General features: G+C 39.5%; 6 protein-coding genes, 1 non-coding gene and 2 pseudogenes across 13 annotated transcripts; 5 read left to right on the forward strand and 4 right to left on the reverse strand.

Moving 5' to 3' along the window:
- Window positions 1-21,948: 21,948 nt before the first annotated feature.
- On the forward strand, window positions 21,949-54,956 carry VSIG1 (V-set and immunoglobulin domain containing 1). The gene is made up of 7 exons (XM_058658971.1): window positions 21,949-22,134; window positions 34,655-34,818; window positions 44,150-44,348; window positions 48,971-49,126; window positions 49,527-49,646; window positions 52,626-52,767; window positions 53,575-54,956. The coding sequence occupies exons 1-7, from the start codon at window positions 22,086-22,088 to the stop codon at window positions 53,858-53,860; spliced, it is 1,116 nt and encodes a 371-aa protein (XP_058514954.1). The 5' UTR covers window positions 21,949-22,085; the 3' UTR covers window positions 53,861-54,956.
- Window positions 54,957-72,419: 17,463 nt separating this feature from the next.
- PSMD10 (proteasome 26S subunit, non-ATPase 10) lies at window positions 72,420-79,979 on the reverse strand. 3 transcript variants are annotated; one of them, XM_004590178.4, is made up of 5 exons: window positions 79,847-79,979; window positions 77,589-77,687; window positions 75,174-75,320; window positions 74,989-75,076; window positions 72,420-72,824 (listed from the first exon to the last, which is right to left on the reverse strand). In XM_004590178.4, the coding sequence occupies exons 1-5, from the start codon at window positions 79,958-79,960 to the stop codon at window positions 72,817-72,819; spliced, it is 456 nt and encodes a 151-aa protein (XP_004590235.1). In that variant the 5' UTR covers window positions 79,961-79,979; the 3' UTR covers window positions 72,420-72,816. The 3 variants fall into 3 exon arrangements, with proteins under 3 accessions (XP_004590235.1, XP_012783840.1, XP_058515212.1); XM_012928386.3 differs by having other exon boundaries at window positions 74,910-75,076; XM_058659229.1 differs by having other exon boundaries at window positions 72,687-72,824; window positions 74,923-75,076.
- ATG4A (autophagy related 4A cysteine peptidase) lies at window positions 77,679-146,461 on the forward strand. 5 transcript variants are annotated; one of them, XM_058659227.1, is made up of 13 exons: window positions 77,679-77,805; window positions 124,053-124,163; window positions 126,922-126,993; window positions 129,011-129,109; window positions 133,842-133,943; window positions 134,117-134,189; window positions 136,997-137,076; window positions 137,741-137,928; window positions 138,050-138,128; window positions 142,092-142,237; window positions 143,773-143,829; window positions 145,230-145,338; window positions 145,921-146,461. In XM_058659227.1, the coding sequence occupies exons 1-13, from the start codon at window positions 77,784-77,786 to the stop codon at window positions 145,989-145,991; spliced, it is 1,209 nt and encodes a 402-aa protein (XP_058515210.1). In that variant the 5' UTR covers window positions 77,679-77,783; the 3' UTR covers window positions 145,992-146,461. The 5 variants fall into 5 exon arrangements, with proteins under 5 accessions (XP_058515210.1, XP_004590236.2, XP_058515209.1 ...); XM_004590179.3 differs by lacking the exon at window positions 77,679-77,805 and adding an exon at window positions 80,137-80,271; XM_058659225.1 differs by lacking the exon at window positions 77,679-77,805 and adding an exon at window positions 106,393-106,413.
- A 2,634-nt stretch (window positions 146,462-149,095) lies between these two features.
- COL4A6 (collagen type IV alpha 6 chain) lies at window positions 149,096-472,483 on the reverse strand. Its single transcript, XM_058658671.1, has 45 exons — window positions 472,262-472,483; window positions 472,015-472,066; window positions 330,673-330,756; window positions 227,244-227,378; window positions 224,472-224,516; window positions 220,322-220,438; window positions 217,402-217,470; window positions 215,808-215,843; window positions 213,040-213,102; window positions 211,778-211,813; window positions 211,545-211,586; window positions 210,534-210,626; window positions 206,102-206,155; window positions 200,142-200,201; window positions 199,079-199,123; window positions 198,536-198,589; window positions 197,604-197,673; window positions 196,699-196,806; window positions 195,473-195,613; window positions 194,673-194,777; window positions 192,566-192,726; window positions 191,940-192,119; window positions 191,195-191,378; window positions 183,149-183,220; window positions 182,785-182,892; window positions 181,564-181,785; window positions 181,027-181,188; window positions 173,295-173,465; window positions 172,508-172,651; window positions 169,540-169,665; window positions 168,956-169,137; window positions 166,335-166,398; window positions 165,209-165,283; window positions 164,634-164,741; window positions 164,434-164,541; window positions 163,745-163,816; window positions 163,292-163,417; window positions 157,731-157,847; window positions 157,459-157,620; window positions 157,188-157,286; window positions 155,768-155,914; window positions 154,620-154,736; window positions 153,069-153,260; window positions 152,048-152,334; window positions 149,096-149,421 (listed from the first exon to the last, which is right to left on the reverse strand). The coding sequence occupies exons 1-45, from the start codon at window positions 472,270-472,272 to the stop codon at window positions 149,161-149,163; spliced, it is 5,067 nt and encodes a 1,688-aa protein (XP_058514654.1). The 5' UTR covers window positions 472,273-472,483; the 3' UTR covers window positions 149,096-149,160.
- Window positions 203,957-204,057, forward strand: LOC118760528 (U6 spliceosomal RNA; annotated as a pseudogene).
- On the reverse strand, window positions 276,052-276,669 carry LOC101528241 (mitotic spindle assembly checkpoint protein MAD2A-like; annotated as a pseudogene).
- Window positions 472,484-473,904: 1,421 nt separating the features above from the next.
- Window positions 473,905-665,803, forward strand: COL4A5 (collagen type IV alpha 5 chain). The gene is made up of 51 exons (XM_058658440.1): window positions 473,905-474,325; window positions 543,587-543,646; window positions 552,146-552,235; window positions 559,053-559,097; window positions 563,468-563,512; window positions 563,599-563,661; window positions 564,923-564,976; window positions 565,325-565,351; window positions 567,045-567,125; window positions 570,209-570,271; window positions 572,242-572,277; window positions 572,366-572,407; window positions 572,572-572,664; window positions 575,855-575,908; window positions 576,005-576,061; window positions 576,350-576,394; window positions 578,469-578,522; window positions 580,378-580,419; window positions 582,702-582,834; window positions 589,009-589,182; window positions 589,638-589,721; window positions 594,437-594,529; window positions 595,785-595,855; window positions 596,193-596,384; window positions 597,106-597,274; window positions 600,648-600,740; window positions 600,836-600,940; window positions 601,900-601,997; window positions 603,277-603,427; window positions 609,754-609,867; window positions 614,731-614,898; window positions 615,717-615,806; window positions 616,894-617,043; window positions 619,003-619,101; window positions 620,412-620,501; window positions 621,145-621,284; window positions 629,576-629,702; window positions 635,799-635,879; window positions 636,552-636,650; window positions 637,169-637,219; window positions 638,348-638,533; window positions 647,324-647,457; window positions 650,642-650,714; window positions 650,838-650,909; window positions 652,613-652,741; window positions 653,933-654,031; window positions 655,838-656,050; window positions 660,353-660,530; window positions 663,077-663,191; window positions 663,536-663,708; window positions 664,532-665,803. Exons 1-51 carry the CDS (start codon window positions 474,245-474,247, stop codon window positions 664,611-664,613), a joined length of 5,058 nt encoding a protein of 1,685 aa, XP_058514423.1. The 5' UTR covers window positions 473,905-474,244; the 3' UTR covers window positions 664,614-665,803.
- A 21,307-nt stretch (window positions 665,804-687,110) lies between these two features.
- Window positions 687,111-701,255, reverse strand: IRS4 (insulin receptor substrate 4). The gene is given in 4 exon segments (XM_004599994.2): window positions 687,111-687,459; window positions 697,397-698,486; window positions 698,488-698,568; window positions 698,571-701,255. Coding segments are annotated over 4 exon segments (3,861 nt in total). The 3' UTR covers window positions 687,111-687,454.
- Window positions 701,256-811,924: 110,669 nt separating this feature from the next.
- LOC118760535 (U6 spliceosomal RNA) lies at window positions 811,925-812,030 on the forward strand. The gene has a single exon (XR_004996842.1). It is a non-coding gene; the product is annotated as a U6 spliceosomal RNA (small nuclear RNA).
- Window positions 812,031-1,049,473: the final 237,443 nt, after the last annotated feature.

Raw genomic sequence — 1,049,473 nt, forward strand, 5'->3', positions numbered from 1 at the left:
GCTGTGATGACTCAAAGCCTGACAAGATTTTGTGAAGCACCATTACAGAAAGGCTGGCAAGGTGAAGCAGCAGTCTTTTGATCTCCATAGCTGCCCATCTGATTGGAAGAAATGCCTAATCTCTCCATATATATATATATATATTTTCAGAGTCTAATGCTTTATCCTCAAGTTTGCCACAGAAGTAATCTAATCATATCATCTCTCATCAGTTGAACTTGGATGAGAGTGGCTTCCTTACCATGATGACATACCAGAATGTTTCCTTTTGCCTTATGTTTCCATTGCATGGGAAATCATAAGGCCTGTCTACTATTTGTGTATATGTTAACTTGCTTATTATTTGATGGCTGGGAGGCTATAGTTAACCCTGTAAATTCAGTTATTTGTGTTCATTTGACTTCAGGAAGGGGGGTGTTTTCAATAAAGTGATTGAAAATTAGCAATGGCTTGAAAATGTATCTTCAGTTTCAGGATATGACCTGTTTTCAAAAAAAAAAATTTTTTTATTGGAAAGTCAGATATACAGAGAGAAGGACAGACAGAGAGGAAGATCTTCTGTCAGAAGATTCACTCCCCAAGTGACTGCAGTGGCTGGAGGTGATCCAATTTGAAGCCAGGAGCCCGGAACCTCTTCTAGGTCTCCCACACAGGTGCAGGGTCCCAAGGCTTTGGGCCGTCCTCGACTGCTTTCCCAGGCCACAGGCAGGGAGCTGCATGGGAAGCCGGGCCACCAGGATTAGAACCAGTGCCCATATGGTATCCCAGCTCATGCAAGGTGAGGACTTTAGCTGCTAGACTACCACGCCAGGCCCTCAAAGAATTCTTAATCTGGTTTTTGTAAAGAAGTTTCAAAGTGATCAGAGAGAGGTAAGTCAAGTTCTTATGTTGAAGTTAAATAACCATGAATTTCTTCCCTTGTCTGGTAAAAGAAATAAACCAGCTGGGTTAAGAAGATAACACTACCAAAGATGACATACAGATGGCCAAAAAGTACCCACAAATATACTCAGCAATATTAATCATTAAAGATACGCATATCAAAACTACACTGACATACTACTCCATACCCACTAGGATGCTTATATTTTTTGAAATACAAGTAGTAATGATTGTGTGGATGTGGAAGTGGAAACCTTAAACATTTCCGGAGAGGGTGGGTGTAAGATGGTGTAGTCAGTATGGAGCAGTCTGGCAGTTCCTCAAAAGAGGAGTGTTAGGAAACGAGAGGATATGCTGGTGGAGACTGTGGCTCCAGTGATTACTGGAAACAAGATTGGTGAAGCATTTCTGACTAACTAGGGTTATCTCTCCTTGACAATCCGAAGGGATTGGGGCTTCTGGGGCCTGCTCTGCAGAAGGAGAATCACTGTGTTTTAGACTAAGCAACCTGTGCAGGAATGCAGAGAAAAACCAGGAAATCCAATTAAAATTGGAAGTCATATAAGCAAGGAATCATTTTTTTTTCTAGTGTAGGTGTTCATAGAATATCCCATAGGACATACTTTTACTAAACTATTGCTCGTTCATCTGAAATTCAAATTTTACTTTATTTGTTAAATATAACCACCTTGGTCACATGTCTTATTGCTTGCCAAAGGAGGGCAGTTGCAAGCCCAGTATCTTTCTATTTACAATATCAGCAAATATCTGTGTCTATCTGTGTTGTATCTTTGGAGGGTTTTTGGTTTCCTCCAGGCAGTTTAATTTGGAGTGACATAAGCTTGTGGCAGTGTGTGGGTTACTAGGCTGCCCTCCAAAATATCAAGTTAAAAAGCGCTAGACTCACAAGATTGTAGATCTTGAATGCGTGTAGTCTCCAGCTTGTCTCATTCCAAATAGCATCTGATATTACAGGCTGAAGGCCATTAACAAAGAAGATACAGCTTTGTGGGGCATTAATGCTAATATTGAACTCTCAGTATTCCTTAAAAATGAGTTTTAAGCGGTTTTTAGAATTAGAGACAGATTTATTACGCCCTTGTTGACATGTGGATTATTCCTCAATCTGTGCAAGAAGCAAAATCTTTACTGATGGCCCTCAAAAGACTTTGCTCCCATGGCTATGGCTTTTGCATATCCAGGCAAGGTGAAGGTGTGGTCAAAAACTGAGAGAAAGCTAAAAAAGTGAAAGGGACAAGTAAGTTCAGAACAGAGAGCAGGAGAGGAGGGAGGACAGCCAGGAGTGAGATTATAAAGGGACAGAAACATTGACTAATATTGTAGAAAGTGCTCTTCGGTAGAGAGAAGGCTGAGGTTGTTTTAAGACAGGAATCAACAAATTGGGATCTTTATGATTTTTTTCAGTTTCTTGGTAACAGTTAAAAAAAGCTGTCCACGTAAATTACCTGTCTTATTTCCTTTGATTCTAAGACACCGTCCCCATACGTGAGTTTTGACATGTCACACAAATTCCAGATGGACCACTGCAATTCCAAATTGTCCTCCTTGAAGTCACATCACTTAACTCAGAACAACAACAACAAAAAGGCCCAACATAGAGAAAGGGAAAAAACGCCAACAAAAACAAAACAAAACTCTCATCTGCCTAATGAGCATCATTTCCTGAAAGACAAAAGGAAAATAGAGGCAACAACTTCAGTCGGGCGATAGTTGAACTCTCTCCAAGAGTCAGAACCGAGCACCTCCTGTGTTAAACTAAAAATCAAAGTACCTGAGTGGAAATGACACAATAACTCAATAGGTGCCTGCAAGAGGTGGGTTGAAGGTTCTTTACCTTTCTCTGTACTTAATATGAAATCTTACTAGACTTGAGGGCCTATCCAGACCCAATTTGAGGCATAGTACCCAACATACCACGTATAAAAGTAGTTAAAATGACTCAGCCTGAGGTTCCAGACTTTTTTTTTTAGTTATGTACATTTGCAATCAAGCATTTCAACATTAGGCAGCTCCTTGAGCTAAAGGAGGGCTAGGTTTTACAGGAGAACAGATTGTTCTGGTTTGTTGTAACTTTTTTCTTGGGATACTTGGTGCAATCTCACTATAGCTGTTGTGAAAGCAGTTCTTTTGAAAGGATTTTGTAAGTCTGTAAGGTGTCTGTTAACTGTGCAGTGCCAGGGATGGAAGAGGGAGAGAGAGAGAAAGAAGAAAGAAAAGGAAAGAAATTAGTAAGAGAACATAGAAGGGAAAAGGAGAAAAACCAAGCAAGGAAAAAAATGGATCTGTTTTTGTTCCTTTCCCATTGCTTCTCAGCTCCCATCATTTTTGCACTCCCTCCACAGGTGCCTGTGGAATTCATACTTCCGAATCCCCTCCACCTACAGCCCAGCTCTAGCCCTCCTGCATCCCAGCTCCATTCCCCTCATCACCTCCATTTTAAAGCAACAGTCACATGTGTGTTGGGGTGGAGCTCAAGAATGCAGAGAAACTTCCTGGAGGAAGTCGGATCTGAGTTGAGCCTTTGACATGGACAGCAGAATATGGCAGAGCAGAGATGGAGGGAAAGGCCTCCCAGGAGGAGGAGGAGAGGATGGAATGAAGATGTTCGTTTTTTTTTTTTTTTTTTTTAGATTTATTATTATTGGAAAGCCGGATATACAGAGAGGAGAAGAGACAGAGAGGAAGATCTTCCATCAGTCCGATGATTCACTCCCCAAGTGAGCCGCAACGGGCCAGTGCGCGCCAATCCGATCCGATGCCGGGAACCAGGAACCTCTTCCAGGTCTCCCACACGGGTGCAGTGTCCCAATGCATTGGGCCGTCCTCAACTGCTTTCCCAGGCCACAAGCAGGGAGCTGGATGGGAAGTGGAGCTGCTGGGATTAGAACTGGCGCCCATATGGGATCCCGGGGCGTTGAAGGCGAGGACTTTAGCCGCTAGGCCATGCCGCCAGGCCCGAAGATGTTCGTTTTTAAAGAGAGCATCATGGAGTGTCGTCTCTGTTCCAGGCATTAATTGAGTCAAAGTTTACTGGCAAAGGCTTCTATCCCAATCCTTGCCACTCCCTGTCCTAACCAGGGATTGGGGATTGGCCGGAACATAATCAATGAAACAGGCTGGGTGGAGACACTGATAAACTGTAGAGTAATAGCCACGTTTAATGGGGACAATTCTTGCTCAGATCCTGGCAGTTACAGCCATGTGGCCTGGGAGGTGTGTGAGTAATATTCTGATATATCAGAAAAAGATACAATTCTGGATTATTAGGTGAGATATCTGACTTTTTAAAAAATACTTGCCACTGAACTTGAACGGACTATTTAAAGATCAAACGATATGTATCTATAAGCCAGATATCTCCATGTTTGACAGATCACCACTCTGACTTAAAGACCTAACTCTATACAGCAGTCTCTATTTGCTTTTTAAGATTTCAGTTGCCTGTGGTCCAAAAATATTAAATGGAAAATTCCAGAAATAAACTATTCCTAAATTTTAAATGCCTTTTCTTAGAGTAGATTGTTTTAATTATTCTATTTCATTAATAATCATCCACTGTGCCTAATTAATAAATCACACTTTACCATATTTGCATGGGAAAACTGTATATCTGTATCTATATCCATATCCATATCTATATCTATATATGTTTGTGTGTATGTACAGTTCAACACTATCTGTGATTTCAGCTGTTAATTTGAAATGTCTTGGAATCTACTGTGGATAAGAGGACTACTTTAGGGCAGCAGGCAAAACTCTCAAGTTAGGTCCTCGGGTTCACATCCGGCCTTACTTTTATCTGTGTATCCCCTAACACTCTGTGGCCCACCGCAGGAAAGTGAACGCCTACATGAGCCACCATGTCCTTGCACAGCTTATTTTCTGCTGTAAGATCCTTCACAGCCTACTTCAATTTCTTTTTTCCTTTAAGCCTGGCATGATGACTCAATTGGATAATCATCCCCTTGCAAGTACTAGGATCCCATGTGGGTGTGGCTTCATGTCCCGGCTGCTCCACTTTCCATCCAGCTTCCTGCTTGTGGCCTGGGAAAGTAGCAGAGGACGGCCCAAAGGCTTGGGACCCTGCACCCACATGGGAGACCCGAAAGAGGCTCCTGGCTCCTGGCTTTGGATTAGCGCAGCTCCAGCCATTGCAGCCATTTGGGGAGTGAACCACCAGGTGAAAGATGTTTCTATGTCTCCTTCTCTCTATAAAGCTGTTTGTATAGAAAAATAGATAAATCTTTTAAAAAGTCTTTTCCTGTCTGACATCTGTTCCTCAATAAGCATCACCTTTATTGTTTATTTGAAAGGCAGAGTGAATGGAGAAAGGAGAGGAAAGAGAAAAAGAAAGAAGAGGAGAGAAGGAAAGGAGAGAGAGAGAGAGATAGAGATATAAAGAGAGAGAATCTTTCATCCACTGGTTTACTTCTCAAAAGGCCGCAAAGGCTGGCACTTCATCCAAGTCTCCCCACATGGGTGGCAAGGACCCCAATATTTGACCTTCTGCTGCTGCTCTTCCAGGTACCTTAGTGGGGAGCTGGATGGGAGTGAAGCAAGCTGGAACTCTGATATAGAGTGTTAGGCTCTAATATAATATGTCGCCTTGCAAGTGGCGGTTAACATGCTGTGCTACAATGCAGCCCCCAAGGGGCATCTCTTTTAACAAACCTTAACCGGTTCTGTGTGCTTCCAAAAACCCTTGGTAGGACCTACTGCATGTTTTTGTCATTTTTCATCTACTCAACTCTCTTTTCCACTAGGCTGAGTGGAAAGCTTGGGATATAAATGAAACAAATGTGTGTCTACAATGACTCTTGCTAATATGTAAACATGAATCAAGCAAAATACAGAAGTTCCTTTCTTTACCTTCCCATTCACTCATTCAAACAATGTTTCTTGCATGGCAGTAATGTTCCAGGGATTGCTTCTAGGTGATGAGGGTGCAAAAGTGACTAGGTCAAACAAAATCACTGCCCTTACATAGCTCCTATTTTTTTTTTCTACAGGAAGACACTAAACCCACTCATTCACTGTAGTGCAAGATGATGAGGAATGCTTCAAAGAGTAAATCGATCAGGTAAGGAGTTAGAGGGTGATGCGCATTGAATGTCCTCTCCAAACCTCAAGTTGAAATGTAATATCTGCTGTGTAGTAGAGCCTTTAAAGAGAGGTTTGGATGGATCCATTTATGAATGAATGTGTTAGCAGGAGCAGCTTTGTTGTAAAAGCGAGCTTTTCCTGGATGACTTGCTCTGTTGCAACATGTGATTCCCTTTACCATGTGGTGACCCACCAGCAAGGCCCTCATCAGCTGCCAGCAGTCGCCAGCACCGTTCTCTAGGGCTTCAAGAACTGTGAGCAAAATATACCTCTTTTCTTTGTAAAACACCCAGTCTGTGATCTTCAGTTATAACCCCAGAGAAAGGATTAAAGCAGAGGGTGACAGGGACACCCTCACAAGGAGGAATCACCGAGAATGTGATGTTGGAACAAAGATGTGAGGGAAAGGGTAGGGGGGTAAACCATACAGAGAGCTGAGGGGGGGAGGGCACACGAGGCAGCAGGGGCAGCAAGTGCAAAGGCCCTGAGGTGGAAGCATGTGTCACATGTTTGTGGAATGGTAAGGAGGGCAGAGTAGCTCCAGGGGAGTGAGCGAGGGAGAGAGTGGTGGGAGATAAGGCCAACAAGGCAATAGAGGGCCGCACAATCTTGTCATCAACCTACGCAATCAACAACAAGCACATTACCTAGCTGAATGATGGGGTAACAAGCTGAAGTCCCGCTGGAGTGAATAGTGGCAGTTCTGAGACAATAATCCATGGCTCTGATATGATTTTTCCTACAGTGCAGTATTTCCCATGGCTGCCTCCTTACCCAGGATCCTTCTCACAGGGCTCTGAGCTGCAAGGCTAGCAGGAATCCCAGCACTATTTGCCTTGGGAGGGCCACAGACTGGTGGAGAAGGGCCCAAGTTGTTTCCTGCTGTTTGGGGTTGGGACCAGACTGCACACCTCCACCCAGTTGGAAAGGGCCCCGGAACTGTTATTCATCAGATATGTTGCTGGTCTCCAGTTTCCCCACCTCTGCACCTCTCCCTCTCCCAGGAAGTTCTACGAAGGGAGGCGGGAGCTCACTGCATCTTTGAGACTTGCGCCCAGATCAACTTCATGAAATGAGAGAGTTGGGGCTGTGGTGGTTGTGGTGGTGGGGGCACATCGTACTATCTTAATTCTGTCTGTATGCTGAGCTCCCTGATTTTTAACCCAGAAAGTAGCCCTTATACGACTCTCCGTGACTGCCCTACACAGGCATAGCACAGCTTGTTCAAGAGCAGCGCAGGTGGCGGGCACGACCTAAGTTTCAAGATCTCTTCTTCCAAACAGCTCTCTCCTTGCTGCATGCCCTGACACGGCCATTAGTCATCCCCAACAAATAAAAGTGAGAGGCTGTCTAGGGGATGCCACCTAGGAGCCAGCAGGCCTGCACACCTGCCCCACCCAGGCACGGCTCAGCCAGCCTCCTGCAGAAGACCCAAAAGGCATCTTTCTGCTGCGTCATGAAGGGCCTGAGAGCCCAGAGCCTGCAGACCACTTGAGGGCTCACTGCCTAGAAATGGCTTCATACTGTGAAGACAGAGTTAGTCAATCCTGTGATATGGTTTGGGGCTGTATGAGTTTTCCTGGAGCTCTGGAGTCTTCCTAGGCGGAGGCCCAGTTTCATCCAGTACATAGATGTGAGTGGGAGGCCACAATTCCCTAAGGCCTGGAAACCCAGAGGAAGGCTGCACATTCCTACTTTCCCCATCCTGGCTCAGGCTTCCTGCAGAGCTGCTGCAGCAAGGGATTGCGGGAGGCTCAAGTCCTCCTTAGCGTCAGCAATGTCAAACTGGGCAGGTAGAACCGAGACAGTGGAGGAGGCTTTGGGGAGAGATGGTGCAGCCCAGTGGCTCAGTGTCTGAGATCAAGGCAGGGCTCCAGCTGCAGGGTGGGATGCTGCGGGAAGAGAGCAGGAAAATACATTGCCTCACGTCTCCCACTCTAACTGAAAACATCCTGTGAATCCAGCCAGGCTTGGGATCAGGGACCAAGTTGCTTTCTCTCTGAGCTCTCTTTGTAAATATAAGGGCATATTAGGAACCAAGATGCTCCCTTCACTGTATAAACCAAGAACATGAGACAAGATCAAAACTAGTGGACTGGGGGTAGTGGGAACTGTGTGAGCTGGAGGTTATGTATCCCTTCTAAAGGTTGCCACCACTACTCAACTCTCCTCAATTGCATCTGTGCTGCAATCTGTTTAGCTGGCCCCACCTACCAGATGTTGTTTTAAGAGAATAAAATCATAGGGCAGACATTCTACCGTAGCAGGTAAAGCCACTGCCTGTGATGCCTGCATGACATTTGGGTGCTGATTTCTTTTCAGCCACTCTGCCTCTGATCTAGTTCTCTACTAACATGCCTGAGGAAAGCAACAGAAGTTTTTGAACCTACGTGAGAAATCTGAAAACTCTCCTGACCCCCTGGCCCCTGGTTCCTGGCCCCTGGCTCCTGGTTCCTGGTTCCTGGCTCCTGGCTTCACCTGGCCCAACCTCTGCTGTTGTTGCCCTCCCTGTTTCAAACAAATAAATAATTAAGAGGAAAAAATCATTACATGATCTTAGAAACCTCCCATATTTCTATATTAAAATGAATTACTTTTGCGTTTCTACCACAAACATGTTGATAACATTTTCTGCAGGCATGATTCAGAGCACTTAGCAAAAAGTGGCTTGCATAGCTATTACAACAACCTTAAGAGGTAGGTCTTACTAGACCTCATGCTGTGGGTGAGGGAAATGTAGTCCAGAGAAATGAAGTAACTTGCCCATGGTCCCTCAACAGATCAGTGGCACAGCCTGATTCTAGAAATAGTGACTCTCTTTGTCACTGTGCGATGCTGCCTCTCATCAAAATAAGTGCATGATGATAAAGTAAATTGAAAGTGTGTCATTGCAAAAATGAGGGACAAATAAGAAAAGAAGGAGGAAGGAGGGTGGAAAGTATCATTAGGTTCTTAGCACTGGTTATATGCAATATATGAAATCTGTTTCCTTTATATAAATAATTTTTTTAAAGAAAAAGTTTAAGGAGTTGAAAGAAACGCAAAAGCAAGCGAAACCAAACAGTAAAAAAGAAAGCACCTGGAAAACACCTTGTAACACCATGCAGAGCTGAAAACTGACACCTGAGACCTTTTCTTTGTGTCTTGTGCCTTTACACCTGTTGTCAGACCCAGCACAATTGCCTGCCTTTGATGCTTTCTCCCGCTTGTTGTCTACTTTGTGAGCACCTTCATGCCTCACTCCTATCTTAGTGATTTTTTTCATTAGTGATATTCCCAACCTGGTTTCTTTCCGGTCCTCCCACACAAACAATCTCTTGGCCCTTCTGTCATTCTTGCGGTCTGAAATGCTGCCTTTGTTTTGCATTGTATATTTGATAGCTTTACCCTCAAAAGTTCCTCCCCAATCTGACTGATTTTCAGTACATGCATAGAGATATACTTGGCTCCATAAATATGTATAATTATTATGTCAATTTAAACATTTTTATTTTTAAAATATTCATTTATTTATTAGGTGGAATGACGTGGAGAGAGAGGGAGAGATTGATTCAATCTATTGTCTTGTTCCCAAATGACTCCAACAGCAGGATGGGGCCAAGCCAAAACCGGAAGATGGGACTCCATCTGGGTCTTTCAACATGGGGCCCAAGCACTTGAGCCATCATTTGCTGCTTTCCCAGACACATTAACGGAGAGTTGGGCTCAGCGCAGTAGCCTAGTGGCTAAAGTCCTCGCCTTACTTCTGCTGGGAACCCATATGGGTGTCAATTTGTGTCCTGGCAGCCCCGCTTCTCATCCAGCTCCTTGCTTGAGGCCTGGGAAAGCAGTTGAGGACGGCCCAAATCCTTGGGACTCTACACCCATGTGGGGGACCCAGAAGAAGCTCCTGGCTCCTGGCTTCGGATCGGCTCAGCTCCAAGCATTGCAAGGCACTTGGGGAGTGAACCAGCAGACAGATCTTTCTCTCTGTCTCTCCTTCTCTGTAAATTTGACTTTACAATAAAAATAAATCTTTAAACAAAAGAATTAGGGTAATTAAAACAAAGCAAAACACCAGGGAACTGGACCAGAATTTGATTACTTGGGATTTGAACAGCACTCTAATGTGGGATGCCAGCAATGAAAGTGGTGGTTAACCCACTACGCCTTATGCAGGCACCTTAAAAATGTTTAAATCATGTTGAACCCATTCTAGAATTCTTCTTTCCTGCCAGGCAGGCTGCACAGAACTTATTTAACAAAGTGGACTTGGGGACTCACAGATATCCAGCCCACATGCCCTTTTCTATATGTGTATTTATTTGTTACGAATGTGAGCCTGGGGGTGGGGGCAGACTCCATTGATGATGTATTCTACCATTCCTTGCCAAGCACCAAGAGGTCTTGCAGCTTTGTGGGCAAGCACGTGGACTTTGAAGCAGATCCACTGGGACCCAAGACCCAATTCTGCCGTCTACAAAGCTCTGTGATTTCATGGAACTTCGTTTTCTTCGTCTATCAAATGAAAAGCACAATTAATACCTCCATAGCATTATTGCAAAATATGCTACCCATAAAATGTTTATCCCAGGACCTGACAGTTGTCTAGTAAAGCTTCAGGATCTGGCCTTCCTTGCTACTATTGTTACATAGTAACACCATTAAGCAGTCGGCTGTGACACACTTCTGTCTCTGGATTCCAGAAGAATCTCTGGATTTGGGATTAATTTCTTCCTTTTAAAAAATATAGATATTATTTTATATGAAAGGCCATGTGACAGAAAGGGAACCCGTGTGCACAAGAGAGACACATAGCAACATCTTCCATCTGCTGGTTCACTCCCCAAAGACCACAGTTGTCAGAGCTGGGCTAGGCTGAAGCCAGGAGCCTGTAACTCCATCTGAGTCTCCCATTTGGGTGGCAGGGGCCAAAGTTCTTGGACCATCATCTTCTGAAGCCTTCCCAAGCATATCAGCAGGAAGTTGCCTCAGAAGCAGAGCAGCTGAGACTTGAACTGGTATTCCGGTGTAAGATACTAGTGCCACAGGTGGCAACTTATCCTACGGTGCCACAATTCTAGCCAGCCCCTTAGGGTAAATTTCACTCAAGTATGGCATTTTTACAAAGTGTTGGATAGGGCTATTTAAAAAAAAGCTGTCAGGCCCTGCAATTATACACAATAATGCAATTTCTCAAAATTCATGTCAAATTTGGCCTCTCATGGAATGGAAGGCATTAGAAGATCTAAAACCTCTTTGGGTTAAACATGAATGTGTATGCATGTGCGTGTGTGTGAGTGTACATGTATGGGGGGCATATGTGTGACTTTGCATGCGTATGATTTGTTTTCCAAGCAGACTCTATGACATGTGTTTGTACAGTGCGTCAACACAAATTGCCTAGGAGTAGGCTTTCCCAAACACTTAAATGTACATATCGGGTTGAGTCACACTATCGGTTAACACAGAGTTCCTGGTACTAACCCTTTCCAGCCTTCCTACTATCGCTAGGTAAGCAATCCCAGGCTTCTCAACGCAAGCTGACTCATACTTATTGTTAAACACAACCTGCCAAAGGAGAACTTTCAGCATGGCTCTTCCCTCTAGGACAGGAAACAAATGCTTTCCCAAATTCAAGAAGATAGAAACTTCCATGACTCTCCTTAGTTATACCTCAGAGGTGCCACACTGCCTTACTGAGCCTCACTTCTGATATTTTCCGGAAGCCCCTGTAGGGCTCCCTGCAAGGTATCCAGAGGGCATATGTAGTGATCTTGTGGTCACACCAAGTTCACTGTTGAGGGAAATTCCAGTTTTTTCATGTGGAAATGGCCAGGAGAAGCAGGACTCTTACTGAATAGCAACATCACAGAACTTCTTTGAGAGTTTCTCTTTCTATTTAATTGATGAATTCATCTGAAAAGTAACACAGAGAGATTCCCATACCTGCTAGTTCACTTCCCAAATGCCCACGACAGTCAGGAGCAGGGCAGGCTGAAACCAAGAGCCAGGAATTCAACCTGGATCTCCCCTGTGGGTGGCAGAGACCTAGCTACTTGAGTCACCATCGCTGCCTCCCAGGGTGTGAATGAGCAGGAAGTTGGAACTGTAAGTTTGTAAGTTGACCGGGAATCCAAACCCTGGCACCCTGATATAGGCTGTGGGCATTATAGGTGGTGTTTTACCTGTGGGTCAAATGCCCACCCACAGTTTCCCTTTCTAATCTTGGACTCAAAACCTTCTGATTTAGAGAATTTTAGGATTATGTGCTACCTCCATTTTTTTGTTGTTGTTGTTAATGGACTGCAAGCCAACTAAGTCTTAACCTGGGCTAAGGAAGTTTGTTTATCATGTTGATAAGACGATTTTAGGCTATTTTTTTCGAAATGTTACAAATGAGTGCTGCCCTTCAAAGTAGTCACTTGCAGATACTATGAACTTGAAAAAAAAATAATTTGCCAAACATCTCTTAAGTACATGCTATGTGACAATGCCAGGCCAGGGCCCTAAAACCATTGTGCATTAAGCATCATTTAAAAAACACATACTCCAGAACCAGTCAGCATCTGGTTTTGGATTTGACATCTATGTGTTCTTTGGACAATTTCTTCCTAAGCCTCAGTCTTAGCAATTAGGGGGATATCGAAGATTGGAATTTTGAATATTCACATGTATGAAGGGGGTTACTGGCAGTCATTTCAAAACAGGAAATTGATAAAAAAAAACTTACAATGAGTTCTCATTATATATAGGCAATGAAGAACCAAGAAGAGGACCAAATAGGTGGCAATCCCTGAAGAGAACAGAACACCCCCTGACTATGCAGATAACACAGGGCACGGCTATATAATGGGAGTATTGTAGTGTATTGAGAGAGGTGAGTTCTGTTGCTTTATGAGATTAATTCAAACTGATGAATTTCCTGATAGTTTGGTTTCCTCATCTACAGAAATGGGGAGTAATAGCTGCCAACCTCAATTTAAAAGAGATGAAAAAATTTTAAGCCACTAAGCGTAATGACTGCCTCAAAATGAGTGTGTGAATGTGTATGTGTGTAAAATTAACAAGGGTGGCCCTGTTCTCTTCAGGAGCTTGAGGTTTTGGAGGCATGATGAGGATTAGTGGAAGAAAAGCTATGGTGCACTCTACATGCTGTGAGAAAGGCATTAACTAATGTCACACCAAGAGATCACATCACATATGAGTATGCAAACAACTCACGGAGGAGTTGACGTTTGTGACCAGGCTCACAGGATGAGTAGTCATCTTGGCAATTGGATTTGATGGGGTGAGTGATCTAGGCAAAGGTGCAGGGCTGGCAAGAGGAGGCCTGTGCCAAGGTAACAAAGTGCATTCTGTTTTGTCTGGAGATTACTTGTTAGACTTCTGCCAGCTCTGGCACTCTTCATTATACAAACAACAGAAAATAGACAAGAAAGACGGATTGGATGCCACATGAATGTCCGATAAAAGTGTTTCTGTCTATAAGCAAAAGGAAAGAAAGAGGGGGAAAAAGAAGGAAGGAATGGGGGAGAGAGAAAGGAAGAAAGAGAGAATGGAAGAATGGAGGGAGGAATTGAGGAAAGAAGAAAGAAAGATTAAAGGAGAGGGCTGGTGGGAGGGAGAGGAGGGGAGGTGAAAGGATGAGAGGGAGATAAGGAATATCATATTATTCTTAGGATTGTATCTATGAACTACATTGAATCGGTTCTCTGTATCAATATTATATTAATGTGAAAAAGTGTTACCAAAAAAGTGTTTATGTCTAGGGGAAAAAAGTGATGGGAAGCCATGGAACATTTTTGAGCACAAGACTTACATGCTTGAGCTTTAGGGAAATTATCTAGTAGTGTTATAAGGGGAAGATTAGGGAGAGAGAAAGAGGGAGGCCAGGGGATGGGCACCTTGAGAGGTGGCTAAATGAAAGCTAATAGATGAACCAGAGTGGCTGGCTGATGAAAAGATCAACTAAAGAGAAGTTTCTAAGTTATCTACAATAGAACTTGAGCCTGTGGAATGGTGGGGTCAATCAATGTAGAAGCCAAAGAATACCCTAAAAAAAGAGTTTGAATGTTGGCACCAGCCAGAGTGATTGGAAAGTGGCAGAGGATGATGTAAATGAGTTGGAATTTGAAGTACCAGAGGAATCTATGACAAGGTTTGCCTGTCAGGCAGTTGGAAAGACAATGATGCTTCAATGGTGCTCATTGCCCAAGGGATTTTTAAAAACCTATTTATTTATTTGAGAGGTAGAAGCAAAGGAACATAGAGAAATATCGTTCCTCTGCTGGTTCATGCTTCAGATGTTCACAACAGCCAAAGCTGAACCAGGCTGAAACTAGGAGCTGCAAACTCATTTTGGGTCGGCTACATGGGTGGCAGGGGCCAAAGTACTTGAGCCATCAGCTGCTGTTTCCCAGGGTGCCCATGAGCAGGAACCTGGAATGAAGAGAGGAGTTGGAACTTCAACCCAAACATCCTGATATGAGAGGGGACATCCCAAGCAATGTCTTAGCCACTATACCAAATGCCCACCTAGACCAAGCTATTTGTGAAATACCTTTTGGGAACCATTGTGACAAAAATAAATTTAAATATTTAGACTCTAAGTACTGACTAAATTTGCCCTTCCGTATTTGACCAAAGTTTTATAAAACTGTAATAAACACAAAATATATATGAATCAGATCAATACATTTTGATTTTCCCATTATGACTCCTTTGACTAACTCTCTGAGAAGTTTTAGCATGTGCTCTCTCTCTTGGTTTCTCTCCTCCCTCTTTCATGCTAGTGATAAAATAATGGCATCAGTGTGACTTTTGGAAATCCCAGGCTGCCTTCTGAGCCAGCTCCCAAGCTATGCAGACAGCAGCCTCTTTATGATTAAATCTCACTTCTTGCTCACACACAGCGTTAAACTTGATGACTTCTCTTATTCATTAGAATTAACCTCAGATGACCTGATTGTTACCACAGAGCCAGTCTCCCTCAAAGGGTAATAATATGCAGCTATTCAAGACATTAGGGCATTTAGAATACATATCACTCTATCATATAAAACGCAAACACACACAAAAAAATACATTTCCTGTGGATTAAATCCAGGCTCATAAATTCACCCATTTAACCAATAGTGCTTTAAAAAAAAGAAGGAAAAAGATGTATTTATTTATTTGAAAGAGTTACAGAGAGACAGGGAAAGACAGAGAGAGATCCTCCATCCACTGGTTCACTCCCCAGATGCCCTCAATGGTTGGGGTTTTGTCAGGCAAAGCCAGAAGCCAGGAGCTTCCTCCAGGTCTCTCATGCGAGTGCGGGGGCCAAACACTTGGGTCCCCTTCCACTGCTTCTCCCTGGCCACTAAGAAGGAGCTGGATTGGAAGTGGAGTAGCTGGGACTCAAACCAGCGTCACAGGCAGTGACTTTATCCTCTATGCCACAATGCTGGCCACAGCTAACAGTTCTTGAGCACCTCTGTGTGAGACACTAGGAGAAACACTGAAAACAGGTAGAAAATTCTGCCCTTTAAACTTCAATTCTAGCTAGATGGGGAAGTGACCATAAGTAAACTGTGGGGTATAGAAGAAGGTTATGAGTGCTATCAAACAAGAAAAATATTGGGAGATTAGAAGGGCTGAAATGGAGAAAGCTGAATTTTCAAATTGTGTCACCAAGGCATGCCCTGCTGAAAATCGATGATTAAGCAAAGGCTTGAAGGAGATGAGGGATCTGGTCCTGCTTATGCCTGGGGAGAAAGCATCACAGAGTCAACCACAACCACAAACATTGTCAAAAACAGGAGTGTGCATGTCTAGCTGGAAATTAATGATAGCAAACTGAGAGGGGGTGATGAGGAGATGAAATCAAACAGGTTGTGGCGTAGCTGAGAGAACTCATTTTAGGGCCTTCTATGCTGTTCTATATTTTTATCTTTAAAGTTTTAACAATATACATTTTCAAAGATTTATTTATTTTTATTAGAAAGTCAGATTTACACAGAGAAGGAGAGACAGAGAGAAAGATCTTCCATCCACTGATTCACTGCCCAAGTGACTGCAACAGCCAGAGCTGAGCCAGTCTGGAGCCAGGAGCTTCTTCCGAGTCTCTCCACGTGGGTACAGGGTCCCAAGGCTTTGGGCCATCCTCCACTGCTTTCCCAGGCCACAAGCAGGGAGCTGGATGGGAAGTAGGGTGGCTGGGATTAGAACTGGGCCCATATGGGATCCTAGTGCATGCAAGGTGAGGATTTAGCAATTAGGCTATTGTGCTGGGCCTGAGTTTTAATATACATTTTAATAATATATTTTATTTAATCCAATATGTCCTCAAAATTACCATTTCAATGCAATCAGATTTAAAATTAATGATACTTCACTTTTTTTTTTTTTTCAGGCAGACTGTTACTGTAGCACAGGTAGCTGCTACCAGTGACATTGAGCTCCCATATCGGAGCACTGATTTGAGTCCCAGCTGCTTCACTTCAGATCTAGCTACCTTCTAATGAACCTGGGAAATCAGCAGAGAATGGTTCAAGTGTATAAGTCCCTGTCGCTAACGTGCGAGATCTGGATAGCGTTCCAGGCTTCAAGATTTGTCCTGAGTCAGCTCTGGCCAAGGTGGAGAGAGCCAATTCATGAAAGATTTTCTCTCTCTCAATCTTTCTCTGCCTTTCAAAGAAATAAATCATTTTTAATTGTTTATTTTTATTTCCAATTTTTATGGTATAATTATGTAGGGTCTGGGACACCCCCCCCTAGAAAAATTTCCCTTCCCCTGACTGATTTTCCCCATATTGTTACAATACTATAGTCCTTCATAACAAGTTATAGTTCCATCAGTCTGTTATTTAAGTGTGCCCTGACATTGCTGGTACAGACAATGTCAGACAATCCAGCATTGCATGGTCTAGATATGTCCAACAGTTTCATTGGGAGTCCATCTTTGATTTGGAAGTAGGGATGCATATTGCATTGTATCTTCACATCTGGATATGATAGTCTCTATTACTCCATCACTACACATTCCCTTAAGTGAGAAGCCATAAGATAAGGTTGACAACAGATACAATGTTAAATAACCAATACTTGTCTTTGTTTTAATGTCAAAGAAATAAATCTTTAATTTTTTTCATACTAAGTCTTTGAACCCCGATGTGTAGGTTACATTTATACCACATTTCAACCAAAACTAGCTGTGTTTCAAGAGTTCAAATGCCTCAAGTGCCTTATGGTTGCCATATTAGATAATACAGCTCTAACAGAAATCGATAGAACACTACAATTACAGGAGCTTACAACTGCTGCTCTCCCCATCAACTACCTAGAATGTGTTTAACCAAGACATGTAATGGATTTCTCAGCTTTTAAAAGACTGTTATTTTTTTTTCTCTGAGAGAAATTTGGAACTAGTGGTGGATCTGAGCAAAGGTAAGACATGATCTGATGTATATAATCAAGGATCCTTCTGATTGTTGTTTTGAGAAATAGACTGAATGGCTAAGGACCAGAGAGACCAGATTAGCAGGCCATTGCAGTGATCCAGGCAATTGGTGCTGGTGGTCCAGACTGAGCATGGGTGTGGGGTGGTAATGGAGGCAGAGAAAGCAATTGGAGTTCAGAAAGTTTCTGAACATGGAGCCAAAAAAAATTTGCTGACGACTTGGGTGTGGCACACTAAAGAAGGAACGAAATTAGGAATGACAACAGTCAGTTTGTCCTGAATAACCAGAAAGACACAGTTGTTATCACTGAGTGGCAAGAGACAAAATTATGGAGGCACTAGAAGAATCTGTAATATGATGCTATCTGATAATACTGTGGCATAGTATATTTACAGTCATGGCCTACGGAAGGTTTTCTTAGGAAACCGTGAAACTGAAGGTCACAAAGAAAAAAAAAAAAACAATGGGTTAACCAAAGAATGCAAACTTCTCTATGTTGAAAGATATAAATCTAAAAAGAAAAAATGCTGGATGAGGAGAAAATATCTTTAAGGTAGATAGCACACCCAGGGCAAGATTCATAATATATACAGGGTAGTTTAAAATATTGAAAGACAGATGACTCCAACTTAAAAATGGGCTAAGCAAGCAATTCACAGAGGAGGTAATACCAGTTAGGCCTTTAAACCTGTGAAAAGAAGCTCAGTTTCATTAGAGAAAAATCAGTCTAAGCAACAAAGCTGTGTCAGATGTCACTCACAATCCTAGTAAAAAGAAGACTGACTGATCATTGTAGCTCTTGATAAGACGGACCACACTTGCGTATACTCTCACTAGAGGAAGATTTACAAAGAATTCTTGATGGACAACTTCTGCAGTCTACTAAAAGTATCTGTTCTCATTTTCTTCAGTCCATCGATTCCATTATTTCTATTAACCTACAGAAATACTCACATAAGTGAACAGATTTCTAAACAAAAGACTGTTCATTGCACCATTGTTTGTAACAGTGAAAAACTGGAATTGATATAATAATTTTCCAATAGAGTGGTTGAATAAGCAACAATTCATCCATATTATGAAATACATTGCCTTAAAACAGATAAGGGATATCTTTGAACATAGAGTGATAATAAAAAATGTGTTTTAAAGGGAGAAACAGCAAACTATAGAATAATATTATTATTACCTTTATGTTAAATAAATGTGTGTGTGCATGTGTGTATGTGTGAATGTGTAGAAAAAGGCTACCCTGTTATCCTTTGTGAACCTGGGCGTGGGATTATGTGTGTGAGTGAATGAATACGAACTGTTTTCAGCCTCTGTATATTTCTTGTTATGTCAAAGCATTTTTAAAGCAAGGTGCATTTCTTTTGTAATTTAAAAGTTAACGAAAAATGAGAGCTAAATGAGACACCATGTCTTTTTTTTTTAAATCCCAAGGAAGAATCCTGGGGACAGTATCTAGTAGCATATTTGTTGCATTATAATCACGCTGTGCCACTGTGCAGTATGATGAGAACAGCTTCTAATGCGTGCTATGTGGCCTTGTAAAAGATGTGGCCTTGTGAAAGACGCAGCCTTGGTTTCTTACATAGGGATTATAGATAATAACTGGCCTGTTTTTTTATTTATGCAGTTGCAAAAATAAAATAGAAAAGTAATTAAAATGATAAAGCTCCGTAAAACTGCTGAAGATACTTTTATTTCATGTGCTAGTTAGTAGTTCACTTTTTTATGGGTAGCAATTAGTAACATCAACATTCAGTTCCAAGAGGATTTAGATTATCTCACAGAGTTTGTTTTAGCCTAATTTCTTCCTTTCCACTTAGATCTTTCATAGCAGCAGTGTAGGTACTTAAACGCTCTAGGGTGTCTTGTATTTGTGTGTTTCTGATTCAGATGGGTTTTGACATCCCTTTGAATGGTACACTCTGTCCCACCTGCTTAGGGCGTATTGAGTGAATGAATAAGCTCTCACTGAGTATCCACTTTGTGCTTAGCACTCCCCTGTGTTTTAGTGGCCAAACACCCAGATTTCTTTATGCTGAATTTCTTTTTAATTCATATTATCATTCTTTTTTGTGTGTTTTGTATTATGTATAATTTTTGTATTATTTTGTATTATGTATAATTTGTATTATGTTCACCCATGGGACAGGGAAGGAAATATAGGAAGCCTCTGGCTTACAAACACCAGATTTACATTATTTCTTTTCCCGTGCCACTGCCCCACCACTGGAAATGCCAGCATTATGTGCAAGGGAGCCCTTATGAAAACCATGGGTGAAGAAAGAGAAGACTATAGGTCTCTCTCTTGGAGGCTTAAACTTAGACATCAAGCACATTCTAGCTGAGAAGAACTGGTATGAACTTCCAGATGGCCATCCTACAAGTTGTCCTCCTCTGCAAAAAACAGACAAACAAACAAACAAACAAAAACCCTCCTCCCTCAAACCAGGTCTCTTTATTTCATTGTCTAGACTTTCTTTTCAGAGATTCATCTGGCTAAAGCAAGCATTCTAGTTTCAATAGTGCAAACAGACTGTGGAACATCAGTGAACACCGACTTCCCCACTCCTTACATGGAGCTGATACCTGTTTGTATAGATGAGAAGGGTGGTGTTTCTGGGCATGGGAAATTCTGGGGAGCAGGATTCTTCTTCAAGGCAACCAAGGGACATAAGGAGTTCGTGAGCCAGGAGGAACAGAAAAGAAGGTGAATGCAGAGAACTACAATAGTTACCTGGAGAAAAATTCTTTCTTGGGCACAGCCCATGCCTTAGTAAAAGAAAAGGGTATTCTTTCTCTACTTTCTTTTCTGCTCCTTCTCACCCCATATAATAATGGACGTTTCATTCTCAGACTTAGGTAGCTGATAGCCTAGTACTGAGAAACCAGTGCTATACTATCAGCACATAAGTGAGAAAGAGACATCCATTATAATATTGCTCTTTAGGAGTGTGTATTGCAGTCATTGAACTTACCAGTCAGTACATTTTGGGACACCATCTTTCATAAGTTGGGAACTGCTTGTACGAGACCCAGTATCTTCCCTGGAGGAGTTCACAAGCATTGGATGTAGCAAAGAATCAAGTGCCAAGCACAATATGTACTTGTGCTGGAGGAAGCCCAGAGAGGAACGGTCTGTGTATTTTTCAAAATCTTAACATGAGACTTCATGAACACTCAACATTATGAATATGCCTGGGTAGTAAGTGAGGAAGGAGAAAATCATAAATGGTGACGAAAGTTGCATGGAGCCAAGGTTTGGCATCGCATGAGCATGGGTGGTGAAGGCTCTGGAGAAGAATCAGCTGTGATGGGAGCAAGATGACTTTCTGAGAAACAGTGCGAAATTGGCTTGGCTAAGGTGAGACTTGTTTAAAGATAGGCTGTGAATCTACACACAATCATGAGACTGAACGCTTTAAGGTGATAAAACTTAGAATTTTTCAGGTAGATGGTTTAATGTAACTAATGTTCAGATGAGGGGAGGGGTAGATCTTGAAAGGACTGGGAATCCAGACTAAGGACTTTGGATTTGAGCGAAGAACCATTCATGGTGTTACTGAAAATGCTTGATTAGGGCCAGAACACAGGATGAAGGATGAGATTGGAGGGATCGTTTGACAAGTTGCTCCAGAAAGTGTGCTTTAAGAAGTGGGACAGGGACAGAGAGCTGAGAACTGGGACTGAGACATATTGGAGAAGGAAGAAATCTGAGAGTTTTTTTTAAGGGTGGAAACCATAGGCCTTAGAAATCACATGGAGAGTCAGAGGAAACCCATAGGTTTCTCATGGCTAACTAAATACAAGAAGAACTCTAATTACAAATTCGTGCTCATGGGAAGGCTCTTTGCTTAAACACCTTCCATGTCCTCCTGGGGAACCGTCCCGTCTAAGGAAATCCTAGACTACGTATTCAGTGACTTAATTCTGCAAAAATGGAGGCTCATCCAATAGCAATCTTAAAGTGTTCACTCACTAACTTGATTTTGAAAAAGTAGGTTAGCAAACAAGCACTATAAGGTTTCTAACTTGGGAAATTCTACTTCCAGTTTCGGTGGAGAGTAATGACAAATGCTAGTGTTTTAGAGTGATATATCCGGAGTTTGTTCTCATAGAAAGTTTTAGCTTCATAATCCCTAAACTCCACCTGTGAACCTCATCTTCCCAGGAACCTTATAGCACCAGTTCAGTAACCTGATTTGTAAAAGGAGGTTAGTGAATCAGTGCGATGAGACTTTCATGGAAATATTTGAAATTAATTAGGCTTGTCAGCTTTTATTTGCGTAGGCTCTCTTCCAACTGTATCTTTCCCCTCAAGTACAACTTTTTAATAAGATTGATTTTAAACAATGGGACTTAGAGAATCTGTGTACAAAGAGCTTGAAGAATTTAAATACGTGGGTTGATTATTAACACAGTAGCAAATATATCAAGGAAACACGCCCCATGGAAAGTGTTTCAAAGAAACACAAATCTGCCCCGAGAAAGGTTTGTGCCCAATAAGTAAGCCCGAAAAGGCATGTTTGCTTGGTGATGCCCAACAGATAAGCCTGGCAAACCTTGGTGTTACTGAAGAAGCCAGTTTGAGACTCATTCTAGTCGGCAAGCTACTGGCACCTGTTGCTCTCCACGAACCTGGCCACCATGGTGTTCGCATTTTGGAAGGTCCTTCTAATCTTCAACTGTCTAATAGGTAAGGAAAGGCTCTCCAAACTCCCCAAAAGAATTAGAAATAGTCTCCTCTTTTAAACTGAAATTACAGAGTTCTACGTAGAATTTCCTCTTCTATACTTCAAGGGAACTGTGACTAGCATGTTGTGTAAAATAATCTTCAGAACTGTGAGTAGCCAATATGTGCTGTGTTGCTATTTTGATGAGGGTGGTGGTGGTACCGGGTTGTAATATAATTGCTTTGTGGGGCCTCTGGGTGAAAAATTTTTTTTTTAAATCATGGTATCTTTATTTGGTTTGAAAGGTTGGCAGATAATTTTCTCAGAAGCCGAAGGTTGTATTAAGGCTAGTTTTCCCCCCTTTGTTTTACTTTAGCGTTTCCTTTAAGCTCCCTGTGTATGGATTGCTTTGTTATAGTAGAGCTTGGGGTGGGGGGTGGGGAGCTGCAGGGGGAGCACTCCCGGGGCTTATGCGTGGGAAGAGCAGAGATTTTCAAAGTGCTTTATTAGGTAATATTTCTCTGGGAATTGTGATTTTTCTAATTCTGTTTTGGAAAATATGTGAGTGATTTGTTGTTGTGGACAATATGGGTGATTTTAGGGCTTAGAGCCAAAGAAAAGCTGTCTAGAATCAAAAATTCTGTTGGTTTGACCCATGAGAGACTACTAATTCAGAAAATCCCTTAGGTATTTTTTTCAAATGCCAGCTATGCTTTGAACGTGTCCTTATGTTACACCGAGTCCAGTGTGGATTCAATAATATCATTTAAGGGAAAAACAGTGTTTGTGTGAATAAAGGAGGATTTTTAAGCCATCAGTAATATTGGGCAGCCATTAGAATGAGGGCTACTAAGTATATTTAATGACAAAAGAATACCAAGGATGAACTTTTAAGTGAAAGAGCATGATACGGGAGCATGCTTAGCGTGAATGAACAGAAGGCCATGCCTGAAATGTGCATGTGGTTATCCCGGGTAATGGGATTATGGATGATTTTTAAAAGTTTGATTTACTTAAAAGGTAGAGGGTCACAGAGTGACAGAGACAAAACATAGACATCTTCCGTCTGCTAATTTCCTCCCTCAGAGGTCCACGGCAGCTGGGGCTGGGCCTGGCCAAATCTAGGAGCCAGAAACTCAATCTACTCTCCCACATGGTTGACAGAGGGACTCGGCTCCTTGAAATTATCACCTGCTGTTTCTCGGTGTATACATTAGCAGGGAGCTGAAATGGAGAGCAGAGCTGGAGCTCGAACCCAGGACCTCTGAAATAGAATATGGATGTCTCAGGCGGCATCTTAACTCACTGTGCCACACACCCACCCCTGCATGATTTTGATTTTATTATGTAGCCTTTTCATATTTTCTGGGTTTTCTGCAAAGAAGATGGTAGCATTTTTATAATTAGAAAAGTATCACTTTTCAAATCTAACTAGTATTTAGTAATTGTTCTTTAAATGTCATGACTAAATGTTTCAATATGGATGTTTCAATATGTATGGAGTCAAAGGTCACCAGAAGGAAATGCTACCCAATCAGAATATCCAATAAACAATTCAAAGTGTTTTTTCTCAAAATACAATATAGCTGACTTTCTCTGTGTATGCTGTGTGCTATACAGATATACACATGCATATATGATTGAATTGGACCAAAGTAAAATATTGGTGGCATCAGTCCAGCATATGCAATGGGAACTTGATGGAATACATACATTGTTATTAGCTATACATACACAAATGAGAGAAATGAAGATTTCAGTACTCTATACCTGGCATTTACATCGCATAGTTGTGGAACAATGGAGAATATTTCCATCAGTGTGCAGTCTGGTCCTCTCTCTCACCTCGTTGCAAAGAGAAGGCCATTTTTTTTGGCATCAAGCACAGTGTCTGGTACATAGTAGGTCACGATAATGTTTGCTGACAGAATCAATTACCTTCTCAAACCCTGAACACCCAGAAATTATTTTTCAACCCTGAACACCCAGAAATTATTTTTCATTTACATATTTAAAACCAATTTTCTGTATAGCTAAGCAGTATAGATTTTATTTTCATCACAATATTTCTGTTGACTTCTTCAGAAATGCAAGACTACATTCCAATTCAGAGAAACTAACTTAAGCATTTTCTTCTGATAGATATTCCTGCATATAATTTTAGGTCTTTGTAATATGTGTTACTCACCTATTGGAAAAATATGTTAATGTTTGCATTTTCTAAAGGTATTGCTATGCATTTTAAAGCTGTAATAGACCAGAATGTGATCATAAGTGATCATTTGATTGTTTTGTAACTCAAAAATGGATTATACATGAAGTTGTGGGAAATTAAATCATTTCCATTGCATCAGGGTTAAATCTGACTGACACAGGCTATTTTGACTGTTGGTATATCATGGGAGAACAATAATTCTCCTGTCATCAAAGCTTGCTGGACTGTGGGCATGAAATAAATGGATGAGCAATGATTACCAAAACATGAGGCATAAAAAAATCTCCATCTCTCTTCTCTCTCTCTCTCTCTCTCTCTCTCTCTCCTTTACAAGTTTTAAAAAAGTATATTAATTGATACTTCAGATTATTCCCTTTAACAATTATTAACAATCAGCTCTGGCTTCTTTTAAGTAACCACAAATATTTCAACAGCATATGCATTTTTTTTTCTTTTTTAAAATTCAGTCAGGTCAGTAAGGGAAATGACAATTCTGGGTTCAAGTACTCATCGTTTAGTTTGCTATTTATTAGAGATTTGCTGTTAAAAGATTTTTCTTTGTCAATTTTAAAATAATTTCTCAGTTTAGAATGAATGAATCCAGATGAAGATAGCTTTCTTATTATCTGGCACAGAATCACTTCCGATTTAAGGTTAAATTTGCATTGCTCACTATCCCTGTATGACTGCCTAAATTCAAATTAGCCAAATGAAGAAAAACTACAAAGTCAATTTCGGGGGTCCACTGGTCACTTTTCAGGTGCTCAGTAGCTGCAGGTGGGTAGTGGTTACTGAAGTAGTGCAGGGCTCTAAACTTCTCATCACTGCAGAAAGTTCTGGAATAGAGGATGACCTCAGAGGTGAAAATAATAACAAGAATTGAATAATGTGACATTTTGAAAGACTCATCTGGAAATAAACAGCTTTGACGTTTGAGTATATTGTCACTCTCTTAGGGCTGGGCAATTTCTGAAAACCGTATTTCCTTCAGAATTTAGGAATTGGTTACAATGCTGGATATTGGAACTCGAGGCAAAAGATCTTGAGGTTTTGCTTTGTCGAGTGTCACCTATTTGCAGGACAATGTGTAGTGTTCTTAATAATGCTGTTGCTGCACTTTCAATTTTGAAATGACCATCCTAGTTCCAAGTGATATTAACGATTTGTGGATCTCAAATTAGCTACGTATTTATATGTCTTCTATTTTTTCTAAATGTTTGAAATATTTGAATGAGACTTATCATTCCGAAATGTTTGATTTTTACTCACCTCCATTCTGGTCTGTACTATGAACGACTCCCTGCTGCATTAACCTAACACACAGAGGATGTATTCGTCTTCATCATTGCGCACTGTTTGTGTCTGTCTTTAAGCACTTTTGCTGAGAGTAGCCATCAGAGGGTCCTGGTCCTAAGCTCCCTGGCCAAGTTGTAGCATTTAGCCATCCCAATAACAGCTATTAGGACCCAAACTGAAGGGGAAAATGGCCAAGTAATATCTCCAAAATTCATTGTTAAGTAAAAGTTCCTGGAAGCTTTAACATCCACCAAATCCCAGGTTCCAATATTTTACTTTTGGACATTTTAAAGTCATTTCGAAGTAATGCTTTAAGCACAATCAGAGATGTGGCTAACTTCCTGGAAAGAGGAGATTCATTCTTCTCTACAGTGGAGTGGACCAGTTTTCTCCTGGGATGCTTTTGTTGGAAAGAGCAGCTGCTTTCTAAAGGACAGTTTCCTTTTTAAAAAATTATTTTTATTTGAAAGGCAGATTTACAGAGGGAAGAAGAGAAAGAGAATCTTCCCTCCTCTAGTTCACTCCAAAAATGGCTGCAATAGTCAGAGCTGAGCTGATCTGAAGCTAGGAGCGAGGAGTTTCTTGAGGGTCTCTCATGCGGGTTCATGGGCCCAAGGTCTTGAGCCACGCTCTGCTGCTTTCCCAAGCCATAAGCAGGGAGCTGGGTCAGAAGTGGAGCAACTGGGATACGCATGGGATGCCAGCATTTCAGGCAGAAGGTTAGTCTACTATGCCACGGTGCCAGCAATCAACAGTTTCCTTTTGGGGAATAGTATTATGGGAACTAGGAAAGCACAGGGAGGTGAACATTGGGGAGAAAAATACTGCATATAATTCAGAGGTGCTGTGTTCATGTCTGCCTTACTAAAATATTTTTTGCTAAAAGCATCAAGCTGTTCTGACAAAGGTGCTGGATCAGATGGCCCAACTGTGATGGAGAACACAAGCTGTTCAAATCCCAAGAAATCAGGATGTCTAATGGTTTGGTTTTTCTTTTTATTTTTGAAAATGTTTGTCAATCTCTTAAGTTCTTTTTTGTCTGACTGCCGTCTGCCTATGCAAAATTGGAAGGAGGACAAGAATCTGCCTGTCTGTATCATTTCCTCTAAGCCACTCATAACCTCTGTCTCCCAGCGCACTCCTGCATTCCTGCCCCTGCACCCCCCCCCCCCCCCACACAACAGTTTGCAACTCTGCAGGCAGGTAAGACTCCAGTTCAACTGTACTGGCCATGCAGCCTGGCCAGCATCTCTTGAACTTGACCTTTTCTGATACTTCCCCATTAATTTTGTGGTCCATCCTAGGGAATTTTACACTCTGATTTTGCAATGAACAATGAGCAGTTAATCAGATGAACTGGGGTCTCTATAATGTTACCAAATTGTTGCCACTATTGCGGTCCTTTGGAATGTGCTGGTGTGGTCCTGAGAGCTGTTAACAGTGGCAGATTGGATTTGAAGGTAGGGAATTCTTTGTTGCTTCTGCAAATCATAGGGGAAGCTCATTGCTTCATTAATTTCCTTAAACCCAGCAGTTCCCAAACCACTTGTATTCCCAGGACAATTTGATAATATTAAAATTGAGGACAATTTCTGGTCTGAAGAATGTGACATACAGACTTATTTCTCCTTGATGCTCCCCTCTAAGCATAAATATAAAGCCTGGAAATAATGTAAGGGAGACATCCAGAAGAAGGCAAGAAGAAAGCAAACTGAGACAAACAGAAGTAAGGCATCATAGGTCTCCCACTCAGCAGAAAGGGACCCAGTCCTGACATTTCCTGCCCAGCAACCAAGCACCAGAGGGCAGCCCAGGTGAGCTTGTTCCTACCAACAGAAATGACAAATAAGTGAAATGAGTACTAAGATGGTTACCCTATTACAATCATTCCAAAATTCACATATTTATCAAAGCATCACATAAATAGGCACAATTATTATTTATTGATTACAATTTAAAAAAACAAACTAAACAGTAAAAATCAAATAAGGGCTAAATACTATAATTCCTATTTCTTATGAAGACCCTTTTAATCTGTAAGTTGCTGTTCAATTTACTGTGTCTCTACTTGGAATGTCTTTTTTGAATAAAATCAAACTACTTGCTTGTACAAATTGGAATCACAGAACTGAGAAATGCAATAACAAAATTAAAACTTCCTTATGGGTTCAGTAGTAGAGCAGAGATGACAGAAAATAAAATCTGTGTCTGGCGAAACCGCCACTCCGGAATGAAGGGGAAATAATAAGATTCTCAGTCCAAGGAAACCAAACCAATAAACAAAAATTACTGCTAGCAGACATAACCCGAGAAATGTCTAAATAAATGTCTTCAAGCAGAAAATAAATGATAAAGAATCTCAGAACATTGAGAAGGATGAAGAAATAACAGTAGCAGAAATGTGAGTACATAAAATGGACTGTCCTTTAACTTGTGAGTTTTAAAGATAATATTTGCTAATTGAAACATTCGTTATAACCACATCTTATACTCAAGATAGTGATATTTATAAGTGGGGAAAGTAAATGGACCTGAACAGAAGTGAGATTTCCAAATTTCATTCAAAGTGCTAAAATATTGATACCAGCAGACTGGTTTGACTCTTTTATGTACCCAGAGCAAATACTATATAAATCAGTGATTATGGTAAGTGTAAATGCATTGGATGGAAATCCAATAATGTGTTGCTTACAGGAAATTTACATTAAATTTAATCACAATGTGAATTGAAAGCAAAAGGACAGGAAAATATATATGTAAGTATGAAGTTCTGACAAATCTGGAGTAACTATATTACTAGCTGATAAAATAGGCTTCAGAGCAAGTAAAATTACTAGAGAGGCAAAGAAACATTAGCTAATGACAGAAAGATCTATCCAATCAAAGGACAGGATATTTTACTTTATTAAAGATTTATTTATTTTTATTGCAAAGTCAGATATGCAGAGAGGAAGAAAGAGAGGAAGATCTTCCATCTGATGATTCTCTCCCCGTGTGGCCACAATGGCCATGCTGAGCTGATCCAAAGCCAGGAGCCAGGAGGTTCCTCCAGGTCTCCCATATGCGTGCAGGGTCCCAAGGCTTTGGACCATCCTCAAATGCTTTCCCTGACCACAAACAGGGAGCTGGATGGGAAGCGGAGCTGCCAGGATTAGAACCGGCGCCCATATGGGATCCCGGTGCGTTAAGGGTGAGGACTTTAGCCGCTAGCCTTCTGTGCTTGGCATGAGCAAGACAGTTTTAATGTCTTCCCACTAAAGAACAGAGTCTCAAAATATACAGAAACTGAGAGGGCTAAAGGAAGAAGAAACAAATCCACAATTACACTTGGTAATTTCAGTTCTCCCTCTCAGATACTAATCTACTAAACAGAATTCAGCAAGGACATGGAAACTCTGAAAAATACAATTAGCCAAAAGGATCTAATTGAACATTTTTATTATTCCATCTTGATTTTTTCATAGTGCTTTCAATTCTTTCATCTTATATAGAATAATCCACCCAAAAAAATCAAGTTCATTTTTTCCAATCAACTAGAGAACATTCACTAAGATAGACCATATGCTTGATCATCAAAGAAACTTAAGTGTATTTAAAATAATTGAAGTAGTAGAGTATGTCCCCTGACTTTGCAGAATCAAAGTAAAAATAAGTAACAGAAAAATTCTAAGCAGATGAAAATTAAATAGTATAATCCTAAATAATGTACAAATCAAAGAGGAAATGTCAAAAGGAATTTTATTGAAATGGGTAGCATTTAGTTAAAGCAATGTTGAAAAAGAAGTGTATGTCACTAAATGCTTAGATTAGAAATAAAGAATCTTTTCAGTTTAATAATCTGTTTCTGCAGAAAGGAAATGAACTAAAAAGACCAAAATCAACTGAAAGCAAACAGCTGGAATCAATGGGATTGAGATAGAAAAGCTATAAATACAAATGGAGGAGAATCAAGAAGGCGGAATAGAGGAAGGACACGTTAAAACGGAAAGAAAAACATTTAATCAGGATGAAGCAGAGAGGACATATTCCAGGAAACAGGAAAGGACAGAACAACAGCAGAGGGGTACCTGGAGACTGACAGACACAGGAAAGCAGCAGGTACAGCAGTGTGGTGTTGCAGTGATTGATACTCCAGCACGGGGATCGAACTCCACCAGCAACCAGGTGGGAAGGGACTTTCACTGGGAGCTTGGGAGGTGAACCCAGACAAAGAACTGTCCGTTCTGCTGGTCCATTTGATTTGACCAGGAGCAGAGACTGAGCAGCAGATCAAGGACAGGCAGTGCAAGAACAGAGTGGATTTCATAGCCCAGTCAGCCCCCTAGAGCTGAATTGGGTGCCATTTTGTGTAAGGAGACAAAGGCAAGGGAAAGGACTGAGCATACGCTGAGTTGGGAGTGAACTCATTTCAGACTCAGTGAACTGTAGCAATGTGGCGTTCTACGGGTTCCACCCGGGACAGGTCTGGGTAGCCCTCGGATCTGATGACCAGCAGATCAAGAACTCTAGTGGTGGTATGTCAGGCGCCATTTTGCACACTGTGGCAATAGCTTTGGGACTGCAGGGGACAACAGTGAACTGCACATGTGCTGAGCTCGTGAGAACTTGCTGAGGTCAGTGGATTGCACTGGTCCCGCAGGAAAATAATACTGATTGTGGCATTGTATGGGTCAAAATATGTCCGTGTGGCACCCAGACCTACCGTTCAACAGGTTCTGACAAGATCAGTGACACCAACAACCTAATTATATAGGACACCTGGTGTCTCTCTAATCCTGGGACCTGCTCCAACCAGAAGTGGGAGAATGGATGCAGAGACAACAGTGCAGCCTCAGCATGGTATCACAGGAGGTAGAGAGTAGTGAGCCAAGAGTTGGGGCTGTGGAGACCACGGTGGAAATCTGACATAAGAACCCAGACCTGGAACTTGCTGAAGGTTGTGGCACAAGTGGCTGCAAGCAAGAAGTTGTGTACCAACTGCAATAAGTAAAATCAAACTGTAGACCTGTGGGTGACACAACTTAGAAACCTGCCCCAAGGAGAAGACTCTGCTAACCAGAAGTACAATGATCAAGAGCAAAAGAAGAGACAAAGGCACAATGAATACTACTGAAAACTCCCCTGCGAAGGAGCAAAACGCTATGCCAACCTCAGAGTTAACTGAAGAAGACATCGAGAAAATGGGGGACACAGAATCCATAAGACTCATTTAAAGCTTCTGATCAAAAATGAGAAGCACATACAAGAGTTCAAAGAATTTAAGGAAGCAATAAAGCAAATCAAAGCTGGTATATAAGAAATGAAGAACACAGTAGAGCAAATTAAAAGTACAGTGGAGAGTCTCCAAAATAGAATGAATGAAGCTGAAGAAAGAATCTCAGACTTGGAAGATGTTTCCTGTCATCAGGGGGAAGCCAACAAAAAGCTGGAAGCAGAGCTGGATCAGGACAAAAAAAGTATTCAAGAATTGAAAGACACTATTAAGAGGCCAAATGTAAGAGTTATGGGAGTCCCAGAAGGTGCAGAAAGAGAAGCTGAGTTTGCAAATGTATTTAATGAAATAATAAGAGTAAATTTCCCTAATCTGGATAAAGAATTGGAAAACAAGGTCCAGGAGGGGCACAGAACTCCCAACAGGCTTGACCAAAAGTGATCTTCACCACAACACATGATCATCAAGCTCTCTTCAATCGAACATAAGGAAAAGATCCTTAAATGTGCATGTGAAAAAAATCAATTGACATATAAAGGAATGCCAATTAAACTCACAGGAGATCTCTCACAGGAAACTCTACAGGCCAGAAGAGAATGGAGTGACATATTCTAGATTCTAAAGAAAAAAATTGTCGGCCCTAGGATAACATATCCAGCAAAGCTTTCTTTTGTCTTTGAAAATGAAATAAAATTCTTCCACAGCAAAGAAAAGCTAAAAGAATTTGCCTCTAACCCTGCCCTACAAATGATACTGAAAGATGTTCTCTTGGCAGAGAAGAGGAATAGCACCTACCAAAACCAAAGGCAAACAGGAAGAACATCCCAGTAAAATGACAGCAGAAGACTAAACCAATGAACAACCCATTCCTAAAATGACAGGACCAAAGTAATACGCATGTATATTAAACTCTGAATGTAAATGGCTTAAGCTCAATCAAATGTCAGAGATTAGTAGACTGGATTAAAAACAAAACCCATGTGTTTATTGTTTGGAGGAGACACACTTCAACAAAGATCAGCGGAAACTATATCGCATTGGTTTTATTGTTTTCTGTTGGTTTCATCTCTTCAAACCACTTTCTTCTGATTAAATTCTTCAATGACTCATAGATCATACAGTAACATCATTTTCTTCAAGAAGGTTCTTTTCATTTCTTCAGCTACATGTTAGTCATTTATTAGCATGTTATTTAACTTCTTGGTGTTGTTAATTTCTTTTTTCTCCCTGATGTTGATTTTGTTTTGTGGCTCTTCATTTAAGGGGATGTATAGTAGCTGTGTAATGGAGACTGTCATATCTAGTAACATGTCATTTAACTTCATGGCATTGTAAATTTCTATTTATTTTTCTGTTGTTGATTTTGTATCATGACTTTTCATTTAAGGGGATGTACAGTGCTGTGAAATGGAGACTAACATCCAGATGTGAGGATGCAGTGTGGTATGCATTTCTGCTTCCAGACAAAGATGGACTTACAATGAAACTGTTTACTATATCTTGACAATAGGATTCTGGACTCTGCCATTGTCCATGCCCGCAATGACGGACATATGACTGTGTATGAAGAACTATATGTTAGTAATGATATAGAGGAACTAGGAGGGGGGAGGGAATTTGGGAGGGGATAAGGGAATATGGAGCGGTATCATAAAATGATAGCAATAATAATAAAATGTAAAAAATAAATAAATCAATAAAATTTAAACAGTCAAAATAAAAAGCTATAAATAGAAATGAAAGGGGCAAAAATCTGGTTCTTTGGAAGACGCCAGGAGAATTGACAGGCCTCTAGCCAGACTGATAAACATGATAAGAGACAAGACACAAATTACCAATCTAGATGTGAAATATAAGGTATCACTACAGGTCCTCATGAACAACTTCATAGTCATGTATCTGGCAGCTTAGAAGATACTATCCTTCAAAATTAATAAACTACCAAAAACTCACTCCATATGAAATAATCCAAATAGCCATACAACATTGAAGAAATTGAAATCAGGGACCAAGTGTTTTGCTTAGCAGTGAAGACATTTGAATTCCATATTAGCGTACCTGGTTTCAATCTCTTGTTTTGATTTATGACTCTAGTTTCATGCTATTGCAGATCCTGGGAAGATACAGTGATAGCTCAGGTTAATTGGGCTCCTGCTACTCTCCCTGAGGGATCTGAACTGCATTACCATATCCTGGCTTCAGCCCTGACCCAGTCCTGGCTAAAGCAGGCATTTGAGAAGTGAATCAGTAGATTGAGAGTGCTCTCTCTTTTCCTGCTTCTGTGTTTTTGCATCTCAAATATATGAATAAAAGTTTAGATTCAAGTAACTTGAGCACATACTTTATAATCGCCTGCAGGATAAGCATTTGGCCCAGCTTAGATGGTATACAAGGTCACATTCACAGACAACGGGTTTAGGATTTGGAATTAGAACAGCCAACAGTTAACCTGTGCTTAATAGTGAAAGACTGAAGTTTTGTCCCTTAAAATTGGGGAAAAAGCAAAAATATCCACTCTCACCTCTCTTAGCACAGTACTGATAGCTATAACCACTCCAATCAGGCAATTAAACATCTGTATTGGAAAGGTGAATATTCCTAGCTACCTATCAGAAAGCTAGCACCTATATTATACAGATAATTTTCAAAACTCAACAATAAAAACCTAAAGAGTCCAGTTAGAAAATGAGCCAAATATGTATCAACATTTTATTGAAGAAGACATACAAATGGCAAGTAATCACATGAAAAGATGGATAGCATTATTGGCCATTAGAGAAGTGCAAATTGCAATAGTAATGATATATTATTACACATCTATCAGAATGGCTAAAGTAAAAGATAGTGACAACACCAAATCCTGCTACAGGGGTGGAGAAACTGGATCATGCCTACCTGGTTAATAGAAATATCAAATGGTGCAGCCACTCGGGAATACACTGTGGCTAGCCTTAAATAAAACTAAACAGATAACTACTACTTATACTAGCCATGACACTTTTGGGCATTTGTCCCAGATAAATGGAAATTTATATTCACACAAACGTCTGTACATGATGGCGTGTGTGTGGTCATAACTAAGCTACCACGTGGTATTTCTGTTATTGGGGTGCCTGGTTTTGAGTCATAGCTCTGCTTCCAATTCAAGTTTTCTGCTAATGCACACCTTGGAAGATATCAGATGATGGCTCAAGTACTTGGGACCCTGCCACTCACAGGGGACACTTGGATTGTGTTCCAGGCTCCTGATTCAGTCCCAGGTTAGCCGAAGCTGCTGTGGGTGTTTGGAGAATGAAAACACACGTGGGAGCATTCTGGTCTGCCTCTCTGCATTTGAAACAAACAATTAAATAATAAAACTGAAACAAAAGTGAAGCATCTTGTGAACTTCAGAAGTCTGTATATAAATGTTCATTGGAGTTTTCTTTATCATCTCTAAAACTTGGAAAAGCCAGATTCCTTAAGTAAGTGGGTGGTGAAACAAACCATTGTAGTACATGACGTCTCCATATTCCCTGACCGTGTTGAGTTCTCAGACAACATTTGATGTACCTCTGTGTAAGGCCATGCTTACACAGTGGAAAACTCGAGTTCAATGTTATTGCTCCATCATCATGCAGGATTTCAGTATCTTCACCTTGTAGTTTGCTAGAAAGGTCCCTTTCCTTACCTCAAGTACCTGCTTAGCTTTGTTTGCATGGTTCATCCTATTCTTTCCTCCCTGCCTTGGAATCAAAATACTTGTAAGTATTTTGTGATGGAAAAAGTGCCATCAAAATGTGAATACATATCATTGTCTTTTCGGTTCTTATTCTTTCAGGTCAAGTTCGAGTGGTACAAGTGACCATCCCAGAAAGTATTGTGAATGTGACCATTGGATCTAATGCCACCCTTCTCTGTCTGTACGCCACCACCGTGCCCTCGCAGGAAAAGCTTACCATCCAGTGGTCTTTCTTCCATAACAAGGAATTGGAGCCAGTTTCTGTAAGGACTCTTTTCCTAAACTCTTCCCTTTTAGTAGTTCTGACTGAAAATTGTTGAGGTAAGTGTGCAAAGCAATGCTATGCCAGGGACAACGGTGCCAGAACTGCAGAATTAAAGATAGCTGTTTTAGGGAATTCCATCAGCAGTGACTTGGCCTCTGTCGTCTCTTCATATTTGGTTGTTGCCTGTTTTCTCGGTTCTCTACATGTCAATGTTAGGTGCATCACGTATTGCAGAGTACACGCCGGTGGCCATTCTCACAGGCAAAAGAAACCATAGTTCTGAAAGGATACCCCCTCCCACCCACACACACAGAACACACACACACATATCATTATTTCCAGAAAACTCTAGTTGAAATGCAGATTCTAACTGATAAGCAGGTGTCTGACAAACTTAATATCTGGCGTCTGCCTATTAAGTGAGCTGACTCATCATGCCAAGATGAGTTCCAACAGAATGAGCCTTTCCAGATGCGTGGGAAAAGGCCATGTCAGTGAAAACCCCGGATGATGAAATGCAGCATGAGGTGAGTGGGGAGAGGACAGGATGAGTAGGTGTAGGAGCCTTGGGAAGAGTTTACCAGAGTAGGGTGAGTGAAAGCCAAGGAAAGAGAATGATTCTGTAAGCAAGCTGCCTTGTCCCAGGTTTTCCTCCATCTGGCCTTGAAGACAATTCTTTCTTTAACCCAAGGATTAAAATTGTATATTCAAATATGTATGTGTGAGTACATAAATATGCGAGCACATACTCCTTGCATGTCCACACTCATCCCTTGAGGGAAAATGTTTACAGTTTCATCAAATTCCCAAAGAGTACATGATCCCAAACAGAGTTTAGAGAAAAGACAAATCAGTGTGATTTTAAATAGTTGAATGCACTTAAAGTAGGGCTGTAAAGGAAAACAAGAGTTTAGGAGAGAATTAAGATAGAACAGATTGAGTGGGCTGGGAAAGAGATGGAGGGGAAGGTGGGCATCACTTTCCAGTAGCCACACCTTGGCCAGTGTCACTTTCATGCAGCAGCAGTCACCATCCAGGAGGAGTTTCCATCAGTGCACACTCTGTTCAAAGCTACCAGTTTTGCTTGGACTAACATTTGCTGTTTTTCTTTAAATTGTGGAACAACAGCACTACTCATGGGGAATCAATTGACAGAAAGCATACAAAACCACAAGGAGACAAAGTATAAAGCCCTGTGAGTTTTATCCCATGTAATCATTGTTATGATTAACAGCAGCAGCACCATCACCAACAGCGACTCTACCAGTTTCCATCACCCAAAATGTCTTGAGCCAACACCTTGCAGATTGGAGTCAAGTAAGAAACTATCACTTTGCTTTGTATGTTGCTCTCAGATTATGAAAGGCAATAATCAAATGCTCTTTCTTCCTTTTAAATTAAGCCTCCTCACTATCTTTTTCAATGAATTATTTATCTATAGACTTAACACTCCTCATTTTGACAGTGGGGGCTGAATTTAGGAAGATATTGCCAAGATATTTTGAGATGTTTTGTGCTTGCTTCTCAACTCAAGATGCCCTCAACTGCCTGGAGGCCAAGCAAATATGGTTTGAACCAAAAAAAAAATCACAAAATTTTCTTTATGCCCCCTGAAACATATTTACAGGGCTACCTCTTGGCTGACTGGATAGCTTGCAAGAAGCTGGGAGGGAGCTATGGGACTGGAGCAGCTTGTGAGCAGGGGAAGAATATAAACATGTTTGAATGAAGGTAACTATAGCTCAGGGCAGCACATAGAATCACTTTAAAAAGAAAACCTATTAACAAAAAAAATCTATATATTGAGTAGCTTATTTTTAAGATATTTATCTATTTGAAAAGCAGAGTTAGAGAGAGAATCTTTCATCTGCTGGCTCTTTCTTCAAGTGGCTGAAACATCCAGAGCTGAGCCAGGAAAAAGTCAGAAACCTGGAATTTCATCTAGGTCTTCCACATGGGTGGCAGATACTCCAGCACTTAGAATCATCTGCTTCTGTTTTTCCAGGTACATTAGCGGGGAGCTGAATCAGAAGCAGAGCAGTTAGTATTTGAATTGGTTCTCATATGGGATGCCAGTGTCACAGGTGGCAGCTGAAGCTGTTGTGTCACAGTGCTGGGCCCCGAGTAGCTTACTTAGTTGCCAATTACTATGTTCTCCAAAATGTCAAGTAATGTAATTTGGGGGATGTTCAAATAAAAAGATATCCTCTACACCAAGCTGCCAGATCAAGGAGAGCATGTTTCCTTACCTTAAAACTGTGTGAAACCTGGGTTATGCTTGTATATTAGCCATGCAGAAGTTATGGAAGTCTAGGGTCAGCTCTTGGCTTGGGAGCATGGAAAAGCATCCCCATTGGGAACACATTCTCCACCTACCATTTTCCTGTCTTGCTTCAGCTCATCATGCCCAGATGCCCATTACCATCACCCTTAGGTCTCTACGTCTAGATTACCAGAGTCTCTCCCTGCTCTGCAGGTACCATACTTCTCTCTGCTTTGCCAGGTGAGAGGTTTTGGACCCCCAGTGGAAACCTGACCAATGTGAATTCTATTCTTGCTCTATCACTCACTTCCTCTCAGGCTGACCTTAAAGAAGTCATCTGATCGTTCAGAGGTTCCATTTGCTCATTCATAGAGTGGAACCACTGATCTATCTTACAATTTCCGTGTGAAGATGGAGTGGGATGCTTGTGAAGTGCTAGGAAGCCTTCCACAGCAATAAGCATTCAGTAAAGGAGAGCTGTGAGGCTCAGCATCACCACTCAGAAAATTGTGATTTCATAAAAGCCTTTATCTCACGCATACTCCTGGTGTAGCAGAAGGACTGGGTCATTGGCACTGGGGAACACAGCTCAAGAAAATGCATGTGGTAGGGCTGGACAGCAGGGAAAGTGCTCTTGAAGGGCCATCCGAGCCAAGATTGGCTTCTAGTTCCACTGCTGCTGGGAAGGCCCATATCCCTTTCGTGCCTGCTCCTCATCCCTGAATAGAGAGGTAGCTCAATTAAGACATTGAAGATAGCACATGTTGAGATGATATTTTTCAACTTGAGATTTGAGTACTTCCACGCATATGAAATTCAGTAGATCCTTTTGGTTGTTTACCTAAGGATTGCTGGTGGGGCTTTGGGGGAATATTCAAGAGACTGCTGTGCTGTTAGATGATTCTGTGGTTTATGGGGGTAAAATATTGCCAGATTGACCCGCTGAATGATTTGGTTCAACTCCTGGGTTGATGTGGCAGTATATACCATGTAGCATGCGGCTCTCAGATCCACCCATTTCTGCTCAAACACAGCACAGCCCGTGCCTCAATACTGAGGGTATGGAGGAAAAGGCAGTCAGTCAGTGTCTAAAAGTGGCGCATGCACGAGACGCTCGGGGAAGATGTAGCTGGACTTCTCAGGTAAGAAAACTTACTGGTGTACTGCTGAACTTTCCCACTGTTTACAGTCTCTAGGCCACTCGCACCAGCTCTGCCGGTGTGATAGGAGGGTCTGAGTGTGGTAACAATCTAGATCAGTACAACCCTTTGATGAAGCTGGGCTGGTTTGGGGTTTACCTGTTTATGTCCATGTCTGGAATTTGTTTCCGCTTCCTCCAAAAGACTCAGAACCCCACAGTTGCCCAGACCAGGGCAGCGGATGGCTCCTGCCATATGCCCAGCCTCCTCTCCTCTATCAACCCATGTTATAAAGTAGAACTTGATCTAGCAACCTGGAGTTTCTCAGTAACCAAGGAGATGTTATCTTGTACTGGCTTTCTCTAGCCCAGGGGTTCCTTTGGTGAGTAATGATTGCAGAAATCGATTGCCTCCAAGACTTCTAGAAAGAGAATCAGGGTATTTGTCTGTATGACCTTCGTCTCAGAGAATTCTCCTCAGAAAATTTGGGCTGATTTGTTTTGTCTGTTCGTGGAGAGTATTCCCTGCAAACTTTAGGCTTCACACAAGTAGGCTAGTAAGGAAATTGGATGTGGCCTTTTCTTCCTCACAACCTGTTACTGGTAAAACTAGAGAGAATTCACCTATCCGTGGACAGGATACATTTTCACCCTACTTTGCCAGGTCTCTTAGTATTCTAGAATATTTTGCAGAAAGAAATCTTTTGCCATCCTCATATCCTCACAGATACATGCATAATTTGAACATGTTTCCCAGGACCAATTTTTTTTATGTCCCCCAGCTTTTCAGATAGTCCAACCTGAGGTGTTCAATCTCCTAGGGACCATTTGAGGATGGAAGCAGTGTTGGTTTGACTGTTGGGAATAGGAGTCACTACTGACATTTCTCAGGTGATGGTTAGCAATACCATATGTTCTGCATGTATAGGACACACTGAACAAAAAAATCATCTGCCCAAAATGTGAGTGTTACTCTCTGGGGAAACACTGAAATATCTTTCCTCCACTTTATCCAAGCTTGTCTGGCCTGTGTCCCATTCCCTAAAGTATTGTTGATAAGTATGATAAATTGATATACAGCTAAGGTATTAGGGATTGCTCGTAGCTTGTTTGTTCTCTTCCAAAGAACCGCATGCATGCAAGGATTGTCCACACATAGCTCAAAGTTGAAGTAGTGACTCAAAAGGCAGATACTTCAGGCAAATGGAAAGCTGGCAAGTAAGTGGCTCAAGGGAGAAGTCATCCTTTGGTATTCTGCTCTTTCCATGTGCAATCCCAGCCCCTCCATGTGCAGCCTAGAGAACATTCTGGGCTTGAAACCCTTGTCCCTTCACCTCCACAAAGTTGAAAGGGAGAGCACGTGTGAGTTGCTGTGGACTTCTAAGCACTCCCCAGAAGGAAACTATAAGAGCTTTTCTGGGAGCTCAAAGCAATTGGGAACAGCAACTTGGACTCAAATAGAAAGCAGACAGAATTCTCCCAACCCTTCTTGTTTAAATGCCAAGCCTCTAGTTAGAGAGCAATGTCACAAAGCCAAGGAAACAATCTTTTAGGACAAATCTGGCACGCAGCTGCATGGCCGGCCTCCTGTGAATAGGGACTTGGCACAGTAGGGAGGGAAAGGGCTGCTCTGTTAAGAACCCAGAGGTCTGCAAGACAGGCAGCTGGCAAACGTGGACAGCATCACGTGGCAAGCGCCCTCAGCCCAAGAGGCATCCAGAGCAAAGAGAAATCTTTGAAATGGCCCCAAAGAGGGTGGGAGTGCATGAGAATCCTCCTCCTCACTCCAGACAAGGCTCTGAGTAACTATCTTCCTGAATTCCATGTAGATCAAGAGGTCTGGATTCCAGGCCTGGCTGCAAATTATGTGACCTTGGGAAAATCACTTCCTATACTGGGGACTCAGTGTCCTTCCCTCTCATAGAGGGTTCACGAAAACAGCCCTCTGGGCCAGCTTTGGCCATGGACCATAGGAATACTTCAAAAAGCTTGTGGGAAAAGGTCATTTCGGTGCAAAAGGCTTTAAAGTTTATGCACTTGTGTTTAGCAATCACATTTTCCATGACCTTTTTAAAGACCCCCTATATTTGCATTAGCCAGTCAGGTATTGTGTTTGCACAGTTGGAATTCTTCATTGCACTGGCTCCCTAGTTCATCACAGTCCCCACTATCCCCTCTGAGTCTTGCCACTGCCCACCAGCCCTTCCTGGGGCCTTTCCCTTGTTTCCAGCATGTAACTGGCTCTTGAAGCTTGTTTAGACTTAGAAACCAGGAACGAAGTGATCTGGAAGATCGGTGAGCGCACATATCGGCCTCCAGCATCACAAAAGGGTTTGGGCAGAGGGTACCTTGCAAGAAGGTAGGGCAGTATGCCTTGAACACAGATGTAAATGGCAAGTGGGTCAAGTTAACAAGCACTACTTAAAGGAAGGAATACTTAGATGGATTTTCTTAAAGTAGGATTCACCCCTGGCTCCCCACCTCCGCCTTTTGGGTGTGGTCAGTTAAACACCTATGGGTTTTCTGGACCTTGATTGCTTTGATCTCTATATTGGCAATGCTCTTTTAAAGCTTATTTATCTATTTATTTGAAATACAGCGTTACACACAGAGAGGAGTTGAGTGGGAATCAGAGCAACAAGGACACAACCCGGTGCCTATATGGGATACCAGTGCTGCAGACAGCAGCTTAACTCGCTGCATCACAATGCCAGCCCCTTGGCAATACTCTTTTAAAAGTGGGCAAGCTACATAGGATCACGGGCTGAGCTCTGGCTATTGAAATTCTTCAGCTTTGATGTTTTTGAAAAAGTTAGCCTTTTGTGGAAAAGGACTCAGGTTGTAGTCCTTCCTGGGTGGTTAGATAAGCCATTTTAGGAAACCATGTTTTTCTTATTTGCTTCTAAGGACAGTGTAACAACATGGGTTTTCCCTAACAGAAAGCCCCTCCAGTTCTGTGTCTGGCCACTGTCCAGTCTTGGGGGCTTTCCTTCCCACATAGCACCCTTAAGCCGATGCCTTCCGCTTTTGCATCTCTTTTGTTAGTCCTCCTTACTGCCATTTTTATTTTGGGGGCAGGGACTGAAATTAGCACCCATATGAGATACCTGTGCTGCAGGTGGCAGATTTATCCACAATGCCACAGTGCCAGCCCCAAATTTATTAAATCACAGTGTGAAGAGCTAAAGCAGAAAGCATGATATGGGGCCCTGTTGTAGATAAGTTACTGGTCCAGTGCCTGCACTGTTTATTTACTCATTTCACCTGCATTTCCTGCCCAACCATGAAGCTTTCATAGTAATTTGTTTTTTCACATCCAAGTCCTGGCCTACAACCTATTTTCAAGGCCCACGATTTCTGCAGGAACAAGGACCCCTCACTTGGATCTTCTGCAGCTAACTGTGAGCCTCAGGCAGAACTGATGCTGTATGTCATAGGGAGGTGATTAGGCAGGGCTGATTTGTCCCTGGTCTCCTTGGCCAGACGTTCAGGCTGTATGAGACTGTCTTGATGCACAGCAGACAGTATTACAGGTAAGAGACAACAGGACATTCGATTTTGAAATTAAGCGGGACGACATGGATGGCAAGCCAAATGAAGGTATCAAACCTGCGGTGAGTTGGATCTCTTCTTGTCCTGCTTAAATACTTGTTCTCTAGTTTAAAAGTCAAAATAAGACCATTCTAGGATAGAAGCTTGTAGTTTAAAAAGATATGAATGGATTATAAAGGATCACATTTAGAGCAGGAAACAAAACATTTAGTTACTGTTTTTTAAACTTTTATATAACATGAGTAATTTCCTATTTTCATGATACAAAGATTTATTATTTATTTGAAAATCAAAGTTAAAGAGATAGAGGAAGAAATAGAGAGATCTCCCATCCATTGGTATACTCCCTAAATAGATGTAACAGCCAAGGCTGGTGCAAGCTGAAGCCAGGAGCTTCTTCTCAGTCTCTCACATGGCTGTAGGACCGTCTTCTGCTGCTTCTCAAGCACATTAACAAGCAGCAGAATCAGAAGCGGAGCAGGTTGAATTTGAACTGGTGTCCATGTGGCATGCCAGCATTACAGGTGGCGACTTTAAACTCTATGCCACAACATCAGTCCCAAGGAAACATTGAAGTCAAAAAACAAATAAGAGATGACAGATTTTATTTCCCTTAAATATTTTTTTCAAACTTTCCCTCAAAGTGTACATTTCTACCTAAGTTTAAAAATATATTGAATTTTCTAGCAGCAGAGCCATGGAGTGCCAGGCTGTATTTCCACCTGTGGTGCCAGCATCCCATATGCCTGGAGAGATTCCATGGTTATGTTTCTTATCACAAAACAACCTGGCTTGGAGGCATGACTGGAGGCCACCTCCCTTGACTGTCATGCAGCTATCTGGCTTGCAGACCACACTGTACACCATATTATACTATTGTGATGCTTGTCATCGTGACCATGATCCTGAATGGAAATGAAGCTCTAATTCAGATCTTTAAATCCAGTAAATTATAATAACGACAGCTGAATCTTTCTGGCTGACAAGACTTGCTCTCCTTGAGTCTGAGTTTCCTTCTGTGAACTAAGGAGAAAGATGCTAAAACTAGCTAAACAATTGTTCCACCTTGCTCTGATTCAGTTTGTTTCATCCTTGTAACATCAGTAAGATAGGATGGTGCCACATGTTGTGTCAGGCCCTTTGTGTTCTGCAATCACACACTTCTTTAAAAAAAAAAAAAAGATTTAATATATTTTTATTGGAAAATCAGATATACAGAGAGGAGGAGAGACAGAGAGGAAGCTTTTCCGTCTGATGATTCACTCCCTAAGCAGCCAAAACAGCTGGAGCTGCATCAGTCTGACTTCAAGAGCCTGGAGCCTCTTCCAGATCTCCCACACAGGTGCAGGGTCCCAAGTCTTTGGGCCGTCCTTGACTGCTTTCCCAGGCCACAATCACGGAGCTGGATGGGAAGTGGAGCTGCTGGGATTAGAACTGGCTCTCATATGGGATCCCAGCATGTGCAAGGCGAGGACTTTAGCCACTAGGCTACTGCACCCACCCCCGCCCGGCCTTTTTTTTTTTTTTATATTTATTTCACTTTTATTTGAAAGGCAGACTTACAGAGACAGTGAGACAAGAGAAAAATCTTCCGTCCTCTGGTTCACTCCCCAAGTGGCTGCAGTGTTCGGAGCTGAGCCAATCCAAAGCCAGGGGCCAGGAGCTTCTTCCTGGTCTCTCATGCAGGTGCAAGGTTCCAAGGCTTTGGGCCATCCTCCACTGCTTTCCCAGGCCACAAGCTGGGAGCTGGATGGGAAGTAGAGAGGTGGGACACAGACCAGCGCCCATATGGGATGCTGGTGCCAGAGACTGAGGCTTACTGATTGCCCCACTGTGCCAGCCCCTGCAAAGTTACACTTCCAACCAGCAGAGCAAATTCAAGTTTGCTTATTGAAAGTTGTTGTGTGGTGTGTGAAAGAATATGAATATTTGGATTTTTAGGAAACCAGATTAGTCTCATTGGATCAGGTAAATTTACATTTGAAAATGTTGATACTAGATAGCTTGGGTCTCAGAAGTTTGTGTGTTACATCAAGTTTCTTCCAGGTAGGCTTACCGAATAAGTTACAGGGTCTTCTAGTCTGAGCATAAAGGTTGCATTCTGCAGGCTCCAGCTGTCTTTTCCTTTCTGAGCTAGGTTTATCAGTGCCCTGAGGACATCACCCAGGTGCTCTGGGACTCAACTCAGCTAATGGTGTTAACCGCTGGGAGGAACTTGTGCACCTCACTGAGCTGAGAACCCTTGGCCGGGGGACCTGTTTCCCTGGGGACTGATACTGCTTCTTATGAAGGGTAACTAACAGAAGGAGCTTCCAGACAGCTTCTCTTGGTCTTGGACACCCTCTCATGCTCATTTTGGGTCTTTTTCTGTCCCAGATTTATTATTCTGAAGGTGGACAAGCTGCAGCTATCGGGCAGTTTAAAGGTCGAATTATAGCCGCCAGCAATCCAGGTAACGCGTCCATCACGATATCCAACATGCAGCCGGCGGACAGTGGGATTTATATCTGCGACGTAAACAACCCCCCAGACTTCGTCGGTGTAAACCAAGGCACCCTCAATGTCAGTGTGTTAGGTATGAGCACTCTCCCCTGCCTTTTCTCTTCTTGGAGGGAACACTGTATGGGCTGGGATACTGAGTTTTGACCTCATTCTGCTTGCTTCCTTCCCACAACCAGCCGCGAGAAACGTTGCTTACACACAAATATTCGTGATACAACACCGGAGAAATTCTATTTGCCTTTATGATGAATATTTATTTGTTTGTTTGCATTTATATTACTTGTATTTATTTGTATTTGTGCTAATGATACTCACTCACTTGTTTAGTATATTGGGGTGCTTGCTTTGTACCAGGAAGTGATACAGTTTTAGTGATGGACGCCTACGGTTTCTGCTCCCAGTGTTGACATTTTCAAAGGTTCGGATTTCCAAGAGGACAGTTGTGCTAATTGCCTTTCTGCAGGCCCAGATGATGGAGAGTGCTGAAAGGACTCCGCTCAGTTACTGCATCATCAGTGGTACCAAGGGCTTTTCCATATCTAGGTCAGCCTCATGGGGCTGATCTCATCTTTGATCTTGCTCAAGTTATGCACGAGCATACTTCCGTAAGCTTGCGTGGAAATGGAATGTAAAGATAAGCTTATTTTGTAAGATAAGTTTATTCTGTACTCAGTGGCCTCGTGCATGTCACTCCACTGGGCATCGTGAGTTGGGTTTGTGGCTCCTGCTCCATCTTCATTATAGGTTTGTTATGGGGATTAGATGGGAAATGAAGGTTTAGATGTCCAACACATTTGAGCACTTAAGCATCTAATGATTTTTCTGCTATCTTTTGCCTCTGGGGTGTTTTGATCAAAGATAACCTGAAGAGGCCAAACCTCTTTATCCCAGGCCTTGACAAGGACCCTGAGATATAGGCAAGAAGGTTCATTTTCAGAAATTGAGAGCTCAGAGAATCCCCAAATCAATTTCCATAAAAAGTTAAGAGTAACTTCCAGTTTGGGTCGTTCCCCGCCTCACCTTGAGTTGTGCAATCAGGTAGTTCTGACATGATGCTGTCATGATACTTTTTGGGAAGCCAGGACCTGGGCAAGGCAAGAGACAGACAAGGCTGTCAGTTTTCTTGTTGGGGAGAGTTCAAAAATTCCTACAGATATAGATGCTCTGGGAATTTTTAAGACTGCTGAACCAGTGGATGGAAGATCATTCTCTCTGTCTCTCTTTCTCTTTGTAAACCTGCCTTTGCAAGAAAAAGAAGTGTATTTTCAAAAAAAAGATAGAGGGGGAATCCTGCCGAATTTCAGTCTAGTAAAGGAGACAGATATGTGACAGAAAAGCTTTCAGACGAGATCCAGAGGGGAGAGCTGTGGGGGTACAGAGAAAGGGCTAAAAGCTGTTTAGGGGACCAGGAGAGGGCTTCTTGGGAGCACGCCCTTGCACTGATATCTGAAGGATGTGCCAGAGCGTGTTGGGCAGAATAGAGGTTTAGAGGACAAGGCATAATTTCCATGAAGGAAAGAACAGTGAGCGAAGGAGCAGCAGTTTGCATGAGCATTCATTTGAGAGATTTCCATTAGCTATGACAACCTTGGGAAATTAATCTCTGAAAAAGACCCAGAGAGAGTTTGAATAATTCTTCTTTGTGAGAATCTGGAATGAACATTATCTACCTCCATCAACTTGGCACACAATAGAAAAGTGATTCATTGACAGGGTGCTTAGAAACACACTGAAGCGTTTTCATTAATTTTCTGGGGTGAGCCTTTGCCAACCCCCCACACATTCCAATTCTGTTTAAAGCAATAAACCAGAAGGGTAGATCAATGGCTTTGCTCTCAACTCACCCAAATTTGACTGAGGATTTTAACTAGATCAAGCATCAGTTGAATCCTGATTCAGTAATTTTGGAAAATCTATATGGTTCAAAGTGATTCACTAAGTGTTTTGGTAATAAGTGGTACCAAAAAAAGTGTTTTCAGAGAGGGAGAGATGTCTGCTCAAGTGTTTTTTTTTTTTTTTTTTTTGCTTTCTTTTTTTTTTATTTATTTTTTATTTTTTATTTATTTATTTTTTAATTATTTATTATTTAACTTCAGTAATTACATTGTATTATGTGACACAGTTACATAGATACTTGGGTTCTCCCCACCCCTCCCCAAACCCTCCCACCATGGTGGATTCCTCCACCTTGCTGCATAACCACAGCTCAAGTTCAGTTGAGATTTCCCCATTGCAAGCATATACCAAACATAGAGTCCAGCATCTTATTGTCCCGTCAAGTTCAACGGCTTCTTAGGTATACCCTCTCTGGTCTGATGACAGAGCCAGCAGAGTATCATCCCAGTCAATTGAAAGCTCCAACATACCATCAGCAAAAATTTACATCATTATGGAATTAATTGACATAGTAATGAGTAACCAATATGTTAAAAGTAGATGTGGGTTCCCAGCCACCTTCTGTGACCACCTCACCTATACTTCAATTTTAGTTTATACACAACAAGTGTTTTTAATGTTTATTTTTATTGGAAAGGCGGATTTACAGAGAGAAGGAGAGACAAAGATCTTCTGTGTATTTGTTCACTTCCCAAGTGGTCGCCACGGCCGGGACTGCACCAAGTCAAAGCCAGGAACCAGAAACCTCCTTTAGATCTCCCCCACCAGTACAGGGTCCAAAGGCCTTGGACCTTCATCCACTGCTTTGCAAGGAAGCGGATGGGAAGTGGAGCAGCCAGGACTTGAATCGGCATCCATGTGAGGATGCTAGCATTTCAGGTTGTGGCTTTATTAGCTATGCCACAGCATTTTCCTTGGAAGATTAACTCTAGTGGCGGGAAGAAGTCCTGCCTGAGGCCCATAGTAATTCCTTATTCAAAGTCCTATTTGACTTATTTTATTTAATCTTTGGATCAGCAAGAGATTGATTTCTTAATCACATTTGAGAGACGAGTCCACCAAGGTCTGGTCCATCGCTTAAACCCAGAAAAGTTAAAGTAGCAGGGCTTTGTTCTTAACTATTGCCAAGTTAACTAGCCCAACTATCTTCAGTATCCTAAGTGAGCTCACTTGCCTAAGTTAAAACACCTATGCTGTTGGGGAGTTTTTTATCCAAATTAAGATAAGTCAGGTGAGTGTCAAAATCGGAAAGTTTTAGATCATAGTCTGTTGACAACACTAAGGCTCCAATACGCTGTGCAAAAGAAGATGAGGCGAGTCAGCTCCGCCCTCCCGCCCTGGCTTCCCACAGAGCTTGGGCACTGAGGCCCTTTCCTAAACCCTCAGACCTCCTCCTCATCACTGCGCCCCCTCCAGCCTGCCCCTCCCCCTACATTGCTTGGCCCAGGGCACGGCACCCTCCGGCTCCTAGTTGTGCAGACCCCACTTTCCTCTGCGCCCTCCCTATCCAGCTGTCACACAATCTGGCTGATCCTACTTTCTTACTTCCTCTTGCCTCTCTCTCTGCTCCTTCCTTTTGGTTCAGGCACCCTTGTTTTGGAGTTCATCTTATTAAAATGTTGTAATGCCCATCACCACTTCCCTGCCCTGCTTCCTCCCTGGCTGCTTCTGCTCTCAGTGCTAAAACACAAGCCTTAAAAACCCTCCCAGATCCGGCCTCTACTGCTACTCTATAACTGCTCCTCTCATCATTTCTTGCTCCCCTACCCTCCATCCCAACTCAAAACTGTGTTTGCCTGCTTACAGGTCTAGTGCAGTGCCCAGCACACAGAAAACACATAATTAAATGCATGCAGAGGGAAATAGGAATAAAGGTTTCAGCATCATGTAACACACACCTACACCTCCCCCCCCAATCTGGACATGGGCTTCCCCTACTGATGAAGGATACAGGCAAATCCAGAACTTCCAACCATTTTGTGCCACTCCCAGTTGCATAAAAGCAATAATAATAATAATAATAATAATAATAATAAATTTAATTACTGAAAAAACCATAAAGGAAAAGAATACTACAGCTTCAGTCAATAAAATAGTTCTGCAAAAGAACAGGTTATCTCAAAGCATCTTAAGGTTCTATTTTCTATTTAAAATATGCTTTTAAAATATAAACTGTGTTCTTAATCATCTTCTGTGTTTGCTTACATCTTGTTATTTTAAAAAGGTATTTATTTATTTGATGGGTAGAGACAGAAAGATGGAGAGATCTTCCATCCACTGTTCCACTCTGCAGATGGCCACAATGGCCAGGGCTGTACCAGTTTGAAGCCAGGAACCAGGAGCTTCTTCCAGATTTCCCATGTGGTTGACAGGGGCCCAAGCACTTGGGTCATCACCCACTGCCTAACCCAGGTGCATTTGCAGGAATGCTGAACTATAAGCAGAGGAGATGGATTTAAACCGAGACTCTAATATGGCATGTTGGCATCACAAACAGCAGTTTAACTTGCTGTGCCACAATGCTGGCCCCACATTTTGCTGTTTTAATTAAGATATATTTTAACATACAAGGCCTCCATTAGAAGGGCCTGAATTTAAAGTGCTCTACTGCCACCTTGTGGTTCAATCAGAGAAATGTTTAATAGGTTTTTACAGAATTTTTTGTCCACTTTTTTTTAAACTTCCTTTTCTAAAACAAACAACCATAGTACTCAAAATTTAAGTGAGGAGGTGTGTGCAATTGTCACAGACTACCATTCATTACACCGGAGTTTTATACTGTTTGTCATTACTTTGCAGTCAAACCTTCCAAACCCCTTTGTAGCATCCAAGGAAGACCGGAAACTGGGCATGCAATTTCTCTTTCTTGTGTCTCTACACTTGGAACGCCTTCCCCTGTGTACTATTGGTATAAAGTTGAGGGAGCAAACGTCGTTCCAGTGAAAGAAAGCTTCAGTAAGTATAGTCTTTCGTGGCTCCTGAAAAACCTTGGCAATGGGGGTTTGCCTCAATACCTCAATGCGTGGCAGGCTGCTTGTCCATGGACCCCATTGTGTCCTGTAATTGTGTGGGGTTGGGGTGGGACTGAAGAGGAATGACTTCCAGCATGATGAGCGTGGCATGATCTATTCTACAACTTCTAGAGGCAAACTTAGCAATGCTGAGTATGGAGGCTGATAGGCATGGTCTCAGATGGGCTGCCTTGGCACAGTCGATGAGCCTAGCTGGACCCCGGACATCTCAACAGAGGGGAAATATATGTGGGAAAATGGGTGTGTTCTGCATGATCTGTTTACATTGATGTGATCTATACCTGCCTAAGAGATCTCAAAAGTCTGTATCCTTATTTACACAGACCCTAGCACTGGCATTTTGGATATTGGAAACCTGACAAATTTTGAACAGGGTTACTACCAGTGCACTGCTATGAACCTTCTTGGCAACAGTTCCTGTGAAATTGATCTAACCTCTTCACGTGAGTAGCCTACACAACTTTAATGGTTTCTCTTTAATTCAAGTAGCTTGGACCTGCCAGCCAAGTAAATTAATTGGGATTTCTGGCTGATCAGTGCTGCCTCTCTGAGACTTTGTGTGCATCACTTCTGGGCTGATATGGTGAATGACCACCCTACTGTCTATTATTGTACTTCACGGGTTCCACACACTTCCCTAAATCCCCTAAAACAAGTGGTTGGTTTGAGCTTCACAAAATCTCTAAGTAGGTATCGCTATTCAATATGTAAAACAACAGTCTCATCGACAATATTTGGCTGAATTTCTCTCGGTGATGCTGTTGGTAAATCCAGGTGGCACTGTAGCTATTTATGTGAAACATATATGGCTCACAAACTTTCCAGTCCCCGATTGCCTTGTTTCTTCTAAGAATGGTGACAATAATGTACACCTACCACTCTAGTATCTGTGGATTACAAAATACAGGCCAGACACTCAGATGCTGAGATGAACTTTGTCTTATTTCACCTTCCTGACTATGGCATTTAGGGTACAGAATACCCTGTTAGCCTTATCTTCCCCAAAAGGATGCGGAAGCTTAGGACGTAACAGATTTGCCCAAGATCGTCCAGTTAGTGATTAGCAGAACTGGGATGTTTGTAAATTACAACCTTACCAGGGCCCGGCAGCCTGGCCTAGCGGCTAAAGTCCTCGCCTTGAATGTGCCGGGATCCCATATGGGCACCGGTTCTAATCCCAGCAGCTCCACTTCCCATCCAGCTCCCTGCTTGTGGCCTGGGAAAGCAGTCGAGGATGGCCCAAAGCTTTGGGACTCTGCACGCATGTGGGAGACCTGGAAGAGGCTCCTGGTTCCCGGCTTCGGATCGGCGCAGCCCCGGCCGTTGCAGTCACTTGGGGAGTGAATCATTGGATGGAAGATCTTTCTCTCTGTCTCTCCTCTCTGTATATCTGACTTTGTAATAAGAACAAAATAAATCTTTAAAAAAAATTCCAACCTTACCATTCAAAAGGGCAGACTTAAGGCCCCCAGAATTGTTCAGGTGGGGCCATCCCAAGAGAAGCCTCACAGGGGATGTCTCAGCAAATCTCTTTCGTAATACCTGGATCTGATCTGTTCATTGGCTTTTTCTTTTCTCACTGACATGGGATTTGGGTTTCCATATACACCCTATATAAGCAGAGCAAGTTCTGTTGGCTCATATCACCCTTCCTACAAAGCACCCTTCCTTGTTTGTCCCAAAGCTTGTTCCTTCATTCCCATCTGGCTTCCAGTTCTTTTCCTCCCGTCTGTCCTGCTGCCTTTCTGTAGATCTGCTCGAATCATCTTTTACCTTCCTGGATGTATAATTACACCACACCTACTTAAGTGTCACTTCCTTTTTAATTTTGGCTGTGCTGTTTAGCAAGTGCCCACCTCTCTCCCTACCTCTTTCCCTCCCTCCCTTCCTCAAGCATTTAGTGAATATCCACTATGGGCCAAGACAGTCCCAGGTGATGGAGATACAGAGATCAATGAAGATGGCTATCTTAACAGTCAAGGGGTTCCCACTTCCTGTAAAGGAACAAATAAGTAACTGCACATTGGGCCGAAGGCCAAGGACACCAAAGGAAGAAGAATTAACCATAAAGAACTGGTGGTAGCTTCACCACTGCAGTGGCTTGGTGCCTGTAAGGAACTGGAAAGGCCTGTTTATCTAGAAAACATTGATACCGCATGATGGCAGGAGGGCAGTGGGTATAAGAGCATTTTGGAATCATGCAGGGGAGGAGTGAGGGCTCCAACCAGGATGCCTCTGAGGGCAGAACGTATGGAATGGATCAATGATGTGTATGAGTCTATTTTTTCAATAGAGTTGAATTGCTTTGCTGGAAATTAGAGATTAGTGATGATGCAGTTACTTAACAAAACCACCTCAACAAATCCCCAATGGAGGAAATTATTTACCTTAGGGAAGTTTGTTTTTGAAAGTGTTGTCCAAGAAAGAATCAGCTGTGACCAAATTTTACCTATTCATAATACAAGAAACTTGAAGTGAAACTTGAGATGTGACTAACTCTATCAGAGGACACGGTAGGGCATGAGGGGAGTGGTGTACAAAGGATTTTATCTCTAACTTGTAGAGTAAGAAGTCAGGAGGTGATGGGATGGGAAGAGGGAGCATGAGAAGGGTAACAGAAACATGAGGGCAAGAGGAGTCAAACCAAGGTCAAGAGTAGTCCCTAGGGAGCCAGACTTGGAGATGGGGAAGAATGGGGCAGAAGGCTCCTGTTGTTACAAGTTTAATGGTGACTCAACCAAGCCTTTTCTCTGAAAATAGAAGCTGTCTTTCCCGGTAGGAGGAGAGACAGACAGTGGAGGGAGGAGTAGGGGAGGGCAGTTTATAATCCAGACAGTCTCTCCCGGTCAGCACCTCAGGGCTTGCAACTCTGGCACTCAGCTGGATTGCCTCACGCTCATTATGGCTTTTCCCCCTGGGACTGACGTAATAAACCAGCTGTTTGTTTATTATGAAAACAAGAAGCATTTCCCCTCGCAGTGACCAGAAGGCAGGATGAGCTTGGCCTGGATTGGGAGAGAAGCAGGTTTTAGGGACCCATTTCACCCGTGCTCTGGGTAAGCCTGGCAAAACGAGCTGCCTAGGTCAGAGGCATGGTTCTTGGGCCCGACAGTAACTCCCTGCTGTCACTCTCTTGTTGAGCCTGCATACACAGAAAACTTCTCTAAACCGTATTTTGGAATCAATCCCGTCTCCTCCAGGTTCGCATTTTTTCTTTCTGCCCATAATGAATATGAATGTTATGCTACATGATCAAATCAGTTGTGTTTCACTAGCAGCCCAGATGGCAGTTTCTTAGGATTTTATAATCACGCAAGGTTGCTTTCCTGCCGTGTGAATGTCCTAGATACTCCGCACTAGTCACAAATGCACGTGTAGGAGGTGGCAGTGTGTTCATTTCACTCTCTGCTTGTGTCTTCCAGACCCTGAAGTCGGGATCATCATTGGTGCCCTAATAGGTACCCTGGTCGGTGCTGCCATCATCGCTTCCGTGGTGTGCTTCGCAAGAAACAAATCAAAGGGAAAGGACAGGAAGAGAAATTCAAAAGCCACCACAGAGCTTGAGTAAGCCTTTATTTTGTTGTCTTCCTATGGATACAAGTATTTCTCAGGTCTGTCTCTTTCAATCAGTTCTTGTGGGTCTCTCCTTTGGGCATGAAATACCTGAGCAATCTTTTTACTTACTCTCATTGCTTATATAAAAAGGATAGTGGTGGCCACCATTTGCTGAGCCTTATGTGCCAGACTCTGTCCCATGCACATGGTGTGTATAAACTCATTGAACTCTCCTAGGTCCAGAAAATATACTTGTCTTTATACCGACAAAGTCCTAATCATTACAAGAGTTTTTTTTTTCTTTTCTTTATTTCTTTATTTTCATTTATTTATTTATGTTTATGAGAGGGCCATGAAGCCACGCGGCAATCAGAAGGAAGCACTTGCACAGCCCGTGCTGTTAGCCACTCTGTCTATTTCATGTCTAGCGGAGGTCAGAATTGTTCATTTGCTCATCCTTCTATCACCTTGCTTCCACATGAAGTAATTCAGATGTCAGTCAGGTGCCAGTTATTGTGCTAGATGGGATGGAAGATACAGATGCAACAGAACTATGCATATGGTCCTCAAAAACCTCATTAGATTTTTAAACTTTTTCAACCTGATGTCACTTTCCCCACCTGCTAAACACTAGTGTGTACATCTTGACCTTTGTTTAGAATGTTGAGACCTAAACCTTTTCAACACCCAAATGGAGACATACAGTCTGACAGTGAGTCAGAATAGCGTAAATAACAGTTGACTTCGACTACAGTGTATGAAATGTTCAAGTAAGGTTGCTGCTAATGGGACTTTTCTGGGACTTCTTTCTTCTAGACCAATGACCAAAAAATCCCAACGTGCTGAAACTGAAGCCATGCCAACTGAGGATGTGGTTCAGCTAGAATCAACTCTGCCATCGTCCACTCATGCCACTAACCCTGCTTCCATCATGGAGCCAGACAATGTCCCTGCCTCGGGATCAGGATCTGCCCTGGAACAGGGGCCGGTTCTGGATCCTGAGCTTGAGATAGAACTGGCACCAGAATCACAACCAGAGTCAGAGCCTGGGATTTTAATTGAATCGCAGCATGATGATAAAAAGCGAGCGGTTAAGGCATAGATTTGTGCCCCAGGTACACCATTTGTGATGATTAGGGAATCCATTACTGTTGTTTGCAATTCATTTAAACTAACCCGTCCCCATCCCCTCTCAGTTCTAAACAACCCTCTTCTAACAAGGTGCTCATTTTTACCCTGATTTTAAAACAAATGGGTCAAGATAACAACTAAATAAGTGCAAGGGTTCTGGCATCACTAGTGTAGAATACTGACCATTGTGAACTAACACAGATGCATTACACATGATAAAGCAAGTGATTTCTAACTCAGTTAAAAGAATTTTGCATAAGCATCCAAGCTATATTTCAGAAAACCTTATTTCTCTTTTTTTTTTAGCTATAATTCATTATGTTCCACAAATGTGCATAACAAGGTGGCATTAATGAAATTCAATATTACTAAGATTCTTCTCAGGCTTCCCTACTCATTTATATACTTACCACCGAGAAAACTCAACAGCTTTATCTCATAGAGCAGAAAAAGCTTCTCCCAAACCAGCAGAGAACAATATGTAAAGGGTACCTGTCAATTGATGCACAGCATTTAAAACAAGGTCTGAGAAATGACATTTCATTTGTCATGCTAGATTTTCCAAGCAATCCCATTCATATTCAATATTTGAGTGTAGCGAGTTCCAAAAGACCAAATTTCAAAGGCTGAATAATGCAGAGGTAAATTATTTTTAATATAATTTTTCTGCAGTGGATGCAAAGTTTTGGTATCACAGGTGATGTAGAATTTAGTTTGCAATAAGCTATTGTTATCCGTTTCATGTCTGATCTTCTCAGCTTTGAAGAAGACCAGGAAAGTGTTCTAAATGAACACATAAGAATTATTTTAGATCATCTCAACTATTTAAATAATCTGTCACTGTTGGTACCCTCCCCATTAATATAGAGAACATTTTGCTGTGAACACTAAATATTAACTGCAATGCATTGATATCACCTCTGCACCTGTTTAAGTCTGTTCATGATCGCGTTTCACCCTCACCCCACCTTGAAGACATTTTCAGATAGACTTACTTTTTTCACTTGTGTAATCAATTCTATTTTAGGGCTTAATAAATAAGACTCAATAAAATTTCTTGCTCATGACTTGTAAGGTAATTGGGTTTGACATAGATACACACTCAGGAAACCACCACACCACAAGATACAGAACGTTTCCATCAGGGAGAACATTCCTTCATGCAGTTCCACTGTTGCCCTGGACCTAGGCCACCAGTGCTCTGGCTTTCATCAGTGGAGATTAGTGTGGCTGAACTGGGATCATACAGTGTGTACTTGATGGTATCTGACTTCTTTCTAAGGTGAATCCTTTTTAAAGGAAGTAATGAATCTCCAAGCTATCATATCCTGATTTTCAAGTAGAGTTTGCTTAAACTGCAAATACTTTTCTATATAGATCATAGACATATAACGATTGAGGTGCAGTCTCTGTAGGTTTCAAAGTGAGTTGGAATGGAAATTAACGTTGCATTTGTTCAAAGCCATGGAGAGAAGAGATGGCAATTTTTGACTTTCGTATTTTCTCTAAAAAAGAAATCTACTTGAAAGGGTAGAGTTACAGAGAGAGGCACAGGGAGGGGGAACGAGAGAAAGAGTTAGCTTCCATTCTCTAGTTCATTCTGGAAATGGGTGCAATAGCCCTGGACTGGGCCAGGCCAAAGCCAGGAGCCAGAAACTCCATCCGTGTTTCAGTGTTCAAGTACTTGGATCATCTTTTGCTGCTTTCCCAGGCACATTATCAGGACTTAAATTGGTCCTCATATGGGATACTAGTGTTACAGGCAGCAGCATAACCCACAGCATCATAATGCCGAGCCCTTATAAGGTTTTTTTTGATATGTTAATATTCATGCAATCACTCAAATTTTTTAAGCACCTGTAATTCTATTCACCGATTAATACCACACTATGACATATGGTTTTTGATGTGTACATGCAACAAAATGATGAAAGTCTTAAAAAAATAATCTGTAGAGAATAAGTTATTCACTAACAATATAAAATGTCAATTAGCTGAATGTCCATGTAACCGGAATTCCTGTATCCCATCCATTTTGTGTAGAGGGAAAATCACAAGGAAAAAAAAAAAACGACTGATTCGTAATACTCAGCTATTACCCCCAAATTCTGATGGATTGGCACTGATGAGGAAACAAAGGCACTGCTAGCAGCCTTATGGAGTTCTGCTCTGATGAGCACTCTGCTATTGGAAATGAATAGCATTCATTTTGCGAACAAATTGGATTCTGACAATGGTTGGATTCATTGTCTTTGTATTTCTTTTTTAATTCTTATTATCATTTTATGATACAGTTCCATAGGCCTTGGAATTTCCCTAACACCCTTCTAAATACCCTCCCCCTCCACTGAATTCCCATATATTATTACTATAATATATTTCCTCATAAGCAGTAATATGTCCGTCATCGTAGGCATGGACAATGGCATAGAGTCCAGCATCCTATTGTCAAGATATAGCTAACAGTTCCATTGGAAGTCCATCTTTGATCTGGAAGTAGAGATGCATACTGCATTGTGTTCTCACATCTGGATATGATAGTCTCCATTACACAGTTACTATACATCCCCTTACATGAAAAGCCACAATACAAAATCAACAATAGGAAGGAAAATAGAAATTTACGGCACTATGAAGTTAAATAATATGCTACTGGATATAATAGTCTCCATTACACAGCTACTGTAATCCTCTTAAATGAAAAGCCACAAAGCAAAATCAACAACAGGAAGAAAAAAAGAAATTAAAAATGCCACGAAGTTACATAACATGGTAGTGAATGACTAATGTATTGCTGAAGAAATGAAAAAGAAAATCAACCTTCTGGAATAAAATGATACTACTGTATGACCTATGAGTCAGTGAAGAATTTAATGAGAGACAAACTGTTTTGTGAGGTATAGTTTCCGCTGATCTTTGTTGGTGAAATATGTCTCCTGTAGGCAACAAATAGATGGGTTTTGTTTTATTAATCCAGTCTATTAACCTGATGTTTGATTGAGTTTAAGCCATTTACATTCAGGGTTAATATGGATGGGTGGTAAATTGGTCCTGTCACTTTAGCAATGGGTGGTTAATTGATTTAGTCTTCTGTTGTTATTTTACTGGGATGTTCTTCACATTTGCCTTTGGTTTTGGTGGATTCTATTCCTCTGCTGTGTGTCAAGAGTATATCTTTAAATATCATTTGTAGGGCAGGTTTGAAAGAGGCAAATTCTTTTAACTTTTCTTTACTGTGGAAGAATTTTATTTCATTTTGAAAGACAAAGGAAAGCTTTGCTGGATATGTTATCCTAGGCTGACAATTTTTTCCTTTTAGAATCTGGAATATGTCACTCCATTCTCTTCTTGGCTGTAGAGTTTCCTGTGAGAGATCTCCTGTGAGTTTAATTGGCATTCCTTTATATGTCAATTGATTTTTTCACGTGCACATATAAGGACCTTTTCTTTATGTTCTGTTGAAGAGAGCTTGATGATCATATGTCGTGGTGAAGATCGCTTTTGGTCAAGCCTGTTGGGAGCTCTGTGACCCTCCTGGATGTTGTTTTCCAATTCTTTCTCTAGATTAGGGAAATTTCTCTTATTATTGCATTAAATACATTTTTAGGCCCAGCTTCTCCTTCTGCACCTTCTGAGAGTCCCATAACTCTTATATAGTTATATAGCCTTTAATAGTGCCTTGAATACTTTTTTTGTCCTGATCCAGCTCTGCTTCCAGCTTTTTGTTTGTTTCCCCCTGGTGATAGAAAATATCTTCCAAATTTGAGATTCTTTCTTCAGCTTCATTCATTCTATTTTGGAGACTCTCCACTGTACTTTTAATTTGTTCCACTGTATTCTTAATTTCTGACAAATCAGCTTTCATTTGATTCATTTCCTGTGTGACATATTCCTTAAGTTCCTTGAGCTCCTGTGTTATGTGATTCTCATTGCTGATAAGAAGCTTTATAACAAGTGTTTTGAATTCTGTATCCCCCATTTACTCGATGTATTCCTCAGTTAACTCTAAGGTTGGCACAGGCTTTTTGCTCCTTTGCAGGGAGTCTTCAGTAATATTCATTGTGCCTTTGTCTCTTCTTTTGCTCTTGGTCATTGTACTTCTGGTTAGCAGAGTCTTCTCCTTGGGGCAGGTTTCTAAGCTGTGCCACCCACAGGTCTACAGTTTGGTTTTACTTATTGCAGTTGGTACACAACTTTTTGTTTGCAGTCAGTTGTGCCACTCCCTCCAGCAAGTTCCAGGTTTGGTTTCTTATGTTAGATTTCCTCCATGGTCTCCGTAGCCCTTGCCGCTGGCTCACCACTCTCTACCTCCTGTGATGCCATTGTGAGGCTGCCCCATTGTCTGTACAACCTTTCTCCCCCTTCTGGTTGGAGCAGGTCCCAGGATTAGGGAAACACCAGGTGTTCTATATAGCTAGGTTGTTGGTGGTGCTGATCTTGTCAGAACATGTTGGCTGTTAGGTCTGGGTGCCACACAGACGTATTTTGGCCCATATGATGCCAAAGTCGGTATTATTTTTTCCTGTGGAACGAATGCAATGTCCAGAGTTCAGTGAGTTTGCTCCCAGCTCAGTGCATGTGCAACTCACTGTTGTCCCCTGCAGTCTTTTTTTTTTCCACACTGCACAAAATTGTGCCTGATGTGCCACTACTAGAGTTCTTGATTAGCTAGCCGTCAGTTCTGAGGGCTACCTGGACCTGAACCTGTAAAATGCCACGTTGTTGTATTTCACTGAGCCAGAAATGAGTTCACTCTCAGCTCAGTGCATGTGCAGTCCTGCCCCATACCCTTGCCTCCTTAAACAAAATGGCACCCGACTTAGCTCTAGAGGGTAGACTGGGCTGTGAAATCCACTCTGTTCCTGCACTGCCCATCTGTGACCTCCCGCTCTGTCTCTGCTCCTGGTCAAATCAAACAGACCAGCAGGGTGGGGTTCACCTCCTGAGCTCTCTGTAAACTTCCCTTCCCACTTTGTTGCTGGTGGAATTCTGGCTACCAATGTGGTTCAGATGGCTGCTCACTGAATGCCACTGGGGTATCGGTCATTGCAACACCACGCCATTGTGTCCGCTGCTTTCCTGTGTCTGTCAGTCTCCTGGTGCCCCTCTGCTGTCGTTTTGTTCTCTCCTATTTCCTGGAGTATGCCTGCTCTGCTTCACACTGACTAATGTTTCTCTGTCTATTGAAATGTGTCCTTACCCTATTCCATCATCTTGATTCTCTGGATTCATTATTTCTAAACTTTTTTTGAGGTCACAGATCACCTTGAGAATGTGTGAAATGCTGGACTCCTTTCCATTGAAAAATACTATAGCACACAAAGTGTCATACACAGTTATGGATGAGTTAATTCCAAATTCCCTGCATCCAAGATGAAGAAACGGGTGCTTCAGATACAGTCACAGAAGGCATACTTCATAAAAATGTGGATAACCTGCTTCAGGGGAATGGCATGGTCACTATGACCTATGACAGAACTGCTATTCAAAAGGATTTTGATAGCTTGGAAGCTGAGCTGAAATCTATACGAGTTTAACAACAGTGGCTGGACTAGTCTGGATGTAAATATAGACAGACCAAGTGGTGCTTGCAGAATCCAGGGAGAAGGTTGAGAAGGGAGGTTACACTAAAGTGGGGTCTTTGGATCTTTTCTTTCACTCGTCTTCTCCTTAGCCTCTGGCACTTGAGTTTCCAAATGCCCAGAACTCTCATGTTTCTTCTGGTTCAGTGATACAATCAGGCTGCATCCTTCAGGCAGATTTCATTATTCAAGACCTACCTCCACCCTTGCTATCCTTACTGAAAGTAGCTGTTCTGTACCTTGTTCTTGTTCAGTGAATGTGGTCTTTCATCATCTAGTGAGTTCAGTCAGGCAGCTAATTGCTTCAGCATCATTCTCACTTCAGAGAGGTCACTGACTGACTTCTTCTACCATAACTGATGAAAATTTGATTAAGCCCCCCCCCCCCCAAGCTGTAGACAGTGCCTAGGTTGCCTTGTACCTTGTACCTAGACAAGAGTTACACTACTGGGAGAAAAGTAGCCAATAGCTGGTAGGCATTCTGGGCCTGGTTAATGCTAATTTTATGTTAACTATATCACTATGTCAGCAGAGTTGCCTTCTCTCTCTCTCTCTGTCTCTCTCTCTCTCTCTTTCTCTCTCTCTCTCTTTTTCTTTAAATAAGTGGACAAGGCAGGGAACTCCAGGTTGAAATTTGCCACTCTGGCTCCAAGGCAGGGATGCAGGACACTGCCCAGGGAAGCAGGTTCAAGGATATGTTACAGTGGGCGGGGGGAGCATTGCTAAGGCCATATTTACAGTGGAGGAATGACTTCTGGGGTATTCCACACACTAGGCCACTGCACTAGCAGGTAGGCAAGGGAGCCAAGATGGAGTGGTTTGGGAGGGGTGACCAGAAAACACCTCTGGGTCAGGCCAAGGCACCTGTCCACATGGGAGACATGGGCTATGTTAAATAGCATTGCCCTCAGCCTGCTGATACTCATGAGAGTGGGGGCTGGTAGGGGCATGACTGGCTGGGCTAGCCACAGTATCTGCTTGTGAGAATCAGGGAAGGGGGTGGGCATCTTAGGCTGGGCCTCAGCGCTCACCTGAATGTGAGAGAACCAGAACTGGAAGCATATACTCTAAGGGAATTTTGGGCTCACTTCTGTGAGACTGCAGCACCAACCAGTTTACACAGAGAGCAGGATGAGGGTGGGGAGATGTGACAGGCCAAGCCAGACTGGACCACAAAAATCGCCTTACAGGAACCCACCTGATACTCCTGGGAGCTGGGGTTGGAAGGAAGATGGACAGAGCCAGGCTGTAACACCCACTGGCACATGCTATGGTCAAGACAGGGCAGACTGTGCCAGGCATGATCACCTTTCCTGCTGGCACACAGGAGAGTGGGACTAAGAGCAGGCTTCATAGGGAACTTGGGGGAATTCCCCTACTAGTCCATAGCTCCCATTGGAGAGCGCAATAGCCGGGGCTAGGGCAGGCCCAATCTGGCAAGTCTGCAACACTTGCCAGCTTCAGTTCCCACTGGTGAGTGCAAGAGTTAAGGCTATGGGCAGACCAGGCTGGGCAAGCCTGTGCACCCATTTGCTAATGTGTGAGCTGGGTCTGAGGACAGGTTAAACTGTGCTGGGCTTCAGCACCTGCTGGCAATCACAAGAGCCGGATTGGATATAGGACATTCCTAGGTGCAAATGTAGTTTGAGAGCAAGGTTCAGGCCCTTCCCCCTTCTCCTCTGTCTACGCAGGAGCAAAAAACTGGAACATTTGTCCCTCCCACCTTCCTCCATACTTGACCTTCCCCACTCTAATCAGAGTCCCATATGGGCACACATCCTCTCAACTATGTGAACAATATTAAAAATATAATAAAATAAAATACTTAGGTAAGCCATCCCAACAAAGTCTTGAGTCAGCTTTGAGCTTTTTTTTTTATTTTTTTAAAAATTTGCATTGGAAAGGGAGATTTACAGAGAGAAGGAAATATAGAAAGATCTTCAATCTGCTGGTTCACTCCCAAAATGGCCACAACAGCTGGAGCTGCACCAATCTGAAACCAAGAGCCAGGAACCTCTTCTAGATCTTCCATGTGGATGCAGGGCCCCAAGGCTTTGAGCCGTCCTCAACTGCTTTCCCAGGCTACAAGTAGGGAGCTGGATGGGAAGTGGAGCTGCTGGGCCCATGAACCAGTACCCTTATGGGATCCTGGCATGAGCAAAGCAAGAATCTAGTACTGAGCTATCACACTGAATCTAGTACTGAGCTATCACACTGGGCCCAGCTTTGAGCTTCTTAAGCTCTCAGTTTCACTCCTCAAAGGGATTTATAGAAACTTGTCTCATCTCTTCACTCTGCATGTCACAGCTAGCTAAAGTCAATGGAACAGTTTTGTTTTGGTGTTGTTTTGGATACAGGCACTTATCCTTTCCAAATATATTGAGCCACCTACTGCATATTTATTGAACAGCTAATATGAACCAGACACTTGGCTGGTGAGACACTGGTTTGCAGAATTAGAGCTAGCCCTTGTCCTCAAGGAGTATACAGTTTTGTAAGTATAACATTACCAATGTGTTGGCTGCAGGAGATGAAATTTGGAATTTTCATTACATAAGGGAAACCCTCAAAATGATAGAGATCTAAGACAAAATGGGATCAAAACATAGCAATTTGTGGCCATTAGCTAATAAACCATCTACTGCTACACCATTTAGAAATCCAGGTGACTCCCTCATCCCAATATTTCATGTTTAGAAGTTAGTAATTGCAAATGGGTAGCAGGCTTGTTAAACTTTTGATAAAAATTTGAGTTTCATGAGAGCTTTGAGATCAGTAGGACTCAACCTTTTTAACTCCAGTATGTTTAAGGGTCATAATACACACTCAGTGGCACAATCCTGCCAATGATGGGGCTGGTGTTGGGAGGTGATGAAGATTTACATCGTCAGTGGGAGAGGCAAAAAGAAGCAGACACGCTTTTTTTTGTAACTAGAAACCATTATGTTTATTGAAATAATACAGACTCAAAAACACAAACATCACGTTTCCTCTGATATGTCACAACTAGAATAGAATACAAAAAGTATATGCATTAAATGGTTATTTTGGGATAGGATTGTAGTGTGTAGCCATTGCTTATACCTCTTTTTAAATTTTCATGGTACATTTCCATAGGCACAAGGATTTCCCCTTCCATGTCCCAATCACTCCTCGCTCTGTCTTCCCTTATATTGTAACGATAGTACAGTCCTTCAGTAATAGTCACAAGTCCATCATTCTGCTTATTAAGTGTATCTTGATACTGTAGGTATAGACAAAGATGGAGATTTATGCATCCTGTTGCCAAGACCTATTTTTAACAGTGTTATTGGGCATCCACCTTATATTCAGGAGTAGAGATGTATACTGCAATGCATCTTCCCTTCTAAGTATGATAACCTCCCTGATACAATTTCTCTATATGAGAACATACATACATACATGTTTACTTACATATCTGCTAATCTTGAATTTTGCATGGAGGTCATTTTATATCAAAGAGAACATATAATTTTTTTTCCACTGGAGACTGGCTTATCTCACTAAGCATAATGGTCTCCAGTTGGGATCATTTTGTTGCAAGTATTAGAATTTCATTCTTTTTAATGGCTAAGCAGCATTCCCTATATTTGGTATACCCCAGCTTCTTTATCTATTACTCTTTCAAAGGGTTTATTTCCATGTCGTCACTGTTGTAGGTTGTGCTGCTGTGTAAATATAGGATTACAAGTCTCTTTTTCAGATTTAAATTTTACCTCCTTTGGATATATTTCCAGGAGTGGAATGAATAGCTGGGTCATATGGTAGATTCATTTTCAATTGGCAGACACGCTTTTCTAAAGACAGAGAGGACAATCGCTGAATAAATAGAAACAAGAAAGTTTGCCTGAAGTCGCACAGAATCGAGGCAAGATGTAAATTCTTACCCACAATGTAATGTTTCTTGAAATGGTACCAAACTGCCAATTTCAATAAAACAAACCTGAGTTTTAGTATAAAAAGTTGTCTTGCAAAGTCTATGTGCTAGAAAGCAGGTTAGGGAGCCCACCCTACAGAAGTTTTGGATCAATGAATAAAATTCAATAATCTCAGCTGTCTTTGAAGCTTTAGGTCAACACCAAGAATTGAGGGATGATGATAACAGCTGCAGGGACCAGTAAAGGATATACTCATTAAAAAAATCGATTCCTCGATTTACAAAAGTTTTGACACCAAACTATGGGGTCATCATACTCAACAGCTCCCCAGATGTTTGTGGACACCAACTGGATGCCGTACAATTTCATCCAATTGTGACTACTACTGAAAGTTAGCACAGGAGCTATAGAAAAAGGCCCAACAAGACTGCCCCCTCTTTCTGAAGCCAGTTCCAAAGACCAGCTGCCAAAGATGGGCACATTTCTGTCCAAAGTGGCCACAGATTGGTGATTCTCACGATCTCCTCCTCAGGTTGAATCATTTGTTTATAATGACTCACAGAACTGAAGAAAATATTTTCTTTTACTGGTTTATTATAAAGACTGTGTGAAAGCATTCCAAAGAATAACCAGCTGAAGAGGTATACAGGGTGGGGTCTAGAAGGGCCTGAGCACAGCAGCGTCTGTCCATGAGGAGTTGGGATGCCTCAGTTTCCTGGCATGCGGATGAGTTCACCCACCTGGAAGCTCACCAAACCCCATTGTTTAAGGATTTTTATGGAAGCTTCATCGCGATCACACATGATTATTAACTCAAACATCAGCCCCTTCTTTTCCAGGCAAGGAGGCTGGGGTTGAAGGTTATGAGCTTCTTTTTTAAATTTTTTATTTTCTTTTAAATATTATTTACATAGTTTAGAGGGATGTGCGCCCTTGAGGGCCTCTGACTAGGGAGGGGAGGTTCAGGTACCGAGGAAGGTGGGTTGGACAAATGCTTCAGGTTTTTTCTTTTTCTCCTGTGTCCTCAGGGAGGGGTTGCTCCTTGCTATCAAGCTATATCAGCACCCAGGGATGGGGGATGGTTATTTGATAACACCCTAGAGACCCTGATATAGGGAATAATGTTCCAAGGGTTTTACTTGAGTGGTTTTAATAGTTCTGAGAAGTTGTTGGTTTTGTTGCTTCAGGGTTGAAAAAAAACCTTTCTAAGGTCTATTGGTTGACAAAGTCTACGTTGGTGCATCCACAGATGCAGACACTTGCTGCCAAAGCATGGTCAGGAGAAATGTCCAGTCTGCCTGTTCTGCTTTCCACACCCAGATGAGACAGCTGCTGTCCTCTGCTGGCCTAAATGAGCTGACCATTGTGTTCTCTGTGCATCTGGGCATGCTATCCACTCACAGGCATCAGGAACTGGGGAGGCCCAGTCCCAACACATGCACTCCAAGGTTGTAGCACTCATCCTGAGATCTTCGCTGGGTCCAGTGGTCTAGTTGGGAACTCCCCAAGGAAACCTTACCTGGGCTGATTTCAGCCAGTGCAGGGTCAGGTTCAGTCTGATGCCTGGCATCAGCTAATGCACATACTGGTGGATGCTGTTTGGTCAGTTCCACCCAAACTGATGAGTGCTGCAGCCCAGCTCAGCCAGCCCACCACAGACACAGTCCTCATAAATACTATTGGGTGCTGCAGTGTAGCTGTGGAGACCCCCTTAAGTCCCCACTAGGCCTGCCTCCAGCCCTGGCTTTTGTGTATTCTAGCCTCTGCTGCAGCCTAGCTCAGTTCAGCCCGTGGCCATCTGGCTATCATGCACATCCATGGGTGCTACAGCTTAGCTCAGCCAGACCTTCCCCAGCCCAGCAGAAAAGTCCCCAGAGTTCCCTCATGCATGGCAACAGGTACAGCTACTTTGTTCAGCCTGGCCCCACCCCTAGCCTTAGTTCTTGTGCTCACCAGTGACAGGTACAGCCTAACAGGGGAGTGGCCATAGTTCTCCCAGCAAGGCCTGTTCCCAGCCCCAGATCTTGTGCCTGTCAGGGAGCACTATAGTCCAGCCTGGCATGACTTGCACCCAGTCCAGCCACTTGCCAGCTGGTGCTGGCCTATACTCATCTGTCTCTTGTGTTCTCCTGCAGGAATGGCAGCCTAGCACAGCCTGGCCCACCACCTAACTAGCCTGCTCCCATTCCCAGCTCTCATATTCACCAGTGAAAGCAGAAATCCAGCAAGGGAGTTCCTGAAGTTCTACTACCAGAATTGCTCATACCCTGGGTCTTGCATGTGCAAGCAGGTGCTGTGGCCCAGGATGAGATGGCCCACAGCTAGTGTTGGTATTTGTCAGCAGATGCCATAGTGTGGCTCAGCCCAGCTCAGCCCAGCCTGCCCCCACAGCCAGCCACAGCAGCCTAAACCAACCTGGCCCAATTATGGCCCTCATGTGAATTCGTGGGTGTTGCTGCCCACCTGACCTGGTCTGCATCCTGTCCTTTCACTCATGTCAGTGTGTGCTGTGGATTGACACTGCCAAGCCCATCTCCAGACCTGACACACATGTATGCCAATAGGTGTGGGAGTCCAGCCTGGTCTAGCCTGCTCCCAGCCCCAGCTCCTGTGCTCACCAAACGGTGCTGCAGCCTAGCAGGAGAATCCCCCAAGTTTCTTTACCAGGCCTGCTCCAAGCCCCGGATCCCACATGTGTCAGCAGCTGATGCTACCCAGACTGCTGTAGCTGGCCCCGACTCCTGGCATGCACCAATGGCTATTACAGCCTTGCCCGGCCTGGTCTGCCCAGAGCTCTGGCTCTTGCATACACCAGTGGGAGCTGGAGCCCAGTAGGGGAGTCTTCAGAGTTCCTCTACCAGGTGTGCACCCAGCCCAGGTTTTGTGCATACTGGCCATTGCTCCAGCCCAGACTGGCATGGCCCACCCATAGTCTGAGCTCTTACTGGTGGGGATTGTAGCCCAGTCCAGCCAGGTGTGGCCCACATCCTGTCCTGGCTCTCTTGCATGTCAGCGGGTGCTAAACCTGGCCCCAGACCTGGCCCACACAAATGCTGGCGAGTGCTGGGCCCTAGCCCCGGCTATTGCGCTCTCCAATGGGAGCTATGGACTAGTAGGGGAATTCCTCAAGTTCCCTATGAAGCCTGCTCCTAGTCCCAGTCTCCTGTGTGCCAGCAGGAAAGGTGATCATGCCTGGCAGTCTGCCCTGTCTTGACCCTAGCACATGTCGGTGGGTGTTGCAGCCTGGCTCTGTCCATCTTCCTTCCAACCCCAGCTCCCCGGAGTATCAGGTGGGTTCCTGTAAGGCAATTTTTGTGGTCCAGTCTGGCTTGGCCTGTCACATCTCCCAGATCACCACACTGCACACCAGCAGGTGTTGCAGTCTCACAGAAGTGAGCCCAAAATTCCCTTAGAGAATATGTCTCCAGGTTTGGTTTTCTTGCATTCTCGTGGGTGCTGAGGCCCAGCCTAATATGCAACCCTCCACCCTTGTCCTGACCCTCATGAGCGGGTAATGTGATCTAAACCATAGAGGCATGCCATCCAGCTCCAGTTTTTGTATTTGCCAGTGGGCAGCAGAAGATGCTCTTTAGCCCAGCCATATCTCCCACGTGGGCGCCTGCCTTTGCTTGACACCGACATGCCCTCCAATTTCCTCCTCTAAACCACTCCATCTTGGCTCCCTCACCCACCTGCGAGTGCAGTGGCCTGCTGTGTGGAAAACCCCAGAAGGCCTTCCAACCCTTCAAACATGCTCTTAACTGCTCCCACTCCAATACATTCCTAGACCCCCTTCCCTGGGCAATCTGCGCATTTTTCCCTTTGCCTGGGGGCTGAGGTGCCAGGTTCTGGCCTGGAGTTCCCTGCCTTCCCCACTTACTCTTTTTCTTTCTTTCTTTCTTTCTTTCTGTCTGTCTGTCTTTCTTTCTTTCAAGTAATAAACAACTGTACCGGCACACAGGTGTAGGTAGTTGCCTACAGCTGTAGTGAAAGTTATGCACTTCCAGGGCCCAGCATGGTAGCCTAGTAGCTAAAGTCCTCGCCTTACACGCACTGGGATCCCATACGGAGGCCGGTTCTAATTCCAGCGGCTCCAATTCCCATCCAGCTCTCTGCTTCTGGCCTGGGAAAGCAGTCAAGGACAACCCAAAGCCTTGGGACCCTGCACCTGTGTGGGAGACCTGGAAGAGGTTCCAGGCTCCTGGCTTTGGATTGGTGCAGTTCCAGGCATTGTGGCCACTTGGGGAGCGAATCATTGGGCGAAAGATCTTCCTCCCTGTTTCTGCTTCTCTCTGTAAATTTGCCTTTCCAATATAAAATAAATCAATCTTAAAAAAAATAGAAAGTTATGAGCTTCCAAGCATGGCTTGGTCATTCTGGTGAACATCTCTTTTCCTGAAGCTTTTCAGGAGCCCATCACCTAGCATAATAGACCAAATGATGTTCTTTGCACCCACAAAATTCCAAAGAGTTTAGGAGCTTGGTATTAAGACCCTTCTAACACCTCCATCACTCAGGAAGTTATAAGGACCTTAGGAGTTCTGTAAGGAGCTAGAAGGTATGACTGAATATGTACTTTGTTTTTTAAATTATATTTGAAATGCAGACAGAGGGAGGGAGATCTTCCATCTGCAGATTCACTCCCCAAATAGCTGAAACAGGTTAGACTGGGCCCAGCTGAAGCTGTGAGCCTCACATTTTAGGTCTCCGAGTTGGGTGTTGTGGTCCAGGCACTTGGGTCAACTTCTGCTGCCTTCCCAGGCCATTAGCAGGGAACAGCCAGAGGCGTACCAGCACTCTTGTGAGATGCAGTGATTTAAACCACTGTGCCCCAACGCCAGCCCGGACTATGCATGCATTATGTCACAGTCAGTTTAAAGAAAGGCACCAGGGCAAGTGTTTTAACTAATGGACAGTTTTCAGAACACCAGGGTATCTCCCATTTAGTCTGCTGCTTTTGAGAAGAGGGAGAAAAGCAAATGGATTAAGATTCAGGAAAGTTAGATTTTGGATTTCTTTAGCTCTGGTGCTTTCTAATCTGTAAAATGGAGATAATGCCTGCCATTTCAAAGGCTATGTTTGGGAATGGACAGAAAAACTCAGAAAGTGAAGTTTTAGAACTTAATTGTAGTAGAACCCATGTCTCCTGATAATCAATTCATTATTTTTTAAAGATTTATTTTTATTGGAAAATCATACAGAGAGGAAGAGAGACAGAGAGGAAGATCTTCTGTCCAATGATTCACTCTCCAAGTGGGTGCAACGGCCGGTGCTGCGCCGATCCAAAGCCAGGAGCCAGGAGCTCTTCCAGGTCTCCCATGCGGGTGCAGGGTCCCATGGTTTTTGGGCCGTCCTCGACTGCTTTCCCAGACCACAAGCAGGGAGCTGGATGGTAAGTGGAGCTGCCGGGATTAGAACCGGCGCCCATATGGGATCCCGGCGCATTCAAGGTGAGGACCTTAACACTATCACGCCGGGCCCTCAATTCATTATTTTTTCTTCCTCGTCAAATTCTGCTTGCTATTTTTGGGTAATCCCAGATCTTTGAGTATTTGGCAAAAGCTATGAATGATCTTCCCAGAAAAACACACATACAAATGTCTACATTGAATTTTAGACAGTCTGGACTGGTGCTGTGGCCCAGCAAGCTAAGCCACTGCCTGAGAGTCAGTTATTTCATGTGGGCACAGGTTCAAGTCCTGGCTGTTCCACTTCGAATCCAGCTTCATGTTAATGTACCCGGGAAATCAGTGGAGGATGTCCCAAGCGCGTGGGCTCCGGCACCCACAGGGGAAGACCAGGCTCCTGACTTTGGGCAGGCCTAGCCTTGGCTGTTGCAGGCATCTGGAAGTGAGCCAGTGAATAGATCTGTCTCTTTGCCTTCCAGATAAAAATAAAATTTAAGAAAGAACTCTCAAACTGTATCAGACTTGCTGACTGATTTGAGGGCTCAGTAGTGAAACAGAATATGGAAACCAAAAATGGCAGACACAGCCATGGAGGCTTCTCACGGTAATGGGTGTGCCTGAGAAACTGGGAAATCAAAACGTTGGGGACATACTGACAGGTCCAACAGGGTGCAATAACATACAATGAATCTAGAATCCATAGAACCTTACTGAAACTGTAGATCCTGCAGACACTAAAAAATGTAATGTTTCCCACTGCTTTCCTAAACCAAATTCTTCTATCTTGTATTTTCAGTTGTGCTTTGTAACTAACTTGTCTTTTTTTTTTTTTTTGAGTCCTTTTGGAAATAAATGTAAAACCTGCTGACCTTGATTCATCTTCATGTCTATCAGGTTTTCTGTCCGAACAGGTAACACTTCGATCAATATCTAAGTCTATTAATACTCTTAGTTTATAGGAACTAGAACTAGTAATTTAAATATTAAGTCATTTTGCTTGAAATGACAAAAGCCTATAAATTACCCGAGGTTTGAAGTCATTTGCACTGCTCATTGAATAACACTTACTGAAGAACCAGAATGAGTTTTTACCCACCTCCCGAGCCCGTTGCTTCAGATAATACGCTCAATACCTTCAGTTCTAACAAACTCTATTAGACAAAAATCTAGGCTGATTTCACTTAAAAACATTGGAAACAATTTCTCCACCATCATTTCTCTTGCTAGAATTGCATTTTATTCCATACGATTTCATGAGCAGTGTTTATATAAAGATGAACACTCAATATACTGATGTAGGGGCCAGCACTTGGCTTAGTGTTTCAGATGCTCATTAGGGCAGCCATATCTCATACTGGGTGCCTGCTTTCGATAGCTGACTCTGCTCTGACTGCAGCTTCCTGCTAGTGTGAACTCCAGGAGGCAGCTGTGATTGCTCAACTAACTTGATTTCTGCCATGCACGCAAGAGACCTGGCTTGATTTTCCCCTTCCTTGCTTCAGCCTACCCAGCTCTCAGGCTTTGCGGCCATTTGGGAAGTCAAGCAGGGGCTGGAAACTTTCTCTGTCACATAAAGGCAAATTGAAGAAAGACTCTGGGCCCAGCGTAGTGGGTAAAACCGTGGCTTGCCATACTGGCATGCTCTATGAGTGACGCCTCATGTCTAGATTGCTTCAGAATCCAGCTCCTTGCTAACGTCCTAGGAAAGAGTGGAGGATAATGTCTCAAGTGTCTGGATTTCTGCATCCACGTGGGAGACCTGGATGAAGTTCCTGGATCCAGGCTTTGGCCTGGTCCAGCACGGATCATTGTGGCTATCTAGGGAATAAGTCAGTAGATGGAAGATCTCTGACTCTCCCTCTCTAACTCTTCCAATATAGAAGAAATTCTTTTTACAAAAGGGTATAGATATTGAAGTAAAAAGAGTTTGCATATTGGTACCACAATTCATCCTTACAAATCTGATTTTAGCTACTAGGCATTAGTCTTTGACCCAAAATTAATATAAATTTGCAGGTTCACCTGGATGGGCTTATTTCAAGCAACACTGGCAGTGTAAAATTCAAATGAAAAAATAACTTAAAGACTTACTTGAGGTTCATCAGTTTTATGATTGGAAATCACTTAAGATGTTTCTCTAAATTGAGCTCAAATTTACACTTATCAATTTCATTTTACTGTATTTAATTAGCAATTCAGAATACTATTTTTAGATTGCAGTTGCAATTCAAATTCAACTGATTTGATTGACTTTAGAATAACAAAACCTAGGGAAGGTATGGAGTTTGCTTTGCATGTGCTGAGATCCCATATGGGCACCAGTTCTAATTCCAGCGGCCCCACTTCCCATCCAGCTCCCTGCTTGTGGTCTCGGGAAACAGTCGGGGATGGCCCAAAGCCTTGGGACCCTGCAGCCGCGTGGGAGACCTGGAAGAGCTCCTGGCTCCTGGCTTTGGATCGGCGCAGCACCGGCCGTTGCGATCACTTGGGGAGTGAATCATTGGACAGAAGATCTTCCTCTTTGTCTCTCCTTCTCTGTATATCTAATTTTCCAATAAAAATAAGATAAATATTTTTTTAAAAAAAGAGTAACAAAACCTGAGAAATGTTTTCACTAAGAATTTTAAGGTGTGAGTGACTGATTTCAAAGATAACTGGGGGACCAACACCATGGCACAGTGCATTAAGCCTCTGCCTGAAGTGCTGGTACCCTATATTGGTGCTGCTTTGAATCCTGGCTGATCCATTTCTGATCCAGCTCCTTCTACTGTGCCTGGAAATGCAGAGGAAAGTGGCCCAAGTCCTCATGCCCCTTCACCCATGTGGGAGACACAGAAGAAACTCCAGGCTCCTAGCTCTGAACTAGTATAACTTCAGCCACTGGGGTCATGTGGGGAGTGAACCAGTGGATGGATGATCTCTGTCTCTCCTTCTCTCTGTAAATCTGTCTTTAAAATAAACAAAAAAAAATTTTTTTGAAAGAAAATTTGGGAGATTCTTCCAATATTTTATTTTTTTTGTGTCTTTTTCCCCTGTATTTTTATTTTCAATTTATGATACAATCCCGTAGGCTCTGGGATTTCCCTTACCCGCTCCCCAAATTTTCTCCCCCCAAAATGATTTCTCCGATATTATTACAATAGTAATTTTTAAAATTTAATAGGAATCAAAATACATTTCTGCTACATATAATTTTAACCAGCTTAACATTTTTTTTTCAGTACAGGATGATCTAATATAGATAACTTCAAAGCTTCCTTTTCAAAAACAATGTTTTGTTTTAGAGAGACACAAGTCATCAGTAAGATACATGGCTCCACAGGCTATCATTTTCCTTATTTTAGAGTATGTTCTCTAGTTTAAAATTTGGTCCATTTATACATAAACTCACTCCTGTAACAAAAGTAAATTAAATGTTACAATTCCAAAAAAGACCCAGCAATCAGAAATATCTGGCGTGGGCCTCTGAGTGAACTTGAGAAACAAGTCAGGACGTTTCAAGTGTGTGCGGAGGAACATACTGAATCCACCCAGAGCCATGCGGTGGGACACGTGGCCTGCTGCTCTGGAGGTTGTCCGCGTCGCAGGGGCATGGAAAGTACACAGGGAGGTGTGAAAACCTGCAGCAGACGCAGAACCACTTGTTCCAAATAAATCAAGATTTCATACAGAATAATACACAATAGTCTTGACAGTTATTAAATGCCTGGGAGGCAAGGTGAGCATGTAAAACTGGTGCCTCAGCAGGAATATCAGGCAACATGTTCATACGGACTTAAAAGATGAGAAAACGTCACAATTCACAGAGGATACCTGATGCCCAAGGGTGTAAGTTTCCAGGACACTGGGGACAACAGAGCAAATATACAGAGGAAGGATAAATGCCAGCTGCTTAATCTTCCACCATTCTCTTGAGGATTAAACCCAGGCCGCCCTTGGCCACTTGCAGGGGTGTCTTCTCTTCTTTATTCTCAATGTAAATGCTCGCTCCTTGGGACACCAACAGTTTTGCCTCTTCCACTCTCTCCTCATCACAGGCTAAGTGTCTGAAATCAGGGATCACAACAAACCGTCAGTCCTACCAGGTCTACATGATGGGTAGACTCTGCTACCAGGTGCTCTAAACTGCATCTTGTTAGAAAGTGATACTACTGCAAAGTTATTCACTCAGAAAACCAATGCATATGGAAAATCCTTAATACCACATCGTAAATCAAAACTGTGGCTTAAGGAATAATGTCCTTATTTTAAGGAGATTATTTTCAAGTCATCCTAAACATTTCCCAAATGATTCAGGGTTAGAATTTAGAAAAGCCTCAATTTATAACTTGGTTGTATCAATTCACATACCTTAAATCTGAGAAACATAGTTCATAATTTTTCATCTCATCTGATTACTACACCCATCTCTCCCAGGCTAGCAAGGTTCTGTGTGTTGGGTCAGAGGTTAAAGTTCTTCCTTCTGATGATACGGCTGAGCAGTAAACTGAGTGGGGGAGGAAAAACCAGCTTTCTGTCAGGCCCTGGAGAATTTGCCAGGCAGGGTAGTAGGCACTTTACATGTTATTTTACTTGAGGAAGCAGTTATAATCTTTATATTTCATATGAGGAAATGAAGATTTAACAAGGCCAAGTAAATGCCCTGCGCTACTTATATAAATATTTAAGACAGTCGGTAAGTGGCAAAGATCGGATCAGGGCGAGAACAATCAGGTATTCCTAAACCCTCTGCTGGCCCGTGAGCTTCTACTGTGTCACTCCAAGACAATGACTAGACCTTTCTGCCTTTCTGCAAAAATGTACGGAGCAAAGCTAGAACATGCAGGTGTCTCTAAAGAAAACGCTCAGAATGACAGGATAACAAATTGTAAAGCAAGATTTAAAAAAACTCCACACTTAAAAAAAAGCTGGCTTAAAGTCACACAGAAAAAAAAGCTGAACTTTAAGTACTGTGGAAGAAAATATCAAGGGAGACTAGGGCTTCCTCATGTCATACACATCAAAGGTCAGTAGATTTGAGACTTAAACACAGAACAATAACAATCACCCACGAACAAAACTAACGAGATGTTAATCAAAACTTGCAATAACATATGAGTAAATTTTAACTAATTCCAGGGTGAAGAGTTTTCTGGATATGAGGAAAGATTAATAGTTTTGACAACACAGTAATTCAAACTTTTGTTATTTTTTTTGGAATAAGACAAACTGGGAGAAATATTTTTAACTAATATGGCAGAAAGTTAACATTCTTATTATATAAGATCAAAACCCAGTTAAAAACAAATTAATTCTCAAAATAAAACAAATGGATAAAACAATTTGTCAGAGATGTCATTAGCCACAGGTGTAAAAAAACATTCACATTTACAGGTGAGAAAAATCTGAATTACGACTGTGAAATATCATTTCTCACATAACAAAAGTGGCACGGAAGGTGCTGGGGGATGGCAAAAAGGTACATTTCAATGGCTGCTGGAAGGGGAGGGTACAAAGCTGCAACTCCTCTGGAAGCAATCTGACAATATACAGCAATATTCTTAAAATGTGTTTTTTTCCCCTAAACTCAGTAATTCAACTTCTGAGAGCCTTATAGTAAGGTAATAAGAATCAGCAATATGGACAAAGGATTTTGTACAAAGTTGGTCAATGCGGCATTGCTTATGCTGGAAAACTAAAGAAAAAAAAGGTTTCAAATAAATTTTAGTAGAAAAGACTAAGTTATGGCATTTCCATGAAAGGAAAATATAGATAGCCATTACAAATATTTTCAACATTTAATGGCCTCGGAAAAGGCTCCCAGTGTACTAGGAGGTGAAAAGAACAAGATACAAAACTAAGTGTGCAGTGTGACCTCCATGATACTCTGGTCCATTTACATGTGTAAATCCACACCCCTGCATATGGAAGACTGGGAGGAAATACTCACAGATATCATCAGTGGGTATTTCTGAGTGGGAAGGTGACATACAGGTTTTATTTTCCAGCCCTGTTTTTGTGCGCTTTAAAATTATTTTGCCAATACCAAGTAGTGCATTTATAAGCAGAGTAAGAAAAGAAAGGATGTGTAAGAATTACTGCAAGAGGGCAAATGCCAGAAAGAACACAAATGATTGCTGCTTGTCACTTACAGAGGAGTATTACCCTCAGTGTCTTGGATGTTTGTGGATGCTTGGTAGTACAGAAGGATATGAATCATCCTCAAGTTACCCTTGGCTGCTGCCCGGTGCATTGAAGTCGCCTCATAATGGTCCTTAGCATCGGGATTAGCGCCGCCTTCCAGTAACATGACAGCAATCTGCAAAGAGAAAAACAAAACCCACACAAATCCACTCGTGTTGTGGGTCCACGTTTGGAACTCCACAGAAGCAGCCCAGGGATGGAACCATACAGACCTCATGTCTGTTCTTGGAAGCTGCGTAATGTAGGGGAGTGCAGCCATTCTGATTGACGGCATTCACCTGTGCCCCCTTTGCCAGCAGGGCTCTGACAATCTCATCCCGGCCAGCAGAAGCAGCGATGTGAAGAGGAGACCAACCTGCCTGTAAAAGAGGTAGGAGTGCAAAGACCAGTGAGATGGCAGTAGGAACATGTAGGTAGGGCTGTGTACAAATGGTTTTCCAAAGTAGCTTTTAAAAATGAAATTCCTTTTTTCTCTCCAGTGTGTGAAACAAGATTCATTTCAGAGAATCTCCTGCCCTAGCAACAGAAGGGGGCTCCAAAGTAGTAAACAGCCCAGAAATTCCTTTTCTTCCTCCTTACTAAGCACTGTGGGAAATTGGAAAACCACCTGTAAGAAAAGAAAGAAAGAAAGAAAGAAAGAAAGAAAGAAAGAAAGAAAGAAAGAAAGAAAGAAAGAAAGAAAGAAAGAGAAAGAAAGAAAGAAAGAAAGAAAGAAAGAAAGAAAGAAAGAAAGAAAGATTCCGTAACTCTGAACCTAACTGATGCATAAATCTAATTCTGATCTATATGTGTTTTCTACCATATTAGATCCTTCAGACAAAATTGGGGTCAATCACATGGTACCCTGTAAAGATTTACCATCTTTAAGTCAGCCAAAAATAAAAATTAAGGGGCTGGTATTGTGGCACAGTGGATTATGTCCCTGCCTGTGACATTGGCAACCCAAAACTAGAGTGTCAGTTCAAGTCCCCACTGCTCCACTTCTGATCCAGCTTCCTGCTTATGTTCATGGGAAGGTGATGGAAGGTGGCCTGAGCACCTGGGCCCCTGCCATCCATGTTGGAGATCCAGACAGTGCTCCTGGCTTCAGCCTGGCCTACCCTCAGCCTAGCCATCAGGGGAGTGAACCACTAGGTGGAAGACCTCATAGTCTTTCTATCTCACCCCTCTGTCACACTGTTTTTCAAAAATATCTTTAAGAAGTAATGGGCCTCCTCAGTGGCTCAGATGGAGCAGTGGACAGCATATCCAGGTGCATGTGGAGGATATGGCAATTCATTGGAGCCTGTAGAGGACACCTGGTACCATATAACAGAGGACGGAGGACAGAACAAATCAATCAACTACCCCAGCCACATGTTGGTAGTGAATATCTGCGCAGAGACTCTAAGATAGACTATGTCAGCCAGTGGATTCTGGAGAGATTTCATTGTGCTTGGAATGGTGAGATAGGTAGCAATTCAGATCTGTTGAACTATCAAAACCACTTGAGCAATGCCCTCAGAGCATGCCCCACATGGGGGACCCTGGGATGGGTCGGAGGCTGGGTGGGGTTTCTCCTTTTATCTTCTCCCTTCTTCCAAGAAGAAAAAAAGAGAATGTGGAAACAATGGTCTTACCTACTTTCCTATTGCCCCTGGCCCTTTATTTCCTAATCAACTATCTAAAGATCAGAATAAAATAATAAAAAAGAATTAAAAAAATAAAAGCAAGTAAGGTCAAGACCAGAAGACATAATTTTGTGAGCTTCATTTTCTAGAATTTCCACTTATTGTGCTGTATTTGTATGTGTCATTCTCATGAATTATACCTTTATTGGCTGCTTGTTACTTTAAAGTTTTTATTAGCTTAAAAGTTGGAAAAACAGACACAGAGATTTTTCTCTCTATTGTTTCTCTCAAATGGCCACAGCAGCCAGGGCTGGGTCTGATAGAAACCAGGAGCCCAGCACTCAATCTGGGTATCACATGTTTGTAACAGGGACTGTAGTGCGGGAATCATCACCTCCTGCTTCCCAGGGTATGCATCAGCAAGAAGCTGGAACTGGAATTGGAGCCAAGACACAGACTCTGACACTCTACTACAGGAAGTGGATGCTCCCGGTGGCCTTTAACTGCTGTGCCAAATGTACATCTTTGGTTGCACATTGCTTTATCATGCGAGTCTTCTGTACTACATTCAAGTATTTCTCCAATTGTTATTTTCTTGCTATTAGTAATATCAACATCCTAGAAAAGGAATTTTTGCCTACCAATAATCCTAAAACCAGCCACAACATTACAATAAACCTCTCTCTATAGCAAAAAAGACATTTAGGTCCTCATTACTCACACAATCTTCACCAAAAAAAAAAATGCCATATACTAAAAAAGAACTTGCAGTCTTTGAAGTTAACCACAATAAGCCCTAAGCTGTACACTTACCTTAAATCACAATGTACGAGCGGCAAAATGAGCACTGCAGCATAATGCAATCATTAGCCTCACGCTTCATCACCAGGGCCACAGTGGAATTTCCTAGTCATAAAGGTTACAGCTTTGTTTATGAGCTTAATACTCAGGCTTCTATAAACAGCAGTCTGGAGCCTAGAGATAAGTGGGAATTTATCGACGCTGCGTACTACTCACATCATCTTTATCATTCACCGGCACTCCAAGTTGCAGCAAGAATTCAACAATTTCTGTGTGTCCAGCTGAACATGCCCAGTGCAATGCAGTTCTGCTATCCTATAAGGGAAACCAAGAAGCAATAAAGCAACCTTCTTAAGGAGGGATAGAAGCAGAAAAGCAGAGAAAGATAACACTGGTGTTTGAAAACAAGAAATGGAGACCCCTGGATCCTCAGGTGAGTAATCTTCAGCTATATTGCTTACCAGAATAAGAGAGATGAGGACTTTAGTAACACGGGATGAATGACACTGAAGAACCTAACCCATTTGGAGCAGAATATGGTGATGAAAACAGTATAGCAAGAACTTGAATTCAAAGATTCGGCAGAGTTTTGGCTGTTCATGTTATTATTTCTGCATATTCCTGTCAGGCATCTGTGCCAGGCTTTTGATATGCCTTATCTCATCTCATCCTCACCTTGCTATACAGTGGCTATTACCCTCATTTTACAGATAAGGAAACAGACTGCTCAGGGTCAGCAGCACTTCCAGGGTTACATGGACAACCCCTGTCCGACTCTGATGTCTACAAGGACACTGGCCTCAAGTTAGACACTGTAGAAAGAACACATGAATCTTGTGGGGGAAGAAATAATCATAAGTCTAATTGCTATCATAATTTTATATTATATGTATGTTATATATATAATTATATATTATATTATATTATATGCAGAATTCCAGGCAATGAAATTCCTTTTTGTATAAAATGATAAACTAGGAGGTAGGTCCTGTTTTCTCAAAGGAAGTGATGGGTGTATTTTAATGAGCCTTGTGTAACAAAATCGTCTTACATTTTATTGTTAAAATTTTTTAAACACATATAAAAGCAGAAGGAATCTAACTGAAAATTACACACCTAGTACTAGATTTAACAGTAGATATTCTGCAACATTTGTTTCACCTAATTTTTTTCTCCTTGCTGAGCTTTTTTTAAATCCTAAATATCATGACTTTTCATCTTCAATTCTTTCAGTATCTAAAATGCAAGGAAACTTTCTTATATGACCATGAGGGTACTATCACACCTATAAAAATGAACACTCCTTCATACTATCTAATATTCATTCTGTATTCAGGTTTTCCTAACTTTCCAGTAAACGTCCTTCAGCAATTGGTTTAAATCAGGATCCACACAAAAGGCACAGAGTTCATTTGGTTGGGATCCTTAGCCTCTTGATGCTGAAGAAGTTCCTCACATTATTATTTTTTTTTTCTGCCCTTGCCTTCACTGAACCCCGGTTATCTTTTCATGGAGTGTTAGTAAATCTTAACTTACTATGAATTTTTATATTAACTTTAAATTATTAAATAGCATTAGTCCAGAAGAAAAGAAACTAAAAACTTACAAGGCAATTTTTGGATGGAGTAGTGAAGGAAAGTTCCAGAAAAAAAGTTTCTAGATTCAAATTCTTTTCCAAAAAGGCCCAAAAGGAAGATAGGGAATGACAGGTCAGTATCTTGCTAGTGCTTGCAACAGTGCCTGTCGAACAGGATGCCAAGTATAAACACACGCAGCTTTCCCGACGGCACCGTCAATCTTTCCAGAAACTCACAATAGAGGCTGGTGGATCCTCCCCAAGGGTCATCCAGTGTCCTCCACGTCTGTCCTTCTTCTTTCCCAGGGAGATCCCTGCCAGGGTCTAATGGCTCTGCTCTCCTTTGCAAAATGTTTTCCAGGGGCCCCATCCCTAGTTCTCAAAGTCCCACGTAAACTTCCCTCTTGAGTATTCAGTACAATCTTGAATCGGACCTTTGTTTTTGTGATTATTGTATTACTATCTGCTTTATCCACTCGACACTAGCCCTGGCTCCGAGCAAATTGCTCGGCACAGAAGAGGCATTCTGTTACACGTGTTTGGTTGAATGCAATTGCTAGTAAAGGTAATGGTACAAAAAAACTTTCCTCATGGCTATCTCAAAACCTAGGCATTTCTGGAAAACGCGATAGACGCCTCACAGCGAAAATTCAGCAAGTTAAGCTCCAAGCCAAAATAATAATAATGACAACAACAATAACAAAAATAAAGGAGGTCTGAAGGATTCAGCCTCTGCAGCCGGATCACGAGTCCTGGGATGACACTGGGGTATTTGACGGGGCGCCGGGGGCGGGGATCCGCCGTTCACAGAATCGGCCTCCACGGGGGCCGCGCCCGAAAAGCCACGTCGGGCTTCACCGGCACCGCCTCACGCGGACAGGCCCTAGAGCTCCATTACCTGGTCGGTTCTAGTAGCCAAGGATTTATCGGCCAGGATGCTCTCCCTCAGCTCCTCCAGCTTCCCAGTGTAGGCCAGGTTGCAGACCATTAGGTTAGACACACACCCCTCCATTTCGCTTTCCCAGGATCTCCGCGAAGCGCCAGGAACGTCCGCCTCACGTCGCTGGCGCCGCTTGCCGGTCAAAGGAACCAGTAGAGTTCCACCAATCACAGGGCTTCCTCATCCCCTTGTTTCTTTTCCCATCCCGTGGTGTCTCTGGGAGTTGCAGTTTAAAGGCAGTTCCGGGCAGGGAGGCGCCTTTGCCGCCCTCAGTGACTCACCTCCTAGCAGAACGGAACTACAAGTCCCAGGGTCCCTTGCGACCGCCATAGTCAAGTTGCCGGTGGAATTGGCCCAGGATGACAGCTGAAGAATGGAGTCAGGTACGGGGAGCGGCTTCGTGTGGACTCGTTTAGAAGAGTCGGGGTGGGTGGTCGCTGTTGGGCCATTGAGTCGGCTACGTGAAACGGGTGCGCTGGGAGCGCAGGAGAGTTACGGGAGCCTAAAGATCCTATCCCTCTCGGGGCCTTGACCTGCTGTAGCAGGCGGAAGGGACCACAGTTGGAGCTGAGTCCTGCCGCCAGAGCTTGAACCAGCGACTGTAGCTACCCTCCCCCTCCCTGCCACCGCCCAGAGAGTAGAAAGAAGTAGGGGTTTGCGACGCTGATATCTCGGGCGGCGTGGCATCAGGGCGCAGTTCTGCTACAGCTGTGATAGCATATGACACCATACCGATGTGCCAGGATGATGCCAAAGGCGGGGTGTGATGCCGCGGGAGCTACTTGATAGCTAAGAGGCTTCAGTGAGTCCCCAGCCTGGGCACATCACAAACTTGCTGAGGGTCATTTTAGGGATACCGTGTTGCTTTGGTGTTGTCGCTCTAAGATCACAATAATGATGCCATCGAGGCTTTGCTAGGACTCTTAGGTCAATAGTGCTTCTTTTTATGGAAATGGCAAATAGTACTACAGCAGAAGAGGTGTAGGGCTTAGCCTTTGTGGAACATATTCAGAAGGGCAGTATACCAAGAGCTAGTCGTGATAAGAACACATTTAAGAAAGAAATGTTTATGTTTATCCTGTTGCAGTGTACGAGAGAACTTGGCACGTTTCCTGTAAAGAGCCAGACAGTGAATGTTTTAAACTTTGCAGGCCAAAAGGCAAAACTGAGGGTATTTTTAGGTACTTACAGAAGAAGAAGAGAGAAAAAAAATGTCAGCAAATGTGCATTGATGAAATTCAAAGTATAATTAGTGAGTGCTTTCTTGTAATTACTGAACTACTGAGTTATTAGTATTGCTAGTATAAATAGTTGTAATAATTATTAGAATTATTAGTGTAAGTAGTCATTTCTTTTTGCTTAATTGGAGCTCAAAGCTACTGTTCTGTTATCAAAATCGATGCAAAATGTTCACCGAGTAATGCTGATGTGTAATGAGATTTTATCCATTTTGTGTTTGAAAATGCATTTTCGTGTAGACATACTGCAAAAATACTGATATCATCTTGTGACTATTTTAAAATTATTTACATAAATTTTAAAAATTTTGCAATAGTTTTAGCTATAGAAAAGTTATAGAGCACAGAATTCCTGTATATTGTTTACCCAGTTTCCCCTATTGTTTTTCTCTGTGTTAGTAGCTTTATTGAGTTAAATTTCAGTAATTGAATTTTTTTTTTAGTAACTTTATGGAGTTACGCTGTCAACACCATAAGTCAGTTTTATAACATTTTCATCTTCCCAGTAAGATCCTTTATGACCAACTTACACTTAATCCTCATTCCCACTGCTGGGCCCTGTCTGCCATCTACTCTTTTGTCTATAAATTTGCCAATTGTGTTGCTTTCATGTAATTGAAATCTTGTGCTGTGTGATCTCTGGTGTTTGACTTCTTCCATTTCCCTTGATATTGCAGCATGTGAGTATTTCCTTATTTTTATTGTCACAGATTTATTCCACTTTGTGTATGTAGTGTGGTTTTTGACTGCTCATCTGTCAGCAAACATCGTTTGTAGTTTCTTTGGTTGTCATGAATAATGGTGCTAACAGCATGGGTGTGGAGGTCTGACTGGATATATTTTTCTTTCTCTTTGATAGGTTCCTAAGGATTGTGTTACTAGGTCAAAGGGGAACTTTAAGCGTAAGATTTAATGTATTGCAAAACTGTTTTCCAAAGTAGCAACACCATTTTTTTTAAGATTTATTTTATTTTTATTGCAAAGTCAGATATACAGAGAGGAAGAGAGACAGAGAGGAAGATCTTTTGTCCGATGGTTTGCTCCCCAAGTGATCGTAACAGCCGGTGCTGTGCCTATCTAGAGCCAGGAGCCAGGAGCTCTTCCGGGTCTCCGACGCGGGTGCAAGGTCCCAAGGCTTTGGGCCATCCCCGACTGTTTCCCGAGACCACAAGCAGGGAGCAGGATGGGAAGTGGAGCTGTGGGGATTAGAACCGGCACCCATATGGAATCCCAGCACGTTCAAGGCAAGGACTTTAGTCACTAGGCCACTGTGCTGGGCCCACCATTTTGTTTTTTCACTAGGAATGTATGAGAGTTCCTGTTTCTGCATATCCTTGCCAACACTTTTTATGGAGTGTTTTTTGTTATAGTCAGCCTAAGTAGGTGAGAAATTACATCTCAGTATGTTGAGTGGGGGGAGATAGAGACAGAGATAGATAAAGAGAGAGAGATTGATTTTCTGCCCATTGGTTTTCTCTCCAAATGCCTGTGTCAGTCAGAGGTGGGCCAGACTAAAGCTGGGAGGCAGGAACTAAATGTAGGTGTGTAAGTGGTGGGAATGCAGCCTTAGCAGTTGCCTATTGGGGTGTGCGTTGGAAGGAAAATGGAACGCACAGTGCAGCTGGGACTCAGTCCCAATCATAGGTTGGAATGTGGCGTGGGCATCCTACGTGGAACAGTGACTACTGTGTCAAATGCCTTACCCTCACTGCACTTCCATGTGATGTTTCTTTAGTGACTCATGGTGCTGAGCTTTTTTCATGTGTTCATTAACCATTCAAATTCCTTCCTATGTGAAATGTCTTTACTATCTTTTCCCCATGTTTAAATTGGAAGAGTTATCTTATTGTTGAAATTATAAGAATTCATTTTGTAAAAGATATTATTATTTTTTAATTTGAAAGGTAGAATTATTGCAAGAGAGAAACACACACAGAGAGACTTTCCATCTGCTAGTTTACCTGCAAATGGCTACAATGGGCAGAGCTGGGCTGGTCTGAAGCCAGGAGACAGGAGCTTCATCCAGGCCTCCCATGTGGATGTGGGGGCTCAATCACTTGAGCCCTCTTCCAATGTTTTCCAGTCCATGAGTCAGGAGCTGGATTAGAAGTGGAGCTGCCAGGGCACAAAACAGACCTCATATGGATGCTGGCATCACAGGTTTAACTTGCTAAACCACAGTACCGGCCCCCCTAAGAATTTTTGGTATATTCTAGGTACAAGTCATTGACAGTTAAATGATACGGAAATATTTTCTCTCAGCTATGTGTTTGTCTTTTCATTTTCTTTTATAAATTGTATTTCAAAGATTATTTGTGTAAAAGAGAAAAGAGAGAGAGAGAGAGAGAGAGAGAGAGAGAGAGAGAGAGAGAGAGAGAGAGAGAAAGAAATATAGATAGATAAGAGGGAGAGCTCCCTTCCAGTGGTTTGCTTTCAGATGCCGGTGATGGCTGACACTGGGCCAGGACTGTTACTAGGTCATAGGGTGTCGGTGACTTGACAGTGCAATCCGAGCACCTCATATGAGTGGCAGGAACCAAACAATTGAACCATCATCTTTGCCTCCCATAATCTGCGTTAGCAGAAAGCTGGAGTCAGGAGCTAGAGTTGGGTATCAAAGCCAGACATGTCTAGTATGGGGCACAGGCATTTTAACTGTTGCCTTAACCATCATGCTGAATGACCAGTCCTCTCTTCTTTTACATATTGGTATCTTTGTAATAAAAATGAATTTTGATGAGATTCAATTCATCATTTTTTTCTTTTATGGACTGTGCTTTTGATGTTGTACCTAGTAAGTTTTTGTATAATCCAAGGTCTCAATAATTTCCACCATTTCCTTCTAAAAGTTTTTCTATTTCTTATATTTAACTCCGTGGTCTATTTTGAATGACTTTTGATGAGTAGTATGAGCACATAAGGGCAACTTTTTGTATGTGTATCCTCAAATTGTCACCAGTGCTATTTACTGAGTCGCTTAACATTTAGATCTTATAGTGCTGCGCTATATTTATCGCAACTGATAAGCCCACATTAGTGTGTGACTGCGAGTTATGCTCCACACTTTATTCCCACTTACTAGTATATCCTTGGGTGGAGTCAGATCCAAGGTACCACATAGCATTCAGTCACTGCGTCTCCTTGGCTGTTTATTTGCTGCAGTTTCTGGGAATTTTCTTGTTTTGATGTCCTTGGGAGTTTGGTCAGATGTTTTGTAGAAAGCCTATCGGTTTGTGTTCCTCTGATGTGTTTCTCCTGATTTGACTGGGATTGTGTTTTTGGGAAGTTACCTGCAGAGCTTAACATTCTTATAATACATAGAATCTACAAAAAGCCCATACAAATTATGTGTTATGAAAAACCGTGCATGGATTACAAAATAGTTTGTACCATATCTTTCATTCCGTTTTATCTGAACCTTTTTAAGTTGCCTCATGGGCATATGAGTGTATGGTTTTAATGAAGGATGCTCATTGTCTAGGGTGGAATACAATTAGATTCTTCTGTTTGTTTGCTTTTTAACATGTTATTGTTTTACAAATGAATAACTTCTAATTGAAGGCTAGATGAGGGCCCCTCATTCGAACAATTTCCTTTGCACTTGCTTCAAGGACCACAAATCACTGCTAAAATTATAGGTTGAACTTGAAAACCAAAAACTTAAAATGTATTTTGTGTGGGATGTAGATACTTCGTGTTATTTTAACTTTTTAAAGTTAACTATTTTGTGGTGTAATTTGTACATTGTAAATTTTACCCTTTTTCATGTGTAAAGTTCAGTGTACTTGGATAAACATATACTGTTATGCAACTACCAACACAATCAAGGTATAGATTATTTCTATTGTATTCACAAGTTATTTTGTGTTCCTTTGTGTTCATTTCTTCCTTCTTACTCCAAGCTCTTGACAGCTACTAAGCTGATTTCTAATATTGTAGCCTTGCTTTCCAGTGTATGATTTAATGATTGTATTTACAGAGCTACTATTGACACAATCTTACTTTAAATCATTTCCATCGCCCTGGAAGGACATTTTGTGCTTGTTTTCAGTCACTCCTCATTTCTAGCCCAAGGCCCAAGCAAACAATAATATGTTTTCTGTCTTTCAAGTTTTATTAAAATTTATTTGTTTAAGAAAGAACAAGTGAAAATGAGAGAGAAAGAGACAGAGTATGTTCCCACCCACTGGTTCACTTACCAAATGCCTGGAGCTGGCCTGAGGTCAAAGCCAGGAACCAGAAATTGAATACAGGGCTTTTGTGTGGGTGACAGGACTTCCATCACTTGAGCTGGCATTAACACTTCCCAAGACCCAGCAGGAAACTAGAATCAGGAGCTGGAGCCAGTTACAGACCTAGCTAACCTGATAGAGGATGTTGGGTATATTAACTGATGTCTGTCGCTCAGGCAAATGCCAACTCCTTTCCATTTAAAGAGAATTCTGGGATTTTCTTATGTAAGAACATAATTTGTGGTGTTTTAGGACCAAGTTTTCCATGTAGCACAATGTTTGTGAAATTTAATCAAATTATAGTATGTGTCAATACTTCATTCCTTTTAATGCCAAAGCAATACTCCAGTTTTTGGATGTAACATATCCAATCCATTCCTCAGTTTATGGGTAACTGGATTCTTATAACCTTTTGGTTATTATGAATAATGTTACAATAAATGTCCTTCTACAAGTTTTTGCACGTGTATGTCTTCATGTCTCCTGGGTACATAGCTAGGAAAGGAATTGCTGAGCCATATGATAACTTTATTTTTAACTTTCTGAGGAACTGTCACTCTTTAGCAAAGTGAGTAAAACATTTACCAGCAGCATATGACGATTCACGTTTCTCCATATCTTCATCAATACTTATTTAGGTTTGTCTTTTTCACTTTAGCCATTCTTGTGTATGCAGTTTTCTATCTCATTGTAGTCTTGTTTTGAATTGTGACGGTATGGGAAGGATAAAAAAGCATCTTGACATTACCAGTAATTCAAACAATTCCAGTTGTTAACAAATGATTTCACTACAGTGTAAGTTTTACATATAAGCATTGTTTTGCCTTGTAATTTTAGATTGAGTTAAGAAATACTGTCAAATCTACAGCCAAAGCAAATGTCCAGAGTCATTCACTGTTCAGTAATGGTAGCTGAAAGCTCACATCCTTTGTTTTCTGTTGCTCTCACAGAGTACCTGAGACTGGGTAATGTATGGGAGAGAGATGATTTACTTTGGTTTTTTGGTTCTGGAAGCTGGGAAATCTGAATGTGCTGCCTACACCTGTTCAACTTCTGATGAGGGCTTTGTACTGCTTCAGTTCATAGTGGAAGAGTAATCGGCAAGAGTGCACGTAGAAAAAGATACAAAGATAAGAAGTGGACTTGCTTTCCAATAATTCTCTCTCCTAACTAATATGGTTCCATGAGTGCAAGTACTCGAGTACTCGCTATTGTGGAAAAGGCACCAATCCACTCTGAAGGCCCTACTGTTTCTCAGTAGTGTTGCATTAGGAATTAAAGTTTGAACACAGAAAGTTTTGGGGGTGCATTCAAACTATAGCATTGTACTTAAAAGTGTAAAATATCATTCTTACCTTTCTTGCCATATAAAACACAAGATGGGCGGAATTCGGCTCACTAGCCAGTTTGCTGATGACTGGGGTGGAACAAAAGTTCTCTGGATATGGTACGTATTTGCGAAATATTCATCCAGTTGATTATTATAGGCCTGTTATTTGGTATGTGCAAAGAATTGGATATAGTGACATTTCATTATAATGATACACTAAAAATTGGATTATTTCCACAAACAACCGGAAAAGCAATTCCAAATTCTCCTCCTACTTGTTTGAATAGTTTTCTTTAATAGGCAGTATGTTGTACTTTTATTTGATGTAACATGGTAGTTAATTCAGAGTCTTTTAAGCCCAGGGGTAAGGTACTTTTTAAGTTTTTTTATGACTGCAAGAGAAACAGCAGTTAGAGGAGAAGATCTCATTACTGTCTTCAAGTTATGGAGGAAGTATGTGGGTGAAATTTGTATCTGCAAAGACTGAAAGAGGGGTTCCTGTTTGATAGCATCTGAATTCCCAGTGGCTCATAAAGGTCAATGTTCTCTCCTGACTTTAAAAAAATGTTAATTTTAACATTTACTGCCAGACACTTGTGTTTTACATATGTTGTTGCATTTAATTCCAACAACTGTTAACATCTTTAGGTTTCAGATAAGGAGCTGAAACATTAAGTGAGGTGAAATAAATATGAATAAAGTATAATGGAGATAGTGTTGAAACTAAGTTCATAATTTAGAGTTTTATCCATAATATCCTTCTATCTTTATTATTTTAATTTTTAACTTTTTATATTCCACCAGTTTCATACATTTTTATTCACATGTAACAATTGTACATGTTTAAGGGGTAGAGTGTGTTGGTTTAACACATTTAACACATTTATACACTGTGAATTGATCAAATCATAAGGACATTTATTTCTATCTACTTATCATTTTTATGATTGGAACATTGAAGCTTTCCATCTCTTCATAAATATTCAGTATGTTATTGTGAACTGTGAAACTCTAGAACACATCCTTTCTTCTGTTTCAATACTTGTTTACTTTTACCCTCTCTTCCTCTTGTCCCCATTTCTAGTAATCACTTTTTTTTTTTAAAGATTTTATTATTATTGGAAAGCCGGATATACAGAGAGGAGGAGAGACAGAGAGGAAGATCTTCCATCCGATATTTCACTCCCCAAGTGAGCCGCAACGGGCCGGTGCATGCCGATCCGAAGCCGGGAACCAGGAACCTCTTCCAGGTCTCCCACATAGGTGCAGGGTCCCAAAGCTTTGGGCCGTCCTCAACTGCTTTCCCAGGCCACAAGCAGGGAGCTGGATGGGAAGTGGAGCTGCCGGGATTAGAACCGGCGCCCATATGGGATCCCGGGGCTTTCAAGGCGAGGACTTTAGCCGCTAGGCCATGCCGCCGGGCCCAGTAATCACTTTTGTATATTCCAATTGACTCATTTTTTTTTTACCTTACATATATGAGAGAGAACAAGTATTATTTATCTTTCTGTGCTTGGCTTATTTCACTTAACATAGTATTTCCCGGTTCCATTCATTTTTGTCACAAATGACAGGATTTTGTTCTTTTTTATGGTTGAATAGTATCTTATTGTGTATATATACCACTTTTTAAAAACTTGTTTATCCATCAGTGGGAACCTAGGTTGATTCTGTATCTTTGTTATTGTGACTAGCACCACATTAACCATGGGGATGTAGGTATGTCCTTCATATGATGATTTCTTTTCTTTTGGATGCACTACCAGAATTTTACCACTAGTCATCTAGATTCTGGATATTAGAGCAAGTCAGGTTTATTTTCTGCTAATAATAAGTAGCATTTATAGATCACATGTGTCAAATATTGGTTTAATCTCATACAATCCCCCCAGCCCCTACAATTTTAAACGAAAAATGCTGAGACACACAAGTGAAGTAATGTGTAAGATCACACAGTTTAGTAAAAGAGCTAAAATGAAATCTAGATCTGCTTTATCCCAAATCCTTAGCACTTAACTACTGTAGTATATTGATAAAGATTGCTAAAGATGGGATATGTGTAAATGCAAAGCTCAGATAATGGAATATTAATTCCCATCAGAGTTATTTGAGGGTGTGGCTCTGCTTATGCTTTGCAGAAATTGTTGTCATGCTTTAGATAAAACTTCTTGTGATGGTGGTAAAGTTCTATGTTTGTGCTGTTTGTTGTCACATGGTAGCCACTAGTCAGGTGTGGCCATTGAGCACTTGAAATGTGTCTAGGAAAAGAGCTTTTATAATTTTACTTAATTTTGATTATTGTAAATTTAAGTAGCTTTTTGTAACTAGTGGCTTACCATTTTGAACAGTGAGAAAGAGATAATCTGCCCCCTACATTTGCTCCTTTATCATTAAATATTTAACCCAATGCTAATATTCTTTCTATAGCACAACTGGAAATGAATATATTGTTTGGTGAAAGCCAGCTTGAGGACAATTTACACAGGGTGTATGCTAGTCAGTTAACTACATGATAGTTACAGGAATGAGTTCTGGGATCTGCATGACATTTTTTTTTTATTCACACCATTTATCAGGTAAGGTTTGAATAATCAGCCCCCAAACCTAGTGCAATTGATTTTGCATTGTTTGTGAATGAAATTTACATGATGCATTGCTAACACTTCACAACTGTCAGATGTTTGGTTTATGATGAGAAATTTAAACTTTGGATCTGATTTTTAAAAAATTGTTTGTTTTTTGGCCCAGCTGTTTAAATGTCCTTGATATTTTATGTCACTGGCTTATACAAACTTTCCCCCATTATATCCCTTCATAAAACTGATGTAGTGTTATAGGCTAATAAAACATATGTATTCTGAGTTTTAACTTTCACATTCTTGTTTGAGTTTGTTTTGGTTTTTCTTTTCTTAACATTTTTGTTGTTAATAATGAAAGACATAGGAAATTTCAAAGATGGTACAGAAAGTATCCATATTGTCTTCATCTGTTTTATATCAAAAAATCACATTTTATATAATTGCTATGTCTCGGCAAAACCAGGGAATTAATACTGAAAAGGTGTTTGTGGACAGCTCTGTGTGATTTTGTGACATGTGAGATGTATAAATTGGTACAATCATTGTCACAATCAAGAAATATTCTGTCCTACAAAAGTCTCTCCTGCGATCCTTCTTTATAATCTCGTCTAGTGCCTACCCTCACCATTTATAACCCATGAAAAATGCTTTGCTCTCCTTCTCTATAATTGTTTTAAATTCTACATAAATGGAATTAAAAAATACATAACTTTCTCCAATTATTTTTCATTCCACATATTACCCTTGAGACTTATCCAAGTTGATATCAATACTTTGTTCCCCTTTATTGCTGAGAAATATTCTACAATCTGGATATACCATAGTTTAATTATTTGATATACTGGGGGACTTTTTAATTTCCAAGTTTTGGCTGTTACAAATAAAATTGTTACTCACATTTATGTGAAGGTTTTTGTGTGAATACTAGTTTTTAATCTTTCTGAGATAAATGGCCAGGAGAGCAATTGCTAGGCCATATACTTAAGTTGTGTTTAATTTTAAAGGAACTGAAAGGAGCAGGTGTTTGGTGCAGTGGTGCAGGTGCTAATGGGGCCTGCACATCCTGTATTGGAGTATGTGGGTTCCTGTCCCACCTCCACTTCGGATTCCATCTGCCTACTAGTAATGCACTCTGGGAGGCAGCAGGTAATGGCTCAAGTAGTTGGGACTCTGCAATCTTTGTGGGACACCTGAACTCAGTTCTGGCCTCCTGGCTTTGTTCTGGCCTGGCCCTGACCATTGCAGAAAGAAGAGATCTCTGTTTGCCTCATACAAAAGTGAAAATGAGCAAATTTGAAAAAAGTGACAAAACTACTTTCTAAATTGGTTGAATGATTTTGTATTCTCACCAGCATTGTAAGAGCATTCCAGTTTTCTGCATCTTTGCCTATGTTTGGTGTTGCTACTGTTGTTTTTCATGATTATTTATTTGAAAGGTCGAGTAGTATAGAGAGAGGGAGAGAGAGAGAGAGAGAGAGAGAGAGAGAGAGAGAGAGAGAAAGAGAAAGAGAGATACCAACAGACTTTTATCTGCTGGTTCACACCCCAAATGCCTAAAACAGCCAGTGCTGAAGCCAGCAGCCTGAAGCTCTATTCAGATCTCCCATATGGGCAGCAGGTTCCCTAGTACTCGCAGCATCCTATGGTGCCTTCCCACACAGGTTAGCAGGGAGTTAGATGAGAAGTAAAGCAATGGGGATGCCAGCCAGTACTGAGATATGGGATGCCAACGTCACAAGGAACAGATTAATGCCACAAGGCCAACCTGGCTTTTTAAAATTATTATTTTGTAATTTAGTCATTCTGGTAGGTTTGTGATCATACAGTACTATGATTTTATTTATTCCTCTCTAATGGTTAATGTTAAAAATCTCTTCTTGTGTTTGCCATTCCTGTATCTTGTTCAGTTAAATATCTCTTCATATCCCTTGTTCATTTTGCAATTACATCTTTTAATGTTGAGTTATAAGAGTTCTGTATATATTTTCAATAATTCTCCTTGATCATATATATGTGAGAGTACACATAGCGTATCTTTCCTTTACCTTAATAGGATTACTAAAGAATGAGAGTTTTAGTTTTTATGATACCCAACTTAGTTTTTTTTTTCTTCCTGGAATCCCATAATGTGTGTATTTGTTCACTTGATCATGTCACATAAGTCCCCTAAGCTTTCTTCACTTTTTCATTCTTTTTTCCTCTTGTTCTTTTGATCATATAATTTCAAATGATCTATCTCCGGATTTATCAATTCTTTCTTCTGCTAGATCAAGTTGGCTGTTGAACCACCTAGGTGATTTTTCAATTTAGCTATTCTAGTTCCAAATTATCTATTTTTGATAATATATTTCTATTTTGAATTTTGAATTGTGTGGTACAATTTCGTATAGGCTGGGATTACCCCCCAAAACTTCCACCCCCCGATAGATTGTTCCCATTTTACTACAATGGTATACAATGGTATAGTCCTTCATAAGGAATCATAATTCTATCAGTCTCTTATTTAAGTGTACCCAGACATTGTTGGTACAGATAATGTCAGACAGTCCAACATCCCATTATCTACACATGTCCAGCAGTTTCATTGGGAATCCATCTTTCATCTGGAAGCAGGGATGCATGTTCCATTTTACCCCCACATCTGGATATGGTAGACGCCAGTACTCCATCACTATACATTTCCATAACTGAGAAGCCATGAAACAAGGTCAACAACTGGTATGAGTTAGAACAGCCACAACAACAACAAAAACAACAACATCAACAACAAATTACAGCACCACGAAACAACGCGCCACTGAGTAACCAACACATGAGTGACAAAAAGGAAACACAAAAGTCTCTTGGGAAAAATGATGCCACTCTGTAATCCATGAGCCAGTGATGAATTTGACAAGAGAAAAGAAATTGTTTGGAATAAACAAAACTGAAATAAAAAAACATCAAAACACATGGGATACAGCCGAAACAAACAAACAAACCAACAGTATGGATCGGATTATTGAGATTACACTTTCCAAGCTGGTTTTCCTATATAAGAGATAACATATGGTATTTGTTCTTTTGTGATCCACTCATTTCACTGAGCATAATGGTGTCTAGTTGGGACCACCTAGTTGTAAATAGTATAATTTCATTCTTCTTAGTAGCTGAATACTATTCCATGGAGTAGATGTACCACAGTTTCTTTAACCACTCTTCTTTGGACACACATCTGGATTGTTTCCATGTCTTTGCTGTTGTTGATTGTGCTGCTGCAAATATAGGATTGCAGATCCCCTTCTCATATGCAGATTTCACTTCTATTGGGTATATTCCTAGGAACGGGATAGCTGGGTCATAGGGCAGGTTTATTTGCAATTCTCCAAGCACTCTCCATACTGATTTCACAGTGGTTGTACTAGCCTACACTCCCACCAGCAATGAAGGAGGGTGCCTTTTACCAAAAGTAATATACAGATTCAACGCAATCCCAGTCAAAATCCCAACAACATTCTTTTTAGAAATAGAAAAGATAATGCAGAAGTTCATCTGGGGCCCAGTGGCATGGCCTAGTGGCTAAAGTCCTCACCTAGAATGTACCTCGATCCCATATGGGCGCCGGTTCTAATCCCAGCAGCTCCACTTCCCATCCAGCTCCCTGCTTGTGGCCTGGGAAAACAGTCGAGGACGGCCCATAGCCTTGGGACTCTGCACCCTTGTGGGAGACCTGGAAGAAGTTCCTGGATCCTGGCTTCAGATCGGCATAGCACCGGCCGTTGCACTCACTTGGGGAGTGAATCATTGGACGGAAGATCTTTCTCTCTGTCTCTCCTCTCTCTGTGTATCTGACTTTGTAATAAAAATAAATAAAATCTTTTTTAAAAAGTTCATCTGGAATCATAAAAGACCACGAATAGCCAAAGCTATCCTGAAAAATAGAAATCAAGCTGGAGGAATTACAATTCTAGACCTCATGACATACTACAGAGCAGTGGTTATCAAAACAGTCTGGTACTGGTACAGAAACTTAGAAGATCAATGGAATAGAATAGAAACACCAAAAGGGAGCCCACACATGTATAGTCATCTAATCTTTGACAAGAAAATTGAAAACAATCCAGGCAAAACTCCTGGTCTATTCAACAAATGCTGTTGCGACAACTGGATAGCAGCTTGCAGAATTAAGAAGCAAGACCCACACCTGTCACATTATAAGAAAATTAGCTCTAAATGGATCAAGGACCTAAATCTACACCCAGAAACCATCTAACTATTAAAGGAAAATATAGGAAGTACACTCCAAAATATAGGAAAAGGGAAATACTTCTTGGAAAAGATGCCAAAAGCAAACGTAATCAAAGCCAAAATGAACAAATGGGACTACATCAAACTAAAAAGCTTCTGTACAGCAAAGGAAACAATTAACAAAGTGAAGAATCAACCAATAGAATGGGAGAAAATTTTTGCACACTACACAAGTGATGGGGACTAATATCCAGGATTTACAAAGAGGTTCAGAAACCAAGGGACAGAAAAAAAAACCCTGTAACAAAATGGGCAAAAGAAATGAACAGGCACTTTTCAAAAGAACAGATTCAAATGGCTAACAGACATATGAAAGGATACTCTGGCTCCCTAGCCATCAGAGAGATACAAATGAAAACCACGTTGAGGTACCACCTAACTCCAGTGAGACTGGCCTACATTCAAATTACCTATTTTTTTATATTTTGTAACTCTTCATTCATAAGGCTCATTTTGTTATTGGGAATTGTAGCGCATCTTTATGATGATCATTTTGAATTTTTTTTGTCAAGCAATGACTTCTAGATATTACCCATTTTGTGGTCTTTGTTAAATTATTTGTTCATTTTTTAAAAGATTTATTTGCAAGACAGAGTTACAGAGAGAAAGAGACAATGAGAGACAGAGAGGTCTTCCATCTGCTACTTTATTTCACAACTAGCCACAGCATCTAAGTCTGGGTTAGCCTAGGCTGAAGCTAGGAGCCAGGAACTTCATGCAGGTCTATCACATGGGTGTAGGGGACTAAACAAATTCCTGGCCATCATCTGCTGTTTTCCCAGTCACATTAGCAGGGAGCTGGATCAGAGCAACCAGGACACAAATCAGTGCTCATGTGCAATGCTGGCACAACAGGCAGAAGATTAGCCTGATGTGTCATAACACCATCTTGGGGTCTAACAAGTTCTTAATTGAACTATATATTTCTCGAAAGTGGAGTTGTGCCTTTTTAATCACCATTTCACTGGTATTTCTGTGGCTGAATGAATGCTGCAAGTTCCTGTTCTTATATTTTGATTTGTGTCTCTTATTTTAGGCTGTTTTCCTTTTCATTTAGTGCAATGCATCTTAAAAAAAAAGCTGTTAGGATTTTTCCTTTGACTAATGGATTACTTAGAAATATGTTGCAAGGCTGGCACTAAGGCACAGCGGGTTAAGCCTCTGCTATAATTCCGACATTACAAATGGGTGCTGGTTCCAGTCCTGGCCACCCCACTTCTGTCTGTTCTATCTAGCTCCCTGCTAGCGCACCTGGGGAGACGATCCAAGTGTTGGGTTTCCTTCCATTTGTAGCCATTTAGGGAGTGAACCAGTGGATGGAAATTGTATGTGTAGGGGGGCGGGTGTGCACATGCTCTGTCTCTCGGTGTAACTCTACCTTTCAAATACATGCATAAATATGTTTTTCTTTAAAAAAAAGTATGCTGCTTACTTTTGAGTTGTTTGGAAGTTTCCTTATTTTCTTTGTTATTGATTCCTGATATGATTCCATACTAACCAGAGAAATTTACATAATTTCAAATAGTCCCATCTATTTTATTACACAGAGCATGGTCTGTCATGGTGCATATTTCATAGGGTTTTTAAAAAATGTGCTTTCTGTTGTTCTTGGACAGAGTGTTCCGTAGATGTCATTGACATTCTTTCGTGTTGTATTGTGTTCTTGACATCATCCACGTTCATGTTTATTTTATGTCTAGTAGATTTTTCACTGATGATGTTCCGTATAATTCATTTATTCTTATTCTTTAAATCTTAGCCAGTTTTTGCTAGGTATTTCCAGGCTGCTTTTTTTTTTTTTTTTTTTTTTTTGGTGCAGATTTAGGATTGCTGTATGTTCTTGATAGATCCTTTAATCATTATATAATTTCTTCCGTTCCTAGCACGTTTTTTGCTCTAAAGCCTTATTTATTCCATATAGTATGGCTCTTGTTGCCTTTCTAAAAATTTATATTTGTGTGATATATTTCTTTCAATGTTATATTTTCAGTTTGCCTGTATTGTTTTTTTATTTTTTTTATTCTATTATTTTTTAAAGGTTTATTTATTTTATTACAAAGTCAGATATACAGAGATGAGGAGAGACAAAGAGGAAGATCTTCCATCCGATGATTCACTCCCCAAGTGAGCCGCCATGGGCGGTGCTGCACCGATCCAAAGCCGGGAACCAGGAACCTCTTCCAGGTCTCCCATGCGGGTGCAGGGTCCCAAGGCTTTGGGCCATCCTCAACTGCTTTCCCAGGCCAAAGCAGGGAGCTGGATGGGAAGTGGAGCTGCCGGGATTAGAACCAGTGCCCATATGGGATCCCGGTGCATTCAAGGCGAGGACTTTAGCCACTAGGCCATGCCGCGGGGCCCTCAGTTTGCCTGTATTGTTATATTTGATGTTTCTTTTAGTGAGCATGTAGTTTGTGCATGTTTTTTATCTACTTTGCCAATATCAGTCTTCTGTTTGATTCTATTTACATTTAATGTAATAATCCATAAGTTAAGGTTTAAATCTGCCATTTTATTTTGTTATTTTTAAAAGATTTTTAAAAGATTTTTCGATATTAAAGTTATTTAGTTTTTAAAGATATATTTATTTTTATTGGAAAGGTAGATTTACAAAGAGGAGGAAAGACAGAAAGATCATCTATCTGCCAGTTCACTCCCCAAATGCCTGCAACAGCCGGAGCTGAGCTGATCCAAAGGCAAGAGCAGGAGCTTCTTCTGAGTCTCCTACGGGGTTGCAGGATCCCAAGGTCTTGGGCCATCTTGTACTGCTTTCCCAGGCCACAAGCAGGGAGCTGGATGGGAAGTGGAGCAGGCAGGATACAAACTGGTGCCAATATGAATCCTGGTGCTTGGAAGTGGAAGATTAGCCAGTTGAGCCATCATGCCAAGCCCTGTTGTATTTTTTAAATGTTCTGATTCTTCCCTGTGTTCTTTAGTTATCAGTTTTATTTTACCTGGATTCCTGTATGTTGCTTGTGCCTTTTCTAGAGTTTTATTTTGATTTATCAGTAGTGTCTTTGAACACATCTCTTTTTATGCTTGCATTTCAGTGCTCTAGGCACATATTATATATGGGTAACATACTAGAGTTTCCTGGATTCACATTTTACCAGTTTGAGGAAAGTATAGAAGCATTACCTTCCTTTAAGTGTCTGTACTCTTGCCTATTTATAATGTGTTATTCTCTCTATATTATTTTTAGAATCACATGATACAGTGTTATGATGTATGCTTTACCAAGCAAACGTAATTTAGAATGTATGGAGGGTAAACCTAATGTTTTTACCAGTTTTTACGCTTTTTGCTGTCCTTCTTCCTTCCTGTTGTTCAAGGATTCCTTCTTTCGTTTTGCTTGTATGTTTCAAAGACTTCCTCTAGTTGTCCTTTTCTTAAGGTATGTGCAACAAATTCTTAGTTTTCTTTTTTTAATCTGAAGTGTCTCTAATGAATATTTTAGTTAGATAGAGAATTCTGGCTTGCCAGTTATTTATTTGTAAAGATTTATTTATTTTAATTGGAAAAACATATTTACATAAAGAAGGAGAGATAGAAATACATCCACTAGTTCACTCCCCAAATGGCCACATAAACCAGAGCTGAAGCAGACTGAAGCCAGGGGCCTCTTCTTGCAGGTACAGGGTCCCAAGGCTTTGGGCTTCCTCTACAGCTTTTGCAGACCACAAGCAGGGAGCTGGATAGTAAGTGGAGTAGCCAGGACACGAAGTGACACCTATATGGGATCCTAGCATGTGCAAGGCGAGAATTTAGCTGCTGAGCCGTGACGCTGGGCTCTCCAGTTAGTTTCTCCTAGGATCTGAAACATGTACACTTACTTCCCTTTGGCCTCCAGTAATTGCTGTTAATAATCTATTTTCATGCAAATGCTTTTTGCTCTAAAAGTAAGATGTCACTTTTCTCATTGCTTGCAGTTTTTTCCTTCTCTTTAGTTTTGGGGAATTTGATAATAATGAATCTGAATGTTGAATTCTATGGGTTTATTCTGTTAGGGTATGCTAAGCCATTTGTATTTAAATATTTATACCTACTGAAAAATTTTGCAGTTTATTTTAATTAGCTTGTTTTAGTTACACAGTATATATTATATGAAAATATCAGGTTGTATAGCATACATTGTGCTATTTTTATCTTCTAAGTAAGGGTTTTTTAATTTTGGAGAATTTTCAGCCATTTTAAAATATTTCCCTAGTCCCTTACTATTTCTCCTGTACCTCTGGATGTCTGAACACATGAATGTTTAATACAGTATTAAGATCCACATGTCCACAAAGCTCTTTTAGTTGCCAGGCCCAAGGCAGGATTATCCTGATCTGCCATAAGGGTGGCACAGGTCCAAGTACTCGGGCCATTTTTTTCTGTGTTCCAAGGCGTATTAGCAAGAAGCTGTATTGGAAGTGGAGTAGCCGAAACTTAAGCCTGTACTCTGATTAGATTGCCAACATCGTAAACATTGACTTAACTTTCTGTGCCACAACGCTGGCCTGAGGCTTTCATTCTTGCTTGTTTCTGGCATGTTATAATTTTTGCTGAGACAATATTAAGCTGGATGATTTAAAATCCTTGATGAATGTTTCCAGTGTCTCTATAATTTCAGTGTTGGTGTCTGTTGAATGTCTTTTCTCAAACTGAGATTTTCCTGATTGTTAGTATTAAGGGTGATTTTGCATTGCATCTGGATGTTTTCTTTATCTTTTTTGGTTTATATTTTAAAAAGTATTTGAAAGGCACAGAGACACAGGAAATTTTTAATATATTTTTATTTTGAATTTTAAATTATGTGGTACATTTTTGTATAGGCTGGGATCCCCCCCAACTCCCACCCCCCTCAGATTTTTCCGATTTTGTTACAATAGTGTAGTCCTTCATAAGGAATCATAATTCTATCAGTCTCACATCTAAGTGTACCCTGACATTGTTGGTACAGACAATATCAGACAGTCCAGTATCCCATTGTCTACACATGTCCAACAGTTTCATTGGGAATACATCTTTCGTAGACAGAGGAAGTTTTTAACATTCCCTGGTTTATTCCTTAAATGACTGTAAGAACTGGGGCAAGGCGAGTGAGAAGCCACGTGCCAGCCTGTCAAATTGGAGTCTCCCATGAGGATGGCAGGCACCCAAGTGTTTGAGCTGTCATCTGATGTCCCTCACCAAGTGAACTGTAGCAGGAAGCTAGATTCAGAAGTGCATCCAGGAGCCCAACTCAGCCACCCTGAGATGGGACTCAGACATTCCCAGTGACATTTTAACCATGGTGCCAACTGTCCATCACTGTTTCTTGGACATTTTATCTTATGAAACTTTGGGTATTATTTCAATCTTTATTTTCAGCAAACCTACTCTGATAGTGCATGGTGAGTATAGGAGTCAAGGTTCCCCACTCATATCCATTTATACTTTGGGTAGGGATAACATTATTACTGGGTTAGCATTGAATTTCAGAATCCCCACTAGGCTTCCACTGATACAATTTGACTTGTAGAGACAATTCCACTATTATCACTTGGGAGTAGAAATGCTAGATTGCTATCTAGAATGCTCTGAAACCACTTCAAGAACAATGAGGAAGAGATATATGGATTTTTAAAGCCAGATGAAGATGGAAATCTAGGCTTTCCATTTCGTTTTTGCTGATGGTGGTGGGACTGGGACTGTGGGGTTTTTTTTTTGTTTGTTTGTTTAGCTGGAGGTTTAGAGATACTGAGTGTTTGCTGTCTTTATAGGCTGTGCCTTTCTGTTTCTTTTGGGAAGAGGTGACTTTTTGAGGGACTTCTGTATTGGTGGTGGTCCAGACTCATTGGTATTGTTAGGTTGCTGGCTTCTCCATCTCAAAGTTCAGTATAGGTTACTCAAAAGCAAAAACGCAGAAAGTTAGGGAGGGAAAAAGGGAAGGAGGGTAGGAGGCAGGGAGAGAAGGAAGGAAAAGAAGAGAGAGGGAGGGAGAGAAAGAAAAAGAGAAAGAGAAAGAGAGAGAGAGAGAGAGAGAGAGAGAGAGAGAAAATATCTTCTGCCTGTTGGCTCACTCTCCAAATGGCTGCAATGGTTGGATTCAGGCAGGTCTGAAACCAGGAGTCAAAAGCTGTTTCTGAGTCTCCCACATGGAGTACAAGCCCATCCTCCAGTGATTTTCCAAGTGCATTAACAGGGAGCTGTAGTGGAAGTGGAGCATTGGGGACTGAAATTCCCACCCAAATCAGATGCCAGTCTTGCCAGTGGCGGGTTTAGCAGATATGCCAAAACCCTGGCCCCAGCAGTAGTGTCCTTTAGTGGTCTTGAACCTGAGGCCCTGGCAGGGCTATTATTAATTTGAAAATTAGAATTAGTGATAGAGGCACAGACATATTAGAAACAAAGAAACCTGTCATCAATTTGTTTACTCCCTACATGCCTATATCAACTGAGGTCTGTGCCAAAGAAAGCCAGGAGCTAGGGCTTGCATCCAGGTTTCCCACATGAGTGGCAGGCATCCAAGTACTGAAGTCTTCAACTGCTGCCTCCCAAGATGTGTGTTACCAGGAAGTGAGAATTTGAAGCAGGACCAGGACTAGAAGTTAGGCACTCTGATGTGTGATGTGGGTATCTCAAATGATGTCTTAACTCATAATCCAAATGGCCTTCCCTGTACCAACTTCTCAAACAGAGCATGTGAGATCATTCAGTATTATAAGTTGTCATGTTATCATGTAGCATAGTGATATTAAAAGACCCATTGAAATGTTTTATAATGTTAACCCTTGTATTAAATGGTCAGAACAGTTAGTCTATATGTGGGTGTGGGTTGGTGAGTGTGTTGGGGTAAATTTTATTTTATGATTCTCTGTCACTTTCCTTGTCATTTGGCCCTTCTTTATTTTTAAGATTTGTGTATTTTTTTTAATTGGAAAGTCAGATACACAAAGAGGAGGAGAGACAGAGGAAGATCTTCTGTCCGCTGATTCACTCCCTAAATGGCTGTAATGGCTGCAGCTGCACTGATCTGAAGCCAGGAACTAGGAGCCTCCTCTGGGTGTCCCCATGTGGGTGCAGGGTCCAAAGGCCTTGGACAGTACTCTACTGCTTTCCCAGGCCACAAGCAAGCAGCTGGATGGGAAGCAGGGTGGCCAGGATTAAAACTGGTGCCCATATGGGATCCAGGTGCAAGCAAGGTGAGGACTTTGGCTGCTGGTTTATTGTGCTTGGCCCCATTTGGCCCTTCTTGATGCTTCACACCCTTCTTTTAGTAAAACTGGGTCCAATTCCTCAGCTCATTAGGTCCAAAGAAATCTTGGTTGGACTTGATGCCTGAGTTAGTACTTCTCAAAGATGCAGAAAGGGTTAACCCTGGGCTTCTCTAGTCTGCTTTGTTATTTGTGGGCTCATTCTAGTGTGAAGAGCTTCATTGGAAGGCTAAAAAAACATCTCCAGGAACAGGAACCACTTTGGCGCTTGAAACTAGATCACAGAGGTTTTCCTTCTTTCAAGCGCCTTTCAAACCAGTGCTCCCCAATTGGAGGCTTTCTGCTGGATCTCTGGAAAAAATAGATGGTAACAGGAATTATTTTGCTGTAACTCTAGCCTTGACTACTTGCTCTCAAGAGAAATAAACTTCAAAAGATGGCTCAAAAAAGGCACCTTCCATTTGGGACTCTGGGAAGGAGCATTGGGGGACGTTTCCAGGGAATTGAGAATGAGGAATGTTTGGAAAATTTGCTCTAGTGGTCATGACGGATGAGAGCAGGTAGAAATGGGAACAGCCTTCAGAGTCAGTGATTGTGACATTTTGAGTTTGGGGGACAACAAAGGCATGTGTGCTGTGAAGATGTTTCAGAAGTGCTTCAAAGTTCTAGAGGTGAACAGAATGTGTAGCGCACCCCTGGCCAGCAGGGAATAAAACGCAGACACCGAAGTTCTTCTCTGATCACACTTTATTGGAGCACCGCTTGGTTGAGGGCAAGATGGTGGTGGGGGGCGCAGGGAGAGCAAAGCGGATGGCTTATATACAGCTCTATGAGAGGCGTGTCTGTGGCTCAGTGACTGGTCGTGATAGGACAGTGAGTGCTTACTTGTCAGATTGGGATAGGTCGCTGCTGTTGCCGGGCAAACTAGGGCAGGAAGCTACGTCAGGGCAGAGTTGTTTACTCTGTGCCTGTCGCCATCTTGTAATGGCGGCTGACTGCGCTCTGCAAGAATGTAATGGATATTGCATGGCTATAGGTGCATCTAAAAGTTGTAACTGGAGAAAGCAAGGAAACATATTCAGTACTTGTGAAAGTGGACTTGTTTCAGCCTCTCACAGATGTTAGAACTGGAATGTTCTTGCTGATTCCAACTCAGGTGAAATGTAAGATGTGTGAAATTGGGGCATAAGCTTAGCGCTGTAAGAACATTTTCTACTAGCCACACCTAGGTGTAAGCTCATAGGAAACACTGAATTTGGGGGAATATTGACATGTCTTTTAAAAAAATATTTATTTATTTATTTCTATTGGAAAGTCAGATTTGCAGAGAGAAAGAGACAGAGAGAGCTCTTCCATTCACTGGTTCATGCCCCAAGTGGTCACAGTGGCCAGAACTGAGCCAATCAGAAGCCATGAGCCAGGAGATTCATCCAGGTCTCCCACATAGGTACAGGGTTGCAAGGCTTTGGGCCATCCTCGACTACTTTCCCAGGCCACAAGTAACGAGCTCGAAAGGAAGTGGAGCGACCAGGATACAAACCAGTGTCCGTATGGGATCCCAGCACATGCAAGGCAAGGACTTCAGCCACTAGGCTACTGTGCTGGGCCCATGTTGACATTTTTAAAAAAGTTTATGAGGTACTTTAATACCATTTTCTCATTTGCTCCTAACTACAACTTTATGGGGGAAGTATTATCTCCATTTTGTGGATGAGGAAGGATAATTTTAGAGTGCTTTGAAGAATCACTTGGGGCCAGTATTGTGGCATAATGGGTTGAACTGTTGCCCACAATGCTGGCATAACATATGTGTACTAGTTTGAGTCCTAACTGCTCCACTTCAGATCCAACTCCCTGTTAATGCACCTGGGAAAGCAGTGGAAGATGGCCCAAGTACTTGGGCCATTGCCCACTCCCATGGAAGACCAGGATGAAGTACTTGGCTCCTAGAAGCCATTAGGGAAGTGAGCCAGAGGGTGCACTGTCTCTCTCAGTCTCTTAATCTCTCTGTGTATCTCTGCCTTTCAAATAAGTAAATGCATCTAAAAAATAATCACTCAAACTCACTTGGCAATAAAATAGCAAAGCAGAAATAGAATCCAGCTCTCCTACTCTCCTAATTGGTAGACCAGCATTCTCTTCAGTTTACTTTGCTTTTTTTTCTTTAAGGCTTAAAAGGTAAATTCAATCAAATTAAAATGCTAAGGAATTTGAACACTGATTCATGAATGGGGCAGCAATCAAAGTACAAGTTTTTTGCCTTCACAACCTGAACTTTTAGCTGAAGTAAGACACAATATTTGATTGATTAAGGTGCAAAGTCCCTAGGTTAGTTGGTGGTTTCTGATTGATGGAAGTACAATTTCATTGTACTGTTTACACTGAATTGGATATTAAATGTCTGGTGAGTATAAACAAAGGAACCTGGGCTGCATCAGCCTAATGGCCTCTTAGTTATTTGCTGGGTTTTTTTGAACAGTTAATTTGAAAGGCAGAGTGACAGAGAGGAAGGAGGACACACACACACATACACAGGGGGAGAGAGAGAGGGAGGGAGGGAGGGAGAGAGGCAAGGAGGAAGGGAGAGAAAGAGAGAGAGAGAGAGAGAGAGAGGTCTTCCATCTACTGGTTTACTTTCCAAGTGGCTGCAATAGCCAGGGGTGGACCAGGCTGAAGCCGAGAGTTTGGAACTCCTTTTGGGTTTTCCACGTGCATGGCAGGGGTTCAAGTACTCAACCATCGTCTACTAACTTTGCATGTGCCATCAGCAGGGAACTGAATCAAAAGCAAGCAACAGAACCCCAGTTGGCCTTCTATTATAGGGTATCCATGTCATGAGCAGGTGGTGGCTTAACTTACTGAGCCACAATGCCACATACTAAATTAATTTATTTTAACAAATGTAATACGTTTCTCTGATGAAGATTAGCTGATGCTTTAGTAGAAAATTAAAAAAAAAAAAAGCTGTAAATGGCCTGGCGCAGTAGCCTAGCGGCTAAAGTCCTTGCCTTGTGCACCAGAATCCTATATGGGCGCTTGTTTGTGTCCCAGTGGCCCCGCTTCCCATCTAGGTCCCTGCTTGTGGCCTGGGAAAGCAGTCGAGGACAGTCCAAAGCCTTGGGACCTTGCACCCATGCAGGAGACCCAGAAGAGGCTCTGGGCTCCTGGCTTCAGATCAGCTTGATTCTGGCTGTTGCGGCTGCTTGGGGAGTGAATCATCGGACAGAAGGTCTTCTCTGTCTCTCCTCCTCTTTGTATATCTGACTTTGCAATAAAAATCAATAAATCTTTTAAAAAGTTGTAAAACATTATATATTAACTCAAAACTTTTAAGTTAATTTTTGAAGATTCAGTTATTTGAAAGACAATGTTATAGAGAGGAGGAGAAATAGGAAGGAAGGAAGGAAAGAAGAAAGGAAAGTAGGAAGGATGGATTTGTTCTTCTATCTGCTGGTTCATTGAAGTTGCTGCAATGACCATGACTTGACCAGGCTAAAGCCAGGAGCCATCACCTTCATCTGGGTCTCCCACATCAGTAGCAGAAACCCAAGTACTTGGGTCATCTTCTGCTGGTTTTTCAGGAATATTATCAGGGAGCAGGATTGGAAGTGGAGCACCAGAAATTGGAATTGGTGCCCATTTGGTGTGCCAGTGCTGGGGATGATGGTTTTACAGGCTGTTCTACAACATAAGCCCCTTAATCAGAGTTTTAGAAAGATTTATTTGTTTGAAAGGCATAATTACACACACACACACACACACACACACACACACAGAGCAGGGTGAAGTGTGGGAGGGAAAGGTAATCTGTTTTTTGTTTGTTTGTTTTTGTTTTTGTTTTGTACACTCATCAAATGGCTGCGGTGGTGGGGACTGGACCAGATTGAAGCCAGGAGGTGGAACTTCCATGTAGGTGACAGGATCCCAATCACTTGGACCATCTTCTGCTGCTTTCCTGGGCGTATTAGCTTTAGCTGGATCAGAAGTGGAGTAATTGGGATTCAAACCAGTGCTCACATGAGGTGTTGGAATCATAGATGACACCTTCACCTGCTGTGTCCCAATGCTGAGCCCCAACTGAATTTTTTTTTTTAAAGGACAATTAATGAATACGTGAATCTCTAGTCAAAGTGGTGCCGATTCTAATACCGGCAGCCCTGCTTCCCATCCAGCTTCCTGCTTGTGGCCTGGGAAAGCAGTTGAGGATGGCACAAATCCCTGGGACCTTGCACCTGTGTGGGAGACCTGGAAGAGCTCCTGGCTCCTGGCTTCTGATCAGTGTAGCTCCAGCCATTGTGGTCACTTGGGGAGTGAATCATCGGACGGAAGATCTTCCTCTCTGTCTCTCCTCCTGTCTGTATATCTGCCTTTCCAATAAAAAGCAATAAATCTTTAATATATATAAATTGAAAAATTTGGTAAATTAACCGTATATCTAAAGCATATAAGTGCTTTCACTTAAACTTGATGTGTCTGTCTGTACCGGGAGTGGAACACATTTGGAATTATGTGTATCTTGCTAATAACAAAAGAGAATTTTGTTGTTCCATTCCAGAAATAGACCTAATATGGAAACTTACCTTTTTCTTCTTTCTTTAATTAAACTGTACTTAAAGTAGATAATGAAGCATATAAAGTTTAAGTGTATATATAGTTCAGTGAACTTGAATGGATTTTTATGTAGGAGTGATTGCCACTGAGATTGATATAGACAGTTGTAGCTCCTTGGCATGTTTCTGCTTGCATCTTCCCAGCCAACATTCTGTCCCAAGAGCAACAGCTATTCTGATCACTGTTAGATTCCCCAACTGCCCATGAAGGAACACATCAGCTGAGTATCGCAAAGAATATAAATGGCCTTTATTCAAGGAAACTCTATTCTTGGACCTTTCTTCTCTGTGTAGCAGAAAGACAGATGTGGAGAAGGGAGCTACAAAGGAACAGAAAAGCGAAGAAAGAAATGTGCAGGGGATTTTAAACCCCTCTTGACACAGAAGCTGAAGCAGGTGTCGCTTCAGTCCATATAGGTGAGGAATGTTGGCTCGTGTCCATTAATTGGTCCAGCATTGGCTCTGCTGCCTTAGGGTCTGGCCGGATTTCTGCTATCCTTTCCAGGTTCCGTTCTGAGGTCAGAGTGACATAATGTGTTTGAAGCAAGTTCCACCCTCTTCCTGTAACCACGGCAACCATCATTCTGGCCTCTTGGTAATCGGAAAAAGGGGTGACAAAGTCGTTCTAGCTACTTTTTGCTGAAGTGGGGGATTGTCCCTAGGCAAGATCCGGAAGAGGTTCCATGGGCACCAGAGTGTAGGGGTGGAGCAGCATTTGGGGGAAGGTGATCCGTGAGGCTTTATGGATTTCTTTCTGAATGAACTTTAGGAAACAAGGGGCAATAGTTAATAAGAGACCCATAGGTACTAGTGGAGTGAGCATTGGAATAAGCCATGACGTAAGTAGGGATCCCCAGATATTGAGACCAGAGTTGTTGCCTGAATGAGTGCATAAAGCTCAGCCCTATGGGAAGTAGTTTCTCAGCATCTTATAGGAAAACCCATTTTATGAAGAGTTGTTAGAGATGAAAACAGGTCTGATTTTTCTTTAGCAGGTGGAGATTCATTGCCTGTTTGACATTAGAGAGTATTTTGACTTTGGTCAGTGGACTGAGCCCTTCATGCTTTTTTGGGGTAGATATTTATTTTCCTACTGTCTGCAAGATGGGGTGCACCTCAGGAATGAGGAGCCATTTAATTGCAATCTTTTATCTTTTTTGGATGGAAACAGACTCTTTTTCTGGGACACTGTGTCTCAAAAGATCATGAAATAACATTGGCAAGTCAAGATAACTTTGCAGAAATTTTACCCAGGATTAACTTGGAATACATCTTTTGTTTTGAAAGTGAAAACACATATAATTTTAGGTAATTTAAATGCTTTGCTCTGGCAATATAATTTTACATTACTTCAAAGGTAATGGATTTTTAAACATTCCATGTCTGCTGGAAACATTTACTAATGAAGTGTGAAGTTGAAAGGGTATGGGTAAATCAAGGAGAAAACTGGGCAAGTACTCCCAATGAAGAGCATGGAGTCTGGAAGGGATTCTGGACCTTTCCCATGGTGCTGTAGTACTTAGCATGCTGCAAGATAAGGATCAACCTTAACCCATTCCTCAACAAAGATAGTCACTTCCAGCCTTTTTTTTTTTCAAATAGAATCACGAATGTTAGGAAAACTAAAATTTACTTTACAGAAAATTACTTGGAATACCACTTTTTGTTCTGCAACTTGCAGAATACCTACACTTAGCTTGGGTGTACTGGAAAACCTTCACGGATTCCATGAAACCTGGATTAAGTCCAAAATCTTGGCCAAGGCTGCCAAGGTTACTGAGACTGGCATCATTTGGCCCCACCTACCTCTCCATCATCAATCCATGCCAGTCCCCACTGGGCATCTTTGTGGCTGAGTTCCCTAGCCCTCTGTGTTTTGGTATAAGCTTCTTCTAACTTGACCATCCTTGTTGCTTAACTCTCACCCATCCTTGAAGACTGAGTCTGTCGCCCTTCCATCCCCCCCCCCAAAAAAAACGTCCTTTGTGCACCCAATTGGTTTAATGACTTTTCTTCTGTGCTCTCTCAGGCCTCCTGTCTTATGTAAACAGTAGCCATAATGTATTAAAATGAGCAGACTCCTCACTTTTTCCATGAGACTTGGAACGGCTAAATTATATTACTATCCCCAGGGCCTAGCACAGTGCCAGTCATGTGGTAGGCCCTTAGTGAAAGACTATTAAGTTGGTATTTGGGTGTATATCTCAACCAGCCTTTAAACAGCTTTAATGTCTTAAGTTAATTCAATAACTCTATATAATGATAAATTTAGTGTGCCTGTTAATCCAATAAATATTTGCTTGACCTTAGGGGATTACTTATGCATGGCACTATGACCAGGGCTAGTACAAGATACAGAGATGGGCCCAGCACAGTACCTTAGTGGCTAAAGTCCTCAGCTTGAAAGCGCCAGGATCCCACATGGGTGCCGGTTCTAATCCCAGTGGCCCTGCTTCTCATCCAGCTCCCTGCTTGTGGCCTGGGAAAGCAGATGAGGATAGCCCAAAGCCTTGGGACCCTGCACCTGCATGGGAGACCCAGAAGAGATCCTGGCTCCTGGCTTCAGATAGGCTCAGCCCCAGCCATTGTGGCCGCTTGAAGAGTGAATCAGTGGATGGAAGATCTTCCTCTCTGTCTCTCCCCCTCTCTGTGTATATAACTTTGCAATAAGCATAAATAAATCTTTTTTTAAAAAAGATACAGAGATGAACACCACATGGACTGAGAATCCAAGGATTTCATTTCAATAACAGAGATGATATTCCTGAAAATATTAATCTATAGTATAAAGTTCTTAGTGTCATAAAGAGGATGTAGGGGCTTAAACAAATGAACATGGAGCAAGGATTCAAGAATTTGAGGTAGGACTTAAGGGCAAAGAAGACATAAATGCCCGCAGGTCAGACTAATGTGTCCTATTATTTGTTTTGCTGAGGACAGTAGATACTGGGAAGGAATAATGACCATAAATGTAGGAAGTACTCTATTGCAAAGGGCCTTAAATGTCAACTTGATGAGTCTGTAATTGATTCCTATTAGGTGGAAAAATCTTGGAAGCTTATGAAAGATTTTTAGCAGTTTAGTGACATGAGCAGAGAGATCTGTTCAAATTAGTCTGGCCATGGCATATCCTAGTAAATCATTATTAAGTATTTAATCTCTAAGCTGGCAGTTTTACTAAATGATATGGAAAACCTCGAAGGCCATTAACCCCTTGATCTTTCTTGCACCACTCTTTTCTCCTGAAAATTGGGATGAGGTAAGAGATTGTATGACCAGTTAGTTTTGAGAAATAGAAATTGAAACAGACAAGTAAAATAAGTGCTATGAAAGCAGAAATATTAAAAACACATAGGCGGGCCCGGCGGCGTGGCCTAGCGGCTAAAGTCCTTGTCTTGAAAGCCCCGGGATCCCATATGGGCGCCGGTTCTAGTCCCGGCAGCTCCACTTCCCATCCAGCTCCCTGCTTGTGGCCTGGGAAAGCAGTTGAGGACAGCCCAATGCATTGGGACACTGCACCCACGTGGGAGACCCGGAGGAGGTTCCAGGTTCCCGGCTTCGGATTGGCACGCATCGACCCGTTGAGGCTCACTTGGGGAGTGAATCATCGGATGGAGGATCTTCCTCTCTGTCTCTCCTCCTCTGTGTATATCTGGCTGTAATAAAATGAATAAATCTTGAAAAAAAAACACATAGGCATATAAAGTGTTGTTTGCTTAGGAACTGTGTCCAAAACATTGCCTTCTGCTGTCTGGAAAAACCCGAACACAATATGTGAATTATATTGTTAATATTTATTCCTTTAGAGATAGTTTAGATCATTCCAGTTAAATATAACGATAATGTTCTGACCTCACTCTGTTAACTCTGACTCTCCCCTGTAAACAGTGGGTGCTACATTGTCAGTTTGTTTTATAGCATGTTATATAACTAGAGCATCTGGTTTCTTGCCACCTTCGGTCCTGCCTTCAACACTTCATGCCTGCACTATAGCAGCGATTTTCTCATTGATCTTGCCTCCAGTGCCTTTAATACACTTTTTTTGTTTGTTTCTTGTAACAGCTACATATAATTTGGAAGAATGCTAGATGAAGAATAAGTTTAGCTCAAGCTAAATCCTGCTTACACTGCTCACCAGCTGTCTAATCTTGGGTAAATCATTTCACTTCTATGAAACTTGGTTCTGAAATAGAGGTAATTATGCCTCTTGTGCCTCTCTCATGGGACTGCCTTCAAGGGCAACTTGAAAATACCTTAAAACTGTTAATGGCCTTCCCGAGAGTTGAACCCTAGTGTCTTGTTTTACACACTCCAAAATTCAATCCATGGCACTTCTGTGATTTCCTTTCTCAGTATTCCCTAGAACTTACCCCTTTGTCTGATGCTTGCCTACCCATGGTGTTTCCCTCATCTGGCATATTCTCCTCTCTTATCTCTGCTCATCCAAAGCCATACAATAATTTAAGAATCTTACTTCTTCTTTGAAGTCTTCCCTGCTGACTGCAGTGTTCCTCACTTCTCGTACTTATTTATTGTCAACACTTGCCTGAATGCTACCTTTTATTAGTAGCTCTTTCTTTACAGAGGCTCATATCTTCAATTAGATTATGCTTTTGTGATACCTTATCTGGTTCTCTTTCCCTTTAGTGAATGTTTGTGAGGATGTTTCTTCTACATCTTCACAGAGTGACAGGCATAATTGATTCATTTATTTAGAAATTCATATGCATGCTGGTTTTTTGTTGTTGTTGTTGTTGTTGCAGACAGAAAATTTTATTTGCGAAGGAACCAGGTGAGCAGGGAAGGGGAAAGCAACTCTGGAGCAAAAGCCAGGAGCTGGGGTGCCTCTCCAAAGAGGAGGGAGAGAGAGACACCACCATGCTGTTTTAAGAGAAGAGAGAAGTGAACTCATTGTCTCTTCCTAGAGGTTAGAATATTCCTGACAACTCCTCATTACCTCCATCTCTTACAAAACCAAAGAAAAAGCTCTTAGAATACAACCATCCAGTAAGACTCTCATTGTTTTATGATTTCTAAATTTTTATTTGAAAGGCAGGGTTACAGAAAGAAGTAAGAGGGAGAGAGGGAGGAAGGGTTGTGTGTGTGTGTGTGTGTGTGTGTGTGTGTGTGTGTGAGAGAGAGAGAGAGAGAGAGAGAGAGAGAAACCAGAGAGAGAAATCTTCCATTAGCTGGTTCACTCCCCAAAATGGCAGCAGTAACCAGAGTTGGGATGGTCTGAAGCCAGGTACCAGAAGCTTCTTGTGTGTATCCCACATGGGTGGCAAGGACTCAAGAATTTGGGCCATTCTCTGCTGCCTTCCCAGGCAGGTCAGCAGGGAATTGGATGGGAAGTGGAACAACTGTGATTGAAACTGATGCCCATATGGAATACTAGCACCGCAGGTGTCAACTTTACCTACTTTGCTGCAGTGTCAGCCCCTGGTAGAACTTGCAGATGATAAAATATCCTGTAGTTGTGCTGCTCAATATGATACCCACTAACTATATGTAGCTAGTGAGTTTTTGAAATGGTAGTAGTATAACTAAGAAACTAAATTATTTTGTTTTTATTCATTTAGACAGCTACATGTGACAAATGTCTGTATAACTTTTCTTTATCACAGGAACAGTGAAAAACACTTTTTGTGATGGAATTTGTGTTAAGTAAAAGAAACCAGACACAGCAAGAAAAATACTACATGTTCTATGATGTGTGGAAGCCTTAAAAAGATGATCTGAATATAGGATAGTGATAGTGAGAGACCAGAAGAGGAGGGAGAAAAGAGGGTTGTAGCGAGGTTAGATAACAGGTGCTAAATTGGAATTATTAACCTGGTATGATACTTTCACATTGAATGTGAGGCGAATTACCACTTTGTACTCTGTATTAATGCACAATTAAATAATAAGAATGAAAAAAATATTTAAAAGAGGAAGAACAGTGCATTGCCTGGTTTACATACACACATTTCATGAAATACTGTAATACATATCATTATTATGTGTGGCATACTCCAATATTTTTCTTTTTATTCAGTGTCATTTAAAAACACATATGTTTATATATGTGTTACATATATGTTTATATATGTTATATATGTTACACACACACAAACATATATTTATTTGAAAGGCAGTATTAACGAGAGGGCGAGAGAAAGAGATCTTCCATTCACTAGTTCACTCTCCAGATGGCTTCAATGGCAGAGGCAGGGCCAGGCTAAAACCAGTAGCGTATAACTTCATCCAGGTTTCCCACCTGGGTGGCAGGGGCCCAAGTAGTTGGACCATCTTCTACTGTTTTCCCAGTTGCGTGTATTTCCCAGGGAGATGGATTGAAAGTGAAGCAACTAGAACTTGAACTGGCACCTATATAGGATGCCCACATTGGAGGCAGCAGCTTTACCTGCTGGGCCACAATACTGGCCCCTATTCTATTTCATTTTTAAAAAATCGTGATTGCAACCCACTATAGATTTGTCAGATTTCACAAACTGCTGATAAATGATAATTTGCTGTTTTGAAAACACTTGGCTATGTTTACAGGTAGAGAATGTGAGGCCCAGAGAAGTACATACAGTAGGTTCTCCAAGTTAACATACCAATGCAAGTGGTAGAGTAGGACTAGAAACTAAATCTTAGAGTTTCTTAGCCTAGATCAGTTTTCAACAGGGATGGGAGGTATTTCTTCCCTTTCCCCCCCTCACCTTGCTGAATATTAGATAAAACCAGTTAATACAGTAATCACTTTAATTGAATATTATTCCAGCATCTTTATTTCTGCATGTGCCACAAGATCAGCATTTTAATTTGATTTTAGTGTCCAAAATTAAAGGTGAAATAGGAGGCTCACTTCAGACCCACCCTATGACTTGGCAATCTATTCAGTGATAACTGACCAGCAGGCAGACGAGAGAGAACATGTTCTCTCTGGACATGGAAAAATAAAGTGAGATGCAGGAGCAAGTTGTCTGGATTGGTTGGTCAGCTTATACTGTCTGCTCGTGTTAAGTGTACTGTAGAAAAAATACAAATATTGCTTGTTGTTAAAAAAAGTTGAAAACCCTTTGGATGCAGAATCAATGTGATTCCCATCTTAGTTTGTAAAAGAAATGCCTCAAGTCTTGAATTTTATAGCCAGCCAAAGAGTTTTCTCCATCCATGCTGGGCTACCCTGAGTGCCTTATCAACAAAGATAATAGCCTTTTCAATTGTGACATCTTTTGAGTACTGATTTTTTTTTAATCACAGAAGCATTTAGATTGTCTTTTCAAATCTAGTCTTTTTCTGTTTTTCTGAAAATATGCAGGCAGTTCTCCAAAAGGATCAGAGATAGCCAAAGCAAAAAGAGGCAGCAGTTTGGAGGTGAAACGTTCTGTGTGTTAAGTGTGTTTCTGGTTAGTTTGTACGTGAAATCCAGTGTCTCCATGGAAGATTTCAAATGTGTTTCAGACAACAGACAGCAGGCAGCAATTTGTACCCAAGTGAAAACCACCACTACAACAAAAATGTACTTAAAAGGCAAGAAGTTTTCAAAAGCCTCCCTTTAAAGGAAACTCAGAAATAACCCAATATTGTATTACATTTGTCACTGGAATTACCATTATGTCAGTTGGATGAATTGACTGAAATCTCTAAGAAATGTTGTATTCTTGGTAGCCAAATAGTTATCTATCTACATCCTGGTTGATTTTTCTAGCTGAAAACCCAAGGGTCTTACCACTTAAACGTGATCCCTTGCCAGCTCAGCTGGTTAATTCCTTTGCTGACTTACCCTGAAATTTGTCAGATGCAACCTCTTGTGTTGCATCACTGCCTACACAAGGCAGTTAAACAGACCTTTATAAAGTCCTTTCTGGCTGGATGATAACCCTTTGATTAAGATTGTCCAATGTCTGTCTCAAAATGACACTCTTCTTTTAGGGAATCAGAGTTCATACTGGTCTATACATTGAGGTATTTTGCACTATTTGACAACCTAGCATTGCTAGGATATTACTTTTTGAGTAAATTCATGAAAACTAGCAATTTGCAGTGTGAAAATTGAAATGTTAAGAATTATTGTCCAGTCTTCTATTTTTCCTCTGAAAATTTATTTATTTGCTTATATACAGTTAACATTTCATTTATTTCATATAACACAGTTTTAAGATCATTTCCCTCCCTTCCGTTTCTTTATTCAATTTTCAAATTCCTTTTCTTCAATTTCAATTCCCACTCTCCCTCCTCCTTTTCCTATTTCTAATTTTTGTGATGATATACTTTGAATTTATAATCACAAGCTTAATCCTCCACTAAATAAAGATTTCAATGAGTAGTAAATAGAAAGCCACTGTTTCTCAAATATAGATAAGAGCTATAAACAATTATTAAATCTCAAGATGTCAATTTAGCTCATATATAGTGAAATTTTTTTTGGAAAGATTTATTTGAAAAACAGAAGAGGAGAGACAAAGATCTTCCTTCAGCTGGCTCACTTCCCCCAGCTAGTTCACTCTCCATAGCTGGTTCATTTCCCCCAGAAGGATGCAAGGCCCAGAGTTGGGTCATTTGGTAGCCAGGAGTCAGGAACTTCATCTGGGTCTCCTGTGAGTGTAACAGGTGCCCAAACCTTTGGACTATCTCTCCCTGCTTTTCCAGGCACATTAGCAGGTTGCTGCATTGGAAGTGGAATGGCTGGGACCCAAACAGTACCTACATGGGCTGCTGGTATTGCCTGCTAACCCACAACACTGGTTCCACATTAAATTTTTAAATGTCCTATATATTAGTTAATACAAACAATGGGGAAAATATGATATTTGATCTTTGGGGACTGGCTTCTTTCACTAGGCATAATGATCTCCAGTTGTATCCATTTTGTTGCAAAAGACAGGTCCATTTTTTGTTGTTGTTATGACCTGAGTAGTGCTCCATCATGTTTATATATCTCATTTTCTTTATTCAGTGATCCACTGTTGTTGGGTTTTTGGGTTGATCCCATATTTTAGCTGTTGAGTTGAGCTGCCATAAACATGGGGGTACAGATACTTCTTTCACATACTGGTTTCATTTCTTTTGGGTAAATTCCCAGGAGTGGGATGGCTGGATTGTATGGGAGGTCCACTTTCAGATTTCTGCAGAATTTCCATACTGCCTATTTTTATGAGGTCTTGCTTGTCAGAAAAGCAAGCATGACAAAGGGAAGAAGAGATATGAAGATGGGAAAGGGTAAGTGTATAGATGAGTAGAGACCAGGGAAAAACAGGGCGGTAGAACCCAGGAGGAAGCAGGTGAGAGCATGTTTTAGGCTGTTTCAGAGCCTTTGAGCTTCAGCATTTGCCCTGCCTTCCTAGGCTTGCTCACCAATCTGCTTTCTACCATGCCTCTTCAAACTCCGTTTGTGGGCCAACTTCCCCTTCTGTTTTTATTTAAAAATTCATCCTCCCTTTATCAAGTAAATCTGTTAAGTGTGCTGGGCCAGACCAGGCTCCTCATCTCCCTGCCCACTCCCATGTGTTTTTCTTTTCTTTTTTTTTTTACATTTTATATTTTATTATTATTATTATCATTTTATGATACAGTTCCATAGGCTCCTGGGATTTCCCTTATCCTGCCTCAATTCCGCCCCCCCCCAACTAGTTCCTCTATATCATTGCTAAAGAATAGTTCTTCATACACAGTCATATGTCCATCATTGCGGGCATGGACAATGGCAGAGAGTCCAGCATCCTATTGTCAAGATATAATAAACAGTTTCATTATAAGTCCATCTTTGTCTGGATGTAGAGATACATACTACATTGTATCCTCACATCTGGATATGTTAGTCTCCATTACACAGCCACCACACATTCCTCTTAAATGAAAAGTCACAATATAAAATCAACAATAGGAAGAAAAAAGAAGTTTACAATGCTTTGAAGTTGAATAACATGTTACTAGATATGACAGTCTCCATTACACAGTTACTATACATCCCCTTAAATGAAAAGTGACAAAACAAAATCAACAACTGGAAGAAAAAAGAAATTAAAAATGCCATGAAGTTAAATAACATGCTACTGAATGATGAATGTGTCGCTGAAGAAATGAAAAAGAAAATCAAGAACCTTCTTGCAGAAAGTGATGTTACTGTATGAGTTATGAGCCATTGAATAACTTAATCAGAAGAAACTGTTTTGAAGAGATGCAACTAACAAAGACAAAAACATCAAGATCCATGAGATATAGCTTCTGCTGATTTTTGTTGATGAATGTGTCTCTTCTAGACAACAAATAGATGGGTTTTGTTCTTTTAATCCAGTCTATTAATCTATGATGTTTGATTGAGTTTAAGCCATTTACATTCAGAGTTTAATATACATTGGTGTTACTTTGGTCCTGTCATTTTAGGAATGGGTTGTTCATTGGTTTAGTCTTCTGTTGTCATTTTACTGGGATGTTCTTCACATTTGCCTTTGGTTTTGTTGGGTGCTGTTCCTCTTCTCTGTCAAGAGAACATCTTTCAGTATCATTTGTAGGGCAGGTTTGAAAGAGGCAAATTCTTTTAACTTTTCTTTACTGTGGAAGAATTTTATTTCATTTTCAAAGACAAAAGAAAGCTTTGTTGGATATGTTGTCCTAGGCCGACAATTTTTTTCTTTTAGAATCTGGAATATGTCACTCCATTCTCTTCTTGGCTGTAGAGTTTCCTGTGAGAGATCTCCTGTGAGTTTAATTGTCATTCCTTTATATGTCAATTGATTTTTTCACATGCACATTTAAGGATCTTTTCCTTATGTTCGATTGAAGAGAGCTTGATAATCATGTGTCTTGGTGAAGATCACTTTTGATCAGGCCTGTTGGGAGCTCTGTGACCCTCCTGGATGTTGTTTTCCAATTCTTTCTCTAGATAAGGGAAATTTTCCCTTATTATTGCATTAAATATATTTGTAAAACCAGTTTCTCTTTCTGCACCTTCTGAGAGTCCCATAACTCTTATGTTTGGCCTCTTAATAGTGTCTTTCAATTCTTGAATACTTTTTTTGGCCTTATCCAGCTCTGCTTTCAGCTTTTTGTTTGTTTCTCCTGATGACAGGAAATATCTTCCAATTCTGAGATTCTTTCTTCAGCTTCATTCATTCTATTTTGGAGATTCTCCACTGTACTTTTAATTTACTGTGTTCTTCATTTCTGATATACCAGCCTTGATTTGCTTTATTGCTTCCTTAAATTCTTTGAACTCTTGTATGTGCTTCTCATTGTTGATCAGAAGCTTTAAAATGAGTTTTCTGAATTCTGTGTCCCCCATATTCTCAATGTCTTCCTCAGTTCACTGCGGTTGGCATAGGGTTTTGCTCCTTCACAGGGGAGTTTTCGGTAGTATTCATTGTGCCTTTATCTCTTCTTTTGCTCTTGGTCATTGTACTCCTGGTTAGCAGAGTCTTCTCCTTGGGGCAGGTTTCTAAGCTGTGCCACCCACAGGTCTACAGTTTGATTTTACTTATTGCAGTTGGTACACAACTCTTTACTTGCAGCCACTTGTGCCACAACCTCCAGTAAGTTCCAGGTTTGGTTTCTTATATTAGATTTCCACCATGGTCTCCACAGCCCCAACTCCTGGCTCACCACTCTCCACCTCCTGTGATGCCATTGTGAGGCTGCCCCGTTGTCTGTACAACCTTTCTCCCCCTTCTGGTTGGAGCAGGTCCCAGGATTAGGGAGACACCAGGTGTCCTATATAGCTAGGTTGCTGGTGGTGCTGATCTTGCCGGAACCTGTTGGCTGTTAGGTCTGGGTGCCACACAGATGTATTTTGACCCATACGATGCCAAAGTCGGTATTATTTTCCTGCGGGACCAGTGCAATCAACGGAACTCAGTAAATTCTTGTGAGCTCAGCACATGCACAGTTCACTGTTGTCCCCTGCAGTCCTAAAGCTTTTGCCACCGTGTACAAAATGGAGCCTGACCTACCACAACTAGAGTTCTTGATCTGCTGGCCATCAGGTCTGAGGGCTACTCAGACCTGTCTTGGGTGGAACCTGTAGAATGCCACGTTGGTGCAGCTCACTGAGTCTGAAATGAGTTCACTCCCAGCTCAGCGTATGCTCAGTCCTTTCCCTTGCTTTTGTCTCTTTAAGCAAAATGGCGCCCAATTCGGCTCTAGGGGGCTGACTGGGCTGTGAAATCCACCCTGTTCTCGCACTGCCCGTCTGGGATCTGCTGCTCTGTCTCTGCTCCTGGTCAAATCAAACGGAACAGCAGGAAGGACAGTTCTTTGTCTGGGTTCACCTCCCAAGCTCCCAGTGAAAGTCCCTTCCCACCTGGTTGCTGGTGGAGTTCAGATGGCCTTAGCTGAATGCTGCTGGAGTATCCGTCACTGCAACACCACACTGTTGTGTCCACTGCTTTCCTGTGTCTGTCAGTCTCCAGGTACCCCTCTGCTGTTGTTCTGTCCTCTCCTATTTCCTGGAATGTGTCCTCTCTGTTTCATCCTGATTAAATGTTTCTCTGTCCATTTAAACGTGTCCTTACCGTATTCTGCCATCTCGATTCTCTCCGGGTTTGTTTTCTCCCCATTTTTTTTTTTTTTTAATATATATACCATCTCTACCATCTCATCACCCCTCTTGGAAACTCTTAAGTTATTTTTAACTATGTTGAACTCTCTGTCCTCTACCCCACCCACATTCAGCTGTATGCCAGTGCCTTTTGGTATTCCCTCCTGCAGGAATTTGCTCCCTTCCCCCTTACCACTTATATCTGATTTCCCTTAAGTCTCAGCTCTGATGCCATCCTTTCCAGATTATGAAAGACCCACTCATCCCCAGTAAGAATTCACTGTTTCTCTTCTTCTGTCTGCCTTTCACACCACTTGCCTTTCAGCTTATTACACTTACTGTTGTTAGTTGTTTCCAAGCCTACCCCTTCAACTATGTTGAAAGTTTTTGGAGAATGGAGGCTGTATCACACTGGTTTTTCATTCTCTGTACTTAGCATATAGTGGGTACCTTCCAAAGTTAATGAAACTAAATATTGAGGATTAGTCTCCCATTACTGTGCCTGTCCACCTCTGGGCCTTTTCTTCTGTTCAAGAAGACGGGACCTGTTGGCACAGTAAATACATATGAGGGTCCTTTAAAAAGTTTATCTAAAGTTGAATTAAAACATAAAAATTTATTTTGGTGTACAACAACTCTGAAATCCACAGACTACAGCAAATTCATAGAATAAGTATATTATGAGAAAAATCACCTGTATTTCAAAATTGTTTATCACCAAAAATGAGCATATTTCAAATGCATTTTCGTGAGCCTTTTCAGGAGCCCTGTATGGATCACTGAGAAGGTTGTTTTGGGACCAGCAGTGCCTTGACATGTTAGCCTCTTATTCCCTACAAGACAGTGTATCAGCCCCTGCTGACCCTGACATTCTGTGCTATTTTTGATTTCACCTTAAAGAGTTTGTGATTATTTTTTTTTTAAGCATAGGCCCCACAGAACTTGGGAGCCTTCATGTACCAGTGTCTTTGTTTAAGCCCTATCAGAAAATTTGCTTTTGCAAAGCTGTTTTCTCATTTAATTACAAGTTTCCAGAATAACCTTTAGAAGTGCAGTTAATCACTGAAAAGCATGGTCTTAAAATAAAACATCAGCAAAAAACAAAAAACAAACAAAAGAGGCTGGCTGAGCTAAGCCCTGGACGGAGTCTCTCTGTAATAACAATAAAAACCTTGGCAGAATCAACTTCTTCAGAACTCTGGAAATGAAATAAAAGCTTGTGGCAATCCAGGGAACATTTATTCAAGAAAAGCAGGTGCATGATGGTAAGGGCAGTGTGCTTCGTGGTGTTTTCGCTTGCCCTGTTCCCATCCTTGCTCCCCAGCTCTGCTGTAGCCTTAAAAACCTACAGCTTGCAATCCCACGGAAGTCCCACAGTCTGGCGGCTATCGGAACAGACAGAATGGGGTTGGAGCTCATTTTTGCATTTTCACTATTTTATTCATCTGACAGACCTCATCTACAAGACTGTATTTCACCTAAGTTGGAGGTGCAGATAAAATCTTTTTTTCCTCCCCCAGGGCTTTTTTTTTTTAAAAAAATACCATTAATCACCATTGATTAGCTTCTCATGCTTGAGACCATGGATTTTCAGCTAACCAGAAAGTTTTAGGAAAGGGTGGGGGAACAAAAGAGATTTTGTAATAGGTTACAGCATCTTCTAGAAGATCATGTACATGCACAGGCCTTGTGCATTTCCACAGCTGAGCCCAGGCTCAGGAAAGACCTGAGCAGGTCCTAAGCACTTGCACACTGGTTGAGCTTGAGGTCGGTACCAGCAGGAAGTGAAGAGTAATTCAGAGTTAGCAACTTGAGTATAGAAAACATGTCTCAACATGTTCACAGAGCCCGGCACTAGTTCCGGGAGTTGCAGGAAATCCTTGTCCAATGATTAGCTGGCCACAAAGATAACCCAGCAGAGACTAAAGTAAAATAGAAGAGAGTGAAGCCTGTTTGTGCCTCAGCCCCTGTGAAAGCTAATTCTTGTCCCACCAGGCTACCTCCTTGCAGCTCTACCTGTGCGGCCTCTATCTCCAAGCTGACTGCAGGAACAGGAACTCAGGCTAATAGTTGATTACTTAGGCTTTTTTTAAAGATTTATTTATTTTTATCGGAAAGTCAGATAGAGAGGAGAGACAGGAAGATCTTCCATCTATTGATTTACTCCCCAAGTGGCCATACTGAGTGAAACTGTGCTGATCCAAAGCCAGGAGACAAGAGCCTTTTCCGGGTCTCCTGTGTGGCTGCAGGGTCCCAAGGCCCTGGGCCATCCTCCAGTGCTTTCCCAGGGCACAAGCAGAGAGCTGGATGAGAAGCGGGGTTGCCGGGATTAGAACCGGTACCCATATGGCATCCTGGTGTGTGTGAGGTGAGGACTTTAGCTGCTAGGCCACAGCGCTGGGCCCTGATTACTTAAGTTTTTGAGGCAAGATAAAAAGTTATTTGTCATTTTTTTTTTAGAAAAAGGGTTGTTCTTATAAATTTATTGTGTTGAAAATAACAGTTCACTTGTGCACTTCAGCCGCTTCTTTTTAATCTGTCTGAATTCTCTTTATGTAGGGCCTGTTGATTCCTTTGTGTATAATCTCACTTAGAATTCCTCTTCACGTGTGTTAATCTCATGTTCTGGTCTAGCTTTTATTTATTCTGTACATATACATTAGACTCAGGACTGACTTTGGAAGTCTGTCTTCTAAAAGGAGAATCCGAAAGAATTGACATGATAATGTCTTTGCTGACCTAGCTAGACCTGAAATGGGGTGAAGAGCAGGAGTTAAATTCTTTGGCTACCATTTTGATCAGAGCCATCCCAAATGAAGCAGGGCAGCTGTCACAGGCTGTAAAGGGCTGCACTGATTTGACCAGATAGCTGAGTAGTGACTCACCAACACAAGGTTGGCGATAGAGAAGTTTTTTTTTTTTTTCTACCAGTACTAAAAAAAGACTCAAAAGCTTATATGCATACATAGCTGTACATTCATCCAGTGCTATCCTTCCATCCCCCTACCAGGACAATGCCAGAGGGGCTGCCCTTTGCCCAGACTCTTCTCAAGCTACTTATTATCTGATTTTCTTTTTTCTTTTATGCTACACTGGCTGTTCATTTGAACCTGATTTCTGTTGGCTGTGAGGGGCAGACAGTAGGGTGGGGAGGTACATGGTGTGATTTACCCAGCCTTGGTCCACCACCTCGTGGGGATGGCCTGACCGGGGTGATCATTTTTAGCCTGGAATTTCCTGGGCATGGGCCAAGTGCTGAGGCCACCCGCGGAGAAGCTAAGAAGCTACAGGCTCCCTGGCAGATTAAGTTGTGATGAGTTTTTGCTGGGGAATGAAATGGCTGTTTCATTTCTAACTTCTTTAGATTTGGAACATTACAGTGACTATTATCATGATAAATAAAGCCTTGAGAAAGACTATGTAAATACCCTCCGGGATTGAAATTCTGTAGTATATTTCAACAGAGGCACTGTACCTGGTTAGCTATGTTTCTGAAAGTTCCTGTGCAAATTATAACTTCAGTTACAATAAACTATTTTGAGCAGATGAACCTGTTTTCATAATCAGAAAAGACTCATTTATAGAAACCTTTATTTCTGTAGAAACAGCATACGCCTGGTATAGGAAACAAAAGGAAAATAATTTGTCCTTTCAAGTAAGGGAAACATACCCATCATGTTGTTTGCACAGCCAACTACATGACTTTTCGGGGCTACCTTGGGAGGGTGCTTTCAGCCATTTGTACCTACAGAGAACAATTCCATCTGTCTCTGATCCCTTCTCCCTGTAGATACTGTCTGATTTTGATTAAATTAGAGGGTACACTTATTGGTGCCTACTGTGAAAAACCTCCACATGAAAACGATATCAAAAGTGTTGAGCAGGGGCCAGTGTTGTGATGCAATGGGTTAAGCCAGCACTTGTTTGGCTGGTATCTCATATCTGAGTGCTGGTTTGAAACCAGGCAGTTCTACTTTTGATCTAACTTTCTGCCAGTGTGCCCAGGAAGGTAGTAAAAGATGGCTATATACTCCATATACTGTGGTGCCTGCTCCAGTCTGATCCAGTCAGGGCTGTTCAGGCTATTTGGGGACTGAATCAGTGGATGGAAGATCTCTCTTTCTCTCTCTTTAAGTTAATCCAATCCAGACAGTATCTACAGGGGTTAGATTCAGATTCCACAAGTTCAAGGTTCAGTCCCATAAAACAGTCCCACTTCTGATATCATTTGCAAGTCCCAGGTTGCGACCCCTGCTCTGACTGCCTGGCTATAAATTGGGATTTCTGTGACCCTTTCCTTATATTCCATAATTGGCTAGGCTGGCCCACAGAACTAAAGGAAACACTTACGTGTACCCATTTATTATAAAGGATATTGTGAAAAAGACAGATGAACAGCCAAGTAGAAAAGGAACGCAGGACAAGATACATGGGAAGGGACAAGGAGCTTCCTGTGCCGCCGCCCTCCAGACACCTCCACGTGTTCAGCAACTCAGAAGCTCTGCATGCCATAGCTAAGGGATTTTTCTGGCATTTTGTCATGTCTGTGTGATCTATTTTTGACTCCATCTCCAGCCCCTCTCTCCTTCCTATAGGGCATAGGAGAGAGCTAAAAGTTCCACCCTTCTATTGATGGCTTGGTTTTTCTGGTGAGCAGCCCTCATCCAGAAGCATACCAAGAGTTGCCATATTAGACCAAAAGATGCCCTTTTCTACCCAGGAAATTCCAAAGGGTTATGTGCCCTTTTTGGGAATTGGGGTCAAAGACCAAATGTATGAATGAAAGATTCACCTAGGATCCATACATCTCAGGAAATTACAACAGCTTTTGGAGCTCTATGCCAGAAAATGGGAATGGAGACAAAACATTTTATTTTGTATTATGTCTCAAAATCATAGCAGTCACTTGTGAATCTCAAGACCAAATTATACTTATCCTCAGCCTCAGTAGGCTTTGAAAGCCATATGTGAATAAGATGGCAAATAAAAATATGAGAAAATATCTTGTGTTCCAGTTAAAATGTTACCATTTCCACTCTTGAACCACCTTCCAGATTTGTCACAGTCTCTACTAAGCCCCTGTCCACTAGAAACCTCATGATACAAGCCTCATGCTAGTCCCTGTTATGTGGGCGGGAATGAGATATGCAGGTATTAGTCACCGTGAAGTACCCCCATTCAGAGAAGCTACATAGTTTAAGTGGCTGTTTGCAATGAAGATCCAATGAGAGGGCCCGGCGGCGTGGCCTAGCGGCTAAAGTCCTCGCCTTGAAAGCCCCGGGATCCCATATGGGCGCCGGTTCTAATCCCGGCAGCTCCACTTCCCATCCAGCTCCCTGCTTGTGGCCTGGGAAAAGCAGTTGAGGACGGCCCAATGCATTGGGACACTGCACCCGCGTGGGAGACCTGGAAGAGGTTCCAGGTTCCTGGCATCAGATCGGCGCGCACTGGCCCGTTGCGGCTCACTTGGGGAGTGAAACATCGGATGGAAGATCTTCCTCTCTGTCTCTCCTCCTCTCTGTATATCTGGCTTTCCAATAACAATAAAATCTTTAAAAAAAAAATAAAGATCCAATGGGAACAATATTTTTTTTTCTTTTTAAAGATTTGTTTATAGGAGCTGGCATTTTGATGCATCATGTTAAGCCACCTCCTGTGTCCCATATGAGTGCCTGCCCTGCTTCCAAGACTTGGATGGAATCTCAGTCTCCTGGCTTTGGCCTGTCCCAGCTGTGGACACTGTGGCTGTTGGGTGGCAGGGTCCTAAGCACTTGGGCCATCATTCAGTAGCTTTTAAGCATATCAGAAGAGAGCTGACTCAGAAGTAGAGCAGCCGGGAGTCAAAGCGGTGCTCTGCTGGATGCTAGCGTCTCAAGTGGCTAACCTGCTGCACGAGGCCAACAGCAAGGGTTGGTTGTAACTGTGGCCTGATGCTTTTATTTTATTTTATTTTATCTTTTTCAGAGATGGTGTTGAATGAGACTGTGAGAAAGGAAGGTCAGAAGGGCTAGTCGTGAGGGAGTCTATTAAAGGATACTGATTGTGTCTTTCTTCCCTAAGGAAAGCTATTTATTTGCTATTAGACTCAAGCTAATGAACTTTTACCATTAGGACGAAGGTAAAGATCAGCACACCACAGACTAAGTCCCCAGTGTAAACTTTTACTGATGCTTCTTCCCTTTTGTTGCAGTTTTGTCCAAGTATGAAAACCAGATTACCATTTTCACTGACTATCTAGAAGAATTTCCAGATACAGATGAGCTGGTATGGATCTTGGGCAAGCAGCATCTCCTTAAAACGGGTAAGATTTGGTAGCATGGGTCTGTGCAAGCCCCAGGAAGGTAGACACATGACATTAAGGGTCTGTGCTTACTGTCCTAGAGTTGACAAATCAATGTTAATGCTACTGCCAGATGAATCTGCCTTGTAGCCAGTGGTGCTGAAGCCTTTGGCCCCTTAACTTGTCCAAACCTATCCAAGGCTCAGAGAGGCTCCAGCACTGGTGTTCACAGGGTTACACAATTTTGTACAATTTGCAAAAATAATATATTTTTGTTGTTTTCCTTGAGGGAGACCCTCTAGATTCAAGATGCCTTGGATTTACAAAAATCACAGATGCACCTCTGGCATCCCAAGGGAATATCTGGTTTTTAGGAACTAGGCTAAATTCTCCTCATTCTTCTCACATCCTCAGCTGTCTCGATTAAAAAAAAAGACTTATTTTTATTGGAAAGGCAGACTTACAGAGAGGAGGAGGGACAGAGAAGAAGATCGTCCATCTGTTCCCCAAGTGGCCACAGTGGCCAGAGCTGTGCCCATCCGAAGCCAGGACCCTGGAGCATCTTCCGGGTCTCTCACACAGGTGTAAGGTCCCAAGGCTTTGGGCCATCTTTGACTGCTTTCCCAGGCCACAAGCAGGGAGCTGGATGGAAAATGGGGCGGCCGGGATTAGAACTGGCACCCATGTGGGATCCTTGTGCGTGCGAGGTGAGAACTTTAGCTGTTAGGTGTCTAGATTTAAAAAACAAACAAACACAAAACCAAAACAAAACAAAACAAAAGCCAAAAGAACCACCCAAGGACTTCTAAACAGCCCACGGTTGTTAGTAACAGTACAGGTGTGGAATGTCTTGTATTTTTAGATCTTTGGCTGACTCTCTCACTGTGTTCATTGATTCTAATTTTCTAGCAAAATTTTAGCCACTGCAGCTAGATGGAAAGAAAACTTGATGTGCACGCCTCCCTCCCCGCCATTACATTCATATAGATTGAGAGAGACCTTTAATGTGAAACTGCTGATGACTCAGCAGCTACTTTAAAGGCCAAGCTTGGAACGAGGCAGCTCTGAAATTTGTCTCTTTCTGAGCAAAGATTCTCTTGAGAGACCCTTAGTATGGAGGGAGAAACAGGAAGAAGCTGGCAAAATGGCAGGAGAGGAAGTTAGACAGGGACCAGCTCCTCGGGAGTCTGGCTGCCTGATTTTGGTTGGAGAATGGTGAACAGTGGCAAGAGCTTGGTGCCGGTTAGGAGAGCTTTTATACGCAGACTCTTCTGCTAACTCAGGTAAGTCACGTCTTCTGCATCTTCACTTCCTTCCTAATTGCTTAACACGGGTACTGGAGAGGCTGTCTTCTAGTACTGCTATCCCTGACAACAGGAATTCCCTGATTGCCAAGTAAGCTCATATTCAAATATTAAGTTGGGAAATGCCCTTCAATATGAAATTAGTGCTAAAATTCTACATAGCTTCCTCTGCAGAAAACCAGGCCAGAAGGCATAGAGACTATGAGAAGCAAGAGTGAGTGGTGTGGATATCTGAGAAGATAGGGTATAAGTGGGTACTGTGAAAAGCGGGAAATAGAATTTTCTCTAAAAGTGAAGTTTATTTGGGTACAAAAAGGTTTTGAAATCCAGGCATAATTTTTTTTTCATAATATATATTTTCCTTTAAAGTTTGATACCCCTCACATAATAGCATTGTCACAGGTGTATTGCATGCAAACATCACCGAAGCACTTTTGTGTGGATTATTCTCTACCTATGAAGCAGGTACTGTTATACTCTTCATTTTATGAATGAGGAGACTGAAGGCCAGGGAGTTGAGCAGCAAGGTTAAGCAAGCTGGTAAGCCAGCAGAGTGAGGGCTCATCCCCAGGCACAGTATGTCTTGAGAAGTCTTTCTCTTAACAGTTAAATGTCTGCTTCTCGAAGTGTGTCAGACACCAAGGCCATGAAGGGAAAGCAAAATCTACACAGATCAAGTTCTTGATTTGACCAAAGTAAAGGGGAGAGAAAAAATAAGAAAACTATTGGATAAAATGGAATTTCCCTTCCTTCCTTTAGAGTGCAATGACTATAAATTCTTATGCAATACAAATATGGATGTGCTGTCAAGAATGGACAGAGATGACTACATAGCATAGAAATATGTCTAAGAACAGATGGAAATGTAGAAGCCATTGAAATAAATTTGTCATAAAACACAAGAAAATCCTGCTTTGAAGAAATATGCCTAATGTGCATCCACTTATATTACAAATGCTAGTTGTACTGGGTACTATGGATATATTTCTCATACATAGTAATTTTGCTTATCAGAAATATTTCTCTTTAGTTAAATTCAGGAGCATCTGCATATGTGTGCACACAAACACAAGCCCTAGTTTCAAATAATAGACAGAGAGTACTGATGAGGGGCTCAACCAACCATTACCCTTCCAGCCAGGACTGGTTTTGGTATTATTAGGTTCTCTAAGATCCCTGATTTTCCTGTTCCTTCTCTGTTGCTCATGACCTCAGTAACTGCCAGAACCATGGGGCTCAGTCAAGAGACAGGGACCACCCACCATCACTGGGTCAGAGTAGCTCTGGTCAAAACATAGGGAGGAGGAAATCATCTGGAGAACAAGGCACTGGGTTTCCTATGAATTTCACTAGCTCCATTACATTGACCTTGGTATTGCTTATTTGGAAATGAATTTATGCTAGCTCAGAAGTCAAAGGCAGCCATTTTCATATGGGATATAGTGATTTAATTTTAATTTCACATTTAATTACAGAAAAATCTAAGCTGTTGTCTGATATAAGTGCACGTCTATGGTTTACATACAGAAGGAAATTTTCACCAATTGGTAGGTATATCACTTGTTGTGTTGTCCTTTCTTCCTGTGAATAGCTTGACTCATGTTATCAATGACTTCCCAGAATCTTCAGAATTAACAGCTTACCCTGGAAAATAATTTGATTTAGGGCAATATGTAAGCCTTACACTAAGATTCTTATTGTTGAAGTATCATATCAAGTATGGTTCCATGGTATTAATGTGTCATGCTAATATTCTTTTGACAACTACCTCCATGGATTCAGGTACCAGATGGTGTTATTTGTGTTTTCGAGAGTAAAGAAAACAAGCTCTAAGATTTTAATTTGGATAATAACTGTTAAATTGCAACAAACTGCTTTGTGAAATTACTTAATCATAATTTTCATCATGCCTTGAAGGAAACAAAGTAATTCTTTAGATTTCTTTTTCCTTATGAAATCAAAGTACCTTTCCAATGGGAGATTATAATGGATTTCCTTGGAATTAATTCTAAGGTATTACTAGCTGCAGTTTAGGAAAAAAATGTTAGTTCAGAAAGCTAAGTGAACTCTCTGAAGATGATTTGTAAAGTGTTTGCAAGTATGGTAGCCACTTCCTAGTATCATGGCCCTGAAGGAAGAGGACCTACAAGTGGTAGAAGCTACTCTTCTAAGAGGAGACCTGACTGACCACTTTTGATGCAGAACTATGTCTAGTAACTAGAGTGAAGTCAGCCTTTCTAAGTGCCCCAAGAAACACATAGATTTTTAAAAAATTTTTTTTTCGCTCCCCACAGAATGTATTCTAAACAGTAACAAAAGAATGACCTATAGTATATAGTTGTTCTAAAACGTTAACTTTCTATAGGTGAAGTTTTTTTTTTTTCCCCCCGACGGCTGAAAAACATTTTCAATTCAACTCTGACAATGCTTTGGCAACAGCTGATCTCTTCTTTATGGAGGCCTCCTTGTGCCTTCTCCACACGCATCTGGCCCATACTCCCAGCATTAGCGAGAGCCCAAGGGCTGCCATTAGAGCTGACAAATGCTCTCACTTCTCCCCCTCTTGCTGCCGCAACTCTCCTTCAATCCCTACAGCAAAGGGAAAAAATGGCTGCCTTAGTGCACGTGTTGATGACTCCCTTTAAAGGTAGGTCATCCTTAAATTAAGCATAGTTTCTCACTTTCATGTTGGGAAGGAAAACAGTGAAAGGAAAATATTTCCTCTATCAGCCAAGTTACCTGATTTCATTGGTCTCTTGAAAAAGGATATTGTGCTCACTTTGACCATATATGTGAAATCTTTATACCAAATATTCTTAAGATGAACCCTGTTGTCTTATTTCTTAACTGGGTTTGTACTTTTCAAAGATGTGGTATATTTATAATTTATCAATATTATTTTAAATTATGACCATATCATAACAACGAATTTTGCATCGTTCTAAACACTTTTACAAATATTCCATTTGATTCTCAGAATGCCCACCAATAGTAGGCCACATTTGTACTATTATCTGTGGTCTGTAAGTGAGACCTGGATTAGATAGTTTGTGCCTCATCTAGGTCTCTTGCCTCTAGTTTACATTGTCCTTCTTGCTATTCAGAACTTTATAATATCTCTGTAGAATAGTTAAGAGCCTTCCAAGTCTCTTGATCATTTTGATGTCAATCTTTGCTGGTATCTGTTCTTTAATTAAGATAAGACTGGCTTCCCTGAGAACTTAGGGCAGTACAAGTAAGCTGTGCAAGGCAGGTCTGGCAGATGATGACATGGAACGAATTAAGTGTTGGTAGTGGTACATGGCAGTCATCTATAAAAATTGTACATATACTTAGATGTCTCCAAGCAGAAAACCCAAGGGCCAGGTTTAATTCATTTGTTTGTTTTGTCTTTGGCCATGGAACCCATTTTGGTTGACTCAGCCTTATCTCTGTAAGTTCTAACCTTAGATCCAAATCTTGCTTCCCTTTTGAGTGAATCCCATGTAAGTTCAAAAAATTCTGATTTTTTGGGAAAGGGCAATTTAAGGAACCCACATTTATTTGCATTTATTTTACCAACAGGGGGAACTGGCCCTTCATCAGATGCTGGCTGGGGTTGTATGCTACGTTGTGGACAAATGATGCTGGCTCAAGCCCTTATCTGTAGACACTTGGGAAGGGGTGAGTTCGGTTTGTTCTGTAAACTACCTCAAGAGACCTCTGTCATATCACTGGCTGGGGTTGGGTTAATATTGCTGCTGAGATCATGGAACACTCAATAACAAAGCTACAGATCCTAAGATGCTCTCTGGAGCTTACTTGGTGTGTCTGATAGATCACCAGAGTTCCTGACAAGAAGGAAGGAGCTGGCATTTGCTTGAGACTCACCAAGCCAGAGAAGATACTTTGCTGGTACACGATTGAACATTGTGGCAGGTGTGTCATTTGGAGTTTTCATCTTTGCTGTTATTTGAGTGAGTCCTTAAAATGGCCAGATAACAAAGAGAACAGGAAGAAGGGTGTGGTATTTAAGTCTGTTTGTTGACCTCATTTAAAAGATCTTCCCATTGAAGGATGGAAGTGACCTAAAGGAAGTGCCTAATGAAGCAGCTAGTGCTATTTTGGCTTTGATTCCCTGAAGATGTACATTTGATGAAGAAGAAATCTTTAAATTACCTGCCTTGGGAAACTGCTTCCCTAATTAAAACCTTCCTGGTATCATTATTGTAATTCTCAGGTCTTGCTTTCTTAAGACATACATGGGCCCTTTCCAGTGGGCATCAAAGAATGACCTCGTTTGGATACCAGTCCAACTTTCACTTGGGTGAAAGTCTAGATGGACTTGGATAAGATTAGGCTTCTGAACTCATTGGCTGTTGGTGACTGATGTTCAAGAGATGTGGAAATGTCGCTCCCCTTTCCCCACGGTGCAAACTCTCAGGATTTGCTGCAGTTTCCAGAGAGAACTGGGCTTCAGAAGTGTGTGCTTTCACAGGGCAGTGTCAAAATTTCTGTTTTACACATGAGGCAATTGAAGCTCCAGGAAGGAAGGTGATATGCCCAGGGTCAAACAACAAGAGAGCATAGATTTGGAAATCAAATGTAGATCTTCTAATTCCTTGTCCAGCGATTTCTATGGATTCTTCATGAAGTAGATTCATTCTTATTGTCTAACCTTTTTCTCATTTATAAAACCCTTCAAGATGATTAATCCAGAAGTTGACTGTGAATGTAACAGCAAATTAGAAAAAAAAAATTAAACTCACAATCGACAGTCTCTGTCATCGTAGTGTAAATGCAAGTAGCAGGGAGAAATTGCACATCAGTCCTGTAGTTAAGACAAGTTGGAAATGTTATTTTGTAAAGAAGTCTTTTGGGTTGCTTCCTATTCAGTTTTTTTTTTTTTAATTGAGATGGGATGTTCGCTTAATTGCTTAATTGTCTTTGGTAAATATTTCATGGTGTTAAGCAGCCATTTAATCAGGATTTCTATAGCAGTTCAGTTACTACTGAAAAAAAAAGCTGGTTGTGGTTTGCCCTCTGAAGTCTGCTTGGATGTGAAATTTAAAACTTTGGTTTCAGAAGTATTAGAAGCAACAGAAAACTGAAGAATCTAGAGATAACAGCCCTTGGCTTCAAGTGCTTTCCATCTGTTTGTTCAAATTCTCTCTAAAACCTCAGGAAATAAATTTATATCTTTCCTGGAAGCAAGCTAAGCCTCAGCAATTGGGCCCGTTAGAGTTACTGGGGCTGAGAGGATGGAAGTAATGCCTTTTGTCCACAGCAGTGATTCTGTAGGATTTTACAGTTGTCCTCTCCAAGTTAAAAGTAGCCTGTGGGAAATATTGGGGAGAAAGTGCGGAGGGTGAAGACTGTGTCTAAGGCACAGCATTTAAGAAACCTTGAACAACTGATATAAGAGATCATTTGTTTTTACAAAGCTCAGTGTGGACTTTAAAAATATTTATGGGCCTGGCACAGTGGTTCAGTATCTAAATCCTTGCCTTGCATGTCATGGGATCCCATATGGGCACTGGTTCGTGTCCTGGATGTTCCATTTCCCATCCAGCTCCCTGCATGTGGCCTGGGAAAGCAGTAGAGGACGGGCCAAAGCCTTGGGACCTTGTACCGTCATGGGAGACCCAGAAGAAGCTCCTGGCTCCTGGCTTCAGATTGGCTCAGCTCTAGCTGTTACAGCTACTTGGGGAGTGAACCAGCAAATGAAAAATCTTTCTCTCTGTCTTTCCTTTTCTCTGTAAATCTTTCCAGTAACAATAAAATAAATCTCAAAAAATTTATTTATTTGAGGGCGAAGGAAGAGAATGAGAGACACATATCACATCCTTTGGTTGATTCCCCAAATGCCCAGAATACATCCAAGAACTCAAATGTGATCCCTCCCTTGGGTAGCAGGAAGCCAGTTACTTGGGCCATCACCACTGCCTCTTGGGGTCAGCATTATTTGGATGCTGGAGTCAAGAGCTGGAGCTGGGAATCTAACCCAAGCACTGCAATGTAGGACTCAGGCATCCTAACTTCTACACTAAATGCCAGGTTTTTGGCGTGGACTTTTTAAAAACTGGTGTAATTTGGTTGTTGTTTATAGTGCTTGCTTATATTTCAACTAAACTGGGATCTTTAATTTTTTTTTTTTTTACCTGCTGAACCCTTTATTTGGTGACAAATAAAGTCCCTAACTATGATATAAATTAAAAATGTGTTATGGCAAAGACTGAAAGGAAAAGAAAAAAGAAAGGGAGGGAAAAGGGAAGAAAGAAAAATCATTATATTCTTTGAATTATGTCTGTGAATGTTACACATCTGTTAACTTAAAACTAAATTAATGAAAATTTTTTTATTGATTACATTGTATTATGTGACACAGTTTCATAGGTACTTGGATTCTCCCCACCCCTCCCCAAACCCTCCCACCATGGTGGATTCCTCCACCTTGTTGCATAACCACAGTTCCAGTTCAGTTGAGATTCCCCCATTGCAAGCATATACCAAACATAGAGTCCAGCATCTTATTGTCCAGTCTGGTTACTCAATACCATGTCAACTAATTCCATAATGTTATATATTGTTACTGATGTAATGTCGGGGCTTTTAATTGATTGGGACGATACTCTGCCAGCTCTACCTTCAGACCAGAGATGGTCTCCCCAAGAAACTGTTGAACTTATCTGGACAATAAGATGCTGGACTTTATGCTTGGTATATGCTTGCAATGAAAAAATCTCAACTGAATTTGAACTGTGGTAATGCAACAAGGTGGAGGAATCCATGATGGGGGGGGTTGGGGAGGGATGGGGGGAATCCCAGTACCTATAAAACCGTGTCACATAATACAATGTAATTAATGAATTAATAATAATAAATAAATTTTAAAAAATTAAAAAAAAAACATACAAGACCAGACCTAACTTAAGCACATCTTCTTTAAAAAAAAAAAAAAAAAAGAGAAAAAGAGAATGCAAGTTCTGAACCACATCCTGTGACTTCTACATTGACATTTCAATTATTAGTTTATATACGACCGGGTTCTATACACCTTAAAATGGCTATAGATTACTATTCAGCTGTCTCATGTCTATTTTAATTTTAGTATTTAGCATTTTATAGCATTGAAGCATGATTTTGCTGAACCTGGCTGTTTTTCGGGTAGTCTAATTCTATAACTCTAACAAAACATATGTCAACAGTTTAGGTGAACAGTTTTAGGAGGGGTGTGCAGAGAAATCTTCAATACCCCAGTGAGGAGTAGCTAATCTTTGTGTCCCACCCAGTGAGTTATAATGAAAAATATTTTAAAGAAAGCAAAAACTTAAACTGTAGTATAAAATGACAGTATGCAATGTTTTGAATGTCTTCCTAGTTGTGAATTGTGTTTATTGCCCTATGAACTGCTGATTGTCAAAATAGAACATTTTATCAGGGCTGGTGTTGTGGCAGAGCATGTTAAGTCACTACTTGTCACACTGTCATGTCAGAGCACTGGTTTGAGTGCTAACTGCTCCACTTGTGACCCAGCTCTCTGCTTATGGCCTGGAAAAGCAGCAGCAGATGACTCAAGTCCTTGAGATCCTGCACTCTAGTGGACAACCCAGATGGAGTTTCAGTTTCCTGAGTTAAGACTGGCCGACCCTAGCCACTGCAACCATTTGGGGAGGAAATCTGCAAATGGGATATCTCTCTGTCTGCCCGCTCCTTCTCTTTCTGCTATTCTTTCAAATAAAAAAAAAAGTGAATCTTTAAAGCAGAAGAGTCACATATCCTCCTTTTGAGATCCTTTTGGCAAGGCTTCCACAGTGCAAGGGCAAAAGCTTTTGCTCTTGCCAGGGGTGGGGGGAGCGGCTGGTGCTATGGCACAGCAAGTTAATCAGGCCTGCACTGCCAGCATCCCATAAGGTCACCAGTTTGAGTCCCGTTCCTGGCTCCTGGCTCCAGCCTGGCCCAGCTGCAGTTGTTACAGCTATTTGGGGTGTCTATCCTTCTCTGCCTTTCAAAGAAATAAATTAAAAAAAAAAACACATTGCTCTGTGTGTGGTGATGAGACACTAGGGCATCTGAGTTATGTGCAAATCACTGTCAGGTTCTGTGGCTGACCGGAAGACCTCTATGACCGTGTTGTTTTGTAATATTTATTTGTATCTAGTCCTTGAGCCAAGCCAGTTGTTTAATCTACTTCTTGTTTGGCTTGCCCTGTATCCACACGAAATCTTTTATAGTCATTAGTTTCTAGATGTCCTTGGCCTCAAGAAGAAAGGTATTTTGGAATGTTCTAACTTGATTTATCCCTGACTTGTGGAGATGCAGTTCTAGTGTTTCTTCCTAGTTAGTAGTTAAAGAGTGTGGACAGATAGCAGATAGTTATAAAAAATGATTTTAACCCTTTTTTCCCTCTCAAAAGACTGGAACTGGGAGAAACAAAAAGAACAACCCAAGGAATATCAACGAATCCTACAGTGCTTTTTAGACAGAAAAGACTGTTGCTACTCTATTCATCAAATGGGTAAGGTCATCAGTGAATGGCAGTGCTCCATCTGCTCTTTCTCTTCCCCTGCCTTATGTGTGGCTTCCTAAGTTGTCCATCTGCTTAATTACTTGTGTTCAAAAATTATTAGGAGTTTGTGCCTTGTTGGAATATCTTTGGCTAACATGTTCATTTTTTTCCACATAAAACAGCACAAATGGGTGTAGGAGAAGGGAAATCTATTGGCGAATGGTTTGGACCAAATACAGTTGCACAGGTGTTAAAGTAAGTAAGAATCTAGTGTCTGCCTTAATCTTGTGTCTCCTTTGCCCTCTCTTCTCCACCCCACCCAACTAAAGTTCCCATCAACTTAAGTGTTCTTGACAACCTGCTAAGCCAATGTGCCATCAAACATCCAGATAGGTCTCTGAATGTGTAAGTGTAGCTGTCTGCTTCGGTACACCAGTGTTGCATCCATTGATATCAGTATATATATTCGGACACATTCAGTGTCTCATCACTCTTCAGCTCGATGCTTAGCTTGAATGTTCTTTGAAGCTGAAAGTATGTGGTGAAGGCTGGACTGGCTGAAGCAAATAGAGGACTCTTACCCTGCATAATATTTTACAAACCTGTTCATGCATTTCATGTTGACTGCATAGCTTTACTATACTACATGCTGGGTAGACAGAAATGAGACACATTCCTTACCTCAAGGAACCCACCAGCTATCGGAGAAGACCCACCCTGGAGGGGGTTTTGGAGTTAGTTTGTCATCTCCTCAAAGACTACTTAGGATACCCCAGCATGGTGCTTTTGCAGCAGGCCTGTGGGATTCCAGAGTTCAGCTCCCCCTGTGAGAGGTACCGAGGGGAGGCCAGGACTCATGGGGAGTTCAGGTGTTGAGTGGCCACAGCACCTGCTCCTGCAAGCTCACGTGCCCTGTGTTCACGCTTTATCGACAACCTATCAAGCAACAACTCCACCAGGGCAGACACTGTATGTGTCTTGTTCATAGCTTCCTGCTACACCAAAGTGCTCAATAAATACTCGAGAAAGACATTAAAATTGTAGCCAGAATCTGAAGCCAGGATGTAGGGATCAGAAGATTGAAAGTACTTGGCCTCCTTTGGTGTTTCATACTTCAGTTCTTTGGCATTATGGCAAGACCCACGCTGTGCAGTAATTAACCAATCTTCAGTGACTTAGAATGCTTTGAAAATATGCATGCCAGGGGAGTAGTGTGCATTTGCTGGAGATATGGAACAAAAACCTGAATCTTGTTTTTACTGCTTGGTCACAGTGCAGCCTCACCCAAGACTACTTCCCTGTCTTAGAGTGGCCTTTTTGGCATCATTGTCTCTGCCAAGTGAGGATTGGGCCACATTTTGGGAACCACTGCAGGAAGCCAAGGTAGAAAAGTATAAGAGAAACACAATGCCAGCCCCAAACAGAAGCTTGCAGTGGTTAGTTGCTAAATGCCATCCCTCAGAATTTGCTTCTTATTAAATTTAGAGGCTTGTAATAGCAAGCGAATGACATGTTTTTTTCAAGAATTTAAATGGATTCTGATTCGGCATGATTGTTGTCATTAACAATAGTGCAGGTGATCCTCGACTTCCAATGGAGTTATGTCTAAACAGGCCCATTGTAAAATGAAAATATTGTGAAATAGAGAATACATATAATACACCTAGGCTACTGAACACCATAGCTTAACAAGAGTCATTTCCCTCATGACTGTGCACCTGTATGGGAGCTGTGGTGCCCTGCTACTGCCCAACATCCCAAGAGAGTGTTGTGCCCTATATTGTTAGCCTGAGGAAAGATCTGAATTAAAAATCTGAAGTATAGGTGCCACTGAATGTGTAACCATTTTATACCATCATAAATTCAAAAAAATCCTACATTGAACCATCTAGGTTGGGGACCATTAGCATATTACTATTTGTTGTGTTAAAGTATATTATTCTGAAAAAGGTTAAAAGATGAACATAACTGAAATACAAGTGTAATGGTATTTAACCTCTCCCCGGGAGCTACTTTGGTAGACAGACCGGTGATGAGTTCCTTTGTTTGCTTTTGAGACCAGGCCTTTGCTAGGAATTCAAGAAATAAGTAGGTTCAATATCTTTTCTTTCAAAGTGGCAAGAGAGGAAGAAGGGAAGGGAAAAATAGGCAGGTTACTTTTTTGTGCGTTGACCTCGGATCATCTCTCTTTCCAAGGGTTTTTCTTTCTGACACCCCCTGAAGTCATGCAGGTTGGCATGCAGTCCCTTCAGCTGCTGACTGGGAAGGCCTCGCCCTGATTCAGTCTGTGACATAAGTCTCCTTGAAGGCTGTTCATGGTGGTGGGGGTGGGGTATGAGAGATCATCTCTCTCTTTTTCTCTCCTCCTCCCTGCACCCAGTGTACTTCCAAAAGGTCAAGAAAGATAGAAGTAAAAAGATAAGTTTCTTTTGGCGCAAAACTGTTTTGCAATCCATACGTAATTGTTGCACAATTTGCCCTTTTATGAACTTGCTGACGAACTCTCCCAAATGCATGGATTTCTTGTTTTTTGTTTTTGTTCCCAAATTATCTTGTAACTCTATTTTTCCCTGAAGGTTTTGAAGTCTCCTCTCTCTCTGGGTTTCCCTGGGGCTCATTCTCTGTATTATCTATGCTCACCAACAGATGTGTATTTCAATGACTGTTTTCTTGTCCCAAAAACATAGTAAGAATGTCATGTAGTTCAGAAAGCAAACACACACACACATACAAACACACACACAAAACAAGTCCCCCGTGACTCTGAGAGCAGCTGCATGGCTAACTTTGCTTCTTTTGCCCACTGGGAGTCCTTTGTTTTGTGAGGTAGACTTCTTTTTCTGCAGTTCAGATACAGTGACTAGCATTCTCACTGTCCCTGGATGTGGCCTGTCCCAGAGGTCTGTCCCAGAGGTCTGTCCCAGGAGCCAGTGCTGACCTGAATGCCAGCTTCTCTGTGGCTTGGCGTTCAGTGACTTTGGACAGAACTTGTGCATGACAACTGCCTCCTGCCCACTTCCCCATCTTCCCCAGTTGTAACTTCATCATATATTGCTTTGCAGAAAACTCGCTTTATTTGATGAATGGAATTCCTTGGCTGTTTATGTTTCAATGGATAATACAGTGGTCATTGAAGATATCAGTGAGTGCCCAACCTACTTGTCTTCCCTGTTGGGGAGGTTGGGGTAGGGGTGTTGGTGGTGAGTTCCTCCCTTACCATTCAAAAATTTGAGGCTTCGGAGTCTCCCTGGCATCCCCTCCAAGGTACAGGAGCTTAGGAAAGCACAGGGCTCTGTTGCTTTTCTGCGGGCTTTCTGTGAAATGGAGAAGACCCATTAGGGCGTCTTTGCTGTCCCTCAGTGAAGTACTGGACCCCTCGCTTGCAGGAAATTCAAAGTGCATATCATTCATTGAACCACCAGTAGGTCTTTTGTGTGAAGATCCACTTTTGTCCAGGTTTGTGCTGCCTTCCATGAGGGATAGGGAGACCTAGAGACCTAGCCCTTGTCTCAAAGGCCCTTGTAGACTAGCTGAGAAGTGAAATATTCTTCATCAAGCCAGAACACCTGTTGAGAGCTAAGCAAGTGTGCAGTGCTCAGAGTGCTGAGCTTGAGATGGGAGGTGTGGCCTGTGGGAGGTTGGAGCCAGCTGGGCCCTGCTGGCAGTGGGGAGGGCCTTGCAGGCAAGGATTGCTATCTGAGTTAACCCCCCTCCACCTCACACCCACCTTCATTGTATGTTTGTGCAGCAGTTCTCAAGGCTGGGTTACCTTTACTCACCCAACTCTCTTTATCTCTTCTTTCTAGAAAAAATGTGCTGTGTCCTTCCCTTGAGTGCTGGCACCCCTGGTGAAAGGTCCCCTGAGTCTCTGGCTGCTTCGAACCAGAGTAAGGGCACATCTGCCTGCTGCCCAGCCTGGAAACCCCTGCTACTCATTGTGCCCCTCCGGCTGGGCATAAACCAAATCAATCCTGTCTATGTTGACGCATTCAAAGTAAGTTGCCCCTTTCCCCGAGCCCACTGCTGCCCACCCATCATCCCGCCATGCCTGCACAGAGATCCGTGAGCAGCAGTCCACAAGTGAGTTGAGAATCTTGCATTCTCTTTCCCTCCAGGAGTGTTTTAAGATGCCACAGTCTTTAGGGGCATTAGGAGGAAAACCAAATAACGCCTATTATTTCATAGGATTCTTAGGTAAGAAAGGAGGACTCACACAAGTAAGTCACCACGGGCCAGGGGAGGGTGCGGGGACAAGGTTGACCTGGGGAGACAGGTGACTTCAATGAGTGGGCTGCTGTCTGGCCCAGGACTGCCAAGGTGGCGTCCGGTCTGCTGCTCCTGTTGCTAGCCTGAAATGTGAGGAGAAACGTGCCCGACAGGCTGCAGCTCCTCTTTGAGAGCCTCTGGTTCCTTGCCTCTCCAGCAGATAGTTGCCCCTGCTTTCTGCCTGGGTGGTCCCAGGGTCACAGCTTCATCTAGCGCATCCCTTTCCTGCCTGGGAGGCCCAGGGCAGTGACGTTTCAATCCCTTGTCTTTGCTGACCTTGCTGTTACCAGGGTTCAGACAGCCAGGCCAGGAACTGCCCTCTGGCTTGCCCGGCCCCAGGGTTGGGCATGTGGGCTCATTGTTTGCAGCCGTGACAGGGTGGTCGTAGAGGAGGCAAAGGTAGAATTACCCCTTTCCCCATGACAGGAGCTATGCCATAAAACCACTCATTTTCTACTGTGACCCCTAACAGCCTGATGCTATGTGCAGGTCCGGGCCTCTGAAAAGCTAGCATTCAAGGCCCTTGACGTACATCGAAGTAGCCCAATGCTTCCCAAACTCCACTGTACACACAAAGCACCTTGAAGGCCTATTAAGATACTGATTCAGTTGGTCTGACTTAAGGCCTGGGAGTCTACATTGCAGAGTGGGTGGTGTCCACAGACCACAGAATCCCTGCTTTGAGGACCAAGGGCCCAGATAGCTGGTTAGTATTAAAGAGTGTGGGTTAGAGGAGTGGTACAGTCAGGACGCCTGGGACAGGGGCGGGCTGCACTGAGACAGGGCCTCCGGGAAGTTAGGAGCTTAGGTGTGTCCACAGGCAAGGGAGAGCTGGAGTGATTAGGAGAGTCTGGCAGGAAGGGATGTGTAGAGCACTGTGTACAGATGACTTTAGTCAGCCTCCCCCACCCATCTCCTGGAGATTCCTGGAGCTGAAGAGGGGTTGGAAACAGACATCTCTGGATTAGTATGCTAGCCTCCCTCTTGCTGGCTGTGTGAGTGCAAGAAAAGGCCGTGAAGTCTGTTCAGTCTCGGGTCCCTGCTCTGTAAAATATGGCTAACACCCAAATCGCTGTCAAGTCATCTCACAGTAAAGCATTCAGCAAAGAGCCAGGCACCAAATCTGCATAAAGGAGAAGGTAGTTCCACCCTGCCTCACCCCGACGTCTCTTGCTACCTCTTCCTGAAAAACAGGATTTTTGTATAGCTGCCTGTGCTCGCTAATGCTGCCATCTATTGGTCAGCCGTGAGAAGTGCAGCTGAATTGAACCGAGGAGCCTATGGTGGCTTTTGTTTTTCCCAAGTACAAAATACAGTGTTTGGAGTTACATAAGTTTAGATGTCCTCACTTCCTAAGCTTCTAGGTTCTTGTCAAAGAAAATATTGCACACATACAGTTCCTGTTGTTTGTGCTTGCCCAAGTCTGTTCAGGCTGCTTTAGCAGAGTGCTATGGACTGAATGGTGTGGAAACAACAGAAATGGATTCTCCCAGATCTGGAGACTGGGAATTCCAAGTTCAAGGCACTGGCAGATTCCATTCTGGTAAGGACCTGCTCGCTGGCTCGTAGATGGTACCTTCTCACTGTACCCCCATGTGGTAGAAAAGGAGAGGTGGCTCCCTGTGGCTTCTAAGGACACTAATCCCACTTAAGAGAGATCTATCTCAAAGGCATGGCACTGGAAAATATTTCTGGAGGTTTCTCGGTGAATGGTGTATGTGGTTCCTGAGCACACTGGCTTCCCTTTCCTGAGATGCCAGGTGAGAACTGCCAAGCTTGAATAGCCCCATTTTCTGGGCCAGGAAGACTTTTGTGGTGTGTGATTTCTCATTAAAGAGGTACAGGGCAATCCTTCATTCTTTAATAGCCCAAGGCAGAAGTTCATGTAGTGCCCATCTTCTCATTTAAGCGTGTAAACGCTTTGTGCAAATGTGTAGCTCCCAAGGCCTTCCCACTGCCATGTTGTGACCCATCCCTTTACTGTATGAATGGGTTGAGTGGCCCCGTCTGCAGACTGTCTGAAGGATGGGAAGGGCTGAGAGTTGCTATTTTCCAAGCACCTGCCTTGTGCCTGGAGCTCTGCATAGTTAGTTCTCTCCCTCTCCCTCATCCCCCTCTCCCAGGTGAGGTGCAGATCACATTGTTTTCATTTGACACATAGCAAAACTCAGATTAAGAGAGCTTATTTCCTCTAGGTCACTCAGCTAGAAAGAAGTGAAGCCAGGATTTACTTCCAACTTGGTTTTCTGTACTTGCTACAGTCCATGGCTTCCCTGGGAACCTCCTGCCTGGCGGAAAGGCAGGGGAGGCTCTAGATGTGGCAGACAGTGGTTGCGGGGAGACTTAGGCCGTCACATTTTGCCTGCTGCAATTGGGGCTAGATTGCCAGCTCAAGATCCATCTTGTTAACCCTGTCCCTGCAGGTGGTTGGGTAGCCTGCATCTTCTCCCTGGGTCTCATCTGACACTTTGGCCTAGTCCCCACAGTCCCTCTTGCCTTCTTCTATTGTTTTTTTTTTTTCTTCTTCTTGTAAGCAGTCCAGCAACAAGGCAGCTAAACACACACACACACACAATCCCTACACCTATTTCACCAACACACCCATGTATGTTCACCTTGCTTTCCATATACTGTTCAGCATTTGTTCACAGGGAAATACTCTTGATCTAAAGGAGCAGCTCCCACTAGCCACCTTGTATGTGTATTGGTTATAAGCATTTGACAGAGGCAGAATCTTCCAGGTTTTATGATACTCTGGGTGGTAACTAAAACGGGCTCACTCACCGCAGCTTTTAAGTAAGAAAATTGCAAGAGTGAATGAAGTGTTTTGTTCTTGGTTTATGATAAATTTTAAAACTTTTCATCAGCTAGAAGAAGCACATTCTTTGCAAACAGGAGTACATAAATGCAGCCAACTCAATCCTCAGTACCATTCTAGGAAGAGTTTGGGGGGCATCCCCCCATGCCATGCTCCTGATGCCAGTGGATCTCACTTTGGTCACCTGACACAGTTGAGGACACAAAAGGCTCAGATGCTTTTCAAGCCAGGACAATGAGATCAGCGTTCCCTGTTAGATACTTTGGCTTCCTCAGCATGCGGCTGCTAGGTACTGCACGGACTCTCATCCCTTACACTATCAGGTCAGTACAGAAATGCTGGCTACAACAACTCCTCCAGGCACATTTTAGGGCCAGGAGATGTAATTCAGCAAAGCATTCCTTTTCTCTCCTGTACAAAATCAACTATCTCAAAGTGAGTTTTCCTGCTGAGTCCTATGGTGTTAAGGAGGCAAAGGCAGTGCTTTCTGACAGGCATTTACTAACTTGCTAGCAGCTATGAATGTGTTAGCTATTCAAGACCAGAGGTCAGCTCATGAGTATCTCATCCATAGCAGAATTAGCGTCCTCAGTTGATCTGGGGAGTATTTCTTTTGGAAACCAAGGCTTCTTCCCTGACCAGAGGCACCCTCTGAGCATAAGTCTGGGAACTGCTGATTCTAGATCAAGATGCTTTCCAGTGTCACATGGGACAGAATAGCACCTGGGCTCACGGCCCAGTGACTCTACCTCCCACCTGCTCTTGGCTACTGCTGCTCACAGAGCCTGGCATGTCATCTGTGGTCTCTCGTGCTCAAACCTGTCACTTTTTCGTTTTTGGACTTGGACATTGAAGCCATGTAAATGCTAGGACAAGTGTTCTCATTGAGTGATTAGATTTGAGTGCAAGTGTCTTCCTTCAAGCATGCTCACTCTGGCTCCAGGCTTTCTGTCATCCCATTCGCATTGTCACCAAGGGAGGGGTGAGAAGAACCAGAGGGCCTGCTTGCAAGGACAGCAGTGGGGCAAGGGCCAGTGGTTCTTCAAAGGTTAAGCCTTTCTCTTTCCAATCAGGTAATGAGCTCATCTTCTTGGACCCTCACACAACCCAAACCTTTGTTGATACTGAGGAGAATGGAACAGTTGATGACCAGACTTTTCATTGCCTGCAGTCCCCCCAGCGAATGAATATTTTGAACCTGGATCCTTCTGTGGCATTGGTGGGTATCTCAATGTCGGGTGGGTCAGGGATATGGCACAATTCCATTGCAAATTGACTCCCTGGGAGTTAACCCAATTGCTAAGTAGTATGGCAAGAGTCTGTGAGCATCATGCCTGTAAGAGGTAGTATAGTATGTGGTGGCATGGCAGGGAGAAAGGACTAGGCCCTGGAGCCAATCTACTCAAGTGGGAATCCAGACTCTGCCACTTCTGAGCTGTAGCTATGGAGTCACTTGACCCTTGTGAGGCTTGGTTTCTGCCTCTACAACAGGAGGAAAGCAATGGTGCCTCTCTATCGCAATTACATGGAGCACATTATGTTTAAAGCACTTAGCACAGGACTAGTGCACTATAAGTATTCTATAAATATTATTCTTAGCATTTTATCTTTTCTATGTAAAAAAAAACTTATTTACCTGAAAAGTGTCAACATACACACATATACATACACATGCACACAAGGAGAGAGAGAGTGTGTGTGTGTGTGTGTGTGTGTGTGGAGAGAGAGAGAGAGAGAGAGAAAGATATTTTCCATCCACTACTTTACTCCCCAAATGCCGGCAATAGCTGGGACTTGGCCAGGCCAAAGCCAGGAACCGGGAACTCTATCCAGGTCTCCCACGTGGGTGTCAGGGACCTGAAGCACCTGAGCCATCCTCTGCTGCCACCCACATTGTACATGAGCAGGAAGCTGGACCAGAAACAGAGGTATGACTCAATCCCAGGCACTGCAACATGGGATCCTCGTGTCCCATTGCCTGCCCGAAGTGTTATATTTTTCTCATTTCCCTCTTCAAATCGTTGCCATACTAAGGTGGGTTATAGCTAGAGAGGTATGGGACAGGGGGTAAGAAGCCCTGTGGGGAGCGACTGTGTCCATTTCTCAGTAGACATAGCCCAGGAAGTTGCAGGTTTCCTGCAAGATGACCAACTGATGCCTATATGCAGTGACAGGGATCCTCCTGCCTGTGAAGTTTAGGGGGAGCTGAGGTCTCTCTGCATCCTCTCTTCCCATCGACTCCAGCTCTCAGAGCACTTGGGCTGACAGCTGGTGTTGCTGTCTATTCTGATAGCCCACTCTAATAACCAGGAAGGTCAAAGCCACATTTTCAGTACAGTTTCCATCTGCAAGTGCTATTTGACTTGTGTTTGCTAGTTGAATTGACTATTCTTTACAGATGTGTGTTGGCATACACTGAATTTATTGGAATTAGCCTCATGCTTTGAAGACTGGTCTACAAATTAGAAGACCTCACACCTTGGGTGGGAAGGTCCACATAAAGAGGGGGACAGAGAGCAAACAAGTGCAACTGAGTAAGAGAGTGAGAACAACAGCAAGAGTGAGAGTGCGCAGATGTGTGTGTCCGGCTGAGGCAATGGTCTAGGTGAGAGAAGCCTGGCCAATCTTCTTCCCGGATTGCTGCGAAGACAGGTAGAGAGAAAGTGGCCCATATGGTGATTCTGAGCCCACAGCTCCATATTGCAAAGGGCAGTTCTAAGTTGTGTTCTTTTACTTCTCTCCCTCACCCTCAAGGGATTTTTCTGCAAAGAAGAAAAAGACTTTGATAACTGGTGTAGCCTTGTTCAGAAGGTAAAGATGTATGCTTTTCTTAGTCTTAAACAATTTAAAGTGACTCAGTATGCTTCCTTTTCAAGGTTATTTTTCACAGTAACATAAACTTAGTCTGATATGCTTGTACTGCAAGAGAAAGAAAATAAGGCAACAAAGAAATTGTCAGATGTGGGAAATGGTATATAACCTTGGGAAAACAGGAAAAACACACTTTGTGTTGGGATACACTTAGTATGCTAAATGTGATGTTAGCAATGAAACTTCATTCCAGTAAGCCCAGGAATCATGAAATATTCAGGCAATGTTCTGCCACTTTGACCTTAAAAACACCAGTTTTATATTGCTTACTCCAAGCTCTCCGGACTACACCACTCTCTTGGTTAAAGAAACTGAAGTCTTTTTCTATTTGTCTAGTGTGTCCAGTAACCGTTTAACATAGCCCACCATAGTTTAGAGGGCTTGCCTGTCTCACTGATTAAAAATCCAGGGATGTTATCTGTTACTCGAAGGAAACACATTTTGCAAAAGTCCATGTAAAATGGTTAATGCTTTTTTGGGGCCTTATGTAAAAGGGAGTTATTCCTCTGGCTCACCAGCCTTTGTATTTGCCTCCATCACGTGCAACCTCTGATGCATCCTCAATGGATGCAAGACATGGCAAAATACTTACTTATGAAAAGAACAAGGGGTGGTGATAGGGAATGGATTAAAGTCTGCAGAAGGGGTGGCAGGAGACGCCAAGCTCTCCTGTGTGCATAACAAAAGGATTGGAGAGATGGGGACCCAGAGCCTCTGTTAAGTGTAAGGAAGTTTTGGGTTTTTCCCCCCCTTCAGAAGTGAACACATAATTAATACTAATGTTCCTAAGTTAACCTGAAACCCCATGTAACAATTCCCATAAGGCGAATTATTTTCTAAAGACAATACTTAACATGCCAGAATGTAGCAACACTGTATTAATATCACATTTCTGATCAGACTATGCCATTTAAATGGTCACATGTGCTATATGTTGTAGATTATAATCGATCCCATGCCAACAGGTATCAGTACTCGCTGGGGGGAGATTTAATTTGATTAGCTGACTTTTTTTTTGGAGTGAATACTTCAGGAAATCTCACCCCAAAATTGAGCTGGACTGGTGTAACTGGCATGGGACCTGAGCCTCATGGCTAATGATGGGCAATGAGTACTGTCCTCAATCAGGTACTCTCTCCGATGTCTTCCTTTCCTGGACAACAGTAGGTAGAAGTGAAAACTGACGGTTCAATCAGAGGCTGGGAGTATTTGCTAGACCTGTGTTCTGTCGACCAGCGCACCACTGTCTTAGGGGTGGGGGTCATAGATTGTGAGATTGTGAACTGGATGGAAATGAAGTGGCTTTGTGGTATGCCCAGCTGTTTCTGTGTCTCCCCCAGGAAATCCTAAAGGAGAATTTAAGGATGTTTGAATTAGTTCAGAAACATCCATCACACTGGCCTCCCTTTGTACCTCCAGCCAAACCAGAAGTGACAACCACTGGGGCAGGTAAGCTGTTGTTCCTGTATTGAACAGCTGTTGTCTGAGGTAGGAGAAATTGTAGCTCATACTTTTCTATGCTTGATCTTAGGCAAAAGGCTGAGAAGCAATGTAGCTTATATTTTCTGGGGGAAGTAGAGTTTCTGCTGAGCTGAATTGATCAAGGAATGGTGGTTTTAATTATTTTGATCTTCTTATGAGCTGATAATCACTGATTTGAAAGAACAATAACAGAGCAAAACGAGCCAAACTCAGAAGCTCTATGAAAAAATCAATATGACCAAAATTGTTTTCTCAAGGCCTTGGGCTGACTCACAGTTCGGAAGCCATGAATGATTCAAAAGGCATCTCCAAAGGCTTATAGAGTCTTGGCCCCATCATTGTGATTAGACCATGTAATGAGTCTGATTACTTTGACTCTTTATAGAGAATTTCTATACTTGGCAATGGTCCTAATTACGTCTCCTCCTGACAAGCTTTTCTTCAGCAGAGTGATTTAAAAATGTGTAGTCTTAACTGCAGAGTAATGTATTGATTCACCACTTTAACCCCAAGAGTCAAGCTTTCTTTCTCATTCTTGTATTCCGATAGAATTCATTGACTCTACTGAACAACTGGAGGAGTTTGACCTGGAGGAAGATTTTGAGATTCTGAGCGTGTAGAGTAGTGGAAACTCAACTTGGAGGTCTGTCTTCCATCTGGCACCATAGTAACATGAACTTATTACATAAAACTTTTCTTGTCAGCAAGTGCCTGATATGCCAACAGCATACAAACTCCATAGCAATCATGACTGAGCCAACTGCCAAGTCTCAGACAAAAGGCAAAACAAACAAATGACAACAAGCCTTCCCCAGAAAGAAAGAGCAGTCATGGCGCCCAGGAACAGGGAGGATGAGGAGGAGTCCGTTGCTTCCCAGCTGGTGTTCCATGGCTAGAGTGAGTGTGCAGCGGCAGCAATGAGGAGATGAACATCTGGGAGGTGGACAGCAGCTCTCAGCTTCCTTCCAGATGCCAGCTGGTTACTCTGTGCTTCTTCACCCTTTCAGGTGTAACCTCTTTGGAGCTAAATACTAAGAAGCAATCTGTTCTTCTGGTCAAATAATAAAGCAAGTAAATCAGGGATTGAAAAGTTCTCATTAAGTTATTTGACTGTAGTTTAATTATAATTTACATCAAAACAGTTATCAAGGAAACTACGTCATAACATGCCTTTCCTGATGTCTTAACTATATAGGGGAACCTTACTATTTGATGGGTCACTCTCCCCATCTTTCCTGATAATTGTGTCAGCCATCACCATGTCCTTAAATGGATCCAGGTCATTTAAATCAGGGGTCAGCACAATCTTTCTGTTAAAAGGAAAAAGAGTAAATATTTGGGGCTTTCCATGCCACATGGCCTCTGTCACAACTGTTCGGGTATGCATTAGAAGTACAAAAGCAGCTACAGATGTATGCATGCAAATGAGCATGGCTGGAATCCAGAAAGAGTTTGTTTACGAAAACAGGTGGAGAGCTAGATTTGCCCAGCAGGCTATAGTCTGCCAATCATGGACTTAAAACATTGATTTTTGTTTTTCAAGACATTGAAAGTAAGTTGTATTTTAATTATTCTCTGTTTTGGTTGGCAGCAGTGTTTAGAAAAAAAAATCATTCATGTGGTGACATTTAATTGGTGCCTGAAACACCATTCCAAATCATTTGGGGATCAACAGCATGTTAAATTTTAAAGCACGTATCCATCAAATATGCCTTGCTAACCACTCTCCTGGGAGAATTCAGCTCAAATCCCAGTGAGATCTTCCCAGTTTTCTGTTCCTTGCCCTCTTGTCTGCATTTTACCCTCATCCTTATCAAAGTCCTGTGAAAAGCCAACAGCTGAGGTTTGGAAGGTGGCACTAAGCTCAGTCATTTGTTTTCTCAGAGCCTGTGTTTTTCTTTGTGTCCAGCAAGTAATACCTTCTGGTGGTTCAGAATTCAAAAGATCAAAAATATTATTCAGTGAAAGGTCCTTCCCTCCAGTTCTTTTCCCTGAGAACTCCCAAGGTTATTCATTTCTTCTTTATTCTTCCAGAGGATCTATTTTATGCATCCATAAAATATTCATACACACACAAACACATGTGCATGAACAGCTTAGATTTAACAACTGTAACATTTCTCTACTTTTATCTGTAAGTGATCCTGATACTACAGAATGATCAAAGCGCCTAAACTCTATCATTGGGGCTGGGATGAACACAGCTGTGGGCTTATCTTGAATCAAGGCTTTTTTTCACCAATTCAAAACTCTTTCCAGCCGCATTAGCCACCTTCGGATCATCTTCTGAGTTTTTTTTTTCCCCTGCCTCAATATTTTGTTGTAGAGTTCTACTCTCAGTAATGCGGACTCATAAGGCTGGAGGAGGGGTATAAATTGTGGTGCATTGAATGGTAGAAAAGTCATTGAAGAATCTCAAGAGTGCATGTTCAGATTTCATTCATTTTATTTGCTATACAAAGCTGACACCATGCTTATTACTCCAGAGGTGAAAGTAACAGTAATTCAGATTACACTGATTATGCTTCATCTGTATTGGCACAGTTTACATAATACTTAAGGAAACACAATCACCTGGGAGGAATTGCCTCATGTCAACACACTTAAGAGGATTCTGGGAAACTGACAATGAAAGAAAAATGGCTAAAACAAATTCCGCCAAACAGAATACAAAACACTTTTTAGCCAACTTGGCCTCACGTTAGGTGTGCTAACTGCTAAGGAGAGGGGTGTGCTAGATTTTTTACAAGGTTTTTAAAAACACATTAAAATCATTTCATAGGCTACCTGCGAAAGAATGGTTGGATGGCCATTTTTCTGGAACGTCTCTAACAGCCTCAGAATGCAAAGGCACCAACACACTGTGCTTTCAGTTTGCCACACTGCACACATCTGGATGACATTTGGAGTAAACAATGACTTCTAAAAAACTGAGAGTTACTTTGTTGTTGTTGTTGTTGTTGCTGGTGTCAAAAGCAAAATCGATACCTCCTTACCCACACTCCCTTCTATCCTTGGCTCAGGAGAAAGGGCTCTGGTTCTCATTTTATTTTATTGGCTTGGCCACATTTGTTGCATCCTTTATTCTACTTTCAACCAGGCCAAGTTCTCTATCTCTGGCTGAGCAGAGAGCCAGCCAGGAGGAAGTCTAGGACCATATGACATTAGTGAACCCCTTTCTATTGCTAGCCTTTAGGGCTGCCAAATACGATGCCAAATCTTCCTCACTCTGAAGGAGGCAAAGCTTCTTTTCAAGCCTCAAACTAGCATCTTGTTCCACTCTTGGGTTTCTGAATAGTGAGGGCTTGTCCTATGCAGATTCGAGCCTTGCAAAAATGTTCAGCCAGAGAGTATATGTATGATTTTTTAGTCTGGGAACACTGGATTCTGGTTGAAGGCAAATCATGTGAGGTGACCTCTCTCCAGAAAGGAATGAGTCAGTCGTGATGGTGAAGAGCTTTCTGATCAAGACAGTGAGGAAAGCCAGCTGTCTAAGGGGCGGCCCAGCACATCTTTCTGAGGTAGCCATGGAAAGTCACACAAACATCCAAATTCAATGGTAGCACCAGGTGACTGAAATAGGACAAGAGAGCCACATAACGGACTTATCTATTGGACATGAGGGTTGGGCTAATGTGTGTCCAGTAGTCCAACCCAAATGAGACTCCTATGGACAACTGGACAGATTGGCAAAAGGACCTGGGCAGCCCTTCTTCAGGCTGGCCAGGTGTGTGAGGTGACTGTTGTGAGGGGGAGGGGCGCGCACAGGATGAAGTGGCTGGTGATTCCCTATAGACTTTTCATACACACCTGGCAGCGGCTGACTCGGGTGTGCAGTTGCCCTGCCTTCAGTGTCTCAGACACAGGCTCCTCTCTGAACTGCTGCCTCTCCTCCACTGTGCTCAGCCAAAAACTGTACTTGTTGGCAAAGTAGTGGCAAGTGCCTCGGACTCCACTGCATTCGATGAAGGGAGTGGCCCGAAAGTCCTCAAGGCAGGATCCAGGTGAGACCAGGGACTGTCCTCCGCCCTCGGCACCTGCGGCAGTGTGCTGAAACAGACAAGGTGGTTGCATGAGATGCTGTGTGGGAGGGCCCGGATGCCTGCCCCTAAGCATTGGTCCTGTGTTGTGATCCCCAGCTTCCAGCCAGCAGGCCAAAAGCTCTGTGGAGCAGGTAGGGCCTGCCCATCCTCCCTTCAGGGAATGCCCTCCACCCCGTCAAGCTCCCTGTTGCCCCCTGAATACATGACACGTAGCCAAGGATTACATCTCAACCAGCGTTTTCCCAGACTACTGCTGACTCCTTGAGTTACAAATATCTTAGCTTGCTCCACCTACAAGCGCATCTGAAAAGGGCTGAATTAAGGACAATGCAACAGGCTTTTGGAACATTCTCCAAGCCCTTCTTCTACTGTACTCTAAGGTGGCTAAGTGTGAACAGTATTTCACAAATTGGTTGAGCCAAGCCCTTTGGAGTTGGCATTGTGGCTTGGAGATTGGACTACAGCTTGCGTCACCAGCATCCCAGATGGGCATTGGTTCAAGCCCTGTCTGTTCCAGTTCCTATCTGGCTCCTTGCTAATGTGCCATGGGAAGCAGCACAAGATGGCCTGGGTGTCTGAGACGCTGCATCCATGCAGGAGACCCTAATGAAACTTCTGGCTTTGAGCTGGCCCAGTGCTGGCTGTTGCAGCCATCTTAAGAGTGAACAGTGGACAAAAGGTCTCTCTCTCTAACTCCAAATAAATAAATCTTTGTAAAAATAATAAAATAAACCATTCCTCTTCTCCAGCATAGCCAGCCACAGCCTCTGAAGTTACTCTTATGAAAATGACTTAAACTTTTTGGTGTCACATCCTTTAGAAAGACATCAAAAATGTTCATGGGTGGGGCGGGGGAGGAACTATTAAAAGATAAGTTTATTTTGGTGCAAATTTGGAAATCTGTACAGCTTTTCCTCAATACGCATTTTCCATCAACTTTGAAGATACCTTGAATGCATATGCATTTCAAACGCTTTTGCACCTGAACAAATTCCTCTATTTCTTTCCTTTTCCCACTATCCTTTTGAAGTCCCCTGGTACAGTGTTTGTTACCTGTGGAGTAAAAATGGGCCTGGTTGTATTTGGCCCCGAGGTCATGTGGAGACTGCTCCCTTAGCACTCACTCTGACTGCCCCTCATGAGGAGTCACTGTCTAGAGTCACTATATGCCAGACAGTGGTTCTGTCTCCTCATTCCCCACTCCTCTCCTGTTTGCTTAGCTGGGGTCTCTTGTTGACCATAGGAGTTGGGGATGAAGCCCAATATGCACCTGGAGTAGCAAACAGACTGGGGTCAGATGCTTAACTTGGGCCCTGAGGGATCCCTTACTGTGTGGAAATTTGGGAGAAGAAGAGTAGGCAAGTGAATTCTCACATGACCTTTCCCAGTTTTTGTCATTGGGGCCCTCATGCAGAAAGCTCTGTATCAGCACACTGCCTTTCCTTGCTTCGCTAAAGCAGCAGCAGCCACTGTGTATTTTGACTCCAATTTGCTTGGCATTTTCCTCAAGAGTGATGATGTGGAAGGCCCATGCCCCGGCACGCAGCATGTGTGAGATTTCTGGGCCTCCTGTGAATTGCTTTCTCTCCTTGGATCTTGTGTTCTAGTAGGTGTGCCTTACTGTTTCAAGAGGCCTCACTAGGGAGTCCAAATGCTCAACCTTACACATTTGCCAGCAAAGATCGTCTCATGTGTTTGAAGTCTCTACGTAAATTGAGAGTAAAGAGATTCTGAATAAGGGTGAAGAGCTCACCCATGAGCCAAGCACCTGAGATACAGTACTGGCCCAGTGGTTGCACTCATAGATTTCTCCTTTCTGATCTGACTAGTGGACACAACAGCATAACAAGGGAGGTGGCCTTATACTTCGGGACAAACTGTCCAGCTTACCAAGACAGCGGAACAAGGCAGCACCTTACCCCAGGTAGGTCTGCCTGTGATCTGTGGGAGACTGTGCCTACGTTGATTCTTGCCAGACTCGCTCCCACCAGCTTACCCCTGGCAATTCAGTGGAGGTGATCTGGTTTTCCCTGGGAGGGGATCTGTGCCCTCCACCCAATCTATGGTTGGCTGAAGCATCCCCAGGTGGGCACAGAGTGTCATGGGGTAGACTTCAGTGCTTCCTTGGCCTTACAGGACTCATGGTATGGCTGGCCACTGCCTTGCCACCAAAACAGTGAGATAGTGACCAGTGCCCTCAGTGACCTATAAATCTGGCATGCCTTTATCTGAGCCTTGCAGAGGAAGATGGAAGTGGCCACAAGGAATGAGGAGCAGGGATAGAAGACAAGAGAGAAAGGCCATGCCTGGCCTTACCAGCAAGACTGTGTTCTGGTCCTGCACATGCGTGCATGGGAACAGCTTTCTCTCCACCATGCCCCCAGGGTTTCCTCCTTCCTTTGGGTGTACTACAAGTACAGTAGGCACAAAGGGAGGAGAACCACAGCCTGGGGTTCACTGAGTACAAACTGCTGCCCAACCCTCACCCTCCTGACTACCTGTCATGTTAGCAGGCTGGCCTCCCTGAGCTTCAGCTATGTCAGACTAAGTGCTGGCTGTGAATCAGAAGCAACGGCCAGCCCTGAACTTCCTGCCATCTGGTAGTCCCTGTGGGGGTCACTGCAGGGTCTTACCATGAGAAAGGAATAGCCAATCCAGAGGCTGCGCCAGCCCAGGGGGCACTGCGGGATGGTGGTGTCCTGGCTGTGCACTGCGATGGCTTGTGAAGGCGCCTCACACACCGAGCAACGGCTGATGTACTGTGGAATCTGGGACTGGCCAACTGGCATCATGGGGATGGGAGCGGTGGTGGAGAGCCAGTAGGATTTATCGTTGCGCCTGGCATAGTGGCACACTTCATTGATGTTGCAGTAAATGAAGGGCATGGTGCTGAAGCGGGGCAGGCAGGAGCCAGCAAAGCCTGGAAGAAAGGTAGTGGACAGGGCCTGGTGAGGTCTGGGTGAAAGGCAGGGCCACGGGGATTGGCCTAGCCTCTGGAACACACACTGTCCTCCCTGGCTCTTCTGTGGCATGGAACACACAGTGAAGTCTGCTCAGCACATCTCACAAGGAAGCTTTCACAAAGTCCATGGAAAATGTGTCTTGGGGGGTGGGAATGAGTGGATTAAAAATGGCGCCAACAGAAACCTCAAATGCCATTTTCCATGAGCATTATGAAGGCCCCCTGTATGACATATGAACGAGATACTTCTGAACACCGAATCAGCACTCCCAGTGAATCTGCACTGGAAAAGCAGCAGTTCCAAGGCTGAGGGGGTGTTGAGCTTAGTGCACCTGCAGAGAAGGGAATGTCCTGCCCACTGCTGATTGTTGACATTTAATGGAGGCTTCAAGGCCAGATGTTAATCTCAAAGCGTTTTTCAATTTTGTGGCTCATGTAACTCCTTACACCACCCTGTGCCACTGTCACCGGCTTGCCTTGTTCCATGGAAGAGGAAGTGGAAGCTTGGAGAGGTTGGATAACTTGCCCAAGGGGCACCACTAGCAAGGGGCAGAGTCAGGATTTGAAGGCAGATCTGCTTGACTCCAGAACTGGGACCCCCAAGAGCTTGGGCGAGACAGTGCAGGTTGCTGTGGATCCTTGGTGGAGATGGGAGGCGGGAGAGATAAGGCTGGCTGTCAGTGGATACCTACCCAGATCCTGGTTGTGGGCTTTCTCCTGCCCCTCCACGAACAGTAAGCTGTAACCCACCCACAGCTGGCTCATCCCGACAGGGCATGGGGGCACTTGTTCTGACTGGCTGTGTTTCACCAACGTGTAGCCCACTGTCACACTCTGGCCTGGCACTCCAGGTCTCCCGAGGGGGCCTTGCTTCCCTGGAGCTCCTGAGGGTGAGAAAAGGTAAGAGGTGAGCTCAGTGTGACTCGTGCTGCCCTCAGCTGCTTGCACTGGGCCATGCAGCATGCAAGGCCTGGTCTATACATGCCCTACCTCCCCTGATACTCCCAACACCCTGACACACTGCAGTTGTCATCCAGTCTCTAGGGGAACACACTTAGGCACAAAGCTTCCACTGGCAGAGCTGTTGGTGGAGCCAGAATTCCAACTCCAGTGTTTCTGTTCACAGAGTCTCCATCTATCCAAATCTGCTGTCCCATTGCCCCACTGCCATCCCCGAGCCACCTGGCTGGCCTTGTGTTCTCTTTGAGTGGGACAGAGGGCTCCAGAGTGATGCTTCTCTTAGCCAGTCCTGTGGGCCCTCACAGCTGCTCAAAGGCCTAATGTCCATTGCGTGCTAAGTTCCTATTTGCGTGTGTTGTACTCATCAGCTGTGTAACACCATCCCTTTTTTGGAAGAGTTCATTGACTAAAGTGCTTGTGCAAGATGAGTGCTGCTAAATAGTTCTCAGATGACTTCCTCTGGCAGTAGGTAGATCATTTAAAATATTTATAATGTGGAAAGTTGAGTGAATAAAACTTTTAATTCAGAAGAACGAAACAAACTAAAGGTAAAATTAAAGGATGGACATTCGACATAGTGCTTAAGGTTCTGTTTGTGACGATTGTGTCCCCGTATTGGAGTGTGTGGGTTTGAGTCCTGGTTCCTCTCCTGATTTCAGCTTCCTGACACCCCAGGAGGCAGTAAGCAGTGGGTCCCTGCCTGGGTTCCTGGCTTGTGGCTTAGGTGGCACCCCAGCACCTGGCTGCATGGGCATCTGCAAGTTGCCAACTAGTGGGGTAGTAGATCTGTCTCTCAATGGCTCTGCGCTATTCAAAATACAATTCTAAACAGTTTTTTTTTTCAAAAGCAGAATTAGCATTATCAGGACGTTCTGTTCTTCCTTGCATGGGGCACACATGGCTAACTGCATGATTGCCCCACCATCAGCACAAGTGATTCACCTTCTCTCGTATACGCTGCAGTAGAGAGGCAGCGATAGGGGGCCCCTGTGCCTTATCTTAATTATTATTATCCCTCAAACTCCACACCCATCCATGTCAGCATCACCTGGTGGAAGGAGGAGGTGCTGGGTGGGAAAGACAAGGGCCCTTCTCTGTCCTTCTGGAACATGGCAGGATGGTCCTTTCTGAGGCTCAGCATGCAGTGAGGGAGTGAGTGAACAAGAGTCCAGCTCGTGGGCCTTACAGTGCTTTGCCAAGTCTCACATTTGAGTTTCTACCATATCCCTGAGCCTCAAACCCTCACTGAAGCCCACTGCCTCCGAGATGTTTCTTCACCAGACCTTCAAATCCTGCGGGGCCTTGCGGTCCAGGGAGGCCAGGATCACCGAGAGCCCCGGGTGGGCCGGGAAGCCCATTGGAGCCATCCTTGCCAGGGATGCCGGGCAAACCTTTAGAGCCTGCAGAAGACAAAGCCCATGGTAATGGTAGTACAGGGTCCTGAGGTGTCTCCCCTCCCTCCCTCCTCCCCCGCTCCCCCCCCCTCTGTCCCCCCCACCTTTAGGGGAGGAGTGGGGAAGAAGTGCATTGTTATGTCCAAACTTCGCCAGGAGAGGGTGCCCTGGCTATGGGCTTGCAGCAGGGTCCAAGGTAGTCTGGGCTAGTTCTTAGATGACAGTTGCTTCTCTGCCCTGTGCCAGCATTCTCCACTGAGCACTATTGAGTTCCTGCACGCCTACTGCCCCCTCCCTTCCTCTAGTCCTCCCAGCCATGCCAGGGGGTGAGCGGGGCAAGGACTAGTGTCCCATATCAAACATGAGGATGGGGGCTGGCCTTGTGCTACAGCAGGTTAAGCCTTCCCCTGTGACAACACAGATTCAAGTCCCAGCTGCTCCACTTCCCATCCAGGCTCCCTGCTCATGTGCCTGGGAAAACATCAAAGCATGTCCCAAGTGCTTAGGCCCTGAAGTTTTGAGTTCCTGACTTTGGCCTGGCCTAGCCTTAGCCATTGTAGCCATTTGAGGAGTGAACCAGCAGCTACAAAGCTCATTCTCTCTCTCTGTCTCTGTCTCTCTCTCTCTCTCTCTCTCTCTCACACACACACACACACACACACACTTTCAAATAAATAAAGCCTTTCAAAAATAAAACAAAATAAAGTCAAGATTACTGTGCCCCAGCCCAGCCCTGAGCTTCTTTCACTGCCTCGTTGTTCGCAATCTCCACCCCCACACCTCTTCAGTCTCAGTGACACTTCACAGAACTGGACAAGCTGTCTGCAGGCGTGGCCATGCTGTGCTCACACAGGCAGCTGTGGCCCTGCGCTTTGAGCCCTTCCCCTCCCCGGCAAGAAGCTTGGGAACTTCCTGAAGGAGCAGAGGAAATGCTAGAGCACACCACTCCCCCTGCCTTCGTGCACTCTAGAGCCAGGGCTCCAAGCTAGGTGTAGCCAAGGCCTTTTCAAACCCCCTCTCCCTGAGCCCCTGCTCACCTTGCAGGCCCACAGGGCCTTGGGTTCCAGGGTCACCGCTGAGGCCGGGGATGCCATCAATGCCTGGGAGCCCTAAGGGTCCCGGAGGAGCGTGGATGACTTCTGCAATGGGCGTCTGTCCAGGAGCACCTTGCGCGCCAGGGAAGCCTGCACGCGGGTGGGAGAAGTGGCCATGTTGGGTGGACGCAGAGCAGGAGGCAGCACATGGGGAGGCTGGAAGTGTTCCTTTTGGACTGGCCACCACCAGCTTTCTCATCTCTCTGTTTCCCCCACAAGCCTCACTGGATACTTGACCATGCTGACAGCTCTTCCTACCCTTGACATTTTGCCCATCCAGCGCCCTCCCCCTCCCTTCACTGCAGTGGCTTGTGAACTCCTTGAGGGTAGGGACTGGATCGTTTCTCTGGTCTCCTTGGAGCCCAGCATAGATGATTGGCAAGCAGATAATTCTGTCAGTAGGGTAACTGGCTGTGCAAGATGCAAGAAGTGCTATGAGGAAATAAATTAGTGTAGTGTCTTTGGTAGGGAGGAGATGATGGGTGCAGGAATCTGCTTTAATGAAAGAACTGTGGCCCTTCATATACCAGTGACATTTAAGCTGAGACCATTAAAATTTTAGAAGGAGCTAGCCATTTTGAGAGTAGAGGATAAGAGCATACCAGGAACCAGAATTAGCATGTGCAAAGGTACTGTGGCAGGGTGAAATATTTTTTTGTGGTAACTGAAAGAGGCTAGTATGGCAGTCAGGGGAGAAAGGTTGCCAATAAAGAATAAGAAAGAATTGTCCCTCAGGGGTTTGTGGCCAGTTATTCCTATGACTCTGAGAAGCGATTGTATGATTTGTAATATCTCTGGCTAATGGGTGGAACAATGATGGTGGGAGTGAGGAGAAGGAGAAATGGTGGTGGTTTGGTACGGGAGGTAGCCATGAGGGAGGGTAGAGGGTGAACAGATGCAAGGCACATTTTGGAGGCTACGGAAGGGCTTGTTGCAGGGCTTGGAGCAGTAAAGGATAGAGGAGAAGGGCCTTCATTTCTGGCTTGAGCATAGCACTTTGGCTGGGAGGCGTGGCACTCTGGGGGCAAACTCAGTGTCCAGGCATGCAGAAATAATGCAGAGCATGGAGGGCAGTGGCAGGATCCATGATGTCATAGCAGCTTCGGCCTTTGCTCATGGGAACTGAGTGAGGCACCATGTCCTCCCAGTGGAGAGGTGATGACTTTGGCAGTGGACTTGAGCCAGCTGCTGCCAGTGGGCTGCCCGCTGGGCTTTCCTGGCATACTGAGCAGCGAGCTTGCAGTCACTTGCCACCTGCTCTCCTCCCACCACCACCTCTACACACACACACACACACACACACACAGAGTGAGGTCTTACCTGCTGGAGCTCAGGAGCAGCCCAGCAGATGCTGTCGACTTACCTCTTGGCCCTGCCTTCCCCTTCATGCCGGGAAATCCTGGATCTCCAGGTGGCCCAACCTTGCCTGGAATTCCCATGAAGCCAGGCTCACCTCTCATGCCTGGCAAAGTCCAAAGGAGAACTGGTCAGGGCCTTTGGTGTGGTGGTGGTGGCAAAGATGGAAAGCAAGTGGGTGTAAAGCACAAAGGAGGAACGCTGTAGGCCAACCTCTTCACAGGGCCAGCTTGGAGCAGGAAGTGCAAAAGGCCTTGCAGCCAGCCCGGCAGCCATACCTCTCAGTCCTAGCTCTCCAGGGAGGCCAGAGAACCCTGGAATGCCTTGATCGCCCTTGGGCCCTTGAGGCCCAGGGATTCCAGGGAAACCAGGATTTCCAGAGTCGCCTTGGTCTGAGGATGGCCCAGGAGGTCCAGGGGGTCCCTGGGGACCCGGACGACCTAGGGATAAAGATAAGAACAGGGAAGGCGGAGGTGCAGGTGAGTAGCAAGTGGTTGCTGCCAAAGGCCTAGGGACTGCCGGGAAGCCAAAGCCCATTGCTCTGCTTTACCTCGTTCTCCATCTAGACCTGGTCGCCCGGGGTCGCCTGGCAATCCCACTATGAGTGAGGGTAAGGAGATGCCTGGGGCACCGGGAGCACCAGCAGGGCCTTGCATACCCGGAAAACCTGCAAAGAATACATAAAAGGGGGCTGGGTGGTCTCTGGGTGCTCAGGAAGGGGGCCAGGCAGTCTCAGAGAAGATGGAAGAGCCCACATCAAAAATGGAAGCAGTTAGGTGAGGAAGCAGACCAGGGAGTGCCAACAGAGTGCACCTCTCCCCCATTATTCTATGATCCCAGCAAGCAGGCAAACATGGCTGACAAGGACTTCCAGCTGCCCCCTTTCCAGCTACACTTGCATCCATAGACAGAGTTGTGGACTGTTCTGGCTACCCTGTCTCACTGGTAATGGAAATATTTGATGTTGCTCACACCCCAACCCCTCCCTTCTGCCCCCTGCCCCCGCAACAAACATCAGAAAGTAAAGAAGGTGTGCCTGAGACCTGGGAGCTACGCCTCCCCAGTGCCTTTGAACCCAGGCACCTTGTCAAGCAGCAGTTCACAGGTTAGCCAACCAGGGCTGAGGCTACACAGAGGTTAGAGTCAGAGGCAGGCCTCGGGCCCTGGCCAGCTCAAATGGCCACCAGCTTGACACAAAAGGAGGCAGCAAAACTGCTGTGCCTGCTGCTCTTCAGCCTTCAGCACTGTCACCTGCGGCATTTAGATGGACTGGGGAACAACCTGCCAGGGGAATTTCATGACCTTGACTCCATGATTGCTTAATTGCCTATAGAATACACATCTCTGTGTGAACTCCCCTCTTCCCCTTTTGGCAGAACTGAATAGTCATTATTAGATAATATACAGAACCCTTGTTGACTCCATTTTTTATTGTTTTTTTAAAAAATGTATTTACTTGAAAGAGTTACAGAGACAGAGAAGAAGAAACAGAGAGAGAGAAAGAGAGAGAGAGAGAGAGAGAGAGAGAGAGAGAGAGAAAGAGAGAGAGAAATCTTCCGTTCACTGATTCACTCCCCAGATGGCAGAGCATGGGTGGGGCTGGGCCAGAGAGAAGCCAAGAGCCAAGAGCTTCTTCCCCAAGCACTTGGACCATTCTCTGCTGATTCTGTCAGCTTAAATCAGGGAGCTGGGTTGGAAACGGAGCAGCTGGGACATGAACCAGCACCTATATGAAATGTTGGGCATCACAGGCAGTAGCTTAAGTCATTGTGCCACAGCATGAGTTCCTGTTGGCATAAGATATTAATACTCAACATGTTTTCTGTTTGTAAGACGATTTCTGTTATATTATGTTCAAAATCAGGGCCCGGCGGCGTGGTCTAGTGGCTAAAGTCCTCGCCTTGAAAGCCCCGGGATCCCATATGGGCGCCGGTTCTAATCCCGGCAGCTCCACTTCCCATCCAGCTCCCTGCTTGTGGCCTGGGAAAGCAGGAGAGGACGGCCCAATGCTTTGGGACCCTGCACCCGCGTGGGAGACCTGGAAGAGGTTCCTGGTCCCGGCATCGGTTTGGCGCGTACCGGCCCGTTGCGGCTCACTTGGGGAGTGAAACATCGGATGGAAGATCTTCCTCTCTGTCTCTCCTCCTCTCTGTATATCCGGCTTTTCAGTAATAATAAAATCTTTAAAAAAAAAAAATCAAAATGTACATTGGATGACATAAGATTTATTTAGTGCCCATTTATCAAATACATAGATGGTAATCTTAAATATATCAAAAGGTGGCTTCTGCAGATGTTCAAGTTCATATTAAACATGTAGCATGGAGTGAATGTATTTATTTCTTTAGCGTCGTAAAAATACTGAAGTCAGATGAAATCGAATCCAACAGGTTGATAAGCTCTTCTGGTGGTTGAAAGTGTAATGTGTGATATGAAAATCCAAAAATATTAGTGGCATGTTTCCCCTCTTACATTCATCTAAAGAGATAGTAAATCCATGAAAATGTATAAAGGAGTGGGAAGCTCAGCTACTGTAGGTGTTTCCAATAGTTTGTTAATGCATGGATTCCTGAGAAAATGTAAGGCAGGAAAAAACAGATGTTGAGAAAAATTCTCACACTTCTTTTAGTTCTGCTGAAGAGAAAATGAAGTAAATATGACCCAAAGCTCACTGCATCGGAGCGAGCTGTGTGGTCTACCCTAGGCACAGTAGGTCAGTTGTGTCTTGATGGACCTTGGGAGGATTTTTCTTGTTCATAAGGACAAATATCTGAAAAGAAAGACAATTTGGACTATTTTTCCCTGAAAATACAGTGTTTTTTGCATATATATATGTATATATACACACATATCTACATATCTATAAATATAACCTGAAATTATGGAAAAATAATAAAGAAGGCACAACATAGCCACATTTATAGAGTTAGTGTGGAAAGCACATGGATGCTCAATGTTTCCAAGACCCTTTTATGAGTTGTCTTCTTCTTTTACCTTTCTGGATTTTATATCCCCCTAATGTATTATCAAATCAGAAGTAAAGGTCCTACCGATCTCAGGTAGACCTGAACGCTCATGGACTTCTTTGATCCAAAGATGGACTTACAATGAAACTGTTTACTATATCTTGACAATAGGATTCTGGACTCTCTGCCAGTGTCCATGCCCACAATGATGGACATATGACTGTGTATGAAGAACTATATTTTAGTAAAATGATATAGAGGAACTAGGTGGGAGGAGAGGGAATTGGGGAGGGGATAAGGGAATATGGAACTGTATCATAAAATGATAGCAATAATAATAAAATGTAAAAAAAAGAATAAAACACTCTGGGCAGGTGTTTGGGACAGCAGTTCAGCCACAGTTCCGGATGCCTGCCTCACACACCGGAGCACCTGGGTTTGAGTACTGGCTCCACTACTGAGTCCACGTTTCTCCTAATATACACCTTGCAAGGCAGCAGATGATGTCCCAAGTGGTTAGGTCCCTGCCACTCATATGAGAGACCCAACGTGAATTCCTGGATCCTGGTTTCAGCTGGGCATAGCCTTGGCTGTTGTTGGCATTTGGGGGAGTAAAGCAGTTTATGGAAAATCTCTCTTTTGTTGTATGTCAGCCTTTTAAAGAAATACATTTTAAAAATTTGTAAAAGAATAAAAGGTTTCGGGCCCGGCGGCGTGGTCTAGCGGCTAAAGTCCTCGCCTTGAAAGCCCCGGGATCCTATATGAACGCCGGTTCTAATCCCGGCAGCTCCACTTCCCATCCAGCTCCCTGCTTGTGGCCTGGGAAAGCAGTCCAGGACGGCCCAAAGCCTTGGGACCCTGCACCCGCGTGGGAGACCCGGAAGAGGTTCCAGGTTCCCAGCTTCAGATCGGCGTGCACCGGCCGTTGCGGCTCACTTGGGGAGTGAATCATCGGACGGAAGATCTTCCTCTCTGTCTCTTCTCCTCTGTGTATATCTGGCTGTAATAAAATGAATAAATCTTTAAAAAAAAAAAAGAATAAAGGGTTTCAAAAGAGAAGATGAAAATGCAAAATGGCCTATATTTTTAACAGTCCAGTGTGAAAACCTTAAAAAAAGTAACTAAATAAATATGGGGGCAGCATTTTGCACAGTCGTTAAGATGCCACTTGGGATGTCTATATATTGTATCAGGGTGCCTTGTTCAGGTCCCAGTCCTGCTTCTGACCCAGCTTCCTAGTACTGTGCATCTTGGGAGGCGGCAAATGATGCCTCGAGTCCTTGGGTCCTTGATATTCATGTGGGAGACCTGGACTGAGTTTCCAGTTCCTGGATTTGGCCTGTGTCAGCTTTGACTGATGGAGGAACTAGGGACTCAGTGTATGGAAGGGTTCTCTCTTTCTCCCAATATGAGTGTGTATGCATATGTGTGGGTTTCTATCAGCCTTTCAAATAAATGCAATAATTATGAATTTAAAAACTCTACATATACAAATGCAGCCCCTAAATATTTAGTGCATATATACAATTAAAAATCATTTTGGTAAGGATATTGTAAGGATAAGGCTTCAACTGGAGTTTTCTTAAGGGTAAATGCTCAATTTACACTGACTTCCATTATGAAATCAAACATAGATTATTATGGAGCAGGTATGGTATTTTCTGTGTTGCTTTAAAACAAATTTCAAACAAATATTAAGAGGACATAGCAGAATTTTTATAATAATTTGTAAAGGTAATTCAGGAAAAAAGGAAGATGGGCTTCCCTCTGAATTGCCTTACGTGACCCTACGTTCTATTGCTTTCCTTCCCTCTCATATGCAACCAGTCCTGAATTTTGTATTCACGACAGATCAGAAAGTGTTATATGAACAAATTGAACAAAGACGCTCCAGGCCTCCAGTCACAAAGTCATGTCAGAGAAGGCGAAATGCTGATCACTCACTTGCCATCGGTACATATATGTGTATTGAAATGTCACAATGTAGCCCACACAAATGTACAATTAGTGTTCCTGCAAATTTCTAAAAGCGAATAAAGGGCAAAACCACAAAGCCCTGAATTTTTGTGTTGAGCATTTATCAATGCAATCAAAACCAAATGTATTCCTCTGTGATTTTTTGGGGGGAGAGGGAAGTAGAGTGGGGGTGGGTTCAGCATTATGTTCTTGAAATGTATCCATCTTGGCATGTGCTGTTTACTACATTTGTACTTGTGATGTTATTTTCCGAGACAGCTGATGGAAATGAATAATGTAATAAGTAGGCATTCAGAATCCACATCTGAAAACGGAAGAGCAAATGTTCCTGTTCTCTGTGGTTTCCCACTTCCCTGTGGCCTGGGAATACCACCTCTTTCTCTGCCTGCTTCGACCCTGCTTGAAGCCCTTCTTCTGGTTTTCAGGAAAGGGCACGTTGGTGCAGACCAAGGGAATGCATAATCCCAGAAAGAGCAGGTGCATCTATTTACAACATTGCAGGACCTGAATGAATGAATGAATGAATGAGTGAATGAAGGTCCTGGGAAACACATTCACATTGGGTAAATACGTATACAAGGTACTGTGAGGCCTTGGATCCTGGAGCCATGAGGTCCCAATTATTTTGCCAACACTCTCGCCCCAGGGAACACGTGATAATGTAATCTCTGGCATTTCTTGGGCACCTAGGTTTGTACCAGACCCTCAGCTAAGTGCCTTTCTGCACATGACTTCATTCCTCGTTGATTTCTCAGCAAAACCCAGGAGGTGTTTTCTGTTATTCGGTGCATTTTACAAAACAGGAAAACTAAGGGTTCATTTGGAATTGAAGGGCACACAGCTAGTGAGAGGTGGAGCTGGAATCTGAAGGATCTGTCCCTTTCCCCTCCTGACCTGGACTGTGGCCAAGAATGAAAGAGAGGCCCAGAAGGTTAATAAGGAAGAGGAGGAGAAGATGTGTGAACTAGAGGGGATTTGGTGACCTGATCTGTGACTCCCCATCATCGCAAAGCTCTATATAGCCTAGCCCCTATTTTCAGCAGTAAGTTTTACGAAATGCAGAGATTCCCAACCTTGTCAAGAAAGACAGGGCACTAATGTGCTCCGAGCCTGGTTTACTCAGCGAGATCTCCCTCGGCTTCCATAGGCCTCACATGGCATAACTTACCTCGGCCACCTTTTTGCCCTCTTGTTCCTGGCTTTCCTGGGACTCCAATGTCAATCCCCGGGGTGCCCTTTTCCCCTTTGGCACCAGGCAAGCCAGCAGGTCCAGGCACTCCAGTTATGCTGGGTCCTAGGAAGAGATGCCGAAGGAGGGAAAGAACTCAGTGGCGGTGAGGCCCTGGTGACTGGCTCACTTTTGTGCAGGGTACTGAAAGGCCTGGTCAACAGACTCCAGGGACAGAATACTGTAGTGACAGGAAGGAATGCCCACTAAGGCTGAAAGGCAAACCCGATTCTCCTTTATTTTCGTATCAAGCAATCTTAAATTGCAGGCTGATAAGGCAACCTATGAGTTCAAGGATGTGGGATACACCACAATCGAGAACTCATAGCCAACCTCTGCCAGGATTCTGGAAGGGCTGGTCCCCTTCTCCTGGTCTTTGAGAGTCTTCCTAACCTGGAGTTCCATGGGTACCCTTGGTGCCTGGAAGTCCATTCAGTCCATGTAAACCAGGAAGACCGGGAGAACCTGGGAAAGGTGGGGAAAGAACATCAAAAACGGCTCTAGCAATCCTGAATGGTGAAGGCTCGTGCAACTAGTGGCTGCCTGCCCTAAAAGGCATTCCTATGTTCTCATTTCAAACTCCTGGTCTTTCTGGACACATTACTTAATGTACTACAAGAGAATAGATCACCTGTGATCCACACCATGCATCTCAAGTTTTCATGACTCTCATCAGACAAATATAGCTTTAAAAGTGGGATGATAGCCAATTAGGTATCTTCAATAAGAACTCAGAGTAGCTATATTGAGACCTTGAGCTGTCAACTCCCAGAGACTCAATCTAGAAACGTGTCACCCAATCTCTAAGTGAGGGAAAGACAACATATGCCACAGCGACAACCTTCCCTGGTGGCACATTTTTCCATCGATCCTATATTCTTCTCTTTTCATTTATACTTTCTGGAATCTCTTTCTCTGCATTTTTTTTTTTTTTTTTTGGTAATTCCTCATGTGGCCCAGTTAATGACTCACCATGGACATGGTTTAATCCAGTTATTGTCTTCTAAGATGGATTAGTCATTGTCTTTTCCGGATGGAAGGAGATGCCCTCCTCACTACCACCTGCTACTGAACACACATACCTTTAGGTCCTATGATGCCGGAGGATCCCAGGGGCCCAGCTACCCCTGGGAGACCTGAGAAACCTGGAAGTCCTGGGTCTCCTCTCAGACCTGTTATTCCTGGAAGCCCTAAATGTTAAATAAAGGCACAATTTCAGATTGGAGCATGGCTTCAAGCTAACATTTGCTCTTTGGGGATGAAATGTCTGGTGGCATGATACCTGGGGGACCGGGAAGGCCAATGTCTCCTACCACACCAGTTTCTCCATTTTCACCTTGGCTTCCTGTCAAACCCATGTCACCAGCTGGTCCATTTTCTCCTTTTTGCCCTACAAGAAGAATGGGTCAGTGATCAGAACTCATTTCTGACAGTGTGTTCTTTCCAAGACAAAGCTAAAGAGGGTAGTGAAACCCTTAGCTTCTGAGGGAGCTACATCTAGTGAGCAAACTTTGTGGAAGGAGGGTAGCAGCTGGCTTCATGTTTGAAGGGGCTGCTCAATGGAGAAGATAGTAAACTTGTTCTTAATGTCCTTCAGAAGTAGGAGTAATGAATCAAAGTGTTTTAGAAGCACAGTTTAGATCAGCTAAAAAGTAAGGATGCCATTATTCCAAAAAGTTTTGCCAGTCTGAGTTTCGAAGAATAGGCTAATTGACTGGGGAAAACTGTGGATAGACATGATTCTGCACTGGATAGAAGCTGCATAATTGACGGGTAGACACCCCCCCACACACACACCAATATTCCTTCCAATCCTCATTGTGCAAGGCACATGAGACAGGGATAGAGCAACCTTACCTTTAATACCAGACTCTCCAGCTTTCCCCTTGGGTCCTGGATTACCAGAAACTTTAAAAGTCTGACCTTGATCACCTGTGGATATCAAGATATTGTTCAGATGGTCAGAAAAAGGCAGAGGTCATTTCTTGAACACAGAATCTTTGCAGAGTCTGTATAGCCAGAGGAGCTCCTTGGCAATAAGAAGGAAAGGTGCCCAGTCACAATTCACAAACTAGGATTCTACAAGGCTTGTGGCATGAGATGCTGTTGCATGCAGCCAACTTCCGTAGGAAAACATAGCACCAGACTTGGTACGGGCAGAGAAGATGGTAGATGGAGCCAGAAACCTTTAGCAGAATGGAACAGAGATTTTGGTAAGGTCAGGAAATTTTTCTGTCTAGTGGGCTGGGTTCACCAGAGGAAGAGTCTGTCTGGAGTCAAGATCCTCTTTTGCCACTGGGTCTGGAAGGCAGATAGGTCAAACCATAAAGCTGAAGGGACAGCTTTGTCCTTGGCTCCATGAAAGCCCCAGATGGGATCTTGGTAGACACCCCTGTGTGTTGCATTGCCTTTGAGGAATAAACACTATAAAGGGGATTTGGCCAAAGGGGGGGTGTAAATTCATTTGCTTTCCTCTCTATACAGGCTGTCCCCTTCAGAGAGAGAGAGGAGAGGGAGAAAGAGAGGAGAGAGAGAAAAAGGAGAGAGAGATGAGAGGAGGAGAGAGAGAGAAGAGAGGGGAGAGAGAGAGGAAAGAAGAGAGAGGGGAGAGTGAAACAGAGGAGAGGGAGAGAAGAGAGGGGAGAGAGAGAGGAAAGAAGAGAGAAGAGAGAAAGAGAGGAAAGAAGAGAGAGAGAGGAGAGTGACGGGAGAGATGGGAGAGAGAGGAGAGAGGGAAGGGAGGAGACAGGGGAGAGAGAGAGGAGAAAGGTGAAAGAGGAGAAAGGAGAAAGGAGAAAGGAGAGGAGAGGAGAGGAGAGGAGAGGAGAGGAGAGGAGAGGAGGGGAGGGGAGGGGAGGGGAGGGGAGGGGAGGGGAGGGGAGGGGAGGGGAGGGGAGAGGAGAGGAGAGGAGAGGAGAGGAGAGGAGAGGAGAGGAGAGGAGAGGAGAGGAGAGGAGAGGAGAGGAGAGGAGAGATTCCTCACCTTTTGATCCTAGGGGGCCAGGTGCTCCTGTGAGGCCAGGGATCCCATTAAGACCCTGCGGACCCTTCAAAGCAATATGTGGATTATCATTTCTGCTCAGAACTCAGGGCCACCCACCTTGTTGCTCCCTGCTCCCCCACCAGCTGCTACCTAAGAGCTGTCTACCAGGCCTGATGTGGCAGGCATGCAGTATGGAGGCAAAGCCTGCAAATGGGAAGATGACAAGCAAAGAGTGGAAGCAGACTTAGGAATCATGGGGGAGAATTTGATCTGCATGCTAATTCTCATCTCATCATTCATACTCCCCACTGCCTGTCAAAGTTGGAATCCTGGCAGGGAGGCTGTTTGGTCCAGCAGTTAAGATGCTCCTGAGATGCTCACATCCCATATTGTATTGCCTGGTTCAAGTCCCAGCTCCTCTGGTTCCAATCCAGGATCCTGGGAACACAATCCCTGGGAGGCAGAAGGTGATGACTGGAGTTTTTGGTTCCCTGCCACCCACATTGGAGACCTACATGGAGTTTCAGGCTCCTGGCATCATTCTGATTCAGCTCTGATTGTTACAGACATTTGAAGAGCAAATCGGCAGGTAAAAGATCTCTCTTTCTTTCTCATTTGCTCTTTGCTTTTTAAGTAAAATGAAAATAAATAAGGTCTACAAAAATGGAATCTTGAGAAATCAAGGTGTAGTGTTCTGAGTGTCTTAGAAAATAGAAAACAGGACAGTTAGTCCGAAACTTGATGTGCTCCACAGTCAGCTCCCCACACCATCACCAAAACTCTCAGGGACACAGCTGAGAAATGTCACTTCACCAGGAAGTACCAGCAAGGAATATGAGGTGGTTTCATTACTAGGTAGCAAGCTGTATATGTACACATGCTAGATTCTGAATTCTCATGAAGGTCATTGGGTTTTACAGGAAAATCTGCCTTCCCTGGCTAATGTCCAACATACTATATGGATCTGGGAATCAGGCATGTTAACTGCCCTCAGTGTAGTTCTTCCCCTGATATCTGGTATGGTTTTGGCTCATTCTGAGATGTACCCAGTGCCCAGTAAAGATCTATGCTATTTTGTGTTTTGTGCTGGTCTGGGTCACTGTATACACGGGACTGCTACCCCAACACAGTCCCTACATTCTGCTTGTTTGATTACCTGACTTCTTCTATCTGGCATATGGCCACATCCACAACTAATGCTGGGTCTCTCTCTGCTCTTTCCAAAAACACTTTCCTCCTTGTTTCCACGTATGCTGGCATGGGAGTAGTCAGCACCACTCCGTGGTGTGTGGAATGACATATCTTGCAATCTTTTCAGAGGGGTGTGTGTGTGTGTGTGTGTGTGTGTGTGTGTGTGTGTGTTTGTCTTCTGCAGAATGACTGCTGCTTTTGAAGGACAGGGAATTTGCGTGCAGGGATCAACTGTGTTTTACAGCCCATTGCCTTCAGACCTTCCCACTTCAGTACTGCCAATTACTTATGTTGCACCTGCCATGTACCAGGTAAGACACAATGTTCTCTACATGAAATCATTTCAGTTTGTCCTCACTACTGCCAAAAGGAGGTTTGAATGCAATTATTCTGTAAAAAAAAACACAAAGATTTTATTTTTATTGAAAGGCGGAATTACAGAGAGAAGGAGAGACAGAGAGAAAGATCTTCTATCCGCTGGTTCACTGAAGCTGAGTCAATCCGAAGTCAGCAGCCAGGAATTTCTTCTGGGTCTCCCACGTGGGTGCAGGGTTCCAAGGCTTTGGGTCACCCTCCCCTGTTTTCCCAGGCCACAGGCACGGAGCTGGATGGGAAATGGAACAGCTGGGACATGAACCAGTGCCCATATGGGATCCTGGCGCTTGGAGGTAGAGGATTAGGCATCGTTACAGCTACTGTGCTGCCCTCCTCACTTTTTTCCCCCAATTCTCTCTTACAGATGGATAAATTGAGGCTTAGGGAAGTTATGTAATGTGCACAGGATCACAGAGCTAATACGCAGTGGGGCTGAGATTCAAACCGAAGTCCGTCTGCCTCGTTGTTATGTTTGCCCTACTCTGCTTTTTAAGAGCTTAGAGAAGCTAGGCTTGATTCTTTGCTAGTTGTTGCCTCTTACAGACCTTTCCATCAAAACATCAGCAAGTCTGTATTACATCTTTATCATGTGCCAGGTTCAGTGTGAGGCAGATGCTCTAGTGGAGTGCAGACAGCAAAGCATGTGAAGTACTTCTGGGTCTGAAGCCTTAGCATTCCCATTGAGGAAGTTCAACCCCCCCACAGAACATTCGAGGACCAGACAAGTGAGCAGTGAGTTGTTTATGGAGTGCCAGTGTGGCAGGAGCTCAGGGACTCCTGGGGGAGATGCTGTCTGGGCTTCGGTCCGAGGGACAAGCCGATGTTGGGATTGCAGAGTTTGGAGGAGGCTCTGCCATGTATAGTAGGAAATCTGGAGAGCATGGGGAGGGGCATGGTGCTGGAGGGCTGGAAAGGTCTGGCAGATCTAAGGTGAGGACTTTATCTAATGATGTCCTCGGGATGGGGGCTGGGCCCAGAAAATGGTCAATAATGGCATGTCCATCTGTTGTAGAGGCTCTCCCCTGGTGGTGAAGGCAAGAGCTGGTCACACTTACACCTTCTCCTGGCATTCCTGGGAAACCCATAATTCCCCGGGAACCTTTGAGACCAGGTAAACCTGGTAGTCCTGTGGGACCAGAAGGACCTGGATTCCCGGTAAGCCCTTTAATGGTGCTGGACAGACCACGAGTTCCAGGAAGGCCTGGCAGTCCAGGCAGTCCAATTTCTCCTTTGTCCCCTAGGAAAGAAACAGAAGGGTTTGGAAAAGGAAATTTGGGCAAGTCAACACCTGCTCACCAAGGTGCAGGTTCCTTGGATCCATAGGCCAAGTATAGTTTGGTGGGGCAGTTTGTGTAGGGGTGGTAGTAGGGTAGAGGAGGTGCCTTCAGCCTTATGCAGCTGAAGAAAAGTTGAGCAACATTGAGAAAGATGCTCATTGTACATGTCTCCCTGTCTGCCAGGCTCCTCCAGAGCCAGAAGTGTCACATGCTAGAGTACAAATCCTCAGGCCCCACTGAAGCCCTGGGAAGGACATGCCTTATGGCCACCCACACTACTTTACTTATTTTTGGGAAGGAAGCCAAGTTTTCTTATAAAACCCTTGTTAGTCATTGCTTCCACCCTCGTCCAGCCCATGTACCTCTAAGACCAGGAAATCCATTTGAGCCAGCTGAGCCCTGAGTGCCTTTGTCACCTTTAAACAAAACATTGAGTGTTGGAAATCTTGAACTTGATGTTCCGGCTGGCCCAGGATCACCTCTGTGACCTGCAGGTACAGAGAGGAGCATGAGAGACTACAAAGATTCAGCTTGATATACCAGCCACTCGGTTGTAAAGACCGGCTTGTCCATTAGATAATCCTTATGATCACCCCAAACCTTATGAAATAGATGAAGTCGTTAGGATAACCCACCAGGTTTGTCTCGCCAGGCTGCACACTGGAATGTCTTTTATGTAGTGCCCGCAATGTCCTTTATTTAGGGCCTTGAGTGCCAGTATGTCTTGAGAAAATCCTGATACACTTTGGTTAACTGCAGGCCATCTTTGTCTCTAAAACCACTTTTCCCTTGTCATGGTGCATTGATACAGAAAACTATGTCTTGTAGCTGGCCAAGAAAATCCATCTGCCTGTTACCTGCTGGTTAATTATACTCTATGTAATCTTAGATTTTTTTTTCCTGTTTCTTTTATCTCTGGGCTAATTTCCTTCTTTGGTAGCCAGTTCTCATATAGTTTTGTTTTATTATTTTTTTCTGAAAGAGTTAGCAGTCAGCCAAGGAGACAGAAGAATGGACAAGGGGAAGGAAGTACTTGTGGGAAGAAATCCTGAGCAGGCCATTTATCTCGCTGTAGGAATGGGTGGCCTACCTTATGGGTCCTTGAAACCCCCTGGGTGAGTGTATGGGGATGGCCCTCAAAACATGGCTGAGCTTCAAGCAATTGTTTGCTGAATGTCACCTAAGCCACTGTGACCAGGAAAGGGGGGTATATTGCTGCCACAGTAGAAAGGCCATCCTTGTGGACCATGTGACAAACTGCAGAGGCGACAGTAAATCAACTTGAGGAGGAATCCTGGTCAGAAAGGCATATGCACGTTTTCATTTCCCTCTTGGCTTCCAATTTGGCATAGGAAGTAGAGGAAAAGGGTTCTAAATTAGACACCCTAGTCTGCCAGTTTCTTGAGTAGGAGAGAAGTGTAATCAGCAACAAGTTAGGGCTACTATCATAATGACTTGAGCCGTGTACAGAACACTGAAGTCCCTGGGAGGAAGGAGTGGGGAGCAGGGAGAGGTTGAGGTAGTGGGAGAGGAACGCCATTCTTTTGTCTTATGAGCTGTGCTTTCCTGCTCAAGGGCATTTGCAGTGAATGGCAACTCAAGCAGGAGTGGGCCCTGTGCGGGACCATCTGGTGACCTGAGAATATACCTCCAGAAGTGACCGGGCATGGTCAAATATTTTCAAACAGCTGGCCTGTCAGAGTCTGGTTGCCTGCATGGTGAGCTGTTGAACTCTTGGAGGCACTGGCATTTCTTTGGGAGGAAATGGAGCTGAGAAACTTTATAGTATCACAACCACTCAGCATGGGGAAGTCATTCCCTTAAAGGGCCGGCTCACAGTGGAAATGTGGCATGCCTGCTGCAGCACCCTGATTCTTGAGAGGCTCAATAAGGCAGTCTTGCGCACATATGAAAAATAAGCTGCTATCTGTATGTCTGAGTGCTTAGGCCCTCTAAGGGGTGCAAGGGATACTCCTGTACCCTGAAATGCTTGGTATACACATAAGTCCAGCATGGAGAATACACGTGTCTGGTCTGGACTGCTGCCATTGTACAACCCACCCCGATGCTATTTCGTCTGAGCCATGGGTAGATCCAAGCAGCCCAGCGATAAGGCAGTGGGCGGTCCAGCTAGTAGTAATGCATGAGCCTTGGCCGCTGGTTGCTTGTACTGAACATCAGGCAGTGTACTGAGGCTTCATAGAGCAGATGGCTCAGTGCCAACTCAAGTCCTTACAAGGCATTTATGCTTTTCTCCAGGATTGTGGCCTAATGCTGTTTTTGCTGCTCTTTCTTCTGGGGTCTGCTTTTACAGCCACTATTTTTTTCCTATTGCTATGGATGTTTGCATAACCACTTGTCTCTTCTCACGCATGTGCCTCTACTGCTGATGTGGATTCTGCATAGATATAGACAAGATAAATAGCCTTAAAACACGCCACCACGTCCATAGTAAAAATATCAAACCAAAACAAAACCTTGCAGGTATGGGACATTTCACAGAAGGGAGGAGCTTGTGCGACTTTAAGACTAGTTAGAAGGAATGGAATTTAAGTATCAACTTGACATGACCATAGCCATCTTCAATGTAACTGCCATCTTGCTCTTAGATGACCCTCACAGTCTTCCCGAATCTTATGGGACAAATGCAATTGTTAAGATAAACTGCCAGACTTGTCTTGCCAGGTTGGACACTGGAATGTGTCTTATATAGTGTCAGGAATGTTAATATTTTGGGGAGAAGTGCATGTGTAAGCTGCAGAACACCCCTGCCTCTAAAACTTTACTTCTTACCTCCATAGGTCTCACAGCGGCCCAAGACCGTGCTTCTATCACTAACATCTCTCCAGTAAATTACACTCTAACTTGGGATCTCTTCTCTTTGGTTTCTTAACCCTTTCTCTGTTGACAGCTGGTTCTTACATGCCAGATTTTTCCAAAATAGAGAGCTTAAATCCGGGATCAGGCAAGGTTTGACCTTCTGAATCATTCCTTCCCACATCACCTCCTGCCTTGATTCTTGGGTGCTTCCATCTTCTTTCCTACCCTTAGACCCCCTCCCCCACAAATTTTGTAATCCTTTGTATATGTTTCTCTCCTTCTACACATTCAAAGTCCACAGCCACTTTGGACACCATTCAAAATCACCTCCAGCAATCCTCTGGAAAAGTGTAGATAAGGCTTCTAGCATTCTGAAGTGATTAGGCCTTTTGGTTTTGAAGGATTTAAATTCTCAAGACCCCTGTCTTATCTGATACAGAGTTGCTACAAAGTACAGAAATGACAAAGTCAACAAATGAAGCATGCAATAAATTCACATCCCCAGCTTACCTTTTTCCCCAGGAATACCAGGCTGCCCAAATGGTCCCAACTTGCCGGGGGATCCAGAAGTTCCCTTTAGTCCGCTTGCCCCAGGAATCCCAGGGAGACCTGGAATCCCCGGAAAACCGACTGGTCCAATGGACCCTGTCTCTCCTGGAGAGAAAGAAGAATTTTGATTACTGCCATTTTGCATAAAAGGAAACAGAGGCTTAGAAAGGTTGGCTAAATTGCCCAAATTCACATAGCTAGGAAGTTGCAGTGAAGTAAGGTCTCCCGGACTTTGGACTTTGAGAGTCTTAGAACATGGACCTGGCACTAAAGCCACACAAAAGAGAGAGGAATTGAACCCCTCTCCTATGAGTCACTAAGTTAGAGGTCATGTGTCATGCAGAGAAATAATAAAGCTTATGGCCAGGAGGCAGGATATGAGCTCTTGAGCCGGCTCTGTTACGAACCAGTTTTGTGACCCTGGATCAGTTCTTCTACCCTGCCACCCCCTGCTCAACCAGTGGCAATGACTCTCAGGGCCATCAGGGTTTATGCCGATGAATAAACCCCAGCATGGTTGTTACCACTCTGGACTTTGCTCACCCTGCTATTCAGTCCAGTGTTCCACCCAGCAGGCGTTGAAGGTGACTCCTTTGGATGGTGGTCCTCACACCTAAACTTAACTTGTCCAACTATCTTGCCACATGGAGTTTGCCCTACCTCTTTCCTGGGCAGAAAGGATAGAGAGACCTAAGAAGCTGGGACGCTCCTTGTCAGCATTCTATTGTCCCTCCTCAATTTCACTTACCCTTTGGGCCCACGAGGCCTGGCATCCCAGTACTCCCCGGTAATCCTGGGCTTCCCAGGCGTCCTGTTAGCCCAGGAGTTCCAGAATAGCCTTTCAGGCCGGGTAGGCCTTTCTTCCTAGTGGATCCAGGGTGCCCTATCTCGCCTTTTGGGCCTCTTTTGCCAGGAGATCCTGAATGAACACAGGAGAGAACAGAAGACAACTGTCAAGCGAGGCTCTTGCCAGATTTGGCCCCTACTGCCTGTCCCTATGGGTGCTGGTTGGTTGGCTTGCTGGAGTTTATGAATGGTCCTTTCACAATGACCTGTATGACACATGCAAGCTGCTAGCAGGTTGCAGCATTAGTATCTAGCACCCAGTGGCTGCTACTCACAGCATAGTGGGGAAAGCATCATCCCCTCTTCTCACTCTAACATCACCTTTTTATGAATGTGCTTGTTGCTTTCACCTCTGAATGGAATTATCTGAAGCCAGGGTGGCCAGTGAGCTTCAGTTATGGGGACTTGCAGTCTGTATCCCACCACAATGGCTGTTTCCTGAGCCAATCAGTGAAGCAGAGGTTAAAGCGGAGCTGTTGTTTCAGCATCCCAGGGAGCCTTGGATCCAGGGCTGCCCTTTTAATCCCTGAAGCCAGCAGTGAAGTCAGCCAGTTCCTTGGCATTAAAGTTGAAAGACCCCCTAGTGCCAAGCACTGTAGAAGCCCACCAGGCCCATTTGGTCTCCTAGGTACTCTGAAGAGTTTTGCACCATGTTTTAAGTTGGTCAATGGGATTAACCTCCTGAGCTGCCTGCCAAAGAGGAATGTTCAGGTACAAAGCCAGGAAATTAAAACAAAACAAAACAAAACCAAAAGATTCAATCAAGGGCGAAGACAGAGAAGTATTTGGGCTCCCAAGGACCTAAATGAATAGCCTACTTGGTTTTCTATATAATGAAAAGCATCAAGTAACTTCAGACCCCAGGATTAACAAGGGAAGGAAATTCAATGGGAGCCAACCCCAGGGCATGAGTTCAGAGGCTCCCCTGCCTTGTAATCCAGGACACCGTATAGTGTGGAATCAGCTAATTCCCTGGTGGGAGTCTGAATCTGTGAGCTTGTGCGCTGTGTTTTCTCACCCAGGCGGTCTATGTGAAGATCCCAGAAACACAGAAAGACAAAAGGAGATCAAAAAGCTATTAATGGCCCTGCCAATATCTCAACTTCGGTCACTTGGTCCGGAATAAAGGGAGGGGATCTGATGCTGTCACTGAGGTGGAATGAGGAGGGTAGTGTAGGCTGCACACACGCGGCTAGAAACTTCAGAGTGAAGGGCAGCCAGGCAGGGGGACCTTAGAGGAGGGCTTACCTGAGAGGCGGGCGGCTGGAGTTTCTCCTGAAGCCAAGGCTGTGGTCTCTATAGCCTCAGTGAGGACAATGGACAGGGGACAATGGACAGAGGACAATGGACAGGACCTATCTGAACAACATTAATAACTCCTAACCAACCGTGGATCTAGACAGGCCCTGAACATGCACCTCTTCACCCCAAGCTCAAGCTTTGCTGCCTGGCTCCTTGCTCCGCCCTTTGCTGAAAACATCTGTTTGTTTTTTTCCCACCTCTGTGATGTCAGTAACTACCTTTCAGTGTGTCAACTGGGTGGACCCAGTTTTGGGGGGAGGGGGCCTGGGGAAGGGTCCATAGCAACTCTCACAACCAGTTTTGAGGATATTCTGTAACAAAACAGCAACCAGAGAGGGACTGCCATCCCCGTGGGTGTCTTGCCTGTGGCACAGTGGTCCCTGGCCCACAGTCACCCCTTCAGGGCTGTTGTTGTTTGTCTCAAGGGCAGCCTTGAGAAGCTGAGTGTTGAGCAGGTGTCACTGGCCTATGGTGCTTTGGGGGTGGAAGGAACTCAATTTAACTAGAGCCTGACACTTAGGGAGATTTATTTCATGGGTAACCATCTGTGCCTGAAGAAAGCCGGGTAATAGCGCTTGTGCTAATTTGGTTGACGTGTGACTTGACTATTGGATTTAAAAAGGATATTTCTCTCTTTGGAACTAGAGAGAACACTGCTTTGAGAAATTATTTTGTAACTTTCCAAGTTTATTTTGTAACTTGGTTCTTTCATAGGTCCAGCTGTAAATAGCAATGAATGAGATCACACCTCTATTCTTAGAGCCACTTACAGTAAATTTGGCAAAATTCAGACATTTTACTTGTAAGCCCATTTTAGAATGATGATGTTTTACTGTAATACTTCTTGCCACAGTGCTCTCTAAGACTGAATGGGAAGTTCAATTTTCTCAGAATGCACTAATTTCCCTTTGCTAATTAGGTTATACTGCCTTCCAAGGGGACCTTGCATTTAAGAGATCCTGCCCCCTGAATTACTTTGCGTATTTTGGCAATAGCTGGTCTTTCTATCATGTTTACAGTGTTTCACTCTCAAAATCTGTAGTATGAACAAGAAAATAGGTTGCATGCACATTTGTGCACTACTTTTTTTTTTTTTTACCAATTTGTTCATTGAATAGTGATTTGTTGCTTTCCTTGAATACTGTGTTACATGTATAAAGAAGATGAAATGGAAAAAAAAAAGACTGAATGGGAAGTGGCCACATAATAGCTCTCTGAGTCATGTTACTGTTTTCAAGTTAGTTACTTCATCAAAAGAAAAGAAAATGGGACTAAGTTCCATATATGTAAGCCTTTATGCTGTTATAGCAAAGTGAGCCAGTACAGAGAAAAGGGGATACATCTAGGATAATTGCTCAAAAAAAGCACATTAACCCGAATGCCTGTTGGTTCACATAACTTTAGCAAATCTTTGAGAAGTAAGCTGCTTTAAGGTTGTTTAAAAAGGGGTTAAAATATTCTCAATATCATTCAAATATATTCATACCTGGATTGGCTGGCCAGAAAATGTGATACTCATCTTTGTTGCATACTTGAAATCATGAAAGTACAATTTTGGCTCAGATACAGAAAATACAGATGAAGGTACTGTACGGTATTTATTGTTTCCTGTATATTAAGTACAATAAACTGGCCTTTATAGTTTTCTGAGAAGAGTGATTTAAAATGACAGTTATAACATCTAATATCTTAGTTTCTAAATCAACATAAGTACTGTAGTAAAATATGAGTTGGGTATGTATGTAAATAAGATAAATGTTTCTAAATATAAACTCAACTACTCTTAGCATCTAACGTTCTATAAAACAGACCATTCGGGTCTGTTAAATATGCTTTTATAAATTTTGCATAAATGATAAAAATTCAAGACTGCTTGGAAATAATTAGGGTTGAAATTCCTTATGTCTTCTCATTTAGACTACTTTTTCTGAATTTAGTTACTTTTAAAGGATTATTTCAAACTTTAAGATAAGGAAGCCAACAGGCAGGGGAGACCATAATAAAAGGGAAGCTACAAATATGAGACTGTATTTTTGGTGAGGAAGGTGAAAAAGATCATTTGTTAAGAGAGAAAGCATTACAAGTAAATGTTTTGTCCTGAAGTAAAATGACTGGATAGGAAAAGAAAGAGCAAAGACTAAAGGTTTAAGTAAGTCACAGAACGTATGAGCAAGCCACAGAAGTTTAAAAATAATAAATCTTAGAAATTTTTGGTGACAAAATTTACTATAATTTAAATTATAAAATGTCTAAAAATTGGGCATTAATATCAAAGATACACTACCGTAAAGCTAGACTTTTATCCTCTGTGTTAAAGTAATAAGGCTTTCTGTTAGCAAAAAGGTTTGTGTTGTTTTGATCTTTTAATTTCAAAATCTGCTTTTCTTCAATTCTTTCAATCATTTCTAGACTGTAGAATTTCCTTCTTTGCATTTTGTATTTGGTGACTCTCTCTCTCTCTCTCTCTCTCTCTCTCTCCTTTTTTTTTTTTTTTTTAACTTCACAGTCAGCCTTCTTCCCCAATAGTTCTAATTTAGCAGGACTTGTTTATTTTAGGGGCTGGTCTCTCTCTCTCTCTCTCTCCTTTTTTTTTTTTTTTTTAACTTCACAGTCAGCCTTCTTCCCCAATAGTTCTAATTTAGCAGGACTTGTTTATTTTAGGGGCTGGTGTGGCGGATCAGCAGGCTAGCCCTCTGAATTACAGCGCTAGTGTCCCATATGGGCACTAGTTCTAGTCCTGACTGCTTCAGTTCCAATCCAGCAACTTTCTTATGACCTGGGAAACAGAGAAGGATGACCCAAGACTTTGGACCCCTGCACCCAGGTAGGAGAGCCGGAAGAAGCTCCTGACTTCTGGCTTCTGAACAGGCTCACCTCAGCCCGTTGTGGTCCTTTGGAAAGTGAACCAGTGGATGAAAGATCTCTCTCTCTCTCTATCTATCTTTTTACCTCCAACTTTCAAGAAAAATAAATCTTTCAAGAAAAAAATGATGACATCCTGCTTTTTGTAATAAAATGGATGCAATTGGAGACCATTATGCTTAGTGAAATAAACCAGTTGTAAAAAGATGTTGTGTGATTTCTCTGATTTATGGTAACTAATATATTCAGTCCAAAATATGTAATGTGTAGGAGTGAAATTCACATTTTGAGATTTGATTATTGTTTGCAGCTCTTGTATATGCTCCTGAATAGTGGTTTTTTTTTTTTTACTTATCAATTGTTAAATTATTTATTTACTGGAGAATGAAGCTCATGAATATAAATAAATCAATACTATATCATTGCAAAACTGAGGAGAAAAATAAGAAAGGAAAAAGGTTAAAGATGGGAAGTGTCATTATGTTCTTAAACCTCTATGAATTGCATGAAAGTCCTTTCTATAAATCTAAAACAATTAAAACATACAGATTATCTAAACATACAGCTTTAGAAAATGCTATACGCATACATACAACTGGCTCTTTTTGTCAGTTTCTGAGTTCTATAATTTTAACCATAGCTATTTTAAGTCTTTTGTCAACAAAATTCTAATTTTTTAAACAAAAAAGTTCTAATTCTTAAAGACATTTGCAGTCAGATTTCTGCAGAAGACTAAAAAATACTCGTGAATACAGGATTCTAAGCGTTCCAAGATCCATGGATAAATAAATATTTCCAGAACACTGGTAAAATACTAAATGAATGTATATATCTACTGATGAGGATCAAATAAGACAAGAATTAGTCACAAGAGACTAAATGAATTAATGGAATGTATGGATTTATTTTTTAACTAGAATAATATTAATCCAGCAGTTAAATACTCCATCTTTCAGGTTCAGGAAAACATCTTTGTTGTTCTTTCTATGGTTTAGAGCAGATTTTTGCAAACAAAGATGGACATGCTTATTCTCTGTCCCAACCCCAAATTAATTCCTCCAAAGTTTTGGTTAGTATTTTTACTTTATGTGGCAATGTGAATGTTTGTATATGTTCAACAAGAATTTGTCCTCTTCATAACATTATATGTTTGCACACATTTGTATGCCTAAAAATTATGCAAAGAGTGCCTGTCTTCCTTCAAGAGGTCCAAGCAAAGCAGTGAGTAAATGTAGTTGTCACTTCCTATTGGACCCTAAAAGTGTAAGAGATAACGTATTATAATGTAAAAAAGTCTGTCCTCAACTGTTTTTTTTAAACTCTGAGCATTTTCTAAATGTGAGATTGCTATGTCATAATATTGTATTTAATGCAAATAGCCTATCCTACAACTACAATATGTCTCCTTTTATGTTGCCACTCTGGTCATTGTTTAAGACACAAACTCATTTTTTTATGTTCCTTTTGGGTTTTCTGTATATTTTCCTTTTAGGCTTTGTGTCTGTTGAAAATAATGCTAACCTGGCACTTTGAGATGCTAACTCATGCCTACAGAACACATAAAATGTTTACTAATGAGCTCCTACTGAATTTAACCTAAGAACCACTCCTCTAAAGCCTCTTTGTTGGTCAAATGTGGCTGAAAGGTTTTTTTGTTTGTTTTTACGCTGACTGCTAGTTGTCAATCACATTTTTTGACGTGGGATCAGATCAGATCAACAAACAAGACAAATCCAACAGAACAATGAGAAACAAGCAGAACTTAGTTGCAGGATGATTTATCAGTGGTGTTTTCAGAAAAAGATCTTGTTCACAATGAGGGAATAAAAATCATGATGGAGTCACTGGTGTCAACCTTAGACCAAATTAGCAAAGCTGTAACAAAAGACTCTGCCAGACATTCAACTTCTAGTGGAAGGGGACCCACTTCCATAAGTGAGATGCTAATTAGGTTTGATGCTTAGCATTATCACATACAATGCTAGAATCGATATACAGTGCCTGCTACGAGGTGGTAAATAAGCACCTGGTCCTCTTTGTACTTGAGAGACAAGGATTAGGACTGGGAGAATTGAATCAAAATACGTGAAAAGTAAATTACCCATGGCACATTTGACAAAAATATGAATATTTTCACCCAAGGCTGGCTGATCTAAGAATAATAGACACCTGTGATATACATCAGAAGACAAAATAGTTCACTCTTGGGCAGCCTGTTCCAGTTTATAGAGCTCACCATGTGCTGCCTCTTCTGGAACAGAAGATAACTTACTGGCCTACTTCTGACAATATGGGGAAATATCAGCCAGCAGTCCTCAACTGCTTTCCCAGGCCACAAGCAGGGAGCTGGATGGGAAGTGGAGCTGCCGGGATTAGAACCGGTGCCCATATGGGATCCCGGAGTGTTCAAGGCGAGGACTTTAGTCATTAGGCCACTGTGCCGGATCCAATTATGGCCTAGTGGCTAAAGCAAAGCAGTTGAGGATGACCCAAGACCTTGGGGCCCTGTGCCCACATCGGTGGGGCGGGGACCTGGAGGAGGCTCATGGGCCCCTGGCTTCTGACTGGCGCAGCTCCAACCATTGTGGTCGCTTGGGGAGTGAATTATTGGATGGAAGATTTTCCTCTCTGTCTCTCCTCCTCTCTGTATATCTGACTTTCCAATACAAATAAAATAAATCTTTTTAAAAAAAAAAGAAAAAAGAAAAAGAGAGGTCCCTAATCACCAGCCATATAGCCATATGAGGTTCTAATCACTTGGACATATGAGGTCATTTGTTTCTACACTGCATAATATCTTCATGTTTAGTCTTGCCTTGCAGGGTTTATTTTCCATGAGATCTAGGCTTGGAGCAGAAAGCAACTATCACCTGCATGGGAACTCTCAGAGTGATTGACGCCCAAGTTGCCATCACAGGATCACCAACCAAAGGAAGGTCATGAGCTTTGCTAACTATCTAGGGACCTGGACAAGAACTGACCATGCATCCCTGAATCTCTACTTCAGTTCATAATAACCTTCACCCCTAAGCCTGGGGGTGAAGCGATAGCTGCCTGACTCCTTGTCCTGTTTTGCAGTAAACATCTCCTTTCTTCCACTCCCCGGAAATCAATGGTTGGATTTTTGCACATTAGATGAACAGACCAAAATTGTGAGAGTTTTGTGCTGATTCTCCCAGCCAGTTTTGGGGCTGTTTTATATCATCACCCCTGCTATGGAAGAGAAGAGGGAGGTTGATGCATGAAAAGTGGGGTGTGGATCAGATGGGAGGGGACAGAGAATGATATGTGATGATATTTTGGAAGCTGAATGCAACAGTCTGTTCTGCTGGCACTGCTAGGCTGACGTGAAATTTGAAACGTGAAACAGTAGGCCAAGTCACATTCTAAATTCTGATCATTCAAACAATTCTTGAACTATACGGTGCCTGGACTCCTGCCCTGGCTGATTCCCCCTGTGAAGGACATACCTGAAATGCCTGGAAACCCTGGTGCTCCTGGGAGTCCAGATTTGCCTTTGATGCCATATAGATCATTAGGACCTGAGGGGCCTGGCTGGCCCATGTGTCCTGGTGAACCAGGGCTGCCCCGCTCACCTTTGGGACCTGGCACGCCAGATCTCCCATGCAAACCTAATAGAAGGAAGAGGAAGATGATCACAGATCAATAGAAAGGACGATCTTCCCAATTTCCAACATAAGAGCTTGACCCAGGGCTCATATCTGGTGCCACTGTGTTCTCAGCTCCAACCTTTTTGGTATTCCTGGCAGTAAACCAGAGACTTTGCTAGAAATGTGACCATTGGTGTGGTCACTTCTGCCAGTACTAAGCCCGGAAAATGGATTCTGACAATTTAAGGCCAATTTTCCTGAATGGAGGGCCACAACCAAATTATATTCCATTTGAACTCCCTCACCTCAGATTCATGCAAAGGTTTTATGCAGGTAATACCAGTTACTTGTAAAGATCTCTGTAGGCTGTTAAATAAGGGCCAAAAAAAGAGTCACCCTTGGGTCCTGGAACGCCAGAGTCTCCCGGAAGTCCTTTGTCTCCAGGCAATCCCTGTAGGCCTTGCTTGCCCGGAGCACCATTTTCAGCATCAAAGATGTCACCAGGGGTGCCCTTGGAACCTGGTAAACCTGGACTGCCAGCCTTTCCAGGCAAGCCATCTTTTCCAGGGAGCCCAGGAAACCCAGGCAAGCCCTTCTCCCCACGAGGTCCAGGAAATCCTGAATGTAAAGAGGCAGAAATAAAAGACCATGGGTTTAGAGGTGATTTGCGTTGGGGGAGACCTTGGATAGGTTTTCCTAACATGAACTGAGCATGTTAATACTGTATGTTTTTTCTCTTGAATATCATTTGGTTCTGATTCAACTTGTGCAGAAGCAGGTACTACCCATGCATGACCCGGAGAAGGTTCTAGGTCCACAAGGCTTGCCTTTAGGCAGGGGTAAACACATGTTTCTGGTCTCTTGCGCTGGCTGAGAGCACAGACCTTTGGAATCCATCCCTTTTGGAGTCATCCACCTCCTGCTGTCATGCCTTCTTCTTGGTTGGATGCAGAGGGTGTTGGAGGGGGCTGAGGCATCAATCAATAAACCCAGGACTCATGGCCCCCGTGAACCCAGAAACTAAGCCCAGGGGTGGTTTTCAAAGCTGCCCAGGAATCAGAATGGCCTGTCCCCCAAGAGTGTGACCAGGTGATTATCAGCTGGCTGCATATGGCTGAGAATGAACATTTCTAACAAGCACTCAGGTGATACTGATGGTGACTTAGGGAGCACAATTTGGGAACCACAGATACCCAGTAGAACCATGACATCCAGTTTGCAGGAACTAGATATGAGAAAAGGGATACAAATGGACAACTCCCCTTTATCTGAATCTATGACAAGTTGATCCAAGAAACTGCTACAGAACTAGCAGGCAAGCAACCTAGCATAGTCTTGGTTCTGTTTCTAGGAAGCTTTATGACTTGGGCAAGTTACTTTGCATCTGGACCAAGTTTTCTCACCTGAAAGTCAAGTGGGTGTCCCAGCTAATTTCCAATAGCACTGAGCACTCTGATACACAGCCATTCGAAGCTCTACACTCTGCCTTGCCTGGGTATAAAATCAAATCGCCCTAACCATACCACAAAGCAAACCTCAATTTCTGTAACTGGCAGACAGCCACCACAAATACACTGCAACGAAAGCATTCCCTGAAGGAGGAGCTCCTTTCCTTACCTGGCATTTCAGGGAGGTGAACCAAGCCAGGGTTTCCTGGTGTTCCTTTACTTCCACGTAATCCAGGCTGACCAGGAGTTCCAGGGAGGCCTCGGGCTCCTTTAGGCCCTGAAAACATCAATGTAAGTATTGAGGGGGGAGGAAAAGCAGCATGACTGGCTATGATTTGTGATGTTCTGTCAAAACCCCTAAGCTCCTGGAGAACCTCTCCTGTTCTCAGCTTCCCATGCTGCCCCTTCCAACAGCCACTCTATTGCCTCAATTCCTAAGGTGCCCTCAGGAGGACTGGGGATCCCTGATGAGCTATGCTCTACTTTCTTGGGCTCATGGCCCTAAAGAGTGTGCCCAGCTTCTCTTTCCATACCTGGGAAACCAGGAGCTCCGGGAGATCCTGATGGGCCATACAATTCAGATGTAATACAAGGCAAGGTGATACCTACAGATGGAAATATAGATGCATCTCATCAATTCTCCAAATCAGGAGCTATTTCTTCCCACCTTTCTCCTTTAAACGGGATGCCCAGTTTTTCCCACATGGTAGCTCATGCAGAAAAATCATAGCATCAGAAGCTCTTGGGATTTTCTATCAAGGTAATTGTCTATATATTAGAATGTCTCTAATGTTCAAGGGCCGAGATGTTACATACCAAGTCAGTGAGCAAGTAATGACCTATGCAGCAGATGTTACCTACCAAGGTTTCCTAGATGGGCCGTGCAGGAACAGCAAAAAACAATAGTCTATTCACTCTGATTTCAGATAGAATACCTTGCTAGGATGATACTTGGAGTTAGTTCCTAGGGTCCCAGGGATTTTTTGCTATACCTCATTTGAGATATATATATATATATATATATATATATATATATATATATATATATATATACTGAAATCTACTGATCGACCTTGGCCATGTAAACCTGTGTGTTTGTACCAGGAAAACACATAAGACTGCTCTCTTGGCCATGGCAGACAAATTCTGACCCTTTCCCTTAGCTCGTCAGTTAAACCTGTCTTCTCAAGGAGATGGGGTAGTAAATTTCAACTTTCAAGATGTCAATATTGGCATGCATAGTCCTTACCTTAGCAAATTCTTCCTTGCTCATTCATGAAGCAAATAAAATATTCTATAAGATCAGAGGGGAGGTTTAATAAAATACTGGCAAATAAATTGTTTGTAGACTCCCTCAAGTACCATTTACCAACAATTGGTATGCTAATTAAAATGAGTTTTGCCTGTTCATTAAAGCAATCCCCCAAGGTCTGTTATAAACTACAGAGCCAACAGTGCTAATAATGTGCTATAGCATTTGCCTGTACTTAAAATACATCACAAATTGCATTTCTGAAAGAGGTACATAACCCAGGATTCAGACTGCTTACCCAAGTGGGGGTATTCTTCTCTCAAGCCCACCTCTATTTTCTAGTATTTTTAGCCCACTGATTCTATTACTACATCAAGATTAGGAATTGAGCAGTATAAAGTATTGGATCAGAAGATGGACTCTGAAGGCAGACAAACCTGAGGACATATCCCTGTTCTGCAACTAACTAACTATGGATGCAAGATATTTCAAATTCTCTGAGCCTCATAAGCAGAATGGGAATGACCCATCTCATAGGGTGTTTGTAAGGATCTCATGGAACAGTGCCGAGGGCACTTGGCACAGTCCATGGTCCTCTGGTGCATGCTCAGTAAATAACAGTTCTTATTTTCCCATCAAAGAGAAGTATTCAAAAACAGCTCTTGTAAGGCCATGCCCTACTGTTTACCACAGATTAGTAATACCAATGCATTGCCTAAGCAGCAGTTTTCTGCCTTCTAGATTTTAGGTTTCTTAGCAATATTTCCACAGGTTTAGATAGGGGGCCATCATCTGGGATCTTCATTCCACAAGTGGTTACACCCACCTCCATTGTGCCAGACATTGAGATGGCAGAACTATTTCTGAGAATTATTTCCCTACTATGGAAATACGCCCTATAGGTAAGCACTTCATGATGAGAGGTTTCACTGGGGTAGGTTGGGGGTGGGGAGGGCTTTCGATGCTATACGTAGCCGGGTCGTGGGAACTTTGAACCTAACAGTCTAACAAGAAAGGTCCTGCTGAAGACTCTCTTGCCTCTAACTCCCTCAATATGTTATTGCTTCCAATGTATAAGATTGACCACTGTAATTTTCTTGCTTTATGTTTTAAGAAACAAGCTTCAGGGGATGGTATTGTTGGGTATGAGGTACAATCACTGCCTGTAATGCTGGCATCCTATATGAGTGCTGGTTTGATTCCTGGATGTTCCAGTTTCAACCCAGCTCCCTATTTAATGCACCTGAGAAAACAGTGGAAGATGGGCCAGTACGTGAACTCCTGCACCCATGAGGGCGACCATAAGAAGCTCCTGGATCTTTGCTTCAATCTGGCTTTTGAGGAGTGATCCAGTGGATGGTAGAGGGAAGATTCTCTCCTCTTTCTCTTTCTCCTCTTCTCTTCCCCTCCCACGTGTGTGTGTAATTCAAATAGATTAAATCGTTTTAAAAATAAACGAGCTTCATAAAATAAAAATATTCCCAAACTGGGTCTGAATATGAAACTACCCATCCTCAATTTATAAAACCAGTTTTAGATTCTTTTCACTAATGACAGGCAAATTAAACACAAAGCCTTTAGATGATGGAGCTAAGGACATGTATCTGGAAGGGTTTCAAGGACAGCAAAGCAGTGATGAGAGGGATTTTATTTGGTTTCAATAAATGGGAAAAATGCATGTTCTTTAAATACTTTTGAATGTGTTGGTACTACAACAAGAATGCTTTATGTGCAAAGCATTCGCTCCTAAGACATGCCCTGGGCTATACCTTACTACAGTACTGCAATCCTAAAGTTTCTTTGTTCAAGGACTAGTACAATTTGGTACAGAAATGGCCCTGTGAACTTTATTTTGTTGACCCAGCTTGTTCTCAAAATAGATGAAATGTTGACAATCACCAGAGGATTTGGGAATAAATTTATAAATGCCATGTTATTGTAACTCAGCTTGCAACCTAGCTGCTTCCAAAATAAGTTGATCTGAAGTGAAGACTCACTAATTGGAAGAGGATCAGTTGAATGATCATAAGTAATGTCTCTGAGAACAGTGCTGGAAACAAAGTTCTCTAAAGCTGACAACAATCATGACTTCCAAAATACAAGACAATTTTGCCATATAAAAATTCTCATCTTTCATAGAAATTTGTGAAATGAAACACCAACTTGCTTTCATGAAAATGAAATGATCAAATTTTAACATGTACCATCATTCTTATTGCACAAATTCAACAAACACTGGATTTAAACAAAAATGTCACAAGATACAGTATCTTTTTCATAATTCTTCAAGTTGACAAGGTAAAAAGAGAAGTAGGTCTAAGAAATAGTCCCTTGATTATTGAGAAGGCCACTTCTCTTGAAAATAAATATTAGTTTCCTATGGAGCACTGCACTTGGCTAGGTAGACTGGTATCCAGTTCACATGTGGCTGGGAAAAGAAAAGCATTAATGGAAGGAGATATATAATATAAGTACCAAACACATTGGGAAAGTCTAGTAAAAATCTTAACAGTGAAACTGGGCTTATGTTAATCCCTCAAAGATGCATATGATGTCAATAGAAAAAGGAGGAAGAACGCTCTCAAAAAGTGTATTGGCAAGAATTTGTTGTTGCAAAAGAAAATATTATGTTTGAATACAATCAAGAAAACTGCTGTGTTAGATTTTTTTAAATTAGAGACTGTGAGATAAGATTGAAAAGGTTGGCTGTGTCTATGTTTAGAGACTTTGGAATTCCATGCTGTGGAGCTTAGATGTTATATGCAATGGGGACCATTTTTGGTTCTGGAGTGGGGAGTAACATGATGATACTGGTCTTTTTATGGGTATTAAATTGGCACCAGTGTGCAGAGTCGAAATGAATGGCAAAAGTCTGTTGGCAGGAGATGAGGAACTACTTTAAAAGTTATCATTCACTTACCCATACATCTATCGATCCTTCCAGTCATTCATCCATCCTTCCATCTATCAGTCCACTCAATCAACTGCCCATTTGTTCCAAATTATACATAGGTATTTGTAAACTAGTCATAAAATAAGGATAATTAAATAGCAAGAAGAGGAGGGAAAGAATATAAAGGAATTGCACCAATGCAGGTGCCTGCTGCCTTTGCATTGGTGTGGGCAGCTGGCTCGTGGGGGCCCGGGGGGTGCAGGGTTGCAGGGGACCTGGCAGATGGTGTCTGAGGAACCATATGGGGAATTGGGGCTCACGCCCAGGCAGGCAGAGTGATTCTGGAGATTTCCCCATGTGCTTGGTCCTAGGTGGGGTGGAGGGAGGAGAGAGGAGAGACCTAGGCTAGCATGCTGACAAGATGTGCTGGTGGGTCGCGCCTAGGGAACTTTGCATGGGCTTGGATCTTGGGTGTGCAGAGGGGTAGGATCTCAGGCCAGCACACGTGTCAGGAGCTTGGGACCCTAGCTGGTGGATAGACTCCAGCACACAACCCCACTGCAAGACTGGGCTTTGGAGGACTGGGCTGGAGATCTCATGCAACCCCCACCCCCAGGGTGCTAGGACTGTGGATTGCTCAGGGAAGGGAGTAAGGGGATGTGTGGGAGGGAGGACTTCTGAGGGAGTATCTTGCAAGTGGAGAATGGCTTTTGAGGGACTTCCATCAACAAGGTCACTGTACTTGCAGGCAAAGCAGGGAGCTGACACCAAGCGGGGAAACTGGAGGACCTTTCTGGGTCAGACCAACGCACCCGCCCATGTAGGAAACCTGAACTGGGCTAGTAGGCAAGAACCACCACTGACAACCACCCATTGGTGCTCACTAACGCTAGAGTTGGGGACCTGTCTGGCAGGGTTAGATCACAGAACCCACCAATGAGTGTCATAACATGGGATGGGTAATGTTAGGCTTGGCCATGACACTAACCAGCACACGAGAGAACCAGGTCTTGGAGAAGTTTCTATGGGGGATATGTGGGCTCACCCCTGTGGAACTGCAATTTCTACTTGTTTGCTCAAGGAGAGCTGGAGTACTAAACGGCTGAGCTAGGCATGGAATTTTCTGAACCTCATGGATACTGGGATTGGGAATAGGCTGGGTTGGTCCAGGCTATAGCACCTGAAAGCACACCCAATAACAGGGTATGGGACAGGCCAGGCCGCAACATCCAGCAGCTCATATGAAGGCTGAGACGGAGGATGGGGGGAGGAAGCGGACTATACTGGTTAAGGGCCTAGCACCCACTGGCACATGTGAGATATGGATCTGTGAGTGGGTCTGATGGGAGAACTTGGGGATTTCCCCTGATAGGTCATAGTTCCTGCTGATGAACATGTGATTTGGGTCTGGGTATCCGTCAGATTGGGCAAGGCAGCTCCACCCATCCACAAGGGTGTGGATTGGTTTTGGGGGATAGAGGGCTGACTGGGCAAAGTGGGGTCAAACCTTAGCACACTGGCATGTGCAGGAGCCAGGCTGGAATGTGGGGCATGTTGGGTTTGGTTGTGATACCTACCGGTTTGCATGAGCCAGGGATGGGGGCAGACTGGATAGGGCTAGGCTGTAGCTTCCACCAGCAAGAGTTGGAACTGGGGGCAGGCTTGGCCAAGCCAGGCTGCAGCATCCAATGGCAAAAGCCAAGACAGGGAGTGTGCTATGCCCAGCTGGATCAGAGCAACCATTGACAGAACGAGATCTGTGGCTGGGAACAGGCCTGGTGCGGGAGATAAGGGGACACCTTGGCTGGGTTGTGGTTCCCTTTGGTGAGCACAAAAGCCAGAATAGGGGTGGAGGTCTGGGCTGGATATGAGAAATGACTGCAGTGTCCGTCAGCATGGGTGTAGACTGTCTGGGCTGTGCCACACTGTGCTAGACTCAAGTACCCACTGGTGCTCATAAGAGGCAGGGTGAGTATAGGATGGGCTAGGCTAGGTCTTGGCACCTGCTGAATCATGCGAGAGCTGTCTCTGGTTGTGGACCAGGTGTGGCTGGAGTGTAGCATCTAATAGTAAGAATCAGAATGGATTTGGGCTGGTGGAAAAGGCCACTTTTCCTGCCAGGGCAGGGGGTGGGCCAAGTCAGGCTAGACCAAAGACCCACTGGTGTATATGAGATCTGCCACAGAAAGGAGACCTGACAGAGGAGCTTGGGGAACTTCTTTTCAGGACACAGTCCCTGAAGGTGAGGGCAAGAACTAAGGCTGGAAGCAGCCCAGACCAGGCCAGGTTACAGTGCCTGCTGGCATACGTGTGCATCAGGTCTGGGGGTGAGCCAGGCTGGGTCAGTTCATGACACTTACTGACAGATCTGAGAACCAGGAAGGAATACAAGAGTGGCAGGGTTGGGACGCAGCACCAGTCCACGTTAGTGCCTGGGGGCTGGCTTGGCTGAGCTGGGCTAGGCTGCAGTACCCACCAGCATGAGCTGGTACTGGGGGCAGACTGGGCTGGGCCATGCTACAGTACCCACCAGCAAATGCTGAGGTGAGACAGACTATGCCAGACTGGGTCACATCACCCACCAGCACACGTGAGACCTACAGGGTGGGGGTGTGAGTATGGTAAGAGTCAGTGTGGACTCCCCTGCTGGGCCATTGCTCCCACTAGTGAGTGTGAAAACTGAGACTGTGGGCAGACTAGGCTGGGCAGAGCTACAATGCCTGTTGGCCTACATGTGAACTGGGATGGGGGAGAGCCAGACTGGTTTGACTGACTAAACCCACTAGTGCATGCATGAGCCAGAGTAAGTGCAGGCTGGTTGTGTTTTAATCACAGCATTAGCTGGCAGCTGCTGGGATTGGAGGCAAGCCTTGTCAAGCTAAACTGTAGAAACATCTTGACAGTAGAAGATCCAGGACTGGGAGTGGGCCCAGTAGGGAAACTGACCACCAGTGGGGCTGCAACTCCCACTGGTGAGCATGAGAACCAGGGCTGGGGGTGGGCCTGAGTAGTGGGGTCGGTTGGGTAGAGCTAAGTTCCAGCACCCATTGATATGTACAAGAGCTGAATGGGATGTGGGAGAGACTGGACCAGTCTGCTCCACATACTGGCATGCAAAGGAACCAGGACTGGAATGGGCCTAGTGGGGGTCACTGGTGGTCGCTCCAACTAGGCTGCAGTTCCTGCTGGTGTATATAAGCGCTAAGTGTGTGGTGGGCAGGGTTGGACTGGACTGCAGCATGTATTGGTTTGTGTAAGAGATGGGGCTGGAGACAGAACTGACCCAGCAACTGCAGCCACAAGTATATGTGTAAGCTGATGCGGGTAACCAACTGAGCCAGTCCTAGTACTGGCAAGCACACACAAGAATCAGGTCTGGGATCAACTCAGATGAGGTTTCTTTGGGGATTCCCCTCCAACTGAACCACTGGACTCAGAGCTCCAGTCATGATCTGTGGTCTGACACGGAGTGTCTGTGTCAGAACTAGGCTCCTCAGTGGCTAAGACAGAGCAGTAGAGAGCATGCCCAGATACATATGAAGGATATGGCAGTCCATTAGAGCCTACAGAGGACATCTGGTACCACAGCAGCAGAAAGAGAACAGAACAAATTGCATAATCCCAGTCAAGTGTTAACAGCAAGTATCTGGGCTAGTGGAGTCTCTAAAGTGGACTATGTCAACCCATGGACCTTGGAAGGATTTCCTCATCCTTGCTGCAATGAAATAAACAGCATTTCAAAACTGTTGAAACCACTTGAGCAGAACCCTGGGAGCATGCTCCGCATTGGGGACTCTGGGGATGACACAGGTGACTATTCCCAATCCCCGGGTATTGATGCAGTTGGGATGCTGGGTGTGGCTTCTTCCCTTCTCTGCCCCTTCCCCCAGACATAGGAAGAAGAAAAAGAAAATTGGAAACAATGATCTCATCCACTTTCTGCTAATTCTTTACTCTTCCCACCCTAATCAGTGGTGCACATGGGCATGCATCCCTCTCAACTGTGTAGACATCATCATAAATAAAATTTAAAAAATTCCTGTAAAAAAAAAAGTTTGGAGTGTTCTGTAAGTCTGGGCCTGAAATTCTGCTTGTGCATTTTCATTGCTTGTTTCGATCTTTCCAACATTGACTCAACTTTTTACTTCGTAAAGAAATGTCCTGTATTAGAACAAAAGAATATAAAGGAATTGCAAAGGAAGAATATGAGGAATATGAGATAATTTTAACTTTTCATACTTCAGATGACCATAATTTTCCTGATACCATAGCTTAATTGTGAAGACTTTTTACCATGAAAATTTTTAAGTGGAGTGAGAGTAGGGATTAGAGTCAGTCAAGTCTCTTTTGAGGACCCACTTCCTGAACCTGGGTCTTAGGTATTCAGTCATAGGTACTTTCCTGAGGCCAAAGCTATCTGATTGCATGACTCACCTGGAGACCCAGGGGGACCTTGCTTTCCGGGTAATCCATCTCTTCCTTGTTCTCCAGGAACCCCACGAGGTCCAGGAAGTCCTGGGAGTCCAATCCCTGGGAGGCCAGTTGGACCACGATGACCTTTTTCACCCGGCTGTCCTGGGAATCCTTTTTCACCCAGAAAGCCTTGTCCACCATCACCCTAGCAACATGTAGAAAATAATGAAAGTCTGATCCAAAAATTCATCTGCGGAGTCCTCTGACCATAGAAAAGTGGTAACTGTTAATGACCAATACTTTACAGTTTGTTAAAATTTTCTATCACTCTAGCTTATCAATTGGCTTCAATAAGCTTAGTGAAAATGAATTTCATCAACTTTCGGTGATCTGATCAATGCAAAAAGTTCTAGATGAAGGTCAGAGGAGAGGGCAGGAAAGGAGCAGAGTAGCAACAATGCTGGAATATAGAAAGCAACTGAGTTACTTGTAACAGAAGTCATTGAGAATGGAGGCATTTTTAAGTGATAAGTTCAATTGTCACTGTTATTTTATCAAATAAGACAATGACCCGCTCTGAAAAATGAGATTCTCATCTTACCGAAAGAAAAGTATGAAGCTAAAGTGCCAGTGGCAGAGGAAAGGCAAGATGTGCCAGATTGTCCCTTTTATGTTGCATCTGATTATCCAGTGGCCATCAGACACCTAATCCAGAAGTCAGATATGAGGATGTATAGTGATAACCACCCAGGAATGAGCAACTTACTGGAAGACCTGGTACACCTGGCAAGCCTGTTGTTCCATCTTTGCCTTGGGCTCCCGCCACACCAGGGAATCCTTGGGGGCCAGGATCACCTTTCTCCCCTGGCATTCCTGATTGTGTATGGAGAGTTGCCTCCCCTTTCTCTCCTTTGGAGCCTGGAGGACCTGTAGGCCCAAGTAAACCCTGACAAAGAGACAAAAGAGAACACTCAGGATTGGTCTACTTCACAGAGTTCTGGAATATGGAACAGGTATGGCATCAGATCCTGGTACACTTGATTCTATTGTCGTACTGGAGAATAGCTTTCCATTTATTTTATGTTCCATTCAAAAATCACAGAGCATGAAAAGTTCATCTTAATTTGCATATCATTTCCAGGGTCCAACATAGTGCCGGGTAAATGTAAACAATTTTGTGAAATGAAGTGAGAGAGGAAGGAAAGGAACATGGGTAGGTTAACGCAGGATGGAAGTCTAGAGACACCCAGTTAGACTTCATTAAAGACTCAAAGTGTTGTTTTATCCCCATATTTCTTTCATATGTTTAAGGGAAATGATTAACGTGGACTGAAGGACACTTGAAAGTTCCTTCCCATTGCTCATTCAGGGTCAAAGTTTGGTAAGACTTACTGGTGTCCCTCCTGGGCCCTGTGTGCCTCCAGCTCCAGGATCTCCTCTGATTCCTTTTATTCCTGGAGGGCCCATAAGACCCTGTGGCCCACGTTGGCCTGGCTCCCCAGGTGCTCCAGTGTTGGAGATACCACCATCACAAACACAAAAGCCAGCATCCCCTAGAGTAAAGAAGACAACACAAAATCAAGTGGACCATCTTTCCAAGAAGATGAAACACCACACAATGATTATTTGTGACTCAAACAACTCCATGGAGGCAATCGAAAGGCTGATAGATAGTAAACAGACTGAAATGAATGAGGTTCATTCCCGATCTGCATAGATGTGTGTTAATGGTTTGCATTTCATTGGTTTAAGATAAGGTTCAGCTAGTGGGTCTTCTATAAAGCCAGAGTTGAGAACCACTGACCTCCGTTTACCCATTCATGAGAGACTGGTTTCAAAGTCATTCAAACATTTACTTTATTGAAATGTTTTTCCCCTAAATTTTGTACATACAACACAAATGTCAAACAAAATTATAATAGGGATCTCAAACAAAGCACCATTGAAGAGGAATCAAGAAATCCTTGACGCTGTTGCTAAATCACCTATACCTTCATGCTTATGGTCATAAACATGGGAATTGGTGCCGACATAGGTAATTTTGTGTTCCCCTTCAACTCCTGGTGGCCTCTTCCTATTTTTACAAAATCAATACTACTTGAAACACCAAAAGAATAATCTGTTCTTCAGATTAGTATTTCTGAAGTATACTATGGATTTCCAGCATAAGTCATCTGATACTTGGTGACTCCTTCTCATTCCTAATCCATTAGGCTCTTGGGAAACCATACTTAATAATAAACCTCCTAAAATTATGTATTTATTTGTTTGAAAGACATAATGCCACACACACACACACACACACACACACAGAGAGAGAGAGAGAGAGAGAGAGAGAGAGAGAGAGAGAGAGAGAATCTACCATTCACTGGTTTACTCCCCAAATGTCCCCAGGAGTCAAGGCTGTGGCAGGCAAAAGTCAGGTACACAGGGGCCCAAATACTTGTGTTATCTTCTGCTTCCTTGCAAGGTGCATTAGCAGCGAGCTTAGGGGAAGCCGGGCTTGAACTGGCAATGTGACATGGGATGTTGACATTGCAAGCACTGCCTTAACTTGCTGCCCTACAGTACCAGCTCCAAGAATATGATTTTCAAGAACTTCTAGGTGATTTCCATGTACATTTGTGCCTGCTAATTCTATATTTAGAGAAGACTTTGATCTGATGTAACAATGCAAGGTATAGCCTTAGAGCAGTCCATATTTTAGGAATTAGAATGATACTAAACAAATATACCAGCTCAGCAACATGGTGAGGCACTAAAATGATCATCCTAAATTTGGACTTGCAATGTAAAGTCCTTTCCTCTCAAATAGTCTCCTTTGCACCTGAACAGTAGAGACCAAGCTTTCAGAAATATGGAAACTAGCTCCTGTTCTTGGTACTGATCTTTTCTGACAAGGCAGATAAAACAGTGAGTTATATCTTCTGCATTTGTGGCTGAGGAGACAAGTTCGTAGGAAGAAGAGGAAATCCTAATTACCTGAATGGCTATGACACTCTTAAATCTCTCTCCAGCTAGTAATTTAACCTCTTAGTCTACACTGACTTGGGCCACAACTCTATGGAATGGACTTATGTGAACATCCTCCTCTCAAAATATGGAATGAGGAAAGACCCAAAGGCAGTGAGAAGATGGAGACAAGTGATGCAGTTTATGGCTGGAATCATCAATCACTTCTCCAATGTTACTGGAGTTGTTTTCCCAAAGGCAGTTGATCATTTTGAGCCCCAAGTTCTGAGCTATTGAGAGCACTTTCTTTCAGGCTAGAGGTTATGTGAAGTGGCTTCCAGTCTTGTACTCGCCATGTGTGAGGCATTGCAGTATGTGGTAGTTAATACCCTGGGATACCAGCAGAAGTTTCTGCTATAATCAAAGTGCCAACCAAGAGCCAAGATTGCTTTTGTTCAGGTTCATAAGACGACTGATTAGCTCATTCCTTATAAAACCTTCACTAAGGAGCCTCAGGAATAAAGAAAGCCAAAGGGACAAAAATCACCTTTTACTCCCTTGAGTCCTGGGTTTCCTTTTGGACCTTGTACTCCTCGGAGACCAGGGAATCCTGGTTCTGTTCCGTGTAGGGTTCCAGTCCCAAGCAATGGACCTATGAAAAGAAGGAACATTAAGCACTGGCAGTTCATGTGAGAGATGACTCATTTCACTCAGCACAGCATTCAAGCCTAGGTCCTTGAGGTTCAAACATCAGAGTAGAAACAAATCAACAACAATCAGGACAGGCACCTCAAGCCTGCAGCAAATATTCAACAGGCATCTCTGTTCAATTCACTCAACTAATACTTCCAGAATGTTTCCAGGTACTGCACTAGCTCATGCAGGTACAGAAATGAATAAAGCAGTTTCAGTAACTCAGCTTCAGTATCTACCCTAGCCATGCTTGGCTTCTTCTTGGACTTGCAGCTAAGCCCATTGGAGCCTTGAGGGCCAAGAACAGCTCTACAGAGACAACTCTGCTCCTTTAAGAGCTGAAAAGCAAGAAGCCTGTGGGTTGAGAACAGTGAAGGCTGGGATAGAATGGGTATAGAAGCTGGAAGGCATGTGGCAGTGCCTGCTTGTTAAGATGACCCTCGCTTGCTTGTCCCTTGATTTAGAACCTTTCTGTAGTTGATGTAAGTGGAGGCAAGGCTCTAACTTAAAGAACCTGAGGCTTTCATAATTGTCCCTCTGCAGTTTTGTGCCCTCGTGTAACTGTTTTATTTTAAAAACATTTCCTAAAAATCATGACTGTACTTTATTCTGAATCACACCTGAGTCTCAAGCAAAAACAGATGTGCAACTTACCAGGTGGACCTCTTGGGCCTGGTAGCCCTGGCAAACCATCTTTGCCTGGGAGGCCAGCTGGCCCAGTTGTGGTATGGCCTGGGTTTCCTTGGTCCCCCTTCAAGCCTGAAAATCCTTGAGGGCCAAGGGTGCCTTGAATACCTGGAAGGATAATCCAACAGGGAAAAAATATTCATTACATCATTTCAGGAATATCCCAATCAGTGGTATACATTGGAAAAATCCCCAAGAGAAGAATTTGAGATCAAAGGTAGAAGGCTCCTTGGAAAACTGAAAGAAACATGAATAGGGGCACAGAGATTTTTGGTGGCCTACCTGAACAAAAAAGCCTGTGATAATGGCATCTCAGATGGGTATTGGTTTGAATCCCTGCTGTTCCACTTCCTACCTAACTCCCTGCTAATATGCCTGGGAAAGCAGCAGATGATGGCCTTGGAACGCTACACTCATGTGGGAGACCTGGATGAAGCTTTTGGATTCTGGCTTCAGTCTGGCCCAGTCCTGGACATTGCAGCCATTTGGGGAGTGAACCAGAAGATGGGAGATCTCCCTCTATCTGTGTTTCTGTCTCTGACCTCTGTGCTTGTAATTCTGCGCCACACACACACACACACACACACACACACACACAGAGGTATTTTGACAGTAATCTCTAAGGAATTTAGAAACCGGTAACTTAAAAATTAATATTGGAACTTTATATCTGAGATATTCCTACCATCTAGACTGTGGTATAGCCTTTCTCCACATGTCACTATCTAGTAACATATGGGTATGCCCCTCTGGTAAATTGTTTCAAGGGTGTCACCCATAGGAACTAATGACCATGTGGTTCCCAAGTTAAGCCTATAGTTAAGTTCTGTGTACAAATTTTCCTCTGGAATTTTGTTATCCCCTATTTGCCAAGCCTCAGCTCTGATGAAAACCCCAGAGCTGTGATAGGGCTCTAGTAGCATGATTGAGACCTCTCCAGTTCACTACAAACCTCTATAACAGTCTGAAATATCCTGTCCAGATCTGACACATTATTTATTTCAACAGAAATTTTCTCACCTTGACCCTACCCCTTCATTCATTGCCCTTAGTGTGGAACCTACTGACTATAATCTACTTTTGCTTGCATGTTGGCAAAGTGTTTGCCCAAACTCAGAGGTATAGAAAGGGATGTTGGGAACAAGAGCAGTTAGAAGGTTGGTCTATGGAGGGCATGGAATAGATTGTCTCACCTGGCAAGCTTGGGAGGCCTGGGGCACCAGGAGGTCCACGTGGTCCCTGAATGCCTTCATCCCCTTTAAGGCCTGGCTGGCCTGGCACACCAGGATCTCCAGGATAGCCTGAAATTATAATGAAGCAGTAAACACACACAAATGAGGTTTACAAATGCCACCAAATGCTCAAGAAATGGTGCAGGGAGCTGTCCTGGGTCTAGAAGTGTCTGCTATTTCTAGGTCTTCCAGATGCTAATGGCGTCTTATTACAATGGTCAACCAGAACCAAGGTTTCATTAGTGTTTAAAATGATCTGGCCAGGACTTTCTTCCATTATAAAATCTGAGAAGTACTAAGAAGGCTCCTCTTCTACTACTAATCTGCTGTAATTCCTCAAATGCCCACCATTTGGGTCAAGTTATTAAAGTGTAACATTTATGATGTATGCATAGATTTCCTGGGTCTGGAACACAGGAAGCCACTGTCAACTATAAATACTAGATAGGGAATGATCTTTAGAGGATGACAGGAAAGTGATAAAGAGATCCACATAGAAAAGACATTAGCGTAGAAGCCTTTGATCAAGCAAGAAAGATCTTGGCATTTGGATCTTTGGAGGAAGAAAATGGACTTGTTGGACACATACAATAATTAGGATAAGGAGAGGTAAGGACAAACCTTCATACTGCTGAGGGCTCATCATCTTGGTTGACACAACAGATAAATGGGGTGGTTGGTTTGTCTTTTCTACCCTAGAGATTAGAGGTAGGTTCATCCTCTAAACTTGGAACTCATGCAGGACAGCTGGGAGTTTTGAGCTTGGTAATAATCTCAAGCTGGCAAAGCATTCTTTCAATGAAGAGAGAGTATGTGGAATCTGACTATATCTTTTCTTTTTCAGTCAAATCAATGAAAAGTTGCACCTGATATTATAGCACCATTGACATCGATGAAAATGTCCGAGCCTGGCAGGCCAATACCACCTTTTTCACCCTGTAAAAATTAAACACAATCGCCTAAAATATTTCTGTGACCTCATTCCCCAAAATCTATGTGTTCTCAAACTAATCCCTAGCTTTTATGACCCCTGATTTTCAAGGTCATCTAGTCCATAAGTCAATATCAAAGGTTAACACATTTAAGAGGAATATGACTCAAGGCAAGCCATCAATCTGGCAATGACAAACCCATCAAGGACAAGGAATCCCAATTTTGTTTTGCAGCCCTACTACAGGACAATCTGCTTCTGGGCCTGGGAAGTGTATCATAGGCACAAGACAACATGATTAATCCGAGAGACATCACGGATAGAGCAATGTTTCAACTTTTTTCTGCTCTCAGCAGGCCTGAAAATGTGCTACTCAGTACTTGCTAGTAGACGATATCAGTTTATGTAAGTAAAACAATTCCTAATTATCTTCCAAAAGGGATTCAGATATTCAGAAACAGACAAAACGGTATAATCAAGTTATGATGGTGGAGCTCTTTGTACCAGGTACAGACAATAAGGGGATGGGATAGATTGTATACAGAGAATTTTAAGACAATAATAAAATCTAAAAGTTGCAATTCTTGAAAAAATGTCAGTAACAAAATATTCCTTCTCTTAGAGATGGACTTGCTTCCATCAGCATCTTTCCCTTAGCTGACCACTAGATCAAGTATTTAAGAAATGCTTTATCAGTGTTACAGGTTCAAATTAAGTCTCATGTATTTCTTCAGAAATGAGTGACACCTAGTTCCTCAAAAATATTTAAAATACTTTACATCATATTTAGATATTTATGATAAATCTCCACTCTTCTGTTTTCTCATTCTATGTTCTCACTCTGTCTATTTACTTTAGAGACATTACCTTAATTCCTGGGAGTCCATTTAGCCCGGGAAAACCTGGTGACCCCTTCTTGCCCTGCAACGGAACACAGTTATCACCAAGTTGGAAGTAACAGAGCATGGGGGGAGCTGGTCTTTGCTTTAGGACAGAACATATGGCATAGCGATTGTGGCTGGCGTTCCAGACTAACTCTGACTTCTTCCTGACTCTGAAAGCCATAAAATTTTGCAGACTGCAAAACACAGTACTAGAAAGTCAACTTACACTTTAAAGTAGTACAAAGGTCACAAGACTAGATAGGGATAGTTACAAGATACAAATAGGTTGGCCTTGCTAGGCCATGATAACGGATGACCATGTTGTGGCATAGTAACACTGAACTTGTCATTGGATACCCATATTCTTAGGTGAAAACAAAAGAGAGTGGCTAATATTATACTAGTAAAAGAGAAGTGGACAATTTGCATTTTAAGCAATTGCATCTTTGCCATATTAAATAAGGCAAGGGCGCCTTTTTTATTAGGATTGTGTACACCAAAACTTAAACAATATTAATCAAAATACCTGTTCTCCTTCAGGACCTTGGAATCCTTCTGAACCCATAGGACCCTATAAAGAGAACAGTTACACCTTAGACTAGCTAATTGCCAACTAGAAAAAGCTGCTAGTCTTATGTAACAAAGCTATCCAACTTAGTTCAGGATTCAGTGGCTCCTAAAAGCAGGTAAGAGAATATTCCTTGTATGACCTCAGTGACTGCTTAGTACTGATTCATCAGGCTAGATGGCCACATGGAGCATTTTAAAGGGTTAAATACATGGAAACATTTTAAGGACTGAGTGGAATTTAGTGGAAAGAGTAGATGGTATTATACCTAGTCTGCATCATGTCCAAGTTAGAAGATTTAAAAATAGATTATGGAATGGCTTCTTTGTCTTTCACCCCAAACACACTCTTTGTTGGTTGATGATGTATTTTTTGAGACAGGAGAGAGGGAAATATAAAGAAAGAAATGCCAGGGCAAATGAATTAATGTTCATAAATACTCAAAGGATTCTTAACTCCACAACCAAGGCAAAGCCATAATTCTATTAAATGTCACTTCTTTGAGACTAAGCTGGGCCAACTGCATATAGCTCAAGGTCGAAGAGCCTAAAACTGGCAATCAGAAAGTCTGACACTTATTTCTCCATTTGAAGTGAGATTATTATTGGAAATTGTTGACACCAAACATCACTCACCGTATTCTAGAAATTCTAAAGATTGTGTCTTTCCTTTAACGATCACACTTCATCCTCTTTCATGCAGTCTTGTGCCATTCCCCTGCTCATATTCCCTCAGAATCGAATGCAATAAAAGCAAGACAACACTCCCATCATTTTATATCAGTAGATAATTATATGTAAGGGTGAGGGGTGTAAAGCTGAGGAGCCATCTAGAGCAGTAAGGCATAACATTCTTCCTTCAAGGGAGCCACTCAGTCAAGGAAATGGGACTAAGTGGAGAGCAGGAAGTCTTAAAGCTTCCAGAGTTAAGGAAGAAAAAAGAAGTATAGGTAATCATCAAGGCATTTAACTGAAAGAAGTGGATTTGACAGATCTAGGCAAGCAATATTCTGGGTTCATACCCTGGGTCCTGGCAAACCAGGGATTCCCTTTTCTCCCTTTTCTCCAGTAGTTCCGAATCCCTGAAGGGAAAGAATGAAATCAGAAGTTAGAACATTCATTTTTCACATGATTTCCACTGATCCATGTAGGAGCCTCATCGTGCTTTGTCATCATCCATGAAGGAATATTGAGACTGAACACAGGTCAAACCAAGCATTCAAGGTTCCACTTGGATCCCAGGAGCAGTATTATTTCACTAAAACACTATGACATGTATTTATAGCATCAAGAGCTAAGAGCACAGGAATTGTTAAATATCCAACCTTATTAATTTTACAGATAGAAAACACAACATCCAGAAAGTTGAAGAATAGATGAGAAAGCCAGGCCTTCTGACTTCCATTTATGGGCCATTTCTATGAGAGGAACTTTCTTTCTATCATCTAGGAACTTGAGTCTTTTATCCAGAATAGAGCCCTGTACAAATCCTGGTGGGTCGCTATTAGAGGGAAGAGTATTTCCCCTATGGAGACATGATGATTGCAAAACTCTTTTCTTTGGGAGAAGTATTTCTGCGGGGGCAGGGCTTTGAATCCTTTGGCTCCTGTGTGGGGATTGTAGGGCTTTTGCCAAGCCCCACGAATCCTGCAAAGTGGAGTATGAGATGGTATCCAGTTCCTTTGTCCTGCTCACAGGAGGTGAGGGAGGTTTGCCATAGGGGTGCGTGACTTTGGATTTTGTAAGTAGAAGCAGGGAATCCAAGGAGCTTGTGAGAGCTTCCCGAACAGGAAGGTTCATGATCAAAATGCATGGAAAGCTTACCTGAAGACATTTTGTTGCTGTGTAATAGTATACATTTTGGAAATGAGATGTTGGCAAACAACATTTAGGCCTATTGTGAGAATAAAGGAATGAGTGAAGTTTTCACAAACATAAATTTACGAAAAGACACTAAATGTTGTAGCACATCTCCTCTTTTCCCTGGATGTGACCTGGCTCAGCCTGTGTGAGGGCACTGCTCCAAACCTGTTTGTATTTTTTTCTTCCTTTTATATACTCAGTGTATTCTCACGGGTTCTAAAAGCTGGCTGAGTACCCTTGGGCTTTTTTGGCCCCAGGATTTTGTTTTTGTTTAATGTGGTTTATTATTATTGTCTTTTCATTGAGGCAGTGTATGTCTGAGAAGGGACCAATAGAAAGAAGTCCTCGGTTCCTCCTTGCCTTTTTTCTTTTTGGTATCCATGGTTATGTGTCAAATAACTCAGCCCTCATGCTGAATAGAATTTCTTACTTGAAAGGCTTGCTGGGTCATACTGAATGCAAACATATTTGCAACTTTTGTCTGCATCTCCATATTGGAAACCCAGGCATACTGCTACCTAGTGGAATGTCTGTTGCCTTCTGAAGTCAAACACTTCAAAAGCAACCAGGTCTGATCTTACCATGACTGTAGTCTCGGCCTCTTAAAGCCCTAGGACTGGAAGTGTTTGAAGGCTCTTGATGCAGCAGATGTCTGTTACAGTTTTTTCCTTTTCCCTCCAAGGCATGTTGCTGCAGGCTAACCACATATAAGGTGGTTTTGTAATAACTTGCCGACTTGAATAGAATAATCATTCAGAGAACCCAAGTGTACCAGAGGAGGCAGGAGGGAACATCTAGCAACCATCTCATGCCCTGCTCCCCGCCACCTTGCCCACTCCTAAAAACAAGGGAGCCCTGTGCTCCTTTGGGAAAACAGGGAGGGCCTTTGGATTCTTGCTGTCTCAGCTTGTGTTGCATTGTGAATGAAAATAAGTACTTGAAAAGTGTTTAAAGGAAAAAATCGAAAAGAAATGTATTGTGTGGGGGGTGGGGTTAGAGCCAATAAAAGATGAATTGCTTGGCAAGGTGCTGTGCTGTGGGCTCAGCTTGTGTCGCGGCATCAAGGACCCTGCAGAACACTCTATTCTAGCAAAATGTCCTGGGACCTGGCCCCATCAGACTTAGCCCATGTCTTGAGAATTTCTGCAACTGCTGTGCCTACCTCTCCCTCACCCCCACCCCCACTACACTCCCACGGCCCAGGCAGCCTCATCAGAGCACTAGCTTAGCTCTTTGCACACCTGTGCCTGCACCTTTGACTCCTGCATTAACGGTTCCGGGATGGCTTTATTGCAGGCAAACCCCATCTACCCAGCTGCAGTTACCTTGGATACACTAATAGTTCTCAACATTGGCCAGCTTGTTCTTTCCCTCTCTGCATCTTTTCCATTTTGCCTCCCTCCTGTTTGCTATTCCCTTGGACAGAGGATACGTGGGTAGAGAGGGAGCTGTGACAACCTCTAATGGGAGGCCCTGGAGAAGTGTGCTGCCAGGGACAACAACAGTCAGCATGTGATGCCAAATAGGAGCTAGAAAAATCAGGGATGCTTGCACATGGCAGAGGAAAGGGGCAAGAGAAGGAAGGTCAGGCATAAATCTGGCAGCTTGATCACTTTGTGCTCTGCAAAAATTTGAGCTCAGAGGGGAAGGCAGCAAATGGTTAAAAGGAACATTTGGATTCCTAGAGATTTCTGTCCTCAGCACCGACTTCCTTGTTTCTCAGGGAGCATGGATAATTGAAAGCCGATGTGTGTGGGCTTAGAATCTGAGAAGTGTGTTTCCTTTGAAAAGCCCAGAGTACTTTAAATACATCATCGCCTTCTACTCACAACTTTCCTGCCAGAAGGCAGGTAGGGTATGTGTAAATGTTCCCATTAAAGAGACAGAGCTGTTAGGATGAAGGAATTTCACGATTTAGCAAGGGTCACACATAGAATCTGTGCCAAAGTGGGCTGAGAACTCAGGCTATTGGATTCCCAGCCCAGGAAAACAAGCTGCTCTGTGTATAGGAAGGGATTGTCGCTGCTTTCATGCCTTTACCATTGGGGTTTCTGTTTTTCAGCCCACACAGTGAAACACTGGCCTGGGATCGGCATTGCAATAATTTATCACCGTGCATTGTCGGCAGTTGGTCTCTCTTCCAACAGGACAAAAGGGTGAAACCACAGCAGGGCAAATCCTCTGTGGGTGAATGGAAGGAAAGGGGAGGGAGACAGCATGAACCAGAGAGCCCCTTGTAACAACAGAGAAAACATCAACTCCTTTCTTCCAGATTGATGGAGAAAAACACCACCGCTGTCCTGGCTAGGCCGTCCTGAACTGTAGAGGGCAGTGTGGGATGGGGGAAAAACACTGAATTGGCTGGAATTCAGGAAAGCTGAAGTCTGATCTCAGCCTTGCTAATAAACAGCTATGTGACTCAAAAAACAAGCCTCTTCAACTGTGCAAACCAGTTTTCTTGTCAGTACAAGAGGGATAAGCCCAGCTCAACTTGCTGACTTCACAGGTGTAATGCAAGGGGAGAAGAATCTCTGTGAAACCCTATATAAACATTTTATTCCCAAATCACTTGTATATGTGTGCTGGCCAGTAAAAGTACATGAGGTGAGCTACAATGCTACTTTCACTTTGCTAGTAGCCCTTTACTAGACCATCTGCCATTGTTTGTACCTACAAAGCCATGACACACTCAGCAGTAGAATGCTGACTGCTGCTGAAGGGCTATGCTGTTGTAACAATATGGGGGAAAATAGTGGGGGATTGAGTGAAGGGTGGGACAGGGAATCCCTGCGCCTCTGAAACCATATCATGAAAAATAGTAATAATGGAAAAAAGAAAAGACAATTAATATAGGAGTTTAATTTAAACTATACTTATTTTCACATTGAAATAAAAATTGTTACTTGGATATGTTAGACCTTTTCATATGAAATTTTGGAGATCTGGTGTGTATTTTACACTTACAGTATGTCTTGTGCTCACTTTGACAGCACGTATACTAAAATTGGAGTGATACAGAGAAGATTAGCATGGCCCCTGTGCAAGGATGATACAGCATGTCTTAACCATATCTCTAGGGTGTGGTACTCACATGTGGTTCTCTTACTGGATAGCACAACTTCATATTTAGTAGAGAAACTTCATATGAGTTGTTAGTTGGGCGTCAGAAGAGTGTATATGATCACTGCTATATTATAGATGCAGAGACAGGTTCACTGACTTGTTACAGCCCAGAGCTAGAGTAGGGATAACGTTAGGCTGTTCTGTCTCCAACACTAGGATTCTTTTCCTCGCCAACTCATTATCTATAGAGTTGACTAAAATGCACCACACTAAATCAGAGGACATTGAGCTGATGATTCTCTATGCCCCTTTGTTTGTCAGGTGTAGTGGGAGCCCTAATGGAAGTAACCTATGCCATCGGCTCCACTGGCGCTGCAGTCCAGCTGCCCAGAAAGCCCCACAGTGTTTCAAAGACCAGAGTATACTAGAGACCGGAGTCATCTGTTTCCATTGTGCCAGCAAGCAGGGGCAAGCCTTGGCATCAATGATTCATCCATTTCTCTCTTGATTCCTACCCCTGGCCCAGGAAAATCTTGTCAGCTCCTTCTGCAAAAATACTTGTGATTTAAGACACATCTGCCAAATGTAATGTATTGGTCTTGCTTGGTTTCTCATCAGACAAGGTAACTGTAAAATATATAGATGTTTAACCCAATATGTGTTTATTTATGGGACAATCATAATTTGAATTCTGCTTACTTACTGGTATTTAGTAACTACATGTAATTAATTACTGATGATGTTACTGCCAGTATATTTTGAAAAGTCCTTATCTTTTAGAAATACTGAATTATTTATTATCAAGTGCAATGCAAATTTTTGCTTCAGATTGGCAGTGAGTTCCTAATGACTGAAAAGTATGTGATGGGTACACAGGGCACACATTATGTCATTCTCTCTGCTTTTGCAAATGCTTGAAATGTTCCCTAATAAAAAGTTTAACATTTTGTTTATGTGTAAATTTGGAAGCCATCTGCTTCTCTCCATTTCCCTTGCTATCAGCATACTCCAAGCCACCCTCACTGTGCCACAACAGCCCCTGTGTCTGCCAATCCACCCTCTTTAATCCCCCAAACCCTCATCCCTTGCAGTCTCAGATGTTAAAACACAAAGAAGTGACTCCATTTGAATGGTTTTCTATTGCACTTAAATGAAAAGAAATGGATGTCTGAACTCCAAAAGTGGCTGAGATCTGGCTCCAGTTGCTCTGTCCATTTCTCGGCCTTGCTCACTCTGCTCTTTCTGCTAACCTTAGTTTCTGTGCCTCAAAAGTGCTGGGCTTTTGCCAGCTTCAAGTTCCTGGCTCTTATGGTTCCCTCAGTCCGAAACCATATCAGATCTTCCAGCTGTTTCTTCACGATGTACAAATCTCAGCCCATGCGTCACTTCCTCTGAGTCTACCCACTGGGCAACCCCTCCTCTGCCACTGTCGGTGGTCTTGTTCTTCAAGCACACCACAATGCAGGCTTGTTATCGATTCATCTGTTTCCTTGCTTATCATGTGTATCCCCATCCCCACTTCCTCATTAAAATGTTATCTCAGGGACAGGAAGTTGTATTTAGTTACTGCTGTAGTTCCCAAACCCAGCAAAATGTCTGGTACAAGGCAGTCTTCTAAATCTTTTTGTCGAGTGAAAGAATAAAATCTAGGAAGGCAGATATGAAAATGAAAACAGGGCATTTGATGAGCTGCTATTGACTGAACAATTGATACATTCAGCCCATGTATGAAAAGATTAAGAAACAGGCTCAGAAAAGCTAAGAAACTTGCATAAAGTCACATGGCTGAAATAGATGGAACTAGAAGGTGATTCCACATCTATTTTAACTCTAGAGATTCAACTAATAATCTTAAAGACATCCAGCTTCATGGAGAATGATGCTAACACCCCCACAGGTTCAAGAGATACGAATTTTTTAAAAGACTTTCTAATAATGAAGATGCAGCCTTCTCTACAACAACTATGTGAAGAGGTCTTCTTTTCAGCCACTTGTTGTTACAGCTTTTGGCCCAATCAGACCCTGGAACATATGTTGATCAAATAGGGAGACTTACTGGAAATCCTGGGGGTCCAGTTGTGCCTGGTATACCTTGAGGTCCTGTTTCACCCTGGAAAACCAACCAAAAAAGAGTAGTTAGTGGTGGTAGGAAGCAATGAACACAAAGGAGACTGACTTCCTCAAAGTACTTGGACTGGAAGTGGTGAGCCAATGAAGTGTTTGCAGTGGGCACCATAGGATGGTGCAGGTTCATAAGGCTTCTGACTGGTAGCAATGTAGTTCTGGAAGTCTTTGGTTGTATGGGAAGGAACAAGGCCCGAGCTGCCCAAAACAGAATCTGAAATGCTCAAGTTAATTGGGAGACACAATAGATGATTATCAGTTTTCTTTCTCAGGGAAGAAGCTGCATAGTATGATTTCTTGTAGCAAATTACAGGCTGCAAAGAAATCAACAGTTTGTTTTGGAAGAAAATGTTGGAAACACACTGCAACACTTAGGAGTAGGCCCTGACTTCCTAAAAAGGACTCCAAAATCAGTAGAAATCGAGATAAAAATAAACAAATGGGACCTCATCAAACTAAGAAGCTTCTGTACAGCTAGGGAAACAATCAACAAAGTAAAAAAACAACCTACAAAATGGGAGAAGATCTTTGCACACTACATAGGAGATAGAGGGCTGATCTCCAGAATATACAAAGATCTCCAGAGAAAAAGTAAACTGCTCAAGAAATGGGCACGGGAAATGGGCAGACATTTCACAAAAGAACAAACCCAAATGGCAAACAAGCATATGAAAAAACGCTCAAGTTCCCTGGCAATAAGGGAAATCCAAATGAAGACAACAATGAGGTACCACCTAACTCCAGTAAGGATGGCACACATACATAATACCACCAACACTTGCTGGCGAGGATGTGGGGAAAAGGGAACCCTTCTCCACTGCTGGTGGGACTGCAGACTTGTACAGCCTCTATGGGAATCAGTTTGGCGAATACTCAAACAACTGAAAATCAGCATACCATATGATCCAGCAATAGCACTCCTAGGGATATATCCAAAAGATCTCCTACACAAGAAACCAACATGCACGCCTATGTTCATAGCAGCACAATCTACAATCGCAAAAACCTGGAAGCAACCAAAATGATCATCAATAGAAGACTGGATAAGAAAGCTATGGTTCATCTACTCTATGGAATACTACTCAGCTATTAAAAAAAAAAAAACGAAATGCAGTTCTTTGTGGTCAAATGGGCCTGACTGGAATCCATTATGCTAAGAGAAATGAACCAATCCCAAAAGGTTAAATACCACATGTTTGCCTTAATCTGAGATGAAAAGATGACAACCTGGAAGATAGTACCTGTATATTGTAATATTAGTGCAATCTCTAACAACCTGTATCCAATGCAATAAGATAATGCGATATAATCTATAAACCAACAATTAATGTCAGAATACTTAAGATCTACATCGAAAAACTGTAAAACCTACTATACCCTCAATACGCTATGTTAATCCGTAATGGGGAGGGAGTGCAGGGAAATCTTTCAGGACGATAAAAAGAGTGAGGAAAAAGTACATTATAGCCTATCAAGATCAAATCTGGTAATTCATAGACAACAGACTCAAAGCGGCACTAAACAATAGTAAAACTACTATACCAATGCATGAGAGGGGAACCGGCTGCGATCCTGACAACCTCTTAACAGGAGGTCATGTGCGTGGAGCAGGGGGGCACTTCAGAGTGGAGCAGGTGGTAAAGAGGAAGCTTGGATCCCAACCATGAAGAATCCCAGACCTTCACCACAAACTATTAATACGAGCAACAAGGACTACATCCCAACTGCCAAGGAGCCCACAGGGAATTGGATGCCCTCGGAGGCCGAGTACTCTGAGGTCACCCACCCCCAACCGGAGCTTCCACAGGGGATGGAAGAAGGCCAAACATTACCGTGCAGAAACCAACATCATCGGAAAGACAACCAGAAGCCCTGAGCGGTCCACAGAAACAGAAGAACAATAAACGTCCTTCGGGACCAGGGAGGAGAGCTTTCTCTGGTCCGAGCCTGGCTCCACCTCTGGACTCCCACTCTCCCTCGCAATGACCATCGGGATCGCTCCAAAAACCCCTCATAGCAAACAAACAATCATACAAACTAAAAAAACCTAAAATAAATAGACAAACAACAAAAAGTAGAGCTTGGAATCTGACAGGAAAGAGCTGGCATGGATTGGCTCATGCCTCGCTGGGTGGGACACAAAGATTAGTCACTCCTCACCATGGTGTTGAGGATTTTCCTGCACACCCCCCCACAAAAAAAAATGTTCTGCACCTTAATTGTCGACAAATGTCTTGTTAGAGTTGCAAGCCAGTCTAGACTATCCTAAAATCTGCCAAGATCAGCAAAATTATACTTCAACACAACAAATGGCTAAATACTAAAATGAAATAGACACGAGATAGCTGAATGGTACCTTATAGCCATTTTAAGGTATATAGCAGCTGGTCCTGTATATAAACTAAAATTGAAATGTCAATGAGCTAATCATAGGTTGTGGTTAAGAACTTGCTTTTTTTTTTTTTTTAACATACTGGTTACTCAAAACCATGTCAATTCCATAATGCTGCAAATTGCTGTTGATGTTATATTGGGACTCTTAATTGACTGGGATGATATTCCACCAGCTCTAACTTTGGACCAGAAATGGTCTCCCCAAGAAACTGTTCAACCCATCTGGACAATAAGTAGCTGGACTCTATGCTTGGTATACGTTTGCAAGGAAAGAATCTTGATTGAATTTAAACTGTAATACTGCATCAAGGTGGAGGAATCCACCAGGGGGGAGGGGCGTGGGGAGGGGTGGGGGGATTCCCAGAGCCTATGAAACTGTCACATAATGCAAAATAATTAATTAAAAAAATCAACAGTTTGGAGAAATTGGTGACAATTACAATTTAGATACAGACTCATGATGTTCCAATCTGCCTTTCCCTGATATGCCTACTTATCTTATGTGTCCTGGAAGGACTCCATCAGGTTTGGGAATTATCAGGGAGACAGGCAATCTTTCATATGCACCCAGACTGTTTCTATTGATTATTTTTTTGTAACACAAGGAAGACCTGGAGCTGTTGCTTTCATAAAGATAAAACTAAACAAATGGGACTAAATGTGTCTTACTATCTAGGCTGCCCTTAGCCAAGGGAATGGAATCATGAGACATGAAAGAACCTCAGGAAGGAAGAGATGTAGGCAACTCAAATATAATTGCACACCTTAACAGCATACATCCATTCAAATGCAAGTATGTATATAATATATAACACACAAAAATATATATCATGAAATATCTCAGTTACATAGGCTTTGGTAGTTTAGGCCACGTGAATTAGGACATCTATTGTCACTTTGTGATGGCACTTCAGATTCAAAGGGTCAGATTTGGAGGGCAAATAGTTCCTTTAAGAAAGGTAAGTCAAAGGCTGATTGTGGCTCCATAGGTTAAGCCACCACACGCAGAGCCACCATCCCATATTGGAGCACTGGTTCGAGCCTTGGCTGTTTCATGTCTGATTTGTCTTCCTGCTCATGTATCCAGGACAGCAGTGGAAGATAGCTCAACTGCTTGGACCCCTGCCACCCACATAGGAGGCCACCCACATAGGAGGCCAGGATGGAGTTTCTGATTCCTGGATTTTGCCTGGCTCAGACCTGGCTGTTGAGGACATCTGGTGAATAAATCAGAGGATGGAAGATTTCAATCTCTTTCTGTCTTTCTCCCTCCCTCTCTCTCATTTTTTGTCAGTCTGCATTTCAAATAATTGAGAAAATAAATATTTTAAAAAGATTAATAAAAGGCAATCATTTATACCCTAAAGTGTTCCATAATAGTGCTATTGTAGCAGCATAAATATTAATGGGTATTGAAGTTAGAAGAGAAAACTCAACTATTTAAACCTTGTTTTAAGTTACCATGAATACCAAAAACAGAATCTGCAAAAGTGAAAAAAGAGAAAACAGCATCTAACTGAACATTCAGAAACCCAGGCACACTTTTACTCACATACCTAGAAACAGACTTTTAAAAACTTTTCATAAGGAACCGAACAAAGAAAGCTCTTAGTTGCAGACAAAGATCCACTTCCATTAATGTCTGGTTATTAAAGTTGAAGTATGATAAGGGGGATGGCATGATGGCTCGGTTAGCTAATCCTCCACCTGCAAGTATTGGCATTCCATATGGGTGCCCGTTTGTTTATCAGATGCTCCACTTCTCATCCAGCTCCCTGGTTATGGCCTAACAAAGTAGCAGACGATGGCTCAAGCTCTTGGGACCCTGCACTTGTGTTGAAGACATGGAGCAGGCTCTTGGTTCCTGGCTTTGGATTTATAAATCTGCCTTTCCAGTAAAAATAAATTTAAAAATGTTGAATTATGGTGCTAATAAGAAAAGGGTCTTCCACTTCTTAAATAGTTACTACCTTTGATCCTTTTTTCCCCTTAGGAAGGCCCATGAACTCCAGTTCTCCAGTAGATGGTGGTGGTCCTGCAGGTCCAGGGGGGCCAACATCCCCCTACAAAATGAAAGGAGACATTAAGCAATGCGTAAATCACATAGATCACTTTCCCAAGGGTGAGCTTGTTTTCTGGATGCAGCTTATAAGTAAACTGCCTTTTCATCTTTGTATTAATGAGGAAACAAAACTTTCATTGTCAGGGGCTGAGAAGAATTATAAGCCTGACTAAATGCATTTTGTACCAGCACTACAGAAAGAAAAAGCAAAATGGATGAAAGGAAACCACAAGTTGATGGTTTCCATGGTCATGCACAAAAGGGTTTTTAGAAGAAGGCTGTAGAGGATTTTGAGCAAGGTGAATGGCAATAACTTGACAACAACTCTGATGGTCTAATCATCATTAAGAGTACAAGCTGAGTCAATAAATTGCATGTTGGACTATTGGAAACTGGAGTTCTTTCTGCAGAAAGTAATGCAACCCATGAGGCAGCCAGGAAATGTGGGGAGGGCAAATCCCAAACCTCTAGAAAATTTGTATAGATGAAAAGGATTAAGAAACAAACAAACAAAAAGATACAGAGGCAATAGATAAGAGTGACAGAGAGAAAGGAGGAAGAGGATGAAAAGAAAGCAGAAAGCAAATGAAAGGTGACAAAATGCACAAAATACCAATATTCCCAGTTAGAAAGAAGAGAAGGACTATATTTAAAGAGAATATCTTTGTTAAGACACACACATTTCACAGGCAGGCGGCCAGGAGATGCCTATATTCAGAATGAAAGAGAACTGCAAAAGCCAATGTATAGCAAGTTGGTGCACATGCAATTCTCAAGGGATCCACCAGTGGATCTATGTCGTTGGGGAATACTCATTTCTCAAAGGGAAGAAAGAAATCCGCTTCCTCAAGCAGGCACATGGGAACCACAAGAGATGGTTACTGGAGCAAGTTGATAATAGTTTTCAAAATCTGTTTACCTTGGCTCCTTTCTCTCCTTGGAAACCTAACCCCATATTCCCCTGGGGCACAGGAGTACAGGAAGAAAAAACAAAATCAATTACTAAACATACTTTAGGAAAATAAATTGGAATGCAGGCTTTTTTTTTAAATCCAGAAGCTGATTTTAACCAAACTAGCATATAGTACATCTCTGTGAAATCAGAATATGTAGTGGTAGAGGTCAAACGCCTCAAAGACAAAGTATACTTACTTCAGGGCCTGGGAGACCAGGGGGTCCTGGGGGACCCTAGATGTAAACAAAAGGAAAAAAACCAGGAAAAATATCAACAACTGTTAGTTTTAGTCAAAAAAGATTGTGGTTCATTGGCAAAAAGTCCCTTCCCTGCTTGTAACCTTGGGACAGATATTAACATCCTCTCTCAAGATTTCCTTTTATATCTCTTTGGAAATCTCATCAATTGAGGGGTAAACCCATTCATGCTAAGGTAGTGAAGACTTCACATATCATTTCTACCAAGCGACCGATTTTTTTGATTTCATTTTGTGACACAGTTTCATAGGCTCTGGGATTCCCCCAACCCCTCCCCATGCCCTCCCCCCATATTGGATTCCTCCACATTGTTGCAGTATTACAGTCAGACAGAGGCCAATAAGGAAAGCTTAGAACAGACAGGAAACGGTCAGCTTGGACTCACATATACATTACTAGGTAGGACACAAAGATTAGTTACTCCTCACCAAGGTATTGAAGATTTCTCTGCACACCCCTCCTAAAACTGTTCTGCACCCCAATTGTTAACATACGCCTTGTTAGAGTTATAAGCCTGTTTGGACTATCCTAAATTTGCCAAGTTCAGTAAAAATCATGCTTCAATACTATAAGCTGCTAAATACAAATATTAAAATAGACATGAGACAGCTGAATAATACCCTATAACCATTTTAAGGTGTAGAGAGACCGATTTTTAAATGATGATCTTTGGTGAAGCTAAACTTAATAAATGATGGGATTTCAATTACTGAATGAGCAGGCTGTGGAAAACACTTTCCCAGAACCACCCAGACACCAGGCTATACATTTCCTGTGTCATCGATGGAAAGTAAGTTTGGTAAGAAATGTAGATAAATAGGTAGAGCAGCCAAAACTATAGTCTTAGAAAGATTCTAAGGTTAAACTCAGTATTCAGGGTAGCTGATGGGGGTGATGGCATGATTACTTAGCTATCACTGTCATGGAGAGGGAGATGATGATGGCAATAGATGTGTTGCAGGTATCTCCAGTGTGTCCTTCAGGTTAAGCTAGAGGTTTTTGAGGCATCAGAAAGACTCTGTCAAACGAAGACAATTAATAGTTCCTAGTAAGAATGTGATTCATTTGAATCCTTAAGAATGGAGGCTGCCTTCCTTCACTTGGGGTACCTACACCATATAGGCTTACATTACATCCACGGAAAGGTGGGAAGACAGTTATGCGAACACTGTGGTCATACACTGGATTTCAGTTGGTCTTACTTGCAATCCTGGTGGTCCCATGGGTCCTGCAGGTCCAGGTGATCCAGATGCTCCTTGTGGGCCCTGGAGACAGAAGTTTGTATTGAAGTTCAAAGAGCAAGGCAGTTACACAGGGAAAAGGAAAAATCTGTAAGTGCAGAAGAGCTGTACAAGAATGTTCTCACAATTTTTTTTTCCTATCAGTCACAACCTGGAAACATTCCAGGTGTCCCTTGCTGCAAGGATTGAGACATAAACCATGATATATTCAGCTGGTGCAATAAATACCTAAAAGCAGCAAGTTACAGATAACGGAAATGATGTGGCTGAATGTCAAAAGCATTGTGTTTAAGAAGCGAAAAAGAAAAAAAAAAAACAACAACAAGCCAATAGATCACATATTATATTGTTCCCTTGATAGGACATCCTAGAACTTGTAAAACCTTATCTGTGATGGCAAAAATCAGAATGGTTATGGCCTGTAAGGCAGGATTTGAGTGGGAGGGAACTATCGCTCTGCAAAGTGAAGTAGCTTATATATCATGCTTTTCTATGTAGGGAAATATTGCCCCTTTGTGAGAGGCGAATGGGTCCCTGAGAGAAGCTGTGCAGCAAATATAGTGGGTATTATTCTACAAATTTAATAAGCACACCATTTAATCCGATTTAACTGAGCTCTAGGGCCCGAGTGTGGTCTTGCTCCCTACTCATCTTTGCTTTCCTGAATGCTTCCACACGTCCTGTTTCCTGTCCGCTTTTTCTCACACTACTCTCTCTATTTAGAAAGTGGGATACCAGCTGGTCCAAAACACTACCCGCTTCTCTCAGAAGGTGCATGCTTAGATATAAAGTCCTTGCAGATACATGCTTAGGTGAACACCATTTTTTTCCTCTAGGTGGTTGTGGGATTCTTAAGCCATATTCCCGCTATTTTTTTTTCTTTTTCACATCCGTGGGGGACAGAGTTGGTGTCTACATTGCCTTAGTCATCATTCATGACACTTAGCTGGTGGTACATGCTCAATATCTGTTAGGGACTGAACAATGGAAAGGAAAAAGAAGAGGGAAGAGGATTATAAACAGGAAAGAAATCAAGGAATTTTCTTAAGCTACTTAAAAGGAAAGTGATCACATAAATTTTTTTTTTAAAAAAAGTTTTATTTGAGAGGCAAACATACAGAGAGAAGGAGACAGAGGGAGAAAGATCTCCCAACCACAACAGCTGGACCTGAGCCAATCTGAACCCAGCAGCCAGGTGCCAGGAGCTTCTTTTGGGTCTCCTACATGAGTCCAGGGGCCCAAGCACTTGAGCCGTCCTCTGCTGCTTTCCCAGGCCATAAACATGGAGCTGTATGAGAAGCGTAATAGCTGGGACTTGAACCAGAATCCATATGGGATGCTGGCATGGCAGGAAGAGCCTTATTCTAGTATGCCATTGTGCCAGACCCCAAAAGTTCTTATTAACACAGCTCATGACCTTTCCATATTATCAGAGTCTCCAACAGGAATTTTGCATGGACTATATCAAAGTGGACTCAATTTCTTCTTTTTTATTTGTTTTTAATTTTTTTTTCATTGTATGAGGAAGGGAGGGAAGGAAAGGTGGAGGAGAAAGCCATGAGAGTAAGCAAGAGAGAAAACTTCCATCCACCAGCTCACTTCTCAAATGCCCGTAAAAGCCAGGGCTGGGCTATGACAAAGTCAGGAGCATAAAACTCTGTCCTGGTCTGTCTCACAGGTGACAAGCACCCAAGTACTTGAGCAGTGTGTGCATTAGCAGAAAGGTGGATTGGAAGTGAAGTAGCTGGGACTTGAATCATGCACCTGTACATGGGATGTGAGAATCCCAAGCTGTGGCTTAACTGCTGAGCCAAACTCCAGAACCTACTTCTGTCATTTTACTTACATCACTGAACACAAAAGGCAAAACACTTAACACATCCAAGGGAATATGGAATATAGCAGTCCTCCCTAATCCAGTTTTTCTTTTCAGAGATTCAGTCACTTGTGGTCAACCATGATTCAGAATCTTCAATGGAAAATTTAAAAAACAACTTATAATTTTACACTGTATAGCATTCTCAATGGTGTGATGAAATTTACACCATTCTACCCAGGATGTCAATCATCCCTTTGTCCAGAGTATCTATCCTGTATGTGCTATCCTTCCATTACTCACTTAGTCATCATCATGGCTAGCCATCATTGTAATGGCAAATGCTTGTGTGCAAATAACCCTTGCATATTAGCCACATGCTTTGTCACACTGCCTATATTATTTTTTCTTCCCTTCATCCCATCAAATAATCTTATATCATCTCAAGAATGGTGAGTACAACATACAAAGGAATTTTTAGAAAGATCGTAATTACATGATTTTTATTGTGTAGTACAATAAGTATTTGATTATGAATTACTATTAATTTCCCACTTGCATAATTTATAAACTAGATTTTATCATAAGCATGGATATAAAATGTTATGTCTGTATATGCTACTCTGTAGTTTTGGACATTTATTGAAAGTCTTGGAATGTATTCCTCAGAAATAAGGGGAGAAACTACTGTATGCAAGTCCCCGGCTGAAAGGACAACTTAAGGAAGATGGTTCATTCTCTCAGTACCTTCTCATTTGGAATAAAAGCAATAGTGCAATCTGTTTTACCTCAGCTCTGGACTTCCCTTGAGAACATATACAAAGTCCTCTGAACACCACAGAGAAAAATGGAAAAGCACCATCAGTGACTGTTGACTAAACATTGAGTGCTCAACAAATAAATACCAACTTACGGTGATTCCATCCAGTCCAGGTAATCCAGGATTTCCCTGAGAAACAGACAAAGGCAAGACACTGAAAAGATGCATAAATTAAACACACAGTATTTCAGACAACTAATCTAAGATTCAGGGGGATAAAAATGCATGAATTGGACAGATCCAGTCATTTATTTATTTTTGCTAGGAAAAGTCTGGCTTCTAGAAGACAGGTATTATAGCCTTGGATGAACAGGATTTCATACTTGGATTAATTAATTTCACCTTTGCTGGGAACTTATCAATTAGAAGCTCCTTCTGCAAGCTGGCATTTTTCCTGCTCTTTTAGAGGAAAGCCCAGCTACCTTCCTGTATGCCTTCATCCCCAGAGAATCTGTGCCCATATGTATACAATGCAAATCCGACATTTCAAGGAAAGATCAACAGAGCATACAGCCTCTGATTATGTTTTAATTACTTTGCGGCGTCTCAAGTCACTGTGTGAATCTGTAATATAACCGACTTGTGGGAATTGCCATGTTCCACTGGATTCAGGGTCTCCTTCATTTTTGGCAAAACCATTTAATCAGTGTTTGCTAAGGCAATGCCTGTGCTTTGACATCTGCTAGTCTTACCATACATGGCTTAGCAGTGAATAATCAATGAATCTCTGTAGCATGGAAGGAGCACTGGCTGGGATTTAACTCTTTGGTAAACTAGTTGTGTGACACTGAGTACATCACATTGGCTCAGTATACCTCAGATTTTCTATTTGCAAAGTGAGCAATAGCAATCCAACAGTCACGAGGACCTTTCCAACTCTTGCAATTTGCTGCTGTAACACCTACAGTCAAAATCCTAAGTCTTGGAGCTTCTCCAGGCTTCCAGTCCCCCACCCTCATCACTGCCTTTCACAGTGATTTTCAGTGTCTCTTGGCTCTGTGCACTAAGTGGAAGACAGGAAAACTGTATCAATTAACTGAGTGAGTTTGGTGTATCTTCCCTTCAGATGTTGAGCATGTAGACTCCCATTTGTTATGGGGACAGTGATGGTCTTGCTTCCCATTCTTCAAGGGAATAGAGTCAGCTGCTTGGAACCAGAGCTTGCTGAGGCCCCATAGAATATCAGGCAGCATCTATCAAGAATACAGTCACAAGAAAACAGAAGGTTCTTGTCAAGAGACAAAAATCTCCAGCCAGCTGTAGAGCTGATGGACATGTTTTGCAGACATCCAGTGGCTCAGGGAGAGAGAAAAGATCCTGGGCTGATGGCCATGCTGAGATGGGAAGAGATGTATATGGCTTCAAATCAAAGTATATAGAAAGCAAAGAATCTAGAGTAGACAAACTACCAGGAAATGTCATGACTGACAAATGATACCCTGCAAACTGCTGATCTGTCTGTTATTTTTGGCCTAGATCCTACAAAGAATATCTTTTTGACAATATGGTTACAAACATTTCTGTTAATGTTTCTATCATGGAAAGCTCCAGAGCCTTTTAAATTCAGCATGAACTGCTCCTTAGAGACACGGATGCTAGCTCTGGAAACGTTTTCATTGGAGGTGAGGTTCTATCTCCGGGAACCCAGCTTATAGCCTTCTCAGCTCTCTACCTTAGAGTTTCTTACCTTCATTCCTTTGAAACTACCTGGATCAACAGCAGATTCACCCTTGGATCCTTTCTGACCAGGGAGTCCCTATGTAAAAATAAGAGACACTTGTTAGGAAATGTGTGTGCACGTGCAGACATACACACACAGATATGTCAACAGTGTGATCCAATATGATCTAATCAGAAAGAGGATGGACTGGTAACAGCTCAAAATTAAGCTTCTCAACATTCTAGGACAGGTCAGGTTGCACTAATGGACAATCATATCAACTGAACAGGTGCTGGATCTCAAAGTTGTACATCCATCCCCTTACCCCTAAGTCAGAGGTCTACACAGGGGTGGTGGTTACAAAGTAGGAAACTGCACAACCATTTATGGCACTGATCTGAACAATCATATAGCATTCATAAGCTCCACTCCTCACAGGTGGAAATCACTGACAAGTCCTTTGTCTAGGACAAAGGTGAACAAATTGTTCTATCGAGAGTCAGGTATTTAGTAATGTAGGCTTTGGGGTAACAGTTGGGCTTTGCTTTCTTCCCTTCTCTCCCCACTCTTCCTTTCCTTCCTCTCCTTCCCCTTCCTTTCTCTCCGCCTATTCCCTCCCCTCCCTTACCTTCTCTTCTTTGCTTTCCTTTTTAAAAATACTTATAAAAATGTTAAAGTAGACCACAGGCTAAGGACCATGGAGGCTAGTCTGTAGACCCTACTCCAAGATACATCTACAAAATTACTTTGATTTTGTACTTCTACTACACAACTTTCAGCTTCAACACTTGTCTAGGGGATTGTGTGTCTCTTTGCTAATAGGGAAGACAATTAGAAGTACCCAAGACTAGTTTTGGAACCAGATATTTTGCCGTCACAATAGAAATGCTGCCTAATAGTTAAGTGCTTGTCTTTCTGAAGAAAATCTGTGTCTTCACACCTGAGGAGAAGTCAATGTTAGAATTGGAGTGGGCTACACTTCATGGACTGAAACATTGAGCAGGTGATGGAGAACAACTTGGTTCCAGAAACACAACCCACTTTCTTTCTCATACTGCCCATTTGTCTTTATTTTCATAGCCACTATTCCTTTCAAAGAAAACTTTGAATAAATTAAAATACTGCACTATGACCCATTAAAGTGTATGTGTATTATATATGAATTATTTCTTGAAAAGTAAAGCTATATTAATAATCAAATTATATACAAAGGAAGCCTACAGAATGGAGATCTACTAGGTGTTCAGTAGGGGATATGATTCTATTTAGTGTAATATACATTCAAGTTAATATCTAGGTCATGGGTGAGGTTTGGGGGCAGCATTAGGTTTCCACCCTTAATGTTTGCCAAATAATGTAATTACCTTAAGAAGGTAGTGATCTCTTTCTTTCATGGCTTACCATCATAACACTGTGTTCTCTTGTATACTCCTGTTACCATGGCAGTATTTGGAAGCCTTAGCCACTCTTGTGCATTCTGTGTCAAGAACACATATTTCTTTACCCCTCCCCCTCACACACACACACTCCTGCTACATATTGGTACAATCATTTAATGTCAAGGTCCTTTATGACAACCTTAAGTGTGTCTGTTACACTTTCTTCACATCCACCTATACCTATAACTTCATCACTGATGGCAATGTGCCATTCTTTCAGGGAAGTGCTGATTAATCCATGTAACTATGAAATGTATGTGAGGTTAAGAATGGGCTTGAAATAAGTTATACCTCTGTAGTCACTTGCAAAATCAGCCTTGTGTGGCTATATTATCTACCAGAGGTCCTGCAGATTCAAACATCTGAGTCTTATGTTGATGAATGGTATTAAATAATAGTGATGACTCTGGATCTACTAAATAAATATCCTATGAGTCACATAACCACGGATCATGGATATAAGATATCAGTGAAGAGTACGGTCTTCAATCTCAGCACCACTGACATTGTAAGTCAAACGATTTCTTGACTTTTTTTTTTTAGGAGAAGAGCATTGTTCTGTGCCAGTAGCATACTATCAGTCACAGCTCTCCAAATTATCAACAACAATTGCCACAATGTCCCCTGAGGGATAAGATCACCTTTGGTTTAAAACCGCAGTTATGTTTTGTAGAATTCTGTAGTGAATTTACTTTTAACATATTGGTTACTCATTACTATGTCAATTAATTCCATAATGATGTAAATTTTTGCTGATGGTATGTTGGAGCTTTCAATTGACTGGGATGATACTCTGCTGGCTCTGTCTTCAGACCAGAAAGGGTATACCTAAGAAGCCATTGAACTTGACTGGACAATAAGATGCTGGACTCTGTGTTTGGTATACACTTGCAATGGGGGAATCTCAACTGAACTTGAGCTGTGGTTATGCAACAAGGTGGAGGAATCCACCATGGTGGGAGGGTTTGGGGAGGGGTGGGAGAACCCAAGTATCTATGAAACTGTGTCACATAATACAATGTAATTAATGAATTAAAAATAATAAATAAATAAATAAATAAATAAATAAATAAATAAATAAAAATAAAACCGCAGTTATAGGTCAATCTTGCCCAACACTTTAATGTCTTGTTAGTGCTCCCATGATCCCATGTAAGCGTTCTAAGAATTTCCTGATATTGTCTGATGTAAGAAGATATCCAATAGTCCAGGTATACATTTTGCTTTGCAATTTACTACATCCTTTTTAATGATCATGCCAATCCCAACAGCATCATTAGAAATAATGATGACAAAAAACCTAGGTAGTGTAACATTTGTACCCACCCCTCTGCAACTGGTATTCTTTAGATGTTATTGTTGTGGTACTGCCAGCATGGACTCATGCATTGCAAATGGAGCTGTAGGGGCTGCCCCACTGAAGCTTAATGAGGTTTCCAGAAAAACAGCAAAGAAGCACAACTGGAGGAAAGATATTTAAAATAAAGAGCAAAGAGCTGACAGCATACAGGTGGTCCGTGAAGCCCAGGAAAGCCATCAGGGCCTGGAATTCCGACAGCTCCTTGAGTTCCATTACAGCCATCCAGGCCAGGAGGACCTCTGGGGCCTGGTTGTCCAGGGTGGCCCTGTTAAAAAAGAAAAGGAGAGATCAAGTCATCCACCAGACTTAGAGCCACTCTGAAAGCTCCACAATGAGAAAGGCCAAATATTCTGTTAATCTTCGACTCCTTGCCCACTAGCTTAACCCTATCATGTACATTTTTCATGTTTCCTTTTACTCAGGTGTATATGTCCACCTACAGCTCCCCTAAAAAGACTGCTTTAGTAAGATATTGGATGAAACAAAAGGGCTCAAATGTGAACTGATGGGATACAGGGATACACAGGGGCATGCAGCTTCACCTGAATAAAAAAACAAACGAACAAACAAAACAAGACAAAACAACAACAAAAAACAAAACTGGGGTTCAGCTGTCTGGTGGCTGACCCTGCTAACAATTCCTCAGGCCAGCAGAACTGGGACAGCCTGGTAGGACATGCTTTATTGGAAACGCTAGCTAGGCAGTGATGTTGGATTTTGCTCAACGAAGCAGAGGCGGTTGTTACTGCGCCTTGTCTCATTAAAGCTGCTTGCTCCGGAATAAGTCCTGCAAGAAGCACACTTTCAATCTGTTTTAATCCTGGTCACAAGACAGGCTGCTGCTTTGGTAAGAGAACTGCATCTTCTCTTTTCCGTGTTTTTTGTATGGCAAATTAGTCATCATTCTTAGTATGTCTCAGTTCAATCATGTTCTCAGGTTGGGATTTCTCACTACATGGAATTACTTTAAGGGGTTTTTATTTATTTAAGATAAATAAGTAAGGTTAAAATTAAGTGATATTAAACTTATGAAGTAGGTGCTTAATGAACAGTGAGTCTATTCTCAGAGAAGTCAAAGAGTATAAGTCACTGGACTGATTTTAACTCTTCTCATTCTCAGTATTTTCCCCTTCTGGGTACAGGTGATTATTATATAAATCTTGGGTATAAGAGACCCTACAGATATAGGGAGCCACAAGGGACTGAACGTATAGACTAGGATGATCTGTTATATTCCAGAAAAGCAGTCTTCATCAGAACCCAGTGGGGAAGGAGGAAATTTCCATGTGGTGAAGGCATGAGCTCACTTTGACAATATAAATCTAGTATGCTCATTTGTAAGTCTCCAGCCATGGGAATGTTTTGAGATTGACTCCTTAGGAAAAACTAAACATAAATGGCAAAGGGCAACTTGAAAATATCTACTTCCAACTATTGGAGCTGAAAACACTTGATAAACACATATTCCTTGTGAATATATTTGATAAGCATACGTTCCTTGTGAAAACATTTGACAAACATAACTATTCTGTGGATGCCAACAGCTTCAATTCATGGCTGGAAAAATCGTTTATAAAGGCATAGTCCTCCATGCCTAGTCTGTATGGTTATAATGCTAACTATATTGATGAATGCACATTTGTTCACTCTCTCAACTGGTTGTTATGTCCTTTAGTGCGAAGACTTGAACTATTATGAAACAACTACTTAGCCACTCAGGTTGAAATTATCTACGTGGAAACAAACAAAAAAACCCGTGGCATCTAAATCCATGACACATATGTTAATGATTAGCCAATATTGAGAGGGGAACTAGAAATATGTAGCATTACAGTTTCATTAAATGGGTTGGACAGGCTGTTTGTTTTAGCCAAATTTCCCAATAGAAGGTGTTTGAAGTTGAGCAAAATAATTGGTCTAACTGGATTTATGGTGTCTGAGTTTTCCCGTCAGAGGGATTCCTGCCAGTCTGAGACTGTTGCTTTTATAGGCACTAGAATTTGGAGTCAACCCTAAACATTTTTAGAGTTCCTATTAGAAGTTAAATTCAGTTCTGCACCTCTTGGTCCTCTGGGATGAACAGCAGACATGATCTGTGCTTTCAAGGAGCTAAATGAGCCTATCATATCTGACAAAAAATCAACACCATGGGCTGGATGCAGCAAAGAGCCAGAGTATGTGAGACAGACACCAAGAACTCCTGAAATATTTAAGATGGAAAGAAGGGGTAAATATTGAACAGGAGATATTCATACTGATTAAATACTTGGAAGAGAGGCCTAGCACAAAAGAGAAGCATCTTATGGAATGATGAAGCTTGGATTTTCAAGCCACTGCAATAAAAAAAGATGTTACATTTGGTCAAAGTTAAGGACCAAAAGAATGAGGACATCTTCTGGGAGTAGCAATCCTGGAGTCCACACAGTTATAAGTCAATCTTCCAAGTAATGAAGCCTTACACAAAAGTGACTAAGTCCTGCGACTTCTTGGGCTCTCTTAGCTACAAGCTGGAGGCAGAAATTTCCAGATGAATTTGGAGGTATAACTTCCAGATCTGAATTGGAAGTGGCCTTAGCCTCATAGTATTCACTTTCCCCAAGTTCCCATTAGAAAGACAGTAGGAAGAAGGGCATGCTAACCATGCAAAATTTAAGTGCCCCACTCATCTTCGGGAAAGCCAAGTCATTGGGTGAGTGGGAGAATCTGTGTTTAGTTTGTTAACTTCCTTCATCCACTAGCTTCCAGAAGTCACGTACTGTGAGTGGAAACTCTGGTTAGTGGCTGTAGTGAGACGCAACCACTTGAAGGCATCAAAAGACATCATAAAAGGAAGGCCAACTCCATCTACTTCTTTCCTCACTGGCTTATGGCTGGGCATTTTGCAGTAATCTGCTAGCTGACTCCATACATATAACAAATACAAGGTGAGTGAATCGTCTATTCTCAAAATACTCAAATGCTGACCCCAAATGGGAAGAAAATGGATCAGATGATAACATGGTTGAGAGTAGAGCCATTTGCTTCCTGTATATATCAGTAGTAGAACACTAGAACACAGCAGGTGCTCAAGAAATGATAATAGATGATCACAACATAGCCCAGCACTGGGGCATAGCAGGTAAAACCTGCCTTGGCAATATTCTATATGGGCACCAGTTCATGTCCTGGGTGTACCACTCCTGGTACAGCTCCCTACTATTGACCTGGAAAAAGTATTGGAAGATGGCTCCTGTCATTTGCATGAGACATTTGGATGAAGCTCTTATCTCCTGGCTTTAGTTTGGCCCAGCTCTGGCGATTATGGCCATCTGAAGAATAAATTCATAGATGGAAGATTTTTCTCTCTCCCTCTATAACTTGCTGAAACAAATTAAAAAGAATCTTTATTAAAAAAGATAACATACAAAAATTTCAATCTCATTCCTTGACATGAGGTGATTACCTATCATAACACAAAAAGGTGTCAAGTCAGGCTCCCCACATTGTAGCTCCTCTCTTAGAGGAGCTACACTTCTTTTTTGTTCCATGTGCTGAGTTTCTACACAAGCTTCTGTTCTTGACAATGAATGCTCTTTAGGCAAATATAAAGTTAAGGATTAAATATATAGAGACATGGCAAAGATCACAACCCAACGTGATCACCTGTAAGTTCCAGCTTCAGTATTTTGAAGGCTGGTTTGATTTTTTTTTAATCCTAGAATCTCCATTGGTAGGCTTAGTGGAGATACAGGCACAAATGGGGAGCTAAGTACTTTGGAAAGATGCAACAGAAGAAAGGAGATGAACAGAGGTCTGTGGGCTGAATGGAAGAGGTTGCCTCCAAGTGATTTTTGGAGTAGCTGCTTTGTAAAAATTAAGGAGAAATTCAGTCTGAAATGAGGCAGGGTGGAAGAGAATAATTGCTGGAATGAAATATGTTAAGGTATCACAATTTTTCTATCTAATTTCATGCACTTTCTTGATCTTCCCATAATTAAACAAAGATGTGTGCTCTAATGCAGCTGTGTCTCTTTTCCAGGGAACCAGGCCTTCATTTCCAACCCAGGTTTCCTTAAGCCCATAAAACCTCAATCATTTAGGTTAATATATATATTAGCTGCACCTATTCATTCACTACCCAACCATTCCATTTGGGACTGCCCACGTGCGAACCTGCCCTTCAAACCTTTCACCTGCACCTTACCACTTGATCCCAAGCATGCTAACAAAAGAGTGGATGGGTCTAAGGCCAACATGTGTGACTTGATGACGCAAAACATAGTCTGTGATATTACAAATGCTCCTGTGGACACACTCACCGGAATCCCATTGATGCCAAGGAAACCAGGAACTCCCATGGGACCCTAAAGAATGGAGTAGGAAGAAGAAAGTGAGAGGCAATCGAACTGATGTCTGTCCACTGGACAGGCTTGTTGATGTGATTCAGGTTTTTTTTTTAACCTCCTTTTTCACACTGAATGATGCCACTTTAAAAAGCTTCTAGAAAGTGGAAGTGTACAGCCTCTATGGAAATCAGTGTGGAGAACACTCAAACAACTGAAAATCTGCATATCATATGATCCAGCAATAGCACTCCTAGGAAGATATCCAAAATACCTGTTACACGAGAAACCAACATGCACCCCTATGTTCATAGCAGCACAATCAATAATTGCAAAAAATTGGAAGCAATCAAAATGCCCATCAACAGAAGACTGGATAAGAAAGGTAGGGTTAATTTATTACATGGAATACTACTCGGCTATAAAAAAAATGAAATGCATTTCTTTGTGTACAAATGGGCCCAATTGGAAACCATTATGCTAAGGGAAATGAGCCAATCCCAAAAGGTTAGATACCACATGTTTGCCTTAATTTAAGATGTAATGATGTCAATCTGAAAATTAGTACCTGTAAATTGTAGTATTATTACACCCTCAAACAGCCTGTATCACATGCAATAAGATATTGTGATGTAACCAATGAACCAGCAATCAATGAGAGTCAGATTGCCTGTAATCTATATCAAAGAACTGAAAAGCCTGATATGCTCTTAACACCCTGTGTTATTCTGCAATGGGTCAGGAGAGCAGAGAAATCTTCCACCTTCTTAGAGTGTGCGAGGAAGATGTTAAGTATAACTTATCAAGCTTGTAACAGGTAACTTACAGCAAACTCGAATCTGCATTAGACATTAGCAAAAATTGTAGACATACAGTGGGATCCAAAGCGATCCTGACAGCCTCTTAACAGGAGGTCATATGCACAGAGCAGGAGGGGACCCCCAGAGTGGAGCAGGAGGACAGGAAGAGGCTTGTATCCTAACCCCAGAGACTCCGGGTACCTCACTAAGGACTATCAGTATGGGCACCAAGGATTGTATCCCAACTGCCAAAGAGATCACAGGGAATTGGAGTGCCCTAGTAGGCAGAGAACTATGAGGTCAACCATTCCCTATTGGATCTCCCTCATGGGATGGAAGAAGCCCAGATCCTTCCTCACAGGATCTAATGTCATCAGAACAACAGCCAGGAGCCCTGAGTGGTCCTCAGAAACAGAAGAACAGTAAACTTCCTTCGGGACTCAGGAGAGGAGCTTTCTCTGGTCCTTACTTAGTTCCCTCTTTGGCTCCCCACCCTCTCTTGCAATGACCATCATGGTCGCTCCAGTCCCCCAAATTAGATCAGATAAGCAGAGACCAATAAGGAAATCTTAAAACAGACAGGATACAGTCAGGTTGGACTCCCATATACCTAACTAGGTAGGACACAAAGATTAGTTACTCACTAAGGTATTGAAGATTTCTCTGCACACCCCCCCAAAACTGTTCTGTCCCTTAACTGTTAACATATGGCATGTTAGAGTTATAAGGTTGTTTGGACTATCCTAAAATTTGCGAAGTCCAGAAAAATCATGCTTGAAAAAAATGCATGCGTGGTTGAAATCCATGCATGGTTTCTTCATAATGTATACACTTTGAAAAGTCCACATATTTCCTTGGATATGTCTGTGTTCTGGGACCAACTGTTGTGTTAGGTAATATAGACCAAAGCCTAGCAAACATCAGGGGTCACTAATGCACACTGCCTTGACAACTGGGGAAAAGCTGGGAGGGCCTTGAATAAACTAAACAACAAATTCACCTTCCTATTGTGCTCCTGGACAAGCCCCCCCCCCGCCACCCTGCCAGCCAAACAACCCTCCCTTATCAAGCACGGTTGGTATAGTTCCTGCTTATGCCCAAGTGGTGGCTTTGGTTCCTTGTCGCCTGCTGAGTTATCCCAACAAGCCAATCACAGCCTCTGACAGGAATTACAGGCACCCATCCTTTTGATCCTGCAAAATTCTGCCTCCCACAGTCACTTCCAGTTCACCCTCTGAGTGTAACCCCTGTGTGGCCCTATGTGGTATACAATGTTCCCCAGCTGTGCATACGCTAGTGTATGTGGCTGATAAGTACGGTGGAGCACATCTGCCCAGGGGGTCATGTTTTTGGCCGTTCACATAATCCTAATGTGGAAATCCCTTCATTGCCAACAGGGTGAATAGCAGGTGATTAAAGAAAGCAGAGAACATAAAGCAATCTGGTTAAATTCAGCCAGCCACCTCGATAGATTCTCTCTCTTTCTCTCTCTCTCTCTCTCTGTCTCGCTCTCTTCTCTCTCTGTCTCTCTCTTTTGGCTAATACATTATATTTGTGGCCTGAGTTGCTTGCAAGCTTTCTGACCCCTTTTTTCCCAGTCTCTGCTTGGATTCCCAGTCTCCCATGTTCAGCTAATTGGAACTTTTAACTTTTGCCCAGTTTAAACACGTATGATTTCTCCTCACACTGAGTTTGCTTGTGTAGCAAGCAAGCAGCTAACACTTTACTTAGTAACTTGCGTGCTATGGGAAACCTCTCCAGAAATGGTCTGGTCTCCATCAGCAGCACATCAGCAGCACATCACCCATTCTGTTCCTATTCAAGCATGTAGCCTGGCACCGAAGTTATCCTGGACTAGCACTGTTTCCATAAATGAGCAGAACTGAGGCAGAAAACTTCTGACCTTCAGACTTGTGACTCAGGCTTCCAAGTGGTTTAATGCTCTTACCTTATCTCCTGTAGGTCCATGTGGTCCCAGAGTGCCTGGCGAGCCCCTTTCTCCTTTCAGCCCTGATAAGCCAGAAGGGCCAGGGAATCCTTGAGGACCTGTTGGACCTTGACTTCCAATTGGTCCAGGTCGCCCCTAAGATGGACAGAGGGAGGCAGTTAGTCAATAGAGGTCTCAAAACGACCGCTTCCCATTTTATCATGCACAAAGAACACTGTCACCACTTCACTAAATAATCTTGGCGTGGAGATGTGTGAGGCATGCCAAAGTTCCAGACGTGTATCAGAAAGGGCTATTTTTGAGGCTGCTAAGCTTATTTGGACAGAACACATTTTATAAGCACATTTAATAAGATTCATGTGCACCAACTTTGTACTTCTTAGGAGATTAGTTATTCAGGCTGGACAACATTGTCCTCTTCTGAGTTAATGCCAGGCCATCCATCAGATTGTCAAAATAGTGTAAGAACAGAACACTGGAGAGCATCGTGGCATTTTATAACTCACATCCAAATGGCCAACCACACGCTGGCAGTGAAGGCCAGAAATGGCTGTGCCTAAAGAGCACCACCGCAGGGGGCCGGAGAAGGGAGCATCCAAGCTGTGAACTGGTCCATCCCTCCGAACTCGGCTTCGCCACTGCACTTGGAAACAGTCACGCACAGGACACGCGCGCACACACACACACACACACACACACACACAGTGCCCTGCCAACCTCCAGTGTTGAACTTGTAAAATACAGGGAGCCTGAGAATATCTATTACATATCAATTAGGATAGCAAGAGGGAACAGCCTGAGGATTTTGAATGCCTTGATTATAAAATGTCTTTAACAATTAAGTTGGAGAGTTCAGGCTGACATTTGAAAAGCCGACTGTGCCTGAGAATTAACTCCAGTGGGTGTGACACAGGCAGGCTGGACTATCATTTAGAACAAATCGCAGTGGGGACTGAATTTTCCTGGCAGAAAAGTGAAAACCATTAGCGATGTGCATTGCTCTCGGAGAACACACAGCCATAGCACCTATTTTCATAAATACTTGCCATCTTTGCCTCTCAGCCCCTTGTACTGACTGTACACAATTTCCCACAAATCTACAAAAAAAAAAAAAAAAAACCCTTTGAGAACAGCCCATTAAAGATGCCCTTTACTGCTCACCTGTGAGGTTTACTTTCTTTAAAGACTGAAAACAGGACAGACGGTTTCTGGGGTGCCTAGAATCACATCCTGGAGATGAAAGTGGCCACCAGCTGTGGGTAATTTCTAGTGTCAGTCAGACCCAGGGAGACCAAGGACCCTCAGGGGCTGCACTTCTCAGGGCTACCAACCATCATTCAACGTTTCTCTGTACCCATCCTGCAGCCTGCAAGGGTGCTTACTCTATAAGCTGCCTAGTCAGCTGCCCTCCCAGAGTGATGTGGGGAGGGCTGAGACATAGCCCACCTCACATTAAGAGACCTACTTCGCCTTGGGGGCATTTTGCAGGCAAAGAATCCATTCTTGATTGTTCTTGTAATTCTCACAAGGTCAATATAAGTGTGTGTGTGTGTGTGTGTGTGTGTGTGTGTGCACATATGAGGGTAATTCTAAAGGTCATGGAAGTTTTAATTAAAAGATGTTTATATTGCTGCAAACTAAAATCCACATATAATTTGCTCCCATATTGTGCATTTCCATAAACTTTTTGAATATCCTTCAGGTATAATACACAAGGAGTCTTCAACGGGTTCATGTAAAAATTCACATTTTCTCCTTTTTCAAAAGATTTACTTATTTCAAAGTCAGAGCCACAGGGTGTGGGGGTGGTACAGGGTGAGGCAAAGAGAGACAGAGAGATATCTTGCATCTACTGATTCACTTCCCAGATGATTGCAATGGTCAGGGCTGAGCCCATCCAAAGCTCAGAGTCAGGAACCTCTTCTGGGTCTCCCACAGGCCTTGGATGCAAAGCCATCCTCTACTGCTTTCCCAGGCTGGCAGCAGGGAGCTCAGTCAGAGATGGAGCAGCTGGGACTTAAGTGGATATCGACATGGAATAACGGTGCCAGCAGTGAAGGCAGCGGCTCTGCCACAATGCCAGCACCTCAGACCACCTTTTAATTCTATTTGCCGCTACAAGCTTCTTAAAGCGTCACCTCCTCTGTGTCTCTGTGTGTGTGTGTGTGTGTGTGTGTGTGTGTGAGAGAGAGAGAGAGAGAGAGAGAGAGAGACAGAGAGACAGAGAGACAGAGACAGAGAGTACAAAGGGAAACACTTAAAAAAGTAATTCAGTGTTCTACTGAGGATGTGTGAGGAAGTGAAAACTGGGCCCACCTTTTGAGACTGATGTCTACTAACTTAGCAGCAGTCCTCATGTGGAAGGGAGAGTGAGTCCCCGGGGGGGCCTGTGAAATGCTTATGGTTTGCCTACACCCAGGGATGGAGGTGGCAGGGGTGAGTCCATGGACCGTACTGGAAGGGTCACAGCCCAAGGAAGTCTTGAAAGTGAGGCAAGCAAGCTGGAGATTTGATGCAGAGGACCACAGGGAACCCTTCAAGGCTTGGGAACAGGGGTGAGCTCCAGGGAAAAACCAGGGCCTCTGGGTTCCAAGCTGTCACGGGCATTCCGGCCAACATGTGTGTCAGCATGAGGCCAGGGCAGCCTGCCTCAGGCGGGAACACGGCGGGCAGATGAGAAGCAGCTGTTGGGGAGGAGAGGCCTGTGTGCTGGGAGGATGGGGGCAGATGGGCTGGCCGGGGCCATGTTATTACTAGCAGAGAAGATCCAGTCAGGGCACTGGAGGTTTGACCCAAATCCCAGCCCTGCCAAAAACTTCTGCAATGAGAAAGGAAGGAGACGGAGCACGGTGAACCATGGATCAGGGCCCGGGAGAAAGAGGATTACCATGTGGCCTGGTTCCCATTCTGCTCACACTACTACAGGAACACAACCAAAGCCTTGTGTGTGTGTTGGGATGGGGGATGCCCATGGGCTTGGCACATTCTGACTCTGATCCTTGGCCTTGTGAGCACCAGGTTGTTGGCAAGGGTATGTGAGAAGGCCTAGCAGGGTGGTGATGCAAGGGCTGCACTTTTTAAGAACGTGCTGCCCCTGGCCAGCAAGCCGGTGATGCATGGCCAGCTTACTGCCTCGTGGCTGAGTGGACGTGCTGGAGTAGCCCCCAGCTCTCTTCCAGCCAGAGAACAGACTGTGAGTTTCTTATAAAACTCAGGGTACTTCAAAAGCAAAAATAATCCCAACTGCTTCCCAAGCAGGCCTGTGAAAATGCAGCTGTTGGAGCAACATGTACTTCTAGGTGGGCCCAGATGTGGGAATTTTTCAAAGAAATTTATTTTAATTTTATCTTTATTTGAAAAGGAGGGAGAAAGAGAGAGAGTGCTTCCATTTGCTGGTGCACTTCCTAAATGCCTGCAATGATTAAAGCTGGTCTAGTCTGAACTTAGCAGCCAAGCACCCCCTCTGGGTCTCTCCAAGGACCTGAGCCATCCTCTGCTGTTTTCTCAAGTGCATTAGCAGGGAGTAGGTCACAGCCAGCTTGAAATCTCTCAGATTGACTTTGGGGTAAAAGTAGGGCTTTTGAGATATCCCTAAGCTCCTGAGGTGCTGCTGGTCCCAAACTACCTCCTTTGTATGTTGCCATGGCACACTGGAGCCTGAAGTCACAGGGTGCAAGATAAAGATCTTGGGGCTGTCATTGTGGCACTGTGGGTTAAGCCGCTACCTGCAATGTCAGCATCTGATATGTACATCAGTTTGAGTTCCAGCTGCTTTGCTACCAATCTACCTCTTTTAATGGCCTGGGAAAGCAATGGGAGATGATCCAAGTGTTTGCGACCCTGTGTTTATGTGGGAAACCCGGATGGTGTTCCAGGACCTTGGCTTCAGCCTGGCTAAGCCCTAGCCATTTTGGTGAAATGAACAGTAAATGGAAGCTCAATTTCTCTCTCTCTCTCTTTCTCTCTCTCTCTCTCTCTCTCCCCCCCTCCCTCCCTCCTTCCCTCCCGCTCCCTCTCCCCCCTTCAGTTTGTGTTTCCCTCTCTGTTTAACTCTGAGGTCCAAAATAAGTAAATAAACAAACACATAAATAAATCTTTTGCAAAACAGAAGGATCTTGTCTACTCTCCATGGTTCTTTTCAAAGAGTGGCAAAGAGCACAATACATGTGAATTTGGCAAGGGGAAAAAACATGACTTGTTGCCACCCATTTTACATATGGTTACTCTATGCTTATAGCTGTATGATCTTTTTCCTAACTCTCCAATGCACAAGAGTTCTGCCTCTCTACCCAGTGCGCTGATGAAAGTTAAATAATCAGTAACAACTAAGTTCTATTTCCCTACACCGCTGGTGACACTTTTCAAAATGGCCATTAGAGGGCAGTGTAAGAACATAGAGGCTACAGATAAGCAGGTGGGTGGGTGGGTGAGTGGGTCTCTCCCACAACAGAGGAAAAAAGAGGAAGAAATCAAATCAGTGTCATACAAGTTACAGAATGTTCCAGCAGGGAAGCCTTTAGAGACCATTTAACCTGGGTTAAACCAAGAGAAGAGGAAGGACTTGTTTAAGTCACATTGTTAACAGAATGACCCCACACTCAAACCAGTGCATGAGTCTACCTTGTTTGCCAGTGGCAGATGTCCTAGGGGGTCCTTTCTTTGCTGGCCACCCCCCCAACCTGAGCCCACTCCTGGGACTGTTCCCATCAGTATACTGCAGCAGCCAGATGCTCACACATCATTCCTCTCTTCTTAGCCCTGATCATTTCACAGAACCAATCTGAAACACCATCACTGTTTGGACTGCTAACAGAATTTCAATGGATTTGGACCAATGCCCTGCTCTGATGCATGCCATTTATTTTGGCAAATAGACCCAGACAGGGCAGAAGGGACTCCTCCAAATCTTTACAACAAGCTCTCCTGCCTCCATCTGCTCTACTCAGTATTTTAAATATGCAGATCAGAGTTTAATTCTCCAAGGAAGGAGTTGAGACTTGTACCTTAGTAAGTCCAGGAACTACACACCCAAAATTGCAGGCCGACAAGGTGATCATAGTAAGTTGGGATCAGGGCACAGTTTAAAGTTACCTTTGATTTGAGCCGGATGATTGGGTAACACGGCTAGAATGGAGAGTCTCCACAAAACAGTTGACAAGCACAAAAGTTGCATCTAATAATCATAAAAGCACGTGCTCAGAAGAGGTAGGTCTGTGGAATTGATGGAGAAGTGGACATCTCTTATTTGCTACTTTTTGAAAACTCCTCTTTTAAGGTTCCACCCTTTTTCTTCCAGAAAATTAAAATTTATTCCTGAGGATAGATCTGCAATTCATTTGCACTAAGGTAGAAATGACTGACAATTTGCCATTTCCAAAGGGGCTTCTAGTTTAGCAAAGGGCCAAGTGTCAAGCGAGGGGATACCAGCGACATCTAGGAAGCAGGGCAGGGAGAAGCGTGTGCACAAGCCCCCCTTCCCAGGAGCCCCACGGCTTCAGCTGCATTACAGGAAGTCACGGTGTAGTGCTTTCAGGCTGGTGGCCTGCAGACATATCTCCTTGTTGTCACTTAATAGTTGAGTAATCTCGGGCGAGGGGCTTAACCATCCTGACCCTCATGGGTTCAGGTTCAATATTAGCTCGTGTGTAGGATTCTCGCGAGCATGTAAAGCAGGTACTGAATTTCAAACATGCAGAAAGTATCCTTTATGCTCAAGCAGAAAAGTTAGGATAAGGTACTGGTACTGGATGTTCCTTAAGTTTTTTTTTTTTTAAGATTTATTTATTTTTTATTAGAAAGTCAGATATACACAGAGGAGGAGAGACAGAGAGAAAGATCTTCCATCTGCTGATTCATTCCCCAACTGGCCACAACAGCTGGAGCTGTGCCGATTCGAAGCCAGGAGCCTGGAGCTTCTTCCAGGTCTCCACATGGATGCAGGGTCCCAAGGCTTTGGGCCGTCCTCAACTGCTTTCCCAGGTCGCAAGCAGGGAGCTGGATGGGTAGCGGGGCTGCTGGGATTAGAACCAGTGCCCATATGGGATCCCAGCTTGTTCAAGGTGAGGACTTTAGCTACTAGGCTACTGTGCCCGGGCCCTTTGCCTTAAGTTTAAATGGGAGATGCACAGTCATCATTGAGAAACTTTGGGGGTCACAGAAGTGTGCACTGGAGTGAACAATCATGTATACTGGCAACCACATTGGTGACAGCATGATCATGTGCACCCTGACAGTCCTGGGCATTCGACACATCAGTGTCTGCTTAACTCCTGAAGGAACCTCGATGCACATGCTAACGTCTTCCAACTCTCAATCTCCAGCCAGGTTTCTCTTGGGAGTGTGTCATTCCTTAGAGCAAATGGCTATCAGACCTCTGGACTTGAGTATTCCCGATCCAACTCAACATGACCCAAGCTGAACTCCGTCTTCTCTTCGATCTCACTCCGCAGATCCACCTTCTTATCTTAATAGAATTAATGTTGCTTTTGGCATCATCCTCAAATTTGATGTAGCTGCAAACCCTGGGCAGGGGGTGATGTGGAGGGGGTTTCCCGTGACTTCTCCCTTTCCCCATGTCCCGCATCGAATACATTAGAAAATCTGTCAATTCTACTTTAAACTTGTGCATGTGTCTCTTTGTTGAGATCTTCCTTATAACTTTCCCTGGAGTGTTAGCACAAACTCCCAAGTTGTCTGTCATCCTCCAATCTTGCTTTGCTCTCCCTCTCCCATAATATATTGTCCTATAGTCTCATTAGTATATATCTCTGCTCTCCTGGCTAGCTCCTACGATCTTTCAGCTTCCAACAATGATGTCAGTTCCTCTGGGGGAACCTTCTATGTTGACTTTATTTCATCTGCTACACACACACACACACACACACACACACACACACACACACACACTCTGAGGGTCAAGTTTCCTGTTAATGCCCAAACATATTGAACTCCTTGAAGACAAAGCTCACATCTTACCCCACACCGCATCAGCTGTGCTAAGCAATGGTGCCTGGAATACAGTGGACACTCCATAAATGTTTGCTGAATAGAGAAACGAATGAATGAATACATAGACTGAGAAATTGACAAGCCAGAGGCCCAGGCATGGCAATGTGTTCTGTGGAAGCCTCTGGTCACAAACTATAGAGAGTTGTGTAAGACTTAGAAAATCATCCCGTTTAGGATGAAGAGAAAGCCCAGGAGACAGGAACTTAATTTATACGGTATCACCTCTAGACTTTGAAATACACAAAACCATAATGTTTGTAGAGGCTTTTCAGAAACAGAAATCCTCCATATCTGATGTGGTGTTTGGGCAAGCTCCTTTCTCTGAGATGCCTGAGTGAAACAATTTTAGTTCCCATCCTAATTGTATCCATCTTAACATTAAGCAGTTATGTATTCAGCAACTACCTTGGGCCAGGCGCTGAGCCTAAGATTTTCAGGAAGAGGTATATATTCACAGAGCCTTAAAAAGAAAGAGATGATGCATGGCCCATCAACATCCTAAGCTAACACTTTTCATCTTTGGCTGCTTTCTATTGGACAAGTATATACGTGCCTGTGTGATGGATGCAAAGATAATAGGCAAAGGAAACAAACTGCACAGCCCATGCCCTCAAAGAACATATAAGTTTCTTGGAAGAGATAAGGTCGCCTCTGAAGAAGTGACTGGAGGTAAAGTCATAATGCAACGCATTTTAAAAATTATGTTGCAGGACTGGCATTGTGATACAGTGGAATTGAACTTCTGCCTATAATGCTGGCATCTCATATAGGTGCCAATTTGAGTCCTGGCTACTCCACTTTTTGATTTAGCTGCCTGCTAATGTGCCTGGGAATGAAGTGAAGAACGGCCTATGGGGCTCCTTCTGTCATGTGGGAGACCTGGATGATGTTCTGGGCTCTTGGATTCAGCCAGGCACAGCACTGGTGGTTGTGGACGTGTGGGTACGGAGATAGCAGATGGAGGCTCTCTGTCTCTCTCTCTCTCTCTCTCTCTGTTGCTCTGCCTTCTAAATCAATTTTCAAACTGTATTGGTCAAAGTTTAGTTTAGTTACTAGTAAATGAAGTGCATGAGTTAGGTATAAATGTTATGTTGTTTTATGCCAGGAACTTGCATCCCCCCAGATTTTCACACCCTTGAGAATCATGAATTCAGTTCCTCACAGATGACTCTCCTGATGATGCCTCTAAGAAAAAAAAAAAAAAAGAAAAAAAAATTCAACCATTCACAACTGTTTTTTTTTCTATTTACCGCTTTACTTTTTCTCTAAGTGTTTTTACTGTTCCTTTGGCTCATCACAATTCACCTGCCAGGCAAGCTGAGGGCAGCAGACTGTCAGACAGTTGGCCAATGTGACCAGCTAATGTCACACAGCTGCTCAGGGGCAGAATGGGTAGCAGGGCCTCTTCGTTGGCTCCAGTGCTCTTTCTCTTGGAACAGAGACAGGCATCCAATTGAACCCTATATGCCTCTCTCCCAGTAACAGTACCGAGGAATGCTATTGTCTGTAGAAGGAAATAAGGGGATGAATCAGTCACGGAGCAGAAGCAGCTGGAGAGTTTGTGGCAGGTACAGAGATCAGCAGATAGAAAAACGCAATGTGTGGTCCTGGGGCTGCCATGGTTCAGCTTGATTAGGTTGTTAGCAGTCTACAACTTGCCAGCAAGAACAAAGACCTTTTGCATCTACATAAGTAAATAATAAACAACAGAGAGTTAGATTGACTGATAGTGACCAGTGTCTAGCAACGAGTGAGCCTTCTAAATCCTCCCAAGTTCCGCCTCAACATGCAAATAAAAACACATTTCTTTGCTGGGGCTCCAGCTGAAATCAGTGTTCCATGCAGCCAGCCCAGGCACGAGGACATGCAGTCACATGTTTTACTTGCAAACACATACATGGATGCACACACACACACACACACACACTCCACGGGCTGTTGTCAGCATGTTGAAAATTTTGAAATGACACCTCCCACAGCGATGAAGTTAAACTTTGGCTAGCAAACACTTTTTATGCCCCCTTTTACTTGGTCACTCTTCTTTCTCTTCTAAAAGGTAATCATAATATGCTTTTCCCAAGGGATTACTAAGTGCCAGTTCCTTTCATCTGTCTCCTTGTACCCCTCCAGAGATACGCATGTTACAGATGAGGAAACTGAGTTATGCAGACAGGTTAAGGAACTTGGCAGATTTTACATGGCAGCAACTGGTGAAAATGATGTTTTTTTTTTTCTTAACGATTTATTTATTTTATTACAAAGTTAGATATACAGAGAGGAGGAGAGACAGAGAGGAAGACCTTCCGTCCAAGGATTCACTCCCCAAGTGAGCCGCAACGGCTGGAGCTGTGCTGATTTGAAGCTAGGAGCCAGGAAATCCCTCCAGGTCTCCCACACAGGTGCAGGATCCCAAAGCATTGGGCTGTCCTCGACTGCTTTCCCAGGCCACAAGCAGGGAGCTGGATGGGAAATGGAGCTGCCGGGATTAGAACCGGCGCCCATATGGGATCCTGGTGCGTTCAAGGCAAGGACTTTAGCTGCTAGGCCACGCTGCCGGGCCCTGAAAATAATGTTGGTGATAAGCCAAACCCTTTCCTACTTTTAGCACGTGCAGCACCTGTTTACATTGTCTGGTGCTCTGAGAGCAAGCGCACAGATCCTCACGAAGAGGAGTAGTAGGCTGTAGGCTAAGTAGAAAGTATTTTCATGGACATCACAGACATTTTCCTCAATATTTACAAACTTCCCACTCCAACTGGTATAATTTGAAAGAAGTTTTCCACTAAAGAAAAATCACAAAAACATCACAAAATGAGTTTCAATAATAACACTTCCTTTAACTTAAAAAGATGGGTGATTTCTGCTTGTTCACAATTTAAGTGAGCTCCTCAGTTCCTCTGTGGGCAATAGTTTGGTTCTAGTGGACAAATTCAGCTCTGCTGTGATTCTCCATCGCTAGCAAGGTTAATTTAGCGGCGGAAGAGACACTACAGGCATGCTCTACTAATTGATGATCATTGTGTTGAGCAGAAATTAGAAAATTTAGTCTCTGTAATTATATTTATATGAAACACAGAGATAGGGATAACAGAGAGTGAGATTTTCTATTAACTAGTTCAGTCCCAGTTGCTGGGAAGAGCTGGACTGGGATAGGCCAGAGCCAGGACTGGGAACTCAATCTGAGTATCTCACATGAGTGATAGGGACCCACATACTTGAGCCATTAGCAGCTGCCCCTTGAGCTGGAATCAGGACCAGAACTGACAGTGGCATCCAGGTACTCTGTTACGGGAGGCAGGCATCCTAGCTGGACTTGTCAAATGCAACAAGAACTTAGTTTTAAATAAGCCACAGTTTCCCTTGCCCTGGTATAGCAATAACTACTGAAATAGAATGAAGAATAGTTATCAGGATAGAGGCAAATATAATTGATAATTTTCAGACTCCACCCCCTCAGTCCCCCATTTTGAAAACAGGGTGCCAGAAGCCAGAAAAGAACCTTGGCATTATTATTAGTTGGAATGACAAAGCTGGAAATGGTAAACATGATCAATAGTTGGCCAGCAAAAACAACAAAAACAACTTTGTGCCACATGGAATGGGCACACAGGCTGCGGAGGGAGCTCCACTTTGTACCGAGCTTCCAGAGGATCTTAGAAAAAAAATACAGGTCTACTTGGAATGAATTTAACCTAAAACTAATACACCTGTTAGAAATTTTAATTTTCTATAATTTTGTTTTTCTTCTTCAAATTCAGAAGGACAACTCAAGAATGATTTGACGGCACAGGCATTTTTATTTTTTTTAAAGATTTATTTATTTTTATTGGAAAGGCAGATGTACAGAGCGGAGGAGAGACGGAGAGGAAGTTCTTCCATCCGATGATTCACTCCCCAAGTGAATGCAATGGCCAGTGCTGCGCCGATCCGAAGCTGGGAACCAAGAGCTTCTTCCAGGTCTCCCACACGGGTGCAGGGTCCCAAGGCTTTGGGCTGTCCTCGACTGCTTTCCCAGGCCACAAGCAGGGAGCTGGATGGGAAGTGGGGCTGCTAGGATTAGAACCGGCGCCCATATGGGATCCCGGGGCATTCAAGGCAAGAACTTTAGCCGCTAGACCACGCTGCCGGGCCTGGCACAGGCGTTTTTTAAAAGCTTTCTGGCAGCCCTGTGCGGTGGCCTAGCGGCTAAAGTCCTCACCTTGAACGTGCCAGGATCCCATATGGGTGCAGGTTCTAACCCCGGCAGCCCCACTTCCCAGCCAGCTCCCTGCTTGTGGCCTGGGAAAGCAGTGGAGGATGGCCCAAAGCCTTGGGGCCCTGCACCTGCGTGGGAGACTTGGAGGAAGTTCCTGGCTCCTGGCTTGGGTTCAGCGCAGCACCGGCTGCTACGATCACTTGGGGAATGAATCATCGGACAGAAGAACTTCCTCTCTGTCTCTCCTCCTCTCTGTATATCTAACTTTGTAATAAAAATAAATAAATCTTGAAAAAAAAAAAGCTTTCTGGCAGGGCCAGACATTATAGCCTAGTGGCTAAAGTCCTTGTCTTGCATGCACCCCATATGGATGCCAGTTTATATTCCAGCTGCTCCACTTCTCTTCCGGCTCCCTGCTTGTGGCCTGGGAAAGCGGCTGAGGATGGCCCAAAGCATTGGGACCCTGTATCCACATGGGAGACCTAGAGGAAGCTCCTGGCTCCTGGCTCCTGGCTTCAGATCGGCTCAGCTATGGCCATTGTGGCCACTTGGGGAGTGAACCAGCAGACAGAAGATCTTTCTCTCTGTTTCTCCTTCCCCCTGTAATCTGAATTCCAATACAAATAAAATAAATCTTAAAAAAAGAACCTTTCCAGCAAAATATTGCTTTTACCTTTCAGGAAACTCCAGTTAGAAGCAGAACCATTAAGATTCACGATATGTAGGTTCAACTTCCTATTCCCTTTTTCTGGCTGGATTATCTTCAGAAAGTCAATTAATTTCGAGGCCTTCATTGTCTCATAAAAAAATGAGAATGGTGCTTGTCTAATCTATTTCTTGGACTGCTTTGAGTATTAGTTGAAGCAATGCACTTGGAAATTAGTGGCATGTTGTTTCTATTGACGAAGCATTGTGTATAGAAGGAAAACTGGAATTATCAATACCAATTTTTTCAAAATTCTCATTCGCTGGGCTCATAAGGCAATGTATCTTTAAAAAAAGATTTATTTATTTTTATTGCAAAGTCAGGTATACAGAGAGGAGAGACAGAGACGAATATCTTCCATCCGATGGTTCACTCCCCAAGTGGTTGCAATGGCTGGAGTTGTGCCAATCCGAAGCCAGGAACCTGGAACCTGTTTCAGGTCTCCCACGTGGGTGCAGGTTCCTAAGGCTTTAGGCCATCCTCGACTGCTTTCCCAGGCCACAAGCAGGGAGCTGGCTGGGAAGTGGAGCTGCCAGGATTAGAACCGGCGCCCATATGGGATCCTGGCGAGTTCAAGGCAAGGACTTTAGCTGCTAGGCCACTGCAGTGGGCCCCAGCATTGTATTGTTAAATGAATGAATACTCCCCAGGAAAATGTTTCAGTAGGAAAAAAAAAACCGATTGAATGAGACAAGGAGTAGGATTTAAAGCTGGGAAAAGTGGATGGCAAATTGATTGCCTGGCACAGGATTCTCACTATAGTTTTCCAATGAATAGACATACACTATTAATAATGTGGTTTATTTTTAAATAGATGGGTTAATTATACCTGGGAGCCAATCTTTTTGAGTTTTTTCTAGTAAAACATAGCCATGGTGTTGTAATGAAAATTTCAGTGAAATAGGACTTGCCAGAAATTCACTCTACAGTAATTTTTTGCTATAGTGAAGTTATCCCATTAGACCAGAGACACTTCCAGCATTTTTCTCTGACATAAAAATTACCAATCTTTGACATACACTATACAATCTTAGGTCCAGTGCTGAGCTGGTGTGAGCTGACTGCTTCTGGATCATTATTGGCCTCCCTGATTCCCTAGTAAGAGGGCATCCAATTTTGGGAATGAGAGGTAACAGGGATCACCCAACTACTGCTGCTTAAACAGAAGTAGAAAAAGAGGGGTGGACTCAAAGCAAATTCCCCTATCAGACATCCTTGCCAGAGAACTCAGCAGGCTGTATTAAACATGAGCAGGACTAATGTAGCAAAAGTCTCAGTGCTGTTTCCATTCAAGTTTGTTTTCCAGAATATTCAGAACCAGAGGAGCATTCATATCTGCATTCATGCAGATAAAAGGATACACATTTCAACCCAAATACACCAGTCCCTAGAGCCAAGAAAGACTGCTAAAATGGCAGGGGCCAATGGTACTCTGGTGGAGACAACCTGCCAAATACCTCCAAGCTGGCCAAGGATTTGAATTGAAGAAAATGCAATGATTTGCAGTTTACCTTATACTTCATCCAACTGTACTGCAGTCTGTGGGCAGGAAAGGCCATCTATATCGACATACGCAGGCCAAAGAGCATATGCAAAAGTGATCTGGGGTTTGCCAGAGCTGTATGGTTCTGATGGCATCTTTGCCTTGGAAGCTGAGCTGTGGCAAAAGCAAGCTCTGTGGGTGACAGGCAAGATGCAACATAGATGTGGTGGCAGCTGTGGTATTGATGCTAAGTAGAAGTTCCAGAGACATTTGGGATGCAAGATGCAAGGATTACGAATATGCCTTGGAGAAGTGTTTCCTATTTCCAAGTAATTTCACATGCATGACTCCATCTAATGCTGATAATCACCCTGTCCGTAACATACTAAAAAGAGTAATTGATGTCCCTGTATGAATTAACTTGTCTGTGGCAGCACAGCTTCTGAGCGACAAGAGCCAGGCTTCCCAGTGTTTTTTCTGTTCCTTGTTTTATAAAGCAATGAATCTATTCTAGGTCAAAGCCTTTCATTAAATTTCACAGAACTTCACCACCCACCAACACCCTGGGGTCTGGAACGTACTTAATCCTCTTGAATATTTCTTTGGTCATTCTTGCTGCTCAGTGTCACCTGTGTTAACCAATTAAGCAGATACATCAAGGACCAAAGAGCCTAATCAATCCCCTTGCCCTGCCTCAGAAGACATCTTTTCAGTAAACATTCCCTGAGAGTCTGCTATGCATAAGGAATAGTACTACATGTTGTATTCCTAGAGATGAATCTAACACAGATCTGACATTGAAAGGTTCTCAGTGCAAGTCAGAAAAATAAGGTACGCACACATATGGGTTTATTATTAGGCAGTGAAAGCAAGGCGTATATGCTTTTGGACTGAAGAATTGTTGATGGGCTCTTTCCTGGAGCTACAACGTTTTATTCCACCGAGCTAGACAGAGTGTGCATAAGGAAAAAACAATACCTGGAACAAGTTTGGAGAGTGGGACAAGCCCATTTTAAATTAATGTCAGCTTTTTTTATACAGGTAAGAGGTGAGGCTATCCGCAAGGGAGGGAGGCAACAGAGGCTAAGCACGAAAGCAGAGGGTCCAGAGGAAATCCTATGGAGGAGACAGCAGGAAACCAGCTGCTAGAAAAGTGTGAAGGCCTGCCAAGGGAGCGCTGAGAGCTCCAATGACACCAGAGAACATGTTTTTCTGGCAGGGGGAGGAGGGAAATCTTTCTCAAACAACACCTGGCAGCCTAGAAACCTGAGCAGGCAAAACAGTAGGTTATGGGGTTCTCCAGGTTTGGGCACCGCAGGTGCCCCAGAAGTAGTGGGGAATGACACTATGGGTGAAGGAGTACAGGCCCAATAAGGAAGATGGTTAGAAACAGCTAATCTTGGGTCTGGGATGGAGAGAGAGAGAGAGGGAGAGACAAAGAGATGCTGGTGATTCCTGGTAAGCAACGATTTGCCAGAAATTTATGAGAAAGTTTGGCATGGCACAAAGTGAGAAGCCTGAACCTCCCTATAGACATAAGTTATGCACAGCATCTGTGCAGACAAATCTGAAGCCAGAGAGCACACAGGTGGGGAAAATCCACCAGACTGTTAGCAGTGTCATCTCGCCTCTGCCCCAGACTGGAGACCTTGTTGCGTGGTTTAGCACCCAACTCAAAGCGAGATGCTTTTGCTGTTGGAGAGATAATGGTGATAACACCCAGGTCAGATTCAGTGGCTTCTGTAGGTATCAGGGAAGCAGGCAGCCTGCTTACTTTATGAGGTCTTCATCCTGTGTGCCTTCACCACATCCTTAGTGTCTTAGTTTTGGTTACATCTCAGTCTGCCTAACGCCTCCCTTAGCAATGCAAACACTTCCAAATAACTGAAATGTCAATCACTTGGTTTCCAGAGAAAGCAGATCAAGGGATAAACCAGGGAACTGTCCGAAAACGGAACAAGGTGAGGTAATTGGCAAGGGTGAACATGGCAGCTGGAACAGGATGCAAAACAAGTCAAGGCCTGAAACCTGGGGCAGAAAAAAGAGGTAAAAAGGGAACAGACTGGTCTAGGCACTGAACCTGTGATGGTTCATTGGGCAGGAGGCCCTCTGTCCCTTCTTGTCCTCCCTGGCCACTGCTTTTTGCTTTTACGAGGATTATAAAAGCTTCTAGATCTGGTACTGGCAATCTTTCAGAAAAAGTTAACATAGCAGAGGTCTGCCTAAAGCCCCCAGTAAAGTGTGCCACAGCCAAGAGTAGCAGCGGTTGTCCCCCATAGCTGAGGGAAAAACAAACCTTCAAGTACTTTCCGCTTCTAGGCTTTGAAGTGCTTCGTGTCTTTTGGCCTGAGAACCAAGAAGCTAATCATTGCTCTTGACTTGCTGACTGACAAAGACATTTCTTTGTTAATCCAGTTTCGACCAGTCTCTGGAACTCCGGAGGAATAAAAGCACAATTGGGGAAGAGATGTAAATAAAGGTACACCAAGTTTAGCTTTTAAGAAACCTTGCCAGGTAGGCTGCTCTAGGGCTCCTGTCCGCTGAGACCCTACACAATCAACCCTTCTCCCTTATATATCTTCTGGGTCACTTGATTTTTCAAAACACGCTCTGGCTTGTCTGATACTGAAAAGTAAAACCAACCAAAAAATCCTTCCTCAGACTCCTTGACTTCCTTTCACAAGTTATCATGCCATCCCTTCAACATTCTTCCAAAACAGAGGTCTTCACATATAAGGTGGAACTCACTGCAACCATTCTCTCCAACACCTGGCCACCTGGGTCTACCAATTGCTCTCTTTTGAGAGTTCTGTCTGGAAAAGAACAGGAGATTTGGGCTAAATTCTCATTCATAGACCTTCTTTGCCACATTCATCATTTAAACCCTTTCCCTGGTCCACAGTGCACTGTGCCATGGGCTCTCGGTTTTGCCTCCTCTAGCTCTCTTCATTGGCTCCTTGGTTCTACCCAAAGACTTCCTGTGCCTCCTTTTTGGTGTTTATAATCACCTCCTACATCTTCCACTGCCTTCACAACAAAAAGACACAGTGGTACTTATTTCTGAGGTCCAGTCAATTTCTTGAGACATAACCATATCATTGTTACTGATTTCCTCTAGGGATCAATCACTAACCAAAGCCTTGCTCAGTCCCTCATTAGCTCTCCCCTGGAAAATTCCAACTGCTCTAAACATTGCTGCAAGTTTGCCAAGTCTCTATGGACAATAATTTTTCTATATCTGATCCTATGGCTCTCTTGCTGAAAAACTGTAAGTTACTTTCATTTATGTTCAAAATAAAACCCACACCTCCTTAATGAGACACTGAAAGGCCTTCAGCACTCACTTCCCACCAGTCTTGCAGGCTCGTTTTCCTCTAAACATCTCTACCTCTCCTACAATTCGAAGATAGCAGTGTTCTTGCTGATACTTAAGGCCATTTTGTACTCTCCCATCATCTGATGTCTTAATCAAGTTGTTTCCCTGTCAAAAATATCTTTTTTGTTGCAGAACTCCCTACCAAGACTACATCCATTCTTCAAAGTTCAGCTGAAATCTGGCTTCTTCGAAACTGACTGCTCAAAAATGTCTGGCTGAAATTCATGTTTCCCTTCCCATATTCCTTGAAAGAACTTGGGGGGAACTCACATTCCTAAATTCAAAGCAAAATATCAACATGAGTCCATATCAGGCTCCTTTAGTTTTCATTTTCTTCACATACATCCTCATTCCAGTTCCTGCTTCCTCTCAGATACTTTCTGTAACGTATTTCATGTAAATGCAGGATATCTATCTATCTGCCTATCGACTTTCTCACATATTGGGTTGTTGGTGTGCTTGTGTGTGTATTTAGGTTGATGTAGTTGTGTTTGGGCTACAGATCTGATTTTGCCTTTAAAAATTTTTTTCTCTTCTCATTCATTATTTCTTATTTGAGGTTCAGAGAGAGAGGGGGGGAGGTGAATCTCTCATCTGCTGGTTCACTCCCCTGATGACTGCAATGGCCAGGGCTAGGCCAGCCTGAAACCAGGAGCTTGGAGCTTCATCAGCACGGCGCTGCATTGGAAGTGCAAGAATTGCAGGCAGTGATTCAACCTGGTATTGTTCACACATACTTGGTGTTAGGTGACTTTGTAATTTTTGTGACCCTGATGAGTATAGTTTGATAGTAGTAAAATCAATATTCTTTTCATAGGCTTGTTACCTAATCCACTTTCCTCCTCTGTGAGTTGTCCATTCCATGACTATGCTTTACTATTTTAATGATTATGCTTACCACCTATTTGCTTGCTAATTCACCAGAATTCTGGGGATACGTTAAATATGAATGGCTTGTCAGTTTTAGACATTGCAAATATCTCCTTTCCGTGTAACGTTTGTCTTAACAGGTGCTTCTCTATGATATTCTTCATTGAATTGTAAGTCTTAGGGTTGTTTACCTTTTTATCTCACATTTTGTGATTTGGAGTCTCTTTTGAGAAGTCTTCCACTATGTCAAAGTATGCATGTTACCTTTCATGTGATGGAATGAAACAGGATTTCAATTTTATTTTTCCCCACACAGCAGTGTTTCTCAATCCTTTTTCAGGTCATGGTACCAAGCAACATGACTCTGTATACTCAGCATAATGTGTTGACATGTGGGCCACTTGTCTGGGAGATTCAGTCAGGTTGGGTTCTGCCTGGCCATCCTAGTTCTACACCTATAATCCAGTTATGGTGGTAATGTGACACATTAATTGGTGAGCTCTGTCACATGTTGACTCACCCTTTCCAAAATGAAATATAGTCATTCATTCTTCCTTTGCTGCAGTTTTGCATTTATCTTATTAACATCTGGTTCTTTCTATCCCTCTGGTTAACTGGCCTTGAACAGTGCCAGCTGTACTTATCATCATCAGTATTATAAATTTGTAGCATGTCTCAACTAGGAAGCGCAAGTCTTGAGGATGGTGGTGTTGCACAGTGGGATGAGCCACCACCTGAAAAGCTGGTTATTTCATAGGAGCACTGATTCAAGTTCCTGGCTGCTTCACTTCTGAGCCAGCACCCTGCTGGTGTGCCTGGGAAGGCACTAGAGAATGACTCAAGTCCTTGGGACCCTACCACTCAGGTGGGAGACCTCCTCATGTTGACCTGGTTCAGTCCTGGATATTGCAGCCATCTGGGAGGTAAACTGGTGGGTGGAGGATCTTTCTGTCTGTCTGTCTGTCTCTCCTCTCTGTGATTCTGCATTTCAAATAAAATGCATATATTTTTAAAGAAAGAAGGCAAGCATTTCATTTGTTCATGTTCAAAATCAAATTATATATATCCCTAGACATTTACTTTTCAATATACAGTTTAGAATAAGTTTCTCAAGTTTCTGGTTTTTTCATTGGAATGAGTTTTAATTTCTAGATTTGGGCAAAGTTGGCATATTCACAATGACAGTCATTCCACTGATCAATGTGATGTATTCCATCATTTATTCAGATTTTTAATGTAAAATTAACTGTTAAATACCTTATATACTTTTTTATTACGTGAATTATTAACAAAAATAATATGTTACAGATTGTAGTTTTTATTATTGTGAATGGTAATTTTACCTACAGTACTTTTTAAAATCTATATCTATAGTCTAGGTACACCTTGAACTGGAATTCTGCCTAATGCCTAGTACCCAAACTAAGCTTGTATCATCTAAAACTGGGCTTCTGTGTGGTTCATCTTTCTTCCTACCACAGCTTACCAACCTGCGTGCCCACTTAATATTGGTTGAAATGAATTTAGGGTGCCACGAAACACTTCAGAATGCTGCAGAAATTCTTATATACAAAATTTTCTGACAAAAATGCCATATGATTCTTATTTAAAAATAAATTAGCCAAGGGCCGGCATTATGATGTGAAGTCACTGCCTGTGGCCCTGGTATCCCATATGGGTGCTGGTTGGAATTCTAGCTGTTCCACTTCTGATCCAGTTCCCTGCTAATGTGCCCTGCAAAGCAGTGGAAAATGGCTCAAGCCCTTGGGGCCCTGCACCTCGTGGCAGACCCGGAAGACTCCTCACTTCTGATCAGACTGGCTTTGATCATTGTGGTCATTTGGGGGGTGGAGATGAACTAGCAGATGAAAAATCTCTCTCTCCATTACTTCTGTAATTCTGTCTTAAAATAAATAAATACATCTTTAAACAGTAAATTAACCATTTATTTCAAATTAAATATTGGTATAAGGAGACAGAAAACAGACTAATAATTATTGTTTACTTTTGAGTATGGACCCATATTAATGGCTTCCATGTCCCTCAAATTAAACCAAATTATAAACAGTGGATGGGGAAGTATCTCTAAAACTGAATAGAAATGACATCAAATGGAATAAGCTGTGGTAAGAACTGGAAGGGTTATATTGAAGACTTTTGGGGGTGGTGACAATTTTGTATATTTGAGATACAGTTATGATTACATGAACGTGTTAACCTTGTAAAAATTCTTTGTGGAGATGACTTGGACATGTTGCCTATGTAATATCATGTAATTTAGAAGCTGTAAAAAAGGTTTAAAAATGGGACTTATAGGAGGTTGAAAAGTACTATAAATGTATATAAAATATTGGTACATATGGCCTGCTGCGATAGCCTAGCAACTAAAGCCCTTGCCTTGCATATGCCAGGATCCTATATGGGCGCTGGTTCTAATCCCATGGCCCTTCTTCCACCCATCTCCCTGCTTGTGGCATGGGAAAGCAGTTGAGGACAGCTCAAAGCCTTAGGACGCTGCACCCACATGGGAGACCCGGAAGAAGTTCCTGGTTCCTGGCTTCGGATTGGCACAGCTCTGGCTGTTGCGGCCACTTGGGGAGTGAACCAGCAGATGGAAGATCTTTCTCTCTGCCTCTCCTTCTCTCTGTAAATCTGCCATTCCAATAAAAATAACTAAATCTTAAAAAAAAATACTGGTACATAATAGTAGCACCCAGCACTTCTTTAATACAGGTTTGTGTTAAGTTCCCAATAAATATGGTCTCAATTAATATTCAGAAAAGCCTGATGAGGTTGATTTTATTAACATTCCCATTGCATTTACGAAGGAAATGAAATAAAGAGAGGTTAAATAACTACCCACAGTCACACAGTCGGAAAATAGTAAGTAGAAATACCAACTAAACTCGGTCAAATCCGTGCAATCTGCCGCTTAACTTCTAGGTTGAACTACCTTTCAGTATTTACTGATTGTGATTTCTTCACCCACAAAATAAAAAATATTAGAAAAGAATTTGCATCTTTAGGGAACATGTACACACTTTTTCTACTCTCATTCCCCAAATAATACAGCATGACAACTATGTAAATATTTACATTGTAGGACCTGGTGCAGTGGCCTAGTGGCTAAAGTCCTTGCCTTGAACGTGCCAGGATCCCATATGGGCACCGGTTCTAATCCCAGCAGTTCCACTTCCCATCCAGCTCCCTGCTTGTGGCCTGGGAAAGCAGTCGAGGATGGCCCAAAGCCTTGGGACCCTGTACCCACGTGGGAGACCTGGAGGAAGCTCCTGGCTCCTGACTTCAAATCGGCACAGCACCGGCCATTGCATTCACTTGGGGAGTGAATCATTGCATGGAAGATCTTCCTCTTTGTCTCTCCTCCTCTCTGTATATCTGACTTTGTAATAAAAATAAATATTTTTAAAAATATTTACATTGTATGCAATTTTACAAGTAATCAAGAAATGTAATCTAGAAATGGGTAATTGTCCCTCAGTATCCCATGATGCATTGGTTCCAAAACCTTGGTGACCACCAAAATCCACAAATGTTCAAGTACCATATGCAAAATGAGGTAGTATTTGTGTATATTCTACAGCACCCCCTCCTATATATCTCTAGAAAATTTATAATACTTAACAGAATGTAAATGCTATATAAGCAGCCATTATAGTGCATTTAAAAATAATGACAAGAAAAAAGTCTGAATATGTTCATACCAACACTTTTTTCTCGCTGAATATTTTCAGTCCATGGTTGGTTGAAACCAATGCATGTGGAAGATCTCCACATCCACATGGAGGGATAACTGAATATATATAAAATTTGGAAGCTTGGAAGACAAGTTTCCCTCAGCAGAGCCACGTTCAGAGTGCTATCATCATTTCTAAGAGTCTCAAACTGGAAGCTCTCAAGAACAGCATTCTAGCTCCAGTCTTTACAAGATTGTTCTAATGCTTCTTCCTTTGTCCTTTCCATAATGGTGGGTCAGAAGAGAATATTTTTTTTCTTATTTGATAAACTATTTATTTTGAAATAACCTTAGATTTATAGAAAAGTTCCAAGATAGCAGAGCACTGGTATACTTCCTATCCCTAGCCCCTGGTTTTTCTAATGTGAATATTTTAGACAACTGTTGCACTTTTATCAAAACCGAGAAAGTAGCATTCATATAATACTATTAACAAACCCCATACTTTATATTTAAATTTCACCAGTTTGTGTACTGATGCCCATTTTCTGTTCTGGGATCCAAGCCAGGATACGTCATCACATTTAATCAAATAGATTAAAATTTGTTTTTAAATCAAGGTAAAAGTCCCTAACGGAACAATTACCCTTTTAACCATTTTAAATGTGTAGTTCTGTGGCATTAAGTAAATTTACATTGTTGGGCAACCATCACCAACATCCACCTTCAGCTCTTTTTCATCCTGCCCCGTCTAAAACCAGTAAAACGCATTTTTATGACAACGAAAACCTGAAGGCAGTGTAGCTGGAGCCAAAAAAGCAAAAAAGAAAAAAATATACCAAAACAGCACCATGCAATTAAAAATGAGAGTTATGACAAGATCAGACAGAAAGATTGATTTATATGGAAACCATGGAAACAGCTAAGTGTGACTCATACATTTAAGACATGTAGATTGCGTTAATGGCAAATCCTCTTAATCAACAAATCTGTGGGGATAAATAAGTGAGAGAACAAACTTGAATGAAATCTGTAACCTCAACAAGAGCTGCAAATGGTTTTGAGAAGACACAATTCTGTAAAATCAACCCCAAAATAAACAAATCACCAGGAAGAGCTAGGGACCTACACCTCAGTTTCAGAAAAGGACCTAAGACTGGTTGTGTGGAGCACTGTCGGATGGTTATCCAGCAATGTGCAAGGTGTTTGAGTGACTGATAACTTGGTCTACACGTCTCTGGTGACCCTTTCAATGTCACCAGCACACCACCTCATCTGTCTGTCAAGCAACTGTTGGAAGACTGAACAGCCAAGCACCTGGTACTAGGAATAATCCTATAATAGGCAAAGAGAGGACATCTCACATGCCTATTGTGAGATGTGACTACACAAAGGAGGAGTTCTAGAGTAGACAACATGTTACATGGGGTCCATCAGTGTTTCTCCAACTGTGTTGTGCATGCAAATTACTTAGGGAAACTATTAAAATACAAATTCTGTTTCAATAGGTAAGGGGTGAGACCCCACTGTTGAGACCCAAGGTTCTGGAGTTCTAGCATTCTCTTAGGTGTAATTGATACCACTAATTGCACCCGGAATAGTGAGGCTACAAGCTGGTAGCTCTCAACTTAGTTTCACATTGGAATCTTACAGAGCATTAAAAATGCTGACCCTGGATGGCATTGTGGTATACTGGTAAAGCCATTGCCTATGATTCCAGCATCCCATGTGAGCATTGGTTCATACACCAGCTGCTATGCTTCTGATTCAGCTCCCTGTTAATGGTCTGCGAAAAGCAGTGGAAGATGGGCTAAACTCTTGGGGTCCCTGGCCACCCATAAGGGAGATCCAGATGAAGTTTCTGGCCATTGTGGCCATCATGGCCATCTTGAGAGTGAGCCACAGGATGGAAGATCTCTCTCTCTCCTTCTGACTTTTTCTCTCTGTAATTCTGTAACAAACAATCAATCTTTTAAAAAATATTAATCCTGGGTGCCACTCCCAGGTGATCTCATTTAGTTAATTTGTTAAGGGTATTTTATAGACTGATTCCCCCGCCCCCTCCATGCTGAATTCACAATTAAAGCTTTAACTCTCTGTGTGGCTCTTTGAAGCTACGACCATTAACAGCGTAACTGAAGTTCTGCGAGTTCATAAGAATGGAGCCCTGATCCATGCCTTTGGAGGGAGCAGAAGAGACCCCACTGCCGGCTTCTATTATGGTGGAAAAATACATTTCTATTGTTTAATTAATCAAATTTATGGTATTTTTCCATGGTAGCCCATGCTAAGAATATAGAGTGTGGTCCAGGCATCGGAGTTTGCAAAATCTCTCAGGGTGATTAGAGTGTGCAGGCGAGGTTTGTAAACTTCTGTTCTAAAGCAGTAGCTGGATTTAGGTAACAACAAAGTTGCATCTCTAATGGGCCTATATGAACCCAAAATCTACCAAATATGCCTGGAGGATCATCAGCCCACATGAGAAATTAATTATAAGCTCCTCTTCTGCTCAAGTTAGAGGTATCCATCAAGGACATGAGTGCCTTATCCAAAAGCTGGGATAATTTCAGGCAGTTATGAAATGATGGCTCTCACATTTTTTCCTTCTAGTTCTATTCAAGAGAAAGGGCTGCCAATAATGTTATGGTTTGTATTTTATGTTTGTGGACTAAACCAAGGCATATGTTCCCCTTATTTGGGTGATCATTTGGGAAATTCTGTCCCAGATGAACTCTGTACATATATTCAATAGCATATGTTTTGCTTTCTACACAGGAAAATCATGGGAGAAGTATCAAACCAGATTACAAGCAGCAAGTCATTTTTCTGTAATACGTTATTTTGGGTTCATTTCCAGGCAAACTTTCAGGTTTGGGGTGTTCAGAATCATGAATGAATTTGATCAGACAAGAACAGATTTAATCTGAAAGACTTTTGCAGCAAAAATCAAAGGATTAGGGGAGATACATCAAGGTCCTTAGTTGGTCATCCACTGTGTACTGCTGGCCACTGATAACAAAAAACACGCCACTCTGAACTCAGTTTGCATCGTCTCTGTTTTTCCTTGGGCTAAGCAATAATGCCACATTTCCCCATAGTCCAGACCCAGGGCACCTGTAAATACACATCAAACACTTGTCTGGCTTAAAGACACAGTTGCAAACCAATCCATCTGCATAGCACAACCTAATCATGGAACTTTCACTGGGATTGCTGTGAAGGTTGAGTGAAAATCTTTGATAATAATGTGCTTGGAAAAGGATTCACTACTAATCTGAACGTGATCCAAGTATGGTGATTATGTAGTGAGAATGTGATTGCTCAAGTAGTTTAGGTGAGTACGCTTTAGACCAGTTCAACTATCATAACCACAACTGTTTCACCACATGCAGATAATCAAGAAATAAAGATGTAAATTTCTAATAGCTTCCTTGGATTCACATTTTTGTTAGTCAGCTCCAGGCACTGACCCTAAAAAGAACCAGTTGCGCAAAAGAATAAAAGAGCCCTAAGAGAGCCACTCACCCTAAAAGAGCCAGTAGCCACAGAGCAAAGTTTCTATCTTCAGACATTATTCAAATGTTCCCTGTCTGCGTTACTAGAGAATAAAAAGAAAATCTTCCTGGACAAAACCGGTCATGTGCTACAAGATACAGGGCCCTCATCAATTCCCTCCCAACCAACAACTTGGCAGAAGTATTTTTTTTTTTAAACTGGTAGAGCAAGAAGCTTGCTAGACATAAAACCACAGAGGAAAACACTTCATCTGTATATTTGACAACACAGAAACACCTCTTTCACAAACATTCCCAGTTAGCTTAAAATAAGTCAACTATTTCAAAAAAATGACACACACGTACATGCATGCACACACATGAACAGATCAGCCCAATAACATTCCAAATGCCTTTCTCTGAGAAGCTTCCCTTATCAGTCTGCATTTGGATCCTCCCTCCCTTTAAAGCTCACAACAGAAGGCGCACGGCTGTTGAATTGCTTTTTGTCATTAATTAGCTCAATTAAATGGCACACTGAACAGAGGGAACACCATGTTATTGTTAGCATTTACAGGAATCACACAAAAAGGAATTCCAGGTTCAGTGGGTAACGTTAAAAGCTGCCTATGCCTGAACCTCCTCTCATCTACAACTCCCTCCTTCCCCACCAAAGATGCAGTTTATTGGCCATTGTCACTGTATTTGGCCAAGTGAAAGGTCCAGGCTGTTGCTTAGCCACAGGGGAAGGTGATCAGATGATCTAGCCACATCAAGACAGAAGTTGCTAGTGACAGAAGCTCTTGTGATCATGTGCACGTGAACCCCCTAGAAAGAAGAATCAGATTCAATATTGCAATATGTAGGTGGGATTAGTGTGCAAGTCTTACACGCTGTCCCCAATGGTGCACATGCTAGCAGAGGAAATAATGTGGTACTTTAGCTACTGCTATTTGGGTCCAGAACAGGTCCCAGTGACCCAACAGAAGGACTTCAAGCTCCACAGTGTTGTGTAGTTCTGGACGGCATCTCAAATGCATTCTAATTTCTCAGCAGGCAAATGGCTGGTAACAGGATCCAAGAATTGAGAGGTCAGAGTAACCTTTTGACAGAGACACAAACCAACATTTTAATGGATGGCTTAGATGCAGCCAAGAGGGAGATAAACACGTCAAATCCAAGCTGCTGCTCTCTCTGTTCTTTTTCCTCTCTGTTTCCATGGCATTGATCACTTGGGTGCCTCTGAACAACTAGAGGAAATGATTGTCTTTCCTCTGGTATCTCAAAGGAGGCCTGGAACTGCCAACTGCTCCATTTCCATTTTCTTCATTTCTTTCATGTACGGTAGAGTCAGATCCTTTTGAGTCAGAATTTCAAGGGTATCAATTATTAGCATATACTACCAATGTGATCTGGGTAGACAACTGATGTGTGTTCCAGTACCTACATTGTCTGAGGGTTGTTGTAAGGGTTAGATAAAATAACCTATTGGTTAAAACTCCTGAATGCAAGCAACAAAAGTTAGCTTTGCATATATTAAGCAAAAAAACAGGGTTACTGGAATGATGTAGAATGGACATGGGCACACCTGTCTACTCAGGATGAGATGGCAAATGTTTTAAACCTGTGAACCACACTCCTTCTGTTAAAGTTACTCAACTCTGCCTTTGCAACACTAAATGAATCACAGACAACATATAAGCAAAGAAGTACAGCTGTGTTCCAATGCAACTTTTCACAGAAAATAGGTAGTGATTTAGATTCATAGTTTCCCAATATTGATTCAATATCCTATCTGATTGATTGTTGTATCCAAATTCACCTTCACATTCCTCACTGCCTTCAGAGACCATTTCTGTTGGGATACCAGACTATCAGCTGACCCAGGCCACAATTCCAAATAATCATTGCTCTTTCTCCAATGCCTCACACTTGGAAGCTTGAGTCGTCATTGATTTCCTTTCCTCACTTCACCTGATCTTGTTCACCGTGTTATGCTATGCTTCCAGTGAAATGCCATCTACATTTGCCTTTTGTTATCCATTGTCATTAAATTTACATTTTAGGCATAAGGTTTTGAAATGGCTTGTTAACATGTCTCCCTACTTTGATTTTCAGCTTCCTCTCTGTCCCTCACTGTTGTCAATTCATTTTGTACACAATGACCAGATTTGACTTCCTAAAAGGTTAAAGTCTACAGGTCAACCTACTCAAAAGCTTCTCTGTCTCATGCAACTTACCTGACATTCTGAGAATGGATTCAGAGGGTCCATGAAACATTCCATGTTCATGAAATTAAATTTATGGAGAAGTTGAGCATCCATGTACCAAAACAAACTGTTCTTTCAATTCCATTTCCATGAACTTCCTGAAGTGCCCTTGTATTATGGGCTCACTCCCACGTGTAGATATTATTTCATATTTACACACACTGTCAACTTCCTTCTGCTCTGTAAGTTGGGGAAAATCCCACCTCCATCAAAGTCTTATGCCTACTGTTCTATCACTGCACCACTACAGAAAGTCTCTGTATGGGGTACTTATTGTGGAACCTAAGCAGACAACTCTTTTTTTTTTTTTCAAGAGATTTTCCTTTTTTTTTTTTTTTTAAGGTTTATTTATTCTTATTACAAAGTCAGATATACAGAGAGGAGAGACAGAGAGGACTCTTCCGTCCGATGATTCACTCCCCAAGTGAGCTGCAACAGGCCGGTGTTGCGCCGATCCGAAGCCGGGAACTTGGAACCTCTTCTGGGCCTCCCACACGGGTGCAGGGTCCCAAGGCTTTCAGCCGTCCTTGACTGCTTTCCCAGGCCACAAGCAGGGAGCTGGATGGGAAGTGGAGCTGCCGGGATTAGAACCGGCACCCATATGGGATCCTGGCGTGTTCAAGGCGAGGACTTCAGCCACTAGGCCACGCCACTGGGCCCCTAAGCAGACAACTCTTAAAACAGGTGAATTACATGTTTCATTGACTTTATCTTCTGCAACTACAAAAGCAAGTTCTTTAAGGGAAGACTATAGAACTTTTTTCTGTGTCCTCTATAGTACGTGTTTTGGAACTCACACTTAATAGCGACTCGCTGAAAACAGGCAAAGCAACAATCTTCTTGGAATGCAATGGGATACAGTCTTTTGATGTTTCTACCAATTATAAGGTAATCGTGGGAAGATGAATGAACTCACACAAAATACGGAGTCTTTAGTATTTTCTGATGATCTCAAAATGAGGAGTCAAAAGGGTAAAAAGCTTGAGCAAGTAAAATCTTGTCCAGTCATCACAAAAAGCTTTGTATCCTCAGTACATTTCCTCAGGGGTCCCAATTTTCTGTTAAGGCTAATTTGATAAATGCACTTGTGGGATAAAGTATTAATGAGTGATAATGTATTTAGTGCATGATCCTGTTTCAGATAATGGTTGTACTAAAAGACTTTTATCGTACTGAGCAATGCTTGTCAGTGTACGCACTAACCTGATTGGCTGCGGAGATCTGGGCCTGAGGTTTCCTCATGTCTTTGACATCACACTCAAAAATAAATAGGTGGAAGAGGGAAAAAATGGGCTCTTGGGATATTTTTTTTTAACCACACACCAAGGCAAGGTGTCTGTCTGAAGCCACAGTAGGCACTGAAATCCTTTCCATTCTTCTCCAGGGTTATCTGCCTTCCACCTCTTTCCTTCCAAGAGCCAGAAGCTGTGTAAAATACAATTTATGACTAAAGTGTTTTCCACTACGAAGTCCAATATACATTACAGCAACATGAAAGATGTGGAGGTTGAAATACCTCAAAACCGAAATAACTCTAATTTTGAAGCTAGACTTATTGCAATGCTTCTATGGTCCTCGGGTGCAAATTAAACTCCAGGAGCACAAAATGGCATCCCATTCCCATCTCTGTACAGCAGCAAGTCTAAACGATCAGGGCAAAAGCCTACTGGTCAAGCCAGGCAATGGTACATTTTTAATTTCTAATTACCTTTAAAGTGTTTGCTCTCTACAGAGCACTGCCTTTTACTTCAAGACTTATGGGTTTTAGCTGAGGGGAGGGTGGAAGGCAAGATTAAGACCCCTCCCCAACAAGTTTCTGAGAAGAAGAGTTAAAAAAAATGGCTTGTGGCATTGAGAACTTCCCTCCACTGCAAAGTGGCAGATGTGCATCAGACAAACATCCTGAGATGAACTCTTTACCTATTTCAATTCTTCTCAGTTAAAGTCTATGACATAATCCCAGCCCCCTTGTCATCACTTACACGATCTAGAGTAGTTCATGGGCGTTGATGACAATGCTGCCAATCTCTCCCTAAAACACCATTCTTTTGTGGGCATAGGCTCCCCTTCCAATCTGCTCAATCTCTGGAGGACAGGGGTCTTTGTCTCAAATATCCCTCTGTCCACAGTACAATCAGGGCTTCAGTGACTCCCTAGGCCTGTGGAACCAGTCACAATGACCCATGCTTCCTGCCCTGAGAGCCCAGAATTCATGACTGTGCAGATAAACGAATTATACACTTGGCCAGAGATTCATCCAGGTCCTTTGTACAGCAACCTCTGAGGTCTGGGGGAAGATTTGACCTGTCAGGATCTGTGTTCATTCTACCTTGATGAGAGGCAGAGCAGAGCAGTCCTGGCTGTACAATCCCACACCCTGGGGTGTGATAATCAGCAAATTGCAGACAAGGAATTGGCTATTGCCCGACTCTCATTGTCCAGGGCCTAGGTAGAGCTGCTTAGTGGCTGGCAAGCTGTTTTTCTGACTCCAGATGGCAAACCCTTCTCATGCCAGGCAAGCCAAGAATGAAGAGCCTCCTGAGCTGAGGGCCCAACCATCACAGAGGGAGTTTTTGGAGGGCCCAAAGCACAGAACTCCATTTACCCAGAATCCCACACATGGGCTAAATCAGGAGGGAAACTTGGGTGTGAACTTGGCTTCTGTGGCTATAAAACTGAAGGTTTAGGTCTAGCTGGGAGACTGAGAACATCTTTTAAACAAAGAAGACATACAAAGTACTGTTTCCAAAGGACTCCCTAGCATGCCATAACTGAGTGTGTGAATCACTTAAAAACCAGATAACGTCAGAATCCCGAAGGCTTCTGTACACGTACCAACTGTGAGCTATGTTTTGTCTGATAGGTAACACTGTTGTCTTGGCTAACTGCTCATATCTCCCTTGTACCTCTGTTCCAACATCTTTTCTTCAAACAGAGACATCCTATTGCCTCAGTTCACATAAGGTAATTTTCTTGCACAGGGCTTATCACAATTTTTAAGGATGTGTATTTACTTTTCTCATCAGTTCAAAAATATTTGTTACACACTTTCTGGCTCTGCCATTCTGGACTCTGCTGACAGCAATGAATGAAACGGGGGCAACATTTCTTGGCCTCAAGTAGCTTGCATTATAGTCAGGGAGCTAAATAGACAAAATAAATTTTATATGTTAAAGGTCAAAGATAATTTTCAAACCCATTTTTTCTTTTGCAACAAGTTTTACATGGGTCAATGTATATCCTATAATATGTAGTCACATTTCTTTCTTTTTCTCTAGTTTAGATGAGTCTGATCGTAACCCACAATAACAAAGTAATCATCAGCAAAAGGAAATAATCATCCCCACAGCTATTTCCACAGTGCCAAAATATCAGAATGTGTTTAGATTGCATTATGTTTCTGCCTTCTTAATAACATGTACCTTTCTGGATTGCGATTATTGATCTCCTGATCTCCCTCTATCATTGGCTAGTGAACAGTTTAAATGCATGGACTGAGCCTTATTCATCTTTGTGTCCCTAGAACTCAGATATGTGTTCAAGAACTCTCTGTTGGACTGAGAGTTCTGGAGCTCTGTATTGGAGGGACTGGGATCACTCACTGATCTGCAAGGAACAGCTCGGTAACAAAGTAAGAAGAGAGGATGGATCCAGCTTCAGTGGAGTCCAGGACAGGCTACAACAGATCCAGAACTCCCAGTCCCTGTCCACCTTGGAGGAGGCATTGTGGGATTCATGAGAGCTTCCTCAGCCCTTGGGATTTTTATTCCAAGATTTGCAGGTTTCTGGGAACCTCATTATCTAGCGTGTCCATTAACTTATTAAGGAATTTTATAGAAATCACAGCAAGCTTTTATGTAGTGAGGACTGTTCAATTTTCTAGAGTTTTTGTTTCATTAAGGTCTTAAGGACAAGCCTTTTAGAGTTAGCAGCAATAGACTTCCTGGTTCATTAAGTGCAGTCAAGTAAGGATGGTGGAAAACATTTCCTGTTTGAGGATTGGCTGGGCCTCTGAGTTATTTTCCAATTGCCCTTTTATTCATTGTCTGAAACTTTAGGTTCAAGAGGTATAAGACACGCACACACACATACACACACACACACACACACACACACACACAATTGCCCAGGGATCCCAGAACCACCTGGAGGCTGCTTGCTTCTCCACTCGTTTTCTTATCATTTATGAATCCCTCCTAAAAGAGAAGTGCCACTAACCTCCCAAATTGCAGAAGTTTTCCTGAGCAAGATTTTACTGAGCATTTCAGTGAGCCACTTGGGAATCTATGGGTATACTTAATTTAAAGGAAATCACTCTTATTCTACAACCTTTTCCCCTAAAATGGCTGAAACAGGATTTTAGTAGAAGCATTCCTAGACATTGGCAGTTGATGGCAGGAGGCTCCTGTAGTTAGGTTTGAATGAGCACACTCCTAATTCCAAAGAATTTGTAACCTTGCACTATAACCCATAAAAGTGTGCAGATATTATTGTTAATAAACATAAAAAAAAACCAAGAAAAATATAATGATAATTTAAAGCCAACTTGACATGTTGACTTGATAAAAGGCAAGAACAATAATGAGTTCTAGTCTAGAGAATGAGAAAAAGTAAAATCCATCCATTGTACTCGTTAAGTGCACAGTAGGGCCTGGCACAGTGGCTCATTTGGCTAATCCTCCAACTTTGGGCACCAGAATCCCAGGATAGTGCCGGTTTGTGTGCCAGCTGCTCCACTTCCCACACAGCTTCTTATTTGTGGCCTGGGAAAGCAGCAGAGCATAATCCAAAATCTTTTAGACCACTTTTTGGGATTCTGTACCCATATGGGAGATCTGGAAAGAAGCTCCTGACTCCATCGCTTCAGATCAGTTCAGCTCTGGCCATTGTGGTCAGTTGGAGTGTGAACCAGCAGATGGAAGATATTTCTCTGACTCTCCTCTTTAAATCTGCCATTCCAATAAAAAGGAATAAATTTTAAATACCCATTAATGTTGGAATATCCATTTTATGCAGTTCACACACTTCCCCAAAACTTGTATCAACAGACATGGGCACTCTGAATATACGTATTTCTATTAGCTTTGCTTATCTCTAGGAACTGTGCAGAATGAAAAAAAGATCAGAATGAAAAAAGATAAGGGTATGCCTGGATCCTAGGGGGCTGAGGTGGAGTGCGTAGGGAAAAGGGAAATTAAGGCTGAAGAAACCACTAGCTGGATGAAGCATTTTGTTTACATTACCTTATCTGGGCAAATCCTGAGTTCTCAACTCTGAGTTATTTTTTTCTTTCTTTTAAAAGAAAAGAAAAAAAAACGCAACAATGGGAAATGTTGCCTCAGGGTAAAAGCAAATTTTGACCAAGTTTTGTATAAACTCTTCTCTACATTTGCCAGGGAAGTTTTCCAACAGTTTGAAGCCTTAAGAAGGCTCTAGGCCTCTTGAGAACACACGTACAAAGAACCCCCAGTGTTGATTTTGCGGATTGCTCAAGCCCCTCAGAGTCCCCCAGAGAAAAAGCAAAAGGAAGGGCGTCCCTGGCTCAAGGGGACTGCTTCCTGAAAAGAGCTGTCTGCAAAATTCTGCTCCGAGGGCTTGCTGTTGGAATTGGATCAAGGAGAGGCTCTGTATTATCTGGAAGAGTCGGCCATAATGCTCCTCCACACTTTGGTAACTCTGAAAAGTACAGCAGCTTTTTTCAAAGGGAGGGTCAGAATGCCCCAGAGCTGATGGAACAGAAGAGAGAAAGAGTCAATAGCAAAATAATTTTTTTTCCTCGCATGCCCAGCACAAACAATACAGCATTCAGAGGCTCTTTTGTCCTCCTTGTCCTTCTCTCTCCCCTAACTGTTCCCGTCCAAGTTCTGCATGTACCCTGAATCTGTTTTTCAGCTCTCTCCTGTCACTGCCTCTGCCAACCTCACCCTGTTAACAAACACTGCTACTTGCCCACATTGGTTTTTCACACTTCTACCTAATTATTTGGCAGCCAGCACATTTGGCTCCTTTTCCAACTCTTAAACCCTTACAATAATAATCAACTATGGCCCAAATTCTACGATAAAGCAGCAGATACCGTCACAAAACGTACAAAATTAGGTTAAAAAACAAAGCTTTAATAGAAAATTAAATTATCTTGAGTATTTTCAGCTAGTGTTCCTCTGCAGTTGGCAAAAGGAGGGAGTATTAGGACATTTGTTCACAAAGTGGTAGAAAAGCACATCAGCCAGGGAGATAGGGAACAAGGTCTCAGCTCTGCCATTAATATCTGTGATTATAAGTGACTGCCTATTTTCTCTGGTTCTGTTATGTGTGAAATCAGCACTTAAAAAATAAAGAAATTTAGAGAGAGAGAGAGAGAGAGATCTTCCACTTGCCGATTCACTCCCCAGATGGCTGCAGTGCATGGGGCTGGACATTCTGAAGGCAGAAGCCACACCTGGCTTGCCTACATGGGTGGCAAGACTCGAGATAGTTTCTGTCGCTTTGTCCAGGTCATTAGTAAGGAAGTGGAGTAGCAAGGGCGTGAACCAGTAATGCCAATATGGGATTTTGGTGTTGCAGGATTAGATTTACCTGCTATGCTGAGACTCCAGCCAGAAATCAATGTTGTTTTTTTTTTTTTTTTTCAAAGAGGGATATCCAAAATAGTCAGTGGTAAAGATGATACAGATACATCTTTATTTTTGCAATGCTAAATGCTCTGTATTCATTCAAGTTTACCTTAGCAAGCCACTGGTTTTTCCATTACCAATTTAATTTTAAAATAAGTTTATTTAGATAAAACTCAGAACCAACTTAAGAAAAGTATTAAGCAAGATAATAAGTACTCTGTAGTGAGAATAAAAGTACCATGCAAATTTTGACTTGGATTTACTGACCAATGGACTGAATGATTTCTATGGGCTTTCGTGTTCTGGGTAATGATAATAATTAACACTCTAGAACGTTTACTATGTCATGGTGTTCTGAGTACTTCGTATTTATTCAATCAGGTAATTTTTACAATTTTATAAAGTAGACACAATTGCTAGCTCTATATTTTAGAAGAGGACAATGAAATGTAGAGAAGCTGGAAACTTGCTTAAGGCTACGCACCTGAAGAGGTAAAATCAGGTTTGAACTGAGGGCATATTGCTTCTAGCAGCCATAATCCTTGACCGCTATGCTAGTACTTCTTCATGTATGATTCCTGGAACAGAAGCCCTCAGCATCACTGGGGTGCTTGTGTGATAGAAACATCAGTCCTCAGACTCTCACCCTGACGTCACCGCAAACTGATGGAGCCAGAAACTCTGGAAGCGGAATTCAATAATCTGTGTCTGAACAAATCCAGCAGGTGATTCTGATCAAGTTTGTGTGTGTATACTATACTGGCCTGCACTACCCTATATTGAATCAACAACAGCAGGCATGGAGTGAGAGAAAAGTGATTTGAATGGCAAACTGCCTCAAGTGAGGATTTGTACAATATTGGAGAAATGTGGACCTGTCTGATAGCAGAAGGAAAGGAGCCAGTTTAAGATGATGGAAAGAGAGAGAAGGAAGAAAGCAGAGTAGCTTTGAGGTCACAAAGGTCATAGAAGCTGGATATGTTTCATAGGACTGGACACACAAATAGGGAAGAAGGCGATGGTCAGGGTTTGTCAGTCATGTGATATAAATAGATCAATAGCTTTTAGTAACGGTGGGAGGGAAACCTATAAAGTTTTGAGGAAACAGGTGACTAATTCAAACTAACTGCTTTGAGCCATGACACTAGTTCTTAGGTCAGAGTAGTAGCTGAGATGAAGATTTTCCAGTGAACCAAGCTTATTAGGATTTTGCAAGAGCTATGCAGATATGCCACTCTGATCTCCTGCTTTGGGGAACATAATAGATAGCTCTAGTTGTGGACCGTCTAAATCTACCACCACATTTGAGCAGTGGCCATGTTTCCAACAAGCAGTTTCCAGCCAATGCTTGAATGTGCCAAGAATGCTAACATAGACTCATTTCTGTGAGACAATCAACTCCTCTGATGGGTGACTCTGGCTTAATTCCCTATTGGTCTGGCTGAAACTTTCTTAGAATTGTGCTATAATCTGAGACTCCTTTGTCACATCCTATTTCCTCCCCATTGTCCTCCACAGTGGTTGGACCTGTACTGTGATCTGATAAGCCCTATCTCCCCAGACCTTTTCCTTTTCTCTCTTACAGGCACCTCCACCAATTCATCTGTGACATATCTAGTGTCACATGGGAGTCTGCTTCCTAGTGGTCTCAAACTAATACAGGGTTATTTCCCAATCATGACTTGCTGTATGTATGAGGATATGGACATCCAATGTGTTTCAGGTTGAGTGATTTGAAGCTGAGAGTAACATTGGTACAAGTAGGTAAATGGGAGTAGAAGTGGAGATTCAGACAGCCTCAATTTTGGACATTTACAGTAGGGAATTGCTTTACTCCACATCATTCTGCAATTTAAAGAGCAGAAGAAGGTCAGGCATACATGAAACTGGCATTTGTAAACCTTACCTTTACACTGGTTTTGTTCTCCATGTGCATTCCACAAGCAAAGTCCTGATTCAGGGCCTAGAACTGGTAGTGTGTGTAGGGAGTCAATGATCTGAATGAAATTAATGTTATCTAGTATGGAATGAGATGCGGTTCTGGTGGGGGTCTGAGCTGTGAAAACCACCCTGTTCATTCACCCTGTTTAAATGTGTCCTTACAGTATTCTGCCATCTAGATTCTCCCTAAATTTTACACATGTAAGTCACTAGCTGAAGAATGAGTCTTCTGTGGAAACTAAGGTATCAGGCCTTTCTTACTGGTGCCATCCGTTGTGCCAAGCTGCTTCAAATACAGTGAAATTCAGTGTACTTACATGATTACAAGGGTAAGAACAAAAATAGAATCTTTCAGATGCAACAAAGAGTTAAAAGGAAAAAAAATAGGAAGGTAAAATTGCCCTAATACAACCTGCTGCTTAATGGGAGTGCTCAACAGCAGGGAAAACTTCAGTATATAAACACATTTTCTAAACAGTCACAGCATGTTTGTTCAGAAACAGATGCATCTGGAAGTGAAATGATAATGCCATTAGCCACAATTATACCCTTCTGTTGATTGTTCTTTTGTAATACTTTTACCACTTAGCACATAATAAGAGTATGTTCCACTTTACAAATCGTTTCCTGTTGCACACCCAAAGAAATATTGAGGTCCCAAAGATAATCTAAAAAACTGATTACCAAGACTCCTAGGCTCCTGCTGATGCCTCTGATTAGAAATAGTAGACTTCTCTTTGTATTGAAGTTGTGAGGGCTAAACTCTTAGGTGCTGCTTAAAATGATATCAAAATAATCACACTGAATTGAGAGGACTTTGGTATAGGAACAATTTCTATGGAGAGCACAGATCATAAATAAAGCTGGCAAATTATTTAGATGGAGGGCAACAGATTGACCAAGGCAAATCCCTAGGAATTTGCTATGATAGCAATAAACATTGCATTTTGTAATCAGAACCACACACTCCAGAAAATTCTGTTGAACTAAGATTGTCTATTTTAATTAATGTAGCACAAGTTCTTCCTTCCAATCAGTTGGTAGTGGACACGGATGTCTAGAAATCATGAAAGTCCAACTCATGGGAAAATAACATCAAATGGGACAGTTCTACAAACTGATAGTTTGACTCAGTTTGATATCTAGGCCTTTCCAGCCTGAGCCATCCAGGCAAATAGAGATCATTTCCAATGAACTGAAGAAAGATGCTAATCCTGCACTAAGCTTCCAACTTACATTTACCACCTGGTGGATTAGAGGCAGAGTTTTGCTGAATTCTGAGTCAGAAGAGCAGGATCTAGTCCTGTTCTTGTCCCCGATAGTTCCCCCATTGCCCTTCCTGAAAACTCAAGGATTATTAGGAACGAGATAAAAAAATTAGGTTGAGTGCTGTCTACAGTTTCAGCTTTAGAGCTGTTCATATTGTATTGTGGCTTTCTTACAACTTGATCATGTCCAAATGTCAAGGATTAGACAGGGGTATTAATTTTCATCTTAATTTCTGTCATTTAAATGCCTGACTTACTTGATGTTGGCTACTTAAAACACTGTGTTGATAAAAATTTTGCAGTTAGGTCCAAGCTAAGCATGAAACAATGGTGAAGGAATGGGCAGAAAATGATAGTTTCCATACAATGGATCTATCATCCCACATACAGATATAAAACTTGGGTAACTGGGTTGCTAGTGAGAAGTCTTCGTTATAATCCATTTACAGAACTAAGTTTCACATTTTGGTCAAGACTGCTATATATAAAATTCTGACAGAAGAGTCTTTGAAAAATAGTAAATTTTTACATTCATTTATTTATACTGCTATTAATAGTAATAATGAATAGCTATTATTGTTTTATGTATTATATATATTTGAAAGCAAGAAAGGCAAGACTGGGAGCAGCATCTGCCTGTAGGTCCATAGCTGACATTCAACTCAGTGGACTGTGTAATGAAGACCTATCACTACTTTTAATTCAGACAGATTAATAACTCTTCAGTCAATGCTATGGGATATAGATCAATAAACTACAAAATGAAAGGAAGCATATTGCAAATTAAGTAGGCGAACTTTTTTTGTGTGTGTTTGTGAAAAATGTTTGATTAATGTGAGTTGATGGAAGTTGATTCTTCACAATCTGCTGGGTATGTCTACGAATGCCCTGCAGTGATAGCATTTTTTGAAGCTTAACACAATGTGGCTAAAGGGATATTAATATTTCAGAAAGAACAAAAGTAAAATTAGTTCAATAGCTTGATATCCCCATCCACATTTTAGTGGAATTGATAAGAACTCGAGACTTGCATGTCCAGAAAATCTCCATGCATTTAGAATATGTCATTGTATCCTACATTCCACAACGGAGAGATCATTGCTGCAGTCTTATTGAGTAGTACGTATTAACCACCTCTGTAATATTCCCCAAGTTAGAAACTGTAATTAGTATGGATAACCACCTTCTGCAAAGAGCTGGCCAACATCAGTGCTAATCACTTACCATTGTTCTGCTGTATATCGTAGCCACTAGCTACCTGTAGCTATCAAATGTATATCAGCAAATTGAAATAAAAAACACAGTTTCCATACCCCATTAGTCACATTTCATGTGCTCAATAAGCTACATGTGGCTCGGGGTTATCACATTTGACAACACAGATATAGGACATCTTACACTGTTTAAAGTTTTCTTGGATATTGCTGTTCTAGAAGTTGTAAGCATTGTATCTGGTGTAGTCTGGGAGTTCATGATAGCTTAGCACAATCTATTATGGAGATTCATAGCAGGAAAAGTCTTAAACTTTTGAATTTACCTCTTTCATTTTGTAGGTGAGAACTGAGGCTCAGAGAAGATTAATTTGTAGCGGAAGTTAGACTATAATCATTTCTTGATCCTGTTAATATTCCTAGGACATTTTTTCCTGGTTGCTCTACTAGCCCAGGATCACCTCATACCTGTATTGGTAGCCCTAGACAAGTATCCATATATTCTCATCATCTCTTATATTTTAGTGAGAAAACATTAGAGCACCACTGGGAGAGGAGAGGGGAGGGGGAGCACAGTATGCAATTACGCAAGTAAATACCTGGCTCCAGAAGTAAGTGTAAACATTCCAACTGATCTATAAATATTTAACCAAAGTCATACATCTGAGTTCCAAAGAAGCAGGTTTATTCTTGGCATTTACAATTAAAATGGATTAATCCCCTGATGCAATGTTAATACTAACCTTTCTTAACTGTAAACATGTCACAGGGTACTCTGAAGCAAGTGTAAATGTATAGGAACACATTTTCACTGGATAGTCAATTCTTGGCACAAACACAATGATCTATTCTTGAAGCACATGGATGGGGACATTGCATCAGCAAGTTTTTTGGGTTTCGTTCTTCCTGGGGTGGAGAGGAAATGGCTTTGTTTACAAGGCTGGTTAGACTGTCCATCAGTTTTTCTGTTGGGTCTCATTTGAATAAGTCTAAGACTGGATCCAAGATTTTCCATTGTAGTTTTAGAATAGAATACTTTCATTATCGGCTTCCATTCCTGCCACTGCCCCAAACCAAGAGCTAATGCAAGGCATTGAGCTACAAAGAGGAGTTGGCCCTTAATTCACTACACTCATGCTACTTCTCAGGATTGATCCTTGAACTATACAAATTCTGAACACATCACTTCTGTAAAGTAGACCTGAAGTGGGAAGCACAACACAGATCAACTCAGAATTAACATGATGAGTTGGTCCTCTCAACCCCAGCCTATCTCTCTGAGGCCTGTTAACCTCTCTCCTTTGGAATCATTCCTACAATGAAACAGTAAGGGCTCTCCCTTTTGAGAGTACCGGAGGTATCAGGGACACTCACTCTTGCTTATATTTAAAATCAGTGACATGATGAGGGATTGTTTAAATCAAATACATCAATCATTAGTGGTGGAAACCACATACGGGTTCTTGTTTTCCACAGGGGTGATGGAAATGGTCTTGCTTCTGAGACCAATTAGATTGACCTTCACAAGTTTGGCTGCTGGAGCTCATTCGAATGTGTCCAAGGACAGATCCCAAAAGCCTCTCATGGCAATTCTAGGACAGTACAGGAAACATAAATAAATCCATTCATCATCAGTAGTGAAAATGCAAGCATAAATGAGGAAATAAATATCATTTTTTAAAATGCATTTAGAGAACAGAATCCTGTTGCACTCTGCCAATCACACTATCAGTGATGCGGACATCCCTACAAGGCTGATTGTGTTTGTGACTGTCGCGCTGTCTCACAGAACTAATGTGGAGCAGGTAAATATAAAGGACAGGCTTCTAGAAGAAAGACACATGTCTTCCATTTGCTTGTAAAAAGATCAGCAGTGTCAGTATCATGCTGGCAGTTAAGATGTGTAATTGCTTCTGCTAATTCACGGTTAAGGAGCCTTGCAGGCCTTTACTCCTAAACATACAGCTCTATTTTACAAAGCCTCTGTCTTTTAAAGATCATCAACTGCTTAATGTTTCATTTCATTGTCTAAACAATTTAAGTAAACACTTACGAAAAAAACCCTTCTTTTTTCTAAAGACTTATTTATTTTGGTAGTAAAGGCATATTTACTGAGAGAAGGAGAGAGAGAGATCTTCCATCTGTTGGTTTATCCCCCAAATGGTTGCAAGGGCAGGAGCTGATCCAAAGCCAAGAGCCAGGAGCTTCTTCCAGGTCTCCCACACATGTACAAGGGGCCCAAAGCTTTGGGTCACTCTCTACTGCTTTCCCAAGCCACAAACAGGGACCTGGATGAGAAGTGGAACAGCTGGGACACAAACTGATGCCCATATGGGATGCTAGTGCTTGCAGGCAGAGGGTTAGCCAATTGAGTCATCATCCAAGGTCCCCAAACCCTTATTTATACGGGTAAGAAATAACTGAATCCGTATCTCATAAATACTGTGATATATCCAATAATGTTTCAAAAAGGAATTTGACTACAATTAATGTTTACTAAGTTCAAAAAATGCATAAGAACCCCGGCAACAATCACAAATGACAGATTGGGGTGGTAAACAAAGCTCAGGAAGGAGAAGCAGTTTCACCACTGAACATTAAGCCAGAGGGGGAAAAAAAAACACTAAGCCAAAGAAATATGGGCTATCTCTACAACGGGTGTATGGGAAAGGCCAAACCTGAATCCAATTTTTGTTCTAAATCCTTGCTGGGATCTTGTTTATAGGCCCTGATCTATTTTCCCTAAAATTTCCACCTATTGAAGGTGTCTTGTTAAAGGACTTACATGCAGCATACTGAATCTTTGTCATAGGCCAGGATATATAGAAGAGCACTTGAGATTTGGACTTATTAAAACATTTGTTTATGATAGTTTTATTTGAAAGGTAGAGAATAAGGATAGAGAGAGAAAGATCAATCTTCCAGGCACTGGTTCATTCCCCAAATATCTGCAATGGCCAGGGCTGGACCAGGGTGAAGCCAGGGGCCCAGAACTATATCCATATGTACCATGCGGGTTTTAGGAGCCCAGGTAATTTGGTTATCATCTTCATTCGCTGGAATCAGGAAACAGATGCACAACAGAGTTAAAGCTTGGCACTCCAATATGGAGCAGGCAATTTGATCACAATACTAAACACCTGCCCCTAAACTCATCTCTTGCTGTGCTGCTTCCTGCTTTGGAGAAGAAGGGTCAAAATAAAGCAGAAGCCTCAGCAGTTTCTTCTGTAGCTGATAATTATTGTGGTATGTTAAGAAAGCAGAAAGAACATACTATTTTCCTCTGAAGCAGGGCCTCTTTCCCTGGGGGCTGCTGTTTCAACAAGTGCAAAAGAATGAAATGCAGGAATACAAGACTTTTCCCCCGGGTAACCTGCAATAAGGCCCTTTTAAAGGCAACAGATCATAACTCTGATTAGAGCTGGAAAGGTAAGTGCACATTAAGCGTCATGCCAAGGATCCAGAAATGTACAAATGAGGAAAGCTCTGTGGGAGGGAGGCTGCTGGGATTAGGGGAAAAATGTAGTCTTTGGAAGACAGAATATGTCAAGTAGCTCCACTACTAATTAGTTATGTAACTCTGGGCAAATTGTAAGCCTCTTAGAACAGATAAGTATGTGGCAAGCAGTGACACTGCTTTAATATCCTATTCAAAGTCTACTTTGGCCCTTCTCAAATGGTGATTCTGGGACAATCAGTGTCTATTAAAATTCAAAATTTAGACATTCTATATCTAAAGAAATGTAACAGGGAGTGGAGGGAGTGTCATGTGGAGCAGTAGTATAAGCCACTGCTTAGAACACTCTTTCCATGTTAGAGTGCTGATTTGGATCCTGGCTTTTTCATTTCCAATCCAGTTTCCTGCAAATGTGTCTGGGAGGCAGCAGAAGAAGGCCCAAGTATTTGAGTCTGCCACTCAGATGGGAGAACTGGATTGGCTGAATTCCAAGCTCTTTTGGCCTGACCAACCCCAATTTCTGTGGCCATTTGAGGAGTGAATCAATGGATAGAGGATCTGTTCCTCTAATTTTCACTTCCATTCTTCCATTTGCTACTTGAAGTAAATACATCTTTTTATTTAAATAAAAATCATGGCTGTGGGTTTGGGAATCAGCCATGCCTGTAGGCATTCTGGGTTATATGCTTTATATTTAACTTTTTAAAAAGTATTTATTTGAAAGGCAGATTTTACAGAGAAAGAATTAGAGACAGAAAGGGAGATCTTTCAACTGCTGCTTCATTCCTTAAATGGCTGCAATGGCTGGAGCTGAACCAATCTGAAGTCAGGAGCCCCTTTCAGGTCTCCCATGTAGTTGCAGGGGTTCAAAGACCTGAGCCATCCACCACTGCTTCTCCAAACCATAAACAGGGAACTGGATTGGGAGTGGAGCTGCTGGGACATGAATTGGTATCCATATGTGATGCTGGTGCCACAAGTGGAGACTTAGCATGCTATGGCACCATGCTGGCTCCTACATTTAAGTTTAAGAATTACTGGTCTATGTAACAGGGACAATTACATGTGATTTGTCATACAAGAACTAAGATTAATTCAATGGGGGAAATTGTGTATAGGCACTTGAGGCAAATGTCATTGCATGTTTTGACTGCTATTAACTCACTTTCTTTAGACTACATGGAAGGGAATTTACATGAAAGGAAGAAGGCACTCACATTAAATGTTTAGTTGGCATTCCAAAACAACAGAAACTCCTGTGGCCTCTGTTGCTTCCCTCCTTGTTTATAAATGGCTTAAGAATTAATTCCCTGGATTTTCCAAAGATACAAACACTGTTTTCAATTAATATTTTTTGGAATGTAGTATGAGCCAGACACTGGTAATATTGCAGTATGATTAAGACAATGTTTCTACCTTCAGTAAGTTTACATGCCGGTGGAGGAACATAAAAATTCACATAATTATAAGTCAATAAATGCATGGCAGTACCAAGAAATGCATAGTGCTAAGGGATCATTTGTCTGACACAGGATGTTATCATAGGAGAGCTAATATAGGAATGAATTTTGTGGAAAGTAATATTTGACTTGTGAATTGGAAGGCTAGCAAGCCAGTTAAGAGGCTAGAGGTGAGAGTAGGAAAAGGAACAGTTGCTGAAAAGCACTTTGGGAAGGCAAAATCACACACTGAATGTGCATGGGTGTATATAAAGATGTCACAATGGTTGCTCTGATACACAGGAAGAAAATGGCACAAGATGAGGATGGAGAGAAAGAGGATCTGAAGATAATACAGTCCCAGAAGAATATGATAAAGAGTTTGGACTTCATTCTGAGAGCAATGGAGAAACCACTGAGGCAGTTTCTATTCAGGGAAGTGACAGAACACAGATTCCACATGTAATACCTAGGAAAAAAACTGATACAACACTCTACCAAACTCTCGTACGAGTTCTAGCAGTCTCTGTATTGAGTCTCTTGGCTCTTCTACATAAAGAATCATATCATCTGCGTATAGTGAGAGCTTGACTTCTTCGTTTCCCATTTGGATTCCTCTGATTTCTTTTTCTTGTCTTATGGCCTCAGCGAGTACCTCTAGGACTATGTTGAATAGTAGTGGAGAAAGTGGACATCCCTGTCTTATTCCAGATCTCAGTGGGAAGGGTTCCAGTTTTTCTCCATTCAGTATGATGCTGGCGTTGGGTTTTCCATATATGGCTTTAATTATGTTGTGGATTTTTCCATCTATGCCTACCTTGGTTAGGGTTTTTAGTAAGAAGTGGTGTTGGATTTTGTCGAAAGCTTTTTCTGCATCTATTGATACTATCATGTGATTCTTGTTTTTCAGTTTTTGGATGTGGTGTATCACATTTATAGATTTCCTTATGTTGAACCATCCCTGCATTCCAGGGATGAATCCTACTTGATCTGGATGAATGATCTGTCTGATGTGTTTTTGAATTCTTTTGGCTAGGATTTTGTTGAGAATCTTAGCATCAATGTTCATCAAAGAGATAGGTCTGTAGTTTTCCTTCTCTGTTAGTTCTCTGTCTGGTTTGGGATTAAGGTAATGTTGGCTTCATAGAATGAGTTTGGAAGGGTTGCCTCTTTTTCTATTGTTTTGAAGAGTTTGTAGAGGATTGGGGTCAGTTCTGTTCGGAATGTTTTGTAGAATTCTGGAGTGAAGCCGTCTGGGCCTGGGCTTTTCTTTGTTGGGAGGTCTTTAATCACTGATTCAATCTCTACTTCAGTTATAGGTTTGTTCAGGTTGTTTGTTGCCTCTGGGCTAAGTTTTGGCAGGTGGTAGAAGTCTAAGAACTTTTCCATTTCTCGGTGATCTTCTGATTTGTTGGAGTACAGTGCTTTGTAGTAATTTCTAATTATGGCCTTAATGGATGCGGTGTCTGTTGTTATGTTGCCTTTTTCATCTTTGATGCTGTTAATTCTTGCCTTCTCTTGTTTTTTCTTTGTCAGTCGGGCCAGTGGGGTGTCTATCTTGTTTATCTTCTCAAAAAACCAGCTTTTTGATTCATTGATTTTGTGTATCGTTTTTTTTATTTCTATCTGATTAATTTCCTCCCTTGTTTTGATGATTTCTTGTTTCCTATTGTGTGTGGGGCTCTTCTGCTGTTGTTTTTCCAATTCCTGGAGGTGTGTGTTTAGTTCCTGTATTTGGTGCCTCACTTGGGCCTTGACATGAGCTCCAATTGCGATGAGTTTACCCCGTAGCACTGCTTTGGCAGTGTCCCACAAATTTTGGAATGTTGTGTCAGAGTTTTCATTGGTTTCCATAAATTTTTTGATCTCATCTTTAATTTCTTCTCTGATCCATTGTTCGTTTAATAGCATATTGTTCAGCCTCCAAGAGTTTCTGTATTTCCTGGGGCATTTTGAATTGCTGATTTCCAGTTTCATTCCGTGGTGGTCTGAGAGGGTACATGGTATGATTCCTATCTTTTTGAAGTTATTTAGGTTTCCTTTGTGTCCTATCATGTGGTCGATCCTGGAGAAGGTGCCATGCACTGCTGAAAAAAATGTATAATCTGTGGCCTTAGGGTAAAAAATTCTATAAATATCTATCATGTCCAGTTGTTCTATTGTTTGTATGAGCTCTGTTGTTTCTTTGTTGAGTTTTTGTTTTGTTGATCTGTCTATTGTTGTTAGTGGGGTGTTAAGATCACCCACTATTATTGTGTGCATATCTATGTCTCCCCTTAAGTCCGTGAGTAATTGCAACAGCCATAGTGTATGCGAACAGCCCCAAGATGGAAAAAGACTTAACCAGCAAGATACCATTCAAAATAACAGAGAAAAGTATGAAATATCTGGGAATAAATCTAACCAAAAATGTAGAAGACTTATTTGAAGAAAACTACAATCTGCTTAAAAAAGAAATTGAACAAGACCTCAAAAGATGGAGTAACATCCCGTGCTCCTGGATAGGTAAAATCAATATCATTAAAATGTCTATACTGCCAAAAGCAATATATACGTTCAACGCAATCCCAATCAAATTGCCCAAAACATTCTTCATGGAAGTGGAAACAATGATCCAAAGGTTCATCTGGAAACACAAAAAACCACGAATAGCTAGAACCATCCTGAAGAACAGGAAGTTAGCAGGGGGAATCACAGTTCCGGACCTCTGGACATACTATAGGGCAGTGATTATCAAAACAGCGTGGTACTGGCACAAAGATAGAGAGGAAGCTCAATGGAGCAGAATAGAAACACCAGAAGGGAACCCAAACAGGTACAGCCAAATAATCTTTGACAAAAAGACAAACGACAATCCAGGCAAATGGGAAGGTCTGTTCAATAAATGCTGTTGGGACAACTGGTTAATAGCCTGCAGAAACAAAAAGATAGATCCACATCTCTCACCATACACTAAGATCAGATCTAAATGGATAACAGATCTAAACCTACATCCAGAAACCTTCAAACTTTTGGAAGAAAATGTTGGAAACACACTGAAATACTTAGGGGTAGGCCCTCACTTCCTAAAAAAGACTCCAAATGCAGTAGAAATCGAGACCAAAATAAACAATTGGGACCTCATCAAACTAAGAAGCTTCTGTACAGCTAGAGAAACAATCAACAAAGTAAAAAGGCAACCCACAGAACGGGAGAAGATCTTCGCACACAACATAGATGATAGAGGGCTGATCTCCAGAATATACAAAGAGCTACAAAACAACCAAAATGTCAAAACAAACAAGCCACTCAAGAAATGGGCATGGGAAATGGGCAAACACTTCACAAAGGAACAAACCCAAATGGCAAATAAACATATGAAAAAATGCTCAAGTTCCCTGGCAATAAGGGAAATCCAAATTAAAACATCAATGAGGTACCACCTAACGCCAGTAAGACTGGCCCACATGAATAAAAGCACCAACAACACTTGTTGGCGAGGTTGCGGGGAAAAGGGATCCCTACTCCACTGCTGGTGGGGCTGCAGGCTGGTACAGCCTCTATGGAAATCAGTATGGAGAATATTCAAACAACTCAAATTCAACATACCGTATGATCCAGCAATAGCACTCCTAGGAATATATCCAGAACACTTGTTTTATGAGAAACCAACATGCACTCCTATGCTCATAGCAGCACAATCGTAATTGCAAAAACATGGAAGCAACCAAAATGCCCATCAACAGAGGATTGGATAAGAAAGCTATGGTTCATCTACTCCATGGAATACTACTCACCTATTAAAAAAAACAAAATGCAGTTCTTTGTGGCCAAATGGGCCAAACTGGAAACCATAATGCTAAGGGAAATGAGCCAATCCCAAAAGGTTAAATACCACATGTTTGCCTTAATTTAAGATGATATGATGTTATGTATAACATGTTATGTTATGAATGTTATACGTTGTGTATAAACTAAAACTGAAGTGTAGGTGAGGCAGTCACAGAAGGTGGCTGGGAACTCGCATTTACTTTTAACATATTGGTTACTCATTACTATGTCAATTAATTCCATAATGATGTAAATTTTTGCTGATGGTATGTTGGAGCTTTCAATTGACTGGGATGATACTCTGCTGGCTCTGTCTTCAGACCAGAGAGGGTATACCTAAGAAGACGTTGAACTTGACTGGACAATAAGATGTTGGACTCTATGTTTGGTATAAGCTTGCAATGGGGGAATCTCAACTGAACTTGAGCTGTGGTTATGCAACAAGGTGGAGGAATCCACCACGGTGGGAGGGTTTGGGGAGGGGTGGGAGAACCCAAGTATCTATGTAACTGTGTCACATAATACAATGGAATTAATGAATTAAAAATAATAAATAATTAAAAAAAAACTGATACAACAAATGATAAGGGGCAATGAGACACAATGCAGAGCTATCTGTGCTGTAGAGCCAAATGTGAGTCACTAGGAGTTTTGAGGATACCAGGGAAGATAGACAAAATCTGGACCTGATAACTGAGGCAGTAGTATTTGAATAGGTGTTTCATTCAGAGCAGAGGAAAACCTGAGTCTGAGTGGACTGAAAGTTTAGAATGAACATGGTCAGTTGGGAAAATAAAGCATTACGGAACTATCTTTTCCTGTCATAGAAATGTCCATTTTGTTCCTGATATTTTAATGTTGGAACAATCTAATGAAAAAAAAAAAGAATTTGGAAATTCATTTTGTGGGATGGAGGCATAAGTCAAAGAGAAAATACCAGGATCACAATCAAAGGAGTCAACAGCGAATAGAGTTGGTAACGGCTTAAATATTATGTTTTACAAATGACCAAAATTATAAGTGTCTCTCAATCCAGAAGTTAGAAGATTCTGAGAGCTTCCCATCCCACCCAAGTATAGGTCTTGAAATGAAAATCACTTCAGAGTCATGAGACATATCCTCTATTTAAAGTGTTCACCATTGTGGCTTTAACAGTCAGCATACAGCATGGAAAATCTTAGAGTCTTATAAAATATGGTATTATTAAGTCCAGCCCCAGATATTATATTAAATCCCATGTGTAAGATACCTGAAAGTATAAAGGGCTTAGATTTCCTGAAAACACAATTAGTGGATCAGGGATAGTATTTATCACTTGTTATCATTTTGGCTCAGAAATTCTGTCAATTCTTTTTTCAAAACATGCAAATTTTATTTTTTTTTAATCTTTGTCATTTAAGACTTGATTTTATAAAACATAAAAAAAATTTAAGAGTTTTGCATCACAGGAAGTGAAACAGTAGATATACTCATTGCTTCATGGATTCAACTTACATAAATTAAAATAATTAGAAATCTTTTTTGATACAGAGCTATACAATGACATAAATGATAAGAGGATCCAATAAAGCAACATTTTCATTGCTTTGGAATTATGAGTTACTTTCAGGATCTAAACAAGGAATCTGAACATTCAGACTTCTTTTTCTGTATTTTATATTAATGTGTATTTTCCTATCTAGATTCTGAGTCAAGCTACTTGACCCAAATGTCTGATTTATGTAGGTATTTAAGAATAGACATTGCAATGCTGATGAAATCTGCTGTTTCCTTTTTCATGATGTGCAATTAATGTTAACCCTATGGTAAGAAAGACACCCCCAAGCGGGACAGTTATGCACAGCTCAGTAAAGTATAAAGCTGTTTTTGTTCATCTATAACTTAACCAATGAAATCAAACATATCAACTACAGTTGATTTCATTTCAGGAAAAACCACATTTGGGAATTAATTTATTTTCCTCAACTCATCATCAGTCATTGACAGGAATTTTGTAGGCCACCATGCTATTTACTTTCTGGATAGTTGTAGTAAATGAATGTAGACGGACTTCTTCAGAGTTGGTAATAACATGTGGTCCAGACTCCTGCCATTTTTCAGGAACAACCAAATTTTTGTCTGTATGAATCAGCAGATCAAACGAACATGAAACTTCCAGTAGTGGCAGAAATGTCACCATAGCTGTAATCTGTCTAATCACTGAACGGATTTCATCCTGGATAACTTTTTGAGACTTTTCTCTGGGAGCACTATCTTCTTTTGCAGTCTTGTCACATTCAATTTCAAATTGCCATCTTTCCAGGGACCTCACCACTTTCAATATTTGAGATGACGACCACCAGTTTCTGAACTGAGCATTTGTACAACCATTCTTTCAGTTATTCCACCACATTATTCAGGTATTTTACGAGCTCAGGATCAGCAGTTACAAGCAAGGTGAATCCGTATTTCTGCACTCGAGTGAAGTTTTCAGATGAATAAATGCCACGCTGATATAAAATGCTGTTGATGCCAAATGAGAAGAACTTGGCCATGATCTCTGCGCTCCGCACAGGGTGATGCCCTGCTCCCTGGCTGTCTGTCACGCCATGCCCACAGGTGCAGGCACACGCTCTGGCTCCACCAACTGAGACGCCAGCAACCCCCTTGGCACTTCCTGCCACCCGTTTCAAATGTCAGAATTTCTGTCAATTTTTTTATTGCTAACATAATAAACTTCTAAAACCCTGCAGGTTTAAGCTGTATTACTGTTTTCCAGGTCATGAGTCTGAAATGCATTAGACTAGACTAAAATTTTGTTGGTAAGGTGGTTTTCCTCTCTTGCTTTTAAAAGATTTATTTTCTGTTTATTAGAAAGTCAGATTTACAGAGAGAAGGAGAAACAGAAAAGTCTTCTGTTTGCTGGTTTACTCCCCAAGTGACTGAAATGGCTGGAGATGAGCCAATCCGAAGCCAGGGACCCAGGGTTTCTTCTGGCTTTCCCATCTGGGTCCCAAGACTTTGGACCGTCCTCTACTGCTTTCCCAGGCCACAATCAGGGAGCTGGATGGGTAGTAGAGAAACTAGGATACAAACCGGTACCCATATGAGATCCCAGCGTGTACAAGACAAGGATTTGCCTTCAAACCATCGCGTTGGACCCCATTCTCTTGCTTTTTTCTAGCTTCTAGAAACTACCCAAATTCCTTGTCTTACACCTCCATCTGCAAAGCCAGTAACATCAGAATGAATCTTTCTCATCCTACTTTGTTCTGACAGATTCTTCATTGTCTACTAATAAGTGCCTTTGTGATTACATTGTACCTATCTGATTAGTTCAATATAATCATCCCATCTCAAAGTTAGATGATAGGCTACCTTTCTTTTCCTATCTTAATCATCTGTTGAAACATAATATAGCATATCCAGAGGCGTTTGAAATTAAGAAGTGGAGGTATTCAGGAAGGGGAGGCATTAGTATGTCTACTATAAGCTTCCATCCATAAATCTGGAAAATACATTACTGTTCCTTGTTTCAATCCTATAACATATAAAGTAGCTAACACATATATTGAGTATGTAGTAGAATATTTTTTGATAACAAACTATCAGAACAAATGATTAACTAGACAAAGTATTATATAAAGCAATAACAGTCCTTAAATATTTTATTTTAACCCAAAATATACAAATGTACATTCACTCAGCAAAGTGTGATGTGCCATAAGGCCATAGCCTTTGCTTTTCATGTAGGTCCTCTGGATGGAATCTCACAGACTCTTTTTTTGTAGTAACTATATTCCTAATGCCTCCTGTTTTGTTTCTAGTTTTAACTTTGTTTCATTTATAATAATATGTTTTTAAAAGTTAAATTTATCAAATCTTTCCAAAGCTGAACATAGCTTTTATGTAAACAGTACCTTTCTTTTTATAATCATATTACACGAATGTACATTAGATTGATTAATTAAAATTAAAAGCACAACAGACAGAAATGGATTTGGCAGTAACTCAACTAATGCTTAGTGATTGTTCAACACAATATGTGGAAGCAGAAATAAAAAGGTCTACCAGGTGTAACTTAACTGCCTGTGAGCTTCTAGTATGCTCTGTGCATTGATCAGAATGTAATTTTAGTAGGAAGGGAAAGCATCAGGTTAACCCATGAAGTCTTTAAAGAGGAAATCCACAAGGAGAACTTCCAATATATTTGAGAGTTTATTAAAAAAGCAGTATAATCTATAGACACCATAGTCTCAATTCACTGTTTTTATTGGCTCCTTGTTAAGCATCCCCCAAATGAGCACCATTGCATATTGATTATGGGGTGCCTAGCACAGTGCCAAGCACTTTATAAAAGTTAATTTACTACAACAAACATATGAAGTAGGATGTATTCTGTCCCTTTTATAGATCATTAAGACTAAGAGTTTTTAAACTATTATCTAAGAGTCATTTTACACCAGAACCATTACAACAGGAAGGTAGTACAAAGACATGTACTATGTTAGATGACAAACTAAATTTCTTTAATAGAGGAGTTGAGAAAAAAGTTAAAAAACTTGCCAAAAAGCATGCGCCAGAAGAGGTTCAGGATGGGCATTGTAGAGCCCATACTTTATTACTGTAACTCTATGTTTTCAGTTGCCAGGCAATTCAGGAATCATTGCAGGGAGCACCATACTGCTACTAGTTTTCTCCTTGATCCCTCTCCATGATCCAGTGGTGAATCATTCTAAAGGAGGGGCCACAAAATCTACACCAACTGTCTTCCCTCCCATTTCCTCCTATCTCCTGACATGGTAGATGCATAGTTTTCTTGCCCTAAAGAGAAATCAGCAAGACAACCCATGCCAAAACAGACACTGTTTGAACTTGTTGAGGTTCTTCAGCAGCAGCACCTATACTTTTCTATTTGTTTGTTTCTAACTGCAACTTCCTTACAATTTTGTCCCTATTTATCGATCCTGTGTATTTAGCTGTCATTCCTGAAGGCTCAAGGGCAACTATTGTTCTCTCTTGGTTTCCAGCATTACAGAGGCCACTCACCTTATGTCTCCAGCAATCACTGCAAATAATCTGCTTTTTAGTCTTCTGTGGAAGTAGGGGGAAAGAAAACATCGGAACTCGGAATCCTTGCTGAGACTGAGTCCACTGACCTTTAGAATTCAGAGATTAGATGGAGCCTCACTGAATGCGAGAGCCAGCCAGCTGAGTGAATCAGCTGCTGCAAGTTGTACAACAGGCAAAAACAGACCATCAAAGCACACCGTGCCAAGAAAAAAGCAGGCACAATCAGAAGCCTGAAGTCCTGGAGACCTCCAGCTAGATGGATCACAAAGAGTTAAGCATACTGTCAGTGCAGATTGGCTAAACACCAGAGGCAGAAAAGCAGAGAGCAGATGGCACCTTCTACTTGTAAGATGTCACAGGCCAGATTTAGTTTAGTGCAAGTGTGTTGAAAGTTAGAGGTACAAATGTTCCATGGAAACTGACATCTGAGGAAAGTTCACAGGCTGTATTAGAGATAGCAGCTTGTAATGCTTCAGGCTGATGGTCGATCTAAAATTCTACCCAGACTAGGTTGGTCAGGATGAGGCAGGCATAAGTGGGTCACTGAATGAACTCCACAAATGTGTCAAGGGAAAGACTAACAGAAAGCCAGCCTGGACTTGTCTGTATCTATGTGAGTGTCAGAGTCAGCAACAAGCATGTTGCCAGATTTCAGGGAATTTTTTTTCATAAAAGATTTATTTATTTTTACTGGAAAGGCAGATTTCTAGAGAAGGAGAGACAGAGGGAAGGATCTTCTATGGTTCACTCCCCAAATGACTACAAAAGCTAGAGCTGAGCCAATCCAAAGCTGGGAGCCAGGAGCCTCCTATGCATCTCCCATGTGGATGTAGGATCCCAAGACTTTGGACCACCTTCCACTTCTTTCCCAGCCCACAAGCAGGGAGCTGGATGGAAAGTGGAGCTGCCAGGACATGAACCAGAACCCATATGTAATGCCATCGCCACAGGCAGAAGGTTAGCGTGCAATATCAGCTTGTATGCTATCATACTTTCAATGATCTGTATATGGGCCCGGCGCCGTGGCCTAGCGGCTAAAGTCCTCACCTTGAACGTGCCAGGATCCCATACGGGTGCTGGTTCTAATCCCGGCAGCTCCACTTCCCATCCAGCTCCCTGCTTGTGGCCTGGGAAAGCAGTCGAGGATGACCCAAAGCCTTGGGACCCTGCACCCGTGTGGGAGACCTGGAAGAAGCTCCTGGATCCTGGCTCCGGTTCGGCACAGCACCGGCCGTTGTGCTCACTTGGGGAAGTGAATCATCGCATGGAAGATCTTCCTCTCTGTCTCTCCTCCTCTTTGTATATCTAACTTTGTAATGAAAATAAAATAAATCTTTAAAAAAAAAGATTTGCTGTATATGGATGAATGTTCATTTTTCCATTTGATTATTGCATGTAATCGTGTTATTGTCATTAAACTAACCTCTTTGGTCTTACTTGTTAAGTTTCTTACTTGATGAATTATTTAGACTTTTGCTGTAATGTAAATTTAAAATATGTTATCGTGAAAGCTTAAGAAAGATGGAAATGGAGAAGAAAGGATAGTGGAAGGGAGAAAGGGGAAGCGAGGATGAAAGGGAAAACCATAATGTTTTTAGAATTGAGTCTACAAACCATATTGAGTCTGTTAAACTATTTAAAACAAATAATTTTAAAATAAGATAATCTATTTTCTTTAAAAATGGAGCAACTTGTATATGTTTCAAGAACAAAGGAATCTGATCCTTTGTTTTCTTCAGTGGAGGAAACTTCACCTATTGTTTATGTGCAAGCAGGTTTAAGGAAATTTTTTTGTAGATTTTATTTATTTTTATTGGAAAGTCAGATATACAGAGAGGAGGAGAGACAGAGAGAAAGATCTTCCATCTGCTGACTCATTCCCCAAGTGAGCACAATGGCTGGAGCTTTGCCTATCCAAACCTTGGAGATAGGATTTTCTTCTGGGCTGCCCACATGGGTGCAGGGTCCCAAGGCTTTGGGCCATCCTCGACTGCTTTTCCAGGCCACAGGCAGGGAGCTGGATGGGAAATGGAGCAGCTGAGATACGAACCAGTGCCCATATGGGATCCTGGCACATGCAAAGCAAGGGCTTTAGCCACTAGGCTATCATGCGGGGCCCAGGGAATAAGACTACGAAGGAGGCAAATGGGCCAATTCCTAATGACATAACACAAAAAAGAATTCAGGGTGATAAACAAAAGAGGGGCTTTGAAGTCATGAGAGCCGTGTTTGGGTTTGCATTTCATCATTGTCCCAATTTTTTGTTTGACTTGAGTTTGAGGTTTCGCATCTGTAAATGTGAACAGTTATCTTTACCTTACCTACCTGTGGCAGATTGCATTATGACCCCAATTTTTTTTGTCCTTCCTGTTTGTGTCAACTGACTATCAACTGACTATCCACCCCCATCCCCTACCCCCACCAGAAAAGAGGTGGCATATATATCCCATTTGTTGCCTTTGGGTTTGATCTTGTAATTTGCTTTGGCAAATCGCCTACTGTGGAACTGGCAGAAAAGCCAGTTATAAGCCTAGGTCTTAAGAGTCATACTATGTCTCTGTTTTAGCATCTCAGCCATAACCATGTAAAGGATATGCTCATGTGAGCCCACTGGTCCTAGGAGGCCCGTGGAGAACAGGTGAATCTGCCACTCCCATCCTTGATCAGGTAACCCCCGAGCTCACCATGGACCCATGACTGAGCTCAGTCTGGGTTGGCCAATGTCCAATAAAACCTGGAAACTGTTGACCAAGATAAATGTTGAAAGTCACTAAATTTGGGGACTTAACGACAGCTATTTGACACATTAACTCAGAGAAGTGGTATGACTGTCATTTTTTCCAAAAATTTCCAAAAGTTTCGACAGCAAAGATATTGAAACAAAGACTGTAATGGTGGTTAAGAGGCTCAAAGACTTGGGCTGCTAACATAAAATGAAATTTGGTCATTTTCTATTTCTACACGATTTCCTTGAAAGGGTCCTCTTTGTCACAGGAGAACTAAGGGTGTTAAGTCCCAAGATTCCATGCCAGTGACCTCATCCCAAAGCTATTGCTGCCCATAGGTTCCTGCTTGGGATTTGAGAAAGGATAACAAAAAGCCAAAAGCACAAAGACAATAGAAAAAAGGATGGCTTAATGAGGAGACTTTCAGACCTCCTTAGCACAATGGGATGCCAAAAGCTCTTCACTCTGCTTCTTCAAATACTTGCTCTCTTCATTAAATTAGTCATAAAATTCGTCAGTGTTAGTGGAGTCTGTGGCTGTGGCCGGCAAGTTTGCTGGGCAATAATTCTGTCAGCTCTCTATTCCAAGCAACTGTCTCAGAGAGCTGCAAAAGCTAAACACAGGAAAACCACACCAGCCACAGGCCTCATTAACCAATAACCCCCTTGATGGAAAGCAGGATCTCACACGGTTGTTTCTGGTATAGAACTCCCCAAGGGAGGGGGACAGTGGTACTTAAAGTCCCATTGGACTGACTCAAGATGCTCCTGTCCTTTATAATTTACTTCAGAGTTTGGCTCATGCTGGTATTTCTACCAATAAGATTAATATCAGAAGGGATATTTAGAAGATCTTGGCAAGGAGAGTGTAAGTAAATGTAACCGCACAGGCAGGGATATTTTGAGAAATAATGTTAACTGGACCCAGTAGAATAGAGAGTAAATTATTTATACTCTTAAGGATTCAGAGCCTACTCAGCTATTTAAGGAAGGGAGGGATGACCAGCTGCTCCTCCAGCTACGAGTGACCAACTTACGTGTCACACACCAAGCCTTGGACCATGGCCAAAATTATGAATCACAACCAGGAAATTCCCCCTTGAATGAACGTCTGGAAAGGGGGAAACTCAAGCATTTTTGTTACTGGCAGTGGAGATTGCTAGATCTCACCTTCCACAACTAGCCAAAGGCAACTTTCTCCTTTATTAAGGGTAAGTAGCAAGAGAACCATTTTATGTCCACTCTGATTCTCTTGTGAAATACACTTAATGCCCACAGACCTATATGGATACATTCCCTATGTTATCCAGCTGCCTTCAAATATACCAAAGAACACCAAAATCTGACTAACCTGCTCTTTAAATAACAGTATTTTAAAAGATTCTAGGGGGCAGTGTTGTTGCATAGCAAGTTAATCCATCACCTGAACCTTTGGCATCCCATATGGGTGCCGGTTTGAGAACCACATGTTCCACTTGCAATTCAGCTCCTTGACAAAGGTCTGAGAACACATCAGAAGATGGCCCAAGTACTTGGACCCCTGAACACATGGGAGACTCAGAAGACATTTCTGGCTTCAGACTGGCCAAACTTCAGCCACTGTGGCCATTTGGGGAGCGAATCAGCAGATGCAAAATTCTTTCTATATCTCTTCCCCTATCAATCTCTCTATGTACTCTGCCCGGCAAATAAATAACTCTTTTTTTTTAATGCAGTGAGTTAAGCAGTCACTTGTCCTACTAAGACAGGAGTTGAACTGAGTAGGGCGGGCTCATGGGCCCACTGGTATGTGCGAAAGCTGGCATTGGAAGAGATTCGGATGGAGAAGCCTGGGCAACTCCTCTGCCAGGACATAGTCCCTGCAGGTAAGCACAAGAAGCATGATAGGAAACAGCACAGAACAGTCCATGGAAATGTATCCACTGGCATACATTTGGCATGGGTCAGGGGCAGACCAGGCTGAACCAGTTCACATCACCCACTGGCGAATCCGAGCACCAGAATAGAGCCATGTTTGGTCGCGACAAAAACCAATGCACATTATGGAATGCCAAGGTGAGGTGACCGGTACCAGATGTGGTTGCAGCACCCAGCAGCACAAGTGAGAAAAAGGGAGGGAGGGGGCGGAGCCGGCAGGGGGAATGTGGAGGGCTCCCCTGCTGGAGGGCTACTCCCACTGGAGAGCATGGGTAGGGACGGGGGAAGATCAGGACAGGCAGGGCTACAACACCTGTGGGCCTCATGTGAACTAGATCAGGGAAAAACCAGCTTGGGCTGACTGTTCCAAATGGTGCAAGCAAAAATTAGAGTGGGTGAAGGTTGGTTGGGCTTTGCTGCAGCATCAGCTGGCAGGGGCTGGCACTGGAGGCTAAATCTGTCAAGTTTAATTCCAGAACCACCTGGAGAGTGCAAAATCCGGAGTGGGAGTGGCCTAGAAGGGAAATAGTGGGCACCTCCCTCTTGGATTACCACTCCCACGGGAGGGTACGAAAATCAGGACTGGGGCAGGAGTGGCTAGACAGAAAGGCACCCAACAGCATGTGTGTGGGCTGGATAGTGGAGTTGGTTAGGCTGAACTAGGCTTCAGTGACCACTGACATGTATGAAAGCTGAATCGGATGTGGGACAGACTGGATTAGTCTGCTGCACATACTGGCAAGCACGGGAACCAGGGCAGGGGGTTCGCTCCAACTAGGCTGCAGCTCCCACTGGTTTATTTGAGGGCCGAGTGTGTGCTGGGCAGAATCAGGCTGGACTGCAACACCCATTGGTTCCAGTGGAAGACAGGGCTGTACACAGAACCGACCCAGCAATTGCAACCACCAGCTGATCAAGGCAATGAACTGTGCTGGGCCCTGTGCTTGCTAGTACATACAAGAATCTGGTCTGGGAACACCTCAGACAAAGTCTCTTTTGGGATGTCCCCAATCAAACTCAGAACCCATGGTCTGCCATGGAGTACAAGTGCCAGAGCCGAGCCTCCTCAGAGGCTCAGATGGAGCAGTAGACAGCATAACTAGCTGCACATGGAGGATATGGCAGTCTATCGGAACCTGCAGAGGATACCTAGCATCACAACAGAGGACAGAACAAATCAGGTAACTACCCCAGCCATATGCTGGCAGTGAAAAACTGAGCAAACAGAGACTCTAAGGTAGACTATGTCAATCAGTGGATTCTGCAGCAACTGCATTGTGCTTGGAACAACGAGATTGGCAGCAATTCATAACTGTTGAACTATCAAAAACACTTGAGCAAGACCCTCGGAGCATGCCCCACAGATGGGACCTGGGATGGGTTGGAGACTGGGTGGGGCTTCTCCCTTTATCTCCCCCTTTACCCCAGCTACAGGAAAAAAAAAAATGTGGAAAAAATTAGTCTTACCCACTTTCCTGTAGCCCTTGAAACTTTTTGCCCTAATTAACTATGTAAAGAATGTCAAAAATAAAGAAAATGGGGGAAAAAAAGTCACTTGTCATGCTAACATCACATATTGGAGTGTTAGTCTGAGTCCTGGCTACTCTGCTTCAGGTCCAGCTATTAATGTGCCTGGGAAGACAGCAGAAGTTGGTTTAAGCACCCGGCCCCCTGCTACCCACGTGGGAAACCAGGATGGAGTTCCTAACCATTGGCTTTGGCCTGGTCCAACCTTGACTTCTATGGCCATTTAGAGAGTAAACCAGCAGATGCTGTCTCTCTCTCTCACTGTTTCTTATGAATAAATCTTGAATGTTTCTAGGTGATTCCAAGGTTAAGAACCAATTCAGATGATCTCTATGATGTCCTGTAATATTTTCTCCATCTCCTGTTTGCATCCCACATTTTATTGCCCACCTTCAAATGTTTATTCCCTTAATTAAAATTTTTAATGACATATACATGCATACCCCTATTTGTGTGTGTGTAAATGCAGGGGGATATAGCATGTTTAAATATCATTTTTACATGTGGAACTAGTTTTCTCTTGCTGCATGACAAATTTCCACAAACAGCAGCTGGAACTTAGCAGCTTAAAACAACACACATTTATTAAGTCACAGTTTCCATAAGCCAGGAGTCTGGGCATGTTTTAGCGAGACAGCTCAGGAACTGTCACGGTTTTAAAATGTAGGTTTTACTATTTATTAGGCAGGGCGAGGCCAGAAGATCAAGAGATGATTGTCATTGAAAAGACAGTTTGGTATAGCTCCCAAGAGGAAGGGGCTCCCCACCCCAACCAGGGCCACACAGGGAAGCAGCAGGGGCCGTGTGGAGACAGGAGGCGAGAGCATGGGGAAGGAGTTTTTCCTGGGGTTTCAGTGGGAAAGACAAGGCATGGCAAGATCAACAGGTTTGGGATTTGCTGGTTTCAACTTAATCAGAGTAGAAGGACTGTCCACATTTCTCTGGTGCCTAGCCCTTGAATGATTAACACAGGGATAAACTATCTCATGGCATGTAAGTGCCTGATAAGAATATTTTCAGGGTATGGGTTTTGCTTTAGTTGGTTTGTAAAGAGACATCATGGTCCTGGGCGAGTAATTTGCTATCTCTATGATTTGGCTAGCCTTGGGGAGTCTCTGTCAAGTCAGCTACACTGTAGACTTGAGAGCATTAGGAATCTAGAAAACAGTTAATACACTCCTCTGACTGCAATCATAGCATCAGACAGGGATACACACTAGCTAATTGATTATTGGCAAAGTTCAGTTACTTGTGGTTTCAGGCTGTGGCCTGTTTTCTTGTGGATTTCCTTTTGGGGGATCATGTGAGCTTCTAGACAGGTCCTAGACTCACGATCCTCTCACAATGTATAGTTTTCTTCAAAGCTAACTGTAAATCCTTGCATAACATAAGGCATGGGAGTAACTATCTCAACAACTTCGCCGTATCACGTAACTTAACCAGGGGAACACTATCCCATTATAGTTTCAGATCTTAAGAGGAGAGGATTATACAAGGATGTATAGGCAGAAAATGGGAATTTTACAAATCTACTATATGGATGTATTTATACAACTAACTATATATAATGAGAATATACACCCGCATATATCCTCCCCATTATCTGTAACATGTGTGCTTTACAGATTAAAAATAAATTCCATCAGAGAAAATGCCATCCAGAAGCTCCTTAGGTGTTATCATTAATCACCTCTGTTGAAGATGGAAGAACAAAGGAAGAAACTTTTTTTTTTTAACAGAGCTAAGCATAAATAGTAAATAGGTTCTCAAAAACATAATCCCAACTATGTTCAAGGAATTATCTCCAAGTATCTCTTTAAAGTGATCCCACCTTCGCATTAAGTACTTTGATCAGCATTTATTCTGCACTTTCCTACCAGTATAAACATAATCATATTACCCCACACCCTCAACTTTTATCAAAATCCCATTCATCCCTCAAGATCCACTACAGTTCCTGCTAATAAGTCATTCCTGACTCTGTCAACCCTGAGGTATTTCCTCCTGCCTTTGAAATTCCTGAGCATAGCGGTTAATCTCTCATAATCTAGGTTATTCCTGCTCTTGTCACTTTCAAGCTGGGTAATACAGGAATAGATTGCTAAATCTGTGTTAATCAGGATCACTACTCAAAAGAGATAAGGCAATTTAATAAAAGGGGAATGTAGTTAATAATCTGAGGGTAAGTGGCAGACTGGAAACATTGGAATTGAAATCTCCTAAACTGAAATCCAAGGAAACCACATGTGTCTTCAGGAGGAAACCAATTGTGTGGGACTGAGAATGTGATAGGGAAGCAAATGAGTGGCACTTTGAAGTTCAAACTCAAAACATAACCTTTGCCTTGGAAAATTCTCCAGCTAAAGTCAAAATGTGAAACAGGAAGCAAGCGCTCAATGAAACCAGACAGTTCCAACAATGATGCCTCCTAGGCCATTTTTCCTAAATAGAGTGCTCCTCTTATTTAGGTCTCTTTGCAGCCATGTATGAATAGCAATGTAGCAAAGTAAACAAGTGGGAAGATTTAAGTTGTGCTTTCTTGACAATTGAATTTATCCAAGAAGTAATTATCATCCTCTATTTAGGCCAGTTAGATTATGAGAGACAAAGCCTAGTGTTTTCCATATCTGTGCTTAAGGGAAACCTAATAACACACTTCCGGTTTAGTATTCTGTTTTGTCACAGTGGGGGCACAATATGATTGCTAAACCCTTTTAGGCTCCCTGGGAAGATAAGATTAGGTCTTGATGTCTCCCCTCCCCCACCAACTGACCTAATAAATTGACATTTAGCTTGTAAAACTAGATGGACACTCCTTAGCTCCAGATTACAATTCACAATCCTCACTTTCTTTACTGAACCACACTCTGAAACATATGTTATGTTCAAACAAATACTAATAAGTTCTAACCTTTATATAACACCTTTCTGTGGCCTGATATTTTACATGCACGAGATCAATGAATTCTCACAACAGTTTCACCAACTATGTGCTCCTGTGAAAGATGAAGACACATGAGGGCAACCCAATGGGTGGCTGAACAATAGTCCGGTCCAGCCATTGCTTCCTTTCAGCTTGGGGGGTAACTTAGGAGCTGAGCACATGGCTGAGGATACCCAAATGCAACGTCCTCCTGCTCCTCAGTGAACTGATTTTTCCAAAGTTAAAGGAGACTCTGATATGATTAAATTTTCAGATTGAGGGACGGGGAAAGGGAGGAATGGAGAAAGGGAGATAGAGAGAGAGAGATAGAGAGAGAGCGAGCAAGTAATGTTACCTGTTGGTTCTCTCTTCAAATGCCTGAAATATCTAGAACTAGGCCAGGCCAAAGGTGGGAGTCAGGAGCCCAAGCCTGGTCTCCCTCATGTGTGGTAGGAAACCAATTACTTTACGCATCTTCACTGTCTCCCTGGGTCTACATCAACAGGAAGCCGAAAGTCAGCAGCTAGGAGAGCTAGGAGTTGAACTCAAGAACTATATGATAAGGCATTCCAGCATCTACATCTGTAGCTTAACTATTAAGACAAACACCTACCCCTATGTTGACAGTTTGGTAAATGTCTGCTGCTCTCAGAGACTGGACTACAGGAATCAGCAAACCAAGGGTTTCAGCTTCAAAGTGTGTATGCTAAAAGAAATTTTCTTACGGTTCTATAGGCCTTGTTGTCTCATCTATATTAAGAGGACTAGACTAGATATATGACTCAGAAAATGTTTAACATTATGGAACTTCTGTCTGAAGAACATCTCGCATCAGCTCAAAGCAGTGGCAGTGGTTCAAAGGAGTGGGTGCAAGAAGCTCATAGACAGGCTGTGCAACTGCTGACTCTTAGGACCCTTGGTGGGGCAGGTTTGAAAATACAGTTAGCTTTGGTATTTTCTGCTGTAACAATGATATTTCATTAGCTGGAGACTTTGTTTTTATGCATTTTTAGCTTTTTTTTCCTTCTTCAAGCTGAAGATAGAACATTTTTTCAATGCGGGACTATGTTATCCTGGTTTTAGACTTTTGTTCCCATACTAAGCTTGATTTTGTACACTTACAGGATCGCAGTAAGTACTTGCTATGTGTCTGTCAATTCAAAGAGAGTTTTTGCCCTGAGACTTTTGCACCTTAAAGTGAACAATCTACTTTGGTCATGGGGTTCCCTCTAAAGTTTTGGGAGGGAAGTGAGGCTATCATTGTATTATCTTTACTACCTAATGTTAATCATTATAACAATGACATCTTTGATTGCAAGGAAGATTGTGACGTTGTGTTTCATAGATGGAGCATTCAAGAAAGCCATTAGAATCTACCATGACAATGGCATGCAAAGAAACAAGAATGTATTAGATGTGGGCTTCCAAGGAAGACAAGGGCTTAGGAGGATGTTGAGGAAGGAAAATTGTGATTGTTGGATGCTAATTTGCTGTTGGAAAAGATGTTCAGGTAAAATCCAAAAAAAGCCACACCCAAGAAACCTATGCCAGAAAGAAAAGCCCAAAATACAGAGTAAGAACAATAGATTTAGTGCTATATTTCTTGATTTACTGCTGTTATTCTATTGCCCTGCTTGTCTTTAATCCATTTAATCATTTGAAAAGAGAGATACAAACATGTTAAGATGCCCTTCTACATACCAATGGGTAGAACTCTTAATGCATTTTTTTTTCTTAAAGCTCACAAAAAATTCTTTTATCACTATTTGGATCCACATACTATCCACATACTTCATAGATGTGGAGCAAATCAATTAGAATAATGTCATGTTTTCCAAATCAGTTAAGGGGGGGGGTGTTCAGAAAGGCACTTAGCTATGAATAACTGCAACCTACAGCATTAATTGGCATTGACAATTCACACATTGAAGCCAATATTTTGATAGTTATGATCAAAGATTAATAACTTATAATGAATGGAACCAAGATCTAGTCTTTAGCTCTCATGAAGAACCAAGTTTTAAACATGTCTCCTTGTCTACAAAAGTTTGTATCTTATTTCACTTGAAAAACAACTTAACCTCTCACTATTTTATCATCACTCCAATCCCATGTATTAGTCATCAACTCTTTACTCTTAATTTTAGTCAGATAGCAAGATCTCACTGAAAACAAAATTGTACCTGAGAATCAAAGTTTTATCAAGCCAAAAACCATCCGCTTTCCTAAGTGGCCCAGTCTGTACACTCTAGGCCCACGAGGTGCCTAAAGGGAAATCAAAGCAGATAGAGCACAGCAGATATTCAAGTGTGTTTACCGGAGATACATGTGCCGTCATAACCTCTGTTGCCAGGGTCACAGCAGGAGCAGCCAAGAGGAAAGGGTCTTCCCTGAGGTCACAATCTGGAGTCTAAATTATCACTGGAATTTCCATTCCAAAGTTTGTCTCTAGGCTATTGGTTTGTTATACCAAACCCTTATGAATGCTGTACTTCAAAGAGCATTATTGCTTAGTGTAAATACTAATGATGACAGGTCATCCTAATCATAGAGAAGCAGTGTGATTACAGGAGGAGAGAGCTTTTATAGGGAAAGTGGAAATGTCACACTGCAGAGTTTGAGCAGAAGGTTGTTAAAGCAATCAAAGCCATTAGCAACTGGAAAGCTACCAGGCCTGACTTCCTACAGATTTTTTGGTCTGAGTTGCTCAAGACAGCACACAGAGCTAGTGTAAAAGGCTCTGCAGGAACACTCCGTAAGCCAGCTGTAACACTTGGTTTGTATGGCACCCTGAAAGAACTGCCAGTTTTTAGCAATAGGTTCTTGGTCTGCAAAAACAAATCAACCACCTACCATCTTTTGTAAAGAATGTCATCCACTTTGGCATTATGAGAGCAAGAATATCCACAGAAATATTGAAAGACTATGCAAAATGTCCAGTGAATTGTAATGACCAGGTGTTCTGAGATTTAGGAATGGTTCCAGGGCCATCCAAAAGAAAAGATGGATAAGGGTTACGTGGGCTTTTAAGAAGCTAATGTCTATTAGGTGCTAAATTGTCTCTGTCAGAACTCTTTGAGGTTCCAAGGCATGCAGTGTGAAGGTCCCTGTACAAATTGGCTTCAGGTGATGGTGAGTTTATTAGGAAATAAGGAAGGTGAGCTATTTCAAAATTAGGGCATAAACAATCTGAGTAGCTCTGGTTTCTTGGCTAAACTAAACATAGCCATGGGTTAAACAAAATGTTAAGTTTCACCTTTAGCTTGGTGTCATTGATTAGGGAAGTGGAAAAGTGCTGGCAGGTTGTTTAGGATAAGCTCAAAAGTATGTGGAGGTGTGAGGGCTACGATTCAAACCAAATTACCTATAATTTTAGTCTCTGATTACCAAGACTATGGAGGAGAAGCTTCATTTAGATTATTCTAAAGCCAGGGATCAAACATTATGCAAATTCAATCAGGACCTCTTTTGTATTATGATAAGCTTCTGAATTTGGAGAAATGATAACTCTTTGTCTTCCTTGGCCAGCATTCCTATTCTATACTGAATAGTAGAACTCAGTAAATATCAGCAGACATCTAAAATGGGCATACACCATACCCAGAAAAATGACAACAATCCTTATCTCAATTTGATTTTTATTTTTTTATAGTCTCTCTAAATTAACAGCTAAAAGAAAAGAAGTTATATTTATCTTTCTGGTCATAGTTTCATCAACTGCAGGCCCCAGTCTCCCAAGGATTAACTCCACAGCTTAGCTTGTTTCTCAGAGCATAACAGGATTGGTAATTTTGGCCTGATACATATAGCCACTGGCTTAACCGCAAGTTCCTGCTTCCTATTGTCAAGTTATCTGCCAAGGGATTGGATAAAACTCAAGGGATTTAGGGTGGCCACTAGAGGATTGGATAAACACTGGGAGGAACTGAAGGGATTTAGGGTTGCCACTACTGGGAGGAACTGAAGGGATTTAGGGTGGCCACTACTGGGAGGAGCTAAGCAGAGTATAAAAGAAAGTCTGGAGTTGCAATAAAAATCAATCTGTCATCGATCGGCATTCGGTGTACTGCGTGTTGCCTTGTCTTGTCTCTCTGCGTTGTCTGCGTTGCAACCCTAGTCCCTCCGCTCGGCTCGGATTACGTGGCGACGAGGGTGTTCCCAACATCTGGAGGTTCCACCGAGATTGAGAAAGAGAGGATACGACGAAGGGTCGTCCCAAGAGTCTGGCCAGCTGATTCAGGTAAGTGGGACGTATTGTAAGTCTCTCCTAAACTGGTAGGAGAGGGAGGTTCATTTTGAAATATAGTCAGGTTTTGGATTTATTTTGAAATAGAGTTAGGTTTTAGACTTATTTTGAAATATAACTAGGTTTTGGATTTATTTTTTAAGTTTTCGATTTATTTTGAAGTATAGTCAGGTTTTAGATTTATTTTGAAGTATAGTTAGGTCTTGGTGTTTAATTTATCCGGTGAAAAGGACGATAAAATGGGTTCTGCCTTCTCCCGGGATAAATTGGCCACCGAGCTTGAAGAACTTCTACGTCAACTGGGGATGCCAGTTAAATTTAAAATGATTAGAAATTTTGTTAAAGCCATTCAATCTAGCAGTCCTTGGTTTATTGTTTCAGGCAACTTCAATATTCCCGATTGGGAACAGGTTAAGGCCAATTTACAATCCTGTTTACAAAAAGACCCAGATAATTTCCCCATTGTTAACTTTTCTTTGTGGCGCTTAGTCCGTGATTCATTATTTACTGATAAAGTGAAAGTTGAGAGACAGTTAAGAGAAGTACAGACTACTTTTGAAGCAATCCAGGGGTGGGAAGTTCTACGGTCCTTGGAAGCCTGGAACGAGGTGGCCTCGAGTGAAACCACCCCGAGTGAGACCTCTTCTTTAGAGGAGAGTGAGGTCTCTTCTTTAGAGGAGAGTGAAGCCTCTTCTTCAGATGAGAACGAGGCCTCTTCCTCGGAAGAGAGTGAGGACAAACGAGATGAGGAGGCTTTCTTAAAGCGGAAAATTAAGGATAAGGAGAAGGTTTTCTTAAAGCGGAAAATTAAGGATAAAGAGAAGGTTTTCTTAAAGCGGGAAATTAGGGACATTAAAAGAAAGTTAAAGAAAGCAGGAATAGGTGCATGTTCCTCTGGCAAACTGTCCAGTTCCAGACCACCACCATATGTCCCTAATTTTGTGACCCCTACGGCTCCTCCTGAGGAGGAAACCGCAGGCCATTCACCCAATAATTACCCCACGCGGCCATGGAGTGACGGTCTCACTGATCAGCCTGTGGGTGGGGTTCGATGCTTCCCTGTAATAGAGGTCCCAGTTCGAGGGGGTCCCCCTCGCCGGGAGCATCAGCCCCTTCAATTTAAAGACCTCAAAAATGTAAAGCAGGCTGTTAAAGATTATGGTGCCCAGGCACCCTTTACTCTTGCACTCATAGAATCCTTTTTGAGTTTGAATCTTACTCCTAGTGATTGGATGCAATTGTGCCGCTCTGCTCTCGATGGTGGTGACTTTCTCCTATGGAAAGGGGATTTTCAAGATAGGTGCAGATTTTTTGCTGAGCAGAACGCGGCTGGGGGACACGCAGATCGAAGCCTTGAAATGCTTACTGGCACTGGACCTTTTGAGGGCATCCAACAACAAGTTAATTATGACCTAGGAGTTTATGCACAGATAGCAAATGCAGCCCTTGGAGCCTGGAAGGCCTTACCTAATGCTAATACAGGAGACCAGCTTTCCAAGGTCTTGCAAGGCCCCACAGAACCTTTTCAAGAATTTGTGGACCGTATTATGCAGGTTGCTACTAAGATCTTTGGTAACGTGGAACCAGCAATGCCAGTAATTAAGCATATAGCCTTTGAGAATGCTAATAAATATTGCCAGGATGCTCTCAGGTTCCACAGAGATAAGTCCCTGCATGATTATCTCAAAATCTGCAGACATATTGACTCCACCCATGCCCTTGGGCAAGTGATAGCAGCAGCTGTTCAACACCCTCAGCCCCACCCTAGGGCGCCTCCCAAAACCTGTTTCAGATGTGGACAGCCTGGACATTTTAAAAAACAGTGCCCCAAAATTCTGCGACAAGGAAGATCACCCCCACAATCCTTGCAGGCCCCAGATCTTTGTCCAAGATGCCATAAAGGCTATCATTGGAGCAGTGATTGTAGGTCCAGATATGATGCCCAAGGCAATCCCCTATCGGGAAACGGGGTCAGGGGCCCGCTCCGGGCCCCCCAACCTCAGGTGTACGGAGCCCAGCAGACACCTGTAACTTCCGGAACAGCGCAGACTCCTTCCAGAGTCCCTCTCCCAAGGCGAGGAGCACCGACATTTCAACCCTCCTCAGAGCAACACCAGGTAGCGCAGGACTGGACCTCTGTGCCACCTCTGGAGAGGTATTGACCCCGCTCCTGGGACCCCAACGGATAAAAACAGGAGTCAGGGGCCCCTTACCTAAGAATACCTTGGGCCTGATCCTAGGAAGAAGTAGTGCTACTATGCATGGAATCAGAGTACTCCCAGGAGTGATAGATGAGGATACTCCAGCAGAAATAGAGGTCATGGCAGAATCAGCCAAAGGCACTATAATCATTCCACCTGGAGCTAGATTTGCCCAGCTGATCTTGATCCCCAAGGTTCCAACTGACAACCCCATTCTTAAGAGAGATAGACAAGGAGGATTTGGACATTCTGGCCCCTTGGCATGTTGGGTCTCCGACATGCAAACCCGACCCACCTTACAGTTAGAGATAGAAGGGAGAAAATTCACAGGTTTACTTGATACCGGGGCTGACAGTACAGTTATATCCCAGGCACAGTGGCCAAGTTCCTGGCCATTAGAGGCCACCCCAACCGTTCTCCAAGGGATAGGAACTTCTCAGCCACAGAAAAGTGCCAGGTTGTTAAGGTGGAAGGATCAAGAAGGGCATTCAGGAGTTTTCCAGCCGTATGTCTTACCACATATTCCTATCAATCTGTGGGGACGAGATTTGTTGAGTGCCATGAATGTTGTATTGACCTCTCAGCCTGTGCCAAATATGCTTAATAGACAGGGATACTTTCCTGGAAAAGGTTTGGGCAGACATCTTCAAGGTGACCCCCAACCAGTCTGTGACAGGGTTAAAAATTAGAGGCTGCAATTGAATTGGTAAAGGAACAGCTTGAGAGAAATTAAAAGAAGCCCATTGTTTACAGGCCTTTGCCTATATTTTAATATAACTCACAAAACAGGCATTCCTTATAATCCTCAGGGTCAAGCCATTGTCGAACGTGCCCTGGAAAGTTCAGCTTGCTCAGCTGACCCTTCAACTCCTGTGTGTCTGTGAAGTCAGTTTAAAGATAACTGGGGAATGCTCATCTTTCATTCGCCTTTTATGTAGCTCCTACAGAGCGCCATTGGCTTCGCCCTGCTAATGAGAATAAAGGCCAAGTAAAATGGAAAGATCTGGCCACAAATAAATGGCGAGGACCAGATCCAGTACTAACGTGGGGGCGAGGCTCTGTTTGTGTTTTTCCCCAGGATGAAGAAACACCTAGATGGGTTCCTGAGAGACTTACACGACAAATCTCCTTGGCTCCACCTAATGATGTTCTTGCAGGATAGGAGACCTTGCAGCAGTGGTGCAACTTCCTGATATCCTGCCCATGGGATCTCCAGCTGCTCCCCGATTTACCATCATATATGTGTTACCCCTGTTAAATGGCATTTAACTGGCAGCATGGATGTTTTAGGAACAAAGCGGAATCTTGGCCATGGGGCTGATGGTCGTAGCCATGATTGCAGTACTGTTTAGTCTTCTTTGCCGCCTATGCAGGCAACAAGCCTGGGAGCAGGTCATTATTTGACAAACCATGATGGTTTTAGCTGTGGAAAATCCTAGCGCTCAAGTTTGGCTGAACTTGGTGTGATGGGCAGCCAGAGACGGGTAAGATCTGGCAGCGCTGATGACCAACCTAAGACAGGGATTCCCCAGGTGGGGCTCCCCATGACGGGTAAGGCGTCAACTGACTGCTGGACAACCTAAGACAGGCGTCCATTAAAAAAACAAAAAAAGGGGGACATGCAGGCCCCGGTCTCCCAAGGATTAACTCCACAGCTTAGCTTGTTTCTCAGAGCATAACAGGATTGGTAATTTTGGCCTGATACATATAGCCACTGGCTTAACCGCAAGTTCCTGCTTCCTATTGTCAAGTTATCTGCCAAGGGATTGGATAAAACTCAAGGGATTTAGGGTGGCCACTAGAGGATTGGATAAACACTGGGAGGAACTGAAGGGATTTAGGGTTGCCACTACTGGGAGGAACTGAAGGGATTTAGGGTGGCCACTACTGGGAGGAGCTAAGCAGAGTATAAAAGAAAGTCTGGAGTTGCAATAAAAATCAATCTGTCATCGATCGGCATTCGGTGTACTGCGTGTTGTCTTGTGTTGGCTCTCTGCGTTGTCTGCGTTGCAACCCTAGTCCCTCCGCTCGGCTCGGATTACGTGGCGACGAGGGTGTTCCCAACAATCAACTTCATTGAAAATATCAGGATTGCATTTTTGCAATATTTTGTGATATTCTTCTGTGCATATGTACCACTTTTTTTTGTCTCATTAGTTGGTGGACACCTAGTCTGTTGATTTCACTTTTAGATAATTATGATCCTAACACTAATGTTAGCACAAGTGATGTTATAAAATTTCTAACTATCTTTAAATGGAATGACATGACCCTATTCTCTAGTCTCTTATCCTGCTGTTGGGATGAAGATACGATGACTCAAGTTAGACCAGTCATTTTGGACTACGAATTGGAGGTTACATGTTAAAAATGGTGAATTAGCAGAATAGAAAGATCCTATGTCCCTGATAATTAGAAAGCTACCATGCAAACCTTCAACTGCCTACCTACACTTCTGTATCACCTCAAGATTGAATTTTCTAGAAGTTTTGTTTGTACTTTTAAAATGTCTTTTATGTATTGACATGTTCTTTCTTTCCTGCAGGTTCTTAAACAAAAGAAAAGCAGCTTAAAAGTCTTTCTCTACTTATCCTATCATTTGTGCTATTTCTAGATTAGTTTTGATTAGTTGAATTTCACCATTTACTGACTTCTTTTGAATGCCTTATTTTCTTTTGGATGACAGATGTAATTATTATCTTGTTGGTTGCTGGATAGATTGTGTTTCTGTAAATGTTAGTGGGTTTTGTTCTGGGATACAGTTAAATCAAGGCCTATCTTAAAACGTTATTATGCAGTCTGGAGTAGACTTGAATCTACAGCTAATTTGGCACTGTTATTGAGTACTCCACCTGATGCTCTGGGAATTATGAGATTTCCCATTCTAGCTGGTGGGACAGGTGCTATTTCCAGCCTTATGTAATCTGAGTATTTCTCCTTCCTTTCCTTTTGGTTGGTCCTTTCACTAGCCTGAGTTACTTTCCTTGCACATGTGTTGACAAGTACATGGCTGAACATTAAAAGGGGAATCTTTACAGATATTTGGAGTTTTAGTTTTCTCCCTTCTTCAGAACTCTGCCTGAAACTTTTATCTGCCCTAGTCTCCCTGGATTCTCAGTCCCATCTTGTCATCCGCTGGGTTCTGTCTCATTGCATCTCTGTTGCACAACCTGGAAACCCTCCCGGGGCAGTAAGCTAGGCACTCATAGGACTTCCACTGTGTGCTTCCTATCTTTCAGGGAATCACAGTTTGTTGTTTCCTGATGTCCAGTGTCTGAAAAATCACTGTTTTCATTTTGTCTAAATTTTCATTTGTTTCAGGCAGGGGGCAAATCTGGTCCTTGTTACTTCATCTTGGCCAGAAGTGGGAATTTTTACATCAGACAGAAATAAATAAGTGTATTGTTAAACCTACCATTATGTGGTATTTTCTATAATTTGTAGCTAAATCTAGGAAGTGTAGAGCTGATCCTTGATTTATTTAGAATATTTTTTTTAAATTTTACTTCTTATTATTATCATTTTATGATACAATTCCATAGGCCTGGGCTTTCCCTTCCTCCCTTCTCAAGTTCCCTCCCCCATTACTGAGTTCCCCTGTATTATTATAGTGTACTTCTGCATAAACAGTCATTTTGGGCATGGGCAAAGGCAGAGAGTCCAGCATGCTACTGTCAGAATATAGTTAACAGTTTCATTGGGAGTCCATCTTTGATCTGGAAGTAGAAATGCATACTGCATTGTATCCTCACATCTGGATATGACAATCTCCATTACACGGTTACTGTACATCCCCTTAAATGAAAAGCGACAAATCAAAATCAACAGGAAGAAAAAGACATTAAAACGTCATGAAGTTAAGTAACATGCTACTGAATGACTAATATGTTGCTGAAGGAATGAAAAAGAAAATTAAGAACCTTCTTGAAGAAAATGCTGCTGCTGTGTAATCTGAGTCAGTGGAGAATTTTTTAAAGATTTATTTTTTGTATTGCAAAGTCAGATATATATAGAGAGAAGGAGAGACAGAGGGAAAGATCGGCCTGATGATTCAGTCCCCAAGTGACCACAACGGCTGGTACTATACCGATCCAAAGCCAGGAGCCAGGAACGTCCTCCGGGTCTCCCAGGCAGGTACAGGGTCCCAAGGCTTTGGGCTGTCCTTGACTGCTTTCTCAGGCCACAAGCACAGAGCTGGATGGGAAGTGGAGCTGCCGGGATTAGAACTGGTGCCCATATGGGATCCCAGGGCATTCAAGGCGAGGACTTTAGCTGCTAGGCCACCACACCGGGCCCGTCAGTGAAGAATTTAATGAGTATTTTGAAGAGATGAAACTAAAAAAAGAAAATCAAAATCCATGAGTTGTAGTTTCCACTGATCTTTGTTGGTGAGATATGTCTTTTGTAGGCTACAAATAGATGGGTCTTGTTTTTTTAATCTGGTCTATTAATCTGTGATGTTTAATTAATGAATTAATGCATTTACATTCAGGGTTAATATGAAGGGTGGTAATTTGGTCCTGTCATTTTATCAATGGGTTGTTCATTGATTTACTCTTCCATTGTTGTTTTACTGGGATGTTCTTCTCATTTGCCTTTGGTTTTGGTGGGTGCTATTCCTCTCTCTGTCAAGAGAACATCTTTAAGTATCATTTGTAGGGCAGGTTTGGAAGAGGCAAATTCTTTTAGCTTTTTTTTACTGTGGAAGAATTTTATTTTATTTTCCAAGAGAATGGAAAGTGTTGCTGGGTAGGTTATCCTGTAGTTTCCTGTGAGAAGTCTCCTGTGAGTTTAATTGGCATTCCTTCATATGTCACTTGATTTTTCTTTTCACGTGCACATTTAAGGATCTTTTCCTTATGTTCGATTGATGAGAGCTTGATTATCATGTGTCGTGGTGAAGATTGGTTTTGTTCAACCTTGTTGGGAGTTCTGTGCCCCTCCTAAATGTTGTTTCCCAATTTTTTCTCCAGATTGGTGAAACTTTCTCTTATTATTTCATTAAATACATTTTTAACCCAGCTTTCCTTTCTGCACCTTCTGGGACTCCCATAACTTTCATGTTTGGCCTTTTAATAGTGTCTTTCAATTCTTAAATACTTTTCTTTTTAGCTTGATCCAGCTCTGCTTCCAGCTTTGTGTTTATTTCCCCCTGGTGACAAGAAATACCTTCCAATTCTGAGATTCTTTCTTCTGCTTCCTTCATTCTGTTTTGGAGACTCTCTACTGTAGTTTTAATTTGCTCCATTGTATTCTTTTTCTTTTTTTTAAGATTTATTTATTTTTATTACAAAGTCAAATATACAGAGAGGAGAGACAGAGAGGAAGATCTTCCGTCCGACGATTCACTCCCCAAGTGAGTGCAACGGCCTGTGCTGTGCCAATCCGAAGCCAGGAACTTGGAACCTCTTCCGGGTCTCCCATGTGGGTGCAGGGTCCCAAAACTTTGGGCTGTCCTCGACTGCTCTCCCAGGCCACAAGCAGGGAGCTGGATGGGAAGTGGACCTGCCAGGATTAGAACCAGCACCCATATGGGATCCTGGAGCATTCTAGGCGAGGACTTAAGCTGCTAGGCCACGCTGCCGGGCCCAATGTATTCTTAATTTCTGATATTTCAGCTTTCATTTGATTTATTTCCAGTGTGACATATTCCTTAAATTCCTTGAATGCCTGATTTATGTGCTTTTTATTGTTGACAAGAAGCTTTATGACAAGTGTTTTGAATTCTGTGTCCCCCATTTTCTTGATGTCTTCCTCATTGAACCCTGAGGTTGGTAAAAGCTTTTGCTCCTTTGCAAGGGAAGTCTTCAGTAATATTCATTGTGCCTCTGTCTCTTCTTTTACTCTTGGTCATGGTACTTCTGGTTATCAGATTCTTCTCATTGGGGCAGGTTTCTAAGCTCTTTCACCCACAGGTCTACAGTGAGATTTTACTTGTTGTAGTTGGTACACAGCTCTGTTTACAATTACTTGTGCCACTCCCTCCAGTAAGTTCCAGGTCTGGGTTCTTACGTTAGATTTCCACCATGGTCTCCGTACCCCCGTTCCTGGCTCACCAGTCTCCACATCCTGTGATACCATGCTGAGGCTGCACCGTTGTCTGCACAACCTTTCTTCCCCCTTCTTGTTGCAGCAGATCCCAGGATTAGGGAGACAACAGTTGTCCTATATAGCTAGGTTGTTTGTGGTGCTGATCTTGCTGGAACCTGGGCTACCCAGACCTATCTTGGGGTGGAACCTATAGGATGTCATGTTTTTGCAGTTCACTGAGCCAGAAACGAATTCACTCTTGGCTCGGCTCAGTGCATGTGCAGTACTGTTCTGTAGCCTTAGCCTCTTTAAACAAAATGGTATGCAATATGGCAGACTAGGTTGTCAAATCCACCCTGTTCCTGCACTACTTGTCTGGGACCGGCTGCTCTGTCTCTGCTCCTGCTCAAATCAAATAGATCAGCAGGCTGGGCAATTCTTTGCCTTGGTTCACCTCCTGAACTCCTGGTGAAAATCCTTTTCCAACCTGGTTGCAGGTGTGGCTGCCACTGCAATTTGGATTGCCACTTGCTGAATGCCGCTGAGCTTTGAAATCAGCCATGGTGTAAATATTTGCATCATGGATATCTGCAAATGTTACACATCAGTGTCCTTTTCTCACTCAGAGCCAGTAGTCAAACATCTACCAGAACACCACTGCCTTTAATTCTTACTCCCTGAGGATTGGTATGCATAATCAGGAATTCTTTTATAGCCTTTATGGATCTTGAGATTCTCTGAAAATGGCTAACAAAGCATGTCATAGAATGTTTCCTGGTAACCTCTGAGTAGTTCACAAACAGGTCTTGACTAAACTTTAGATAATGGGAGAAAGAAGTGGTATACAGTAAAAACAAACAAACAAACAAACAAAAACCCTTATATCCACATAGTGCATTCCAAAAAGGAATTCCATTGGGTGGCCAATTAATGAAGTGTAATATAATGATGGGCCAGGAGAGACAGCCGGCCCTGTCATTTATTGTGCAAATGTACTAAAGATAAACTCTGTGGACCACTGTTTTTTCATTTGTTAATGGAAACATTAATGCAGATGCTATCATAGAATTATTATTAAATGAGATGGGCTTTATATATGTATATATATATTTTAACTAAAACACAGGATTAGAATTTGCAGATCACAAAGTGCCTTTAAGATAAAATATGTCTTGCATCTGGAGTGATCAATTCATTCAGCAATATAAGTCTCCTATCTTCAGGAACACTTCAGTCTTTGGAAAACCAGGATGATTGGTCACGTCACTTTCAATTGCGTTCTCCTCCACAGAATAAACTCAGGACTCTAATAAAGAAGCTGTACCCCTTTCTATCACTCAGCTCCTGTCATCCCACCAGCTCAGCTCTCATTGGTATATTATTTATTATTACATTTTCAGTTTTTCTTACAGATCTTGTCTTCTTTCTGGCCAACATTTTATGCATAATCCTACCTCTTGGTGATAAGCACTTATTATCTTTTAGCACATGTTCCTTCAATCTTTAAAACAACAACAATGAGTGTGGGACCAGTATTGGCTTTGCCTGCTATGCTGGCATATCATTTGGACACTGCTTTGCTTCTGGGTTTTTCCACTTTCTATCCAACTTCCTGCTAATGGCCTAGGAGAAGCTGTGGAAGATGATCCAAGTGTTTGGTGCTCTGCATCATTGTGGGAGACTCGGATAGAACTCCTGGCTCTTGGCCCAACCTTGGCCATTGCAGCCACCTGGGCAGTGAACCAACAAATGAAAGATATCTCTCTCCTTCCCTCTTTCTGTAATGCTGATGTTCAAGTAAACGAAAACATCTTAAAAGTAAAAAGAAAAAGTGCAAAATTTGAGTGTGTATCATGATACTTACAATCATGCAATTGTATATTTACTTTAAAACTTGTTTTCTATAATTCTCACTTAACACTGTATCATAAGCATTTTCCCAAGTCATTAAACAGTCCTCAAAGAAACACCACTGTTTTAAAATCTTTGTTGATTTTTATTGGAAAAGAAGATTTACAGAGAGAAAGAGGGACAGAGAGGGAAAGATCTTCCATCAGCTGGTTTACTGCCCAAATGACCACAATGACTGGAGCTGAGTGCATTTGAAGCTGGGAGATAAGAGGTTCTTATGAGTCTCGCACATGGGTGCAGGAGCCTAACAACCTGGGCCGTCCTCCACTGTTTCCCCAGACACATTAGCAGGGAGCTGGATTGGAAGTAGAACATCCAGAACATGAATCTTTGCCTATGTGGGATGCCAGTGCTGCAGATGGAGGATTAGCTTGTTGAGCCATGGTCCTGGCCCTGAACCATCACTTTTTTTTACATGCAGTATTTTAAAATTTAAAAAAAATTATCATACATTTCCATTGGCTCAGGGATTTTCCTTCCCACTCTCCCCACCCCCTTCACTGATTTCCCCTGTATTTTTAAAATAGTTTAGATTTCAATAACAGTCACAAGTCCATTCATTATTCTTCTATTTAAATGTATCCTGACATTGTAGGTCTAGACAATGGTACAAAGCCCATTATCCCATTGTCAAGATATATTTAACAGTTTCATTGGAAGTCCATCTTTCATTCTGGAGTAGAGATGCATACTGCAATGTATGTTCACTTTTCGGTATGCTTGTCTCCATTATACAGTTCCTTTAGATAAATATCACTTTTAAGGACTATGTGCTATTTCACTCTAAGGGAAATAGCATGTTTATTAATTTAATCACTCACAAAACATTATGGGTTTTGATATATTATAACTAAGGCTTTGATGACTATGGTTATTCATAAATCTTTCTTGTACTGTTTTATTTATTTCAATTAAAATCATAACAGTGTAATTACTGGGCCAGAGAGAGAACATTTTTAAGCCTATTGATATATGTGTTGCCAAAATGCAGGGAAGATTAACAGAGAAGGGAAATAGCCAGTATCAATTTTAGGGACACATTTGGAAGTGGTATGAACAACATCTGGGTGAATGTGGGGCTGAGAAGGAAAAAATTGTTATTTCAGTGTTCACTCAATGTGTGTTGTACTGTTTATTGCAGGTGGCATTCCAGATTTCTGTAATAATAGAGAAGAGGCCCATTTTATAGTCATTAAATACAGTATATCTATTATAAGGTATATGACTTAATCTTATAATTCAGAATTCTTATAGTTCCACTGTAATTGTGCCTTCACTAATACAACAAATCATTGATCATATTAGTAATTTATTTGATGCAGTGTTCCTGGCCTGAAATATAATTACAGATGTATTATTGTCCTTAAGGAAGCCATCTTTATTGCGTTTTTCTTGGAGGGTAGCATTTGTAGTAAATTGTGGGAAGTGCTCCTCCACCTGCTGACCACTAGAGGGGAGGAGACATTCAGAGGTAGTTCACAGCATATTTCCATCCACCAAGGGGGACCTGGGGGAGTTTCCAAGAGAGGTTACTCACTTAATACCATTTTCCCTCTTTAGTTATTTCCTGCTGGGGCTATTTCTGTAGTCCCCAAGCTCCACTCTTGCAAAATGGGGCCACCTCTTAGAAGAGCTGTTGTCATTTGATTTACCAGGAGTTTCTGGAACCATCTCTGTTGATGTGTTTTCTTTTTATAGATCAAAGGAAGGATAAATGAAATTTAAAGGCAGAGTAATGGAGGCTAATATTCTATGTAATCACCATTGACTATTAGAATATATGAAACAGTCAAGACAAAATTTCATGGACAAATCTATACAGAAAAGTTAATTTGCATATAGCAATAAAAGAAATGTGCCTTTGAAAAATCAGTGGAGTAAGCTGCTCCAATTCAATCTGCTCCAATTCCAGAATCTCTCTTAGCTACCTGCCAGTAGTCTGAGCCCTTCTCAAAACTCTTGGCTTACTGATGCCATCATTTAGTAGCAAAAGAAACACGACTCTCAAATTCTTGTCTGGCTAAGAAGCAAGTTATGCTTTTTCACTAGCACCACTGTATCCTTATCAAGTCTTCAAGTGTGTGGGCTTCAGTTAAACATGGTGTTTGGGGCATGAATGTTTGAGTCAGACAGATCCAGGATTGAATACTAACTTCACAGCTATCCAGTTATGTAATCCTTGGTTTCCTTTGCTTTTAAAATGGGGAGGATAATGCTACTTACTCCCATGAGATTTTTTTTCCCCAAGAATTAAATTGTGAAGCTCTTGGCGAAGCATCTCATATATGGTAAGTACTTAAATCACAGAAACTGTATGAGTATCCACTACTTGCTCTTAGGTTATATGATCAGTCTGCCATCTGGACCTCCTCTGATAGCTCAGGCTGCCTGTGTATGGATTGGATATTGCAATGTACTTAAACTGTAAACTGATAACATGGCTTAAAATCTATTCCAGATTTCAACCCAACTTGCTAACTCTAAAATATCCTGTGGGTTCAAAATCTCAACTATACCTGGGCTTTTGGCCTCTACTCAGTCAAATAGGTTTGCCAGGCAGGTCAGATCCGACCTGACACTGAAATGTGATCCTTGGCTAGGCTAAGTATCCTACAGGTCAAGTGAAGCTTTGCTTTTTGATGATAACTGGGAAATCATTGTAGACTCTTAAAGAGGAAAATGTTGTGACTGCTGGGAGAAGAACAGTCAGAGATTCAATGCCAAAAGTGATTTTTAAGCTTTTAGTTGATTAAACTGGCAAGAAGCTGCAGAAACTATTGAACTCGATTGCTATACCACCTAGCATAATACTTCCTTGCATTTTATCAAAGCTTGCCTTTTGGACATGCAGCCTAAGGAGATTTTAGGCTATAGAACTGGATGAGTGCTCTGCAATTGTCTATTTTACCCAACCAGGCGACTAATATAACCATGACCATTTACAAGGGTATTTCAAAAAGTTCATGGAGATGGAATAAATTTATTTTGATGCAAATGTTTGATGCAGAGGCCATGCGTAAAAGGGTCTTGTAAAAGTTTGTAGAAAATGAGCGTTGTGGAAAAACTATGCAGAGATTTTTTTTCCCAAACAAACTGACCTTATAATGAAGCTTTTCTATAGACTTTTTGAAGCACCCTTGTATTGAGCTTGTACTCAGTTTTAAGATATTGAATTAAAATTTAGCATGTATTTCGAATTTAGCCTTTACAACAGTCTTATGGTGTATATACCATTATTGTCTCCATTTTCAGCTGAGGAAATTGAGGGTTTTCTTCAGTGGGTACATGCCCAAGGTAACACATGTGGCAAGAGGGCATTCAAAACTGGATTAAAACCCAGCTTGATGCAACAGTTCTTTTCTCACCACTGTGCTAAGTAATGACTTATTATTAAATGAAAGTATGTCTAAGATGATGTAACAAATGAGAAATTATTGTTTCAGACCTTCAAGGTTCATAAATGTCACTGAGAGTGGATTTTATCAAGAGGAGCGTGTACTGCATATGAGTATTGTGTTGGACAGGAAGAGTGTGGATGGTAGGGACACTGAAGTCATACATTTCTTGAGAGACAAAGGAGAAAGAGAGCAGGAAATGAAATGAAGAAACAAGAAGGTACAATTTCTGCCTGTAGAGTCCTTATCAATGAAAATGATAGTAGACCAGGGCACATATCAAGAAGCCTCAGGGAGACAGAAAGAGACACATGAGTTTGAGGGTCAGAGAGATCTGTTTTGCTTCTTAGTTCTATGCTTTGTGCTTTGGGAACTGACAATTCATTTCACCTGGTGTGTCTTAGTTGTCTCACCTGTAAAATGTGGTTTAAAGTAAATAATTATTCCCCAGGGCTATTGCGAGAGTTAAGTGAGGTAGGGTGATCAAATGTTCAAGATTTAGTTTATAGTCATGGTTATATAAACCTAGGAACATAGGAAAATCTGCTGAACTGGGCACTTTTAAGTGATATATTTTATGCTATGTTATCAATGATAGATTGATTATCAATGATATATTATCATTTAAAAATTAAAGAAGACAACATATATAAAATACTGAGCACAACTTCTGATGTAAACACCTGATCAGTGGTAGCCATGGCCACGAGTACTACATCACTGTTATGTGTTATTCTTATTTTGATGAAGAAGATTATGAAAATGAAAGCACTGATTATCTTTAACAGCTCTGAAAGAAATTCCTGTATTTTAGTAGGAAAAAATACATCTCAATGAGCACATTAGTCAAGAGCAGGAGATAAACAGGCAGTTTCTGGATACATTTAGATCACAGATGGGATTACTAGGCTAGGAGCTCATTTGGCATCTAGAGGAGCCTCAAGGGACTTGGGCAGCTGGGTCACCTTTCCAGAGTGAATTACAACTGCCCCCTTGGGATCTATCAACACTTCTTTCAGGAGCCTTGGCTATCTGTGGGCCCAGATGGATACTGGAAGATCTCTGACAAATAATAGAACTGCCAAACACTACCAACAGCCAGCCAGTTGGAAAGTCAAGGTGGCCTCCATGTCATTTTGTGTTTTTAATTAAGCACCTGCTAGAGGGTTTGAAAACAAGCCCATTAATTTAAAAATTGTAAAATTCAGAAAATGTATTTTTTTTTATTTTATCTTTTGAGAGGGAGAGGGAGGAAGGGAGAGACAGTGAGTGAGCTCCCATCCATTAAAGCACTCACACATATATGAAATGTCCAAATAGGCCAGAAAGAAGTCAGGAGTTGGAATTTCCTGCATGGGAGTTGGAAATAACTGCTTGTGCCATTACTTGCTACCTCCATGGTGTGCATTAGCCGGAAGCTGGAATCAGGAAGCAGAAGTAGAACCAAGACTTGAACCTATGTATGTGGATATAGGGCACTTCAAGAGGCCATTTAACTAGTAGAACAAACAACCATCCCTAAATTAAGTTTTAGAAGAACTTTGTGTTGATGGCACGTTCAAACTCAAAGGAAAAACTATTGAGTTGAAAATAAAGTTGCATTAACGTAATACCTTTTGAAGTCAATGATTTGGGGTGTTTGGATTAAAAAATTATTTTTGTTTATGTAAACCAGATTAAATTTTTTCTCTTGGGCATGTCCCATATAGGAATTTAAAGATAGGCTATTCCACCTGCAAAACGGGTTGGTTACTGCTTATGGACTGCAATGCAAGTGAGTAGGAGAGCAGGATGTAGTGGTAAGAGACTAGACACATATGATTTTTATTTAATAACACTGCCAAGTCAAGGTCCAAATTGTGGATATTTTGTTGGTATGGATGATGAAGGTAAGAGGAGAGAATTGGCAGTAGTTAATGATATGAGTAATATAAAATCACACATTCTATATTTTGAAATACTTATCTTTTATTTATTTTCCATCTACTTGAAAGGCAGAGTGACAGAGAGGCACATAGAGAGATGGAAAGACAGATCTCTCCCGTCTACTTGTTCACCGGCCAAGTACCTGCAGTGTATTAAAACAAGCACAGACCGAACCAGGCCAGACAAAATCCTGGAGCCTGAGGCTCCATCTGAGTCTCCCACATGGATATCAGGGTCCCAGGTGCTTGGACCATTATCAGCTGCTTCCCAGGATGCATTTGCAGGAGGAAGCAGAACACTCAGGACTCAAACTGGCATTCCAGATATGAGATGCAGGCATTGAAAGCAATGGCTTTAACATGATGCATCACGAAATTGACTCCATTTTGTTTTGAAGGAAGAAACTTGATTCACAGGTCCTATTTAGTTCTTATCTTATTTTCACTGGCTATACTGGCATGTTATGCTACTAGAATGATCAGCAGCACTTAATGGATATTTTGAATGTTATTAGAAAACATTCACTTTTCCAATAAAATTTGGTTGTATGTTTTTCCCCCTAATGCTTACCTCTAATAGATAATACAAGTACCACCTTAGAAATCTGTAAAGATAGGGGGAGGCACTCATAAGTACACGGAATGGCTTTAAGTTCAAGATGACTGAACATGAACTCAATTCAGCACTGTGAGAAAAGTGAATCTGTGTTGCTCACTCTGTCAAGCCCAACAGATAAGCTAGGTTCATGCTAATATTTGGCCACACTCTCACTTCTCCCCCATATCTAGGAGAGGAGGTATTGGGATAATTAATGGGTGAGAACTGGTACTCCCTCTCTTTTATGGTCACATCATTTATGAAGAGGGAGTGAAAATGTTTAGGGTGTGACTCCTTTCTGAATGTCTGTTCCTTTGAGCCTCTTGCCACCACCCCAACTCTCAAACTCTTCATAACCTTTTTCTACCCTAGGACCCTGCTCCAGTGTGAAGCCCCAGTTGGCTACTCCTGTTCTTTAGATAAACATGCAGAGTTTGATGTGTGCTCTTCTATTCAGTAAAGCTATATATAAGGGAACAAGGGAGGATCAAAACAAAACATCAATTCCATTTTCAAGGACCGCATAGTCAGTAAGGAGTACTGCAATAGCATCATCATTAGTAGGTGTGGAGGTAGTAGTGATAATTAGTGACTGCTACTGTTTGGTAAGAACTCTATGCATATCATCTTATTTAATTTTCACAATAACTACAATTCTTTCATTCATCCAAAAACACAAATAAGACCAAGTCCTTCTCCTCTCAAAAAGAAGGAGATGAGAAAGTTTTGTCAATCAAGATAGGAAGAGAATCTAAGAAATGGTTCCCTGGAAGTAAAACAAAGAAACTTTTTCAAAAACGAAGCAGTGAAAAAAGCCATTTCACATGTTTATGGCAATTAAAAGAAGATGAGGACTATGAAATATCACTGAAATGAACAATGTGCATATCACTGGTGACCTTTATAAGAAACCAATGCTGGTAGCAGAATCCTGATAAGAGTGGGTTCAAGTGGGGAAGTTTGGGTACAAATATCTGTTTCAAGGAATTATGCTATAATGGGAGTAGAGAATTATGATGATAACTTTAGGATGAAGCAAAGTTAAGGAGGGTTGATGATATTTGATAGTTAATGCAGTATTTGCTTTTGACCAGGTACTACACGCATCTTTTTCTGTGTGCTAGTAAAGTTAATTATCATAAAATTCCTACAAGATGGACATTGCTACTCCTGAGCCACAGATGAAGAAACTGAAGTTCAGAATGGTTAAGTCACTTGTTGAATGCAGGGATTCTCAACTCTGGCAATAGCGACATGTTGGTAAGGGTAATTCTAGGTTGTGGGGAGCTCTCCTGTGCATTGTAGGATATCCAGCAGCTTTCCTACCTTCTACTCACTAGATATGAATAGCATCCCACCAGTTGAGACAAAAGAACATGTTTCCAGTTATGGCCACACATTCCCTTGGGAGCAGTAGTGGCCCTGGTTGGGAAGCAATGGGGGAAAGTTAAATGAGTAAATGAGAGCCAGGCTTTGCCAAGACTGGAGATCAGGTCTTTCTGATTCCATATCTCATGCTGTTAGCCAGTGCATTTGTTTGTACTCTCAACATGGTGTATTTCTACACCCTGTTCTGGGTCCCCTAGGGCCCTCAGGAAAGTGGGAAGAATATCCAACCACTACAGTAAAGGCTTATAAGTTCCCTGGTCTGTTCATACTATTTCTTAGTTACTTTCCCCTTCCCCTCTCCTCTTTTCTCTTCTTCAGCCCCTCTCTCCAACCCTACCCTACTACAACCTTCATATTTAAGGAAAGAGACTTTTAAACACTCATCAGAGGTTAATTCTCTTCAAGTCATAGGCCTCCGTTTTCCTCATGTGAAATGAAAGGGTTGGAGTAGATGATTTCTAAGGTGTTCCGGCTCTTCTATCTGTCCTGTGAGTTCAAGTGCCCTCCCCTTTTCTGTGAGGTAAACATTGTGTTGGGGCGGGAAGGGGACAAGGGACATTTGAGGACTTCCAGTTTGGAAGCTGGGGCAAAGTTCCTAGGCTGTGTTTGTTTTTGTGTCGTGTTTGCTTCTCCCCAGTCAGCTTCTTCTGCCGCTAGTGGCCCAGGGCTGTTCTGCTTTGGGCCATTGGGTGACCCAGGTAGGGCTCAACCATTCAGAGCCAAGCTGGGAGCCTGGGCTGGCAGGGTGGAGTTCTGTCACTTTTGCTTGGGCTCAGCTGCCAGGCCCCTTCCTTGGGAAGCATTGTTGCTGTCTCCAAGAAGTCACCCGGAGGCAGCAGTGGGTGGGCAGGCAGACGGTCCTGGGGCGGGCTGGGGGCTGACTACTTGTGGGAACAGGCACTGTTTGGGGGGCTCCTAGGGAGCGGGAATTTCTCGGGGATCATGTGAAGAGCCCACGCTGATCCCAGGGCAGGGTCAGGTTGCTCTCAGGAATCTGGGAAAGTTGCAGGGAGGCCCTGTGGGGGACTGACCAGACTGTGGGTCTGGGACATGTTGACAGTAAATGGAACAAGTGGGCAATTTACGGGGTGGTGGGTGCTTGTGGTGTTGGAGAGACAGGTTTTTCTCTTGCTCTCAGAGTACAAGCTTGTTTCAGATCTGATTTCAAAGGGAAAACCGAGTGAACTTCTGACTCTAGTATCAATCACTGTTGAGGCCCTATGGGCTCCTGGGTTTGATACTAGATCGCATCTGGTCACCAAAGTCCCTGCTGTGTGTCTCAGACAGCAGCCTACCTGAAGCACTGCGGGGTTCTGTCTTTCTGCTGCTCAGCTGGGTTCTTACTGTGCCCTGTGGTACAGTTGTGGTTTGTGGAGTTCAATGTCAGCATCTATGTGGATAGACAGGTTTAGGTGCATTTCTGAATTTGTGGAGTGTCTGAATGGGCCTTAAGAACAAAAGTTGCTCTATGTATGTGTGGCTTTTTCCTCTTTGCATGCTCAGTTAATAATTCTTCAACTGAAATGCCACATTTAACCCCCACCTCCCTTTGCTGCCTGAGCTTAGTCAAGTTTAAAACTCTTCTCACAACCAAAGGGGCCCTGTCGGGGGAGCCTGTTGAGACCTGTCTCTTCCTTTTGTTTGCTTTCTTTTTGTCTCTCTCCGGGGAAACCTGGCTCCTGAGCCCTTGGTGCCTCCTCATTCCGTTCTGGGCCCCACAGTTTGCTGCCCCACTGCCTCCTCCTTAGCTGAGAGCTTTAATTGGCATTGCCCCAAGAACTTGGAAAGGGGGCAGCAATTTCTGGCTCAGGTCAGCCCTGGGCGGGAGCTCAACCAAGACGGTGGAATGTCAAGTTGCTATGACTGCTGGAACTAGCAAAGACATGCATAGGGACAGGGACCTTGGTTTCTTTGATGCGGATGATAACCAAGTACATATATTATCATTTTCCTGGAGGCCAAAAGAATGCACATTTATTGAGGGAGCTACAAAATTAAAGAATAAAACTAAACTTGCAAAAGCTTGGCATAAAAGACATACAAACCCTCTTTGTAAAGCCAAGAGCTTAGCTAAGTCCACAGGATGTGCCTGCCAAGGTCACAGCTGGTAATTCAGGATAAAGGCACAATTCTAAGGTACTCTGTTGATTTCTCCACTGATCAAGGTTTAAAAATCCATCTTACAGGAATTGATGGCTTCCTTCTTTTCATGGTTTGCCTAAACCTACGTCTCACTCACAACCCATCCTCAACCCAATCTCTCTCAAGTAGAAAACAAGTCTTTCCAGAACCCACTTTCTGAATGCATGGAGTTGGCCTTCCTTCCTGTGTGTCACTTCCTGTGTGGCCTTCCTTCCTGGTAGGCTTGGATGAGAAGCACCACACAGTCATAATTCTGTTGTCAAGATGGGGCCACTGCTGATCCCACTTGGCTTTCAGATGAATCCTCCTCAAGTGGGATCAGCAAGGACTGACCAATGGAAATGCTGGTTTCCAAGGATTGACAGGAATTGAAAGGAAAGGAAATAGCACCACCATCTGGCTACTGAAAATAATAATAATAATAATAATAATAATAATAATAATAATAATAATGATAAGGGCCGCCATTGTGGTATAACAGGTGAGGCCACTGTCTCTGACACCTGTATTTCATGTGGATGCCATTTGGAGTTCTGTGTATTTCATTTCTGATCCAGCTCCTGGCTAATGCTCCTGGGAAAGCAGTGGAAAACCTTTCAGGTGCTTGGACCCTCTACCTACTTTGGAAACTCAGAAGAGGCTCCTGGACCCTGATTTTGGCCTGGCCCAGGCCTAGCTGCTGTGGCCATTTGGGGAGTCAATGTATGGACGAAAGCTTAGTCTCTCTAATGCTGCTTTTCCGATAACTAAAGGTAGAAAAATAGGTAAGAGGTATACATGCATTTAATGAATCACAAGATTCTATCATCAAATCACTATTTTGGTGTGTGTGTGTGTGTGTGTGTGTGTGTGTGTGTGTGTTTAGTGATAGAGGACATGATGCAGGGCTGGCATTGTAGTGTTCTGGATAAAGCCACTAGCTGTGATAACACACCCCACGTTGGTGTTGGTTTGTGTCATGGTTGCTCCATTTTCCATTTAGATTTCTGCAAATGGTTTGAAAAAGCACTGAAAGATGGCCAAAGTGCTTGGGACCCTGTTGTCCAAGAGACCGGGATGAAACTTTTGGCTCCTGGCTTTAGCTTGACCCAGTTCTGGCCATTGTGGTCATCTGAGAGAAGGGACCCAATGGATAGAGGATTGTTCCCTCTGAATTTTTCCATTTCTTTCTGTAACTTTGAATTTTAAATAAATAAATCTTTCTTAAAAATGAAGGAAGATTTTACTGGAGCAACTGAAACTCCACATTTTGCATGGCTGTGCTTGGGGATTCAGAAATGCCACCTAATCTCTAAAAGTCCAGGAAGTACAGGATATACCATGTCACTCACTGCAATCCATGCTGCACTAGTCTCATCAACCAAATCTTACTAAAGAAACATTATTCTCATAATATTTAAGAAAAAATACTTAATCTCTCCAAATCATATCAAACTCTTTCTGAGCATTTTTCTGTGTCATTGAGACTCTTTTATGTGATTTTTAAAAGATTTATTTATTGATATTGGAAAGGTACAGTTACAGAGAGAGAATCAGAGGCAGACAGAAAGATTTTCCATCTGTTGGTTCAATTCCCAAAAGCTATCATGGGCAGATCACAGCCAATCCGTAGTTAGGCGCCAGGAGCTTCTGCAAGGTCTCCCACATGGGTGCAGGGGCCCAAGGGCTTGGACCGTGCTTGACTGCTTTCCCAGGCCATAAGCAGATGCCTGAATCAGAAATGGAGCAGTTGGGACCCAAACCAGTGTCCACATAGGATAGTAGCACTGCATGAAGAGGCTTAGGCAGATATGCCACCATGCCAGACCCTGTATGAACTTCATATTGTTTTAGTTCTCAAAATTTTAAAATGTCTATAAAGTGAAAAAATTCACATATATTGCAATACAGATTTAGAAGCTTAGTGATGCTTCCTATTCTACCCTCCATTCTGCCTGCATTACCCACTTTCATTCCTTCTTCCTTTTTATTGATTTTCTAATTTTTACAATAGCATATTTTCATTTCACTTCACAACCACGTGTTTAAAACTCCACTATGTAAAGATATCAACACATGGTGGGTATAAAGCAATAATAAAAAGATTACCACCCCCAATATTCTTAGGGAGTATAAGCAAATTGTGCACAATAATCAAATCCCAGATTGTCACTCTCATACCTATAGATTTCATTTTTTGTTTTCTGTATTACTTATCACAGATTAAGGGAAAACATTATATTCATCTTTTGGAGATTGGCTTATTTTACTAAGCATAATGGTTTGTGGTTGCATTTATTTAGTTGCAAGAGAAAATATTATGGCTGAGTAATATTCCAAAGTACATATTATACATGTATATAAATATATTTAAAGATGTGCATATATACATGTATAATATACACCATGGAATATCATGTATACTATGTATACCTTTGTAACTATTAATATGATGCATAAATATACATATGTTGAGGAAGCATGCTCAAGATTGCTTTTTTTTTTTTGAACTAAAAACCACGTGCAATCAACACAATTTGGAAGCCACTGACCTAGACCGTGCTTAAAATACATAGATAAAGAGTGGCAAAAGAAGCATGCATAAGAGAAAAGTAACTCTCGCAGTCTCTTGCTCTCTTCCTATAAAATGATCATGCAACAAATTTTAGAGCTTGATTCCAACAATGTCACAAAAACTACAAGGAGCTCAGGAGATGAAAGAAAAATATTCCTACTATATACTTAGAGCAAGATTTTTCATTATCTTATGAAAATATACATACCACATTTTCTTTACCCAGTCGTTCAAGGATGAACATCTGAGGTGATTCTATATTTTAACTGTCGTGACTTGAGCTGCTATAAACATGGGGGTACAGATAACTCTTTCATATGCAGACTTGATTTCATTTGGATAAATTCCCAGGATACAATGGTGGGTTGTTAAGCACTGCTTTCTCTGTCCGTGTGTGCGCACATGCCACAGTTCCCCTAAGTAGAGATCTGATGTTTATAATTGTATTCTTCACAGCGCCTACTCCAATGTTTAGCCCTAGTGCTTTCTTATATGTTTGTCTACTGGGCTTGGAAATCACAGCATGATGAGAAAATAAAATACAGAATCTAGTCTAGACCCTCCACCTCCAACAGCAAAATATGGCTTTAAATAGTTGGCCATGTGCCTCATTTTTTAAGTAAAAACTCTTTTGAAAAGATGATAATGAGGCAAATTTCTGTGAAGCAATACACATTTTCCTATTTGCTTTTACTATAGCTTAAGAGAGATGATGTGCAGTTACTTTTGCTAAACATTCTTGGAAGACTTCCATTAATGCAAGCCATCTTTAAGGAGACACCAAATGACTTCCCTGACTTACAGTTGGTAATTTTATCTCCATACATGTCTAATTCCTTTGCAGTGAAGTTCCATTTAGAGAAAGACATATGCAGGAATGTCTTGCATTAGAACTGCTAAAGCAAACGTGATCCCTCGCTACACTAATAACCACAGATGCAAACCAGACTTTTCTAAAGCATGGAGTTCATTTCTTTAATCTTTAAGAGACAGAATATTAGAAAGAGGTTTTAAGCCCGAGATAAGAATTTCAACAGGCTCTGTACGCAGTAGAGAGCTACTACTCACGAGGCAGAGGAATAAGGGTGATTAATTTGTTGATATCTGGTCTATGTCTTCTTAGCAGACTCTTCTCCACTACAGGTATTCCTCCATGCACAACAATTCAGGCATAATGAGTACTGAGGAGAGTTGAGCTGATTATGATCGTGTGTTTAAGAGGTGATTTGATGTAGAAGAAAATACACTGAGCAGAAATATGGAACATTTGATTCAGATCGTAGCTATGTCGTTTACAAGGCACCTTGGGAAAGTCTAGGAACCACCCTGGAACTTTCTTCTAAGCTTATTCGAAGTATGCTGGAAAATTGCTTTTGTAAACTGTACTCTGTCACTGAGGGGCTGAACCCATCTTCCCAGGACTAAGATTCCAAGGTTTTCAATGTTTTGCTTTCTCATTTCTTTCATCTACTGAGCTCCCTATAGTTTTATGTGACATTGTTGGGATCAAGCTCTAAAATTTCTGTGATTACTTTCTAGGAAAAGAGCAAAAGACTTTGTGGGAGTTACTTTACTCTTATGTATGGTTCTTTTGCCAGTCTTTGTGAGTACCTATATATTTTAGCATGAACAAGGCCAGTGGTCTCCCAATCATATTGGCTGCATGCGTTTTCCAGTAAAAAAGGAACCTTGATCATACTTTCTCAATATGTGTGTATTTATGCATCAGATTACTAGTACTTACATAGGTCACATATGTGCCATATCCTTCCTCTCTCTCCCCCCCCATATATAGTTTTATATATATAGTTATATATATATTACATATATATTCTTGTTATATATATTATATATATAACAAGAACACATTCCATAATAATGTAAAATGATGCAATACAGATGAAGTAAGTAGTATGCTAAATGTGTTGTTAATTATAATGGCCTTCACAGCTTTTTAGTTGATATTACAAGGTATACCATATACTTAGAGCAAGATTTTTCATTATTGAAAACGGATATTAGCCCATATTTCAAATAATCTTCTTGATTATTATTGCATTACTTTTCAGATGATTTCTTGTCATGTGTAATTAGATCATCATGGCTTTTACCTCATAATGAGGCTAATCAAAAACTCATTGTAGGAGAAGAAATGTGAGCTGTGCCATTTTTGTGTGCTTACATTATTAGTATTATCTTCAATATGTGGTTTATTAGCAGCAATCTTCTTAAGTCGTTTGCCCAATTTGTGAGGATTAATGCAGTTAGAAAATATAATCCATAAATCCACCTAAGTGAATCTAAGGAGACAACCATATACACACAGGAGAAAAAGTGAGGGTCTTAAGATCACCCCTTTCATTTTGTGGATACCTCACTCTTCCCGCCGGATACTTTCTTATATATATATTTTTAAGATTTATTTTTCATTGGAAAAGCAGATATACAAAGAGAAGCAGAGACAGAGAGGAAGACCTTCCATCCGCTGGTTCACTCCCAAAGTGGCCACAATGGCCAGAGCTGAGCTGATCCGAAGCCAGAAACCAGAAGTTTGTTCCAGGTCTCCCAAGTGGGTGCAGGGTCCCAAGGTTTTGGGCCATCATCTGCTGCTTTCCTAGGCCACAAGCAGGGAGCTGGATGAGAAGTAGAGCAGCTGGGATACGAACCAAAGCCCATACTGTATCCTGGCATCTGCAAGGTAAGGACTTTAACCCGGCTACCACTCTGGGCCCAGGATACTTTCTTTATCTAATATACTTTATTTATTTATTTGAGAAGCAGAAGGGATTAAGAGACAGAGAGTCAGCCACTGGCTCACTTCCCAAATGACCAGGGTTAAAGTTGTGAGCCAAGAACTCAAATCTAGCTTTGCCAGGGTGGGATGGCAGGAACCACTGTTGACTCTCAGGGTCTGTATTAGTAGGTAAGCAGAATCAGGAGATACATACTCCAATGTGGGATCTGAACATTGCAATTAGCATTTTTTTAAGATTTTTTATTTTTTATTTCAAAGTCGGATATATACAGAGGAGGAGAGACAGAGAGGAAGATCTTCCGTCCGATGATTCACTCCCCAAGTGAGCCGCAACAGGCCGGTGTGCGCCAATCCGAAGCTGGGAACCAGGAACCTCTTCCGGGTCTCCCACACGGGTGCAGGGTCCCAAGGCTTTGGGCCGTCCTCGACTGCTTTCCCAGGCCACAAGCAGGGAGCTGGATGGGAAGTGGAGCTGCCAGGATTAGAACTGGCACCCATGTGGGATCCTGGGGCGTTCAAGGCAAGGACTTTAGCTGCTAGGCCATGCCGCCGGGCCCCGCAATTAGCATTTTTACACCAAATTACCATTACACCAAATGCCTGCTCCCTTAGAGAGCCTCTATTCAACAAGCAGGTTGGGGACAGCCCTAGCTGGGGAGGACGACAATGATAATACAGATATGTATTACAGATATGAGAGGCTTAACAATAGTAACAATACTCACACAGTACTTACATAGCACTCCAGAGTTTTATGTACTTTGCCAAAATTCAATCACTTAATCCAAACCTTAATTTCCTTTCATTTTCTCAATTCAAATGTAAAATATAAGTTTTAACATTCCCTTAAGATTCTATGAGTTAATTTGCATACTCCTACTCCTCATTTTCAGAGATTACTGACCAAGCAAGAGTGTCTGAATAAGTGGCTTGCTTCTATAAAGTACAACACAGCAACTCTTTTCTGAGAGCTTGCCTGCTGTGGTTTGCATATGTAATGACTGATGATAAAATAAAAAAAAAACAGAAACAGGAAGTGGAGTGAAAGGTGACACTGGAAACAACGACATGTAACTGAATCCAGAGGGGAAAACTGGGAGGGGAGCCATGATAAGGAAAAGAGGACTAGGGGGTACAGAGCTAGAAATACTGAAGCAAAGGGGAGGGAAGTCTAGAGGGAAAGAATGCGGACGTCAGAAAAAAGAAAGAGAACAAGGAGAAAATGTGGTAAACATCCAGCAAGGGAAGATGAGCTCAGGCTCCAGGGGAGAATATACCAGAAGTTGACATGCAAGGTACTTACCCGTATCTTGCTATCTGATGTCTCTGGTATATGGATTAGCAGGAAGAGTACAAGGAGGTGAATGGTCCCTAAATATTTGTGATTTGTATACACAGTTCCTTCCCTGGTATGCAGTCAGCATGTCTCCTCCTCTCATCAGAGTCAAATGCAATTCAAATAGCAATTTGAAAAGTCAGTGCACACCTTAAGAGTCAGTTTCTAAGGCAAGAACTATGCTTGGCAAGGTCAGGAAGATTTGTAGGGTTTTATACAAGATATTGTTGTTTTGGGCTGACACTATAACTCAGCAAGCTAATCCTCTTTCTGCAAGTACCAACATACTATACAGGCACCAATTTGTGGGAAAGTGGAGGAGGACGGCCCAATCCCTTGGGAACCCTCAAGAGGGAGACCTGGAAGAGGCTCCTGGCTTTGCATTTGCTCAGTTCCAGTCAGTGTGGCCATTTGGGGAATGAACTAGTGGATGGGAGAACTTTCTTTTTGTGTCTCTCCTCTGTGCAAATGTGCCTTTCAAGCTAAACAAATAGATTTTTTTTTAAATTAAAAGAAGTTGCTGTGTCTCTTTTCTAATCACACTGTTCAAATGAGCAGTGCTGGGAAAGAAACACTGCATTCCTCCAGGAGCACAACCCTAGGAGCTTGCATGGTAAAGAAACCACAGCAAATGAGCTACATCTAATGCAGCTGCCAAGATCTTACCTACAGGGTAGAACACTGTCAAACACCACCCTCAATATCTTGCTGCAACACTAGAAAGCATGATAAGACACTCCTGGGGCAAGGTACCAGCATGCCATGGTAAAGTGGTGTCTGATTCACATGTTTGGGGTGGTGGGGCCTTCAAGATCACACAGGCCCTTTATTTCTTCACTTATGGATTAATTCATACCTAGAAAGGGATGACACTAGTTTAAATTCATCCAGTTGGCAAAACTCCAGCCTAAATTCATCCAGTTGGCAAAACTCCAGCCTAAATTCATCTAGTTGGCAAAGCTCCAGCCTAAATTCATCTACTTGGCACAGCCCTTTGGTCTCTGAAGAACTGAAATAGGGCTCTTGAATCCCCACTGTATTTATCTGCTTCTCCAGCTCCTTAGTTCCTCTCTAGCAGAAACCTCCTGCACTTCTATAGAAAAGATATGTTCCACAAATCTCATACTGTCCTGGTAGGACCAGAAATGACTAAGACAACTGTGACCATCTGCTTGGTTACAATTCCATATTGAATTGGTGCAGACACTGAGAGTTTTTTTTTAAAGATTTATTTATTTTTATTGCAAAGTCAGATATACAGAGAGGAGGAGAGACAGAGAGGAAGATCTTCTGTTTGATGATTCACTCCTCAAGTGACCGCAACGGCCGGTGCTGTGCTGATCCAAAGCCAGGAGCCAGGAGCCAGGAGCTTCCTCCAGGTCTCCCACACAGGTGCAGGGTCCCAAGGCTTTGGGCCATCTTTGCCTGCTTTCCCAGGCCAAAGCAGGGAGCTGGATGGGAAGTGGAGCTGCCGGGATTAGAACTGGTGTCCATATGGGATCCCGGCAAGTTTAAGGCATGGACTTTTGCCACTAGGCGAAGCCACTGGGTCCCAGACACTGAGTTTTAATATTACTATCCGTTATCTCCGGACTTGAATAGTCAGTCATATTTAAGGATTCAGGGACCCTTGTTTTTCTACCTCCCTCCACTACTATCACCCAGTGGCTACATGACAGGCTTTCCTCTACTGTCCAAGAAAGAGAGCAAAGGGACACTCAAGACCACTATTTGTGCACAAGGTTAAAAGGCTTGAAGCAAATGGGTTCATGGAAAGAGGGGGTAGAATCACTGTCAGAAAATAAATTTAACAATGCCTTCGTTGTTGACCAATGACCTCATCTTGGAGGAAGAATGAAATGTTAATAGCAAAACACCAAGTTCCTGTGTCAGCACACACAGAGTAAGAAGGAATAAACAAGGGAAGACGAGGGCAAAAAGATGAGTCAAGGAGAGCAGAATTCCAAAGCAAACTACCAGAATAAGCATGCGGGATCCTATCACTAACAGGATCTCAAAAAAATGGCAATGATCATCCTGGCTCTTTGCCTTTGTTTAGCAGCAGTGATCCAGCTGTAGATACATGACTCCCACTGGTTTCGGTGTGACCCAATAGATAGATCTGGGATTACACTCATGCAAATCTGATTAGTACATTGGTCAATCTTTCATTTAAATAGTTTATAATGCCTATTTCTCTTGCAGAGTTTAAAAAGATCTCATATAAATGAAGACACATTGGAATTGAATCACATTACCAAGCAAATGGACCTAAAAAACATTTTTGGAACATTTCACTCAACAGCTACACATTCTTCTCATCAGCACATGGATCATTTTAAAGGACAGAACACATCATAGGCCGCAAATCAAGTATCAGCAAATTGCAGATGATTGAAATCATACCATGTATCTTCTTAGATCTTGAAGGAATAACACTAGAAGCCAATAAGAACAATGGACACTTATAATCACTTTGAAATTTAATAACATGCTACTGAATGATTAATGGATCACTGAAGAAATTAAAAAGTACATCAAAACTTCCCTGAAATAAATGAAAATCGAAACACAACATATCAAAAACTATGGGATAGCTATGTGAAGCCATATTAAGTGTATGCATTAAGTGCTTACATTAAAGAAACAGAAATTTTTGAGTGCTTTCCCAGGCCACAAGCAGGGAGCTGGATGGGAAACAAGGCTGCCGGGATTAGAACCAGCGCCCATTTGGGATCCCCACGTGTTCAAGGCAAGGACTTTAACTGCTATGCTATCGTGCCAGGCCCTTGTCAATCCATTTTAAAATAGGGTGGGACTCTGCCAAACTCTTTTTATGAGACCTCCATTCCTTTGATACCAAAACCAAAGGCATGACAGTAAATATAACTACAGACTTATTTCCCTAATGAAGATAGATACAAAGATTCTCAGCATACACCATGATTAATTTGGATTTATCCAAGAAATCCAAGAGTGGTTCAACACTGGTAAATCAATCAATGTCCTAAATCACATCAATAAAATGAAGATCAAAAATCATATGATCATCTTAATATATGTAGAGAAAGCATTTGATAAGATTCAATACCCCTTCATGGTAAAAATTCTCCATGAGTTAGGTATAGAACAAAAATTTCTCAAGTTATAAAGGCTTTTATCACAAAACAACAGTCAATATCAGACTGAATGGGAAAAGATGAAAGCATTTCCTCTCAGGTCTGGAACAAGATAAGGATATCCTCATCCACCATCTTTCTTCAATACATTACTGGAAGTTTCACCGAAAGTAAGGATAAAGAACTAAAGGGTATCAAAACCGGTAAAAAGAAGTCAAATTATCCATGTTTGCAGGTGACTTGATATTGTATATGGAAAACCTAAATACTCCACCAAAAAACTGTTAGAATTGATCAATCAATTCCGTAATGTTACAGATTACAAAATAAACAAAAAAGTGGCTTTTTGTATGTTGATGAATCCACTGAGACAGAAATCAAGGAAGAAATCCCATTTATAATAGACACAAAATATCAAATATTTAGGGATAAATTTAACCAAGGAATTGAAAGCTACTTTAATGAAAATGATCAAAGTTTGATGAACAAAATCATCAAGGATAGAAAAAAAATGGAAAGATATACTTTGCTCATGGATTGGAAGAATCAATACCACTAAAATATCTAGACTACATTAAAGCAACCTACAGATTCAATGTAATCCCTACCAAAATACCAATGATAAGAAAAAAAAATACCAGGATAAGAAAAAACAATCCTGAAATTCATAAGGAATCACAAAAGACCTAGAATAACCAAAGCAATTCGGAATAAGAAAGGTCAAGCTGGAAGCATCGCAATACTTAGCTTCAAAGCATACTACAAACCCATAATAATTAAAATAGCATAGTACTGGTATAAAGACTGATAGATAGAGCAATAGAATAAAATGAAGTCCAGAAATTAATCTTCATACATATAGATAACAGAGGAGTAAGGATAATCCCTTCAACTAATAGCGCTGGTAAAACTGGATGTACATATGTAGAGGAACAAAATTAGATCCATATCTCTCAGCATATAAAAATCAACTCAATATGAGTCAAAGACATAAATGTAAGGCCAGACAGTGACTATAAAGGTTGCTGGAGGCCCTGCGTGATAGCCTAGTGACTGAAGTCCCCGCCTCTCATGCTCTCATGCTCTTGTTCTGGTTCTAATCTCTGCGGGCCCCACTCCCCATTCAGCCCCCTGCTTGTGGGAAAGCAGTTGAGCATGGCCCAGAGCTTTGGGACCCTGCACCTGCGTGGGAGACCAGGAAGAGGCTCCGGACTCCTGGCTTTGGATTGGCTCAGCTCTAGCCATTGTGCCCATTTGGGGAGTGAATTGACGGATGGAAGATCTTCCTCTCTGTCTGCTTCTCTCTGTATATCTGACTTTCCCATAAAAATAAAATAAATCTTTAAAAAGTTGTTGGAATAAAATGTAGGGGAAACACTGCTAAAAAACAGTGTAGGGGAAAATAACTTCTTGGATAAGACCCCTAAAGCACAGGCAACAAAAGCAAACCTAAATAAGCAGAACAATGTCAAACTCAGCTTTTGCAAGGCAAGGGACATGGTCAATAGAGCAAAGAAACAGCCAGAAGAATAGGCAAAAATACTATCTGACAAATGTTTAATATCCTGAATGTCACAGCAGCCTTAAAAATTCAATAACAAATAGGAAAACGAATCCAGTTGTGAAATGAACAAAGGATTTCAACAGATATTTCTCAAAAGAAGAAATACAAATGACCAACAAATAGATGAATAATGCTAAACATCACTAACCATCAGGGAAATGCAAATAAAAAATCATAAGACTATCACCTCACCCCTGGCAGAATGGCTAATATCCAACACACAGAGTAAGAAACACTGGCAAGGAAGTGGAGAAAGGTAAAAGGTGATACATTTTTTTTGGGAATGTACATTAGTGCAGTCACTGTGGAAAACACTGTGGGGATTTCTTAAAAGAACTAGAAATGGACTTGCCATATGGTCCATCAATCGCACTACTGGATATGCACCCAAAGGGTTTGAACACAATGAATAAAAGTGATGCCTGAACCACCATGTTTATAGCAGTTCTGTTCATAATAGCCAAAACATGGAATTAATTAAGGCGTCCATCATCAGATAAATGGACAAAGAAAATGTGGTATATATACACAATTAAATATTATTCAGCTCTTAAAAAGAACAAAATTCTACCAGTGCTGTAAAATGGAGGATATCATAGTGAGTGAAATAGCTAGGCTTAGAAAGACAAATACTACATGTTCTCTCATATAGGTGGGAGCTAAAATTATAAAAATAAATAAATAAGAAAAAAAAATAAAGAAATGTCTGTGTATATCTATGTTGCCACAAATACAATTTTGTGAAATTTTGTTTCATACCTTTGTGAAACTATTGGTTAAGAATGTTATAGTACTATATTTTTCATGATTTGTGATTACTTTATAATTCACTCTATATGGATGAAATGGCCATTTTTCTATTCAAATATTGCTTATAGCCATTGTTTGTGCTCCCACTAATCTAATGTCCTTTTGCTTTTCACTTGTTAAACTTTTTACTCCATAAAGTATTTAGCCTTTTACTATGCTGTAAGTCAGGAGTATGTTGTCTGATGGGAGGGAGCGGGAGAAGGAGGAGGAGGCGGCTAAGAATGTTATTGTCTTCTTAGACTTATATCTATTCTGTTAACTATTACTTAAAATTTACAGAATTTCTTAAATAAACTGTTAACTATTAATTAAAATTTACAGTAATTTTTTAAAAGAAAAGTCATAAGACTACGGAGAGCAGCCAAGTAAACAGATTACTGCAACTGAGCATGACAGAAATGATGATAAAAGCAGGTAACCACACAGCTGGGCTTGCGGCCTAAGAAGTTAAACTGCTGCCTGTGACTCTGGCATCCCAATGGGCACTGATTAAAGCCCTGGCTGCCCTATTTCTGACCTAGCTTCCTGCTAATGGGCTGGGAAAGCAATGTAAGATGATGACTCAAACGTTTGAGCCTTTATCCCCATGAGAGAGAACCAGAGTAAGTTTCTAAATCCTGGCTTCGACCTGGACCAACCCTGGCTGTTATGGCCATCTAAAGAATGAACCAGAGAGCGGACAATTTCTTTCTCTCTGCACTTCTACCTCTCTCTCTCTCTCTCTCTCTCTCTCTCTCTCTCTCTCTCTCTCTCTCGTCTCTTCCTTCAACTAATTAAATAAACGAACAAATCTTTAAAAAGAGTAGACAATCCCAGCCTTGTGGATCTTGGAAAGGTTCATGACAAAGTGAAGTCTGCATTCAGTTTTAAAGGGTGACTAAATCAATTCAGCAGAGAAATGGTAGAGTTAGTAGAAGGATAGGTATGGGTAAAGGGGGGAGCAGACATAAAACATGCAATATGTTTAACACCAGGTTCTGGGAACTGTGAAGAATTCAAGTGCATGTCCAAGTTTTAAAAAAAAAGCTTTTGTTTTGTTTCCTGCAATCAGAGGAAGCTTCCAGATGATGAGAGAAACTCTTGCTGAAGTAGTGAAGGGTTAGGTCATGGACTTTGTAAGAATTAAGATTTTATCATCAAATCTGCTGTGAACCAGGGCAATTTTAACTGAGTCTCAGCATATTTGTGCTTACAAAAGCAGAGAGAAAATAGTTGGACGTGTGACTGGAGTCTGGGAGATAAGTCTGAAGACTACTTTGGCACTGTAGACATGAGATGATACAGGCTTGGGGTAAGTGCTTGACACAGTGGTTAAGATACTGCGTGGCATGTCTGCGTCCCATATTGAGTGCCTGGGTTCAGGTCTGGGTTCCGCTTTTGACTCCAGTTTCCTCCTAATGCACATGCTGTGAGCCAGCAGATAATGGTTTAAGTAATTGAGTCACTGTCAGTTATGTGGGAGACCTAGACTGAGTGGCTCCTGATTTTGGTCAGGCCCATTTCCTGCTGTTTAAGGCATTTGGAGAGTGAATTGGTGGAGGAAGGTTGATTGATTTCCTATCTTCCTTTTTTTCAAATAAGTTAAAGGAAATGAAATGGTACAATTGAAAAAATCAATCAATAGAAAAGTGGATGGGTTTTAGCTTTATTTTAGAAGACACACAAGAGTTGATGTGAAGCATTGGAGTTGGTGCTAGAGAAGGGAAAGAGAAGATATGAATTACTCCTAGATTTCTGGTTTGTACTAAGTGCTTGGTGATAATATTTGTTAATATAGGGAATTCATATTGAGGATTTGAAAAGAAGTCTGTTTGTTGGCAGCTACTTACTGATTTCTGTAGGAGACAGGTCTGTGGAGTCAGTGAAATGCAAGCAAGCTACCAGAAAGAAATTTGACGATTCTTAACCTGAAGCTCAGGAGAAAGTACTGAGAGTTACAGCTAGAGATTTAATAGCTATCATTGAACGAATGGCCACACTCCCTTCAGTCTATGAAACTATGCATGAAGAGGAAAACTGTGGGATGTGAAATGAAGATAAAACCCTGGGGTTTCTCAAAGTAGGAAAAGAACAAAGAAAGAAACATGAAACTTGAGGGAACATAGAGTTTCAGGAAAGAAAGAGGTATCTAATGCAGTGGGGACATCATAGAAGATAAAGAATGAAAACCATCCATTGGATACAGCAGCCAGTGCCGGTTAGTGGTGATTTGTGTTAGCAATGAGGCCTGCTTACAAGAGAGTTGATCAGTCACTGGGCAAGAAAAGCATGAAGCCCTAGGGTGGCTAGCACCAGGCAGGACAGCATGTGCAACATGAGCTTTCTTGTTGGCACAGTAGAGGATGAGGAGGACATTACAGTGTGTGTGTGTGTGTGTGTGTGTGTGTGTGTGTGTGTTAGTGGTTGGTCAGGACAGGTACACTATGGATTACACAGGGAGGAGGGAAAAACATACATAAAAACTGCCAAATACAAGGGAAAAGAAAAGAAAGTCCTCTTTGCAGCTATGGCATCAATCAATGGACACAAGGGACATTAACTGTTGGCTGAATGAGAATAATATGAAGGACTAGTGGTTAATACATCTGGGCTCTGGAATTCATGGGAAACACTTATCGTGGCCATGAGGAAGCAGGATGTAGGCAGAAGACAAGGCATTAAGAAATCCGGCCTCAGTTTCAGATGGAACTCAGCTAGCCTCATAAACGTTCAAGCTGGAACAGAGCCTCCCAAGCCATAAAGCAAGGGACAAAACAGCCCTCACCTAGAGGAAAGTCTAAACAGTTCATGTTGGTTTTGGATTATCTTTGCTAAAGCTCCTATAGATGTCATGGAAAATGAGGAGCTCACCGTGCTGCACAGAAACATCAGAACATTGTTCAAACAGGGGAAATTGAAACAATATCAAGGAACATTAGGTTCAGAAGAAAGCAAGCAGCTTCATTGTGTTGCCTCAGTTTTGAACAAATACACACTGATGGAGTGTAATGTTTTCAAATGCAGGAGAGGAAATAGAGAAGGGATGGAAATGTCAACCTCAAATGTTGGCTCAATCAAATGGTAGGGATAGAGAACTCAAAAGAATAGTTATTTCAGATAATAAACCCCACCCATTAAGAAAGAAAACAGGAAGTCAAGTATTAAATACATATCTAAATGCTTGGGATGGGGAAGGAGAAATACTACATTTATCAGTAGGTGGTGTGTCATTTTTTGAAGTTCTGCTAAAGCAAGATAAGTGTTTTGCTACTAACAAGTTATTGATCTTGACCGAGTATCAATTTGTTTCATATAGTTGGTAATATTGTCTCTGAGAGAAGAGACTTTGAAAAAGACAAAGCAGTGCACCAACGTTAGACAAGGCTTTAACCAAGTAGGGCAGAAACTTGTGTAGACATCGGTTTGAGATCATTTCAGTCAAATAGGGTTGGGCTGTAGTTTTGCAGGAGTGCTAGGTGTTGTGTAAATGTCCTAGCCAGCTCAAGAGGTCTTTGGCAAAGGAAAAGTACACACTGCTCAATGAGCTATGTGCTTGGCATCTCCCCCAAGGCAGGAGGTGGGCTTATTGAGGACTGTAGTATTGCTCAGGGATGACCCAACATTCCGTTCCCCTCCAAGCTTGAGAACAGACTGAAATCCCAACAGGGTGCTCTGTTCATCTAAGGAAAACAGTCTCAAATCTTTCTGACATGTGCACAAAAGGGGTCATCCTGCACGGTCAATAGTGCTGTGGTGAGTTCAAACAATCCTGCGTGGCCCTGGGAATGTAGGTGGGGAGGGAAAATGGCTAAATCAGATGTGGTGGTATGGGCTGCATCATGTAGTCATGTTCACAGACTTGTCCTGTAAGCACTGGGCTCCTTATCTGGGAAATAAGACACACTTGCATTTGGCTCATAAAATACAGCTTGGTCTAATACAGTATGTTGACAAACATTCTCACAAATTCCAGATGTCACAAATAAACTTTCAGGAACACGTTTAACTGTGTACATTCTGTGTCTTGAAGAAAACAGTCTGAAGTGGTAATCATTTTATTCCTCCATCCCTTATTCCTTTAACTATTCAAATATTTTCAAAAGAGAAGACAGACTAAGGCTCCAGGAAAAAAAAATCTATTGCCCTTTATGTTTAAAGACTAAAATGTTAGCCAGGGCTTGAGCCATTTGCCTGGTGTATACCAAGATCAGTCCATCCATATAAGATTTGCTGTTATTAAAGGTTCCTGAATCTAACAGATAGTCCAGGGCATTTTCTCAGTTCCCTGATTTCTGAGTCTAGTAGCTTCCACAGCAGTCCTTCTACCAAATCCCTCAGGAAATGTCCCTTTAGTCAGATTGCAACTGTTTCCACTTGGGATTTTTTTTTGTCATATACTTGGAGAAGTAAAGTAAGTAGGAACCATCATTCAAGAAGGGGGGTTATAGTAAAATGTCCAGGAAATTCATGCAACAAATATCAACTTCCAATGAATATGTTAAAAGACACTTAAGCTAATATGTACTAAGGAAATTTAGTTTATTCTTACTCATCACAATAGCAAAAGATTCAACCAAGGGCTTGGAGACATGGGCACACATAAACAATGAAGAGGTTTTGTTGGGGAGTAATTTGGCAGTAGCTTTAAAAATGAAAAAAAGAAACATCTATTACCTTTATATATGATAATTCTGATCCTTAGATATGTTTGGGATCAGGACAAAGAGACCCATTCAGAAATTTCCACTGTAGCATCGCCAGTTTATAAACCACCAGAAATATGGAGACAGCCCAAATTTCCATCAAATGGGGAATGACTGAATGCAATTTTTGTATATAGAGGGAAATATCTTAAGGATATAGTAAGTGAAAAAAGGCCAGGAAAAGTTCATAAAAGAAAAGTATTTTTTTACATATGTATACATATGAAGGGTTTTTAGAAAGTTCATGGAAATGTACATGCTACTTAAAAATGATGCAGGGATTGAAAATGTTTTGCATCAAAACACATTTATATTTTAATTTCATTTCTACAAATTTTTAAGGATTCCTTCTATCTCTGGTTATACACAGAAACAGACAAGAGTTCTCCAGTGAGAGCACCAAGGGACACTTGTTTGTCTCTACTGATTCCATATTGTTTAAGAACGCAATCATATATTTATTGTACAATTAACTTTTCATAAAATGTGTCCTGCTTGTAGATCAGAGGTTAGGGCATAAGTCTTAGTGGCTACAGTGTATACACTTCCTTCAGAGGTTGCAGTGGGTAAGCAGGTGAGTAAACAGGCACACGAAATCAAAGGACCCACATGATAGACCGGAATATCTCCTCACTTTGCTACGTGATTCTGAGAAGCCATTTTACTTCAGAGTTCGTTCCTTCTGTAGAATCACTGGACAAGATGAGAAGCTTTCATTTTTTTATGATCCCCTAAGTCTGTGTCTTTAATGTATAATAGGTCTGATCTCTTTTGATGAAGAGATGGCTTTTTATTCTTTTCTTTCAAATTCTGGCATGGTTTGACATTTCGCTTTACTGTAAATGGAAGATAATGAAAGAGAAGGTGGAATGGTCACTGTGTTCTCTGTTGGGCTGTTTTTGAAGCATTGTTTGACCTTTTTATGTTAGTACCTTCCTGTGACAGTGTAAGCTCTTAGGCTTGATTGTGATGAAAGTGTAGTCACAATGTTGGAAGATGGAAGACCTGAATTTTTCACTCCGGCCATACAGAAACATAAAACTACACATGTAATACATCATATACAGTTTTTACATATTGAATAACAGTATTTTAATGTGTTGTGCTAAAGGTATTGCTGATTCAGTGAAAATCATAAAAAAACAGTCATTTTAGAGCTATGTATATTACTGGGATTGATGAAGACATGCCAGTTTCCATTGCAATTCATACAATTTGAATTGCACATTGCTTATGAAAGAAAATACATTAGATATGTCGGAATGTTTTAAAATACATTCTAGGTGTATTAGGATATTTTTTATAAACTATTTTTTATGTAGTCACCTGCATTTCTGGAATTTTTGCTATCAGGTAGTCTTGATTCTACCACTAACAAGCGGAGTGATTTTGGACAAGTCACATCCGTAAACTGCAGTTAACAATTGAGTCATTGGTCCCCAAGAGCGGTAGGAAATAACCAAGAGGATAGAAATGAGCTATTTTATACATATCTATAAACATTATCCCAATACGGTTCCACACAATCTAATTGGCTTTTGGAAATACTCCAGATGAATTCTTGAGGAAACCTTGGCAGTAACTTGATGAAGGAAATCTCTTCTTGGTCCCTCAGAGACTTCAGTCAGTCTATGTCTGTCTATCATTAGTTAGCAAAGCCTTTTCCAGTGATTCCTCATCAGATTGCATGTTCTATGAGGGCAACTAACAAACTCTAAGCAGTTCAATACTAGAGAAAACAGATAACAACTCTGCGACTATTTGTCTTTCAGCAATGAAATAAACAACTTACTCTTGCTCCCTTCTCGGGCAAGCATTGGCAGCCCCCACTGCAGTCTTGGCCCCCGCATGGCCCTCCATGGAAATTCTTCTCACCCTATTACAATCAAGAAACAGACAGACAAAAAACAATCAACAGTCAGTAAAATGTGTGAGCCAAGAAGCAGCACTGTGCCAGAGAATCTAGCACTTGGCCACCTTCTTCCTAATCAACAATTTATAGTAGCTTAATGGTCTCATCTGATAGTGTCATGAGTGAAAGGAAAGAAAGACTCCAAAACCAGCATTGTTTTAGGTCATGTCTATACCTCACCAAATAGCCAAATGGACAGCTGGCCTTCACACATTTCATTTAGTTATCCATCATTCGTAGAAATTTTAGCCACAAAATATAAGATTTTTTTTACATATGGCTAAATATAGATCTTAGATGTTTCACTGTGAAAATAGGCGTAAAACGCCTTAGGCATTTGAACTCATTAATAAAGTAGTAGTTGTAGCAGAAAACATGAGAGAGTTCAAGTGCCAGAAAAGCAGTGACAAATGAACATGGCCACCCTGTACTCTAATCTCCAAATTGTCCTCCTTTGGATTAAATATCTAGCATATTAATCAAACTCCATAGCGGACACTTTTGTACTCAGAAGTCAGTTACAAATTCATATACAGTATCCACCCAACTTTATTTTCCCTCCAACTTCACTTTTTTTCTATTTTGCTTTATCGTTATGATGACGACAACAATGACAGTGATGATTATGATTATCATTGTGATTATGATGTGATGATGAAAATTGTGGTAATTAGTTGAATTTCTACCAGGTGCTCACACAGTCTGATGTGTATTGACCCTCTCCAACCTTGGTTCATTCAGTTTCAATCTAATAGGTGTGGGTTCATCCTAGTCTATAAAAACATCAATTCTGATCCTGCCTCAGGGCCTCTGCCCTAGCTATTACTTCTTCCTGGAATGTTCTTTCTCTAGTTGTTTATTACTGATCTATTTCCATCATTCAGATTTCAGTTCTATTGACCATTCCTAGTCAGGCCATTTCTAACCACAGAGCATAAACTACACCTTATTTGTTTCAATCTCATCATTCTATTGCCTTTCCTTCATTAGATAGTCTATCTTCCAGGTTATACAATGCACTTAAGCAGTGACCTTCTCTCTCTTAGTCAAAGCTGTAACCCTAACACTTAAAACAATGGGTGGTATGCCAAGAATGTTTCATGACTATTGGAATGAAACTAAAATTTGAATCCTGGTCTGACTAATGTTTTGACCTTAACCCCTACGGTCTTCATATATTATAAGTCTTTTATTTACCTCAAAAAAAAAAAAAGGCCTCAAAAAATGAGGGAAACTTCCATTTTGACCCTAACCACCTTTCAGGGAAAAAAGCATAACATAAATTCTAATATCTGTAAAAGAACTTTATCTTTAGGATGGATTTAAAATCATCCAACTTTGTTTTGTTTAACATGGACTGTTCTTTATTTTTTCCCAAAGAGAAAGGTGTATTTATGAGTCTGCCTCACACTTAATCATTCTTGCCTTTGTGCACTGTGTGCCTTTTCCTAATTTCCAGGGAGTGCTGTGAATTTCTCAACTGGTCTCTTATCTCTTTAGACATTCCCACAACTCTTTATCACCACAACACCTCAGTAATACGGTAGTGATGGCAGAGTTTTGACAAAATATTGCTATTTTAGATTCCAAACACTTTCCTGATATGAGATATTTTATCTCTTTATATGCCTTTGACATGGTAAGTGCTATTGTACACCTTGTAGTTTGCCCTCCATTTTATGGTATATAGGACAGACAGGTTTTTATAAGGTTGATATCAAGAGGTGCTCTGGGAGGAAGAGCCTGGGGGTTTGTATAGAATAGAGAACAAAGAGGGTAGCATTGAATTTAACCTTCATCTACACTGTAAGCTTATCTAATATTGTAAACTATATTTCATGGGATTATGGGCAATGCGTATTTGCTTTTCGAAACATTTTTTGTATTTTGTAAGAAGTCTTCAATGAACATGTAAAGTTAATAAGAAGAGAAAAAGAACACATATCCTTATATCATAGAAGCCATCCCCTTCAAGTAGGAAACTCAATAGGTGATATCAGTGAATGGCATCTATTTGGAACTATGGCCTACTTCTAAACAGTGTCTGTTTGGGTGTCCCATAAAACTAATCTATCAGCAAACAAAAAACAGGAGTGCAGAAGAAAATAATTGGTAGAGTATAGACCCTAAGTTTCCATATCCTAACATGGTATAAGGAAGTTAAAAATAAGGGGGCTGCATATGACAGGGGTGGAAATCCCAATAATGGGAGCTGAGTAAAGAAACAATAAGGAGCAGAAGCTATGATTTCTCAGTAACTTGCCAGAACAAGGAAGTAAAAACAGCCAGCTAACAGACAGGAAGCCATCACTGTCCTCTGTTACTGAAGAAAGTAACCAGAGAAGCCCCACTGGCTAAAAGGCAATTTCCTATAATGCCAGACCTGGCAGTTTCCCCAGGAGTCTTCAATTACAGTGAGGTGGGAGGGGTTAGAAGTGGCTTCCAGGGAACATAACAAGACTTGGCCATGAGGAGAACTCTGCCCTGTTCTGGCTTGTCTGGGGACACTTCAACCCTTCCTCAGCCAGGCCACATCACTATTGCTATTGTTACCTTGGAAAATTCTCCCCTTTCTCTCAAGATTCACTCTTCCTTGTATTCACAGAAAATGAATACTGGAGAGGCCTTGGGAGGTCATTTACTACTGAGGTGTTTCGCTCTATCAGGTCAGCACATCATTTTATTGTAATCATGTATTATTTTCCATGGCTATCCTGATAAAGAAATTCATAGGAACAAGCTATCATTAATAAATAACAATTTAAAATGCACATATTTGTTAATTGTACTGCAACTAAAAATTGAATGGAAAATAATTTTTAATGACATAATATGTTTTTCAATATGTAACAGCTCATGTATGTCTATATTAGGTGAAACAAAATCAGAAGTTAACAGCTCTATACAGAATCATCCTGCAAATGACAGCCTGCTCACACAGAACAAAATGATACTGAATTGCGGTATTGGTGACCCAAGTACCAGGAACATTGTTGCTATTACTGCAGTGATTCTCTGAAATGGAAAGTAATTCATGGCAAGGTTCTGGGAAAAAAGCACAATTTTCCCTTTACTTATAAGGTAGTTTCAATCATAACAATACAACTATGAAAAAGTTCATTTAATACATAAAATGTGGCTATGTTCTAAACTCGTATTTTCATTTTTGTGGATGTCCAGAAGTTCTAGGTGTGGTGGGATATAGGATAAATTTTTGTAGTCTGTAGAACAGCTCAAACTATGAACCACTAGCTAACAAGTGTTCCCCTTGGACATTTTGAAGACAAAAAATGGCCTCACAATCTCCAAAGGATAACCTGAGGGTGAGGTACTTCCATGTAGAACCATTAGTTTAACCCAAATCATCCATTTTGCAGGTTATAGGACTGAAAGAAATGACTTTGCCTGGGTCACACTGCCAATGAGTTGACTTAGCACTTCTGACTTCCAGCCACATTTTTTCCATTAGTTCTTACCTCTCAAAGCTAATTTGAAGTCTCGTTTTCTTTTTTCCATAGCCACTGCAGTTCAGTAAAAGCTACAGCTCTCATTAAATGTTCTATACACTGTGCAAGGGTCACATGTTGCTATGCGACCATCCTATAATGTTGCATGGCTGGAATCTTGTTTCCTTATCAACACAGTAATGTCTACAAAGGAGAAAGTCAGTCTGGTTTACTTATTTGTATATCCCCATGATGTTGGAGTACAAATCTATGCTGTTGCTATTTCTTGAGGCATTATACTTTAGTTAGGAGTGTAAGAATTCTGGAGTTCATCTGTTTAGGGCTACATTGCAGCTCTACTATTTCCAAGTGGCGTGAACTTAGGCAAGTGACTTTAGCTGTCTGACACTCAATTCTATCATTTTTAATAAGAGGATTGCAGCAGTGTAGGGTAGGACTGGAGGATTTAACAAGATAAGACATGCAAAGCACTGGAACTCTCATAGTAAGCACAAAATGTCATTATTATTATCGTTATCATTGTTATTATTTTAACATTAGCAAGCCAGACCACTCATTATTTGCACAACATTCTGGTCACTCTTCAGAGCTGAGTATAAAATAGTGTGTGCTGGCATGGCCAGTATGTAGTTTATAATTATTTATAGCCAATGTCCACTGTGCTTGATTTGTTGTCTGTATATAACTGAAAGTCAGATGATTTTGTTATCTATCTCACATCTCCTTTTGCTGATGCTGATTCCTGTATCTAAACTATACCCCTCCTCTTCTTTCTCATTTAGCATGAATAAAACTTACATTCATTCCCCAAAATCAACTCAAAAACTATTTTGATGGTGAATATGCTCAAAAATTCTTCTACATTTTCAGCCATTTCAAGCAGAAGTTTTTATTCCTTTCTTTTTGTTGATGGTGTTTTGCCATATTTTATTGAATTTATTCGGTTCTTTCACAACATTTGGATCAGAAGGATTTGTTATCTTGGAATACTTGAATGAAGTGAATAAAGGGCTAGATAAATCATAAGATTAGAGAGGAGGCATGGGCCAAATCACTTAAGAGTTAACATATCTGGCATTGGGTCAGGGGCAGACCAGGCTGAATCAGTTCATGTCATACACTGGTAAATCCGAACACCAGAACAGAGTGTGGGTCGAGCCGGGGCTGGTTGCGACAAAACCAGTGCACACTATGGAACGCTAGGGTGAGGTTGTCTATACTGGATTTGACTGCAGCACCCAACCAGCACGTGTGAGATCCAGGAAGGGAGGGGCAGAGCCAGCGGGGGGATTAAGGGGCTGGTCCCCTCGCCAGACAGCTACTCCCACTGGAGAGCTTGGGCTGGTATGGGGACAGACAAGACTAAGCAAGGCTGCAACACCTGTGCGCTGCACGTGGACTAGATGAGGGAAAAGCCAGGCTAGGTGGATTATTCCTGCTGGTGCAAGCATAAATTAGAGTGGGTGAGGGATGTTTGGGCTTAGCCACAGCATCAACTGGCAGAAGCTGGCACTGGGGACTAATTCTGTCAAGTCAAATCACAGAACCACCCAAAGAGTGCATAAACCGGGACTGAGAGAGACCTGGGAGGGAAAATAGTGGGTTCCCCCCTCTTGGGTCACTACTCCTGCAGGAGGGCATGAAAACTTAGACGGAGGCTGGGGTGGCTAGACAGACAGGCACTCAACAACATCCGTGAGGGCTGGAGAGTTGAGTTGGTTAGATGGAACTAAGCTTTAATACCCATTGACAAGTACAAGAGCCAAATAGGATGTGGGACAGACTGGACTAGTCTGCTACACATACTGGCAAACCAGGGTAGGGGGCGGGCCTGGTGGGGGTTATTGTGGGTCACCCCGACTAGGCTGCAGCTCTCACTGGTTGATGCAAGGGCCGAGTATGTGATGGGCAGAACCAGGCTGGACTGCAACACCCATTGGTTCCAGTGGAAATCAGGACTGAAAACAGAACCAACCCAGCAATTGAAACCAACTGATCGTGGTGATGGACTGTGCCGGGCCCTGTGCTTGCTAGAACATACAAGAATCTGGTCTGGGAATACCTCAAAGTTTCTTTGGAGATCTCCCCAATCGAACTGCTGGACTCAGAACCCTAGCCAAGAAAAGACAGAGGACAGAGCAAGTCAATCAACCACCTCAGCTATATGTTGGCAGCGAAATATGGGGCAAATGAAGACGCTATGATGGACTGTGTCAATCAGTGGACGACCTCATCAAGTGAAACTGGCAGCGATTCATAACTGGAGAACTATTAAAATCATTTGAGCAAGGATCTCAGAGCATGCCCCACATCCGGGACTTGGGGTGGGTGGGAAACTGAGTGGGGCTTCTCCGTCAATATCCCCCTTTACCTCATATACATGATGGAAAAAATATGGACATAATACTATTACCCACTTCCCTATACCCCCTGAACCTTTTTTTTTTTTACCATAATTAACTATGTAAAGATTGTCAACAAAAATACAATAAAAAAATAAAGAAAAAATTTAAAAAATAAAAAAGAGTTAACATATCATATAAAAATTTTGCTTTTGGAAATTCTAAGAAGGGTTCTGAACCTAAGCCCATTTATCGATTAAAAAAAAAAAAACATGGATTGCTCTAGCTGCCGTATGAACTGTAGTGAGATAAGGATAAGAGCAGGAAGGCCACCTAGGAGGTTGTTGCAGTCTTCTAACAGAAGAATGCTGGTGGCCAGGAACTGAAGGGCAGTTATAGAGATATCAGAAAGTGAGAATCATTTGATTCATCTGGGATTTGCTGATAGATTGGATGTAGCTGAGAATGACTCCAAGTTTTTTGTCTTCTTCTAGTAAGCAATGGGAAAGATGTAGCCATCATTTATTTAGAGTGAGAAAACTGTTGGAGGAGTTGGCTTGGGGGACAACAGAAATTTTGTTTTTGACATGTCAGACTTCTGAATGGGGAAATGGAGTTAGCTTGCTAAGGAAATCTGGAGTTCAAGGAGGATTGTAGCTTGAGAGGTACACATAGTGCCTTAGGAACAAACTCAAACTTTCTATAGCTTAATAAAAAAACATTCTATTTCTTGCTCATATTACACTTTAATGAGTGACAGGCAATCTTCCTAGTGTCCTTCTTTCAAAGGTGAGTTAAATTTCTAAGTTGCTTTTGTGTAGCAACTCCACTGTCTCAGATGCTAGTACCTTTTTTTGTATTAATTTCCCCTGACTAAATGCCATGCTGTCTAGTGCTCATAATTCCCTTAACAAGTGCCAGATACACTGGCAAGCCATCATCATGAGAAACAGGAGAAAATAGGGCTTGTTTGGTGAGCACCATCTCTGCCACTAATGATATAGAAAGCCACGAGATGAGAGGAGATCACCAATGGAATGAAGATTAGAGAAAATGTTCTGGCAAGGAGCATTGAGACACTTCTTTGTGAGAACATAATGGGGTTCCTGAGAAGGAATATCCAAGAAGACTGACAGAGAAACAACATGGACAAGGTCTTGGAGGGCAAATGAAAGAACAAACAGAAACAAAAATGATTAAAGGAGGAAAGAGTGGTAAAGTGTGTTAAATTGTTGATAAGCCAAGTCAGATGAGACAGGATAATTCACCAGTTGATTTAACAATGTGGTGATCTGGACCAGAGAATTTCGGTGGTTTGGTGGAGATAGAAAGTAATTTCTTGTGTTCAACGGCATGAGAAATTAGGAAATACAGGAATCCAATATAGTCAATTGCATTAAGGACTAAAGGGAAGGGAATGCTTTCTTGTTTTCTTAAGATTGGAAATACTAGGGAACAACACGATAGCCTAGTGGCTGAAGTCCTTGCCTTGAAAGCCCCGGGATCCCATATGGGCACCGGTTCTAACTCCAGCAGCTCCACTTCCCATTCAGCTCCCTGCTTGTGGCCTGGGAAAGCAGTCGAGGACAGCCCAAAGTCATTGGACCCTGCACCCGTGTGGGAGACCTGAAGAAGCTCCTGGCTCCTGGCTTCAGACTGGCTTGGCTCCAGCCATTGCAGCCACTTGGGGAGAGAACCATTGGATGGAAGATCTTCCTCTCTGTCTCTCCTCCTCTCTGTATATCTGCCTTTCCAATAAAAATAAATAAATCTTTAAAAGAAAGATTGGAAACACTGGAACATGTAAGTATTTTGAGGCAAAACATGCTGATGTGGAGGTGGAGGCAGGGATTGCTGGAAAGATGACTGCACTTAGATGAGAAACAATGTTATCTCATTCACAAGTTCATAGCATGCTTCCTGAATAAGAACATAGAAAGTTCATTCACTGTGAGAGGCAGGATGGAAGAATATGTGGATACAAATGCATGTAGCTTGGCTAATATGATAGTGAGAGTGTCCACAAATTCTTGTAATCCTATTTCTTTATTCCCACACAAAACATAAATCAATGCTGTCAGCTGAATCTAAAAGTAGAGAAGATCCTGGAGGCTTGAGGAGAGGGAAGGTGCAAAGCAGTCGGTTTGCAGAGTCAGAAATGAAGGCTCAGCTGTTAGATGGCTTCCTCAGCATCTGAAGCAAAGCATCAGAGCTGGGACGAGAAGCCAGGTTTCCTCACCACATGCCTACTGTGTTTTCTACTGGACATGCTACCATTTAAATCCAGGAATTATCCTAAAACTTACAAGTTAGGAAAAGATGAATGTTAATAGATGCACCTTTCTCTTTTGCACCTTTTTCTATTATCACATTATTTAATTTACATTATCATTTGAACTCTGTGTGCAGTTTCTAGGCAATCTAAACATGATTCTCACAACTGCATTCGAAACAAAGGAAGAACTTTTTAAATATTTGTTTTATTTATTTGAAAGGCAGAGTTAGAGAGACACACAGAGAGAGATTCTCCATCTACTGATTCCCCAAATGGCTACAACAGCCAGGGCTGTGCCAGGCCCAAACTAGTAGCCAGGCATTTCATCCAGGTCTCCCACAGGATGGCAGGGACCCAAGTACTTGGGCCATCTTCTCTTGCTTTCCCAGGCACAAAGCAGGGAGTTGGATCAGAAGAGCAGCTAGGAATAAAACTGATATTTTGATAAGGGAAGCTGGTGCTGTAGGCTAAAGATGAAGGCAAAGATTTCTTAGAAAGAACCCCAGAAATACAGACAATAATAATAAAAAAAATAGATAAATGGGATTGCATTAAGCTACGAAGCTTCTGCACTGCAAAGGAAACACACAACAAAGTGATGAAGTAACCGACAAAATGGTGGAGAAATTACAATCTATGTATCCGATCAAGGATTAATAGCCAGGACCTATACAGTGTTCAAGAAACTCACCACCAACAAAATAATCAATCCAGTTAAAAAAATGGGCAAAGGACACTAAGAGAATTTTTTCAAAGAATGAAACACAAATGAGCATCAGACTCATGAAAAGTGTTCAGGGTCACTAGCCTTCAGGGAAATTCAAATAAAAATCAAAAAGATGTTTCACAGCACCAGCATTGCAATGACTCTCACAAAAAAAAAATAAAAAAATAATAAATGCTTGTGAGGGTGTGGAGCAAAAAAGGTACACTAATACACTGTTGGTGGGGAAACCAGTACCTTAATACACTGATGGCAGGAAAATTATGGAAAACAGTATGGAGACGTCTTGGAATTCTGAAACTAGATCTACCATATGATCCAGCCATCTCACACTTAGGAATTTACCCAGAGGAAACGAAATAAGTATAAACATCGGTATCTATACCCCTTATGTTTACTACAGCAATGTTCACGATAGTTAAGACATGGAATCAACACAGATGTCCATCAGTTGATGATTGGATAAAGAAATTGGATATATATATATATATATATATATATATATATATATGGAATATAAGTATATATATATGGAATTCTACTCAGCTGTATAAAAAATGAAATCCTGAAATCCTCATTTGTAACAAAATTGGTATAGCTAGGTACCATTATGCTTAGGGGAAAAAAGTTTCAAAAAGACAAATATTTTATGTTTTCTCTAATATGTGGTAGTCAATATAGAATACAAACAAGTGTAAGAAGAAAAAAAAAAACCTGCTTGTGATTTGTTACTGTTTTTAGTCCTTATACTCCTATAGAGCAGCAGTTTTTTTGCTTTTTATTTGTTGTACATTATGGTCAGTGGTGCATTAAGTCTGTGATAACATGGTAAACCAAATTATGCTATTGCAAAAATCAAAATAAAAAGGAAGGAAGGAAAGAAAGAGGACTTGGCGAATAGGGAGGGGGAGAAGTATGCACATCTTCCTAGAATTGTATCTATGAAATACATGATGTCTGTTCTCTTTATGTTAATAAAAATTATAGAAAACAATGAAACATAAAAGTCCTCCTGAGTTTTACAGATTTGATGTCATCTGCAAGCTAAGTGACAAAATGAAGACTCAAAGTAGTGTTTCTTTTTTCAGTACACAGCTAAACATATACCAGGGTAAAAATAATACAAGGTGCTGAAGTGTCTTTTATAACCCTCAATGCCTGCTGATGGTCCAAAACTCCAAAGAGGCCTCTTTGGCTGGGTCAGACCCATTCCCAGCGCTATACTGATAATGATGGCTACAATGAACATCTGCTATGTGTTTTGTTAAGTAATTCACTTTTGTTATCTCACCGAGCTGTCTCAATTACAATGTGAGGTAGCCACTATTATCAGATCATATCACAGAAGAGGGGGCTGAGGCTTAGAGTGACGAAATAATTGGTCTTCCCAAGTTCACCAAGCTAGGGAGTTGCACACAGGATCTTAGAACTCTTCCACTAAACCAGTTCCCCTTTGAAATTATCTTAGGTTTCTGAATTTTGTTCTAATAGTCCAGAGAGTTTGGTTTTAATGTGAATAATTCAAAAACAAAAATCCTGTTCATTGAGATGCAAAGATATGTATATAAACCTAGTTTGATCTTGCTTTGTGTTTAATGTGTATTTGCCTTTTAGGAACAGCTCACTATGAGTTTATGAATGAAAACTCTGGGAAGAGAAGAAAATGATCTGTAGGAGTTGGTTCTCTAACAGGTGGGAGTTGTCACCCATATTTTATTTTAGGGAAGAAGCTGACACCAGACATTGCTGAGTAATTTAGGAAGGCCTCTCCCTTCAATGTCTGTCCAATAGTGTTCACACCATGTGAAAACACAGCTGATGGCTAAGGGAGTGGGAGAGGAACAAGTGTGCTGGATTTTACATGAAAAGCCCTGGCCATCCAGACTGAACTAGGACCTGAAGGAATGCAGTACTGTCTAGCTGGAGCTTAAAGTGAATTCACTAAGCAAATGTATAACACACAAATAGAGTAAATGATGCTCATAACATTATTATACTAGATGCATCCCTTTCCCCTTCCAGTAAGAGCTTATTGACTAGCAATGAAAGACCAGCGTCTCATAAGCCTGGTCTCTGGTGGCAGTTAAGGAATAGTTAAGCTTTAAGACTGTAAGAGCCCTGAGAACCAAAGGTCCCATAGTTGTCAGACAATTAGGGTGGCCAGAATCAGCTTAAAATTACATGTTTGAATGTCAGACAAGCAAAAAAATACATTTTTTATGTATTCCCAAATTCATCTAAGAATGTTCCATGTAATGTCTGGGACACTTTTTTTAACTAAAAAATTTGTTGTTTCTCTAAGATTCAGACTTATTTGAGTGTCCTCTATTTTATCTGGAAGCCTTACAAATAGGACAATGGGACATGACAGGTTCAGCTGTGACCTGTGTCAAAAGTAATGGCTAGTAATAGCAGTTAAAATAGAATCTGCAACCTCTGAAAAATTAGGAGGAAACTATGGTGTCTTTGTGTAATTTTGTCACTCTTACAAATTGATGTTGTAATATGCTTCCAAAGTAGGAGTGAGAAATCGAGTTATAACTATCACAGTAGAAAGTGAATTCATCAATTTCTCAACAAATATGCTTTAAAATTTTTACTTATTATTTATTTTCATTTTATTTCAAAGAGGAGGACAGGGAAGGAGAAGGGTGGGAGATGATGGGTAGGGGAGGAGAGGGGAGAGGAGCAGGGAGGGATGGAGGGAAGAGAAAAGGAGAGATTTTCATCTGCTGGTTCACCTGCCAAAGGCCCACAATAGCCAGGGATGGATCTGGCAGAAGCCAGGAAATTGGAAAATCATGAGGTTCTCTCATGTGGGTAATTGAGCCATAATTTGCTGCCTCCCAGGATGCCATCTACAGGAAGCTGGGTAGAAAGTGGAGGACCCAAGACTGGAATCAGGTATGCTGATATACAATGTAGCCAAATATATATATGATTAGTCAAATACATGCCCTCAACAGGTATTTACTGAGTTCCTGTTGTATACCAGGCATTGCCCTAGATACTGGGAAAATGATGAGGGGAAATACAATATGACTTGTATGTAAATGTTCATGGGAGCTTTATTAATGAGAACCTGTAATTGGAAGGAGCACAAATGTCCATCAAAGGGAGAGTGGATAAACAAATTATGGTATATCTGTAAAGTGGGATAGTATCCAACCACATAAACAACCTATTGATAGCAAGGCCAGAAGTAAAAAAGCATGTTTACCATGAATTTCCATATGTGAAGGTCTAGGAAATGCAAAACAAATATAGGCCAGTAGAAATCAAACAATGGTTACTTATGCAGGGGTCGGTGGGGTGAGGCTGATTGGGGGTGTAAGGATACCTTCTCAGATGATGAATACATTCTGTATTTCATTTATGACAATGTTCATTAACATACACAAAACTCACCAAGCACTACATTTTTAAAATTTTAATTTTTTTGTGAATTATAACTTAGTGAAAACAACACATAAAACCCTTGCTATCATGGAGCTTACTTTCACATTTGGGAAACACACAAATGTGTGAAGAAGAATTGTGATGAGTATAATGGAGAGATAAATGATGCTATGAAAGCTTATAATTGTAAGTCATCAACACATCAGTATTATTCTTGAATTCAATGAATATTTATTCTATACTTATTCTGCTTTAGACCCTGGACTATGCCCTGTGAATAACTAGTTAAATTAAATAGATTTGGTTGCCTGATGTTATGAAGTTTATATTCTTTCAGGGTAAATAGATACTATGAAAGTAAATAACAGTGTTTTAACTCTGATTGTGCTATATGAGAAAAAGGGGGCAAATGGAAAGATACTAGAATACGTGGCATGCATATTTATCATTGTTGCTGGGGGTCAGAGAAGCATTCTCTAGGAAAAATGTGGTTTAAATTGAGGTCTGAAAAAATGAGGAAGCATCAATTAAGATGAGGGATACATGTAAGGCAGAGAATCTGTGAGGAGTGACTCGAACATTGGCTCTCCAAATTGATAAAACCCCTACCATTTTAATCTTGTGCCATTTTAAATATCTGCTTCCCTTAGGTCTCTATTTCCTTAAGGGTAGCTTCTGTATGTTTCATGCCCTTTAGCTTCAAATTTTGTTCTCTACCAATGCGCTATAACCTCATGGCCCTATCCACAAATCCTTCCCGGCCCCGTATTCCCAATACCTGCCCCTTGCCATAAAAGCACGTTCCTGCATGCCCACAGTCTCTCTCTACTCTCTGCTTTCTCTCCCTTCCCGGGATCATCTTGCTCTGTGCCAAATAAAGACCTCCTGTGTGAGTTGCTGTGTCTGGCATCTTGGGTTGTGGCAAAAATTCGTAACAGAATCTTTTTAACAGACAGACCTATATATACTCATGTCCTATGATGAGAAAGGGTGTCACATACAGGGGAAGATAAAAGTCAAAGTGGCTAAATAAGAAAGTAAAGGGGATAAAACATAAGATGATGTGGTACAGGCAGGCAAGGACTGGCTCATGCTGAGTCCCCTATGCCATGTTAGGGAAGTTGGGTTTTTATCCTGGAACAATAAGAAGTCATTGGATGTCTTTAAGCATGGAGTAGAATCACCAGATTAAAGTTTAGGAAAATTTTCCTAGTGATAGTATGAATAATGGCTAGAAGGAGGTGGTAGTGAAGTGGGGAGAGCAATTAGGAGAATGATGCAGGGGTTCATGAGAGAGAACTCAGTGGCCTGAACAAGGGTTATGGCAGTCAGATGGGGAGAAGTGAATGGACCCAAGAAATATTTAAATAGAGGAGGTGTAACCAGAGACCGGAACAGACCCATAGGCATCTTACATCAAAGTCACTTCATTGATTTGAGGACAAACTTTAAGTTATACTGACCTGTGCATGAAGGCACTACAGAAAGAAGATAAATTAGAAAACACATTACTAGGCATCAAGGACCTAAGGAGATTAAATACAGTCAAAAGAAGAATGTGAGAAATATGTTCGGAGAAGGTAAAGCGATATCTTTATAAAGTTTGATATGGTGATGTATGTTTTCTCTCAGGAACCTTTGATGACTGCTCATTAATTGCAAAGTTAAAACCTAAGTATGACAGTTAAGGAACTTTCCCATCACAGGACACTTAACTCTCACCTCCAATTTCCTAGGCACGGGGGAAGATGTCTACTTATTGGTATTTCATTTTTCTGGAATATTTTTTACATTGCATTCATTTCTCTGGAAATTTGAATTTTTTGTCTTTTGAAACAAATTTGTTGAGATATAATTCAAAATTCATACAATTGACACTTCCTTTCTTCATTGTCACTTTCCTTCTTCTCTACCAATAACACCTTTAATATTCCATGATAGTATTTGCTCTGTACTCAAAGAGCCTTCCTTTCTGGCTACTTCAGAGAAATTGTGATGATTGTTTACCAATGTAAGTATAATATTATTTCAGCTAACTAGGTTAGGCCTTATTTCCTTACCTGCACATGATGTGGTGAGCCTGCATGTCATGTTCTATATTCTGTGGGCCTCCTCTTGCTACAACTTTAGGTACATGGTGAGTGTCATAGGTGTCATGGCTTGGCCCTGAGGCTCATTGCTCATTTATATTATGGTGCCTTCGAGAAAATCATTCCCACTTGAAAGTGAAATCTTTTGGTGCTTCTAGTTGGGAGCCTAAGTTAGGATGGGAGACTTGAGTAGCTCTCCAAAGCTTTTAAAAATAATTTTCAGGAGTAGAACATGTTAGGAATCTAAGAGAGAGTCCACAACCTGTTGTGAATATTCTAATAGACTAGATTCTCTGTTATCAATTGCAAATGGTCAAAGTCACTGTCATTTCTGTCTTTTGCATTTGAGGGAGGGATTCTCACAAACATCCATTTGAGACAAATGGAAAGTCTATGTGTAGGTCACCAGCAATGGCAACACACGAGAAACAGAATGCGAGAAAAATGCAGGTCTTTCCCATACAGATAATATTCAGTTTAAGAGCTCATGACATAGTCTTTAAGGCCTGTAAGTGCCAATAAAATTACAGATTTGTCACTTTTCTCAGAGATAAGGAAAAATGAATTAGGGAGGAGACCTTGCATCAGGCAAATGGAATGGTTTGTAGCAAATACATCCCTGGTGGCTAGGAGGAAAACTGAAATGGAAACAAATCTCACACAGCGCAAAATTCAATGAACAGCAGACCAGGACACCTATCTTCATTTGCCAAGAATAATATTCTTCTTTTACCTAGTTTTACAGTTGCGATTTTAAGCAGTAAATTCTTTTGGAAATTAATTTTCTTTTTGCTAGTAGCACGAGCAAGGTGAACCATCTTTTCATATTTTCCTGGTTTCTAAAATTAGAATAGAAATTTCGATTTCATTATGATATGCAAAAAATAGAAAGCAGCCAAGAAGCCTATTTGTTGATGGGCAGGGACTTTAAAAGGATCACAAGAGAAAATGAATTCTTACATGCCATAAACAAAGGTTAACCTCCAGTTCAAATTTGTTCAGAAAGATTTATTTCTCTGAAAGGCAAAGTGACAGAAACAGAAGGAGAGAGACTTCCCATTTGCTGACTCCTGCCCTAATGTCCACAACAGTGAGGTCTGAACCAGGCTGGAGCCAAGAACCAGGAGGTCTTTGGAGATCTCCCATGTAGGTGTATGGCCCCAAGTATCTGGGCCGTTATCTGCTATATTCTTAGGCACATTAGCATTGAATTAGATTGGAAGCAAAGCATCTGGAACTCAAACTGGTGCTCCAATATGGCATGTCATTGTCTCACATGGTGGTCACTTGGGGAGTGAACTAGTGAATGGAAGATCTTTCTGTCTTTCCTCCTTTCTGTAAATCTGGCTTTCCAAATTAATAAATCTTTTTAAAAAGGGAGAAAAATCTTCTGTGAAGACCTTGGCTATACCTTTGCCAATGCCTATGTGAGAAAGTATTAAATTTCACTAAAGAAGAAACAGACAATCCAAGTGAGTAGTCTTTTACCTATTAAAAATGGAATTTGTAGTTAAAATCTTCCCCATAAAAGAAAAATACTTGGCCAAATGACATTATTAGTGATTATACTAATCTTATGCAAATTAATTCAGAAAACTGAAGATGAGGAATCACTTCCTAACTCGTTCTGTGAATCTAGCATTACTATCACAGATCAACATTTTTTAAGAATATAGGTTAGATACCACATGTTTGCCTTAATTTAAGATGAAATGATGTCAATCTAGACAATAGTACCTGTAAATAACAATATTATTACAAACTCAAACAGCCTGTATCACATGTAATAAGCTATTGTGATGTAACCAATGAACCAGCAATCAATGAGAGTCAGATTGCCTGTAATCTACATCAAAGAACTGAAAAGCCTGATATGCTTTTAATACCCTATGTTATTCCGTAATGGGTCAGGAGAGCACAGAAATCTTCTACCTTCTTAGAGTGTGTGAGGAAGATGTTAAGTATAACCTATCAAGCTTGTAACAAGTAACTTACAGCAAACTCGAATCTGCATTAGACATTAGCAAAAATTGTAGACATACAGTGGGATCCAAAGCGATCCTGACAGCCTCTTAACAGGAGGTCATATACACAGAGCAGGAGGGGACCCCCAGAGTGGAGCAGGAGGACAGGAGGAGGCTTGTATCCCAACCATGGAGACTCCTGGATCCTCACCAAAGACCATCAGTATGGGCACCAAGGATTGTATCCCAACTGCCAAGGAGATCACAGGGAATTGGAGTGCCCTAGTAGGCAGAGAACTATGAGGTCAACCATTCCCTATTGGATCTCCCTCATGGGATGGAAGAAGCCCAGATCCTTCTTCACAGGATCTAATGTCATCAGAACAACAGCCAGGAGCCCTGAGTGGTCCTCAGAAACAGAAGAACAGTAAACTTCCTTTGGGACTCGGGAGAGGAGCTTTCTCTGATCCTAACTCAGTTCCAACTTTGGCTCCCCTCCCTCTCTTGCAATGACCATCATGGTTGCTCTGGAATCCTCCCCCCCCCAAAAAATTAGATCAGATAAGCAGAGACCAATAAGGAAATCTTAAAACAGACAGGATACAGTCAGGTTGGACTCCCATATACCTAACTAGGTAGGACACAAAGATTAATTACTCACTAAGGTACTGAAGATTTCTCTGCACACCCCTCCTAAAACTGTCCTGCAACTCAATTGTTAACATATGGCTTGTCTGAGGTATAAGCCTGTTTGGACTATCCTAAATTTCATGTAGTTCAATAGAAATCACGCTTGACTACTTTAAGCTGCTAAATATATAAATGAAAATAGACACTAGACAGCTGAATAGTACTATATAACTATTTTAAGGTGTATAGCAGCCGGTTGTATATAAACTAAAATTGAAATGTCAATGAAGTTCAAGTCACAGGATGTGGTTAAGGACTTGCATTTTCTGACATACTGGTTACTCAATACCATGTCAATTAACTTCATGATGTTGTAAATTGTTGCTGAATTGTGTCGGGGCTTTTTATTGGATAGGATGATATTCTGCCAGCCCTACTTTCAGACCAGGGATGGTTTCCCAATGAAACTTGAATTTATCTGGACAATATGATGCTGGACTCCCTGCATGGTCCATGCCTGCAATGAAGGAATCTGACTGGTTATGATCTGTACTAATGTAATAATGTGGAGTAATTCAATGTGGGGGAGGGTTTGGGAAGGGGTTGGGGGAACCCAATAGCCTATGAAGCTGTGTCATAAAATGAAATAAATATAGTTAAAAAAAGAAAAGAACAAAGATTAATATAGCTATAAAAACTTATGAACCTGAATGTATATAGTGTCTATTATATATATATATATATATATATATATATATATATAGGTATATTGATATATGGATGGTATAATACTATGTATGATATATATATATACACACATGCATAGTGTGTATATATATGTGTGTAATTTCTGAAGTATATAAAAGCAATATATGTTGAATTAACATCACAAAGCAATCTATATAATTCACCAAACTAGAAGACTGAAAAGGAAAACAAATATTGTTTCAATAAATGTAAAAGGAAGAATTTTTTAAAAATCCAAAAGCTTGCCAAAAGCTCAAAACAAACTAGGAATAAAAGGTGACCTTTTAAATTTTTAAAGAGGAATGTGGGGAAAAATCCCTTCAGGTACCATTATACCCAAAGGCAAAAATCCAAATGCTTTCCAGGATAATATTTGGAGCAAGTGAAAGATTGTTCCACATTCACTTCTATCTCACACTGCATTAGGGGTTCTGGACAGTGTAAAAGTATAGGGGGAGGGGAGGAATGTGATGGGAAGAATACAGAACTGAAAGGAAGAGGTAAAACTGTATTCACAGATGACATCTTTGCACAAAGCAGTGGATAATTTGAAAAAAAAAACATTGAAACTAATAACTAATGCTAGATGATACAAGACCAATCTACAAAAATCAATGAAATTTGTACATACTGGCAACAAACATTTGGAAGTTGAAATGAAAACTATCATTAAGAAAGCATCAAATACATGAAACTGGAATAAATGTGATATAAAATATGAAGTACCTGTACACTAAATATGTATCAAGAAAAATCAGATTAAATAAATGGAAATATATTGTTAGGACTACGGGAGATGTGGTTGTCTTCTTGGAACTATACTTATGGAATTTATGAAATCTGTTCTCTTTATATTGATAAAAAATTTAAAACAGCTACAGATTTTTCCCCAACTTACTACCAGACTCAATGTACTTTTTAAAAAAATATGAAAAATACATAGGCAAAAACCTTGCAAAGAGGAAAAATAAAGCTTTAAGACTTATAAGACTTACACCCCAGGAGTGGTTTCTTGAGGGACTAACCAAGTAGCCAGCTCAAACTCCAGGCACAGGGAAAATCACACTATATGTGGTCCAACCTTGGAGTGTATGTATTGGGACTGGAGTATAAACTAATGCCTGTGCAGTGGTCAGCATGCCCAGATGCTCACAGGGACATGACAGCCTGCTCCTCTATTCCAGGAGAGGCCATCAAGTGCCTCGTTAGAACAGGTTGGACCACTGTCCTGGCCAAGCTTTGCAACATGTATCTGGGCCCTGTGTAAGGCGTGGCCCCTCCCCTTACCATTTGTTCTACCTTTCTCCATGTTTCCGCCCTCCTCGCCCTGATCAGAAAACTGCATGGGCATACATTTTGTTAATTAATTAATTAATTAATTAATTAATATATATTTATTTATTTTATTGGAAAGGAGGAGAGTCACAAAGATACTTTATCTGCTGGTTCACTTCACAAGTGGCTTCAGTGACTGGAACTGAGTTGATCCGAAGCCAAGAGCCAGGAGCTTCTTCAGGGTCTCCCACATAAGCGTAGGGTCCCATGTCTGTGGGCCATCCTCTACTGCTTTCTCAGACCATAAACAGGGAGTTGGATGGGAACTGGAACAGCCAGGATAACAGCCGATCCCATATGCGATACAAGTGCTTGGAAGGTGAGGATTTAGCCATTGAACCATGGCGCCAGGCCCAAAAATAAAATAAAAAAATTAAGAAAACGTATAGGACTTGACTTCAAAACTGACTATAGATTTACAGCAATTAACACAGTGTGGTATAGGTATACAAATAGATACATATATCAAAAGAACAGACAGTGCAGTTGAGATACATATGGTGAATTAATTTTTGACAAGGCTGCAAGAAATTAATTCAGTAGAGAAAAGCTAGTCTTTAACAAATGGTGTTGTAATAGCAGCCCAAATGAAATATAAACAATTAACTTTGTTTTGCATCTCTTGACTATCCAAAACTTCATTCAAAATGGAATGCGATTGAAAAGAGCAAAACTTACTGGAAAATTTTCCAGTTGTGAAAATATGCAATCTTAGGCAAAAAAATTTCTTGGGTATAATACTTAAAACTGGTATATAAAAGGAAAAAAAAATAATTGGACATCACCCAAACTAAAAAGTTCTTATTTTCTAAAGATATTCTTAAGAAAATGCAAAAATAAGCCCAGACTGACAGAAAATATTTGACAATCACATATCTTAAAAGGAACGACTGATACAAGCAACATCATGAATGAATATCACAATAATTGCAGTGGGTAAAAGAAACGAGTCCAAAATAGACAAACAACTAAATAAATGAAAAGCACACAAGGAGACCAAGGAGGGTGGATGGTGCAGCAAAGTTTCTGCTGAGGACTCCAGCAATCTGTATCACAGTGCCAAGGTTTGAGTCTGGCCTTTATTCCCAACTCCCTCTTCCTGTTTATGCACACCTTAAGCAAGTGGTAGATCCCAGCTTCAGGCTTCAGCTTGGCTCAGCGCTGGTTGACACAGGCATTGGAGGAGAACCAGCTAATGAAAGATACTTGTCTGTCTGTCTCTTCAGCTCTGAGTCTGCATTTCTTTCTTTCTTTTTTAATTTTGTGATGCAGTTCCATAGGATCTGGGATTTCCTCTTCCCCCTCTCCAATTCCCCTCCTGCCAATTATTTCACCAATATTATTACAAAAGTATAGTCCTTCAAAAACAGTCTTAGGTCTATCATTCTGCTACTTAAGGGTGGTCTCACATTGTAAGCATGAACCGTTAAATGAAAATAAAAATATACTTAAAGCATACATATTGCATATTTCTATTTACACAGAGTCCCAGAAAAAAAGGTTACTTATAGTCACAGAGAGCAGATTTGTTATGGGCAAAGAATGAGGGTGGTAGAGGAGTGTAAGAGAAATGATGGACATGTTCATTATCTTGACTGTGGTGATAAATCACCCTGCCTAAACTCAAATGACACAATTTATCTTTTTACAAATTCATTTATTTGAAAGCCAGAATTATGTAGATATAGGAGGACAAAGAGAGAGAGACAGACAGACACATAGTGCATGAAAGAAAATCTCTCATTTATTGAATCTGTTGATCCTCTCCTCAGTGTTTGTAATAGCCAGGCTGGGCCAGGCTGAAGTTAGGAGCCTGGAACTCTATCTGGGAGTCCCACATTTGTGCAGAGTCCCAAGCACTTAGTCCACCCTCACTGCTTCCCAGGCAAATTAACAGGGAGGTGGGCCAGAAATGAAGAATCCATGAATGAATTGGCACTCATACAGGATGCCAGCATTGGAGGCTTAATGTACTGTGCCACAAAGTTGTCTCCCAAATGTATACTTAAACTATATGAAATTTACTGCAAGGAAATTATACTTCACTAACACTGTTTTAAGAAACACTAAATAAATAACTGAGGACATCCCAAGAGACACAAAAACCAATCTGAATAGGTGCCGAACAACCAAACAAGTAATGATTTGAACATCAGTCATGGTAACTTCAAGGAATGAAAATGTTTAAAATCTTTAAAATCTTGTGAGTTCATAACGGTACTCTCTGCCTGACCAAAACAGACATATACGCAAAGCCACCCATTGGCTACCTTTGAAGGATGATAGAAAATGAATAATTACTTTTTTAAATTGCTTAGAAAAGGAACATAGCATTTATCCTGCCTTTGCTAAATGAAATACAGCTCATGGTAACCATAAAAATTAATGAAGAGATGTTTCTCCTAAATGAACTATTCAAGTATGCACAGGAAAAGACCAAATTTTAGAATCACCATTTGCAACCTCCAATGAAATAATGGGTTGTGGAGATAAATACCAACAGCTGCTAACATTACAGAAAGAGGGACAAACAAACATTATAGGAATCGTGTAAATAAATAATGATGGAAAAATAAAATGGTCCTGATGAAGTAGTCTTATGGGGGAGTGGCATGGGAAGAGAAATGGAAAGCGATCAAGTCTCTAAATCTAACTGCAATTACTTTATACTAAATGTAGGGGAAAGGCAAGCCACCAATCCCAGTTTCCTCAAATGATTTCACAGGCAAAAAGAAAAATTCAAGGGACAATGCAAATTAAAATGATTTAAGAAACTTATCCAATTGTAGTTTGGGGAACAGGCTGGACCTTTGATTATACTGAAGAATTATTGTCAGTTTTGCTTGTGGTGTGATCATTGTATTTTGGATGTTTTCATAACTCACTTAAAAAATATTTTTCATGACACATTTCCTTAGGCTCAGAGATTTCTCCTTCCACCCTCCTCTTTCCCTCTCTCCCAACTGTTTAACCCTATATTATCGTAATAGGATATTCCTTTAACAACCATTACAAGTCCATCATTTTTCAATTTAAGTATGTTATGACATTGTAAGTACAATGATGGAAAGTCCAACATCCCAGTCATTATAATAGTTCCAGTGGGTGTCCATATTTTTTTTGAGTAGAGATACATACTGCAATGTATCTTCACTTCATGATATATTTGCCTCTGTTACACAGTTCCTCTAGATAAATACATGTATTTACGTTTACCTATACATACATATATATTAACTAGTGTTTGATCAAATGTTTAGGCACCATAGTCTAGCCATAGTGTAAACATGAATCTATGTACCACAGTAGTAAACACATATTTTTAATCTAAAAATATTATTTATTCACTTGTGTTTTTTTTGCTATTTGAATAACAGAGCAGGAGGAAGATTAAGACTGGGAGAAACATAGAAACTAAAACCAAGACATCTTCCATCCATTGCTTCCTCCCAAATGACTGCAAGCGCTAGGGCTGGAGCAGGTTGAAGCCAGAAGCCACTGAATTCATCTAGGTCTCTGACATGAGTGGTAAGGACTCAAGCAATTGGGCCACCTTCCATTACTCCTACACTGACAAGCAGCTAGTTTAGAAGCAGATCCAGAATTTGAACCCAGGCACTGTGATATAAGATGAAGGTATCCCAAATGGCAGCTTAATGCACTGTGCCACAAGGTTAGTCCCTTATACCGCTTACATGCTAAAAGTAAAAATTGGGGTAACAGGGAGGGTTGGAGGGAAAAATCTTTGAGCTACAGAACTGCATTTCTCTCTCTCTCTCTCTCTCTCTCTCTCTCTCTCTCTCTCTCTCACACACACACACACACACACACACATTACATTGGGCCCAGTGTGATAGCCTAGTGACTAAAGCCCTCGCCTTGCACATGCTAGGATCCCATATGAGTGCCGGTTAATTCCAGCAGCCCACTTCCCATTCAGCTCCCTGCTTGTGGCCTGGGAAAACATTAGAGGACAGCCCAAGGCCTTGGGACCCTGCACCTGTGTGGGAGACCCGAAGAGGCTCGAGGCTCCTGGCTCCTGGCTATGGATCAGTGCAGCTCTGGCCATTGAGGCCACTTTGGGAGTGAATCAGCAGATGGAAGATCTTCCTCTCTCTCCCCTCCTCTCTGTATATCTGACTTTCCAATAAAATAATAATAATGATAATAATAAGAAATATTTAAGACATTTAAAAAAATATATAAAAAAGCTAAAATCTATCTTGGGTTGCCTAAATTAGCATATTTGCTTCTGAATATCAAACACGGAATACACGGATCACACCAACATCAGACAATGCCAAGCCACTGGATCATTTCTTACTAGACAAAATAGTTTTTCAATAAAGCCTGTGAAACCTGAAATGGAACTAATCAAAATATAGATGAAATCTATTTTCAGATTCTCTTTAATCCTTTAGTCATTTTAAAATGATAAATCAGTATATTATTCATTCATTCAGAGGCAATAAAGTCACATGAACTGACATTCCTGGGGCTGGTTTCTAACACCTATGTTATTATTAACTGCAGAGTGACCATGGACAACTTGTTTTACCTTTCATGGTTTGGGCTTCCCTTACACCAAAAGAAAACTTCAGAAATTATTTAACGCAAATGAAATGTGAGAAATTGAAGCCTTCCAAATTTCTACGTGAATATATCACTTCCAACATTTGCTAGTTCTCAGAATACTTTTGAACCCCAGTTTCAAAGTAGATCCAAGGCTGTTTTCCAATACATAATGTGGTTGTGATCATCAAATAAGCTGAGTTTGATACATAACTCAGTACTAAAGCTGTCAACAACTTTTAGCTTAAATAATATATGATCCTGCTCTGTATAGATGGACAGCAAATCCTTCTTAGAAAAGATACAACTTCCAGCAGAGACTAATTACAAGCAGGGAAACTCCAAAGATACAATTGAGATGACATAGTCTTGAGCTGTGTTTGTTAGAGTGGAGTTTCACTTCATTCGGAAAGAATATTTATGATCATTTGATATTTTTTCAGTTCTACCTAAGGTCCCTTGGTTCTTGAACTGTCATGACCCATTTGATGGCTTGGAGTGCGTGGGAAAGCAACGAAGGTCAAATTCATGGGTATCTCTGTAACACCAGAGGGCTCAGCATTTGCTGTGGGTTTTGCACCAATGCTTGTGTTGTTTTACTTAATATTCATAACAAATCCACCAAGATAGGTACTGTTTCGTACATGGCATGTTTACAGATGAAGAAACAGACTTATAGAGGATGAACTTGGTTAAGACTAAACAGCTAGTAAGGATTGAGTTGAAATTTATTTCCACATCTGTTTTTATTCAAAACACATGCTGTTTACTATATTGCGTTGCCTCTTTCGGGAAAGTCTTTTATAAACAGAGGCCTTTGAGATTTTTTTTTTAAAAAGTCACTACAATAATTATTGTATACACGAATTTATGTTTGTCTTCATATATTTGTATGTGTGTATACAATTGAAATAACTGAAGACAGGTGGGAGGATAAAGAACCAGAGTGGGTCATTTTTCTAGAAATTCAGAGTACTTCCAGGTGTAATTAGCAAAGTCAACAAGAGGATTATGCCTCTACTTTTCTGTAAAGCATGATTACATGTCACATTTTCCATGAAACGTACCTAGGAAATTCCCAGTAACTGCCTTGTATGTGCTTACTATGCGTTAAACACTGTGCTGTCTTCACATGCATTATGTCATAAAATCCCCAAAACAACCAACTCAGCAAATGGGATAACTGAGTCTGAGAACTTGTCTCATTTGCTCAGTGGTATACAATTAGTAAGTAACAAAGTCAGGACTCAACTCAAACTTCAAAGTCCTTGCACTTAGTGAATATGCTAGATTCTCATACTGTTTTTTCAACAATTTAAATATAGAATTATCATATGAGCCAGCAAATCCATTGCTAAGTATACACTCAAAAGATTTAAAAACAAAAGTCCAAACAGCAAATCCTGAATGATATACCTAGAATCACTTTATCTTTCGATTTACATTACTAGTTAATACTACTAAACTTTCATAAAACAATAGTTTTTAGTTTTTATGTCAGTGCCCTTTTTATTAACATCTCAATGCCTACCACAATATTTGTAGTTGTTACATGTTATGTTACAGGCATATATATGTGTATGTTCTTGGAAGTGTCCCTATCAATCTTATTTCTCTGGTAAGACACTGTTTCTTCAGTGGTAATCCTTTCTAAAGTGTATTCATTTATCTTTATTTATTTGAAAGCAGAGTGACAAGGAAAGAGGGTGAGGAGAGGGAGGAGGGAGAAGTAAGAAGAGAGGGGGGTGGGATAAGGGAAAGTACCTAGGTGAGAGAGGTGAAGAATAGGGAGAGGGAAGAGAGAGAGGGGAGAGAGTAAAAAGGATAAGGGAGCGGAAGGGGAAAAGGGATGAGGAGAGGAGAAAAGTGGGAGGAGCTAGGGGAGACAAGCTAGGGGATAGGGAAAATGGGTGATGAAGAGGAGAGGGAGAGGTGGAGAGATCAAGAGAAAGAAATTGGTTTCCCGTCAGCTGGTTCATTCCTCAAATGCCTGCAATTACACGGGTTAAGTCAGGCCAAAATCAGGATCCAGAAACTTCATCTGAATCTCCCAAATGGATGGCAACATCCTAGTAGTTTTGTCACTACTTGTTTCCTCCCAGGGTGCACATTAGCAGGAAGCAAACTAGACGGGAGGTGTAGGGTGGCTAGGACTAGAAGGAGGCACCCTAGCAAGGGGTTTAGGCATCTCAAACAGTGGTTTAACCCACTACATCCAACGACTGCCCCAGTGGTGATTCTTGAATTGCCTACCATATGATAGCATATGGCAGATAATCAACAACTACTTAAATGAGTGATCAGGGTGTGTGTTTGGCCTTGTGGTTAAAATTCTGGTTAGGATGCTTAAAGCCTATATCACAAACCTCAGTTCTTAGGTTTTCCTTATGCTCCAGATTCTACTTTACTGCTATTGCAGGCCCCAGGAGGCTCAATTAGGTGGGTTCCTGCCACACACATGGGTGATTTGAGTTCAGTTTTCAGTTCCCAGCTTGGACTGTGGTTGTGCTCCAGCCACTGAAGTCATTTGGAAGTGAACCAGGAGATGGGTACTCTCTGTCAGTGTCTCTCTCTCTCTCTCCCCCCACCCCTCTGCTTCTCAAATACATAAATAAAATAATAATCAAATTTTAAACACTGAAAGATATACAAATTCACACCATGATCCTGCAAACCATTGCTGATTTGCTAAATGGGAAAGCATAACCCATCATTCCAACCAGAAAGGAAACATCTGTTTATTCTACTGTATTTTCAGTCTCTAACAAATGAAAATCAGATGAGTTCTTGCTAGTGAAGCAAGGAATAGACAGATTACTTCCCAGAAGAGGCAGAACCACATGTTTCAAATCAAAACAGACACAGGAATAAATTTCAATTCAGTGTTTACTAGCTGTTAGATCTGGGACCATTTACCTTGCTGATCTGCATCTCAACTTTCCTCATCTGGAAACAGGGTGGGGGAGAACTCAGATAACAGTATCTGTGTTGGCTCATTGTGAAGGCTAAATGGGATAATGCAAGCATTTGTGCTAGGCATACACGTACTGACTATATATTACTAGTAATGATACTTGATTTATTTCTCAACCCTCTTTCCTAAGGAAAAATTATTTTCTTGATAGATGTATGACTTAAGGAAACATTCAGCCTAGTTATACACAATATGATAGGTTCAACCATGATGTCTTCAATAGTGACATCAGAACTCAGAGATGTACATTGTGAGGCTCAATCATTGATTCTAGGAAAATTAAAGCTGGTACTATGATACTGTAATTATGACCTAATACGTCCAATTAGCTGCGCCAGCTAGATTCCTTTTAAAATAACTGCAGCATTTTAAACCCTGAGAACAAAAGTGGGACTTGAAAGACAGGCTAGTTTGCATCCTGGCAGATGAACAAGAGATCTGCTGGTGGCTTTCCAGCTGATAATAGAGAAATCAGTGGACAGGAATGAGATGGCATTCCCAGTGTTTACCCATAAGAATGAGCCTTTTAATTCCCTAAGCCCTGTGGATCTCTTGGACACATGGTTATTCATCAATTTTCTTCAAACCTCTGATTGCCCATGCATGCCAAGACAGCTGCCTGCCTTTTAGTTGATGAGCCTATGACTGGGCACAGGGAGTTGAGGGTGAAGAATGAAGTTCCATGAGGTGGAAAGTAGAAGAGGAGTCAGAGCAAGAAACAGGCTTGGGAATAAAGAGCTGTAATCTTTGTAAAGAATTAGCAATGCACACACAGAGTGCTTTCAAACCAATCTTGCTCAGGAATCCAAACCTCTGTCCATATTGCTAGGGGGTATAGAAAAGCATTGGAAAAATTTCTGGAATTGCAAGCCCGCTGTTGGTAGACAGTTAGCTGTTCTCATAAAGCCCACTCTCCACTCAAAGGATTACCTTTCTGCAATGTATCTTGATTCTCAAAAGTCTTGGCTAAAAACAAGACTGCAAGAATGCACGCAAGCACGCAAGCAGAGCATTGCTTGTTCTGGTCCTAGAATTAGTTATACCTTTATTTGTTTCACATGTAGGTCCTAACCTGATTATTGAGCTTTGAAAATACCAATTGAAAGCTTAAATTAGTTTGGAGTATCTGTATTATATAAAAGGATGGGCAGGAGAAATAAAGTTTTTATTGTCAAGCTAAACTTCACAGGATATGAAAGAATGACAGAGATACTCTGCTTAACTCGTGCATATTTTTAATGACCGTTTCTGTTATTTTCTGCTCAAACCCGACATCCCCTGTGGCCACACACCTGTCTCCTCCCTACTAAAATCACCAGAACCCAGATTTTTTCAATCACAACTTTTAACTTAGGGGATTGGTGCCATTGTGGAGTGCGAGGTGGATGGGGCTTTCGGAAGAAACAGGAGAGGATGACAGAGCACCTCAGAAAGCTAGGCAGAAGCCAAGTCTGTAGCTATCTGTGCTGACTAGAGCAGACCAACAACTTCTGAAAGACATCCCACATCCCTGCTGCTGTTTCAAAGGACACAACAAGAGGCTGTTGTGGTGGCATAGCCGGTTAATCCTCCAAATGTGACTCTGTCATCCCATATGGGTTTGAGTCCAGACTGCTCCATTTCTGATCCAGCTACTTGTTTATGGTTTGGGAAAGTAGCAGAGCGTAGTTGAAGTCCTTGGGTCCCTGCACCCATGTGGGAGACCCAGAAGTTCCTGGCTCCTGGCTTCAGATCATCCCAGCTCTTGACTTCGTGACCATTTGGGTAGTGGTGAAGGAAATGAAAAACCTCTCTCTCTTTGTTTAATTCTGACTTTCAAGTAAATAAAACAAGAAAGAAATATTTTTTGAAATGGACAGAAAGAGCTCCACAATTAACTACAACTGACATTAAGACCTGTACAATACCCAGTCTCATTGTATTCTGTTTTCATATGGTCATTGCCATTTTCCTTTTTGATTTACTATTCTTTCACATTTATGCCACTCTCCTCCACTCCCAATTTCTTTCTTTCTTTCTTTCTTTCTTTCTTTCTTTCTTTCTTTCTTTCTTTCTTTCTTTCTTTCTTTCTTTCTTTCAGATTTGTCTTCCTTTTTTGGAAGGAAAAGTTTGAGAGTGAGAGATCTTCCGTCTGTCAGTTCACTTCCCAAACAGCTGCAAATGCTAGGGCTGAACCAGGCCAAAACCAATAGCCAGGAGCTTCTTCTGAAGAAGTGTCCCACATGGGCACAAGGGCCCAAGCAGTCCTCTGCTGCTTTTCAAGGTGCATTAGCGAATGCAGCAAGGTGCAGGAATCCACCATGGGGGGAGGATTTAGGGAGGGGTGGGGAGAATCCCAGTACCTATGAAACTGTGTCACATAATGCAATGTAATAAAAAAAAAAGGTGCATTAGCGGAGAGTTGAATGGTAAGTGGAGTAGTAGGAACATGAACCATTTGATATGGGATGCCGGCACTGAGGGTGGTAGCTTTATTCACTCTGCCACAATGCTGACCCCCATCCTCAATCTCTTAATGTTCCCAAAGTAATCATTTTCACAACTCCAATTCCTAGTAACACAATTCACCCTCACCCTTCCAAATTTTGATAACTACATATAATGAGAGGCAAATTATTTTCTTCCACCTACTTAAATACAACCCTGTCCTAATCACAGTTTCTGATTCAAGTAGGCAGATCTCTCTCTCTCTCTCTCTCTCTCTCTCTCTCTCTCTCTCTCTCTCTCTCTCTCTTTTGCATGATGGCAATGAACAGATTTTGGTCTAGCATGAAAGTATACTCACTTCTCAAAATTCAGAGCACAGACTTCATATACCTTCATACTGGCCGCCCCTGTCCTGAGCTGACCTCTCTGACCTGTCTTGCCCTCTTCCTCCTGGCCTCTGTTTGACTTCTGACCTCAGGAACAATTTTCTCCACTGTTTTTCTTGCCTTGAACTTGTTTCTTGCTACGGCTTCTGTTTCGTGAGCTATCTGGTTTCCTCAGTAGTGCTGATTCCAACTATTTCTTTTGCTGTGCTGCAACTCATTGCCCTGGATAAACACTTTGCTCCATTCCCCAAACTCATGATACTCTCCTCAGATCACCCCCAACCTGCCATGTAAGTTTGTATTGCTGTTATTCCTGGAACTCATTTTGTTAACTATCACCATAGCCTCTTAATGTTATATTTTCACACTCAATCATGCATCTCACAGATTTGATGTTTTTTTTATTCTGTCATTGGATTCAGGGAATAAAAAATAAAGTTATCTAGGGTACCATTGGAGAAGTCAAAAGCGATTTCTATGATGATTCAAATGCTCTATATTTACTGCTGTTCATTTAAGTAGACACTTATGGCTACTTAGTAGTTGAAATGTGGCTGGTTCAATTAAGAAACTTAAATCTAATTTTCATTCATTTTAATTAAACCTGAGTGGCCACGTGTGCTTAATGGATACCATATTGGGAAGGACATATGTTTATTACCAGGAATGGACTTGCCTGATTAAAAAGCATGTGTATTTTCAACTTCACTGGAAATTGTCACATGTTTCCGCAAATGATTGTCTGTGTTGCTTAAATATGCAACATGAGATAAAAACATTGACAAATTTAGTACACAATAGCATACAATATAAACATAATACATGACAATTAAGCCTGAAGTTAAGTAGAAAAGTATAGCATCATTGAACTTCAACACAAAACATTGAATGAAAATAATCTGTAAAATGATGTAACCCATATAATTAATATAAGATTTAAAAACATGTAAAATGACACTGTTAAATTTTTTAAGACTGCAGTACAAATATAAAGACATGCAAGGTGTTGAAACCATCTGATGTTTTTTATTTAAAAATGAGAATTATTTGTCTTCCCTGAGCTGATAATCTCCCAGCAGGTACACATAGGCAGGGGTGAGGAAGGGAAAGAAAGACAGGTCAAACTTACATATTTACACAAATAACTGTACTTTATAAAGCCCACAAGAAAAATATCTTAGAAGTTAACAGAAGGATTCTCATATTTGTGTTTGCATATTTAGAAAAGATTTTTTTTTGACAACCTAAGGATCAAGGCTTGGCTTATGTGTGGTATTTTGGACAGAAGGGTCCAATAACTGCTGCATCTTTGGGGTTGTAAGACTTAGCGAATATCACACCACAGTGTGTGATAATGGGAGCTTCCTCCCATTGTGTCTATCTGAACTCCCAAAGGACTGTGTTTCATTCATGTTAATATGCAATAGTGCCCTACAGGTACAAAATATTTATGCAAATTGTTCCTGCCATTTTGAAATTTTCACCCTCTCCACCCCACCCCTATAAGTGTCCAATTTGAGATTTATCTCTAATATCAGCTCTTCTAGAAAACTTTTCCTAACTCCCCAAGACAGAATTAATCACTCCCATCACTTAGTTACTTTTCTTCTACCTGAAAAAGATGGCAGCATCTCTTGGGCCAAAAATTCAATTTGGTCTTCCATTTGAGAGTCACACTAGATTATATAAAGAATGCTGGGGAGTTCAACAATGCACAATAGACACCAATCTCTGGGAATTGATGAATAAAAATAAACCACATTAAATAAGACAAGAGATGCAAATATCATTTTAAAAGAGAAAGTAAATGTTCTAGGACAAGAGCCAGTCTAGACCATAACCCAATCAATATTATTCTTATAGCTAAAGAAAGAGTCCATTGGCAAGAGGAAGGTCAGTCGGAAATACTGAATAGTTCGGGGTTTGAAAAAGGAAATCCTTGGCAATGCAGGCTTGCTCAGGCTAGAAACAACCTTTGGCTCAAAAAATCTGCCTTCCATTCACTGAGGTCAGCACATCCTCATCTTGAAGATGGATGAATCAGCCCATTAGAGTTGGCTGCCAGCAAATAGTAGGAATGCACAACCAACTTCCTTTGCAGTGGTGTCACACACACACACAGACACACAGACACACACAGACACACACACACGCATACATCAAGCAATTTCTGAGCTATCTTTTGGCTTCCCACTGGTGTTTTCCTACAGGCAGAGGACATTCTCATGATTATCTGGTTCTCAGTTTTTATTCTTTCTTACATTAAATCATTATATTGGTGTTGTAGTCTAAGAAAATTATATGCTTCCGGTTATCTTTTGGGCTCATAAATTCTGAAGTGATAAAGCATAGGGACGGACCCTGAAATACTGGAGAACTAAATGACACTCAAATGGCCAGATAACCTTCCTCCTGAGAACACTTCTAAAATGTCATCCTTTTGAACCAAAAAATACCCTGCATTCAGTGAGTGAGACTGGCAGTGACACCATCTATCAATACTTTCAGGCAGAAATCTTACTGCAAGGATGTGTGTCTAATATTGCTACTGTGAAACCAGGTTTGTAAAGCTACCTTTTTGCTAGATTCTTACCACAGGGCACAGTGTTTGGCCACATGGCTACCCAGTGGATATTTATAGAATAAAACTTTGACTCTACAGGCCCTCTACATGCTAGAATTAGAAAGTTCTATGAGCCTGGTTCATGGGTAAAAATAGAGACTACCACTTATTGCAACCTGTATTTGACAGTGTCTTACATGTGCTAGATACTGTATCATATGGTGGGGATACAACAGAAAATAAGAGATGCACAGCTCTCACCCTCAGAGAACTTCCACTATGCATAGACTTGTTGCAAGAGTCCACCACACAGAAAGGTGTCAAAAAGTGTTTGTATGTATGCAGATAGGCAATTAGGTTTCTAAAATCTACAAATTTAGAAATTGCAATAAGTAACATGAAAGAAAAGAGTGCTATCAAAAAGTCAGTGTAAAATCTGAAATGAGGGCCGGGTGCAATGGCTCAAGGGCTAAATCCTAAAACCTTAGCAGTGTGGGTTCATGTCTCAGCTACACCACTTCCCATCCAGCTCCCTGCTTGTGGCCTGGGAAAGCAGTAGAGGATGACTTGAAGCCTTGACAGCCTGCAACCTCCTGGCTCCTGGCCTTGGATAGGCTCAGTTCTGGCCATTGTGGATATTTGGGGAATTAACCAGTGGATGGGAGATCTTTGTCTCTCCTCCTCTCCATAAAATCTTATCCATCTTTCCAATAAAAATAAATCTTTAAAATCTTAAATTAGATGAATATTCATGGATGATCAGCTTCCCTGTAGGTGATTCAAACTAAAACTCAAAGTAGTAGGTAGCCTTAAAAACAAAAGGGAGGAAGAACATTCTAAACAAATAGAATAAGCAATACATAGTTTCTGAGCTAGGAAAAAAGTTCAGTATGGTCAAGGAAATCAGTGTCGTAAGCAAGAGGAAATATGGGTTAAGATGATATTGGTAGTGGTTGCAGAGCATACCGAAAAGTATCTTTGAAGCCATGGTAAAATAATATGAACAGTGGGCCCGGCGGCGTGGCCTAATGGCTAAAGTCCTCGCCTTAATGTGCTGGGATCCCATATGGGCGCCGGTTCTAATTCCGGAAGCTCCACTTCCCATCCAGCTCCCTGCTTGTGGCCTGGGAGAGCAGTCGAGGATGGCCCAATGCATTGGGACCCTGCACCCGTGTGGGAGACCCGGAAGAGGTTCCTGGTTCCTGACTTCGGATTGGCACAGCACCGGCTGCTGCAGTCACTTGGGGAGTGAATCATTGGACGGAAGATCTTCCTCTCTGTCTCTCCTCCTCTCTGTATATCTGACTTTGTAATAAAAATAAATAAATAAAATAATATGAACAGTGGGGGCCAGGCATGCTAAGCAGAACCTCCTCTTCATCAGCCTGTTTTGGCTGATGTGCGGGGGTGGGGGCATGGCTGGCCCAGACTGCTTATAAAGCAGCCAGCACCATCTTAACTTGGACGGCCAGTGTGCCCATCAGGCACCAGGCTTTGCCTGCTGGCTGCCCACTGATGAGCTTTTATTATTTCCTAGGGACATCCATGGATAAGGCCACCAGACATGCAAGTGAGGAATGGATCCTGAGGGACATCCAACAACAGGGTCACTCTACTTGCTGGTAAATGCGGGGACTGAGACCTGGTGGTTTGAAGGGGAAGGTCTGTAAGATCTGTTTGGGTCAGACTGATTCACCAGCCCATATGGGAGTCCTGAGGTGGGATTGTTAACACAGAGCATCGGTAACTGCCACATGCCAGCCCACATGGAAGCTATGGCTGGGGCACTGTCTGGCAGGGCTAGATCCCAGTACCTGACTGAGTGTTGGAACAGGGGACAGGTCACATCAGGCAGGGCCATGACACTAACCAGTACACGGGAGAACCAGGTCCGGGGGTAGATTTTGTGGGGGATAAGTGGACCCAACCCCGTGGAAATACAAGTCCCACTGGTTAGCTCAAGAGTTGGGGTGGTGATTGGCTGAACTAGGTGTGAACATGGAACCTGCCAACACTCATGGGTGCTGGGACTGAGAATAGGCTGGGCAGATCCAAGCTGCAGCAACTACATGTGCATCCTAAAACTGGGTGTGGAGTGGGCCAGGCCACAACATCCACCAGCTCATACAAAGTCCAAGATGGAGGGGCAGGCTATGCCTGGTAAGGGCCTAGCACCTGCTGGCGCATGTGAGATCTGGGTCTGGGAGTGAGCTGAGTGGGGAACCTGGGAAACTCCACTGTAGGACCATAGCTCCCACTGGTGAGCACGTGTTCCAGACCTAGGGGTCGGGCAAGATGGGCAAGGTAGCCCCATCCATTGGCAAGTGTGTGGGTTGGTTATGGATGGGTATGAACTGGGCAGGGTCAAGCAGAACTTATCCCACTGGTGAGTGCAGAACCAGGCTGGAGTGCAGGTCATGCCCAGCTGGGGTATCACATCTACTAGTTTACATGAGCTAGGGATGGGAACAGACTGAGTAGGGCCAGGTTGCAGCATCCACCAGTGAGAGTTGGGACTGGCTGCTTGCTAGGTCAGGCCAGCTTGCAACAGTCAAAGACAAAGGCTAAGGCAGATGAATAACTATGCCAGGATGGTTCAGAGTAATCACTGGCATGTGCTAGATCTGTGGATGTGAACAGATCTGGTTGGGGAGCAGAGGGGATGCCTGGGCCGGGTTGTGATTGCTATTGGTGAGCGCAAGGGCTAGGAAGGGGGCTATGATCTGGTCTGGACATGGCTGGTCTGGTCTGGGCATGGATGTGGGCTGGGTCTGGGATTCCCTGTATTGGGCTAGACTCAAGCACCCACTGGTGCTTGTGAGAACCAGGGTAGGTGTAGGACAGGCTAAGCTTGGCCTCTACCATGCTGAGCCATGTGTGAGGTGTGTCTGGGTGTGGACCAGGCTTGTCTAGGTTATAGCACCCAACAATAAAGAGATAATGGTGACCTGGAAAAGTGAGTTGAAAAAGAGAGGCAAAGATAGATTAGAAAATTTAATATGAATTATGTATCAGTGGCATCTGATGAATTGGATATGGGGGTGATGGAGAGGACAGGAACCAAGAGGGTGTGCAAGGTTCTTTTTGAGTGACTGCAGGAATGGAAGGGACCATTCATTGAGACACGAAAAAAAAAAAAAGGGAAAAACATTAGTTTGGTTTTCTGGGGAATTAAAAGGGGAGTATTTTCTACTTAGTTTGAGATACCTTTAGACATCTAGAAGAGATGAAAGGTAGACAGTTCAATTGCAATAATTTCTTAATTGGTCTCCCTCCATGACTTTCTGCCTCCTACAACAGCCAATTTTTCTTTTAAAACATTAGTTGATATTGTCTGTATTGTGCCAAAAATCCTTCAAGGATTTCATTTTTTGCTCACAGCAAAATCCTTATGAACACAAGGCTACATGGTCTGCCCACTGCCCCTTTGAGCTCTACTTCTCACTCACTTCATGCTGGCTACACTAGTCAAACTTCCATTACATGCCCTCTGCATTGATTGCGCCTTCTCTTTGGGGCATTCTTTTTCCAGATACCCACCAGAATAATTTTCTCATTTCATTCAAGTCTTGCCACAAATCTCACCTTCAAGGTAGAAACCCATTTGGACTATTTATTATTGTCAATGCCCCCACAGTATTTTCAATCTCCTCTTACCCAGCTCTTCCTCTCCTTTTCACCATAGTGGTGATGACTTTCTTGCACAAAATGAGTATACATACAGCTTACTTACTTTACACATATATTTCTGTTTCAATGCAAGTCAAATAAAAGCCAATGTCTGTTTTACATAATGAGATCATAGTGTCTGTGTTGGGGGCTGGCACACAGTAGCCACTCAATGAATATTTGCTGCTTGAATGAATGTCTCAATAGGTTTGAGAACTCAGAGCCAAAGCTGGACTAGAGACATAAAGTTGAAAGTCATAATGGGGGCGCGGTGTGATGGCTCAATGGCTAGTTCCTCACCTTGCAAGCATCAGGATTACATATGGGTGCTGGTTCATGTCCTGGCTGTTCCACTTGCCATCCAGATCCTTGCTTACAGCCTGGGAGGGCAGTGGACAATGGCCCAAAACCTTGAGACTCCTCACCTATCTGGGAGACCCAGGAGAAGCTCCTGGCTTCTGGCTTTGGATCAGTTCAACTCTGGCTGTTGTGGCCATTTGGGGATTGAACCAGTAGATGGAAGATCTTTGTCTTTCTCTCTGTAAATCTTTAAAAAAGAGAAAGTCATAAAGATATATGGGATCACGAAAGACTAGGATGTAAAGAGAAAAGAGGCTAATGGCATACCTGAGAAGACTCCAACAGTTAGAGGTGAGAGGCAGCTAAGTCACTAAAGGTAAGATGGCAGAAGTTCCTATTGTGCTTTTGAGTGATGTACTTTCAGCAACAGACCTCATCACTTGTGTGGATCTTTGTCATGACTTTTCAAAAAGAACACAGACTGAAATCAGACCCATTCTGCTTCCATAGACCACACACAATTTGTGGCTGCCCCCATGCTTGCACAGATCTTTTGGCTCACTTTCCAGTGAAGAACTAGGGTTGCTAACATTGATTTCTCTTCAGGGAAGGGAACTCAGTATCTTCTCTTTGGCAGTTGTCTCTTCTCTTCCATCACTCAGAGTACCACAATCTCCTGACACTTCCTATCAGTGTTGGACTTGGGTCTTCCATTAAGGTTAGTGCTAAAGTTAGCATTCACGATAACACTCTGGAAAAGTTTAGTTTAAAAGCATTGTTATTGCCTATTTATTTGGGGCATGGCACTGTGCTAGCTGCTGTCTTAGTCGATCAAGGTTTACTTACCCAAAAAGTGTCCATCTTTTTGGGAGAGAAAATATTTCATACTCATAAGTGTTTGCTGAACACCTATTATGCACTAGGCTTTGACTTACACCTTGTAGAAGTTTCAGTGAACAAAAGGAAGAGGGACCAGTACTGTGAAGTAGCAGGTAAAGTCACTGGCTAGCATTGACATCCTTTGTGGTTACCAGATCAAGTCTTGCCTGCTCCACTTCTGAGCCAGCTCCCTCCTGATGTGCCTGAGAAAGCAGTGGAGGATGCCTGCAAGTTCTGCACCCACATCGGAAACCCAGAAGCACTTCTGGGTTCCCAGCTTAAGCCTGGCCCAGCCCTGGATGTTGTGGTCATTTGAAGTGTGAACCTGCAGATGGAAGATCTCTTTCTCTCTAACTCTGCCTTTCAAAGCAAACACATAAATCTTTTTTTAGGCTTAGTTGTTAAAAAAAATAAAGATCTTCACCCTCGTGAAGTTTACATGAGGTTGAGAATACAATGAACTATCTTACACATATCAGAATGCAGGTTAACATGTATTAATTGATGTAAGCAAGGTACAAGGCACTTATGCATGTTCAGATTTGGCAGTAACTGGAGATATAACAGCACATATCAAGAAGACTAAGGATCAGCTTTGAGTTGACCTGGATCCAAGTTTGCCTTATGCTAGCTTATTACCTATATGCCTTGGATAAGTACTTTCACTTTGCTGAGTCTAATCGTTAGAATGAAGACAAGTGGTACACATTTTACATCACTTTTGGTGAGACTGTGTAATAAACCACAAAGAACAAACCTCAAGCATTTAGTTCCTTTTTATTCTATACAACCAATTTGAACCCTACCACACTGCAGGTTTTTGAACTAAGAGTCTCAGAAAGACGTGAAGTAATTAGCATCTATGACTCTCATTTTAAGTTCAGTTAATATGATTCCTTCTCAGGTTTGAGGGTTAAATGACATGTTTAAAACACTTCTAGTGAAAGACTTGGCTCATAGCTGTCATTAATAGACATCCATTGGCTTCATTTCTTTTTTCTGCCTTACACAGATTGCCTTTATCAATCCATATTCAGTATTCAAAGGTGACTTGGAAAACTCAACTATCAACTATTTTTTGATACAATCTGCTTGGCAAGGCAAATGTGAGGAATAATAGGAGATGTGGTACTCATGTGACTGGCCCAACATCCATACACTGAAAGGCTCTGACTCTAAGAAATCTAGTTTAAAAAAATATCCAAGATCAGGCACCACCACAAGGTGTTCAGAAAGACTAGTTACACGCTATTCCAAACCAGATGACTTTTACTTTTCCAAGGAAGTACAGCAACAAAATAGAAAGTGCAAAACAAAGGTGAGCTCAGAGGGAGGCAAGAAGCACTCAGTAATAAGTGACAGACTGGGTAACATTTAAGCCCATCTAACTTTTAAAAAAATAATTTATTTGAAAGTCAGGTACAAAGACAGAGGAAGAGACACAGTAAGAGCAATCGTCCATCCTGTGGTTCACTCACCATGTGACTGCAGCCACCGAGGCTGAACCAGGAGCTTCAAATGAGTCTCCAACATGGGTGGCAGGGCCTCAAGCATTTTGGACAGCCTCCACTGCTTTTCCTAGGCCATTACTGGGGAAGCTGGATCAGAAATGGAGCAGCCAGGGTTCAGATAATACCCATGTGGGATGCCAGAATCGCAGGCAACAGATTTACCCACTATGCTACAATGCTAGCTCCTGTATAAAACGTATAATCATAATATATGGAACCAACATTGAGACAAAATGGGTTAAACCATTGGCTGCAAAGTTGGCATATTGTATGGGCACCAATTCATATCTCAGCAGCTTTACTTGATCCAGCTTTCTGCTAATGTGTCTGGGAAAGCAGCAGAGGATGGCACAAGTGCTTGGGCCCTTGCACACCTGTGGGAAAGCTAGACTTCTGACTCCTGGCTTTGGCATGGTCCAACCCTGGCCATTGTCACAATCTAGGGAGTGAACCAGTGGATGCAATCTCAATCTCTCTCTCTCTCTTTCAAATAAATAGACATTCTCCCCCATTTTCCAGTCAGAAAGCCATAAATTTATGGCTGTTTATTTCTGCACTTAGTAATAATAGCATGGAAGTTATAGAAAAGAAGAAGCTCCTCAGGGCAGGCATTATAACACATGAATTAAGCCACTCACTACTTGGAATGCCCATATCCCATCTCAAAGTGACTGGTTTGAGACCTTGTTCTCCAGCGCTTTTAATCTATCTTTCTGCTAGCGTACCTAAGAAGCAGTGGATAACAACCAAAGTTCTTTGTTTTCCTGTCCACCAACAGGAGTGGCTTGGTCAAGCTCCTTGCTCCCGATCTGACCTAGTTCAAGCTGTTGCAACCACTTGTGGTGTGAACTAGCATACCTTCCTCCATCTGTTACTCTTTCAAATAAGTAAATAAATCCTAGAAAAAATGCTATGCTTAGACTTACACACTGAAAAACCTATGCTTTAGGGATACACACTGAAGTATTTATGACTGAAAATGTTAACAGTTATTGCATATTTTGATTTAAATTGCAGTAAAATTTAAAATTTGGGAATATGACTCAGCAGAAATGGACAGATTTGATCATTATTCATTATACGCATGCATTAAATTATGATACTTCATGACATTCACATGTTATGATTAAAATAATTTTTTGGGGTGGTGTTGTGGCCCTTTGGGTTAAGCTACTACCTGTGACTCCAGCAAACCATATGAGCACTAGTTCGAGTCCCAGCTGCTCTACTTCTCACATAGCTCCCTGATAACCATGCCTGGGAAAGCAGCAGAAAGTGGCCCAAGTATGTTGGTGTCTAGATCCGTGTGGAAGACCCATTTGATGATTCTGGCTCTTGGCTTAGGCCTGACCAAGGCCCAGCCATTGGGGAGTGAACTGATGGATAGTAGATTTTTTTCTCTGTCTTTCTCTGTTTTTGTGATTCTCTCTTTCTGTATCCCTACTTTTAAAACAAATCTTTAAAAATTTTTAAAGTACTTCAATAGAAATATGGTTTTCTAATAAAAAGGCCAAACTGACATATCACAAGCTCATACCTAATTTATAGTCACATAATAGTCAAGATCATTCTTTAATTCCTTTCTTCCAAATCAAACACATATTGCTGATTTCATTTATCAAGGTTTATTGAGCACCTACTATTTATACATGCAAAGGTTGGGAGTTGATATTGTATCTATAAGTTACAAGACAGATCTAATTCAGTTTAACTGTTATGTGCTTTGTATAAGCCACTCAAATTAGCTCCTGCCCTTATACCATATGAACCATGGAGTCAGCAGTGTGACAAGGTCTGGGATATATAAAACAACAATCTAGGGCAGTCAAATTGATTAAATCTTCAAAATCCATTTTGTTTGGAAGGGAAGTCTAATTACTAAATGAGAGTCACTGCTTACACAATGTTGTACTTAAAAAAAAGTAACAAACCACACATTACTAAACCAGAGTGTCTAATCCTACCCTATGGCATCAGAGATGAACAGGATTTGGGGATGAGAAGGGACCTTAAGTTTGAGATTTAATTTTGCTGATGAATTAACTGCAGTTGAAACAGAAAATAGAATACTCATTGCCCAAATAATAAATATTCAGAGTGACCACGGTACCAGAAAGTGCAGCAAAAATTTGGTTTCACCCATCCATTCCAAATTAGGATGTAGGTGAACATAATTTGCCAGTTATTTTTGGCTTCAAAGTCATAAATCCAGAAGAGAAAAGGGAGAGGAAAAACGGGAATGTTAAGTTGCCTGCCACATAAACATAGCGAATCAACTAAAGGTGGCTCAATCAAGATGCATGAAAGCACAACAACAGTGCCATAGATTAGACAACCTTCACTGTATATTATCAAATGGTAGGGATAAATGCAATTGCTAGATTTTTGGTGTTATCTTTTTTGTGAATGTTCTATCTGTAAAGATCCACTTTACTGGGTGGTACTGTGTCTGTTTTATCAAACCCCCAAGAATAAAATGGACCATGCTCCAAAATCTAATCTTTCTCAAAGGCTCAAACCCGTATTAGAAGTTCCCAGGCAGGACTCTGTGTACAAGGTCAGCCCCTGTAAACACCCACATTCGTTTCTGCTGAGAATGGACTTATAGGCAAAAGTTGCATCTGCTCTCATTTCCTGGAAGTAGACTAAAGTTTCAAAGTCCTTCCTATGGTAAGGTAGTGATTCCAGCCAAAGAACAAAGCAACTCAGGACCTCTCCTCTGGCCACCAAGAATAAACAAGAAAGAAGGACTGACTTTACAAACAAAACAAAAAGCCACTCTCCTCCCTCCCCATCCTGTTTTCTTCATCCCACTTGGCAGAATCTCAGAGTTTCTGGGAAGATTTTGGAACATAAAAGATCTGTGCTTAAGATAAATTCAAATTTTGCTGAGACTCTGCACAAAGGTCCTTCCAGAACACTTTTTTAATGTTCCAAAAAGATACTTTTATCTTTACTTGAGCAGTTTAAGTCACATATTAAAAGCCATATTATGAATAATGTACTTCCAGTGAGTGATTATGAGAAATGGTGTTTTAGTTAATACAGGATTGTATGAACAACCATAAATTGATTCTGAATCAAGATTCCTTTATTCTAAATGGACAAATTCATTTGCAACTACTCTTTTGGGGTTCAGATAAGCTGCTTCATACATCATGTGTCTAGGTAAAAATCATATCCAATTTCCTCCACCAAGAGCAGTGAGATATTTACCAGATAGAATCAGGGCAGAAATGGAAATATTTGAGAGGGTTCAATTTGCATTTCCATTTTACATGGGAATTAACTGCAACTCCCCAGATGAATACTGACCATGAGATTTAAGTAGAGAATGACTGGGCCTGTATTACTAATAGGCCCCAGCACACACCAGGAGTCTAGTGTCAGGTAAAATACACCACCGCTGTATGGAGCACCTCTTCCCAGCTGCTACCCTCTCAGGACAGGTTTGCTTTTATGGCTTTCAGCTCTCCAAGCAAACAAAAGTTGCCAGACTTGTTTTTAATCCATATTTACGAAAACTTTAAGTGCTATGCTCCCTACTCTCTCTCTCCCATCCCACAAGACTTCATTAACCAAACAGACCTGTTTTCAGATGACTTTTTATTCTGTAATAATGAACAGTGGATTTTACCACTTATCATCCAACAAATGGACCAAAATTACCCAAACAGTTGAAAGTCAGTATAATCACAGTTTATCTAAATAAAGCACATGTAGTCATCTTCTGGAACCAACAGAAAGGCATGAGTTATAGCACCATCTGGAACTGTGGACAAGGCAGATACATGTCAAAGCCTAAATTAATAAAAGCTGAGCAACAGTTAACAGTCCCAGCATAGGAGATCAGCATTAATGAGGTTAACTCTTTGGTTACCATGGTACGTTTACTCAACCTGGTTATTAAGGCCAGGTTTGAATTTTCTGCTCCTCTTTCACAAGTCGGGTGCATTTAAAGGGAGAGGGGCTACAGTAGGGCTGGGTGGCATTTGGTAAATACAGGTGGAGTCAATGTATATTTTGTGAGTTCATAATTATTACCTTGGGTTAAGAACCCATAATCAAGGCTTTGTGGCACTTTGCTGCCTTCAAGACCATGCGGTTAATTTTTATGATATTTGTCACAAATATACAACATTTGCCTAGAATCAAATGGTTCTCAGGGCCCAACCCCAGTAGCCTAGCAGCTAAAGTCCTCAACTTGCAGGTGCTGAGATCCCATATGGGTGCTGGCTCTAATCCCATCAGCCCTGCTTCCCATCCAGCTCCCTGCTTGCGGCCTGGGAAAGCAACAGAGGACGGCTCAAAGCCTTGGCACCTTGCACCCACATGGGAGACCTGGAAGAGGCTCCAGGCTCATAGCTTCTGATAGGCGCAGCTCTGGCTGTTGCAACCGCTTGGAGAGTGAATCATGAGACAGAAGATCTTCCTCTCTGTCTCTCTTCTATCTGTATATCTGCCTTTCAAATAAAAACAAAATAAACCTTAAAAAGAAATCAAATGGGTCTCAATTCTCATCTCTACATATTTGTGTCACTGTGGGAGCTTTGAAAAACTGTATTGTTTTTGGTTCTGACATGATAGTCTAATGACTAAATCCTTAACTTGCAAACACTCAGATCCCATATGGGCACCGGTTTGTGTCCTGGCTCTTCCACTTCCCATTCAGCTCCCTGCTTATGGGCTGGGAAAGCAGTAGAGGATGATGGCCCAAAGCTTTCAGACCCTGAATCCTCCTGGTTCCTGGTTTCTGATTGACTCAGCTGTGACCATTGCAGCCATTTTGGGAGTGAATGAGCAGATAGAAGATCTTTCTCTCTGACTCTCATATCTGTAAATCTGATCTGCTTTTCCAATAAAATTAATCTTCCTTAAATCACACTGTCTAAGCCACACTCATGTTAATTAAATCAGAATTTCTGGTGGTAGGGTTCAGGTATCCATATTTTCAGGAAACGCCAGGTAACTTCAATGCACAATCAAGATTGAGACGCACAGATCTGAGTGTTACGATTCATAAGAAATCAAAGCAACATGAGACGAGAAATCAGAGACCTCTTTCTCCACAATATGGCACTAGCATTGTACTGGTGGATCAGCTGTCTCCCCTCCCCAGAGCGGTAATCATTATTTTACAGTTGGAGCTATCTTCTGGGAGAAAATAGTCACTATACAGTGAACACTGGGCTTGCTCTGTGCTGGGAGCTGAGTGTGAAGTGCTCCGTGTTCTCTGTCTCAGCTCTGCCTACCTCCCCATGACGGATGTATTACTTTTACTGTCTTCACTTGCGGAGGCATCTGAAAAAAAGGCAAATGATGCTTTTCTCCTAAAGTCACACAGTTAGTACTCTTAACTCTTCCAAAGTGACAAAAGACAAGAAGAAAAACAAAGCCTCTGGAGTGTCAGAAAACCTCCAGGGGCCCCGAGGTCTTTTTTTATGTCACATGGGTTCCCTGCAGAAAAAAAATTCTCTCCAGAGGCAACCTGGCAGTCTATTCCGATTAATATCCAATGGATACTAATGAAAATATCAGCTTCCATCTGCCATGTATCATTCATTCATGTATGTCCAACTCACCTCAGCTTTAATCAACTGCTAACTCATCAGTTGCAGTTCCTACAATATTTTGTACTATATTTCAACTTTGACCTTTGGAGAGGATATCCAAGTCAAGAAACAAGTCAGAAGAGGATCTGTCAAGCAAATCCACATTTGAGATGCACAACCAGATGCAAAGATTCCAGAGAGGTCAGTTCCTTTACCTTACCTCTTGGGAAGGCCTATCGGTCCATAGGCCTCCACTTAATAATGAGCATTTACTTCAGAAAGGAACATTAATTTCCCAGAGTCAGTCATCTCACATTGTTATTGTGACTGGTACATTTTTCTAGGGTATTGCTCCAGTAAAATCAAGACTGAGTGGAGGGAATGAACAAATTCCATTTCTACCAGCACCCCACTGGGCTGGACATGTGTGAAGGATGGATGGCCCCAGGACACCAGATCAGACCGTTGTATGGTGAACTGCACCGAGGCAACCCCAAGCAGGGAGGGCAGAAGAAAACCCATCAAAGCGGCTCTGAAGCTCCACTTCAAACAATGGAGTGTAGCTGCAGGCAGCAGGAAACAAGCAGCAGGCAGGCTGGGCTGGCTACAGCAATAACGGCAGGCAGGAGGGGGTTGTTTTCTGAGCTCCAGGATGACCTCAGGTCTCAGAGGCAGAGTCCCAACCAAGCACCATATCGACACAGCTGCAATTGTATCTCAAAAACAGTCTTTGTGTGTGCAGTGGTCTACAGAGTGGAAATGGCCTAGACGGTCACCCTGGTCGTTTTAGCCCCATCTGTACTCACAGATAACAGTCCCCATTAGTAGTATTATCTTCAAATGCGGGTAGAACATCAGCATAAATATAGCTAGCATACCATTTCCGTGAATACAAATAGAGTGGCAGGACCTGTATAGGAGGATAATAATCTGTGATAGCTTTTAATTTGGTAAATGGATTCTTTTTACAGTAGAGCTGTTTTTCTAAGACAATTCCATCTGCATATAGCAAGAGAAAAATATTAGACATATGTGCATTCAAACACAAAACCTGTTTATCTCCAAATCTTGGAGCAACAGGTGATTTTTTTGAAACCCTGTTTTTTGCTTACATGTGTGTCTTCTATTTCCTAAACTAGTTATGTGCTCCTTGCGTCATTTGTATAAGTTTTGAAAGGGCTTTCTGTTACTGACATTTCAAAAATAAAAACAAACAACTTTACATAAGTGTTTTAATTTGTCTTCAATCTCAGTGATATCTCTTGAGACAAAGCATTAGCATTTCTAAAGATAGAGTATGACACAATATATTCATGTACCCTTTGCGGAGTAAAGAAGGTTCTATAAATAAGTCACAAGAGGCCCTGGCAGGGGCTCCATCTCAGTAATAGAGCCAACTCTAAACTCTAAAAGAAGAGTTGGCAAGAAATCAATTTGACTGAATTCCACAATCCTGGTGTAAAAGAAGCACTCATGTTTGTCTTGACTATCAGACTCTTACCTTGAAATAATACTTCAGGTTTTGTTTGTCATTTTCTTTTTTTTTTTTAAAGATTTATTCATTTTATTACAGCCGGATATACACAGAGGAGGAGAGACAGAGAGGAAGATCCTCCATCCGATGATTCACTCCCCAAGTGAGCCGCAACGGGCCGGTGCGCGCCTATCCGAAGCCAGGAACCAGGAACCTCTTCTGGGTCTCCCACGTGGGTGCAGGGTCCCAATGCATTGGGCCGTCCTCAACTGCTTTCCCAGGCCACAAGCAGGGAGCTGGATGGGAAGTGGAGCTGCCGGGATTAGAACCGGCGCCCATATGGGATCCCGGGGCGTTCAAGGTGAGGACTTCAGCTGCTAGGCCACGCCGCCGGGCCCTTGTTTGTCATTTTCTAAAACGATGCTGGCAGTGGATTGCTAGAGCCAGTATACCCCAGCTGGAGGCAGTGGACTGTATGCATCTCTTCCCAAGACAGCATTCAGTGTCATCAAATGGTTAGTCTGAAAATCAGCCTTGGTAGGAGCATTTATTTATTTAATTTTTAAAAATGTACAATATTTTAAAAGATTAATTTATTTTTATTGGAATGAATGATCAGATTTACAGAAATAAGGAGGGACAGAGAGAAAGCTCTTCCATTGGGTGGTTCACATCACAAATGGCCACAATGGACAGAGCTAAGCAGTGTGAAGCCAAAAGCCAGGAGCTTCCTCTGGGTGTTCCACCTTGGTACAGGGTCTGTCTCAAGGCTTTGGGTTATCCTCTGCTGCTTTCCCAGGCCATAAGCAGGGATCTGCATGGGAAGTGGCACAGCCGGGTATGAACTGGCACCCATATGGGATCTGGGTGCTTTCAAGGTTAGAATTTAGCTATTGAGCCATGGCACCAGGCCTGGTAGGAGTATTTATATTGTGGACTTGGGCAAAGTTATGAATCAGAGCTTTTCTCTTTCCCACGGAGAGAACTGGATGCTCAACCAGGGAATACCTAACTTCCCCTCTTATTCAGTGGAGCCATTGTTTGTCTAACGCTCGAACTGGAGAACGAGAACTTTTATTTCTGCCAAAGCAAATTTATATTGCTATGAAAACTGCAAAGGTTAGAACCAACACAGGTTTAGCAACTGGTTCTGCTATTATTTAGCAAGGGTATCTTACTCCTCCAGGGGCTAAATTCTTTCATCTCTACTATGAGAGTTCTACTCAATGACATCTAAAGTTTTTTCCGAAGTTGTAGGGGCAGGTGCTGTATTAACAATTAGGGGCTCAAGAATTGCAGTGAACAGGAGGCAGCACTGTAGCACAGTTGTTCTAGTTCTGGTTACTCAACTTCTGAGTTAGGTCCCTGCTAATGTGTAATGTAAGACGACCCAAGTGCTTGGGCCTTTGCACCCATGTGGGAGACCTGGCTGGAGTCCTGGCTTCAGTTTGGCCCCGGAATAACCATCACAGTCATTTGGGGAGTAAACTAAGAAATGGAAGATTCTTTTTCTCTTTCTGTCTCTCCCTTTCCTTCTGAAACTCTGCCTTTCAACTTAATATATGTGTGTTTGTTTTGGTAAAAAAAAAAAAAAAGACTTCAAAGAGAAGACAGCCCTTGATTTAAATCTTGGCTCTGTATTTATTAGTATTTGTGTGACCTCAGGCAAGTTACTGTACCTCTCTGAGCCCCTACTTGCTCATGTGTAAAATAATGATAATAATAATACCTTCATCAGAGGGCTGCAGTAAGGATTACATGACATCATATTTAGTAATCATAGTAACAGGCAACAAAAATGCTTAACTGTAATTATCAAACCTGTTCCCACTTGTCCCTGGCACAAAATGCTTTACAATCAGAGGAAAACCTGCTCTGTTGTTTAGGAGATGTGGCCTAGGCTCCAGGAAATAGATATAATATCCTGTTACAGCTTAACCAACGTTAGAAACACCGGGAAAACATCTCCTGTAACAGGTGTAGAGGCAAAGATGATAGGGGCCTAACATTTATTATATAGAGACTCTTTATCTTGCCTAATGCTCACATTATCTAGGTGAACCAGATGTTTTATTGTTCATTTTCATTTTCTTCCTTTTCACACATGTGGACAGTGAGGTGCAGAAATGTTGAATTACTTTCTCAGGGATCTATAGCCAATGATTAGCTAAGCATGAAATCCCCTCCAAAAAAGTCCCTCCACACACTATTGAAGGTATTGGTTACTTACTTTTTTTTCAGGAAGACAAATAAGATAAAAATAAAGTTGATTAGAAGGTAAAAAAAAAGGCTATAAGCACTCTGAAGCAAAAGAAAAATAGTATCAGAAAGGAAAAATAAAATACAAGAGATGTATGAAGAAGTGGGGTTGCAATGACTAGATGCAATAATTTTGTATAAAAATTAGCTTGGAAATCTCACACAGTTTCTCAAGATAGGCCCATTGTTCATAATATTTTTTTAAAGATTTGTTTATTTATTTTTGTTGGAAAGGAAGATTTATAGAGAATAGGAGAGACAGAGAGAAAGATCTCCATTGGTTCATTCCCCAATGCCTACAATGGCTGGAGTTGAGCTGATGTGAGGCCAAGAGCTTCTTCCATGTCTTCCAGGTGGATGCAGGGGCCTAAAAACCTGAGTCACACTTTGCTGCTTTCCCAGATCATAATGAGGTAGCTAGACAGAAGGTGGAGCAGCTAGGATTGCTACTGGTACCCCTAAGAGATGCTGGCACTTGCAGGGTAGGGATTAGCCAATTGTGCCATTGTGACAATTCTCCTACAAATTCTTGGAGGGCAATGCTTCTCAAACTCTAGTTGCCAAGCCAGCAACCACAGTGACATACCTAGGAACTTGAAACAGATGCAGAGTCTCGGGCTTCTACCCCGGGCTGCTAAGTCGGATACACTGGGAGCAGCTTTACTCCACAGTGAAGCCCTAAAAGGGCTTCTGAGGCACATGGCAGTTTGAGAAGCAGAATTGTAAGGATAGGTGGGAAGGATGAAAAATGAAGTTTTAGGTATTTACAGAAATCTTTTATATCTAAGTATGTTGCCCTGATACATATGTGGGTGGAGACAAAATATGTGACTATCTAAGAAAGATTTAAATCATTCATTTTTCTACGAGTAACCACAAAATCTGGCAGGGCACCGAGCTTCCTCTTGCTTTGGCACACACCACGCTCTTCCCAAAGCACCTAGCACTGAGTTTTTCCCAGAGTGGTTTAGGAATCATAAATGTTCAGAGAACCTTGGAATTCAGCACCAATAAGGTGTCTTTGGGGTGGAGGCAGGGGTTGAAAATGAGCGACTGATTGCCAAAACCCGGCCATTGCCTTCTCAGGAGTCAGAACTCATGGTTTCTGTGAGAAAAGAGCAGGGGAAGTTTGTCTTGCTCTACAGAGCCTGGGAAAGGACAGTCAATCTCTCAGAAACAGCTTCTGTTCTGGCATTTAATTCCCGAGCTCTCCACAGTGAATTCTGTGTGCAGTCAAGTTCAGCCTCAGGGGTCCCAATCAGCTCTGAGGTATGCACCCTGGCACTGCTTCCTGTTGAATCACATTAGTGTCCTACTGACCATTTCCTTTATCTTACTAAGGTGAAATTAAGTGAATCTGTGCTCTGGAAAGCCATCATGTTCACTATTATAAATGTTTCTTGGAGGTGGCATTGTCTGTCCCCCTTCCCCTTCTTTATGCTAACTTGAATTTTCTGATTTTAAACCAAATTATTTCAGCTGTAGGCATCCATTTAATTTCAATTTTTATAAACATGTGTTGTGAACACACACAAAAATAAAGAGCATAGAAAAGAAGATGACCGAGTGTGCAGCTGTGTTTCCATATGCGTGTGTGGTTGTGTGTGTCTGTGTGCATGTTGGGAAGGTAGCTGTGGAGATTCTCACAGCCAACAACTTGAGGAAACAGGACTCTAAAGCCTTGCTTTACTGCTAGGTACTCACACACTCATGAGACCACATCTTGGTTTTGAAGACAGATGTTTCAAGATTCGATCAGAAACTTTATTTGCACATGGGTAGAAACAAGCTCAGGAAAAACAAGAACAACAGAAGAAAGTTACCTGCAGCTAGGGATAAATAGTGATGTTATGTGAAAAGAGAAACCACTGAAGCTGCATCTCCTCAGGCAGCAAGAAGCACAAATTAAACACACCCTTACATATGCATGCATGCACCCAGGCGAGGGAGGAAAACAAGTTTTCTGTATAGTTCCTGCACACAGCCTGTGATCAGGGATCGTTTCTGCAATAGAGCGTAGTGAAGGGTAACATACTTTTTGCAAGCTGCGTGGTAATTGCTATCTCAATACACAAACCTGTTCTCTCCTCTAATATGGCAATGTGTTCAGGACATAGCAAGCTGGGTCAGAATGTACCTGACCCTGTCTTCAGATTCTGGTGGGCACTGGTATGAAGAGTATTATCTGTGAGGCTATTACAAAAGGGAAGTGTGTGCTTCTGCGTCAGGACTGCTTACACAGCCGCTGCCTCCATTTTGCTTCCTGCATCTTCAGTTAGAAAGGCAGCGATGCACTGACACAAAAAAGAAATACTAAGTAAAACTGCGTCAAACATGAATGTGAACCCAAGCTAACGCTTCATTCTGTAAGGTGCAGCTAGAAAAATGCTGTCCCCCAGGAGTGGAATTTGATTTGTCCAGGAAGCAAGGAGTCAGCGTGCTTCATACCCAAGCTTCACAGAATCCTTGTGACAAACCTTTGCGGAAGCTATTAATCTCATTTAATGGATGAAGAAGCTGTACTCAGAGAGGAATTCACCACATAGGAACCCCAAGGATAAAGTACTCACTGTACTTCTGCCTCTTTAAGCATTCTCTCAAGGAATCCTTACCACACTGGGTCATGGTTCAGAATGTCACCAGGCTGGGTTATGGTCTTCCAGACAGTTCTTGAAAGACATGACACAAACCTCTAAACTGTTTTTGGATCGTAAACTTTAACTTCAAACCTAATTTTAAATATTCCAAAAACATGAGTTGGAGAATACGACATTTTAGAAAATAGAAAAAGTCAGAAAATTTCAGACAAAGCATGGGAACTGAACTTACTATGTGTGCTTTGGGTTCCCAGGGCAAAGCCGCTGGAGTGTGATTTGCTTGTGTCTCTTCTAAATATGACAGAAGGAAATTGTTGCCTAGAATCTTGGGGCACCTGCTAGAACAGTGAGGGTCCTTGTGGAAATACCTTCATTAAAGCTATATATATTTATATGCTATCCACCATACATTTTTCTTGGCTTCAGGATGATAAACTATTGGTTGAAAAGATGATGATAACGGCATTGAATTAGCTCACTGGTGGCAAGAAATAAGAAAGGCCAAATGGGGTCATAGTCTTTGGCATTTCTATATTCCAATGCCCTTCCACCCAAGGCCACGCAGTAACAAGTCAGTTTTCCACAAACATTCCTTATAAATTGCATTCAAGTAATCCCCCTTCTTTGTTGCCTGATTATAATTCCCCAAACAATTCCCAAATTCATTACAGGTGCCGATACAGAGAATGTCTCTTGGCTGCCTTTGCAAGGTGGCCCTCATTTCTGCCTCTGTGGCATTGGCAGGCATTTGAACCACTCTGTTGTTTATTTATGATTTTAAAAAGATATCTGAATTCCTATATGGGAGGCTGTGTGTTAAAACTCAGAAGGATGAAAAGAAGAAGAGAAGAAAAGGCTAAAAGGATTCGGAACACCAAAAGAACACCTACCACGGAGGTAGCATTTAAGTGCACTTTAAAGGATGGGAAGAATTTCATTAGCTAGAGATTACATGGTGAGGGAGAGGCATTCCAGACAGAAGAAGCAGCACAAGCAAACATTCAGTGGAGGAGGGGGCGGTGGGAAAGATCAAACCAAAAAAAGCACGGGGCATATGCAGGAAGCACAAGATAAATTCTCCAGGATGTCTGAGATTAAAGTACATTATGGAATTGGTGGGAAAGTGAGCTAGGAAGACAGATCCTGAAAGGGTTTTTAGTGTTAGGCTTAAGGGTTTGAATTAATTCATAAGGAACTGCCATTAAATGTTTTGTTAGAAAATGATGCTATCAGAGAAACTATTCAGAAAGATTAATGCAGGGAAGCAGGAAAAGGAGAAGCCTTAGAAATCAAATGGGTTAAGGTGTTACATGGTATTCAAAAGCAACGGTAAGATACAGTCTCTTCTCTCAAGAATTGTGTAATCAGTAAACTAAAAGTAGCATACACTATGAACAATGTTCACACTGCCTAGCACATTTCTGCAAAGGCTTTACTACATGGCACTGATTGTAACTATTTCTGAACATACAGTTCCCCACCATCACTAATTCCTATAGTAATAAGTGTTATAAACACATCACAGCTCTCAATTTTGCCACCTATGAGCTAGAACTCTACCTTTTCCCCCATGTGTTAATACCTCCTCATTCACAGGAGGGTGCAAGAAAGGGTTCACAACAAAACAAAACAAAACAAAAAGAAACCCTTTTCTTAGGATGATCTTTAAATTCCAACATTTACTGACCTAGGCCTTTCTGGGGTGGTGAGGCTGGAAGTTGCTGTAGCCACTTGTTCCCACTCCCAAATCACCTGTGCTAATTTGATGACCAGGCTTCTGAGATTACACGCAAATATCATTTAGGAAGAATAACATGCCATCTCTATGGCAACCTGAGAGTCTGAAAAGGAGCCCACCTTGAAATGACCAAACAATGGTCTCTTTGAGAAGTCTTGAGGGCCTGGGTTAGACAATCTCTTAATAAGAGTTTGGCTGTTTATAGTGTTTCTGCTTTTCAACCCCCCCTCGAATAGAAACCCTAACTCTTGAAATTCCTAGTCAGGTGGTCTCTTTTATTTGCACATCTTATTAGCATAGAGGGTTGTGATGCCAAAGGATTAGAGAAAGTCAATTCCCAGAACAGGCAATTATTTAAAACTCACTGAGTACAAATCACTGTTAAGTGTTCCCTGGGCATCCAAATAAAAACAACAAAGTCATACCCCTTGAGGTGGTGAGATCCATGCAGGGAAAGCTACATGGGAAATGTTGTAATTACAGAGTTCAAAAGTTTCAACTTTTCATGCCTGTTCTGACGATGCTCACTGTACAACGGCTGTGGGATAAATATTCAGGCTAGACAGATATATGGGAGTTGGAAGTACCTACAGACCCCTTCTTGCCATAGAATACTATCATCCTACTTGTCAGTCAACATTGGTCCCTGCTTCAATGGGACCTAACAGGGATGCCATAAATAACTTGTGAAGGCACTATAAATTCCCAGGTGACTTCACACCTGGAGAGGCACCTCTCCCCACCTCATAAAAGAAGCCAATATCAGGGAAGTGTCTCTTTTCTCCCCCTGCTCCTCACCATCTAGCTCCCTTTCAGCTGATGCCAAACCTGGTAATGACATGGGTGCCCTCTTTCTCACCCTTAAGTCTTTGTCCCTTTGGGCAATCCTGTCATAACGGATGTTATTTGTGTGCATTTTCTCATCTTTGGAGTTAATTTTCCTATCACTTTGTTTATCTTACATGTGTCTTCAACTTATAAATCTTGCCTTTGTCCAAAGCAAGAGTCTGGACCAAGATAAATATGCCCTCAATGCAACCCTAAAAAAAAACTGTCAAAAATATTCAACAAATTTCAATATTCTATGGTACAAAGTATGTCTTTCAACTGTTTCCATACTTAGAAGCATATAAAGTTTCTTTGGTAGAAGAAATGCCATGGATTTGGGGGTCAAAAAGTACAATCAGAGCTAGTGTTGTGGTACAGTATATTATGCTGCTATTTCTAATGACATCATCCCATATTAAAGTGACAGTTTGAGTCCTGGCTATGGCACTTCGCATCCAGCTTCCTGCTAATATGCCTGGAAAAGCAGAGGAAGATGGCCCAGGTACTTGGGTCCCTGTCATCTGTGAAGAAGACCAGGATGGGATTTCTGGCTCCTGGTTTCGGCTTGGCTCTGCCCTGGCTGTGGTGACCACTTGGGGATCGAACTAGTGGATGAAAGATTCTCTCTCTCTCTCTGCACCCTTTCCCTTCTTTCCCCACCTCCCTCTCTCACTTTCTGACTCTGTTACACTGCCTTTCAAATAAATACATCAATCTTCAAAAACTAAAATAGATTCACTGCATTTGCTTGGTCATTGAATCCATAATGATTGAATTTTGGCATGTGCTTTATGAACAGGGTGGTGAATCAGATTAACAAGTTCCCTATCATGGCACTCAGGTTCCGGGGAAAGTAGTCAGAAATACACAAAGAAACTAGATCATGATGGAAATGACACAGTAATGGGGGTACAACACTGATGGAAACCACACGGTAAAGTGAGAGAACAAGGTGTGGAGAAAACGGCCTCAGTGGCTGATTTTGCAGGGATGCCTGCTTGATGATGAAGACAAGCAGGCAAAACTCATAAGAAAGACAATTATGAAGAGAGGGAACCACAAGCTCAGAGTTTTAGAGACAGATAATATTGACTTTGTGATGGGCGCTGTTCAAATGCTGTACACATTGAAGTTATTTAATTCTCACCAAATTCCCACAGGTTAGACATTAATAACCCCAGCTTTCCAAGGAGAAAACTGAGCCAAAAGATAAAAGACCACATTAGGTGAATAACAGCTAAATGGCATGTCAAGGATTGCAATCCAGGCAATATTGCTCCAAAATCTATGTCTTGACCATTTGGGATGGGAGGTATTAAAATACAAAAATCTACTTTAAAATCAGAGTTTCCCTGATGCAGAACGAAAAACCTCAGAAATCAATATAGGAAGGTATGGGCCAACCAAAAGGCTGGGCTCTCAGAAGGTAGGTGGGGTTGAGCAATGACAGAACTCACTTCATGTTCATTCAAATTTGGAAGGAAACTTGGATCTACAGAGTTATCCCTGAGATCCCATACTTAAGTATTTCTATGAAATTCCAAAGTGTCATAGATGATGCTGTAAATACCAGAGTATGGGAATATTAGCCTTTCTCATAAACAATAATCATAAATCCATGTTTTCATCATCTGCTTGAAGAGCTCTCCAAGAAAAACAATCCTATTAAATGAGATAACTGTGAAGAAGCTGGCAACATGTTATCACTATAGACAGTGGGTACAGTGATGTAATCAACATTTTATATTTCCCTGGAATTTCATCTGTAGTACTTATCTATTAGAATAATAACAGCAGTAGCAGCACTTTTCATCTGAAAAATGCAAAATGCATATAAATATTAACTCACTGTTCTCATAACCATCAAAAGCAGAACAAAAAAAAACCCAATTTCCATTTGTTTTAAGTAGAAAAGAGAGGTCTGAACTCTTCAGTATATTTCCACATCAATCCATTCTATTCATTCTGGATTGACCTTTTTAGCTGTTTGAGTTTTATTTTTAGTGTTATCTTTTCAACACACACACACACACACACAATCCATGTGATGAATGTTTACAATAATGGGTGGAAAGCTTGAACATTCATAGGGCTGGTCTAAGAGACAAATGCATGTTAAAGACAGAAGATATACAACAGAACTTTATCACTGCATACAAAAGGAATGGGAGTACATGAAATCCCCAAACCTTGATCTAGGCCTCCTCTTATTACTCGTCACAGTCATTAGCTAGATAGCTTCTCAGTAAAAACATGATGAAATGATTGGTCCCAAAATGCCATTCAAACTTGGAAATTGGTAAAATTCCACTTGCATCTCAGATGTGTCTCCCTACCTGAGATAAGATATGTAGATGATCACTTTTACATAGAAATTGTTTCTGTGGTTTCTTGTGACCTTGTGAGATGAACACCAATGTTCCTACCATGGCACACCACACTCACTATGCCTGATTTTTTGTTTCCTCTCACCCATTTCCTTCGAAAGTACAAATTACCCCGTTTCATCTCTGCCTTTAAAATTTTTAAAATTTATTTTGTCTATTTAAAAAAATGATTTATTTTTATTGGAAAGACAGATATATGAAGAGAATGAAAGATAGAAAGATATTCCCTTTGCTGGTTCACTCTCCAAATAGCCATATTGGCTGGAGCTGAGTTGATCCGAAACCAGGAGCCAGGAGCTTCTTCCCAGTCTCCCACATGAATGCAGGATTCCAAGGCTTTGGGCCGACCTCTATTGCTTACCCAGTCCACAAGCAGGGAACTGGAGGGGAAGTGGAGCAACTGGGACACAGCCAGCCCCCATATGGGATGCTGGTGCTTGGAAGCAGAGGATTAGCCAATTGAGCCACTGTGCTTTTTGCATACAATATTAATTGCTCCCTGCAATGACAGTCCTTTTTCTTCTTGCTTTTGCCTCTGTCCCTTCTCCTGGGTTACCCCAGTGTTCCACTTCTTTCTTGGAGATTGGTGGAATTATAAATATGGCAGTTCAATATACGATGATCTACAGTAGGATCAGCTTGATTGGTTGGCAATCTAGTTAAGAAGATATTTCACAATCTTGTAACACTTGTTGTTACATAGGCCTGTAAAAAATGCTTGCAGATTATATCTAAATAACCAGTTACAAATAATTCTTCTTTTCTTTTTTTTATTAATTACATTGCATTATGTGACACAGTTTCATAGGCTCTGGGATTCCCCCAACCCCTCCTCATACCCTCCCACAGGGTGGATTCCTCCACCTTGTTGCAGTATTACAGTTCAGAGTCAGTTAAGTTTCTTTCATTGCAAGCATACCAAGCATAGAGTCCAGCATCTTATTTTCCAGATAAATTGAACGGATTCTTGGGGAGACCATCTCTGGTCTGAAGGCAGAGCTGGCAGAATATCATCCCGATCAATTAAAAGCCCTGACATAACATCAACGACAATTTACAACATTATGGAATTAATTGACATGGTATTGAATAACCAATATGTTAAAAAATGCAAGTTCTTGATCACGTCCTGTGACTACTTCAGTGACATTTCAATTTTAGTTTATATACAACCAGCTTCTATACACCTTAAAATGGCTATAGGGTACTATTCAGCTGTCTCGTGTTTATTTTCATTTTAGTATTTAGCAGTTTATAGTGTTGAAGCATAATTTTGCTGAACTTGGCAGATTTTAAGATAGTCTAAACTGGCTTGTGACTCTAACAAGGCATATGTCAACAGTTGAGGTGCAGAACAGTTTTAGGAGGGGTGTGCAGAGAAATCTTCAATATCTTAGTGAGGAGTAACTAATCTTTGTGTCCTACCTAGTAAAGGTATATGTGAATCTACGCTGACCATTTCCTGTCTGGTTCTAAGCTTTCCTCGTTGTTGTTAAGATGCCAATGTTTGTAAATGAATGAGAGCATCATATAATAGCACTTAGCTAAGACGTATTGCCTGAAACTTCCTTTGATACCTAAGAAACCCAGAAGCCTAGTGCACAGAACTACTCATTGGAACTATCAGTCTTCCTGTTCGTCCACCCTAGCACACCATGAGTTATCCAAACAGTGGGGAAATTATATCATTTATTGTTATAGTCCTAGTGCCAGGCATAGGCCCTGGTAGACACTGAGTGAAAGTATAAACCTCATTAGGTGAAGAAACTAAGAAAAGAGTAAGAATTCCTTTTGAGACCTATTGTGGTTCTACCTTGTTTCACCTGTAACATCTAAGGAGACATAACTTCAATGGCTAAACAACTTTTTTCATCTTTTTTATTCTATTTTTTTACAGATTTATTTATTGTTAATGAAAAGGCAGGTTTGCAGAGAGGAGAGACAGAGAGAAAGATCTTCCATCTGCTGGTTTACTCCCCAATTGCCACAATAGCTGGAGCTGAGCAGATCCGAAGCCAGGAGCCCCTTATGGGTTTCCAATGTGTGCTCAAGGTTCCAAGGACTTGGGTTGTCCTCTCTTGATTTTCCAGGCTATAAGCAGAGAGGTGGAGGAAATGTGCAGCAGTGAGGACATAAACTGGTAGTCACATGGGATGCCAGTGTTTGCAGATAGAGGATTAGCTTGTTGAGCCACCACACCAGCCCACTGTTATTTTATTTGTTATGACATAAGTCATTTTGCATAGACTCAGCAGGCAACACAGCATAAGGTAAAGTATGGGTGAAAGAGAGTTACTAAAAGGAGTAGCCAGATGTCCTTTCCTGAAGTGGATTGTCTATACCTGTCCTTACGAAAAGACATACATTCAAAATTGCTCCAGAAACCTAGAGATTGGGTCCACATTAGAGATAATTAATTTGAACATATCTTAACACAGAGCAGAATCTCAAATCATTCTGGAAACAGAATGATCCATAGCATCCCAAAGATACTACCTAAGTGCATCTTAGCTATCCCCATCCTTTCCTGTATTGTCAATCTTTCAATCTTAACAGGCTGTTTCCTCATGTTCTAAAAAATTCTACAAGTCTTCTGCATAACTTCATTTCCAACTCAAACTCCATGAAGTAGCCAATGAACTGAGAAGCAGAGAATGAAGTTCATTATCTAAGTCAATATTAATATTAATAAGGTCAATAAGTTAATTATCTAATTCAAAGCAAGAATCAGAACTCTCATCCAGATTTGTCCAATACTAAAGGCCTTGTTTTTAAACAACTCACCCTACTAAGGTTGCCTTTGTTGTTGCTGTTCTCAAATTCAGGAAGGGAAGGAGTGACAGAGAGAGACCAAGAGCGAGAGAAAAAGAGAGAGAAAGAGAGTGCTAGTTTGATCTAGTATCTGCTGGTTCACTGCCCAAATGGCCCCAATAGCTAGGTCTGATCCAGGCCGAGGCTATAAAACTATAGCTTCAGGTCTCCTAAATGTGTCAGGAGCCCAAACTCATTGGCCATCCCTACATATTAGCAGAGAACTAGATTGGATTGGGAGAAGCCAAAACTCAAACCAGTAATCATATGGGATGGCAGAGTTGCAGGCAGTGACTTAATGTGCTTAATGTACTAGACCTACACTTTCAAAAAAAAGTATATATTTATTTTAATTTTATTTGGAAGAGAGGGAAAACGTCAACTTTCATCTGCTGATTCATTACTCAAATGGTTATAATGGGCCAGCCAGCACCCATTTAGCTTGGGCCAGTCCTAGCTAAACACAAGAGTCCAGAATGCAACTTGGGTCTCTCACATGGTTGGCAAGAACCCAAGTAGTTGAGCCATCATCTGCTGCCTCCCATGATGTACATTATCAGCAAGGTGGAAATGTGAGAGCTGAAGCAGGACTGGAATCCAGGCATTCTGGTTTGGAATATAGGTGTTTCAAGGCCCTTTTAAGCTCTGTGTCAGAGATCAATCCCATATTGCCTTTTTGCCTGACTTACCTGCAGTTGCAGAATTTTTGTTATCTTCTCTTCCATTACTGGGGAGTAACTGTCTACACCATGTAAGTAACACATGCCCCTGTACCAGGAGATCCATTGTTATGTCTATCATTGGTCATTTCTTTTTCAAATTAGAGACAAATTGCTGAGTCTTTAGACTCTATTTAGTAGATCTTAAATTAAATCCACTATACTTGGAAAAATGTATTAAGACCTACCAGGTGCTCACTCTGCATCTCAGGAGTCAATAAAAAAATCCTTGGATTGAACTGGGAGAAAGGTGTGAATATAGAATGCAAGAAGTGATAAATACAAGTGAGCCAATGCATGATAGCCATTTTAAATGCTCATATATTTAGTAAAATTAAAAAGTAGGGGCTGTTATCACATGCCTTTACAAAGAACAGGTTTGGATGAAATAACACCTGGGTAACATAAACATGTTTATAATTAAGTCCCATGTGCATATCTTAGTTGCTTAGAATCATATCTAACTCAACACTGCTCTATCAAGAGCAGATGCTAGAAGATTGCCTACAGCTGGACAAGAGTCATTGACTTTGAAAGAGAAGTATTTCCAAGCAAACCAACAGCTGTGTCAATTTTATTTGTAGGCAAACAGATGTTTTGGTCACAAGGCCCTTATCTAACTATGAAATAATTCCAAACTCCAAAGAGCTGTTCAATTTTCTTTCATTTCATTTGTTTACCCACATCCTTTCATTCATGTCACTATACAACTTTGCATCTCACTTTTCCATTCTATTCAATGGGAACTCTCTTCAGAGTGAAGTTATTACCAGTCAATCCATCCATTAACTATTATTTAAATAGTGATGTTGGGAATATAGGGACACATTATTAGGTTCTATTTCTTAGGAGCTTACAAACTGTAAACATATGGGAGGCAAGAAGGACTTATAGGAGACAATTACTAGAACTGACTGCCCCTAACTGCGACATTCCAAAGGAAAATGCAAGCAAGAATGAAGGGTTTCAAAAGAGGAAGCAGAAAGGTCAATGTTGTGGAAGCTAGCATAGTGCAAGCAGTCTCATAAAGGAGTTATTACTTGAACTTAAGAACATATGGGTTCTCCTTTAAAAGTGTGTGTATAGGGGGTTGGGTGGACAGAAACAGAATGCTTACAAGAAAGGATGAATGGCAATGGCTCACTGGAGAGAGAAGACTGAGTCTGGGATACAAGTTGGGGTCCAGATAAGCGAGAACTTATGCTCCCAGTTAAGACTCTGTCACAGGAGGCTGAAAACCAGAGCTATCATGATGAGTCTATAGGATATTGCAAACATTGATTTACCATTTTTAATTTTGTAGAAACTAGTCCCCATGACCCCTCCATGCCATATTTAATCATTCTCCTGCTATCACTTCTAATTTTATTTTCAAGTATTCCCCCCCACCCCGGTTGATTAAATAATATATTTGTGGCGCGAAGCCCCAGCTCTAAGGCCTTTGTCCCTTAGCAGGCACAACCTGTAAAGTAACTAGTGCCTATCACACTGCACTCAGTTTAATTAACTGCACAAATAGATTGTTTCTCTAACACCAAAATTATCTGGAGAGTGAAATGAAAGGATAGGGAGGGAAGCTATGAGAAGCAGAAGCCAAAAGACAAATTTATCTCACTCAGGAAGCCATATTGCTTATCATAACAATAACAAATATTTATAGAGGGCTTTCATTCTGAAGGATCCCAGAGCCCCAGAGCAATGAACACTTGTGGTAAACAGATTAAAGGAGCTACTCAGCCATCCAGGAGAGCAAGCCCTCACTCCTAAGGGTCCTAACTCATTCCTGGGACAGTGCTCGATTTTTGCCAAGGAAGTTTAAATGAAGCTGGTCCAAGTCATAAAATCTAGAGAGCATGCATAAAGAATATCTCTGAATATTTTGGGAAGAAAGCACCCAGGAGTAGCAAACATGCCTGTAGTCATCTTAATTCTCAAGCATTAAGATTGCAGAAGCTTCCAAGACTAGCGAAACCTCACTGAATTGAGATAAAAAGTCATAAATATGATCAGATAGTGTTTTATATCATGAAACCATATATTTATTTCATTAACATACTCTTCAAAGTAAATTCATTGAATAAGTCTTCAGTGATTATTTTAGACGGCTTCCAGTCTCCTCTGAAATTCAAGGCACACCAGTAATACTAAAATATTAAGCTGTTCTGGTTCCACTGGAAATCTCCTTTAAATAGTCATACGATTTTGGATAAGCAATTTGACAACTCTTGATATCAATTTCATCCAACTAGGTATGTGTTATTTGAAATGGGGGAAGGCAGGCTAAAGGAGAGGTAGAGGAAGAAAAGAGAGAGTATGTACTACACATATGACTCTAACGTTTGATTGCATTTGGGAGTCGGGGTGGGAGGTCATTTGACTCAAGGTTACTTTTGGAAACACAAGAAGTACAAGTTATTTCTATTTATGTTTGTTTCTATTTATGCAATATGATCTTACAGAAGCCCAAAATATGGTGAGTTGAGCATACTTGCAGTAGCATAGATGAGAGTGAGCTGGAAGTGACGTGTGTCTTACTGGAAGTACCTAAGCACAGAGTATGCCTATTATGTGCTAAGCATGTCATGGAGGGAGTATGGTGGAGTGATATTTTCCCCATTTTCTTTGATCCTTGAATATCCATGACCTCAGGAATCAAGTGACATCCCACAATGACTCATCCATCATTACATGTGGGACGATCATAACTTCTCCAGAAGTTCCTCAAAAGTATAAATCATTAGAGCAACTTTCTACAAGGAATCCAGTGGATATTTAAGAGCCTAACATCACAGCTTCCCGGGAAGATTCAGACCAAATCTGATCTGGCCCAAATAAGAAAGCAAACGACAGAAATAAGAAGTGGCAGGTGTGGATTTTCCACATTCAAACATGGGCAAAACTTGCCCCAAATCATACGACTAGTGAGGAAGGGGGGAAGTTTGAGTGTCAGGTTCCAGATTCCAAAGGACAAGGCCTTATCTTCACAACTGCAAGCTTGTATCAATAGCAGGCATAAGTACTTGTGCTTTGCTTCCCCATGCACCTGCTACTTGTAAAGAGGACCTTCAAGCATTTTCATTCACATCAGACACTCTGCCTGGGTTCAGATGACATACTAACCTGCATTTTATTCTCACTACTTTGTTCTGAGACTTTAAAGTTGGGTGTTGACTTTGCCATTGCAATAGGGACGTCTCTACAAGTTAGGCACATTTTCTCCCTCCATCACAGTAACCACTTAGCAATCTTAATCAAGATTTCAGAATTCAGAGCAAATTAAAGGACACTTTGCCTATGTACTTCAGTGGCATGCTTTCCTTTTCTCGTGATCAAGTCAAGGAAATTTTATTGAGCACCTGCTATTTGATAATGTATCTGAAAAATCACCAAGAAATCCCTATTTCCTAACAGAAGGAGAAAAATAGCTGCAGTTCTGCAGAGTGGCACATGTTATATAGGACATTTGTAATCTGATTCCTAGCCGTATTTTGAGTTTCATCTCCAGCAAATCATATTTCTCTTTTTCTAGCAAGCACACAAAACCCATGCTGTAGCCACACACAATGACTTACCATCCCCTAAACATGTCTGAGTGCTCGGTGTGTGTATGTTCATGTTATTCCCTCTGTGCTGCAGTGGCTAAACCTGCAACATTAGTATCCTATTTGGGTGCTGGTGGCTATCCCAGATGCTCTACTTCTCATCCAGCTCCCTGCTAATGTCGTGGGAAAGCAGTGGAGGATGGCTCAAATGCTCAACGAATCACCTGGAGAATTTGTCAAAATGAAAACTCTGAGTGAATAGATACAAGAAAGACATGAAAATACGTATTTCTAAAAGGCCTCTTAGTGATGCTCACATTGCTGGTGTGAGGACCATGTTTTGAGTAGTGGGGATATAGAAAACTTTTAAGGCAAAGTAGTTAAGCAAGGTGTATTTCCCAGCTGTTTTAGTTGGGTAAAAAAGGCAATCTCAGCAGGAAGGACAGTATATTAAGTAACAAAAGCAGAAAAGCTGCTTTATTCCAAGGAGATGAAAGGGACCAGTCTAAATTGAGCACAGACGTTCCATAAAGGCATAATTAGCAAAAACACGTTAAAAGAGGGGGCAGCTTATTAGCTGTATCACAAACCATTCGTACCTCTGCCGGTATTTGACCTAGACTGCTAGGCACTTCTTCCCACACTGGAGTGCCTGGGCTTTACTGCAGGCTCTGGTCCCTGATTGTACCTTACTGATACACAGACCCTGGAGGGCAGCAGTGATGGCTTCAGGAATGACACCTGCAATGAACACCTGGTTCCAGGCTTGGCCTCCCTCATCTATGGCATCAGCTTTTTTTTTTTAATATTTATTTATTTATTTATTTTTGGAAAGGCAGATATACAGAGAGAAGAGATACAGAGAAAGATCTTCCGTTTGCTGGTTCACTCCCTAAGCAGCCTCAATGGCTGGAGCTGATCTGAAGCCAGGAGCTTCTTCCAGGTCTCCCATGCAGGTGCGGGGTCCCAAGGCTTTGGGCTGTCCTCTACTGCCTTCCCAGGCCATAGGAAGGGAGTTGGATGGAAGTGGAACAGCCGGAATTAGAACCAGTGCCCATATGGGGTCCCAGCATGTGCAAGGTGAGGACTTTAGCCACTAGGCTACCACTCTGGGCCCTGTGATTGTGCCTTTTAAATAACTTTTAAAAAGAAAAGCAAGAGTGGCAGAAGCCCTCCAACACTCATCACATTAGGAGAAGGTTGCACGCATGGATCAGTCACTAAGGAGCATGTGTCAAGCACCAGGGCAGGATGTGGTTCCTGACCAGGCCTCGCTCCCCTCACAGCTGGAGGCCGGGCAGTTCTGATGCACACCAAAGACTGAGGCCTGCTGGCCCAGGTCAGGGATGCCTGTTCCTCGCCTTGTAGGGACCTCCCTATACACCTCAGTGCCAGGGCCCCCTGGCTGGGCACTCAACAGCGGCTTTTGTCAAACAATTCTGATACCATTATGCAAATGAGAAGATCTTTGGCCTGGAAGCTGCCCCAGGGCTGCCAGCCTGGATTGCCCCCCCCCCCGTGGGGAGGAGCATATTTAGGGTCAGCACCACACAGCCACCCTCAGCAGCCCTATCAGGGAACACCAGGCCAGTACTGAATGTGGCTCCTTCCTCCCTGGCTGGGAGGCAGCTAGCAGGGGCACGGCCAAGGCAGGGGTCCAGAGCTCATGCCCCTCTCCTGCTGCTAGTCCCCATAACTCCTTTTACCACCTGAGGGCCACACGGTGACCTGCCTGCCTTCCTGGCCTCCTCCCATCTCGCCCAACACTCACCTGGGGCCTCTGTGCCCGCTCCTCTTCACCTCCCTGCCAGGCCAAACCTGGCCCCTTGAGCGACGCTGTTCCTTACCTTGCCTGTCTGCCTCACTCCTGGTGCATCTGACCCTGGTGGCCGTCACAGATTCCCCGCTTGGATTCCTGGTTGTACCCCGCTGGCTCCTTTCCAGGGGCGTCCATCACTGTGTTGGAGTTAGGGCCCATGTCCATGCTGAGTGAGGCTCAGCAGATCCAGCCTCTGACATTTGGGGCACGTCCAGGGTTGGGAATTGAGTGTATGCAGGGTCAAGCTGTATCCTTCAGAAACTTGTGTCCATCAGGTTGAAAGGGTTTTTGTGGAGGCTGAGAGTTCAGGGGAGGCACTACAGGACAGTGCTCTGGAGTAGACTAGGAGTTACAAAGCTGCCTCGCCAGGCAGAGCATGCTGGGCTGCACGCACACCACCTGTGGGCCTTGTTGCGTCCTCACCCTAAGCCTCACTCTGCAGCCTCAATGTCCTCATTTTTCCAACTAAAGGTGGCTGGAAGCAGGAAAGCGAGCACACGTGCATAAAAGCACTTAACCCAGCGCCAATCGCTCAGGACACCTGGTGCTAAGAAGGCCTTGGAAAGCCTCCTGCCCAATCTCTGCTTTTCCACGCTCAGGGAATCAGCAGTGCAGATGAAACTCTAACCAGCCTCTGGGCCTCCAGACTCAGGGCAGGCTGTAGCCAGTGGCACTTGGTTGACTAGCAGCGCTGGCCGGACCTCAGCCTGGGGTCTCTAACGACATGGAGCCTGATACATTCCCAACTTCTCGGCTTCCCTTTCAGGCAAGCTCATCGAGCATATTTTAGGATCAACAAAAACCCACAATGTATGGCATCAGCTTTTGTGAGTACCTGGGGACTGAACTGGTGGATGGGTGGGGCCGTCTGTGTGTTTCTTTGTCTCAAATAATTTAAATTATTTTCTAAAAATCTCTTCTGACAAATCTTTCCAGTGAAAATCAGGAACCTAATATATCATCTTGATGCTTTATATTATTAAATAGAAAACACTTCTTTCCTATGCATTATTGTGATTTGACTCACATGACAACCCTGAGTGAGGTCAGGTGTTTTATTTTTCATTTTGATTTTACAGAATGGAGAAACTGAGGCTCATAGAATGAAGCTACTTTTCTAAAGTTACCCAGGGCTGGATGCGAGGCATTATCAAAACCAAGGTTTTCTGACTTCTGCTCCAAAATCATTGTCACATCGTGCTACAGATTGCCACTTTAAACCAAAAGGTTCTAAAAAGGGGCGCTTGTGAAAATATCTTCACATTATTCCAATCTTCTTTTTAACTGCAGCTCATTATCTGGCTAAGGAAAATCTGCCTTTAGAATTTTAATTCTCAAACTCCAAAGACTATTGGTTTCCTTCTACTTGTCCCTGCCCACCCACCACTGCATTCTCATTGTATGTTAAAGAAGAATGAAATTACTGGAGTAAGAATAAGAGGAGACATCTGTGTATCTATTTTGTTTGGGAACATTCAATGGAACCAGTTTGAATCCCTCAATGAGAGCATCAGGGCCTCCTCTTGGAGGCCTTGCCATTGCAGTTTCATTTGCAAGTATCTTTGGCTTATATTTTCCACCCTAGAGAAGTGATCACTTTGCTATTGTGCAGTGTGAACCTAGAGGATTTCACAACCCCAGTGGCCCTTCTTTACAGATTCTTTTTTTTTAATCAGTGCTGCAGAGCTAATAGAGGGATGTGTATGACAACAATGTTACACTTTCCCATGCAAACAACTTTTTCCACATTGGAATTAAGTGGTCCCAAACGCATCAAAGCAGCTCAGGAATTAGAAAACATTTTTCTTTGTTAGAAAGAAGAGAGAGATGGATTCAGTTCAAAGGTCTACAGGACTTCCATCATCAAATGGGTGATAGAAATCTAGCAGGTTCTCAATCTTCTTTTCAAATTTGACTACTTTCTGAAAATAAGATAATGACCTCATAGGATTACTGGGAAGAACACATGGTATGCAATGTGTGCAAGAAACTTTGTACACTGACACTAGAGTAGGTGCTCAGTAAATGGTGGCTAGTGTTCCCATACTCACTTCCACACTTCCTCTGAAAAGAAAGGAAACATAGACCTACAGAACACATCCCTGTGTCCCAAAAGGCAGGAAATGAAGATGCTAGCGATTATTGCCTAAATTATATTCTTGTGCAGCTGAGGCAGTTCATCTGGGTCAGCAGTTTTCACTTTCTGCCCTGAGAACTGCAGTAAGGAATGCATTTTGCATAATCTCAAGAAACAATTATTTCAAGTAAAGCAATTGTAAAGTTTCACTCTATTTTAGTCCAACATTGTCTATTCCTTTCTATTTCATTGGAAAACAAATGTTGGTCAGTGTCCATATAATTAATTTTAAACGAGGAATGGGTTTCAACCTAGAGTTTGAAAAATACAGACTTACATGGCCCCAAACTCCATTTCCATCACCTAAGAAGAGAAATGATTCGCATTAACTATTATCTAGACTATTAGTCTTGTTCATCCTTCACATTTGCACTAAAAGTCTGCCTCTCTTTGGGTCATGTTCCTTTGTTACTACATACTGCTGTATGACCATGTTCCTTTTTTTCAGATGACTTAGTGGAGTTGACCATTATGTATTTATTTGTGTGGGTTTTTGATTAGCTTATAGCTACTCCAACAGAATATAAGGTGCATGAGTAGAGGAACTTTGCCCTTTTTATTAATACATTTTAGCATCTAGTCCACCAATCCAGCTCCCTCATGGTGGCTAGGGAGGGTGACAGAAGATAATGAAGAGGGTTTGGGCCTCTAAACTCAGAGAGGAGACCTGGCAGAGACTCCTGCACTGGCCTAGCTGTGGCCATTGTGGCCATTTTGGGAGTGGGCCAGAGAAAGGATGATCTCTTCTCTCTTCTCTCTTCTCTCTTCTCTCTCTCTCTCTCTCTCTCATTTTTTGACTTCCAAGTAAAGTAACTTTTCTTTTTTAGAAAAAAAGAAAAGCTGGAGAGCAAAATAGGAAGTGACAGCTCTGGGATATCTCCTACTATATATCTTACCCAACTCTCATACTAATCATTTAGTAGCAGAGGGTCACTGAGTTTCTACTATTCTGTGCAGCAGTAAGCTAGAGTTGGGAGGGGAGACATCGTAAGGCTGAGAATAGTAATAGCAGCTACTAGTTTTGTTTTTGTTTTTGTTTTCTTTTTTTTTTTTCAAATACTGACACAGTAGGAGAGACAGAGGAGAGAGTGATGTTTCATTTGCTAGTTTCCTCTCCCAAATACTTGTAAAAGCTGGAGCGAGTGCAGGCCAGAGTCTGGAGCAGAAATGCCATCTGAATGGCAGGAACTCAAACACTTGAAACATCATTGGCTATGCTTCCCAGGCACATTAATAGGAAGCTTGGTTGGAAATAAGGAAGTGCTATAACCAGAAATTGAACTAGACACTCTTACATGGAATGTGGTCATCACAGGCATTGGCTTAACCCATTGTGCCACAATGCTTGCCCTGCAGCTACAGCTTTTGCCTTCAGACTAATACATCCAGCACACCATGTGTGACTTCTCTAAACTCTCAACACAATGTTTTTTAGAAAGGATCAGGCTGACAAAATTACAAAGGTCATGATCCCATTTGTTCTTCATCCCAACTCTGGGCTATTTCTACAATTATTGTTGTCCTTCAAGCTGAAGATTTCCTGAATACTCCTTTAAGGATTAGAGGAGAAGGGAAATCCCTAGCCCAGAGCACATAGTGTGTACTCTCCTGTTCTCATCCCTCGCCAGGCTGCTGCCCATGCTCTCTGGCAAGACACATACTGACTGATATGTCTGTGAGTTCAGTGAACTTCACAATACCTGCTGAACAAGTGATGGCCTTCCATAAGATGTGTTTTTTTTTCCTGGAGCCCCCTGAGCATTTCCATGCTTTAGCTCCAATGTCACCTCTTCTGTAACACTTTCCTGATGCCTCTAAGAGACAGAACCAGTTTCGCCTGCATGTACCATCCTAGTGCTTTCTTCAAACCACTCTTCTTGGATGTAGTAAAGCATCTCTTTTCTGGTTTATCACACTCACAATGAACTCCACTGAGACAGGGGCTGTCTTATTGATTTCCTTTTTAAAAATAGCATCTATTGTGTGCTTTTAATATAGAAAAGTCTAAAAAAGAACAAAGAACAATAATTCATCTCTCAGAAACCCCCCTCTAAAAAAATCAGTCGATGAACATGATAGGATAATTCTGTACAAAAGCATAAAAAGTGAAAATTAAAACTAACCAACCATAACCGACCACTAACCAACCCTCACCTTAAAAACCTTTAGTAACATTTGCTTGAATATGCTACCAGGAAAAAAAAATTCGTACTTGCACATATATTCCAGAAATTATGTGTGTACTGTATCCTATTAAAATATTTAAGTTCTTCTAAACACATTGTTATATGCTTTAATTTTCACTTTATTTATCTCAGATATGCTTTCAAAACATTATATAGTTAAACCTCATTCTTTTAGGCTGATGCTTAAGGTATTATTTTGGATGAATATAACTGAGTTAACCAGTCTTTTAACCACAGACATTTAACCCTTTCTCAATCTTAGTTACAAGTGACACTGCAATAAAAATCCACGTGTAACTCCCTGTGAGTCTGAGAAAGAACTATATTTCATTAAATCAAAAATGCTTCCCAAATTCAGGGATATTAAAGTATGCATTAAAATGCACATCTATAAAAATAAAGGTATGTCTTAGAATCAATGAAATGTGATGTTTGTGGGACAGTCTCCAGGAAGTAGAATTGATACTTCAAAGAGCCTGTGTATTTAAATTTTGATGCGTGTTGCCAGACTGCCCAAGCAAAGGGCTACAATCAATTTCCTCTCCCACCAAATGGGTATGAAGGCAGCTGTTTCCCCACACTCTTGTTAATGCTTGGCAATAGCCAACTTTTTAATTGCCAGGGAACGTAGAGTTTGAAAATGAATGTGCTAAATGTCTTCGCAATATTTCAGCCTAGAGATATTATGATCTCTTGAGAAATGTCCTTCTTCCTTCCTTCCTTTCTGAATCTTCTTTACTTTAAAGAAACTGTTGCATATTTTCATTTTTCTTAAAAAAGAGGAGGTACAGAAAAAGGCAAAGAGAAACAGATATGAAGATAGACACCGACAGAGGGACAGGCAGTAAGAGACCCTCCATCTACCAATTCACTTCCTAAATGCCCACAACAGCCAGGGCTGGGTCAGGACAAATCTAGGAGCCGTGATTCCCACATAGGTGGCTGGGACCCAAGCCCTTGAGCCATCATTTGCTGGCTCCCAGTGTGTGCACTAGCAGGAACCTGGATCAGATTGGAACCACATCAGGCACTCCAAACATTAGATGTAAGTATCCGAAGTGATGACTGAACTGCTGTATCCATTCCTAATATTCACCTCTTTTTAAAATTTTTAAACTTAAAAGAGCCCCAAATCTATCCTAGATCATGCCTTTCTGGAAAAAGATCAATTTCTTCTAGGAAAATGTCTCATATTCTGCATTGATCTCCACATCCAGAAAAAAAAGCCTTCCTTTGATAGGAAAGTACACTTATCTACCTTAGTAGCTTTTAGCTTTTTGTTTCTGCCCTCTTTGTGTGGCAATGCATGGCTTGTCATACCTGAATATATGTCCCATTGATACCAAAAGTGAGATAGATGGTTGTCTGCTTCAGCTCCTTTTTTATTTTTGGAAATGGGATGGAGTCAGAATGATTAGCTAACCAAATATCTTGCAGAACAGCAGACAAAAGGTATCTAATTTATTCCACAAATATTTATTGAGCCACTGCTGAGTATCAAGCACAATTCCAAGTGCTGGTGGACAATATTGACCAAAATATCCAAAATCTCTTGAGTAGGCATTTGGCTTTGTGGTTAAGATGCCCTCATCCCATATGGAATGTCTGGGTTCAATATTTTGCTTGGCTCCTGACTTCAGCTTCCTGTTAATGCAGACCCTGTTAATGCAGACCCTGTTAATGCAGGGAAATAGTGGTGATGGCTCGTGTAACAGGGACCTACCACTTCTGTGGGAAACCAGGATTGAGTTCCTGACTTCCACCTTTGGCCTAGCCCCAGCCCCAACAATTGCAAGCATTTGGGCAGGGAAACAGCAGATGGGAGCTTTCTCTGTCCCCATCAAATATATGAATAAAAAATTTAAAACTCTGTTATCTCTTCTTCTATGGAGCCTGCATTATTTGTATACATAGGATTTTGTATTCATAGGAGAACTGCATGCAGTTGACAGAACCAAATTTAGAAGAAACTGAAAAAAAAGGTATGGCAGATAGTGAGCAATGTTATGCAGAAAAATAAAGCAGGGAATGGGATAAGGAAGGCCAGGGTTTGTTTTGATTGTTGCCAATTGAGCACCTACTATCAGTCAGATCAAGTGCCAAGTATGTCCTATGCACTAAAAAAGAAGAGAGGAAAGGAAGTATAAGAATGAGATGGGTGCTAGAACAGTGCAGCTCCATGTAGCTTAGGTTTATTTTGCAGAGGGTGACACTACCCAGACATACTATGAAACAGTGGCCAAAGAAAGGAAAAGTGAAATACTTCTCTATTTTGCCACATAAAGGCTTCCTCATTGTATGTCTTTGTGATTTCTTTAAGTGGCTTTTTTCGTATCAAACACATTTCTACACTGATATAAAGCATGATACTGCACACAAAGTCAAATTCATATTCTTTTGTAGGGTCAATAAAGTTCCTCTTTCCCCAGCCATACAGTAGTTAGATGTTAGGGGAAAAGATCTCAAGTGCAATGAGTGTGTGCAGCACTAGAATTTGCGTTAACAAAAATTAGCTAAAATGGGTAAGTGCTATAGAGAAGTATGAGTCAGGAGAATGTAGATCATGCTAGAGGCAGCACGTAGGTTAAAAAAAAAGACAAGTATGGGAGGTGGGGAAGAATAGTGTGTGACTAAAGGAGAAAGAACAAAAGCACTTAAAAATGTCGACTTAGCTGCTGACATCATGGGAAACAAGTACAGAAGTGAAATCGCCACTGCATTTCCCCTGCGCAGACTTAAACGCCCACCTCCAACAAGCATTGTCAAAGCCAGAGTTGGTTAAAGTGCTTTTCAAACCCTTTGAAAAATCAAAGAAACTAATAGTCATTTTTCTCATTGTGGCAAGCAAGGCTTCTCAACATCAAAGACTAGCCCCTCTTTTCAGTGGGGCAGCTTCCCACAGCAGTACCTGGCTCCCTTAATCTCAGTCACTACAATAAATGCACAAGCCTCTTTTGTGCAAAACCAGTATCTAATCAAAACTAATCACTGAACAGATCTTTGCTTAACATAGCTCAATAACAGAGTTGAAATCTTTCCCCCAGCAAAGGCCTCCAATAAGCCCCTGTCAATGAGGGGAAGGGTGGTCAGGCCTTCTGGCTATGGGAAATGGCTTCTTCAGTGTTCTGGGAAAAAGCTACATTGACAGGAATTAAATCAGATGCACCCAAATGCACTTTGAGAGAGAGGATGCCATCCAGCTCTCCACATCCACATTGATTTGGCACATTCAGACACTGACAAATTGATAAAGGTAGAGATGCCTCCAAACCTGTTTTAAGGAAGTCTTATAGAATAGAGAGAGGGTACTATTGTGTAAAATACCAGGGAGGCCTTCGCTGTTAGCATGACAAAAGTTAAAAAGCCCCCTGTGTGCAAGCTAACAGGTCTAACACTTGAGTACTCTGGTAATTCGGAGTTACAATTGGTTACCATTTCTCATTTTATGGCAAACCTGATGAGGAGCAACATCATTGGCTCAGACAAACCTGTTGAGGCTAACCTTCTAGGGCTGGCATCATATATGGGCAGCAGTTCATATCGCAGATGCTCCACTTCCCATCCAGCTTCCTGATTATGGTCTGGGAAAGCAGCAGAGGCTGGCTCAAGTTCTTTGACCCCTGCACCTTTGTGGGAGACCTGGAAGGAGCACCTGGTGCCTGGGTTCAGATTGGCACAGCTCTGGCAATTGTGGCCATGTGGGGAGTGTACCAGCAGATAGAAGATCTCTTTCTCTGTATCCTTCTCTGTAAAAATGTGGCTGGCTTTTAAGTAAAGATAAAAATCCTATTATTTCCATTGTATTTTTGTTCCAATATAGCAAAATTTCAGCTCAGAGAAGTTGAAGAACTTGGTGGAAATCACAACCAAGAGGATAAATTAGCTCTCAAATCTTGGTCAGATTTATTCAACTCCAGAGACTTCATTCTTTCTACTACATAATACCATCTTTCCAAATTCTTCTCTCATGTATTTTTTCTGGTTGTGGGCCTTCATTAGAATTAGTCCTATCATCTGTATTTTGTGTCTTCAGCCATGAGACACCTTGAGAACTTGAGTGCCTGATTGCATTTCAAATTTATAATTCGTTTGTCTACTTTTCATATCCCAGAATGCCCAGGTTGGAAGCCCCTTATCTTGTCCCATTGTGGAGGAGGATCACCTGAAGTTTACAACAGGAGACAAGGCAAGAGTTAAGGAGCTCTAGAAGCGTGAAATTTGTGTCTGGTGCAATTCCAGCTCTCCCATCCCCTATTCCACCACTGTTCATCCTCCAGTCTCCTTCTTCCTGCTTCCTCACTCACTCCTGATTAATTTCTCCTTTCCTAACAGAGCCCTTTATGCCTTCCTAGCCCTCAGTGCATCCCACATTCTTAATTTTGTTTCTTACTATCGAAAACAGGTCCTTTGCATCCTTAATCCACTTGACATACTTGTTGACTCTAGAGTCTCTTCACGTGACACACGTGTCATGTTTGTGGTTTACAGATCTCTACAGCCAGTTGAACCTCAGCTCCTTTGCAAACATTTCTTTTATATCCCTTTGTTTCCTCCAGAGGCTTTAAAGGGGATTAGTAAACATAGGTTAACAAATGTCATCTCCTTGAAAAAAAAAAAAAAAAGAACAAGAAATATTTGCTGAAAGAATATATGGTCTTTCCCAGGAAAAATAAATAAATAAAATGGGGCACAGGTGACTCCTTATCAGCAATTATTAGAATTTGACAAAGTATACACTAGTTAATTAGCCCTTAGTCAAGGCTCAGATAAGAGCTTGCAGGTGCTAATTAACCTTAAGTCCCACACAAAACAAGGGGCAGATAAGTGGGAGAAACATTTTAAGCAAATTTTATTTTCAAGAGTAGGCTTACATGAAAACTGAAAATGGCAGATTCACATTATATGCTTAGCTGCTGTAGCAATTGAGCCAAACTTAAAGCAAAAGAGACCAGAGAAAATAGCAATTCCTCTTTTGAACAGGTCACTCACCACTTAATTCTCAAAACATCTTTTTAATTTAGGAAAGTACTATCACCGTCCCTCCCCACCCCCACCCTGAGCAATGGGAACCAGAGATAATCAAGCTGAGTGACTTGTGAGGCCCTAAAGTTGTGCAAAGTACATAGATGTGGGATGGAAGTTCTATCTGTTAATGCTTGTAAACTACTAAGAGAATGGTCCTTAAAAAATGAATTGCCCAGGTGTAGTTGACAGTTTTGTCTTCAAAAGTAATTTTAAAAGAGGTATTCATCAAATTCTATTTCTGATCAATGGGCAAGATTCCCAGGGGTGAGTGACTTCTTTGGTAAACAACGCTCTCATTTATCCATTTTGGTAAACAATCTTCCACCTTGTTAATCACAAAAAGTCCCTTTTGGTAAACAATCTTCCACCTTGTTAATCACAAAAAGTCCCTAGACAAGCAGTTTCACTAAGAAAAAGAGCTAGAACATATAGGTATAATTCATGGAAGTGCAGCACCTTAGGGTATCTCATCTCAAAATGTTAATGACTACTTCATTCATTACACCGATTGGGGCTTTGTGCTTACTTTAAGGGTGGGAGCAAAGATTGACCAGCCATGATGCAGAAGAATTGTCATTATCAGCAAACGGCAGAATTTCGTTCAGCTATTTGAAATTAGAAGACAGGATTCTGATTCATTTTTAAAAGCAGCCTCTTTAATAAAACATACAGAAGTATCCCCAGCGTGTTAAGTAAGTAAAGGGGAAAGAACATGCCATGAAGTTGTATTTTCTGAGTTGTCTGTCCCCTGGAAACCATTACCATCCATCTAAGTTAGCTCAAGGACTCAACATCATTTTAAGTAATCAAGGGGAAGGCTCCAGGCTTTCAAATCTAATTGCCATTTCCAAGGAAGTACCTTCTTCACTCAACTAGGGTTAACGATTTGGATGATAGATTTTCAGTTATTTTGGTGGGTTTTTTTTTTGTAGGAATTAAGACTTTTTAATGAAAATTTATATAAAGAACAATGGTAAGTGTGGGTTTGTGTAACAGTCTGCCTCTTTGGTGAATACCACTCATCTTCAGTGGCTGGTATGCTTCTTGCCATTTGAAGAGCCTCTAATTGCTGATCTCAAGAATCTATTATTCCTACTAGAAAATAAAAGAAAGTTTCATTATCCTAAAAGTTTTTTTTTTCTTTGGAGCTGCCCAAGGAAAAGATATTTTTATAATCAGAATTAGAGTTTAGAAACTTAACATGATTTTTGACAATTGCTACCAACTTCTTGTTTCTAACCTTCTCCTTTATATACTGCTATACAACAGGTACAGTTATATATGCTGACATTATATGAGTCAGATCCCTTCCTGATTACCAGCATTTGTGGTCCTCACTTCCAGAGCCATTGCCTCCCACCCAAAAGCCCCAACTATGCTCCAATCAATAGGGTAAATCTCTAGAATAGTCAAGGGGGAAGCATTTAAAAGCTTTAAATCAACTTCCACTCTACAGCTAATAACACATAAATGTTAGTCCTTGCTGGTTTGGCCCTGTCTCTGTACTCCAGTTACCACAATTTGATGACTCCTTTATTCAGTTCACTTTTTTGTAAGCTTTAATGAGCACCAATTACGTACCAGGAACTCTGTTTAGTATTTGGAGATGGCTCATCTTAGTCAGGTTGACGACATGTAATCTGAAAATGTCATAGCATTTGTCCAGAGCTGGAGGTACTCAGGATGCCATGAGAGTTCACAGGAGACTTAGTCATCATAATTTGTTTTGCTAATGGCTGAAACTGGATTCTACCACCCACCCACCTCCCACTTTCTTTTATGAATTGATCACAGCTCCCGAATTTCCTAGAACCCTTAGCTTAGTGCACTAGTATTTGCAAGGCTGGGAATACATTGTCAAACTCTCATTACTATGCACTCATACAGATAGATGCATATATGTATAATACATATATATATATATTTTTTCTCTTACACTTTCTGTGAGTCCCAAAGTTTTTCACCAGCCTCACATGAAGTTAGGTGCAGTGCTGCAACTGAAATGTGCTCCGTGACGTATGACTAGAATTCATGTGCCCCACTTGCAGGTGGAATCCATAAAATCTTAAGCAATCCTTGCTGTTCTCCTCTCATCTGCCTTCAAATGCAAAAGCTTACCTGGAAGATTGTGGGGCATTGTTGACAAATATTGGACCTCAGACCGAAGTCTGACACCACTTATTTTTGTAAATAAAATTGTGTGGAAATGCAGCCATACTTATTTGTTGAAGTATTGTCAATAGCAGCTTTCATTCTCAGTGAAACAGACTGATGAAGACCAGCCCACCAGGCCCTTGAAGAAATGCCTGCTGATCCCTGCCTTGGGTCACTGATAGACACTTGATGGGAGGAGCCTGTCCTGGAATGAGCATGGGACAGAGGCATCAATTTCCTTTGGGGAACCAGGTAAGCCAATCATATTATGTTCTTCACATTTGATGGCCCTTGGTTACAGCACCTGGTTTATTATTGTTAAGGGATGCCCTGGGGATTCTGTTTGGCCCTGCAGATCGACTTTTCACATTTTCTCATCCTATTTTGTGCTCAGGAAAAATACACACATTTTTGTGAATAGTCATTTCAATAAACTCTTTTCAGTCAATCTTTTGAGTTTACAGTTCCTACTGAGACCCTGACTCCTATAAGGGTGGAATTGGACTCCATTTTATTTATTTATTTTCTTAAAATCCACACATCTCAGTATTTCATTATTATATTTTTTGCTGTACACCTCATAGTTGATGAAGACAGAGTAGTAGTATTACAGAACATACAGGTGAAAAAGTACTAGATTTTTCTCATGTCACATTTAACATAAGTTAATATATTACAAGAGCGCTCAACGCTGGCTGGTAGAGAAAGAGCATTATTTAGGATCTGGAAACTGACAAAGTCTCTTTGCCCTGTTCTTGACTCTTCCTGTTTATATGCCAAAGATCAGAGTATTTCGGAAGTATGGCCCTGGTGATCTGACCAAGAAACTTTTCTTGCCCCCAGCATTTGATGAAAATCCCCCAAATCCACTCCGTAACCCAACATGCTAATGTTCTGCATGAACTCTCCTGAGTTTAGACATTTATTGATATCTTTCAGTAGGGAGTTTGTGCTTTATACTCAGTTAACCAGGTAATGCTGTCAATCCACTATTTTAAGAGCACAAGTTAATGGAGAGCTCAGTATATTTAATTAACACAGATTACATTTAAGAAGGCGATTTTTTTTTTTTACTTCTGTGAGTCAAGAATGTTGTTGATGTTCTTTCTATATAAATTGCTTTCTAGAGCTTAAGGGGATTATCTCAGTAAACTAGTTCATAAATAGCTGAATTGCCATTTAAGAAAAAAACAAGTTTAACTGAATCACTTTTTTTGGAAACTGAATTTCTTTAGGGCTGAAAGCATAGATCATGCCCTGGCCAGAGTGAATAGTGAAGTCTCCATTGGTCTGCAGGTTATTTATTGAGCCTTACAATAGGAGACTGGATACACACTGAACCTAGCAGCTTTTCCATAAGGCAATAACACCTATTTCAATCCAGAACAATCTGTGGTATTGATTAGCTTTGGGGATCTCTTTCACCATTACTGATCTGTCTCATCTTTTATTCAACAGCTCCCTGAAAGAAATGTAAAGTCAATGATGAAAGACCCAAGGCAAATCACACCTGTACATTTGCTGCAACCCTGTTAGTGCCTTTGTTTACTAACTCTGCTTAGAGAGTGGGAAAACTGCTCAGGTTTCATTACTTCCTGCAACTACCCTCAAAAGCATGTTGAGCTAAAAATCAGAAGCCAGGATCCTTGAATCACTAAGGAGCTCTGTTTCCTTGAACAGATCACCAAAATGGTATGGGACTCATAAAAAGAAGTTAATAATAATCTACTTCATGGACATGTTGAAAAGGTTGAAAGAGATACACATGTATAAGGCATTTATTACAGTGCCTCAGACATAGTAAGCAGTATTACTATTGGGGTACTGTTTCTCATAAAGTAGAACAACCCCATTTTTATGGTTCTATTTGTATCCACTCTTCAGTGTAAACCATCTGCTACAAAATTCCTAGCTCATCAAGATCTCTTTAATATGTGCCCTCAGAGTTGAATGTAGTATTAAACTATAAGTTGTGGGGTAAGTGTTTGGCCTGGAGCTTAAGGTGCTCATGTCCTACAATAAGAGTGCCTGAATTCAAACCCTGGGTTTGATTTGGGATTCCAGCTTCCTGCCAGTGCAGATCCAAGAAGACAGTTCAAGGAGTTGGCTGCCTGTCACCCCTTGAGTTCTGCTTTGAGTTCTTGGTTCCTGGCTTTGGACTGGCCAAGTGTTAGCTATTGCAGGCATTTGTGGAGTAAATCTGTAGATGGAAACTCTGTCTGTCTCTCTGCCTCTCAAATAAATTTCAAAATTACAAATAAGCCATTAGTTGCATTCTTTAGTTTATCTTAATGCAAAAATCATATAAGAATTGTAATTAGGTCTTATTGTGACATAGAGCTTCCACACAGGGATAATCAGGGAACATAAATGAGTTAAGGTGGGTGAGCACTGAGGTCTGATGGAAAGTCTAAATTCTGTCTAAAGGGGTTGCTGACTAAGTTCAACTGACCATTGTCCTGTGGGAAAACAAATGTAGTATAGCTGGAATCTAGCATATGCTTTAAAAGAAGCTAAAAAGGCAAGCAGTATGGCATGGCGGGTTAAGCCACCACTTGGGCTGCCCACATCTCATGTCAGACTACCTGGGTTTTGTCTTCCCCCTGCTTCTGATCCAACTTCTTGTTAATAAGCAGCCTAGGAGCAATGGATGATGGCTCAAGCACTTGAATCCCTGCCACTCACATGGGAGATCCAGATGGAGTTCCCGGTTCCTAGGATCAGCTTGACCCAACCCTGGCTGTTGGGTTTATTTGGAGAGTGAGAGAATGGAACCCCCCCCCTCTCTCTCTCTCTCTTTTTCTGACCTTTCAAAAAAATTTTAAAAGAAGTTGTATCCTTTTAAAATATGATTTTCTCATGCATTCACATGGAGAACAATTTGCTTTGTAAGAAACAAAAGCAATGTTTTGTAGAGCCAATAAAAGATATTAATACCTTCAGGCTACCTTTGGCTATATTACAAGCATGTCTGAATAGTTACTTAACCTCCTTGTAGCTCAGCTTCCACAACTGCAAAATGGAACTGATGGTATATAACGTATAAAGTTGTCATCAAAATAAATGAGGATTATGTAAAGGAAGAAAATAGGAAAGTACCTACTACATAGGTAGCACCGAGTAAAGGTAAACCATTATCACATTCATTGAAAAAGCTAGTGGGAACAGAGTATTATTAATAATAAGAATGCTGTTATTAATGCCAAGAGCATTAGCTTGTAGCCTAACATACATATGTAATAATATGCAATTCATATATTTATTAATAATAATTGTCTTACCTATTCTTTCTAAGCTTAGGACGCTGCCGAGCACAAAGCAGGGGTTTTCATTCTCTGCTTTCTTCCCAACTCTATGACTAATTTAATGTGGTCATAATGATTCTAATTCATGCATCTTTCTTTTTCTCTTGGACTTTCCTTTCTACTATCGATGTTATGGTCTGATTTTGGAGTCCTAGCATTTTTTCACCTAGACTGTAACTGTAGTATCTTCTTTGGTATCTCATTTCGAGTGTTGGTGCTCTCCGACTCATTCCCATTTACAGCAGCCAGAGTGACTGTGATAAAAATACAAATCTGTTCATATTTTGTATCTGCTTAGAGATCTTCAGATGCATATTAACATCAATCTATCAGTTCCCTTTCATCTCCATTTTGTCGGCCAGAGTTTTAATCCTGGTCTTGCCTTTCATTTGCAATATGACCTTTGGAAAAATAACTGAGCCTGGGTTTTCTCATATCTTGTCAGCTTGGTAGCTGTGAGGATTAAATGATTTAATTTAATGTGTTTGAAGCAGCTACCACTGTGCTTTGATAGAAAGGAAGTATTATCATAACTTCAGTTTAATGGTTACATTAACTCTTATTTAATCTCTAAGATCCAGACACAAGGAATATCTCAGTTTCCAAACATACCGGATTGTTTAACAGTTCCTTACCCATGAACATGTATACTATGATAAATTAATTGTAGTCTCTACAGCAAGTACTACAAAGTGCTCTTTCCCCCAAACAATAACTGAGATACATATTTAGGAAGCAAAGTATTGAGAGCATCTAAATGGAAATATAAAACAAAGCAAAATATAAAAACTTGGTTAAGTAAAAAAAAAAAAAGCCAAAAATGAACAAAGGGACAAAGACCAGAGGAGGACAAGCATAGCAAACTGAAAGTGAGTAGTTAAACTCAATCACAAATGATTATATTTTATGTAAATGGACTGACCCTTGCGATTTACAGGCAGAGATGGTCAGAAAGGATAAAAGGCCCTGTCTGAGTAAACAACAGAGTCATAATTTAAGTACAAAGAGTTGGACTTTTTATGTAAAGAATGAAATCAGATGAAATTGACTTTAAAACAAAAAGTGCTATTAAAGATTAATAGAGACATTTTATGATGATAAAAGGGTCAATTCCTCAGAAAGATATAACAAAGATAAGTGTGCATGCACCTAACAACAGAGCACTGAGATAGAAAAGTCAAACCTGAAAAAAAAAGTAATAAATAGATTTCAATAGTGCTAGTTGGAGGATTTAACTCTACGTTTCCAATGATGGGTAAAATAGGTAGGCAGAACAACAAAAAAATTGAACTGAACAGCATAAGATCAATAGATTCAACAGATAATGTATGGACTATGCAATCCAACAGTAACAGAATTCACAATATTCTAAAGTCCACATGAAACATTTTGAGGATAGACAGTATGATAAGCCATCAAACAGATCTTGTTAAATTTAAAAGCACAAAAATAAAACACAGTTGCTCTACGTAGAAAGAAATTAGGTAGCAACAGAAAGAAAATATTTAGGAAACTCACAAGTACATGTAAATTAAACTACACTTCTAAATAACTAATGGGTAACAGAAGAAATTAAAATTGAAACCAAAATATAACCCAAGACAAACACAATCTTGGTATCTTATGGAGTATTCTCAAGCAGTGATAAGACAGCAATTCATAGATATAAAGGCCTGCATGAAGAAAGATTTATAACCAGCAGCCCAAATTCATATACTTTGGAATTAGTAAAAGAAGAGCGAACCAGACATAAAAATTTGCATAGTAAATAGAGTAAAATATGTATATAAATTAAAAAAAAAAACTATCATCTCAAGAGACATAGAAAAGCACTTGACAAAAATCCAGTACTATTTCATGGTAAAAGCACTGAACAACTAGAAATAATAATAAAAACTGCTAAATTTGCTGAAGAACATATATATAAAGCCAAAGCTAACATACCTAACAGTGATAACAGAATGTTCAAGACTAAAAACTATCACCGTAATATCAGAAACAGGAAAAGCATGCATTTGTCAAAATTATACTGCAAATTATTGCCATGGCGATTAGGGATAAAACCAAAATGCCATCCAGATAAGAAACAACAAAACACAATTCTCTTTATTCATGAATGACAGCATCGTTTATGTAGAAAATCCTAAGAAATCTACCAAAAAAACTGTTGCAACTTCTAAAAACATTCAGCAATGTTGCAGAATGAAAGATCAATATGTATCCTTTCCTCCATATACCAGCAATAAACAATATGAAAATGAAATTAGAAAAGCAACTTCATAGCACCTGCTATGTTCCAAATGTATGTGCCTCCTCAACATTTGTATGTTGAGGCCACAGTGTAGTGGCATAACAGATAAAACTGCTGCCTGCAGCAACAGGATTCCATATAGGTATCACTTCATATCCTGGCTGCTCCATTTCCAATCCAGCTACTTGCTAATGGCCTAGGACAAGCAGAAGATAATGATCTAAGTGTTTGGGCCATTGTCACCCACATGGGAGATACAGATGAAGCTCCTGGTTCTTGGGTTCAACCTGACCCGGTTGTGCCATTTGGGAGAGTGAACCAGCAGATGGAAGTGTGCGATCTCTCTCCCCATCTCTCTCCCTGTCTCTCTCCTTCTCTCACTCTCTAATTCTGATTTTGAAATAAATACATATATATTTTTAAAATTATGTGCTGACGTCCTAAGAGGTGGATTACTTGGCAGCTGCTTGGGTCATGAAAGTGGGCCCTCATGAATGAGATTGCTGCTCTTATAAAATAGACCCAGGTGTGTTTGTTGATTTCTTTGACCACATGGGGACACAAGAAAGCTGTCCATGTACCAGAAAGGATGCCCTTGCCAGCTGCTGAATTTCTTGGTTCCCTGAGCTTAGGTTTTCCAGTCTCAAGCACTGTGAAAAATAAATTTCTGTTGTTTTTGGTGTTATGTCATATCAATCCAAAAAGTGAGGACAATGGTTAGGGTTTTCTTTTTTGTAAGACAATAATAAGTGCTGATGGAGGTGGGAAATTCAATCTTCAAACACTGCTGGTGGAAAAGTACAGTGGTACAGTCACTTTACAAGACAGTCTGGTAGTCCCTAAATGCTTACACAGAATTATCATTTCATTTTTCAATTTTACACCGAGGAATATGAGGGGTCTTCAAAACATTGGTGGCAATACATGTTATGAAAATGTACTCATGGATTTCACAACTTTTTATCCCAAAGCAAATTCCTTTCAATTCCACTTTTTCATTCAACATTTTGAAGCATGCTTATATGCTTCAAGAAAAATGTGCATTTACGTGAAAAACTTTCATGAGAATGTTCATTGCAACCTTATTCCAAATAGCTCTAAAGTGCAAAAAATCCAAATGACCTACAACTCCTGAAGAATCAAAATGTGATAAGTACATAATATGAGATATTATTTGAACAGAGGAAGATGAATCTTGAATGCATGCTAAATAAAAGAATTCTGTTACAAAGCTCTGCATAAAATACAGTTCCTGGGGAGGCATTTAGTGCACTGGTTAGGTTGAAATCCCTACTGGAGTACCTGGTTTTGCATCCTGGTTCGAGGCCCAATTCCAACTTCAAGGTTACATGCATCCTAGAAGGCACAGGTGATGGATTAAGTACCTGTGTATCTAATGGATTGGTACCATGTGCATGCGAGACCTGGATTGAGCTTCTGGTTCCTGACAGTGGCTTGGAGCAGCCCCAGGTTGTTTAAGAAAGTTGGGATTGACCCAATCAGCATAGAGGAGATCCTCTCTCTCTCTCTTGCTCTCTCTCTCTCTCGCCCACCTCCATCTCTCCTCGCTTTTCCCATCTATGTCTGTAACTCTGAATTTCAAAGTAAATAAAACATATTTTTATGAATTAATCACAAATAGTATTTGTAGCAATATGAATGAATCTCACAGACCTAAGGCAAAAAAGTAGACAGAAAGTAATACATGTCATAAGATTTCCTAAAGAATAAATTACCATATATATTTTAGGACATTCAAAACTAATTTATGCAATGAAAAGTTAACAAGAACAAGAGGAGAGCTTGGTGTGATTATTGAAATGTTCTTTATCTTCATATAAGCAGTGGTTTTGTATGTGAACTTAATAGTTAAGGCTTCTTTACTTAAGTGAATGCATATTATTCAAGCGATAAAATAGTAAAAATGATATGCATGAGAATATAGGTTCTGGTTGTCTATATTGCCATTCCACTGTTTTAGGAAGATGAACACATACAAGTCGAGTGAAGCTGGGCTTTTATCATTATTCCCCTCAAATCTCAACCAATCTATCACTGCTCATCTTTGACATTTAATGCACCACAGAAAGAAAAATAGACAAGAATTCTTTTGCCTAAGTGCCCTGAATTATGAATTATATTTGTTAATAGTTTGTATAGCACCTTGAACTAATATCCTATCCTTGTGCAAGATGATACATCGCATTTGCTGAATTCAACTTCTGTTTCAAGACTCCATTACCAAGAAATCTAAAGTAGATTTGACTTGGGACAGGCATGTCATAGTGGACCAAGCCACTGCTGGTCCCATATGAGAGTGCTTGTTTATGTCCCAACTACTCAACCTCCAATTCAGCCTCTACTGATACAGGCAAATAGTGGGGAATGATCTAAATATTTGGAGCCCTGTCACCCATGGGGGAAACCAGGAAGAAGTTCTTGGTTCTTGGCTTCAACCTGGCCCAACCTTGGCTAACAGTTACAGCCATTTGGAAAGTGAACCAATGAATGGAAGATGGATCTCTCTTTCTCTCTCTCTCTCTCCCTCTCTCTCTTTCTCTCTCTCTCTCTCTCTCCTCTGTGTGCGTGTGTGTGTGTGTGTGTGTGTGTGTGTGTGTTTTCTCTCTGTCATTCTGCCTTGGAAGTGCATAAAACTTTTTTTAAAAGGTTTATTTTATTTTTATTGGAAAGTCAGATATCCAGAGAGGAGGAGAGATAGAGAGGAAGATCTTCCGTCCGATGGTTCACTCCCCAAATGACCGCAACGGCCAGTGCTACACTGATCCGAAGCCAGGAGTCAGGAACTTCCTCCAAGTCTCCCACGCGGGTGCAGGGTCCCAAGGCTTTGGGCCATCCTCAACTGCTTTCCCAGGCCACAAGCAGGGAGCTGGATGGGAAGCAGAGCTGCTGGGATAAGAACCAACGCCCATATGGGATCTCGTGCATTCAAGGCGAGGACTTCAGGCATTGCGCTGGGCTCGAAATGCATAAAACTTTTAACAGTAAATAAATGTGACTAGTTTTCCAAAGGATTCATTAATGGGAGGAGTTAACCTCATTTTTCCTCCCTCTAACCACCTTTCTGTTTTGCAATTAATCAGTACTAGCATTATTTGTGTTCTCATGTTTCTTATTTCAATGTGGTTGATCCAGGACAATTTTTAAATAGTATAAACGCATGCATTAGGCATTCTTATAGTCAATTTCTTCTGTGTACTTAAGTGGTTTTAAAATGTTCATTCTCAGGTGGGTGTTGTGGCACAGTGGTTTAAATCAACCTTTGCAATGCCTGCGTGCCATATCTGAACCTTTTGAATTGAATTCTGTTTCTGCTTCCTTTCAGCTTTCCAATAATGCACACCCTGGGAGGGAGCAGGTACTGACTCAAGCACTTATGTTCCCTGCCAGCCACATGGCAGACCTAGAGTGAATGTCTGGCTCCGAACTTTGATTTAGCCCATGCCTAGCCGTTGTGGCCATTTGTGGAGTGCACCAGCAGATGGGAGAGTTCTCTCTCTCTTTTTGTCTATGTTGCTTTGCCATTCAAATAAAAAATTTGGTTCTTTGGTGCAAACTTTCAAGCGTCTGTAGAGTAATTGGAGTTGGATGAAAACTGTTTTCCTTCCCCAGGCATGTGAGAGCACTAGCCTGTACCTGTGCCTCTCACTGTTCACACATTCCTCTCTTGTGGAATTCAGGTCAGAAACTCTGTAGCCCCACTCTACCCCTCCTCCTCCTCCTCCTCTTTCCACCCTTCCTTCTTAAGTCCTCCCAAGAATGAATTCACAACCTTGGAATGAAGAAAGTGAACGGAGCCTTTTCTTTATTCATCTGAACGTCTGTGCACTGGCCTGGATTTTCCCAAATAGAAGAAATTCATCAAATGTGTCGGGACAGAGGTGCTTTCTCTTGCTCATTAAGTGCACTTCAGCACAAAAGCATTTCTCTTATCTAAAGTCTGTGTGGCCCAGTGCCTGAACTCCTGGCTGAGATACCTATAGAAGCTCTGTTAACTCTTTCAGGACAGAAAAGTATGATCCATCATGACCTCTCAACACTAAAGCATCATTGAACAGGCTGGTTGGGAAAATAAAGGTCACACTTCAAAAACAAGGTATTACATCCTTAAGGTTTATGAAATGTCATTCATACGATGAGTCACAGGAAGACAGTTTGGTGCAAAAACAATCAATGTAATCCTATGTAACAGCGCCCTTGTCTTTCTGCCTTTCCAATTTCCAGGTTTCCTTCAAGGCCCTGTTCAAGTCCTGCCTGGTCCAGAAAGGCTTTTCTTATGTACTGTATCTTTCAAAAAGGGATTTAACAGTAGATCCAACATTCACAATCAAGATCCTCTCTGCTTCCCGAGCTATTTAAAATTCACCACAGACATAAAATCCACATAGGAAGAGTGTGTGTGTGTGCTAATAGAAACGTAACTTCGAGATACGGCCCTGCTTTATCTTCTAATCAGAATTTCTGCTATACAGAAATTCAGACCTAGCCACAGCTGTGTGGGTCTGATTTTTGAGTCCTTCCTCAACTTGTCCAAAGAAAGGTCACTTGCTTGCTATTAAATTTTTTTAAGTTCAGTACTATTTTTGTCACTGTATAAATATTTTAATGTCTGGATTTCAACATTTCTTGCAGCAAAATAATTCCGTTTTCTGTGAACTCCTTTGAAATCTTCTTGTATAGAGAGCCTTGCACTTTTCTTTCGCTTGCTTTTGCCATGTCTCATTTCTTAAACTAGTTATTACATTACGAGGCAATTCGAACCTGCGTTATTTCTTTTTCATCTGCCACAGGCGTTGAGTGCAGTTCCGTGTGCATAGTAAATGCTCAGGAAATGACATGATGAATGAAAGATATTTAAGACAGCAAAAATGCTAGGCAAAAAGAGTAAGCTAATGGGAGTCCCTCAACAAAGCACATGAGGTGGTGTACTGATAGATTCACATCACAAGGCCATTACAGAAAGCAATGCTTGCTTGCAGCTTTTCCTGATTAGACAGATCAGCCTGACTCCACTTATGGCTCTGTGCATGTGTTGTCCAGCTCCAGTGTCCACAAATCCCTCCAGGACTGACACCAAGCTAAGGAATTACATTGATGCCTATTAGAAACTGCCAATGAAACAAAACATTTCACTTTTGGAAAAGATGCTTTTGCTGATATTTTGTTTCAAAATGGCCAAGTGAGAAAAAAAAAACTAGTTATTAAGTTCCTTTTACCTGCAAATCTTGTGCTAGATGATGTGGGGGTTTTGGTCACAAAAGAGGTGGCTACTCTTAAATTTGTTGTGAAGAAGAAAAGTTCAAAACCATGAGCAATATATGATAAAATAGTTAAATTCAGTTCATTTTGCTAAGTCAACAAGCACTTTCCCCACCCTGCCCTCACAGCAGAAACTAATGATGAATCAACCTTCTCAAACCCTTGATATTACCTGTCTATTTTAGGTATTATCAGATTCTGAGTCATTTTACTTTTGCAATTACCTCTGTAAATGTTCCCTCATTTTATGTAAAGAATTACTCTAAGAAATCTTTGAGCTGGAAAAAAAAAACAAGAGTTTGTTCATAATTATGTACCTTATTGTGTTTTGTGCCACAAATTTGATAAGTAGACTGGTGAAGGTTTTGGACACCTTTTCAATTAATGTTTTTAAATGATTAAGATAAACACATCACAACTTATTTATTTTATTTAAAGATTCTGATAGTGCACTTTGTTCTGGATGCTACTTGTACAGCCACAATCACTTGTAGAATTCATTTAGCTGTATTCTTTAAACATGCATATTTGTTTTTATTTATTTGAAAGACAACAGAGAGAGAGAGAGAGAGAGAGAGAGAGAGAGAGAGAGAGAGAGGTTTTCTATCCGTTGATTCATTGCAAAAAGTGAGGGGATGCCAAATGAGGCATGTGGGAATAAGTACTCTGAAGCAAGAGTGTCAAAACAGAATAAGAAGAAAGTAGTGAAATCCATAATATTAATGGAAAAATTCAAAGTTTTGGTTAAGTCCAAGAGAGAACATCTTTTAAGTAGTAAGACCAATCAAGGACTTGGGACACACTCTCTATTTGACCATAATGGTGAAGTTGCATATGTGTAGGTGACATGACAATAAAGCCAGTGAGTATTTCTGAATTCAAAATGGAAGCAGGAACTGAACCTTAATTTCTTACTAATAACAAATCACTAAAATTTTAGCAAGGCCATAAAAATGCTGTTTTGTGAATTCATTAGTTCATTTTAACAAACATCTCTGGTTTTTAAAAGAATTTATTGCTATATATTACACTCTTAGGGCCATAGCAGGTGAATGATAATGGCTACAACAGGATTTTCGTGTTAATGTGAGTTTAATAGAAGGAGAACTTATTTGATATGGTTCATGGATCAATTTTAGGAATATATTGATACTTCCCTTGCTCTCTCCATAAATACACTACATTAGATCCTGTGCTGGTTAATGGTTTCAAATAATCTCTAAGATTGTGTTTTGTGCCACTGAGAAATAGTGAACTGATCTAATTCATCAAATATCAAATTATTTTTATATTGTAGATTGGTATAAACTAGATTGTAATTTATTCAAAATTTCAACTCTCCATATATTATAAATCAAGAAACTGAGACAACAAGATAATAGGATGTGTTTTTATTTGGGTTGCAAACATGCTTCAAAGTTTTTTTGTTGGATTGCTTCCAAGCTTTCTGTTTGTCCAAGTGTTTCTCCCCTCAGGCAATGTTCTTCCTAATACACAAAACACTGAATGGGAGATAAGACACCCAGGGAAGGCAGAAGATTCTAATAATCATTGAGTAATCCAGTGATTTACCCTCTAGCATATTTCATTATTAACTATTTTGAAAGTTTGGTCCAGAAAAGGGTCCATGAAAAAAACAGTGTAAATTGAAAAACCCAGATAATGGAGTAACTTTCAATGTTGTCAACTCACTCTAGCTTGCCTAGTTGTCTAAGATGGAGCTCACGCTGAGTGGGAAGCTAGAGACTGTCAGTTTCACATTGAGAAGCCCAATGCTCTTGGCTGTTTCCAGGGAGTTTAATATGTTCTATTCAGTGTGTGAGAGCCAATCTATCTTTATCATCATGGCTACTAGTCAAAGCATGCTTTGTGATTTCTATGACATACCAGCCAAGCTACATGATTGTCAATAAAGCATTTCTTTGCTGAAGACCAATACTAAGACTCTTTCATTATGAGATGAAGGTTAGTAAGGAATACTAATTGCTAGAAAAACATTTCTGATGCAGTTTTATAAGACATGGCTTATTTGCTATGTTTACTGCTAGATTAACAACTTGCCCAGGAAACAGAAGTCTCTAGATTGAAAGCACAATTTTGTTTTCACTCTCTTCTTCAGAGTCTCTTACAAAATAAGACTTCTACACTATAAGGGCTTTGATTCCAAATCACATACAGCTGGTACTATCTCATTACTCAGTTTAGTTTGAGATAAATTAATTTAGTTATCAACATTTTAATAATCACACTGAGATTTTCATAGTCCACCAATTTTTTTCTTAACTCAAGAAAGGAGCTTTTTCCTCAAAGCAATGATGAAAGAAATATGCCTTCTCTCTGGGGTCTGAATATGCAACACTGAACTGCTCTGCCTCATCTCAGCTGAACGTCACAGAGAAAAGATTTTCACCATTTGTAATCCTGTCTCAGAAAATCTCTCCTCAATTTCCATTTTGAAAAAGGTCAATAGAGAGAGCTTGAAATTCTGGTTCTTGAAAAGAGCCTCTTTGTGTGTGTGTATTTCTAAATAAAAACATACAAGCATAAACAATAGACAGTTGTCATCTTTATATAATAATGGCTTAAGCTTTTCTTTTGCATATATTGTTATTGTACCGTTTTTCTCAAGATTTATTTATTTTATTTGAAAGGCCAATTTTACAGAGACAGAAGGAGAAAAAGAGAGGTCATCTATCTATTGGTTCACTCCCCAAATGGCCACAATAGTCAGAGCTGAGCTGATCTGAAGCTCAGAGTCAGGAGTTTCCTCTGGGTCTCCTACATGAGTGCCCTAGGACTTGAGCCATCCTCCGCTTCTTTCCCAGGCCATAATCAGGGAGATGGACTAGAAGTAGAGCAGCAGAGATTTGAATTGGAACACATATGTGATGCCAGCGCCTCAGGCTTGTGATGCCATGCTGGCCCCTTGATGTTTTCTTCATTATGACAGTCTTCTAGTTCTTTCTGATATAGTTTTGAATTCAAAAAAGTTTGGGGAGTTGTTCAGTGAGTTAATGTTTTCAGATTTGTATAACATACATGGAAAGTCACTCCTTAGTCCATGTTCAGATCTTTTCTCCAGATATGTGTCCAAGATTTACAGTTTGTAATCTCTTACACTTAAAATTTTACTATACTTGGCATAGATTCTGGTGTACTTTATGCATCACAGATTTTACTTTTCCAAAATTATTCATGAACTATCTCAGATTCTACCTTTACTTATCTTATTAGGCTCATATATGTACCTAAATATGAATTTGATAATTTCTGTGTTGTTAGAAATGTTCACATCATTTGTCTTAAAATTTTACATGGAGTGATGTATCCTGAGGAAAATCATTTACAAATGATTAATGACTACATCGTTAAGTAAATGTATGTGAAAACAACCGAAGTATATGTAAAAGGGGAGTAATTGAATACATTAAAATTCTTGACTATGATACAACATAGAGGTTCCAACAAAGGCTCATGTTCAGTATGATCACATTCCTATCAAATACAACTGTGCCTTTATAACCTTACTTTGCTTCTTCATGTTTTTCCAGTTTTCTGTTTTCTACAAGGAAGATACATTATTTCATGATCAGGAAATACTACATATTATTTTTTAAATAAAGTTTGCAATGTTTGTATGTTAACAGAATAATCAAACTGAAATTTGAGACAAATTTTACATGTGGTTTAAAACGCTTCACCCTCTAGGGAGTTGAAGCGCTCTCCAGAGATCAATTATCCAAGTGTTATATCATGAAAATCTAGTCTTGGGGCAGGCATTGTTATGTAAGGGATAAAGGTGGATGTCAGTTTGCATACCACTGCTTTGCTTCTGATCCAGCTCCCTGCTAACAGCCAGGGAAAAGCAGAACATGGCCAAGCACATGGACCCTTGCCACGCACTAGGGAGACCTGAAAAAAGCTCCTGGCTCCTGGCTTTGACCTGGCCCTGACCCAATCATGGATGTTACCTTTGAAGTTACTCAGCATGTGGAAAATTGACCTCTCTTTTTCTTTCTCTCTCCAGCCCCTATCTATGTAACTCTTTCAAACAAGTAAGTAAGTAAGTAAGTAAATACTTTTAAAGAAGAAAATCCATTGAGAAGATCACTTTCACCATTAATTTGACAATATTTCTTAATGTTAAAACTGCTGTGGCATTTTTGTACTGAAGCCAATGTATCATGATGGATTTTTCTTGTTCATATACCTTACACTATTTGGATGGATGATATTTTGCATTGGTTTTTGAAATTTCTGTTCATAAAAGAAAGTGCTCAGTCATTTTTCATTTTTCTTTTTGCTGTTGTCTAAATTTTCTTAAGGTTTGTCCTGATTTCACAGAATGATGTGATAAGGGTACTCCCACTTCTATTTTTTTAAGTAATGTGCATACAAATGGATAAAATCTTTGATAAAGGTTGGTAAAACTTAACCTGCAGAATTCATTTGCTAAGTAATTATTCTTCCAGGAATCTATCCATTTTATCCGAATTACAGTTAATTGGTATAAAGATGTTCACGACATCTTACTATGTTTTTAGTATCTGGAACTTCTGTAACTACCTCATTTTTAAATTATTAATACTGATTAGTTGTGATTTTTTTCTTTGCCAGAGATTTTTGAGATTTGTTACTCTTTCCAAAGCACCAACCTTTGACTTATTGATCTACTGCACTATGTGTTGCTTTTCTATTTCATTAGTCTGTTTGTATTTTTATTTTGCTCAACTTTTAAAATATTTTTCCTATTTTACTTTTTCTAAATACTTAAGCTGAATTAATGTGATTATTTTCTAGTCTTTTAAATGTACAAGCAGTGAGTGCTGTACTTTTGTGTCTGTGTGTGTGTTATATGGCGCTACATTCCACAAATGTCCATTTTATTTGCTTTCTGAGAAGTGGAGAGAGAGAATTCATGTGTCTGTCTGCTAGTTTGCTGCACAAATGCTTCAAAGAGCTGAGACCTAGGTAAGGCAACATCTGAGAAGCAGGAACTCAATCCAGATCTCTAATGTAAGTGGCAAGAACACATTTACTACTGCTGTATCTCAGGGTCTGCACTGGCTGGACGCTGGAATCAGGATGTGCAGTCAAGAATCATATTCAGGATCTTTTATATGGGAGGCTAAACTCGCACTTTCCACATTATTATACTTTCTCATTATTCAATTATAATGTTTTAATTTTCATTTTATTTTTCTTGTTTTAAGTGTATTTTAGTGGTAGACTTCTAATTAACTTCGATGTGGATAGACAACATGTTATGCAGATAAGGATTTCTTTTATTTAGCTGTAATGTGCTTCAGGGTATGATTGCTTAAGACCAATTTTAATATATGTTCCATGATTGTATGAAATTATGTATAGCGTACAGTGTTCTGTAGACATTCATTATATCAAGTTTGCTAATAAAGCTGTTCTAATTTATGTCTTTGCCATGTTTTGTATCGGCATGAAGTATCAGTCATTGGGGGAAACCTTTAAAATCTAAGATGGTAGATTTTTATTTTCCCCATGTATTACTCTAAATCCCCATTTCATTTTGATTGGCAAGCAATATTATATCAATGTTACCATAACTCCCTTGCATATGATCTGCTCTCTGCTTTTGAGATATTCTTATTGCTAATGGTGTCCTGAAGCTTTACTACAACGTGTATAGGCTAAGTCTCTCTCTCTCTCTCTCTCTCTCTCTCTCTCTCTCTCTCTGTCTTCCTCCCTCCCTCCCTCTCACAAGCTGTTTGGTGTAAATTGTGGTTCTGAATTGGTAGAATTATATCTTTCATCAGTTCTGGAAAAGTCTCAGATTATGACTTCAAATAGAGCATCCCTCAACTTCCTATTTTCTTCTGGGGCTGGAGTTACATATGTTTAAGTGTTCCAATTCTGTATTCCACATCACTTACTATTTTTTTTATATATTTAAATGCCTTGTCTTTCTGTCCCTACTGTATATTACTCAAGATTTTCTTCTGGTTCACTAATTCTCTCTACCTGTGGCCTGAACTGTTGTTTCAATCCCTTGCTATGTTTAATTATTTGAATATATACATCATTCATTTGTTTTGTTTTCCTTTTTTTTTTCTTTTTCAGACTTACCTGGTAACTCCTAATAGTCTGTTTCTCTTTGTTCATCTTTGTGATGTATACTTAATTTTTAACAAATCTGCTTTCATATTCTGAATATCTGAACTCCAGAGTAAGGCTACTCATCACTGCATCTGCTGACTTATGGCAATTTACTTTCTGAGTATTTGGTGATCTTAGATGAGTGTGAATTCTTACCTACTTTTTCCATAATCTGGTGTAAAACTACAGGTCTGGATTGAGGATCTGGGAGGGGGGACTGACGGGGGAAGAGTATTTTTATCTCTTTCTGCTGGAAGAAAGGACTACTGCTCTCCTAGGGCGCACTGGTCTCTTCATGTGTCCTGGTCTGAGAGATTCTTAGATTCAGAGACCATTTTTCTATGATCCTAATTTTGCTTCTATTTGAAATCTTAGTGAACTGTAGATAGAACTACTCTAATCTTTTTGCCCCAGCATAAATCACATTTCCGGCCTGTTTATAATTGTCACTCTAAGTTCTTGCTCTGGTTCATAAGTCATTTCTTTTAATTTGGGGGACTCATGTGGTTCTTGTAATTCCCCTCCACCTGCTGGGAACTGAGATATGCATAAAATGAGATACGCATAAAACTTATCGGTTTTTGCAGCATCTTCCTATGACTATTGGGAAATAGATCTGGAAACAGAAATGTCTAGGCAGTGTGAGTTTTCATCCCTGGCCGTTATATTAAATGCTTTGACTCTTGGGCTCTGATAGGTCCTTTAATAAAATATTACATTCTGCATTACTAGTTTTCTTAAATACACACCTTATTATCTCTTAGCCTAGTGTGAATTACAAACCTTAAAGAACTAATAAATCAGTACCAAATGTAGCTTGTTGCTGTCGCATCTTTTAAACTTGTCAGAGCCAAGCAAGTAAAACTATTTGCCCCTTTGCAGCTGTTGGGAGCTCAACTTTTTTCCTGCCTTACGTCTATGACCCCCTCCAAGTTCTCCTTCCATTCCTGACACAATGATTAATTCATGGATTTTTTTAATAACCAAATGGGGTAGAACATACAACTTCTAAAGACGAAGCAGTACTGGGAGATTTGAATAATATTAGAAAAATATGCGGCTGGAGCCTGCCAGCACTGACAGCTCATATGGATGAAGGTTTCTGCCCCAGCTACTCCACTTCCCAATCCAGCTCACTGAGTATGGCTTGGGAAAGCAGTGGAGGACAGCCCAAGTCCTTGGGATCCTGAACCTCCATGGGAAGCCTGGAAGAAGCTTCTGGCTCTTGGCATCTGATCAGCCCAGCTCTGAGCATTGTAGCCATTTGGAGAGTGAACTAGTGGATGAATGATCTCTCTGTCTGTCTGTCTGTCTGCCTGTCTCTCTCTCTGTAACTCTGACTCTCCAAGTAAAATAAATAAGTATTTAAATAATAATAATAATAGAATAATCTGAACACAGAACCTGATTTTCCAATTGATTGATTTGGTGCAGAATATAGTCCTGAAAGTGAAACATAAATACCATAATCCCCAATGCTGAACTTCACCAAGATCAAAATTCTTAGAGAGTAAAATCTTGAAAACCAAAACCTTGAACAGTTAAAATCACAAATATTGAAATCCTAAAGTTTGCAACCAAAATCTCACCTGAAATAAGAAGGAAAAAAAAGGGACTACATAAAAAGGGTAGAAAACTGAATTCTGGGAAAGGGATTAGTGTGTAATCAGTTGTACACAGGGTAGTTGTCAAATTATTCAAGCACATAAAACTTTAGACCCTTCATACATATATTTATTACTTCCCAAATACGATTTTTGGAGAATTTTAAAAAACCTTAACCCGGTCAGTGACCCTTTGAACCAAAAACACTTGCTCCTGTAGAGCTTTAGTTGTTACAAGCACATGGAGTGGTAAAATATTGTTGGTTATTGATTCAGGTGTCAAAAAAACAGACTCATATTTATCACTAAATCTAACAGGAAAACTAGCACATGCTTTACTTTTCCTAATGGATGACACTTTCAAAAGTGGTTCATTATGTATTAAATGTATTCAATAATATAATTAATATTATAACAAAGTAATATATATTAAATATACTTAAATAAATATTGTATATTAAATATATACAATATTAATCCAAAATTCTAGATCTCATCTATTTGTCTGTTTTAGTGGCTGGAAAAACAAAGCATTTTATAAAGGCTCATTTGAAGATTTAGTGTTACAACAGAAAATGGATTTCAATTGAATGCCCAAAGCATAATGACATATTTGGGATTGCGGGCAATCAAAATTTCTAAAATAAAATTTATTGCTTCCTTCCAGTCCAACGCATTTGGTTAAAAATTCAGATTAGTGGATTTGCTACACCACATGGCAAGAATGAATACTTTACTTTAAAATTACATTTTGGTTAGTACACCAGTAAGTTTTCCCTTGGAGTTTCCACATCACTTGGGTTCAAATCCAAGTTTCATTTATGATTCCAGCTTCCTCATAATGTGCACCCAGAGAGTGAGCAGAAGATGGCCCAAGCAGTTAGTTACCTGCTGCCCAAGTAGGAGACCTGAACTAATTCCAGCCTTCTGGCTTTTGCATGGCCTAATCTCACCTGTTGTAAGCATTTGGGACATGAACTAGCATATAGAAGAGTCTCTCTCTCTCTCTCAAATGAACAAAAATAAAATTTTAAAAACATAAGAATAAAAATAATGTTATTTGCACTGGCATCACTTTCAGATGATCTAGCTCTAGAAGCTTTTCATGAATGAAAACTGTATCAGCTTGAGAAAACCTATGAAGTTACTGACTCAAGAATGAATGTGTGCCTGGCATCATGGGAAGATACACAACCATGTCGTTCATCATCAGTATTGCTTCCATCACATTTATAGTCTGTATGTGAGTGTATACGGAATTTATGTTTATGTACCCAAAACACAGAAGCATGATATAGAAGAGGAGAAAATTTTATCTGTGATGCTCATGTTGGCGCATACTGAGTAATTTATAAATTTCAGAAAGAGCAGTGTCACAGAGTAATAAATTTGAACATATTATCTGAGAACTATGCTCTTAAATGGAAAAACATAGTTATTCATTTAAATGAAGACTCCGAAATATAATTAGTGAACATAAAAGTTGGACAGTTCTTATAGATTGTTCTAGCTCATGCTAGAGCCCCAGGAAACATTTCTCATATTTCAATTTTCCTTGTGTTTTTTTTCCCCTTAGTTGTTCTCTACTGCCTTCAGTTGTCAAAATCATACTTAAAAATACTTTTTGCTATATATTTCTTCTTTGTGTCATTTCCAATATCAGAGAATCAAATTGTATAAAGACATGGAAGAGTTCTAAATTGCATTGTGTATCATTTGCAAAAGTGTGTTACCACAACACTGACTTTGTGTATCAGCAGTGTGTGTATGAGAAAATATTGAAACTTTCTCAATAAATTAGGTGATGTCATTGTTGCACATATGCATTTGTCAGCAGTAAAGATTTCTCCAAATCTTGACTCTTGGACACACTGCACAGGCAGTGGTTGTAATCCATTGCAGTTTTGGATCATTTTCATCAAAAGACTTGGACTGTCTATCATTGTATATAGCTGGATGCATCAACTATAAACTACAGCGATATTAATTTATTCATTTCATTTTTTATATAATTTGTGATTATGGTTTGCCTGCTCAAAACTCTGACACATTACTATGTGTATGTAAGTATATATACTTGCAAAAACATGTAGGCTATTATTACCTGCTATTGTGTAGGAATATTGTTCGGTTGGAATTTCAGACTTCAGGGATTTTGACTTTTCAATATTTGGTATCGTGCCTTTTGGAAATGTATTGACATCTCACATTAATTGCACTTTAATGTTTCTGTCTGAATGTTTATGTCCCCCCCAAATTCTCAGCTTAGAAACTTAATCACCAGTGCAACAGTGTCTGAGTAAGGTGTTTGCATTTCATAATATTCAATGGATTAATGCTACTGTACAAATGGCTTGCAGGAATAGGTCTCTTCATCTAAGGACATGATATTTCTCTTTTCTGGAGGATGCAGAGTTGAAGGTTCCTTCTTGGAAGCCAACCTCAAACCTGCTGGAAATTCCATCTTACATTTCTCAGCCTCCAGAATAGTGAGAAATAAATGCCAATTTTTTGTGAACAACATGATTCTGTGGTATTCTATCCTCGCAGCACAAACAAGACGGAGACATCCCATTTTAATCAATAAAACCTGTGTCTTGCAGTAACTACTTCATTGTTTTTAAAATATATGAATCTTACTAAAATATTAATACATTTTCATCAGATAACTAAAACATTCATTATTTTTACATGGTCAATTTCCAAAGACTTATTTCTTCTACTGATGAATCCTAAGCCTGATACTAACCTGGTTGCTTAGTTACTGGAGTGAATGGAGGGAAGGAAGGGGACATAACTCTTGATACAGGTTCATGCATTTTACTGGATTCAGAAGAAGCACTTATCAACATCGCAGCAGCAGTTCACTTTGTAGAAATGTCATCACTTAGGAATGGCAGTTATCAAGTCACCTCACATGTTTTTTTGTGATCAGTGAAAGAGTTAAACTGAAAATCTTAAAGTACATATAATGACAGAAGCTCACAGGAGAACAATGGCTTCAAATTATTTATCTGATCCCATCCAAAATCAGTAGCCTAATATTTTTAAATGCACATGGTTTGGCTTTGCTCCTGTACCAAATACCTCATCTGGCAGGTGCATCCTAATCAATAAACATTTGTCCTTCCCTTCCATTCTGTCATAATAATATGGAGTGATTTAATGATATTGAAATGAATAAGACACAAATGATTGCCAGCCATATTTCATTACCAAAATTTTCAAAATTGATCTCATCTTTTCCTTTTCATCAAAAGTAGGGCTTGGGCAATATATATATCTGGATACTTTGGTTTTAGGCTATGTTTATGCCGGTCTTTCAGGGCAATTGTTGCCAAACTTTAAAAAAAAATTAACAGCATCCTCATCCCGCTCCTCAAATAAAACATAAATGGGGAAAAAACCCCACAAATACACCCTTCACCCTCTCTATTCCTCTCTCTTTTCTCTTTCTTTCTCTTTCTCTCTTTCACACACACATACACACACACACACACACACACACACACCACACACACATACACACACAATGTAAGAGCTGTTCTAATTAAATCATTCAGGGATGTGATCTGGCTCAGGCCCACAGAATCATTTGGTCTTATCCTGCCAAGGCAATCACAAGCAGGACAAGAAATTCACTAAATCTATAACAGATTTATTTTCAGCTGGTAATATTATATGGCCTGTGAATGATGTAACTGTTCAAATGGCTCTTGGCATACAAAAAAATGTTTCCTACTCCTGTAAGTGAAAAAAATGTCCTAGCCACAGAAGTCTGGGTCTTTGAGGAACGATGTGAAATTCATATCGCTTTTAATTAATCAATTTTTAAGATTTCAATTCCCATTAATATGCTCATCATTCCTATACCTGTAATGAACTTAAACCTCTACCAAGAGGTAGAATTTCTAATTGCACTGTGGTTATTTCTATTTGTACTGACTAAGGGAACTCAAAGTTAACACATCCTAAATTAATGACAAGTTTAACACTTCTTAGATCTCTTTTTCTTGTGTTATCTGTATCAATCATTGACATCACTAAGATGGAAATCTAGGGTAGAAATTTTCCTCAGTAATTCACTTTTACCTTATCCTAAGTATACTAAATCATTAAACACTGTCAATTTTATCTCTTATTTTCTGGATCTGCTCTTTCCAAACTACTTTTATTATCCTCCCTTTTCCCACCATTATTTTAAACCTCTTACTGAACTACTCAGGGAACTTGTCACCCAGTCGTTCCACTAGGCTTCTAGTTTCTTTTGTTACAGCAAAGTCTTCTAGTCGATTTCTATCATTTAAATAATAAAGTTCAGTCTGCCAAGCCAATATAAGAATTGTCTCGGGCTCATAGCTGCCTATTCTGGTCTTGTTTTTCACGAATTTCTACCTAGTATTTCATGCTTTTCTAACATTGATCTCCATTGACTTGTTCCACCCATGCCATGCTGGTTCTTGCCCTGTTTTTATGCTCAGCTTCCCAACCCTGGACTGAAACAGTTTTTATTCGTTCCATCCGTACCCGCTTTCCTTGAATAGCTCCTAACTATCCTTTTGTATGGCTCACAGAAACTGCTTTAGGCACTTCACTGCTTTACAACTTAATAACATACTCCACATATTTCAATTAGAATTGCAATACAACAAATGTATTTTGTACATGTACAAAGGCATTTGTACATGTCTTTCCTGCTGGGTTAACTCCTTGAGGGCACAAACTCATGGTTGTAGGGGTGAACACTGTGGCTTAGAGGGTAAAACAATTGCTCATAGTGACAGCACCCTTATGGGTGCCAGTTTGAGTTCATTCTGCTCCACTTCTGATTCAGCTCCCTACTGGCCTGGAAAGCAGTGGAGGATGGTCTAAATACTTAGGCCCCTATTCCCACTTGGGAGACCTGGAGGAGGATTCTGGCTCCTGGCTTCAGATGGACTTAGCTCTGGCCATGCAGCCATTTCGGGAGTGAACCAACACATGGAAGATTCTCTCCTCTCTCTCTCTCTTTCAGTCTCTCTCTCGCTCGCTCTCTTGCTCTCTCTCTTGCTCTCTCGCTCTTCCTCTATAACTCTGCCTTTCAAATAAATTAATCTTTAAAAAACTAGAAAGCTGATGATGATAGTCATGTTGATATAATGTTTGAGGAGGGGACAGAGGCAGAAAAGAAGGAAGGAGGCAAAAGCAGGTTTTTGACATATTAAGAAATGAAAATGTAAGCTTCCATAGTAGAACATAAGGACTGCTGAATTTATATTCAAATTTCAAAGTTTTATGGCAACTATAATTTATTACTATGAACCTATAATTTGTTACTATCAATCCTGAGAGTGACTTTTGTAATCAAATGACTTTGTCATGATTGCTAATTAACTTTTACATGGTTACTGAAAGCAAACATGTTTTCAGAAACTGTGAGGCTTAAAATAGAATTGTTTTGTTGAGCATTAGGCCTAGTGATTGTGCCTGTAACTGAGACCATGGCATCTCAGATCAGGGTTCTTAGGTACGATTTCCACATCTACTCCAAATTTCAGCTTCTTATTAGTTCACACCACCAGGGGCATCGTTAATAATCAGAGTAGCTGAGTTTCTGCAACTTGTGGGGAGACTCAGATGGAGTTCTTAGTTCCTGCCTTAAGATTGGTCCAGCAGCTGGACTCTATGTTTGGTATACGCTTGCAATGGGGGAATCTCAACTGAACTTGAACGGTGGTTATGCAACAAAGTGGAGGAATCCACCATGGTGGGAGGGTTTGGGGAGGGGTGGGGAGAATCCAAATACCTATGAAACTGTGTCACATAATACAATGTAATTAATGAATTAAAAATAATAAATAAATAAAAAAAAAAGATTGGTCCAGCACTGGACGTTGTGGGCACTTGAGAGAATTAAATGGGGAATGAAAGATTTGTCGGGCCCGGTGCAATGGTCTAGCGGCTAAAGTCCTCGCCTTGAATGCCCCAGGATCCCATATGGGTGCCGGTTCCAATCCCGGCAGCTCCACTTCCCATCCAGCTCCCTGCTTGTGGCCTGGGAAAGCAGTCAAGGACGGCCCAATGCATTGGGACCCTGCACCCGCGTGGGAGACCCTGAAGAGGTTCCAGGTTCCCGGCATAGGATCAGCGCGCACCGGCCCGTTGCGGCTCACTTGGGGAGTGAATCATCGGATGGAAGATCTTCCTCTCTGTCTCTCCTCCTCTCTGTATATCCAGCTTTCCAATAATAATAAATCTTTAAAAAAAAAAAGAAAGATTTGTCTATTTGTTTTCCAAATAAACAATTAAACAAAATAAAAAAGTTTGCTAAACAATAAACTCGAGACAGCGACAAACTGCAGTTTGAGAAGGAGGGCTAGTGATCTCCAGGTGAGCACTGAGCAGTACTAACTTGTTTTCCATCTTTAGACATTTTTAAGGCCTTCAAAATCTGGACGTTTCAACTGAGAAAGTAAGAAACCTGTTATCATCCAAAGGTTGGGACCCCTGAGTCCAGAGACAAACAAAAAAAATTACAATAATGTTGGTGGGTAAAAATAAATAAAATTCAATTTTAAATAAGAAAGCAATTATAGATGAAATGAAGTTTCCTTAAAATCCACGGAACAGAGGTCAGCTTTGTAGTGTTACAGGTTAAGCTAATGCTTGCATTGCCAGAATCCCATGTAGGCACTGGATCAAGACCCAATTGTTCAACTTCTAATCCAGCTCCCTACTAATGTACTAGAGGAAGCAGCTTCAGCCCCTTCACCCATGTAGCAGACCCCAAAGAAGCTCTGAGTTCCTGGCTTCAGCCTGGCCCAGCACTAGCCATCACGGCCCTCTGAGGACTGAACTAGCGGATGAAAGATTTTCCCTCTCTCTGTCTCCGTTTTTTTTTTCTTTTTCTTCCGCTTTTTCTGTAACTTTGTCATTCAAATAAAAAATACAATCTTTTGTAATCCTCAGCAGTGAATGTAAAGCAAGAAATAGTTATTGAATATTTTCCATCCCGGATATCACAAGGAATACACAAGTAAACAACACCTAGCCCCTGCTCTCAAAGTGCTTATAACCTGCTAGGCAATGTCTTTGAAATACCCTGAATAGGCTACTACACCACTGATTTCCAAATTGTGTGCTACAGAGTGCAGATGAAGAATCTGATAGAGACAAGCATTATAAGATTATTTATTCCATTCTTAAACAAACTTACATATTTAAAAGCATATTTTTTTTCTTATTTGACAGGTACAGAAAAGAGAGAGCAAGAGAATCCATCTGTTGGTTCACTTCAAAAATGTCTGTGATGACCAGCAATGGAACCGATCCAAGCCAGGAGTCAGGAACTCCATTAAGGTTTACCATATGGGTGACAGGAACCCAACAACTTGAGCTATCACCCCTGGTTTCTGGGGCACACATTAACAAGGAAGCTACAATTAAAAGCAGAGCTGAGACTCAAACCAGGTTCTCCAACATGGTATGCAGCTTAAACTTGGAGTCAAATGCTCACCCCTTATAATACTGTAACACATATTTGAAAAAAGTGTTTTCCACCAAAGTGTGAAGCTGCAATGAAAGAGGGAATGAACTTGCCAATTTTCAGACTGTGTGATTTAAGGAATTCAAACAAATGCTGTGGTGGTGCTGATCATGATGGTACTAGTTTGGTAATTAATAATTACTTATGTGCAAGTAATTCTGAGAAGTTTGTCAACTTCTTTACAAGCAGCATACACATTATCTTAGTCCTCAGAAGCTTCTGAAAATGGGTACTATTACAGTCTCTCTTTTAAAAATAGAAGAATGAAGCAAAATGAAATCAAGCAGTTTATAAAATGCCACATAATTTTCCCTATAGGAATTCAATTAAAATTTGTCAATCAGTTATTAGAACAAAGAAACCAATACTGGAGTCATTTGCACTTACTACATTTATGTGAATATTATTTTTAAGTGTTGTGCAGAAAATAATGCAGAAAAAACTGAATCACAGACACTGATAAAAGATTACAACTTATATTAGTGGCTAATTTCATTTTTGTACTGAAAAATATAAATTTCACATTTTTATACCTATAAACATTCCATACTAGTGAAATATTATTCATATATTATCTAGGTATTATGATTATCTATCTGCATGATTTCCCTCTGTTACAAAAAGGATAGGTTTTGTAAAGTGTTGTTTTTTGGACAATTTAAAGATTGGACTCTGGGAATTAAAAAGAGGTGTAGAACTGGAATAAAATGACAGATGAGCAAGATGCTGTGGCAACCTTCATTTCACAAAGACAGCAATTTTCTTCTTATTTATTTCAAAGAAAGAGACAGGGACAAAGACAGCATTAGCAGCAAGGTGGAGTCAGAAGCTGAAGCCAAGAATCAAACCCAAGTATTCTGATATAGAATGTGGGCCTCTTAACTGTGCTAGGGTTAATACCTGCTTTCAGAATCATCAGTTTGAGCAACTATTCATGTACCAAGTCACATTCACAGAAACCATATGAGAGCCCAGAGCGCCTGGCTACAGTCTGATAATAAAATTCATATAGAAGAAATCAAGAAGTGAAGGAGGCCTGTGTCACTCAGCTTCAAATAATGCAGCATGAAGAGAAAGGCCTTGCCTCCAGTTCTGGAGACAGAGGGGGAACTAAGACCAGACCTTAGAAGGACAGAAGGTCGGGACCTTATGTCTAAAATCTGGAATTAATTTCAGACCTGAAAATTCCTGACTGCTTTTTCCATGCAAGCTGAAATTCTCTAGTGATATCCTTTCACTGAAGATGAGAAGATAGTATGTCATCACTAGGATGTATTTTGTAAAACCACAGAAATATTCAAAATATAAGATCAAAATTTCCCAATAGGGAATAATGCATGCTTATCATTTAAGAGGGAAAATCATCTTTTTCTACTTATTTCATGAACATGGAAACATTTTATTTTATGACCACTATCTCTGTATTTACAAACTATGTCTTCAGCTTTCCAAATTGCTTATATTTTCCACATGGAATGCATAAAAGAGATGTGAAGCATTAGCTAGGTCAGACATGTTATATGAACATACAGGGCTTGTGAAATTATGAGGCAGGCTCTTCAGTGTGTGTTATGGAGCAGTGGTGGATGATTCTGCCACAACATCCTAGGCCCATACATGCATATTGAACCTTTGAAACCTTTCTGGGTAAGTGGCTGAGGAACTCACTCTACCAACTCTTCCTAAACATCCAGCAGACAGTAGAGTCAGACTCTGGTCATTGTAGAGTACAGAAAGAAAGGGAATTCAGGATCTTGCCCGGTAACTCAGAGTTGGGCATATTGCCTGGAGATACAGAACTGAGAAGCCCAAAGGCAGCTACTCCCAGGTGAGTTCTTGCAAGCAACCTGTAGGTTTTCCCAGACATCCAAAAAGATCCTATCCCCAACTATGATAGGCTCATTTAACTGTAAATACCCCCTAGCTTCGTGAGAGCCAGACATCCATCCTGTAAATTGCACAAGACCTAGTGCAATCCAGTTATGATTGATTCTAGTGCTAGCATCAGTGGCCAAGATCCTACCTTTTTCACCTTTACTTAGCTTTTGTTGAACAGCATGGTGTATGTCTTGGGAATTAGTGGCACACTGATAAAACCAACCCTGGGTAGACCCTACTGTTTGTTTTCTCAAGGTCTTTGCCTAGAAACAAAGCCTCTGGACATGTACTAGTGCCAAGAGCAAGTGTGTGACCCCCGTTGATCACCAGCAAACAACATCTGTGACTGTTTGTAGTGGCCTTGTTCTGTGAGACCACCTCATCAACACTGTGCTGTGTTGGCCCAACACTGTATTGTACTGAGGTCAATAGGCAGCAGGTTCCAAATGTGATCTAGCAGTGCACCATTTTTGCTCACAACACTAGCCATACAAGTTGGTCCTCACCCAGGTACAGATATATAGAAAAAGGCTACTCCATTTTAGACAACCCTCAGTTCATTCTAAATAAAACATCAAATGTGAATTCGGGACAAATGTGGGCTTGGAGCATCCTTGAGGACGGCAAATCAATAGCGGACTAATGGCAAATTCAACACAGGTACCATCCAGTGCCCAAATAGAAGTGTCCACAGGCTTGGAGAAAATATGTAGACTGTTTTGGGATTTTTAGAAGGATAGTCATTATGAAGACTAGAAAAAACATGAAAGCCCTCAATGTATGATGTCATACAACAACAAGTATAAAGAATCTTACAGGGATTGGGACAGGCACTGTGGCTTAGTGGTTAATCTGCCCCTCAGGACATTTGCATGCCATACCTGAGTGCCTGATTGAGTCCCAGCTATTGTGCTTCCAATTCAGCTACTGTTAAATAGTTTAATTAAAATACCTATTTTATGGAAGTTGAACAAACTTCAGCAGGATACAGAAAAATGATTTAGCACTCTGACAGAGGGACATGACAGAGATGAAGAAATCATTGTAAAGCACAAGCAGAACTCTGTCACTAAAACACACACACACACTAAGAACAACAACAACAACAAAAGGATCAGGAGCAATTATCAACAGATTTTCAAATGGGCCAAAGAATGAAGCAATGAACTTGAAGAAGGACTGTTTGAAAATGTACAATCAGAGAAGAAAACAGGAAATAAATTAAGAAGAATGAAGAAATATTAAAGACACTTTGGGACAATATGAAAAGAATAAGTATCTGTTTGGGTAGCTCAAGAGATACTGGAGAATGCCAAAGGTGTATAAAATGCATTCAAAGAGATAATAGAAAGCTTCCCATGCAAAAGAATGGTACAACTCTACACGAATAAGAAGGTCAGAGGTTACCAGTCAAATTCAACTCAATCAAGTCTATCCAAGACATAATGAAGTTCTTGAACATTAACAATAGAGGATTCTCACAACTGCAAGAGAAAGTAAATAATATAAATTTTGGCTAATTCACCTAGTTTCAGACATCTCAGTAGAAACTGTGCAAACTAGGAGACAATGAATGAACCTTTTGTGGTACTGAAGGAAAAAATTACAGAATTCAGAAAGTTCTACAATGGGACATCAAAAATTTAACATATGGTTAGAAATGCAATTAGGTAATTCCTTTTTGTCAGATTTATTTACTTATTTTTACTTGAAAGACAGATTTTACAGAGAGGAAGAAGAAGCAGAGATACTGGTCTTTCATCTGCTGGCTCACTCCCCAAATGGTCTCAATGGCCAGAGCTGAGCTGATCCGAAGCCAGGAACCAGGAGCTTCTTTCTGGGTCTCCCACACGCGTGCAGGAGCCCAAGGACTTGAGTCATTCTCTGCTGCCTTCCCAGGTTATAAGCAGGGAACTGAATCAGAAGTATAGCGGTCAGGACCAGAACTGGCAATCATATGGGGTGCTGGAACTATAGGGGAGGAATAGTCTGTTATGTCACTGCACAGCCCCACTTATACAATTCATTATTAATATTTTTGTATCTTTTTTCTCATTTCCATGTCTGTACAATCAGCATCAAGTTGCTTTTATTAAAAAATAACTTGTTCTAATAAAAATGGTTTTAGTAAGCTTCATGGAACTAAAGGCAAAAATCTATAATTGACTTGCCAAAAATATGAAGTTATCAGAAAATCAAAATACACTGAGAAGTCATTTAAGCACATTGGAATATCATAAAGAAAGAAGAGGAGAGAAAGCAACTGTAATAAAACCAGAAAAGTAGCAAAATGGCAAAGATAAGATCTTACTGTTCACTCATTACATTACATATATGTAATCCACTCTGTCTTTTAATTCAGAAGCTTTATCCATAAATGTAAATAGATAAAGTTTTCAAATTAAAATACAGGGTGACTAAATGGGTTTTGAAAATCATCAAGTACAGGTATTTGGTGTGACCGCTAAGGTGACACATGAGATACCAGCATACCACGTCAGACGGGTTGTGTTTCAAGGCTGCTTCTTATTTGAAATTACTGTTTATGTATATGCTGGGAGGCAATAGGTAGTATAGATAAAGTTCATGGTTCAGGGTTGGCGTTGTCGTATAGTAAATAAAGTAGCTGCCTGGGCCAGCATCCCAGTTCTCTGATAGTGGCCTGGGGAAAACAGCAGAAGATGCCCCAAGTACTTGGGCCACTACCACCCATGTGGGCAACCCAAGTGAAACTCCAGGAGCCTGAATTCTATCTAGCAAAGCCTCGGCTAATGCACCTACATGGGGAGCAAACCAACTGATGGAAAATCTCTCTTTTTCTCTGTATCTCCATAATTGTTTTTGAAATAAATAAATAAATCTTTTTTAAAATATATGGCCTCTGAAACTGTGTGGAAGACCCAGAGTAAGTGCTGGGTTCCTAGATTAATCCTAGTCTTTGGGAACTGAAGCAGTAGGTCAAAGATTCTGTGTGTGTGTGTGTGTGTGTGTGCCAATATTTCTCTTTGTTCCTCTCTCTTCATCCCATCCTCCTTCCTCATGTGTGTGTGTCTCCATCATTCAAATTGATTCACTAATCAACATTTAAAAAGAACCTCAACCATATGCTGTTTGTAAGAAATTTAATTAACCTCTAAGGAAACACATAGCTGAAGTTGAAATGATGGCATAAGATAGTCCATGCAAATGGAATCCAAAAGAAAGCAAGGGTAGCTGTCCTTATATATGAGATAAAATGTATTTTATGTCAGTGGCAGTAGAAAGAGACAAGGAGGGTCTTCATATAACAATAAGGGTTAAACATATCAAGGAGAAACAACAACTGTGAACATGGATGTACTCAATATTACAGCACCTACATACATTAAGCAAAATTAATAGAGCTAAAATTAGAGAGTTGCCTCAATACAATAACAGTAAGGGACTCCAACATCTCACTTCTAGAAATGGACAAAACATCCTAACAAAAATCCACAAAAGAATAGCAGAGTTCAATTCCATCTTAAATAAATTAGGATGAACATATATTTATAGAACATTACATCTAACAAATTTCAGAATGCATATTATTTTCAAGTGCATATGGAATACTTTTCAAGATAAATCATATGCTAGGTCACAAAACGAATCTGAACTAGTAGAGGAATATCACCAAAGTTTCTGTGCTACCTAAAACACTTCACATATTCATGTAGACTCTACTAATATAACGACATTTCCATTGAACTATAAAAAAAACAAACTACTAAAATTTGTACGGGACCAAAAAAGACTCTAAATAACCAATGAAATTTTGAGCAAAATTAATAAAGTAGAAAGCATTACACAACTGAGTTTAAAACATATTAGAAAGTTACATTAATTAAAACAACGTGGTACTGGCATTGAAAACAGAAACATAATCAATGGAACGGAACAGATATTCTGATGTACACACAAGTATTTACAGTCACGTTTCTTTGGCAAAGGTCGTAAGAACTTGGCAATAGAAAGTGCTACGAAAATTGGATAACCACATGCGGAAAAATGAAACTAGATCCCCCCCCATCATATTAAAAAAAACTCACTAAAATGGATTAAAATCTAAATATAAGATCTGAGACATTGAAAAAGACTAGAAGAAAATAAAGAAAACATGTAAAGATACATCAGTGTGTTAAAGATGAGAACTCAAGAGCACAGGAAGCAAGCAAAATATAGACAAGTGGAATTTCATCAAACTAGAAAGTATCTGTAAAACAGGAAACAACAGTGAACAATGAGAAATAATGATTAAAAGTTATATATCTGACAAAGTGTCAATGATCAGACTACATAAAAAAACTCATAACTCATTAGCAAAAGAAAATGAGCCTATTAAAAATTGGCTTATCTAAGCATTTTCAAGAGGGAAGTATCCTAGGATACAACAGATACATGAAAAAAATACTCAGCATCACTAATAAGTGATAAACATCATAAGGAAATGAACATCAAAATCCCACTGAAGTGATATTTCATAGTCACTCCAGGTGGACTGGCTCTTATCAAAGAGGAAAAAAATGTAAGTTCTGGGAAGGACTGTTGGTGGAAATGCCATTGAGTACAGCTATTGTGTGTGGAGGTTCCTCAAAAAACTAAAAATAGAACTATAATACGATTCAGCAATCCCTTTACTGGGAATTTATCCAAAGGATAAGAAATTACTCTGTTGAAGTGACATCTGCTCTCTCATGTTTATTGCTGCAGTACTCACAGTAGCCAAGAAATGCAAACGATCTAAGTGTCCTTCCACTGATGAATGGATGAAGCAAGTGTGGTACACACTGAATATCATTACATCCTGGGAAATCTTGTCATCTGCAACAATATGAATGGAACTGAAGGTTGAGATGTCAAGTGAAATAAGCTGAGCGCAGAAGGACAAGTACTGTATTATCTCATTCGTCCATGAAATATCAACAAGTTAGTATCATGGACGTTAAGATTATAGTGGTATACCAGAGGCTGAGGAGAGTAGGGTAAAGGGAAGACTAGGGAAAGGTTGATTAGTGACTGTTATTTTACAGCTAGATAAGACAAAGTTGGATGTTCTTATCCAAAGTGGGGTGACATGCAGCTTAGGTTCAGGATCTTTCTCCCCACAACTGGGAATACATGCCTACTTTTTGCACTCGTGTGAGACATTTCCTGGAGGAACAATTTGCTGTATCCAACATGGTGTCCTAGAGATCTCTCTTAACAGCAACAAATCTAGGAACTTATTTGTTGTGATGATGATAGTTATAACGAATCTATGATTTTGACAACAATTATCAGTTGTAATTTTATTATGTTAAACGGTTTAAAAGTATTATTTTATTTATTCCTCTAAACATCCTGGTAAATGAGTACTATTATTATCCTATTTTGCCCATATTAATATCAAGCTAGTCCATTTCTCCAGTTTTTACCTCTAAGATGTAGAAAATTTGTAGTGGAACCAGGGCATTTAACACTGTCTCCTGTGCTCTTACTAGCTCCTCAAAAGCAGTAGCAAAAGATTGGAAGTAATCACACAAAGTGAATGAATGCCAGATCCTGCTGAAAGTTTTTCCTAAAGACCATAGAGGCAGTAATTGATCAGAGTTGGGAGGTGGGGCTGGCACCATTGCTCAACAAGCAAATCCTCCACCCTGTGGCACCGCATCCCTTATGGGCATTGGTTCATGTACTGGTTGCTCTACTTCAAATATGGCTCTCTGCTTAAGGCCTGGGAAAGCAGAGGATTGCCTAATGCCTTGAGATCCTGCACTTGCATGGGAGACGTGGAAGAAACTCCTGAGTCTTGGCTTCGGATCACCTCAGCTCTGGCCACTGTGGCCATTTCGGGAGTGAACCAGCAGATGCAAGACCTTCTCTCTCTATCTCTCCTCTGTAAATCTCCTGTACAAATAAAAATAAATCTTTTTCTTAAAAAGGGGTTTGCAGGCTATCTTCTCTTGTTATTCTATGACAAATGGCATTGTCTACAAAGATATAGTCTCTTGCCTGAATAGTTATTAACCCTTCTGTTTATTTCACGATGTTCAGCTTTACCAGGATCTCCCTAACATCTAAGAGAAAGACCCCTGTGAAGGCAAGAAATTAAAATAAGGAAGGCTTTTTTTTAAAGATTTATTTATTTTTATTGGAAAGGCAGATGTACAGAGAGGAGGAGAGATAGAGAGGAAGATCTTCCGTCCGATGGTTCATTCCCCAAGTGGCCGCAACGGCCAGTGCTGTGCCAATCTGAAGCCAGGAGCCAGGAACTTCTTTCCGGGTCTCCCATGTGGGTGCAGGGTCCCAAGGCTTTGGGCTGTCTTCGACTGCTTTCCCAGGACACAGCAGGGAGCTGGATGGGAAGCAGAGCTGCCGGGATTAGAACTGGCACCCATATGGGATGCCAGCGCGTTCAAGGCAAGGACTTTAACCACTAAGCTATTGTGCCAAGCCATTTTTTTAAAAAAAAAAAAAGGTTATATTTATTCACTTGAAAGCAAGCGCATAAGGGGGCAGAAGAGTTGAATAGAGATCTTCCACCCACTGGGTAACTCTACAAATGGCTGCAACAGCCAGGGCTGGAACAGGACAAAACCAAGAGGCAGGAAGGCCATCCTGGTTTCCTACATGGGCTGTGGGGGTCCAAGTATTTGGGTCATCATCAGTGCCTTCCCAAGGAGCAAGATTGAAAGCAGAGTAATTGAAACTTGAACTGATGCACTAATACGTGATGCTGACATTGCAAGCAATGGGTTGTGGATTAACACACTGAACCACAACACCAGCCTAGGGAGGAGTTCTTAAAGTGGCTGTCAGCTAGTAGTTGAGGGGACGTTTAAGAACTAATCAAAGGCCCGCTGTGGGAGCCTGGTGGCTAAATCCTTACTTGCAAGCGCCAGGATCCTGGCAACCCTGCTTCCCATCCAGCTCCCTGCTTGTGGAGCTCAAAAGGTGAACCAAAAGAACTGCCCATCCTGCTGGTCTGTTTGATTTGACCAGGAGCAGAGACAGAGTGGCAGAGCCCAGATGTGCAGTGCAGCAACAGGGTGGATTTCACAACCCTGTGTGCCCCATAAAGCTGAATAGGGTGTCATTGTGTGTAGGGAGACAAGGGTTATGACACAGGATTACACATGCACTGAGCTGGGAGTGAACTAATTTCTGCCTCAGTGCACTACAACCATGCGGTTTCCTACAGGTTCCACCGAAAATAGGTCCGGGTAGCCGGCAGACCTAACTGCCAACTGATCAAAAACTCTAATAGTGGCACATCAGGAGCCATTTTATACAGTGTGGCAAATACTTTAAGACTGCAGGGATAATGGGCCTGGCAGCGTGGCCTAGCGGCTGGAGTCCTCGCCTTGAAAGCCCCGGGATCCCATATGGGCGCCAGTTCTAATCCTGGCAGCTCCACTTCCCATCCAGCTCCCTGCTTGTGGCCTGGGAAAGCAGTTGAGGATGGCCCAATGCACTGGGACCCTGCACCCGCGTGGGAGACCTGGAAGAGGTTCCTGGTCCCCGGCATCGGATTGGCGCGTACCGGCCCGTTGCGGCTCACTTGGGGAGTGAATCATCGGACGGAAGATCTTCCTCTCTGTCTCTCCTCCTCTCTGTATATCCGGCTTTCCAATAATAATAAAATCTTTAAAAAAAAAAAAAGACTGCAGGGATAAGAGCGAGCTATGTATACACTGAACTGGAGAGAATTCACTGAACTCAGTACATTACACTAGTCCTATAGGGAAAATAATACCGATTCTGACATCATACGGGTCAAAATAGGTTCATGTGGCCTCCAGACCTAATGGCCAACAGGTTCCTGCAAGATCAACACCACCAACAACCTAGTTATTTTTTTCCTTTTATTTTGTTTTTTTTTTTTTATTATATTTTTGACAATCTTTACATTGTTAATTAGGGTAAAAAGGTTCAAGGGCTATAGGAAAGTGGGTAAGACTATTATTTCCGTATTTTTCCTTCATGTATCTGAGGTAAAGGGGGATATTGAGGGAGAAGCCCCACCCAGTCTCCCACCCACCCCAGGTCCCGGATTTGGGGCATGCTCCGAGATTCTTGCTCAAGTGGTTTTGATAGTTGACCAGTTATGAATCACTGCCAATCTCGCCACTCCAAGCACGATCAGGTAGTTGAAGAATCCACTGAATGACATAGTCCATCATAGTCTCCGTTTGCCCAGTTTTTCGCTGCCAACATATAGCTGAGGTGGTTGATTGACTTGTTCTATCTTCTGTCTTTTCATGGTTAGGGTTCTGAGTTTGGCATTTCGATTGGGGAGATCTCAAAGGAAACTTTGTCTGAGGTGTTCCCAGTCCAAATTCTTGTGTGTACTGGCAAGCACAGGGCTCAGCTGGCGGTTGCAATTGCTGGTTTGGCTCTGTTTTCAGTCCCGACTTGCACTGGAACCAATGGGTGTTGCAGTCCAGCCTGGTTCTGCCCAGGACGTACTCGGCCCTCACATCAACCAGTGGGAGCTGCAGCCTAGTTGGAGCGACCCACAATAACTCCCACCAGGCCCGCCCCCTACCCTGGTTTGCCAGTATGTGTGGCAGACTAGTCCAGTCTGTCCCACATCCCCTTCTGCTCTCATACATGTCAATGGGTATTAAAACTTAGTTCCATCTAACCAGCCCCACTATGCAGCCCATGCAGATGCTGTTGGGTGTCTCCAACAACCTAGTTATATAGAACCCCTGGTGTCTCCGTAATCCTGGGAATGATTTGAACTGGAAGTGGGAGAAAGTCTGTACAAACAACAGTGCAGCCTCAGTACAGAATCACAGGAGGTGGAGAGTGGTGAACCAGGGGCTGGGGCTACAGGGACCATAGTGGAAGTCTAACATAAGAACCTAGACCTGGAACTCGCTGGAGGGAGTGGCACAACTGACTGCAAACAAAGAGCCGTGTACCAACTGCAATGAGTAAAATTCAGTCGCAGACCTGTGGGTGACGCAGCTTAGAAATCTGCCCCCAAGGAGAAGAATCTGCTAACCAGAAGTACAATGACCAAGAGCAAAAGAAGAGACAGAATTGCTAGAGTGTGTACTGGCATATACATGAGTCCCTCCACTTCGCACAGTGAGTTTTCATTATTCCCAAAGCCTTAAGTTGGAGAGCTATATAAGGTCTTGGTTTACGTACTAATTTCATTTTTTCTGGGACATTCTAACATATCAGCAGGAAAAACAAAAATGAGATGGACTTCAAATGCTTACAACTGTAGTTTCTTAAAATCTGCAGATCCAGGATGCCTGTACATGCCCAAGTTCATGCTTGAAATATTAAGCTTTCTTGCAAAACCTGCAGGTGTTTTAACTGCAGCTCTTCAGTTTCACTTGGAACACACACACTACACACACAACACACACTACACACAATACACACCCAACTCCTGGGTGATTTGGAAGCAGAGCCTGCTTAATGTTGAGGACAGGGGCAGGAGCAGAGAGAAGAGAGATTTGCAGTGAGTATGCAAAGGGAGCTGTGCGGTGTTGTGCTGGAGGCTGTACTTCACAGGAAAAAACAGGCACTTCCACAAAAGCTTGCCTAGATCTTAATGAAGAGGAGCAGGAGATAAGCCTTATCAGGGAAAAAGAAAAGACTCATAGCATAAGATTAGTGTTTGTTTTAGTAGAAAAGCAGGGTATGTGTTTTGGGATCCATCCAAAATGCCTGTTCAATGAAAGAAGTGGGAGATGATGTCAGTGGTTTCTAGACTTATCTGGTTTTTCAAAAAGAAGCATTATATGTGGCTACTGGTATATCACTGTAATTATATGAGTTAAAAGACATTACAGGACATAGGACAAGTGTTCCGTATTCTCACAGAAGTAATCAGATAAAGCAAGCACATTGACACAATTGCTATATTCCTGTTGGTGTAAATTTGGAAAAGGGATAATTTCTCACTGCAAAACCCATCCTAGCCTCCAGTGTAAAGAACTTTACTAATCCAGGACTGCAATGGTTTCAGATATAATGAAGCAGCAGGGATGAGGTGAAAGGGAACATCACCATAATATGGAATTGGAAGAGAGATCGTCTGTTTGCAGATCTGTGGAGTTCTCACTGCACTCCTCACTGCTCCAGGCGATCTGATGAAAACAATGGACATCTCTGCTTCTCCAGCAACCTTCTGGAATTCAGTAACTTCAATCACCAAACCCACTGAATGTAAACGCAACCTGAGTGACATTGGAGAGGAGAGGTGGGGGTCCTAAAGTCAGCTTGTAGTGAGCCAAGTGGGTATACAGCTGTTAGCCAAAAACCCAGAGTACCTCAAAAAGGTACTTTTCTGACCCAGGAGAAAATACGTTTAATTTCCTGTTACAGCTAATCCAACAAAACTCTGACACAATCGAAAAATCTGCACAGCCTGGAGTCCCACATAATTGATTTGGTATATGCATGCCAAAGAATCAAAGCTGAGGAAGTGACTTTGTTTTGAAAGGTCTTGTTAGTCATTGCTCCACAGTTGGTAACATATGAATCATTGGCCCCTACTTGAAGAAAGATGGTCAGCAATACTTTATTGTGGAATTTCGGAGAGTAGGTTGTGTACTTTGAACATGTAGCAATCTTAATGGCACACAGGAGGATAAAACGTAGGAAAAGTTTTTTTCTTTTTGTGGGGGGGATTTTAAACTAGAGATTCAGCATTACAATGTCACAGAAAATTAGTGTTATAAAAATGCAAATCCAAATGAAAATAAAAATGTTAAAATCCAGGGGTATGAAGATGACAGATTTGATCTGAAAATATTTTCAAGGAAAAAAAATAAGTTTTGATGGAATTGAGTCATAACATCATGGAGCATGCAACATTTCAGTCCATTTGAGAGGTTTCTGTATGTTTTCAAGGATCCGGAAGGGACAAGCTAAGCTGACAGGTCATTATCAACAGCATCTCCATGATTTTAGTAGCTTTGACATAGGCTTCACTGCTTTGCTGGAAATACAAGATCTGCCAAGTTTCTAGACAGGCCAGTAAAAACTGATTTCCTTGTCTTAATATATATATTAAGATTTATTTAATTTTTATTGGAAATTCAGATATACATGCAGGAGGAGAGGCAGAGAGGAGGATCTTCTGTCCACGGATTCACTCCCTCAATGATTGCAAAGGGTGAAGTTGAGCTTATCTGAAGCCAGGAGCCAGGAGCCTCTTCTGGGTCTCCCACACAGGTGCAGGGTCCCAAGGCTTTGGGCCGTCCTTAACTGCTTTCCCAGGCCATTAGCAGGGAGCTGGAAGGGAAGCAGGGTGGCCTGGTTAGAACCAGCGTCCATATGGGATCCCGGTGTGTGTAAGGCGAGGACTTTAGGCGCTAGGCCACTGCGCCAGGCCCTATCCATTGTATTCTTAAGGCATGGAAAGCCTGAGGGCAATGCAGGAGTTAATAATCCATTGCATCTGGTTTTCAAGTACAGTGTGGATAATATTTAGTAGCTCTGATCTGTCCAGAGCTGCTGAAAGCCATCCCATCCCTAAGAGATGCTAGGTTTCATTTTCTTCCCTGTTATCTGTTACAAAGTGTATGTGTTGGGGGTTAAGACTATAGCCAGTGCACAGGAGAAGGGGAAATTCATAGAGACAGGGAAAATACAGTAAATGATCATTTTTAATAGAACTCTATAATCAAACTTCTCAGAGCTATGCACAGCAGCCAGTGACTAATAGGTTAAGGAGGAAAAGATTACATTCACCTTGCCTAGTAACTACAAGACTTTAAATCAGTTTCAGTGGCAAATGTTTTGAGCCAGAGAGAAATTTAATGACAGTGATCTAATCTCTCAGAGATTTAATGCCATTTCCTGTTTTCTCTCCCCCATTGGAAAGATGCAAACATTGATACCATTACCAAGTGTGTTCTACATCAGTTGGAGGAAAGAGAGGGTCAGCTTGCTCAATAGAACAGACATTTTTGGTTAAGTGTTGATACTAGAACCTCCCAGCAGGGCTGTATTTCATCATACCTGGCCACCTGAAGGGCTTGTTGGGGGACTTCAACAAGTATGTGTGCTTAGCGTCCTGTCCTCTAAGAAAGCTAACAAAAGTCTACCCCCACCATGAAGCAGCACCGGTGAAAACAAAACAAGTCTTGGAACCAAATTTGGACCACAGGTCACCAGCTTGTAACCTAGAGTCTAGACTACAATTATTAGAGAATTTCAGAGAAAAAGAAGATTGATGGAGGCCAGACGCTCTAGCATGCTCACAGGAATAGGGGGATTTAAATGGATCTCAGCAAATGAGCAAGTTTTCTTTACAATTCAAAAATCCTGTCATGTAAACATACTTTTTAAAAGTCTACAAACCATGTCTACTAGTATATATCTATACATAGTATTGACAATTTACAATCAGAAAAACATGTTCCCCCCATCCTGACTAGAGGATTTATGAATGAATGAGAGTGTGATAAAGAATTCTTCGAGGTTGCAACTTATTTTGGTGCCCCCAAGAAACTGATCCTTGATTATCCAGGTCCTAAATAGACTCTCTTTCTAAAAAAAAAAACTTTAAAAATTTATTATTATCATTTTATGATACAGTTTCATAGGCCCTGGGATCTCCCCTACCTTCTCCCCAAATCCCACCCCCCCCACACACACACACACACAGTTCTCCCATATTGTTGCAATAGCATAGTTCCTCATAAACAATCATAACTCCATCACTGAAGGCATGGACAATGGCAGAGAGCCCAGCATCCTATTGTGAAGACACATCAACAGTTTCACTAGGAATCTATCCTTTATCTGGAAGTAGAGATGCACACTGCACCATAACCTCACATCTGGACATGGTGATCTCCACTACAGTCACTATAAATCCTCCCAAGTAAAAAGCCACGACAAAATCAATCACAGAAGAAAAACAGAAATTTAAAAAGCCATGCAGTTAAACAACATGCTACTAGATATGATAGTCCCCATCACACAATTACTATACATCCCCTTAAATGAAAAGCCACAAAACAAAACCAACAAGAAGAAAAAAATTAATTTACAATGCCATAAAGATAAATAGCATGTTACTGAATGACTAATGTGTCGCTGAAGAAATGAAAAAGAAAATTACAAACCTTCTTTAAGGAAATTATGCTACTGGATGATCTATGAGTCCCTGAAGAATTTAAAGTGAAAAAAAAAAAGTGTTTTAAAGAAATGAAACTAGGGCCCGGCGCAATAGCCTAGTGGTTAAAGTCCTCACCTTGCATGCCCAGGATCCCATATGGTCGCCGGTTCTAATCCTGGTGGCCACCCTGCTTCCCTTCCAGCTCCCTGCTAATGGCCTGGGAAAGCAGTTAAGGACAGCCCAAAGCCTTGGGACCCTATACCTGTCTGGGAGACCCAGAAGAGCTCCTGGCTCCTGGCAAATGTCTTGAGCCACAAAGATTGGCTCAGCTCCAGCAGTTGCGGCCACTTGGGGAGTGAACCACTGAACGGAAGATCTTCCTCTCTGTCTCTCCTCCTCTCTTCTTTCAATAAAAATAAATAAATCTTTTTTTAAAAAATGAAACTAAAAACAAAACATCAAAATCCATGAGATACAGCTTCTGCTGATCTTTGCACAGGCAACAAAATAGACGGGTTTTGTGTTTTTAATCCAGTCTACTAATCTGTGATGCTTGTTTGATGAGTTTACGTCTTTCATATTCAGGGTTAATATGAATGAGTGGTAATTTGGTCCTGTTATTTCACAATGGGTTGTTTACTGATTTAGTCTTCTGTTGTTATTTTACTGGGATGTTCTTCACATTGGCCTTTGGTTTTGGTGGATATTATTCCTTTTCTTTGTCAAGAGAACATCTTTAAGTATCATTTTTAGGGCAGGTTTGCATATTCTTTTAACTTTTGTTTACTGTGGAAGAATTTTATTTTATTTTCAAAGACGAAGGAAAGTTTTGCTGGGTACGTTATCCTGGGCCAATAATTTTTTGCTTTTAGAATCTGGAATGTGTTGCTCCATTCTCTTCTGGCCAGTAGAGTTTCCTGTGAGAGGTCTCCTGTGATTCTGATTGCCATTCTCCTATATGTCAATTTTTTTTTCACGTGCACATTTAAGAATCTTTTCCTTATGTTCAACTGAGGAGAGCTTGATGATCATGTGTCTTGGTGAAGACCACTTTTGATCAGGCCTGTTGGGAGTTCTGTGCCCCTCTGTTTCCAATTATTTCTCTAGACTAGGGAAATTTTCCCTTATTATTTCATTAAAATTTTGAACCCAGCTTCTCTTACTGCACCTTCTGGGACTCCCTTTTAATAGTGTCTTTCAGTTCTTAAATACTTTTTTTTATAGCTTAATCCAGCTCTGCTTCCAGGTTTTATTTGTTTCCCCCTGGTGACAGGAAATATCTTCCAATTCTGAGATTCTTCCTTCTGCCTCCTTCATTCTGTTATTGAGACTTTCCATGCAATTTTTAATTTGCTCTATTGCGTCCTTCCTTCCCAATAATTTGGCTTGATTTTGTTTCAGTGTTGCTATTTCCTGTTTGACATATTACTTGAACTCCTGCATGTGCTTGTCGAAGAAGCTTTATAAGTGTTTTGAATTCTGTGTCCCCCATTTTCCCAATGTCTTCCTCAGTTAACTCTGAGCTTGGCAAATGCTTTGCTCCTTTGGAAGAGAGTCTTTGGTAACACTCATTGTGACTTTGTCTCTTCTTTTGCTCTTGGTCATTGTACTTCTGGTTAGCAGATTTTTCTCCTTGGGGCAGGTTTCTAAGTTGTATCACCCACAGGTCTACAATTCAATTTTACTCATTGCAGTTAGTACACAGCTCTTTGTTTGCAGTCAGTTGTGCCACTCCCTCCAGCAAGTTCCAGGTCTGGGTTCTTATGTTAGACTTCCACCATGGTCCCTGTAACCCCAGCTCCTGGCTCACCACTCTCCACCTCCTGTGACCCCATGCTATTGTTGCATCATTGCCTGTACAACGTTTCTCCCACCATGTGTCTTAAATAGCTAGGTTACTGGTGGTGCTGATCTTGCAGGTACTCCTTTGCCATTAGGTCTGGAGGCCACATGGACCTATTTTTTGTTGTAAGATGCCAAAGTTGGTTTTCAATGTAGGACCAGAGCAATGCACTGAGCTCAATGAATTTGCTCCCAGCTCTGGACATGTGCAGTTCACTGTTGCCCTGCAGCCTAGAAGCATTTGCCACACTGTACAAAATGGTGCTTGATGTGCCACTAGTTTTTTATCTGCTGCCCATTAGGTCTGAGGGCTACCCGGATCTATTTTGGGTGTATCTGTAGGATACCACATCATTGCAATTCACTGAGCCTGAAATGAGTTTGCTCCCAGCTTAGTGCAGGCTCAGTCCTGTCCCAGAGCCTTTGCCTCTCTAAAGAAGATGGTGCCCGATTAGGCTCTACTGTGGATTTGAGTTGTGAAATCCACCCTTTTCCCACATGATTTGTTAGGGATCTGCTGCTCTGTCTCTGCTCCTGGTCAAATCAAAACAACCAACTGGGTGCACCTCCTGATCTCCTGTTGGACTCTCCTTCCTACCTGGTTGCTGATGGAGATCTGGCTATTGGTACAGCTCAGATCACACCTGGCTGAATGCTGCTGGAATGTCTGGTCACTGCAACATCACTCCATTGTTTTCGCTACTTTCCTTTGTCATTCTGTTTCTAGGTACCCCTGATCCTATTCTGCCATCTTACTTCTCATAGACTCTCCTCTTAATCGCTGCAACTGACTACTCTGGGAGTTAATGCCTACATTTATTTGTTTCACAGAGGCAGCTTGGAATAAAACGGTGGATCTCTTTGTCAGATGATAGGTACAAAGTCACAAACTAGGCAGAACAATATAAAAATTAATGACAGTGGGGAGATCAATTGATTCCACTTGCGGCTCTATAAACAGTTTCTCCACTAGTCATGTGATCAGTTAATATTATCAATCCTCAACCTTTCATAGATAACATGAGTATAATAAACCTTATTTAGTTCAAAAAATCAATGGATATTTAAACTAAGATAACACATACATTGCTACACATTCTACCCAGCTTCTTGTTAATGATTTGGAAAAAGTAGCAGAATACGGCCCTGGTATTTGGGCTCCTGTCACCCAAGTGGAAGACCAGAATGAAGCTCCTGGCTTCTGTTTTTGGTCTGATTCAACTCTGACTAATGGGCCATTTAGGGAGTGAACTAGAAGATGGAAGATCTCTCTCTCTCTCTCTCTCTCTTTCTCTATCTTCACCTCTCTGTAACTCTGACTTACAAATAATTATTTTGTTTTTAAACAAATGCATGAGCCTCCACTTTTTCAGCTAAGGTTGGTAGACTTTTCTTATTTCATAGTGAACCTGCTAGGATGAAATTTTGGTAACAGCATACATATGTTGGATGCTGATGAACTACTCATACTGTGAGGAGTGTTATAATAGCAGCTGCAAGACGCAGAGGGTGAAACCAGATCACAATGCAAACAGATGAGCTCCAGGTGTTTCCATCAAAGCATTCTGCCAGACAGCAGTACATCAAGGAAACAGGAAGGAAAAAATTTACTACTTATACTTCCTTTGGGTTGTTGTGAGGATGAAATGAAAACCATGAATAATGTTCTTGTTTTTATAACTAGCATATTATCATTTTGCTATTGCTTTGTATTATTGTTGGTTATTTTCTACATAGAATGGCTTAACATATGTTCTTCTTTCACAGTTTTGGAGTGAGAAATTAAAGCATCGGTAAGTTGCCATTCTGCAGGTTGCTTGGACACCTCTGACCTCTGCCTGTAGACTAATTACCTGTGCATCAGTAAACTGACATCTTCTCTCTATATATTCATGTGACATAGGTATCAACTTATGAAAATATTCTGTTCTATATGGCAAGAAGGACTCAATGCCTGGTATTGGGAACAAATAAAGAAAGAGTAGTTTACTTACACAGTATTAAAAACCAATACAGCGTCCTACTTGGAATTTAAAACAGACTTCTAATAGCAATGGCTTACAAAATATTCTCCCACTGGACTTGCCAAAAGCACAGAACCTGGCTTTAAGGAAGATGACACAGCTACAGTTCTTTCACTTAACAGTAACATGTTTTATTTTGGTTTAAATTAAACAGTTGCAATATACCTTTCAATTTTATTTTCTACCACTAACTTTTCATCCTGATTATTTCTCCTAAACCTTTTTTTTCTCCATCATTGTGGTCTTGTTTTGTTCGCAGACTGTACAATTTACTGAAATCTGCAGAACCTGTGCATTTGTGTCAATTACAACTTGTTTCATGAAACTGTCAAAGCTTTCTACATTTGTACCATGGAATGGCAGTTCCCATGCTTCAGAACTCTAGGGAACTATAGAATGGATTCATAGACTTGATGGACAGACAATGAAGCTTATTTTATGAAAATGCCTTTTGATAATGCATTACTGTTATAAAAGATGAGTACTGGTAAAATAATTCAACATGAGGATAAGATGAACACTCAAAAGCATTATTTCCAGCTTAATATTAAAACAATATTTCTTACAAGAATGAATGCTCCCCAAGAACGCATATGCTGATACCCAAATATTGTCAGAACAAAGTATGAAAAACGATGTTACTTTCCTAGTACCTAGGTGATTTTTTTTTTAGATTTATTTATTTTATTACAGAGTCAGATATACAGAGAGGAGGAGAGACAGAGAGGAAGATCTTCCATCTGATGATTCACTCTCCAAGTGAGCGCAACGGCCGGTGCTGCGCCGATCCGAAGCCGGGACCAGGAACCTCTTCCAGGTCTCCCACGCGAGTGCAGGGTCCCAAAGCTTTGGGCCGTCCTCAACTGCTTTCCCAGGCCACAAGCAGGGAGCTGGATGGGAAGTGGAGCTGCCGGGATTAGAACTGGCGCCCATATGGGATTCAGGGGTGTTCAAGGCAAGGACTTTAGCTGCTAGGCCATTGCGCTGGGCCCCCCTAGGTGATTTTTTTTAAAACTTATTTATCCATTTGGCAAGTAGCATGACAAAGAGAGAGGGAGTTACAGAGAGACAGAGAGATCTTCCATGCTCTGGTTCATCACCCAAATGGCTGCAAGAGCTGGGGCTGGGTCAGGCCAAAGCTAGAAGCCAGGAACTTCATCCCGGTCTCGCACATGGCTGGCAGGGCCCAATTATTTAGGCCATTATTTGTCTTGTACCCAGGCACATTAGCAGGGAGGTGATTCAAAAGTGGAGCAGCTTTAAAACCAGTGCTCTGATAAGGGATACAAACGTTGCAAGAAGTGTCTTAACCCATTGTATCACAAAAGGCCCCTTAAGTGATTGGATAAAATGAATAGATACTAATAGATGCATGTTGGCCTCCTTGTCTCTAAGAATATTTTTTGGGAATTGGTTGATAACATCTATGGTTGAGTTACTCTAATGGCATGGATATTGTTATATTATTTCAGTTAATTTCAATAAATCAGCTGTCATTAAGTAAAAGTTTAAATTATCTTTTTTTTAAAAATGATTTATTTATTTTATTGGAAAGGCAGATATACAGAGAGAAGGAGAGACAGAGAGAAAAATCTTGCATCTGGTGATTCACTCCCCAAGTGGCCACAAGGACTGGAGCTGAGCTGATCTGAAGCCAGGAGCCAGTAGTTTCCTCCAGGTCTCCCATGTGGGATCCTGGTACGTGCAAGGCAAAGACCTTAGCCACTAGGCCACTTTGCCGTGCCCCTTCAAAGTTTAACACACCTATGGGTACCATACAAAGTGGCAAGACATTGAAAAAAGTTACAAAAACAAAATGCAAATGATAATGATAAACTTCTTAAAGGCTTCATAGCAAATTTATGGAAGATCAGCTCATTGAGCCACTGTGCTGGCCTTAGTTGATTGCTACCTTAACAAGAAATCTGTGCCTGTATATTAAGACAGCTTTACTTCTGAAGTGTTTTGCTTATTATCTCGGCCCTTTAGTGGCAATTTCATTGACTAGGACCTGTTCCTAAGCCATCATCAACAGAAAATATAGTTGAGACAGAGTTATTTTGGAAGAGCTTTATAGTAAATCATCCTTCCCAAGAACCTGCAAATGTCATATAAAAGGAATAGTAATTTGACACAGGCTAAGTGAACTATGAGGTGATGCTCTTACCAGACTACTGACTGTATTTCTGCTTTTAATTCCTGAACATCATATCATATTCTAAATGCTGATGGAAAGCAATCCTTCAAAATTTCAATGCACATAATGTCCTAAACCGAGTTGAAGCAAAGGTGATGGAAGTTTTTATTTGTTTGGATCTTACAGATGGTCAGGGTCATACCCTTAATCCATTTGCTTCACCCAACAATACATGTTTGTTGGCATACAAATCTCACAAATGTGATTTTTTTGCATGGGATTAATCAATATACCCAAAAGGAAACATTTAACTGGAAAATTCCTTCTGTTCTAGATTAAAGACCAGATCATGTTGTTGCCAGTTCTCTACGAGAAAATTAATTTTACCATCAATTTTACATCTTTCTACTGGGACTCAGCATAATAAAAAAAAAGACAGTAGATTATGAGCTGAAAACCTGAATTCTAACCTCTAGTTTAGTATAAACCAGTTACGTACCCTTGGGAAAATAATTTACTCTTTCTTTACCATCAAAAGATCTCAGAATGATGGTAATTTTATTATCATAACAGTAAACAGTAGGAGTTGAGGAGAAGTAAAAGAAGAGCATTTTATTTTAAAAAAATCATTCTAAACTAGTCACTTTGGTACACAGTGCAGAAACACTGAAGAGGTGGAAAGAATTTGGATCAGAAGTAAAATATTCCACCGTTGCACATTGAAACACATAGTCTTGCATCATGAAACAACACCTTGCATTAAAACGCAATGTGCATAATAATCAACAAGCCAATCCAACATTTGCTTGGTTTCTGCCAATGCAATGAAACAAGAATAGGTGAAACTTAAAGGAAGTGACTTAGCCAAGTGTTTCAGCGAAAGGGGGTAGGGCTGGAGAGACCAATGTTATCTATCTGGAAGGTATATTAAATAAGGAGGGTGAGGGGTGATCTCCATTGAATATTTCCAGCTGTCTGCCTTCAGAATGCAAGCTAGATTGTACTTTCTGTCCCCCTAACTGATCCCTAACCAGAGTTGATCAATTGCTTGTGAGAAAAAGTGACATGTGTCCCATCCAAAAGATTTCATTGACAGTTGCAGTTTGAGATACCCAGAGCTCTCCTCACCTTAGCTATGACAATTATCCACTTTTCCAGATGGTGGCTGTTCTATATCAGTTTTTTTTTTATTGAGGATCACATAATGTCCCATAGGTGACCCATGACGGACACATAATGTAAATAAGAAATAAACTTTGGTTATTTTAAGCTACCAAGATATGTGGAGTTGGTTGTTATGACAGCATAACCTACTCAATTCTGAGACAATGGATAGCAGTTATGAGGAGAAATACTTTTTGCAGCAGAGGGAAAACATAGCTTGGCTGATTTTATCTGGTAGTAAAAGCCCCAGTAGTCCCCTTGGCACTTCTCAGATGTTTGTACCATAAAATATTGTAAGGTTTCTGTCATGAACATAAACAAAGGTATGTCATTGTTATTGGAAGCTAATAGTGGACATGAAAAATAAAAAGGACAAGCTTAGGGGACTGGTGACTTGGTATAAATTCTTCCTCTCATTTTATTCCAAGTACACAGTGATTAAAAGGCATATAGCTCTTCAATGGCCTATCCACAGTAGCTTGCTCCACTGCCAATTGAAGCAAGTAGGTGCCCTTCTTGATTAGGATTGGCACTTTCATTTACCTATTTAGTAGTGCAGACCAAAAACTGAATATTGAAGGTAGGATGAACTATATTTTTACCCTCTCCATTTCTATAAGGTGACGAGGCTGAGAACAGAATTAAACACGCAAAGCCAAACACAGTCAATATCATTGATATCATTGATATCATTGACTCTACTAAAAACATAATCTCATAGAAGTCAAGAGAGATGGTAATCATAGACTTGTGAGCATGGTAGAGGATTGGAAGAAATTATATTAAGGAATTTCAAATAAAAGTTGGATAGAAATTCTGGTGTTGTGCTGTACAGGAGAGACACTACAGATACAATATAGATAAAATAAGACATTTCAAAACTTTGCTTTATACCTTTATCAAACCAATGGTTAAGGATGTCACACTACTCTAGTTTTAACTGTGATTACTTTAAAATTCACTGTATGTGGGTGAAATGGTCATTTGTACATTTGATTATTGGTTATAGCATTTTCATAAAATTTAGATCTTTTTCACAAAAGTAAAATAAAAATATCTATATCAAACTTTCTATTTGGCGAACTAATTAAACCTTTTTACTATAATGTAAAGTTAAAATGTTTTCTCAAAAACTAAAAAACAGGGAGATTGGAGGAGGATGAAAGGGAAAGAGGAAGGGAAAGAGGGAGGGATGAAGGGAATATCACTATGTTCTTAGAAATTTATCTAAGAATCACATTGAATCTGTTGAAATTAATGTAACATTAATATAAATTAATAAATAAAAATATCACAGAACACGAGAATGGACCGACATAATAAAGGAAAGAATGTATTATTCTTTATTCTAGTAGGAATTAAAATAATCAACAGATACATAAAAACATGCTTATTTGGGGGTAGCATGTACTGGCATGATAAATGAATACATTGTGCAATATTCAATATGAAGTGTAAAGATCTCTTCATAAATGCATTATCTTTGGTAAAAACTTTCAAAATCATCTGCTGCAGCTACTTCAAATATATATCTAAATACATTTAAACAAATATTTAACATTTTAACATTTAAAAAAGAGAAGCAAGAAAATATTTTGAATGCTTTTTCATCCTAGAAAATTATTAATTTAGGAGGAGATAGATTTCCACCCTGATTTGAACATTACACAATATATGCATGTGTTGAAACATTACAAGTACTCCATAAATATGCATATTTTTATATACAAGTTACAAATAAAGTTACACTACACACATAAATGTATTTAAGGCTAATTATCTTCTCAGTAAGTTATGTTCTCCTGAAGACTATGGATCACTGGTACTGCTTTAATCAGGGCTTCTAATAGATATAGGAAAGCTAGTAGATTAACGAATAGCAGTGCAAGAAGTTGAGATAGTGATTACTGAGTATCTTACTCTGACCTTTAGCCATTAGCAATATCTTCGATAAATGACTAGAATATGATGAGATGTTCTGAGAACTAACTGCCAGTAACAGCCAGAATTTATTGGGTACATGCAATTTATATGGTACATGCAATAACTGAGAACTTGAAAAAAAAGTCATTGGCCCAAGCGCCATAGCCTAGTGGTTAAAGTCCTAGACTTTCACACCCCAGGATCCCATATGGCAGCCAATTCGTGTGTTTGTGGCCCTACTTCCCATCCAGCTCCCTGCTTGTGGCCTGGGAAAGCAATTGAGGATGGCTCAAAGCCTTGGGACCCTGTGCCTGCAATGGGATATCCCGAAGAAACTCCGGTCTACTGGCTTCGGGTCGGCTCAGCTCTGGCCATTGTGGCCACTTGAGGAGTGAACCAGTGGGCAGAAGATCTTCCTCTCTGTCTCTCCTCCTCTCTGTACTGTATATCTGACTTTCCAATAAAAATAAATAAATCTTTAAAAAATCATTGTAGCTAATCCTTACAAATATATGAGCTAGATATTATGTTGTCAAAATGAGGAATATGAGGACTATCAAGAGATTCTAAAAGACAAGAGAAAGAGTCTGGAAGAACAAGAGGATGATGAGTGAGAAGAAGCAATTGGGTATGGCTGTTAGAAAGCAACATTTTAAGAAATGCATCTCTGCCTGGGAAAGTAGCAGAGGATGGCCCAAGTGCTTGGGCCTTATATTCAGGTGGGAGACCTGAAGGAAGTTCTGTCTCCTGTCTCCTGGCTTTGATCTGGCCCAACCCTGGTCATTGTGGCCGTTTGGGAAGTGAACTAGCTGATAGACAATTCCTTTCTCTTTGTTTCTCAAAGAAAAGAAAATAAATCCTTATAGAAGAAACAAATGCATCTTCATGAATTGGTTTGGGAAGAAAACCAGAATACAAAGAAGGAATGATGGGAAAGCATGTGCTTTGATTATAGAAATTTTTTCCATGAAATCTAATACTTCACATATATCTTGCCTTTATCCATGTGAATTTCATCAAAGCTATGAACACATTCCTCAAGAAAAAGCACACTGACACTACAAACTTCACATAAATTTTTTTTGGTGAGGATAATTCTTTTTTTTTTTTTTTTTTAATTAATTACGTTGCGTTATGTGACACAGTTTCATAGGCTCTGGGATTCCCCCATCCCCTCCCCGTGCCCTCCCCCTATGGTGGATTCCTCCACCTTGTTGCAGTATTACAGTTCAAATTAAGTCAAGATTCTTTCGTTGTTAACATATACCAAGCATAGAGTCCAGCATCTTATTGTCCAGACAAATTCAACAGTTTCTTGGGGAGGCCTTCTCTGGTCTGAAGGCAGAGCTGGCAGAATATCATCCCGATCAATTAGAAGCCCCAGCACAACATCAACAACAATTTACAACATTATGGAATTAATTGACATGGTATTGAGTAATCAATACGTTATAATAGTGTGAGTTCTTAACCACACCCTGTGACTACTTCATTGACATTTCAATTTTTGTTTGTACACAGAACCGGCTGCTATACATCTTAAAGTGGCTATAGGGTACTATTCAGCTCTCTAGTGTCTGTTTTCATTTTAGTATTTAACAGTTTATTGTGTTGATGCATAATTTTGCTGAACTTGGTAGATTTTAGGATAATCTAAACTGACTTATAAATCTAACAAGGCCTTTGTCAACAGCTGAGGTGCAGAACAGTTTTAAGAGGGGTGTGCAGAGAAATCTTCCATACCCTAGTGAAGGGTAACTAATCTTTGTGTCCTACCTAGTAAGGTATATGTGAAGCCACGTTGATCGTTTCCTGTTTGGTTCTAAGCTTTCCTTGTATTTATCTATTCTATTTTTTTGGCCAGGGGGTAGGGGGGCTCCGGGGCGATCCTGATGGCAAGAGAGGGTGGGGATCCAAAGTTGGAGCTAAGCAAGGACCAGAAGAAGCTCCTCTCCACCTCACATATAATTTTAGGGTTTTAATTATTCTACCTGAATCACAGTTAGGAATCTCAATATAGGAATGACTAACACAGACAAAAATTCAAGATGGTGGAATGAGCCTGTGAGAGTGGTACACAGGTGGTTTCAATTGCATTAAGGATACTTTATTTCATACTTTGGCTGATGCTTATACAGTATTCATTATTTTATTGTGTGTGTGTGTATATGTATTTAACGTTTTTTAGATATATCTTAATGCTTTGTTACTTAAAATATTTAGTAAGAGCTCTTTAAAAATAGAAAAAATGGCTAGACAGTGGAATAAATAACCTTTTTTTAAGGAAAAAACATAATAAAGTTTTGTTTTGTGGTGATGTGGCATCACGCATCATGTTGAATATTTATTCTCCAGTAGCTAAAGGAAAAAAAAACTTTTCTTATACTCAAAAACCTTTCTATAATCTTGAGACTGTTACAAAATTTTAGAAGACATTTAACACCATGAATAAAAGAAGAAATCTCAAATGAATACATACTCTTACAGGTATATACTGGGAGGGTATAACACAACTTTCAGACAAATGTGCACATAAAAAGTATTAGTGCAAACCTTTATAATCCTGAAAAGAATTGCTGTCAAATCGATTCCAAAGTACATTATTTTATGTCAAACTTCTTCCCCCACTGACTTAAGCTATGATTAGACTATGGCGTGATATAGAAAAGCAGCACTTTTTTCTCTTCACCTTTGGCTGTTGTGGTCATCAGGGAGAGTGGGAACCTCAGGTACACTCAAACCTTAAGAACTGAAAATTCCAGGTTGAGGGCACAAAACAGGTGCTGAACGGCAATGGAGGGAAAGCTACAGATCTCTTCCAACATGCTCCTGTTAGTCATTAGCTGGGATTCAGGAAGAGCAGGTTCTTGTAGGGGGAGTCGGGGAGTAGAAGAATCTGGAAATGAAAGGCTTCCATTTGTAAGCTTCTTGACACAGTATACTGTTACTACTATGATCATCTCACCGAGACATAAAACTCAGCAAATAAGGTGGAGTTTTTTTTGGCCACAAGTTTGAGATTTAAAGGGTGGGTATTTTGGTGCAGTAGGCTAAGTTGCCACTTTTGACACTGTCATGCTGTATGAGCACAGCTGTTCATTCCCTATTCAGGTCCCTGCTAATATACCTGGGAAGGCAGTTGAAGATGGCCCAAGTATGTGGGTCCCTGCCATCCATATGGGAGACCAAGATGGAGTCCGAGGCTCCTGGCTTCAGCCTAATCCATCCCTGATCATTCAGCCTTTTGAGAAGTGAATTCATGGATGGAAAATCACTCTCTCTCACTCGCTCTCTTGTTCTCTCTCTCTCTCTCTCTCTCTCTCTAATGCAAGTTTACAAATAAATAACTACTTCTTTTAAAAATGATATTTAAGTCTTAAGATCACAACAAAAACAAATCGCTACCAAATTTAATCCATGATTGATTATTTCCCAATTTTGTCTTCTACATTTCCTTTTGCAAGAATATTGTACACACAGCAATAAATATGTTGATAATTAATAAAGGCAAAATGTTATGTGACTTGATAAGATCGTGCAAAGTAGATTTGACAAGGACTAGTAAAATGGAAAACATGCAAATCAAGTGGTTTGCATTAAGTACAATAGGGCCCAGCATGATAGCCTAGTGGCTAAAGCCTTGCTTTGCATGCATCAAGATTCCATACGGGTGCAAGTTCATGCCCCAGCTGTTCCACTTCCCTCTCAGCTCCCTGCTTATGGCCTGGGAAAGCTACAGAGGATGACCCAAAGCCTTGGGACGCTACACTCACGTCAGAGACTCGGAAAAGGCTCCTGGCTCCTGGCATAGGACTGACTCAGCTCTAGCCATTGTGGCCACGTGTGGAGTGAAGCAGCAGATGGAGGCTCTTCCTCTCAGTTTCACCTTCTGTCTGTATATCCGCCTTTCCAATATAAATAAATAAATCTTTAAGGATAAAAAAATATTCCTGACAATAATTACAATGTTAACTCAATAATGTCAAGTAACATTTAGTTAAAAGTTATTCAGAGCCAGGAACATTCTAAAAACGTTATGCACGTGATCTTATTTAAACATCTTAACAACTCTTATTCAGTAGGCACTATACCTTCTCCAATGAAACAATGGAACACAAAATAGTTAGAATAACTCAAGGGGGAAGAGCCAGAAAATTACAGAGAAGCATTCTAAATTTTGATCTAATGACCCATCACCTGTCCCACAACAACATCTAAGTGACAGCTATTGTTATTATTAACACGATTATTAAAGACACAAATCCCAGTCTTCCACCACCTACTAAGCACAGTATTGGTTGCTATTTGGGGGTAATACTGAACAGCCTAAGGAGTATTCTGCCTACACTTGTTAAGCCAGTTAGTTATCTACACGTATAACTTCTGTATCCTATGTGTGAAGCATAAATATCAACAGTCTCAATTGTTTTTATTGTAAAGACTTATGCTTTGATCACGGTTTTTACCATTAGCTTCTTCTCTATGTGGGCTATCCTATTAAATCACCAGGCTTATCCTTCCCTTGCTTAAGAAATTACAATAGCATAAACACACACACACACACACAGTGTACACGTGTCCACTCACTGAAAATCAAATTCAGTGTGCAGGCCTCTGTAGAGTGATAGTGCTCCAACTGAGCACAGCCTTTCCTCTCTCCTTCACAAAAACCATTACGTCATTTTAGCCAAAGTACTTCTCACTGTCCTCTAGGAAACCATATTCATTCCTCCCAGAGCTGCAGTATACAGCTGTACCTAGGGTTCACTGCAAAGGGTCTGAGGGGGTAAATGGAGGCTGACATCCAATCTGATGATTCCTCAAAGAGGGAAGCTGGTACACAGTCATGACCAGCTTGGAAGAAGGGGTGCTTTGATTTAATTTTCTCAAAGATGCTGTATGGACCAACAACATTATGGTTCCTCCTCCGTGATCTTTTCCATAATCTCTGAGAAGCTCACGTCCCGAGTACTTAGCACATTTTAAAAAATGTGAACATGTGTCATGAATGAACATAGATATATTTACAGAGACCTAGAGAAGAATACTAGAAGTCTGGGATGTCCTGGAAAATTTAGAATATAGAGTATAGACATTTATTACTCATTTTCTAGGACTCCTTTAAGGCCCAGCACAAATCTGAGTGTTGTGAATGTTTTCCTAGATACAATCCATATTGACCCCTTGCATTTTGTACTTTCTTTTTGTCATATGATTCAGCATTTTGAAATTGTGAGGATGTTTCAAGCATTTCATGATGTAAGATTTTAACGTCATTTAAAAATATACCTAAAACTGGGCTAGTACTATGGCTTAGCAAGTTAAGCCTCTGCTAGCATCTCATATGGATGCTGATTCAAGTTCTGGCTGCTACACTCAGAAAGCATTAAAAAATATATGTTCTCAAGTACTTGAGCTCCTGCCCCAATGTGGGAGACCTGGAGCAAGTCCCTGACTCCCAGTTTCAAATCAGCCCAGCTCAGGCAATTGTTGCCATTTGGGAAATAAATGAGCAGATGGGAGATCTTTCTCCCTTTCTTGCTCTTTCTTTCAAATAAAAATAAATCATATATATATAATTAAGAGTATTTAAACCGTATTAAGACAAATCAATAAACATATGTGTTGCACAACAAACATTAATACATTGGAAACCATCAAAGATTGTGTTCATGTGTACCACCAAGTTAGCAAGGCATAAGACAGAGAGAGAAATGTAGACCTGGAAATACCAGATTTCTTGTTGTGTTTGTTTAATTGAGACAACTTGAGATGACAAGACAGAGTGTTAAACAGAAAGTCTTCATTTTACGATGTCCACTATTTACTTAACACTGAATTTCTTAATCCCATATAATCAAACTGAACAGAAGTGAACTGTACACTGACTTTTATAGTACTCAACTTCAGATTGCTATGTTCTTCTTAGTTTTTTCTTAATAACTTTAAAAAATAAATATTCATAACGGACTAATGAGCTAAAGGCTTATTTTTGTCTGCTTTTTAGTTTAGGAGCCACATGAAATTTTGTTTGGGGAGGGAAAACGGTGAACTATAAATTTTCAAATACGTTCTCATTAATTCTTCAGCATCAACATCAATAATAGTTTTGAGCATGTGTTGTACATTGAAGTTGTACACATCATGCTGGAAGGTATGCATGCAACTTAAATATATCTCAAAGGGAAAATAAATCTTAGAAGTCCGAAGTTAATCTCCACCTTTAAGGGATCTGCTACTCACAGAATTTAGGGATTCAGGGTAGTTAGTTTTATTTATTTATTTATTTATTTCTCAGTGAATCCTCTACTCTTGGTTCAGGAAAAAGGGTCACTCAAAGATTTTCAGAGCAAGGAAAGATAACAACTTTTATGCCCTACTCAGGAGATAACTTGTATCTCAAAAGGCCAATTCAGCCTCACAGCCAGAGGGGCCAGAAAATTCTGGGAGAGACTGGTCTCTCTGAGGAAACAGTTGTATGCTTTATGGCCAAGGAAATTTCCACTGAACACCAACCACCATCACCCCCTCAATGCAAGCAAACCAGATTGAAAGATAATGGCAAGCTAGCCCTATTGTTGGTAGATAAAGGGGGAATCCGGGCTTCAAAGGTACCTGGGGAGATGCCTTTAGGCATAATCTTTAACTAGGACCCAAGATCTCCCTAGTAGGCCGTCAAAGAGGGTAGCAAAAGTCAAAATGGATTTAGGGAAACTGGAGCAAGTATAGTAACAATTGTAAATCTTTTTTTTCTCCCCCATAAGAAGCTTGAAAAACAAATCCAAAAAGCAGTTAAGCAATTTTTCTCTAAACTGGGTCCCCCCAAAATGGGCTAACTATCCATTTTAAGAGGAGAGCCAAGCACAGTGACAGGAGAATAAAAATAACAATATTTTTCAAAGCTGATAACATATTTAGTGATTTGCCTGAAGGTCAGAGTTAATGGAGACTATTCGAAACTGGGAGCAATGTTTGATTCCAAATTTGAGACCCTTGTTTCTAAACAACTATATAAAGAATTAGAAGAAGGGGCCCAGCATGTTAGGCTAATGGCTGAAGTCCTTGCCTTGCATCACTGGGATCCTATATGGGTGCCAGTTTGTATCCCAGCTGCACTTTCCAATCAGCTCCCTGCTTGTGGCCTGGGAAAGCAGTGAAGGACTGCCCAAAGCCTTGGGACCCTTCGCCCTTGTGGGAGACCTGGAAGAGGCTCCTGGCTCCTCGCTCCTGGCTTGGGATCAGCTTAGTTCCGACTGTTGGGGCCACTTGAGGAGTGAATCAGCTCTCCAGTTCTCTCTGTAAATCTGACTTTCCAACAACAATAAATACATTAAAAAAAAAAAAAAAAACTATTAGAGAAGGAAAAAATCGATCCGGAACTGGGCGTACAATGAAATATGGAATTCAACAAGAACTTGCGAATCAGCACACAGGGGTTTGCCCAAAGTTTATAAACCCAGAAAGGACAGTGAGCCACATAATGAGATGTCAGCACTAACCATAATGCCAGCGACATCCTGCACAGAGAAATAAACTACATCGCAGGCATCAGACAAATCTCTGAGGTTTCAGGGAGCTAAGGCACATGCAGAACAGGTCTGACTGGCCCTTTCCCAAGCCTCTAAATCTTAAAAACTGTCCTATATCATTCTGGCCACTTTGCCTCTCCTTGCTCTGGTCAAAGTGGCTCAGTATGTGACAAGATCCTTGCCACTAGTTCTGCAAAGTTAAACCACAGAACCACCTGGAGAGTGCATAATCCGGGAGTGGGAGTGGCCTGGGAGGGAAAGAGTGGGCTCCTCCTTCTTGGGTTACCACCCCCCACGGAAGGGTACAAAAACTAGGACAGGGGCTGGGGTGGCTAGACAGACACCCAACAACATCCGTGAAGGCTGGATAGTTGAGCTGGTTAGATGGAACAAGGTTTGGTTTTTTTTTTTTTTTTTTTTTTAAGATTTATTCATTTTATTATAGCCAGATATACAGAGAGGAGGAGAGACAGAGAGGAAGATCTTCCGTCCGATGATTCACTCCCCAAGTGAGCTGCCACGGGCCGGTACGCGCCGATCCGAAGCCGGGAACCTGGAATCTCTTCCAGGTCTCCCACATGGGTGCAGTGTCCCAATGCATTGGGCCGTCCTCAACTGCTTTCCCAGGCCACAAGCAGGGAGCTGGATGGGAAGTGGAGCTGCCGGGATTAGAACCAGCGCCCATATGGGATCCTGGGGCGTTCAAGGCGAGGACTTTAGCCGCTAGGCCACGCCGCCAGGCCCGATGGAACAAGGTTTTAATATCCATTGACATGTATGAGAGCAGAAGGGGATGTGGGACAGACTGGACTAGTCTGCCACACATACTGGCAAACCAGGGGAGGGGGCGCACCTGGCTGGGGTTATTGTGGGTCACTCTGACTAGGCTGCAGCTCCCACTGGTTTATTTGAGGGCTGAGTATGTCCTGGGCAGAACCAGGCTAGAGTGCAAACACCCATTGGTTCCAGTGGAAGACAGGGATGGAAACAGAACCAACCCAGCAATTGCAACCACCAGCTGATCAAGGCAATGGACTGTGCCGGGCCTTGTACTTGCTAGTACATACAAGAATCTGGTCTGGGAACACCTCAGACAAAGTTTCTTTGGGGATCCCTGCAATTGAACTGCCGGACTCAGAACCCTAACCAAGAAAAGACAGAAGATAGAACAGGTCAATCAACCACCTCAGCTATATGTTGGCAGTGAAGAACTGGGTAAACGAAGACTCTATGATGGACTATGTCATTCAGTGGATTCTTCAACGACCTCATTGTACTTGGAGTGGTGAGAGTGGCAGCAAATCATAACTGTTGAACTATCAAAACCACTTGAGCAAGACCCTCGGGGCATGCCCCACATCTGGGGCCTGGGGTGGGTGGGAGACTGGGTGGGCTTCTCCCTTAAAATCCCCTTTTACATCAGATACATTAAGGAAACAATACGGAAATAATTGTCTTGCCCATCTTCCTGTAGCGCTTGAATCTTGTTACCCTAATTATGTTAAGATTGTCAAAAAAAAAAAAAAAAAAAAAGAAAAGAAAATGTTATGGCAGTACTTTCTGTTTTCCAGATAAAGGAGACCACATGTTAATGGAAAAATGGGGGTTATATAATATCACAGAACACTTTTTTTCTTCTCAATTGAGATCCCAGATATAAGTAAAATATAGTTAGCAAAGTAGGTGAAAGAATTTTTTTTCCAGCACAGAAAAGAATCTTTCAAAAACTCCAATGTAAAAAAGGAATGCAGTATGTTCAAATGCTTTGAAGGAAAAATCAGGAGTGTTTAACCATAATGTGTGAGTGAAATTTGGGCACTGGGGCAAATAAAAAAAATACACGGAATCCGAAGGGGGAAAAAAAAGATCCTTGCCACATCAGAGTAGATCCTAATTCCTAGTACACAATAGGAACTAAATATTCATTGAAGAGAGCAATAGAGGAGAATACGAAGAAGAGAAGATATCAGAAAAACATTTGCTAAAGTTAGTCTTACAGTAAGAATCAGATGGCCATCTGTAAGATAGGAGGAAGGCGAAGAGTGAAAAACAGAGAAAGAGGAAGGGTGGGTATATATGCACAGCATGTCTATCCAGTATCATAGACACAACTGATCTGAACATCAGCTACATGAGGAAGGTGACAGGGGGTGGGACTGGAGGGGACAAAGGAACAGCCTGAGGACATTGTGTTCTAGAAGTCCTTCATCTGCAGAGAGATGGCTACCTGAAAAGGGCTTGGAGAGGTAGAAGGGACTAAAACCTCAACGGTCATGTCTGTTGTATGGAATCCAGATAAAGGGAGATAGAAAAAGCCCATACTAGAGAGATGGTATGAGGCAGTGGGTTCATCCAAAGCATCATGTTCTGGATCTCTCACCTTGGATAAACCAATCAATTTTCATGTGATGAGATTACTTGTTCTCTCTATTCACAGGCTAGTCTTGAGGAGCTAGCAATATATAGCGCTTTATGAATTTGAAATGTGAGAAATTATTATAGTGGTGGAAGTGGGAAAAAAGAAACATGAGCCTTGTTATAGATTTAAAATCTAGAAATTGGAGTCTTTTCTGACATGTTCCTTTTTTCTCATCTTGTCGTACAAAACTTGATAAAATCCAGAAATGATTTTTGGATTGTCTTCAGATTAAACACACCAGACGAATCATCACTGTGACACAGAGACTTAAACCTCTGCTTGGAAAGACCACATCAAACACTGGAGTACTGGTTGAGTCCCAGCTACTCTGCATCTGATCCAGCTCTTTGCTAGTGCAGCTGGGAGGCAGCAGATGATGCAAGCACTTGGGTAGCTGCCGTCCATCTATGTGATACAGACAGAGCTTCTGGCTCCTGACTTCCACCTGATCCAGTCCTGAATGTGTGACCATCTGGGGAGTGCACAGGCTGAAGATCAGTCTCTCACTTTGTTTTCTTTTCCCCCTGACACTTTCTGCCTTTGAAAAAAAATTTTAATTAAAAAAATAGAGGATACTTGAGGCAGGTGGATTGAAATTTAGCACCTACCTTGTACATAGTATGTTTACATTCATATCTGTTCTAATTCACAGAAAAGCCACAAAAATAGGTCAGGATAAAATTATCACTATTTTTTCCTATTTAAAAGAATATCAAGTCTCAGAAAGGGAAAATGATCTGCCCTAGATTATGCAACTAGAAAGTACAATACAAATGTTTGATTTTAGAGTCCGTTCTTAAACCCTGAGTGATAGTTATTGAGGTTAATGAACATTAGTAATCACTAAGATAGACAAGAAAGAGCCAGTTGGTAAAACCCATCAGGGACAGACTGAAGTCAGTTATTGATCATTTCTGATTTGTCTGACCATTGCAAGGACAAGGTTGAAGAGAGAAACATAATTGTATAAGCACAAGCATTTCAGCACCACAGAGTAAGTGCCCCTAGAGAATCATGGAAGCTTACTGGTTCTGTATTTAGGAGATATATAACGGAAGTGTAGTGGGGACTGATATGTGAAGCAAGAAGGAGAAGGTTGAAATGGTGTAAAAAGCCACAATTTTAGGACTACCAGAGAGAGATATCAATTGTTTAAACTCGTTTACAGAAAAGATCATGCTTAACTCGCTCACTGCTGTGTCGTTATAACTACATGGATATGTGTACATACTGCAGGGATAACATGTAGCATTCTACATGGATAACAGTGTTTGCTCAGCAAATATATGCTTAATGAGCAAAATTGGATTAAGATCAGAGAATCATTAAGGAGGAACAATGAAACATAGTGTTATCGAAATCAAAGGAAGAAAGATTTCAGAATGGCTGGAAAATACCAAATAACACGAAAGAAAAGACAGAGGTAGAACTGCAAAGAACTCACTGGGTTTGGTCTTGAGTTAGACATTAATAGTTTGAAAGAGTAATTTTGGCATAAAGTTAGTAAAGGCCATAAGAATTTGAAGGGAAAATGGTTGAAGAATAGGCAATCATCAGGAGTTTGGCAGTATTGTAATTGTGGGGGTTAGATTTACTGAGGTAAGGGAAGCTTTTTTTTTTTTTTTCCAAAATTTGTTTATATGTTGGAATTGACTTTTATATTCTTTGTAGAAGGAAATAAAAAGGAACCATGGGAGAGAGGTAAATTAAAGAAGGCAAGAGAGTAGATAATTGCTTTTAGCTAATTTTCCTAATCAGCATTTTCCCTTGGGCATGCTTAAGTAAGATTTTCTATTTACATTCAATTAGACATAAAACAACTAAAAGCCCTATGATCTGTCTCACCGGGACATGCAATGAGCTAAAAAACATTTGGTAACTTAATATAGTTTACTGTTGCCTAAAATATTTTTTTTTAATGTGTGTATGTCTTCTCATCTGTATGGCATAAAATCTACGTTCCAAGGATGATGGTGAAATGATGGAATTATTCATCTAATTCTGGCAAGCAAAGCCCAAAATATACTGATGATTAAGGTTATAGTTTCATTTTTATCTTAATTATACCTAATTAATTAGCACAATAGCACATATTTTGGTTCTGTGGTTTGTAAGGTTATAGAATACGTGTATCCTTTTACTTTATACTATGTCTGAAATCTAAAAGATTTTTGGTACTGATGGTCAACACTAATCGCCTTATCCTGAACAAAGTTTAGGAGGGAAAACTTCTTTACTGTAAAAATAAATTGCATAAAGTAGGGGTTCTTTTTTAAAACCACAGATTCTTTTTGTAATCTAGTGTAGTATATGGAATAATTTTTAGAAAAATATTCTCAAATATATACAATGAAATACATGGGGTTACAAAGGAAACCAAATATACTGAAATAAAATCATCAAAATGGAAAACAGAATAAATTTGTAACATGGTTATATATCTGTGTCCTCAGCAAAATATTAAACAATAATGCATATTACTTTCTCCACTCTTCAAATATATTTTTGGCTTACCTATCAGTAACATGAAATTATAATCATCTATAAATTATCTATGTAGTCAGTTAATGATTGACCTGGTGGCTTGCTTATATATCTGTGACATATCATCAATCATCTCAACATAATCTATGTACAAATGCATATTTATGTATACAATATATCATAATTATTTATAATGGCTCAAATAGGCTGTCTACTCACAGGCAAAACAGATATTGTGATACGTTGTTGACTTTTATAACGACTGTGAAAATCAATGAAAAAGACCAACCTGTGCAAGTGATTACTCTAAAGAAGTCAACATTTCTGTCAGATCTTCCTTGATTGTGTTTATGGGCAACTTTATCCATACTTTCTTGTAGAAAGGACAACAAACATGTGTTCTCCCCTCACCCTCTTGCTACCAAAGTAAACTTCCCATTTAGCTTTCACCTTTGAGTATACTTGAGTGTATTTGAGGATTTCCTGGAAGTGTGTGCAGAAAGGGGCAAAGAACGTAAAAAACGTAAGAATTCTGGCCACTTTGGGATATATTTCACCTTCTAGATACGCTGATCCATGATGAGATTTGTATCTTTCTATTCTCATTTCTAGCACAACACTAGTATACCACATAAAAAGCTTATCCTTAAACATCTTGTCTTTTAAGGGAGTGCAAACTCCATTCTGAGAGTGCAAACTCCTAAAGTGTTAGAAATTATGGTTAAATACATTTTTGCATGCCATGAGTACCCTAAGAAAGTTGCTTAGAAAGATAGGTGCTTATAAGCTAAAGATGATTATGGATATTCTGAAATCCTAGACTCTAATTCCTTCAAATACATTTGTATATATTTCACCTGATTGAAGACCATCACTCCATTAAAATAAATCTAATGGATACTCCACTTGTTAGTCCTGGGTTTTGCTATTTGGCTTTCCAGTTCTTCATATAGATTTGCTTTAAAAACACCTAAAGAGCTCAAGAGCACCAAAAGTGACTCTATCTTTATATACTTACCAATGTTCAGTTATTGACAATTTCATTCTCGTTGTGAAAAAGACTTTCTCATAGTGAAACACAACATAGGTCCTGCCATCAATTTCTAATAGCTATTTCCATGAAAAGTGATCATGTAAATTAAATAGAATGCAAATGCTTCAAACCATCAGAGAAGCAAAAAACAGTAAAAATAAGGATGGTCTGACATTGAGAGTAGATGACACCTCATCTACAGAGTCCAGTGCAGAATGACAAAAGAGAAAAAAGAATCACCTTCTGAGAACTTGTCTTGTGACTGTCTCCTTTCTCTTTGTTATAGCTAAAAAAAAAAAAACACCTTACAATATAAAAGATACCATGTCTAAGTAAACACTGTTTCCAGTGAAGGAAACAGCTCTAAACTTAAGTAAGATTTTTAAAAATGCCCTCAGAGAAACTCAAATTTTATTTTAGTATTACCCAGTTAACCACACTGACACAGCATATGACATTTTAAAAAAAATTGAAGTAGAGTCTAAAACCCACATATCAAAGTAGTTGTTGATTTTGGAGACTCACCGCAGTGCTTGTAGGAATTCAAAGATCCACCATCAAGTAGCTACTGTGGACTTTAAATGATAGAATTCAAAGTTTGGGAAGTTCTCAACTATCCTGAGTGAGCTGTACATATTTCCCTAAAAGTATATTAAACATCAGCAATAGTTATTCTGCTCAAGCATGACATTTCTCAAGTGGCAAGATTCCTGCACAATTTTTTCCACTAATCAAAGCCTGGCATTTTCAGTAAATGTGGTATTAAAAATAACACATAACTAAGAGACTAGAATTTACTTGCATAAGAACCGGTATTCTGATTTAAGGGGCACAAGCTTTCAAATTGAAGTTTTCTGCTATTATCCTCTCTTCATAAATCATTTCACTTCATTCTGTTATTTTCTGAAAGACAATGTAGTCAGGATAAAATGGTATTTTTTTCCTAAATATATTAAACAATTCTATCAGATTGACCCAACTAATGCTCTATAAAGATTGTTTAAAAATATATAAAATGTTTTTAAAGGCCAAACATTTTTAAATTACTGAAATTCACAAGGTAATTATTTGGAGTATATGGTCATTTGTTATCTATATAGTGAATGACTGGCTATCATTAATATGTATTTTAAAATACAGTAGTACTCAAAAGTTGAAGAACTTTATATTTGAGTTTAAGTGTTGACTAAAGTTTCTGCCACCCTAAGCAGCCAGTGTAACTGGAAACTACAGCAGTTCGGATTGTTCTGGTCACTCCATTGCTCATTCAAACTTTGTGAAATTATCCTTCTAATCCCATTGGAGGTTTCCTTATATTCTGGAACCTATTAAATTTTTCTTGTCCATATGTCTAAAGAAATTCCTTTGCTTGTACTCTCACATGGTTTGATAGATGATGATAGCTAAAAGCCTGTGGAATGTGAACTTGGAGGATTTTTTTGTGTCCTAACTACTTTAACTTTTTGATGATGCAGAAAACAACAAAAGCAAAGAAATATCAGGCAGAAAATGAACATCATCTAGGGGTATCAGTTCAATCCACAAGGGTAACAAATCCATCACCTGGTAGTGTCAAGGGACTCAGGAGCAAATGCTCAAGTTTAATTCTCATACAATTTATTGCACTTCCAAGTCCCCCCATCTTCAGCTCTCTTATCACTCTCAAAACTTGTGTGCTAGTTTATGTTGTGGAAAGCAGGAAAAATTGCATTTCTTCTGCTTTGAAAATCTTATGCAGAGTGAAGCATCAGATGTCGATGAAACTAAGTTGTCCGTGAGGAGGCGCAGAAAGAAATGTGGGCATCCTTAGTCTTGTACTTTTAATTGTCCAAGCCATTATAAAGTTTTGGACAGAAAGAGATGCCTGGATCCCAGGGGAATTAGCTTGATTCCCCCCACCCCCCCCCCCTATGTTATTTCTTTCCAGGAACACCATTAGAAAAGGAGAGTGGTGTGAACTCTGCTTCCTGGTGCAATTGTCTATAACCCCCTAACAGGAACACAAGAGATGGGCAATAGAGGAGGGTCGAAGGAAGAGGAGGGGACGGGGCCGATGAAGGGGTGGGGAGGGCTGGGGGGTGAGTGGGGAGGGCTGGGAGAGGCAGGGAGAGACTCACCGCTCTAGTTAGTTCCTGGGTCAGGCACAATGTAGTCAGGAGCAGCCACAACCTGAAAGGGGAAAGAGGGTGAGTAATCTGTGCTTTCTGAGCTCCGGGATCCTGAGGCTGAGGGGAGCTCCGGCACCCCTTTTTGATGCCTGCTCCCAATTTCACTGCAATGACAGAAATCCTGAGTATTACTCCGGCCTGGCAAAGGAGACCCAAGTAGAAAGGAGGGGGAGAGTTCAGGGCAGCAACAGCTCACCCAGGGTGCATGCTTTCGGCTCCTCCGGAGCTGGTCCCGGGAGACTGCTAAGCCGCAGTGTGGCTGTGTGGCTCTGGCTGATGCTTGGCGGCTGTTTCCTTATTCAGGACAGCGTAGGGAGGGGCGAAGCGCCGGAGTTTAAAAAAAACTAAACCCCGCTTCCAGATAAGAAGCGTCCCAAAGGGAAACACGCTCCGCAGTGCCCGCTACAACTTTGCACTCTGGAGATAGTTCCATGCACCAGGAGAGGAAGGAATGGAGGGGAAAGGGGCGGGGCTGCTTGGTGTCAATCATCCGCCCCCCCCCACCTTGGACACCGGGTTGTGTGTCTCACTCTCACGCACCTCAAACCACAAAAGTCTCAAGAGTCTCCACAGGTTCATGCACAGGCCCCCAGGGACCTATACACGGAGACTGAAGCCATACACACAGCGTAGATTTCCATAAACCATTGCTAAATTACACATAAACAGATTTAGCCATATTACAGCTACATAGATGAGCCCCAAAGTGTTAGTGCTCACATATTGGAACACATATAGTTCTCATTCGAATTGGTTATACACTAAGTTCTTGGGAAGGGGATGGAGTTTCTGGAGTTGTGAAATCTAGTTGAAGCTCAGTAGAGCCTAAGGAGAAATGGTCCCACATGAAATAGTTGGAAACCCTAGAAAGACACTAAAGTGGTTTAACTTAGGGATTGTGATAACAGAAGTATTCTGAAGGATTCTTCAGCAAATTCCTTCAGTACACTCCAAGAAGTCCACACGAAGTGTTTCTTGTTTTTCTTTCTTTCTTTTTTTTTTTTTTTTTTTTGGTATTTTTTTCAAAAATCAGAATTATCAAAGTCCTGTTTCAAGTTAGTTTACTTGGGAAACACCAATTCAATTGCCACCAACCCTTTATAAATATTCTCGATTTTGTATGTGTGTTAATTCTAAGGAAAGTTGAACCAAAGTTAATTTACTTCCCCTAAAATCTTTGAGACAAAATTACAAGGGTATTCAATACCTTTTATGTTAGCTCAATATAGGAGGACAATATTAATTATGACATTCAAAGTAGGTAAATAAAAAGATATTGTTATAGTGTAGCTATCATGTGACGTTATAATTAGTGGTATCTCTGAATGCTCCCAAAGTTTATATGCAACACAGCATGCATAAAGCAGTCATAATTTTTAAAGTTTCTTACTTCTTCATTTATATAAGCAGATGTCTATTATCTACAATTTCTAGAATGTTCACGGATTCTGCTTTTATGTAGAAACATTGTCCTTCAAGGCGTTTGAAGGCAAAGACCAGCAGCCCAAGGAACAGAGATCAAAATTTGTTTCTAATGATTAACAATAAGCACAGTCTCTTAGAGATCCATCCGCTGGAAAAAATAGTCCCTGCTCAGGTCTATTTGTATTTGGGTCTGGGGCTCACATTAATAAGAGTGGGACAGGACTGGAAAGTGAAGCCTCAAGAGAAGGTGCAAAAAACAAAAAAAGGAAAGCTTCCTGCTTGTGACTCCTGCTGCTCAGTCAACTGGTTTGGAAGTTTCCCTCCCCCAAATAACTGAGCGTCACTCCCTCGCAGGTTGCTGGTGGAGTCCAAAGCTGTGGCGGAATGATACTCAAATTCCCCGGTGCTGGTGGGGAGGGGGCGGTGCGGGGGCAAGAGAGGAAGGAAAGTAGATCTATGAGACTTGAGTGAGGAAAAAGTTTGCAAGTCTCCACAGAAGGCAAAAGTGCTCCCCAGAGACCGGCTTTAGGAAGGGGAGGGGAAAAGAAAAGATAGGTATTTTTTTTTTTTTTCTCCTCTACTCTTAAAAAGCTTCTTTCTCTTCACCCAAGCCAACCGGCCCAATTGGGACGCCCTCGCTGTCCCTCACCGGCTCTGGCTCTCTCCCAGCAAACCCTTGAAGATTATGTCAGTTGATCAGAGTCAGTCGGGGATTTCGTGTGGGCGCTGAAGGAACTGCGGGAGCCGGAGAAGAATGCAACTGCGTGGAGTCCGCTTGGCTGCCGGCTTGTTCTTACTGGCCCTGAGTCTATGGGAGCAGCCTGCAGAGGCTGCGGTAAGTTCTCACCCTCCAATCCCTCCCGCCCCCCATCACCTCACTCTCACACTGAATTCACAGCTTGTCCCTTTAACTGTACTTTCTCTTCGGCCTTGGGGATTCAAATTTACTCTCACTTGTTTGGGAAAGAAACCGGCTGGTAACTCTACCCTTCTGAAGTTCAGCGGAGAGTTTTGAGCGTTTAAAAATAGGGCTGCTTGTTGCTTTGCAGCTCCTTCTTGTAGGGGTAGGAGCTCAACCGGTGTTGGGGATGACTGTTAATGGATCACTAGGCTCTGGTGGAAGATTTAAAATTTCTCCTGTGTTCCCTCGCCTACGGCTAACTTTTCGCGACTTGTTCTCAGCCCACGCATTCTTGAAGCTTTGCCTATAGCTTAATATTTATTCTGGTTCTTCTAAAATGCAGCAAGCTCTCTTGCTGTGTCCTAAAGCAACGTGCACCTACCCCAACCTGAGGTCAGGAAAGCCTGTTTTCCCCTGCTGACATCTTTGTTGCAAATGCTATGGTGTCATACCCAGCAGAGAGAGGCAAAGGCACAGGGCCTCAGGCTTCAGGTCTTATTGTGTCTTTTTTTGTTTTAAAGTTATGAGTTTTGCTAACTTTTTAAAATTTTCATTCAACAAGGTATCTGACAAACTTGAGAATTTGCCCATTAACTATTTAAAAGAAAATATTTCTCTTGTTTAAAGGAAAATGAGCTTTCTGGAGTAGAGTGGGAGTGGATATGAATGTGAAAAAGAGCAAAAAAGTTCCAGCCAGATCTAGGAATATAGAATAAAGATCTTGAACTATCTCCTAGAAAGGTGTCTAGGTAATTTTACCCACTGCCCAAGGAATGAATGGCTGTGTCAGAGAAAAAGGCTCTCCAGGCTGAAACCCATCATCTTTAATTTCACTTAACCTCTAAAACATTAAACGTATTACAAATTATTTAAACGTTCTGTTTGAGTAGTCATAATAGATAGCTTTTAAAACACTGTAATGTGTGATCATTAAGCCTTCTCATAGTTGAGTGATTGTTGTGTGTGTGTGTGTGTTATGGCTTATTTGGGTCCACTTTTTGAGTTACTTGTCTAGTTTCTCTATTGCACTCAGCATGCCTTACATCACGTTGACCTGGTTCCCCTTCAAAAAGTGTGTACTAAAGGTATGCAAACTTTCATCTTACTCTAAGCACAAGATAATTGGGATTGCAAATCTGCTGCAAAAATCACACGTTTCAAATATTTTAAGTTAGGACTGTCATCGTTTTCTCCATTGAAGTAGATAGCTGATTCAAAATTGCTTTTTTTTAATGTACAAAATCTTCATGGACAAAGTTGCGCCAGTCAGTGGGGTTTACAGACCTTTGGATTAAAGTACAATTCTGTTGTTGAAAACAGTTCATTTTAAAAGCATCTCCCTGGTGCCTGCGGCCTATGGCATTTGCCCCAGGGGCAAATATTTTTATGGAGCTCTGATTAAATATTTATCTTCTTTTTCTTTTGATATTGCTATTCAGAAATGAATGCCAGACGCTAATTATACAGCAATGTATAGCAACAGTATACATCAATTTATATTCAAATGAAATTTCTCTTTGTGCTTGACACATGTTGGGAGCAAACTTGTGTTTTTGAATTCTTAAAGTAACAACTGGGCATCATGAAGCAATCATTTCTCCCTTTCTGTTGCATGGAAATTTTACAAGAACATTTTATATGGTTTTCCTATCATTAGGATATTGTGCCTCTGTTCAGCTAGGGCTTTGCTTTTGCTGCTTCACACATCAATGTTCTAGGTAGGCGAATGTTTCAATCACCTCAAAAATATGAATGGTATCTGCTTAACACACCAGCAATGACCTTCACAGTAAGGTTGTGTGGTAGGATATAGTCTCTCTGATATAAGACAAACGTCATGCAAAATACAAAACAAATAGAAATATAGATAAAAGTATATACATATATTCTCATAGGTGAACTGAATAATGGAGACTAATACACGGGGAAGTGAAGATACACTACAGTATGCACCCCTGCTCCCTAATGAAACTGTTAAATATACCTTGACAATTTGATACTGGATTTTCTGCCATTGCCTATGCCTACAGGCACATGATACACTTGAATGGCAGAATGTTAAGCTTGTAACTGTTACTAAAGGCCTATACTACTGTAATAATATAGGGGAAAATAGTGTGAGGGGAAGATGGGGAGGAAGGAAGAGGAGGGACAAGGTGGAATCCCTATACCAACAGAATTTGAGTCTTATTGTGTCATTGACAAAAGTGGGAGAGTAGTACTTGTCTCACAGATTACTTAAATCATAAAATAAAAAAAATGGGTAAGGCATTTTGAATACACATGGCAAATGCTTGGCAAATTTCATATTTTATTATTGTTATAACCTGTTAATGAATTTCCATTTCTTACCATATTATCTTCTAAGTATTTTAATTTTAAAGTCCTAATGTGGTCTTTTTCCTTATCTGACCTTAGATTTCAGTGTGTTTCACAGTATATCTATTGCATTCTAGCCTAGGTGAATTTACCTGAAATCTTGAGCTTTACGTTTGTGTTATGTCCCTATATTTTATTGGAGTCTTACAGATCCAAGTCTATGCCCAATTACATTAATTCATTAGATACTTGTTCAACAACTACTCAAGGATTATATTTATGTTCTATTTCTACCCTCATGGAGGTATATTGTCCACAAAATCATTTTGTGCCAGATACAACAGATAAAATGGAACAAGGTCTGTTTTTATGGACTTTTATGGCAATGCAAATGTTCCCATGAGTCTTTCCTTCACTATCATATCAGTTGCTGAGTGTACCCATCTTTGAAAGTTTGTAACATGTATCCTCCCGAGTTGAGTATCAACATGTATTTGTTCTCACATGCATTTTGTATCAAGGGGTTTTATCTGTTCTTCCTTTTAGATTATTAACTAGGCAATAATCGTTTCTTTGTTCATTTAGTCAATGAGTTTACATTTGATTTTAACTGGTAATAAAATAATACATGTTCAATGTTCGAAACTTAGAAAATATAGAAACACATATGGGAGAAAATAAGAATGTCCATAACTGTAAATACCCTAGAAATAACTCCTCATTGCTTTGCTGCTTTTCCTTCTTTTAAATACACTTGTTAAAAATGGTTCAAAGTAAACAGTAAGCTAAATTATTCCACATATAGTTTTACATTTTAATATTTTTTTATTTATTATGCATTTTCCCATATAGCTATTTTTTGTTTTAAAAGTTTATTTGAAAATTTTGTGTACTGTTTGTATTTATATACACCACAATTTAGTTATCACTTCAATTTGTATAATGTATTTTAAGATGTCAAGACTTTTAGTCATTGTAAGAAGTAGTTTCACTTCCTTTTGAATTTTTAAAACATGTTCTATCATCATTGCCTTCTTCCTGGACAGTTGTTGAGCTAATGTGCATCAGTATTTTTTAAGTCTTTGACACATGCAGCAGACTATGATATTTAAAAAAGCTATATCAACAGATAAATTATAATAAGATTTTTAGTGATAATTGTATTATAACTTGTTATGTATAGAACTCAATTTCCATACATTTGTATGCAAGGAATCTGATGCCCAAGTTCACACAATTAACCAGTGATTTGGCTCAGCTTTCAATCAAAGCAGTTGAGCCCAAACCTGCTCAAAAGTTTTGCCTCAGTTCCTGTTTCATATATGCTAGGTAACAGGAAAAGAAAGTCATGTCGGAAAGTTAAATAATTCCCGCTGATCTTTGTATGACCTCTTTCTGTAACTGCTTGCTTGATGTGGTTCTAATGTTAAGTTCATTACTGCCCTGTGTTTCCTTACTCTTTACAATAACTGCCTAGGCTATGCATTCTCAAAGCCTGAATTTGAAGTTATGAACCATGCATGTCTTTCCTTTTCCCCCTGGATTGAAAGTGGGGCTTGCCTTCCATGAATGCCTCTACTGCTGAGCTCTTCCCACCTGTAACAAAGGTCTAATTTACAAATCCACTGACATGTCCTTCTTCCCCCAAGGAAAGTTTTGTGAATATACCTGAAATGGAAGTGCTTTATCTCCTTCATTTCCACCCCTTCACTAGCCCCTACACTGTAATTGCCTAGTACTGTGTCCCTCACTTTGATCTCTCCTTTAGTGATACTTTAGGAACTTTGTTCTGTTAATTGTTGATTGCTTTCTTCTTGCATATCCTCGCCAAATGACTTCCCTGCCTCTTTGTCAGTGCTGCAGCTTGAGAAGTTCAAATGTATTCCCCTGCAAAATCATGAAGTGTTATACATTATGACTCTTCCAGGTGGCATATGAATAGCTGAACTTTAAGATTCTGAACGATAGGGATCTACTCTTGCCAAATTGCTTTCTAGAATGGTTTCACTGATTATCATTCCATCAGTAGTATAGACGAATACCTATGAGACAGTCTTAATAATGTTTTTCCTATCTGATAACAGTAACTATGGAATTGACACTCAATAGACTGCCAGTTGGTTGGTTGATTTGTTCCTATCCTCTAATGATTTCCTTTTTCAAATGCGGTGATTACCTCACCTAACCCCTTTGTGACACTGGTAATGAAGAAACTGCAGTAGTTTTGCAGCAGATATTCTTTCTAATTAAAATTATAAATGAGCCACCTAGCTACTTGGTTAAATCTTTTTGTAAAGATTTCTTTTGAATATTGGTAATACTTGAGGTTTTTGAAGAGGAATCTTTAATGTATATAGCACACAGGTTCCTTTTATTTGAACAAACCAGGTTCTCATTTTATGCATCAATGCTTAAGTTTATTTACCTTCACAATCTCTCCACATCCAGCTGCCCTTTGTTGCTTTAACGGCTTCTGCTGGTCTTTACTCAAAAGGGTAGTAGTATGTGATGGCACTTGCTACTCTGTTGAAGTGTGAACTTTGAATCCTTTGTTATTTGATAATTAGAGGCCATCAGAGACACATATCATGAACGAAATGGGTTTTACTAAATTTAATTTTTAACTTTTAAACTTGTTATACTGAAACCTACTTATTAACTTATAGAGAAAGTAAAGCACCATTTATGAGCAAGTTCTAGTCTAGCTTTTGATCATAGGTGATAAAATAGGACTCTGAGATTCTAAGGCATTTGTATCATTTTGTAGTTCAATCAACAGTAGGAGAATTGCTTGATTTGCTTCCAGGTTTTCTTGTAATTCTGGGACATTAATGGAATAACAACGGAGTTCTAGAAGTTTTTTTTTTTTTAATTGGAGTAGGAGATGTTCTTATGAGAAGAATACTACTGAAAAGTTGTTTAGTGAATTCTGTATTGACAGGACTTTCAGGACCTTGCCTCCTTTGGCGAACCTCTAGTCTGTCTATAACCTCACAATCCAATTTATGTACCGAAGTGTTTCTCCATGACAAATAGAAGCATACCGGCATCTGTTTTTATCAGTTAGTTTGCTTTCTGTCTCAAGGGGTAGGGACACTAATTGGACACACAATAAAGAACTTTCGTTATTTCACATAACTGTAAGTTTGCAGCAGGTAGAATGTCTCCATGGTTAAGTAATTTAACCAAATAGTGATACCACTAGGCACAGGTTCTTTCCATTTCTATGTTTTGTGATTTTCTGTCAAGTTACCCTATCAGCATGGTGTCCTTCATATATGCAAAACGGCTCCATAGTCCCAGAGGTCACATGCAGATCCCACAATATTCAGTGAAAAGAGTATAAACTGTTCCTGTGCATTCATTTTCTTCAACACATTTATCTATTTGAAAGACAGTGCGGAGTAAGAAAATGTTCCGTGTACTGGTTCATTTCCCCAAATGGTTTTAATAGTATTTGGGTCTCTCCTATGGATCCCAGGGTCCCAAGTACTTGAGGCATCATCTGCTTCTTTCCCAAATTACTGGGGAGCTGAACTGGAAGTTTAGCAGCCAAGACTTGAACTGGAGTGCCAACATGGAATGCCAACATTGGAAGTAGTGGCTTACTGTGCTATACCACAATGCCAAACACATGTGTACTCTTTTAATCAGCTATGAAAACTTTATTAGGTGTCCCATACCTCTGCTCTGAAGAAAACAAACAGCCTTTTGAACCATTGGTTAGAACTATGTATGCTTATACCAGTAGAATGGCAAGTAGAATATGACCATGAAAGAAGAGTTATACCAATCATTTACATAACCCTTTCCTGCCAAAGTGCATCACTTCCCTTAAAATTTAGAGGGTGGGAAAATCTGAATGAAATAAAGAAGGTTTCCTCTGGGATAGAGTGGGGGGAGAAGAAACAGTTCCTGTTTTACAACTCCAATAGTGTCCTCAGGATCAGTTGATCACAAGATTTATAGGACATATGTGCATTTGTTAAATATAAGATGTATTATCTGGGAGACTAAATGTTATGGAGTTGAACAAGTGACAAATGTTACCTGTATAATTACACATTAAAGCTGAAGGGGCATTCGTAATTTTTTGTGTCATTGTGGTTTGTAAACCCTTGGGGGATATTTTAACAGTGAGACTGTCCGGATATATTGGGGATATTGTAACAAAATACATTAGACTAGTTGTATTGTGAGTAACAGAAGTTTATTCTTTCCTAATTCTGGAAGCTGAGAAGCCCAAGACAGAAGCAGATTCTCTGGCTAGTAGGGCCTGACTTCCGCTTCATAGATGGCAACTTCTTGCTGTGTTCTTATATGGTGGAAGGTGTATGTAGCTATGGATTTCAAATTTTTTTTGTACCAAGTCACTCATCTTTTAATTATATTTTTTACTGTCTTTAAAAATGCATTTATTTATTTGAAAAAATGAGAGAGATAGGGAGGAGAGGGAGAGAGAGAGAAAGAAAGAAAGAGGAAGAGTATGGGGAGAGATATTTCATCTGCTGATTTCCTCCCAGATGCCTACAATAGCCAGGGCTGCTACAGGGAAGGCAGTTACATGTGGAAGGCAGGAACCAAAGTTGCTACCTCCCAGGAAGCTTGATTGAAAGAGGAGGAGCCAGGAATCAATTTCAGAGACTTTGTTATGGATGTGAATACCCTAAATGACAATTTAACCTATTGTGCCACAGCACCCACCTCTGTGAACTTTTTAAAGGACCTAATACTTGGTTTTTAAAAGTTTTTGCCTGTATGTTTAATTTAGATTAAGAATAGATGCGCTTGTATACCAGCAAGAGATGTGCCCTAGAATCAACAGGTTAAATTACAGGAACTCCTCTGTGAGATTTCCAGTAATTAAGCTATTTAGTATTAGTAGTATCTCTTTACTGGAAGTCCTTGAATATACTGTGAATGTTATTTTATTAGTATAGTCAATCCTCCATTTCTACATTCACAATTTAACCAACGGTAGAACAAAAACATAGTATTTGGGGGAAAAAAGTTGCACTTGTACTGAACACATAGTTTTTTGGCTTATCTTTCCCAGTACAACAGTGATTTACATACAATTTATATTTTATTAGGTATCATAAGAATCTAGATATTATTTAAGATATACAAGACAATATGCAAATCCTACACCCTCTTCTATAATATACTTGAGCATGCGTCAATTTTGGTGTCTGTGGGGAATATCCTAGAACCGCTTATGGTTGTCAAGAGATGACTGTATTTCCTATGAAGTCTCTTCTAACACTGAGATTCTATTGTTATGGTTGCTTAGAAAGGATATCTTTTTTAAGATTTATTCATTTTTTTATTGGAAAGGCAGATATACAGAAAGGAGGAGGGACAGAGAGGAAGATCTTCCATCTGTTGATTTACTCCCCAAGTGGCCACAACAGCCTAAGCTGCACCGATTCGAAGCCAGGAGCCCGAAGCCTCTTCTGGGTCTCCCACACGAGTGCCGGTCCCAAGGCTTTGGGCTGTCCTCAGCTGCTTTCCCAGGCCACAGGCAGGGAGCTGGATGGGAAGCGGAGCTGCCAGGATTAGAAACCGCACCCATATGGGATCTTGGGCATGGTCAAAGCTAGGACTTTAGCTATTAGGGTATTGCGCCAGGCCCAGAGATATTCTTATTGAATGGATTTACTTCTGTAATTGTAAAGCATCTTTTAGATATAACTCACATGCGATTAAGTGAACATATTTAGAGTGTGGTTTGAGTTCTGACACATCATGTGTGTTAATCTATCACTGCTTCCTTTCAAGATAATTAACATTTAAATCACATCAAAATGTTTCCACTACTGTTTGTAATCTCTCTGCTCCTGTTGTTAGACCTCTTCCCAAGTAATCACAGGCCTAGAACTATATGCTATGTACACATCCTTTGTCTTGGCTTTCTTTATTTTGAGATTCATCCATATTATGATGTGTCTCCATGGTGTAGTATTTTCTAACTGAGTAGTGTTCCATTGAATGACATCACACTGTTTTGACAAAAAATTGGGTGGTTTACCCAAGTTAAAGCTGCTATGAACTTTTTTTTCATTTTATGATATTTTATTGAGATGTAGTTTATATGAAGTGATGTACACAGAATATAGGACAATTCTACCTGCCTTAGGAAGCTCCATCATGCTCATTTCCTTTCAGGTGCATGCTGTCTCTTGTCTAAAAAAAACAAAAAACCAAAACAAACAAAACTGGAAAACCCTTGATTCTCAAAGATATTATCTTTTCTTTATATTTAGATCTGCTGTGCTTACGTAAACATGCAGTATTTCCTGTACCATGTACTGAATAGAAAATCTCCTTTAAATAAATTGGTTTGATGACGACTGAAAAATCAATTGAATGTGTATGTCCACATCCAGCACCCTCTATTCTCTTGTCCATTTGTCCATCTTTATGCCAGTATCAATGTCTTAATTATTTTGGTATTACATTTATTTAAGTCTTGTTTGTAAATCCTTCAGATTTGTCCTTCTCTGATTTCTTAGATATTGTATTGGCTACTCCACATACATTTTGTGTGTTGAAACATCTTGTCAGTTTCTACCGAAAACTTTTGTGGTTTTTGAAATCTTCCATAAGATCAATTTAGAAACAATTGTGATGTTAAAATTGCTGTTTTTTAATTTATATTTTATTTTTGATAATTTTTACATATTTGATTAGGGTGCAAAGAGTCAAGGGCTAGAGGAAAGTGGGTGAGACCATTGTTTTTGCGTTCACTTGTTTCATTACTGTATCTGATGGTAGGGGAGAGGTAAGGGGAGAAGCCACACTCAGCATCCCAACCACCCCTGAGCAGATGTGGGGCATGCTGTGAGGGTGCTGCTCAAGTACTTTTGATAGTTCAACAGTTCTGTATTGCTACAATCTCGCCACTCCTCTCATGTTGCAATCTCTCCAGACTCCACTGGCTGACACAGTCCAACTTAGAGTTTCCGTTTGCCCAGGTATTTACTGCTAACTCCTGGCTGGGTAGTTGATCGGTTTGTTCTGCCATCCATCATTGTACCAGGTGTCCTTTGCAGGCTCCTGTGTACTGCCAAATTCTCCATTTGCATCTGGACATGCTGTCCACTGCTCCGTCTAAGCCACTAAGGAGGCCCAGCTCTGAAACATGTATTCCACACTCAGACCATGGAAACTTGCAATTTTCTCTATGTTTGGAGTTTCGAGTCCAGCGGTTCAGTTGAGGGGATTCTCAAAGACACCTAATTTGAGGTGATCCTAGATTTGGTTCCTGTGTGCGCATGTCAATATAGTGTCCAGCCCATTCCGTCTGCCAAATCTACCTCTACCCGCACTAGTAGTTGCAATTGCTGGGTCAATTTTGCCTCTAGCCCTATCTTCTACGCAATCTAATGGGTGTTGCAGTCCAGCCTGATCCTGCCCACTGCACATTTGGCCCTCACGCAAACCAGTGGGAGTTGTAGCCTAGTTGGAGTGACCTGTGATAACCCCCACCAGTCCTGCTCCCTGCCCTGATTTCTGTGTCTGTCAGTATGTACGGCAGACTGGACAAGTGTGTCCCACATCTGATTCTGCTCTCATACATGTCAATTGGCATTGAAGTCTAGATCACCTAGCCAGCCTCACTTACCAGTCCACACTGGTAAGCCATGTCTACCCGTAGTCCTAGTTTCAATGCTCACCAGTGATAGTTGCAGCCCATTAGAGAGGTGCCCGCTATTTCCCTTATGGACTCACTCCCACTCATGGATCTTGCATTCTCCAGGTGGTTCTGCAGTTTAGCTTGACAGAGTTTATGCCCTGAGGTACCATCTGCTAGCTGATGCTGTGACAAAGCCCAACCAACTGACACCCACTCTGGCTTATGCATATATCAGTAGGCATAGTCTGTCCAGCCTGGCTTTCCCTGAATCCGGCTTGCATGCATGCCAACAGGTGTTATAGCCCTGCCCGGACTGGTATGCCCCCAATTCCAGTTCTTACACTCACGGGTAGGAATAGTGTCACAGCAGGGTAGTACCCCGCAACTCCCCAGCAAGTTCGACCACTCTCCCCCAGGTCTCATGTGTGCTGTTTAGGTGTTATAGCCTAGTCTGGCATGTCCTGTCTCACCTCGGCAGTTGCCAGTGGGTGCTGTAGCCTGAACCAACCTGGCCTGCCCTTAATTCCAGCTCATGTTGGTGGGAACTATAGCCTAGCCAGCCTAGCCAGCCTCCAGTCCCGACCCTTACATGAAATGGCTGGCATTGCAGCCCAACCTGGCATGACCCCCACACCATTCTGGTCCTCACATTTACCAGTAGGTAATATGAACTGGCCCAGCCTGGCTCGCCCCAGATCTGAGCCAAAAGTAGGTTCATGGGTGCCATAACCTTGCCTGGTCTGGGCTGCTCCCTTTCTTGGTTCTTGCGCTTACCTGCAGGGACTGTGTCCCAGTAGAAGAGTTCCCCAGGCTCCTCCCTCAGAACCTCTCCCAATGCCAGATCTTGCATACGCTAGTGGGCCCATGGGCCAGTCCTCGAATCTACCTCTTGTCCTAGTAGGATCCATGGCTTTTCCTGATTGGCCCTCTGCCTTTCCGATTCTTACTGTTGGGTGCTACAGCCCAGCCAAGCCTAGTCCACACCCAGACACAGTTCACGCATGGCTCCACAGGGGCAGAGACCTGGCCCAGTTAATTCTACACCTACCCTGTTCTCACGAACACCAGTGGGTGCTGGAGTCTAGCACAGTCTGGCATACCCCAGACCCAGTCCACACCATGCCGAGGGACACTGCGGCGATGTCCAGATCAAACCTCATCCCCTACTCCAGCCACTGTGCTCACTAACGAGAACCACAATCCAGCCACGGTGTCCCCTTAGGTCTCCAACCAAGTCTGCCCAGCCACAGATCTTGTGCATGCCAGTGGTCTATCTGACCCAGCTTGGCTTAGCCCCTTACCTGTCTTGGCCTTTGCCTTGGGATGCTGCAGCCTGGTCTGTCCTGGCCGGCCCCCAGTCCTAACTCTCGTTGGCCAGTGCTACAACCTGGCCATTTTAAATTCATGACTAAATTCATAATTTAAAATTCATGATTACTGTATACTTGTCCATTAATTAGGTCTTCTTAAAGAAGAACCCTCATCAGAGAGATCCAGCACATCATTTGTTAAATTTCTTCCTCTGCAGTTATTTCTACTGGAAGTACTATGATTTGAAAAAATTATTTGGATTGTCTTCAGCTAAGATATAGAAAGAAATGTTCTTATATATTAATCTTTTTATCTTAAAATATGACTTCTCTTATGCAAAAATTTATGATATAATGTATTGTTTTTACACACAGTTCCATGGTTTTACCAAATGTGTACAACAGTGTAAGTGCAGTCTCTAACTGAAATATAGAACATCATTACTGAATTTATTAATTAGTCTAATAGTTGTGCCAGTGACATTGGATTTTCCTCGTATATATTCAGATAAAATAGAGCTATCCTTTGATTATTTCCAATGTTTTCTTTTTCACATTTTATCTATTATTTTTGAAGTAACACTTTAAAAGATTTATTTATTTGTTTGGATGGCAGAATTACAGAGAGAGGGAGACATAGAGAAACTTGCTATCTATTGGTTCACTTTCCAAATAACTGCAATGTCTGGATCTGGGCCAGTCTGAAACTAGGAGCCAAAAACTTCTTCTAGGTCTGCCATGTTGGTTTAGGGGCGCAAACATTTGGATCATCCTCTCCTGTTCACCTGGATACATTAGCAGAGGAGCTGAGACAGAAGTGGAACAGCTGGGACTTGAACCACTGTCCATATGGGATGTAGGAATTGCAGTTGGCTGCTTTACCTGCTTGGCAACAGGGTACCCCCTCTTTTTTTGTTCTGTTGATTTCTTTATTGCACTGGCTAGAACTTCAAGTTCAAATTTAATAGATATGGTAAGGGATGATATCTATTTTTTGCTCTCTGTCTTTTGAAGAAGATATTTAGTATTTCAATATAATGGTAGATGTAAATTTTCTATAGTTACAGATTGTATATTGAGGAATTCTATTTTAATTACTATATATGGATTTTTAAAAAGATTTATTTGAGTAGCAGAATTACAGAGAAACAGGAAGAGATGGAAAAGGAGACCTTCCACCCTCAAGTTCCCTTTTCAAATGGCCAAAATAACTAGAACTGGGCTGGTCCAAAGCCAGGCACTTTTTGGGGGGTCTCCCAGAAGACCACAGGAGTCCAACACTTGGGCCACATTCTGCTGCTTTCACAGGTACATTACCAAGGACCTGGATCAGAGCAGAACAGCCAGGACACTAACCAGTGCTCATATGGGATTTGGCACTGCAGATGGCAACTTTACTAACCATGATGCACAGCACAGCCCCTGTTTTTTTTTAAGTAATTAATTATGTGTGTTTATCAAAGATTACTGAATTTTATTTAAACAGTCATATTATCAGGAACTCAACCGAGCTACTAGGTGTCTGATGAGCTGATGAAGACAATAGTAAAGGGAAAGTAACAGTGAAGCCTTTAATCACTTCCTATGATAATATAAACAAGAGGCTAAGCTACAGAAAGTCCCCCAGCCCAGTTTTGTTTTTCTGCATGATAGGCTGTACCTACACAAGCCTGAAAGTATGGGTCCCTTCTCTGGCAAGGAACTCCAAACTGTGTGATTCTCAGAGGGGAAGAGGGAAAGGAATGTGAATGGAAAAGTACCTGCTACTGAGTCAGAGTGGAAACAGTGTTTTTAAGTTTTTTTCCCTTCACTTCCTCTGTTGTGAACATTTGAAAAAAAGTTCTGTAAACACACACGCTTATTTTTCTTTGGTAAATAACAAGGGGATGGAGTTGTCATGTTGTATATTAGTCTATTTTTAACTATGCAAGAAATTCCCAAGCTCTTTTCCACAATGATCTTACGTTCCACCCATGCATGAAAGTTGTAGCTATTCCTCATTTACTCATCCTCACCTTTTACTGTTGTGAATCTTTTAAATATTTATTTGTTTTATGTGAGAGAGAGAAAGAGAGAAGGAGGGAAAAGAAGAGGGTGGAGGGAGGAAGAGAGAGAGAGAGAGAGAGAGAGAGAGAGAGAGAGAGAGAGAGAGAGAGAAATGAATTATGTTAAGATCTTCAGTGCATTATTCCAGCCCCCAAATGTCTGCAACAGCTAAGTCTGTTCCAGGCTAAAGCCAGGAGCCAGAAATACCACCTGGATCTCCCACATGGGTAGCAGGGACACAACCATTTGGAATGTCTTCTGCTGCTTCACCAGATGAATTCACAGGAACCTGGATGTGAAGCAGAGCATCTGGGGCTCTGGCATTTTATCTGGATACTCCTGTAGCCTGGAGTAGGTTAACTTGTTGCACACAGTGACAGCTCATTTAACCATTTTGTCATCTTAGGTGTTGGAATCCGATTGTAGTTTTCTTATAGTCTCTTTTACTTGATATATGATAAAATCAACTAAAATTCATTGTTGGTGTACTGGTCTCAGAGTATAGGTAAAAGAATGCAAGCTTGTAATAAATATTCAGAAAACCTTCATCACCTTCAAATGTTTTCTGATTCTCTTCTTTTTTAATTAATCCCGACCTACTTGCAGCTTCTGACAATTAATTGCTCATCTCTTTTCTGTTCCTATAATTATACTTTTCATAAATTTTATACAGATTAAGTTTTCCTGATTTAATGGTAACCAGGTTTTATATATTATGGACAGAATATCTTAAATCTGCCTTCTATTGATATGTTTTCTCATTTGGTGACATTTTACGGTATGATTTATCATATTTTAATGTTTTGGCATTCTGTGTATCTTGTGAGAAATTTCTGGGAGCTAGCATTTTAGCATAATGGATTAAGCCACTGCCTGCCACATTGGGTTGAGTTCACACCGTGCCAAGGGACACTGATTTGAGTCCTGGCTGCTCTACTGCTGATCTAGCTTTCTGCTTATGGCCTGGGAACGCAGCAGAGGATGGTCCAAGTAGTACAACTCTTGCACCCATGTGGGAGACCTGGGAGAAGCGCCTGACGTGCCTGACTCCTGGTTTCAGACCAGCATGACTAAGGCAGTTGTGGCCATTTGTGGAGGGAATCAGAAACTATGTCCTTCAAATAAATAAGGTAAATGTTTAAATTATAAAAAGAAATATTTGACTACTTCATTGTCACCATGTTTGCTTGAAAATATTAATTTCTTATCAATGCAGTTGTATTCTGTATGGTATTTGGTAAGGATACTGGTTAATTTTCATCCATGCATTCAAATAAATCCAGAGCCAAACATTGTAAAGGTTCTCTGTGGCTGGCGCAATGGTTCAACTGGCTAATGTTCCTACAAACACTGGCTGTTCCACTTCCCATTCAGCTACCTGCTTATGGCCTGGGAAAGTAGCAAGGCCCAAGTCCTTGGGTTCCTTTGCCTGCATAGTGGACCTGGAAGAAGCTCTCAGCTCCTGGCTTTGAATAGGTTCGGCTATAGCTGTTGCAACCATATAAGAGGTGACCTAGTGGATGAAAGATCTTTCTGTCACTCCTTTTCTCTGTAAATTTGCCTGTTCAATAAAAATAAATAACTCTTCAAAGAAAGTTACCCTCCCTGAATGAATTATTTTGGTATCCTTATTCAAAATAAACTGACCATGCATCATGTGTGTGTCTCTTTTAAGTATATTTTAGTGATCTATTACACTGCCCTCATTACTACCGTACACTCCCCAAGTGCTTATAAAGACTGGGACTGAGTCCTGTTGAAGCTGGGAGTTCGAAACTCCATCCAGGTATTCCATGTGGATAGCAGGGTCCCAAGACATTGGGCCATCTTTCACTACTTTCCGTGACATATTAGCCATGAGATGGACTGAAAATGGGATCACCAGGACTTGAACTGGCACTCACATGGGATGCCCATGTCATAGGCAGTGCATTAATTTGTTGCCCTGAAACACTGATCCCATTGCTAGTATTTTATAATAAGACTTGAAATAAGGTTGTGCATGTGCTATAACTTTTTTTCCCCAAATTTTTACTGTTTGGCTTTTGTGTTGGAATTTGTTTATTTTTTTTTTTTTGAGAAAATTGACATGTTAATAAGCATAGCATTCAGGATTCTGATAAATGGACATGATATTTGTTTCCATTTTTAAGGTGCCATTTTTCTTAGCAATATTTTATAGCTTTCAGATTCTGGGTCTTAAATGTACCCTATTCAATTTATTTTATAAGTTCATAAGGTATTATAAGTGCCATTTATTTTATTTTATCCTCATTTGTTGTTTGTTGTTAGTATATAAAAAACAGTTTTTATATTGGCCTGTGTACCGTGATCATGCTAAATTAGTTATTTCTGAGGGGTTTTAAGTGGATTCTTTAGAATTATCTGCATACATGTTTGTGTCTTCTATGAGTTCAGATTTGCTTCTTACCTTCTAGGCTGTACTTGTTCTTTTCTCTTATTAGACTTGCTAATGCTGTCAAAACAAAGTTTAAAATAAGTATTGAGGCCACAGTCCCTTCATTGTTTGCAAACATTTGTTTCACATGTATTTTTTGGTTTTTCATGATGATTCCAATATAGCCTAGTTTCAGATTTTTGTTGATATTTATGAATATTGATACTGTGAATAGTTTAGAAACTTAAATTTCAGACTGTTTCTTTGGAATAATATTGTAAAATACATTTCCATCTATTATATCTATATGTGTAATTACAGTTTTAGATGTACCTCAAGAGAAAATGAAATAACAGACTGCTTTTTATTAGGTTAATGAAAAATGAAAATTTTTTAAAGATTTATTTATTTTTAGTGGAAAAGCAGATTTGTGGAGAGAAGGAGAGACAGAAACATCTTCCGTCCACTGACTCACTATTCAAACAGCTGCAAAAGCCAAAGCTGAGCTGATTTGAAGCCAGGAATCACGGGCTAGGAATCAGGGCATCTTCCAGGTCTTTCATAGAGGTTGAGGGTCCCAAGGCTTTGGCCCATCCACTGCCATTTTCCCAGGCTACTAGGAAGGCGCCGATGGGTGTATGGGAAGAGTAGCAGCCGGGACATAAAATGGTACCCCTATGGGATCCAAGTGCTTGGAGGTTGAGGATTAGCCAACTGAGTCATTGCGCCTGGCACCAAAAATAAAGTTTTATAATTCATTTTCTCATGCCCAGAATATGAGTTTCATTATAGAATAAAAGTAATTCTCATCTTTCATGTGAAGTTTAAAGAAAGAAGACTAATCATTACCATAGGATTTCTTTTTAAAAAAAATTTCTTTTACCTTAATTTTGTTTATTTTACTGTCACATTTCTTATTGATAATACTGTAGAAAGTGAGAGACTGAACTATGTGTGAGTCTTGTATTTGGTCACTGATAAAATATTTTAGGAAAAATGCAATTAAGTTAATTTTTTTATACGAAAAGGAATGTTCTTGGCCTTCCTTAGTTTTGACCTGACTTTGTAGCATAATGCTTGAAAAATGACCCTGCAGGAAGTGGCTTGCATTAACATTTTTACTTAATTTCTTTTTGTGAAATTTTCTGAAATGTGAAGAATTGTTTGGAACGTCACTATTCCTGAGTAGTTTCCCTGGTTGGCTGTGAACAAGCTAATTTGCTGTGGCTCTAAGTTGATGCTTATTTTCATTACTTTGCCTCAAAATAAAAGGGTCAATTTCTTTCATATTATGGTTTTTTTTTTAATTTCTCCTAAATTTTGATTTCTTTTTTTAATTTATTCATTAATTACATTGTATTATGTGACACAGTTTCATAAGTACTGGGATTCTCCCTCATATTATGGTTTTTAAAACTAAAATGTGCATCTTCTTTAGATATGGGTATTTTGGCAATTTCCGTTAGTGACTGAATTCATCTTCCTGGCTTATTAGATTGCCTCGCTCCCAACTCGTGCCACCTCCTTCAAGATACAACATAAATATTTTGGAGTAAAGAGAAATAATAGTTTATTTTTTTCCTGTCAGTTTTTATGGTCAGGTAACTTTCTGGATTTTAATTTTTAAAATACTGGGTTTTTTTTCCCAATCATGCAAAAAAACTCATGTTATAGAAAGTTGGTTAATGGTGAATAAATTCCTGGTTAACACTAGCTTCTTTCAATTCTATTTTGTTGCTTATCTTTGATAACCCATTTAGGCATTTCGTTTTTCTCCCCAGTTATAGTAAAGACTGCTTTTTTTTTTTTAATATAGAACAAGCTTATTAGGCCATATCACAGCCTGCATGCCTTCATCTGTGTATACCATATCACGGAAAAAACAGAGAACAATGTTGTGAAATCACAAGTTCTAGCAAACTGAGAAAGGTCACCTTTCCTAAAGGTGGCAAATGAGGTTCATCTGCAGGGGCTTACATTGGTTTTCCTGACTAATTTGAGGACTGCTTTTAAATTTATGGGTTGACAATATTTATATTAAAAATGTGGGTTTTGGAAATATCCTGGATCACACATTTTCATATTTATATTCTCATTTCTCTGTCTGCTTCATGCTAGCTCATGGGCCTTAGAGGCTAAATCATTGTAATTTGAAACAGGTAATATGCCAAAAACATAGATGTGGGTTAAAAGGTGGGTCTTTCGGGTTTCTGTGATGCAGTTTTAACATGACATTATCGATGATTTGTTATATAGTTAGGTTTCAATTTAGTTTGGAAAAATGGAATATTCAAAGGGAAGAGATTAGATTTTTACAGATTATATTCTTTCTTAATTTTCTTTACATGTCTACATTTTCATCTACATTCTACTTTATACTACTTAAAATTTCTGTGAATATTTTTTGTTGGGAAAGTATTATAAAAGCCAGGAGTACTAAATAGAGTCTCATGAAATAATGAATGAAAACTGAATAGAACATTACCTGGGCTCCTTTGGCATAGAACACTCTAGGATCCAAAGTTTTTTTAAAAAACATTTATTTTATGTTTTATTGGAAATATCTTCTGTCTACTGGTTCACTCCCCGAGTGGCCACAACGGCTGGAGCTGAGTCAGTCCAAAGCCAGGATCCAGGAGCTTCTTCCAGGTATCCCACGTGGGTGCAGGTCCCCAAAGGCTTTGGGCCATCCTCCATTGCTTTCCCAGGCCACAAGCAGGGACCTGGATGGGAAGTGGAGCAGCCAGGATACGAACTGGCACCCATATGGGATCCTAGTGGATGCAAGGTGTTAATTTAGCCACTAGGCTATCATACTGGGACTCCAAAGTTTAATCTCCTTTCCTTACCCTTGTCTGTAAACACGCAGCATTAGTCTACAAATGTCTTTTTTTATACTAACATAAGATTTCTTCATGTTAAATATTCATTCAAAATTAATGGGAAAATATTTTAGAGAATAATATACACTAATATTAAATACTGGTGATAAAATGATAAGTCAATTTTTTCTTATACATATATTCTCAGATGTCTACAGTAAATATCTACTATTTTAACAATTAAATGGTTTAACAATATTTAATGTGAATTTAATATTGTATATTAGTATCACTAAGTGTTTTACAGTTATTTATATGTCATTGCTGTTAAGAGAAAACAGATTTATAGGCAATCAAAAAGTTGTTTTATTATTTAAATATATGCTTTCAATATTGATTGGAGTTATCCTGTCATATTAGCTGTCACTACTGCTAAACCTCAGCCCAACTTGTAAATTTGCTGAGGAAGATAATCCTTATCAACCTCAGTGAATGTGTAAGAGTTGACTCCATAGCTGTGCTGGATAGAGCATATTTTGAGGGGGATATGTGCAGATGAAAAAAACCAGAATGATATCCCCTGAGACTTGTGGAACCCATTCTCTTTTCAAAAATTATTAGCTGGGACCTGCCCTGTCATGCAGTGTTTTAAGCCACTGCCTGCAGTGTCAGCATCCCATATGGGCAGAAATCACTGTCCTGGTTGCTCCAGGTTGATGTGCCTGGGAGAGCAGCAAAGGATGGCCAGAGTACTTGGGCCCATGTTCACATAGGAGAGACCAGCAGGAATTCTCTGGCTTCTGGCCTGATGCTTACCCAGACCATTGTGGCCATGTAGGGAGGGAACTATCAGATGGAAGATCTCTCTCTGCCTTTCATAAAAAAAATTTTATTTCATAAAAATTTTGAAAGTGTTTTTAAAGTGGATTTTTACAAAGGGAAAAGATTTCATGTATTGCATTTATGCATTTATTTAAAGATTTATTTATTTTTATAGGAGAGGCAGATTTATGGAGAGAAGTAGAGACAGAAATATCTTCCATCTGCTAGCTCACTCCCCAAATGGCTGCAAAGGTGGGAAGTTCAGCTGATTCAAAGCCAGGAGCCAGAAGCTTCTTCCAGATCTCCAGTGCAGGTGCAGGGTCCAAGGCTTTGGTTCATCCTCACCTGTTTCCCAGGACACAAGCAGGCAGCTGGATGTGAAATGGAGCAGTGGAAGAACAATCACCTATATGTGATCCCAATGCTTGAAGGTAGAGGATTAGTCAGTTGAAACATTTCGCTGGGCCCTCATATATACACGTTTTCTCCATTATTATTATTATTTTATGATATAATTGCTTAGGCTCTGGATTTCCCTTATCTCCCTCCCCCACCACTCTACCCTCATACACTGATCTCCTCTATGCTATTATAATAGTTTGGTTTTTCATAAACAGTTATAAGTTCAACATCGTTGGTATGGACAATGGCAGAGAAGTACAGCATCCTATTGTCAAGATATATTTAACAGTTTCATTGTGAGTCCATCTTTGGTCTAGAAGTAGAGATGCATACTGCTTTGTATCCTCACATCTGAATATGGTAGTCTCCATTACACAGCTAATATACATCCCCTTAAATGAAAAGCCAGAAAATAAAATGAACAACAGAGAGAAAATAGAAATGTACAATGCCATGAAGTTAAATAGCATTCTACCGAATGACTAATGTATCGTTGAAGAAATAAAAAAAAAAATCAAGAACCTTCTGGAAGAAAATGATGCTATTGTATGACCTGAGTCAATGAAGATTTTAATATGAGAAAAATAAGTGTTTTGAAAAAATGAACCTAAAAATAAAACATTAAAATACATGAGATATAGTTTCCAGTGATCTTTGTTGGTGAGATGTATTTCCTGTAGGCAACTACTAAGGTATGATATTTGATTGATGGGTTTAATCCATTTACATTCAGGGTTAATACAAATGGGTTGTAATATGGTCCTGTAATTTTAGCAATTTGTTGTTCATTGTTTGATTTAGTCTTCCATTGTTATTTTACTGGGTTGTTCTTCACATTTGTCTTTTATCTGTCAAGAGAACATCTTTAAGTATCATTTATAGGGCAGGTCTAGAAGAGATGTGTTCTTTGAGTTTTTATTTGCTGTGGAAGAATTTTATTTCGTTTTCAAAGACAAAGGAAAGCTTTACTGGGAATGTCATTCTGGGCTGACAATTTTATTGGCTTTTAGAATCTGGAATATGTCACTCCATTCTCTTCTGGCTTGTAGAGTTTCCTGTAAGAGGTCAGCTGTGGGTCTGATTGCCATTTCTCTATATGTCAATTGATTTTTTTCACGTGCATATTTAAGGATCTTCCCCTTACGTTTGACTAAAGAGAGCTTGGTTATCATGTGTTACGGTGAAGATTGCTTTCGTTCATCCCTGTTGGGAGTTCTGTGCCCTTGTTTTCCAATTCTTTCTCCAGATTAGGGAAAAGTTCCTTTATTATTTTATTAAATACATTGTTAAACTCAGCTTCTCTTTCTGCACCTTCCAGACTCCCATAACTCTTATATTTGACCTTTTAATTGTGTCCCTTAATTCTTGGATACTTTTCCTAGTTTGACTCAGTTGCTCATGCAGCTTTTGATTATTTCATCATCGTGGCAAGAAATATCTTCCAATTCTGAGACTCTTTCTTTTGCCTCATTCATTCTATTATGGAGAATTTTCTCTGAATTTTTAATTTGCTCTATTGTGTTCAGCTTGATTTTGTTTCAAAGTATGTATAACATATTCCATGAATTCTTGTATGTGCTTCTCATTGTTGGTAAGAAGCTTTATAACAAGTGTTTTGATTTCTCTATCCCTCATCTTCTCAATGTATTGCTCAGTTAGCTCTGAGGTTGGCAAAGCTTTTGCTGCCTTGTGGGGAAAGTGGGTTGTAAGTAATTTTAATTATCTCTGTCTCTTCATTTGTGCTTGGTCATTGTAGTTATGGTTAGCAGATTCTTCTCCTTAGGGCAGGTTTCTAAGCCATGTCATCCACATGCCTACAGTTCAATTTTACTTATTGTGGTTGTTACCTAGTTCTTTGATTGCAGTCACTTGTGCCACTCCTTCCAGTGAGTCAGGTCTGGATTCTTGTGTTAGGCTTCCATCACAGTCGCCATAGCTCTAGCTCCTGGCTCACCACTTTCTATCTCCTGTGATTCCATGCTGTGGCTGCACCATTGTCTGTACAACCTTTCTCCCACTTTTGATTGGAGCAGTTCCAGGAAAAGGGAGACACCAGGTGTCCTAAATAACTAGGTTACTGATCTTGCCGGAACTTGTTGGCTGTCAAGTCTGAGGGACACCTGGCCTTAGTTTGATCTGCAGGATGCCAAATTCGGTATTATTTCCTCTGTGGCTCCCAGCTCAGTGCATGCACAGCTCACTGTTTTCCTTCCAGTCTCTAAGCCTTTGCCACAGTGTACAAAATGGTACTGATGTCCCACTGGTGGAGTTCTTGATCTGCTGGCCATTAAGTCTGTGGACTATCTGGACCTATTTTGGGTGGAACCTGGAGGATGCTACGTCAGTGCAATGCACTGAGCCATGAATGTTGTTCACCTGCAGCTTAGTGTATGCACAGTGCCATCCTACAGCCTTTACCTCCCTATACAAAATGATATCCAATGTGGTTCTGATGGAGGTCTGGGCTGTGAAATCCACCCTGTTCCTGCACCACTTGTTTGGGGTGTACTACTCTGTCTCTGCTCATGGTCGCATCAAACAAATAAGCAGGATAGGCAGTTCTTTGCCTGGGCCCACCTGCTGAGCTGCTAGTGAACCCCCCCTCCCACCTGGTTGCAGGTGGACTTCTGTATACCGGTGGAGTTCAGTTCGCTGCTTGCTGACTGCCACTGGGGTCTCTGGTCGCTGCAACACCACACTGTTGTCTCCACTGCTTTCTTGGGTCCGTTATTCTCCAGGTGCCCCTCTGCCATTGGCCTGTCCTCTTCTATTTCCTGGAATGTGTCCTCTCTGTTTCTCACTGGCTAGTAGTTCTCTCTCTGTTTAAATGTGTCCTTATCTTATTCAGCCATCTTGATTATCTCATATAAAATTTTAAGTACATACTGATACTTCCCATCTTCCCTTCCTCCTTTTCTCACTCACACCCTCCCTCATCCTTTCTTAGTTTTCTTTTGATTTTTCTGACGACATACTTTTATTTATTTATGATTCCCTTAGACTTTCCTTGATTGGGTAGGCAAAATATAGTGTGTATGGAGGCTTACATTCAAGTTTCCTACTTGCATTTACTGTAGTAATGTATCACAAAAAATGTTTCAAAAGTTCTGGATCAGGAAGTTATGGTACACTTTATTCTGGGATAGAAAACAATTGTTCACAGTTTATCCTAGACATGAAAAGTTTAATAATTGAGAGGATAAAATACTTCAGCATTTTGGATTTATGTAACAGAACAGGTGTCTTTTGCAGTAAAAAAAAAATCCCTTGCAATGCTAGCTCTTTATATTACTCTTTATTCCAGTAAAGAGATTGTGTACTATAACCATATTGTGTGATGGTACATTTTTGAGTATGGGTATTAACATAAATCCTGATTTAACTCATGATTCTTCAAATTAGGCTAATGTTGGCCTAGAGTGTCTTCTTGCCTGGCACAGAGAAAATGTTCAATCAATGGTGAATGATATTTTACAAAATATGTAGTGTCCTCTTCCAAAATAATTTTTGCTTTTAGGCCTAGTAATTTGTTCCTTTCTGATCAGTCTTCTTTATCCCTGACATTGTACCATAGATTGAAATGGTATTTTGACATGTCTATGTGCAGGTGTGTTAAATATATGCAATTTTATTTTATGCCATCACTATTATGGTGGTTCCTTCTTAGCCAAAGAAAATTTAAATAAATGCTTTAAATATTTCAGTAAATGCAGCATGCCATTTATCAAATTTAAGGGAACAAGTGAATAACTTAGCTATTCCAGCAATGTTTTGCCTCCGCATTCCTTGGTGCAAACAGGGACCTCAATGAAGTGTCCCTCATGGGAGTTGCCTGAGGAAATCTTACTGAAAAAGTCAAGGTCCCAATTCTGGGTTCCCTCCCATCTATCTTTAAGCCAAATTTATTGAGGTAAGTTTTACATAAACTATCGCCAATTTTTAAATGTACAGTAGTATAATTTTTGATGAATGTGAAGTTCACAATTTTGGCATTAAACAGTTTCATCATCCCTGAAGATTCTGTGATGCCCTTCCCAGTGAACCTCACCCTGTCCCTGCCTCCTAAAAACTGAGGAACTGCTGTCTGTCTGTATGAATATTTATGTGGAAGTGATTTTGTATGTGTAATTTTTTATTTCTCTTGGGTAAATGCAATGGAATAGAATTTCTGAGCTGTGTAAGTCTGTAATTATTTAATTTTACAGGAAACTGATGAAATATTTGCCAACCAACTGTGCTGCTTTGTATTGTCACTAGCAATGTATAGGATCTTTTAATAATAGCATTCCTATTGGAAATAATATCATAGTTATTTGCATTTGTTTTTTCAAGAAAGTGAGCATATTTTCATGTGGTTGTAGGTCTTTTAGATATCTTCTTTTGTCATGCTTTCGTATTTTCTTTTTAAAAAATGATTTGCTGACAGGGTCTCCCCAAGAAGCCGAGAAATTTGACTGGACTATAAGATGTTGGACTCTATGTTTAGTTTATGCTTTCAAAGAGGGAATCTCAACTGAACTTGAACTGCGGTTATACAACAAGGTGGAGTAATCCACCATGGGAGGAGGGTTTGGGGAGGGGCGGGGAGAATCCCAGTACCTATGAAACTGTATCACATAATACAATGTAATCAATGAATAAAAAAAGATTTGCTTATATTTTCATATTTGTAAGGGTTGTTCTGATCTTCAGAATACAAGTTTTGTTACATATATGTACATGTACGTGTGTGTGCGTATATGTATATGATATCCACTTATACTCCCAAAGTATTTTTCCTATTATATGGACTTTATGTTCTTTACCTAAAATTCTATTTCAGTTTACAGAGTTTTTACATTTTAATGATGTCTAGTTCATCAATTTTTTCCTTTACCCTTATTGTTTTTTGCCTCACTTATAGGAAAGGTTTGATTGATTGAAGTTTTATATTTTGTCTCTTCTAGATGTTTGACACTTTCGCCATTTTAAAAACAAGATTTATTTATTTATTTGAAAGGGAGATTGTGTAGGGAGATGGAGAGAGGGAGGGAGGGAGGGAAGATGGGTTGGGGGGCAGAAAGGGAGACAGAGTGAAGGTGAGAACCAGCACTCAGATATGGATTGCTAGTGTTACAAGCTGGTAACTTGAGCTGTCGCCTACTGCCTCCAAGGGTGCACATTTGTGAAAAGCTTAAACATAGACAGAGCCAGAACTTGAACATACACACCCTGATATGGGGTGTAGGCAAACTGCTACTTAAATGCTGTGCTCACGCATCCCCTTTGCTTTTGTTTCTTTGCTATACAAACATAAGATTTCTGGATATTAGATAAGTGTGTAATTCACAAACTTTATCCTATTCTGCAGTTTGTCTTTTTACTTTGCGGAGAGTGTTCTGTGGACATATTAAATATTTAGGAAATTAAAATTTCTTGCTTATACCTTAGTTGTCATATCTAAGAATCCAAATTGCCAAATCCAACATGTGAATCTTGCTTCAATGTTTGTTGTTAGAGTTTTGTGGGTTCAGTTGATACATTTAGACTGTTGATACAGTTTGAGTTTTTGTGAATAATGTAGAAAATCAACATAATCTTTTACATATAGTCATCTTTGTCTCTTTTGAAATAATTTGAGCATTTGGATACTTTGCCATTACATGTGATTTTTAGACTTGGCTTTATTATTTGCACCAGGAGGTAGAATTTTGGAGTAGGGATTTCCTTTGATCTGTACATTGCTTTGAGTAGTATGATCATTTTGACAAAGTTATTAAGATGTTCGGCTCATGATCACACTATGTCTTTCCATTTGTTTTAGTCTTCTTTAATTTCTATAATCAGTGCTTTATTGTTTTCTATCACCTCCTTTGCTTAATTTATTCCTAAAAGCATTTTATTTTTTGGATAGTAGTGTAAATATATAAAATTTCTTTTCTGATTGTACATTTTATTTGTATATTGTCAAAACTGATTTTTGTGTTGATCTTGTACATTGGACCTTGTATTATTTTATTAGCTGTATTATTTTATGGAATTATTAAGAAGCTTTTCCATTTATAGGGCTGAGTGTATTTATCTTGGAAGGGTTTAGAATTTTGTTAGATGCCTTTCTTGTATCAGTTGAAGTGATCATGTAGTCATCTTTCCTATTCTGTCAATATGACATGTTAATTGATTGTGGTATGTAATTCTCTTAATGTGTTTTTGGATTTTGGTTGCTAGCATTTTGTTGAATTTTTGCATCTGTTTTTACAGGAGGAGATATTGGTCTGTAATTTTCTTTGGTATCTAGTCAGAATAATATTAGCTTCATAACATGGATTAAGAAGTGCATTCTTTTATTATATGTTTTTGGAGAAAGAAAGTAATTCATGCTATCTTTTTTATTTTTTGTTACAATTCATCAATGAAGCTGATTGTGAACTTTGCTAGTTTATTTTGAAATTACTGACTCATTATCTTTACTTTTCAATATCTGCAGGATTTTCTGTTTCTAATTGGATCAGTTTTGTAATTTTTGTATTTCAAGGTATTCTTTCATACTATTCTTTTATAATCTTTCTTTTATTTCTGTAAGGTTCAAAGTAATGTCGTCATTTTATTTTTCTTTTAAGATTTATTTATTTTTATTTGAAAGCCAGATTTTACAGAAAGAGAGAGGAGAGTTAGAAAGAGGTCTTCTATCTGCTGATTCACTCCCCAAATGGCCACAACAGCCAGAGCTCGAGTGATGTAAACTTGGAAGGGGAGCCTCTTCCAGGTCTCCTTCACGGGTTAAGGGTTCTAAGCTCTTGAGTCATCCTTCACTGCTTTCCCAAGCTATAAACAGGGAGCTGGATTGGAAATGGAGCAGCTGGGAAGAGAATCAGTGTCCACAGTGAATTCCAGCACTGCAAGTTGAAGGATTAGCCTGTTGAGCCACCATGCTGCCCCCAATATCCTCATTTTCAATTTTTGCTTCCATTAATATCTCTTCTCCCTTTATTTTTTCAGTTTAAATAAATTTGCAAATTTTATTGAATATTTCCAATAAAGAATTTTTGGTGTAATCTTTCTGTGTTTTTTTTTAAGTGTGCACACTGTTTCCTCCTATTCTAATATTTAATAGTTTTCTCTTTTCTTTCTTTTTTATTTTTTGGTAACTTTGGGTTGAGTTTTCTCTTATGTTGTAAATTTTGGTTGTTTATTTGTTATTGTTCTCCCTTTTTGTAAATGTAAGCTTTGACTTCCACAGATTACTCTGTGACTACTCCCTTTACTACATCCCACAAGTTTTAATGTGTTGTATTTTCCTTTTTATTCTTTTTAAAGTATTTTTATTTTCTTAACATGGTGATTGTTAGAATGTGTTGTTTAATTTCAAGGTCTGTGTGACTTTTCTAGTTTTCCTTGATGTGAAGCTTCATTTTCTTGTACTTATTTATGATACTATGTACTTAATTATGATATTACTCTACTTTTGTATTGCTTACTGAATTTTGTTCTGAAATATGTGTTATACAATGTTCCATATGTGCTAAAGGAGAGTGTGTAGCCTGATAACAAGCAAAACCAGAGCTGAGAGCTAGCAGATGAATGCATTTGATTAAAAAATAGATTTATTTATTTTTATTGGAAAGGCATATTTACAGAGAGGAGAGACAGAGAGAAAGATCCTCCATCTGCTGGTTCACTCCTCAAGTGACCACAATGGTTGTAGCTGAGCCAATTCAAAGTCAAGAACCAGGAGCTTCTTCTGGATCTCCCATGTGGGTGTGGGGTCCCAAGGCTTTGGGCCATCCTCGGCTCTTTTTCCACACTACAGGCAGGGAAGTGAAAGGGAAGTAGAATACCTGGGATATGAACTGGTGCCCATATGGAATCCCAGAGCATGCAAGGAAAGGATTTAGCCACTAGGTCATCATGAAGGGCTGAAACTAAACCTGCAACCAGGAATGTGCTTTACTGGATTGAAATTTGTAAGACTAAACTGGCTAATAGAATTTCCTGCTTCTTAAAATGGAAAATAATTTGTATCTTCCTGTTGATTATCTCATTATAATTGAATTGGAAGATATTAGTATATCAGTATGTTATTGCAAATTCAATAATACTACTAATGTTACTTAACCATTTCATTTTATCTAGCATTAAACATTTAATTTTCATGTAGATTAATTTCTTAGGGCTGCCCTACGTAGCAGTCATTGAGTGCCTTATAATAAAAGATGCTTGTTTTCTTATATGCTTCTGGAGGTTAGAAGTATGAAATCAAGGTATTAGCAGAGTTCTCTTTCTGATAGATCCGGGAGAGAATCTTTTCTTCCTCATTTTTAGCTTTTGGTTCTTGCCAATAGTCCTTTTAGTCCTTGGCTTATGGATTAGAATTTCTATCTCTGTTATCACATAATATTTTTGAAAGGCTTTTTTTTAACCTCAGGGAGAGTTAGAGAGAGATAGAGACAGAGAGAAAGAGAGAGAGAGAGAGAGTGAGAGAGAGAGAGAGAGAGATATCTCCCATTAATTGGTTTACTTTTGAAATGGCCACAGAATCCCAAACTGGGCCGATCCAAAGCTGGGAGCTTGGAGTTTCTTCTGGGTCTGCTACATGGGTAAAGGGACCCAAGACCAAGCAGGCCATTAGCAGGGAACTGGATTGGAAGTAGAACAGCCAGGACTATGGGATGCAAGCACTGCAGGTGGATGATTAGCTTACTATGCCACTCTTTCTCTGAATGTCTCTAAATTCATTTTATAAAGACACTAGTCATTAAGTTAGGACCCAACATAATTCATTGTGATTGTATATCAACTTAATTACATCTATAAATACCTTACTTTCACTTATGGTCACTTGCTGAGGTTCTGGGGAAATACAGATTTGGGAGTCCACCTTCTAACCCCCTAGACCCATGTGCAAGACAATTATTTATGTATATTTTGGAAAACACTTTCATATATTTGATCTGCATGCCGTGTGTAAACAGCTTTATTTGCAAATGTTCAGATAGACTGATTAAAGTAGAATTTACTCACACCAATTCAAAGGTAGTAACTCTTGCCAATGTGGTATGTTCCACCAACAATATCTCCCAAGTACCAATTGATTCCAGAATGCTGTTTTCACTAATTGATTCATTAAATGATATTTTTTGTTCTTATCTGGACCTAAGGTGTTTTCGAACAATGAAAATCAGCAGCAATAGTTTTTCCTGGATTGTTTTCCTTTTTTATTCCTACATTCCTCCTCTTTCATTTACTTTAGATTGGGTCATCCTTTCTTATAATTCAAAATATTTAGTTATGAAAGAGTAGACAGTTAAAATCTCCAACCTTTTCTTTGTGCCCAGACATGCAGTGTTCCTTCTCAAGGGTAACCAGTGTTGGCATGTCTTGTTTTTACATCTAGAAGTAGTACATGTGAGCTAAAGCATGCTACACACAAGTGTGGGTACATAATATGGTGTGATTGTATGAATATGCCATAATTTGTGTAATCAGTCCCCTATTGAGGGCTATTTACTTTGTCTCCAATCTTTCACTATTGCATTTCTGCAACGAATAATTTTGTAATAGGTTGGTTCAAATGTGTGCTATCTGTAAAGCGAATTTCTGGAAATAGAACTGTAAGGTAGGATGCTGTGTGCTTTTGTCATTTTGATAGATATTATCAGAATGTCCTCTACAGAGGTGGTACCAAATTATACCTACGCCAGCACATTGCACTATCAAATACTGTGTCTTTTCTAATATGACAGGTGAAAAATGCCACATCATTATGATTTCAATTTGCATTTCTGTTTTGAGTATGGGCCGAGTATCTTTTCATATACTAGTGATATTTATAAAAATTGCCTTTTTGTGATGGTTGTTATGATTCAACTGATAGTCACAACATCTTTTCTCCTTACCTTATATCTGTGGGAATATTCTTTTATACAGAAAACACAGATTATTTCAATAAACATGTCAAAAAATTCTAAACCAGAATACTGTTCTAAGATTCAGAAGCTTTTTATACTCATTACAGCCAATATGTCTTAGTTGACAAACAAATGAACTGTTTTGAGTGATTTAAGCCACTCAAGAAATTGATACTATGTAACTTCTGCATGCATACACTATTCTTTATAAAATTTGTTCTAGTAGTCCAAGAATTGTCCTTTATTCAGAAGCTTAGCAGTATATCAAACTTTGCACAGAATTCTTTTAAATTGCGGTGTGTTTACGTTTGAAATGTCCCTTTACAATTTTTTTCTCTCAATGCATAAGCCACATTACAAGAAGGTTAGAAGTTCAATATATATTTAAAAATGTGGCACTGGTGCATAAATGGCTCTGGACTTCTATTGTATCACAGAACTTGTTTCCAGAATTTTGTCAATGACACCATAAATCACCCCTGGTATAGCACTTATCAAAGTCTGCCATGTTAACATCATTAGTTATTTATGTGTCTGCCTTTCTTCATGGATTGTGAGCTTTCATAAAATATAATTTTTAGTTCTCTTTACATCTGGGTGGAGCTTTCCAAATGTGCCATACTTGAGTGTATGTGGAATTGAATCAAATCACATTTATATTGGGGTTCTAAGATTGCAGCTTTATTTATTTATTTATTTAGAAACTTATTAAATGAGGTCTAGAGGCAGAGTGAGAGAGAGCTGTAATGTACTGATTCACATTTCAAAGCCTGTGACAGCTGATGCTAGGTATTCGACATTCAATCTGGGTCTCCCACATGTGTGGCTGAACCACAGCTGCATGAAGCAGCACCCTTACCTCCCACAGTTTGCATTGACTGCATCCTGAGCTCAGAAACTGTTGACTAGCGTCGAATTCCAGTATCCGACACAGAGAGCTTAGCTAGCCTCTTAACTAACCGAAATGCCTGCACCCGAGGTTATACTTTTAAAAATTAATTTATCAGTTATTTGAAAGGCTGAGCAGCACAGAGAGGGAGAGAGAAAGTCCATTGGTTTGCTCCAACAGAGGTCTCAAGCCAGGGCAAGGCTCAAGCCAAGAGCCTGGAGCTCCATCCTTGTCTCTCATGTAGTGGCATGGGCCCAAGCACATGGGCCATCTTCCACTGCCTTCTCAGGTGCTTTGACAGCGTTAGAGTGGAAGAAGAACAGCCGGAGCTTGAATTTGTCCTTGTAGAATGATGGCATGACAGGTGGCAGATTAACTTGCTGTTTCACAAGGCTGGCCTCGAGAGTGAATTTTATTATTATTATTTTTTGTATATTATGTACCTTGGAGAAAAATTAAATCTTTTTCTAATATTGTATAAGCTTACTCTGTGCTAATAATTTTGGATTTGAATTAAGAAAAAAATATTTGAGATCTTTAGTAACATCAACAAAAAGGATTGTTTTTGGAATTCACATATTTCTTTGATGTTCGTAATTTTTTCCACCAGAGCCCTGCTTTAATACTACATATGGGCAGTTCTCAGAATTCAGTGGGCAATGCTGGGTTGATTGGATACTTCGGTATTAATTATTTCCTCTCAGTAAGCTTCCCAATTTACACACATAAATGTACGGCTGAAGTTCTGGCCAATGCTAATATTAATTAGGAAGATTCTACAGCGGAATGAACAACTTTTCAAATGACTGTAGTGTTTTCTTAATTGAATTCTCTATTGAGATAGTTATGATGCCACATGTAATTCTGAAAATTAAGATTTTTTTCCAAGGTAATGAGCATGAGAAAGATGCAGTCAAAAGGAAATGCGTGTGCATTATTGGTGGGAATGCAAATTAGAATAGCAATTGTGGTAAACATTACACAAATTCCTCAAAAGTGAAAAAATAAAAATACCATATGATCTCACAGCCTAACTTCCGGGCTTACCTCTAAGTCAAGTGAAATTAGCTTGTTAAAGAAACCTCTCTGCTCCAATGCAATTGCAGCATTATTCACAATAGAAAAACGATGGAAACAACCTAATCGCCCACCTACTCTGAATGGAAAAAGAAAATGTGGTACATATACACAGTGGAATATTACTTAGCCATGAAAGTATGAAATCTTGTCATTTGAAACAACAGGAATGTAACAGGAGGTCATTTCACTGAATGCAATTAAAACAAACATAGAAAGGCAAGTATTACACAGAGTCACTCATATGTTGTGTCAACAAACAATGATTTTAAATAAGTTAAATGTACAATCGTGGCTACTATAATCTGGAGAAGAGTAGGGGAAGGATGTAGATGAATAGTAAGGTCTGGTTGATTAGAAGCAAGAAATTCTGCGATTGCTTTGCAGAATAAGGTGATTATAAATAATGGTAATTTACTGTATAATTATTTATTGAAAAGGCCAAGAAGATAGCATTTTGAATGTTTTTATCACAAAAGAAATTGTAAATGTTTGGAGAGGTTTGCTTTCATTGGACAAAACCCAGTGCATACAAGTATCAAAATATCATATCTTTGTGTGTATATTTAAAAAAATTCTTAAAAGACTTGAGATTTTCTTGTATACTTTGCCCATTTCTCCCCTAATGGTAACATATTACAATTGTGTGTTATGATGACCAGAATATTAATATGAACACAGTCTGACACTCTTGCTGACAGTTTAACCAGTTATACTTGTGTTTGTGTGTATGTGTGTTTTAGTTCTATAAATTTATTACATTTACATGATCATGTATTCATGAACAGTGAAAATGCTAAGCAGTTTAACAATAGATCCCTCTACTGCCCATTTGTGTCCCTCACTCCAGCATGCTAACCCATTAGTCACTAACCTGTTCTTGAACTCCAAAATGTCATTTAGAAATCATTCCATAAGTAGAAAAATACAACACATAACCTTTTGTGATTACATTTTTATAAGCATATCCCATGAAATTTCATCCTAGTTCTTTTATTAATATTTTGTTCCTTTTGCTAAGCAATATTGGTCGAGCTATTTAGCTATTCAGCACACCTTTCAGAAAGAGGTTGTGATTTGTAGTTTCCTAATGACTAATGATGCTGAACACATGTTCATGTGCTTTCTGCCAGGTATGTATCTTCTTCAGTGAAAGAGCTCTTCATAGTTTTCTTGTCTATTTTCTAACTGGATTATTAGTTTTTACTACTGCAATTTTAGAGCTCTTTACGTATTGTAAATAATACTTTATCAGCTATGTTTTGCAGACACTTTCTTCACATTTGTAGTCTGCCTTTTCAGCTTTCAAAGAAGGGCTTTTGCAAGGCAAGATTTTTAACTTTATAAAGTCTAGTGTAGCAATATTTCTTTTTACTGGTTTTGCTGTTGGTGTCAAATCTGAAATCTCTTCAATCTGTCACTAGGTAAAGGTCTTCTAATATATTCCTTTTTAAAATTTACTGTTCTATTTTTTACTTTTAAGTCTTTGATGTACTTGAGATTATTTTTTGTGAAACATAATATTCAAGTCAATATTTTTGCTTATGGATGTCCAGTTGCTCCAGCACCATTTGTTCAAAAGGCTATCCTTTCTTTTTGAAGTGTCTTTGTATCGTTGTAAAAAATCACTTGGATTTATTTATGTATACATGTTTCCGGTTTTTGTATTCCATTCTATTGATCTGTGTGTCTGTCCTTCCAGTAGTAGTGTACTGTCTTGGCTATTGTGGCTATACTATAATCCTTAAGATGTGGCAGACTGTTTCCTTCTACTTTCTTTTCTCTCGAGATAGTTTTGTGTACTTTAGGTTCTATGTTTTCCCATATAAATTTAAAAGCTAGTTTACCTGCATCTATAAAACCCTTCCTAGAATTTTGATAGAAGAATACACATCAATGAACAGAGAATTGATACCTTTATGATGTTGCATCTTCCAAGCCATGAGCATGGTTTGTTATTCGATCATTCAGATTTTATTTTTAGTGCAGAATAGGCCTTATTGGGTTTTTCTTGTTCTGGTTTCATATGAGTGTACATGCATGAATCTGGATTTCAGTTATTACAGGCTTAGGGAAAATAATTAACTACATTTATATACATTAATTATACAAGTACATTTATGTTGGTCTATTGGAATGAATAGATGGCATGATAATAATTTTTATTGTGTATTTTTGTGAAGTACAATGTGATACTGCAGCTCATGTGTATAGTGCATAATGATCAAATTGGGGTAGTTAGAATTGCCATTTCCTTAAACTTTTCCTTTTAAAAATTGAATAGCACTTAAAATTTTATATATACATATATTTATAAATACATACGTGTGGATATTTCAGTATGTTTGTAATGTGTTATGATCAAGTCAGCATAATTAAAATTTCTATCTCATCACTGCTTCATTGTTAGAGCCAATGTCTTCTCTGCTAGTTATTTATGCAGTGTGTAGCAGATTATTGTGTGCGATAGTCTGCCCACTATTGTGCTATATAACACTAGAACTTATTTCTCTCATCTAACCTATCTTGACATCTGCTATCTAACCTCTCTGTATCATCCCGCACACACAATTTCATTTGTGAATTTTTGTATTACTATTCTAGGTTCAGACAGACTTTTTAAAGCTTCTACATTTGAAAGAGAACATGCATCATCTGTCTTTATGTGCCTGGCTTATTCCACTTAACATAATGTCCTCTAATTCCATCCATTTTGCTGCAAATGATACAATGCTATTCTTTTTATGATGATATAAGAGTTTTCAATTGTACCTCATTTTCTTTATCCATGTACCTCTTAATGGGCATTTATGTGAAATTGATAGCTTAGCTGTTGTACAGTAGTATTTGCTGCAGATGCATTGCCATGCAGATTTGATTTTATTTTGAGATGTACCCAGTAATGGTATAGCTGGGCCTATACAGATCTATTTTCAGGTTTTTTGTTTTTAATTTTTGAGGAACATCCATAATAATCTCCATAATGGTTGTACTAACCTACATTCCAACCAGCTGTTTTCTCCACATTCTAATGAGTATTTGCTTATTTAGTGTTTACTTATTTATTTTTGTTTTGTTTTCACTGGGGAGTGACTTACTGTTGTTCTGACTTGGCTTTCTCTGCTTGCTAATGATGTGGAACATTTTTTCATAAATTTGTTGACCATTTGAATTTCTTGAGAAGTGTCTACTCATACCTTTTGTGTATTTTTAAAAAGATTTATTTTATTTTTATTGGAAAGGAAGATATACAGAGAGGTAGAGAGACAGAGAGGAAGATCTTCCATCCGTTGATTCACTACCAAATGAATGTGTTTAAGTCTAAACCCCAGTATAATGCTAATTTGAGGTATAACCTTCGGGAAGTGATTACAATCTAGAAAAGGGATTTTCAAGACTTTCTTCCCCTCCCTCTACATGAGTTTTCAGCAAAAATATAGCCTGGGTTATGTGGCACAAAATATTGCCTGTACAGACAAGGTTGTGTGCAAGACCATTTCTCTGAGACTATTAGGTTACTTTATTATTACTTATAGAGTATTTTCTGAAAATATTTTATATTCAACAGGCTTATTTGGGTCTAAAAAATAATTTTTACAGGGAATATTTCCCCTGCATTGTGGCTGGTTGGGATGCAATGTTGGCTGTGAGACTTGTTTAGTTCTTGATTTCAGAAAGTTGCTGGAAACCTTCACCTTGTATATCTTGTTTGGGGGGAAACGGACAAATTTCAGATTTTCTTCTCAAAATGTTTGTGCATCCTGTATAAATATAGTATCAATCATTTGGGTACTATTTGTTTATTGCTCCTTATCCAGTTTGAACTGCATTAGCTTTAATGGAGATAACTGATTTATCTAAATAGGCCTGCTCTAACATTTGGATGAACTGATCCAGCTATACAGATGCAGATATATGAACCCTAAGTATAAAAATATTGTTATAAACTAAGTCAACAAAGTTAAATAATGTGTTGTCTTCTATTTTTGCAAATAATGATCTTGAATGTCAAGATCAGCTTTAGAATTTTTCACTTTGCTCAGTGGCCAGTGTAGAATTTATGCGCAATGGAAAAGCTAGCTCTTATCTTTGGGTGACTATATCTCTTTCTACTTAAGGTTCTGTTATGCATCATTTGGGTACTTTTTCTAATATACACTTTATTGCAATCTATATAAGTTAATTTCCATCTGTGGTACCTATCTCCAGCTTCTTTTGACCAACACCTGAACCTAACAATGGGCAAGTAGATAGAAATAACCAAGCTCTAAAACAACATTTCAAAACGTGTTTCAGAAAAGAATCAAGTTATAATAACCCAATATATTCACTGAGTAGAAACAATGAAATTGCTACAAGCTTTCTAGCATATTTGAGAGAATGCAGACAATGTTTACATTACTAATCTGTTTTAAGAATGTTATACTACTGTAGTTTTAGTGATGTGTGTTTTTTGGTTTTTTTTAAAGACTTATTTTTATTACAAAGTCAGATATACAGAGAGGAGGAGAGACAGAGAGGAAGATCTTCCGTCCGATGATTCACTTCCCAAGTGAGCCGCAACGGGCCGATGCGCGCCGATCCGATGCCGGGAACCAGGAACCTCTTCAGGGTCTCCCACGCGGATGCAGTATCCCAATGCATTGGGCAGTCCTCAACTGCTTTTCCCAGGCCACAAGCAGGGAGCTGGATGGGAAGTGGAGCTTCCGGGATTAGAACCGGCGCCCATATGGGATCCCGGGGCGTTCAAGGCGAGGACTTTAGCCGCTAGGCCACGCCGCCGGGCCCGCATTATACTCTTGATTGCAATATGAAAGAAGTATATATTATGTAAAAAGACCAGGGGAGGAGGATGGAGTGAGAGGAAAGTGGGAAGAAAAAAAAAAAAGAAGGTAGGGAGAAAGGAAATATCATTATATTCTTAGAACTATTTCTATGAATTTAATTTCAGCTGTCAAAGACTAAACAGTAAAAAATAAATTAAGAATGTGTAATTAAACTGTATGCCAGCAAACTTGGTAAAGTAGGGATTCCCAAAATGCCATCTTTTCAGAAATGTACCAAATAGCTAGAAATTGCTCTGAGCATCAACTGTGTGAACATTCTAGAAACTAATTAAATGTTTCTAGTAACCAGGAAAATGCTTTATAATAAAAAAATTGAATCCCAGTAAGAGAGATTTGTAACATTTTAGTTTACACTGCCCCGTCCTCTGTTCAGAAGATTGATAAGAAACTTTTTATAGTTTAAATTATTTTGTTTAGATACGGTGAACACATTTCACATATTTCACAAACCGATTATGAGTATAATGACACGTCCCACCCTATCCTCCTTCCTGCCATATTCCCTGCCACACTTTCCTCCATCCTTTTATTATTATTATTATTATTATAATGACATACTTTCAGTTAACATTGCTATCACAGGCCTAACACACCATTAGGCAAAGAAAAGAGTTTTATTTATTGATTTTTATTTTACCATGGAAGAAAAAAAGAAGGGAAAGTAGAGCTTCCATCTGCTGGCTTATGCCCCAGAGCCAAGCCAAAGACAAAATCCCTGACCCCTATCCAGGTCTCTCATGTGGGTGGCAGAGACCCCAAAAGTTGGACTATCATTTGCTGCCTCTCAGAGAATGCATTAACAGGAAGATGGGGCTGATGCTGAGTCCTTGGGACTAAAATCAAGTACTGCAATGTCTGATATGGGCATCCCAAGTGATGGGACTGCTTGCTATGCCACAACACCCTCAGTTGGCATAGGTTTAAGGGGAATCGTTTTTTAAAAAAAGATTTGTTTTTATTGGAAATTCATTTACACAGAGGAGAGACAGAAAGATCTTCTGTCCACTGGTTAACTCCCCAAATGGCTGCAATGGCTGGAGCCAAGTTGATCTGAAGCCAAGATTATAGAGCTTCCTCTGGGTCCCTCATGCGGGTGCAGGGTCCCAAGGCTTTGGACCATCCTCAACTGCTTTTCCAGGGCACAAGCAGGGAGCTGGATGGGAAGTGAAGCAGTTGGGACAGGAATCTGCATTTATATGGGATTCTGGTGCCTGCAAGCTGAGGCTTTAGCCACTAGGCCATCACACTGGGCCCAAAATATCTTAATTTATAATGTAATAATGGGATTTGGTACTAGAGAAAGTAAAAAACTGATTCTGTTTTTCGAGAATTGTACTTGTTGGTTTTCATCTCTGTGGTGGCTTACTAAAGCACCTGCTAGTGGACCTGTTTCTTATTTTGCCTAACTCAGAACTCTCCCAATGCAAACACCTGGGGGCATATTTCTAGATAATATCCAAAGGTAAATGTATTCTCTACTGCTCCCTAGCTCTAGAGATTATAGTTGGACAACTAAGTAGATCAGCTTATCATCTTCTGAAGAAAGGCAGGGAATTGAGCCGCTTTGGGGAATCAGGGCTTGAAAAGCTTCACTGTATGCAATGGATATGTATGTGAATAGTTGCAAGAGACTTGCGGAAGCCCTAAGCTTTTACCTTACAGCTAACTCTGTCCAGATGAACAGGAAGTGAAGGCTAAGGCCAAATATTATGCTCATGACTGAGTGTTGAAGATGACTAAGTATGGCAAAGAGTACGGATTTGCTTTTTGTTCCTGTTACCATTTTTCGTCCAGAAATTTCAGGAAATTTCAACTCAAACCATTTGTTTCCTAAGAAAATAACAAAATATTTACTTCATTAGCCACACACAACAAAAGTTACAGGTCAAAGAAGAGCTCAGAAAAGTCGCTGAACATACAGTTGTTATGAAAACAAGCGTTGAGGCAGGCATTTGGCCTAGTAGTAAGGACCACAGCTGGAGCACCCAGGTCCCAGATCAGGGTGCTTGGGTTTGATGCTCAGTTCTAGCCTTTGACTTCAGCTTCCGTGGAGGAATGCAGATATGGCAGGCCACAGCAATGATTCACCTATTGCTTCCTGCCACCTACATGAAAGATTGGATTGAGTTTTTGGTTTCCTGATTTCAATTAGGTCCAGTTTCATTCACTGCAGAAATTTGGAGGTTTGGCCAGCAGTGGAACTGGCACACTCTGTTTGTCTCTTGCTGTCTCTCAAATAAGTAGATCAATAAAATAGCAATTATTATCAAGCCCCATATTTGCTGCATTATAATATTCAAGAAATCCTATTTAAAAGAAATGTATGAACCATAAGAAAAAATAAGAAATATGACCCTTGCACAAATAAAGACGTTAATGGAATATGTCCATGAATAAGCCAGCGCATCAGACTTACTAGACAAAGACTCTAAATCATCTATTTGAAAAAGACACAGAGAACTATATATGAAGAATTAAAGGAAGATATTAAAATGAAGTTAAATCAAGTAGATACATGCAATTATCTCTTTGAGATTCTGTTTACAATTATTTTGGATATACATCGAGAGGAGAAACTGTGGAGTTACAAAGTAATCCTATTTTTAATATTTTGAGAAATTGATACACTGGTTATCTAAATAGCTGCACCAATTTGCATTTCAGAAATAGTGCACAAGATTTCCAATTTTTTTACCTAATCACCAATGCTTAAAATTTTGTTTTTGGGTCTGGCGCGGTAGCCTAGTGGCTAAAATCTTTCCCTTGTACTCACCTCGATCCCATATGGGCACCGGTTCGCGTCCTGGCAGTCCAGCTTTCCATCCAGCTCCCTGCTTGTGGCCTGGAAAGCAGTTGAGGACAGCCTTGGTCCCCTGCGCTCCTCCCCTACCCATGGGAGACCCAGAAGAAGCTCCTGGCTCCTGGCTTCGGACTGACTCAGTACAGCCTTTGAGGTCACTTGGGAGAATCAGTGGACGGAAGAGCTTCCTCTCTGTCTCTCCTCTTCTCTGTATATCTGCCTTTCCAATAAAAATAAATAAATCTTTTTTTAAAAAAATTGGTTTTTTTAATGGTAATCACATGAATTGGTATGATGTAATATCTCATTGTTATTTTTTTAAAGATTTATTCATTTTATTACAGCCAGATATACACAGAGGAGGAGAGACAGAGAGGAAGATCTTCCATCTGATGATTCACTCCCCAAGTGAGCCGCAACGGGCCGGTACGCGCCGATCCGATGCTGAGAACCAGGAACTTCTTTCGGGTCTCCCACATGGGTGCAGGGTCCCAAGGCTTTGGGCCATCCTCCACTGCTTTCCCAGGCCACAAGCAGGGAGCTGGATGGGAAGTGGAGGTGCCAGGATTAGAACTGGTGCCCATATGGGATCCCGGGGCGTTCAAGGCGAGGACTTTAGCCGCTAGGCCATGCCGCCGGGCTCCTCATTGTTATTTTAATCTGTATTTCCCTAAATGTTAGTGATACTGAATGTCTATTCATGTACTTGTTGACCACATTCTTGTCTTCTTTGGAGAAAGGAATACATCGCTTTGAAAATTGCTTCTTGTTGAGTTCTAGGATTTCAACATATATTGTTTCTTAACCAATCAGATGTATTATTTAACATCATTTTCTTCCATTCTGCTGTTTATCTTTTTTCTGTGTTGACTGTTGATGTACAAAGTATTCGATTTTTATATATTTCCAAAATCTAGAATCCACAGATTCGAGAAAGTAAGGGTAGAAAAGGGAGTGGCAGTATTCACCTCACCCTTAATGAGCCATTAGCAAAATTATTACTTCCGGTGTAGCAATTTAGCTCATTTTGCGCAGAAGTCATACTCTTAGAAGAAGGAATGCTCTCACTAAGAGAGACAAAACTGTGATTTCACTGAGTTGGAAGCTGAAACTACCAACTGGCTACTTGAACTCCAAGTCCACTGGCAAGGAAAGGGGCTGTGATATCAACGGGGGCAATTGATTTTGACCCTCATGGGGAAATTGGACTGCTACTAAATATTGGACATGAGGGATAAGAAATAGTGTATCTGGAATACAGGTGATCTCTTAGGGTGCCTCTCAGTATTATAGTACCTTGTTGCTAAAGTACTTGAAACTCTCAAAACCTTCAGAAATGAAGATTTGAGTCACCTCATCAGATAAATATTATGAGCAGCTTAGATGATGGCTAAAGGTAAAGCGAATACAGAATATACAGTAAAAAGAGACAGTTACAAATATTGGCTTTGGCCAAATAACATGTTACAGAAATGAGGGCTAAATAAATTCTGTCCTTATTTTGTTCGAAATATGTTTGCACACACTTGTACATATACATACATTAAGAAACTGTTTTTTGGCCCTTTTCAACTCTTACCATATTACATATGCTAATTTAATATTTGTGTTTCAGTATTATCCTTACATTATAGTATCTAAGTTATGGGATTTTAAATGAGTAAACATCATTCAAGGACTCTTCTGCAGAAGGCATTAGTATGTGCTCAGTTAATGTAGGATAGTTGTGTCACATTATAGGGAATAATGATCTTGCTGTTGGCATTTTTGGAGATGAAGTGTTGTTTAAGGGGACATATATGGGTGCCACATTCACAAGGGTGAATTTTGTGTATCAGCTTGAATGGTCTAAGAAATACTAAGACAGTTGATAACGTATCATTGTTTCTGTGAAGGTGTTTCTGGAAGGGATTCACATTTGTATCCTTAGACTGCGTAAGAAAGATTTACCCTCAGTAGTGGGGTCTGGAGTCATCCAATCCTTTGGGAGCTTAAACAAAACAAAAACCAAAACAAAACATCAAGGAAGGGTGAATTTTTTGTCTTTTGGAACTGGAACATACATTTTCCCTTGATCTGCAGTGTTGGAGCTCCTGACTCTAGGACCTTTAGACTCCAAGAGTTAACAGCAACAGCCCATCCCTCTCCCCATTCTCAGATCTTCAGAATTGGACTGGAAATTATGCCATGGGAACCTTGATTGTCTACCTTGAGACTCACACTGAATCTGAATTAAAACACCTGCTTTCCTGCGTCTACACATTGAAAATTTGTTGTTTACGAGGTAGAAAACTAGAAAAGTCAGTGATATAACTATTAATATATAAGTGCATATGCTAACACAGACATATTTTGCATACATGTGTATATACTAATGACATATTAGTATATAGTAGCACAAATTTAAATATATGTGTATTTATGGCTTATTCAGGATTATCTAATATTGGGCCTATTTCTCTGGAGAACCCTACTTAATAAAAATCACCAACTGAGCCTGTGTAATGATGTTCAATATCCTGAATAGGAAAATGCAAATTAAAAACCCCAATGAGTTATTTCTACATATTTATTAAAAATGGCAGCATCACCAAGTGTTGACAAAGAATAGAGAAACTGGGTAACTCCTGCCTTACAATTTCCTGATAATAATATTGCAACTTTGTTTTAGTTTTCATTTTCCTCATGGCTCATTATACCAAACATATCTTCATGTGTTTATTAGCCATTTGCATGGAGTCATTGGTAAAGTAACTATTCAGGTTCTTTGCCCATTTTAATATTATGATGTTAAATTACTTTGAATTATCAAGGTTCTTTATATATTTGATATACAAGTCCTTGGTTTAGTGTAATTTTGTTGATTTCTCTCAGTGTGTACTGTGTCTTTATTCACTTAGCATTTTCACAGTTCAAAAAAATTCTTAACTCTGATGAAGTACAATTATGATTTTCTTTTATTAAATGTGTTTTTTAAAAATTGTGATCGCAAAAGGCTTTATTATCTAGTGACATATGCCAAGGATACACAGAAATCTGTGTGTTCCACTTCACATACGGTAAACCAGTCTTTATAATAAGTGAATATCAGCTATTTTATGCAATAGACAACATTTTTAAAGACACATTCTCTTTTTAAAAGGGTTTTATTTACAAAAGAAATAAAAGGTAAAGGATCAATTTCTGCTTTTAAAAAACAGCTGCTTTGTTCCCAAGTGGAAATGTCATGGCTATATTGAAAGATAGCATGATGACAAATAATTAAAACAATGAACAGATGAAAATACTATTACAGTAAAGTATTACACTTCAGAAATGACATGCAAATAGTGAAAAATTATATGAAGAATCGCATTTGTAATTAATAGATTTAAAGTATACACTGTGCCCATGTCATTGGCAACTGTATTTAACAAAATGTATGAAAAGCCCATAGCAACTTAATTTTTTTTAAAGTAAATAAAGAACAATACACTGAAGACAGTGTCCGTCAAGTTCAATCTCATCAAATTTTAAGTGTGATAAGCAGGATAGAAAGTATAACTATACCAAAGTTGCAATACCAAAAAATAAAACAAGATCAGCTCTCACACATGCAGGGAATTCTGCCACAAAGCTAATATTTCTTTTTGTCAATTGTTCCAATAAAATAACATCTTAAATCGCCAGTGATGTTGATGTGTTAGCTTGTCTTTCATGTACTGAATTTTGTACACAGCCTGCAGGCTGGCTCAGCAAGTTCTCTCTAGGCAGTGACTACATCAAGGGCATACTGCTGTGGGCTGCATAAGTAACTAGGAAAACATGAATGTAAATATTCTTTTTACTGGGCATGTGTCTGAAAATAAAAATGAAACCAACTCTGCTCAAAATGAATCAACAATCCACTATTGCTACTTAGTTATAATGGATGATTTTTTTTTTTAATGTGAACCGATTTTGCTATGTTTCTAAAAGCTTTTCAATGCAGTAGAAAAAAATTTACTGTTATTTTTCTAAATTAATTTTTCTAATATATATATATTTAAGATGTTTTATTTTTATTGGAAAAGCAGATTTTACAGAGAAAAGGATGTACAGAGAGAAAGATCTCTCTGCTGGTTCACTCCCCAAGTAGCTGTATTGGTCAGAGATGAGCTGATCCAAAGCCATGAGCTAGGAGCTTCTTCCGGGTCTCCCACATGTATGCAGAGTCCCAAGGCTTTGGCCCATCCTCTACTGCTTTCCCAGGCCACAGTCAGGGAGCTGGATGGGAAGTGGAGCTGCTGGAACAAAATCCGATGCCCATATGGGATCCTGGAGAGTGCAAGGCGAGGATTTAGCCACTGAGTCATCGTGCAGGCCCATTTTTTTCTCATATTTTCCTATAAAAGCTTTATAGGTGTTAAAATTTCTACGTAGATACTACATCTTCTATTTTGAGTTAATTTTTACATTAAATATGGAATTTTATTCAAAGTTCATGGTTTTTGTTTTTGTATGTGAATTCCCTGTTATTTGAATATCAGCGGTTCAGAGATCTACTTTTTCTCCATTGAATTGTTTTCAGACCTTTGTTAGGAAATTACTTAGCTTTATTTCATGGTTTTGTTTTCTGATAGCAATCTTTTACACTTTATGTGTTCCTTCATCCATATCACTTGATTGATTATTGAGGTTTGTAGCAAATTTCAAAATCTGTTAGTGGTATTCTTTGTGCTGTGTTATTTTTCAAATGATTTAATTTTCCTATTGAATTTGTTTCCCTCTGAAATTTTCACAACAGTCTTTATGTTTACAAAGATTGCTACTAAGATTTTATTTAGAATTGCTTGTTAACTCAGGATGTGAGTAGAATTGACATCTTCACAATGCTGCATCTTGCAATCTAGAAACAAAATATTTGCTGCTGTTGACTTGTATTTTCTTCAACTTTTTGTATCAATATGTAGTTGTAAAAATTCTGAAAACACATTGCAAAAATCATTTCTATTTTTAAAAATTTATTTAAAAAGTATTCTGGTGTTAATTATATTTTTTAAAATTGAAGTTTCTAAATACAGAAATACAGTTGATTTTTCCATCAGCCTTTTCCCTTTTGCCTGTTTACATTAATTGACTTCAAATTTAGTTTTGTGTGTTATTTTCTTATTTATTTGTTTTTAAGGTTTATTTATTTATTGATTGATATTTCCCCTTCCCCCAAATCCCCTCCCCCACCTATATTATTACTATAGCATAGCTCTTCATAATGTGTTATCTTCTTTTTTTATTAATTACATTGCATTATGTGACACAGTTTCATAGGCTCTGGGATTCCCCCAACCCCTCCTCATACCCTTCCCCCAAGGTGGATTCCTCCACCTTGTTGCAGTATTACAGTTCAAATTCAGTCAAGATTCTTTCATTGCAAGCATATACCAAGCATAGAGTCCAGCATCTTATTGTCCAGATAAATTGAGCAGTTTCTTGGGGAGACCATCTCTGGTCTGAAGGTAGAGCCGGCAGAATATCATCCCAATCAATTAAAAGCCCCAACATAACATCAACAACAATATACAACATTATTAAGTTAATTGACATGGTATTGAGTAACCAATATATTAAAAAATGCAAGTTCTTGATCACATCCTGTGACTACTTCACTGACATTTCAATTTTAGTTTATATACAACCAGCCGGCTGCTATACATCTTAAAATGGCTATAGGGTACTATTCAGCTGTCTTGTGTTTATTTTCATTTTAGTATTTAGCAGTTTATAGTATTGAAGCAAAATTTTGCTGAACTTGGCAGATTTTAGGATAGTTTAAACTTGCTTGTGACTCTAACAAGACATATGTCAACAGTTGAGGCGCAAAACAGTTTTAGGAGGGGAGTGCAGAGAAATCTTCAATACCCCAGTGAGGAGTAACTAATCTTTGTGTCCTACCTAGGAAGGTATAAGTGAATCCACGCTGACCGTTACCTGTCTGGTTCTAAACTTTCCTTGTTGTTCTCTATTTATTCTAGTTTTGTTTGTTTGTTTGTTGGGGGGGAGTTCTGGAGCGACCCTGATGGTCATTGCAAGAGAGGTTGGGGATCCAAAGTTGGAACTAAGCAAGAACCAGAGAAAGCTCCTTTCCCTAGTCCCTAAGGAAGCTTACTGTTCTTCTGTTTCTGCGGACCGCTCAGGGATCCTGGCTGTTGTTCCAATGACTTTGCATCTTGCAAGGAAGGATTTGGGCTTCTTCCATCCCATGTGGTTTTCTATTGGTTTAATGACTTCAGTTTCATTTCCAGAGCAGAGTTATTTACACAACTCTTTTTTTTGTACTCCATTAGGAAATGCCATTCCCATTAGTAATAATTTGCTGTGTTCTCCCATAATTTGTTCAATCTAGCCTTTATCTATGTAGATTTACTTATTATCAGCATTTTACATTAAATAGAATCATATGTGGTATATTATGACTGGCTAATTTTCCTTAGTAGCATGTTTACAAGGTTGAATCATTTTGTAACATGAATCAGTTTTATGTGAAAAGTCATCACTGAAATGTATTTCATTATATGGATATGACACTTGTTTTTTAATCACTTAAGGGACTTTTGAGCTGTTTTTCCATTTCCTCTGTGTGTGTGTGTGTGTGTGTGTGTGTGTGTGTGTGTGTGTGTGTGTGTAGGTATTTGTTTATCTTGGGATATATCTTGTGGAAGTATTTCCAGGTGATACCATAAATTTATGTTTAATCATTTAAGAACCTAAGAGGAAAAGTTGATAATCTTCAACCTGCTTAGCATATTACTTAGGAATAATGTCTTTCTAGCTCTCTGCACCTCCAAACTCAAAATGCCAATGCATATTGAATTTTAGTTGTTATCTATACTTGAGTACTTTGAATCTAAGTTTTTAATTATGTGTATGCTTTCCAGAAGTTTTCTCCGCTGTGTTACTTTGCTAACTCATTTTAAATGACTTTTTAGAAGTTATTTATTTTGATGAGGTTTATCATTTTTCTGTTACTGTTTGACTTTTCTGTATCTGCACAAGTCTTTATCATGCCAGGGCTTAGAACTATGCCTCACTTTTCCTCCAGAACCTTTAAACTACCTTTTATATCAAGGACATTATTGATTTATTTGGAATGATATATGTTAGGGATTGAAATAAAATACATCACAGGTGTTGTGCTGCAGGTGGGTGTTGGGTGTTGGGAATACCCACATGCTGTTCCAGAGCATCCGATTTAAGTTCTGGCTATTCTTCTAATCCAGCTTCCTGTCAATACATCCTGGTAGGCAGCACACATAGCTCAAGAATTTGGGCTCTTGGAGCCGTGTGGAGGATGTGGCTGCAGCTTTAGGCTCCTGAATTTGGGCTGACCCAGTACTGGCTATTTCGGACCTTTGGGGTAGTGAGTCATTGAATGGAAGCATGCTCTGTGTATGTGTGTATGTTTTTCATCAAAAATGTAATAATTTTATTTTTCCAGTAAGCTTTTCTTATACCACTTTTTAAAATCATTTCATCTTGCTTGTGAGGATTTTATTTTAATTTCTTCATCTTGACATGCAGAATAAATAGCACAACATTTCTCCAAGTCACAATAACATTTTGGAGAGTTCAAGTTTTTTGCATTTCTATATAAATTTTAGAATTATTTTGTCAGTCTCTACAGCAAGATGTTCTAGAAAGGATGAGGGTTTTATTAATTTTTTGTATATGTAATTTTTTGAAAAATTGATAGTTCAAGAATATTAGACTCTAATTTGTGAACCTAGCATGTATTTCAATTTATTTAATATACATGTTTTAATCCCATATCTTTCAAAATTTTCAGTAACATATTTTTTGTTGCAGAGCTGTTGCTCACATTTCAATAATTTTACCTGTAATTTGTGACTGGAAGGCATTGTGTTATATATATTTGCATTTTCAATGATTGATTTTTTTTTAAATTTCATTTTATGACACAGTTTCATAGGTTCTGAAATTCCCCCAGCCCCTCCAAAACAGCCCTCCCCCCGTAATGAATTCCTCCATATTGTTGCAGCACTACAGTTCGTATCCAGTCCTGTTTCCTTCATTGTGGGCATGGACCATGTAGAAAGTCCGGCATCTTATTGTCCAGATAAATTCAGCAGTTTCTTTGGGAGACCATCCCTGGTCTGAAAGTAGAGCTAGCAGAATATCATCCCCTCCAATGAAAAGCTACTACACAACTTCAACAACAATTTACAACATCATGAAGTTAATTGACATGGTATTGAGTGACCAGTATGTTAGAAAGTGCAAGTTCTTAACCACATCCTGTGACTACTTCATTGACATTTCAATTTTAGTTTATATACAACCAGCCGGCTGCTATACATCTTAAAATAGTTATAGGGTACTATTCTGCTGTCTCGTGTTTATTTTCATTTTTATTTTTAGCAGCTTATAGTATTCAAGCTTGATTTTTACTGCACTTCGCAGATTTTAGGCTGGTCCAAACAGGCTTATAACTCAAACATGCTAAATATTAACAATTGAGGAGCAGTACAGTTTTAGGAGGGGTGTGCAGAGAAATCTTCAATACCTTAGTGAGGAGTAACTAATCATTGTGTCCTACCTAGTAAGGTGTATGGGAGTTCAAGCTGACTGTTTCTTATCTGTTCTAAGTTTTCCTTCTTGGTCTCTTTCTATCTGATCTAATTTTTTTGGGGGGGGGTGGGTTCCAGAGCGACCCTGATGGTCTTTGCAAGACAGGGTTGGGAGCCTCAACTTACATTTGGTTTTCTGTTGATTTTGTATAGGATGAGAGGTGAATGTGTGTAGGGGCAATGGGTATCTGGGGGTCATAGCTATCCAATCTTGTTAGCTATATTTATTGAAGAACTTTTCCTTTTTTCTGAAGTAGGATTTTAGCTATTTTGTTTGTTTGTAGATGTGTGTGGATTCATTTCTGAGGTCTCTATTCTGTTCCATTTTTTGTTGTGTCTGTTTTTGTTCAGTACACCATGCTGTTTGATTAATATAGTACTGAAGTATATCTTGAAATCAGTTATTGTGCTTTCTTTAACTTTGTTCTTTTTGTTCAAAATTCTTTGGCCATAGGGTTCATTGTGAGTTCATGAGTCTTAGGATTGTTTTTCTATAGTCTGTGAATAATGCCATTGGTATTACAATATTTTTTTTTGGTTGTTGTTGTTAACAATTTGAAATCTATAGAAAGTCTCAAAGTATAGTGCAGTGATTAATTGCAAACCTTTAATTCAGGTTGACTAAATTATGTTATGCTATTTTTATAATCATATAGTTTTTTATTTTGTTCATTTTTAAAGATTCATTTTTTATTGGAAAGTTAGATTTACAGAGAGAAGATACAGAGAGAAAGGTCTGTCTGCTGTTCACTCCCCCAGTGGGTACATTTCCTGGAGCTGAGGCGATTCGAAGCCAAAAAGAGCCAGTAGCCTCCTCCAGGTCTCTCGTGCAGGTCAGCTTCCCAAGGCCTTGGGTCATACTCCACTACTTTCGCAGGTCACAATCAGAAAGCTGGATGGAAAGTGGAGCAATTGGAACTTGAACTGGTGCCCTTATGGGATCTCAGCGCTTGTACGTCAAGTATTTAATCACTGAGTCATCACACCAGGCCCCATTTTTGTTCATTATCTTAAGATCAGAAGATTTAAACAAAGAACAAAGTTGAAGGTGTTTTACATTCATTACTCATGTATCTAGTGCCTAGATATTGCTGAGAATTTTCTGGTAGTCTTATTTGTTTCTCCGTTCTATTATCTACCCATTAATGTGTATTTCTTATGGGTGTATTTAAAAAGTAAATTATGATCTTACATCAGATAAACTACCATTGTATCTGTATCAGTGCTCGCACAAATTGATCTAGGGATTCAAGCTGTTTCCATCCAAATCCAAGTTGATTTCTTTGCAGAAATTGAGCAGCTGACTTAAAATTTACACAGAGCTGAATGAAAACCAGAATTGCAAAGCTGCTTTTGAAAGAAAACAAAGTTGAAGAATTTACACTTCCCAAGTATTGATACTTACTGCTAGGTTATAATAACTAAGACTGTGTGGTAATGACACAACGTAGTAAAGATCTGAACATACATGTAGATGCTGTAGATCTGAGCATCTAGACAAGTCCTCACTTTCATAGTCAACTGTTTTTCCAACAATAGTGCCAAGACAATTAGAAGAAAGAAAATAAGCTTATGTGACCTGCATTTGTGGCTTAGAGGATTAGGCCACCACCTGTGATGTCAGTATCCACGATGGGTCCTGGTTTGAGTCACAGCTGCCCCATTTCTGATCCCACTCCTTTCTAATGACCTAGGAAAAGCATCAGCAGATGACCCTAGCATGAAGAAATGGAAAAAGGAACTGATAAGACATTTTTCAAAATAACAAATACAAATGGCTAATGGACATATGAAAAAAGTGCTCAGACTTCCTAGCTGTCAGGAAAATACAAATGAAAACCACATTGAGGTTCTGCTTAACTCCAGTGAGATTGGTCTACATTCAGAACTCTACTAAAAACAACTGCTGGCATGGATGCAAGGAGAAAGGTACCCTCTTTCACTGTTGGTGGAGTTGTAGGCTAGTACAACCTCTATGGGAATCAGACTGGAGAGTGCTAAGAGAATTGAAAACTGGTTTCCCACATGACCCAGCTATCATACTTCCAAAGGAAGTGAAATTTTCATATGAGAAAGGGTACTATAATCCTGTATTTATAGCAGCACAATCTACAATAGCAAAGACATGGAAACAACCCAGATGCACATTAAAAGAGGGGTGGTTTGTAGAAACTGTGGCACATCTACTCCATGGAATGCCACTCAGCCATTAAAAACAATGAAATTCTACCATTTGCAACCAAATGATCCCAACTAGACCATTACACTCAGTGAAACAAGTCAATCCCACAAGGAAAATATCATATGTTCTCTTTGATATAAGACAACCTTCATACAAAATACAAGTTCTCAACAGCCCTTTCAATACTGGTTTTGCTGCATCTAATGGGTTTGGTATTTTTGTGTTTTTTATTTTCATTTCATCAATTTTTTTCTTATTAATTTCTTCACTGACTCATACATCATGTAGTAGCATCATTTGCTACAAGAAGCTTTTTGATTTTCTTTTTAATTTCTTCAATGACACAATGGTCATTCAGTAGCATGTTATTTTACTTCATGTTGCAAATTTCCTATTTTTCTTCCTGATGTTGATTTTTTCTATGGCTTTTCATTTAAGTAGATTTATTGTAACTGTAAAATAGGAACTATTATATCCAGATGTGAAGATAGAATGTAGTGTGCATCTGTACATCCAAATCAAAAATGAACTCTCAACAAAAATGTTAAATGTATTGTGACGATAGTATGATGAACCATTGTCCATGCCAACAATGTTAGGATAAACTTAAAGAGCAGAATAATGAACTTAGGATTGTTTATGAATGACTATTACTACTGTAATAATATGGGGATAATCAGTGGGATGGAGGTGACTTGGGGAGGGGAAAGGCCAAATCCCAGAGCCTATGGAAGTGTATCATAAAAAAAAACCTGAAAATGTAAAATAAATTAATTCTTTATATACCACATTTTCCATCAGTTGATAGACATCTAGCTTGGTCCCATGTGTTTGTTATTGTGAATTGAGCTGCTATAAATTATATATGGGGGCACAGGCAGTTCTTCTTTATACCGATTTCATTAAGGTGTGTGGGGGGGTATATTCCCAGGAATGAGATAGCTGCGTCATATGGTAGATCTATTTTTAGTTTTGTGAGGAATTTGTGTACTGTTTTTTGTAATGCTTGTACCAATTTGCATTCCTACCAAAAGTGTTTTTGAGTACCCTTTTCTACATAACCTCACTAGCCTTTGCTCTTTTTTGAGTTTTGCATTAAAGCCATTCTAATCTGAGTGAAGTAATACTTCATGTTGGGTTTTATTTGCATTTCCCTGGTGGCTAGTGATCCTGAGGAGTTTTTCAAGTGTCTGTAGGCCATTTGTCTTTCATCCTTTGAAAATATCTGTTCCTAATTTTTGACCATTCTTTGGCCAGATTGGTTTTTTTGTAGTGCTTTTAAAAAATCTTTTATCTAATGCATAATAAACAAATATTTTCTCCCTTTTCATCAATTTTCTATTCACTTTATTAATTATTTCTTTGTTGTGAAAAAGCTTTTAACTTGACTTAAAACCATTTGTCTATTTTTTGCTTTTATTGCCTATATTTCCAGATCTTATCCAATTTGTTTTTGCCTAGGCCAATGTCTTGCAGCATTTGTGCTATGCTTTCCATTAGCTATTTTAATTTTCAAGCTCTGATTTACTTCCTTGATTCAAGGTGACGTGTGTTTTGTATGTGTGATAAGGTAGGAGTTTTGTTTCAAACTTTTGCATGCGGAAGTCTGTTTTTTCCAGCAGCATTTGTTGAAGAGCTATCCTCCAGTGAGTGGTTTTAGCTCATATTTCAAAGATCAGTTGGTTATAGGTGCGTGAGTTTATTTCTCAAGTTTGTTCTGTTCCATTTGTCTAGAGCCTATTTTTCTGCCAGTACTAGGATGTTTTAACTCTAATATCCTTGTAATATGCCTTCAAGTCTGGTATTGCAATGGTTTTTGGTTCACCTGTGTGGTTTAAGATTACTTTGGCTACATTTTACAGGATGCAATTTAACTCAGCCATTAAAAAAAGAATGAAACCCTGACATTCACAGCAAAGTGAAGACCAGTATACTAAATGAAAGAAAGCCAGATTCAGGAAGACATATACCAAATTTTTTTTTCTTATTTTTGGCAGTTAGTGTGTATATAGAACATAAAAATTGCATGAAGGTCATATCATGGCTATTTAGTTGTAAATATTGCTTTGTTGAATCATACCACGTAAATAATAATATATCTTTCTTTCTCCGTGTTAAGATCATTGTTATGAAATCTGTGAGTTCTGTGCTATATTTATTAATATCCTTGTATTCAAGAAAAATAGTGTATGTATAAAATGTTTACATTTGCAGTGAGTGTGGCAAAATATTTTTAAAATTGCAGGATGAAACTTATGTTGAAAATTAGGTTTTGAAATTGATTCTACAAAATAGGCAAATATATAGACGCAGAAAATAGTTTCCTGGTTACCCAGAATGCACCATTGAATTTTGGGAAAAAAAGAGAAGTAATTAATGGCTATGGATTTTGGGGGGATAATAAAATATTCTAAATTATTTATGTGAATATACTAAAAACTTGAAATATGCAGAAATCATAACTAAATTCTCAGAGAAAAGAGATTTCAAAAATCAGTGCATTTCCTCTCAAATACTTCACCAAATATGTTAACTAGGATTCAGTATTTGTGTATGCATTTTATTTTGTACATAAAAATGAGGTGTTGAAATCCCAAATCAGTTTTTACTCAGTTTTGACAATTACATGTTTGTCTAACTCTTTCCCCACCATATTAGAAAACATTAATGCCAAACCCAGAGAGTTCCTGCTATTACCTTTCTAGTCAAATTTCCTATACGGTCTACAATTTACTTGTGCCTTTCTTTGGGCTGATATTCTTTCCCATCCCCAAATCATCTTATCTGATTTATTGCTTTGCTCTGTGTAAATAGCATTAAAATGGATGCTCTTCTCCATAAAATCTTCACTCAATATGTTATTTCTGAAATTAATTTATATTGTTGAATTACTTTAATGGCTAAGTTGTGTTCCACTGTGTGACTATAGCAATTGCTAATTCATTATCATAGTGATACACACATAAGCACTTTCCATTTTCTATATCTTATTGATAAGACCATGATGAATATGCATGTTTGCTTATTTATAACGAACACATTTCATGTATTTCAGAATACAGATTTAGGAGTACAGTCATATTTCCCACTCCATCCTTCTTCTTGCCCACATTGTCCCCTTTCTAATTTTCTTTCTAACTTTTGTAATGGCAGGTTTTTCATTTTACTTCACAATCACAGGCTTAACACTTTCTTAGGTAAAGATTCACATGGCAAGCAGAAAAAAATTAAAAATAAATAAATAAATAAATAAAACCGATTTGTTAGAATTATAGACAAATGCTGTAAGTAATAATCAAATCCCAGAATGTCATTCTCATTCCTAAGTTATATTTTGGTCCTCTGTGTATAAGTTATCACAGACCAGGGAAAACATATATTTGTCTTTTGAAGACTGGCTTATTTTTCTAAGCATGGTTTATTATTACTATTATTCGAAAGTATGTTTTTCAATTGCATCCATTATGATGAATGCTTTTAAAGAGATCTTTTTGTGAACCTATGTTTCCTAGCTAATTTTGTGTGCTAGAATCAAATGTATGAGGTTGGGTACTTTATAAAAGGAAAGGGATTTATTAAGCTCACCGCTGGGATTCAAGAACATGATGCCAGCATTTGCTTGGCTCTGTTGGGAGCCTCATAGTGGATATCATTGCACTGGCAGGAGTGCTTGTGGAAGAAGGATTCATGACACACTCCAGGATTGCTTGTAACAACCCTGACTCACTCCTGTGAGACAGAATTAGTCTGTTACTCTCAGCCATGCTTCTTGACTGTTCCACATTGCAACATTGGGTTCAGCATATGGATGCTGGGGGATGGGGTACACCATAACCAAATGATACTACTATATTTCCCATGGATAAATAATGAAGACTGTATACATTGGGTCATAGGGAAGGTATATCCTTAATTTCATAAAATACTGATATATTTCCCCAAAGTTGTTACACCATTTTACCCTCCTGATAACTACATGTAAGGGTGGCAATTGCTCCACAACTTTATAATATTTGACATTGTCGGTGTTTTAAACATGAATCATGGTAGTGGCCTTTTAATTTTCATCTAGTTGATCACGAATGAATTTAAACAAGCTTCTTGGTCATTTGTTTATCCTATTTTGTGAAATATATACAAATCTTACATATCCATTGAGATTGTGATATTTTTATTGTTCATTTTGAGGAGTTCCTTTTATAATCTGAATTCCAGCTATTTGTCACATATAAACTTTACAACTATCTGTTTCCTACTTGCCTATTCACATGAATGGTGCAGTGTGATGAGCCAAATGTTTGAATTTTGATGAAATCTTCATGTTTTCTTTTATGGCTATTCTTCTCTTGGTCCTATCTAAAAAAAAATCTCTATTTAACTTTAAGTCATAAGAGTTTGTTTTTTATGTGTTTTACTAAAGGCCTATTCCAGTATTTTCCTCTAAAAATAGTTTGTTTGTTTTTTTTTATTCTATGATACATGCAAGATTTTTTTTTGTATTAAGAGTTGGGAAATGAAGTTCATTTTCCCCCACAGAAATATTCAGTTATTTCAGCTTCCTTTAAAGTATATTTCCTGGGCCCGGCGTGATAGTGTAGTGGTTAAAGTCCTCGCCTTGCACACCCGGGATCCCATATGGTCGCTGGTTCTAATCTCGGAGGCCCTGCTTCCCATCCAGCTCCCTGGTTGTGGCCTGGGAAAGCAGCTGAGGACGGCCCAAAGCCTTGCGAGGCCTTGGGACCCTGCACCCACGTGGTAGACCCAGAAGAGCTCCTGGCTCCTGGCTTCAGATTGGCTCAGTTCCAGCCGTTGTGGCCACTTGGGGAGTGAACCATCGGACAGAAGATCTTCTTCTCTGTCTCTCCTCCTCTCTGTATATCTGCCTTTCCAATAAAAAAATAAATCTTTAAAAAAAGTATATTTCCCTATTGGATTGATTTACCATCTTTACTGAAAATTAAATATTATTCTGTTTAATTTGTTTATTTGTTTACCTTTAATATGATACCACACTGTATTAGTTAATGCACCCATATAAGTCTAAAAGTCAAAGATATGAAGATTTTTTGCTCTCAAGATTAAACAGAGAATCCAATAAAGAAAAGGAGAATTTCTACCAGAGTATCAATAAGTGGCTTCATCTTTCTTATATGAGTAAATATTCATTTGGAATATTTTTAACTTAGTTATCTGAACCAATGTAGGTTTCAGAAAATCATTACTATTTACAAGGATTTTTTTTTCCTAACAGTATGTACATTTTAAGTATAATCCTTATGTATGTTCTAGTAAGCTAGAAATAAGAATTTGTTTTTATTATACAAATAGAAGGTACAGCATTTTACTAATTCTTATTACTGTTATCCATGTTCAACTTTTTTATATATTAGTGCTTCGGCCTCTCAACTAGATGTATCTGTGGAAATGCTACAAATATTGGGTGCTTAAATGAGGGTGGGTGAAAATGTAGACTTTATACTCCTCAATAGGAAATAGTTACATGATATGCTACACAAAGCACCAGAATTGGTATCAAATGAAAATGTAATTTGAAGTAACTGACCCTCTCATCAAAAAATGAACTCAATTAAGTGGATCAATAGTACTTTCTTGAGAAGATATTTTTGACTCACATAAACTTGGACTTCTGCTTTTCATCTCAATCAGAAATGTTGATTCTCATTTTGTATGGTTTCAAAAATAGACTTTTGTCTATAGTTTTACAATTAAAAACAAAGTTGTCGGTTTTCCCTCCAGAATTGTTAGTGCCTTTTGTAAGCAACTCAGTTTTAATGACTTGGCTATTTCAAAGATGTGCATTGTAGAGAAGCAGTAATCGGCATCTTCAGATTGCATTATTATTCTGACACCTATAAAAGGAAAAGGGGAAGAAAAAGTTGAATAAGAAATTTGTTGGACAGTAGTACAATTCTAACCAGCTTTGGCTAGGTGACAGAAGGATCAATGAGCTAGAGTCATTGTCATTTGAGTCCCTCACGCTACAATAGTGACTCCGCTATAGCATGGTGGAATGATTATAAATCACATAGTGTATTACATGATATATAAAAACTTAGAATACAGGAGCTTGTAGGCTCCAACACAAAGAAAAGTTTTAAGGAGATGATACTAATTGCTTGACTTGTTTAATTTACACTATATCTACACTTTGAAATCCTGCAGTGTACCTCATAAAAATGTACTATGTTACATAGTGCATCAATCAAAGAAGAATAGATTTGTGCTCATAGTCCTACAATTTTAAGTCATTACCTGAAATAATCTGTGCAAAACAAGACCTCAGTGTAAGCGTTGTGGTGACTCTGGAAGGGTGGTGGCTTAGCTTGTCGGTTAACTGTGACTCCTGGAGGCAGGTGGTGTGGCACATGTGCAGGAGCTCTCATTGTCATGTGCTGCACACATCCACTTCTTCAGGCAAGGTTGTGGAACAGTTTTTCCATGCTTGTTTCCTTTGCTTCCATCTTCCAGAGGGGAAACTTTGGAGAGATTAATTATTTGAACCACAATCTCCCTTTGTTGTAGCTAATGGAGGGTAAGGATGTTAATAAGAAGGTGGGGGTTGGACTGCTTTTACACAATGGGGTCAGAGAGGAATAATGACTATTTAACCCAGGGTGTCTGTGTTTCCTGGTACTCTCATGCCTCATCTGAAGTGAAAATGGCCATCTGTAGCAACGCTTACAAGACTGAAAATTTGAATCACAACACCGGAGAATGCACAAAGACCTCTAGGGGGGATAGTTGAGGGTAAGGGGAAAGTAAAATGGGTATTAAAGGATGGAAAATATGACTGCCATCCTTTTAGGTACTGGGATGCCCTGTTTACTGGTGAACAAAATAATTTTACTACTCTCATGAAGACTACATTTTAGTGAGGATGCAGAATTTCATAGTAAAACATGCATAATTATTATAATTTTATGTATGTATATTCCAATATGGAATGATGACTTTACTCTGTAAAGCAAAGAGATCAGGACAGAACTGTCTGAAGCTATGTTTAAGCTAAACCTGAATAAAGGGAGTAAGTGTTCCAGCTGTGTGAATTTCTGTAATAGGGTGTGCCAGCAAGAAGCAAAAGCAAGAGCAGAAGCTGCAAAGCACATAAACTTGGCTTTGTTTTAGAGAGTAGAAGGAAGTTAGAGAATAGAATAGTGTTGAGAAAAAACATGACAACCATGGATTCAGACATTGTGGGGACATTTTATAGCCCATGGCCAAGACTTTAGAAAAATGCATATGACCAGATTCTAATTCTACCCAACTTTCACAGTTTTACCTATTGCATAGTATTATTTTTAACTCTTTGCTGAAGTTAGAGACATGGTACTACTTTATCCCTCTTACCTAAAATACAAGCAAAAGCAAGCATTCTCTTATTTCATGGTAACTTTCACCATAGAGACTTTTATATAGTGTTTTCCTCTTTAAAGGGACTGAAAAATGCCTAGAGTGAGTAATCTAAACATCTTTCCTACTGTTAAAATATCTAATATTTTGTGACATGGTTATGTAAAAGATCACATTAGCTTAGTATGTAATTTATTTGAACCATAAAATGTGTCTTTTTACTGATTAGTTTGAAGGCCACTTTCCTCATTGTACATGAGGTAAACAAAATGTTCCCCAAATACCAAACAAACAATTCTGTGATAGCTGCTTCTGGTTTTCTAAGCAGCTCTCCAATTCTGCCTCTTCCCAAGCTTTGTTTTTTTATATATTTTGTTTTCCTCTGATTGTTCTTATAGAATTATGTTACTCATTTGTGCTTCCTATATATTTCTTTTCCCAATTATTTCTTTCTCCGTGTTTTTTTTAAAGGACTAAGGTTTAGTATTTTTTAAGATTTTTTTCTTATTCAAAAAGGCAGAATTACATAAAGATCTTCCATCTTCTGATTCACTCCCCAGATGACTGCAATGATCAGAGATGAACTGATCAGAAGCCAGATCAGGAGCTTCTTTCAGGTCCTGCATGTGGATGCAGGGGCCCAAGGACTGAAACCATCCTTTGCGTTTTCGCAGACCATAAGCAGGGAACTGGATTGGAAGTGGAGCAACTGGGACACAAGCCAGTGCCCACATGGGATGCCAGAGCCATAGGCAGAGGATTAGCACAATACAGCATGGCACCAATGTCTCACATGTTTTTATAATCCAATTTTGTGGGATAAGTATTGTGGTGCAGATATTAAGCCACCACTGTAGATGCCTGTTTCCCATATTGTAGTGCCTGGATTTCAGCCCTGGCTCTACTTCTAATACAGCTTCCTTCTGGTAAGTGTCTGGGAGGCAGCAAGTCATGGTTCAAGTAATTGGGTTTCTGCCACTCACATGGAGACCCAAATGGACTTCTGGACTTCTAGCTTCCTCTTCCTCTTGACCTAGCCCTGGCAGTTAGGGTCAGTTGAAGAGTGATCTAGGGAGATGAATAATCTCTCTCTCTCTCTCACTCTTTTTCCTTTCTCCCTCTCTTTCTTTCCCTTACTGTCAGTCTGCTTTCAAATAAATAAAATGAGTAAAGAAAACTTTAAAAAAATGTATGCTGTCAAAGGTGAATGACTGCTTTCTTTCTCACTGAATTTTCATGTTTGCATGATAAAATTGTGTTCTTATACAATTTCCCATTATAACTATCCTTTTAGTCTTTGACAACAAAATCATGGTCATGGGGTGAACTTTCAAAAGCATGCTGATTAACTTACAGGATATGCAGTTGACTGTGCTTTGTGTTATGCTCCCCAGAATAATATTAACAATTCCAGTCTGGCAGTATGGCTTTTCAGTCTTCCATGATTTTTTTTACTCGACAGTTGTCAATTTGTCTTCCATGATTTTTTTTACTTGACAGTTGTCAATTTGACTGTCCTCCTGTGGCTTGAGTCCAGGGAATTTGTGCTGGACATTGTCTGCTTTCATTTCAGACTACGAGACTTTCTAATTTGAACATACTAGTTCTTAGTGCTAAATCACATCAGATACAATTGGTCTGAGCTGGATACAATTGGTCTGAGATTTAGGATCACGATTATAATAGAAAAGGAAATTCTGGAGAACTTTTTTTTTTTTTATACTCAGGTGTTTATCAGATACTTTTATCTGTATCATTTTCTTATCACATAAGATGATTTTCTTTCAGTTTGTTCTTCATTATTCTGTATATTTTTTTTTTGATTTTCTGCTTTGTGTAAGGATACTATGTTCTCTAGGAACAAATCTTAGTGCTTATAACCCAAATATTTTGTCATTTTTGATCAGCTGTGTTGATAGAAATATAATGCAGGTTACATGCACAATGTTAACTTTTTCTAGCAGCTACATTAAAAGCATAATGAAAGAAATTTAGTGACATGTGGTTCTTAATCCATTATATGCCAAATATCATTTCAACATGTAATTACTTTATAACATAATATAATGGATCGTATATTCCGAAAGAGAATGCATGTTTTGTACTTATAGCACATCTCAGGTTATGCTACCCTTGTTTCATGTTTGAGTAGGCATGCATTGTTAGTGTCTACTGTACTGGACAGAACAGATCCAAGTAAATAATTGTCCATATTATTTTACCTTAAAATATGTTGTGAAAAGTTTGTATTATTTTGTCATAACTTTGTTCTAATAAGAATTTTTTGTATCTCATAGCAATTGGTTTTTACTGCCCTCCATCAAAGAATTGTGTTCCCCATTGCTTGGTTACAATACAGCAACAGATTTGCATGTGTGTTTCTCTTAATTACAAGGACTCTAGTTTCGGTGTAATAATTGTTATCTTTCCTCTGTCCTAGTGGTACTCATAACTTTTTATATAGCAATACAAGTGGTAAATATTTACAAAAGTGAACTGTCTTTCAATGTGCCTATGTATTGTAGATGTTTAGTAACTATGAATGTGGTTAGAACTCCCTCAACAGCAAAGATACATTCCATTTTCAAAAATTAATATACGAGTTAAGATAATGAACATTCTGTTCCAATTTTGTCTAATCATGTGTCTGTAGTTCTTGTTCTTTCAGAGATACAACTGGAATTTCTTCTTTTTTCTTTAATTTTCCACTATGCAGTATTTGTTCCATTGTTTTTGTTATAAATTCAGGGTTGCCTTGAATTGTTTGTATTTGGGCACTTAGAATTGAATTTCTAAAGGTGTTTTGCCAGTTTATGTGTGATTCTTAAAAGCTTTTTGCTCAATACTCTAATATTCCTTCACTAGAAATAAGCTGAGAGTAGAAATCAAGTATAGTCTCATTTATCTCATGTTAAAGTCATGTAAAATTGTTAGGTTGGTGCTATTATGTTAAAATTAAACTGTAGGAGCATAAAGTGTACTCTGGACAGTGAAGGATTCCAAGCTTTCATCTTCTACATCTATTTGTCAAATCATTTTTCTTACCTATGCTTATCTTGGTCTCTTTAAGATGAACTAAGTAAAGGACAGACCTTTGTCACAATAAGAATATAAAGGGACAATAGATTTTGAAACTGCTTTGGAATGGATTGCTCTGTGGGAGTTCTGGGTACTTGAAAAATCCTGCCAGCTTTAATCTTCTAGATGGTTGTAAATTTTCCAAATCTAACAAAATTTGTATAATAAAAGTGATATATTAAAATTATTTATTTATTTGAAAGGCAGAGTGATGGAGAGAGGTGAGCAGAAAGGCAGATCTTCCATCTGCTGGTTCAGTTACCCAGATGGGCACAATGGCTGGTACTAGGCCAGTGCTAATCCAAAGCCCAAGTACCTGGGTCATCTGCTTTCACAGGTGCATTGGCAGGAAAGTGAATCAGAGTTAGAGCAGCCAGAACTCCAGTTGGTGTTCAGTATAGAGTAGTAGTTCCTGAGAATGATTTGACGCACTGTGCCACAATGCTGGTCCCTGTTCCTATCCTTGATATGTAGTTTTTTGTGTGTGCATGTGTGTGTGTGTGTGTAAGCAATATCCTATAATTAAGGACATTATGAAGAGTATATTGTTTTTTCCTATTGGTTAGAAATAAAGCAGAATTGAATCATTCTTTCTTCTGGTGATTATACTAAACTAGGATTTTCCTGATTTCTGCTCATGCTGGGAAATACTTTTGGTGCTTTCATGCAGAACATTTGCCTTACTGAGGTCACAGAGCTCCTTATTTTGATGCCTGTGAAGTAAAGATCATATTAGCCCTTCCTATGTGAATACCAGCTGCTGAGATAATCAGTAATTCTGTTAGAAATACACAGGAAATTTTGGTTTCTCAGGCTAAGAGCAAAAACCAATTTCATCTTACCTTCCTGTAGGTAGAACAACAAGGAGACCTTGAGCATGTTACTGCATTTTTACACTGGCATAGAGCCCTGGAGTTGGATTCAGTGAGTCTTAAATGCACTACAAGTTTTGACTGCTTCCTAGAAGACATTCTAGAAAAATTTGTGTGCAGCACAATTCTGAAGTTTTTATTATTATCATGGTACTGTGGTTTTGTTAGTCTTGTTATTTGTTTCTTTTATCTGTGATGTTAGTACTTTTCCAAGGGCAACTTAAATAACTACAGATAAGTTCAACTTCTGCTAATCTCTCTACATTTATAGAGCCTCTTCCCTGCAATCCTGAAAGATATTGAAACTCGGGATCTGTCTGTGCATGCCTGACAGAATAGAAAGCTGCAGGGTTGTCTATAACCAGTTTATAATGATCTTACCCATAAAATTAGGGTTCATCTCACTTCTCAATTTTCTTTTTGATGTGCAGACATAGCTATGGCTCTCTTATTCATCTAAAAGTAAACAATCTTTTTAGGATTTTCCATGATGCATTTTTGTACATAAAGGCATTCTTTGTTTGCCTTTCCCAATCTCTACCTCCCCAATATTACAGTAGTATAAAGCAGTACACCTTTAGTAACAATTAAAAGTTTAACATTTTGCTATTTAACTACATCATGGACTTTTAGGTATAGACAATGACAGAAAGTTTAGTATCATATTGTTAAGGAATATTTAAATGTTTCACAGAAAGTCCTCTTTATTCAGGAGTAGAGATGCATACTGCAACATAACTTCACTTCCTGATATTTTCTTCTTTATTATACATCTATTAGAGTATATGTATGTACTTGTTCACCTATATAACTATTTGCATTTTACATGAAGATTGCCTTATATCAGAAACAAGATATGACATTTGTCTTTTGGTGATTGACTTGTTTCATTGAATAAAATGGTCTCTAGTTGGGACAATATATGCATTAGTAAAGGTTTCCTAGAAAGGTGACCAAAAGCACAAGCAGTCAAAGCTAAAATAATAAATGGGACCTCAACAAATTAAGAAGTTTCTGTATAGCAAAGGAAATGATAAACAAAGTGAAGAAGCAATCAAGAGAATGGAAAAACAATCGTTGTACACTACAGATAGGGGACTAATATCCAGGATCTACAATGCGCTTCAGAAAGTCAACATCAGCAAAACAAAAACTGTGGGGAAATGGGCAAAGAAAATGAGCAAGCATTTTTCAAAAGAGCACATTCAAATGGCAAAAGACATATGAAAAATGCTCAGGTCCATAGCTATTAGGAAAATACAAACTACAGTGGCATTCCACTAACTCCAGTGAGATTGATCTGCATTCGCAAGTCTAGTAACAAAACTTGTTGCTGTGGATGTGAGGAGAGAAAGGTACTCAACTCCGCTGTTGGTGAAAATGTAGGCTAATAATACACTATGGAAGTTAGTATGGAGAGTGCTAAGAGAACTGAAAATTGATCTCCCATATGACCCAGCTATCCCACTCCTGGAGTTATATCAAAAGGAAGTGAAATCTGCATATGATAAAGCAACATGAAGCCTTATCTTTATAATAGGATAACCAACAATAGTGAAGACATGGAAACAACCTATGGAAAGAGGAATAGATGGTACATCTACTCTCCGGAATACTACACAGCCATTAAAAAGAATGGAATCTTACCATTTGCCATATAAGGAACTTCTTTGATGGATAATTAAGATTTAACTGATGAATTCATTAGTAATTGTCCAGAATGGAACCCAGAAAACTGTAGTGTGATAATTGATGTCTTTAAATCTGTGAGCCTATTTTGTTCTGTAGAATTTGTGAACAACCTTTATATTACTCATTGTCTTCCCGTGAAGCCAAACTTCATCATCCTGTAATGATCTTGTTTTATCTTCCAAATGCTTTTCATCCTAAAGTCTAGTATATCTGAAACTAATATAACTATGCCAACTTTCCTTGTTTATTAGCTGTGTATAACCTTTTTCACTTTTGAGCTTAACCCTCCCATTTGATGGCTAATGTAAGTGACATGCCAGTTGAAATTTGCCAGGTTTTATCATGCGAGAATATTTATTTTCAGCATATTTCTCAATGTATTTTCAATTAACATTTTTGTTGTTATTATTTTACGTGACATAATTTTGTGTATTTGATTACCCCTTTCCCTCATCTTTCTCCCTCTCCACTTTCCATCCTATTTTTACAGTAACATAGTTGTTTAGTAACAGTTACAACTTTAACATTCTGCTTTTTAAGTCTATCATGGCATTATAGGTGTAGGCAAAGCTAGAAAATCCAATATATTATTGTCAAGTTGTATTTAATGGATTTATTAGGAGTCCTCTTTTTTTAGGGGATAGAGGGATTGAGTTGCATACTGTAATGTATCTTTACTTTCCTGTACGCTAGTTTCCATTGTATTCTCATACATAACATTTTTATAATAAAATTTTCAGAAGTTTAAAGATACAGTAAACATTATTGTACCATGTTTGATTGAATACCTGACATATTTTACATATTTTTATCATATCTGTTTATGTCTTACCCTTCTGTGTGTCTCTATATGTACATATACTTACATAAACATTAGGCGTGTGTATGCAAATTGACACACACAGGAGGCTAAGTGACCCAGCAGAGTATAAACTTCTTTTTTTTAAAGATTTATTTTATTTTTATTGGAAAGCCAGGTTTACAGAGAGAAATAGAAATAGAAAGACATTCCATCTTCTGGTTCATTCTTCAAGTAGCTGCAAAAGCCAGAGCTGAATTAATCCGAAGCCAGGAGCAAGGAGCTTTGTGATATCTGAGGTTTTATAAGATTCTTAGGTGATGCAAATGTCCAATACTGGTTGAACATCTATAAATCAAAAATTTAAATTCTGAAGTGCTCCAGTAGTCCAAAACTTTTTGATTGCTGACATGATAACAAAAGCAAAAATGCCGTACCTTACTTTGTATAGTGGGTAATAAACAAACTAGAGAAACAATAAAAATAATATACAAAATTATCTTCTTGCTATGTATATAAGTTTTATAATAAATACGATGAATTGAATGTTTAGATATAGGTCTCATCCCTAAGATATCCTATAGCATATATCAAATATTCAAAAATCCAAATTGTTCAGAAATTTAAAAAATATCAAGTCCTAAGCATTTAGAATACTCAGCCTGATTTTTCATTGTCATAGTCTAAGATCCAAATTTATCATTTGATGTACACATCACTATATGTTGAACAATCCGTTCTATGCAGATCTAATTGACATACCAACCTTTATCATATACAAAGCATTTGTATGTGTGGGTGGGTGGGTGGGTGGGTGGGTGGGTGTGTGGGTGTGAGGGTGTGGGTGTTTGTTTCCTTTCTGCTTTGCTTCATTGAGATATCTGATCTTTGAGCACATACCATACTGTTTTAACTATTTTGGTTTTAATAAGTGTTTTACTACATGGGTATGTAAAATCTTCCTTACATTAAATTTTGTTGTTTTTTCTGTCATAAAGAATTTAAAACATTCTGTTGTTGCATCTCTGTCTTGTTTGAGCAATCTATATATAATCAAATAGCTTTTCTTGTAGTTTTGAAAGATATTTTGGTTTTATCTCCTTATCTGTTTCATTTATATGAACTAAGAAATCCTGTAGACTAAGGTTATTAGCGTTCATTTTACTTAGCTTTGCCCCAACCAAACTGTATTTTTTTTCTGAGTGCTTAGTCTGGTAATCTTCCCTCTATGTATCTTTCTCTCTGTCCTTCCAAATTGAAGTCCCGGTATTCACCTTCTCTGAAGAGTCTTGGTCAATTTCCATGCCCCAAGACATTGACTTTTAACTTAACTCGCAACTATTGACTATACCACTCATTTTGTTTGGTGAATTCTATAGCAGATTGCAAAAATTAGCAGCCAGCTAAGGAGACCACATCGCCTATGCTTGTCATTTTATAAAAGAGAAAATAGCCCATCAATATGAGATTGTCTGTGATTCCTAATTATTCAGCTACTAAAGTAAACCCAAAATATATTTTAGTGCTTTTCCAGTTACCATTATCTGTTGTATTGTTCTTTCACATTGAAATTTTATTTTCATTTGTTTATGACTTTTTAAAATAAAACTAGAATAGAAATTTCTTAAAGGCAGTACCCACATCTATACATTTTTTGTATAATTCATAGAGTTAATGTTGTACTTAGTACTTAATTAGTGTCTATTTATTATTAATAATTTTTTTGTAAAAAAAAAATGTTGTTTCATTAGCCAAATGTCACTTTGGGCCTATTTCCATGTGGGTTAGAGTGTTATAAATGTCTAGAATATGGCATCTAGTGGTTGGTGTGTGTAATACAATTGCCTGCCTTTTGTTTTTTGACTTTTTTTTTTAACCCTTGAACACAATGTTTCTCATAAGTTAGATGGAATAAATAGAGCATAACTTAAATATTTAGATGGAATCCCAACTAATTGATATGTAGTTCTCAAGAGTTTTAAATAGAAATCTCTAAAATATATGTTAGATGATCAAAAGATATAATAAAACAAAATTTGATAACAGATTTTAAGAAAAAAATTATATACCAGCTCTTGATAAATTTATATACAGTGCCTTTATTTATAAGTGATACACAGAGTTAAGGGCTATTATTGGATATAAAAAGTGGAATATACAGTTACAGGGAAGTGCTTTTAGGCAATGGTTCAGATGCTGCTTGAGACACTAATATTTCACATTAAGAATGCCTGGGTTTGAGTCCATGCTCCACTTATTCAAACTGCCTCAGATGCAGATGTGATTGTTCAAGGAATTGGATCTTAGCTATTCACATGAGAAACTCATTTTGAGTTCTGGGCTCTTTGCTTTAGTGCAGCTGGCCCAGTTCTGGTTGATGTAGGGATTTGGCAAGAGAACTAGCAGACCATTGTATCTCTGTCTTTTAAATGAATAACAAATAAATATATTTAAAACAGAAGAATATGAAGTCACATACTTCTTGTTCACTTTGGTGAAATCTCATTAGACTATTTGCATTGTTCTCAGGATCTTAATTTATGTTAGAGTAAGAAGACATTGATAAAGGCTGAAAAGATAGTTATATCATCTTTTATTTATTGCAACAAAAACTTACTTTCACATATTCACATGTAAGACATAGACATGTATTCCAAAATCAATGATAATTTTTCTCACACTAATGACCATGGTAGCTTTTCTGTATTTTTTACTAATTTATTAATGCATGCAGCGGAGTATTCAGTATGTGAGCAATTTAGTTTAGTAATTGTGACAACTGACAATTCTTATTTGTGAACTTGTGAATCAGTATCTACTTGCAAATCTCTTAAATTTTATAAACTCATAGTTCAGAATCTAGTTTCAATATAAAGCAATATATATTTTCTTCTGTGGCTGGCATGTTGTACTGTAATATTTTGTATGTGAGTTCATCCTTCTCATTAGAGAGCAATGATGTGCTTTCTTTGTGTTTCTACATGTACCTAATGCAGTGCTGGTGCATAGCAGGTGATCGATAAATGCTTATTGAATTACTTATATACATTGGAGGAAACTGTGGTCTTATCTCTAGCACCTAACAAGTTTTCTGACCTCTAATAATATCTAATTCATGTTTGATGAATGAGTAACTCGGCATAAGCCTATTTAATCTGTAATACTATTAACATAATACTGAAGCAGTATATAACTTAATCATCTATTTATAATGAAATTTGTGTAACAGAGCTTCCATTTGAAGTGTCAGGAGCACATAGTTTGCTGGAACAGTCTCTTGCATTGTCGGTGAGAGATTCCTCCGAGCTCAAGCCTTTTTTATTTGCTCTTACAATCAAGTAAAGAAGTTTTAGCATGAGTGGAGCTTCCAGTTTCAGCTGCTTAGGATTTTTGACTAAAAGGGTGAGATCAGCACTTAGGGTATCTTGAGGATTGGGGAAAGGATTCCAATTGTGACTACAGTAAGGGAAAACATGGAGCACTGAGTAGAAGGCTAAGTTACTATTCAAGTAATAAACCTCAGGATTGGGCACTGATGAATATTATGGGGTATTTACATCACATAAAGGTTTCATTAAGTCAATTTCCATCTTGTGAAAAACTTACCACCTTCTTGAATGTAAATTCTGAGATGTCTACATATATCAAACTATTTACTATTTTTTCAGGAACTCAGATTCACACCTAAGTAAAGGACAGTTGTTTTTTAAACTTATTTATTTGAAAGGCAGAATTACAGAAAGAGAGAGAGAGAGAGAGAGGTCTTGCATTCACTGGCTCAGTTCCAAAATGTCCTCGATGGCTAGGGATGAGCCAGTCCAAAGCCAACATCCTGGACTTCCATCTGGGTCTCCCATATGGGTGCAATGGTCCAAACACATGGGCTATCTTTTGCTGTTTTTCTACATGAATTAGCAGAGAGCTGGATCAAAATGGAGTAACAGGGATGCAGGCAGTGGCTTCATTGGCTACACCATATTGGCCCCTATAGGATAGGTTTTAATGGCAATACTCATCTCCTGTCTAAACATCCAATGTAGGTTATTTTAGAGGACTGCATTTTTCTAGCTTCAGGATCACACTCGTAACATGAATGAAAGAACCTGTTAGTAATATTTAAAATATCTAGGCTGAAAGGACAGCATTTGTGGTGAAGGCTGGAGATTTAGATGTTGCTGCTGAATACCAATAGGGGTAAAGAAAAGAAAGGTGGTAAAATAGTATAAGAATTTTATGGTCTGTGGGCACTCATGAATGCAGAGAAAAAAAGGGATTTTAAATGATAACACATCCTTGGCTAGTTGCCAAGTGTATTGTTAGTCTAGGTGAAGACATAACATTTTTAATGATTTATTCATTTTAAGGGCCTGGCGTTATAGCCTAGTGGTTAAATCCTCGCCTTGCATGTGTCAGGATGCCATATGAATGCCGGTTAATGTCCTGGCTGTTCCACTTTCCATCCAGCTCTCTACTTGTGGCCTGGGAAAGCAGAGCAGGATGGCGCAAAGCCTTGGGACCCTGCACTGGTGTGATAAACCCAGAAGAAGCTCTTGGCTCCCAGCTTTGGGTTGGCTCAGCTTCAGACTTTGTGGCTACTTGGGGAATGAGTGAACCAGCTGACAGATGATCTTTTTCTGTGTATCTTCTCTCTGTAGATCTGCTTTTCCAAATCTTTTGAGAAAGATTTATTCGTTTTTTAGAAAGAATGATGGAGAAAGGAAAGTATTGGGGCAGGGCGTGAGGGAAGACAGCGAGGGAGAGAAAGTCTTCATTCACTGGTTCATTTCTTAAATGGTGGGAACATCTGAGGCTGTGATAGGGCAAAGGCAAGAGTCTGGAATTCCATCCCGGTCACTCATATGGCTGGTAGGGGGGCAAGTACTCACAGCATCATCTACTGCCTTCCCAGAGATCTGAATCTAAAGTGGAGCATCTAGGATTTAAAACTGTGCTCATGGGGGATGCTGATATGGCAGGAGGCAGCTTAACAGACTGTACTACATGCCAGCCTCCCAGAGGCAATTTCTTCTAATCCATATTAAGACGGGGAAAAAGTTCTAATGGTCTTAGATAAGTGACAAATCACGCTGCAATGAATCTGTATAAATTTCTTTCTAATTTATAATATCCTCTTAGAATATATTTTGTTTGCTCATTGTGGAATGATCAAATATGTATCATAACAGAGGTAACCATTGTTTACCCTTTGGCACCTATCATTTCAGATAGTTTTCTGATATTTGCTTACAAGTTTGGGTTGTTGAGTTCACTTGAATTGAAGTCATAACGTGACTTGGGATTTCCTATTTAGTGATTTTCTCCTGTTTATTTTGCTTGCAGGCCTGCTATGGATGTTCCCCGGGATCAAAGTGTGACTGCAGTGGTATAAAAGGTGATAAGGTAATATCTCAGATGGATCTTTGCAAACCTGGTAAAATCAATAAAGACTATTTTAATGCCTTTTAGAAAAACAAGATTTGTATATCAGAACTTAAGTCAGATACTTCTTCATTTTGAAGCTGTTAAATGAATTAGATTATATCTCAGGGATCGACAAACTTTTTGTAGAGAGCAATATAGTAAATGCTATAGGCGTTATGAGATATACAGGAGCACTCTTATTTGAGTTCTCATTTTTTAATAAGGAGCATTTTCAAAATGGCTAGGAAAATAAATAAATTTTTTTAAAAATTAAAACTTGTACATTACTAAAAAGTTTTTGAGCTTCAGTGATACAGAATAAACTTCTGAGAGCATTTGGCTTGAGTGCTGTTATCTGCCAAGCCTCAATCAATCTTGCTGAAATAATTAACTTAATAGGTAAAAAGAAGTGAAAATACATAAGAAGCAAACTTCAATCTACTAATCAGAGTTGAATCCTGTGCAAGACAATTTTATACATCTTCATCTTATCCGTGCATGTTAAGGAAAGGTCGATGTTGAATTTCATCCTTAATATATCCTTAATATGTGTGCATATATATGTCTATCTATCTATCTATCTGTCTATCTATCTATCTATCTACCTACCTACCTATGATATAGCCACCATGAGTCAGTGCTAAGCAAACAAGGAACTTTAAATAGAACAGTAAATTTTAACATGAGGAAAATTGTGCTAGGAGACAGAAGATTATATTCTGGGCTTTGTAGTTTAAAACAAATGAATGTCACTAATTCTATGTGAAAAAGCTTGAGACTTTGGTCAAGAGAAGTCATTTAGATGTAAGTGTGGCTTATATCCTGGTTAAAAGAAGTTTCAGGGCCTGGTGAGGTAGCCTAGTGGCTAAAGTCCTTGCCTTGAACGTGCCAGGATCCCATATGGGTGTCAGTTCTAATCCCGACGGCCCTGCTTTCCATCCAGCTCCCTGCTTGTGTCCTGGGAAAGCAGTTGAGGACGGCCCAAAGGCTTGGACCCTGCACTGGCCGAGGAGACCCAGAAGAAGCTCCGGGCTGCTGGCTTCAGATTGGCTCAACTGCAGCCAATGCTGCCACTTGGGGACTGAATCATCGGATGGAAGATTTTTCTGTCTCTCCTTCTCTCTGTATATCTGCCCTTCCAATAAAAATAAATAAATCTTTTAAAAAATTAGTTCCATATCTTAGTGATCATTATCAAAATTAATTTTTAGATAAGCATTACAACATCTGAATCAAATGTAACCCCTGTTTGATAGCAAGGATGTGACCAAGGGAAGACATTGGAGAACATTGTATTTTTAGAAGAAATAATTGTATTATATATAATTTTTTTTCTTTGTATCTACAGTTACTTGTTTATATCCTAGTGAGCCAGGGAACAGAGAGTGAGAATTTGTCTTCCAAGGGCGTGCCTTAGTAATCTAGAAGCCCACACCGAGTGCCTCTCCTAGTCAGCATTGTTAGAGCAACATTCCATCTATCATTGGTTACCATGAAGACAAAACCTTAGAGAACAAGCCCCAATTTGTAGACCTTTGGGGACCACCCAAAGTATTATCAAACCGCAAAATTAGTACACTGTGTGACTTCTCATTTATATGGCATATCTCATGTGTAGGTACTTCAGTATGAATGGCAAAGGATGTGTGGAATGCAAACCAAATGCCACGCCTACTGTCTTGAGAGGAATGAGTTGTGGATGTTACAATGACTGGGAATGGGAGACTGCACTGGATGGAGATAGAGAGAAAAGTCCAAAAATTGACTTGAGGATTATGCCTAGATTCTTAATGGAATATTGAACTTGAATAGCGGAGAACCTGTGCAATTCAATGAAAAGGAACTGTGGTAAGCCAGCAGTTACTGAGTATAGATTTAATCATCTAATGAAGGAAAAGCACTTTTGAGTCCAACTCAGTAAACTAGTCTTTAAACGTTCAATATTCTTCAGAGGAAGGGGAAAGAATCCAGTATTTCTATTAAAATTGATCTGGTTAAACAAGTCCACTGTCAAGGAAAAAAAAACTATGAAAACGAATCCAAAATAACAGAAATGCTAGAATTTGTAGGCAAAAAAGTGTAAGCATTTAAGAAAATAGATTTGTTGGTTTAAAGAAAAATCTGTTCATGTGTGAACAGGTAAGGAATCAAAACAAAACACAGGAAACAATGAAAGGGAGGATGCAGATTTGAAAAGAATGGTATGAGAAGAACTAATTTTCCAGATAGGCTTCTCAGCAAAGCTGAAGAAGGGAATCAATGAACTTAAAACTGAGAAGATCAGCTAATCTTAGGTACATCGAGAAAACATGGGAAAAAAATGAACAGAGCCTCAGTGATCTCTATGCAACGTCAAATTGTCTAATAAATATATGAATGAAGTTCTATAACGACATTAGAGAAATAATAAGAAATTAAAACTAACAGAAAATTATAAGATAATAATATTGGAAGTGATTCTCCACACCTGGTGAGAAATATAAGTTTACAAAGTTGTAAATTTATACAGATTTATATTTTTAAATTTATATAAATTTACAAAGATGTAGAAAGTTCAACAAGTCTCAATTAAGAAAAGAAAAAAAAAAACTACAGAGACTATCCTAACAAAACCACTGAACCAGATTAAAGCACCATATTTCTAGAAAACTGGAACACACAGGTATTTCTTTCTTTTTTATTTTTGCTTTTTTTTTTGATTTAAAAACCAATAACAAAAAAAAACATTTTATCTCCTAAATGTCAGTGAGAACATAAGGTAATTGTCCTTGTGGGTCTGGCTTATTTCACTCAAAGCAATGTCTTCCATTTGGAGCCATGTTTTTGCCAATGGTAGGATTTCTTTTTTTATTTCACTTTGTAAAGCTTTGTTTTAAATATTTGTCAAACAAATTGTTAGAATTATAAACCACTAGTAATGATTTTGTGATTTCATGTGAATGAAACTTCACATGTTTTGATGTGATTGTTGTTTATAGTCCTTCTCTATTTTCTTGCTGAACTATGGTCTTTTTATTTGTTGAGCTGTTTATTTAGGAGAGCGTTAATCATTTGCATATACTGTACATTAAAAATGCTATTTCGCAAAAAAAAAATAGCTAAATATAAAATCTAAACCTGCAAGACTTTAAGAAGTGGAAAAAACTTTTAACATTGGATTATACACATATTTTGTAGAAATCACATTTAAAAATCTAGAAAAGAAAATACTGCTAAAGTTTACCTCATTGACATGAGGAAACTGGAAATCCAGCATTATGATGCCTTTAGTTAAGAACCGCTCCTGAAACTGGTATCTCGTATTGGAATACTGGTTCATGTCCTGCTTATTCTGCTTCTTATTTAATTTCCTGCTAGTATATCTGGGAGGCAGCTAATAATGCCCCAATTGCCTGGACTCCTGCTCCCGTTTATGGGAGATCAGAATGAAGTTTCTGGCTTGAGCCTGGCCTGGCATGCAATGTTACAGTAATTTGTGAGATGACCTAGAGAGTGGAAGATGTCTCTCTCTCTCTCTTTTTCCCTGTCTTTTTCTGTGTGTGTGTGTGTGTGTGTGTTTCTGTTGATTTCATGTTTGACTCTTCAAATAGTTATGCTGAGTGAAAAGTTAAATGAAAAGAGCACATAGTTTATGACCCCATTTACATAAGTTTCTAAAGCTGCAGATTAATCTAAAATGATGGGAAACTGATCAGTCCTTGAATGGGGTAGGAGATGGGTTGAGCAATGGCAAGCAGCATGAGGAACATATAGGGACAATGAAACTTTGTCAATGATAATTGTGTTCATTAGTTTGGTTGTGATGATTTATTGGTGTTTACACATGTAGAACATTTCAAATTATTTGTCTTACATGTTTATAGTTCATTGTCTATTAATTTTGCCTCAGCGAAACTGCATTTAAAATTGTTAACATAAAATTTTTAAAAGATTTTTTGTTTATTCTTATTGCAAAGTCAGATAGACAGAGAGGAGAGACAGAGAGGAAGATCTTCTGTCCGTTGATACACTCCTCATGCGGCCGCAATGGCCGGAGCTGTGCCGATCTGAAGCCAGGAGCCCAGAGCCTCTTTCAGGTCTCCGATGTAGGTGCAGAGTCCCAAGCCTTTGGGCTATCCTCGACTGCTTTCCCAGGTCACAAGCAGGAAGCTATGATGGGAAGTGGGGCCGCTGGGGTTAGAACCAATGCCCATATGGGATCCGAGCATGTGCAAGGCAAGGACTTTAGCCACTAGGCTACGGCACCGGGCCCTAGAAATAATTTTTAAATATCTACCTTCCTCTAAAGCATATATCCAAGTTCATACTGTTGAAAACAAATAAAACTTGGCAGAATCCTAATGAAAACAAGAAGTTAACTAATTGACCATGTGAAGTCCATGTCGCAGTCATGCATTGGCGAAACAATGTGTGCTTCAATGTCATCATGAGTTCTTGCAGGTGGATTAGAAATACATATTCTAAGGCTCTCCAACTGACCTACTCAGTCTAACTCTGGTGGTGCAGCTGGGTAGTGTGTGTTACAATAAGCTCTCAAGCTGATTCTGATGCAAGCTAAAGTTTTAGATTTTTTGACCCATAGTCTTCCACATTGATGGTTACCATATATCCATCTTGTTCTCCTAAACAGATTACATAAGATACTTCTTTGTACTATGAAACTGCAGAAAGAGAATAGGCATTACACAAAAAGAAAAATTATATTACCTAGACAAATCATTTTAAATTGGGTCATTAAGAAGCTTGGCTTGCATGCCTTTTCTACATTTTTATATTATAATTCTAAATAATTTTAATATAAGTTGTCAGCAGTTCTAATATTTATTTTTCCTATCTTCAAATGAGAATCCAATGCTTTTTTTCTGGTAATTTTATATCTTCCTTGATAAATTTTCTTTTTTTCATTCTCATGATCATGCAACTTTCTGGTGCTTATTAAGTACCTTTATTGTAAAATGGTAATATTTTATGATGCCCTTAACTCACGACTAGGGTCTACTTCTCAGTAAATCAGTCTGTTAGTTTTCTGAACGGTAATGTATAATATATAAAGCAGCTTTTCTATTAAAAAGTGATTCTTTTACTTCTTTTCCTTAATCTTATTTTTTTTCCTGAGTTTTGGTAAAAGGATATGCCATCAATCTTATGTAAACAATTAAGGAATTTCATGTATTTAGTGAATATTGACTATTTGTTCTGCTGTACACTAAGAATGAAAGGCTGAAAAACACATGAGTGATTCGATATTTCTGACAGGTGTAACTTAATTAAGCTATTTTCTGTAATAGATAAGATGGCAGAAAGATAATAAATTCGATATTTATAACAAATTTAGTTATAAAAAGATAAATTTCTCTTTGTCCTAATTATTCACATGGAAATGCAATTAATAACATTTACTTCATGTTGTCATTGGAAGCCTTGGACAAGGAAAACATGGAATGTGTTTATAACAATCCATGGCACATACAGCATACTCAGTACATGTTTGCTATATTTAACTTCAAGTTTTCAGTAAATGTGTTTAAGACAATTGGCTATTGGAGCTGAGCTTTCAGAAAAAGAGATAATGTTTGAGATTTTCCAAGGAAAGAGAGAGAAGGTCATAAAAAATTCCGAGTAATACAATATTAAAAGGACAAGGTGAGACAGAGGAATATCATTTTATGAAGGAAAATAAGGGAGAATTTTTTATCCAAACATGGACATGCTGGATAAACCAACTTTTTTAAAAGTTTTAGCTCCAGAAATAGATACACTACATCATTTTTGATTGTGTTAAGTTGCTCCAACATCTAGAGTAGTTGTGAGGATTAAATGAGTGCCTCCCAAGAGCTAGTAAAGATTAAACAACAGATGTCACTCTGCCCTACCATCTATATTAGGGCACTAGATAGAGGCCCTTTACCCATCATCCTCTTCACATGAGGCTTCTGCTGTTTTATGTTAGGCAACTTCCTACCTTCTTCTTTTTTGAAGATTTATTTTATTTTTATTGAAAAATAAGATTTACAGAGAGGAGGAGAGACAGAGAAGAAGACCTTCCATCTGCTGGTTCAGTCCCTAAGTGGCCACAATGGCCAGAGCTGAGCTGATCCGAAGCCAAGAGTCAGGAGCTTCTTTCAGGTCTCCCACGCAGGTGCAGGGTTCCAAGGCTTTGGATCATCCTCAGCTGCTTTCCCAGGCTACAAGCAGGGAGCTGGATGGGAAGCGGGGTGGCTGAGATTAGAACCCGTGCCCATATGGGATCTCTGCATTCAAGGCTAGGACTTTAGCTGCTAGGCTCAACTTCCCACCTTCGAAGTGCTTGGATTATCATGTCAGGCCCATTTGTTACTGCCCAATGTCTGCCCTTGTATCTTTCTTACTAGAATGTTTTTCAGTCAGCTCCATAGGATCACAGTCTTATTGGACTTTAGTCCAATGTGGACTATTATTGGACGTTAGCCCAATTTTTACATGTAGCCCAGATAGCAGTTTTGCTTCTAAGAAAATGCAGATGACTTCAAACAACATTATGAAGTTTTGGCACCAGTATGTTGTAAATTCCAGCTGAAATCCCAAAATAGCTGTTTTCCACTTATGGAAATCTACTCTAACTACATGTTTTTCCCCTTTTTCTTTTTTTCTCACTGGAACTTGAGATCAGATTTCTACTGCTAGCTCAGCCACTAACGTGAAGGATTTACTTTCTCCCCTTGCTCTCTTTGTTCTTTAAAATGTATTTCTGAAACTTTATTTGATGTTAATGAATGCTAAATGACATTTGTATAGCTAATTAAACAAATAATTGATATTTTTATAGAAAATAGAAATGTAGTAACGTGTCAATAGTTATTGTCAAAACTATGGCCACATTTTTACCTATCATGAATTGGCTGGAGTTGCTTCATTGGCTACAAAGTGGTAAATAGAAACTGATCAGAAGTAATCTTTTCAAAGCATTTATAGGAAAGCATTTAATAAAAATTTATCTAAAATCTTTAAACTAAACTTAGTGCTTGGAAAACATACACTGACACATGTACATGTACACACCACTAATTTTGGAGACAGAAATAAAATTCGACTATGCCTTAACCTCTAGGGGTATGTGTCTAATGTCTCATTAATCACCCTGTGCTATGGAAGCTTTTTCTTTCTCAAGTGTTGTTTGAGCTGACAGCATGGGTAGAATCTGGTTAAAAGGTTCGCAGAGCAAGATTTGGTCCCATACAACTTTAGGAAAGTGAAAGCACTCTTACGGCTTTGGATGTGCCATGGAGCTGTGATAGCAACCCCCCAACCCCTTTTTAACACAAAATTCAACAACCACTTATAGTTTTTTTCTTTTAAGAAGGCAAATTTTATGGATCTCATAGGTACATACCCAACAAAATTACCACACGTCGTTCACGCCACTGCTCCTCTCCCAATAACCTGTTACTTTACCAGTGTTTGCAAAGACATAAATTTTAATCCACTCTATATTCACAGGCTCAATTCACCACTGATCATAATCAGCAAGTAAAAAGTCAGAATACCACAGTTTTACAGTTGTATAAATATGGGATAAAATATTAATCCTATCTCTAAGTGATTATTTCATTTGTAAACATTCAAGAGGAGGGTAAATTTACATAATAATGAGGATTTTCTTATGTGATTGGATCCCGTAGGGGAATTATAGATTATACCCTTACTCTGATTATATGCGCACTAACCCTAGTATGTTAGTGCAAATACTGTTAGCAAGCAAACTGGCTCTTCCACTCCACCTTCCTAAAATAGGTATCCTCATTGGCAACTATTGGTTCATATGTCACACCCTCACTGGTAGGTAGGTTACCCTCCTGTGCTGGCATTGCTAAGCGCTGTGATCAGACTGAGTCAAATTCAAATCATTTTTCATAGTGGAAGAATTACTGGTGGTGTTTTGTTTACATAAACCTATACATTATTCTTTCTTGAGTGAGCATGTATTGATCTTTAAATTAAGCTTACAATTATAAAACATAAAAATATTTTGTTATTCTAAATGTTTTTTCTGAGTATTGTGACTACTGTTTCTTCATTCAGTTAATGTATTTCTATTTTGAAAAATCTTGCAACTTATCTGTTCCACAACAAATCTAGGATTTTTTTCTGATAGTTTTCTTGTACCATGCTTTATCCCTACCCCCTAATCATTTCATATAGCCTGATTTCTTGAATTTAGTGCTAAGTTTTGGGATAATCTCTTGATTTCAGCATGTTTAAATCTCACTTTATTCTGATAAGCTCTTTATTTTTAAAAGTTTCATATATGATCTAAGTTTCTGATGGTTTGTGTTGTTATCCTCATGTCTTAGAATTTTCACCAAGTTGCTAGATATCTGTTTATTTAGTATCATTAGACTTAGATTTATCTTTGTACCAATTTGATCTTTTTGAATATCAGTCATGCCTGTGATTGAAAATTCATCAATGAGCTTACATTTCATTATTGTTTAATTGCAGGGAGAAAGAGGATTTCCAGGTTTAGAAGGTCATCCAGGTTTACCCGGATTTCCAGGTCCGGAAGGACCTCCCGGACCACGAGGACAAAAGGTATGTGTCAAGTTACCAGCTACGAATATCAGAGGAATTAAGGTACTTTAAATGACTGACTAGGGCTTAAGGTCACAATTACTAAATAATAATTAGAAAATAATATTTGAATAAAACAATGAAACGGAAGGGAGTTTATTTTGATGGGTTTTTAATAATATTTCCACCACATTAAAATGTTTTTGGAAGATGCTATAAATTGTATGCTATTATTGAGATCCTTAACAAAAATTCAGTTTTGTCAAGAGTTCAGTTGAGCTGGGAAGGGCTGAGTTGCCCAGTGTCAAATTACCTGCTTAACACAGCAAAGAGAATGAACAGTCAAACCTTTTACTTACTTACTGCAATATTATAAGCAAGAAGTTATCCTGAAGAAAGTGCCAACTTTTCCACTGTTACATTTTGCTCCCATGACACAGAACCAGCAGGGCTCAGATGGTTCACCTACGTGTCTAAATTCATTTTACTGCTCAGGAAGCTTTGATAAAAAATCTCCTGGAGTTGTATGGACACTGGAGGCAAGGTGACAGATGAGACAGAGAAAGGCTAGGATTGGAAAAACACTGAGTCATGAGTACAGAAAAATGTCTTCAGAATTTCCCCTACTTCCCACATGGAAGGTTCCACCTAAAGTCTTGGATAAAGAAGCTTTCAGATACAGATAGATGAAAGAGCACAGCTAGCCAAGATGAGTCTGAATTCTTCATTATAATGCCTTTCCAAGACTGCTTGTACTAGCTGTGTGTCAAGTTTTGAGGGGTGAGACACATGTTTTCTGAGACCTCCTATGAAGCCTTTTGCTGGGCCTGAAAAGTTCCATAAAGATGCTTACACAGGAAACCGAACCCTTCATTGCACCCCTATATTTTTCAAAACCTAACTGAAAAACATAGACTCTCCCATCAGGGACAGTATGGGTTGGCACTTAAGGGGTCGTGCCAAAAATGACAGTGTGTCATGTTTATGAGCAGTATTCTTTAAAGTACTTCCTGGAGGATTGAATGTAGCCATGAGCTCCAATTGTTACTGTATCAGGAGTGTATGTGCCATAGCCCACCTACTCTCATTTGAAAGAGCCATAACTTTTCTTTTTGGCTGAAGTTTTGTGGCAGCCTATTTCACTTTTCCACTTTCAGTGATCTATGTACGACGTGAGATACTGGAATCACATAGATACATTCATAGTTGGCTATCAGGAAATCAGGAGGTATATGGTTATCCAACACCAACCGGGTTTTTCAAAAAATGAGGTTCCATAGCTGAAGTAATGTCATCAATAACCTTAACAAGGGTCAAAACCATGTTGTGCATGGACTTTACTATTGTAATTAAATGATTTTGATAGTGGGAAAAGCTGCCTTGTCTATACACATGAGTAGAAAGTTGGTGATGCCATCAAGCACATTTCCTGAGCAAAGAGTATATTTATTTTTGGAGTTCCAGTCTTACTCAATATGGTGTGGTATACTTACTATGGTGGATTTAGGGGCTGATGAAATATTTCCAATATTTGGTAGGGAATATCTTCTCAATACACCTATATACATATTATATTGGTAAAATGTTGAAGATTTGCTTTTTACAAAAGAAATACTATCCCAAATGGGAATGCAAAAAAAATTGTAAATGTTGAGAGTCACTGATTACTGGAGTCCTGAGTAATGTACTAGAGTCCTTGAAGGGAATTGGAAAATTTGTGTAATGTGGGACGAGGTATAGAGAAATGAGTAGCTGCCACCATCTAGGCCAAAACAGTTCTAACAGAAAATCCCATGTCCTTTTCCCAGATTTTTTTTCTGGTTCTCCCCTCAAATACAGAGCAGGTTGATATCTGAGGATATTTTATGGTGTCAAAGTTCAATTGTGGCAGGGCATTAGGTCCAGAGTAATAATATCTGAATGCCTGAGGTATTCAAATTGCTTATATTTAGGGAAGGATCCATTTGTGCTGTTTAGCAGCCTAGTAATCAGATATTTATCCTTAAGAACGGGCAGAGGATGGCATCTTTTGAAGTTTATCAAATTCAGAGTAATGGCAGCTCCCTGGTATAAGCATTTGGATGGGTTCTCCAAGGTGGAAATCACATAGGCTAATATAGGGTTTGATTCCTTTGATTCTCCATACCTAGGCTCATGAATCCAGAAATATCTTCATCTTGTCCTTTGGGAGGATTGTATCTACTGGTTGCATTGACCAGTTTGTCCAGCGCACAAGCAAGGATAGCATGTTTATATGCATGTTAAAATAGAGGATGGCATAGGATATAGTATTGAATTTTGATATTGGGAGATGTTTCTATTTTAAATGGTTCTTTTGTTTCAGCTTCCTTTTCCACCCATATTAGATACACTGGAGAATTTATGTATGAAGAAGCCAGTTCTCTGTATATTCCAAGATAGGAAAACTGAATTAGAAACTCTTTTTTCCTAATTTTAATTCATATGGTGATGGCACACTATGTCATTAGCATATTACAGAAATCAAATATTCACATTTGTCTTCCTTATAAAAGAATAAATTATCTTATATACATTAATACTTTTGTAGACTTTTATATCAGGGCTTAGGTTTTGGGAGAATGCCGACTATGGTCTCTGAGAAAGAAGTGGTATATCAGGTGGATTTTTAGATCCCCAAACAGAAGGGACCTGTGCTGAGTTTCCTAAATAGAGCTTTAGCAGTGAGGAAGGACCCAGGTCCTGAATGTCTGTGTAGAATTATGGTAGACTGACCACTCAATTGAATTTCCTGTATCTAATGACACTGTAGGAGCAAGAACAACAGCATGGCTCTTGTGTACCTGTGAAGGTCATGCAAACATGAAAGGTCGGAAATAATCACTGGAAGGAATTGAGTGCCAACTCAGTAGCAATTCATTCAGGCCTATTGCCATGGGATATATCAATGAATTCTAGCTTACACTAGACTCTTCTAGTCCTCGACACATTAGAATTAAATATCCTCTGCAATTCTTTTTTTTTTTTTTAGTTTTTTTAAGATTTATTTATTTTTATTGAAGAGTCAGATTTACAGAGAGAAGAAGAGACATAGAGAAAGATCTACCATCCTCTGGTTCATTACCCAAGTGGTTATGACAGCCAGAGCTGAGCCTGTCAGAAGCCACGAGCCAGAAACTCTGGGTTTCCCAAGTGGTTATAGGGTCCCAAGGCTTTGGGCTGTCCTCTACTGCTTTCTCAGATCACAGGCTGGGTGGGAACTGGAGCAGCTGGGTGGGAACTGGAGCAGCTGGGACATGAAACTGCACATGTATGGGATTTCGGCAAGTGCATGGCAAAGACTTTGGCCACTAGGCTACCTACCTTGGCCATGCTTTGCAATTCTTAGAACCAACCATGTGAAAATGAAGTGAGAGAGCCAGCTGGAGTGTTGTTTGAATTAACTGTTTTTTAAATAATTTTATTTTACTTTTATTGGAAAGGCAGATTTACAGAGAGAAGGAGAGACAGAGAGAAATATCCTCCATCTGCTGGTTCACTCTACAAGTGGCCTCCTCAGCGGCTGGCGCACAGTTGATCCAAAGCCAGGGACTTAAATCTGTTGTAAAATATTTGATCATTTACTTATTATAAATAGGATATTTTCTTAATACTAGTTTTACATACATTTATTGTATTATTTTATTGATTATTTCAAATTGTTTATTGATTTATTTGATAAACAGTGTGAGAGAACTCCTATCTGCTGATTCACTCCTCAAACAACCACAATAATCATGGCTGAGTTGGGACCAGAGTCAGGAATCAAGACCTAAATTGAGATCTTTGCGGTTGGCAGGAACTCAATCACATGAACCATCACCATAGCTTCCTAGAATCTGCCTTAGCAAGAAGCTGGCATGAGGGGGTACAGGTGAATGCTGAAAACAATTACCAACATGCTATTCTATATGTTAACTGCTAAGCTAAACACTCAACTCTGATCAGAGCTGTTTTAATTAGATTATTTTGGATTTGCCAGGCATACAATCATATTGTTTGCTAGTACTGGTGATTTTATGTCATCCATGATGATTTTTATACTCTTAATTTCTGTTACTGAACCATGTTGCTTAGTACATACAATATAGTTGTGAAGCATCTTCGTCTTTTATTTTTTTTTGCCTTTATTGGAAAGACAAAATAAAGATTATCAACCAAAAGGTTCTTTAATTTGAAAAGATAGGATCTGATTGAGTGTTTTAGAAATTGTGTTTTATAGTTGGACTTGACTGGACTATAAGATGTTGGACTCTATACTTGGCATATGCTTGCTAAGAGGGAATCTCAACTGAACTTGAACTATGGTTATGCAACAAGGTGGAGGAACCCACCTTGGGGGGGGGTGTGGGGAAGTGTGGGGAGAATCCAAGTTCCTATGAAATTACAACACAATGTAATTAATGAATAAATTTAATAAAAAAATAAAAAAAGAAATTGTGTTTTATTTAATTTGTTTAAATTGCAGAAACAGAAATGTGATGGTGGGGGTGGGAATGGCAGGTGAAATGTTCCATCTTGTGAGTCTTTCTTGATGCCCACAACAAATAAGGCTTAGCCAGACCACATCTAGGAACCAGGATTTCAATCTAGGTCTCCCACATGGGACCCAGGTATTTGAACCATTACCTACTACCTTCCAGAGTGTACATTGCTTGGAAGCTAGAATCAGGAGTAGACATAACACTCATGGGTGTCCCAAGTGCTATCTCAACCGCTATGCGAGATTCCTGTACCTTTTGTACAAACAATCAATTTTTTGACTTATTTATGTGAAAGGCAGAAAGAGACACTGAAAGATCTTTCGTCTACGGCTTCACTTTCCAATATTCAGAGTTGGGTCAGGCTGAAGTTGGCAGGACTTGGGGGAACTCAAGCCAAACCTTTCATGTGGGTTGCTGTAACCTAATTACTTGACTTAACCACAGTCTTCCAGAACCTACATTGGCTGATAAATCAAATCAGGAGTTATGACTGGGTATTGAAACCAGGTATGCTGATGTAGAGCAATATCATTCTTTTTTTTTATTAATTATTTTGCATAATGTGACAGTTTCATAGGCTCTGGGAATCCCCCCACCCTCCCCACACCCTTCCCCCCTGGTGGATTCCTCCACCTTGTTGCAGTATTACAGTTTAAATTCAATCAAGATTCTTTCCTTGCAAACATATACCAAGCATAGAGTCCAGCTACTTATTGTGCAGATGGGTTGAACAGTTTCTTGGGGAGACTATTTCTGGTCTGAAGTTAAAGCTGGTAGAATATCATCCCAGTCAATTAAGAGTCCCAATATAACATCAACAGCAATTTGCAACATTATGGAATTGACATGGTTTTGAGTAACCAGTATGTTAAAAAAAAAAAAAGTAAAAAAAATGCAAGTTCCAGCAATATCATTCTTAACCAGTAGGCTAAATACCTACTCCCAGGTTTTTTAAAAACGTTTTTCTTAAGCAGGAGGATAATGGATAACTCCCAAAGATGTCTATGTCCTTATTCTCAAAATCTTTGAATATGTTCTATTACAGGGTAAAGCATAAATTAAGGTTGCAGATGGGGTGGAAGTCGGTAATCAATTGACATTAAGCTGGGGGGGGCATTCTACATGTCGGTGGGCCCATAGTAATCAGAAGGGTCTTTTTAAAATCTGGAAAAGGGAGGCAGAAGAGTCAATGTCAGGGTAATGTGATTTGAAAATAACTCGTTGAATCATAGCTGTATTTGAAGATAGAAAAGGGTAATAAGTCAACTAGGGGCTTAAGATGCTGGAAAATAGAAGGAACTCCAGAAAATAGTATAGTTCTGTTACTGAGATCCCTGTCTTATTTCTGACTTCCCAAATTGTATATTAATAACTTTCTATTGTTTTAAGCTACTGTATTTCGAGGGAAATGTTATAGCAGCAATAGATAACATATGCAACAGATAACCTTTTCTTCAAATAAGACTATATGTGATTGCATAAACTATTATAAGAAATAGAGCTGTTGTGATTAAAGGGAGGTAACATATTCCTTTGAGGAGCCTCCAGTGAAACATCCAGGGTTGAGAGTTGAGTAGCTTGAAAGCCACTTGAGTAAATAATAATGTCCCAGTTTAATAGAAGTTATTAACCTTCACACATTGGCCTGAAATGTGTTTTGCTGAAATTCCTTTCTCTTTGAGGATAAGAAGGTTTTCTTTTCTATAGCTTTAAAGAAAATTATTAAAAACCTAATGGGGCATAACTCTAAAATTTTCAGCAGTGTAGTCAAGACTAGAAATGGGAACATACACTCACATTAACACACTTGTGGGTTAGGGAACCTCTTGTATGGTTTTGATAGCTGTAGCTGAAATGGAAAATTTGTAATTCTTTCTAATTTCATCTTAAACTCTGACAGTATAAAGAGCCTTATACAACAAAGTCCATCTTTAGAACAAGAAATTCAGGAATGTCACATATTAAAGTTCAGAGATGAGAAACACATTGGCAACATAGAAAATGCCCAGCTCTTCAACACTTGCTTTGTTTATGCATAAGTTATTTTGAGAATATCTATTTTGCTATTTCTTTCATCCTCACTTTCATATGTGATTCTTAGTTTACAGACATAAAGTTTCTTCAATAAAGCAGTAATTCCCTCTTTAGTAAATAAGGATCCTGATTTTTGGCCTTATAAATAACTTCAGTTTCAACCTCAATAAATTCTTCCTTGGGAGCCTACATTTCTCACTAAGTTTCCCAAAAATTAAAGAAAATGAGTCTCTTAAAATTGAAAATTCATTTTTGATTGTGTGTCTTGAAGGAAAATAAACTAAATATATTGTCTTTTTCAGGGTGATGATGGACTTCCAGGGCCACCAGGACCAAAAGGAATCCGAGTAAGCAATGTTTGCTGTATATCAAATGCTTTGTGTTGAAAACAGAAAATAAATGAAGTATTATCTGAGACAACTGAAAAACAAGCAGCATACCAAATTATAGAAAGAAAAAGACAGCCTTTCGAAAGTTAAATTTATGGGCTGGCATCATAGGCTCAACAGGCTAATTCTGAAACTCCAAGGGCCAGCATTCCATACAGGCACCAGTTTGTGTTTTGGCTGCTCTACTTCCTGCCCATCTCTCTGCTTCTGACTTGGGAAAACAGCAGAGGATGGTTCCAGTGCTTGAGATCGTACATGGGAGATCTGTAAGAAGCTCCTGGCTTCGTACTGGTTCAGCTATGGCTATTGAGGCTAAATGGGGAGTGAATCAATGGATGAAAAATCTTTCTGTCTCTCCTTCTGTTTGTAAATCTGCCTTTCAAATAAAGATAAAATAATTTTTTGAAAGTAATGTTTAGGATTTTGTGTATTTGTAAATTAACCTTTGTTTAGTGTTTTTATAGTTATGTATCTAGATGTCTGCTGAAACTGATACGATTTTAAAATCACTTGTTTAAGAAATATATAAATGATAGATTTTAATAATTTTTTGGTTTATTAAAGTTAGTTTTTTTCAAAAAAAAATAGGGATTTCATTTATTTAATTAATTATTTGAAAGAGTTACAAAGAGTGAAGGAGAGACAGAGAGAAAGATCTTATACCTGCTCGTTCACTCCCTGAATGGCCCCATTAGATAGGGCTGGGCCAAGTAAGTTCAGGAGCCAAGAACTCCATCTGTGTTTTCCACATGAATAGTAGGGGCTACTACTCAAGAACTTGAGCTATCGTCTGCTGCTTTCCCAGGCACTGGCTTGGAAACACAGCAGCCAGAAGTGAAACAAGGACTCCTTTATTGGATGTTGGCATTGCAGCTGACAGCTTAGCCAGCTGCAGCACAATGTCAACCCTTTGTGTGTATCTTGAAGACAGTGTTTGGTTTAAACCACTATCTTAAAAATATAATGACTTTTGGAACACAATGACATATTTTTAATTTTAATATACTTTAAAAAGTTTTAAGGTTACTGAAACTCAGGTTTCATCTCAAAATTGAAATAGTCATTTGGTAGTTGTGTAATTGTTTTTCCTGAAAGTTTTTAGGTTGTATTTTAGAGTTGAGAGGAAATTATAGTTTGAAATAATATGGAGTTTTTGAAAATTACATTGAACCTTTATGAATCTCAGTTTCATCTCTTACATTAGAAATTAAAAAGCACATTCTCCAAGGTCCTTTTTGGGTATGAAAACCTGTGTTCATAAATTGCTGAGATACCTTAATTTAGATGTAAATACATGAATTGTGCATTAGCTTCTTAATATGCACTAATGCTCACATTCATGACAGACAGCATTCTGACCCTTTGATCTTCAAAAATTTAATAGATACAGGATTTGTATATAAACATTATGACTCAGAGGGTATGGTCCTGGAAAAGGAAGGGTGAAACTCAGAATCCTTGGTTTATTTTTACAGACATAGTTCTTTATTTTCCTGTAATAGATGGTTATCTATATCCTATTAAAGATCTTAACAATAATCATAACATATCTCATAATAGCTACAGTGACCATTAATTATGTCCTAAGCAACAGATTGAGTGTCTATCAATTCTTGCTTTTAGATGTTTTGAGATGCTTTGATGTCCGTGTTCTTTAACTCGAACCTTGAAAGTACTTACAAATGTGTTATGTGAAAGTTCCTATACTGTTATGTCTCGGCTCACAGGCAAATTTTGACATGCAGATTTTAAAAACTTTAATTGATTTATTTCTTGAGGCTTTTTTGCTATTAATATTAATTTATTTGAAAGGCAGACTGACAAGAAAAAAAAGGGAGACAGAAAAAGAAACATTACCATTTGCTGGTTTACTTCCCAAATGATCACAATGACCAAGAGCTGGGGCCAGGCCATGTTCCAGCAACCACAAAGTCCATCCAGGTCTTCCACATGGGTGAGAGGGTCCCAAGTATTTGGGCCATCTTCCTCTGTTTTCCCAGATGTTTTAACAGGGAGCTGGAGCAGTTGGAACTCAAATCCAGCATTCCAGTGTAAGACACTGGCATTGCAGGATCCTGATTTCCCACAATGCTAGTCTCAACATGCAGAGTTTAAAACATTTATTAAATGTGGAAAGTTTTGAACATGCATAAATATACAGAGTATAATGCAATGAACACCATCGTATCCATCATCCAACTTTAAAAATTATCAACATTTTGACAATTTTATTTACTCTATACTCTAGCACTTATTTTTTAAAAAATGTTTGAATGTGATTCCCTTATATCAATCACTCTACCAATGAATACTTCAGTATGTCTTTGTAACTGATAGCTATATAACCGTGATGCCATTTTTAAACCTTAGTAACTAAGGGATCATTTTTCAATGTGCTCTGTAACTCAGTGCTTTTTCAGATTTTTTTCAATTGTCCCAAAGATGTTCTTTCACAGTCAATGCGTTTGTTCAAAAATGTCATTTGTGATCTCCACATATTGCACCTGGTTGGTATGTTTCTTAAACTTATTTGGAAATAAAATATGCCATTTGTATTGCGCTGCATTCCGCATTCTGGATTTGGGTGATTGTTTCTCATGATGTCATTTAAGCTATTCTCTGACCCTCATATTTCCTACGAATTGGAAATTGCCTTGGTAGAAAGACGAGAAAACTTTCTGGGGATATAGCACAAGATGTGCCTTTAATATTTGTACATTTTGCTGCACGTAAATAACCCACAATAAAATTAAAGAGAAACAGAATATGTTATAGGTAGTATTGTATACTTATTGGATTATAACACAAGGCAAACATGTCTGTATATTTCATTTTTTTGAATGCCAGATTTGATCAGCTTTCTGAGGTAATAACAATGATTTTGCCCTCAAAAATTATCTCACCAGCTTTTCGCCTAATTATTTAGCATCTGTTTATAGTCATTATTTGTTTTCATTATAAAGCACATATCATTTATGTGTTTCAATAAATCGTAGTCATTATTCTCTTGGAGGCCCAGATTGTCACATCCTGGCCTGCAGGCGCTTCTCCAAGTTGGCTCCTGTCCTGTGTCCCTATAACAAAGCATGGTTAATCTTTAGTGATTTCCAAGGCTTCTGGCACACCAAGACCTTTTCAGGTTCATCTTCTATTTTCTCTCTGGCTCTGGAATAATGCGAGCCTCTGATTCTAGTTTCCTTTAGTTTGCAAAGCAGTGGTTTAGATACCTAGTTTGAATGCTAAGGTTTTTGTTGCAACCAGATTTGTCAGTTGTTTTGAGATCTTTATAGCCAATAGGACATAAAATTTTTTAAACAAGTGACTTTATATTATTATTTACGATTGAAATTTAAAATAAAGCTAGTTTTATACTTACCCGTTTCCCACACTATCCTTGTCATTCCCTGACTTCTTCTTCCTTCCTCCTAGAAACAAAAATTTATTATAACTTTTTCATTCATCTTTTCAATTTCTCATGTCTCTTCTTCTAAAAGATGGCATACTGCATGCACTTATTAAAACTTGTTTTTTAACTTAATACTCTATGTTTGAGATAATTGCATATTTTAATGTGCAGAAATTTTCCTCTTATTTTTAATAGATGTGCAATTTTACATTATTTAGTCATGTCTCCATTATTGGTCATTTGAACTGTTTCTGATTTTTATTTGTAACTGTGGTTATATGGTTGTTTTCAAACTTTAGCTGTAATAATACTGATTAATAGTTATGAATGTCACGTTTAGTTTCAGGATTTCTAGTGCAGAAATGAGTTGAGCTTCTAGGTCAAAGGGGAAATGCACGTGCGATTTTGCTAGACATTTCTAAATTCCCTCCACAGTACTTGAATCCTCATTAACAGTGTGTGAGAGTAATTCTTTCCCACAGATTCACCCACAGAGAACGTTGTCAAACTTGTACTTTTATTAATCCTTACAGGGAAACTTAATTGAAAGATTTTGGAGGTGATTGCCAAATTAATGTCCTCAGGGAAATATATATTTTCTGCTTCATTATCCCTTGCTGAATTAATTATTCATCATGAACCTTGCAGATATTTTATCTACAGCTTTGTGTGTTCCTAATAAGTGCCATAGACACAATGATCCTCCAAGTAGTGATTGCTTCTGTATTTATTTTCTATGGTAGTGGTTTTTAAATACTTATAGGATGTTTTTCTCTAACATTAAAAAATGAATGATAAAAACCAATGAGACATAGCTTATCCATTGCTATTTTAAATAAAATTTTCAGAATATCTTTAGGTAAGATGCTATTGTACTGTCATTGGTTGTCTTTAGTTTCAAGATATTTACTTATTTTCATAGGGTCCTCCTGGACTGCCCGGATTTCCAGGAACACCAGGTCTACCTGTAAGTAGGATTTAATGTTTTCCTTTTGAAAGTCCTTAAAAAGTAATGTAAGAAACATTATATATGTATTATGTCTCTTTACAAAGGGAATGCCGGGTCATGATGGGGCCCCAGGACCTCAAGGTATTCCTGGATGCAATGGAACCAAGGTGAGATTTCTTCAAACTCAACCTCATGTAGTATGCTTGATAATAGTCTTTAAAATAGAAAGAAATCGATTGAAGGATGTTGAAGAGGAGATTTGCAATTTTGTGTAGGACAAATATATATTCTGATACCATTTTCACTATATTGAAGCATGAGCAATTTCTTTAAATATATGTAATTATTTTGATATTGTATTGTATAGTAGATTATATATAATTTATAAGAGACATATTATGCTACATGATTAAGACTATTTTAAACCTTTTTTCGAATTCAGTGAATTTGCAAACTTAATTATTAATTTGTTTCAGGCCCCCAATTATATGAGCCATAAATTTTAGAAAAATTTAACAGGCTTATTTCGCATATAATCAATTAACTAGTTTTCCTGTGTTTCTTATGTAAGTGAATGAATGAACACTGAAATTGGAGCTGCAATGTATGGGTTCACTTTCTCCTGTTTACTTCCTATATAGTCCACTTCCTTTTTCTCTGGTCTTACTTTCTCCACATGGAAAATGGCATGGAGAGAGGGAAATACAGGACAGTAACTCACAGGCATGCAACTCCAGTAATTTTACTCTTTGAAGCCTTCTGTCACTATTGTTTCTTAGGATTACTATGGTGTACAGGTATTTGAAAGGAAGTTGCATTGAGGTTCTATGGCCGTGATTTTAGCTTTTGTTTTCTAAGCCACATGTCCATATCAGTACTTTACGACAGTGAGTGAGAATAATGGGGTGCCTAGAGCACATAATGATCTGCAATTGCTAGAACTGTTCCTATTATTGCCCTCTTGGTGATATTAATGGCCCTTTTCTTACCATCCTTTCCTCTTTACAAAAATAATTTGAAATACTTTACAATAAAAGAAAAATGCAATAGGGCTGTTAAAATAAGAATCTATATAAAATGTTGGTAGGAAATTGGGCAAATCATTAACTATTAAATGTAATGATAGGCAGGAATCTGAAGTGTGATGGTCTTAAAATGGATTTGTCAGAAGAAAATGACTGGAGTAGAAGATTATTTTATTATTTATTTCTGATTGGGATGGACGAGTAGGGATAAAAGTATCTTAGAATGTTGAATTGACATGGATAGTGGTATTGAAGTAATTGGAAAGTGGAAGCTAATGAATTTTTGGCAGTCTGGCATGCTTCAAAATGACTTTCACTGAAATATTTCCAATAAATCAGTTTGCTGGTATAGTTATTTTTTTATTCTTGTTGTTTTACGTTCTTTATTTTTAACTCCTTCTAGGGAGAACGTGGCTTTCCAGGCAGTCCTGGTTTTCCTGGTGTAGAGGGTCCTCCAGTAAGTGACAAAATTTGGGGTTGCAAACAATACAGAAATTATAGGAAGAGCAGAACCGTAGAGAGTGAGTTTGATGCATTCAGGTAGAGTAAGCTAGTGAATTTAAAAGTAGAAAACTAGAGAAGAGTCTTTTTCAATAAAAGAAGTTGCAATATAGCTCTCTAGGAAAATGCAAGGATTTTGTAGTATTTCTTGTGTTATTTTAAAGTAGCCTAATATATCTGGTACACAGAAATGACCCTATGGTGATATATTCCGTTTGTATTCTATTGTTTAACAACCATTGAGTTATTTTTGCCTGCTTCTCTCTCATTTATATAACATGGTCCATTTTCTTTTTAATAATAGGGACCTCCTGGGATCCCAGGTATGAAGGTAAGCATCTTAGGCTGGAAAGGTGAGTTGTTTGAGTAGAATATTTGGAAAGTCTACAACTTTAACCCCGTAATGACTTGCACTGGTGTCTTACGAGGGATGTTTCTAAAAGTTGTGCATGTGCACACTGAAGAGCTCTTATGTGGTCTCCTCTGTCCCCATGTCGCTAAGTATGTTCTGCGTGCTGATGTATTTGAAGAAATAAATATCAGACTCAGATTTCTTTTCTGGCATCTTCAGTTTTCTATCATATTACCCTTTTACACAGTTGGCTACCTGCACGCTCTGCAAATTCTTCCTCTAGCTTTATGACTTTACCATTTCCTTCTCCGTTTTGCATCTTTGTTTTTGCCGTCTTCTGTACAAGCTCATTTTATTCAGTCCAGACAACATCCTGTTCCATTCTTATCTTTGCCCAGCAGTATTACTAATGCAAATAGTATTGATTACTGGCTAATGGATGTCTACATTTGTCTCTAAATTAATGTCATTTGAGTTGTATGTACGTACCTATTCCCATGATATCCCCACTTCCGTGTCAAATTAACATATTCTAAGTTAATTCTCTTGCCACCACAAATAAATATATTATTCTTTCTGGCTTTCTCTTTCTGAAATTTGCAACACTAAAAATGTATGTTTTGAACACTCCTACATGAACCCAAACTTAAGAGAATGAACATTTATGCATTCCACTCTTTCACAATCTCCTCATTGCATCCTTTGAGTAACTATAATTACGTTTCTCTCTAAAATGTATTTAAATTCATCCACTGTTCTCCATCCGAACTGTTACCGCACAAAGTATAAGATCTGTGTATTAGTGCAATACTCTACTAGTCTCTCTCTGCTTTTTTCTCTCTCTGATACTAACGCCTAACTCCCAGCCTGATTTGCTTTCTACAAAGCAACCAAGAAAGATCTTTTTAAAATGTAAATCAGTAATTTAATCTCTCTGCTTATAAACCTTCAAGGGTTTTCCACTGTGTATCTAAGATAAAGTCCACATTCTTTTCCATGGCTTGTGAGACCTGCATGTTCTGGTCCTTACCTCTATTTATAGGCTTTATCTTAAATGACTTTTCCCTTGGCTCACTGATCACATCAGTCTGCATTCAGTTATTTGAATGTACCAAATTTGCTTTCTATTTACATTGCCTAACACTTGCTCCCATCTTTAACCAATTCCTTATTATCCTCCATGTCTCAACCTGAATGTTACCTTCACCCTTTTTGACTACCCAAGCTTCCTTTCTCTACTGTTTATCACTCACTATGCAGTGTTTTTTTTCATAGCCCTTGACAGAACATGCTGTCACCTTATTTATGTGTTATGGTTTGTACTTTCCTTTTATATTGTTACTTTCCTGATAGAGAAAAAAGTGTGATTACCCTCATTACCAAGTGTTCAAAATTGAATAAAATACTTGGTAAATCTTTATAATAAAATGTTTGTAATGAATGAATAACTGAAAATATCAGTTAAATTTACTGCATTTTAGCAGACTTAGTTACTTCCTCAGTTTCCTTTAAAAGGTAAGTTTGTTCATTTTCTTCATTGAGGTAACCAAATCTTACAGCATATTTATGTGACAAGTTGTATTGCATACTCAGGTCACATTTCTGTTCTTGCCACTTTGTGTATTAAAACTATCCTTACAACTTGCATTGACTGGTTTTTTTTTTTTTTTAGGGCGAACCAGGTAGTATAATTATGTCATCACTGCCAGGACCAAAGGGTAATCCAGGCTATCCAGGCCCTCCTGGAATGCAAGTAAGCATCTAATGATTCTCTTCTCTGCTATATTGATTCAATTAAAAGACCGCAGAAAGCACTCAACCTTAGTACCCTCTATTTTGGTCAGAGAAATCATTTGAAGTCTACTGGACATTGCATGTATCTCCTACCTGAAAATGAAAGCAATCTTAACCAGAGAGAATTTTAATAACTAATCCTTTGTTCTTTTATCTTAACTGTCCGTGGACATTTTTGCTTTGGAATTTGCATCATAAACAGGATTCTATGTACTTTTTTATTCTTTTACATTAAATGACATTACTGAAAATGAAAACCAGTTTCAGATATTTTGGCTAGTGGTTAAGTATCAACTTTGAATGCCCGTATCCCATATCTAGGCACCTGGGTTCAAATCAGGGCTCCATTCCTGATTCGAGATTCCTGGTGAAGCCCATCCTGGAAGGCAACAGAGGGTGCAAGTAGTTGGGTCCCTGCCACTCATTAAGTGAGACCTGCTTAGAGTTTCAGGCACCTACCTGTGGAATGACTTTTCTATAGCTGCTGCAGATATTTGAAGACTAAACCAACAAGCCTTTCCATTCGTTTGACTTTTTTGCCGCGCTCTGTCTCTGAAATAAATATGTCAATTTTTTGAAAATATTTGTTTCACACTTAAGAGGAACATTTATTTGGAACATTTATTTGGAACATTTATTGCATAACATGTGAATGTGTTTCAAAGGCTGAAGAATTGCAATTTATGCATAATCATCAAATGTAATCTTAAAAATGTTGGCCTGCAAATAATATGTGGATGCCATGGATTTTGAATTAGTTTAAGTTCTGAAGTCAATTTTCTATGGTTTATAAATCATACGAATTGATCCCTTTGCCAAAAATTGTAATCACTACTTTCTGGTACTTAAACACTAAAATGTAATGTTGGGGACTTCTTTGGCTGGCAACCTTTTCAATCCAAACTTGACATCACTTATTACCCATATTCTCTCAACTTTACTCATTCTCACCATTCATATTTGATACATTATTATAATGTAATAATTTAAAACACATAAAGATACATGCAAAATGTGTGCCATTTTTGAAACAGCTATAAAATGAGCACCTATGAATATAGTATATTTATAAAACTTTCTTTTTAAAGATTTATTTATTTTTACTGGAAAGGCAGATACACAGAGAGAAGAAGAGACAGAGAGAAAGATCTTCTGTCCACTGATTCACTCCCCCAATTGGCTACAATGGCCAGAGCTGCTCCAATCTGAAGCCAGGAGCCTGGAACTTCTTCCAGTCTCTCACATGGGTGCAGGGTCCCAAGACTTTGGGCCGTCCTTCAGTGCTTTCCCAGGCCACAAGCAGGGAGCCGGACGGGAAGTGGGGCTGCCAGGATTAGAACAGGCATCCATATAGGATCCCGGTGCGTGCAAGGCAAGGACTTTAGCCACTAGGCTACCGCACTGGACCCCAATAGAATACATTCAAAAGCTAAAGCATTTAAACTATATTAAATAACCCTATGTGGTTTTTTTTTTTACATTTAAAAATATTTTATTTTGTTTTATGATATAATTCTATAGGCTCTGGGGTTGCCCATGCCCTTCCCCAATGTCCCTCCCCCCATTGATTTCCCCTCTAGTTTTACAATGGATGTCCTTCAGGAACAGTCACAAATCCATCATGTTGCTATTGAAGTGTTTCCCGACAATGTAGGCATGCACATTGTCAGAGATTGAATTCTTTCACTGGGAGTCCATCTTTGGTTTTCAAGGATTTATTACTTATTTTTGCTTGGAAGTCAGAGTTACAGAAAGAAAGGGGAGACAGTGATTTTCCATCCTCTGGTTTACTTTCCAAATAGCCACAAGAACCAGAATTGAGCCAGCAGCCAGGAGATTCTTTCTGATCTCCCACGTGGATGCTGGGGCCCAAGGCCTTTGGCCATCCTCCTCTGCTTTCCCATGCCATAAGCAGCAGCAAGCCAGATCAGAAGTGGAATGACTGGGACAGAACTGGCACCCAAATGAGATACTGGCATTGCAGGCTGGGGATTAACTTGCTACATCACTGCGCCTACCCCATCCTATGTGTGTTCACAGTCAAATCCTTCTTCATTCCTGCAAGGTGGAATTAATATCACAAATTTTCCCTTGCATGTATCTTTAAGCAATAGATTATATAATGCTATTTTATTTAAAAACAGAATGTAATAATTATACATTTTCCTGAAACTTGTTTTTTCTACTCTAAATGTTAAGATTCATCCAGATTGCATTTGTTTTTTAATTAAAATTTTAATGGTGTTTTTTAAGACTTTATGTACAACTTTCTGACAATTTTTGTTTGGAATATTTGGGCTTATTTTTGTGATAGCTCTTGGTCTATGCTTGTTTTTCTTGTATTTGTAGTCTACTATATTGTAATATTATAGATGTTGGTTTCAAGCTTATCATTATTGTATTGGATTGTAGGTCACTCACTTTCACTTCCATATAACTTTCCATTAGTGAACATGCTATGATCTGTATCACTATAAAAAAAAGTCTATAATGTGTACTTGGGAAGAGAGTTGCTGGCTTGTAGGCAGGCCAATTTTCAGTTTTCAAATGCCAGAGTGTATTCCCCAACACTTATCACTGGATTATCATTTATCCCTGTTATTCTTACTCCACTCTTTACGTAGAATCTTACTAATTTTGAAATTAGAGATACTACCTTGAAATTCCCAGTCTTTCCCTTTCCTTTTCTAGCGCTAATAAGCCACACCAAATGCTCTCCCTTACCATTTTGTTTTAAAATCTTTCCTTATTATGTCTTTGTTCTGCATCTCTGTATCAATGTGAAATATAAACTTTTACAAAGCTGCATCCATTCTGTGTAGTTGATTTTCTTTATAACTACTTAATCCTTTTGTTCTTACGTGCTCTAAGTTCTGCTTATAGTATTGCAAAATTATAGGATTTTATAAGAAATCTCCCGCAACAGCTTGTTTAAAATGTATCCACTTCTTCTTCATAAAATACAGTAAGTGGCTTATTTTGTTTTTTTGTTTTGTTTTGTTTTTGTTTTTCTCATCCTTTCCTTTGTTCCTTTCGTAACAGGGCCCAACTGGTCCCACTGGAATACCGGGGCCAATTGGTCCCCCAGGACCACCAGGTTTGATGGTAAGCTTTCTGCTGTCATTTCATTTCTCCTTCTTTTTTTTCTGATTTTTTTACAAACATTAATAATATTCATAACAGTTTAAAGTGGGCTGCATTTTCTCTGTTTTGGTTTTCTTTTGGTATTTTTATTGTTATTATTTTCCATGATAGGCTTTTGTAGATAAAGGGATTCCTCCCTCTCCCTCCGCTTTCTCCCTCCCCATTCTCCTCTTCCCTCTGTTTCCCTCCATATTATTATAATAGTATAATCCTTAAGCAACAGTCACAAGTCCTACATTCTGCTATGTAAGTGTGTCATGGCATTGTAGGTATTTGTAATGAGGCAAAATCTAAAATATTGTCAAGGTGTATTTAACAGTTTCATTGCAAATGCATTTTTAATGTTCATAATCTAAAATTTTCTCATTTTAAGGTGATTTAAATTGTGGAGAAAATATATATTTCGAATTATAGCTCCATTTACAAATGGGAAAATGAGGTACATACAAATGATTTTAAATATTTTGTTGGTTGCCTCTTGATGTGTCAGCACTAAAGTCAATTCTGACTGCCCCATGAACTTTCCAAGGCAGTTGTTTAATTATTTTTAAAGTATTTCTTCAAAGATCAGTTAGGAATAACAAACATAGGGCCTAAAAAATGTTGATTTTCATTTCTTTTGCATTGGGAACAAAGTAGTAGGAGTTGAGAGGGAAAAGTGATCACCATGACAGGATCCTAGGACCCAGGATCAAAGGAGAAAGGGAGAAACTGCCCAAGACCATGCATGTGCAAGCAGTTCACCTATTGTACTCTTCACTATGGCCAGTCTTATTTTCTACCCAAAAATTTCTCAATATTTTTATCATTGAAATATGTAGATGTTGCCCTCTTAAAACGGCAGGAAAATTTTATTTCAGTTTTAGCAATTTCTCATGTGCAACTCTTTCTCTCATCTACCATATATTTATGTGACAATTTGCATTATACCTGTATGGCTTGTACATTTTTGTTTGTGACAGTTGGTCCCCTACTCTCAAATAAAGGAAAAACAAAGGAAATAATGTTTGGTAAATACTAAAAAAAAAAAAAAAAAAAAAAATCAATGAGCAAAGACTGGTTTCTGTTTTCCTGGGACTCCATGGGAAAGGGTTATTAGAAAATCATTTTGTTTAGCTTGTTTGAAGTGTAGACATCTTGCAAAGCATGATACCTTGTAACACGGCACATTTTCCTACCTCTGCTGATAATAGAATTCATGTACCTTGGCTGTAATTCCTTTAACCTTGTGGCCACTTAAGCAACTCACTCTACACTTCTAAATGGTCCTAAAATTAACTCCAATTCAACAAGTGAAGCAAAATCTCAGAAATGTCACCAATGTGCGATATAGAAATAAACATGTTCCTCAACTTTACGAAGCAGTATAGTTGGGCAAACAAACGCCTACTTAATAGTCCAAGCTTTAAAATATCTTCAAGAACACAAAATGAAGTTGCATAAAAATAAAACTGGGTGTAAAATATACCTGTATGGTTTACAGAACAAAAGAGCTCATTGCTGTTTGGGTAGCTAAATTTGTCTTTCATTCTGATATGATAAATGTGATATGATAGATGATATTATCTTTTTTATGCTTTATGGACATTGACACTATGCTTCTGCTCCTTTTTATTCATATTTTGTCACTAGAAGGCTTCATATTCATTGATTTTTTTTAAAAAATTTCATTTTAATTTTAGATGATATTAACATACTTGATCATAATGGGATGGTTGAATCAAGAGTTAGGGAAAAGTGGGTGTGATCATTTATTCCAAATTTTCTGTTTCTCCTTAATCAATTTAAGTATGTTCTCTTGTTACAAAACAATTAAAAATATATCAGCAAAATATTATTTCATAGATGTTTCTACCTTAATTGCTTATGAAACAAAATAATTTTGGAAATAAACATATTACCATGATTTGTCCCTTTCTGTATCATTTCAGGGCCCTCCTGGTCCTCCAGGACTTCCAGGACCAAAGGTAAATTTGCTTTTTCTTTACACCATTTGTTTAGTATGGACTGTTTTTCCTGTTGACCATGGGATTTTAAACTGAAATCTCTTTTCAGGGAAATATGGGGTTAAATTTCCAGGGACCCAAAGGTGAAAAGGTGAGTTAAAAAATAAAACACAACAAACAAAAACTTGATTTTTCAGCCCTTAGCTTTCACCTTTCCTAATCATTTGATTTGATTTCTCTGAAGTGACTTAACTTATATGTTATATCATTGTCTGTAGTATACTATGAAATATCACTGTCTTATTTTATAAACAGGGTGAGCAAGGTCTTCAGGGCCCACCTGGACCTCCGGGTCAAATCAGTGAACAGAAAAGACCAATTGATGTAGAATTTCAAAAAGGAGATCAGGTGAGTAGATCAGGAGCAAATCAATGAAAATCTACCTTTATGCTAACCTACCTTTATGCTAATATGCTAATTAATTGATTGAGGAAATTATTTTATAATGTGTAAACGTATTTAAACTTCAGATTGTACAACTTAAATACACACATAATTATACCTCAATAAAGCTGGGAAAATGTATACAAAGATGAAACCATCCTTTTATTTTATGTATATATATATTTTTTATAAGCAGGGAGCTGGGGGGAAAGTGGAGCAGCCAGGACATGAACCAGAGCCTGTGTGTGATGCTGGCGTTTGCAGGTGGAGGCTTAGCCATAGTGCCAGCCCTAAGAGGCCTATTCTCCCCATTACACCAACTCCCTCCTTCCAAGGTTCAGGGAAGGAGCAAGGTGAGGTGGAGGCTGAACAGGCACGCCGTACTCAATCAGGAGAGCCTAGTTTTGATGGCGGAGGCACGAGAAGGATGGGCCAGGATGCTTGGCTCCCTGAGTGAATTCTTTTTTTTTGTTTGTTTTGTTTTTTTTTTAAAGATTTATTTTATTTTTATTACAAAGCCAGATATACAGAGAGGAGGAGAGACAGAGAGGAAGATCTTCCATCTGTTGATTCACTCCCCAAGTGACCCACAATGGCCGGTGCTGCGCCAATCTGGAGCCAGGAGCCAGGAGCCAGGAGCTTCCTCCAGGTCTCCCACGAGGGTGCAGGGTCCCAAGGCTTTGGGCCGTCCTCGACTGCTTTCCCAGGCCACAAGCAGGGAGCTGGATGGGAAGTGGAGCTGCTGGGATTAGAACCGGCGCCCATATGGGATCCCGGGGAGTTCAAGGCGAGGACCTTAGCCGCTAGGCCACGCTGCCGGGCCCATGAAACCACCTTTTTAAAAGTGACATCCCTTAAAATACATCACAAACTGGAATATAGTTTATATGGAGGTATTTTTAAAATAAAGATTTATGATGATTAATTTTTAAAAATAATTTTGTCTAATAAAAATAAGTAAATCTTTAAAACAGTAAAAATAATTTTGTTGTAGGCTAAATAAGATATGGCGGTTGAATTCATGTAGATGTTAAACTCCAAAGTTTTATAATAACAGTTAATAGATTAGCATTAATGGTAGTTGAATTAAGGTTGTGGCATGATCCAGTTATGGTGTATGAAGTTTTGAAGTTTGAGAAGTTAGTTACTGATTTGGGTTCAGTTTCTAAGGTGAACTTCTGTGATCAAATCATGGTGGCATTATAAGAGATCACTCAGAGGGTAGTTTAACAGAGTGTTTCCAGTATCTCTACTTAGTGACTCTATCTGTTGCTGTTCTCCCACATCTGCCCCTGTCAAATGTTGGGCTATTGTGAATGCTTGAACTTGGAGTCTGAACCTTCAAAACTATAAGCTAAAACAAATCTCCCTTCTTACATAGGTATTTTTTCTTCCTACCTTTCATGTATTTCTATTAACGTTATTAAAAACTGATGCAGCGGGCCCGGTGGCGTGACCTAGCGGCTAAGGTCCTCGCCTTGAAAGCCCCGGGATCCCATATGGGCGCCGGTTCCAATCCCGGAAGCTCCACTTCCCATCCAGCTCCCTGCTTGTGGCCTGGGAAAGCAGTTGAGGACGGCCCAATGCATTGGGACCCTGCACCCGCATGGGAGACCTGGAAGAGGTTCCTGGTTCCCAGCATCGGATTGGCGCGCACCGGCCCGTTGCGACTCACTTGGCGAGTGAATCAACAGATGGAAGATCTTCCTCTCTGTCTCTCCTCCTCTCTGTATATCCGGCTTTCCAATAATAATAAAATCTTTAAAAAAAAAAAACTGATGCAGCTGCACTGATACGTAATTCATATCTGATGCATTTCAGTTACTTAAGCGTACATTTTTTGTATATTTAGGGGTTAAGTGAGACTAGTACCGTAATTTACTTTTGGAAAATTTTTAGCCTTCTTAAAAAATCTTCATACCTGTTGGATTTCTAAGTTCTCTAGCCCTGCACAACCAGTAATCTACTTCTTGTCTCTGTAGATTTGCCTGCTCTGGATATTTACATAAATGAAATTAAGATCTATCTTATTATCATAATATTTTGAAGTTCAGACATTTTGTAACATATATCAACATTTGATTCCCTTTTTTGCTAAGTAGTATTCCACTGTGTGGGCTGGGTATATTTTGTTTGCCCTTTCACCCGTTAATGTACATTGGGTCGTTTTCATTTTTTGCTGTTTGTGTAATACACTCATATATAAAATTAAGTAATGATGAGATATACTGTCACTGTCTTAGATGATTGTTTTCTACATTTCATTGATATGCAAGAAGAAAGATGATGTTACTCTATAAGCTTTTTGTTTCTGTCTTTAGAAATCATTATCTGATTCTTTGTCTCTACTAATATAGATGAAAGGATGAAGCACACATTTAATATTATACTGGCCAACCCCAAAGCAAATGATGTGCCCACTTTTATTTCACTTAAATGGTAATATGTTAAAATAAAGGAAAATTGTATTTAAAGTCCCACAGGAATGTGGGTTAGACCATTTAATTTGCTGTTAAAATCTGTATGTGCTATACAGTTCTCAAATCTTCCAATTTTTGCTGCTCTTGCTTTTATGAAATATTTTTATAAAAATAAAAATTATCAATATTTTCATTTTAAGTGTCGTTTTACCATTTTTCTCTAGTATTCAACTATCTTGAATGAGCAAAGAAAACTCTAGGGTTTTGTTTAGGATTTGTCTGTTTATTTGAAAATCAGAGTTAGAGAGAAGGAAAGAGTGACAGAGATCTGCCATCCTTTGATTCACTCTCCAGATGGCCACAACAATGGGGGCTGGGCTAAATGAAAGCCGGGAGCCAGAAACTTCTGCCAGATCTCTCATGTGGTGACAGGGGCCCAAATACTTGGGCCATCTTCTGCTGCTTTTTCCCAGGATCTTTAGCAGGGAGCTGGATTGTATGTGAAGCAGTCAGGACTGGAACTGGTGCCCATGTGGGATGCCAGCATCACAGATGAAGATGCCACAATGCTGATCCCTAGCTCTGGGATTTTTTAATCTAGCAGATTTAAAATTTGACTTAGGGATATCCTATCACCTTCGGTTGTACTCTGTGAGTTTATAGCGCAGCTTGTTAAATGTTCCTTGCTAGCTATAGTAGTTAACAATGCTTTTGTTTGCCCTGTTCCTGCTTAGGGTCTTCCTGGTGACCGAGGACCTCCTGGACCTCCAGGGATACGTGGTCCTCCGGTAAGTAATCTAAAAGGCTTTAACATCATTTAATGTAAGTTGATATTGATACAGAATGGTCCACGAACCATTTTGAAACTAATTCTGTGTATATAGGGTCCTCCAGGTGGTGTGAAAGGTGAGAAGGGTGAGCCCGGAGAACCAGGCAAAAGAGTAAGTGCTTAAACTTCTAAAATCCCCTGAAAGACATGTGAATGTGTGTGTGTGTGTGTGTGTGTGTGTGTGTGCATGCATGTGGTTTTATTCTTTTATTCTCCCTGTCTTATTTCATTGTTTCGAAATACCACTGCTGACGTTCATATTTAATATGTATTACATCAGTCTAAAGCGTCTACTTAATGTAGTGTAAAACAGAAGTAAAATTTGTTATAGTCTGTATCCTCCTATTTCTCAACAGATTTATGTTTTGTTCTTGTTATTTTGTGTGTGTGTGAATTATAGGGTAAACCTGGCAAAGATGGAGAGACTGGCCAACCAGGCATGCCAGTGAGTAATTAATTTCCTTTGCTTCTTTAAACTGATGACATTTGTGTATGATAGTAAAGAAATAAGATGGCAGAGTGCTTAGGATTTAGAAATAGTTTGAATGGGAAGTATCCTTTGTTTTTCCTTAGAATATAAATGTGAGATCTCTTTTTTTAAAAAATAGCTTAAAATAGTTACAAAATTAGAGAAAGGGTGGGGGAAAGAAAACTTTCAGCCACTAGTTCATTCCTTAAGTGGTTACAAAAACCACGATGGGTGCAGGCCAAAACCAAAAGCCTGGAATTCCATTTTGGTCTCCAGCGTGCATTCAAAGATCCAAGGACTTGGGCTGTCTTCTACTGCTGTCCCAGATGTGGAAGTGGAACAGCTAGAACTTGAACAAAGGCTCACATAGGATGCTCATGTTGCAGGCAGTAGCTTACCCCAATACTGATCCTAAGACTCTTATGTTTTTTGAAGTCGTAGTTATAGAAATAATTCATGTATAATAAAATAAACCAATCTTTAGACCCTTTTTTTGAGCTTTGTACAGTTTTGAAAAACATACACAGTTGCATAGTCATCGTAACAGTCAGGGCAGCTGCATTGCTCCCCAAAGTTCCCTCATGCTTTTCGTACTTGTCCCCTTCTCTACTCCCTCTTCCTTAACTTTCTGTTGTTAACTGAAGAATGGAATTGACAGATAATCAGCTGTATAATTTTGCTTGCTGTAGAATGCCATATGAATGGATTTATGTACAGCCTTTAAAGTCAGGATTGTTTCACATAGCATAATGTATTAATGAGACATCCATAGTTCATTCCTTTTGTTGCAGAAATAATTCGTGTTTCGTTAAGTGTGTGTACCAAGACTTATTTATCCATTTACTCATGGAAGGGTATTTGGCTTTTTTGGGGTGTTGGCCCTCATGAGTAAAACTCCTATAAGCACTTACCTTTTAGGTAAGTCAGTTTCTTAAATAAAACTAGCAATAAGTAATTATTCTAGTTACTAAAACAGTGACAGTTCAGACTCTGATACAGTTGGAATAATGTGAGTGCTTATTCCCAACCAGCTTCCAGCTCCCCCACAATTGTGCTTCTGGCGGATCATGGCTTCCACGTGAGAGGGAAGAGGAGCCTTGGGCTCTCAAACCTGGGGAGGCCTGTGCATATCTAAGAGTCTGAGGGGACAGCTTGCGAGACAAAGTCTTCTCTTACCATGCCCTTGCCCAGCCTTGTACAGCATCCTTGCCCTCTTGCTTCCTCCCCAGGAACTTGTGCTGTCTCTAGAGTCTTTGCCCAGTGAGCACCCAGTGCGAACCTGAATGCAACAGCCACTCTGAGAACCCTGCCGACTTCTTGCGATTGCTTCTTCCATCTCTGTTGGATATTTCTATTTTCTCAGCTTCCATAAGCTAGCTTTGTCTGTGAAGTTTCTCTACTCTCATTAACTTCAGATTACTGATGCCATGGTTTTTAGGAGCGAAATAAATCTTATTATTTCCTCTAGAGATGGAATAATGCTGCTATCATATAGATGCCTGATAGATCTAGGTCCTTCGAAGGAATAAAAGTAAATGACTAATAATGTGATTACATAGCCCTATATAAAATCAGAGAACTATATAAATGTTTAATAAAAATCTTCTCTGATGTCAAAAGATTCATAAATTGTACTGAAATCTTAAAGATCAGAAAACGAAAATTTATTTACGCCTGAGTTGAGCATCTGCTTTGTTCAAATATATACTTAGAAAAAAAAAAGAAAAAGACATTTTGTAGATCACTGCAAGAATTTCCACATTTCTTTTTTTTTTAAAGATTTATTTTATTTTTATTACAAAGTCAGATATACTGAGAGGAGGAGAGATAGAGAAAAAGTGGAGCTGCTGGGATTAGAACCAGCGGCCATATGGGATCAAGGCGAGGACCTTAGCCACTAGGCCACACTGCCAAGCCCAATTTCCACATTTCTTAAAAAATTTATTCTGATTACTTTTGTACCTGTTCTCCTTGCTCTGTAGAGAAGAGTTTGCAAAGTCCTCTTATGGCATCCTTTCTGTTGATGTTATTCTTCCTTTGTGTTTTAAAGGGTTTGCCTGGTGATCCTGGTTACCCTGGTGAACCAGGAAGGGATGGTGAAAAGGTAAGAATTGAATATTCAAAAGTTATTTGCTTTATCTTAGTTGGCATAATCCTTTTCTTCCCCCAATATTTAGTTGCTAATGAAACAGTTCTAAATAACTTCCTGTTATCTTTCAAAATACTCCTTTTCTGAAATCAGTTTTTAAATCTTTTTTCTTTTATGTCATATCATCTAAAATTTTTATATTTCCTAAAATCACAGTCCCTGTAGTAGAAATATATGCTTGATTGTTTGGATTTAGAATTCCCTTTGTGAAAAGCAAGTTCATTTCCTTTGAGCATGTACTGGCAGAATTCTTGTTTTCCAGAAAAAGGATTTAGCACTATCCTAGTGAAATCCTCATACTGAATAGGTTTATATGTAGGAATTTAGACTGTCTTTTCGAAACCTTCTGTTGGCAATTATCGTCTGTCAGTGGCTCATTCTTTGCTGTTGTGATTTTCCTCTGCTTCAATGAAACCTGACTGAGATCACTTATTTAGTTTCCTGTTTTAAAAGTGACTTTGAAGGAATGTGTGAAGGACACAATTACAATCTTTTTAGCAGATTACAAAATATATAGTCCTCCACAGATTACAAAATATATAGTCCTCCAAACCTCTGATTTCTAATTGCTTTGTATCAAAACCAAATATAAAACTATGTTTAAAGCAAGAAACAAAATGTGTTGAACTTTCATGTATGCAGAAGAGAAAAATTTTAGCATTTATCTCTATGTCCATGTTTTAGCATGGCTTAAGGGCACAGTTAAAATTAAAGTAAATAGTAAATACTTAGAATGATATTTTTTTTCAATCAGTAAATGGTATTTTATGACAGAGTAAGACAGAGACTAAAAGACATTTTTTTCATAGCTACAAAGGTTTCTATGAGAAAGTCTGGAATCAAGGTATAAGTAAGAGAGAGACATCTATCCTTGAATTTTGGCCAGTAGGGTAGTAGTTGAGTACTGTGTTCTTTGTGCTGTTGTAGCTACTGGTAAAGGAAAAAGATATGTGAAGTTGTTTTCTATTAGTTTTTAAGGGAAAACTCATAAAATCAATTATGAATGTATTAGCTTACACAATGATGCATCATTTCCAAAATACTATACCCTTCACTGGTTTTATGAAAAAGAACATGGTTAAATGTTCAGCAAATAATTATTTCGGCTGATTCTAATGACATATTTTTTACTATCTTCTTTTTGGAATATTTTTTGGTAGAAAACAGGAAGTTAAAATCAAAGAATGTTTTAGCTTTTTTTTTGTTTAAGATTTATTCATTTTATTACAGCCAGATATACACAGAGGAGGAGAGACAGAGAGGAAGATCTTCCGTCCGATGATTCACTCCCCAAGTGAGCCGCAACGGGCCGATGCGCGCCTATCCGAAGCCGGGAACCTGGAACCTCTTCCGGGTCTCCCACGCGGGTGCAGGGTCCCAATGCATTGGGCCGTCCTCAACTGCTTTCCCAGGCCACCAGCAGGGAGCTGGATGGGAAGTGGAGCTTCCGGGATTAGAACCGGCGCCCATATGGGATCCCGGGGCTTTCAAGGCGAGGACTTAAGCTGCTAGGCTACGCCGCTGGGCCCAGAATGTTTTAGCTTTAAATATTGTTGAAGGCCAGCCCAAAGTTTTCATTTTTGTATGTATGCCAGAGGATTTGTTTTAATTATGCTAATATAGCTAGTTAATCTCAGATATCACAGACCTTTCTCAAATAAGCTCAATAGTTTTTCATTATGCTATTTTTCTTTCTTCTTTGAGATATTTTATTACTTATTTCTGGGTCTTTATGAAACTTAATAATCATAATTTAATGAAATTGATCATGTAATTTTTTACTAACTTGTCCTATAATTGCCTTGAACAGGGACAAAAAGGTGACACTGGCCCAACAGGACCACCTGGACTTGTAAGTTTTTGTTTTAGTATTCATTTATCAAGTTTATTAATGCCAATTTATTAATTTTTCCCCAAATTTACATTCCCTAGTTTTCTTCATACATGCAACTTCTCATTCCTAGTTATCATCAGTGTCCGCTGCTTTAGAAGTCTTTGCATTCACCTAAACACTTCATTAGTGCTGAACTCAAAAAGATTGCATTTATTCTGAGTATGTATTACTTCTCTACAGTAAATATCCACAATTACAGCATTGGATTGTTTTTGCATGATTGCCAAATCATTTCTCAAGCAGCCAGTAGGTGGTGCAAGTGTTGCTTATAAAGGTCCCATAAAACCATGTAATGACAATCCATCCTTTCCCCAACGGAGCTCAGGGAAATGATAGATTTGGTCCCAACATATTTTATAGTAGTCTGATCCACACCTCTTTCTGAGTGTGTCCTTCCTAGGGAGTCTTAATAACAAATGTAGGAAACTATTCTATGAAAGGATAATTGTGGAGTTTACGGATTTTTTTATCATGTTTGTGTGCACTGTACAATTTAAGTCAAGTATATTTCCAACCTTGATAATAACACATCGTTGTTAATGTTCGATTCCTTAGTTTTCCTTTGATTGAAATTTGATGAGTCTTGTGACTTTACATGGTGATGAAGCCACAAACGTGTGGTTATCACAAAACCTATTCTGTATGCCCAGACGTTTTAGTAACACTAATCATTTTGGTCTGAAATGACTTCGGACTACACTATATTAAATGAAGGTAAACTTAAAGAATGTCTTAGACCATTTTTATTAACTTTCATTTGAACATCAGTTTCTGTTCCCCAGGAAATAAGTTGCTCATACAATGAGATGATAGCATTTTGATGAGTATTGGAAGGAATGGATATTTTGAGACTCTAACTACCCATAATTCACTTTCCCTTTTTAATGAGTATCACAAGTATATGTTCCACAGCTTTTGGTCTCTTTTTGTGTAATCTCTGTCTCCTTTCTCTCTCTCTCTCTCTCTCTCTCTCTCTCTCTCTCTCTCTTTCTCTCTCTCTCTCTCTCTCTCTCTCTCTTTCTCTTCACACACACACACACACACACACATGCACACAATATCAGGCAAGTTTTAAAATGTAATTTATTTGGTAAGGTATAATTCAAAATAAAGTAACAATTTCAAGAACAGAGCAAAAGGTACTGCTGAGTTATTTTGATTTAATCAGTATTATTTTCCAGGAAGAGATACATTTTCTTTACAAAAGTAGAAAGTCTTGTTTCTTGATAAAGGAAAATATTGGGGAAAGCATTACAGATATATGTAAATGCATAGACAAATTGTGCAAGTAGTATGTAATGGTTATAATCAAAGAAGCCCCATTCTTAAAAAGTTCATTGCTGGAAATAATAGATGAAAATATGGGAGAGATATTGCAAATGAGCAGTGACTTGACAGAGTCCAGGGTTAAAACAGATATAGTAAGAAGAAATGAGCAGTTTGTCTTTAAGGATTGTCGACACAGAAAAAAAATTAGTTTCTATTTATTTTTTAAAGAGTTATAAATTTTTATTGGAAAGGCGGATATACAGAGAGGAGGAGAGGCAGAGAGGAAGATCCTGCATCCAATGGTTCACTCCCCAAGCGGCCACAATGGCTGGAGTCGAGTCAATCCGAAGCCAGGAACCAGGAGCCTCTTCTGGGTCTCCCACACGGGTGCAGGGTCCCAAGGCTTTGGGCTGTCCTCGACTGCATTCCCAGGACACAAGCAGGGAGCTGGACGGGAAGCGGGGCTGCCAGGGTACGAACTGGCATCCATATGGGATCCTGGTGCATTCAAGGCGAGGATCTTAACCACCACGCTATCATTCCGGGCCCCCCAAAAAATTAGTTTTTGAAGAAGTATATTGTTTTCATTGAAAACGACAAACTCAGTGGTGCTTCTCTTGGTCCAAGTATACCTTCAGCAACCATGGCAAGAGGAATGAAGGTGACAAATTGGAGAAATGTATTCAATAAAGAACTGTAAGCCTTAGGTTATTGGAACGAATAACGTGTGATTTACTATAGAAGAAACATCAAAAATGTATTTAGCTTTGCAAACCTGGGAGTTAAAGGGATAGTAATTTTGAAAGTGGTATGGACATTTTCCAAACATTTGCAGAATAAAGCTGGTACTCACAATTTACGTAGAAATAGTACTGAATTTACATCTAACCAATTAGTGAAATAGATAGCTCTACACTGATATGTAGCCGCTGCATTATTTTGCTTTATATGTTTTTTTTTTCATAAACAAGGTAATTCCTAGACCTGGAACAGGTGTAACTGTAGGAGAAAAAGGAAATGTTGGATTGCCTGGCTTGCCTGGAGATAAAGGAGAGCGAGGATTTCCTGGAATACAGGGTCCACCAGGACTTCCTGGACCTCCAGGTAAAAGAGAATGTACTTACAGCCTTGTGCTTACAGTATCCTGACTAAACCATGTGTTTCTGTGTCATATTAGTTCCATGGGTTTTTTTTGTTTGTTTGTTTGCTTGCTTGTTTTACTGAAAAATCTCACTTGAATGGTGCCCTTTTATCCTGAGTCACTTTTTTACCTTTCACAATTAATAAGTTACATCAAACAATATTATGATACAGTGGAAGAATATTATTGTTGGGAAAGGGGATGATGCGTTACTAATGCCTACCTTTGCAAGATTTCCTATATAGAAATACTAAGCACTAGAATTCCAGAAACTTAGCTAGAAACCCCTATGGAAACTTCCCTAAGCTGACTATTCACTTTGAAGACACACAGTATATCGGAACAGTTATACTTTGACCATAAATGGATCAATTCTCTTGTCTAGAATGTTTACTTAATCGTTCTCTGAAATGCAGTGATAATTTTAAAAAAATCATTGGGTACACTACTTGAAACACACACACACACACACACACTAAATTGTGTTTCTTTTCCATTCAAAAATATGTAGCTAAGGAAGGATTAACATGATAGTAGTATAAGAGTGATATTTGATATCCTTTTGAAAAGGAACAATGTATATTTTTCATATACAAGTATTTGCATTTGATTTCTAATCTCATGGCACTAAACTAGGTACATAATTTTGTCAAGAAAATTGAAATAAGAAATTCTTCAAGGATATAGTAAGAATTACGAGGTTGGGGTAGGTGTTGTAGTATAACCAATTAACCCACCGCTTAAGATACTGGCATATCATACAGCAGTACCCAGAATTGAAATCTGTCACAGGTTTCAATCAACCTTCCTGGGAATGGACCTGGGAATCAGCAAATGATAACGTAACTACAAAATTCACAGCCAGCTACTTGAAACATGTGAATGAAGGTCCGAGTTCATGACAGTGACCTGGCTGTTGTGGCCATTTGGGAAGTGGTCCAGTAGATGAAATAAATCTCTCTTTTTTTTCCCTTAAGATTTATTTTATTTTTATTGGAAAAATTTACAGAGAGAAGTATAGACAGATGGTTCTTCTGTCTACTGCTTCACTCCCCAAGTTACTGCAACTCCCGGAGCTGAGCAAGCACTGATTATTTTAAAGAAAAATAGCGAAGGTGTATTAACTAACAACTTGGAATTTTAATTGTAAACATTATGCGCATGAGATGTGAGGTACTGGGAAAATACGAGGAGGTTAATGGATAACAAGTTTCTCTGTCTTATTTGGAGAGCAGAAGTATTATTAATGGCAAACTTATCAAAAAATATTGGTGTAAGCACAGAGTTTAAATTTTAATAGTAAGCACTGCAGTAGAAATAAAATGTATAACTTACTGAGTAAACAAAATCTCCCATGCGATAAAAGCTAAGATCAAAGCAAAGCAGGCAAGACATGTAAAAAGACTGCACACCGATTAAGGTGCAATTAAAGTATCTGAATATTGTGCACAGTATGCGTAGCTCAAGCAAAAGTGTAAAATATGGAAAAATAATATCAAGAAGAAAATTGGTTTAGCAATATGAAACAGAATTCAGTGCAAACAATACCATAAAACGTAGACATGTCATAGATAGATTATACCATGATGATATCAAAGGCACGAAGCTATGTATCTGGCAATATGGCTTTGGATATACAAACTGAAAATGTATAAACTACAAGGACTAAATTGACAAATACTCAACATATAAAATGGATGAAAACTAAGGATATACATGTCACAAAAGTGTTGGTACAGTAGTTGTCTAGCTGGAGATTCCAAACACATGTTTTCACTGTCTTTCACTGTTCATTGTAACACTATTCCACTTATCCAGATCCTTTCTCGCCACACCACTCACAGAAGGCTAAAACAAGCTCATGTTTTTGTTTGGTTTGTTTATGTAGCTGATTGATTTATTTGAAACTGATAGGGTAGAAAACACACAATTGTAGTTCAAAATAGAATTATGAGTTATAAAAGCTAAACCATTTGAACAACAGGATGTGTGTGTGTGTGTGTGGTGTGAGAGAACAGCTTTTGTGCAGCAAAAAATACACAAATATACACAAAAGTGGAAAATGTAATTAAAGTGTTTATTGTGGCACAAAAGAAATTGAAATTCATGTATGTATACATTCTTTTAAAACACACAACATTTGTTTACAGAAATTGGTTCCACTAGGGTAGGAAGAATCTTATAAACGTATCCAGGACAGGCTGTGTGATCACAAAGAAATGAAGTGACAGAATAACAACTAAAATCGGCAGATATGATGCAGTTGTGAATAACTCTATAGATAAATTTGTAACAGAAGCAGAAATGACAAACTGCAGGTGAACAACGTTAAAGGGAGTGTGTCAAAAGTCACTGAATACAGCCAATGCAATCTTCTTATCACAGAATCAAAAAGACTAAAAGTAGATGGGATAAGTTTAAAACACACACAGAGACACACAGAGACAAGAAGTAAAATAAGCACAACATGTGTAAGAAAATTGATAAAAATAAAATGCAAAAACAAGCTAAAGCAGTTGTATTTGAATTAGGAAAATAAACCATCATACTTTGAAAAGATTTTAATATCATTGATGCTAGGCATGTACAACCAACATAAAATAAATCACAAGTAAAATTGGTAAAGAATTGACTATCATAACCAACAAATTAGCAAATTAACAAAAGCTATCAAATTGCAGAATCATATTTAAAATTCTAGATGCAATAATGTTTTAATTAAAGAGAGAACAAAAACCACTAAAATCATCCTCAGAAAGTGGGAGATGTAGGTAGAACCTATTTACCATGGGATATTGTAACCTGGTAAAAATTTCCATGAAGAAAACATTGCTTTAATGGTTGTTTTTATAATTTCATAAATATTTTCTACCACGTTGTCAAATAATTGCTGTTGTGGATATTGGGCACAGCGGTTAAGATACCCTTTGGGATGCCCTCGTCTTGTGTATGAATACCTGGATGTAATCCTGGCTTCACTTTAAGTTGCCAATTCCTGAGGATAGCTTAGAAGGCAGCAGGTGGAGGTCATGGTTCTTGGGCTCCTGCCACTCATGGGAAACCCTGGTGGGGTTCTGTAGTGCTGGCTTCAGCCTGGTCCAGCCCTGGCTTTTGCATGCATGTGGGGCATGTATCAGTACATGAGAGATCTATCTCCTCCCTGGCCCTTTTTTTCTGTCTGCTTTTCAAACAAATTTTTTAGTTAAAAAAATTATAATTTACATATTTTGATCTGAGAGCATTCTAAAACAAAGAAATACAATTTAATTTTATTGGTATCAAGCCACCAGGGGATAACAGTAGGAATAACTATAAATCAGTTTCAAAAATAAGCACAGGAGCAATAAACCCAAATAAAATAATGTGAAACCTTGGTAGGACATTTAACCTAGAGGTTAAGATATCAGCCACTCCTGGGAATGTTCCCAAACGACATGAAATCAACATATGAAAAAGTTATCAATATCCATCCCCTCGCTTATAGCAGCCCAACTTGCAATAGCTAATATATACAGTCAACACACATGTCCATCAATTGATGAGTGGAAAAAGAACTTGGATTTGTATACACAATGGCATAATACTAAGCTGTGAAAAAAAAAAAAGAATGAACTTTCAATGCAAAATGAACGCAGCTGCAGGCCACTATGCTTAATGAAATACAGCCAACCCCCCAAAACACAAATATTCTTTCCCTGATTTGTGGTAACTAATATATAGAGTACCACAAAAAAATGCAATGTATATGAGCAAAATAGACATTTTGAGATTCGATTGCTCTTTATAACTTATTGTCTATGCTCTTCAAGAATATTGGGTTTCCTACTTACTGCTTATTAAATTCTTTCTTTAGTGATGGGTTAAGCTTGTGATTACAAAGTACAATGAAAGTATGCCAGTGTAAAAATTTGAAGAAATGGGTAATGTGGGAAATTTCATTAGGTTCTTAAAACTGTACATATGGGGCCCCAATACAGTAGCCTAGTGGCTAAAGTCCTGTTCTTGCATGCTCCAAGATCCCATATGGGTGCCAGTTTGTGCTCTGGGTGCTCCACTTTCCGTCCAGTTCCCTGCCTGTGGCCTGGGAAAGCAGTCCAGGACCCGCCCAAAGCTTTGGGACCCTGCACCCACGTGGGAGACCATGAGCAGGCTCCAGGCTCCTGGCTTCCGATCGGCTCAGCTCCAGCCCTTGTAGTCACTTGAGGAGTCAAGTGGATGGAGGATCTTTGTCTCTCCTTCTCTCTGTAAAATCTGAATTTCCAAGAAAAATAAATAATGAATCTTAAAAAAAATACTGTCTATGAAATACATGAAACGTCTTCCATTTATATAAACTTTTTAAAAAGAAGAATATTGAAAGTTTCTCATGTCCCATATCAGAGTATCTGGGTTTGGCGCGTGTCCTGAGTCCTGCTTCTTGTTCACGCAGGTCCTGGCAGGCAGCATTGTTATGGCTCAAATACTTGAGGTTCTTGCCAGTCATACGAGAGAGCTGGAATTGTCTACTGGCTCCTAGCTCCTGGCCTCCACCTCCCCTTCCAGTCTTTGTGCTCATTTGGGAAGAGAAGCCATTGATGGGTGCTCTGCCTCTCACCTAGATAAATAAATAATTTAAGAGCTATTAAATCAATCCAGCCGTATTCTAACGAGTACAATATTATGAGCAAGTAAGTTTTACCCTGATATTGTAAAGACAGTGCAGCATTGTTACTATTTATTAACAAAATAGAAGAGAACAAGGTCAGTAAATTCAGACACATCTACGATAGTAATGAGACAAGCAAACCCAAGAATCAGTCTGTCAAAAGATGTGTGATATCTCTTTGCAGAATTAAAAAGCTATTGTTAAATAATGGCAACTCACTAAGTAATGGGGAAATATGCTTAATTATTATTCTATATGAGAAATATATGTTATGAGTTATTGGTCATACAACAATTAACTATTAAATTCAAAATAATCTAACCCATTCTTAAAAATGAAGCCAAAGACTGAATTTGTAAGTGTAGTGAAGCATTTTAAAAAGAACCAAGATGGATGTATTTTCTTTACTGTTTTTTTTAAGATTTTATTTATTTTTATTGGAAAATCAGATATATAGAGAGGAGGAGAGACAGAGGAAGATTTTCCTTTCACTGGTTCACTTCCCAAGTGACCACAATGGCCAGAGCTGAGCAGGTGTGAAGCCAGGAGCCAGGAGCTTCTTCCATGTCTCCCACATGGGTGCAGGATCCCAAGGCTTTGGGCCGTCCTCGACTGCTTTCCCAGGCCACAAACAGGGAGCTGGATGGGAAGCAGGGATGCCAGGATTAGAACAGGCACCCATATGGGATCCTGGCATGTGCAAGGATAGGACTTGAGCTGCTAGGTAACTGCACTGGGCCCCACCCATTTTTGAAATTCTTATGAGATTATAGTAATGAAAAGAATGTTTATGGTATGGATTAAACAATGGAAAAGAGAGCTGTCTGGTGACAGAGTCATATTCATATGGAAAAAATAAAATGCCTCTTGCTAATGTATTTTTGGGATTTCTGGGATGAAGAAATCAAAGTATCAAAGGATAGCTAGAACATTATTAGTGATTTCCAGAAGGAATAAAACGAAATTAGATCGTTTCACTCAAACTATCACTTATATTATTTGAAATTTCTTAATCCTTTTCCCAAATGTTGAATCTCATAGAAAGAAAATATTAGAATATACTCAGTTACTGTGGGTTAACCATAATTCAGCAGGCAAATTTATGCAGACATTTAAACTCTAAAGTCATGAATTAGTGGTTACTATGAGGGTGGAAGCTTAATTTATCTTTGGAGAGTGGAAAGAGGAGTGTTTATGAAAGTGTAAGTCGGGCTTGGTCCTTGTCTGTCCCTGGTTCCTCAGTCATCCTTCCCTGTGTGCCCTCACCAGATGCCCTCCCAAAAACCATGGCCTAAGTAAGCCTTTTTTCTTCATAAATAACTTATGTCAGATATTTTGCTCTAGTAATAAAATAAAATAGTTCCTTATATGTTATGACACATCTTTGTATGTTAACTGGAGATCTTATGATTATTTAATGTTTCGTTGGAATTAAAGTTATCTCTGAAATATAGCTTTGATCATTTTAATGGGTGTTTTTTTGTTATCTTAGGGACTGCGATTGTAGGTCCTCCTGGACCCCCTGGGTTTCCGGGAGAAAGGGGTCAGAAAGGTGAAGAAGGTCCACCTGGAATCTCTATTCCTGGATCTCCCGGGCTTGATGGACAGCCAGGGCCTCCTGGCCTTCCGGGGCCTCCTGGGCCTCCTGGCCCTCACATACCTCCTAGTAAGCTTCATTTTTCTCTTACTGTGTTGTATGGGTTTGTGTATTTAACTTCCAAGTTAGTATAAGTGAAGGTTGGTGTCATTCTTTTTGATATCTAACAGATTTGTTTGCTTCTGTTCCTGGGTTTTGGTGATTTCTTTATGCTTAAATTTGTTCTTCAAATAGTGTTTATTATCAGTTACATTGTGTATACACACACACACATATATATATGTATATGCATATATACATGTATACTAGTGTATACATATCTACATGTACGTGTATATATGCATATACATATACATACATGTATATGTTTGTATATACATATATATTTCCTTATAATTAGTTTTATTCCTATAGAAAGGTGACTGAAAACAAATCTTTTGTCCATCCTGTCAGGATTCCTTTTTGCTCATCTTCTGCATAGTGCACAACAATTGATTTTCTGTCTTATCTTCAATTTCTCTCAGGCGATGAGCTGTGTGAAGCAGGCCCTCCGGGCCCTCCAGGATCACCTGGTGATAAAGGACTCCAAGGAGAACAAGGAATCAAAGGTTGGGTCCTTAAACATGCTTAGTTCTTCATGACCTGAAATAATCAGCCAAATCTCCTGTATCCTCGATCTTAATCAGCTACTGACACCCATGGTCAGACACCCCGAGACTATCTCACTATCAATAGCAAACACTTTTATAATCTTGATGTTACCAATCCCATTTTACTAATCACCACCTCCTCTCTACCTGCTTGCTATTTATACCATGACTACAAAATTCTTCTGATGCCACTGATATCTGCCAACTTTGACCATTCTTAAACTTAAAATATATATTATTTGAAAGTCAGAATTACAGAGTGACTACAGGCAGAGACAGAGAGAGATGTCCACCCAAGGGTTCACTCCCCAAATGGCTGCAATGTCCAAAGTTGATCCAAAGCCAGGAGCTTCTTCTAAGTCTCTCACGTGGGTGCAGGGGCCCCAGTGACTTGCCTCATGCCCCACTGCTTTCTTAGGCAATAAGCAGTGAGTTGGATCAGAAGTGGAGCAGCTGGGAGTAGAACTGGTGCCCATATGGGATCCTAGTGCGGAAGACTCAATTAGCCTGCTATGGTGTCAGCCCCATCCCTCAACTTTTTGGTGCTTGTTTTCCCTAGTAATCTAGACTATATCCCATAATCAGTGATTATAATCCAAGTCATCTACTGTTGGCATTATTTGCCATTCTTTCATTAGACTTTGCTCACTTGGAACAACAGTATAGCCCTAGAAGATCCAAATTTACACTTTTTTGTGAGTCTGCATATTCTTTTCTCTGTGCACACTTGTTACGCCTCCTTTCTGATTCTCATTTTAAGATCCTTGGCTTGATACTACCTTTACTGAGCAACTAAAGCAGTAAGAAGAGAAGGTTCACCCACTGTTACTACATTTACACATATGCTTATATCTTTGGTTCAAGTTCAGCCTTCTTGCTGATCACTGTTAATTTTTCCACCTAACGCCGCTCCTTCTGTTTGCACTAGATTCCATTCTCTCTTGTTTCCCCAAGGATTTTGTTCTAGAAGTTCTTCCCGTTGTCTCATTATCAATTGTTTCCTTTCTACTGGATCATTTTCAGAGTCATATGTAGGCATTATAAACATTTTGTAGAACATGTAATTAAAAGATACATTTTTCGATGTAAAAATATCTTGGAAGCGATTCACTGTTTGTAGTAATATGCATGTTCCGTGCCATGTAAAAAACACAAAACATAACACTGTATTTCCAGTTCCCCTGTCAGCTACTGCTCCATTCTTCTGCTCAGATTTGAAACAAAACTCAAAACTTTTTGACTGTGGCTTCTATATATTTCCATGTTCTTTTGTTTTGTTTATTTTTTAAAAAGATTTATTTATTTTTATTGGAAAGGCGGATATACAGAGAGGAGAAGAGACAGAGAGGAGGAGAGACAGAGAGAAAGATCCTCCGTCCGATGGTTCACTCCCCAAGCAGCTGCAACAGCCAGGGCTGTGTCAATCTGAAGCCAAAGAACTAGGAGCCTCTTCCGGGTCTCCCATGTGGGCGCAGGGTCCTAAGACCTTGAGCCGTCCTCGACTGCATTCCCAGGCCACAAGCAGGGAGCTGGATGGGAAGCTGGGTCGCCGGGATTAGAACAGGCGCCCATATGGGATCCTGGCGCATTCAAGGCGAGGACTTTGGCCACTAGGCTATTGCGCCGGGCCCTCCCACGTTCTTTTTAAGCATACTCCTGTCAGGATTTCTCATTTACTTTTTGCCTACCACTCCACAGATGCTGTTCAAATTCATCATAAACCCTGTCCCCTACTAGTTGAAATGTCAAGTTTCAATCATTTTTAATGTGCTTTTCCCTTTCATTAAGCATTCTTTACTTGGCTTTTGTACATTGTATTTTATATTTTCTTCACAACTACCTCGTAGCTACATGCATGCGTGTGTGTGTGTATTCATTCCACATATCTACCATCTAAAACAAAATGTTAAACACATCTGGAACCTTCTAATATTCTTGTGGACCATAGTCAGCATCCCCAAATATAATTATGATTTTATACTGTTATACGTTAGTTTGCTTAATCTTGAGTGATAAACTTCATATAAATGAAATCATACTGTATGAACTCTTTTGTACTTGATTTGTTTGACTGAATATCATGTCTGAGAGCTACAGCCACATTTTTGTCTGAAATAGTAGTTTTTCTTTGCCTTTGGGTGTTTCATTGTGCAAATTTATCTCAATATCCAATCTAATCTTCATAGAAATGTATTCCTGAACTATTATAATGAAATCTTCCTGACACCCTCTTATACATGTTTATTGTAGGACATAGACATCATTTTCGTTGAGGCTATCGTGGGAGTGGAATTGCTGGGTTATAAGAGAGATGTAGATTTTATTTCCTAGATGTCACCAAGCCATTTTCCAAAGTGATTTAAACTTTCTTTTTCAAGATGATTTATTAATAATACGTTTCTCTATAATGGTTTATGTTTTCTGGTTTTTAAAGTGCCTATATTTCCCCATACTTAATTTAGTTGTTAGGTGTATGTATGACGCACATCTTCCCTCATTCTGACTTGCTTTTGTATGTGTGTCTTTTGACACACATTATTAACTGAAATAAAATTTCTCAATGTTCTGTTTGTGATTAGTGAAGCTTGTTCCCTATTTTATTTTATTTTGTTCCCTATTTTAAAACTCCTTGCTTATCCCAAAGACCTAAGTGTATTCTTCCATGTTTTCTTCCAGATTTTTAATCATTTAATTTTTAGATATAATACTTTTTTTTTCAATTTCACGCATGGATTAGAAGAATATCGTTGAAACAACTATAGTGCCCAAATACATTTTTAGGTGATTTCTCTATACAGTTTGAAGGAGTGATCAAATTTCATTATTTGCATATGGGTTTCAGTTGACTCAGTACTGTAGTGCAGAAGATCATCAATTCTTTACTAAATCCATTAGCACTATAATTTACTAATTATGTGATCATATGTGAATGAGCCTTTGACCTCTTTTTCTCTTCCTTTGTGTCTCCCTGCAACAATACCAAGCTGTCATAATTTCTATGACCTTATAATAATCACTGAATAGTCTTTTTTTTTACATTTCCATCTACACATCTTCGAATGATCTATCCAATGTTTAATTTTAAAATGCCCTGAAGTTCAGCCTATATTTCTCTTTATCTATCCTCATTCATCCAATCTGATGGCTCTTAATGCCATCTACTTGCCAGTGAATTCCAAATTTGTGTCTCCTATTCAGAAATATCTACTTTCTTCTAAATTTGTATATCAAACATTTTACTCAAATGCTTTTAAAATGTAATTTTAAGTTCTTAACAGATGCAATGATTTACAGATGCAGTTCTAAGAATGGCCTTACTCAATCAACATTTTGATCCTAACATCTTTATCATGTTGAAGTCCTAATCTCTGCCCCTTTCCCTCACAAGTATTCTACTCACAACTTCTCCTTACATAGGCAGGTCATTAGGTCTTCCTGCCTTCTAGTTACACGGATAGCAAACCTGAGAGCATCTTCGATTCCTCTCTTTCGTGTTCCGTGTATGATCCATGAGAACATCCTCTTGACTCTGCTTTAGCATGTGTACAGAATGCAGCAGTTTTGACTGGGCTGATTATACTTACTGCTGTTACTCTAGCACGAGTTAGCATCATCTCTCTCCTAGATCACTATATTGATTAGCTAGTTTTGTACTTCTCCTTGGAGTCTGACCTTACCGTAGAAGCCAGAAACATCCTTTTAAAACTGAAGTTTGTGGCCTGGTGTAGAGGCCCAGCAGCTACATCCTAACCTTGCATCCACCAGGATCCAATATGGGCACTGGTTCAAGTCCCAGTTGCTCCAATTCCCATCCAGCTCCTTGCTTGTAGCGTGGGAAAGCAGTAGGGGCTGGGTCAAAGCATTGGGACCCTACCCCCTCATGGGAGATCCAGAGGAAGCTCTGGGTCCCTAATTTGGATCAGCTCAGTTCCAGCCATTCACGCCACTTAGCGGAATGAATCAGCAGGTGAAAGATCTTTCTCTTGGTCTCTCCTTCTCTCTGTACATCTGATTCTCCAATAAAATTAGATAAGCCTGAACAAACAAACAAAAACTGAAGCTTGGTTTTCTGCTTTAATTATCCTACTAGCTTTTTCATTCCCTCATATTAACAACCACAGTGTTTATTGCAGCCTATACAATACTGTTTTTTAAGATTTATTTACTTGTGTTGGAAAGGTAGCTTTACAGAGAGAAAGAGAGGCAAAGAGAGAGAAAGATATTCCATCCACTGGCTCTGTCTTCCAATAGCCTCAGTGGTCCGAACTGAGCCAATGGTGTGTTATGATTTTCATTCCTTATAATGCTAACTCTCTAACTGGTTTTCGTCTTCTCTCTAGTCCAGTAATTTGATCTGCTTGCTGATTCTTACATGTAATCTATGTCCCTTAAAATCTGTTGTATCATAAATTATCTTTGCAAGGAGTTCGTTGCTGACCACCCTCCATAAAACTGAACTCTCTCCCTCATCACTGGCATACCCAGCTCTGTTTTTCCTATAAATACTAGGTACTCTAAATATTTGCCAGATGAATTGATTCTACATGTAGACTTCTCTAGTCACACTAGTCTGTAGGAATGCTGTCTCTGCACTAACTTACTTAGAATACATCTAAAGAACTTACTTCTATTTTTTTCCAATAACGTTTTTCAAAAATTATAATTTCCACTAGGTGAAAAAGGTGATACCTGCTTCAACTGTTTTGGCACTGGTGTTTCAGGCCCTCCAGGTCAGCCTGGTCTGCCAGGTCTCCCAGGTCCTCCAGGTAAAGCATTAAACTTCAGGTCAATCTCTAAACATATTTCTTGGCTAGATTTTTGTGAGCTCATAGGTTTGAATGTTGGCTATTTTCTCATTTCATAGCTCGTCACTTGGATCTATAGTTAAACACGAAATGCATGTGTCACTAGATGAAGTATACTCTTGTTTCTAATAGCTGAAGCTACCAACATTTGCTAGTATTTTGACAATATTCCAGGAAATATATGTTACGTATTTTTCATATAGGGATGTAGTTAATACTGAGTGAGACTTCCTTCTTCAGAAAACTGGAGGAAGATTGAAATGACTATAACCTGAATATAATTACCAGTGGCAGAGTTTCTCATTTCTGGGGAGTTTATCACTGTTGTCTTTAAGAAGCACTGCTTTTGTTCAAGCATCACAACTAATTGACACTATTCCTCTTTATATACAAATTCCTTCCTCTCCATTTCCAATTAAAACAATACTTGATTTCTATCAGGTCAAAACTGTTTTACTGCACTGCCACTAGGGATATCCCAAGATTCTCTTAAAGTCACACTGTTTTTGAGGGCTGAGGATAGACACCATATCTGTGATTTTTCTATTTACATCAGTGTGATCAGCATCAGTGTGATCTTGGAAACATTTTGAGCAAGACTATGACTGCCACTGGAGGTTAATCTAGCCTCGTACTTCTAGTATCGTCTTTCTGAATCCTCAGAGAGCATCGGAATCACCTGGAGTGCTTATTAAAATTGAGATTTCTGGCCTCAGCTATGGAGTGGGGAATCTGCATGTAGTACTTGCAATTGGTGATGATATACTGACACAGAGATCCTTTTGCAGAACCCGCTTGTTTAAGCTGTAGGCACCATACTTTTCTAATAAACCGAATGTCAGGAGATAAAAAACCAATGAGAAGACTGGTAAAGATTTAAGAATGTTGTATAGGTCACAATAAACATAAATACAAATAGAAAATAATTATGTCCCTAGCCAGTACAAATAGGTATTTGATACCTGTAAGCTCAGAAACAAAAAGATGATTTAGAGTTCAAAATACCTAAAATTACTATATTAAATTTAACATAAAATGTTCCATTTATTTAAAAAAAGAATGGATTACTTTTTTTGAGAACATGTAAGAGGAAAATTAAGATGTGATCTAAATAGAATTAATGGTATTCTTGCTTTGAAACTTGACTTCCTGACTTGGTGATTTCTGTATGAACTTTGTCACGTGTTCACATTCTCATTGTTTTGTATTTGTTTAGGATCTCTTGGTTTCCCAGGACAGAAGGGTGATAAAGGATATGCTGGTGCAACTGGACCCAAAGGATTACCTGTAAGTTTTCAACATATTAGACAATGAAAAGATATTGAAGAAAACCATGTGCAATTCAAATTTTATTATGGAGGGAAGGAGGAAAATAAATGCTAGACATAAAGCTATTTTTCTATATATTTCCTATTGAATGGTGATTTTTATTTTGTTCCTTGACTAATTCACATGCCTCAAATTATTCAGTGCTGTGTACACTAAATGTTTTTGGGTTGGTTGATGAAGAAAAACAAAAAAAAAGAGAGAGAGAGAAGGCATTGGAGGAAAAAAACCCTGACTTCTTTTTTTTTCTTTCTTCCTTTTCCTTTCTTGTTTTCTCCACTCCCTCTCCCTCCCCCAGGGCTTGCCAGGAGCTCCAGGTGCTCCAGGCTTTCCTGGAAGTAAAGGTGAACCTGGTGACATCCTCACTTTTCCAGGAATGAAGGGTGACAAAGGAGAGTTGGGTGCCCCTGGCGCTCCAGGACTTCCTGGCTTACCTGGCACCCCTGGACAAGATGGGTTGCCAGGACCTCCTGGCCCCAAAGGAGAGCCTGTGAGTGAATGTCATAGTCTTGGTTTGTGATATCAAATTGTCACTTAAAAATGTTTCCTAACTTAGTCCAAGGGGAGGGGTTTGGTGATGAGATGAACACCCAGTCAGTGCTTAAAAAATGTGATTTTGCATAGTTACGGCACATAGTGACTGTGTAGAATTTCCTCGCTACTAATTTGTCTCAGTTGTTTTGTAAACTTTTTGTTAATATATTATACTAAGTATTATCAGCTTTGAATAGGTGAGCTTTGAGTTTATTTAGATCTGAGAACCAGAAAACTAATTTGTCTTATATAGTAAGCTTAGAAATGTCAGTAGACAGCTATGTTAAATGTGCTATACATCCAAAAGTTTGAACATAAATGAACAGTCTTGTACATAATGCACAGCACCAGATATTTAGATAGGGAGAGTTATAAATTACCTAGACTCTAGCTTTCTTGATTTACACTAGAATGTTAGATTTCTGAGGCCAGAGATTTTTATCTACTTTTACCCTCTGCTGTATCACCAGGACTTGATATGTAGTAGCAGTTCAAAAATATTTATTGTGGAAATGAATGGCTAAGTCAAGTGACTGCATATACCATCTCATCGCATCAGTCATTTATAGAGCTTTGAAGATTTAGGACTATATCATTTCCATAGTTTTATCAACAGTGCCAGCCAACAGAGTGCTCATATTTCTATGTGTTTTTGCACTCAAATTTTCCTTTTTCAGGGTGGAATTGCTTTTAAGGGTGAAAGAGGTCCCCCTGGGAACCCAGGTTTGCCAGGTCTCCCAGGAACTATGGGACCCATGGGCCCTGCTGGCTTTGGCCCTCCAGGCCCAATAGGTGAAAAAGGCATACAAGGTGTGGCAGGAAACCCAGGCCAGCCAGGACTGCCAGGTATGTTTTCTCTGATTGGATTTTTGTTCTATTTTAAATGTATTGTTTAAAAGTAGAAATATATTATCATTGTATAGTCTTGACTTCATCTCATGAGACATATACTTCTCTGGCCATTTGCTTTTGAACACTTCACAGCCTCTGAGGGAACATAATGTATTTTTTAAAAAGATTTATTTATTTTTACTGGGAAGAAATACTTATAGAGACAAAGATCTTCCATCCACTGGTTCTGGTTCACTCTCCAAAGGGCTACAGGTTATCCGAAGCCAGGATCCCGGAGCTTCCTTTGGACCTCCCACGTCAGTGCAGGCTCCCAAGGCTTTCGGCCGTCCTCCACTGCTTTCCCAGGCCACAAGCAGGGAGCTGGATGGGAAGTGCAACAGCCAGGACATGAACTGGCACCACATGGGATCCTGGCTCTTGCAAAGCAAAGGATTAGCCAATCAAGCATTCGTGCCAGGCCTATAATGTTTTAAATGAGGAATTCTCTCTAAATTTTCTGTATTCTTTATTTTTGTACTTTTAAAAAATTTTCAATTCTTTTTATTACTATTATTAATCATCTTATGATACAGTTCCATAAGCCCTAAGATTTCCCTTACTCCTCCCTGATCTACTTCCCCTTGAGTACAAGGTTAACAAAAATGATTATGGAGCAAATACATATGTAACTACCATACTGATCAAGAAATAAAATATTGTCACCGTCTTAGAAACTTCCAGACCCCTCTCCTTGTCATCTTCTCACCATAATCCTCTTCATCCTCTTCAAATGACCCTGACTTTTGCAGAATTTTATTCCATTTCCCTGCTATTATTATTGCCTGTATATGCCTTCCTAAATAATTGTTCTTAGATTTTGTTTCTTTTAGAATGATGTAGTGACAGGATCATAGTGCGTATTCTTTATGTGTATCACAGATGATTGTTCTTTTTTGGATTGTTTATAGCTTTAGGCCAATTAGAATAATGCCTCTATCTACATATGCTCGTGTATGTTTCCTATTATTCATGTTCTTACACTTTCCATGGCAGAGATTGGCAAACTTAGTAAGAGCCCAACATCTGGATTTTTCCCTGTTTAAGTAAAATTATTTATTAGAGCATGATAATCAGTATGATCTCAACTGCACTTTAAGTGTTAACATGTAGTTTGTTAAAATCTATTCTGTTTATACAGTGCTTATTCTTTAACAGCTTTTGATATAAAGAAATGGGCTTCATACATTTCATAGGTACAGTTCTAAGTTGTTATTTAGTGACCATCATGCTCACCCATCACCTGTTATTACAGATAAAAGTTTAATTTTGAAGTGGGAGACTGGCCTAGTGGTTAAGACGTTGGTTAAGGAACCCACATTTGACATCTGAGGACTTGGGTTGAATGCCTTGCCCCCTCCCTACTCCAGCCTCCTACTAACACAGTCCTTGGGATGCAGTGGTGATGATCCACGTAATTGGCTTCCTGCTGCCTATGAGAGACGTGGACTGTGTTCCTGGTTCCCTGCTTCACCGTTAGCCATCGCTAGAGCTGTCTCAGACACCTGGGGAGAGAGCCGTCTGCTGAGGGTTCTCCCCCTGCATCTCTCTAATACTTTTTCAAGTTTTATTTTAATAAACCTATGCACATCCACCATTTCTATGGTCACTTTTGCACTGCAGTAGGATAGTTGTAATTGCCATAAAGACCATAAGGATTGCAAAGCCTACAGTGTTTATTATTTATTATTTATTATTTATTATTTATTAGTGTTTATTATTTATTACAGAAATCATTTTCTTTTTTTTAAAGATTTATTTGTTTTTATTACAAAGTCAGATATACAGAGAGGAGGAGAGACAGAGAGGAAGATCTTCCGTCCGATGATTCACTCCCCAAGTGACCGCAACGGCCGGTACTACACCGATCTGGAGCCAGGAGTCAGGAACTTCCTCCAGGCCTCCCACGCAGGTGCAGGGTCCCAAGGCTTTGGGCCGTCCTCGACTGCCTTCTCAGGCCACAAGCAGGGAGCTGGATGGGAAGTGGAGCTGCCGGGATTAGAACTGGCACCCATATGGGATCCTGGCGCATTCAAGGCGAGGGCTTTAGCTGCTAGGCTATGCCGCCGGGCTCACAAATCATTTTCTAATCTTTATACTAGAATATGCATTTAACATCAGCAATTTTGAACAACAGGTTAAATGTTATATGTGTTCTGTATACTAGTTCTTTGTTAGCTATACACTTGTATTTTGCAAAGAAGTCTCTACCTGCTTCATTTTCTATAACTTCACTCTCTGCTTAATGCCTTTAATGACAAGAAATCAGTTTTAATGTAGTGATACACATCAATATTTTCCTTGTGGTTAGTATTTTTGTGTCATGTTTCAGAATTTTTCTTTGTGATGAAGTGATTTCACACTTGCGTTAATGAAATGTAGTTGTACTTTGAACATATAAAAGCTAAAAGTTTTCTTTGTTTACTACAATTTAATTGTTTAGGTGTATTTGGTGTACATTTTTAAAGCCCTTTTAGAGATATGTAGGGAACTGTAAATAAACAAAATCAATAAAATACATAGATAATAATTAGACAAGTAGATTTTCATAGCTACATTAATGGTTGGAGATTTATTTGCAGAATTGATTCACAATTGTGGAAGTTGAGAAATCCTACTGCAGGCCATCTGGATACTGCAGAACCAAAGAAATTATTTTTTAGCTCAGTCTAATTTCAAAGTCCTGAGATCTTGATGGCAGCAATTGCAAGTCCCAGAGTCTAGAGTCTGGGTAACCTCAAGATTTGATATCTAATGGGGGGAGAATCCCAGATTCTATGTAATTACAACACAATGTAATTAATGAATAAATTTAATAAAAAAAAATAAAGTCAGTAGGCCAAAAAAAAAAAAAAAAAGATTTGATATCTAAGAGTAAGGGAAATGGGTGCTCTCGCTCTAAGGAGGAAGAAAATCAATGGAGTTTCCTCTGACCTCTTCTGTCCATTCTGTCAGCTGATTGGATGGTACCTGCATGCTTTGAATGAGAGTGAATCCTTCTTAAATGCATTCTATTCCAGAAACATCCACACAGGCAAATCCACAGATACTAGTTTACTAGTTACCTGGGGCATCCCTTAATCCAGTCAAGTTGACACATAAGATTAACCATCACATATCTTCAGTCATGAAAGTTGCTTTTTCTCTTGGAAATCCCATGCTTCTGTTTAGTATCCTCCTTGAGTGTGCAATGTGGTATTATTTTTCTTGTGAATTTTTGTTTATTTTCATTTTCAAAAGGTTGTTGATTATTTTATTTTTCATCTTTAATTAAAAGTGATTTTCTGTACAGCAAACACTGGATTCACCATGGATTCATTCTTGTTCTCAGGTCCTAAAGGTGAGCCAGGTCAAACCATAACTCAGCCAGGGAAGCCTGGCCTGCCTGGTGTTCCAGGCAGAGATGGGGAAGTAGGCCTTCCAGGTATGCAAGGAATTTATTTTAAAATATCTCTGACACTTGTTGACTTCTTTCTTTAAAAAGTTCCCTTTCAAAATACTACTTTTTTTTTTTTTTAGGTGACCCTGGACTTCCAGGCCAACCAGGCTTACCAGGCATACCTGGTAGCAAAGGAGAACCAGGTATCCCTGGAATTGGTCTTCCTGGACCACCTGGTCCCAAAGGTATGTTCGACTGGATGATGTGAAATATAGGTTTACAGGATCGTTGATGTATTTAATTCCACAAGTTGAATACATTAATTGCACCTTTTTCTCCATGCAGTAAATAATAAGAATAAAAATCACAGTTCATTTATACTGTGATTTCATTATCTTTGTCTAAAATAAACCAGATATGAAAATATCTGATCATGATAACCACAAATGATACATGAGCTAAGAAAAATCACAAAAATAGTTGCTCTTTTATGTTTACAGTTTTATTTTTTAGTGCTAAAGAATGAGCACATAGTAAGGACTCAGTAGATATTTGTTGAGTTAATGGATTATAATAAAAAACAGATTTATTGTTTACGTGTATCCAAGCAATGTTTTGTGTTAAATAGTATTCTCTTAATTTATTGAGATTGTGTAAGGCTATTGCTTCAACTGTGTTTTATTCCTCACAGAATGTATTCTCATGAATGGCAAGCGTATGCATTGCTTCCCCACTCCTAAACATGTCCATACTCATTTCAAGCACTTTCAACAGTGTCATATTTAATTGCCTGTGATATTATGTCTGCAATAGTCTTAAATTCATTTCTGGAGCTACACGATGGGCTCTTTATCATGCTACGTTCAGAAATAATCAGTAGAAAATTCTACGATTCTTCTGTGAAATTTATTCCTTAGATTTAGATCAATCTTGATAAGTGATAGTTTTTAGTTTTCTTTGCAAGAATATATATCCACACACATTAACTCTGTGAATAGTAAGAGCATTTGATTATTGAGAAGCAATATGGGGTATCTGTACAGCTGAATCTTAAGTAGTCGTTTAAGAAGGTGTCATTGTGCTTTTAACATCTGGTATAGTCACTAAGCCTAATTTGACAAGGTTAAAATATGCGTTACAACTTTGCATATCTAATGTAAAGTATCTTTTCTTTGGAGTTGAAAAATTGCTTATTATTTTACAGGTTTTCCTGGAATTCCAGGACCTCCAGGAGCACCTGGGACACCTGGAAGAACTGGTCTAGAAGGCCCTCCTGGTCCACCAGGTTTTCCGGGACTGAAGGTCTGGGACATTTTAATGTATCCCTTCTCACTTTTCTATGTCCCCTGCTTTCCTATTTCTCTGATTTAGACATCTTCCCAAGTCTTGACTATGTAAATAAACTTGACTGACTATATTTTCCTTTAAAAATGTTTAGCCCTAAGCCATCTTAAATAGTTCAAGAAGTCATATTTGGACAAAACAGTTTTGTGGACTTGCTTTGGAATGGCCAGTTATCTGATTAGCGGAATGAACAGTGCTTCTCTATAAAATCGTTATCCCATTTCATCTCTGGCCATGTCAATGTGATGATTTGTTCAAATGGTGTTTAATATCATGTGAAGGCTCTCCCGTACAGGGCTCCTCTGCCTGAGTACCGTCATATACACATGATGCAAATTACTGCTAATGACCTAGTGATAATCGTGATAATAAAACTCTGAGTGCTTTTCTATCCTTTTCTGTATCTCATCTAGTCTCAAACTTTCTTCAGTCAACCTTTAGCAAGCTACAATTGCATATAATTATCCTAATCCTTTTTCTGGTTTCTCTGTGCTTAATTTAAACTCCCTGTGCTTCATGACTATCATTTTTTTCCATAAGATGAACAGTTGCCCATTACCTCAGCTCTCAAGAGAAAACCATTTCTCTATATTGGTTGATTATTTTATTTTAGTATGAATATTATATTTTTAAAGATGTATTTATTTTTAAGGGAGAGCATCCGGGAAGAAGGGAGATATAGACAAAAAGATGTTTCTTCTACTTCCTCCCAGTTCAAGATTTCTACTTATGCACATCCCTGGAAGCAACAGATAATGAACCCAGTATTTGTTCCTCTGTGCCTGTTCCCATCTCCCTCACCATGTTGGAGACTTGGGTTAAGTTCTTAGCTTCAGGTTTTGTGTATATGTGAGGAAGGAATTTATATGGAAGCTCTCCCTCCTCCTGCCTTTCCTTCACTCTCTTTTAAGTAAAAAGAAACTGAAATAAATGTAAAAATTGTTAGTTGGTTTGTCTAATATTCTATAATCACATTTTCCCTCATTCTGTTCTTTAATATCACACTTTCTCATCTCTTATCTTAAAACCAATCAATTCATTTAGTTTTACTAAAGCTTGTTTCCTATCATTCCAGATATTTTCTCTCAACAATCACAAACAATTTTTACATAATTATTATCCCCAGCCCCCATATAAAAATATTGCCTTGCATTTTCTCTTTTAAATCCTCTACATTAAGCAGTAAACACCAGGAAAATCATGGGAGGTTTTGTGTTTTGTCATGTGTCTACTAAAGGGAGAACCAGGATTTGCATTACCTGGACCACCTGGACAACCAGGACTCCCAGGTTTCAAAGGAGCACTTGGTCCAAAAGGTGATCGTGGCTTCCCAGGACCCCCGGGTCCTCCAGGACGCACTGGCTTGGATGGGTTACCTGGACCAAAAGGTATGGAGATTGTTGCTACTGTTTGCTTTGCTTTCAACTTTGATAATTAAACACGTGGGATCATTTGTAGGTGACACGTTAAAACAACTGGAAAGCACTTCTGCTGTCATTGCTCCACTTTTTGAAAACCTTCAGTGATTATTTTATCTTTCATTTCCTTGAATTGATAATGCAGTCATTTTTAAATATTTATTTATTTTATTGGAAATGCAGATATACAGAGAGAAGGAGATACATAGAGGAAGATCTTCCATCCACTGGTTCACTCCCCAAGTGACCACAATGGCTGGAGCTGAGCCAATCTGGAGCCAGAAGCCAGGAGCTTCTTCCAGGTCCCACGCGGGTGCAGGGTCCCAAGGCTTTGGGTCGTCCTGGACTGCTTTCCCAGGCCACAAGCAGGGAGCTGGATGGGAAGTAGAGTAGCCAAGATATGAACTAGTGCCCATATGGGATCCCGGTGCACTTTAGCCAATAGGCCGCTGAGCTTAGTCCCAATAATACAAGGTTTTGCATACAGAAGTAACACTAAGAAATCTTCCTTATGCAATAACTTCATCCATTCTGTTACTGTCCATCCACATGTATACTCACGTTTTAGGTGTTGTTTTAATTTATTGTTCCAACATTCCTCCATAAAAATACTAACCAATAAGCCAAAAAAAATATTTTATTCATTTCTTAAGAGATAGGTTGTTGTTATTTGACTTTTTCTAACCTTCACTTAGGTTGCTTAATTTTTTATCCTAGATATCACTCTATATCATAAGTAGAAATTTAGAGCTCTTCATTTTTTATTTCATTTATTTTACTTGAAAAGTAGAAATAAAAACACAGACAGATGCACAGAGAAATTGCCCATCTACTGATTCCCTCCCCATATTCTGACAACAGCCTGGGCCAAATCATGTCCAAGCCGAGCACACAAAGTTCTGTCTGGATCTCTCATGTGAGTGACAGGACCCAAGTATTTGACAACATCTGCTGTGTTTCAGAGTTGCATAGTACCAGAAAGCTATATGAGAAGCTGAAGCAGGACTCAATGCCAGTTTAATATGGAATCTAGACATCCAAGGTGGTGGCTTTACCAATTGCTCTATGATTTTTTTCTTTTATTCCTCCTCTATTTTTTATTTTAATTAAAAAATCTGTATAAATAAACAGATTCCATATACATCACGATATAGATTTAGGAGCACAGCAATACTTCCATCTAGCCTCTCTCATATCCACATTCCCCACCTAACCTCTCTCTTTCTTACTTCTTTTTTTCCTAATTTTTATCAGGGCGCATTTTCATTTAATTTTGCAATCACAGGCTTAACAATCTGTTACGTAGAGATATTGACACGTAGCAAGTAGAAAAACAGAAACAACCTATTTCTCAGGAGTATAAACAAAGGCTATAAATAATAATAAAATCCCGTGATGTCAATATCACTCAAATGGAGTACCTTTTTTAATTCTGTGTATTGGTTATCACAGATCAGGGAAAACATATGATATCTGATTTTTGGTAGGAGAGGGTGTAACGTTTTTCATTAAGCATATGTGGTTTCCAGTTGGACTCATTTAGTTGCAAAAGAAAAATTTCTTTTTTACGGCTGAGTAGTATTTCATAGTGAACTTATACCATACTTTATTGAGTCATTCATTAACTGGTATGTGTGTTGATTTCTTGTCTTAGTTATAGTGAATTGAGCTGCTATAAGCATAAAGCTACACATAACCCTCATATGCTGATTTAATTTCATTTGGTTAAATTCCCAGGAGTTTAATGGCTGGGTCATGTGTTAGATCTACTTTCAGATATCTGAAGAATCTCCATACTGACTACCATAATGGTTCCACTGATTTACATTCCCACCAACAGTGGAGCAGGATACCTTCTGTCTCACATCCTCACCAGCATTTATTGTTTTCTGACTTCTGTATGATAGTCTTTATAACTGGGGTGGGGAAAATCCTCATTGTGATTTATATTTCCATTTCCCTGATGGCTAGTGAACCTGAGCATTTTGTTTTTCATGTCTGTTGGCCATTTGAATCTCATCCTTTCAAAACTAACTCTTCGTGTCCTTTGCCCATTTCTTGACTGAATTGCTATAAACCTACTTATAGTGACATTCTGAGATATGATTATTGTATGGTGCCTTTGTTTATACTGCCAAGGAACAGTAAGTTTTTGCTTTTCTGTTTGCTTGGTTTTTAAAATTTTTCTTTTTTCTTTTGTATTCTTTGCTGTTGTTATTATTTTTTACCTGCTGTGTGTTGATATCATTACCTAATGGAATGTTATAACTGTGGGGAAAAAAGATAAAATCCTGCGTAGTATTGAATTAGAGGAGTATACCATATTTTATGTCGTGAGCTGGTAGTTGCTAGAATGAATTTTTGCCAACATTTTTCTTACTAGAAATAACTGCACAGTGAATAATATTTAATATATATATTACTTCAGATGTATGCAAGCATAATACTAGAACAATGAAAATATTTTTGAACTAAAGAAAAGGTTCATCCCTAGATGTTGTCAGAGTCCTCTCCATTTATACCACTTTACATTTTTACCAGCAATACAAGTATGCTAACTTCCCCTAAAGACTTGCTATTTGTGCATTGACTGACTGATATTTTTGCTGACCTGATGAAAGTATGTGTCTCAGTATACTTTAAGAAATATAGTTCATTGTGCCACTTTTCACATAGAAAAAAATATTATAGAATAAGAAGAAAAATAATGTGTATCTATCTCCTAGATTTTGCAAATTAACATTTTATCTCCCTGCCATTTTATTTTAAAATGTTAAATAAAAATTTAAACTCAAATTAAATTAATGTAAAATTTAAACAAATTTTTAATTTTTATTTAAAATTTACAGATTAGAAAAAGTCATAGTGCATACAATATACACATTATTGATATTCCACTATCACATTTTATTCTACACGCTATCATATATCTGCCCATCTATCCATCTTTTTCCACTCATTTATCTTTTCTTCAATACATTTGAAAATATATTACAATAACACCCTGATTTTCCCTAAACATTTCGGCATGCATTCCATAGCTAAAATACCATAGTCATGTATTTCTTCTTTTTATATCAAATTCATGTTAAATGATATGCACAAATTTGAGGGGCACATTTTGTTGGAGTTTTACAATTACAACACCAGCATAATCCAAACTTCATTCTACAAATTTCTTTCATATCCCTTTCTAGTGAATTTCTACCCCACCATCCACCATGGCAATTGTTTTATTATGAGTGTACCCTCACAAATTATTTTACTTCAATAAATGCAAACTAAATATATGGCAAACCCAACACCATTTTGTATTACAAAAGAAGAAGAAGAAGAAAGAAGAAACTCAACAAAGGGCTGATGTGATGGTATATTGGGTTAAGCTGCTGCCTATGGTGCCAGCATCCCATATGAGCACTAGTTCAAATCCTAGCTGCTCCACTTCAGATCCAGCTCCCTCCTAATGCGCCTAGGAAAGTATGGACTTGTTTAGAACACATGGCAGCATACATACTTATTATAGAAGGGCAGTGTATGAAATTTCTGATCCATATAACTGCTGAGGTTTGACACTCAGAGAATATTTTACCCACTAAGAACAGAAAACGCAATCTTTTCAAGTGTACATGAAGCATCTACCAAGATAAACCATAGTCTGGGTGGTAAAGTGAATCTTGGCAAATTTAAAACACTGAAATTGCATAGGAAGTCCTCTTACCATATTGAATGAATAAGAAAAACACACAAAAAAGATATCGTGACAACATGTGTGGAAAATAATAAAAATATTTCTGAATAACAAATGGATCAAAAGGGAAATGGTCAGAAAAATTAGACAGTTTTTGGAAAATAAATGGAAATTAAAAATTAAAATGCAGATAAAGACATGATTCAAAGAAAAATCAAATATTAAAAGCTTGTAACAAGAAATGAAAACCTCGGTTATGTACATACTTTAGGAAACTTGAAAGCAAATCAAAAGTATACAGCAAAATAGGCTATATTAACAAAAGAACAACAATTAAATTTATAATTTAAATACATTAGAAAAATTCTCTGAATCTAGAGCAGACTTTCGGGGAGGGAGGTTAAACAGCTACTTGCGACACAGGCATCCCATACAGAATGTCAGTTGGAGTCTTTGCTGCTATGTTTCTGACCCAGCTACACGCTAATGTGCCTGGGAAGCAACAAATGACGGCTTAAGTGCTTGAATCCTCTGCCAACCATGTAGGAGACCCAGATGGAGTTCCCATCTTCTGCTTTTGGTCTGTCCCAGCCCTGGCTTTTGCAAATATTTTGGGAGGGAATGAATCAGCAAATGGAAGCTCATTCTCCGCCCCCTTCAAATAAATAAATAAGTAAATAAGTAAATAAATAAATAAATAAATCTTAAATAATTCTCTGAAGTCAGATGATGTTCTTCAAAAATATCAGTAACATTTATATACATCTTACCAGAATGACTAAAAAATAAAGAGGACACAGATATTAACAATGTGTATAAAGGAGAAGACGTCATTACAGACTAATTTTATTAAAATGTTAACAAAAGAATGAAACAAGTAACAATCTGTCCCCATATTTTATTGCTTCAAAGTAAAGAACCAATCTCTTCAAAGAAATAAACAACTGAAATTTACTGAAAAGTGTATAGTCCACACACCTATTTTTTCTTTTTAGTTCATAGATAAAAAGGTACTGGAAAAGAGAACTACAGGATCAGATACATCACTGGTAAATTCTAACAAACATTCAAGGCAATGATATTAATTCTGCGTATTATCTTACCCCCAAACAGATGTGAATTAACTACTGCCCATTTGTTTTATGAGACCAGTGCGACTCTGTTACAAAAATCAAGCAAAGACATTACAAGGACAGTAAGGTGTCAATCAATATGTCTCATGAACACAGATTTAACAACCATGAACAAAATATTGAAAACTAAATATATAAACCGGGTAATAGGGCTCAGTGTGGCTAAAGTCCTCGCCTTGCGCACACTGGAATCCCATTTGGATGCAGGTTCTAATCCTGGCAACTCTACTTCCCATCCAACTCCATGCTTGTGGTCTGGGAAAGCAGTCGAGGACCGCCCATAGCCTTGGGACCCTGAACCCGCATGGGAGACCCGGAAAAAAACTCCTGACTCCTGACTTCAGATTGGCTCAGCTTTGGCCATTGCAGCCACTTGGGGAGTGTATCAACAGATTCAAGATCTTCCTCTCTTTCTCTTCTTCTCTCTGTATATCCGACGTTCCAATAAAAATAAATAAATTTTTAAAAAATTAAAAGAAGCAGGGTAATATAGCTAATTTATATCCACAGAATACAGGCTAATGTGACATCTGAAAATCAAGATCGTTTAGACAGAAGTGTAGGATGAAATCTTTGCTGCCATAGGATAGACACAGAGCTGTTAGATAAAACACCAAAAGAATAATCCATTATATTTTAGAAAGAAAAAAAACTTGTCAAATTGGGCATCATTAAAATGTTCTTTCATATTACATATCTGACAAACTACTTTTAACCACAATATGTTAGAAACTCTTAAGATATTAAAAAGCATGGAAGATCTCTCAGTGTCATGTTCTTCCTCTCTGTTTCTCTGCATTAAAAATAAAATGAAAAGAAATTCTTTTAAATTTTAAAAATTGCCTGAATTATAGGAAATGTAGTTCTAAAAATGATCAAATGATTTGAGTAGATACTTCACCTAATAAAAGATCTGAATGGCTAATATGCATACAAAGATGCTTAATATTAGGAAATGTGTGTTAAAATGAAAATTATGTATTAATATGTAAGTATAAGAATTGAATTTTAAACAAAGAAGAAAAATGATGTAGATGAAGAAGAAATGATAAAACTTCTAATGTCAAAGATAGGCTTTATTGGTAATAAGAAAGGCATGTACATGTTTACAAGCCATGGCCCTGAGTCTGTAAAAAAGGAAGGTAATTTGAAAATATATTTTAAACTAGTAGATACATATGTGCCTGAGATTAGTTACATGTAGAAAAATGTGTGGTTTGCAATCATTTGTTTTCTTTTGTAAGGTTGATTTATGGACTAAAATTGAGTGCTTGGTCTATGTTAAAATAAGACTACTGATAAATACTGTGTGTGTTGTTTTGAGTGCTTATTTGTAGCTGTCATGATGAATGAAAGCCAATTTTTCAAAATTGCTCTTTAATATGATATGCATTTTAACATGAGTTTTGTGGTATCTGAGGACTAAGTGGTTCAGCTGCTATTTCTAATATCTGAACTATATTTATCCCCAAAAGGTGATGTTGGACCAAATGGACAACCTGGGCCAGTGGGACCTCCTGGGCTTCCAGGAACAGGTGTTCAGGGACCACCAGGACCACCAGGAATTCCTGGACCAGTAGGTCAACCTGGTAAGCATAGAGGAAATTTGCATTCTGTGTGCTTGAAATTTAAATTGGTTAGTTCATTAATAAAGTGTTACCTCTAATGGTAATCCAGAAGATAGACTTTAATAGGGAATGTATCCAAATGCTAAATTTTCTGAAAGCAAGAAAGTACAGACCACAACATAAAAGCTATTAAATCCTGACATATCCCCTCTCTGTTCATCTCAGAATTCACGGTTGTAGTAGTGCAATTTAACAGTTGCAGCGTTCTATCTTCGACACAGAATTGGTGCAGTAGGCATGGTTTTTGGCAGCATAAACCTAAATGTCTAGTGTGATCATTTCAGATCTAAGTAGCTGTATGGCATTAAATTTTATCTCTGTGGAAATTCTTAACATGTCTTTTTCTCCAGGTATTCTAAAAATTATTTTTCATGATACAGTTCCATAGGCACATTTTCCTCCCACCCCACTCTTTCCCCTGCATTATTATACCAGTATAATAGCAACAGCTACAAGCCCATCATTTTGCATTTAAGCATATGAGGATATTATAGGTATAGAAAATGGTAAGGCGTCCAGCATTCTGTGGTAAAGATATATTTAATAGTTTCATTAGGCATCTTACTACGTGAGAACTAGAGTTAAGAATCAGCAAAAACGTTTTGTAAAATAAATGTTTTAGGCATTCTAGTCTCTCTCTCTCCCTGTAAGAATAAAGCAGTTCTTTTTTCCCTCTTTTCCCTTTTTAAATTAGCAATAATTTGTAAAGTTTCTTTTCATATTTCTATTGGATACTCAGAAAAGTCTTGCCAATGGATTGTTATAAAATGACTGCTTCATTACTCAAAAGAAACCATTCTGTTCAGGTAGTATGACAAAGGGGTCTTGAGGAAAAGAATATTTTTAGATCTGTCTAGTATTGTTTCACGTAGACGGATAAAGTGAATTTATCGTTTCAGATGTATTTTATTTTCTTTTAGTTTGGAGGTTTTCAAATATGGAGCATTTCAAATTCATTAATCACAGCAGAGTGAGAATAAAATAGATCAACATTAATATCAATCTGAATAACATGCAGATATCCTAATATCACTCTAAAATACAGATGTTTATAAAATGCTTTATGCTTGTTTTAAATGTGAGTGACATTCTACAATATTTTATTTATCTATTGCTCTCTGTCTCTGTGACCTGCGAGTGTATACAGATACATTGATTTATAAATCCTAAATAGGATGAGCAGGGGGGGAAACTAATGTTGCTGAATTCAGCCTTACTTCTTTCTTCTGTAGATTTATGCTTTGCATAGGATTCAAGATTTCAGCTAATAGGATTCAGCAAACAAATCAAGTTAATAGCAACTACCATGAAAAAGCATTAAATGTATTCTTAATATAGACATTTTCTCAGATTGCAATTACTTTTTTTCTTTCTTACCGTATTTTGTGTTTGGTACCAAACACGTGTACTCATTTTTAATGTAAAATTTATTTAAAGAAAAAAGCAAACTATTACTCCAGTTCATTTAAAAAATTTTATACGTTGGGGATTGTGTTGTGGTATAAAAAATTAATGCCTGTGACATCAGCATCCCATATGGTAGCTAGTTCATATCCTGGCTGTGCCACTTCTAATTCCTGCAAATAACCTGTGAAAAGCAGTGGCATGTTCTCCAAGTGTTTGGGCCCCAGAAAACCTGCACAGGAGCAGCTCAGTGCTGGCCATTGCAACCATCTGGGGAGTGAAACAGCAGGTAGAAAATTCCCCTCTCGCACTCTTGCTCTCTCAATCTGAATTTCATACAAATAAATGAAATTTTTTAAATGTTATAGTTCCTTTTCATCTTAATAATGCTGTGATCAGCAAGACTATTAATAATGTCTTGATAGACATAACTTGTAGTACATTATTAAAATTTTATCAGTGTTTTTCTATGAGAAGCTTTCATTTGCAATGGAAAACTTAAGAGAAATATTCTGTATTTTTTCTCTCCACGGTGCAATGTTTACAATATGCTTTTTTTTTTTTTTTTAAAGATTTATTCATTTTATTACAGTCAGATATACACAGAGGAGAGACAGAGAGGAAGATCTTCCATCCGATGTCTCACTCCCCAAGTGAGCCACAACGGGCCGATGCGCGCCGATCCGAAGCCGGGAACCTGGAACCTCTTCCGGGTCTCCCACGCGGGTGCAGTGTCCCAAAGCTTTGGGCCGTCCTCGACTGCTTTCCCAGGCCACAAGCAAGGAGCTGGATGGGAAGTGGAGCTGCCGGGATTAGAACCGGCGCCCATATGGGATCCCGGGGCTTTCAAGGCGAGGACTTTAGCCGCTAGGCCACGCCGCCGGGCCCTACAATATGCTTTTAGGCTTTCCTTTTGACTCCAGTTTTCTGCTCTTAGTAAGCTTTTACTATTTGTCTTTGTCTTTTCCATGGCAGACTGTATAGTTTAACTCCTGTTTGCAAATTAAGGTCTCACTGAATATCAATTCTTCATTCATGAGTAGGGAAATCAAACATTATTATTGAGACATCAGAAGCAAAATGCTTCTCATTCCATGACCTACTAAGCCAGGAGGAAACATAGGTTGTTTATTCTTGGCATTTGATTTGGCCACCACCATTAAATGGTTCTATTTTGCTGTCAAATAAATTTAGAATGTCCACATACCCCTATCTATCTGAAGACATGCTATTAGATAGTAAAGAGATTAAACAAAACTGTTAATTTTATATTTATTTTGTTTATCCTGGAGCTTGCTGGGTTGCTGTTCCTGAAACACTTGAACGTCAGGTATACTTAGTACTATAGTTTTTTCTCGAAAGTCATAATTTGGAAACTAAAACTTTAACAATAAAACAAGCAAGATCTCTGCAGATTTCACTTCATTTTATTTTGTTATTGTTATTTGTGAAACCACTGTCTTAAAGCATATTTCAAAAGGTCATTTATTTGTATTTAAATTTCAGTACTTAAAAAGCTACTTTAGCTATAATAATACATAGTGATCCATATGGATATAATTGTGCTCATAATTTGGCATCTCATCATACTTTGCAATTATCATAATAAAAAAGTCACTCCCATTTTACAGCAATTTACTCTAAAATGCAATATTGGATCCACCACCTCTGTGTCAAATAAGTGAAATTCTCTATTCGGTAAACTGAAATTTATCAGCTTTAGTTGGACAATTGCATCAAACTGGGCTTGAAATACAAATAGTCACCTATGAAACTTCAACAATAAAATTAGAGCTTACTATTGTTGGGGCTCTTGGAGTGATCATCTGACTAAAACTCCGGCATCCCTCTTCCCAGTCAGCTCTGGCCTGATCCATATTCAGCAAATGAGAACAATCTCTGGGAAGGGACTCTCTGAAGCCTCTTCGCTGATGGGTACTGAAGTGTGAACCTGCATGATGTTTCCAGTGGAATTCTTTTCTCATAAATTTATTATTTTTAAACTACCTTGGTTTTTTGAGTGATTGAGTCTTACAGAAATTTACCAAGGTTAAGTATTTTTTATTGGAAATTCAAATATACAGAGAAAAGGAGAGACAGAGAGGAAGATCTTCCGTCCGCTGATTCACTCCCCAAGCGGTCGCTATGGCTGGAGCTGAGCCAATTCGAAGCCAGAAGCCTGGGGCCTCTGGGTCTCCCACATGGGTGCAGGTTCCCATGGCTTTGGGTGGTCCTCAACTGCTTTCCCAGGCCACAAACAGGGAGCTGGATGGGAAGCGGGACTGCCGGGATTAGAACTGGTGCCCATATGGGATCCTAGCATTTGCAAGGCAAGGACTTTAGCTGCTAGGCTATCGTGCTGTCCCAAGGTTTAAGTATTTTTTGTAGTGACCTTTTTTTTTTTTTCCTGTAAAAGCCTAGTTGAGAAAAAATAATCCTGGTTGAAATAATGAACAAAAATTTATAGCAAAGACTAATAATATTTATCAAACTATTTAAAACAAAACCCAAATAAAATAAAGTCCATGTAACTGACTTATTTTGTAATTAACCATTTTTAGGGATCATATAATTATGTATCATAATATATTAAAACATGTTTTAATATATTTAAATATATGTAAATCCAAGTGTATAAACGCTGTCAGTCTGCAATGGGACTAAAGCATATTCAGAATAAGCATTTGGAAAGTTTATCGGTAATTTAATAGCATTACTTTATTTGTGATATAATAGCAAAAATTAGATTTTTTATGTCTTGGTATTTCATCTTAAACATTTTAAGTATATTTTGCATTTTAAAAAATTCTCAGTGAATAACCCAGAACTAAGAAAAAGTGATCTTTCACTAGAAATAATTTGAGAAATATTGTGTTAGAGACATATGCTTGAAATGCTTGAAAGTCCTGGAGCTAAATTTTAGGTATTTGTAAGTCATGTTTATACACACAGGGTTCTATCATTTGTTTGCTAGAAAAAAATATGAAATGAACTTTTACAATAAATTTACATATTTATTTATGTATGTATGTATATATGTATTTAAAAGGCAGAGTGACAGAGAGAGGGGAGAGACAGAGAGAGAAGGAGACAGACCCACCACCCATCTCTTAAGTGATTGCCCTGGTGCCTCAAACAGCCAGGTCTGAACCAGGCTGGAGTCAGGTACTAGGAACCACATCCTGTCTATTACATGCATGGTAGGGACCAAAGGATTTGGGCCATGTTCCTTTGATTTGCTAGGCACATTAGCAGGAAGCTGGAATAGAAGCAAAGCAACAGGGACTCAAATCTGCCCTATGATACGGAATTCAGTCGTTGCCAAGCCACCACTGAACCTACTCTGCCATAATACAAATCCCCCAGATATGTCTTTTAAAACTGCTTCAATGTTTGCTAATAATGGTGTTTATGTACTAGGTCTACATGGAATACCAGGAGAGAAGGGAGATCCGGGACCTCCTGGGTTTGATATGCCAGGACCTCCTGGTGAAAGAGGCAATCCAGGACTCCCAGGAACACCTGGTCCTGTGGGACCTCCAGGACCACCAGGGCTCCCAGGAAAAGCAGGTGCCATTGGATTTCCAGGTAATTTGTTTAATGTTTTCTCTGATTTTGTTTTCAGGAAATTAAAGCCAATAGGACTTGTATACTATTCTTATGTTACTGTTTTCTCAATTGATTCTCTCCCTTAATGAAGAGTGTTAAATGTCTTTGTAAGAAAAGCTTATTAAGATTTGCCCTATACTTTATTCTCTGTGGGTATTCTAGTTGTATCTATGGTGAACAGTCCCAAGACATAATGGTTTAAATCAGCCTTCTGATTTTGCTCAGGATTATATGGGTAAGGAGTTAAAATGTGCAGAGGTAGGGCTTAGGAATCTACTTCCAAGACAGTACTTTTCCCTTACCTAGTGTTCATTGAAATTTTAACTCATCATACCTGTTGCCTCTTCAAATGGTTTGGAGCCTTCATATTATGGTTGTATCAGAGTAGAAGCTTTCTTGCATGGCAGCTGGCTTTAAAGAAAGAATCCCCAAAGTCAAGTGCAAGTATTTGAGGAACCATGGTAAGAAGTCGAAAGAGTTTTATTATTTTCAGCCATGGAAGTCACACAGTGTCAATTAGGAGGATAAAGACACAGACTCAACCAACATTAAGAGGAAGAGCCTATACAAGGGCATATATACTAGGAAATGGGGTCCATTGATGAGGGACATCTTTGGATACTATTTTACCACAGTGTATCGTTTTTATTCATGGATACTAGCAATAGTCAGCACTAAGATTATAGGCAACAGAAAAGGAGTTCAACTTCACAGTGTCTTCCAGACATCTTAAAACAATACTTTCATCTTTCCAAAGTCCCAGAAAGGCAAAAGTTAACAACTGGTGTTTTTCAAAGGTGCCAAAGGTGAAATGGGTATGATGGGACCTCCAGGCCCACCAGGACCTCTGGGGATTCCTGGAAGGAGTGGCAATCCTGGTCTTAAAGGTAATATTCAGTTTTGTGTATGAGAGAGAAAATTAAATATCGCTTGATATCAATACAATCACTTTTGTTTAGCTGCTTTAGAATGAGCAATGTTTGGTTGTGTCTTGTTTCTGTGTGGTATTGTCTTACATTTCGTGGCATGCTTTGTTTAGATGCCATGTAATGTAAATACTTAACTCAAAATGGCAAAAATATGGATTCAGCTTTGATTCTTTTTTTTTTTTCAGTTGTAAGTCAGATTTACTGAGAGGTGAGACAGAGAGGAAGATTTTCCTTTCCTTGCTTCATTGCCCAGGTGGCCGCAATGGCCAGGAGCCAAACCAAGCTGAAGGAGCCAGGAATTCCTTCCAGGTCTCCTAAGCTAGTGCAGGGTCCCAAGGCTTTAGGCCATCTTCTCCTGCTTTCCCAGAGCACAGGAAGGGAACTGGATGGGGAGAGGAGCAGCCAGGACTTGAACCGACACACATATGGGATCCCCACACATGCAGGATGAGGATTTAGCCGCTGATTCTTTTCTTTTTTTTTTTTTTTAAAGATTTATTTTTATCACAAAGTCAGATATACAGAGAGGAGGAGAGACAGAGAGGAAGATCTTCCGTCCGATGTTTCACTCCCCAAGTGAGCCTCAATGAACCGATGCGCGCCGATCCGAAGCCGGGAACCTGGAACCTCTTCCGGGTCTCCCACAAGGGTGCAGGGTCCCAAAGCTTTGGGCCGTCCTCGACTGCTTTCCCAGGCCACAAGCAGGGAGCTGGATGGGAAGTGGAGCTGCTGGGATTAGAACCGGCGCCCATATGGGATCCCGGGGCGTTCAAGGCAAGAACTTTAGCCACTAGGCCACGCCGCTGGGCCCCGCTGATTCTTTTCTTACACCCAGTCTACAATTTCCAAAGACTTGCAGAAGGAAGAATTAGTATCTGGATTTGAAATATGTATATACTCAACTAATTACTATACCATGGCTAAGCTGCATTAATATTTTGAGTAGCTATCAGCCAAACTACATGTTAGGTATAATCATCACTTATTTTAATCTTGGGTGGATAAAGTTGATCTGTTGTGTGTTTTCCACATGTGTTGATTTTAGGAGATGATGGCTTACACGGTCAGCCAGGACTTCCTGGTCCAGCAGGAGAAAAGGGCAGCAAAGGAGAGCCTGGCCTTCCAGGACCTCCTGGACCAGTAGATCCAAATCTGCTGGGCTCAAAAGGAGAGAAGGGGGAACCTGGCTTACCAGGTGAGTGAATTCATCTATTCAGGAATATTTTTATAGTGTATGTAAAGTTTAATTTTTAAAAATGACATTTTTGTGATACAGGATTCGCCAACAAAAATGATTTAGGTGTATCAAAATTTGGTCATGCTTTGCTTGATTATATTATTTCCCTAATCCACATTTGCTTGAGTGTTTTCTTTATGGCTTATCTCTCACAAACTGTATGGTTTTAACAGATTCAGGCAGTCATATTCAAGTCTTCCAGGAAGTGGTATAGGATGTGGTGAAAAAAAAAGAAAAAAGACATTGTTGTCATAAATCATGTGGAAAGCACATTTGAGGATTCAGAAAATTTGAAAGTCCATTTTAGATTTTTTTTTTTACCCTTGAAACCAGTTCGGAATAAATGGTACATCATTGTACTACAGTTTTTTGATAGCCATATCATACTTAGATTTTAAATGTAGTTCTCTGTTATTCTAGCTTGGAAGAGTAAACAAATATTGAACTATGAACAACCAAGCTCAGCTTTGAAGGTTGTTGTTGAAAGTCTAGTGAGCAACTGTGATATTGTATTTACTTTATTAGAAGCAACCAAGGTGTAATGTGTGACATATTTCTTGTAATTTAAAAAAATCATTTTCCTTTAATAGAAGTATAACATATTCATAACAAAACATGATAAAATGTGGATAAGCAGAAATCAATCCTTATATTCCTCTTCATTCATTGTTAGTTTTGACCACAGAACTCCACTTTGCATCATGGCAGGTTCAGAGGATGTATCTTGTCACTGGCCTGGAAATGAGTACTGTTAGGACCTTTTCAGTGAATACCTTGGCCAGAATGGCACTGAGCCACAATACAGTCCTGTGGTTCCTTGCTATCCTTACCTTTCAGCTTTGAGTTTCAATGGAAAATCCTCAGCTCTTTCTTCTACCTTACTACTCCACAGTGATTGTTCTCTTCCTCAGCTCTCATCTGGTGATTGTCAGAATGATAATAGAGATTACCTGACTATAATACTCAGTCACTGGGGCTGGGCCTGGGAGTAGGATTTTGTCTGACTCTGATTTTATCATGGTGGGCATGGCAGACATTGGAATTCACTTCCATTTTCCTCCTCCAAGCAGGAGACATCTCTCTCTCCCTCTTCTTTCATTCTTCCTTTCTCTCTTCTCATTTGTTCCTCCTTCCTTCCTTCCTTCCTTCCTTCCTTCCTTCCTTCCTTCCTTCCTTCCTTCCCTCTGTGCTACTTGGAACTGTAAGCAGTGTGTTACAAGCTGTTCTTTCCTCCACACTTTATTCATTGTGACTTATCATCATGTTACAAAAGATCACTGTGGTCTCTCATCTGACTTCTGTAGCTCCTATGAAGATGACTTGCTGCATGACCAATTGTTCAAATTGCTGTCTACGTGGAAAGGTCATAGCTAGAGCTTCTTAGTCAATAGCCATCTTGTTATATCTCCAGTCTACCTAATTTGTATTGCTGAAATGGAATGTCTTTGTTTGCTTTATCTTTTTGTAAGCCATGTTTTGTCTTCCAATGACACTTTCAGTATAATAGGAGCAGGAAATTATAATTAGCCTCTACTTTGGAGGTACTAAGGGTATTCTTGGAAAGAGTGTGGAGATCACAAGTCTTAATTTCTTCATTTTACAGTGTAAGACTCTGAGGCCCAAAGAGGGAGGCACTGTATTTCCTGAGTACTCCATATTTCTTGGTGGAAAAGAAAGAAAGAAAGAAAGAAAGAAAGGAAGGAAGGAAGGAAGGAAGGAAGGAAGGAAGGAAGAAAGAAAGAAAAAAGAAAGAAAGAAATGGAGGAATCGAATAGGAGTCCTGCACTAATAGTTCATGTTATATCGGAATAGTGCTAGTTTTGCTTTCTCATTTTATAGTTCAAAGCAGCTTGCTCTGGCAGACTCACTTCATGCGGTGATATCAGTCTAACTGTCTCTTTTCCTCATCCTTGGAAGGTATTCCTGGAATTTCAGGGCCAAAAGGTTACCCGGGTCTGCCTGGTGACCCAGGGAAACCTGGACTGAGTGGACAGCCTGGATTACCAGGATCTCCAGGTAGGTATTATAGAACCCTTCTACAAATTAACACGTGCCTTGAACTTTTGGAAAGTGATTATATGTTTATATTATTTCCTAATGTTTGGGATTTGGCAAAAATAATATGCATGTGTAGGTACTGACCTAGAGTTCATCTTTGACCAAAGATGCTGTTATTTGCCTCAGTCTTCAGCAGTGACAATTGATACACTATTTTGGTTTACTCATGCAGTTTCTTCTATTTGTGACATCAGAGTATATACAGAATCATAAGTATGACCCAAGTGAGGATTGTGTTTTATCATATACATGGCAACACATTTAGAAGGACAATTATTTGGTACATATCTGAAGAATTCACCTGTTCCAGCTTTTTTTCCCCCTCTTCAGACAAGTCAGCCGTTAAACCACATAAAAGCAGATGGCTGCTGATTCTACTTTTTAAAACTTCACATGTGAAAGCTTCACAACCTCCACTGGTAGTATATTATCGCATCAATGACTCTTACAGTCAATATTTTTGTGTTCCTGATCATTTCTGGCTGCTTAATTAACATTTTTGTTTCTCGCCTGAAGAAATAAAGAGCAACTAGTTCCTATCCTGCAAGCCAAGTATTTCTTCTTTACTCCACAGCACATTGACTTAACATAGTTGAAGAGAAAAATTCTCCCTCTCTTTCACTCACTTCTGCATTTTCTCCATCAAGTCAGAAGTTGATGTAAAAGAAAAGAGGGGGAAACATTGATTCAGACAATCCTGTGACTCTTGAAAAATACTTAGGTGACACCACAAAATTCAAGTACCAATCATCTAGGAAGTATGTGCCAACAGAGCAACCATGGTTATTTGAGGTATCTGCCCACTACCTCTTCATCAATTTGTAGCTCTGTGGATCTAATATGTAGTAGGGCTATACAGGGACAGTTAATCACTTTTCTTCTTTGTCGCAGGTACCCAGAATCTATGTAAGAAACCCTTTCTGAATCTTTTAAAAACAGATTTATTATGTTGGATAGATCTTGAAAATAGAGTCAAGGTAGTTATACACATAGAACAAATGAGTCTTCAAATGATTTGAATTGCTTTAGGACAGGGTGCTCTGAAAATTCTCTTATGAAGTTGTATTAGGAGACTTCTAGTTCCACATGTTTATATTGTAATATGTTCCCACAGAGATTTCTTAGCTATTTCTTGACTGTTTAATGCCAAATTATAGTTGTCAACTTTAATCTTTACTACTTATTGCACCCAGTCCCATGCTGGCAACTTTAACTACTGCTTATTCCAATTGCCCACTAGTCCTGATGTTAGCATTTTGACTTTTCAGGTCCCAAGGGTAACCCTGGTCTTCCTGGGCAACCAGGACTTACAGGACCACCCGGACTTAAAGGAAACTTAGGTGATATGGGTTTCCCAGGTGAGTAGTGACTAAAGTCTCTCAAATATCTATTGTCTTAATTTAGAGGCAAAAAGAGTTCATGTTTGCTTAGTCTAGGTCATCCACCTGGGTATCAATTACCCATCAACTTTAGCCATCACTAGCTATCTCATAGGAAACTGGAATCAGGGACCAACAGTTAAACCTAGGCACTCCAATATGGAATGTGGGCATCTGAAACTGAAGCTTCACCATTAGCCCAAACCACTGAACAATCCCACATATTTAGTATCCATAATGGAAAATGATGGTGCATTATCTTTTTTTTTTGTCAGTCAAGAGACTATTGGCAAAATCTGAGATAGCATCTAAGATAATTAGTGGATAGAGTTCTCTTGTTACACAAATATATGAATTGGGAATTAGTGGGTGGAGTTTTAGAAACCTAAAAAAAAAGTTTGAATACACAAATTGTACTTCTTTCATTTAAGCTTCTGTTAAAAATAAGTTTTATATAATCCTGGTTGTGAAGCACATTATTACATAGTATGTGGCTCATAGTTTATAGGGAACATTTTAATCTTTTTTTTGGGGGGGGGGGAGAGGAGCGGTTCATAGGCATTTTAGGAACATGATGAGTATAGGATATCTTATTAAATATTACATGTGAAACTTTCAACAGGTCCTCAAGGTGTGAAAGGGCTCCCTGGACCTCCTGGAGTTCCTGGTCAACCTGGGTCCCCAGGATCACCTGGGCAGAAAGGAGAAAAGGGTGATCCTGGTGTTTCAGGCATTGGTTTTCCAGGTCTTCCTGGCCCAAAGGTAATCGTGTTCCAGGCATATGTCTTGAGCAAATGAGATTTGTTTGTTAACACTGTGCTCCTTGCTAATTCTTCATTTGACAAGTTGTAGAATGACATACTTTATTTTAGGTTGGATTTTTATCCCTCTTTGCAGCTTGGGGCCAGTGCAATGGAAAGGGAGGAAAAACTCTGATCTCTTTATGTTGCTTCAATAGTAATCTGAGTGTGTTTCAATAAACTAGACATATTGCTGCCTGACTTTGGCTTTCTCTTTTTGATGATGGAGTTGCTGATCTTTGTGTTAACATTTTTACTTACTTGGAAAGATTTATATGCAAAGTAAATTAAGATATAAATGAAAGCATAATAATATTCTCTTCTTGAGATATTTATTAGAAAGGATTAGCAGCAGAGACAAGAGGGAAAGAAAGAGAGAGGGAGAGAAATAGAGAGAAAGGGTGGGAGAGAGAGATCGTTATTCTACTGTTTCCCTCCCAAATTCTCATGACAGTGGTCACTGGGCCAGGTTGAAGCCAAGAGCCAGGATTCCATCCAAGCCTCCCACCTGTGTGGCAGGGGTCCAAGCATTTGAACCATCCTCTGGTGCTTTCCCAGGTGCATTAACAATGAGCTAGATTTAAAGCAGAGTAGCTAAAATTCTAGGATGGAATGTCAACACTGCAAATGGTAGTCTAATGTTCTCTCTCAACACCAGCGTAGAAGTATCCTTATTTGAATGTCTGAGAAAATATTTGAATTTTCTCAACAGCATAGCATATTTTTATGCTTCCAGTCAATGTAAAAAACTTTGGTTGCCTTTCTACAGTAATCAAATTTAGAACTTGTGTTTGAATCACTGGGAACAAGAGAATTTTTTTTGGTTGCATTTATTTATTGTCCACAATACAAGAATTAATTGAGAACTGCTTAGTTCCAAGAAGGGAAAAGAAAAACTTCCTTAATCATATCTACAGGACTTAGAAATATTAGAAAAGGATTAGCAGCACTCAATTTGCATGATATCAGTGAAGATCCCACTGAAATAAGAATTTACTGAAGAACACTCTAAAGGAAATTTCTAGTTGCTTATTATACTTATGTGTGTACATATACATTTTGTTTTTTCTATATATGATAAATATAAGGGTTCAGTGTGTATGCTATCCTGTACCTTGCTTTGTAACTTCTGTCTTTTTTCCTTCTTTGCTCAATGTATCTTAAGCAATTTTCCTTGGCATTTTACAATATGTCTGTTAATGCACATTTATACTGGATAGATTTTTGAAATGTGAAATTGCTGGATCATAGTATAAGTGCATTGAAGTTATTGATTTTAAAATACAACCAGAATAGAAAGTTATAAAAGGAGAAATAAACTTTCTACATGTTCTCAAACCCCAAATCTCCAGTTCTTAAGTAACTTTTAGCAGTTTATCATGTCCTTTTCCAGAAAGAATTTGCTAATGCATGCATATATTATATTTCATCAGTTTTAAGGCTCATTTTTATTACTTTCAAAATCACTGATATATTTGAATACATCTTGAAATAATAAGCATGTTACAGTCAAATTTGGAAAAGTTTTTTTAATTACTCATGCATGAAAAGATGCTGCATCTTCTGAATTTATATGTCTTTTCGTATTTTTACATACATAAAATTACATTGCACATTTTCTTAACTGGCTTTCATCACTTAGGAAATCTTGACAAATATCAGCTCATAGACATGCACCTTACGTTTTATAATTGTTTAGTATACTTTTGTTGATTTAACATGATTTAATCTGCTATTAATACTGAATGTGTTTTCATAGCTGCATAATTAGAGGTATGTAACACTGATGATTCTTATATAAACTTATGAATCTTGACTAAATGCTGCTATGTAATAAATTCAGCGTAGAATTGCTGGAATACAGCAAATATGTGCCTTTTAATATTGATTATTACTAACAAATTTTCTTATTAAATAAATCAATTTTTATAGAAAATTATAACGTAAGACCTTCCCATCTGCTTTTCATTTGATAAATATTGAGTGTTAATCAACTTTAGAATTTAGAATCAAATAGATGTTTTATATATTTGGACTTTTCTGATTATATTTGGGATTCATGTGTTTGTACCTCTTGTATAAATTATCTCTTCTCTTTGCCACCCTTTCTTAAGAGGCGATTGCTTGTTTATAACCTAGTGATGTGTCAAAATCCACTAGTAACACACAGTGATGCTACATCCACTGGCTGGTATTTATGTTGCAGATACTTCCCTTAAGTCAGTTATGTGTATTAGAGCATTGCTTGCTGTGTATTTTATCGGAAGTTTAAAATTTTTATCTAGTGAATTTGACACTCATTTTCTATTCATTTGAAAATATTGAATGGTATCATGTCCTGAGCATTATTTTAGGTGGTGCAGATGGAACATTCAGGAAACAAATTCACTACCTGCATGGAACATTTATCTCATCAAAGTGATATAGGAGGAGTCTTCAAAAATTTATGAAATATGTATCTTATGATAATCAGTGTATGGATTTCAAAAAAATTTTGCACCACAGTCAATTCATTGCATTTCTCATATTCATTTGGAGTCTTCTCATCTAACAGGATTATTGTGATAAAACTCATGAAAATTTAAAACAAATGCTTGGTGATAGGATTTGCTGAAAACTGTTACACGTTGGAATGAATTGGTAAGGGAGAGTTTCTCCAATGAAAGTTGAGGGTGACATGTTTGCTTAATTAAGGAAGTGATTCATGCAAAAATCCTGTGGTGGGGGACATACCTCACATGTTTAAGTAACATAGTTGAGGTCCTTGTGGCTAAACAGAGTGAAATGAAAGTAAGCAGAAAATGAACTCAGGTTGTTAAAGTAAATCAAATCATCTGGGTCATTAAAAGACAAATATGCAATAAATTTCTGTGGTTATTGCACTGTTAAGAAACAGTAATAATGGTAAAATATTGAAAATGATTAATACAGTATACTAAAAATCTTAGAAACTGAGGCATGAACTTGATAAGACACTTAAAATTCTTCTGTATTAACACTAGATTCCAAATCAGGAGAATAAGACATTGCAGTTACTATAATCTTGGATATATTTTTAGTGAAATTAGAAAGCATACCCTAGAATTCCTAGAAAACTACTAAAGCTCAAATAGAGCCAAAGAAATATTGAAAAGAATATATTACGAGTACTCACTCTTCTAGATTTCAAAACTTCAAAGGTTATGATCATGGCATAAGAAAGGCATATATATCAAAGGAATAGGGTCCAAAATAAGCATATACATTTTGTATCAGTTTATATTCAGCAAGGGTACCAAGACAAAAAAGGAAACGAACAGTCTTTTCAACAAGTAATGCTGAGACAAGTGGCTTTCTACATGTAAAACAGTGAACTTGGACTTCAACGTCATGCCAGATACAAAAATTAATTAAAAATGGGTAACTGAGCTGAATGTAACAGCTAAGATGATGAAGATCTTAGAAGAAAAAAATGACTGAATCCCCATGACCCTGGGTTAGATAATGAATGATATCTTAGTCATAACACCCGAAGCACAAACAACAAAGAGAGAGAGAGAGAGAAACAGCTTACAAAATTGTAGAAAATGTTTGGAAATAATATATCAGATAAATATTTGTATTCAAAATATATAAAGAAGTGAATAGTTCACTAAGAAACCAAATAATTCATCTAAAAAATCTTTAATAAGTGGAACAAAAATATGTAAAACCACAGCTTCTGCAAGAACCACTTGTTTTTGCCAGTCTTGTACCTTTCCTCAAACTTGATCTTGGCATCCCACAGGGCCTCACGTTTCAGAGCAGGGTGTCTGAAGACAACCTGTTGACCACAGTTTTGCCCAAGGGAATATCCATAAGATGCCTGGTAGACTTGAGGTGGTTGTAGTTATAAACTTTTTCTTACCCATGGCTGCTGTCATTTTGTGGGGACAACGGTAGATGCTGACCACCAGCACGTGGCAGTAGGGGCGGGCCGAGGTGCCATCATTGATGTTATTCACGATCACGGCTTGCGTCCCAAGTAAAATCTGGCCACCTTCCTGGGTTTCATGAACTTACAGCCACTCAGACTTACAGCCAAATGACTCAATTTTTACAATGTGCAAAGTGAATTGACACTAAGACAAAATATTGTGATCAACATCAGATTATGCAGTTTACAAGGGCACCTGAAACATTCTACAAAATATAATATTTTAGGACACGAAACTATTTTTGATAAAAGTTAAATCATTTAAATAATAATCCAGACACAGAAAAACAAATTTCACATTTTTCTCTTCATGTGGAAGTTTGTTCATTTGTGTGTGTAGATAAAAACACACACATAGAATAGGCACACTAAGATTCGTTATACTAGTCCATTTACATTTGTGGATGATTCCAATATTCTATAGTAAAAGTGTGGTCTAAGTGGAAAACTACAGAATAGAAAATAATACAGAATATCAACAAAACCAAGAGTTGGTTCTGTGAAAAAATCCATAAAATTAAAAAACCTTTAGTTAGATTGACTAAAAAATCCTGAACATCTAAAACCAGAAATAAAAGAGGGAACACTACTAGTATTAGAAAAGTAAAAATCATTACAAGTGAATACTATGAACAAGTTTATACCAACAAATTGGACATCCTAGATGGAATTTTAAAAATTCCTAAAAATGTATAACCTAGTGAGACTGAATCACAGAAATAAATTATCTAAGTAGATCTGTTGCTGATAAGAAGATTGATTCGTTAACCAGAAAGCTTCCTACAAAGAAAAACCAAGGTGGATGATAACACTGGCGTATTGTACCAAACATTTAAACAAGAATAAATACCATTTTTTTTCAAGCTCTTTCAAAAAGTTGAAGAGGAGGGAACACTTTTATCATAATCCTGTGGTGCCAGGTCTATCCCAATTTTAAACCCATAAAAAAAAAACAGTAGAGTGAAAATATGGATGCATAGCCTTTATACAAGCTGAGACAGATTTATTAGCAAAACGTTAGCATAATGAATCCCAAGTTATATAAAAAACAATTGTATGCTGTAATCAAACAGGATTTTTCCCTTGGGCACAAGTGTGTTTCAAGATGCAACAAATATCAATAATAAAGCATATTAACAGAATGAAAGAGAAAGCCTACATGGACATGTCAATTAAAACAGCAAAAAAGCATTTGACAAAATTCCATGCCAAGGATGTCCACTTCATCTAGTCATCAGCTGATGGACATCTGAGTTGATGCCATGCCTTTACTTGTGGTGTCTCGCATGGAGGTTCCTTTTCAACCTGCCCAGGCAGCCTTAGTCCATTGCTAACTGACATACAGGCTTGAAGATCTTGTTTTATGCTCCAGAGTATATACCGTTTTAAAAAGATTCATTTTATTAATTTGCAAGTCAGAATGAAAGTGGACAGGGGGGAGAGAGGGTGAGAGAGAGAGAGAGTGAGGTATCTTCCATCCACTCGGTTAATTCCCCAGATGGCAGCAACCATTCTGCTGAGCCAGGTGGAAGCCAGGTGCCTGGAACTCCATCAAGTCTCCCATGGGGGCCCAAGTTCTTGGGCCATCCTCTGCTGCTTGGTAGATGCGTTAGTAGGCATATGGGTCTGAAACAGAGCAGCTGAAACTTGAACTGGCACTCTGATATGGAATGCCAGTGTCACAGGCAGGAGCTTCACTTGCTGTACTGCAATGCCAGCTCCTGTATCAATTATTATAATGGAAATAGTCAATTTGTATAAAGGTTCAGTTATGTGAGGTGAATAAGATCTAGAGATCTGCTATATGACATACTATCTGTGTTTAATAATACTGCTGATTTTATTTTATATTTTTTATGTTTTGGTTTTTTATTTGTCTTTTAAAAAATCTGTGGCTAAAATTTTCCCTGATACCGTTTTGTTCTTACTGGTTTTAAAGTACTCTTACTGCCAAACACACACACAAAGTCCTCAGTGTAATTTTTGGAGATAATGAATACGTTTACTATCTTGATTGTAGGAATAATAACAGTTGTGTATGTATCAAAATATATACATTAAACATGTACATTTGTGTATATAAATTATACTTTCAAGCTTTTAAGAATGGCATTGCTGCATTCAGTTTTCTGTTCTTTATTTTGTTGGATAAAGTACAAGTTATTTATGACTTTTTCATAGTATTTTTTATTCTTAAATTCAGATAGGACTACAAAAAATTAACTATTAGGTGGGTATACACAACTTCCACTTGCAGTTGTTATATTATTGCTATGAAGCAGGATACAATTTTTAATCCTTTACCATCAGAATTTTCTATTTGATATCTTGGTTTGTTTCCAGTGGCAGTGCTATTCGATGTTACAGTACAATGGAAAAGACAAGAATGAACTTTCTCACCAAGTTTGATGCTTTCCCTTCTGTAAAGTGTGACATATGGGTTTTTTTGTGTGTGTAAGTTTTAGGTTACTATAGCATGAAGTGGGATGGCAGAGAAGATGCCACTATTAGGATATAATAGCAGTTGACTAAGAACCAATACTCTTAGATTACAAATTTCAGTTTTAACAAGGAATATATTAAATTGAACTTCTTTTTCTACATAGTCTGCATGTGATACATCACAATGACCTTGAAAGAAGTTCTGTTTTCAGACTTGCTGAGCTACACATTCTGGTCTTCCAATATCCAGATTATTTCAAATTGGTAAATTTGACTCATCATGTATGATAAATTTCACTTTCAACATTGCATCAAAATTGTATTGCAATTAGAGCAGATGCTGAAATTTGCAACATAATTGTATTCAAGTCACTTCCAACATAAGGAATGCAAATAGATCTGAAGTTTCCATTTCACGAGTGATGTGTGAGATCCCTGGCTACTTTGTTGATTTTCTTTGTACTTGTATGCTTCTCTCCTTGTACTTAACATTTTTGAAATGTTTTGTTTTCCCTGTAAGTGTATGAATAATAAAAATTAGATAAAGTTTAAGCTAGCAAAATTTAGTCTATTTCAAAAGATCTAATAAAATATTTACTTTCTCTTTAAAATTAACTTGCTTTGAAGGAGTAAGGCTGTAAGGTTTATGAAAGAAAGCGCATTGGTGGTGAGTGCTAGCTAAATTTAGACAAGATTATTTTTAGAATTAAACACTTTGATATCATAAATAATCATGAGTTTGTCATCTGTCTTTCACTTGCAGACTATCTGAATTTTCTTCTTTTATATTTTGATATATACATGTATAAATATTTAATGTCTTTGTAAACAATAAAAAACATAACGTCTTCAATGCTTTCTTGAGTAACTGCAACTGATCCAAAATTTCGTTGTATATGTACTACGTCCTTAAAATGACTCTCTACATTTATACACATATACATATATGTGTATGTATACGCACAAACATGTGTGTACATATATGTATATATACAAGTATAAATGTTTATGCATATATTTATTATATTTAATATCATTTCCACAAACTTTCTGAAGTAACCTCGTATGCTTTAACTAATATTCAGGAAAATGTTCTCATTTTTAAAAATTGGTGTACATTCTTCTAAGGCTCTGTCCTAAGAATATACAACGCGATGTTCATTGAGCATAAATGTGTATGTGATTTTAATGACCATGATTTTATGATCACAAGGCAACTTTCAATGTAATTGAAGACTTAAGACTTGTTTTTGTGAAACTCTTACAAATATTAGTAAAGCTCCTAGGGTAAGCTCTCATATTCACAACAAAGTGTCATAGAGGAAGTGGAATGTAAATGTCCACATTGTAGTAAAACTAAATTTACCTTCTGCAGCAGAACCTACCACAGATGTCAGGCCTGTTGTAAACAATGAATTACATCATAATATAGTAGGGAGGACAGTCATAGGCTGTGAATTTAGACTGTTCTAATGCAAAGCCAGACTTTACCACTTTCTGGCTATATCACTAGAACATAGGAGACAACAATAGTAACTTTCTAAAAGTTTTGTTAAGGACTAGTTAGAATGATGCGTTTACCTACCTTGGGAATCACAAGGACTCTTGAATCTGACAGACTTTGGTTCTGACCCCACTTGCCAGTTTCTAAAGGCCTTGGGCTCTTGCTTCTCTGACTCTGCCTTCACATTTAAAAATGAGATGATAAAGCCTAGCTGTAGTGTATTGTGATAATTAACCAAAGCAATGAATGTAAAGCATTTAGTGCCTGCCATAGAGTAAAAATTGTAAATAATATCAATTTGTCATACAACCTAAATAATACATAGGATTCAGTTTCTCTTCTGTGTTTTCAGGGTGAACCTGGTCTGCCTGGACGCCCAGGAGAGCCAGGCATCAAAGGTTCTGTGGGAGTTACTGGTTTGCCTGGGTTACCAGGGGCTCCTGGAGCAAAAGGACAACCAGGCCTTCCTGGATTCCCAGGTAAACATTCCTTTTTCTTTCTTTTTTTTTTAGGTCTTAGTTTTCATTTTACAGTTTTATAAGTAAAGGACTTCCCATCTTTTCCCCTTCCCATTGTCCCTTGTTTTTTTTTTACAATAATATCATCTTTCAGCTATAATCTTGACTGCAGCATTCTGCTCTCTATATGTATCATGACATTACAGGTGTAAGTAATCATAGGGAATCTAATATTTTGTTGTCTAGATATATTTAATAATTTTATTGGGAGCCTACTTTTACTCAGCAGTAGAGATGCATACTGCAGATCTTCTTTGATTTGTTACTCTGGTCTCCATTACATCCTTCATTTGTGAGATTACAAGTATATATTGATTTAGCTTTATACATTTTCATTTTGCATTTTTAATGAAAGTTGTCTTACATAAGAGAATATGTATTTATCCTTTTGGGATTATCTTATTTACTGAGTATAATGGTCTCCAGTTGGGACCATTTTGTGGCAAACGGTAGAATTTCATTCATTTTATTGGCTAAGTAGTATTCTGTAGAGTAAATATACCACAGTTTCTTTATCTGATCCTATTTCAGTGGGCATCTAGGTTATCTCCATGTCTTCGCTATTTTGATTGTGTTGCAGTGAGTGCAGGCATTCAGGTTGCTTTCTCATTTGTATGCATCACTTCTTGTGGATAAATTCCCAGGAGTGGGATTTCTGGGTCATATGGTAGGTGAATTTTCAGTTGCCTGAGCGATCTCCATACTGACTTCCATAGTGGCTGCACCAGTCTACAATTCCACCAGCAGTGAAGTAGGATACATTTTCCCCATATCCTTAATAGTAGTTGTTAATAGATTTCTGCACATAATTCATGTTTATGTGGCACTTCAATTTGATTTTTAGTTGCATTTCCTTCATTGCTAGTGAGTTCGTCTGTTAGCCAATTGAATTTGTTCCTTTGAAAAAATAGCCAAAACTATCTTGAGTAATAACAATCAAGCCAGAGGAATCACAATTCCAGTTATTAAAACATATTACAGGGCAGTTAGAATCAAAACAGCCTGGTACTTGTACAGAAACAGAGAAGAAAATCAATGGAACAAAATAGAAACTTCAGCAGAGAATCCACACATGTGCAGCCAACTAATTTTTAACAAGAAAACAGAAAACAACCCTGGGAAAAAGGTTGGTCTCTTCAACAAATGTTTTGGGAACAATTGGATAGCAGCCTTCAGAAGTAATAAACAAGACCCTCCTTTTTACCAAATACAAAGATCAAATCTAAATGGATCAAGGACCTAAATCTACATCCAGAAATGATCAAACTATTAGAAGAAAACATAGGAAGCACTCTACAAGATATAGGAATTGAAAAAGACTTCCTTAAAAAGTCATCAAAGGCACAGGTGGTGAAAGCTAAAATAAACAAATGGGACTACAAACTAAGAAGCTTCTGTACAACAAAGGAAACGATCAACAAAGCATATAGGGAATCAACAGAATGGGAGAAAATCTTCGCACACTACCCAACTGATAGGGAGCTAGTGCCTAGGATTTACAAAGAACTCCAGAAACACAACAGCAAAACAAAGCAGTTAAGAAACCAAATATTCCATTTTGTGACTCTTCCTGTGCTTGCCTTCCTTATCTTTGCTAACCAGTTTTACAGAGCAACTGAATTTATAATCAGATACTAGCAACATAATCTCAAGCTAGCTTTTTAAAAATCATTTTTCATATATATAAAATAATAATGAATGTTACTGACTCAGCAGGACAGTATCCCATTGGCAGAGTGACTTGTTTGGTGAAGTATTTTTCAATCTTTGACTGCTAGCCACAAATCAATTAAGAAGCCTTATTATTTTTGCAAGTGATAATATGTACTCCAAGTCCTCGCCTGCTGCTGATCTTCTCAGAAAATTGTAGGCAAGCACACAGTTGGTGATTGTTGGTTGAACAATTATACTACTCAAATGGCAAGGTTGGAGTCATTCAAGCAAAAGGACCTAACACTGTATTCAAATTGATAGCCTGAACCAATTTATATTGATTACTAATAGGCAGGTTATTATACTATCTGCTTGTTCATGCTAATATTTATTGTTTTTACATTTTTATTGCACAGTGATACAGATGAATAGGTCTCTGAAAACATTTTTCTAAATCTTATTGAAGTGTAGCATACATATGGTAAAACAAGTGCATAAATCTATTGATGAGTTCACACATATATACACATTATATATACATATATATGTATATATGTATGTATGTATATGTATGTATATGTATGTGTGTGTCCAGGAACCCACCATACACATCAAGATATAACAGTAATCCCATAGAATTTACCAATACCTCTTCACAAGAAATTCCACATCCAACTGTAACTGCTGCTATAACTGGTATCATCATGAGTTCATTTTGCCTATTACTAAAATTCCTATAAATTGAACTATGCAAAATATACCTTGGTATCTGGCTTCTTTCACTCATCATTTTGTCTGAAAAATGAGTTTTTGCATGTGTCCATTTTTTGTTTATCAGTATTATGTACTATTTTATTGAATATATTAAATTAGCCTCTGTCCTGCTAATGCACTTCTTTGTTATTTCCCTATTGGGCCTATCATACCAAAAAAATGCTGATGACATTCTTTTACATTTGTTCTGCTTGACATTTACACTGATTATTTTAGACATCATCCTACTAATAGATTTATTGAAATCATAGGATAGATGTACATTGAACTTTAACAGATGGTTCCAAATCATTTTACAAAATGATTTAATGAATTTCAGCCACACAAAAGGTGTATGATATATCCAGTTGCCTATATCATCACCATCAATGTGTATGGACAGTCTTTTTAACTCTGTCCATCCTGGAGACTATATGTAAGTGTCATATTGAAGGTTTGATTTCTATGTTCCTGAGCAATATAAATATAATTATGTTGACTATTTTCACTTCTATTAAATATTGCACTGGAGGTCCTAGTCAGGGCAATTAGATAAGAAAAAAAGTTATAAAGAACAAAAAGATTTTTAAGATCTGAGGTAAATAACAATAAATAAAAATAAATAAGTCTGAGGTCAAATGTTAGTTCAAAAATAAAAGAATTATCTATTAACTAACAATGAATGAAGGATTAGTGTAGTGCATATGTTCATGATCTGTGAATACTGTTATGTCTTTTCTCTGAGTAATAGTCATATTTTCCAGTTTTGAAATTATATTTGTATATTGAATGCCATGATGGTGTAATATAGAAATAAAGTTTTCTGTTAACTTTCTGTGGAGAGTGTTGAATACTGTTCTTTTGGACAGTTCAAGTACCTGGGAACCAGCTTGACTTTATGGTAATGAATTTTAAGGCTTCATTAGGACAAGGTTACTTTCATTGCCCTTGATCTTAGGTGTATATGCTTTACACCTGTGTATGCTTATTCTTAAATGTATGACCTTTGTGGTATCATTTCCATTGGAACATTATATTTAGTTTTTTACATAGTATAGTCCCTTGGAAGCATATTCTCTCACCTATCATTCATTAGAAAATACTTTTATTATGTTCCAGTTATTCCTTTTTTAAAAGATGTATTTATTTTTAGTAGAAAGTCAGATATGCAAAGGAAGAGAGACACAGAGGAAGATCTTCCTTCTGTTGATTCACTCCCCAGGTGGTCGCAATGGCTGGAGCTGAGCCTACCTGAAGCCAGGAGCCAGTATCCTCTTCCAGGTCTCCCACGCAGGTGCAGGGTTCCAACGCTTTGGACCATCTTCAATTGTTTTCCTAGCCCACCAGCAGGGAGCTAGAGGGGAAGCGGGACTGCTGGGATTAGAACTGGAGCCCATATGGAGTCCCCGTGAGTGCAAGGAGAGGACTTTAGCTGCTAGGCTATCACACCGGGCCCTAGCTATTCTTATGTAGTAGAATTCTTATATTCTCTCCAATAACATTCCTGTTAGTGGTTATTCAAAGACTAATCTTGGTACTGTCTAAGGGTTCTTTCTGATTATATGATTAAACATTGATCATACTAGATAGAGATATTTTGAGTAATGTATTCTAGTTGAACCAACTCTTAAAAAGCCAAACTTTACTAAATGATGATAGAAGAGGAAGTCAGAGGTAATTAAAAACTTGAGAGTGATTATACGTGAGGAAGGATCTCCATTGCTCAGATGCAGACAGCCTGTGCAATATAAGACTGAATTTTCTCCAGAATTTGGAAATGTTCCTGCTAATTCTCCATCAAGGAAACAGTGACCTTAGAAAACAGAATGTGAGATCAGAAGAGGAGCTTTCATTAAAGCTTCTAGTTGAGAGTCTAGTGGACAGATACCTTAGTTTTGACGTCATGATATACTAAACAAAGAGCTGAGCTGAAACGTGCCCAGACTCTTGCGTAAAGAACTGAGACAGGGCCTGGCGTAATGGCTCTCTGGCTAAATTCTCATCATGTAAGTGCCGGGATCCCATGTGAGTGTCCGTTCACATCCCAGCTGCTCCACATCCCATTCAGCTCCCTGCTTTTGGCCTGAGAAGGCAGTAAAGGATGGTCCAAAAGCACCTGCATGGGAGACTTCGAAAAAGTTGCTGGTCCCTGGCTTCAGACCAGCTTAGCTCTAGCTGCTGCAGCCATTTGGGGAGTGAACCAGAGGGTGGAAAATCTCTCCTTCTCCATGTAAATCTGCCTTTGCAATAAAAAATAAGTCTTTGGAAAGAACAAATAATAAACAGGTATAGTTTTAAGTTATTAAGTTTGGAATAATTTGTTGTACAGCAATAGAAAAATCGATGCACTTTTATTCTGAAGCAGAAAATGGAAGATCTCTCTGCCTCTCCTCCTCTCTCTCTGCAACTCTTTCAAGTAAAATTAGTGTCTTTTTAAAAAGTCATCTTTTAGGTTCCAGCGCAGTAGCCTAGCGGCGAAAGTCCTTGCCTTGCACTCGCCAGGATCTCATTTGGCCACCAATTCTAATCCCAGCAGTCGCATTTCCCATCCAGCTCCCTGCTTGTGGCCTGGGAAAGCAGTCGGAGGACAGTTCAAAGCCTTGGGACCCTGCACTGGCATGGCAGACCCGGAAGAAGCTCCTGGCTCCTGGCTTCAGATCAGTGCAGCTGCAGCCATTGCAGCCACTTGGGGAGTGAATCAATGGACAGAAGATCTTCCTCACTGTCTCTCCTCCTCTCCATATATCTGACTTTCCAATAAATATAAATGAATCACTTGAAAAATAGTAATCTTTTAGGAAAGTGAATTAAAAAGGCACAGAATGGGAGAAACTCTTTGCAAAACATGTTGACAAATTATTTATAGCTAGGATATATAAAGAGCTTCCACAGTAACAAAAAATAGTCAAGTTTTTTCAAATGGAGAACTAGATTTTCTACAATTGCCTATACCTACAATGCCATGATACACTGAAATAGCAGATTGTTGGGCTTGTGCCTGTTGCTGAAGGACTGTACTGTTGTAATAATATGGGGGAGTATAGTTGTGAGAGAATGGGGTGAGAGGAATGGAATGTGGAAGAAGGAATGTCTGTACCTACAAAATCATAGCATGCAAAGTTATAATGATAAAAATAATAATATGTTAAGAGGGAATAGTAGGAGTGGGAGGTTGAGATAGAAAGGGGAGTCTCTACACCTACAGAACTGTCCCTTGGAAAATAGTAACAAAAACAGCTTTAAAAATGAAAAAAATCTTTGCGGAGACATTACACAAAAAGAAATACAGAGATAATCAACAAACACATGGAAATATGCAAAGTGTCATTAACCTGGGACTGTGTAATGAAGAACAAAGTTGGTAATACGTATCTGTTGGCATGGCTACTATTAAACAGCTGATATCACCACATAGATTGTACAAATATCTGGAACAACTGGAACTCTCACACATTGTTGTGAGCATAAAATCATTCAACAGATTTTTTTTTTTTTAGAAAATAAAAGATAACACATGCCTACTCTGCGGCACAGCATTTCCTTACCTTGTTGTAAATCACTTCTGTGCTAACACTGTAAATTATTTTTAAATTGTAGCTCTCAAAGCAATGCAGCTTTTCTTTCATTTTAAAATTGAACTTTTTACTTTAGGAACCCCAGGCCTTCCTGGACCAAAAGGTATCACTGGCCCTCCAGGAAGCCCTGGCCTCCCAGGAGAACCCGGTCCTGTAGGTAAGCATTAAAAAAAATTGTGTTTGCTCTTCTGTATAACAAAACTTATTACACTCCATTTGATAAAGTGAAGTTATATTCAATTTAGGAAAGTTAAATCATATTCAGCTGTGAACAGTTTCAAACCACGAAAACAGTGATTATTCACTTAGTACTGTGTATTAGGTACAAAATGAACAACTGTTAATAAAATTACATAAAATTATTATGAGATCTTATTTTCTAGGCTCAGTTTTTCCAGTGACTGTTAATTCCAGCATCCTCTAAAAAACAGGAGTTTTTCATTCTTTCTTTTTTTTTTAGAGTAGCAGCCCTTAACAAGCATTTTTGTATGTTAATTTCTATAATAAATCACTTCTCTTGGCCCCACATGATGTCTAGAACATGTTCTTCCACCTATTGTACCTTGTCCATGCATATTCTAAAGCCATATTAAAATGAAAAGCAAGGTTTGTTGATATTGAGTGAATGATTACAATGTTGCTTATTTCATTATCCTTCATCTTTATGGTTTCATTTTTATAGGATTTTAAGACTTAAAGAAATGTGTCTGATGCACCTTTTTTTATCATTTCAGTAGAATTATTTGAAGGTAGAATGGGAATAACAAGGTATATTAAAGGAAAAGGACGTTGGAAACGGGGGGTTAATATGCCGTGTTCCATTTCGTAGGTGGTGGAGGTCGTCCTGGGTCACCAGGGCCTCCAGGTGAAAAAGGCAAGCCAGGTCAAGATGGTATTCCTGGACCAGCTGGACAGAAGGGTGAACCAGGTGCTGTTTACTTTTTTACTTTTGGATTTCATTTTCCTTATTTTCCATTTCTTCCATGTCTACTTTAACTTGCTGTTTTTGTTCACAATGAAATTGCATTGTCCTTCTTACCTTCTAAGCTATCATACATTCCTTTTTTTTAATTGCCATCATCTTCTTGTGACTCTAGATAATTTTTATTGATCAGATTGCCTCTGTCTTTAACAAAAATTCGTATCATTTCTTGTCAAACTTTCATGTCAAAACAGTACCCACCTGTTTCAAATTTCTCTGCTTAGTGTTCAATCTATACTTATATATTTTCATGGGATATGTCTATAAAGGTGTATTTAATGTTCAGATGGAATATTTGTTTATGCAGCTTTCTCATGCTAGAAAATTTTTCTGTATTGGAAATCAATATTTTATGTATTTTTACAATACTTATGAAAACTCAAGTAATCTTATAATAATTTGTCTTTGTTTTAATTATTCTTGTCCGTTATATATTTATTTTGTTTTGCTTTGTGTCCTGACAGGTCAACCTGGTTTTGGAATCCCAGGATCCCCTGGACTCCCAGGACTTCCTGGTAAACCTTAATAGAACATGCTAAATCAGTTATTTATTCTCTAGTACATTTATTTTTCCCATATTTGTTACTTTCTATAATAAAGTAGACATGCAAACCCAAAAAAACACAAGGCTGAAATGACATTTGACTGTGTTTCTTAATTATCAAATTAGTATAAGAAATTTTCCTATATGTATGTCTTAATTAGCTTCAGGAATAAATACTGATGGAATAATACAGGATGGAGGCCAAATTGTAGAAAGAGGTATTTCATTAGGCTTTTTAAAAATTACTGAATGGAAAAGATTGACTTTTTTTCTGCCTGTGGAAGCTACGTCAAGGCAATGTAAGGAAACTTGTAAAAACATGTACTGATAAATAGTTTCTTGAAATCTCCATATCAATATGACTTCTGCAAATCTGAATGGATATGTGCACATGCATATCTACCTTCTGTCACTTGTGCCTACTCTTACTGTAAGCACTGCTTAGTTAATAGTAAAAATGAACGTGTATGGAGATATATGTGGTTTGTGTTGAAATGACTATTGGCTGTTTAGTGGAGGCTTTTCTGAAATCACATTCATATTGCCTTGACATTCTCATATCATTCTCATGATTGCAACTTGAAAATTATTGCCTTAATGTACAACCATTTATTGCTGAGCATATTAATGGTATAAAAACTGGAGAACGGTTTGTGTAAATTGTGATTATCAATCTTGCATAGAATGGTCTTCAGGAACACACAGCAACCATTGAAAAGCCCTATAGCCTGTATTAGTATCAAAATTAGTCTCAAAATTTGCTGTACAAGTTGTTTCTAGCCATCTTGAACATTCTTGAACATTATATTTTTAAAATTTTTTCTCTGTTCTTCTCATAGCTAATCTCATATGATCATGATGTATGTCCCAATACAAGGGGTAACTTTCTGCAAGCTACTATTGTACACACACCTTAACAAATGTGTCTGACAAAAGATACGTACATTTATAGGAAGAGGAATTTTCTGGGTGGGTTTGTGATTTGATAAGAGATAGAAATCACCCTAGTTAATTCTGTTAGCTATTCAAATAATAGTGAATGGCGTGACTTTTAATAGTGTGACTTAACATGGTATCTAATGTCTTTTTGCTTTCATAGGTCAAAAGGGTGATGGAGGATTACCTGGCTTGCCAGGAAACCCTGGCCTTCCAGGTCCAAAGGGTGAACCAGGCTTTCAGGGTTTCCCTGGTGTGCAAGGTCCCCCAGGCCCTCCTGGATCTCCAGGTCCAGCTCTGGAAGGCCCCAAAGGAAACCCTGGGCCTCAAGGTCCTCCTGGGAGACCAGGTATGTCCATGAGTGGTAGGAGATTGCTCTATTTATTGGCCCATTTGTTTCATTTTGCTGTCAGGTTATTTGGACTTGAGCACTTTGCAATTGTAACAAATTCTTATAAGTGAATAGCTTGCTTTATAGTCAGCTCCATCCATTTCCATGGCCTCTTGCATATTCTTTTCAATGATGTATTTAATTATTTATTTAAACTCGAGGAAAACAACAGTGATTAGAAGGAAAAAAAGAAATTGTGGTCTTATTAGTCTTCTTATTAAAGAGAAAGCTCAACTGATAACCTGGCAGCAAACTGTCACTTGCATTTTTAAATGTGAGCTTCTCAGCATGTCACCACAGAAATGATTTTAGTGATCACCCAATAGATGCTTGTGGCCCTTACCAAGAGTGTTGCTATAGTTCTGTCACATGATCAGCCAATATCACCAGGCACAATAAAAAATGTATCCTATCCAAGAAGTAGGCAATCAAATGTATCTTCAGCATCACAGCATGATCAAATTGACTAGTGATCTCTTAATATCATCCTCATGTCTCCACCTCATTTGCTTTGTGTTCACTGCTTTAGTAGTTGCAATTTTGCATCCAATGGTCACATTTCCATTTTATGTCTACGGTGTGTCATTTCATTTTACTAATTTGGAAGTGCTCATTTTTATCCGTGGTTAATGTTGCTGAGCTCAGTCACTGGTGTTAGGTTGTTAATAAATATTTGAGACTTGATATTCAGTTTTTATTTCTGGTTGTTGAAAATTTGGCCTTCATTCATTTAAACAAATAAGAGAAGTTTATGACTAAAGAAACAAAGCAATGTTCCTTTCCCGTCCGAATCCATGAGTTATTTTTAAAGAGCATTAAAAAGTGGACATTTTCATTTAAATTACAGCAAAATCTAAAGTGGTTAAAGCTAACTTTAATAATACATTATCTAAAAACATGGAATGGGAGAACACACCATGTTCAGAAAATCATTTTTTAAAGCCAAATTTTAATCCAATCTGACTTGACTCTTTCTAGAAAACATAATTTAAGATTTTCCTGTTCTTTATTATTGGCGAAAAAGCAGTGACCATCTCAGCCATGTTAACTTTTTTGCATGTCATGTAAAGAATTAAAGCAAGTGTCTTGGTTTGTTTTGCATGTAATAATTCCAATAAGCCAAACTATTATCTTCTTAAATTCAGTATTACGATTAGTGATTTTATTGGTAATGGAGCTCACTGCTGGCTGTCACTTTAAAATATGTTACCATAGAACTACTAGTCTGAAATTGATTTAAAACAATTGATTTAAAAACAATTTTTTACTTTAAATTTCTTTAAAAAAATTTTTGCTGAGTAGTTTTTTGGTATTTTATTTTTATTTATTTTATTTTGTTTATTTTATTAATTACATTGCATTATGTGACAGTTTTGTTAATTTTTTGAAAACAACACACATCTGATGAGTGTTTGACTCGAGTTCTTAATTTGTTTGTAAACTACAACTTAATTCAGTTGCCATAAGGATTGGCTTTTTATTCTTGAGCACATAGTACTGATTGTAATAAAATTATTTTTGGCCTTGCGCAATGTGTCACTTGTGCTATTTACATCTTAGTGTTGATTCTAAGAGATGATAATTTGGTTTATATACATATGCATGAAAATGAGCTTTGGGGATATTCTTTTATTGAATTAAATTTTAACTTGAAAGTATTTAGAGTAATGCTTTAGTTTCTTGATATTTCTAACAGTTGTGATATTTTTCCTTTTTGTTAATGATGACATTTGGGCCTTGGTGAACTTTGATCCCTATCCAGGTCCTACAGGTTAGCTCTTTAACTCTAAAATAGTAACTGCATGAAATCGAACCTTTTCTTGTACATATATTTATATATTTGTGCATACACATATATACACACATATGTGAGTATTATGTGTGTATATATATATCCATATACCTGTACTTAATACTTTTAAATGTTTGAATATTATTTTAAGAGCATGTATGCCAATTCAATTCTGACATGGTGGCCTATTTGTATAAGTTGCCCAGAACTAATAAAGCTCAGTGTTTCTCTTTACTGGAACGACCACAAATTACTTAGACTTTTTTTCTATTTAAAAAAATGCATATTCTGTGTTAGTTTAGCTAAAAATGTGTAATATCCAAAATAGTATTTTATAATTTATCTTTCCTTTGGAATAAAGAATATTTTTGTCCTTGCTTTATAGTTGTTAGTGCAAAGTGCAATCAAGGGGGTCTTTCAAAACGGCATTCATTTGAAATAATATGTGTTACCAGATGCTGAAGACATGAAATTCTCGATTTGCCATACCTCTTACAGGAGTTGAAGCCGTCCTATCTTGACATCTTAGGTTGTCACAAAGTTCTAAATTCTGTCTAGGTGGAAAAAAAGTAAGAGACACAAAATTGAAAACTTCAGTGCTTCAAAAATAAACTAGAAGAATTTTAATTTTGTATCTTATTTTCATCCTACACAAATAAATAATGCATACCAAAGAAAAATGTCGAAGAGCTACCCAATGAAAAATTGAAGACTGGTAGTAAAATTTGCTAATGTAATAAAAAGTAAAAAAAATCCATAAATATTTAAATGCATTTATTATGATTTATTATGATCCTTCACTCATTTCTAAGGTGGAAATTATTCACTCCTGAGGTGTGGCTAATGAGATTAATAGGGCATTCTTCTTATAAATGCAAATTCAATAATTATCCAGTATTGCTTTTGGGAGATTATCTATGTCTATTTGAATTGATTCCATAGTTCCTTCTCCCAAAACCCATTATTTCATTGAAACATAGAGTGTGTGATCTACAAGAGACATACATTTCGCATGTGCTCAGGACAAATTATTCACTGAACTTACAGGCTGAGAGACATTGCATTCAGTATTACTGCACTAGTGAGTCGAAGGAGTGACTCAGGGAGTCTCCCTAATCTGAGAAAGCAGGATTTCTGCTGTAATTGGATCTGATCAACCAAAATCTGGTCCAAGGAAGAGGCCTCAGGGAAGCCCATTCAACCTGTGGAAAACATGTGAGTTTTTATCACCTATATAAAGACAGAGGCCAAAAGTAGTTTAAAAAGCTTGGCTAAAATAATAAAGTTACTGCCATAGCGGGAAATCTGCCCCGATACATGTTTGTGCTCAAGCTACATGATTTTGTAGTAATACCATACCATCCTTCCACAAAGGCTATTTTATAGTTTTTTGTTTGTGATCCAGTGTCTAAATCTAGCTATAAATCTGATCAAATGAAGGAGCAAAGCTATTTCTGCTGTTTTAGGAGACAGCCATGGCAGCTTGGACCTTGCATCCATTTTCCAGTTTTTTGCTATCACAAAAACTCTGCAAATTGCTAATGACTGCTTCGTTTGTCCTCCCTAAATGGGTATCATAAAAATGAGAAAGACTGTGCATAATACTTAACTATTACCTAGATAAAGAGAAGACCAGGGCCCACTTTGAAGTAATTTTAAGACCTCCACTCTCCAATTTACATGGAATTTGTTACCTTGATCACTGCCAGACTAAATTGTCAGCTACAAGATTTCTTTTCACTGAGGAACTAGAATATATTCAAAGAATCAAAAGAAAAGTAGGCACATTGCTTTAAATCCAATTTACCAACGTATTTAGTAAGTGTGTTCTAAGTTGCATAATTTTTAGAACTTGGTTTCTATAGTGTTGTCTTCTTTGCAGCAGTTGAAAACTAAAATTTAAGTAGAAACTGAATTTAAAATTTATCTTTAAATATTGTCACTGATGTACCAGAAGTTAGGTTTGGTATGGCTTTGTTTTTCAGTATGACTTTACTGAATATTTTGAAAAATCATGGATTGAGAGCCTCATAGACAAAATTGACTTGGCATACAACTCATTAAAATGTTACATTTTACATGTTAAAATCTTGGAAGTTTTGCTATGACTTGAACCAAAGTTTTCTTTAGACTAAAACATATTTCACATATGTTTACTCAAATTTTGAATTAGCTTGGAGTTGTAATTTATTAAACTAGCTGTATGGCCAGACTCTGCTCTAAATGTTGCCTTGTGTTTGTTTAATCTATGTGGTTTAGAAACCATTTAAGTAAAGAAGGCCAGTTCTAGCTTTATGAATTTCCAAGGTTACATTATTGATCAGTACCATAATGTTTTCTATTTACATGATATACCATCATTTATATCATATTAGTGTACTTCTTATTTGTACGTTCCTTTAGGGCAGAGTTTTGATGTTACTTATCTATGTATTGCTTATAGCATGTTTGCATATGACCAATCTTAGGTCAGTATTTCTAAAGCTGCATTTGATTTTAAAGCAGTCTGTGAGGGAGGTTAGGGTTGAGAATACTATTCCATTGAATGGGTGAGAAAACAAGCTGAAACCGCATGAATTGCCCAAAATCATAGGAGCTACTGAGCAGCAGAGTCAAGAATAGTTCTAAGTCTCTTGAGTCTTAGGACTCAGTGTTCTAGTGCAAGTTGTTCCCTTTTCTGCAATTTAGTGTCAATGAATCATAGCAAGACTTTTAAGAAAGGGAAATCGTATTTGTAGTCAATTAATGCTAACCAAGAGGTTTGCTCTATTTGTAGGCTTTTTATCTTTTTGTGTAATGATGCTTCTTTTAATAGTAAGACTTAATATATGCATTGAATAATGATAAAACAAATACAATATTTTCTGTGGGTTGGGTGGAATAGTGCATGCTAAAATATTTTAAAACACCCTTTCACTGACAGTCTTCACATCTTTGGAAAATGTGAATTGATTTTCTAACCAATGATATGCAAGTATACACTATTTTTTTCTCATTAAGAGACCAGTTGCAACTACCAATGTACAATTTCCTGATGTATTATGAAAAAAATATGACTTCATGGAATGGTTTTCAAATAATATAAAACTATAAGTTGATATGGCCATAGTAAAAGTACGTTTTGGATTTTCTGTTCAGTCAGTCATTTTTTTGTATTTAATATTAATCAAAAAGTTCTTCAAAGTTAACTGCCATCTCCTTGAATCGGTATGAACATAGCAAGAAATTTGCAGTTTGTGTCTTTAATAAAGGTTAGCAGAAGCCAAGATAAAGTTAAACATGTATCCATAATTACCCCTTTGCCAAAGGTATGGAAGGCTGTCAGTGAAATGTAGTTTTTTTGCCAACTTTAATGTTTTGAGAAGCTAACTTGTGGCTTTTCAAAAGCCACTGTAGCAGTGTTAACATAATGTCTTTTGTAGTTTTTCATTTTTTGAATTAATGAAAAAAAACCAGCTTGTTCTGTTTCTAAAAGTCTTGACTCTCCATACTCCTGTATGGTTCTGTGTGCATTCTAGTTATGCTGTAGGTATTAAAAATGCTGGCAAAGAGTATTATTGTTTAACTTATGCTATCATGTGAACCATTTCTAACTCATAATCTTATTTTGTACTGTGTGATGTCTGATACTGCTAACATCGATCTTTGGGCTTTGGTGAACTCTGATCTTCCCAGGTTTTCAAGGTTAGACTCTTCACTGGTCAATTCTTTTTATTTTAAAATGCTTTAAGTGTATGCTAAAATCAATGAACTTTCTTGCTGTAATTCAGAAATCATTGAAGAGTGTTACTGCCCTCAAATACTACCTGCTCAGGTTTTAACATTTTGGTGAAGGTAATGTGACTTGTTTTAATTGAATTTCAAATGATGTTAGGGCTTTTGGGTTTAGATTATTCATGATAGGTAATATATCATGAGGGCATATTGGATTTTAAATGGAAATATGCTTAGATATTTAGGCACTGAGTTATTTGGACAGGCATGTGGCCCATTTGTGTTCTCTTCATACTGATATTAAATTCTGTTGCTTCATATTACCTTAACCTGTGCATTCATGGTTATTTTCAGTACTTGAAGAGGAAACTTCTGAATACTGCTTGAAATAAGTACAAGTCCCTTTTGATTCTAGTAACTTTAATTTTGCAGAACTCTGAATAGCAGATCTGAATGAACATGTAAATTTCCCAATATTTTGTTTTAATTGCAAAAATAGCAGTGCCTTGCTTTTGTGTTTCCAAATGCTGCAGTGTTCTGGTCACTCTTCAAACTGGGGAAGAGAATTATGAAAGCTTTCTCCCCACCACCCATCCCATCTTAATCTTAGGTTGTCATTGTTGTTAGGTTGATTCACAGTTTATTTTTACCTTAGCAAATTTATTTGCTCTCTGATTTCCATTCCAAAGTATATATTATGGGTGAAACTAAAGAGTTTGCTGAAAAAAATTCTACCTGCTGAATTGGATTTAGGCAAGTTCTGTTTTGAATACAAGTACCCCGGCCCTTTTTTATGATTAGGAAGAAAATTTGGGTGTTGTCTTGTTGCATGGGTAGAGTAATTATATGAATTAAATTGTTTAGAGACAACATGGGTTTTATAGTGCTGTGAACCCATTTCTTCCTTCTTATGTGCCAATGGTGTTATAGAATGAAATCACATAGAAATATCTGAAAGATTAAAAATGGTCTCATATTTTGATGTGTTCCTACCTTCAGTCTTAATAATAATGAAAACAGTACAATATAACAAAAATAATCATTAGAAGACTTCCCATTGTTCTTACTATGTAAGTAATAGTACTAAGTAATATGTATATGCTATCTCATTTAAATCTTGCCAATAAAATGATAAAGGGTTATTCCTGTTTTTATTTTACGTAAGAAAAACTTGAAGTCAGAGAAATTGGTAATCTTGCTGAGGTCAAATAGCTAATGAGTACTGGGATGAGGATTCCAATCCAGCATTTTGTCTCCAGAGTTACATGTTCTCAATCCTTCTGCCATTTGCCTTTATAGTATGTAGCCACTGATTCTGAGTCTTAAGTTTTGGGAAGGGAACTAAAGTCCAAATTTAATCTCAGATAAAAAAAAAAATGACCCCCCCTTGTCCATGTGGGAGCATGAACATAGTGCTCTAAATTCATATACTTATAATAGTTCCTTTAAAATAACCCTTTTATATTGTCCTATTTTGTTGAAATCAATTCAAAATGTGAGACTACCAGAGGAGAGAGGGTGATGTGCTAACTTTGCACTCTTCACTATTTTGGACTTATTTTCTAAGGACAGGGCAACTTAGTCTCAGCCTTAGCCACTAAAACACTCTGCAAGCAGGTAGCACTTATTTCCCACCTAGTGACAAAACGCTTGGCCAGTGACATTGCCACCATAGTTGCTTAATAGACCTGCTATGTTTATTTGCAAAAGCAGAGCAAAAGCAGAGCATTAGGAAAAAAAATAAAAGCTAGCAAAATTCCATTTTAAATTGTCCTATCTGTTCGCACGAAACATGTAGAATTCTTTATTTTTTTCAAAATAAATTATAAAGAATATAAAAAATTAAAGTACAACACAGAATCAACAAATTTCTGATATTTAAAAAAATTTCATGGTGGTTATATATAGACATAACCTATGGTGCTTTTTCTTAAAAAGGAGGATTTTGAGTGTTTTCACTAGAAAGAAATGATAAATTATAGAGAAGACAGAGAGTTTTATCTGATTTGGATATCACACAATGCATACATGCATTAAAGTATTATATGGTATCCTATAAATATGTGCAATTATTATTTGCCAAATGAAATCTAAAAATAAATGTATTTGCATTTTCCAAGATGAAAAAATACAAAATCATTGTATTTTGTATTTTGAATTTCATTTTTGGATTTATAATGCATTGATCATGAAGTAATATTAATCAATGGGTATTTTAAGCTTAATTATCTCATTGAAAATTGATGTTATTTTATTAACTAAAATAATAGCTGACAAATTCTTTGGGGCAAATGAACCATAGTGGATATGAGGGAAAGGTGTATGGGACTGAACACCAATGATATTTCAGAAATGTTGGACTGGTGATTCACATTCTTACTAAAAATCAAAATAAAAATTTACCTGTGCCTCATAAGGCCAAATAGAAAACTTGGGCCTTATAATCAAATAACAAAATTACACTGGAGACATTGAATGCTGGATTATTTGCTTTGTGTTAAAGTAATATAATGTCAAATAAACTATTTCTTCTATTAAAAAATTTTAAACGTTCCCAGATATCAAGCATATAATTAAAATAAGATCAAACAATTTGCTTAAATAACTATCTTGATTGTGTAATAAGCAAAAGATGAATAAATAGAGCTAGTTATGAATAAAATAATTTTATTTTAATCACAGCAAGAGAAATGGCTTAAATCACTGTTGGCTCTACAATAGTGATTTTTAAAATGTGGTCCAGGAACTAGCAGCTTGAGTTTCTATCGGATGGTTAGTAGAATGGAAATTTTGAGGCCACTCCTCAGCTTGCCTGGATCCAAAACGCTGAAGTGGGCCAAGGAATCTGGTTTTACAAGCTTTCCAGGTGGTTTAGATGTACTCATGCTCTGTTTTGAGACTAGGGCACAGCAGTGTTTGTGTTTTTTCATTTTAACTTAATTCACTTGGTGGGAGGATTACAGAAAAGAGCTTTATTATGTCCTGAATTCTTTCTTTAGATTTTATTATTTAAAAAGTAAATTTTAAAGGGTCTACAAAGCTAGTGTTAATAACAGAAAGAACTTAGTCCAATTTACATTCTAAAGGGAGTCATTGTAAGTCTGTACATTTTGATGTAGTCTCGATTTTATCATACACAATTAGATTTTTGTAAACGAATAAGATGGTTATTTGACAAACTTGTCTTTTGTACAACTCTTAAACTATACTGAACTTGTGATCATTTGTTGTGCATTATCAAGGTCTACCAGGTCCAGAAGGGCCCCGAGGACTCCCTGGAAATGGAGGTATTAAAGGAGAGAGGGGAAACCCAGGCCCACCTGGGCAACCTGGCTTGCCTGGTTTGAAAGGAGACCAAGGACCACCAGGACTCCCGGTAGGAAATGGGAGTAAGGAATTGATAATGAGTGTGGATATTTGCATTGAAAATGAGAAATCTAAACTACATTATTTAATTAACATTCTCTAAGCATAGTCTGTATGCATCAGCTCACTGGAAGATCAAAAAAGAAGTTGGAAGCAAGTTCCTGTAGTCTTCTAACTAAAGGGATTTTGCCTTAAAAATAAGTAAATAAAAAGAACCAAAGGAGGCTTCTCAAAAGATACTTTATATATCTAGTCTTTGGAGTGTATGTTATTTAGTTTTGAGAAGCTTTCATTTCAGTGCAAGCAAATTTATGTAAAGAAGATAGATATGTCAGAGCATTGCATGTGGATGAGTCTACCCATACTGAGGTAATTATGGTGATTGAGAATATTTTAGACTTTGAAATTAGATAGAGTTAGGGTCCAATTTCAGTTCCACTACACATTTCTGCTTTGTGTCTGAGGAAAAAGACACTCTGGGTTTCCATCTTCACCTATTAAAAAAAAACACACACAAGAATTATAGCATATCCACTCATGTGCTTTCTGCTTTGAGTCACAGAGTCACATACTTCTTTATGAATTCTCAAAGCTGCCTTCATTCATTCATTCATTCAAGAGAACTGTTAGTAGATTCAGTTGGCAACACACTCTGGGCTGTCTTTTACCTCTGCAGGCTGCTTCCCTGCAGAAAAAGAAGATAGCTAAAGGAGTAGTCCTTAAAGCTTTCCAATATCTAACTTTAATATCCATTGTATTACTATTCTTCTGGTTACCTGGGCTTGAAAGGTTAGTCTTCTCTATTTTCATATAATACTCATCCCCTACCTCATTTTCTCCCATATACCTTTAGTTCACATGCCACTGTGCCTGCATTCAAGACTACTGTGTGATCCAATTCACCCCATTTGCTCTCTTTCTGTAGGGACATATATGTGTATAAATATGTATAGAAGATTACATATGTATGTATACTGAAGCATTTGTGAGTAAGTTACATCTGTCAAAACACTTTTTCATTAAACACTTAAGTGCATATTTCCTAAGGTCAAAGATATTCTCACACAACCAGAGTACAATTAAAAAAACTTTCAGAAATTGAAAACAGATATACTTAGTTTCTGTCTTTTGTGTTCTATCAGTGTCAGTTGATGCAGTTATACCTGTTGGAGATTTCTTTCTCTGGTACAGGAAGACCCAGACAAAATTAAGTATTTCACTTAATTGTTGTATCCTTTAATGAGGAACAATGCCCATTTCTAATTTTTTCCCTCTCATTATCCTAGCATTTAAAAACTATTTTAGCCACCCCCTTGCATTTTTAAAATAGAATTTTCCTTCTTTTCTCTAATTCTTCATAAATTGATTCAGGCTTCACATACTTAGCTAGAATACTATATGAGTGATGTGTCTTCATGTTAACAGATAAATGGGTACATAATATCAATTTATTCCTTATTTGTGGTCTTAATATAAGATATGTACTTACTTATTTGGAAGGCAGAGAGACACTGAGCTGCAGGGCGGGGCAGGGAAGGAAGGAAGGGAGACAGAGAATATCTTCCATATCTTGGTTCACTCCCCAAACATCTGCAGCACATGGTACCATAAGCCAAAGCCAGGAGACAGAGTTCTCGCCAGGTTTCCCTTGTGAGTGGCAGTAACTCAAGTGCTTGGGGCATCATTCGTTGCCTCCTGGGCACATTAGCTGGAAGCTGTATCAAAAGTGGATGGGGAGAATTGATCCTAGACACTCCCACATGATGTGCAGGTTTCCCAAGTGTCTACTTAAACTACTGTGCAACAGTCCTACCCTGCGATTTTCATTTTGATCAGCCAGTCAAGCTGTTAATCAGTTTCTCAACTGTGATGATTCTTACTTATGCCCCTTGCAGCCAGCAGGTAAACAAGACTATGGGAAAATACGTCAAGAGCATGCAAATACACTACTGCTTTTGAGTAGTTTTTCTCATATTTAACATCTGTTAATTTTTGTTTCAAACATTCTCCAATGGAATAGTAGCAAAAAGATCATGTTCTATCTCAGATACTATCTGCACGTATAGGATTGAGCTCACTGAGCAAGAACCCTCCCTTCTTGCCTCTTTGTCATCAGCTATGGATTCATTATTTCCCCTTTTTCCAATAATTTATTCTTTTGAAACTATCATTACTTATTTTGATTAGAACTTTTTCAAGCTGGATTCTGTATCTTTCTAACATGCACCCCCATCTCATGGTTTCTAGCAGTTTCTTTTATTTTGACATAATAAGATATTTCAGGCACATTTCTTTTTCACTCTTACTAATGCAATCTTAATTGTCCTGCAGTTGATTAGCATTATAGTCTCCTAAATGATCTTTCTATTCTATATGGTTGCTTTAGAGCCATTATGCAGTAATTGTAAACTCTTCTCCTTTCCATATTGTTTATGATTTGCAAACCCAATTGACGGGCCCTACTATATTTTTGCTAAATCTTTCAGATATTAGCATTTTAATATATGTGATTCTAATCCACATGCTCATTACCTCATGTCTAGACTAAAAAAAGAAGTGTTTTGTTAATAGTGATAGATATCATATATTATGTGCATATTACATGCTAATCAATTTAATTTCTCCCCCTTGAAGCAGATACTTCTTTTTTTCTTAGTGTTCTTATAAAAACAGGGTTAGTGTTGATGTTGCAGCAGACTATGTTGCAGCAGACTAAGCTACTACCTGCAATGCCAGCACCCAATACGCACTCTTGTTCGTGCACCAGCTGCTCCATTGTCAATGCAGCAACCTGCTAATGCACCTTGCATGTACCCCATGCACGTACCCCGACCACCTATGTGAGAGATCCAAATGAAGCTCTTGTCTATAGCCTACCCAGATCCTGCCACTGTGGTCATTTGGGGAGTAAATCAATGGATGGAAGACAAATCTCTCAAATTCTCTGTCTTTCATTCTCTCTTTGTAACTTCTGTCTTTCAAATAAATGAATCTTTAAAAAATTACAAAAACTACTGACTAATCAAATATACAACTGAAGCAATAAAAACTAATAAACAACATTAGAATTTGAATCCTGGAAATTCAAAATACTAGAAGTTTGACTGTAAATACTATGTAAGCCACTATGTAATACCTCTAACTTAACTCCATTACCTCCATTTTTTTAAACATTAATTATTTTATTTACTCAGGGTAATCCAGGCAGACCTGGCCTCAATGGGATGAAAGGGGATCCTGGCCTCCCTGGTGTTCCAGGATTCCCAGGTATGTAAAAGGATATTGTGGGGTTTCCCTTTAAGCTCTTTGGGAATAAGATACCATGTCTGATTTGGCTGAGTAAACACTATGGCCTGATTGCTTTGCCATACAATTGCATTACCTTTGCAGGCATGAAAGGACCCAGTGGAATGCCTGGTTCAACTGGCCCTGAGGGGGAACCAGGACTTACTGGACCACCAGGTAAGACTCATTGCTAAAGATAATTATACTTGACATGTAGGTGAATTAAAGAATTTGAAAGTTTCAATTCTGTATTTCAACTAAATTATCAAAGGCTAAAGTTTTAGGCACAACTCTTTATTTGCTATTCTTTAAAATTTGTTTTTTATCAATATGATATCAATAGAGGAACTCTTAAATTTAAGACAAATGGAAGATGAAAAATAATGTTTCATTGATATTTTAAAAATATGTTTATTTGAAAGGCAGTATGTGAAAGGGTGAGGGAGAGGGAAAGAGAGAAAGAAAAATCTTTCCCCCACTGTACACTTTGCAAATGGCTACAATAATCAGGACTGGACCAAAACAAAGTTAGGAGCTAGAAAATCCATTTGAGTCTTCTTTGTGAGTGAGAGGGGCCCAAGTACTTGGGCCTTCTTCTGCTACCTCCTCAGGTTCATTAGCCAGAAATTGAATGAAAACCTTTGCAGCAGGAATCTGAACCAGTGCTTTAATATGGGATGCTTACATTACATGCAGTGTTTTAATCTTAAATACCACAATGCTGATCCCTCACTGAGACTTTTACTGTCTTTTTTACTAACTTTCCCATAATCAATTATGCAGATCGCAAGAGAAAATCACATGTATATGTTTGTATATTTTTTTGCACTGTTTTGTGGTGGTTCCTTTGCTAAGGGGTTTATAGAACATTCTATAAACTGTCAAGTAGGGTATCTGCTCAATTCCCCTAGTAGTTCAGTGGGTTCCTTGAGAACTGCAGCAAACAGGACTATAAGTTATGTTAAAATCAAAATAAACTTCTCAGGGAACAGGTCTGTCCTCCTCTGATATCAGTGTTTACAGATTTGTAATGGATTAAGTTTTCTAATCCATCAAGACTTGAAAATATGAATGATAAGACTTGAAAATATGAATGATAAACATTATTTTTCCAGTAACCCTAAGAAAATTATATTTCTTATGATTCTTATATTTCAGTCTTCTGGATGAGATAGTTATAATTTCTCTTGAACAGATATCTGTTGAATATAGCAGTAATCAAGTACTTTAAAATTTTCGCAGAGAGGCACAATTGCAAAATTCCTACTTGCGATGAGAGCATTCTGTGTTATAGTGTCAGTTAAGTATTGGCTATTCTTCTTTGGATCTAGTTCCCTGTTAATGTGCCTGGAAAAGCAATGAATGATATCCCAAGTGTTTGTGGGAAACCTGGATGGAGTTCCAGGTTACTGGCTTTCATGTGGCCAATTCCTGGCTCTTGTAGCCATTTAGGGTGTGAAACCATGAATCCAAGATCTTTCTCTTTCATTTTCTATTTGCTGCCTTTCAAATAAATAATTAATTCTGAGCACTTGAGTCATCTTCCACTGTTCTTCTAAGCATATTAGCAGGAAACTGGATGGAAAGTAGAGCAATCAAGACTTAAACCAGTACCTATGTGGGATATTGGTTTTATTGATGAGAGCTCAACTTTCTGTGCCACAACACCAGCCCTGTGAAGTAAATAAATCTTTAAAAAGAAAACCTATATGATCAATGAAAGTAAAAGTTATTATGTGTTTTTCATAAATCTGAAATCCCCATAGGCTATAACTTGTTTCTCACACTGTAATTCCTATTCTGATCTTAGGTCACTTTAGCACCCATTTCTTTTCAACGTTTTGTTTCCTACTTTAAATCCCTGTGTTTTTTTATCTTAGGTCCTCCTGGATTACCCGGTCCTTCAGGGCAGAGTATTGTAATCAAAGGAGATGCTGGTCCTCCAGGAATCCCTGGCCAGCCTGGGTTAAAAGGTCCACCAGGATTACCAGGACCTCAGGGCTTACCAGGTACTTCCGCAAATCATTTTTTAAGTTTTATTTTTGTTTGAAAGGTAGAGTTAGTTACAGAGAGAGAAGCAGAGAAAGAAAGAGAGAGAGAGAGAAATATCGATCTTCCATCTGTTGATTCACTCCACAGATGGCTACAGTGGCTGGGGCTGGGCTAGGCTGAAGGGAGAAGCCAGGAGTTTCTTCCAGGTCTCCCTTGTAGGTGCAGGGGACCACGGACTCGAGTCATCCACCACCACTTTCCTGGGCCATTAGCAGGGGTCTGGATTGGAAATAGAGCAACTGGAACTAGAATCAGCTCCCATATGGGATACCATCACTGCAGGTGGAGGCTTAAGCTACCATGCCACAGCACAGGCTCCTGCAGATTAATTTTTAAGCCCCATCTGTTTAAGAACATCTCTCTAGTCCTCCTTCTACATCTCAGAGTATATCTATAACAATAGAAACTAGCAACTGGCAGAATACCAGACAATCACTGGATCCCATTTTTCCTTTCTTTTTTTTTTTTTTGAAACGTTTAACATATCGTGTCAGAATGTCTTTCAGACCCAGTCAGATTTCTTTTACCTCCTCTAGCTATTCTAATTTGAATTTTATTAATGTTAAAAACTCTGCTGTGAAATGGAGATGTATTACAGATCTGATGCTATAGCTGCTTCACCCAGCAGAAAGACTGAAGACTGATTTGGTGAGCCATCAGTTTCCCACTGTGAGGCTCCTTGACTTTTTAAAATAACTGCTGTCTCCTTGACTTTGACTCTCTGCTTAGAGCTAACTTTAAAAGCTGGAACTAACTTCAGTTTTTGTCCCCTTATTAAAAGACTTACAGGCTTCCCAGAAATAAAGTAGGGTTCCCAGAAATGAAGTATGCCTCCCACTAACGGGCTTGACCTATGGTGGAATATGTGAGAAAAATTGGGATCAGTACTCCTGTCTGGTTCTTAAGGAAAAGTGAGTGCAACTTCCATATTAAGGAGATCTCTGCAGAGGCAAATGAAATGTTTAAAGCCTAAGACAAATCCTAGTCTGCTCCTTCTGTCCTGAACTTTAGCTCATCCTTCATTTGTTTGGATTTAAGATGATAGTGGACTATGAATCCAGGGTCCTTAAGAACCTTAAGTCTCCTAGATCCACTTGGATGAACAATTATTCTAGCCACATTTGAAGACTCCATTTCTTTTCCTGAAGGTCCAGTTGGTCCTCCAGGAGATCCAGGACGCAATGGACTCCCTGGCTTTGATGGTGCAGGAGGACGCAAAGGAGACCCAGGTCTGCCAGGGCAGCCAGGTGAGACGAATCAAGTAGTGCTGCTGATGGTGGTCACTAAGTCTGGGAGAATTTTGGACACATAGCCTCCACTTGGAGTTTGAGAGAGCACAGCTGTCTCATAAATTTGTAGCTGAGGAGTTAGTAAGGCTCCTATAAGGAAATTTGCCAATATGAAAGAAACCTACCAAAGTGACTCCTATTTATATATTTAGAGAACTGGAAAACTCAGCTCATGCTCAAGATGGAGAGTTTCCAGGTACTCGTTGTACTTACTTGTTTAGTTTATTGTCAATGTTGGTTTAAATCTCTTCACCACTTTGAAACCACTGCCAATCCTTCCATATTTGAAGTATCACAATAGGTTGTAATTTTCCCCATAAATTGCAGGAAATATGAATAAAAGTTTGCTGATTCCCATAGACCTTTGAGCATCATGTCATTATCTCATGTTGAGATGATAAATTGTTATGCAAATGTTTGAGGTCACTTATTATTTGGTGCTCTTAGTAATATTGCATCTGTCGTCTGCTGGATTCCCAATCTGTGCTCGACCCATTTCCAAAAAGAATTGAAGACAATTTGCAAAAAATATACACATATGCCAATGTAAGATTGCTAACATGGAAATAGAAGATCATAAACTCAATAGGTTATTAATATATATTGGCAACTCTAAATAATATATATATGATACGTTTGTCTTGGAAAAAATATTGGAGGCAATAGGGCAATGAGGTCACACATATTAGGGGCAGGCAGCATGCTGTGTTTCATTAATTCTGTTTCTATGGCAGAAACAAGTTAATATCATCTTTATTACATGTGTTGCTGATACATTTTCCAAAAACAAAATACTATAGACACATTAACCAGAGAAAAGCTTGGATATAAGGAAAATTTTTAAGTGAGCTCATATCAAGAGGCTAAATGGGAAAGGGAAGTTAATGACAGATTGAAAATAGTCCTTTTGTCCAGCATCTTATTGTCCAGTCAAGTTCAACGGCTTCTTAGGTATACCCTCTCTGGTCTGAAGACAGAGCCAGCAGAGTATCATCCCAGTCAATTGAAAGCTCCAACATACCATCAGCAAAAATTTACATCATAAGATGCTGGACTCTATGTTTGGTATACGCTTGCAATGGGGGAATCTCAACTGAACTTGAGCTGTGGTTATGCAACTAGGTGGAGGAATCCACCATGGTGGGGGGGTTTGGGGAGGGGTGGGGAGAACCCAAGTATCTATGTAATTGTGTCACATAATACAATGTAATTACTGAAGTTAAATAATAAACAATTAAAAAAAAAAAGAAAATAGTCCTTTTGATAAGTTATCTTTAAAATCCCTGCCTGTTCTCTAAACCAAAAGGTGTGCTTCAGAGTAGCTCCCTAGGGAGATCCAAAGGAAAATGTCTGCCAGCACTGCAGTTGGGAAACTAAGGACAATTGAACCCGTCCTTTCTTTCTGCTGAGCAAAACAGCCAGCTAAAATTTGGTGTTGGAGTTCAAACTCCTCCATCAGTCCAGCAAGAAACTAGATAACATACAAACTCTCCAAATAAGCCCTAGTACTTCCATTTTGACAGTGTTTTATTGCCTGCTATCTTGAGCTAAAGTCAAAGAGGGAATGCACATTTAAATCTCTTTGAAGGCAGAGACCATTTCTTAGTTGTCTCCAAGCCCCAAATATATAGTAAAGCCTTTGCAGAAACCCTATAATTATTGAATGTCTTAACTAATCAAATAAGGTCAAGATGTTGTTTCAATGGCTATAATAACAGATCCTGGCTTAATTAATTTTGTATACTGATGATTTTGTGGAATTAGGTTCCCGTGGTTTGGATGGACCCCCTGGGCCAGATGGATTACAAGGACCGCCAGGACCCCCTGGAACCTCCTCTATTGCTCATGGATTCCTCATCACACGCCATAGCCAAACAACAGATGCACCACAATGTCCACAAGGAACAGTCCACATCTATGATGGCTTCTCTCTCCTGTATGTACAAGGAAATAAAAGAGCTCACGGTCAAGACTTGGGTGAGATAATTGACATATTATTGCTTACTATACATTTTGTTTTTGGTTTTGAAAAACCTGGTAGATTCTGGAGTAGCCCTAGTCAAAGTGCATCCCTCTATTCTTTTGGTGCTTCCAAATAGAAGACCATGTCAAGTGTAATTGAATTTAGCCAGTATGAATTTTAAATTAATAACACTCCACTGAAGTACAATTCTTGGCCTAACTAAAGAAAGTTTTGAAAAGGCTATAAATAAGTACATTTCTTGGGTTCTTTACAACATAACTTCAGTGGGAAATGTTTATAATTCATTAGAGAGATATTCCTCTTCAATAAGACTAGTCATTATCAAGTTGAAAGATAATTTCTTAAGGTAATCATGATTCCTAGATCAAAAAAAAGCATATTACTTTGTATTTATAGAATACATGTCTAAGCTTTATAAAGCATTACCATAGTACATTAAGGCTACGCAAAGCACCACATTTCTACAGAAATTTTAATTCATTTCAAGTGTTCCCATGCATGATATAATTTCAAAAGTTTATGGAAAATGAAGCTGAAATGTAAGTACATGTTGTTGAAAAAATAAAATGAAATTCATACCTTTTTAAAAATAATGCAGTTTCCATGAACTTTCTAAAGACCTCTTGTATATTTTCTATACTGTATTGGGCAGCTCATTTGACAATACAAGGCTGAATTGAATGACTCTCAGGAACTCTTCACTTTCCAAGATTTCTTTCTCCTGGAATTTTTCCACTGTGTGTTGGGGTTTCATTGTTTGACCTGGAACATCATGTTTTAGGAATCATTATCTAATTTGCCAACATACAGACAGTCAAGAAGATAATATGAGTGTGAGCATTTAGTCCTGCAGTTAAGATACTGATGCCCCTTGTCAAGGTTCCTAGGTTCAAATCCAAGCCCCAACTCCTAACTCCAGCGTCTTGCCAATGCAGAGCCTTGGATACAATGGTGATTGCTCAAGTAATTGGATTCCTGTGCCTATTTGGGAGACTCAGGTTGAGTCACCAGCTCCAAGCCTTGGCTGTTGCCTAGTCCCAACTACTGGAGCATATGAAGGAGTGAACCAGGAAATGGGGCACTGGGGTCATGTCATTGCAAGCTAATCTTCTGCCTGCATCACTGGCATCCCATATGGACTCTGTTTTGAGTCCTGGCTGCTCTGCTTCTGATTCAGTTTCCTGCTCATGGCCTGAGAAAACAAAAGAGGATGACTCCAGTCCATGGACTCAAATGACAGGAGGGGGCAGAATTTTAAAGGAACCAATCGTCAAATCTTTGGTATTCATATGAGTTTTCTCCTAAAGTCACTTTGCTGGTGAATGTGGTCTGCATAATCTTCTTTGCTGTGTTCCCCTTCTCTGTTCACATTGACACTTTATAGAAGAATCATGCTATGGCACACCACCCTGCAGTGTGAAAACCACTGAGAGACAAGTTCCAAAGGGAAATTCAAAATAACAGTGTTGTTAAAGTCTCCCATTAACTGAGGTTCTATAAATTACTTCTCATCCATCTCATTTCTAAGCTTACAATTTAGTTTAATAATTATTAGCATTTATAATGTGTATTTCAGTTGGGAATTGATAGCAGCTATAATGATGACAGATCAAAATAAAATATCATAAAAAGCCTTATACTCCTAAAAAGTTATCATTTTTTGCAGGATACATAATACATTCAGTAACATGTTCTGAGCAATTAAGCAATAAAAATATATCCAGATAAAACTGTGAGAGGAGTAGAAATTGTTTCAATTTTCAAGAGAAATAATGTGAATTTCCTATTATTAAAAATAGTTTATATATTTAATACACAATAGTTAATGTTACATTTCAAATGATCACATGAGATACACTTAAAAGCGTGGGGAGCGGGGTGCTAAAGCTACTCTGGGATTGATAGGGGCCATTGCAAGATGGTGGCTGGCCCAGGGCCAGGAGGCCGAGTCGGTCTCGCCAGCAGGTAAGCAGGAAGTCACAGGGATAGGCTAATGCCCTTGCTGTGATTACTGACCTATCACGAAGCGCCAAGTGGACCCACGGGGAGAAGTGATTGGACGAGAACGATATAAAAGTAGCTGGTAAAAGCTAGGCGGGGGACGACAATGAAGGACGGGACGATGACAGACGGAGAGATGACAGACGGACGGACGGACAGACGGGTGGACGACGACGGACGGACGGACAGATGACTGACAGACGGGTGGGAGGAAGGGTGCCAGAGAGAAGAAGCAGGGAGGAAAGCTTAGACCAATGGGGACAGGAGCAGCGGAGTGAAGGTTTTAAACGCAGCCGCTTTTGGCAGTGAGGGGTCCGGTTGCGGTTCCAGCTTTTCCCAGACCCCCAGAGTATGCCTTGTCATTTTAGTGTTGCTGCTGCTGGGCGGCGGCAACATAAAGAGTGATACATGAAAGTTTATTTCAAATATCAGCACTCCCAAACACAAGAAATGACAATTAGCAAGGTATATATGTGGCATGCAGATTTTCAACATTTAGTATTACAAAAGCTAGTTTGCAAGGATATATTTGAAGGTGAGAGGAAAAAAACATTTTTTTTTAATACTAGCACAGTAAAAATGTAAAAAAGGACAACTTTAGCTGTCAAAGATACAGGCACCATAGCACTTAAAAATGTGTGAGGGATATATGTTATTTTTCTTTATACTTTTGTTAGCAAATGAGATGGGAAAATGCTTAGTCACTGGTTGAGATAACTTCTATTGCATCTAATAGCACTGAAATATAAACACTTGTGGGCTTGGTGTGATGACTTAGTGCTTAAATCATCTTCTTGCATGTGCCGGGATCTCGTATGGGTGACGGTTTGTGTCCCAGCTGCTCCACTCTTATCCAGCTCCCTGCTTGTGGCCTGGGAAAGCAGTAAAAGAGGATCCAAAGCCTTGGGACCCTGCTTCCACATGGGAGACCCGGAAAAAGCTCCTGGTTCCTGGGTTTGGAGTGATTCAGCTCCAGCCATTGCAGCCACCTGGGGAATGAACCAGGGGAAGGAAGATCTTCCTCTTTGTCTCACCTCTCTGCAAATATGACTTTCCAATATAAATAAATAAATCTTTAAAAAAGAGATTGTGAGATTTGTTCTTTTTGTCCTCTCCCCTCCCCACCTCCTTCTTTCCTCTCTTTTTCTATTTATCTATTCTCTTGAGACCTATCTGTACTTGCTGCACATATTTGTCAGCAGTACTTTTGTCTTTAGCAATAAAGAAATTGCAAATTCACCCCAGGCACATACTAGCGGAATCTTAGGGGAAAGAGCAGCCTGGACCAGGAAATATTAATGTGATATCCTAAGGACTCAGTATATGCCCTGCATTTTTATGTAAATTACTAAATGTTCTCCATAAGACATAATTATTTTTTAAAGATATGTTTATTTGTATTTAAAAGTCAGACTTTAGAGATAAGGTAGACACGCAGAGCTAGGGTCTTCCTTGCACTGATTTCACTCACCGAAATGACCATAGTAGCCAGAGCTGGCTGATCTGAAGCTATAAACCAGGAACCTTTTCCTGGTCTCCCACATGAGTGTGGGAACTCAAGGACTTGAACAATCTTTGGTTGTTCTCCCAGTCCATAAGGAGAGAGCTGGATTAGAAGTGGAGCAGCCTGGACAGAAAACAACACCACAAGGAGAGGATTGACCTGATGTGCTGCTGTGTCAGTCCCAAGATATCATTATTTTTAGGTTACAACATCAGTTTAAAAACAGCTTTGGAGAAGTCCAGGGAAATTGCTTGATTGGCTAATCCTCCACCTTCAAGCAACAGGATCCCAATCGAGTTTATTTATTTCTAGCTGCTCCACTTCCCATCTAACCTCCTGTATATGACCTGGCAAATCATCTGAGGATGGCTCAAAGCCTTGGAACCCTGCACTCACATGGGAGACCCAGAAGCAGCTCCTGGCTTTGGATTGACTCAGCTCTGGCCATTGTGGCCACATGGGGAGCAAACCAGTGGATATAAGACCTCTTGCATCTGTCTCTTCTTCTCTCTGTAGATTTAGTTTTCCAATGAAAATAAATAATCTTTAAAAAGAAAAAAAACCCTTTGAACATAAATAGTGAACTACCACAAGAGATGTCCACTTAAATTGCAAAATATACTCTAAATTTAGAAGTGTTTGTAAAGGACTATATCTTAGAATTTTTAAAGTAAAAGATATCTAATATCTAAGAAATAAGGCAACTTTATTGTTGTGAAATTGCTATACTTCTAGAATAAAGATTAATTATGATGCATTTCTTTATCTTTTTGTCCCTTGATTCTTCCAGGAACGGCTGGCAGCTGCCTTCGTCGCTTCAGTACCATGCCTTTCATGTTCTGCAACATCAATAATGTTTGTAATTTCGCTTCAAGAAATGACTATTCTTACTGGCTCTCCACTCCAGAACCTATGCCAATGAGCATGGAACCCCTGAAAGGCCAAAGCATTGAGCCGTTCATTAGTCGGTGAGGCATTGGTTTCGTTTTGTTTCTTGTGAATCCCGTTTGATGAGCTGGACAAAATAAGTCCAATGCACATGTAGTTGATGATATGCATTCCGTGTGAAGTGGAACAGAGATGCCTTTTAATATTCAATTTAAGATTTCATTTGATTGACTTTTAGTGAAAGTTGGCTTTTGACTGACTTCTTCCAAAGAACTCAGGATCTAACCATTACGCAAATTGCCAGTCCATGTTATGCTAATTACTACAATGAGGTGAGACGCTATATTAACATAAAGGAGATGTATTTTGGCTCGTGGTTCTAGATATCTTATATCTGGGAGCTTCATTTGATGATGACCTTGTTGCTGGCAGAGTCTTGAGGCAACACAGAGACACATGGCAAGAGCTAGCACACATATGTCTTTACATCTGCTCTCTCTACCTTTACTTATATAACCACTAGGATTCAATCACTGGAGCTCCACTCTAATGACTTTATCTAATCTGAGTCACTTCCCAAAAGCCCTACCTCTAAAACACCACAATCATATTAAGTTTCTACCTTCTTAATCCCCACCTCACACTAGGAATTACAACTCAAACAGGAAGCATTGAGGAAAATTCAAATCTATCCCAAATTTCAGCAAATACATACACAAATTGGTCTAACACATGTGTCAGGCTCAGGTTAAGTGCTAGAAAAGATCCAGTAAAATGTTATGAAAGCATAGGTGACAAGGCTATAATTCTAAGTAGAGAAACCTGGGTTAAATATATGGAAGCAATGTGTTTTGGAATCATCAGATTGTGGTGGATTGGAGGTTGTTAGCATAGGAGGTTTGAGAGGAAAAGATGTGTTTAGAATTTAGAGTAGGGCCTGAGCAGTGGTACAGCAAGACATTCCTTTGCGCTTGATTCCAGCATCCCATATAGGCACCAGTTCATGTCCTGTCTGTTCCACTTCTGATCCACCTCTCTGTTTACTCTGGGAAAGCAGTGCACGATTGCCCAGACCCTTGAGTCCCTGCAACCATGTGGAAGACAGGGAAGAAGCTCCTGGCTCCTGGCTTTACATCAGCTCAGCTTTGGCCATTATACCCACTTGAGGAGTGAAGCAGCAGATAGAAGACTTTCTCTATTTCTCCTGCTCTCTCTGTAAATTTGCCTTTCAAACAAAGGTTAATAAGCCTTAGAAAAAGAATTTAGTGTAGAAATGTTGCATGGGGATAAAAAGCTGAAAAAAACTGACTTGAGCTCAGATGGTAGAGGACTTTCAATGCCAAACTATGATTTGGAATTTACTTGCTGTATAACAAGGAGTCATTGCCCCGAAATTCTTGAGTTACGCTTCAATGAAGAATCATCATTGTGTATGAAGTGCAAAAAGGATAATAGGGATGTGAAGAGACCAGTTAGAATGAAGGATAGTGCTATAAGCCTGATATGAATGGGTTAGAAACCTCAGAAATCTTTGTGGTGTCATGTATTGCATTATTAGGAGGGGTAATATTTGACAATATATGAACTGTAAGAAGGAGAAAGTGACAGCTGAGATTTGGCACCCAAGAAGCAGAGTCAGAGTATATCATTAATAGGGATTTCTTGCTATTTTGCCCGTTAGAAACCTTAGTTTACGTGACTCTCCTAAGAATGTTGGTTATTGCCATTCTTATTCTGATCATGACCTGTTATTCTAGTAGCCAAAAAGGATGAATCACTGGGAATACTAGTTTCTTTGCCAGTTAATATAAAGATTGAACTATCTTAGTCTTAATTACAAATTCATGGAACACTTTGTGATACATTTGTTTGTGTTCTTTAGAAATTTTCATGGGTATGTCTATGTGGTATGTGATATATATTGCTAGTCCCAATCCTTGAAGGCAAATGGCAATCTAAATTCACTGCCTGTTTTACAGGAAAAGTGTGCCAAACTGTCTCCAGTCGTATTTCAGAGGGGTCCTGTGTACTCTATTAAAGATCTGGTAGACTCAGCTATATTCACTCTATTGCTGTTTGATTTAATTTTATGGATTTCAGCAAGTGCCTGGGTATGTGTCCAGTGTTCTGCATGGGTTATAATTCTCCAGATATGGCTTAAAGGCTAATACATATAATTTGAACCTAAAGTAACAGAGATTGAGAAAGTGTCTGTTTCTCATCTTTTCTTGTTTATCAGATGTTTTTACCACAATCTCACCATTACTAAGTAACTACCCTCCATTTGGATACATTGACAGCAAGTAGTGTACACCAGGCCAAACTCTAAAGGTAGTGGTGGCATTGACTAGAACAAACAGGATTGTAGGCCAGAATAGAAAATTGAAATGCTAGAGCAATGCATCTGTAATTTCAGTGAGGTGGGGGAAGTTCAGTTTTATGCCGTTACTTTATTGTATGTTGGTGAGAAAGGGCTTTTGCAAAAGCAATTCTCACTGTGTATTTTTCCCCTTTTCTTGTTGGTGAACTAGCCTTCCATATGAGAAAAGTTTCCAATGAAGATCGATTGCTATTTCTCATGTACTTACTCTGTGGATTATGTTTCCTCTGCCTTTTCCTTTACCAGATGTGCAGTATGCGAAGCCCCAGCTGTGGTGATCGCAGTTCACAGTCAGACCATCCAGATTCCCCGCTGTCCTCAAGGATGGGATTCTCTGTGGATTGGTTATTCTTTCATGATGGTATGAAACACTCTTCCTCGCCTAGTCCTCCTAGCTGACTGACTACGATATGCACATTTGTTCCCAATGTGATTTCCCTGTAATTTGCGTAGTGAGATACTTGAAATTCAGGCAACTTCTGTTCAAGCATGCGTTCCTTCTCACACGTTTTCTGGAACACTTTCACATAACAAACTTAATGCATTTGTTCACTCCGCTTGATGTGGATACTAGTCTATTACCACTGGTCCTTGTCCCTTTCACTGGTTATGGAGTTTTTAGTAAGCTCAGCATATATGTTTGGGTATTCACTAAGTTCTTATGACACATGAGTATTGCAGCACATTTTCCTTGGTCTTTTGTAGCATACAAGTGCTGGGGCAGAGGGCTCAGGTCAAGCTCTGGCCTCCCCTGGTTCCTGCTTGGAAGAGTTTCGTTCAGCTCCCTTCATCGAATGTCATGGGCGGGGTACCTGTAACTACTATGCCAACTCCTACAGTTTTTGGTTGGCAACCGTAGACATGTCAGAAATGTTCAGGTAAGCTGCTGGTGACTTTAGTTCAGTTGGATAATCTCCTTCACAGATGGTGGAGAAAAGGTGGCAGGGGTGGGGGCGGGGCGCAGTTCTTGGATGGCTTATCCTCACCAAATGTTAGGAATTCATGGTCTGTATCCTTTAATAATTGTTTTCGTTTACATGACTCAGGTCAGAAAATCAGATTTGACTAACATAGGGTAAATATGTGTGAGATGCCTTAGTACTAACCCTTCACTGACAAAACAGATACAAAAACACCTAATGCGACATGCACAGTAACTCAACAGCTGCTATTCTAGAATTCTATTCTAGAATTATGGCTAACTAGGAACTGAAGTTTCAATCTGTTATTTTCTCCTTCAGTTCCTTTATCTCCTCTCCCAGTATATTTTAAAAAGCTCTCATCTCTACGTTTGGATGAGTGACACCACATATAAAATAGGCACCCCATGATATTTCATTGTATTGAAATTTTTTTGTTTGAATTTTTTTTGTTGCTTCTCTTAAGTTATCATTACTGGATATTGTTATGATGCTAACCATGTATTTCTCATTAGCTTCATGGATCTCTTTCATTCTGTGAGTATTAAAGCGTTTCAGAGAAAGAGGGAGGCATAGGATACAATGATAATAGCAGTGGGGAGAACAATTACAAAATTTCTATGACTAATTATGGCCACACCAGACACTGCATTGCAGTACAATGCTCAAAAACAAGCTATTACACCTACCTTGCACAAAGAAATTGCCTATGAATTTGAATCAGTAATACAGTTAAAATACTAGAAATGCGAATCTCATTGTCTTGTTATTCATTTCCCAGTAAACCTCAGTCAGAAACACTGAAAGCAGGAGACTTGAGGACACGTATTAGCCGATGTCAAGTGTGCATGAAGAGAACATAACACAAGAATTCTTCGTGTGTTTTTACCTGTGATATGCATATATATATATATATATATATATTTCTCAAAATGCAAAGTCTCACTCTCTCCAACTTTACCACTGCTGCCACGAATGGTGCTACTATATATGACCAAGAGAGCATGCTAACCAGTAACCATGAAGATTCAGCCGTACCTCAGCAACGTGCCAGAACAAGTTCTGTATTATTTTTATGTGAAAGAAATACAAAAACTAAGTTACCTTTTTGGGTCCAGGAGTACTTTTTTCCAAGGACTGCAGGATGAAGAATATGCATTTTGCCCAGTTATTAAAATGGCTCACTAAAAGGTCAATTAAAAGACAAATCGCACAGAATAAAATAAATGACTACAGTTTGGGGAAACAATTTTTTTCATGGTGCTACTAATCCTACTGTATCCAAGGTTTTTCACATAAAAGTGTTAAGCATATTTTGCTCTGTAAGTAAAGAATGTGTATATTGTGTAAACAGTTTTTTAGCTTGAATTGTTAAATCATTTACGTGTGACCTGGCATGATTCTCTATTTACAGAAAAATGTAAGAAAGCCTAGAATACAGTTGGAAAGATTTTATATCCTTGTTTATCAGAGTGAGAGAATTTATACTCTTACACCAAGTTACTACTGAGAGTAAATTTAAGTTTTATCCCCGAAGTTCTTACTTGACTTTTTAAAAAATATATATCATTTTTAGTCACTTTAATTATAATTCTAAATGTTCGTTGAACATACCAAATTCTAAATATTAATGGGATAATTTATTTTTTGGCTGTGTTCTGCAAGACACTCCTAAGAACAAATGCACCCCAGTTTTAATATTTCTTGTATTATGTTCTTGCCCACCCTGACTGGACAAAATTCTCCCCAACAATTTTGATAAACAAAAGTACACACAAAAGTTATAATAATAATAATAATTCTTTTTGCTGGTGCTTCTTATGTAAAAATTACTCTTCTGTGGTCTCTGCTTGTATGAGAACTGGGAAGACAACACTTAGTTCATCTTGTCTATTCCATTACAAAATGTTAGCTGTTTCTGGTTTTTTTTTATTTTAAGCATTTCATTATCAATAGCTATAAGATGCCTTACCTCCTTAGCAGTTGTCTTCTCACTTAATGTTTTTTTTAACCCACTAATATAAATTTAATTAAAGATATATGTCCTAATGATGGTTTGCTGTGTATCTCTTCAGCTTATGTTTAAGAAACTTGTTCATACACATCCACATATCAACAGGTTTTCCTTTCATGGGGAATTGATTCTGCAGACTTGAATCACTTTGACAGATGACAGAAAAATATAGCAATATAAACCATTTTCTAAGGAAGAAAATCTATTAGTGTTTTGAGATAATTTCTTGACTACATTTTACTGATGACTGAGGAAGTAGAATTAGTTTGTGTTTGGGGAAGAATCTGTAATAATGTTTAAAACAGATTAGTGTGGTGATATTCTTAATTATTGAGATGGACAGAAGATTGTGGAGAACTCCTTGAAAGATGTACTAAAACCCTCTGTTACAGCTAAGATGTCAGACAGTGAAAACAGTTTTGAGAGTTTGTGGTTCCAATATGAACACATGTAAAATCTAAAGTTTGGAGTCCATAGTGGTAGAGTTTAGGATCTAAACACTAGTAAGTAATCAATTTGTTTATTTTCTCTATCCAATTACAAATTATAGCTCTATTTTTCTATGTGGTTTCATACATGAAAACACCAATGCATGATTTTAAGCGAAGACACCACATTGCATCTCCCAGGTTTCTGTACATGGTATAAATTCAAAAGGTTGCTGCTTGCATTGCATTGTAAATACCAATTCTAAAGATTTTGCAATTCGTAGCTTCCCCTATCTTGTATAGCTGAATGTAAATCTTGACTCAAAAATAACTCTCTTTTATTACATTTTAAATTATTGTATGAACATTGTATTGTACATTTTAAATTGTTGTATGAACAAAGCCCTGCTTTGTTGTGTACTTCAGACAAAAACAATTAGGTATACATGTGTAATCCATTCCAGGATTTTAATGTTAGTGGACCTCCCTGCCCAAATATTGTTCTGATCTAGCTATTCCTGTGGTTACCTTTAACGAGTTTTGCAGTCATACACTAATTATTGTTTTTCCCATGTGAGCAAGCAATGAACGAGCTGTTCTATTTAATCAGATGCTTTAATTACCAAATAGTTAAGTGTAACAATGTGGTTTTAAAAGTCAGTGAATCTTTCATGATTCAGATCAAAAAGGACCAAATCCCAATGTTACAAAACCATGTTGAAGAATTGGTTCATAGGTATCTCCTGCTTCTAGAAGAAATAGAAGAAGTGATAGGTATGTAGGTCAGTAAATAATGGATAGATGGATAGATAGATAGTTACAAAGATATGTTGTGTAACAAACTATACACTTCCGCTACTTTTCGGTCTTTTTTGCTTGGTCCTCTCTCTAATGCCACGTTAGTCTCATCACTTATACCTTCCAAAAGAGGTTTCATTGGACACCATGTGATTTTGCTGTGGTTTTTTCCACCTGGAAAAATTTGGAGAACATGTTAATAAATATATACATATATGTAATGCCAGGTGGTTTCTCTGCCTCAATCAACATGGTTAATTGAAAACTCTCTGGTCTTGCCAAACCATCTAAAGTTTATGCAGAAGTTAATCACAAGAGGGCACTAGTGCTTCTAAAAATGAGCTCATTGTTGACCATAGTGGTTGGTCACTCAAAAGTCCTGCCTTTGTTTTCAGTTGCATGTACTGTTCCAGGCTTGTAAAAATCAATAACAACTCGTTCTAAAGGTTGGGCCAATTTTCCATTGTCTGTATCCCTAGTGAAGGAACAGCTTTGCTGTCAAAGATTATCTTTTGAGGAGCTCTGTTAGCACCCCTCATGCCTCTCAACACAGAGGCAAAGAGAAACCACTTTTGCTTGGTGAGGACTTCAATTGGCTTCTTTGGCAGAAACGCTTAGTTCTCATACTGAACTATACAAACACCTTCATCATGAGGCAGTTCCAAGTTAAACGGAAGAATATTTTGAAATCACACGATTTTAATTTTATAGTAATGGTTGTTGGAGTATGTTCAGGATGGTTGGAGGGTTTTTATTGTGAAAAGGCTTATAAGTTGGGACATTAAAAGAATTGGAATGTCTAACTATTTAGTTCATTGGATGCTTAATAGCTGTAAGGCACCATGCAAGATAGCAATCCAAAAATTAAGTCAATCAGAAAGACATGAAGTTGCATTATCGATAATATAAAGGTATACTCTGGAGAAGAAGTAGGCTATCCTATCATTGACTACCAAATATTGCTAACTCTAAGCCAAAGGAGAACAGATCATGGGACTTTTTGCCTGGAGTAGCTGTCTGGATGCTGAATGAAAGCAACTCAATAACCTCTTTTGCAATGTATCAACATTCATATTATATATTTTATACATTATATCATATTATATTATACGTTTATATTATCTTAATTACTTCTCTTTGAGTGGACATCACTTGGACATCATAAGGTGGCAAATTGTTGATATCCTAACAGTTTTGTGCCAGATATCTTTGTTTTCCTTACAGATTTGTGCTGTATCTTTCACTCTGGTTTCTGCCCAAAGAGTTCCTGAGCGCTCTGCCTTCTGGTACAGTTAATTCATGTAATGCCCCAGCAGGATAACACAGAGAAGGACAGGAGTGAAAATACAGTGTTTATTTTTATGACTTCCTGTCTGTAACGTTGCTCCAGATTGACTTGCACCCATCAGTTGAATATCCCTATTCCTTTCAAGATAATCTATTCTTAATTATCTCCCCTTCAAGTTCTAGTAACCTATTTCTTCTCATTCATTTGGGTCTAGGTATAGTGACAAGTTTTGCGTTGCTGTGCTGCTAGACCTGGATTCCTAAACTTAAGTGTATTGTCTGTTTGCTGTTTACACACTGATGAGTGTACAACTGCTTTTCGTTTCTGAAATCTAAGGGAAGTGCTTAAATCTATATATGGCAAATTAGAGTGAATTGACAAAATTGATATACATAATTAAGCACCTTCCACTTGCAATTTAGGACTAGACCGGCAAACATATGACAAAGAATCACTTAAAGAGCTACTTTGAAAAGCTGTATTGGAGGTTGTCTTCCAAAGTTCTTAGGATGAAATGAGGCAAAAAAAAAAATCATTACACTCCTAAATTACTCATATTTTTCCAACTATTGTTCTATTGGATCTCCACTGATGCACTTTGACTTTTCTCAAGGTGATCAATTGGCTCGCTCCATCCTACTCCAGAGAAAGAACTGTAGTTATCTCATTGACATACTAGATTCTAGCTACAGATAACATACGAGAAAGCTCCAGAAAGAAAATTCCCAGTAGTAGTACCTTCCACCAGAGGGATCTGCCAACCCAGGTGCGCATGCCTGCAGTCAGTGAGAAACGTCAACATTCTTACTAGCTGGGAAACAGAAAATTTAGTAGTGGTTTTCTAGCTTCAAGAACGTCCATGAAAGACAGGACTGCAATATTTCAAATCTGCCCAACAAAGGGGACCAGAGTAAATTTCTTACTCTAGGGAGGGTTTTTGCTCTCTAAGCTATAAACCCCAAAGCAGCCTAAGACTACATGCTAATTTCAGTCAGGACCACCTGGCATCTACCAAGATGTGAACATACTTTCCTCTCACATAAAATAATTTTCTACTTCATTTCCTCAAGGCTAGTAAAATACTTGCTGTTCTTCATATAGCATTAGCTTCCATGGTAAACCTACATTTCAGATCTTTGTGTTTCCCTGATATAATAATTGATCCTTAAGCCTCTAAGGAGAACTACCTCTAATGCCTCAGTACCTATAAGAGTAGCATCTTGCACAGCTGTCATTAAAATGTCAATCTTGACATTCTTTATCTTAGCCGCAACATATTCAACATATTCACACACAGATTGGTTTCAATTTACAATTGTGGAAGCTGAGCCTTGAAATGGTTAACTAACTTTCTTAAGGCCACAGAATAAGTTCCTGGGTTCTTTTCACTCAATATCTAACCATTGTCATATAATCATGTAGAATTCTATGCCATAAAAAAGAAAGATACAAAATAGTGCATGGTCAAGATTTATACCCCCGCATGGGTCTTTGTCGCATGAGAAATGATAGCTGCACCTTTTGGAAATGTTGATTCCCAGTGAAGAGTGAATGATTTGCCTAACATTGTTGCAGTACCTGAGACCCTTGAACACAGCAGACTTACTTGTAGTGAATCCACCACTCTTCAGAATATTCATTTTAAAAAAAGATTTATTCATATTTTTATTGGAAAGGTAGCTCATATTTACAGAGAGGCAGAGACAGAAAGATCTTCCAGCCACTGGTTCACTTCTCAAGTGGTTGCAATGGCCAGAGCTGAGCCAATCTGAAGTCAGGTGCCAAAAGTTTCTTCCAGGTCTCCCACTTGGGTGCAGAGACCCAAGGCTTTGAGCCATTCTGTACTGCTTTCCCAGGATATAAGCAGAGAGCTGGATGGGAAGTGGAGCAGCCAGGACATGAACCGGCACCAATATAGGATCTCAACACTTGCAGTGTGAAGATTTAGCAATTGAGCTGTCATGCTGGGCCCCAAAATATTCTTGTCTGCCTAATCAAAGCCTCTGCAGCTAAAGAAAGTCTTATGGGTCTGACCTAGTACTAACCTCATGTGATCTTCTTTAGGGCTCTTGAATCCAAATTTGTTTCTGGATTTGAATGCTTTCTGGTCTGCAGGCACTGCAGCATGACTAGTAGGATCCAGTACATAAGTACGAGATCATCAAGATAAATAAATATATATCATCAAATGCACACAATGCAGAAAGCACTCAGAGGAGGGGAAAATACCTTTAGTTTCAACAGAAAAGTTTGTTATGTTTTGTTAGACTCACTATACCAAAATGCACAAAGAGGCAAGTTGAGTTTGCTATCTATAACCTCCATTGGTCATATTTCACACACAGTAGTTTTCCTTATTTGGCTCCCTTCAGTAGAAATTTAGGCTGGGAATCAAATGAAGAAACATCAAGCCAAGTGGGCCAAGCAGTATGTAGCTGTTTATCTGATTAGAGAAGTAGGAAATGTTAAAGGAAAGTTGGAAAATATCTAGGCTTAAACAGTGTCCAACTTAGCTCAAAGTAATCAGAAAATAAAATGTGGGCCTTTGGAGTTACTAAGTTGAAGTCTGTCCTCAGCTCGAAGTGTGGTTTCAGATGTTACAGTGGTTGCCTACCTTAAAGACTATAGCAACACAGACAATTCCCCTAAGGAGTGTAAATTGATAACAGCCTTAAGCTAAATTCACAGACACATCTTTCTCTTCCAAGAATCCTGCATTTTCTTCTATTCTCCCTGAGCATGCTTGAGAATGTGCTGAGCCTTGCTTCTTGCAATCGTGTTGTTACTTTTATTTTGAAAATCTGCTACTAAGTGCATAGATACTTTTGGTTCTTATCTCCTTCTGATGAAATGATCCCTTTGTCATTATGATATTGGGAACAGGGTAAAGGAAATGTTAATTCTTTTCTCAGCAGTTTACACTGACAGAAATACAGCCATCTAGGTTTATTTGGGTTAGTGGTAACATGAGGTATTTCCCCTATTATTTTCACTTCTAGCACTTTGGTTTGTATTAGAAGCACATTTCTTTAAGGGTGTATATAAGAAGGATCAATGTCTTACCCAACCTGACAGTCTTTGTTTTTTTAACAGACTGTATTTAATGTGTTTGTGCTCAGGGTTAAGTTTAAATCTATCATCTTGTCGCTGGTCTTGTACTTGTTTTATTTGTACTTTGCTCACTTTCGGTGCTTTGTTTTGGATAAATTGAATATTGTTTTCTATTTCCATTTTATGTCATCTGTGGCATAATAATAATATTTCCATTGGTAACTTGGTGAGTACTTTAAAGTACAGGAACCAATTTTGAACTTTCACAGTCTTTATTTGAGTTACATAATATCAATTTATATAAAAAGGAGTCTTCAGAATGTTCATGCAAATGCATATTCTGAAAAATCTGTACATTGACTCCAACTTTTTTGCTTTGAAGTCAATTTTTCATTTAATTGAATTTTTCACAGGCTTTTTGAAGTTCCCTCGTATATTCCAAGTATGTTGTAACTGTATACCTCCCAATTAGGGCAGGAATTGAGTCAAACAGTTAAAATGTTTGTGTCCTGGGGCCAGTACCATGGTATAACAGGTTGGACATCTGCCTGTGGCACTGGCATCCCATATGGATACCAGTTTTTCTTAGCTGCTCCACTTCTAATCCAGCTCCCTGCTTGTAACCTGAGAAAACAGTGAAGGATAGATAGGGATTTGGGGTCCCTACACCAATGTTTGAGGCACAGAGGAGGCTCCCAGTTTCTGGATGTGCATTGGCTCTGCTCCAGCTATTGTGGCCATTTGGGGAGTAAACCAGAGGATTTAAGAAGTATTCTCTCTCTCTCCTTCTCTCTCTCTTCTTTCTCTCTCTCTTCTTTCTCTCTCTGTCATTGTGCCTATCAAAGATAGATAGATGATAGATAGATAGATAGATAAAATGTTTGTATCCCATGTTGGAACAGCTGTGTATGATATCCAGTTCTGGCTCTTGATTCCAGCTTTCTGCTAATGCAGACCCAGGTTGATAGTGGTGATGGCTCAGGCAATCAGCTTCGTACCACATGTATTGGAGACCTGGATTGGGTTCCTGAGTTCCATCTTTGGTCCCAGTCCAATCCTTGTCATCACCGGCATTTGAGGAATTAACTGGAGGATTAAAAACTCTGATGTGTGTGTGTGGTCTGTGTATATATCTGCCTCTCAAATAATATATATAAATTCAGCCCTCTTTACCATTGTACTATTATTTTCCCAGACTGTATTTGTAATATGTTAAAACCCATACTATACTGTTATTATATATGTTTATGTAGTGTATGACTCATCATAAAATGTGCCCTCTTGGGCCCAGCACAGTGGCTCAGTAGCTAAATCCTTGCCTTGCACGCGCCAGGGTCCTGGCTGCTCCACTTCCCATCCAGCTTCCTGCTTGTGGCCTAGGAAAGCAGTAAAGCATTTCTCCAAAGCCTTGGGACCCTGATCCCATTTGGGAGACCTACAAAAAGCTCCTGGCTTCTGACTTCAGATCAGCTCAGCTCTGGCCATTGTGGCCATTTAGGGAGTGAACCATCGGATGGAAGATGTTCCTCTGTGTCTCTCCTCTGTGTAAATCTACCTTTGCAATAAAAATAAATACATCTTACAAAATACCTTCTCTAAAGGGCACAATAAATTTTTACTATATTCATGGAATTGTTGAACCATCATCACTCAAAATTAAACCCATACCCATTGTTTTCACAGCACTCCCTATTTCCTTTACCCCTTCCTCCCCCTTGCACTGGGCAAGCACCAATGAACTTGCTGGTTCTGCAGATCACTTGTTCTGGATATTTAACATAAACAAGATTATATGATATTGTGCTTTTTGCGCATCGCTTCTTTTTACATTATTTGTTCAAGGCTCATCCATGCTCTCGCATCTGCCAGTACTTAGTTCTTTTATTTCCACGTTTTTATTTTTTAAAGATGTGTTTATTTACCTAAATGGCAGAAAGTTCTAGCTCTTCTGTCCGCTGATTGACTCCCCAAATGATGGCAACAGCAGGGCTGGGCCAGGCTGAAGCCAAAAGCCTAGAACTCCACGCCAGGCTCCCATGTACGTGGCAAGGGTACAAGTACTTGGCCCATCTTCTCCTATTTTCCCCAGTACATTAGCATGAAGTTTGATGTAATGTGGACCCCTTTATTTTAAAAAATTAAGGTTAAATTAAACATAAAACAAAACTAGACATTCTAAATTGAACACATTAAGTAGCATTTAGTAATTCCCAATAGTGTACAACTGTTAACTCTTCAAAATGATTTTACCCAGTGGGTGTGTAGTTCTATTTCATTGTGATTTTGATTTGTATTTGCAAAATACCTGGTGGTGGTATTTATCATTTGTGCATATTCTTTAGAGAAATGCCTACTGAGATTCTTTGCCCATTTTTAATCAGGTTACTTGTCTATTTTTATTTGTATTTAATACAGATGTATTAATCTGTATTTAATCTGTATTTAATTTATTTAATCTGTATTTAATACAGATATCATTACCTTCTAAGGTAGTGTTTTCTCTCATTCACAGGATTACCTTTCTGCTTTGTTGTTAGTGTACTTGAAAGCACAGTTGCTTTTAATTAGGGTGAAATTCTACTTACTTGGTTTTTTTTTTTCCTTTGTGGCTTCTATTATTGGTGTTATATTTAACAAGCCACCACCTAAATTTAAAGGTGGAAATATTTATCCCTATGTTTTCTTACAAGAATTGTGTAAGTTTAAGTTTTAGATTTAAGCCATTGATTTCATTTTGAGCCAATTTTGTTCATGAAATGAGGTAGGGGTCAAAATTCATTCTTTTATCCAGTTGTCCAAACACTAATTGTTGAAAATGCTGTTCTGGGGCTCGGCGCGATAGCATAGTGGTTAGGGTCCTCGCCAGACACGCCCTGGGATCCCATATGGGTGGTGCCGGTTCTAATCCCAGCGGCCCTGCTTCCCATCAAGCTGCCTGCTTGTGGCCTGGGAAAGCAGTTAAAGACAACCCAAAGCCTTGGGACCCTGCAACACCGTGGGAGACCCAGAGGAAGTTCCGGGCTCCTGGCTCCGGATTGGCTCAGTTCCAGACATTGCAGCCACTTGGGGAGTGAATCATCAGACGGAAGATCTTCTCTGTCTCTCCTCCTCCCTGTAAATCTGCCTTTCCAATAAAAATAAATAAATCTTTTCTAAAAAATAAAGAAGATGCTGTTCTATTCTCCACTCAACACTCTTGGTACCCTTGTCATACACAAATTAGCCAGATGTATGGGTTTATTTTTCAGTTCTCAGTTCTGTTGTCTTAATCTTTGTCTTTGTGTCTCCCAAACTGTATTGGTAACTATAAGTTTATAGCAAGTTTCTCAGTAGTCAAGTATAAGTCTTCCAACTTTGTACTTTTTCAATATTGTTTTGGCTATTAAGGCGCCCTTGAAATTCCAAATTAGTTTTAGGACAAACTTGTTAATTACTGCAACAAAGAGAGAGAAAAAAAGAGTGAGAGAGAGAGAGAGAAACTACTTGATGTTTTATCAAATTACCTTGAAACTGCATGTCACATTGGAGAGTATTTTAAAAATATTTAAACACTTAACTCACGAAAACGATGTTTTTCTATTTATATAAGACCTCTTCATTTTTTTTTCAATGATATTTGCAGCTCTCTGCAAATGTTTGACATTTCTTTGTTTGGCTTAAATTTTTAAAACATTTTTGCTATTATGGTAAATGGAATTGCTGTCCTAAATACCATTTCAGATTGTTCATTGCTAGTGTAGAGAAATAGAGTTATTTACTTTTTGTATTTTTGGTATATTGGTCTTATATCCTACAATATTTTCAAATGTGTTTGCAATTTGTGATAGTTTTCTAGTGGATTTCTTTAGATTTTTTTTAAACATATAAGATCATGTTATTTGTACATAGATAATTTTATGTGTTTCCTTCCCATTCCTTATGTTGTAATTAGTTAAGTGAGAAATTCAAATATAATATGAAATAGCCATGAGAATGAACATTTTTCTTCATCAGGGAAAGTTTGCCTTTCTTTATTAACTATGATATTACGTGTGGATTTTTCCTATTTTTTATTATTAATGTTACTATGATTTTCCACGGTACAATTTTGTATGTCTGGGGAATCCCCCTCTCCCTCCCTTTCCTCCATTCCCTATTCCACCACCACCACTTTTTCCCCATGTAATTACAGTGGTATAGTCTTTTAGCAACAGTCACAAGTACAACATTCTGTGATTTAAGTATGTCATGGCATTGTAGGTATGGACAATGGCACAAAATCTAGTATCCTATTGTCAAGATATATTTAACAGTTCTGTTGGGAGACCTCTTTTTATCTGGGAGTAGAGATGCATACTGCAATGTATCTTCACTTTCTGATGTGCTAGTCTCCATTATACAGTTCATCTATGGCAATATATGTATATACATGTTTATTTTCATATCAATTGATCTTGTATTTTCCACAAAGATTTCCTTATATCAGAGAGAACATACAATGTTTGTCCTTTTGTGATTGGCTTATTCCACCGAACATGATGGTCCCCAGTTGGGACTATTTTGTTGCAAATGGTAGAATTTTATTCTTTTTACTAGCTGTGTAGTATTACATGGGGTAGATGTACTAGTTTCTTTATCCACTCCTCTTTTGACAAGTACCTGGGTTGTTATCATCTCTTCACTATTGTGAATTGTACTGCTATAAATATAGAGCAGCAGATCACTTTATCATATGCAGATTTCGATTACTTTGAATGTATTCCCAGGAGTGGGAAAGCTGTGTCATATGGCCAATTTTCAGCTGTCTTAGCTCTCTTCATACTGACTTCCATAGTGGCTGCTCTAGCCTACATGCCCAACAACAGTGGAATAGAGTATCTTCCTCCCCACTTCCATGCCAGCAGGTATTCTTAGTAGAGTTCTGAATATAGGCCAAACTCAGTGGAGTTAGGTGAAACTACAATGTGGGTTTTATTTTCATTTCCATAATAGCTAGGGAACCTGAACATTTTTTTCATGTGGCTATTAGGCATTTGGATTTTATCTTTTGAGAAATATCTGTTCATGCCTTTTGCCTATTTCTTAATAGGGTTTTTCGTTGCACTGTCACTGAGTTCACTGAATGTTTGATATCAGTCCCTTAGCTCTTGCTTAGTGTACAGATTGCGTCATGTTCTATTGGTTGCTTCCTCACTTTGCTGATTATTTTCTTTGCTGCACAGAAGCTTCTTAGTTTGATTTAGTCCCATTTATTGATTTTGGCTTCAACAGTCTGTGCTTTTAGTGTTTTTTTTTAAAGAAAGATTAAATTATTTTTATTGGAAAGGCAGATTTACAGGGAGGAGGAGAGAGAGGAAGATCTTCTGTCTGATGATTCACTCCCCAAGTGGCTGCAATGTCTGGAACTGAGCCAATCTGAAGCCAGGAGCCCAGAGCTTCCTCTGGGTCTCCCACGGTGTTGCAAGGTCCCAAGGCTTTGGGTTGTCTTCAACTGCTTTCCCAGGCCACAAGTAGAGAGCTTGATGGGAAGCGGGGCCGCTGGGATTAGAACCGGCACCACCCATATGGGATCCCAGGGCGTGTCTGGCGAGGACCCTAACCACTATGCTATCGCGCCGAGCCTTTTAGTCGCAACCATTTGGGGAGTGAACCAGCAGATGGAAGTTCTTTGTGTGTCTCCTTCTCTATGTAAATCTGCTTTCCCAATAAAATAAATCTTTAAAAAAATTCTTTATCTAGCAGTTCCTTGATCTTCATCAGCTAAGTCTGAGGTTGAAATAGTCTTTTGATACTTTGCAGGTAATCGTTGCTATACTCGTTCATGGCGCTTCTGCCTTCTCATTTTCCCTTGGCCATTACAATTCAGATAAGCAGATTCTTCTCCTTTGGCCAGTTTTATCTTTATGCTGTGTTATCCTCAGGACTATAGATCAACTTTGCTGGTCCTCTTCAGTGCCCAGTTCTCCATTTGTGATTCTCGTACCACTCCCTCCAGTCTCAGACTCCTGTGCTGGTGCTCTGTCCCTGCTATGGCCTCTACAGCCACTGCCGCCCGGGGCTCCTCTTCTGCCTGCTGTGACCCTGTGTCATGACTGTACCATCCTCTGCTCAGCCTTTCCCCTAACATCCAGGATTAGGGAGACAGCGGCTATGTCTTTAAGGAGCTGACAATAATGTTGGCACTCTGGACTCACATAATATACAGCATGAATTTTTTGTTTTGTTTTGTTTTTAAAGTTTTATTTATTTTTATTGGAAAGACAGATTTACAGAGAGAAAGTCTGCTGGTTCACCCTCCAAGTGACCACAATGGCTCAAGCTGAGCACACCCAAAGCCAGGATGCAGGAGCTTCTTGCAGGTCTCCCTCGCAGGTGCAGGGTCCCAAGGCTTTGGGTCATCTGCTACTGCTTTCTCAGGCCACAAGGAGGGAACTAGATGAGAACTGGAGTGGCCGGGATGGAAACTGGTGCCCATATGCTCATGATCAGATTTAAAAAGCCAACAAAACGCTCAAAGCAATGGCTTAATTTGCCTCCTGTCTTCCTGATGATCTCCCTCTTTCTACCAGTCTACTGTTGGAACTCTAATGGCCGCTGGGGTGTCTATATGCTGTACTGTCTCCACTGAGTCCCTGTGTCCACTGGTCCTCTGGTGCTTCTCTGCCACTCTCCTGCCCACTCTTGTCACCCAGGATCGTGTCCTCTCTGATTCTTCTCTACTAATCCTTCTCCACCTCTTTTAACGCGTCCTCTCCCTACTCTGTCATCTTGCCTCCCCCAGATTTTTCATAAATGCACATCCTCAGATTAAAGAAGTTCTCTTTTTTTTCCCAGTTGCCCAGTGTTTCTACCTTGAAAGAATGTTTAAAAGTTTAAATTGTTTTAAAAAAATATGTATCTATTTTTTCACTCATGTATTCATTCAAATGAGGAGGATAGAGAAAGCAAGAGCTCCCATCTTGTTCATTCCCTAAATGCTCTACACAGCATGTATTTGGCCAAGCTACAGCTAAATATAATGACCTCAATGCCGTTGGCCTAGGCAGGTGTCAGGGACTCAATTATTTGAGCCATCATCATTGCTTCTCAGAATCTGTGTTAGCAGGGAGCTAGAATACTGATCAACTCAAATTCTCTGATACTGGTGTCTTAACTACTGATACTCACAAGCTCAAATACTGATCAACTCAAATTCTCTGATACCAGTGTCTTAACTACTAGGCCAAACTCTTACTTCTGTCAAATATATTTTCATTGACAGAGTAAGTTTTTCTTTAGTAACTATGATTAACTATGTGTAATATAATTTATTGAATAAAATGTAATGCCCACTTTGCCATGATGTATAGCTTTCTTAATATGATGGTTACTAATGTTTTGTTAATAAATTTTGCATCTTCATTCAAAAGAGATAGGGTTCTGTGATTTGCTTTTTAGTGTTCGTACACGGCTTCTCTATCAGCATATTGCTGGCTCATAGAGTTGAGAACTATGTCATCATTTTGGGGAGTCTTTGAAGATGATTGGTATTAATACATTTTTCTACAATTCATTTATTTGGAAAGTCAGTCAGACACACACACACACACACACACACACACACATTTTCCATCTGCTGGTTTACTTCCCAGATGGCTACAAGTCAGTGCTTAACCAGGCTGAAGCCCAGAGCCAGAAGTCTCCCACGTGAGTGGAAGGGGTTCAAGTGCATGAAACATCTTCTACTGCTTTTCCCTAGCCACCAGTAGAGAGTTGGAATGGAAATGAGGCAGCCAGGACATAAACTAGTGCCCATTTGGGATGCCAGTGTCACAGATGGCAACACTGGTCTGTAGTATTAATTGTTTGATGGAATACACAAGTGAAACTCTCGGAGCATGGAGTTTTTGTATCTTAATTAAGTGAATTTTCTAATATTTTCAATTAAAGATTTCATGTCCTTATCAATAAGGGATATTGGGTCTGTGTTTCTTTTGTTGTTATGTCTTTGTTTGGTTTTAGTATCAAAATTTTAGTATTTATGATGGCTTGGCCTCAGAATAAATTGGAATATTTTACCTAAATTTTTCATTTCTGGGGAAAAGTTTTGTGAATAATTTATGTGAATTATTTTCCAAATATTTTGTGAAATTTACTGGTGAATTTATGTGTCCTTAAATTTTATTTGTGAATAACATTTTAATTATTTTAGCCTTTGTATTTTATATTTACACAGTAGTTCTTTTTTTTCCTGACATTTTTTTCCATGTCCCTTTCAAAACTTAACATTCCATCTAGTACTTCTAATTCATTTTCATTTAATCCTCCCTAATATACTCTTAATTTACTTGAAAAGAGATTATATAGAGAGAAAGAGACAAAGAAAGATTTTCCATCTGATGGTTTACTTCCAAAATGTTCACAACAGTTAGGCATGGGCCAGGATATAGCTGAAACTTCATTTGGGTCTCCCAAGTGGGTGGCAGGGGCCATCTTCTGCTGCTGTCAAGGTGCATTAGCAGGGAGCTGGATTGAAAGTAGAGCAGCTGGAACTTGAACCAAGTCTCACATGACATAAACTACAGCCTACTACTCTTTTAGAGACATTTTCTCAGTAATGTCCCTTCTTTCATTCGTTACTTTCATAACTTAAATGTTTTATCTTAGTCTGTGTAGCTGACAGTTTTTCTAGTTTGTTAACTTTGTTTTCAAGGAATGAGTCAATGATTTTTGCAATTTTTCTCTGTCTTTTCTACTCTCCACTTCGTAGACTCCATTCTAGTACTTTTGTTTGCTTGGTTTAATGTCCATCTTTTTTTTTTTTTTTTTTTTTTTTAGTTTCTTGAGGTGGAAGTTGAAGTTATGACTTAAGGTCATACTTTTTTAATATGGATATTTTGCACTTAGATGCATATATGTTGATTGTTATACAGTGTTTGTCATTCAATCCTTTTATCCTTATAAAATGTCTTTTTTTAAAAAGATGATTCACTCCCCAAGTGGCTGCAATGGCCGGAGCTGAACTGATCCAAAGCCAGGAGCCAGGAACTTCCCCCGGGTGTCCCATGTGGGTACAGGGTCCCAAGACTTAGAGCCATCCTCCACTGCTTTTCCAGGACACAAGCAGGGAGCTGGATGGCGCCCATCTGGGATCCTGGTGTGTTCAAGGTGAGAACTTTAGCTACTAGGCCACCACACTGGGCTGCAAAATGTCCTTTTTTATCACTAATAGCAGCTTTAGTTCTGAAAGCCCTTTTTTCTATTAATGTGCACCGTTACAGTTTATGCTATATTTTTCTCATTCATCTATCTTAAATCCATGTGTGTTTTTAAAATTTTTTATTTATTTACAAAACAGAGCAACAAAGAGAGAGAGAGAGACAAAGACCTTCCTTCCACCCACTGGGCGACTCCACAAATGATCACAGTAACTGTGGCTAGTTCAGGATGAGACTGGGACCCAGGAACTCCATCCTCATCTCATAAATGGGTATGGGGCCATAGCACTTTAGTCATTTTCCACTACCTTCCAAAGTGCATTAGCAGTGATTGCTTATTTGGTAACATGTTAGTTTCTCCTCTATTTTTAAATGCTTCTGCTAGAATAACATATTTGGTTGAGAGCCCTTTGACCTTCATAGTCCCTATTGCAAACGTGTTGATAATATTATGAAGCCAGCATTGTGCATGATGGGTTACTTCCAGCTTCCTGTTGTCAAGATTCTTTGCCATTAGACTTTGGCAGTTAAATTATCATGTGTCCTGGTAAAATTACCTTTGAGTTATTCCTGTGTACAGCTAATTGAGGCTTTGTTGGTATACAGATTAAAGTATTTCATCAAATATGGGTAGTTTTTTCTATTGTTAAAAGTTCTTTATTCATCTTTCTTTTTTTTCTGATACTCCTTTGAGATGAACATTGGTATGCTCAATGGGGTCCACGAGTTCTCTCACACTATATTTATTTTTTTCCAGTCTATAATTTTTCCATTCCTCGGACTATATAATCTCATCTGACCTATATGCACATTTGCTGATTCTTTCTTTCCAGTTGAAATCTGAAACTGAGCCCTACTAGTGAATTTCGTTTCAGTATTTTTAAATCCAGATTTTCATTTATACTTTTATGCTTCTGTATTTGTGATATTCCATTTGATGAAGAATCTTTCTCATGATGTCTTTGATTCTTTAATTCTTTTGATAGGGCTTCCTTTTGTACCTTAATCATATTTTCTTTCAGTTAATTTAAACTCTTTGTCTAGTCATTCTAAGTTCCAGGCTTCCTTAGAGATTGTGTATTGATTATTTCTCTTCCTCATAGTATATCAAGTGTATACTTTCTTGTTTCTTTTCCTAACCCAAAATGATTTCATTGAAAACTATGTATTTAAAATATTATAGTACGTCCACTTTGCAAATCACACTTTTATTTCCAACTGCCAAGATTTGCAAAGTGGACATTTATCAATTCTTGTTACATTCTTTAATGATGCTTCTGTGCTAATTTTGTAAAGTATATGTTTTATTTTCCTCCTGTGACTACAAAAATTGAGGATTTCTATCTTAAATGGATTAAATGTGCTGTAATATATTTAACTTTGATTCTAGGTTCTAAACATGAACAACAATACCTCTTAGAGTGACCATAATCTTTATATCAAAAGCAAAAGATTGAAAAGTAAGACCAGATAGATGATTTCTAGGTTACTTCTGAGAAGTTAAGACAATAATAAATTCTGAACTGGAGTATGTTTTAACTGGACTACATATGTTTGATTCCCCGAAAGTGATGTCAAAAACGTAAATGCTGAAAACTTTGTTGTGGGTTACAAATGCGAGAAGACAGAATGAATAGTAAGCTTCACATTGTTTCATAGACATGTAAGAACCTGCTTTTCATTTTTGTGTTTTTTTTGCTCAGTTTGTTGTTGAAACAATAAATCAGATTACTGTTAGTGAGATACAAATCCTATAATGGCTATTCTGAGACTGAAAAGTCCAAGATGGACTTGTTTCTAGTCAATTCTAATTCCAAATATTTAATAGCAAGTAAAATCAATGGTTTCCTGCTCAGTTCTCAGGACTTCACTCTAAAGAAGTTTCTTCCATTTACAGAGCACACACTGACACTACTGACAAATTTCAGTGTAGCATGCAACAGTGGTTCCTAATTGCTGTAGCATTTATCATGCACAAGAGACAGGAGGGAAGTGGTCTCATTTTGTATGGCTCAGTTGCATTTCTTATCTCTGAAGTACACTGAAGCAGCAAACTGGGACTTAAGGTAGCTTTCAGAAAAAGTAGCGTCCATTAACATTTATATCTTGGAGGGAAAATGAATTGGCTTTTCTAAAACAGAATACAGTTCGACTTCATTTTGCGCATTAATTTTGCATAATTTCTCTGTTGCACATTTTATAAATGAGAGGCCACAAACACCATCACGTTCACATTTCCTAAATTGTGCCATTTGTTGGCTTTGTTTTCAACATCATTTATTAAAACATCTTGATGCATTTCTAAAATGCCTTTTGGGATCAATTTACATATAGTAATTTCCCTACAGGTGCTTAACAAGTGTGTACTTAAACATCTTCTACCTGACAAGTCTTTGGAGCAAGATTTAAGGAACTAGTACCCCTATAAATTCAACAGAGAACATTGAATTACTATGTGTTACACGAGGAGAGTGGGAAAGCTGAAGTCGTGTTTATACACTCTTGAATACAGATCCTGTTGGTGAGTTCTGCTGATTGTTGAAGCAACCACAGACTATGCCTAACAGTCCCAAGAATTCAAGTCCCATTAAGATGTGAACCGAAACAAATATACAAAGGTCATATGAACTGGCAAACACATATGTGCGTTTTTGTCTTTGAGCAGTTGTTAGGGATGAATAAAACACATTTGGGTTATGCTCTGACAGATTGTTGCCTTAAAAGGAGATCTAGAGTTCACACATATATGTAAATATATATATACATGAGTGTGTGCATGTGTGCATGTGTGTGTGAGAAGGACCTTGAAACAGTTCTTGGAAAAATATTTATGATAAATCAATCTTTACATGGGTTTCAAATATTTTGCCAACATATACTCTTTTAATTTCATTTGCCACAAACTTTTGAGAGATCTGAAAACTCTCTGTGTCAATAGTGCTTTGAAAGTTTATTTTCAGGCCCAGCACAATGGCTCGATCAGCTAATCCTCCCCACTCAGGAGCCGGGATCTTACATGGGCACCAATTTGTGTCCTGGCTGCTCTACCTCTTGTCTATATCCCTGTTTGTGTCTTGGGAAAGCAGTGGAGAATGCTCTAAACCTGGCTTCTGAGCAGCTCAGCTGTGGCAATTGTGGCCAATAGGGAACTGAACCAGTGGATGGAAGATCTTTCTTTGTCTATCCTTCTCTCTCTGAATCTACCTTTTAGGTAAAAATAAATCTATAAAAAAAGTTTTCATGTAATTCAAATGCAGAGAAAGAGATAGAGAGTTTCTGTGTACTGCTCCCAAATATCTATAACAGCCAAACCTTGGCTAGGCTGAAGCCAAGAGTCTGGAATTGTATCCGTGTCTCTCACATGTATAGCAAGGGCCCAAGATCTTGAACTGCAATCTTTTGCCTCCCAGAATTAATTAGCAGGAAATTGGATGTGACACAGAGAAGCTGGGTATAAACCAACATTCTGATGTGAGATGCACTGATCTCAAGCAGTGGTTTAACCCATTGTGTCACAATACCTGTCCCTGTGTGAATAGTTTTTAAAGATAGCCTAATTATACCTCCTTACAGTGACACAGTTTTACTTGCAACTTTTCATGTACATAAGGAAGATCAAGCTGTACAATCAACTAAGTTTTCTTCATATGGACAACTTGTATGATTTGGGCATTTCATTCCCAATTTGGGACTACCTTTGCAGTCTCTGACTCATCTGTGCCCACAGACGCCTTCCTTTCCCACTACTGATCCTTGGCTAGACACTGGTCCAATTTATGTTCATTGTCCTCCCATGTGGTAAGGATAATTATATAAGAAAAACAACATATAGATCAGTGTAGGAGGTGTCATTATTTGTCTAATGTTTCTTTGTACCTTTGGTTTCTGATATAGCTGATGCATGATTTGCAAAGAAGTTCTTGATTCAGTCTACCTATCCTTCAATATTCCATCAATGCAAGAGTGATGTTTACTCATTGGAATATTTTCCATGTGCTCACATCTACAGAAGTGGTTATAAACAAGCACATGAAAATGGAGTGTTTAAAGGACAAAAGAGTAAGCAGTATGACAAGGGGACAGAAAAAAACTGTAAAGTGTCACCTCAATTTTCTTGATCAGCTGTTGCAATAAAAGCATTAACACATTGTGTTTCACAGGAAAGTTCAGGTAAGCCATTGTATAAATCACCATCAGCACCATATTTGAAGAATAACAAGTTGATTCTACTCACTCTACTGAAAACCAAGTATCAAGACCTAGTAACTTTAACTCAAATCCTAAACCATAATAATTGCTTCATTCTGAAACAAAAAATTTTTCTCACAAGACAGGAAAGTATATGAAAGGAGAGACAATAGGGGCAAGGAAAAAGCAATCTCCACACAATGAATTTACATGAACACATTTATTGCAAGTAGCTCTATGGGAACGCAGGTCAGAGATATATATATAGACATATGTATATATAAACACTATACAGAGTTGCAAGGTTGTCTCCCAAGACTGCAAACACGGTGTTTACAAAGAAAAGAAGATCTGTGAGTATTTACAAAAGGAAGACAAAACCAGAGCAACTCAAAGCAGATATGTGAAGCAGAAATAGCAAATGTAAAGACTGTTGAAACTGTGATGTTTTAGCTTTTGTTGACCAAGTGACTATGCCTGATAGCAAATTAAAGGTAAAGGTTACCAAAAAAATTCATTCCATCACTTTATTTTTCGTAACAGCAGCATAAACTTGTAGCTGGAAGTGAAATGTTGTTACACATATTCTATCAAGATTCTTCCAGCACAATACTGAATAAATGGTGTCTGTAAACTAATAAGTAGTGTCAAAAAGACTGCATATGTTATGCTGAACTGTGACTATTTGTACCTGCTACTATGCATACGTACTGTTGTGTGTGAGATTTTCCATTTGTTTATTCAGCGATATTACACCTGTGCTGTAGTATCCTCTGCATCCTGTCTGATGCCAACCCTGAACCTGCAATGCAAATAAAGTGTTGTTCCATTTTCCCTCAAATCACTTTTCCTTCCCACAATTCTGAATGATTATGACTTAACTTACTTAAATATAAGATGGTGGCAGAAGGCTTGAATAAACGATGCCTACAGAGCACACTGTTATCACAATGAACAAAAGCCACACTGCAATATTTCATTAAGTTAGGAAAGAGAGGACCTGAAGGAACTGACAAGTTGATGCCCTAAGAGTGGCCAGCAAATGAAGTAACAACTGGTACTTGAGCCACATCCTCTCCTTAATACCACTCACAAGGGGAAAAATAACCCCCCCACCCCAATCCCTTTGGTTGGTAGGCAAGGAAAACAATAGGAAACAACTCGGTTCTTCACAAAGATTAGTTTAACCACATGTACTATTAACCTGCCCAAAGATACAAGTACACGTTCAAAGACATTAAAACCGAGTGGCAATAAACTTCAGATAACTATTACACTACTTCAAAGTTGTACATTAACTGCAAAGCAATTTTTTAAGAGTTACACACAACAGGTACATCAACAATCACATGTTCACAGGTATACGAAGGTGTGCATACACTCAAATATGTGCACACACAATAGCACTCACACAATTACACTCACTGACACACTCATACCCATCTAGGAGATGATGAGGTTTGCCGGTGATGGTACAACAAGCCGAGGTCTGTGTACCACCAAGCAGCAAATCTCTAAGCAAGCTTCAAGACCTTTGTATCTAGCCTTAGTGGTCTCCACCCGTTGGTGTCATATTCTCAAAGGTCCAGGTTCCTAAAATCTTAATTCAGTTTCCATCAGAGGCAAGCAAAATGGGGGGGTGGGGGAGCTTGCTCTGATTTTTTTTTTTTTAAATCGATACATCTTATATCAGCTCGTTGTTCAGGAGGAAACAAGGCCTTATAAGAGGTTCCTTTTGGCTTATGTTTTAGCCTGAATGTTTATTAATAATTACACACTGATTTCCTGAATGTAGGAAACTGATCTATTTATAGGAGTCCTGGGCACAAGAAGGAGAGGGTGTGTGAGGGAGAGGGCCTGAGAGAGGGGAGGAATGGAGGGTGAAGGGCAGGAAGCCCAGAGAAGTGGAGAGGAGCTAAGAGGAGAGTTTCAAAAAAGCTTGCTTCTCTCGTGAAGAAAATGTTGGCTGTGAAATAAAGTTAAAATACTAGGTTTGGAAATGTTCAATTGAGTTACATGCAGAACATCACAGGACCATTAATGAACAAATAGGTAATCTGTCCCTTAGTTCTGCTACGAAACTTTGGAAATGCCCAATCAAGATACTGCTTTAATTAACATTTCATATGGACAGAACGTTGCAGTTTTGTTAATGAGTCAAAACTGAGATATTCTGCCCTTTAGTTCTGTCTTAAAATACTGGAAATGTCCCATCATGGTATAAGTTCAATTGACACTGAATTCTTTGATCAAGAAATGTTTGTGTATGTAATGCTCAGACAAAAGGATTCTAGATCATACCTACCTTCTGATTAACGCACCATTGTCTTTATCTGCTGCTATTTGAAGATGTTGCAAATCCAAGATTAAATTGAAATATTATAATACATCATCAAAACTGGCCACCTTTATATATATACTGTAAACAACCTTTTTAAAGAAAGAGTGAACAGATGCTCACTAATACAGAAATTGTTTCCTTTCAGAGAGTCAACTTGGGGAGGAACAATAGCAAACAAAACCAAAGCACAGTGTGAGTATTCTCAAGTCCAAATCACTGGATTCACAAGGCAAGAGGACGAGCGATCCACATGCAAGGATCGTTCGCTTGGCCCAGTCCACGTGTTGGCTTGCAGAAAGTTAGGTTGCCTTCTGTTCAGAAGCCTTTGCATTTGCTTTCTTTCAGGTAGATCTAGAGTAGACGAAGATGTAACTCAGTAACATCATTTTTCTTCTAGAACGTGATTTTGTTGCAAAGTAATCAATCTACAAAAAATAAAAAAATATGATAAAACAGAAGTTACTATTAGAATAGATCTGAGGAATTTTCACCCCCTGCTTTTTCTAAAACGAAATCTACACATTTGTTTGGAGAGACTGTGAAGATTGCTTTGCCCTGTGTGCACTTCATCAACTCTGCAAGTTGCCTGTGAGGAATACCAGTGTAAGCCAGGTGAAGACGCAAGCGAAGCCCCCATCTTGCTTTGTTAACATTTCTAGTGGTTATTAGCTTTGCCTTTATGTGCACTGCTCCATTTTACCTGAGCCACACGCTGAGATGACCCTTTTTTCTTTTTTTTACATTTCCAGCATGCTTGATGATGCCCTTCACCTGATTATGTGGCACACATTGGCCAATTTAAGTATGGCATTGATTTTAGTTTCTAAACTTCATCACTAAATGTTTTCTAAAAGAACAAAGTCACACCTTCAAAGGAAATTTGATTGAACTTCCCATCTGTCTAATCAAAGTGAGTTCCAGTATTACTCTATTTACTTTCTGCTTATTGAGATGGTGCGTAACATGATAGTGGGTATGTGTGTGTGTGTCGGGGGTGGCGGGTCAGGATCAGGTACAGTAGAAGATGGTGCTGGACTGGAGAAAGGTTGGGAATAAACAGTAAATTGTGAATGGGACACCAATATTACCATAGGATCAGGTCCCATTAGTATACCAAGAATTGCATTTCATTTGAGACTACCTAACCAAACCCATGGAGGGTATTCTCCAAACCTGCCTTCAAGTAGATGATGCTGCGTTAAACCCCAAAATATATATTTTTATTATTGTTTCATCAGAAATTTTCAAAATGTAATCAACTTGCAGCTGAATGATGCATCTAAGATCTCCATTCTTCCGTCATCTTCCTGAAGAAAAGTGCCTGGGATAACTGTAGACTAACTATGAAAGTCTGTATTAGTAATTGTGTTACTTCCTACAAGATTAGTATAATCCAACAGCAGACATCAGCTACATGTTTTTAACTGAAATGTATGGTTACAGAAGTATATCACTTAATATATTTTACTAATTGGCTTTATTATAAAAATATCATTATGTTCTTGTAAGCACACTACATGTACTCTACAGGGGATATGTATCATCTAAGATACACTGCATTTCAAACACATTTGTTCCAGCAATACAAAATCAAGCTCTATATAACTACTCTATCAATAGTAAATCTAAAATTAGGGACAGAGTTGTTTTTTTTTTTTTTCAATTACAGGAACACTACTAAAAAAATTGATGTATTTTTCAATTGCTTTTCTGTAACACCTACACCAACACTGAATGTGTGCTTGATAACTTACTAAAATCTGCCAAATAATTGTATAACCTCAAGTTAACTTTACAAACTGTATCATTCACAAGTCTTGATAAACTATGCTAGTAGAAAGAAATAATGCTATCCGAAACAGGATAACATCAATATAATTTGACTTGCTTTTGAAATGCATTGTAGGAATGTGAGCCACAGATTTGCTTTTATAATTGTGCCTCACTTAGACCAATATTAAAATTAGTGTTTATTCCCTGAGCACCATCCATAGAACAGCATAAGGAAGTAACTCAGAAGCTTTCTGGGTGACAAAGGAAAGAAATTTGAGATCAAAAATTAAGTCATGGATAATTCCCAATAGGAATGTTAAAGGGATGACAGTCAAACATTGGAATCGTCTCCTGGTCATTTGTATAACATTTCACTTATACAAAAGTAAATGGTGATGTTTTTAATAACGTGGTCTGATTTTAATGTATTATTCCCATTCAATAATTACACATAGTATGTAATTACCTTAGTGTGATGTCTAATTTCCAATTACCCAAAGATCTTGTCAATGATGAGTAAATTTCACCCCTTTTAATGCATGGTATATACAACCTTCAAACAATTATTCTCTGGAAGAGAGAAAACTTCAATGGACACTGATGAGCCAAAACATTTCTCTTTTCCTTTCTCCAAAATTTTATAAGTATTATTTTCTTCTCAAAAACACATGAAGTGAGCTTTCCTTGTTTCAATGTGTATATGGTATAAATCTGAACATTAATTTCTAGTATAGTAATAAAGCACACATGACTTCAATATCCGGAGAAATTTGTAGTGTAAGCCAAGCAGGCAGTTCCTCACGGGCATCCCAGACCTCTTTATGAATCATAAACATGTCTCTATTATAGTTCGCCATCCTAAACAGCAATGATTCCCCTGCCCTGGGCAAGGAGCAACTGTAACTGTAATATACATACATACATGTATATACACATATAATAGTTATTCTCACATTCTCTCTACAGTCTCATTGGTTTTCTTGATAATATTTTCAATTCCAATTATTGTAAAACTCAAAAATGTCTTTCAGGGTCTTTTGAAAATCATCCCTCTATTTATTAGTTGATATGCTGTCGCAGCAATCAGCTGTGTATCGCATAAATAGTAGAACCCATGTAAAGAGGTGAAGACAAATAAACAAAAGGAAACACGGAGAAATGAAAGAGGACACTTCAGAGTTGGGTGTATAATAATGCAGTTACATTATTTCCCATTGTCTCTGGAGTGCATGGAGAGCTTCCAAAACATCATGCAAAATGTAATTAAAATGTCTACTTTTGTGCAAAACAATTTTGTATACCATGCATGTTTTTTCATAATATGCATTTTCATGCACTTTTTGAAACCCCTTTATATGTAGGGTTTGTTTGTTTGTTTGTTTTTTTCAATTAAGAACAGATCACATCTTCCCGTGCACTCTGAATGTATAGGAGGATGCTTTTCTAGGATTTGATAAAGTACCATTTTTCACAGGTGAAAATCAGTAATAATTGCAGACAGTCTTTACAATACTTAGCATACTAGACTATTGTCCCCTTCACAGATCAGATGATAAAACGTGCTTCCCATGGGGGCAACAGTTTGGTGACAAAGCAGTCAAAAGAACTGTAAACAAAATGGGTGACACTTAATAAACCTCCTCTCCTTCTTCACTAGCAGGTCCTGAACTAGTTAGGCATGTCTGTCCCAGTCTTGATTATCTATACACAAACTGCAAATCAGCTCCAGGATTTTCTTCCCAGGTCAGCTTCTCTACCACCTCCCAACATGTACTAGGACCCCTTCAGTCTGCTGCCTGGTTACCGCCAACTCAGAGAAGGCAAGTTAGTACAACTCTAATAAAGGCAGTCTCCAATTTACAAGAGGCATAGTCTCAGGTTCATTGTTTGAAACTCAGAATAAACTATCTTATTGAAATCATGTTAAATAAGTAGTGGACAGGTTCATAGCTTCAACTGCACATGCTATATTTAGCCTATGCAGTTCTTAAATTAACAGAGAAACTATTTTGGGTACACCGACCATCATTTCTGTGGGAAGATGTATTTGAACATTTCATCTGTAACTACAGAAAAACATGTCTTCCATCCATGGTCATAGGAAGAGTGTTCTCTAATTTTAAGTGGTTAGAATGATTGGGGGCACTGTGGCCATGGAGGGCAAACTATGGAAAGAGATTGCACCACACTAAAGACACAGTGAAGACATGGCTGGTATCCCCTCAAGGCTGCAGGTACAACTTATTAAAAAGCAGAAATTAGGGGCTTGCACTTTGGCATAGTAAGCTAAGTCTCTGCCTGCAGCCCAGGACTCTCATAGGGGCTGGTGTCTTTGCTTCTGATCCCTGCTTATGGCTTGGGAAAGGAGCAGAGGATGGCTCATTGGGACCCTAAACCCCAGTGGAAGACCTAGAAGGAGTGCCAGCCATTGTGTTAACTTTGGGGAGTGAACTGGCATATGGAAGATCTCTCTGCCTTTCTTTTATATCTATATCTATATCTATATCTATATCTATATCTATATCTATATCTATATCTATATCTCTCTATCTCTATCTCTATCTCTATCTCTATCTCTATCTCTATCTTTATCTCTATCTCTATCTCTATCTCTATCTCTATATCTATAGAGAATATTCCATCTGCAGGTTCACTCCTCAAATGGCCACAATGACCAGGGCTGGGCCAGAAGGAACCAAAAGCCCAGAAACCTCTTCTGGATTACTCCATGAGTGCAGGAGCCTCAGTAGGTGGATCATCTTTTGCTGCTTTCCTAGGCCATTAGCAAGGAGCAGGATCAGAAGCAGAGCAGCCAGAATTCAGATCAGGGGATGTGGCCTCACTCACACCAGCACACTGATCCCAGTCGCTCAAACGTTTTTGTTTTCAGTTGCTCAAACTTTCAAGGGCACCATGAGTGCACATATGTGTATTTTTCCAAATGAATGTAGACATAGAGACTTCATTGATATTCTAAGATTGAAATCTGAAAGTCAAAAATCAGTCATTTATGGGGAATTGAATATTCCAGAAGCAAACATACTGTGGTCAATGCAGTCATGAGAATAGCATCAGAAATCAGCATAGCTGCCTCTGTACCAACAAGTGAGAGTTCAGCAGACAGCATCACCTTGAATGTGCACGTACAACTAATTTCTCTATGAGGAAGTACCTTTATTCCTGTAGGCTAAGGGCACACGGGCTGTGGACTAACAGGGTGCAACAGCTGGGGAAATGAGTCGTCTTGAATCCTGCAGGGCTCCTATAGTGAGTGGTCCTCGCCTTTTCAGCCAGAGACGCAGCAGCAAAGTGCACATTTTCTAGGGGTACAATTCACAGAATGCACCCAATGCAAAACAGATGATAAGGAAGACATGTCAGGAAGCTAGGGGGGAAAGCGCAACAACTTTGTCACTTTGCTAGGTAAGTATCTAGGTATACATCTTCTGTTCTCAAATGAATGAGTTCCTCAAGGAGAAGGTGCTCTGAAAGAATTCAAATCTAAACTAGCAATCTGTCTATATATATATATATATATGCCAATATATATGCCTATATATATATATATATATATATATATATATATGGAATTCTTAAGGACTCCCATTTCTCAAGTGTCCAGGCTACCTTTCACAAAAACAAAAAAAAAATTTTTTTTAATTTTTTAAAGTTTTAAAAAAGGAAAAATGTTGGGAATGTTGAGGTCTGTAACTGCGTAACTAAAGCTCAGTGTAGGATGGTCGGTCAGTGTATTTTAGGTTGAAATTGCAAATACATCACCTTGGCAATTTTATCAGTAGCTCTCAAATCGATGTCCTAAAGAGTGAATGTGTTCTGTTCATTTCATTATTACAAAAAGTAGCTTTCAAAACCTCCCATTTCTCACTTGGGACTAAATAATGTTTTCCAGTAAGTGATCCTCACCCTCTAAGCCTGGCAACACCTCTTAGACAAAACACACCACAGGCTTAAATTAAGCATTTTACAAAAGGCATTTTCCAATACTGCCAATAAAATATCTGGGCTATTTTTACATTGTCTTAAAGCCTTAGAAAGTTGCAAAATAAAATGAATTTAATTTTAAACAAGGACTTATGGATCAAGGCTTTGAAAACGGACTTGCCTGACTGCCAAAAAGCAAGTTTGCTTTTAAAAACAAATGAAAAGCATCTATATCTGCAAGTGGTGTTTCATCTACTTGCTGTACTTCAAGCTGTTTTGCCCACTGTGATGGTTTACATTAGGATCTCATAACTTTGAACAAAAGGAAAAAATAAATGAAGAGACTTTTTCTGTAACTGGCACCTAACACGGGGGTATTAGGAAAATTGAAGTAATCTAACTTCGGTTTAGGAAGTGGTCATTAATGGAAGCGTACTGTAAGCATCCTCAACTCTCTGGGTTTTTTTGTTTGTTTCTTATTTTTGTTTTTGCTTTTCTTTTCAGTGTTGCTGTGGGATTGAAGCAAATGAACGGACTATTTGCATTTGGGAAATAAAGATGAAGCTAACTCCTCCTCAGACCAGATTGAAGAGCTTCAATTTCAGCACAAGCCAAAGTCTTTTTATTCTAAGAGCCAAGGTAAACAATTCAATGTAACGAAACGTTTCCAAGCCCTGGCAGATGATCCAAAGTTTGAACAATTTAAATGAGCCCCTTATAAAGAATTTGCCACCATCAAATCCAAACAGGCATGTAACTTTTTCCCAGTCCTGGACTATTTCATAATCTTTCCTTAGTAGGAAAATACATATTAAATGCCTGATTATAGGGAAGTGTGATGTGCTTGGGTGGAGCAATGGACTTGAAATCAGATGTGTAGGATTAGATTTTCAGCTATGCCACTTACCTTTTGCACCACAGGAAAATTCTTAACACCGGCTTCATTTCCAATACTTACCATCCATCAGTAAGGTTATACATGTGAAAGTGCTTTGCACACTACAAGGCAATCTGCAACTGGAAAGCATTCCCTCAATCAACAAGTTAACAACTTCACAAGAGCGCCTTTTAAGTCATACACACAATTCCTTACTTCTGCCTGAACTGGTCAGTTGTGTCTGTTCCAACGTGAAATTTTTGGGGTCAATTTGAGGAGCCTGAGTTTGTTCCCAAAACAGTTTCCTGCCAATGACTCAAAGTATTTTGGTTCATGTTTGGTGATTAAGGAGAAGAAAAGCAAGCCAGAGCTCTTGCTTGAATTTTTATGAATGTGTTAATCTGATGTGCTCTATTAATGTCTCGATACTTGTATAAAGTAGATGTTTTACTAGTGGCCAACGTTTTTACCCTGGAAGCATCACTCTTAAGATAGAATGAATGCATAGGAAGATTTGATTGCCAACAACTTTAGCTAACTTTAATTGAGTGAGGTCTCTCTTTAATTGCTCTAGGTCAAATATCTCATTATTCCAAACGACTGTCCAATTTGGGGTGGGTGGGGAGGTTAAATGCTGCCTAAAATAAGTGACCAAGCAATGGTAACTGCATAATTTTAGCTATATGAAGATTTTATTCTAGTACTTTACAAAAAGTAAGTTCAATGTACCAAACACAATTTGTTCTTGGCACATATAATTAATGGCAGCAGCACACTCTAAGTCACACACAGGTTAAGACTGCAATGAAACAATACGAAAAGCCACCTTCTCTTAAATGTTGGTGCTTACAATTTGCTTCAAATGGAGACTCCTTTTCAATAATTGTGTAAAAATTATTTCATTTATAAAAATTACTTTAAAAATAGTCACAATAGGCTGTATTTCCTGGTGTTTCTAATCAAGTTGAACAAATGTCTCTACAAATTTACTTACATGAAATGTGGTTACGGGTAATTGCGTTTCCATGGTAATTTGTGTTATACACACACACATACACACAAACCACACTGAAACAGTGATTTATAACCACACTTCATTAAGTATCAAATACATTACAATGATAAAAAGCTCAACGTTGAGCAACCATGTAAAGTACTTTAAATGAAAAGATTTACTAAAAAGTGTGACTTGAGAGTCAAGAATTTACTTTGGCTTTCTGTTTTAAATGTAATAGTGGCAGCAACAACAGCACTAACAACTGTTTGATAATAATTCATATCTAGCACTTGTTGAATGCCAGGCACTATTTTCAATATTTTCTGTGAATTAAAATTACTTTTAGTGATAAATCCTTAAGGCTGTATCTTTGCTCCTCTGCTGAAGTTTTTTTTTTTTCTGTTTCTTAACACGGTTTTTTGTTGTTGTTACATAACAAAGCTGAAATGGGTAAGTCAATAGACTTATAGTAAACAAACACAAAAAAGCCACCAGGCTCATACAGCCTGCTCTTCACATTCCACAAGCAACATTCTATCATATCAATTTATTAGTGTGCTAAGCAAAGCCATTTCCTTTAAAGAGTTGTTTCACCACTCCTTCCCCCCAACCTCCTCCCCAAATCTTTCTCTGTTTCTCAGGAAAGTATGTGAAGGGATCACCACCAGGACCAATCATTTTGCGAGAAATGAACTAAACAAATTTATCTGTTGAAATGTCATTTCAGTATTCATGCAATGACACAATGAAAATAGCTCACATTTTAATGTTGCAAAGTGCTTCCAAGTTTATTCTCTTATTTCAACCATAGTTCCTGTCTCTTAGTGAAATAGTTCCTAAGCCAATAACAAATTTAGAGGAAGCTAAATCTGTAACATTACATATCAGCAATTTAGGCAAAAATAATGGCCAATGGCTCTAGATCATCCTTGAGAAATGAGAGTTACTTTGAGCAACAATAGGATGTGCCATTTTAATCTTCACTTAAAGATGAAAGTATTGAAGAGCATGAAAATGTAGTGTGCTGGAAGTACCACAGGGCCATAGGTAGCTACTTTGATATATGTCACCCCACATCAAAATGAGAAATGATGTCTCCGATAATCAGGCTCAAGCAATAGCTTCTGACCCATTTTCAGGAGTACTTTACAGAACAAAACAGATCTGTTCTTGAAAAGCTAAATATGAATTAAATTCTTAGAAATGGATTTTTAGATTTTAAATGCATATTATGGTAGTAGCACTGTGTGTGTGTCTGTGTGTGTGTGTGTGTGTGTGTTGTGCAAAGGGGATTCACAATTTAAAGGAGATCTGAACTGAATCCTTTGGCAAGCCAAAGCATCCTTTTGTGGTTTTAATGATCACTCTTTAATGTGTCCAGACTGTGAATTTGAATTTTTGTATGGCAAGTTTTCTACAGCAGGAGGAGAAAGGGGAAGGGAGGAGGTTACACCTGCACTAAATAGGGAGCTTGTTAGGTGACTGTTGTGATCAGTCCCCTATTTGTTCTGCCTGATCAAGCACAGTGGGCACAGATCCAATCACAAAAGCATTCCGCAGAACAAGCAAAGCAAAAACCTTCACTAAACTGACTATTGGAATGAAAACTGCCGGGGTCCATCCCTTCCCTTTACTGTGAAAGCAGCATATTCTGCTGAAGAGAAAAGGCAGTTCTACGGAGACCTTATCTTCTGCAATGATTTCTGAGAATGACTCAAAGCAGACTGATGACAACACTTATAAAATGCATATTTACTCTAAGCCTTGTTTCTGAGACCCATAGTTCCTACTCTTCCTTATGTTTTCCTTTGGAAAAATGAGTCCTTTAAAACCCTGCCACCGTTTCCGAGTAGGCTGCCCCTGGGGTCAGGTCTGCCTCCAGGTTTCTTATTTTGCTTTCCACGATTTCCAATAAGAAACACCCATTCAGTGTTTTACATGCTTTTTTAAACCTTCGAAAAATACTTATCTCCATTAGCAAGTTGTCATCACACACTCTTAAGGAGGGCGGGGGTGGGGTGGGGAAGAGGAGGCACAGCAAAGGTGAGCTTCTGACCATTTTTAATAACAGAGCAGGAGAAGGCTCAAACTTTCTGGCAATATATCCGGTGTGAGAACAGAAAAAAAAAAATAACCAGCAGAAAAACATTCCAGAGCCAAATGCTGTCTTCTGTTAATCACCTGCCGTTTTGGATTATCTATGTTTTGCTCCCCATAGACATTCACTCTGACAATTGAGATTTCATTTGCGTGGGGAATCACAGCAAACTACCATAACAATGCCTCCTTTTTAAAAACAGACTTTCGAATGTCAGCCTCCCGAAATGCTAACAGTTTTCAGTGCCTAATATCCCATGTTGTTGTTGAATTCCTGCACTTAAGTATGGGCCTTTGTAGAGAAACAGGTTCCTGTGGCTGATTTGCAAGCGAGTTGCTGGAACTCAATTTACAAATCCCTCCTTTGCACTGTTAGTGATGGGGAAGGATGTATGAAAGCTTCCTCCTGACACTTGGCTTTGAGGTTTAGCGATTCCTGAAAAGTAGAACCGACGTTTCCACAGTAATTGGCTCTTTAGAGAAAACCTGAAGTTTATGCCAACATCAAAAGAGTATTGTGCGAGTAATTAAAAGTGAATTCTACCCTTCATGTCAAATCGCACCAATTAATGAAATATTACCCAACTGCTCCCTAACACTCTAGAAAGCATCACATTGACCCATTCATTAACTAATGACTATTCACTGAAGAGAAATTGATTGTAAAATTACAAACCTCTTTTGGTAGAGTCAAAGTTCTTGTTGTCAAGTCTGGCAAATTCCATTGTCACGTAAGTGTCGTCGTCGTCGTCGTTGTCACCGTCGGAATCTGCTCTCTCTGGAGGTCTCGGCATCCGGCGACGGCGAGGCGGTGGTGTGGGGGCGGCAGCTGCAGCGGCAGCCTGGCCTGCCCGGTTGTCAGCTCCGGCAAGGTCTGCAAATGGGTTGGGGGCTCCAGGGTTCGAGCCACCGGCAAAGTTCTGAGCCCCCGTTAGCGCGTCGGCGTCAGCCTCGGCGGCGGCGGCGGCGGCGGAGGCGGAGGCGGCAGCAACAGGTTGGAACCAGCGGGCGGAGTCAACCCCGGCTGCGGCCTCGAAGCCCGCGGCTGCTGAGCCGATACCCGGGGCAGCGGCGAGCGCCGAGGCCGCAGCTAAAGCCCGGCCCACGGCTAAGGTTGGAGCTGCTGCTGAAGCTGAGGAGGCAGAAAGGTCTCTGTCGAGGCTGTCAGTTGGAAAAGCTGAGACCGCGGCTCTGGCGGCTGCAAATAAAGTTTCGGGACGGCTTGGCGGGTGTCTTCTTCCCTGCTCTTCCTCCTGCAGCAGCCTAGCTACAGGTGGGGGATCAGAGCACGGGCTAGGCGAGAGGGCAACGTCCATGCAGCACTCCGAAAATGGGTCGACCACATAGATTCGACCCGTTTCGGCATCATAGCGAATGGCACTGTCCGCAAAAGGCACGGCTGGTGTCATTGCTGGATTGAAAATCACTTCAATGTAGTCACCCTCTTCCTCATTAGCATTGCTACCTGTAGCCCAGGGAGGAAGAGGAGGAAGTGGCCACCTAGCACCAGCCAGAGACAGGGGGGTGGCACCTGGGATAACTCCTAAAATATCTGAGAGGGCGTTCCCTGGATTTGGAAAAGACATTCCCAACTCCATATACAGTGAATTAGAAAGGGCTGAGGGTCTGGCATTAGCAAGTACACCCCACCAAGCCAGCACTGCTTGAGTGGAGGGTACAGGCGCATGGCTAGCTATCAGAGTGCAGTCAAGTCTGACGGAGTCACTAGACCAGCCGCCAGCTTTTCTGTTCACTTCTGGCCTTTTGTGGTTTGGTCTTAGGTCTTAGTTTAGTCACTTTTGTCACAAGAGAGACTACCTTTGGTCTCTTAGCCTTCCTTGGGGGGACCTATCATCTGAAGGCTTTGAGGGTGACTCCCCACCTCCAGGCTTTGGGAATGACCCCTCAGCTGGAGGTTTTGAAGTTGTATCTTTGGAGCCCCAGTTGGAGGATACTTCTTTGTTCAGCCCCCTCCCCAGGAGTTTCCCAGGTAACATAGGTACATACTCACTGTGGTCACTTTGGCCCAATGGTGAGTTCCGGAAAGGATTCGGCAGAGAGAAGTAGGAGTTCCAACTTCTGGAAGAAGCGCCACCCTGAGGATTTTGGGGGTTCTTGGGAACTGCCCCGGCCCCAGGAGCCATAAACATGTAGTCACTGTCGCTGTCATCTTTGGATTCATCATCTTTATTGAGATCGCCAGCTTTGGGAGGACTGGGAGCAGGTGGCGGGCTCGTTGTAGGAAACATCATCATGTAGCCTCTCGAATCCTCAAAAGGTGATCGAGAGTGACGCTTCTGGGAAGCTGAGGCATTCTGAGGAGCCATGGGCATATAATCACTGGAGCTTGCCAGAGGGGCCGCCACTCCAGGTCTCATTGGCACATATGGATCATCTTCATCTTCATCAAAAGCTCTGGCTCTGTAGGGAACCCGAGCAGCCCCTTCTGGGATCTCCCCGTCTTTCAGTTCTTTGGCTTCTTTGCGTTCTTTTGTGGCTCCTCTGTCAGCACAAAAATAAAGTCTAAACCTTCCTCCAGACTTCGCCTTTGCACTAATGGCTCCAGCCCCTGGGGGTGAAGGAGGCGGTGGTGGAGGCGGCAACAGTGGCTTGCTTTGAGATAATTTGCCAAAGTAGGATCTTTTCTTCAGAGATTTTCCACGGTCACGGTCACCATCCCCATTGGAACCCTTGCCACTTCCTGAGCCCTTACCCCGGCCAGAGTCCTTGCCACTGCCAGAGCCACGGCCATCTCCGGGTCCCTGACCACCGCCTGAGCCGTGCCCACCTCCGGAACCCTGGCCGCCGCTGGCACCGCCGCCGCCAGCGGCGTGCCCACCTGCAGAGCCTTGTCCATCTCTTGAGCACTGGTTTCCTCCTGCACCCTGACCGCCTGAACCCTGTCCACCTCCGGATCCCTGGTGGCCACTTGTGCCCTGTCCGCCTCCGGATCCCTGCCTCCCGCCAGAACACTGGCCTGCCCCGGAGCTCTGACTACTGGGGCCTTGGCCGCTTGAACCATAACCACCTCCTGAATCTCGGCCATTTCCTGAGCCCCAACTATGCATGGGCATGTAGTCGTCTCCACTGTCCTCCTGACCCTCTCTGCTTGGTGAACCGTCTTCCTCCGCAGGGTTGCCAGTGCCAGCGCCGGATGCTTCAGCAGACAGGGAGGCTCTGTCGCTAGGGGCTTCTTCACGCTGCGGGGCACGTACCGGGCTGGATGGTAAGCGGCGGAATAAACTGGCTGGCACTGAAAGTGCTCTCCTGGATCTGCGCGCTCTGGGAAGCTGCAGTCTTCCTCGCCGGCCGGCGGGAACGGGCTCACTGGGTGTCACGTAGCGCCTGGTGACTAGCATCTCATCTTCCCCGTCACCGAGGGCTCGGAGGTGGCAAAACTGGTCCAAGCGGGACCTTCGGAGCCAGCCGCCGGGCTCGAGCGGCAGCAAGCCCAGGTGCCTCCTAGTGGACAGCAAGGTTAACAGGTGGGCGCCGATGTTGACGCTGTAGCTGCGGCAGCGGGCTCTGTACTCATCTGCACACAGGGCTCTCATCTTCTCCAAAAACAACTCGTGCATGTGTTGGGCCACTACACAGTCATCTACCTGCATCCACAGCTCTCCTGGCCCGATGACCGTTGACCTGCCCACTTCCAAGAAGAAATACTGCTCCGAGTGCCCGCAGCGACGGATGCTCAAGAGCTGCACGACCACGCTAGCCACTTCGGTGTTGAGCCTCACGAACACCACCTCTTCGTCGGTCAGGCACAGCCGGAACACGCCGCTCAGCTCTTTTCGGTGCCCCAGCCCCCTGGGTTTGACTACTACCTGCCACACATCTTTGTAGAAGGGTGGCTCCACCGCCGCTGCCGCCGCCAGCGCAGCCGGCTCGCGGTCCGGCTGTGCGCTCAGCGTGCCGCAGCGGCGGCGCTTGCTCTCGAGGATGAGGCGGCTGAGCAGCAAGTACCAGCTTTCCTGTTCCGACTCGTTCTCGGCCACCATCGCGAAGTATTCGTCTTGGGTGAAAAGGGCAATGAGGTGTCGGTACTTTGCATCGGCTCGCTGGCTCACGGAGAAGCACTGGTACAGGGTGATAACGCGCCGCGGGGGGATGAGCGCCGGGACCGCAGCACCGGAGGCGGCGGCAGCCGCAGCAGCCGCGGCGGCGCGGACACTGTGCCGGAACTTCCTGGCATTTTCATAATATTCCAGCCTAGCTGGGGCGTCGGCGGTCTCGAGTTTGAGCACGAAGTAGCGCTTGTGCCCATGCTTCTGCTTCCGCAGGTAGCCGTGTTTGCAGACTTCATCCCCGACGGGGAGGTCTTCCTCATCCGACTCGGAGTCTGATCGGGAGCCGGTGGCGGTGGAGTGCCACATGGCTCCCGGACAAGACGACCCGGTCCCAATGAGTGCGGTCGGTGTTCCCCAGGAAAAAAGCGGGTTGGTCGCCACCGCTGCTGGAGCTGCCGCTGCTGCCGCTGCTGCAGCTCTCAGTCTCCTTGTCGCTTGGTAGCGAGCGAAGGAGCTACTAGCCATGGTGATGCACGAGGGTTTTAAGGTGAGCGAAAGGGAGGGGGGTAGGGGGAGGGAGGGCTTGGGGGGGAGGAGGCTGTCTATCCCCGGTCCGCCCGCCTCAGCCCCCTCCCGCCTCTGCTTGCGCCCCCGCCCACTCCACTCGGAGCGCACGGCAGCGGGCAAAACAACACGTGACCACTGCCTCGCGCGGCGGTAGCTGCGGATCCTGCTACCAGCGCAGCGGAGGGAAGCTGGTGGCCGCCAGCAGAGGTGTGCAAGGGAGGGGGTAGCGGGTCTGGGAGGCGGGGCTAACTGCAGATCGGCCAAAGCCTCTCGGTGAATCTCCAGGTCCGAGGGCCAGGGCGCCAATGACAGGAGGAAATACCGCTGTCTGGCTTCGCCAATTTTAGTACGCAGTCCGGGGAACCCAGAGGCAGTGGGAGCTGGTCGGGAGAGTCGGGGCTGAGCGGGAGTTCCAGGATCAGGGCTCTATGGACTGGATCGGGCGCGAGGTGACATGAGAGGACACGAGGTGGCGAGAGGGGGCGGAATGCATTCGTTGCCGATGGCGCCAGGGAGCAGAGCTGGCACCGTCGCGGGACGGTTTGTTTGTTTATTTCGGAAGCGGGAACCAGGTGAAACTGTTGCGAGAATCTGATTGGGCGGGATAGGAGCCAATGGGCGTATCTGGCACGAAAGAGGCTCCAAATTCACTCGTTTGGCGGGGGGGAGGGGAGCGAAGGGACGAGTGGGCGTGGCTGCGGTCCTGGAGTGGGCTTCACTGCAGGCTAGTAGCTCACCAAGGCGATAAACAACCCTTCGCCTAGAGCTGTTAATGGTGGTAATAAACTCTTGCAAATCCCACGGCTCCGGTGACCTGGGAACCCAGCCGGGCGCCCTCTCTTTCTCCTTGTCACTCACAAGCATTCTCTATTCCTGTTCCAGTAGTCTGGTCCATTCTCTGCCACCACGGAAGAGGGACTGAGTCCTGAAACCGTTAAGGGATCGGAGCTCTAAGACCTGCCGCCCACCGCGCTGCTGCCACTCCTCGGCCGGCCCGCTCGTCCCCTGACAAAAGCCCGCGACTCTTAACTCATAGGAATAACGGCGATGCTTTCAAAAAGAACGTACTCCTTAATTAAAGCTCATTCCTCGTCCACATAACCCAGATTCGCTGAAGATGTTGTTTCTTGCTGTGCGCTTAATGATGACTCTGAAAGCAGAAATTTGGTGGCCTGCGAAGTGTATAGCCATTTTTTTTTTAAATGCGGGATCCATTCTTCTGAGACACATCAGTGTCTAGCTGTCAGCATAGTTTTCCATGGGGGACGCTCTGAGGGGTGCTTTAAAAGGAATCTTGAAAAATACTAAGTTTTCCGTCCCGCTAGCGACACCGAAAAACTTTAGAAAGAGAAAAAATCATACCCAGAACAAAGAACCATACAGCATAAATATGCCAGAGTATTTCACATTCCTCGCATCGAGAAAAGATCTTGAATAACATCGCGAAAATAAGAACTACTGTCTTCCCCTTTTCAGGAAAAAGTGTCCAAATGTAAGTGCAGCTTCCTAAACTAATTCATTTCCATTCTCTCCTCTCCTCCTTCTCCTCCTCCTCCTCCTCCTCCTCTTCTTCTTCTTCTCTCATTTCAGACCTTCGAGATTACATTGAAGATTCCAAGGAGAGACCACGTTTATAAAGAGGAATCTAGCTGGAGAGAAAGGGAGACACACGATATTTTTCTTCGCTGGAATGGAATGTCAATTCACCGTTGCCCTAGGGTAAATACTACAAAGGGTATTATTTATGAAAGCTAACAGTAAGCTAGCAATGTATACATCGTAAAAATACACCTCATCTTCTCTTTCTTGAGAATTTCCTGTTTTAAAAAATACTTGAATGAATAACTCCTTTCGGAGGCTCCAATTTTTGAAAGAAATTGCTTTTGGTTGTACCCCAAATATTAGCAATCATCGCTAACATTCCGTCTGCTGCGGGTACTTTATCTAGTCCCAGGTGCTAGAAGCAGCAGCGGTGGGCTTTGAAAGGGGCTGACTGCCGAGGGACTGTGGGTGCTGAGAGCCCCAGCTGGGGTTGCTACCTGCCGGTTCCAGCTGCCCCAGTCACGCAGGTCCTCGATTCGCTCTGCTTACAACCAAGAGAATAAGAAATATTCTCCCTTGGAATTTTCGCGATAGACATTATGATATTTTCCAATCTTGCTAAGCACAAGCTGTTGCGTTAGGTAGAAATGTGAAAGCAAAGAAGGCAATGAAATGAAATAAAAAGTGCTTTGAGTAATAACATGTCAGTTTTTAAAAAATATTTCTGAATCATGAAAATGCATGTTAAGTAAAATTTAGAAAATGCTGCAAAGAAAAATTGTAAAAGTCTTATCTGCTCCATTCTTCAATGTATATGGAGTTTTGCATAAAGCAGAAGGTTTTCAATATATGTAATTTTGTTTCCTATGCATTTTACTCAGCATAAATAATATATCTTCATATTAGTATGGATCAGCCAGAACATCATTTAAAATGTAGCAGAATATCCTACACAGCTAATGTATATTAATATATCTGATCTCCATGCTTTGGGGTATTTAGTTTGTTTTCTTTTTTTTTTAATATTACAAAAACACTGCAATGATACCCTCTACCGCAGCTTTTTAAAAATGTTTTAGGTATTCCCTTGAGATGCAAACAAAGTATGAGAACTACTGAACTAAAAAGGGTGAATATTTGGTACAGTTTTTCAAAAATCTTATATCAATTTACTCTGCCACCACAATTAATTTGCCAACATTGGACATTCTCACTTTAAAAATAAACTACTAATATGATTGATGAAATAGTATTCCATTGTTTTCATTAGCATTTTTGTTTACCAGTGAAATAAAGCATTTGTTTGTAAGTTCACTGACTATATCATCTGGTCTATTGTGACAGCTAATGTTCTGTGCCTTATGTATTGGATTCCTAGCAATTTTTACAATGTGTGACTGGTTAGCCTAATAAAAAACATTAAAACTCTGTATTTGTTGCAAGTGTCTTCCCTATCAATTCTAAAACTCACAATGAAATCTGATTTTTTTTTTCTGTTTTGAACAATACATACATTTGGTATTTTGCCATTTGTGGCACAGTTTAAAAGGCAAAAACTGACTGTCACTTCTAACCTTTCAAATCATCTTATATGTTTAAGCTTAAATGCTCTCTCACAGGAAGAACTCAGTTTGTTCTCATATCAACAAACCATAAGACAGAGTCTAAATTCAATTTTACACATGACTCTAGAATAACACTTTATCAGACATGATTGTCTAGGAGAAAAAGACTAGCACTGTTTAGAAAAAGAAGCATGAAAATAATTTTAAACAGTTTCAATGGAAAATGAGCAGTATTAAACAGCAAAGTGGAACTAGAGATATAGGGAGCTTTTCACAGAGGACTGAACTTTGTGTTTCCTGCAGTGGGAGAGAAGCTGGCAAGTGTGAGTCGTTGAGAACACAGAGAATGTTTGGCCAGAAGAGCGTTAATTTCTCTCCATAGGTCAAGCAAATCTCCCCAGTTCTAAAGTTGTTCCAACATTGCAACTCTCTGGAGGAGACCATCATTACTGAATTGCACCAGATGCTTCAGCTTGTCTGACATATATTTCAACTTTCATCTTCCTGGACAACTTAATGATACGGAATAGCTGTTTAGTTTAGGTCAGGTTTCCATAGGCAAAATAAAACAGAGGGGTGACATCTAGAGAGTTTAGGCAAGAACTGGAAACTTTTCTCTTTGCCCTGCTCACCAGATGGTTACTTCACTACTTTAAACTGCTTTGGAGGTAGATTTCAGGCTCTTAATTTTTTTGTTTTTATTTTGAGGACAACTTACTGCTTTCAAATCTACAGTTGTTTGCAGGTTTCATTAAAATGTAAAGTTAGGACTCCAAACCAAGAGTCTGAAACACAAATTTTAAACAACAGATAAGAGAATCCATAATATTTCTTATTTCTGTTTTTTACCTGAAAAAAATGCAAGCTCTGTACCTGACATTTTACATCTACAAATGAAGGTAAATGAATAAACAAACACACTACCTTTATAACAGATTTTGTCTAATGAAGACATGTCTTTAATGAGGTCACCTTTGAAAGGAATTTCCTGTGAACTCTGTGTTAAGAAAGCAATTGACTAATTCATTAGTTAGTAATAATAAAAACTCACTTTGCTTATATGAAAGATGACAATACATACATGAATGGCAGTGTTCTAAACTCACCTTGGGCTAAAAACAAAGTGGGTAATTGAAATGTGGATTTACTTCACTCAAACTGCTAAACTGCATATGAATGACACTGTTTAAAAGAATAAAGCCAATGAAGCAATTAGCAATAGAAAACAATTATTATTCATGATGGATTATTAACTTTACCGTCTTTGTAAGCAAATGTTCAATTATTGATTTAAAAATGTGGTGCTGCTTATGATATCAAAGATGATGCTCTCTTTCTCTGTGTTTGGACATAAGCAAAATCATGTAGGCTGCATGGAGCTTTCTGCCTGATGCGTGAATGAGGGCTTCCCTATGATTGTTTGTGGCTAAAACCACCGTTTGCAGATCGTGGCTTTGCTTTTCAGCTTCTTCACTCCTGTGCTACTCAAAACCTCTACTGGAGAAAACAAATCTTCAAATGCCTGACTGCTGCACACAGAACTGGTCTGTTAAATGCTTTTGTTTTGGAGCAGTCTGCAGCTAAAGTAATTAGGGCAAATATGTGGCTTAATTAGGCTCCTAAAGCTTCCCTGTTATCTTAAGAGTCAACTGGAAATTAACTCAGTTAAAAATCAAGCATTTTTTTCAACCTTCAAAGAATAAAAATTTCGCATAGAAATAGCTTTCAGTAAGGAAGCTAAAGAACAGAACAACGAATCCTGCTAGATTTCATAGGGATTTTATTGATTTCAATGCACATCCATTCTTTATGTTCAAGAGAAGATTTATTTTAATGTTGCTCCTTACTGGTATCGTGTGGTATGATATTTTTCTTTAAAAAGAAAATAAGTCAGTTCATTGTGCCTTGCTTTCAAAGGTTAGAATCTTTAGCTTATACATTATATAGGACCATTACATTTTAACACAGTATTACAGAATTGCTTTTTCTTTTGAATGTTTAGAAAACCAACCGTCTATATTATAATGGGAGATAACTTAATAAAAGAACTTCAAAAAACTCATGGAAAACAGATTGTAAAAATTTGTATTGGTGCAAAAAATGTGGAGTCTTTGCATAATTTGTCATAATATGCACATTCATGAGTTTTTGAAGACCCATTGCATGTATTGTGCTTACTATTTAGTCTTCTGTCTGTTCTTTATGCTCATTACGTGGTCTGACAGCTTGAATCTTATTTTGAATCCCATAGTCAGCATCCAGGTGTGTGCCACAATAAACTCTAGCAGGATAGCTAACTTCCCTCCTCTCACTTTCTTCTTCATATGCTAACATGATTCTTTCCTTTACATTTCACTTTCTTTGCACCCTTCCCTGCTCAAGCATGCACAGAGGGTGCTCCCTTACCTCGCCCCCACCATTATCAGATCTAAGTTCCTAACCTGAATAGGTAAGTTTTCTTCTTCCCAATTGACACAAAAGCCAACCCCCTTTCTACCACTCTTTCTGCATATAACCCACTCTTCCAAAGTCACTCCTTCTATTTACAACACTTTCCACAATCCTGGTTAAATTGGCTTCCATATGGCTTTCCATATATTTCTTTATCTTTTTCCACCCTTACTTACTCCATTTCTTATGTCTAAAATGCTCTCTCCATCTGATGCTAGTCATCTTTCTCAAGACTAAGATCAAGCTCAGTAAAACTTTCTGCAACTTGCATAATCCCACTGCAACTACTGGCTAATCTTCTTAAGCATTGTATGTAGGTAGAGCTAAATTGGTATTCATGGATAGCCACACCATTGTTAAACTGAAGTCATTGTGAAAATGCATAACACTCTTCTGCCATTTGGTAATTACCTACTATCCCCTAACCCTGTTTTTCTACCCAATACTGGCTACTCCAACACCTGCCTCTGGACCTCCCACCTCCTCTCCACTATCTAGCAATCAAATGCTTAGCTGCTTACACAGCAGGTGGCTTCTAGGGTCCCTGTGGTTGAATATTGACTGGCATACCTTGGTTGGTGTGTGCTACACAGATTGTTAAATAGTTAGAACGATCAAAACAACTAGTCCATGAGTTACCAATGTTTTCTATACTATAAAAGCTTTGAGGATCAGGGCTATGGCACATTCACCTTTGTAGCCCTGAAACCTCAGCATAATCCCTGGCACTCACCACTACATGTGTGATTCAAGGAAGGAATGGAGGGAGAGAGGGAAAGAGAGAAAACGAAGAAAGAGAACGTCGAGGGCAACAGGAAAGAAAGAAGAAAAGAAAAGGAAGAAGGAAGGAATGGAAGAAATAGGGAGGAAAGGATGAAGGAAAAGAGGGACTGGAGACAGAATAAGAGACTGAGGGAGATAGGAAGATAAGGGAAAGGTGGAAAGGAAGGGAGAGAAGCAACCAAAAAGGAGGGAGGAAGAAAGGCAGATAGGGAAAAATGAAGGAAGACAGGGAGATGGGGAGTAAAAGCGAAGATGAAAAAGGAAAGAAGAGAAGAAAAGAAAGAGGGATGAATAGGAAAGAGAAAGAAGGGAAAACAAATGTTGAAGCCAGGTCTAAACGGTCACTGTAGACTATGTCCTTCTCTAAGTGACTTGCAACAGTGCCGAGGCCCTTCATGATTAATGACTTCGTGACTGTGGCCTGACCACATCTTTTCCCCTTCAAAGGAGTCATGCCCATCTGTTCCTTTTATTTGTCATTGGACAGGCTGTTTTTCTCACGTGTACTGCCTTCTCACTTTGTGAAGTCTGCCGAAAAACTCAGGAAGTATCTGTGCCATATGTTTGTGTTCCCTGGTGACATGTGAGGACAAAGAGAAACTCTAATCCTGATCTTATATGGTGATAAATAAAAAAAAACTAATCTGGTTGTACTGGTGATGCTATACCTCCATCAAAGAAAATCACTTGTTTGTCTTGATACTGTGGTGTTTCTTTCCCCTACTAGAATGTCAGCTATCTGCATTGCCATGTATTTTCCATGTATGTCACCATGTATTCCCCAGACCTAGAACAGTGCCTGACTCATAATAGAGATTCTCAGTAAGTACCTGCTAAGGACTGACAGTTGGGGTGGTAGTTAAGACACCACGTGGGAAAGAAGAAGCTCTTGACTACTGACTTTGGACTGGCCATTAGAGCCACTTAGGGAGTGAACCAACAGAGGGAACACCTCCCTGTCTCTCTCTACCCCCTCTCTGTAACTTTGCCTTTCAAGTAGACAAGACACTACTTCAAATGCCCACATCCCATGTTATAGTGCCTGGGTTCCAGTACCTACTCTGCTCCCCATTGTCCCCAGTTTTCTGTTAGTGCAAACCCTTGAGGGCAGTGGTAATGACAATTAGGCACCTTCCCAATCCAGGTGGGAGGCCTGGATTGAGTTTCCAGATGCCTGCTTCATCCAGGCCCAGTCTGGGCTGTTGTGGGCATTTGGGGAGTGAACCAGCAAATAGGAGAGCTCTCTTTTTCTGTTTCTCTGCCTGTCCCTCTCTCCTTGCCTCTCAAAATAATTAAGTAAAATAAATGTTTTTTGAGTCAGTGAATGAAAATGAAAAATACACATTTTTAACACTAGAACAGACACCTCTGGACCTGAATATACACTGGAAAGAGCTTTTCTTCTGAATCACAGAAAACGTCATTCATCTAATTAAACATGTTCTTTCTCGAGCAGCAACCTTCAAAATATGTCTGAATACATTTCATAAGCCTCTATCAGAAACTTTTTTGTTTGTTTGTTTTCTAATTTTTGTCTACTTGCTACCTCCATGACAGTTTTACTTTCTATTATATTTTCCTGGTAAATGTACCACAAAATTTCATTAATTATTAATCAAGTGGGAGCCTTTTGGAAAATTTACAAATCTGATTATTGATGCATCTTTCGGCTAGGAAGATAAGTTCCAAGTTCCAAAACATCATTTACAAACTGCTTTAGAAGTATAACTGTTGTAAGTTTCTGTAGTTGAGCATTCAGCCAATAGTTACTGTTAGAGAATGGGCTCCAGGGTGTAAGTCCCTTTCCGTTGCCTCCTGAATGGATGCTTCAGCTTTCCAATAGCTTTGTAAGGCACTCTGCTGGGAGGGATCATGTTTTTAAATTTTGGTTCTTCTCTTCATCATGTCTGCTATTGCTTTGAACTCTGTGACTCAGTATTGAGTGATCAATTTTTTACCTAAATATAAAATACAACATAAAATCATGACCCCACAGACTATTATTTTTGGAAAAGGTAAGCTATCAGCCATTCAACACAAGTACTTAGGGTCACTGTTGCTGAGAGAAAGCATAGAGACCATTTTAGTTAAGGCTTGATTATCACTGCTTCTTGTCAAATTTTCACACCAAGTGTATTAAAAAGAGAAACAATAAATCATAATTATAAAAAATATCAGCAGTATAGTTTCAAAATTTTCATTCTTCATTAATTATATGTTCCTTCTTCCTCTTAAATACATCACCAGGGGAAATTATGAACTATTAGGTAAAGAATGTTAATTGAGTTAAGGAATTAGGGAGTAAAACACTTGTGCTTATTTATTTCAAGATATTTTCCAAATTTGAGATTTAGAAGCCAAGAAAATTAAACAGAGAAAACTTTTATTTTTGATCAGAGAACAAGAAAATTTACACTCTCTTATAGTTTTCTCCCTTCTTTCTGTGGAAATGAACTAAAAGTGCATAAAACCCTATTTCACAAGCTGAATGATAATGTGGGCATTCAGTTTTAATTATTGTTTGAGCTGTATTATACCTTTTATATATGTTCATATATATATATATATACAAATATATTGACATCAAGAAATAACATATTAAGGAAAAATCAGGTTCAAAGAGAGGGCATTAAAAGAGATTGATTCAAAATCAGGAACACACAGAAATCATTCATTCTTGGATAATTAGTGTTCGGTAATGTAATGCTTAAGAAACAGTGTTTGCATACAGAATAGAAGTCTTCCTTGGAAAATAAAGTTTGATTTCAGTATTAATAAGCACAAGGCAAGCATATTTTGTTCATTTCAAACTAGCTTCTAAAAGACCATCTGGGGTGGACGCTCTGGTAGGTAGCATCCCAGCTATATTTCTGATCCAGTCCAGTGCCCTGTTCCTGAGAGGCAGGAGATTATGGCCCAGGTACCTGGGTTCCCACCACCCATGTCACAGAGCAAGGATAAAACTTCTTGCTCCTGGCTGTGGATCAGCCCAAGCTTTGACTGTTGCAGACATTTGGGCGGTGAAGCAGTAGATGGAAGATCTCCTCATTCTTCCTCTCCCCGTCTCTCACTCTCTGTCACTCTGCCTCTCAAAAAAAAAAAAAAAAAACACTTTAAACTGCTTTCCTTTTAAAAAGACTGCTTGAGGTTCCCTCTGGAAACTTCTGTCATGTGGTTCAACACACCTCTGAAATCTTGAAGGTATTACAGAATCAAAGCCGAGAGCAACCAAAAAAGTGTGTCTCGTAAATTGTGAAACTCTTTTCCCAATAATGTACAAGCTGGTCTTTATCAAGGCCTATTTATTTTTCTTTTAGTATCTATTTGATTTCTTTACACCCTCTGTGTATACAGATGTATAGTAGGGCAGCAAGTGAGTACCATCAACAAGACTGCAAATGCTCTTGAAGATAAGGATACACTATTATCCATCATTCATGATCCCTGCATGGCTTAACTCTTGTCAGTCATCCAATACTTTTGCTTGATTTGCAAATGCATGAATGTCACATTCAGATGACTTGTGATACATTTGTCTCACCCATTTTATATCCTATAGAATGTGCTGGAGGATATCAGGATCACATTCTCATATTGAAAGGCATATACTTTGGAGGCAGTTAGAGTCACTCATTTTATGTTTTAAGGTGCTTGTGCAATTAAAATAACTGAAACGCAAATTTTATAGCAAAGTTTGATTTGGGTATTTTATGTAAAGCATCTTTCATTCTATAAATCAATCTGCAGGCTTTCATTGTGGCACAGTAAGTTAAGCCTTGTGACACATGCATCCTAGATTAGAGTGGCACTTCAATTCCTGGTTTCTCTGCCTTAGTTCCAGCTCCCTGCTAATGCACATGCGAAACAGCAGACAACGGCCCCAAGTAGGAGGTATAGACTGGATTTCATGCCTCTGAATTATGCTTGAACCAGTCCTGGAAGATGTGTTCCTTTACGGAGTGAACCAGTAGATGGAAGATTCTTTCTTTCTTTCTTTCTTTCTTTCTTTCTTTCTTTCTTTCTTTCTTTCTTTCTTTCTTTCTCTCTTTCTCTCTCTTTCTCTCTCTCTGTTTTCTTCCTCTCCTGTCTCTCCCCATCCTTCCCCCTTGCCCTTTCCTACTCTCTCTGTTTTATCTATAGTTCTAACTTCAAATAAATACATACATATACATAATACATACTTACATAATGCACTGTGTCTGAAGTTTTTCAGATATCCAGGTGAAGTTCACCACTTGATGATACCTTTAAAAAAAAACGTTCATTCTATTTTGTAGATCTATAGGTTCAGGCTCAAAATAAAAGCCTGACCCAGTATTTGAGAAATATTTCTTTAAATTTCTACTACTTGAGGTAGAAAATGATTTACTGCAACATAATCTTTCTGTGGTTTGAAGGCATAATATGTTAAAAGTTAATCATCATCTCTGACAATTTACAATATTGCAAATTAGGTTTTAGCAACTGCATTGCAATATATTAACTTCTCAGTGTCACAATCCACCTTTGGCTAAGCGGACTCTTTCATGAGGATTGCACACATGTGATCTTTCTTTGCCTTGTAATTTCCAGTATTTACCATAGCTCACCACATACTCATAAGTAAAATTTTAATTCCTCATATCTCTCACTGACTACCTGACCAGACATTTACACTCCGTCATGATGTAATGGAACTAGTATTTGATACTGGACATACTACTGATTTTCAATAATAAGAAAGATATGGAAAGGAAACTACTGAAACACAGGAGACATGGGATCCAAGGTTGTTTCGGCCACATACGAGCCATGTGATTTCAAACAGGTCACTTAATCCTACTTTTTAAAATGTATTTTTTTTAAAGATTTTATTCATTTTATTACAGCCAGATATACACAGAGGAGGAGAGACAGAGAGGAAGATCTTCCATCCGATGATTCACTCCCCAAGTGAGCCGCAACGGGCCGGTGCGCACCGATCCGAAGCCAGGAACCAGGAACCTCTTCCAGGTCTCCCACGCGGGTGCAGGGTCCCAATGCATTGGGCCGTCCTCGACTGCTTTCCCAGGCCACAAGCAGGGAGCTGGATGGGAAGTGGAGCTGCCGGGATTAGAACCGGCGCCCATATGGGATCCCGGGGCTTTCAAGGTGAGGACTTTAGCCGCTAGGCCACGCCGCCAGGCCCAAATGTATTTTTTATTTGAAAGGCAGATTTTGCAGAGAGAGAAGCAGACATAGAGAGAAGGTCCCCCATCTGCTGGTTCATTCTCCAAATGGTTACTGTGGCAGGGGCAGCAGAAGATAGCGCAATTGCTTGGACCCCTGCGCCCACATAGGAGACCTGGAAGAGGCTCCTGGCTCCCAGCTTTGGACTGGCCCAGCTATGGCCATTGTGGCCATTTGCTGAGTGAACTGGCAAATGGAAGATCTCTCTCTTTCTGTCTCTTCTCTCTGTGGATCTATCTTTCAAATGAAAAAAAATTCTTAGAAACATTGAGAGGTTAGATCAAGTCATTTTGAATTTTTCTGAGAGGAGAGAAATCAGTTGGATACTATTCAACTCTGTCTATCTATCCATCTATGCTATATAGTTAAACTGTCCTTTACTTTGATTATACACAGGAAAAAGCCTTACTGTATCCTGAGAAGAAAAGTCTTTAAGAATTGGACATCTTAAATGACTATGTTGCAGATTTGCTTTCTTCTCTTTTTAGTTTCACTTATTATTTAAAAATATTTATGAGTTTTGGTGTGTTAATACTCTGCCCTGTACTGCTGGCATCCCTGATGTATACTGATCCATGTCTTGGCTGATCCAATTCCATTCAAATCCCTTTTTATGGCTCCGGAAACAGCAGAGGACGGCCCAATTTCTTGGTCCCTGCCCCCACTCCTCTATGGGAGACCCAGATAAAGCTCATGGCTCCCAGGTTTGCATCAGCTCAGCTCGGACCATTGCCACCATTTGGGGAGTTGCCCAGTGGATGGAAGGTCTCTGTCTGTCTCTCCTTTTCTCTGTAAATCTTCCTTTCAAATAAAAATAAATAAATCTTTTTAAAGTTCATTGCAAAAAAAGAGCTGCAGGAACAGCAGGTGTGTCCATGTACAATACGAGGTTCTTAACTTTCTTGGCATTTCTATTCTTGAAGGGGATTGACAAACATACAAAAAAAATCAGGTCGCAACAAGTTTTGTGATGAAATGTGGAACTGGGTGATATGCTAGAAAATTTAACTGTGTTGGGTAGTCAAGGTCACTTTCTAAGGAAATGACGATGTTGAGAGATGAAAATGCCATACAGGTAACTAGCTTTCCAGAATTCCAAATGCAGGAAGAGGAAGGACAAAGGTGTTAAAGCAGATATGAGTGTTTTTTTAAAAAAGAGTTATTTATTTTTATTGTAAAGTCAGATATATAGAGAGAGGAAGAGAGACAGAGAAGAAGATCTTCCATCCAATGATTCACTCCCCAAGTGCCTGTGCTGCGTCGATCTGAAGCCAAGAGCCAGGAGCTCTTCCAGGTCTCCCACATGGGTGCAGGGTCCCAAGGCTTTGGGCCGTCCTCCACTGCTTTCCCAGGCCGCAAGCAAGGAGCAGGATGCGAAGTGGGGCTGCCTGGGTAAGAACTGGTGCCCATATGGAATCCCGGTGTGTTCAAGGTGAGGACTTGAGCTGCTAGGCCACCACGTAGGGCTCCAGATATGAGTTTTTGAGTGTTGTAGTGTTGGAGGAACAGAAACATGGCCACTGTATGAAAGCATAGGTAATCAAGGGACAAGGGGACAGATGAGGGAATGGTCTAGAGGTTGAGACTGAATCTGCTATTTATTCTTTATACAATGGGCAACCATTACAGAAAGAATAACAGGAGACTGAAATGATTTTCAGTATGTTTTCAAAAGGAAAATTGGGCCATCACTTAGACTGTAGATGGTCAAAGCTGGAAGTTAAAAGATCAGCGAAGAAAATCGCATTTTAGTGCTTCAGATAAAGGACTATTACAGAGATGGAGATACAGCAATGGAAGTAGGGATAAGTGGACAAAACTGACTCGGTTATGACTCCTATGTGTTTGCTGTGAACAAATTTATGAAGTAAAACTTTTTTATATATACAGAAGATAGAACTGACTGAAAAGCAAATTTCATAGAACCTGAAGCCTGACTCCCAATATTTCAAACAAATGTACTCAATGAATTAGGATCTCTGACCATTTCAATGTGTTTTGTGACTTGATAGGATAAGCCCTCGCCTATGGTACTAGCATCCGTATGGGCACGGTTTCAGATCCTGGCTGCTCTACTTTTGTTTCAGTTCTCTTCTTAAGGCTTGGGAAAGTAATGGATGATGGCCCAAGGCCTTTGGGACCCTGCACCCATGTGAGAGACCTAGTGGAAGCTCCCGACTCTGGTTTTGGACAAGCTAAGCTCTGGCCGTTGTGGTTATTTGGGGACTAAGTCAGCGCATGGAAATGCTATCTCTGCTTCTCTTCCTCTCTGTAACTCTGCTTTCAAATGAAAATCAAAGAAATAAATATTTTAAAACTGCAATATTTCCCACCATTTCTTCCTTGGCAGAGGTAATGATATTTAACACTTACATATTTATCTTGGATGCTTAGCTCAGTATTTCTGAACTAAGTGCCTATGCTGTATCCTGATTGCTGAATTTAAGCTGTTGTTGATTTCTCTCTATGGAAGACAGAACCTTTGCTCCACACATGCATCCTTTCCAATCCTTAATTTTATAACTAAAGTTATATTTGCAATATTTTAACTATGTGCATGCAATTAACAGTGGAACCAGGCAGTATGCTATGATACAATTAAACTCCTTTGCAATTTTGTCTTTTCCTTGAAATCTTTTTTTCTGTTGAATTCTCCAAGTTATTTATAATTATTTACCAATGTGTATATGCTGCTTATTCTTTTTTTGGACAAGAGTAATTCCATTTTTTATTTTATTGAATTTTAAAAATTATCTTTTTTCATGATGCATTTTTGTAGATATCCCTCCACTTCCCCTTCCTCTCTCCTCATTCCCCTTACTACGTTTTCCCCTCATGCATCACAATAGAATAGTCCTAGTTACACAATAGTATAGTACCAGTTACATGTTTAAATTTTTTTTGACATTTTAACATATCATGACATGATAAGAACCTGCAAAGGTAGAAAACATAGTACTGTAATGTACACAAATATATGTGTTTTATTGGGAGTCCTTTTTTTATTCAGGAGAAAAACCACATACTGCCTGGTACTTTTACTTCCTAGTATGCTAGTGAACTGAAGTATTTGTGCCTTGAACTTGCTACCTTTCTGGGTGTATTACAGGAAGCTGCATTGGAAGTATGCAATACCTTGGACTTGAATCATTATTCTGACGGGGGTGTGGATAAAACAAGTGGCAGCTTAACCTACTGTGGCAGAGTCCCTGAGTTTTGAACCTTGCCTTCTCTCCTTGTTGCAGCTTTCTACTCTTGCAATACCCCCAGAATAATGGGTGATAATTCACATATTTTCTTCCGTGACAACCTGGGAGGAAAACCTAATTGAGTTCCTGGCTTCTGACTTTGACTAGGGCTACCCCTAACTGCTGAGGATAGTTAGGGAATGAAACAAGAAGTGAGGCATTTCTTTATGTGTGGGTACTTCTGCTTCTGTCCCTCTGAATTTGAAAGAAAAATTAAGAACTCTTTCAAATACTATTAATCTGATAAAGTACGTGCAGAATCTCTGTGTTGAAAATTTAAAAAAAAGATTGATGAAATAAAGAGCCCCAAAATGGAGAAGACACAATAATATTAACATGTTGAAACTTCCTAAATTCGTGTATAGGTTCAGTGTAAAATTACTGAAAATCCTAGCATGACACTTTTTAGATATGGACAAACCAATTTTTAGCACTTACATAGAAAGAAAAGGAATTACAATAGCCAAAACAATCTTGGGAAAAGTATTAAAGTAGGATAATTTGCATGGTTTGAATTCAAAATTCTCTGTGAAGTCACAGAAATCAAACATGCTTGAAGTAAAGGTACAAAGGAGCAAACCATATAGTCCAGAAGGAAAGGTATAAATTCAATTCATTGGAGAATTGTTGCCAGAAAAATTGGACATCATTTGATGAAAAGAAATAACAAAAAACAGACGCAAAAATGCTTTGGTCTTTGATCTCCACTTTGTATTTATCCCATGTATAAATTAAAGCAAAAAGAATCATAAACTTGAAACTGAAAAAAAAATTTCAGAAGACAACGTAGGAGAAGACCTCTGTTAACTTTCAGTTACACAGAAGAAGTTCAAATATTACTATAGGCACAGGATAAAGGAAAACACAATAACTTGACTGAATCAAATTTAACGTACTCTTTCAAAGACATTATTGGGAGAACAAACAGATGATAATTGCAGATCGTAACAGACTGAGCATTTGTATCCAGAATACGTAAACAAATCAATAAAAAGCACAAACATATCAAATGTAAAAGATATTTAAAGTTTTGATAGACACTACAACAAAGATGATACAGAGATGGCTGAAGTCATTTGCAGGAGTGGAGATGCCTTTTGACATGCTCTCACCCTATGTTGGAGTGCTTGGGTTCAAGACTCAACTCTGCTTTCACTTTGGTTTCCTGATATGTGCATCTTGAAAGGCAGCAAAGGTTGGCTCAAATACTCAGGTTTCTGCCACCTCTGGGGGAGACTCAGAATGAGCTTCAGCCTCCGGGCTCTGGTCAGGCCCAGTCCCAGCTCTTTCGGGCGTTTGGGAAGTGAATCTGTGAGTTTAAGAACTCTCTCTGTCTCTATGTATTTCTCCCTTTCAAATAAATTGAGAAGATAATTAAACATTAAAGAAAGCAAAGGCATGCAGATGGTAAATAAACAGATGAAAAATGCTTAACATTTTAGCGATTCATGAAATACAACTTTAGGCTACAATGCATGTATCAGAATGACTAGAGCAACACTAGGAACACAAAATGCTGCTAAAGATGAAGAGCAACCAGAACTTTCATAGGTGTTGAGTGGAATACAAAATGGCATAACCATTTTGGGAACAGTTTGATAGTTTCTTATAAAGTTAGACATACACTTACTTTAATATACACCCTAGCAAACTGCTGTGAGGTTGTAGCCACAAGAACGAAAAGTGATGTTGAGATAAAAAAAAATTTGTATGTGAATGTTTGTAGCAGTGTAGTTTTCACGATTGCCACAAACTGGGAACAATCCAAATATCCCTTGATTGGTAAGTACGAAACAAACTTTATTTCCTCTATACAGCAGAATATGTCTCAGGAATAAACGGGAACTGAGCTATAGACATAAGAAACAGCATGGTTCCATTATGCTAAGGGAAAGAAGCCAGCCTGAAAGCCTAAATATTGGATGATTTGGCGCATATGAATCCTGAAAAAAGCAAAAACAGTAGGGACAAATAACAAATGAATCATTGCCAGGAACTAGGGATGGGGGAGATTGATGAAAAAAGGACATAAGGTTAGATTATGCTGCAGGTTACACAACTACATTTTAAAACCAGATTTAAGTGTACCACAAACAGAGCAAATACATAAATTGTACCTCAACAGAAAACAAAAACAGGAAAAATATCAAGCTAAAAGTAGCCTTTTAATGTTTAACCCTTAAGTCTCCTCTTAAATTCCCAACCGTTGATTCACAGGCACAGAGCTGCCAAAGCTCTCTAGCCTCCAAAGAATGGCATATTCTCCACCAAAGACCACTTCTTATTTATCCATAGGAAAAAATAGGAGAAGAACTCTACCAAAGTATAGACCTGAGGAAGGTGGAATAAATCAGTTACGGAGTTAACAGCATAGTAAGACTAGGGCTTTGCAAAGGAAGGGTCTGTTGGACCCTCACCCTGCTGTTTCTGCATAGCATTGTCTCAAGACTCCAAACACCTGCAGTCTTGCCCAGCCACTTAGGAGTCAGCTCTGGCCTGTTGAACTATCCAAGGGCTTGTGGAGCAGTGGATTGTTTCTCCCACAACCAGGTATGGCCCTCAGTAGCAGTCAGCACTCATACCTACCATCCTACTATAAGGAGTTAGATGAGCAAAAAATAGGTAATGGGGTTAGGTCCCTGTCAGAACAAGAAAATCCTCTGCCTGTATTGTCAGCATACCCCACTGGTGTCACTTCTGATCCAGCTCCCTTTTTGTGGCCTGTGATAGCAGCAGATGATGTTTCAAATCCTTGGGTGCCTATACCCATGTGGGAGATCCAGACTTTCCAGCTCCTGGCTTCAGATTGGCCCACCTCTGGCCATTGGAACCACTTAATGAGTGAACCAGCAGATAGGAGATGGCTCCCTCTGACTCTTCTTAGCTTCACAACAGTGTTGTTGAGATAAAAATAAATAATTCTTAAAAAAAAATATAAGAAGCTCTATCTCAACTGACAGCAACTCCACAAACTCCTGAAGCCTAGAACATTGAGATACTTTCAGGCATTGCTATTCTTGATTACAGCTGAAGAAATCACAGAGAGATTACCCTACATGTGGAGCCAAAGCCAGAATAGCCTGCCAGAATGACACACTAAGACACACTGTCAGAAGAAAAAGTGTTACTATAAAAGCCACTCTATAGGATTAGTAGATGTGGCTCATCTTGGAAATGTGCAAATATCAATGTAGGGATACAAGTGTGAAAAGGCAAGGTAATGGGAAATCTCTCAGGAACACAATCACAAAAACTCTATAGCCATATAAAGGAACTTCAAAACATTTCTTAAAAATGGAACAAAATGACAAATTTACTTTGGTGAAAAAAAAAAGAAATCCATGTATATTCAAAGATTACAAAGGGGAAATTTGAAAAATTGCCTGAAAAAGCCCTCAAAGTAATGGTTTTAAGGAAGTTCAACCAGATATAGGAGAATAGAGACAGACCATTAAATGAAATTAGGAAAATGATTCATGATCTGAATAAGAGACTCAGCAAGTGGATAAAGATCATAATCAGAACGAAACAGAAATCTTGAAGCTGATACACTCAAGAAATAAAATTATGGTTGATAGCCTCCATAGTAACTTATATTCAGTAGAACAGAAAATTTCTGAGTGTTGAAATAAGCCAATCAGACCAATTTATAGGCCTGTTGAAATAATTTATAAAAAATGTGTAAGCCTGTTGAAAACAATCCAATCCGAACAAAAAAATAGAAAAACAAATGAAGAAATCTAACAAGTCTTTTTGTACATCCTTAAGCAAGTAAATATTTGCATGTATTGTGGGTATTGCAGAAGAAAAAGAAATGGAAAAAGGCATAGAAAATCTATGTAACAAAATAATTTCAAAATAAATTTTACAAATTTTGGGATAGGCATGTACAATTGTACCCAGAAAGCTTAGGAACAACAATTTCATTTGACCAAAAATGATTCCCTTAGATGCATGTTATAGTCAAACTAGCAAAATCCTTAGACAAAACAAAACAAAACGAAACAAAAACAAACAGACAAACAAAAACTCTACTTTAAAAAAGCAAAAGGAAACTCTATGAATTAGCAACTGATTCTTCAGTAAAAATCTTAGGGCCTGGCACAGTAGCCTAGTCATTGAAGTCCTCGCCTTGAACGCACCGGGATCCCATATGGGCGCTGGTTCTAATCCCGGCAGCTCCACTTTCCATCCAGCTCCCTTCTTATGGCCTGGGAAAGCAGTTGAGGATGGGCCAAAGCCTTGGGACCCTTCATTAGTGCTGTTGACCTGTGGAAGAGTCTCCTGGCTTCGGATTGGCTCAGCACTGGCCATTGTGGCCACTTGGGGAGTGAGTCATTGAAGGGAAGAATCTTCCTCTCTGTATATCTGATTTTCCAATAAAAAAAATGCATCTCAATAAAAATCATACAGTGCCGCGAAGAATGAGATAATATATTCAAAATCCCCAAAGAAAAAAAAATCTGCCAGCTGAGGATGCCATATACTGAGCTCTCGTTCAGAAACGAAGAAGGAAGTCTTTTCCAAGACAAGCAAAATGGAGAGATTTCATCACTGTCTGATCAACCTTGCAAGAGATGCTTAAGCATGTCCTGTATCTAGCAGTTTATATCTGGAAGTGGAAGGGTAAAAACTACTATCCTGGAAGCAAATAAAAGGATAATACTTAACAGAGGATCACATACACTAAAGAGACAGAATCAAGCATCTATCCCTACAAATACAAAACACACCAAACCACAAAGACATATAACAAGAAGGAAAGGTACAAGACATGCACAAAACATCCAGAATAAGTTAACAAAATGGCAGGATTAAACCTTTACCTAAGAATAGCAACCTGGATGATAAATGTATTAAAAATCTTCTATTAAAAGATAAACTGGCTGAATGGATTAAAAAGGAAACAAAACTTAATAATATTCTGTCTACAAGAAACTCATGTCACTAGTAAATGCACATGTAGAATGAAAACGAAGAGATGAGAAAATATACTCTATGCTAACAGATTGTAAAAACAAGCAGAAGCTGCTGTGCTTAGGACAATTAACAATGTTTCTGAAGTGAAAATTCTAAAGCAAAACAAACAAACAAACAAACAAACAAACCAAAGAGGGCCATTCTATAATAATAAAAGGATCATTCAACAAGAGGAAATAAGCAGGGTAAATATATGTACACCACATTCTTCTAGCAATCAATATTGTCAGTATTATTATTTTAAATTTACTTAAAGGCAAAGAAACTGAGGCAGACACACACACATGTATACACATACACTCACACATACAGATAAATCCTAGCTGCTGGTTGATTCCTCAGACGGCTGCCAAGGCCAAGGTTGAGCCATGCGAAAGCTAGGAGCCTAGAGCTCTATGCTGGTGTCCCGTGTGAGTGGCAGAAGCCCAAGTATATAAGCCATCATCTGCTGCTTTCCCAGGTATGTTATCTAGGAGCTGGAATGGAACTGGAGCAGCTGGAAATCCAACCAGGGCTCTGACAGGGAGTGCTGGTGTTCTAAACAACAGCTTAATGCATTGTGCCACAGCCAGATCAAATTCCTGTCAATATTTTTAATTAGAGGCATTCTGGTGGGTGGTATTTCATTGTTGCATTCATTTACATTTCACTTGTGACTACTGGTTAATGATCAACAACCTTTCATATGCTAATTGATCATTAATACAGTCTCTTTTATAAAGTGTTTGCTTCAAATTTGTTGCTTGGGGTAATTGTTTTTTTCATAATTTGTCAGTTTTCTTTACATATACTCCATATTAGTCACTATTTAAATATACACATTGCAGATATCTTTTGCAATACTGTAGCTTATTTTTTCATTTTGCTAAAATTTGTTTTTAACTAGCCTTACTAAGACTTCATTCATTTCTCATATATATATTATTCATTGAAAGTTATAACTCAATAACTTTTTGAATTCTATACCCAAAACCACAATAAACTTTGGCATATGTTCATTACCCTCCAAAGAAACTAGCCATTCAATCACAGTCACTATTGTCTTCGAATGCCCATTAACATTTATTTCTCTGCAGAATTGCTTTTTCTAGAAATTTTATATAAAATAATCATATAAAATATGATATTTTTGTCTGTATCTTTCAAATAATTACATCTAACTATGTTATACCATGTATTAGTACTTGAATCTGTATTATTCCTGAATAATATTCTCTTGCCTGAACATATCCCAGCTCAGTTATCCATTCAGCATTGAAGGACATTCGTGGTGTTTCCAATTTATAATTATTATGAATAATGCTGCAATGGATATTCTTACAGACTGTCTTAGAGGTAAAGGTTTTAGTTTCTTTGGGGGAACATACCTGGAATTTAGTGATCATGTTTTGATCTTATGTTTATCTATTTGAGTAATTGCCAGATAATTTTCCAAAGTGATTACATAATTTTATGTCTCAAATAGCAAGAGGATTCCAATTTCTCCATATCATTCCTGAAATATCTTATTGTCTTTTATTTTGTTATAGCCACCCACTATGTGTGAAGTGGTGTCTTACTGTGGTTTCAATTTGAGTATCTCTGAGGGTAATCTTGTATCTATTGGCTATGTGAATGCTTTCAAGTGATTTGGCCCTATTTAATTGGATTATTTTTTATATTGTTAAGGTGTAGGAATTGTTCATAAATCCTAGATATAAGTGCCTTGCCAGATATATAATATGTAGCCATTTTCTCTCTTTCTGTGGGTTGTCTTCCACTTTTTCACAATGTTTCATAGGCAGGACTTTGAATATTGATTATTTTAATAAAGATATTTTGAATAACAGCAGTTTTTAATAACATCTAGTATTCTATTTAGGAAAACTGTCAATCCATAGAGCATTAAACTATATTCTTACGTTTTCATCTATGGCTTTTTAATTTTAATTTTCATTTAGAAATATAATGTATTGTGAAGTGAGTCTTGTCTGCAAAATGAAGTAGTCATCAGGGCAGTCTATTCTGGAGTCATTACATTACAATACTACATTACATTCGTTGATCTATTTGTCAATCTTTTGACTGTTACTATGCCATCTTAATTACTATGACTTAATTATACGTCTTATAATCCAGTATAAATAGTGCATATCTTACAACTTCATTGTTTTTCAACACATTTTTATATCCCCAATAGCAAGGTAAGAGGATTCCAATTTTCTATATCATTCCTAAATGTTTGGTCTTCCACTTCATGAACACAATATAATACACATAATACTTTATGTGTGTCTTTCTCAGCAAATGTTTATCGTTTTCAATGTAAAAATTTAAATTTCACTGAATTTGTTTCTAGCTATATGAATTTTTGTTATATATGTATATATATATTAGAAATGACTTTAAATTCTCTTCAAGTTTATTTAAGCGTTTATTGTAAACAACATAATTGACTCTTACAGACTGATTTTTTGCCAAGCAGCCTTGCTAAATTAAATTGTATCATTTATTCTAATGATTTCTCTGCGGCTGCTTGTTCACGTTCTTGGGATATACATCATCTGTGAATAATGCAACCTTTGTATCTTACATTTCAATTTTTACATCTTCTATTTTCAATTTTTGTCTTATTAATCTTAATGAGTTCTTCCGTCAATAATTAGTGGAAGTGGCAATAACTGGCAATTGAGTCCTTTGGGTGATCTTAAAGGTTTTATGAATAAGTATATGTTGATGCACATAAATTTGCCAGCATATGTACTCATAATTAATAGAATTCTTAAGGTTGAGCTGTTCATTATCCCTGGAGTAAACTTTAATAAAAATTGAAAATAAAGCCTTCCTATATTTTCAGTTTTCCCATTTTTTTTCTTCTGAATGGCTGCTAAATTTTTCTTTCTTTAAGATTTATTTTTATTGGAAACAGATTTTTTTGCAGAAAGGAGGAGAGACAGATTTCATTTATGAAGTAAGATACAAAAAAAGTGAATTAAATTGACAAATGTGTTAAATAGTATATCATATAAAATGCATTTAAGGAATATAAATTTTAATTTTAATATCAAATAATGCAACCTGCCGCAGTTATGTTTTTTAAAAGAAACACATAGCATCCCAGTAGATGTACCAAAAACTTTTGGTGAGAATTTAGCATCCAGGGTCCTATGTGACAGCCCAATTGGATAATCCTGCACATGCAAGTGCTAGGATCCTATATGGGTGCTAGTTCCTGTTCTGGCTGTTCCATTTCTGATATAGCTCCCTGCTTATAACCTGGGAAAAGCAGCAGGAGATGGCCCCAAGTACTGGGATCTTGCTAACCACAGAGGAAGTCAGGAGGCAGCTAGCTCCTGGTTCCTAGCTTCAGTTTGGCCCAGCACTGGGTATTGCAGCTATCTGGGGAGTGAACAATGGTTGGAAGAGATCTTTCCCCATCTCTCATTCTTTCAAAATACATAAGATAGTTTTTAAAAAGATTTGTTTTATTGTTATTTGAAAGTCAGAGTTATAGAGAAGGAGAGAAATCTTCCATCTGCTGGTTCACTCCCCAAAGGGTTGTAACTGCTGAAGCTCGGTTGATCCAAAGCCAGGAGCCAGGATATTCTTCCAGGTCTCCCATGCAGGAGCAGGGGCTTAAGGTTTTGGGCCATTCTCCACTGCTTTCCCAGGTCACAAGCAAGGAGCTCAATGGGAGGTGGAGCAACTGGGACATGAAGAGCCACAGACTGAGGTTTTAGCTTGCTGTGCCACAATTACCACCCCCCATAAAACAAATATTTTTAGAGAAAGAAACACACAGTTTCTGTTACAACTGCTCATTTCTGACTTTGTAATGTCTAGACTGATTTATACAAGGGAAATTCGGATTTTTCTACTTATGATAGAAAGTCACCGGATATTTTTATTATTCAGATTTGCAAATGTTGTCAACTTTGCCTTAATTATTACTTGTAAAGCCAATACAAAGGCAGTTTTTTGTTGGGGCAAGATGGTATAGACTCAATTTTCTCAATACCTTGATTCTAAATACTACGTAAACATAATCATGAAGGGACTCCAAAATTTGAACAGGAAAAGGTTGGCTAGTACTTGCAACAGAAGGACACTGGAGTGAATTCCCTGGGTTTCCTTTTTTATCTTTCAAGTTTCATGAACTACCTGCCTGAATGCTCTGCAACCTGGAAAATCTCACAGGTATAGATAAAATAGCCCAACAAGCCAGACGAAAAAAACACTTTTTTTTTCTTGAGTCAACGAACCCCTAAACAAGAAATACTGCGGGAACTTAGCAGAAACACCCACATACTGGCAGGAGCATACTTGATCCAGTAGAAGAAATGGCAGAAATGGCTTGACCTTGGGATGCTACATCACTCTGTACCTCACACCTCACAGAATTGGAGTCCGAGAACTCAGCCCATGCCCAACATCAGAAGGCATAAAGTGGTCCCATCTACACGCCAAAGAGGTATCAGCATGGTTGGTGTGCCCTAACTTCTCATCAATGACAGTAAGATGGGGTTGGTGTTTCCCATTGTTCCGTCAGCAGCAGTGCCACCCAGGTTCAGTGGTTCACGGTCCCGCCACCTAGTGGCAGAAGATGAACATCTTCTGTCCCTGAGGGCAAAGTAGAGAGAGATGTGGTTATCAGCTCACTGATAGAGTGACTAGACATTAGGTGAGGGAACACTCTACATTTTATGCTACTGATAGCCCCATTATGCGCTAAATGATACTGGAGCCAGGAGGGGCTGAAACAAAACCTCAAGCAAAGCAAGAAGAGGGAAGCTGAACAGAACGGCACAAGATCTCAGAAACTTAAATTGACTTTGGGACCACAGAACACAAAAGTCGGTCAGAATCTACATGCTACATTGATAAAACAGAAGACCTAAATAAGATATAAAGAGTCTCTAGCTATTCAAAATCTACACAGTAGAAATTCACCAGGAAAACCAGAAGCTAATTAAAAAGCAATTGATGGTAAGCAACAGTGATGGGGAACAACCCAAGTTGAAACCAGAAAGTTTTTTTTTAAAAGATTTTAAAGTAGTCATTGTAAGATTTCGTCAACAGTGGTTACAAATGACCTCAAAACAATGTACAAAGGGAATTTTGGGAAAAAAAATAGGCAAGACAAAAATAATCAAATGGATATTATAGAACTAAAAATACAATAATCAAACTAAACGCTCACAGGAGGGGATGAGTAGTCACAGTGGATACAATAAAACATACAATCAGTGAACTAGAAGACAGATAAGTAGAATTCACTCATTCTGAAAAGCAGAAAGAAAAATAGACTCAGAAAAAAATTGTGTAGAACTGTACTGGCTTGTGTTACAATACTGCAAAGTCATATATATGATTTATGAGTCCCAGAAAGAGAAAAGAATGAAAGAATATGGGACTGAAAAGTTCTGAAACAAATACTAACTGAAAACTTCCCAAGCTTGGAAAAAGGCATAAATCTATAGATTTTAAAGAAGCTGGTGCAGTGGCATAGAAGCTAATCCTGTGGAGCATCGGCATCTCCTTTGGGTGCCAGTTTGCATACAGTTTGCTCCATTCCCAATTTAGCATTCTGTTTATGGCCTGAGGAGGCAGTGGAGGGAGGATGACTCAAGTCCCTGAACCCCTGCACCCATGCAGGAGACCCAGAGAAAGTTCCTGGCTCCTAGTTTCTGCCCGATTACAGCCATTTGGGGAGTGAGCTAACAGATGGAAGATCTCTCTCTCTCTGTAAATCTGCCTTTCAAATAAAAATAATTATCTTTAAAAATAAACAATTCAGTTACAAAAAGGGCATGGATAGATATTTGACCTATGAGGATGAAAGGATGTGTTTATGTATATTAAGTAAGCACATTAAAAAGTTCAACGTAATGTCAATGCAAATAAACCCACAATGAGCTATTAATGTTCATAAATCAGAAGGGATAAAATAAAAATGGGGTTAAAAGCAATTGTTGGCAAGGTTGCAGAGAATCTAAGCGACTGATACCTTGTTGATGATACTATAACGTGATACTCACGTTCTTGAAAAGTTTCTGGCAGTTCGTAAAAATCTATACATTCTCTTACCACACTCTGTTAGAGGTGTTTATCACAGGAAAGTGAAAAATACTGTGTTCACACAGGAAAACTAGCATAAAAATTTTCACAGCAGCTTTACTACTAAACTGATCCAATCTAGTTTAATAAATGAATGGTTAAACAAACTGTTACACATTTGTACTATGGAGTAGTACTCAGCAATATAAATAAATCATAGGTATAACAATCTTGTTGAATCTGTAGGGTATTATTCGATTAGTATACAATTCTTCAAATTACAAAGCTGATAAAATATTAAACAGATTAGTGGTTAATAGGGATTGAGAATGTTCAAGAAAAGTGGATGTGCTTAGAAAAGAACAACATGTGCAATTTTTATGGTGGTGGGATTGCACAAATGAACAAATTCTGAGTACTATGTCAGTAATTTGCTTGTGATTTTGTGCTGTAGATATGCATAATGCTAAGATTGAGGGGAACTAGTTAAAGCATATTTGAAATTTTTCTGTGTTTTTTTATTACAACGTCACAGGAATCTATGATCATCTTAAAATAAGAGTTCAATTAAATACAGTATGGTGTTGTATATACAGGTAGAAACATTTTTTTAAAAATTTATGAGAAATAGTTTTTAAAATTCATAGAATGATGCCATTTGACAAAGCTGCAATTTCAATAGCCAAAATGGAAAGTAGAATTCTGAGAAATAGTTTTATGGAAAATAACTCTAAAAGTCAAGTGTGCATTAAAAGGGAGAAAAAATAGAACAGTGGACATCAATGGAAATCACATGCTTTTATCTCTGGTGTAAGTAGTGTTGAATTTACTTCTTAAAATTATAAAAAATAACTCCACTGATATTTTACTTCTGTGCTTATCTGATGAAGTAATGCAAGAATGAACTGACAGAAAGATAAGCATTTTCAAATCCATGGGCAATTTCAGAGCCTTGTGTGGGAGCCATGATTCCTTCTGAATTAGAAATCCTTGTAAATAGGTAAGTAGGACTTATTATTTCAGGAAATCCTGTCAAAAAAAATAGTTAAGACTAAAAAGTATACCTATGGGAACTACTGCATAATAGTAATTTGAATTTGCATAGTAGCTCAAACAAGAAAAGAGATTTACTTATCAATTTTAAGGTAAAAGTTTGATGATAAAGTATGGTTGTTGATATTATTTGAATATATGCGTTTTTCAACATTCGTTTTTATTTAAAAGTCAGATGTGCAGAGGGAAAGACAGACCTTCTATCTGGTGGTTTGTTTCCAGATGCTGCAACAGCTGGAGCTGAGCCTATCTGAAGCCAAGAGCTAAGAGCCTCTTCTGTTTCTTCTGTGTGGTGCAGGGTCCAAGAATTTGGGAACCATTCTCCATTATATATATATATATATATATATATATATAGATAGATAGATAGATAGATAAATAGATAGATATAGATATATAATATATACACATACACACGTATATATGTGTGTGTGTGTGTGTATATATATATATATATATATATATATATATATATATATATATATTTGAAAGGCAGACTTTTACAGACAAGAGACATCTTCCATCTGTTGATTCACTCCCCAAATGGCTGCAATGGCCAGAGCTGATCTGAAGCTGGGAGCTTCTTTCCAGCCTCCCACGTGGGGGAAGGGGGCCAAACCCTTGGGTCATTCTCTGCTACTTTCCTAGGCCATAAGCCAAGAGTTCAATAAGATAGTAGAGCAGCCAGGCTTCGAACTGGCCCCCATATAAGATGCCAGTAACCACAGGGGGAGGATTAACCTGGTGTACTCATTGGGCCAGCCCCAACATGCTGCACATTTTTGAAAAGATGATCCTATTCATAAAATTTCTTTATACAATTAACTGTGCTTATACTATGTATGTTGACCTTCATATATGCACACATACATATGACTCCAAGTTGTCTGTAATCTTCGTTTGTTTCTATTATATGACATGGTTGTCCAGTATACCTTGTTGTAAAACCTAGTTATAGATAGATGAATGGTTAGAGACAATTTCATATCTCATCTTACCTTTATCTTAGTACTGCAACTTGGAATGTTACTCTATCAGGATTCAGTGTTACAAATGATGGAGTAAAATCAACTTTAACTGTCCTTAAGGATAAAAGGGATGTCATTAGCTCATTGATCAGAAACATTCAGAGATGGCTTCTGATCTAGTGTGTTGATCTAGTGGCTTCATGATGTAACCAACAATCCAAATTCACACTGAGTCACTTCCACTCTGGTTTCAATAACGTCCGTATCAACCCTCTAAGATCATACTGGAGTTTTGCTGCAACACCAGGCTCCATCCACCACACAATGTAATTTGGCTTTAAATGGCTATATACTTTGAAGCCTCATAACACACTTAAAAGAATAGGCCATCTGTGAACTGGCATTCTCATTAATTACATGAGATTAATCTGAATTAATTAATTTATTAATTCTTACTAATCTTAATATCTTATTATTTTAATATTTTAACTTCCTATTAAAATAATAAGGTATTTAAGATATTGTTAAGATATCTTATTATTTTAATATCAAAGATACCTTATTTTTTAATATTCTTAAAATTAATAAATTATTGCAACTGAATAAGATGCAGTAATTGATTTGAGCTTGAGCTACATGCCTCTCCCTATACCTGTTTCTAGTGCTGGAAAAATGGAGTATCCTGAATGAATTTTTTTTTTTGAAGATTTATTTTTTTTTTATTGGAAAGTCAAATATACAGAGAGCAGGATACACAGGAAAGAAAGATCTTCCATGCGATGATTCACTCCCCAAGTGACCGCAACAGCTGGTGCTGCGCCGATCCAAAATCAGGAGCTTTTTCTGGGTCTCCCACGCAGGTGCTTGGTTCCAAGGCTTTGGGCCATTCCCGACTGCTTTCCCAGGCCACAATTAGGGAGCTGGATGGGCCTGGGGCCGCAGGGATTAGAACTGGTGCTCATATGGGATCATGGCACATGCAAGGCAAGGGCTTTAGCCACTAAGCTACCATGCTGGACCCTATCCTGAATGATTTAAGATGATTACAATGCACTCCTGGAGCTAAAATCTCTGCTTAAAGCACTTGGCTGAAAATGGTGGATGGGCAGATTTCCCCAGCAGGAATTAAATGATATTGTCACAGAAGATATAAATAGAACTTTGGAAGGCACTCAGCAAATGTATGCTACAGTTCTCTACAGTTCAAATTTTTATTTTATGTCTGACTTCATTTTGCTCACTCTGGCTCATACCAATTTCTTAAACCATATAGCATACTACATAGTATATGGTTTGTGTTTATATTCGTTTGACCATATGTGTGTGTGTGTATAATATGTGTCCTTAACATAATTATAAACTCATTTAGGGCACAGACTATGTCTTCTCTGTTTGTGTTGCTCCAAAATCATTTCAAGCCCTTCCGAGTATATGGCTGAAGTTATAAAAAGATTTGCTCACTTGATTTCTTGGATTGTTGAGTTAGGGACAAACATTGTGTCCATTTTGGTCATCATCAATATTGATGTTGATTGCCTTGGCTCACTCAGCTATTTGGCTTTCCACATCAATCAGGAGGATAAGAAAGTAAACAGATTGGTTAGGTTTTAGTGCTTTCATTGTGCACTTACGGGTAGTCATAGCCTTGCTGGTACATATTACTTGTGTGTATGTACCCAAATCATGCTCCATAGTTTTGTGTATGTTTTTGAAGGTGAATCTTTTTGTTTAGCTACAGCTACTATTAAAACCATTTTCTATGGGAAACATTTTCCAATAATTGGTTACATTTGAGTTACGGGTAAGTGCTTTCCATTTTGCCATGTTTACTTGTATTAACCATTGTATCCTATTTTGTGCGCATCTACCTTAACCTTTTTCGATTTTGTTTTGTTGTATTTTTCATGTCTCTCAATCAAACTTCGGGAAAACAGCATTAGCCATATTGAATGCAGTTCTTCTTGTACAAATAAACTACTATTAGCTGGATTTCCCCTAAGTGGAACACTCAACTATTTCTCCACATCCACATGACATTTATTTTTCTATTAAAAATAAGTGGACCTCAAAAAATTCTCTTGCTCCGGTATTTTTCAGATGAAAGTTTTAAAGCCTATTGAAGATGAGGTGAATAGTTGAATATCCATGGTATGATTCATGCCCAAACGAGGCTAATGGACAGTACAAGATTCAGAGTTAGGAGAACTCAACTGAAGCTCTGATTGTGCGCCTTGACTACATGACCTTAGTGAATTCACTTACCATTTTGTGAGCTTAGGCTTCCTCCTGAGTAAAAAAAAAAAAGAGAGAGAAAATGTATCTATCCAACCAGTTGGGAAAAAATAGCTGTGTGGCTATGCCTTGGAAACTGTTTTGAAGATCTATTTATTTTTATTAGAAAGTCAGATATATAAAGAGGAAAGACAGAGAGGAAGATCTTCCATCCGCTGATTCACTCCAAAAGTGGCCGCAATGGCCGGAGCTGAGCTGATCCGAAGCCAGGAGCTTCTTCCAGATTTCCCACATGGGTGCAGGGTCCCGAGGCTTTGGGACATGAACGGACACCCATATGGGAGCCTGGCGAAAGCAAGGCGAGAGCTTTTGCCACTAGGCTATTGTGCCAGGCCCAGTGTTGGAAACTTTTAAGTACCACATTTACTACCTGTAAATATAGCGAGAGAAATTTTGGCTGGCAACCATTTAAAAATGCATATTAATTACATCATACCCTCCCATTAATTCTTTTTGTGCTTATAAGTATTGATTTTGCCTTAAAGGCCCTGCATGATTTGCTCAGTCTCTCCATCTCTGTTCAAGTTCATTTTGCTGTAGTCTCCTTGTCTACTCTAGCCAAATTCTTCTTCAAGTGTTTTAAGCCTATATTTCTGCTTCTGGAAATTTGAGCAAGCTAGACCTTGTGTTTACTCTGCTCACTATCTGCATTAATTCCTTTTCTGGCTATTATTTCTTACTCCTAATTCTTCAGGTCTTAATTGAAATTCTACTTTTTTAACGAAGGTTGCGATGAAGTCTGTTTTGTTCACTGCTATATTGACATTCAATAAATATTTTTAACTAAATGAATGCTATGGTTATTTTTTACTTAGCATAATATTTTCCAAGTTCATACATGTTTTAGCTTAACTGTAATCTATTTTTATTACTCAAATAGTTATTGTGATTCTTTGTGCCAGTAACACACACACACACATGCACGCACACAAACACACCCCTCAAGGATTTTAATGGCTGCACAGCTTTTGTTTATGACGTAGGCATACTATAACATAATCTAATGGCATTGAGATTATTTTTGACATTTTAACACCATGAAGATACCATAAACAATACTTTATTGAGTGTTCTTATACATAGTTTGTGCGCCTTGTGGTTATTTTTTAATTATTTTTAAAAGAAATAAACATGTCTTTTAATTCAATTCTACTATGGACATATTAAAATTTGATAATCAGAGGAAAGGAGAGAGAGAGAAAGAGAGAGAGAGAAAGAAAGAGAGAGAGAGAGACTAGAGAAAGAGAGAACTCCCATTAGATGTTTCAGTCCCCAAATGACTGCAAAACCCTTGTCTAGGTCAGGCAGAAACCAGGAGTCAGAAACTCCATCTGATTCTCCCACGCTGGTGGCAGGAATCCAAGTACTGAGCCATCAGCTGCTTCCTTGCAGGATGTTCATCAGCAAACTAAAATCAGGGGAGTAACTGGGTCTTGAACCCAAATACTCTGATACAGAATACAGGAATTACAGTAAGCAGCTTTTTAACAGCTAAATCAAGTACTCATATGAAGGAATAAAATGCCTGAACTGTAGGATGTGCAGATTTTCAGTCTTTTTTCTATCTTCACTGACAACCCTCAAATCATTTTTTAAGTGGAGGCAGCCCCTTTGTTGGAGGACTACTGCTTCCTTTATCCACTTGATTATTTGTGTTGATCCAGTGTGCAAGAATGATAATATTATTTAAACTAATTTAAATACTAAGATTTTTGCACTGTTTTCCATTTTACTGTTTAGTTGATAAATTGCTTGTTTATCTCTCATGTCCATTTTACCATGGCACCATTGGCTTTTAAATGTATTAGTAAAAACATTTGGGTATGCATATAGTATAAATTGAGTTAACACAAGTTGTGTAGCATTTTTCTATAAAACTTTAGAAATATAATGAGCAAAACCAGAAGGAAACTGAGTAAAATTCAGTAACCTATAGCCAACTACTGTTGACTTTTTAGTATATATCCTTTCAGAATTTTCTGTGCAAAACTATTTTCACTTGATTTTCAATGATTTTTTTCTATTATCTATCTACCTATTTCTATCTGCTAACCTACCCCCTTATACATAATCAATTTGCTTGTTCTAGTGTTTTCATACTTTTCTATTGTATTAGTTAAAATATTTAATCAGTTTCTTCAAGATGGCTTAGATTATTTCTATTTTGGGGGAGTCACAGATAATAGTATGGAGCACATTCTTTCACACAAATGTATTTGAATGTGTTTAATTATTTCCTTAGATAATTTTTCAGAAACAAAAATGTGCTTTTGGGAATTAAAAAAATAGATACATTAAGTATTGTATACATGTTTATGTGATGTCATGCTATCTTTTAGCATACACCCCCCCCCCACACACACACACGTTGTGTCATCTCTAATCAAGGTAAACATATCCACCACCTCAAACTTTTAGGATTTCTTTATGGTGAAAACACTAAAACTACTTACCCTAGTGTTTTTTAGAGGGAAATAAACAGTACATTTTTATTATCTATTATCACTCTACCATGTCACTTTTTTCTATGGCTTAGAATCCACTCACCAAATTTTCCCCTACATCCTTCATTTTCTAGCTACATGAAATTAAAATCTCCCAAATTGTGTAAAATTAAAATGGTTAGATCGCATCTATGAGGGAGACCAAATGGCACTTGGCTGGATTTGGTTTACTTCACTTAACATGACCTCTAGTTTCATCCATGTTGTTATAGATAAAAAGATTTCACTATTTTTTTAAGATTTATTTATTTTTTATTGTAAAGTCAGATATACAGAGAGGAGGAGAGACAGAGAGGAAGATTTTCTACCCAATGATTCATTCCCCCAAGTGAGCGCAACGGCCGGTGCTGTGGTGATCCGGAGCCAGGAGCCAGGAACTTCCTCCAGGTCTCCCACGTGGGTGCAGGATCCCAAGGCTTTGGGCCGTCCTTGACTGCTTTCCCAGGGCACAAGCAGGGAGCTGGATGGGAAGTGGAGCTGCCGGGATTAGAACCAGCTCATATGGGATTCTGGAACGTTCAAGGCGAGGACTTCAGCCGCTAAGCCACCGTGCCGGGCCCAAGATGTCACGATTTTATGCCTGAGTAGTACTTCACTGTGTGCACATATTAATCAGTGGATGGACATTAGGATTGCTTCCATTTCACAGCTTTTTAATAATGCTGTTGTAAACATGAATACGGATGTCTCTTGGGCAGACTGTTCACATTCAGCTTTGTTATACATCCAACAATGAGATTGCTCCATCAGAAGATAGTTTTATTTTCAGTTTTAAAGCTCCCCATAATCCTTTTTACAATGGCTGTACTAATTTCTATTGCCACCAGCGGTGTGAAACGCTTCCCTTTTCTCCATGTCCTTGATAGTATTTGTTATTTTTGTCTTTTACAGTAAAACCAGTCTAACCAGAATGAGGTGGTATTTCACTGTGTTTGATTTGAATTTTCTTGATAATTAGCAATCTTGAGCAGTTTTTTCTTGTACTTGGTGGCAATTTGTGTAACTTTCTCTTTTTTTTTTTTGAGAAACATCTGTTTATATCTACTGCTTCTCTTTAAATTGATTATTTTCTTATTATTGAGTCCTTCGACCTCCTTATGTATAATAAATATTTAACCCCTTGCAGCATGCATAGCTTGCAGATATTTCCTCACATTTTGTAGGTTGCCTATCCATTTTGTTGATTCTTTTCTTTGCTGAAAAAAAACTCTCTGGTTTAACGACATTCCATTTGTTTATTTTTCCTTTTGTTTCCTGAGCTTTGGGGGTCTGATCCAAAAAAATCTCCTTGCTCATTTCAATTTCCTGAATTGGAGAGTTTCCGAAGGATTTCCCTACTTCTCTTCTATGAGTTTTGAAGTTTCAGATTTCACACTGAGATCTTTAACCCATTTTGAATTAACTTTTGCACCTGGTAAGAGCTGATCAGTGTCCCTAGCTCCATTTATTGAAAAGACTGTCTATTTTTTCAATACACGTTCTTATTTTTGAAAATATCTATCTATCTAAAAATCAGAGTGGCATTTATATGGATTCTTTTTTAATATTACTTTTTGTTGAAATCATTTTGACTAATTTTGAATTGGAAGAGTTGTTTACATTCTTCAGAATTTTCCCTAGATTTCTTTCATTTTTAGTCACTCTCTCCTCTGTCAGTATGTATTTCTCTAATATAAGCATAAATATAGCTGATGTTTGCATATTACATTTATTAGTTGATTTTTCTAATATAAAATTTTAAGTTTTTATACAGTCCAATATTGTATTCTGTCTTTAACATTCATATTAGAAAGTCTTTCCTCCCCAGACCAAGCCAGGTTATAGTACCTGCTGGCATGTGTAGGTCAGGTCTGGGGGCAGGCCATGCTGGGCCAGTTCATAGCACCCATTGCCAGATCTGAGAACCAGTATGGCATGCAGGACAGGCCAGGTTGAGCAACAGCACCAGTCCACATTAGGGCTGGGACTGGGGTCTGGCTGGGTTGGGCTACACTGCAGTACCCTCCAGCATGAGCTGGAACTGGGGGCATGTTGGGCCAAGTCAGACTGCAGCACCCGTTGGTGAGTGCCGAGGTTAGGCGAGCCATGCCAGTCTGGGCCACAGCTCTCATCAGCACAGGTAAGATCACAGATGAAGGGTGAGCCTGTCAGGGGGACTGCTGGGGCTCCTCTACTGGGCCACTGCTCCCATTGGTGAACATGAGAGCTGGGAATTGGGGCAGACCAAACTGGACAGGGCTACAAAGCCCATTGGCTTGCCTGTGACTTGGGTTAGGGAGAGAGCCAGGCTGGCCTAAGCGACCATATCCACTGGTACATGCATGAGCCAGAGTAAGTGCAGGCTGGTTGGGCTTTGCCACAGCATCTTCTAGTAGGTGCTAGGACTGGGACACAATTCTATCAGACTAGACCATCGCATCATCTGGAAAGTGCAAGATCCAGGGCTAGGACTGGGCCTAATAGGGAACTGTGGATACCTCTTTGATGGGTTTCAGCTCCTGCTGGTGTGCATGAGATCCAGAACTGGGGGTAGGCCTGCTGGACAGACACTAGCACCTGCCAGCATGAGTGTAAGCCAAATGGGATGTGGGACAGACTGAACCGGTCTGCTGCACATACACAAAGACCGGGGCTGGTGGTGGCTCTGTTGGGGGTTATTGCAGGTTGCTCCCACTAGGCTGCAATTCCTGCTGGTGTGTGTGAAGGCCTAGTGTGTGGTGGGCAGCATTAGGCTGGGTCGCAGCATCCATTGGTTTGCATACAAGATGGCACATGGGACAGAACTGACCAGCCTGATGTTGGTGATGAAGTGAGCTGGACCTGCACTGGATGGCACACACAGGAGTCAGGTTGGGGTCACCTGTTTTGAGATTTCTTTGGGGACCCTTCCAACTGGATCACTGGACTCAAAACTCCAATCACAGTGAAAAATCACAGGATTGGAGGTCTGACTGTGGAATGCATATGTCAGAACTGGGTCTCCACAGTTTCTGAGGCCTGTGCTGCTTCTGGCATGCCCAGATTCTCCTGGGGGACATGACAACCAGTTCACTGAGACTTGCAAATGATGTCTAGTACCACACAAGGCAGAACAAATTGGACAGCCCTCCCAGTCAATGTTTGACAGCAAATATCTGGGCAAATTGAGACTCTAAGGTGTATTATATCAGCAAATGGACTTTGGAAGGATTTCCTTAACATTGGAGCAATGAAATCAACAGCATCTCAGAGAACTATTGAAACCACTTAAGCAGTACCCTCAGAGCATGCTCCACATTGGGAATCCTGGGATGACACTGAGCTCCACGTTAGGGAGCCTGAGAAGACATGGAATGGCCTTCCCCTATCCCTAGGCACTGATGTGGTTGGGCAGCTGTGAACATCCCTCTCCCCACTTTCCCTAGAAACAGGGAGAAAAAAAAATATTGGAGGCAGTTGTCTCATCCACTTTTCCTCATTTCTCGACCTTCCAGATCCTAATTGGTGACCCACATGGGCATGCGTCCCTCTCAAATATTTAAACATCAATAGAAAATGAAGTGAACATATTATCAAAAACAAAACAAAAAGAAAGTCTCTCCTCATAAGAGGATTATGTACATATTCACAAGTATCTTATTTTATCTTTTATATACATACTTAAAAAATCTATATATAATTAACATTCAGTATAGTATTGCATTCTAAATTTTCCCAACCATAGGCCAGATTTTTTCAAGATGTTTTTATTCTTATTGGGAAGGCAGAGTTACAGCGAGAGAAGGAGAGACAAAGAATGATCTTGTGTCCACTAGTTCACTCTCCAAATGGCCACAATGGCCAGAACTGGGCCACTCAGAAGCCAGGAGCCAGGAACTTCCTCCAGGTCTCCCACATGGGTACAAGGTCCTAAGGGTTTGGGCCATCCTTCACTGCTTTCCCAGGCCACAAGCAGGGCGCTCGATGGGAAGTGGGGCTGCTGGGACACAAACTGGCATCATATGGGATGCATGTGCTACAGGCAGAGGCTTAGTCAGCTGGGTCACAGTGCTGGTCCCCAGATTTTCTTACTTTATAAATAATTCATTAAAATCTTGTGAGAATAGACTACAATATACAAGGATAAATCAGGAAAATATATATTTAAACAGTATTTAGAAGATGAAATGAATATTAATGCTCTTCAGTGCATGAAAACACAGTTGATCTCCATCATAAGAGATGAAAATTAAATAACTCTGAGATAATAGTCTCACCTATCAGATTGGTATAGATCAGAAATGTATTGCTGGTGTGAATTTAAATTATCATGTTCCAAGAATATTTTGGAAATAATTCATTAAGGGAAAAAATGGAAATTCTTCTATTGCTGAGTATTTAATTGTATAAATACACAACTATTAAAAAAGTCTATGTAAAATATGCAACAAGATAAAACCACTTTGAATTCTGAAATGTTTTACATAAAATTAAATTTCTATTTCCATTTTCTATGAACTTTGGATGCACCCTCCACATCAGAATTGAGTGAAATTAATGTTATAGTTTCATTTCTACTAACAAAAGCTTTGAAACCATTATCACCGAGAGGCAAATTACAGTATATGTAGGTACATGTAATTGAAAGGTACCCAATAAATATTTGAAAATGTAAAATGTGAGATTTGAATTGATGTGATGTTTTACAATTTGTGTGCGGACAAGAAATTTAAAATATAAAATCTTGGAAATCGTAGATATTGTCTCTGACAGGATACATGAGAAAATGGAGAGGCTGAACCATGTGGGAGAAAGGAAGACTCATTCAATTATCAGTACATTAATTGTTCGGTTATCAATCTTTTACTTCTGACAATGGTTCATTTAATATTAATTTTGTCATATGTTTATACTGTGCTTTGACACTTGAGTACTGAGGTTGTTATGTTCTTATATTCTATTGACCTCTAACTTCAACTCCCTACCAATACTACACTACTTTAGTTTTTCATTGTTGGAGTTTTGACATTTAAAATCCCTAGGGGCGGGGATTTTTCTCCCTGCTATTTTGTTTTAAAAATTTGAAAGTCCAAATTACAGAGATGAAAGAGATAGAGAGATCTTCAGTGCACTGATTTACTGCCCAGATGGCTGCAATATGCAAGCTCTGGGTCAGGCAGAAACCAGGAGTTAGGAATTTCAGCCATGTTTCCCACACAGTTGTCAGAGGCCCAAACTCTTGGGCATGTGCTGCTGCTTTCCCCAGGACATTAACAAGGAGCAAGATCAGAAGTGAAGCAGTTGAGAAAAGAATCTGGTGCCCACATGGAATGCTGGCATCACACATACCTCTCCTAACTATTTTTTTCTGAAATACTTATCTGGTAATATGCTTTGCTTTTTTCCCCAAAATATTAAGTAATCTTTGCTTCAGTCCCTCTTCTCCTAAACGCTGCTGCTTCCCCAGGCCACAAGCAGGGAGCTGGATGGGAAGTCGAGCAGCCGGGACACATATTGTCCTCCATATGGAATCTTGGCACTTGCAAGGTGAAGATTTAGCCATTGACCCATCACTCTGGGCCCAAATTATTCTTCTTTTAAAGGTTAATATATATAGACTTGTTGCACAAGAAAGCAACATGCATACCTATATTTATTGCAGCACAATCAACAATTGCAAAAACATAGAAACAAAATTGTCCATTAACAGAGGACTGGATAAAGAAACTGTGGTTCATCTACACTGTGGAATACTACTTAGCTATTAAAAAAAATGAAATACAATTCTCTCTGGCCAAATGAGCCAAACTAGAGACCATTATACTAAGGAAATGAGGCAATCCTAAAAGGTCAGATATCATGTTTGTACTAATATAAGATAAAATGATGTCAAATCTAAGAATTTTACATGTGAATTTTACCTATGTCACTTCCTACTTACTTGTACCTTTTGTAATAAGATCTTGTGATATAATTCATTAATCAACCATCCATGAAAGGCTGATTGCTTATAATCATCTGAGATTGTTAATGTTGCTTTTATCACTGTTGTTGCTACTGACCAAAAATAACAAGGATCTAGCTCTCATTGTACCTTCATTAGGGCCTAGAGACACATGATGACATTAATTCCTATACAAAGATGCTGGACACTCTTTTTCACCATCTTAGTGCCACATTAATACCTTTGTTATATGTTTGTTAGCCTCATGTGAAGGAAGGTTCAATATCTTTTTTTTAACTGCTTCTCCTCCTCATGGTGGACAATACTCATAGGGATACAGCATGGAAATGTAACAAAAATTAATATGTTCATAGGTGGAAACAGAGAGAAATAAGTCCTCATGCATGCACTGCAAGGATGGACTCACAACGAAATGATTGACAATCTCTTACATTGTAGGGAGATACCTCAGTGGCAGCATGATGGACTTATGAAAATTCACCAAAGACACCCATTGTGAGACTGGAAGGGAGAGCAGAGGGTGGGAGAGGGAACTTGGGGGAGGAGGAAGGGTGTCCCCAGCATCAACTAAACTGTATCAAAAATACTTTTTGTATAAAAATTTTGTATAAAAATAATTTTGTCTAAAAATAATTTTTAAAAAGTTAATATTAGAAGTATTTTTGAGCACCCACCATGTGCCAGCCATCACTACATGTGTGAAGAACTTTAATGCTAAGACTGCTCTTGTGGGGCTTAATTCTTATTTGGAGATGATGACAGAGAGACAGATAACAAATAAGAAAATAGGGGCGAAAACAGGAATTTCAAGTAGTAATGAATGCCATGAATGAACTTAAACAGCTGAACGTGATCTGATCATCTGTGTGTAAATGAATGGGAATGGTTAGTTTAGGTGACTTGAGGCAGTGAATTTAGATGTGAATAATGAGAAAAATCCTAGTGGGGATCTGAAGGGAAATTGTTCCAAGGCAAAGTTAACATGAAGAGTTCTGGTCCGTACCTTTCAAGTCTGATATATTTTCCAAGATTTATCCTTGTGGCATGCCAAATAGACGGTTGGTGGTCAGGAGAGAGGTCAGGGCTGGAGTCAACACACAGTTAATTTTTAAAACAGTAACAGAAGGTGAGTTCACTTAGGGGAATGCAAATAGAGAAGATTGGTAAATACCAAATCCATCAGAAGTGCCTAGAGAAGGAGATCCCAGGGAAAAACAAAACAAAACAAAACATAAAAAAACTGGCAAATAGCTGGCAAGAAGTTAGAAAGGACAGCAAAATAAATGAAAAGGGAAGAATGTTTCTTGAGAGGGGAAGGCAAGGTCACATCTTTACTGAAATATGAGACATCTTTCCATTTACTTAGATTTTTGTTTGCTTGTTTGTTCTCCTAATGAAATTTTGTGGATTTCTTCACAGACGTATTTTCCTCTAGGCACTCACAGAATATATAGTGTTTTATTATTTTATTTTAACTAGACAAATTATCATTATGTGTACTTATGGGACACATAGTAACCTTACAGTAGATTGATGCAATGTGCAATGAATAAATCAAGTTACTTGGTACATCTGTCACTTCACGTAGTGCTTCTGCTAATTCATGTGTGATTTGTTCAAAGACTCAAATGACTAAAACTGTGGGTAGTACTGAATTTTGTAAATGCTACATTTTTCTCATCTATGCATATGTATGACAGAGCTTAATGAATAAATTTTGTGCAACATGAGATTAATAGTAATAACTAACAAAACTTGTAACAATATACTGTAAAAACAGTTATATGACTGTGATCTCTTCTCTCTCGAAATATTCTTTCATGCTTTTCACTGCCTACCTTAAAAGGAATCAATTTATAACTTTTCTTTGAAACGGATTCCAAGTTGCCACCTTATCTACTAAAGGGTTTAGGGACCATTTTTAAGTAAAATAAGGGTTATTGAACTGTAGGGTATTGTGAGAGCACAACGATTGGTTTGACAACTATACAGGCTACCTAAGTGACTAATGAATGGTCAACACGTAAAAGGTAGAAATACTGGACAAAAGAATGCTCCCCATCCTGGGTGAGGCTCTGCAGAATGTTGGTAGATCTCATCATGCTAATCAAAATGTCCCAAAATGGAGGCTTTATAAATTATTTATCTACAATTTCTCTTTTATTATTTTCAGCCTTTGGTTGACAATAGGCAACTGAAACAAGGAAAAGCAGAGCTGCAGATAAGGTAGAATTACTGTACTTTCTTTTATAGCGAGAAAATTTGAAATTTATTTTCAATAAAATTTAAATAATGCATTACTACTGACTATATCACTATGATGCAAAATAGATTTTAATATTTGCTCCTATTTAACTGAAAAGTTTTCATTATATTTTCATTTTGCCTCACCCAACCCCAAGAGTGATAATCACCACTATATTCATTGCTTCTGAGTTAATCTGGTATTTTTCTTGTTGTGGATAGTTTATTTCACTTAACATAATGTCTCCAGGTTCATCCATGTTGTCTCAAGTGAGAGAATTCTACCCTTTTACAGGCTAAATAGTATTCCATTGCATATGTATAATAAATTTGTTTATTCATACCCTGATGGACACTTAGATTGAATGCAAATCTTGGCTGTTGTGAATAATGCTGCAATCAATATGGACTGGCAGCTATTTATTGGCTATTTGATTTAATTTTAATATAAATACAGTGGTGAGATTGCTAGGGAAGACGGTAATTTTATTTTCTTTGTAATCTTTCCTAATAGCTATACTAATTCAAACTCGTAATAGTGGTGTTTTGATGTTCATTTTGTTCTCCTTCCCTTTTATATGAGCCATCCTGACAGGTGTGAAGAGATATCGCATAGATTTAATTTAAATTTCCCTAATAACTAACAACATTAATCATTTATTCATGTATCTTTTGGCTATTTGTATATTTCTGTTTGAGAGATGTCTACGCAAATCTTGGCCCAATTTTACCTGGGTTATATGTTCTCTTTTTGTTGAGTTAAAGTTCCTTATATATTTAGAATATTTATCCCTTAACAGGCATGTGGTTCTCAAATATTTTCTGCCATTTCATCGGCTGTATCTTTTCTCTGTTGAATGATTATTTTGCTGAGCTGATTGATTCTTTTTAGTTAGATGGAGTTTGATTTGTACATTTTTGTTTTTATTGCCTGAAGTCCTTTTTTTGTCAAATAGAAAAATTCTTGTCCAGACCAATATTTTAGCTTTTCCCCTATGTTTTCTTCTAATATTTTTACCATTTCAGGTCATATGTTAAAATCTCTAGTCCATTTCTGGGTTGAATTTTTTGTGTGTGATGTGACACAAGGGTTTAGTTTTACACTTTTTTGTGTATCCGTTTTTTCCAAATGTTTTTGTTGAAAAGACTATCCTTTCCCATTGTGGGTTCTTAACACCTGTGCGAAAAGGAAACATTCAGATGACTCAACATCTGTGCTCATTATTTGACTCTCTGTTCTGTTCCATTGGTCTACCTGTCTATTTTGATGCCAAGAGGCATTTTTATTTGCTGTGCCTTTGTAGAATAGCTTGAACTAAAATAATGGGATATTTTACCCTGTTTTCTTATTTGTTTGTTTTTTACTTAATGTTGCCTATATTATTCAGGGTTTTTTTTTAGTAATTACATGTAAATATAAAGATTATTTTCCTATTTGTGTGAAAAATAATATTGGAATAGAAAAAGGTTGTATCAACCAGTAGATTGCTTTGGACTCTATGGATTCTTAACAGTGCTTGTTGTTTTTTTTTTTTTTTAACTTATGATCATGTAGTGTTTTTCTTTTTTTTTTTTTTAGATTTATTCATTTTATTACAATCAGATATACAGAGAGGAGGAGAGACAGAGAGGAAGATCTTCCATCCGTTGAATCACTTCCCAAGTGAGCCACAACGGCCGGTGTGCGCCGATCCGAAGCCGAGAACCAGGAACCTCTTCCGGGTCTCCCACGCGGGTGCAGGATCCCAAAGCTTTGGGCCGTCCTCTACTGCTTTCCCAGGCCACAAGCAGAGAGCTGGATGGGAAGTGGAGCTGCTGGGATTAGAACCGGCGCCCATATGGGATCCCGGGGCGTTCAAGGTGAGGACTTTAGCCGCCAGGCCACGCAGCTGGGCCCATGTAGTGTTTTTCAATAGTATTTGTGTCTTCCTCTATTTCTTCCTTAAATGTTACAGAGTTTCCACCTCCCTGACTAAAGTTACTCATGAATATTTTGCTTTTCTGTGATGATCATAAATGATGGAAATTATTTATTATTTTTTAAAAATACCTAAACACAAAAAGATATCTTCCATCTGCTGAACCACTCTAAATTTTTGCAACAACTGTACCTGTTCCAGACCAACATCCTGGTCTCCCACATAGATGATAATTGCCTGAGCACTTGGGCCATCCTCCACTTCTTTCCAGGTGCATTATCAGGAAGTGGGATCAGGAGTGAAGGAGATGGACCTCAAAGTGGTGTCTGTTATGAGATACTGTTATTGTAAATGTTGATTTCAATCCCCTGCACCACAAAGTTGATCCCTAGTGTTAATTTCCTGATTTTTTTCTTTGTTTTTTTTGTTTTTTTTTTGCTTTTAAGATAGTTGTTTTAGGGTATAGAAATACTACTGATTTTTGCTAATTTTGCTTTTATAAGATCCCTAAAACTTTTTTAATTCTAAAAATACTTTTGGTGGAGGCTTTGTAGTTTCCAATATGTAAGATCATGTCATCTGCAAACAGACAGCTCAATGCTGTTTAATCTCACTTGAATGCCTTTCATTGCTTAATGTTTCTTAATTGCTCTGGTAAGGAATTTCAATACTATCTCAAGGAAAAGTGGTAATATGGGCATTCTTGGCTTGTTTTGATCGGGTAGGGAAAGCTTTGGATTTTTCTGTTTTAAAAAATAATTTTAATTTTTCATTCTATTTTGAAGACAGAAACAGAAACGTTAAACTTTTCACAGCCGAGATTCATGTTGGGTATGGACTTGTCATAAATGGATTTGATTATGTTGAGGTGCATTCGTTCCATGCATAATTTGTTGAAAGCTTTTTTTTTTTCATGAAAATACTGTTGAATTTAGCTTTTATGCATTTGTTGATATAATCAGATGGATTTTCACTCCATTTGGAATGCAGCAAATTTGTTGATTTCAATATGTCATGTCATCTTTTCATTCCAGGGATAAATATTATTTGGTAAATGTTCTTTTTAATGTGTTACTGAATTTAGTTTGCTAGTATTTCACTGTGAGTTTTTGTATCTGTGTTCATCAGGGATACTGGATTGTAATTTTTTTTATTCTTTTCGTGTTCTTGCATGACTTTGGAGTCAGTGCAAATCTGACCTCATAAAATGAGCTTGGAATCATTTTTTTAACTTTTGGGAAGAGTTTAAACATGATTGGTTCTTTCAGTACTTGATAGAATCCTCTTCTCTTTCATTTCTTACTGTATTTGTGTCTTGTCTGTCTCTTGATCTAATTAAGGACTATCAATGTTTTTCTTTTCTTCATTTTTAAAAAAGGCTTGTTTATGTACTTGAAGGGCAGAATTAGAGAGAGAGAGAGAGAGAGAGGTCTTCCATCTCTTCCATCTGCTAGTTGAGTCTTCAAAGGGCTGCAATGCCCACAGCTAGGCCTGTCCAAAGCCACAGGCAGAGCTTCTTCCAGGTCTCCTTCCGCACTGGTGAGTGCAATGACTCAAGCAAGGGCTTGAACATTTTTTTGTTGCCTTCTCAGGCACATTAGTGGAGAGCTGGATAGTAAGTGGAACAGCAGGTATTCCAATGGGCACCCGTAAGGAACGTTAGCACCACAGGTGCCAGCTTGACTCCCTGTGCTACAATGCTGTACCATGTTTGTTTTTTTTTTTTTCAAAAAACTAAGCTTTGCTGATTCTGCCCTTGTTTTTCAGTTTCTATTTCCACATATTTCTATTGTCATATTAATATTTCTTTTCATTCTATTAACTATGGGCTTACTTTATTTTTTTCTGGTTTGTCTTTATATTTTTAAGATTTATTTTATTTATTTGAAAGACTGAGTTATGGAGAGTGTGTATCTTCTTCTGCTGGTTCACTGCCCAAATGTCTGCAATGCTAAGGGCTTGGCTGGTGGGAAGTCAGGAGCCAGGAGTTCCTTCTGGGTCTCCCACATTGGTGCGTGGATCCAAGGACTTGGGCCATTTTTCACTGCTTCCAAGTCCATTAACAAGAATCTGAAGTGGAGAATTCCAGACTTGAGCTGGTACCCATATGGGATGCTGGCATTGTAGATTGTTTTCATAGCTTCCTTTTGCAAATGCCGTCACCAGAGCTTGATTTATACATCTTGATTACAGTTTTAGGCATTTAGAATATGATTTTATTATTTATTCCATTGAGTTTCATGATTTCATGTTTCCTAATATTACTAATTAGCAGTCTTTTCTTGCAGCTTAAATAATTCTCTTTAGAAATTGCTACAGGGCCTGGAGTGATGGCTTAATTTAGATGGCTAAATCCTCTCCTTCAATGTGCCAGGATCCGATAGAGGCACTGGTTTGTGTCCCAGTTGCTCCACTTCCCATCCGGCTCCCTGCTTGTGGCCTGGGAAAGCAATAGAGGATGACCCAAAGCTTTGGGACCCTGTACCCATGTGGGAGAACAGGAGGAAATTCCGGGTCCTGGCTTCCAATTGGCTCAGCTCCAGCTGTTGCAATCATTGCTGAGTGACACAGCAGAGTAAAATATTTCTGTCTATCTCTCTTCTCTGTATCTGCCTTTGTAATAAAAATAAATAAATCGTTTAAAAAGAAAGAAATTTAAAAAAAAGAAATTGCTAGAAGAAAGAGCTTGACTGACAAATTGGCTTCATTTTTTTTTTCTGGAAATGATTTTATTTCTATTCCATTTCTAAAGGACAATTTTTTTTCTGGATGAAATATTCTTGATTGGCTTTTTTTTTCTTTTAGCATTTACGAAATACTGCACCCAATCTATCCTTGGCTATAATGTTTCTGCTGGGGATTCTACGGATAGCCACATTAGCATTTTTGTATTTGATGTGTGTTTTTATCTTTTGCTGCTTTTAAGATCTTTTTAAAATTTTTTGATTTAACATGTGTTATGTTGAATGTCTCTTTTGATTAATTTTCATTAGTGTCTTTGGAGTAATAATTTTCCAGTTTGAAGAAGTTTTGAAACATTACTTCTTTAAAAATGTTTTCTGGTTCTCTCTCCTCTTTTCCCGATATGGAAAAGTAAGTTATATTGATAACGTTCCATAATTCATGTAAGTTTTCTTACTCCTTTTAAAATTTTGTATCCGGACAATGTATAATCTTAAATGCTGTGTCTTTCAGTTCACTGTTTCCTTCTTCTGCTTAATCATGTCTATTAAAGCTTTCTATTTAGTTTTATTTTCATATTTCATATTTATCATATCACATACTTCTAGACACAATAGTCTCCAGTTTTAGGATCTCTGCTAGCATCTTAGCAGAAAAAAAAATGGCACATTAAGTGTGGTAAATATGGGCAAGGCAAGGTTAAGGGACTCAACAAAGTTAGCAGTCACAGGCCAGAATTCTCATCCTGTCCAGCTTGCTCAGAACAAAAAGGTCACTGAAAGCTATGACTGGCAGCCTCCTCTTCCATTCTCTTCTTTGCAACAAATTTCAAAGAAACGGGGCAGGGGGTGGAGTGGGGAGTGGACACTTTGATTTTGGTTTAAGATAGTTTTGGGGAGACAGCCCCAACACATTCCCTCAAAAATACTTCCTGACCTTTTGCTCTTCTGTGATAAAACTGGCAATTCAGGGAAGACATGAAACCTTCAACAGGAGCTACATTTGACTGTCCAGTTGGTTTTACTCCTCATGATAAAATCGCGAACCAGGAGGAATTCTTCTCTCCAAAGAGTAACAGGGGAAAATCAAGATTCTACATTTTCAAAGGAAAATTTCATCAGGGACCATGACCTTAACTATACTTACACTAATACAAGTTAGAGTTATAGGAAGTGTGTGAAGGAGATGCTTGCAACTCAAGCTAGTTTACAAGATTTCGCATAGTCTCCTCCAATAAAATATAAAGATTTTGCTATTCTAGCTATTGATAGAAAAACTGAACCTTAGAAATTTTGCCTTTGCTCAATTCTCAGGTCTCTTATCTTGGTAATACTCATTTTTGATTCTGTGTGGTTGTGAGAATGAAGGAAACTATTGCTCCATTATCTAGATATTGATTCTAACCAGCTCACTAATGTTTTATTGAAAATCACAGATAAGATCACATTATTAGGGTAACAATTTTAAATAAGAAATAATTCTACTGTGGTCAATTCACTGCATAAGAGAGGAAAAAGAATATTTTGTCCAAATTTTGTTTTATGTTTAAAGATGGATGGCAGATAAACAGAAAACAAACATGTTATGACAGCACCACAAAGCATGCATACATTCCTATATTTTAATGGGCAATGAAATATAAATTACATTTCTGTAATAATCAAAACTGAAAAATAGCAACTGCATTAGGTTTTACTAGTTTCTCAAAATTAAACTATTTTTTAAAAAAATTCTTTTCCTTATTAAAAGACAGGGAGGGAAGGACACAGAGAGAGAAAGAAAGAAGGATCAAGAGATCTCATCCTCTCCTCTCCTTAATACCTGTTACAGATAGGGCTGGCCAAGGCTGCAGACAGGAGCTGGGCATCAGCCTTGGTTTCCCGTATCAGTGGTATAGATCCAAGCACTAAAATCATCACCTGCTTTTTCCCAGGGCACACATTAGCAAGAAGCTGGACTAGAGACCAGAGCTAGTGCTTGAATCTCTGCACTTTGATATGGGATGCAGGCAGGCCAACATCGTAATTGTTGTACCCAATGCCTATTGTCGAAGAAAAATTTAAGATGAGAATCAGAATGCATTTATACCCTTGAATGTCTGCCCTTTTCTTAAGATTGAATTATTTTTATTTGAAATGTTGGTTTATAGACAGAAAAGGAAAGAAAGAGAGCTCCTTCATCTACTAGTTCACTTGCTAAATGGACACATTGGCCGGATCAGGACCCCATCTACAGCCAGGAGCTTCTTTTGGGTGTCCAATAAGCGTGCAGGGGCCCAAGGATTGGAGCCATGTTCTGCTGCTTTCTCGGACATATTAATGGGAGTTGGATCAGAAGTAGAGCAGCTGGGACTCAACCTGAAGTCCATCCAAGTTGCTGGCTTCACAGGTGGAGGCTTGATTTACCAAGCCCGGGCATCAGCCTCTGCCCTTTACTATTTTTTTAAGTATTTTTTTAAAAAAGAAGATGAATCTTTTTTTTAATTGGAAAGTCAAATTTACAGAGAGAAGGATCTTCCATCTGCTGGTTCACTTCCCAAGTGGCTGCAACACCTGAGCTGAGACAATCCGATGCTAGGGGCCAGGAGCCTCTTCCAGGTCTCCAATGCAGGTGCAGGATCCCAAGGCTTTGGACTGTCCTCAACTGCTTTCCCAGGCCACAAGCCTGGAGCTGGATGGGAAGTGGAGCAGCTGGGACACAAACTAATGCACATATGAGATCCCAGTGCATGCAAGATGAGGACTTTAGCCACCAGGGTACCATGTCAGGGCTTGCTCTTAACTTAAAAAAAAAAAAACAAAACTATTTTATTTTGTTTATTTTTTAAAAAATTTTAGGGTAGGAAGGATCAAGGGTTAGGGAAAAGTGGGTATGATCATTGTTTCCAAATATTCTATTTCTTCTTTCTGTTTCGGGGGGGGCGTTGGTGAGGAGAGGACATAAGGGGAGAAGCCATACCCAGCCTCCCAACCTCCCCAGTACCTGGGCATGGGGAAGGGCCACCTGATATCAACTCAGGATGCTGCTGCAGTACATACTCTGAGAATTCTGCCCAGGTGGCTTCAATAGATCTGAAATGCTCTTGATCTCACCAGTCCAAAGATGAGGGAACCCTTTCAATGTCCATTGACTGACACAGTTGACCTTAGAGTCTCCATTAACCCAGATATTTGCTGTCATAATTTGGCTGTGGTAGTTGTCCAATTTGTTCTGCCCTCCTTCCTCTGGCATAGTAAAGATGTTTTCTGCAGGCCTCAATGGGCTGCAAAAATCTTCCATGTGGATCTGGGCCAGCTCTCCAATATTATGTCTTTTCCACTAAAGAGGACCAGTTCTTGTAGGTGGACCCAAGAACTTGGGCTATGTGACCCTGCAGGTGCCCTACCCACCAGGACTCATGAATCTGGCACCCACTAAAAGGTCAGGCCAAGGACCAGAGCCAATCAACCTAGTCCTCAACCCTCCTGACTCAAGGGCCTGGTACCCACTATGCCCAGACTGGCATGGCTCACCTCACCTCGACATTCTCCAGTGGCTGTTGCAGCCTGGCTTGATCCAGCCTGCTCCCATTTCCAGCGCCTGCCTGTGAGTGATGCAGCCTAGCTCGGCCCAGGAAGCATTCAGTCCTGGGTGGCCTTGACCATTACTTTTTTTTAAATTTCATTTTATGACACAGTTTCATAGGTTCTGGAATTCCCCCAAGCCATCCAAAAAGCCGTCCTCCCATATTGAATTCCTCCATATTGTTACAGTAGTACAGTTCATATCCAGTCCTGATTTCTTTATTGTGGGCATGGACCATGTAGAAAGTCCGGCATCTTATTGTCCAGATAAACTCAACAGTTTCATTGGGAGACCATCCCTGGTCTGAAAGTAGAGCTGGCAGAATATCATCCCCTCCAATGAAAAGCCACTACACAACTTTAACAACAATCACCTGACCATTACTTTTTACAAAAGCTTTTCTAATGAGGAGTATACTTTCTTATTATTGAAATCTTAGAATCTTTAACAAAGATAAGTCTGTTGGAAAAGTCACTATTACAGCTACTTTTTAAAAACAGTTCAAACATTTCTTAGTAGACATTTACTGAAAGGAAAGGGAAACATAATCCAGAGAAAACTTGCCAGTAATTTTTTAATAGCAGCTTTATTTATACATTCTCCAGAATTCAAAATTCCGTGTATCTATCACCTAGTGACTTGGAATACAAGCTGATTCCTCCATCCATTCAACAGACTGCAGTTCATCAGTAACAATGAACAAACTATTGATATGCACAACAACATGGGTGAGTTTCAAGTGTGTATTGTTAAGTGAGAGAAGGCCAACTCAGAGTGCCACACATTTGTTTCCACCTATATGACTCTGGAAAATGAAAAGCCACAATGATACAAATTAGACCATTGATTGCAAAGGACTGGGTTGTGTGGGGCAGAAGTGTGGACTACAAAAGTGTGCAAGGATACTTTTTGGGTCTTGGTTGTGGCTTACATGGTTGTTTGTATGTTAGAATTCACAGAACAATACACTGAAAAGGTGAATTTTACCGTATTTGAATGCATCTCACCTTAACAAGTACATTTGAAAATATTATTAATCCATTATAACTTAATAAGTTTTCAGAATTGATCAGCTGACAAAAATTCCACTCTTTTTTCTTCTCTTATTCCCTACATTTGAATGAAGTCACAGGGATTAAAATGAGAATGAAGTATGGACTTTAAAAAGTTGATATTTACTTATTATGGAGAGCAAACAAGTAAATAGAGGAAAGCCAAGAGCTAAAATTAGAATGGGGGGCATGTTGGAAATTTCAGTGAACAATGCTCATTCCTTCTGAAATGTGTTTGAAGAGGTTTTGTTTAAGTGAATTATATCTCATCATATTTAGTGCATAAGAAATTGCAAGTGATGAATTTGCAAGTATTTATTCAGCACTTCACTTAAAATGCACAATAATACAGTCATTAGATGTTAAAACAGTAACATTGGTGAGAAAACTCCCACATTTTCAAAAAAAAAGTAGTAGTGGGATAAGTTACAATACCTTACATTTTGGCAAATCTCTTTCATTTCTAGCTTATAAAAAGAAAACTGGGCTCTCATGTCTGCTTCTACCTTCAGTCTATTGTAATACCACACCCTGCTGTAAACCTGTGGCTGGGTGAGGTAGAAAAGGAAAATAACATCATTATGAAAATACTTTTGATCTTGTGGATACCATGATAAAGGTATGAATGACTGGCTACAATATGAGAAAAGCTCATATCAATAATATGTAAGGGAAAGGGCACGATATTTATGAGACACCTACTATGAACCTAATGTTTTGCTTATTGCTTTGTTTATTATTGTCTTGATTTTAAAGATGAAGAAACAGAGGCTCAGCACCAATAAAAGACTCAGACCACACTTGTTATAAATATCTGAGTTTGTATTGAAACTTAAGCAATTCTGCCTCCAAACTGAAGGCTTTCTTCACCTTACTCTGACCCAACTTCCTAAAGATGTCAGCAGAACCTGCTTCTATCCAGTGGTGGAGAAGAAATCGGACTTCATATTGCAAGAGCAGCTAGAGGTTTTCAAAATTACTGTTACATTTAATGCATTTGAAATTTATCCTTTTTTTTGCAATTGATTCTTGATAAAATTTAAAGAGATTCATGCCTCTCAGAAAAGGCATTCATTACTTCTAGGAATAGTGCCTTCGGAATCCCCCTTTCCAAATCCTTCCTTTTCTTGTCTTTTCCAATCCAGAGCACAACTACTTTCCCAGTATCTTTTTATCCCTCGGTAACTCTTGCAGGAAGAAATCGATAAAACTAATTCTCACTTAGGTGTTAGAGATTTAATGATACACCTCTGAGGAGTATTTTTACTACCTGAGGGTGGGGAATGGCTCTTATTTCTCTTTGTAACCCCAGCAACCTGTACACTGTCTGGAACTGTCAGTGTTCAATAAATATTGGTTGCTTTTATAGAATAATGGGAACTAAAAAGCCAAAGAGGGAGTTTTGGAAACCAAAGAAAGTGTAGAATTTGTTATAAGTGTGGGAAATCTATTGATTTGACCCAACAAATCATAGCACTCATAAAACTTTCTGGAAGCATAACAATGTTCACTGTCATGTAAATGTCCCTGATGTCTTGATGGATTGTTTTAGAAACTCTAGATGTTGGATGTTATAGATTTTACCGACTATTTGGAAGTGTTAAAATCAGATGTTAGAAATCAACATTAAAGTGAACATTTTATCAAACTATTTGTTTTAATGCTGTTTCTTTTTCTCATGACTATTGGAGAAATTGAAATAGGGAGTAACCTCAGGTCAGCTGGCAGAGGTGCTGTTAATCAATCACAGGTTTGTCTTTACTGCAGCTTTTGTAGTAATCAAAATAAAGTCCCTTATCGTCTTTTCCATTTGTTTCATTTGGAAGTTTGATCTAAGGGGTAAAAGGCTTAGTTGTTAGAGTATCAAAATCGGGTACTGAAAGTAATACATATGTTCTGACTATAGTCTCTGCCTCATATTAACATCACTTATGTATCCAGCCAAATTAATTTTACATTGCATGCAGTTTTTAAAAATCTGCAATGAAATAATACAAATGATGTATGGTGATTAAGTAAATGTGTTTTTAATTTTAAATGTGAAAATAATCATGGTAAAAGCAATACCTGTCATCCAGGATTCATCCTAAAATTGTTGATGGAGATTGCCTCAGAATTCATGCAATATTATCTCTTTTGGTGTTTTAAATACTTTCTAACTTTGCTATCCATAATTCTAAGTCCAATACCAAGTTTGTCCATGTATAAATAGTGATTGCTAGACAAGGTTTTTAAGTCTTGTTTTGTTTATGTGGCTGCCTTGTAGAATAAGGAAAAACATTAATTTCCTATCAGCAGCTTGGATAGGTGGTTGTTTTTTTTTTTTTTAAGATTTATTCATTTCATTACAGCCAGATATACACAGAGGAGGAGAGACAGAGAGGAAGATCTTCCATCCGATGTTTCACTCCCCAAGTGAGCCGCAACGGGCCGATGCGCGCCGATCCGAAGCCGGGTACCTGGAACCTCTTCAGGGTCTCCCACGCGGGTGCAGGGCCCCAATGCATTGGGCCGTCCTCAACTGCTTTCCCAGGCCACAAGCAGGGAGCTGGATGGGAAGTGGAGCTGCCGGGATTAGAACCGGCGCCCATATGGGATCCTGGGGCTTTCAAGGCGAGGACTTTAGCTGCTAGGCCACGCCGCCGGGCCCAAGGATAGGTGGTTGTTTAAAAATCTAAGAGACAGCTTTTCATATTCAGGTATTTGTCAGTAGATCAATCTCAGAGGAATTCTGGTGTTACTTATGTAAGTTCTTGGATGTCTGTAATCCAATACTAATAGCAACTGCTTTCCATGAATAATGTTTTATTTCTATTCTGTGTCTTAGAACTTCTACCAAGGCAGACAGAAGCGATCATCACCGGTGTGCTAAAATTACCCTAGTGAGGTCATTTCTAGACCATGAGTGACATTTAAGTGCACCTGGATCGTTTCTTTTTTCATCGTTGTACTAAGCCAACAGGACTCAAAGGGAAGATTACTTGAAAAAAATCAGTGGAAACAAACTGAATGTTTATTTTGGTGCCACTCCTGCCCCCGAAATCCCACACATACTCTCTTTCAAAACAGACATTTTTCACGAACCTCTGAAGGTCGCTCATGAGTAAGCTGAAGTAATAGGACTCTAGATCTTGCTAAGTATGTTTCTGCATCATGACAAAAACAATAGTATTTTATTGTCATTTTTGTGAGTACTCATTCTCTCTTCCCAAAGCACACCGTGAGATGAATGGAATCAAATGGCTCATCTCCACTCGTGATCTTTTCTACTGTGCAGAAGGTGTGTCATTATCGTAATTCACTTGGCCCCTCCACTCTACTTGTTTTCATGAGAACTGGAATGACGTGATTGCTAAATTTTGAGAAAAAGGCAGGATTTCAATGGTCTCCCTCCTTCTTCTTGAAAATGATCTACATCTTATTTTGTTTTTGTAAAGAAAGGAATTTCTCTAAACTCTATGCTCTCAAACAGCTTTGCTTATGACTTGAAAGATATTATTAATTTTGAGACGTGGTGCTAGGAAATCCACTTGATCAATAATAACAGCCACAATCTACAACCTATTTTTTTTTTGTCAGTAATAGAAAACCACTGTTTGGTCTTACTTCACAACCGATACAAAATTCAGAGAAGGTAAATGTGATCGTTCCAATTTCCAGCATCAGATTACATCATCTACCTATTGAGCCATTCTTTTTACTGCAAACTATTTTCTCATTTACCTGTCCAATCGACTGTTCCTTTCCCTTGCTAAGCATCCAGTACACATTATGCAAAAGAACTGCAGTTGTCACTAGATTAACTGACACAATATGTGACCTTGGATCGTCTCTGGAAATAACTAAAGATCTCGGCGACTAAACAAGAAATCAATATCAAGTTTGAGGCAGAGTTTTTCCTAGGCCACTGTGAATTAAAATTGTCTTGGATTCTTAGATTCACAGCATGGCCCAAAGCCTTGGGATCCTGTACCTGCATGGGAGACCTGGAAGAAGCTCCTGGCCCCTGGCTTTGCATCATCTCAGCTCCGGCTGTTGTAGCTGCTTGGGGAAGAGAACCAGTGAACAGATCTTTCTTTCTTTGTCTCTCTCTCTGTAGATTTGACTTTCCAATAAAAATAAATAAATCTTTTACTTAAAGTACTTTTTGTGCACAGCTCTGAGCAGAGGCTCTTATTTCCAGAGAGTAGAAAGTGTATTATATAAAAAGTACTAGATCAGGGGCTGGCATTGTGGTATGGTGGGTAAAGCCACTGCCTTCAGTACTGGCATTCCATGTGGACATCCATTTTAGTGCTGGCAGCTCTACCTCCCATCAAGCTTTCTGCTTAAAGGCCTGGCAAAACACTAGAAGATGGTCCAAGTGTTTGAGCCCCTGCCAACTATGTGTAAGACCTGAAACAAGCTCCTCACTCCTGTTTCCTGTCTTCAGCCCATCCCATTAATGGTCACTGAGACCTTTGAAGTGGCAAAGAGCAGGTCATTCTCTCTCTCTCTCTCTCTCTCTCTCTCTCTCTCTCTCTCTCTCTCTAAATCACAATATCCCTGTGTAACTCAGGCTTTCAAATAAGTAAATAAATAATAAAAAAAAGGATTACTGAGTCTTTTGGTTTCTAGCAGGACAAAAAAACCCACAAATAAACCAAGAAAAATGAGTATCCACATGGAGTATCCACATGAAAATAAGAGAAAATGCCAAGGGGATTTTTGAGTAATTTTTCTGTGACAGCGTTGCTTGCTTGAATTCAGCACTAGTTTTTTGACTATCAAAAGTCATTCTTGGGTTATCAATCTGCCGTTCTTGAAAAGAAGGACAGGTAGCATAAAAATATCCCTGAACTCTGCATTATCAAGGAAGTGGAAAAGAAAGCACAAAGCTGGAGGCAATATTATTAGAATAACATAAACAAGCTTTAGATTCTAATAAGAAAAACTCAAAGCAAAGACAAGTCCATGCATGCTCCTGTTTTTGGGGACTATAGACTTGTATCTATTGCTCTTGAAACAATGCTCTCCTGATAGGTGAATTCTGGTTGAATGTGTCATAGATTAGCAAACTAGGAGAAATCTGACCCAGTGAGGTATATGATATACTACTATCTGAAAGCTCACCCAAAGGGTGATTTTTTACTTTTCAAAATAACAGCATTCTAAATCAATGGGACAAAGATACCAAGGCTGAAAGTCATCAAGGAGAGTTAGCGGATCAGTGGAAAATGATTCACAGAAAAGTGAAAAAAGAAAAGGAATCACTATAGTGGTACACATATGTCAATATAGAGATGCATGAAGAAGTAACAGGTGCATGACCCCTCCCAAAATGGAGTGAGCCAAATCTTCACAGGGAAACAGTTTGGAAGATCTCTGAGCATTATTAGAATCAAGGAGATATGCTATATACTCTCAGAATCTCCAACTCTTGTTCATTAAGATTCTCTTTTGGAGGTATCAAAGATGTTTACAGTAACTTGAATTTGGCCAATTTGAGTGTATGCCATCCCCTAGGATGTTCCCTGAAGTCTGTGAAGACTGTCATGCTGTTGAGCACTGTGCACTCCAGTTGTTTCCCTGTTACTCAAGTGCAAGATTCAGATGGGATTCTTGGCCCCAGCTTTGTCCTCGTCCAGCTGTTGTGGGTATTTGAGGAGTGAACAACGTGATGGGAAACATCTGTCTATATTTGCATCTCTCTGCCTTTCTGGTTTCCAAATTAAAACAAAAAATAAGCTAGTGATTGTCCCTATCTCCTAAGATCATTGTGAGGATTACACAAAATGATGCATGATGCACACATATAATAAAGTTCAGTAAGTATTGATGTCTTAGTAGGTGTGTAATAAAATGTAACTCTGCATGTATCCTCCCTTGGGGGCAGGTAATTGTAAGTAAATGCAAAGACTGGGTGGGAACAAATAAGAATCCTTGGTGGGAGGCTCTCTATTTCACTACCACAAATTTACAAGGTGCAAACTTTTGTTTTTGCTCCCTTTAGTAGCTATAGTTCCAAAAAGACATTCACTCTTCCTTGCTCCCCTGGCTCTCAAAATATTCTGCCCTTCCTGCCCTCTATTCAATAGCATTTACAGAGTCATAATTTTAAATCAGTCTATTCTCAGGCTTACTTTCCCACTAGTCATAATATTCAGCAATATAAAATGACCACAAGACATTTCCACTGGAGTATTATAACAACCCCCAAAACTCAAAATGACATCAGTCATGTCCAGCCACTCAAAATGGAAAATATTAGTAGTATCTATCTCCTGGGAGGATACTTCTGGGAAGAGTAAATTAAACAATTTAAGGTATAGTAAACTCTTACCAGTTTGACTAGGTACAATCGAGTAATAACATCCCATAAGAGTTGGGCAGATGTGACTTCATTTTGGTGTGATTTTTTTTTTCTGCAACTGTCATTTTCAAGGAGTGTTTTCCTGGAATAAGTTCCGAGCCTTGCTAACTGCAACTATTTGCTTCTGTAAACATGCATTGTGCTGCGAGCCACTTCAGCAGATTGGATGATCTGTACTATGGGCCACTTCAGTGGATTGGATGATTTGTACCCCGTGCCACTTCAGTTGATTGGATAGTTTTTCAAGTCTATGCCAATACTAGCTTAGTTGATCGGAGAGATTTTTGGGCATGTGAGCCTATAAGCCCCTGACAGTGGCCAGACACGGCCAGTCTTCCACTTGCGGTGGTAAGGAACGTCCACCAGCGTATGAATAAAGATTCCTGAGCTTTTAAGGGTCTTCATCTGATTAATTTTGGGCATAGATTTGGTCAACTTGCAACAGTATAAACATGGGCTAACAAGGAAAATCCTAGCCCAAAGTGACCATTTAATTTCTACACTTTTTTTGTGTGTGTATTCATTCATATTACTATTCTAGATACAATTCTAAGAAGATAGTCATACTTCCTTCCCTCAATCCATCTGCTTTCTTCTTTCTTTCTTTTCTTTAAATTTTCAAGCACACAATTTCAGTCCATTCTATGATCACAAGCTTAATGTCCTACTTTATATTTATTTACTTGAGGTTTGCAGAGACCAGTAAAAGGAGCTTTTCCATCTGTTGGTTCACTCCCCACATGGCCTTCAATGACTGGATGGAAACTGAAGCCAGGACCTGGGAATTCAATCCAGATCTCCAATGTGAATGGCCCAGGGTCTAATTATTTGAATCACTACTACTATTTGTTCACGTCTTCATTAGCAGGAAACTATAAGTAGGAACTGAATCCAGGTTCACTTATATAAAATACAGGCATCTTAACCTCTAAGCTATAAAGTACTATCTTATTGATTTTCAAAAAGTTTTCTATAACGGAAGTATGAGGGAACTTCTTTGTTTTCCTTATGTTTTGAATTTGCTTAGATTGCACTTAATTGCTAGGCTTGAAAAATTTTCAGCCACCAATTTTTTAAGTATTTGTTGTTTCTGTTCACAGTGCTGTCTCGTCTGCATCTAGTATTCCAATAGGCCACTGGGAATCTTGCTTGTGGTTTTTTTTTTTTTTTTATCATTTTTTTCTAAGTTCTTTGAATTGGGTACTTTCTAAGATTCTGTATCCAAGTTCATTGATCCTTTCAATCTGTTGTTAGATTCTTCTTGCCTGTTTTATTGTTATGATTGCACACATAAATATCTTGAATTATTGTTCTGCTGTCATTTACTATGTTTTTAGCCATTAAAATCATACTTTCAATTAAATTGTTGAGCCTATTTAAAATAATTATTTTAGGGTCCAGCCCAGCGGCTCAATTAGCTAATCTTCCCCCTTCCCCACCAAGCGGCAGGATCCCATATGGGTGCCAATTCATGTTCCAGATGCTCCACTTCCCATTCAGCTTCCTCCTTGTGGCCTGGGAAAACAATAGAGGATGGCCCAAAGCCTTCCGACCGTGCGCCCACATGGGAGACGCAGAAGAAGATCCTGGCTCCTGGCTTTGGATCGTCTCAGTTCTGGGCATTGCAGCTACTGGGGAGTAAAGCAGCGGACAGAAGATCCTTTTCTATCTCTTCTTCTCTCTGTAAATCTGACTTTTCAATAAAAATAAAGATATTTTTAAAATAATAAAATAATTATTTTAAAATTCTTTACTGATAATTTCAACAACTGAATCACCATTAAGTTGTTTTCTTTTGATAGTATATTCTTTTCTTGATTTTAAAAATATTTCCCTGCTTTGTATCCTCTCTAGTAATTTTTACTGTAGGTTAGTTATTGTTGATGCATTTTACATAGTCTGGATTTCACTTCTTCTAGAGAGTGATGAAGTTTGTTCTGACAGGTAGTTTACTTGTGGTTTTCCCTGAACTTTGGAAGGCATATTTCTAACCTTTCTTTGCTGTGTCTCTCCCCTGCCTCTTCTGTATAACTATATTTTCAAGAAAATCTCCTCACTCTGGATGGAGTGAATTTCCCCACACTGTGTAATGTGTAGTAGTTCCATTTTGCTCACAGCATCTAGTAGTCACTCTCTTTCAGTCTCCTGTGCCTTATTTTGCATTGATTCAACCTGGAACACAGCAAAATACCTACAGGAAATCCTTTTCCACACTACTTCAGCCTGCCTTATTGAAGGAAAATTGCCTCGAGCCAGAGAGAAAGATGAGGAGTTCATCTCATTTGTCTCCATTCTCTCTCAGTTCACATTGCTCGCGCTGTTTCTTACCCAATTTCCTAAAACAGTATCCTCAAATGTTTCTTTCAGTTCTTTAGTTATTTATACTGGACAACAAATCAATGACTAGTTATTCCATCATGGTTACAGAGGACATCTAGTTGCTTCTTTACAATCTCACAATTTTTTTAGCGTTTTGCTTTGCATATATATTGCTTGACTAATCAGAAAAAATAATCAAGGCATTTTTGAACAACTATAACACAGTAACATTAAAGTGAAAAGATCTATTTCTGAATCAAAGGTAATGTTAGATCCCTATGCTGTACCTTCTATTAGCAAAATGTCATTAGAAATACAAAGATGGAAAGGTGCAAATTAGTTCAGTCTTGTGCCAGAGTGCTATGCCATTTCTTCATTCTATGTGTTGTTTGAATTTGTAAGCTGGAGGAAAGCAAAGAAAGTCATGAATGGAAGGCTTTTTTTTCAATTAGTATGTAAAATGTTTCTGAGTTTCCTATTTTAAGAGTGTTTGTGTCTATCTGTGCAATGTGATCAAGTTAAATCAAGGAGATGTGATTGAGAGCGAAGAAAGAAAAACAGCACAGTGGCATAGTTCAGCATGTTCTGTCTTCTCCTGGGGTGCCTGCATTCCATGTTGGAGTGCCTGCTTCAAATCCTGGCTCCTCTGCATCCCATTCACCTTCCTGCTCATGTGCCTGGGTAAGCAAGGGATGATGTTCCAGTTACTTGGGTCCTTTCCACCAACATGGGGCTTCTACATGGAATTCTGGGCTGCTGGTTTTGACCTGTTTCAGTCCTGGCTGTTGTAGGTATTTGGGGAGTCAACCAGAGGATGGAAACTCTCTCCTTTCAAGTAAATCTCAAAACAAATCTCAAAAAAGGAGATAGAGGGATGAAACATGTACAAGGTACATTGAGGAAAGAACACTCTTAAAAATAGAAAAGGAATGTTCACAAGGTTAGAAGATGCTACTCTTGTCTACGGCCATACCACCCTGAATGCGCCTGATCTCGGAAGCTAAGCAGGGTCGGGCCTGGTTAGTACTTGGATGGGAGAAGATGCTACTCTGTTAATTATTCATATTATACATCAATTTGCTTATAATGTCTTCATTAATTTTTTGGAATTGGACACAAGGTAGGGACTTAATAGGGACATGATGACTTGATATGTTATTCAATGTTTCTGAACAAATAAATGGAAATCGAGTCACATGTGTTCCTTCAGGCACACCCTATTACAAAAGACATCTACTATTGCATCCCAGTTTTTCAGCATCACTTAGCAAAATTCGCAAAGATAGCATCATTTGTATGTTTTTCATAAGTGGCTATTCTTTTTCACTTTTTGATCTATATAAAGGGAACAAATTCCATGTATTTCATATATACAGATTTAACAGTATAATGATGTGTGCCACCCTCTCATTCTGCCTCCTTCTTATCGTATTTTCCTTTAATTTGTACAATGGCACATTTTCAATTTACTTTATAGTCACAAGCACAACAGTCCACTAAATAAAGTATGTAACAAGTAGTAAGTAGATTCTACTTACCATGGAGGCAGGAAGGGTTAATGGGTGATGAACTCAGGGAATCATCATTTGAGCCTGGTGTATTGGCAGTGGGAACAATCAGACTCTCAGGCTTATGAGGCCCGGCTAAACAATGGGTGATAGGAAGAGCCTGGGACCCAGGTGGGGGAGTGAAAGAAAGCAGGCACATAGCAGTAGAGTCAGTCCGGGACCAATGAATTAGCACTGACAGCAGTAGGCTTCTATCATTCTGCTTCGATTTTAGTCATTTTGATTTCTTTGACTGTAGCTCTGCCAGTTCCTGTTCTTCCTCCCACTTCCTCCTTCTGGCTGCTTCCCAATGTTCAGTTCTTGCCCCTCTAAACTCCCCTTTGTCCTCACCACTTTAGGGGAGTTCATCTATCCTCCTGCTTTTCATTACTCCTTGTATACAAATGATTCTAATATAGCCAGCCCCAGCACTGACTAATTCTAGCTGTGTGTTTGCTTTTCTGTATTCTAGTTTCAATTGCCCACAAGATATTTTTCTCTTGAATTTTCCATTGTCCCTTGAAATTTAATAGATCAAAATTTTAATTATCCCCCTTTTCACTGGCCTGGTCCTTTTCAAAACAAAAATTCTTCCTAACCTCTAACGGCACCATTAGTTTTCTTGTGTCACCCTTGCAGCTGAACGATGTTTCGATTCATCACAAACCTTTGCAGTGCCAAATCTCTTATCTTTTCTCTGTAAAACTCCTTGAGTTGTCACATATTCTTTCTAAAATCACATTCAGTGCTGTCTAAGTTATTGTAGTGTTTTCTTAAAAGGCTTTCCTGTCCCAGCTTCCTTTTAGACTAGTGTGCTTCTCATACAAATGCTGAACTCAAGCCCATGCTCCTCCATGGGACTGAGCCTCATTTTCCTGCAGACTTTACCAAACCAAACTGTAGTTTAAGGTTGAGCCCCTTACTTCAGATCTCTCTGTCCGTGCCTCTCCCAGAATTGTGATTTGCTCTCATTTCCAAAAGAATCAAAGAAAGAATATGCAGCAGTTTCCCCCTTATTCACAGGGGATATATCCAAAGGTTTCCAGGGATACTCACAACTTCAGATAGTGACGAATGCTGTAGAAGTATTTTTTTTTATATTCAGTAAAAGCCTATTCATGAATCTGTGTAACTACTTCTTACTTCCATTAAATGGCTAGCTGCCACCCTTATCAGAAAATCCCTTGCTAAAGTGTTTGTACAAGCTCAATACTGTCTTACGCAACACATTGCTGTCAGTTGGCACACATTTTCCGCTAATGGCGTCTCACAAATTTAATGCCTTTTCTTCCTTAACAAAGCACTTATCTCACACTGTATTTACGGTGTTTGCAATTTAAAATGCAACAGCAAGACTAACATGAATTTATTTTTCCTCACAATTTTCTGCATAAAATATTCATTCTTATCATAAATTGTAGCAACCTTAGCATATAGTTTACTTTTACTTAAGTCGAGAACTTCAAACATTTCACTTAGAGGAAACACTTGATAGCGTCTCTTTAGAATGTCTGAACTGCAGTGTCACTGATGTGCTTTGGGAGTCCTTAAGTAAAGCAAGGGTTAGGTGAATCTAAACATGATACACAATTACAGTGGATCTGATAACTGAGCCATCTCTGTAGGGCTGACTATTGGGTAGCATATACAGAATGAACAGTTGGACAAAGACAGGAAGATATTTTACCTGCATGCTCAGGACGATGTGTGACTTAATAGTTATGAATTGTTTATTTCTGATGTTTTCCATTTAGTGTTTTCTGCCCTTGATGGAATGAAAGTAACTGAAACCATGAGAAATGAAACTGCTGTGGTAGAATGGATCTTTGAGTGGGGCGTTCACATCAGACATTTAGGAGAGTTTTTTTAATGTCTAGAACTGTGTGCCAATGATACATGGACACACGAATGACTTGTACAGGTGGGAGTGCATGAGACTGGCGAAATACAATATGAGGGGAGTTTGAATTAATTTAACTAATTAACTAATTTAACTAATTCAACTTTGGTCCATGTAAATGGAACAAAGGTAAATTAATTTTTTAAAGAAACTGTGAGTTTTTCATAATATATATTTATGATGAACACTCTGAAGATCCATGGTATGATGAGAGGGAGATCCTCCAAGAGGAAAATCTTAAAGTATCTTAAACTTTCTAAGAAAGCAGCAGAACGAAAACCAGCAAAAAAATTTTTTTGAAAAGCAATCAGGTCTGGCATTGTAGCACAGTGGATTAAGTTGCCACATGCAATGGCAGCATCCAATATGATTGTGTCCAGAAGCTTCATTCCCAATCCAGCTGCCTGTTAATAAGCCTGGGAAAGCAGTGGAGGATCGTCTGGGTACTTCAGTACTTGCCACCCAAAGAGAGACCTAGATGAAAGTCCTGGCTGCTGCCTGGCCTGGCTCTGTCTGTTGTGGCCAATTAGGGAGTGAACCAGCAGAAGGAAAATTCTCTCTCTCTCTCTCTTTGTATACTTCTAACTGTCAAATAAATATCAACTCTTTAAAAAAGCAATTTTCTTATTCTTCCCAATTCCTGATGAGGCTAATACTGTCAACCTTGCACACATTTCATTTAAAAAAAAAAAGATTTATTTATTTGAAATATAGAATTCCACAGAGAGAGGGAGAAAGAGAGAGGGAAAGAGAGTCCAATTTTTGGTTCACTTCCTGAATACCTACAACAGCTGGGATTGGGCCAGGTTGAAGCCAAAATCTAGAAACTCCAGTCAGGTCTGCCACACAGGTGGTAAGAATCCAAGTAATTGGGCCGGAATCGGCTGGTCCTCAGGTTCACGCTAACAGAGAGCTGGATGAGAAGTAGAATCAGAACTTGATTTCAGCCAGTACAGTATGAAAAGGTGGACTCATTAAGTGATGGCTTAACCCATTGTGTCATAATGCTTGCCTTTCAACCGTTTTTTAAATATAAAAAATGTAGCTTTAAAAAGTCACCAGAAATTTAATCTTAGGCCCTCTACATATCAATCCTAAACTCATTTTTTTTTCTTCAAAGCACTTGAAAAAGAAATCATAAGGAAGACCAAAAATACACTTTGGGGTTTGTTGAGGAAGAAGACACGGGAAGCCAGAGTTCAGTTTTTGCACAGAAATGAAAATGGAAGTCAAATTGCAAATGGACTGTGACAATGTGATTCTTGGGAGAAATTTCATAGAGAAAAAAGAAGCTGAGGCTTGAGTTTGTAGCAGGAATCAAGGAAGGTATTTTATGGTAAGGCCTATGCATACTTGCCTCCAGCTATTTGAAAGGAAGGGTTGAAAAAACAGGAGGTGAAGAGTGAGAGGTGATAGGGGTGCAACATTCAGAGAGGAGTCAGCCTTGCAAAGAAGGAAGAGTACTTCTAGATTAAAGACAGATTGCAACAATAAAGACAGGAGAAAATTAAAGATTTTGTACTTTCTTGGTGAAAGCAGCAGTAATGAGCAAGGAGCTAAGGAAACCAGCGTTCCATAAGGCACACAATGTCCCAAGCTCCTTATGTATGCTTCGTTTCTAAATCATCACAGTTTTAATTTTATTAAGAAGGAAATCAAGATGCGAGTAAACAATAAGAAATACAAGATAAAAAGTACATGGATCAATTCCCCCCCACCATTCTACATCATTGCATTTCTCCATTGCAATTGCTGCTAATTGCTCACTTTGTTCTTGTAATTATGTGTGTTTGCACCACGGGACCTTGGCACAAGTTGTGAAGCTCTTCTCCAAAAATCTACATTTTGCCTTAGATGTCACTTTCGTGAGGTCCATTCAGATTACTCTGCTTGAAATTTGAGCACCTACTACCACACTTGAGCAAATAGATTTCCAATCTCTATTCCTTTGTTTGACTTTTTCAGTTGCCCTTATCACCTTCCAACATACTTACATATCGTTTATGCTAGTTACGTATTTTTTTCACGCTCATCTATAGTTATCTGTCTCTCCACATTAGAATGTTGTACATACCGGGAATTGTATTTGACATGTAAATATCTGTTATTGAGTAAGTGTTGAATGAACAAGTGTATGAATGAATAAGATTATGGTAAGAGTGATCCATATTCAGAGCATGATGTGAGTCATGGAGTTTTAAGAGCTGTAGGTAGTAGGAAAGCCAAAATAGGTTTCCCTAAGAGGGCTGAGGAAATGACGACGAAAACCATTGAACATAAAGAGACTAAGGTCAATGTAGTGCTAAGGCTGCTTGCAGGGGCATCAGGGGGATAGAAGGACTGCATACACTGAAGTTGCTGGATTTAGTGTAGGAGGCTAGTTTCCTTCCTGGTAGTCACTTGCCTTGGCACCTAGAAGAGTGTTGAACACTCTTCATAATAGCATGCTGAATGAACCTTGCATGAGTGTTTCTGGAGAGGAAAACTGTCAAGGCCGTGACTGTAGAATAAAAGAGAAATAAAACAGGAGTAATTGGTCAAGTCTTGAGGAATTTTGCGTTAAAATCAGAATGGAAGAAATTGCAAAAGAAGGAAGGAGAGGGCCCGGCGGCGTGGCCTAGCGGCTAAAGTCCTCGCTTTCAGCGCCCCGGGATCCCATATGGGCACCGGTTCTAATCTCGGCAGCTCCACTTCCCATCCAGCTCCCTGCTTGTGGCCTGGGAAAACAGTTGAGGATGGCTCAAGGCTCTGGGACCCTGCACCCGCGTGGGAGACCCTGAAGAGGTTCCTGGTTCCCAGCATCGGATCGGCGTGCACCGGCCCGTTGCGGCTCACTTGGGGAGTGAATCATCGGATGGAAGATCTTCCTCTCTGTCTCTCCTCCTCTCTGTATATCCGGCTTTCCAATAATAATAATAAAATCTTAAAAAAAAAAAAAAGAAGGAAGGAGAGCAGAGGAAAAAGGGAGGAAAAGAGAGAGAGACCTGAAAAAGTAAGATGGAGGGGAGAATTCTATGGGTCTGTATTAGGAGATAAGTAGGATTTAACAAGGCACTCCCAACTCCTTTGAGAAATATTGACGCAGAGGAATACTGTTTCTTTTTCTAACATACACACACACACACACACACACACAAGTATGAATTACAGTTATATACTTATGGAGTTCACTGCACAATTCTACCTTCAGAAAAATGTTTGCAGTTCATGTCACCAAGTGTCTGATTAAGACAGATTTCTCTCTCTCACACACACATGCTGATTAGAACAGATGCGTAAATATGTATCTAAGTACCACTTCTAGATATACAGACACACAGCCAAATTCTTCTCTATTTCTTACTATATCTCCAATTCTTCTCTTTCCTATAACTGCTCACATATAGCCATAGATCTGTGCTCAGATACACAATACACACGTCCACATGACTCAGCTGTAGAATAACTCATCTCTACTCTCCTGTCCTGTTTACCATCTGCAGTGGAAAAGAACTCAACCATCTTTCTAGAGAATAGATATTAAACAAATACGAACCATTTGTTGTAACATTATCGTTGTCAATACTGTTTGTCACTGAATCATCAAGAAAGCCTTGTTATAGCAGACCATCTGTAATGACATGGCCATCACTGTTATAAAGAACCCTCACAGCAGGATTTTACCTGTGGCTGCAAAATGGGCTTTGCTAATAGTCTTAGTGTATAATAAGGGAATTAGCAGACTATTTAACAGCGAGAGTCTTGACAGTTACATTCATGTTCAAATAATGGAAAAATTACACATGATGTTTATCTGTTTGTGAAAGTACTTGTAAGACTCCTAAATTCTGTTACCGGAATTACTGGATGTATTTGAAAGCAATTCAATTAATATCTCTAGCACTTACATTTTCTGTAAGCTGAGGCAAATCTTACGTTCATCCTTTCTATTACCCACTCCACAATTAGGATAAAACATGGCAATATCTATGTTAGTAAGGTGGACTCAAAGTTGTTTTTCCCATTTTCTGCCTTGTATTGGAAGCAAAGAAGGCAGATTGCAGTCAACACTCAGGCCCTGTAGGGGAGAAATCTGGGAGGTTTGAGCAGACTGATCAGAAGAAAGAAAAGCAGGAGAGGCATGAAGTGGGAAAGGAGGAGACAGTAGGAGGGAGGGGTACTGAGAAGGGGAACACAGAAAACAAACTCAAAGGAGAGGGCTTCAGGAAGAAAGAGGGAAAGGGGCCAGGAGCCTAAAGTAGAGGCAGGCAGGGCAACCAAGAAGGGGAGGTGGGGTGGGAGGGAAATGGGAAAACCCAATGCAGGAGGTAACACACAGCGGGGTGGCTGTTTCAGGAGGGGACAGGAAAGACAAGTTTGATGGGCATTTGAATGATGTTGTAGATTAAATCCCATGTGCTCCTAGGAAGGAATGGCATTCTCTCACACACACATATGCTTGCGCATCCCACCACATCCCACCACACCACGGTTTCCTCACATTAACTTGATTTGGTTAAAAAAAAAGTAGTAGAGGAGTAAAATAGAAAATTGTGCTTTCTTCATTATGCTGTCCAAGATACTGTGTACACGTACATAGCACAGAAACATTCTCCCACTCTGTTTTGGGAAGGTATGGAATCATTTTTGCTGTGTGAGCATACTTAAAACTTGGCTCAGTACAGTTTCCTGAGACCATATATAAGAGAACTTCAAGAAGTTCATGGGAGGCAAATAATCATTTTATTTTAATACTGACCCCCTCATTTTAAAGCATGCTGTATTTTTCATCATATGTATTTCTCACCATTATCTGATGACTCCTTTAATGAAACCTTTAAATCTCCCAGCATCCCTGTGATTACTCAAGCCTGGCTTTGCTGACTGGCTTTTTCTTTGTCTTCCACAATCCCCATTTCCTGCAAGCTCCACTCCAAGTTCTATGCAAGCATTCAACCCTCTGTAGTTGCCACATGATCGTCCAACTCCCATCTGGGGCCTCCCAGAAAAAGAGGCTGCTGGGTAGCTTGCGGGTGTGTCAGAGCCCAGCTGAGGAGCTGCTCTTTTTTTTTTTTTTACTTTTTTTTAATCAATTATTATGCATTATGTGACAGTTTCATAGGCTCTGGGAATCTCCCCACCCCTCCCCTCCCCTCCCCCCTGGTGGATTCCTCCACTTTGATGCAGTATTACAGTTCAAATTCAATCAAGATTCTTTCCTTGCAAACATATACCAAGCATAGAGTCCAGCTACTTATTGTCCAGATGGGTTGAACAGTTTCTTTGGGGAGACCATTTCTGGTCCAAAGTCAGAGCTGGTAGAATATCAAGCCAGTCAATTAAGAGTCCCAATATAACATTAACAGCAATTTGTAACATTATGGAATTGACATGGTTTTGCGTAACCAGTATGTTAAAAAAAAACACAAAAAACAAGTTCTTAACCACAACCTATGATTTGCTCATTGACATTTCAATTTTAGTTTGTATACAGGACTGGCTGCTATATACCTTAAAATGGCTATAAGGTACCATTCAGCTGTCTCGTGTCTATTTCATTTTAGTATTTAGCCATTTGTTGTGTTGAAGTATAATTTTACTGATCTTGGCAGATTTTAGGATAATCTAGACTGGCTTGTAACTCTAACAAGACATTTGTCGACAATTAAGGTGCAGAACATTTTTTGGGGGGGGGTGTGCAGGAAAGTCCCCAATACCACGGTGAAGAGTGACTAATCTTCGTGTCCCACCCAGCGAGGCATGAGCAAATCCATGCCAGCTCTTTCCTGTCAGATTCCAAGCTCTACTTTTTGTTGTTTGTCTATTTATTTTAGGTTTTTTTAGTTTGTATGATTGTTTGCTATGAGGGGTTTTCGGAGCAATCCCGATGGTCATTGCAAGGGAGGGTGGGGGTCCAGAGGTGGAGCCAGGCTCAGACCAGAGAAAGCTCTCCTCCCTGGTCCCGAAGGATGTTTATTGTTCTTCTGTTTCTGCGGACCGCTCAGGGCTTCTGGTTGTCTTTCCGATGACGTTGGTTTCTGTACGGTAGTGTTTGGACTTCTTCCATCCCCTGCGGAAGCTCCGGTTGGGGGTGGGTGAGGGTGACCTCAGAGTACTGGAAAAAGATCTAACCAGCAAGATACCATTCAAAATAACAGAGAAAAGTATGAAGTATCTGGGAATTAACCTAACCAAAAATGTAGGAGACCTGTTTGAGGAAAACTACAAACCACTTAAAAAAGAAATTGAAGAAGACCTCAAAAGATGGAGTAACATCCCATGCTCCTGGATAGGTAAAATCAATATCATTAAAATGTCTATATTGCCAAAGGCGATATATACATTCAACGCAATTCCAATCAAATTGCCCAAAACATTCTTCATGGAACTGGAAACAATGATTCAAAGGTTCATCTGGAAACACAAAAAACCACGAATAGCCAGAACCATCCTGAAGAACAGGAAGTTAGCAGGGGGAATCACAGTTCCAGACCTCTGGACATACTATAGGGCAGTGGTTATCAAAACAGCGTGGTACTGGCACAAAGATAGAGAGGAAGATCAATGGAGCAGAATAGAAACACCAGACAGGAACCCACATAGATACAATCAATTAATCTTTGACAAAAAGACAGACAACAATCCAAGCAAATGGGAAGGTCTGTTCAATAAATGCTGTTGGGACAACTGGTTGATAGCCTGCAGAAACAAAAAGATAGACCCACATCTCTCACCATACACCAAGATCAAATCTAAATGGATAAAAGACCTAAACCTACATCCAGAAACCTTCAAACTTTTGGAAGAAAATGTTGGAAACACACTGCAACACTTAGGAGTAGGCCCTCACTTCCTAAAAAAGACTCCAAAATCAGTAGAAATCGAGACCAAAATAAACAATTGGGACCTCATCAAACTAAGAAGCTTCTGTACAGCTAGAGAAACAATCAACAAAGTAAAAAAGCAACCCACAAAATGGGAGAAGATCTTCGCGCACGACATAGGTGATAGAGGGCTAATCTCCAGAATATACAAAGAACTACAAAACAACCAAAATGTCAAAACAAACAAGCCACTCAAGAAATGGGCACGGGAAATGGGCAGACATTTCACAAAAGAACAAACCCAAATGGCAAACAAGCATATGAAAAAATGCTCAAGTTCCCTGGCAATAAGGGAAATCCAAATGAAGACAACCTTGAGGTACCACCTAACTCCAGTAAGGATGGCACACATACATAATACCACCAACACTTGTTGGCGAGGATGGGGGGAAAAGGGAACCCTTCTCCACTGCTGGTGGGACTGCAGACTTGTACAGCCTCTATGGGAATCGGTTTGGCGAATACTCAAACAACTGAAAATCAACATACCATATGATCCAGCAATAGCACTCCTAGGGATATATCCAAAAGATCTCCTACACAAGAAACCAACATGCGCGCCTATGTTCATAGCAGCACAATCTACAATCGCAAAACCTGGAAGCAGCCAAAATGCCCATCAATAGAAGACTGGATAAGGAAGCTATGGTTCATCTACTCTATGGAATACTACTCAGCTATTAAAAAAAAACAAAATGCAGTTCTTTGTGGACAAATGGGCCCGACTGGAATCCATCATGCTAAGAAAAATGAACCAATCCCAAAAGGTTAAATACCACATGTTTGCCTTAATTTGAGATGAAAAGTTGACAACCTGAAAGATAGTACCTGTATATTGTAATATTATTGCAATTTCTAACAACCTGTATCCAATGCAATAAGATAATGCGATATAGTCTATAAACCAATAATTAATGTCAGAATACTTAAGATCTACGTTGAAAAACTGTAAAACCTACTATACCCTCAATACGCTATGTTAATCCGTAATGGGGGGGGGGAGTGCAGGGAAGCCTTTCAGGACCATAAAAAGAGTGAGGAAAAAGTACAATATAGCCTATCAAGATCAAATCTGGTAATTCATAGACAACAGACTCAAAGCGGCACTAAACAATAGTAAAACTACTATACCAATGCATGAGGGGGGAATCGGGTGTGATCCTGACAACCTCTTAACAGGAGGTCATGTGCGTGGAGCAGGGGGGCACTCCAGGGTGGAGCAGGTGGCAAGGAGAAAGCCTGGATCCCAACCATGAAGACTCCCAGACCTTCACCACAAACTATTAATACGAGCAACAAGGACTATATCCCAACTGCCAAGGAGGTCACAGGGAATTGGATGCCCTCGGAGGAGCTGCTCTTAAATGTGGCATATCCTTGGGCTTGCTATGACGGAAGCTGAGAAACAAAGCAGGCTTAACCACCCCAGCCCCCCTGCTTACTGGCTGAGGTAGGGCAGCTGCTAAATTCTGCAACTTGAAAAAGATTCATTTTTTTCTTGGATAGGCAGATTTACAAAGAGAAGGTGAGACAGCGAGAAAGATATTCTGTCAACTAGTTTACTCCCCCAGTGGCTGCAATGGACAGAGCTGAGCTGATCCAAAGTCAGAAGCCAGGAAGCGACATGACCTGGTGCCAAAACAGGATCCATGTGCATACAAGAGAAGGATTTAGTCACTAAACCGTCACACTGGGCCTTGATGTCTTCAACTTTTACTGAAGCTTCTAAAAGCGAGTTTGAGTCTTCGAGGCCACAGTCTCCTCAGCTGACAGCCTCAGAGCTATACATCAGGAGCTAGGATGTGCACTATTTTAGCTCCTTACCTTTTAGGTCTTGCTCAAAAGTGCTCTAATAGAGAAGGATCCAATCAGTCAGGTCAGAATTCTCAATTCTCACTCACCTCCAGGCAAAATTGTCCTTTATGCTAGCGGCCATAGCTCTCTTCCCCAGATAATGCAAGAATGAGGCATCTTTGGATCTTTCTTGTGATTTAGAGTATTAAGTGCATTGTTCTGTAACTTCATCATTGGCGTATACCTCCTCTTCCCCATTTACCCCACAGGCTCTTTTAGTATTAATGCAAGTAGGTTGATGGATAACAGCTGTTTGTGAAGGAGGTAGAGATGGAAGAATGACAAGAACACTTCCCTTCTCAATGCCGGCTCAGATTCTCAATATTATTCCTCTTTAGAATCTCTGAAAATGTTCCAACTGGACAAAGGAGAAACATAAGGAAGTGGGTGAGTTTTTAAAGTTTTTAAATATGCCAATCTAATAACTTCAAAACATGGTTCCCAGGATGGAGCAGGATTGTACATGGCAAGCATTCTAGGCCATTGGAATGACACTTTCCCCTGCTTGACACACCAGAGATGATGAGAAAAGCCAAGATGCTTGTAGTAGACGTTTCAGTTGACCTCTTCCACCCACCACCTCCAATCTTCTCTGTGCTCAAGAGTTTTCCCCAGGGTGTTTCCTCATCTAGTTCTCTAACTTTTTTTAAAGATTTATTTAATTTGATTGGAAAGGTAGTTTTACAGAGAAGGGGAGATAGAGAGAAAGACTTTCCATCCGCTGGTTCAACCCCCAGGTGGCTGAAATGGCCAGAGATGAGTCAATCCAAAATCAGGAGCCAGTAACTTCCTCCAGGACTCCCATGCAGGTGCGGGGTCCCAAGGCTTTGGGAATCCTCTACTGCTTTCTGAGGTCACAAGCAGGGAGCTGGAAGGGAAATGAAACAGCTGGAATATGAACCGGCACCCACATAGGATCCCTGTGGTTGCAAGGCAAGGATTTTAGCCACTAGGCCATTGTGCCAGGCTCTCTAATTTCTTGCATTCTAAAAAAGATGGTCTGGACACAGGTCTTTCACAGACTTAGTGCATTCATCCCAGCTCCCAGGAAAGTACACAAGAGAGTTGAAACATTCAGAACTCCATCTTAAGTTGCAGGTCAAGGGAAGGGGGGGGGGAAGAAAGGCTTCTAGGAGATAGATGTGGAGGCAAAAATTGAGAAACTCAGCAAGAGAGAGAAGTGCACATACCTCCAGGGTGAGAGAAGAACCATAAACATGCCATTATTTTTAAGCAAATTTATTTCAGGGAATATTCCCCTGAAGACTTTCTCATCACTTAGACCATTGATTGGGTGCAGAGTGCTAGGTAGTCTGTGCCTTGTCAGTACTGACACCTAAATGGTAGATAAAAATAGAGTCCCTTGAGAACAAGAGCGGCCTCTATGGACAAATATGTGCTGTTAATACATCCACTTGATGCACTAACTGGAATCTGGATCCCAAATGGGGTAGCTAAAATTTAAATTACCATTTCAATATGGCTATTAGTGACTTAATCCACTGTACCACAAAGTTAGCCCTGAAAGTGATATTTTGAAAGAACAAAGCTAGAACAATCATACTTCTTAATTTCAAATTACACTGCAAAGTTACAATAATCAAAATAGTATCCCGTATAATCCTGGCATAAAAAGATACATGCATTTCAATGGAATTGAATCAAGTGGTTAGAAATAAACCCACATATATGCAGCCAGATAATATTTTATACATTATACACAATTGGGAAAGAACAATCTGATTATTGGAAAACTTTCTGCCCACATCAAAATTTGAAACTGCACATTTAAATCATGCCATTAAGAAAAATGACTTAATTGGATCAGAGGCTTGACTGTAAGATGTGAAATCATAAAGTTCCTAGAAAAAAATGACAAGGATACAGCTTATAGATATTAAATTTGACAATGATATATTTGGATTTGACATAAAAACATGAAAATCAAAAACTGAAATAACTTCAGGAAAAACAAACTTCTACTCAGGAAAGAAAACAAAAGCAAAATGAGGAGGTGAAATATATTATATCAGGGACTTGGAGCTTCTTCTGTGTCTCCTGTGTGGGTGCAGGGTCCCAAAGCTTTGGGCTATTCTCTACTGCTTTCCAAGACCACAAGTAGGGAGCTGGAAAGAAAGTGGAGAAGCTAGAACACAATCTGGGGTCCATAAGGGATTCTGGTGATTGAAGGGTGAGGATTTAGCCACCGAGACATCATACCAGGCCCATTTTATTTGTATTTTGAGATTTACTTTTTTTATTTACTTGCAAGGCAAATCAAGAGAGAGAGAAAGAGAGTGAGACAGAATCTTCCATCCAGTGGTTTACTTCCCAAATCATGGCTGTGCCAGGCTGAAGCAAGGAGCCAGAAACTTCTACTGGGCGTTCCACATGGGTGCAGGTGCCCAAGCACTTGGGCCATGTGCCCAAGCTCTTGAACCGTCTTCCACTGTTTTCCCACACATATTAGCAGGGAGCCATATGGAGTAGCCAATGTTCGAACTGCTGTCTATATGGGATGCTGATAAATTTTCTGCTGAACAGTGCCAAATTTTTGTGACTAGTTCAGCTGAAGAAAGGAGGGGAGCTTTCAAGGGAAATTTTAAAGAAGTGGATTTGAGATCTTGAAACATTTCTTTGAATAACTGTAAGAAGAATCAGACCATGGTTTTACCAGTGCAATCCTAAAGAAAAAGCACAATCAAAGCAATGGCTACCAAGAGGTGAAAACGATCCAATCAAAGCAAAAGCAGGCCAGTCAAGAGAAAAGGTCATGGCACCGGTTTCTTTGGAACCCTCAAACTATTTTCTTTTTTGGGGGGGGTGTGTTTGGAGAAGTAGAGGATGACATCTATTTATTACAATAATGTTTTGAAAGAGTGAGCCGAAGTTTTAGGAGAATAATACTTGAACAATCTTCACAAGAATGCCATCTTCACCATGACAATGTTTTTTCTCATGCCTCTCATCAAGCACTGAAAGATTTGGAAGTTTCAATAGGTACTCATTAAGCATCCTCTTTAAAGTCCTAATTTAGCTCCTTCTGATTTCTTTTTGCTGCCAAATCTTAGCAAAATCTTCAAAGGACATGCCTTTTTTTTCACTGACTTGGTTAAATTCCCATGACCTCAGTTCTTTATGGAAAACTAAATGACTGACATTGCTTACAAATGCATCATGAATTTGGTACAGTTTTCACTAAGGAGTAAAGTCTGCATTTTTAAGTTTTCTCTATGAACTTTTTGTAATTTTTCTGTAAAGACATATGTGCTCTTACAATGGAATATTAAGCCAAAAAACAGAAGGAAATACTGCTATGTGAATGTCAGATGCACAAATTCAACCACTTAGATGAAATGGAAAAATTACTTGAAAAAGTATCAATTAACAAAATTCATCCAATATGAAATAGATAATCTGAGATGTCCCATAACACTTAAAAACATTGAAGTTGTAATGTTTAAATACTCACGAGAAAGAAATTTTTAGGACTACATGGCTTCACTAGAGAATTGCTCTGAATAATTACGGAATAATTTTCATAATTTGACAACAGTTCATTAAGAAAACTAGAAATTTGCCAGTCCATGTTTTTGAGTTATTATTAGAATGCCATAACCAGAAAACTAAAGCAAAAAGAAAGCCATTTTAGGCTTTTAAAATTGCTACTGAGACAAATGATCACAGGATTAGTGACTTAAAACAACACAAATTCATTGTCTTACAATTTTTGTATTTAAAAAGTCCAAAATGAATCTCACCAGGCATAACTAAAGATATCAGCAGGGCTGCATTCCTTCCTCTGGGTTCTAGAGGACCACCAATTTCCTTGAAAACAAGAAACTACAAGCTGAGTTATTCTTGTAACTGTTATTTAGTTCACTCTCTCTTAGTCACATTCCACTCTGGGAAACACTTGAGGAGGTTTATCGTTAAAATGGATCCACCTAGATATTCCAGGATGATCCCCACACATCAAGGTCCTAAATCATTTCTGCAGGGACTCTTTAGTCATATAAAGTAATATACTTCCAGGCTTTGAAGAGTATAATAAATACGTGCGGGGACTGCACACCAATATCCCTTGGAAGACCTCTCCATATGACTCGAGTGGTTGAGTCCCTACCATTCACATGGAAAACCTTGATTGAATTCCTAACTTCCAGTGTTTGTTTCAACCCAGTCCCAGCCATTAAAGGCATCTGAGAAGTGAACCAGTACATGGAAGTTCTTTCTCTTTTTCCCTCTTTTAAATGCATTTTGAAAAGGAAAATATGGGGCTGGCATTGTGGCAAAGCACATTAGATTGTCACCTATAATGGCAGCATTTCATATGGGTGCTTGCTTTAGTCCCAGATGGTCTGCTTCAAATCTGGCACCTGCTAATATGCCTGTGCTGGGGTTTATGCATTGGGTGTGGATGACACGAAGGTGTGAAAAGAACAGCTCCCCTGTTTGGCAAGGCCCAGAGGAGCTTCCAGCTGTTTGGCAAGGCCCAGCGGATATCTCTCCGACCACCTTGACCCAGTCTCACCCCCTTTTGTATGGACACTCAACTACCCCACTGTAACCTATTGAGGCATTGTTTGTCCCTGTTAGATGGGCTTTGCAACTGATGTGAGCCTGGGAGTTAATGTCACTGATAATGTCTTGGTCAGTGGGCCTTTAACAATTTACACACAGGAGCACAATTAAGCCCATGTCATTACTGGACACCTTATTGTGTGCATAACCATTGCCTCAGAATCTGGCCCAGACATGTAGCACACTTCTGGAAAAGGGCTTGATAAATTTCCTAAATATTTGTGAAAATGATGGGAATATGAGCTGAAACTGCTATGGCAATAAATACAGTTACTGTGACCTTAAAGGCTAGCCTGTTTTTGCAATTTCTTTGGAGCATAGAAAATGTAGCTGTTTTAGCCTCTTATATAATTTTTGGCTATAGGAATTGATGCTTTTAATAGTATTAGGACGACATGCTTTTAATTATTGTTTGATTGTTTATGGGTTTATAGAGCCTATAATTGTAGGGGGATTTAATATTTGAAACTTTTGTCTTGAATTTTTACATTTTTTCCCTTGTAACATATTTCTCCCATTAAATGATGGGCAAGTTGAGATAATAGAAATGTAGTAGGAATGTATTACTGCTTAGTAGGTAATCGCATGTGCCTTGGCCTTGGAGTCCTGGCTGTCACCCAATGGCTACTACTGAAGAATAAATAATAGCTTGCTTTGAAGAAAATGATTATGGTAACTTACAGAATTATCGTTAAGAGCACCTGGTTGACCGTGAAATAAAAAATAAAATAATCAAACATCTGTGCATGTCCACTTAGTCATGAAGTAAAAATAGAACAAGCAAATGAGTGTGCAGAGGCTTGTGATGTGTCTGAATAAATAAAAACGATAGCTTTTTCTTGAGCTGTTTCGAGAGTGCACCAAGTGACAGTGTCCGTGTCTTTCTTTATTGCGGACTCCACGCACCCTTCCCGAGTTCCAAACTTGGCTGGCACTGGCCTCCAGCAAGCCTGAAAAAGGAGCAAAGAAGGGACCTAGTGACTAGATTCCTGCCACCCATCTGGGATACCCAGAAGAAATTCCAAGCTCCTGATTTTGGTTTGGCCCATCGCCTATCTTTTCAAGTTATAAAACAGTGAATGGAAAATTCTCTCTCTCTCTTTTTGTGCCTCCCTCTCTCCGTGAAACTGTATGTTTCAAATAAAATCAATTTTCTAAAAAGTTTCAAAAAAAAGGAAAGCTATGGATTTCAAAATCAATCTACTAAATCCACCATATTAATAGAATATAGAGGGCCCTGTGCAGTGGCCTAGTGGCTTAAGTCCTTGCCTTGAATGCGCCAGGATCCCTTATGTGAGCAGGTTTTAATCTTGGCAGCGCCACTTTCCATCCAGCTCCCTGCTTGTGGCTTGGGAAAGCAGTCAAGGACAGCCGAAAGGCTTGGGACCCTGCACCCATGTGGGAGACCTGGAGGAAGTTCCTGGTTCCTGGCTTCGGATTGGCACAGCACCGGCCGTTGCATTTACTTGGGGAGTGAATCAGTGGATGGAAGATCTTCCTCTCTGTCTCTCCTCCTCTCTGTATACCTGACTTTGTAATAAAAATAAATAAATCTTAAAAAAATAGAATACAGAAGTCACCAAATAGTATCATAGAATGCAGAAAAATTGACCAAACTCAAAACCCCTTCATGATGAAATCTGTCTACAAACTTTCCATAGAGGGAAACTTCACACTTTGTGTCAGTACATCTGCAAACAGGTACAGGAAACATCCTGAATGGTCAAAAAGTGAATGCTTTCTCCCTATGATCTGAAACAAGATCTGCTTGTATCATCCCTATCTAACAATATCCTGGAACTTTTAGTAGAACTTAAAATATGCTTAGATCAGGACAGAATAAATCAATTCTCTTATTTTCAAATGATTTGATGGGCTTTATGAAAAATTCCAATCTACACAAATCTGCTAGAACTCATTGAATTCAGAAAGGGCAGGAGATATAAGATCTAAAAACAAAGCTCATCTGGATTTCTAATTTCTAGCTGTACACACGGAAACCAAAATTTAGAATATACCATTCATAATTATTTAAAGTAGAAAAAATACTTAGATGTAAACTCACCAAAAGATGTACATGATTTTTAGACTAAAACTTACATAGCACTAATGAAAGAAATCAAAGGGGATCCAAATATATGGAGAGTCATACAATGGTCAGGGATTGAAATATTTAACATAATAAAGAAGCAATTTTTATTCAATCCAATCAATAGATTTAGCGCAATCTCAGATGAAATCACATCAAAGTATTTTACAGACACCAATAAGCTCATACTAAAAATCATTTGGAAAGAAAAAGAAATTAGATGAGCTGGAACAGTTCAGAAAATGGATTATAAAGTGAGAGGAATAACTCACTGATTTCAAGTTACCTAGCTATGATCATTCATACTGTGCAGTATTGGTGCCAAGCTAAAGAATAAAGAGTCTAAATAAACTCATAAGTAGTTGACCAGTGCATTCCTTACAAAACTACAAAATCAATAAAATATGAAAGGATAGCTTATGTAACAATTGGTACTTGAACAGTTAAACATTCATAGACCAAAAAAGAATCCAGAAACTAAAAATCTTGACCTCATACCTTTTGCAGAAGTTAGCTCCAAATGGATTGCAGATTGAAATTTTAAATTGTAAAATCATAATACTTAAAAAAAATTCTGCAGAGAATTTTTGGGACCAAGGACTGCATGAAGAGTTCTTTTAAAATATTTCCAAATTCACAAGAAAAAAACTATTATATTTATGGTGTAAAACATAATGTTTCAATAACTGTTTACATTGTGGAATGACTAAATCAAAACATTTAACCTAAGAATTACCTCACATAGTTTTCATTTTTTAATTGTGTAAGAATATTTTAAGCTCTTAGCAATGTTCAAGTCTGCAATGTTAACCTTAGTCACCACAATGTACAACAGATTTCTTGAACTTCGTGTCCTACTGAAATTTTGTGACCTGTGATGAAATTCTTCCCAAGTTTCACACCCCTAGTCTCTTGTAACAATCATTTTACTACTTGTTTCTATAAATTTGACTTTTTTACACTCTACTAATTGGTATAACATGAGATCACCATGCAGTATTTGTCTTTCTACCCAGTTTGTTTCAGGTAACATAGCGCCCCTCTCCCCCAGGCTCATCTACGTAGTCACAAATTACACAATTTCATTTTTTTTGTGTGTGTGTGTGGAGGCCAACTACTTTTCTCTTGTGCATATGTACTATCTTATTCATTCATGAATTCATTGAAACCTGGGTTGATTCCATGTCTTCCCTACTGTGAATAGAGCTGAAATGACATAGGAGTCCAGCTATTGACTTCATCTCCTCGGGATATGTATCCAGCTGTATAATTACTGGCTCACACACAGTTATATTTTTAAAAAGACTTATTTTATTTTTATTGGAAAGTCTTATATACGGAGAGGAGGAGAGACAGAGAGGAAGATCTCTCATCCGCTGATTCACTCCCCAAGTGGCTGCAAAGGTTGGAGCCAAGCTGATACGAAGCCAAGAGCCCTGAGCCTCTTCTGGGTCTCCCACATGGATGCAGGGTCCCAAGGCTTTGGGCCGTCCTCGACTGCTTTCCCAGGCCACAAGCAGGGAGCTGGGTGGGTAGTGGAGCTGCCGGGTTTAGAACCAGCTCCCATATGGGATTCTGGCGCGTGAAAGGTGAGGACTTTAGCTGTAGGGCTACCTACAGTGCTGAGCCCAACAGTTGTGTTTTTACTTTTTGGGATGCTCTATGCTATTTTCTATAATGGCTGCATCAATCTACATTCCCATCCACAGTATATAAGATTCCCTTTTCTTCATATCCTCTCAAATGATAATAACGATTTTAAAAATCTAGAAGCCATTCTAAAAAATGTGAGATAATATCTTTTTGTAATTTTCATTTGCATTGCCCTGATACTCGGGGATTCAATTAGTGATTGAGCATTTCTGCCATGTACCTGTTTGACACATGTATATCCTTTGAAAACAGCCTATTCACGTCCGCTTCCAAGTAAATACAGCTATTTGCTTTCCAACTATTGAGTTGTTGAATTTCTTGTCTATTTTGAATATAAATCATCAAACTTAGGGTTTACAAACACATTCTCCTATAAACAGACTGTCAATACGTTCTATTGATTGTTTTCCTTGATGTTCAAATCTTTCCAGCTTGATATATGCTATTTACCCATGTTTTATTTTGTTGACTGTGCTTTGGGGGTGATATTCATACTCAGACCATGTTATCAAATTTTCTCTTTATGTTTTCTTTGGTAAATTTACAGCATCTAGTCTTACGCTTTAGTCTTTAATACATTTTGATTTTTTTAATCGTGTTGGATGAAATTCTTTAAAAAGGAGAAAAAATGAATTACTGATAGTCCAGCAGCACAGATGAATCTCAAAAATTATTCCTAGTGAAAGAATGCAGACAAAAAAGAGCTCATTTCATTTATACGAAATTCTGAAAAAACTGAATCCATAGTGAGAGAAAGGATTACTTGTGCTGGAAAGGAGGTAGAATGGACAGACTCCAAGGACAACTGATTACAAGGAAGCACAAGGAAACTTTTTGTGCTAATGAGTATGTTAATTATCTTGATTGTGGTGATGGTTTTACGAGTGTACTAATATGCCAAAAGGTATCAACTCACGTAATGAAAATGTATGCAGTTTATTGTGTATTAATTGTATCTCAGTAAACTTGTTTCTAAAAGTAATGAAACAAATTTCATTAAATTATTTATTATTGGGCCCGACGCGATAGTGTAGTGGTTAAGGTCCTCGCCTTGCACGCGCTGGGATCCCATATGGTCGCTGGTTCTGGTCCCAGCAGTCCCGCTTCCCATCCAGCTTCCTGTTTGTGGCCTGGGAAAGCAGTTGAGGACGGCCCAAGGCCCTTGGGACCCTGCACCTGTGTGGGAGACCTGGAGGACGTTCCTGGCTCCTGGCTCCTGGCTCCTGGCTTTGGATTGGCAAAGCACTGGCCATTGCGCTCACTTGGGGAGTGAACCGTCGGACGGAGGATCTTCCTCTCTGTCTCTCCTCTGTATATCTGGCTTTAAATAATAATTAAAAAATGAAAAAATTGTTTATTATCTGTGTATTTTGGAATTAGAAGAAGAATAGTGCCCGGCAAAATGACCTAGCAGCTAAAGTCCTCGCCTTGAACACGCCGGGATCTCATAAGGAAGCTGTTTCTAATCCCAGCAACTTCACTTCCCATCCAGCTCCCTGCTTGTGGCCTGGGAAAGCAGTGAAGGACAGCCCAAAGCCTTGGGACCCTGCACCCGTGTGGGAGACGTGGAGGAAGTTCCTGGCTCCTGGCTTCGGATTGGCACAGCAAAGGCCATTGCGGTCACTTGGGGAGTGAATCATCAGATGGAAGATCTTCCTCTCTGTCTCTCCTCCTCTCTGTGTATCTGACTTTGCAAGAAAAATAAAAATTAAAAAAAAAACAGAATAAAACAAATTCGAAGCTAACAGGAGGAAGGAAATAATAGTGATTAGAAAAGAAATAAATCCAATGAAGAAAAGAAAAACCAGAAAAGAAAAAAACTACCAAAACTTAGACTTGGGATTTTTAAAAATAAGCATAATCAGCAAACAGACTATGAAAAAAACAGGCAAAATTTAAATAAAATCAGAAATGAAAGTGAAGACTTAAGTGATGCCTCCTGAGTTAAAAAAAAAAAAAATAAGGAACTATTATGAGCAATTACATGCCCCCAAGTTGGAAAACCTAAAGGAAAAATGGACAAATTCCTAGAAAAATATAATCTGTCAAGACTATGTTAGGAAAAAATAGAGAGCATAAACATACCAGTAAGAAGGGTATTAAAATAATAGTTAATGGGCTTGGCAGCGTGGCCTAGTGGCTAAGGTCCTCGCCTTGATCCCATATGGCTGCTGGTTCTCATCCCGGCAGCTCCACTTCCTCTCTGTCTCTCCTCCTCTCAGTATATCTGACTTTGTAATAAAAATAAAATAAATCTTTAAAAAAAATAATAGTTAAAAGCTTCCCTACAAACAAAATCCCAGAAAATGATGACTTCATGGGCATTTTCTGCCAAACATTCAAAGCATAGCTCATTCTAAGTCTTAAACATTTACAAAAAAGAAAACTACAGGGACTAGCACTTAATGTATTTTAGGAACTGAATATTTCCTTGATACCTAAGCCAGAGAAGAACATTAGAAAAAGAAAAATCAGGCCAGTATCTCTGAAAAAAACTAATGCAAAAACTCCTCCGCGAAATACTAATAAACCTAATTAAATTACCTTAAAATATTCTACATCATGACTAAATGGGTTTTGTCACTGCATCCAAATGTGGCTTAACATGTACAATTTAGTTAAAATTATACATTACATTAACATACTGGTAGATAAAAACCACATAATCACTCAGATGACACACAAAACTCATTGAAAAGTTCCCAACATTGTCTCCTGATAGAAATTGTTTACAGTTTCAGTATAGAAAATAAATATTTTTAAAAAGAAAGTTTGCTTTCCCAGGTGAAGACAAATGCCTAGGTTGCCTTGTACCAGGCAAGTGTTAAACTGCTGGAAGGAAAACAGCTCATAGCTGGCCTGTGGGCATTCTGGGTCTGATTAATGGCAAATTCTTGTTAACTATACCAGTGTGCCAGCATAGTTGCCTAGTCTAATATATATATATATATATATGCAGATGCCAGTATGCTGACATACTCCAGCGTGTCTGCACACAGGGTTTGGGGATCCACATACGGACATGTACAGGACCTGGGCAGGCAGGCAGGGCCCCAGGCCAACACATTACACTGCGGGGAGTCAGGCTCAGGAACCTGCACGTTCACGGGTATGGGGGATGTGGATTGTTCTGGGAAGGAGGTATGGGGATATGTGGGAGGGAGGACCATTGAGGAAGAACTTTCACCAACTAATCTACTGCACTTGCAGGTCAATAAGGAGGCTGAGATCAGGTAGTTTGGAGGAGGGAGACTGGAGGACCTTTCAGGCTCAGATCAATGTGCCTACTCACATGGGAAACTTGAGCTGGGTTAATTAGCATCAATCACCATCTACTTGTGCACATGAAAGCTAAGGCTGGGGGGCCTACCTGGCAGGGCTAGTTCACACTACCCACCAGTGGGTATTGGGTGACTGGGCAGACTGCATTAGACTGGACCATGTCATTGATTGGCATGTGAGGGAGCCAAGGTTTGGGGTAGATTCTGTGGGAGATTTGTGGGCTTGACCCTGTGGCACTGCAATGCTTGCTAATTTGCTCAAGAGGTAGGGGCAGTGATGGGACAAGCTAGACATGACCATGGCAGTCACCAACATGCATGGGTACTGAGTTTGGGAGCTGACTGGGCTGACCCAGGATGCAACACCCACAGGGACACCCAAGAATTGGATGTTGGGGTGGACTGGGGTGTAATATCTGCCAGCATACACAAAGGCCTAAACTGGAGGGTGGCAGACTATGCCAAGTAGGAGCTTAGCATCTGCTGGCACACATGAGTCCAGATCTGGGAGTGGGCCTAGTCTTGGAACTTGGGGAATTCCCCTAGTGGACTATAGCTCTCCCACTGGTGAATATGTGCTTCAGGGCTGGGCCAGGCTGCTCCACTTGATCGCAAGTGTTTGGACTGGTTCAAGCCAAATCATGGTACATTGATATACGCAGGAGCCAGAATGGGATGCAGGCCATGCTGAGATAAGCTATCACATCTACAGGTTTACATGAAAGTCAGGGATAGGGGAAGGTTGGACAAGGCTAGGCTGTAGCCCCAACCAGCGAGGATTGGGGCTGGGGGTGGACTGAGCCAATCCAGGGTACAGCATCTGATGGCAAGAGCTAAGCAGGTGTTAGGCCATGCCAGGCTAGGTTGGAGCAACCACAGGCATGCAGAAGATTTGTGGCTGGAAGTGGGTCTGGTAGCGGAGCTAACTGAATATCCCTGTTGGGCTGTGGTTCCCACTCATGAATGCAGAAGCTGAGAATGGGTTAAACATGGCTGTACCATTCCTTGGCATCTGTGTGGGATGGATCTGAGGATGTGCCAGACTGGGGTAGGCCCCAGCACCCACTGTTACTCATGAGAGCCAGAATGGGTGTGGGATGGGTTTGGCTAGGTGGTGACATTCACCGATTCACATGAAATCTGGGTCTTGGGGTGGGCCAGTCAGGGCTAGGCCCACTGATCGGAGGCAGGACATGTGTGGGCTGTCCTGGGAAGGCTGCAGTATCTGCCAGTGAATGTTGGGAATGCAGGTGGGCCAAATTAGGCAGAGCCAAACACCCACTGGTGTACTTGAAAGCCACTACTGGGAGCTGAACTGATAGAAGGACTTGGGAAACTCCCCTGTTAAGATGCATATGCAGGGCCTGGCGCAGTGGCCTAGCAGCTGGGGTCCTCGCTTTGAACTGGCAGGGGTCCCATGCGGGCGCAGGTTCTGGTCCCAGCAGCTCTGCTTCCCATTCAGCTCACTGCTTGTGGCTTGTGAAAGCAGTCAAGGACAGCCGAAAGGCTTGGGACCCTACACCCATGTGGGAGACCTGGAGGACGTTCCTGGCTCCTGGCTTTGGATTGGCGAAGCACTGGCCATTGCGGTCACTTTGGGAGTGAAGCATTGGACGGAAGATCTCCCACCCTGTCTCTGCTCCTCTCTGTATAGATATATATATAGTAAAATATTATATTTCCAGTAAGAATAAATAAATCATTTTTTTAAAGATGCAGCCCCAGCTGATGAGCGGGATAAACGAGGCTGGGCATAGTCCAGGCTATGCAGGGCTACAGTACCCATCACCATGTATGTGGGTTAAGTCTGCGGGTGGGCCAGGGCTGGGCAAGTCTGCAACACCCACTGGTAGGTACAAGAGTCACGACTGGATGCAGGTCAGGGTTGTTTTCTGTGCAAATATATAGAAATGTACACATTTCACACAGACATAAGACCATCCTATACATGGTATTTTTAACTGGATTTTTTCACTTCATTTATCAAGAATATCTGTCTACTTCAACAAATACAACTTGATGTAATACTTAATAGTAATGTAATATTCCAATGTATCCATGCTCAATATATCCCTTACAGCTGACATTCACTCATAATATTTCAATATTGTATACAAAATTGGAATAAACATCCTAGTCTATATATTCTTGCAGCATCATTTTATTATTTTCTCATATTATTATACATTTTTTCTTGGTGAAAGATTTTTTGTTGTTTTTCTTTTTTTCAGGGCTTTTGGTGCATACTGCCAAGTGACCACTTACAACAATCCTACCATCTGAAATACATGAGTGTGCTTATTGTACTCCTTTCAATAATAACTGAGAATTGCTATTTTTCTTGGTTCATTGAATGTGTGAAAAGTGTTTATATAATTATCATAAAATGTATTTGTTTAAGAAACTGAGAGAGTACATATTAGTTAGAGTTTCCCAAAAATAAAACCAAGAAGGTAGATATTCGATATTTAGTATAGACTGTTGGCTCACACAATGCTAGAGGTGAGAAATGCCATGATCTTCCCACCTGCAAGCTGAAGACTCAGAACGATTTCTGCGGTTCAGAGACACGAGAGCCCAAGAGCTGGTTGTGTAGATTTCTGAGTGTGAAGTCCTGAGAAATAGGGGTGTCCAGAGAAAGACAAGGTGAACATTCTGGTTCAAACCATCAGGCAGAGCTAATTACACCTTCCTCTGCTTTGTGCTTTTACTTATTGATTTTTTTCAGGCCTTCAATGGATTGAATGATGGATATCCACCTTGAATGGGGCCATCTGTTTTACCGTCTGCACAAATCCTCACTTTTTAAAAAAGATTTACTTATTTTTATTGGAAAGATAGATATACAGAGAGGAGGAGAGACAGAGAGGAAGATCTTCCGTCCGATGATTCACTCCCCAAGCGGCTGCAATGGCTCGAGCTAAACCAATCCAGAGCCAGGAGCCAGTCTACCACGTTTGCCACACACGGGTGCAGGGTCCCAAGGTTTCGGGGCATCCTCGACTGCTTTCCCAGGCCACAGGCAGGGAGCTGGATGGGAAGCGAAGTCGCTGGGATTAGAATCGGTGCCCATATGGGATTCTGGCCTGTGTAAGGCAAGAACTTTAGCCACTAGGCTATAGCACTGGGCCCAAAGAGGGAATTTTGTGTTTTTATACCCTGGATTTCTTGGATTTTTAGTCTCCAGATGGGAATTCATGAAATTTCTTGGCCTCTGTAATTACATCTGAAACAATTTACAGAATCTCTCTCTCTCTCTCGTCCTTTCTTTCATATAATTATCTGTATACTCATATTTCATATAATATGTATATTAATATATATGTATATAATTGCCCTATTTATTCTGCTTCTTTGGATAACTGATAGAACTGTCAAATTAATACACGAGTCTGATGATCTGGGAAATGCAATAATCACATCAACTATTTCAATGAGTTTCCATTCTCCTGTCTCTGTCAACGAAGAAATGTGAAGTGGGCCTCATCTAAACCTCAGCCTCCTTGCTTCTGCATGCTGTATAAGAAAATTGATAGTTTTATTTTTAAGGATTGATATAAATCATCCAGCAGGTCTAGTTGCATTTCCTCTATACTTAAAAATCTGCCCAGAATCGCCCTCTGGGGTAACAAAAACAAAAACAAAAAACAAAAACAAAAAACCCAAAAAAACCAAAAAAACACTTCTTGATTATTGAGAATCAGACATCCCATATTTCCAGCTTATATACTCTGGGGCAACAAACAGCATGATGAGAATAAACAGAAATGATAATGATGCTATAAACAGAAATCTGAATCAGGTGCCAAGTAACTGAAGGAATCTGAGACCAGACTTGTAAGTTGGAAGGAAGCTGTCTGAGATGAGGAATGGTAGCATGTGACTGAAATATGTGAGACATGGACTACCACGACAAGGTAACTATAATTTCACATTTTTTCCCAGCTTGGCCCAGCCCTGCCTGTCATAGGTATTTGAGGAATGAACTGATAGAATGGGAGATTTCGATCTCTCTCTCCTCCTTTTCTCTCTCTTCTTCTTCCTGTAAACATATCTTACAAAAGATTTATTTTTTTATTGGAAAGAAAACTTAACAGAGAGAGAAGGTGAGATACAGAGAGAGAGGAAAATCTTCCATCTGGTAGCTCACTCTCCAAGTGGCCAAAACGGCTGCAGCTGAGCCAATCTGAAGCCAGGAGCCAGGAACTTCTGGGTCTCCAAAGTGGCTGCAGGGGCCCAAGGATTTGTACCATCCGCCTCTGCTTTCCTAGTCCATAACCAAAGAGCTGGATTGGAACTGGTGCCCATATGGAGTGCTGGTGCTGGAAGCAAATTAGCATGCTATTCCCAAAAATATATCTTTGAAAATATTTTACTTTGGGCCCACGGTGGTAACCTAGTGGCTAAAGTCCTCACCTTGCATGTGCTGAGATACAGTATGGGAGCCAGTTAGTGCCCCAGTTGCCCCATTTCCCTTACAACTCCCTGCTTGTGGCCTGGGAAAGCAGTGTAGAATGGCCCAAAGCCATAACACCCCGCACTTTCGTGGGAGACCCAGCAGAGCTTCTGGCTACTGGCTTCAGATTGGCTCAACTGCAGCCATTGTGGCCACTTGGGGAGTGAACCAGAGGATGAAAGATCTTTCTCTCTGTCTCTTCTATTCTCTGTAAAAATTGCCTTCCCAATAAAAATAAATAAATCTTTAAAATATTTTTACTTTAAAATAAAATAAAATAAATGTAAAAATTCAATATTTAAATTAAAATATTTTAAAATTTATTTGAAATGTAGAGATACAAGGAGAGTGCGAGACAAATAGAGATCTTCCATCTGCTAGTTCACTTCCTACATGGCTACAATAGCCAATACTATACAAAGGCATATTATAACCAAACTATTAAAAATCAAAGACAGAGCTGATTCTGAAAGCAGGAAGAGGAACAAGTTTATCCCATAAAAGGGAGTTCAAATAGGCTACCAGCAATCTTTTAAGCAGATGTAAGTAAGGAAAGAGAGTATATATTCAAAGTCTTAACCTCCCCCCTCCAAATCCTGTGAAATAAGTATGCCATATTTAGTATTGCTATCTTTCAAAAATGAAGAACAATGGGTTTTCACATCAATAAAAGCTGGAGGAATTCATTATTACCAGGCCTGTCTTACAAGAAGTATTAGAGTTCTTAAAGCCTAAAGAAAAGGAACATACGATTCGTTTTGACTTCTGTTTTACCTAAAGTAACTAGAGCTAACCATGCTCTCTTTTTCTTTCCATTGTCATGTGCTATCGTTTGAATGCGAACCCTAAGACACATGCTGAAATCCTAATTCTTGAAGCAACAGAACAGGGAGATGGGAAAATGAGAATTGCTTAGATTATAAGGGTTCCATCTTCATTAATATTTAATAGTGATTATACAGGCTGCAAGTTCGCTCTCATTTTCAAATACAATTGCTCTTCTGCCTGCTGCCATGGGATGAGGCAACAAGAAGGCCATTGTCAGATTCAGGCTCTTGACCCTGAAATTCCTAGCCTATGTAACTAACAGATATATCCATGTCCTTTATAGATTACCCAGCTTCAGTTATTGTTACAGCAATACAAAACAGACTAAGATGGCGTGAAATATTCTTTCCCATTTTTCACTCTCACTCTATGTGTGTCCCTTGAGGTGAGTCTCTGGTAGGCATTGAGTCTTTCAGTTCATTCAGTCGTGCTGTGTATTTTTGATGGAGAATTTCATCCATTTGCATTCAAGGTAATGGTTGATAAGTGAATGATTACTAGTGCCATTTTGGTTATTGTTTTCAGGTCCTTGTAATTAAACATTTCATGTCACTTCCTTTTTCATGCTGTCTAACTGCATAGCAAAGAGATTTCTCTAGCAATATATTTTTACTACTTTTTATTTTATTTTTGTATTTGGTGTTCCTATCAAAAAAGTCTTTTAGGTGGTTGTTTTTATAGCAGTTAGAATCACTGCTTCAGATGCCTGAACTCTATATCATAATGCTTGATCCAGCTCCTGGCTATTCCATTTCCAATCCAGCCTCCTGCTACTGTGTGTGCTGCGAAGCAGCAGGTAATGTTCGAGGAACTTGAGTCCCTGAACCCATACGGGAAACCCAAACTGAGTTCTGGACACTCAGGTTTGGTTTGGCCTAGCCCTGTCTGTTCTGGGCATTTGAGGAGTGAACCATCAAAACAAAAAACAAACAAAAAAAAATCACTCTCTATCCTTATGTTTCTTGGCTTTTTCAATAAAATGAGAAAGGTTAAAAAAATAAAGAGTAAAACAGTTGAACTGTCAAAAGGAAGCACTGGGCTTAAACTGTGCTTCAAACTAGCTTAACAGACATAAAACATTTCAGCTAACAGCAGTAGCATGCACATTATTTTCAAGCACGAATGGAATGGTCTCCAGAATAGAACATAGAAAGAACATATTAAGTTACAGAACAACTCATATTAAATTAATAAGACTGAAATTGTATCAAATATCTTTTTCTTATCACAGGGCTAATGAAACCAGAATCTAGTAACGATAGGAATTTTCAAAATACATAAACAGGGAAATTAAACAGCCCATTCTAGAACAGCCAATAGATTTAAGAAGAAATTGAAAGGAGAACTGAAAAAAAATTTTTTGAAGGAGATGGAAATGAACAAACAATGCAAAATACATGGAATGCAACATAAGTGTAAGAGGAAAGAGTGTTATAATGAATACCTGTATCCACTGAGACGAAAAATATCTCAAAGAAAATCTAATGTAACACTTACAAGAGCTAGCGAAACAACACAAACTAAGACCATTGTTAGCATAAGGAAGAGAATAATATAAAAGCAAAGTTAACATAATAAGCAATAGAAAAATAACAGAACAGGTCACAAAATTGATAACTTTTTGAAAAGATAAAATTAAAAATCATTTGACTAAAAAAGGAGAATATTCAAATAAATAAAATCACAAGCTATGCTATGATTTGAAGGGCTATGGCTTCCAAACTCAGAGATATTTAATTCTGAAAGTCATAAGCTAATGGCACAAAGAAGACAGAAACTTGATTTAATAGTGCTGTTCCGGAAGTGGATCTACTGAGATGTATTAGATACAGATTCTCATAAAATAGCTTTTTGAGTAGGTTGGATACAAAAGTCTGATTTGGATTCTGCCATTTTCTCTGTTTCTTGGTTCACGCTGTGGGCACGTGATTGTATACAACCATACTCGTCAAAAGTCTCAGTAAGTTTAGAAGAACTGTATCTCAATGTAATAAAGGACATATATAACAAATCAGTTACCATCATACTCAGTCGGTAAAAGTTGAAAGCTTTCCACTAGGATTAAGGACAAGGTGCAGTTTGATGTCCTGTCTTTTTTTTTTTTTTAAGATTTATCTATTTTTGTTCAAAAGGCAGATGTACAGAGAGAAGAGAGAGAGGAAGATCTTCCATCCATTGATTCACTTCCCAAGCGGCTGCAACGGCCGGTGCTGTGCCAATCTGAAGCCAAGGAGCCTGGAACTTCCTCCAGGTCTCCCACACGTGGGTGCAGGGTCCCAAGGCTTTGGGCTATCCTTCACTACTTCCCCAGGCCACGCTGGATGGGATGTAGGACCGCTGGTATTAAAACTGGCGCCCATATGGGATCCTGGCTCATGCAAGGTGAGAAGGCTGCTGGGCTATAGTGCCGGGCCCAGTGTCTTTTCCATTCTCCATTCTACTCACAGTCTTAGTGCAATGAGGAACAAGAAAGAAAGAAACAGCATCCAATTAGGAAACGAAGAAATAATATTGTCTTTTAAGGTCATATGCAAAATATCAGTTCAAAATGAATTCAAGACTCTGGTGTGAGACGTGCAACTACAAAATTACTAAAAGAAAAAAGGAAAATGATCTAAAACATTGATCCTGGCAATAATTTTTGAAGACTCCAAAAGCATGGACAGCAAAATAAAAATATATGAATGCATTTATATCAAACTAAAAATGTCTTGCTCAGAAAGGGAAACAATTAACAGAGGCAATTTTTTAACAATGGGAGAAAATACTCTCAAGCCATATAATCTCATGAGGGATAGATAATAAAAATAAATATGAAACTCAAACAAATAGAAAGCAACTTGATTTAGTTGATTAATGGACAGAGGATCTGTATAGACGTTTCTCAAATGAAGACATACAGGTGGTCACATGGAATAAAGCTCATCACCAAAGAAAGTGCACATTAAAATGACAGTGAGTTTACTACTAGTCAAAAAACAGGAGGTACCAGAGGTGGTAAGAATGTGGAGGAAAACAAATCGTTGTACATTTTTGGTGGGAATGCAGATTAGTGCATCCACTACAGAAAACAGTATTGAAAGTTGAAAGGGTTAAATATGACTTACAACAAAATAGGTGGAACTAGAGAGCATTACGCTGAGATGAACCAGACCCAGAAAGACAACTCTCACATGCTTGCTTTCATTTGTGAGAGTAAATTCATCAGTATAATGGTGTATGTGTGTCACACTATTTGGAATATAGTAATCAATATTGTGTTGCTGAATTACACCACATAACAATACACCTTTTTTTTCACCCCACTTTATGACCACATCCATGAATCCCACATTTTGTACTATTAATATCCTTCATTTTCAAAGATGAAGTATATATGCGTGTATAAAATCTGAAAATGGCTGGGGCCTTTGTCCTTGCTGCCATCATCTTCTGCCTTCCCAGGTGTGTTATCAGGAAGATGAATCAGAAATGGAGCAGCTGGGACTTGAATTAGCATTCGGATATGGGATGCCAGCCTCACAAGTCACAGCTTAACTGGTGGTACAACACAGACCCCTTACAGTGTTAAAGTAATTTAATGTTTCAGAAAGATTTATTTTATTTATTTGAAACAGGGAGAGAGAGGGAGAAATAGAGACAGAGAGAAAAAAAGATATCTCCCATTCACTGGTTCATGCCTAAATGACAGCAACGGCCAGAAGCCAGGAGCCTGGAACTCTACCTGGGCATCCCACATGGGGAGCAAGCCATCCACTGCTACTTTCCCAGACTCACCAGGAGGGAGATGGATCTCATACAGAGCTTCTAGGTCTCTAACCAGTGATTCAATACAGGATCCCAGCATCACAGGCTCAACTTGCTGTGCCAGAACACTGGCTCCTCTGAAGACAAACATTGCTGAATCCTTTGGAATGTCTTTAAAAAGAAGCTATCTTTCCTCCTTATCTTTGCTCTCCTGCACTGAACTCTTACTTACGATATAATTAAAACCCAGTCAGAAGCCTCGTTATTCCTAACCAGTCTGGAAAAAAAATCTGAAAATGGAGTGAATATGGTACAATGCTAAAATTTGTTAACTCTTAAAAAATAAAAATAAATTTAATGAACAAAATAAATAACTGGAAATTCCATATGATCCAGAAATCCTACTATTTATGTATCAAACAGAAATGAAATCCCACTTGCTGAAGAGATACCTACATTCCTATGTTCATTGCAACCTTATTCTCAATAGTCAAGAAATAGAAATAACCTGAATGTTGATCAGCTGCTGAACGGATAAGGAACACGTGGTACGTATACACTGGGAATACGATTTAGCTGATAAAGATGAACTCTTGTCATTTGCTACAATATGAATGGAAAAGGAAGTCATTATACTAAGAGAAATAAGCCTGGCACAGAATGACAAATACCATATAGTCACATATATGAAAACTAAATAGGTGAGCCCATAGAAGCTAAGGGAAGAATGGCATCCACCAGAAGCTTGAGTGGTTGCGGGATGATGTTGGTTCAAAGAACATATATTTTCATGTAGATAAAAGGATGAAGTTTAAGAAATCTGTTGCAAAGTATAGTGATTGTACTTGGTAACCATGAACTGGATTCTTGAAACTTGCCCAGAGTGTAGATTTCAAGTGTTACTACAAAACTGACAACGTATGGTAATACAAATGTTATTTTGCTCATTCAATACTACATACAGGCAGTAAATATGTGCACTACCTTTTGCCATAGGGCAATAGTGTTAAAGAGGTGAGAAAGAAGCAGGAAAAGACAAAAGAGGGAGAAAGAGAGAGAGACAGAGGTGCTGAAAAGGGAGAAGACGAAAGAGAGAGAAAGAGATAGCGGGCAACCTAGAAAAGAAGACAGAGAAATGTGGCTTCAGAAGTTCAATACACTACTTGAAACACTGATGTGTTTTTCTCCTGTTTATCCTGGTAAATCCTAGGAGAACTCTGAGGCTTCTGCATCTCAATTGGCAACTCTTGTCCCTGCTGACTTGGTTGAATCGCATAACAATACCTCGCTAGGCAAAGCTTGGAGAAGTTTAAATTCGGACTGCAAATGAAAATGTCATGCAAATGACCTTTAATTCAATTTTTGTTTTCTTGGGGTTTTTCTTTTCCATATTCCCTACTTGTCTATAGACTTATTGTAGGTCATTCTCTTGTTTTGGCAGCATTTTTCTTTGTTTCCATGACACTGCACTCTGCCCTGCTCCTTTTGCTCTTGTCTTACCTCTCCACCACCACATCCTCTTTTTCCCCCCAACTTTGCAGAATCTTTTTCATAATCTGTTTTTCAAACACATGTACCTCAGCTCTTCGGTCTCCACTTTCCCCTGTGCATACCCTTTCTCACACTGCTTCAGATGCCCCCCAAACAGGCAGGACTCACATGTTTCTGCAGGTCATAATACACCTCTAAGCTTCTTTACTCTTCAACGCCTTGCTGTTGTCCCACTTAGCTGTTTCACTCATTATTTATTGAAGTAACTTCTTCAGGTATTCTTCCCGCTGAAGTGATGATTCTTTTGACAACTCTTTTTGCTGTTTCCCAGCTGCTTCTCAGTTGTAAAACCTTAACCATTTTCCTGTCAGTTTTCCACACCTGGTCAGTGGCAACATCTATCTTTTCTGCCTTCCCAATTACTCTCACACTATCCATGGATTTTAATTCCTGCTTCTACTCTCCTTCTTAATATGGCCCTTAATATTTTGCACTAACTTTATGATGCTGTCTTGTATTTTTATCTAGTTCACTACACTAATCTCTCCACCTCCTTTCTTTCCTGTAAGCCACTAGAACAAACATCTATGTTCCTCTTAATATAGAATTCATCCAAATCCAGATTATGTTTATGGAAGTCCTAAACTGCTATTTGGTATTTAGTCTTCTAATGATATGACACCAATAATCTTATCTAAACTTATCTTCTATTATGTTCTAGAACTTAGCTATAGATCCACATCCAGATTGCGATTTTTAGTGTGTTTTAATTCTGCGTTGTTAAAACTCTAGAAAGGATAGTTATTGTGGCAGTCCTTAGTCATTTAGATTTATTCACAGACTTATTGTTTTCTTTCTCCATCTTCCTGGACTACATTCTTTGAAACACCTTTAGTTCTGGTTAAGATCTACTGATGGACAATTCATTTGTTTTTGTTTGTTTTTTGAAAAGTCGGCTTTGTCTTTATTTCTAAATATTATTTTTGCTGACTACAGAGCTCTCGGTTTATAGTTGCCTTTAAGCAAGTTGAAGTTATAGTTACATTGTCTTAAATCTTTTGTTGCTTTTGAAACGTCTGTCTTATTTGCTCCTTTTATGTTAATCTGTGTTTTAATTCAAGCTGTTTTCCAGGTTTTCCCTCTTTATTTGCTTGCATTTCATTGTGATAATTTGTTTCTCTGTTTACTTATCAACTTTACCATGATATTTCCAGGTACCATTTTCTTTTTTAAAGTTGTTTTTGTTCATTTGAAAGGCAGAGTAACAGAAGGAGAAGGGGAGAGAGAGAAATCTCCTGCTTGCTGGTTCAGTCTCCAAATACCTGCAACAGCGAAGCAAGGAGCTAGAAATTCCATCTGGGTCTCCCAGGTAGGTGGCAGGGACCCATACACTTGATCGATCATCTGTCTACCAGAGGTCAGAAGCTTCATTAAAGAGGGAAGGAGGACTCGGTCTCATAAACTCTTCTATTGGATGCAGGCACTATAGTCTGTTTTAAGCTGCTAAACTACCATGCCCACCCCATAGTTGTGGCTTCCTTTATATTTACCTTGCTTTATATTTCCATAACTTTTCAAATTTATAAATTGAAAATGTTCATCGCCTTAGGAAAATTGCCAGTGATTTTTATAACCAAATATTGTGACAGTCCTGTCTTTTTATCATTTGTCCTTTGTGTTCCAATTAAATGTATATCAAATATATTTTTCTTTTTTATATTATTTGTATAGTTCATCTTTGTGTCCTATGTTTTGAATGATTAACGCCTCATTTTGAGGTATATTTAGTCCATCCATTTCTCTCTAGCTGTATCTTATCTGCTGTCAAAGACTTAAATTTGATATTCAACTTTTTAGTTCTAGAAGTTATATTTGATTTGTATTTGCTATGTCATTTTTTTCTTGTTTAAAGTTCTATGTGGAAATATTTATGCTTATCTTTTATTTCCTTCGCAGAGGTGAGTGTAGAGAGGAACTTCAAAAAGTTCTTGGAAACGAATTTTTCTGATGGAAAAAAATTTGAAGTTCCTCTAGGTTTTTCATAATATGCATTTCTGCTAACTCATTAATTACTCCTTATATCGATGGACTTTAAATTCTTTGCACGAGAATATTTAAGTTTTATTACAATTTTAATGAAGTTTTTGAAGTATGCTTTCATATGTGTGACTGATAAACACAAACTCTGAAATTTGTTCAAGCGGTACACTTTTTCTGTGTGAGTCTGGTTGTCTTGGACTGCAGACTAACAATTTAAAATTAACAATTTCTGGTAAGAAATTGAGGTTGAGGTTGAGAATGGATATACTCTCATTAGAGAAGATTCTTGTTTGCATTTGACTGACACTAGGGCACAGTAGCAATTTGGGATCTTGTTAACCTAAATTGATGGCAGAAGATTCCCTGAACTATGATGGATTGAGCTGTAGGATGATGGAAAGGGTGTAGCACTTTGGAACTTAAGCTTATTGAACAAGAATTGTATTAGCTTAACCATTTGATAATTTGTCAGGCTTTGATTTCTGTCATTCTCACCCTGTGGCACTGCCAAAACCATTCATTTCACCATTGTTTTTTCTGACAGGGCAAAAGTAGATTTCAGCACTCTCTTGGGATAATGCTCGCTCTGGAGTTTGAAATGTAATTCCTACTATATTAACATTGTGATGATTTCAAAATATTTCTGTAGTGGGAGCCATCAGTAAAAATTATGTAGTCCCTGACTGACAGAAGTGAGAGTTCTTCTGTCTTTGCCTTTTGGTGTATACTCTGTTCAAGCCAAACTGGCCCATAGGGCCTTACCTGAAATGTGATTTGTATATTCCCAACTACCACTCTTTCTATTATATACCATATGATCAGCTTCATTTTCTTAGCTTTCCTATTTAAATTGCTCATGTATCATTTGTCTGATTTAGTATTACTCATGTCTCAGGATCAATTCATTTTTACCTCTTCTATGTAGTCTTCTCTTTCTACTTTGTTCTTGTTACAATGATTTATCCTTCAAACTATCATGAGGACTCTATTTTACTTTTTATTATGTCACGTATTGTCTTCTGTCAATTGCATTTCATTGAATCTCAGACGTCATTCTGATTTCAGAGAAGTTAACATGAGAAAAATATACATACTATTAGAATTGCTGAAATACGGTTTTATGTAAATTGTATCATTTCTTGTATACTTACTTAGATGGTAATTGCTCAAAAACACAGCATTTTTCTGAGACTTTCCTTTTCTGCAACGTATTTCATAAGCTATATTCCAAATCTATATATATTGCTAAGCTGATTAGTCCTTACTGTGTTTTGATTTTAGATTATGGCTCTAGAATAATCTTTCCTATTTACTTAGTACTTTCCCACTTTCAAATATTATGGAGAAAAAAAACACTCTTGACATGATGCAAAATATCAAAAAAATATTAACTTACAGCATTTGTGTAATCTTTATTTTTTATAGAAGGTTAATATCAATTTCATTCAGGGTAGACTATGAGACATATAACCCAAGGTTACACAAGTTCAATGGCTTTACTCCTTTTTGTTAGTTAAGCATTTTATTGAAATACAGTGTACTTGTCAACAAGTGCACCTAAGCATACAAATGGGTGAGGTTTTTGTCCTCTGAGCACATTCATAATCTGCACGTAAATTAAGCACAAAGCAGTATTAGGACCCCAAGGGTCCTCACTGTTCCTCCTCTCCACATTTCTACTTTTAAAGTGTTTTATTTTTTTGAAAAACAGTGCTACAATGAGAAAGGGAGGGATGCTGAGAGGGAGGTTTCCATCATCCAATTCCCTCCCCAAATGGCCTCAATATCTGGAACTGGGCCAGACTAAAGCCAGAAACCATAAGCCAGGTGCTTCTCTGGTTCTCTTACAAGGGTGTTAGGGCCCAATTACAAGGGTGTTAGGGCCCAATTACAAGGGTGTAAGGGCCCAAACACTTAGGTCACCCTCCACTGCTTTCCCAGGAACGATAACAGGAGGCTGAATGAGAAATGGGGCAGCTGGGAAATAAAGCATTACCCAAATAGGATGCCAGCATTGCAGGTAGCAGTTTTACCCATTAGGCCACAATGCTGGTCCCTTTCTTTTTCAATGTGGGGAAAGAAAAATATATTGCCAATTACATGGTATGTTTCATTTAAGTAGTATTTATAATCATATGCCAAATGATATATCCATATAATTTTGATACTCTTGATGTATTAACTATCACAAATAAAATATTTCTTAAATACAATTAGTATTGTGAGATAACTGTCAATTTTTATGAGGTTAAAAAAAGAATACAGAAAGATGCCAAGACCCTTTTTCACTCAAATATCTTGGAAAACTAGAGTGCAGTATCCTGGAGTGTTTACATTGACACACTAAAGATGCAGAATAATTCCTTCCCCAGAAGACTACACAGTGTTTCCCTTCTATAACCACACCTATATTTCCCCATGACTTTTTCCCTTAACTTTCAGAAGCCATTTATCTTCTCTCCTTTTCAACATATATTATTTCAATAATATAAATGGATTCTTACAGTATGTAACATTTTGAAATTTTGATTTGTTATTCAGCATACTTACATGGACTTTTATCTGAGTTTAACATGCATCAATAGATAACTTCTATTTGTTTACCAATAATGTATCATATTTATCAGGATTTTCCAGAGAAACTGCAACAGTAGTGTAGATATATATAAAATATGTGTGTGTGTGTGTGTGTGTGTGCATGTGTGTATTTGTGAAGGGCAATTTTTAGATTGGCCCACAGAGAAAAGGACTATCAAAACTCAATATTAGAAAAAGTTTTAAACTAGAAAATGAGCAAAAAACATGAATATACACTTTGTCTAAGAAGATACACATGGCAAACAAGCACCAAAATATGATTTCCAAAATTTGTTATTACTAAAATGCAAATCATAAAACATAATGGTTGTTGTACTGTGGTAGGTTAATTCTCTGCTTGGGATGCTTGCTTCCCATACAAGAATGCCCAGGATTGAGGCCTGCTTCCATCTTTGTTTCTAAGCCAGCTTCCTGTACCTGGAACATAGCAAGCAGATGATGGCCTAGGTATCTCAGGCCTCACATGCATCTGGAGAACATGACGGAAGCTTGGCTCCTGGTACATACCACACTGTTGTGGGAATTACAGCACTGAAAATCTCAATCACACACATAGGAGGTGGGGATCAGGGGAGAGAGAAAGATTGAGATCATCTATCAGCCTGTTCACTCACCAGATGGGGGGCAACAATCCAGAGTTTGGCCAGGCTGATACCAGGAATCTGCAACTCCATATAGGTCTCCCACGTCTGTGGCAGGAGCCCAAACACTTGAGACATCATCTACCACTTTTCCAGGCACATTAGAAGGAAGCTAGATCATAACAGGAATAGCTGGGACTATAACCAAAATTCTGATATGCAATGCTGATATCATCAAGTGGTGGTTTAATCCCTGTGCCAAGTATCAGGCCTCAAATCTAAGCTTTTAAATGAACTCTTGGCTGCTCCTTGAAGCTAGCAATTACCAGTCTCTACTTGATAGCTCGAGAGAGAAAAGTAATGAGCCAATGTCAATTAGGGACTAACAGTGTATCTTTCTATAGGACTTTGATAACTACTGAAGTTATTCGTTATGGAATAGGTTACTCTATTATGTAGTGAGTCTTTTTATCACTGAATATCTTCAAGCTAAGGGGCACTGCAGAGTTGATTCTTGTACTCAGTGAGTACTTGACCTGAATCTGCAAGGCTCAGAAATTATGCCTTACTTTTGTGTAAAATCAACTTATCTGAAAATGATTTTATAATCCATACATAATTCTTTTTCCATAATGTGTATTTCCTATGGCCTTGTAGTTCCCAAGGTGACTTGGTTTAGTGCTTTTTACATAGTAGAGTTTCATGTGTTTGCTCAACCAATGAATATATGAATCTTGAAGTAACTCACACAGGTGAAATGAAATGTGTATCTTGAACAAGTAAATACCACTTGTTTCTTTTGGAAGTTCACTACTCATCATAACGTCCCAACTTCTCAGCATGGATTCCAAAGCCCTTCTTAGTCTACCTTTTGCCCACATTTCATGCACTACCTCCCACTGCATCTGTCCCTAACCCCTAAAATGCAGTCACACCAAGTTTCTTACTCTATTCTAAAGCTATCCATCGCTGTCATTATGTTAAATCTGTGCCTGTACACAACCCGCTTTATTTGAAATAGGCTCTTATCTTTACTGCAAGTAACTGCTAGAAGACCCAATTAAGGTGTCACATTCTTCATGAAGATCTTTCTCATTCCTACAACAACAACAAAAATGCTTCATTCTTTGGTTGTACCACAATTTTTCATCAGTTTCCTATGTTAGTCCTTCTCATATCCTAGTGGTTATTTATGTATATGTTTCTCCCCCTAGACTGACCAACTGAAGGCCCGGAACCATTGCCTCAGTGGTTTTTGTACTCCTAGCATTTAGTAAAGTGTATAAACTGCATATACTGTCAATGTGGGTAGTAAACATACTTTTGAGTTACATGATGTGATAGTATCTTGGCTACCCTTTTTATTTAGAAGTGAAGCTTATTTTTTGCTAAAGCATCAGTAGTACAAAAATGAAATAAATAGAATTAAGCACGTAATCCTACATTTATTTTATATAATTTACAAGAGATTTTATAACATATGGTTGTGCTATGTTCTTGAAAGTCTAGCAAATTTCGTATCTCAAAAGGTAAATAACTGAGGAATACTATGTATGTGCATCCACATACATTTATAATTGTAATTTACTTTTTCTGATTCAGCCTACTTTTGACTTCGGCATGTAGCTGTATAAATTAACAGAATTAATATTTATTACAGCTAGCAAAATGTAATCAATCCAATTTTCCACTGTACATATTAAATATGTCTAGATAAGGCCTATTCATGCATATGTGACAAAGTTTGTGCTTACGTTTCAGATGGCACTGATATATTCAGATGTTGAAGATGCTGTTCATTAAATTTTAATTCTGTAGCATCAGTCTGGTAATGGGGATTGAAAGTTATGCACCATTAAAGTAACAGAGATTAAATGGGAATTGTCTTGATTTCATAAATGGCAAAAAAAAAAAAAAATAGGAGACTCAAAAAGAAACTGGAAGTAACTGTTATCATCAGCTCTTCATCTACATGGATTTACCCACACAGAATGAAAAGTTGCAGCTACACAGGCTGAAATCTAATAGTTATCATTGTTGAGTGTGTTTTCTAAATCAGTGCTTCCCAGTGTGTTCCCTGCACCAGCAGTATCAGCATCAGTTGAAAACATGGTAGAAATTCAAATTCACAATTCCTATCCAACTCAATCGGTGCACAGAATAGTGAACGATTACTAGAGGCTTTCAAGGTGGGGTGGGATAGAGTTGGGATAATGGGTATGAAATCAGAATTAGACGGTAGTTTGAATAATGGGCATCAAATCCAAATACGTTTCTAGTGTTACAAAGGGTAGTAGCAAGGCTATATATAGTTCACAACAACCTAGGTATTTGTTTTACGAGCAAATAAAAGAGTTCCAAGGTTCCAATCATTAAAAAGTAATTTCACAGGTCAGAAATGCGGATTACCCCAATTTTACCAGTACATGTTGTACAAATGTGCTGGAATGTCACATTGTAACCCATAAATATATACAGTTAGTATCAGCAAATTTTCTTGAAGGCCAACTGAGTGAGAAACTCATGGGATATTGCTCAGCAATCTGTCTCTCACTAAACCTTGCAAGTGATTCTGATATGAATTCAAGTTCGAGAACTACTCCTTGACATACCTGCCCTTTACTAATACCTGGATAATCACATGTGTATTTTCTCACTGTTTTTCAGTGTATGGCTGAAAAAGGTTCTTATTATTGTAAGGATTTTCCAGCTCCTTTTGTTCTTGGCTCCTGTGATTCTTAGCTCAGAAATCCTAGATTAGCTTTCTGTGCTTGATTTCCCAGCCTGAGAATGTAAGCACTATTTTGTCATTTCTGGAAATTCAGAAATCACATATTCAAATAATAAAAATCACTGACACTGGGCATGCAGAAAGTGCGTGGAAGTAAACATTGCCTGGGAGGTTCAATTCTTTTTTCCCTTGGGTATTCATTGTATGATATACAGCAGGTGTAGACATAAATTATACAGTTTTCATTCTAATCTTGTTTCCAACATTGAAAAACTGGACAACTGAAATATCCATTAGTTGCGAGGTGGTTGCATAAATTATGTACCTATGCTGCTAAATAATATGTACCCGTTAAATGAATTAATTGCTCAGTATAAATTTGAATGGAAAGATGCCTAGAACATATGAGAGGGCTTCAAAAAAGTTTATCGGAAATATGAATTATGAAAGAACATGTGTGACTTTCAGGATTTTTGTACCAAAAAAAGCTTACGTTCTAATTCTAGTTACACTGACTTTTTGAAGTACCTTCATGCTGCAAAATGAAAGTCAAAACCAAGTTGTAGAATAATATTGTTTATATAATAACAGCACTTTGGGTGAGAAAAGACCCTTTGAAATTCTCACAGAGTATGAAATAATGAATAAAAATAAATAACATCTATATTCATAAAATTATGTTGTCAATATGATTTTTATATTTATTTATTTATTTATTGGAAAGGCAACTTTACAGAGAGAAGGAGAGACAGGGGGAAAGATCTTCCATTCACTGGTTCACTCTTGAAGTGGATGCAAAGGTAGGAGCTGAAGAGCCAGGAGCCTCTTCTGGGTCTCCCATGCAGGTGCAGGATCCCAAGGCTTTGGGCCATCCTCTGTTGCTTTCCCAGGCCACAAGCTGGGAGCTGGATGGGAAATTGGGCAGCTGGGATACAAACCCGCGCCTGTATGTGGTTCTGGTAGATACAAAGGGAGGAGTTTAACCACTAGGCTGCTATGCCAGGCTCATCAATATGATTTTAACAGCAAATGATAAGAACTTTGGGGAATGCTAGGTGTTTATCGGGATAGGATCTTTGATTACATGGATGTTTGCATCGGTACAAAGCTCCTCAGGGGTGGAAGCTCAGCACAGCATTTCTTACCAGAGTGTCTGGATTTGAGTCCCAACTCTGCTTTGGATACCAATGTGCAACACCCAAGTAGACAACAATCACTACAGTCAAGCTCAAGTACCTGGGCTTGTCACCCACACAGAGACTGGAGTTAACTCCTGAATTGTTGGCTTCAGCCTGGCCCCACTTCAATTGTTGCAGGCATTTGGGAAATGAACCAGTAAGTGGGAGATCTTTCTGTCTCTGTCTTTCAAATAGAAATAAAATTATTTTTTTAAAATTTAATTAAATTACATCATTGAAATTTATGTGTTTCACTGCCCTTGTTAATAAATATAATTAATTTGGGCCCGGCGGCGTGGCCTAGCGGCTAAAGTCCTTGCCTTGAACGTGCCGGGATCCCATATGGGCGCCGGTTCTAATCCCGGCAGCTCCACTTCCCATCCAGCTCCCTGCTTGTGGCCTGGGAAAGCAGTCGAGGATGGCCCAAGGCTTTGGGACCCTGCACCCGTGTGGGAGACCCGGAAGAGGTTCCTGGTTCCTGGCTTCGGATCGGCACAGCACCGGCCCGTTGTGGCTCACTTGGGGAGTGAATCATCGGATGGAAGATCTTCCTCTCTGTCTCTTCTTCTCTCTGTATATCTGACTTTGTAATAAAAATAAATCTTAAAATAAATAAATAAATAAATAAATAAATAAATAAATAAAATTAATTCGAGAGAGAACAATAGTAATATAGACAGGTATAAAACCAGCCCCGAAAGATTGGTTCATTACCAAATGCCTTGAATGAGAAACTCAGTCCTGATCCCATGTGAGTGACAGAAATGTAAACATTGGAGCCATGACCAGCTCCCTCCCAGAGTGGGCATTCAGCAGAAATCAGGAGTGGAGCCACACTTTCAATGCAAATGCTGTAGCATGAGATGCGGGTGGCTTACTTGCTAAGTCAAACATCTGCCCGTCTTTGCAAATTTTGTTTTATTAAAGAATCATGAGGTGGTAAATGTGGAAAGAGATTCAGGTGCACTTCTTGTGATTTTTCTCAAGGTTTGAAAATTTTCATAATAAAAATAAAAAAATAATGCATACACTATGCTCTCATTGTAACTTCTTTTTGTTACCATGATTTTGAGTGTGCCATATACTCCTATAAATTAACAGAATTAATAAAAGACTATACTGCAAAAGTGTTTATTACTGACATGAAAAGTTATCTACCTTTTAAGTGGGCAATGGAACTTATAACAATTACACATAATATGATTTCATTTATGTGAAAACCAACATATTTATACAGACAAATTGGATGTCTGGAAGAACATACATGAAACAGTTAACACTGAGTTTTACAATATTCATGTATATTCAGAAAAAATTGATATTTCCATTTAGAAGTTAATTGATTTTAATGATGACAGATGGCATGATTTAAGAGGGAAGATAGGAACTTTCCAAACCTCTGCTTGAAAATCTCTGGGGATCAGGAGATACCTACTCTATGACAGCCTGTTCCATTATTGCAACAAGCCCTAATTGTAAGAATGTTTTTGCTGATAGCAAGCTGAAATATGCCCGACTCAATTTTCTTCTTAGCAGAACAACCTGAACAAGATGACCTTCTACAAAGTGATCTCAGAGAATAAAGGTAATTGAAGTAACTAACTGGCACAAGGTGGGAATGATGAATGCAGACAAGAAGGAGTCATAGTGACAGCGGTAACAAGAGTTTTTGAAAAGAAAGGACAGTAACTGCTAAGGGATTTGACCCAAGTGCTACCTAGAATGAGAGAAGACAAAGCCATAGAAATTCATCTGCCAGCTTGCTGGAGTCCCCAGTTGTTCTCAGCAGGTTGAGCACATTATCTTGTAAGGGGCACTGTCATTCTGGTGATCCTGCTTAGCAGGAACACTGCTTGGCATTACAAACCAAGACTGAAATAAATAGCTATGGCTCAAGAAATCATCAGCAATCAGAAAACAATAAAGTTCTAATCAAACTATCATGATGACAATTGTCTTCAAGTCTGCAATTTTGCTTTATATATATATTTGAGAAAAACTCATCAAATTTGCATATGATACTGAATTACACAGGGGCTGATAAATATTCTCAAAGGCCGAATTCGATTTAAAAAGTTCTTAGCTAACTGGGGAAAACACCGCTACAGAAGAAGAATGAAACTTAAAGGGGGGAAATGTGAATTGTTACTTTTAAGCAATGATGGTTAGACACTGGGAAAAGGAAAACCTGGATGGGATGAAGAGGGGTACAGAATTTTTCAGAGCCTGTACATAAAGCTGTAGAAGTGTAACATCAAGAACAGGAATAACTATAAGGTAAAAATATTGAGACAGATCATCTTTTCAATCATGAACTTGCTCTCTTGCTCTCTCTCCTTTCTCTCTGCTCCCCCTTTCTACATCTTCCTTATATATTTTATACCTTGACTTTGCCTAGAAAAAAAGTTAGGCATCTTATAGTGACATACAAAATATAATATAATGTAAACTAAAAGTGATATTGTCGTTCATACTGGTGAAATTTAAATTTCATACTGAAGCTTTTAGCTACTAATTAGGAAGCACAGAAAACAGTAATCAGGCCAATTATACAGTTAAGACTTTAGTACAACGTCTATGTAGATGATTATTATAATAAAGTATAGACAAAGTGGGAATATCAGAGAAATTGAAATATCAGTCTTAGGATCAAAGGTCAAAAGACTTGAGAACTTTAAGCCCCAAAGAAGGGTAACTTGATAAACTTGGTAGCTATTTCTAAACATCTCAAGGAAATTCATGATACAAAATAAAAGCAAGTGCTTTCTGTGTCCATGAAGAATAATACAGAAGAAATAGACTTAATTTAGTGTATGACAAGATGAAAAAGCTTTACAACGTACATAACAGATAATTTGTATCCAAATCACAGGAAGAATTTCTATAAATAGGTAAACATATAAAAATGGCTTGATGTAAAAGATGCTCAAGGATGTGAACATGTTTAAGTTACAGAAAAGCTAATCTAAGCGAGGAGAGTTTCATTTCTGCTAGCAATCAGAAAAACATAAGCCATTTTAACAGCACTTTTCCCTGATTAGACTGAAAAAACTCTATAAAAGTATAACGACTATTGATAAGACTGTGGGTAGATACAGATGCTCATATTATGATAAAGACAGTGAAAATTGGCACAGACACTTTGGAGTATAATTTAGTGATGTCTATTAAAATGAGAAATCTGTACAGACTGTGACTCATCAATTTTATTTATCATAATGAGAATCATTAGTGTTCTCCATTGTTATTCAGCTCTCCTTTCCTTCTCAGTGGTTCTGGTGTGCTTGCCTGGGGCTATGTATCTCTGGCCAATGAGCTGTTACTTCTGTGTTAAGTGGGAGGCGGGGATGTGGGGGGAGGGAGAGGGGGGATCTGATGAGCTTTCTTTTCTTTTGCTGTGAAATGACTGCTCTCTAGCAACCTGGTTCCTGGAGTAACTAGCAAGGGTAGGGCATCCGAGCAACTCTCAATGCATATATAACTTGAGCAACAACTACAAGTTTCTGTGTAATGAATAATATCAATGGAACTCTAAAATTTTTAAGAAGAAAAAAATGATGCAAAAGATATACTTAATATTAGATGAAATGTATAAAAAATTCAAGCCACAAAGTAGTAGCATGTTGTTATACTGTATATTTCTAGTGCATCCCAAAATGCCAAGCATAATGCATTAAAAGTACATTTAAAATAGTCATTACTTTGAGAGTGAGAGTAATTAGATAAGACAGAGGAATGGTGACAAAAGGGGAATTAAGTGACTCTAAAAGTATTGTAATATTAAAATATACATTGTTTTAAATGATGTAAAAATGATATGAAGTAGAGAAGACTATTTATCATCCATAAGGGAAGAATTCAATTCCTTACTATTAGAATTTTAAGACATCAATAGAATGTAGTCTATGGTGGATAAAATGATCACATATATCCACATAAAAATGTGCATACACTGAAAACATTCTAGGGGCACATGTGCATACACTGTATCTTTTGAAATGTTCATTAAGTACTGTATGCAACAGCAAAAGATAGAATAAAAACTCACACATTTCATTGGACATAAATTAGTTGACGTGCATTCATATAATGAAATACTTCTTAGTAGTACTGATAAGCAAAGATGTCGACAATAAATTATTAAGCAAAATAAGCAATGTGTAGAACATTTTAAATAGTAGATTTCCATTTATATGAACAAGGGGAAAAAAGAAAACAAGAGAGAATATATCTGTAGTTCTTGTTCCCCGAACAAAACAAACAGAACAAAACAAACAAACAAACAAACGAAAAACCAACTAAGCACAACAGTAGCCTTGCTGAACTAAGAGTTGGAAAACTGAGTTGGCATAAGTAAGAAGCATCAACACAATTTTTATTTTGTCCTGGGACATTTATAATTACAATGGTAGTAAATGACTGCTTCAGCCAGGATGCCTATACAGTAACACACACACATTTCCTGAGTACACGGTGATTATAGGAGAATCAAGGTAAAATGTAAGCAGTGGAGCTCACTGGCAGCAGTATACAGGGACACGATGGAGGGTAGCACTGAGGATGAATAGGATATCATGGGTCCTGTAATGGAAGAATTGATACAAGAGAACTTTTACTAGTGTTTCTAAAAGTGTGGTCCTGGATGATAGGAAATTGGGGAGAGGCAGTGTATCCTCCTGAGGTGGCATACTAGACTATTTCATATTTCATTTCAAAGGCTTATTTATTTATTTGAAAATCAGAATTACGAGAGAGGAAGTGACAGAAATCTTCCATCTGTTGCTTCACTCTACACATGGCTAGGAAGCCAGGAATCAGGAGCTTCTTTCACTTTGGCCATCCTCCACTACTTTCCTAGGCCATTAACAGGGTGGAGTGCCAGAAGTAAACTAGCCGAGTCTCAAGCCAGTGCCCACATGAGATGCTGGGGTTGCAGGTGGTGGCTTTACGTGCTCTGCCACAATTGTGACCCCTACATTTTATTTCTAATTGATGCCACAGACATGCAAGCATATTTTAACATTAGATTCAGTTCTCTAGCCTGGGATGACCCCACATCACAGGTTAGAAAGTGAATTAGAGTAGTGAGACTGGGTGCTATGTTAAACCAGATTTATGACCTCTCTATCAATTTGCATAATAGAATCAGCGTCCACAGACACCTGAAGTTATTGTTACATGAACATAAGCAGTTGGTTAATAATAGCAAAAAGGTAACAGGACAGAAGTAAAAATCAAAGCAAACTATACTGATCCTCCACATGCCCATCTGGTGGGCTTTGTAGATGTTGTTACAGTATTATGCTGTGACACACACGATACTGACTTATCCCTTCAGGCACTATTTTTCTTTTCTTTGAACATTATTTAAAATGAGATTACACTGCTATCAGAATGAGGCCAGTAGGTGTCCTGATCTAATCAGCATCAGGATTAAATCTACACAGCAAGTGCTTTATCTTTAAGGGGGATGACAAACGTCAGTTTTTCTTCAATATCCGTTTCTAGCCCCAAATAAAAGCCTTTGTTAAACATTTACTACCAAAGGGGGATAACTGATATAGAACAGAGTTACACAAAGTGTGGTACTTGGATTGTTTGCACCAGAAACTATTGGAAGCTTGTTGAAATTGCGTATCTCCAGACCCTACACTAAGTCTAGTTAATCAGTCTTTTTAAAAAAAAAAAAAATTGATTACATTGCATTATGTGACACAGTTTTATAGGTACTGGGATTCCCCCCACCCCTCCCTAAACCCTCCCCCCATGGTGGATTCCTCCACCTTGTTGCATTACCACAGTTCAAATTCAGTTGAATTTCTTTCCTTGCAGGCATCTACCAAGCATAAAGTCCAGCATCTTATTGTCCAGATAAGTTCAACGGTTTCTTGGGGAGACCATCTCTGGTCTGAAGGTAGAGCTGGCAGAGTATCATCCCGTTCAATTAAAAGCCCCGACATTACATCAGTAACAATTTATAATGTTATAGAATTAGTTGACATGGTATTGAGTAACCAATATGTTAAAAGAGAGAAAAAAAAAAAAGAATGCAAGTTCTGAACCACAACCTGTGACTTCTGCACTGACATTTCAATTATTAGTTTACATACAACCGGGTTCTATACACCTTAAAATGGCTATAGGGTACTATTCAGCTGTCTCGTGTCTATTTTCATTTTAGTATTTAGCAGTTTATAGCGTTGAAGCATGATTTTGCTGAACCTGGCTGTTTTTCGGGTAGTCTAACTCTATAACTAACAATATATATGTCAACTGTTTAGGTGAGCATGTTTAGGAGGGGTGTGCAGAGAAATCTTCAATACCCCAGTGAGGAGTAACTAATTTTTGTGTGCCACCCAGTGAGTTATAAGTGCATCTCCGCTGACCATTTCCTGTCTGTTTCTAAGCTTTCCTTGTTGTTCTCTATCTATTCTAGTTTTTTTTGTTTGTTTATTTGCTTGTTTGTTTGTTTTGAGGGGTTTCTGGAGCGATCCTGATGGTCATTACAAGAGAGGATGGGGACGCAAAGTCGGAACCAGGCAAGGACCAGAGAAAGCTCCTCTCCCTAGTCCTGAAGGAAGTTTATTGTTCCTCTGTTTCTGCGGACTGCTCAGGGCTCCCGGCTGTTGTTCCGATGACCTTAGATCCTCCAAAGCAGGATTTGGGCTTCTTGCATCCCATGTGGTAGATCCAAATAGGGGTGGATGACCTCAGAGTTCTCGGCCTCCGAAGGCACTCCAATTCCCCTTAGTCAATCAGTCTTCATGGATTTGTGGACCCAGGGATCTGTCATTTTAATGAACTTCCCCACTTTCCTCTGGCACAAGCATACATTGATGAGCCATTGTCGTGTGTGAAGACCATGGCAGTAGAATTAAGGAGAATAAAAGAGTAAGAAAAAAAGATTTCATAGACTGATCATTTAGAAAAGGTTCAATGGGTGAAACAAGGGGTTAGATTAATTGAACATCACCCTAAGTTACCTCACTCAGGGTGTAAGACCCATGATCAGATTTTGCATTTATGATGATGGTGACACCCAGAGATATCTGCTAGATATCTTTTCGGTAAATTCACTAAAAGTACAACTACATGTGATTGAACTTTTGTATTTTTCCTCTTTTTTAAAAGAAAGATTTATTTATGTTTTAGTCACATTTGCAGAGAGAAGGAGAGACAGAGAGAAAATAAGCAGGGAGCTGGAAGGGAAGTAAGACAGCTGGGGCATGAGCCGGTGTGCATATCAGATCCCAATGCATGTAAGGCAAGGACTTTAGCCACTATCTTTCTAACTCTTCAAATGAAGAATTCACAGATCAGAAAAAATAAATCCTTGGTCAGGCTATGCATGTTTTTCTGATTCTTGGTGCAGAAAATGTGTTCAGCTGACTTATACAAAACTGAACCCAGGGAATAAGTACCACAAAGACAAGTAGACTTGAATGTCATCAACAGGGACAATAATTAAATTCAGAAGACAGATGATACTGACCCTGACACAGTCACCCCATGGCATTCAGCATTGTTCTGCTTTGGTGGTGGTAGAATTCCAGCAAGAATTCTATGCTATGAGCAATCAGCATGTAGTTGCTAATCTTTCTTGTTAGCACTTTGTTTAGTTTTTTCTTAAGATATAGTCAAGGAAAAGATTGACAGCTTTTGGTTTTTAACTAACTTACCTGCTTTTCTCATAGTGAGAACGTGCATGTGTTCCTTCAGATCTCTAACAACTCCTCTAAGAGAAGACGGGGTCTCATTTGTGTAATGGTGAAAAAGTCCAAATGGAAGTTTGGAGGCCATTGGGAAGTGCTTTGATGTGCAAATATGGAAACAGATATTACAAAAGAAGCCAAAGCTATGAGCTGCAAATCAGATGAAGACTAGTGTTCCTGGGGTTCATACTGGGGAGTGTATTTAGGATTGCATAACGCTTCATGGTATCAACGACAGCAGAGAAATAGATGTGATGAAGATAAGTTGTTCTTTGATGTGGCATTGCATTTTTTGGTGACTCTAACAAGCCAAATAGAGAATAGGAGGACCCAAAGATTTGTACTGAATAGTATTAACCCACTCTTAAAATTTGGTGATTAAAAAAAAAAAAACAGGAAATGGAAATTTGTTGATGGTCACTTTGTACCTGTGGCTTTATATTTTTTTTTAATTTTTATTTTTAATTTTAATTTTTTGGTACAATTCCATAGAGTCTGGGGTTCCACCCCCCCAATTCCCACTCCCTGATTTTCCTGTATTGTTACAATAGTACAGTCCTTCATAAGGAGTTATAATTCCATTCCTTCCTCATAATGAAGATGAATAAATGAAGACTCAAAGAAGTTAAAATACAAAGTAAAACATTTTGTGAGTGACAAAATTGGATTTGATCTTAGTTTTATCTTATTCCATAACTCATATGCATTCCATTGTAAGCTTGTGGCTACAGGATTTTTTAACACCATTTTGTAGCCCTGCTAGACTTTTGTCTTCTGGGTCCCTGCTATGGTCACAGAAATAACTTAAGGTTCTCACTTTGGCAACACATACACGAAAAAGGAACGATACGAAGAAAATTAGCAAGGCGCCTGCCCAAGGATGACACACAAATTCATGAAGTGTTCCGTATTTTTAGCATACAGGAGAATACAGGAGCCTAAATTAAGGATTAAAAGGAGCCTATTTATTCCCTGACTGTTACAAACACCTGAAGCTTGGATGACCTGTGTCTGTGTGACACTCCAAGACGAAATGGTGGCTATCTTCACACAGCATCATGGACAACCTCACATTAGAAACATGAGAACAAGAAGGAAATTTACTAATAATTTTGAATACAACTCTCAGAAAGTTCCATTTGTTATTTAAAATGTACCAACTTCACACTCAAAGAAAAGTTAGAATGGATGTGTAAACTACATCAACTTGCCAACACAAACACTTGAGAACAATCTGAACAAGAGATAGTTCCATATCTGATTCTTTATTACAAAGCTCCCACAAATGAAAGTATTGCCATCCATAATTCAGAAAATAAGAGAAATAGCATAAGGGATAAGGTAACAATTATGGGAGCTATTTAGCTGTAAATTAGAGAAGAAGCCAGATTTAACTTTGATTAATTAAGTCTTGGAACAATTGTATTTTTAAAAGAAGATTATTTCATTATTTTTATTTGAAAGGTAGAGTTATCTAGCGAAAAAGAGACACACAGAGAGATCTTCATCAACTGGATCACTCCCCAAATGGCTACAATGGCTGGACCTGAGCCAATCCAAAACTAGGAGTCAGAAGCTTCTTTTGGGTCTCCCACAGGGAAGCAGAGTCCCAAGGACTTGCGTCATCCTCTGCTGCTTTCCAAAGCCATGAACAGGGAGCTAAAGTGAAAGTGGAACAGCCAGGACATGAACTGGTGCTTGTATGGGATGCCGATGCAACAGATGGAAACGCCACAGACTACACTGCACCAGTGACCCTTTGAACTATTCCATAAAATAAATGCTATTATCACTCACTTTGAAGCTAAGGAAAATGAGATGCAACATGTTAAAGTAAATTTTTCAATATCATTCAGCCAGGACACAAGTGAATTTAAACTAAGTTTGGTGATAAAGCTTCTCTATTTGTATCGTGGAATGATGCCTTAGAAACATAAAGAATAGAAGTCAGGTATTTCTTGTGGAAAACGTTTACAACATGAATAAAAGGATAATGAAGAAAGATAAATTATTTAATTTTAACTCTATATTCTTCCTATGATCTTGAATTTCTTCATTTGTGCCATCTGTATGCCTGCCTCTTGATCTTTAGAATATTATTCAATAAAATCCTTCCTTAATCACTCTTATGTGTTGTTAATCCTATTTCCACTCCCCTGTCAGAGTGGTCCTCCCTTATAACCTAACAATCCCACACAGTTATCTCGCTACATTTCTAAAATCACATCTGGCTCTTCGTCATCTCTCTTTATTCCAATTAATTATTTAAGACAATCTAAAGTCCCTAACAAATCTTTGAATCTATTTTACCTTACTGTTTACCCAACCAGAACTCTGATTTTTGCCTATAAATGCATATTTTTCTATTGAGTTGTGGAGGTTTCCTCAATGCAACGCAGTGAAACAGAAGAAGAGGTGTGTTGGCAACACATAAAGAACTTTCCCACGGACAGTAAACCACACTTCCTTAGGTATATACAGAGATCATACTGTCAAGTTTCTGACTGCAAAGTGAAATGAAAGTATACTTTTGTAAAAAACTAGAAGGAAAGAAAGAAGAAAGGAGCAGGATGAGTGGAGAATGTGGGCAAGAGGAAGAAGAGGGTTGGAAGTATCGCTATGCTCATAAATCTGTATTCCAACATAGATGAAATGTGTTCACTTTATACAAATAAATATTTATGGGGAAAAATGTGAGCCACAGAGAATCAGAGTCGAATGAGGATCCTAGTCATCATCAGTCGAACACCTCCCCTCCTACCACATTCTTCAGAGCACAAATGTAAAACTCAGAAACATCTTAAACTTTGTATCACTCAATTTTCACTCACATACTGACCATCACTTTGTAAGCCCAGATTCACTTCTCTCCTTGCCAAACCTTCTCTCTTGTGGGTAATGAGCACCTGGATGACCTTTTGCCTTGTCTTTCTTATCCATTTTCTCAGCAGCACCTATGTTGTGCAATCTGTCAATAAATGTTCTTTGTTGGTGACCTGACAGATACTAGAGATAGAAGAGTCCTTGGCTCCTCCAAACTCTGCTAATGTTTGCCCTCACATTACATTTGCCACTCAAGATAATAATAGACCTTTATTCAGCCCAGCTCTAGTTCAAATCACAGTCTTCTTACAAACTCTCTCATTTCTCTGACATTCAGTTGCTGTGATTTCACTCATTTCACTCAGACATTGGTTCTCTTAACACTGCTGGTCTCCTTCCACCCCCTACCTGACAGCCACTATTCACTCCTGTAAGTTTTAATAGTTCCTGAGTTCTTATAAATCCTGTTTTTGCATAGCCCACAAGCCTTTATCTTAAGAATCTTTAATAGCAAACCACTTCTTTGATGCCCTTACCTATTTCTCAGTTCTCCTTCCTATCCATGACTTGCTGCAATCATGCCAGCCATGGGAATATGCTTCCTCTCTGGCTTGTGAGCAAGCCTCAACTGTGGTTTTTCTTCCTGTATTGTTTGTTTGATATCTATCTACCTGCCCACCATTATACCATTGCTCCCAAATGAGCAGGTGTTCTGTCTTCCCAGAGCATGCCTTATGGTTTTGATAACCATCAAGATCACAGCCTGTGCAAGCACTGATATGTCCTGGTCTTTTAGTGTTCTTTTCCATTACATGTCTGCTACTTTCTTTCTTTTAAAAAATTATTTTTGATGATGTTTACTTAGTTGATTAGGGTGGGAAGTTTCAAGGATTAGAAGAAAGTGGGTAAGATGATTGTTTCCACATTGTTTTGTTTGTCTTCCTGTATCTGGGGGAAGGGGGCTAAAATAAGGGGAGAAGCCACACCCAGCCTCTCAGCCGCCTCTGAACCCGGGGATAAGGGGTCACACCAGATGCCATCCCAGCGTCCCCAATGTGGGGCATGCTCTGAAAGTCCTGCTCGAGTGGTTTTCATAGTTCAATAATTCTGAGATGCTGTCAATCTCGCTGCTCCAAGCACGATGAAATCCTTCCATGATCTGCTGGCTGACATAATACTCCTTAGTCTCCATTCCTCCAGATATTCACTGCCAACACTTGGCTGGGATAGCGATCAATCTGATCTGTCATCTATTCTCTGTTATGGTATTCTGTTATTTCCTCTGCAGGTTCCAATGAATTGCCATATCCTCCATGTGCATCTGGATATGCTATCCATTGCTCCATCTAAGCCACTGAGAAGGCCCAGTTCTGACATATGCACTCCATGGTCAGACCATGGAATCTGCAATTCTCCTCATGGTTGGAGTTCTGAGTCCAGTGGTTCAGTTGGGGGGAATCACCACAGAAATCTTATCTGAGGTGATCTCAGAACCAATTCTTGTGTGTGCTTGCCAATACAGGATCCGGCAAAATCTGTTGTCCACATCAGCCTTCAGGTACACTGATGGTTGCAATTGCTGGATCAGTTCTGTCTTCAGCCCCGTCTTCTATGGAAACCAATATGTGCTGGAACCCAGTCTGTTCCTGTCCACCACACATTCGGCACTCTTGTAAACCAGTGGGAGCTGAAGCCTAGTCAGAGCGACCCCCAATAACCTCCACCAGGCCTAACCACTGCCCTGGTTCCTGTGCTTGCCAGTATGTACAGCAGACTGGTCCAGTCTGTCCCATATCCCATTCAGCTCTCATACACGGCAATGGGCATTGAAGCCTAGTTCAACAATACCAGCCCCCTTATCCAGCCCAAACTCGTGCCAGTGGGTACCACTCTATCTAGCTATGCCTGCCCCCAGCCCTGGTTCTCATGCTCACCAGTGGAAGTGGTAACCCAAGAGATGGGTGCCCAGTTTCCCTAATGGGTCCACTTCCATTCCTGGATCTTGCAATCTCCAGGTGGTTCTACAGTTTAGCTTGACAGAATTTGCCCCAGTACTAACACCTGCCAGATGATGCTGTGGCAAAGCCCAACCAACCCACACCCACTCTGCCTTATGCATCACCAATTGGCATACTCAACCCAGCCTGGCTTACCTCCCAACCCAGCTCACATGCAGGTTAACAGGTTTTGCAGCCTTGCCCGGCCTGTCATCCAATCCCAACTGTCACGCTCATCAGTGAAAGTAGTGGACCAGCAGGGGAATCCCCTGTAGCTCCCCTCCTGGGCTTGTATCCCTCCCCAGAAGACCATTTCAATAGAAAAATATTGGGGCCCAGTGCAATGGCTGAATTGTCTCATCCTCCCCCTATAAGCTCTGGGATCCCATATGAGTTACAGTTCACGTCCAGGCTGCTTTAATTCCTATCCAGTTCACTGCTTGTGGCCAGAGAAAGCAATAGAGGATGTTTGGTGCAAAGCCTTGGGACCCTGCACCCACATGGGAGGTCCAGAAGAAGCTCCTGGTTCTTGGCTTTGGATCAGCTCAACTCTGGCAATTGCAGCCATTTGAGGAGTGAACCAGCAAATTGAAGATCTTTTCCTCTGTCTTTCCTCTCTGCAAATCTGTCTTTCCAATAAAAGTAAGTAAATCTTTAAAAAATAAAAATTAATCAGAATATTTTTTCTAATAGCCTTGTTTTTGAGAGGTTCACATAGAAAGAGCAGGAGCGAAAGAGTGTTAGCAAGTCCTCCCTCTCATTATTTGACTCCCCAAAATCCTGCACTTTGTAGGTCTTCGCAGGGGCTGAACCTTGGAGCTAGGAACTCAGTCCAAGCATCTCATATGGGTGGTGTGGACTCAGTTACTTTAATCACCACTAAAGTCCCCCAGGGTGCACATTAGCTGTAACCAGGAACTGGACATTGAACCCAGGTACTCTAGTACAGGACATGGACATTACAACAGGTGCCTTGAGCACTGAGCTAAGAAGCATTCATGGACAATATTGGCAGTTTAATGGAAGAAATCAGTTGGTGACTTTAGTCTTATTGATTATTCTTATAATTTGGTTTATCTTCTGCGCAATGTGTAAAGATATGAGCAAAATATGCTGGTGGTTGTTAAGTGTGTTTCTTAGAGATTTTGTAGGTCAACCTAAACTAAAAAGTATTTGATTTGAAGACAGCAAGATGATAGAGATATCAGTTAAGGGCCCGGCTTGGTAGCCTAGTGACTAAAATCCTCGCCTTGCATGCGCCGGGATCCCATATGGGCGCTGGTTCTAATCCTCGTGGCCCCACTTCCCATCTAGCTCCCTGCTTGTGACCTGGGAAAGCAGTCAAGGACAGCCCATACCCTGGGACGCTGCATCCACACAGGAGACCTGGAAGACGCTCCTGGATCCTAACTTTGGATCGACTCAGCTCTGGCATTGTGGCCACCTGGGGAGTGAATCATCAGATGTTAGATCTTCCTTTCTGTCTCTCCTCCTCTCTGTATGTCCGCCTTTACAATAAAAATAAGCAAATCTTAAAAAGAGAGAGACCAATTAATTCCATTCACAAAAAAGATCATGAAGAAATTTATAATATGGAGTTGAAGTTTCACGTGCAGTGCAAAAATACTCATTTTTGTTTTGCCTTGATTACAATGACAAACATATAAAAATATGAAGAAACTCAAACCTGCCATGAAATACAAGTCACATACACTTTAAATATTACAAATCTCAAAAATACTATTGTCTAACCAGGAAATAATGACTTGAATGATGGCAAACTATCTTCTTCAAACTAAACTGTTGTTTTGTGTAACTAACTGCCCATCAGTGGGATGTGAAATCATGTCATTTCTGCCAGGGGCAGGGAGGTCTTCTTTTCCCATTCCACAGGCAGGGAGTTGAATCACAAGTGGAGTAGCCCTAACATGAATTGGTGCCTACAAGGGATGCTGGTACTTGCAGTGATAGGATTAGCCTGCTATTATTGCTGGTGTACAGTCTGACTAACTTCTGTTCTTTTTTTTAAGAGCCACCTCAAATGTTCCTTTCACTGACATTGTACTCGCAATCAAAATTTTTTGTGATTTTGTAATATTTTTCTAAAACTAATAATTCTCAATTGATATTCAAAGAACTTTTTATGTCATTATCATCCACTGTCTCCTTCTTTATAGAAGAGTGTTTATATAGCCCTATCTTCTAGTACAGTGCTTGTTAAAGTATGCCATTACTTAATATATGAATACACTCTATGGTAAGTTGTGAAGTAAATAACTACATAAGTTATTAATAAATACATTCATAGGTAGATTATTTATAATTAGTTTCTACTGTTCTGGCGTTATACACATGCACTGTGAACTAATCAGATATGAAGGACCCATGTATGCAAATCGGGCAAACCTTGTAAATTCTGATAACACTAACTAGGAACTAGAAACAATGTGGATGAACTAGATTCAGTCTTAACCTAGATACAGATTCCTCTCTTCAGTTTTGCAGTTTCTAGGTCCTAGAAACACTTTAAAATTTTTTCACACAAAATAACTGATATTTTAATTAACACATATTCTTTTCTTTTTTCATCAAACCAGATTTTATTAGGGACTTATTTCAAAATGCAGGTTTTTGTTAGTTTAAATTCAATTATAATTTGTGCTTGAGAACAATGACAGTTACTGTGAAAAATACTCAAAGTGAGAAAAGAGCATAAGATTGAATTTTAATGATGGTTTATCTAAAAGAGAGACAGGTCTAGAGCAAAACACATCCAGCTCTAAAAGAACTACTGAAATCTGTTCCACAGTTTAATTCCCTGGCTGTAAAAACCTCCAATAAATACACTGTTCTCTCATTGCACCTTCCTTTTCTTTCTCCTCCCACAAATTTCCCCTCATACAAATCCATTGGAAAGAATATATGAATGCTTTTTAAAGAATGTTGCTTAGTTCATGGCCCCACATTTTCAAATTGCATTTTAATGGAGTTAAAAATCTTAAAGTATAAAATAAAAATTAAAGTATATTTCCAAGTAGATCATAAGGAAATACCTTGGTGTTGGGGAAATGAATCTTCCTTGGATCTGTAGCTACTCCCTTTTAAGTGTTGCCTTGTAACCCAACAATGACTTGTAACCCAACCAAATCAAAAGACTCTGACTAGCTTTGTTCTGGGAGAAAGGCACAGACATCAGGATATTGTTGGTTAGCCACTTTGTAATGGTTTATGATGATACTGAAGAATGGAATTAGAAAAGTTCATTTTGTTGTAGAACATTTGAAAGCCATGCACATTTTTGCTCATAATATACATTTTCTGTAAACTCTGGAAGCACTTTCATTTTTTTTTTTTGCTACTCTGACAAAATATCAAAGTTCAGAGTCTTATTCTTTATCATCAAATGGGTAACTGTGACCCACTGAACTCCTAGAAGCTTCTATGACCTCTCTGGAGGCATAGCAAACTTTTCTTATTTTCAAACTTTTGATGACTATTGAGTGAGAATCTGAAAACCTACTGTCTCACAGAAGTGGGTTTCTGGGTACCTTGGTCATTTGCCTCAGGTAAACTTAAAATTTCTTTTTCTTTTGAAAAATGCTTCTATTTAATTTTATGAAATTTATTTAAAAGATGGGAAATCACATACACATCTGGGCCATGTTCCAGGAAGGGAGAAACGGTAGGCAGGGAAATATTTCTGCCTTTCATCCTCTTCCATGGGAAGAGAAAACTCACCCCTCCATGTTGCCAGGTTTCTTATGGGCCTGAGAAGATGTGGGCTTTTTGAGACAGACAATTTTATCCATAAACATGAGCAAAATTGGAAAGAAACAAATTGCAGGTGGAGTGCTCTTCAAGAAGGGAAGACTGTTTTTCTTTTTAACATTTTCCAAATACTGAGTGATAATAGAACTCTCCCATGCGGATTGCAAAACCATGTAGCTTGAATATAAAAAAATTTTATGTCCCTTTCAGTGCACATTACTACCATTACAGTAGAAGTGAGAGATTCCATTACTTGTCTGTTACACAGGTGTCTCCTTGTGCTGTAAGTGTATATTCTATGGCCTGTCAATTGTCCATGATTACTTTAGACAGAATGTATCCACAGACTTGGATATGCTGCAGAGGTTAGTCTGAAGAGTAACCCAAATCAGCATCTTAGGACATCCCAATATATTTATTATTACTATTATTATTATTATTATTAAATGTAACGTAATAGCATTAAATTAGAAGAACTCATTAAGGAGTTCTATTGCCACTAGCAGCTTCCAGAGAAGTGATAGGAAGAAAAGTGTCTACCTTAAAGTGCAGCAGCCTTGCTATGGCGAAAGGGATGACTTATCTTTTTGCCTTTTGATGAGGTATCTGAGGCCTTCAATTGGTTCCAGGTAAGCTGATTTACCTTTTGTTTGCAACTAGGTATGCTACTCTCCTTTGTACAGAAGTCAGTCATGGAGGTGTCCTAGTAAACACTGTGAGGCCAGGACTTCCACATATGGGCTCTGGTCCTTGAGAGCAGAGATTCTGAGGTGTCTGAGGCCAAAAGGAAGATACGGTGGGCTCTTTGCCAGTACCACATCAGTGGCTGCCACCACAGCCCTCAGATGTTCCCCTTGCCTAGTGTTTGGCTTACACTGTGGATGTTAGCCCATGGACCCTGGCATTCCAGCATGCCCAGCCCAACCCCTAGGCCAGCTCCTAGCTTGTCTTAGGTGTGAATTTTCTAACATTAAATAGGAGTTACTATAATTTTACTAGTACCCACAGTGTAGCATAACCTTATTTGAAATATTTAATTATTGACCAATTTAAAAATTGTATATTCTCTCTGGAAATGCTAACTGGAATACAGAATCAGAAATTTTTTGTTTCACTTGACATCAAGATTGATCATCTTCATAAAGAGAATCACCAGATTCATTTGCAACCAAATTATGCACAAGGATGGAAGGTGGAAACATTTCTGTCCTTCCCACCTTTCCCCTCCTGGCCCACTCCATCATCGAACATGGACCATATGTGTCTGTGATTGCCTCACATTCAAAATAAACTTTATAAAAATAAACAAAACTGTGGGTAGGCTTGAGGTACTGAGCATGCTGGTAAGACAGGAAATCAGAATAAAATCTGTTAATGGGACATCATGAAAATCAGATTAGTGAGATTCTTATCTAGACTTTACTGCCTTAATTCAGCTCTTTGTTGTCCATAGTTGTAATATCTGGATATCTGGAGTATCTTTTTAAAAGGCATTATTGGTGTTTTGCAAATAATTCATTGTAAAGATGATACAGGATGCATGCAGAACATATAAAGAAAACCCACAATTCAATTATACAAAGCTAGCTACCCAATAGAAAAAAGAGTAAGATTTCCATAAATACCTCTCAGAAGAAGTGCCTCAAAGTAAGTCAATAAAAGATGCTACAATTTGGGACTGTTGCGGTAGCCTAGCCACTAAGGTCCTTACCTTGCACATGCCAGGATCCCATTAGGTCGCTGGTTCTAATCCCAGCGACCCCACTTACCATCCAGCTCCCTGCTTGTGGCCTGGGAGGGCAGTCAATAATGGCCTGAGGCCTTGGGATGCTGCACCTGTGTGGGAGACCTGTGGGGAACTCCTGGCTCCTACTTCAGATTGGCTCAGCACCAGCCGTTGTGGCCACTTGGGGAGTGAATCATCCAATATTAGCTCTTCCTCTTTCTCTTCCCCTCTCTGTATATCTGAATCTCCAATAAAAATAAATAAATATTTTTAAAAGATGCTATAATTTGTTAAACATCAGGCAAATGCAAATTAAACCTATAATGAGGCACTACTAGTTATAAATCTAAACTTTCCAAAATAAGAAAAACAGCACACATAAGGGGAGAAATTGGAACTCATACAGTACAGGTGAGAGTATAAATTGAGGTAATTATTTTGGAAAATTCACATTAAAAATAGTCTCTCACAGAGCAGGAGGGACCCCAGAGTAGAACAGGTGGACAGGAGGAGGCTCATATCCCAACCCTGAAGACTCTTGGATCCTCAACAAGGACTATCAGTACGGGCACCAAGGACTACATCCCAACAGACAAGGAGACCATGGGGAATTGGAGTGCCTTCGGAGACCGAGAACTCTGAGGTCATCCACCCCCATTTGGATCTACCACATGGGATGCAAGAAGCCCAAATCCTTCCTCGCAGGATCCAAGGTCATCAGAACAACAGCCGGGAGCCCTGAGTGGTCTGCAGAAACAGAACAATAAACTTCCTTCAGGACTAGGGAGAGGAACTTTCTCTGGTCCTTTCTTAGTTCCAGCTTTGGGTTCCCACCCTCTCTTGCAATGACCATGAGAGTTGCTCCAGAGCCCCACCCAAAAAATTAGAATAGATAGACAGAGAACAACAAGGAAAGCTTAGAACCAGACAGGAAACAGCGTGGACCCACATATACCTTACTAGGTAGGACACAAAGATTAGTTACTTCTCACTGGGGTATTGAAGATTTCTCTGCACACCCCTCCTAAAACTGTTCTGCACTTCAACTGTTGACAAATGCCTTGTTGGATTTATAAGCCAGTTTAGACCATCCTAACATCTGCCAAGATCAACAAAATTATACTTCAACACAACAAATGGCTAAATACTAAAATGAAAATAGACACGAGACAACTGAATAGTACCCTATAGCCACTTTAAGGTGTATAGCAGCTGGTTCTGTGTATAAACTGAAATTGAAATGTCAATGAAGTAGTCACAGGATGTGGTTAAGAACTTGCTTTGTTTTAACATATTGGTTCCTCAATACCATGTCAATTAATTCCATAATGTTGTAAATTGTTGTTGATGTTATGTTGTGGATTTTAATTGATTGGGATGATATTCTGCCAGCTCTGCCTTCAGACCAGAGATGGTCTCCCCAAGAAACCGTTGAATTTATCTGAACAATAAGATGCTGGACTCTATGCTTGGTATATGCTTGTAATGAAAGAATCTTGACTGAATTTGAACTGTAATACAGCAACAAGGTGGAAGAATCCACCATGGGGGGAGGATACGGGGAGGGGTTGGGGGATTCCAAGAGCCTATGAAACTGTGTCACATAATGCAATGTAATTACTAAAAAAAAAGTCTCTCATATATACATGTATGCTTATAACCACAGTAGTCATAACAGATAAATATTGTATTCAAATGACCATAAACATTACAGATGACTGTATTATAGAAATAGTTAAGAGTGTACACAGGAGGGAAGATGGAGAATGGTTCTAATGTGCGGAGTATAGACATAGGCACGAATGAAATGCAATAGTGTGAGTCACGACGGTAATTAGGCTGTATGATGCAGTGAGCGGAAGAAGACTTGATGAGGGCTTCTGGGACACTGATTTTATTTTTTTGTTGTTGTTCTAATCTGGATGCTGTTACCCAGGAGTGTTCAGTTGGTGAAATCCATTGTACAGAAATCTTACGTTTTCTTCACTTTTCTGAGTGTAGATTATAGTTCAATACAATGCAATGTTTCACTTTAGCCCTTAGACCCCAGGTTAGTTCTGATATTGGGTAGATGTGTGCTTTGGCAAAAATAATGTGATCTCTCTGTGCCTAACTTATCACAAGCACATGGGTTAATACTTACTGTACTTTGTGTGAATCTGTGAGTTTCAATTAATTAATAAATTATTGTAAAACCAGTTAAGTGAAATAAGCTTATTTGAAGCCAATTATCATTACTGAAGTGATTTTAAAGGCAGCTTATTATAGTTAATAATACTGTGGTGTATACCTTAAAATTTATCAGAGAATAAATCTTAAATGTTCTCTCAAGAAAAAAAATAACAATATTAGGTGGATAACTTAATTACTTTGATTGTGATTATCATTTCACCATGTGTACATATTTTAAATCATTGCATTTTACACTTTAAACATACAAAGTATTTGTTTATTAATTATAGCTGGAAACAAATAGAGGGTGTGACCTCTCATGCCATGCTCTCTCTCTCTCTCTTCCCCATTGGAATTAAGCACATTACATAAATTTCTTTTCAACTACTTTAATTATATTACACTTATTTGTATTGGTATTCCTTATTTTTTAAGGTTTGTTTATTCTTTTTGTGAAAGGCATGTCATATTTATGAAGAGAAGGAGAGGCAGAGATAATTCTTCCACCCCCTGGTTCACTTCCCAAATGGCAGTAATGGCTGGGGCTAAGCTGGTCCGAAGCCAGGGGCCAGGAACATCTTCTTCTGGGTCTCCCATGCGGGTGTAGGGTTTCAAACCTTTGGACCATCCTCTACTGTTTTCCAAGGCCACATGCATAGAGATGGATGGGATGTGGGACAGCCAGCAAGCGAATCAGAGCCCATATGAGATCCTGGTGCTTACAAGGTGAGGATTTATTCAATGAGTCATCAAACCAAGCCTCCTTATTTCTTATGGCAGCTACATAAACTGTGCTACAGGAAGTAATCTGTATAATTTCTTTTGAATATTGCAACACTAGTCATTTTTTCCAGAAATACACTGATTGGACCCATAAAGGTTTCTGACAGTTGAAAGTATTATTACCAATTTAAATTTAGTAAGCATGTCATGATGTACATAGACAAAAAGACCCCATCTACCCCATAAAGAAAGAAATAGAATGTGAGTGGGTGAAGAGGGAGCACTAAAATAAAAACGAATAAATGTGAAGTGATTTTTGACCTCCTTTCAGGTAATAATGATCTTGCTTATAAAATGCTGGTCCTGCTGATGTCCTTGGGGGAAAAATGTGCTATAGCGGTCAATAGGTCTCAATTTTAAAAGAATCCACTCGCAATAGTGTTGCAAGAACCTGAACAGCAGCTGGTACAATTGCTTTGTGTTGTTTCCTTTGGAGATCTCATACTTCTCATAAGAGAAGAAACTCAGAGTCTTATTGACTGTGACCCTGTATACACAGATGCCTAATGGCAGCTGAAAATAATGGGCATTGCAGGAATCTTAATAAACTAAGAAAGATCAAACTAGCACTACCTAGACATGGTTAATCAGGTAAGAAACTCAATTTCCTTTTAAGAAATTTTTTATACCCTGTACGTTGCAGGAGCTGGATACATTCTATTCCATCACACAGAGAAACTGTATATGTATTTGAGTTTCTTACTAGTTTCAAATGTTTCATCTCCACCACCTATGTATCTACAAGGCAGAGAGTGTCTTCTATCTTAAGAGAAAATTTGTCCTTATCTGTAAACAATCCATAATTTCTAAATACTCAGTTTCCTTTTCTACCAATAAAGTATGGCAACAAGTGGCTCTTTCACCTTATCTTCTTGCTTGTCCATCATTCAGCCCCCACTTTTTTTTTCACTTGCTTGACTGTTTATTCTTTGCCTGCCTGCCTCCCTCTTTCATCTTTTGCTTATCTCTCTGCTCCCTCCCTTCTTTTTTTTAAAAACATCCTTTCATTTTTTTCTTTCCTTAGCTTGATGACAATCAGCTGTAGGGGTTTGCCCATTCTATGTATGCTTTCTCTAAAAGACTGTATGTGGAGATTGTACTCAGCTTTGGTTGTCTGAGTGTGGAGGACTTGTATATTGAGTGTTAACATGTGATGATGATGCTTGTATTTATGTGAATGAAGGCATTCAGATGCTCCAATTTGTAAAAGGACATAATTTTAAATGCCCCTTTTCTTACCGAAGTGATGTGGAGATTCTCTTTCATTGCTTTGATTGCAGGTGGACTGTTCAGATGATTTTGTCACCTCCTCAATCTCATGTCATCACCCACATCATTTGTCAACCAGGCAAAATTTGAGATGGAGGTTCAGGGCCAATTTCATGAAGTCACCCAAGGCTCCATGTTAAGAAGAGTTCCATATGTGATTTAATGCCCACATTTGATTTAATATTTCCATCTACATTGTATACAGAATTTGCCTTTGAAACTGTGTTTCATAAGTATACTCAGATGGGAAATGAGAGATACATTTGAGGAAGCAAAAATCTATGCAATATCCATGTCTGCTATCCTATATTTTCATGTAGTGTTCATGATTTCCCAGGGTAGAGAATTCTTATGGTTCTGGTCAGTGTGGGATTTCAGTAAAAAAAAAAAAAAAAAAAAAAAAAAGAGTGAGGAAATATTGTGTCTGTCAGAGAGGTCACGCTTTCTGTTCTAACAAACATCTGAAGAAGAAAGAAGTCAATAACATTCTACAAAAGATCCATATCATGCTTTGTTTCTTAATTGTCTTTCTTAATCCACATCATCTTATTACTTCATCTAAAAGCAATGCATATAAGAAAAGGAAAAAAAAATAAAAGAATCAATTTCTCCTTTTTATTTCAGTCTTTCCATAATCATTAGTAAGTTGATGATAAAGTGTTGTTAGAACAAGAGTGTAGCAACAAGTGAAAAAAATAGATGAATTAGTTTTGTGCAGTGGTACCACACAAAATACAAACGCATGTATGGATATGAAATATGAATTATTATTTTGATGACTCCAGGTATGAGGTTAATAGTTTTATGTATGCATCTGAAACTGCCATTGCATAATATGAAGATAAATGAGAAAATTCATGGTCTTAATTTTGATATTTAAAAATTTGATATTATGATTTTCCAGGATATAGGTTTATAGGTGTAGGAATTCTTGCTCCCTACCTATCTTCTTCCACCTTCCCTTGTGCACCACTACTTTGCCTCATATTATTACAGTAGCAGAGTTCTAGTGACAGTTACTAGATTAACATTCTGCTATTTAAGTGCTGCATCGCACTGTAGGTATAAATAAAAGTAGAAAATCTAGTAACCTATCATGAAGAAATATTTAATTGTTTCATTGAGCGTCTCCCTTTTATTCAGGAGTAGAGATGCCTATGCATCTTTACTTTCCAGTATGCTAGCCTTCATTTTACAGTTCACTTATGAGAATATGTGTATCTAATTATTCACCTACATGTCTACTTGTTTTGTATTTTGCATGAATGATACTTTTAGTAAAATAGCTATAATAACCTGCCTTCAGAGATTTGAAGGTAATACTCAGTCCATAAAATGCACTGAAAAAGTCACAAAAATGGATGAATGGAGGAGTGAATGTCAATTGTAACATCTTCCCCAGAGAATGAGTTGACAACAAAGAGAGCCAATGAAAAATGGAAATCCTGGGCCCGGCGGCGTGGCCTAGTGGCTGGGGTCCTCGCCTTGGGTGCGCCGGGATCCCATGTGGGCGCCGGTTCTGGTCCCGGCAGCTCCACTTCCCATCCAGCTCCCTGCTTGTGGCCTGGGAAAGCAGTTGAGGACGGCCCAATGCATTGGGACACTGCACCCGTGTGGGAAACCCGGAGGAGGTTCCAGGTTCCTGGCTTCGGATCAGCACGCACCGGCCGTTGCGGCTCACTTGGGGAGTGAATCATCGGATGGAGGATCTTCCTCTCTGTCTCTCCTCCTCTCTGTATATCTGACTTTGTGATAAAATGAATAAATCTTAAAAAAAAAGAAAAATGTAAATCCTTCTGTAATAAAGAACTGAAACCTTTCTTGAAGTGCAAAGATAAATATTTGGCAAACAAAAAATTTGACCTATGTGAGTGATCTTATTTGTGAAAAGAAACCTTGTACACTAGTGAGTAGAAATAAATAATAAAAAGGCAAATGAAATGCAAGATTAGTAATGTAGGAAAATTATCTAAAATGGGAGAAAGATCTCAGCACCCTCTTTTTCCTTCACCCCTCGATATCTTATAACTGAAGTAATCTGTACATTGCCCCCTTGTTATTCACTTCCTATAGTATGGCCTAAAAATTTCTTTTCTTTCTCTTGGACACTCTAAGGTGACAACTGCTCTTGCTGCCACTGACGTAGTAAACTCTGTGAATATCTTGGGAGTCATTGAAATAATTTATAGTCCTACTTTTAACTCTTGGCTTATCCACTATTGCCTACTGAGACGTGGTTGAAATTTTTTTTTTACTAAGATATTTAAGACTTTTCATAGTCTGATTCTAAAACACTTGCAATGATCATTGCTTATTTTCTGAATATAGTTTCTACACTCAGAAAAATTCTCATGATGTTATTCTCAACCAACAAATACGGAAGTCAGAACTCAAATGTGTAGCATCTCCTGCAGTTAAGAAGTATGCATGTAAAATGTAGAATCTGCCAAACTGGTACAATTCTGTGACAAACTGATTTGCATGTGAAGAAACTGCCTCTGAGGTGGCAGAGGCATCAGACTTTCAGCTGCACCAACTCATAGCCTTAGCAATGGTACAGGCAGGGTTGATTTATTGTGAGATGGGTTTTGTTGTTTGCAACTAAGAATCCTATCTGACACGCAACTGTTCATCCTCAGTTTATTATTTACATGCTGTTGATTTTTATTAATTCCTCTTGTATAGGCTATGTCCCAAGACCATTCTCCTTCTAAGTTTACTTTAGCACAAAGATCTCAACCTTTTTAAGAATCCCAAAGCCAGCTGTCTTCCAATAAAGTGCACAGTGATAATGAAAACCATAAAATAGTTATGAAAGAAATGGAAAGATATACTGTTTATAGCTTGAAAACTCAAATATTGTTAAAATGTCTACACTACCCCAAAGCGATCTACCAAATTGATAAATCTCTATCAAAATACCAATAACTTTTCCCCACAATACTGGACAAAACAATCCTAAAGCTCATTTAGAACCTCTGTGAATTTCTAAAGCAATCTTGAAAGCAAAGGAAAAAGCAAGATGCCTTACACTGCCTTGCTTCAAAGTACACCACAAAACTATCATGATCAAAACTTCATGTTACCGGGTGTGACTCAACAGCCTAACGGCTTAAGTCCTTGCCTTGCACAAGCTGGGATCCCATATGGGAGCTGGTTCTATCCCGGCAGGCCCACTTTCCATCCAGCTCTCTTCTTGTGGCTTGGGAAAGCAGTTGAGGACGGCCCAAAGCCCTGGGACCCTGCACCTGTGTGGGAGACCTGCACAGCTCCGGCCGTTAAGGAAACTTTGGGAGTGAACCAATGGACAGAAGATCTTCCTCTCTGTCTCTCCTCCCCTCTATGTATCTTCCTTTCCAATAAAAATAAATAAATCTTAAAAAAAAAACTTCATGATACCATAGAAACGCACATTGTCCTATAGGATAGAATGCACAGTATAGACAAAAATACATGCATCTTCAGTCGACTAGATTTTGATAAAGTTGCTAAGAATTATTGGAGAAAGGATAAATGTTGTTGGGAAAATGGGGCATGCAATGCAGGAGAATAAAACTAGATCCCTTTCTCTTAAAATGTAAAAGTTAAACTAAGATGTATTGATGACTCAAATGTAAGACCTGAAACTAGGAAGGTACCAGCAGAAACCTTCAGAGCATTGAACTGGGTAAGAAAGTTTTGTTTTTATTTTATTTTATTTTATTGACTTTTAATTTTTAAAAATTATCATGATTTAGTTCCATAGGCTCAGGAATTTCCTCTTTTACCTTCTCCATTTTCTCTACCCCCCCTCCACTGATTTCCCCTATATTATTATAATACTGTAGTCCCTCAAAAACAGTTACAAGTCCATCATTCTTCTATTTCGGTACATCATGACATTGTAGACATAAACAATGGTAGTAAGTCCAGCATCTTCTTGTCATAATAAATTTAACATTTCCACTGGGAGTCTATCTTTGATTCTGGAGTAGAGATGCATGCTGTGATGTCTCCTCACTTCTGGGTGCTGACTTCTATTATACAGCTTGAGGAAGTTTTTGTATATACCCAAAAGTGCAGAAAATAAGATCAAGGCTACAAAAGCGAAATTTCATCAAACTAAAAAGCTTCTGTGCAATAAGTGAAATAATCAACAGAATGAAGACATAACCTACACAGCAGAATACTTGAAAGTTACACATCTGACAAAGGGTTAACAATCATAATGCATGTATAACCAAATGAAATAAATAGCAAAAATCCCACAATATATGCAGTAATGTGGTGTTTTCAAAGGTATACATTTAAATGATCAACAGGTATATGACTTGTTCCGCATCACTAGTCATTGAGAAACTGCACATCAAAACCACAATAAGATTATCACCAGATTTTCACTAGAATGAGTGTTTGCAACAGGAAAGTAGCAAGTGCTGACAATGACTTGGGGAAAAGCGAGCATTAACACACTATGTCTGGTTTGTAGCAACAGAGAAAAGCAATAGAGAGGTTCTTTAAAATATTAAAGACAGAACAATCACTTAACCCAGCAATCTCATCACCAGATACATGAGAGGGCATGAAAAAAATCACATAGAAAAATGGAATTAAAAGACTGTTTCAGGGAGTGGTATCTAGCCTGTGGGTTAAGACATCCACAGCACACATTAGAGTGCTTAGGCTTCATTCCCTGCTTACATTCCTGACTACCCTGGAAGACATAATGTTGGCTCCCATATTTATCCTCCTGTACCCTAGGTGAGGGACCTCTAGTTAATTCCTGTCTCCTAACTTTGACCCTGGTGAAGCAATAGGTATTGTGGGCATTTGGGGAATAAAGACTACCAGATAAAAATTCTTTCTTCCTATCTGTCAAATTGTCTCTCTCTCTTTCTCTCTCTCTCTCTCTCTCTCTCCCTCTACTTTGTCTCACTACCTCTAAATGCAGATAAATCAAGTTTTTTAAAGTAAAATATTTATTTATTTATTTATTTATTTATTTATTTATTTATTTATTTGTCTGAGATATACAATGTGAGATCTTCCATCAGCTGCTTCATTTCCCAAGAATTTTCAATGGCTGGGGTGGAGGATAGGTGCAGGCTGAAACTAGGAGCTGCTAGCTCCATCCGGGTCTCCCATGTTAGTGGCATGTGCCAAAACATTCAGATTATCTTTTGCAGTTTTTCCCAGGCCATCGGCAGGAAGTTGGATCAGAAATGCAGCAGCCAGGACATGCACAGGCACACATCCAAGATGCTGGTGTCACAAGCTGTGGTTAAAACTGTAGGTTTGTTTTTTTTTTTTTTTTTTTTAGTAACACGTGTTTAGTTCTAGTTTTTCCAGAAAATTTGTTATAGCCAAAGTAAGTGAAATCAGTTCATTAAATACATCTACACTCCACATTTAATGCAGTACTATTCACAATAGCCATGCAATTGAAATAGCCTACATATCTATCAAATGATGAATGAATAAAAAATACATCAGTACATTGTTAGACTATAAAATTAAGCCAAATTTCATAGAATTAAGTCTGAGGAAAAGTCAAATGAAGTTCTTATCTTCACCTTATGGAAGATATATTTTCTTTATGGTTTTATTCACTATTTTTTCTTTATCTTTGACTTTGTCATAAGGAAGTAATATGGACAGATATAGTTCTGGCATTTATCTTGCTTGGTTTCTTCTGAATATTTCAGAAGTCTCGTTCACTCTGTTTTTTTTTTTTTTTTTTTGAAGTCAACGATGTATCCTGGAATTCACTCAGTATCAGTTTTTAAGAAAATTATTAATCTAAAGAGAACAGAGTTCATGTATTTCATAGGTACAGTTCTAAAAATGATAACCATACTTCCCTTCCTCCACAATCCTTCCCTCAACCTGTCTGTTTCCATCCATTATTTTTTCTTTTATATTTTTACAGACATAATTTCAGTCCCCTCTGTAATCACACTAATCATAATATTCAACAAGTAAAAAGCAGGAAGACCACAGTTCCACAGGAGTATAAACAAGGGCTAAAAACAACATATGAAAGAATCATCTGTACACCATATTCATTGTAGCTCAGTTCACAATAGCTAAGATATGTAATCAACCCAGCTGTTCATCAGCTGATGACTGCGCAACAGTTTTCAGAGATCTTTTTCTTTCTTTCTTTCTTTCTTTCTTTTTTTTTTTTTTTTTTGGTAATATGGTTAACATACTATTCCATTGTGAGCATTTAAATAAAGTATTTGGTTGTGTTTATTTTAATCAACTTCTCTTTTATAGCCCCTTATATGTTTCTAATGTTTTACATTTAGAAAGTATGCCCTAATTGAAAATTGCATTTTAAGAGATATTTTGGAAAAGTAGCTTCCTAGGAAATTGTTAGAGGGAGAGTTTCTGCACCAAAAAGTATATGTAATGTTTCATAAGGACAAATCTCTCACCAACACCATAGGAATTATACCAGCTAGTATTTAATTCAACAATGTATGAGAGTGATTTCCATACACAGCATTTGCAACAGGGTTTTATAATTTTTTTTACCTTTTGTCAACCTGATAGATTGAAAGTGATGCTTTGGATTCTTTTAAATTTGTACTTCTTTTATTATGAGTGAAGTTAACCATCTCAATTGGATTTTTAAACTAATTTTTTTATTAGCAAGGCAGAATGAAACAGAAAGAAACACAGAGAGACAGAGAGATCTTCCAGCTGCTGATTCATTCTTCAGATGCCTATAACCACCAAGGCTGGGCCAGGTTGAAACTGGGATCCAGGGAACTCCATCCAGGTCGCCCACATGAGTGATGGGGTCTGAAGCACATAATCTCTCATCCACTGCCTCACAAGTTACATGAGCAGGACACTGGATCTGAAGCAGAGTAACTGGGAGGTGAACTGGCACTTCAATATGGGATGCAGGGTGGCTTAATTCACTGCATCACAGCCCTGACCCTTAAAAATCTTTTTAAATCTTCAAACGTCACATATTGCTTTAAAGGTGTCTTTGGCCTGCATTTTTAAATTATGACTTTATGTCTCCTCCTGTGTAAAGAATTACAAAGGAAGAGGGAAAGACAGAAGACAGAGATCCTACATCTGCTGATTCATTCCCCAGATCACTGCATGGCCAGGACTGGATCAAGGTGAAGCCAGGAGTCAGCTACTTCATCAGGTTTCCCACATGAGTACAGAGGCCCAAAAACTTAGACCATCTTCTGTCTGCTGCTTTTCCAGGCACAGTATCAGGGAGCTGGATCGAAAGCGACACACTCAGGATAGAAACCAGGACCCACATGGGATGCCGGTGTTGTGGGTGGTTTCCTCTTGAGTTAGTCATATAGTAGAGATACTGTGATATATGCTGAAGTTATTTCTCACAGTTAATGTCATTTTTTTAAATTTTATTGTGCTGTTTTGTATTGTATATTTTAAAAAATTTATATAGTTGGGCCCGGCTGCGTGGCCTAGCAGCTAAAGTCCTCACCTTGAACACCCCGGGATCCCATATGGGCGCCAGTTCTGGTCCCGGCAGCTCCACTTCCCATCCAGCTCCCTGCTTGTGGCCTGGGAAAGCAGTCGAGGACGGCCCAAAGCTTTGGGACACTGCGCCCGCGTGGGAGACCCGGAGGAGGTTCCAGGCTTCTGGCTTCGGATCGGCGCGAACCGGCCCGTTGCGGCTCACTTGGGGAGTGAATCACCGGACAGAAGATCTTCCTCTCTGTCTCTCCTCCTCTGTGTATATCTGGCTGTGGTAAAAATGAATAAATCTTTTAAAAAAATTTATATAGTTTATTTATCAATACTTTCATTGTGTCTAGATTATAAGTTATATATAGACAGAAGGCCTTTTTCCACAGCATAACTAGTGTTGTTTTAATTTTTTACACTGAATCATTTTTCATATACTGGAGTTTATATTTTTCCTCCTGTGGTTAGGTGTGAAGGTATTTGTCATTTTTTTTTTATCACTGAAACTTGAGATGCTACCTGTTCATCATAAAATTTCTCCTTGTTTCAAGTCTGTTCCTGGTTTGTTAATATATTGATCTATCTAGTCTATGCCTATGTTACTTTTAGAAGTTTTATTCATGAAACATATAAGGGATTTATTTCCATACATAGTAATTATATGAGGCATCATCAAAAAGTTTATGGAAAATACTTGGCATAACAAAACTATGGATAGATCTTTAAAATTGGGGGCACAAACTAAATCTGTATTTTACTTTTTTTCCCATAAATTTTCACAAGTTCCCTAATATTTGCTTCCTTTACTCTATAATCACTCTTGAGCTGCACTAGCCTAAAATTTTTATCTTGTAGGATTCCTATGGAAAATACATCTAAAATAACAATATATTGTTCTTTGTACAAGTGTTTCATACTCTTTTTCCTCTCTGTGGACAATCTTTCATTTCTTTTCATTCTCATTCCACTACATGAAACATTATTGTTATGTTTAATCATAGTACAAATAGCTAACAACCTTTTTCTTGTTTCTAAATTTTCCCTGAAAGTGTTAAATTTGGAAAGCTTTGAGAGGGAGTCAGAGTGAGAGAGAGAGAGAGACAGAAAGAGAGAGAGAGAAAGAGAGAGAGAAGGAGAGAGAGAAAGCCTATGTTCCCATCCACTGGTTCAAGTCCCCAAATGCCTGAGGCTGGGATAAAGCTGAAATTAGGAGCCAGAGTTGCAGTTCAAGTCTCCCAAGTGGATGTCAGAAACCCAGTTACTTGAATCCTCACTGCAGCCTTCTATCATTTGCATTAGCAGGAGGCTAGAATCAATGAAGCTGGAGCTACACCCAGGCACTGAGATGAAGGCTGATGACAACTGCTACCCTAAATGTCTATTTCCTTGTTTCTGATATGACTGGGACGTTTTAATGATTCAGGTAAGCATGACATTGATGTGGTTGTTTGCCTGATACTCTTTGTTAAGTTACAGAAAACCTGATTTTATGAAAAATTACATTTCTGCTTGTATGCAAACATCTAATTATAATACTAAAATTTAGCAGCAAAAAATGTTTATGTGTTGAATGATTTTCAAAAATCTATTGACATTAATCCTTTGCAATTTCTTAATGGGTAAAAGTCATTATCAAATTTTCTAGAATTTGATCCCCTTTGATAACTTAGTTTTCTTTTTATTCCTGGATGGTTTCTTTTCTTTTCTTTTTTTTTTTTTTTTGAAAAAAAAGAAAGATTTTTTGTTGTTGTTGTTGTTGGACAGGCAGATATACGCAGAGAAATGTCATGTTTCATGGCTTCTCAATTAAGGGAATGTATAGTGACTGAGTAATAGAGGTTGTAATATCCAGCTGTGAAGATACAATGCAACATGCATCTCTACTTCCAAATCAAAGATGGACTCCCAATGAAATTTTTGGATATATCTGGACAATAGGATGTTGGACTATCTGGTATTGTCTGTATCAGCAATGTCAGGACAAACTTAAATAACAGAATGGTGGACATATGACTGCTTATGAAGTACTATATTATTGTAATAATATGGGGGAAATAAGTTGTGGGAGGGAATTTGGGGAGGGTGTAGGGAAAATCCTAGAGCCCATGGAATTATTGTACCATAAAATTAAATAAAATAGAAGGAAAAGAATTTGTTTTTAATTGGACAGGCAGATATACAAAGAGAGAATGAGACAGAGAAGTATCTTCCGTCTGTTTGTTCACTCCCAGACTGGCCATAAAAGCCAGAACTGAGGCAATTTGCCAGGAGCAAGGAGCTTCTTCTTGTTGCAGGGTCCCAAGGCTTTGGGTCATCCTCAACCGCTTTCCCAGGCCACAGGCAGGGAGCTGGAGGGGAACTGGAGGAGACAGGAATAGAAGTGGCGCCCATATGGAATTCTGGCACATGCAAGTCGAGGATTTTAGCCACTAGGCTACAATGCCAGGCTCAATTTCTTCTTCTTTTTTGGTATTCTTAATTATTATTTTCTTTTTTTAACTTCTTTATTATGATTATCATTTTATGATACAGTCCCATAGGCCCTGGGATTTCCTTTACCCCCTCCCCAAACCCACTCTCCCCCAACTGAGTTCCCCTATGTTATTACTGTAGTATATTATTCATAAACAGTCATATGTCCATCATTGCAGGCATGGACAATGGCAGAGAGTCCAGCAGACCATTCTCAAGATATAAACAGTTTCATTGGGAGTCCATCTTTGGTCTGGAAGTAGAGATGCGTACTGCATTGTATCCTCACATCTGGATATGTTAGTCTCCATTTCACAGCTACTATACATACCCTTAAATGAAAAGTCACAATACAAAATCAACAACAGGAAGAAAAGTAGAAATTTATAATTCCATGAAGTTAAATAGCATGCTACTGGATATGATAGTCTCCATTATACAGTTACTATACATTCCCTTAGATGAAAAAACACAAAACAAAATCAACAATAGGAAGAAAAAAAGAAATTAAAAATGCCATGAAGTTAAAAAACATGCTACTGAATGACTTATGTGAAGAAATGAAAAAGAAAATCGAGAACCTTCTTGAAGAAAATGATGCTGCTATATGAGCAATGAGTCATTGAAGAATTTAATGAGAAAGTGTTTTGAAGAGATGAAACTAACAAAAAAATCAAAATCAATGGGATATAGTTTCTGCTGTAGGCAACAAATAGATGGGTTTTGCTTTTTTTTAAATGCAGTGTACTTATTTATGACATTTTATTGATGAGTTTATGCCATTTACAATCAGGGCTGATTTGATCCTGTCATTTTAGTAATGGGTTGTTCATTGATTTAAACTTTTATTGTTATTTTACTGAGATGTTCTTCACATTTGCCTTAATTTTGGGTGGGTGTTATTGTTCTCTGTCAAGAGAACATCTGCAAGTATCATTTGCAGGGCAGATTTGAAGAGGCAAATTCTTTTAACTTTACCACAGAAGAATTTTATTTCATTTTCAAAGACAAGGAAGGCTTTGCTGAGTATGTTATCCTAGGCCGACAATTTTTCTACTTTTAGAATGTAGAATATGTCGCTCCATTCTCTCCTGGCCTATAGAGTTTCCTGTGAGATGTCTCCTGAGAATCTGATAGCCATTGCTCTATGTGTCAATTGGATTTTTTCACGTGCACATTTATGGATTTATTCCTTACGTTAGACTGAAGAAAGCTTGATGATCATGTGTCATCGTGAAGATCGCTTTTGGTCAACCCTGTCGGGAGTTCTGTGCCCCTCCTGGATGTTGTTTCCCAACTCTTTTCTCTAGTTTAGGAAAATTTTACCTTATTATTTCATTGAATACACTTCTAATCCCAGTTTCTGTTTCTGTACCTTCTGAGACTCCCATAACTCTTATATTTGGCCTTTTAATAGTGTTTTCCAATTCTTGAATACTTTTTTTTTTTAGCTTGACCCAGCTTTGCTTCCAGCTTTTTGTTTGTTTCCCCTGATGACAGGAAATATCTCCTAATTTTGAGATTCTTTCTTCTGCCTCCTTGATTCTATTTTGGAGACTTGCCACTGTACTTTTAAGTTATCCACTATATTCTTCATTTCTGATAGGTCAGCTTTCATTTGATTCATTTCCAGTGTGACATATTGCTTAAATTCCTTGAACTCCTCTATTATGTGCTTCTCATTGTTGATAAGAAGCTTTATAACAAATGTTTTGAATTCTGTATCCCCAATTTTCTCATTCTTCATCAGTTAACTCAGAGGTTGGCAGAGGGTTTTTGCTCCTTTGCAGGGAGTCTTCAGTAATATTCATTGTGCCTCTGTTTCTTCTTTTGCTCTTGGTCATTGTACTTCTGGTTAGCAGAGTCTTCTCCTTGGGGCAGGTTTCTAAGCTCTGTCACCCACAGGTGTGCAATTTTACTTTTACTCATTGCAGTTGGTACACGGCTCTTTGTTTGCAGCCACTTCTGCCACTCCCTCCAGCAAGTTCCAGGTCTGGGTTCTTATGTTAGATTTCCATCATGGTCTCCATAGCCCCAGCTCCTGTCTCAGCACTCTCCATCTCCTGTGATTCTGTGCTGAAGCTACACCATTGTCTGTACAACCTTTCTCACACTTCCAATTCAAATCATTCCCAGGATTAGGGAGACACCAGGAGTACTATATAACTAGGTTGTTGGTGGTGCTGATCTTGGTGGAACCTGCTGGCCGTTAGATCTGGGGGCCACTTGGACATATTTTGCAGCATAAGATGCCATAGTCGGTATTATTTTCCCTGTGGAACCAGTGCAATGCACTGACCTCAGCGAGTTCTCGCCGAGCTCAGCACATGTGGAGCTCACTGTTGTCCCTGCAGTCTAAAAGCTTTTCGTACAAAATGGCTCCTGATGTGTCACTACTAGAGTTCTTGATTTACTGGCCATCAGGTCTGAGGACTATCCAGACCTATCTTGGGTGGAACCTGTAGGATGCCACATTGTTGCAGTTTGCTGAGCCAAAAATGAGTTCACTCCCAGGTCAGTGCATGCTTAGTCCTGTCCATAGCCTTTGTTTCCCTACACTAATGGTACTTGATTTGGCTCTAGGGGGCAGATTGGGCTGTGAAATCCACCCTGGTCCCATGCTGCTCATCTGGGATCTGTCATTCTGTCTCTGATCCTGGTCAAATCAAACAGACCAGCAGGATGGGCAGTTCTTTGTCTGGTTTCACCTGAGCACCTGGTGAATGCCCCTTCTGGCCTTGTTGATGGTGGAGTTCCAGCTGCTGGTGTAATTCACATTGCTGCATACTGAATGTCGCTGGGCTATTGGTCACTGCGACATCACACCATTGTGTCTGCTGCTTTCCCATGTCTGTCAGTCTCCAGGTGCCCCTCTGCTGTCATTCTGCCCTCTCTACTTCACAGTGGCTAAAATTTCTCCGTCTGTTTAAACACGTCCTTAGCCTATTCCACCATCTTGATTCTCCCCAATTTCTTTTCTTATATCACTTTTCTTTTTTAGGTATATAAAACGAAGAGGGAAATTTGATAGAGCTTATTTACATTAAATACTCCGAGACAGTTAGAATAGACATTATGTCTTCCTTAAATATTTGGCCATAATATAACCTGTCTGTCAAGTGTGTTTTAGGGAATACATGATTGATTACTGTTTAAGTTCTGAGAATTTTTTACTCATGTTTTCTATTTTAGATTGATTTGTGTTATTTTGTTTATATTTCATAAAAGTTTTCAAGCTAATTTATACAAAATTACATACAGCATTATCTTTTAATTTTAGAATTGTATCTGTATTGTTTCTCTTCGGGTTGTTGCTTTATTTGCCTTCATTTTCCTTGTTCATTCTTTTAGTTAGTTTTGGCTACAATCTTTATCTGTACTCTGAAGTGTATAGAATGCTGTTGATAATAGTATATGAAGATTGTGAAACAGCTCATGTGGCTCATACCACACTATGGAGCGGATAAGAAAAAAAACAGGGCTAGGACTGTCCCGCAGAGGCAGAGGAAGAGGAGTATATAGGATTAAGCAGGCAGCTTGCAAAATCAGAATAAGGGAAAATGTGGTTTGACAGTTCGAGAACAAACTGAAGTCCTGAAGGTGGTGGAAAATCACTGAGTCACATAACTAAGGGGCAAGAAAGAATCAAGACCTCATGGGGCAAGGGGTTCTAGCTCCCAAAGGACAGAGTTGAGTATTAAAGAACATGAGCAACGTGTAAAGCACTGCCAGGTGAAGCATGGGTCAGATGGTGTGAGAGTACGGTGTCTGGTGGCTTGTAAGTTAATGAATAAATTGAGGGGGGAGAGGAGGAGAGAACTTAGAGTAATTGTGAAGAAACAGGTAGGCAATGAAAACTTCGCCAGCTCACCCTTAGAATATGACAAGTAGAAATTAATGCTACCAGAAACTTGTATTTTTGCCACAGCAAAATCAACTACATGATTTGGAGGTGTCAGAGAATAATTTCCATTTAGTGAAGAAGGTAAAAGATTGAAGCATTTTATATTTATGACTCATTTTATTCATATAGTAACTCTATCAATATAGCTTCTATTCAGATTTACCAAACCAAAGCCTGCCAGCTAGTAAAGGGACAGAGATGGGATCTGAACCTACTAAACCTTAAAGTTAGTTTTGCTTTACCTGATGACCCATGTGCTACACACATGGATGCTTTTGTGCCTTCTTTACCTCTTTTTAGCATTCTTACTTTTCTCTTATAATTTAGCAGCAATGGTTTAGTCATTTTGTTAAATCTAAAGAATATAAAGGGAGCAGTGAACTCTTGGCACATCAACATAGGTTGGTAAAATATTCTGGTGTGTTTGTCTCTGTGATCTATGGAGGGAATTTCCAGTCTGCTATATTATTTGTTTTTCCCAGACCCCATAAAGTTCCAATAAATGGGCAGTAAGAATATGTGCCAATGGTGACAGACATTAATGATGAAAAACCACTATATCGATAAATTTTGCTTTGACCAATTTCTGGTTTCTGATTCATTGCCATAGATTTATAAGGGCTGTTGGGGAATGAGTTTCATTTAGAAACCTTGGGTAATTTTAAAATCTGATTTAAAAAAATCTTTTTGGAATTAACCCCCTTCGAATATCTTTTCTGCAGGTTAGGGTTCTTGCACAGGAAATTTCCCATTGCATCTCTATTCATCAGAATACAGAATTTCCATTTCAAGTAGTTGCTATGGCATGCACAGAGAAGAGGTGTGCAGCTGGAGAGTCAGGCCTTTAGTGTTTAACTGTGAGGAAAAGCCCAGTATTATATTCAGAGCATGGTATCCATGGCAACTTGCCCAGCTGCTTTTTAACTTTTCAACCTATCAGAAGATGATGCCTTTAGTTTTCCTTCAGTTTTCTTCCTGTGGCTTTTTTTGTTGTTTGTAACCATAATAATTTTTGACTCATATAGCAGTATTATTACACAATAAAATGTTGAATGATTATATTAATTTTTTTAAAAAATTTTTTTATCAAGAGTAAATACATAAATTCCCATTAATCCTGACTTCTCTAAGGAGCCATGTTTGAGCAACGGAATGAAGCTGGGCTGGACGAAAAGTCATCTATGTATTAGCCAAGGGAAAAAAAGCTTCACCAAACGTATACAGTTGGAGGTGACTTCAAAAACTACACTATAAAACTTGTAAGAAATTGTTACACTCATTGCAGCAAAGTCTGGATTCCACGGGCTGTTAGGGGATGGGAGGTTACAATTGACTTATTTTCCTGGTTAATTGAAAGTTAAGCAGAAAACCTTGATGTTTTCGATCCGTGTCACAGATTCCTCAGAAGGGAGCCAATTTGTTTTCCTGTTTAACAACAATCTAGTGAAGGTAACTGGCTCTTTCTTCAGTGCCAGAGGATACTGTAGTCACTGAGGCTCATGATTCAGCAAGGCAGTGAGCTTTAGAACCACATACGTTAACTGCAGAGACATGGAGGATGTAGAAGAGAGGATTCAGTGCATGCTGGTTGCAAAAAATACTCTGACAGTGGTATCCCTGATATGAGATTTTTGATCTGAGGCAACTAAATCAATAAAATGTGTTTATCTGAGACAGTACAGTGTTCCAGTTATTAGCACAGGCTATTTGGGTCCAAAGCTGGGTGCTACCTCTTATTAACATTGTGATTTTTTTTTGAAGAATATGTCTGTGCTGTGCACATCTGTTTCCTCATCAGTAAAGTTAGGACGATCATATAATTCACTTCATTAGGAAATCGACAGAAATGAACACACAATGCACACCCAGTGCTTTTGCCCCTGCGATGGCAGTACTCAATAGACATTAGCTGTGGTCATTTCTCAGAAAGCTGGAGTGCTGGGGGAAAATCAACTTCATTGAAAATTTCTCTTAGCTGGATTCAAGGTAATTGTGATTGCGCTAAACAATCCACTTTGAACTCTTCGTGGAAAGCAGGTTGTCTTGTAGGCAGAGTTTCTTAACGTTGTTAGAGCAATTGTCTGTCCTTGAAAGTAATAAAAGCGCATGTCTTTAAATATATTGCGCACTTCAGTTTTTCCACTACTTCAGCTTTAGCCCTGCCTCCGGTGACTCACAATAGTGAGACTTTATTGGGCAGTGATTTAACAGTCTGTATGTGTGGCTTCAAATGTGTGCCAACACTGAAAACAATCCTCAATGTTTGTATCCCCTTTGTTTAATTTCTGCTTCTCAATGGTGAGAAATGCTTTCAGTTGAGCACTTTTTTCTTCTCAGGCAGCTGTAGTTACTTTTACATCTAGCCTTTCACCTATCACATGGAAAAAGTGAACAGACTTTAGTGTTGAAAAACATAGACTTGAGAAAAAATTCTAGCTCTGCAATGTTGGATGCCGAGAGATTTGTGTCTCATTCTGCTCTAATCCATCCTTAGGTGTACTTTCTATGGAATCAGACAAACTCACTTACCCTTTTTATTTCACACTTAACTGCTAATGCAATTTCTTACCTCCGTCCCTTATTCCCACCCAAGTGTTCTTCTTGCCTCTCCCTTCACCTATGGCTTCCCCTGCTTTTTTCTGTACATCTCTCATTTGTACATAAATAATCCTTTGATGACCTAAAAAGCATGTGTTTCCTTGATGTGTCTTTTTGTCTCTTTGTTTCTGCCTGAGAGTGCACACATGTCTCTACAGCTGCTGAGGTCTCTGTTTCCCACTGTGTGTGCATGGTGGGGAGGGCGTGGAGTTGACTGTGTGTTTGCCATTTAAGAATTAAGGGAGTGTGTGTGTAACACACTGCTCTACTCAGTAAATGGCCCCTGTGGGAGTAAAAGAACATCCCCAGTCCCTATTGCCTCCCTTCTCTGAACTACTTTAAATTTTCTGGCAGGCTTCCCACACACGAGGTCTTATTTCTGAGAGGCTGGTGTACAGACTTCAGTTTTCCCACTCTTGTTTCTTCTTTTTGTCTGTTCTGAGAGCCGTGGTTTCTGGTAACTAGCCCTTTAATTTCTCCTTTTTCCTACAATTTCCCTCCTCTTTCCGAGCTGTGCCAAAATCTCCCCAGCAACATCTAAAGGAAAATGAGCGGTGCAGGGAGGGGGGAATACAACCAATCATTGGTTTGGGAAAAATATACAAGTTAATGAAATGTTGGCTTGGATATTGTTCCTGAATCTGTGGGTGAATGGGAGCCTTCTGTGTATTAAATGGACAGATTAGCAGCATCAAGCAACAACATATTGATAAGAGGGCTTTTGCTTAAGAAGCAAAAATGCTGCCAAACATGAAGACATGGTTTGTACATTTAGGAGTGCCAAGTTTGATCATATTAAATTCTCAAGATCAGGTTAAAATTGAACAGTCCACAGATTCCTGCAACAGGCAAACTTACCTTTCACTAACCTGCCATGAATTCTGAGCACCCTGTAAAAGCACACAAAAGACTCTTACAACAGGAAGCTCTCCTTTAATCATTTAACTGAGAGGATGGAGATCTGGATTAGCCCTCTTTCTGCCTCCGACCTCTTGTTTGATCTGAGACACATCATTTAACGTCTCTGCCTCAACTTCACCTATAAATGAAAACTCCCATTTCTTGCTCCTTCCACATAGTTTACATATTAAATGGGGAATAGGAGGGAAAATACATTATTTACTTTTGGAGGGTGATAGTTACAGTTTTGCTAGAACACATTTAGCCAATCTGAAACAGTTGTCTTCTCAAATAATTGGCCCTCAGTGACTCAACATAATGAAGGGGAGTCGAAAACATTAATCAAGAAATGTAACAAGGCTGCTTACTGGGCTTACTTGCTATTCATTTATTTCCTTTGCTACCATGTCTATTTAAATCATTTTCCAATAGAATCAGTATTACTCCTTAAAAACAAAATATCTTCAGATATAATTGGCCTACAATATGCAAGTGTACTTTATGTATATTTTATATATATTGAAATTTATACGTAGCTTCTTAATTTAAAATAATTTTCATGAAAATGTAGAAGATTTTGTATGCATGGATTTTAAAGTTTTTCTTTTTTTAAAAAAAAAGATTTATTTATTATTTTTATTACAAAGTCAGATATGCAGAGAGGAGGAAAGACAGAGAGGAAGATCCTCCGTCCAATGATTCACTCCCCAAGTGAGCCACAACGGCCGGTGCTGCGCCGATCCGAAGCCGGGAACCAGGAACCCCTTCCAGGTCTCCCACGTGGGTGCAGGGTCCCAAGACTTTGGGCCGTCCTCAACCACTTTCCCAGGCCTAAATATCCTTTAATTTCCTTCTCCACAAACTTCTTGAAGTACCCTCATACCACTTATCTTGCAAGGAATGCAATTTGATGTTTTGTCATATGCATACACCATGAAACTGTTCCTGAAATCAAAAGAAAATGAACATATCCAGAACTCCCGAAAGTTTCCACAAATCCTTTGTAATCTTTCCTTCTTCCCAGTACCCACCTTTCTGCATCATCAGGAAAACACATATCTCTTTTATTCCATAGTTGACATTTTCTATATTTTTTGAGAAGTTAAAAATTGTAGGGAACTGGATAGAAAACGGAGCAGCCAGGACATGAACCATTGTCCATATGGGATTCCTTCACTTCAAGTGGTGTCTTTTTCATGTTCTGACACAATTTTTGACATAATTTTCAACATAATTTTAAAATTTCATCCAAGATGTTATAGATGTTAATAGCTTATTTCTATTACTCAATAGAAAATGATAAGTAATAATTATCACTAATGGTTAATATTCAATTTAGTTATTATAGCATACTTTAAAAATTTTTGAATTTTTCATGATACAGTTCCTTTGTCTCAGGAATTTCCCTTTCCACCCTTTCCCACCCCTCCCCACTACTCTTTTCCCCTATCTTGTAGCAATAGTTTAGACCCTCAATAACAGCCACAAGTCCATCATTCTGCTATTTAAGTGTATCCTGACATTACAGCACTCTTTTTTTTGGAAAGGCAGATGTATAGAGGGAAGGAGATACAGTTATGGGCAGAGCCGAGCTGATTCAAAGCCAGGAGCCCAGAGCTTCTTCTGGGTCTCCCACACGGGTGCAGGGTCCCAAGGCTTTGGCCCATCCTCTACTGCTTTCCCAGGCCACAAGCAGGAAGTGGATGGGAAGTGGAGCGACCAGGCACCCATATGCGATCCTGGTGGATATAAGACAAGGATTTAGCCACTAGGTTATCGTGCCAGGCCATATACCACAATTTTTAATGCATTCACCCATTATGAGTTGAACTGTTAAACACAGTGATGCAATGAACAATTCTTGTCATGTCTTTGTGTGGACATAAACTTTTATCTCTCTTGTGAAAATACCTAGGACTGGACAGTAGTGATATTTCCCTGTGGTTTAATTTCTATTTCCCTAATGATTAATCATATTACATATTTTTTCCTGAGCTTATTTGGCATTTTATATGTTCTTTGGTGCAGTGTCTGCCTTGATCTTTTGTTTATTTGAATTTTTTCTTAATATTGAGATTTCAGAGCTCTTTCTCTGTCTAGACATGAGTCATTTACCAGATATGAAACTTGTACATATTTTGTCTAGATTTGTTTCTTGTGTTTTCATTTTTCTAAGGGTATCTTGGAATAGTCAAAATTACTCATTTTGGTGATTTTTTTAATTTTGTGGATTATGATCTTGGTGTTTTTTTTTAAATTTTATTTTATGACACAGTTCAATAGGTTGGGTTCCCCTCCCTGCCATTGTTCTCCTCTCCAGTCTTTCACTAGGTGTCTCCTGAGTGCCCTCACAAGTCCATCATACTGCCATTGAGGTGTCTCCCAACAATGTAGGGGTTTATCTGTTGGTTCACTGTGAGACCATCCTTGTATTGCAAGTACAGGGATATACTTGTCTCTGTTTCTGTCTATGGACATATTTATTCCTACTGAACTTTCATTATACCTTCCCTTGGGTACAGTTCCCCTCGGGTTGAAAGGAAAAAAGAAGGAAAAAATATTAAATAAAATGAGATAGTGAGCCTTCATCTCTATGGTGTTTTCAAACTCATAGTAGGGGTATTGATGTGACGGCAGGGTGGCACAAGAGTGTCCAATATGTTCCTGTAGAAATTAATGCTAGCGTATGACTTGTGTGGTTCAAATGTGAGTACAATGTGGACTAGACCATCGTTACCCCTGGGTAGCAGTAATAACAGTGATAAGAGGGATATTAACAGTCTCAGGTCTCTCATTAATAATTGATTCATAGGTCACATCACAATATCTTATTGCGTGTGGTAAAGACAGGTACTATTTAAGATTTTACATCGTTTTATCTTATATTAAGGCAAAGATATGATATCTGACCTTATGGGATTGATTAATTTCCCTTTGCATAATAGTTTCCAGTTGGGCCCATTTGACCATGAAGAAATGTATTTTTTTTAAAATACCTGAGTAGTATTCTATAGAGTAGATGAACCATAGTTTCCTTATACAGTCTTCTGTTGATGGGCATTTCAGTTGCTTCCATATTTTTGCGATTATTGATTGTGCTGCTATGAATATAGAGGTGCATGCTGCTTTCTTGTGTCACAGCTGTTTTGGATATATTCCTAGAAGTGCTGTTGCTGGGTTGTCATGCTATCTGATAGTACATGATTTGAGGATGTTCCCTAGAGATAAATCCTCAGCTGTGCTGTTTGTCCTGCTGGATTTTAAACTGGAACCAGGGAAACAGTGAAGTGCCATTAACTATTTAACACCCATCTTTATAGGATGAAAAACCCAGATTTGTAGCATTTATCAATTTCCATATGTTAAATTACCAACTTGGCTTCACTGGAATTGAAAAGAGCTAGTTTGGTAATATACTATTACATAGTTTTCCTATCACACATTTACAATATATATATAAATTATGAGAGGGCAGGTTGTAATAAAACACAGTGAAACAATTAAAATTATGAGTTTTTTCATTATAACATGTTGACTTGAAAAATTATGTAGTTCATTTTTTTTCAATTGGCAGCATTTAAAGAAAATCAGCAATCCTCTGCTGCCAGTTGATTCATATCAGCTCCAACACACCACTGTGTAGAATCCTTGCAGAGCACTTAATGAGTTCACAGATAGAATGCAGGAGGTTTTGGTTTTTTTTCAAGTTTTGTAAGAAAAATTACATCTTTATTTTTGTGGACCTCTCAATAAAATTGTTGGTTATACTTTGCTCATGAGTGTATTTTGACATTATGAGTAGATCCACTGTAGACCTTATGAATAAAGATCATATTGCCATGTGGATTTAAACAGTTGTGATAATTAAGTTACAGGTTAATTCATTTACTTCATTATCCTATTTATTTTACTTTAGTTTTTTTTTAAAGGGCTTTGTAGGCTTCTCCAGACACTAAAGGAGCTCATGGCACTAATTGTTGGGAACTCTTAAAAGCGTTCCAGATGCATGGCACTTTGGCTGCTTGTAAATAGCTTCCAGAATGTACAAGCTGTAGTCTCCTTGCTTAGATCATTATCAGATATGCCTGCCTCCTTCTTGCTACTTAGACAGTTTATGGAATAAGGAGTTTGGAAGTCATGCAGATAGATGTAAGTGCAAACCCCATTTGTGCTGTTTACTGACTGCATGACTGAGAGACTTCATTTGGCTCTGTGTTTCTCATTTTTAAAGATGTGGTGAAAGAGTGGTGCTGAGAGTCAAATGAGTACCTGGCATGCATTAGGTGCTTAATAAAGGTTTGCTTCCTTTTATTTTAGAGCATAATTGACCCATCACAGAGTGCCTTCCTCCTAAATCCATCATGTTATAAGTAGGAGGTTGTTTTTGTTTTTGTTTTTGTTTTTTCTGGAGAGAGGAAATCCCTAAAATAGTAGAGAAAATTACACCTTTTGTTTTCAGTGCCAAACTTTGGAGTCCAGAGAAATCAGCTCTCCAATATTGATCTAAGATTAATGCTGAAGGTGGGGAGGATTTCTGGAGAAAAGATGCTAGATCCTGGCTTACTTGCTTTGGTTGTTGTGCTATATTAATGTGCCCTGACTCTGGGCCATCATTGAATGTATCCAGTCTTTTGAGGTTCAAACATTATCTCATTGAAATATACAGTCGCATCTTTAACTAAACCCTGAAGGCAGGGTACAGCTTCCAGGACATTGATGTAGTGGCTTTTTCTTTTCCTTGTCTTTTTCAGCATGTGGATCTCGTCCACTGGTAAAGGCACTGTGGATCACCTGCACCTCCAGCTCTCAGTTGCCACAGGCTAAAAACAAAACCCAAACTCCTTCAAACTAATGGTGAGCCTGGAACTACTTTAAATGAGACACCAATGAGATGATGTCTGGTTTAAATGTCATAAGTGAATTATTTATTCCTGCCAGAAACCAAAGTATAGGCCTGCTGTACTGCAAATGTTAACTCATACAAGAGATCAGTCTCCAGGCCCGCTAGGAATGACCTCTGGAGTCCGTACTGGTCCCATTTGGAGATTCCATTATGGGAAGTGTTGCTTTTCAGGAGTGCTTTATGCTCATTGATTACATACTAAATTCAAATTTTAGGGGTGGGCAGGTAGATAGGTAGCAGTTAATAGTCAAAACGGAAATGAACTAGAAGTCACACAGACTTGAATTTGAATTCTTTCTGTGTTAATACCTGTGGTTAACTTCAGCAAATTTTCTCAACCTCTCTGAACACCACTTCTATTCTTTGCATAACAGACATTTACTCTGTATAATAATTGTGAAGATTAGCTAAAGTAACACACTTTACAACTAGGATACATCATATAGATTTCTAATTCATTGATTTATTTTTCAAGACCACAAAACTGAAATCAACCATGCAGAAGCCAATGCTACACTACTGTCACATTCTTTACTCACATTTGTGTCTTAGAGGAAGAATTATCTTTAGGCTCTTTTTTCATTTTAGTTCCTGAGCCTGGACGCCACAGCAATTCAATGAAAGAACTGTCTTGATCAACAGTTTCTTTCTAAAATGTCTATTTTGCAATACTCCAATCTCAGATTACTTCAACGACGCTCTTCTCAACTTCTACAACCAATGCATAATGAGTCAACTGAAAGAAGTCATACAGTAGTGCAAATCAGTGCCGTGGCAAATTTGAGTTCTCCAATATCACCCTAGTTTCCACTTGCTTTCCCTGGTTGCTGCACTTGTGCTGACTTAGGGTGGCCTTTCTGAAGCTGCTCACTTCACCATTTCCCTGGTCTTTAGAAGTTGACCTTATCTCATAAAACAGAGAAAAATCAGGCTACTTTACAGAGATTCTCATTGTCCACACCTAGAAATCTTCACAGGCTCAATTCTCATTTTCTTTTGTAAGATTTTTGTCTTCTATGCACGTTCACTGTCTCTGGTGCCTATCACTAAACATTTCTTCAAGAACCTCAGCTTATCAACTAATCTCTTTCCCTTGTATCTAAAGCACATCTCAGTCCTTTCTATTGACATATAAACATGTCATAGTTGCTGTCTTGATGGCAGTTCATTAACTCTGCCTTGACTCTACATCACCTTTAAACTACAAATGTTCCATCTTACTCTCCCAGGCATTTTGAAAGGGGAATCATCTCTGCTATCTCAAATTCCTTCCTTATTTTTTATTATCTATTCAGATCATTTGAAAAATGATGTTTTCCTTTGAAACTGGTTTCGCGAAAGAAGTTTATGATCTATTAGCAAAAACCAATGTATTTTTTAAAGATTTATGCATGTTTGACTCCTGCTTTCCCCTGTGGAGCACTCAGACCAATGGGTAGAAGGTTTCATATTGATAGAAGTCCAGATCAAACGCTGTAATATCAGACAAAACAGACTTTAATAGAAAAGTTACTAAACAGTATGGGCAAGTGCATTACCTAATTTAAGAGATCAATGGAATGGGAAGAAATAACTATAGTAAACATAAATGCACACAATGCTGGGACACCTGGCTGGTTAAAACAATTGTTAGTGGATCTAAAGGAAGACATAGACTATAATACAGTGATATTAAGGGACTTCAACACGCCACTATCATTACTAGGCAGATTGTCTAGGCAGAAACTCAACGAAGAGGTGATTGAGCTAAATCTGTATTGTGAAAAACATGAAATCTACTCATTTTATACAAAAAAATGTGGAAAACAAGAGCAAATATAGAGGTGCTGTATTCTATAAAATTATTAAATAAATGTATTTTCATTTAAAACTGTTGTCAAATCCTGGAACCTATAGAATTGATATCATAAAATAAATAATTTTTTAAGAACTGAAGACCAACCTGAATCTCCATTGTAAAAGTGGTGTTTTGTTGTGTTTGGTTTCATTTACTATGTTGATTTACCTTGGTAAACTTGTTGGGTTACAAATTCTAAGTCTGATGAATAGAAATTGTAATCTGATATTTTAATTGTCTTGAAGTAAAAATATATATACATAAAGTCAGTAGGAAACTTCATATTTCTTTTTTTTTTTTCTTCTATTCAGCAGTATGGTGTGAAATGACTTAAGACTTTAATTTTCTGGTAAGGGCAAGAGTCAGAGTATAGAAGAAAAAGCCAAAGCTATAAGTTCTACTAGTAGCATCACAGACTCATAGAGCTGGATGATACTTGGGAGGTCACCTACTCCATCCACCTCATTTCATAGATGGGGAGTACAAGAGGTCAAGATGAAGGGAAATTCTTATGTAATGATGGATGTATTGATATACCAGCACACAGTTACTATATGAAATATGCAGTGGCTTTGACTGTTTGTGTTAGGAAGCAGATCTGGGATCACTTACAACTTGCATTGGAAAACTGCTTACTGATTTTTTCCCATGTTTATATTCACATGGAGGAGACTTGGAGACTCTAGGGATTCCTATTTGGCCATCCCGTCTCAGGATAGCTTGCTAAGGCCACAGACTCTGTGGAACACAGTGCACTATCACACTGATTGTGCATTTCTTTTTACCAAACCTGGTCTTTGGTCATTATCAGCTTTCCTTACACAGTTGGTAGCTATATTTCACACATCTAATACAATTCTGGATTTATTTAAAAAAAAAAACTCTGATTTATTCTTTCACTGCTGATCTGTAGTCCAATGTTAATAATAAACCCCAGTAACTTCAGGAAGAAACTAAGGCTGTATAATGAGCCAATACTGACTACTCTTTCAGATTCAGTGGCTAATTATTATATTAGTAGATACTACCACCACCCCTTGTTCCTCATTCTCCAGTTCCCTGCTCATTAGACAAGGATAAGAAAGGAAGTGAAACACAAATCTTTATATTTACCTAATTATCAAGGGCTCTGGTAAAACTTGTGATTAGGAAAGAGAAATTAATGGATCAAAGTGAATTGTAGGGCTTACCTGTAGAATTACACTTAATCCATACTTTGACTGTTCTTCATGACCCTAGTTAATTAAGAATGGACTGCACTGCACAGTGTTCTTTTCTAACAGAGGTGGCTGTCATGAGAGAGTATTGTGTTACCTCTCTGTATTTATCAACTAAGAAAACATTTCTCTGAGGAAAACATTCTATACGGGAAGACAAGAATTACTAAAGTACTGTCTTATTTTAAAATAATCTTCAATGATTTAGTTTTCAAAAATGAGTTGAAATATGTGCATAGAATGACATGCTTGTGGGCAGTTCTGCCAGATATAAAATAAAAGACAGGTTTCAGAAACTCTTCGTGGAAAAATTAGTTCACTTGAGCTGGGAATTCTCAAAGTTTTCCCTTGACCTGTCTCTTTCAGCAGAAACAAGAAACTAGTAGGCTCCTTCAGCTCACAAACCCATTTCCTCGCCTCATTGGCAACTCACTTCTGAAGGACTGGTCTTTTCTAATAAGTATTTCATTTGGACTTTGTTTGCCAAGTCATGGCTAGGCTTTCAAGATTATTCTGTTAAACCACTGCATTATCTTATACATCTCATGCTTTAAAAATAACTTTTTGAGAAGATAAAGTATTGTGACTTGTAGTGAAAAAACCACATTTGTGACTGGCTCAAGGAGAAAGGTTAAATGAACGGATGTTTTAAATCATTGTAAAGACATTTTTAGGTGCAAACAGATGATGTTTGTATATTAGAGAACACACCAATAATAAAGACAACAGAGTACTAGCATCTAAGGACTAAGTCTTGCTATAGTGCAGGACAAATTAAGAGGGAAGAGTTTTGATTTCCCAACTAAAATAAGCAACCCTCATCAAAGTGTCTGGGTTTCACACCTGCCTCTAGCTCCTGACTCCAATGCACTTTTAATGCATAGCATGGGAGAATGAATGTACTAGGGTCCTTGTCATTCATGTGGAAGATGTGGAAGGAGCTTCCAGTTCATGGCTTAGCTTGAGTCTGGTCCAAATGCTTAGCTTCAAGTATGGCAAACATTTGGAGAGTGAACAAGTGCATAGGAGTTCTGTCAATCTGCCTTTCTACCTCTAAAATAAATAAGTGAATGAAAGAATAAATAAATAAATACATACATAAATCCATATTAAGGAAAAGCTTTTTTTAGTGTAGAAATAATGACAATTATCAGCAACCACTGAAAATACTTGAGGAAAATCAGCAATGCCTTTGGTAGCACTGGATGTCAGTGGTAGCCCTAAGGCATGCGTTGAAGAAAGGAGGATGAGAAGAATCAGGAAGCAGGTAAGGCAATTGGAAATGAGGCAAATCAACAATGAAAGAAAGAAAAGAGAAATATATATGCAGGAAACAGTCAACAGCAACCAATCTGGTGTCAGGATCATGAATTATATCTGAGCTAGGGTTTTAAATATAAAGGATAAAGTACAATGTTATTTCTAAAGCTAGTATTTATTTTGAAAATTTAGAATTTCAAGTGATCTTGGGAATAAAACCTTTTAAAAAATTGTATTTATTTGAAAGTCTCTCTCTCTCTCTCTCTCTCTCTCTCTCTCTCTCTCTCTCTCTCACACACACACACACACACACACACACACACACACACAGAAGGAGAGTGAGGGAGAAACATCTTGGGATTTCCATCTGCTATTTCACTCCTCAAATGCTGCAACAGCCAGGATTAGGTCAGTTAAAAGCCACAAACCAAGAACTCAGTCATCAGGTCTCCCTCACTGATGGCAAGGACTCAAGTACTTGAGTCTTCTGCTGCTTTCCCACATGCATCACCAGGAAACTGAATCAAAAGTGGAATGGGGGCCAACGCAATAGCTAAACAGGCTAATCCTATAACTTACAGCCCTGGCATCCCATATGGACACCAGTTATAGTCCTGGCTGCTACACTTTTCATCCAGCATCCTACTTATAGGCTAGGAAAGCAGAAGAGGATGGCTCAAGCCCTTGGGCCTCCACACCCACTTGAACACTCAGAGAAGCTCCTTGCTCCTTGCCAGCTCTAGTCAATGCAACCATTGGAATCAACATATAGAAGATCTCTCTGTCTCTCCTCTTCCATATAAATATGCCCTTCAAATAAAAAAAAATAAAGAAAGAAAAGTGGAATAGCCAATATTATTGACCCACCACTCAGATATTGAATCCCAGCATTGCCAAATAGAGTCTTAACAAATTAGGACAACATTGTTTTCCTGGTAGTAAAAGTTTTATTTCAGAAATGATTAAATGTGCTTTTGCTGCATTAGTTTCTTTTAGTGACTCTGGTTTTATGATACACTGATTAGAGTGAAATTAATTGCAGAATATTTGGCAATTAAAATATAATTTCTGTTTCAGATCAGTTTGTGTGTAGTTTGGGCCAGTGATACTCAATACCAACGTCTTTATCTCTATGAAAATAGGATTCTGTTTTACTTTTTAAAAAATCTGAGTATTGGTTTATTATATGAGCACATTATTTTATAAGATCTATGCTTAAATTCTCTACACTGCGTTAAAATAATCAACACAAAATTATTGTTAAGAATATCGTAAACCATCCAGTGTCAGTCCTCTTCAATACTCATATGCTAAAATCCATTCATCTTCCCTAGTCTCTAAGAAAAGTGTGGCCTCCTTGGAAACATTGGTAACACAGCATAGGCCGTTATCATTGCTATCCTTACTATCATAGATTCCTCTATCTATGGCATAATATGAACACATGACAAGAATTTGTGCAGTCATACAGCATTCACTGTTTTTTTTTAAATCACTAATTATTGTGAATGATTGAAACAATCAAGGTTAGTAATTTCGTTAGGGCATTTCTGCATCAGTTGCAAAACTCTGTCTCTCTTACCAACACAATTTTAAAGAATTCCTAGATAAGTCCTGCCAAGTAATATGGAGTTTACTTTCTATAGATATATAGAGAGGCAATTCATTATCATGTCCTTCAATGCCATCTGTTTTTAAAATTTAAAAATATTTCACTGACGTAGTATGGTCAAATGCATGGCTAATAATTCAAATAGCATAAACAAATTTGCACTAAAAAGGAAAAACAGACAACGTTCTCTTGGCCATGCCTCATTACCTTCAATGTTGATCCACAGTACCCATTATTTTTAACATTTTTAATCATTTTAAAAGTTTATCAAACTGTCCCAATATCTCTAAGGAATATGCCTTTATTTTCATTTCTTAATTGACTTAAATCATTGTCAAATGTACCGTACAAATAAAAGTTAATTATATAGCCAATTTATATAAATATCTTGTCCAGTTTATCTCCCATTGTAGTTCATTCCACTGGTTACCTATGAAATGCTGGCTATAAGGGTATCTCAAAAATTTAGTGCTTGTTTCAATATTTTTGTGTGTGTGTTCAACCAAAGGGAACATAACATTCATGAGTCTAAGAATCTTTTCATATCAAATCTGTTTGGTGTTCTCTGCCCTTCCTGCATTTGGCTTCCAATTAGATTCACAGTGTTCTCTTTTATAATTTCATTGAATGCATCTTGCAATCCTGCCTCTCTTTCTATGCCTTCAGGAAATCCTATTAGCTTTATATTTAATTTTTCAATACTGTCATTTAATTCTTGTGTAGTTTTCTTAGCTCTATTCAGTTTCTATTCCATATTTCTGATTATTTGTGTAACTTCAGTTCAAGTATTTCAATTTGATTTTGTTTTATTACTGATTCAATCTCCGTCCTGGTTTTGATTACTGCACGATTCAGTTTCAGTAAATTGTGTATACCCAGCAATCTATCCAGTTCTTCTAGGTCTTCTGATTTGTTGACACATAGTTGCTTGTGATAGTGTCTGATTATCCTATGCATGTCTGAAAGTTCCGTTGTTATATTTCCTTTATTTTTCCTGATTCTATTGCTTCATTCCCTCCCCCTTTTTATTCTTTGTGATAGTAGGTATTTTTTTCTCTGTTCCTCTAGCTTTTTGGGAGTAAGTTTTTTAATGCCTACATGTCTATACATTTCTTGTTTATTTCTGGTTTTACTACACTGAAGGTGGGCTAGCATTTTGGTGCAGCAGTGTAAGCTGCCCCTTGGGTTCCTACATCCCATATCAGTATGCCAGTTTCAGTTCTGTTCACTCCTTTTCCAATCCTGCTTTCTGCTAATGTGTGCTGGAAAGCAGAAGAAAATGACTCCTTCCACCCATGTGGGAAATGTAGAGGGAGCTCCATTGTCTCTTACCTGGCTTCCATAGCACTTGTGAAGATGACTTGCATGAATGTTTGTTCTAATTGCTTTTCCTGTAGGGAGTTTGTCACAAGAACGTGTTTCTCAGTTGCCATCTTAATTCCCCACCTTAGCCTGGTTTTCAAATATAGAATCTGGTAGAGAAAAGTTTGTTATCTTGAGCAAACTGATTGAGCAAATGAGAGACAAATATAATATTTATTAAAAATTTGTTTCATTTTTCTCTTAATTGAAGTTGTAGATAATCTGAGACTGAAATCCGAAACAAAAGTACAATTTGTACAATGGATCTGTAACTCTTCTTTTTTCATAAATACTTATTTATTTTTATTGGAAAGTCAGGCACACAGAGAGGAGAGACAGAAAGGAAGATCTTCCTTCCACTGATTCACTCTGCAAGTGGCCAAAACGGCCAGAGCTGATTCAGTCCTATGCCAGGAGCCAGGAGTCTCTTCCAGGTCTCCCACGCGAGTGCAGGGTCCCATGCTTTGGGCCATCCTGGATTACTTTCCCAGGCCCCAAGCAGGGAGCTGGATGGGAAGTGGGCCGCTGGGATTAGAACCAGTGCCCAAATGGGATCCCGGCACATGCGAGGCAAGGATTTTAGCTACTAGGCTACTAGGCTACTATGCTGAGCCCTATATCGCTTCTTAAGGAACTGGAATCTTATTCAAATGGACTCGTCACCAAATATTTCTATAAAATTACCATCTTGGTTACCCATCTGTTTTACCCTTCTGAATCTGTCCTTGATTACATTTTTTTTTAGAAGTGGCCCAAAGTAGGACGTCATGTAGTACAGCTTTCAAGATTGTTTCCGGTTGACACACAAAAATATTTTCCATCAAGTCAACTGTGTTGCTGCCTTTGTGTATTTCTTTATATGCCTCTGATTTCTGAAATTGTATTTATGGATTTGTCTAGAGTTTGGTCCTTAGGAAAATTTCCACTTGAAGGGTGACTATTTCCTATATACTACAGCATATGGTACTTAGTGGTATGACTGCAGCCCACAACCATAACTGAATCCATGGAATAAAAATACTGCTTGACACAATGACTCCTGAAATATATAAACCACACTCTCCATCATCTAAAATACAGTCTTCAAACTGACAAGCTAGCTCCTTTTAGGATATTAATTACTGTATATTTTAGAAATTGTAGAAATTGAATTATTGATTTCTTCATGTTGTTGTTCTGATGTGTGATCCAGTGACATATCTAAAAAATCACCAACGGATGGCTCTGGCAGACATGAGTCCACTGGTTTGTCTGTTGATAAGCCTCCATAAGAAACTCTTCCCTGTTGATCATTATGGTAACACAACAATTGCCCATCTGTCTGCGGGATCATATGACCCAGGCCCTGTCACCTAAATCGGAGAGAGAATTTCACTTTGGTTCACCATTTAACCAACAAACAAAAACAAAATTTTATGATACAAATGAGTGCTACTATGTAGGCACATAGTCATTCCTTTATTCACTCATTATTCATTCATTATCTTGTAATAATTTATTTAATGCAAACTATATGTTATTATGTTGTGTCAGGTGTGAGAAGAATGACATCTAAAATTTGTGCATTTAAATTTTCGTCTGAGTAGACACACCCAAGGCAGGGCTAGAGATGTCATACCTTTTATCAAATCAATTAAGCTTAGCTAATTATATTGAAGATGAAATGACAGTAGAATCCACCAAAAATCTTGTAAGTACTGCAGTGTCTTCCAGAATAATCCATCTTAGTGCAGTTTGTCTTCATCATTCTTTGATTAAAATGTTATGCTTGGGTGTGTTGAAGTGTGATGTTGGCAGTTTGGAAAATGCTTCTGATCAAAGTCTTGTATGCTCATCTGTGGAAGGTGTTCTGGACAAAATGCTGGGCTGAGCATATGTATTTAATTCTTTTGCTTTCCATAGCCTCATTGAAATGATGGAAAAGAAATTTTCAAGAGTAATTAAACCATAAAAGGATTAGAAAATAAGGCATTCAATAATAGTTAAGAAAGTTAGATGGGAAATTTGTTATCTTTAAAAATAGTAAGCAGATGGGATGCAATTACTGGAACAAACATAGAAAACTGTAAACTCCAGCTAGGGTAGTAAGGACTTTCTTTCAAAACAACTCCAGAGATGTTCTAACCCTGGAAAAAAAAAATAAAGCAGAACTGGTCCACAAGGCAATTTTACCTGCAATTAAAGAACTGTATTCACTGTTGCTAAGCCAGTAGAACTGTTATTACCTACCACCTTCATTCTCATTTGGCAATTTAGATTTCACATGAGTAAGGATTAAATGTGAAAACCATCTGCCTTCTAAATACAGCAAATAACTAACATGTAATAAGAGGGGCTCCAAGGGTGTAAAAGTCTGCATTTGCAGCAGAGAGTTTGAGTTTACTTTGGATCCTCATGTTAAACATCTATGAATTTGATTCTCATGGTGCCTTGCATATTAGAACAACTGACAATGGGTCATGATGGAAACTGTTCTGAAGCATCTTTCTAAACTTGTGTGAGCACAGAAATTACCTGGAGACCATGTTGTGTAAAGTTTGATACAGAAAGTCTGCGATATAATCTGGGTTTTCTGTGTTTCTACCAAGCCTTAGGTTCCCAAATTGCATAGTTTTGGGTAGAAGAATCATATATTGAGTAGCAAAGACTTAAGAAAAACACCAGAGACTTGAGTCCTGCGTGGTAGCCTAGTGACTTAATCCTCCCTTTGCATGCAGCAGAATCCCATATGGGAGTAAGGTTGTGTCCCAGCTGCTCCGCTTTTCACCCAGAAAAGCAGCAGAAGATCGCCCAAAGCCTTGGTACCCTGCACCTGTATGGGAGACCTGGAATACGCTCCTGGTTCCTGACTCCTGGGTCCGGAGAGTGAATGGAATATCTTTCTCTCTGTCTCTCCTCCTCTCTAAATCTGATCTGCCTTTCCAATAAAAATAAACATGTATTTGAAAAACCTAGCTTAATGCTTTTTTTAGTATATTAAAACATATATAAAGAAATGCAAAGAAATCTTAATGATAATTGCATTCTAAGAATGGGTTAGAGCAGAAAACTATGAATGTTTATTTTAAACCTTTCTGTTTTCCAAATTTCCTGAAATAGTTTTATCTTGTAACAACGCAACAAATTTAAAATCTCCATGTGTGTGCCATATTATAAGAAATGTTAGTACTTCTAATCCATATATTGAAAATAGCTAGCATGGGTTAGGCGTTTGACACAAGTGTTAAGGTGCTGCTTGAGACACCCTCTTCCCATATCAGAGTGCCTTGATTCAAGTCCTAGCTAACTTTCACTTTGGTTCTAACTTTCTCTGATGAATACCCTGGGAGACAGCAGGTGATTGCTCAACTATTAGGATTTCTACATAATAGAAATGGATTGAATTCAAGGTTACTAGCTTTAGCCTAGACCATCCCCAGATGTCACAAGTGGATTAAGATATCTCTTTCATCTCTATCATCTCTAGCTCTAGCTCTCTCTATCCTTATCTTTGTCCATCCCTGTCTGTTTTTCCCTTTGAATTTAAAAATCTTTTAAGTGGGCCCGGCTAGGTAACCTAATGGCTAAAGGTCTCTCCTTGCATGTGCCGGGATCCCTTATGGGTACTGCTTCTAATCCCAGCAACCCCGCTTCCCATCCAGCTCCCTGCTTGTGGCCTGGGAAAGCAGTACAGGACAGCCCAAAGCCTTGGGTTCCTGCACCACCGTGGGAGACCTGGAAGAAGCTCCAGGCTCCTGGCTTCAGATCGGCTCAGGTCCAGCCATTACAGTCACTTGGGAGGCTAATCAGCAGACGGAAGATCTTCCTCTCTGTCTCTCCTCCTCTCTGAATCTGGCTTTCCAATAAAAATTTTAAAAATCTTTTTTTAAGTATCAGAATTAACTCCAAGACATCAGAAATAGCTTTTCTCTGGTGCTTTTTTGCACAGATCTTGTATATATGACATTTAACCTGGTCAAGATAACAAGGAAATTGTCTTTTGAAAAAAAAAAGCAGCAATTTTTCCACACAAGACATTCTTTATGGACAAAAAACTCAATTTGACAACTCTGAAAGTGTAAATTCTGTGGATGGATTTCTTACAGATGCCCTCTTTCTGGTTCTGTTTAAGACCCATGTTGTTTTGCTTTGCAGTTAATTGTAGAATGTGATCAGTCTACATAAGCTAATCTAGGACATCTTTTAGCACCAAATTCTCCAATAGATGTGACTCAATATAGTCTCATAATTGCAGGGGCATATGTTTTAGAACATCGTTCCAGTAGTTTGGGCTTTGCAAACATATGAAATATGACAGATTACATAGAATTAGCTCCCTCTGATGTGAAAAATTATCTTCAGATTTGAGAGCAACACAAATGTGAAAGACACAACTATGGAGTCACTTTTATTTTTTCTTGATTTCCATTATAACAGGGATGCCTTAATAATTTATAAAATTCTTATGTCTAATTAAGATTGAACTTGAATTACAAGTAGGTATAAATGTCTATGTGATGTGACATTTTGGGGTTAAGAGGAATTAGAAAGATGTAGCTAATGTTCTCCCCACCATTCTGGCATACACATGGTATCCAATCTTTTCTTGATAGCTTGGCAAATGTCCAAGTATTAATAAACCTCACACTACACTTCCTTTTCTCAGTACATAATGAAGCGGTTCACATGTTCTTGACTTTGTGGGAAGAGAAATGCAGCAAAATTGAGTTTTCAAAGAGAAGCTTATAAATCGTGTTCCTTTAAAGGAGAAAATTCTCCTACATTTCTCCTTCTTGTGGACGGACAGGATGAGATAGGGTGGTTACCAGTTGCCTTTGAAAATAGCACCAATACAATAAAGTTTTTACTTTCTTGTTTCTTCCATTTGCTTTAATTAAAGACTTCAAGTGATGCTCTAAGATATTATTGAAACATAATATCGTTGTTTAGTGCCGCTTTGAGTCTGTTGTCTATGAATTACCAGATTTGACCTTGATAAGCTATATTGTACTTTTTTTTCTCTCACTCTTTTTATGGTCTTGAAAGATTTCCCTGCACTCCCTCCCCATTACCGGTTAACATAGCGTATTGAGGGTATAGTAGGTTTTACAGTTTTTTGATGTAGATCTTAAATATTCTGACATTAATAAAACTATTAATAAAACAATAAAACAACTATACCAATGCATGAGGGGGGAATCGGGTGCGATCCTGACAACCTCTTAACAGGAGGTCATGTGCGTGGAGCAGGGGGGCACTCCAGAGTGGAGCAGGTGGTAAGGAGGAAGCTTGGATCCCAACCACGAAGACTCCAAGATCTTCAACACAAACTACTAATACGAGCAACAAGGACTATACCCCAACTGCCAAGGAGGCCACAGGGAATTGAATGCCCTCGGAGGCTGAGTACTCTGAGGTCACCCACCCCCAACCGGAGCTTCCGCAGGGGATGGAAGAAGTCCAAACACCACCGCGCAGAAACCAACGTCATCGGAAAGACAACCAGAAGCCCTGAGCGGTCAGCAGACACAGAAGAACAATTAATGTCCTTCGGGACCAGGGAGGAGAGCTTTCTCTGGTCCGAGCCTGGCTCCACCTCTGGACTCCCACCCTCCCTTGCAGTGACCATCTGGATCGCCTCGAAAACCCCTCACAGCAAACAATCATACAAACTAAAAAAAAAAAAAAAAAAAAACCTAAAATAAATAGACAAACAACAGAAAGTAGAGCTTGGAATCTGACAGGAAAGAGCTGGCGTGGATTGGCTCATGCCTTGCTGGGTGGGACACAAAGATTAGTCACTCCTCACCATGGTGTTGAGGATTTTCCTGCACACACCCCCTCCCAAAAAAAAAAATGTTCTGCACATTAAATGTCGACAAATATCTTGTTAGAGTTACAAGCCAGTCTAGATTATCCCAAAATCTGCCAAGATCAGCAAAATTATACTTCAACACAACAAATGGCTAAATACTAAAATGAAATAGACATGAGACAGCTGAATGGTACCCTATAGCCTTTTCAAGGTATATAGCAGCCGGTCCGGTCCTGTATATAAACTAAAATTGAGATGTCAATGAGCTAATCATAGGTTGTGGTTAGGACTTGTTTTTTGTTATTTTGTTCTTTGATTTTTTTTTTTTAACATACTGGTTACGCAAAACCATGTCAATTCCATAATGTTGCAAATTGCTGTTGATGTTATATTGGGACACTTAATTGACTGGGATGATATTATACCAGGTCTGACTTCGGACCAGAAATGGTCTCCCCAAGAAACTGTTCAACCCATCTGGACAATAAGTAGCTGGACTCCATGCTTAATATATGTTTGCAAGGAAAGAATCTTGATTGAATTTGAACTGTAATGCTGCATCAAGGTGGAGGAATCCACCAGGGGGGAGGGGAGGGGGAGGGGGATTCCCAAAGCCTATGAAACTGTCACATAATGCTAAATATTAATTAAAAATAAAAAAAGAAACATAATATCATACCTGGCATCATCATATACAGTCTTTTTGAGATATTGAGAAACTCTAAAGATGGAAATGTGAACCCATGACCCACAGTTAATTCCAAAACTCATTTCTGAGATTACTGTTAACTCCATCTATGTAGGTATAATTTCCTACTGTTTGATAGACTTAGGCAAATTCATTTTACTAACACCTCTCTGCCAGCAAGAATATCAAAGAACTGCTTGATACTAAGGCCTGCCTACAAGGGAGGGAAAGAGAGTAGGTGCCTTGTTCACAGTATACTCACAGTTCCTGTATGAACTCACAGTGTATGAATTCATAACTGTTGCAATGACTTGACGAAATGCTCAATCTCTTACTTGTTTATCGCTTAGGGTAAAAAAAAAAAAAAAAAAACAACCAGTGAATTGATGTACTGTCCAGAAATGTGCTGAGTAATTATGGATCTTTCTTCAATGTTCCCATGTCCTCAGAGAATACATCGAGAAACTTTCTGACAGCTTACTCTAAGTTTACATGTTTGAGTTGTATAAGTGCCTTCAGCACTGAATCCTGTGAGTGTGGATCATTTCCTTCTCAAGAGGCCCTTGCAGCACTCAGAGGCTTTCTTTACACAATGTATGAAACCATAGTTTTCAAGCATTTGATAGTAAACATGCAGATCTGATACATACTCAAGACAGGAGAGGCATAAGTCCCAATTCATTTCTAAGCATTTACATCATACAAAGTATATTCTTCAGCCTCCTAGTTAGTAAAATTGAAGCCAGTAACACTGATACATGCAGAATCTTAGATTATTCTGAAACTACATAACACATTACCAAAAAAAGCATGAGTCAATGAAAGAAATCAAAGACAACAGAAGATATTTTTAAATGAGCAATAATAAAAATACTTGTCAAAACTTGTGTGATACAACTAAAGCATTTCATAGAGAGAAATTGTAAGTTTAAGTTTTTGTCAAGGAAAAGAAGTAAATGGACAATCAGTGACCTCTATTTCCTTCTTGTGAAATCAGAAAAATAATAGGCAATTAAGTCCAAGTAAACAGAAGAAAGATAATAATAAAAAATTCACAAAAACAAAAACAAACAAAAGAAGTTTTAAGAAAACCAATACTTACATTTCTTCAAAAGGTTAATAAGATGAATAAACACAAGAATAAAAAAGAAAGAAAACAAATTTCTAATATCAAGAATGATAAGGGTAATATCACTTTATATTATACAGATATTACATGGATAAAAAAGGTATATAATGGTGGGGTTTTAGCCCACATCCATTATCAGAATGCCTGAATTTGATACTTGGCCCAAGCTTATAATTCCAACTCCCTACTAGCATCAATCTTGGGAAACAGTAGTCACATTCAAGTAGTTCCAGCAGTTGGGTTCTTGCCATCTCCACAGCAGAGCTGGATTGACTTCTTGGTTACCTGCTTTGGTCCTCCATACCCCAGCCACTGCTGGCATCTGGGGAGGGAGCTAGAGAATAAGAGATCTCTCAATCTGCCTCTTCCCTGCTGCCTCTCTAGTAATTTTTTTTAAAATTAAGAAACATGAGGAATAATTTTATGCCAATAACTCCAGAAATGTAGAAATAAAAATAAAAACTACCAAAGTAAGCATGAGACATAGGAAATCTATATAGTCACACCTGTGAGAGACTCAAATTGGCTTATAGGCTCCTGATTTTGTCCTGATCCAGTGTCAGCTCTTTCAGACATTTGAGGGGTGAGTCAGCAGATAGAAAAATATATAAATATATAATATAAATATATTTATGTCACATAAATATATATCATATTATATTATATTAATCCATATATATATCTCTATCCATACATACATACCTTTCAAAGCACATTTCGGGGGGGTGGGGAGGAGATGAAGCATTTGGGAGATACTAAGAACTAGCTGTGGTCATGAGGAGGGGGTTGTCTCCATAATTGCGTTAGTGGTTTTAATCCAAGTGGAGAGAGATTTAAGCCACCAACTTTGCTCAATCTCACTGTGTGATGTTGTACACTGTATCAGTATTCTGCAGAGTCCCAACTATCAAGAATACCTTCACAATGCAGACATACATAAATTTTCTATAATTTCTCTTTCTTGTATATTACACTTTGGCTTCATCTCTAAGTATTTTTAACATATGCCTCTGTGGATTAAATTTCCAATACGCGAATTCTGTGGGGGACAGATTCAAGCCATAACAGAGATATAAATTATAGTACAGGATGATTTGGTATTAAGATAGTAATTCTCAACATATTGACTTAGAGTTGAACTTTCCAATATGGTAGCCACTACTCAATTGTAACTGTTTAAAGTGAAATTAATTATTACTAAATAAAGTTTAAAATCACTCTTGGTCATGCAAGTTGCATTTTAATTGCTGAAAAGTCAACTGTATCCATATAACTATTATTTTGGATCACACAGTGTTTTCATCCTTATAGAAAATTCTATTGTACAAAAGTAATTCAGTTAAATCTTGGAAAGTCCATTACATTTTCTTCTAAAATTTTGAAAACTGGAGCGGACATTTGGTTCAGTGATTAAGACTCTGGTTGGGAAGTCCGTACCTTGCACTAAAGTAGCTGGGTGTGAGTCTTAGCTCTACTCCTGATATCTACCTTCCAGTAATGTGTGCCCAGGAAAGCAATGCGTGATGGATTAAGTAGCTCTATCCCTGTCACCCATGTGGAAGACTGAAATGTGAGTTCAGACTCCTGGTTTCAGCCTGGTTCAGTCCCAGATACCATGGGCATTTGAGGAATGAATCAATGGATGAGAACACGCTCATTTTCTCTCCCTCCCTCCTTCTCTGCCTTTCAGACAAATAAAATAAATTTTAACAATAAGCAAACATGTAGTATATTGGAACTCCCATTGAAAAGAACAATAATATGGACCTCATATTAGCTAACTTCAAGACTGTATAGAGAAACAGTTTTCAAGAAAATGGGATACTAGCAACAAGATAAACAAATCTCTGGGAAGAAGTAGAGTCCATGTACAAGAGTCCCGCTTGTACAATTTTCAAAAAGTGAACAAAACTATTCATTGGAAAAATGGATAATACTGTAAATACTACAGCAACATTGGCTATCCATATGGGAGAAAATCTTGGATATCTACATTATACAACACATAAAAGCAACATATAAAGGGGCCATAAACTTAATCACAGCATTTAAAACTATAAAGCTACTAGAAGAATTCATAGGATAATGTCTTTTCAAATTTACATTAGGCAGTGATTTCTTACAGAGAATTCAGAAAGTAGGAGCCAAACAAGAAAAAAAAAATGATTAATATAATTTACATCATCAAAATTAAGAATGTATGTTCAAAAAAAAAGACAGCATTATGGGAATGGGGGAAGCAAGTTGTAAGTTGGATGAAAATATTTGCAACAAGAACAAAACATGACTTCTATCCAGTATTGAAAAATATCTCTACAGCTCACTAACAAATGAAAAATCTACTTAGTAAATTTAGGCGAAAATTTAGGAAAATACACATATAAAACAAGATTCATGAATGGCCACTAACAATATTAAGTAGTGTTTAATGTCATTATTCATTAGGAAAAACACGTAATAAGCACGGTGAATGCCAAGGAACTTGCTCTAGTGCTTACAATGCTAGTTGGGATATCTGAGTCTTTCACTAGGATACCTTGGTCTGAATCCTGCCTCAAGCTCATGAGTTTCTGCTAACACAGACTCTGGCAGACAGTAATGACGGCTCAGGGAATTGGATTCCTGCTGCCTACGTCAGAGATTCAGATAGAGTTCCAGAATTCTGGCTTGTCCTAGCCCAGCCCCAGTTAATACAGGCATTGGAGACATGAATCGGATGATGAAAATCTCTCTCTCTCTCTCTCTTTCTCTCTCTCTCTCTCTCTCTCTCTCCTTTCTTTCTCCCTCTCTCCCTGCCTCTCCTTCTATGAATCAAATAAATACTAATTAAAACAGTATCTCACCAGAATTGCTCCCAAAACTTGACAACACTAAATGTTGAAAACAACATGAAATACGTAAAGCTTTAATACATTATTGATGAAGGAGAAAAAATGGTGCAACTTTGGAAAACTATTCAGCAGTTTCTTTTTAAAAAAAATTGTTAGAAAGTCAGAATTTTTTATTGGAAAGTTGGAATTGGAGAGAGAGAGGGAGAGACAGAGATTTTCTACCTGCTTTTTCATTCTCCAGGTGGCTGCAATGATTTGAGCTGGGCTGGTCCCAAGCCAGGACCTCAGAGCTTCCTCAGTATCTCCCACATGGGTGCAGGAACCCTCAAAGATTCAAGCCATTCTTTACTGCCTTCTCAGGCTTTGATCATGGAGCTAAGTCAAAAGTTGAGCAGCCTAGACTCAAACTGGAACCCGTGTGGGATGCCAGCACCTTAGGTGGAAGCTTAAGATGCAACACCACCACTCTGGCACTCAACAGCTTCTTATAAAGTTAAACATGTATCTACTCTATAACAGAACAATTCTATTTTTAGGCATTTATCAAGAAAAATGCAAACATGCTTGCAAAGGGTCTTGTTGCAGTGTGCCATGGCTACTTAATTGATAATAGCCAAAATATGAAGGCTTCCTGTGTGTCTATTTTTATACAATGGAATATTGCGCAACATTAAAATTAATAACCTATACCGTGACTGAATTTTAGCAACTATTTTGAGTGAAAGAAATAAAAAACAAACAAGTAAATATTGAATGATTGAATTAGTGTACAATCCTGAACTGGATGAACAACTAGCTTATGGTGATTGATATCAATTCAGAAGTTACTTGATGATGGCAGGACTGACTAGGATATTCAAAGAATTTTCTGAGGGCAAAGGAAAGAATGTGGATCTTGAAAGAGATACAGATAACAGGAATGTACGCTTTTTAGGAAACCTTAAATATCAATCACAGTTAAGGTTTGAGCCTTTTACTGAATATAGACTGTAACCTGTATTCATTCCCTTTCACTAAAAAGCAAATTACCCCAGATTTACTGACTTAAAATCTCATCTATTTGTATTTCACAGTTCTGTTCCTCAGGAGGCAGCATAAGAAAAATGCATTCTCTGTTAAAAGAGTCACAGGACTAGAAATCGACTGTCAGCTGGCTTGAGTTCGTATATGGGAGGCTATGAGTAAAATATGATGCCAAAATTATTATTGGGAGAGTTCAGTTCCTTGAGGTTGCTGAACTGGAGATCATCCCCTTTACCCATTAATGTCTGCCACAGACAGCTCCCAGCTACTTTGAGTTTCTTGGCCCATGATCTTCGACATGTCAGCAGTAGAAAATCTCCCTCATGCTGTCTCTCTGACTTAAAAAGGCTCTATCTTGCTTATTCATCTATAAATCAGAAAAAAGTCTCTGCTTTAAAAAGGATTGATTTTGTTAAGGCCCATCCACATATCTTAAAATGATGGATTTGTTATTTTTATTGCATCTGCAAATTACTATCACAGCTGTACGTGAACTGGTGAACAGTTAGGGACCAGGCACCTTTGCGAGGCACATTCTTGAATGCTGTCAGAAATGTAACCGAATAAACAGTGAAGGAAGAACAAAAGTCTTTTCAAACAGCTGAAAGAATTGTTAGCAAGAGACAACTACATGAAATATAAAAGGAAATTTTTCCGTTAGGGTGAAAAATTATGACCGCAGTTAGAAGCCTGAATCTGAAGGAAAAATTAATGTTGAAGGGATAAATATGAATATTCTGTTATATAAAAGACCATTTTTAATGTTTTTGGAAGATTCTGACTGTTCAAAGAAAACAGCCAATAAAACAAATTACAGTCTGTCTAAAAGAAGTGGAAATAGTAAGAATGCCTATGTAAAATATGTGATGATAATTGTACAAAGGGATAGATAGATGAGTTAAAAGTGAAATTTCAGCATTTGTCTATACTGTTGAGGAACCAGGGTTTTTTTCCCCCCTACTTGCTATGTCTTGAATTCTTTAACTAGTGGAGTGTTAAGCCTGTTATTGTGAAGTGAACTGAAAGTATGTCATTGTAAATATTAAAAAAGAAAGGAAGAAAAAGTACAAAGAAAGAAAGAAAGAGAGAAAGAAAGGAAGGAAGAAGGGAGGGAGGGAGGAAGGAAGGAGGGAGGGAAAGATGTGAATGCAGGCAGGAGGGAGGGAGGGTAGGAAGCATCGCTATGCTCCTAAATTTCTACTGGGAAACACATGAAATGTGTTCAACTTATATAAATAAAATGATGAGAGTGGAAATACACTGTTGTGACTTTCTTAAATGTTTTTTAATTTGGTAACATAACAATACAAAGTAGTCTGTAATAGGTTAAGGCACCTTTCTTAGCGAAATCATCAGAAAATTTACTAAAATATATGGAATGGAAACTAACAAAAGATGCATATTAAATTACTAACAAATTCATTATCAAATAGAAAAAAGACAGGGAAGGGGCAGGTAGTGGGCCTATGGTCCAAATCTCATATCAAAATGCCTACGTGAACAGACCTTCCCATTTGCTTGGATTGTTGTCTGTCTTTTTGTCAAAGATTAATTGACTGTATCTGTGTGGGTTTCCATCTGTTGTTTCTATTCTGTTCCACTGATCTTCCTCTCTATCCTTGTGCCAGTACCAGGCTGTTTTGATGGCCACTGCCCTATAGTATGTCCATAGATCTGGTACTGTGATTCCCCCTGTTAAGTTCCTGTTCTTCAGAGTGGTTCTGGCTATTCGTGGTTTTTTGTGTTTCCAGATGAATCTGTGTATCATTTTTTCCAGTTCGATGAAGAATGCGTGGGTAATTTGATTGGGATTGCATTGAATGTATATATTGCTTTTGGTAGTATAGACATTTTGATGATATTAATTTTGCCTATCCAGGAGCATGGGATGTTGTTCCATGTTTTGAGGTCTTGTTCTATTTGTTTTTTAACTGTTTTGTAATTTTCTTCATAAAGGTCTTCTACGCTTTTGGTTAAATTTATTCCCAGATATTTCATGCTTTTTTCTGTTATTTTGAATGGTAGCTTGTTGGTTAGATCTTCTTCCATCTTGCGGCCATTTGCATACACTATGGCTGTTGATTTTTGTTCATTTATCTTGTATGCTGCCACTTTGCCAAATTCTCGTATGAGTTCTAGAAGTTTTTGTATTGAGTTTTTTGGTTCTTCTATGTAAAGAATCATGTCATCTGCGAATAGTGAAAGCTTGACTTCTTCATTTCCAATTTGGATTCCTTTGATTTCTTTGTCTTGTCTTATGGCTTCTGCAAGTACCTCTAGGACTATATTGAATAGCAGTGGTGATAGTGGGCATCCTTGTCTTGTTCCAGATCTCAGTGGGAAGGGATCCAGTTTATCTCCATTTAGTATGATGCTGGCATTGGGTTTTTCATATATTGCTTTGATTATATTGTGGATTGTTCCTTCTATCCCCACCCTGGTTAGGGTTTTTAACATGGAGTGGTGTTGAATTTTGTCGAAGGCTTTTTCTGCATCTATTGGTACTATTATATGGTTTTTCTTTTTCAGTTCTTGGATGTGGTGTATCACATTTATGGATTTCCTTATGTTGAACCATCCCTGCATTCCCTGGATGAAACCTACTTGGTCTGGATGGATGATCTGTCTGATGTTTTTTTGTATTCTATTGGCTAGGATTTTGTTGAGAATCTTAGCGTCAACGTTCATCAGGGAGATCGGTCTGTAGTTTTCCTTCTCTGTTAATTCTCTATTCGGTTTGGGGATTAAGGTGATATTGGCTTCATAGAATGAGTTTGGAAGAGTTGCTTCCTTTTCAATTGTTTTGAAGAGTTTGTAGAGGATTGGGGTTAGCTCTGTACGGAATGTTTTGTAGAATTCTGTAGTGAAGCCATCTGGGCCTGGGCTTTTCTTTGTTGGGAGTTCTTTAATCACTGATTCTATCTCTGATTCGGTAATGGGTTTATTCAGGTCTTCTGTTTGCTTCTGGGGTGAGTTTTGGTAAGTGGTGGGAGTCTAGGAATCTTTCCATTTCCAAGTGGTTATCGAATTTGTTGGCATATAGTTCTTTGTAATAATTTCTAATTATTTCCTTAATGGTAGTAGTGTCTGTTGTTATGTTGCCTTTTTCATCTTTGATGCTGCTAATTCTTGCTTTGTCTTGTTTTTTCTTTGTCTTGATAGCCTGCAGAAACAAAAAGATAGACCCACATCACTCACCTTATACTAAGATCAAATCTAAATGGATAAAAGACCTAAACCCACATCCAGAAACCTTCAAACTTTTGGAAGAAAATGTTGGAAACACACTGCAACACTTAGGAGTAGGCCCTGACTTCCTAAAAAGGACTCCAAAAGCAGTAGAAATCGAGACCAAAATAAACAATTGGGACCTCATCAAACTAAGAAGCTTCTGTACAGCTAGGGAAACAATCAACAAAGTAAAAAAACAACCTACAGAATGGGAGAAGATCTTTGCACACTACACAGGAGATAGAGGGCTGATCTCCAGAATATACAAAGATCTCCAGAGAAACCAAAACACCAGAACAAACAAACTGCTCAAGAAATGGGCACGGGAAATGGGCAGACATTTCACAAAAGAACAAACCCAAATGGCAAACAAGCATATGAAAATATGCTCAAGTTCCCTGGCAATAAGGGAAATCCAAATGAAGACAACAATGAGGTACCACCTAACTCCAGTAAGGATGGCACACATACATAATACCACCAACGCTTGCTGGCGAGGATGTGCGGAAAAGGGAACCCCTCTCCATTGCTGGCGGGACTGCAGACTTGTACAGCCTCTATGGGAATCAGTTTGGTGAATACTCAAACAACTGAAAATCAACATACCATATGATCCAGCAATAGCACTCCTAGGAATATATCCAAAACATCTCCTACACAAGAAACCAACATGCACACCTATGTTCATAGCGGCACAATCTACAATCGCAAAACCTGGAAGCAACCAAAATGCCCATCAATAGAAGACTGGATAAGAAAGCTATGGCTCATCTACTCTATGGAATACTACTCAGCTTTTAAAAAAAAAACGAAATGCAGTTCTTTGTGGTCAAATGGGCCCGACTGGAATCCATCATACTAAGAGAAATGAACCAATCCCAAAAGGTTAGATACCACATGTTTGCCTTAATCTGAGATGAAAAGAAGACAACCTGGAAGATAGTACCTGTATATTGTAATATTAGTGCAATCTCTAACAACCTGTATCCAATGCAATAAGATAATGCGATATAATCTATAAACCAACAATTAATGTCAGAATACTTAAGATCTACGTTGAAAAACTGTAAAACCTACTATACCCTCAATACACTATGTTAATCCGTAATGGGGAGGAAGTGCAGGGAAGTCTTTCAGGACCATAAAAAGAGTGAGGAAAAAGTACAATATAGCCTATCAAGATCAAATCTGGTAATTCATAGACAACAGACTCAAAGCAGCACTAAACAATAGTAAAACTACTATACCAATGCATGAGGGGGGAATCGGGTGTGATCCTGACAACCTCTTAACAGGAGGTCATGTGCGTGGAGCAGGGGGGCACTCCAGAGTGGAGCAGGTGGTAAGGAGGAAGCTTGGATCCCAACCATGAAGACTCCCTCACCACAAACTATTAATACGAGCAACAAGGACTATATCCCAACTGCCAAGGAGCCCACTGGGAATTGGATGCCCTCGGAGGCTGAGTACTCTGAGGTCACCCACCCCCAACCGGAGCTTCCGCAGGGGATGGAAGAAGTCCAAATACTACTTGCAGAAACCAACATCATCGGAAAGACAACCAGAAGCCCTGAGCGGTCCGCAGAAACAGAAGAACAATAAACGTCCTTCAGGAACAGGGAGGAGAGCTTTCTCTGGTCCGAGCCTGGCTCCACCACTGGATCCCCACCCTCCCTTGCAATGACCATCGGGATTGCTCCGAAAACCACTCACAGCAAACAATCATACAAACTAAAAAAACCTAAAATAAATAGACAAACAACAGGAAGTAGAGCTTGGAATCTGACAGGAAAGAGCTGGCTTGGATTGGCTCATGTCTCGCTGGGTGGGACACAAAGATTAGTCACTCCTCACCATGGTGTTGAGGATTTTCCTGCACACATCCCCCCCCCCCAAAAAATGTTCTGCACCTTAATTGTCGACAGATGTCTTGTTAGAGTTACAAGCCAGTCTAGATTATCCTAAAATCTGCCAAGATCAGCAAAATTATACTTCAACACAACAAATGGCTAAATACTAAAATGAAATAGACATGAGACAGCTGAATGGTACCTTATAGCCATTTTAAGGTATATAGCAGCTGGTCCTGTATATAAACTAAAATTGAAATGTCAATGAGCTGATCATAGGTTGTGGTTAAGAACTTGCTTTTTTTTTTTTTTAACATACTGGTTACGCAAAACCATGTCAATTCCATAATGTTGCAAATTGCTGTTGATGTTATATTGGGACTCTTAATTGACTGGGATGATATTCTACCAGCTCTAACTTCGGACCAGAAATGGTCTCCCCAAGAAACTGTTCAACCCATCTGGACAATAAGTAGCTGGACTCTATGCTTGGTATACGTTTGCAAGGAAGGAATCTTGATTGAATTTGAACTGTAATACTTCATCAAGGTGGAGGAATCTACCAGGGGGGAGGGGCGATGGGAGGGGTGGGGGGATTCCCAGAGCCTATGAAACTGTCACATAATGCAAAATAATTAATAAAAAAAAATGCCTACATGGAAGTAACATCTCTGTTCCTGATTCCAGCTTCCTAATAAAGTGGACCCAATGAGGCAGCAGCTTCTTGCATCCCCATCACCCAAGTGGGAAACAAAGAGTGTGTTTCTAATGCTAGTTTTAGTGGGCATTTGGAGAGTATAATGGACACTGAGATCTCTCTGTCACTTCTTTCTCTCTTTCTGTCTCTTCCTCTCTGTTGCAAACAACTGAATACATTAATCAATAACCATCTAAAAAGAAGACATGGAAGAAGGAAAAAAGGAATAAGTACAAATGATTAATTATAAAATAATTAGCAAAGTAAACCTAGAGTCAAGTATTTTAATAATGGCATTAAATACAAATAGAAAGGTTTTTAAAGAACAATCTATATGTTATCTAGAAGATATACTTAAAATATATGTGCATAAAAATTTGAAAGTTAAAGAAAGATAATTGTATATAATAGAAAAACTATTATTGGAGTGTAATATCAGACAATATAGGCATTGAGAAATAGACATTTCAGAGATAAAGCAGATAATGTTAAATAATAAATGATGCAATTATTCTGAAAGGCATAATGACCATAAAGGCTGATATATTTCATAATATAGCATCAAAATAAAAGAAAACAATATTGGCATAACCAGGAGAAAATTTGTCAGGTCCACGGAATAGTTTGAGGTATTTTCTTTTTTTTTTTTTTTTTTTTTTTTTTTTTTTAAAGATTTTATTATTATTATTGGAAAGCCGGATATACACAGAGGAGGAGAGACAGAGAGGAAGATCTTCCATCCGATGTTTCACTCCCCAAGTGAGCTGCAACGGGCTGGTACGCGCCAATCCGAAGCCAGGACCAGGAACCTCTTCCGGGTCTCCCACGCGGGTGCAGGGTCCCAAAGCCTTGGGCCGTCCTCTCCTGCTTTCCCAGGCCACAAGCAGGGAGCTGGACGGGAAGTGGAGCTGCCGGGATAAGAACCAGCGCCCATATGGGATCCCGGGGCTTTCAAGGCGAGGACTTTAGCCGCTAGGCCACGCCGCCGGGCCCGAGGTATTTTCTTTTAAAAGTAATGTATAGAACAAGATGATAAGATGGGAGTTAACTCATCTAAGAGTTTAACAATCTAATTGAGATAACAGAAAACAAACCTAACAACAATAAAATACATGTTCTATATAAGTGATCATGAATCATTCACCAAAATAAATTATCTGCTAGGTCTTCAAACTTCGAAATACTAGAAGCAATTTATTTATGACAAAGCCAATTTTATTAAGTGCTAATTTTAAGAATAAATAAATAAATACAATAAATCCTGATGATCTGACAATAAGCTAATAGGAATTCCAGAAACAGAGAAATGGAGAAAATGAAATTATTTTTAAAATCACACGTGAAAAATTCCTAGAATCATAAAACACTAATATTCAGATTTAAAGGGCCCATCAGTTTGCCAGAACATTAGATGGATGGTAAAGACACAACACACACACACACACACACACACACACACTCACACACAAGGTCTTCTTACTACAATATTTTATAATAATTTCATAATGATAGAAGTTCCTAAAAGTTTTCAAATGCTTTCAAAAGCCAAACTAATTTAAAAATCAAGTTGACTTCGGTTTTCTCCATACTTCTGAACTCTTAAAAGATGTTGGTATAATGCTTTACAAATTCAAAGCAGGGCCCGGTGGCGTGGCCTAGCGGCTAAAGTCCTCGCCTTGAAAGCCCCGGGATCCCATCTGGGCGCCGGTTCTAATCCCGGCAGCTCCACTTCCCATCCAGCTCCCTGCTTGTGGCCTGGGAAAGCAGTTGAGGACGGCCCAAAGCTTTGGGACACTGCACCCGCGTGGGAGACCCGGAAGAGGTTCCAGGTTCCCGGCTTCAGATCGGCGTGCATCGGCCCGTTGCGGCTCACTTGGGGAGTGAATCATCGGATGGAAGATCTTCCTCTCTGTCTCTCCTCCTCTGTGTATATCTGACTTTGTAATAAAATGAATAAATCTTTAAAAAAAAAACAAATTCAAAGGCAACATTATTTGCAATGAAAAACTCCTAAACTAAATTATTGCTCAAAGGAAACTTACACCCGTCTACCTTTACCAATCCCCAAACCAAAAAAACTTAGCTGAGGATGAAGTCTAGCAAAAAGGAATAAACAAAGAACTAATATGTGATGAGGTTCAGGAAATTTTTGCAAATAGCCTATGAGAGCGATTAATTTCAGAGAAGGCATGCATAGATTGAACGAATTGGTCAGAAGTCTACCAGAAGTGAATCATGCATGAGTCTCCATAATGATTAAACTTTCTGAAGTGGTACTTCAATATGAAAAAAAAATCCTAACAGTTCATAATTGCAAATAAATAGCTAATGTTTAGAACTGCAATATAAAGAAATTCATTGAGCATGTTATTTAAAGATTTGATTGACCAATGAAGAAGTGAAAAGTGATTGTATTTGAGGAATGAGGTGTAGGAATGAATTAGGCAGAAAATGGTTGCTTATTCATTATATGCCTAGTGTCTGGTTTTTTGAAAATTGAGTACATAGCACTTTGAAATATGCAGCATATTACAGGTGAGTGAAAATAACACCTTTATTTAGCTACCAAAAGTGGAGTATTTCAACAAATAAAAGTTTCCATGTACATTTTAAAGAACACATGAAATAAAGATATAAACAAAGAAAACAATTTAATTTTTTAATCGCTCTGATATCTAATGATCTGTAATAGACTAAAGATTCCCCTTGGCGCTAGGTAAAAGCATATTTTCTTTCAGCACATCAATACTTTTTGGATTCCTGTTCAAAAGGTAAGACTGACTAGATATATTTATGGCCATTTCCTCCAATAATAGTAGCAATTATAAATAACGACACTTATTAACATCTAGCATTTACATATTGCTTACTTTGTAGTATTCCAAGACTATTCCAAGACTGTACATGCCTTACTTATATTAATTCTCACATAAACACAATTAGGTAGGTTCCATTATTGGTTTTTGTCTCATAGAAGAGATTCAATTATTTTCTCTTATTGGTTGCACTCTTATTGCTCAGAGTAATACCTAGTAGAGTCCTCCAAATTCTCTATCACTAATTTGTTGGGAAGAAGGGAATGTGAAGAGCGTGGAATGAGTTGCAGTCCCTGAGTAGGAAAGCGGATTCAACAAATTTCTGGGAGCTAAAAAAAACCAAACAAACAAAAAAAAGCAAACAAACAAATCAACAGACAAGAAGCAGCCCCCAACCTCCCAAAAAAAGTAGAAGAGAAGAAAGCCATTGTCTAGAAAATACTCAAAGAGAAGCTAAAACTTATGGAGGCTGGAAATTTTTCTTCAAGAATGCTGGGTGGGAGAGAGGTTGAGCTGAAAATCCAAAAACAATGCAGATGTATGTATGGAAATGTTGACCTCTCACTCACATATTTCCCTTTCCCTTACACAGAAGACCACAGAGCTAAGCTTTTACCCTCAGGCAAAGACTGGAGAGAACTTAAAAGTTAATGGGAGAGTTGGTGTCTCAGAACCAAGCCCTGCTCATTCTGGCATCTGGAATTCTCCAGAACAGCAGCTAATTCCATGGCCTACTCACCCTAATGCAAACCCTGTGAGACCAGAAGCCCTAGTTGTGTACACTGTTAGGCTTTATTTTGTTTTGTCTTTTGTAAATTTGAATGGGTAATCATTGACCACAAGACAAGAGAACTCTAACTTGAATTGAAGAGACCAAATAAAAGATGATCTTCGAGAAAAAGAATGTGTAGAACTGAACACAGTTCTGAGACAACCACCAAAAGAGATAAACAAAAAGTTCAAATAACTATGCTTATATTCAAGAAAACATAAAACAATATCATAAAGAAAAAAGCAGAAAAATGAAAAGCTGTTGTAAATTAAAATGTGAATCTAAGAAAAAAAAAGGTCAGATAGAAGAATCGGAACATAGAGCAATGGAAACTACCAGTCTCTGGTATGTATTAAACTATAGATTTGAAAAGGAGAAAAAGACAAAGTGGAAAAGTAATCCAGACACAATAACATGAAAAACAAAACTGGAAAGAACTAATAAAAGGTAATATAACTGCACCTATAAAGAACATTGCTATAAATTTAAGGGCCTTATAAGCTATTTGGCACAATGATTTTTTTTAAATTTATTTTATTTACTTAAAAAGAGAGAGAACTTGTATCTGCAACTGACCACAATGGCCATGGTTGAGTCCAGGTTAAGCCAGGAAAATCATTCTCTCTCACATGGGTGGGAGGGCCATAGTACCTGGGCCATCTCCCACTGCCTTCCCAGGCTCATTCACAAGAAAGCAGGATCAGAAGCAGAACAGGCGGGACTCGAACCAGTACACTAATATTGAATGTGAGTAAATGCCAGCATAACATTGTGCCACAGTATCAACCCCTACAATGGACATTTTAAAAGCCTATGTGAAGAAACACAGCTTTTGGAACCTAAAATGCTATGAATAAACAGAAGGGCATATGAATTACTAGTTAGGGCTGAATGTACAGTGCAGCAGTTAGGACTGCTTGGGGAGACTGCATTTCATGTCAGAATGTCTGGGATTGAATCTCTGATCTGTTCTCAAGTCCAGCTCCCTGATGAGATGCTGCCTGAGAAGCATTAGGTGATGGCTCAAACACTTGGATAAACCAACAACCCATGTAGGAGCTATAGATACCCAGATTAAGTTGCTGGCTCTCAGCCTTGGCCTTCCCCAGCTGAAATCATTGCAGGAACTTAAAATGCCAATTAGTGGATCATTTTCCTTCATATTGGCTCACTCTGGCTGTTGCAGCCATTTGAGGAGTAAACTAGAGAATGGAAAATCTCTCCCTTGACTCTTCTTCTCTCCCCCTCCCTTTGTAACTCTGAATTTCAAGTAAAATAAATATTTTCAAAATATCAATAAGTAAATGAAATTAAAAATCTTCCATAGTTTAATCAAAATATGCATGTTCCATGACCTTTTTGAAGGTTCCTCATATGCTTGGGTTTCAAAAGTTTTATCCCCCCAAATCTAGGAAACAGGATTATGGCTATTTCACAACATATTTCACTAAAAGAAAAAAGTAAATATTTGAGGAAGTAAAAATATGTGCCCAGGTTTGATAATACATATTACATACATCTATGCGCATTTTACATTAATATGTCTATTACTTTTTAAAGAAAAAGGAATTGAAAACCAAGCTACTAGCATTTATCTGATAAAAATATTTCAATCTGTGTCAAATGAAGTCCTACATACAAAGCATGTTATAACTTTTTTTTGTTATCTGTTATTATTTCAGGGCACAGCACTGCTGGTTTAGTAAAACAAAAACTACTTATCTATGAAATTGTGGAATACAGGACAAAGCTATCACAGTGAATTAAGTATATAGCCCGTAGAGTATTAATCTTGGCATTAACAACTTCAACCTTGTTGTTAAGTCCTTTATTATACTTTGGCTACTCAAAGAGATTCCCTCTGGACATTGGAAATACACTTTTTTTCCCCTCTGGAGAGTGGGACAGTTGGTCAAGCATGGATTTTCTCCAAATAGTGTGTGGACATCCTTCTTCCCCAAATTGCAAAGCTTGCACATCCAAGGAGAAACCAAACTGAAGGATACTTATCTGTGGTGGTAAGATACTTGTAGTCAATGAGCTTCAGAATAATGTTTGAATTTACAAATTGAGGAAGAAAAATTTGACTAGTTACTAATGAAATTCGACTGGGATTGGTTCAACTGAGAAGAACATGGCATCCAGTTTGACATTTTCTTGTTTACACCTATGTGCTGAGATCAGATCACAAATACATCAGGTTGGTGGGGTGGTTCAGAGAAGGGTAATGAATTTTAACATTGGAAAACAGTACCTAGAATTTACAGAACACCTGATATTCAAGTGTTTCTCAGACTTCATCTCATTAATTTTCAAGTTCATCCTGTGAAGCAGATGTTGTTTTTGGTATACTAATAGGAAAAACACGTCTGCAAAAGGTCAAAAGACAGGGTAAAACAAGTTAGAGATACAGCTAACGATTAAAAACCATGCCTACTAACTTCCACTGGATTCATTTTATGTCTTTTTTGAAATGTCAGAGGTGATAACCTAGGTCCAAGAGTTGCTCTTTAAACTACATCAAGTTAAGGATAAGATAGTCATTGGGGCATATCTCAAATTTGAGCATTTGTTTGTTTACTTGCTTGAAGACTGCTTGGTGCCTACTGCAGCATAAAATTCAGAACTTTATTCCATGTGCATTATGACTTTTATACCTAAGAAAATCTTGAAGTCTTCACTAATAACTGTCTTTTCGGTATGCTCCCAAGGTGTGTTAACCTCTCTACAAAACAAACATGTCAATGCTTACATATGAATGAAGAAAGTATTAAATGGACAGCCCTCATCTCTGGTTCTTTATCTCTGGATTTTAGACTTAGCCATAATTCCATAAATATTATCTAAATTAATTGGTGTCCCTACTTACCATTTGTCTCCTATAGATAGTTTCTCACAAAAATAAATCAACGATCATCACTCAATACAATTTTAATCAAGTTGTTCTCAAACCAGCAAACCATAATCACTTATTGGTGTGTTTGTTAACACTCTTAATAACCAGTCGGTAAAGCTTCTGAGAAACCTAATTGTAAAAGTGGTAGTGGAGGCTTAGATGCTATTTTTCACTGTTCAAAATTTTCTATTTAATATAGCAAGTTGGAAACCTGCTGAGATTGTGTCAAAAGTGTGGAAAATTAATAAAGTAATTGATTTATCCCTAACTCCAAAGATTAAAAAATCATACTCCCTTTTTAAATGTTTCTCTATTGGTCGATACTTGAGATTGTAGTATGACCTTTTTATAGAGTGTGTATTAAGAATAATCATTGGGATTTTTCTTAAGATCATCTGTACTTGGTTAAAAAAAAAGGTGCCTTCACAGTCCTGATTTTGTTGCAAAAATTAGTTGAAAATAATAACTATGTTCCCTTTCCTCCTCATTAGCTTAACTTAGGGAAGGTTGAACAACTGATTCTGGAAGATAAAATATTTTCAAGTATCATGTCAAGATTACCAGGTTTCATCAAGGAAATGATAAGAATTTATTTTTATCAATAAAGTAAACTGTAGCAATGAGATATGCAGTCTTATCTATGAGAAGTTGAATTTTCTCCACAAGGATTTTTTTGTACTTCTCAAAGTGCTTATTTTCCTTGGACAATACTATGTTTTTCTTTTAAAATATATCCCCAATTTTAGTCTTTGCATTTCACAAAAGGGATTTTTCCATTTTAATAAAAATCAGGGATTTTTATTAATGGATACTGACATTCCTCTAGTATTTTGAGACAACTTCAAAGTCAGAAAGAGAAACTCTCTATTTAAATTTGAATCTCTGTAATTCATTCTAATCTCTGAAATTCTTAGTAATATACAGGTCAACTCATTATGTATTACAAAATAAAGTTACTAGGATTTTAAAGGCTTAAAATTAAAAACAGAACGTCATCCTTGTTATTTTGATGTCAACAGCCATTTGTTTAGTCAACATATTAGACCAAAATTTATTGATGTTAGTATACAAATATAAAAAGACAAAGTTGCAACCCTAAATGCATTCACAAACTCTTGGGAAAAACACATACGGAAATATTTACCTTATAATAATTGTGGCAAATGTGGAGGTATGCAGTCTCTTCTTTCAGGTGACAATTTGTTATACAACTCAAACTATTATTCCAGTAATTACCAATAATTGCAACAACATCTAATGTCTTGAGATTTTGTTTGAGTAAAACCTGCATTATCTGCCCTGATTACCCTCTTCCATTTCCTCTGCCAGTGAGCTATTGCTACATTTGATTTGATAATTGAAATTTCCCTTCTTCTTATCCTACCTTCTTGACCAATTTTAAGGCTCAAACTCTCATTTGAATATATTCAATAGAATTTAGTTTTCAGTTTCTCACCCTTGTGAGGAAGGAACAATCATTAATATATTTCAAGGATGAGTCATGAGACTGGATGAGAAGAATTTGCCTAACATCACAGAGTTGTCTTTTATGTTCTTTATCTCACTTCAAGCAGTTATAAATGTTATTTCTATCATTATCAATTGATTTTGTATCTACTTACATGATTTTTCTTCCTGAACTATATTATGGTATCATTCTATGTGTGCTGTAATATCTGGGATTTTCCTCGCTGATATACCAATTTTTATAATCTGTGCATTTCTTTCATCTGACCTGAAAATAGTCCTCCTAGATCAATGTATTAAACTTTGTATTAAAAAAAATTGGTGGGGCCCTGTGAGGTAGCCTAGCAGCTAAAGTCCTCACCTTGAACACACAAGAATCCCATATGGGCGCCGGTTCTAATCCCAACGGCCCTGCTTCGCATCCGGCTCCCTGCTTGTGGTCTGGGAAAGCAGTTGAGGACGGCCCAAAGCCTTAGGATCCTATACCCGTGTGGGAGACCTGGAAGAAGCTCCTGGCTCCTGGTTTCAGATTGGCGCAGCTTTGGCCATTGCGGTCACTTGGGGAGTGAATCAGAGTGGACCAAGATGTTCCTCTCTGTCTCTCCTCCTCTCTGTATATATATCTGACTTTGCAATAAAAAATAAAATAAAAAATGAAAAATAGAATAAAAATATTGGTTATTCTCTTCTTGAGACATCTTAGTTTATCCTAGGCATCAAAATTGAAATAATCACAGTTTTCTGGTATTATTCACATATATTTATATGTGTGTTTATGTAGATGCACACAAAGAAATAAAGATGTGTGTATTAACATAAAAATTAGTTCCTGTGCCACCTAAAATCGTTACACATATCACTGATATCCATGACATACTTCAGATACTACTCTCTACTGTTTATATAGTTAATTCATCATTATTTCATGCAAATTTGTTGTGGATATAGCTGACTAAAATTGAGCAATATGCTACCTCATTTTATCCTCAGCAGAAAATATCAGTTTACTTAAAAACAGAGACTAACTAAAGGAATATCAATGGCTCAGATATAAGAGATAGCGATAAATGACTAGTGGAAGAATAACCAGAAAAAAAAAGTCATATTAGGAAGAAAAATTGTGCTTAGGTGAGAACAGACATTGACTAACAGTTAAGAGGAGGAAGCTTAGACAAAAACGTTAAAACAGGCAGCATTGAAGGAGTTGGAGTTTTGAACCATTGATTACAACATGTAAATAAGTGAGGTGACTACATTCTTGTGATTGATTGTAAAACAGCATGAGTATGTTTCACTCCTATGTCATCATGAGTCACTGTCAGTAAATGTGTGTGAAATCAGGAGTATTGGTGTTTCAGTTACCATTGCCACTTCACTTAAGAGACTCCCAGAATCTCAGGTGCTGGCAGCATAGAGAATGAGTAAGTGGTCATCTGGCTGCCTGGTGGCTCCACTGGCCAACAGCACAGTCTGTGTGCATGAGCAGGTTTGACTCACAATCATCTCGCTCTGCAATAAGCAGTGATTACATATATTAATAAGGAATGCTGGCTTAAACTCTGGTGGACACCATTCAGCTTAAGCATGAGTTGCTGCTATTGTTGGTTTCAGTTTGTATCATTAACTGAAAGCGTTTAAGAGAAAACCATAAGATTAAGGATGAAACCAGAAGCCTTGCAATGAAAGCCAATAAGGTAGTATCCCTATTTTGTGCTAATTGGTTTTAACTAGCTATCAAAGAGGCCAGATGGCCTTCTCTGGGAAAGAACGCACTACATGTTAGGGAAATACATGCTTGTCTTCTTCATGAATATGCGCACTTTTGGTCTTGCCAGCATCATCATTTTTCATTTTATATTTTCAATTGCAATTCAGATTTCATTTGCATGCTGTAAAGAATACAACATAGGAATTAAAATATCAATCTGTGTACTAGGGCATTCATTTTGAAAACCTACCTTTCAGTGTACTTCCATAAATTGGAAAAATGCCATTCTTTCGGACATAATCAGGACAATTTTGAAACAAGCTCCAGAAATTGACAGTAACGTATCAAGTTGGTTTTAGAAAACTAGAGTCATTTTCAGCTATGACTCCGCAGTAAAAACTGATGAGTTAAATATCAAAATTGGAGCTAGTCAACAGGATAGGATTTGGGGATCTGGGAAGGTTTCAGTCTTGAAGGTAGAAGTGCAGTAGTTTATAGCATGAGAGTTACACACTCAAGCTGTCAGATTGAACCTAAGTCTCAATTTGTAGTTCTCTTCTTATTCTCAAAAATAATGAGACTGTCTCTTTCTTGCTCTTCTTCTTTGCTCTCCCCTCTTCCTCCGGCCTCCCTTCCCCCCTCCCCTTCCCCTCTACCCTGTTCCTGCCCCGCTGGTCTTTCTTTCCATCTTCTGGGGTCTTCTGTATTTTCTCCCACTTGCTTTGTGTTAAAAACTAATTGTGTAGAATGCCGTCACTCATTCTACATGTTCCTTCTGTTTTTCAAGTTTTTTTTTTTTCCATTACACTGTTCTGTATTCTCAAAACAGGTTAGATGAGACTCACTACTATTTACCTACCTTCATCACAAATACAAAATCAAGAGACCATGTATGCATGCTGAGCATAAGTCTAATAAAATACTCAGTATCAATGCAAAAAGTAGGACTACAGATAGGATTAAAAAGAAACCATAGTCTCCTAAAGTTAGTACTTAACAAATGAATTGTGATGGGAAGAAATCAATGCATGAAAAGACCACTGCTATACACTCTAAAATATAGTCTTCTTTTAAAAACATTTCAAATATATAAGAACTTAATAAAATTCATTTCTGAAATCTTCTAAGTGCTACCTTTGGAATGTATAAACTTATTCTGAAGTGGCTTTCATTGTTCCAAAGAATCTTTAGAATGTCTCTTTTATATATATTTTTTCAGAGTCTGTAATCTATTCTGTGGAATTTCCTCAGGAGCCCAAAATTTCTGCTGTGAAAGTGAAATTGATTTCTGGGAACAGCTAAGGGTCATTTGGAGCCAAGGTTGGTGGGAAAGCCAAACAAGATGAATAAAGCCATTTGGGGGTTCAATAGAGATGTGCCTACAAATCACTGAGGCTGGTTTTCTTGAGTGCTTTGGAAACTGACTTTGAAAGAAGCTTTTTGTAAAAGTTCCCAAGTTCATTTGTTGGTTTGTTTTTTTCTAGTGGTGATGTCACTGGAATAGGTGGGTGGACAACCTGGCTATCAGCATTCAGTACCTAATTTGGACACTAGGATGGACTTCTATAGAGGTTGGAGACTTTCCCCATAAAGACAATGCTGCAGGTGATGGATGATCTCCAGATCAGATAGTAACAATCTATTCAACCCTCTAGAATAGTTAAAGATTCTAACAACACTCTTTCAGCTCTGCCTGGTTAGGATTTAGAGCTTTATTTCTTCTTTGGAAATACCACTCAAGTTCTCCCACCATGATAGCAGCAGAATCTAGGATTTCTTCATTTCTATGATGATGGAGATAGAAAGTTCAGATATTCTGTGTATGGCTCCACTACAATGCCTGTCCCTGAGCTATTTTTTTGAGAAGTTTGTACAGTAAGTACAGGAGAGAGGATTAAAGCCTGTGGGGAGCAACAAGGTGGGCAGAAGTTTGATTACCTCCATGTAAAGGCTAGAGGAAGTCTGCATGTTAGATTTAGGAGAGAGGAGAGAAAACATGAGAGTGCAAACACTCAGGGAGCAATGACCAAGAGGAGTTGAAAGGGGAGAGAACCTAGTAAATGTGTGCAACAACTTCAAAATGTTTGTGAGAAAATGGCATTAAAAAGTAAATATATTTTGGTGCAAAACTTTGGAATCCAGGGGCCATTGCCATGGCATAGTAGACTAAACTTCTGCCTATAGTGTTAGCATCCCTAATGTATGCTGAGTCCCGGCTACTCTGCTTCCCATCCTAGCTCCCTGCTTATGGTTTGGGAAGGCAGTGGATGATGGCCCAAGTGCTTGGGAACATGCTCCCACATCAGAGACCTGGAAGAAGCTCCTGGCTCCTAGCTTCAGACTGGCCAGGCCCCAGCTGTTGTAGCCATTTGGGAAGTGATTCAGTGGAAGTAGATAGAAGATTCTGTCTCTCTCTCTCTCTCTCTCTCCCTTCCTCTCTCTCTCTCTTTCTCTCACTCTCTCAGCTTTCTACTTTCTCTCTCAGCTTTCTCTCCCTCTGCTCCTGTCTTTCTGTGTAACTCTATTTCAAATGCATAATAAGTCTTTAAAAGAAAAGAGCCTTGTCTGGATCTCTCACAGGGCTGCAGGTCCTGAGTACTTGTGTCATCTCTGCTGTTTTCCCAACTGTGTTAGCACGGAGCCTCACTGGAAGTGGAGCACTTGGGACCGGAGCAAGCACCCATAAGAGATGTGATAGTGCAGGCAATGAGTTAATTTGCTGCACTACAATGCTGCCCCCTCAAGCAACAGTTCTGGGTTAGATATGAAACTACTATACAATCACTGCCACATGGAAAGGAAGCAGTGGAGAGGAAGAGGTTAGAGACATCTGAGTCCAAATGGCAGATATGGACTTAGAAATAGGGGCACCTGTTTCTGTGGCTTGGAGGAAGATGCTTCCTAAAGACCAGGTCATGTGATTACGAAAACTGACAAATCCCAAGATTGGCAGGATAAGGCAGCAAGCTGGAGACCCAGGAGAGCTAATGGCATAGATAAAACCCCAAGGCCAGCACAATGGATATCAAGAAGAGCTGATGTTTCAACTTGGGCCCCAAAACAGGAAAACCTAGTGTCTCAATTTGAAAACAGATATGAGTAATTCTCTCTTACCTGCAGGAAGTTTAGCCATTTAATTTTATTTAGGTCTTCAACTGGTTGGATAAAGGCCATTAACATTTAGGAAACACAATCTGCTTTAATCAGTTGACCAATCAATATGTTATTGTTATCCAAATTGCTCTAACAGAAACACCCAGAATAATATTTTACAGAATATCTGAGTGCCCATGACACAGTTAAGTTGAAACATAAAATTGACTGTCACAAGAAGTTAACTAAAGAAAAATTAAAATTGAGAAACTTGACGTTCCTCTGAAATCTCAAATTCAAGACCACATCTGGTAAGCAAGTTACAAATTGCATGGAGCAGGTAAATGTGACAAAAGCAGTGCGGTGCAGAGAGAAATAATTCTAAAATACTGTTGTCTAATTTGACTTTTCCTTAATTTCACAACACTTCCTCCATTACCTTACCTCAATATTTAGGCCTGGACTCCTAACACTGGCAATTTCTATTATTATTGCTTTCCCCTCTTTTGTTCTTGCAAATTCTAGAAGGAGCTGAAAAGATTTTTCTTCATAGATTATTATACTAAAATTCAAATTCATCCAACAGGTCTTAGGAAGCCAACCAGGGATATGTGGATGATTATGAACAGTGTCCTTTGTGTTAGTTACAAATTAACTGGAAAACCGTGTCACCCAGGTGCTACACACAGTTTGTTCTTCTAATTACTGCTCAGACTTTCTAGGAACCCCTGAACAGATGGAATTTTTTTTTTTATGTTTTACAACCTGATTCACATTCTAGCTTGCCTCTGAGTATCATCTTTCAAATCAGGAGAAACCTTCTTCAAATACCTACTGCTTGGAGTCCTTATATATTTTAGGGCAAAATTTGGCATTGCTGCTTTAAATATTGATTTGGCTTCAGGTGTTAGCCAAGTGTATGCTTTGCTGAGGTCATTCCTAATATATTGCCTGACTACACATAACATTCTCCAGTGTGATCTTATTGGGAAATGTGTATGCATTTAAAAACTACATTTCAAAAACTATGGTTTATCATATATAGAACTGTTCATAATGTGGAAGCATAAGACAAATCAAAACTGCCCTTGCATGCAAGCTATCATGTTGTAGACCATTACTCATGGACAAACTGACAAGAGAGGCAATTCTTAATATTTCGTATAAATGCCAGACTGAATGAATATGATAAGTATTTGGGAGTTACAGGGTATTGCCATAACCAGGACAAGACAACCAAGAATATTCTGTTCATATTTCCCTCAATTCCAATTCTTGGTTTCATGCTGTTGTTCACAAAAGTATTGGTCTTGATTTAAGGGAAGTAATATAAATTGCAAAACCTGCCATAGTCTCTAATAGTTTATCTTCTTAACTGAAGCAGTTTGACTTTGCCCTTGGCTGGATCCCAATGTGGAATGTTCCGTGGTTGCTTGATCACTCACTTTTAAGTTTCGTGAACAGGTGTAAGTCAACTGAGCATCTGTTTTAACTGAATCATCAAATATATTTTGGGCTTGATTTCCCATTAATAGATAACATTTTGAATAATATCTATTGCAAAGATACCTGATTTGTTTTCAGAAAGTATCCAATACAGCAGTGCAGCCGAGATCACTGAAATTTGGTCTAGATTATGTAGTTCATCAAAGTTTATAGAGTAACCTGTATCCCATTATTATCACTTAGATTTGGCTGTAAAGATTTCTAAGTACTTCAATGTACCATGTATTCTCTGCTTTCCACAAAACGTATTCTTTGCAAACATCAAAGGCAGCAGTGATGAATGACACGCATATAATGCATAAAATCCCTCTCCCACATCTATTTGAAGGCAGCTTGCTTCTCTTTCATGAACCCACACTATATCATTCTGGACAATTCAGGCTGAATACAACCACATAACAATCCAAGATAATTAATGTAAAAGCAGAAGCCTTTTGCCTAAATTAGCTAGGTAATGATAGGTGTGTAAAGAGGAAGCTAGGGGTATTTCTTTTGGGAGAGAGACAATTAGATCATCTGGTTTGATTGACTTTATTAGTGTCATTAGATATATCATTGCTTCATTTTCAATGATTAAACATTCTTCTCTTTTATCTGTAAAAAGCCAATCTTCAGATTTCAACTTTCTGGAAAGATAGCCAAATTCTAGAACTCAGAGGAAATGTTTAGATGAGGACAGGAACTGATATAGTAATTGTTGTTTCTGGTAAACATGGTGTACAGTGGAATGTTTCGTAAGGATATATATACAAATCAACATGCTTTTAATGTAAAATAATGTGAAAATCAAAACGTATGCAATCAAGAGACAAATGTTGCCAAATATATGCATTTTAAAGGCCATAGACTAAACCAGGGGCAATGTCCTAAACCAGAAAAAATAGTAAATGTGTTAATTCATTATTTTTTAAAAATTTTCAGTACCCTAGGGCAGTTGTCAAAGTAAAATTGTGAATATCTAAAAGTGTGAGCCTGGTGTTTTAGCATAAAATGAAAGATTTAGACAGAACAAATGTACTTGCTTTTCTAACAACTCTCTGGACAGCTCTGAAGTCTCTGTTGCACTCTAAAAAGCTCACGGTGTACAAAAACAAGCTGGCAACCTGCTGATTCTTGTGTCCGTCTTTCTACCTGCTGATTTTACGTTATAATGATGAATTCAGAAGATTTTCCACTAATTTAGTAGAACAAGCCCCTTTTTGATTGACGCTTTTACTAAGATTCCCATTCCTAACCTAGCTTGCAGATACCAGACGAAAGCTTGTCTGTATGCTCCATTAGCAAGCAAAAGTACGTATTTTGGAGCCAGAGGAGAAACTGGAGAATTATGCACACAGTTTCTACATTATGATTTGTTTTATTTGATTTCAGTGATTTGAGAGAATATTTAAAATGTATGTTTATGTGCATGTACATGCATGTGTGTATGAGATTGGATGATTATTAGCAAATATTTTTAAGAGTGTCTTAAGAACATAAAAAGAGCAACTAGATTGAAATTGAAATCTGATGCTAGGATGAATTATCATTAAAGAGCCTAAATACAATGTCGGTTTAATTTTCTTCCTCATGAGAACACAATGCAAACAGTATAGGAATGGATATTTTGTTAGAGACTATAACATGCACACATAGGGAAGAAAGGCAGCTTTGTGTACAGAGCCATCATTGGAGAAAACTCATAAACCTGCATACAAACAAAAGAATACTACAGTAGGCAGTTATAACTACATCTTTCCTATTAGCAGCTTTTTGCCTGTAGAGGCCTTTACTTCAAGAAACAGACAATATTATTACTTAAGTCAGGTGTCCGGCTAGGTTTAAACTGCATTTGGGAGAGATACATCCAATTTGGGAGTGCATGTGTTCAAGTTTTGGCTTCATTTCCAATTCTAGCATCTTTTCAAAGCATACCTTGGGAGGAAACTGCTGATGGCTCACGTGGTTGGATCTTTGCCACTCACATGGGATATCTCAGTTTGGGTCTTGGATCTTACCTTGTGTGTGGCCCAGCCTTGGGCATTTCAGGCACTTAGAGAAATTGACCAGCAAATGTGGGAGAAGTGGGTTCTAAATTCTTATTCTAGGTCCTTGCCTTATGTCTAAACATTTCTAAGCACTGGCACATACACAGTGTACAGAGTGACAAAACATATTTAAAAGGTGAGGGGACACACACACACACACACACAGGTGTAGTTCAGGAGTGGGGCAAGGAGGAAATGGGATGAAGAGGGAAGTAGAGGAGAAAGTGCTTCACACCAAATGTAATCCTCAGAAGCAGAGAGAAAACCCCTCCCACTTGATGGCTTCTTGAAGTTGAAGCTGGAGGTCCCAGGTGAAGGGATTATTTAGCTGAAAAGCAAAGGGCAGGGAAAGTGTGGCTTCCAGCTTGTGATGCTAATATAGCTTAACTGCCTTATCCCATAGGAGGATCTCTGTCACTCTCTCCCTTCCTCTCTCTCTCTCTCTCTCTCTCTCTCTCTCTCTCTCTCTCTCTCTCTCTCAAATAAATAAGTAACTTTTAAAAGAAGTAGAATGAATAATTATATTTTGGACACAAAAAGAGGACTAACTAAAATAACTGTTCTGTTCTCCCATATCTTACCACTGTGTTGTATGTTTCCTACTAAAAGACAGCTGCCACAGAACATGGCTGATAAGTGCAAATGTGAGGGTGAAAATTGACATGTAACCAAACATTCTGACAAAGTAGTTCAGTTCATATGTGCAGATTTCCAGTTAGTTTTCAATTTCACTAAAGGAATTAAGATAGGATTGGATAAGTTGATATTGCCTTTTGTCCTGGAATGGACTAGACAGATGTTCTGAAGACGGTTGTTGAGAGCTGAATTTATAAGTCAATCACTGGCTTTTCCAGAAGAAAAAAACATTTTTAGGTGAGATTTGAACAGGAAAAAGGAAGAGGCTGGTTAGATAGATGGGCAAATGTTTAATAAAGGATCATGATAAGAATATAGCAAGTAACAGCATCATCCCAAAGTACCAAAGGAAAACAGTGATATGAGCTTGTCTAGAGCATCACTTTTTGTGCCTGTGGCAGCACCAGTTGCCCTTGGATCCTAGCCCGAAGAGGTTCCATTGAGCAAAATGAATCTTCAGCTCAGAATCTTGCTCTGTACATGTCACATCTGGGGCCAGTACTTGTGGGAGGAAAAGAAATGAGAGATGGGTCAAGGTGATATGACAGTGGATTTTTCAGATAAGGATAATAAGATTCCATTTTTGATAGAAAGCAATTTGGGATTCAGTGAAGAGGTCTGAAGAGGGAATGCATAAGGTGGCCATGGTAACAAGAGTGGAGAATTTTAACAGAAATGTTTTGAGCCGTTTCAGAGAGATAACCTAGGTTGAATATGAGGGAGGAAAAAAAACACAGAAAATAAATGAATAAAACACAGATAATGTTTTATCTATTCAAAGAAGGAACGAAGGTTAGGGAAACTGCAAAGGAAGATGTTTATATTTTGCAGTGGCTTAAATATTAGTTCTGCTTTATTGGTCATAACACAGGATGAGATTTGTTACGACTCTTTATTCTTTCTCCCTGTTCCCAAAGCGAATTTAAAACATGCATTTTGCACATGGACCTCCCCTCTACCATGAGTCCATAAATATTGTTCAAAGAGCCTGTGAATGTGTAAATGAAAATTTTACAGCTTTATTTTTGTTAAACGTCTGAGATGTAGCATTTACTTTAAAAATGTAGGCAAAAAAAAAAACCAGTAGTATTAACCAAACATATGATTGGTCTCCAACAATAATTATAGCTAATTGACTATTACAGTTTTCAGATATTTTTAAAGATTTATTCTATTTTTTATTGTAAAGTTAGATATATGGAGAAGAGGAGAGACAGAGAGGAAGCTCTTCCAACTGCGGATTCACTCCCCAAGCGACTGAAATGGCTGGAGCTGAGCCAATCTGAAGCCAGGAGCCAGGAGCCTCTTTTGGGTCTCCCATGCTGGTGCAGAGTCCCAAGGCTTTGGGCCGTTCTCAACTGCTTTCCCAGGCAGGGCTGCTGGGATGAGAACTGGCGTTCATATGGGATTCCAGCGTGTGTGAGGTGAGGACTTCAGCCGCTAGGCCACAGCACCGGGTTCAATTTTTACAGATATTTTGACAAAGAGTTAACATTCATCACAATTTTCAAATTATGACATTTATTAAATTTGTTGCCATATCTTATGGTTTAATGTAGTAATAAAGAGATACATATTGCAACCAGCCCTGTGATACAACTGGTAAAGCCACCACATACAATGGCAGCATCCCCTATACTAGAGCATCAATTCAAGTTCTGGCTGTTCTGCTTCTCACCCACCTCCATGGTAATTTGCCTAGGAAGGTAGTGGAAGATGGTCCAGCCACCCATATGGGAGAATGGGTGATCCAGATGACTTCTCGGCTCCTGGTTTCAGCTTGGTCCAGCTCTGGTCATTGTGACCATTTGGGGAGAGAACAATTGGATGAAAGGAATTTTGATCTGTCTCTCTCTCTCTCCTTCTACTGTATGTAACCAATTTTTAAATGAAGAAATACATCATAAAAAGTAGTGCATGATTTATACATCACAAATATATTCTGAAAAAAACCTGAAAACTGTATTTCAATATTTTGGTATATTTTGTAATCATACATGTTTAGCTGTATATTTTGGAAGGTATTAACAGAGAAAATTGATTTATGATATGACAGCATGAGTATCTTCACTAATCCTGTCCCTAACTAAAAATGGTGAAAACTTTGTATAAAATAAGCAACTTCTTATAGCCTGTGGAAAGGATCATAAAGACAAACATGAAATCAAGAAAAAGTAATTTGGGCGCCGGTTCTAAACCCGGCAGCCCCGCTTCCCATCCAGCTCCCTGCTGTGGCCTGGGAAGGCAGTCAAGGACAGGACCCTGCACCCATGTGGGAGACCTGGAGGAAGTTTTTGCTCCTGGCTTTGGATTGTAGCAGCACCAGCCACTGCGGTCACTTGGGGAGTGAATCATCGAACGGAAGATGTTTCTCTCTGTCTCTTCTCCTCTCTGTATATATTTGACTTTGCAATGTAAACAAATAAATAAATAAATAAATAAAGTAATTTAAGAAATTCCATGGAAGTTCAGATAAGTCAGTGCTATCTGAACCAAGACAACTGTCACCTGCTTCGCTGTCAGTTCAGTGAAAGGATACGCCTCAATCTCAGACTGCTGAAGCTAAAAAATACAGCAATATCTCTCCTCTCTGTTCTCATCTGGAGGGCTTCCTGCCAAAGAGAGCAGGATGTTGGTGTTTCTCACCGTGCTTTCATTACCTATTACTGAGACTAAGTGCTGTGCAGTGTGGTGAAGAGGCTACTTTGTTTAATACTCACTGATAGAAAAGACATTTTACTGCAGGTATAATATAAGAGAGTACTGGGGCCTTACCAACTCTTGCCCCTGTTCATGAAATGTTGGTTCCGTGCCAGGGGAAACAAGCCAAGTGGACCTCAGTTACTGCCCCTCCTTCCACTAAATCCTGGAATTCAACTGCTAGAATGTGTCCTTATGGCTTATCATTGTCCCCACCCCAAAGCTCAACATCCCAGGCTCAAGGATTACCCTAATGGAAGAGGACAGGAGAAATAGATCACACATTGATAGTTCTTAATAGTTATCCAAAAAAATGATTTATTTTGCAACAAAGGATGGAAATGTTTAAACCTAAAAACAGTGGAGGTTGTAATGAAAGGAACTGAGAAGAGATTTGAGGGGTTTAATGTCAATACAGTCTAGAATGTAGATCAGTTAATCTTCAGGAGTGATATGGGGAATAAGACATTTGGGAGAAACTCATTGGATCATGTTAGGAGCCACAGACTTATGGGCCTAGACTTGGCCTACCTGACAGTCTGTTGCATTGCAAAGCCTGCCTTGGGCAAGCAGGGCCACAGCAAGCAGGATATCAGGCCAGAACAGCCTGTGTAAAGCAAGCGGAATAGAACCTCCACCATTGTTCCTGTTCAAATAATTAGTTCCTCCCCTGTTTCAATATAGATGATTAGTTCCTCCCCTGTTTCAATGAAGATAATTAGTTCCAGGAAACCCCTTCCCTTCTCCTCCTCCCCTAGAGCAGAAGGTATATATATATGAGGAGTAAAATAAAGAGCGCGGGGCACTCTGTTTCACCAAGCACTTGTGTCTGTGTTTCTTGGGCCAGCAGCCCCAGGGCTAGCAGCCTGGCATTCCCAGTCCACCCTCAGGGTTTGAGTGTCATTTCCTGCAGGTTGGGACAGGATCAGAACAAATACCAAACACTAATCTCATAAAATATTCTGATTAAATATCTGTGTAGCAATCCACACTCCCAGAACATTGTTGTAAACAATAGACTGATCAGTAGACAATTAATGGAGTCTAACTGCTGCATGTGGGCAGGAAAAAAGAAACAAAGATCTCGTTCATAAGACCAATTCTATGTGAGTGTGGACATAACTGAAACTGGGTTTCTCTGAGGAGCAACATCAGAGACCTAATGCTGCTGGTACTTGGCCCCCTGGGAGACTTGGGTACATGGGAGTCTTGGAAGAAGGTCTGGCATCTGGCTTTAGATTCCAGTTCTGGCCACTGTAGTCACTTTTGAAAGTAAACCATCAGACGGAAAATCAGTCTCTTTTTGCCCCTCTCTCTTTCTCTTTCTGTAATTCTGCATTTCAAATAAATAATAAATCCTTAAAAACAATAAGGAAGCCATTAGAAATATTTATAGAAGTAAACTTTTTTGTTTTATTTATTTAGTTTTTTCATAATACAGTTCCATAAGTTCAGGGAATTCCCCTCCTACCTTCCCAATTCCCCTTCCCCCATACTCAGTGATTTCCCCTATATTATTACAATAGTGTGATTCTTCAACAACAGTCACAAGTCCATCATTCTGCTCTTCAAGTATATCCTGACATTGTAGGTATAGACAATGGTGGAATGCCCAGTATCTTATTGTCAAGATACATTTTAAAAAAGCATGGAAATTGACAAATCAAGATATATATATATATATACATACATATATATATATCATATATAAATATATATTAAAGGAATAAAGGAAGATGTGCTGATAATGTCATATCAAATAAAGAATATTAGTAAGGAAAAACTTTTTTAAAGAATCAAATGAAAATTCTTGAAGTGGCAGAGAGCCAGGCTGTGTTGACTAACTGTATCCACTGGTACATGCATGAGCCAGAGTAAGTGCAGGCTGGTTGGGCTTCACCGCAGCATCAGCTCGCAAGCGCTGGGACTGGGAGCAAATTCTCTCAAGCTAGACTGAAGAACCATGTGAACAGTGCAAGATGCAGGACTGGGAATGGGCCCAGTAGGGAAATTATGAGCATCTCTCTCATGGGTTGCAACTCCTGCTGCTGAGCATGAGAAGCAGGACTGGGGACAGGCCTGGCTAGACAGGCGTTGGCACCCACCAACATGAGTGTGGACTGGACAGTGGGGTCAATTGGGTTGAGTTAGGCTTCAATGCCTATTGATGTGTACAAGAGCTGAATGGGATGTGGGACAGACTGGACCAGTCTTCTGCACATACTGACATGCAAAGGAACCAGGGCTGAGGGTGGACCTGGGGGGGTTATCACGGATTGCTCCCACTAGACTGCAGCTCTCACTGGTGTACGTGAGGGCTGAGTGTGTGGTGGGTAGGGTTTAGCTGGGCTGCAACATCCCTTGGTTTACATAAGAGATGGGGCTAGAGAGAGAAATGATCCAGCAATTGCAACTACTAGCATATGCATAGGCTAATATAGGGGACGAACAGAGCCGGACCCTGTACTGGTAAGCACACACAAGAGTCAGGTCTGGGTCGCTTCAGTCCAGGCTTTTTAGGGATCATCCTAACTGAACCACTGGACTCAAAACTCCAACTATGGGGAGAATCACAGGACCTCTAGTCTGATCGTGGAGTGCATATGTCAGAGCTGGGCTTCCTCAGTGGCTTAGATGGAAAGGTGGACAGCATACCTTGATGCACATGGAGGATGTAGACGTACATTGGAGCCTGCAGAGGAATCTGATACTATAACAGAGGAAGGAGGGCAGAACAAATTGGTCAGCTACCCCAGCCAAGTGTTAGCAGCAAATATCTGGACAAATGGAGAATCTAAGGTAGACTATATCAGCGAATGCGCCATGGAAGGATTTCTTCAACCTTGAATCAGCAAGATAAACAGCATTTTATAACTAACGAACTGTTGAAACCATTTAAGCAGAACCCTTGGAACATGCTCCACATCAGGGACCCTAGGATGACACTGGGTGTCCGTTCCCTATCCCAAGATACTGAGATGGTTAGGATGCTGGGTGTGAGTCCTCCCCTTATATCCCCAAATCTCCCAGATCCAGGAAGAAGGAAAAAAAGAAAATGTGGAAATCATGTTCTTAAATCCACTTTCCCCTAACCCTCGACTCTTCCGACCTAATCAATAGAATCAAAAGTAAAATTTAAAAACTAAGTAAATAAAATCAATCAGCAAACTAAGAATAGAAAGGAATTTCTTTAGTTGTTTTGCTACACTGTGTTGCTGTATATTGTTAAATAGAATCTGGAGCCCTCTAGAGTTTTATAGATAGCTTTTTATTCTCTCTCTCTCTCTCTTTCTCTCTCTCTCTCTGTGCATGCATGCACATGTATGTGTGTTACTCCTCCATCTTGAGCATATGTAAACCAAAGAAACTGTCACAACATGGTACAAGCCATCCGTAAAATACCCACGGCTAGTATTATACTTAATGGTAAATACATACGATTTCCCAGTAAGAACAGGAAGTAAGCAAGGGTGTTCACTCCTATCACTGCATATTCACCATTATTCTGAATATGTAGCCAGGAAAATTAGGCAAGAAACAAAAGTAAATGGCATTCTGATTAGAATGGAAGAGATAAAGCTATGTCTATCAACAAATGTCACGATCTCGTATACAGGAAATTGAATGGAATATAATGAGAAACTATTAGAACTTAAAGTTCATTGAGTATTGACTAACATACAAAAATCATTTATCTTTCTAAATATTTGCAACAATTCAAAATGAAATTATGAAAGCAACTTCTCTTTAAAAATTTTATTTTTATTTGAAAGAGAGAAAAAAAATCTGTTACCTACTAATCTACTCCACAAACACTTGTAAGAGTCGAAGGAGCAGAGTGAAGCCAGAAGCCACAAAGTTGGATTCAGGGTTCCTGTGTGGATGGCAGGGTCCTAGGAGGACCATTATCCATTACCTTCCAGGTTGTACATTAGCAGGAAACTGGAATAGAAAGCATAGCTTGGACTACAACCCTGGCATTCCAATATGAGATATGGGTGTACCACAAGATGGAAGATCTATACAATAAAATAGGAAAAACAAAGAGGTAGAGAGAGAGAGATTTGTCTTTTCAACAAATGGCGTTAGGAAACCAACTTACAAATAATGAATACGAAATTTGGAGGCCTATCTTCCATTATATACAAAAAATAAAGTGAATCACAGAGCCAAATATAAGGGCAAAAAGTGTAAAAGTCTTACAACAAAACAGAGGTATATCTCTAAGACATTGAATTAGAGAAAGGAATTTTCTTGAGGAGTAAAATATTCCTAAATTAACTGTGTGGAATGTTTGGATAACATCTGTGAATATACTTAAAACTCTTAAAGTGTGCACTAAAGGGGTGAATTGCATGCTAAATGAATTATAACTCAGAAAGCTGTTTTTCTCAGAAAAAAATGAATTTTAAGGAATTTTTCCACCAAGTTTCTCCAGATTCCCAAGGTTTCCAGGCCACTAAGGAAAAATGTCTAATTCAAAAATGCTGTAACAGGGAAAACACAGTAGCCTAAGATTGTGCTATCCAGCGTAGTAGCCTTTAGCTATGTGATGCTATTTACATTTGAATTTAAATTAATACATTTAAATTAAGTACAATTTAATAATCAATTCCTCAATCACACTGGGAACATTTCAGATGCTCAATAGCCACATGTGGTTAACGAGATGTACTACACAATTTCTGTTGATCCACCCTCCATCCAGATTTAATAAGCACCAAATCAGGTTTTAGGGGCAAAATGGAATCCTTAAAAAGTGACATCAGTACCAGTGACAGAACTATTGCTCCTGGAATTTTACATACATTATCTTTTTTTTTTTACATTGTCTTATATAATCCTTGGATAACTCCACGGGAGGATATTTTCCCATGTAGAAATGAATTGCTTTGATTTGACTGTCTTTGACTAAGTTCAGATTGGAATTAAACTTCACAGAATTTTGAGAAATGGCATAAGTAATTAGAGGTTATGGCAAAGAAAATAGATGTAGAGTCCTGAAAACCTAAGTTTGGAACTACCAGAATACCTGAAGATGGATATGAATTGGAAGATAAATAGAAAGAGTCCTTATTAGGAGAAAAAGTGTCTTAATCACTTTCATTGTGTTTGGTTTACAACAATAGGTTTAACAACAATAGCAGCTACAACAACAACACAACTATGCAATCTGGCCACAATTTAATGAAAAGGCTGTCACTGGCTTCTCTGACTGCCCGCCTGATATTTTACAGTTCTATTCTGGCTTTCAGAAATAAATGCATTTCTCACCCTGAAGCAATCTTCTAGATATATTTCCAGTTTTCCTTTTTGTTTCTACCCTGAAATGTCCTCCTGGACATACATTGCAATTTATAAGTATTGGAAATAGTCAAATATGAAACTACAGTTAGGAACAAATTTGACAATGTGAAGAAATTGCGCCATTACAAGCTTCCAACAAGAAGTGTTTATAGCGCATTTATCACTGTCATTTGGGTTACAATGGCCTCTTCTTAGCGACAGATACTTTCTGTGAAAGAACAGCATGGCGAGTCTATCTCAGCAGTTCTTTAGTTAATCATGTGAATGCCAGCTCAGACAAGTCATGATGACCTTTAACAGTGATTTAATACGTGACTCAGAAATGGACCACCATGAGCCACAGATATTCTATTAGTGCCAACACAGTTTTTAATGTTGCCGTTTTGTTCTTTAAATAAAAAGACAACAGAGTAGGAAGTGACATATTAATCAAGTTTTTTTCTATTTGCAAGAAGCCATAATGAATTTTGTGATTCAAATGAACATCATTAATTAATTGATTTATACTAGGTGATTCTAATATTGCTTTATGTAACAACCTGGTCATAAGGAATATATACAAAGGAGTGAGTGTCATCTGTAAAAGTTCAGCATTTTTTTCCTGAATCTAATGCTCATTTCAGCAAGTATCTCCTTAATCTCCTTTTCTTGCTATCTTGAAAGGGATTTTTTTTTGTAAAGTGCACTAATTTGATGATAACTGTACAACTCAGTGAGCTTTTCCATGTCTATATGCATGAAACTACTACATAGAGCAGGTGTCAGCAAACTTTTTGTGTAAAGAGCCAGAGAGCAAATATTTAAGTCTTTAAAGGCCATATGGTCTCTGTCACATCTATGTGAGCCTGTAGTTGTGCACCAAAGCAGCCATTGACATTAGGTAAACAAATAAGCATGGCTGTGTGCTAACTCATATTCATTTAGAGACTCTGAATTCACAATTTCATTTTCACATAATTTAAATCCATGATATTTTTTTATTTAACCACTCAAAAATATATCCTTACTGCTCTAGCCATACAGAATTCTCCTTCAAGTCTCTTCCCAGTTAACACTCCTCTTGCAGAGGTAACCATCATTCTGATTTCTATCACCACTGATTAGATTTGACTACTCTTGAACTTCAGATAAATGGAATCATAGTCTTTATTCATTCATTTCTGGCTTCTGTCACTCATTCTTATCTATAGGTTTCAGCTATGATGTGTGTATCAGTAACTAAGTTTTCTTTTCTCTGTATTAATTTCCTACATAGTATATATTTGTCCTACTTGTGGATATTTTGGGTTGTTTTAGTTTGGGACAAAAATGAATAAAATGATTACAAATATATATATAAACAATTTCATATATATTGTGTATTAAAATAGTTTTTGATCTACAAAGGCAAAGTCATTCCTTTTGAATCATTCATACAAGAAGATCTCCAAAGAAATGTTGAGATCTGATTAGTCATTAGTTCCAGAACTACTTACTGTGAATGGACATTTGAGTCTCTTTTTGTAAAATTTTGACATGGAAAATATTAAATGTTTGCTGTTAGATGTCAGTGGGAATGTTCCAGGTAGAATAGATAAGATGGAGATTCCTCTGTTATAGTAGATGTCATCACTACCGACACTCCTGCCCCACACCCATACACCTCAAAAACGTAGAAGACTCTAGCACTTCAATGAACACTGGCACACAGGTACACTACAAACAGGGTATGTCCAGCCCACATATCAGCCTTATAAGGGGACACAAACCCAGAAAGCACAGTGCTGCTGCAAGGCTTTTGAAGAGACATGAATAGCTGATACTGAAGGTCTGAAAAACTGCTGATTATTTCATCACACAAGTACCCCGTCAGCTCTAGCTGCAGCTTTGACTCCCGTACTCTTCTAATTGTGATAAGCCAACAATTAAATTTGGCAAATAAAAATGTGAAAAAGGAGCTTACTTCCTAAAGTCAGATTTCAAAAATTTGCTTCTAAGCATTTTCCCTGTCAATAGGATATACTAACATTTAATCTGCAAATTGTATGGAAACCTTCCAAAAGTGAAAATTAAAAAACATGGAAGTCTTCCAAGGTGGGAGGGGGTAGGGAGGAGGAAATGGGAGTGATTTTCTGTATTTCTAGCTTCAGGATTTTTCTTATTCTGTCTCACTTTTTCTCCATCATTCTCAACCTGTCTCCCAGTTTTTCCTTTCAGCTTTCATTGTAGTGTGCATGTGTAGTGTATCTGTATGTGTGTTTGTGTGTGTGTATGTGTGTGTCTCTGCAGTTTCAACCGTTCTGTTAATTTTGTGCTCTATATGTATCCATTTATGTACATGTATTGCATTTTCTCTTGCTGTCTCTCATGTTCTGCCATTGTTACTTAGCATCTTATCGGTATGTGTTTTTACTGCACTCTGTATGTATCTGTATTGCTCCGTGTGTCTATCTCTTCGTGTCAGTGTTTCTGTCTTTTGTGTGTGCCTTTCTGTGAGTGTCTCTGTCTCTCTCACATACCACAGTTACACACACATACACAGGCCTAGCTCCAAGCCATAGAAAAAGGAAAGCAATGCATTCTGGAACATTGAACCTATTCAGACAGAATTGCAGTAAAATAGAAGCTTGTTAAACAAGAGTGAGAGCACCTTTCACCCTCATTTTGCTTGTTCAACTCCATAGTTCAGAAATGGCCTAAATGCAAATTCCTGTTGAGGTGTTTTCTAAGACTCTTGAAATAAGCTAACAGACTTCGCTTTTAGATACTGGATAACTATGAGGATTCCTACAGTGAGATATGAGAAAACCCACACAGGGCCAAATTTGTCACAATACTGTCAAAGCATCTTCATTTATGTATTTGATTAATTTCCGCATTGCCTTCATCTCACTCTTGCTGAAACTGCACCACTAACAAAAAGATGTTAGTGGCTGATGGAAAGCAGGAGAAGCTCCTTCTGGCTGCCCAAAACAGGATACATGTTGGGGAAGGGGGAGGGGGGAAGACTGGGAGGATGTACAATTGCAAGAGAAAGATGACAGATACTGTACATGAAAACATGAGGAAATTCATTCTGTCCTGTTAGGTGAAATTGGACAAGTCATTTCATTTCTACAGAACTAGATTTCCTCATTCAAAAAATGTGTGGAAGAAGCAATAAAGATATAATAGACTAGGCTTCAGGCTCCTCGATCTATATTTTAATAAGAGACTTTACCAGATCACTACATTAGACTCTAAATAACAATTTGATTGAAGAACATTAGCTTGAACAAATTTACTGGACTAGATTATCTCTAAGATGCCTTTCTACTCAGAATATATCTCTGATTTTACCCTGAAAACCCAAGAATATAAAACTACCTCCACAAATTAGATGTGGTTTACTTAAGAAAATGTACAGATAGGGATGTAAAATAGTTTCATTTTTCAGTAATTTAACCATCTGCAGTTTTGACTGTTTTTGATGTATCCTTTAAAAAAGCAATCCCATCATCATTCGATGAATTTATTCATACAGACTTGCAACCAGAAATATGTAAACAAACTTCCATTTTCCTAATGATTTACATTCTAGTGTCAAAAGTGCACATGCTGGCAGAAAATGTTAGAACTCAAATATAAGCAAAAACACACTGAGAATGCAGCCGAGCTTCTTCTTAAAAACAAAAGTATGGATATTTAAGATATTTCATTTTAAAACAAAAGCAATTTTTTCTGAAAAAAAATTACTGATCTGTGTATATCCAAATCACATTCAATTTGGACAACTGTAAAACATGCCATATCATTTTGACATTTGAGTAATAAGATGGTGACACCCAAGCCTTCTCCGAGTCCTAACATCTAAGATCCAAGTTGTTATACTCTCACCTCCAGCAGTTCCTAGGATAATTTCCTTTGAAACTGGGAGGCAATGGCTTTTCTTTGATTCTTCCTGAAAACTGCCAGGTGTGAGTCACTATTAATGAACCCAGTAGTCTCATCTCATTCAGTGGACTTCCAGTGCAGAATCTGTGTTGCTCTTTTCCATGCATGGTGTTCGTATGAGCTCTAAAGCACACACAAAAACATTTCACAATAATGTGGAGTATCCTCATGACCCTGTTCAGCATTGCTAGTGGTTTTCAAAGAAAGTTAATCCCTTTAAATGTACTTCTAATGGTCTGTAAACAAAAGCTGCTCCCTATCTCTCTAGCTTTGGCCTGCTGAATAATTTTAAGGAACCCTATTGTGATTCCTTTGGTTTAAAGCTAAAGAATTTTATAATTGTTAGAAGTAGCTCCTAATTCATAGGTTTTAGGAAAGTAGTTTCACATCAATTGACTGCCCTAATAGCTAAAGAAAATCCCTACAAATTTGTATTATGTTTCTATAGTAATGCAGTTCTCTCTCTCTCTCTCTCTCTCTCTCTCTCTCTCTCTTTCTGAGTGCCAAAAAAAACACTCTAAGACTTCCAGCTAGAGGTGAAATGTTTCCTATTACGTCAGAGATTGCGGGTCCAAAATACAGGAGAATCCAGAGATGTTAGACTCCTAATGATTCAGTTACACTGGTAAAACTCAGTCCCTCATTCTTCTCATTTAATCGTAGAAGAAAATATTATTGAGTTAGGAGGAAGATAGGATGAGGGAAAGCCAATATGAATTGGTGAAAAGCTTTAATTTTAAGCTGCTTAAATAGAAAAATACTTTAAACTTTCATACATAATAAAGTGATATGGGTTTAAAAAGACTGGATTGCGAATAGATTTTCCTCTAGGAAACTGATTTCACAAATTGGTATGAAGTTTATCAATTCAATACTACTGAAGAGTTTGTTTTAAGAACTGGACAATATATGCAATCTTAAGCAAGTCTTAAAATCATTTCAGGAAATATTTTGCTTTGTTTCATTTTGTTTTATTTTTAACCAGGGTAGTTCGTGTAGCAAATTGGCCTCTCAGAGTGTAAAAATACTCTGCAGTCTCTATTTTCACCAATTCTGAATTGGTAGATTCCAAACCAAGACTTTTTTAATTTTTATTTTTGAAGTTTATCGTACAATTTTGTATAGTCTGGGATTCCCCTCCCCCCAGGTTGATTTTTCCCATACTGTCACAACTCTTCATAAGGAGTTACAGTTTCATCAGTCTGTTATTTAAGTGTGCCCTGACATTGCTGGTACAGACAATTTTAGACAGTCCAGCATTCCATTGTCTAGATATGTCCAACACTTTCATTGGGAGTCCATCCTTTGCTTGAAAGCAGAGATGCATGTTGCACTGTGTCTTCACTTTTTTGATTGCATGCTGCTTAGCTGTGATTTGACTTCACCTGTGCCCATTCAGTTCTTTTCCCTACACCTCGGCATCCCTATGCTCAAATAGTGTGACCCCCAACAGAGCATTTTTTTGATTGATAGTAAATATTGCGTAGAAGGGAACCACAGAAAGGAATATTTCAGGGGACTGAAAAATTGGATGCCACTGTAAGATTGTACCTGTATCTGCAATGAAAGAGCTCTCTTCACAAACTAATTGTATAAACAAGAGAAGTATTAACCTACATGAGTGTGAAGACCTCAACAGCAACATCTGTATCCCTAAACTGAAAGTTCTAATTACAAATGAACGGCACCTGTTTGTCAAACCCCTTATGGACCTTGGAGACTTATAACTTTGCCTTTTATCCTCTTGTCTCAGTCACTGGGATTATTTTATGTCCTCGAAAGTACTGAGATTGCATTCTCCCCACCAAATATCCTGTCATTCATACTTTTCATTTAAGGCGAAATGACCTTTCCCCTCAATTAGAGCAAATTAGTGACGTTTTAGTTCATCTCAAAACCACCATGACATTGTAAGGGCAGAGCCTCTGGTGGAGTCCTAATGGGGCTGTGAGAGCTGAGCAGGAGAGAAAGAACAGAGAAGAGAGGGTGTGACGGGAAGAGTGGGGTAGTGTTGTAAGGGGTGCCACAGAGGGCAGGGGCTGCTTGTGGTGGTTGTGGTGATAACAGTGGTTAGCACACAAAGGAAACAAACAAATGTGACAAGAGTGGAGTGATGTGGAGTTAAGGAAGAAAAGAAAGGCTAGAGATTGCAGCGAGAGCACGATATGGAGATTGAAGTCAGAAGAAAGAGAAAGCATGGACAGATAGATGTGAGGTGCTTTGAGCTCAGACCAGGCAAAATGGGGAGAATGAAAGGGTTGTCCCACTGACTTTTGACTGACTCCCTTACTTCAGCTCTACACAGCAAAGTGCCCTAGATTGCTGGCTGGCTCTGTCTCAGTGATCCTTTTTCATTCATAATGATAAGGATACATAAGGGTATAGATGTGGTAAGAGGTTGCTCAAGACACGATCCTTTTGTAAAGCAAGATGGCATGGTAATCAGTTTTATTTCCAGTTCACTGTGAGGCCTCATAAGCAATCTAATTCTTAGAACTTTATACATTCTGCATGCAAATTTAAGGGCAAAAATTACAGTTCTTTAAAGTTGTAGCCCATGGCAAATGAAATCTGTAAATCGTGCTCGGGCAACTGGCCAGCACAGGATCCAGTTTGTAGTATGGCCTCAGTTAAGTAAGCCCTGGATCGTCACAACTTCCTGCGCAAATATATAGGACCATTTGAAGAGTAGGCTAAACTGTTCTGTGGTATGCCTTAAGAGAAAGCAAAGAAGTCTTACATTTGCAAGATTTCTGCTCTTGCCCAAAGCTGTCAAGGTATTTGAAACTGCATACCCATGAAATCATTATTGCATTTTAAGTACTATTTAATCTCAGTTTTCTTCAAAATCTGATCATCCAGTCTCAAGCAATAGGAAAACATTTGATTTGTTTAGTTTCTGCTTCGTGCTATATACTTTATATCTAACTCAACAACTTTCAAACAGTGAACTCCTAACCTTTTGAGAAACAGAAAACAAAAGAGACACAACACGTGATAGTGCTTCAGTTTTATGCTCAGATTTTGGAGAAGATAGTAATTTAGTGCATGACTGAAACCATCACTAGGCTCAAATACAAGCCGATAATGAGATCACAAGTAGTTTGGGTAGCACTGTGTTAAGCTAAAGCCAGGAACCCAGAACTGGATGCATGTGGGTAGCAGTCATATACTGAAGCTATTAACTGTTGTTTCCTAAAATGCAAATGAGGAGGAAGTTGGATCATAAGCATGGAAGTCAGGACTCGAACTAGGAACTCAGATATGGATGCAGACATCCTAAGTAGTGTCTTAACTGCTGTTAAATGTCAAATGTCTCCCCCCCTCGAAGATGTCTCATTCAAGGTTATTTTCCATTGAGACTTCTTGGGCTATGTACTCTTAGCTCCAGGAATACAAGACCTTTTTTTTTCCTTTTTCTTTCTTTCTTTTTTTCCTCTGAGTTAGCTTAATCTGTCATAACAAATAAACCCCAAACTAAAATACCTCAGGAAACGCCCGGACTTGCTCGCATTTCCTCCTGGTGGTAAGAAAGGCACTCAGGATTCCTCCAGTACATGATTACATTATTCTCTATTTCAGTGTTTCTTAAATTTTAATGTGCACTTGCATTACCTGTGGATTTTGTTAAAATGTAGATTGTGATTCAGTGATTGTGTGCTGGGGACTGAGATGCTGCATTTCTGATGAGTTCCCTGTGGATCAATTGCAGCTCGTCCCAAGAGTCCACTTTGAGAAGCCAGGCTCTAGAGCAGTGGTTAGAAAACCTGACTGCACAATATAGTAACTGGATGAAAAAACGATCTTCCTTACTGACTTTTCATTTGTGAACAGCAGTCTGCACCAAATTTAAAATGTGTATGTCTGTGAGTTTTGTAAAAATGAATTTCCCTGTATGATCATTATCACAATCGAGATAGGGAGAATTTCCACCCAAAAGGTGTTTTTGTTCTCCTTTTCAGCCAGTGTCCTGTAATGTCATTCTCAGGTAGTAACTGATGTGCTTTCAAACATTTTAGAATACTTTGAATTTTCTAGAATTTTGTTCTATTAGAATCGTATATTCATTGTTTTATTTACTAAGCATAATGTTTTTTGTCATTGTATATTTTAGTAGCTTGATCATTTTTATTAATGAGGGATATTCCATTATGTTATTAGTCAAAATTTATTTATCTATTTATATAATAATGGACATTAGGGTTGTTTTCTGTTTGTGTCATTGTGAATAAAACTGTCATACCCAGTCATGAGAGATAGTTTGGGTGAAATGCTTTCATCTTCCTCGGGAATTATCTAGAAATGGATTTGCCTTGTCACATGGTATACATTTAAAAGGAAAAGCATTTTTCCGCAAGGTGGTTGTAAACTTTTACATTCCCATAGCAATATAGGAGAGTTATGATGGCTCTATCCATCCTCATCAACATTTTGAAGTAGCAAGGTTTCAAATTTTAGGAATTTTAAAGGTTATATCATAGTAGTTTATTATGGTTTTGATCTGCATTTTCCTAATAACTAATATGCTAAGCTTTTCATATGCTTAGTAATCACCTTTATGCATATGTATAAATTATATTTTATAAATATTTATTTATAAAAGCATTATATGCTTTTCATATGCTTAGTAATCATATATATATATATATATATATATAGCTCAATTGCGTATATTCCTTTATAGAATGTTCAAATAGTTGCCCTTTTTAAGTTGTATTTTGGGAAAGCCAAGTATGCAAGAAAGCCATGAAATTAAAGACAAATCAATGATAACACAATGTCATTGATTATATACTGACAGAGAAAGGTATTGTCTTGAGCAGTAAAAAACTAGATGGATCTCTGTGCCATGAGGCTGGAGACAGAGGGTTTTATAGACAAATGTGGCCCATAGTAACAGTAATGCACCTGGACTTTCTCAGGAATTACAATTAGTAATTTTTCCAGGCAACAGTCAAGAGTGCTAGGTTACATTAATAACTTTGTTTATTCCATATTATTTGAGATAACAGTCAGGGACATATAAAGGGCAAGAGGGTAGTTGGTTTTTGGAGGTGTTTATTTCCCTGCTTGTTTTTCAAGAATTGTTTATTATTATTAGTAGTAGTCGTAGTAGTAGTAGTAGTAGTAGTAGTAGTAGTATTTGAAAGGCACATTTAAGGAGAGAGTGGGACAGGCAGAGAGACGGTCTTCTATCTGCTGGTTCACTCCTCAAGTGGACGTAATGATCGGAGATGGGCAATTATGAAGCCAGGAGCTCTTCCAGGTCTTCCACGTGGGTCCACGACTCCAAGGACTTGAGCCATCCTCCACTGCTTTTTCAGGCCATAGCAGAGTTGGATTGGAAGGTAGCCAGGACGTGAACCAGGTCCCACATGAGATGTGAGCACCACAGCAACTTCAAGAGGGTAGTTCTAGCAGCGGTGACTGTAGTTCAGGTTGGATTCCAATAACTGGATTGTTTTCCCTATTATTGGTTTTGAAATTATATTGGGCTTTTGTTGTCAGATACATAGATAAGTGTGTTTGTGTTTGTGTATGTGAAATGTTTTTGCCCACATTAGGGTTTGTACAGTAACCATTTTCTTGTACATCTTAAGAGTTTACATGAACAGAAATTTTAACTTTTGAGGAAGTCTAACTCATACATGTTTTTATTTATGGTTATTGTCCTCTATATCTGAGGGAATGCTGCTTTTCCCAGGTTGTAATCATATTGTCCTATATATTTGCTAGAAATTTTAGTTTAAGCTCTTTATATTTTTCTTATGACTCATTTTGAGTTAATTTGCATTGTATTATGAAGTAATATCCATTTGCTCCAGCATCATTCTTTTAAAAATTTCTTTCACTCATGAAATTACCTTCTTATCTTTGATAAAAGTGAATTGATCACATATGTGATCCATTTTGTGCCATTGATATATATGTCAATCTTTACATCAATATTATACTATTTTGATTATAATAAGCTTTGAAATTAGGCAGGTAGTCTTCCGATTTTATTATTCTATTCCACAATTGCTTTGACTGCTCCAGATTGCTCACATTTGCATGTGAGTGCTAAAATCAGATTCTCAATTTCGAAAAAAATTATTGTAGGAATTTGATGTGGATAACAATGATGGTAAAGATACATTTATAGATAATTGGCATCTTCAATTTTATTGAAGAATATTTACTTATTAAAATTGCATGCATTTTAAATGTACAAATATTTCACCTCTTTGACTATAACCCTAAGTGGTTTATTCATTTTGTTGTTACTGTGACTAAGATAATTTTCTTAATTTCCTTTTGCAATGGTTCACTGCTAGTGTTTAGAAACCCTATTGATATCTGTATATTTATGTTACTTCCCATGATTTTACTGAATTCCTTTACTAATTTTAAGATTTTTATCATTTTGATCATTAATAGTTTCCTAAATACATTATCATGCCATCCTCAAACAGATAAACTTTCATTTCCTCCTGTTACACCTGGATTCCTCTTATTTATTTTTCTTGCTTACAGCTCTGGTTAAAATATCCAGTCATGTTGGATAGAAGTAGTGAAACTAAGCATACTACCTTGGTATTGACATTATAAAAAAAAAAGATTTTTTATTTTTGCCATTGAATATTAATGCTAACTGTGAACTTCTCCTATATTATTTATTACATTGAAATATATTCCTTATAACCTAGTTGGTTGAGAGAATCTGTCATGGGGACATACTGAATTTTCTCAAATGCTTTTTTGCAGTTAATGATATGATCACTTGGCTTTACCTTCCATTCTGTCAGTATAGTGTATCAGTTGAGTCAATTAGTATATATTGAGCAATTCTTAGAGCTCAAAAATAACATACTCACTCGTTGTGTACTATCTTTACATTATGCTATTGAATCGTGTATGTTAGCATTTTATTGAGAACTTTTACATCTATGTGTGTTAGAGATTTTGACTAAGAATGTCCTTTTTTCGCACTGTATCTGGCTCCCGTGTCAGGATGATGATGATGATGTCACATAAAATGAGTTTGTAATTTCTTCCTCTGATTCAGTTTTATGGAGTAGTCGAAGAAGAATTGGTATTAATTCTTCCTTGAATGGTTGATAAAATTCACCCATGGGGCCCGGCGGCGTGGCCTAGCGGCTAAAGTCCTCGCCTTGAAAGCCCCGGGATCCCATATGGGCGCCGTTTCTGATCCCGGCAGCTCCACTTCCCATCCAGCTCCCTGCTTGTGGCCTGGGAAAGCAGTTGAGGACGGCCCAATGCACTGGGACACTGCACCCGCGTGGGAGACCCGGAAGAGGTTCCTGGTTCCCGGCTTCGGATCGGCGCGCATCGGCCCGTTGCGGCTCCCTTGGGGAGTGAATCATCGGACGGAAGATCTTCCTCTCTGTCTCTCCTCTGTATATATCTGGCTGTAATAAAATGAATAAATCTTTAAAAAAAAAAATTCACCCATGAAGCCATCTACTATTAGATTTGATGTATTAGTATTAGTCCTAGTCCTAGTATTAGCTTTTATGTAAAGTATTATTATTATTATTGACTCAATGTCTTAATTGTTATTATAGTTTTCATTTTTCCTATCACTTCTTGATTCAGGACTTAAGAATGTGTTTCTAAGTATGTGTTCATATTTTTCTGTTTTCTAATTTTCTGGCATATAGTTTTTTATAAATGTCCCTCATGGTTCATTTTTCATCTGAGGCATGCATTACACTGTCTCGTTTCTCATTTATAGTCCTGTACCTTCTCTCCTTTTCCATTCTATCAAGACTTGTTGATTTAGAATTGATGCCATGGTTCAACCTTCAAGTGCCTGATCCCATATAGGCTCCACTTCCCATCTACCTCCCTGCTTGAGGCCTGGGAAAGCAGTGGAGACACTTGGAAAAAGCTCCTGATCTTTGGATCAACTTAGCTACAAGTGTTGTGGCCATCCAAGGAATCAACCAGAGCATAAAAGATATTTCTCTGTCTCTTCTTATCTCTGTAAATCTGACTTCCCAACAAAAATAATAAAAAGTTTTACAAGAAATACTTGGAATGATGTCTGTTTTCATAAACGTGTTAGTTGACTTTACATGTTATTCTTCCAGAAGAATGTTCCACGTGTGGTTGAAAAAGTGCATATGTTTCCATTACTTGGGTGAAAAGCTTTGTGTATATCTGTTAGGATAATTGGTTCTGTAGTGTTCCAGATTCTTCTGTTTATTTTATTGATTTTTTGTTTAGATGTTCTATGCATTAATGTAATCAGGATACTCAAATCCCCTAATACTATTTATTATATATGAGTTGTATAATTTCTGCCTTCATATCTATCAGTATTTGCTTTACATGTTGAGTTTCTATGGGTGAACATATAGGTAATCATTATGTCTTCATATTAACTTGGACCCTTTGCTATACAATGGCTTTCTTTGTGTCTCCTCTTTTTGACATAAATTCCATTTGGTGTGGTGTAAGGATAGCCACCCTTTTTCTGTTACCATTTATATGATTTTCCAATTCATGGATCTTGCCTTTTATCCGTTCAGTCGTTCTATATATTTTGATAAGTCCATTTACCCATGTAGATTTAAGATCATTACTAATAAGTGAAAACTTACCATTTACTTTTTGTTAATCATTTCTGCTTGTGTTACAATTGTTTTGTTCCTTCCTTACTCTCTTGCTGTCTTCCTTTGTAAGATTTTTATAGTGATTGTCCTAACTTTGCAGATTTTTCTTTGTGGTTAGCTCAAAGTTTGCCTGGAATATATTGTAATTATAGCTTTCTAAAAGATTATTTTAAAAGGTTCAAAGAAAATGAAATGAAAATATAAGTTTACTTCGGTGCAAAAAAAAATTGAAAGACATGTGTAGCTTTTTCTTGACTTACACTTCCCATGAATAGTTTAAGCTACCCTCATATTTTGACTTGATAACAACTTACCTTTAATTGCATACAAAAACACTACCATTTTAGTCCTCATACAGACACTTTGTTTTTGTAGACAAAACTTGCTTACAATATGTGGTCTTTGCTGAAGAATGTTTCATGTGTACTTGAACAATGTATTATATTGTGTTTTCATAAACAAATTTTAATTTACTGACATTTATGTTAGTATAAAAATATTTACACAGGAACATTACAGTGTGTGTCAGTCTGTGTATGTCTATAGGGATATATTTACCTTTATCTGTTAGATTTAGATATCTGTTAGATAAAGGTAAATACATGCAGAGATGAGGAGACAGAGAGCAAGATCTTCCATCTGATGATTCACTCCCCAAGTGGCTGCAATGGCTGGAGCTGAGCCAATCCGAAGCCAGGAGCCTGGAGTCTTTTCCGGGTCTCCCACATGGGAGACCAGCACCCATATGGCAAGGACTTTAGCCGCTAGGCTACAACGCTGGGCCCTGAGTAGCTTTAAAAACTATTTTGTAGCTCTTTTTGGGCAATTCGTTGATCTTCACTTCTTTATGGTAAGTTACTGATGAGGCTTGACTTTTGCAATAAAAGGCCTTTATACAGATACGAGGGAGTTTGTTGACTAGCATGTGGTATCTCCAGCTTTGGGGAAGTGGTCAGCAGCGAGTCTAATTGCAACAACACGCTCTCCAAAGAGTTCCACCAGCTGAAGTCAATAGCAGTGAAAACTGCAAGGGCACTTGGCAGTCAAAGATACATATGTTTGCATTGACAACGAGGTATTTTGGGATCCTCAATGGTGAATGTTACAGGAGTTCTGTTCTCCTTTGTTACAATGAGGTGTTGTGGCTAAGAGGATCTTCATGACACTGCATTTAGATTATGGGTGAGTTCCCTGAAATGGCAATGATAGTAATGATGTTCAATGATGTTCAAGGCATGGATGTGCTTTGAATAGTCAGAGAGCTGGGGTCTATTTTTCATACATGGTATCAGTAGATGGTTGGTGGTTCCAGGTGTGAACAACTGAGTGCATTAGTGACTCAGGCCACAGAATAATGAGGCACAGTAATGACTCAGATCCAGGGTGTGGAAGGGATGTAATATACAATGAAGACTCCGGTGCCTGGAGGGCAGGGCACATCAGTGGTTCCTCTTATAATGAGATTGTCATGTTGTTTCCATCTCCAAGAAGATGTAAAAGCAACTCCATTTCCAGGTGAGGCACAGTTACACAGCCTCTGGCCACTTTCATCAGGTGTGTTCAGCATCAGTGAGGACTATGGAAACCCTTGGATCTGAAAGCATTGGTTTCCTGAAACCCATTTCTCTCCTTTCCCCAGGGAGCCAAGCTTTGAAGAATTGGGTGATGGGTTCTCTCTCTCTCTCTCTCTCTCTCTCTCTCTCTCTCACACACACACACACACACACACACACACACACACACACAGCCTATATATATATATATATATATATGGTTTTCCTTGGTTTCTGTGCACCAATATTTTTCTAGATTTTGTATTGTATTGTAAGATTCTCCTGGGGCTGTTTTGAGCCCTTGTATATATTTGATTCACTGTTTCATTGTTTTGAAAGGAAACATACAGAAGGACACCTCGTTCTGACATCTTGGTAAAATCACTTGATAACTTACATCTTTTTAAAAGATTTATTTATTTTTATTGGAAAGTCAGATTTACAGAGAAAGACAGAAAGATCTTCTGATCAACGGTTCACTTCCAAAGTGGCCTCAATGGCCACAGCTGAGCAGATCTGAAGCCAGGAGTTTCTTCCAGGTCTTCCATGTAGCACTTGAGACATTCTCCACTGCCTTCCCAGGCCACAGGCAAGGAGCTGGAATGGAAGTGGATCAGCCGGGATATGAACCGGTACCCATATGGGATCCTGGTGTATTCAAGGTGAGGGCATTAGCCACTAGGCTACTGCCAGGCCCACTTGATAATTTACATCTTAACAATCTCGAGCTTTCCTGCCCATGAACATGGTATGCCTCCTGGGCTGTATCTTCAGAAATCCTTCTCCATTTTTTCTGAGAAGGGGCCTGACACTGAAGTGTTTAAAAATTTCCAATTTAAAAATTATTGAATTCAACCCATACCCAGTTTAGAAAATCTGTGCACCAGAAAGTCCTAGTCAAATGTCTTCAATTAGAGAAGGCGAATCAGACAGTGAAATAAGTATAACTACTTAAAGCTTTGGAATAGAAATGGCCATGTCACTTTTGCTTGTTTTCATTGGCACTAACTACGCACATAGCTACGCATACTTAGATAATAAGAAGTTTTGAACGTGTAGTTGTTTCGTGATATAGCTAGGTGTATGCACATTATGGAAAAAAAGAGAATGGATTTGGGTTGAATGCTACCTGTCTTATACAACTCTCTTTAGTCTCAAGATGACTTAGAAATTTTGCTGCATTTTTCAGTTCATTTAATCCTCTATTTTAACCCTTAAAACAATGTCTCTACAAATTTTAAACATATAAATAACACATGCATTATATTTTTTAGATTTATTTATTTTTATTGGAAAGGCAGATATATAGAGAGGAGGGGAGACAGAGAGGAAGATCTTCTGTCTGACCGCAACAGCTGGAACTGAGCCAATCCAAAGCCAGGAGCCTCTTCTGGGTCTCCCACGTGTGTGCAGGGTCCCAAAGCCTTGGGCCATCCTCGACTGCCTTCCCAGGCCACAAGTAGGGAGCTGGATGGGAAGCGGGGCCACCGGGATTAGAACTGGTGCCCATATGGGATCCTGGAGCATTCAAGGCGAGGACTTTAGCCATTATGCTATCACACCAGGCCCCACATGCATTATTAATGTTAACAGATATAAGTTCTACAGAAATCAAATTGCTTAATTTTAAAGTGCCTTTTAAATGTTTATTGGAAAGGCAGATTTTGCAGCAAGAGAAGGGGACAGGGAGGTTTTTCACCTGCTGGTTCATTCCTCAAATGGCAGCAATGGCCAGAGCTGAATTCATCCAAAGCTCTGATCCAAGAGTTTCTTCATGATCTGCCATGTAAGTGCAGAGTCCCAAGGACTTGGATCACCTTCTGCTGATTTCCTAGGCTGTAAGCACAGAGCTGAATTGGAAGTGGAACAGATTGCACTAAATTGGCACCCATGTAGGATGCCGGTGCTAACAGGTGAAGGATTAGCCCACTATGCCACTGCACTGGCCCCTGTTCACATATTTCAATATAAGCATCATTTAATTATAACATATAAAATCATATATGTGGGGATGAGGGAGTAGATATGTACCATAGTGTCCTGGGAAGCTATTTTAAAAAGTGAATAGTAAGAAATACATCCCATAAAATTTAAGCACCAAAATTATGTTGTCACAAATTAAGAAAGTGGTATGTGGATAGAAGAAGTTTGAGAAACTTCGCTAAAGTAAGGTAACACATGCTGGATCCACCAGTGAGTAGTATAGCTGTACGAATAACAAATTAAATGATGATTGCAAATGGAGGCCATAATCAAGGAGGGGTGAAATCTAGTATCTAAGTAAGTAAGAAAGTTACACATTTACAGCAGCGTGTCAGTTTAGGTGACTAAGTCACAGTAGTGATGCTTAGAAGCCCAGCGATGACTCCAACAAAGTCTTTGTACAAAGAAAATCTCAACGCATGACTTCATTTTTTTTTTTTTATTTCCAGAGCTCAGAGAACACAGCATGTCACTCATTAAAGGAAAATGAGAGTCAACTGTGTGTAAAAGTTCTTCCAGCTCAAGCACAAAAAATGAATTTTGGTCATTTTTTAAAAATCCTGTCTTCGGGCAGTTTACTTTGGCTTGGTAAATTTGTTTTGGGATTAGATTCTGCTTATTTTATATGTTTGCATATTTTGCTGGCTGGTTGCTTGCTTTCGTCACTGTTTGTTTATTTTCTTATTTAGACTTCTTTTTGAAACCACATTTCTTAACAAGAAGCAACAGATAAGTTAGGATTAGATTGGGTATTAAGAGGGAGACAAGAGCATTTTCATTGTTTCTGACCCTTACTTCATCTGATAAATCAAGATTTTACCTCCCCAAGCTATAGGATCCAAGATTCTGTTTTCTGGCCCTGTCATCAATCAACTTGATGAAGCATTAGTTATTCCAAACTACTGCCTTGTAACTGAATTTAAATAGCCTATAGTTTGAATAAGGAATAAAATAAATGAAAGGAAAAGATGGGAAGAAGGAGCAGAGATATATAGAGTGGAAAATTGTCATCCTGTCCTCTTGTGTAATTTGAAGTCTGCATCTAATGTGAAGTCTAATATTTTCTTGCTTATTTTTTATTTATTTGTTTTAATTCAAAAGTTAGATACACAGAGAGGAAGAGAGACAGAGAGGAAGATCTTCCATCTGATGGTTGACTCCCCTTGCAGCCGCAAAGGCTGGAGCCGAAGCCAGGAACCAAGAGCTCCTTCTGAGTCTCCCACGCGGGTGCAGGGTCCCAAGGCTTTGGGCTGTCCTTGACTGCTTTCCCAGGCCACAAGCAGGGAGCTGGATGGGAAGTGGAGCTGCCGGGATTAGAACCGGCGCCCATATGGGATCCTGGAGCGTTCAAGGCGAGGACTTTAGCTGCTAGGCCATGCTGCCGGGCACTCTTCTTTATTTTTTTTAAGGTTAATGTTTTCAATATCTTTTCATTTTTGCCATATTAGTGGGAAGTGATTTGGTGTATCTCTGGAATCTTTGATATCCCATAAGTAAAGATTAGTAAGTATGATGGCGACCCACAAAGTACAACTTGATATAAAATTTCTTGGCATTGGGAAGTTTCATTATGAACCAAAGCAAAATATCAGACTAGCAGAAGTGAAATTAAACCATTAAGTAGTCACATAACATATTAATCACCTCACATCTTTTCTGTGAGAATTGTTACAACCCAATTGTAGTGTGGCTGCTCAGACACCTTCCAGTGTAGCACACACTTTCAACCTTTGTGTGCTAATGATCTTTTAATGGTTTTGTACGGTGAAATAGCACAAGTTTAGCATCAAAAACCATTATGTACTTTTGCCACATTTTTCACTACTCATATAAATACATCCTAAGTATAGCAGCTACATCAATTTGATTTGGTACAAATACTAGAAATCAATTATTCATCAGTTAAAGATAAACGAAATGGGTGACATTCTCTCTCTCTCTCTCTTCCTGCGTATCTCCATCCCTTGTTCTCTGTCCTTCTCTCAGAAAGCAATAGTATACATATAGCATACGTATGAATTTTTTCTTTGAGAATATTTACCTGAAAAGAGAGTGTCTCAACATTGCTTTGTGATATAAAGCTATGAAAATTAAATGACATAATCATCTGACCTTATTGCTAAATCAGATGATAACTTGAAGAGAGAAAATCAGGTGCACAAAGAAACATATTTCACTATACATTCAATGCTAGTAAGTACAGTATTGTGGCTTCTCATTAAAGGAAGTAAATGCAGTGAGCTATGACTTTCCCTCAAGTGGCACATTTGCAATCATGATTCACTAAACAAAATTTCAAAAACCATATGGTTGCTTCAACAAGTTGAAGAACAGAAAAAAAAAAAGCATTTAAACAGCTGAAGTAGATTGGAAGGAAGACCTATAGGTGCTATAGACACTCGGTGAAACTCAGAGACTAGCAATGAATGCTGAGGAAACTGTCACACAAAAAAGTGGCGGGCCTAGCATGATGGCTCAGTCGCTAAATCCTTGCTTTACATCCACCAGAAGCCCATATGGGTGCCGATTCATGTCCCGGCTGCTCCCCTTCCCATTCAGCTCTCTGTTTGTGGCCTGGGAAAGAAGTGGAGCATGGCCCAAGGCCTTGGGACCCTACACCTGCATGGAAAACCCAGCTGCAGATCAACTCAGCTCTGGCCATTGTGGCCGCTTGAGGAGTGAACCAGCAGATGGAAGATCTTTCTCTGTATCTCCTCCTATCTGTAAATCTGCCTTTCCAATAATAATAAAAAATAATCTTTTAAAAAATGTTTCAAGTTCTAGCAGTTCACATAGTACTGGGAGATTTAGTTTCTTCAGTCCGAATAAAGAGATTAGAACACTTAGTGGACCGCACTGGGTACTAGGGTGTGAATCATGCCTTCCTAATAGAACTAAGCTGATATAGAATAAAAAGTATTTGTTGGTAGTTGTCAAATTTGATGTTTTTGTATTTATAGGATTGTAAAGGTTGTTAGTCTATCACCTCATAATGTCACTCTTATAAATGAAGGCTATTTGAACTAAAGGATAGGTCATTTGAAATTATCCAGGCAGGGGAGCAAAAAAGAAAACACAGAATGAAATGGTAAAAAGAAAGCATAGGTAACTCATGGCCACCATTAAAAGAAATTACTATATGATGTATGGAAGTAACTTAGACAAGAAGGAAAGTGACAGAAAGAAAGAAGTAGAACACTTACTAAAAGAATTATTATCTGAATTTTTTTTGAAGTCCTGAGAGAGATATGGGATCCCAGATGTAGAATTTCAAAAACACTCAGATTAACTTGTTATGTGCTTTGTAGGATAATGAAAGGAGTCAGTTGATGAAGATAACAATTTTTAGTATACATGTACCTCACATTAGCACAGTTAAATACCTAAAGTACTAACAAGTTGGAAGGCAAAAATTAATATCATTACAAAAGTAGTGTATATTTCAATACTATCACTTTCAAAAATGGATAGGTTATCTAGATGTAAGATTAACAATGAAGAAGTATACTTAAACTATATCTTGTACCAAATAGATCTAGGAGACACAGACAGAATCAGCATACGCTGATTGGGGCGACGGATGCTGTTGGACTCTGTACTAGCAAATCACGCAAGAATCAGGTCTGGGATCATCTCAGATGAAGTTTCTTTGGAGATCCCTCCAACTGAACTGCTGATCTTAGAACCCCACCCATGAAGAGACTGTCAGCCAGTGGATTCTAAATAGGTTTCATTGTGATTGGAACTGCGAGATTGGCAGCAATCCAGAACTGATGAACTATCAAAACTGTTTGAGCAGGACCCTTGGAGCACGCTTCCCGTTGAGGATCTGGGATGGGTGGGAGGTTGGGTGGGGCTTTTCCCTTTGTTTCTCCCCTGACCCCAGATACAGGGAAAAATGATAATATTAGTGTGGAAACAATAGTATTACCCACTTTACCTGTAGCCCTTGACCCTTTGTACCCTAATAAACTAAGTAAGATTATTTAAAAAAATAATTTAAAAAAAGATATGTAGGTCTGCCCTAGTTTTCGTGCCCTCAGAGTGGTAACCCAGGAGGGAGGAGCCCACTATTTTCCTCCCAGGCAATTCCCACTCCTGGATTATGCACTCTCCAAGTGGTTCTGTGGTTTAACTAGACAGAATTAGCCCCCAGTGCCAGCTTCTGCCAGCTGATGCAGCGGCTAAGCCAAAACAACCCTCACCCACTCGAATGGTAGTTTGCACCAGTAGAAACAGCCCAGCCTTGCTTTTCCCTGATCTAGTCCACGTGAAGCCCACAGGTGTTGTAGCCCTGCCTAGTATGGTCTGTTTCCACCCCAGCTCATGCTCTCCAGTGGGAGTAGCTGTCCAGCAAGGGAACCCTCCCCATATTTCCCCTGCTGGCTCTGCCCCCTCCCTCCCTGGTTCTCACGTGTGCTGGTTGGGCGCTGCGGTCACATCTGGTACAGGTATCCTCATCTTGGCATTCCGTAATGTGCACTGTTTTTTTGCGACCAAACCTGGCTCGACCCACACTCTGTTCCAGTGCTCAGATTTGCCAGTGGATGACGTGAACTGGGACAGAGGCTGGGGTGGCCAGAGAGACACCCAACAACATCCGTGAAGGCTGGATAGTTGAGCTGGTTAGATGGAACTAAGCTTTAATACCCATTGACATGTATGAGAGCCGAATGGGATGTGGGACAGACTGGACTAGTCTGCTACACATACTGGCAAACCAGGGTAGGGGCGGGCCTGGTGGAGGTTACTGTGGGTCGCTCTGACTGGGCTACAGCTCCCACTGGTTTATGTGAGGGCTGAGTCTGTGCTGGGCAGAACCAGGCTGGACTGCAACACCCATTGGTTCCAGTGGAAGTGGGGGCTGGAAACAGAACCAACCCAGCGATCACAACCACCAGCTGATTGGGGCGATGGACTGTGCCGGGCCCTGTACTTGCTAGTACATACAAGAATCTGGTCTGGGAACACCTCAGACAAAGTTTCTTTGGGGATCCCCCCAATCGAACTTCCAGACTCAGAACCCTAACCATGAAAAGACAGAAGACAGAACAAGCCAATCAACCACCTCAGCTATATGTTGGCAGTGAAAAACTAGGCAAATAGAGACTATGTCTATCAGTGGATTCTTCAAAGACCTCATCGTGCTTGGAGTGGCAAGGTTGGCAGCAAATCATAACTGGTGAACTATCAAAACCACTTGAGCAAGACCCTCGGAGCATGCCCCACATCAGGGACCTGGGGCGGGTTGGAGACTGGGTGGGCCTTCTCCCTTAAAATCCCCCTTTACCTCAGATATATGAAGGAAACAATGTGGAACTAATAGTCTTACCCATTTTATTGTAGTCCTTGAACCTTTTTACCCTAATTAACTATGTAAAGATTGTCAAAAATATCATAAAAAATGGGGAAAAAAAGGTATATAGGTCTGATTATTATTCCACAGTGTATGCGTACCACATTTTATTTATCCAGGCATCTGCTGATGAACAGGTGGGTTGATTCCATATCTTAGCTATTATAAACTGATCTGCTATAAACATGGGCGTACAAACATCTCTCTCCTGTACTACTGAGCTATTAAAAAGAATGAAACCTTGCCTTTTGCAATGAAATAGATGCAACTGAAAGCCATTACACCTAGCAAAGTACATCAGTCTTAAAAGACAAATAATGTTTTCTCTGATATGTGGTAGTTAATACAAAATACACAAAACATGTAGAAATTAAAAGGTGAAATGGTTTTTAGCTCATGTTTAAATTCCAGTGCAAATGTGGTCTTCTGGTCCTTTTACTTGTTAAATATTATGATTAATGACAAATTAAGCCTGTGAATCTAGAGTGGATTAAAATTATGACTGCAAATGCTATTGAAGAGAGGGAAGGGTCAGGGAGCAATGAGCGGGCAAGTAGGAGAGCAAGGAAAGTATGATTATCTTCTTGGAACTGTACTTGGAGAATGCATAAAATTGTCCCCTTTATATTAGTAAAAATTATAATAGTTTTAGAAGATGTCAATCTCTCTAAAAATCTCTATGATGTATTCACTAGGTTCTAAAATGGAATTGAGATGCTACTTGTTAAATTTGAATGATTTCAAAAACTTTTAAGGCTCTGTTGTTGAAGTGTTTCAGTGAATTAGAGTAATCAATGCTAGCTGTTGCAACAGATAAACTTATGAATGCCAGTAGATTAACACAATAAAGGTTTGTTTCAATTTTCACACCAGGTACAAGTTGATAGGGGTTCTCCTACAACTAGGAACCTGGGAATTAAATCATATCTGTCCTGAAACCCTGCCAACTCAGCCATAGTTTCCAAGGTTGCTGCAGCAGAGGATAAGAAATGGAATAGGTAGGCACTGACTCTTAGCTACTTCAGATAAGAAGTAACATGTCATTTCACTTCACAGTTCACTGAGCAGCATAATTTAAATGGCTCCATTCCAATTGCTAGGATGGTTAAGGACATCAATGAAGTATTTAATGAGTGTGAGCTGTCTCATTCACATTCAGAAGGGACAGCAGGAATCAGGGTAGTGAGAAGTGTTATAGTCAGGTGTTCCAGATGAACACATGTGTGGTGCACATGGAAGGAGGAAAAGAAAACGAAGAAAAGAAAACGTCCAGAATAGTTTTTAAAGGAAACGTTTTAAATAAGGGTTAAAGAAATGTAAGTTTGATATTTCTACTAATAATTTAGGAAAAAACCTATACTACATCCAGGTCCCATGCTCTAAGTATGAAAATAATGTGGGATAAGGCTGAAAATGTGCATTGGGACCAGATTGTTTTAGGAATTGAAACCAGAATAGGGCTGTTGGCTTTTATTCCTGAGAGCAAAATAATAAAATGGCATGCTAAAAAGCAAAGTATGACACAATAATTCCAGCAATGATATTCAAACACATTGTGGGTTTGGTAGATTCTGTGGATAAGAAAAACAATAGAAAGTATGGATTAATGACCACAGGTGGTTACGCTGGGAAACCATTTCTCACATCTGGAATAAACCAAGAAATATCAGCAACAGCTGATAACAGTTGTTTGTTTTATCTGCCGTTGCCATGAATCCATAGAAAGACCAAATTAGTCTTAGGAAGGGACAGGAGAGAAGGGAGTGATTGATGAGGTATTTGCAAAAGATCTAATAAGAGTAGACTAATGGACAGAAAAATTAGAAGTGAACAAAAAGTGGAGAAAGAGGCTGAAGAGCCAATGAGTTCCAGGCCACATGACCCCTAAGTGGGGAGGTAAAATGCAAAGTGATTAGGAGCAGCTGAGGCCACACGAGGTATTATGACATGTAAGTCAACAGGTTTGGAAAGTTTTACAACTGGTCTGCCAAGTTAGCATTTATACGGTCTTATTTTAAGCTTTATATGCCATTAATACAGTTCTCTACTTAGAATTTTTTCAGTATAAATTGTCACATATAAAGTTTTATTTCTAAAGACTTAATACTAAGGATATGCATTTGAAATGAAATTATAAAGCAGATTTAACAAGGCTCATTTATCAGATTCTCATCTTGACCTGTTTAAGTTCTACCGGAATCCTGTGTATATTTCCATATCTGAAGTCCTCAGTGCTCCTATGTACTAGCAATGCATATGAGGTTAGCAATATTTGAAAAACTATAATTGCTCAAAAATAAAATAGCGATGTCTAAATTTAGTAAGCTACATACAGAACTGGTATATAAAAACCCATAAAAATCTGATGAAAGTAATCAAAAAGAATATCCAAATAAGGAAAATATTATGTTCATCGGTTGAGAGTTCCAGCATAGAAAGGATGCTAATTAAATCTTTTTTTTAAAAAAAAAAAGGATGTTAATTCTCCCCCCAAAATAATATGCAGGTTGAATTCAATTACTGTGAAAATTCCAGCAAGATTTTGTGTGTGTGTGTGTGTGTGTGTGTGTATACATATACATATATACGATTTTTCTAAATATTATATTACAATAAAAAGAACCTGGGACCTATGCAGGGCTCAACAAGCTAATCCTCCCCCTATAACTACTGACACCTCCTATGGGTGCCAGCTTGTTTCCTGGCAGCTCCACTTCCAACCTTAGTATATGTGTTGCCAAAGTGAGCATTCCAGTTTTCAGTCCAGCTCTCTGCTTAAGGTCTGGGACAGCAATGGAGGATGGCCCAAGCTCTTTGGACCTTGCACCCATGTGTGACACCTGGAAGCAGCTCCTGGCTCCTGGCTTCAGATTGGTTCAGCTCTGGCAGTTGCAGCCATTTGGGAAATAAGCCTTTTCTCTGTAAATTTGCCTTTCCAATAAAAATAAACCATAAAGGAAAAAAAAGAACTGTTAGCACAATTTTAAGTTTAAGCTCATTTGCCAAAGATCAGCTGTGTGAATTAATTTGTGGGGTTTCTATTCTGTCCAATTGGTGCACATATCTGTCTTGGTGTCAGTGCAAGGCTATTTTGATTCTAGCCACTTTGTAGTATGACTTGATAATGCAGCTTTTTTTTTTAAAGATCAATTTCACTATTCTTTTTCTGATTCTGGAATTAAGCTGCTACTGCCCTCATAGAGTTTGGAAAGATTCCCTACCTTTCAATTGTTTTGAATGGTTTGAGAAGGCCTATAATTATCTCTTTAAAATTTGGAAGAATTTAGTAATAAACTTGGAAGAATCATACTTTGCATGTTTCAAGATTCAGTATGCAGATACAGTAATTTAAGCTGTCATATTATCATTATGATAGGAGAAAAGTATGGTAGGACACAGTTCAGAATCAAGAAATTGGTGCACACATATGATGATACTTCAAAAAGTTCATGGAGTTACAAGTGTATGAGCTCCTGGTATAACCATCATTTAGGAAGCCCACAACACATAACAGAGCATCTAGGTTCAAGTCCTGACTCCTTTCCTGATTCCAACTTCCTATCTCCGAGAGTCAATAGGCAACGGCTCAAGTAGTCAGGTCCCTGTCACCCATACAGGAGACCTAGATTGGAATCCTAGTTTCTAGCTCCAGGTTTGACCTGAATTAGCCCCAGTAGTTGTGAACATATCAGCAGTGAGTCAGGAGATGGGAGCTTTCTCTGTCTTTCTACCTTTCACATAAATAAATAAAGTGCTAATTTTCATGGAAAGCAGCATGTTTTTAGTATAAGATTTGTTTCCAAGTAAAAGGAAATTATGTACTGGGAAAAAACTACGTGTGAATTTCAAATATTTTTTCACAGAATAAATTTACATTCTTTATATATAATTTCCACGAACTTATGTTCAACTGACTATTGACAAAATGCAAGATAAATTCAGTGGAGGAAAAAGTACTTTCAACAAATTGTAGTGGAACAAGTATGTATCTATGAACAACCAACCACAAACCTTCACTCATGTCTTCTATCTTCTACGAAGATTAAACACAAATTGATAAACAGACTTAAAAGTACAATGTAAGCATGGGAAAAAATTCAGAGACACACAGTAGAAAATCTTCAGGATCTAGGTCTTAGACAAGAGTCCACAAACTTGACACCAAAAGCACAACTCATTTTAAAAATGATAAGCTGAATTTCATTAAAATTAAAATTCCTTTGCTCTGAGAATAATATAGGAAGGAAATTAAAACACAAGCTAGCAACTGATAAAATTAGTTTTCAAGTAAAATATCTAATCAATGATATTATAATTGCACATGTATAATATATAATGCATAATATGTAATATTTAATATATACACATATAATGTGTAATAAACTCCTTCAAAAGTGAACAAAAAATCCTATTAGAAATTGATCAAAAAACATGAAGAATCATTTAACTGAGAAGGATTGTGGATTGACCATATGCACATGAAGAGATAATCTACATCATTAGCTATTAGGAAAATGCAAAAGAAACTCACAATGAGATATCAGAAAAATTTACAATAATGCCTAAAACACAAAGAAGTAATACCAAATGCCTGTAGGAACGCAGAGAAACTGTGTTATGTAAACGTGGCTTACAAGAATGTAAAATTATGCAGAGTTATTCTCAACGGAGCACATGGTTAAACAAAGTATGATACATCCATGTTATGGAATATTGCAATAATTTAGATGAATTTCAAGAGAACTGTGCTGAGTGAAAAACTCAGTCTCAAAAGGTTATATATTGTAAGATTCTATTTATATATTTTAGAAATGGAAAACTACATAAATTGAGACTAGAGTAATTGTTATTTAAGAGTATGATTGGGAGGAATTCGATTAAGTTATAAAAGCATATCCTATTTTTATAGAACATTGGGTTAAGTCACTGCCTTGCTAACATCCCAGTTCAAGTGCTGGATGCTCTGGCCCCACTCCAGCTCCCTGCTGCTATGCCAGGGAAGACACTGGAAGATGACTCAGAACTTTGACCACTGCTACTTATGTAACAGTGGGGGATCCCTGGTTCCTATGTTTGGCTTGGCCCAGCACTGCCTTCTGCTCTATTTGAAAAGTGAATCAGCACCCAGATGTCTCAGACTCTTACTTTTGTTTCACTCTGGGTAACTTGCTTTCAAAATAAAGTATTATTTCAGAAATGGAAATGTTTTGTATCTTGTCTGCATCAATGGCAATATCCTGTGATACAGCGATACGGTTCAGAAAGATATTACCATTGAAGAAAACTAGGTAATGTGTGCTTTGATCTCTTGCTTCTCTTCCTACTATTTTTGTAGCTGCATGATAATCTATGTTTATCTTAAAAGTTTAAAAAGATATTCTAATTGTGAAATAACTATTAAAAACAAACTCATTACAGACAGGTTTTAGGAACTTATATATGTGTTCCACAAACAAATATTTTAAAAATTATTATTGACATTTATTTGATGCTTTTGGGTACTCTGTGATATCCAGGGTATTACTTCTTATTACTTCCATCTGAAATTCTAAGCAACTGATTAATCATGCTTACAGGTCTCTAAATCTTCCTTATCTTCAGATTTTCAATTTCCTGTGAAATAGTTACATAAGGGCAAAATTTTCTCTCAGGTCTTACAGCAGGTATCAGAATAATATTCCAATGAGAGCTAAATATAATGAAAAAGAGGGCAGGTCTGCGGCTTAAGAAACTGCATCTAGCCCCAATTTTACCACTAATTAGGAGAGTAATCTAGGAAAATCTATTTATTCTCTCAGGGTCTCAGTCACCTCATTGGTAAGAGAAGACTCTCTAAGGAACCCATTAGCTCTAACATTCTAGGAAATAAAAGGCAGGTTGCCCTAGGAAGAGAATTTTTCGCATCCTGAGCTAATTGGACCGACTCGATGAATGCCACTGTAGTCCTTGGATGGCAGTAATGACTACTACTTCTCCAGAAGTCACTGTGCTTTCAGGGAATGTTCAGTCCACTGGAGATGGTAAAAGTAAAATTACAAACATGCTATCCTGCATAAATTTTAAGGGAAAAATTTTAGAGATACCAGGAAAATCTGTGGGATGAGGTACGACTATCATGCCAAATATTTAATTGACTCTGAGCTCTGTAACAATGAGAATGAAAAATTCAACTTACTGGCTTCTCCTGGTTCTCTAGAACTAGCACCAAAAAGCAAGTTTTTCAGGTGCCAAGACCAAAAAATTCCTGATGAATAGTGATATCAATGTAAGACTACTGGAATTGGATCTAGAACTTGGACAGTTAAGAACACAGCTTCACTAGTGATTTGAGAAATAGAGAAGTAAGTAATGTGTGTGCATGACACACAGAGAGAGAGAGAGAGAGAGAGAGAGAGAGAGAGAGAGAGAGAGAGAGAATGTGTGCATACATATATAGAGTGTGATATTAAACAGGGAAGAATTATAATAACATGCAACAGACTTGTAAATGACCTGTCTGATCTAGTCCTACTTTAGCTCAGGTTATACAATTGCATCAGTTTATGTCCTAAAGGTCATATCAGATATAAATTCTTAAAAATTTCAACTTCCTATTGTATTCACAACAAATTGATAACTATGAACTTTTTCCTGCTTTATAAAAGCATGAGTTACATATAAAGATTGCATATACTGAAGATCTACAATGCAGTGATTTGATATATATATATACACATTGTGAAAGTATTGTCACAATAATTCTAATTAGCAGATATATTATCTCAAGCAGCTACACATTTTGTGTCTATAACATTCAAAATATGTTCTCTGAAAAATTTCAAGTACACGGGGGGACCCCAGAGTGGAGCAGGGGGACAGGAGGAGGCTTGTATCCCAACCCTGGAGACTCCCGGATCCTCAACAAGGACTAACAGTACGGGCACCAAGGACTACATCCCAACAGACAAGGAGACCATGGGGAATTGGAGTGCCTTTGGAGACCAAGAACTCTGAGGTCATCCACCCCCTTTTGGATCTACCACACGGGATGGAAGAAGCACAAATCCTTCCTCACAAGATCCAAGGTCATCAGAACAACAGCCGGGAACCCTGAGCGGTCCGCAGAAACAGAGGAACAGTAAACTTCCTTCAGGACTAGGGAAAGGAGCTTTCTCTGGTCCTTACTTAGTTCCAACTTTGGATCCCCACCCTCTCTTGCAATGACCATCAGGGTCGCTCCGGAGCCCCTCCCCCAACACACACACACACACACACACACACACACACACACACACACACACACATTAGAATAGATAGACAGAGAACAAAAAGGAAAGCTTAGAACCAGACAGGAAACAGTCAGCATGGACTCACACATACCTTACTAGGTAGGACACAAAGATTAATTACTCCTCACTAGGGGATGGAGGATTTCTCTGCACACCCATCCTAAAACTGTTCTGCACCTCAGTTGTTGACATATGCCTTGTTAGAGTTATAACCCAATTTAGACTATCCTAAAATCTGCCAAGTTCAGCAAAATTATGCCTCAACACTATAAACTGCTGAATACTAAAATGAAAATAGACACGAGACAGCTGAATAGTACCCTATAGCCACTTTAAGGTGTATAGCAGCTGGTTCTGTGTATAAACTGAAATTGAAATGTCAATGAAGTAGTCACAGGATGTGGTTAAGAACTTGCATTGTTTTAACATATTGGTTCCTCAATACCATGTCAATTAATTCCATAATGTTGTAAATTGTTGCTGATATTATGTTGTGGCTTTAAATTAATCGGGATGATAGTCTGCCAGCTTTGCCTTCAGACCAGAGATGGTCTCCCCAAGAAACCGTTGAATTTACCTAAACAATAAGATGCTGGACTCCATGCTTGGTATACGCTTGCAATGAAAGAATCTTGACTGAATTTGAACTGTAATACTGCAACAAGGTGGAGGAATCCACCATGGGAGAGGACACGGGGAGGGGTTGGGGGATTCCCAGAGCCTATGAAACTGTGTCACATAATGCAATGTAATTAATAAAAATATATATATTAGAAAAGAAAAATTTCAAATACATAGTACATTATTATTATCAACTATAGTCACCATGTTATACAAAACATCTCTAGACCTTGATTATCTTATAACTGGAGGCTTGTACCCTTGACCTACATGACTCCATCTAAATATTATATTATATACATATACATAAATACATTTATAATTTTCTTTGTTCATCTATAGAAGGAGTAAGTGGAATATCTATCTGATATTACAGCATGCAGAGTATAGAGGTTTTTTTTCCTTTTTAAACTTTGATTTATTATTTAAACAATGATGTTTTTTACTTGTAGCTAAGAGTGGAGTGGTGGTTGGGTGGGGGGAGACAGAGAATGAGAGAGCTCCCATCTGCTGATTCACTGCCCCAAATACCCAAATAGCAGCAACGGCCAGACCTGTGCTTGGCTGAAGTAGGGAAACTGGACAATCTTCCCTGTCTCCCACATGACTGCAGGGGCTTACGGCCTTAGGCCATTCTCTGCTGCTTTCCCAGGCCATGAGCAGGGATCCAGATCACAAGTGGAATAGCTGAGACTCCAAACAAACCAGTGCCCACATGGCATGGCAGTAATGTGGGTGGAGAGCTGGCCAGATACACCACTGTGCCAAGCCCCTAAATTTTAGTTATTTTTGAAAGGGATTTTTTAAAAATACATTAGATTCTCAGGGTCAGCACAAGCACATTATAATTATTATAAAACAATTATTATCCATTTTCATGTTAACATGATATTAATACTATTAATACTACATCGAATCTGTTCTTTGTAATTCTCATTTTTGTGTGATTTTTCGCAATGTAATAAGTTTTCAAGCTTTTATGCTTAACCTGTATTTTTCACATTTTCTGCATGAACTTTAAAATTTAGATAAGGAATTGGCAAACAATATACAACAGGCAAAATCTAACACAACATTTATTTTTGTAAATAAGTTTTTGTAGGACAAGTTACACCCATTTTTAAATTTCTGGTCTGCACACCATGCCATGGTGGTTATGCCAAAGCTTTATGTGGTACTCAAAACAGAAAACATGAAGATGCTTCAGGAAGTTCATGGAAAAGTGATTTCAAAAGCTAGCTAATTTTGGTGCAAAACCTTTTTCAAATTAATGCATTTCATCATAATATATACTTTTGTGAACATTTGGAGATCCATTATATGCATGGATTTCAAAATCCATTTACACCAAAGTCTATTTTACCTCCTTGGTTAAGCAGATTGCACAGTATTTTCTCTTTTTTTGGAGCTGTTTTAAAAATGGTTATTTTCAGGCCCAACGCGATAGCGTAGCGGTTAAAGTCCTCACCTTACACACAACAGGATCCCATATCGGCGTCAATTCTAATCCTGGCAGTCCTGCTTCCCATCCAGCTCCCTGCTTGTGGCCTGGGAAAGCAGTCAAGGACAGCCCAAAGCCTTGGTACCCTGCACCTGCGTGGGAGACCCGGAAGAGCTCTTTGGCTCCTGGCTTCGGATTGGCTCAGTTCCAGCCATTGAAGCCACTTGGGGAGTGAACCATCGGATGGAAGATCTTCCTCTCTGTCTCTCCTCCTCTCTGTATATCCGCCTTTCCGATAAAAATAAATAAACCTTTTTAAAAAAAGGTTATTTTCTTCATTTCCTTTCAGACAGCTTGCTGCTGAGTAATTGGTCACACAATTAAGTACACAAGTACTTATTTTGAATGTTGCAACTTCAATATATTCATTTATTAGTTGTAAGATATTTGTTAGAGTCTTTAGCAGAGTTAGTACTAGTTATTTTCCAATTTGGATGCATTTTATTGATTTTTCTTGCCTAATTGTTCTTGCTTGTGTTACCTGTACTAAGGTTGAATAGAAATAGCAAGAGTGTGCATTCTCAAATTAGTCTTGACCTTAGAGGAGAAGCTTTTGACATTTCACTATTTGCTGTGTTAGCTATGGGCTTATCGTTTGGGTTTTTTGCTGCATTGAAATAATATGTTGAGAATTTTTGTCATGAAAAGATATTTGATTACATAAATAATTTTTCTGTGACTAATATTTATGCATCAGAAATGGCAAGAATGTTTTGCTGGTATGATCCACTTCCTTGAGCCCTGAAGAAAAATGTGGCCTAAAGTGCTTATATAAGAGCACTCACTCTGAAGCTTGAATGTGTTGTGATCAGAACTCAGTGTTGTGATCAAATGCAGCTTCTATGTTATTCTTACTCATATTGCATCACCTGCACAGAAATAACCATACTTTATTATCAGAGAATGGAGAAGTCAACATAATGAATAATTTCTCCAATTTGACACCTAGCTACAGAAAACATTTCTTTTGTTCTCCAAACTGTGTTAATGCACATAACATATCCAGCCTTTCCTTCAGATTGTCATAACCCTGAGCCTTCCTACCTGTTGATCTTTGACCAGTTGGCTTCTCTGAAGGACCAGCAGTAGATATCTATGAGACTTGCAGCAACTCAAATTCTGGTCCTTGCTGGTTCAATCAGATTAACTGAAAGTAAGAGCAGTTTTGTAGGACTAATACAAGATACATATTTGAGGAGATGAAAATCCAGGTGTTTTCGATGGATTCCGAATTTCTGGGATCCTCACATGTACATGTTCACTGAACAGCCAAAGTTCTAATAAGAGTTATGAGTTTAGGAAAGAGACAGAGGCAAGACATTCTCCAGTTTCCAAAGGTTTTTGGTCCCCTGTTGCTGCAGGTAGCAATTAGGAAGAGACTGCCTTAGTCTCTGCCAGAGTACTAGTGAAAATGGAGAATAGCAAACCCATATTCAACCACATTTTTCAGGAAGAGAGTAAAAGACACTGGAGCATGGAAAACAAACATGGCTTATTTCACTTGTGGATGCTATTTGTTTTGTCCTGTTTACCACGAGAGCTTTTTAAGAGCTCTGGCCACGTTTTATCAACTCCTACATCTCCTGTCACAGCTCCTACACCTGCCAAGTGCAGGATTCTGGCAATAGATGCTAAATAAATATTTGCAGACAATCAAAAGTTGAGGGTGTTTAGGATGGAGATGAGGGTAGTGTGTGAGATTCTGTCTAAATTGCAAAACATAGGTGGGTCAAAACCTTTGTTGTGCTATATTTTCCCAAGGGAAAGAATAGCAATAGTTTGAGATTTTAGTAACACTATCTACTAGCTAATATTTGTGTGGGCAAATGCTTGAGTCAGACTGTGGTGGTGGCACAATTCCAGCCAAACCTAAAAAAAAATAACTATCCTATTTTTAATTTTTTAACTTTATAAAAGCTTTATTCAAGTATTATAAGAATATGTAATAAACTGCACAAAATTTAAATGTGATACATATTAATATATTATGGACACCTTATTCGCCTTTGCAAACATTTACTATAATGTGTGTTAACAATGGTTGATCTTAAATTCTAGAAACTGGCAGGATTCACTTATTAACTATAACAGTTTGTTTAATTCTTTGAGACATTTTATATGTAAGATAACCCTTCTGCAAATGAAAACAATGCTGTTTCTTCTATTCTAACCTGGATACTTTTCATTCTTTTTCACATATAATTACACTGGTCACAAACTCTTTCAATGACAATTAATAGTGACAGTAAGAGCAGTCATCCATGTCATTATTCCTTATCTTAGAAGCAGAGAGCTCTCTTTTACATTATGACATTAGCTGTGGATTTGTCATACAAACCATTTGTTGACTTGAGGAATTTTTTTATACTCATAGTTTGCTGTTTTTATTTGCTTTATCATGTATGGGTATCAAATTTTTCCAAATGCCTGCTCTGTTTCTATTGATATTCATGTGGTTCTACCACGCATCCAACTATCATGATGAATTACATTGACTGATTAGTTGTATGTTTATCTAACTTTGTGTTGTGGGGACAAATGCCACTTCTCATAGTGTCTAACTATTTTTATTTAAGGGGTCTCCAAAAAGTTCATGGGAAATGTGTATTATGAAAAAGCTATGTGTGCACTTCAATATTTTTCCGCCACAATGAACTTGTCTTTTAATTAAAATTGTAAGAACTTTTTCAAGCATTCTTCGATGATGCTGGATTTTGTTTGCTAGTATCTCATTGCAGGTGCTGGCACCTATATTGATCAAGAATATTGGTCTGTAATTTTCTTGTGATGCCTGCTAATTTTTGTATTAAGGTAACACCAGTCTCAAAGAATAATTTGAAACATATTTGCTCTTCTTTTATTTTTTAAAAGTGCTTGTGAAGGGTTCATATTATTTTTTCAATATTTCATGTAAAGTGTCACTAAATAATTACAGGCCTGAAGCAAGTGTGTAGCATAGCAGGTAAAGCCACCACCTATGGTACTGGCATCCCATATGAGTGCCAGTACTTGCCCTTAATCAGCTTCCTGTCAGGGAAAGGCAGCAGAAGATGGACTAAGGGTTTGGGCTTCTGCACCCATTTTGGAAGTCTGGATGAGGCTCCTGTTTACATCCGGGTCCAGTCCCAGACGTCGAGGTCATCTGAGGAATGGAAGACCTATCTCTATCTCTCCCTTTCTCTTTGAGTTCCCCTTTCTCTTTGTAACTCTGATTTTCAGATGTATAAATATATTTTTAAAGGAAATACAGGCCTGTAGCTTTCTTTCTGGCAAAGTTTTAAATTACACATCCGATTTCTGTGATAGTTACAGGACTGTTCACATTATTTCTCTTTTATCAGGATTTGCTTCGTTGTATCACTCAAAGAACTCATTTATTGTATATAAATTTTCAAACTTACTGATGCAAAGGTATTAGTAATAACACCTTGATATATTTTAATATCTATATAATCTGTAGTGATGTTGCATTTCTCATTCTTGATACTGTTAATCTTTTTCTTTTTCATTTTTTAATGATTTATTTATTTTTATCAAAAGGCAGATTTACAGAGAGGAGGAGAGACAGAGAGGAAGATCTTCTGTCCATTGATTCACTCTCCACATGGCCGCAACAGCCGGTGCTGCACCGGTCCAAAGCCAGGAGCCAAGAGCTTCAACTGAGTCTCCCACACGCAGATGCAGGAACCCAAGACTTTGCGACATCCTTGATTGCTTTCCCAGCCCACAAGCTGGGAGCTGGATGGGAAGCAGAACTGCTGGGATTAGAACTAGCACCTATATGGGATCCCAGCGAATGCAAGGCAAGGACTTTAGCTGCTAGGCTAATGTTTCGGGCCCTTTCTTTTTATTTTTAATGAGCCAATAGATGAGTAGCTTTTTTTGAGCTTCATAAATCTTGTTTAAAAATTAACTTCTGGTTATCAGTTTCACCTTATATTTCTTTTTCAATTCAATTAATTTTTGCCCTGATATTTCTTATTTTTTATGCTTGCTATGATCTTCTTCGAAAAATAATCTGTGGTCATTGTTTTAAAGACTTGCTTCTTTCTAATACAGATATTTGGTTCCATAAATTTCACCACAGAAGTATTTTAGAGATATCCCACAGATGATGGGATGGTGTGTCTTATTTTCCAATCGGTTAAAAATGTTATTTTAAATTTACATTTGATTTTCTAATTCATTGATTATTTAGAAGTATGTTACTTCTTTTTCACAGAGGGATTCACAGAGAAGATTGTTATTAGTTTAGAATTTAATTTTGTTATTATAAAATTCAACTTGATATGGTCTAAATCCTTTAAAATATACTGAGAGTTGTGTTGGGGCTCAGAATATGATATACTTTTCTAATGTTCCCTGAATGTTTGAACTTATAAAGAATGTATTCCCTGCTGTTGAATGAAGCATTCTAGAAATGCTAATCAGGTTATGTTGATTGATAGTGTAGTTCAAAGAGGCTATATCCTTTCCGATTTTCTGACAATTTAGTCTATCAATTATTAACAGAACAGTATGAAAATCTTAGATTGTAATCGGATTTGTCTACTCTTGTAGTTATTTCTTCTTTTGTATTTTAGGTTAGTTATTAGAGATGCACAAGTGAATATTAAGGATTACAATGTGCTTTTGAGGAATTTACAGACTTATCATGATAGAATAGACTTCTTTATTTTTGGTAAGACTTAACCATTTTTTCCTCAAATATCCTGTTCTAATTCTTTTGCAGTTACATATAATTAGGTCACTTTAGGTAAATCTGTAAGTTATCTAGACTTTTAAAAATTTTACTCTCTATTTTCTCCCTGAGTTTTATTTTTACTAGTTTCTCCTTGTGTTGAAGCCAACTAATTTTTTTTCCCACAATATCTGATCTTCTGTGAATCTTGTATAGTAAGTTTGTTAGATGCATGTAGCTTTCATATCTAGACATTTTATTTGGGATTTTCTATATCTCTACTTTCTAATTATTTGAATACACCTACAAAAATAGAATGTAATTTAAAATAGCTATTTTAATGTCATTTTCTCTTAACCATCACGACTGTATCAGTTCTATAACTTTTTTGATTGGTTATTTTGGTTATTATGAATTATAATTTCCTACTTCATATGCTTCATAATTGTTTTTAGAATGCAAGATGTAAATTTGTTTTGTGATGGAAATTTGTGTCTTTCGGTAAATGTTCTTGAACTTTGTTCTAGAATGCTATATTACATGGAAATAGTTTGTCCCTATTAGGTCCTGCTTTTGGAATTTTTAGCCTCTTCCAAGAAAAGATAATGGTCAAGTTAGAACTAAGTGTCCTTGGTTAATAAGGAAAGACTCTGGGGAGAAATATAAACCATGCTCCATAGATAATGAGCTTTTCCAGTTTGGCAGATGGAACTAAGGTTTATTCCAAGCAGTCTGTGCATTGGTTTTAGTGTTATGTGTTATTTTGCATGACTCCACACTAGCCTCTGATAATTTTCTTACATGTACATGCTGGTGAGTACTCTCCAGAGTACTAGAGAAAACATTTCCGTAGATCTCCAGAGTTTTCTCGGTATAGCTCTACCGTGACATTCTGTCTTGCAAACTCTAGCCATCTTGATGTCTTTGGACTCCCAATCTTCTCCTCAGTTTAGAAAATACAGTGTTTCCACCTGAGTTTCCTGTTTCTATGCTGAAACCTAGAAATGTTCTCAAGCGATCAGCCAGCGTAAACTTCATCCTCAAATGTTTTATTTCCTGTTTCTCAGGGATCGCTATTCTGCATTACCTAAGGTCCAATGTCTTCAAAACTGCTGTTTATTGCATTTTGTTTGTTCTTGTAGTTATTTCAGGCAAGAAAGACAGTGATCTGTGCCCTGCCGTGTCATCTTGACTAGAAATATAAATGACTACTTTATGAGCTCTAATATTCCTTATATAATTGAAGGTGAAAAGAAGACTCATATTAAATACAGCATTAGTGTAGAGGTTAAGAGCATGGTATGTGTAGCCAAACTTCATGGGTTCAAATCTGATTATACCATTGCTGCTTACATGATCTTACGCAACTTGCTTAACTTCTTTGGGTCTTAGCTTTATCATCTGTAAAATTGAAATCATAATGATGCACACTTCACAGAACTGCTAGGAGATTAAAGGACTTATTAAAGTAGTAAAGTGCTTATTATATTCAGTTCTTGGCACAGAGTAAGCATTTATTAAAATGGTAAATATGATTGTTAAACGTGTTACTATCTTCACACGAGAATAATCAAATCATTATCTAACGTCAAAACATGTTGTACACTAGAGTTCACAATTTTGGTAAAACAAAATGCTTCCAGAATAATGAAGAGGTGGAGTTGAACTTACTATATACAAGGGAAATGGCGGTTCATGTGGACTACAGCAGACAGAGAATAGGATGTAAGTCTGTATCTGATTCCTTTAGCTGCTCTAAAAAGTCCTCAAAAATGTAGTGGCCTAAAGTCATGCAAGGATATTTCCTTACTATTCCGGGGGGTTCTAAGTCTAAAACTGGGTGAACTGCGCTGAAACCAAGGTGTCAGTATTCCTTTTTCAGCTTCTCAAAGACACCGAGTTCCTTGGCTCATGGCCTCCTTTAGCCCATTTTCAAAGGCAAATATTGGTCAGTTGAATGATTTCCATATCACATCACTCTAACATTTCTGCCTGTTTTTCCACACTCAAAGGCTCTTGAAATTATACTGGGTTCACTTGAGACACCAGGAAAATTTCCCCCTAATAGAGTTTAAACTGACTTCCATCTGCCACTGTGATTTCTCCTTTGCCATTTGAAGTAACATAGTGGTTTTGGAGATTAGGAAAAAAGATATAGTTGGGATATCAAAGGGATCAAGAGTGGACTAATACTTGGAAATGCATATACTCACATCAAGGTTATCATAACTTGTAGAGATTTCTCTTCACTAATTGTCAGACAAAGCTTCATTATACACATTTTACCTCTATACTGTTGTGAGGAAACTTAAATGAATCACATGATTTCAACTGCCCTATACTTGCTTTCTGACACCAACTAGGTATTAGTAAAACAGTAAATTTGTGAAATTTAATACTATATCCACAAGTTAAAAGAAATGTCCTTTGATGAAGAGAGCATAGATGTGGGGCTGGCATTATGGCATCAAAGGTTAAGTTTTCCCCTGTGGCATTGATATCCCATATTTGCACCAGTTCTAGTCCTGGCTGCTCCACTTCTGATCCAGCTCCCAGCCTATAACTTGGGAAAAGTAGTGGAGACTCTCTCAATACCTTGGACCTCTACACCCATGTGTCCCCTGCACCCAAGAGAAAGCAGCTCTTGGGCTCCCAGCTTTGGACCAGCCCAGCTGTGGCCTTTGCAGTCATTTGGGGAGTGAGCCAGACAAAAGATCTCTCTCTCTTTCCCTCTCTCTCTGTCCTCTCTCTCTTCCACCCTCTCTGTAACTCAGCCTTTCATATAAAATAGCTGAAAAATAAAAATAAATAAATAAGCAAATAATATATTTTAAAAAAACAATAGTATAGACCGTCCCCAAGTTAAAGGATCAGTTCACAAAACTCCCACCATTTTTTTTCCTCCTTATTTTTAGTTTTATGATACAATTTCACAGGCTCTGGGATTTCCTTTACCCTCTTACCAAATTCCTCCCCCCTACTGATTTTCCCCATATTATTACAATTGTATAGTCCTTCATAAGCAGTTTTAAGCCATCATTCTGTTATTCAAGTGCCTCCTGACATTGCTGATACAGACAATGCCAGACAGTCCAGCATCCTATTGTCAAGATACATCCAACTATTTCATTGTCTTTGATTGGAAGTAGAGATGCATATTACATTGTATTTTAACATCTGGATATGATAGTCTCTATTACACCATTATTATACATTCACTTCAGTGAAAAGCCATAATATAAAATCAACAACAGAAAAGTTTAAAAAATTTAACAGGAAAATTAAAACATTTACAACACCATGAAGTTAAATAACATGTTACTGAATAACCAATGTGTCAATGAAGAAATGAAAAATAAAACAAAAAACCTTCCTGGAGAAAATGTTGCTACTGTATGATCTATGAGTCGGTGAAGAATTTGATAAAAGAAAAGAAACTATTTGCAAGAAATGAAAATAAAAACAAAAATATCAATGCTCATGAGCTGCAGCAAAAACAGTATTGAAATGGCTATTAATCTTATAATTCTTCAGAAGATTTATTTATTTTTCATTGGAAAGTCAGATACACAGAAAGGAGGAAGAACAGAAATAAAGATCTTCCCTCCAATGATTCACTCCCCAAGTGGCTGCAATGGCCAGAGCTGAGCCGATCCGAAGCCAGGAGCCTCTTCTGGGTCTCCCACATGGGTGCAGGGTCCCAAGACTTTGGGCCATCCTCAACTGCTTTCCCAGGCCACAAGCAGGGAGCTGGATGGGAAGTGGGGTCACTGGGACACAATCCAGCTCCCATATGGGATCCCGGGCACATGCAAGGATAGGACTTTAGCCACTAGGCTACAGCGCCGGGCCATAAATCTTATAATTTGCATGAAGGTTGTCTTCTGTCAGAGAGAACATATGATATTTGTCCTTTGGGAATTGACATATTTCACTGAGTATAATGGTCTCTAGTTGGGACCATTTGGTTGAAAAAGGTAGAATTTCATTTTTTTTAATGGCTGACTAGTATTCCATGGAGTAGATGTAGCACAGTTTCCTCATTCACTCCTTTTCAAGTGGGCCTCTGGGTTTCCATGTCTTTGCTATTGTAGATTGAGCTGCTGGAAATATAGGATTACAGATCCCTTTCTATATACATATTTCATTTCTTTTGGTTATATTCCTAGGAGCAGGGTAGCTGGGTCATATGACAAGTTTATTTGCAGTTCTCTAAGCACTCTCCATACTAACTTTCATAGTGGTTGTACCAGCCTACACTCTGACCAGCAGTGAAGGAGTATACCTTTCTCCAACGTCCATGCCAGCAGGTGTTGTTAGTAGAGTTCTGAATGTGGGCCAACCTCACTGGAGTTAGGACTGCCATCATTTTAAATGCCAGCTACAAATGTCAGTATCCTCAAGCTACTCCCATTTCTGCCTGACTAGCTACAGATTCAATGGTTCCCATTACTGCCCTTCAGGTGCAATAATTCAAATAAATTACTAAACTGGTTACTGTTACGATAACCAGTGCAAATGAACTGCCACATGAAGAGATACATAGGGCAAGGTCTTGATAAAGAAATGGTGCAAAGCTTCTATACCCTCTTTTTGTGGAATCCAGTCATGTCACTTTCCTGGCACTTGCATATGTTGTCCAGCCTCTGAGGATCATAAGCTTCATCATTTCAGGGATTTTGGAAAAGATTTCATTATACAGGCCTAATTTCTTGAATCAAAATAGTGGGCACATGACATGAACTCAATATCCAGCCTCGCTCTGAAGGGTTCCTCCTTTCAGCCCCAATGCTATAATTTCATGACTTCCTTTGCTGAAATTATCTAGTCCCACTATATGAATCATTTAATTAACATAACAAAAACAGCTCTATCAGTTGGGAAATTCCAAGTCTTACTACATTTTCTATCATATCACAGCCTCTAGGCTACAGACAGCAGATTTAACTTTTAAGGATAGCCGCTGAGATAGTATCACATGAGATATGCAAATCAATTCTGAAGCTCAGTGTAGCCACAATTTGGTGGAACTATGTCCTTGGATTGCAGTAACTATTGAGAAAAAGAAAAGAGAAAGAAAGAGGTGAAAGGAAGAATAGAAGGAAGGAGGAAGTGAGGAAGTAAGGATTGGCATATATTTATTATCCCCAAGGAGCTATATACTTAGTAAAGCAAATACATGGACAAAGTATCTTCATACAACCCTGGAGGGCAAGGAAACTTTCAGAATGAATGGATTAGGTCTAGAAGAGTGTGTGAATGAGTCATGTAAAGAACAGTTCCAGCAGAGGACTTACCTTGAGTAAAGAAATAATACAACAGGCTTCCTTGGCACCAATCAGTTCTTTGCTCATCCTTGTTTCCTTATGGCTTCTTTTCCCTTCTTGTCCAGTTTCCTTCAGGTAGGGCTATTGATTGTTCAACTTCTTAGACAGCTCCCATCTTCGTTTCCTTTAATATTTATCTTACCTCTATACATCTTCCTGGAATATTGGAATGTGTTTTTTCCTGATCAAATACCCGATGACTTCTATAGAAAGTCTAAACTTTCCATGGGCCAGTGGCCCCTCTATTCAACCGCTCCTTACTGAACTTCCTTCCTTTCTAGCTACTGTCTGACTTGGATTATTTGTTCTAGCCAAGTCAGCTTGTTTCCTCATTGAGTAAACGTGATTTGCTTGCTCCTGTCTCTAAGCCATCCCACATGCTAGGAGTCCTCCTTCTTACCCTCCCCTTACTCAATGAACACAGCCCTGGTAAAAAATCAAACTGACGAAGGAAACTTAGCCCACTGTAGTAAACGAATTAGCTCCCCGCAGACTTGGAACAGCCAGAACAATTTAGCAACAGCTCTTTGGGTCTCCAATTAGCAGTTCTGAACCAGCCCTGACCTGGAGGATTCTTGAGGGTGAGAATTCACATACTTTGGTTTTCAAAAGGATGAGTTCAGGTACTGAGGCTGTCCTAAAAAAATGTGAGGAGATAAAGTGTCTTGAGAGATGTCACTAAAACTGCTTTGTCTGCATATATTTTTTTTCTTCTCTTAAATGCTACACCTCTAATTTCAGTACTTACTACCATTTCCCTTCATTCCTGGTAGGAAGTAAAAGGGAATTTATAATCCCATTCAGATCACAATGTCAGGGGCTGAATCGACTGTGTCTTGTCAAAATAGGTCGGTGAGGGAGCCGGTGAAACGGATCTCTGCCACTTACTGGCTGTGTGATCCCGGGGAAAGGACTTGGCTGTCTGTGCTTCAATTTCCTTATCTCTGAACTGGCACTCAGAGCACGTATAATGCGGTAACTGCCATTATTGGCAATTCCTCACCATAAAAGCTCTGCTTACCATAGCAAGTGTACTATGCTTTTGTGACTGAGATGGTAGGAGCACAAAGCCTCACGGGACATGTCATTTCTTTTGCAACTAAAAAAAAAAATGTCAGAAACAATTAATTGTAGTTGCAGAAGAATGAACCCTTCTTATATTTCTAACATAAAGCTGATCCATTGTGGATTTTCTGAAGCTGCTTCATTCCCTCTGAGGTTATAATTTCTAAGGTTAATCATAATTGTGAAATACGTATGGAAGTAATAATGATAACAAGGTATTCTGTTAAGTATTTGGTAATCATTACCTAAATTCATACTTACTTCAGACACTGTTAAACGTCCCCTGGGAATAGTATTGCAGATTTAGCAAGTATTTGCTATCTGTATACCATATCTGAAGGCAGAATTATCTCCATTGATAACCACTAATATAGTCTCTTGCAACATAAAATTTAACATGAGCATAACCTTGAATCCTGTTAGAAAAACAGCAACTTGGGGCTTGTATTGTGACATATCCCATACGGACACCAGTTTAAATTCTGTCACTTTTTTTTATATAGCTCCCTGTTAATGGGCCTAGGAAAGCAGGGCAACATGGACTAAGTGTTTGGGTCTCTACATCCATGTAGGAGATCTAGAAGAAGCTTCTGGTTCCTTCCTGGCTTCTGCCTGAGCCAGCCTTGAGCATTGCAGCCATTTGGTGGGTGAACCAGCAAATGGAAGATTCTCCACTTTGCCTTACAAATAAGTCAATGAATTTTGAAGAAGAAGGAGGTTAAGGAGAACAAGAAGGAGGAGGAGGAGGAGAAGAAGAAGAGGAAGAAGCAAAAGCTATTATTTAGTTTGACGTAATCCGGTATGTCTACTTTCTGTTTGTTTGATTTGTTTTGTTTTCTTTGAGCTTTTGAGATCTGATCTAAAATATCTTTGCCCATTCCAATATCCTAAAATACTTCCTTTATATTTGATTCTAGTGGTTCCACAGCCTGACTTATTTATTTATTTATTTATTTATTTTCTCCCCTCCTTCCTCCCTCCTCATTTTCCACTCCTGCCATTTCCTCTGAATTATCACAGTACTATAGTCCTTTCGAAACACAAGTTTAACTTTCTGCTATTTAAGTGTTTAGTGTAAGTTACAGGCAAAGATTTTACATTTAGGTTTGATCCATTTTGAGTTGATTTTTTCCATAATGAGCCAAAGGGTCTAGATTCATTCTTCTGAATAAGTTTAACAAATTGCCCAGCACCATTTACTGAGGAGACTGTTCCTTTTCCAATGCATGCTCTTAGCACATTTGTCAAAGATCAATCGGCTGTGCACACATAGGTTTACTTCTAGAGTCTCTAATCTGTTCTGTTGGCTTATGCATCTTTTTTATGCCAGTATCATCTTTTTAAAAAATATTTTAAATTTTCTTAATTGAAAGATATATCTACAAAGAGAAGGAGAGAGATAAAGAAAGGATCTTCTGGGTCTCCCACATGGGTGCTGGGCCCAAGGATTTGGGCCATTCTCCTGCTCCCCCAGGTCATAAGCAGGAAGCTGGATCAGAATTGGAGCTTCTGATCAAACTAACATGTATATGAAAGGCCAGTGCTTGCAAGTAGAAGATTAGCCTCTAAGCCACCACAGCAACCCTGCCTATATCATCTTTTTAAGATTATTTTAGCTTTGTAACATATTTTTTAAAATCATTGAAAAGGCAGATTAGATTTATGAAGATAAGGATAGACAGGGAAAGATCTTCTATCCCCTCATTCACTCTCTAAATGGTCACAAAGGCCAGAGTTGAGCCAATCTAAAGCCAGGAGCCAGCGACTTCTTTCAGGTCTGCCACATGAATGCAGGGTTCCAAGGCTTTAGGCTATCTTTCGCTGCCTTTCCTGGCCACAGCAAGGAGATATATAGGAAGTTGAGTAGCTGGGACATGAATCAACGACCACATGGAATCCCAGCACTTGCAAGATGAGGATCTAGCCATTGAGACATCAGATCAGACCCTGTAACATCTTTAAAACACAAGTATTGAAATACCTCCATTTTTGTTCTTTTTTTCCATATTTTTGTCCATTCAGATTCTTTTGCAGTTCCCTACAAATGTTAGAGGTGTTTTTTCTAGTTCTGTGGAAAATGTCATTGATATTTCAGTAAGTTGGCATTTGAATTAGTATAATCATTTTAATAATATCCATTCTTCCTATCCAATCATACAAGATGTCTTTCCATTGTCTTTGCGTTCTCTTTCATTTCTTTTATTAGTGATTTCCAGATTCCACTGTAGAAATCTTTCATCTCTTTTGTTAAACTGATTATTACACATTTTATATTTGTAGTTGGAATTGTTTTCCTTATTTCTTTGTTGAATGAATTGCTATTGTTATAAAAGACTGATTTTTGTATGTTGAGTTTGTATGTTATAGTTTTTCACCATTTAGTGTGATGTCAGCTGTTCGACTCTTTATTATTAATTAATTAATTAATTTGTTTATAGTTAATCCATTCCTATATAGAGATTTAATTATGTTGAGACATGTCCCTTCTATACATAATCTGCTCTGAATTTTTCAATGAAGGGATGCTGACTTTTATCAAATGAATTTTGTGCATCTTTTGAGATGGTCATTTGATTTTTAACTTTCAATCTGTTAATGTGGTGGATCTTGATTATTAATGTGCACATATTGAACTGTTTTTGCACCCTTAGGCTGCATCCTATTTGACCTAGGTGAATACTCTTCTGAAACGTTATTGGATTCAGTTTATCACTATTTTGTTGAGAATTGGTTTGTAACTTCCTTTTGTTTAAAAATTTTTCATTTGAGGGAGTTTCAGACAGAGAGACACACAGAGAGAGAGACCTTTCATCTATTGTGTCACACGGTTGCAAAGATAGTGACTGGAGCAAGCCAAAATCAGGAGCCTGGAACTCCATCCAGATGTTCCATATGGGTGGCAAAGGCCCAAATACTTGGATATCACTTCCTGTCTTCCCAGACACATTAACAGAGAGCAGGGGGCCCGGCGGCGTGGCCTAGCGGCTTAAGTCCTCGCCTTGAAAGCCCTGGGATCCCACATGGGCGCTGGTTCTAATCCCGGCAGCTCCACTTCCCATCCAGCTCCCTGCTTGTGGCCTGGGAAAACAGTCGAGGACAGCCCAAGGATTTGGTACACTGCACCCGCGTGGGAGACCTGGAAGAGGTTCCTGGTTCCCGGCTTCGGATCGGTGCGCATCGGCCTGTTGCGGCTCACTTGGGGAGTGAATCATTGGACGGAAGATCTTCCTCTCTGTCTCTCCTCCTCTCTGTATATCTGACTTTGTAATAAAAAAATAAATCTTTTAAAAAAGAAAACAGAGAGCAGGATCAGAAGTGGAGCAACCAAGACTCAAACTAATACTCATGGGGTGCTAGCATCATGGGCAACAACTTAAACTGTAGTGATACAGAGCCAACCCTGTTGTATCTCTGTATGGTTTTGGTATCAGGGTGATGCATGCTTTGTAGAATGAGTTTGGGAGAAATTCTTTCACTTTTTTTATTAACTGAATATAGTTAGTTTTAACTCTTCTTTAATTTTTTGGTAAAATTCAGCACTGAAGTAAGCTGGTCTTGGGTTATTTAATTTTTTTTCCATTTTTTAAATCTTTTTTTTAAATATTTTTGACAATCTTTACATAGTTAATTAAGGTAAAAAATGTTCAAGGGCTATAGGTACGAAAGTGGGTAAGACTATTATTTCCATATTGTTTCCTTCATGTTTAAAGGGGGGTATTAAGGGAGAAGGCCCACCCAATTTCCCACCCTTCCCAGGTCCCGGATGTAGGGCATGCTCCAAGGTTTTTGTTCACGTGGTTTTGATAGTTCACCAGTTATGATTTGCTGCCAACCTTGCCACTCCAAGCACGATGAGGTCTTTGAAGAATCCACTGATTGACACAGTCCACATAGAGTCTCCGTTTGCCCTATATTTTGCTGCCAACATGTAGCTGAGATGGTTGATTGACCTGTTCTGTCTTCTGTCTTTTCTTGGTTAGGGTTCTGAGTCCAGCATTTCGATTGGGGAGATCTCCAAAGAAACTTTGTCTGAGGTATTTTCAGACCAGATTCTTGTATGTACTAGCAAGTACAGGGCCCAGCACAGTCCATCGCCCCAATCAGCTGGTGGTTGTGATCGCTGGGTTGGTTCTGTTTCCAGCCCCCACTTCCACTGGAACCAATGGGTGTTGCAGTCCAGCCTGGTTCTGCCCAGCACAGACTCGGCTCTCGCATAAACCAGTGGGAGCTGCAGACTAGTCAGAGCGACCCACAATAATCCCAACCAGGCCCACCCCCTACCCTGATTTGCCAGTATGTGTAGCAGACTAGTCCAGTCTGCCCCACATCCCATTCGGCTCTCATACATGTCAGTGGGTATTAAAGCTTTGTTCCATCTAACCAGCTCCACTATGCAGTCCACACAGATGCTGTTGGGTATCTATGTAGCCACCCAGCCTCTGTCCTAGTTTTCGTGCCCTCCTGTGAAAGTGGTAACTCAAGAGGGAGGAGCCCACTATTTCCCTCCCAGGCCTCTCCCACTCCCGGATTATGCACTCTCCAGGTAGTTCTGTGGTTTGACTTGACAGAATTAGACCCCAGTGCCAGCTTCTGCCAGCTGATGCTGTGGCTAAGCCGAAACAACCCTCACCCACTCTAATTGTAGTTTGCACCAGTAGGAATAATCAGCCCAGCCTGGCTTTTCCCTGATCTGGTCCACCTGAGGTGCACAGGTGTTGTAGCCCTGCCCAGTCTGGTCTGCCCCCATCCCAGCTCACGCTCTCCAGTGGGAGTAGCTGTCCAGCAAGGGAACCACGCCTTATTCCCCTGCCGGCTCTGTTCCTCCGTTCCTGGTTCTCATGCGTGCTGGTTGGGTGCTGCGGTCACATCTGGCACAGGCAACCTCACATGGCATTCTGTATTGTGCACTACTTTTTGTTGCAACCGAACCCGGCTCGACCCCCACTGCTTTGGTGCTTGGATTTGCCAGTTGATGACGAGAACTGATTCAGCCTGGTCTGCCCCCAACCCATGCCAAATGTATGCCAGTAGGAAACTTTCCATGGCCTGTTCTGGGCTGTTTCCTGTCATGTTTCTTGCGCTTATCTGCGGGGTCTGTGTCCTGCCAGAGGAGTTGCCCAGGCTCCTCCATCAGAACCTCTCCCAATGCCAGATTTTGCACATAGCAGTGGGTCCATGAGCCAGCCCTACTCGGTTCACCTCCTGTCCTATCAGGAACAGTGGCTTTTCCTGACTGGCCTTCAACCCAAACTGGTCCTTGCTGTTGGATGTTTCAGCCCAGCAATGGCTCGTCCATAACCACATATGGCTCACACATGGCTCAGTAGGGGTTGAGACCTTGCCTAGTCCATCCCACATCTACCCTGGTCCTCCAGGACACCAGAGGGTGTTGGAGTCTGACCCGGCTCGGTGCATCCAGTCCCACTCCACTCTTGTGCCAAGGGAGACTACAACCATTTCCTGATCAAAACGCAGCCCCCGTTCCAGGCCACACGCCCCTTGGTGTGAACCTCAACCCAGCTAGGGTTGTCCCCTTGGCTCCCCAACTGGGCCTGTTCCCAGCCGTAGATCACGCGCCTGCCAGTGGTTGCTCTGACTCAGTTTGGCTCAGCCCCTCACCTGTCCCGACCTCTGCGTTAGACACTGCGGCTTAGTGTTCCTGGCTCATGCAGACCAGTAGGTGCAACAGCCTAGCTCGGCATGACCTGTGCTCCATCCTGGTCTCTAGTTTCGCTTGTGGGCTAAGGTTTGCTCAGTCCTGCCCCGTTCATCCTGTTCCATTACCAATTGACACATTACCCAGCTGTTGGAGCTACTTTGCCCAGCTTGTGTGACCTCCAGATCTGGACCCCATGTTCACCAGTGGGAGCTATGACTCGCCAAGGGAGTTTCCCAAGAGCCTCCACTTAGTCCACTCCCAGACCCAGTTCTCATACATGCCAATGGTTTTAGGCCAGCACCAAGCGTGGTCTGGCCTCCCATTTGGCCTTGTATGAGCTGGTGAACGTTGCAGCCCAGTCCACCCACACCCTATTCAGGATGCACATTTGGGTGCTGCTGACTTGACCAGTGCAGACTGTTGTGGGTTCCTTTACCTGTGATTGATGGCAGGCTCCTTGGTCACACCTAGCTTAGTCCATCACCACCCCAACCCTCGAGCTAACCAGTGGGGCTAGAATTTCCACAGGGTTTGGCCCACACATCCCTCACAGAATCTACCCCCGGATATGGTTCTCAAGTATTAGTTAATGTAATGGCCATGTTTAATGTGACCCTTGTCCTGATCCATCATCATGTCAGGTAACAGGATATGATTCTGCTGGACAAGCCCAGAGCCATAGCTTTTGCATGGCCTGGTATTTGGTGGTTAGCATTGTTCAGTGATTACAAATTTTTCAAAGAAAGAGTTACTGTCATTGGGAATTTTTACGGTTGATTCATGTCCTAGAAGTTCAGTGGGTTCAACCTGGAGCTACCTAAGCAGCGATTCAAAGAAACAAAACCCCAGAGCTGCCCGGCCAGGTGGCCAGCAGGCAGAGCCTGGCACCAAATGGCACACTGGCTGCCCGGGGACAGCTCACCATGTGCACGTGGTGGCTGGCGTCTGGGATCCAGGCAGGAGATGCCCTGTCCTGAGACCCACCAGCAGCCGGGAGGCTGCTGGAAGTTTAAACTCCCAGGCCCAAGGTCGTGCCCCTCCCCCAATCCCATTCACCGCCCAATGAGGGCGGCGGGTGGGGGTGGGCCCTGGACCAGCCCAGTCACGGAGACCTCCCCCCTCGGTGTACTCACCCCGAAGGGAGCAGCCCCTGGAGCCCAGGCAGGCCCGGGGACAGCTCACCAGGTGCACATGGTGGCTGGCATGTGGGATCCAGGCATGAGATGCCCCGTCCTGAGACCCCGGGTTTTTTTATTTTTAATATTTATTTATTTGAAAAGCAGACAGTGAGGGGGTCAGAAACAAGACAGATTACGTATTTGCTGGATTCAATTTATATGTATTTACAAAGCTTCCAAAGTTGTTCTTATTATTGGCTTCTAGTTTTATTGTGCTGTAATCAGGAAAGCTATTCAATATGCTTTCTATTTTAAGTGTGTTGAGACTTTCTTGTGACCTGTCATATATATCTTTGAGAATTTCCATTTGCCGATGAAAATACTGGATTTTACAGCTGTTGGGTGGAATGTCTTGTAGATGTCCAGTTGATCCAGGGTGTAATTTAACTCTATCATTTCTTTGCTGATTTCTGTGTTGACAACCCATCCATTTCTAAACATAAGCTAATGAAGTTCCTTACTGTTTTTGTATTGGAATCTAACTCTCCCTTTCAGCCTAGTAATATTTGCTTTATGTATTGGGTGTTCATATATAGTACATATAAACTTAAAATATTTATTTCTCCTGGATTGAACTCCTTATCATTATATAAGGGATTTCCTGGTCTCTTTTACTGATTTTGATTTAAAATTTAGCTTTTAGAAGTATGTGTTTGGGTTCCATTTGAATGGAATACTATATTCTGTACTTTCACTTTCAGTCTATATGCATTAAGGGGATTTCTTATAAAAAGCATATAGTTGCTCTTTCTTTTTTTCCAATTTCAACATTCTGTGTCTTTTAATTGGGTAATTTAATCAATTGTAGTACAAACAATAGCTGATAGGGAAATCTCAGAACATATGGAATTGTACTGTAAAATTCTAAATTTTAAAAATAAAAATAGCTGATAAAATGTCACTACTCACATTTGGATGTTTGTTTTCCACTTTTGAGTTCCTTCATGCTTTAATTTTTGCTCCTTCTGTTATAATCTCCATTTATGTAGAGTGATTTTTCTCTACCAATGTATTTTGACTTCTTTGTTAAAGATTTTGCTCAACTGGTCTGATTTTTGTTTGTTTGTTTTAGAGTGACCATGAAGTTTATAAAGGCACTTTTGTATGTAGTGCTGTGCAAGGAAACGATAGAAAAGAAATTGTGTTGTTGGTTTTTTTCTTTTTAAAGTACACTTTTATTCCATTGCAAACCACGTTTGTTTGTTTGTTTGTTTGGAAAGCATAATTTATTTAGGAAAGGGAGAAAGGGCTGCTGCCGTAATGACAGGTGGGGGCTCTAACAGAGGAAAGACTCGGGAGATCTAAGAGAGAATTGCCTGCTGTAGTGGCAGGAGGGGGCTCCAGGCGAGGGAAGACCCCAGGAAATTTCAGAGAGAAAGGGAGAGATCTCCTGCCATAGCAAAAGACAGGGGCTGCAAAGAAAGTAAGTTCCCACCAAACCATCCTTTGATTTTTGATGTTCCATTTTATCTTTTTGTATATTGCCTGTTTTTTCTAACATTTTAACCTAGTTATTGTTTTTGTCTTCAAAGTAAATATATGAATGATTTCTGTATAGTTAACACCAGTGTGTATGCTATCATCACATTTTTTTTTCACTAGTATTGCTTTCTTCAGTTTGAATAACTGCTTTTAACATTTCTTATAGGATAGGTCTGTTGGTGAGCTCATCTTTCGGCATTATAAACACCTCTGCCTCATATCCGAAGGATAGCTTTGCTGGATACAATATTCTTGCTTGGCAGTTGTTTTACCTTCATTACTGTGAAATTCTCATTCCACTCCTTCCTGGTTTTATATACCGTCTGCTGAGAAATCTGCTATCAGAGGAACTGCAACACTTTATGTGTTGCCTGTTTCTTTTGTATTGCGCCTTTCTAATCTTCTCTTTAATTGAACTTTGGTAAGATGTATATATTAATCCTTGGGGTGACTTGTTTAGAGTGAATCTGACTGCTGATATCAGACTTTCTTGTACCTGGATAGTTGATTCTTCCTCGAAGTTTGGAAGTTTTCTGTTGTTAAATCTTTGAATTGCTTTCTGTCCCTTTTGAGGTTCTTGTTTAACCCTGGTAACTCAGATATTTGTTGATTTCATGCTATCTCCAAGTCCTTGCAAGCTTCCTCATCTTGATGCTTTTTTCCTTTTCTTTCTATACTTATGTGTTTCAAATAGCCTAGCTTTGAGCCCATTGATTCTTCTGTTTGATGTATTCTGCTGCTGATGCCTTTTATCATGCTATTCATTTTTTTACTGTACTTTCCAACTTAATCCTTTCTTCTTCTTTTTTATTAGCATAAAGACAACAGATTTTGAGTTCCAGAGATATAGTTCCAAGAAGACAGTTCCACTTCCCTCGTTACCCTGCTGTCCCACCAATCCCCCTCCCTTCCATCTCTCTCATCAACAGTATTTGCACAGATATAATTCAAGCCATTCTATATTCACAGAATTAGTTGAATGATTTTTTATTGGTTTCCTTTAATTATTTCCACCTCTATCAATTACGCATGTTGGACTATTAAAACAATTTCTCTGTGTTCTCCTGAAGTTCACAGTTTTCTTAAAACATCTATTTAAAAATCTTCATCTGAATATTTGAAATTTTTAGTTCTTATATGTTTTCTTTGGGCATCTTATTTTACTCCTTAGATGAGGTCATGGTTCCCCTAAAATTCTTCACATTTGGCTGTATTCCACATCATCTGCACACTGAATAATTAGTTATAGTAGTAGTGTATCAATCCTACTTTGTGGCTGTATAAATTCTACAAATGCTGTGTAATTTCTCTCAGCCTGTATACATTTCTGCTGTTTTGTGACCAGACTAGATACCCCTACTTTGCAGTATTCTGCAGATCTATTTTCTTTTTCATTATTATTATTATTATTATTTCAGTCCAGGAACTGAGGGTGAACACTCTTCACCCTCAGGTTTTCCTGAGGAAGTGCACCAAAAGGGTAGTTTGTCTTTACAAACCTGCTTCCGAGGACTGGCATAGGCAAAGGCATGTAGTTCCAGGTTCTCTGAGGCCACAAGAGATCTCCATGAGATCATATAGCATGCAATAAAATAAAATAAAATTTAAAAAAAGAACAAGCAAACAAAGGTTAAAAAAAAGTCTGTCCCCTCAGAGGCAGATGCTATCTGATACTAAAGCAAGTCAAGATTCTCCATCCATAGGCATTTACCTACAGATGAGGGTCATGAATGTTTGTTCAGTATCTGCCAGAGAGTCATTGAGTCCCAAGACATGGCCCTGTGGTTCTGTGCTGTCTGCTCATAAGTGGGTGATAAAGGCAGCCTTCTAGCCACCCTATGACTAAGCTGGGTCACAGCCTGAGCCCCATAGTCACTGGACTTTATGAACTCTCAGGGATGCACATCAAGCCTGTTTTTATGTCAGTGATAATAATGATACAAACCAAAATGAGTCCTTCCAAATCAGCCTTATGCTAATTCCTGGCATATTCAGAGGCTCTGGCTGTAAGCACCAGCCTTAGGGAAGAAGCCTTTAGTCTCCAGGCACTAAGTCTCAAGGTGTTGGACCTGGCTTTGAACTCCAGGGTGCATCTGAACTCTTAAGTAACCATTTCTTCTCCACTCCACAGCTGTGGAGTCTTCCTCTCTTTCTTCCAATAGCTCAGGGAACACTGGTCGAGACCACTTGCCTATGGAGATGCCAAATGTTCTGTTTACAGGTTTAGTGCTGGGAGAAGGGACCAATTTGATCTCACCCCACTCCGAATTTTATCACAACCCACCTGGCATTGGGGTTCAACTCCCTCACCTCAGCATAAGGGACGTTTCTCTATACCATGCTTCTTGGAACTGGAAAATATGTGAAATACTCAATTCTTCCCTCCTACTTTCTTCAGAGTGATTTTTTTCTTACTATTATGGTAGATTTGAGGACTGAGGTCTCTTGCCTGATTTCCATAGAATGTGTGAAGGGGGCTTAGTATGCAAATAGCTATTCGTATAAAGCACATAAGCATTGGTGGACTTGGGTGTCATCAGAGGACTCTAAAATGAATCTTCCATTGATACGCAAAGATGTATTCACTATTATTTGCTCTTTGTACAGTAAGAGATTAAGTAACACATTCCAGGCTGTTCAGCTGATAAGTGGTAGAGCTATATTTTGAACTCAACCAGTCTGACTCCAGAAAGTACCTGTTAACCAGTAAGTTATGGTGCTTCCCATTTGATGTGATGATTCTTTTAAGGCTTATTTATTTTTATTAGAAAAGCAGATTTGCACAGGCAGATAGACACAGAGAAAGATCCTCCATCTGCTGGTCTACTCCCCAAGTGGCTGCAGCTGCCAGAGCTGAACCGATCCAAAACCAGGAGCCAGGAGCCTCCTCGGGGTATCCCATGCTGCCAGAGGGTTCCAAAGCTTTGGAACATCCTCTGCTTCTCTCCCAGGCCACAGGCAGGGAGCTAGATTGGATGTGGCGCAGCTGGGACAGGAATCGGCACCCACATGAGATCCGGGCACTTGAAGTAGGGAGGATCAGCTCACTGTACCATTGCACCAGGCCCCGGATGCTGTGACCTTAGGGAAACTAACAACCACCAAAACTGCCTTGTTCTTGTGACTCTTGAGATGATGCCACCCCTTACCATGGGGAAACTTGGTTTTCTGTTCATTTGACCTCAGGTATCCTGTCAGGGGTCGTTACCACATTCCCATCACTGCTAGAAATAAATTTTGTGACATGAGACAAAATGCTTAATGTCTTTAATTCTCAGTTTTCTTTCCTATAAAAGAGAAGGTATATTCATCTTGCAAAGCAATTGTTGTCTGCAATATATAGCAACATAGCAACCGACCCAAGGCAACTACCCATGCACCATACAGCTAGCAGTTGATAAAATCAAATATCAACCCTCACAATCCTTTTCATAACAATCACCTTGAACCCACACACTCTGCAGCTGCTTTGGATCCTCCTGTCCTCTGGACTGGTCTCTATAGTTACCAGCTTCCCAACCTTGTTATGCATACTATACCTGCCTTCACACTGATCTCCCAGATTCAATCAACATAGTTCTCATTTGCATCCTCCGTGTTCCTGAAACCAAAGCTTGCATTTGTGCTCTTATTCTGCTTATTCCAGCTGTCCCCTGAGCAGTTATTGATACACCAATCTGTGGACCAGCTCTGCTTCACTGTCCAGGGGTACTAGAATATATTGTAATAGTACATGGTGTGTGGAAACATGACTGATTTTCCCCACTCCAATGATAAGAATGTATTCTTAACTCAACCACTGTAATGACGGATTCACTTCATTTTTCGCACTGCTAACTACCATCCCAACCCCCACAAAGTCTTTTGAAAAGCAATTCACTTAGAAGAGTCTGTCAACTTTTACTTCCAATAAAAGTAACCATGGCTGCTTATTAAACATTTATGATATTCTGGGCACACTGCTAAGTAGCTTCCATATATTCACTCATCTATAATGCCCGATAATCTTATGTGATAAATATTACTATCTTTGCTTTTTCAGCTGTGGAAACTGACACACAGACAAACTGAGCGACTTACCTAGTATCATCCAGATACTATGTGGCAGATCTGGGATCTGAAGGCATGTCTACATGCTTTTAAACACCACCACTGAACACTCTTGCCTCCCATCTTACGTGATATCCAGTCTATCAAGTTCTTAAAAATCATACTGGAGCAATCGAATTCAACACATTGTGGAAACCTTCACCTTTTTCTTTCTCACAACCATATCCATGCAACAAATAGTTTAAGCCTGGCCTACCCATATGACTCTATTTGCTTCCATACCAATCACGGAGCAAAGGATGAGGAGGTGCTAAAATTCTGAACTCCACAATGACCAAGTTTAAGAGACAATATAAGAAGCAAGTGGATTGGTAGAGTACTAGTGGGAACCAGCCTCCCACCTCAAGAATGTTTCCAAACAAGTTACAACTTTACCCTGGGCAAACCCAGAGAAGTCTCAGTTCCTGTCATTTTGCTGGAGAATTCACCCACATACCACATGGCAGGTGGCCAAAGGAAACAAGTCCCAGACCTCCTGGCCTCATTTGTGGCTAGTTTCTTGAACTCTCCTACTCCATGCTTGTCCTTACTCTTCTGTTTCTTTGTATACCTGGCTCCAGACAGTCATGAAACTGTCTCCTTCGTGTGGCCCATATGATAAATGTTTAATAAGCAGCAGTTTAATAAGCAGGGTATTCCCCCAACATTCACTCCCTAGTTTTGCCACACTCCACTTTTGACCATCTCTGATTTTTAGCAACAGCCTTGCCTTCATCATCTTGCTCTTCCCATTTCTTAAAATTCTGGGTCACTACACTCACCAACTAAAATTTTGATTCCTAGAAATTATATCCAAGCAATGGCTCACCTAATAAGTGCTACAGTCCTAAAGGAAGTAGGTGATTAGGGGAGCACAATGTAATTGCTATGTAAATAGGTGCTACCTTATATTGCTTATGAAATCTTGGCAAGAAAAAATAGTACATATTCATTACAGATGCATCTATGACAGACCTAACTAGACAGCACACAAATGAGATATGAATCAAATGAATGAGATGTGGGTCAAGTAATGCTCAAACATGAATACAGAGCAAAGACCACAGGATCTGTGTGTAACAAAATGATACAACAGGGCATACCCCCACAGCTATCCACTCAAGTGGATACAGCATAGTTCACATGGACTACAAGTTCAAATTTTCTGTTTCAGACTTCCTGGAACTAAAAAAAAAAAGAGTCTTCTGTGGTTCAGTCCACAAATGTGAAGCCTGCCAATACAGGGAACCAACTATTTATGAAACCCTAGTCTCCATTCACTATTTAGAAACTTTCTGTGGCCTTCCCTTTCATCCCACAAAATAGTCATCAGCTGAAAATCTGACAGTGTATACAACCATCATATTCCCCAAGCTATAATTTAAAATACATCAATGAATACTATGAACGTGCTTCACAACAATGGACTATTGTATTCATGACTGCCTTGGAAAACCTTTGACATACTATTGTCATGCTCATATAGTGTGGTGGAAGAGTACCACACATTACTATGTCCCACAAAAAGATGCTCATTAACCTAGTATATTGACTAAATCTTAATCACACATTGCTAATTCTGTACACTCTGGGCATAGTCACCTGAATTCAGTTATATATATATATATATATATATATATATATATATATTTAATGCCAATTCCATGCTAAGTAAGGGGCTATTACACACCATACTTTTAACTTTTACAGTATTTCCTTTCCCTTCTCATAATTTCACATCCAGAAAATTCATCTCCATCATATATGTTAGCAAGCTCAGTAATTTTTGTTTTCTTATTAAGTTGAAAACTTTTACTTTTTCATGTAAAGGAAGCACTTTAAAACTTCACTTGGCCTTTGCAAGCTGCCAATATTACTGCTCTTGCACTGCAGGGTCATTGCTAAATAAAAGAAGAATTATCTGAACACAAGCATTGTAATATCGCAGCCAGTGATCCTGTAGCCAAAGACAGCTACTAAGGTGCCAATGGGTGGATAGTATACATAGTGTAGCTATGCTAGTCAAAGGAGTTACGTACATCTGGGGTGGAATAATATGTCCTTACACTACTTATAACACATGTGAAATTTAAAACTCATGAATTGTTGATTTCTGTAATTCTAATTTAATATTTTCTGACTGCTACTGACCACAACCTACTAAAAGAGCCAAAAGTGAAACTACAGATAAGGGTGTGTTACTGTGTTTCCTTTCCTGTTATTTTTTTTTTTTCTCTCTCTCTTCTTGTTGCGGATCTTATCTCCATAGTCACTTGTTGAATAGATTTTCCACACCTCTCTCACTCAAATTACCATGATCCTATGACTTGGATACATTGTGGAACTTGCTGCAATTCTGATTTTGCCTTTATTTGCAGGATAATATTGTTGATATCAGCCTCCACCACTAGAATGAAAGTTCTGTGAGAAGGGCCACATCATAATGTTAACTATTTTTCCCTCAACACCTAGAATGATATATAATAAATGCCTGCTTTGTTGCTTAGTTAGGTAACAAATGGCTTGATACATCTACCAACCAAGACTTCCAAAGATCTTTGGCTAAACGCATAAACCCTACGAATGAAAAGAAAGGTCATGGGATATATGGTGTTTGGTTTCCTCCTGTTAGCAAATTGGTATCTAGAGGTTGACAGATAACTAAAATATGAGCTCTTGTCCATGGCAATGCAAGCTATGTGCCTTTATGGAATAGAATAACAGTAGGTTGGGGGAATCCCAGGGCCCATGAAACTGTGTCACATAATGCAATGTAATTAATTTTAAAAAAAAGAGACCACCAATGGGGAATATCTTACCTGTAGGTTCCCCACCCAACAAGAAGGGGTCAGGGAATGTTTAAAATCCCAAGACCCTTCCTCAAACCTTTGGTGTCTCTCCCTCTGTCCTCTTTTGAGAGGCACCCCACCTCCTAGTTTCCTTTCTGGAGGTGCTTTCCCCTTCCCTTTCCATTCCCTCCTCACCTGGTCCCTTTGCAAATAAACTTTTCTGTCTGCAACAGAAAAAAAAAAGAATAACAGTAATAGCCAGACAGAAAGATTAAATTACATGCCCAAGTTCACATAGTTGGTAGACAGCAGAACCAGAATTAAAACCTCAGCTATCTGTATGCACTTGATTAGTTCTCCTGACCCTCAGTTTCTCATCTGTAACATATGCGCAATGGGAATCACTGTGGTGGCATAGCAATGCTAAGCCTCTGCCTCCAATGCCAGCATCCCACTTAAGCATCAGTTCTTGTCCCAGCTGCTCCACTTCCAACCCAGATCCTTCCTTTTTTTTTAACATTTATTTATTTTTATTGGAAAGGCAGATGTTCAGAGAGGAGAGACAGAGAAAAAGATCTTCCTTCTGAAGCTAGGAGTCATGAGCTTCCTCCAGGTTTCCCACACGGGTTCAGGGTTTCAAGGCTTTGGGCTATCCTTGACTGATTTTCCAGGCCACAGGCCTGGAGCTGGGGACATGAACCAGCACCCATATAGGATCCTGGCACATGCAAGGCAAGGATTTAGCCACTGAGTTATCGTGCCAGACCCCAGATCCGTTCTTAAGGAAAGGGAAAGCAGTTGAGGATAGTCCAAGTCCCTGGGTCCCTCCAGCCCAATGGAAGACCCAGAAGAAACTCCTGGCTTCTGTTTAACTGATCTCCAGCTATTGCAGCTATAGGGAGTGACCCAATGGATGGAAGATCTCACTCTCTCCCACCTCATTGTAACTCTGCTTTTCAAATAAAAATAAATAAATCTTTAAAAGAATGCACACACAAAAACTGACAGAAAATTTGAGCAAGAGTGCTAATTCTCAAAGCTTATTAAAATAATGAGGGGAGATATTGAAACCACTGCATGTAAGTATTCATTGTATATTACCTATTACAGGTTGAGCATCTTTAATCTATGAACCTGAAATCTTCAATGTTCCCAAATGAAAGAAACTTTTGAGCACTGAGATAACATTGTTAGTAGAAAAGTATACACCAATTTCATGGGAACAGAGCTTAAAAGCAGGTGAACTAAAATCATGCTATAAAATTATCTTCAGGTTATGTGTGTAGGTTGTATATGGCATATAAATAATCGTGTCCATTGCCCAAAGGAATCTTATTATGCATATGTAAATATTTAAAATCCCAAATAATTTAACCTTTGCTGTGTTTCTGTTCTCAAGAACTGTGAGTGAGGGATTGTGGACCTGTACCATTTCTTTAATGGTGAACGGGAAGAAAAGAAGCCATATTCTGGGACCTGAGCACCATCTTCTGTTACATAGCATCTCTATCCTTCATGCTCTTCTCTCTCTCACTTTCTCCCTCTCCATCTCTCTCTTTCCCTCCTTACCTTCCTTAATCCCTACACCTATCTTCCCCCCTTTCTCCAGTTATTGTCTCCATAAATAGAGATTTGCAGCAATTAGGAAATGAAGAGAGGAGGTCAGATCGAAAGAGTGGTGAGGAAGAAAGAGGCTGCAAAGCACACTGCCAAGAAAAAGAAATAGGACAAAGGCAGAACAGAGTGGACAACCCATGGACAACTTTGCCTGTGCTAAATAAAATGAAAATATGACTACATAGTTTTATTGCACACTTTCTTTTGCTATTAAAAAAAAAAAGGATGAGAAAGGAAGGAACATTAAGATGCAATCCCAGAAGGTTACTGGCTAGGAGCCACTGTGAGGATTTTGGTTACTGCCAACCCTGCTCCAAATTATTTCAAATGTACTAAAGGCCAAGAAAGAACAGCCTAGATTTATGTCACTTTAAAACACATATCAGTATTCCATGATCTCTGCTTTGGCATTTCCCAGCTGTGTTGTTATGACTTCTTTATTTTTTATTTTTTAATCATTTATTTTCTTGATCTGTCTGTTAAAAATGTCTCTCTTTCTTGGAGTAAGAGTCCCTGGAGTCAGGCAATGTATTTTTTTTTTCCTGCCACCAAGTGCTTAAAGTTTGGGGAGACATGTGATGGGTGATGGATGTTGGACCCAGCCCTGCTGATGGTAGTAACCCAGGTAGCTCCTCAACCCCAGCTGGGTTTATTTAGCTATGCCTCAGACACCAGTATACCTGGGCTTCATAGAAGGCAAGTATCCAATTGAATAGTCTAAGAGGTAGAGCAAAGCAGGAGGAATGATTCTTTGGAGAAGACTGGGCCAATTTGGAAGACTGGTCACATGGGAAAGCTCTAGGGAAATGTCCAGATGAAATTTGTGAAATACTGGCTCATCCTTAGGTCCTCTGCTGGGGCTGTTGAGGAAAGTCTAAATACAAGCCAGTCAAGTGGAACATTGCATTATCTGTAATTACAAGACAAAATAAAATACAGGAAAAAAAGGGAGGAGGTACAGAAATCAGAAACATAATTAAAGTTCGGCTAGCAGCATCTTGGATACATTGTCCTTAAAAGCAAAGTGTGCCTCTGTAAATCAACACATGCAAACTTGAAAAAAATTGCCTGTTGCAGGTTGGTTGTTATAGGTAGTGGATAAAGCTGCCACCTGCAAAATTGGCATCCAACATGGGCACCACTTCATGTCCCAGCTGTTCCACTTCCATTTCAACCCCCTACTAATAGCCTGGAAAAAGCAGTGAGAGGTGGCCCAAGTTCTTGGGCCTCTCCCAATCATGTGGAGACCTGGATGAAGCTCCTAATTCCTAGATTTAGCCTGGCCAAGCCAGCCCTGGCCAGAGCAGCTATCTGGAAAGTGAAATAGCAGATGGAGGAGCTCATCTATTTATCTCTCCCTGTCTCTATATAACTGGCTTTCAAATGAATAAATACATCCTTAAAAAATTTTTGTTTTCAACAAACAAAATGAACATGTAAAAAGAAAATGTACTGTTTATCATTTCATAAAATGAAAAAGTTACTGATATTCAAGGGAAATTGTGCTGTGGAAACATGTAGGGGGATGTTCAGGATAGTAGTCTTCAGCATATGTCAAGCATTAGAGTTACCATTGTTACAACTCTAAATGAAGTTCTTAGAAATACAACTTACTTGGGAGGGCAGGGCAGATTTTACATGTTATGAGTGACCATAATGTCCTATAATATCATTACCAAGCTGTCATGCAAATAGAATTTCCACTTTCACCATTGTAGTTGGTGAAGAATGGTTGTTCTCACAGTGAAACAAAAGTTAGAATACTTGAGTTATGTTTTCACCTTGTTCCTCATCTTACCACATGAAAGCTCAAATAGAGGTTGTTGTGGCAATCTCAAGCAGGTGTGAATTCACCAGTTGAAATGCCCGCATCCATCTCAGAGTGCCAGTAAGTCCTCAATCCTCTGTTTCTGATCCAATTTTCTGCCAATGCTCCTGGAAGGTAGGAGATGATGGTATGAGAACTTGGGTTCTTGCCAACCACATGAGAGACCTGGATGGAATTCTGGGATTCCTGGTTTTGACCTAGCCTAGCCCTAACTGTTGCAGATATTTAAGTATTGAATCAAAATATGGAAGGTTAATTTCTCTCTCTTTCTCTCTCTCTCACTGTAGCTCTCATTCTCTCTTTTGCTGCGCCTTTCAAGAAGCTCAGTACATCACTTTACCTTTCTAAGTATCAAGCATTCCGTTGGTATTTTAAGGTTTAACGCCTTTTACAAATGATGCTTGCTTTCAACAAAATGGAATTCTCTAACTACATGTACCATGAACAGTAGCTCAGCTATGTTATAGTTTGGGAAGCTCAAGCTATGTCTCTAATCTCTCTCTCAATCTCCCTTTTAATATCTCTCTCTCTCTCTCTCTCTCTCTCTCTCTCTCTCTCTCTCTCTCTCTCTTTCTGTCTTAGCAATCTTTATAGGCTGGGTGGAACCCAGGCAATAGTAATAGTCTCCAAAGAATACGATTTCACTCTTCTTTTTGATTCAGTAAGCATTTCTTGAGCACCTGCTCTGTGCACTGCATCATAGGAAGCTGAAAGCATACATTTGTGATTTATAAACAATGAAACTTCCTACAGAACTCACATAAAGGCTTCCTATTTTTCACGCTCATGCACTGACTCCTACCATTTCTCTCTGACTTTTAACTATGAGAATTCTGCTTTGTTCAGGAAACCCAACAGACACTAGGGCTCCTTCTTGCTGGTTATGCCAGATATGAACTTCAGCAGTGGAACACTCAGCCGAAAGAAGTCAAGTGAAGGAAGAGGATCCTTGTAGTCTGTGGGAAATGCCTGAAACATCTATACCAAAGCGGTTTCTGCCCTTCACTCCAATTCATAAGAGAGGACAGAGGCTACAGACAGGGGTCCTTATTCCTCACACATTTTCCACTGTGACCTTTCAGATACAAAGTTAGCACAGGACCCCTTAATCTCCCATAATCCACAAGGAGGTGATTACTGATGCAAATTACCACACTATGCAGCATATATAATTAAATAAGAAGTCTGTCTTCCCACCTCTATCACTTCAGTCACTGTCACTCCTACCCATCCTGTAGGTAAGATACGTAGTGGATTTGAAGGGCTGAGACCTTGATATCTCTTCCTTTTCCAGTCCACTCCCCACAAGGATCTGCGCTTTCAATCCTCTGGGCTAGGTCTTGGGTTCTTACATTTTCTTATGGGAGGAAGAGGTTGTTATTGAAGTGAGAAAGAGGCTGCTGAATAAGTTGACATTTCTTCTGGATTCCCATACTTGTTACTGCAGCTGCTATTAAAGCTGCATCCTGCTCTGGAGAAGTCATTACAAATCACCAGAGAGAACATCAGGGGACAGTCTTGACACCAAGAAGCAGAGGGTCTCCAACAGGTTGTCCAAAGTTGTGCAAACTGTTCTAACTGCATTGGGGCCAGGGCGCAAGGCAGTGATCAGCTATCTGGGCACCATGTGAAATTCTAGAAAAACATACATAAAGCTTTCAGCTGCTCACTGCTACTTAATGAGCTGCTAATTAACATCTCATATGCAAATGTTAGTCCAATATGTGACTTGGTTTGTGAAAACAACGTCTAACAACAGTCACTTGAATCCTACAGAACACCAGATGAGACTGGGATGTGGCAGCAGGCAAAGTTAGGCTAAAGAGAATCACTGGAAACCCTGAAACTCAGGGAAGAAGTCAGAGAGGTAGGACATTCTAGCAGAATAGAAACAAAAGGGGAACAAAACATGAGAGAGAAGACAGAACGGAAGGATGGATGCAGAGAGAGAAACAAGCAAAGCACTTCCAGATGTTGAAATCCCTCCCCTCCCTGCTCCCCATTCATAATCACTACATACTTATTATTATTCCTTTTCCCCAACTCGCTCCTCAGAGTCATTGTCAGCATAACCAAACACACACGTCTATGAAGAGCAAGAAATGTCACATTACTGTTTTTTTGCTTAAAAACTGTCACCTAGCTTTTAGTGACTAACGAGATGCCACTTTGTAAGTAGAAATTTTCTTGGCCAATCTCTTTTGTTGCCATGCTGTTCTCTGTAGTTATGCCACTTAGCTCTCTTGAGTAAACTGAGTGAACAGAAGTATCCCATTTACCAGATTCTCCACTGAGCTTAAGTATTACTACAGAATGACTGATTATAATTGACATTCATCTTCTTACCCTTTCAGCACTATCATTCTCCTTCACCGTAGCTTCCTTTGCCCAGTCCCCTGTTCAGGAACTCTCTACACATTTCATTACCCTATTCCCTCAGAGACTATGTTTTCCATTCCTCTTTACAAGCACAGCAAGTACACTCTCCCAAAGATGTTAAACGTAATTCATAGCTGCATTTCATAGCATTTAACCCAAGGAATTAGCCCTCAGAAGATAAAGCAAGAATGAGTATAAATGAAATTTTGAAACAGGAAACAAGCGTATTCATTTTCTGGAAAGGTCAAAGTTGGGGATGAAGAGAGCACTATGAGGTCACCAGTCATACTTCCCAAAGGTAAAAGGTTGTCTTAAATTGGTTAGTGATAAAGGACAAGCACAGCTAGCTGAATTGAGGCTATTTTAAAATAATTTTAATTTTCAAAATTAATTTTTAAAAATGTACTTATTTGAGATAATTATCTCTCTGCTGGTTCACTCCAGAAGATACTCACAATAGCTAGGACTGGACCAGGACAAAGCTAGGCATCAGAAACACCACCCACATCTCCCATGTGATGGTCAGGAACCCAATTACGTGAGCCATGCCCCATCCAGGATGCACATTAGCAGAAAAATTTAATCAGCAGTGGAGTCCAAACTCCAATCCAGTCTCTTCAGTGTGGGAGGTGGGTGTGTTCACTGGCATCTTAACTATGAGCACAAATTTTTTACCCATATTTTTTTTTAATTTTTAATGTTCCACAAGGAATATGTGTAATATATAATAATATGGGGTACCGTGTAATATTTCAAGACAGCCACACAAATTAAGAACTTCCAGAGAGAAGAGAAATGATGAGAGCACATTTTATTTACCATCTTACTATAAAAATTCTTAACTTTTGCCTCCATATAATAATTACCTCACACTGTAGCATTTACTCAGCCAAGCAAATGATCTAAAGCTCTACCAACAAGTATGCCAACAAGAGAAAAGATATTTCCTGAATCAAGAGTATCCCAAGGTAACTCCCAAACTGATATGAACCAAATCTCTCCAAAAATCTACAAAGTGAAACTTAATCATCCTCGTGGTGGTACAAAGAGGAAGGCCTTTAAGGAAGTGATTAAGCCGTGAAGCCTCTACTTCCACTAATAGATCAACACCACATAAAAGTGTTGGAGGGAACAATCTCAGGCCATCTTGCTCTTCTCCCACATAAGCACAAAACACATCTCCACATTTTAACGATATCATAGATCATTCAAATACACATTAAATTTTGAGAAACACTGGTGACAGACTTTGTAATGTTTTTGTCCCTATCTAAGTTCATGTTGAAAGTTAATAATCAGCGTAACAGAATTAGGAGATGCAACCCTTGAGGGTTATTTGATTTACGAGAGTCGACCCTTCTGAATGGGAATAAATGTCATCATAACAAAGACTTGGTGGCAGGAGTTCATCCTTTTTTTTCTTCTATCTACTTTCATGTGAGGCCACTGTTCATCACAACAACAAGATATGTTGAAATACTTAAATAAAAGAATGGAGGACTTGTGACTGTTGCTGAAGGACTGTTTTATTATAATAATATAGGTAAAACAGTGAGGAGGAGGGTAAATAAGGAAGATGAAGAGGAAATACCTGAGACTACTGAACTGCTTTCATGAAAAGCAAACATTTAAAAAGAAATAGACACTGAATGCCTATTTAACAGACAACCTGGCAGTGCCTTGATCCTGAAATCCCAGGGTCCAAATATTGGGGAAAATTGCATCTGCACTAAATACATACAGTTTTTTGTCTCTGTAATTATTCTCTGATCAATTTGATGTAAATTTTTAATATAATGTTTACTGTATATTAGTTATAAGCAGTCCAGAATTGAAGTATATGGAATAATCACATATGGTGCACGCAAACATCATTGTTTTAAATAAGGAACTTGAGTATCTGCAGAATTTGGTTTCCACAAAGGACATGGAACAAATTCTCTATGGATATTAAGGGAAGCCTATACTTAAAAATATGCAGTGGTTTGGGAATTGAGTAATGAATAGAGAATGGAAGTTCTGAAGTGCTTGCTATAAAATGTCTGTATTACTGTGAAAAGATTAATAAGGGTGATTTTGTTGGGGATTTCTGCATGGCTGTGGCTGGCAGGCTCCTAGCAGCCTAGGCTCAGAACCTATAAATTTGGTGACACCCACCATGTGGCTGTGGCCAGCAGGCCCCAGATTGGGTGGATCAGGCCCCAATGGCACTGGGCATAGCCCTCAACCCAACCAGTGACATGCTCTGGGGACTTTGGGGTGTGGGCTTACAAGGGGTCTGGGAGATGGCAGAGGTGGAGGCAAGCAGGGACTTGAGGGTTCATGTCTAGATGAGGAATGACTGCTGTGACTTCCTTGGACAAGGCCACTGTACTTGCAGGTAAGCAAGGGGGCTAAGACTGAGCAGTGTGGAGCAGGGACCAGGAGGACCCTTAAGAGTGTGACCAAAGTACCAGCACACATGGGAGACATGAGCTAGGGTAGTTAGCATCAATCATCACTGAATACCACTCAGAGACACACACTAAAGCCGGGTCTGCAGACCTACCTGGTAGTGTTAGATCATGGTACCCACCAGTAACAGTTGGAACAGGGGCTGGGTAATGTGAGACTGGGCCATGACACTAACCAGCATGTAAGTGAACTAGGTCTGGGGACAGAATCTGTGGCGGTAGTGTGTGGGCTCACCCCTGTAGAACAAGAGTCTCCACCGGCATGTACAAGATCTGTAGCTGGAAACAGGCTTGATTGTAGAGCTAAGGGGATACCTCGGATGGGTTGAAATTCCCACTGGTGAGCACGAGTGCAAGAATAGGGGCAACAGTTTGGGCTGAACACAGCTGCATTCTCCTTCAGCATGGCTGTGGAATGGGTCTGGGGAGTGCCAGACTGGGCTAGACCCCAGTACCCATTGGTACTCTTGAGAACCACCATGAGTGTAGAATGGGCTGACTAGGTGTCAGCTCCTGATGAACCATCTGAGAGCTGTGTTATGGCATGAACCAGATGTAGTTGTGCTGCAACACCCAAGAGTAAGAACCATAATGGGTATGGGCCAGTTGAGTAAGGCTACTGTTCCTGCCAGGACAAGAGGTGGACAAAGTCAAGCTGGGCCAAGGACCCAAAATCTGCCACTGGGAGGAGATCTGATATAGGAGCTTGGGGAACTCTTTGGTCAGGACATAGTCCCTGCAGATGAGTGCAAGAACTACACAAGGAGCAGCTCAAACCAGGCCAGGTTACAGTACCCGTCAGCATACGTGGTAGTCAGGTCTGGGGGTAGCCAAGCTGGGCCAGTTCATAACATCCACTGGCAGATCTGAGAATCAGGACAGGGTACAAGAGAGGCCAGTTTGGGTCACAACACCAGCCAGTTCACATTGGGGACAGGACTGGGGGCTGGCTGGGCCTGGCTATGCTGTATCACCCACCAGCAGGAGCTGGAACTGGGGGCAGGCTGAAGCAAGCCAGGTTGTAGCACCTGCTGGTAGATGCTGAGGTGAGGCGAGTCATGCCAGTCGGAGTAGTGGGTGCTGGGTCCGTGAGTCATGGGAGCAAGGGTTCTGGAAGGGCCCGAGTCTCCTGTCATGAGTCCTTGGGCCCACCTATGTGGGTACCAGGTCCGTGAGCCCCAGGAGTGGGACCCGGTTTGCCTAGCCCTGGACCTTGGGTCTGCCTGTGAGAACTGGTCCTCTTCAGCAGAAAAGACTTAGTGAACAGCTGGCCCAGATGCACATAGAGGATGTGGCAGCCCATTGAGGCCTACAGAAGACATCTGGTACCACAGCAGAGAAAGGAGAACAGAACAATTTGGACAACTTTCCCAGCCAAACAATGAGAGCAAATACTCTAAGTCTGACTATGTCATCCGATGGACATTGAAAGGGTTCACTCACCCTTAGATCAGAAAAATCAACAGCGTTTCAGAACTATCAAAATCACCTGAGCAGAACCCTTGGACCATGCGCCACATCAGGACCTTGGGTTGATATCAGGTGGCCTTTCCCCATCCCTGGGTACTTGGGTGATTGGAAGGCTAAGTATGGCTTCTCCCCTCATCTCCTCCCTCCCTCCAGAAACAGGAGGAAGAAATAGAAAATTTGGAAACAATGATCACACCCACTTTTCCCTAACCCTTGATCTTTCCCACACTGATCAACTATATAAAAATCATCTAAAAATAAGTAAAATAACTTTTAAAGGTAAAGAAAAAAACACTTAAATCACAGAGGAATACAAAGGTACTTCAAAAAGTTCATGGGAAATGGAATTTGAAGATGCTTATTTTAGTGTAAAAATATTTTTAAATCCATGCTCGATTTTTTTCATAATACACATTTTTCATGAAGTTTCTGAAGTTTTTACATATGTGACTGTCAGTCATGTTAAAACTGAGAAATGGGAGAGACTGGCTACTAGTTCCAGAAAGGGTTAGGAAAACTCCATTGAAGGAGGAAAGTGTACGACTAACAGTTTGTCATTAATGAAAATCTAGATGGCAAGCAGAGAGAAAGGGAGCCTGCATTCCAAGAGAAATAGGAAATGAGAACAACGGAAAACAAGGTTGCTGCTTGCAGCTGACAATTAAAAATCATGAATGCAAAGGTGGGTTACAAACCGAATGTTAAAGACTTTGGAGGGTGGCTTATGAAAGTTAGCTTACATTGCTTGGGCCATGGGGACTTGGGAATGCTGCCAAGCAAAGGAGCCATGTAATCTAGTAGTGTTCAGGGAATTCCAGTTCGTAGCAGGTTAGTCAGACGTTTTAGAAGTGACTTGGGTGTGAAGTGGATGCAGTCTTGGGCACTTGGAGCCCTAAACCTGTACACAAGGGGACACCCAACTGCTGAACACTGGAGAGCTGATTGCTTAGAATGTGAGGAAACTTTCACATGTGTGCTGTCAGAAACGGTAGAAATGGCCCAGAGCTGTGGCCTAGCAGCTAAAATCCTCGCCTTGAACGCGCCAGGATCCCAAATGGGCACTAGTTCTAATCCCGGCAGCTCTGCTTTTCATCCAGCTCCCTGCCTGTGGCCTGGGAAAGCAGTCAAGGACGGGACCCTGCACCTGCATGTGGGAGACCCGGAAGAGCTCCTGGCTCCTGACTTTGGATCAGCTCAGCTCCAGCCGTTGCAGAAGATCTTCTTCTCTGTCTCTCTTCCTCTCTGTATATCTGACCTTGCAATGAAAATAAAGAAATCTTTTTTAAAAATATTTTTATGTTAAAGATTCTAAATGCAGTTTCACTGAGGCAAAATTAATATACAATAAATTACACATATGTAAGACAAATAATTTGAAGATGAATAAAATCTTTAACAGAAAGAAATGATAAAAACGATGTATGTCATGAGAATACAGTGGGACAAACTGAAAAAATTTTGAAAAAAGAGTGATTCTGTTGAGGACTCAGGAAGAGTTGTAAGGAAAGCCTTGGTCTAAGTGGTCATGAATAGGGTGTTGGCAGATACATGATCAGAAAAGGCTGTTCTGATGAGAAGTCAGGGGAAAATGAGGAATATCGCATTGGAAAATAGAGGGAAGACCCTCCTTCTTGTTGGCAATGAAAAACTTCAGTGAATTGTGTTCATGTCCTAAGCGTTTCTAAAAGGCAGAATTTAAGAGTGAGAAAGCTGCAGAGCATTAAGGGTACTGCATGGTTTCTCTTGATGTCCTACAGTTGACTGGCAGAAGAGAAGAAATGATTTAAAGACATAATTTATAAGAAATATTCAGTTTGCCCATGTAATGAAGAAAAGAATGTTTAGGAGAGAAAGCGAAGGGTGTGTTCAAGTGGCATTTTATAAAAAAAAAATCATTTAATTTGTTTGCGACACAGAAAAACAGAAGTATTAAGGAGGAAGAGGAGGAAGGAGGGATGGAGGGAAGGAGGGAGAGAGAGAGAGAGCTTCTATTTGCTGGCTCATTCTTTACATTTCAAGAATAGCCAGGGCTGGGTCAGGAATCAGGAACTCTACCTAGGTCTCCAACATAAATGACAGCAGCCAAAGTGACTGGTCCACTTTTTGCTGCCTTTCCTGGGGCATTAACCAGAAACAGGGATGGAAGCAGGGCATCCGGGACTCCAGTTAGCTCTCCAACATGGAATGCCAGTGCCAGAAGCTGAAACTTAAACCCAGCATGCCACAACAGCCTCCAAGTGACCCTTTGATATTTATACAGATAGAATTAAGGCAGACATTATTCACCAAGACAATGAAATAATCACCCCAAATATATTTCTAAAATTAGGAGGCTATCCTTATTATCATAGACCCAAGCAACTGAGGCTTTGGAGGATAAAATGGTTTCAAAGTAATTATCAAAGAGAGCCAATGAAACCTGAAATCATACCACCTATGGATGCCTTAATTTTTTTCATCCCAAATTCTGATATATTAAACTTGGTACCTAGATGTAGCTTAGGCCATCACTCTAAAGGGTACAAATGGTAAACCTTGTTTTCATCCATGTGGTGCTAACTCAATAGACATTGAAAGTTCATGAACTGCACTACCTCCACATAAAATTTTTAATGAATTTATTTGAAAGGCAAAGCATCAGAACAAAAAGAAGAAACAGAGAGAGAAATCTTCCATTCTCTTGTGTACTTGCTCAAATGGCTGCAACAACCAGGGCTGAGTCAAACTGAAACCAGGATTCAGGAACTCCATCCTTGCTTCCTGTTATAGGCTGCAGGTGTCCAAGAACTTGGGTAATAATCTGCTGCCTTCCCAGATAAAGCAAGGAGCGGTCTCAGAAGCAGAACATCCGGGATTTAAACTAGCACTTCACTATGAGATCCTTACGTGGCAAACTGCGGCTTAACTCACTGAGCCAAATTGCATCCGTGCACCAAGCCTCTCCCTGTCTGCACCCACTGTGCATGCGTGCATGTACACACAATTAGATTTTAAAGATTCCTCCAAGGATTGAGGTGGTAAGAGCTGGGCTGCTGCAGAAATCCCACAAGGTTGTACTTTTTATTACAGTAGCTCAATTAGACACAAATTATGCTCTTTACAAAACTTGCAGACTAATTTGACAAAGCAAGATAATTGGTGGATTGATCAACATTTACAGAAATGGAGATGGAAGACTCAAGCCTACCTCTTTGCTAGGTTGGCCTGTCTCTGCATTCCATGGTCCCACATCTTGTATGCTTAATGTTCCACTGAACACTAAGCCAGCCCAGACAGACAAGTCTATTGCTTCTTCCAAGTAAGATGGCAGAGTTCCAAGTGCAGGAAGGAAGCAATCTTATCAGACCTCTGGCCCATTGATAAAACCACAGAAGGAAATCACTGAGTTTTAAATTGAGAGAGGGAAGTCTTAGATAAAACCAGGACTTGCCTGGGAGTTTCCACTTTAAAGTCATTTTTTTCCACATCAATAGAAAAGCTTTTTATCATAGCTAGGGTAATTTATTTGTGGTCTTCAGGCTGAAGTGCTGTCTGCCTGTTTAGAACTGTTTATAAGGTCTGCAGTGATGATTAGTCTTCCCCACCCCCGAAATATACCCATTCTTTTCTCCACCCCACTTCCTTTTTTGATTCATCAAGATCTTTTCTTAAAGACCAAGAGTTTTTCTTTCAGACAGGCTCTGAGGCTTTCCAGGATTGCATTTAAGTTTTATAATAGGAGAAAACAGCCAGATGAGGCGAAAAGATTGCCTGGACCAGGTACCACAAGAAAGGATGGAATTGCTTTCATTGTGTATCTGTTCATATAAAGAATTTTTCTACTACCTGTCTGAGACTGTCTAGAATATGTTTTTTTCGTTTAAAAGTCCTTTCCAATGCAAGACTTTGAGAATTCCACATGCTAGTTAGAGATTTTTTAGTCAGTTAACTTGCTTATTTACTTTTATATTCAATGATATTCTCCTTCAATTATACTGAGAAAGAGTACAAATACACTAAGAAAAGCGCCGGAGGATGAGGGCCATATATAAATATACAAGTGGGACTGAAGCCGGAGAAGCTTCCAGACAGACACACAATTTGAATGGGCTTTTGTGTTGAGCAATGATTTTCAGTCTTCCTCATCAGCTTAAAGATTTAAGCTAAATTCCTGTGAGGAAGTGACTTAAAAAGGCCTTTTTGGAAGTTAAGGAAGACAGCGAAACCCTAGTAAAGAAAAAAACAAATCACTAGATATTTTTTCCTTTTGTCCAAGTTTGGAAAAAATACAATACAGAAAGATAAGTGTTTTATAAATTCATTTTAACAGCTTCATGGAGAAATAATTCACTCCTTTATGTGTACAGTTTAATGACTAAAGTGCTTTGTAGCTTAAACTGACCACACCAGGCTATTGTCTTTTCCATTTCCGTATCTTTTCTTTGCATTTGGAGCCTGTTAGCTCTTCTCTTTCAGTTCTTTATATACATTACTTTCACCTGAACAAATTTGGGTGTTCATTACCCAACCCCACCTTTGCCAACCTTTAGTAATCACTATTTTAAGTTCATATAGACTACTATATTTTTTAAACTACCATGTGTGAGAGAGAACCTGAAGTGTTTGTCCATCCTATGTCTGGTTCGTTGCACTTTAACATAGTGATCTTAAATTCTAGCCATTCTGCTGCAAATATCAGAATTTCATTCTTATTGTATTACTGAATAATATTCTATTTTGTGTATTCACACCTAATCCCCACTCATCCATGCATGAGCAACTAAGTTGAGTCCATATCATGGCTATTGCTGCGATGAATACGTGACTGCAGCTACTTTCTGAAGAGTTATTAACTGATGGAATGGCAAAGTTTCAGAGAGAGAGGGAGAGACGGAAAGAGAGGAATCTTCCATTCACTGATTAACTTCTCAAATGATCACAAGAGTCAAGGCTGGGTCAGTCCAAATCCTGGAACCAGGTACTCTATCTGGGTTTCTCACATAGGTGGCAGGGGCCCAAGAATTGTTCCATCTTCCGTTGCTTTTTCAGGTGTATCATCAGGAAGCTGAATGGGGAGTGAAATAACAGGGACTTGAACTGGCATCCAAATAGGATTCTGGCATCTCAGGCCTATCCCACTGTTTCACAGTCTTGGCCCCAGGTATCCTTTCATACGCTGATTTGCACTCCAGAGTGGAATAGCTGGAATAGCAGATCCATTTTTTTTTTTTTTGGATGCTTAAGAATGTTTTCCATAATGTTTGTACTAATTTACCTTTCCACTAACAGTGTATAAAGGGATCCCTTTTCTCTACAGCCCCACCAATAGTCCCTATTTTTTTCACCTATTTAATAACAGCCATTCTAATTCTGTTTCTTTTATTATAGCTACGCTACTGAGAGTGAAGCAGTATCTCACTATGGTTTTAATTTATCCCTAATGGTTACTGGTGTTGATTATCTTTTGCAGTGTTTATTGGTCATTTGTATATTTTCTTAGGAAATGTCTGTGCAAATCATATGCCCATTTTCAAATTTGGTTATTTTTCTTTTTACTAGTGACTTGAAATAGTACTAGATATAAGTCTGTTAGTAGTACTGCTTCTTAAAAGAGTAATTAAGTATATTCTGTTGGGTCACTGCTCTATTTTTCTCAAATTTCCTTCTAATATCCAATATAGTCTGGCAGTCTTCCTGCTAACACCTTTTATTACTTCTGGGTGACTGCCTTATTTCAGTGAGACACTAAGATCTCAGGCCACCATTGACTTTTAGGAATGAATTACAGGCTCTACTGTTGATGTCTTGAGTTTCACCTTACCTAAGACTCCAGATATCTTACCTATTCTCTCTTCTTGATTAAACAACAACAACAACAAAAAAAAAACCTTTTCACAATTTAACTATGAATTACAAACAAGAAACTTTAATGACTGAACACCTGAAGAACATACCAAGACTGCCTTCTCTCCCAGAAGATGGTTTCTTCTTTAAATAAAAGCAAGAGCTACCCTAACCTGTAGCTATTTCAACCATCAACCATAAATCACCATGTTTACAGAACTGAACAAGTATCCTGATAGAGTGAAGCTGTCCGTGTGCAGATAAGATGAGAAACTCCGGAGGAACTGGGATGCAAATATCCAATACAAGAGTATGTGCAACAGGGTCCCAGCTGACTTGTTAAGCAGGATTTCAGGTTTATGTTGCTAGGCCTTCTGACTTTGAAGAGCGGAGAGTAGGAGAGAAGATAGAAATCAGTTTTGTTGTTGTTGTTGTGCTTCATTCTGTTTTGTTTTATGGGAAATTCTGTTTTGAAGCACTCACAATACATGTGATCTAAAAAAAATTGCAGGCTGAACAAAATATATGCATTGGTTGGATCTGGCCAATCGGTTGTCAGCTTACAACCTCTACATATTTTTTCCTCCTACACTCCATGTTGTTAGCAGCAAAAACCTGCGATTCCATTGCAGCTCAGCGTTTTCTCTTCCCCATTCAGGTTTTTTGCCCTATTTAAACATTTGCTTTTGTATATCACTTTCTTTTCCACATGCACATCCAGATGCACTCATCCTTAAACAATAAGATGACATACTAATGCAGAGCTGTATTAATTACAAATTGTGTGTCTTTGGGCAAATTACTTCACTTCTCTGTGCCCTGACTTCCCCATTCAAGTGGATACTGCAATCTCTAGTTCACAGGCTGGTTTTGGAGAAATACATTTATAAAATATAACACATAAGAGATTCTTAAAAGGAATATGAATTATCCCTCATTATTGCTTTTAAACTAATATTATTTTGGGCCCGGCGGCATGGCCTAGCGGCTAAAGTCCTCGCCTTGAAAGCCCCGGGATCCCATATGGGCGCCGGTTCTAATCCCGGCAGCTCCACTTCCCATCCAGCTCCCTGCTTGTGGCCTGGGAAAGCAGTCGAGGACTGCCCAATGCATTGGGACACTGCACCCGCGTGGGAGACCCGGAAGAGGTTCCTGGTTCCCGGCATCGGATCGGCGCGCACCGGCTCACTTGGGGAGTGAATCATCGGACAGAAGATCTTCCTCTCTGTCTCTCCTCTCTGTATATCCAGCTTTCCAATAATAATAAAAATCTTTTAAAAAAAACTAATATTATTTCACATTTGACCGATTTGACCCCTCCAACACCATCTTTATTTTCTCCTTTGACCTTTAAGTCCTTGCCCCAACATTTTTATACTCACAGTGTGAAATTCGCAAGCCCTAACATTTATGAGGACGCTGTTCAGTGTAATTTATGGGATGGAAGAAGCCCAATTCCTTCCTCGCAGGATCCAAGATCATCGGAACAACAGTGTCATTTGTGTACCCTTAATTCCCTCCCCAATCTCCTTCCCAAAGTATGTAACTTTCCCATACACTTTTCCCTTGTTAAATCTAAATGACAGTTGTGTATTTTCACATTTATCAATCTAATAGCACAAACCTGATGGACCCAACCAAACCTTTAGAATGTACTTGTAGAATTAATAGTTCAGACCTGGTTTGCTTCAGGTATCCTAAACCACCCGATATAATCCATCTATTCCTTTTTGTTTCACACTAACTTCCTCTGTCAGTTCTCTTACATTTTTCTCTACCAACTAACTAGCTACATGAGTCTATTTCACAAAGGGCAGTTAGAATGAAATGTTTTCATCTAACTCAACTTAGGCAAAAAGAAAACTCCAGGAAATGGTAATTTAAATTTAATTTCAGAGACTGGCATTGCGGTGTAGTGGGTGAAGTCTCTCCCTGAAACAACTGCATCCTGTAAGGGTGCTAGTTCATGTCCCAGCTGTTCCACTTCTGACTCAACTCCCTGATATTGGTTTGGGAAATCATTGGAAGATGGCCCAAGTTCTTGGACCCCTGTACTCACGTGGAGACTTGGAAGAAGTTCCTGGCTCCTGGCATTGGAGTGGCTCAGCCGCAACTGGTGTAGTCATCTGGGGAGTGAAATTGCAGATGTAAGATTCATTCTCTCTCTTTTCCTTCCCTGCTCTTTCTATAGCTTGGATATTCAAAAATTAAATAGATCTTGTAAAAATTAAGTTTAAACATGTAAAAGAAAAGTCGGAGCTGGGAGAAAATTTCAGAGCAGTGTGGCTCTCACTACCTTTACCCAAGTCAGATGTCTCTATTCACATTAGTGTCAGAGAGAGCAACTTGCTGCCTTTCCAGGTGAGCGTCACAAGTGATGGTTAAAAAACCAGGAATCTTATTACAGCCTGCAGGCTTCTCTACATCCCAGCCAGCCCTTTTCATTTGTTGTCTTTAATACATAGATACTGTGCACATTTGGATCTGAAGGCTAAGTCAGCAGAGACTTTATAATCTAGCTTCCTAAGATGTTTGTATTGAAGAGGACAGATACTGTGGAGATAAAAAGTTCTCATATGTGTGTATTAAAAGAAGTCATACTCATCACTTTATGGTAGTACTTCATTTGTAAAGGCACCCATGCATTTGGGTTTGCTGCAGGCATATCCCACTTTTATATCTGAACGTTTTCCAAAAACGTGTGTATTAGCTGGAATACATTCTTTCCAGGCAGTCAAGTGGTTTTTCCCATCACAATTTCAGAAGTCTCATCAACCCTCCCATTTTCTCAAATTCATTGGCCAATCATTGTTTTTGGCTCAGCCTGGGCGTCGAACACCTATAGTTAGTCTCATCTTGCTAATCCAGTATTTACATTAGCTCTCTTCTCATAAAGCACTTTACCCTTTTGATGATAGAATTTCAGTGACAGACAGAACAGAGAGTAATGTCTGAAATGAAAAGGAATAGCTTGCAAATTCAAGACTCAAAATTCTACCCATAGTACTAATGCAAAATTCATTAATTCAGTAGCTTCAAGAAATGTTAAGTTTGGGTTGCAAGTATTAGGATGTAAAAGTTAGCAGAATCTGTGTTTCTATTGTGAAAAACAAATGCAAAACTGAAATGCTTGTATGTGGATTAGAATGCAGTAACATACACTGATAGTTACTAATGACCTCAAAGAAGATAACATACCTTGTAAAAACCAGTGCAAAATTACATATAATATTGAAAGTGTGGCGACTTACATCTTGATCTTATTTTTTTCTCTGTCATATAACAGGGAATTTCAAAAACGTTTGGTGTTAAAAGAAACTTAGAAAGAATTTTTATTTTCCATAAACTTTTTGAAACCCCTTTGAATATTAAATAAAAAGTAGCAAAGTAGTTCTGGAGTCCTAGAGTCACATGGACCTGGATGGATTTGAACACCAGCTCTACCTCTTACTATCTGAAGTTGGTCGAGTTAATTCGCTTCTCTGAGAATCAGTTTCACAATCTTTAAAACAAAACTAATAAGAGCATCTACCTTAGTAATGGCAGAATTATTACCAGTAGGCAACAAATATTGAAAAATAGTAGTAGTCAGGAATTTTAAATTTTTAAATGATTGTATCTTTTGAGCGGAGGAAGGAAAGAGATGAGTATTTCATCCTCAAATTCACTTCCCAGATGCCCACAATAAGGCTGAGGCTGGATTAAAGCTAAAAGTGAGGAACTCATCCAGGACTCTCATGTGGGTGGCAGGATCCCAAGCACTTGAGACAATCACCTGCTTCTTCCCAGGATGTGCATTTTCAAGAAGCTGGCATCAGGAGCAGTGCTTGGACTGGAACCTAGGCATTACAGTATTGGATGCAGATGTCCCAAATGGTGTCTGAACCATGGAACCAAACACTTGCCCCTCAGCTTGCTTTAGGTCAAATAAATGGGTAATCTCATATAATCATCTCACCACCCTATTAGTTAGGTGCTATTATTAACTCCAATGTAAAGCACTCCCTGGACAAAGGAGGCTAAGTAATTTGTCCAAATTCACACAGCTGAGTGTAATCTCTTCTATAGGAGTCCCCTGGTTTAGGTTGGTGATGTAGCTGGAATAAAATGATCTCCTGCCACCACACTCAAGTGTGCCTTCAGGGTAACCCATACTTTCTGAAGAAGCCCAGCAGCCCTGTCTTGGAAGTGAAAGCCTATGGCAACTTACATCATTAAGCACACTTCTGAGGTTTGAAAATGAAAGTAAGTACTCCAACAACTGCAAATTTTGCCATTTTGTCAGTATTTGGAATAAGACACTGTATGCCAATATATTGTATCTTGAAAAGTCCAGAAAGTCTCAAGGGTCCCATATTTTCACCAAAATTGTACCATTTGAGGGTTATTTATTTATAACATGTTCTCCTTCAAAATGTACATTTGGTAGTAAAATAAACCCATTAAGCAATTTATCATTCACACCTCACATCAAGCTGTTTTCCCAACAACAAATAGATGGGCTCCACTGTGGAAGAAATGGGAGATTGGCTTGAGTGAGGGACAGAAAGAAGGCTAATTTGAGAATGTAGAGTTGTGTATGAATGCACAAAACTGTCCCTGGGCTGTCTTACAAAATGACAAGATTGTTGAGAAGGAATGACCAAAAGAATTTCACTTTGGTCTGATTTACTTTACTCCTAGCAGGAATTAGGGGTACTTAGAATAACAAGATAGGGGAGCAACACAAGAAAGGAGAAAAAAGAGAAGATGTTTCTATGCCTGCTACATACCTAGCTTAGGACAATTGTGTGGTCCATGGTTGATATTGGGTTTTTTATGTGAAGTCGAGGAAATGCAACAAGAGGAAAGTGAGAAATCAATGGAGTTGATCTGGGCCAATATGTGCCTAGTGCCATGTTCACCTCAGTGAGAATTCTAGCCCAAGCAGAATATTCACAGAGGTTCCTAAGACATTAGAATGCAAGAATATGAGTTCACTGAGTGGGACAGAGTCTTGGATTTCTATAATGCACCAAAGTCATTCAAAAAGTTGGCCGCTGCAATTGTATCTGCAGCACAAGGAAAATTCCTCACCCACACAGGGTCTAGTGATGGACTTGCAGGAGCTATGGTAGGCCAATACGAGAAGAGTCTCTAAGTAGAGGTTGCCTGATTATTCTGAAATATCACAAAGGCAGCCATTTGGCTTAGTGGCTATCTTTAATGAGTACCTAGGTTGGAGTCCTGGCTCAGATCCCACTTTCAGCTTCCTACTAATGTTTAGCTGTGAAGGTAGCAGGGGATAGCTCAAGTAATTGGCTTCCTACCCAGTTAAGAGACTTGAATTGAATTCTGGGCACTTAATTTCAATCCCAGCCACTCTGGGTGTTTGGGGAATGAATCCATAGCTGGGAGGTCTCTGTTACTTGTCTCTGTGTGTGTGTCTCTCTCTCCCTCCCTGCCTTTGAGATAAATAAACCAAAAATAAATAAAATAAAATTATTTCACAAAGGTGAGTGCCAACCTCCAAACCTGGCTGTAATTTTTTTTAACCTGTACATTCTTCTTCTTTTATGTGAACTGTCCGTCCAACACAAATTTGAGTTCACATTGAGTTTGTTTCACAGCCAAGGATGACTGTCTCACCCCTTCAGCTGCCTCTTCACTCCTTGCTATTACCTAGGTGAAAATCCAGCATGGTTGTGGGTAAGAAAAGATAAGGAAGTAAGGAGTAATTACTTGAGGTGACAGGGGAGAAGAAAACAAGAGAAATGAAATAGCCTATTTTGGGCTAAGGACCTGTTAATTCACAAACACACATACAAGTGCACAAATTCATAAAAGAAGAAATATTACCACAGCATCTCTTCTACCTGGGCCATCTACGTAATGATAACACAAAGCTAAAGAAACTGAAATACAGCTGGAGATGGTGGAGTCATTCCTAAGGTTGTCTTCACAGCACAGTTTAAAATCAGGAACCACAGAAAGTTCGGTAATTTACACACATTTGTGCAGATATATTATGCCTATCCTTCATACACATGTGCTCTCAATATATGCAGATGTAGCTATAGGAACAAGACTTTTGCACTTACACAGATGCATGAAGAGGTGTACATTGCCAAACACCAAAAAACAAAACAAAACACATGCGCGTACCCATTTATGTTCTTGCATGCAAAATGAATACAATATGAATATATGGAAAATATTTACATGAAGGTACACATAGGAGAAAACACAATTACAAACAAAACTATATATTTGTAATAGCTTTCTGTGAACTGAAAAAAGAAATGTACTGCGTGTCTGTCACTTTCCTTATGTTGACTCAATGACTCTCACAAATTCTTCTCTGAAAAGGACATCACTGATCTCACTTAACAAGCGAGGAACTGAAAGTAAGAGGATGTTTAACTTGTCAAGAGTCATAAAGCTAGAATGTCTTGTAAGCAGAGCAGGAATTAAAAATCATGACAGGTCAGAGGCATCCCTAAACAGATGCACACCCATGTACAGCTACTCCTGCTCCCTGGTCAAGAGAGGTTTAAAACGTGATTAGCATAATTCAGGATCTGTTGTCATCTTAATAGTTTGTTTGCACTAAATGATGCAGAATTCCTTTGAGTCATTAGTACTCTTCAGTAAATTCTAATGTGTTTAAATTAGCTCCAGGGTATTTAAATTTAGACATTCTTGTATCTTGGAACAGGGCCAGTCAATATTTTTAAATAACACTGTAATTAAAGCTTTAGGTAAGCTCAGCATCTCATTCAAGTTAATAAAACATTACCCTTCACAGCCGAATTAAACATTAAGTTCTAATTAATTATCATGCTAATTGTTCTACCATTATGCAATCAGCATAGCAGTTTTATTCAAGAAGATGCTTCACATATACTCACTTGAAAACCCCAGCTGATACCCTGAATCAATGCACCATCCACAAAGCTATCTCATTTTACTGTGGTGATTTGAATAAGTTACCTGATCACCATATTTCAGGTAATTCATGAAGTCATGAGTCTTTCTGGCAGAGAAGAAGATAATTTAGAGAAGAGATAACAGATTATGGACTTTTTTCCCAGGCCAAGGCTCGTAATAGCACTGATGTTTGGGCCATGGTAAGGACTTCCTTTCATTGTCACTAACTCTGGAGAATAATCAGCATACAGAGTCCCAGTTGTCTGTGACCTCTCCCTTCACCCCAGCAGCCAACATGATAGAACTTGATGAGAATGAGGACTTTTTCTTTCCTTTATGACACATAAAAATTCTAACATCTTGTTAACAATGGTGATGATTGTGTAGAAAGCGCATGCGTAGAGACTTCAGGAACTAGCTCTCAGGGTTGGCATTGTTGTGCAGTGGCTTAAGCCACCACTTGAGACTCCTTCATTGCACATTGGAGTATCAATTACACTTCCAGCTACTCTGCACTTCAGGTTCAGCTCCTGAAATGAAGTAGATGAATCCCCAAGAACTTGGGTTCCTACTACCCACGTTCAAGACTTCTCCCTTTCCCTTTCTCTCTCTCTCTCTTTGTGTGTGTGTGTGTGTGTGTGTGTGTGTGTGTGTGCCTTTAAAATAAATAAATATATCCTTTAAAAAGGAAAGCAGAGCTAAGTATTTCACAGATTTGCCTGGCCAACAATTGGAAGGTTACAACTATCTAATACATAGACAGTCCTAAAGAAAGAAACCATTTGGAGAAAATTCCCAATAAAATATTCAGGGGAAGAAGTATATGTGCTCTGTTCAAATATTGGAAGCACTAAACAGAAACACATGGGGTATATACCGTTCAGGAGAACAATGCTACCTTAAAAAGCAAGGAGTTGGGCCGGGCGCGAGAGCGTAGTGGTTAAAGACTTCGCCTTGCATGCAACAGGATCCCATACGGGCGCCGACTCTAATTCCAGCTGCCCCGCTTCCCATCCAGCTCCCTGCCTGTGGCCTGGGAAAGCAGTCGAGGACAGCCCAAAGCCTTGGAATCCAGCACCCACATGGGAGAAGCCAAAGAGCTCCTGGCTCCTGGCTTCAGATTGGCTCAGCTCCAGCCATTGCGGCCGCTTGGGGAGTGAACCATCGGACGGAAGATCTTCCTCTCTGTCTCTTCTCCTTTCTATATATCTGCTTTTCCAATAAAAATAAACAAATCTTTAAAAAAAAAGCAAGTAGTTGCCTGTTCTGGGGGATATTTTTCAAGTCTAACTTGTAAGAATTTTTCTCCTGATTAGACTGAAAAGAAAACAATGGAGTTCAACTGAAAAACACACAACCAACAAAACCAAATCTCTTTGAGGAGATGTGTGAAACAGCAAGAAACAGTAACACCTTGGATTATTACAACTTTCTTTTTGAAGGTTCTTGGCTCCTTACCATTTTTATGGCATTTTCTTGACATTTGTATACCATAGGCATGGAGAAATAGATGCAATTTCCACATATTCCATAAACCACTGGCAGAGCCAGAAGCACAGCTGAACTTTCTGGACTCCAAGCCTATGGGAGTCTTGTCATGACTTTTCTTTTTAGTTAATTAATTTTCTGTTCTTTTCATTTTTATTAATTTGAGTTATATGAAGTGAAAACATTTAATATATTCTATGATAAAGATTAGAAGCATATTGACACTTGTCATCTTATTTATTCCCCATGCTCCAACCCCCAGATTTACAATGGCATATTTTCTTTTAATTTTGCTACTATAAACTTAACATTCTGTAAGTGAAGGTATCAACACACACAGAGTAGGAGGAAAAAAAACAAACAAAACTAATGTTGCACAGGAGTACAGACAAAGGGTGTAAACAGTAATTAAATCCTAGGATTTGGGGCCTGGCACAGTTAGCCTAGTGGTGAACGTCCTCACCTTACACGCACCGGGATCCCATATGGGCACTGGTTCTAATCCTGTCAGCTCCACTTCCCATCCAGCTCCCAGTCTGTGACCTGGGAAAGCAGTCGAGGACGGCCCAAAGCCTTGGGACCCTGCACCCGTGTGGGAGACCTGAAAATAGCTCCTGGCTCCTGGCTTCAGATTAGCTCAGCTCCGGGCATGGCAACCATTTGGGAGAGTGAACCAGCAGACAGGGAAGAGCTTTTCTTCCCTTCTCTCTATAAATCTGACTTTCCATTGAAAATAAATAAATCCTGGGGTCTTAAATCTTAATCTCCCTGTAATGATTACATTGCTATACTCAGTGTATTAGTTATCACAGATGAAAGGCAACAGGAATGATATTTGTTTTGTCAGGATTGACTTATTTTACTAAGCATAATTATTCTTAATTGGATTCATTTAATTACGTAAGATGAGATTTCATTCTTTTTCATGCTGGGTAGTATTGCACAGTTTGTGTCTGTACTGAGGTTTCTTAAACTTAGAGGCTAAAGGTGAGGACTCTTGAAGTCTAATGCCAAGATTTGAGTCTTGGCTCTAACACCCAACAGCTGCATCACTCTGGGCAAGATGCTGTATCTATTTTTGCTCCTGTTTCTTCATTTATCTAAAGGATAATAGTAATATTCTTCAAAGAGTTTTGGGGAAAATGACGTGAGATATTACAATCCTTACAGTAAAGCCTGTCACACAGTAATCACTCAATGAATATTAGCTCTTACCTAAAGGTAGTTTTAAGTAACTATGAGACCTCTACTTACCAATTTTTGGGACAGTCACATAGCTGAATAAATTTTGTAATACACACATTTAGTTAAAAAAAAAGGAATCAGATTATCAGATTACTTGCATGTGTATGAATTTGGTGACTGATTCCCATGTTGCAATCACATTTTAGGTAATTCTATTGAAGCATAGGTCTCTGAGCTCTTTGGATAGGAAAGGATTCTCTGTATTTATTAGGGTATATTGCGAATTGCTTTCTAGAGAATTAAAAAGGAAGGAGGGGTTCTTTAAACAGCTGTAAGTGCCCAATCATTTAGAGAAACCTGAGCTAAACTGTAGGAGGAAAAAATCAGACATGCTAGGAAGAATATGATACAGTGGAGTTTTCCTTCTGGGGACTTTTTAAAATACAAATACAGTAGTTTATACTCAATGCTAATGCTACAATCAAGGCTTATTAGGTCAAGCAAGTGACCCTCCAGTCTTAAAATTAGCTTCTAAAGCCCAGCACTTTGATTCTAGCTACACTTTCAAATATCTGCATTCTCTAGTCAATGCCACCCTGCCTGCCATTTTTGTCTTTCTTAGTATTGGCTAAGGCAAAAGAGTAGGCGGACAGCAGCAGAGTCTGCAAGGTGCTCAAGAGGTCCAGGAAAGGGTTCCTGAGTGAGAGAACATGTTGTACATTTCCCAACATGCTAAACCTCTGAAAAGGAATACTCATTATTCAGGCTGGCTCTGTTGCAGCAGGGTTAAGTTCTAACATTCTTGAAGGTGTGCAAATGTTGCTTCTTTGGAACTGTGCTTTCTTCTCTATTTTTAATTTTTATTTTTTTAGCTCTGACGTTTCAGGTTATGAACCCAAGACTCTCCTTTTGGCCTGACACCGCACATGATTTTAAATACCTTCATTTTACAGCCAACCAAGCCAAAGCAGGATCTAGAGACATATGTCTAAAGCAGAGCTGCAATGCTCCACTCACAATTGCTCTAAGTGCTGCCAAGAGGGCCGTTTTTGTTTGTTTGTTTGTTTGTTTGTTTGTTTAGAATGGCTGTGTTTATGTGAAGTGAAACTGCAACATAAGTTGACAAAGAGAGAGCTGCTCTTCAACACTAAAAGTTTATCCCCCACTTTTCACCACAGAGCGGGCTGCATATGGTTTTGTGGGCAAAGCACAGTTGCCTGGCGAACACACTGATTTAATGCTCTCTTTTTTCCCCTTCATACGGGGAGAGCTGTGCAGGTGCTAAAAATGGCTTTTCTGTCATCGAGGAAGGTTATGAACTCTGATGTTGCCCTAGATCACCCGATGAATATATGATAAACCTGTAGCAATACAGTACATGTAGAACACTCCAAAATCCTTGAAATATCCCCTGCTGTTTGCATAATCACTCTATGCTCCCTAGCACCTCTTTTCCAAGGAACAGGTTGGGAAGGCATGGCACTAACTAGGCACTGCCCAATCCTTGCTAACCCCACAGGCCCCAAATTGGGAGGCTTTAGGCTGTGTGGGCCAGTTGTGCAGGTATAGTACATGGGATGCTAGAGATTGTATGAAACAGTTCTTCAGGGCCATTTTGGTTCCTCCATTCTTAACTTCATATTTTCATGATGTTTTGCACTACCTTGCAGTCAGCTGTAGTGAGCATATGTAAATTGGCGAATGTTATGGACCAGAGCTTTCCCCTTTCTTCCACAGAACAAGTGTTTATCCTTCCCAAGGATGGGAAACTATCATCATGTCAGATATAACCCCCTCATACAGTAAGTGAGTTGGGCTCATTTTGTCTCTTGGTGAACATCGGGGAACATTTTACTAAGTGAAACACTTCGACTGAATTAGGATTACAAAGTTTGTGTTCATTTCCTCACTTCACAACTATTTGTGGTAGCTTTCCAACAGCATATCTCAAAGCACACTGGATGAACCAGTCTCTCTGCACAAGAGAAGCCTTATCTCATAAGAAAGGAATTTGAAACCCAAAATGCTGGAGACTGCTCTAAAGGAAAACCCAAAGGAAGGTAACCATGAAAAGTGCAGAAACTAGCATTCTTTCAAGTTTGCCATCACCCTCTCAGGGAGTGAGATTCATTCCATTATCAAAGAAAGAAGGGGCTTATAAACAAAGCCAGGAACCAATTTGAACTTTAATGGTCAAAACCAGAGAGAATAGGGTTAAAGCCAATTTATAGAACCAATGAAAGGGATGGAAGTTGATACAATGCAGTCACAGAACAAACAGGCTGTAGGCAGCGTATGAATCTGTGCAAACATGAAACACATGGTATACCCACGGAGTACAGGCGTTGCTCTCTGCCACTCCTTCCCCAAACTGCCTAATTTAAAGGTGATTGGTCACATCTTGATGTTTATTGAAACAAGAGAGCGGTATGTATTTGGAACTTGGCTTATGTTAGAGTCCAAAGGAAAAGGCCAGGCCCCAATTTGCCATTGTGTAATAAGATCAGCATCCAGTTATGTCTCTGACACTATCATAGAATTGCCAAATCTGAGAGCTGAAAGTTTGCCTCATTTAGCTCCTTCCTTTAATGACTTTGGGAACTGAGTTCCAGTGAAATAGATTTCTCAGAGTCTCAGAGCTTAGTAATGGTAGATCATGGTTAAAAGATCAGGACCAATATATTCTATAGAGCTGAATTGTTCCTTAAGGGTTTCCTCTTGTAAATAACCCTGTAAAGGGAGGATTTCCTTATAAATTTGAAAAGACCCTCATCTTCCAGTTACTGTTCCTAAGTTTCTCATTGTAGCCCCAAGTCTTCAGGTCTTCCTTCCCATCGCAGACGTATTTGCAAATTCACAAGGCAGTCCAGAAATCTTTTAAGAGTTATTGATAGCAAATGTTTGATGCAAGGGCATCTTGAAAACTGGGTGAAATTCTACCATGGTAGGGCAAAAAAATCCTGGCTGTGTGACTTTGCTATATTCATTATCAACAAGCTTTTACTCCTAACAGCAATTCTTTCTGTCCTCAGAAGCAATACAGTCTTGAAATAATGAGCAATAGAACTTACCTCTACATTGTAGAATTTTCTTATTGGGAACGTTCTCTTGGCCTTTTAACCATTTTCCAGTTGCCTTGCAATGTAATCACCTTGAGGCAACAAATTCATTCATAAACAATAGCAGAATATCTACAAAACTCCAATCATTTTTGACTCAGACAATTTTGATTTTTAAAAATCTACTTAGTTTTAATTTCAAAAGCAGATTTTACAGAGAGAGTTGGAGGACATAGATCTTCCATTTGCTGGTTCACCCCCCAAATGGCTTCAATAGCCAAAGCTGAGCTAATCCAAAGGCAGAAATCAAGAGCTTCCTTCTGGGTCTCCTACGTGGTTTTAGGTCCCAAGGACTTGAGCCAATCTCTGCTGCATCCCAGGCCATAATCAGGGAACTGGAGAAGCTAGGACACAAAATAGTGCAAATATGGGATGGTAGCACCAAAGTTAGAGGACTGGCCTGAGATGTCACCATGCCAGCATCCCAGTTTCACTCAATAACTAGACATGATGCCTCACTTCAGCAGTCGACTAACCATTGCCATCCCTGAACTTCTTTGGATGCTGAATGCTGGAATTTCTTCCTAAGTTTCAATGTTACAGGATCAACTTAGAAATATCACTCTGCAATTCTTCTGCTATAAAGGAAGAGAAAATGGAATACAATATGATATATTGTTACTTACTTAAAATCTGTAGATGGCATAAAGTCTGAGGAGCCATATTCTTTCCACAAAGCTCAGGGCAAGGGGCGATATGTTTCTGCTACAGTAGAGAATTAACATTTGTTAAAGGTCTTCCAGGTGGTGATTAATTTTTGCTTATCACCAAATCCATGTAGTACAGGTATACTGATTCTCGAAGAAGTCAAGTTACTCAGGTAAGTAGCAGAACCGGATGGGACGTGCACTGGATTTTGAAGTCTTGCTATAAGCCCATTGTCCTTCCAGAAAGCCAGGGAGGAACATCTCTGCTGAGTCCTGTTTTCTTCTCAATGAGGAAGTTTCTCCAGCTATGTTAACTGGCTCATCTGCTCAAAATCAAAATTTGCAATTGTCAGCCCAGATATGAAATCAAAGACAGCAGGAGGTACAAGTAACAGTACTCCAAGTGTAAAAGCCATGCTGAACCTGAGGCCTTGCTTTGGAGCATTCCACCTGCTGACCCTCTGCTTAAACCAGAGGAATAGCTCATCACAGACTTGGTTGTCCTCACTGCACTCCTCCAACATAAACACATTAGTTGGCTCAGGGAAAAAAAAATGTTTTATTGATTCACACTACAGAGTGGGCAGCCAGGGCTTGTGCAAACTGTTGCTACAACCTTTGGAAAGGGAAGTAAGCAGAAAGCCATTTCACCTGCCTGCAATTTTCTTTGTGAAGAGAACCAAATATCATTCTCACATGTAACCTACACATAGCAAGTTCCCACTATGTGCCAGTAAGTTACTGTGTTAGGCTATGGAGATATAAAGACTAATGCCATAGTTCCTTTCTTCAAGGAGAGTGAAGTTTTTACTATAAAAGCCATCAAACTCTAAGAGGCATTATTGTTTGTAAGCTACCAGCATGAGCCCCTCTAACCTTACTGCAAAACCTTAGCACTGATTCCAACACTTACTAGTTACGTGATCTTGGACAAATGACTAAGCCTTTCTGATCTTCATTTTTCTCACGTGTAAAATAGAAGGATTAGTTATCTGGCGAGAACCAATAGCGATACCTGGTACATTGTAAATCCTTAGCAAATACTTCTCATGCTTACCACAAGTCAGAATGCAGCCTTCCAACACCATCCTATCAGAATGGGTGTTTTCAATGAACGGAGTAACATTAGATTTTTTTTTTTAAATTACTCTCTCTCAATATTTGGATGATAATATAGGGTGAATGTCAAATGAGAGGATATTGAGGCTTCTCATCCAATTTATTTTGAGAATGTGTGACAATTAAAATCAGGTATTGCAATTGCCATTTTATAAACAATTAATTACCCTACCAACCCCAGATATGTAGAGAATTTCCTTAAAACAACATAGTTTAGACTGGCAACTTCCCTGTGTGGGCGCTGATTCCTCCATCTGTGGGTTGAAAGTGTTGGATTGAATCAATTACTAAAGGCCCTTTAGGCTCTAACAATCAACATTTCTTCTAGTCTCAGTGCTCAAATGTTATTTGCAGAGAAATAAAATTGAATAAAGCCTTGAAAGGGCTGTAGGAAAAGTTCATGTTTTGTCAACGGCTTTTGACTAGGGAAGAAAATTCTGATTTAGTGACTACTGAAAACTGACCAAAATATGATTTTAGTATCATTATATATCAGAAGCATCTAAAATCGTGTAAAGTTGGAGGACACCTTAAGATAGGTTAGGCAGTACATATTTCTTAGTCTTCGCACTGTTTACATTTTGAAACATACTCTTCCTTTTCGGGCAGACTATCCTCTGCAGTATAGGCTACTGTGCAGCTTCTCTGGCTTTTGTTCACTAGATGTAAGCAGCATGTACCCATTTATGAGACCCCGAAATTCCTTCAGACACTGCTAAATGTCCCCTGGGAATGATACTGACACGTTTAGTAACCATATGTCATCTGTAAACAATCCTAGAGGAAGAATTATCCTAGTTGATAACCATTAATCTAACCTCTTGATACACAAAGTCCAGGATGGGCATTACCCTGAAACTCATTAGAAAAGCAGCATCTTGGGGTCAGTGTTGTGGTGTAGCCAGTTTAATTGCTGTCTACAATAGTGACATCCCAAATGAGCACCAGCTCAAGTCCCAGTTGCACCACTTCCTATGCAGCTCCCTGCTCATGAGCCTGGAAAAGCAGCAAAAGATGACCCAAGGCCTTGGAACACTCCAACCATGTGGGAGACTTGGAGGAGGCTCCTGGATCCTGGCTTCAGATTAGCTCAGCTGCGACTGAGTAGGTGGAAGATCTCGTTTTCTTTTGCTCTCTCTCTCTCTCGCTCTCTTTCCGTGTGTGTGTGTAAAACTCTGCTTTCCAATTAAATAAAGATAAATAAATCTTTCTAAAAAGCAGCATCTTGGGATTCATCTGAGATCTCCTATGTTAGAAAGCACAGGCATTTTCATAACATCCCCACATGATGTGTATGCACATTGAAGTTTGACAAGACTTGATGTCATCTTAAACTTGTTTGTGTATCATTACTACCAGTAGTACCCACGACACATTCTGATTCAGTGTGTCTGAAATAAGATTCCAGAATCATTTTTATGTATTTTTGCCACCTCTGTCTAATGATGCTGAATTGTAGCCAGGCTTTGAAACATTGAGCTAAAGTATTCCTTCTTTTCACAAAAGAAGAGAAGGGTCAAAGAGAGGCATAGATTTGCTCATATCACAAATACTCAGTTGAAGAACCACAGTGAAGTCTCAGAATCAGACTTCCAATCCGTTGACTTAGTACCCTTCTTACTCCACACTGCTTCTTCCACTGTCACTAAAGTTTCTGCTAAGAGAAAAGAGAGATAACATATATATTGCAGAATCAAGTAGACTCTCATGACTCCAGAAAGATTAGGACTTACTGGCATTGTAGATGGATAGCACCCTGGGAGATAGAATGAGTCTGTTCTCTATCATCAGCTGTAAGGAATATTGCAATTAAAGGCAGCTGACTAGGTGAAATCCATATCTCCACTCAGTTCAACTGGGAATAATATAGGTAAAAAGAGCAAGAAGTGAATTGATTTGAGCACATTTTGAAATGAAATGAAGAACAAGTATAGAACATTCTAAACAGTACATCAATGAGCCTGTTTTTGACTTTAGGTCAGTGTCAGTGTCAGCTCTGAAGAGTCATACAACTAACCAGTGCTGCCAGCAGGATGCTAGCCTTAAGCAAGCAGTCCTCTACATCCTAAGGTACAGAGGACCATCCTCTAGGCAGGATAAGGAAACTTGGTACAAGTCACTCTAGGAGCCAACAGTTTTTATAGAATTCAGCATCCATCTCACTTCTCAGCTTATGTAAGACTACTCTGGGGTGAAGCACAATAATACCCCAGGGTAAAGCTTGGATTTGGAAATTCCAGAAGTCTTTGGAAAGGTTGGGATGGAGAGGAAATACTGTTTTCTTGATTCGGTGTGAAAGTTGTAGAATTTGCTCTCCAGAAATTACTTTGGATTCTTTTTATTCCCTTATTCCAGAAAGAATGCAGCATCCATTTCTTGAAGTCGTTTTGAGAAGGCGACTCACGACATAATTTTTGTAGGCTACCTACCACACACCACGTAGCCCAGGGCAAAGGCAGATGGAAAAAAATGAATGTGTTGATTTGACACACCCCACCTCAAAAGGTTAGATCCCGTAATTCATTTTTCCTAATCCCCTAAGTTATTCATTAGAAAGTGTGAAATGTGCCCAGGGGACACAGCTGGATCAAATTTGCCTTTATAGTTAAAATGATTTGTTAGGATTTATTACTCATTTCTTCGAGGCCAATTAATTGTTGGGTTGTCCTAGGAAAAGAAAACTTACCTGTAACAGCTTATGGTTGCAGATTTCCCCATCTGAAATTAATTAGCAAGTAACAAAGTACTTTGAATGCCTACCACATACAACCTACAAACAAATGTTACAAAAAATAAGAGCAATGAACAGTAAGCTGTGTGCGATTGGAATTCATTGAATCAGTGGAGTCACCTGAGAAGAAAAGTTTCATGAAAGGGTTGGAACTTGAGTGGAACTCTGCAGATGGAGTGCCTTTAGGCCTTCTCGATTCACAAGCCACTTCTAAAGCAAGTAGTAATTTATACAAGATAATGCATTCAAAATAAGGTGGCCAATCACCTGCCTGGAACTCACATAGCTGTTGTCAAATGTTATGGCATATGTACATTCCACGAATTTTTTTGAGGCAAGGATTGTTCTAGGAGCTTCTGATATACCTGTAAATAAAGCAAGAATCCCTACCCTCAAGGAGTCCTTTCTAACTAAGCAAAGAGATCATTAAGTATATATTCATACAGTTATGCAACAGGATGACGTCAAGGAGTTAAGGAGGGTGGGAGTCCTACAAAGTGCATATTAAGAAAATACAATACATGCATTTCACATTGTTGGAACAAAATGAACTTATCTTTTAATTCAATTTTCCACAAACTTTATGAAGTACCTACATATTTGGGAGAATCAAGGATGGACTCTCTGAAACCATGGCAGAGTGAGAGACAAACTACCTGAAGATCAAGAATACAGTCCCATTACTGTGGTTAGTCTTTTTTTGTATGTGCATCAGTAAGCCTTTGTAATATTCTTCCAAACTACACTCGTTGCAATGGGAGACAGCAGATTCTATTCTACTTATCTATTCCATTGCACCTTTTTCTGAGTTTTTTTTTTAAGTCAATTATTCATTTGAGAAGATGAGCTGATGAATCATAGTTTCCAGCAAGAGTACTGGAAATTTTGGTGTGTGTTGGGTGATTATTTTGAAGAATTCAACTTTAGAGCAATGCTCTTAAAAATGTGCATGGCGGGCCCGGTGGCGTGGCCTAGCGGCTAAAGTTCTCGCCTTGAACGCCCCAGGATCTCATATGGGCGCCGGTTCTAATCCCGGCAGCTCCACTTCCCATCCAGCTCCCTACTTGTGGCCTGGGAAAGCAGTCGAGGACGGCCCAATGCAATGGGACACTGCACCCGCGTGGGAGACCTGGAAGAGGTTCCTGGTTCCCGGCTTCAGATCGGCGTGCACCGACCCGTTGTGGCTCAGTTGGGGAGTGAAACATCGGATGGAAGATCTTCCTCTCTGTCTCTCCTCCTCTCTCTATATCCGGCTTTCCAATAATAATAAATCTTTTTAAAAAAATGTGCATGGCTATGTTTTGGTCCAGAGAGTTATATAACTACAAAATATCCTTTCAAATAACTAAGAAATCAGAACTAAAATAATTTTAGAATATTTTCAACATGATTACTAATCCACAGTAAGCTATATTCTAATTATTCCTTTTTTAAAACACAATGGGAAAATCATTCCTAAACATAACTCAGAAAAGCCTTCTAACTTCTCTTTTGATTTGAAGTTTATTTATAAACGTACATTATATCTGCCTTATCCTGTAAGTCTTACGGTGGCTTCAGACCAAAAGCAATGCAATTTTGAACTGACCTAAATGCCATTCACTCTATATTTCTAACCCCGTTCTGTGCCAAATCTTCACAATTCCATAAAATCTGCTAATTCTGCCAGAAACAGGATTTGCTTGCTCAATCCATTATTAGCTGTTGCAGGTTGGGGATCATGTCTTCTACTGTGTGTACCTCTCTACTATACATAACAATCTCTTTTGCCCCTAGGTATTAGATAAATACTTGCTGGTTGATCAACTAAATATAAACACTACTTGAAGTAAACTTGAAAGAGTACTTCGGAAGCTGTTTCCAAGTCCATTGTAGGTGAATGTACAGTTAAATGATGTGTTCTCTGATACCTCAGAGTCAGGGAAATGGCTGATCCTGTCAGCAAAGGAGATTTGCTGATCACACGCTCAATCACGGTGTGATAATCTCTCTGCCTTCATTGGTAACCCAGGAAACCAAGTCATCGCTTGCTTGTACAGGTCACCATAGACACATCTGACTTTCTCCCCTGAGGAATGCTGAACTGCAGTCTTGGAAGAAAAAATATCTTATCTTTAAAACAGATAAGAACAGCGGGCCTAAGTTTACCTACTACTATGAATCATTCACAGAGGACAAAACTACTTAGACTAGGCTGATGGAAGAGGCTATGAAATGGAAGGAATATTTTCAGAGCATACTTTAAGAGAACAGAATATTCTGAAATGCCTTGAAGGTAAGACAAATACTGACATTTCTAATATGAAGCCTTGTAAAATAATAACTTTTTCTTTTAAGCGCTACCAATTTTGCCACCCCTAAAACAAAAAGGCCATAAGAACATGTATCTCTTCTCAAATTACTATCAGCTCCTCCTCTCTGAGAGGACTGAATTTAGTGACTTATCTTCCATCCTTATGTTTATTTGTTTGAAAGTGAAGTTTGTTTGGTTTTCATTGATTTGTTGTGGGGCTGTCAGGTCTGATTTATCAGAAGCTTGTTGGTGGTGACCTTTAAAATACACCCATGTTATTGAAGCTGTGTAGTTTTCTCAGTATCAAAGAAAATAGTCACTTCATATGACCATGGCAGGTTATATTACAACTTATAACACATTAGGTAGTATCAATTAACATTTAGCTATAAAAGTTAATTTGAACATTTTAGTTGCTTCAGTTATTCTTATCCATATTTTCTCAATAGATCTAAACAGAATGAGCATGACTATAGGAACATATGGCAAGTAGCTATTTGCAAGGATAGTTTTAATATTGAAAACATATCTACTTTATTCTTAAAGGCAACTATTTCTTGGATGAGCCATAGCAATGTGGTTTCCTTTTCTGGTTTTTGCTTTGATAAAGCAAACCTTTTTCTCTCTTAAAAGTGACACAGTGTTTTGTATTGCTTTGGTTTATGGACAGGAAGTATTTTCTTGAAGGATATTTTGGTAAACAACTTTATAAATGTCCACTGGGATAAAACCAATAGAACAGAAAAATCCCATAGATTTGTGGTTCCTGCCAGCTGCTATGATCTACATCTTTGTTAGACTTTTCTCCCAGAAGCTTCCAACAAATTCCCAGATACATAGTATCATTTAAGAACACATATGAGTTAAAAAGAATGAGGAAAAAGTACAATATAGCCTATCAAGATCAAATCTGGTAATTCATAGACAACAGACTCAAAGCGGCACTAAACAATACTAAAACTGCTATATCAATGCATGAGGGGGGAATCGGGTGCGATCCTGACAACCTCTTAACAGGAGGTCATGTGCGTGGAGCAGGGGGGCACTCCAGAGTGGAGCAGGTGGTAAGGAGGAAGCTTGGATCCCAACCATGAAGACTCCCAGACCTTCACCACAAACTATTAATACGAGCAACAAGGACTACATCCCAACTGCCAAGGAGGCCACAGGGAATTGGATGCCCTCGGAGGCCGAGTACTCTGAGGTCACCCACCCCCAACCGGAGCTTCCGCAGGGGATGGAAGAAGTCCAAATAGTACCGTGCAGAAACCAACGTCATCGGAAAGACAACCAGAAGCCCTGAGCGGTCCGCAGAAACAGAAGAACAATAAACGTCCTTCGGGACCAGGGAGGAGAGCTTTCTCTGGTCCGAGCCTGGCTCCACCTCTGGACCCCCACCCTCCCTCGCAATGACCATCGGGATTGCTCCGAAAACCCCTCATAGCAAACAAACAATCATACAAACTAAAAAAAACCTAAAATAAATAGACAAACAACAAAAAGTAGAGCTTGGAATCTGACAGGAAAGAGCTGGCGTGGATTGGCTCATGTCTCGCTGGGTGGGACACAAAGATTAGTCACTCCTCACCATGGTGTTGGGGATTTTCCTGCACCCCCCCAAAAAAATGTTCTGCACCTTAATTGTCGACAGATGTGTTGTTAGAATTACAAGCCAGTCTAGATTATCCTAAAATCTGCCAAGATCAGCAAGATTATACTTCAACACAACAAATGGCTAAATACTAAAATGAAATGGACACGAGACAGCTGAATGGTACCTTATAGCCATTTTAAGGTATATAGCAGCCGGTCCTGTATATAAACTAAAATTGAAATGTCAATGAGCTAATCATAGGTTGTGGTTAAGAACTTGCTTTTTTTTTTTTTTTTTTTTAACATACTGGTTACTCAAAACCATGTCAATTCCATAATGTTGCAAATTGCTGTTGATGTTATATTGGGACTCTTAATTGACTGGGATGATATTCTACCAGCTCTAACTTCGGACCAGAAATGGTCTCTCCAAGAAACTGTTCAACCCATCTGGACAATAAGTAGCTGGACTCTATGCTTGGTATACGTTTGCAAGGAAGGAATCTTGATTGAATTTGAACTGTAATACTGCATCAAGGTGGAGGAATCCACCAGGGGGGAGGGACGTGGGGAGGGGTGGGGGGATTCCAAGAGCCTATGAAACTGTCACATAATGCAAAATAATTAATTAAAAAAAAGTTTATGTGGTGAATTCAGGAAGGCTGGCTCTGTGGATAACAACAGAGAAGATTTTATGGAACATTCTGGGTGGGTGCAAGCATCAGCAGAACGCAGCATCTCCCACTTCTCTCCCAGCTTCTCAGCCAGCTCCTCAAGTGGTGCTCAGTTCCTATTTACCTCTAAGCAAACACATGGCTCCTTGATTTTCTCAAGAATCAAAGAAAGAAATCCTTAGTTACATAACTCAGCAGCCCATGCATTCCTCATGCCCCTGTTAGAGATAGGGGAATGTTAAAAACCCCAGGTCTGTAGAATTATCAATAGTAATACACTTTAGAAAAGGACATGCTCAGATTTCTTATTTATTTGAAAGACAGAGTGATAGTGACAGAGAAGTGAGAGCTATCTTCCATCCACTGGTGCACTCTCCAGTTGTTTATACCAATCAGGACTGGGCCAAATGCCTGGAACTCTATCAAGGTCTCTCGTGTGAAAATGTCAGAAATACTCTACAAGATCTAGGGGTAGGTCCTGACTTCCTAAAAACGACACAAAAAGCATTAGCAATCAAAACCAGAATAAACAAATGGGACCTCATCAAACTAAGAAGCTTCTGTACAGCGAAGGAAACAATCAACAAAGTAAAAAAGCAACCCACAGAATGGGAGAAGATCTTCGCACACTACATAGGTGACAGAGGGCTAATCTCCAGAGTATACAAAGAACTACAAAACAACCAAAATGTCAAAACAAACAAGCCACTCAAGAAATGGGCACGGGAAATGGGCCAACACTTCACAAAAGAACAAACCCAAATGGCAAATAAACATATGAAAAAATGCTCAAATTCCCTGGCAATAAGGGAAATCCAAATTAAAACATCAATGAGGTACCACCTAATGCCAGTAAGACTGGCCCACATGAATAAAAGCACCAACAACACTTGTTGGCGAGGTTGTGGGGAAAAGGGAACCCTACTCCACTGCTGGTGGGGCTGCAGGTTGGTACAGCCTCTATGGAAATCAGTATGGAGAACATTCAAACAACTCAAAATTGACATACCGTATGATCCAGCAATAGCACTCCTAGGAATATACCCAATACACCTGTTTTATGAGAAGCCAACATGCACCCCTATGCTCATAGCAGCACAATCAGTAATTGCAAAAACATGGAAGCAACTGAAATGCCCATCAGCAGAAGACTGGATAAGAAAGCTATGGTTCATCTACTCCATGGAATACTACTCAGCTATTAAAAAAAAACAAAATGCAGTTCTTTTTGGCCAAATGGGCCAAACTGGAAACCATAATGCTAAGGGAAATGAACCAATCCCAAAAGGTCAGATACTACATGTTTGCGTTAATTTAAGAGGATATGATGTTATGTAAAACATGTTATTTTATGTATATTATGTTATATGTTGTGTATAAACTAAAACTGAATTGACAATGAGGTGATCACAGAAGACGGTTAAGAAATCGCAATTGTTTTTAACACATTGGTTACTCAATACTATAACTATTAGTTACACAACAAAGTTAATTGTTGCTGAGGGTATGTTGGAGCCTTTAATTGATCGGGTTGATAATCTGATGGTTCTGCCCTCGGAACGGACAGGGTCTCCCCAAGAAGCTGAGGAACTAGACTGGACTATAAGATGTTGGACTCTACGTTTAGTTTATGCTTGCAAAGAGGGAATCTCAACTGTACTTGATCAGTAGATATGCACCAAGGTGGAATATTCCACATGGGGGGAGGGCGGGGGAAGGGGTGGGGTGATTCCCAGTTCCAACGAAACTGTATCACATAATACAATGTAATCAATGAATAAAAAAAAAAGGAACACATATGAGTTGATGTAATAATGTGATTTTATTTCTAACGTATCATGTTGGCAAACAATTTAAAGGGTTGATAAAAAGAAATGGTAATAAAATATGGTGTAATAAGAACTTTCACTCACCATTGGTGAAAGTAGACATTATTTTTTGGAGAGTAATTTGGCAATAAAAATAAAAATGCTAAGTGCATTGCCATTTGATTCATGACTCCTTTTCTGGCACTTTGCAGATATATGTGTCCAGTTTTGCAAAGGTACAAGTACAACTATATTCACTCTAGCATTGCTAGTTTATTACAAAATCTGAAAATGCCATGGTTTCCATGAACTAGTTGAATAAACAATGGTATGTCTATAATGTAAATTCTCATGTCATTGCTAAATTGAATAAGATAATTTCAATGTGCTGCTCTGAGACACCACCAAAACATATTGTTATGGTATCCAGTCAGCAAACTGAAGACCTTGCAGAGCGAATGATGTAGCTTCAGTCCAAATCTGAAGGTCTGAAACCAGGAAAGCTCATGCTGTAAGTTGCAGTGTGAAAGCAAGAGGGCTTAAGAAATAAGAGAGGTCAAGTGTGGGAGGGGCCTGCCATCCACAGATTTATCCCCTAAACGTCTGTAACAGCAAGGGCTGGGCTGTGGCCAAAGCCTGGAGCCAAGATAATAATCCACATGACGCATGTGGGTGGCAGAGATCCAATTCCTTGAGCCATCATACATAAAAAAAAGCTCTGTGAGGTGATCGTTGTCTTAAGTATTGATCACAGTAATCATTTCACTACATATGTATAAAATCTCCATGCTGTAAACTTTGCTGTAAACACCATTTATTTTGTAATTTGTAGGTCAGTTAAAACTAGAAAAAATTAGTAAGATAGTGTAAATACCAGTATTAATGGGGCTTATATTTGGTGAAACTCGCTATTAATCAGCTGTTATATAATTTTTCTTCATGAAATTAATGGATGAATTTTGTTTCACTTTTTGAAAAGGCATAATCTGACAAATTACAATTTTTCGAATTATGTTTGACAACCTGTTAAAATTTGTAATGATTTTTTGTACCTTCACTGCTGCAATGCATTGACTTTTGACAGAATATGCTTTAAATCGGAAATTCCAGGAAGATGTATAAGAAAAGAAGGGAGATTTAATTTGAAAGGGTCCAAAATAATGCCAAGGACACAGGCTCAATAAACAAAACATATCCCAGAAGAATTGATGTTTAAATTCAAGTCTAGAAGTCTAGAGACAGAAGAAGAAAAACAATTAACTAATGCCCCAGATCACACAGTGTCCCACTTATTTGTAGAATACCTTACTCTATTTGTGTTGCTATAAATACTTAGACTGGGTAATTACATAAATTTATTTCTCACATTTTTAGAAGTTACAAAAAATAAAATCAAGGGACTGACAGATTTTAATGTCCAATGACAGCTTCTTTATGTTTCTAAGATGAAACTTCAAATAGGAAAAAGACTAGGGCTAGAACTATAGTTCAAAAAGCTAATCCTCCACCCAGTGGAGCCGGCATTCCATATGGGCACTGGTTTGTGTCCCAGCTGCTTCGCTTCCTTTTTTTTTCCCCTGTATCTGGGGTCAGGGGAGAAGCGAGAAGCGCCTCCCATCCCATGTCCCTGATGTGGGCATGCTCCTAGGATCCTGCTCAAGCAGTTTTGATAGGTCAACAGTTCTGAATTGCTGCCAATCACGATGAAATCTATTCAGAATCCACTGGCTGACAGTCTCTTCATGGTTAGGGTTCTGAGATCAGCAGTTCAGTTGGAGGGATCTCCAAAGAAACTTTGAGGTGATCCCAGACCTGATTCTTGTGTGTGCTTGCCAGTACAGGGTCCGGCACAGTCCCTCGCCCCAATCAGCTTATGGATATGCTGGTCGTTGTTATTGCTGGGTCAGTTCTTTTTCCAGCCCTGTCTTCTATGTGAACCAATGGGTGTTGTAGTCCAGCCCGATCCTGCCCACTTCATACTAGGTCCTCATGCAAACCAGCTGGAGCTGTAGCTTAGTTGGGGTGACTCCCATAACCCCCACCAGGCCTGCCCCTACCCTGATTCCCATGCTTGCCACTGTGTACCGCAGACTTGTTCAGTCTGTCCCACATCCCATTTAGCTCTCATACCTGTCGATGGGCATTGAAACCTAGTGTAACCCAACCTGTTCTATTGTCCAACCCACACACATACTGGTGGGTGCTGTTCTATCTACCCAACCCTGCCCCAAGGGAGGTGCCTACTAAGCCACTCCCACTCCTGGATTATGCACTCTCCACGTGGTTCTGGAGTTTAACTTGACAGATTTAGCCCCCAGTGCCAGCCTTTGCCAGCTGATGCTGCAGCAAAGCCCAACCAACCCTCACCCATTCTAATTTTTGCTTGTACCAGTCAGAACAGTCAGCCCAACCTGGCTTTTCCCTGATCTAGCTCACATGAGGCTCACAGGAGTTTTAGCCCTGCCTGGTCTGGTCTGCCCCCATCCCAACTCACGCTCTCCAGTGGGAGCAGTTGTCCAGCAGGGGAGCCCACATTCTAGCTAAAGGCTTTGCCCCCTCCCTCCTTGGTTCTCACTTGTGCTGTTTGTTGCTTCGGCCACATCTGGTACGGCTCACCTCACCTTGGCATTCTGTAATGTGCACTGGTTTGTGTCACGAACACCAGCTGCTTCACTTCCAATTCAGCTCTCTGCTTATGGCCTTGAAAAACAATGGAGGTTAGCCAAGTCCTTAGGATCCTGTACATAGGTGGGAGACCTGAAAGAATGTCCCGATCCAAGCTGTAGATCAGCTGAACTCTATGAACTCTAGCTATTGCAGCCATTTGGAGAATGAACCAACAGATAACACACTCTCTCTCTCTCTCTCTCTCTCTCTCTCTTTCTCTCAATCTGCCTTTTAGCTAAAAATAAATAATTAAAAAGATAAAAGGGGGGCCTATGTGATAACTTAGTGGCTAAATTCTCGCCTTGCATGTGCTGAGATCCCATATGGGTGCAAGTTCGTGTCCCTGCTGCTCTAGTTGTCTTGTGGCCCAGGAAAGCAGTAGAGGATGACCCAAAGCCTTGGGACTGTGCACTGGCGTGAGAGACCTGGAAGAAGCTCCTGGCTTTGGATCTACTTGGGGAGTGAAACAGCAAATGGAAGATCTTTCTGTCTCTCCGTCTCTCTCTGAATCTGCATTTACAATTTTAAAAATCTTAAAAAAAAGATAAAAGGGATGAAGGCTGTATCTTCATACAGGGTGAATGTGCCATTCAAGCCTTTTAATAAGGCATAATCCATAAAGTTTGTGGTCTCATCAACTAATAACCTCCTAAAGTTTCAGTATCTTAATGCATAGATGATTACATTTCAGCAAAAAAATAGAAGGGAAATAAACATTCATACTGTAACAGAAGGTCAATAATTATGTTCCATTCAGTCTGCCAACTGATTGATAACCATGCATGTTACGGAGAGCAGTCTGCCTTACTTAGTCTAGAATTTCAAATAGTAAGCTCTTGCAAAACCCTTCCTACAGCCACATTCAGAATAATAGTCAGATGAACATAGGAGTACTCCCTGGCCAAGTTGACACATAAAATTAACGATCACAGTATGCACCACATGATTTTATTAGTATAAAATGAATAAGAAGCAAACCCATATTTTGATGGAAATATTGACAGTAGCCACACCTTGTGGAGAATCCCTCAGGTTTGGGGAGAGGTTTAGGGACCTTTTCCACCTTATATTGTCTCTAAAATTTTCTTGATTTTTAAAATTATAGCTTTTCTTTACTTTCATAAAACTAATTATACCGTGTAAAAATAATAACATAATTTTATGAAGATAAAATTATTGCTTGAATTTTTACTGATTTTTATCATTTAAAAAAAAAACGTATTAATACAAAGGAAAGTAGAACTGAAAAAAACCTCTATCTCAGGCCCACTGGAAAGGTTGTTGGGTAAATGTCCCGAATAAATCAGCAGTTTATACATGGATGTCATTTTTAGAAAGGGGCAAGATAATGTACAAAATGAAGTCCACAGTATCAGCCCACCTACATTAATCTGTGAGGAAAAAAATCCTCTTGCTTCTGCCCTCATTAAAGAGATACAATGATGGACATTAGAAAGAATAGGTGTCAGCATCGACATCAAAGCTGGTTCAACTTCACGCAATTCTGATTGAAAAAGCAAAGGAGAGAAGCCCCTGTGCTTGGCGGGTGCCAACACTCTTGTGCCCAGATCAGCTGCAGATAGGAATAAGGTTTTCAATGGAAATTTTAAACAATTGGGATCAACATCATAATCTCCTCAAGAAATTATAGTAGAAGTTTAAGATCATTTTAACAATAATTCTGAATACAAAGCAAAATCAAAACAATGGTTAGAAACAGGTGAAAGTAATCTAGTCAAGGTAAAGCAGACCAGTCAAAAGCGACAGTTTCTTTGAGATGCTAAAGGCGTTTTGCTTATTGACTTTCTGGAAGGTAAAAGAACAACATCATCTGCTTATCAGGACGGGGTTTTCAAAAAGTTTAACGAATCTTCAGGAGGAAACTGTCTGGAAAACAAATTTCACCAACTATTCCTTCACCAAATAAGTGTTTCTGTACATTCCTCTCATCAAATAAGTGCAATTTGGTGAGCATTTCAATGGGAAGGTATTAGCTATTCACGTGACAGGACTGACTGTGACAATTAAAGAGAAAATCTTGAGAAGTATTCAGTCAGACTGCAACAGGTTGTGATGAATAGGGGAGAAAATTTCCACTGCATTCAGAGAGTTAAATGTGTAAGATGGCAGCTGACGGAGATTTATTGTCCTTATTTCTTCGTTTGCTTTGATTAGAGTAGTATTTGATAATATTTGCATTTTTTGAGAAATGAATTAGGGGACTGGAAACATTAAAGGCAGACATGAATGAGCGGAAAGTTGAAGGAAGATCTTGGAGCCCATGTAAATGAGCAATGTCCAGAACATAGCAAGAAGGAGGCAATGATGGGTCCAGATGTGGGTATATTTGTCATCATGTCAAGGTAGAAAATTTGGTGTGTTTATCCTCTTGTATAATTTCTATTTACTTGGTGCCAGGGAAATCAGAGAAACTTTCACAAAAGGATAGATGGAGGTGGAGCAGGAGTCTAAGACTCCTGTTTTATATTGGCATTAAAATGCTGGGACTTGCCATTGACTGAGCTCCAAGCCTTCATGCTTGCTCTAGAGAGCAAGCACGCCCAATCCACTGTAACCAACATAGTATAGTAACAGGAACAGGAAAAAAAAATTGCTAATGAAGTGATGTTGTATGAGAAAACTTGAAAACTATTTATTTGAAAAGAAAAAAAAATGACAGAAATAGACACATGAAGAGGGAGAAAGAGATTTTTCCACTCATTGATTTACTCACCCAAATGACTGCAATAGACAGAAGCCAGAGAATTCATCTTGGCATCCCTCATGGCTGGTAGGGACCCGAGTATTTGTACCCTTCTCTGCTGAATTCCCATTAGCAGAAAGTTGGATCAGAAACTGAGCAGTCAGGACTCAAACTGGCACTTTGTTATGGAATACATGAAGCAAATTTACCCCCAGCACTATATTGCTGACCTCTGTGAACAGAACCTAAACCAACAGACAAAGAATAGCACAAATAAAGATTTTTGTGCAAACACCTTTTGGATATGCAGCAGAAACGGCCCTTGGTCTGTCATTTCTCAGCATGGCTGCTTAAGCCCTGTGAAACATGTTGAAATACGTTTCCCTTCCCTACTAAATGCTATTCTGTGTTACTCTGTTATTTCCTTTCTGACCTATTCATAGGAGTTAAAATTTGTGGTGCATGTCCTTTTTAATTTTTTTTTCCAACTAGCACTTCTATAGTTGTGACTCCATTCCAAATGTTACCTTTTCCACTAAGACACCATGATATATGTCACAAGATATAAAATCTAGTTACTTTAACTCACTTAATAGAGGCAAATGGTCTATTTCTTACCCGGGCCATCTGTGTAGTAGGGAAGTTTGTCATGTATGTATGTATGTAGAGGTAGGGGGCTACAAGCTTCAAGTCTGATCTTGAGTTCAGGGACCATTCAGTTCTTATTGCTACCCATGCTTTGCTTTGTGCATCCATTACGAACAGATATTACCATACTCATGAAGTATTGGCTGTGTTGGAGATCGGTAGCCAAGCTTAAATGTAATTTCCCAAGAAGTTCAGTCAGGTTGTGTACGCTCTGTGAGTGAAGGATATGCAATATCTAGCTTACACTGTGAGATCTGTAAAAATGGGAGTCTGAAGACATTTGGGTCTCACATACTGTTCTCGAGTTAGTTGCCCTGACCATGAACTCCATGAGTCATAAGATGCTTAAGTCCCCCAATATCACCCCATTAAATCATTCCATCATGATTCATTCTTTTTTATTATTGTTATTGGAAAGTCAGATATACAAGAGAGGAGGAGAGACAAAGAGGAAGATCTTCTATTAGATGATTTACTCCCCAAGCAGCCCCAACAGCCAGAGATGTGCCAATCCGAAGCCAGGAGCCCAGAGCCCCTTCCAGGTCTCCCATATGGGTGCAGGGTCTCAAGGCTTTGGGCCATTCTCTACTGCTTTCCCAGGCTACAAGCAGGGAGTTGGATGGGAAACAGTGCCGCTAGGACATGACCCAGTGCCCATATGGGATCCCGGTGCTTGCAAGTCAAGGACTTTAGCCACTAGGCTACCACGCTAGGCCAGGATTCATTCTTTTGACTTAAGTATATCCCTCTCTTGCTGCCTTCCTCCCTCCCTCTCAGTATTGGGGGGGGGGGAATCTCTTTGAAAACATACAGTGAGAATAAGAAGGGAGGAAGTGGACATTCCGTAAGCTTCAGAAAGAGCAAGAAATTATAGGCTTGAGCTAATGAGGTCAAAATCCCCAGTTCTGACAAGGTGTGACTTAAAATTTGATTGCTTTCTGTACCAACCATGAAGGCTTCAGCCAGGGAACATCTGTTATACCTAAGAAAGCATAGAACCGCAAGTCCCTTCATACTCACACAAGATAAAGCTTAACATTGAGCAGGAAGCGATTTGGCACATAGAAGCTATTTGGAGCTCTACTGGGGTGAGATTCTAAGATCTTGGTAAGCCATAGGCTCATGTTGGTCTGAATGTTAGATATCTGGGCTTTTATCACTGTGAAAAAAGGAAGCACTTGAGAGGAGACTGAGGGAAGGGAATGGAGTTCATGTGTTGTTAATTAGAAAAGAAGGAATGAAAAGAATGCTAAGCTTTAGGTTGATGACAAGCCACATGTAAAGTCTGACGTGGGTATTTTTGAACTCCTCCTTCTGCCCCACTGGAGCAGCTCCAGCAATATGGTAAAGAAGCAGATGTGGCAAAAAGAACAGGATGTTTCAGGCTTTGAGTTTCAAAGGCCAAATGGAAGTGAAAATCTGGTCCTTTGGTCTTCCAATCACAGAAGATTGAAGGGTTTGTGACTCTCTGGGGCTGGGTTTCTCACCCCGAGTAGAGGCCCTGTTTTTTCAGGTGTGACTACAGGAGGGGGGGGGGCGGGGAAGAGCAGTCAGGTTGGCTAAAGGTCTGTGAGGAAAGAATGTGAGATTTCTCAGGTACAATGGGAGAGATAGAATGACCCCTCCTGGATCTGCCAGGGATCCTTGGTTATTTCCCTGAAACTGCCACTCAAGATCACAAATGAGACATTAGGTAAGTTTTCAAAATAGGGAGAAGGGATCGTTCCCCTATCAAAGACTTGTAGACACCTAATTCTCCTCTGGATAGAAGGAAGAAGGGAGATGCTTGACTGGATATGCCTGGGGAGAATATAAAGAATTTTAATGATTTCCTGTGTAAAGTCTTGAGGGGCCTTGGGTAGCCAGTATAAACAGGAGGCATTTCAGTTGATTGGATTTATGTTCCTGAAATCAGGAAACAGGCCAACATGGGCCTCTGTTTAACTCCGTTCCGTGGGATTAGAAGTTGGAATGCAAGGAGATGCCGCTTCAGATTTCATGCTGTAATCAGTGGCCACTCAGTCACTCAGCTTTTTGTCTCAACTACTTAAAGATTGTGTGTGTGTGTGTGTGTGTGTGTGTGTGTGTGTGTGTGTGTATTCCATTCTCACAAAGTTAGGGGTTGAAAGAGTGTTTGATCTCCATGCTTGAGGTGCCTGAGTCACAAAAGCATCACTTTAAAGCCTAGGGCAATATTTCTGTGTAATACACAGATTGGATCATTTTTATTTGGATTTGAACATTCATTTCAGAAGATCCCTTGTATAAGAAGCATCAAAGGCATCCAGAAGCTTTCATTCTCTACATTTGCTGCCCAATGCCTGCAAAATCTAGATGATTTTATCTCACATTCTTCCTGTCTTATGCGAGAAAAAAAAAAAAGAAAGAAAAAGAAAAAAACTTGACACTTGAATCAGAAAGTACAGAATTCAACTTAGGGCTTGCCATTGGCTAATTATATAAACTACATAATTTACTAAATGCTTTTAGTTTACTTACGGTCAGCCCTATGCTCAGTGTATTACACAGATGATCACATTTCATCTCCACAACCACCTTTGGAGGTGGAGACTGTTTTTATTCTCACTTCAGGAGGACACTGCTCCTTACCAGAGAAAAGTAAATTTTAGTAATTGGTCATGGTAAGTGGCTAATTAATGGTAAAATTTACATTGAATACGTAACTATCTGAAGTATATGGTCCTAAGAATTTCAGTGAACTGATGTCACCCACAAACTGAAGTTTTTGTGTCTTGGATACCTGTGAAACAGGAATAATATCTTGAATGATACATGTCTGCCTATTTTTTTTTTACATTTCAGACATTAAGTATCTTTTGTACTTTCTATAATCAAACAAGTACATAAATTTTCTATTAGCATCTTTAGCTACCATTGCAATTTGCTACTTCTCAACATATATTTCCTTTTATTTGAAACAATTTTTTTGAAAAATTATTCATGGTTTTTTTTTTTTTTTGAAAAGGGAGATTTAACAGAGAAGGAATCCTGGCCTGGCATGGTAGCCTAGTGGCTAAAGTTCTCACCTTTCGTGCACCGGGATCCCATATGGACACCAGTTGGACACCAGTTCTCATCCCAGCTGCTCCACTTCCCATCTAGCTCTCTGCCTGTGGCTTGGGAGAGCAATCGAGGGTAGCTGCAATGGCTGGGGCTGAGCCAATTCGAACTCAGAATCCAGGAGCCGGGGGCCTCTTCCAGGTCTCCCACATGGGTGTTTAGTTCCCATAGAACCTGGAGCCATTCTCCGCTGCTTTCCTAGGCCACAAACAGGGAGCTGAGTGGGAAATGGAGCAGCCAGGACGTGAACTGAGCCCATTTGGAAGCCTAGCACTTGAAGGGGAAAGATTAGCCAATTGAGCCATTGTGGGCCCCATCATGTATTTTAAAAGTGTAAGAACAAAATCTTATTTCACGGATATTTTGCAGTATTTCTTTTTCTCTGTAAACTTCCATTTTCAGCCCACTTCCACCTCAGATTATAATTTTTCTTTTCGTGATATAGTTCCATAGAGTCTGGGATTTCTCCTTCCACCCTCCCCATTTTTCCTCCCCTGCACTGCTTTCCACTACAGTATTACAATATCATAGTCCTTCAACAATAATCAGAAGTACATCATTCTGCTATTTAAGGATATCATGATATTATGGGTATAGAAGTGGAAATACATTGCACTGTTCATCTCTACTTCTGAATAGAAGATGGACTCCCAAAGAAGCTGTTAAATATATCTTGACAATAGGATGCTGGACTTTCTACTATTGCCTATGCGTTATTTTTAAAAGATTTTTTCCGTTTATTTATTAGAAAATCAGAGTTACAAAGTCACATAGTGAGTTATAGAGCGAGACAGAGAAATCTTGCATTCCCTAGTTCATTTCTCCCCAAATAGCCTCAATGGCCAGAGATGGACCAGGCTGAATTCTGGAGCCAGGAGCTCCATCTAGGTATTCCATGTGTGTGTCAGGGACCCAAGCACTTGATCCATCTTGTGCTACTTTCCCAAATCATTAGCAGGTACTGCAATGAAAGTGGAGCAGCCAGGATATGAATCAGGACCCACATAGGGTGATGGCAATTCAGGTAACATTTTCCTGCTACGTCATAATGCTGGCCCCTTCTGCTTTCTTAAGAAGTGGTTCAAGGACAAAAGGAGAGGATAACTATTTCATTCCATGAACATTTGCAGAATATTATCAGCAAGATATTGTTTTACAATTTCACTATTCAAAAATAAGTAAGATGAAATTTTGCCCTTCAGATTACTGTCTGAATAAATCTGCCTTGAAATCTTACCATGTGTAAAACTGTTGAGAATCTTAAAGCACTATACAAATACATAATGCTTATGATGCTCTTCTGTTGCATGCACATTGAAGGGAAGCTAACAGCCATAGGTACAAAACAAGCTACAGCAAAAATCCCACATGGCTTTCAACTGCTACCTAGCAAAATTTAGCAACTACCTGTTGCCAATCTACAATGAGAATGAAAGGCGAGAAAGCAGGCAATAATTTCAAGAGTGACTACAATGTAATGTGACTGCTGGTTATTATTATTATTATATTATTATATTAGAATGGGGACATCCAAGGTAGTGGTGTCCTCTTCAGTCTAGCACCTTGGGAGTCTAAATACTTATACATTTATTGCAATGACATTTCCATTGCTCAAAACGTTTTTGGAACTCTTGTTTAATAACTTGAGTTCAGAGCCTATGAATATCCTCAGTGGTGATAAATCTTTGTCCTTTAAAGGAGAAGTTGTTTTTAGCAAACAGGCAAAAGTATTTTAGAGACAAGTATAAACAAAAAGGTGGAGTAATCAAGTTCAGTAATAGTTTTTAATTAGAAAGCAACACATTTCTTTTTCTCTTCTCCATCCTTCTCCCACTTTACTTCATCCTACTTAACCTTCTGTCTGGACCTCGTTCCCAAGAGTGACTGTGAGCCCTTAAGACCACTTTTTCTGTGTTGTTCATGTCTTAGTACATAGATGAAAATAACTACTATCAAAGGCCACAAGATTGGGTAAGACTAACATTAGCCACAAAAGCTTCATGAAAACAAAGGGGTCTAAATAAAATGGAAATACATAAGCAAATGACTTCTTTATCTCTGAAGTCTTTCTGTGTCTCTCTCAAAGAACATGAGTTTAGAGCTGGTTGGTGTCAGCATAAATGCCCATAAGCTTGAAGCTTTTTTTTCCCCAGGTGAACCAATTAGAAATAGGCCAACTTCTCTGAAAAACCACTTATCCAATAGGTTACTGTAAGTAAAGAGATAAAAACCCTCTGTTTATCCACTTTGGGAACAAAACAACACTGAGACTTTAGGAGAGTCAGAGCTGTCTATGAGAAAAAATGTGAAGGCATTGAAATGTATGTCTTTGGCAACCACTTTTCCAGATCTGCCCTCTCACCCTCATCACCACCTTCTGTCGACTTCCTTGTTCTCCAGTTAAGGAGAAGAGTGTGTGGTTTGTGACTTCATGCTGAGGAGTTACACCAATCATCTGCACTTTAGAAGAGGGTGTGTAGGCTGTGATTAAAGCAAATGAAAGGAGACTACACTGGCACAGGATCTTAGTGAATCAGTGGAGAGATACTTTAAAGCAATGCAAGGAGTGTGTCAAATATCTGAAGACAGCATCCTCCACACCCTCTACATGAAGTTTATACCTCAAATGAGTTCTATCACAGACTGCTTTCTCGCAAATGTTGGCTCCCAGTTTTAACAGCAAGACTTTTTTTAAACCTCAGTATATAATAATTGCACATACTCATAAGTACTTTGTGATAATTTGGTGCATGTATACAGCATAAACTGATAAATCAATTAACATTTTCATTTTCTTTCCTTTTTGTTTGGATTTTAAGTCTTCTACCTCCTCTCTTATAGTTCTTTATATGGTATTTGAAGTCTTATTGGGAAATGTAGTCACTCCACAATGCTATGAAACACTAGAACTTGTTACTTCTAACTGTCTTGATACTTGGTACCCAAGTCTCCTTATTCCCCCACCACTTTCCCCCTGATCTTCACAGAATCTGGTAATCACTATTCCATGGACTTTGAACCACAGAACTTCAGTAATGCTAAAGCTCTTAGGGAAGAGACCATTCCCTCATTTTAAAAATTGGGGTCAGGGTGGATGTGAAAGAGAAAAAGGAGGAGGAGGAGGAGTCGCCTGTCACCAGATCACACACAGAATTGATGGCCCTGGCTTGCCACCACACTGATTTCTTCTCTCTGGGTCAGCAGTTGTTTGCAGAAGTGCCCAACTCCAATGGCTTTTTGAAGTGGGTCACAGTTCCCATGCTAGCTTCCTCTTGATACAAGAAACTCTTGTGTTTGGTGGGGGGGAGTGAAATGTCAAGATCTTACGCCATTTTCAGGAGCCTAAGGCTTCGCTCTCTTAAGGACAAGCAATCCCCATGGGAATCAGGGACATTACTTTTGAGACGAGCTAGTGTCCATTCTGCAGTAACTTGCATCTGTATTTGTTATTGAATCCCCACTCTGAATTGTTGGAGGAAATATTCTACCGATTTTGTTTCCATGCGGCCTAGAGCACATGGTCTTGATTATAATGAGCAAGACCAAAACAGATTTCCCCTTGTGAATGTCTGAAAACAACTTGAAATTCAGCCAATATTTTTCCAATAGCTAATACCTGACTCCCAGCTGCTTCTTGATGAAAATTGAAAGCTCTAGGAGATAAAACCTGGAAAGGTGCATAGAGGTGAAAAGGACTAAGCTAGAGAAGAGAGCTTCAGGACTACAGTTAATAGAGTGCTAACTATGGCTTCCCTAACCTCTCCCATAGGCACATCTTTCTCAACTCCAAAGTTGAATACGCTGAGTCAGAGGTGATTTCCAACTCCTTTCCAGGTAAGACTCCATGGTGAAACTTATTGAATGCTAGATCAACTCCCTCCTCCCATGTAAAATCCTTTTAACAGTACTGTAGCTCACCAAGAAAGCCACAAGTCCGCTTATTTCTCAGGAAGAATACACTTGCTCACTATTGAGTACATGCATTTCTCCAGTACACCAACCAAGTTTTCAGTCTTTAGAGGGTATGTTGGCTTTTATTTATCCTCAGTTGTGCTGTAAAATTCTTGAGATCAAAGCTTATCTCCTTATTCTTTGCACAGTTCATTATGCCTCACTCAATTAAGGTCATCCAGGTGATTGACTATACTAGGAAAATGGGGAGCCACAGCCCAAATGGTCTTCCTAGAGAGGACATGATTTTTTTTCTTTTTCTATTCAGGTTGGCACTCTAACCCACACGGTTATGCTGAACAAGGAATCTGCAAAGAAAGATGAGACCCTGAAGGAACCACCAGGAATAAGACAGGTCTAGCACAGCTGAGTGTTTTAGTGGGGTGAGGTGGTGAAGCCAGGCAAGTTGGATTTTAGGCAGGAAAAAAGACAGTTAGTGGAGAAACATAACTCATCTGGAGATTTTTATCTAGGGACTGTATTGGACAAGTATCTGTAGGACAGACAGGAGTTAAACAAAATCATTTGTTAGTACCAGATTTTAGCCCTATAGTTCCTATTTGGCTACCTCTAGGAGGCTATGTTTTGCTCTGTGGCTGCTTAAAATAGAGAGTGGTGGTGGAGAGGTAGGGTGGAGAGGTATGTGTATGTGTGTGTATAGAGGTGTACATGTCTGTAATGTGTACATTTTAATTTTCTTTTTCACAGTGAATCCCAGATTTCATGCTACCGGAAAGGCTAATTTTTCTGTCATTCTTTCTCTGAAATGTAACTAACACAGCCCAAGTTAAGTATCTCCCATTAGCAGTAAGATGGCATAATGATAAAAGGCTGGCTACCACACAATAAGTGGAAAGACATAACCTATAAATCAAACAGATATCAATTTTTCTTCAAAGATGCAGAATGTTCATACAAAAGTAGCTCCAAAAAAGATGACAACAACTGGAAATAATCTTTCCACAGACAAGCTGGGCAAAGATAATTAGTTCAGATTTGGTTTTTCTTGGATTTTATCATGATTCTCTAAAGCATCCAGGAAACTGAGAAGTTCTCTGACATTCAAGAACTTGTATAAAACTGCCCACAAAGAGCAAGGGCAAAGAGTTTTAGGCAAGTGTTACATATCTCAGTGGAATTTCTTTGCTAGTTTCCATTTGCATGACCTAAGCCACAAATCTGTGTTGTCATTTCCTCGGGGTGTGGCTAAGATGTCCATACTCTACTTGGATTCTCTAAGGGAGTGTGAACAGAACATGGAGGTCTCAACTGTTTTCCTTCTTTGTGTAATCATAGAACCTGACTCAAGACTGCCCACTCACTGTGACCTACATGGTTTGAAAATTAAGAGGCAATGATAACAATGAATGGAAACCAGACAAAAGGAACACTTATATAAGTAACAATTTTTTTAAATGAGGTGCTGTGGCATTTATCAGAGCTTGCTGAAAATGTTTGTCATAGTCTCTTCTTGCGCTCTGATTTGCTTATTTCAAAGTTCTTACTCTCAGAGACCCAGCAAAAAATAGGCTTAATCCTGAAGACACTTGCTCCACCCTTCATAGCTCCATCCTCTTTCATGCAGGCTACTCTGCTCCCTGCTTATTTCATACACGTACTTCAGTTCTGATGGCTTTGCTGAAATGTGCTGGTATTTGTTGAAGGGGAAAGGCAATATTAGGAGTAATTTCAAGTGTGGGCTGGCAGGTACCATGGTATCAGGAATTAATGAAGGTGAAACTGATTTTGGTGGATGGATTGAGATGAGCTGAGGGCAGAGGTGAGGAGACTGCTTTTGGCTGAGTGTGTGTTTCTCTTTAGATACATTATTTCTCTTCAGAAAAGAAATGCAAAAACACCCACACATGCATACACACAAACACATACTCAGTGCCTTCCCAAACAGTGTCTTTACAAGGAAATTTAATGACAAAATGATACCTTCATTCTCGAGGGTAAGAGGTCAAAGAAACCAAATTTAATGTTTTCGTGTGAATGTAAAACATTTAATTTTAAAATGTTGACATGATACTATAAAACATAGCCATGATAAATGCACACAGTGTATTCTACATCTGTCAGGTTTATTTTTTAAGGGAACTGTAAATTACACTGTGGTTAAGACTGGTATGCTCTATGAGGGAGTGCAGATGGCAGAATAGGGTGAGAAAGATTAAAATGGATGGAGAAGAATCAGTGGAGAAGAAGCAGAGAGGGCATGGTCCCAGGTAATAGCAGTGGGAGTCCAATGTCAGAGGGACACCTGGGAAACATGGACATGCGGAAACAGCAGACAATGGAGCAGCACTGCAGTGAACAGATACCTCAGCACCGATTGCAGCTTCATGGGCAGACAGGTGGGATGGAAAGATCACCTGGAATGTAGGAGGTCAATCAAGCCATAGAACTGTGGGGCCTGCTGATTTTTTTTTATTATTATGATTACCAGCTGAGGCAGAGCAATGGAGTGGGGTGGAGTTCACAGTCCACAGCCCCAGACTAGCACCACAAGCAGCACATCCACACCATTTTAAGTACTACAGCAAAGCCCCCGGGGAGAACAATAGCAAGTAGCGCATGTGCTAAGTCCAGGGAGAACTCAGTCTGGCCCATCGCATTTCACTGGTCATACTAGGAAAATAATACCAACTTGGAATCCCTTGGCTTAATCCAAAATGGGTCCAAGTGGCCTGCAGACCTAGCTGCCAGCAGGTTCCAGTAAGAAGAGTGGGGAAAAGTGTACCAACAACAAGGATGGATGCCTTTAAAAACTGTGTGATCCAGTTTAAAGACACAGCTGGTGTCACCCTAATTCTAGGTACTGCTGAGTATGAGAAAGGATGAGCAGACAATGGTACAGCTACGACATGGGATCACAGGGTCCAGAGATGCATCCTAGGTACTTAGGCTATGGAGGCCAGAGAAAGCATGCAGCCCATGAATCTGGGACTGAAGCTCTCTGCAAGGAGAGGCACAAAGTTACACAAATTGAGAACCAGGAGTTGAACCAGATCAGTACATCTATCTGTAGATCCATGGATGATGCAGCATAAAAATCAGCCCTGAGGAGAAGAATCTTCTAATCTGAATTGCAATGGCCAAGGGCAAAAGTAGAGGCACAGGCACCATGAATGAGGCTATCGATGCCTCTCCTGTAAAGGATCAAAATGGTATTCAATCTCAGAATTAGCTGATGAAAATATTAAAAAAAAATGTTGGATAAAGAATTTATAAACATTATTATAAACTTCCTTAAAAACAACCAGAAGCAGAAGAAGGAATTCAAGGAATACTTTATACAGGAAATAGTACCATTGAAATCAAACTGATATATTAGGAATGAAGAATATAATAGAGCAAATAAACATACAATGTAAAGTTTCAGTAATAGAAACAGTGAGACAGAAGAAAGAATTTCAGAGCTAAAAGATATCTAAAGCAAAAGTTATCCAGAATATGAAAGAAGAGCTGATTCTAAAAGAAACATGCAAGAATTAAGTAGTGTCATAAAAGGCCAAACGTAAAGGATCTTAGTCCTTCCAGAAGGTGTGGAATGAGAAGTTGGATTGAAAGATGTACCAACGAGATAATAAATGAGAACTTCTGCAACATGGAGAAAGAAAGGAGAAACAAGTATAAGAAGGGCAGCAAACTCTAAATAGACTCAACTAGAACTGACCCTTACCACGGCACATCATGATCAAGCTCTCTTCAGTTAAATATAAATAAAAGATGTTTAAATATGCACATAAAATGTCAAATAACTTACAGAGGAACACCAAATGAAACTCACAACTCACTTCTCAGAGGAAAGTCCAAAGGCCAGAAGAGAATGGAATAACATTTTCCAGATCCTAAAAAAAAGAAAGAAAAAAAAATCAGCCCAGCAAAGCTTTCATTGAAAATGAAATGAAAAGAAAGAAAAAAAAACCTTTCAAGGAAAGCAAAAGCTAAGACTTTGCCTATACCAGACCAGCCTTAGAAACGTTGCTTAAAGATGTGCTACAGACAAAAAAAAAAAAAAGAATAAAAACTAGAAAATCCGAAGATGATAGAAGAAGAAAATATCTCAATACAACCACAAAAGAAAGCTAAGACAATGAATAATCCAATGCTAAGATGATAGGACCAAATCATTTTCTATTGATAATAATCTGGAACTCAAATGACTTAAAGTCATTAATCAAAAAACCCATACGTTGGGAATCAAGATGGCAGAATAGGATAAGAATACTTTTAAACAGACGGAGAAACATTAGCCACTGTGAAGCAGAGAGGGCACATTCCAAGAAATATGAGAGGACAGAGCAACAACAAAGAGGTACCTGGAAAGCAGCAGACACAACGTGTGGTGTTGCAGTGACTGATACTCCAGTGGCATTCAATGAGTGTTGATCTGATTTCCAGGGGCAGCCGGAACTACACCAGCAACCAGTTGGGAAGGGATGTCTTCCGGGAGCTCAAAGGTGAACCCAGACAAAGAACTGCTCATCCTGCTGGTCTGTTTGATTTGACCAGGAGCATAGACAGAGCAGCAGATTCCAGACTGTCCAGTCTGCCCCCTAGAGTCATATCAGAGCCATTTTGTTAAAGGAGGCAAGGTCTATGGACATCACTGGGCATGCACTGAGCTGGGAGTGAACTCATTTCTGGCTTAGCAAACTGCAACAATGTGGCATCCTACAGGTTCCACCCAAGAGAGATCTGGGTAGCCCATCCAGCTCCCTGCTTATGGCCTGGGAAAGCATTCAAGGACGGTCCAAGGCCTTGGGACCCTGCACCCACGTGGGAGACCTGGAGGAAGTTCCTGGCTCCTGGCTTCGGATCAGCTCAGCACCGGCCATTGCAGTCACTTGGGGAGTGAATCATCAGACGGAAGATCTTTCTCTCTGTCCTTCCTCATCTCTGTATATCTGAGTTTGCAATAAAAATAAATAAATCTTAAAAAAAAAATAGACTTAGAAGGAACAATTTACAACACATACGATGCAATATATATAAAAAAACACAATGTCAGGTAAATACTGTATAGGGAAATACTGGAAGCTCCCCACTAAGATCTGAAACTAGACAAGAATGTCCACTTCCACAAGTATAGTTTAACATAGTATTGGAAGTCCTCACTAGAGCGATTGGGCAAGAAAAATAAATTGAAGAATTAAAACTGGAAAACAGGAAAGCAATTATCCCTGTTCACAAATGACATGATTCTATATACAGGAAAACCAAAATACTCAACAAAGAGACAATTGGAACTCAAAGCAGACTTTGACAAGGCTTCAGGGTACAAAAAGCAGTGAACATAAATTGAGGGCCATAGTACACACAAGCAACTTGATGGCTGAGAAAGAGCTTTTAAGAACAACCCCTTTTAAAATAGTGGAGAAAACCCTCTGATACTTTGGAATAAACCTAACCAAAGACATGAAAAACTACTACACTGAAAATCACAAAACATGAAAAACAAAAATAGAAGCAGACAATAGAAGATGAAGAAATTTGTCATGTTCCTGGACTTGTAGAATTAACATCATCAAAAGTAATGTGCACATTCAATGTGATCCCCCAGAAAATTACAACAGCTTGCTCCTCAGAGCTGGAAAAGATGATGCAAAAACTCATCTGGAAACACAAGAGAACATGAATAGCCAAAGCTGTCTTGAGGAATAAAAATAGAGCTGTAGTAATTACAATTTCAGATTTGAAGGCACATTACAGGGCAGTGTTAACCAAAACAGTCTTGCATTAGTATAAAAACAGAGATCAATGGAAGAGAATAGAAGTGAGCTCACCCAGAAGTGAACCCACATGTACAGCCAACCAGGCTTCAACAAGAGAACTGAAAGTAATCTAGGGGAAAAGGTTGGTCTTTTTAACTAATACTGTTGGGACAATTGAATATTCATTCGAAAAGGTAGCAAATAGACTCCCACATTTCACCTTACATAAAAATCAACAATAAATGGGTCAATAACCCAAATATACACCCAGAAACCATCACATTATAAGAGGAAAGCAAGGAAGCAGTCCACAAGATACAGACTTTGCTAAAGATTCCTTAGAAATGTCACCATAGGGCCCGGTGCAGTGGCTCAGTGACTGGATCCTCGTCTTGAATGTATCTAGATCACGTAAGGGCACTGATTCATGTCCTGGCTGCTCCACTTCCAATTCAACTCGCTGCTTGTGGCCTGGGAGGGCAGTAGAGGATGGCCTTGACATCCTGTACTCACCTAGGAAGCCCAGGGGAGGCTCCTGGATCCTGGCCTCAAATCAGCTCAGTTCTGGCCATTGGGCTACTTGGGAATGGAAGGAAGGAAGGAAGGAAAGAAGGAAGGCAGGCAGGAAGGAAGGAAGGAAGGAAGGAAAAAAGATATAGAAAGAGAGAGAGAAATAAACAAATGGGACTACATCAAACTAAGAAGATTCTGTACAGCGAAGGAAACTAAGTGAAAAGCCAAACAATAGAATTCAAGAAAATCTTTACATACTACACAACCAATAGAGGATTAATATCCTGGATTTCCAAAGAGCTTCAAAAACTCTGTGAAGAAGTGAGCAAAGAAAATGAGCAGGCATTTTTTTTTCAGAAGAGCAAATTCAATGACAGACACAAGAAAAAACACTCAGGCACCCTAGATAATATGAAAATGCAAATAAAAACCACAGTGAGGTTCCACTTAATTTCATTGAGAATGGTCTACATCCAGAAATCTACTAACAACAACTGCTGATGAGGACGTAAGGGGAAAAGTTACCCTATTTCATTGTAGGTGGGAATGTAGGTTAGTACAAGCACTATGGAAGTCAGTATGTAGAGTACTTGGACAACTGTAAACTGATCTACTGTATTATCAAGATAGTCCAATCTTGGAAATATATCCAAATAAAGTGAAATCTACATATGAGAAAGTGAAATGTAACACTATGTTCATAGCAACCCAATTCTCAATAGCAAAGGCATAGAAACAACCCAGTTGCCTGCCGAAAAAGGAATTGATAAACTGTGGTGCATCTACTCCATGTTACACTACACAGCCATTAAAAAGAATAAAATTCTATCATTTAATAACTAAATTGTCCCAACTGGAAACCATTATGGACAGTGAAATCAACCAATCTCCAAAGGACAAATATTGTTTGTTGTTGTTAATAGAAGCCAACATCCGTACAAAATAAAAAGAGATGCGTAGGTTAACTACAGTTCTGTAGATGAAATGTATATTGGAGACTAGCATACCAGGAAATGAAGATATGTTACAGTAGGCATCTCTACTCCTGAGTAAAAGGAAGACTTCCAATGAAGCCATTAAATATACCTTGGCAATAAGATAATAGAATGTTAAACTATAACTATTTTTCCTTTTTAAAACAAGGTTTATTTTTATTGGAATGGTAGATTAGATTTGCAGAGAGAAGACACAGATCTTCCATCCACTAGCTCACCTCCTAAATGGCCACAATGCCTAAAGCTAAGCCAATCAAAAGCCTCCTGGAAACAGCTCCTTTTTCAGTCTCCCACTTGAGTGCATGTCACAATGCTTTGGGCCATCTTCTCCTGCTTTCCCTATACTACTGAAATAATATAGAGGGATGGGGAGAAACAATGGGGAGTGAAAACTGTGTCATGGAAAATAATGAAAATCATTTTTTAAAAGACTCAACCTTGAAAAAGTCCACATTCTGGAATCAATGTGGTGGTGGTATAGGCTAATTCTCCACCTATGGCACCCATTTACATCCCAGCTACCCCATCTCTGATCCAGCTCCCTGCTTATGGTCTTGGAAAGCAGTGCTGTATGGTTCAGTTCCATGGGCCCCTGTGACCATGTGCAGTGACTAGAAGTGGTTCCACTTTCCTGAATTCGGCCCAGCCCAGCTTCATTTGCTATATCCATTTGAGGACTGAATGAGCAGAAGGAGGATCTGTCTCTCTCTTTTTCTCCTTTTCTGTAATTCTACCATTCCATACAAAACAAGTAAAACTTAAAAAAGAAAGGAAAAGGAAGGAAGGGAGAGAGGGAGGGGGGAGGGAAGAAGGAAGGAAAGAAGGAAAGAAGGAAGGAAGGAAGGAAGGAAGGAAGGAAGGAAGGAAGGAAGGAAGGAAGGAAGGAAGGAAGAAAAAACCCACATTCTATCATAGGAATGTATAGTCAGACTTAACAGCTCCAATTGTTAACAACTTGGATCAAATAATAAGTTTCACAGCAAAGGGACACTGTACACATTTGTCTATCAATGTTAGTACCTTACTAGCTGCAAAACAAGTCATTAACTTATACAAACATGCATTGTGAGAATAACCCATGTATTCTGCATGCTGGCAACTTGTTACACCTCAATAATAGTGGTCATGTCACTGAGATCCAAGAAAATCTATTTTTTACAGTCTTCCTGAGTGCCAGGTAGAACTATGTAAGTACAAGTGTATCGTATCATGTACAATTTCTTATCAAATTAAACCAACTTATTTTACAGCATTTACTGCAAAATGTCATAAAGACTGCTTCCACTTAAGCTTGTCTGCTCTCTCACTCTCCCAATATCTGGTGAGGCAGCTTGATGTATTTGGCATGACGACTCTCTTGGCACAGAGGGCGTACCAGTTAGCGTCTTCCAGGAAACCCACAGATATGCATTGTTGGCCTCCTGAAACAGATTTATTTTTGTGGATGCATTCTGAAACCTCAAATTGGTTTTGAAATCTTGGGTTATCTCCCTCATCAACCTCTGAAAAGGCAGCTTCCAGATGAGAGGTTCAGTGGATTTATGTTAACAGTGAAATCTGTTCAAGCACCTGTAGTGATGACGTTTGTTCTATGCAACTATTTGCAAGACCTTCCCAACCAATGAACTTCAGTGTGGTTTGCTTGGTTCAGGCCATTTTTTGTACCTAACTCTGAAGTCTTTGGCTGCTTCTGTGCTGCCCAGGGAAGAGCCACATTGCAGAGCAAACAAACTGCTTTTTCAACCAACAACCAAAGTGCTCTTTCCAAGTGTGGTCCTTTTATGAATAAAATAATAATAATAATTGCTGAATCTTGGAGCAAATGTGGAACTCCAAAAACACATGTGAGCTTCAGTTCTCAACTCTTCCAAGACTATATTTCTTTCCTCTCTGCCCATTTGAAGATATATCTGTTCCCTCCTTCTTATGACTATCTTGACTGCTAATGCTGCTGCACTGTGAGATCTGATCCCGCTCGTGAAATCCCAGTGAGATTTCAGAGTTGCACTAAGCTGCTGTCAGAGGGAGATACAGTTGGCTCTCAGTCAGAGCCAGATAGTAGTTGGGACCCATTGGCAACATGGTGGAACTTAAGAAATACAGGGCTCTTTTCTCAGGTTGGGGCAATAAGCTGTATGAAGGAATTATCCAAGCACTCTGAAAATCCACTTGGATCATGTTACTGCACATCTGTTATGCTTTCCTAGAAATGTCCTCACTCCTGGGTGTGGTGAGACAGCAGAACAAGGCATACCAGGGCAGAGAGACTCCTGGTTCTTAAATTCTTGGCATAATGCCTTTCTCTCTCTCTCTCTCTCTCTCTCTCTCTCTCTCTCTCTCTCTCTCTCTCATCACCTTTTACAGGATCAGAAATTGAAGAAAGTTCCTGGAAGTCTACACCACATTCAGCCCAATGAGTGTAAAGATTTTTGCTAAATTGGCTACAATGACTCCTGTATGACATGAAACAAACTGGCCTTGAGGCCAGGGCAGGCCTGACTTTGTCATGTCAGGGAAGCCTTGCCATTCTTGCACCCTGCCCTCTGTTGCTCTGGCTCAGATCAAGGCAGAGCACAATGGCTGGCCCTGTGTACTTTGGCAAGGCTGCCCTGTTGTAATAGGCCAGGATGAGGTTTTTTCTCAAGCCACTGGACAGTCTCCTGGGAGACTGTGGATGGCCCAACCTAGCTGATAATTAACGCACTTATAAGTCTTCATCAAGAAGTTGAAAAATGCTCAATGACTTCCTTGTAGATTGGAAGGAGTAAAGCTGCTATCAGGCCTGGAATACTCACGAATTCCAAAATGGGAAGAATTCTGAGGTTAATGAAAGGCAGTTAACTCGTCAGTGCAGCAAAAAAGCCAAGCTGGGTGTAGGCAATTAGCCAGGATGGGTAATAGGCATTCCCTATTTCTACTGACAACAGCGTGAAAGGAAGCACCCTTAAACTGCAGCATATGGGCTTCCAGGGAACTCTAAGAGACAATCTGGTTTTCTGGCTAGCAATTGTCAAGGCTTAGAGGAAAATGTAGATGGCTGATTCACAGAGGATCTTTGCTGGGTTGGAGATCACATTATTAATTCCTGAATAGAGGGCAGAGAACATCCTCCAACATAACACTGACATCAAGATGAAAAGAAGGCACAGTACCACAGATATTTACTCTGGCAGGGACAATTGTGAGACATTCACTGACTCCCGCTTCCTCCTCTTCCTGGTTTCACAGGAAGATTGCATATATCCTTCCCTGCAGTTATGCAGGGCCCTTATGACTTTATTCTTTCAAAAGTGTCATAGAAGAATTGATGTAACTTGTTCCTAGTGCCTGGTTCTTAATATCTCCTAGAAATTTTCAGTCCCTCTTTTTCCCTACTACAGCGAACATGAAATCTCATGTTTGGAATGGAAAGAGATTGGATCATTATGTGTAAGTATGTATAAATAAATAAATATATATATATACACACACATATATGACTACAAATTGAGAGAAAGCATTGTATCTGTCCTCCCATGACTGCCTAGTTTTACTTACCTTAATGATCTTCAGGTCTATACATTTTGTCACAAGTTTCAGGATTCAGGTTTTTATGGTCGAGTATTATCCCAGTGTGTGTGTGTATCACATTTTATTTGTGCATTCACTGATAAATACCTATGTTGATTCTGTATCTGGAGTATTACGAATAGTGTTATAATAGCCATGTGGATGCGGTTATATCTTTACTATGCTGATTTCATTTCTTTTGGACTCAGTCCCAGAAAAAAGATAGCTGAATCATACAGTAGATCTATTCATAGCATTTTGAGGAGACTCCATACTATTTTTCAAAATGTCTACACTAATTTGTATTGTCACTAATAGTGCATCAACGTGCCTTTTTTACAAAACCTCACCACCATTTGCTACATTTGTCTTTTTGATAATAGCCATTTTGTCTGAAGGTGAAATTATATCTCATTGTGGCTTTTTATTTACATTTCTCTGAAGGTTGATGAAACTGAGCAATTTCTGAAATGTTTGTTGGCCATTTGTATTTTGGGGGCAGAAAATTTCTATTTGTATTTTTTCTTTTTCTAACCATTTCTTAACTAAATTGTTTGTTTAGTCTTTTTTTCTTTCTTTCTTTTTATTTTAGTTCATTGTGTGTTCTTGATATCAATCCTTTATAAAATGCATGGTTTTCAAATATTTTCTCCCATTTTGTCTGTACCTTCTGTTGATTTCTTCCTTGTGTAGAAGTTTCTTTATTATGGTTCCACTTGTCTATTTTTGTGGTATTATTTTAAAAATCATTCTATATGCCAGTGTCTTGAAATGTTTCCTATATGTCTTTCTCTAGCAGTTTCTTGTCTTAGATTTAGATATTTGGTCCATGTTGACTTGATGTTTGTGTAGTGTGACATTTAGGGCTCTTATTTTCAACTTCTACAAATTGAAATTCAGTTTGCCTGGAACCATTTATTGAAGAGTGTGTCCTTTATCCAGAGAATGTGATGAGTACATTTTAAAATCAAAGTTGGCTATAGATGTGTGGATTTGTTTCTGTGTTTCTATTCTTTTCCATACATCTATCTTTCTGTTCTTATGCTAGTAAAATCTTGCTTTAATTATAACAGTCTTATAGTATGCCTTGAAATCTAGTGTTGTCATGCCTCTTTATTCTTACTATTCAAGATTGCTTTGGCACTGGACAAGGGGAAAGTCTAAGATGGACTATGTCAATCAGTGGACTCTGCACCAACCTCATCATACCTGGACTGTTGCTGATGGTATGTTGGAGCTTCTAATTGATCGAGGTGACACTCTGCTGGCTCTGCCTTCAAACCTGAGAGGGCCTCCCTAAGAGGCCGTCGAACTCGAACTGGACAAGTGGGATGCTGGACTCTGTATGGTGTGAACTTTTAATTATCTCAACGGAACTTGAGCTGTGGTTATGCATTAAGGTGAAGGAATTCACCATGGGGGAAGGGTTTGGGGTGAAGGGGGTGGGGGGAATCCCAGTACCTATGAAATCGTGTCATATAATACAATGTAATTAATGAATAAATGAATATATATATATATATATATATATATATATATATATATATATATATATAAAAGATTGCTTTGGCTACTCAAGATCTTTTGCTATACCTTTACTTTAGAATTTTTTTTATAATTCTGGGAAGAATATCTTTACTACTTTTAAATTTTTATTTGTTTGATGGTGAGGAGGAAGAGACACACACAGAGAGAAAGAAAAAGAGGTTCCATTAACTTGGTGACTTCACAAATGTCTGCAATGGACACTAGATGGGTATGAAGCTGGGGACAAGAATTTAATTAGGTCTCTCGCATGGCTGGCAGGAATACAACTGCATTAAAATCACTTGTTGCTGGAGTCAGGAGTGGAGTTGTGCCTTGAACTTCAAAACTGTAATGTGAGCTATGAGAATCTCAACCAGTGTATTACCTACTAGGCCAAATGCTCACCTATCATTGGCATTTTGGTAGTGATTGCATCTTTTTTTTTAACTTCTTTTTATTATTATCATTTTATGATACAGTTCCATAGGCCCTGGAATTTCCCTTATCCCATCCCCAATTCTTCCCCCCTCTCTGTGTTCCCCAATATCATTACTATAGTATAGTTCCTCATACACAATCATATGTCCATCATTGCAGGCATGGACAATGGCAGAGAATCCCAGTATCCTATTGTCAAGATATAGTAAACAGTTTCATTGTAAGTCCATCTTGTTCTGGAAGTAGAGATGCATACTACATTATATCCTCACATCTGGATATGTTAGTCTCCGTTTCACACCTACTGTACATCACCTTAAATGAAAAGCCACAGAACAAAATCAATAACAGGAAGGAAAAAAAAGAAACTAACACCACCATGAAGTTAAATAACATGCTACTGAATGACTTGAATGTGTCACTGAAGAAATGAAAAAGAAAATCAAGAACCTTCTTGAAGAAAATGATGCCACCGTATGTTCCAGGAGTCATTGGAGAATTTGATGAAAAGAAAGTGTTCTAAAGAGGTGAAACTAATAAAAAAAAATCAAAATCCATGAGATATAGTTTCCACTGACCTTTGCTGGTGAAATGTGTCTCGTGGAGGCAACAAACAGATAGATTTTGTTTTTTAATCTGGTGTGCTAATCTATGATGTTTGATTGATGAGTTTAAGCCATTTGCATTCAGGATTAATATGAATGGGTGGTAATTTGGTCCTGTCATTTTAGTAATGGATTGTTTATTGATTTATTCTTCTTTTGTTATTTTACAGGAATGTCCTTCGCATTTGCCTTGGGTTTTGGTGGGCACTATTCCTCTTCTCTGTCAAGAGAATATCTTTAAGTAATCATTTATAGGGCAGGGTTAGAAGAGGCATGTTCTTTTAACATTTTTTTTTATCATGAAAGAATTTTATTTCATTTGCAAAGACAAAGGAAAGTTTTGCTGGGTATGTTATCCTGGGCCGACAAGTTTTTTCTTTTAGCATCTGAAATATGTCACTGCATTCTCTTCTGGTCTATAGAGTTTCCTGTGAGAGGTCTCCTGTGAGTTTAATTGGCATTCCCTTATATGTCAGTTGATCTTTTTCACGTGCACATTTAAGGATTTTTTCCTTATGTTTGATTGAAGACAGCTTGATTATCATGTGTTGTGGTGAAGATCACTTTTGGTCAATCCTGTTGGGAGTGCCCCTCCTGGATCTTGTTTCCAATTCTTTCTCTAGATTAGGGAAATTTTCCTTTATGATTTCTTCAAATACATTTGTAAACCCAGTTTCTCTTTCTGTACTTTCTGGGACTCGCACAACTCTTGTATTTGGCCTTTTAATAGTGTCTTTTAATTCTTGAATACTTATTTTAGCTTGACCCAGATCTGCTTCCAGCTTTTTGCTTGTTTCCCTCTGGTGACAGGAAATACCTTCTAATTTTGAGATTCTTTTTTCTGCCTTCTTCATTCTATTTTGGAGACACGCCAATGTACTTTTTTTTTTTAAAGATTTATTTTATTTTTATTACAAAGTCAGATGTACTGAGAGGAGGAGAGATAGAGAGGAAGTGGAGCTGCCGGGATTAGAACCAGCGGCCATATGGGATCAAGGCGAGGACCTTAGCCACTAGGCCACGCTGCCGAGCCTGCCAATGTACTTTTAATTTGTTCCACTGTATTCTTCATTTCTGATAGATCAGTTTTCATTTGATTAATTCCTTATATTCCTTGAATGCCTACTTTATGTGTTTTTCATTGTTGATAATAAGTTTTTTAACAAGTGTTTTGAATTCTGTGTCCCCATTTTCTCAATGTCTTCCTCAGTAACTCTGAGGTTGGCAAAGCGTTTTGCTCCTTTGCAGGGGAGTCTTCAGTAATATTCATTGTGCCTTTGTGACTTCTTTTGCTCTTGGTCATTGTAACTTCTGGTTATCTGATTTTTCTCCTTTGGGCAGGTTTCTAACCTCTGTCACCCATATGGGTCTACAGTTTGATTTTACTTATTGCAGTTGGTACATGGCTCTTTGCAGTCGGTAGTGTCACTCCCTCCAGTGAGTTCTAGGTCTGGGTTCTTATGTTAGATTTCCACCATGGTCTCCATAGCCCAGCTCCTGGCTCACCACTCTCCACCTCCTGTGATTCTGTACTGAGGCTGCACTGTTGTCTGTACAACGTTTCTCCCACTTCCGGTTGAAGCAGGGAGATACCAGGTGTTCTATATAGCTAGGTTATTGGAGGTGCTGATCTTGCCAGGACCTGTTGGCCATTAGGTCTGAGGGTCACACGCACTTATTTTGACCCATACGATGCTGCAGTCTATGGTATTATTTTCCTGTGGGACCAGTGCAAAGCACTGAGCTCAGGGAGTTCTCGCCGAGTTCAGTGCATGTGCAGCTCACTGTTGTCCCTGCAGTCTCAAATTTTTTGTCACACTGTACAAAATGGTGCCTAATGTGCCACTACTAGAGTTCTTGACCTGCTGGCCATCAGGTCTGAGGGCTACCCAGATCTCTCTTGGGTGGAACCTGTAGGATGCCACATTGTTGCAGTTTGCTAAGCCAGAAATGAGTTCACTCCCAGCTCAGTGCATGCCCAGTGATGTCCATAGACCTTGCCTCCTTTAACAAAATGGCTCTGATATGACTGGACAGTCTGGAATCTGCTGCTCTGTCTATGCTCCTGGTCAAATCAAACAGACCAGCAGGATGAGCAGTTCTTTGTCTGGGTTCACCTTTGAGCTCCCGGAAGACATCCCTTCCCAACTGGTTGCTGGTGTAGTTCCGGCTGCCCCTGGAAATCAGATCGACACTCATTGAATGCCACTGGAGTATCAGTCACTGCAACACCACACGTTGTGTCTGCTACTTTCCTGTGTCTTTCAGTCTCCAGGTACCTCTTTGTTGTTGCTCTGTCCTCTCATATTTCTTGGAATGTGCCCTCTCTGCTTCTCACATTGGCTAATGTTTCTCCGTCTGCTTAAACATGTTGTATCCTATTCTGCCATCTTGATTATTTGTGATTGCATCTTAATACTGATTCTTCCAATCCACATGGGAAATTTTTTCATTATTTTGCGCTCTTCTTCATCTTCTTTCATTGTTATTTTTTGCAGTGTCATTTAATGGCCTTTCATATCCTTGGTGCAATTTATTTCATGCTTTTTTAATTGTTATTGTAGCTTTTGTGAATGAGATTGTTTTTTATAAAGTGTTTCTCAGTGGGTTCATTGTTAGTGTATAAAAATGGTAATGTCTTTTGTGTTGATTTTCTCTCCAGCAAACATCCTGAATTCACTTGCCAGTCCTCATAAACTGTTGGGTGTACATATAAGAATCCTGTCGTCTGCATTCAGAAGTAACTTTTTTTCCTCCTTATTTGTTTATATGCCTTTGATTTCCTCCTGTTAGTCATCAAGCTTGGATTCTTGAGTTGTCCAAGGTGAAGACGAGTTCTCTTGATGACACTTGTCAGATTCGATTTGTATGTGAGAGAAATCTTATTTGTACCGATAACTGAGATTTAAAAGTGTATTTGTTATTATAACATAGCCTATCATATTCTGACTGTACCAATGAGAAATACAGAAGCTTCCATTTATCCATATATGGATAAATTCCATATATAGGGATATATTCCAGGGATATATTCCAGGATGTTCTGTGAATGCCTGAAACTTTATATAACACCACTGTGATATATACAATGATTTTGTTATGATAAGTCTAACTACAATAGTATGCGATAATAAAAGCTATGTAAAACTTTTTATTTCTGGAATTTTCCATTTAGTATTTTCAAACCATGTTTGATTATAGGTAACTGATACCATCAAGTCAAGAAAGGACTACTCCTATAGCTTGAAATACATACATACTCAAAAGAAATAGATGGCAGAGAAACAGTTTTGTAGGTCAGAGGTGGAGGAATCAATGAAAGAAAAAATGTATAGGAAGAGCATAGGTTTCGGAGCCATTGCAGGGTATTTATGGAATAGTGTTGGAGGAACTCAAAGATGCCTGGTACTCTGTACTCCATATTTCAACTAAGAAGAAACATAATCTTTAGCTCCCCAGGAATCTACTCCCTCATCTAGAAGGACTAAGTGCTGGGAGAGAACATTTCCAGTTTCTTAGATCAGGCTCAACCTGGTTGAGCAGGTACTGCTGTTCAGCAACCCATTGAGATAGAAGCATATTTTCAGATCATTGACTATACTTTACCTTAAATTTTGCATAGAATGAAGGATTTTTTTATTCTGTTTTCCACCTTAAAACTAGATAAGAAGAATTGTTTTTTGGCCAGGAACCATGATCCAACACTCACCTGTGTTCACCCACTTAGAGGCAGATTAATGTAGCCAGATAGAAGTGCACATGAACATTATCACAGAGCCGAATTAGTTGATAGTTCATGGTACCTCCAAGGCCATAACAGTTTGTGAAACTAACTGTTCTCCAGAGGCTAGCAAGTTAAATCACCATCTATGACATTGGTGTCTTATATGGGTACCATATCCTGTCCCAGATGCTCCGCTTTTGATCCAGATTCTTACTAATGGCTTGCGGGGGTGGAGGGAGTGAAATATGGCCAAGGGTTCAGGCCCCTGTGATCCATGTCAGAGACTTGGAAGAAGCTATTGATTCCTGGCTTTGGCCTGGCGCAGTGCTAGCCACTTGCAATCATCTGGGGAGTCAACCGGCAGATGGACAATCTCTCTCCCTCCCTTGCCATCTGTGTACATGTGTACGTGTGTGTGTGTGTGTGTGTGTGTGTGTGTGTGTGTGTGTGTTCCTGTCTTTCTGTAGCTGTTTCAGATAAATAAATAAATCCTAAAAACAGAAGTTGATTGTACCTCATTCTCTAATGGCAAAATGAATACGTAATATTTCTCTCTCTCTCTTTCTCTCTCTGTTTCTCCCCCTTGATTTATTTATTTAGTTAAATGTCAGACAACAAGAAAGAAAAAGTGATCCTCTTGCCAATTATTCACACACCCAGGGGTTGCAATGGTTTGGGTCAAGTAAGGCCGAAATCAGGAACCAATAGCTTCATCCAGGTCTCCCATGTGGGTGTTAGGAGCTCAAACATTTGGGTCATCTTCTGCTGCCTTTCCCAGACTGAGATCTGGATTGGAAGTGAATCAACCAATACCTGAATCAGCATTCACCTAATGTGTTAGCATTCCAGGTTGTGGCCTTACCTGATAAGCCACAATGGTGGCCCCAGTCTAATGCTTCTTTCACTGTGCTGTGAAAATTTTAAGCTGCCAGGTGTCAGACATAAATGGCAAAAGAATATGATAAGGAAAATCTTTGCTTGGCCCTGAGAAGAGCCATGGTCCCCAGGGAGGTCCTAGAAATTTTTTTTGTGTGTGCAATTTTTTTATTATTATTAATTTCATTGCATAATGTGACACATTTGTTTTTATGCACTGGAATTCCCCCCACCCCTCCCCAAACCCTCCCCCCACCCCCACGGTGGATTACTCCACCTTGTTGCATTTCCATAGTTCAAATTCAGTTGACATTCTTTCATTGGAGGTTTTGACCAATCATAAAGTCCAGCATCTTATTGTCTTGGTAAGTTTTCTTGGTGAGACCATCTCTGGTCTGAAGGTAGAACCAACAGAGTATCATCCCAATCAAGTAAAAAACCCAACATAATATTTACAACCATTTACAACATTATGGCATTAATTGACATGGTATTGATTAACCAATATGTTACTAGAGAAACGCATGTTCTCGGCCACAACCTGTGACTTCCTCATGGACATTTCAATTTTGGTTTATATTTAACCATGTTCTATATACCTTAGAATGGCTATATATTGCTATTCAGCTGTCTCTTGTCTATTTCTATGTTAGTATTTAGCATTTTATAGCATTGAAGCATGATTTTGCTGAACCTGGTTGTTTTTCGGGTAGTCTAACTCTATAACTTTAACAGGACAAATGTCAACAGTTTAGGTGAACGGTTTGGGGAGGGGTGTGCAGAGAAATCCTCAACACCCCAGAGAGGAGTAACTGATCTTTGTGTACCACCCAGTGAGTTATAAGTGCATCCCAGCTGGCCGCTTCCTGTCTGTTTCTAAACTTTCCTAGTTGTTCTCTGTCTATCTATTCTAATTTGTTTGTTCATGTTTGTTTGTTGTGAGGGGTTTCTGGAGCAATCCTGATGGTCCTTACAAAAGAGGGTGGGGACCCAAAGTTGGAAGCAGGCAAGGGCCAGAGAAAGCTCCTCTCCCTAGTTCCGATGGAAGTTTACTGTTCTTCTGTTTCTGCAGACCGCTCAGGGATCCTGGTTGTCGTTCCGATGACCCTGGATCCTTCAAAGGAGGAATTGGGCTTCTTCCATCCCACATTGTAGGTCCAAATGGGAGTGGGTGACCTCAGAGTTCTTGGCCTCTGAAGGAGGTCCTAGAAATTTACAGGTCACGTACTGCCAGATATTATGATGAATGGAGCCTTTTACCAGAGCTAGTCTCTGATTTTAGACTTGAAGATGGCTTCCTGACTCTCACTATCAGTCTGGGTATATATTGTTTACCCTTATTTCTTTAAAATAAATGAGTAAATAAATAAAATATTTATTTTATTTTTATTTGAAAGTAAGTGCAACAGAGAGAAGAGAAATCTTCCATCCACTGGTTCACTTCCCAAATGGCTGTTATGGCCAGAGCTGAGCCAATTTTCAGCCAGAAGCCAGGAGCTTCTTCTGAGTCTCCTATGTGGGTGTAGGGTCCCAAGGACTTGGGCCATCCTCCACTGCTTTCCCAAGCCATAAGCAGGAAGCTGGATCAGAAGTGGAGCATCCGGTACACAAACCAACACCCATGTGGAATGCTAGTGCTGCAGGTGGAAGCTTAGCCTATAAGAAAGCATACATTTCACAGCCACTGAAAAGTATGCCTGGGAGGAAAAATTAATTAGCTCTTCCCAGAGACTCCATTGTATAGCCACCGAAAGTTCTATAGAGCTGTTTGAAGGAACTTCATAACTTCTACTTACTGAATGTTTGCTATTTGCTATATACTATATGTATATTCTTGTTCGAATTTCATAGACTCCATCTCAGCTTTACAGATTGGGAACCAAAATGTTAGATTAAGAAAGCACAGCTACTTAAGAAAATACAGAACTGTGGTGTGAATTCAAATCTACCTGTTTTATTGTGCACCTCCAGAATCTTAGAATGAGGGAAAAGTAATGCTTGGAAGTGTGGGTCCTTCTGTTTCCACTGCAGTTGTTCTCTTCCTCTGTCTGAACTCCCCAGTCTTTCCACTCCTTTCTCTTGCTAGTAGAGCAGCAACAATATCTAATGGGGGACAGCAATTTGGTTTGGAAGCAGCCAACATAACATCCACTAAGAGAGAGTTTCTAGGGTAAAGGAAGAAATATCTACAATGAAGGGACAAGTTGATTTATTACAGAAACAGAATATAGCTGAAAAGTTGTTCTCAACTCAAACACCCCATGAATATGTGATGTTTTGGGGACTCAGTCATGAGATGATTTTGCTGGATATACAATGGGCCATGAAAAGGGGAAGATTCCACCACTAATCCCTCAGGGTACCAGATAAGGAGCCATGCTGGTAAACAACGAGCGGACTACCAGGGAAGCCTCCATCAGTCCTGAACGAAGCAGCAGCAAGGTGAAGAACTGAACTCAGCTTAACAAGGCAGAGCAAAATCCTGTCAGCATAGAAGGACAAGCATGCGTGTTAGGCAAAGAAGAAGTGTTCTAAAGTTTGTGTGTATATTCTGAGTAGCAAAGATGGAGCTATACTGTTGCTGCCTCGCTACATCCAGAAGCAGGACCAGACTGTGGCTGAAAAAATTTCTATTTGTCTATCCAAGGATGTTCCTGTGTTTATCATACTCCCTTACTTCAGAAAGCCAATAGAAAGAGCCTTCCTTCCATCTCATGCCTTTTTTGCATAGAAATATCCTCTGTGTTCTCACATATGCCTTTTTTTCTGGAAAATGAACCAATATCACCCTATTCTACAGATCTATGGAAGTGCCTTCATAAAACTTGGATTAGTAGCTCTTTCCAAAAGCCACTGTGTATACAAATTCTAATCTGGGGCTATGTTTCTAATAGTTTGTGTTGAAAGTAGATGAAATAGGACAATACAGAGAATTTTCATGAGTTAAATATATTCTAAATCTACCCTATTATTTATTTCTTTTTTTACAGTTAAAATTAAATCCTTTGATGAAATGATGGAAATTTCATCAAAATTTCATCAAAAGAAATGTTGTGCTTCTTTCACAGAATAAAAACCGGTCACCCCATGGCCCTATCAAATTAAGTGGTTTTTATTCTTCTGTGGAACTTACACTCTGAGGAACATTGGAGCAAGCCTCAATCCTGAGTCTAACAATATCTGAGCCCCTTCTCTGAACCTCATTATCTCTATTTTCCCCAAATGAAGCTAACTTCCTGCTTGCTTTCTAAACTTTGTTTCCTGTCCTAAAAGGTAATTTTCATATGCAAGGAGCATAGGCAGTGTCAGACATCTGTGATGCTATTCTGCCATTCTATGGGGGTTTATAATCACTGCTCTATCAAATGCTTAATGAAGTGCATAGACGATAGCTCATGCACCATGCATATTTGTTAATGAAACTGTGGACAGCTACAGGACTATTCGCAAATTAATTACCTCATGATTTGAACATCACACATCCCTTAAGCTCATCCTCCTAGCCATTGGCAAGATTAAAGGAAACAATTTGTTCCATCGGGGACACCCCAAGGAAATTTTACAATGACAAAGGAAAATTAGAAATTTTCTCAAGTGTATCGAAACATCAGGCTCTATAACTCTGCTATAAGCAATTTGTATGAAAAATATTTTTTAAGGAAACTCACTCAGGGCTTTTATGGCCATCTTCATATTGTCACTTCAATGCTCTAGCCTGTATACAGGTAATTTTTTCTCATTGTATAGCTGAGTAGCAAAACTAATACAAAGCCCATATAAGGACTAAAACTAAGGGAGCTCCTACCCATAACCCAAAACCACCTGTTCTCCAATAAGCCTGCTGTAACTTCGAAGACTGTCACATCATCTGATGAACTAGAAACAATGGAATGTGCCGTGATGCTTCCTAAGCTAGATTAAAATACTAGTGTAGGAGAAAGTTGACTATGGGATTTTTGACTCCACCTCTGTCACAATGTTGGTATATACAATGTAAGCTTCCAACTGCAGTGATTTTAGATATTCTCATTAAAAGAGAACTAACCTGAACGATGCAGCATGTTTTTTTTTACACCAGTGAGTTTTATAACTTCTTAAGTTCTACAATCCCTAAATAAAACTCCACAAATTCGTTTGATAATTACCAAGTTTGAAGAAATATGAAGCTCCCCAGTTTTACAATAGAATAGAAAAGCTGAGAGTCTTACCTTCCTTGGGTACATGGTAAAATAAGATGAGGTGTGAATGAGTGAATGTTTGTAAGCATGCTAACAACAAAACAAACCAAAAAACCTGACTCTATCAATCTCAGTTCTGAAAAGCAGACACCAAGGAGTGAAACTCCTTGCTTTTTCCAGCTCTTGGATTTTTCCTCTTACTGCCAGAGTTCCTTTCTGTTGATTACAAGCCAAAAAGCTGACCTCCACTTATCCAGTATTTCTACACTGATGACCCGAAGGACAACAGTTTGCGACATCTGTAAGGAGATGGCAGGTAAAGGGGCTGAATAAGACAAGACTGGAGGGTGCTTTGGTTGAAACAGAAAATGTGAAGGTTTTTTGTATGTTTCATAAATCCTTGACTCACACATCTTCATATCTCCCAAAGTTAACTGCCTTGATTAATCCCTAAGCCATAGGCCTACAATGTGTATGTGTGTATTATTTCTCTTGATTGCATTTGGAACCCTTCTAGTAAGATTTTTTAATTGATAAACTTGACAAACTTGACAGAAGCTCTGTTTCTGGAAGAGGGCCTATAGTGCAGCAAGTAGCAGTGTGGAAAGATTCCAAAAAAAAGTCAATCACTTATCAAAACATTGGCATTTTATCTTCATGAGAACATCTTATCTCTTAGAATAGCATGGATGTTTGGTTTCAGCCACAACCCAGAGATTGCCAGGGATGCTTTTAGTGTACATCATGGGTTAGAAGTAGATTTCCTAAAAAAAAAAAAAATGCATATTATCTTACTTAAAGGCTAGATGTTAAGGCTGGCTTAAAAAGTTGTACTTTAAATTTTATGATGTATATTTGGTAGTTTATCTTGCATTCACATTCATATTACAATTAAATTACTACATCATGTATAAATAATATTGTTATTGGTGTCATAAATCTTCTGATTTAGTCTATGCAAATTTGTGCAATCTAAAATTTGACATCTTATTGAGTGACTCAATATTTGTGCAACGAAACTGATCTCAGTACCTTAAAAAGTAAATATCAATATTCAAATTTATTTACAAAATTTCGTTCCATTAAAAAAGTCTCATCTTACACATATCTTTTGGAATTCATTCATTTTTCACTAACACAAAACCCAATTCAGAAAGGCTTAATGGGGGGCAGATATATTTGCTTATACAAATAAAAATATCTGGTGGAAGTTCTTTAAGCAGGTTTTTAACCAAGGATTTCAGATTTCTGGCTCCATTTCTCCGCAGTTCTGTCCACCTTGTCCTCAGTCATATAGCAGCTTTCCCCCAAGGTTGATGTTCTCATGTTACCTTAATTCTAGACCTCATGTCTTTGGGCACATCATTAGCTTTCTCCAAGAAGAAAAGCCAATCTTCTTCACCAGAATTGTGAGATGATACTTGTTCACATCTCATTGTCACCCTCCAATACCAAAACTGTGGCGGGAGTATAAGAAATGCAAATGAGTTCAATACACCAGTGCACACACATTTGGCTAAAGGAAAGTTCACCTGATGATATGAAACTAACCAGTGCCTGCTTCAAAGAGCCAAGCATTCAATTCTGAGAAAGTTTATAAAAAGTAAAACTCATACTATAATTCTTAACTACATTAAAAACAAAGGAAACATGTATCTATAACTCACCACTATCTGATCATTTAAAAATATTTACCTATACACTTATGAGGATTTATATCTCTTAAGTCTGTATGGTAGAAATACTGTATGTATGGTATTCAAAAAGTTAATGGAATGTTTACTATGAGTAACTGTAAAAAAAAAAAAGTACCAAAATAAACTTATCTTCTAATTCCATTTTCCCATGGGGAAAAAATATGTTGGAGTTTCAGTGTTCCCCAAATGGCTCACCAAGTAGCTCATTAACAGGCAGCCAGTTATTCACACATGTTATTTCCAACCAGCAGTAGGAGTCTGAAAGAACCACACCCTCAGAGCCTTTCTTTATCTTCTGTATTTGTCTAGTGGTCTGCAGCATCTGTCAATATTGCATTCAAAGTTGACTTTTCCTGAAATTTTTAATAATCTGGTTGAATTGCCAAAACATACAGTACACAGAAATTTGTCTGTAACTATACGTGCCATACCTAATTATGGCATTATGAGCTGAATACTGGGATGATCAAACGAGACTTTAATTCATATGATATGTATTGTTAAACATTTGTTAAGTAAGCACGTCCTTTGTAATTTAAGATACTTAAATTAACTTAGTCTAGAAATATATATTTGTTGCCAGTTTAAATTTGTTGAAACCAAGTCTGTGAGACAATTGAGTGGAAAAAGTGCCAACGGTATTTAGACATCTGAGCCAGTGTTGCTGTTGTCCACCTGACACAGAACAATGCAGGTCTTCCCAGGTTGGACAGTGGATAGAAGTTACATATTATTTTTAGGCACACCAAACAAGCTGTTACACCATCATCACCTCACCATCAAGATCTTTAGAAGCAAAAGATCAAAGTGGAAGTTAGCCAAGGTAGACGTGGAATGAAGTTAAGAGAAAAGGGATAATGAAGTTTGTTTCCTGCACACTTTAACCTATATAAAAGCTTCTCAAGTTTTCCTAAAGTCCTTGGCCTTAGGGGGACACAGCTCTTTAGCTATTCCCTTTTCTCTGCATTATTCACGGCTTCTGCCCACCATCATCCACGATTGTCAAAGCTCAGAATCCTTCCTGCAGTGTGGAGTAGTCAGTTTCATTTGCGATATTAGCCAATGGCTATGCAGTCAATTCATTTGAAAATCTGGGGAGAAAGCAGATACGTCTGTAACCAGACCAATCTACAATCCCCAAGGGCTTACCCAGATAATGGATGAATGTATATTCTGGCTTTGTATGTTCAAACTATAGTACCTTTCAGGTAAGTTTAACTCAGAGACTTAATCAACAGCTTGTTGTTCAGCTGTGTTAGATTTGGGCTTGGACAGTGAACACCTGCCAGGATGCCAAGATGTCTGGTGACCTTTGATGACTCGTGCAAAGTACATTCATGACAAGCCAGAGGAGGCCAGGAAAAGATGCCGAGAATAAGACAGATTGGTTAGCTTTGTGACTCTAGTGGTCCGAGACCATTTAAGACACTGGTGATTGACCAAACCCTGAAAAGCAAGGAATTTCTGAGTTAGTTAATGAGGTAACTGGACCCAACAGGTCATTACCTTGATGCCCTGTCACACACACAAAAAAAAAACGCAGCACATTCCTAAATCCGTGTATGTGTTGTCAAAGAGACTGTTAGATTCCGAATTTAGTTAGATTGCTTTTCTGATCTTCAGGCAGAATTCTGCCAAGTAGTGGAATTGGCTGGGCCATTTGACTAATAACTTGTTTGCTTTTGATCCCTAAGAGCTTTTCTTACTTTAGGAAAACTGGAAAACATAAGATTTGCATGGGCATAAGCCAGTGAAAATGGCTTATATCAAAATCTTGACGTTAAAAGTCTGCTAGGAGACATATTTAAAGGCCCTTGTTTTCCAAGGGCTTTCATAGTTATCATTTCTTGTGAATCTGATGACATAACCATGAGACAGGTTAAAAACGAAAAGCTGCATTGGCCAGTAAGGAAGTTGAACCACATACTATAACAAGTTCATGACAGAGTTTTGCAGTTGATTTGAGGTCTCCTGCTCCCAGAATTGTGCTCTTTGAAATATGTTACATTATCTTATGTCATGTTTTCCCTTTACCCCCAAATATGTATTGAATACTTACCGCATGATAGTCATTATTCTGCGAACTTGGGATAGGATAGTAGTAAAACATCCTTTGCTTTAAGAAAGTTTACATTCTGATACTGGAGAGACAATCAATAAACAGGCTGTAGTTATACAAACACAAAGGTATAACTTGTCGAGTGATTTTGATAGCCTTAAAAAATCTGAAGGAGTATTATTTTTTCAATAAGGTAATCATGGAAAGCTTTCTGCATTAGAGTGACATTTGGGCAGAGACCTGAAAGGGAAGTGAGAGAATTATGCAGAGGCAAAATGGAGCAGGCCAAAGGAACGATGTACGCAAAGGTTGAGGCAAGCGCTTGGACAATGCTTAAGGAGTAGCAATGAAGCCAGCAAGCATATTTATAGTGGCATCCACATCCATTCTATATTATTCCAAAGATGACAACATCCTTCCAGCTAAGAGAGCTGCTCACACTTTCAGAATGTAGGTTTGCCGATGATATGATCCAATGGTCTTCAGATAGCATGACTGGTTACTCAGTCAGGGCAGAGACAGAGTCTCCAAAAACAGGCCAAGGCTGTAACTCTGGTACTTCAGGGTCATCATCAATCAGGGACTCAGTTTAACTGTACTACAAGTGTATCAATTCAGTCCGGGCTCAATATTAAGATTATTTTGAACTTCTGTGTTAGCTTTAGAAAATACACAGTGTTGGTTCTAGCTTTAATCAATTCACTGTATGTTAAGGGGGAGAATAAGACCAACAATAACAAACATCAGTTCAAGTCACAGTTCAGTGAGAATATTTGGCTTCATTCAGTCTCGTGGTAAGCAAATGAGTGCGGCTGGTTCTAGTGTTTGGTTCCTGGTTCATTTCCATTCAAATTCCAGTATTCAGTTTCCAGCAGAGGCTGCTGCTGTAAGCAGCGATAGATCTTCTTGAGGCACTGATGGGTATCATTGACGGGAAGCCTTCTTTCTTTTTTAAATTAATTCAATAGATAGTTTTTCCTCTGCCAAATCTTTTGAAACAAAAATTTTAAGATACTGAAAGTTCAGCTAATAGCAATGTGATCTAATGGGTTTTCTTTGTTTATTTCATTTAAGCATTTGAGGGAATTTATTTATATTTATGGGGTTAAACAAAACCCACACAGAACATTTCTGATTCAGGTAGCTGAATATGCTTGCCCCCAGTGTTCTTCATTCTCCAGCAGATGCCTCACTCTTCAATTGTCTATTAAGCCAAGCTTCACAGCTATGAAACAGTTTCCTCAAGAGGGAAGTATATTTGCATAATTCAGAATTCCAAATAGTGTCTATCAAAGTCAGCTATGAAAATAGTATTTTGGTCTCCTTGGATAGTTTTACATTATGTGAGTTTAGTACAATGTGAATGGGCTTGGGGAACCAAACTGAATCTGCTTTTGATTCTGCATGTTACTTAGACCTTCTGTGGCCTTGAACAACATTCTTAATTCAACTGACCCTCAATTTCTTCAATTGTAGATCAGGACTCATAACAACTTCTACATCCCTGGACTGTTGGGATGATCAGAAGAGATTGCATGTTATGGTTCCTGCCCCATAGTGGATATATAGCAATAGCTTTGATGATGATAATAATATATGTTGCCAAACTGAATAGGTTATCAGTTTCCTGATTTGAAACTGACTGGCTCTTCAGAAAACTAATAATGCCTAAGGTTAATAGTTACAGTTCATATGTACTCCAGGGATGATGAACTAAAAAGAAACAAAAGATTTAAAAATTTTGCTGTTACTTGATTTATTATAAATAGATAATCCAGATCATTTCAGCACTTCCATCACAAAAAAATATAATCAATCTTAGAGCTAATTTTTCTGGCTTGGCTGTTCAGTTGATTGGTTTACAAGGTGTTTGCCAGAGCTCTCTGCCATATACATCAACCTTGTCTTGACTCCTGGGTTCTGCCATGGAAGTGAAAGAAAAGCAGCAAAGAAACTCCCAACTTTGGTCATCTGGTACTATCTCCCTGATGCAGTGATTTTTAAAAAATGGCTAGAAAAAATTGCAAGCACTTTCCATGAGTTGTTGGAATTTATGAATACCCACTGCTCTTTCTGGATGCAGATTAGCCAGACTCCAATGAATAGCAACCTTGGCCACAATTTAGAAGATAATTATACCAAATTGCCCTATTACAACTGGTGAGATGGATGGTATATTAGACTCCAGTGTTTCTCTTGTCAGCATTCAACTATTAAGCTGTTCTCTGGAAGCTTGGTTTATCTCTATATAACTGACCAGAAAGTTAAGGAAAACAGGTCAGAACTACCGAAGTTCATGTTTCCAATGCCTGCAGCTGACTTGCAATGCATTCAATTATCTTACCTATCACACTCCACTGAGTTCCACATTTAAGTGAGTTAGCACTTACTGATAAAATTACAAGATCAAGTTTTAAAATGAGTTAACCTAATATCATGAAAGCACTATTTTAAGAAATTCATTTGAAAATCTGTTATCTAGCAGATCTATCAGTTATTAGTATGTAAATGCTTATTCCAGTTGCAATTTTTCATAGCAAAAATATTTGGATCATATGACATGGAAGCTAACTTGGTCAAAATGTGATCATACACTGATCCATAGATTGTCAATTCCATACTCTTTCCCATGGGGAACAGAAAGTTGAATAAATATATTGTTCACATAAACATGATTTACTTCCTTGTAAGGTCTAAAGACTGAGTCCGTTTAGAAACTGTAAGTCAGGAAATTCTTTAAAGTGTAGACTAAGTAATCAAATGTTCAGGCTTTCCGTTTTTCCAATGTGATATAACTAAGCAACTGATCTTGTCCAAAAAGTGCTTGTGTGACTTTTCCAACTGATGCCAAAGAGGAAGGGGAAAATGTAAGATCATAAGGGAAGGTTAGAAATGACAGTGCTACACAAAGATCTGATTAATCACTGATGATCCACCATTTTCATAATGGAAAGGAGTCAGAATATATTTTATTGAATTAAGGAAGATATCAAGGTCATTTGGTGCATTTTTTTTCAATAGTGGATACTCTGTCGACAGCCAGTGTATGAATTCCATGGTAACCATGCTCCTGAAATGGGAAGAAAATTCTAGTCCTAGCTCTTCCAGTAAACAATTGTGCAAACTTTGAGAAAGTATTTTCTTCTCTGGGATTAGTTTCCCAGTCTATGAAAAACTAAGGTTGAAACAAATGATCTTTGAGGTCCATGCATTTCCAGCATTGAAATTCTGTGAACTGATTTGCTGAAACCATACACACAAAAAAACCAGGAGTACAAAATTGGACATTTGGGAGCCTTTCAACAGCATATTTGGGTAGATAGCTAAGGACATATATCATTGTCATCAACTCTAAGCTTAACTGATTTATTAATTTTTACGTGACAGGGCCTTGTTAGATATTTTAGACATTGTGCCAACACTATTACGAAACATTGAATGAGTCTCATTGCTGTGCTTACACTAACTGCAATCAGAGTGTATACCCTCATCTGATTTCAGTATCCTACTACTTAAATGAAATAATGTTGTAATGACTACTAGAGTGATTTTTTTATTAATCCATGAGGAAATATAAGAGACATAGAAACTTAGACGTGGTATGTACTTTACCTTTTAGATAATGTACAGAGCTGGCATTTGTTCACATTTCTTTCTTTCTACAGTTAGTATCACAGGATCATACATAAGAGGATAAAATATCTACAGTGCTTCCGATTCACTTTTCTCTTTTAGCCAGAATTCTTGACAATAAAAAAGACTACTGTGCTCAGTTACCAAAATACTTATGGTTGAGTTTAGAATTTGGGGTTAGATTTCCATTTGAGAAAGTGTTCCTAATTCTTGGGCACTTCATGCCACAGACCAAATACAAAAGCTGCACCACAGAGGTAGACTTAGGAATCAGCGCAAATTTTAACCTCCATTCTTCGCTTGCATGCTAAAGATGGCATCTCTGAGAATTCTGTTTGGGACCTTTTCAAGAGGAATACCAGCACTTTCACCAGCCTTGTTACCTTTTCTGATCATATTCATCACCAGATTCTGCTATGATTATTTGTTTCCAAGAGTCTTTATCCCTAACACTTGTGAAAAGGTTAGTCTGTGAGTGTGATAAAGAAGAAAAGTTAAGTTAGTGGTGAAAACTGGATAAAGTGGAGTGATTCTCCTGGTTCATCTTTCCTAATGAAGAATTAACTAAACAACCATGTCACGAAGTGCTGCAGAGATAATTGCACAGCCATCTCTCTCCTCCACGATATCCAGAAGAGGTTGGATTTTGTTTTCCCAGATTGCCACCATAGCACTTCCCCCATTCTATATTTGGTAAAACTTATCTTTGAATATTTGTGATGCAGAATCAAGAGGATAAAAACACAAGCAAAGCCGAGCGAGAGAGAGAGAGAGAGAGAGATTGATTCTGGGAGAAGAGAGGAGAATATAAGAGAAAAGGCAGTCATTAAGCCTGGAGGTAAAGGAAATGTCTGGGGACAGTGCTAGAAGAGAAGGGAATAGAAGCTGGTGGCGTATACTCCAAAAATAATAGAATAGTGATGTGATTTTAATGAGATTTCTGAATCTTCTTAATGGCTTTTTATTTGCATGAGAATTTAAAATATTTTGAAATTACTTTTGGTGGCTGAATTGTCTTTGATCAAGAAGTAACTATAACACTGGTTGGTCATGGAAGGTCCTTATTCCATAAGTTTCATTGATTTCACAAAATCATCTTTCCCTGAGGTTGAATACCTCATGCCTGTAGTTGTTCAATGACACTTTGTAGTAGATCTGAAAAATTGCCTTTTACCGGTAGCTAACCACCAAAGCTCTCCCTGAGGCCTAAACCCTGGTGAGATGCAGTCTGCTGGCAATAGCACTATCCTTCATTCGTGACATTTGTTTAGAAAGTGTAACTTTTCCCACCGCTTTGACATCAATTTTCTCTTCTTCTCTTCCAATGCACCTCTTTGAGATAGGTAGGACCAGGATGCATAATTCAATTGTCTTTTTCCAGCAAGTGATTGGCAGAAATCACAATTCCGTAGGCTCCTAAACTCAATCCTAAATGAGGCAAGCCTCTGAGAAATCAACAATGAATTGTCTGTGATCCAAAGCATCACTTGTTAGAGAAGGTAATCCAGAACAAATAAGGCTTGTGCTACCTGTCCATTCTTTCAAGTTCTTTATGACCAGTCATTTTATTAAACCAGATAAATAGAGAGTAACTTAGCTAAACTATTAGCTTTCTAGAGGAATAAAGATTTAACATTTCACAGCCTTTTTATTCCTTTATGGAAAGCAAGAAAAATATTCTCATTTGAGGATTATGACAGTTTCATAAACCACATTGTCCTCTATAATAATATCTATTATAAAAAATTAATAAAGTAAATTCCACCTAGAATTTGAAAACAGAAAGAAAGAACCTATCTACACAGATAAATTCACATGGATCTATTTTTTACATCACATAGAACCATGTGACTCAATTTTGTTTTCCTCCCTTTTAGGTTAGTTTGATTCAAACTAATTTTTGAGTCATCATAAAATTCAGTGGTCAAATATAGTGCTAGATCTTGGGGCTTTGGGAAATTTCTAGTTCTCTCTTTTTTTCTAGAATTTTCCATTTATTGATGTTTCAGGAATAGAAAGAATTTTAAAAGTGGGAACATTAAGTGATATTAATTTAAAGTCTTTTTCGGAGAACAGCAAGGAAAGCTTAGAACCAGGCAGGAAATGGTCAGCAGGGACTCACATATACCTTACTAGGTAGGACACGAAAATAAGTTACTCCTCACTGGGGTATTGAAGATTTCTCTGCACACCCCTCCTAAAACTGTTCTGCGCCTCAACTGTTGACATATGCCTTGTTAGAGTTATAAGCCAGTTTGGACTAACCTAAAACACACCAAGTTCAGTAAAAATCATGCTTCAACACTATAAACCGCTAAATACTAAAATGAAAATAGACACGAGACAGCTGAATAGTACCCTATAGCCATTTTAAGGTGCATAGCAGCCAGCTGTGTATAAACCAAAACAGAAATGTCAATGAAGTAGTCACAGGATGTGGTTAAGAACTTGCATTTTCTAACGTATCGGTCACTCAGTACCATGTCAACTGACTCCATAATGTTGTAAACTGTTGTTGATGTTGTGTTATGGTTTTTAATTGGTTGGGACGATATTCTGCCAGCTCTGTTTTTAGACCAGAGATGGTCTCCCCAAGAAACTGTTGAATTTATCTGGACAATAAGATGCTGGACTCTATGCATGGTACATGCTTGCAATGAAAGAAGCATGACTGGATTTGATCTGTAATACTGCAATAAGGTGGAGGAATCCACCATGAGGGGAGGGCTTTTTGGAGGGGTTGGGGGAACCTCAGAGCCTGTGAAATGCTGTCATAAAATCAAATGTAATAAAAAGAATTTTAAAGTCTTTTTACAAAGCTTTGGCTAATGTATATGGAGAAATTCTAATGAAGTGAGGAAATTCATTCCTGTCAAGGGCCATTTTTACGTTTATAACATCATTTGTTGGCCACTTAATATTATCAACCTAAAATAATAATTTTTCTTATTTTGTTTGAATTGACCCGTTTGATGTGTTCTTAACATTTGAAAAATCAAATCTTTTTTAAAAAAGGTGTTCAAACATACCATCAGCAACAATTTATAATGTTATGGAATTAATTGACATAGTATTGAGTAACCAATATGTTAAAAATAAACGCGAGCTCTTAACCACATCCTGTGCTACTTCATTGACATTTCAATTTTAGTTTATATACAACAGGTTCTATACATCTTAAAATAGCTATAGATTATTGTTCAGCTTTGAATTGATCGGGATGATACTCTGCTGGCTCTACCTTCAGACCAGAGAGGGTCTCCCTAAGAAGCCGTTGAACTTAATTGGACAATAAGATGCTGGACTCTATGCTTGGTATATGCTTGCAGTGAAGGAATCTCACCTGAACTTGAACTGTGGTTATGCAACAAGGTGGAGGAATCCACCATGGGGGGAGGGTTTGGGGAGGGGTGGGGGGATCCCTGTACCTATAAAACTGTGTCACATAGAGTCCAGCATTTTATTGTCCAGTCAAGTTCAACGGCTTCTTAGGTATACCCTCTCTGGTCTGAAGACAGAGCCAGCAGAGTATCATAAGATGCTGGACTCTATGTTTGGTATACGCTTGCAATGGGGGAATCTCAACTGAACTTGAGCTGTGGTAATGCAACAAGGTGGAGGAATCCACCATGGGGGGAGGGTTTGGGGAGGGGTGGGGAGAACCCAAATGCCTATGAAACTGTGTCACATAATACAATGTAATTAATGAATTAAAAATAATAATAAAAAAATAAAAAAAACAAACAAAAAAACTGTGTCACATAATACAATGTAATTAATAAATAAATTTTTTAAAAAAGGGTGTTCAAGGGAATTACAGAGTGAAAGAGACAAAAGAAATGTTAAAGGATAACCTACCCCAATACCTCATACAATAATCAAAATATTATCTACTCTTTCCCACCATGCATTTAGACTCCGTTTGAATACATCTAGTGACAGTGAACTTATTATCTCTGGTGCTCAAACGTTCATTTTATGACATCTCTAATTACTAAAGTTCTTGCTATTGCTGACCTTATTTCCCCCACCTTTCATTATTTAGTCTCCATTTTTATCTTCTGAGACTACATAAAATAAAGCAAAACCATGTTTCCCATGGTATATGCTTATATATATAAATAGCTACCATGTACCGTTTTTATCCTTTAATATCCATGTTCTTTGGCTGAGCATTACGATTTCTCAAATCAAGATGCCACAAGGCTTAAAGGGCACACCATAAGTGGATTATTTTCCATTAAAAAATGTTCTTGCTGTTCTTCTGTTTCTGTGGACCACTTAAGGCTCCTGGCTGTTGTTCCAATGACCTTGGATCCTGCTAGGAAGGATTTGGGCTTCTTCCATTCCATGTGGGAAATCCAGATGGGGCTGGGTGACCTCAGAGTTCTTGGCCTCCGAAGGCACTCCAATGCCCCATGGTCTCCTTGGCAGTTGGGATGTAGTCCTTGGTGACGAATAGTCCTTGGTGAGGATCTGGGAGTCTTCAGGGTTGGGATACAAGCCTCCTCCAGTCCACCTGCTCCACTCTGGGGTTCCCCCTGCTTTGTGCGTATGACCTCCTGTTAAGAGGTTGTCAGGATGGCTCCTGATTCCCCCCATATGTCTTTGTAGTTTTACTATTGTCTAATGCTGATTCGAGTCTGTTGCCTATGAGTTACCAGTTATGTTCCTGATAGGTTATACTTCATGTCTTCCTCACACTTTCTAAGGAGATGGAAGATTTCTCTGCTCTCCTGCCCCCTTTCCGAGTAGCTACAATACTGCAACAAGTTGGAGGAATCCACTATGGGGGGAGGACACGGGGAGAGGATGCGGGAATCCCAGAGCCTATGAAACTGTGTCACATAATGCAATGTAATTAATAAAAATAAATAAATTAATTAAAATGAAAAAAAGTTCTTGCTATCAAAGGTCAATTATTATGAAAAAAGTTAATCAATTTTCGGAGCAATAAAAAATGTAACTTAGGGTGCAATGCAGTGGCTCAGTTGGCTAACTCTCCCCCTTCAAGTGCCAGGACCCCATATGGGCACTTGTTCATATCTTGGCTGCTCCATTTCCACCCAGCTCCTTTCTTGTGGTCTTGGAAAGCAATAAAGAATGACTCAAGGCCTTGAGCCCCTGCACCCATGTGGGAGACCCAGAAGAAGCTCCTGGCCCCTCACTTCAGATAAGCTCCGTTCCTGCAGTTACAGACACTTGGAGAGTGAACTGCAGCACAGAGGATCTTTCTGTGTCTCCTTCTACCTGTAAATCTGCCTTTCCAATAAAAATAAATATTTTTTAAAATATATTTTAATTTCATTTTTGGGAATCTTAAAAGGAAATATTAAAGCACTTCATTGCTTTTCAGGCAAGCATCAAGGTATTTTGTCCCAACCTGCAGGACACGACACTCAAACCCTGAGGGTGGACTAGGAATGCCAGGCTGCTAGCCCCGGGGCTGCTGGCGCAAGAAACACACAGACACACCTGCTTGGTGGAAAAGAGTGCCAATGGCCTTTATTTTACCTCTCATATATATACCTTCTGCTCTAGGGGAGGAGGAGAAGGGAAGGGGTTTCCTGGAACTAATTATCTTCATTGAAACAGGGGAGGAACTAATCATCTATATTGAAACAGGGGAGGAACTAATTATTTGAACAGGAACAATGGTGGAGGTTCTATTCCGCTTGCTTTACACAGGCTGTTCTGGCCTGATATTCTGCTTGCTGTGGCCCTGCTTGCCCAAGGCAGGCTTTGCAATGCAACAGGCTGTCAGATAGACCAAGTCTAAGGCCCATAAGTCTGTGGCTCCTAACAGTATTTAATGTCAAAAATACGACAAAGCATATTTCATTCTAACTGATGACTAGGGAGTAAGATATGCATATAGAAACAGTGGTATAAGAGAGGAGATAATTGGGCCCAGCAGCGTGGCGTAGCGGCTAAGGTCCTCGCCTTGAACACCCCGGGATCCCATATGGGTGCCGGTTCTAATCCCAGCAGCTCCACTTCCCATCCAGCTCTCTGCTTGTGGCCTGGGAAAGCAGTCGAGGACAGCCCAAAGCTTTGGGACCCTGCACCCGCGTGGGAGACCCGGAGGAGGTTCCTGGTTCCCGGCTTTGGATCGGCACGAACTGGCCGTTGTGGTCACTTGGGGAGTGAATCATCGGACGGAAGGTCTTCCTCTCTGTCTCTCCTCCTGTCTGTATATTTGATTTTGTAATAAAATAAATAAAATCCTAAAAAAAAGAGAGAGGAGATAATTGTATATACGGATGGTAACAAAAAAAAAATGGTTAAGAGGAAGTAAGTATTAAGATGCACGATACAAAGACAACAAAGAAATATTTATCCAATAAATATTTATTGAGTGTCTCTTAACATATGCCAGGCACTGTGTGAAGTGTAAAGATAAAGCAAGTATGGTTAGTGCCCTTAGGAACCTTATAACACTTTTTTCTGGATCAAAGTACAGCCGGGACAAGGCAAGTGTACCAAAAGCTACAAAATAAACTAATAAAGCAATCATGGAAGAGGTACAGCTAAAATCATAATAGTAATTCAGAAATATGGACATGTCAGAGGAAACAAAGAAAACTGTCTGAAAGAAGTGTTGTTTGACTAGATTTTGAAGGACGGTAAGATTTTGGACATGTGATGGTGGAAGGGAGAGAGGAGATTCTGGTGCAAGCAACAACATGCATAGAGTCATGGCATCAGAAAAGGTAGAGGCAAAGGCAAGTGATGGGTCTGGGCTAGAGAATAAACCAAAAGAAGGAGGGTAGGGAAAGCCAGTTCGGAACTTATCCGAAGAATTTGTAAAAATAAAGAAGCATAGAAGTTTTTGGAGCTGAAAAACTAAAATATCTGAACTGCAATCCCAGAAAAATATACTGAAATACAAAGATAAACACACAGAGAGGGAAAAAAATAGCTCCTGTGGAGTAACATGACCATTTTGTGAAACATTTTCGAAATACTAGTGCTAAAGCACATGCAAGTAGTCTTGCACTTAGTTTATGCAGAAATGGGAATATTTGTATTCCTGTGGGGTAAGTAACTAAACCTAATTCTTACCAGTGAGGCAGATCAGATCCTACAGCCTCACAACCACCCAACCCTCACAACCACTCAAAGTGTCTCTGAGCCTAGACTGTTGCTGGACCAATGGAGGCCCCAAAAGAACAAACTGAGTTTGCTTCTGAACTACATCAAAGCATTTCAAGGAAGTAAAGACATTGCCACTTATAATTTAGCTCCATTGGCTAATCTCCTAAAGGACTCCTTCTCATTGTCAATGCTGCTTGGAATAATTACTTCTCCTTTGATCTCTCATTCCAGGAAGCAACTGTGACAGAAAGTTCACCCATGGGACTACTTCCCATAATGAACTCAACTACCCCTGAAACAACCTGGGTTAAAGTCCCTTCCTGGCCAGTCTGTACCCATGAGGTGTACAACTCTATCTATAGCTTAGAAGCTATCACGTCTCTGGTGGAGAAAAAGTGGTGTCAACAAGTAGTAAACAGGTTCAATTCTTGCTTTGAAATTGGCAGACTGGGTTCTTCTCTGGCATTCCTATACACTAGAGTTCTCCCTGGCATGATAGTCATATTACAAATATTCCTTCAAAGTCAAGCATCTTCTCTGGAATTTATGAAAATTTAGGGTTTTTTTTAAAATGATTTATTTATTTTTATTGGAAAGTCCAATATACAGACAGGAGGAGAGACAGAGAGGAAGATCTTCTGTCCAATAATGCACTCCCCAAGTGACCATCACGGCTGAAGCTGAACCAATCCAAAGCCAGGAGCCTCTTCCGGGTCTACCACATGGGTGTAAGGTCCCTAGGTACTATCATCGACCAATTTCCCAGGCCACAAGCAGGGAGCTGGATGGGAAGCAGGGCTGCCGGGATTAGAACTGGTGGCCATATGGGATCCTGGCAATTACAAGGTGAGGACTTTGGCCACTAGGCTACCGCACCAGCCCAAAAATTCAGTTTTATAGGACAGAAACCTTTGATATAAACTGCAAGTGAATCCATAGTGTTAGGCAGAGTTGGGGGTTTGTCCTCCACAAACTTGAGTCAAATCAACTTAGGAACATGTAAGGCTATAAAAAATGTTCTATCTGCATGGTAAAGGTGATTCAGTGACCAAGGAATCTATAACTTTCTGTTTCTCTCTCTCTCTCTCTCTCTCTCTCTCTTTCTCTCTCTCTTTCTCCACCCCTTCCTCTTTCCCTCCCTCTCTCTTCCTCAATGCCTCCATGCAAGAATATTACCGGCAAGCCTGTAGGCCAGGTAGGCATCTTACTCCAGGATCTCTAGGAAACACTCTTAAGGGTCAGGTTTGTCTATTGCAGATTTTTCTTATCTAGGTAAAAGTGGCTCTCTGTGTATGAACCAGATAGTAGCTTTGAGAGCACTGTTTGCCCTCTCCCTCCGAGCAATCAGATTTCTCTCTAATCATTTAGGAGGTTGATGATCCCTAAAGGTCTTGCCAACTCTGTTTTTCATATCAAATGAATGGAAAATGGACCCAGTGCAATAGCCTAGCAGCTAAAGTCCTCCCCTGCATGCGCCAGGATCCCATATGGGTCCCAATTATAATCCCGGCAGCCCCACTTCCCATTTAGCTCCCTGGCTGCAGCCTGGAAAAGCAGTCAAGGACAGCCCAAAGCCTTGGGACCCTGCACCCATGTGAGAGACCTGGAAGAGGCTCGGGGCTCCTGGTTTCAGATCAGTTCAGCTCCAGCCATTGCGGCCACTTGGGGAGTGAATCAATGGATGGAAGATCTTCCTTTCTGTCTCTCCTCCTCTCTGTATATCTGACTGTCCAATAAAAATTTGTAAAAATGAATGGAAAATATACCTCTAAATCTGTCTAACCCTATGGATTCATTTATAGTTTATATCAAAAGCATCTGACCTATAGAACAATAAAATATACATTTTGATGTGCATATTCATTTGCTTGGAATTAGTCGTCTTTGAAAAATTTTAAGTCACACCTGGAGCAACTCTATGTTGCAGTGAGCCAAAGCAATTACATAAATTAAGGCTCATGCCTGCTGTTAGTCTCTCTTAAAATTGGATTTATTTAAAAAAAAAAAGGATTGGATTTATTGCTGTTTGACCTACAAAAAAAATCCAAATAGAAAAGAGATAAGATGGCATAGTTTCCATAACCTTAAACAACATACAAATAAGTTATTACATGTTTTGTAAAAAGTAATTTGTATCTATCTCTTTCTCTTACTACTAACTTTCTTGATACAAGAATGTGACTATAGGCAGGTTGACAGGGAATTCTACTGCACAGCCTTTATTATTTGAATGTTCTATAGTTAATCAGCCAGATGGAAAGCCCTTGATTAGGTCAATTAGCTTTGACCGGAGAAAAAGATAAAGTAAAACGAACAATTCATTGTGCCCTTTCAACTAATTAACGCTTAGTTGCTCCAATGGAGAGTTTAAGTTACTTCTTAATTGTTTGATGTCACAAAGACGTGACCAACCAGTATGTGAAGTATTATTGTGTGGCTGTTTGCCACCTCCCACTCCTTGCAACTTGATTCAATTTGGATTAAGGACAAGAATGTGAAGTAAAGTGAAAGGAAATCAATATAGGTTAATTTAAAAATCAGTTAACATAAGGTATTCTTTGACTGGGTGGATATTATTTTACAATTATTTGTGAAGTGAACCCAAACAGAAAGAACAAAATAGAACAAGTAGTGTAAGGGGACTTGAGCAATTCTAACTTCACATGTGCCTTTACTACCCTTTCTAAATATTCTACTAAGGATGTGTGTTGTTAAGGTCTGTAGAGAAAAAAAAATCTGAAAAGGACTTAACCCATAAAATATGATTCTGGGCTTGGCACAGTACCCTAGTGGCTAAAGTTCTCACTTTGCATCCACTGGGATCTCATATGGGCGCCATTTCTAATCCCAGCAGCCCCTTTCCCTTCCGGCTCCCTGCTTGTGGCCTGGGAAAGCAGTCGAGGACGGCCCAAAGCCCTGGGACTGTGCACCCACATGGGAGAACGGGAAGAAGCTCCGGGCTCCTGGCTTAAGTTCCACGCAGCTCCAGCTATTGTGGCTGCTTGTGGAGTGAATCATCAGACTGAAGATCTTCCTCTCTGTCTCTCCTCCTCTGTTGTATATCTCACTTTCCAATAAAAATAAATAAACCCTTATTTAAAGAGTCTGCTAAGCTATATTAACAAAGTACAATGATATCTTAAACAGAACTCAACTTAGTTTATTGTCATCTAGTTTTCTTTTTCCAATAATCCATTTGAGAAGAGACAAACCAGAAAAAAACATGTAAGAAAAGTGGTGAAACTAAATTGGATCTCTAAATATGTTAAGAGCAGGTGCTTGAAAAGCAGCTAATATGTCGCTTGGGACACCAGAGTGCCTGGCTTTGAGTTGTGAATTCACTTCTTACTTCAATTTTCTACTAACTTGAACCCTATAAGGCAACAAGTGGTGTCTCAAGCATTTGGGTCCCAGCCACCCATGTATAGATCTGTATTGGAATCCAGGCTGCTAGCATCATCCTGACTTTGTCCCAGCCATTATTGATATTTGGAAAATGAAACAGTGGATGAGAGAATCTGCCTCTCTCTTGCCTCTTCCCTTCCCCCTTTCCTGTCTCCTCTCCAACTAAATAAAAGACATAATTTTTGAAAGACATCTGTTTCAATTGTGTTCTAGGTATATAATGAATATAAGCTAAATAAAATATCTTTGAATGGGCCTGGAGCTATGATTCAGTGGCTAAATGCTCACCTTGCAAGCACCAGGATCTCATATGGGCACTGGTTCATGTCCTGGCTGCTCCACTTCCCTTCCAACTCCCTGCTGGTGGCCTGGGAAAGCAGCAGAGGATGACCCAAGGGCTTGGGACCCTGCACCCATGTGGGAGCCTTGCAAGAAGCTCCTGGCTCCTGGTTTGGGATCAGCTCAGTTCCAGCCATTATGGCCACTTGGAGGGTGAACCAGCAGACAGAAGATCTTTCTCTCTGTATCTCCCTCTCTCTGTAAATCTGCCTTTCCAATAAAAGTAAAATAAAATAAATGTTTAAAGAAATTGTATTTGAAGATTTGTCTTTGGTCCTTATTAATCATCAACCACTGTGCTAGTAGCAACAGGCTAATAAAAAAGAATCAGTCATGCACAAGAATCAGGCTGCACTACACTAAAAAAAATCAAGTTGTACAAGAGTAAGGAGTGTTTTTTTTCTCAAACGTGATCATGTGCCAGAAAATGACATTCCGGTCAACAGAGTGCATATACAATGGCGATATCATAAGAGGTAATAGGGATGAAAAATTCCTATTGCCTAGTGATGTAACCATGGCAACGTCACAGCAAATGCATTATTCATGTGTTTGTGGTGATGCTCATATAAACAATTCTACTGCTCCATCAGTCCTGTAAAAGCATAGCACATATGAGTATGTACAGTATGTAGTACCTAATAATGATAATAAATGACTCTTACTGGTCTATATATTTACTCTCACATACTTCTAATCACTATTTTGTATTGCATTCCTTATTTGAATAAAAATGTTTATTATCCAGCACCCTGCCATGTTGCACTTGCAGCAGCCTTACACATTTCATGTTTACTGCATCTCTTATTACATCGAGAGAACATGTTGATCGATTAACCTCTACCATCTAAGCTTGTATAAGTACACTCTATGAAGGTCAAACAAGAATTAAAATTGTCTAAGGATATATTTCTCAGAATTTGTCCCCATTGTTAACCCATAACAAGTTCAATTAAGCAATGCATGACTCTAATTAAAACACTAAGACAAACTGAAGAAAGCTTAATTTTGTTTTATGCAGAAGGCATTAATGTGAAAGAATCTAAAAATGTAGTATGTACTTTTACTAGGGGCTAATGATAAAAATCAAACAAAGGAAAACGAGATCAGAAACCTGTCAGGACTGGTAGTCTAGACAACAGACATGGCTGACCTTCAGAGTAGAGAAATCCCAAGGGAGGCAATAGATGGTAAGATCTGATACAGAGTTAGAGATCACTTTCAGTGGGGCTTGTTTATCAATGCGAGATCTTGACTGAGCAATCCTTCTTCCACAGGCCCAGCTCTGGGGCTTCAGTACCTAGAGCTAAAAAGCTGGGCTGTGTCTGAGGAAATCCTGATCCATCAAACCCTTTGGGTACAGCACTAACCCACCTAGCTTGTGTTCAGTGGGCCTTTTACACTCATAGTAGAAGACGGTACTAGTTCCTCTAGGAGAGTGAACATCTATTTCTTAGAAACCTTCCTTAGAGTCTCGATTTGACTCTAGAACTCTTTAAAAATCTCAACTTTTAACTCCTTGACACAAGCAGCAGGTGATACTTTTTGTCCCCTTCTTCTCTTTCATGTCTAGAGTAAGGACTCAGAAATTCAACCTAAGAAATGTGAAAAGCAGCTCCAGCCTTTTCTGCATCCTATTGAACACTTGCAGCACAGTACATAGACCACTGGAGGCCAAGAGCAGTTAAGTTCCTTTAACATTAATCCTGAAGGTTGAGGGAAAACAGTTGACTTCAAGCTTAGAGTGTTGATAATGGAAAATTGAAATATTAGTGAGAAAGATATCAAAGTATACCTTAGGCATTTCTTTCTTTAATGTAATTTGTTCTAAAAGAATTAAGTGCCTTACCAGCTGATATGTTTGGGTTCAGCTGCTTTAATAAAGGGACTATTTTTATAATAAAAGAGGAGTAAAAGCTTGCTTAACTATTTTAAACAGGCCTGTGACTTACGTCTTCTTGCTTTGGTCTATGTGACTCTGGCAAGCCACACTGCCAATAACCTCCTGAAAGTGAAATCTGGAAAACGAAAAGCAGAAAGTGAAAACAAATGTTCAAAGGGATTTATTTTAGGGGAAAGGCAGGGAATTTTAAAGGCAGAGTAGGTACAGGAAGGGAGCAACAGCATGAAACTCTTAGGGAGTTGTCGAGTTACACTATGATTTCTGTGTCTTTTACTCTGACAGTATCTCTTCACATTTACTCCATCATGTTCAGGTGGCCCAGAGTTTAAGGGAGCGAGGGAGAAACTCACCTAGCAAGGATATTTCAATCATCTTCCCTAGATTCTTTTTTCTCAAAAGGGAAATAAAATCATGACAGTCTTGGAAAGGTTTTGATCAAAACACATTTTTAAAAAAAGAAAAGAAAAAAAACCTCCTTCTTAGTCCTCAGTTATCCAAACGTAATTAACCCTACTCTTCTCCTCACCCTGTCCTCTATGCATCCCAGCCAACTGAAATCATAGTGGACTGGAATTCAGAAGTATGTTTGCTGGAAGGTTTGATTTTT

Source organism: Ochotona princeps, chromosome X, assembly GCF_030435755.1.
Source record: "Ochotona princeps isolate mOchPri1 chromosome X, mOchPri1.hap1, whole genome shotgun sequence".
NCBI lineage: Eukaryota > Metazoa > Chordata > Mammalia > Lagomorpha > Ochotonidae > Ochotona > Ochotona princeps.

Excerpts from the sequence above, each read along its gene's own strand:
- ATG4A (XM_058659227.1), top strand. The coding sequence starts at position 77,784 with ATGGAGACCCCTGGATCCTCAG. Across the intron at positions 129,110-133,841 it reads CTGTAGACACTTGGGAAGGG|ACTGGAACTGGGAGAAACAA; the intron begins GTGAGTTCGGTT and ends CCCTCTCAAAAG. Across the intron at positions 133,944-134,116 it reads CTACTCTATTCATCAAATGG|CACAAATGGGTGTAGGAGAA; the intron begins GTAAGGTCATCA and ends CACATAAAACAG.
- COL4A5 (XM_058658440.1), top strand. The coding sequence starts at position 474,245 with ATGCAACTGCGTGGAGTCCGCTTGGCTGCCGGCTTGTTCTTACTGGCC. Across the intron at positions 600,941-601,899 it reads TGGACCACCTGGTCCCAAAG|GTTTTCCTGGAATTCCAGGA; the intron begins GTATGTTCGACT and ends ATTATTTTACAG. Across the intron at positions 629,703-635,798 it reads AGGCCTTCCTGGATTCCCAG|GAACCCCAGGCCTTCCTGGA; the intron begins GTAAACATTCCT and ends TTTTTACTTTAG.
- COL4A6 (XM_058658671.1), bottom strand. Across the intron at positions 227,379-330,672 it reads TGCCCGAGAAGGGAGCAAGA|GGGCGACCTGGACCAATTGG; the intron begins GTAAGTTGTTTA and ends TGTCCATCTTAG. Across the intron at positions 211,587-211,777 it reads CTGGTCTCCCAGGCCCTGAA|GGGAATATGGGGTTAGGTTT; the intron begins GTAAGTATACTT and ends CCTGTGCCCCAG.
- PSMD10 (XM_012928386.3), bottom strand. The coding sequence starts at position 79,960 with ATGGAGGGGTGTGTGTCTAACCTAATGGTCTGCAACCTGGCCTACACT. Across the intron at positions 75,321-77,588 it reads CGGTGAATGATAAAGATGAT|GCAGGTTGGTCTCCTCTTCA; the intron begins GTGAGTAGTACG and ends CCTCTTTTACAG. Across the intron at positions 72,825-74,909 it reads ACTGAGGGTAATACTCCTCT|ACACTTAGCCTGTGATGAGG; the intron begins GTAAGTGACAAG and ends CCCTGATTTCAG.
- VSIG1 (XM_058658971.1), top strand. The coding sequence starts at position 22,086 with ATGGTGTTCGCATTTTGGAAGGTCCTTCTAATCTTCAACTGTCTAATA. Across the intron at positions 22,135-34,654 it reads AATCTTCAACTGTCTAATAG|GTCAAGTTCGAGTGGTACAA; the intron begins GTAAGGAAAGGC and ends TTATTCTTTCAG. Across the intron at positions 52,768-53,574 it reads AAAGCCACCACAGAGCTTGA|ACCAATGACCAAAAAATCCC; the intron begins GTAAGCCTTTAT and ends TCTTTCTTCTAG.